The following is a 1146601-nucleotide window of genomic DNA, read 5'->3' as shown; positions in this document are numbered from 1 at the left end:
TGAGGTTTGCACATTTCCCAAATAGCAATATCCCGTTTTCCGTCCTTCATTCCTAGAACAGTGCTTGGCACACCATAGGCACCGATACATAACTTGGGGGAAATAATGAAACGTAAAAGCCTGGAAAAAAATCTAAGTTCCATGGTCGAACAATTATGATACCTGAGTTACTGTACCTAACCCAGAACCAAGTTGGGTTCTTGTCTCCCGAAATAAAAGAATTTAGTTCAGGGACGCCAATCATGAAAATAAGATTGACTTCAGCTCTGCAGAGGGTGGCAACTCTAAGAATGAGAACCAGAAAGTCGCGCCTGCGTGGGAGCGCTCAGGCTTTTTACTGCGAGTAGGCCCTTCCAGTTTGGTGTGCGTTTCTATGGCAACAGGGCGCGACACGCGGTCATGAGTTCCATGCCACCCACAGGTGCACCCTGGTCTTGTTTTTCTCCCTCTTTAAGCCCCGTAAATAAGCTGAATAAAAGATAATCATTTATCTTGTGTGTCTTAGGGGTCTTATGCTTGTAGCCAGCTGCTAGGTGCTCCCTTCTCCTCCCTTCCGCAGGCACCTGTGGTATCTCACAACTGCAAGGAGAAGTGTCAGAGGAGGTTCCCGGACCAGGGAGACTTACACTATGTCTGCTCTGGTTAGGGAGGAAGAGGTGTAAACCATTTGCTCTCAAGTGTCCTTGGTTAGTGGAGATAAGGCATTGTGATTTACCAGCAGGCTGTAAGTTGCTCAAATTGTTTGGCCTTGTTTAATTTTCTGGCCTCTGTTTCCCCACTCCATTTGCCCAGCAATTTTTTCTAGCTTCTTACTATCCTGTCACACTTCTAACTAGGGGAGTATTATACAGCCATTAAGAAGTGGTGGGATCCAGGCCGGCGGACACTGAACCATCTCTGAGATGTAAGTTGTTAATGGTCAGCAAATGTAGCATAGGGCAAATTGTGTGCTGCTGGTTATCTGAAAAGAAACAAATAGCATACTCATAAGCATACATATATACCTTTGGAAATACTCAAAGATGTCTCTGGAAACATTTATAAGAAATTACCAACTATTCACCACATACTCTTTTGTGGCAGGTATTTTCTTAGTCACACATGTTCCCCATTCTAAATAATTTTTAAAAAGTCAAATGCTGTGTGTGAACACACTCCATATCCGTTCTTTCCCAGGTAGGAAGACCCACCACTTCTGAGGGACTGGAAAATTTGATCGTTTGGCCTGGCCAGGGCTAGCCTGTCCTCAGGCTCATCTAGCACGTAGTTCAGGCCAGCCTGCCTCCCTCTGAGCCCTACCTTTCCACACTCTTCTCAGGCCCAGTTGTGTTTCCCCACATTAAAAGTCCAGGAAAGGTGTTGATGTGCTGATTCATACTGTGTTGTCCATGACTGCCACGGCTCACTGCATTGCTCTTCCTAGAAGTATTATCATTTTAATAGGGGCAAAGTCGTAGGCCTTGAGAACTGAGTCCTGATTGAACAGACTGCAGGCATTCACAACTGTTCGGTGTGCTAACTAGAGGCATTCCGCAGCCTCAGCATCCACACCTGCCCCTTCCTACCTGTTGAGTAGTAAGAGGCCAGAGAGCTGGGTGGGAAGGTTTTGAGGGCTGTTAATTATTCATTCCCCTCCTCCAAGGCAGGAGGGACTGGGGCGTGTCTTCCCTGGAGATGGCTGAACACAGAGGACTGCTGAAGTACCCTTGCCAGAGGCCCAAGGGGACTAGGTATGAGGGGACTGGGTTGTAATGTGCTGACAAAGAAGGGCGTGGTGACAGTGCTGTCACAGCTATCTCCAGCTCTCCTGGTTTGTGGTGGGTGCGGGTGAGGACTCCGGAGCAGGTGTGAGGAGCCGCAGGCGTCACCTGCCTTAGTGGCCTGGAACTGTACCAACAGGCGAGGTTCCGTGGCCTTTGAAGTTGCCGGCGCCACTCCCAGCCCTCAGGATGAAGCAGAGATGAGGCACAGATAGACACCAGGTCCTTGTGGATATTACTCTCCTGCTGGCTCACGACCTGCCCGAAGCTTACTCTAGCTGCACTTTTCCATGATGAGAGTTGATAGGCCAAGTTTCTTGTTTAAAACAGTTTACACATGATTTTGTTACTGTGGTTGAAAAATCCCTGATGGATTGCTGGGGACCTCAAAGATACAAAGCTGCCCCATGTGGGGCCTGCCTGTGCCAGTACTGGGGACACCTCAGCTGCCTCTACTGTGAAAAGACCGTATTGACAGATTCTGCCAACTTTGGGCTGAACCAGCTGGTAAAAGGCCCCCGTCTCCAAACACCCCCCAGCCATAGCTGTAGAACCTCACCAGACACAGGGGCTGCGCCAGCCATGTCTCCAAGGAGAAGGGACTCCCCTACTCTCTCAGGTTCTTCTCTGAAAAGAGCAGAGTTACGGGGAGCTGAAGTGAAAAACCAACCCTGCAGCAGGAGAAGGAATCCCTTAGATCAGGATGTCAAACTCATTTTCACTGGGGGCCACATCAGCCTCAAGGTTGCCTTCAAAGGGCCCGATGTAATTTTAGGACTATAAATGTAACTACTCCTTAACTAGGGGCAAGGAGCTCCGTGCTACCGCCGGTTAGAAACAAGGTCCCGGGCCCGATAAAACAAGGTGGGGGCCCGGATTCAGCCTGCGGGCCTTGTGTGTGCCACCTCTGCTTTACATAGAGACTGGAGCCTGGGCCACGGCTCAGTGTAGGATTGGGGGAGATGACAATGTCCCCGGGATTATCGTGCAAAGGACCGAGTGCTTTACATTTTCTTCTCTCTACTCCTGCCCTGACGTCACCCCCAAGGGGGCCTGGAAAGTGGTCATCTCTGGGAGGGAGCTGGGGCTGGGAGGGGCTCACTCTGACAGAAAGTTGGTGGTTCTTTTGTTTTATCGTTCGCAGGCAGCATAGCGGACCGAAGCGTGGACTTAGAGGCAGACTGCCCAGCTTGAAGTGCAGCTCCACCAGAGTGAGCAGAGGTGGGTGACTCACACTCACACTCACACACACACACACACACACACACACTGTACCCACGTGCACACCTTTGGCGTACTTCCTCCTACAGTTGCTGGTGAGGTTCAGGTGCGCTAATGTCTCTGCCTACATGAAGTACTTTGGACGGTGCCTGGCCCATGGCAATGGTTATAGGTATGTGACTATGATTATTGTACTGCTATTGACTTAAAAAAAATGAGATGTAATCTTGAAAAGGATGTAATCAGCTGTGGATTTTTCACAAGTGATGAGAAGGGATGGTAAGGACTAAAAACTACTGGGCCATTCAATGACATCTTAGCTGTTACTTTCAGCCTCCTTGACCCAGACTTTTATTGGAGCTACTAGTAAGGCAGAAAATGTGAGTCTGCAGTCCTTTTTTATTCTTCTTTCTGGCAGAGATGAAGGTAGGTGGGATTGAGAGAAGAGTGGGAAGATCAGTCCTTGGCTATTGAAGGCTGATTAACCCAGCTCAGGTGTGACAATAGTCAGGTGTGACCCAGACTATTGTTATCTTCCGGCCTTGAAATCAGGAACGCTGGAGAGAAAGTGCAGCTCACCTGGCTCTTTGGCCGGCACCGTGCGTGCTGTGCCTTTGTTTCTGTTAAGCAAGCCCTGTAAACCTACATATTTTCCACGCTGTGTCCCAGGCCTGTGCTGCTGGTCCTCAAACCCCCGGGGGAAAGAACGAGGCCCCGCTGGGTGGAGTGAGCTGCTTTCCTAGAACCTCAGGGCCCCTGATCTCTCCCTTTCAGGTGCTTGGGGCTCTTTGAGAATTGGCAGCATCCTAAACCCTGGGCCCATGTTACCCAAGACTCGTGCTGGCTGCAGCAAGTCACCACAGATGGTGATTTGCTTTGTGAATAAGACCCAGGGCTTGGAGCTTTCAGTGTCATGTCTACACGCCACCAGCCTCAACTGCAAGCGGTTCCCAGGCTGTAGAATGCAGGTCTGGGCAGTTCCGTGAACCTGTGAGGATGTGGAGGAAGCATTTCTAGCCTGACTTCTTTGCGATGCAGAGGTGGAGGCAAGGGTCTTTCTAAAAGAGGTGTGACAGGAAACAGAGTGGTTGCATTTATCCTGTCACCAAGGAAAGATTTCACATGACATAGTTTAGGTGGAGACTGACAGGGATGCGTTTGGAAGCCTCGGAATCCAAGTGAAGGAGGTAACCAGCACTCTCCGGTTAGAACTTTCCAAAGCGAATGTTCTGGGTCTGCACAGTCCAGTGTGGTAGCCACTAGCCATGTGTGGCTACCCAGTGAGTGCTTGAAATGCGGTCAATGCAGTTGAAGAACGGAATTTTTAACTTAATTTAATTAATTTAAATATACATAGCCCCTTGGAGCTGGTGTCCCCACATTAGACAGCACGATACAGACAACTGACTTTTCACTCCACCAATGATTTCGGGAAAGAAAGAAGTAATATTTGTGGATGCTGTGTCTCAGGCAGGACAGCAGATGCTTTCTGTACCAGAATTGTCTTGTTTACTTGCCACAGTTTAAAGCAGTAAACTGGGGGCCAAAGGGAGGTTAAGCGACTGGCCCAAGGCTGCATCACTAGTGAGGGACGGGGAAGGAAGCCACACTCGGGTCTGGCCACCCTTTCTCCAAGCACTGTGTTCATGTTGTACAACCAGACACTCCCGATGGACCGGGGAGGTCAAATCACAGCAGCGAAGCTAATTATGGGCTTGAAGATCCAATTTCGTGGTTAGGGGGGTTGGGATTATTTTGTTTCAAGAGAAGACTATGGAAGGAGCTGCTCAATCTTCAGTACTAAATTAAAAGATTACTTTTTCAGAGAAAAGTGGCATGCTTTCTCTGTGACCACCAGCTAAAGCGTCATTCCGGTCAGTGTGGGGGACAGGGAAGAATGCAATAAATCCTTGGTTCTCGTGCGGGGACCTTTGTCTCCCCATAAGCCAAGGAGCCTGGTTGGACCTCAGGCCACATGAGGCCGACTCTGGACCAGAAGGAACTCAGCCACCTGGGACCCTGTCGGGACCCTGTACCAGTAGCATTTGGACTAGTCGGAAACCAGTGGAATTGGAAGCTATGTTGGAATTATTTGGTGATCTCAACACTGGCTGTTAGCAAAAGTAGGCAGTGTGGACAGACTGCCTACTATTTTCTGGCCTACGTGTGATGTGGCACCATTGCTAAGTTGGAGTAGAAGGCTAGCACTGCTTCACAATCCTCTGAGCATGGAACAATTTGTGTAAAATCCACCATGTGTGCACATTTAAAACTAAAAATCATTTAGATTGGGTGGCTTTGAGGAAAATGTCTTCTCTTGCAGAGATTTGGCAGGCCCATTTCGACACATAATTGCTAACAGATGTTTTTTTTAAGATGTAATGAAATGAACATGGCCTGTATTACATGTATTGGGTTCTGCAGTTTTCCACAGCGAGCTGTCATCGTTGGCATGTCCTGCTGGTTAAGAACACACCATCTTTACAGGGCAGTTACCCATTTTCTGGTGAATTTGGTCTGGTGTTTTCTTTCTCCACCAGTCACTCACTCAAGAGAGTATTTTTGCTATTCCAGGAATAAATGAACATTCTACTTGGTGATCTATAAACTGAGATGTAAAATAAATTACAAATTGGGATTGCTATAATTTTCCAAGCGAAGGATATTTCATTCAAGTTTGAAATTGTATGGTTTTTTTCCTTCCCTGTTTGAGAAGATGCTATGTCCACTACAAAGTGAAATAAGGGATTTTAAACGGTATTTTTTTTCCTGGTGATAATGCTTTGAAATTTATGTTCTCAAAGAAAAGTCTCTACAGTTGTTAATATTTGTGTGCCACGAACTTCCTGGAGTGGCTGATTGATTACATATGGTTGATGACACCCGTGTTGACCAGTCAAATGCACAGAGAGCATTATCGGGGCAAACCCAGACCAATTCCACACTCCAGAGGAAGGCATCTGCCCACATACGGCAGCCCAGATAATAGGACCTGGTATTAGAAAACTACGTTGTATTTTCTTCCCACCTCACACTCTCTCCACAGGGTACATGACGTGACATGTGTCTAATAGTGAGAACGAAGTACTGATAGGCAAATCGCTTGACTAATAAACAGACGACATAATCGCCTAGACAATCTACATGCAACCTGGGGTTGGTTGGGTTCCTTGGAACCCAGCAGGGCTGTGGGCGGCTCCTTGCATTGGGGTGTTGTTCAAGAAAAGCTGTCGTTGCGGTGGGTTTCAAAGAGCTGGCAGGTTGTGAGAACAGCAAGGGCAGACTGTTCCAGGACAGAGGGGTGTCCTGAGTAAATTATAGGGAGTATTAAACACGGGGCAGCGGGGAAGCTGGCTGAAAGGGTGCCAGTGGCTTCCTGAAGTGAAGCAAAAAGCTGGGAGGCCTGAAGCCCAGAAATGGGCATTTGTTCTTAGAGGGCCCTGAGAAGTCGCTGCACACTGAGGGAGTTCGCAGTGCACAGGCGAGTAGGGTTCTATGAACACTTTTTTGGAAACATGTGCTAGTGTAAAACTGGTTTTCACTGGTACAGGAAAGAATACGACCAGGCTTGAGGATAAGGAGGTATTGTTGTTGGCTAAATTGAATTTCTATCTTTTTAAAAAAGATTTTATTTATTTTAGAGAGAGGCAAAGGGAAGGAGAAAGAGAGAAACATCAATGTGTGGTTGCCTCTTGGGCACCCCCTACTGGGAACCTGGCCCACAACCCAGGCGTGTGCCCTGACTGGGAATCAAACCGGCAACCCTTTGGTTCACAGGCCAGCACTCAATCAATTGAGCCACACTAGCCAGGGAAAATTCTATCTTCTTAAAAATTAATGACTACAGTATAGTGCAAAGGGCTCTGCTCTGACAAGCAGGAGGATGAGGTCTGTCTTTGCCCTAACTGGCTTCAGTCTCTTCCGTGTAAAATTCCGGGTGTGGGACGAATGAGAAGATAACCAGAGGGAACGGCGAGCCGGGGCACCGCGGTGTCTTCTCCTTCAGCTGTGCCTACCCAGTGCAGAGCAACTTGCTACACTGTCTCCTTGTCTGTTGATGTTTGTGGACTAACCTCAGTGAGATTCCCCACCTTCCATGAGAAGCCTGGTGCCCTGACACCAGCACGCAGGTATCATATTGTGTGGGGCCTCATTACTGGGTATTTTAGGGTTAAAAAAACCCCAAACCTAAAAAAAGGCCAGTAGTTTAATTGATATGCCTATTTCCTGAATGAAATAAAACAACTGACTGAAATTTGGTCAATCGGATGACTCATATTGTAAATGGTAAGTAAACTGCTGTCGCAGTCAGGATAGGCTAGGGAATGCTGCAGTAATGAACAATGCCTGAATCTGAGGGATTAAAACAGCAACTTGTCACTCATCAGGGGTGGTCCGGGGACTCCTTGTCATGAGTCTTTTGTATATTGTGTTTGCCCCCGACAGCTGCCAAAACAAAGCGCCACAGACTGGGCGGCTCACACAGCAAACACTTCCTTCCTCACAGTTCTGGAGGCAGGAAACCCGAGGTTAAGGTGTCGGTTGGGTGGGTTCTTCTAGGGCCTCTCTCCCTGGCTGGCGGGTGGCCACCTTGCCTGTGTCTTCACATCTTCGCATGGTCCTCCCTCTGCCTGGTCTGTGTCCTCGTCGCCTCTTCTTGGAAGGGCCCCAGGCACATTGGGCAACAGCCCACCCTAATGACTTCATTTGATCTCATCACCTCTTTTTTTTAAAAAGATTTATTTATTTTTAAAGAAATGGGAGGGGAGGAAGAAAGAGAAACACTGGTGTGTGAGAGATACAGAGACTGGTTGTCTGCAACCCAGGCATGTATGTGCCTTGAATGGGAATTGAACGGGTGCCCTTTCAGTTTGCAGGCTGGCGCTCAATCCACCAAGCCACACCAGCCAGGGATCATCATTGCTTCAAAAATATTTTATTTTTTTTTATTTTGAGAGACACACACAGAGAAAGATTTGTTGTTCCACTTGTTTATGCATTTATTGGTTGATTCTTATATGTGCTCTGATTGAGGACTAAACCTACAACCTTGGCATATCAGGACAAAATGTCTAACAAACCGAGATACCTGGCCAGGGCCCTCCCTACCTTATCACCTCTTTAAAGGCCTTACCTCCAAATACAGTCAGAGATACTAGGGGTTAGGATTTCAACATGTGAATTTGGGGGGACACAATTCAGCCCATAGCAGATAGGTTAAAACTGGGGCCTAGTTTACTAGTTGGGGCTGTAACAAAGGTGGGAATAGGCAGAACTTTCTGATACAAGATCATCCTTATACTTGGGGCCAGAACTCTAAGAAGATTAATTTTTGCAAATTACTTCTTGCTATAACCTTCAAGACAAATATAAAGAGATGCAGTGATTAGAATAAAAACAAAGATTTAAGAAATTTACATTTAATTCCAGGCTTATAATTCATCTCATACCCTACAGTCTCTCTGAAAGTGCTAGCTAGTACAGAGTCCATTGCGTCTCGACCTTGTGGCTAAGGTCAAGTGCAGACAGTACAGAGTCCAGAAGACTGATTGTGCTTTTTACTGGTTTTAATGATTTTCTTGTGGTGCATATTCACACCATAGATCAGCTACTTTTATTGACTACTGCCCTACTATTAGACTTTGACCGAGGCCAGTGGTTCTCAGACTTGCTCATCTATCAGGATCCCGGTGGGTCTGGGATGGGCCTGAGGTTTGGCATTTCATACAAGTTTCCCGGTGACACTGGTGCTATTGGTCCATGTCCAGAGACCAGATTTCAAGTGACATCAGTTTAGGATGTTGCAGCTGGGGTGACAGAAAGTCACCTTCATGAACTTCCTCCTTGGGGTGCTGGCGTGTGGGGTGCTGGAAGGGACCCCACCGGCACCTTAGAGCAGAGGCAGACTGCAAGCAACAGAGTCAGAGCTGAGAATCCCTTACCACGATTAGCTTGCGTTTGTTCATCGCTACACAAACCACAGAGCATTAACCACTCTGTACAAGACCAGCCTTCTCTTCATTCACTTGTCAGTCATTTTGTTTTTAGTTTTAGAACAGAGGATACTAGTAGAATGTTCTTTTTAATAATTATGCCAAAACACATGGTAGGAAATTTAAAAAAATAATAATGCCAGTTCCTCTGAATTCTTGAGAAGAAAGGACCCAATCTTTTTTCCATTTCCATTTGATAAATAAAAATGTCCTGGGTCCTTTAGGTACTGTGACCCCTTCTGCTTTTGGAGTCACGGAGCTGCTTGCCCAGACGCAGGAGCAGCCCACAGGTGCTCTCTCCTTGATGTCCTGCCCTCCCGTCTGGGGCTGCACACTCAGGCCCTGCCATTGGGACTGGTGGTTTTTCAGTTTCCCGAGGAGCTGTAACCCCTGGGGAGGTGACGAGGGTGTACGCCCCCAGGAGGCTGCTGAGGCAGACCCACTCTCTGCCCACCCGGTATCAGCTCTCCTTTCCTTCCTCACTAACCAGTCCCCAGTGCTGTTCAGGGTGGCAATGTGTCCTCGAAATGCGGCACCACTGCCCTGGCAGATGTGTGTGGCTGTGTGACCTGGTGCTGGCCAGCGACATTCAAAGAGCTTTTGGGAGTGGCCTTTGAAAGGGGACTGGCTCCACTGGGGTGCTCTTACTTCCCTTTGCCCACCACCCTTCACTTTTTTCTATCCTGGAATTCAGGCGCTAGTTATGGAGGTGCAGCAGCCACTTCGTGACAACAAAAGCTATGCACGGAGGAAGCTGGAGCAGGAAGAAGGAAGGAGGCTGCCTCTTCACTGCTGCCCTGAGCAGCTGCTGAACTCCAGACTCCCTCTTCAGTGAGCAAACAAACTGCTTACTCAGCAAGGCCTCGGTAGGTTTTTCAGTTATTCCTGCGAGCTCTGCCCCAGGCAGCAAGGAGTCTGGGGAGGAAGCGAAGTGGTGGGGGAGGACCTGAGCCTGCTCCCTGCTACTGAGGACAGCGACAAGAGCAAGCACGTACCCAAATTTCCTGAGAACTTGCTCTAGGTCAGCATGATGCCAAGCCCTGGACAGGTCATTTTGGGAATGAGGACCCTCAGTGGTGGAGCTGGCATTCCAGCCAGGGTCTCTGTGGCGTCCCCACCACCCACCATGCCTCTTGACCCCTCCATCTCTGGTCCCAAGGCCTCTGCCCTTGGTGTCTGGAGTCAGGTCTCTGAGTTCGTGGCCCTGGCTCCCAAGGCTCATATTCCTCATTTAGGGACTGAACGTTATGTCCCTCCCAAATGTGTATGTTGAAACCCTAATATACAATGGTATAATGGAATGTGTAGATGGGACTTCTGGGAGGAGATTGGGTTTAAATTAGATCACGAGGGTGGGGACCCCACTATGGACTAAGGTCCTTGTAAGAACAAGAAGAGAGCACAGCACATTCTCTCTTTCTCTCCACCATGTGAGGACATGAGAAGGTGGCTGAAAGCCAGGCAGAAAATCCTCACCAGGAACAGATCCTGCTGACACCTTGATCTTGGCCTTCAAGCCTCCGCAACTGTGAAAAATGAATGCCAGTTGTTTAAGCCACCCAGTCTATGGTATTTTGCTATAGCAGCTTGAGCTAAGACACCCCGCACCCTGAGACCAGGTGTTTGACCTGCCAGTCTCCCCACCTCTTCTCTGGCAGATGCAACCACTTCTCCAGGGCTCGACTGGAAGTGGTCCCACCCTGTGAGCTCCTTCTCTCTCCTCCCTGCCGTCCTCTCGTCCCCTGGGTTCCTGCGGAGCAGCTCACTCTCGCCGAGGATGGGGCACGGGAGCCCTCTCCTCGATGTTCTCTTCCTTTGTCTTCCTCACGAGAATGAGAATAGGCACAGAACCTTCTCTTCTTGCAGAGGTGCCCAACCAGTGGCCCAGGATGGCTAAGAATGCGGCCCAACACAAAATTGTAAATTTACTTAAAACTTTTTTCTTTGCTCATCAGTTTTCATTAGTGTTTGTGTATTAAATGTGTGGCCCAAGAGAACTCTTCTTCTTCCAGTGTGGCCCAGAGATGCCAAAAGGTTGGATACCCCTGTTAGAGTTTCATTTTTCAGAGTTGCAAATACGTCTGCTCTTTATACTGTATTCTCCTCATTGTCTCTTTTTAAATCCTCACCACAGGATATTTTTTTCACTGGTTTTAGAGAGGGAGGGAGGGGGTGAGGGGGGACAGAGAGAGGAAAAGAGAGAGAGAGAGAGGAAGAGAGAGATCGGGAGAGAAACAATGATGTAAGACAGAAACAGCAATCTGTTGCCTTCTTGCTCTGACCGGGAATCGAACCTGCAACCTCTTGTGTATGGGATAATACTCCAACCAACTGAGCCACACTGGCCAGGGCCTCCTCGTTGTCTTTGCTGTCAGTTTCTAGAACATCTAAGGTACTACAGAAATGTAAGAGGGGAAACAATATCAAGTTACACATAAATTATAAGGACATAAATTATATGTACAATATTTATAAATTATAAAACCTTGGATTTGAAAAGAATCTTGAGCATCATCCAGCTTCACCCTTTCTCGTGAGGATGACAAACTCGGAAAGTGGGTTGGGGTATGGAGGGGCTCAGAGGACTTGCAAGAGCACTGGAGCCGAGCATTCTCTACAGAAAAATAAATCACATGTCTCCCCCTTTCCAAGTATGTCAGGACACCGTTGTGATTAATGCAGGGCGGGCTGAAAGTAAGTTTACTCTTGTGGGTATGTGAAATACCGAGTTTATTTTTATATTATTATTTATTAATTCTTGTATTATTTTCTATAGGAACAACTGTAAACCTACTTTTGCCCCACCCTGTACAATAGGGATTCCTTTAGAAGTGTTACCGAACTTGGAGGTTCTGACTGTGCTGGATTATCTGGCACGTGTGTGTTCAGACCTGCCACACGCTGCTCACTCTTCTGAGAAGGCTCCTCTGGAACCTCGGTTTCCTTACCTTGAGTGTAGCGCTTCCTTTGGGTAACTCCTGCCGTGGCCCTGGTCTACTTCAGTGCCACTGAGAGTAAGTCCCTCTAACATTTGGAAGTCAGCAGTCATGTGTCCCGGCACCTCTTACTCCATTGTCATCTCAACTTTAGGAGACAGTTGGTCCCGGTTTGCTGAGACTGTCTCAGTTTGCACACTGAAAGCTCTTTGTCAGGAAATGTGCTCAGTCCTGGGCACACTAGGAAGGCTGGTCACCTAACCTCTATCTGTCTACTCCTTGAGGCTGAACAATGAGTTCCCTGCAGTGTTTGCAGTAGAGCGAGGTGCCTACCACCCTACCATCCTGGTCCTCCTGCGGCATGAACTCCAGTTTGTCAGTGTCACTCCTAAAACGAAGCACCTGGAACCAAAAGAGACAGTCAATGTTGAGTTTAGCAGACATCCCTGTCCATGCACTCAGCCTTTAACCAACTGTACTACAGACCATTGGCTCAGCGTTGCATGTGTGACCAGTGAGAACCACGGGGCTTTTTGTTGTTGTTTATTTTTTGTTAAGTCAGGTTTCCCCACTCCCACCCTGGATTTGACAATTGGCCTTCTGACCCAATGGCAGTTTGATTTTTAGGTTATTCTACTTTAACTTTTGGGTCGGGGCCCAGTCATTATTCCTGCTCAGATGATGTAACCGTGCGCCTGGGGCCCATCTTCCCTGTGTTCTCAATCCTGTGTGTGACTTCTGAACATTTGGTAGATGTCTTCGCCGTCACCCAAACTGTGTGATTACAATGTTGAGAAAGAGCCATGGAGCATACCACTTGAGACAACCATTTAGATTAACATCAAGCTGTCAGTCAATAATCTCTAGGTTTCTGGTTCATCCATCTGGAAGTAGATCTAACTGTGTTTTGGCCCTCGGGGGTCAACCCGGAGGCCATGAGCACTGTGCTCAGGAAACTCCAGATCCCTCAGGGGTAAAGCCTTTCCCAGAAAGTCTAGGGTGTCCTCAAGTTAACTCCATTCTGAATGAGTACAGATAGTTGAACCTGACCTTGTAATTAGGTGGGTGGTTTACTCCCGGCAGAGGCCTACTCTTCAAGTGACTCACTGTTGCCACTCGCAGATCTGTGAGGCAGCTCCTCTCATCAGTAACTACTTAGCAAATTCCTGGGGTGTTCGATCAATTTGCTTAGTGTTTCAAGACTTTCTTCTGTCACATAAAGAAATGGGTACAGTTACCTAGAAGTTGTTTTTAAACCTTTTTTAATTCCTCTGCACGTTTCCATAACTGCAATCAAAATTGAGTTAACTCCTACAGACATGCCAGGTCCTCAGGGCGCAGCTCCATGAGTTCTGACAAATGTATGGATTTGTCTGCCCAGCACCCCGGTCAAGGTGCAGATCATGTCCATCACCCCAAGAAGGGTCCACATAGTTTCCCTTCAACTGGTCTAAGGTTCTAACTCTGACAGGTCTTAGACACCATTTAAATATAACTGGGGGGGGGTAAATATTTTATAAAATAAAGTATGACAGATATACATGATTTGACAATACCTAAAAGTTTAAAATTTTACATCTCTCTTCAAATGACTGGTGACCAAGTGTTTACTACTGATACATTGTTTTCCTACAATTCCCATCGCCTGCTTTTCTTGAAACAGTTCAGTATGTCATACCAATAAAAGTTGTAAGTTGTAGCGTTTTAAAAATACGTGTGTAAAATTGAACTTAAGTGGGCACACTCTGCATGGACATGAGTGTCATTAGGTACGCAAGGACCAATGTCACAGGCATTGGCTGGCAGAATTTGCCCTTGAGGTTTGCATGCTGCAGCGGTGCACACAGGTGCAGGAGTGGGCGGTGCCCAGCCTCCACTGCCAGTTTGTGTTGGCTGCTGCGTGTGGAGACCTGTATTTGCAAGCCTATCACCGACTTTTGTGGCGGACATACCTGCAGGTATCTGTGGAATGTGAGTGATTGGTGTGGCCTGGACCTAAAAATAATGAAGGCTTCTCTTGTTGCAGGAGATACACTACACTTAACAGAAGACCACTCTATGTCTTATAATTCTCCTTGGTCAAGGGTATTCTCCTTGGTCAAGAATATTTATTATAATGGTGATCTTAAGAAAACTCTGGGAGTTCCTTAAGTCTGATAGCAAATTATGCTTTAGTTATCCTGTCTTAAGTTTTTGTGCAGCACAGGCCTGTTAGCAGTAACAACCATAATAACCCCCTCATCACAATAACAACAGCACCACTTACCAACAGCTCACCATGCTGGGTGCCGTGCTGAGGAGCTTATGAAGATCATCATAATTAATCCTCATGGCAGCACCACTTAGAGATGAAGTAATTGGAGTCTGACAGGTTAAGTAACCTGCCTAATAGATTGACACCATGTTAAAAGCAGAATTTGTACCAGGAGTACCAGTCAGTGTCCCAGGACAGAGTAGATGGCAAACCTGAATTGGGCAGTTGGAGGTGAGTGTAATAAAGGTGTGGACAGGGCTTAGGGAAACCATGAGAACTACTAATAGTGTGGCCATTGTGTTCTTAGGCTAATAGGACAGAGGAGGAACCCAGCAACAATGAGGCTGAGTGGAGAGGGATTCTTTCAAGAGCTCTGGTCTTTGGTTGATAGACACAGACAGAATGGGGGCATCCACGGATGCAGGGAGAATAGAAGCCCTGACTCCCTCCCTACACTTGCCTGCCTCCAACCCATTGGAATGTCCGTCAGCAAACTCAGAGGAAGCGAGAGGTGGAGTTGTGTGGCTATAGTCAATGATACGTATTGCAAATTTCTCTTCTTAGTCTATGACTTGCTTTTTTTCCACTTTATACATACTGCCTTTTTTCCTACATATGTTTCAGTTTAATGTAATCAAATCGATCTTTTCTTTCATGGTTTGTGCTTTTATATCTTATTTAGGATATTCCTTTCCTACTCCAATGTCATAAAAACTCCCTCTTATTTTCTTCTAAAGGTGTTAAGATGTTTTCCATATTGGGTCTTTATCAACCATAATTTTGTGTTTGTGAGCTAAAAGTGACTTTTCTCCCCAAATCAATATCCAGTTGTCCCAGCATCATTTGTTGGTCTATGTTGTAGTGCCACCTTCGCCATAAATGGAGTTTTCATGTGTGTGAGAAGCTGTATATAGGCGTGTTCCGTGGTCTGTTTGCCCATCTGGGCTTGCTATTTAATAAAAAAATACCTGGCACTGGTTATTTTGGTGTCTCTGGCTTCATAGTAAGTCACGTTTCCCAGTGGGTTTGGTTTTCTCGACGGGATGCTAAGTGGCACTGACAGCCTTTTCTTTTGGCCATGGACTTGGCCTGGGATCTTTGTATAGTCCTTGGAAGGTATTCACATAGCCGGTACTGCAGTTCGTATAACCTTGATAAGGCATAAGACATGTAGGAATAATTCGAAAATGAATCGAGTTGCTACTTGAGAATAGTTTTAAGAGTTTTATAGTCATGGTGTTTGTGTTTGAAGTACTCAAAAATTAGTTATGCTAAAATTTTAATTATAGCTTAAATGATTTAAGGTCCTTTAGCATATGATCATTGCTCGGATAGATAAGATAATTCAATTTTCACAGTTTTGGTTATTAAACTTGTAGGTTTAATACATTTTAATTAAATAAAATGTAATATGTTGTTCATTTAATAAATTGAACAACATATAAATAACAATGAGTGCCCTGTCTGAGGATTTCCTTAAATATAAAGAATATAATATTTAATGTGCATGTGCTAGAGATATTTGTGAGTATTAACTGAATTATGGTATGAAAAGCAGGATATAAGCTTTCTTTGTAAATGAATGCTTAACTTTTATTGTCTTCCTCTTTTTGGATGGTAAAGAGCTGTTTGGTCTATTCTGCATGTGAGGGCAATGTTCTCCAGGGCTGAGAGTCAACATCTCTCTTCTGTCCTTGGAGTGAAGATTTGTCTATTGGGTTCAATGAAGAGTGAGCACTGCTTGATCTTGAGGACTGACATGGTGATGTCAATGGCAAACAATTGGGTCTCACCACCGAGGTGACTGAGAACTCTCCCGACATTCGAGTAAGATACTGTGAGGAAAGAGAAGAGACCAAGGCTTTGGCTCAGCAGATAAAAGGGGTAATGTCTGGAAGACAAGAGAGGCCAGGAAATCCGGGAAAAACCGGGCATCCTAGAGCTGGGAAAACAATCCTTAAATGGGGGCTCTGGCCTAGAAGCAGCCTAGGTGGGTGAAGTATATCCCAGGAGCCATGATGGACTTTAGCCCTGAGAAGGCTCTGTCCTGGATTTGGGTTGTGGGGATCTCACACTCTTCTCTCAGTTACTCTGCCCAAAGGACCATGGCTATAAAAATGGGAGTCTCAGCACTGGTTGCCTCATTCCCCATGGCCTTAAAATGTGTTTACTATTCAGCAGGGCTAGCCTGCTCTTACTCTTCTTTTCAAACAAACTCATCTTTTTCATGACAGCTCAGAAGCAGAGAAGATAAACCACCTCAAATAAAGGAAGTAAGCAAGAAATGGTGGCAGTTTATTTCAGAGGGAAGGGGACCAACTCTGCATCCGCTGTGAAGAACGAAGATGGTAGTCCAGCCACACACGGTTGATCTTCAGGTCCCAGGCAATCAGCCAGTGGTAGAGTCCACAAAGAGCAAGGAGAAATTTTCTCTGCCTGGTAGGGCAAATACAGATTTAAGTGGCATTTCACTGGGCTTCTGGATCAGGGAGAAGATCCTCTAACAGCAGAAAAATTTAGGAAGCTCAGTTATCTTGACAAGACTGCTGATGTTTATTCTGTTCAGTCAAAATAAATACGTCCCCTTTAGCACTATGAGTTTTTGATGATCTTCTTTCTTTCTCTCCTTTTAACATAATATTTTATTTATTCATTTTTAGGGAGGGGGGAAGGAGGGAGAAAGAGAGGGAGAGAACATGGGTGTGAGAGAGAAACATTGGTCATTGCCTCTTACGCACCCCAACTGGTGGACAAAACCTGCAACCCAGGCGTGTGCCCTGACTGGGAATCAAACCAGCAACTTTTCACTTTGTGGTATAACACCCGTCCGGCTGAGCCATACCAGTCAGGGCTGATTTTTATTCTCTCTTTTTCTTAATTTTTTTATTGGCACTATTGCAGATGTCCCCATTTCCCCCCTCTGCCCGCCTCCACCCAGCCCCGTCCCCCTTCCTTTGGGCCATCGCCACACTGTCGTGTGTGTCTGAGTTATGCATTTATGTTCTTTGTGATGATTTTCCTTCTTTTGGATGAATCAAGATGCATGAATTTAAGTAATCAAAATATTATTAAATTCTAGAGAATAAGATATGAATAAAGCTTTATTGTATTTGGGATAGAAAGTTGCATGCTGATTATACCCTGTTCTGGAGATGGGGGAGTAAGCCCAAATATTACATTTATAAAGGACGGGGCAGCACGCTACCATTTATTCATGCATCGAGCATCAACGAGAGCCTGTGTGGTACCCCTGCCAGGCATTAGGAGATAACACTCTGAGCAAAATAGATGTGGACGGTGCCTTCTGGGAGATGGCGGCTTTAAGTGGAGGAGGAAGACATTAATCACAAATACTTGTGCATATGACTGCATCGTTACATATCATGATAAGTTCTTGAGGGAAAGGTACTTGTGCTGGGAAAGGTAAAATAGTGTGGGGAAGAAAGTTCACTGAGGAACAGATCTTTAAGCTGAGATCTGTAGCGTAACTGAGACAGGCAAAGGGGTGGAGAGGAAAAAGAGTTCCTGGTGGAGGAAATAGTCTGTACAGAGAGTTCCTGATAGAAAAATGGCCTGTGTCCTCCATGGTGGCAGAGCACCCTCGTGGAATGCTTGTATAGCTTATGGCAGCCCAGTGTGCAGGAACAGGAAGTAGAAGGTGATGGTTGTGAATTGGGCAGGAGTTGATAGCAAGTCCTGAAGACCCTGTTATGATTTGGTCTTTGTTCTAAGATTGACGTGAGGCCTGAATGTTTAAGCAGAGGCGTGACATAACCAGTCCTGTGACTGTATCTGGGCAGGGACACTCTGGCTGCCCTGCTGTGAATATATGGGAACAGGCAGGTGTGGGAGCTGAGAGCTCAGTGAGGAGGGTGTGACCATAACACTTGGCACTTGGTGTTGGTTTCTCCCTCCCTCCATGCTGTCCACCATCAGCATGGAAGACATCAGGTTACGTGATGTTTGTAGCAATGACCTTTCTCAGCAACTGAGTGCCCTGGGCCTATGGTAGGGCTTTGAGGAACTTCCAAGGTTTCAAAAGCACCTTGGGAGTACTAAATATTGTTATTATTACTGACTCAAGGGATGTGAGGCCTCCGAAATCATAGCTACCACGTCCTGCTCTGCCCTGCATGCTTTTGGGTGGTGTTTTGTTTGAATTCTCTCCAACCCTAACTCCACTTTGCCTGGGAATGTGATCCCACAAAGCTCAGGGGGTATGGCTTTGGGCCATACCTTAAGTAATCTTAATATTTTATGAAATTCATTTCTATTTTCCTCTTTATTGACCTGCAGAACTCTTATGCCATTTGGGGATTAATTATAAATTTTGAGGCAACGTGCAAGCAAACTGATATGTCCTCCTGGCAGAAAGGAAAGGCTGGTGACATTTCATCACCAGAAAACACGGATTTCTTTGCCTTACAGGAAAAGCACTAAGGTAAACATGAGAATGCTTGTAGGAGGCCAACAGATTTGCTCTTTGTGGACTTTTGTCAATAAGAGTGTCACATGGCATGACACTCTCTTCCCATTTTCCCATCCTCCTTGTGAACAAACCACTTGGAAAAGACTCTAAGGAATTTGCACCTAGTGTGGGGAAAGTTATACCTCCTTGCACCAGCTTCTCATTAAAGTTATAGGTTCAAGTCCCCAGTAAATTTTTCCTTTTCACCCATCCTCAAGTGTGGTCATGAGTTTAGCTTCTCCTCTACTTGTGTTTGGCCTTCTCGAACACATTTGTAGTTTTTTGAAGACAGATGTGTCCCTTGCCTATGGGCGATCCCTACTTCCTACAGAGCAAAATACATCCCAGGCTGTTCTATCTCTAAGAGAATCAAAAAGAAGCATTAAGGCAAACCGTGTGGGTCCTAATATTTGTTAAGCATTCATGATGTGTGAAAACGAATAGGTTCGTTGCTGTTCATATGCTGATTCTTTCATTCATTCAAACATGTGCTGAGTGCCTGTATGTTGGGTGACTCGTGTTCTAGCCCCTCACACTTCTTCATGTTGGTAAACACGAAAATGCAGGAGGCTCAGGGAACAGACCCTCTGTGCTAAACCCCACATACTTGTGTGGGCTCTGGCCCCTTCCCTATTTGTTATGACACTTTTGGCTTCAAAACAAAGAATAAAACAAGGTTCAAGTGAAGTTCATTGTGTGTATTTGTTTGTTTCCTTAGAGCTTACATTTGGCAATCCTCAAGGGAGAACTTTGGCTGAACCCGCCGAAGTAGGGGAAAGAATCACAGAAGTCTGGGGTGTTTGGAGCAGAATTCCCTGTGGTCTGACATTTCCATTTCCCACACAGTCCTCCTCCTCCTCAGAGAGACGAGAGTCTCACTTTCAGTTGACAAAGTCGCTGCTCCTGGGTGTCTTCTCCGTGCATCTCAATAACGTGCCTCTGTATTGATTTTTCCAATTTAGCTATGAACTCGACTTCCTCCCGTGAAAGATGAGAATTTAGTACTCTCGTTCCCCTCATTCTTCCAACGCAATCATATCATATTTTTTTTGGTTAAATCAAGAGTTCACACTGTTGTGATTATTGTGAGTATTTTTCCCAGCTAAGGCACACAGTGTGCACAGATAACACTTCCTTTGTTATACAGCCGCCTCCTCCCCATGGAGTCCAAAGTTATCTAATGGTTGATTTATATCCATCCTTATGCTCCTCTGACTCTTTACCAGAATGGTTCATCTCTCCTAATGGTTCAGATGCGGCAGGTAATTACTGATTTTTTTTTTTTACTTGCCACGCACTCCTCTGGAGCCCACGGGGTTCCTGCTCTGGCGATTGCTGTTTCTAGACTTCTTCATCTCCTGGTTTGCTCCCTCCTTTTGGCAGAGAACAACCTCCAGCAGCTTCCTAATAAAGCTTGGATTCTCTTGACATTCCCCCTATTTTCTAAAAACTGAGAACTCGCTTTTGTCCTATGACTAGTTTGTTCATTTTTCACTGATGCCATTATCTTCTATTACCTCCCTGAAGAGATTAATTATAGTTTTCCTGCAAGTTTATGCAGCCGTTTGTGTTGCCTTGGTCTCCTCTGAATTTCTGTGTTTGAATAGGATTCCCAAAAAGCACTGTCTGCAAGTCTTTTCTTTGAGGATCTCAGTTTCCCTAGAGAAGAGACAGCCAGCCTGCTGTCTCAGGTGTCCCACCAGGATTCCCAGCTGCCACGGGGAAAAGTGGCTGGTGGATCTCAGGGTTCATTCAGCATGCCGACTTGCTTTAACACCCTTCTCCAGTGTGCTTTCTGTTACATGACGGAGATGTCTGGCTGGTGCGGTGGAGAAGCAATCTAGGGATCCCCCGCATCTAGCACAGCCTTTTAACTAACACCCCCTGCCTTCTGAGAGATTCCTGGGGTGTCCACTCCTACGCCTGTCAGGGACTCTAGGGGGCAGTCTGTTAGCTTCTGGCCTCTTCTCTGCAACACATGCCGGGTCTTTAAATCACCCATCGTGTGCCATCCGCTTCCCAGTTTCCAACGTTTTGTTCATTTCTCCCTCCCCATCCTTACTGCATTTTCTTTCATATTTTCCTTGAGGATTTTGGTGCCTTTAACAAAATTTTTATATTATAATAACATTTTGAGAGGGAAATGGAAGCAAAAGAAGGTGTTCAACCACCCTGTTTACTTGGATGGTTACCCCCATCCTTCTTCAGTTGAAAAAGAAAGTACTTGAAACAGATTCTGTGGCAGTTTCCCGTCTGAGAGTGTTGCTGACTCTTCATGTCTCCAGGCCCAGTTCACAAGCCTCATTGGGCTGCTGTCTGCCAGCTGCAAGTTTAGCCATTACAGCTCGCGGGACATGTGAGTGAGTTAATGAATCACTAGTTCACTGGTAGTGCTGCTGACTTCTCTGGAAGCTAAAGGATTCTGGGAACTCAGAAGAGCGGACAGCTCAGCAGGTTCAGTGAACTGCAGGACAGTAGGTCCCACCTGTGCTTACAAGTTAGGACCACCTGGGAGGTTTTTAGAACTACAGAACCACCCCCTCACCCCCGCGTGTTCCACAACTCACTGAATCCCATCCTCAGGAACTAGGGCCTGGGGACTCTGCATTTTTACAAAGCAACTGCCCACCTCTATTCTTCTTATTACATGAGAAAAATAAGCCTCTGCCCTTTAAGGCACTGCTAATCATACTTTTTTTTGTGGCTTGTAGCTGAATATATTCCTGATATTTAGGGTTCAGAGAGTCCCGAAACACTGAAGGGGGGATCCATGTAGGGGAGTATGGGTAGACCTTAGCAAATATCTAAGGGGTGCTTGCTTCCTCGGGGTGCGCGGTGATAGGGAATGCTCTCAGGTATTCCCTCCCTCCTCCAGCCAAGCAGGGAAGACCCACTCTGGTCTCCCTGGGAGGCTTTGGGGTGCAGCCACCTGGTAGTTTCTATAGCCCACCTGCTTGTTCCATGTTTCTTTGTGTGCTCATGCCCCAAGCCTCACTTTTTGATTCTCTAAAGCTGTGTGGGAGTCACAAAGCTCAACTCTGACGATTTTTGCTCCTTTTTCAATCCCTTGTGATTTACTCTTCAGTGAGACCCCTTGGTCACTGTGCAGGGAAGGAGAGAAAGAAAGCCCCACAGATTAACATCTCAAGACGATATGTTACCGTGTTCACTAATAACGACCTGCCTATTATTGCATCCACCCCTAGTCCTCTCCTTGACAGAAGAGGCTGGGCTTATTTCCTGAACTACTAGAGGTAGATTCTGAAGGATCCTGCAGAGAAGGCAGAAATACAGGGCACTCTGGGAAGAGGGCGGTACCTGGAACCCAAGAGAATTCCGCAGGGACTAAAGAAGAGCAAGCGGGTGGTTCCTGGGGGAAGGGGTGAAGATGAATTCCAGGGTCAAAGTCCCACATCAGGAGGACAGTGGGAGAGGGGACAGCCCGAAAGGATGGTGTACCTGGATGGGGGTAGGTGCGGAGTACAGGCGGGTGGTTCCAAGTAACTTTATTGAAGAGATCATAAAGACCAACCCAGTTTGGAGGGAAGGGACATAGCTTCCCCCTCCTAATAAAAGAACAGCAAGGCTCTGAATGAGCATATAGGATCAGAAATATTTTGAAGCTATTTTTAGAAAATACATCTATCACAGAAAACATCCTTTTAAAGGCTGGTGTCATGGGAACAGTAGGACCATGAGACTTTCACATGATACAAATTAGTTTCAATTCTAATAGATAGCTAAGTGGCAGGTGGGTGATTACTTAAGAGTGTTAAAAGATGTTGGATTGAGATCACATTGGGGTAGGGTAGGCCAGAGTGGAGGCACTCCAGTTCAGGGCTCAGGGTCTGGGATGCAGGAAAGTTTAAAGAGAAAGAGACAGGTGTAGGACCTGATACAAAGACTGCTCACCGTCACAATCAGCACCTTTCTCTGTTCATTTCTGGACAGTGAGTCTCACACCCTCTTATAAAATCTCTGCTTTGAGATTCATGTTCCCTCTTTATGTCCATGTCTTTCATCTGCTGCTTCACATTCATTCTCACCCCTCCACTTCATGCAAAGGTGCTCCCTTCTGGGGTCCTACCATGTTCTTATGCAGCTCTCTTACTGTGTTGACCATTCTGTACTGCAGTCTGGTTCTTGGACCATCTCTAGAACTGGGCTGTGGGCTTCTTGAGAGTAGAACCTGTAATTTTGATTTGTGTATCTCAAGTATCTAAGAACAGCCTGGTACTGGCATAAAAACAGACAGACAGACCAATGTAACAGAACAGAGAGCCCAGAAATAAACTCAAGTCTCTACAGTCAATTAATATTCAACAAAGGGGGCAGCAACATAAAATGAAGTAAAAATAGCTTCTTCAACAAATGGTGTTGGGAGAACTGGACAGCTACATGCAAAAAAATGAAACTTGAGCACCGACTTACACCATACACCAAAATAAATTCAAGGTGGATAAAAGACTTAAATATAAGTCGTGGCACCATTAAAGTCCTAGAGGAGAACATCGGCAAGAAAATCTCAGATATTTCATGCATAGACATTTTTACTGATATGTCCCCTAGAGCAAGGGACATAAAGGAAAGAATAAACAAATGGGATCTCATCAAAATAAAAAGCTTCTACACAGGTAATGAAAACGGCATTAAAATAAATTGAGAACCAACCATATGGAAAAACATATTTGCCAATGATAGCTCAGACAAGGATTTAATCTCCAGAATATATAAAGAACTCACATGACTACACTCTAAGAAGACAAACGACCCAATTAAAAAATGGGCAAAGGGCTTGAACAGACACCTCTCCAAGGAGGACATACGGAGGGTCCAGAGATACATGAAAAGATGTTCAGTATCACTAGCTATCAGAGAGACGCAAATTAAAACCACAATGACATACCACTTCATACTGGTCAGAATGACCATCATAAACAAAGCAACAAACAAGTGTTGGAGAGGTTGTAGGGAAAAGGGAACTCTAGTTCACTGTTGGTGCAATTTGCCGACTGGTAGAACCACAATGGAAAACAGTATGGAATTTTCTAAGAAAACTAAAGATGAATCTGCCTTTGGACCCAGCAATTCCACTGCTGGGATTATACACTAAGAACCCTGAAACACCAATCCAAAAGAACCTGTGCACCCCAATGTTCATAGCAGCACAATTTATAATAGCCAAGAGCTGGAAGCAACCTAGGTGCCCATCAGTAAATGAATGGATCAACAAACTATGGTACATTTACACAATGGAATTCTATGCAGCAGAGAGAAAGAAGGAGCTCCTACCCTTTGGAACAGCATGGATGGAACTGGAAAGCATTATGCTGAGTGAAATAGGCCAGGTGTTGAAAGACAAATACCATATGATCTCACCTTTAACAGGAACCTAATCAACAAAACAAATGAACAAGCAAAATATAACCAAAGGCACTAAAATTGAGAACAGGCTGACAGTGACCAGAGGGGAGGGGGAGGGAATTTCAGGGGAAAAGCGGAAAGGTTTGCAGGAACGAGTATACAGGACACATGGACAAAAACAAGGGGTGGGGTGGAAACGAGAGGGAGGTGAGGAGGGCTGTGGGGGGCACCAACTGGGATGGATATAAAAGGCAGAAAAGTGTACTTGAACAACAATTAAAATAAAAAACCAAAATGTAAAAGATAGTGTTTTTTAAATGAATGAATGGTCTAGCACTCGTTAGGGGACAATGTCCACCACCAAAGGCGAGCAGTGGCCATGCCGGCCTCACCATCAGTCAGCTTCCAAGGACTTCAATTAGAATTCATGTAGAAAAATGCAGATGGAACATAAGTCTCATGTACAGGTATAATGTATATATAGTGTTTTTTAGAGATTTTATTTATTTATTTTTAGAGACCTGGGAAGGCAGGGAGAAAGAGAGGGAGGGAAACATCATTGGTCACTTCTTGAACACACCCCAACTGGTGATTGAACCCACAACCCAGGCATATGCCTTGACTGGGGATTGAACCAGTGACTTTTTGATTTGTGGCATGATACCCAATGAACTGAGCCACATCATCAGCTACAAATAGTGTCGTGACTGATGTGCCTGAAGATGTTTTATAAAGGCCTCGGTGAGCAAGAGATCTAGTGGGATGGATGCAGCTCACTGTTCCGCTGCTGCCCCTTCCTGAATCTCCCTGAGGCAATTTCAAGGCCAGCCAGTGCTTAGGCAAGTCAGATGCTATGTGATAATGAGATCAGAATTAGTGGTAACTTACTCTTCAGATCAGTTTTGAACTTGATCGATGGCTTCTTTCAGTGGATTTTATATGTGTCAATTTTTTACCTTTGTATTCTGAAGCCACGTTACTGAATATGTATGGATTCGAGGTGGTGCTAATTTTTTGTTGGATTGACTCCCTGGTCAGTGATGTGTCTTGCCTCCCAATTTACTTGGTCTGACATTAGAACAGCTACCCTAGCTCCTTGTGGTGAATGCTTGCACGGTGAGCATTCTTGAGAGTAGAACCTGTAATTCTCATCTCATTTTCAATCTTTCTGTGTTCTTTATATTTAAAAATCTATCTATTCTTGTCCAGTATTACAATGTTAGCCTTTTGCTTGGATTATTTAGTTAATTTATATTCATCATTGATATAGTCGGATTTATAGCAACCATCTTACTCTTTGTTTTCTAATTAATTCACCTGCTGTATGTTTCACTTAAAATTTTTCCTTCTTCTGGATTAATATATTTTTTTATTTTACCCCTTCATTAACTTGTCATAGACTTCTTTGCTGACTGTTTCTGCTCCTTCTGTGCTGATCCCTGGCTACATACTAAGGCATTATCTCCAGGCCCAGAGGCTGAAGAAGTAGCAGACTTTCTGAGTACTGAGGTGAGCAATGGATGGTTTAAACTTAGGAACTAATGGCTGGATGGGTAAAAAAAAACGGGCAGCTGAATCAGGTAATTCTTTGAAGTGATCAATGAGGTACATAGTTTTATAACAGAAGGCACCACATTTGCAACAACAAAAAACAGTGGTGTTTGCACAGCTGACTCCTTTTAATTTGCCCTCTGGTCTTGATCATTATAACCAGCTGCTATTGGAAATTTCCACAGGATGACCCAGCCAGGAGTATCTCGGACTCAGTGTGTCCTCACCGCCCCAGCTCCCTTCTGCGTACTCTATCTCAGGCAATATCAACACCAGCTGTTGGTACACATGGACCCTGAAGGAAATCCCTAAAGACTGAAAATCTACCTCCGTAAACAGAGGGCAGGGAAAGAACAAAGAAAGAGAAAGGTCAAACCAGTCTGGCAACTAACAGAGTTTACTAAGGGAAACTTTCTTAAGAGGTTCATCTTGGGTAACTGAAAGACAAAGTGAATTTTCTCTGTTAGCTTGACAGGTGCCAAAGACTTGTATAGAATGATGAAGGGTGTATAGGGGTACTGGTACATGGTCAGCTGCAGGTATGGTAAAGTGTCTTACATGCTTAACCAAGTCAAGATAACAGCCTGTTCCAGGAATCAGCATGTTGTGGGACACAGGGGAGAGACAGTGGTTTATGTCAGAAGGAAAGTATCAGTTTTGACCACAGAATCTCTAAGGGTGCTTATGGTAAGCCATCTCTTTCTGGCCTGGGTCTAGCTCATGGCAGCAGTCACACCACAGAGCAATCTCTTCTCACACCACCCACCCGGTTGCCAGGCTAAGAACTGGGGCGTCATGTTTGACTTCTTTTCCTCACACCCTTTCGTCACCAGGTCTCCTAAAGTTCTCAATTTATCAATCCACATCTCTCTGTCCTCACTGTCTCTGCCTTGTCTTGTCCATTGCTGAACCACTGAACCAATGAACCACTGAGCACTGCTTAAAATGGAACAGTAACTCAACTTGCTGAATGAATGAATGCCCACTACTTCAGTGTGGCTTAGTGGATTGAACACTGGATTGCAAACCAAAGGGTTGCTGTTTTGATTCCAGTCAGGGGCCTGGGTTGCAGGCCAGGTCCTCAATAGGGGGTGCTCAAGAGGCAACCACACATTGATGTTTCTCTCCCTCTCTTTCTCCCTCTCTTCCCCTCTCTAGAAATAAATGAATACAATTTTTGAAATAAAAAAATAGAAAAGAACATTCTACACAAGAAAACAACTTAAGGAATTCATCATCACCAAGACATTATCATATGAAATGTTAACAGGACTTATTTAAGAAAAAGAAGATCAAAGACACTGAAGTAGAGAACAGGCTGACAGTGACCAGAGGGGAGAGGGGAGGGAATTTCAGGGGAAAAGGAGAAGGATTTACAGGAAGTAGTATAAAGGACACATGGACAAAAACTAAGGGGGTGGAAATGGGAGGGAGGTGGGGGGCACTGCGGGGGTGGGCTGGGATGGGAGTAAAAGACAGAAAACTGTACTTGAACAACAATTAAAATAAATTTTTTTCAAAAAAGAAAAGAAAAAGAGATAAAAACTATGGACAATAAAATGGCAATAAATACCTGTCTATCAACAATTGAATCTAAAAAACTAAAAGGAGAGTAGGGAGGGGGATAACAGGGGAAAGAAGGGGAAGGATAAAGTCAAAGAATGTGTGCAGAGGACCCATGGACAAAGACAGTGGAGCGGGGAAGGATTGAAAGTGGAAGGTGGGGGGTGGGTAGGACAGGGGAGTATAATGAGGAGAAAATGAGGACAACTATAACTGAACAACAATAAAAATAAATAAACCCATATTGTTACCGGAAAAAACAAAACAAAACAAAACAAAACTAAGCAAACAAGAGAACAGAAACAGAATCATGGATACAGAAAGCATTTTGATGGTTGCCAAATGTGAGGGGTGTGGGAGAATGGGTGAAGAGGTGAGGGGATTAAGAAGTACAAACAGGTAGTTATAGCATAGCCATGGGGATGTAAAGTACAGTGTAGTACATGGAATAGCCAAAGAACTTATACCATGACCCATGGACATGAACAATGGTGGGGGGACTGCCTGAAGGAGTGGGGGGTACTGGGTGGAGGGGGGCAAAGGGGTAAAAATCAGGACAACTGTAATAGCATAATCAATACATTATAATTTTTTTAAAAAGAACTAAAATCAATAACATAGAAAAACCCCCAAATGACTACCCTCTTGCCATATCACTTAACCTCTTTTCAGATGTGAAAGGGTGCCACAAGCATCGTAGTGAGAGAGGCCAGGTACCGCAGGATGGTTTAGTAACAGGACATTGGAAAGAAAATATTGTTGTAACTTTCCGTAGGGCCCGTGCTTCTCTCCTCATAGTCGGGAACAGAGCTTTTCCTGGAGGTTATAATAACTGAAATGAATAAAACTCTGAAAGCCAATTTTCAATTCCCCGGTGTGTTGGCTATCTAGAATTTTCAGTGGACTTGATGGATCGGAGTAATGCCAAAAAAGCGGGACCTCCAGCCCCGGGATTTTATAGCACCTATAAAACATGTTTTACAGTTTCTGTTCAATTTTATGCTGTTAAGCTAAACATTTGATATCATATGGCACTTTAAGCACATTGATTTATGGTCAGTCAGCAATTGCATCTGTAATAAAAAGTCCAAAGTATCGGTTTTAAAAGTAATCTACTGTATTTATTATTGACATAAACAGTTACCTGCAGTCCATTTGAACATCATCCTAGATTTAACTCATGTATTAAAGATATTATGTTTTCCACTCAGCAAGGTCATCACCAAGGTGAAAACTGAATATGGTTGGAAATGAAAAAGATCAAATGTGTAATGATAAATATTTTTCAAATAAATGATATATAGACTTTCATCTTTCTACAGTCCCGATTAATAATCATATTCTGTTTATTTTATTTTTTATACTCATCTCCTTCCCCCAGTTCCCAGCTCCAGCAGCCACTAATCTTTTCTTCATCTCTATAATTTTGTTATTTCAAGAATGATGTATAATAGGACCAATTTCGAAAGAGCCCATCTTTCTCTGAGACCCACAGTTGTTATCCAACTCTTTTGAAGTTCTCCATTTTACAGAAAATCATTTTACCAGCACAAGGTATAAATTTAGGCTGAAAAACTTAAAAAATGTATAAATGGAATCACAGTTACTGTATGAGATTGACTTTTTTTCCCATTCAGCATAATCCCCTTGAGGTCTGTTTAGTTTTATGAATATTATCTCATGCCAGTGTGGTTACAGCTAGGGTGGTATAATTCAGTTAGTTCAAGACAGTGTTGGAGCAATCTTTGACAAAAAAAAATGAATCTAATTCATCTAAGAGGTAGTTGGATGCATAATTTAAAAAAATACCCAATTTCCCCAGTGCTAATTTAAGGGATGGTTTAGTTGAACATTTGGAAAAATTGTTGAAAATTTGGAAAAAATTTTATTTTCATTTTTTATTTGTATAACATATCTTTAAACATGTAAGCACTTATTCAGGTCATCCTGTGTTTACACAGTAAGCCCCAAAGGTCATGAAAAAACAATATTTGCATGGACAAAAGTCACAGATTTGTATTGCCTTCCTTTGACTAGCAGGTGTGCTTCTGGCTATCATTCTTAAGATACTATGTGTGGGCTTATTTTTATTTTTCTAAATAAATTAAAAGTCTGACTGAGGCTCTTCTTTCCAAATACCTTAGCAGAGGATAGTCTGGAGGTGGGTTAAGTTTATTTCAGTGAGTATCCATAGGCCATGGCACGCGGAGACCAACCAGTTTCAGTGATTCACAGAACTCATCATACGGTTGTAGTCACAGCTTTATTACAGAGCAAGGATTACAAAGCAAACCCAGCAAAGGGATCAGGTGCCCTGGGTGAAGTCTGGGGGAAACTTCTAACAGTCCTTTCCCAATAGAGCCATACACAACCCTGCATTGTGATGATGCATGTGAGGTACTGCCAACTACGGAAGTCCACGAGAGGATCAGTGCCCACAGTTTTCCTTAGCTGATCACACAACACTCTTGGCTGATCACACAACACATTCCAGGCTCCAGAAGGAAAGCAGACATTCAGTATCAGCTACATCACTTGTAGAGTTTGGTACCATGAGCCACATTGATCAGTTCATGGATGGGAACCCTCCTGAATTCTAAGTTTCCAGATGCCAGCCAAGGACCAACCTTGCAAGCTGGTGTTTTCCAAGACAGTAGCATAGGCCTGACATGGTAACTGACTTCTGCACATAGGCCAATTTAGTGTAGTAACTATCATTTTGATCTCCATCTCTTTGACTACTACTTGTCTTAGAACACAGAGATGAGTATTATTTGTTAACTCATCTATATAATATGGCAGGTACAAATGAATAAGAAAGTCTAGGCAGAGAGGCCTTTTTCCCCTAGCATGAGGGGATAAAACCCACACATACAATAACAACAAACCTAACAACAAAAAACAAACACACAAAATTTTAAGATTAAGAATACTATCTGAGCTCTTCTGGCCAAGGCATAGGTGGAAATACTGTGCCTCCTCACACGACCAAAATTAAGGACAACAAAGATTTAGAAACAAAAACACAACCAGAATAGATAGAAAATTGAACTGTACAGAAGTACGACAACCATTTAACCAGACCTGTAAGAAAGGCAGAGTCAGTGGCCAATGGAGAGGGATTGCGGCAGGAAAAGGCAGTGGCAGCCAGACCCGGGAGCACAGGCAGTGCAGGGCTGACACGGTCACACATTCATGCACAGATAAACTAGGCAAAAACGGGCAGCAAGACAGACCACACAACCCAGGGCCCCAGCGATGGGAAATAAAGCCTAAAAGCACCAATTGAAAAGGTGCCAGCTTGTGGGAAGCAGCAGAGGGGTCTGAAATCCGAGAGAGAGCAGAGCAAGCACCATTGCTCCTCTCTGTCCCTGCCCCCACATACAGCAGCACAACCCAGCAACTGGGTCACCCCGCCCTGGTGAACACCTTAGGCTCCACCCCTCATACATAACAGGCATGACCTGACCAAAAAATTATGGCTCAAACAGAACAAATCAAAGCCCTAGAGCCAATACTTTTAAGCAACCAAAAGATAGCCAACTTATCAGATACATGGTTCAAAACACTGGTGATCAGGAAGCTCACAGAACTGGTTGATTTTGGTTGCAAATTAGATGAAAAAATGAAGGCTACACTAAGAGAAATGAAGGAAAATGCACAGAAATTCAATAGTGATGGGAAGAAAACTGGGACTCAAACCAATGGAGTGGACCGGAAGGAAGAAACAAACAATCAAACAGAAAAAAGTGAAGAAACACAAATTCGTAAAAATGAGGACAGGCTTAGGAAACTCCAGGACATCTTTAAACATTCCAACATCCGAATTATAGGGGTATCAGAAGGGGAAGAGGAAGAGCAACAAGTGAAAAACTTATTTGAACAAATAACAAAGGAGAACTTCCCCATTCTGGCAATGGAAATAGACTTCCAGGAAGTCCAGGAAGCTCAGAGAGTCCCAAAGAAGGTGGACCCAAAGAGGAACACACCAAGGCACATCATAATTATATTAGCCAAGATTAAAATGAAGGAGAGAATCCTAGAAGCAGTAAGAGATAAGGGGACAGTCACCTACAAAGGAGTTCCCATCAGACTGTCAGGCCATTTCTCAAAAGACACCTTACAGGCAAGAAGGGGTTGGAAAGAAGTATTCCAAGTCATGAAATGCAAGGACCTACATTCAAGATTGATCTATCCAGCAAAGCTTTCATTTAGAATGGAAAGGCAGATAAAGCGCTTCTCTGATAAGGTCAAGTTCAAGGAGTTCATCATCACCAAGCCCTTACTACATGAAATGTTAAGGGGACTTATCTAAGAAAAAGAAGATAAAAAATATGAACAGTGAATGGACAGCAAACTCAGTTATTAACGACCACACCTAAAACAAAAGCAAACTAAGCTGACAGCTAAAAAAGGAGTGGAGCCACAGAAATGGAGATCACATGGAAGGTTAGCAACAGGGGAGTGGGAGGAGGAGAAAGAAGAGAAGGTACAGAGAATAAGTAGCATAGATGGTGGGGAGAAAATAGGGGGAGGGCAAGAGTAGTGTGGGAAATATAGAAGCTAAAGAACTTGTGACACATGGACATGAAGTATGTGGGGGGAAGGTAGGGGCTGTGCAGGGTGGAGGGGACTGAAGGGGGCGGAATGGGATAGTCGTAATGGCATAATCAATAAAATATATTTTAAAAAGAATACTATCTGAAAAATGGATTCACATTCACTATCCTTATTGACAAAGTCTCTCTATGTAGACTTAAGATGTTGATAATTAACCAGACATTTAACAAACATCAGTCTGGATCTGACTGCCATCCCAGCAGGCTTTATATTCTGGGGCAGATGTGAAAATACAGGAGCCTGGAGGAGGGAAGGTGGAATAGAGGGGAAGGTTGTTACCTGCATTTTGAGATGCACCATTTGTCTAGGAATTTGGTGCAAAGTGCTGGCAGCTGTGAGGCTTGCACCAGACACCGTTGGCCCCAGTGGCACAGAGCAGAGCTTTGTGTCTTATGCCCTGAGTGAGTGTTGACCCCAGCATGCAGGAGGGCTTCCCATTTGGAAAGAAAAAAAAACCATTTAAAAACAATGTTTAATTTCATTGAAAAAATCTCATCCTTTAAAATTTTCTTTTGTGTGTGTGTTTGTTCGTTACTGTAAGGTACTAGTATTTGCAGTACATGTGTACATTTTGAAACTAAATAAATGTGCATATATTTGGGTTGTGTACTTGGGTTGTGTTTTACTAATAAGGGTTTAGCAACTATTTCTTTAGGGTAAAAAAATTTTTAAACTGGAAGGGATCATATGGACCTAGTTAAATTTCCTCATTTTGTATTTCGGCATTATTCGTAGTGGCCAAGATATGGAAGTAACCTAAATATCTGTTGACAGATGAATAAATATATATATATATATGTATATATGTAATATATATAATTTCTCTATATATAAAATAGAAATTCTTGCTCAAGAAATAGAAAGTAATGAAGTGGGAACCTTCTAAGATCACTGCCATCCTTTACTATCCAGTTTATTCTTCCCTTTAAAAAAATAGTGCATTATTTACAGAGCAGATTTGAAAAATCTCTCCCTCTATGACTGCTTGTGTGAAGAACAGAGAGGCCATGGCCAGAAAACTCAGAATGCTTAAATTAGACGTACACACCAAAGCCGTGGTGCCTCACAAGCATGAGACAAAGCCTGTCCTGTGGTCGTGTGTGATTTAACAAGCAGAGTGGAAGGAAGAGAAAACTCCTGGAATTCCCTTGTGGAGACTGCACTTCAGATGACCTTGGGATGAGAGCATTAGCAACAACTCAGGATTGCCTGCCACTGGACCAAGGCTGTACAACACAATCCGGATTGAGCCTGCAGGTGACAATGTGACAGACCTGCCACAGTGCAGGGAGAGAAATTCAGAATGGACATGATTTCTTAGTCACATCAGGCTAAGGGTTGTCATAGGGAGAGATTACACTGTTGATACCAGAACTCAGTGTGTTTTATTTGTTGTCAGTTTTATTAATATGGCTATGTTTACTGAAAATTGAGCTTATTCTAAAATGAGGAGTTTGGCTATTCTCAACTAAAGCTTATCTTTTGTGGTCTTTATGAAGGCTCTTAGAACTGTTTTGATGTATCCTAATTTGAGTATGCCGTAACTTTTCTGCTGGGACTCTGTTGATAAAATATCTATTAAAATATCATCTCTATGACATTTAATGAATTTTGATAACAAACATCCTGCTATTGATTGCAAATAACACAACTCTGAACTTAACCTCTTCTCAACTTAACCTTTTTTTTAAATTCAAAATTTCCTGCTTTTTGAAGTAAACAACAATAAATATTATAGTTCAATACCCTCAGTTTGTTACAATCTCTCTTTACTCCACAGTTATAATGCCAGGATTCTCTGGTCCTTAAGACTATCCTTGACAATAGTTTTTAATGCATAAGTGCATTGGAAATTCATTTAAAGATCAGTTTAGTGTTGAGGGAGGGACTGCAAGAGCTAAGCTGTTTGCATCTCACACGTGGAGGCTGCTGTAGGTGAAAAAGCCATTGCCCTCAGCTGGGGAGGGGCCCGCTAAGTCTAGTTCCCTGGACCTGTGTAAGACCCCTTCATCAAGGTAAAAAATGCCATGCTGTTAGTATCTGCATATATCAAGGAGCCACGTGATCATGGTTTAGCTCTCACTGCTCATGAATTTAGTTCTTAATTGAGCTAGTTTTAGTAACCAGATCAAAATGACCACACACTGCTTAAATTGGAAAGTGCTAACTAGGTTTTCTTTTAGCTCTTTATGAAACTCCTTCCTGTTGAGCATATCAGTCCCGGGCTTTAAAAAAAAAAGACTTATCCCTGGAAAACTTTGACTAGTTTATGTAATGAACACATGGAGGGAATTCTAAAAGAGTTATTGCCCTAAAATATATGAAGTGAGAGGGTTGTTCTAGAAACTCTCTTAAATCAGCACTTGAGTGACATCCATTGGCCAAGCTGAGGGGGACCTTAACCTCTGGTGAATGACAGAGAAAGAAAACATTCGGAGACAGGTAATGCTAAATAGCTGAATACCTCTACCGAAAAGCAAATGACTTCTATCTTTAAAAATTTATACCCACTATTAGGTACATTTGTTCATGTTATTTTCGTAAATCTATGCCACATATGCCAATCTTGACTGGCAAAAGTTCAAAAGCTTGACAATATAGTCTCTTGGTGAGGTTGTTGAAAAAATTATTTTCCTGATGCAAAATGTTACAACCCCTCTAAAGAAAAATTTGGAAATATCTAACAAAACCATATTTGCATTTATCCTTTGACCCAACAATAAAAATACATATACATACACAAGATTATTTATTGCAACATGATTTATAATAGAAAAATACTAAAAACTTGATCTTTAGTTAATATTGGAGTGTGGTTGGACAAACTATAGTGCATACACAATATAGTACTTTGCAGGTATAGTTGTGAAAAAAGAGTAAGTAAGATCTGTATGAACTGATAAGAAGTGCTTTTCAGGATATATTGTTTGGCAGAGAAACAACTTTTTACAACTTATTAATGCTGTTTTTTACCTAATTTGGGGAATAACTGAAGTTTTTTGTGCTAAAAATTCGTGGTGAATCAGGAATGGTAGTGATGGATGGGACATTTCAAGCTACGTATGGTATGTTCCTGCGTCCCTCTGGTCTGCCCTTCTGACCTACTCACTAATGCAATCTAGTTGGAGCAAATCAGAGAGACGACAGATGATAGATAGATAAAAGTGAAAGAGTAAAAATGCGTCTGGGTTTAGGTGTCTGACTTGAAGCACATGGTGACTTGGCAATGCTGTAGCATTCAGACAAATTGCTTCAAGAAAGGACAGCAGGTATACCAGAGTCTAGTAAGTTTTCCAAGATTTTACACTGATCTGCTTGACACGGGTGTGTACTGATCTAAATTTTAGGGTTACAGTAGGGAAGACCTTACCCCAGCTGTAAAATCTACCCAGCTTCTGTGGGGATTTGCTCATATTTCTGTTTCTATTATGGTTTTTCCACAGGCTATTGTAATTAATGTAGTTTAAATTTTTTCATTTTTTCCTCAATATTTCAGAGGAACCTTTATTATAAGTGTCATAATTCTGCCAAGTATTTCATAGGCTTATTTCTTCTATTAAGCTGTAGGTTTCTTATTTATTGTCCTTTAAAAAAAAAAGCCACCTGCGCTACAGGAGCCCAGCACTGGAGAGACTGCTCACAGGAGGCAAAGCTGTGGAGGTAGCATGTAACTGGAGGCAAAATACTTCCTGAGATGTTTCTCCTGCGCCATCTACTGACCAATCTTAACATGGTGCCAGTTAGCAAAGGAAACGTTTAAAAAATTTCGTAGACCAGATCAGTTACTTTCAACTTTTTCCATCTCATGGCGCACATGAACTAATTGCTAAAATTCTGCGGCACACGTTAGGAATCTGGGAGACATTTTCAAATTCTTTTCTTTTCAGACCTCACGTGCTAATATTTACAAAGTCATCTCCATTTCACCTCCTACATACTAATTGTCTCCTTTGCTTCATACTTATTTCCCTAGTATAAGCCCCTTGCCACCTTCCTAATACCTAATAATCCTCATGGTTACTTCATCTCTAGCTTTGTCACCCTCAACATTCTGTTGGCAAAGGTTGGGAACTCCCAGAAAGTGGGAGTCCAGAGGTGCTGCCAGATCGAATTTTTAAAAACACAAACCTTTCATCTTCCTGATCTGCTCAAAATCCTTGCATGGTTTCTCACGATCAGATTTGGTGCTTTCTACGCTCATTCATACACATTCAGCTCCGTTTCATGCTGGCGACTTTATTATCCCTCCTAACGGCCTCCTCCCCAACCCCCCTCAAATAGGAACCATGACTAACAAGCTCATTCTTAACTAACCCTAGCTTAATATCCACTTCAAGGGCTTCAGCGCTCTCCACCCTCTCTGCTGCCACCTTCCTTCAAGGCTGGTTAAACTATTCACCTGTTCTACAGAATTTAGTGCTTATTTCTGTCGTTATTCTCATCATGGCCACCCATTTTTTTTTTAAATCAGTTTCTGTCGATTTCTCCAACTTAAACCGTGAGCTCTGAGGTCTCTTGTGCAGAAGGTACTAAATCGAGTCTGTGAATATTAGGAGCTGCCAACGAGGCAGCAGAGAGCAATGCTGCGAGAAGAGTGGAGCCTTAACGCAGGTCGGATCCCGCAAGAGATCGCTTTGGGCAGGAAGGGAGGCGCGCCCTTTCTCCGGGGCACGAGGCGCCGAGTCTGCGATGGGTGCACATGCAGGGAGGTCCGGAAACAAAAGGACTGCGCGGAAAGCGCTGGAAGGCCGTGGGTGGGAGCCCACGCAGTTCCACCCCACGAACAGAGCTCGCCCAGGGAGTACACGTGAGGCCTCTCCGTCTTCCGCGCCCGCCCTGCCAGTCACGTGATCACGTGAGCGCGGCCCTGCGTGACCTGCGCTGGCGTCACGTGAGCGACCGTGGTCATGTGGCCGCAGCCTTGCCATCGCTGCGGGTTACAGGATCCTTTCCGGTTCTGGTGTAGCCGTCCCTCGGGCATCCGTACCTCCCGTCAGCCCGATGGAGGAGGAGGACGAGGAGGCGCGGGGGCTTCTGACCCACGGCCCCGACGAGGCCGGTAGAGATGCCCCCGCAGCCCCCGATGCCCCGGGGACGCTACCCGCCCTCTGCGACCCCCGCCGCCTGGCGCACCGGCTTTTGGTGCTGTTGCTGATGTGCTTCCTCGGCTTTGGTGAGCCGCCTGGCCGGGTCGGGTGGGGCGGACGACCCAGGAATCCGTGTCTGTCGGTCTCCAAGCCTTGAGATCGGCTCCCGCCGGCTCCGCCAGGCCTCTCTCGTCTCCTTTTTCCTCCGCGGACCCATTCAAGCCAGTGGCGTTCCGAAGGTGGGGGTAAGGGGACAGAGCCGGGTGAGTTTGGTCCCTCCCGACTGCTTTCCTCCGAGAAGTTTCAGAGGCTGGCAGCTCACTTCCTGCAGCAGTAGACAGGAATCTTTAGGTGGTTAAGTTTCCTCTTCTGGGCCTTGGTTCAGAAGGAATTCAGAAAGTTTGAACTACCTCCGCCCACCCTCGCTTCTCCCGGGCGCATGAAAAAGACTTCAAAGAAATCAGTTTCGCTGGTTGTCTCATTAATTTCACACACTCTTTTGGGAATTGTATGAGTGTGCCTTGCTGATAGCTTCAGTGAGAAGATGCGTCCCCAAACTGTACCGCTCTGCCGCATCGAAGGACTCACACTGGATTGCACTTGTGGTTGGCTTGGCGGTGGTTGGTTTCACTTACGAAATCTTGATGACTTTGGAGACGTTTCTTGAGATAACTTTCAGAACATCTTCCTATGTTCCAGCAACTAACTTACTTAGCACCATTCTAATGTCTGTGTTAGCTTGGTATGAAAGTAGCGTTGTGTTTTGCAAGAAGGCTCGTCGGAACTGGTGTAATCAACGAGTTTAGGAACATTGTGGTAGATAACTTTATGGTACTGCCGGAATACATAAGTAGGCACTAAGGGTACTTTGAGCTTTAGCTTCTTTGCCAGTCCTGTTGAGTTCCCCCGCCCCCCTTTTGGAAAGGTGATGTCCATTCATTAGCCTTAAGTCTCAACAGTGGTGCCCCTTACAGCTGCAGTTAAAGGAGGAACCACAAGTTGCTGGTTTAGGAACAAAAAAGACCAGCACAAAACACTTAAAATTGTCACTATTCAAACAGGTCATGTTTGAAAAACTATGTTTACTTGCCTGGGTTTCAGAAGCCAGATGCATTCCTTCTAATGACATTTCTTTGAATCTGTAACTTCTAATGTGTACTTTTACAAACAGTAAAAAAAATGGAGGCAGTATTATCTTGAAGCCTACCACAAATCCCTCAGTTATAGTACTTTTAAAATAAATCTCAGTGAATGAATGTTAAACCTCTGTCCACTTCTCTCTTACCCACCAACAGAAACTTTATGTTTTTACTTAATCCTTTAGAACTCTATTTTATATTTCTTCATTTCTGGCACTGTGTTCACTAAATTACTTGATTTGGGGCATTCTGTTTGTAGGATTAGAACTCTTTTTTTTTTATCCTCACTTGAGGAGTACTTATTGATTTTTAGAAAGAGGAAGGGAAGGAGAGAAGGGGGAGAGAAACATTGATTGATTGACTCTCCTATGTGCCCAGACTGTGAACTGAACCTGCAACCTATGTACGTGCCTTGACTGGGAATTGAACCCATGACCTTTAGGTTTTCTGGACAGTGCATAACCAACTGAGCCATAGTGGCCAGGACAGAACTCTTGTTTCAAGTATTAGAGGAGTAAAGCCATAGTGGCCAGGACAGAACTCTTGTTTCAAGTATTAGAGGAGTAAAACTCCATTCCTCTGCTCTGAAGGTAAAAAGTGAACTCAGGTAACATTACTAGGAAATGGTGTAGGGTGTTTATGAAATTTTTAGCATGAGTGTGTTTTGGTAACTTTAAATATGGAAATTACAGTGCTTCATGAAGATGCTAAGGCAATAATAGACATACGAAGCATCGTGAAAGTAAAATGGAAGAGCAATGGTTAACTTCTTGATCCAGGTTCTCAATATTTGTGGTATATGCACACTAATTTGTAAATGATTTGGCATGTGTTCTCTGGATCATTTGGCTATAACTTAGAAAATAACAGTGGACAAGGAAATGGTAAAAAATGTTTCCACGGTGTCAGTCCTTGAACCCCTAGAGTAAACATTTAAAATCACCATTGAGTAGTAATTGCAACTTGAAACTGTTATGAATAGTATTATTACTTAGAAAACATTTGTTCTTTCTTTTTCTAGGTAGCTATTTTTGCTATGATAATCCCGCTGCCCTTCAGACTCAGGTTAAACGGGTAAGTTGATTTTTCATGTTCGTTCTCTTTAGAGGAGGGGCAGCTGTTGAGGCTTTGTCAGCTCTCAGGTTGTGTGTTTGCAACAGTGTCCCGTGCATCCCTTTTAATATCTGTAGTCACCAAATCTGAGTGTGGCAAGGAGTGGGCAGAAAATTCATACATAACACTTGTTTCTAACTTGATACTGGTTCATAACTGAGATAAATAACTATGTGCTGTTTCCACTGTATTCCAGAAAGTATTAGCAAATTTTTGTTTGTCTTTCATTCTCCCACTGAGTGATCATTTGAATGACAAATGATTTGATAGGATAACTTGTGCAATGTGTTTTCTTGTTATTTTGTTTTTTATTTTTTAATTTCTAAAACAATTTTATTTATTTATTTTTTTAGAGGGAGGAGAAGGGAAGGAGAAAGAGAGGGAGAGAAACATCAATGTGTGGTTGCTTCTCGTGAGCCCTGCACTGGGGACCTGGCCAGCAACCCAGGCATGTGCCCTGTCTGGGAATCAAACCTGCAACCTTTTGTTGTTTTGCAGGCCTGCACTCAATCCACTGAGCCACACCAGCCAGAGTGTTATTTTGTTTTTTAAATGTGGATACTATTTGCAGAGGATTTTCCATGTCTGTATTTCTAGCCTGGTTTTATACAAATGAATTTGATGGTTACAATGTCTTTTGCATTTAGACGGTCTCTTTGTCTTTGGACAGGGAGTCATTCATAGGTTGGTACTTCACAGTCTAAAGTGAAAGGGAAAGAAGGTACATGTTCTGGGGGAGGCTAGGATTATTTTGTTCTGAAGAAGCTCCGGGAGTCCCAGTGGAGGTAGTATAGGGGGAATAAGGATATACGATATAGATAGGTGCAGACGGAAGTGTTCTCCGTGGTGGGGGAGCTGGGTGATCCTGGCTCCACAAAGCCTCTGAAATGGCGTGAGGACTCGAGAAGTTCCCAGATGTGACCTTTTTCTGAGGCAGGGGCCATGGCTAGCGTGAGAATCCCAGAGCAGCCAAGTGACTACACCTGATTAAGAAACTCCTGCCTTACATAGAACAAAAATGTTTTGATTTGTTAGTTACTAAGCTTAACTGTTTGGAAAAAATAGTTTTATAGTGGAACCTTGGTTCTCGAACTTAATTTGTTCCAGAAGACTGTTCAAGAAGAAGTGATTTTGTTTGAAAACCAAATCATAAGTGATTGCTCATACAGGTTCCAGCATGAAAGGGTTGTCAGGTCGAGAGTGGACGTTTTGTTAAATGACCAAGACGTTTTTTTCCATGAACTACTTGGTCAAGAACTGAATTGGCTGAGATTGGAGACATTCAAGAACTGAAGTTTGACTGTTTTCTTTCTGTGTAGGATATGCAGGTGAACACCACGAAATTCATGCTGCTGTATGCGTGGTATTCCTGGCCCAATGTAGTTTTGTGTTTCTTTGGCGGCTTTTTGATAGACCGAGTATTTGGAATACGGTAAGCTTGAAAAAAATCTCACCTGTAGGTAAAATCTGATCATTAGAAAAACACAGAACTAAAGGTATTTCTAGAAAGAGAATAAAATTCTGTATGGCTGTGATAATCTATATTCGTTTTTTTTTTTAAGATTTTAAGAATATCTCTGGAATTGGTTTTTGAAACTAGGTTGGTATTTCAGTGAAGGTTCAGACTTATGAAATAAGGTAACTCAGTTACATCCTCATTCGGGACCAGGCAGACCGTGGGCTGGATCCCATCGCTGCCGTGTGCTCAGCTGCCTGGCTCTTCTCGGCTGTTTGTCCCTGGCTTCCTGCGCGTCAGTTTCCTCATTGGTAGAAGATGGATAATAATTCCTGTCTTGCAAGGTGGTTACGAGGGTTGAGAGACGGGTGTACAGTAATTAGCACATGTGTAGTATTTGCTTCTGCCCAGTGAGAATTTCTCTTTCTGCTTTTCTGTTGGTGTTGAGCTCCTGTGACCACTTCTGTTAGATACTGAGGAAGGAACAACCCTATAAGCTTTGTCCCTTTTTATCCTTAGGATTATGCACATGTTGTCAGTGGAAACTTCAAGAGGGATGTGGGCTGGGAAAAGCATTTGTTGACATTCCCAGCCCACAGGGGGCAGACTGGTGAAGGGTCTCCCAACCATGTCTGCTGGAAGAGAACTGAAGAAGCTCTGAGTGTTTAGATTTGGGGGCTAACTTTTAACAATTTTGAAGAGTTAGGGTATAAAGGAGGAGTTAACTTTATTTTGCTTGATCTAAAGGGATAGAATTAGCCGGAAACTTCAGGGGGACAGATTGCACTTAGTATGGTTGTAGACTTTGGCCGCCCAAGTTCACAGGGTGGGCCACAAATTGCCTTGGGACACAGCGAGTTTTCCAGTGCCGAAGGTGGCGTGGCCCTTTCACAAGGGTAGGGAGAGGGATTTCAGAGGTGTGGCTTATCCTGTCCTCCCTAAGGACTCTTCTGATGCTGGCATTTTGCTACTTTGGGGAAACATCGGATGTTCAACGTGCAGAATGTTTGGGTAAACAGATTTGTAATTGTTCAACATGATCCGATACAGGTGGCGACATGGAAACTCTCAGAAATATTTTGCAGTTGGAATAAACCAGCACATAAAAGTATATGTGCTGTTGTAAGTGTACTTGCATGAAACTCTAGAACGGGCCAAATGAACATACAGTGAAGAACATGAGAATGGCGGTTGCTCTAGATGAGGGGAGAGAGTGCCTGAGAGGGGGCACAGGGCGACGTTGTGAGGTGAAGGATGTTCCGTGTCCCCCAGAACTAATCTTTGATTTTCACTGAATGTAACTTACCCTGCAATAAAAAAGAAAAGCCTGCTTGCAGAAAAAAGAGTTCTTAGTTATTAAGAATTATAGCCATTTTACATTACTTAATCTGGCATGTCTTCTAAGTTAATCTTAAAGTCTTCATAGGAATTTTATAAAGAACGCCCATTTTAAAATGAGAACCCTGGGTACTTGAAGATTGCTTAGTAAGTTTTATTTCAGAGTGACAGTGGTTTAGACTAACATGGGTCATTACTGAGCCTCCGGAATCCCCTCAGTAGCCCAGGCTTCTCTGGGTCTGCATTCAGCCGAGGAAGAGCGGCTGCGTTCAGAGTCAGAGCAGCGCTCATTCCTGCGTCCTCGGGGGTGGGGGGGAGTGCAGAGGGGTCGAAGAGAACGTCACTGAAAGGCGTGGTGACTGACTAACCAACATGGTTTTAACGTACATTCTCTCTCCCCCTTCTCCAACAGGTGGGGCACCATTATTTTTAGCTGCTTCGTTTGCGTTGGACAGGTAAGGAAGACAACAGCATTTGTTGACTAAGTGATAGTAACTTGAATTCTTGTCTAATTCCAGCAGAGATGTGTTTAGTGAATGTCTAATTTAATTAAGTGAGGTCCACAAATGCCCATATAGTAGTGTAAGGCATCACCTATTTTAAGGATTGCGACAATGAGCATTAATGTTTCAATTTCACAGATTTACTAACAAAGGATATTAAAATTACTGTAGAAGTTGTGATTCATCTTAAGTTACTTACTTCTTTTGAATACCTTGAATTTACTTTTCATTGATTTTACATTATATTCTATGTTATAGGTTATTTTTGCTCTTGGTGGAATATTTAATGCTTTTTGGCTGATGGAATTTGGCAGGTTTGTGTTTGGGTAAGTTACGCATAATTTCCTTTATCCTGATATATTTTAGTGTTCAGCTCTCATTTTATGAAGGACTTAGAGAAACCATATTATTGTCTCTTCATGGAGAATTACTTCAGGTCCTTGGGATGTAGCCATGTACACGTACGACTGCTTATTAGTTGTCGGAATTTCCTTTAAAGGAAGCAGCAATTTCGACGGGCTGTAGTTAACTCTGTGTGGGGTTTGAATATTAAATAGCTCTCCGGAAATGATATTTTTCCTAGGTGTTTTGCTTTTCTGCTATATTGAAGACTATGATTTAAACCTCATTTGTAGTACAGTATGTTATAGTGTTGACCACCGATTTCCAGGTTGGGGATTTATGGGCTTTTTGCTGTAGCCCAGTGGGTAGTGTGCGGGTCCTTTGACCATGTTGAAAAGGCTTGAATGAGCAAAATACCAGTAGACTGATTGCTCTTCATGGATTTCAGTGTTGATCAGTAAACCCATTCTGCGTGCAGCCTTGGGCTTCCTGACCTGAGGGGACGTAGGCGATAGAACTTATTTAGTCTTTAACTTGAGTATGACTTAGTCTTTTCACTGGTGCCAGAAACATGTAGACATAGGTGACATCCTCTAAAAACTGTTCTAAGTGAAAGAGAAGGAAATAAAATGCATGTAAAATAGAAAGGGATTCAGATGGAACTGAGGTCAGAAGTGACTTTGTGGAGTTGCAATAATAGAAGAGAGGGCAGCTAGTTTGATCTCGGATGGAGTGGTGAGGGACGCTCCATGCTAGGAGATGGCGGAGAAGCCCCTTTAACTGAAGGCCTGGGGGTGGGGGGTGGTCAGTACGTAAAACTTACAGAAGGAGAGTTAAAACCTAGGAAGGAGGGGATTTTGAATATGGAAGGTATTGGCCTGAAAAGTGAATCTTTAAGTTTTCACAAAGTATGGCCCACTCTTCATGCGAACATTTTATATAGCATAGATGGTGATGTGGTGACCCAGAGTCCTTCCATTGCTTGTCACGGCCACTGTTGCACCGTAACAGCTTCCCCGAGCTTCGCAGTGGACTTTGTGTGTCAGGGGTTTGGAAGGGTTCAGCATGCATGGCTTGTCTGTGCCCCTGCTGTCTGAAGCCTCAGCTGGAAAGTTGCGTGGGCTGCAGTCAGCTGAAAGCTTGTTGATTTCAGGTGCACGGCACCTGGGCTGGATTGACTTGAAGACTTGCACTGCCAGCTGGAGTGTCCAAGTGTGGCCTCTGTGTGGCGCTTGGCTCTCTCCTTGTGTGACGAACTCAGGGCAGTGAGTCTTATCATGGTGGCTCAGGGCTCCAGGTGGGGGTGTTTAAGTGAGAAAACAGATGTCATCTTTTGTGACCCGGGCTTGGGATCACCCAGTATCACATTCACCATGTTCCATTGGTGGAAGCAGTCACAGGCTGTCCTCGGTGCAGGGGAGGAGGCAGAGACTCCACCTTTGGATAGGAGGGGGTCAGAGGTTTAAACCTGCTTGCTGCATTGCTAACTGGCTTTTCTTTAAAAGCTTCCCTTTTCTTCCTTTCCTCATTTGTAGGATTGGTGGGGAGTCCTTAGCCGTTGCCCAGAACACATATGCTGTGAGTTGGTTTAAAGGCAAAGAACTGAACCTGGTGTTTGGACTCCAGCTTAGCATGGCTAGAATTGTGAGTATGACAAACCTAATGAAGCCAAATAGGAGGCAAAAGATTGAATCTTACAGTTATTCCCTAAAAATTATAGGATGAAGTGTTTGTGTGTGACAAGTTAGGTAGTGATTTTTAATAGATTTCTCTAGATTATAGTACAGCATTTACCTTACTTTAATTAAGACACTTCTAACCTCATTTCACTTAGGAAGCAGTCCAAAATGGCAAACTGAGCATTCATTATTTCAAAGAATCTGAGCATTGGAATGGATCTTAATAGTTTTCAGTGTCTAACTTCTTACTCAGTTCATATCCCTGCTGTGGAGTCTTCACATACTGTCATCTCCTTGGCTCTGCTTGATATTCTCAGTGATGGAAGTTCACTCTGGGATGGGGCAGCCCCTCCACTTCAGTGAACTTGACGTTCAGACCTCACATAGAGATGAAATCTGATGGCACAAGTGGTTTTCACTGATTGCTCTGACTTTTACCCTCTGTAGCTAATGTTTACCTCCTTCCTGTGCACCAGCACTTTGCTTATGAAGGCAGCTCCTCAGTTCTGGGTCAGACAGGCTCATTTCCTGTGGTTGTCCAAGCCACACGGCATGGATTTCAGCTCCCTGGCGATGGTGCTCACGTGTTTCTGGACTTACCGCAGGTGGCTAGTCAGCACTCCTCCCATTTAAGACCAATGACCATGGCGTTCCTGGTTTGGTCGGATGGAGGGTACCCAGGGGACACAGTGTGCCTGTATTAATGCAGCCTGTAAAGGGTGTAAGGGGTTTGGGCAGTCCCATACCCCACTAGTGTTTTTCCTCATAAGCTCCTATGAGTAGAGTGCTTTTAAAAAATTTTTTTCATTAAAAATCAAGGTTTCAGACTAATAAATGGCACAAAAATGCTTGTAACATAGTCTTAGGGAAGAAGAAATCCTGTATAAAAAGTTTTTAATGTGAGATTATAGGAAGCATGTAACATGTTTTCATACACATAGGTTCTGATTTTGCACTGTTGTAAACGGTGCTGTTGTGAGACTCTGTAGAACTGGCCTGCATCCTGTTTCCTTAGGCTGGGTGGCTAGAAATGGGGTGACCGAGTCAGGGGTGTGATGGGGATTCTTAGGACTGTTGAGACATATTTTCACTTTACTCTCTCAGATATTTACATCCCCATCTATGGAATATGAGAGGATCATTTTTAATATAGCTTTGATCATACAGGCCACTATTACTTTAAAAAGTCTTAGTGTTTTGATAGGAAACACCTAAATATTATTTTAATTGACAATTCTCTGATAGCTACTATGGTTTTCTAAATTTTATCTGCAAGGTATTTGCAGTACTTCATTACGTATCTTGTGCAAGTCAAGGTATGTCTGGTAATTTGTGGATCTCATTGTCTAGTAACTTCTCAACAAAGCATAGATCAGTTGAATGAGACTCATTTTCATTGACACCATTGTAATTACTGTTGATCTTCCAGTTCTTTTCCATGTGTTCACAAACTTGTTATAACCAATTCAGCCATGAACTGAGGAGCCCTAAGTCTGGAAGGGAATCTCAAGGGCTTCTTAGAATGGTAGGGAGACCTGAGAGGAGGGGGAGTGAGCCAGAGCTCGGCCAGCCATCTCGTTTCTCAGTCCTCAGCAGCATCCGGCACAGTTGATTCCCCATCCCTCATCTCCTGGGTTCCAGGGCACTGCAGTCTCGGAGTTTTCCTTTGCCTTTTTGTCTGCTGCTTCTCTGCCTCTTTTGTTAGTTCACTCTCGGTCTCCTCTGTCTGTGCATGTGCCAGTGCCCAGAGCTTGGGCATTAGCCAGCTTCTTTTTTCTTCTCCTGCTCGTTTCTTTGGTGAGCTTATCCCGTTTTGGAGGGTTAGATAGCATGTTCTTGCTCCTGAGTGTACATCACTCGTCCCGGCCTTTCCGTACTGGTATATGTAGCTTTCTACTTGGCATTTCCTCTTGGATGTCTAGTAGGCACGTGAAACCTGCCATGGCAAACCCAGCTCTCATGTTCTGCTTGCCGTCCCCCCAAGGAGCCTGTGCTGCAGTTTTCTCACCCTCGGCTGTGGGTAACTCTTTCCTGCCAGTTAGTTGGTCAGGGAAAAACTGTGGTGTCATCTGGAACTCTTTCTTTGTTTTTTCCCCACACTCCACATATTTTTTTCTGAACCCTCACCATATTTATTGAGTTTGAGAGAGAGAGAGAGAGAAACATAGGTGTGAGAGAAACATTGATTGGTTGTCTCCCCAGCTGGGGATCGAACCTGTAACCTAGGTGTGTGCCTCCACTGGCAATTGAACCCACAGCGTTTTGGGGCAATACTCCAACCAACTGCCAGGGCCCACATATTTTTTCTTTAGCAAATCGTATTAGCTCTGCCATCAAAATATATCCGTATTCCCACCACTTCTCTCTCTCCCTTCCTAGCCACCCTGGTCCAAGACCCATCATCTCTGTTCTGGATTATTGCCACGGCCCCGCAGTGGTGTCCTTGCTTCTGCCTCCAGCCCACCTCTACCTGTTTGGATGTGGCAGCTAGAGTGGGTCTCTTACAGCATGCTTGGATTGCCACTTACCTGTCAAAACCCTAGCGGCTTTCCTTCCTATGTAGAGTGAAAGCAAAACCTGTGAAAGCAAAACCTTACCTGTAGCTTCCCACCTGCTTTGTTTCCTCTCTGGAGACCTCCTCTCATCCTCCTGCCTCGTCACACGGTTCCAGCTCTGCTCCCTTGCCCTTCCTCGAGCACACAGGGCAGCCTCCTTCTCAGGGCCTGTGCCCTGGCTGCTCCTTAGGCCTGGGATGCTGTTCCCCAGATGTCCTCACAGCTAACTTCCTTCAGGCTTTTACTCCAAAGTCACATTCTCGGTGAGGTCTCTACCCCTTTATATTCTCTTTCCCTGCTTTATTTTTTCCTTATTTTGTCAAGCACTTTTAAGCACTATTTAATATATTACATATTTTACCTCTTCTACCTCAGGGGTCACCGGGCCACGGACCAGGAGCGTCCCGTGGCCTATTAGGAACCAGGTTGCGAGAGAAGCTCGCCTGAGCCCCACCTTCTGTCACCCCCAACCCCCTCCTGAGCTCTGCTTCCTGTCCCCAGTTCCGTCCATCCTGGCCCCCAACTCCCATGGGAAAACCCAGTCTCTGGTGTCAGAAAGGTTAGGGATGGCTGTTCTATCTCACTAAAACATAAGACCTATGAAAGCTGAAGGTTCTTCTTGCTCTGTTCTGTATATCCAAAACCTAGAGCAGTGACTGGCATGTAATCAGGGCTCAAATGATTGCTGCATGGATGAATGAATGAATGAGAACATTATAACTTTTACCATCTTCTCATGGACAGTCAATGAAAGAATTTTTTTTTAGATAGCAGTGCCAGGAAAGCTGTACCTTTTCTGAACCAAGGTTTATTTTGCCATAGGTATTCTGTGAATTTTGTAACTTGTGTTTCTTTTTTTTTGTCCACTAGGAAGTTATAAATGTAATGTGCTGATTTGAATATTAGCATTTTCTATAAGTTGGCATTTTTGTGTGTGGTAATCTCATCTGTGGCTTTATCTTTGTCCGTTTTTTTCTTTGTGGGGTTTAAAAAAATTTATCTCAGGTTTGATCTGAGTCCTGCATGTCTGTCCTTTTCCAGGGAAGCACGGTAAACATGAACCTCATGGGCTGGCTGTACTCCGAGGTGGCAGCTTTGCTGGGCTCTGCCGGTCACACAGCCCTTGGAGTCACTCTTATGATCGGTCAGTGATCCTGGTGTTCCAGGTTTGTCTCTTCCAAGAGCATGTCATCGGCAGTATCACAGCAGAGGGGAAAGAACACTGGAATCAGAGTTAGACCACTTTGGTTATAATGTTGCCTGCACAGTTCATGAATTCTTTGACCTAATTAGAAATAGTGAGCATTCACACTGTGTATGAAAACAATCAGGAATTTATACATGTAAGGCATGAAATATTGGTTGGCCAAAAAGTGTATTATGTCTTTTTCCATACAATAAAAGGCACATTTTTCATTTTCACTGATACCTTATTGGTCTGGATACTTTGAGTATGTTGGTGATCTCCCACTATTGGCTTCTAGTGGGTGGAGGACAGAGGTGCTGCTGAACACCTTCCAATGCCTAAGACAGCCCCCCAGCAAAAGATTGTTTGGCCAGAATGTCACTAGTACCAAGAAACTTTGCAAGCCACTTCTGACGTGTTCCGTCAGTCACAGCACCTTCTCCATATACTGCACAAATCTTCTTTTGGGTTTCAGTTGCCCTTTTACCTTTCTTAAAATAATAAAGCATGATAATGCCAAAAAGGTTACGTATTTTTTTCCATTTTCTATATTAAAATGTCTTTACAAAAATGTACCAGTTTTGATCAGGTTTTTTTAAATTCATGCTGATATGACAGCTGTCACAATAGAATCTAACAAAATTATTTCCAATGATGTTAAAGACAACTAAGCACTACTAGAGCCATTATATGGAAAAAACCTAATGGACTTTGGGGCCAACCCAGTATTAGTCGCTAGCTAAAGGGAGAATTGTTTCCGTTTGACCAAATTCAGTTAGTATGCCAATAGAGGCTAGATTTTGTAGAAATGACATGATATGGTGGGAAATCCACTAGGTTAGGGGTCAGGAGCCTGGGTTCTAGTCCACCTCTAAGAGTTCTGTCATCCTGGACAAGGAAGTTAACTTCCGGGTCTCAGTTTTCTTTTCTGTAAAATTGTGGGTGTTAGACCAAAACTGTACAGGTCACTTCTCTTAGCTAAGGTTCTCTTAGCTAAGGCTCCACTGTACCGGCTGCCAGGTGGGTCGCTGAGAAGTGTATGAGACCCGTGCTTTTTCTCTGAGCAGTGAATTTGTCTAGCTGAGCCCTGTAGGCTGAGTGCGGAGCCCTAGAGAGACCTGTGAGTTGGGATGAATGATCTGTGCCATCCTTTATTCCTTATAATTCCTTGATACAGCCTGGTAAAAAGAGGACAATGGAGCATGATCCTAAACAGATGACCTGTACCTAGAGACTCCCGTTCCCCTCCCCTCAGATCCTTTCCCTTAAAACCTCTTTCTGACGCTCACCTGCTCTTCAGTATTCCTCCTAGTTCCCTCTGTGATGGAGAGTTTGAGAATGTTAAAGAGTTTTAGAGCCAGAAAAGACCTTTGTGAATCAAAGTCTCCTGTTTTGCAGATGGGGAAATTGAAGCTCAGAGACGCTAAGTTCTGTGTGTAGGATCATTCATCTCGGTGGTGGCGGAAGTAGAATTTACGTCTGTCTCTCATTTCAGCAGTTACTCGACCACATTATGTCAGCCAGTGAAAGATGCATTTATTTTTCGGAGCTTCTTTTTAAAATTCTTGACAAGTGAAAAACTTCATTCACTCTCTATCTGAATTACAGTAATGATGTGAGATCAGCATTAGCGAGTAAGGCTGATGAGGAAGGTCGGAGCTAGCGGAGGGTGGGCCGTGGGCTGCCAGAGGGCAGAGGCGAGGGTGACAGGCCTGGGCTTGGGGAAGGAGTCAGGAGGAAGAAATCAAACTTTGCTTTCCTAATTTTTCCCTTGGCATCCACGAATAATTAGTGCATAGACTGAACTAAGAAAGTAGGACTAATTCACTAGCTGGTCGTCAGCTCTCTTCAGTGTGTATTCCGCATTAGAAGACTAGACTAGTTTGTTCTAGTCTTTTCCTTCTAATCTCCAGCCTTCTACTGGGTGAGGATGTAGTAACAGCCACTGCTGTTTGTTGAATGTCTGCCATATGCTCTTCCTTTTTTTCTGTCCTCATTTAGTAGTTGCGGGCTTTTTTTTTAAAAGAAATGTATCTAAATATTATTCCCTTTGGTTACAGTTTTTTTTTTTTTCCATTTAGTGTGATATACTGTGTTCTAAGGAACCTTCAGTTGGGCTGTCTTTTAAAAATCCCTTTTTTTCTAAATTATAGGGGGCACTACGTGTATTATTTCACTAATTTGTGCCTTGGCCCTTGCTTACTTTGATCAGAGGGCAGAAAGAATTCTTCACAAAGAAGAAGGAAAAACAGGTGAGTCTAAATGCTAGAAAAGTGGGACCCCGGGAAGTAACGCACAATTATGCAAGTTCCTGGTACAGGGTTGTAAACCCCAGTGAGGTTGAATACATGTTTCTTGATCTTTTATCTTCAAATCTGTTTCCACTTGTCTAAATATTGGGGTACATTTTTCTCCGTATGTTTTTGGCGTAATTTAGATCTTTGATTGTACTTTGTATACATGCAAAATAATGAATGTTTCCCATCATTAGGTAGCTACTTACCTTAGATTTTGCTTTTTCTAATGTCTTTTTAGATGATCCCAGAAACTATGTTCCATAACTTACTGAGAAAAGTATTTTTTAACTGAATTGCGAAGGTTAATCACATGATAAGTGAAAACTAATCGTGACTTAGTATGCAGAATCCCACTGATAGCCTCTTCCCTTTCTTCCTTAAGGGGAAGTTATTAAGATAACCGATGTGAAGGACTTCTCCTTACCCCTGTGGCTTGTCTTTGTCATCTGTGTCTGCTATTACGTTGCCGTGTTCCCTTTCATTGGACTTGGGAAGTGAGTATTCTGTAGCATTGCACTTTCGTTGGTTAAATTATAATGAGATTTCAGTTACATAAATGTAATTTTTTTAGCTGTAAACCCTGTTTCTCTGGTTATAGTTTATATACACACAGGAATTGTTCGATATCCTGGGACACAACTGATTTTCTTAGCTTAAGGTTTAGTATTGATTGGTTTAACTGTTTTTAAAGTCTGTTTTAATTATCATTTATTTATTTTCCTATTTATTTAATTATTGTTCAAGTACAGTTTTCTGTTTTTCACTCCCATAAAGGTTTTTTTTAAGAAATACCTAATAATGGTATTGGACTTAAAATATTGGTTTATTTTAATGCTTCATTTTTAGATTTGTATTTTTAAAACATTTCCCCTTTATTTCTTGGTTAGGGAACCTCTTTCTGAGAATGGAGACAGTGTATAAGCGTATGGTGACTGGGCATGTTTTTATGTCCTAGGGCTGCAGTTCCTCAAGGTTCAAGTGCAGGGTTCACATCAGATTTTTCTTGGATTTGTCTTCTTTCTCTTTTGCTTTCTCATATTCTCTTTTTTTTAGCAGCTGCTTAAACAGCAGTTTGTGAGCACGAGTGTGTTTGTAATTATAACCTTTAAATTCAGGCTGTTACTCTAAATAACTTCAGACAAGTCATTTAGCAAAGAACCTGCTCAGTACTGCTTTTAGGAGAAGAAGCTTTCTTAATTCCCTGCAGTAATTCATTTGGCTTTCTGAAAATTTTTGTGTACCGTTTTCTGTATATGTAAAAACAGGAAAAATGTGCATCAGTATATTTTATTTAGCTAGTGAAATACTGATGTGAACATTAAAGCTTCAGCCAGTTACTTGAAAATGAATAATGTCAAATAAGGTGGGAAAACAGTATCAAGAAGGAAAAGTTGACTAAACTTAGATTTATTTATATTCAGTTTTATTTTGCCTTTATTTTTTTAAAAAAACAGTAATTCTCTCTTATGTGCTTATTCCTGCCTGTCTGTCTCTCTTTCTGTATTTTAGAGTTTTCTTTATGGAGAAATTTGGATTTTCTTCCCAGGCAGCAAGTGCCATTAACAGGTATTTTATGAATTCTCTAAGTGTCTGTTGTGTGCCTAGTGTGGGTCTTTAATTCTAACTGAATGTCATAAGCCATGTGTGATACAACATCCACAGCGCAAAGCCAAGATTGTACTGGGCCTTGATCCCAAGTGGCCATCTTTGCCATTAATGGAAAACCAAAGAAGTCTTGGACTACTGTTTATATCTTTATATTTCTGTTTACTGATAACCATTTTAGAAGAGCATTAAACTGAATGAGCTGGGGTCAACTTTGCCTAAAGGGTTTATGGACTTTTTGGATGTGGGGGGAGGGGGAGCTGTGATACGTTTCATTAAATATTTTTTATATTCTCTGGGCAGTGTCGTGTATGTCATATCAGCTCCCATGTCCCCAGTATTTGGGCTCCTGGTGGATAAGACAGGGAAGAACATCATCTGGGTTCTGTGCGCAGTGGTGACCACTCTTGCTTCCCACGTGCTGCTGGCTTTTACGCTGTGGAACCCTTGGATCGCCATGGTAACGTCACTGTGAACCCCTGCGGTGGTTGGGGGGGTGCGTGTCAGGAGCCACGTGCAGCTCCTCTGGTAGCACCGCTTTGTGACGGTGGGGAAAACGATGACTTGATTTCAATTTCTGCAGACTGAGTACTTATAAGGCATAAGGTATTTTTATTTTCATTTGGCTTATTTAATAGAGGAAATTCCATGCTGAAATAGAATCTGAAATAAAAGTCTTATAAAAGCCGAAATGTTTATTAGTTCTATTAGTTCCAAATCTTTATTTTTATTTGATTTTTTAAATATATTTTATTGATTATGCCATTACAGTTGTCCCATTTCTCCCCCTTTATTCCCCTCCCCCCTTCCCCATTCCCCCCTTTACTTCATGTCCATGTGTCACAAGTTCTTTAGCTTCTATATTTCCCATATTATTCTTGCCCTCTCCCCTATTTTCTACCTACCATCTATGCTACTTGTTCTCTGTACCTTCTCCCTCCTTCTCCTCCTCCCACTCCCCTGTTGCTAACCCTCCTTATGATTTCCATTTCTATGGTTCTGCTCCTGATCCAGCTGTCCTCTTAATTTGCTTTTGTTTTAGATGTGGTTGTTAATAACTGTGAGTTTGTTGTCCTTTCACTGTTCATATTTTTATCTTCTTTTTCTTAGATAAGTCCCTTTAACATTTCATATAATAAGGGCTTGGTGATGATGAACTCCTTGAACTTGACCTTATCTGAGAAGCACTTTATCTGTCCTTCCATTCTAAATGAAAGCTTTGCTGGATAGAGCAGTCTTGGATGTAGGTCCTTGCATTTCATGACTTGGAATAGTTCTTTCCAGCCCCTGCTTGCCTGTAAGATGTCTTTTGAGAAATCAGCTGACAGTCTCATGGGCACTCCTAAGAGATAAGGGGTAGGTGACTGTCCCCTTATCTCTTGTTGCTTCTAGGATTCTCTCCATTTTAATCTTGACTAATATAATTATGATGTGCCTTGGTGTGTTCCTCCTTGGATCTACCTTCTTTGGGACTTTTTGAGCTTCCTGGATTTCCTGGAAGTGTATTTCCTGTGCCAGATTAGGGAAGTTCTCCTTTATTATTTGTCAAATAAGCTTTCCCCTTGTTGCTGTTCCTCTTCCCTTCCTGGTACCCCTATAATTCGGATGTTGAAACATTTAAAGATGTCCTAGAGATTCCTAAGTCTCTCCTCATTTTTTCAAATTCTTATTTCTTCCTGTTTGGTTCTTTCTTCCTTCAGGTCCACTCCATTGATTTGAGTCCCAGATTTGTTTCCATCACTATTGGTTCCCTATGCAATTTGCTTCATTTCACTTAGTTTAGCCTTCATTTTTTCATCCAATTTGTGACCAAAATCAACCAGTTCTGTGAGCATCCTGATCACCCGTGTTTTGAACTGTACATCTGATAGGTTGACTATCTCTTTGTCACTTAGAAGTATTGGCTCTGGGGCTTTGATTTGTTCTTCTCTTTGAGCCATAATTTTTTGGTCAGGTCTTGCCTATTATGTATGAGGGGCGGAGTCTTAGGCCTTCACCAGGGCGGGGTGACCCAGTTGCTGGGTTGTGACTGGGGGCAGGGTCAGAGTGGGAACAATGGCGCTTGCTCCACTCTTGGATTTCAGCCCCCTCTGCCGCTTCCCACAAGCAAATTGGGCCCTTCTGATGCTGGTTCCCAGATGGGTGGGCTTGTGTATGTTCTAGGACCCTGTGGGTCTCTCCAACGAACCCTCCTGTGAGGTTGGGAGTCTCTGCAGGCACCTCAGCCCCCATAGGTGTTTTCAATTAGTGTTTTTCGGCTTTATTTCCTGTTGCTGGGGCCCTGAGTTGCGTGGTCTGTTTCACTGCCTGTTTTTGCCTGGTTTATCTGTGTGTGAATGTGTGACTGCAGTCAGCCAGCCGCCTTGCGAACCTCACTGGGTCTGCTGGTTTCCTCCCCAAGCTGCCTGCACGCCTGGGTCTGCCAGCCACTGCCTTTTCCCGCCATGACCCCTCTCTACCGGCCTCCTACTCCTCAGGCTGCCAACCCTGCCCCTTTTACTGGTCTGAATGAATGGTTGTCAGACTTGCATACAGTTCAGTTTTCTGTCTGTTCTGGTTGTGTTTTTGTTTCTAAATCTTTGTTGTCCTTAGTTTTGGTTGTGCAAGGAGGCACAGTGTTTCCATCTATACCTCCATCTTGGCCGGAAGTCCTTAACATGTAATTTCTAATAAATATTGGAAAATAAGCTTGCCTAGAATGTTGTTAATAACTTTTTGCAAATCAGCTTTGTTTCTTTGCCTGGGTCTTGATTGCACCCTTGGCCCAGGCAGTTATAGATGCATATGATGTGAAGTGGTTACGATGGTATGTGAGTATTTCATCACTAGAGGAATGCTGTTAGAGAGGGCCAGATTCTTTTTGTATTGACCTGATTGCAATAAAATTTGCATGAATATTCATAGCTATTATGTTAGTTTTGCTAATCTGCATCAAAAGAAAATCAGCTTTTGGTTGTTATAAGACTTTTACCCTTTTCTGTACTGTTTCTGTAGAGTCTCTTGGGACTCTCCTATTCATTGCTTGCCTGCGCACTGTGGCCCATGGTGGCGTTCATAGTTCCTGAACATCAGCTGGGAACTGCCTATGGCTTGTAAGTATTTGCACTGTGGATCGTGAAATGCCACTCTCTGCTGTATCAACTTAATTATCCTATGAAACTCCAGGTCTTCTGAATCTAGTCGTTTTAAGCTTCTGGGACAGCTCTGAATCTGGAAATAACTAGAAAAGTCAGGCAACCTATTTATGATATTTTTTGTGGCAATGAAAATGCTCCAAACCTCCAGCAAGGGAGCCAGAGTTAAGCTAACCTGTAAGAGGTAATTGCTGACATTATCACCCCACTGCCTATGTATCTGAGGGCTTCTCAGTGAGAAATTGAGTCCTGGCCTCTGGCCCAAAAATCAAAGGGGGTTGGTATTCACTTAGCCCTTTCTTTCATTCAGCAGGAAGGTTTTGAGTTCATAGTGTACTTAAGGCAAGTTCCCTTACCTTTGAGTGTGAAGTCTGATAGAGGAAATGGTTGTGGGGTGAAAAATCTAATCAGGTCATCCCTGGTAGAAAATGTCTCTAACATGAATAGTATACGGATTATAGATTGCTAGTATATATAGTGAATTGTTTTTCTTCATGAAAACTTTTGAAATTGAAATGTGTTTTTATATTTCCTAAATTCTAGCATGCAGTCCATTCAGAATCTTGGGCTGGCGGTGGTTTCCATTATTGCTGGCATAATACTGGATACTCGGGGATATTTGTTTTTAGAAGTTTTCTTCATTGCCTGTGTTTCTTGTAAGTGTACCATGTTGCAACATTTATTTGGTTCCTCTTAATATGTAGCAGAACGTTCTTATTTATGCTTTTAGGTTTTTATAGTTATTGTTCTGTTTTTCCTTCTTTTAAACCAAATCTCTAAGATGTAGTTCTCAGATTTGCCGAATTCTTAGCCTACGCATCAGAGCTTCCTGGCTGGTGACTTGTAGTTCTCTGAAGAGCCATAGGCATTTTTCAGGAGATTCCTATTCTTAAAGGCAGCAGTGGAATATTCTTTATGTTGTTTTAAAAATTTATGTTTTTAAAAAAACATTTTCCCTTTTAAAGTGGGATCATTTGAAGGGTCCTGAGTATGTTCCTAGTGTGAATGCATGGATGTATGTGTGACCTAGGGATGCTCATGGTTAATTCATTACGCAGTTTTAAATTATTTTTATTATTAGTCCTTTGTTTAATTTTTATCTGTAATGATGTGTTGGTTAAAAATAGGAAGTGTTAGGGAACTACTGAAAACTGTAAAAATAAATCAGTATTTTTCCATTGATAGTCTTCACCGTACACATAAGTTGTGCCCATCTGACAAAAATTCTCATATAACATATTAAGATGCCTTTTATATGTTGATAGCCTGTATTTAAAGTGGCAAACCACTGTGGTGATGCTGTCAGGGAATAATGACTTTCTATACATGAAGCATGGTGTTTGCAGACAACTGCTTATGAATAGCCCGAATACATTTTATTATCTCATAACTTTAGAAATAACCACATCTAATTTTTAAAAAATTGTTTTTTTAAAAAGTGGGTCCTTTAAGAATTTAAAAAACTGGGTCACGAAAGTGTTTTTGTCTTGTTTTTGATGCCGAAACATGTTTAATTTCAAGCCACAGTTTCATATGTGAGTATATTGGGTTCCCAAACTAAACACCAAGTCATTTAAAAATGTTTTTGTTGCCATATTAGCGTTAAGTAAATTAAATACGTCTCACTTGTTAGGTAAAAAAGCCATGTACCTGACTTTCTGAGGTCTTCACTGACTCTGGGCTTCTGGGAGTCTGATGAGCACATTCTGATGTTGGGTTAATTTGTAAAATGAACGCGGTGTTTTCAGACCTCCCCCGTACCCCCACCAAGGGTTACTTCTGTTTGGCTCTCTGTACAGAAATAAAGAGTCTAGGGCTGGCAGCGGCTGTGGGGAAGTGCTGGGCACGGCCAGCATTTGCTGAGGGGGAGGAAACTGCGGCAGGGATGACCCTCTCCTGCGGGTGTCTCAGTCGCTCCGTTTCCGGCCCAGCCTCCCCTGGGCTCAGGAATCCCATGGAGAAAGGGGTGTGTAACAATTTTAGTGTTTTTTGGAAAATAATGTGAATAGCGTTTTTATTTTTAAATGCCAGTTAATAAAGGTTTATTTGATTTGTATCTTTTATTTTGTAACTATGACTACATAGGAATCATTGGGAAAAAGTAAATGTTTTTTAAAGGTCCTGTGTTTTTTCACTTCCAGTGTCACTTTTAGCTGTGGTCTTGCTCTATGTGGTGAATCGTGCCCGCGGTAAGTAGGAATCAGTTGTTTTCTTGTTAAGTTACAGTGAGTGATCTCACTGGGTCACTGGGTTGTCCGCTTGCCTGTTTAGAGGCTGGTGCTGTAGCTCAAGTAATAATGACATTCTCTTCATAGTGATGGAAACATGTCATTGTGTAACATACAATTATGTTTTCTGGGCCTTCACATTCATTAAAATTGTTGTGTTCTTTCTGGCCAGGTCAGTGTAAGTTTTGTAATATAAAATTTTAGAGGTTTTTATATTAGCATTAACAAGTATATTAACATAAAGAAGCACTTTTAATATCCTAAAACCATGCCTGTGTTATTGTCTTATATGTAAAAGTATATATTTACAGCTGATATTTCCATTTTAAGGTTGAAAGTGTTTACTATCGAATGAGAAATTGCAGATTGTCCTCTTGGGTGAATCTCTGTGCTCTTTTCTTTGTTCTTTGTATGATTTCGCTGTTACCCTTACCAGTTTTTCTAATGGGTGTACCCTTAAAGATCGTTATATACCCTTAAATGAATGTATACACATGCTGTTTAAATAATTTTAGGTCATTTCCTTTAATTTCTCTAAATTTTCATTATTACTGAATATTAATAAAATATCCTAATTAAGGAAACCTAAGGTAATATGTAAGTTCAAACAAAAAATATGCTAAAATTTAGGAGTGGTTATTTGTATCTTATAAAGATTCTTTAGAAAAAACATTTTCTTCCCTGGGGAGGTTTCCAGGAGATAAGCCAGTTCTCTCTCGTCCTCCATGGCCGTTATGTGACTTTAAGGACCAGCGATGCAGATGTGCACGCGTGTAGGTGTGTATGTCTGTGTGCTTGCACGCGTGTTTGAATTTTACTTATAGTTACATTGAAAAGGTTCTATGCTTATTTGTGTTATAGGTGGTAACCTAAATTATTCTGCAAAACAAAGGGAAGAAATGAAACTTTCCCATGCTGAGTAAGTATTGAAAAAGAGAAAAATTGTCTTTATTTTGAACATCACAAACATTAGCATTTTATTTCAAGGTATTAGGATTGGACTTTTAAGAAGTTAGTCTTTTTCTTACATCTCAAGAGCTAACGATTATCTGTGGAACTACTCTAACATACTTCTTGTTTGTGTCGTAAAATTCTCAAAGGTGAATATCAAAAGCTAAAATGAAGTGTGTGGGAAAAATTTGGCTTTAAATTGCCTTCTGAGAGAAAGAAATATAGAATATTTGTAATTTATTGGAGCCAAGGTCTTTGCCCTAAGTTCCTCGTTGCACTTGCCTTTCTATTCTTTCTGATAGTTTCTTTTTCTTAAACTAGTTGAGATAATTTTTCATCTTTTCTTGGTACTAACTTGCTGTTCCGTGTTCTCTTGACTCATTTGGAACAGATTAAAGTATGTACTATGTGGTTTAATGTTAATTAGTATTTTCCATGAGTACGTGCTGTAATGCAATAGTGATTCTGTTTCCTATTATTTATTGTTTAGACACTGGATGTTTTTTTTACTTAAAAATTTGTTTTTAAAGATATACCATGTAATTTTAAGTTTTATGAATTTCGAATAGGTTAAAATCCAGTGGAACAAAAGTTGTTTATTTCTGGTGGTTGGGAGGGTTCTTAATTATCTCAAATCCTCTTTTAACTTAGTATTTCTATTTCTAGAAATACTTTAAAAAAATAATCAGTGTTGCGAGGTTCAAATATCTTATAACAGTCTTATTATGTCATAATAATCTTTCCTTATGTCAAAAAGTGGGAAACAACATAAATGTTCCAAAGTAGGAAAATGGTTGAATATATTATGACATATTCATTTACTATATTTTAGAAGGATTTTTAGAGTCGGAGATACTGAACATGCTACATGTTAAGTAAGCAAAAGATAAAAATGAAAGTATAATATCCTAATTTTATTTTTAACCAAATATATGCAGACATGTGTATGTTTTTAAACCTATCACTTGTATATAGTAGGAAAATATGAAAATAGAAAAATATGAAAGAAAATGCTCCAGATATTAAAGAGTTCTAGTTCAATGGTAGGGTTATAAGAGGGTTTTTCTCTTTGTTCTTATATTTTCTAAATTTTCTACAGTGATCTTGTGTTACTTTCATGATGAAGAAGAGTTAAAAGAGTATCCAGCAAAACGTATTTTTTACCACTTGGCACTGTGTGTTTTGTAACGCTTACGATTTTCCTTGTGTAAATCAGATGGGGCTTTGTGGGTTTTTTCCTTGTTTTTGATAATTCATTGTATTATGTTTTGCAGATGAGAAGTTTAAATTACTGTGCCATGAGAATGGGCTGCACACATCATTGATTTGAAAACCTCCATTTAAACTTTTTTATTTAGAGTTTAGTCATTAGGAAAAATAATGGTCTGAAAAGTTATTTATATTTTAAGGATACCTATTTCAAAGTGTGAGGACTGTTTTATCCCCTGTCTTTTGTGTGTCGCTGAAGAATTTTACTTCAGAATAGGCTAATCAACAGCGAAGGTTAGAAAATTGCTCTGGAACATGCAGGTGACTTTCAGTAAGGACAGTAAGTAATGGAAATCGTTGGATCTTGTGTTGAGATCATTTTTACAGTGTGTATCTGAGGGATATGGCCTTTAATCGTAAAAGAGTAATATTTTTAAAAACTTTTGAGGGGTATAAGGGATGTTTTATATAAAGTATGGAATTTTCATACGCGTTCTTTTTTGTAATAGGGAACATTGGAAAGACATATGAAGTCTCTTCCTTTTCACAAATAGCAGATTCTGTCCTGTTCTTTTTAACAATGAGAGTTTGCTGGGCAGTGACCCTTCTGAGCTTCTTTATCTCTCTGTTACTGAGCACCTTTATTATACTTACAGATACAGATTTGTGGTACAAGCTTTCTGTACAGTTTTTTTATAGTTCAATTAATTACCAAAAATGTCCTTTAAATTATGATAATTGCATAGACACGGATAAGTAAAAACACTGTAAAAGGAACACATGATGTTTTCTAACTTTTGAGTTCAAAAAAATCTTGAAGCACTGATTTTAACTTTTTTATGTAGAAGATTATAAGAAAATCTGTGTTGGAATAAAGAAAAGTTACCTAATTATAGTCATTGAAAGATTATAGGGATTAGCTTTTTCTCCAACATAGGACCTTAAAGTAGCATTTATGTTTTTCATATTAAATACGGTTATATTTCTCTGTCAAACTTAAAATACTTTTTAATTGACTTAGTCTTAGCATATGAAAGTCAATAAATTTTTCATTATGTTTTACTCTCTATGGGCACAAAGATATTTTAGACAACAACTATTAAACTAATAAAATTACCTGCTCATATTATTTAAAGTACATGGCATAACATTCATTGTATTTCTAAAATTTCTGGAACAGATTGAAAGTACATTCCTTTTCAGGGTAAGTTTACTTACATCCATTTTTCTGGTTTACTGTTTATGTCATTATTCAGTTGTTAGTTCCTTAGGTTTTGAATGGCACGGGACTGTTCTAGCCCGTGGCTTGTGAATGTCGGCCTCGCCATTGGGAGACTGCAGGAAGTCAGCTGCTGCTGCTGCAGCTGCTGCTGGAGGGCGTCTGTGCCCTGGCCGCCCCTTCATCTTTCCACTCCCTCCGTGCCCCAGCCCCAGGGAGCTGCTAACACTTTTTTCAAATGAGTCAGGTCCTGTCCCTTGTCAGGGGCTCTGTCCAAACTCCTTTTGCTGAGAATATCTTATCCAGGTTTCTCTGTGACCTGGTTTCACCTCACTTCCAATAGGAAATCTTAGCCCCAGCTCAGAACCGCTATTCCTATGGAAATAATTCCTGTGCTCTTGGAGAAAGCCTCTCCTTTCCCTTCTTAGCTGACCTCAGCCTGTGATGAAGAACTTGTGATCGTGTGGCCTTCTGTCTCTTCTTTTAGATTGTGAGCTCTTTGAGGGCAAGGGTTGTGTCTGTTATGTTAATGATTTTGTTAACGGTGCCTAGCACAAAATAAATATTTTTTGAATGATGCATAAATAAAAAGAGTAAATTGGAGTAACTTTTGGGAAGGATAAATTGGCAAGATGAATAAGAGACCTAAAAGGGGTATAGTGGTGGGCTGTACAACTTCTGGCTTATCAATTCCATTTCTAATAATTTATTGTAAGGAAATTGTCAGAAATACACATAAATATACTTTAAGAAAGTATCTTCATTGTGTGATTGCTTATCATAGCCTAAAATAGGAAAGCACCCATGTTGGTAAGAATGAGTTTAGTTAAGTACATCGTATCATATGCTTGAACTGAAATACTAAGCAGTCATTACATTACTAGCAGGCTTCACTAGAGAGTGTACACCGACAGGGAGTGATGGCATCGTTACACGGAGGATTCAGTGCTGCTCTTTTCATTAAAGCAGTCACCAACCTGTCTGACGCATATGGTCACAAACGCCTTTGAGTTTGAAGAAAGTGGCATTAGTGTTCAGAAGGGAGGAAGGTGAAAGAACTTTGAGAATGCGGGTGGGAGTTAAACAGAGCCCTGAATTAGAAATAGAATTTGCATCGATAGGAAGAACATCGCATGTGATGGGAACCATAGAAGACAAAGCAGTAGAGAATGGGGTGGGCCCTAAGTGAAGTTACGCACTTATTTTTTTGATCTCAGTGGTGGTGAAGAACAGCTTTAAGATGTCATCAGGTTGCCCATGATTTCTGTAATGCCTCTGTCTCTGCCTCAGACCCCTTCTTCCTTTTGCCTTTCTTGGAATGCCCTCCTGGGGGCAGGGGTGGGAAAGTTGTTGAGCCCTGAGCAGGGATTCATTGCTTGATAGTTGGTGGGGGAAACTTTGATGTCTTGTAAGACATACTGACAAGTTCTTGATGTCAGGCAGGCCAGACAGGGAACTTGGGACACTTTTATTATCACTTACTTCCCTGAGGTGTCCGACCCGCAGCCCACGGGCCACACATGGTCCAGGGTGGCTATGAATGCAGCCCAACACAAAACTGTAAATTTACTTAAAACCTTTTGTTTGCTCTCAGTTTTTATTAGTGTTTGTGTATTTAATGTCTGGTCCAAGACAGTTCTTCCAGTGTGGCCCAGAGATGCCCAAAGATTGGACACCCCTGGATATGGTCATGTACTCAAGTGACGTGTCATCTCCTGGGTGGATCGTTACTTGTCTCACGTCATAGCAGCTGTCCTGCCTAACTCACAGTGCTCCGGAAACTGGCTCTCCCCCCTCAGGCCTGACTGCAAATCAACTGTGTCATGAAAATCAGTGGCCCTGTGGCCATTCTATTTGGGATTTGCATGTACTTTTTAGGGGTTTGCCTTTTTGGAGAGGATCACCTCTCGTGCTTGTGTCTGAAGGGTCACTAGGTAGCAGCTTCTGTACTTCCATTTCCTGATTAGCAAATAGAATATCGCTAGAGTTTATCCTCTTTTCACTCACATTCTTAATTTATACAATGTACAGGTGTAATTAATTGCCCTATGTTAGATGTATATTTTTGATGCAGGACCTAAAACATTATGTCTAGAGAAATATTTATCTGTTCTGTGCATTTAGTGGATTAGTTGAGGGTTGGGCAATATGGACCCTCCTAGCATAGCTTTCTATGCTAGTCTTTGAGCACTCTGGCAAGTAGGTGAAGCATGCTTGGAAATTTCTAGAATAAGGAGCACAGGGCCCTGTGTTGGCAGCAGGAACGTGGAGGTAGAGGGGAGGTGGGCCTGGAGACAGGTCATTGCTTTAAGAGTTACCGCTCAGGAAGTGGGGTGTCAGAGGAGAAAGGCGTACCCTCTTTGGGGTCCTGGGGGGTCTGTGGATCTGGAGTGCAGGCCTGGTGGCCGGGAGAGCAGGGAGTGGGCACAAGAGGACAGGCGTATTTAATGGACCTTCGAAAATGTTTTTCACGACATTATTTCATAGTTCTTTGAATTTAGTAGGTAATAGATTTGTGTTCCGGCTACCACAGCCAGAATATGGAACAGTTTCTTAGTGTACATTTCAAAGGGAAACCATTGTAATATTTTAAGATAACAAGTATTGCTTTCATTTAAGAGTTATTTTAGGAAGTTTTAGGTTATCTAGCACTTCGGTCTTACAAGGGTTTTTCTAATCTGATGACAAAGTACATAAAGTTTTTATGATTATTTTGCTTACATTAATATGCTGTATTTCATAGACTACAATATTTCACATTTTAGCATCTCTGAAATTAGCACGTATCTTATCTTTGACACCATGAAAAAAATGTAGTACAGGGAAAACCAAGCATGATACTACAGTAATGCTTGATACTGTAAGATGTGTAGATTTTCTTGTGTTACCATTTTGTTCCTGGCATCCTCAGGCTCTTTAGTAGAGGTGGTGATTTGGGGATGTGGAAGTGTGGACTGCCTGCCTTACGGGCCTCATCAGTGAAGGGGGGAAGTGGACAGAGGCCCATTGCCTGTGGCTGTGATACAGTGATGAGCACTCTCATAGGGCAGAGGCTAATGATGTTCAGAGGTAGCCTTCGAGCTGCACTGTAGAGGGTGAGCAGGAGGCTTCACCTGAGCAGAGAAGGTGCGGGTGAGACTGGGGAGGACAGGAGGTCCCAGAGCTGATCCTGAGAGCTGCTGGTGAATGAAAGAAGAGTGAAGGGGCACATGGAGAATTTAGGTTGAAAGCTTTCATATGAGGCATATTGCTGAGGGCCTTTCATTCCATGTTCATTTTGATCTTAATCCTGAAAGCAAATGGGAGCTTTTGAAAGATTTTTGTGTTGGACATTAAGATAAGATTTACATTTAGGAAGATGAGTCTAGAAGACAGAATGAATTGGAGGTTGAGGGGAACATGTCTGGAGTCAGAAACGTGGTTAATAGGGTGGGGCAGTGATGCCCAGAAGAATGGTGGAAACTCGAACTGAGGAGGGGCAGTCAGGATGGAAAGGAGGGGACCAGTTCTTGTGATGCCTGGGAGGTTGAACTGACAATGTGGTCATCACTGTGACGTGGTGGGGGAGGCTGGTATTAAGGGTGACTCCCACAGTTTCAGCTTGGGTGGGTGGTGGTGCCATTTGACCAGAAAGAGCAGGTGTGGGAGGGAAATGATTTCAGTTTTGGCTTTGTGAAGCTTGCAGTGCCCAAGGGTCTGTCGTATGGACAGAAGCACAGGTTTGGAATACGAGAGGATTTCTGGGCCATCAGGCCATCAGGGTGTCCAAGAGATTGCACAGGAAGTGGGAATGAGAGCAGAGTGCTGAAGATAGAGGCCTGGGGCACACCCACCCAGACTTACAGGGAGAGCAGGAGGAGGTGTGAGAGAAGCAGGAGAGGGTGCGTCCTGTGGAAGCAGGCGAAGGGAGTGGGCGGCAGTGGCAAATGCCCTGAGAGCTCCAGCAGGGCAGGGTCTCAGTTGTAACTGGCAAGTCACTGGCATGTTGTTGAGAGCAATTGCCATGGCTGGGCAGCAGCTGACTTGTAGTGATTTGCAGTATAAATTCAAGGTAGAACTTGCAAAAAAAACCCCCAAAACGTAGCTTACCCTTGCAGGGAACTAGGCTATAAAAGAAGAGAGAATATAAAGGGTCTCGAGTGGTTGTTTCTTTGATTGTTGCTTTAATACTTTATAAAGGTCTTACTGTTAATGTGTTTTTCTACTTGCAGAGCGGAACACTCTCAGACTCCATGATTCGTTAATTTTCTTGGAGTGGCACTTTGTGCTTTTTTGTTCATGATTCAACCGCTATAAAAATGCCCAGTTATAGCTTGCTTCAAGAACATAAGTTCTGCTCTTATCATGGAATTCTTCTCAAGGCCATTACCTTTGAAGCTGTTGGATACATTAAAAAAATAAAACAAAACAAAAAACCCTCAACAGAAAGTTGAGAAATGGAAATACTAAAGAGATTTGGCTTGTTTACAAGAAAGTAAAAGATAATGAGAACACACAACTTTATAAGCTTAGGTTATGCTTAATTGCAAATGACTTGGCGAAAAATTCCTCCTCTGTATTGTCTTTGAAATGTGGGCTAAAAAGTGAGAATGCTTGTAGGTATTGTGTGTCCTGGGATTGGAGTTGGTGTTAGAACAAATAAATCCCAAACAACTTGTGATTTAGTTTTATAGGCACACATTTATAAATTGAATTTAGACGGTAATTCCAGAAAAGCTTACACAGGAGCATTGTTTGCTATATATTCATTTATTCCACAAAGCTTTAGTGAGTGTGCGTATGTTCAAGCCTCTGCTGGATCTCTGGGAGGGGAGGTGGGGGTCTCAGTAATGCTGCTCAAACCGGGTGGAAGGGGAGATGTCCCTTAAGAGGTACAGAGGATGAGTCAGAGAGGGAATAGGGCCTTCAGATGGGTGGTCAGGGAGGCGGCTTAGAAGAGGTGGCTTCTTAGAAGAGGTGGCATGTGAGTTTGCTGAGAGACAACTGTTCATTCTTTTTTGACTGGTCTGTTTCAAGTGACGCCTTTGATTACTCTCTGCTGAAACTGTTCCCCCTTGTGATTTTTCAGGGCTCTATCATCTGCTACCACCTCCTATTCCTGTATTCCTTGATTCCAGTATCTCCTAGGTTCTTTGTTCTTTCTTTTTTGTTCTTCCTCAGAGATGGCATTTTTGTCTACAGCTTCATTTATTTGCCTGGACAGGTAACTCTAAATCCAGAGCTTGAACCTCAGCTGACTCTGATCCTCCATCCTCCATCTCCAACTTGTCTTGCTAGCAGCTCACATTGAACCTGTCTTGAATCTGAACTGTCCCCCACAATGCAGTCTCGTTCTCTTCCTCTCTTCCTCCTTCACTCCCTCCCTTTCATTCTTTTCCTTTCCCCAGTGACTGTTGAACACATACTATGTGCTAGGTGCTAGTGTTCTTTTTGTTTCTTAGACTTAGAATCTCAAAGTCATTTTTAAGTCTCCCTTACTATTCATGTCTAAATAATCATTTTATTTCTCTTCGTTCTTTCCAGTATGTTAAAATCTTTTTAGTTCTACTCATGCCCATTATCTGTGTGTTTGGATCACCAGTGGACTTCTAAACGCTGGTCACCTTCCTCTTTCATCAGCAGCACCATTGCTCACTGAGTGTCTGCCGTGTTCAGCATGTTGCTAGGATGCCATGTTGTATAGACTGAACAATTGAATAGTAGGGGAGGGAAAGCAGACTGAAAGGGTAAAGGAGCCCATCGTCAGCTCCCAGGTGAGAAGCCCTGTGGGCCAGGTTGGTAAGTCAGTGCAGAGTGGAGGCAGCTGGAAGAAGCAGAACTCGTAGTCTGGGAAGGTGAGTACTTAGGCAATGGAGAAGGGGTTGTTTTGGGTGTGGGTGTTGAGTGGCAGGTGGTGGCCCTGTGGTAAACAGGTGAGGCAGAGAAGTCCGTGTAGGGTGGTAGGAGAGCTGTGAGTTGGAAAGTTCACTTGGGACTAGACAGTGATGGGCCTGGGGTGCCCGCAGGAGAGACTGGGTGTGTAGAAGTGATGACATAGGGAGGAGACTGACAAGGTTGGGGAGGGTGTGATGTGTGAAAAGTGTTGTGTTCAAGGAAATCTGGAGGCGTTACGTGGGATGTCGTTGAAGAGAAGACCAGTGTGGAGACCTTGAAGCACTGGGTTGTCACATTTTGTTTCTTTCTTCTAATCCATTTAATCACAGCAGATGCCAGATTAAGTTTCTCAGTCCCATCTCACTCTCCTGCTCAGATGCCCTTGGTGGTTCCCTGTGCCTTGAAGAGGGGTTCTTTTTCTGGGTTTGGGGTGCCCACCCTTCCAGCTTTGTCTCCACCTCCTCTCCTTCAGGAACCAACCAGTGGCTCTCACAAACATTTTTGTTTTCTCCACTGCTTGGGGAATTCTGATCGTTGAAATTTCATACAGCCTTCAGCAGACTCATCATACCTTTTTTGGCTTTCTGAGCTGAAAGTGCTCTCACTCCCCTCCCGCAAACTTCCCTGGTTCACACTGTCTTGTCTGTATTGTTCATTTGGAGTAATGGATAACTGACATGATTTCTTCTGTAGTTGCTGAAATTGTTAGTTAGCTTGAATATTGTTGGCTTGTTTTTGTTTTGTCCCTCCAGTGGTCCCTCCTTAAGGGCTGGCACCATGCTTGATATTTTGGTAGGTGGATACAGCCTTTATATTTGCATCCTGGACAGCTCCCCATTCATGGTATTTTGAACATGATAATAGTCACTGACCTTTGATTTTATTTTAACCTGCTGAGCTACTAAGCAGATCATGCAAGATCTCAGGACCCAGAGGGTTAACATGTTTGGGGATCCCAGCTTCTACCAGGGTGGTGGCCATTGCATGGGTAGATTCAGGGAGAGCTTTAGTTTCTTCTAGTTTCCTTGTCCCCTTCTGTAGATGGGTTTCTGAAAACCACAGGAGAACCAAATGTATGTTCTTGACTTATGTTGGACACATGCCCCTCTTACAAAGAAGCCCTTTCCCCAGAGGGAGTGGTCTAGTTTGTTTCTTGTGTCTTGAGATAACTGTCCCTGAAAACTAGGATACAATGTCAGCTAAGTTAAAAGTTTTTGATCCCAACTATTCAGAAGTAAGCCAGAAATGGATGCCTATGGGTGCTTATGCTTTGCTGTTAAGAAGCTCAAAAGACTTCACTGAAGCAAAATTAGCACTGTATGGATTGGAGAAGCAACGGCAAGCATGGGTTAACAGGGACTAAGGGCTGGAAAACTGCTGGGGGCTTGAGGCTCTTGCTCTTTAGATAAAGGTGATGCATCCTGAGGACTCTAGGTTCATTTGCTTCCCAATTCCAGGGGTGGCAGGCTGGCGGGCATCAGAGGTCATGGCTAAATGGGATGTGGGGTGGCTTAGAGCTCTTTGTGGGGGAGCCTGGAGCACCAGTTCTCCGGCAATGTTCAACTTAGCTAATTGACAAGGGCTGATAAATAATTGGGACTCGGGGCTGGCTGAATCTTGTATGTTATGCAAAGAAAGATACATTAACTAATAAGATAAGCAAGAGAGCTAAGAGAATGTTCAGAAGAGCAAACAGTTTTAAGCTCTCAGCTACTGTAGAAGCACTTGTACATACTTATGTGCGAACAGCTGACCTGCTAATTAGAAAACATCCTTGCTTATTCATTAAACTAATTATCTAAGGAATTCTTCAGGGCAACACTTAGTCTAGCTCTAATTATTGTGTGCCCTTGAAAGTGATAAGCTGTACTTTTAGAATAAAATTTTATCACTTAGACATATGTATGGTTTACTCAGACATTTTCTTTAATTAGAGCAGGGTAGTAATGAGGAGTTACACTTCAGTTTTTATAAAAAAGGTTTATCCACCTCTTCACAGAGAGATTCTAATGAATTCTTAAGTCATGTATGTTTAGATCTGAGAACTCTTTGGAGATCATTATTGTTTTAATATGAGAGGCTTTTTAAAGGTTTTTTTTTTATCACCTTGGATCTTCATTTTTTTTTAAGAGAATGAACATGATATAAGACAGTGGCAAACTTTTCTATCTAAACTGAGACATGGTCAGATAAAAACCATTATTCATAGAGTCACTTAGTACTGTATCTCCACTTTACCTTGAAGAGCTTTTTCTAACCTCACCTGGAACACTGGTTAACAAGTGCAGTAAAAGAGCTCAGGCTGTATACCCAGTGGTCTGCAGGTAACAGCAATTATGTAAAAAAGTGAGCTGACCTGAAACAAGGAGTTGATCCCGTTGAGCAGAACTTGGCTGGCTCTTGATCAGCCTTTGGATGGAGCCATCGGCTTCAGTCTACGGAGCATGAACTTCAGAGGCCAGTTCCCGGGTAGAGCTTCCATTCAGCACTGGGATCTGGGCCTTCTGCAGCTCGGTGATCTTGGACAAGGGACTTAAAGCTCTGTGCTTTGGTTCCCTCATGTGTAAATGGGACGAACAACAGCTCCCACCTCCAAGGACTGTTGTGTTAAATGAGTTACTCCATGGAAAGTGCTCTTACATAGTGACTGATAGTAATTACATCGTAATTCACTCTCCCATCCACTAACCCCTTCACTTATTCATACAACCCCGTTCTATCACGCACTCACTGTTTTGGGCCCTGCTGTGGAGACCGGCAGTAGAGGTACAGCAGTCAGACAGACGAGGTCCCTGTCCTGTAGGAGCCTGTAGTCTAGGGGGTAGAGACAAATCAGAAATCAGTAAACTAACGAGTCGAGGTACTAATAAGTGTTAACAAGACAATAGGGAAGTACAGTGACTGGATTATGGGTAGAGTGTTCAACATTAGCTCTGGTGGGCTGGAGTGACTTCTGAGGAGGTGACATATAAGCTGAGAAACCTGAATGACAAGAGATAAGTGTCAGCTCTCATTAAAATAAAGTTTTCCTTTGTGTTGGTGATTCCATACTCTTCTTTTAAAATCTCTTAACATCAGTATAAAGTCCTTTCCAGCAGGACACTCCTAGGTGACATGGCTGTGTTCAAACAAGTCATGGTCACTGTCAGGAAGCTCCTCTTCCCCAAACTTCATCTCGACAGGACCCAGATATGCCCCACCCTGGGTCTCTCTCCCTTGGCTCCCGCTGGGTGCTCACCCACCCTGTTATGCCTCGGTTTCCGGAAGAGCCTGACCCTATGGTTCACAGGAAATACAGGACCGGGTGGGGCAACTGTTCATGCTCACCAGCGGCCTCCGTATCTTGTAGGCCACACTGGCGACCTGCAGGAGCTGGCAGTCCTGGGACATCCGGAAGCGCAGTAGGAGGTAGAAGGAGCGAGTGATGTGAAAGGACACGAAGCAGAGGGTGAGGAGGCTGCACACCAGCAGGACGGTCCAGATGCACTTGGCCCGGGCTGCACTGCCTGTCCTCTCCAGGGTCTCCTCTGGTTTGGTCAGGCTCCTCTGCATCAGCGAGTAGCACACCAAGATAACCAAGGAGGGAAAAACAAAGCCAGACAACGTCTGAACCATACCATAGACAAAAAACTGATCAAAATTCTCTGGGTAGGTCATGTCGTAGCAGACCACCTTGGCCATCAATGTAGCCTGTGTGGGAGAAGACCAGTGTGGGCAGCACCTGCAAGACCACCAGGGCCCAGGTGGCAGCTGCACCCAGCAGGGCGTGCGGGCAGGTCCGGTAGGGCAGCGAGGTCAGGGGATGGCACACACCCAGGAAGTGGTGAATGGAGATGCAGGTCAGCAGCAGGACGCTGCCATAGAGGTTGGTGTAGAACAGGAAGTGCACCAGCTTGCAGAGTAGTTCCCCAAAGGGCCACCTGTCACCCAGGGCATAGGTGATGATGAGGAAGGGCAGTGTCAGCACATAAAGCACATCGGCCACCATCAGGTTCACCAGATAGATGGTGGCACAGTTCCAGCACTTGCTTTGGTGCCAGGAGAGCCACAAGACAGTGCCATTCAGGGGCAGCCCTAGCACAAAGGTGATACTGTAGGTCAGGGAGAGGTAGGTTTGCTTGTAGTCCTCCGAGAGCGGGCAGAAGCCTTGTTCCTTTGAGGCGTTAGTGTCCAGCTTCTTCATCTCCTGGGAGCTCCCTCTGGGAGCACAGCTGCTCCTGCTCCTGCTCCCCCTGGGAGGAAACAAAACGGACCTCAGAGCAGCATGACCTCCGTGCATGGTAGCCTCTGCCTGCATCTGGCAGTCAGCTCTGTGTGATGTGTGTGGTCCGACACTCTCCCAGAGTCTGGTGAGAGGCCTTGTTTGAGAGAGACCAGCTTCAGGAGAAAAAGAATTTGACTCAAGGACAAAGCAGTCTTCAACAAGAGGACTTGCAGACTTACCGGTCTGAAGGGGTGGCCCTACACTCACTTGTATTCTGTCCCCTCCAGGCTGGGTTGCATTAGGAAGCTCAAGTACATACACATGGAGGCAGGTAGGTACTGCTGTCATTTAAACAGGGCATGTGCAGCCTCCAGGGCTCCTCCTCTGGCTAAATCCTTTGCATAGAGTCAGGAAATCTCCAAGGGGGGAAGTACACCAGCCTCTCACTCTCAGGGGCTGCGATATTGCCTCCAATCTGGTCCTAAACTCCACTTACCATGGTGGAAAACACAGTGATCCTTAGGGGTTAGGGGGGATTAGGGACAGCACAGGTTTTTCCTACAGGCTCTGCTGAAGGATTTTGATTTGTATCTCAGGATTTATTGCTGCATTTTGAATCCTGAGGCTGACTTGCTTATTAACCATCTCAGCATCCCAAACAGCCAGGAAAACAAATCTGAGCCGTGACGCCAGGTGCACCTCCCACCTCGTGCCCATCCCTGCTGACAAAGCACATCCGACAGGCAGATCCGGGTACTCGAGGGAGCTGTGTGTGGAGCCCGCGTGCAGGTTTTGGTGCATTGGAAAGTCAGTGCGCCAGTCAGCCAATCGGCATGGAGCCTACAAGGATGGAAAGAAGTTCATTTCTAGGGCTTAACGTTCAGAAAGATGACCAGTTAATACAGGGTGAGAGAAAAACATCTGACGGGTAATTTTCAGATACATTGAATGTTGATTGATGTTATAACATACAAGACTTTATTCACAACAAAAGGAGCATCATTCAGTCAACAAAACATTTATTGAGCGTCTATTGAATCAGGTCAAGAGGAAGAGAACACAAAACTTGCTCCCCGGGGTCTCGGTCTGGCCAGGAAGACAGAAGTGGATACAGCTCATGGTAACACGATGTGGAAATGGTCAGAATGCTGTGAAAACCAGCAGGATGTGGTGGGTGGGGGAAGGCTTCCTAGACCAGGTGCCGTTGGAGCTGCTCGGGAAAACAAAGCCTTTGAGGCAGAGAGGGGGAGGGGCACTCCTGGCAGGGCAGGCACACAAGGAGCTGGAGGGGAAGGGCTCAGTGTGTCCTGGGATGGCAGGAGAGCCAGCCTGAAGGATGAAGGTCAAGGATGCCACCTTGAGGGTAGATATCCTGAAGGAGGAGGGCAATGGAATGAGGCTGCGTTTGAGGAAGAGAGCCCGCAGCGGCACAGAACTGGGCCTGGAGCAGTCGGACTAGAAGAGGGGCTGTGGCTGTGTGTGCAGGTGAGAGATGCTTTAGTGCCCCAAGCGAGTCCATGTGGGATGGACGGAGAGGAGGAACCTGACGCTGGAGATGCTGTCGAGGCAGAGAGCGACGGGACTGATGGGACGTTGGAGGTGTGCAGGGCGTCCCTGAGGCTGAAATTGAAGCCTGAAGCTTTGAAGGCTGGGACGGGTGTCCCAAGGTGGTGGGGGCAGTGGCTGTCTGTACTGAGCCCTGCCAAGGGCCTGGGAGAGCAAGGCTTTTGGCTGGGTAAGGAAAAGGACCGTAGTTGTCATTCATTTTGTTCCCTGTAATCTTTCATGCTGGAGGCTGGCAGATGCTTAGTTATTTCCAGCGAAACTGCCTCAGAGGGAAGCCGAGGAGGGAACCAGCCTCGCTGAGCCCTGGCTCCGCCAGCAGGCTCACACCCGTGATCTCAGTTAATTTTCAGAACAACCTTGCAGATGAAGCATTATTACCCAGTTTCACTGATGAGGATCAGAGAAGACACCCCTGTAGGGCTCACTGTGCCCTCTAATCCAGGGGGCTCGCCCCTGCTGGGCATCGTGCGTCCACTCCTCATGGCACGCTGAAAGGTGAAAGGCACTCAGATCTGCTCTGTCAGGACCACTGGGACGGTCTGAAGATCACTCGTCTCTCAGCCAGCAGAACGGGGCCGTCTCTGGTGAGGTTGCTCTGAGAACCAGTGAGGAGAAAGGCTCAGGCACCACAGGCCTGCTGCAAGGGAGAGCCCCAACACATCTCAGCGCTCACCCCACCCTCTCCCTCTTGCCCTGGAGACTACAGTGCCCAGGAAACCAGAGCTCTTTGGTGTATGTCGGAGGATGGGAGGTCAAGTATGGCTTTGCTACCCCAAAGCAGGATAAGGTCCCATTTCTTCCTGGCTGTTACCTTCTGCTATGGTCTGAATTATGCCCCGACAAATACAGAGGTTGAACCCCCAGTGTGCGTTTGGAGTAAGGAAGTAATTAGGGTTAAATGGAGTCATACGAATGGGGCCCTACTCCAATAGAATTAGCACATTTATAATACAGAAAAGCAGAGAGCACTCGCTCGCTCTTTCTCTCTCACTCGCTCTCATGTGAAGACACAGTGAGAAGGTGGCCTGCAAGCCAGGAAGTATTCTCACCAGGAACTGATCTCTGCAGTTCTTGACCTTGGGCTTCCCCACCTCCAGAACTGTGAGAGGTCATCTATGTTGGTTGAGCCGCCCAGCCTGTGGCCTTTTGCTGCAGCAGCTTGCAGACTAAGACACCTCCCGCGCACTTCCAGGCCTGCCTCGTGTGGAGAGACAGCCTCCCAAGTGAGAAGATGACCGTCCTTAGGGCATAAGGGTAAAAGAAGTTTAGTGTTCAGACTAGTGCATCACCGAGGCTGCTATTAGGGAGAAAGGAGGAGGGAGAAAAACTCAGGCCATAGAGGGTTAATTCACTTGCCAAAAGCTGTGGCAATGTCGGCCACCACCTCCTCCTTGAAGCTGCTCTTCTCTGGCCTCCATCGCCCCCACACTTTCCCCTTGCTTTTCTAGAGGCACTCATTGGGACACAGGAGGGCTATTGAAGGGCTATATAGCTGTTCATAGAATAAAGGAAAATACCCAGAGTGAAAGGGAGGGGAGCTGGAGGTTTAGAAGTGAGTCTGGGTGGCAGGTGCCATGATGCGTGGGATTCTAAGGAGGAGGAGTGGATGTGCTTCTAGAAAGTGGGTACATCTCCCCCTCTTTCTCATCACCTCCACAAGAGCTTTAAAAAAGACTGACACGATTTAGAGTTAGAATGTTTTTAAATCCTCACCTGCGGATATGCTTATTGATTTCAGAGGAAGGAAGGGAGGGAGAAAGTGAGAGAGAGAGAAGCATCAATCAGTTGCCTCTTGTTCACACCCCAACCTACCCCGACCTGGGACTGAACCCGCAACCTAGATGTGTGCCCTGACCAGGGATCAAACCTGCAATCTTTCGGGGGCACAGGACCACACTCAACCAACTGCACCACCAGGCCAGGGTAGAATTCGTTTCTTTTAAATGGGCTCAGTGGGGAGATGGGCCTTGAGAAAAAAATGAAGTGAGAATCTAGACCAACTCTGTAGTTTGAATAGGCACCATGGCTGCTGACCTTGAACCCGGAGTTCTTCCCACCGTGCATCTCCGAGAGCTTGGGCCTATCTCTGGAAGGTCATCCCAGGAGCAGCAGTGACCTCAGAACACCATGGTGGACACCTTCCAGAGGGGACAGGGAGGCCTTTCTTATTTTAATGGTTGGAAGTTACCACTAATCCGAGAAATGACAGCTGAGATGAAAGAACTGTTCCCTCCCTTTCACAAGTATTCATGATATGTATTTCCAGAGTGCAGAAAAGGGAAAAGTTATAAATGCATTTGAGTGACAATGGAATGTTTCTGCCTTTCAACTGTAGAGGAGTGATTGGATCAAAGGTTTGGGATCAAGGAGTGAGCATTGCTTATTGTCAGTTTAAAATGCCACTGTAGTATCATAATTGTGTTTAACTGCATGAATTTATTTTAATGTTAAGTATTTTACCTGCATTTGGAGACTTTTATTAAGCAATTAAGCTATTTAGTGCAGTCTCATAAATGCCTTTGGACAAGAAGAGATTGTTTTTAGAAATTATTCTGAAAATGTTGATTCATGTGTACATTTCTTAATTTACAAAGATAAATTAGGTATTTATTATTCATACCACAACTTAATTATTTGATTTTTCTACAAGTTTTTTTAATGGGGGCCCCAAATACATTTAATCAGGTAGTGGATTTAAGTAGTCTGAATTATTTTGAACTATTTTTCCGATTTTCCAAATCCACTGGACAACTTGGTGTTATGTGGCCAACAGACCACTGGGTGGCAGTGAAGACTGACGGACAGTTTAGTTTTCTCCAGCAAAAGAAAGCAGGTATTGGGATAGGGCCCAAGTCCAGGAATAGCAGCTGTGGAGGCAATTTAATTCATTGAGAACATAGAGAAAATTCTCCCAGCCAAACCACCTCTGATGGGTCTCTCGTCTACAGTTACTGTTCTGTTAACACAGTGAAATGGCATTCCAGTCAGAAAAGCAATCTGCCACTGTGACTGATTTTCCAAAGGATCCTGTGAGGTGGGCATGGCAGGCATCCCCCCCGTTTTACAGCTGAGCAAATGGAGGTCCAGAGAGGGTCTGTGGAAGTTCCTGTGTGCTGTGATCTGGGAAAGTCCTACCTGCTGATCTGGGCTGCTTTTACAAAGTAGAGACTCAGCAAATTCCCAGGTTCCCAGGGAATTTCTTGGTATTTTTTTTTTTTTAAATTTACCTACCTAGTCCCCCCCCAGTCATACAACAAATAAAGAAGACATGGACATAAGAGGAGGTCACCCCTGAACTGACAGATGCAGTGCTTTTGTTATGGAAGACAGACCCTAGGTCAAAAAGCATGATCTGAAGACAATGGTAAGGAGAGATGTAGCAGAATAAAGAGACTTTTATAAAACCTGTCAAGAGTGGGATCTATATAGTGACCCTTTACACACGTTTCAACTATATCGTGAGTCATAAGAGGAAAGGCACTGACATAGCTTTTTAATTAATTTGTTATAAATTTATAGTGTGGGCTTGTGCCTGCTGTATACCTGGATCCCTGGGGGAGTTACTTCCTCACAAGCAAAGTAAATTGGATCCTTTAAATGATTTAGAAGACTGTCTAGAGACAATTGAGTACCTAATTTCAATAATTAATTTAAACAGCAGCTTGCACATTTTTGTCTTCTGTTGACAAGGATCTGACATAATTGGCAGCTTCATATTGGTGTCAACACAGGGAGTGATTGGGAAACTTTGCTCTGACATTGTATTGTCGCAGCAGAGAAGGTGGGGGCCTGCACCGGATGTTTCTCCATCTGCAAAACTCATTGCTAAAAAAAGTAATCTTTTCCTCCATCTGTACAAATGTGTGATCCTCCCAAAGTGACTTTGAAATCAGACTTTTAAATTAATGATGCAGTAAAATAACTGCATCTTGTGGTTGTGGAAGCCCATCATTGTCTCTGGGCTCATGACCCTGAAAGGGGATCTTCATTAAACCTTTCCATTTTCCTTTCATTTAGCATCAAACGAAGACCTTTAAAGGCATCACGGCTGTGTGCTGTGTGAAGACATATAGAAAGCTGGTTTGGTTTAGAACAAGAGAGGATATCAGTAGCAGAGTCTGAGGCTCAAGGCCTAGAGATAAGTTTCTCAAGGCATTTTCAGAGTAGAGGGCTTGTGTCTTGGGACCCCTCCTTGGATCCTTGATCCAATCTTACCCTCAGGCAGCAAGTTCCCTGCACAGTCTGCCCAATAGAATGAGGCTTGCAGTGGTAACACAGGGATGCATGCATTGTCCAGCATCACATGCAGCCTTTCCTGTTGCTAGGGTGTTGCTAAGATGGGGGTGGTGGTGTGGGAAGAATCCACAATGGCTCTGGGCACTCAACAGTGAGGGAGGAGGAGAATGAAGTTGTCCTCATCTCAGTCACCCAGAGCAGAGCCCAGGCTCACCGTGTGACCATTTTAATTGAGAGTGAAATCCTAGGAAGCAGTAGTGTGGAACCAAGGGAGTAACCTGTCGAACAAGGAAGGAGTGACAGGAGACTTGGAGGTGTGGTATTGAATTAGCTCACAGAAGGCAACCAAGTACTCAGTCCCAAGGGCTTGTCTTCTGAGAACACAAAGCGGTGCATCTCAGGAAAGTCCTCTTAGAGCAAGGAAGAAGGAGACATTTCTTCACCAGCCTGGTTCCCACTGGCCAGGGCCCTGGTGGGTGGTCTATGCATACGGGGGAGCATCAGAAAGAGGCGACACATTAAAGAGAGTGCATTTTCTCATGTGACCCCCCCCCTTTTTTTTTGCCCTAGGAGGTGTTCTCCCTCCCTCCCCAGACACTTTTATGTTGCTTCTTCTGGGGGGGGCGGCACTGTATCTGGAACCGGATCCTTTTGTGTGAAGTGATTTTTCCAGTTTCTCTTTGCTCATTTTTTCCCTATTGAGTTGTCTGTCTCTTTGTTATTGATTTTTTAGTTCTTTTATATTTTGGATAAAAGTCTTTTCAGTTATTCATGTTGCAAAGATTTTTTCCCTACTCTGTGGCTTTCCCTGGCTTAATGACATACATAATTTTATTTAATGGGATGAAAGTTCTTAATTTTAACATAGTTGAAACGATGAATTTTCCTTTATGGTTTGTGCTTTTGTATCTACGTTAAGAATATTTCTCTACCTTGGAGCCGTAAAGACAGTCCTCTGTATTAGTGTATGAAAGCCTTCCCCACTTAGACCCAACTGACTTCATGCTGCCGAAGGGTTTAATGTTTGTGCTTGTGTGTCTGTGGGAGAAACAGGCAAACACGACTGGATGAGATGCTGTTTGGCGAGTGGCGATCAGAGAGCACTCGCCGGGTTAGCAGGCGTTTGCTCCAGTCTGGGAGGGACGTGACGGTGGCTTTGACTTGCATGGTGAGGATGGCAGCACAGGGAAATGGGTGGATTCAGTGGACATTTAAGAAGTAAATGAATGTGACTTGGTGATTAATTACATATGAGGGTGGGGAAGGGTCAAGGACTACCCTAGGGACATTTTGGGTTTTTGCTGCTACCAACTGATGCCTTCAACCTTCTTCTGCCTATTAGTTCTCTATTTCACTGATTCTCCATTCAGTTTCTGATTCTCCCTTACATCTCCTGGCTTAGCTTTCCCTGTGGGCATCCTTTGGCTTCCACTGCTGCAGAAGCCTAACGCTGAACAGAGAGTTGTAGAAATTTTCCCAGGAGACTCTAATTGGCCAAGGTATTCACCATCCTTCCTGTTGTAGTTGTTCCTGACTGCAACAGTCAGACCTCTCGCATGCAGTGGGCCTCTCACACATTGGCTGGCTGGGTGGTCCTTCCTTATGGCCTAGGGCCACTGCGATGAGGTCACAGAGTTGGGAGTAGGGTCACACAACACAGATGAACGCTGAGAGTTCCTTTTTCTGCAGGGGCTTTGAGAAAGACAGTGCCCCTCAAAAGGGGGCTGTGAGCCGCTGGTGCTTGGTGTATCCTATGAGTACAGAAGAGCATTAGAAAGAGAAGACACACTTAAGAGTGCGAATTTTCTTTTTCACTAAAGTCCATGTTTCATGAATGTTTAAGTTATAAGCTTGCTTTCTAAAGGACATGCTTACAGTAGAAACTTCTCATGACTCTGAAATAATTGTGGGTAACAAATATAATATTTGAAGCTGGTTTCCAACACAAGCAAGTTTCATTTGTTACAGTATACCAGTGAGACCTTTAACTCTGAGATATTTTGTTCATGCATAAACCATACATTTGAATTGATGGTCCCATTAATGATGGAATGCACTTATGTATGTTTATGGCAAAAGAAACCAAGTGGATATTTTTGAACCTCATTATAAGCAAGACGGATGAAAACAGTACTTATAGAGAATGAAAGAGGCCTTGATGTCACGTCCAGTCATGTCAGAGATGAGGTCCCAGAGAGCGCTACAATGAAATACAAGGGGAGGGTGTGGAGTTGCAAGGTGTTTCATTTAAACACAAGGCTCGTGTGTTAATATTTTCATTGATTTATTTTCATGCCAATATGTTCTGACATAAATATGGTGATCTATAATGCATTGACCATAAAAGTCAACATTATTTTTAAAGCTGACTCAGGGAAATAAAAGCTTGTTGTTGGTGCTGATATATACGGTATGTTACCCTGTTGAAAAATTAACCTCTCCCGTCCTGCTCCTGACTGAGATAAATAAGAGGGTACATGGTAACAGTGGCTGACCTGCTGTGCAGTTTTGCTTCATGGCCAAAGTGTAGTTTGCCACCGGACTGGCCCATGGTATGCAGTAAAGAGCAGTACATAGTCAAATTCCAGAAAAGACTCTGCCAAAAACAAAAGCTAATCAGCAAACATCTTTGTCTTTTAGATGATCAAAAGATCTGTGAAACTCTCCTGGACACAAACTGTGAAGCCCATATCTTGTGTCCGTGGTAAATGGTGAGAGCAACAATGAGTGGAAGTGGAATAGAGACCCCCAAACAGAGAGGACATGTGGGGACAATGTAAGTGTAGGTGATCACAGAGGAGAGACTCAGTCTGGAATGCCAGGGCTGTGGGGTACACCCCAGTGCTCTGCACAAGCCAACTGCAACAGTGGTGGGGCCTTCAGTGAACTGGTTCTATGGAATGAAATGAGTATCAAGCCAGGGAGAGTTTAATTTAGCAGCATAGGAGAGAATGCTAATGGATGACTTCTTCTTCCATTAAGTTTCAGAACAGAATAGCTTTACTGAAAATAAGAAAATATTGAGATTTTTTTCAGCTAAAGTTCCCCTGGGTGTAAGGCAGGGGTAATTACTTGGTAGGTGAGGAAACTGTTAAACCTCAGGAGGTTAATAGAGCAACTTGTCCCTGATCACCCAGCTGATTAGTGGCTGAGCTGGATCTGGGGTCCAGATCTCCTGAATTTCTGATTCTTCTGCTCCATTTTGCCAATTTGAAGCCATGACTGATAATACATGTGCATGGAGGATGGTCTATATGACCACTTGAATCTGGTGTCCAAACCACCTGGGCACTCAGCTGATTCTTATCAAGATTCTTGATGGCCTCCATGTTGCTAAATTCTGTGGAAACTTTGACACAATTTATACCTCCAATATTGATATGTCGAAATTGAGCACTCCTTGAAGCAGTTCCTTCTCTTGCTTTTTCTATCAGTTAGAACTTCATTCCTGGTGAGAGAAATCCATGCCAAAGGGGTCAACCTAAATGAACAATTTACTGGCTTGTATAATCACTCTCTCAGTGAGGCTGGCTTTCAGTATGATCTGATACAGGAGCCCAGATAATGCTACTAAGACTACTTTCTCTCTCTATATTTCTTGGTTTCATTTCCTCCATTCTCATACATACTCTCTCCTCATAGGGGAAAGTCTGCTGTTAACTCCAGTCTTGCATTTAATTATGTGCAAATCCAGCAGGAAAAATTATGCCTCAGCCAGCAAGCCCTGGGATTTGCACCAATTGGTCCTATTGTCTTGTCTTAAACTTTGTGCTGATCGCTGAACCAGCCACTGTGGCCAGGGGGGTGGAATGCATTGATTAGCCTAAGCCTTCATTAAATTCTCCACCCCCAGGGCCTAAGGGAAAATTAACTTCACCCAACTTCCTTGCTGTTAGAGAAGGAATCCCCAACCCCTAGGCCACAGACCAGTACCAGTCTGTGGCCTGTTAGGAACGAGGCTGGACCACACAGCAAGAGGGAGAGTAAGTGAGGTTCACCTGTATTTACAGTTGTTCGCCATCTCTCAGATTACCACCTAAGCTCCGCCTCCTGTCAGATCAGCTGTGGCATTAGAGTCTCATGGGAGCCCGAACCCTACTGCGAACTGCGCACGTGAGGGATCTAAGTTGTGCGTTCCTTATGAGAACCTAACACCTGATGATCTGAGGTGGAGCTGAGGCTGTGATGCCAGTGCTGGGGATTGGCTGCAGATACAGATTATCCTTAGCAGAGAGGTTCGACTGCACAGAGAACATAATAAACTGATTACTCGTAGACTCATATTAAAACCCTATAAGTGAGTGGCAAGTGATCACTAAGCTGTACCTGGTGGCAGGCTATAAAGCCATTCCTCCCCATCCCCATCCCTCACTCCCTGGTCTGTGGAAGAATTGTCTTCTGTGAAACCAGTCCCTGGCGTTGAAAAGGCCGGGGACCTCTGCATTTGAGTGAGGAAAGGGTGGTTCTCCTAAGCACATTTGAGGTCCTGTTACCACAAGAAAGGAACTGAATATGGGGCAGCATAAACAACAAATGCCCAGAACAACTTCTCTGACACCACATTTTCCTAGTGTGCGTCCTACGTCTCTCCTTTCATTCCCCCTCACTGTGTTCCCCTTCTCAACTTGCTCTTTAACCTTGGAGTTTAAGGCCCAGCTCCCCATCTTCCCTTGCGGATCTGTACGTCCCTTTAAGGTGAATTTACCCAGTAGTGAAAGGAGGAGATGAACATAGCCCAGGGCACTTTGAGTTAACCTTAGCTAACGTGGTAGTTGACATTGTAGGCCGTGGAATTGAATGAGAAATTGTATTTAATAGGAAATCTTGAGAGGAAGGAAGATTGTTGACACAAGTGTGTATGAGGATGCAAAGCACTGCGCTATTCCTTCTCCTTTGCTTCAGAGATAAGGGACAAGGTTGAAGCACATTTACAAGTTGTTATCATCTAGCCACAAAGAGTGAAGTATATTAGCCAGGTGAGTTAAAAGTCCTGTTAAGGTTAGATCTATATATACTTGCTTTTCTCCTTGTGAAATTGAATTTCTGGCTGGTTTGTTTGCTGGGAACATGAAGAAATCTCTTGGGATATTTGCCCCTTTATTACAGAGGTTTACTGTAATCACGAATGGGATATAATCTTTAACCTTGAGGCTATCTGTGGTCACTGCAAAACTTGTTTACATATTTGTTGTGGGGAATTGCATTTACTCACTATATGTCTGATATAAGAAATTGTATATAGTAGAATATGTCTGGGTAGGAGATGGATCTATATACCTAAACTGTCATGTACCGACCGGCACTGTTAGTGACCTCACTAACTTTATCCTATAACTATTTCTACCTAAATTCATAAACTCAATTTCTAATCAGAAACCATAAGTTCCTTTGTTTTGGTTTTCTGGTTATTGATTCTAGAAGAATAATTCTAACAGATTGTGAAGCTTGTTTTTTCATACCATTCATGTCTTGAAAACTCCCTAGTGTGTATCCACAGCCCTGTTCAATGCCCTGAGCTCTAGACTTGTATATCCAGCTTCCCACTTAGCACAACCTGGATATTTTACAGATGTCACCAACCCAATGTGGCCAAGAGTGGGCTTCTAATTTCCTCTTTTTTCCCTCCCACCAAATCTGTCTCTTTGCTCAACATTCTTCAACATTTTAGTAAATGGCACTGTTATGTATCCTGCCTCACAAACAAAAATTTTGGAAACTATTCTTTATTTTTCTCTTTTTCTTCTCCCACATAGTCCATCACCAAGTCCCATCAAATATCTGTCAAACCATCCACTTCTGCCTGCTTGCTGCCACCACCCTGGTCTTTGCCACTATAATCTCTTGCCTTGCCCACTTCAACTGTACCCCTCATTAATCTCCACACCTCCTCCTACTATAATCACAGCAGCCAGGGTGATGTGTATGAAGCATGAATCAGCCACATGCCCTTCCAAAGACTGTCTTCCCAATGGCCTTCAGGATAAACCTCAAATGTCTCCCCATGACTGCAAGGTCCTGCATGGTCTTGTCCCTGCCTCACAATTCAATCTCATGTCATTTGTTGTGTCCCTCACTCATGGGCTGCAGCCATCCTGCTTGCCTTTGGTGTCATGTAGGTTATGGGCTGACGAAAGGAGAAAACACACAAACACACATGCACATACGTGTCCTGATTGGTATAGTCAAGGCCCAGAAACTTTTCAGGAAAAGGGTGGCCACAGAGGGCGAGAACAGATGCAACGTGTTCTGTGTGGGCTTTTGCCTCGTTGCTAGCTCCCCGATGTGATGTCCACTCAGAATAGAATAGGGTCCTTCTGGTTCGAAGAAAACAACCACATTTTTGCTGTACAAGTCTTTCACGCATAGGACTCATATCAAGACCATGCACTTAGATTCGCTAGGTTTGAACCAAATTCAGCATCAGCAAAGCTATATCCTCTTGGGAGGAGAGTCAGTATAGTAGTGCTTCTTTACCGGTGGTGATACATTTGAAGACTCAGTGGATGCCTAAAGCCATGGTAAATACTGAACCCTATATATACTATGTTCTTTCCTAAATATACACACCTATGATAAAGTTAAATTATAAATTGGCACAGTAAAAGATGAACAATAATGGCTAATAATAAAGTAGAACGATTATACCAATATACTGTAATAAAAGTAATGTGAATGTGGTCTTGCTCTCCCTTTGGAAATATCTTGTACTGAATTCATCTTGTTCTTGTGATGATGTGAGATGATACAATGCCTAGGGGCTGACGTGAGGTGAAGTGAATGTCATAGCCGGGGGCGTCCAGCCTGCAGCCAGAAGGCCACGTGCAGCACAGGATGTCTGTGAATGTGGCCCAACACAAACTCATACATTTACTTAAAACATTAGGAGATTTTTTGTGATCGTGCGTCACAATGTATTTAATGTGTGGGCCAAGACAGTTCTTCTTCCAGTGTGGTGCAGAGATGCCAGAAGGTTGGACACCCTTGGGCCGTAGGCCTTGTGACACAACATTAGGCTAGTATTGCCCTTCTGGTGAGAAGGCTTACTTGAACACAAGTACTGCAGTATTGTGACAGTCGGTCTAGTAACCACAGTGGCTAGTAAGTGACTAGGGGGTGTGTTGTTTACAGTGAGGATATGCTGGACAAAATGTTGATTCATATTTTGAATGGGTTGGAGTAGAACAGCATAAGATTTTTTTAAAGGCTTTATTTATATATTTTTAGAAAGAGAGGAAGGGAGGGAGAAAGAGAGGGAATCTCTCCTGTAAACCTCAACCAGGGATCAAACCCACAGTCTAGGCATGTGCCCTGACTGGGAATTGAACAAGCAAACTTGCCTTGTTGGACAATGCCCAGCCAACTGAGCCACACTGCTCATGGCAGATAATGCAAGATTTCATCACTCTACTCAGAATGGTGAATTGGAAACTTATAAAATGTTTATTTCTGGAATTTTCCATGCAATATTCTTGGATCTTGGTTGACCATGGGTAACTGAAACAGCACAAAAGTGAAATCATGGAAAAGGGGGAAACTATGATACTTCAGGTATGCTGAAAACTATGTCTGCCTTTAGCTTTGAAGCATTCAAGAAAGATATTTCCCTACAGTCCACTCCTTGACTCTCATTTAGTCTGGGTTATATGGATGCTGAGTTTGGTCCGAGGACTCAAATGTCAAGTCCATTTCCCTAAAAGCCTGTTTGTTCCCTGAACATGTCATGCTCATTCATGCCCCAGAGTCTTGGAGATCCCCCCTGCCGTCCCCGCCGTTACTTGAAGCATTTTCTCCAGCTCTTTCTCTGCATGGCTGAATTCATTTTATTCTTCAGATCTTAGCTAAAATGTCATGTTCTGTGGGGTTTTTACTATCTAAAACAATTTATGCTGTAATTCCTTACTGTAGCAGCTTATTTCTTTTCCTTGTTTTTCTAAAAATCTTTTGTTTATATATAATTTTGTTTTTGTTTTGTCTTCCTCCCATTAAAATATAAATTAATTAAGCCCAGGGGCCTTATCTTTTTTTATGTTATTTATTTATTTTTTAATATCCTCGGGGCTAACAGTGTCTTGCACACAACAGGCACTCAACAGATTTTAGCTGAATGCGGGATTGGAGATAAGTATCTTGCTCAGGATGGACCTCATTGCTAGATTCATACAGACAATTACAGGCTGGCCTCTGACACAGTGGTTGTTGGGTGAGTAGGTTATGGATGGACAGAGACAAGTGGCTTTAGCCTTCAGCCCCTGGGGGTTTGGTTCTTGGTGTTTGGGTTTCTATGGTCCCTACTCTTCAGTTTCCTTTCTAGAAACCATTGGTGATGAGATAGGACATTTCATTTTCATGCTCACAGTCTTCGTTCCTTTGATATGAGATGTGTGTTCTTGAGGAAGAGAGTGAAAAGTGCCTATTAGTGATCCCACAGGCAACTTTTCACACTGCTCTTGGAAAGGAAGTTCTGTGCAATGCGGAAGTGAATAAATAAAGAAAAAAGTGAATTATGGCTCATCTTCATCTACAGAAGTAACATATTAGATTGGGCTCTACTTATAATTTTATAAGTTGTTTTGTAATGCCTGAACAAGCATTTCTGTTGTTTTTACTACTTGTTAATAATTGCATCAGTCAGGTTTTACTAGGTTGTGTTGCAATAACAATAAATAACCCCCTAAAATCTTAATGGCTTAAAATAGCAAAGGTTTCTTCTCATTCACAGTATGTCAATATGAATGAGGTTAAGCTCTTCTCTGTGTGTCTTCTTCATCCTAGATCCAGGCTGAAGGAATGGTCCCTGTTTAGGACATGCTTGTCTCATAGCTGAGGGGGAGAAAAAGAGAAATGGAGAAAATAGGCAATACCTTTTAAAGTTTTTCCTTAGAAATGGCATGATTTTCTTTTACTTTCATGACTTGCCAAAGCTAGTCACATAGTCAAGCCTGACATCAATGGGACTATTTAATTCAGGGAGGCAGAACAAATGAGTGAAAATGATAGAGGACTTCCAGTCAAGGTGGCAGCATAGGTAAACACGGCTCACCTCCTCATACAACCGCCTCAAAATTACAACTAAGCATAGAACAACCATCACTCAGAACTATCAGAAATCAGGTTGAATGGAAGTCTGACAGCTAGGGAATTAAAGAAACCACAGGAGTCTAGACTGGTAGGAAGCCCAGAGATATGGAACAGGCTGCTCCCACATCCATGTGTTGTGGGTAAAAATTTGAGAGGGCTATCTCAGGAGTGAGGAGTCCCAGCCCCACACCACGTCCTCAGGCCCAGGTTTCCAGTGCCCAAAAGATACGTTTTATAACTTTTGGTTGCAAAAACCAGTTGGGATTGAATTGGTGGAGGAAACCTATGGAATCCCAAGCAGTTCACCTTAAAGAACCTACACACAGTTTTACTCAGATTCATTCCGCCTGAGCTCCAGCACCATGGTAGCAGCTTAAAAGGTACCAGTGGCATAAAGGGAGAAACTGAAGTGGCTGGCATCAAGGGGGGAGCCGAAGGACAGCTTTTTTTCAGACAGAAAGGTGGGCAAAGGCCATCGTCCCTTTTCTGAGCTTTCCACCCACAGAGAAACGGAGCTGGCAGGTGGTGCTATATCTGAGACTCCACCAACCTGGCCAACATTGACCCTGCCCTGGAGATCCCCTGAGACTCCACCCCACCCAACTTATGGGCCTACCCCAGCTATTAACCATGACTTTTCCATATGAATGGCTTGTCTTGGCTCATGTTTTATAACTTCCTAAATCTTATCAAACAGGCAACTGCTGGCCTCAGTAAGCCCTCAGTCCCCATACCTCTTGCTAAGTGGCCCCAGGCATTATGCTAGCAACAAACATCCTATATTTACAGCTTGGCTTTGCCTGAGAATCTCCAAGCCCAGCATAAATAGTAGCCATCTCAGATTGCTTTATAGCTCATGCAGGGTGGTCCCAAGCAGAACACAGAGAAGGGCTGACCTTGGCCTGACCACCTAGTGGACACAGCTGCAGACTACATCAGAGCACCACCATCCTGCCCCTGTACAGCTGATCCTTCATGGAAAGTGGAGGTTGGTGGTCAACAGTCACAGCCAGTCCTTGAAGCTGACTGACTGGCCTGGGTAAATCCCTCCCATTGACCTGCAAACAGATACCAAGGCTAAACTACAGGAGGAGAGTGTACTCAGCCCACAGAAAGACACACCTCAAGTACCCAGCTTGGGTATTAGACTATGCTACTGAACCTCACAAGACACCTACTACATTAGGCCACAATAGCAAAACAGGGAGTCACAGAGGCTCTACCTACTACATGGAAACAAAGACAGGGAGGCTTCCAAAAAGACGACACCAAGACACATGACCCGTATGAAAGAATGGATCAAAACTCATGAAAAAAACAAAATGGAGATAAGCAATCTTATCAGATGCAGAGTTCAAAACACTGGTTATAAGGATACTTAAGGAGATTAGTGAGGATCTCAATAGCATAAAAAAAGATCCAGTCAGAAATGAAGGATATACTGATTGAAATAAAGAACAATTTACAGGGAAATGACAATAGAGTGGATAAAGCCAAGAATCAAATGAATGCTTTGGAATGCATGGAAGCAAAAACAACCAATCAGAACAACAATAGGATAAAGAACCCCCTAAAATCAGGATAGTGTAAGCAGCCTCTGTAACAATTTCAAATGTTTCAACATTTGCATCATGGGGGTGCCAAAAGGAGAAGAGAAAAAGCAAGAAACTGGAAATCTATTTGAAAGAATAATGAAAGAAAACTCCTAATTTGGTGAAGGAAATAGACGTGCAAGTCCAGGAAATACAGAGCGTCCCAAACAAGATGGATGCAAAGAGGCCCACTTCAAGACACATCATAACTAAAATGCCAAAGATGGAATATAAGGAGATAATCTTAATTGAAGCAAGAGAAAAGCAGTTAGTTCTCTACAGGGTAGGTCTCATACAACTGTCACTGATTCCTCAAAAGAAACTTTGTAGGCTAGAAGGGATTGGCAAGACATATTCAAAGTCATGAAAAGCAGGGACCTACAGCCAACATTGCTCTAACCAGCAAAGCTATCATTTAGAATCCAAGGACATATAAAGAGCTTCCCAGACAAGAAAAAAACTAAAGTAGTTCATCATCACCAAACCATTATTATATGAAATATTAAAGGGACTTGTTCAAGAAAAAGAAGATCAGAACTATGAACAATAGATGGCAATAAATGTATATCTACTAACAATTGAGTCTAAAAAACAAACTAAACTAACAAGAAGAACAGAGACAGAATCATGAATACAGAGAGGGTTTTGATCATTGCCCGATGGGAGGAGTGTGTTGAGGAACAGGTGAGTGGTGAGGGGATTAAGAAGTACAAACAGGTATTTACAGAATAGCCATGGGGATGTAAAGTACAGAATAGGAAATGGAACAGCCAAAGAACTTATATTCATGACCCATGGACATGAACAATGGTGTGGGGTTGGCCTGAGGGAGTGGTGGGTGCTAAGTGTATGGGAAATAAACTGGGACAACTGTAATAGCATAATCAATAAAATATAATAAAAATAAAAATAAAATGTATTAAAAAGTATTAAAAAAGAATAAAAATATAATCTTCCAGAGGAACTTTCTAATGATGATCTAACGGTACTGTTGCTGAAAAATTTTAGCAGCTTCTAATGAATGAAAATTTTAAGTGAGTGAATATTTGTAATGTTCATGATGTGTCAGCATTATACACAAGCTGCCTAATGCAGGACAAAGAACATGAAGGAGAATTTGGAGTTTTTGTGTGCCAATAGTTTACGGTATGAGCTTGGACAAAACACTTAGTATCACTGAGCTCCCATTTCCACAAAACAAGGGGTTTAAATTAAATGGTCTCCAAGTTCACTATAAACAAAAAACATAAATGTTCCTTTGATGCCAAGGACATGCTGGTGGTGTGTCTGAGTGACCGGCAGTATTGAGGATTTGATTTGCAGGGACTCTTTGGTCTGTTGGAAAGTGTTTCTCTGCACTTTATAGGCAGGAGACAAGATCTAAGACTTTTTCTTTTTGCCAACATGAAAGGATGGATCTGTACTTATTTTCTTTCCACCGAAACCTTGCCACTCACCTACATGGGACTGCTGTTCAGTTTAGAAGAACTTTTCATTCTCAGTTCAGTTAGTCAAAGGACAAGTTCTGACAAGGTGGCTCTTTGAGTCTTGTCGATGAATGATGGTGAAAAAAAGCAGCAGTAGGATGTGAATGGAAATCCTGACTCCAGCCTGGCCCTAAATTGTTAGATTTTGGAAAGATAAAATTAAGAAAAAAATCAGACTTTGAAAAACCCATTGGTCTGAGGCTTATTCTGTATGATTCTTCATGTTAAATAAACCTCAGGGGTTTGGAAAAGTGAGATCCTAACCTGAACCCGTCAAGGTTTTTTTTTTTTTCCTCTCAGGACATCTATTTCCAATTTTCCTTGTTATTTAGGTTTACTTGGCATATATCTTAAATTAGAAACACTCAGCTTTTACATCCATATTTTCAGCTTAGATCAGATCCTACAGAGCTTCAGCTACTGAATTGAAAACCTGTTGACCCCACATGCCCATTCTTTCACTCATGTAAGTGATTTTGTATGTTTTTGAATATAGGTCCTGTGAGTGGTGGCTTTGAAATATCCAAATATATCCCTGTCATTGTTATCATTACTGACAGAATATTAGTTCAATTTACTTGACTACTTTCCTCTAATATGTTAAAACATCTTCCATAAATGTTGTCCCTTGGGGAAGCTCTCATACATGTGCATCGAGAGATAGATAAGTGCAAGGATGTTCAGTCCAGTATCATTTGTGATCACAAGAAGAAGAATGCCTGAATATATGTCTCAAAAACACATTGGGTGAAAAAAAAGCAAGCTGCAGAATTGTACCTACAGTAAGAAACCATTTACTTGAAGTTTAACAACACACAAAACTCTATATTATATATAGGTGTACACATTTATAATAAAAATAATAAAATATAGAAGGATATATAAGAATTTTGGAATAATGGTTACCTCTGGGGTAAAGTATACCAAGGGGATCAGTTTTTGTCTGTCATGTTTTATTAATATTTCTTAAAAACAAATATTACAAGACTTTAACCTTGGCTAAATCTTGCTGATGGTATGAGAGTATTTGTTATTTTTTATGCTTTTTGGTATATGGGAAATATTTAACAATAAAATAGTTACCTCCCCTCCCCCATTCATCCCCTTTGCCTCACGTAGACCTCAGAGAGGTGTAGTAGCAATGAATATGAAAACCAACCTCCAGCAGAAAGGTTTTACTACATGTGGTTTTGAGAAGGTGACGTTTTTCTTTTTAATTTAAAAACATCTCCTCAGCCCCGACCAGGTGTCTCAGTTGGTTGGAGCATCATTCTATGCACTAAAAGGTTGCAGGTTCCATTCCTGGTCAGGGCTTATACTTGTGTTGAGGGTTGTATCCATGTCAGGGTATGTACGAGAGGCAGCCGATCAGTGTTTCTCACATCAGTGTTTCTCTCTCTCTCTCTTTCTCTCTCAAATCAATAAACATATCCTCTGGTGAGGATTAGAAAGATAGAAATTAAAAAAAATCACCTCAAACTCAAATTTTAGATAGGTTTGAACAAAGCTAGATTCTCGGGGGCTTTTCATTCATAATAATTTGTTTCTCATATTCCGGAGGTCCTTCTGCAGCTTCTGCCACCCTCACGCTCAGAACCCTTTATGGGCTCGTGTTGTCCTCAGAATGAATTGGCCCTGGTGGGCTGCAGCCCTGCAACATGGGCCCAGGCTTCTCCCCTGCCTGCTGCATTTCTCTATCACACTCCCTGTTCTCTCCCCTGGGGTCTTCAGAGTCTGGTTGTTTGCCTGGCCTACTGTTATCTCTCCCATTTCTTCAGCTCCAAGTTTTGATGCTTCTTCAAGGACATCTTCTCTCACTCCCTTGCCTGGGGTCTGTGCTGGTTTCATTCTCTACTGGATCCCCAGTGCTGGGCATACTTCCTAGGACATATGATCAATATGTATTTATTAACTCTCACTAACCTGGAAGTAGAATTGTAGAGATTCAATCAATCAGGTCACACTCTAACTCCCACTTATGCCTCTTTATGAATAATGATATGCCTACTTATTCTTGCTTCATTTTTGCTATACATAAGACAATAATAGCTATATAGATATAAGATAATTACTACAGATTAGTAATTCATACCACATTCTTGAGACATATCTAAATTTTATAATTCTTAGTATTAACAAGTGACACCTAACATGAAGAAAATCAGGAATTAAGTATCATTAGTTATTTTTAAGTCAGTTACCTATAAAACGGATCATCTGTCCTCCTATTCAGGAGCATATATTGGTAATAAAAATTCCTAAGAATTTATGTCGTGTTTAATATCAGTATTGGCAAGCTCTATGCATGGAAAGGAAGTCATTGAAACACATTCCAGGAAAGTAGAAGTCTGTCTAAAGCAGGCTTGTTTAAACCAAATTAGTAAAGTAAGGATAATTTTTGGATTGTTTAATTTACCAGGCAGTTCCTTGGAAAGGGTTCACAGGGTAGTGTTAGCGTTAGAATCCTCTGAGCTTAATAGTGCTACTAAAATTTAAGCAGTGTCTCTCTTGTTTTTGTGTAGGGGACTGAAAGTCTATGGATTTTAATTGGGTAGGTCTAATAACATGTTAATAACTCACAAATTGCTAGCTTTGGACTACAGATCTTGAGTGAAAGGGACTTCATAAATTATACATGTCTGGCAAATAGGTGATACATTTTTCAAATCACATAAGCTCTTCAGAATCAAGTCTGCTCTGTGGAGATAATTAAAGAAAATCAATGTGTTGATTGATATATATTTGACTTGAAAACACATTCTCCATGCTGCCTTAGACAGTGGGGCGCCCAGGCTTCAAGATCACTGTTCTCTGAAGACAGCGTGAAAGGCTGTAGTTTGTGGGGTGTAGTGCTGATTTCTCCACATGCTGCGTTCTCACCTCAGTGCTGGTCCTGACCCAAACTCCCCATAGAGCTGAGGGGCATTGACTTGATCTCCTATCTCCATCTCCTTCCTTGAGTGAAAGAGCATGACTCTCTCTTTTAGTCTGCCTGGGATGGTGGGAGGCTTATTTCATCAATGTTGGTAAAGTGCTAGGAAGATTAGAAGTGCTGTGTCCATTCTAAGCAACATTATTGATTCATATTTGTCCTTGTGGTTAATAAAATATTCTCCGCATATCAGATAATGGCTCAGCACTGCAAAAACAACCAAGAACTGCTGGCACAAGAGATATGGCCTATGTTTTCCCTTAGAAAAACTGATGTCTATAAAATGCCTTCAGTGTCTCTGAAAAGACCTTAGGACATGACTGAAACTGATTGCATTGTTATTGTATATTTACTTGCCTATCAGAATATTTTCCTCTTTTTGTTTGTTTTAATTTGCTTTTCAGTAACTATCTGTGATAATGTTGAACCCAGTTAAGCTTTACATTATGAAGGTCTGGACTGGTAAAAAATTTGCTTATAATTATGGATAATTCTGTTCATCAAATAATAGCAGACACATGTACACATGCATGACTGTGTATATGCAAATATATATATAAATGTGTGAATATATGTGCACTCATATACATGTACACATAGTTGTATACATGCATAAATACATATATGTCATGCTAATATACTTCTGTATGTCTGCATTATTACTCTACAGAAATAATAAAACATGATAAGTAACTACTAATTGTGACATTTAGCTCATTTGCTGTCCTTGAAAATATTTTCAGAATTGCACTCCTGGAATTACTTTCTGCAGGCATTTTAAAGTCATATGAGGAATCTAGGATGGTTCATCATTATAGTTTAAAAAAACCTAAGATAACATAACACAGCTAGATCAGCTAGCTTATTATTCATTAGACTTGGTTATGGATCACTTTTCCATGCTTCCAAATTCCAAACACACCCTCAAAAGATGGAAGATTCAATACTATTGGCTGTTGTAAGAGAATGTGCAGTGGGCTGTGAGAATTGTACTGAAGATGAAGTGTCTCCTTTGGATACACAGGGTTTGCTTTGTTTGCTAAAAAAATCTTTTTCTAATGTTGTTATGATTATGTTTTTTAAAAAGTATTTATCTTTTTGTGACACATAATGGAAAAAGAAATCATTATGGTCACACCATTTGTATGTAGCATAGTCATGAAAATATGTGCACTATGTATACACTATGAATATTTTAAGAATTTGCTAGTTACCATGATCACTGTGACTTTGTTGAGCATAATCCCATGAAGTGAAGGGTCACAGGTCCAATTCCTGGTCAGGGCACTTTTCTAAGTTGCAGGTTTGGTCCCTGGTTGGGGCATGTTCAAGAGGTGGCCGATTGATGTTTCTCTCTCACATCGCTGTTTTGCTTTCTCTCTTTCTCCATCCCTTCCTCTCTTTCTAAAAATAAATAAATATTACAAATTAAAAAAAGAATTTGCTTGTTTTATTACTCATCAGTTCTTTTCCTATATCATTAATTGTACACTTGGTGTATACTAGATGTTATGAAATGCATTAAAGAGTTGAAGACAATCCTACAGTCATGGAAGTTGTGATCTGGTTGAGTTAAAAAACTGTGCTAGAAATAAGATATTAAATAAATTATTATGGACAGAGGCCGATAGTTGTCTCCCAACATCTATTTTCCCCTTTTGCTTCAGTAACAGAATTTCTAGTTTTTAGGTGGGCACATGGCTTCCCAGAGTAAAGATGCATTTCTCAGCCTCCCTTGCAGCTAGGTATGGCCAGTGCCAAGCCTATGCTGTGAGCCAGTCCTGTGTAAGAGAGACTGTTCTGTGGCAGCTTCTGGGAACCCCTCTTACATGTCAGCTACACTCACTGTGGCCTCTCTTTATCATGTCTTCTTGCATGCTGGCTGTGGCTATAACTATGGGAGCTCTAAGACCATATTGGACCATGCAGGTGAGGGCCTCACCTAGGAATGAAGGAGTAGAGTCTGGAAGGAGCCTGGGGTTCTGCATTTGTGGAATTGCCATACTGCCATGAGCAGCTTACCCCTGGGCTTCAATGTGAAAGAGCAATAGACTGCCATCTGTCTGTTATTTTGTGTGTCTGATACTTTACGCCAAATATTATCCTGACTGGCACATCCAACAGAGTATGCATTTTAAGTGTGGAAGGGATGATATGCAGTATCACAATGGGTGATTGTCATGAGGGAAGGCTTCCTGGAAGAATATGCTATCCTAGCTTGACTCTTCTCTTACTTCCTCATTATTTCTTCCATGTCACTGTTTCCTGAACATGACAACACCTTCTCTTCCCTACCTTCACTCATGCTGTTCCTTCTGCAATATCTTTCTCTACATATCTTCCTGTCTATTTAATTTTACAAATATATTATATAATCCACATAAGCAGTTGGCACAGATAATTAAACTGAGTAAACAATCTGTGCTCAGCTGTTACCATTATTACTGTCACCAGCTAACTTGAATTTTGCTTCTGTCTTTCTTGAGCACTCCTGCTTTGCTCAGAAACCACTGTCCCCTCTGTATCCTAGTACCTGGCTGGCTGGTTACTTGTGCGGCTACTGCTCAGAAGGCACGGAGGGGGAGGAGGAGTGTGGCCCTCAACATGCCTTCTTTTCACCTTCTGGCTGTTTCTTTGCCCTCGTGTCCCTTCTCTGTCCCCAGGCTGCTGTTTCTATGGCCACTTCTGAGAAAGAAGGGCCGTAGCAACACTGCTTCAATCCTGCTTTAGCTTTGCCTACTTAATTTTTACTTCTGTTTGGGGACAGGGGAGTGGTTGCAAACAGATCAGAGTGTAGGACTGGGGCAGGCAAGCTGTGTTTGCAAGATTACTCCACCTTGTCTTATGATAGCTGCAGGACTGGTATTGTAACAACATCTTAATGACAATGCTATGCTGCTATTTGCTTCCAAGTGTTGCTGCTCAGATGGGATTGCTATGTCAGCAGGACATGTGCCAAGTGTGGGGCTCACTCTCAGACTGGCCATTCTCAACTCTGTACAGTTGTCCTCCTTGCACTTGCCTCCCTTCAGCCTATCCTGCTGCCGTCCCATGGGCTGGGGCACAGTAACATGGGAGTCCCTACAGCTGACCGTGGGCAGCACAGCTGGCACTATTCTGGTGTCTCAGTTGGTTCCTACAGAGAATTCTCGCATGGTCTTTGGGAGTTCAGACACTAAAGGAAATCCCCTGTTGAGAATAATGAAGGCCTTGCCTTCATTATTGGGGTGAGTCAGATTTCACTCCAGATGGTGGCCTTTGGAAAAAGAAACTGTTGCTATCAGATTTGAGTTTTTAGTCATTGAAAAAGGACTGATTTGGAGGATGATTTCTACAGACCCTCCCCTATTTTCTGGCCTTGTCTCTGTTCAGAGAACTGACTGGAGATGTCTGTCCAACTTCCTCCTGTTGGTGCTCACATACTTGTGCTGGCAGGATTTTTGTACATCATTCCACAGTAGCACATTGTGGGGTCCTGAGGCCAGCATACAAGGGGGGCCACATTTCATTGTAATTAGCTATTTCATGAGGCCCTTTCCATCTTACCTACACTACCCAGCAGGGCAAATTCTTACTTCTTTATTCAAAAGCTTCCTTCTGATAGTAGTTAACTGTAATATGTTCCTCCATCTAAGCCTACCCACCCATGATTCTCCAAGTTCCCCAGGTGAATGCCGTTTCCTCCCTCCCTGTCTCTCCTTTTTTAAAAAGAGGTTGAGAAGATCGAGCTCTAGTTATTTCCGTCAATGCTATTCATTTTTGAGTCTACATTCCTAGTTAAGAGCATATTTTTTAATACCATGACTCCAGGCATCCAATATGAAAAACATCATAGCTTAGTAGAAAATGCCATTCAAAAAGTTGAATTAAAAGTGTTCCTAGCCCTGGCTGGTGTAGCTCAGTGGATTGAGCACAGGTCTGCAAACCAGAGGATCGCGGGTCAATTCCCAGTCAGGGCACATGCCTGGGTTGCAAGCGAGTTCCCTGCAGGCCAATTCCCAGCAGGGGACGCACTAGAGGCAACCATACATTGATGTTTCTCTCCCTCTCTCCTTCCCCTCTAAAGATAAATAAATAAATAAATAAATACATACATACATACATACATATTTAAAAAAAAGTGTTCCTGGAATTGTTAAACTAGAAAATACCCTTAAAGACATCCTCAGCATACTGGCAAGGGACCACGTACTAGCTGAAATGTAAATGGGGTATCTGGTATCTTTTTATGTGTTTTTCCAAAAATCTTGAATTAAGTAGGATTTACACTCTAGGAGCAAATCTGACCTCTAAAAATGGGAACAGACTTTCGGAGTCTCATTGGTTAGATCTTACTGCCATGCACAGTAGAAATTTCATGATTTTCCAAACAGCTCTACTGTTTCATTTGGACAGACTACACACAAAGAATCCACCCCCCTTTTATTTACTGAAAGTACAGAAGGGTAGAGGAACCAGTCATTTCAGTTTGCTGCGCGAAGGCCCCAGCACTTATCACTAGAACCGGGACTGGGGAGGCCTGGATGGAAGGCTCCCAGGTGCATCGCACTGGGGGAGTGACGCGGGCTCCAGTCCGCAGAGCTTGTGCACAGCTGCAGGGCCGAGGGGGTTCCACGCCTCAGGCCTCAGTATCCGCAGCCTTCAGCCTCCTCAAAGGAGGTCATGCTTTATTCCTACTCGTGTTTCTCTTTCCCTGGAAGTCGTCCTCCAGGATGGAAAGGAGGGGACTGAGTTTCTGATCAGAAATATGCTGTGCCCACGGGGCAGCCGGGTTAGGGTCCGGTGGGGAGCAAAGGCGGTGTTCTCCCAGCGCCTGTGGTTGGGCACCGAAATCGCCCACGTGGTGGCCAACTTTGTGGAGCAAGTCTGGACCCTAAAACAAAAGCAAACTAAGAGGACAGCTAGATCAGGAGTGAACCATAGAAATGAAGATCACGTGGAGGGTTAGCAACAGGGGAGTGGGAGGAGGAGAAGGGGAGAGAAGGTACAGAAAATAAGTAGCATAGACAGTAGGTAGAAAATAGATAGGGGGGAGGGTAAGAATAGTAGGGGAATATAGAATCTAAAGAACTTGAGACACGTGGTCATAAACTAAAGGGGGGGAATGGTGGGGGAGGGGTGTGCAGGGTGGAGGGGAATGAAGGGGGGAATAGAACTGTAATGGCATAATCCATAAAATATATTTTAAAAAAAGACTGGAGGCCGCTCAGGTTAGCCTCGCCCGAACGGGGACAACCGGCGGAGATGACTGTGTTTGTGCCCCCTGTGCTCCATCTTTCCGGCCTGGCCTTTAATGAGATCCGGAACGCAAACACTGAGGGGATGGCTGGGAAACGGCAGAAAGCTGTGAGTTCTTTATTAGAAAGCTGGGTGCTGAAGTTCATGTGTGCACATGTCATTAGTTTGTCATCCTGCGTCACATGCTGGGACCCGAAGGCCAGGGAATGGTATCGCGTTGAACCGAACCAAAGACAAACTTTGGTAAAGCTCCTTCTCAGAGGATTATGAAAGCTTGTTTTGGTCAAACTTCTCAACACCCTTGCAAGGGATTTGTTAGCTGTAGTTTAGAGACCGACTATCTTTCCTTATGCATGGCAAAAAAAAATGGCTAAAAAATGGCTTTCTCATTGTGATGTTCTTTTTCTCCACCAACCTCCTGGGTCGGTACAAGAGAGCTTGCAAAATGGCAGCTGTAGAATGATATTATTACTGACATAATGGGTCAATTTTAAGAATATAATACATTGAAATAATGTCAATTTAAATTTGAATTAAAACATTTAAGAATATGATAGATATTAAATAATAAAAATAATAATGTCAATGTAATAGTTATTTTTAAATGTTCATGAAAATACATATGTAACTGCTGATTACCTAAAATGATGGCACATTTCTGACATTTTTGGAAACATTCTGATGGAAAACCCATGCAAATTGCAGCTCTTTATATTTGTGTCACCAGTGGGCTTTCTTGGCTCAGTGTTCGAAATGTGTAACATATAATACAAGTATGGAACAAAATCATTGGGGGGACTTGGTGACATCTCTGTGGTTGTCATAAATGGCCAGGTTTTCCTAGGATTTTGTGTACTGATGGTCACTGCTGGTGTTTTGCAGGCATGGAACGTGCTTGGCATATATGACGACTGATGTCCTTATGGTGATCCTGCCCCCACATTGGGCAGCTGTGTTCTTCACCTCGCTTTGTGGAGAAATCTAAGTTCATGCTGGTTATAACCTCCATCTGCAAGAGCTCATGACAGGAACTGTCATATGAATATTTATTTTCTCTAATCCAAGGTATTGACTTGATTGGTTCAAGAGATGGTAGGAAAATTTTCTTTGTGTCTTGAATATTGAGTTTAAATGCACTTTGGAGTTGCAGCACTAATTCATTTTATTGTATATACTTAGACTTTGAGCCTTTTAATTTTTTTAATGCTCACCAAGGACATTTTTCATTTGTTTTAGAGAGATATGAAGGTGGGGCCGGGGGGAGAGACAGACAGACAGACAGACATGCAGAAGGAAACATCAGTGTGAGAGAGAAACATCGACTGGTTGTCTTCACTATGCACCCTGACTGGGAAATCAAATCCCATATTTTTTAGTCTATTGATGATGTTCCAATCAACTGAGCCACACTGCCAGGGCTAGATTTCGAACTTCTTGAACTCAATTAAGCAAATTTATGCACATCATAAGGTAGTTATTAGTTTAAAAAATGTGATTTTTAAAAAATAGTTTTCAAGTACTGAAGAAAAAGCAACACTAAATACTGAAACATAACTGAGTACTGAAAAGCAACATTAATACTGAAAAGCAACACTAAAATCAACAGGGATTTTTGTGGTTTATGTGCTGGAAGTTCACAGTGCCTGGATCCCAGTGTATTCTCAGGCACTGACTTTACTGAGTTATTTATCTGTTTCATCTTAGGAGGGGAAGGTGGGTTCATCCTGTAGGCTCCAGCAAAATAAGATCTTGGGAGGTGCCCTCTGGGTTACTTGAAGAGAAATAGCTCAACCTGTTGAGTATGTTGTGTTGGCCAGAGAGTTCATTTTTTTTTCTGTAAGATGGCTCTCATAGCATTTAGTTTTCTTTAACTTCATTCAAAATAATTTTGTTAGATTGTATTGTGACAGCTGCCATATCAGTGTGCATTAAAAAAACTCATCAAAATTGGTGATGTTTTGTGTAGCCCTTTTAATATTAAAGATGGAAGAGAATATGCAACATTTTTGGCATATTGTGCTTTATTATTTCAAGAAAGGTAAAAATGCAGCTGAAACACAAAAAAAATGTCTGCACAGTGTATAAAGAAGGTTCTGTGACTGATTGAATGTGTCAAAAGTGGTTTGCAAAGTTTTGTGTTGGAGATTTCTGCTGGATGATGCTCCATGGTCAGGCAGACCAGTTGCAATTGGTAATAATCAAATTGAGACATTAATAGAGAATGACCAATGTTATACCATGTGGGGGACAGCCAACATACTCAAAATATCCTAATCAATAAAGTTATTGGTGAAAATGAAAAATATGCCTTTTATTTTATGGAAAAAAACTACATGGACTTTTTGGCCAACCCAATATTAGCTCAGCTTTTTGAAGACTAAAAAAATCACTGTATAACATATCTTTTTTAAAATTTAATTTATTGGGGTGATATGTATTGGGGTTCAAAAAACCTGCATGCTGCATTATGAGCCCATCTTTGCAAGCAAAGTCTCTTCTCAACTGTATAACATTTAATACAGTTTTTTAAAAGCTAATATTGTTATTTAAATGTTTATCCATTATAATAGTCACTCTGGTCTTCTGAAAAATAACTCATAATTTGTAATTTCGAAGTGATTATATTCTTTAAATGTGTGCACTCTGTTCAGAATGGTTATCAGAGGATGTACTGCACATATAAATACCAGGCTGCAGACAGGGCTTGGATTAATAGACCACAGGGCTTGGATTAATAGACTGCAGAGGGCTATTTTTATGGAGAGTTTAAGTGCATGTTATTGTTAGTGCTAAATTGTATTAACAATAATACCCTACACATGTCCAGCATGTGTATGACATTGTACTGTTCTACAGGGTGTTGTGGTATACTTGACCTCATTTGTTCTTCACGCAGAACCTAGGGGGATGGTTTCAAGTGTTGACACTGAAGTCCTTTGCTAGAGATAAAGCCCTGGTAATGTGGGGGAAGAAAAAGATGCTATAGAAATACAAGCATTCTCTTACTGTATTTTTGACCAGTGCCATGGCCAGTGTTCAGATTAGCTTTGGACATGTCTGTCCCCAGGAGAGACCATCTATCATTTCTTCTACCTGGTGGGAGGAAAAAAAAAGAAAAATACATGAAGTGCTTTCTTGGAGGAAAACTGCAAGATTAAGGGTTCTCCTTAATCTTAACTACCTTCTGCTTCACAGCAATTATCAGCAAACTCTTGGATCCCCTGTTGAACATTTCTTCATATCCTGCTTGCTTAAAAATACTTTTCATATCCCTCTTGTGCCATTTGTGGTAAAATCTGAAGAATCAAGTACACATGTAGAGATGGTCAGAGGAAACAGACTATTTTGTTATTATAAGTCAATAGTGATTAAGTCTGGATTTATGTATTATTTATGGAATAGTTTGGATTTTCCTGTTTTATCAGCAGCAACATGGGAACTTAGAGACAGCAAGCTGCATGGTATATTGATAGCCAAAATGAATTCGTGAACTCGGGACTTTGGAATCCTGGACTCTGTGCTGAGAAAATTTTAAATAATGTATCATAATGATTATTTCTACAAGATACAACTCCAGGATTAAATGCTAATTTTATTTGACTTACATAAAGAGGAATCATTACGGCAGTTACTTTTAAAGAGCTCCCTGGGTTTGCTGGGAGTATCTGAATTAACAATAAATTGAGCACCATTACTTATTAATGGGCTCCAGCTGATTTATTGGGGGTACAGTGAGCAATTAGCCATTCTGCATCCTGTCTTCTGTTTGGCCATTATTTTTTCACTATTGAGTGCAAGTTCAGGGATGAGCACCTTGAACCAATGGAAAGTCTTCTTGTCAGCCTAATAGGGCCTTGCATCATCTTAATGGTGAGTTATGATCTGCCTTGAAGGATATTTGGACACACTTAATACCTTTTGGATGGCAACCACTGGAGGCATAAATGAAAGTACATGTTGTCATTGAACCACTAAAAATCTTTATTCAGTCACCAGATAGCCATTATATTATATGAATCTCTTTGGATATTTCTTTTATTTTTTTAATTGTACAATTGCTTTTAGCTTCTGTGGCACTTATAGAATGAATTGTTGTGGATGAACTGTAGCACAGTGAATCACAGTCAATGGTATTTATTTGAAGGAGTCACTTTGGGGTGCCTAATTTGTCCTCAGGAGAAATATTTTTTTGCTCGGCTTGCAAAATGTTGTAATAAAAATTGGTGATTGATGTTGATTATAAGGTTAAATGGCTGGGCCACAGTGGCCAAGGTCATAAATCAGAGCAGCCCGAAGTTGTGATTGGCCACTAGAGAAGGTTCTAAGTGGCAGAGTTTTTTTTTAATGAGTCAGTGTACATTTCAAGTCTTTATAGTATTATCTAGTTTATTGAAACTGTATTTAAAACATCATTCTACAGTGTTTTTTAACAAGTTCTAATGCAATTTGTTTTAACTTATATAAGCATATAGTAATGGAAGAAAACACATGAAACTGCTCTTCTTAGAGGGAAAACAGTTTAAGAGTTAGTGAGGGTGTGGGAGTTGCTAAATCCAAATTAATGGTCTGGCCCTTTGATTGTAGTTTTGTATTTGGTTGTTTAGATTTCTCCTTCCTAACAAGTTCCTTGGGCATCAAAAGGACTCCTCTGCCATTGTCTAGAATCTGTCCTTCACTGTCCAGAGGGCTAGCCCCTGATCTGACACAGGCCCTCTCTTCAATTTGATTGTTGAGTAGAGTCACAAGCATTGGAAGTTTGGAGTCCCGCATTTCCAGTCTGATGAGAAGGTTCTGGTACTTCCCTTTTTCTAGTCATCTGACAATTATTTTCCAAGCGTGTTTTTCTCTCTTTTGACAATTCTGGGAGCTTCAGGATAGCATCCCCTTTAAATCCTGCTTTGTTTAACTAAACCAAAAGTGGTTTCTCTTGCATGAGACCTACCCCTCCAAAACCCTTAATATATAAATTGGGCATGTGAACCCTTGGGAAACAGGATTTCTGACTGGGACTGTGAATATTTGTTAATTCATCCATTTATTCAGCAAATATATATGAGCACCTATGTATTAGGCATTCATCTCGACATTTGGGAAACAGCAATAAATAAAACAAAAAAATCACCCTGGCCAGTATGGCTCAGTTGGTTGGAGCGTCGTCCCATAACTGAAGGATTGCAAGTTCACTTCTCAGCTGGGGCACATACCTAGGTTGTGCGTTTGATCCCTGGTCTAGGCACATGTAGGAGGCAACCATTTGCTGTTTGTCTCTCACATCGACGTTTCTTTCTCTCCCTTCTCTCACTAATAGCAATGAAAAAAGTATCCTTGGGTGAGGATAAAAAAAAATCTGCCCTGGCTGGTGTGGCTCAGTGGATTGAGTGCCAGCCTGCGAACCAAAGGGTCACCTGTTTAATTTCCAGTCAGGGCACATGCCTGGGTTGCGGGCCAGGTCCCCAGTAGGGGGGGCATGAGAGAGGCAACCACACATCAATGTTTCCTTTTCTTTCTCCTTCCCTTCCGCTCTCTCTAAATATAAACAAATAAAATATTTAAAAAATCTGTGTTTTCATGAAATTTGCATTCTAATGAAAGGAGATAGACAATAAGCAATGTAAGTAAGTTAAGCATGTGTATTTGTTTAATATATAAATGTATGACATATGTTAGAGTGACAAATGCTATGCATATGTAAAATGTTTCTTTTAATTCTTTCTTTGTTAAAGTTCCTTGAATCACAAAAACCTGTTCGAGGGTGGATGATGATGTGGAGTGACCTAGACTGAGGCTCTGTCACTCTGTTGTTTACCTTGCTCTAACACTTACCTGCATAGCTCTCAAAGGGATTTCAGGTGGGTTCTGAGCTAAGGCAGAGAGACTGACTCTCCAGCTGAGTGAGAATGAGTGTCTGCTGGAAGCAAAGAGCTAGAGAAAGGGGGACTTGGGTTAGACTTGGAAGTGGTGGGAGTTGAGCAAGGGTTATAGTCTTTTTTATTTTTTGCTTATTGAATCTTATTTATTAAGTGAAAACAAGCAAGATTGCTTGCTATTTTTATCTTATGTTTAATTGTTATTCTATTACAGTCGTTTTGATTTTTCCCTCTTTGCCTCCTCCAACCCAGTCCACCCCCTGCTCCCACAGCCAATCCCCACACCGTTGTCCATGTTCATGGGTCATTCATACATTTTCTTTGACTAGTCCCTTCCCCTTCTTTCTGCTATTAATCCCCTCCCCTCTGGTCTCTGTCAGTCCATTCCATGTTTCCATGCCTATGGTTCTATTTCATTAGTTTATTCTGTTCATTACATTCCTCTTATAGGCGAGATCATATGGTATTTATCTTTCACCGACTGGCTTTCATTTAGCATGATATTTCACTTAGCATGATATTCTTCAGTTCCATCCATTTTGTTGCAAAAGGTTGGAGTTCCTTCTTTCTTTCTGCTGTGTAGTATTCAATTGTGTAAATGGACCACAGTTTGTTTGTTTTTTTATCCACTCATTTACTGGTGGGCATTGGGCTATTTCCCATACTTGGCTATTGTAAATAGTGCTGCTGTGAACATAGGGGTGCATAGTTTCTTAAGAATTGGTGATTCAGGATTCTTAGGGTATATTATCAGTAGTAGAATGGCTGGTTCATAAGGCAGTTCCATTTTTAGCTTTTTGAGGAAATTCCATATTGTTTTCCACAGTGGCTGCACCAGTCTGCATTTCCACTAATAGTGCACTATGGTTGCCTTTTCTCTGTATCCTCACCAGCACTAGTTTGTTGATTTGTTAATGGTGGCCATTCTGACAGGTGTGAGGTAACATCTCATTGTGGTTTTAACGTGCATGTCTCTGATGGCACTGATATCGAGTATCTTTTCATATGTTTATGGGCCATCTGTATGTCCTCCTTGGAGAAGTGTCCCAAAGCCGTACAGAAACTTTCTAATTTGATGTAGTCCCATTCATTTATTTTTTCTTTATTTCCCTTGCCCAAGGAGATATATTGGCAAAAATATTGCTGTGTGGGATATCTAAAATTTTCCTGCCTATGTTTTTTGATAGGACTTTTATGGTGTCACGACTTACACACCTAAGTCTTTTATCCATCTTGACTTTATTCTGGTATATGGTGTGAGTTGGTGGTCTAGTTTCATTTTTTTGCATATACCAGTCCCATTCTCCCAACACCCACTGTATCTTCATGCCCCCTTTGTCAAATATTAATTGACCATAGAGATTTGGGTTTATTTTTGGGTTCTTTATTTTATTCCATTGACTTATGTGTCTGTTCTTATGCCAGTACCAGACTGTTTTGATTACCATGGTCTTGTAGCATAGTTTGATATCAGGTATTGTGATCCCTCCTACTTTGTCTCAAGGGGGAGAAATTATTTGTTTGGGGGCTCTGCCTTGGCTCAGGTAGGTAAAATATAGGTATTAAGATTGAATTGAGCCCTGGCTGGTATAGCTCAGTGGATTGAGCATGGGCCTGGGAACTACATGATTGCGGTTCGATTCCCAGTCAGGGCCTGGGTTGCAGGCCAGTTCTCAGCAAGGGACTCACAAGAGGCAACCATACACTGATAGTTCTCTCCTTCCCTTTCCCTCTAAGGATAAATAAATAAAATCTAAAAAAAAGATTGAATTGAGAAAGCTAGGCTGGGACTTGGGCAGGTGGCCTGGAGCAAGGATACAAGCTGATCTGTGTGTGGCAAGGAAGGGGAGTCCTGGAAAGGGAAGGAAGCATCATAGGATTGATTGTGTGAGAGAGAGTAGGGTAGCGGGTTTCAGAACCTGTCAGGGTTGGTGCAGGGGATGAGCACCTGCCACCATTAATTAAGGAGATCTCACAAGGTGTGCAAACCCCAAAAAGAGATCCAACTTCATTGAGAGGAATAGGAGTTGAGGGGATCAGGACTGTTTGTCTTAATGCACCAGATGAATCCTTGTGCAGTGAGGGCATGCTCTAAGTGAGAAGTCTTAGAGTAGTGTTGTACTTTAGCTTATTGGCAAAGAAGAAAAACATGGAGAAGATGGTTATGCTAAGGTAGGGGGGATCAAAACCAGCATCATGCATCTGGAAAGCAGATGATGTGGCAGAGGAGAAGTTTGGGACAAGAAACTCCTGAAGGATGTCCTGGTCACCCACAGAAAGGAGCTGGATATTTGGGGGAAGAGCACATGCAGACAACAACAACAACAAAAACAATCCCAGGCATTTTCCGGCCACCTGTCACTGGCCTGGAATGAAGAGAAAAGCCATGGTGTTTGGTGATTTTCCACTAATGGGGAGACAGGAACAGCACAGGCTGAACTAATCTCTGACATGTTTGGTTGGGAAACAAGTATATCAGATTGTTTTCTGAAACATACTTAACCCACTGCTGATAGTTTTTTTTTGTGGGGACAAGTGATACTAGACTGGAAATGCTTTTAACAGACCATGCCAAAATATAGCGATTTATAATAACAGTTTTTTATTGTCTGTTACAGTTGTGGACCCAACTTTGTTCTTGCTTGCAGTCATTGTGGTTGGGGCTGTAGCCATCTGAAGGTTCAACTGGGTTGGGAGATGTATTAAGATGGTTCTTCCCTCACACATCTGGCATAAGGGCTGGGGTTCCTGGAACCACTTGAGGCTGGCCAAGCATGTATATCTTTCCACATAGTCTCTCTGCATGGTTATCTTGCATTTCTTACATAGTGGCTGGTTTTTCTTAAAGAAAGTGTTCCTTGAGACCAAGGAGGAAGCTGTGAGCCTTCTTATGACCTAGCCTCCGAAGGCACACAGCATTAATTGTACAATATTCTGCTGGTTACACAGAACCGCATAATTCACTTTGGGAATGAACTATACAAACATGTGTGAACTATTTATTATGTGTGTGCATGCATGCTTGTAATATATGCACGTATACACATAAGGAGTCTGCTATCACAAGCATGGTGTTTGCTTCTAGTTGACATCTCTTTGAGATTGGAAGAAAGAGAAGATCTTTGGCCTTGGATTTCTACAGTAGGATATAAGGCTCCTTAATAATAGGCTCTTGCAAAAGCATTAAGGTCACCACTAGAATGAAAAGGAATGTTTTTCTCAGAGGTATCCTGAGACTTACTGGAATAGGACTCAGTTTAGGACATAGTCATGGAAAAGTGAATCACACTTACACTGTTAAAAGGGGAGTTTGAATGGGATACAGACGCTTTTTTATCTACATAGATATGAATATACTTGGCGTGATAGATTAAAACAAGATTTTTATTTATTTATTTTTAAGAGAGAGGGGAAGGGAAGGAGAAAGAGGAGAGAAACATCAATGTGTGGTTCCCCCCGGTATACCCCCAACTGGGGACCTGGCCTGCAATCGGGCATGTACCCTGACTGGAAATTGAACAGGCAACCCTTTGGTTCAGAGGCCCACCACTCAATCCACTGAGCCACACCAGCCAGGGCTGGTGATAGGTTTTTTTGGGGGGGAGAAAGTAAATGGATGAGAATAAATAAAAGAAGAAGGAGAAGGAAGGAGAGAAAAAGGGAGGAGGTGGAAGAAGGACAGAACAACCAGAGGAATCATTGAACCCTGATGGACCATGGAGAATGCACTCTTCAAGAAGTTCAGAGCTGGAGTGAATAAGATGAAGGTGGAAAAACCAGAAACCGTTTTATATGTGGAATGATTGAAGGAACTGTGGATATTTAGACTGGAAAATACAAGGCTCAGAGGGCATATGAAGCTCTTTTCAAATATTTCAAATATTTGTCTCACAGAAATGGTTGTGGGCTTCTATTTGCTTCAGAAGAATTTGGGCCAGTTACTGTATATGTGTGTGTGTAGGTTTTTCTGACAACAGGATCCACAGACTGGATGATAACCTCACAAAGGGATCAGTATGGATTAGGTAGTGACATGATAACAGTCAACCAGGGAAGGATGGCGAGTAGAGAGGGGACTTAGAGGGGATTTTCAACCTTTTTGTGATTTGTCCCTGTTAATAAGCAACAAACTTGATTAGTAGTACAGGGTGTAAAGAATCAAACATATAGACCCCATTCAGAACTGTTAGTAGGTTTCCCCCTCATGTGGCTCAATGCTTATAAGTCTTTGTTTAGTATACCGCTGGTTTAAAAACCTAGCTATGAGATTATAGCCACTTCTCAAATCCACCCTTGGTACAGCTGTTCTTCCTGGCTCTGGTTTTTAGATCAGCATGGTTCCAAACTTTCTTGAACTATGTGTTGTAGCACCTATTGCTATTTCAACTTAGTGAGTAATTTCATTAACTGTATTTTTATATAGCCTGCTACTGAAGTCACTATCTCATAATTCTTAGTTCTCTTTAGAATTTTTTTCTCCTGCTTTCAACAGAAGCCAGAAGGAAAGGTAACAGCAAGGGTGGCGCCTTGGTCTCTGTCTTCCCCAGGTACCGTTTTTCTCAGTCAGCAGGATAATTTTCTGATTTCCTTTTAGCAACTGAGAGACTATCTCCTTCTCTCCTCCATCTTTCAAGGTGCTACTTGGAATTTGCAGATACCTTAAGTGCAGTGGTTAAATGTACTCATTAACCATGTCACTGAAGCTCAAATTCATAAACTTGCTTCAGAACACAAACAACTTTTTGTTATAGGGGTCATATCTCTTCCTAGTAACAAATCCAATCTTAGCCAGCATGTATATATCTAAAACACATTAAAAGGGTTGTATAAACAAACCTATAAAGAAGTTTCACCCAAGTATGTAGTTATTTCTCTCACATTACACTCTTGCTTTTATATCAGGAGTCCTCAGGGATTGAGCCCAAAGTAATTAAGAGTGGGGTGAATATCTGGAAGGATTAGAGAAAAGAATGTTTCAGTAGGGAGGGTTTGTTTGTCCTTCAGGTGCTACTTTGGGGTTGTTGTTTACCTATGCCCAGGTCTTATTTAGAATCCCAAATGTTAGCAAAGTAAAAATCCTACTGACCATGATTCCTGAGTCAAATAAGAGAAAGCCATGAGAAAAAACCCTCAATGGTCCCAAGGCTCTGCAAAAATAGAAGTTACTATATTTTTCAGACCATAGACACACATAGATTTTAGAGGAGGAAAAACAGGAAAAAAATTGGAAGCAAAAAATGTGGTAAAATATTTAATAACATAAATAACATTTCACCAATGTAAATATAAACAGAACTGAACAACAGCATTAATAACCATTATTCCTTCCAAATTTCAGAGGTGGGGGGTGGTGCATCTTATAGTCCAAAAAATACAGTGTATCAGTTGAGAAAACCGTAAGGAACAAAGCCTTTCTTTTCTTGGAACTAAACTATCAGTCAGTCTGGCAATAGCATATTCCAGCTAGAAATAAACATGTTTATCTTTTTGTTGTTGAGAACAAGGAAGAAAGTCAGACTGCTGCAGACAGCTTTTCTCCCTCATTAAACGAGTTTGCCATGCCAGTTAATCTGCCCAGCATTCTGAGTGTCAGCTTTGTACAAGGGCTACCCAGGGCAATGTGAGGATGTGAAGGCAAGTCAACCCAGGTTAGTCCTGAGGGAGTTTTCTTCATACATGGCTTTGCTTTGTGTGGTTCCTCTAGAACCTTGGGGATAGTGAGAGAAAGTCCTTGATAGTCGAATCAGTGGACCTCTGTCCACATGAAGAGCAAGTCAATATAATTTGTTGGCTTTGGCCTTAAGAGAATTGCACTATTGGGACCATCACAGCATGGAATGAGCAACAAACTGAACTAGGTTTTCACACAGCCTTGCACATCTTTTCTTCCAGTGCCCTAATTGTTCAGTATGATTCATACATTGTTCTGACAAGGTGCTAAATGAAAGATGTGGAAAGTAATTAAAATAAGTGTGTGATTTCAATTACCATAATCTATTCCCCTGAGTTGAATACCATTTGAGGGGAAACTGTGAGAAGGGTCTCATTCGGGCATGGAAGACAAGTAGTTTCTTGGTTTGTATTTTATAATAAAAATCTAACTCAGAGAAGTGGACTGAAGAAGAGAGACTTGGAGCCTACATTCATAGTTCTTTCTTAGAACTTAAAAGATTCTGTGTCATTGGTTATGATCAAATTTTCTAGAGTGTTATCCATATACAAAAACTGATCAGGAGCCCTGACCACTTTGCATTGCATCGAAACTTCTAGAAGAGTTTATTTTTAATGACCTCATAATATTTGATTTTGTATCTGGGCCATAACTTATCCAACTTACTTGTAGACATTTGGGGTTTGCCCACGTCTTTGATGCACAAACATGTGGCTGCTGCCTTACTGATTTCCCTTACATGGACTTTTTAGAGTTGAATTTCCGGGACAAAGTGTATGATGCCCTCTTAAAAGGCCACTCTGGTGCAAAAAGACAAATGGTGAATGGTTGGATTGAAGCAGATCTCATTTTTAGAGTCAGGGTATTATTTCCGAATTGTTTTCCTTTTTTCCTGTTCTGATTTGGTTTTCATGTTGTTAGAGTTCCTTGGACTTTAGAACCATGAAGCTGAGGATTCAAATTCCAACTGTGACTTACTAGCTACTTGTTTTTGGTCAAATGACACATCCCTAGTCTAGTGTTGTTACCTATAAAATGGCAGCGATAATAGGTTTCCTCTGAGGATTTTGGAGCTTGCATCTGTTCTTTTATGTGGGTCATATTATTTGTCTCAGCCTACCTGTTTTGTTGTAAGGGGTGGAGCCTTAAGTATTTGCCAGAACAAGTTTAATATAAAGAATTATTAGCTGTAACAGAGGATTGGAGTAATAAGGAGTTGGTTAGTAAGAAGTAAATAGAACCCTAGCCATGTGGCTCAGTCAGTTGGAGCATCATCCTGTACCAAAATGTTACAGTTTCAATTCCCAGTCAGGAAATACATGTAGATTGTAGGTTCAGTCCCTGGTCAGGGTGCATATGGGGGGCAACCGACTGACATGTCTTTCTCACATAGAGATCTCCATCTCTCTCTCCCTCCCCCCCCCTCTCCCCCTGACTTTCTTCGTCTTTCTCTAAGATCAATAAACATACTCTCAGTGAGGATGAAAAAAAAGAAGTAAATAGAACTTTGAAGAATGTGTGAATTGCAGATTAAGGAACAATGGGAACATCTAGAGCTGAGCGAAAACACCCAAGGAAGGGCCACACTTGCCCTAGGGCTGAGATAGACCTCACTGAGGACAGCATGTCTGTGGCTAGCAGGATACTGGAGCAATCACTGAGGTGCTGCTCAGTGCTGCAGGAGTGGGTGCCTGTGAGGTGGTATGTACTGCAGGACTCTCATGAGAGGAGCACCCTAGAACCAGAAGACGAATCCCTTTCTCCCCCAGCGCACCTTCAGCACAGTCATGATGAAGGCTATCATGCTAGCTGGCGAAGGAGGTACATGTACAAATCTCAGTATCACACAGGAGGCAATAAAGTGTGGATCTGGAATTCAGGGGCAATACATTGATAATTGCTATGGTTCAGCTCTTAGGCTACTCAGCTTCCATATACATTCTTCTAGCAAAAGAAGAATGTAACTGCCATCAACAATGAAACAACTCTGCATTTATTTTTTCTTGTCTTTTAAAAAATTATTTTATTGTATTTTTTCCTTTACCATTTATACCTTTTATACATGCTTCCACGTCCACACTCCCACCTCCCTTTGCAATCACCACACTGTTGTCCATGTCTGTTTCTCCCTAATAAGATCCAGCTATTCTTTTTGCAAAGGAAGCAGTTCTTATACTCTTTCCAAAATGAGGAGACACACAGTCCCAAGTCATTGTATCCATCACTAGCTATACTGATTACTCATCAAATCCTGTCAAGGACCCACAGAATATTTTGTTACTTAAAAACTAAGTTGTAAAGTAAAGTTAACCTCCAATAACTTGTATATAAAATAAAGATGAGAAGGAGGTGGAAGAAGGAAATTGTTAGTGTATATAAATAAACACATATGTATAACAAGCAAAGAGAAAATGCAAAGCTATGACAGACCTGTTTCTCTAATTGGTCATAAGGTGATGATTGATATATGGCTTCCTTTTTTTTTTTTACTATCCTCATTTTATTTCTTCAGTCTTCCTGATAGAACCTCAGCTGGTTGGGGTTCTCTATCTGGTACAGTAACCTAAAGCTCAAGGGTCTGAGTCCTCAACTGATCCACATTTTTGGTTGCTATAGTTTTTCATTAATATTACTATTGTGCTTGGAAGTACTGAGAGACACCTCCCAAGAATCTCCATAAATAGTCCTTCTTGCCCTCATTTGTAGCAGCAGTCTGATTTCCCCTTGGTAATTGGGATCAATTACTCTAACCAGAGGAGTAGTCTTTTTCCCCCCTGCTTGTCAGTTCAGTGTCATAGGCCTAAAATGGCCAATCTCATGTTCCAGTTCAACGGAACCATTGAAAAGTTGCGATATCATCTTTTAGTTCTGTGGAACTTGTGTCCTGATTGAAGCAATGTCACTTTGGGAGCTAGGACCTCCAGAGTAGCGAGCTCAAGTTTGTTAGGATAAGAAACAACAATTCTGAAAGTGATTTATTAAGTATAATAATAAGTCACTTTCACTTCTACTTCTTGATTCCTGAATCTGTTAATTCTGGCTGTTAAAGAGACAGTACCATATAACTGCCTGATTCAGAGTATATACTGTATCTTCTAAGACAAAATTCCCTTTCAGGGTGCAAGGTTCTAACTGGTGTTATAACTAATCTTCAGTAAGTCATTCTACCTTTCAACCAGCCAGTTTATTTCATAGATATAAGCCCATTGCTACACTTACTTATCTGTGAAATGAGTTCATTGATCAGAAGCAACACTATGGAGAATGCCATGATGATAGATAAAGCATTCTGTGGGTGTGTGCGTGGTGATGCTCAACTACCACTCTCCCTTTCAGCAGGAAGGCAAGTCCATATCCAGAATATGTGTCTTTTGCAGTGAGGATAAATCTATGCTGCATCCATGTTGAATGGAGTCCATTGTGATCAACCTGTTACCTGGTGGTGGTCTGTACTTTTGGAAAATGGTGCCATATATGGGGACCAAGTTTGGTCTCAACTAATGACAGATTAGTCACACTTAGCCAGGTCTTTTGGGAAAGTCTATTTGGTTGAATCCATTCATAGCCTCCATAGCCACTTTGTTCATGAACCCAGTGAGAAAGCACTGGGGTGACTGAGGAAAGAGACTAACATCCACAGAATGAATAGTTCTGTCCATCTGCAATGGATAAATATGGGGATTCATGTGGAACACAAGAATCTTCCTCAGTCACTAGTCATAGAGAGTCAGTGGCATGGGTTGAGAGAGAGTAGGCAGTGCAGCTAGAGTTGTGTTGAAGTCTGGATGACTTGCTCCTGCAAATTGTCAAGAAACATTACATCATTAACCAATGCCATGGGGAGACTCCAACTACATGGAGGATAGCAAAGATCATCACAGTGCTAGCCACGAGGGCTAGAGGTCAAACACTTCTGCCTCTAATACCACTCTTGATATTAGAGTGACCAAGCTGAGCATGGCCAAGCACTAGATGGAACAATGCTTTTCTTTTTTATTTTATTTATTTTATTATTTTTTAAAATTTTTATTTAGTTATTTTTCAAGTACAGTTTTTTGTTTATTTCTCCCATCCCAGCCCACCCCTCTCCCTGAACAGTGCTTTTCTCACAATGAAGAGGCAGAGCAAGATCAGCTCCAACGGTGTGCATTGGTCCCTCATGGCTAGTGGGTGCCGCCTGCAGGTGACACAGGGAAATTGAGCTATGTGCACCTCTGACGTGCTGCAGCAGAAGGACCTCTCCATACTTCCCTCATAGAGTCTGAAATACTGGATGCTGGAGCCATGCCCCGGGGCCATTGGTGTAAGCTTAAATAGGACAAAATAGCACACACTGAGCCTGAAATAGGAAAAGATACTCCCACCTGAGGCTAAAAGCTCAGCCCATGTTGTATAGGCTCTTTATCTCTTGGTAAAGATGTGTTCCAGGCCGGAGGAATACATCTGAGAAGGTCAAAAGACTAATGTGCATGAGACTGCCTTTCTCAACACAGCTTTCTCATTCTTTTCAAACCTGTTTGATTTTGGTCTTTCATTTCCATTATATGATAGACTGCTACTATACATTGAGCCTATGACTTGACAACACCCAAGTCATGATGGGAAACTCGGGCCTCATGGTCACCTGATATCCATCTCTGTTGAGGCCCAGTAGCAAACCAGATCTGCTTTTCCAAAGGAAAACAGTTATCTACAGAAGGGGGCATAAATTTCCTCCACAGCTGTAGTGATCTGCATTGTGAGTCTCCTATTTGAACTTGCCAGATGTTCTAAACAACATCCGTATTTGTCACAGATTTTGAGTGTCATTGAATCTACTAAATAATAACAGTCAAGTGGCAGGCTTGTACTGTAGTCTGAACTTACTGCAAACCTTGTCTTGCTCTGGTCCCCACTTGAAGTTGATAGACTCTTGGGTGACAGTCAGGAAGAGTTAAAGTAGTGCACTAAAGTACAGTATATGTTGCTTCCAAAATTCTGAAAGGCCTCTCAAGCATATTGTGCCTTTTGTTTGGTGGTAGGTTGTATAAAGTATAGAAATTTACCTTTAATCTTGGAGGAAATATCTGGATTTGTTTCATACCATTAAATCCCTAGAAACTTCACTTAGGTTGGGGGCAGGGGGGTAGAGGACTAATATTTTGTGCAGTTTTTCTTTCATTTGACTTACTAAGACATTAAGTACTTGTTCATTCCTGCTTATTAGATTCTATCAGCATAATCTTGTCAATGTAGTGTGAAGTTAGTGGAATGGCAAAACAATCAAGATCTCTGCAAATCAGATTATGACAGCAGGAGAATTCATATAGTCCTGAGGCAAGACTGTGAATGTATACTGTCTTCCCCATAAAGTAAAAACAAGCTACTTGAGGTCCTTGCAGATTACTGTGGAGAGAAAGGCACTAATTCATTACCATGTGCCAGAGTCATATTTATTTACTCCAGTAAAGATACTGTGTCAACAGCTGCCATTGTGGTCACCCCTTGAATAAGATTGTGATAATCTGGTCATTCTCCAAAATCCACTTGATTTCTAAACAGGCCAAATTGGTGAATTAAATATACCATTTAGGCCTGTGCAGAAATCATTCTCCTTGCGTATTATTCTCCTTGCTTACTTTTTCATGTAGCATTAATTTCTAAAATTTCCCTGGGTTTACTATCTTGGTAGGGAGGGGAAATTCCAGTAGCTTTCAGCCCAAAGAAATTCTTCCAGTTGCCAAGTGTGTCTGTTCCAATTATACATTCAGAAACTGGGGGATAACCGCAAGGTGGGTCCATAGACCAGGTATAATTTGAAATTGATGTAAAACTCCTTCTATCACCTCACCAATATAAGCCCCACATGGCTCCCAGTGATATTTTTGGTTTCTTAAAATTACTGTCAATTCAGAGGCACTATTTAGTGGCTGAAAGATTTGGCTCTTTCCTTTTTTCCAGCATATAGGCACTCTAGTAAGTGGCCACAGGTCCTTTGAGGAAGACTTTTAAAGAATAGTTACAGTGCGAACTTGGGGTCTCTTTTGTGGCATATTTCATCATAAATTTAAATAGCTAGGAAATACACAGGAATTAACTGACTTTTATCTGAAAGTAAGTTTTATTGGTTAATTTATCAAATAGTATGGTAAACATTTCCTCCAAAAGATAATGCACAGGAAAAAACATTTGCCTGACTTCCCAGCTGAAATTAAGGTCTGGGGCATTTCAAGGGCATCATCACTCAAACCCCGGCTCTTTGCAGACTTGTGGAATAATATTTATAATGACCCAGAGCTGATATTAGAAACAATCAATGAAAGCTGAAAGAATTGTTCTCTTATAGACCTGAAAGCAGCTGGTTATTATGACAAAGGTCTTTGCAGCCAGTAAAGGTCAACTTGTCACCTTTGCTCTAGCTGCAAATCCTTTTCAATGAGTTGCCTTTGAAAGCTAACTGAGGGCAATAGACCAAGCATGTGCTTTCTGACTATCTGAAAAGACAAGCAGTAGTGAGCCTAGACATTTTGAACATAAAAGCTGAGCAATTTAAGGTGAACAAGATGCTTTAAAATGTTGCCTCGTTAGGGGAGAACTCAAATCCATACTTGAGACCTAAAGCACAGTTGAAAACTGTAGATTCAATTGTCCACCCCACTGCTTATTTTACTAGTCCTACAAATAACACCTTGATAGCTGGGCTTGAAAGTCATCGTTCCCTTTCTGATTGTATACTGTTACTGCTAATGAGCAGGGGCATGGCTCAAAGTGGGGCAGAAGCAAAGAGCTTTGGAGAAACCACAAGCTAACAAACCCGATGAATAATTGACAGTTTGGCAGCCCGCACAAGTGTTATCCAGAAGCCTGCTTTGCCAAGTAAAGAAGGCTCAGCATTACTTTCCTGAGAGGAAAAGTGACCTTTGAATTATGTGTTAGAAGTTTTCACAGTGCAGACTGGGCTGCCCATTAGAGAGCAACTTATTCAAAATAGCTCATTTGAAATCTTCGTTGTCAAGGTTCATTTGTCCAAAGCTCCTTTTAAGAATAATATCATTTCTAGTTTCAGTTGATTTTAGAGCCATAGGTTCCCCCTCCTTTTCTCTAATTTAAGAATAGATATTAATATTAAGATACTGCATCTGATTAAAGCTTAGATATGGTTTGCTTTTTAGGACTGCTTCCATGTATTTAAAAATAGAAAACACATTGGTGATGTTGCATTACTGGATTTTCCCCCCAATATACTTCACCTGTGATCACTAATTGCAAAATAAGAAATGAACAAAGAAGAAAACTAAGAAAATTAATTCTATTACAGACTATACATAGAATGTTACAGTTTAGAAGCTCATTTATATATTTAAGAACCAGGATGACATTAGAATATTATGGCATATAGCTTTAGGTATAACTTCTATTGTTTTTGGAAATGATAACCATACTGAGATAATTTCCTATACTTAATTTTTCTCCTAATCTTTTTCATATCTTACATTTACCTACATCTATATCATCTCTGACTATGATGTATAGTATATAATATAACTTTCAAATCATTTCATGTGTTGGTGCATTCATTTCAAATTCATATATTCTGCAGCTTTGAACCTATCAATAATATTTTTCACTGACTTTTAAATATTCATGTTTATTGTTTAAAGGTCACATATAATCCTGTCTTATGGAATTTCTTCCTTTTGGCTTAGTAGTAGTATGGTCATTTGACACCTTTTTTTGGGGGGGCATTTCATAATCATATAAATTACCACTTTGCAATTTTACTTGTAGAAATATTGTACTACTCACAATTATTGATACACTATCAAATGCCATTTACCTAGCTCTAGGAGGAATGAGGTTTAAGGTTTCAGTGAGGAGAACAATCTTCAGGCCATAAATTGTTAAACACAGTTTAGTGTGGGGAGAGCCCAAGGAACACACAGGCTTCGGTAGAAGACCACCCCTCAGTTACAGTGAACAGGTCTTGGTCCCCAGGTTCAAGCATCGTAAGTGAATAAGGAACCTGCACAAGTGAGTTGTTAGTTGGAGAAGACCTGGGAAAATATCTTGATTTCTGAGATGGAGGTGGTAGTTTCTGGACATGGCAGAATAGAACAAGTATAGGTTCTCTAAGAAAGGTCCTGGTAACTTAATAAACAAAACATTGGCTAGCTATTGGAGGGGTGCTTTGCATAAGGTTAAACCACATGAAATTGCTGATAATAGAAGGTTGTTGGCCAAGAAAAATGGTAATTTCATAAGGTTAAACCTACTAAATTCTGTGTTTTGATTTTATCAAAGCATTTTTAGAAGCCTCCCAAGAGTGAAATGATTAAATAAAACCTGGGTTAGCTGTTTCAGCCCTGAAATTTGGGTAATGGCTCAGTGTCACCTTGACCAGCATCTCTTGCTGAGCACTAAATTAAAGGGTTCCAACCTTGGCTCCAGGCTGGCTAATGTTTTCATTAATGTCTTAGGTAAAGCTGAACAAGGTAGACTTATTAAATTTAGAAGGAACATGAACTAAGAAGTACAACATGCTGAATTTAGACTGTAAATGACCCTAACCATGTGATTTAAAAATTAAGTAAATAATAATGGATGGAGGTTCCTAAATTTAGATTTCTTGAGTTCATCAGCCCTTACTGAGTCCCTACCATGTGCTAAACACCATTCCAAGTACTGGCCATGTAGTAGTGAACAAACCTGGATGGTCGGGCTTTTGGGCTGAAGACAAAAAAATAGAAAAAGACCAAACTAGCCCTTACAAAAGCAGGAAAAGAGGAAAGATTACCAAAAAAAAGCCAGTGAAATTTAAGGACTTATTCTCATAAGTGTAATGTTTAGCCCTTTGAAAGTGACCTGCTCACAGTTTTCTGGGCCTTTCGGACCCCTGCAAATGTTGTTCAGTGGTGGTGTGGGGAGGATAACATGTTGTAAAAGGGATGGTGACAACCTAGAGTGTGCCTAGACAAGGGGAATCAGGATGTCAAAGGATCTAGAAATCAGGTATTTTAAGAAATAGCTGAAGGGACTGTAGAAAAAATATATACTAAAGAGAGACATACTAATTGTCTTTAAATATTTGAAGTGTTGACATGTAGGAAGGAAGCTTGGTCTTTTTTTTCTCTACTTAACAGAAATAGCATAAGGCAGTGGAAATTTCAGGGAGAAAAAATTTTGTTTTGGTATAATAATAATACTTCTCGGATATAGAAGCTGTCCCCATCATTAGGACACCTGGTGCTTGAGGTAGTGAATTTCCTATTTCTGGAATTAGCTAACCAGAGAGTGGCTGATTCGTGACTAGGGACAATAAGACAGTGTTCCTGCATTGGAGAGGAGTAGGACGAGGTACCCCGGTGGTGTGTCTTTAACTCTACGTGCATGTGTTTATGTGGGGACAGGGGGACTGTATAGGTTTCCCAAAAGAAAAAAAAGACGAATCCAAGTTGGAGTTGTAGGGTAGGTTCCCTCCAAGTTTGGGGGGCCAGTCTAAATTAGAGTTGGAGAGTCACTTCGAGTTAGGTATAGAAATGCTAGAAATGAGGAATGGGCCACAGAGGCGCTCCAGCTGGCTTCAGGCTAGGGCTGTGATGGGAGCAGGCAAGGCACCAGCACAAGGAGGTGAGGGTTTACTCCATTACTGGTCTTAGACCCTGGGGATGGGGGTGCAGTGCTAGGTAGGTAGGACTCTTGGTTGCAAGAGACACATAAACCTCAACTCAAATGGCCTTAAACTAAAAATAGAGTTATTCATTCATGTAACTAAAAAGTCCAGGGGGTCAATCTGACTTTCGGCATGGTTGAGTCCAGATGCTCCAGCCATCTGTCTCCTTCCTTTACTCCCTTTTGCTTTCCTCTGTGGCTTACATCTGCCATCTGGAAGAACTCCTGACAGGGTAGATATCTAACAAAGATTTGCTGAGTGCATACATGAATGAGTCCTCCAGCTTAGCAACCAGGTAAAGTCCCCATAGCTAAAGTCTCAGATGGACTCCAGTGTGGCCCAACTGTGTTCATACGCTTGACTTTAAACCAGAAACTAACAATGAGGAGGATGGAACACATTGATTGATTAGGCCATTAGGCTGGACTGACTAGGCTTGGGACTCAGCAATATCTGGTTCCATTTCATCTCTTAGTTTTTTCTGTAGGCTCATTAAGGGAAGACGGAAGCCCCTTTCCCTTTCTTCTGTATGCTCTGTAGAGGCAAGTACTAAGTGCATTGTTTTTAGTTGACAAGTGTTTATTCTTTTCCTCTAACCAGAATGACTTTTTAAAACAGTTTTTTAAAATTTTTGATTTGAGAGAGAGAGAGAAAGAGAGAGAAACACCGACTTGTTGATTCTTGAATGTGCCCTGCCCAGGGATTGAACCTGCAACCCTGGTGCATCAGGAAGATTCTCCAACCAACCAAGCTACCCAGGCCAGGGCCACAATGGCTCCTAATAAGCAAATGTGCTAGAATAACCAAATTGTAACATCTCCTTTGAAAACGGTGCAACAAAAGATTTGAATGAATTCATTTTGGTATATTGCTTTCAAATAATTTTCATGTATATAAATATAACTGATAAGCAGGAATTCTGAATTCATCCTAGTCACCATAGAAAGTTATTTTTTCATGCAGTTAAAAGATTAAAATTGAATGAATATTTCCTGCAAAGGGATAATTTTCATAGAGTAGTTTATATTTCCGTTGGGGTATCTGACTTCTATCCCTGGAGTAGGATTAAGGAATGATTAATTTTCTCATATTCTTTCACCTAGTTTTTAATACCTTTATAACCAGAACCTTTTCCCAAGGGTGGCACTGCCCTGTTCACCCGCAGTAGGGCTGTGCTGCATAGATCCTAGAAAATGGTACTGAAAATGAACTTGAGCAAATAAAGGGGACTTTAAAAGTAGGCTCTTCTTTTTAGGTCTGTGGGGAGCTGACTTTTCTCAAACACTGTACTGTTTCAGTGATTTGGACTGGCAAGGATACGAAGGGGAATATCCTTCTACAATGTGGATGAGACTATGTTTTTCTAACAGCAAAAGGAAATGATTCTTTTTCCTTAGAGAATCCTTCCGTTTTTATATTTGAAATGGCCTGGCAAGATGCACTGGACCACAGTTCATGTTGTTCCTTTTCTCCCCTCCCAGTCTCATTTAACAGAAACTGAAATATACTCATGTTTCGTGGGAATTAAGTCTATTTGCTGAGTATTTGTCCTATGTGATCACTCTTTAGTTTTTTCTGTTTACTTTTTCTTCCCATGTCATTATTATAGGATTATCTTCTTAGAAATACTGCTTATAAAACATATGAAGTTAAAAAAAATGACTGACACTTTAAGTGAAAACAGGCCTGTTTTTATTTTAAAGGCAGACCAGGCATCAGGATGTCTGAGAATCAACAGAGACTACGTTGATAAATATAACTCTAGCATTCAGAATGAACAAGATGTTGAACATCATTTTACTTGTGTATATATTTATCTTTTGTTAAGTCTTGTCTTTCTCTGTCAGCTTCTCAGAATTGTGATCAGATAACTATTGAAGAGAATGAAAACAAGGATAATATTGTATTGTAGCATAACTTGAACATGCTGGGAGAGTTTAATGTGTGCTATTTTATTTATATTCTGTTTTACATGGTGGCTACAGATGTTACTGTTATCCTCACCTAACATGCGAGATGCCATTTGTGGTGAACATGTGAGGTCTATCCTGAAAAAGTCAAGCCATTGTTGTTAATATAATGAGAATGGTTTGTGTGACATCAGTGTAACCTGGCAGTCAAGGAAAGTGGACTGGAATGTACATGCATGAACAATGATGACTTCACTGTACTAGTCAGAGGGGGCAGTAGATGCCATTGTGTGAGCATGTGTACTGTGTGGCCATTGTATTCAAAATGACAGAGGAGTAGAGCAACAAATCTGCATCACACTTTGCGTTAAGCATGAACATTTCTCCATGGAAATTATTTAGATGATTCAGAAGGCCACAGCTATGGACAGCTGGTGATTGGCAGCTTCATTACGACAACACACCTGCTTATGCATCATGTCTCGTGCAGAAATTTATGGTGAAACATCAAATTACCCAGATGACTCAGACCCCCTATAGCTCAGATTTGGTGTCCTGTGACTTCTGGCTTTCCCCCAAAATAAAATCACCTTTGAAAGGGAAGAGGTTTCAGACCACTGATGAGGTTCAGGAAAATACAATGAGGCAGCTAATGGTGATTAGGAGAATTGTGTGAGGTCCCAAGGTGCCTACTTTGAAGAAGACTGAGGTGTCATTGTTCTATGTACCATGTTTCTTGTATTTTTTTCAATAAATGTCTCTATTTTTCATATTACCTGGTTGGATACCTTCAAGAAAGACCTCATATTATTAACTCCTTGCAAATGTTGTATTTTGCAGCTAGGTGGAAAAATTTGCTTATCAAGTCTAAGTACCTTATTATCTTCTTTTCAAAAAGTCTTATTATCTAAAAACATTGGAACCATGACTACTGAAAGAACTGAACAGGGTACACAAAACATGACTAGTGACTATTTTTTGGTTTGACAAATAATCTTACCTTGAGGAGGAGAAAGATCTGACTAGGAGACTGGGTGATTGTTCAAACCTTCCACTTTCCTGCTTGTAGCATTTTGTAAGTGCTATCAAATGACACTTTCCACTTGAGAAAACTGTGGCTTAATGCCTTCAAAATCTCTATAATAACCACTTGGGTGTTCACATACCTTTTCTAGTTTGGATTTTAAGCTGTGAGTGTAATAGGTGGAAAGGGCAAATGGAACATTTTATTAACTTGAACATTTTAAAAACTAGTCTCTCTTTAAGGATTTTTATTGTAATTCTGAACATTAGCTGCATCAGGAAGAATTTTAATAAATACAAAACAGTTTTTGAACCATAGTTTAATTTTTGACCATTCAGAAACCCACCTCAGACAAGCTATCACTAATGCATTACCATTTGCAGCTTCAGTGATCTCCTACCAAATTATACTGCACAGTGAAAATTTAGTCAATATTCTTTAGCATTCCTCTTGCTTAATACTTGTATTTGTTTGTGGTTTTCTGATGTCAACCTGCTGAATTTTGCATAATTTGGGTGCCTGTGCATTTTGAAAAGGAAGGCTCGCTTTCCAGGATGTATTAATATTGATTGACATTACTGTGTGGCCAGAGAGATTAATGTGCAGTTCTTAGAATTTTATTCAGTTTAGTTAGGGTACTGGCTGGCAGAGTTTGATTTATGTATAAACATTGTGGATGATCTTTTGCAGATATATGAGGGAATAGGAGAATCTTGCCCAGAAAACACTCCATAGCTAGGGTACCTGAAATTTCACTTTATGATACTACTTTGGGTTAAGCATTTTCTTTGGCTAATCCTTTTGTAAAACCATAAACCTTAGCGGGAAGTAGTTTCTTTTAATTGTTTTTGTTCTGTGAAATGAAAATGCATATTGTCAGGATAGCCAAGATTGTGGAGTAAGTGGAAGCTACACTAATCTCCTCCCAGGAACAATCTGGAATTACAACTAAATTGTAGAGAAATCATCATGAACAACCAACTGAACACTAGCTAGAGAGAAGCCTAATAACCAAGGACAGACAGAAGGAACCACTTCACCACAAGACTGGTAAGAAGTGTGGAGGAGCTGCAAGAGGGATGGCTGGGTTTCCACAGGTGGTAGCTGAAGTTCCAGAGGGATATTTCAGTGGCCAGGGAGTTCTCCCTGAGAAGTGTGGGGTCTAAACCCCAACCTGGGCTCTCTCCACCTACAGCACCGGAGCCAGTAAGGAACCCAGATAACATCCAGCTGTGAAAAGCAGCAGGGTTTCTGTCTGCCAGGGAGAGATGGCTAGAGATGCAGAGAGCCTCTTAAAGGGCCAACACACAAAATTTTGTTTGCAGCAACTTACCCTGGGCTCCAGCAGAAGGAGGGTAGAGTGGAATAAAGATGCTTAGTTGAGTCTGGGGTTGGTGGCTCTAGGGAGAGAAGGGAAGGAACAGCTGCCAGAGCCCTGTGCTGAGTCATTCCCCATACTGCAGTAGCCATGTTTCTCTGGTAGAGCACTCCTCTCCAAGTGGCATCAGCCCAAGGGGAAGCAATAGCCCTGCCAACAGGAATCATTTTGCTCCACTGTTTGGTGCTTAAGCCAGAGTGCTGATTAGATCTCAAGGCTATATCATTGATTAGTGTGACAACTATGGCAGAAAATACAAAGCAGCCAAAATGAGAAGATGAAGAAAGAGATCCAAATGAAAGAACAAGAGAATTCTCTAAAAGAAGAACTAGCTGAAATGTAGGCAAGGAATTAATCAGGTAGAGAGTTTAGGTTAATGGTTTTAAGGATACAGCATTAAAAAAGACATAGAAACCAGAAAAAAGGACCAATCGGGAATAAAGAATGCAATATCTAAAACAAATACTACACTGGAAAGAATAAACAGTAGGTTAGATGGAACAGAAGATTGAATCAATGATTTGGAAGACAAGGTAGAAATAAACACCCAGGGAGAGCAGCAAAAAGAAAAAAATAATTTAAAAACATGAGGAGAGCTTAAAAACATTTTGGACAACATGAAGTGTAACAACATCTGCATCATGGGAATAACAGAATGAAAAGGGAATGAGTAAAGGATTCCGAAGATATTTGAAGAAATGATGACCAAAACTTCCCTAATCTGGTGAAGGAAAAAAGACACACAAGTCCAGGGAGCTCAGGGAGTCCCAAACAAGTTGGATCCAAAGAGGCCTGCACCAAGACACATCATAATTAAAATGACAAGGCTCAAAGACAAGGAGATAATCCTAACAGCCCCAAGAGAAAAGCAGGTAGTTAATTACAAAGGAGCACCAATTAGATTGTCATGTGATTACTCAACAGAAATTATTACTGAACAGAAATATTTCAGGCCAGAAGGGAGTGGCACGAAATACTCAAGATGATGAAAAGCAAGGACCTACAACCAAGTCTACTTTACTCAGCAAGACTATTGTTTAAAGTCAAAGAAGAAATGAAGAGCTTCCCAAACCAAAAAAGAAAAAAAAAGAAAAAGGAGTTTGTTACTAGTACAACAAACTAGTACTGCAACAAATGTTAGAGGGCTTGATTTAAGAAGAAGAAGAAAAAAAAGAGAAAGAAAAAAAATAGTCTAACAATAAAATGGCATTATAGATGTATCTATCAATAATTCCCTTAAATATTGTATGTTTAATGTTCTAACTAAAGATGTACAGAGCTGAATGGATAAGAAAACAATACCAATATATATACTGCTTCCCACAGACCCATCTCAGATTGAAAGATACACACAGACTAAAAGTAAAGGGATGACAAAAGATATTTCAGGAAAACGGAAAGGGAAAAAAAGCTGGGGTAGCAGTATTTATATTAATCCAAATAGACTTTAAAATCAAGTGTATAGTAAGAGACAAAGAAGGACACTACATAATGGTAAAGGGAACAGCCCAACAAGAGGATATGACTAGTAAACATTTACACACCCAACATAGGAGCATGTAAATATGTCAAGCAAATCTTGATAGACATAAATGGAGAGAAAATAGAAATATAGTCAGGGATTTTAACACCCCATTGACTTCAATGGATTGATCTTTGGACAGAAAATCAACAAGGAGACATTGACCTTAAATGACACATTAGATCAAATGGATTTAATTGATATCTTCAGAGCATTTCACCCAAAATCAGCTGAATATACATACTTTTCAAGGGCACATGAAACATTTTCTAGGCTAGACCACATGTTGGGACACAAAACAAGTCTCAATAAATTTAAGAAGATTGAATTCATATCAAGTATTTTTTCTGACCACAATGCTATGAAACTAAAAGTCAATCACAAGAAGAACACTGAAAAGCACAGACATGGAGGCTAAATAACATGTTATTAAACAATGAATCGGTCAACAATGAGATCAAGGAAGATATCAAAAGATACCTTGAAACAAATGAAAGTGAAGACACAACAATCCAAAATCTGTGGGACACTGGGAAAGCAATCCTAAGGGGGAAATTCATAGCATTATAGGCCTATATTAAAAAAAAAACAAGAAAAAGCTCAAATAAACCATCTAATTTTATCCTTAAAGGAACTTGAAAAAGAACAACAAAGCCCAAAGTGAATAGAAGGAAGGAATTAATAAAGATCAGAGCATAAATAAATGAAATAGAGTCTAAAAAACATCATACAAAATATCAGTGAATCCAAGAGTTGCATATTTGAAAAGATAAACAAGATTGACAGACCTTTAACCAGACTCATCAAGAAAAAAAAAGAACCCAAATAAATAAAATCAGAAGTGAAAGAGGAGAAATAACAACTGACACCAAAAAAATACAAAGGATTGTAAGAAAATATTATAAACAATTATATGTGGACAAACTGGACAACCAGGATGCAATGGATAAATTCCTAGAAACTTCCAAAACTAATTAAGGAAGAATCAGAGAATCTGAGTAGAGAGAGTATACCCAATGAAATTGAAGCTATGATCAAAACCTCCCAACAAACAAAAGCCCTGGACCAGGTGGTTTCACAGGTGAATTTTACCAAATATTCCAGGAAGAACTAACACCTTTACTTCTCAAACTATTTCAGAAAATTCAAGAGTAGGGAAGACTCCCAAGTTCATTTTACAAGGCTAGGATTATCTGTGGGGGAGCTTTGTCCAGCAGAACTCTCCGAGCCACTACAAATGAGAATAAGTCTACCAAGACATGATCTGCTTGGGAAGGAAAGGCTGACCAGTCTGTCAGAGGAGAATGGTCTCAAGCCTCTCTCTCAATGGGCTTTTATTGAGTTTAGCTTGCGTAGGGATGCATATCAAAGAAAGGAGGTGTTGTTTACAGATAACATTTCTGGGATCACAGGGGTCCTTTTGAGTCAGGGTCTGGTAGACAGGGTAATGCTAGTCAGCTGTAATATTTTGGGAAACAAACTTATTTTGTGCTTGGGCCCTTAACATTTAAATTGAGGACATTTTTAGCAAAACAGGTTTCACAGGGCTTTATGCATTCTTTAGGCCTGATAGATCCCCACCAGGAGCCACCAGTTCTGGAACAGGGCTGCACCCCGCTTTGGCATTGTTTTAGGCCTGAATCAGGTGGAGAAAGCAAGGCAGGCAAGAGATTGGGAGACCTTTTACAGATAGAATGAGGACTCAGGCTATGATAAAGTTGAGGGGTGAGGGTCTTTTGTCCTGCCTCCACAATTCCCTAAGTCCTTCTCTGATAGCTCCTTCATGACTGTGCCTGTCTTAGGTTGTTCCTTCCTTGAGGAATCTTACCTGTCATTGTCTATCCAGCCACTCTCCAGAGGCCAAGCAGGGTGAAGTAAAGGGCGCAGAGGCTACACTCCTGCTGAGAGGATAACTTTTGTCTCCTTAGTGGCTTATGGTCCCAAGGTCTCCTAGCCATGGGGCCTCTTTGCTTGTTGGCAGGGATACAGCTCCTAAAACCAGGCAGGATGGTTCCCAGAAATTATCCTAATTTCAAAACCAGATAGAGACACTACAAAAAAGAAAATTACAGGCTAACATCCCTGAGGAACATAGATGCAAATTCCTCAAAAAATTTTCAGTAAACCAAATACAGCATGGTGCTGGCATGAAAACACACATAAATCAGAATAGAACAGAATAGGAGCTCACAAAGATCATACACTATGATCAAGTGGGATTTATTTTTGGAATGAAACTTCAATACAGCATTCACAAATCAATAAATGCAATTCACCACATAAACAAAACAAAGGATAAAACCACATGATCATATCACTGGATTTAGAAAAAGGATTTGATAAAATCTAGCACCCACTTGTGATAAAAACTCTCAGCAAAATGGGGATAGAGAGAACATACCTAAACATAATAAAGGCAATATATGACAAACCCACTGCTAATATCATACTCAACCTGCAAAAACTACAGTCATTCCCTTCATTGTGAACAAGGCAGGGATATCTGCTTTCACCTCTCTTATTCAGTGTAGCACTAGAAGTCATAGCTATAGCAATCAGACAAGAAGAAGAAATAAAAGACATCCAAATTGGAAAGGGAGAAGTAAAACTGTCATTATTTGCAGGTGACATGTTAGTGTACATAGCAAACCTCTAAAATTCTACCAAGAAACTACTAGAACTGATAAATAAATTTAGCAAAGTTGCAGGACACAAAATTAATATCTAGAAATAAGCTGCATTTTTATATGCCAGTAATGAACTAACAAAGAGAAATTAAGAAAACAATCTCACTCACAATTGCTATAAAAAAATAAAATACCTATATAAAAGACCTGCACTAAGACAATTATGAGACACTGAAGAAAGCAACTGGAAAAGATACAAATAGGTGGAAGCACATACCATGTTCATGGATAGGAAGAATTAACATCATTAAAATGTCCATAGTACCCAAAGCATTCTATAGATTCAATGCAATTCCTATTAAGATTCTGATGACATATTTCACAAATATTTAAAAAAATTATATGGAACCAGAAAAGTACGCCATAGCAATTCTATGAAAGAAGAACAAAGTTTGGAGGGATCATACTCTTGAAGTAAAGAGTAATCAAGTTGGTCTGTGCAGAGGAAGAAGGAACCCAGAAATAAACCCACACTTTTATAGTCAATTAATATTTTACAGAGGAAACAAGCACATACAATGGACTAAAGATAGTTTATTCAATAAATTGTGTTGGGAAAATTAGGTACATGCAGGAAAATTAAACTAGACTATCTTCTCATACCACACACATGAATAAATTCAAAATGAATCAAAGACTTAAATGTTAGACCAGAAAGCATAAAAATCATAGAAGAAAGCATGGCAGCGAAATTTTGGACATTGCTTGTAGCAATATTTTATCATATATATCTCCCCAGGCAAGGGAAACAAAAGAAAAAATAAACAAATGGGACTACACCAAATGAAAAAGTGTTTGCACAGCAATGGAAATTATCAACAAAATTAAAAGACAACCCATGGAATGAGAGAACGCGTTTGCCGATACACATGATAAGGTGTTAATATCCAAAATTTAGAGAGAACTTACAAACCTCAACACCAAAATAAAAACAATCCAATTGAAAAATGGGCAAAGAACTTGAATAGACACTCGTCCAAAGAGGACATACATATGGCCAATAGACATATGAAAAGATGCTCAACATCATTAATCATCTGAGAAATGCAAATTAAAATGACAATGAGATACCACTTCATACTGATCAGAATGGCCATCATAACCAAATCAACAACAACAAGTGCTGGTGAGGTTGTGGAGAAAAGGGAATGAACCCTAGTGCACCGTTGGTAGGAATGTAGATTGGTGCAGCCACTGTGGAAAACGATATGGAATTTTCTCATAAAACTAAAAATGGAACAGCCTTTTGACCCATTAATTCCACTGCTGGGACTATAAGAATACTGATACGCCTATTCAGAAGAACCTATGCACCCCTATGTTCATAGCAGCAAAATTTACAATAGCCAAGTGTTGGAAGTAACCTAAGTGCCCATCAATAAATAGTGGATCAAAAAACTATGGTATATTTACATAATGAAATACTGTTTCCCTAGATTTATTCAGACTATACACTGTTCCAGAGAGGATTTAAGAAGGCTCAAAAGTTATTTTAATTAGCTTCAGATGTTATTTGAATTATTTAAACCCCATTCATCAGACATGGTGGGTGCAGACTGCTGTTAACTTCCAAACACATATCCTTGCTATCTAGTGGTGATGAATAATAATGAAAAGAGATACAGGATCTTTAAAATTCAGAGAAGAAAAAAAAGGTATTTTTTCTGGCAATATATCTCAATACATATCATAGTAATAGATGATTACATCATGGAATGATAGCAAAAAGTCTTTATAATATGTTTTTAAACCTGTTGTTGAGTAGGTAATGCAGAGGCATACCACACAATTCTAGGTATAAAATGGCATACAATAAAAAGTGAGTTTCCTGTCTTTCTCTTTCTTTCAGTCACCTATCTCTTCTTGCTCAAAGACAATCACCATTTTTTTTGGTTTGTTCTTTCTGAGATAATTTATGGAATTTATAAATATAGGTATGTTTGTATATATATTAATTTCTACATGATGAGAACACACTACACATTGTTTTTACCTTACTCTTTTTTTGCGTGTTTGTCTAACATATCTTGGAGAGCATTTTCATCTGTACGTGTAATTCTATTCCATTTTAGAAAATGATTTTATAGAATTTCATTGTAAGGGTAGGCTACAAATTTATTTGCTAATTACATATTATTGGTAGATGTTTAGGTGTTTTCAATCTTTTGCTTCTACAAAAAATGTTCTAACAAAGATCCCTATACAAATATTGTAGATATAAGTGCTTAGAAATGGAGGTAGAGTCAAAGGGTTTGTACACTTTAAATTTTGAGAGGTATTGCCAAATTCTCCTCCGTATATTTTGTGTCAATTTGCAATCTAACTAGCAATGTATGGAATTCCCTTGAACTAAACCCAAGGTGCCTGTAAGGCTGATAATGCGTATTATTTGACATTTGGGCTTTCTGGGCCTTTGAGTAGAGGCACACTTCCTGGGGAGGTCACAGAGATGCTCTTTGAGATAGAAGACTTTATGTATTTTTCAAATTTTGCTGTGGATCTAAATAGCCATTTACTGTAGGACATTGTTTAGAAGTTGGTATAATATATACTTAATGAATATTCTTGTATTTCTATGTATAAAAGTATTTCTTATCAACATGAGTAACTTGTTTTGTGAATTTTTTATTCTTTTCAGAGTCATTAGTTAATAGGGATTCTGAAGTCAGCTCTAAGGCTCATCTGATTTCTCTTGTGGCAGCAACTTTCTTAGGAAGGCATTGATGATGTTTTAAAATTAGGTGGGAGAGAGCATGGTAGAATGGTGGCACCAGGCTTAGCTTCCTCTTCTTTTCTCTTGTCACACTTCCTCCCAGGTCTTTCCTTATCCCGTGCACCGTCTCTAATCCTCCTGAACACGAAGTCCTCAACCCTCCTCACCTTCAAAGGTTCTACACTGCAGCTTATAAACATTCGCAGGCCCTTCATCGTTATAACACAAAGACATAAACTAATCCTTCTCAGTCTTTCTAACCTCCTTTGAACTAGAACATACTATCTTACTTAGCTGCTTATTCATGTTTCTTTAAAGAATAGCCTACTCTCTCTATAGTCACTAGCTCATTCCTCAGCCCACTGTTGTCAGTCAGGTTTCAGTTCTATCCTATTGTTAATATGACTCTTGTTTGGGTCAACAGTGACATCCTCTAGTTGCCAGAGCCAGTGAATATCTTCCAGTTTTTGTCCTTACGGAATATTCTCTGCTGGATAGTGCATCGCCTCCTTCTTTTCAACTATGACGTATTTCACTCTTTCTCTGACCATTCTTTTTCTCTCTAAGTTGGGCTCCTCTTGCTTTTACTTCTTATTAAATATCAAGCAGACCCCCGGGTGCTGGTGCCAGCCATTGTTTGGGGCAGCTTCACATATTCTTTGTGGGTGATATTACACACGTTTTGATATCAATTACTTTATAGTTGGACACAACCCCTCTATCTTTATGTCCCAGCCTGAGTCCTAGGTTAAAAAATTCAGCCACTGCTGGTGGTCCCTCAGGTCCTCATCATCTGCATTCTACATTAGCTTGTTCTCCTCCATTCTCCATCTGTTTCAACAGTATCATCTTTCAATCTTGTCAAGAAGGGCTCCAAACCTGGGGCCTTATATTGCCTCTTTTTTTCTCACTCTTACACCCAGTGAAGTACCAATTTCTAGCAATTTTGCTTCTCATGTTTTTAATGTTTTTCCCCTCTGACATAGTACAGGTCTTCAGCCACTCTCATCTGGACTACTTTTAATTGGGCACTTTGATTCTGTACAGACCCATTTTTATATAGTTCCTAGAAGGATCTCTTAAAGTTATGTATGTTTGTTCTGGCCAGGTGGCTAGGATGAAGTGTCCTCCCTTACACCAAAATGCTGCAGGTTCAATTCCAGGTCAGAGCACATAACTGGGTTGCAGGTTCAGTCCCTGGTTGGGGTGCATACAGGGCACAACCAATTGATGTTTCTCTCTCATATTGATGTCTTTCTTTTTTCTTCTCTCTCTCACATCAATAAACATATCCTCAGTTGAGGATTAAAGAAAATTAAAAAATACATATCTTAGTATTTAGGCCACCTCTCTTCTGTGGCTTCCTGTTGCTTATTGGATGAAGCTGGTCTTTGGCCTTTATCACAAGACTCTGATCCTTCCTGCCTACCTCTCCACCTGTCTCTTGCTACTCCTTACTTGGCACGTCTTTCACATTCCACAATGCAGAATGGTTATAGTTCTCCTGTGGTCTCTGTTACTTTGTTCAGGCTGTACCTTAGGTCCATTCTCTTCAAACTTTGCGTGATGTTTGCTCTCCTCAAGGGCAGCTTAGGTGTCATCCCTGGGAAAGTCTCCCTTGCGGGCTTTTCATTCTGTTTAGGTAGCCTTCACAGGAGATTCAGCATACTCAGCACCTGTGCCTGTCGATGCATTTATTCTACTCTCTTGTTCTTCTCTTTCCCCACACTGAGCTTAAAGGCAATGATAAATATTTTCATTGTGTATTCCCTGTGTGTGCTGAACTGAGCTTAACACACGTTTTAATTCAGTTAACACTTGTTGAATTAATCTTAAATGAATGAATGAGTGATTGAAATTCAACAGCTATTTGTATACAGATAAGCATAACATTGTTGACTCAGAAAATTTCTCAGGAAGAGTGTTTTATTAAACCATATATATATACAAGTTCATATCCTTGCTCATATTGATCAAGGGTATGAAGCAGAGAACCTTAGAGAAATCTAAATTTTTATCCATTTTGTTTTTCCATTAGTCTGAGTTTCTTTGAAGTTGTTTTTTTGAGGACTGTTAGACACACTTGTATCCTCTTACTGTGATGCTACTGATAGTAAAGAGATGAATACAGATATTGACAAGATATAGGTGGCAACAATGAAGTGGCTTTTTAAAAATCTACTTTCAAGGCTCTTCCAAATCATTTTGTTTAAAAAGTGAACCAATGTTTTTAAATACCCAGAAGCTGTAGATAGCTTACTCTAGGACCAAGCAGTACTACTTGAAGGAAGGGACATAGCAATAGTGGTACCTTGCTGCGACTTTCTCTGTAGTTAGTTATTCTATAGGCTGGCCCAGCTCTTGAAAGAGCTTGTTACTAGTAGGGTCTCTTAAAAGACTGTGTTTATTGGTTGGCACTGTAATAACTGTACTGCATGTCCAGTGGTTGATATATGGCCTCTGGTCACTGTTCCATATCACTGAGACTTTATCCACACTCAATCATCCAGCATTGTCAACTGCATTTGGAAATGAGGGCCAGGTTTTGTTCAGCAATGCATTTGATAAATTCAAGTTTCACTGGAACTAGGTGATGGTATGGCTAGTCAGTGTTCAAATGGAAAATAATTTATTGTGATTTTTGGCATGCAATTTCACCCCTGCTGGTCCAGAAACTCATTACCAGGTAGAGGTGATTGCTAATCAAGATTTCTGGGCCCCATTCTCTCCCTGCTAAGTATTCTCATTCCTCTCACTCTCTGTATTTTGTCCCAATTTTCAGCTGAGGTCAGTGTGTAGCATGTCTTCCCCTATAAGAAATGACATTAGGGAAGGTTATATGATATTTTAAAATATTAGGAAACAGTTGTAAATAAAGTAAAATGATTTTCCTTTGTTTGAATTTGTTTTTAAAAGATTTTATTTATTTTTTAGGGAGAGGGGTAGGGAAGGAAAAAGATGGGGAGAGAAACATCAAAGTGTGTTTGAAGTCAGTATGTTCAGGGTGTTTTCTTTTCTCAAATTAAAAAATAATATTTGCTCCGTGTTTTACTCTACCCCACAGAGGGACGCACAGGTCAGAAAGCCAAAACTGTATGTAGCTTCACTCAAGGTGACCCATGCCATGTCTTCCTAATGGTGGTTTTCTTGGCTTCACACACTTTCTTAAAAAACTGTAACTTTGTTTGCATTTCTGGGTCCAAACCACAACTAAAAATAAATAAACCTATGGGTAAGGTTGGAATGGCCTTACCTCCGCCCACTGAGGTGCTTTATTCAATTTTTATTTTGGCCACATTTGAGGACTTTTCTAGGAGTTCAGAAAAAAGCTAATTGTTGTGTGCAATCCTCAGCTCCATCAAGGGAACCACAGATGTGTGTGTGTGTGTGTGTGTGTACCCACAATGTATGGTTGCCTTAGGGTAAGACAATAATATTTATTTACTAGGTGTTATTAGTTAGCAATATTACTCTTTTTTACTAAGGTTCATTATTACTTAGGATTATATATGTTTGTGATTTATAAAATAGTAAAAGAAAAAAGTACTATGACGAAACAGTGGACAATTTAAATCAGAAGAAAATGCATTGTAAAGGCAATGTGGCCCCTTTCAATGGGCGTTGCCAGGCCGTGTGGGGGGCAGTGATCTACGACCCAGCCATTCAGGACAAGCACAGTGGACAGTTTGCAGAGAAACTAGGTGTCCTTCCTGGGTGAGGTCTAGCTCCTCTAATTTCAGGGGGAATGGAACTCGGGGGTTTCTGACCCTTAAAATTATATAAACATTTTTTGTAGGTACTTTTATTTTTTATTTAATATTTTAAACTATATTTTACTGATTATGCTGTTGCAGTTGTTCCAGATTTTCCCCCTTTGCCCCTCTCCACCCAGCACCCCCACTCCCTCAGGCCATTTCTACACCATTGCTCATGTTCTTGGGTCATGTGTGTAAGTGCTTTGGCTACTCCATTTCCTGCACTGTGCTTTATAGCCCCATGGCTATTCTGTAACTACCAATTTGGACTTCTTAATCCCCTCACCACTTTGTCCATCCCCCCCCATCCCATCTGGCATCCATCAAAATGCCCTCCTATCTTTGATTCTGTCTCTTTTCTTTTTGTTTGCTTAGTTTGTTTTTTAGATTCAGTTGTTGATAGGTATATATTTATTGTCATTTGTTATTCATAGTGTTGATCTTTTTTAAAAAATAAGTCCTTTTAACATTTCACATAATGGTTTGGTGATGATGAACTCCCTTAGTATTTTCCTGTCTGAGAAGCTCTTTATCTGCCCTTTGAATCTAAATGATAGCCTTGCTGAGTGGAGCAATCTTGGCTGTAGGTCCCTGCTTTTCATGACTTTGGATATTTCTTGCCAATCCTCTTCTACCCTGCAAAGTTTCTTTTGAGAAATCAGCTGACAGTCTTGTGGGAACTCCCCTAACTTCTTTTCTCTTTCTGCTTTTAAGATTCTCTGTTTATCTTTAACTTTTGGCATTTTAATGATAACGTGTCTTGGAGTGTGCCTCTTTGCATCTGTCTTGTTTGAGATCCTCTCTGCTTCCTGGACTTGTGTATCTATTTCTTTCACCAAATTTTCTCAATTTCTTGAAGGTTCTGAGTGATGGCTATTCTATATTTTAGTTTTAATTTTGATGTGGTTGTGCATGGAGGCAAGCCATATTTACCTATGCTGCCATCCTGTAGGAATTTTTGTAGGTATTTTTATATATATGTATTTTTGGAGATAAGTTTGTAAGTGTGTACCTGTTTGGGGGAGCATGGTTCTGTACTTTTTATCAGATTCTCAGAGAGACATGTGAACACTCCCATACTGGTCTGGCAACAATGTCCTAATATATTTAGGATTTTAGATGACAGGGTTGGTAGATTTAATTATTATTCAAAACTATTCATTGTACTTCCCTGTTAGCTCCCTTCCTGCAGAAGCTTTCGAGTCTCACCCACTAATGTTGGACTTGGCCATGGATTTGCTTTGGCCAATGAAATGTGAGTGGAGGTGACATGTGCCACTCCTGAATAAAGCCTTAAGAGCCATTACTCTTTTATCTCTGTCATAGGACTAATGTGCCCTGGAGAGGGGCTGCACCTACTGCTTGGGTGAGAAAGGAAGTTGCTAGAGCCCAGGTTGTCTTCTGAACATGTTATATGAGCGAGTAATAGACCACATTGTTGCAAGTTACAAAGATTAGGGAACTCTTAGCTGCTGGTCGCTTAACAGCCTCAGCTGATTGGTCCTACAGGTGGCAGTCGGAATTACATTCAGAATGGAGCAGAGCACACTGGAAATATCTAGTGTAATGAACTTCCTGTGGTTTGGTGCATTTAGAAGTAACAGGTTTTTCCTATGGATTCTATGTGGTTTTTCCAACGTTTCCCATGGAGTCAGAAATAAGAACTGAGTCCTGTGGAGTTAGTCTATTAAGGGACAGAGAGCCCATTTTGTCACTTCAGAATCCTTTCTGGTGGAAGGCAGCCAGTCAGGGTCTGGCTGGTACGAGTAAGAAAGAATTATTGATGCGAGGGGTGTCTGAGGGCAGGAACTGCTCTCTGAAGCATAACACAAACCACCTAACACAGTAGGTATGAACATATTGAAAAATTACAGGGTGCATATCATTTATGCTGCAAAGTGTAGTACAGGTTCATTTTCTGGAATCCTCCCTTACTCCAGGCATGACAAGGATGAAGAATAGGCGTTGCCACAATGGAGCACAATGAAAGGCCACTCAAGAAAGAAAACCGATTTCAGAGGTGACTCATAAACAGAGTACTACTTTCCACAAAATAAAGAAGCCATCCATCCATTGCCACTCAAAGTGCATAATAATAAGGACAAGTGCTTCATCACCTCATGTCTGACAGCTAGAGGTCAGAACTCCCACTAGAAGAATCCTAGAAAACTTCATTCTTTAGTCAGAATAGGCTGCATTTGAATCAAAGAGCTGGTCTGTTTTTGGAAAGGTTCAGTTTATTCATACCCCAGATTATTAACTATTGCCACCATTAAGCAGTTTCAGTTTTTAACACATTCATTGTTTTAAAAAATATGTGTACTAAGTTAATTATTCCCATTGATTTAAAATTGGGAAGGTTGATGACCAGATCATGAAAGATCTGCCCTAAAGCTTTTTATTCAGTGGAAAATGGTTTTAGGACACTGTATTGCTGCAGTTATTAATACCCCAAGTGAATAATTTCTTTTTAATTTAGTATACCAAGTAAAATGCTCAACTCTTTTCATCCCAGATTGTAAGAATTTATTTCATCTAACTTATGACATTTATCACTTATTTAACAGTTATTTATTGATTGCCTACTCCTCACCAGGGCCTGTTTTTCGATATGGAGCTCAGCAGACTCTGCTCTCAAGGTGGTTACATTCTAATGGGAGAAGATAAAAAGTAAGTACCAGCATCAAAAACAAATATCAGATGGTGATGCATACTCTGAAAATCATAAAGCAGAGTAAGGAGCGATGAAGTTATGAACCTGGGACACTATTTTATACCAGACGGTCAGTGCAGTTCACTGCTTGGGGGCGTTTGAAAGTCCTGAGTGAGGTGAGGGAATGGCCATGTCAGTGTCTGCCGGAAGAGTGGGGAGTTCGATTTACGTTTCATGTTACTCAGATATCTTTCTGAGAAGTGGTATGTAAATTGAGTTTTCTATTAAGCATATTATACAAACTTCTTATAACTTTCCTCCTCACTGAATCTCTGAAATGAAGATCCTGTTGGTAAAATGATGTTATGCCTTAAAAATATCTGAATTGTGAGCGCAAATTTTCACATATTGAATTCACTTTAAACAGGTTACATATATTTAGAATAAGATGTTATAAGTGAATGATGGACAAGAAGGACAGTTGAATGAGTGAAAAGTCTTGGATATAGATTTTTTAACAAAAATATTATTTAAAACTATAATAATGAGCAAATTAACTGTGTTGCATGGTTAAGGTTCTTATATTACCTCTTTGAATTAATACTCAGAATGCTTTATTATTAGAATAAGCAAATCACATAAATGCTTTCAAAATATCTAACAGCCCTCAAAAATGATTTTTATAGTAGAGTGAGCATTCTTTTTGTACTTTTCTGTGCCCTGAGGATGTGCTGGAAACATGCATGTTTCCCAACAAATGCAGCCAACTCAGGCCTCAGACAGGGTATCACAATTTCCGAATAAAGGTATTTAAACCTATGACATTGTTCTCTGCCCTTTAGGTTCACCTGCCCTGGATTTAGTGATTGTTTTGAGGAGAAAAGCATAAACTTTTAACAGAATATACTGGATTACCAAACTTGTCATCAACCTATTTTAAAGTAACTTTTATATATGAACTTGGACTTCATAATACAAATTGTATGATCTGGTGATTACAGTTCAAACTTCAGGGAGTGTGAGCTTTGGTTCCTTTTGCTATTTTAGAACACTAAGGTACTTGTTCATTTGTAGAACCGCAGAACCAGTGTGAGGATGAACAATCCAAAAAAAAATACAGTTCCTCCTTCCTCGCACAACCTGCAACCTTCCCCTCATCTCCTCTTGGTGGGGACAGTAAATGTCAGGTGCTGAAGAAGTGGAACCGATTCATTCTTGTCAGCGTTTGTGACCAGTGCCAGGACTGAACATTTCTGGGGAGTGCTTGTGTGACGAGGTCATTTCCCTCCTCCCACCACAGAGGAATGTCAGTGAATTATCCAGCTTATTACACTCATGCTGTCACAAGTTTACTGTTTATGGCCATCTTCTTAGGGTTACCTGAGATGGTGTTTTTGCATGTATTTCTCTGTTGAGTTAAATAACACAGCTGTTACTTTTAATATGTAAAAACATTTGTCTCTTCATGGCAAAATGGAATTTTATAAGGAAAACACTTCATCTTTAATTTACAGGTGTACCACACCAAACTCTTTGACCTAAAAAAAATGTTCAAACTTGGTTTATTTCTCTTTTCTGAGAAATCTACTTTCTATTTTATTGTGCGTTTGACCCCTAAAGAGTGGACTTGTTCAGATGTTGGCCTTGAAATAGGGCTTGACAGTTATAAAATCAATGGATCCTCTTTTGAGCACCAAACACAGTCCAAGTGGTTGAGATGGAGGTGTCAGCTTTCTTTCTGGTTCCAGACAAGCAGGCAAGGCAAGCAAGCAAGCAAGCAAGCAAGCTAACTATATCTCTACATCTGTCTGCCTGTCTGTCTATGTGTGTATGTATCTATCTACCTGTGCTCCCCCTTTCCACCCTTCTGGATGCTAATTTTTAACATGGGTTTTCTTCTTGTACTCCTGACTGCTGTTTCTGCTGTGTTAGTTTCCTAGGGCTGCTATAACAAATTACAGTCAAACCTCACTACTCATTGGCCTCAGAACTCATCAAATCCTGTACTTGTTATTGATGAGAAAAAAATTGTTCAGCACTTGGCACTTGCTTGAGACTCATCACACTTACTAGAACTTGTATGAGTCATGACACCTCCCTGCAAGAGAAAAATGCTTCATCACTTGTCACTTGCATGGTACTTATCAGTTTTGGGGACTCACCACCAGTTCCAGAACCAATTAACAAGAAGTACCAAGGTACCACTATACCATAAAGTGGGCGGCTTAAAACAGCAGAACTTTATTCTCTTATAGTTCTGGAGATTAGAAATCTGAAATCAGGGATCAACAGGGTCATGCTCTTTGATAAGACTCTCGGAAAGACTCTTTCCTGGCCTCTTCTAGCTTCTGGTGTTTGCCAGCAGTCTTTGGAGTTTCTTGCATTATACACACATCATTCCTCTGCCTCTGTCATCTTATAGCATTCTGTTTTCGTATGATGTTTCTTTCTCTATATCTCTGTTCAAATGTTCCTTTTCTTATAAGGACACCAGTCATTGGGTTAGGGCCCACTGTAATCCAGAATGGCCTTGTCTTAACTTGATTATATCTACAAAGACCCTATTTCCAAATAAGTCCCCATTCTGAGGTTCTACATGAGCATGACTTTTAGAAGATATTATTCAACCTAGTACATATACCCCAGTTATTCTTGCCTACAGTTTGTTTATACATGGCCAAATATAATCAATTCTAGTCTGAGGCTTTTCTTGTGGTAAATGTTCCAAATACATAGTATACTTTTTATGGAGATTTAACATATTACAGAAGAGTCCTAAATTATAAATGAATAATTTTTTACAGAGTGAACACAGCCATTAACTACCACTCAGATCAAGAAGTAAAACATCATCAGCAACCCAGAAACTCCATCATGCTTTTCCCAGTTATTATTGCCTCAGAATAAACTCTGTTATGATTTCTATCACCGTAGATCAGTTTTGCTTATTTTTAAGTTTGATATGTATGTGCCATTCTGGATCTGGATTTTTTGAACACCATTATGACTGAGTGTTACCCATGTTATGGTATACAGTTGAAGTTTGTTTGTTCTCTTCGATGAATGGTATTCATTCTGTTGTGAATATGCTGCAAGTATTTTTCTATGCTATTGCTGATGGGTATTTGAATTACTTACAGTTTTTTTTTTACAATTTTGAATACTACTTTGTTAATATTTTTGTGCATATCTCTGGTTGCACATACATAAATGGCTCTTTTAGGTACATACATGCTTTAGAGTGGAATTGTCAGGTCAAAGAGTTTGTGCTTATTTAGTATTAGCAGAAATGCTCTATTTTCCAGAACACTTGCACTGGTTTACACTCATACCAGTAGTATGTAAGAGTTTCAGTTGCTCCACAACTTTGCCAATATTTGGATATTCTTTTTAAATTTTATCCTTTTTGGTGAATACACTGTAAGATCTCATTATAGTTTTAATTTTCATTTCCCTCCTTACCTATGATGGTAAGTACCTTTTTATATGTTAATTTTCCATTCAGATGACATTTGTCGTGTAGTGTTTTTGTCTTTTGCCCTTCATTTAATGGCATTTAGCTATCTTTTTATTTTTATGATTAACTTATAACCATATTTTTACATATTCTGAATATGAATCCTGGATATATGAAAAGGGAATCCTAGTGCACTCTTGTTGGGAAAGCCAACTGGTGCAGCCACTGTTGAAGACAGTGTGGGGATATCTCAAAAAATTAAAAATGGAACTGCCTTTTGACTGAGACATTTCACTGCTCAGATTATACCCTAAGAATCCTAAACACCAATTCAAAAGATCTTATACACCCCTCCATTCATAGCAGTGCTATTTACAATAGCCAAGTGCTAGAAGCAGCCTAAGTGCCCATCAGTAGATGAGTGAATTAAAAACTGTGGTATGTTTACACAGTAGAATACTATGCAGCAGAAAGAAAAAGGAATTTCTACCTTTTGTGGCAGCATGTAAGTAACTGGAGATTATTATGCTAAGTGAAATAAGCCAGTTGGTGAAAGTCATATAGCATATGACCTCACTTGTAAGTAGAACCTAATGAACAAAGTAAACAAACAAGCAAAATAGAACCAAAGACATGGAAACAAGGAACAGAATGACAACTGCTTGGGTGGAGGGAAGAAGAGGGATAATGGTGGAAAGAAGAGAAAGGGATCAAAGAACATGTATTGATGACCCGTGGGCATGGACAGCGATGCGGAGATTGACTATGGAAGTAGGAGGTGGGCTGAGCAGAGGAGGGCAAGGGGGAAAAATTGCAATAACTGTAATAGAATAACAGTAAAAAAAGATTTGCTTTACATGTTTAGGTGTTCCTATGTATGGTGCATAAATGTTTACTAGGGTTATATCCTCTAGTTGGGTTTTCCCTTTATCATTATATAGTGTCCTTCTTTGTCTCTTACTACTGTCTTGGTTTTAAAGTCTATTTTGTTGGATATAAGTATTGCTACCCAGTTTTATTTCTCTTTCCATTTACACGAAATATCTTTTTCCGTCCTTTTAATTTTAGTCTGTATGTATCTTTTGCTTTGAGGTGGGTCTGTTGGAAATACCACATACATGGATTTTGTTTCCTTATCCATTCAGCTACCATATGGCTTTTGGGTCAAGCATTTAAGCTACTTACATTTAAGGTGATTATTTATTGATATGTATTGCCATTTTATTTTTAACTATTTTTATCATTTTTTTTCTTTTTCTTCTTCTTAAAGGAAGCCCTTTACGTTTGTTTAGTACCTGTTTGGTGGTAAGATACTCCTTTAGCCTTCTCTGTCTGGGAAACCCTTTTTTCTTCTTCAGTTTTAAATGATAGCCTTGTTGGGTAAAGAAGCCTTGGTTGTAGGTCCTTGCTTCTCATCACTCTGAATATTTCATGCCTGTTCCTTCTGGTATGAAAGGTTTCTTTTGGGAAATCACATGACAGTCTAATCAGAGCTCACTTATATGTACTACCTGCTTTTCTCTTACGGCTTTTAGAATTCTCTCCTTGTCTTTCAGCTTCGCCATTTTAATTATGATGTGTCTTGGTGTAGGTCTCTTTGGGTCCATCTAGTTTGGGACTCTCTGTGCTTTCTGGACTTGTGTGTTTTTTTCCTTCACTAGATTAGGGAAGTTTTCAGTCATTATTTCTTCCAGTAGGTTCTTAATGGCATGCTCACTCTCTTCTCCCTCTTTTACTCTCATGTTGGGGATGTTGTTATGCTTTGTGTTGTTTCAAAGGTTTCTTAAGCTTTCCTCATTTTTCTAAAATTCTTTTTTCTGCTCTGCTTGCATGTTTTTTTCTACCTTGTCTTTCAAATCACTGATTCAGTCGTCTGCTTCATCTAACTTACTGTTTAGTCCTTTCAGTATATTATTTATTTCAGATATTGCATTCTTTGTTTTTGACTTTTTTTGTGGTTTCTATGTCCTTTTTCATGCTGTTGAGTATCCTCATAATTATTGCTCTAAACTCTATATTTAATAAATTCTGTTCCTCTATTTTATTTTTTTTCTGGAAATTTTTCTTGTTCTTTTACTCCATGCCTGTTAGTCTTCCCATTTTGGCTGCTTCTTCATATTTGTTTCTATGTATTAGGTAGATCAGCAAACACTGTGGTTCAGACCTATATCAGATGCTGCCTGTGACAGGCCCTGGACAACCTGTTTGGAGCTATCAGTGACCCACGGCTTGTGGTTCCCTGTTTTGGGTCTGGGTGTGTGCAGAAAGAACCAGGCTGTGCACCAAGACTGGCTTTTACTCACATCAAGTCAAGGGAAATGTCAGTTAAAGTCTCAGAGCTTCCAGAGATGTACCTTAGCTGCTAGGCTTAGTCACTGAAAAGCCTCCAGTTGTACCTCTCCGCAGCCTTGCTTAAGCTTCACTGGGTGGGTGAGAGGGATTTCTGCAGGTGGGGCTGTTGCTTCCCCCCAGGATAATGCCACATGGAGGGAAATGCTCTGTCTGAGAAAGATGGCTTCTGCAGTATAGGGAATGACTCAGCACAGGGATCCTGGCAGTTGTTCCTTCAGTTCTCTCCCCAGTGCCACCAGCTCCAGACTCAATTCAAGTGTCTCTATTCCACTCTTTCTTTCCTGTAGGGAACCTACCTGCTTGGCAATAGCAGTTGTAGCTCAGCCCTATGGGAAAGCCCATAAGTGCATGGTGACATGCAGGATGCCAAACCCACAGATTGGTTCTACCATAGGAAATCAGGCCTGCATTATACCTAGGCTGCTTTGTGACTTGCTCTTGCTAAAACTTCCTCACTCTGAGTTGAGGCAACAAATGCTTACTGCATATCTTTAAAGTAACTTCCTGAAGTCTGTGCTAATTCTCCCAAGGACTGAAGTGTAACCAGACCAACTACTCTTATAATTCCCTTTGCAACATTTTTTCCTTGTTAATCTGTAAGAGGTAATCAGTAACATCCTTTCCATTGCTATCTGTAAAAAGTAATTACCTAAGGCAAACCTAAGTGTAGTGAATGAATACCTTCTTTGATGTATGCTATTAGAAAGCTAATAAAAGTCTATCAAAGCAAGGGTTGGGGCTCTCTCCCCTTGAGAGAGTGGCTGTGCTGTCCCTTTTTCTCCACAGGACTCAGTAGTACATTTGAATTTGTCTCGTCTCATCCATTATGCCGTAGACACTGTGGGCCAGTGTCTGTATCACTTTCCTCTGCTGGAACCTAGGATAAGTGGCTGCAAATGATATTTTTTGTGTTGGTCCTTTCAGAGGTTCTCTGTGTCTCCAGGCATCTCTCCCTGGCAGACAGAAACCCTGCTGTTTTCCACATCTGGATGTTATCTGGGTTCCTTTCTGGCTCTGTTGCTGTAGGTTTGGGAGACCAGGTTGGGATTTAGACCCCACACTTCTCAGGGGGAATCCCCTGGCCACTGAAATATCCCTCCAGGACTCCAGCTGCCACCTGAGGGAGCCCAGCCAGTCTTCTCACACCTCCTCCACACTCTCTACTACTGTGGTTGTGGTGAAGCAGTTCCTTTTGTCTGTCCTTGGTTATAAGGCTTCTCTCCAGCTGCTGTTCACTTGGTTATTCAGGATGATTTCTCTACAGTTTAGTAGTAATTCCAGATTGGTTCTGGGAAGAGGTTACTGTAGCTTCCACTTACTCCTCTGCCAAGTAATTCCCTGAAAGAATAGAAAGATATTTAATTGTTACAATTAAATATGATATTAGCTATAAGATTTTTGTAGAATTCTTTCGCAAGATTAAACAAGTCTCTTCCAAGAATTAAAAAAAATTAATAAGCATTGAATTGTATCGAATGCTTTTTCTGCATTAGTTAAGATGATATGATTTTTATCCTTTATTAGTTAATATGGGATATCATAATTTTCTAATTATATTTTAGTTTCAAATGTAAAACTAGTAACATTTTTGTAGATTCTTTAGGCTTTTCCACATAATTTTTATTTTTATCAGTCACAGAAATTTTTAAGAACTTAAGAAAATAAAAATAATCTGTTATATTTATCCAGATAATTACCATTTTTGTTAGTATTCTTTCATTCTTGAAGTTCCATCTTTTAACATTATTTTTCTTCATCCTGAACAACTTTCTTGAGTATTTCTTTTCTTTCTTTCTTTCTTTCTTTCTTTCTTTCTTTCTTTCTTTCTTTTTTTTTTTTTGCAGTATTCTGGCAACAAATTCTTAGTTTTCCTTAGTCTCTTAGTAAATAAAAATTATTTTATTTTACCTTTATTTCTGAAGAATATTTCTGGTAAAATTAGGGTTAACAGTTATACATGCAGCTATGCTAAGTTGTTTCATTCTCTTCTGACTTTTTATAATTTCTGGTGAAAAATCTGTAGTCATTTAACTCACAGGTCTTCTTTATGTAATGTGTGATTTTTCTCTGGTTGCAGTTTGATTATGAGATGTCTGAGCATGATTTCTTGAGTTTATCCTATTTGAGGTTCTTTGAATCTCTTCAATGTGCAAATTACTATCTTTTCCTCAAACTGGAAGTGTGTTCATTTTTGTTCTTCAGTCTTTTGTTTCTGAGCATGTGTGTATGTATGCTTTATTTTGGATAATTCCTATTACTTTCTCTGATGTTTTCACTGATATGTCATTAATATATTCTTTCCTAGTGTTTCATTGGATGCTAATCCTATCCAATGCATTTTTGCATCATATATTCTATTAATTACCTAAAATTTTCATCTGAGTGGTTTTGTATGATATCATCTGTTTCTGTGCTAATTGTGGTCTTGTTTTTCTTTACATCATTGAACGTGTTAATGATATGCTTTTAGGGTCTTTTGAAAATTTCATCAACTCTCTAATTTCTGGCTCTGTTTCAATTAATTGATAGAGTCCTTTGTTATAGGTCATATTTTTCTTATTTGTTACATGCCTAGTAATTTTTAAAAGATTTTATTTATTTACCTTTAGAGTGGAAGGGAAGGAGAGAGGGAGAGAAATGTCAATGTATGGTTGCCTCTCATGCATCTCCTGCTGGGAACTGGCCTGCAACCCAGGCATGTGCCCTGACTGGGAATTGAACCACGATCTTTTGGTTCGCAGGCCCGTGCTCAATCTACTGAGCTATACCAGCTGGGGCACATGCCTAGTAATTTTTGATTGGATTCAGGACACTGAATGTTACTTTGTTTAATGCTAGGTATTATTGTAGTCCTTTAAAGAATGTTGGACTTTGTTTTTGCATTTGCAGGTCAGTTTGATGCCTTTGAAGCTTGTTTTCAAGTTTTCTTATGGGAGGTCCAGAGCAGTCTACTCCCAGCCTAATTTACCTCACTTTACTAAGGCATGACTCTTGAAGATTCTACTTAATGCTCTGTGTATTATGAAGTTTATCAACTTTGAGTGATGGGAATGTGAACTAGTCCCATTACTGAATGATTTCCTGGAAATGTTCAGGCTATTGTTTTTAAGGAGTTCTTTCTCCAGCCTGATGGAGGTTTGCCTTAGGCAAGTGCAGATCAGTACTTAGCCACAGACTTGAGGGGACCACTTTGAAGATCTGTGGAGCGTTCTCTCTGTTTAGTTCCCTCCTCTCCAATATTCTGACCTACAAATTCTGTTCACCATGGATGATCTAAGCTCTGATCTTTGTCTCTTCAACTAAATGAGGTTGTCAGGCTCTGTTTGAATTCCTGTTCTCTGAGCTGCAGCTTGACAATGTCTCCAGGCAATAATCCTGGGCAAACAACATTTTTCTCATTTTTTCCCTTTTCTTTGACATCATAGCCCTGATCTATTCCCTACTGAAAAGTTGTTTTATATGTATTTCCAAGTAACCTAATTGTTTATGCAAGGGCACAACCTGTAGCAATTAATTCTTCAGGCATAAGAAAGTCCAAAAGTAGACTTCTGAGCATCTTTTATATATGTGGCACTGGGTTAGAATCACAGGTTAAATATACTCGTAATTGTTTTGAATGCGTGCGAAGTTGAGGCACACCCTCTGATGGGATATCTGTTAATTTCCTTTCCTTGGGTCTTAATTTTTGGTACTTTCAATTTGTTCATTCTTTCTGCAAAGTTGATTGTGTTTAGTATAAATGACTATAGATGCAAGTCAGCACTGTGGCAGGCAGGCAGACATGAGCAGAGCAAGGACAATAGGCCAGGTATAGAACGTCACCAGAGTGGAAAGCCCTGGGTGCCTAGCATTGGACAAAAATGGGAAAACAAGGACCTTGCCCACAGGGTAACCATTTCACCCATAACATACCTCTGGTCATGTGGTTTAGATCTCCTGACCTTTCATATCATTGGTCATATGGCTTTGACCAACCCCTGACCTTTTCTCTCCTGGCATATTGCTAGTCGTGCCTTTCCATTGGAGGAGGCACAAGAGGCTAAAGAGTGGCTTCATGTGAATTCCATGTGGACCCCTGTACAGCCACTCCCTAAAGCATTAACTGCTAGGGATAACATTCAGGCCTCAGTTATATTTCAGCTCCAGGCCCAGAAAAGCAGCAAAACCAGGCAAGTTGATGCCATGGATGACATCAGAACCAGCTGCATACTAATAACTTCATTCCCTGGTGCCTACCAATCAGTGGAGATCACAATCCTGAAAGGACCCACCTGGAAAGCTGTTGCATATTCTATTGAGATCCTACCCTGACACCTCCCCTAAAATCTCTACCTTTAAAACCCTCAAGACTAAGAACCAAGCATGCTCTTGCTCCTTAGAGCATATCCACTCAAACCTTCCTTTCAAATGTAGTTTGCTTTCTCCTAAGCTTCAAGGGTCTTTCTTTTGCCTCTACTTTTTTTTTCCTGAGCTCATTTCTTCTACAGCTCACTTCTACCTCTGTGACTTTCTAAATAAACTTTCTCTTATAATTAGAGTGTTGATTCTGAATTCTTTCTTTGCTAGAACTCAAGTACTGATGTTGTACTTTCTTTGCTAGAACTCAAGTACTGATGTTCTACTGATGTAGAACTCAGTCTGTTCCATTTATCCTCCTGTCTGACTCCACCGGTTTAACACTGGGTGTGATTCTTGTCACCAACAGAACTATTGAAGGTCTTAGCCATTTCGTGGCTGGACTATTGCAACAGACTCCTAACTGATTCTGATCTCTTCAGTCACACTCCCATCTACTCCTGTCTCCCCATTGTCTCTAGAGTGATATTTAAAATAAATAATCTCCTGAATAATTGCAATTACTTACTAATTCCCTCTCTGTTTCTATCTTTTCCCACAGTCTATTCTCAATCCAGCACCCAGAGTGATCCTTTTTTAACTTTATTTTTATTTTTGACCCTATTACTGATGTCCCCATTTACCCCACCCCACCTCTAATCTTTTCCTGCCTCCACCAAGCCCCTGCCCCACCCCTTGGTCCATTACCACACTGTCATCTGTGTCTATGGGTTATGTGTATATGTTCTTTGGCTAATCCCTTTACCTTCTTTCATTCAGTTCCCCGCCCTCATCTTCTCTGACTACTCTCAGTCTGTTCCATTTATCCTTATCTCTGTTTCTATTTTGTTCATTACTTAATTTTATTTATTAGATTCCACATACAAGTGAGATCATATGATATTTATCTTTCACTGACCAGAATGATTCTTAAAAAAATAGTTCTGATCAAGATATTCTCCTACGTCTCCCTTGTGCATTTATAAATCTTAAAGTGTCTCACTAGGCCATTCAGAATAAAAGTCAAAGTCCTTCATGGGCCTTTGAAACCCTACCTGATCTGGCCATTTCTAACCCTTGGTTTTACTTTTCTCCTCTCACTCTGGTCCAGCCACACTAGCCTCCATGTTATTTTTAAAATTCATTGGGCAGTGTCCTGCCTTGTGGCCTTTGAACTAAACATCTCTTCTGCCTTGAATGCTCTTTCAGATGTCCCCAAATTTAACTCTGTTACAGAAATTTACAGGCCCAAAATGGCCTCACATTTCTTGCTAAAAGCCCATGATACCAAAGTTAGATTTAATGCCTGATCTGATTGTAGTTTCAACCTCTATCAGACACATAATCTTTACTAACTAGTCTGAAATTTTCTGATCAAAGGCTATCTATTTTGTGGCCTCCCTCCATCACCCATAGAAAGAAAAGGGAATTGACACGATAAAAACCAATCTCATTCTCTTCCTCCAAAGAAAAGATGTCTTGGCCCAAGAATAATCTTTTCTTTTGTTAATAACTCCCTTGCCTCATGCTTCTTCCTACAAGACCCTTCTATTTTGTATTTCCCCTCTGAGGGCCCTCCTAGGTGCTATATGAGATGCTGACCAGTTCATGAAATGCTTAGTAAAGCCAATTAGAGCTTCATATTTACTTGGTTGAATTTTTAAACAACTCCCTCACTTCCTTTAAGTATTTGGTGAAATGCCACCTTCTCAATGTTGCCTCACTGGCCCCCTAATTTAATGATGAAATTTGACCCCATCTTTCTGTCTGCCTTAGCACTTCCAACCCATTATACCCTGCTCTATTTTCTTCCATAGCACTTAATCAGTTTCTAACATGCTAGACATTAAACACTTACTTGTTATGTTTATTATGTGTTACCTGTCTCCATCTAAAATGTAAACTTCCCAAGGGCAGGGCTTGTCTGTTTTTTTTTCCCATTGACGTATCCCCAGTTCCTAGAGTAGAGCCTGGCATCTTGTAGGTCCTCAATAGATATGTGTTGATTTGTAGGTAGAGGTGATGTCATTTATTTAAGAAAGATGCTTTAAGTATTCATGAATACCCATAGGGCACAGTCCAAGCTATTTACAGAGCAGAGTACATTTTTTATGAGCTTCACACTTTTCCTATGTCTTCCTTTTTAGTCTTTCCACACTGACACTTCCTGAATTCCACCCGTACTTAAGTATTGGGTTGGCCAAAAATTTCATTTGGTAAGATGGTTCTAGTAGTGCTTAGTTGTCTTTAAGAAGTTATAGATAATTGCTTCATCTGAAACAATTTTGTTAGATTGTATTGTGACAGCTGTCATATCAGTGTGCATTAAAAAAATTGGTGAATTTTTGTAGTCATTTTAATATTGAAGATAGAAGAAAATCTGTAATATCTTTGGCATATTATGCTTTATTATTTCAAGAAAGGTAAAAATGCAACTGAAATGGAAAAAAAAGATTTGTTTATTGTATGGAGAAGGTGCTGTGACTGATTGAACATGTCAAAAGTAGTTTGTGAAGTTTCTTGGTACAATTGACATTTTGGCCAAGTAATTCTTTGCTATGGGGCTGTCTTATGCATTGGAAGATGTTTAGCAGCACTCCTGGCCTCCACCCACTAGAACCAATAGTGGGAGAGCACTGAAATACTCAAAGTATCCAGATCAATAAAGTTTTTGATGAAAATGAAAAATGTGTATTTTATTTTTACAGAAAAAAAACTAAACAGACTTTTTGGCCAACCCAGTAGTAATTTCTGAAGTGTTACTGGCTCTCTTACATTTCTTGGTAACATCTCAGGTGGCACCCATTGCTTTATAGACACTTATAGGCTTAGGACAGTTTCATAGTTAGATATGAATAAGTTGAGGCCCATATAAAGCCAAAGTTTATTGGCTAATTCGCTATCAAGCTTGTTCCCTTTCTCCTGCTAAGGACATAAACTCGGGCACTTACAGTAGAGAAGGGGGTGTGGTATGCTCTTTCATTCTCTATTCTTCTCTTCCCTCTAAGATGAAGAATGAAAGAGAATAATGAACGAGGAAGGGTGGAGACTGTTATCAGTCGAGGTTGTAATCTGGCTCTCACTGCATCTCTGAGGCAGATGCTCATGTGCATGTCAGGTGATTTCCTCTCACCTGGCTCCAATCCAGAGACCTCAAGATGCACACAAGTCTGGTGTAAGTGACATGTCCTTGACTAATTTCTAGCAGGATGACCCACTTAGCCCCTTCCCACTGAGATATTCTGATTTGGTAAAGGATCCTTTTAAGACATCTCAAGGGAGATACTGGATGTGAAACTCGTTTCAGGCCTGACACCTAAAGCATCATTGTCAATACAGATTTTTCCAGTGTTATTTGTATCCTGAATCATGATGCAGTTGGTTAGAATCTAAGGAATTATTTGAATCTATGGACCCAACAGAGAAGCAAAACTAGTCCTACGTGGGATTCTTTTATCTGGCTCGATACAAGTTCTTAAACCTTGGTCTTCTTAACATTCAGATGAACAAGTAAGAATATACATAATCTTTTACCACTGGTTAGCTTTGGGATTATTACAAAGTAACTTCGCTTCTCTGGGACTCAGCTGCACCATCCATAAAATGATATTGTTGAATATTTAAGTTAGGATCTGGCTGTGACAACCTGTGATTCCCTTTGATTTTCTGTCTATTTCTTGGATGAACTACGACGATTGTGCTTTGCAAGGTGCATTGAGCTCCTTAGCTTTTCTTTACTCCTCTACAAGATGGCAGTTCTAGTAGTCTGAAGCATTTGTCTTAAAACTTATATTGAATTATTAATAAAATACCACTTGTGGAGAGTAAGACTAAGCATGAATATCTCAAATAGGGAATAGCCCATCCATTTCACTTAGGCAGCAAACTGTGCCAGTGACAGAGTGGCCACTGGAGATGAAGAGAGGAGCTCGGAGGCATGTGTTGGGCAGGCCTGTCTTGGGTCTTGGAAAACAGAGGCAGCTTGGTAGAGGGGTGTGATATATTTTCCTGACAAAGCTCCTGCCAGGAGAGAATGTACATAACTCAGCCTCGAGCCTTTCTATGAGCTCTGCCAAATCCACAGGCAGGTAACGAAACATTGAAAAGAAAGCAATGTCAGCCTAGCCTAGCGAAGGCTAATACCACACCTAATTACTCTACCTAGTGACAAAAGCTATTCATCAAGCTCGAAATGAAGTGTTTTTAAAGTCAGAACTTTATGTGCCAGCCAGTTGGAGGCTGTAATTTTGGGGGGCATTGGTTTAAAGGGACATAAGCTAAAATGAAAACAAATTGGAAAGCTAAGCAACTTTCCATTATACACAATAGTGTCATCAGTTTTGTCTTTGGTTCTTTCTGATTTTCCTACCATGTCTTTACACCCATGTTTCTAACCAATTACTACATTTCATTCAAGCCAAAATCCCACCCTGGAGTCAAGAAGAAGAAATTCAGTCTTAATTTATTTGTTCAACAACTATTTGTTGTATTAAATGCCTATGTTGGAAAAAAGATTGAGAATCCTGGAAGAATTAATTTATTTATTCAACGAACAGTTTTGAGTGTGTTCTATGTGTCAGACATTGACTGAGGGACTAGGTATGGTGGTGGTGAACAGGTCAGCAAAGGCCTCTGCTGTCCTGGAGTTCACGCATGTACAAATGAGAACTTACCAAAAAATGAGAAAATATGGGTAGTGATAAATGATAGTGGTGCAGGGTGGGGGTGGGGAACCCAAGAAGAGGCATGTAATGATTGGGCAGTGGAGAGTTGTAAGTGAAGGAGGCAGACTTTGCAAAGCCACTAGAGCAGGAATATAGCTGGGGCATCTGGTGAATGGAAAAAGAATCAATGTGGCTGAAATGGGGGAGAGCGAAAACAAGGCAGTGCCCAGACCTGAAGGGCCTTGCAGGCCAGGATGAGGAGTGTGGGTTTTGTTCTAAGTACAGTGTAGGCCATTGAGTGGTTTTAAGCAAGGAGCAATGATCTGACCAACACTTCATTAAAATGAAGGAGTGGAAAAGATTTTTTGTGGAAGATGAGGCATTAGTTACTTAACAGTTGATTAATTAAACAAACATTTATTGATCTTTCACTATATGCCAAGCTCTGAGGACAGAAAGATGAATAAGATACCCCTAGTCCTCAAGATGCTTACAGTCCAGTCCTGGCTGGTGTGGCTCAGTGGACTGAGCGCTGGCCTGCAAACGAAAGGGTCACTGGTTTGATCTCTATAGTCAGGGCCATGCCTGGGTTGCAAGCTGGGTCCCTGGTTAGGGGTGTGCAAGAGGCAACCACACATTGATGTTCCTATCCCTCTCTTCCTCCCCCCACTCTGTATAAAAATAAAATAAAATCTTTTTTAAAAAAGCTGCTTCCACTCCAGCGATGACAGTCATGTGCGTGAACAAGAACAATGTAGCAGTAATGAGCAGCCATGCCTTAGCGGCCAAAGTCATGTGCAATCGCTTCCATCATTTTATTAACAAACAGAATACAGCCTCTTAAAAAAGGCTTTTCTGGATGTGATTTTTTTAATGCTAGAAGTTATGTACTACATTTCACGTGATAAATATGCCCCTGAGTCATCTCTTCCAGCAGAAAAACAAGTCTTGTAAAGAGGCACAGCACAACGGAAAGTCACAGGGCCGAGGTTCTCTGCTCTGTGGCTGTGAGATTAGAGCAGGAGTTCTCAGGAGTCTCACTTTCTCTGTCAGAGCAAAAACAATTGCCTGGCTAGTCCCCTCCAGCTCTGTCAGTGTGTGACTGTTGGGATGCTGTGTCTTGATGATTCCTTGTAGGCAGTATTCCTGCCACAATAATATGGAAGATTAACTTTGAACCCCAATTAAGCAAAATGTTATCCCCCTAAAAAAGAATTTCAATCTTCTCATTTGTATGTATACTTGTATTGCAAAAAAGACACTCAGTTATGATTATTATATTTTTAATTTTATCAATCAAATAGTTTCAGAAATTGGTCTTTTCTCTTGTATCTAAGTACCTATATCATATTCTTGATTTTACCTAGTGGCCCGTACTATTAAGATCTATTCCTAGAGTAAACAAATGGGATTTCATCAAAATAAAAAGCTTCTGCAGGGCTAAAGAAAACAGTATTAAATTAAAAAGACAACCAACTGTATGGGAAAACATATTTGCCAATGATACCTCAGACAAAGGTTTAATCTCCAAAATATACAAAGAACTTACACGACTCCACTCTAGGAAGACATTGAACCCAATTAAAAAATGGGAAAAGGAATTGAACAGACATTTCTCTAAAGAGGACATACAGAACATTCAGAGACACATGAAGAGATGCTCAATATCATTAGCTATCAGAGAGATGCAAATTAAAACCACAATGAGATATCACTTTACACCAGTCAGGATGGCTATAATAAACAAAGGAACAAACAACAAATGTTGGAGAGGTTGTAGGGAAAAGGGGACCTTAGTTCACTGTTGGTGGGATTGCAGACTGGTACAACCATTATGGAAAACAGTATGGAATTTTCTCAGAAAAAAAAAATCGACCTGCCTTTTGACCCAGCAATTCCACTGCTAGGATTATACCCCAAGAATCCTAAAACATCAATTTCAAAGAACCTATGCACCACAATGTTCATAGCAGCACAATTTACAATAGCCAAGAGCTGGAAGCAACCTAGGTGCCCATCAGTAAATGAATGGATCAAAAAATTGTGGTACATATGCACAATGGAATTCTATGCAGCAGAGAGAAAGAAGGAGCTCCTACCCTTTGGAACAGCATGGATGGAACTGGAAAGCATTATGCTGAGTGAAATAAGCCAGGTGTTGAAAGACAAATACCATATGATCTCACCTTTGACAGGAAGCTAAAGAATAAAACAAACAAGCAAACAGAATAAAAACAAAGACACTGAAATAGAGAACAAGTGGGCAGCGACCAGAGGGAAGAGGGAAGGGAATTTAAGGGGAAAAAGGGGGAGGGATTTTGAAGAACAAGTATGAAAGACACAGGGATGAGGACTGGGGGAGGGGAAATTGGAGGGAGGGGGGAGACAGGGCGGGGGGGGGATGGGAGAAATAGATAAAAAAATGTACTTGAAAAGTAACTAAATAAAATTTATTATTAAAAAAAAGATCTATTCCTGGCAACTTCCTAACCCAAATCAGTTGTAGTATCTGAGAGAGTATTACATTGGTCATTTCTGGTATTTAAAAGAAGCTTACTAGGACCCAAATAATTCATTCCTAGAACTCTGGACTCACTTTTTGGGAATGACTGCACTAAATCATTCTTCTGGAAAGTCTTGCATTTCTGCTTTTGGGGACTATATTCTCTGCTCTGAGTTTCAATGTGCTTTCTTGTTCATCGATTCTTTGTCTTATGAAAACACAATGAAGACAAATGAACTATTTATAATTTTCTTCCTGGAGCCATTTCAATTAAAAGTTAATTAAATGTCTTCACATCATAACTTTAAAGCATTCTTTCAGTAATAGTGAGACAGTGTGAAAGCTATAAGAATCCCCAAGTCTAAAATAAACTTATGCAAATACCTTTTCAAAATGCCAGGGTATGTGTAGACAGCATTAGTTAAACAAGATTGGTATTTTTATGTCTTTATTAATTTTATTAATGAAAGCACTGAAAAAATGAGCTTGTGCATTAGTGGTATTCAGTTAAGGCATCTTGAAGTGTTGGATTATAACATGGGAATGGGCTGGTGACCCTTGTGTAGCTCTTTGCTTTACAGCCAGTGGTTCTGACATTCTGGTGGCTACAGGGAAACACCTGAGGAGCTAATGGAAAAAAAACCTCACCAAGGCCTGGGCTCTTTGGAGTCGAACCTGGGACTTTTGAATTTTTATTGTTTCCCATGTGATTTTTATAACCACCAAAGTGTAAAAACCACTGCACTGGACATGATAAACTAGGAGGCAAATATGTTGTGCATTGCTCAAGGCCACTTGGGTGCTTTAGTGTGATTTTTACTTCTTGCATTCTAAGAATGTGAATTTGTTGTTTACAAAGTGACTGAAAAACTTTGTGCCTTCTTAGAAATACCTCATGTACCTTCTCCTTTGAAATTAAGCTGAATTTTATTAATAAGACAGCAATGCATAGATTTGCAGGTGATATATTGACTTGTGCCAAAGCAGTTCTCTCATTTCACTGCCAAATGATCCTCCTGCTGTGGCAGCTTCCAAGTCTATTTACCTGCTAATAACCTCATGGTAGATGTAGTCAGGAGGAGCCTATATGGACCAACTCCCTGGAGATGGAGTCTTCCCAAATCGAAGGCAGCTGGGGATGCTAAGCTATAGTTGGGGAGGGTGGGAGCTTCTGCAGGGTTTGGGACTTTCAGGTCCACATCTTACTTCCACTGTGGAAGGGAGAGAGATTGTTGGTGTCTGGTAGTAACCATGACTGAGTGTTAAGCATTGTTCAAGGCCTTTGTTTATATGTAATATAAATTCCACTGAGAATTTAATGATTATCCCTAGTTTACAGAAAAGAAAATGGAGGAAAAGAGAACTGCCCATGTCGACCTCAGCTAGTTGCGGGAGCTCAGATTCAAATGCAGGTTGCCCAGCTCCAGAGGTAATTATTTTAACTGTTATGCTGTGCTGTCTCCAAATCTCGCAAGAATCATAAATGGGGGTCATACAGAGATGAACATGCCTAGAGCAGCCCTGCAGAGAATTGAGGAGTCTGGTGGCAGGCAAGACAATTGGGAGCTCTGGGGAGCCCTGCCTCACCTGAGGAGTCAGGCTGGGGGTGGGTGGGGAGGTGGTGGAGCAGGCAGAGTAACATTTAGTGGGAAGGCTGGACTCGCTCGTTACAGGTAGCATCCATGTTGATTGGGCAGTGCCATGGCATACCTACTCTTGCATGTTTTTGAATATTGCTCCTGGGTGTGTATTTCTCTCCCGGAGAGCCATGACTGGCTTGTTGATAGGCTCCTGAAGTATCATGGCTGTTTTCGGGCCAGGAAAAGGAAAGGGGCAGTTGTTCACAGTGGCTGATCAGGTGCTGCCGACAAGTAGCGAACTGTAGGCCACTGGAAGCCCCTGGGTTTTGGGGAGGGAATGGCTGGAGGGCAGCGGGTGGTGCAGGGAGTAGGATGGGTGCCGTGGTCTAGGGCGGCCGTTCTAAAACGTGAGGAATATAAGGATTCCTTTCAGGGAAAAATATTACAGCCTATCTCCACTGTTTAATGAAATTAGCCTTATTATAGTATTACTTAAATATGTTCAAACAGAAATCCTGTTACAAGTTCCTCATACTTTTAGTTGTACTAAAAACCGAAACAGTTTAGCAAAACCAAATAGAAACAGAATTATAATAGCAATAATAGTCCAATTAGTGGCACTGATTTAATGTGATGGGTGATGTGTTGTTTTTTTTTTGCCGTAACAGCCACAACTTATTACATGTACGTGGCATTCACATTACAGGTTCTTTGGACATTGTGGCCTCCACTTCATGTGTCATGAGATGGTTCAGTTATTAGTAATCCCAACTCATGTCTAGAGGTTCAACTGTAAGGCCTTTGTTTATTCAGGGGCTGCTATGTCCTTAAGCCTCCACTGGCTGCAAAGACACTATCTATGAGTTAGGAGGAACTCTGTACAGCTCCCTGGTACTGATGTGATCACAGTAACAAGCTCAGGTACCCATGTTGTACAACAGTTCTTCCTGTTAAAGGGACTGACTATACAGATGATAAACAACATGCTTATTTTAATTCCTTTGAGACTGACTTGTGATCCCATTCACCAGAATGTAAGCTCTCCTGAGAGCCAGAACTTGGTTCTGCACTGCACCATATTCTTGGTGCTGAGAATAGTGCCAAGAACAGCTCTGTCCAACAGAAGTATAATGCAATCCATGAATATGAGCCACATATATATTTTAATATTTTCTGGTAGCCACATTTGAAAAAAAGTAAAAACAAACAGGTGATAGTAGCTTTTGTAACATATTTTATTTAACCCAATATATTTAAAATACAGTGCTACCTCAGTACTCATCATTAATTCATTCCAACAAGTGACGAGCAAGTGACAATGGATGAAGAACTGTTTTCTCTTGTGGGGAGGCATCATGACTCATACAAGTTCTAGCAAACATGATTGGTGGTGAGTAAGCACTGAGAGCTGCAACATTTTTTCTTGTCCAAAGGTGATGAGTACCAGGTTTGATGAGTTCTGAAGGGTACTAAAGTATGATTGTATTTCAACATGTAATCAATGTAAAAATTATTAATGTGAGATTTTACATTTTCTTTTTTACTAAGTCTTTAATATCTGATGTGCACTTTATATTTACAGCACATCTCAGTTCAGACTACCTACATTTCTAGAGCTCAATAGTCACATGTAGCTAGTGGCTAGTGTATTGCAGCTACAGAAGGTAACAGATGCTCAATAAACATGTTTTTAAAAGAATATCGCTGGATGAATAAAATAAGAGCTTTCAGATTGTCAGCATACTATTTTCAGAAATGCTGGCGCTTTCCCTCATATTGCACTGGGAAGAAGCGGAAGAAGGGGCTCTAAGCTGCCTGCCTGACTGATTACGGCACCCTCCTACCTGGTCTCCCCATGTCCAGCCTCGTTCCTGTCATCATGCTTCCCAGGAAAGCCACTGTGCTTTTTACTAAAATGCAAAGTTTGTCAAATCACTCCTTTGCTTTAAAATCATCCAGTGACTCCTCTTCAACATTAAAGTTCAAGTTCCTTAGCATGGAGGATTATAAGGTCCTAGGTGATCTGGCCCTAGCCTTTCCCCGCAGTGTATCCTCTTCCACTGTCCTTGAACTCCCTGCTCCAGCCACAGTAGGCTTGTTTCTATCCTGCATGGTGGGTGCCCTCCCCTCTGTGTGTTTGCACATGCCCCTTTTTATGCCTGTGACAGTCCTTCCACTCTTCCTTATGAATTAGTGTTTTGGGTTTCTTTGGATATATACCCAGAAGTGGAATCGTTGGATCATTCAGGAGGTAGCCCTCCTGAATGGGAGAAGATATTCACCAATGATACATACTATAAGGGTTTAATATCCAAAATTTATAAAGAACTCACACAACTCAACATCAAGAAAATAAACAATCCAATTTAAAAATGGGCAGAGCACCTGAATAGACATTTCTCCAAAGAGGACATACATGTGGCCAGTAGACATATGAAAAAATGCTCAATGTCACTCAATCATCAGAGAAATACAAATGAAAACCACAATGAGATATCACTTCACACCTGTCAGAATGGCTATCTATAAATTAACAAACAGCAAGTGTTGGCCAAGAAGTGGAGGAAAGGGAACCCTTGTGCACTGTTGGTGAGACTGAAAATTGGTACAGCCACTATGGAAAACAGTGTGGAGGTTGTTAAAAAAATAGACCTTGCCTCTTAAAGAGAGTGGGTCTCCCAAGCTTCCTAAATTGCAGGAAACAGATTCACTCATATTACCCTTAGTGATGACAACTTTACTGTAGGGATTCTGTATGATCACCTCTGGGAAGAGGGATTGGTATGGTTTTTAACTTCATTATCTTCTATATTTTTTGCATATATATCTCACTGAAAAAATGATTATAAGACTATAGTTGAATAAATACATAAATTATGAACAAACCCATGGACTCATAGTGACACTAAAAATAAAATAAAACTAAGACTCATGGGTCACCATTGATGGTTGCTAGGGCACCAACTCATTAATCTGTAATAGTAAATAATGAGTAAAGAGAAACAAATCCAGCATTTATCCTGCTATCTTTGTATGCACTGTACTTGAAGTCAACCATTGTTAAGGAGGAAGTTTCTTATGGAAGGATCTCAGCTAAAATGCAGAAGGAATTCTAAAACCATTACTAAGTGGATCGTCATGTTCATCGTGGGTGGTCATCACTTGACCACCCATGATCATCAATGGATGGTAAAACCACTGAGTTCAAAGCAAATGCAGAACTTCAGGATGGGTGGTGAGTCAGTTTGACAGCACCTGAACCCACTGATCAGTCAGTCTCGGCATCACTCAAGGTAGGTGTGGAGGCGTCAAGTGTATTATTCTATTTTTGTGATGCTTGAAGCTTTTCATAGTGAGTTTTAGGAAGACAAACATGTTTATACATTAACAGAAATATTTTATCTTTAACTATAAATAGGATTACACTTTGTGTGTTGCTCTGCATTTTACTTTTATCCACTGAACTGATTTTTGTGAGTTCAGTATTGCTTATTGTACTGGCTTCTTGACTTTCACACAGGGCTTTGCTGAGGTGTTTTGTTTTGTTTTGTTTGCCAAGACTGGTAGTAAGTATAGGAGATAAAAGATCAGGGCAGATAGCACAATTCTTCCCAGAGAGGTTTGCAACATACACTCTGGCGAGGACCTCTTGAATCCTAAGAGGTAAAAACAAACCTTTTGGTGAGCAGTGTCAGAGAAGCAGAAGTATCTGAAGCTCTTTTCCTGAGTGGAGAAGGGATTTACAGACTGTTGCTGATGCCATTTGGTGCATGTAACCTTGGGAGCAGCTGGGGTGGGAGGCTGCTTCCTGACTTTGCTTCTGAAGCCGCTGTTCAGTATCTCCAGCTGCTAGCAGCCAATCAACTTAAACCCCTTTTGCCTGGGTTCCACCTCCAATCTCAACAGTTCTTTCCAGGGGGTCTGAATCTTTAGGTCTGGAGTTTGGCTTACCAGAGGATATAAATGTGGCCAGACACAAGTGCAAAGGCTTAGATGGAAACCTAGAGAGATGGGAGACCTTCTGACAGGTAAATGGGAAAGTACCTTATATGTATGGAAAAAGCATGAACTTTGGAGTCAGGCCTGAGTTTGAATGATGGTTCTCGTATCAGCTCTATGTCCATGGGCAAATTGTCAAGTTACTCTGTGTTTCTTTCACTTCTCTGTAAAATGCTCATGAAAAACTCTCCTTCCTATGGGTGTGGTAGGGCTCCATGATGCTGTACAAGCAAAGCCCACGAAATACTTTACAAATGCCCAGTCTCCATTTCTCTCATCTTCTAAGAAGATGAAACTATATACAGAGATTGGAGCCTAAGTCAAAGATCATGGCTCAGTCTAGGCTAGGCTGTGTAGATTGAAAGCCTTCTGAAAGACTGATTGGATCCAGGACATGACTTTGCAGAGGTGAAGTTTGTTTGTATCTACCTGTCTGAGCCAGGAAACTCCAGGAAGACAGGGGCTCACCTGTCTCTTATTTGCCGTGGGGTCCTGTAGCACCTCGTGTGCCACAGGGGCTTAGTAACTATCTGTACACAAGAGAATTGTATCCACGAAAGAAATTCTAGCAAGTGCAAAACAGAAAAGAGAAAAATCATTCCTAATCTAATCACCCATTACCAACATTATGGGTTTTTATCCTGTCAGTTCTTTCTTATACTTTACAAAACTGAGGTCATACTGTTTTATAATCTGATTCTGTGAAAACATATTGTTAACATTTTCTTAAATTGTGTATGCTTTTCTATAAAGCCATTTTAATGGTTGCATAGTATCTTTTGAATATATTACTACATACGACAGTTTTTTATAATGAACAAATACCTTGTCAGTAGAGACTTAGGTAGTTTGTGCAATATTTTGCTAATATAAACAGCACTGTGATGGACATCTTTGAAGCTAAATCCTTGACTAAATAGCTGATTAGCTTCTTCACTTCAATACCAATTTTTTTTGAGATAAGTGTAGATTCACGTGCAGTTGTAATAATACAGAGAATCCCTCCTCGTACTTGTTACCCAGTATCCCTCGATGGTAAAGAACATATTGCATACCTGTACAATAATATCATAATCAGGAAATTGACATTGATACAACCCTTCAATACCCTATTGTAAGTGTTTTACAGTTGCCAGACTGCCTAACTTGGCCAGACAGAAATTGTAGACACACTACTGGGGAACTCTTCAAGCATGTTTCTTTTTTTCTGCCAACCACTCTTCTCCTGCTTCATCGTCCCCTTCCTCAGCTGAACCTTGTTTACTATGAAGCTGTCCCTTATGGGTGTATTCCAGCTGTCTCTGATTAGGGGCATGAGTTCTAGATTCTCTAGATTCTAAGCAGTAATGTTCTCCCTGTGGGATAAGGTCAGAGACTGCTTCTTCTGCTTTGCAACTAGCACCATCTCTTGGTTTTTACTCTTTTTAAAAAAAATGTTTTATTTATTTATTTTTAGAGAGGGGATGGGAGGGGAAAAAGAGGGAGAGAAACATCAATGTGTAGTTGCCTCTCACATGGCCCCCACTGGAGGCCTGGCCTGCAACCCAGGCATGTGCCCTGCCTGACTGGGAATTGAACTGGCAACCCTTTAATTCACAGGCCAGAACTCAATCCACTGAGCCACGTGAGCCAGGGCACATTTTACTTTTAAATGACAATACGGATAATGCCTGGGGTATCAGAGCAACCAGGCATAAGACATACAGTCTTGCTGCCAATAGACTCACTCATTAAAGCTGTGAGATAGGCTGTAAGGTTCTATTTCCTCTGTTCTTATTTCAGAATCTGCATAGTCACATTTCATGTACATAGAAAAGCATGTTATGAAATATTAGTAAAATCTTACTTATGTACAAACTAAATGATACAAATATTTCAAATAAAAAGATCAAGAATTGTGTAATTTCAAAGCTAAAATGGAAGCTTCAGTGAAATGGTAGCTGTGTTTCCATTTTCCTTCACGGTGGTCCTGCTTCAGCTCACTAGGTGGGCCGTCCCCCCAGGCTTCATCAGGACTGGAACTTCTGCAAGGGACTTTGGTTACTGTTGTGCCTTTATCTGAATATTTGCTGTTACTATAACTGAGTGTTTTTTTGTAATAATGAAATAGTCTCATACATATATTCATTAATGGGTGGTACTGGTACTGGTGCTAGTTCTAAAAATATGCCTGAAAACCAGTAACTGAATAAAAAGGGCAAGTGTGATAAAACACTATTGAAACAAATACATACTGTGATACACTGTGCTGTTAATTTCAGAGAGAGCACTTTATGAAATATTATAGATAATGATGAGGAACTAAAAGACTGCATTAAAGCAAAATATGCTACAGCGGTTATAGATTTATGTGTGCGCACCTTCATACTTCATATTTTTCCAATGAGAAAATTAGTTGCAAATTATGCAAGCTTTGATTTATGTAAGTCCCCATTAATTTATACCTTACATAAAATGCATCACCCTATACTGAATTTAGTTTGTACTTTCACCATGATTCAAGTGGTGCGTACATTTAAGATGGGAGTTTGAAACTTCTTAGTCTTAGTGAAATTGAATTTCTTTTTTATTTTTATAATTTGTAAGTGAGATTGTTAAGTCAGTTACTTGAAATTCAAGAATACATTTCTTGAATTCAATAATACAATCATTACATAGAAACTTGCATTTGTTGATTACTTACTATGTATGTGTCAGTGCTTTACACATCAGTTTCATTTTAATTTGTCCTTACAACAACTCTGGGGTCCATAACCACCTTGAGTATTGTAGAGGAGACCTCCCGGAATCAGAGAGGTTGTCCAAGTCCCTTCCCTGGAGGTGGGACAGCCAGGATTCAGAGATGTGTCTGAGTCTGAAGCCTGTTTTGTCCTGGAGCCCATGGACTCCTGGGAAGTCAGTAGATGGGATGCAGAGGTTCACGATCCCTAAAATTATAGGCAAAATTTTGTTGGCTTGTGTACTCATTTTTCTGGGCAGAAGGCCCACAGTTTTCATCCAACATTCAAAGGGGCTTGTTTACTCCTTCTAGTGTTATACACTCCAGAACCACACCAAAATGCCTCCTAAATGTCCCACTGAACCCTACTTAACCCTAGCCACATATTAACCACCTCAATCAGCTGTATCAAGTATTAATTAAGCATTGCATCTTATGGGAAAACATTTCACAAAATGCAGCCATTCTGGAAATAGGGTTTCTCTCTGTTTAACACACCCATTCTTTCAACAGGTCAGGGCAGAGGGTAAAAAATCTATTCATTGTTGTGGGACAGACTCACAATGACCCTCATGACACTTTTGCTCCCGGGTTTCTAAAGGGTCGCAGACCTGTCCTCAGTAGTGCTGGGCAAACATTCAAATGTAGAAGACTACAAAAAAATTCATCTGATTTCCTCTTCCTTTGTTTCTCTCTTGTAGCATTTTCTATATACCATGTTGCCTTAAAATGATTATGTTCATGCCTCATCTCTTTCTTCAAAATGCAAGGCTTTTTTGAAAGCAAGAGCCGTTTTTTTCCAAATTATGTTTAAAATCTTTGTTTTTCAATCTTGGGATTTCCCAGATGTCCAGGATCATATGTGACAGGGACAAATATACTTAAGTGTCAGATTTCATGACGGTCTTTATCTCCAGGTCCTGCATTCTGTGGAGGCCTGCGTGCTTGTCTCTGTGGCCCCTGGCCTGTGTGACGTGGTTGTGGTCATGGGTGGGAGGTGTAGAGCAGCAAGTCAACTTCAACTGCCCATGGAAAAAAGAAATAGCTAAGGGGTCTGAAAGGAAGGGTGGGTGAGGCAATGCAGGATGGAGATTTAAAAGGAGGGCAAGGAGAGGGCACCACACTGACAAGGGGGCTCCAGGAGAGACAGGGCAAAGTGGGTAGTGGAAGATTGTTCTGTGCCCTGGCCCTGACCCCATGCTTCTGTCCAACTTCCAGGATCCCATTGATCATTGCCGCTCCTGGGCTAGGCTTCCTGCTACATTTAAATGTGAAGCCTGACTCATCCTGAGGGGGCACATGTAGATGTAAGTTAATTACACGTATCTTTGAAGCACAAAGTAAATTTTGAACAATTGAACAAATTGCTTAGGTTGGGTTTTAGTAAATAAGTTTGCACTTTTTTTTCAAATTAAAAACTTTAAATGATATAACATGGTATTTTCATGAAATTTAAACAATGATGAATTATGTAAAATAAGTAGTAAAATTCCCCCTTCCCTTCTACTCCCTCCACATTTTCCTATCTCAGTCCCACCTCAGGTAACCTTTGTTAATAATTTGGATTTGCTCATCAAATTTAAAATTCTCTCTGTGCTGTGTTTTTCTATGGACAAAGCCCCATTTAGTTTGAAAAAGAAAAAAATCTCTTCTTAAGGACTACAAAGTCTGAAAATGACAGACATAGAATTCTTCACCCAGTTTGACCAGGAACGTAATTGCTTCTTCTGTCCCACTCGAGAGACCACTCATATCTGTCTTGCAGGAAACCATCTGTGTGCGCAGGTTCAGAGTTCGGGGGAGTGAGCATCACATAAAGAAATCCCCTAAGTCTTTGTTGCCCTGTCCTGACCACACAAAATTGCCTTCTCCCGCTGCCATTCACTTTGTTAAGCTACGGCTGCTCCCGTGGCTATTTTTTCTGTCTTCCTTCTTTTTGTTTGACAGTGTCTTCTCAGTCAAAATGTCTTAGCAAATGCTTTTCTTTGCTAAACTCCCCAAGGCCGTGTCAAATAGAGCACCAAGAACATCTGAAATAAAAACATCATCTGTCATGGTGTTGCTGCTGACCGTAAATCAGTGCATTGAGAGGTTTACAAACCACGAGCCCTGAAACTCATCGGGGGCTGCCCACTTCCTGGGGTGCACGCTTCCTTGCCTCCTGGGACTCTTTACAGATGGAAGGCCTGTGGGGAGGCATGTCTGGGCTGTCTTCTTTCAAGTGACCACCCACATCCTGCAGGAGCCTTAACTTTGTGCTCTCGCCTGAGGTCATTGGGACCTGCCGTGTCCTCCCTGAAATACTCCTGTCCTGCTCTCCGGTCTCCTACTCTCATACCCTTTGTGCAGCCTCCAGCTAATGTGATTTCCCCAGGCTCCCCAGGTCAGGCTAGCTGCCTTTCTGGCCCCTCCTGGTATTTTACACTTTACTCAACACTCTTCATATTTATAATTCTTTGGTCAGTGTCTCTCTTCCTTTCTAGGTGGCAATCATCATGAGAGTAAGGACTGTGTCTGTCTTCATTATGGCTGTAACCCCAGCATCTTGCCCAGAAGTTGGCACAGAGGAGATACTCAGTGCCAAATAATGGGATGAAGTGAGAACAGGGGTTTCCAGACTTGCTTAACTGGAATCACCTGGAGAAAGTTGGTTGCACTGCAAATTCTTGGGCTCCTCTACCTTGGAGGTTCAGATTTGTCAAGTCTGGAGTAGGGTCCAGAAATGTAGCTTTTCGACAGGAGTCCCTTGTAATCATTATGCTTGAACTAACTTGGAAGACTTCTGGGAGAGCCTTCAGGAGGAGCAGAGAGAGCGAGCAGAGAGAGCGTTGGTCAGGTGTCTGAATATCTGCCGCTAAGTACCTCTGAGTGGTCTGGGCCAGGGCACATCAACTTTCTTAGTCTTCATCTCCGTATCCATAAATTCAGAGATGTACATTGAATAATCTTTGAAGTTCTCTCAAACTATGACAGTCCCCATATTTTAAAATCTCTGACAGATGCTCCATAAAGGTATACATCTTCTTCTATCTCCAATTTCTTTCCTTTGGGCCCAAGCAATGGAAATGTGAGTGTGAGGTGTGACTTGTAGAAAAGCAGGCAGATACAAGGCATCTAGTAGCTTACATTCTTCACTAATTTGATTGGCGTGGAAGGAAGGAGCATAATAATGACTGACATTGGTCTGTATGGACAAACTATAAGTTGACTCTGATGACCCCTGCTTCTTGGTGTTCATGCCCTTGTATAATCTCTTCTTCTTGAGTTGTGGGTGGGACTGTGAAATACATAAGGGTGATAGGATATCACTCCTCTTGTGATGCCATTAAAATACTTGTGATGGTTTTTAAAACACTTTTAGTAATGTTACATCTTGCTAGTAGACTTCTCTAGAGTCTTTCTTTTTCTGTGGCTAGCTTTGAAGAAACAAGCTTCAAGAAACCCTGGCCACAGGGAAATTAATTCTGTGAACGAGCTGAGGAAGCTTGGAAATAGAGCTTTCCTCTGTCAAGCTTGTGATGAGAATCCAGTCTTGTCTGACACTTTGACTAACAGCCTTGTAAGACACTAAGTAAAGAAGCCCATCTGAGCCATATCTGGATTTCTGATCCACAGAAACTGTGAAATAATAGATGTGTGTTGTTTTAAGCACTAAGTTAGGAGTTTATTACTCAGCATAGAAAACTAAGTAGTCAGCAGTTGATACAACAATGCTGTATAACAAACCTCTTCAAAATGCACTGACAATTTATAATAATAGGCATTTATTCTCATGCTCACGAGTCTGCAGGTGTAAGTGGCATGGCTAACGTAGGCCAAGTTCAACTGATTTTAGCTCCTGGTTGTAGGTTATGTTCAGGCCTGTTCATGTGTGCTGGTCCCAGGGAATAGGTTGAAGGGCAGGGGTTCTCATGGTTTCTCACTCGTGCTCAAGAACCAAGCAGAAGTGTACAACTACATGTAAGGCCTATACTATGTCACATTCACTAATGTTTCATTGGCCAAAGCCAGTCACGTGGTGAAACCCAACCTCAGTGGTTTTCTGATCAATAATCAAAAAGTAGCTTCATGGTTTTGTTGAAAGTGCCTCACTTCCCTGGAAGCCCTGCTCCCTCATCCCAGGCCTCTGGGCTGGCCATTGCCTCTGCCTCTAAAGGCTTTCCCTGACTCCTCCCAACCCACAATGCCTTAAACCTAACACTTTGACTTAATGTTCAACCTTCTGACCTTAGTTTAGACTTTAAGAAGCCTTTCTTGACTTGTGCTCTTTCCATCTTCCCCTGTCATAACCTGCACTTCTCCCATTTGTAGCTGATACCCCACTGCATTACAGTACCTGTCTCCCTGCAGGACTGTGAGACCCTTGAAGGCAGCAGCGAAGTTATACTCCCTTTCAGTACCTAGGATATAGTAGACACACAGTGTTTGTTTACTGATTGACCAATTAATGCTTTCTTCAGAAGCCACAAATGCTACTACTGTTAATCTGTGAGCGACACCTGGTCCAATTTTTTTCCTATTTTATTTGCTTTAAATAATCTGGCATTGTTTCCCCTAATTAGTAAATAAAGCCAGGATAATTCTTAGGAGCTAATGGGGGTCAACTAGCCATATTAAAAAAACTTGTGGGCCAGCTGGTTCGCTCAGTTGGTTAGAGCGTGGTGGTAATAAAAAACTTGTGAGTTCTCCTAGATGAAGAATAACAGAATGTTTAGTGCTGGGTGTGGAATAAAAGTTCAGCTAACCAAGTCCCATTATTTTTGGGGCCAGATCACGAAAGTCTTGGAAGCCCTTAGGCCAAACCATGAAAGTCCTGGAAGTCTATATTTAGAAATTTAGACTTAATTTGAGAGCATTGGGGAGTCACATGATCACATTAGTGTTCTGGATAGATCTAAGTGGATGAACAAAGCTGAAAGGATATCTATAAAAAGCTGTTGTCCTGCTATGAAGTCCCAATGGCTCAGACCAGTGTAGTGCTGGTGGGAAAGGAGAGGAGACATAGGTTCTAGAGATAATGAAACATATTCACTGGGACTTTTGGAGAGGGATGTGAAGCTCCTGCCAACCTGAGGCATTTTGAATTCCATGTAAAAATAAGCCCAGTCCAGAAATCTGTGATCCAAAGAGAACAGCTCTCTGTGTAATGCAAACAGAATGGCCTTTGGAGTCAGAGACAAGTACTTAACTGCTCTGAACTTCAGAATGCACAAAGAGGAACTTTAGAGTTTCCTCAACATCCATGAGGTATGTAAATGGGATCGATGGGTGCTAACCCACCACTAAGCATTCTGAAATGTTGCTGCCCTCACACGGGCTTGTCAGCATCCTCCGTGGGTCAGCTGAAGTTGCTACCTCTTCCCTGCCCATTTCCCCCTGAAGCGGTTCCTACCTCAATGCCTGGAGCATTATTATCTGTACCAGGCACATGGTAGCTGTTTTGTTTTGTTTTGTCTTCGAGGGCAGCATTTATCATATTCCTCCACCCTGTATTATTAGTCCAAGTGAGGCTACTCTCTTGCTCTGTCTCTTTTCGTTTCTCTACCTCCCCACGCCCGGCCCCTACCCCTCCAGCAAGCATTTCAGTGCGTTCTAGTGTACATCCTTTTGTTCATGTGTTTTCTTGCAAAATGTCTTGTTGTTATGTGAACATATACATACTTTTAAAGATTTTATTTATTTACCTTTAGAGGGGAAGGGAAGGAGAGAGGGAGAGAAACATCAATGTGTGGTTGCCTCTCGTGTGTCCCCTGCTGGGAACTGGCCTGCAACCCAGGCATGTGCCCTGACTGGGAATTGAACCACGATCCTTGGGTTCACAGGCCTGGGCTCAATCCACTGAGCTACACCAGCCACGGCTATGTGAACATGTATTTTTAAATTACATAAATGACACTGTGTCCTATGTCTCATCATTTCTTTCCTTTTGCTCAGGACTGAATTTTAAAGCATCATTCATGTTGCCATGGTGTACACTTAATTATTGCATTTTTTGACAGCTACACACTCTTCCGTGCTGGGCATCCCTCACAGTTTACCTATTCGTTTTTCCAATGACAGACAATAGGGTGGCCCCAGCTCCTCTTTCCACAAATGGTCCTGCAGTGAGCATCCTTAAGCATGTCTCCTCATGACAGTGGTTCTCAGCTGGGAATGATTTGGCACCTCCTGGGACTTTTGGAAATGTCTGGTGACATGTTTGGTTGTCACAACTGAGGGAGGATGCTACTTGCACCTAGTAGGTGGAGGCCAGAGGGGCCCAGGGTAGTGGCTAAGCACCCTGCAATACACAGGACAACCCCACAGTGAAGAATTATTTGGTCCCAAATGTAAATAGTGCTGAGACTGAGGAACTCTGCCTTATGGATATGTGAAAGGATTTCTTGGGACAGATTCCCAGGAACAGGCCCGCTGGGCCACAGTGTGTGTGTGTTCTTCATATGAGCAAGGGGCAGCAGCCATGTCCTGTGTGGCTGTACCAGTCTATACTCCCAACTGCAGTTCATAGGCCTTCAATGCCCCCTGGTCCTGCCAATGCTTGGTTCACTCTGCTTTGAAATTTTTGCTATCTTATATGTAATGAGATTCATTTTGTTTTAATTTACCTTTTCCTAACTATTAAAGAGTTAGCCATCTTTTTGTTATGTTATAGTAACATCTTGGGAGGCCAAAATTACACATAGTTGAAAGGCTTGAAGCCTGCTGTTTTACCTTTTAAAAATTTTTCACCATTTACCTGGTCTCTCTGAGCATCAGTTTTCTTATCTGTAAAATCTGGAATAAAAATAGTAACCTTCTCAAAGAGTTATTATTATCTCATCATCATAAATTAGATAATAAAAATAAAGCTTTGCCTGGCACATAGTAAGCACTAAACAAAAGTGGCTATTATTATAATGATAGCATAATCTCATGCCTTTCTTACTTACTAAATTATATCTTCCAGTACTTGGCACATGAAAATGCTTCACACAGTATTACTGAGTAAAGAGCCAAAAGCTGAAGGGAGGAGGGAGTGGTGGGGAACAGGTATCCTTATAGCCAAGCCCATCTTAGAGCTGGTAGTTTATTGCTTCCACAGAAGCTGTAAATCTCAGGGCAGCCAAATTCAAGGCTACAAGAGACAACTCCATTCCTTTCATGTTCTGATGATAAACAGTCACAAAGACAAAAGAGTTTGCATCTTAAGGGTGCTTTCTATTCATTAAATATCAGGTTCTACATCTTCCACATACAAATATGTCATTCAGTCTTTGTAACTGCCTCTTAAGGTAGATCTTTTTATCCTCATTTCACTGGGAGCTTATGAAACTGCCCAAGCCACTTTGCTTCATAAATAGTGGATTTGAGCTTGATACTTTCTGACTCCACTTACCGATGTTCTCTTTTGCCCCGACTCAGGTGAGCTGTCAGAGAATATGTACTTCAAGTGTGCAAGGGATTACAACCCAGAGATCATGGGTCAGGACATCCCAAATCTCAAGTCCTTTCGTTTCTTTGCAAATTTGTCAGATGTGTCTGACTGCGTTCAGGGGGAAGAACCCTGGGAAAACTGGTCCCCAAAGGTGTAAGAATCTCTGAATGTTGTGGCTCCAGGCAAACAACACACAAAAACAACAATGTGGTGTGTGTTGGAAGCAGTGTTCTAATTCTGCTGTGGTTTGTGCAGCTATGCAAATGATCTCTGAGCTTGGTCTGGAGTCGTCTCAGATTCAGTGCAAATGCCACCAGCAGTTTAGAAGTAGAGATGAATATTGCACATGGCTTGTGTTTCCAGTCTTCGAGTTTCCTTCCCAACTGGATATATAAAATACCTTTATAATTCTGGTGATCTGATGGAAATATTGTTTGCCCGATCTCCATAAAAACTGACTTCAAAAAAGGTTAATGCTGGACTGTAAAAAGACTAAATCTTTTCCTTCATAAGCTTATTTCCTGCAACAAATATAATGAGCTAATTAATAAACATGAGCTCAATTTGGCCACTCTTCCTGAAGCAGGCACATTTTATCTTCTGAGAGTTACAAAAGGACAAAGAAGGATTCATTATTAAGTGCTAAGTGGCGGCACCTTCCTTTTCGCCTGCCTCCTTGTAACTGCTTCTCTTACATAAAGGCCAGAAGCTCAGATCTGACACCTAGGAAGTTGAGAACTTGGCAACAATACCAAAAGGAAAAAGAGATACTTAATTACTTTCTTGCACCTATCAGTTCCACAAGGAAGGCAGACCTCAGGATAATGACATTGACACCTTGAAGATAGTGTCTTTGTGCTTCTGTTTGATAGCTGTAAAATGCACTGACTTGTTTCAGTGCAAATTACTTCTAAACCATTAACCATAACCTAATAAAGAGACATTTTGACAGAAAAAAATGAGTTATTTTTGTATGATGAAAAAATATGTATTGGTATAAAAGTACAGTTTAAATGACATAAGTTGGTCTGCTTCAGCATCCTATGTATAAGTGTGTTTGTGTATGTGTGTGTGCATGTGTATATATTTGGCAGGCTCCTCCTTAGAATGGATTTTGTATTTTCAAGTCTTTTGTGATGTGGCCTAGGATGAAACATAAATTTGATTTTGGCACAGGACTTTGGGAAAGGCTTGAGTAGCAGGATGGCTAAAGACATAGGTATTGCGGTGGTAGTGAAACTTTTCCCACTTCAGAGCAGCCGAGGATGGTAGGACTTAAAAAGGTGGAGCTTTGGATGAACATTTAATGAACATTAAGTTTCTTCATGGGTGGACTTTGTTTGGGGATGGTTGGGCCTTCTGGGCTCCAAAGCCAGCAACACAGAAACATCAGGTCCACCCCTTTGACAGGTGGTCCACAGAGGTCAGGGCCAGCCTAGGGTGTGCGGAGACCCTGGAAAATGTATTTTGTTGGGTCCCTGACTATATAAACAAGTAAAATTTAAATGTCTTACAAAATTCATGGGCCCGTGGGGGGTGGCTTAGAGGTGGTACTGACTTAGGTATTGGTTTATTGTCCAGTCAGTGCCAGTGAAGGCTCAGTAGAGCATTCAGGTCCCAGCTCTTCCTGTTCGCATTTAGAAACCATCTCTTTGTTGTTAAATGTGCTCTTCCTGCCTTGCTTCATGTCTCCCACAATGAGGAAAAGGTAGCAATGCTGTTATTTCTCACATGGCTGTGGCCCACTGCAAGCTGTCTGGAGCCACCATTCGTGGAGAGGATAAGGCTGGGTCCCGTGGGAAGAGTAAGAAGAGAGTCCCAAGTGAGCAAGGAATGTTTGTTCCTCTTCTGGGACAGCTTAGCACCAAGTTGCTGTGTCAGTGAGGTCAAGTGAGGACACAGATCAGAAGGGCCAATTAGCCTTGCTGAGTAATTGTCTTGAAAGCCCTCAGAGATGGACACTGCCGTACCTGAAGGACTGCCCGGCAGGTGGTGCAGAGCCTGTGGGAATGGGGGTGGGGGTTGGAATGACCACCCTGCTAGCCAGCAGCAGGGGTCACACAGGATAGAAGACCCCTGCTATCACCCCCACCATCCTTGGATGCTGTAGACTGGAAACGGTATCTTGTTCAGAACATATGCAAGTGAGAGCCATAAAAGGGGCCCACACATGCAGCTCAGGCTCACAGGTATTCTGTGACGCATTGTAAGTCACATGTCCAGCATAAGTGAGAGTCAACCCAAATCAGCATGTCAGCACTTTCACAGGCCAATCTCTTATTATCTCATAAAAAAAAATACTCCACTGACCAGATTACTGTCTTGGAACTAGACCTTCCCCAGGACAACTGGAATGCCAGACCTCTTTGAACCAGCTGGAGGAGTGAAAAGAGAGGATGTGAAATGAGAGAGGTGGGGATGAAGGGTCTGAGCACAGGGCGATGTGTGGATCAGAGTTGATTTAAGTCTCCTGACCTCTTCCAGGCTTCACTTGGGCAGTCCATGAGTGGAGACTGAGTAAGTGCCCTGGATCTGTATCCACTTGGGTGAACATATTCTTTGTCTGAATGGCTGAATTGTGGGAGTTGCCATCCTGTCAGTATCAAGTGGTGACTTCTCTTCACAGTAGCCAGTGTGTTGCTGTTGGCCACATAGCAGGAGAGGTGCTCACATGAGGGGTGTGGTCCTCCCCTCACTTACAGCATGTCAGCAGGAGCTCCTTCAGTGTTCTCATATGCTAGTGAGCCCTGAGACACAGGAGGTTCTCTGGTCACCCAGAGGAGAGGTGCTTGTGTTTAGAAGGGTGGCACTTGTATTAGTTTGCTAGGGAAGTTATAACAAGGCACCATAGACTGGGTGGCTTGAAAAACAGAAATTTAGGACTTCTGGCCAAGATGGAGGACTTTACCACCTCGCACAACCAAAAGAAGGACAACAACCAATTTAAAAACAAAAAGTAACCAGAACTGCCAGAAAATTGAACTGTATAGAAGTCTAACCATCAAGGAGTTAAAGAAGAAACATTCATCCAGACTGGTAGGAGGGACAGAGACAAGCAGTCAGGGTGGAGAAGACTTGTGGCAAGGTGATGGCTGGAGGACTGGGGTGGGGAAGGCGGCAGCTGGCAGATCGGGTGGTCCCACATTTATATGTGGATAAACCGGCAGGAACAACTGGGGAGCAATACAGACTGCACAACCCAGGGTTCCAGTACAGGAAAACTAAAGCCTCAAAACCCCTCACTGAAAAAATCTGTGCAGGTTGAGGCTGCAGGAGAAACTCCCAGTCTCACAGGAGAGTTTATTGGAGAGACCCACAGGGTCCTAGAACATACACAAAATCACCCACCCTGGAATTAGCGCCAGAAGGGCCCAATTTGCTTATGGGTAGTAGAGGAAGTGACTGAAAGCTGGTTGAGAGCTGAGCAAGCAACATTGTTCCCTCTCAGACCCCTTAGTGCCACAACACAGTGTGGGGTGCCCCACCCCAGTGAGTACCTAAGGCTCTGATCCTTACTAAGTAACAGGCACACCCAGGCAAAAAATATGGCCCAAATGAAAGAACAGATCAAAACTCCAGAAAAAGTATGACTGAATGATGAAGAGATAGCCAACCTATCAGATGCACAGTTCAAAAACCTGATAATCAGGATGTTCACAGAACTGTTTGAGGATGGTCACAAAACAGAGGAAAAAGTGAAGGCTATGGAAAGTGAAACAAAGAAAAATGTACAGGGAACCAACAATGACTGGAAGGAAACTGGGACTCAAATCAATGATTTGGAACAGATGGAAGAAATAAACATTCAACCAGAAGAGAATGAAGAAACAAGAATTCAAAAAAAAAAAAATGAGAAGAGGCTTAGGAGCCTCTGGGACAACTTTAAATGTTCCAACACCCAAATCATAGGGGTGCCAGAAGGAGAAGAGGAACAGCAAGAAATTGAAAACTTACTTGAAAAAATAATAAAGGAGAACTACATTATTTTCTCAATCTGGCAAAGGAAATAGACTTCCAAGAATTCCAGGAAGCCCAGAAAGTCCCAAAGAAGTTGGACCCAAGGAAGCACACACCAAGGCACATCATAATTACATTAACCAAGATTAAAGATAAGAAAATATTAAAAGCAGCAAGAGAAAAGGAGAGAGTTACCTACAAAAGAGTTCCCATTAGACTATCAGCTGATTTCTCAAAAGAAACCTTGCAGGCAAGAAGGAGCTCTAAAGTATTCAAAGTCATGAAAGGCAAGGACCTACATGCAAGATTGTTCTATCTCACAAGCTCTCATTTAGAATGGAAGGGCAGGTATAGTGCTGCCCAGATAAGGTTAAGCTAAAGTAGTTCATTATCACCAAGCTCTTATTATATGACCTATTAAAGAGACTTATCTAAGAAAAAGCAGATAAAAAATATGAACCATAAAATGACAATCAACTCACAACTATCAACAACTGAACCTAAAAAACCCAAAACCGAACTAAGTAAACAACTAGAACAGGAACAGAATCACAGAAATGGAGATCACATGAAGGGTTATCAGTGGGAAGGTGGGAGAGGGAGAATGGAGGAAAAGGTACAGGGAGTAAGAAGCATAAATGGTAGGTGCAAAATAGACAGGGGGAAGTTAAGAATAGTATGGAATATGGAGAAGCCAAAGACCTTATATGTATGACCCATGGACATGAACTACAGTGGGGGAATGATGGTGAAAAGGTGGGTACAGGGCGGAGGGGAATAAAGGGAGGAAAATGGGGCAGCAGTATTATTATAATCAATAAAATATAATAAAAAAGAAAACCCCAGAAATTTATTGTCTTACTGCCCTGGAGGTTAGATGCCCAAGATCAAGATGCTGGCAGGGCCGGTTCTTTCTGAGAGATGAGAGGAAGAATCTGCTCCATCTCTCTCCTCTGGTGCCTGGTGGTTCACTGGCAACCATGGGCACTCCTTCGCTTCTGCTTCATCACCGCAGTCTCTGCCTTCATCTTTGCATGATGGCCACCCTGTGTGCATATGCCACGTCCATTGGTTGGGTGCTCAGTGCGCAACAGTTATTTGCAATCTCCTTTTCCTTGTTCACTTCCTACTACAGAGGCTAAGAAAGCCAGAATTACCCAATTTCTCAGCTTCCTTTGCAGTTAGGGGTGGTTGTGTGACGTAGTTCCAGTTAATGAGATGTAAAGGGACATCAGCTAGTGGCCTCTGGGGAAGATTTTCCTCCCAGGGAAAGGGGAGAGAGGCCAGTAAGGGGAGATATTTTTCTGCTCTTGGAGTGTTGCTGCGATGCCTGATGCTGCTGTAGTTTTCTGCCACCGTGGGGAAAGGCCAACAGGACCACTGAGCTCCATACCCAGCACTGTGACCTCCCTGAGTCCCTGGAACCAACGAGGAAAGCCTTCCTCCACGCAGTGTGACGTGCGAGGTATTTAAAGTTCTGTATTGTTTAAGACATTGTTGGCAAAGTATTCTGGCTCATAGCCAACAGCATACCAACTTTTATAGATGTCTTGCAAAAAGTGATTAAATAGATTAGGGAAATATTATCACTTCTTTAAAAGCATTCTGGTTCGTAAAAACAATTCAAAGGCTTTAAGAAGTTCTGATAATCCCAGTGTTTCCCAAATATTTTTTACCACAAAGGCTTCTCTCTTCTCCCCCTTCTTGTCCCCTCCTCCTTTCCTTTTCTTCTATAACATTTATTGATGTGACCATTGTCTTTTTAGTATAAAATCTCAATGGAACTCATTTTGGAAAACCCTGCAAGAATGGTATCAGGTATGTTCAAGTTCTTTGCTGAAGCCAAAGGTGTTTGACTTTTGAGTGCCACCCACAGCCTCTCTGTAAATTACCATCTCCAGCTCGTTCCTCTTTCAAGAATAGGCAGCTCACTACCTCCTACCCCACTGTGCCTGGAGGGACAGGGCTGCGCATGTTCCCTAATGTTGGGAAGTCCCTGTGCTCATGAGTGATGCCCCCAGATGAAGCAGTGACCTCTCACCGACTCCTTTCCACCTCTCTGTGCTTCTCTCAGAGACAAGCAGAAAAATGTTGGAGCCAGAGGCCGTGCTTAAACTGTCAGCTCTAGAAGAGCCATCATCTCCCTGGAGCTAGCAGAGACTAGATTCAGGGAGAATGTATGTGCTCCCTCTCCAGAAAATGGAATAGAGCAGATGGTCTATTAGCCAGAAAGGAGTTTCATTAGCATCAGCTAAAACAGCTACAAAGAATCAGCTTCAGTGAAAAGCACTTGCAGCTTTCAGGGGACTTAGTCCCTGGCATACAACCCTCCCCCTGCCCCTCAATTTCCTATCTCACATTTTGTCATTCCTGGGCTGGCAAGGTAGAGAAGGAAGCTTCAGCTGCTTTATATGTGTATTTAATATTACATCCCATGACTGTAGAGTTATTTTCATCTGCTCCCTGTGGAGAGTTTTCTTTGCTATTCCTTTATTACAGAAAGGAAATTTTGCCTTTTTCGCCCTTTAAGCCTATCAAGATTCGAATTGGCACCTTGTGAGCTGCTTAGAGGGGATACCTTTGACAGAGCCCAGTATTTCAACAGCAAAATGAAGTCCACACACCTAGCACAATGGGACTAAATGAGTAATGGGTAGTGAATCTTCATTTGGAATTAGACCAACCAGGCAGTAATGTCTGGGCCTCTTATGTGTGATTTACAAATATAGTATCTGCCCTGACCCCTCCGTAGTATTGTGAGGACTCCATTGAGAAGGCTGAGTTCCTTGTCTTTATTTATTCTTGTACCTTCAGTACTGAACTTCTTCTCTGTCATTCAAGAAATATTCAGCTCTGGCTGGTGTAGCTCAGTGGATTGAGCATGGGTTTATGAAGCAAAGGGTCACTGGTTCAATTCCCAGTCAGGGCACATGCCTGGGTTGCAGGCCAGGTCCCCAGTAGGGAACACATGAGAGGCAACCACACATTGATGTTTCTTTCCCACTCTTTCTCCTTCCCTTGCCCTCTCTGTAAAAATAAATAAATAAAATATTAAAAAAAGAAATATTTAATAAATGAATGTTGAGTGAATATTGAACGAACGAGTAAGGGTTATTGTTTCTCACTGCACTTCTTAATCTTATTCCTAGCATGTATAGAACTTACAATTATAGATGTACTTGTTTGGTTTGTGAAATTACTTGTTTAATATTTTAACACATGCTTAACTATAAAATGGCATACAAATATATTATTATTAAATTTTTCTTTTAACACGAATTATCTGGATATAGGTAATTAAAATAGGAGTTTAAAGACTAGATTCCACATTCCATATTTTAGTCAGAAACTTGTCATAAGAAAGACCCAGACCAACTCATACTTTCTTTCCTCTCAGATCACACTTTCTGTTTTGTGTTTGCTGCTAAGTACATAGAAGTTAAAGTGCTCGCCCCAAGGTTAGGTTCAGAAGATAGTGCAGGTAACAGAGTAATTTGTAGGCGATACAACTTACTACTTTTGGATATCATAGAAAGAAAAGTAATGATATGAAGGTAGAGATTCTTGCTGTTTATATATTAAGAAATGTCTGTCTATGCTGAATAAATATATGAGGTCTGTCCAGAAGGTAGCCAGCCACATAATGTGAAAAATAGAGACATTAATTGAAGAAGATACAAGAAACATTGTATTTAGGACAACGATGCCTCAGTTCCCTTCAAAGTAGGCACCTTAGTACCTCACACAGTTCTCCCAGTCACCATCAGCTGCCCTATCGTATTTTCCTGAATCTCATTGACAATCTGAAATCTCTTCCCTTTCAAAGGTAATTTTAGTTTTGGGAAAAGGCAGAAGTTATAGGGCACCAAATCTGGGATGTAAGGGGGCTAAGATCATTGGGTGATTTGCAGGAGACATGATGCATGAGTGGGTGTGTTGCTGTGATGACGCTGCCAGTCACCTGTTGCCCATGGCTGTGGCCTTCTGGATCATCCCAACAGTTTCTGTAGAAGAATGTTTAAGCTTAATGCAAAATTTGTTGCAGATTCATTGCTCTACTCGCTCAGTCATTTTGAATGCGATGGCCACACAGTACACATGCTCATTCAATGGCATCTACCACCCCCACTGACAAGTATGGTGAAGTTGTCATTGTTCATGCATACGCATTCCGGTCCACTATCCTTGGCTGCCAGGTTACATCGATGCCATGCAAACTATTCTTGTTATGTTAACAATGGCTGGACCTTTTGTGGACAGAGCTCATATATACTGAGTACCTTCTATGCCAGTCACTGGGCTAGGTGCTGGGGAGAGAATGGTGAACAATACAGACACTCTTGCTTCCATGTAGCATAGAATCTAGAGGGAGGATAAATACTAAATACATATTTTGCAGAAATGAATCTAGGAAGGAAATTGAAACAGTGTGGTTAGAAATTATAATGGAGGGAGCATTTAGATTAGAGGACAGAGAAGGCTTCTATGAGAGTCGAGTAAGCTGAGACATAAAGGGTGAGTAGATGTAGCGAGGTGGAGAGAGAATGTTCTAGGCAGGGGGAAACTGGAAAGATCCCAAGGTGGCAAGTGACACGCAGCAGAGAGAACAGGTGTTAGGTGGTAGAAGTCTGGAGAGGTAAGCAGGATCAGGTGATGCAGAGCTTGGTAGGCAGATGAAGGACTTGAATTGTTGAGTTTTATGGAGCTATAATTGACATATAACATTATATAAATTTAAGGTGTACATGATGATTCGATACATGTGTATTTTGTGAAATGATTACCACAATAAGTTTAGTTAGCATATCCATTACCTTACATAGTTACCTTTTTTGTATGTCTGTGTGTGTGTGTGTGTAGTGAGAACATTTAAGATCTACTCTCTCAGCAATTTTCAAGTATATAACAGTATTGTTAACTGTAGTCATCATGCTATACATTAGATCCCCAGAGCTTTTCCACCTTATATCTGGAAGTTAGTAACGTTTGACCAACGTTTCCCCATTTCCTCCATCCCCAACCCCTGGTAGCCACCATTCTATTCTGTTTCTATGAGTTTGTATTTTTTGGATTCCACATGTAAGAGAGATGACTGAGTATTTGCCTTTCTCTCTTTGACTTATTTCACTTGACATAATGCCCTCAAGGTCCATTCCTGTTGTGGCAAATGGCAGGATTAGTTTTTTGTGGCCAGGTAATATTCCTTTGCATGTGTAGAGATACACCACACTTTTCTTATCCATTTGTTTGTCAGTGGACACTTAAGTTTGTTTCTGTCTTGGCTATTGTAAATAATGCTGCAATGAACATGGTGGTGCAGATATCTGTTAATGACATTGATTTCATTGCATGTATATAGTCTCCAGAAGTGAGGTTGCTGGATCATATGGTAGTTCTATTAGTCGTATTTTTTTTTTTGAGAAATCTCCATACTGTTTTTCCATAGCAAGTGTGTCATAGGTGTGCACAGGTTACCAGGTTCTTGCTGGTCTCAAACAAAGAATTGGACAAATCACGCAAACTGTGTAATATGAAGCAATCAAGCTTTATCGAGGATAGCACACCACAGAATATGGGAGCGGGCCAATCATCTGAATGGAGAAAGGCCCCCTGTTGTCTGAGGGGTTATAATTTTATAAGGCATTTTTACTTCCCTATTCTTAATTTGCTTTTTATTGCACTTGCTTTAGGAGTTTTAGGAGAACTCCTATATTCAGGAGAAAAATATAATTTTTCTGCTGCAGTGCATGGGATTACCCATAGTTCTCCCTGATTGCCTACTTAGGGGGTGGAAACCACAATGCTAATTTATACAATCAGATTATAATAACGCTAAACTGTAGTTAGTATAGGTTGATCAGGATGAAAGTGCGCAGGCCCTGCTGTTGTTTTAAGCATCAGGCACTGGTGTCATGGAGGACAGTTTTTCCATGGGTGGGAGGAGAGATGGGAGGCAACACTCAGGTGGTAATGTGAGCGTTAAGCTTCGCTTGCTTGCTGCTCACCTCCTGCTGTGTAGCCACGTTCCTAACAGTCCATGGACCCCTACTGGTCTATGGCCCAGGGGTTGGGGACTCCTCATTCTAAGGATTATTATGTTATTACAAGACTATTTTCAGAATTTGGGATGTTGGTAAGTGTCAGTGTCAGCTACTGACTTTGATGTTAGCCTCCCAGGACTCCCTCTGTTTTAATCTATTGTCTCCAAATCTCCTGCCTCAAGTCCAGCTACTGGTATGGGGAGTGAAGTAACTATTTCGGGAATTCAGGGTGTCTGGCCTAGGATGCCTGGCTTAGCTTTCTTTAACATATTTTGCATTTGCTGCATATGACTTTGTAACTTCCTCATTTATAACTTTCTGCCTGCCTCAGGTATAGCTGTTTATGTTTCCAACAGTGCACAACAGTTCCCCTTTTACCGCATTCAGACCAACACTTGTTAATATCTCGTATTTTTAATAACAGTCCTTTTAACTGATATGAAGTGACGTCTCGTTGTGATTTTATCTTAAGTACAGTGAAAAGCTATCGAAAGATTTCAGCCTTGGACTAAAGTGTACATTTTTCAAAGGTTTTGTTAATGGAGGTGTGGAGAATAAATTGGGTAAGGTAAGAGTAACGAATTAGAAGGCCAATGCTGTAAATTAAGCAATGGATGATGGTGTTGGGATGAGAGAGGTAAAGGTGGAGAAAAATGGGGGAATTAGAAATACATTTTGGAGGAAGTGTCTCTAAGACCGATTGAAAAAATGGGCATTTGGTGATGGGAGGAGATGATGGATCATAGAGGACTCTAGATTTTGGCCTTGAGTAATAGGTTGGGTAGAGGAGCTATTTACTGAAATGGAGGACAAACAGAGAAGCAGTCTGATGGGAAGATTCAGAAATATGAACTTAGGATATCATTTACTTTAAAAAGTTAAGGCTGTATTTTTTAGAGTAGTTTTAGGTTCATAGAAAAATTGAAGAATTAAGAAAGATACAGAGATTTCCCATATACCATCTCTTCTGACACATGCATAACTTTCACCATTATCAACATCCCTCACCAGAGTGGTACATTTGCTGCAATTGATGAAACTACATCGACACTTTATAATCACCCAAAGTCCATAGTTTGCATTATAATTCCCTCTTTTTGTCATACATTCTGTGGATTTTGACAAATGTATAATGACATATATCCATCATTATCATTCAGTTCACATAGAAGTCTTCTTTGTTATGCCTGTTCATTCCCCACTTCTCCACCAGCCCCTAGAAACTACTGATCTTTCACTGCCTGTACAGTTTTGCCTTTTCCAGAATGTCATATAGTTGGAATCATACATTATGTTGCTTTTTCAGATTGGCTTCTTTCATTTGATAATACACATTTAAGGTTCCTCCATATCCTTTCATAACCTTATAGCTCATTTTGTTTCAGTGATAAATACTATTTTATTGTCTGCAGTTCCCACAGTTTATTTACCCATTCTCCTATTTAGGTACATCTTGGTTGCTTCCAAGTTTTGGCATTTTGGAATAAAGCTGCTACCAACCTGTGTGCAGGTTTTTATGTGGACATTCATTTTCAACTTCTTTGGGTAAATACCAAGGAGCATGATTGCTGGACCATATGGTAAGACTTTGTTGAGTTTTGTAAGAAACTGCCAAACTGCCTTTCAAGGGGGCTGTATCATTTTGCATTCCCAGCAGCAATGAATGAGAGTTCTGTTGCTTTACATCCTTGACCAGCATTAGGCGTTGTCAGTTTTCTGGATATTAGCCTTCTAATAGGTGTGTAGTGGTATGTCATTGTTGTTTTTAATTTGCATTTCCCTGATGATGTATGATGTAGTACATCTTTTATATGCTTACTTGTCATCTGTATATTTTCTATGGTGAGATGTCAATTAAGGTCTTTGGCTCATTTTTTAAAAAATCAGGCTGTTTCTTTTGTTCAGTTTGAATTCTTTGTACATTTTACATAACAGTCTTTTATTAGATATATATGTTGTAAATATTTTATTTTTTAATTTTAATTATATTTTATTGATTATGATACTACAGTTGCCCAATTTTCCCACTGTATCTTTTTATCTAGCACTGCCATTCCCCAGGCAAACCCCACACCACTTGTTCATGTCCATGGGCCATGTGTATAACTTCTTTGGCTACTCTGTTTCCTTTACTGTACTTTATATTCCCATGGCTACTCTGTAAATACCAATTTGTACTTATTAATCCCATCATATCTTCACCCATTTCCCCGCAATCCCCTCCCATCTAACAACCATCAGAACACTCTCCATATCCCTGATTTGTCTCTGTTCTGCATGTTTGCTTAGTTTGCTTTTTAGATTCAATTGTTAATAGATATATATTTGTTGCCATTTATTATTAATTATTTTTATCTTTTTTTAAATGAGTCCCTTTAACATTTTATATAATAATGGTTTGGTGATGGTGCACTCCTTTAGTTTTTTTCTTGTCTGTGAAGCTGTATATATGCCTTTTGACTCCAAATGAGATCTTTGCTGGGTATAGCAGTCTTGGTGTAGGTCCCTGCTTTTCATGACTTTGACTATTTCTTGTCAACCCCTTCTAGCCTGCAAAGTTTCTTTTGAGAAATCAGCTGATAGTCTTATGGGAACGCCCCTGTAGGTAACTAACTTCTTTTTTCTTTCTGCTTTTAAGATTCTCTCTTTATCTTTCATCTTTGGCATTTTAGTTATGATGTTTCTTAGAGTGGGCCTCTTTGTGTCCATCTTGTTTGGAACTCTCTGTACTTCCTGGACTTGCATGGCTTATTTCCTTCACCAAATTATGAAGTTTCCTTTCATCATTTTTTCAAATAGATTTCCAACTTCTTGCTCTTTCTCTTCTCCTTCTGGCACTCCTAGGAATGACGGAAAACTTGAAGTGTCCCAGAGGCTGCTTTCACTATCCTCATTTTTGGGGGGTTCTTTTTCCTTATTGTCATTCTGATTGGTTGTTTTTCCTTCTAAATCTTTCAAATCATTGATTCTTGGCTTCATACATGCTACTGTTGTTTTTCTGTAAATTGTTATTTATTTCAGTTAGTGTACTCTTCATTTCTGACTGGATCTTTTTTATGCTATTGAAGTCCTCACTAAGTTCCTTGAGCATCCTCATTACCGGTGTTTTGAACTCTGTATCTGTTAGATTGCTTTACTCCATTTCATTTAGCTCTTTGTCCGGCATTTTGATCTGTTCTTTCATTTGGGCTATGTTTCTTTGTCTCCTCATTTTGGCAGCCCCCCCCCACGTTTTCTTCTATGTATTAGGCAGAGCTGCAATGACTTCCTGTCTTGGTTACATGGCCTAATGTAGAAGGTGTTCTGTGGGGTCCAGTAGCACATCCTTCCCTATCACCCAAGGTGTGTCCTCGAGGTGCACCCTTCATGTGGGTTGAGTACACCTTCCTCTTGTTGTTGAGCCTTGATTTCTGTTAACTTATCAGTGGAAGGGATTCATCCAGGCTAGTGAGCTGCAAGGACTGGCTCTGACCACTGATTTCTGCCATCTCCGGAGGATCATCTATTCAGGGGCAGGGTGGTGGTGCTCCAACATGGTCTGCAGCTCCCCACTGAGTGTGCTGGCTCTGGGGTTTCCCAGGTAGTGCAGGCCAATACCAATGCTCACCTGTGTTTTGTCCAAAACCACTCTCCATGAGCTACAAAACAATCTGAGATGTTTGCTACTTGTATTGACCTAAAGACTGAAGCAAAGCCAAGCTGTAAATCTAGGATGGCTGCTGCTAGTGCCAGGCCTGGGGCCCCTTAGCAAGAGGTCCAGGGGCTGGAGGATTTCTGCTGGCTGTTGCTTGTTTCATTGGATTTAGAAAGTTGTGAAACATGAGCTAAGAGAAACCATTAATATGGAAAAGCCAGGGCTAACAGTTTGGGTGGGCCTGTAAGTCAGGTGGGATGGAGTCTCAGGGGATCTCCAGGGTGGGGAAAACAGCATTAGCCAGGTTGGTGGAGTCTCGGATATAGCATCTGACTATCAGCTCTGTGGCTCTGTGTGGGGAGGGCTCAGAAAAGGGACAATAGCCTCTGCCTATCTTTCTGTTTGGAGAAAACTGTCCCTTAGCTCCTGCCTTGATGCCAGACACTTCAGTTCCTCCCTGTGTGCCACTGGTGCCTTTCCAGCTGCTACCCTGGTGCTGGAGCACAGAGGGAGTGACTATGAATAAGTCCGTGTGTGGGTGCTTTGAGGGGAACTTCTTGGGACTCCAGAGGTTTCTCCCATGAATTCAGTCCTTGCTGGTTTTTACAACCAGTAGTTATGGGGACTTACCTTCCTGGCACTGGAACCCTGGCCTGGGGGCCTTAGTGTGAGGCTGAGGCTTCTTGCTCCTGTGATATCCCTCCCAAATTTTTATTCCTCGTATGTGAATATGGGACCAGCTTGTTTCATATCTCTGCCCCTTCTACCAGTCTGGATTGATGTGGTTTCTTTAATTCTGCAGTTGTCAGACTTACTATTCAACTCAATTTCTGATGGTTCTGAGTGACAGTTGTTCTATATTTAACTGTAATGTTGATGCGGTTGTGCGAGGAGGCAAACCATGTTTACCCATGCTGCCATTTTGACTGGAAACTGTTATAAATATTTTTTCCCAGTCTGTGGCTGTCTTATTCTTTTGACATTAATTTTTCACAAAGTAGAAGTTTTTAATTTTTTAAAAACGAATTTGTTTATTTATTTTTAGACAGAGGGGAAGGGAGGGAGAAAGAAAGGGAGAGAAACATCAGTGTGTGGTTGCCTCCTGTGCGCCCCACAATGGGGACCTGGCCTGCAACCCAGGCATGTGCCCTGACTAGTAATCAAACCAGCGACCCTCTGGTTTGCAGGCCAGCACTCAATCCACTAAGCCATACCAGCCAGGGCAGATGTTTTTAATTTTAATTAAGTCCATCTTAACAGTTATTTATTTCATGGATGATACCTTTGGTGTGATATCTAAAAAGTCATGGCCATACCCCAAATCATATAGGTTTTCTCCAATGTTTTTGTCTAAGTCTCTGATTCATTTTTCACTTTACATTTAGATCTATGATCCATTTTGAGCTAGTTTTTGTGAAGGGTGCATGTGGATGCCCAGCACAACTTGTTGAAAAGAGTGTCTTTTATCCATTTATCAAAGATCAGTTGACTGTATTTGCATGTAGGGTTCTATTTCTGGGCTCTCTAATCTGTTTATTGATCTTTTTTCTGTTTCTTCATCAATACCACATTGTCTTGATTACTGTAGATTTATAGTAAATCTTGAAATTGGATAAGCCAGTCTTCCAACTTTGTTCTTTTTTTTTTCAATATGTGTTGGCTGTTCTGAGTCTTTTGCCTCTCCATATAAATTTTAGAATAAATTTATCAATATCCACAGAATAACTTACTGGAGTTTTTGTAGTGGCATTGCATTGAATCTATAGATCAAGTTGGCAAGAGCTGACATCTGGACAATATTGAATCTTCCTATCCTCGGACATAGAAGGATATTCTTTCTTTAATATTTAGAAGCATATCTGGGTTGTTTTTCAGATTTAACTTTCCATATTTCTAAGCAGCTGCAGAATATATTTATTGGGAAGGGAAATTAAATTTACATTTGTAATCCTCATGTTTTGATTTTTAAAAGCAGACTTGTCATTGGTTGTGTTATGTTTCATTGGAGCTATAACACAGATCTTGAGATAGATAGGAATATATTAACTGCTGCACATTAATTCTTTTGAGCTGTGTGAAGAGAAATGTGGAGAAATCAGTTGCACTTCATAATGAAAGCAGGTCTACTTGGCCCTATATGACAGAGGTGCTGGTTAGATTTCTCAGATTGCTGAATCTACCGAGGAATTAGGGGACATTTCTGTTTGCCCCTCCAGAGTATCAGGAAGATCACTAAAGGTCAATCATATTGGAAGATCTTTTACAGTGGAAGGAATGGTTGAAAGAAGTTTAAGTGTTCAGGCCTGCCAGTGAATTTTTCAGGTCTTTGTTGAGATTTCATCAGAGTGTTTGCAAACTTGGCAACATTAGGCAAATACCAATGAGCTCCATTCATATAAAAGGAATATGGTAGTTATTCTTTAGTGTTGAAAGGGGCTATGAACCACTTCCGGTTCCCACTGGAATATTTACTTTGACAAAGAATGATTTATTTAAGTTTCTAGGCCTATGGATCAGTGCACATTTACTTGGTAGGGATAAAATACATATTCTTATGTTTCACAGGAAATTTTAGAAGATTTTACTTGAACAAAACTCATCTTTTAGTTGGGGGGTGAAGAGACAAATTCAAAGATATTTTAAAGAGAATCATTTAATGGCATTTATTTGATCTGATCAATAATCTGTATCAAATGACATTGAAACACATTGCTAGCCACATAATGAAATGTCAAAAGTGGATGCCAATTACCTGCAGTTCTGGTATCCACCTATTTTGGATCATTTAGCAAGTATACTTCAAGTTGCTTGCTTATGCCAAAAACAGTAGTTTAAAAATATCAAGCTTAAGATTTACTCTTCACCTACTACTAGGCAATGCAAAAGTTAAATTGTTGTAAAAAAATATTACATTAACGTAATATCCAAAAGGAAGATGTTGAAGAGAATGCCATGCACATTTAAATTTTCTTAAATTATTTAACATATGAAAATCCATCTGTGTTACTGGTTATTTAAAAAAAGCTTTTCCTAGTTCCTTGGCAGTAGCAATAAAGCTTCATTTTCCATGTCAAAGCTTAATGATTACAAAATATGGTGCCCATACTTAATAAATTTACTTATGAAGAATACTGAATCCTTCTTGATCAATTACATATCTTTGAAACTCTCTTCCTCAGAATTTAGAAATTTCAGCTTTCTTAAAGGCTATTTGAGAAATAGTAAGGTCGGGACAGAGGGAAAAAGTGTGTGGTTGTAGGACATAGGCCAAAGTAAAACATAGTTTTGCAATTATTGAGAATAAGCAGAGGTGGTTAGTCGGAAATGATAGAGAATATTTATTTAATTTATTATTGGTTACCTGGATGAATTAGTTTCCTAGAGATGCCGTAACAAAATACCACAGACTAGATGGCTAAAAACAATGTAAATTTTTTTCTCTCACAGTTCTTGGGGCCAGAAGTCCAAACTCAAGGGGTTGGCAGGGTTCATCCTTCCAGAAGATTCTAGGGGAGGATTCTCCTTTGTCTCTTCCAGCTTCTTTTGGCTCCTTGGTGGCCATTGGCTTGTGGCAACGAAACTCATATCTCTGCCTCTTTCTGTTCTTAACTTCTGTACTGCATTTCTTCTCTTCCACTTGTGTCTTCTTATAGAATACTTGTTAGGAATGTGGGGTCCACCTGGTTAACCCAAGGTGACTTCATCCTGAGACCCTTCACTTAATTACAGCTGGAAAGACCATGTTTCCAGATAATGTCACACTCACAGGTGCTGCGGGTCCAGACTTGGAGCTGCCTTCTGGGGCCACAATTCAACACCCTGCAATTAATTAAAAGCATTGTATAAATGTTCATTTTCTGGTTTCAATAATTGTATTATAATTGTCCAAGAGTATAACACTTGTCAAGTGGGGTGCATTATTTTCACACATTTTCAGTAGGTCTAAAATTATTTCAAAATATAAATAAAGAAAGAATGGTTTTTGAACTCTACTTCAAACTAACTGAATCCAAACCTCTAAGGGAGGAGATGGGCAAATTTAATACTAATATGTGGTCCAAGTAATTCTTATGTAAAATCAGAAATTACAGTTCTCTTTTAGAGAAAAGAAATAGAGCTAAAATAAGTGTGTGTTTTCTTTTGTTTTTGGTCCAGCATTGGTTAAAGGAGAATTCTAAGTTATAATTTAGTATATGGCTTTAATGATATAAGTGGATGACTCCTCCAATGGAGCTTGCGTTGTAGCTTTGGGTTCCAGGAGGTTCTCTAAGACTAACATTTCAATGCTGCAACATTGACTCCCTTATAAGGTCCCATTATTTTAGCAGTGCTGGAATCTACTCCAAAATCTCTTACACAATCACTTGTGTTTACTTTGATGTTAGGACCATTGATTGATTATGAGGTGGAGTTTCAAGCGTTTTAGAGAAAAGTGTAATTTTATTTTAGTTCCCAAATGACAATGTTTTTTAGTTCATATGCTTGGCATTGCAGCTTGTCTGTTACTTAGATCTTTCAAAGGCCTGATTCACTAATTATTGATATGACTGCTTCTGCTAATTTACTAGTTGATAAGTGAAAGAGTTTGACTTAACCATCGGTCTTGTGGACTTAACATCAATATTATAGATCAACTGATGTTTTCATTTGAATAAATGAATTTCTTTCTGTCAATTGGCTGGTGGTTCTGATGTCTACGAGCTGAACTTTAACCTGTTCCCAGGTGTGTACCATCTAAGTCCATTGCCCTGTTACAACTAAATTAAGAAGGCTTTGTCCAGAACAGGTAGCACAGGAAGTATGCTCATGCTAATGCAGTGAAGCTTTTCCCAAATCCTGCAGGAGGCCACCCAGGGAGAGGAGCCTTTGACTCTGTGTGGACTGACGTGGGAGCCAAATTGGCCACAGAAAGTATATGAATATTAACAACCTTCCAGTACAACATCAAGGGGTAAAGTGCAAGGAAAAAAATTAAACAGCTTTTCCTGTGTAGGAATATGTAGATGCATTTTCTTCTTGGAGAATAAGTTTAGTTTACAGCTAGAGACTTGCAAGTGGAAAGAATATATGAGGTTAAAATAGTAAAGGTGAAAGGGGGTCTGGTAGAGAGAAGAGAGAGGGAAAGGATTACAGAGAAAGAAAGCAGGAAAGAGATGAGTCCTCCTGAGTTGACCTGAGTAGTCTCACTGTGAGTTTAAACTCAAGACCTTAAATTGTACACCTTTCTCTTAGATTTAGCCATAGGTTATTAGTTACCTGTATGTTTGATTTATTTGACCATGCCTAATATCCCAGTTTGATATGTTAGTTGTTTTAAATTGTCAGATAACAAAGTTAAATCCCATGTTTAAAGGAAACCAGCAGAAGGCTTCATCATTCTTCTCCAGGTACTTATATCTAACCACGAATTCTGTACTCTGACGCAGATTTCAAGCAGCAGACTATTTTATCATGTACAGTATGCTGATGTTGAGCCATCTTCCTTCAATGTCTGCGAGCCCAGAGTTGGTGGTGTTACAAGTCTTTTTCTTCATTAGACAGCTTAAGATACTACTGAGAGAGACTTAGGGTGATACCTGTTAAAAACTTAACTTTTTGATGTCCATTACAAAGTGATGGTATATACAAATTTATGACTGAAACTGAATTATGTTAACACTGAACATTTTGGCTATGAATGTTGGCAACTGTAGGAGACCGTTCTGCGTAGCATGGGCCCGGCTCCCACTCAGAGATGCACAGGACCCACACCCACGGATAGGTTCTCCCGTGGGTAATCAGGCCTGCAATGTGCCTAGGACGCTTTGAGTCTTGCTTTTTGCTAAAAACTCCCTCACCCAGCTTTGTGGCAAACATTTACTGCAAAGTAACTTCCTAAAATCCATACTAAACCTTCTAAGGACAAGTGTAACTGATTCAACCACTTTTCCCTTTTCATTTGCAAATATCCTTCTTCTGCGATGGGATTAGCAGCATTGGCTCCTTTGTTTTCTGTAAAAGGTAACCACATAAAGCAACCTGTGCTTAGTAAATGAGGACCATCATGTAAAGTGCAGAGAAACTCAATAAAGGCCAGTCGGGCAAGGACTGCAACTTTTGCTCCCCTTGAGAGAAAAAGCCATGCTGTCCCTTTTCCTCCACAGGACTCCGTAGTCCGTGTGAATGTCTCATTTCATCCATAAGGATGTGGACACTGTGCACCGGTGTCTGCATCAGGCATCCATAAAAATTATTACTTTCATGTTTTGAGTCACTGCACATTAAATGTTATTTTTCTATTTATTTATTCCTATAGTACTCTTCCCCTTCTCTCTACCTGTCACAGGAGCTTGCAGATGGTAGGTGCTCAATAAATAAATGTTTAGTTAAGAAAAAGTGATAACAAAACTTTTTCAAACTTTCACCTACTACAAAGGGCATATTTTAAAGGGAATGGCAGGTGATTTGCTCTTAGATATTCATTCAACTAACTTTTACTGTGAACTTGATTACAGTCCAGATATTTTCCTAGGGAACCAATGATGACCTGGTCTTCGACCTCTCAGTCAAATTAAGGAGACAAACACAGGCACAGGGCCATCACCAACTTTGGTCCTACTTAATAGGTCTTTAGTTCCTCAGTTGATGAATGTTCCCTACTCCCTATGATAAGTCTGGGCTTTCCCAACCACCGAGTGAGTGTTCCTTGCCCTTATGGCTTTATGGATTTCATGGAGTGGAGAAGTTGGATAAGATGAGAACCAAGTAATGTCTGGTGGTGTGGAGAGTATTCAGTTAGTCAAGGGTGAATAAACTCACAAATTGGAGTGAGGGCAAGAGGGTAGGGGAGAGGGTTGTCCTCCGGTGGAGAAGAGGGGTCATGTGACATAGACCTTGGGTGCAGGAGATAGAAGGCTCTTCTTGAAGATGAAAGCTGAGCTGTCCTTGGGCAAGGACTCATTTCCAATAATGGCTTCTATGAGTTCTCAACCCTCGTGGACCCCTATTTCTTTCCATCTCCATCCCTTCACTGACTGCTTTTTCCCCTAGTCCTCTTTAGTTACACCCTCCCCTCTGTATTTTTCTACATAAATTCCCTTTTATTATCTTTTATAGTGGAAACTATTGGCAAGTTTTCACCTACCTCAATTTTTTCCTAAAGTTTCTGGGGGTCAAGAATAAAATCTTCAAACCTCTCAGATAGTGAGGGAATGTATTTACTTCCATTCTTTGCAGCAAAAGAGGGAAAGAAAACAGAGCATTTCCATTTCCATATTAAAACAGGTTAGCACATTGATGTTCACACATATGTATAGATAGACAATTGTAGTAAGAGGCTACATGAGCTTTTGGAGAGGCATGTAGAGAAATCTATGAGATCCTGGCTGGTGTGGCTCAGTGGATTGAGTGCTGGCCTGCAAACCAAAGGGTTGCTGGTTCAATTCCCAGTTAGAGCACATGCCTGGGTTGTGGGTCAGGCCCCCAGTAGAGGGTGTGTGAGAGGCAACCACACAGTGATGTTTCTTTTCCTCTCTTCTACTTGTCTTCCTCTCTCTCTAACAATAAATAAACCACATCTTTAAAAAAAGTCTATAAGTGCAAAAAGGAGGGTGTGCTTTCTTCCCTGAGGAAATGATGCTGGATCTGGGCCTTGGAAGATATGGCGGGTATCAGAGAGAATTCCCCGTGGGACAAAGAAGTCCTTGAAGCCACAGAGGTAAGAGTTTGGGTAGGCTGTGGATTTGGTAGGGGAAAGGTTGGCACTGAGTCAGGGCAGTTCACAAGGAGCCAGCTGTAAGATACGCTAACGGTTGGGTTTTGACCTTCCAGGCAATGGGACACTATTACCTAAAACTCTCAGAGGCACCTCTTCCTGCCCTTCCTCTAAATCAGTCTACATGTTAATAGCATTCCTCAGTCTAATAATAAATATGGGGTCGTCCTGCCAACTCGGGCTCACCCTGAGAAGCTAGTGAGCAGCTGTCATCTAGTAAATGAACCACACTTGAGTAGGAAAGGCTCTGCCTTCTCTCCTTCCTTTCAGATTGTCTAGTTAATCAATACTTATATAGCAACAGAGGGCTGAAAAAAATAAAGGAAGATAAATTATAGTTGTTGAGTAAGGTGGAGCCTTCAGATCCATAGAGGCCTTAGAGGGAAAAGCAAGGTCTAATTGGCATTTCTTATCTTCTTGGCTTGGGCTCAGGTGATGAATAAAAATAGATTGATGGGCACAGGTGGCAGGCCTGATGCTCTTGAGAGTTATGAACTACTGCCACACTTGTCCGCTCACTGTCCTGGAAAATCAAGAGTTAGCTTTGTTCTTCCCTTTGTTTTCTTCTTGCTGTTGCATAAAAAAATTCATTTAAAAAGGATTATAGAGTTATCACTTGTCTTGTTGGTCGAAAGAGTAAGTTTTAATCCAAAAATAGTTTTAGGATTCAAGTAATCAATTTAGAAGTAAAGCCAAAAAGGTTAAAATTTAACAGCAAAGACATAAACATGCAAGTTTTATTCTTTTTAGAGATCACCTGGAGGGTTATTTATCCTTTCAGGTCTCACTTTACCTACACAATTTTCATCTTGAAACCATCCTGGAGCCCCACAAGTCTTACCTGGTGTATTTACTGTGGTGAAGCTTCTGTAAATCTCTTCTGCTGATGGGTACAGCTAGCAGTGGCCTGGGTGAATTATTATGTATGTATCTAGAAAATAGCAAGTGTTCGTAACTGTGATTTCAAAAAGGACATCCTAATGAAAGGCAATAGGAATTACATTAAAGTTGCAAAAGAGTGTTTGGAATTTCACTTAGAATCCTATTTGAAATTTCATTGTCTAGATGAATGTCTCTGACTAGATTCATCGAAATTTCATTGTCTAGACAAATGTCTCTGAGTAGATTCAATGTCTCTGACTATTTTTGCTTACTTGTTTGTTTTGTTGATTAGGTTCTACTTATAGGTGAGATTATATATTTGTCTTTCACTGCCTGGCTTATTTCACTTAGTGTAATGCTGTCCAGTTCCATCTATGCTGTCGTGAAGGGTAGGAGCTCCTTCTTTCTTTCTGCTGCATAGTATTCCATGGTGTAAATGTACCATAGTTTTTTTATCCACTCATTTACTGGTGGGAGAGGAGAAGAGGGATAATGGGGGGGGGAATAGGGGAAGATCGTCAAGGAAAATATGTATAAAGGACACATGGACAAAGTCTAAGGAGGGTAGGTTTGAGGGTAGGAGGTGGGGATGAGTGGGGTGGGGGGCCAAGGTGGGGTGAAAATGAAGACAACTGTAATTGAACAACAACAAAACAAAGAACAATGACAGAGAAAGAAATTTCATTTAGAATGTTTACCTGAACATTTGAATATGGCTGAGATGAGAGATGCCTCCAGACTCTGTATTTTTAAGGGCAGATCCATCCTCTCCCATTGTAGTAGCACCTAAACTCTCCCCTCAGAACTTCTCCCCAACTTTACCCCTCCTGCTGATTTCTCCTCTTGGTAGCTGGGGACCTGGTGCTGTTAGTATTAGAGTGAGGACAGGCAGGTGGTAGGCTAATTGCCATCACTGATGATGGTGAGTGTGAAACCTAGAGGATAAAGAAGGAGGTACCGTGTTGCTGTTTCTCTTTTCTTTTTCTTCTCTTTCTCATTCACTTCCTCTCCTATCTCCTCATTGCTTAGTTCTTTTTTTGGAGTTTTGATCTGTTCTTTCATTTGGCCCATTTTTTTGTCTTGGCACATTTGTTATATTGTAAGGGGTGGAGACTTAGGTATTTGCGTGGGAGAGGCAACCCTCTTTGCTGTATTATGGCACTGCATGTGGGGGAGGGGTTTCAGAGGGAACAGTGCTCTTTGCTTGGCTCTTGCTCAACTTTCCATCACTTTGCTCCATTCCTATAAGCAGTTTGGGCCATTTCAGGGCCCAATTCTCAGGACTGATTCTCAGGTGGGTGTGTGTCTTGTCAACCCCGTGGGCCTCTGGAATGAACTTTCCTGTGAGGCTGGGAGTTTCTCCTGCCATCCCAACCCCCACAGGTTTTTACATCCAGAGGTTTTGAGTCTTTAGTTTCCCTGCGCTGAAAGTTTCAGTGGTCTGTCTTGTTCCATTGTTGTTTTGTTGTTCCTCCCGGCTTATCCACACACGATTGTGAGAACACCTAGGCTGCTGCCCACCCTTCCGCCCCCTCTGGGCTCTGTCACCTAGTTTTGCTGGTGTCCTCTCTGCCCCCATCTCCACTCTTCCTGCAAGTATGGATGAGTGTTTCCTTAACAACTTGGTTGTTGGACTTCCATGCAGTTTGATTTTCTGGCAGATCTGGTTGTGTTTTGTTTTTAAATTAATTGTTATTCTTTTTTTTTGGTTATGCCAGGAAGCGAAGCATTTCTGCCTATACCTCCATCTTGGCTGGACTCCCCAGTAATTCATGTAAATTAGTGATGGTTTTGTGGGCCTGGAAAGCCAAGGTTCATAGGCTGCACTGTTTTCTTCATAAACAGGGTAGAAAATTGCCCATGGAGTGTCATTGCACATACCGCCCTCATGTAGAATCCTAGAATCTTAGGATCTCACATGCCTGAGTTTACACTTAAGATTCGGATTCAATAATTATGGATGGGGAAGCCCAGAAATCTGATTTTTTAATTGACTATTTGTATTCCTTTAAAAATTTTTAAATTAAATATATTGGGGAGACATTAGTTAATAAAATTACATAGGTTTCAAGTGTATAATTCTATAATACATCATCTGTATATTGCATTGTGTGCTTACCACCCAAAGTCAAGTCTCCTTCGGTCATCATATATTTGACCCTATTAACCCTTTACTACCTCCCTCACACCCACCTTTTCTTCTGATAACTGCCCTACTGTTGTCTGTGTCTTTGAACTTTTGTTTGTTTTGTCTCGTTTATTGCTTTAAGTTTTATACCCCATATATGAATGAAATAATATGGTTCTTTATGTTTTCTTCTGACTTATTTTGCTCAGCATGATTCTTAACATCCATCCATGTTGTCACAAATGGCAGTATTTCATCTCTTCTAATGGCTGAGTGGTGTTCCCTGTGTATGCGTACGATGTCCTCCTCTGTCAGTGTAGATGTTAATAGCACTTATTGCATCCTCCAGGAAAGGAAACTTCAATTGTCTCCATGTCTTGGCCACTGTGAATTATTCTGTAGTGAACATAGGGATACGTATGTCTTTATAAATAAATGTTTTGAGATATTTTGGGCAGATACCAGAAGAAGGGTTATTGGATTGTATGGTAACTCCAGTGTTCATTTTTTTTTAAGAACCTCTATACTGTTTTTCATAGTGACTGTACTAGTTTGCATTCCCACTGGTGAATGAAAGTTCTTTTTTCTCCACAACCTCTCTAACACTTGTTATTAGTTGTCTTATTGACAGCAGTCATTCTAATCAATGTCAGGTGGTATATCATTTTCATTTTGATTTGCATTTTTCTAATAGATAGTGAAGTTGAGCAAATTTTCAAATTTCTATTGGTGATTTGTATGTGTTCTTGAGAAGTGTCCATTCAAGTCATTTGCCCATTTTTAAATTGGATTGTTTGTTTCTTTGTTGTTGAGTTGTATGAGTTCTTTATGTATTTTGGATATGAACCCCTTTGTTGGAGCTATTGTTTGCAAATATCTTCTTGCATTTGGTTGGTTGCTTTTTTGTTTCACTGATGGTCCAAAAATCTGAATTTTAAACAGACATCCTAGGTGATTATTTTTTAATGGATGTTGTTTATCTATTAAATTTTTTATTATAGATATTTTCAAGTAACCACAAAAGTAAAATAAAACTGAGTAATGAACCTTCATGCATCCATTACTCAGTTCCATCAACTATTAATATTTTTCATTTCATCTATGTCCCCATTAAATGTTTTTCCCTATATATTTTTATTTTCAATTTTATTTTGTATTGGTTTCAGGTATAAAGCTTAGTGGTTAGATGATCACACTATGTTTTATATAGTATTCCCCTTAATATTTCCAGTACCCAACTGGTACCATACATAGTTATTATAATATTATTGACTATGCTTTACATACACCCCCATGGCTATTTCATAACTACCAGCTTGTGCTTTTCAGTCTCTTCACCTCTTTTACTCAGTCCCCTAAACTCATTACCCTCTGGCAAGTGAATCCAGACATCAGTTTGTTTTATGAGTAAATATTTAAGTATGTATATCCAATATTTTTGTTTCTACATATCACTATGGTGTGTTACAGCCAACAAAATTCATAATTGTATATGTCAATTAATAATCAGTCCACTTTCAAATTTCTTGATTATCTCAAAAATGTCTTTCCATGGTTGATTTGTTTAAATCTATCCAAACTAGGGTCATACTTTGCAGTCAGATGCTCTTGTCATAAATCTCCTTATACGAGTGCCCATTTTTTTAAGATATTGATTTGTAAAGGGAACAGACCTTATCTACTGTCATATGCATATGAATTGCCCAGGAATGTTGCTTAAATCCAGATGCTGACTCAGTAGAGCTGACATAGGCCTGAGAGTCTACATGTCTAACATGTCTAACCAGTGATGCTAAAGCTGCTGAAGGTCAAGCCTGTAAGAATGTCTCACATTCTTGATTTGGCTGAGTCCATTCTTGGCATTATATAATTTGTATTAACCCCTGTGTTACATATTAATTGGAGTTAGATATAGAGGCTCGATTAGATTCAGTTTCAATTTCTTTAAAATTTGGCAATATTTTTTAATAATTGGAGTTATCTACTTCTTATTGTAGTATATATTGTACCATGTAATAAGGCACATAATGTCCTATTATTCCATTATTAGGGTGCTAAGATTGATCATTGGGGATTCCAGGCACTTCTGATTTAGAAGTTCCGTGAATCATAATATGAGAAACTGCCTTAAAAATAGGATTCTGGATAAAAAATGATTGCAGTAGTCACTGTTTAAGTGCTTATTATTTTTCAGGTACTACTTTAGATATTTAAATGTTTACTCAATTCTGACAACCCTAGGGGATAGATGCTGTTATTAGTTCCCCATTTCAAAATAGGGAAACTGAGTCTTAGAGACATTAACTAATTTGCCCAAGATCACACACCTGGTAGCTGTCAAAGAAGAATTCAAATCCAGGTATTTGGATACTATTTACTGCCTGTCAATTAAAATGCAAAAGTCTTGGGGATAAGGGTAACCATTGTTTATGCCACCTGGTCTGTTTGGTTGGCCCATTTATATTCTGTAAGCTGTTATCAGTTTATATGCATTGGTATAAATGGATCCCCTTTGTCTTTTCTAGAGTTGGTTTTGATAAGTGGGGAGGAGAAAGGTGACAATAAAGTTGGAAGTGGAATTGAGAAAGAGGATATAGGGAAGGAGAGAGAATAGAAGGCTATTCAATGATGAGAGAGCTAGGGCATTAGGTCAAGTCTACCTAATTCAAATCAGTTGATAGCTCTGACCATGTCCTGATCTGCCATACAACTTAGCTAACTGCAAAGTCAGAGGGAACAAAGTTCACTCAAGGCCACTGTCATTTCTGGAATTAATTGTGAGTTTGAGGGCAATTTGAAAATCACCCTTTATTTGATAACTTTCTAGAGGCACTGACAGAACTCACTGGTGTTTTTTTTACAGGGATATTACAGATTGAATATGGCCAAGGTAAAAGATACATAGGGTCAATTCCAGGGAAAGAAACAAGCATGGAACTTCCAGTGATTCTCTTCCTATGGAGTCAGGATAACATTACTCTTCTGGCATCAACTTGTGACAATACATATAGAGTAGGAAAGCTCCCACAAGCCTGATGGTCAGAGTTTTCAGGAGCTCACAGGCTGTGATCTCAGACTATACAGCAATTCTGAAGATTGACTGACACCACAGATACCAAAGCTCCCATCTTGAAGTGTAGTGGGAATACCTGATGGGTCCAGTGTCCACCCTGTGGCTATCTGGTTTGGCCAGCAGCTACTCAAAATCAAATTGTTAGGCTATCCTGTGTGGCCCAAGGCCAAGGCACACAAAGGTCCTCCTGCCAGATGTGATGGTCTAAGGTTTTAGAAATGATATTGCAGAAGCCAAGGGCAAGTGCCAGACCTCATTTTTAACAAGGTTAAATTTTTTTTTAAATTGAAATGTCCTACATACCTGCCATTGTAGCAGGAGGAAAAGCCATAACCTGCTCACCTGGCTCTACTTGGGGCACCATAGGGGTGAGATACTATTGTTAGGCCTATTCCATAGTCAGCCGACACATGTGAGGAGATGAGCCCTGTGAGAAGAGGGATTTGTCTTTCTGCCTGCATTCTGTTAGTACATTGGGCAAGTGGTATGCGTAAACATTGGGTGAACACTGCAAATTCTATTTTTTCTACTTATTTTATGTATTTATTTTAGTAAGTTTGTTTTTCCCAGAAAGTCTATGAGATCTCCAACCAATGAAAACCAATGTCATGCTTGATTTTGGCAAAAGTGATGAAAAGCAGCTGCATTATAAGAAGTGATTAGATTTGAGTTGAAGGATTATAAAATTAATGGATATCATGGAATCTTATTTTTTTCATGAACCTTCAGAAAAGTTCTGACATAGCTTTTACAACTGAAATTAAAGAATTCAAGGTCTTCCTCTTGCCTCCTAGAGCTTCACTTAATCATCTCAGGCCCCCAGCAAACTCTCCTAATTACAGAAACTCTGAGGAGAATCTGTTAGATGGGGTTCTTTATTATACTATCAGATATAACTGCAAAAATGTACATTAATATAGGCCACTGAGCAAATACCTCACTGCCTGCTACAGTAGTAGCATTTTTGCACCCAGATGGGAAGGTTGATCCTAAACATCTGCCTTTGGCTAGAGGAGGGAGCTTTGATGACAGATCCTTAGTAGGAGAAACCTCTTCTTACTCATCAGGATCCCTAGTGCCCAGCCCAGGGCTTGGCAAAGGAACCTTCCAAAGGAACCCTGAAGACAAAGGTTTTTGTGTAAACACCGGCTGTGCACTGTTTTCTTCGTTAACCCAAAAGGGTTAGCATTTGTTTGGAAAATTCTTTTTAAAAAGCCCATTTTATTAGTTGCTGAAACAATCCAGGCTATGTAGAAAGAAACAATGGACAACATTAAAACAAAACAGCCACTGTTTCAGAGCATAATAGGTTAGGGAACAATAGCTCTAATTTGTTCTCAAGATGCTAAAGTACCACTGAGATAACAGCCGGTTGTGGGACTGATGTGAACAACGAGGGGAGAGATTTAGAAAACTTAATTAACATAATAAGGTGATTAATAAAACTTAATTTATCAACTTAATTAAGTTATAAAAAGAATTATTCAATTATTTTTAGTTAGGAAAAAAACCTATCAAGTGATGGGACATTCTAGCCTTATTGGTCCTTTTACTTAAAAATTTTTTTTAAACAGATTTATTGAAATATAATTCACATGACACCCAACCCACCCATTTAAATTTTCGAGTTCATCGTTTTGTGATATTTTTACATGTATGTGCAACCATCACTACAATCAGCTTTAGAATATTTTAATTTCTTTCCAAGCTCTAAGCAGCCACTGATCTACTTTCTGTCTCTAGATATTTCTGTTTCGAATGTGTAATATGGCTGGAATCACAGAATATGTTTTTTTTGTATTTGGCTTCTTTTACTTCGCATAATGCTTTCAAGGTTTATCTGTGTTGTAGCATGTATCAGTACTTCATTCACTTTTATAGCTGTATACTATTCCATTATAACATCAGAGTAACATATTTTGTTTTTCTATTAATTATTAGTTGATGGATATTTGGGTTGTTTCTATATTTTGCTTATTGTGAATAATGTTGCTAAAATATTCTCATCCAACTTTTTGTGTGGACATATTTTTAATTTCAACTGGGCATATAATTAGAAATGGAATTGCTGGGTCATGTGATAACTCTATTTTTAATATTTGAGAAACTGCCAGACTTTTCCAGAATGGCTTGTATCATTTTACATTCCCAACAGCAATGTATGAGGATTCTGATTTCTCCACATTCTTGCCAAAACTTATTTTCCATTAAAAAAATGTGTTGTATCCATCCATATGGATGTTAATTGGTCTTTCATTGTGGTTTTGATTTGCCTTTCCCTAATGATTAATGAGGTCAAGCATCTTTCATGTGCTTATTATTATCTATTGTATATTTTCCTTATAGAAATATCTGGTTTTTTATTCTTAATATGCAATTATTCTTAAGATTCACCTATAAAACAAGGTTGTAATGCTTAATTGTTAATAAGAGTATACTAAATGGTACATGTAAACATTTAGCTTGTGTGCAGCTCTCAATTAATGATTCAAATTATTGTCATCATTTACAATACCGCTGAATCTCTGTTTCTTCATCTCTATTGTCCTGAAATTCTGTGCTTTTTCCTACAATACTAAAATTACAAAAGTAATCACTGGTATTTTACATCCATGTTCCGTGCTAAGTCTTCATGACTAGAATTGTTTGAGTCCTCACAACTGCCATCTTGGTAGCTGACATTGACCTGCCCCTTCCTGAAATGTCAATGGAAGTGAAATGGAAGACATCCTGGGAATTTGTTTGGAGGCACAGTGAGTAAACCTTAGATTCCATATGGTACAAGGATGGTGTTAAAGGCCTGTAACTGAAATGTCATATGTAGAAACTTTGAGAGTTAAGTAGAACAAAATCCACAGTCATAGTTATGGAAGAGAAGCCCTGCCTAGCATAAGTAACTCTAATGATAAGAACAATCACTTGCCCAGCACTGACTATGTGCCATTGCTTGTAAACTTCATATATGTATGTGGGTATGTGTATATTCTTTTATATATATACACATACTTATTTAATCTTCGCACAAAATGTTTGTGGAATAAATGAAGTAAGCAAATACTTGCATGTATCTACCATGTGCCAGGCCCTGTGCTAGATGTTAGTGAGCCAAACGGTGAGCCAAAAAGACAAAGATTCTACCTTCAGGGCCTGCAGTCAATGTAGAGGGGCAAGTGTCACTGCTCAAATAATTCGGCCAATGATTGTGAATTGCACTGAGGTCAAAGCTGTGGGGGAATGGACATGGTGCCATGCACACATATGATGGAGGGGGATTGCTTTTCTGGGGAAGTAATAACTGAGCGGAGAGAGATGAAAAGAATGCTTTGGTTGGGGTAGAGGAGTAAGATGACAGAGGGAAGAGCATGAGCAAATGTCCTGTGGCTGGAGGAAGCAAGGTGAGGTGGGGAAAGTCAAAGATCATAGTGGCTGATGTACAGAGAGAAAGAGAGGATGAAAAGATGTGGGCAAAGCCCTGTAAGCCTCAAGAAAGATTTTGTCTTTTTTTCTGTGGGCAGTCAGAAGTGATTAATGGGCTGTAATTAGGTGGATAACATGACCAGGTTTCTGTTACTAGGGCTGCAGTGTGGAAAACAAAAGAGAAGGGACCTTTGGAGACTGGAGAGACTGTTATAGACAAAGCTTAAATGAGCAAATTGGAGCGGTCCACGTCAGTAAGGCAGATGACTCTGTGCTGGCATGATTTACCTTGCGAAGGCCCGGGTATTTGTTTTCGGAGTCATGCTATAGGCTGTCTTCCAGGTGCCAGCAGGCATCCGACAGGAAAAATCAATTTCCCAGACACATATGCATATGACCCAGAGATAGAACATGGAAATACTGAGCCTATCCTGGATGCTGTTCTGTTATAAATCTTAGAGTGCCTGAGATACAGCTTTTCTCTTGGCGCCGTTTTAGCTCCAGGCATCCCGCAGGACCTGAGTTTACATCCATCTTTCCCTTGATTTCTTTTCCCAGCTCTCTGTCCCCTTTGATCTCTGTTTCTCTCAACTCCTCTTGGATTTTGCAATCTATTTCTAGTTTGAACTTTCCAAGGTCAGGGCGTAAGAGTCTACTGCAGTTGGACCTCCTGCTGCCCCCAGTGAATATACCTTCTTATGACCTCATGTTTCCAACAGCTGGGTTCTTCACACAGAAAGTCAATAGCAAGGGACAGCAGCATCCATTTTCCACTAAATGATACGTGAGAACAATAGGCATTAGAATTACTTATATTAGCATCACTGAACATATGTTAGCTTATATCAAATTCAAATAGATTATTACCACTACCATTGAGATAGAGGCTTTTTCTTTTTGTCTGTTCTCAATGCTGTAATCTGAGTATCTAGAAAAGTGCCTGGCACAGAATAGTTTTCAATATGAGGGAGGGACCAAAAAACCCCAGAATTTATTTATACAAAATGTGTATTTATTCTTACATGTTTAAACTTGAGTCACCTTCAAAGTACCCTCCCTTTGATGCAATGCACCTATCGAGATATTTTTTCCGCCGTTAAAACAGTTTTGAACTCGTTGATTTTGATGCCTTTTAGTGCTTCTACCATTTTTAGTTTCATCTCTTCCACATCAGCAAAATGTTTCCCTTTGAGGACTTATTTCATCCAGGGAAACAAAAAAAAATGTTGCTTGGGACAAGCTCAGATGAATGGGGAATGTGGGGCATGAGAGTTATGCTGTTTTTGTCAAAAACTGCTGAATACTCAGCACAGTATTGGAAGGTGCATTATCATGAAATGGGCAAACGCCTTGAAAGAGTCTTTGAAAAAAATTCACTGAAGCTGAATGCAGCCTCTCACAACGACACCAGTTGGTACTGATACAGATGGGTTCCTCAAACATTCACCTAGCAGAGGAAGCCTGTACTACAAGGGGCCCACCCTCCTGCAGATAATTCTGTTTTTGGGGGGTCCCCCTTATAAATGTTTGTTGGATGAGTGGATGAATAACTGAATAGATGAATGAATGAACACATGAAAGAAGAACTTTCTACATGTCAAACACTGTTCTAGTTGCTTAACTTGGATCACTTAATCATTATAGCAATCCTAGGAGCTGAGTTTATTATTATCCCTCTAAATCAGCACTGTCCAATAGAAACATGATAAATGGAATTTCAAATGTTTTTAATTTGAAAAAAGTGAAAACACTAGGCAAATTAATTTTATGGTATATTTTATTTAATATATCTAAAATATCATGTTAATATGTATTCAGAATAAAGTATTAATAAACTGTCTTACTTTTTTGTACGAAGTCTTTGAAGCCCCAGGTGTATTTCACAGTCATGGTGCATCTTCACTCAGAATAACCACCTTTCTAGTGCTCAATAGCCATGTGTGGCTACTGGCTACTGCCCTGGCCAGCAGAGCTGTGGAATTTAGGATGATCAAGGTGCCCAAAGTCCCGAGTTAGCAAGTGGCAGGTCTGGAATTTAAATGTAGGCCACTTGGCTCCAAAGCTGTGGCCTTAATCACATGCACGCTGCCTACTAATGAGGTATACTTTAGAGCAGATTTAAGAAACACTTGGATATTATTAGGCAACTTATTAAATCTTAATCATTATCAATTTCAGTCAGTGTAACCCTGTAATTATCTGAGGCATGGGTAGAAGATATTTTTCCAGTTCCTGCTGAATCTTTTCTTGGAGTCAGCCTCCTTGGGGTTTGCTGCCTAATCTAGGACTCCAGGCCAGCTTGATGTTAAAGCTGTTCCAGGGGGATGCCTCAGGCATGATTTCTCTCTCTGATAGGTACAAGTGGTACAGATGGTTTGTTCACTTCACTTAGACTGTTGGAAGAAGTGAAAGTATGGCCTTCCTTACCAGACCAGCCTGGCCCTGCTCACTAGATCTTCGCTGCCTCTCCTTGGCTCTCCTTGGCTGCCTGGCTGCTTCCTGTATGTTTTGATCAAATTGAAAGGGGAAGAAAATGACACAGCTGCCCTTGAGTGGCTTTTCCATTAGAAAGAAGTCTTTTCCATCACTTTGAATATAGAGTTCTCTCATTTCCATATTTAAACCGAATAATTATTTGTCAACTATTACAACCCTGGATATGATACTTTAGTTTGGACAAAGGTTGCTTTTGAAAAGGAGGTGTATTTTTTTCTGTTATAAATTAGTGCTTATATTTTGTAGATATAAGAATGCATTGCCATTTCTACCACTTAGCACTTGGTCATTGTTCAGCTTTCCATTGCTGTAAAAACACTCCAGAATTTAGGGACTTAAAACATTCATTTTATTTAGTTTATGATTTTGTGGGCTTAGGAATATGGGAGGGGTTCATCTGGGTGGTTCATGTCATTGCTGGGGGAAGATCTACTTCCAGTACAGCTTCTTCACTCATGTGTCTAATACCTCAGTACTTCTTATCCTGTCTTTTTTCCCCTCATCCTCCTGGGTCTCTCCAACACAGCTTGGACTTCACAGAAGAACAGTTTCATGGTGATTGCTATTCTTACTTGGTGACTGGCTTTTAAGCAGTGGGAAGCAGAAGCAGTTAGGTGAGTTAAGGGCTAACCTTGAAGCTGGCACAATATCACTTCTGCTGTAATTGGTTGGTCAGAGCAGTCACCAGGCCCAACCAGATTCAAGTGGTGGAGAGATAGTTCTACTTCTTGATGAGGATGTGTTGAGGCCATAATGCATCAGGGCATAATGATGGGAAATATAGGTGCAGCCATTTTTTGATAATATAACCTGCTACTTGATTATATGCCATCTTGTTCCATATCTTTTCTGCCATTGAGATTGTAAGCATCTTCTTATACCTTCTTTTCTTTTGTTTTGTGTAGAGGCCACAAACTCCATAATAAGCATAATTAATTATTGATTTGCTGATATAGCATACAAAGATAAATTAAGAGTTGACATTTAGGGGAAATACAAATACGTATTTGTACCACATGAAAACTAGTCTTATCCAAATTGTTTACTTAGTTGCTGGTGTGTTTTCCGATTTTCCCTTATGGTGCCTGCCTGCCTTTTTCTCTTCTGCCTTTCTAAATCATCCTTCTAGACTCATACGGTAGCCGTCTCCTCCACGGGGTCTTTTCCAATGAACTAAGCCTGCTATCCAGTATCACTATCCTAGCCATGTGTGCTGATTATGAAGATATTTTCTTTCAGCTCCAAACCCATCCTTCTCTATTCTGCTTTGTGATAGGCTGGCATTGTGCAAACTAGATTTCTCTTTTGTAGCTGTCTTCCTTTTGGTTCCACTAATAGGACACAGTAGGGGAGACTGAAAGGTAAGAGTGTGAGGGAGTGGACTTGCTTCTTCCTGTTTGCTTGCTCTTCCTGCCAGATCCTCAGGAGTGGTGGTTCATCCTGGCAACAGCAGCGAGCTCTAGTTTCCAGCTCAACTACTCACTTGTGGCCCCTCTGAGGCACCAGTTCCAGTTGGACAGTGTCCTCTGCCTGGAATCTGTGTCCTGGCTCTAGCAGGGGGCTCCTCTGAACTCCTATTACCAGCACTGTGGGTGGTGCCACCCCTCTCAGAGGTCTGGGTTTCAGCTCCATGAGTCCTCTTCTCCGAGTTCCTAGGTCTGGTATCTGATATACCAACTGTTCGTTTTTATTCCCTGAACGCTAAGTATGGTAGCTGCTACCTGCAGTTGCTATCTCTGTGTAACATTAGCATTTCCTTTTTTGTTTTCAACACCAATCTATTAAATTCTCTTTGTTGAATTACCTAGAGTGGCGGTACACCATCCATACTCCTAATTTGATGATTGTGTATTGCCTTGCGACATGTTCTATAGCTGCCCTGAGCCGTTATTTACATTTCTAATTACTATTTTCTCATGTTGTTCTTGCTTCTCCATTTTATATTTTAAGTTCCTTGAGACAAGAGTCCATGTATCATGGATCTTTGTGTTTAAGATAATGTTTACAATGTCTTGTCCTGAGTCATAGTAAGTGTGTGATAAATGTTTATCAAATTTTTTAGTGGATTTGGCAATCTGGGATAGCAGATGTGGAGTCCAGGTTCTTCCTGAATGGTCAGGGCAGGGAGATTGATTGCTCGGAGGGATGGAGTTTTCCTCCCGAGCTGTCATTAATTGTGAGCTGATTGTAGATGGAGCACATTGTAGGATGGTCATCCCAGGGTTGTTAGTTTGGAGGTCACATTTTGTGCCAGCTGAAACCTTTAAACCAGTGTTCGAAAGCACACTGGGTTCCTTAAGGTAATTTTTCCCTCAAGTTGAGATGATTCTGGTTGAGGAACTCCTAACTTGCTAAGGCCCCGTGTTTTATTTGTTCAGATTAGTTTTGGAAGCAGCTTGAGCACACGCTGCACCTAGGTTGTGAAAATCGAACTTATTTAAATAAAGTACGTTATTGAAATTTGGACTACTGAAGTGGACATGGGATGATTTTTACTTTGATGTTTATGACATTTTTCTTACATGAACTCAATATTTGGGGGGGACCTCTTTATGGTTATGTTTAATAGCCTTCTTTTAAGACAACATCTGCAATTGTTTATGCTCCAGCATTTTATGGTAAAGTGGATATTATTTTGTTAAACTATAGGACTGGCTTTCGTTTATTTTTCCCCAAGCAACTCAAACCTTCGATTTTGTCAGAGTTTAGTTTTCCCATACTACTGCTTTCCTGTGTTGAACTTCCAAAGCCTGGTTGTTCGATTTCACCTAGGTTCTCATGTATTTAATGGAGTTGATTGAACATGTAAGTCCTACCTGATTCTTGACTTTGCTTTGCTCACCTGGATGTGAGTTTTGGTACAATAATATATGTAATCAGAAGTCAGTATTTGGATAGTGGAGATTTTTGTGATATCTTTTACTTTCTTTTTGGTCAAACAATTGTGTTGATTAGTCTGCAATGCTTGGTCACACAATAGAAGCCACCAGAATTGACTTCTGTTATGTCTTTCTTGTTAATGATTCATGCCCAGATGTATGTGTCTTTTGGAGGAGGACTACAGACCACAGCAGCATCAGTGCGGGTCGTAAGCTCAGTCACCTGCTGGGGAGCTTCTCTGCTGAGTATCAGAATAAGCAGATAAAATTAAAAACTCTAACCTACATGGCTTTGTTGCTATTAGAAACTACAAAGTTAATCATCCATTTCTTAAGTTGGGCACTATTAAAGATTATGTTTCATTTTGCTTTAATTATATTTTAACTTGAGGAACTACATCCATGAAATAAAGCTGATGACCAGTCTCCATTATTCAATTTTTTTGCAGTCAGCCCAGCACCTCTTCATTTTGCCTGGAAAGCAGACTCATTTTTTGGTGTTAATAAATAATTTCACTGCTTTAATAGTATTGAGTGCTTTCTTACTTTATAGTATGATTTAAAATAAATCTCATTTATGAAAAAGTTGAGGTGCTTGCACAATTGTTTGTGAATCAGGAATTAGTAGTATGTCCATGGAGGGAGGGATAAATCAAAGCACAGGAAGAAAGTTCATGGGCTCTTTTAAAGTTAAGAAGAGTTGCCTTTATAGCTTTAAAAAGTGCTTGAAAATTAAATGTTTGATTTATAAGGGCTGTGTATACACAGGGCTCAAATTATTCATGTATCATTTGGAAAATGTAAAATGCTTAATGTTCTCACATGTGTGATAATTGCTATTCTAACATACAGTGTCTACTAAATCTCTCTGGGAGCAAGTGAGGGTGGCATTGATATACAGGGGCACATGCTTCATGTGCTAGTAAATCATTCTTCCATTGAATTAAGGCCAAGGAGGGAGCATTGAGTGGAGCTTAAAGTGATATTACAGTATCTGGTACTGTTCTAATCAAGAAATATGAAGCAGTGCTAGTGAAAAATGGGCAGAAGCACAAAAAAATCCCACTAAGGAGAAAATGCAATCAGAGATTTATCAGTGGCACTTTTTGCAAAGTTTTTAGGAATCATGGTCATCGGTAAAAGAGTTGTTTTTCAAGGTTGATGCCATCTTAATGATCTCTTGTGCATTGGTACCCCTCTGATGACATGTGTTAGAATTAACTTCTCTGTGAGTACGTATTCATGAATGAGTTGAAGTCCTCCTGGCTCCTTCTCTAGCCAGCTGGGTGAATTTGGGCAAGTAGCTTCACTCTCTAAGCTTCGGTTTTCATAATAGTCATAGCTATCTTGTAAGATTAATATGAATAAATGAGATAACATGTGTCAAGCACCCAGCACATGGCCGGGCACACATTAATCACTTGATAATGCCACTGTCACTATTCACCTAGTGTAGATACCTACACAATTGCTGCAGATACAGTTATTTTGATGAAAAGCAAAAGGGTGCATGGTGAAAGGGACTAGGGAAAGAACTGCAGAGGCACTGCGGAATTAGTGACTTTGTCCCCACATTGCCTGTGTATGTAATGAGCACTCTTCAAATATGCATAAGTATGTCAGAGGCTCAAATCTAATATATGTAGGAACTGGTTGGCAAATTCCCACTCAAAAAGAATTTGAGCTGTAGAAAGCAGCTCCAGATGTACTTTTTATATACAGGGAACTCAGTTCCTGTTCTTGGAACAGGAACTCAGGGAACTCAGTTCCTGTTCTTGATAATATAGCGTCCAGTTCACAGGGAAAAGGGGCGTGCTCCTCAGCTACAACCCCTCTGCGGTTTTTCTTCCTGGGAATCAGAAGTCAAGGAGACAGGCAGCACATCTCAGCTGAGGGAGGTGATGTATGAATGGGTACTGGGGGTGTAGGGATGAGGAGTGAGAGAGGGGATAAACTAGGCTGGGTACTTTGTGTCAGCGTACCTCTGTGAGGAGTATTTACTCTGTTAATTACCAGGAAAGGAGAAAACACAAAGATAGGAACAAATCATGGATCCCTTGTTCTTGAGGATTTTACCATCTAACAACTATAGGTGCTGAGGGGATCCCAAAGTGAGGACTTCACCCCCCACCACAGGTGGATGTATGGAAAGGTCATGAAGGTCATGATGCTACTCACACCCGTCTGCATTACTTCTACTCCTTGTCCCTTCCTTGTCCTTTGGCACCAGGATTGTTGAAGCCCTGGATGGGTGGTCTAGGCTGGTGCTGGAGACAGAGATCCCAGGCCCTCACAGATCTAAGGGTAGTAGCAGATCCTCTAAGACAGTTGTTTTCAAACTTTTCAAACTTTTAATCCTCAGGACCCATTTAAGCTCTCAAAAAAATCAAGGCCCCCAAAGAGCTTTTATGTGTTGTATCTATTGAGATTTATCATGTTAGAAATTTAAAAACTTATGAATTCACTTAAAATAACATATAAACTCATTACTTATTAAAATAAATTACATATTTCTAACAAAAATAATTATACTTCTAAAAACAAAATAAGAGTGGCATATTTTACTTTTTTGTGTAAATATCTTTAATTTCTGGCTTAATAGAGGACAGCTAGACTCTCAGATCAACTTCTTTCTTTTTTTAAAAAAGATTTTATTCATTTATCTTTAGAGGGTAAGGGAAGGAGAGAGGGAGAGCAATATCAATGTATGGTTGCCTCTTGTGTGTCCCCTGCTGGGAACTGGCCTGCAACCCAGGCATGTGCCCTAACTGGGAATTGAACCATGATCCTCGGGTTCTCAGGCCCATGCTCAATCCATTGAACTACACCAGCCAGGGCTCAGATCAACTTCTGACCTGAGTGTGTTGTGATCTAAAACATTAAGTTGGCTCTGGGAAGCTTCAGTGTGCACTTGTTAGAGAGTGTGAGTGCAAAAGGCAAATGACATCTTAGTATTGCGAAAATGGTTTTGACCTCACAGACCCCTGTCATAAAGGCTGGAAACATACCACTGAAGCTGATTTCAAAGGAAGGAAGAATGGCGGGTTACCACCTCTTACTTTGGGGACTGTCAGGAAGGTGGCAGACAGTGTTGGGGACTGCCAGTAGGGCTCTGGTTCTTGAATCAGAACCCTGATTCTACCACTTGCTTATTAGGTATGTGATCTTGGGACAGTTATTTAACCTCTGTGTATGGCTCCATTTTTCCATCTTTAAAATGGAGTTCGTAATAGGACTTGCTTCTAATGGCTGTTTTGAAGCTTAGTGAAATAATGGAGGCAAAATGTTCATCTAATAGTAAATGTTCAATATTAACTTTCTTTCTTTTTTGTTTATTACTATTAAGACACCAGTCCACTATGAACCACAGTTTCCTCATCTGCTAAATGAGACTGGTTCAGCTGGTTCTGAAGGTCTCACCCACTCTCACATCTGTGATTTTGCTCTGAAGCCCCCCCCACATTGGCGGTGGACAGTAGGGGAAGGAATATACAATTCTAGTTGTCTTACCCTGGAATTACTGTTTGTGATCATTAACCACTCTCCATTCCTGCTCATAAATCTATTAAAAATTTTGAGGGGCTTTAAGACTAAAACTTGGTAAAAAAAACTTTTTTCCTTGGAAAAAATTAAATTTAGCTCTTTCAATTGGAACCAACATAGATATCAGAGCAAACGGAAATTTAAAATTTTGTTTCCAGGTTCCATGGTGGTTTCAGGTCAAAGTCATAATAAGGTTTATCTCATGTCTAAATTTAATTGGAGGCAAATGAAACTATGTTGAGAGATTTTGCTGACTCCTCAGTTTACAGAAATATACGGAATAGATAATAGTCTTTTAATGGAAGAGAAAAGTAAGGAGCCTGGATTCATGGAATGGAGGTAGAGCAGAAAACATGGGGGTGGAAAGGCATATTGAAAAGCCATTCATTAGACCTGCATTTTGATTGAGGACCCAGGTCAAAAATAAATAAATAAAAATGCTCCAGTTTATTTATTTCCATGTTCACATAAGTAGTAGTCTCTAATACGATGAAAAGCACATTAGAAAGAAAATAAGTCAAATGGTCTTAGAAGTAATAGGAAGTACAGCACGCGTGACATGCTACTTAGTTTAAATTCACTGGAACCTTGCTGCAGAGCCCTGTGGGAAGGCATGAGGATTTTCCTATAAAGGACTTTAGGGAGGGAAATTCTTAGAGGAAATGTTGAGAGGCTAAGCACCACAGCTAAAACACTCTTGCTTGTCATGGGCTCTCAAGGACAGTACAATAGCAAGGCTTGACTGTGGCTTGAAAATGTACTAGAATCCAAATCACAGGAATTTGGGTTGATAGCAAGAAGTAATAATGATGACAAACATAATGGAATAATGTTAAAAATTTATACTTAGAGGTGACCGTCAGGATAACAGCTTTAGAGTTTGTAGATAGAATTGTTTACCTGATGTGCAATTGTTTGATAATTTTGATACCACTGACATTACTAGAATGATGCGTAATGTCGATTTTTCCATCAAAAGCCATTTGATATAATAATGAAAAGCATGGGATCTTGCAGGGTGAGAAATGAGCTCAGATTGAACTAGCAAACTGCTTCTGACAAAGAAGGATGTGTTTGTGCTCAAAAGAAAAGGATAATAGCTATAATGAGATAAATTAAGAACTCTTTTACTTGTGGTAATCACTGGAAAAATGAATACTTTTTATCATTTAAAAATATGTGTAGATCTGAAGGAGCCAAACCTGGGTTGCCATTTGCAACCTGAGATAATTGTCTCTTGACCTATTCTTTGTGGAACTAGAAGTCACTTCCTCAGAGCTGTTCTCTGTCCTAGTCTCTTATCTGTCTCAGAAACTATGTGGAAAAAACCCCAATGTGGCAGAGGGTCACAGGTGCACTATGTACGTCCTTCTCTTTGTGCTGAGCAGTTACATTCCAGGAAGCTCACCTAAAGTGGAGATGCTGCAACACTAGCTGATGCTTCAGAGAGCTTGAGTTGGTTCTGTGGTTACATGGTGCTGTAGTCCATGTGTAACCCCATGGCTGTGTCTGGGGCATGCGTCCAGGCAGCGGCAAAATGGCAGGGGGCAGGTAAATAGAGAAGCAAGAACAACTTTCCTCTCTGAAGAACTGGCTTAGATGATCTGACTTCTGCTGATGCAATTAGAAGGTGCCTAGCATTCTTCTGGGCATATGGTAGGTGCTCAAGTAACAGTTTAGTTGAAGTCTTCACACAGTACAATTGAGCAGGGCACATCCATGTACTATGTTCCTATGATGATTAATTCAGAGAAAAGGGCACAAACTGGTTTCTTTTCTGTGTTTATACATTAGGCAATCTGTTTCACAAAGAAAATGATGACATTTAAATTTCAATACTGTTTGTCCTTTGTGATAAGTGGCACTTTCCCAAAACTCTGCTGAAACAGGAAGGATTGTAAGGGTGTCTTGTTTCCTTGAAACCGGTGGAGAGAATTTGGAGAGGAGGAGTGTTTTCAGTATTGACTTCAGTATAGATTTGCAAAAGTAGCTTAACTTCTCTGACCCTCACTTTCTATCTTTTTTTAAAATAATAAAATAAGATGCTTTCCTGTGGGAGATATCTCGAATGCTTAACTCACCCACAACTAGTTCTTTTCTTGTCTTAGATATGTAATAAGTTTGTACTTCCCAACCCAATTTGCAGTTTGGTGGCACCACGAGACCAGTATTGGCCAAGGAGTAGTGGGCGGGCAGACAGAAATAATGGGTGTCATTTCCAACCAGAGCATTTCAGTGCTTGTGGGAGACCTCTAGCATTCTCTTGCCTTTGCTGCTGCCACCAGGGACACTCCAGGTGGTGGAGCCTCCATCAGCCTGGGTACGAGTGAGAAGATCAAGAGCAGTACTCCGTCTCCACCTTTACCTGTACCACCATTAATGCGTGCTGGACATATAAAGTGAGCAAAGCATAAGGGTTTGTTTCAAGACTCTAGGATATGAAGACTAGTTGTAACTACAGCATAACTTAGTTTCTTGTGATTGATACCTGAATACTGCTTGGTTCTTTAACCAGAGGATTAGTTTATTAATCTTTAATCCCTTCCAACACACAGGCCTCTTGTTTTCAGGCTTTAGAGTACATTGGAACCACATTCTGTTGGTTTGATTTATAGATTCTTGTACCTTACTTCCAGAGGGTCAGACCTCAGTATATCTGGTGTGAGTTCCAGAAATCTGCTTTTTAAAAACAAAAACCAAAAACACCTCAAGGTTTTTAATGTAATTCTTATTCAGGAGGGGGGACCACGCTTCAAGAAATATTGTAAATTCATATCATGCTATAAAGACTCTGGCTATTATTTCTCAATTTCTCCTAGTCAGACATGTTCAGATACCAGTAAAAGGTTAAAGGCATTTAGGGCAGGAGTAAGTGTAATGAATGTAAAGTTCAACAGCTCTGTTTCAAGGCTGCATGAAGCAGAGATAAAGACATAAAGAGGTGATTACTATTCCCAACCACTTTCCAAAGAATTCTAAAGATTGCAAATGATTTGGAAATTGAAGTGATGACCTGGAAAACAGTTCAAAATTAGGAAATATCAATGTCGATTAGAAGAGGTAAAAATGGAAAATGCAGACAATTCCCTCACCGTTGGTTTGGGAGGGAGGTAGAGGGCAGGCCATGGGCAATTTAGTAGACTCTATGTGAAGTACCGGGGAAAGGAGATAGCTGTGTTTAATTCCACTTTGTGGGCTTTGATTTATGCCTACAATTATGGGGTTGGCTCAACATTTTGAGAGAGTACTGCCATTTTCTGTGGACCAAAGGAAGTAATTTTGGCCCTCTGGAGTTGGTATTTACTGAGTTCACAGAAGGAATTTGCTCCTTTACATTTTGAAACAAAATAATTTTTTGTAGGATAATGATTTTATTTCTTCTATCCACCCCAGCTACTTATTATTTCTCATAGCTACTAGAGATTGTAGACATGTGAGGTTAGTAGCATTACACCAATTCCACAAGTTCTGCTTTTGGTGGGATAGAATCATTTAGGGATCCTTCCTCTTGCAGTTTACCATGGGTGACTATTTGCAACTCTAGAAGCAGCACTGAGGCAGAGTGGACAGCAGCATGGTGTCTCCAGGTAGTATAACCCACGTAAACCTGTGGGATCTACTTGCTGTAGAAATTTATGTCAGAGAAGACCCAACCTCCTATAGCAGAACCACCTATGAGAAATGGAGAGGAGCTTATTTGACTTGGGCATTAAATCAAGGAAACAGTCTAGCAAAAATGGAGTTGGTTCTGCCAGCTAATATTTGAGGTGTTCTGAAATGCTCTTATACACTGAACAGCTCATCTTTCATATCCAAATCATACAGGGCTTCCCCTATTCCTACCATTACTGATACTCTGATCTATTCTTGAGTATTTACTTCCCCCTGCAGGGCTGCCATTGCTGTTCCTTTCAAACACTTTTGTTTGTATAAACATCTGAGGAGAGAAGGTAGAAATAGTTGGCAGCATGATTTTCTTTGGTTTCAAATTGAGTTTTGACCTGGGCTCTTTACTCTGCACCCTCACTTTTACCTTGAAGGGGTTCAGTGTATGCCAACCCAAAATATGCCATTCTGGTTTAGGATTATTCTGTAGTTGTATACTGTCCTGCATATTCCTGAAAGTAGAACATAAATCCTTCTTGTAAAGGTGTCTCCTCACTCCCATTCCCCTCCAGGAATGGGATAACAACCTTATCCCTGGAGATGAGATGACACCAAAGTCTTCAGAAACAAACCTTACTAACTAGCCCTTATCTTCCATCAGTTTCCTCATATATTTGTTTCATAATCCCTCATTCCTAGAGGCTCAGTCTTCTTCTGTCCTGTCACTTCTATAAATAATTATTGTTCTTTGCTAAGATGCTATATAAGCCCTAGTAGCTAAGCATACCTTGGAGTTACTCATCACTGAGTGCTCCCACATAAAGGCATGATGTTAATAAAAATCTGTTCCTTTTTTCTCTTGCGATCTGTCCTTTGTCAGTTTAATTTACAGGGTCGTAGCCAGGGAATGTAAGATGGTAGAGGCAATATTACTTTTTCTCCCCTATAGCCTCATGTCTTGTTTTTCATGCCATAATTTTAATTATTTTAACAGATAAAATTTAGAAGAAAAACTTCTATTGCAAGACAAAGTCAAATTGAAGTAGCTTGTGCAGAAATAAAAGTATGAGTGCACACATATGTTTTGCATGCATGTGAATCTATATGTCATATACCTAAAGAGTCCAGGAGTATCTGAGTTCAAGTATGACTGGATTTATGTACTCAGATGATGTTGCCAGGAGTCCATTTATACTTTCCCCAGTCCTGCTCTCTTCTGTGTTGTTTTTATTCTCAATCATATTCTCCTTAAGAGACAACAAATATTTTCCTGACTTGCATTTTACCTAGATTAGCAAAATCAGTGGAAGGAGAGTATGTTTCTCTGGAATTGTAGCAGAAGTTCTAGGGCTGATGTCTGTTGGTTCTGACTGGTTTGTCTTGAATCATATCTCATCCTTGAACCAGTTACCGTGAACTTTCAAGTGGACTATGCTAATTGGCCAGGCCTTGACTATGTACCCACCCCTGGATACTGCAGATCGGGTACATCCCACCTGAGTCGTGTGAAAGGACACACAGAAGTGCTTCCCACAGGCAAGTCAGAATGTTTTTTATCAGAAAGAGAAATAGCTACTGGAAGCCAAACTCAAAACTGTCCATAGCAGTCACTATATAGATGTTTCCTCATTAACAGTAAAACTTAAGTTTTTAGGTTATAATAAACAGCCAAGAGAGGATGAGAATTGGATTTACTCTATCCTCATTCCTTATTAATCAGTCAGTATATGAAATGCAAAAATCCAGTTCTTGGATGAATATCCTTTTTTTGACCTGTTTCAGAAATCATAAGAAAATTTACATCATAGGATTAATTTGCTTCTTGTTAGTGCTCACATATTCTAAAGCTCTATAGGATTTCTATTACAAAGCTTCATTTTACTCTAGTTTCCAAATTGGTCATTTTTGTCAATGAGAGATATATTGTTGTCACATGCATGGTATATCATGAATTTCATTATTTTATATTTGGTGCAAAACTCTTAACTGCTTTTTATAATGAAAGACACTAGTTGTTCTTAAAGTTATGAAGTAAAGTTCACCTTGATATGGAGGAAATTTCACTGGAAAACAGCTTCACAGAGTTTTTCTGTGACAGAATCCTTTACATTCTTAAATGTAATGTTAAGAAGATGGGCTCTGGTCAGACCCCAACCTCCCACCAAATGACAAGGGGGACTCTAGGCAAGGTACTTAGCCTCATCTGTAAAATGGAATAATACAAGAACCCTTCTCCTAGTGTTGTGTAAGCATTAAATAAGTGAATGGCATGTAAAAGCCATAGAAGAGTACCTACCATATTGTTATAATTCAATAGATGTTGACTATTCTAACCTTTTAGATGTAAGTGACCTGAATTGCTAGTTCCTTTCACATGAATTCTGTTTGATAATTTTGTGTGCAGGTTGAAGGTAGGAGCTGGTGGTTTGTGGTTTGCAGCCTAAGTATTTATTTCATTCTCTACCAAAAATTAGACACTGGGACAAAACTTTAAGTGAAACAAATTCTGACTTCTATATGGTTATAGTTATCATGAAAAAAAAGAAAAATATATAAAAAATGTGCAAAAAAATGAAGTCCTTTACCATTGGCAAAAATATAAGCCCAGCCATTTATCCACATAAGCAATTAGAGAAACTAGTCATAAACATTTTAAATATATACAACACTCAAAAGTACACATGTAAACTCATATAAATAATCATGCACTCTCAAGGTAGAGAGATGTAGGAAGAAGGGCCAGAGAGAGACAAAGATGCCAGTTTGGGGCTTGGTTAAATGTACTCTGCTGCATTTTTTCCTTTCAGATTCTGCTCTCTGTGTTTCTGATCCCAGTTTTGTGATCTGACTTGACTCTTTCGTGTCTTCCTTTTCTAGCTTTATGATGCTGAACTTCTGAGTCTGACTGACTCTGATGGCATACCTTGGGTCTGCACCCCAATGTAGGTGTTTCAACCCAAAATCCAGCCCTGCTGACACAAGGAGAGCATTTGATCAGTTCAGAGAGGAGGGAAAAAATCCCTTCTCTAGGTGTTTAACTAAATGGAGCTTTTAATGTAAGAGAATAAGAGACCTGGAATTTCCCTTAGGACATGATCTGAAGTCACCAATAGACCAGTGAAAATATTGTAGTTTAGGAATTTATCTGACATCAGCATAGTATCATAAATAATTAAACTATCCTTCAGTGGGTTTGTGTAGTAAAAATGTTGGACTGAGCATTTAACTGAATTGGCCCATGTGCTGTTTGCTCAGATCTTTTTTTTAATTTTTCTTCAAGGTTTTATGCTTGAAATTTGTGGAATTTCCCCAGGAGGAACATTTGCTACTGGGGCAGCAATGACCAGGTTACAAGATCTGTATAAAAGCAGAGTACAACCCAAACAATTTGTTGAAATAAAACACAACTGTATTTGAATAACAATAAAAAACAAATAAAAATTAAAAAACACAATTACTATGGGTCTCTAATTCCTTATGTGGAGAAGTGCTTCATAAATGTAGGACAGAATTTAAAAAACTGTCTGATGTCATGGTCTTCAATTGTTATCTATTCTTATTGATTTTACTCCAGCTTCCCCCAATTGGCTTTAAAAAGAAAGTTCTTAAAAGCTATTTTTAAGTTTTTTTAATTATAAAAGTGATATAAATTTGGAACACTATGAAGCTGTTAAAAGCAATATACAAATTTTGTGCATAACATTATAGATAGATCTTAATATAGTTCTGAATGGTAAAAAGTAAAAATGAAATGAAAGATATAGCACAATACCATTTATGTAATTAATCATACATATATCAAAGCAATAAACACATTTACTGCATAGTACCATGGTTTCCTCAGGAAAGGAATGTGAGTAAAAGAGAATAGGAACAATTAGACAAGAGAGAGAAAGCTTATAAGAATAAATGATGATAATGTATGTTTTCCTGAAGACCAATAAAAAGAAAATTTAAGTGTAATAAATACTTACTGAGAATAGGTAAATGAAAACACACTCATTAATTCTACTGCTGGCATTTTTACTCTATACATTTACAGCCCCCTCCCCTGCTTTTTAAGAAAAAAATCTTGAATGCTTTCTATATGGTTTTCAAAAAAACAAAACATATAGGCTATTCATAGCAACTTGAAATTTGTGAACCTGTGGAGCCACCACAAGCTGCTTTATTCTATTACGTATTTCACTCCTTCCTAACTTACCATTTCTCCCTTCTTTCTGTCATCCTGTAAGAGCATCTGAGTTGAAATGTCCAGGGGCAGCTGAAAATATGGTCCAGATTTCAGGGCCTGGGTGACAATAATGATGTGGGTAGTGTCAGCTTTTAAAGGACATTTCATTTAGCACACAGTTATTAAAAACTGAATTTATTAATTGATGCAATTAGTTCTACAGTTACTTATTGAGGTCCATCTATGTGCTAAGCACTGAATTAGGAGAGGGGACTAGGAGATGATGAATAATTCTGTAATTGGATGATTGTTCCTAAGTATTTACTGTGCACTTGACATGTGCAGTAGTCCCCTAATTTGCAATTCTTAAAGGTAAAATATTTGGGAGTGAAGTGCGTATGAAGCAAGTCTTCTTTCAGAATGGAGGGGTCTTCTTTTCCAATGGAGGGGTGTCGTGAGCTCTAAAACACTTTAATCTGCAGATGGGTCACAAATATTCCCTTAAGAAGGCTATGCAGAGCTCTTACCTTTGCTTAAACTATGAGTAAAAGGTTAGGTAAGAAAAATTAAACTGTATACAAGATTGTGAAACAGTATTTAAAATTACTGAAGCACATTTTGAGCATCTTTGCACCTCCATTTTTTTAACTGTGGGAAAATGTACATAAAAGTACAGTTTTAATCATTTTTAAGTATACAGTTGATGGCATTAAGTACATTCATATTATTGTGCACCCATCAAGACTGTCTATTTTTAGAATCGATCATCTTCCCAAACTCTATACCCATTAAACAAAAAGTTTCCACCTCTCCCTCCCCCAGTCTCTGGCAACCATCTTTCTATTTTCTGTCTCCATAAATTTGACTACCTAGTGCTATAGACTGAAGTTTGTGTTCCCCACCTCCCCAACCACCCGCCATATTCATATGTGGAAACCTGATCCTGCGATGATATTTGGAGGTGGGACCTTTGGGAGATGACCAGGTCATGAGGGTTAGAACCCTTAGAAATGGAATTGGTGTCTGTGTAAAAGAGATTCAAGAGAAGGAGACCTATGAGGACACAGGGCGAAGATGGTTGGCCATGAACCAGGACATGGGATCTCACCAGATGATGAATCTTGGGATTTTTCAGCCTCCAGAACTGTGAGAAATAGTTGATGTATTATTATGTTATAGTAACCCAACTGACTAAGATACCTAGGTACCTCATATTAAATAGAGTCACACAATATTTTTGTGACTGGCTTATTTCACTTGGCACAATGTCTTCTGGGTTCATTCATGTTGTAGCCTGTGTCAGAACTTTCTTTCTAAGGCTGAATATCCATTGTATGCATATACTACATTTTTTAAGTCCATTCATCTGTTGATGGACACTTGATTGCTTCCACCTTTTGGCTATTGTGAATATGTTTCTATGAACTTGGATGCACAAATATTTGTTGGAGTGCCTGCTTTCTCTTTGGGTATCACCAAGGGGTGGAATTGATGGATCATATGGTAATTCTATATTTAATTTTTTGAGGAACCATCATACTGATTTTTTCACAGTGGCAGCACCATTCTACATTCCTACTGGCAATGCACAAGGTTCTAATTTCTCCACATCCATGCTGACACTTGTTATTTTTATTTTTAAAAAATAATGGCCCTTCTAGTGGTTGTAAGTAGTAACTTATTTGTGGTTTTGATTTTCATTTCCCTAATGATCAATGGTATTATTGAGTTTTATTCTATCAAAAAGTATAACAATTCACCTCTTCATCAAATTCTGATTAAATTTACTTCCTTAAAAATCACTGCACTTTCATTTTCAACATCATTTTTGTACCTTTATGGTGCTTAGATAATACAGAATAAATAAAAGAAGTAATTCTCAGCTTACTTTGTCATTACCATATTTTACAAGTTTGATCAAATGTGAAACATTATTCATACACGATATTTAGAATTTCAGCAAGAAGGTTAGTATAAATTTTCTACAACTTTGAATGATTACATCTAATATTCTAGGAAGATTTTGATAGAGTAAACATGTATCTATTCTAAAAGCTGGCTAGAGCTGTTCATACAGAAACCAATATCTGTATCTCCATAATTCTAAAGTTAGACTTAAAATTTTAATCTTATCCTTAATTTATTATAGTCATTGAACATTCATTCTGCTTGTCCACTTAATAATTGATTTTAGGTAGCATTATTCTACCAAGGAGACCAAAACAGAGCAGATAAGTCAGATGCTTCCAGTGCATAAGTGCTTTTCTGTGAACCCATTAGATGTTCAGAATCTATACAAATGCTATCTATAAGGCTGCTTATTATTCATGGATGATGATAAAATGATGATGTGTTTTTTATAGTTTGCAAAGCACTTTTGCATATATTATTTCATTTATCCTCATAGAAGCTTTGTGAAATAAGCATTATTGCCCTCATTTCTACTTTATAAGTGAGGGAATAAAGGCAAGGAGAGTTTAAGTACTTACCCAAGGTCACTGGGCAAGTGCTTGGATCCCACTCAAGCCTGCTAACCACAGACTGTGTACTCTTTGCATCCATTGCCACGTTGCCTTTCACCTCTCTCGGTATGTGTTTCCTTTTCTTTGACAGTTGCAGGAGCTACCACTATCCTGAAAAAATCATTTGTAATAGCCTTCAGTGTTGTCTCTTATGATGATGTAGGCCTATGTCTTTCACAGCAGTAATTTGGTTATTATTATAGAAGGAATTAATTCTCAGTGCACCAAGTGAATTATTTAACTTCTAGTTCATTATACCACGTTGTCTAATGTTTCCTAATAGGAAGAACTCAATCAATTCAGGATACATATATTCTTTTGTTTCCTTAGTCAGTTGAAGATTTTCTTCTATTACCACCTTTCTCATGAAGGTTGCTTCTAAATTCCTAGAAACTAAAGGAACTAAATTCCTTTGCATAGTCAGGGCATGTAGGGCAGGTAGGGGAACCATTAGGTCTATGATTTCACCTGTCCAGGCTGGTATTTGCTGAGCATACATCTTTTCATTTGGTTCCCAAGCATCATATCTCCTTGTAAGCATCTGGAGAGATGTCTGAGCTCTCAGCTGGCCTCTGGTAATCACCCTCCTCTGGTATCTGCCATGGTGTCTTTCTTGTTCTTACAACAAGGCTACTCAGATTTGCCTGCCTTTGGTGCCGAGTCTTCTTGGCTCTTGATCACAAAGGGAAAAGGTCTCCCCGTTCCTTAAGTCTTACTTAGAGCCTGTGAACCTATGGTGGAGTCTTTGTACACTTTGCTATGCAGCTGTTCAACAGCCCTGCAAGGCAGGGGAGCTTTTCTACAAGGCTTGCCCCTTCCTAAGCCTGCTCCTGGAGAGGGTGTTGCCTTACCTGTTATTTTCTCCCCTCTCCCTACTGTGGGCTCTGCTTGGTGGTGGGCAGTGTGCAGGGTCCTCCCCAGGAACCCTCAACATTGGCCATCAATCTTGCTTCCCCAAGACTCTCTGTTCCACCCTCCAGTCTAAGCATTTTTTAAATTCATATATGATTCCCTTGAATGTTTAATTTGTTACATTAGTATTAACCATTATTTACTTATTTACTGAATTACTTACTGGACAACTGTCTTTTATGCCCATGCCCTACTCCTTCTTTCTCCTCCTTACTTGTAACAATTTCAGCTTCTTTAATGAATAAATTTTTGTTTGTATATTTTCTTAAGAATGCATATTGTTTTGTGTGCATGCATCTAATTTACATTAATTAACAGTACTTATTAATAGTACATAATAATAATTAATATTATTACAGCTAATTTTATTAAAATACTATGCTTATTTATCTCTTTTGTCTTCATACTAGGTAGGCACAGATGGGGAACTGGCACAAGAATCAGATTGCTTTAATTTTTCCTGTGAGCACCTGAAATATTTTTGCCTATTTAGATAATTTATTTGCTTTTAAACAGATATTAGAGACTTCGTATTAACTAAACTATGGCAGAAAAACAAATGCAGTCTCGGCTTTCAAAAGCTTCTAATCTTGAGAGCTCCAGTGTAGGTGGGTATGATGTTGACCACCTGTGAGACAAGTCACATGTCCTGCCTCCAGTTCCATTTCTGGAAGTGAAAGAGGAGCCAGAATAGCATCACCAGGCTTAGTGGAGAGGAGATGCCATCACTGCAGACCCCCTCACTGCAGGACCCCCTGAGTCAGTCGGTATCAGCACTGCTGCTACTGCCTGTTAAGGAAGCCAACTAGTCCTGGGGTGACTCAGTCCTGGCTTAAATGAAAGAAAAATATTTCAGTAATCAACAAATAATCTAAAAAGTCATATGGTGGTCAAAATTCTTCACCACACTTAAGCAATATAGATACTAAGCCTTGACCTTGAAATCTATCATCTTCATGCTCTTCTGAGTTGAGTGTATTCTCTTTCTGCTGCTGTGAATGATGCTCCAAGGCCAAATGGGAGTGTGGGGTTACTTAAGCACTGCAGTGATTTACCATTTTAACCTCATTTTCTGGTTGCCAATATCATGGGGGTCAACATATGGCTCTTCTGCCTCTGTCAGTGTTAACCTTCAGCACAAGGATGGCCAGGCCAGAGAGGACAAATTTCTGTAAAAACTAAACATGCACATACACCAACCTCATAAGACTGACGGATGGGATCAGAATAGGAGTCCACATCAGGGGGAGGAATGTGGATAATGATTCTTAGAAGGAATTTGTTTTCATTACTCTTTTTTTCTTGCTTCCTTGGTACTCCCAGGAAGTCCTGACCCTCTGCATCCCTCCTAGCATTCTATGTGCCTGCATTCAGGGCACTCAAAAACACATGGTAGACCATGCCTTACAAAAATCATACTTACCATACTTATTTCTTTTCTCCTTTAGGAGACCTTACATTATTATCTTAGGAAATGGTGATGCAGAGGCCTTAGTCTGTGGTGATTTGATTTACATAAAACTCAATCACTCAGATGTTTTTGTGATATTTATGTTCTGGTTCAAAAAAAAAAAAAGGATAGTCTCTCTCTGGGAGTGCAGGGTGGTTCCTGTAATAATAAGTTTCCAAATTTCTTGAGAAATTCAATTGGGAGGCCATCTGGCTCAGGGGTTTATGTCCTTGTCTTGAGATAATTATATTATCTCTACATCAACAGTGACATCCTTCTTAACTGGGTCATCACACAATTTCTGAAAATATTTTGAGCAGGTTTCTAATTTTGATTAAAGGACTAGAGCAATGCAGCCCTCTCAAAAGATGTTTACACAAAAATATTAAATATAGCATTTTTCTGGCTTAATTTCTTAAATAGAGCTAAGGTGGATTTCTTTGCTTTTGTCATTCCTTCCATTCCCCAAGTGTAATCCTGTAGAAAATTTTGCTAGGACATAGCAGAAATAATGATGGTAGCTAAAATGATCATTTAAAAATTATAGATGGGGGAAAAGCTAGATGAATTTAGGTGATTCGCAATTCAGGCATTTAGTGAATTGTGACTAAAAAGAAAGACAGCTACATGTATGTATACTGAGGTGACAGAACGAATCACGGTGGACACACCTAAATAAACTAGAAAGAAAGGGGATGGGAAATAAACAAGGAAAAATATTTAGGGAGAGTAAAAATGAGAGGCTGATAAGAGAAGCCTGACCCTAAAACATAAAGCAAAACACATAACATAATATAATATAATAGAAATTCCAATTCAATGTTTGTAGTAAAAGACATTTTAATTTATCAAAAAGGAAAGAAGAAGAAATAAGATTAGGAAGGAAATCAACAGGAGGAGAGTAAGTCAGCATGGTGGTAGTCGAGTTATTTATTTTCTATTGGAACCATTGCTATGGGCCTGGTTGATATGAAAACCAGTGACCTAGAGTCTAAAGCCATTGTATCTCATTCACTTTTTTTCAGTCATCTTAAAGAAAGAAAATTTGAAGGGCAAATGAAACACGATCCAGAATAGCCTGGAACTATGAACTGAGTGGGAAACCGAATGAGAAATCTGACCTGTTGAAATGAAAAAGCAGGCACCTCATATGTTTCTCTCCAATAGTTTCACATTTGGCATGAGAAATGTGAGTGGTGTCTGGATAAATTGTTTTGGTAATGTTTCTGCATCCTGTTTTCCGGCACAATTGCAGAGTTTTACTTCTCACTCCTTTGCTGCCCTTCCATTTTGACTTTTAAGTTTTGCAAATATATTTATACATAAATATAAGTTATTAGGATTCCCTTTTCTAGTATTTTGTCATCAGCAAGCTCACACATGTAGCCAAATACATTTGTCTACCCTGTAGCATTATTTGTAATTGCAAAAGAAACATGTAGATGTTTACCATCTGGTAGCATCTACAAGGAAAGGGACTACTATTTAGAAAATAATTATTGTACTTTTCTTTTTTTTCTTTTTGAGCCCAAGCATTACCAGCTAGTCTGGGAAGCTGATGGCCTGGTAATAATCAGTTTCTGATATGCAGAGTAGGGTCATGCAGCAAAATGATGTCCTTTAAAGCCAAGCTATTGGGTGAAGAGAGAATTTTACAAATATCACTATTTCCCTCCTTTACTCGGCATAGGAAGGAATGACAAACAATCCTCCTGTCAATGACAGCAAAACCACAGGGCTTTCTTTCATATCTTTCATGATAGAAGAGCCTTGAGCAAGGGAAATCAGACAAAAGCCTGACCCTTTTCTACCTTGGGAGATTTGGGGAAGAAGAGAGAAAGGAATTCAGTAGAATAAAAGCTACATATACCAGTGTTCCCCCTTCCTGATTTTTGCAAATGGGGAGCAGAGTGTTAAGATAGGGAGGCTAACACGGAGGAGAGATGTTGGTTGCTTCCCCTCCCCAGTAAGGTGCAGAGAGCACAGTCCTGTGGAGCTGTGCCCTCCTGCATCTGGGAGAGACCACATCACTTTCAGAGTGCATTTTCAAATTCTAAATGGTTTCAGCAAACAGGGCAAAAAGAACTAGAGGACTTTTTGTTTGTTTGTTTGGTTTTTCCTTTAAGAATTCTCTAGCAGAGTTTGATGCTCTCATTCTTGTCTAAAAGCATTGTGCCCTGTGGCCTGAAGCTGAGCTTGGGCAACTAATTGCCCATTGATGTGAAATTCTAGAAATAACAAACCACCCAGTCTTTATTAGTGACGGCCAGGGCTCTTTACCTATAATTTAAAAGGATTATCAGAGAAAAATAGATGAAGTATCCCCCTTTATCTTTGGGGGAAGTGCGCAGTAGTGATTCCAAACCATTCAGACTGTTCATCCTCTCAGTCCCAGTTTGTCCTGAGAAAGCCTGCTCTTAGCGGGAACTCCTCCTCTTACCCCCACCCCCACCCCCCAGCCGCCGGCGCCCTGCCACACCACACCCGTGAACAGGCTGCATTGACATTGCTCCACTCCACGTCAGGGGAATGAAGATAAGTCACCACTTAGAATGTTCCAGCTATTTAGAGCATCACCATTCTAAGTAACTAAAAGGTTTCTACTGAGAAATAAACAGTGGTTTATCTTCATTTTTTTCCGCTGTGGGATGACACTGGCACGTGGGTCCAACAGCAGCTGCGTTCCAATGCCTGCACCCAGGAGTCTCCAAGAGCTGGGCTCCATGCCCAAAAAAGTACAAGCACAAAACATGAAAGTGCGCCCCAAAGAAAGGTGGGCCCCAAACACCCCTGGTTCAGAATTAATGAGCCCCGGCAAATCCCTTTTCTAAGAGGAGAATTTCATCTGTACCATGTTTAGAGGTTGATTTTGTTTTTAAATAAAATTCTGATTCATTTTAAGGGCAACTTACAGATATTTCTTATATGTTTGGTGTTTCTGAGTCAGGTAGAAAATTCTGACTAGTAATTCTTTTTATCCCTTTCTTATTTATAATCAAATTCTGGCAATAGAGGAAAAGCACATACCTCCCCTCTAACCCTGAGTTAAAATACAAGTTTTAAAGGAAACGCTTCATTGACTGACATTAAAGGAATCAAGTAAACAAGAATTCTGTTTGTAGGTTTTCTATTATCTTGTTCTGTGACCTTGAGCAAGCCACTTAACCTCTGTGTGCTTCAGGGGCCTCACTTGAGAAATAGGCGTGGGTTCGATAAACTTAGGCTAAGATGCCTTTCAGCCCTAAGAGCCCCTGGGTTCATGCACATGCCCCACCTCCCACTTCTCTGACCTTCTCCACCCTCTGGGGTACCTTCTTACCTGTCTGGGCATTCAGGAACCTTAGGCGTGGAGCCTATCCAGACCCCTACCCTTGCTCCCTGTCCTCCCCCTTTTTACCTGATTTCAGTTGGCTGAGGAAGCCAGAAAGCATCTGAGTGTGGATGACTCCTGATAGCTTTCGTGCTGACCTATTCCAGTTTCCTTTGTTACATTTTTTGCAACGTAACCCTCTATTTCTGTGGCCTTATCTTTAATGCCTACCTCCCTCACAGACAGCAAGCCTCTTGCAGGCAGACACCATGCGTCTTTGGCTTGCCTGCATTCCTAGTGCCCAGCACTGTCTGGTTCACAGTAGGGGCCCAGTACACGTTTGTTTGATTAAGTGCAGTGGATCTTTTCCAGGCAGCACATCTTAAATCGCATTTAACAGGCCGCTGAAGAGGACCTTGCTGGAATTCTTGTTGGTTTATGTAGGTTTATCCCAACCTCCAAATCTAAAATAGCCACCAGTGTCCTTTCCTTCCACTCATCCCGACCCAGCTACTCTTAGACTTTCTCTATTCTGTCTTATTTTCCAGCACTTATATTACTTGATTTTATTTATTCCTGATCATCTTCATGAGGGCAAGGGCCTTCTTCACCTTACTTAAGTTTGTGTTTTCAGCACCTACAATAGCACTAGCAGATAGTAAGTAGGCCCTTAAGATGTGTTTGTTGGCTGAATGAATGAAAAATAACTTCTTGTTTGTGGCTTATTCAAATGACATGGACTCTCTGGTTCGATGTCAGTTAGAAACCTCTTCCTTACTGTGTCCCAGGCATTACCAGGTACTGGTTTTCTCCCTGCTCCTACGAGCTTACTGGCTTGTTGAATTCTTGCCATTTTCCCCACAAGACTCAGGGCAGAAGCTGTGTTCTTGAACAACAGTTTAGAACAGCTTCTCCTTTGCTTGCTCTTTTTCTTTATTTTAAAATTTCCAGAACTCTTAAAAACAGAACAAGAGACTTGAAGAGAGTGTACTAACTCTTCAATCCAGTAATACTTTCTTCACTGGGTGGGCAGGCAGGCAGGCAGGCAGGCGTGTGTGGTACCCAGGCTTCTCTGGTGAACGCAAAACATCTGCTCTAACTAAGCCCGATGTCTTGCAACACACTCAAGGCTCCTGCTGCCTCTGGCACAGTACCCAAGATACCTTCCCTGCCTGCTGTTACTGCTGCCTGTTTGGTGGTTGCTTTGCTGGTTCTTTTGTGCCTTTGGGTGTGTGTTTTTTGTTGTAATCTACAGAACCTTTGAGCTTTCTTATGGTAAAAGCCAAAGAGAGAAGATGGATTAACAGATGTTCTTGCTTTGCTGTGTGGAGGAGAATTAATGTTTTCCTTGTTCAGTAAAGTATATTTTTTTACACTGTTAAATATCTTCCTTGCTTAATTATATTTTCTTAAAAAGGTGGGGGGGTGGGGGCAGTGGAACCTTTAAAATCATTTTTAAGGGAAAGACTTCCTTGGCTTCTAAGATATTATAAACACACTTCTTCATGCTTTTAATAAACTCATGTTTATGTAGCAGACACAAATGAACTTGAGTTTAACCCAAAGTGGCTATGTGATCAACATGTACTGCTCCCTAAAAGAATGATAAAAAGTCCTAAACATTTGGGGAAATAGGAGGGAAGAGATTAGGAAAAAGAAGATGCTTATATTGTAAACTGTTATCTATAACGAGTTTGATAAAATTAGAAGTCACACACTTCATATTAGGTTGGCCTTCAGTACTGGGTTTCTAGGGTTACAATCATCTTTAGTTTAGAAAAACATTCAACTTATAAAACAGAGTTCATTTTCAGGAATGTTTGACTTTCTTAAAATGAATTATTCTTCTTAACAATAAAGTGAATATTGAAAGTAGTTTCTTACTAATATGTGCATTTGATGAAAAAGGCATTATTCTGTAAACAATAGAGTTAACACATTAAAAAACTATTTTTTAACCTGTTTACTCACTTGCTCTATATTGTAGTGGTACTATATAAATTATTTCTACCAAGGATGTGCTGTTTTATATGACTTTATTGTCAACCTTCTCCTTCAGATTTCTTCTATAGTTAATTTAGCAAAACTGCATTTAAATCAGTCCCCGATGGGAGAACCTGGAGTTCACATTTTTGCTTTTAATAGACACATTAGTCTTCCTACATGGTAAGATTTCATAAGTGGTTCCTTATTCTTTTCTTGGGAGATAGCTATTATATATCACTCCGTGCGTTTCTGGTCTTACCTTAGGGAATTTATAGGGGTTGTCATTGCTTTGGCTTCAGCTGAAACATAAGGTATTTTTAAACTGGATGTTGTATTTGCGTTTAGGATTGATAAAACTCTTTGTGTACATTTTAAGGAGAGTCCTGTAAAGGTTATGTTGTCTAAGCTGATTTGAATAACCAAATATAACTTTAATACTTAGTTATTTACAGGTTGCTTTTTCCTCACCCTGGTAAGGAGAGGAAGGGAGGAAATAGGGACAGAGGGAGGTAAGACTAGCGGTGGGGTTATTTACATGTTGGCCTTGGGGCATTGAGTCAGTGGGAGACTGTGAAGGTGGTGTTATCCTGCCAGGTGAAAACCTATAGTTTACTATAAAACATTACACAATGTAATTCATGTTCCTATTAGAGAAAAAAAATACAGATTAACAAAAATAAGAAAAAAGCATCATTCATAATCCTACCATCTAGAGATAACTGCTGCTAACATTTTGCATGTAATCTTTCATGCTTTTTATAATGTTTATTTTAAAATATATATTCTATTGATTATGCTGATATAGTTATCCCATCCCACCCTTTATTCCCCTCTGCCCTTCACACCCTCTCCCACCCACATTCCCCCTACCCCTAATCTCATGTCCATGGGTCATACATGTAAGTTCTTTAGCTTCTACATTTTCTATATTATTCTTAACTTCTCCCTATCTATTTTGTAGCTACCATTTATATTTCTTATTCCCTGTACCTTTCCCTCATTCCCTTCTTCCCTTCTTTGCTGATAACTCTCCATGTGATCTCCATTTCTGTGATTCTGTTCCTGTTCTAGTTGTTTGCTTAGTTTGTTTTTGTTTTTAGGTTTGGTTGTTGATAGCTGTGAGTTTGTTGTCATTTTACTGTTCATATTTTTTATTTTTACTTTTCTTAGATAAGTCCCTTTAACATTTCATGTAATAAGGGCTCGTTGATGATGAACTCCTTTAACTTAACTTTATCTGGAAAGCACTTTATGTGCCCTTCCATTCTAAATGATAGCTTTGCTGGATAGATGGATGGATGTAGGTCCTCGCCTTTCATGACTTTGAATACTTCTTTCCAGCTCCTTCTTGCCTGTAGGAGAAATCAGCTGATAGTTTTATGGGAACTCCTTTGTAATGTTTGTCTTTTTTAAACACAAAATGGGAATCTCTCATTAGTGAAGCCTGCTAACTCGCTTGCTCTCTCCCCCACCCCCACCTTTATCTGTTGCTTGATATATAACCTTTGTCTTGTGCCACAGAATACAAATAGTGTTTACAAAGAGGAGAATGTGGCCAGCTGTCCCAGGTTATCAGCTCCCCAAGTGACTGGTCTGAAATAACTGGAAGAGCACATGAGAGTCCCAGAGGGTCTTTAGGAGAGAGAGTAATAGGCAAAAGCTGCCTCAGTGAAGCCTTTAGTTAAAACAAAACCAAAAAGTCCTGATTATGCATGTTCCAGAGTCACAAAGAAGGATTAGGAGATTTACATGAAGACTCATACACAAAACATTTTGGCTGGAGGAAAATAGGGGGATGGGTGTTAAGAGTCTGTATCTCTTACCCATTTACCTGTCGTTTGAGGGTGGGAGATTTGATCCTACTTGCAAGCTAATAAATTAGCCTGCTACAGGGCCATTTATGGATGCTTCTGGAAGACACAAGAGGTTGGGATCAGAGGGAAGGAACTTCTGATAGTTCTGGCATTGCAAGAAGCATTAGCTTCATGTTCATGTCAGTTTCCCTTGTACCTCAAGTCTAAAGAGGTGACACAGAGACCCCCACGTGGTGTGTTGTTAAAATTAGGTTGCTGCTTTTCATAACAGCCATCAGTTTTGAAGGACAGCTTACGTAAACATCAAAACAAAACTGGGTAAGTTCCCTGTTAAAAAAGAATGTACTGGGTATCTGGACTTCCTGTAGAGTTTAGGGGGTTATTTAAGGCCTGGGTTGGGGAGAATCAGTGATTAGTTTACTGCTTAGCAGGATACCAGACATTCAGGTATTTTCCATTTGGGGCAAACTACTCCTTCTATGACTTCAGATGGCATCTAATTGGAAGAATACACACCTTTGTAATTAGCCCAGAGACTTGAAAAGTTGCTCGTTATTTGCACCAACAGATTTGCACCAAATCTGTTATCAAGATTTGGCCACAGTAAGCTTTAAAATTCAGAAGGTAAAGCCTATATCCAGGAAATTCCATCATGGTATCCAGTAATTTAGATTAATTTCCACCCTGGGTGTTCAATTAATGGAATTAATATAGTGTATTGTGGCTTGGTCTGGGGATGAGAACTGTGGTCTTTCTAATTTCACAGTGTAAACTTGGGGAGTGATAGGGGATTGGGGTGTGGGAGGTATGATTTCAGGCCTGGGGATATCCAGGAGTCTGACTGAATTCTACTTGTTTCTTTGGTGAAGTGAGTCTTTGGAAATGGCCATTAAGCTCCTGTCCTAACCTTTCTTCCCAACCTTATTGTTAATTATTCCCATTGGAAGGATTTGTTCAGCCAAACTATTTACTGTCTGTCAACTCACAGTGGGTTATTTCCACCTTCACGCTTTTGCGCATACCTTCTCCTTGCCCTCCTTCACGGAGGTAATTTCTTAGAAAGCCCAGTCAGGTCTTGACCCTTCATCAACCTCTCTCTGTTCATGCCATTTCTCCATCACTGCTCCCTCCTCCCAGGACCTAAAGCACCTGCTGTTTTTTTCACTACTTCATTCACTTATTTCATAAATATTTTTTGTCTGTTGTATCTTGGGAATAATACAGATGCTAGTTCTTTTTGCATTCTGGAGTTTATTTTCTAATGGGGAAGGTGAGTTCTAAAAAAAACCCACAATTATAGAATTAATAATTTAATTATTATCATAAGTTCTGGAAAGGAGAAAATGACACTAAGAGGGTTCTACACATTTGGTATTTGTTTGGTACTACCTTCAAGGAGAGAGAGATTATTAATAAACTATGTGAAATATTGGAGCAAGCACTAGGCACATATCATCTCATTCCATCCTGCCAATAGCCTTATGCATAAGGTAATGTTACCAGCATATTTCAGAAAAAGAGCCAGGGGCCTGCCAAAGTAAAGGAACTTCATCTTGTGAATGAGCAGTGGAACTGAAATTTGACTGTTGGTTTTCAAAGCGCCTATTTGAAATTCTTGTAGGTGAGTCTCTTAACTCCCTCAACTAGCAAGTGTGAAGTTTGAAGACAGGAAGCTCACCTTGTACCCTGCTCAACATGTTGCATTGCAAATTGGAAGAGCTCAGTGACCAGCTGTCTACTTAACTGAATTAAATCATGAAATGAAATAACAGTGTATAGGAGAGTGAGGGACTTAGGGGCTGATCTAGGAAAAAGATATGACCACAAGCAGCAAAGCCATGCAAGCTTTACTGCATGGCCCGTGGACAGGGCTGCATCAGGGGAAGTCCTCAGAGCATGAGATGACACAGGCTTATGGGGAGGGAGCCACCATCGAGAAAGGGAGAGGGGATCAGAAAGAAGGTTTGCATGTCCTCATGATGTCCTTCAGCAGCCAGATGGGGCATCTGTGGGTCAGAGAGCTCTGAAAGGCAGCAGTGGCTTGGGCCTCATGGTTTACAGGGCCCTATCTTTTCACTAGGTAATAGCCGTTAGTTGAGATTTTGTGGCATATGCAAAGCAGACAGGCTCCGAACGACTCAAATTTGCTTGTCTGGGCTATTTTTTTTTTAAAAAGCTGGAAGTATTAAAATTTGAGTCTGGCGTTTGAACTAATGAGTCCCGGACTGCAATGAATACACAGAGCCCATCTTAGGCTCATTTACATAACAGCAAAATGTTGCTGTTGCTTCTGAAACTCAGATTTAGCCTGAGTGTGGTGAACAACTTTGTGAGAGGAGGTACCTAATCCTGCTGTTGATTGTCTGCTAGCAACACCAAAATGTGTGTTTTTATGAAGATATTTACCTGTGAAGGCTTTAGTGGTGGTCAGCTCTGCTGGCTCCAGGCCTTGCTGTTTTTTTTATGAACACTCACTGGAGACTGAGGGAGAGAGGAAGAGGGGTAATTGTGGGCACTGAAGGGAAGCATCTGCTCCTGGGATGTGAGCCGTTAAATGCAGGCCTGGCAGTGGTGGCTGTGGACGGTCCTGCTGTGTGATGGGCAGGGTATTGGAACAGGTTTGGATGTAAAAGAGGAACCTGCAGGTTATCTACTTTACTACATGGCTTCTGCACAGTTTACTTCAAGAGCATGAGCACTTGGCTCTAAACTGTAGTCTCTACTTTCAAACTATTCTTTCCTAATCTTCTTTCTAGGGGGCTAAGATAATCTGGCTTTGACAGCTATTACTCAATCATGTTATTGACACTGCATTAAGTAATCTTCCCAATCTTTACCTTGTCTTTCTTCTGTAGGACACTAGAACTCAAGAAAAGATAATAGTAAAAAATTAATAATTCATCATTCTGTGTGGAAAATAGTCATTGACTCCTTAAACAAAAGTATAGGGTGAATATTGACCATTCCTGTCTTATTCCTCACTTCTTAAAGAATTCCTAAAAATCTCTCCTTTTGTCCCCCATTTGATGGAAGAATATAATTTGTATGACCTTGCTAAATTACTGATAGACAAATGTCATTTCTTCATATTAAAGGTGGTGAATCTAACCCCTTTCTTGAACAAGAAGTAAAATACTATTCGGAGGTTGATTAATTCTTTATGCCATTAAAGTGCTATTTAGAACACTCAATAGTCCTTACTTAGAGCATATTCTAGTATATAAAAATGGTGTCTATTGGATATCATTTCATGCACTGTTCATTTTAGTAATAGAACTAGACTAATTCCTTGGAAAATATTTGAGGTGGTATGGCTCAGCTATGGATTTTGAGTAGGCAAAGAGGTCTTTGTCTCATATGCATCATCTTGCACTTATTAATTATATTTAATTTTTTTTAACTCAGCCTAAACTTCTCCTCTCATCTGCATCTCTCTTCTCCTCTTCCTGTCCTTTTCATCTCAACCCCCATCCTCCTAGTCATCTTCTGTACTGAAATTCACATACCTAATCTCTAAATTAGTAGTTCAACCTCTAAAGAAAGAGAATGATCAGTTCTTATCCTTTTAATAGGTTAGAATGACAGGAGTGGGGGCTGCGGGAGAAGGTGGGGAGTGAAGGAGTAAGATTGGAGGGGGTGAAGCAATTAAGAGCTACTGCATTTCTTTTTTGTCCCTTTTCTAAATGAAGGGCCTAGTGTTACAGATGACTGAAAAACAAAAAAATCAAGTAGCTTTTCCTAGACTTATACATGGGAGCAAGGTGAGATCGCCAAGGGCAAGAGTGAGATTAAAAAGAATAAAAAGCACAGTAGGCTAGACCCCCAAAGACCACTGACAACTAAGATAAGTAGATCAGAAGAGACCACCAGAGGAACCAAGGTTATGGAGGCACACTGGGAAAGGGTAGGACTGTGGAAACCAGGGGAAGGGAATACTAGCAAGGGTCAACAGAGGGTCAAGGGCTGCTAAGCAGTCAAACCTTATGAGCTTAGAAATGCCCTCATTCTATTAACTACATGGAGGTCATTGGTGGTTTTTCTGAGCACAGTTTAGAGGTGCAGTGGGCAAAAAACAGATTGGAATGTGTTGAGGATGAAAACAAAGACATGGATACAATTCGTACGGTCATCTATATTCATTTCTTCTATTTTAAAACCCACTGTTTCCCCTTTCTCTCCAATACTTTTTGCAGGGGATATCTTACAATGGCTTTCAAGGATGCTTTTTAGCCTCTAAGTGGAGGAGTGAGCTAGAGACAGACTCGTCCAGGCCTTGGGTATGGACAAACCTGGGAAGAACCTTTTATCCAATTATCACCTCAGCTAAACCCTGTGATCTGATAAGCAACATACTCTACTGAATTTTGACTTAAAACCCTATCTTAATTTGTGGATTAAAATGTCTTTTAAAAGTATGATACTGTGAAGCAGCACTGAATTCAGTCATTGTTAGACACCAGAAGTTGCTTATGCAGAGCCAGGCAATGACATTGGAGGCTGTGGAAATGACCAAATCCTCTCAATTCTTGGTTACAGGATTTCCAAAGCTAGGAGAGGTTGGAGGGATGTCTAGTGCTCCTGAACACCCACCTATCAGTTAAACTTTTTTAAAGTTGACTTTTAAGGGAAGCTGCTTAGCACTACATTAAATAAACTTTTAAAAATGAAATGAAATGAGCATATCTTGTTCATATTGTGACACTCTTATTTCGAGACTACAGGAATCTCTACAAGTCTTCACATGTAGATATTCTGAATTTTTTTTAGACATTTCCTAACAGTTATATTTAATGTTAGGAGGACTTGCTAATTTTTGTAAGCTAAGCCCAAGATGTTGACTTCATCACATTTAAAGTTTAGCATATAGTTTTTTCATACGGTAGTTTTTTTATATAATGATGAACTTTATTGGCTAATATTTGTTTTAAAGTATTTTAAGTTTACTTTTTAATTTAGGTATAACTTACCTATAGTCGAGGACACCAGTATAATATGTAAAGCTGACAATTTATGCATATTCATATACTTGTATAGCCATAACAGATCAAGGTATAGTAGATTTTCAGCACCCTGCAGGGTCTCCCCAAAGTAGCTGCTATTCTGATTTTTATCACTATAGATTAATTGTCGCTATATAAATTTAAAGCTACAGTGGTTTTCAGTTATGCATGTAAGGTACTTGGAAGTTGCCATTGCATCCGACAAGTAAAAAGCTAAATAGACTGAAAAATCAACAACTCTTATAAGATCTACAAAGAGAAATAAGGTCAGAGGGGAAACTGGTACCCCAAGTATTGGGGAGATGGACAGATGAATACAGGGAGTAATGGGGGCCCAGATATAGGGTCCCTTATCTCTAGGACCTCCACCAAGTTCTTACAGTAAATAGAGAAAAATCTCCTCATGCTTCCAGGACAGGGAGGGGAAAAGGAACTATATTGAAATATGCCAGAGTGTTCTGTTTTTAATAAGACCTACTCTCAATAGATCCTGTTTTATCAGAGCCTAACCTGCTGGTGTATTGTCAGAACCAAGTGACCTTGGAGAAGGGAAATACCCAATTCCAGCCAACTCTAGCCATCCTGTCCCATCTAAGTGGGAAGAAAAAATCTGAATGTCCTCACAGTCCAGAGGCATAGGCTCACTGAAAGACTGAGATCAAATCATTGGACTGTAGCACACCTACCCTTCCCTCATGCCTCTTCACCACATTACTAAAAGGTATTGATAGCAGTTCCTTTTCCCCAGTGCATCATGTCTAGATATGTTTTAAAAATTACAAGTCATATCAAAAGGCAGAAGACACACTTTAAAGAAACAGAGCAAAGTATTGGAACCAGACATGTCAGGGATTTTGGAATGATGAGACCAGCAATATAAGACAACTATGAGGAAAATGCTGAGAGCTGTAGTGGATAAAGTAGATTGCATGCATGAACAGATGGGCAACTAAGCAGAGAGATAAAAATCCTAAGGAAGAACCAAAAAGAAATGCTAGAGATTAAAAAAATAATAATAACAGAAGTGAAGAATGCCTTTGATGGTCTTAGTAGTAGATTGGATACAGCTGAAGAAAGAATCTCTGAGCTTGGGGATATTTTAATAAAAACCTCCTAAACTGAAGGGCAAAAAGAATAAAGACAAAAAACAAAACAAAACAAAAAACCCAGAACAGAATATCCCAGGATGGTGGGACAACTGCAGAAAGCATAACATATGTATAAATAGGAACATCAAAAGGAAAAGAAAGAAAAAAGGGAACAGAAGAAGTATTTGAAACAGTAATGATTTAGAATTTTTCCTAAATTAATGTTGGACACCAAACCACAGATTCAGGATGTTCAGAGAGTACCAAGTAGGATACATTCTCAAAAAACTATCCTGGTAGATTATTTTCAAACTACAGAAAAATTTTTAAAAATCCTGAAAGAAGCCAGAAGAAAAGAAATACCTATAGAGGAAAAAAAAAAAAGAATTACATTTAACTTCTCCTCAGAAACCATGCAAGCAAGAAGAGAATGCCAGTGAAATATTTAAAATATTAAGAGAAAAAAATCGCTAACCTAGAATTCTTCACTCTGTAAATTCTACTTCAAAAGTGAAGGAGAAATACTTTCTCAGACAAACAAAAATAGAATTAGTTGCCACTAGATCTGCCTTGCAAGAAATGTTACAAAGAACTTTTTAGAGAGGAGAACAATGATATAGGTGATTTGGTGAAATCTTATTAAATTAAAACCAAAGGTAATCTGGAGGGGAAAAAAGATATATCTCAAAAAGATGTCCAGCAGCCTGGAACTCTGCCTGTGAAATGAAAAGGAAGGAGCTACTTAGGCTCCCCCAAACTGTCCTTCCCTTGATTGTGTGAACATGAGCACCTCAGATGTTGATATATATTATACAAAGGTCTGTCTGGAAAAAGTTCAACCGTTGTTAGTATAACGAGAACAATTTGCATGACATTGATGTAACCTGGCAGCTGAGGAGAGTGGACTGGATGCACATGAGTGAACAATGACCACTTCACTGACTAGTCAGAAGGGGTGGTAGAGACTGTTGAGTGAGCATGTGTACTGTGTGGCCATTGCATTCAAAATGACTGAGTGACTAGAACAATGAATCTGCATCAAATTTTGTGTTAAGCTTGAACATTCCTCTATGGAAACTAATGGAATGTTTCAGAAGGCCCCAGCTATGGGCATGTGGTGATTGGTAGCTTCACCACAACAATGTTACTGCTCAAGGATCATGTCTCATGCAGAGGTTTTTTTTTTTTTCCAAAACATCCCATCACCCAAGTGACTTAGGCCCCTTACAGTCCATACTTGGCACTCTGCAACTTCTTACTTTTCTCAAAACTAAACTCACCTTTGAAAGGGAAGAGATTTCAGATTGTCGATGAGATTCAGGAAAATACAGCAGGGCAGCTGATGGTGACTGGGAGAATTATGTAAGGTCTCAAGATGCCTACTTTGAAGGAGACTGAGGCATCATTGTCCTATATATAGAGTTTCTTGTATTTTTTATCTTCTTTAATAAGTGTCTCTATTTTTCATATTACATGGTTGGATACTTTCTGGATTTATCTTTTTTCTAGAAAGGCAGGCAGAATAGGAATGGGTTAGAGTGTGGGCTATAGAGTTTAAATATCTGAATTCATGTGAGTAAGTAGGGAGAGTTTCCTCAGAATACTAGGATTTGAATAAGAGAAGGGGTAGCAATGCCCCAATATGGAGAAAAGCGTCCTAAGTGGTAGGACACAGTGAGTGCAAGGGTTGTGAATGAGCATGTTGTGTTTAAAAAGAGCAAAGTGTGGAGTGGTGTTGGATCACAGTGAATTGTGAGAGAGTAGATGGAGAGGCAGGTGGAGATAGCTTGTGTGTGGCTTTTAGGCTAGGGTAGGGAATTGGATCTTATTGTAAATGCAATGAAAAATCCCTGAAGAGTTAAGCAGGGAACACAGATGATTTTATTTGGGGTTTTAAAAGATTGCTCTGGCTATTTTATGGTAAATGGATTGGGAAAGAATAAGAGTGGAAACAGGGACACCATGAACAGATCATTGTTATAGTCTAAGATAAGACAAGATGGTGTCTTGGACCAAAGAGATTGTGGTGGGAATGAAGTGAAGTGTATAAATTTGACTATATTTTGGATGTTAGGTCCCCGGGGTTGCTCATGCATTGAGTATAGGAGAAGATGCACAGGGAGGAATCAGTAATAACACTAACACTTTGACTTGAGCAGCAACTGTATGGGTCTTAGTTAAGATGGAGAAAGCAGATATTTAGGGATGCGAGGAACTGTAGGTGTAGCGTATGGAAATCAAGAGTTCTGTTTTAGCCATAAATGTGTGACGTTAAACCTTAGTCATTAAACATCTAGTGGAAATGTCATGCAGGCAGTTGGATATAGGATTTGGAGCTCAGTGAAGATATAGGAGCTGGTAATAGACATTTGGGAATCACTGGTATGTAGAATAGATTCTTGTAGGGAAAGGGTACAGAGGAAGAAGAAAAGAGGGCCGAGATCTGAGCTACTGCCTTTAGAGGTCAAACAGAACAAAAGAAAGCTTAGAGGACTCAGCCAGAGTGGTAAATAAATGTACTTCACCTAGAGCTTGGCATGTAGTACGGTAGGTACAGCTACAACCGCCACCACTGATATTGTTTTATAAAAGAGCTAGAATACAAAAAATGTGTAATTTTGTTTTTCCTTGTAGACATTATCTTTCATTATACAGTGCCAGCATTTCATGCATGTTCTTTAATTTTCTTATTTGCCTTCACAGTTGAAGTCACAGGCAACTGGCTTGAGTCCAGTGAGCTTCCAATTGAGCCTAAAGATTCGCTGTTTTCAGAACACCTAGTGATTTCCAAGTTTGCACCAATTATATTCACTTTATGAGAACTGTACTTCCTATCACTAGTCTCAGCACTTTCATTTTACATTTTCCACTCATTTTATAAACCAATAAGGACGAAATGCACTAACGTGTTCATATAGCTGCATAAACTGCTGTACAAAGATGTTGACTGCCAAAATGGAAGTGGTTGCAAGCAGGCAGTGCCATCGTGTGATGGATTTAAATGTTTATTACTCACCCAAGGTCTGAAAATATGCATATGAAGGCAGTTTTGTGGGGGCCTATGTATTCTCTAGCTGTAAATTTTCTCCCCACAAATCAAATGTGTAAGACAAGACACATTTGTAGTTGTTCAATGCCAGGCAGAGACTTTCTTTCATGTACGTCTCTAGCCACTTTCTTCACAGAAGCCAAAAATCAAGAAATATGGCCCCCTTTGGTAGCACCGGTACTCGACTCAGAAATCAATAGCTCATAATATCATTTAGTTGATAGTCCTCTGGCTTAATAAGGAGTTAGAGATTGGCTAACAAAAGGCATCGCAGATGGTGAGCAACAGACTTGAAGAGAGCCATGCCAGTCACTAATTACTAAGACATATTTGGAGAGCAGTGATACTCGTCTTAACCCACAAGTGAGAGCTTCCATAGCTTTAGGCTTCCTTCCATTTCCACAATGTTTGAGGCATGGTTTAAAATCAAATGCTTTAGCAATTGGCTTGGCTTTCCAAATATCAGGCCCATTTTAATTCTAAAAAAAGAAGCCTCTTATTCCATAAGAGATTAAAGAATTTTAATTCCTCTAAGAACTCAATTTCCTCATCTAATTTACCTGTCCCCTGCCCCCACTCTCCTATGTAGCCCCAAGCTGTGGCAGTTTACTAAGGCATTGTTTTTAGTCTGTGCAGATTTTCTTTTGGAATCTTTACACTGGTAAAAAAAGAAGTTCCCAAATTTACATTAGTTACCTGTTTGTGAAGGCTGATCATTTTAGTAAGGGTCATTTCATTTTACAGATTTTTGCTGGCTATTTACAGATAGCTGGTGGTGAGGAGATGATATCTTAACACTTCAAAATTCTCTATAAATGTTTTAAAATATGTATTACCTCTGCACATTATAAACCATAATAATAAACATTTATGAACCCACTCCTTGTTTAAGGAGAACTTTTACCAATGTGACTGCAATCTCCAGAAGTTTCCACTCATTCTTCTCCCTTTCCGGTTCCTCTTGTGAGCAGTATCATTTTCCTCTTTCTCTTGTTAGAGCATATAACACGTTGATAGCATTTGTTTGCCTATTCGCATCTTTTAGCCTTAGTTCTACAGTTAAATATATTCCAGGCTCAGTCCATTTTTTTTTCTGAAGGTTTCCCAATAATTTGTTGTTTGGATGAAGCTCATTTCCAGTACACTATCCAGGATAGTCTCATGGAATCAATATCCCATGTTCTTGCATATTCATAATTGTTTGGGTGACACATTTATTTTGGAAATATAGATACAGAATCTTTGGCTTATGTGTATTTTTTCTTGGAATACCCTTTAAAATATTGGTTTATCGTTTTCACCATAGCATTTTGTTCGAGAAGTCTGATTTCAATTTTATTTTCTCCCCCTCATGTATGACTTGTTTTTTTGGTATGAACATCCTAATAATTTTTTCTTTTTCTATAAAGTCTGATAGTTTTAATAGAATATATCTTGGTGTTAACTATTGCGGGACAATTTTCTTGGGTACTTGGTATGCACTTTTTGTATGAAGATTTAGTTTTATTTTCTAGGCATGTTTTCTTGAATTATCATGATTTTTCTTTTATTTGCTTCCGTTTTATTTTAGGGGGCTCAGATTATTGGCATGTTTAACATCTTTGGCCTGTCTTCTCTTTGTGTTTGATCTTTCTTACATCTCTATTTCCATATATTTTTCTTTATATTTCCCTTTTTATTGTATATTTAGCTCCCTGAGTTTCTATGGTGGTCTATTTTCTCTTTTGTTTTTTCTGATTAACTTTTTATCTAATTCTATTTCATTTCTGATACTTTCACATTTTATTCTCTTCTTGTATAGCCATTTTATTTAGGACTTCATTTATAACTGATATATGCTATATTTTTTAAAACTATCTTTTCTTGATTTTCTTTAGTCCACTTTGAAATATTAGATTATAGTTTTCATCTGCTTTGAGTGTACATTTTTCTGGTTTGTTTTCATTGCCTGTTGGAATAGTTTATAGTTCATTTTAATGTTTTTTTCTGGCAATCTATATGAAATTAGAATGTATATTCCTTTCATATTTAAGCAAGATGTGTTATCTTGGGCTATGAGGAGAGCAGAAGGTTTCAGCGGTACATGGTGATTATCCAAAATGGCTTTCATAACTTCATAGCTTATGGGCTCCCTTTTCTATTGTTATCATAAGAGAGTTAATATATAGCTTTTCCATATAGTTGTTCCTCTGCCTCTCAGAGAAAAACCTGTTTCAGGAAGGTTTTCTGTCCTTAGCCCTACTTTTCCTAGAAGTGTCTTCAAGAGAAATGCTCTTACCTTTAGGTGTAGTACTTTTGTTGTTCAGTACTTCTTGGTTTCTGCTTACTTGGGACTCTTGAAACTTTCTATCTCCATGAACCCCAAGGTCCTGACTCGCTCACCTTGCTTTTGTTTTTACTTCCCGAAAAATTTCCTTGAGGGAAGCTTTATCTTTCTAGAAGACATTTTGCTGTGTAAGACCTTTTGTGTTAAAGTCTCTCTCTTTTAAAAAAACTAATATTAATATAGCTACCTCAGCTTTCTCAGCTTTCTCTAGTACTTACATGATATACCCTATTCTATACTTTTATTTCAACATTGCCGTAGCCTTGTCTTTTAAGTATGTATCTTGTAAACAAAATGTAATTTAATTTTTCTTTTACAACCAGACAACTTCTGTTTGTAACTGGCAAGACAATTTTATTTACATTATTTTATTTCTCATAGTATCTGGAACTATTTCAACTATCTTTTAGAATTTATATGTGTACATTTTCCACTTTGTGATGTTTTCCCCTCCTTCTTCTTTTTATGTTTTGTTTTCATTTTACAGTTTTTTCTCTCTCGCAGGTTAGAATACATACTGCATTCTATTTTTACATCACTTTTTCTTGAAATCTTACTATGAATATTTAATAATTCAACAAAGTCTCAAGTTCATTAGTATGTTAGGCCCCCTCCAAAAATAATAAAACTCGCAAGCACACATGAAGTACCTGGGAACACTCACAAGCTGGTCACTCTTCTCCTGACTGATTCATATGCTAACATGGCCTATTATATTATTCTTTTATTTTTGGCTGTTAAAATTGGACTGTATATGTTTTTGTTATTATCATTATCATATCTGCTTGGATTTACATTTATATTTCCACTTTCTTCATTTATTTTATTATTGCAACTTAGACCTTCCTTCTCAGATCATTTTTGTTGTGCAACAATAGATAACTTATAAAATGTTTTTGGTCAATTATGGAAACTTCCTGACCATCATTCACTTACAGATTGTTTCTATGTTCTGTATTATCTCTTTCTTTGGGACGCCATTTAAAAATATATTGTATAATCTTGATCTGTCCATCATGTCAGTTTTATATTTTTAATCATTGTATTTCTATACTCCTATTTATTATTTTATATTTGGTATCTGAAAATGCTGACTTTGGAAGTCCATGGAGGTCTGTTGTCAATCCGTTGACTCTTATGTATGTAGGCTTGTTTCCTTCTGTTTGGTGAGCTTGAATTGTGAGCTCATATATGACTGATTTGATGCTGTAGAAATTCTGAGGGCCTAAATTTTAGTTGTTTTTCTGCAAAGAAGATTTGGATTTTCATTTGCTGAGATTTCTGAAGTATCACCAACTTTGGAATACTTTACCCCTTTTAAGGGTCCTTTGCTTAAAGTGGCAGTATCAGGTTCAGCTCCTTCACCTTGCCAAGGACAAGATTCCAGATATCAGCTTTGGCTCCAGGAAAGCACTCTGATTTGGTTCTTCATCAGTGTTTGCTAACTGGCACCATACAAGATTCAGCTCATCATTTTTTTCTTTCTTGGTTCTTGAGAATATCTCCTCAGCCTCAAAATGTTTTATAAAGTATATGTAAGTTAATATATAATTTTGTTAATTTCTTCAGAGAACTTAGTTGTGGTCCATCATGATGCTAGAAGATGTTAGGATCACTCACTCTTCCCCCCAAAAGTAGTTTGTCCAGTACATAGATTATATTTGAAATATGTAAAATGCAGAAGGCAAAGATACTATCTTTTCTGTTAATAAACAAGGATCTTAATGTTAGATCTTCAACCCCCCCCACCCAACAAAAACCAGCTTATAGCATTCTTTTGTTTCTCTCTTCTAGCATTCCTCCAAAAGGTTAACTTAAATATAGTGTCAGGGCCATGGTTCTATAAAAGCATCTATTTTCTAAATTCTGTTTGAAAATGCATTTTAAAATTTATCAGACTAGTAAAACATAACGGAAAATTTGGGAAAACCTACCTGTGACTCTGCCTCCTTACTTTGAGCTGAGACGCCCATAGAACACAGGTGGAGATGAGGGAAAGGCCAAATGCAGGGATTCCCCCGATCACAAACTAGTCCTCTGGAGAAAGGGCGTGAGAGAATCCATTCAGCCTTGCAGAAGGAAAGTCCAGGAGGAAGCTGAGGAAAACATTTTTCTTGACCCGTGAGGACCAAGAATGTCTTTTTCAGAATGTCCATTCCTGAACCAGACCTAACAGTCAGCATCTGAATTTTCTACAAGCTCTGAATGAGGAGTTGTCCACAGTAAAGTTTTAGAACTACTGGCTCAAGCCTTGCTATTTCTTAGCAAGGAGAAGAAAACTATGTGTTGACATCAGAGTCCGGAGTGCTTTTCATTTTTCTAATTATCTGTGTCCAATTATCTATGTGGTAGATGTTATGTAGTTCTGATTTTACACTGTGGAATCCATCATACTTAAAAACACTGTTTTGTACATTATTGTTATACATTCCATGGAATCTTTACATACCTGTAATTTTTAATTACAACATGATATCCTAATGAGAGGAATAAATTATAATTTTCCTAGCCATTTCTCTATTGTAGTACATTTAAGCCATTCTCAATTTTTCGCTGTGATATATAATTCTGCAATAAACCTTGGTGTGTTAGACTTTTTTTTCAGTTTTAGCGTTTTTTTTTTTGCGCTTGGATATTTATATTTGGAATTACTGGAAGGGAAGACGTTAACACACTTAAGACTTCTGATGAGGTTTGGCAAACTGCTTTCCAAGAGGTTATATCAATTCAAACTGCTGCCAGCTATGTAAGAATATAATTCAGAGCACTCTGGTAAGCATTGGGTATTACCATTTATCTATTAGCAATCAGTGCGCTTATTGATTTTTAGTTTTCAGCTGTTGGATTCTACTGGGTTTACTTAATGAGTTCTCAGAAAGAGCAGGGTGAGTGAAGAGTGAAGAGATGTAGGGCAGAGAGCATCCCAATTGTTTGGTCATCCCTCATAGACTCTAACCAGCATCTGTTTGCCCTTGATCTATCAAAGTACAGGCCACTTCTCTTCTTTTACCCTTTCTTTCCTCGTGTATGAAAGGAAGAGGTGGGGCCAACTGCCCCCAAATCCTACTTGGCTTCAAGATTCTGATCCATCCCTTAGTGTGAATCTCACAGTTCAAATCTGCAGATTTCTCTGCTTGTCTTGTCTGTGGTTGTAGGAATATGTCTGCCTACCATGCATATTAAGTTTTTTTTTCTCAGTAGAATGTATTTTAGATTTTGTTGCTCCTCTGCTCCCCCTCCTTCTTTTAAAAATACTGATAAAAAAAGAATGCAAATATGGTATATGAATATTTAAAATGTGATTTCCATTTAACAAATTACATATGATCACATAATTCCCAATGTGATTTTGCATCAGGGAAGAACTGAGAATATGTATTTTATATTAAATGCATAGCATTTAAATACTTTATTACAAACAAACTGCATTTGAATATTAATCTCTCCTCAAAAGACCTTGCCAGGCACATTAAATATTTAAAACTTTTCCTCATTACAAAGTTCTTGAACCCCTTAAACATTTCCACTTTTCTATGTTATTTGTAAGTTTGGAGAATCCTGGCATTTTAAAAATGCATTTACTGTGAATTTTGAATCTCTACTTGTCAAGTTTTTCTTCTACCAGAACAAGGGTGAAGTAATAGGCCAAGAATTCCTTAGGATAGAGAGTATGAAACCCATCAGACTAAATACAGCAGCAGTCAGGAGAGCTGAGTATATTGGAAGGGGAAGGAGATTATCTTATATAAGGTGTCCTGCCTAAGAGTGATGGAAATACAGATTCTGAGTGTTGGACATGACCTTAGACGTCATCAGGTTGAATCATCTATCTAATGCAGAATCCAGGCATCACATCTCCAGGTGGTTGATCAGCCAATCACTTTTTAAATGTTTTCAGTGTTTGGGAGCTCAGTACCCACAAGCCAGTCCTATCTGTATTATATTTGGACAATGTTTGATTTGGGAAAGTTCTTATCATCTTGAGTTTAATTCTACCTCTAGATGAATCACTAATTTTAGCTTACCCTCTGGAATCAATTAATTACATGGGATTAGGTAACTCCCAGAGAGATTTTGTATAAAATATTCTACAGGCATATTTGCTGTTCTTAATTATTAAAAATAAGTTCCAAAAAAGGAATCATTTTCCAAGTAAGAATTGAGGGAATTTAATTCAAGAACAACTTAATTCTTTTTTGATTTGACACCAAAAGCAAAGGCGACAGAGGAGAAAACAAACAAGTGGAACTACATTAAACTAAAAAGCTGCTCCACAGCAGAGGAAACCATCAACAAAATGAAAAGGCAACATGCAGAATAAAATAAAATACTTGCAAATCATATATCCGATAAGGAGTTAATATCCAAAATATATAAAGAATTCATTCAACTCAATAGCAAAAATGTAACAATCTGATTAAAAAATGGGCAGAAAACCGGAAGAGACATTTTTCCGAAGAAGACATCCAGGTGGCCAACAGGCACATGAAAAAATGCTCAACATCATGAATTATCAGGGAAATGTAAAGCAAAGCCACAGTGAGATATTGCATTATATGCCTATTAGAATTGCTGTTATAAAAAAGACAACAGATCACGAGTGTTGCTAAGAATGTGATGAAAAGGGAAGCCTATTGCACTGTTGTTGGAAATTGGTTGTAGCCACTGTGGAAAACAGTATGGAAGTTTCTCAAAAAATTAGAAATAGAACTATCATCTAATCTAGCAATTCCACTCTTAGGTATATATCCAAAGGAAATGATACCACTATGTGCAAGAGATATCTATACGCCCATGTTCATTGCAGCATTATTTATTTACAATAGCTAAGACATGGAAACAACCTAAGTGTCCAAAACAGTACACACACACACACACTGTTGAGCCCATATATATCTATATATATATGTGTGTATATATATATATATATATATAATATTCAGCCATAAATTAGAAGGAAGTCTTACCACTTACAACAGCATGGATGAGCACTGAGGGCATTATGCTAAGTAAAATAAGTTAGAAAAGGACAAATTATTTATGATTCATGTATTTGTGGACTCTAAAAATAATAGAACTCATAGAACTCATAGAAACAGAAAACAGATTGGTGGTTGTCAAAGGCAGAGTGGGGGGTGAGGGAGGACAAATTGAAAGAAAGTGGTCAAAGACACAAACTTTCAAGTATAAGATAAATGAGTTCTGAGGATGTAATACATAGCATGGTGACTATAGCTCACAATAATGTATATTTAAAAGTTGCTAAGAGAGTAGATCTTAAGAATTCTCATCACAAGAAAAAAATTTTAACTATGTGAGGTGATGGATGTTAACTAAATGTATTATGGTAATCATTTCACAGTATAAACATATACTGAATACAACATACAACATGTTTTATACCTTTAATACAATGTTATATGTCAATTATGTCTCAATCAAATTGGAAAAAAGTGACCAAAAATCAATAAAGATATCTTTAACTCAGTGATTATTGTTAGCTATTTATGGCCACAGTACTTTCTCATAAATACATACTTCATTGGTTTCTTTTTAAAAGAACAAGTTAAGAGTTAATGATAATGATGATGACAACAGCAACATCTAACCCATAGTGTTTCTCTGTGCCGGGCACTGCTCTAAGTCTTTATATACATGGACTCATTTAATCCTCACCATCTATGAGGTACTCATATGTATTACTATCCCCATATTACATGTGAGAAAACTAAAGTACAAAGAAGTTAAATAACTTTTACAAGTTATTTCTATTTATTTCTAATAAATGACAGTGATTGATTTTAAGCCCAACACTTTGATCCAGAGTCTCTGTTGTTATTATTATGCTGTAATTAGAGTGACTACATTATTAATCATTTAAACCAACACACTTTTGAGAGTGAAAGGGGGTGCTAATAATAACTACCCTTGGACAACACCCCAGCTATACTACTTCTCAAACGACAGGCAGGCTGATAGAACATATTGCAAGTTCTCAAAATCATCGTGAGAGTCAGTCAGATCCATGTTTTCTGGGGCCTGAACGTGAGTGTCCTCTTTTGAAAAAAGAGCACAAAGATATGAATACATTAGATATCAAAATGAAAGTTTTTTTGAATGAGAAAGAAATCATAACAAATTAGCAGAAATGTGGGGATTCAGGTCCCTTTACTTCTGAGACCTATTTGGGAAATTTAGCAGGAATTTGGCTTCCCTTCCCCTCTGGAACATTCTGTAACTCCCAGATTTCACAAGGGTGGTGCAAACCAGGGACCTTGAAGCTTAAGCTTCTCTACATTCGTAAGAGTTATACCTCTGATCACCATTTTTAGGTCACTTAGAAAAAGAAATTGAGGGGACTTCCGCCAAGATGGAGGTATAGGTGGATGTGCCGTACCTTCTCGCACAACCAAGTTTAGGGACAACTAAATATTAGCATCAGAAAACACAACCAGAACACGGAAAATTGAACTTTTCGGAAGTCCGTTAACAACAAATGCTTCAGCCCGACCGGTAAGGGGCGAAACCAGTGTCTCGTGAGGGGTTGCACAGGAGGGCTCCGGTCTGACGGACCCAGGCGCGGAATCCAGACGCGCGAATCCAGACGCACGAGTTGCAAACCCAGGATTGGACCTAGTGAGCGACCGAGCAACCCACCGGGTGAGCGACTGCTGCGGAGACAGTGGGGAGGTGGTGCTGCGTGTTGACTGCGGTTGCCTATCTGCGGGCGAGCGGTTGGACCAGGGCCCGGCGGTCCCAGTGGCTTGCGGCACTAGAGGGCGCCGCCATTTCCCGCTCTGACCACACCCCCACATACAGCGTCACAACCCAGCGACCTGGGAGTCCAAGGCGCTGCTTCTCACATTTAAAGGGCCAGAACAGACCAAAAATGTCGCAGGAAGACCTCAAAGCCCCAGAGATAAATCTAAGCGACGAAGAAATAGCAAAACTCTCAGACGCACAGTTTAAAACACTGGTCATCAGGATCCTAACAGATCTGGTTGATTATAGCCACAAATTAGAGAAACATATGAAGGCTAAACTAAGGGAAATTAATGGAATTCCACAGGAAACCCATAGAGATGAAAAGGAAACTGGGACTCAAATCAATGGAGTGGACCAGAAGAAAGCAAATAATGGCCAAACAGAAAAGAGTCAAGGAGCAAGAATTCAAAGAAATGAGGAGAGTCTTAGGAACCTCCAGGACATCTTTAAATGCTCCAATATCCGAATTATAGGGGTACCAGAAGGGGGAAAGACACAACCACCAGTGGAAAAATTATTTGAACAAATAATAAAAGAAAATTTCCCCAATCTGGCAAAGGAAATAGACTTCCAAGAAATCCAAGAAGCTCAGAGAGTACCAAAAAAGTTGGACTCAAGAAGAAACACACCAAGGCATATCATAATTACATTAGCCAAAATTAAAATGAGGAGAGAATCCTAGAAGCAGCAAGAGCTAAGGGGACAATCACCTACAAAGGAGTCCCCATCAGACTGTCAGCAGATTTCTCAAAAAGAAACCTTACAGGCAAGAAGGGGCTGGAAAGAAATATTCCAAGTCATGAAATCTAAAGACCTACAACCAAGATTGCTCTATCCAGCAAAACTTTCATTTAGAATGGAAGGACAGATAAGGTGCTTCTCAGATAAGATCAAATTCAAGGAGTTCATCATCACCAAGCCCTTATTATATGAAATGTTAAAGGGACTTATCTAAGAAAAAGAAGTTAAAGAAACATGAACAGTGAAAGAACAACAAGCTCACAGTTATTAACAACCACACCTAAAACGAAAGCAAACTAAAAGAACAGCTAGATCAGGAGTGGAAACATAGAAATGAAGATCTCAAGGAGGGTTAGCAACAGGGGAGTGGGAGGAGGAGATGGGGGGAGAAGGTACAGAAAATAAGTAGCATAGACAGTAGATAGAAAATAGATGGGGGGGCAAGAATAGCACGGGAAATATAGAACCTAAAGGACTTGAGACACATGGACATAAACTAAAGGGGGGTAATGGTGGGGATGGGGGGGCAGGGTGGGGGGGAATGAAGGGGGGAATAGAACAACTGTAACAGCATAATCAATTTAAAAAAATAAATTAAAAAAAAAAAGAAAAAGAAATTGAGTGCCTAGAATGTTTGTGGTGTTCATCACTTGATAAGATAAAATAGCACTTTGTAAATATGCAGGAAAGGATGACCACAGACCTGTCCAAAGGACCACTTTAGAGTTCCTTGATCCCATTAAGGTACCACATAATCCTCTGTAACCTACAAGGACAGTTCCTTCCCAGGAAGGTGGTGGGTAAATCTCTGTGAATAGGTTGAGCTACTGGTTCTAGGATTTTTGAATGGGTTCAGCACTGGCCAGCATGTAATTTTGACATAATCTCCCTCTCTCTCTCCCTGTTGCTCTCTGACCCCTCTCCCAGGTCAGAGATGGCTTATAATCTTCCTAGCCTTAGAATACCTGTGTCTGTAAAGAAAACATTGGTGATTCTACAAGATCTGGTGTCCTTCATTTGGGGATTCTCATGGGGTCATATGCATTAGCAACATTAGATTATCACTAACATTAGATTATCAGATAAGAAAGGCAAGTAAGTGCTCACTGTGAAATTATTTATTTGTGGTGATGTATGGATTTGCATGCTCTCAGAGATATAAAATAAATTCTTGTTAGTGTTCTCCTGTGCAGTGCCAACTTTGTTCTCATTCCCTTCCTCTTCTCTTTTGCTCCAGCCCTCCAACACCTGTCCTCTCCCCATTGCCCCTTTGATCTGCTAAGACAGCCAGTGTGGGAGTTTGGGTTAGGAAAGGGTTAAAATCCACTTCAAGTTTTGTTCCCTCCCCTCCCCTCCCCTCCCCCCTCCTCCCCTCCCCCCCTCCCCCCTCCCTCCCCTCCCCTCCCCTCCCCCCTCCCCTCCCCTCCCTTCTTCTCCCTCTCCTTCTCCCTCTCTTTCTCCTTCTTCTTCTGGTGGTCAGGGAAGGGCTAATGGCAAGCATCTCTTGCATGAGTATTTTCCTATGATTTCCCCACTGGCTGTCCTGCAAAAATTAATATTAGAAATAGGAACTCAAAAAGTTCCTCCTTACTGTCCTAATAAAGGACAGGAAGTCTGAAATCTGAAACTAGCTACTGCTTCTCAGCCCAAGTTGTTCATTACATTCTTGTTTGTCTTGTTTAGATTACACATCTCCTGGGCAAGAGGAGGGATGGTTTTATTATAGTACCTATTACTCTGTCAACACCATCTAAATTAAAGCAAACACTCTTCTCAAATGGCACTTGTGATCACATGTCCCTACGCCCAGACTGCTTAAAACCAGGAGGTTTGAGTTAGCTCTGACACCATTAAAATGGACTGAACCCAAAATGACTGAGATGTTCTTGAGAAATTTCATTTTATTATTCTGACATGGCTGCAGAAGACTCACTGAAGCTGTAAAACACAGCTTGGAAATGACTAGACTAATTTTAGAACCCGTTTACACAGCTGCTCCACTGAAAAGCTGACTTATATTGTAATTCTTGCTCTGGGAGGGCTTGCCTTTTATTTAATTAAAAATGATCAACAAGGCAGGCTTTGATATAGCCAGGCCCACAGTAAAACCACCAAGCGAGTGGTTGCTCTCTGACATTCTGCTTTATTAGATGTCAGTTTATAATTAAAAGTTTGAGTGACAGAACTCTGAGTACCCAGTAAAATGGTTTTGAGGATCTTAATTATTTCCAGCTATCTTCCTAGCAAATAAATATATGAGACTGAGAGATTTCAACATGGAGGGAGACATTTGGCATTGCCCAAACATTCCCTTTGAGAAAGTGCAGAAATAGGAAGTGCTCTAGGGTTTAGAACCTGGGAGAGGGAAATTCGTAATTTGAAATGCAATTGAAATCACCCGCTGCTGGGAGAAGGTGTTATATGTTGGAAGCAATAGATATTAGAAGCAAAACAGAGGGAATCGAATATCCTAGTGAAAGTCATCAGTCTTGGTTATGAAGTTAATTATAAAAATAAAAAGGCCTTTCTCTTCTAGTTGTATATATTATTACTTATGCCAACATATTTGCTTTATAGAAATGCTCTTTAGAAATACCTAGATTTTATTGGAAAAAAAGTTTTGAGATTTTTTTTTATAATGTGCAAACTAATATGATCATTCACTGAACTTTGGGAATAATCAAATGTATATTAATTAATTAATTTATTTTCAAGTCATCATGCTCTATATTTTTTAATTATAATTTATATTCAATTTATTTCATATTAATTTCAGATGTACAGCATAGTGGTTAGACAATCATATACTTTACGAAGTTGTCCACCCAATATTTTAAGTACCCACCTGGCCTGGCCCCATACACAATAATATTGTAACATTCTTTTATTCATTGACATTTGGGTGCTCTGAACTGAGTTAATCACAATCATCAAATGTTTTTCTCATAAGGACTATTTATATGTCTGAAAATTTGCACATCTGAAACTTTGTACTTTAGACATGAGCCAGTTAAGAATTTTTTGGGAAACCAACCAACTCAACCATTAATCTTATTAGCAAATTATGTAATATGTGTAATAGTTATATATTCTTTTTATTAATACACTCAAGATTACGTGTTAATTATTAAGATTGCTACCTCAATACTACCACATTTTAAGGGTAAAATCAAGTATACTGTTAAGACTATCAACAAGGATTCCAGTCAAGGTGGTGGAGTAAGTAAATGTGGCCTTTGCATCCTCCCACAACCACATCAAAATTACAACTAAACTATAGAACAACTATCATTCAGAACCACCAAAATTTAGCTGACCAGGAGTGCTACAACTAAGATATGAGGAAGAAGACACATGAAGACTGGATAGGAGGGGTAGAACTGTGGAATGGGCTTGTCCCACACCCACACAGGTTGGATAAAAATGGGCAGGGCTATCTTAGAACGACAGCCTCCATTCCTATACCAGGCCCCCTAGCCTAGTGTTTCAGTGACAGAAAGAGAAGTTCCCTTAACTTCTGTCTGTAAAAAGTATCAGGGATTGTGGAAGAGTGGGACAGAGTGATTTTGGAGTTCCAGGCTGTTCCTCTTAAAGGGCCTATGCACAGACTTACTCTGATACCTTCCCTATGAGTTCAGCACTGAAGGAGCAGCTCAAAAGTTACCAGAGACATATAGGAAAGAAATAAAATCTCTGACATCAGGGTGATAGCTTTCTCTCAGACAAAAGTGCTGGCACAGGCTATCATTCCTTTTCTGAGCCCTCAGCCCCTCAGAGCCAGCAGGCAGGTATCATATCTGAGTCACCATCTACCTGGCTATCACTGTTCACCCTGGTGATTCCAAACCCCACCCCACCAACTTTTAAGCCTCCAAATCTATTTTCAGTTGTTTTTCCATAGGAATGGTCTGTTTTGGCTCATGCTTCAGACTTTCCTAATTTTCCTAAATAAGCTGGATCTGGCCTTGACATGCCCTCTACCGAGCCCTAAATGACCCCAGGCCTGGCACTAGCTAGCAACAGCTGCCTTGGTTCACAACTTGGCCTCTCCTGGGCACCTTGAAGCCCAAAACAAGTAGCAGTCATCTGCAGATTTCTTTGTAGCTCATGCCAGGTGGCCCCAGGCATAGAACATGGGCAGGAGATGACCTTGGCCTGCACATCTTAGGAGGCCTTAGAGCCACTGTACCTTATAGACAACTTTAGATCATATTGGAGCATTATTCAACCAACTCCACCAGTGACACACTCAAGGGGCTATATCAGCAGGAACCAGAGACCCACTGAAGTAAGTCCTACTTTGTGGGGTATGTCTCTGCATAGTTGATCCTCCATGATAGCAGTGGTTGAAGCCAGTTTTTGCAGCTGATTGACCTGGAGTTAAATTTCCTCCCATTGACCTGACAACAGCAATCAAGACTCAATTACAATAAGCAGGAGTACACAGTCTTACACTGGGAGGGGGAAATGCACCAGAGGTGCCCAGTTTGGGTGAATGGGGAGGCTGTGCCATTGTATTCTAAGGGCACCTAGTATGTTAGGTCACTATACCAAACCTGGGAGAGGTAGCAGCTCTACCTAACATATAGAAACAGGCACAGAAAAGGTGCCAAATGAGGTGCCAAACATGTCCCAAATAAAAGAACAAAATGAAAATTCAGAAAACAGCTAAACAAAATGGAGACAAGCAATCTGCTAGATGCAGGCTTCAAAACACTGGTTATAGGGATGCTCAGTGAACTTAAGAGAAGAGTAGATGAACTTAGAGAGAACTTTAACAGCATAAAAAATGACATGGAAACCATAAAAAATAACCAGTAATAAATGAAGGCTACACTAACTACAATGAAAAATAATTTACAGGGAATCAACAGTAGAGTACAGGAAGCTGAGAAACAAAACAGTGATTTGTAATATAAGGAATCAAAAAATACCCAATCAGAATGGCAAAAAGAAAAATGAATCCCCCCAAATGGAGATAATGTAAGGAGCCTTGGGGACAACTTCAAGCATATAAATATTCACATGATGGAGTTGCTGAAAGGAGGAGAGAGAGAGTGAGAAATTGAAACCTATTTGAAAAAAATAATGACAGAAAACTTCCCTAACCTGGTGAAGGAAGTAGACATAGATGTCCAGGAAGTGCAGAGTCCCAAACAAGATGAACCCAAAGAGGACCACACCAAGACACATCATAATTAAAATGACAAAGATTAAAGGCAAAGAGAGCATCTTAAAAGCAGAATGAGATAAGCAGTTAGTTACCTACAAGGGAGCTCCCATAAGACTTCCAGCTAATTTTTCAACTGAAACTTTACTGGCCAGAAGGGATTGGCAAGAAATATTCACAGTGGTGAAAAGCTAGGACCTACAACCAAGATTACTCTACCCAGCAAATCTATCATTTAGAATCAAAGGATAGATAAAGAGCTTCCCAGACAAGAAAAAGTTAAAGAAGTTCATTACTACCAAACCATTATTACACAAAATGCTAATGGCATTTCTTTCTTTAAGAAGAGGGAAAAAAATGAACAATAAAATTGCAATACATCCATATCTATCAACAGTTGAATCTAAAAAAACAAAATAAATGAACAAACAGAACAGTAACAGACTTATAGATACAAGAACATTTTGATGATTGCCAGATGAGAGGAGTGTTGGGCAGATGAGTGAAGAAGGTGAAGGGATCAAGCAGTACAAATTGATAGTAACAGAATAGTCATGGGATGTAAAATACAACATAGGGAAGATCATCAACAATACTTGAGATTTGTTGAGATGATCACTTTGTAAGTTATACAGTGTCTAGTCACTGGGGTATACACTTGAAACTAATACAATATTGTATGTCAACTATAATGAAAAAGTTAAACATGTTTTAAAAAACAATTATCAACAAGGCTACAATTTAATATATGTCAAAGACTATGAATTTCATTACCTCTCTGGTACTTAGTATTATTTAATATACAGACTGAGTTATTGATAAGGCAGAAACGATGCAGAGACATTTCATAGTTCCAAATCATAGTAGACCTGTTTGATGATTTGGAGTCTTTGCATTTTTATTCTCTAGATAAAAATTGTAGCAAGCAAAAAGAAAACAGCCTTTTCCATTGCCATCACATTAACAAGTGGCTGAAATTTCTGCAAATGAAATGTGCAGGCCAAGTTCAGAAAATATTAAACCATACAAGTTTCCAACAATCTCAAATTGGCTCATTTTTAGAACTGCCTAGTAAATTCAAACATAAGAGGTGAATTACATTTTTAAAGGAAGTACATGTGGTATTCAGAGATGGCTTTTTTAGCATGCAATTTCTCCACTAATTAGCTCCCAGGAGGTGAATCAGAGTTTTTGTTGTTTTTCTGGATTCGGCTTGAAAAAAGTGTGCCATCAAAGTTAGCCACACATGGGCATTCAAAGTATTGTTTAAAATAATCCTAAGCCCCTCAAAAGAAGAGAGAATATGTTATAAAGGAGATAAACTAACTTTGGTTTACAAAATATACTTTAAAAATATTGTTTATTACATCATCTCCTTCTTAGAATTGTTGTCTTTTTCTTAGAATTATAACATTAAATATTATATTATCTTTTAAAAAAATCTAGCATGCCCTTTCAGAATACTTTGAGAATTGAGTCTCAGTTTCATCATGTTTTGGGAAACAAGCTACAGAGCCCCAGGTGGTGGCATTATAAAGTTTGAAGAAACTATTAAGCACATTGACAGAGAGCCTCTCAGCCAGCTGTTGGAAAACAATGCTCCTCATCAAGTCCTTATCCAAATTCTGTACTGTACTAGCCAGCTTGACTAAGTCCCTTGCACTAGGTTAATTAATAATGGACAGAAAAATAAAGGGCTGGGGAGAAAATTATTTGTCTTCTACAGTGTGTCTATGAAAGACCAGATTGAGCTGTAAAATTCTTGGCATAAAGTGATAAGCCTCCACGCAACTCCTCACTTTCTTCCTTGTCATTTTTTTCTTGATGCATATTGTGTATTTTTAATTTAGGTTTCAATTCCATAAGAATAGCCTCAAACTTTATTGAGATGAGTTAAGCCTTTTTTCTTTTCCAGTTTTAATGACTACATGCATTATTGTATCCTCTTTAAAGGAATTGGGCCATATATCAATGGTATCATTGTAGTAGCATTGGTCTGTTAATAAATTTCTTCGAGAAGAATTTATTAAGGTTCAACTGTGTGCTGTGAATTGTTCAACATTCTGGAAAAAAGAGGTATAAAGCACAGTTCCTGTCTTTTAAGGGCACAGTGTGGCAGGGAAAGACCTGCAAATAGATAAGAACAATGCAAGGTAGTGGTGCTACAGTGATAGACGACACAGGACACATGCTATGCTGATAAGACTACTGTAGGCACTTACATGTATTAATGTTAATATAATCCCCAGAGAAACCCATGAAGCAGGTACTATTACTCGCCCCATTTTGCAGCTGAAGAAACTGAAGCAAAAGAGGTGAAGCAATGTGTTCAGTGTCATAAAACCAACAAGTAGCGGATCAAGGCAGCCTGGCTCATAGATTTCTTAATTTCTGTTCAGCAGGTAATGCCTTTATTTTGGACCTCATCATTAACTGTGCCTCAGCTCTTTTTCTTCATCCTCCTCTAACACATGCAACAAGCCATCATTCTGCAAGGCCCACAAAGGTCAGTAGTTCTTACACTTTCATAACTTCTCTTGTCTGGTCTGGCTTTTGGCAGTCTTACTCCTTTTATCTTTCTCCTAATTTTGTACCACAAGACCTGACCTGGCTGATTATAAATGGGATGTTCACCTTTTACACCTTCCCTGTTGGACAAGGATGAGATAGTGCATGCCAGTAATAAAATATCCCTTTGAGTTGCAGGCTTGAGCTTCGAAATAGTAGGGGAGAACATGGTTTTGGAGGAACCTGAGATCTGAGACAATGACCAAAGAGGTTTATCTTTTTAACATTTCCATGGGTATAAAGTATAAACAGGAAAACAACCTAGTTATGCTGACTTAGGTATGGCTTTTAATCTAGGATTCTTTTTTTTTAAATTTTATTTAGTTATTTTTCAAGTACAGTTTTTTGTCTATTTTTCCCATCCCAGCCTCCCCCCGCCCCTTGCTCCCCACCTCCCTCCCATTTCCACCCCCCTTAGTTCTCGTCCCTGTGTCCTTCCTATTTGTTCCTCCAAATCCCTCCCCCTTTTTCCCCTTAACTTCCCTTCCCTCTCCCCTCTGGTCACTATCCCCTTGTTCTCTATTTCAGTGTCTTTGTTTTTTTTTTTTTTTCCTGCTTGCTTGTTTGTTTAATCTAGGATTCTTTTTAGGTCCAGAAACATCCTTATGTAAGAGAAGCAAGAATCCATTCAATATATACTAATGAGACACATGTTGCTTTTCTTGGCTTTGGGCAATTTGCTATTTATTGTGGGGAAATAAGGCATGTGCGTATTAATTCAATAATAGAACAATTCTGAGAGTTACCTTAGCAACTAAATGAAAGAGTGTTTCAAAAAGTTGCCTTGATATTGGAGGCAGGGTTTTTAATTGTCGGCTTATAGGATGTTAGAATGTAAAAGGATTACAGAAGTAATGTATTTCACTGTTTCTTAAACTTCAAATCAGTTGGGTATCTCCTTTCCAAGAGTTTTTATATCTGTGTAACTAGCACCTATAAATTATTTATTTTAGTTAATACTTATCTTTAAGTCAACTTTCTGTGTTTGTTTTATGCCACATGTGAAGTCAGTTGTATGTGTCATAAAAAGTAACTATAGGCAACAGTGTGGTGATGGCCAGAGGGAAAGGGGAGCAGAGAGTAGGAGAAAGTAGGAAATGAAATGCAGATTAAACTAAAGATTTTCAGAAAAGCGATATTTTAGTTCTACCTAAAGACTTTGCTTCTGGAAAGATCTGAACTCACAGCCCACCCTCTTTTTTGTTAAAAAGGGAGATTTACTAGTATTAGGGAGGGCGTCTGAACTCTGCCAGCACCAGGTGGAGACTTTCTCATTGACCTTTGTAGAAAAGTCAAAAAGAACATTAAAAAGGAAATAACTTTTTTACTTGGAGAATCAATATTATTTAGTACTTTTAGCAGTTCATTTATTGCTTCTACTTGTATAGATCCCAAATGTTGGGACACGTTAATCTGGTTTAATGTCCTTAGTTTTCGAAGTAAAAAAAAAAACCCTCTAGATTCACTGAGACTACTTATTGGGCAAGTCAACAACCGGAACCTGGGTCTCCCGATCCCTGGTCCCTTCTCTGCAATTAAAACAACACAGAAGTGGGATGATTTTTAGAGTTAACCTGTCATCTTAGCACCTGGCCCATCTAAATTCTCTTGTAACTAATTATGGTTGACGCCTTTGGTAAAGGAGTGATTGATCATTGCTTCCCTGCCTTCTTTGAGTGGATTTACTATTCTTTTAGATACGTGCTAGCTCCTTTTTATATACTCATTTGTATTTAAACGTAGACTATGTGGAATTTGAATTTTGGAGTTTCTTGAGATTAAAAGCCTGAATTCCACTCAACACTGACAAATCAGTGATGAGAATAAGTACAGTACCCTCCTGTCCTGCTGCCTCCCTGCACTGCCTGTGATGAAGTGATGGACAGCTGGGGTTTTGCTGCTACCCTGGGAGCAGTTTATTTTGACCTCGTCACAGTCCACTTGCTTGCCACTCCTAGTACAGTACTTCATCTCATCAGAAAACTTGAAGCAAATATTATATTATGCCCTTTGAAATGAAAGCTAAAGTAGAGTTTAGGACTACCCCAAAGCAGTACACTGTGGGGAGAGAGGGCTAAGGCACATTACCATTTTCTCTGCAACAAATTTTATAACACTTTTTGTAAGGTGTATTATACCTTGCACCTCACTATGAAGGAAAAATGCTACACAGCAATCCAGAGAAGATGAATTTAAGATCACAAAACGCTTTTTAGCTTTAGGACTTTTTTTTCTAGAAATAAGTATTATCTTATTTGGACTTTGTTATTATTATTACTTTCCATGTTCTTGTTTTTGGTTTACTTGTTTTATTGATGCTGCAAACTAATTTTTTTAAGTTTACCTTTTGTTTTCTTACATTTTTTAAGTGAATTTGAGATTAATGTCAAATAAATAGTGGTCTGAAGGCTTTTAACATGTTTGGTCTTTGTATTAGTTTTATATTACTGCTATAAAAATTACCATAAACTTAGTGTGTTAAAGCAACACAAAGTTATTATGTTTCTGGAGGTCAGAAGTCTGACACAGGTCACACTGGCTAAAATTAAGATGTCAGCAGAAAAAAGAAAAATGATACCAGTAGAGCTGCATTTCTTTCTGAGGCTGCAGAGGAGCATCCGTTCCCTTATTCATTGTAGCTTCTGGAGACCCAAGCACTCCTTGGCTTGTGGCCCTCCTCCTCCATCTCCGAAGCTACTAATGGCTAGTAAGTCTTCCTCACAGGACATCATCCTGATGTTAATTCTCCCTTGTTCCTCCACTCTTAAGGGCCAACCTGGATAATCTAGACACTCCCTCTAAAGGTCAGTTGATTTGCTAACTTAATTGCATCTGTAACTTTATTTCTCATTTGCCATTTAATGTAACGTAGTTATAGCTTTAAGGATGTGGACATCTTTAAGGTGCTGTTATTCTATCTACTGGAATCTTTTCTTCATATTTTTATACTTTTAAAAATAAAATATATCTTGAACAAAGTATTAATTGATTGTAACATGATTCCAATGAATTTATTTAAAAATCAAATGTACTTCATTATATGTTAACATTTTCTGTATACAGAATATTTGCACTTTAAAAGTTTGATTCATTATGAAGTCTGATTTTACACACTGAGAATAATATCATTAAAAGTTTTTTTCTGATTGACCATTTACTCTGAATTTTTTATATGTTTTGGTATTTGGATGTGAAGTTTTAGGGCTATTAGTTAACTCTTTGGTAGGTAGATTCATGAAGTTTGGTTATGATGTCTTTTTAAATCCATTGGTCTTTCCTTCTCTCTTGATCTATTCTCTACATCATGCCTGTATTTTCTTCTACTCAAAGCTTTTCCTACAACTACTGATATAGATCAACCCTAGCACTTCCAATAGAGGCCTCAGATCCTCAATTATAGAGAGAAGACTATATTCTACTTTTGATTTACTTTTAGTCTCATCTGGCTTAAACTAAATGATTCCCAGATTCTGAATTCATTCATTATATCAACAGATATTATAACTTTGTACCTATTGTGTACAAAAGTGAATTCAAAGAAGTCAAAACATGTTATATATGGTTTCTGTTCTCAGTATTAGAGAGGCAAGATGAAGAAATTAAACCAGCATAAGAATAAAGTATTAATAGAGATTGACAAGACAAGAAATGTCACAAGCAGTGCATGGTCAGTGATTAATTGGCAAATAAGTGGAATAGGAAGTAAGTATAATGAGTTCTGAGAAAGGAGAACTCTCTTTGTGTTTTGTGTACCTCATGCTGATATATTACTCATTACCACTTAATTAACTCCATCAAGTGTGTTTCCAAAGCTACAGCAATTCACCACATCATCAACCTGTCCTTGTAAAAAGGAAAATCTTGGTACCAGATGCAAGTACACTTATAAAGCTTATACCCAGATTTGGAGGAATTATAACTATTTTCAGATATCTAGATTAATAGAATCATTTTAAAGAGGTGCTCTGCATAAAGTATTCATAGTGAGTGCTCAGCAAATATTTATTAAAGTGAAATGATATCAACTAACCTGTTATTTTTTCCAAGTTGGTAGATACTTTCCTAATTTTTGCTATATATTATTTTAATCTTTTCATGATTTTTATTTATTTTGGGGGCATTTTCAAGTTGTTATATACATTACTCAATTCCAAATCAGTAGTAGATTTAATTTACATTGTGTTTTCCAGTTATTAATGACTACTATTTAAATAAAATTCTGCCTGATATTTTAAGGAATAATATCTGTTGAAGGAGTAATTGGACCACTTTCATTCACCCCAAACCTTGATTTATGTTTATTCATGATATTGATATTATTATTTCTGTAGGGGAAGGAGTAATTTAGCTTTGATTTATCATTTTAGCACCATCCTTTAAAATTTAAAACTGTAGAAGATGGTTATTTATATATGGAGATATTCTCTGGTAATCATGTTTTTCTTAGATTTGTATTGCTTCTGAAAGTTTTTATTGGTCTTTTTTTTTTATATGAAAGACTTCTATAGAATAATCCAGTTTGATTATATGGCTCTAACTTTTTTGTCTCCTTAACATAGATATTTTCTTCCCATTAATTTATAATTGCATTTTATAACAATAGTGATTTCTCAATGTTACTTTTGTGTGTGTAATCTCCACATGGTCTTCACAATAATGTGCTGAGATGCTGGAGTAAGAACATTTAGAGAGAGCAACTGGTTGTCCACTTGCAGCTGGATCTTGTGAACCAGTGGAGGCAGACGAAGTGGGGTGACCACACGATTTTCTGTCTATGAATCTTCCTTCCTTGTTACAATGTATCTTTGTTTGAGCCTTCCCTCCATTGTTCCCATTTCAGTAAGATTCAAGTACTTGACCAACAGACTGTGTTTTGGCCGGCAGCAGACAACTAGGAATTCTTCTATCTCCTGTTTCATATCATTGTTAGCACCAACTATTACTAATATAGAGACTATTTTATAGGAAGTGTATTTTCATGCACACATGTGTATTGCAAAGGAAGAATGCACAGGGCTAGGAAGAGGGTGACCTGACCTGGTAGAGACTGTCTAGCTGCTCACTAAATCCCTTTTCCCCATCTTCCTGGTGGACCACATTTCCCAGTTTCCTTGTGATCGATGGTGGCCAATGAATACACAATAGCTGAGTGGAAATGAAATTGCTGAGTGACACTTTATGGCTTTGCCTATTACAGACTTCCTATGTATAATCCTCCATAATCTCTTTCTGTCATACACAGAAAGTGGACACCTGGAGTGAGCTGGAAGCTGTGGGTTGTGAATGGCAGAGACACACTATGGAAGGATCCTGGGTCTCTGAAACATGGCTTGGAGGAGAGTCCTCTGCTGCTCTGGAGCACTGGTATTGTAATTTATATAAATATGTCATCTACTTTCTTGCATTGGAGCATTTGTTCATTTTGTTACAGCAGCTAAAATTAACTCATACACTTGGGTCTGCCAAAGTTGTTTCTCTAGGCCTCAGTTTCCTGTCTTATAAAGTGAATAATTTTGCCATACTGGCCTCCTTGCTCTTTCCAAACACACTTAACTCTCAGGACTTCTGCACTTGCTGTCTCCTTTGCTTGAAAACTCTTTTCTCAGAAACTCATATGGTTTATAGCCTCAATTCTTGGATTAGCCTAAATATGACCATATCAGTGTGTTCTCCCTAGCTATTCTTGTAACATTTCCCTTTCCCTGTCTCTCTTTTTTCCCTTCTTATTTTGCCCTAATTTTTCTTATAATACAATGAACAAACAATTGATCTATTTATTTGTTTACTTATTTGGCACTCAGTAAAAATACTTATTGAAGAACTGTGTGAATAAACTGCTTTCAAGGTACCAAATAGCTGTGAAGGATATGTTCCCTAAATTTGAGAATTTGTAATCTAAGGGAAAAAAATAAAGCATTAAAAACAGTCTTAAATATACAAAAGGAATGCAAATTTTGTCAACCTTACATTGTCAAATATGGAAGTAGTGTAGGGATTTTAATAATTATTGAGTGCTTATTAAGTATTATATAATATTAATTTTCAAAACTTTATTTTATTTGATGACTTTGCAAAGTCAATATTATCTTACTTATTTTATAGATGGGGAAACAGTTTCACAGGGCTGGAATAGAAGTCTCATGAAAATAGGATAACATCTGTCTTATTCATCATTGTATTTCTGGCATCTAGCAAACCTCTGACAGATAGCAAAGAATACTTTTTTTGAAAAAATAGAAATTGGTTGAATAACTTTTTCATGGTGGGACGGTTGAAATTAGAACACACACTCACCTGAGTACAAAGCCTGCCTTCTGGGTTGGATGTGGGCCATGCATGTGGGCCTTGCTGGGTGGAGGTGGGATAGGAAGAGAGGGGCTCGGTCACGGGGTAGGGGTGACAGGGTCCGACTGCATTATTGCCCTGAGGCTGATATTAGACTCAAGTGGTGTTATCATTCAGTTCTATATTCCATGAATTCCCGCCCCCCAGAGGAAAAGATGTCTTCATAACTTATCAATTTAATTAATTTTATTTAAATCTTCAGTTAAGTAAGTTGACTGTTACACAGCTGAGTACAACATATTTACTGATTCTTCAAACATTCAGAAGGCAGCAATATGGTATCCTCAATAAATATTTGTACTTCCAGTGCAGATGTGGGATTAATCAGAGTGCTATACAGAGAAATACAGATTAGATTTGGCCTCTATTTTTAATGCACTTCCATTTATAGAAAAGATCTTTTATCGTGAGAGCCATTCCCTACTATACTAAAATTAACCACCATGTGATTGTTGCATTTACAGTAACATCATGTTTGCGTCTGGCATCTGTGTTTGTGTCCTTGTTAATTCCTCAACCTTTCCATTTAGTTTTCATGTTCACAAAGGTTAATTGACATTGACTGCTGTTTATATGAGGAATTCCTTGGTGAGTCTTAGTGGTGGCTACTTTGCAATGCTTCAGTTGAGCAAGAACTTTGATAGTCAGTCTACAAAGCTCTCTGGAAGCCTCTCACTTAATTGACGTGCACTACCCCCAGCAGGGCTGGATTGTTAGACATGGGGGGATGTTTGATTTTCTTGGCTCACTTTTCCATATGGCTTACTCCTTCCCTTAAAGTTCTTATAGGTACTTTCTTTTTTTTCTAAGACTTTATGTTGATGAAACAGAAATGATTTACTGGTGATACTTTTATGCCTTGGGCTGAGGTAGAGCAATAAGACCTCAATCATTTGTATACTGTTTTTCGATTGGTATGCAAATTACTACGCATGGTGTTTTCTGTACATTAACACTAGGAAGTAGGCTGGACAGACATGATCCCCACTACACTGATGGGAGATTGGAGGCTAAGATCGCAGTGCCAGGAGGTGGAGCAGCAATTGAGGTCCTGGATCTTTTATCTCCTGGTCCAGTGGTTGTCCCCGACACAGATGTCACATGGACCTATTCCCTTTGGCATGAGGGTCTCTTGTGCCAGTTGTGGAAGCCCCCTGTGCTCTGTACACTTTGAGAATCTTCCGTGTCCCTTCTTGATTCTGGGTCAGGGATTGATTCCTAGGTACTTACTTTCCATCCATGGATTTCTCTAGGTGGTGCTTGCACATTGCTCTCATTTTCTTTTACCGGCTAACCTTTCAGGGCTTGAAAGTATTATCTCCTGCTGTTGTCACTTAAAGAACGTATTTATCTTATAGCAAAATATATAACAGTAAATACAGTATGATATGTATGATATAATGAATATTTCATGACTCTATATTTATGGGTGATTACTCTAAATCACCCATAACCTAGGCTAGGTTGTGGGTGATTTAGCCTAATTGATGGTTTAATGGTTAGGGTTGAGATGTCTGTCCAGCATGGTACCTCTCAAAAAATCACCTTCTTATCCTTTGCCCTTTGGATCCAGGGAAATATCTTTCACAATGTCAGGGAAATGGGGCTAGTACCACACCCCAGCTCCCTGTTTCACATCCACAGGCCCAGTGATGGTGCCCAACCAGCACCTCTGTTGAGGCTTTACGCAGACTCACTGTGGCCTCCCCCTCAGCTGTCTCAGTAGGGAACCATCTGTGGTTGCTGGCCCTGTGGAAGTGCCACACCGTCTGCCGATGGGGAGACACCAGAAGGTTCTAAGCCTCTGGCTCTTCTATCTGAGGTGGCCTGCTACCTTTTAACAAGTCTTCTACTAATGCCTCCATTTCACAGTATCTAAGGACCTCTGGCTGAGCCTGAAATGGGCACGAGGACACCCCTGCCCACACTAGTGTGAGTGTAGGCTTTTCAGGTTTATTGAAGAAGCCAGGGCCTTTGGAGATCACTTTCAATAGCCCCTGCCTGGCTTGATGAATGGAGCTTATCATGGATTTTCCAAACAGCGAGCATGAATTTGTAAAAAACAAAACCCTAGGTGAAATAATCTTGCCAAACTTCTAGCTATGACACTGCAGCCTCATCCTATTTTGAATTTCTGTACCACAGAGTATGAGTGGCGTGGAATTACAGCATCCCACGTGGTCCCTTTCTACTAGATGTGTGGTAGATACCCGTTCCCTGGCCCTTGGAGAAGTTGAATTCTTATCTAGTGCTGTTTGCAGGAAGTCTGGTAGCCAAATCCTTTTAAATCAAAGGGAATCATCAGGGAGAACAAAAGATAATCTCCTACCCTTAAGAGACAGGCTCTTATGTTGTTCCATCAACTGACTGCCTTAACATATGAATGACTTAAGTAACTGAGTGCATTTGTCCCCTTGACTCTGCCCTTATTGGGCAGGTTGAGCATTTAAACATGCACAGACATGTGCACATATATACACACATGCACATGCATGCACATCTGACCCTACAGTCTGGTTCCTTTGAGGGTTCAGCCCATGTCACTTTTTGTCCTTTGCAATATATGAAGTATCTGTTATGAAATGTTCTGCTCCAAAAACAGATATTGCTTCTTAGAAAAATATCCTTGGCTGGATCCCTGAACTTTCATTAAAATCCCAGGTGTTCTTTAAAAAAAAATCCCTTATTACATTTCAGACAGCTTGGATATAGAACAGTAAGACTGGGAACCACAACGTTTTGCTGATGGGATGGAAGGGACGGTGATGACAGATCAAAGGGCTGCCTGGGCTAGTTAGCCTGATGAGTGTCAGGGGACCACTTTTGGGGAGTAACCTGTCATTTAATGAGTGCCTACCCAGTAGCCCCAAGTCTTTGGGTTTGAAGGTAATTATCAGAAAGTCAAACATTTTCTTCCATTTGTGCCCTTGACATTGTCTGGGCTGTTGTAAGCAAAAAACTAAAAACACATTATTAACTAATTAGTTAATTCATCTGTACTTTGTTATGGAGTGAGTTTGTGTCCCTTCAAAATTCATACATTGAAGCCCTGTCCCTCAATATGATGGTATTGAGAAGTGAGACCTTTGGGACATGATTAGGTTTAGATGAGGTCATGAAGATGGAGACCCTATAATGGGATTAGGGTCCTTGTAAGAAGAGGTAGAGACCCAAGATCTTCCTCTCTCTGCCGTGTGAGCACATAGTGAGAAGGTAGCTGTAGACAAGCCAGGAAGAGGGACCTCACAAGAACCCAATCTGAGTACCTCGATCTCAGACTTCTCAGCCTCCAGAACTGTGAGAAGTAAGTGTCTGTTGTTCCAGCCACCTTGGGGATGGTATTTTGCTATGGAAACCAGAGATAACTAAGACATGTATTTTAGTTATTCGTTGAAATTATTTAACCTCTGTGTCTCTTGCTGGATTCTGAGCCACGTGATGGCTAGAGCTGCTTCTGTTTCATCCATTGCTGTGTCCCTAGTACCTAGGTGGGAACGTGGAAGTGGTAGGTACTCAATAAAAACTTGTGGATGGATGTGGAGGCATTTAGCATACTGGATATGAGAGATATACAAATGATTAAGACATAGTTTCTGTCCTCACAGAAATTTAATTGGAGGATTAAAGGCATTTGAATACTTTTCATTATTATAATATGAATTTACTTTAAGAGAGGGGAAGGGAGAAACATCAATGTGTGGTTGCCTCTTATATGCACCCCAACTAGGGTCCTGGTCCACAACCAAGGCACGTGCACTGACCCGGAATTGATCAGCGACCTTTTGCTTTGAGCGATGATGCTCAACCCACTGAGCCACACCAGTAAGGGCAGCTTTCCTGATTTTCTTAACTGAGAACTAGAGGATATAGAAAACATTAATTTTTTTCACAGAGTTATTACTTGAAAAGGTTATATTTTGATTGGTCGCATGAACTTTGTCTTGGAAATATCTGCCAAGGCTGGCTTCTGCCTGAGCACCAGTGGTGCTGGGTGCAGAGTGGGGAGGCTGTGTGCGCCCTCCCCTCTGAGCTGTTTCTATGGTCACCTTGGGTTGGCGTGCAGGACACAGAGTGAACGTGTGCTGACAGTCAAGAAGGGGTGAGGTGGGCAGGCAGACTGGCCATCTGAGGATGGTGTGCATCTTCTCTTATACCTCTAAGAAGTGGCAGGGACACCACCAGAGATTGGAACTAGAGCCTGGAGGAGCTGTTCTCATAAGCCCCAAACCTACCCTCTCCAACCCTCACACTCATTTGAAGGGGATTGGCCATGGAGGGAGGAGCCTGGGTGCAACCTGGCTTCTGGCTGTGTGACCACTCTGCTTGAAGATTCCAGGATCTGTCACTTACTACAGGTTCCTTTGGGACTGGAGCTGAGTCAGTTGCTGTAGCAAGGGGTGGAGGGTGTTGCCAGATAATGTGCTTGTTCTCATGCCCTGAATTCTTCATAGCTCCATCTCCCCCATGGAAAAGTGGAGGAAGAGAGGCCTATGATGCTAGCTAGATCCTTAGTTCTTCAGGCTGAAAATTCATGAGATTTGATTTGTTGACCCAATACTGTCGAGCAATAAAATAGTAGAAGTTGGGGATTCTGGGTTCTGACCTCAGGATTGCGCCCGCATAGGTACAAACATAGCATAGAGCTGGCTTCCTCAGAGAGGGCACTCGTACATTTTGGCAGAGAAATCTCAGGCTCACAACCTGCCCTGCCCTGCTCTCTCATTCTACAGATAAGGAAACAGAGCCCAGAAGGGTTATGTGAATGAACCAAAGGGCTACCTTTTCCCTTCTGCTTTGGCTACCAAATCCATTCATAATATTCTAGACCCAGGCTCCAGATCACACAGATTAGATGAGGGCCTTCTGTGTGGAGGAGAGAACAGCAGAGACACAGACGTGCAGCTCAGTTTGAGTGGTTGTGTAGCTTGAGCTGACATGCAGTGGTGGGTGGGCCACCCTCCACTCAGTTATCAGAGGGCTCACACTGTTCCCTTTGAACTGCAGTTCCTCCCATGCGGTGGAGAAAAGGACTTACATTCACCTGGGGAGATTCTTCAAATCACATGCAAATTCTGCCTGCCTCACCTCACCAAAAGTGAATCCCAAAGGGGAGAAGAGGTGGCAGTAGGGTATTCGTAAGTAATTCCAATCTGCCCATCCCTTACTGAAACCCCTTGAGACACTCTCTGATAGAGGGAAGCTCCTTGAGGGATCCTCTCATCTTAAGTGTCCTTGTGTTCCCTGCAACATCAATCAGGTGGAGTGTCTAATTCATTGGATGTTCCTTGAATGAATGTTTGTTGAATGAATGGAGGAAGAAGATGGCAGTGGAGAGATAAGAAAAAAATCTCCTAGACAAAAAGACCAGGCACTAGAATGTGAGGAGGCCTAGGGCTGCTCAATCAATACGTGTCCATTGAGTGTGCTTCAAGGTGAGCCCGGCCATCTTCGGCAGTCTTGCATAGACCCTCCCTTAATAAACATAAACACTGTTCTGCCCTTGACTTCGAGAGTTACAATAATAAATACCTTAATTGGGCATTATTAATTCCACTTGGAATTTATTACAGATAAATGTGGCCTTGAAAAGAATCACTCCCACACTCAACCCAGGCGTTTTATCCTGAATCCTGAGCCTCCCAAAGGTGTGTGTGTAGTAAAACAAATAAAATCTGCCTCCCACCTCCATGTTTCCATCAATAGCACATTTGCTACTGAGTCCAGGCAAATAGCCATTTGCAAGGTTGGATGAGTAGTTAAGCTACACAGGCACAATGCAATATGACAACATTCTTCATGGTAATATAGTCCTTCCCCTCATTACATTTGAATATATATTGCCAGTACACGGTGCTTCCAACCTTGCTCTCTATTCGTGAGCTTAGGAGTTCTTCAGACAAGGTGAAGTTTACATGTGCTCCCAAGAAATTATTAGCCTGTTTGTAAGCCCAAACAAAATCACAGCTATTGTCTGTAAGAACTTAATTTGCCAAAGCTCTTTTCTCCCTGTCCTTAATTATGTATATATTTATAGACTTGAGCCACCTGCCTGCTCAATATTCGTGTATAACTGTATCTCTTATGTGCCACTTAATGACTCAGGGCTCTTCCTTTATACTCTCTTTGCTGCATTTAAATATCTGTACTCAGCTCAGCTTCTGAGTATTGAAACATTTCCCCCCACTTCCTTGAAAAGCTGCAAACAAGCCTTTTAGCGTTTTATCTGCACAAAACAGTAGTGGTTTTACACAAGAAATGAGAACTCTGTGAGTAAATCTATATATTTATATGACTAAAGTGCATTATTAAAAGAAGCAATAAATTCAGTTTTCTACATAAAAAGAGTTAGATTTTCTAGTTTACCTCTGTATAGGGATTAATAAAATGTGCAACAAATAGCTAATGGAATGATCCATTTGAAGTTTGTAAAGGCATCTTGGGAAGCTGGCTGGAGTAGCCTTTTATTTTTTCAAAAAAGAATGCCTGTTAATTTTGATTCAGTTTTGTTCCTGAATGACTGTTTTAAAATGAGCTGAAAGACTGTTACCTGCCCATTTCTGCATGGCTGAGCAAATTCACCCGTAAATCCAAGTTTCTCTTCATTTCCATCACTATACGTCTCCAAATTACAGAGAATTCATTCCTGAGCTGGAGAGGTGCCAGAAGTTTCTCATCTAGCTGTCTGTGGGCTGCCTTTTTCTTTCCCCTCTTTGAGGCTTTCTGATGCCTAGAGTGAGCTCAACTCAAAGGTTTCCAGCCTCACGCTCGCCTCACATTCCCCCACAGTCACACCGAGCTCTGTGATTCTGAGGAATACCGCGTGCCAGCATCCGATTCACAGTCTCCTTTTACCTGCAGGTGTTCCAAACTTCAAAATGCGTCTGGTAATGTATTTGCTGCTCTAAACATGTCACTTTGGCATGCATTATATGCAGCTGCTAATTATTTTTTTTAAATCTGTCTTCTGAATAATGTGCATGCTAAAAAATGTCAAAGGGGGCTTGTAGAACAGTGTAAGCTTAATTGTTGGTCTAGGTGTGCATGTGTGTGTGTGTGTCCTTGTTAAGGTAGGCATGTGTGCATAAATATGTATTATTTATATACACATGTGTCTGTGCAGGCAGATATCACTAAAGGAATCTTATTTAAAGCACTACTTTTTATGTACATCCAGGTTTTCAAATCAGATCTGTAAATATCTTTACAGCAGCAAGTAGAGAAAAAATGCATTTTTCATTCACAAGCAAGTAGCATGTTTTAGGTACCTATTTGAAAAACCCTCCTTTCTTTCTTAAAAAAAAAAGGTGCTTGTGTCTGTGTCTATGGAGAGGGGGTGTTGGTTTTTGAAATTTTAGAGAGAAGAGTTATCTTGCTGCTGCACGAGAGAATTTTCTACCCCATGTTACCTGCCTTCTTAAAACTCAGTAGTCACTGAGGGGAAGGGATGTGGTTCTGCTCCGGAGTAACCCCAGGGGGATGTTGAGCTCAGCCGCAGCGTTCAGCAGGCATTTTAGGTATTCTAAATACTAGTGCCTGAATAGTAAGTAGATGGGGTAGACTCGCTGTTGCCGAGTCCTGCTATGCTTCTTGGCTCGTACAAATCACACCCACACTGTACATTTAGGATGTGCATGTGTTTATTGAACTCTAGCAAAGCAGCATGAGAGTGTAACCTCATAAATCAAATTATTTATCTGCCAATGTTGGGCCCCCCAGTCTAAAATTAAGAAATTACTTAGCAATTAATAATACATTCAGCATCCCTTGTCTCACCGAGTGGGACTTGCTCTTGGAGTTATAGAGATGAATGATTTTAGCAGATTTAATTGCTATTTCAAATCCTTAAGCTACAAAGATGCTTGTAGTACCTCACTTTATTTAAAAGGCTTATTTTGAAAAATGTATATTTCTAACTGTGGTGGTGAGCTAATTATGACTATCATGTTCAATGTGTTTAAGATAAACAACTTGTCTTGAGTATTGCTCACTTGTATAACAGAAATTTGTTCTCTTGTCTCCACATTATAACAATTCTTTCACTTTGCATTATGTTCTTGCTTTTTGAGAGATCAATAATTACTAATTGTTGTGAAGATAAGAAAATAATGTAGCAATTCAGAATTCACAAGGGAAAGTAGATTTAACTAGCAGTTTTCTGAGAAATTAAATAAAATAGGTTTTCACAACTGTTTTCTAAATGCTCGGTGGGTATTGATATTTGAAAATGGAAGTGGCTTAAGTGTAAACTTGTTAAGTGGAACAGATTAGGACAGTATTAATGTCACTTTGTTGTAGTTCCACACTATATTTAAAGTGAGGTAATGAACAGGTTATTTTATATTCACTATTAATTATTCCTGCATCATGATGTTGATTATAAAACAAACAATTGAATTTGATTGCTTTGAATCGGAGGTGATTGTAAACCTTGGCAAAATAGTTTACTGAACTGTAACAATAAAAATGTATACTTTTGAAAATCAGGGTGAGAACTACTTTTACTTTTTAGTACTTGACATCCAATATTTTATCATTTATAGAGCTGCATACTTATAGAGGATTATGCGTATTTTTTTAAATTACACAACTTTTTTTCTTTTATCCTCACCTGAGGACATGCTTATTGATTTGGAGAGAGGGAAATGGAGGGAGAGAAAGGAGGAAAGAAATACTGATGTGAGATGGAAACATCAGCAGTGCCTCCTGCATGTGCCCCAACGGAGGGCCCAACCCACCCCCCAGACCTGTACCCTAAGCTGGAATTGAACCCACTGTTTTTGTTTTTTATGAGACAATGCTCCAACCAACCAAGCCACACTGGCCAAGGCAAAAAAAAATTCTTAGCTTTTAAATCTTATTTTACTAACCACGTTTGATTCATAATTACTCAGAGTAGTACGGTACAAATGCATTTCAATATGTACAAAGGGTTCCTTGAAAGGGCATATTATATTAGGAGCCATTAAAAACCTGTGTAGGCTATTAATGTTATACTCATGTATTGTTTTTAATATCCTCTTTCTATTATGTGAGCCTATACACATGTAGAGGATTTTTTAAAGAAACTGTTCATTTACAATATTTAAATGCACCTAAGACTGTGACTTATTTGGTGCATGCTCAGTCTACAAACTGGAATCTTGTCTTTGAATGCAAATGTCATGATGAGGATTTCAATTTGAATGAATAGGACGACTGAAGTTTTAGTAGTACTTTTTTGGTATATATCGCAAGGTGCATTAATGGACATATACGAATATAGAGCTATGTAAAAATACCCCTTTCATTCAACTCCACAGAAACCCTTTTTATCTTACTTTTGAAGTTGGTTATTTGTTTGAATGAAGTCAGTTTCATAGACACTGTGTGGTAACCGGAAAACATTCAGTGCCATTTTCCAGGGAATATCATATGTAGAAAATAGTGAAAAGAAAGAAGGCCACATTTGCCATCTGTCTCTAATTATGATTTCCTACTGGCTTTTAGATATATTACAGATCATGTCTTTATTTTATAAAACAGATTTATATTAACTATAGTACCTAAAATGATTATGAAACACTTCCCTCGTGTAATTGTTTCCCCATTATAAGGCTGAGGCTGTTTTATGAAGCATTTCCTTCTTTAAGGCTCACATAATAGAAAGAGGATATTAAAAATATAGTTTGTAGACTGAGCATGAATCCACACCTGAAAACATTGATCCTTTAAGAAAGCTTTTATTGAGCATTGCTTTGGCAGGCCATCTCCTAGCCTTGGGGAAAAGGATAGGTGGGAGAAGGGAATTTTTTTTTTAAGATTTCATTTATTTGTTTTTAGAGAGGAGAAGGGAGGGAAAAAGAGAGGGAGAGAAACATCAATGTGTGGCTGCCTCTCGAGCATCCCCTACTAGGGACCTGGCTCACAACCCAGGCACATACTCTTATTTGGAATAGAACCAGTGACCCTTTGGTTTGCAGGCTGGCACTCAATTCACTGAGCCACACCAGCCAGGGAAGGAGAGGGGAAGTCTTGTCTAAAGACAGTGGAGAGTCTGTCCCAGCTCTTTCTTTCTTTCTTTTTAAAATATATTTTACCAATTATGCTATTACAGTTGTCCCATTTCCCCCATTCTTCCCCTCTGCCCTGCACCCCACCTGCCACCAACATTCCCCCACCTTAGTTCATGTCTGTGGGTTGTACATACTAAGTTCTTTGGCTTCTCCATTTCCTATACTATTTTTAACCTCCCCCTGTCTATTTTGTACCAACAATTTATGCTTCTTATTCCCTGTACCTTTTTCCCCATTTCACCCCCTCCTTTTTCTCCTCCCTGCTGATAACTCTCCATGTGATCTCTATTTCTGTGATTCTGTTCCTGTTCTAGTTGTTTGGTTAGTTTGTTTTTGTTGTTGTTTTTTAGGTTCAGTTGTTGAAAGCTGTGAGTTTGTTGTCATTTTACTGTTCATATTTTTGATCTCCTTCTTTTCCTTAGATAGGTCCCTTTCACGTGTCATATAATAAGGGCTTGGTGATGATGAACTCCTTTAACTTAACTCCTTTAAAGGAGTTAACTCCTTTAACTCCTTCTCTAGGAAGCCCTTTGTCTGCCCTTCCATTCTAAATGAGAGCTTTGCTGGATAGAGTAATCTTAGATGTAGGTCCTTGCCTTTCATGACTTTGAATACTTCTTTAGAGCCCCTTCTTGCTTGCAAGGTTTCTTTTGAGAAAATCAGATGACAGTCTTATGGGAACTCCTTTGTAGGTAACTATCTCCCTTCCTCTTGATGCTTTTAAGATTCTCTCCGTATCTTTAATCTTGGGTAATATAATTATGATGTGCCTTGGTGTGTACTTCCTTGGGTCCAACTTCTTTGGGACTCTCTGAGCTTCCTGGACTTCCTGGAAGTCTATTTCCTTTGTCAAATTGGAGAAGTTCTCCTTCATTCTTTTTTTTTTTCAAATAAGTTTTCATTTTCTTGCTATTCCTCTTCTCATTTTGGTACCTCTATGATTTGGATGTGGGAATGTTTAAAGTTGTCCCGGGAGTTCCTAAGCCTCTCCTCATTTTTTTCAATTCTTTTTTTTTTTTCATTCTGTTCTGGTTGAATGTTTATTTCATCCTTCTGGTCCAAACCATTGATTTGAGTTCTTATTTCCTGCCCCTCACAGTTGGTTCCCTATACATTTTCTTTCATTTCACTGTGCGTAGCCTTTACTTTTTCCTCTATTTTGTGACCATCCTCAACCATTTCTGTGAGCATGCTGATTACCAGTGTTTTGAACTCTGCATCTGATAGGTTGACTATCTCTTTATCACTTAGTTGTATTTTTTATGGAACTTTGATCTGTATTTTCATTTGGGCCATATTTTTTTCTCAGTGTGCTTATTATGTAATAAGGGGTGGAGCCTTAGGTATTCACCAGGGCAGGGGCAACTCACGTAGCTGCATTGTGACACTATATGTGGGGTAGAGGTCCCAGAAGGAACAGTGCTGCTTGCTCAACTCTCGGCCAGCTTTCAGTCCCTTCCCCTGCTACCCACAAGCAAATTGGGCCCTTCTGGTGTTGATTACCTGGGTGGATAGGTTTGTGTACATTCTAGGACCCTAGGTTCTCTCCAAAGCACTCTCCTGTGAGGCTGGGAGTTTATTCCACAGCCTCAACCCCCAGGGTTTTTATAGCCACAGGTTTTAAGGCTTTATTTCCCCACACTGGAACCCTGGGTTTTGCAGGCTGTCTCACTCCCCAGTTGTTCCTCCTGGTTTATCCGTATGCAAATGTGGGAGCTCCCCCTCTGCCAGCTGCCACCTCACCCTCCCCATCCTCCAGCTGCTGGCTTGCTGAAAGTCCTCTCTGCCTCAGCTGCCCATGTCTGCCCCTCCTACTAGTTTCTATGAATGTTTCTTCTTTAACTCCTTGGTTGTTGGACTTCCATACAGCTTAATTTTTCTGGCAGTTCTGGTTATTTTTTGTTTTTAAATTGTTGTTGTCCTTCTTTTGGTTGTACGAGGAGGTAAAAGTGTATTTATCTATGCCTCCATCTTGGCCAGAAGTCCCTCTGTTCCAGCTCTTTCATTACTAACAGTCATTTGTGAAGGTACCAACATTATCAGCATGATTTGAGAACTGGCTTATTTTTTATTCTACGTTGTTGCAAAGTGATACAGTTCTCAGGCTTTGCCAGTATAGAGAATGATCACTACTGGGGTAGGCAGGAAAGGCTGGTCAAGGAAATTCTGGAAAAGGTGAGTTCTCAACCAAGTTTTGAAGATTAGTAGCATGAACTGATGGAGAGGTGAGGAATAGGCATTTTGGGTGGATGGAAAAGAAATATGGGAAGAAGCAAATTAGGGCAGGAGACAACAAAGTGATGATATTAGGTGGAAAGCAGGAGTCATATTTGTAATAAAAGGAAGTGAAATTGAAAAAAATTACATGATTGGGTTTGAAATGTTTAAAATAAAATCTCATTAGCCTTATTATATCTTTTGGAAAATTCTTTGAGAAAGCGAAAATTTCTTCTGTTTTATTATACCCAATAGCCTCTGTAAATGGCATTTCTAAGTCTGTAAAATAATAATGAATGTTTCCTGTGGGCCAGGCTCTGTGCTAAATACTTTTAATGCATTATCTCTCCTGCCCTGACTGGTGTGGGTCAGTTGGTTGGATGTCATACCACAAAGTGAAAGGTCGCTGGTTTGATTCCTGCTCAGGGTACGTGTCCCCACAAGGGGCAACTGATCGCTGTTTCTCTCTGTCTCTTTCTTCCTCCCTTCCTTCTCTCTAAAAATAAATAAATAAAGTCTTTAAAAAAATCCATTATCTCACATAGTCCTCACTTACTACTTAAATCCTCATTTTACAGATGAAGAAACTGAAGTATTGAGAAGTTACATAGCTTGTAAAAGATTACACAAGGTCAGAAGTGGTAGAGCTGAGATTTGAATCCAAACTCAGGAGCCCCAGGCTTTTACCCCACTACATGGCAAGGCCACTTCAGCTTGTCACTCTACCTTTAGTTGTAGGTCCAGGCGGGTATGACCTTCTCTTGAAGATTTTGGAGCAGAGAAGTGACATGATCAAATGGCCTTTCAAGAAGGTGTATGTGCTCATGGTATAGAGGCTGCACTGAATGGAGAGCAGTCAGGCATCAGGGGGATGTGTTAGAAGGCTACATTGCTATTACAGGGAAGAGGAAATGAAATCTTGGACTAGGTGTGTAAAGATGAGAAAATATGAAGCAATGGTGAATAGGGTTTTGAGATCGATTAAAGGAAGGGGGTACAAGGGAAAGAGTACTCAAAGAAGACCTAAAAGTTTGAACTGGGTAGCAGAAGGCTGGTGTATGGAAAGCAGAAATGGACAGGAAGGGACTCTTGCTAAGGGAAGCTAACAAGAGTCCAAGAACTGTCTGTGGATAAACCACCTCCTTTATTTATCCAAATGAATAACATACAAATCTTTAATTTTTCTCTCATCTTAGGCACTGCATATTAACCTCTCAAGAGCTGCCTGATTTTTACTTCGGTCTTAATCCTTAGAGCAGAGATTAAGGAAGACAAAAGTTATGTTTATAGACAGCAACTATTCTGACAAAATTTTTGGTTTCAAATGCAGCTGTAAAAATACAATGTTTGGACCCACTCAATTTCTAGCAGCAAGATCGAGGAATTATTTTTCTTCTCCTTCTTTAATTTTTCAAAATGATCCCTTGGCTTCATGTAGAACTGATTCTGGCCATCAGAGCCTCGCACAACTGGCTTTGCTCATTGAAAATCTTTGTTCACAAGGTAGACAGAAGACCAGACACTGATGTCATAAGATGAAGATATCTGTCTTCTCATAGAGAAAGCCTTAAACAGCTGCCTCTCGCTGCCCAACTAATAAAGGAACAGAGGTAGTTGATCTAACATAAACAGAAAAAGATTAAAGTTATTTTCAAATAAAAATTTACATAATATAAGGTTGCTATATAAAATTGAAAACCCAATATTCAGTGAAAGGGAAATAATGGCAAAGATTTACCATATTTTTTTGGATCATAAGACACACCTAGGTTTTAGAGGAGGCAAACAGGAAAAAAATTTTGAAGCAAAAATGTGGTAAAATATTCAATAATATAAATAACATAATATTTCACCAATGTAAATGTAAACAGAACTCAACAGAAGCATTAACAACCATTATTTCTCCCAAATTTGGGGGAGGGGGAATGCATCTTATAGTCAGAAAAATACAGTAATGCTAAATATGCTTTAAATACAGAAATGAATAGTATTTTATGGATTTGTAATACAATGTGAGGAGCTCAAAGTAAAAATTTATTTGCTCTTAGTTTTTTTAATTAAATTTATTAGGGTGACATTGGCTCATATGGTCTTATAGGTTTCAGGTGTAAATACCTATGATATATGACCTGTGTATAGCATTGTGTGCCCACCACCCAAGATCAAATCACTTAATTGCCCTTAAAACTGAAGAGTATAATGGGAAAATGTGCATATTCTTCCAGGCTGACTTCTTTTACTGTACAGTGCAGGAAAACACTTGTAGTAATATTACATGCAGTAATATCACATAGTGTCCATGGTACACAAAAAAGTAAACTTTTAAGAAACAATCACATTAACCTCCCAAGCCTTGTAAGCCTAGGCATACACAGACTTATGCCTAACAAGCTCTGATGAGTAAAAGATATGCTCTGATAACATGTTTGTTTTGAGACAATAACATAAATCTCACGTTCATTCATAATTAGCACTGCCAGACTCAGAAATACAGGGTTTGCACACTCTGACCTCCAGAGAATGAATCTGTTATAAGAAGATGAGTAGAAATGTTCTTCTCAGTCCCGGACTTAGATATAGGAGATTATGTTTCCCTGACTGCATTAAAACAAAACATTGGGAAGGGAGGGGATCCATCCAGGTAGACTTCCGTGATTCTGAGCTTCACTCTTGACCTCGGGGCAGTGATAGTTAACCTTCATGACAGGCTAATGAGGTAAGCATTACTGATTATTACTCATTTTACAGATGGGAAAACTTTGGCTAGAGAGATTCAGTAACTTGTCCAAGGTCACCCAGTGGATAAGTAGCAGAGCAGATTTGAATCTAGGGCTGTGCTGGGCATGGTGGGCATGAGCAAAGCAGTGACTGGTGGCTTTCCCACCCAGAAACCTCTCCCCTGAAGCTCTCCTTTTCTTACTGCTCTTACAACCTAGGTTCTTTCTGTGTACAGTAAGGAAATACAGTTGTAAAGTTAGGAACCAGCACCAGAGCTGTTTTGTTTTTTTGTTTTTTTCGATGGGCAGGTAATGAGTTGCTCACTGAGAGTAAAAATATGTTGCTGCTGTATTGTAGTAATACATGTCCCTGAGTGTGGACCTGCTCATCCTCATCCAACTATGTCACTTTTCCTAAATGGGCACTGATGATATTTGGAATTGGGAAAACTCAATTCTGCCTTTTGTTTTGGTCCACATTGAACGGTTTGAACTCACACTTTATGAGCAGAGCAAATTGCCAGGATATGACCATAAACATATGACTAAAAGTACATGAACATTCTAATGTACAGAACTCTAATAAAGGAAGAATTAGGTATAATACAACCCCCAATAAGCTCTATTTATTCACAGGCTGATTCTCATTTAGCTTCCTCGTGCATCTCATTCTGAAGAAATGGTACAGTAGAATAAATACAAGCTTCAGAATTAGATGTTCCTGGTACAAACCCTCCTTCTGTCACTTTGACAATCTACTTTAGTATCTCTGAGGAATAGGGATAATGCTTTGTATTGCTGTGAAGATAAGATGGTGCATGTGTTGTTCTTGGCATAGGATAGGTATTTAACAAATGTGTTTAGCACATCAATAGGAACACAGAAGCAGATGCATAAGTCATCAAAAGTGCGTGACTCTGGACTTCTATGTTCAAATCTGAGCTCTATCACTTATCAGCTAGATGACCTTGGGAATTGTACTTAGCTTCTCTGTGCCTTAATTTTCTTGTCTGTAAAATGAAAATGATGACAGTACCTTCCTCCTAGCATTGGTAGGAGGAATCCATGGCTCACTGTAAGGAAAGCACTGCGATAGTGCCTAACACACAGTAAGTGTTCGTAAGTGTGAGATTCAGTTCACTGCAACCTTGTTTCTCTGCAGAGGGGGAACCCTGGCAATTCAAAGTATACCTAAAGGCAGGTATTTCCAGCTTCTTGATTTCTAAGACCTAAAGATACTTATTTTGATTCCGTGCTCACTGAATCATTGATGTTATGATGTTATGTACCTCAGTCGGACAGTTTCTGGCATAGTCATACCCATTGTTGGTGAAGGTCAGGCTATCACATTCCAGTTGTGGAGAAGAGTAAATTAGTTCAACCACATTTAGATGGCACTTTGCAATATCTATCAACATTTTAAATGCACATCTCTTTTGACTTATCAATTCACTTCTAAGAATTTTTCTACGGATGTACTCATAACATTGAGCAAAGAAATGCAGTAGAGTTGGTTGCACCATTGTTGGTGGTACTAACAATCTATAAACAACTAAATATGCATCTAGAGAAAAGTGCTTAAATAATTTATGATATATCAATGCAATGGAATACTGCAGAAGTGATTTAAAGTCTGTTAGAGCTATACGAGTGGACATAAAAAACTGTACGAGCATACTTTTAGGAGAAGACAGGCATTTTTTCATAGTAATGACTATAGTGTGAATGATATTGTTTGTTTTAAAAAGTAAGCAGATATGTGCTTACATTAACTTGCTTGTTTAGTCATGTCATAGAAAATTCTCAAAACATACATGAGAAATCATCAGTATTGTTTACCAATAAGAAGTGGAAATATCCATTGAGTGGGTACTTTGACCTTTCACTGCATGGCTACTGTTTGAAGTGTGTAACATGGACATGTATTGCTTTTACAATTTAAAAATGGCCAAGAAATACATTTCTTTTTCATACCCCTAGATACTAGTTTTTTTAAAAGATTAGTTCTTTATGAAAGCATAATCCTAAACCTTGATATAATATTTTTTGAATTATTGAGCCAAGCATCATCCTAAGTTAAAACAGAAAATGTAGGAACTCACTGCCAAAGCTCCAATTTGCTCCTAGGGAGCAGAAACCAGATGACTAAGGAGATTTCCTACCATCAAGTCACAGGAGAGTCTTAAGTCCTGTGGCAAAAATTCCTGTTGTTCAAAAGTTCAAGCACTTAGAAAGGAATCATTAAATCAAAGAGCATTAGGTGGGAGAGGGGAACATTGAGTAAATGACTTTTCCTCAGGACTTAATAAATTGAATGCTAAACATGGGGAAACATTACACATGGGACTTTTTTTCACATTAAGGTTTCTCTGTACTGCTAAAGCCCCTCTCTCATTCTTTTGCAAAATGCTATATAAAAGTAACATTGCTTTTGGGTTTTGAGGGCAAAAGTAATTTGCATGCAGGGTTAATCAAGATTCCTTGCCCTTTATACTTTTGAAAGTGCTTACACATACATTGTCTCCTTTGCTATTCACAAATGAGCTTTAGTACAGGTATTATAGAGCTCATTTTCTGCATAAGGACCTGAGGTTTGGAGAGGTTAAGTGATAAGTTTAAGCCAGTCAGTGTGTAGCTGAACACACAAGGACCCTTGGTTATGTCTTGGCTGTCCTTGCCACCAGCAGCCAAGGGCACAGCTGTGTAGTTAGCAGAATTACTACTGTGGTTGTGAAGTTGGCTCAGTATTTCTTCAGAATCACTTTTGCTCCTATTTAGGAAGACCCAGAAATGGCCAATTGAACTTTCTTCCCAATGTGAATTATAAACATGCTGAATTTAAATGTTCAGAGATATCTAATAAAATCCAGATAGATAAGGATTTCTAGTTCAGCTCTATTCCTTACTAGCTACGTAATCTTGGGCAAATTGTTCCCTCATCTATGAAATGGGAGTAAAGATAGTATTGATCTTCCAAGGCTGTTATTAGGAATTTAAATGAAGTAATGTATGCAAAGTGCTTAACAGGGTGCATGGAATATAGCAAAGTGTTGGTATACACCAGCTATAAAAATAATAGTTAATAATGCTAGAGGAAAGTCAGATTTCAGGTCGGTGCAGCAAGCATGGCTCTGATAGCAGGCAGAGCTTTTGTCTACTTGGAGGAGATAGGAGGAGCTGCATCCCACAGTGGGCACCAAAGAGTCTCTTTCCTTTTAAAGGAAACTTCCTTGGGATGACAAGGAACTGAGAATAGGCAGCTCAGTTGAAATGTCACTGAGCCTCAGTGCAGAGGCTTGAGCATCTCTGACTAGAGAAACCACCCCCCCACTTGGCACCAGGGTTCCAGTCGATGGGCAACAGTAAGATGAGGCAGGCAGAAAAGTGCCAGTCACCCTGGGCTTCAACACGAGACAGTCACCTCCCCTAAGAGGGTAACCCTAAGATCTTCCTGCTCTAGGAGTTTGTCTTTAGTCTCTTAAATTTCACTTTTTAAAATCAGAAGTCTGAAAAGCTAGAGCCGAGGGTTCACATAATGAATGATGAAGTGATCTATTTGCTATTTAGCTTAAAAGTACTGGTTCTTCTTTTGAGTTTTTAAAAACTTGGTTTTTTTTACTACACAATTAATTTATACTTACCGTGGGAAATACACACAATCAAAACAGAATAAATGAAAGCCCTTAGGAAAAAAGCATTGTTTATATTTATTTTGCTGTGTAGTGTAGTTATTGAGACATTTTATAAATATATTTATTTTTATAAAACTGGCCAAGCACTGTCCATACAGTCTGTGACCTTTAGAATAGTAACAATGTGCCCTTCACATCCTCTCGTATCAATGATGCTTCTCTACAACTTCATCTTCGGTGGGTCCACAGTGTTCTTCAGGGTGGACATTTTGTAATTTTACTAACCTTCCAATGTTAAATGATCAGTTTTTTTCCTGTAAGAAAAATTCTTTTTAAAAAATTGTTGTAGATAGTGGCGGGGGGGAGAAGGGGAGGGTTTTCAGGAAAATCTATAAAGGACACATGGACAAAACCAAGTGGGGGTGGGCTCAGGGGTGGGAGGTGGGGATGGCTCGGGGGGAATAAGAGGAGGGGAAATGGAGAAAACTAAAAAAGTCATTGTAGAACTCCTTAGTTATTTCTTTAAAATAAATGTCCAGAAGTGGAATTTAAGTATAAATGAATTTTTAAAGATTTTGATGTCAAATTGTTTGCCAGTCAAATTTGACCAGTTTTATCCTTACTCTTAATACCAGAGTACAGCTAGATCAATGACTATTTAGGTATAAACATGGCTTCTGTCCATTTATTGTCAAAGGTGAATACCTCTACAAAAGCCTTTATGCTAAGAATAAAGAATACTTCTTGTTAGTGCCAACTTCTATTTTTGTTTTTATACTCCAAGCGTAATATATCCATCAGATAGTGTGTGAAGTGTATTCAGGAGGTTGGTAATGGTACCAGTATGATATCATTAGCTTTTGATGGAACGTGACAGAAAATGGAAATAATTTGGAGGAAACGCTACTCTAAGTACACTCCCCCGGAGCCCATTAATTCCGCCCACGTGTCCTTTTTCAGATGCGAGGATAAAACAATCAAGGGTGTTTAAATTCTTCCTCTGTGGTATCATTGTATCAGTTTCTCTGGGATTGAAAGCAACCCTCCGCGATCCCTTCTGCATCATGCTAGGCTTCACAGTGGAAACATTAAGATTGGACCCTTTTCAGTAGAAATTACTCTTGGTGACACCAGCCTGCTGTCAGAGTAACTCCTGCTGCAAAGCAAGTGTCTGAATTAATGGTCTAATAAACTGAGTTAGTGTTTCATCTTGGCAAAGGATTAATTAGGTGAAGAGAAACTAACATTTATTTGGGTTCTTATTTGACAGGCCCTTTATTATTACATTTTTGCATTTACTACTGACTATAAACCTATGAGGTAAGTGTTACTGTGGGCATTTTACAATGAAGGAACAGAAATTCAGTCAAATAAAGTGTCTGCCCTAGGTCCGCATGCACAGCTGGTGAGCCTCAAAGTTGGGATTTGAACTTGGGTTCCCTGCTTCTGGAGCCTGTGTTTGCTATCTGCTGCTTCTAACCAGTTATACAGCCTGACTGTTTCTTTCCTAGAATATTCATTGCACGTGTGAATACACTTTTAGCCAAATAAACTGTTGGTTCTCCCTTCAAAATCAGTGTGTTAGGCAGACTTAGAGACTCAATCCACTTATCAATGCTATGTCAGTTAAGGTACTTTAGTAAGCCAGAAAGAGAAAATACACTGTCTTGCTTAACAAGATATCTTGAGACAGGGCTTCCAGGTCTTTTCAGTGGATGCTAAAACCCTTTGAGGGATTCAGGAGAGTCTCATAACCTTAGTGCAGCACCTCTCAGATGACTTACGTTACCATGAAGGGGAAATGTGCCTCTACAGTGGAGAGATCCCAAGGACACCACCGTACCCAGCTTAGCTTTGCTGAGAGTGGGACGGCCTGACATCTGTTCCTTCATGGGAGAGAAGAATACCGTATCACCCACATAGTACTCTTGACAAAAGTGTGCAATCAGAATATAATCGTAAGGCAATAATCCTCCAAGTCTACAATCCATTTTATAAGCCAAGTGGCTGGTATCTTTCTAAAAGTCAATGTCATGGAAAACAAGCAGACAAATGAAAGGCAGTGGGACTGGTGTAGCTGTAAGAAGACTGAAGAGAGGACATTGACTGGATCCTGGACTCTTCTCCCCTCCCCACCTCCTTGTGCAAAGGCTATAGAAGACATTTTAGAGAAAATGGGCAGTTTGGGATAACATCGAATTTGTGTGATTTCCTTAGCTGGGATATTGTGCTGTGGTCATATGAAAGAATATCCTTATTCTTAGGAGATACATGCTGGAGCATTTAGGGGTGGAGTGTCATGATATCTACAATGTACTTTCACATAACTAAATTTTATGGACTTACGATCTGATAAATAATTTAGATCTTTCATTTATTGGTTATTGATGTGGATTTCTCTTATTTCTCAATGTTATGACAGTTTATTTAAAATCCTTCTGTGATATTTTGAACTCTTGTCTTTCATTTCATCTTTATACCTTTTCAACAATGATGAAGCCAATGCCTGGGTTTGTATTAATCTCTTGTCCTTCAGAATCTGCTCTCCACATCCAGGTCATCAGGTAGAGGTTAATGCATAAGCCTGCATGATCTTTACCATTTTATTAGATGCTCGCAACAATTTTGCAAGAAGTGTTTAGGCCTGTTTTTGTTTCCAGCTAGTCTACATTTGAAAATGAATCTAACTCATTAGTTTCCTAGAGAATAATCATTTAGAAATGGGAACAGTAAGGGACTGTTATGCCACTGCCTCCGACCTCTTTTGCTAACTAATTCTTGGATAAGGTTTACATGTTTTTTTTTTATCAACATTTGGCTTCTCCATTTTCCATAAAGTGCCTCATTTTTATATGGCACCCAGAGTTAATGGCATTGAGTGCTGCCTTCCTAATTGACCTTCACCAAAGCCTGGTGAGGCTGGCAGGACAGGGGCCACCCTCCTTCTCTTCATGGTGGGGAAAGGAAGGCTGGATTGGAGCTGTGTTATACAGGTAATTAGTGGGTGAGTGATGGGAACGGAGTCTGGGCTTCCAAGTTCTTTGGGGCTTTTTCTCGTTTACATGCTTCTTCTCGGCAATGTCCAAAAACCTGTGCTCCTATCCATTTCTCCAGTGGCATTTCCTTTCATCACATCATTGACTGCAAATCTGCTGTATGTCCAGACTAGGACTGGGAATTAAAGACAAAAGCAAATGCTTCATGATCTCTGGCCTCAAAGTGCTACTATTTGGTAAAAAGAACTAGACGTCAGATATAGCTTATATTATATAAATTAGATAATAGACGTGTAAGGGATTAGCTGTCATAGAAAAGGGGGTAGAAAAGTTCTTCAGAGGCATGTATGTTGTCTTCAGGATCTTATTTTTGTAATTCTCTGGGGTTTTCTGGAGAGAATCTGCCATTTCTTTGAACAGAGGGTGTTTATGTTTATTATTAGAAATGGTGTATAAACATATATCCCTGATGATTTCTCTGATTCTAGAATCAAACATGGGCCTGGAGAAGTGCGAAAGAACAGACATCATACCACACCTCACACTATCCCCTTCCACATTGGTGTCTTTCTTTGCCACACAGTGCCACCCCTGGATGGGTTGACTGAGGCTCACACAGAGTGTGACAGAGGAGTCTCTTGTGAACCCTTCTAATGGGAGGATGAGGTTAAACCACTAAGAAGTATCTGGTCATCATCAGGTTTTAAGTTCACGGACTTGTGCTTTGAGAGATAGGATTTGATGTGGGATAGGGCATATCATGAAGGATATTTTAAAAGCAGCTCACTTATAATCAACTGTTGGGGAATGTAAATTCATTTTCATTGTAACTGGGTTGGTATTTATCTAGTATGCACCCACACAGCAGGACCAGTGGTTATAATATCGAGTACTTCTGCATCTGTTTCATGATAACCTCACCTCCACTCTCTCTCAGCATCTTCTCGAGGATTGGCTTCACCATCTCCACCTTCAAAACCCAGCAACCAAAGGGTAAATGCTTGGCACAGCAAGAGAACTGATTGTCATATATTTTGAATGTCTTTTTTCAATAGCTATTATTATAGTTCCTAATTCCATGCCATCAATTGCACAATTCTCCCTCAGATGTTTTCATACCTTAAAACTTGGCAAACTGACTATTAAAACTATTCAAATCATGGCATCAAGTGAAAACTCAGAAGTTTCCTAGTTAAAATAGTAAAAGAAAATATGTACAGTATTCATATTTTTAAATGCTTGATAGAGAAGTTTCCTCTTTTTGGAGTACAGAGACCATCATCAGTTAAGAGGAAAATTAGCATGGAAACAAGCAGAATGTCGCTTTGCATACTGCAGGTGCTCTGTGAATGTTGCTCAGTCACCCTGTACAGAATGAGGCTATTCCATGTAGAGGAAAGAGCTAATCAGTGGTCATCAGCTATTATGCCAATGCAGATTTTTTTTTTAATGATAGCAGCCTTCTCCAGCTATTGACTTCTCAATTCCACCTTTCTCAACAGACCTCCTTGTAGTAACCTCCCAGGGGGTGTCCTTCGCTATTTTCTCTGAGGATCTCTCATGAACTTATTTAACGTCTTCCAGATGTAGACTCACTTTGTTTCCTGGTATCACCAGATATAGCCCAAGTCTTTCTGGGATCCACACTTTTGTAATGCCAGTACTCCTTGTTCCTAGCTCATGCTCAGTTAAACATGTTTCTTAAATACATGAAAGGCTAACCTCAAATTATTTTATAGTTCAAGTAAAAATATGTCTGCCCAAAGTGTCCATGAGACTATGTTTCTGTATACAGTTTCATTTATCTACCATTTACACTTAGCAGTGGCACATTTTTAGCTACTAGGGAGTTAGACTGCCTTTCAGATTCAGAAAACAACTAATCACGCTGGCATGAGATGTGCAGAGGAATGGCTGTCTTGGCTGTATTTTCTCTTGCTCTTTCACTACGATGAGAGTCAGTCATGCTTAGTAACCAGTCAAGAGCATGTTCACCTGAAATGGTTCTTTTTACAAATAAGAAACATGAATTTGAGTGCTGTACAGAAGTTGCCAGCTAATAAGATAATCCTCTTTTCATTTCAAAGTCTATACTCTAATCTTAAAACAGAAGTCTCCTTTTCTTTTTTTTTAATGCAACAGTCACTGGATAAAGATTCTGTTATCGTAATCCTATTAAAATGTATTCACTTTTGCAGTACACTTTGATAATAATATTTATTCTTCTAAGCACATAGGGAGAAGAGTGATAAAAGACAGATCTATTCAAAAATTTGGGGAAAAAAGTTGCAGAGAGGGGAACTATCAGAAGCTTAGATATGAATAGCAACTAATACTACAGAAGAAAATAATCATTAACTCATGAATCAGGCTTCTACTGAGCCTCTGTTTGGGAAGGATAGTAATTTGCCAATTGAAATGCTCTGTACTGAGAACGTGTGTCCACATGGGCAAATGTTGGCTAAACCGAACTTCCTGCACACTGAACTAGTAACTGATCCTCACCCCGTGACATTTCTACTACATTGCCTTTTATTGGCACTAATGGCTTTGAAGTTACTAACATCACTTAAAAAAATAAACAAGTAATTAACTTTGACAGAAGGTGAGTAAAGAGAGCCATGAATAACAAATTGATTCTGTTGAGAATATTAGCTGGTGCCCAGCCTTTTAGTTAGTATAGATATTGTGCTTTCTTCTCTTCATTTTGTATAAGAGCAATAAAAATTCCAGGTGACTGCTGACATTTTTGCTTGGAGTGAAGGGATCTCTCTCTCTCCTCCTTCCCTCTGAAAACCAATAGTAATAAAGTTTAGTTCTCTATTCCTGATATAATTATCCTGTGTTCCTGTACTGATCCAACTTCATTTATGTACTGGCTGCCTAAAATGATTTGCCATTTCTACCAGCTTTCCTCTATTTTTTTTTTTGTTTCAAATCAAATCAAAGTGAATTTCTTAACATCTGTGTATTTTGTCTCTAGTGCTAGGCTTTTCATGTATTTTTATGCCAAGGTTGAGGTTTTCCTTTATTAATGGTTTATTGCAGGTGTGTCTGAGGTTCAGCTCATTGAGAAAATATCCACTTTTGTTCATAAAGATTCTGCCTGAAAGTTACTTACAAGGTAGTACAGGGTTAATGTATATTTTTTCTATAAAAATAGTCAATTTTTAAATTTAATTTTGTTTTTTAATATTAAACTTAATGTTTAATATTATTAAATATTACCGGTGCAAAAATATAGTCATTATTATATTACAGTCCTCACAGGTTCAAAAATAAGTTCATTATTATATATTTGCAGAAAATCTATACATTATTCATTTAAATTTAAAAGACCTGGAAGACTACTTCTTTTGTGGGTGGATCAAGACTTATACTTGCCACTCTGAAGCACTGCATATGATCTGGTGGACATTCGTAAGGCTTCCTGCAATGTGTTCTATTCTACTCTCAAGGTATTTGGTGACTAAATTAGACACCAAATGGAGTTGTAGTGGGATTTGAGGGTGGTTTAGGATCTCCATTCTCCCTCACTACAGAGCAAATATGTTTTCTAGGGCAATGGAGGGCCCAAGTCCAGAGTAAAGCTCACCACTTTGAAATAAAATACTTATGGAACAAGCTGTACATTTTCCTTTTCTCAGCTAAATCTAAAATTCCATAATGCTGGTATTCCTTACAGAAGTTTGTGAGGGCTTTCCCCAGAGCTGACATTCAATCACTCACTTGTCTGCAGTGTTTTACATCTACATGGTTGGTTTTCTGGGACAGACGTATTCATCATTTCTCTTTATCTCAGACAGGGATGCTTTAAATTCCTTGTTACTGCTGAGGTTTAAGCGTGGAATAGGTTTTTTGTATTGAGGCGTTTTTTTTGTTTGTTTTTGAGGAGTAATCATGCCGGGTAGTTGTAGTTTCCCATTTTTGAATGGAAACCCTGCAGAGATTTCGTTAATGTATATTAAAATCGCACACCTGTGTGGGTTTCTTTGTTTCATTTCCAGACCAGGCTAGTGAGGCAGAGAGGGCCTTCATTTGGTCTCTGCTTCTCGGCTGAGAAGCTTCAGCAGGGCTGGTTGGTAGGGAGTCGGCAGTTCGGAAATGAGCAAAGCAAACGTGGCCTGTGACCTCAGGTGGATATCCAGCCACATAGGACCTTGTGCGCACCTTAGTGTTCTCTGCTTGGCCCCCTGGTAATCTAGTCACTGGCCTTCTCTCCATCCACCCTTCCTTTTATTCCTCCCCTTTGGATTATATCCATTCCTCAGTTCATTGGCACTCTCATCAGCGGTCCCTGTAAGGGCCTTTTTTATGGCATGGATTTATTTTCCTTTTAATCCCTAATCACAACTTATTCCCCCTCCCCAAGACATCTACTCAAATGTGTTTGGTGTGAGCATGAAGGTATGTGATTCCTATAACATATGCAGTCTTTTATGTGTTTGTGTTATGTTAAAACATAGCAAAAGTGTTATGTTATGGGTCTCATTCTTTTTCATATTTTCCTCTCATCACATCTTAAATATCTCTCCATGTGCATACTGGATACCAGTTCATTTCTTCTGATTCTACACAGTTTTTTATAAAACCATCATATTTATCCATTCTCCTCGAGTCCTGCTCACTTCAGTGGCCTCCCCCCATTTCTCCACACCCTGAATTATAGTCACATGGACTTCTTTACATTCCTCTGAAGCAGCAGAAGTCTCTGCATCTCCTTCTTGGCCCCCATGCTCACCACCTATATAATACCTATTATTATACATCCAGTACATTTGTCCTTAAGTGTAAATTCGAGAAGCCATCCTGATCTACCCTCCAGAGTATGCTTATGCTGCTGCTGTGTGCTCATTGTACGCAGTACTTCCCCTGTTGAAACTAAGCTGGCAGTTGGTTACAATGCTCTATTAGCCAGAAAGCTCCCAAGGGCTTGGATTGTGTCTGCTTTGCTTGCTATTGAATGGTTAACTTCTTAGTAATTAGCCCAATGTCTAGAACATGGTAAATACTCTATAAAAATTTTCTTGTTGATTGAATAAACAAATGTGTAAGTGAAGTCAAGACATGGCTGCCGAATCAAGAAGTTCTTAGTACGCTAATGAAACAGCCAGTTGGTAATAGTATCCCCATTTTGTCGGAAACCAAAGCTCAGAAATATGAATTAAATTGTTAAAGTTATGTAGATGAGTCAGGAAGATGGGATTCAAACACATTTGTCTTTGGCTGTGTACTAACGGTAACAAGCAAAATCTCTGTTGCAGTGGAGGTTACATTCTCATGGGAGACACAGTGAACAAGTAAACATATAGTTACAGGTGGTGTTAAAGGGCTGGAGAAAGATGGGATGGTGGTAGTGGCTAATTTAAATTGGTTGGTTTGGCACATTTGATTAAATGAGAATGAAAAGGAGCCAGTAATAGAGAAATCCAGGATGAGAATGTTCCAGGCAGAAGAAAGAGGAAGTGTGAAGGCTAAGAGGGGAGAACAAGCTTGGTGGTTTGAGGAACAAGTAGGAGGCTCCTGAGGCTGGTGAACAAATAGGAGAGTGGCGATGAGGTAGATGGTGTCTTAGTCCATTTGGGCCATTAGAAAAAAATACCATACTGGGTGGCTCATACACAGCAGAAATTTATTGCTCACAGTCCTGGAGGCTGGGAAATCCAAGATCAGATTGCCAACATTGCAAGGTTCTGGTGAGGATGCTTTTCCAGGTTGCAGACTTGCAACCTGGAAATACAAAATGAGAAGTCAACTTCTCATTGTATTCTTGCATAACAGAAGGATGAGAGAGTGCTTTTAGGCCTCTTTTATAAGGCCACTAATCCCATTCATGAGGGCACAGCCCTCATGACCTAATCACCCCCTACAGGACTGACTTCCTTATATCAACACCTTGGGGGTTAGGGTTTCAACATATGAACTTGGCAGTGGGGGGCCATGAACATTCAAACTACAGCAGGTGAACAGTTCAGTGACATATCACATAAGACCTTATAAGCCATAATGAGGACACTGTGTGTCAGGAAGTCATTGGGAGTTTTCTTTTTCCTTTTTATTGGCTACATTGGAGTGACACTGGTTAACAAAATTACACAGGTTTCAGGTACACAATTCTGCAGCACATCATGCGTGCACTGCATTGTATTCTCCAGCCCAAGCCAAATCTCCGTCCATCACCATTTATCACCCCTAAACCAGAGAGTTCACATGGTCTGACTTATGTCTTAAACAGATCACTTTGGCTGATTATAGGGAAAAAAAGAGTGGAAGGAGGGAGTCCAGCCAGAAGATTGCAGCTGTGATTCAAGGTGGTAACTGTAAAATTGATGAAAAGTGGTCAGATCTGAAATATATTTCAAAGTAGAAGAAGTGAGACTTGCGAATTTGTTGAATGTGTGTTTGGAGGAGGAGGGGAGATTGGGGTGAGAGAAGTGTGACAAAGGAAAGATCCATTTGGGGCTGACTCTAGGTAACGATGGGGCCGTACTCTGAGATGAGAAAGACTGAGGTCAGACAGATTTCAAGTAGAAAGCCAGAAAATGAGAATTGTTTTGGACATGCTTGGTTTGAAGTATCTTTAGACATGCAGGGGTCTGGTCCAATAGGGATACAACCCAGGGCATGGGGGAAGGGTTAAGTCTTGAGATACAAGTGTGAGAGCTCTTTGTGCATTGATAGTTCTAAAGCTATGTTCCAGGACTAGTGAGGGGAGCTGGAGAAGAAAGGGGGCCAAAGGAGTGGCCAGTGAGATAGGAAGAGGGAGAGAGAGAGAGAGGAGAATATGTTCTAGGAAAGTGGTCAGCTGTGCCATAGGCTATTGAAGGTTTTATAAAATGAGGACACTGTTCACTGGATTTGGCAAAAACTCTGCTCATCAATGACTTTCCCCAGACCCACTTCCTATACTGTGGCCAAAAAGCTAATGGACATGCTTTTTCATTTGTTGTTTGTAATTCTATAAATCAAGCTCTTCTCTATAGGCACCAGAGGATTCTATTACTTAAAATCACTTTCCAGGAGGAAGTCATTGTGTGAAGTTGAGTATTCTGTTCTATTGCAAATTAATGCCCCCTAATTTTTCTAAGAGTTGTGATTCATGTAGCAGGTGTTATTTTCCTTTTTTCTTTCTTCAGTAAAACTCTCATTCTTTTACCTGACCTGCCTAATTACTTGATGTGCTTAAAATCTTTAAATTTATTTTCTGGAATGACTATCTACCAGCTAATGAACCTTTTGTTCAGTTTAAGGACAGTGCTAATTAGTCTGATAGATATATTAATACACTGATAAGTAATATCAATAAGTCTGATAGTAATAATGATGGCTTATTAAGCTACCATGTGCCAGGCATTGTTCTAAATGCTTTACAGTTATTTACTCATTTAACCCCCACAACAACCTATGAGCTAAGTACTGTTATTACTCCATTTTACAGATGAGGAAACTGAGGCACAGAAAGGGTAAGCAGAGTGTCAAGGTCAGTTATCTAATAAGTGGAGGGCCTAAGTACACAAAGCCTGAGCTTTCTGGTGCTGAGATAGATTGTCTTTATTTACTCATTTTTTCATTGGATGCTTTCCATGTGCTGGGCAGTGGTGATAGGGGATAATGGGCTTCCGCACCCTAAGAACTAGCTCTCCTTCCCAGCTCAGGCTTGCCAAGGTTTTCCCCAATAACTTTTTGAATTGAGATTTGCATGCTGTATTTGTGGTTTTCCAAAACATTTTCTCGAAAACAACCTGATAGGCATGAAAAAAATTTTAGTGTTGGTTTGACGAAGATGACACTAGTTCAAGTTAATGAAAGTGAACTTGCATAATGTAAGTGCCTGTCACGAACCCTTCAAAGCCGCCATTGTGATTGCTGTTTTATTTAGAGATTGTAAATATTGACAAACCATGATTAAATTTCCCAGTTCCCCTTTTCTGTCAGCAATAAGGACACTGAAGATCTGGTTAAAATTAATTACTTGATTTGCATGCAATTTGTTAATCACTCATTTCCTACAAGCCTGAATATTTTCTCATCTTGTAGAATAAAATAAATTTTAAAGATGGCAACAAGATTGGAAAAGATAAAGCTTAAATTTTAACAGTGTTTCCTTATTTAAAAGTGGACGCCATTCTTTGACCTCTCAGGTGTTTGGTTTTGGGGGGTTTGAAGAGGAGTTTCTTCTTCTCTACATTAATAGCTGATAAGGAAAGAGAACAAAAAAGAGGTTTTTGGTTTGTTTATAGAAATACCTTATATTTTATTTGGTTACATACATTAGATCTTTATTTAAAAAATAAAGAAGAAAACTCTCAGTGATGTGCATATGTGTGTGAGTTGTGAATGTCTGCTATAGTAATTTATTGGTAAATTTCAACCCCCAAGAGGAAGCTCAGCAGTGAATCTCCATCATCTTCTTTTATAAAGACTTTTACTCATTTACTTTTAGAGAGAGAGAGAGAGATCAATACGGGGGAGAAACATCATGTGAAAGAGAAACATTGATCGGTTCCCTCTTGCCCCAACCAGGGCTGGATCTGCAACCCAGGCATGTGCCCTGACTGGGAATTGAACTGGCAACCCTTTGCTTTGCAGGCCAAAGCCCAGCCAACTGAGCTACACTGGCCAGGGTGATCCCCATCATCCTATGTTCTCACACACCTACCGGGTCACAGAAGCAACTATGTGAAATCATAAAAACACCAAATGATTATGCTATAACCTGCTGTGTTTTACTGTTTTTTTTTAAATGGATTGTTTGTCTTCAGATTATTCAGGAAGTACTATAATGAAAAATGCTTCTCTTTGCAGTTTTCACCAGATAGTAGGAAGGGAGTGGGGTTTGCCTGGGAGAGGGGATGGAACCAACCCATATTGGATGCTTCTGGGGTCCCTGGATGTTGCTGGAACATTTTAAACACATTATCTAATTTAATCCTCCCAACAACTCCATAAGGTGGGTGTAATCACTCATAATTCACCAATGACAAGCACTGAACTCCACTGGAAAGCTTTAGACATGGGCATTTCTGCCCATCTTCAGTAGCAAAGCAGCCTTGAGCTGAGTGAAACTGGGTGGAATGGATTTTGCGCCTGGCCCTTACTGAGTAGGTTGAAAGCCATTTTCATGCCTGCTGTTTTGTTATGTATTTTCCCTTTTGTAGGGTAGAAGGGATTAGCTCCCCTACAAGGCCTTTCTCCAACGGTGGTAATTTGAATATGTAAACCCACCCTTGCTAACAGGCTCACTTGAGGAGAATAGGACATTTGTAAGGAAATGATCATACAAACCATAAGACTTAACTCTTGGTTTTCTAAGGAGGCTTATGTTCATGATATTTACATTCTCTCAACTAGGGAGACAGCTGCACTTTAAGAGCCAAATGTAAAAACAGCAATAAAGTTTTTTCAAATGTTAAGGTAGCACAGAGTGCCATGGACTATTTTAATTGTATTAACCCCAAAACATGCCTGTTCTTGTCATTTCGTATTGTATGCCACTTAAAAGCTCTACTTTTCTAGCAAGAAAGTGTGTGTGTGTGTATGTGTGTTGATTTCTGAACATGGAATTGAGGCATGTAGATTAATGAAGGATTTTGCCTAATTGGTGATTTATTTACACCGGAGATGTCCATCATGTCCACTGCAGTGTTTAAAACAAGTCAACAAACAAAAATCCCACCTGAGGCAACTGAGGAAATCAGAGATTGGTATAACAAAGATCTCTAATACATATAAACATTAATGACATGGGTTGTGTGAGAAGCGTCATTCCTATCTTTTGCGACAACATTTAAGAGGGTCTTATTATATTTTATAGTCTATGTATATATTATACATATAAATGTTGATAGAAATATAGTATTTTAGCAATCAGATGCATTTTTTCTTTTCATCTTCTCCTTCTTGCTTTAGCAATATCAGACTTGTTACTGCTTCCTGAACAGTGGAGCAGGGGATGGAAAATGCAGGCTGCAAATACCTTGTCCTGGTTTGGCTTGAACTTTGTCACTTATTAGCTGTAGGATCTTGGGAGATGACTCTCTCTGGGGTTCAAGTTTCTCACTGATAAAATGAGATAAATCTGTTGTGAAGATGAAATGAAGCAATGTGCCTTAAGTGTTTAGCACAGTGCCTGACATACAGAACTGCTCAATGATGGTTAACTTCTATACTATCTTCCCTGCCTTTGAATTGTATACTGTTTCATCCCTATGTACGCTTGCATCTATGTTTCTTCTGCATCTTCTCCCACTTGCTCTTATTTCTAGTGAACTCCTTTTCATTTTTTTTCAAAGCCTGGCTAGGAAGGCTTTTCTCACCTCTATACCAAGTACAATGATTTGTTCCTCTCCAGAGTTCCTTCCTTACCTTGTGCTTGATTCTGCCATCAAATTAGATGCCCTGCCATGATGGTGCGTTACTGAGTCAATCTCCTCTCCTTGTCTACACCCTGACCATTATGAGAAGCTGTTCTTTTGTGTTCATTGTTGTATCCCCCACACCCAGTGCACTGCCTGGCAGATGGCGGGTACTCCGTAGACAATTACTCAGTTGAATTTCTAACAGACATACACTGTACTGCTTTTGGTTTAAAGGACTGTGAATCTGAAAATTGAGGGCATTTAACAATAAACATTCTTTTTTCCACCTGCTGCACGAAGTTGAGATCTGATTCTATACTTAAAAAAAAACAACCCAAACATACAATCTGAAATTGTGGTCCAGGGGATTTTAGTGTGACATTGGATACAGAGGAATGTAACGGAAAATGACCTGCATAAGAAAATGACTAGATCCTTCATGGTAATGCAAGAGGCTTAGAGGTAAAACCTTATGCGTATGGTTTTGGAAGACAGAGTTTGAAACGTTTGTCCTGGGCCTTGCTGTTCTTGCTGCAGGCCTCCATTCAGCTCATATTCCCACCTTGTGGCTGAGCCTTCACTGGAGACTTATATGTAGCTGCCACTGTTTTGATTTACATTTATGATTTTCATATTCCCAGTAAGCTCTAGGACAAGCTTTTATGAATACAGAGAGTGTCTCCTCTAATCTCATACCTGAAAATGCATGGAGTGTTTTCATGGTGGGGGATGGAGCCCAAGTATTGTATTAAAATGATACTGTCACTTGAAATGTTGTAAAACTATTCAATAAAATTCTTTCATCTTAATCATTGTATATGGAAGATAGTTCTGTTTGAGCTAGCTTTATACTCTAATTTTATGAGTGTAAATGGAAAACAGTGAAAAAAATAACAATAAATTGACTAGTATCTCTCAGACTGCTCTAGGGCCATGTTCTTGAGGCATAATGCATGTTCCATGAGAATCTTTAAAATGAGGTCTTTTGTTTTGATGATAGTATGGAAATTAATCTAAGCACCTTATGGATCATTCATTGTATAGCAGAACACTGGGCTTGCATTTCTGTTTGTGTTGGTGCCACGTGACCCCAACTTCCTAGTTTGGACGAAGGAGGAGGAGCGGAAGCTGGCCAGCAGACATCCCCGCACACGGTGGGACAGGCCTGCCCAGCCTGGAGAGCAGGCGTCCCTCAGCCACACCACACTCGCACTCCCTAAAGGGATGAGGTTTCAGCAAAAGCACGTAAATTTGTCACATTAAAATAATGCTATTAATTGGATTTATTGGTTTTCTAGTTTTATTTGCATCTAATTTGAAAATTTGTTCTGGTTTGATAGTTGCTTAAAAGAATAGTAAAACATAAGGGGTTTAGCTTTGCATTTATACATATTTAAATAACACAATTTTTAATGTAATGTAGTATTGTGTCTTGAGGGTTTTTTTCTTCTAATTCTCTGAAAACAACTATATAATTGGTCCCTTTTGAGAATACTATAATGGGATCTACTGTGATGCTGATTTTGGGGGGGAAGATTTTGTCACTAACCTAGGAGCCCCTTGTCCTATGGCATGCTGCCACAAATCCCTAATAGCTTGAGGAGAGCCCTGGGTTCTTGCCCTCATTCTGCCACCTGCTCACTGTGAGAGAGTTGCAGGTAAGTTTCCTTATCTAACCTACTTGGTGTTTAGATTTACTGATCTCTTTAGCTCCTTCTATCTCTAAATTTGAGCCTACAAATCCTGCAGAGTTCTACCATTTGTTCACTTTTCCACTGCGTCACCCACGCTGACCCATAAAACTGCATTTTTTCCAACCTCTCAGACATCACTGACAACACTGCCATGTTTGAATTCATTCAGTCATCTTTCTTGAAATGTGAACTCACCTTTCTTATTTGAAGTTGTAAAGTTTTTTTATTTTTTTCCTTGAAAGACAAGAAATATAAAAGGAAAGCACTTAACCCAGACCTTTGGGCATATAAAGCTAACATCCCCTTTGAAAGGACTTTAATATCTCCAACAAAGGCTTCTGAACAGAAGGCCGGGGAATGTTAACTGTCCCCTCCCTCCCTCTGATCCTGGGACCATCAGTTCTCTTAACTGGGGTGAAACCTCTTCCTCATGATGACGGACGTGGGGCTCGATCCACAGCCTTGCACATCCTTGCGTTGGAGAAAATGGAACAACTCAGCTATGAGCAGCACAATTTTCCTGCCTCAGGACAAATCTGGTGCTTAACGAGCAGGGAAGCTTATTTGAGCAATCATAATGCAGTCCCAGAATATTAGCTTCCTTCATCTCTCTGAGGTGGGACTGGCAGAGCTAGAGGGAAAGTGAGAATGAAAGAGGTAGCCCTTTCCTAATGGAGGGGAGCCCACTCACCTCTGGGTCAGCTACCCACCACTGGAGATCTAAATCAACTGTCAGAAGTTTCCAAACAAATGGCCCATTTAAGAAAATTCCTTTCTAATGTGTGATTAATTCAGGCTATTGTGTGCTAGGTGGCAGATTGGAAAAGGGGAATGTAATCTTAAAATAACTTTTTGGTTGATGGCCTGTAGGTGTTCTCAGGTTTGATTTGAAGCAGAAAACCATGCCATGAAGAAAAATGTTTATAGTTGCCATTTGGTTTAAAGAGCCCTGGGGCTCCCATTTTTATTATGAAATATAGTCGTAGAACAAAAATATTTAGCCCCACTTCTGTAAATTAAAATCTAGTTTCTTCTTAGGCTTATGATTTGAAGTCAAGTTTCTGACTGAAGTGAGATAATTAAAGAAATACAGAAGCAAAAAGATGATGGATGTGGCCCATAGCCTTGGCATATAGAAAGCTCCAGCAATTTTTCTTCTGCTCAGTGTAGACTGTAGATTTATCATCAGGACAGCAAACATATTCAGGGCAGGAAAAGAAAGAGAAGTTACATATGAGCCTCGTGACAGCATCTGTCACAGAGAAGCAAATTAATATTCTTATAGGGACATTCCATTTAAAGAATTGCTTTTTATTGTCCTTTGAGTTGTTTTATGTTCATTTAAGAAGCAACACTGAGTTCAAAGATAGTTCTGCCCTTACAATACTCACCGCACTGAGTGGTAATCTTGGCACCTGGACATAGTGGGCTGAGATGCTAATTACATCATTGGTGCCTGTCAGAAGCTGGGGCAGCCTGTGGAGGGGCTGGTGGGGAAGCACTTGGACATGGAAGACTCACAACCCTAATTAACTACTGCTTACTCAGTGATCTCTGACCACATAAATTGTATAGACTCAATGGAGCCTGAAGTAGCGTCTAAGACGAATGGTGTCGTAATAGGCAGAAAAGTCGAAAAACATTTATTTTTATACGCTGAAAAAATTAAGGGGCAGTGCTGGCTAAAGAATAGATGTAAATATTTGACAGCATAAGCTTGCTAGAAACAATAGGAAGTCAAATAACAGTTCTGGTTGATTATTCCTTTCCGCTCAATACTTGGCTGCCAGTGGTAATTTTGCTATTATTTCCTTCTCTTTCTTTCCATCCTGAAGAAAAAAAAAGAACCACACCTAAAACAAAAGCAAACTAAGAGGACAGCTAGATCAGGAGCAGAACCATAGAAATGAAGATCACATGGAGGGTTAGCAATAGGGAAGTGGGAGAAGGAGAAGGGGGGAGAAGGTACAGAAAACAAGTAGCAGAGATGGTAGGTAGAAAATAGATGGGGGGGCAAGAATAGTAGGGGAAATATAGAATCTAAAGAACTTGAGACACGTGTTCATGAACTAAAGGGGGGTAGGTGGGGGAGGGGGTGTGCAGGGTGGAGGGGAGTGAAGGGGGAAATAGAACAACTGTAATGGCATAATTAATAAAATATATTTAAAAAGAAAAAGATAGGGCTCAACTTGAGAAACAGGATGGAAACCTAATAGCGGATGTGAGGAAGCGGCATTGTAAATCTCAAAACAGTGATAATGACTCAGGCTACAAAATGGATTTCCGGTGGTCAACATCATGGCCTCATTCACTATGTTGTGTATTACCTGAACTCCCCAGTTATCCACAGAGTAAAACTCAACAGTAATATTTACCCATTGGTATTTATGTCCCATACCTTTTCTTAAAGAATTCTGCAATATAAGTGTTACCAGTCATTTAGATGAGGAGATGGGCTCAGAGAGGTTAAAACTTGCATGTTAGAAATGGTAGAGATGTAATTTTTCTTTTGGTTTTGTTTTTTCAATGTATATATTATTGAGGCATAATTTATATACAATAAAAATACCCCTTTTGAGTGTTCAAAAAAAAAAAAAGAAAGAAGCTAGTCAGAGGTTTGTGTACTTAACAGTGACACTTATTAATTTGCTGACCTCATTTTTTATCAGTACAGTGATTGAAATAGGCCCCAAAGAGCATGACTTTTTTATTTTTTAAAATATTTTATTTATTTATTTTTAGAGAGAGGGGAAGGGAAGGAGAAAGAGAGGGAGAGAAACATCAGTGTGTGGTTGCCTCTCATGTGCCCACTACTGGGGACCTGGCCTGCAACCCAGGCATGTGCCCTGACTGGGAATCAAACCGGTGACCCTTTGTTTCACAGGCTTGTGCTCAATCCACTGAGCTACACCAGCCAGGGCAGAGTATGACTTTTAAAAAAAACAAATTAAGCAATATAATCTTCTTTCTAATTAGTCTTATGCAAAACATCAATACTGAGCCTTTCTCTCCCTTTCCTATATAGCCTCATATTTTGGAGCAGGGTGGCAGAGAGAGGTGGGGATTCGGGTTCCCACCTTCATTAACCAGAGCAGTGGTACCACCACCTGTTTTCTGTATTGGCCTCACATGGAAATTCTCATTTGAAAAACAACTTCGGTAGGTTTAACACTCTAGAGCAATGATTTTTTTCCTTTAGAATTGTGCATCCCTTTAATAACAATGCATTTCAGCATACTTTCAATGTAAAGATATTTAATTGTTTTCTTTATTGTGAAATAACACATGAAGTTTATTTCACATCTATCATCTTATATAGTTATACATTTTTTCCTTGTGATGGGAATTTTTAAGATATACTCTCATAGCAACTTTCAGATATACAATACTGCATCATTAACTGTGGTCACCATGCTGTACATTACATCCCCAGAACTTATCTTACAACTGGAAGTTTGTACCTTTTGATCACCTTCACCCATTTCTGCCCCACCCCACCCCCAATCTCTTGCCTCTGGCAACCACCAATCTGTTGTCTGTTTTTATGAGTTCTTTTTTGACATAGAATCAACATATAAGTGAGTCCATATACATATAACACTTTACCAATATATTATGTGCATTTAAAAGTGGCCAAAAGTTGGTTAAATTAATTTAAAATGCAGTTAAGTAGAAGTTACAACTTTCTCTCCCTGCACCCCAGTGGATCATTTCGCATACCCCCACGGTGCTGGCCCTCCACTTTGGACACTGCTCCTAGAGATACGCATAGCAGGCTGACTGCTGTAACAGCAGTCTCGAAATCTTGGTGACTTAACAGAACCAGCTTCTTCTTGTGTGTGTCCCTTTCCTGCTGCAGCAGGTTCAGGGCTCTGCCCCCTGGGGCAGGAACCTGGATTTCTTCTTCTGTGTGGCTCTGTCATTTTCCAGAAGCTTGTGCTCCTTCACATTCAGCTTGAGGATGGGAAAAAAGTGAGCATGGTGAATTGGGAAAGGGGAGGTATGCACTGAATCTGCAAATGGTATGCATCATTTTCTTCCCTGTTTCACTGGCCAGAACTCAGCCACATGGCCACTTCTGGGGAAAGCTGCAAAATGTACTCAGCTGTGAAAACAGGGTTTGGTAAATGTCTACAGTGTTTCTACCACCAGAACGAATGCTACACTGAAGGGAGACATTCTCTTCTGTCCAGTCTCCCTTCTGAAGTCTCACTTTTCCTTTTAGTTTGTTGAATGAGGCATTTAGAGAGGGGGGCATATGCCTGTTTTTCAGTTAGGGAGTGTGTGCTGCTGATTGTAACAAAAACTTACCTAAAATGCCTAACTATAAAAGGCTTTGTTATTCTCATGTCACAAGAGAGAGGTGCGAGAGTAGGCAGTCCTGCGCTGGTGGAGCTGCTTGAGGGACTTGGCAAGCACCCAGCTCCTTCTAGCTCCCCTCTCAGTGTTCTTCTCTCTCTGCTGTTTATCTTCATTTCCCCAGATGGCTGGTCTTTCCCCAGACATCTTATTTGTTTTTAAAAAAGATGAAGGATGGGGAACAAAAAATATATAAATGACAGTTGAGTCTGTCCCATATAGTAAGTCTCTTGGAGGCCCATCCTGGTAGACTTCACTCATACCTCCTTGGCCATAACTGTGTCGCAAGACCAGCATGCTGAGCCCTTGCTGCAAGGGAGTCTGGGAAATGATTATTTTAAGTGGGCATATTACCAACCGGAACAAATTAGGGGTTCTATTACTTATAAGAAAAAAATTACTGTCTGCATCCATTTGATAATTCAAAAATTCCAGTGCAACCAGACTGAGTACAGACCAAGGCATAGATTATGCTTCTCCAGTTTTTTGTCAGAGATCAAGCTGACTGCTAACATCTCTTGCAACTGGCTCTATACATTAAGCCATAGTTTCTTTGAGGTTGAAATTCATTACATGTCTATTCCTCTTAGTTGACTATAATATAAATCTTTTGAAACATATTTTCCAGGTAAACAAGAGCACAAGCATTTAAAGCTTTGTTTTGTATTAGTGACCAAATGCTCCTAGGGCAACTGACACCCAACAGAGGACATCAGGGACACACCACCTACCCATATTCTGGTTTCCCTAATATCGATCCCTGCAACAATCAAGTTCTTCCGGAAGCATGTGCTTGGCATAAGTTTATTCTCCACAAACATATTTAGGTTACATATGGGATTAATAATGAAGAAATTTTCACAACCCTTAACATTGCTACTTGGAGGCAGAATTTGGTATAACTTTGATGGCAAGGGAAAGTATGCCTCTTTAAAAAGACTGAGACTATGCTTATTAGCAGGCTTTGAGAAATATTCCTCTCTTCTCAGTTTTTTTTTTTTTTTTTTTGCCTTGGCTGCTAGGAAACTCAGAGCCAATTTTGTACTCATATGAAGAATGCCTTATTTCAGATTCCTGATAATTTTTTTCCTTTTTTCTATAAACAGCTTCTGATATCTTGTTCTTAACTTCACTTTAACTATGTGCTGTTGCATGTGGATTTTCATCATAATCTGCCTTTTGAAAAATAGAGTAGAAATGGCAAATAAGGTAAAAATATGTAAGGAAAATCCACATTGTTTATTAATGTCTTACTCTATCAAAACTATATCATTTGGTAGGGAGTAATTTAGGCTGTCAGATTTGTCTTAAAGTCTTTGGATTAAAGAATAGCACTTTTACTTTGGAAATGAATAAGCTACATTTTTCAATCTGTTCATTTTTATGCATTTTAACTAGAGTTTAAATCTTGAATGGGTAATTACCACCAAAATGAATAGTGATGATGCTTATTATGAGGGTGGTTCTTCTTTTATTTGAACTTTCAAAGAAAGGCAGTGTTTATCTCAGTCAGTCATCAAATTTGGAAAGGTGGGGGCATTAAATTTTTTCATCTTTCAAAACAATAAGTAAGTTATGATCAAGGCAATACAATAGCAGTGTTAATTGGGAATGTAATTGAAATACAACAAGCACCATTGTGAGAACAGTTCACTGCCCACCTGGAACACGTAATTCTCTTACAGATCTCACTGCTGATGCCTAGGACCCTGGACACCGCTGCTCAGTTGGCCTCTAGGATCCATGTAAGGGTGGCGGAGGTACAGCTGCGTTTCCTGGTGTGGTGAAGATGGGGGTTCTGGAGCTTGAATGGACAGGCTGGTTTGTCCATAGACTTGTTTGAGGTCCTTCATGATACAGGGTGGGTGTGGGAGTGGGGACACTGGGGCAGGCTGGCCAGGGGTTAGGGCTCAGGAGTCCTCTGGAATGTTCTGGAGTCCTTTCCTCTTTTATTTCTTCATGGCCACCTGTCTGGTGCAAGTTACCATCATTTCCATGTGGATCACCATGGTAATTGGCCTCCCGACGTCCACTCTGACCCCATCCAATCCCAACTCCACTCTGTAGCTAAAGTAATCTCCTTGAAACTGATATTGAATCAGGCCACTCCTTGCTTGAAAGCCTGCAGTGGCTCCTATGGATAAATATCAAATCGTGGCCCACAGGCCTCACCTGGTCTCATCCTGCCTACCTGTTCAGCCTCCCAACATGCCACTCTCCACCTCACTGTCTACACCCTAGTGCATACTTCTCTTATTGTTGGGAACTGCCCTGCCTGGTTGCAGAAGCTGTAACCCCCTGATAGCTAAGGCTGCGAAAGCGACCTTTGGGCCATAAGCCACTAAGGAGACAAAGCTTAGCTCCCTGGTAGGGGTGCCGCCTCAGCCCCTTTTACTTCATCCATAACTGGCCCCCAATGCTTGATCAGTTAGCCAATGATGGGTAAGATTTCCCAAGGGGGGAACGACCTAAGATAGGCATGATCGTGTGGAGACCCCAAGGAAGGACTTGAGGGGCTACAGTAAAAGGGGGTGATGGATCCCTGTCCCTTGGCTTTGACATTGCCTGAGTGCTCATTCTGTCTGCAGGAAGTCTCCTAATCTCTTGGCTGCCTTACTTCCCCTGCCTGACTTAAGCCTGAGAAAATGCCTTAAGCCTGAAACAATGCTGGTTGTGGGTACTGCTCTGTGCTGGAAAGGGCAGGTTCCCTAGGGCAATCAGGCCTAAGAAAGAATATGTAAAATCCTGTGAAACCAGCTTTGTTTAGAATGCTCTCATTAAATAAGGGTCCAAGGAAGAAATGGGTTTGTTCATCAAAGTTTTATAGCTCTTTAGCCATTTGACCCTGATTCAAAATAGGTCCTCAGAGTTCTTTGTTATCTATTGTTTGATCCTTATTGCCTGACAATGATTAATGAGCTTTAGCTGTATTGTCTCGGTAGACTTATTCTCATCTGTGGTGGTGGGGGGGGAGCCCTGCAGGCAGAGCCCTCCCACACCTTATTATGCCTCTTTCTTAGTTAAGTGTTCCCCAGCACTCCATTCTCCAGCTGCCTGCTCAACTCTTCTGAGATGAAAGGAGTAGGTTCCCCTAGAACACACCCTCGTGGCAACACATGACGCTTCATCATTGCATGCCTGTCTGTTTGGAAGTATAGGTTTATTTGTGTGATTACTTCTTTCTCTCTTCTGCTAGACTGTATTACATTCTTTAGGTCAGGGGCTGATTTTTTTTTTTTTTTGCTCACCATTGTAACCCCAGGCTCTATCACTGTGCCTGGCACATAGTAGATCTCAAACATGTTTGTTGAATGGATAAATGAATAAATGTATGAACGACTATCTCAATGTACTTTTCTACAAGAAAGCTGGTACAAAAGGAAAATAACAATAAGAGTTATTAATACTTATTTCTGTGCCAGCCTCTGTTCTGAGTGCTTTACATGCATTAACATGCACAACATATCTACAAAGTATGTACTATTACTATCCCCAATTGCACAAACGAGGAAACTAAAGCACATAAAAGGCAAAGCATCCACTCTTTTAGTGTGAGATGCACATAGTGACCTCCTCCCAAACAGTATAGTATGAAGACATTAGAAAAAAGGAGGCCCTGGCTGGTGTAGCTCAGTGGATTGAACACGGGCCTGTGAAACAAAGGATCGTGGTTCAATTCCCAGTCAGGGCACACATCTGGGTTGCAGGCCAGTTCCCACGAGGGGATGCAAGAGAGGCAATCATACATTGATGTTTCTCTTCCTCTCTCCTTCCCTTCCCCTCTAAAGATAAATAAATAAAAATCTTAAATAAAAAAGGAGTACCTGTATTGTGGAGAAACCAAACACTACCTCAGCCAGGTGATCAAGTTCAGCATCACTGGTTATCAATATCAATAAGTCATATAGATAGTATGTTCCCTTGATAGGGTATGATGAAAATGGTGCTTTTCTTCTGTGATCTTCCTCCCCCAAACACAAGAGTAATCATGAGGGAAACATCAGCCGAATCCCAGCTGGGGGACATTCTACAAAATAACCTGATTTTTCCTCTCAAAACTGTCAGGGTCATTGCAAAGAAGGAGAGTCTGAGAAACTAAGAGCTAAGAGGAGCCTAAGGAGACGTGAAGGTCAAACTAGGATACATCCTTCATGGGATCCTGGAACAGAAATAAGATGTTAGGTTAATACTAAGGCAACCTGAAAGAAGCCAAAAAGATTGGCTTTCATTAATAAAGATAAATCAATATAGGTCTATTAATTGCAACACATGAATCATACTAATGATATAAGATGTTGAAAATAGAGGAAACTGGGTATGGGGTACATGGGAACTCTCTGTTTTATCTTTGTTTTTTGGGGGGTAGACCTCAAACTGTTCTAAAAACTAAAGTTTATTTTTTTAAAAGGCCAGGTCACAGAGCTGATAACGGACACAGCCAAGATTCAGTGCCTTGTTATCTGACCATATTCCCTGCTCTTAATCTCTGCACTACTGTGTGAAGTGTTCCTTAAAGCTGTCCCTGGAAAATATGACAACATTCCAAATTCCAAGGTATTGATTTGGCCCAGTCTAAGTGTGGAACTGATTCATGCTAGTCTTGACAGTGAACCGACCTGGGGACCTCCAGTAGCAGAGCCACTGGTGTGGCGTAGGAACAGTATTCTTTCTAACCAGGTTGGAACAGGATTGTAGGCAGTGACTAATGGGAAGTGGGGACACTTCTTACACTTTGACCTGGGCTAGTCTGAGGCTGCAAATATGGCAACTTCCCCAATGACTTACGCTGAGAGAAGAGATGGGCTCATTTCTAATGTCTGAAAGCTCCTTTCCTCAGTTTCCTTCTGTTAAAATCCCACCTATGAACTCTCATGCTCCTGTTGTCCATGAAACTATTCTGATTCTCCCAGAAAAAAAAATTAACCCTGGTGATAAGAAGTCAGCAGTGGAAGAGAAAGGGTTTCAAAGTGGGTGGGTGGGTAGTCTACTCTGCTGGTCACGGCCATGTGACATCAGGCCAAGTTTTCAACCTCTTGGAGGCTCAATTTACTTCTCTAAAAAACAGAGGTAGAAATCCTTTTTTTAGGGTTGTGGTGAAAAATGAAAGAGAACAGTGAATGTGAAAGCATCTAGCTCAGTGCCTTGCACATAATAAATGCTGAGTAAGAGAGTTCCTTTCATCTCCTTCCCATTTTCCTCTATGGGGTTATAGCACATTATTATTAAGCACTGGTTTCAGTCTCTCCTATCAGTTATAAATATGACTGTATCCCCACAAGACCACAACTCTTTAGAGTGGAGACTTATGTTTAATTCATCTTTGTATTTCCAGTGTCTGATAGAGCAGGGTAGGTTCTGAACAAATGATCAATTTAACTGAACTGAATCGAATTGAATTAAACAGAATTGAAAAGGTTGGGTGTTTCAAGAATTTTCAAGTAATGCTTACTCTTAGGGAGTTAGATAAAGTAAATAAACCCACCTAATGATCCCTGGGAGGTACCTAAGACTTTCTTTCAACATATTTTTGACTGACATGCTGACATTTGTTTTAATTGGCTGATGAAGGACTTTGATCATTAACCGTTAATGAAATGTTTCCAAGTTAACAGAAATCAGCTCACCCCTACCCTAATGCATCTGTTTCCACCCAGGCTGATCTTGCTTAGGAGGGCAGATTACCATGGCAAGCCAAGTACTGGTGATTAACAAAGGTGGAGCAGCCAGTGGCAGGATGATTAACAAAGGTGGGACCCCTCGCTGGATGTCCTGGGTAGATTTGCTTGTCCACCAGCCACACTGGGTACTGGTGCTGTGTTTTTGGCCCACAGATTAGTGCGCACAGAGGTGAGACAAATGGGCATGGTGCTGACATACCTCTGTTAATTTTGTAACAAGGAATTCCATGGAGTTAACAAGCATGTTTTGGGTGCCTGTTGTTGCAAAGCAATCAACATAGACAAATGAGTGTGATATTATCCAAGCTATGGTGCATTTGGAGGACATTACTGCCTACCTCAGTGAGTGAGCAGTTTCCACTCTACAGGGGGAATCTGTAAGCTGTGAAAAGGGCATCATCTTTGGGATTCTGGCTCCGCTAACCAGCTGTGAGACATTGGACGGGGAGCTAACCTCTCCTTGCCCAGTACACCTCTGCACATTGTATTGATTGTAATTTGCAGTGAGCACTCATGATGTGGTTCATAAAGGTTCTAGTGCAATGCATGGTGCAAAAAAAACAAAACAAAAAACAAAAACAAACTTGGGAAACTAGTTGTAAATCTTGGCAGTACTTATTTTTTTAGCCATAAAGCAATGTGTTTATGTTTCAAGATTGACTTCCTGAGTTGTGTGTTATTCTCAGGGTGAACATCAATTTCACATGATTTGTGTTTTTTAAAGCTCTAGAAATGGAAAGACTGATTGTTCTTGGACGCAGAAGGCATAGCATGGGTAGTCATGTTAGTCAAGAAGAGGGTGAAAATTAGAATTTTATCAAATCTATTGTCAGTAATTACAAAATATAGCTTGAACTATTATTATCAAAAGCTTAAAGGAAAGCCATGTTTTTGATAGCATGCATATTAACTCAGTGGCAATGGCACTTAATTAAAAACCAGTGGGGGGCTGTCTTTGAGTTTTCTGTACGATGTGTACCAAAGATTTTGCTGCAATGTGTAAGTGTAATAAATGCTTCTCATTTAATCTGGGACTTCTGTAACTCCACAGTGAATATTTATGTGATAAATGGTTATCATTGATCTCTCACAAGTTATTACTGCTGTCTATTTTAAAAAAGAGACCTCGGTCACTTTTATTATACTGTGTTTGAAAGGCTATAGAGGGAAATAATGGAAATCAGTGCTTCCTGGTTACCATCTTCATAAACCTGTAAAGCAATTCAGAAATTGTTAAAATTTCATTTTGGCTGAATAAACCGTCGTCTACTGAGAAGGCTCTGTTTTATTATCAGGCAAAGTTATATGTTAAAATTCATGGGACAATAAACTGAAATTATCAGAGAATAATACATTTATAAGAGAAATTTTGGAGCCTGAAAATTTGAAGTACATTCTGGAGCTGAAAATTAGTAATAACTGAGATTAGAATTTATTATGGATGTATCTATCTATATAAGAGCCAGAGGAATGGATAGAAATCCAGACATCAAAAATTAATTTCAGACTGCATGTCATTTTGCCTAGTACAGACAAAAATATTCTTATCCATCTGATAATGAAAAGAAAGAAATATGTTTTTTCCTCTCTTGTTATCTGGAAATACAGAAGCAGAATTCAAAAAAATACTTTTCTGGTAATACCTGTTGGAATTCCCCTTCTCAAGTGTGAGTTTCATTCCCTCATTCCACAGTCTTTGCAGTGCTGTTTCTAGACTTCCCTTTTGCCCTAGAATGTCTTGCCTGGATTCTGGCAGGAGAGGCCTCTTATCTTCCGGTCCACAAACATTCCAGACCTTCTTGCCTGCCTGTGTGGCCAGATCTGTCTCTCTAAAGCTTCCATCCAAACATACTACTCCCCTACATCTCCCAAAACACTCAGAACACTTTCCTCCCACCATACCTTCAGAGCAGGCTTCCTCTTTATGATACGGCCCAACTCACTTTTTTCCACCTACCTCGCACTCCTTCATGTCCTGTCCAAGTGGTTTCCCAAACACACAGGCCCTTTGATTCCCTGCCTCATTGCCTTTGCCCCTCCTGCCATTTTAGCTGGAATACCCTCCCTACTACCCCGTCTCCATCTGCTAATGTGCTATCCATGGGTAAAAACACCTGCCGGTACCACCCTGTCACAGGTTCAAACATAACAACAGGTTCAAACACAGCAACACATTTTAAAATTTTTAATTGGGAAATCACTCTACCAACCCTACTGATGGTTTGGAAACTAGAGGAGAGAAAGATTACAACAAAGCCTGATGTAATTATTAATATCACCATTTTAAATGGTGAGGTAGCTGTGGATTTATAGGCACATCTTTTCTAAGAAAGATGACAGGTAATAGTCCCGCATACTCCTCACCCTTTCCCCAGTGCTAACACCTTGTATAACTGGAGCTGAACCATGCAGTCAGGAAACTGACATTGCTACAATCCACTGCACCAAACTTACTAGGATTTCACCAGTTTTATGTACATTCATTTGTACATGTGTATCTCTGTGTGCATGTATGTATGCATGTGTTTGTTCATTCTCTGCAGTATTATGACCTGTATAGACAGATGTGACCACTGCTGCAGTCAAGACAAACAGTTCCGTCATAAGAATTCCCAGCACTGCCCTCTTTAGTCACAGCCACCTCCCTCCCTCCACCGCAGCCTCTAGTCTGTTCTACAGCTCGATAATTTTGTCCTTTCAAGAATGTTACGTAGTCGTATAATAAACAGAAATCTTTTGTAGGAAGTTTTCAGCTGTTTGCTGGGAGATACTGTGTTGAAAGCAGCTCCTCCCTCTTCCTCATGTTGTCTTTAAGACACGATGCTGCTGCTCACCGTCGCCTTTAAAACCGAGGCCACGCAGAAACAGTACATGATGGAACGCAAGTGCCTGGGAATTGGCAGAAGTTTTAGGAAGAGCCTTGACTTTTAAAGATACAGATTTAAATCTGTCATACCAAGATCTTTGAGGGGAAGAAGGAGCAGAAGTGACATTACATTAGACATTGTTGGACATGAGGGTGCCCTGGCTACACCAAATACTAGCTGAGTAAACTCAGTTTCCTAATCTATAAAATGGGAGTGATAATAAAGTTAACCTCACAGGGTTGAGGTGAGGATGAAATATGAGATCTGTCTGGAAAAAGTCCAGCCATTGTTAATATAACAAGAATGGTTTGTATGACATTGATATAACCTGGCAGCCAAGGAGAGTGGACTGGAATGTGCATGTATGAACAATGACAACTTCACTGTACTGGTCAGTGGAGGTGGTGGATGCCATTGAGTGAGCATGTGTACTGTGTGGCTGTCACATTCAAAATGATTGAGTTAGTAGAGCAATGAATCTACATCAAATTTTGCTTTAAGCTTGGACATTCCTCTGCAGAAACTATTGGGATGATTCAGAAGTCTGCAGCTGTGGGCAGCTGATGATTGGCAGCTTCATCACAACAATGCGTCCATTCATGCATCATGTCTTGTTCAGTTTTTTAGTGAAACATCAAATCACCCAGGTCACTCAGTCCCCCTAACAACCCAGATTTGGTGCCATGTGACTTCTGGCTTCTTCAAAACTCAAATCACCTTTGAAAGGGAAGAGATTTCAGACCGTTGATGAGATTCAGGAAATTACAACAGGGCAGCAGATGAAGATTGGAACTGTGCAAGGCTTCAATGTACCTACTTTGAAGGGGACTGAGGCATCATTGTCCTATATACAAGGTTTCTTGTAGTTTGTATCTTTTTCAATCTCCTTCATGTTACATGGCTGGATACCTTCTGGACCAACCTCATATATGTACTTTGTGTACATTCTCTGGTGCAGAGAATTTGAAACACAGTATCTCCTTAGCTGTATATTTATTTAATTCAAATTTATAGAACACTTACTATATGCCAGGAAGTGCCAGGGTCATATACAACAGTGAGCAAGGCTAGATGAACCTCTTTGAGATACATACCTTTAGTTAAATGGGGCCTGTTTTCAGATAACATACAAAAGCAGGACCAGAACATAATTTATTCTGATCCACTTTTATTTAAAAGTAACAGCAGTAGCTTTTTTTTAAAAAGCAAAAGTCATACTTTTGAAGATCTTTTTTTAAAAAAAATAAGTAAATCCCTCCTACCTTTCCATTTAGTAATCCTTTCCATATTGTTAACTAACAAAGATTTAAAATAGAAAACAGTTTTGCATCATACCTTAAAAATTATGTAGTTCCCAGCTCTACTGGGTGATCTTCTTTTAGAAGTCATGCCATTCAAATAGCAGCACTCAGCTAGATGTTAACTATTACCTTTGTTTATAAATTCTTAGGGAAAAATAAAATTTAGAATGATGAAAGACATAGGAAATCTTAACAAAGATTGTCATAACAAATAACTATTAGTTCCTCTCTCATTTAACTTTGAATATTATCAATCGATGCTTAATCTTTTCTATTTTGCTAACTTAGTTACCAGGCAGCCCCTACCCTCTATTGCCTATTTCTTTCTCCCGTTTGATCAAAGCCATTAATTATCGCCCACCTTTTAGAAGAAAAGTGTTAATTGCTTCTTTGATCTTTAGCTCCTTCATCTGCAGAATAGAACTAAAGTCTAACTTTCTTACCCCTCGGGGTTATTCTGGGGAACAGATAAAGTGCAATGTATGACAGAGTTGGCATATAGCAAAGGACCCACAAATGTATGTAGCACAGAGGAATAAACACATAGTTGGAACCAGTCCCAGGGGTATAAGTCCCTGCTCAGATACTCTGTGTTGGTAATGTGACCAGGAACAAGAACTTTAGTCTGAGCCTCAGTTTCCTGACATGACAAACAAGGAGTTTCTATTTCATACATAGATCTCCCTTAAAGTTGTGTTCTGGTTACTGTCTATGCCCCCTTCTTCCCTGCCCAAAACCTTCTCTCCCTTGCTCTGCACCCTGGGTGTCTGGTCCCTATCCATGCTTCATCCAGCCTGCTTTGCCAGGTGGCTACCAGTTGAGTTGTCCAGTGGGAGGCACTGACAGATCAGGCAGTGATGGGAAAGAGAGGCATGGCACTTCTTTGCTCTCTCTAGCTTCAGTGCCTACTTTCTGGCAAGGAACGTGTCTTTCCTTGAGCTCAGCATCCTGGAGAGCACCCCACCTCCCCCACTCCCTCCCCAACACACCCACACAATTCCAGTTCCTTCTGGGCTCCAGCAACACTATCCTTTCCTGGAGGTGGTGACAGCTTCCCACAGCTGCTAGTCCCTGGGTGCCTAGCCAGCCCTTATTTGTTCCTTTAATCCTGTCTCTTCCTCTGTACTTTCATTCAGGTCTGTTCCTTTAAACCAGCTGCACTGATTATTATTCCTGCTGAAATTCCAACTGGTACAGGTGGGAAGGAATTGCATTTAAACATAAATGAGCATTATTTAATCTTGGATCTGGCACATAATGATAAACAAGTGTTCTTAGGCTCTCATTTGTCTACATTGTCTTGCTTCATTTTTGTGCAGAGTAACTGCCTCTTATTCCTTGTGGCTTATGTCAAATGCACCCTTTTACAGTAAACACACAAGAATCAGAGTGAGTTTCTTGTGTGTTTAGTGACTCCCCACACAGAGGTGATGCTGTCACAGGGTATCCTCTGCCTGACCTCCCAGCGAACCCCCAGGCCCTCGTCGCCACCCTGGTTTGTAAACTATAGTTTTTGTATTAAGTGCTAAAGATCAGTGCTAGTTAGCCTATCTTTTCCTGGAATTTTTATAGCCTGCTTTAGAGTTGAGAAAATTTTGTTGTTGCTTTTAAGATTCAGACTCACAACTGGAAGCAACCTGAGGGTCACATACTTCAGCTTCCCTTTTTTATACAATCTCAGCATCGCTCATGGCAGATGGGTACCCAGTCTTTTCAAATTCTTGGTGATTAGGTACATGACTTGGAGAAAAATCTTTTAAGAATCTATCCCCTTCCCCCATGATATCCAGGCATGGATTAAGATGCTGCCATTTGAAAACCTTTCTGGTTAGATGTTTCTTCTTCCCTTAAATGATTAAGTGAATACAGTTAGTTTTATGAATATCTTTTGGCAATTAAAAATTATTTTTGTTATACAATTTTTAGGAGGAGAAAGAATAATGAAGTTGCACAGCCAGAGACCAATATGATTGCTAATTTTCAGGGTCTCATTCGAGTCCATTTTCTGACTTCGGATGCTTCGATTCCTGGGATTTCAGAGATGGAAGGGGCCTTACTAACTCCCAGTCAGTTGCTACTTACCCACAGGCACTGAGGTTCACAGTCAGGAACTGACTTGTTCATTGGAAAGATGTCATTTCTAGTTTTTAGGATAGTAAATTCAAAAACACAGTCTAAGGTTGCTATTAACCTCAGGGCCTTGAATATACAGAAAGTCTCCATTTTCAAAGGCTCTTTTGCAAAGAAAAACAGAAGCTTGAGAATGCTGTTGCACATGAGTCTCAGTGTAAAATTTAGACAAAAATTCTGGTGTATGTGTGTGCATACACATACACTTGCTTTCCTTGTTCTTGTTTTCTGCTAACAATCTCTGAAGACTATCATCTGCCTTCAGCTCTCTGTACGTCTGTGTGTGTGCGTCCGTTTAGTCTTTTCATTTTCTTTAATAACATCTTTGACCTATTCAAGGCATTTGCTTATGTGAAAAATTGTAACTAATAAAAAAAGAAGAGACACATGCAAGGCAAACAGAGCCTTTTATACATCAGGTATCACTGGCCTTTCTTAGTTTCTTAGGGGAAAACAAAACAGACTGAGATCTACCAAAAAAAAAAAAATTGGCTCCAAAATGCTGAGAGAATGTTTCAAAAATACAATTAATAAATATTTCATTAAGCATCTCCTAAAAATAACTTCATGGCAACTTCATTAAATGTTCACCCTAGTATGTATGAAAATTTCATTATATTGTAAAAAACTTGAAGATGAGATGTTCTCCTTTTACATGTCCCCAAGCATGCATGGTAATTGCCATGAAATCACTGACATTCTAAATTAAATGAAATTTTAAGCCAAATAATTTTCAAGGTAAAATTGTAAATTTAAAAGATTTATGTTTATTTTTATTTTCCTTCAGAGAAAATTGTATTTAACATTTGATATGGGTGTCATTGATATTATTTATGTGATGTGGGCTGAGGCCTCTAAGAGTATCAAAATACATGGGAACTTTGAGGGACTTAAAATATGTCCAGAAGATGACTAGGGACATAGGAAAAAACATTTTATAGTTTGCTAGAATGGTGTTGTCTAGTGGGAATTGTGGTTACTATTTCTGTTAATACAGTGTATCAGCTATCTATTGCTGTGTAACAAATTGCATACACTTAGCAGCTTAAAACAACACATTTATTATCTTAAGATGTTTGTGAGTCAAGATGCAAGACGTCATTTAAATGGGTCCTCTGCTTTGGGTGTCCCAGGCAGCAAAGTGTCAGACAGGCTGTGTCCTCTTCTGGACCCTCACCTAGGGGAAAAGGTACTTCTCAGCACTTTCAAGTTGTTGGCAGAATTTATTTTCTTGTGATTGTAGAACAAGACAGAGGGCCTCGCCTCCTTGCCAGCTGTCAGCTGGAGGCTTCCCTTGGCTTTGAGAGGTTGCCCAGTATTCCTAGAGGCTGTCTTGAGTTTCTTACCATGCTGGCTTTCCTAGTATGTCTGCTTACTTGATCAAGTCAGTAGGGAGAGTCTCTAGAGTAAGGCTGGTAGGAAGATAGTCTTATATATGACATGAAATGGAGGATGAAATCTGATTATCTTTGCCACATTCTATAAATTAGAAGCAAGTCATAAGTCCCTTCCACACTCAAAGGGAGATGATTACACAAAAGTGTGAACACTGGGAGCTGAGAATTATGGGGGAGCAAACTTAAAGTCTGTTCAATGCACAGAGAATGCTAAGAATCTATGCATTTGCATTAATCGAATCAGTTTTTTTGGTTAGCAGTGTACAACAGTTCTGCTTATCCAGAGAGTCATAGAGCAAATCTGGAGTGACCAGAACCACACTTCTGCAAAAAAGCTTATACTTTCTTATTTCAGTGTTCTTTTCTGTTTTTCCTGGGACTTTCAGCAGAGGCTTACTAGCACCCAGATGACTAGCATTTCCCCAGAAAGTGACATACCTGAACTTGCCTTTCTTGGCAGTTGCCCACTCAGAAGATGAGGCCCCACTGCCCCTGCCCCCAGCAGAAATTGCCCTCACCTCCTTCCATTCCCTCAAGTCCCTACAAGCAATTGGGCAACTGTTCTTCTGAAGCAACAGAACTCAGGAATTCAGACCTGATAATGATGTTAAAGACCTTATTTGTTATCCACACAGATTGCATTTACATGATTGTAAGAATTACAGGGATTTTAGTTACTGAGGCAAACCCACTTGGGAAGATGTTTGGCCACATTATCGCAAATGAAGCCCTAGAATAATTACACTTCTAGGACAGTTGGCTTGTTCTCATGGGCACAGGAACTCTGGCAAAACAAAACAAAACAAAACAAACAAACAAACAAAAGAAACTGTCTTCTAGGAATTATCTGAAGCCAATACAATCAGTGCTTGTTCTTATGCCTTTGGCAGTTTTGCTAATGGCAGCCATCTTTCAACTCATACTTCCTTAATTTGGTGCTTCTCCTTTGTGAGGGATAAATGACATTTCTTGTGACATTTACTTGATCTCTGTCTCTTGTCTCCTCATAACTCTGCTTTCCTTTCTGGATGTCCTCTAGACATAGAAAGATGTTGTGACTTACCTCAATATGCAGCCCCATGCAGGAAATACCTTTGGACTGTGTGGTTGAGACAGCATGGCTAGCTGCTGAAACAAAGTCTCAGAAAGTTAACAGAGTGAGTATTTCTTCTTGACACAACAGGATAATGCAGACATTCCCGGTCAGGCGTTTCTCCCACAGATGCAGTGATGCTGGGATCCAGGCTCCTTCCATCCTGTGGCTTTATTGACTCTAACACACAGCTTTTTCCATCACTATGTTTATCTGCATAAAGCCATGGGGAGATTATGGAAGGTCAGGCAAAGGAGGTTGTATAGGCTAAGCTTGGAGGAATGTCCATCAATTCTCACTTTCACAGGCTACACCAAAGGAGTTTGAGAACCGTGATCTATGTGGCTAGGAAAAGGGGGAAATTTAGCTAGCAATTCCTGCCACATGGGACATTTTGGCAGCCCAAAATGCTGTTAGGTAAACTTAGTAAGCAGCACGTTTGAGGGGAAAAAAACAATGACCAACAATCTATTTATTGAATATTTTATAGATAACACAGTACAGTCCACAGAATTTGAGGAACCTCCCCAAACACAAACAGAGCAGTAAATTGCTGTATCTCTGTGGGAAAAATTTTACTATGAATTGAATTTGACATTTTTCATGGCCACATCTAGTTTTTGTAGGTTGAGTTTTTGTGTGCTCCACTCAGTCACTTTTATGGGCAAAAATGTGAGTATTTCATCTGAGGCAAAAGACCATTTAATCCAAGAAGGACAGAGCAGGACTGTGACTTAACTTGAGATGTGTTACCATCAAGTAGTCATGAGGTCTACAGCATGGTGTGAATCAACAGCACAGAAACTCAGAATGTTTCTGTGCTGGGTGGTGCTGGCAACCACTGGTATTAAGGAATTCAGTAAGCATCAGAAAATCTGTCCCATGACTCATGTTTACTTATTGTTGAAAAATAATTCATAGAGATATTGATGTGACCTCCATACTTCTTTATGAGTGAAGGTTACAAAGATTATTAAAGAATATTCCACAGCCAGTGATCTGACCTTTACACTTCATGTAGCAATCTATGAACCATTCCTAAAGATCTGTCTTTTGAACTGTTACCTTGAATTTTCAGATTTTTATCAGATTCATTGTAGGACAATAATGCCTTTAAAATTATTAAACAACAATTTGGAGATAGTTTCTTTCCCTTAGCATTTTAATTACATTCATGAAATAAATCTGTAATTTTAGTGGTTTTTACTTTTGACTTGTTAACTGACTTAGTCCATTTAGGCTTCTATAACAAAATACCAATGATTGGTAGCTTATAAACAACAAACATTTACTACTTATAGTTATGGAGCCTGGGAAGTCTTAAGATCGTGATGCAGGCAGATTCGATTTCTGGTGAGCATCTGCTTCTTCATTGACAATTGTCTGCTCTCTGCACCCTCCCATGGTGGAAGGACATCTCTTTTATAACCCATTAACCCATTCTTATTAGGTTATAAGAATGATGCCCATTTATGAGGGCCCTATTCTTATAACCTAATCACCTCCCAAAGGCCCCACCTTCAAATACTATCACATTGGGGTTTAGGTTTCAACATATGAATGGGGTGGGGGGAGAGGGGAAGTTTACTTCTAATTAAGTCCCAAGACCATATACCTGATCTCTTTGGATTAAGTTGTGAGCTTATTAGAGCCTGTTTTATAAACGACAAGATTCTAAAATCAATAACAAATGACTGTACTTTGAAAAGTCATTTTTTATCTCTAATGCTCCCAAAATAAAAAGTATAGTAACACTTTTAAAAAAATGAAGGTTTGTTAATCTTACAAAAATTTAAAAGAAATTTTAAAAGCAAAACAAATGAGCATAGGACTCTCGTCATTCCAACATAATCCTCTGTATTTCTGTATATTTTGTCTTCATCTATATCAAAATTCACAATGTTTACAGGGATCTTTGAAACTTAGAGATTAATTTCAAGAACAGCATTTCATTTACTATCTTCACCACAGTTTTGGGAAGTAAATGTAATTATAATCCTTGGGCAGGAGGGATGGGTCTTCTAAATATTCTCAGAAACCTGCCAGGAATTTGACCCTTCTCATATGAAACTTCATTCTCATAATAACACTTTGGAGTTGGTGATACTATTATTCTTTTCATAGGTGAAAACCTCTGAAATTTAGAAAAATTACATGATTCAATGGTTCATCGTTAATAACAGTAAAATCAGAATTCAAGCCTCTGTTTATCTATATAAAAATTCTGTGCTTTTTCTTCTAGATTTCTTTCAAAATAAAACTTTTGTTCTAAATACTCTGTGCTTAGACCTACCTGTATTGAGTCAAAAATGCAGTCTCAGATAACTAGGCAGTGGTGCTGGGTTGGGGCTTAACCAATAACTGACTGAGTGGGAGATACTGGTCCTGTGCATGGGCCCCACGTCGAGGTGGTATGTGCATTACTTGATTGAGTGGCTATGTTTATGCCCACGTTATATTTCTTCACACCTAGCATCTGAGCTTACCTGATGTGTGTGCCCAGTGTTTTCAGATGAGACTATTCCCTATTATGTTTGGGGTTGATATTCTTGACTTGATATTTCATTTTTTATTTTGCATACATATTTATTTATAGTGCTCTTTAATAAGTACAGTGGTACCTATGTACTTATTGGTAATTCATTCCAATGAATGGCAAGCAAGAATGGCAGTTGGTGAAGCATTTTCTCTTTTTGGTGGCATTGCAATTCATGCACATTCTGGGAAGTGAGGTGAGCATAGAGCAAGGGCTGATTGATGAAATACTTTTTCTCATCTAAATGCAATGAGTACCAGGTTTGAAAAGTTCTGGAACTGATGAGTACTGAGGTATCACTGTAATTTGGAGATTTCTTCATAAAATAGTGATACATTTTTATATGAAAAGCAGTTATTTGCTTCTAACAATGAGATCCTACAAACAAGACCTAAGATTTGTTTGTCACTTAGCCTAGAATTAACAATGATCTTTACTCTGGTACTTTGAAACAATGCTTTATTTCTTTAAAAAGCAAACATTTAAGTAAACTATACATTTTCATTCGTAGCTTTATAAAATGAATTTTTCTGAGTGAGGAAACAATATGAAATCAAGGCACACTTTTTATTCCTTGGGCTCTGCTTAGAAAAAATGCTGGATTTTTTTAATCCTCACTGGAGGACAAGCTCCTTGATTTTAGAGGGAGAGGGAGGGACTGAGGAAGGGAAGGAGAGAGAGAGAGAGAGAAATACCAGTAGGTTGCTTCTAGTTCCCACCCTGACTGGGATTTGAACCTGCAACCTTAGGTATGTGCCCTGGTCAGGGATGGAACCTACAACCTTTTGGTGTACAGGATGAGGCTCAACTAACTGAGCCACCCAGCCAGGGTAAGAAGGTTGGATTTTTATTTAACAGATACATGGATAAAAAAGTGAATCCTAAGTTAGTTCTGTCAACACTTTGGCCCTGAAGTAACAATTAAAAAATAAATGAATTAGCTATTTTTGTGTTTATTTCTTTTTTATAGGGCTGTATATAAATACAACTTTACTTGGAAAAAACATATAAATACAGCTTGGATGGCACATTATTAGATCTTTTACCGTGAAACTGTATGACTTGTGTTCCAAATTCTCACTCCTGTGTCATGGACATTTTTTCTGGTATCATTTACATGCCATTACTGTTAAGCTACTAAATGATTTCCCTTCATAAAGTCTCTGCACTTCCCTTCAGGCCGAAGTCCACTTTCCAAAGTCCTGCTTGGCTGGCTGACCCTGCTCAGCAGCCCAGGGATAACAGGTTGCCAACCATTGGGACAACTGCTGCAAACACCAGCAGGAGAAACATTCTATGGGTTTGCTAAGGACCTCGGGAACCCAGCGGCAGTGGGCAGAGATACCCATTGTGGGGCAGTCCAGTAGAAAGAAGAGGTTCATTCACTCACCTACACTTGAAGCACCTGCCAATGAGAACTTACAGTCTGTACTAGGCCCTGCACTCAATACTCTCCTATGTCTGTGTCACAGATTGTGTGAACATTGGATACAGAATGCAGTATTATGCTTGTTTTACTAATGAAAATGTCATATATCATATCATATCATACCCTCTCATAGGCTGTATCTTTTAGAACAGTTTTTGGTTCATGGAAATATTGAATGGAAAGTACAATTTCCCCTGCCCCTTCCTGCACACACAGAGCCTCCCCCACTGTCAACAGCCTAGCAGAGAGGTATATTTGGAACAACTTAGGAACCTGCATTAACTCATCATTACCAATCACCCAGAGGCTATAGTTTACATTACAGTTCATGCTTGGTATTGTACATTCTGTGGGTTTTGACAAACGAATAATGAAAATATGTACTATTTATAGCATTACACAGAATAGTTTCACTGTAAATTTTTTAAAGAAGGACAACAAACATCTTCTGACTCCAAGTCTAGTGACTCTTCCACTGCCCAGCAGCCCCAGGAGTAGGAAAGGAAGGCCCAGGGACGAACAGCTGTGGGTGGTCTGCAGTAAAGAGGCTGCGTGCAAAGGTCTGTGAGTCACACACTTGGCTTGTTACAAACCTCCGGTTTTTGAATAGTACTATTTACACACATGATCTTACATATGTGATCACCTGGTTTAAACTTTGTCATATGTCTATATTGCTAAATCATCAGGTAGTTTCCATAAAGACACCTATGAGCAAAGCATGGGATGTGAAAGAAAGCGTTCAACACAGGAGTGGGATCGTGCAGGGGCCGCGAGTGCAGGCTGAGAATGAAAAGTGCTTACACTTCTGTGTTGACTCAGGCACACACGAACTGGGAAACATTAGGCGTGTTGTTTTATAGCCCTGTGCCTCAGTTTTTTTCATCTGTAAAATGAGAATTGTAGTTCCTACCTGTATCAGTTTCCTGGGATTGCCAGAACAAAGTACATCAAACTAGTAGCTTAACCAAAATTTATTCTCTCACATTTCTGAAGCCTAGGAGTCTAAAATCAAAATGTCAGCAGGGCCATGGTCCCTCTGGAACCTGCAGCGGGAGTCCCTCCTTTCCTCCTCTTCGCTTCAGTGGTTTGCTGGAGACCTTTGGCAGTCCCTGGCTTGCTGCTCTAGCCCTTCAAACTTTGCCTTTGTCATCACATGTACTCTGCTTTCATGTTTTTATGCCTCTTCTCTTCTTTTTATAGAAACACAAGTCATATTGGACTAGTTCCCGCCCTAATTAATTATAACTTCATTTCAAGCTGATTACATCTAATTAGACCCTAATTCCAAATAAGATTGCATTCATAGGTTCCAGGGGTTAGGACTCGAACATATTTAGGGGAGGGGCTACATAGTTTAACCCATAGCACTACTCATAGATTTGATGTGATGAAATGTATGCATGAAACACATGCTCATGGAGACACCCAATAAGTGTGTTCTATCACCATCATTGAATCCATGTATTCTGTCAGCAAACATATAGTTGAGTGGCCATGAAGAGCCAGGTACAGTATCAAAGGTTAAAGATAAAACAGTAAATGAAACAGAGTCCCTGACCTCATCTCAGAGTCTACGTAAAAAAGTAGATATCAATCCAATAACCATTTTACTATATGAGAGGAAGAGACACCTGGTGCCATGGGAAAGAATAATAGAGGACTGTCATGGAGTAGCCCAGCCTCACGGAGAATGGCAAGGAGAGTAAACCTGCTATCACCCATAGTTTTCCAAAGTAAACATGAGACTTAATGGATCAAACCAAACCAGTTATTTACTCATAGCAGCATAAGCATCAGCAGGGTTCTGTTGACCCCAAGTCCCAGGAGACAATGTGGTAAGGCCCAGATGGATGCTCTGTACCCAATAGATTTGTTCTGCAGCTGAGAAGCCCAAGGTCAAAGGTCCATCACTTTTTATAGCAAGCAGTAAGAAAGCCTGATTTTTGTCTAGAGGGCACACAGCCTCACCTTTCAAGACTGCTAGCTGCATAAATAATCCTGAGAAATGGCTTGGGTGGAAGGGTGGTCGGCGCTGTGCGATCTTGACCCATTTAACAAGACACGTGGGAACACCAGAGGCCCAGGAAGGACTGTCTCCCAATAGGAACCTGATCTCATCTGGGGGTCCAGGAGGACTTCTGTAAGGAAATTGCATTTAAAATAGTATTGACTATGTATAGTCTCAGTGATGAAGCGGACACAATATGGGAATATGGGAGAGAAGGTCCCACGCAAGGAGGAAAGCATGAGCGATGTCAGGTTGGGATACCTGGAAGTCCAGGCATCACGTGAGGGGCAGGGGTCGGACAATGATATTGGTGAGGTGAGCAGGGACAGATCCCAGAGGTCCTGGTAGGCCATGTTAAGGATTTTTATCTGTGTATTAAAATTAATGAGAAACCATTGGAGGGCTAATAACTCTTTAGAATGTTGACAATCAAGAAGAATATTCCATATGTAATTATGATTATAAATAGGGCAGTGAAGTTGCTTATATCATTTCAATAGAGCCCATGTTGCTTTGAGAAACTTTTGATTAGCCAAGAAAGTAAAAGATATTCTCTTAAATATTATAAAAGCACAATAAATCTTTTTTAGATAGTTAAAATTGAAAATTGGTATTTTACTAAATTCTCTTTACAAGTAGATATATGATCTTGATAAATAAGTTAGTATTCTTAATTACTAACCATATTACTAAACCATATTTTTTTCCAAATCAGCTGATCATCTCACTACATGGGAAGTACTGTCATAGACCCTAATAGAATTACTTAGATATCCTATATCCTCAGGTTTAATTATATATTAAGTTATGAATTTATCTACTTTTATGGAACAAATTGTTTATGCTGACATATTAGAATATGCATATAATTTAGTCAACTTCAGTTGGACCTCTGTGTTGTTGCTGGTGACATAAAAAGCTTTAGTGTCCTCCTTTAGTCTGACTATTCTTCAGTTGGTTTGAGTGACTGGGGGCAGGGAGCAATCGCTTCCTCGCAGTTTGCCTCTGTAGAGTCTACCTATGTTGTTATTCCCTTTCCTCCATTCCAACAGTTGGCCGTCACAGTTCCTTGAAATGCAGGACAAATATTTGACTCAATTTTATTTTTGTTTGTGGTCTTAGTCAGAAATCTATGGTTGTTAATTGAACTGATCATTGTTCAATCTATTTCCAGAAAGTTCCCAAGAATCATTCAGAGGTGAACACTGCTTGTTCTTGGCACCGGCGGGAGAACATGGGGTCTCGTGTTCTTCACAGCAGGCACCCATTCCCCAAGGGCTGCCATGGAGCCGGTGGTACTGTGTAGATATTGATGATGGAATATGCTAGAGGAGTGGTTGTCACCCAAAGGCCATGCACTTGGGGGGCAGCACTTTTATTTGATTTTTCAACTGTATTGGCAAATGATGGCCAAAAATGTACATTAACTTTTACCTATTTCATTGAGTCTTCTTTTAGTTTTAATGATTTTATCATTAAAACAGATTTTTTAAAAGGATAGACATATAGCCTGAGAGGGTCCTATAATTCATATATATACTTAATATATAATATATAATTCATATAGATGAATTATAGGACCCTATCAGGCTTCAGGCTATAAGTGTGTGTATATACAATACATTTTGATATATGTTTCTGTGACTGACATATATTAGGTTTCAGTATTTTAAGTGGCTCTGTGTTTGCCATCCTTGTGCCCAAAATGATGTCTATAAAAATACAAGATTTGATCACATTTAAACAAATGGTTTTGGCTATGTTACTGTATGTTTTAACCATCAGACTTACCTAGTCATACCCATACATTGACTGTTGAGAGAGGAAATTAATGCTTTTGGGGCAAACACTGATGTCACCATCTCACTGTGACACAGTCAGTAGTGAGGTATGAACAGTCACTCACAGCGTCTGTTGACAATGCCTACAAAGCTGTGACTCATGTGGTTCAGAGCAGGGCTACACTTAAGGAAGCAGGGCCTAAATGAAACACTTACATTTCTTTCATTTAAAGAAACAAAGTGCTTCTCCACACAGATTCTTAGGATTCTCTCTATTCTTTAATAGCCTGCACCTTCTACTGGCATCTGACTCTTATCCCAGAAGTCTCCTTTCTCATCTCGCCTGACCTTTGTCTTTATCACACAGTTCCGCTTCCTTTCATTGAGCTGTCCTGCGTGATGCCTCATTACGTTTGCTCCTCCTCACAAGCACTCCATGGACACAGGTGACTGTTCTCAGAGAAGCAGGGAAAGGGGTGGCCAGGGGAAGCTAACAGGACCCGGTGAGTGGTTTTTACAGCTCAGAGGAAAGGAAGAAGGCTGTGAAACTCCACAGCTAAATAATTATCTTTAAAATAAATAGGAACAAGAGCTCACTTCAAAATTCTAACTAGTTCTTACTTACTGTGTTCTACAGGAACGTTGGATCCAGGGGGTGTACTAGGTATCAGAGAGGAAATCAGTGCTCCCCTAGGTGATGTGTCCCACACAGGATCGAACATTTATTCACTTGCAGATCCAACACTAGAACCCAAGCCTTCGAGCCTTCACTGTTACTTTGATTATGCAAAATAGTTTGCTGAAGAGTTTTCAGTTATGTGCAATCACACTGGACTTGAAGATTTGTGTATGCATTGTAAAATAGCTGGCAAACCTTCGGCAGGATTTAAGAATCATGAGAATCTCTAATACTGACCACAGATGAAGCAGTGTTATCGTGTACAAATCCTCCCATGCACACCATGTCACGAGTCCCCACATGACTCTGTAAGGTTATGAGTCTTAATTCACTGATGAACAAATTGAAGACCAGAGAAGCTACATGGCCTCTTTCTGGTTGCATTGCTGGGTGAATGACTGAGCCACAAATAATTCCTGGATCTCTTTTGACTTCCAGTTCATTTTTCAACCTTTCTGCTGTATTCTGTCCAAACACACACACACTGCTGTATCTATAATCATAGTGTATACAATAGGCACAATTTTGCAAGATCTTGATATCTTTTTGGGGATAGAAAAAGATAATCTCACTACCTACATGAGAACATAAAATGGCTTTTATCATTAAAGGAAATTTCTTTTATCCTTAAAGAATTTGGATATAAAAAAATGAATGGCCTCATTGCAAAGAAGGAAAATGTTCCTACTCTTTTAATTTGCTTGAGTCATTTCCACCTTTTCTGCCAGTACTGCTCATAGATTCAGTGATTGCATTCTTCTTTCCTCTTTTTTTTTCTTCAGCTGTCTCACTCTGAGCTGGAAGTGATGAGATCACCTTCTGGTTCCTTTCATTGCTGTTATTTAGGTTAGCAGAAAATTCTGCCTCCTTTATCTGTCAGGAGCTTCAGTCTTTTGCTTTCTTTGAAATTTGACCTCTGAACAAGGCTGTAACATCCAGAAAATGGTAGCTGAATTGATGTAGTTCAGATTGTTGCTATGGTGATTTTATACCAATATAGATAGAAAATGAGGACGAGGAAAGAGTGTGTTGAGGAGAATGGTGGAGAAGCTGGTCAGACCAAGAAAAAGGTGTGCAGGGCTGTGGGGGCATGTATGGCCCCTTCATACTCATAGTTTAGAGTCATGTCTTCTTTTCAATTTACTATTAATTCATCCAGAGTGATCACAGGCCATCCGTTCACATCTGAGAAGGAGCAATTATGTGCTTTTGTTACATAGGTAGCAAAATCTATCATAAGTAACCTTGAAAGTTTCCAAAGATGTTTTTCTCTAGGAATTGGAAAAGTGAATGGATTGTAAAAGATATTTTTGTGACAGGAAACATTTTGATTTTTGAAATAGTTCTCAAGGTTATGTTTTATTAAATGTTTTTTTGAAATCATAGGAGAAAGGCTTATCTGGGGAAAAGGTAGATGATTCAATCTATTTTTGTATGTTTGCCATTTATTTATTAATTTCTCAAACTTTTCATCTACTCTTTCATTCAACAAATATATACCATTTATACTGGGTTTCATATATATTTATAAGTTTAGGAAATATTCATACATTTAAAAGATATTTATTGGGCATTAACTACTTGCAAGATATATGTGGGATGCACAGCTAAGAAGAGTCAGTCTTCAATGTGATTATAACCATGGATGGGGTGCAGAGTTTAGACTCACAACCCTCATAATGTAGAATATAATCATCAGAGCCATTGAGTAGCTATTTCCACCTCAAGCAAGGCTACATGAAGGAGACATTTGGGAGAAAATTAAGGGCAAGTAGGATCTCAATAGGAGGTAGATAGAGGGGAAAAAGATGATGGAAATTCACTCAATAGTGATTGGAAAGGGTTGATTACATTGGCCTTGGAGATTGATGATGTTTGCATTAATAGGAACACTTAATTATTCACTTACATTAGTAGCTGTTGGAAGGCAGGAGCTCAGATTAGCATGGTATTAGCTCTAGGTTGAGGATATGGCAAATTGATGTCACTGGTTTGGGCAGAGGTGAGGTTGTGAAGGCTTTGGAAATAAATATGTGGAACTTTAGATTTGAAGGCTGTAGATTTGGAGGCTTTAGATTTCAGCCATATGAAAGAATTAAGGGACTCAAGTTCCACTGCTTCACTTCATAATACAACCCTCCCTTAACTGTGCCCCCACATGGGATTGGTACCATTGACAGAGAGGGGTACGAATCAGTAGTACTGTCATGATTTGAATCTGGCTCTGACACTTAGTCTGTGTTTAACCTTGGACAAGTCATTTAACTTTTTGGGACTTGAGATTTCTCATCTGTCAGAACAAACCAATTTCTAAGCCAAACATTTTTTGAAAACATGATATTAGAATTGGAAAGAACATGATGTTTTAAAATATATTTTATGGTGTATAAATAAATGCCTTAGACATAAAAGAAATATGTTAATTCTAACTTTATGAATTCATAAGCTATATAATTCTCTCCAAGAACTTTTTGATTACATCACATTTTTCAGCCAAAATTAAATAGTCAAGGGCTGTCAGGTGGGCTAGCTTCCTAAGACTTCATTACTATTAAAAATACACTTTGAAAAATGATCATAAATAATTAAAAATGTCAGTTTTTAAAATAAAATAAATAAACAAACTCTATGTTCTTCATTTCCATACAGAGTTTTTCAGCATCTCTGAATTAACTAATACATACTCCTCATTCAGTGCAAGGATTTAGTCTTGAGAAAATTCTATTTATTTTTCAAGTTTGTGTAATTTCTTTTTAATATGTCAGTGTAGAATGTGTGCTAATTTTTACTGGAGTCATAGCAAAATGAGGTTCCATTTGAGCTCCTTTAATTTAAGAATGGGAGAACATACAGAAGTGCTTATTTGGTGGAAAGAGGTGTGATTTAATTACTTGCTCCTGGAATTTGGGCTGAGTTTAAAATATTCATTAAGGGACTTCCAGTCAAGATGGCAGTGTAGGCAGACATGGCTCACCTCTTTGTGCAAGCACATCAAAATTACAACTAAAATATAGAAAAACCATCACTCAGAACTGTCAGAAATCTAGTTGAATGGAAGTCTGACAACTATGGAATTAAAGAGACCACATCCATCCAAGCTGGTAGGAGGGGCATGGATGCAGAACAGGCTGGCCCCTCACCCACCTGTGGTGGATAAAAATTTGGGAGGGATATTACGGGAATGAGGAGTCCCAGCCACACACTGGACCCCAAAGCCCAGGATTCCAGTGCCAGGAACATAAGTCCCCACAGCTTCTGGCTGCAAAAACCAGTGAAGACTGAGTTGGTGGAAGAAACTTCTACAGCCCAAAGCAGTTCCTCTTAAAGAACCTGCACATGGACTCACCTATTCGGACTCACTCCCTCTGAGCTTCAGCACCAGGATAGCAGCTTGAAAGGCACCAGTGGTATACCGGGAGAGACTGAATTGTCTGGTGTCAAGGGGAGCAGAGGCCATTGTCCCTTTTCTACACCTCCCCGCCACAGAGCCAGGAAGCTGGTGCCATATTTGAGACTCTATCAACTTGGTTAACTCTATTTGACCCATCTTGGATATCCCCAGAGACTCTGCCCCACCCACTTTATGGGCCCACCCAAGCTGCTTTTCCATATGAATGGCTGTTTTTGGCTGATGTTTCACAACTTCCTAAATCCTATCAAACAAGCAATAGCCAGCCTCAGTGAGCCACAGGCCTGGCACTAGCGGCAGCCAGACTAGATTCACAGCTTGGCTTCGACGGGGCATCTCCAAACCCAGCACAAGCAGCAGCCATCTAAGACTGCTTTATAACACAGTCAGGGGGCTGAGTTATATAAACACAGGTGGGGGCTGCCCTTGGCCTGAACCACCCAGGAAATCCCAGAGCCTGTGCACCCAGAGGACAGCTACAGACTGCATCGGAGCACCACCACCCTGCCCCTGCACAGCTGATCCTCCACGGAGGACAGAAGTTGGGGGTCAGCGGTCACAGCCAGTCCTTGCGGCTGCCTTGCCTGGGTAAATCCCTTTCATTGACCAGCCAACAGCAATCAAGGCACAAGTACAAGAGGAGGATGTACTCAGCCCACATGAAGGGCATACCTCTAGTATCAGCTTGGGTGTTAGGGGAGGCTGTGCCACTGGACCCCACGGAACACCTACTACATTAGGGCAACCAAGACAGGGAGTCAGAGCAGCTCCACCTCATACACAGAAAGAAAACAGAGGGAGGCTTGCAAAGTGAGAACACACAGAAACATGGCCCAAAGAACAGATAAAAATTCCAGAAAAAGAGCTAAATGAAATGGACATAAGCAACTAAGAAAATAAGAATAAGAAGATTAAAACTATGAACAATAAAATGCCAAAAAATACAAATCTACCAACAATTGAATCTGAAAAACAAACTAAATGAACAAGAGCAGCAGAGTCAAAATCATGGATACAGAGAGTGTTTTGATGGCTGCCAGATGGAAGGGAGGGGCAGGAGAAGAGTGAAGAGTTGAAGGGATTAAGTACAAATAGGCACTTTCAGAATAGCCATGGGGATGTAACGTACAGTGTAGGAAACGGAGCAGCCGAAGAACCTATATGTATGATTCATTGCCTGAGAGAGTTGGGGGTGCTGGGTAGATGGGGGGAAGGGGAAATCAGGACAGCCATAATAGCATAATCAATAAAATATAATTAAAAAATAAAATATTCATTAAGGCAAAAAGACTATTGTTTGCAGCAGGTTGTAAAGCGTCTGATCAGCCAGTGCCCAGCACTTTTCTTCTCGGTCACCAGCTTTGTCCTTCCCCTTCTCCATGGTGTCTTGAGGCAGAATGACAGGTTATCTTCTCACCTCAGGACAGAACATACAAGACCTCCAAAGAACATGCGTCAGTTCTGTAGATGTATCTCCTCTTTCTCAGAACCTTATACTCTTCTGAGAGGACTGACTTGACCTAGATCTTGAAACGTGCTGCAGAATGGTTTGGTGATCCTAGACAAATGTCAGTCCAAACTTCAGCAACTTTTCTTTCTTTTCAGTGAAGGTTAGATTGGGGAGGGGGAGGTTATGGAGTAAGAAGTAACATAATTAATATTACAAAATAACTACTGTTATTGAATTTTATATTAGCTATGTTGGTTTATTCCAAGATAACCAATATATACATTCTGTCTTGTCTACATAATTTTGACATCTGAATCTCTCTCTCTGAAACTTACTAAAAAGGCTCTGGCATAAAGTTTCTAAGGATACTAACCATAGTGTGAGAACTGCAAAACTGTGAAATCTGTTTATACCAGTGGGCCCCAAACTGTGGCCCTGAGCCAGCAGCATCAACGGGATCTGGGAACTTGCTCAAAATGCAAATTCTTGGGCCCCACTCCAAATCTACTTAATCGGAATCTCTGGGGGTGAGTCCCAGTGAATTCTGCCTGCCCAAGGCTTCCAGGTGATTCAGGCACCTAGAAGGTTCAGCATTCGATACATTCTGCTGTATTCATTTGTTGAACTAAAGTTGAATGGCATTTGACTTCAGGAAAATTAGGTTACCTTGCTGTATTGTTATATTTTCTTTATTCTCCACTTTCTGTTCTTATTTCCCATGGGTTCTATGAATCTTAACTAATGACTAAGTAGTCTTAAAAGTAGTGTTCACCTATATATTGTTGGCTGTTACAAAGCTCACAGCCAGATTTGAGGGCTTAGGTGAGATCTTATGACCACTTTGTATTTTCCATCTTTATTTTCCCTTTGCCCCAATTTCCCCATACAATTATGCTTTCGTGTTGAATATTTTGAAAGATCAGGTACTAAATAACAAACTTGTTCACTGTCATGAAGAATAAACAGATATCCCTGATATAATTTCCTGATGTCAGTTTTCAATTTGTTTATTTACAAAGTAAAATCTCCATTTGGGATATTCTCGAGAAACTCTGTAGGGCATTCTGTCAGATGGCTCTTGCACACTGACATCCTTCTAGCAGTGATCCGTTAACCTGAACACACCCAAACAGAGAAGCCCTGTTTACTCTCATAGACACTGCCTTTTCCTAAGCATAGTGAAATTTTTCATCAAGGGTTCCCTTGCCATCCAAGTCATTCTTTTTGACGTTGTCACATCACCTCTGCCTGATGGCTTTATCAACACACTGAGAGCAAAAAGTGATTACAAAAGAGGGTTTTTTCTTACAAGTACCTTTATTTAAGGTGGGTTTTTTCAAAGGTTAAGTAAAATTTCAGCTCTCAGGGAAATTCAAATATACAGCACCCGCTCCTTCAGACGGTGCTAACACATTTTGGCAGCAATGCCGTAATTAACCAAGTCAGGGTGGAGCCTGATGCCAGCCGCATGACCTAAGCCACCAAAGCTCTGTTTTATTTAATTTGTGGATGGCACCTCTGGAGGTTAATTGTGTCAGATCTGTGCAGCAAGCACAAATATTTAGGGGAAGACGCATCCTTCTGTATGGTTTATAATGAAGCTTGTGAGCCTACTAAATAATTAATATAAACAAATGAAGACTAATTTGATTACTTTTAATTTATACCCAATCCACATTAGTTAATAATTTACAAGGTGAAAATGAATAGAAGATCAAAATGACGCCTGGCTCCCATGTCGGCATGATTGTGGAGAGATTCTGCCTTACTGACTGCTCATTTGTCGTAGAAATAACCGCAGAGAAAACAGTGTTCGGTGTGAACCAGGCTTTAATAAAAGGAGTGGCGGACTCTGGAGGTTTTCTCTATTTCCATATAATCCCAGGATCATTTGTCTGGAACTGTTTTTGAATTATTCATACCAACGGTAGCTCCTTCAGATATTGGATGTGAGCAGCCTTCTATTGTACAGATTCACAGGCAGCATCTTTTTTGCTGGGGTTTGAAAAATAAACCTTTTTTTATTTTTTTTCTATTCCAGATTGCTCCTGGGTGCTACTGGGTGGGGTTATATTAGCAAAACATTAAGAGGCTGTTTGGTGGTTAATTCTTAGACTTCTCCAGGTAAAGGAGAAAATGGAGAACTGTAATGGGAATGTAATATTCCTGAGAAAGTGTGCTTCCTTTTTTTCCAAGATTTTATTTATTTATTTTTAGAGAGAGGGGAAGGGAAGGAGAAAAAGAGGGAGAGACCCATCAATGTGTGGTTGCCTCTCACACACCCCCTACTGGGGGCCTGGCCTGTAACGCAGGCGTGTGCCCTGACTGGAAATCAAACCAGTGATCCTTTGGTTCACAGACCCATGCTCAATCCACTGAGCTATGCCAGTGAGGGCAAGTGTTTTTCCTTTTAATGCAGGTTTTGAAAATGTCAGTACCATCTTATGCTGTAAGCATTGTTTGGGAGACTAGAGTCAACATTTATTCTCATTCATTGTGACCTTTACTCAAGTTGGATTGAGAGGATTTACTCTTCTGATCCTATTGTTCTTATGCCTCATTTGACACCAAGCTTTGCAACCTCCAGGAGAAAAACAAGGCTCTTTAGGGAACCCCCACAGGACAGGGAGATGCGCCCTTCTGTACCTCTCCTAAATCATCCCTCCCTGCTCCTCCACTCCTGTTATTGAATATATTCCAGCCATCACAATGCCCTTTATTCACCAGAAGATTCTCTTTGTCTCTTTTTCTTACTCTTGTCCCATTTGCCTAAAATGACCGTGTGTCCTACCCACTGACACCCCATCCTCCCTACTATTACCTACTTCCTGATTCTTTAAACTTAGGTGATTGCTCATCTCTTCTTCCACAGAAGTGGTTGTTGATTGCATGCACTGGAGAATTTTCCCTGAAATAAAACCTGAGCCAAACTCACTTTGAGTAAAAATAGTTTTTTGGGGGAAGTGATTCCGAGAAGTACTGGTAGGAAAGTAGGTAAATGAAGGATGGAAGTTAAGGAAGCCAGTGAAAGGTTTTTTTTAGTAAACAGTTACCTATGGGCAACTGAGGCTGGAACCAGCTGGGGAATGCTGGGAGTCAGCCCAGAGGTCAGCCACACAGGGAAGCACATGTATATTCTCTAGTTCTTGTCCATCATTGGCTGAGAGCTGCTCCTGGAGGCTCTGAGTCTCTGTCAGTTCTGGCTTGTGCAAGGCTGTGAAAAGATGACTGATGGAGCATTGCAGATGTGGCCAGTAGGACACAGAAGCACATGCTGGAGCAGTGAGAGAGCCAAGGGGATGTGTGCTGGACACCATAAGCATGTGTATGTTGCATTGCCCCTGTCCCTCCTTGTTGGACATCCACTGTCCAATGACTACCTCGTGCTTTTATAGGAGCACTGCAGCCGGTTCCAGCCCGCACTCTCTGATGTGCCCACTCTGTCAGGCCTTTTCTAATGAGGTAATAAAGTGGTGGAGGAGCTCAATGGGCAGGGGATGGGGAGGGAGACTGGTGCCAGGGTTTTAGTTTCTCCACCTTCCACTTCCTTCCCGAACACACTGAAATGGAGTGGCAGACACCCCCAGAGCCCTACTCTTCATAAAGAGTACAACTTCTCCTCTACCAAGAAGTTCGCTCGAATCTAAGGCAATGGGAGGATGGGAGACTTCTAGGGGGACAACAAGCTTAGCCTGGTGGTGTGGGCATCCCACACCCATCCTCTGTATGTGCCTTCCCTGAATGCCAGCCCACCCTGTGCTTTGGGGCAAGGTCTCCTGAGCCAGGGTATCTTAGATCCAACCTACTTGGCCTCTGCCTTCTAGTTTGGTCTGACTGGCTCGGCTCTATCTTCAGAACTGCTGTAGCCACCCACCAATGTTTGCTTGGAGCACATTCCCCCACTGTGATTCCAGCCTGTCTTTGTCTCCCCACATCCAGCCTGCTGCTCTGTTCTCCCACCCACCTTCTGTCTCCCAGTCTGTCCTCTGTGGAGCAGCCTCTCCTGTGGCCATGGCCCTGAGCAAACTCGGTCAAGTCACTTAACTAAAAATAAAAAACAAAGGGAGTCAGACTAGATGTTATTTAAGACTTCTTCCAAATTCGAGATTCAAATTCTGTGACCTGAGGTTGTTCCCACCACCCCGCCCAGCCACAGATGCACGATTACTAGGTTTGTGGTCCATCCTCACTTGGGTGAACTCTGAAGGGTATAGAGCCCTCTGGTGCATAGAAGGGTGGGCACAACAATGATTCCTGCCTCCAGGCCCACCATCTGGTTAGGGAAATGGTCACCACTGCTCCTGCTGGCAGAAGAGGGTGAAGCACTGTTCCTGCAGACTGTTCAGTCATGTCTGGGAAATAAGATTATGTTGGCTTTAGTGGGGGATTTTATTGTGCTGGGAAAGAAATGCAGAACTGAAAGAGGCTGTTAATTCTGACAACTTGAGGCCATGAACACCCTTCTCTGAAGACCCCAACAACCTCCACGATCAACTTCACTCAGGTCCTGCTGTGGTGTGAGAGAGGTCAGAGGCCACTCTTCAGGATCCAGTGATACTGGGTTCTGTGTATGTGGGCTAGAGGAGACCATGGGTTATTAAAGGCAAACTAAAGACTCTGGGTTGAGTATTAGCTCAGCCATTCACTAAATGTGTGATTTTTCTCCTCTCTGAACCTCAATTTCCTCACCTGTAACATGGGGATAATAAATGCTTTTCAATATTACCTGAGGACTAACCACAAACAGTGATTACATACTTATTAAGACCCAAATTGTATGTCAAGCTTGTGGGCAGGGGTGGGGGGAGGCACACAAAGCAAAATTAGGCATAAGCTCTGCCCCCACCCCAAATTTATATTCTAGTCAGGAAGATAGAAACAAACAATGACATCATGATCTGGTCAATGCAACTATAGGTAAAATGAATTATTTGCTTGCAAACAGCATATGGAATATTCAGTAAGACTTATTTTTCTCTTGCTACCTAAGTAGAAAAGAATGTCCTTCGAAGAGGAAAGATAAGGCAGCATGCGGCAGGCGCCCCCTCTGGAGGGCTGTCAGGGCCTTTCTGTGCAAAGGCAAAAGGATCTCGTACCTGACAACTGCAGGAATTATTTGGAATCCTATAATAATAAATAATGTTAATAACCTTGAGCCCCTATGAAAAGGTTAAATAATGTTTAAGAGCCAGGGAAGTATGGAGATAGAAAGTGTTCTATCTCAAAACATTAATTTTTTTTTAAGAGAATGTTTGTCATATTTTCCTTCCTCCGCCTCCCGGGTTGAGAATGTGAATTTCCTTTTTTTGGTTCTGTATCCATAGTGCCTGGTATAGTCCCAGGCACAAGCCAGGTGCTTAGGAAATACTCATTGGATGAGTGAATGATGCAAAGAGTGAATGAATGAAGACTTCAGAGTAAATCACTGAAAAGATAAATTTGGGCAATGCGGAGAGCAAGACAGAAGGAGTAGCAAACTAGGAGCACACAGGTCCGGGGTCTCGTTTTGGCTCTGCTAGTTTTTAGCTGTGTAAATATTGCAACTCAGTGATTTGTAATGATCTACATGGTTTAATCAGATGTGTAATGGGATTCCTACTTTTTCAGACTATTATGTAGGTCAGATATGAAAATGACAATGAAGTTATGAAAATTATGTAGAATTGAATATAAACTTTAAGGAGAAATAAAATTAAAAATTACCATGTACCCTTACATAGAGCCCTTATCAAAAATCTTACCATGCATTTCTTTTTATTCATTCATTCATTTATTTATCTTTACAGGGGAAGGGAAGGAGAGAGGGATAGAAATGTCAATGTATGGTTGCCTCTTGTGTGTCCCCTGCTGGGAACTGGCCTGCAAAGCAAGCATGTGCCCTGACTGGGAATCGAACCATGATCGTGTGGTTTGCAGGCCCGCGCTCAATCCACTGAGATTCACCAGCCAGGGCTTACCATGCATTTCTTAATAGCAGATGAACATTTTCTATAGGAGATCTCTACCAACTTTTCCTTAATTAAGTCTCCAAATAACTGAAACTCTCCATCTGTCTATTGCCTCTATAAAATATTCTTATGGGTACCCACAGCACAGTGAGAATTCAGGGTTACTGTACCTGTGGATATCTGCTACAGCCGATTGAACTGGGTGCTTATCAAGAGTGCTGATTACTGTTTATTCCAGTCCACTTTTTTAATTGAACAAATATTTTTTGATCTTCTACTCTGTGCCTATGTTATTAGGCACTGGAAACACAACAGTGACCAATGCTCATTGTATTCTAGCTGTATTTACTTTTATAACTACCTAATTTAGTTAAATGTTTAATCAATTAATCAGTAAAAAAATAAGTGTGAAAAAAGAATGCTGATTTTTATGAGAATTAAGATAAAACTTATAGTGGGCATCTGTCCCTCAGGACTACACAAGATCTTTTAAATTCCTTCTCTGCATCTGATGCCCCTTCTCTGCATCAGGCATGAGGTTGGGACTGGGGCATCTCTTTTGCGTTGTGATTCTAGGGTCTGCTGTGCTGGCAGTAACCTCAGAAGATCAGTCCGTGATATAATTCCTGAAAGTTCATTTTGAGCCTACTTCTATCTACCCTCCCTCCCCAAATATTTATTGATAAATTCATTTTTTTTACAAACCAGCCATGATACATTTTATCATTTGCCGACTAAAAACCTCAACTGATACAAGGGGAAAAAAAACCCACAAAAAGAATCAAGCTGGTTGTGGGACAATAAAAATGATTAGAAAGATTCACACTCAGATTGCTGCATAATTTCTCCTCACTCATGTTGGCTCCACGTTAAAGAAAGCGAGACAGGAGATCTGTGCTGTGGCGTGGTGGGGGCGTCGCACGTGGCGGGCTGGGGTGCCAGTCAGTGGACTTCTGCTCAAAGACAGACCCCGACTCCTCATCCAGAGATGGAAGATGAATGCACCTTGATATGTATTTATTTAAAATAAAACATTTAAATTATTCACAAATCATTTTTTATACTTTTCAACTTTATCATTTTGATTAACCAACCTTGAATCAACCAGCCCTGCCTACTGTAGGGTGCTGACTCTTCTATGCTCGTTCAGGCACCTGGCATGTCCAAGGAGGAGCTTCCTCTTCATGCCCCCCTGCTGGCTTCTCTGGGCCTCCTCCCCTCAGGCAGTTCTAGGGGCCTTGCTCACCTATTCTTTGAACAAGGCCTTTTTAAATCCAGAAATGCCCGTTCAGGTCTGATGTCTCTGGTAGCTCCAAGCAAAGCCTCTTTGGTTGAAAATCTCTCTCTGAAGTTATTGTGAATTCAGGTCACACCTAGTCAGGGTGTCATTTAGCATTGTAGTCACAGGTGTCTGGTGTCAAAAGTGTAGCCAATAGCCATGTTCTATACTCACTGTCCTCTAATACACACATAGACTTCTTTTCTTATTTTCTCTCACCTTTTCCTTCTATTTTTCTTTTCTTTCTCTCCCTTCTCTTCTTTCCTCTTTCTCCTTCTCTTCCATTTTACTTTCTCCTTGATATTTGTCTCCCTTTCAGACTCCCCAGAAATACTCCCTCCCAATTTCCACACTTCCCTCTTCCGGGCCAGTGAGACTAAGATCTTGGTAAGAAATGAAGCAGAAATTCCCTTCATTGATCACAAGGGTGCATTTTCTGTGGTGATTTTTGCTAAATGAGTTTCTGGCTGGTCTTCAACGAAGGACAGAAACCAGCCTGTCACTTTTTCTTGCCAAACACTTAGTTAATCTAGATCTCACCTTATAACCCCAAGAACTTTACAGAAGACTACCTGCAGTGCTTTTAAAATACGAACACTGTCTTCGTGAAGTCTTTTACAGTATTATAGAAGATTTGAATACAGGGTATTTTTAAACAAAATAGTCTTTATCTCATTTTGACATGAGAATATAAAGACTGATGATGAATTTTCAATCACTCAGGCTAATTTTAATATAATTTGCCTCTTTAAAGGATTATTATATAAATAAATATCAGAAGGTATTGAAAACATAAACATTATTTGAAATTTTAGAAAACAGCTACTGTTTTAGGCAAAATAAAATAATTATTAACTTGTAGCTTTTGAATAATATTTATTACTCATTTCACCAAAGTAACAACAGTACAAGCAACAGACTGGCACTCAGCGAACATCACTAAGTGATGGTAGATCATCTGTGAGGTAGCGGAATTTGGCTTTTCTAGCTAGTGTTAAAATTGCCCAACCTATTTTGAAAATTGAACTGTAGCCATAACATACACCTGCAAGGAATGCCAGAGACTCTGAACACACAACATCTCATTTTGAATATATACACACAGTTAGCACTCTTTATGCATTCCAATGGCCTCCTGATTTTATCTAATTTCCTACAAGTTTTCATCGAATATTTCTTTAAGTTCTTCTGTGTGTTAGATCTTGGCAATGAGAGAACTCTAACACAATACTGGATTCTCCTCCTAATTTTATCAGGAAGATTGCATGTGTTTAGAAAGAGATGAATAAAATGGCCAGTTCAAGCGTGTGCCTTAGGGGTGTGAAGAAGCAGGATTTCCCAAAGGAAATGCATTGATGGGGGCCTTAGACTGGGCTTGGAAGGCAGTGACAGGGTTTAGTACTAGATAAAAGTATGAAAACCAGTATCACAATAACGAAAAAGCATGAAAAGTGTTTGAGCCCATCCATACAAAGACTCGACTCCCAGCACAGCTGCCAGAGGACCAGCTACTGGTTGTTTTCCATTCTCTTAAGTCTTTACAACCTACACTTGACTGTTTTTACCAGACTCACTGTTCGAAAGCCTCAGATAAAGCAAAAGTCAGTTATATTTGGTTTTGTACTGTGCTGCCTGATCTTTTCAGTGACAGAGTTACCTTCCTACTTGTGTTTTGTTTAGTCTGATGTTGAACTTAATTTGCATCCCTTACACACGCAATGGCTAGACAGTTGGAGAGAAGTGGTGGAGATTGAGGTTAATATAATGAAGAGAAGAGTTGATGTTGAGGGAAGCTGGCTCAGGACTTGGCATTTGTCACACATCATATGCACCATGGACAATCCCCTCAGAGGTAATTACAATCAACTTGTATGGTCAACTGAGCAGAGTCGTTTTACAAGTTGTGGTGGTCTGCTCAAAATAAATGTGTTTGTAGGTGGCTCCATTTAAAATGAATGATTAAAAGGGTTATATCTCTTGCCTCTGCCCTGCATGCACTTATTTCTGGTGACTGTCATTATTTTCTTCACTAAAAACAAACATTTAACAATGTTTCAGGTTAGAAGAAGCCTTAGGCAATATTGCTTTGTAAGCAAACATTTATCTTCATACAGTGTGAGTAATGAACTCATTCCACCTATTAGTAGGTGCTAGGTAAAGCCATGGACATATTCCCTGAAAGATCTTTTGAACAGGTATTACATTCATATGGTCTTAGTTTAAATATATGTCTATCAGCATAAAAGTAGATTTTGATAAATAGATATGGATATAGATATAGATATAGATATAGGCATGTACAAAGGTAAGAGGGAGCAATTTCCCTCTCATCTTTGTCTGTCATCTGAATGACACCATGGCTCCACATACAAATAACCACTGTCATTCGGATTGTGGGTGTTCTGATTCTAAACAATTACTCATAAGAAGCCTTGTGTGTTTGGGGTAGTGAACATTCTTGGTGATGTCATTAACCATTGTTCCTCAGTAGTTGTCTAGAAGGGAAGTTTTGGGAACTCTTAGAACCCAAAGTCTGACCTAAGTTTCGGAGAGCCACTGGCTTTGTAAGCAGTATAAAACAAGTTACACCTGTCCACAGGGTTTCTAATCTGAAGATCCACAGGTCATGCAATTCAGGGATCTATGAACTTAGATGAGAAGAAATATATTTTTTATTTTTACTGGTCTTTGTCTGAAATTTTAGAAAACATTCTCTTCAGTTATGAACATAGGCAAAAGCATAATAGAATTGGCAGCACCTGTGACTTTGTCACTGAAGAAATCACAGTTATGTCCATATCACATTATAGCTATTGAAAATATTCTGAAATTATTTATATTTATCATTATGTGAAATGATAAAGTTATTAGATTCACAGCTAGTGTTCTAAAAATTTCTATCCAAGATTTAAAAAAATTAGGTGTGGTAAGACATGCAGACACAATAATGACTTTCATAAAGGAAGAAGTTTATCATCACAGATCCCTAGAAATAGAAAGCATGCCACAGCATGCAGGACCACCTGGGTGGATGCCAGGGTCAGTTAGGAGGCAGAAGGGAGAAGTACCAATAGGGCAACAGGCCTGCCCTCAATTGCCTTATGGGGCAGGTAAATCTCTTAGACATTATAGCTTCAAGCCCCAATGTATAACATGATGATAGCACATATCACAAGGTGCTAAAGTGTTAGCCCTCCCAGATGACACATCAGGTTAAGTAGAGCCTTGGAATTAAGCCTCTGAACTCAGAGACTGCCTCCCAGTGTGGTAACTTTAGGTACCACATGTCAGTAGGAGATTTGGGGGACAGCAGGACTTTTTGGGTTATTCTTTGGATTACATCATACATACATTTGCATATTTTGTCTGAATATAAAGCTGTTGCTGGGTTTTGTTTTGTTTTTTTTTTTTTTGAGTTACAACAGAAAGTGTACTGAAATATACAGAATACTGTACTGAAACAAGCCTCATTTTGGGAAGCCTACCCTACTGTTAAATTTTGTTAAAGTGCATTTTGAAAAATATAACATCCATTTTTAAAATAAAGTAAATGCAATATGTGTCTTTGAGGTCTTGCAAGTGTACCATACATTCATTTGACTCACTGACTCATTTTCCTACTTTTCTGATTTGCAAAGAAATAATCTTATTGATGTTTTTCTCCAGCAGGTGGAAATCATAACAGCATCATGCAATGCAGAAAGCGGTTGCTAAGCAACCATTTCAGTGTTTTTTAAAAAATCCAAACAAATCTTCCTTTTAAATCTCTGCAGCATGTGAAACGTTAGATAAACTCTTCCTACAACTTGAAGCAAACTCATACAACTTACAAGAACTATGTCATCCTTCTTTTTTTGGTTCCCACTCCTATAACTTGTATCAATTGTGTCACAATCTTCAAAGAAGCACTTTTAGACCTGGGTCAAGATAACTGTGGAACATAGCAAATACAATTAGAATTCCTGCTCCACTCTCATTTTGGCTTTGCCAGTGTGACATCCTTTCACATGAGGATTCTTGTAATCCATTTTTGATGTCTTTTGAGTTAAAATTATGTTAGCACAAGTCTTGGGTGCTTTGGAAAAGTGGAATCTTTGTAGGCACTGGATTGTAATTAGACTTCACCCTAGCTCCCTCACTGCCCAAATAAGTCAAGTGATTCACTATAAGAGAATTAGTTCAGGAGTCTGGAAATACTACTCTTCACAGCACCAAGTTTCATAATAACATAATTGGGGGCATTTATATAAATTTATCAGAACTGCTGCTATTTGAAGGCTGGAGGAGATTTACCTAGGGCTTTAGGGGTACTTTATGCAAAAGAAGGGTTGGATGACCCCAGTTAACCAGTCTATAGTTGATCTTCGGACCCACATGGGCTTAGAATTTTTCCTGAGCTGTGGATTCCTCATCAGCATTCTCTCAAATCCCAGGTTAAAAAAAAAACAGCAGTGAAAGTGAAGTCATCTGCCATTTTAGTATCATCTAATGTTAGCTTCCCATTCTCAGTTATTTAAGGTGAAGTTTTCCTTAGTCATTCTCCTGGGCATGATTGTATTTAAATAACTTTTCTGGTCCCTCCTTATGCTTAGGCAAAAGTTTTGTCTCTTTTTTCAAGTTAGTCATTTACTAATCAGCCAATTCTTTTTTAAAAAAGTGTCTATAGATCAAAACATCTGAGCTTCATCAACATTTAAAGTTATTATTCTAGGAAATCACTAGGTAAAAAGTTATGAACCATGGTTATTCTCACTAGTACCATTCAACACTTCCCTGTCATGAAATTAACCAACATCTCTCTCTCTCTGTCGCTACCTGTCCACTTCCATACATCTAGGTACTTTTCAGGTTGTTTACATACATACATGTGTGTATACATATATATAGACATATACACCCAAGGGTAGGTGATAGGTTTAATATATTATAGTACATCTCCATAATGGAATAATCATTTAAAATGATAGCTGTGAAGTTGGCATCATAAAAAATATGACTTAAGTCCAAATAGAAAGTGTACAAATACTATGGTTCCAACCATAAATATGTGAAATATATGTTATGGGCTGTATTTATAATATATATAAAATATAATTTACATAAAAATATATTGTGTAGGCATTTGTGCACCAGAGACACTGGACCCTGCCCTTATTCAAACGGGCCATTAGACAAGTGGTTCTCAAACTTTAGCATCTATCAGCATCATCTAGGTGGCTTGTTAAACACAGATGTCATGACTCTATCCCTGCATCCCTTGCTCCATGAATTTTGGGACTGGTCCTGAGGATCGGTATGTCTAACAGGCTCCCAGGCAATGCTGATGCTGTGGACTCAAGAATCACGGGTCAATCAATCAGTTCCCACGTGAGGTTAATACTGCGAGTCCAGGGACCATCCATTGACACATTGCTTTATAGTTTATACACTCATGGTCTGTACTGGCAGACTGATCGAAATACTTACGCCGGTGCCACTGCAAATTGCAACATTTTTGGAATATATTGTGGCAATATATATTAAAAATCATAAACACCTTCATGCTTGCTGATTCTGGTAATTCCACTTTGGGGAATGTATCATAAGAAAATCGACCAGATATGGAAAACAGCTATAAGCTTGATGTTCACAGAACTGATTTTTGTAATGGTCAAATATAATCTAACTAAAATGTCTAAGAGTAGGTGATTGGATTAATAAATCATGGTGCTTGCTCATAATGAAAGAGTCATTAACTATGATAGCTGTGAAAGTTGGCAACATGGAAAATTGTGTGATTTAAATCCTCATAAAAACATTTATAAATGCTATGATTACAACCATGCAAAAGAACACATAGGAAGAAAATACCAGAAGCAAATAAACGAAAATGATAAATGTCATGTCAAGATGTTGGGTTTTTTTCTTCTTTCATTTCTAAATTTTCTATGACTGTGTTTATCAATTTTTATAACCATAATTATAACCATATTATATATTATAAATTGCATATATATGTACATATATATTTGTCATCAAATTACTCATTACCACTTCTCTTCATGATAATGTGGTTTCATCTTGGTTTGAAGCGAAATTTCCAAGAATTCCGCATTTGCCTGCACATCCTAATTGTAGTTTTCCCAATTGACAGCACGTGCTCTGATCTCTCTCCTACAGCTCCCGTTCACGTGTTTCCTGAGTGATGTCAATTACCTCAGAGGTGACACAGAAAGAGCTTAAAGCTTTGTGTTAGGCAGAGAGCAGCCAAAAAATGAGGCAGGGGCATGCTGATGCTTCCTGTTTATGATGAATGATAAGGCATTTAGATGAAACTCATCTCCAGTCACTAGGCCTGCAGTATCTAAGGATTTCTAAGAAACTCCAGTTATACTCTTTGGTTCTGTGCTGGTTCACCAGGGAATTTGAGAGTTATTTTTCTCAGTCACCACGTTAAGTATGAATATTTATATTTAATCATTATATATAAATATACAATCACATTTATAAATATATTTGTATTAATATTTAATAATATAAATGTCTATTTATATTTAATCATCAAATCCCATGACCAGTGGTATTATTTCAGGAGATTACTCACTATAATTAAAATATATGTAAGATTTAGATTGGTTGGGGCAATCTTGCTTTGCAGACTTCATTAAATCAAGTTATCTGCCATGTGCAGCCATGCCAATTATGGCTAGACCATGGGCAGCCCTTAGTATGGCACATAGAACTTAAACTGGCAAAAAAGTGTATATTCTGCATTTGGTCTTTAAGCATTTTTTAATGTGAGAGTCTTTTTTTTAATTGTAAGAGCTTTTTTTTAGTTTCTTTTCTAAACTATTGACATTAACACGTTGTTCAGAAATGAGATGTCCTTGAAATTCAGGATAATTTTTATATCTTTAACCAAACTATTTTCTATATTTTTGGAGGATATATTTTCTGTTAATGTTATTATTATTATTAGTAGTAGTAGTAGTAGTAGTAGTAGTAGTGATGATAGTAATGGAAAAATATTTAGGTTTTTATACCAATTTTGCCATTGTCTTTGTTGACTATTGTTCTTATTATTCCTCTCTTTTCTTCCAGGATAACTTCTCTCCTTGCTCAAGTACATCCTTTCTTTCAGAGATCTGTAGGTAAAAACTCTCTTAAGCACCTGAAACTATCATTATTCCCCACTCGTTCATTAATTAGGAAAAAGAATTCTAGATATTCCCACCATACTTTAGAGACATTTTCCATTGTTGTGCATCTCTTGTTGGCAAAGTGTTTGCTGCTAACCAACTGTCATTTCTTCTGGATAATTTTTCTTTGCTTTCCTTAGCTCTTGTTCTTTGATGGTCTGTGATTTTGTTGCAGTACGTATGGATGCTAATTTAATTTTACTTATCAGCTTGTGTAACATTTGTTCTTTTCAATGTGGTGACTCATGTTTTCCTGCAGTTCTGAAACTTCATAGCAATTATATCTTTCTGAAAGTTCTATTACACATTCTTGAAACTTCTCAATAATTCCTCTATATGCCTTTAGCTTTTCATAATTTTCATTTCTTTATATTTCTCTACTGTATTAGTCAAAATTTCCTCAGTTCTAACTTCTAATTCACTAAAGTCTTTTATTTCATTTCCTTTTTAATATATTCTCATCTACTATTTTTAATTCCAATGACCATCGTTTTCATTTATGAAATTTTAATTGCTTTTAAGAAATCTCCCGGTTCTAGTTTTACATACCTTCGTTTTTGTTTCACAAGCTCCTACTCTTGTTGGATGGTTGCTATCTTCTCCTTATCTCTTTAAAAATTTTAAACAAAATAATTTTGTAATTGTTCAATATTTCTCTTTCTTTGAGTATAAAGTCCCCTTTGCTTATGGTTTTTACCTATATATTGTGGTTAAAGATAACTTTAAAAGTTATTCTTCAAATAGGAAGGACACAGGGATGAGAACTAAGGGGGGTGGAAATGGGAGGGAGGTGGGGAGCAAGGGGCAGGGGAGGCTGGGATGGGAGAAATGGACAAAAAAACTATACTTGAAAAATAAATAGATAAAATTTAAAAAATTATTCTTTACTTAAGAAAGGAAATATTTTCAATGTACATAGAAGCACAGAGATTAGTACAAACACCCATATTTTCAGCTCAGAAAAAAAGTAGTAAAACATTGTCATAAATATCTTAGATTATCTTTTAGAATAATAAATTATAGATGCTTAAAATGTATATTTAATATATACTTAAAATATGTGTTCTAGTTATCCTCCATTTCCCTTTCCTGCCTATAAAGGCTAACCTCTATCCTGGAGTATCCTAGAGTCAGGATCATATTACTTATCCACACTTATCCAGATTTGTGCACATACCTTACACAACAGCATATCTATAGTAGTACTTAATATTTTTAGTATTTCTCAAAATTTACAAAAATAACATGCTATTTTCAGTTTTTTAAAATCTTAGTCATGTTTTTGAGACCTGTGTTGATGCATATAGGGTACACACTCTTGTACATATCTCAACATGTACATTGTTGGGAATCTCTCGAGAAAATATACTCAAAGTAGAATAGCTGGATCCCGTGCTTGGCTTATCATCAACTTTTCTGGATGGTGCCAAGTTCTACACATAGGTACAGCTATCCAAGTTGCTCTACCAATGTGTGAGAATTTCTACCAGCAAGGTGTGAGAATTTCTATTCCTTCACATCATCACTGATAATTTTATTACTGATTTTACTTTTAAAAATATATTATTTATTTACTTCTTGAGAGAGGGGAAGGGAGAGAAAAAGAGAGGGAGAGAAGCATCATTGATTGGTTGCCTCTTACATGCCCCCAGCTGGGGGTCTTGCCCGCAAGTCAGGCATGTGCCCTGACCTGGAATTGAGCTAGCAACCTTTCAGTTTGTGGGATGATGCCCAACCCACTGAGCCACACCAGCCAGGGCTGATTTTACTTTTTAAATCAGCTCTATTGTGGTATGATTTACATACAATAAAATTTGTTAAATATAATGTTCAATTCAGTGAGTTTTAACAAATGTGTACAGTCCACTACAATGGAATAGGGAACATTTTCATCATTCAAAAAAGATCTTTTCTGACTCTTTTTAATCAATCTTCTTTCCTACCCTCAGCCCCTAGCTACCATTGGTCTGCTTTCAATCACTAGTTTTTCTTGTTCTAGAATTTGGCTTAGCACAATGCTTTTGAGATTCATCCAGTTTGTTCATGTATCAGTAGTTTGTTTCTTTTTACTGTTGAGTAGTATTGCATATAGATAGTCTACATATTGATGCACATGATAGGAATTTCAGTTGGTTCCAGTGTGGGGCCATTATGAATAGAGCTACTGTTCTACTACAAGTCTTTGTGTGCACTTGCTAAATACTTAGGATTAGAATTTCTGCATTGCATGGTAAGTACATGTTTAACTATATAAGAAACTGCCAGTTTTTCCAAGGTGGCTGTACCACTTTCCATTCCCATTATCAGTGCATGAGAGTTCCAGCTGTTACACCTTTGTCAACACCTGGAATCGTCAGTCTTCTTAATTTTAGTCATTTAAGTAAGATTGTACATTCCTCTAATGACTAATGATGTTAAGCATCTTTTCATGTGCTCGTTTTCATTCATGTAAGCTCTTTATTAAAGTGTGTGTTCAGATTTTTTGCTCATTTTTTAACCAAATTGCTTGACTTATTAATAATATTCAATTAGGAATCCTTTATATATTCTGAATAAAAGTCTTCAATAAGAGAGCTACTTTGCAAATATTTTCTGTCAGTTTTTGGATTGTCTTTTTATTTCCATGCCTGCTTTTTAAAGAGCTTACAGTTGTTTTAATTTTTATTTTTGATTAGTTTTATTTTTTTAAAGATTTTATTTATTTATCTTTAGAGGGGAAGGGAAGGAGAGAGGGAGAGAAACATCAATGTATGGTTGCCTTTCGTGCATCCCCTGCTGGGAACTGACCTGCAGGGAACCGGCCTGCAACTCAGGCATGTGCCCTGACTGGGAATTGAACTGCGATCGTGTGGTTTGTAGGCCCGCGCTCAATCCACTGAGCTATGCCAGCCAGGGCTGATTAATTTTATTTTTAATATTTTGATTTTTATTATTTACTTTATTTTTAAAATCATTTTCCTTTAAAATTGATATATCCATTTTAATTCATGTTTCATAAAATAATTAATTGAAATACAATATTATATTAGTTTCAGATGTATAAATATGATTAGACTTGTTACATCCATTTTTGGAGAATACTGATATAGAATAAATGACTTTTTAAAAAACCCAGTATTTAATCAATAAATATATAACTTACCTTATTAAGCTTAATAAATGATGCATGCTTATTTAAAAGTAACACTAGATTTTAAAATGCCCATAGGTCTTGAAGATATAACTTCAAGTTAACTCTCTTTAGCAATAATCCTATATTCTAGATCAGTGTCCCCTAATAGAAATGTAATGCAAGCCATATATGAAATTGCATATGTAATTTAAAATTTTCTTGTAGTTCCATCAAAATTAAAATAAATATGTGAGCCCTTTCTGGTGTAGCTCAGTGGATTGAGTGTGGGCCTGTGAACAAAAGGATCACAGTTTGATTCCCAGTCAGGCACATGTCCGGGTTGCAGGCCAGTTCCCAGCTGGGGACACATGAGAGGCAACCACACACTGATGTTTCTCTCCCTCTCTACTTCCCTTCCCTCTAAAGATAAATAAACAAAGTCTTAAAAAATAAAATAAACAGGTGAAATTAATGTTAGTAATATATTTGTTTAATCCAAATATAAAGATTAATGAGATATTTTACATTCTTGCTTTTGTATACTGCTTCAGTTTAAAATTTTAAAATGTGGCTCTAGCCACATATTCAAGGGCTCAATAGCCATGTGAGTAGACATGTACCATGTTGGCCAGAGAAGTTCCAGAGGAAAGACAAAGTTTATTTCTATTGAATACCAGTCTCTTACAGTGTGCAGAATACTGTATGAAGTGTTGGTAAAACATATGAGATTCAACTGTGTAGCCAGGAGAATATCAAAAATACCTTTGAAACTTTCCTGGAAACACCAGTGGGTAGCTCATTAAAGTTCTATTTGTTTGTTATATACTGGAAAGGGAATGTAGTCCTCAAAATTCCTGTTAGTGACAAGCATTCTTTTACCATTAAACCAAAAGCAATGGGGGAGGAGGGCATCTGGTTGGAAAACGCACCTCCAAGTTTCTTCCTCCAACCAAGGAAATGAATAGACCCTTATCAATGGGATTCCTTCTGATGGTCATCACTGATTTAATTATTACAAAATTTCCACCTATATAAGAATCTGGGTTTGTCTCTTCCCTTCCTCCCCCTGTTCAGCATTCCACATATAACAGTTCACTGAATCCCTGCATCTCTGCATGCCTGTTAGAAAGCCTGATGAAAAACAGCAACCAACAATACCAAGTGCTGACAGGGACATGGAGCAACTGGAACTCTGACACAGTTGGTGAGAATGGAAAATAGCACAGCCACTCTGCAAAACAGGGTGGCAGTTTCTTAAACAGCTGTAAACGTATGCTAATCACGTGACCCAGCCATTCTACTCCCAGGTGAGTGAAAACTCATGTCTGCACACATCAGTGATCACAAGGAACTAGAGGTGGGGGATGCAATGATTGAAGAAGCACAGGAAAACTTTCTGAGGTGACAAAAAACTCTGTTATATTGATTACCTTGGTGGTTACACAGTTGTGGGCATTTGCCAAACTCACGAGCCAAACACGAAAGAGTAACTTTTCAGAGGGGTCCAACCTGTGGCCTGCAGGCTGCACACAGCCCAGGGTGGCTGTGACTGTGGTCCAACACAAAATTGTAGATTTACTCAAAACCTTTTTTTTTTGCTCATCGGGTTTTGTTAGTGTTTGTGTATTTAATGTATGGCCCAAGACAACTCTCCTTCCAGTGTGGCCCAGAGATGCCAAAATGTTGGACAGCCTTGCTAGAAGTTACTAAGATAAAAATGTGTAACTATTAGTGCTAGGACCAAAAGTGGGGCAAAGGTTAGAGTAAGGTAAAGATGATAAAACACCAGTTTATAGCAGTGCTGGGATTTGACCTGAAAACCAACATTGCTTTAATTTAACTGAACTCAGTAAATGTATACTGAGTGCCAACCACAAGCCAGGCATTTTGCTTGCTCCTGGGATCGATAGGGAGTAAGATACAGCTGATGACTTTAAGAAGCAATGTTCCTTTTTATTTTTGTGAGATGTATACAGAAGTATAATGAACATTTCTGTAATGTCCTGTCCTTCAAAGTGAAGCGAAGTCTTTTCTAAGCATGCTTAGTTGTTTTTGTGTAAATCCAAGGAAGTTTTTCAGAAGGGACACCAGGCAGTAAGAGCTTTTGAAGCATTTCTTCATTTCTGTCCCTTCTCATATATGGGATGCCAGTACCCTCATAATGAACTCACTGGGAGGTGCGTGATATGAAGTAAAAGAGTATCTTGCTACTAGCAGTAATACTCAGAAAAAGACCCCTCGTGGGGCAATGGGTGTGCTAGGATATATCACACATCTCCAGAGCTGATGGTTCATACAAGCTTCAATTTGACTGACAACCACTTAATCTCAGGTGAATGACTGGTTATCTTATAATGAAACCACTTACTCTGATGATTGAAGTTATTGCAGTTCTGTAATCAGCCCAGAAAAATCAGTCCTGGTGGGAATGCAGCAGTAGTCCTGGCAGAAGCGAATATTCAGAGAGCAACAAAAGCTTTGTTATCTCAGAGGGCAACACTCTCTGTGTGGGTTAAGGTTGTATGCATATGTGCTTTATACCAATACTATTTTCCTTTACCTGCCTCTCATGTTGCCCCCTGTGTTGTATGCTGTCTTACCTTTTCCTTGTATTCTGCTCTCATGGAAGGAAGCATCCAGGTAGATAGTGGCCCCTACATTTGCGTAGCACTTAATAGCTGTAGAGCACTTTAATCCTCAAAATAGCTTGTATAATAGTTAAGGGCTATATTATTATCTCAGTTGTAGAAGGAAACAAGAGTCCAGAGGGGTTATAAGTTGTCCAAGTTGCCCAACAAGAAAGGAATGGAATCAGTTCTTGAGTCTGAGTCTTCTTGTCCCTAGCCCAGCATACTTTCCCTTCTATCATGATGCCTCATCAGTAACTGTGTTGGCTTTTGGTTTAAGAGGTTGTATAAAAAGAAGGGAGCTTATAGAAGGCAAAAAAAGTTTACTGAACAGGACTGGCAAAGCAGACTCTGGGTTGAATTTGCAAGAATATCTCCAAAAGTCCTACTATGGAATTATGCTGCCAAAGGAACCACTACTTTTTCTGTGACAAGAAGTCACACGTCTTATTTTGAAGCTCCCACTTAAGCGGCTGGTTTCAAAATCATGGCCCGTAGCCACAAGTAGGAAGCAGCCAAAATCAGTAAACATCTATGATTGTAAACCCTTTTGCTGCCCCTACGACTGTCAGCCCCAGAGCCATCTCAGGCCCATTGCAATCCACAAAAGAAAAACCATGCTCTGAATGCTGACTCTTGGTACTCTTGGTAACTGGATATTGGGACCTCTGATAGAGCTGAAAAACAAAGAAACAACAAAACAAAACAAACGAAGAAAAAAACCTTCCACAACTTTGTTTGCTAGGAAGCAAAAGAAATAAGCCTTTCCATACCTGACTCTTCCATATCTAATAAAAGTGCATTTTGATTGGTAGAATCTAAATCACATCTGTAACCCTAGCTGCAAGGAAATTTCAGAAATCCAGTTTTCAGCTTTCAGCTTCCCAGCGTCTGTGTACAGGAAGGTACTCTAGAAGAAATTTGGAAAAGATCTGGAATGCCAATTGACTGTATTTGTACAACCTGTGAGTGTTGGACAGTCATAGTATTACTTATCTATTGCGACATAACATATTACTCCAAAACCTAGGGGCTTAAAACAGCAAATATTTACTACCACACAGTTTCAGGGTCAGGACATCAGAAGTGTCTTAGCTGGATGGTTCTGGTTCAGCATCTGACAAGGTTGAGGTCAAGATGGTAGCTGGGGCTGTAGTCATCCAACTAGGTCAGGGAATACATTTCCAAGATGGCTCATTTATATGGCAGACTTCAGTAGCCTCAGTTCCTTGCTGACTTGTAGCAGGAGACCTCTGTTCTTCACCATGTGGGCCTCTCCATAGAGCTGCTTGATTGTCCTTACACCTCCCTTACAGCGTGTTCCATGAGATAGAACCAGGAGGAGGCCTGAGCATTTTAAGACCTAGTCTTAGAAGACACATACCTCATTTGTCATATTTTATTTTTTAGAAGCAAGTTGTTATGTCCAGTCTATTCTTAAGGGAAAGGGATTTAGGTTCTACTCTCTGAAGAGAAGAGTATCACGGAATTTGTAAATGTGTTTAAAAAATCAGCAGTTACATTTATTCATCAAGAGTTGCCAGGGCAAAGGGATAGTCAGTATGGAAATAATGCTGCAGTGAAGGTAGATTCGTGAGGGCTGAACTTCTGGGGTATGGGACTGATGTGATGGATCTAGGTCAGCCTAAGTAATGGTATCCCCTGATACCATGTAAACACTGCAATACATGGTAGACATTACGGGCATTGAATGAATAAAGGAAGGAAGAAAGATTGGTTGAATAGGTAGATAATGGCTGGATGAGCAACCCCCAACTTTTATTTAAACAAATCCTTCAAATATGGTGATTCAATGACCAATCTGGTTGCATTTGATTATAAACAGTAAGACAGTTCATTTCAAAACAGTTCACAAAACCCAAACATTGTGGAAAGTCGGGTTGAAATCCTCATGTATCTGTTGTTCAGGATTCATAATCAGCAAATAGAAGCTACAGTCATGGGCAGGTCAAGAGCCCCACGTGCTCTAGATATTAAGGCAACAGCCACTGCTTTCGAGCAGCAGAAAATGTGCTCACTCTCTTGGCTCAGCGAGTTCAGATGGGAGGAAAGGTGACTGTTACTGTTCTGTCTTTCTTTCTTTTTCACTGGCCTGAATCGCTGTCTTTGAAAAGCTGCTTCCTGTCTAGCGAGATACAGCTAATGACAGAGCAGCAAATTCCTCACTCATCAGTCTGAACGAGCAGTTCCAAACTCGCACAGCACTTCGGAATGTGCTGTTGGTGAAAGAAAGTGGAACGTCAGATTGGTCATCTTTGAAAGGCTTTCTTGAATCACATGACCAGTTTTCTGAAGACTAGAAACAAGCCTCAGTGTGACAGCATCTCATGGCTCAGGCCATGAGTCCTGAGAAATACACTGAGCTCCCCTTTAAAATGTTGGTTTTGGATGTCTGGTCCTGTGACCTGCCTCAACATTTCTGTTTGGAAGACATTGGATCAGATGTGCAGTTTTAACAGAATATTTTTTTTAATCTAGACATTTAGTCTACTGTTATGTAAAGGCAGCTGGCAGCAATTTATTTTATTCAACATACATTTGTTGAGCCCTCATTAGACACTTGCTGATATGCTAAGCCTTGGGGGTACAGGAAGAACAAGAGGGCAGTGGCCTGCCTCCATGTCTGTGGATGTCCAGCCTTTTATTAACATTTCTGACTCAATACTGAACACAAATAAAGCCTGACCTTTTGACCTGCACTTAGTCTTGTGTGAAACTGGAACATAATTTGATTGTGACAGACCTTTTAGAAAGAAAATAGAGGGGCCTATTATTAATACTACCCCACTCTTCTTGTTGCTCCATTTTACACTTATTAACAAGCACTGTGAAATTGTGAAAAGTGTGCCCCTTGAAATGAACTTGGCTTTGCCATGAAGCCCACAGATTTCAGCATGGCAGCAACTTCTCTCTGGGTGTGCCCTTCCCTGCTCAGTCAGGTGGCCACCATGGACAATACTACAAACTCTGGATGTCCCTAAGATGAATGGGAATTTTTCATGTTGCAAGTGGCAAAAATACAAATGCACTGCTGTCCTCAGAATCAGTCATAGCCTGGGAAACTCAAACAATGGCACCAGGACCTGTTTCTCAGCTTTGCATCCTTTAGAATGTGAACTGTCTCATAGTGTCTCTATGATTCAGGTTCTTCATGGTAAAAGATGGCTGCAGGCTCAGAAGCCTCACATTCTCATACCCTCGTCCAGAGGAAGAGTAAAAGCTTTTCCTTCCTAAGGCCTCAGCAAGCACTGCCTAGAATCCCACTGATTGGTTACACGCCCATTTTTAAACCAATCACTGTGGCCAGGGTGAGTAGTATATACTGATTGGCTTAAACCAATCAGAGCTCTTCACTGGCCTGGAATAGAATCAATCCCATACTGCTCACTGAGCTTAAGGGAAGAGGTGATTTAAAGGAAATTCTGGTACTTTAGGAAAAGGAGGGGTTATAGATGCTTTTGGCAGTCTTGGTGGTGGTCTCAGCCTTCCTTTCTTATCTTTTTTACAATAGTCTTTAGTTTTAGATTTACAGAAAAAAAATGGTAAGATAACACAGAGGATTCCCAAATATTCCACACCCAATTTCTCCTGTGATTAACACCTTACAGTATATGGTACATGTATGATAATTAATGAACTAATATGATACATCATTATTATATATGGTCCATATTTTATTGAGATTTTAGATGACTAACATGTCTTCTGTCCCTGATCCCATTCAGGATACTACTTTGCAATCTGCTGTCATTTCTTAGGCTCCTCTTGGCTGTGGCAGTTTCTCAGACTTCCCTTGGTGTCTCCCTCCTTCATCTTGTGACTTAAAACCAAATGTTACTTTTATCAAATCGATGTGTCCAGCTCACAGTAGGAGTTGAAGGTATTACTTGTTGCAGAATTGAATTAATAAAAGCTGACTTTTATAGTCTCAGTTCATGTAATGGTTTTAGGAATTTTCCTTTTATGGGGATTTATATCTTGAGCTGGAATTTGGTTTAAGCCAGAGGGGATGATGCTCTAAGCATGAAATTACAGGTTCAGTTGGAGAAGGTGGTGGTAATGAGATGGGAGGAGAAGGAATTTAGCCATCAGGGACTTCATAGCACACCTGGATTTGTATTTTAGAGGCATTTTTATGTAAACTCCCATGTCACGAGTACAACTTTGATACAACAGAGGGTAGGATTCAGAAGATAGCAACTATGGTGGAATATTTTCAGAAAAAGTACTAGCCAAAGAAATAACAACTACTATAAGTGACTTGCTTCATTCTTTCATAGGAAATTTGGAAAGGGAGGCTGGGGCTATAGCAGATGATATGTGGTAATTTTTATTTTATTTTACATTCTTCATGGCCTCTAGACTGGGGAGAAGGGTTGATTTTTTTCTTTTTACTTTGGCTTATCTATGTATAATTAACAAATCAATTTTAGCCCCTCATAGTTTGTTAAGGGTCAGCTATAACCTTTAGCCCTGGGACATCTGAGACCAGTATTATTTTAGCAAATTCTGGCTCTTCCATTGCTTTATGTTGCTCATACTTCATCATCTGTTACTAGAGGGAGACAGTGACAGGGGACTCCCGAAACTGACAGAGATAGTGAATGAAGCTCCAGAAACTGATTGTATGGAGTTTGCTGCTCAAGGGCAGTTAGTGGGTAGTCTTGGCCAAGGGTAGGATTTTTTGTCAAGGAGACTCAGATTGGAATAACAGAGAGAGGCTGTCAATGGTCCTTCCTTCCACAGGATTAAATCCCATGAGGGGCCATTCTTGAGTTTAGACTAAACCCTCCTTGGCACACCAGCGAAGCAGGCACTCCCGGTGTTCCATGCCCCTTTGTTCTTTTCCCATCTCTCCTTTCATTGCTGTGACCCCTCACTCCTTAAGCTGCGAAGACCTCATGTTGAGGTTCTCATACACTATTTCTTTTTCACAGCCTGCTCTTTGGAAAGAGCCTAAGAAACCCATTTGTATCAGGATGTACATATATGAAAATGTTCAATCTTTATCATGGAAGGAACCTTTACTGTAGAATTTCAAGTGTCAGACAGCTGTGGCTGGGGCATGGAGGGAAGATACAGTTTTAGGTAGGATCCCTTTCAATCCCGTACTTCTCAAATGTGACCATCTCCACCTTGTGTATGACCAGTGCTGGGAACGGGGCTCAGGATTAGCACCCTGCTCAGCTGCAGTGAGTTGCAGAAAGCCTCCCCTTTCCCATCCATACTCTTCTGGGTTTGATATAAGGGTCTTGCAGTTCTCTTGGCATATCGTTGAGGAAAACAACCACTTGTCTTCTTTGTATTTCATGTGCACGTGTTCAGCTCAATAAATATTTCCCGAGCACCTGCTTCTGCCAGATAATGTGTGAAGCTCTAAATTAGGTGAGGTAGCACTGCCTTCCCAGGTGGGAAGTCTCATTGGAGATGCCTATACATGGACAAGTCATTCTGCCAGGTGGCCCATTTGGGAGGGAATTCTTCTCTGGTGACAGAGGACAAGTGGAGGACAGGGTGTGGTTGAGGAGAAGAGGAGAGAATCCTGATCTGGAAGGACTGCTCTAGGAGCATCTGGAAGTTCAGCAGTGCTTTCTTGGGTTTGACAGGAAATACTGAGGAAAGAAAAGTCATTCCCAACAGTAAGACTAGTCATGAGGTGCATGATCTGGTGAGGTGAACTGAGGGAAAAGGAAGGAAGATAATTGGTGGCAGAATCTTGGGGCTTGTAAGGGTACACCACTGAACTCAGCACTGCTTACCAGCAATGTGACTGTGGACATTTTGCTTAAATTTTCTTTGTCTCGTTTTCTCATCTTTAAAATGGGGACAATAATAGCTAGCTTGCAGGCTTGATGTCAGGATTAAAGCAATATCTAGGATACATGCTCAGAAAAGTTTGTGACATATGGCAGTGTTCTTGTAGAGTTAGGATACCACTAGACGTTGTACCAAATCAACCTCCAAATTTCAGTGCTTAACAGAATAAAGGTCTATTTTTCATTCCTGTAATAGTTCTGTGGGGATGTTCCTGTTCTCAGAAGTATTTCTGTTCAGTGACTTCACCATCTCCTCAGATGCCAGAGCCCTTGGCATTTTGTCAGCAGATGAGAGTGGGAAAAACACAGCTCCTTTTAACCTTTACTCAGGTTTGGAAGTGACACATATCATTTGGTGAGAACAGGTCCCACAGCCCTACCTGTTTGGCATCTGATTTCTAGAACAACTCTATGCTCAGCATGGGGAGTGTGGATTTTGCTACATACTTAGCTGTAATGTATATACCCCTGTCTCTGTTAGTTAGGAGGAAGAAGAGAAGCAGGAGGTGGAGGTGGAGGGTGCAGCTGGAGTCTGATCATGAGCATCTTGGTTCTAGATTGAGGGCCTAGACTTTGCCCAAAGACATAATGGTTGGGGGTAGGGGGACGGCATGGTATCCCCATCAGGCACTATATGAAATTCATTGCTCAGTTTTTCTTGCTCCCCAGGCTGGGAGTCTGACACTTCCTGAGGCCCCAGGAGCAAGTAGTCACCTTGTTTCCTCTGTCATCACTGGAATGAAGTGGGCAGTGGGATTTATAGCTTATATAAGGCTTTTGAGATGGTTTATTAGAGCAAGTTCATGCAGAGGGTTAGTCAAATAGCCCTCCAAGTTGAAAAATAATAACACTGCTGCATTATCTCTGCTTTTATCTGAGGAGCTACAAAGCACTTTACAATGCCTCATAGCATCCCCCTGAGGTGACTAATATTATAGCTATTTTTAACAGGGAGATTTTATCTCTGTTATGAGTTAGTATAAAGCCATTCTGCAAATACTCTGGCCAAGGTTAAAAATTCTATTTAGGAAACAGAGGTGGTTGGACACAATCTCTGGGGGAGCTCGTGTCTGTTCTCCCTATTAGGAACTATATAGAGGTTTCTATTTTATCATTATGATGATTTTCTTGTTGGTATCTGAGGTACATTTCTCCATACAGGAGGCCAGTGGGGCCATTGAAAGCCTTTCAGGCATTTTAACAGAATATTATTTCCCCAGAGGAGTGGCAGTGTCCTGTAAGTGTGGAGTATGAGAACAAACTCTTCCCTCTTAATGAAGCTTACACGTGAATTTATGCTGAAAGTATTAGGGGGAGTTTACTGTCCAAGGTATTTTGGTAGGTGATCTTGTGTGGGAAAATCAGAATTTGAGCTCCTTTAAAGCATATGCTTCCTGGCATGTCTGTCATTTTTATTTTGATTAATAATAATTGTATTCTTCAGATGCAGAGAAACCTCCTTTGGAGTTCAGGCACTGGCACTCAGGTCAAGAGTGAATTCGGAGTGGGGGAGATTCTCTGTCATCTGTTAGGTACAAAAACCTTTATTCTGGTGCTAGAGATCCACTCCCTCAGACTCGGAGGTGGGAGAGTGCTCTCACAAGTCACAGAGGGAACATAGGAAGTTAGACAGAGGGAGAAGTTGAACTATGAGGCAATTTTAACAAAGGCCTCAGCTGGAAACTCTGGAATTATAACAGCTCATTATATAGTTGTTCAGAGCTGAGGTAAGGGGGCCTGGTTTTTGTAGTCCTGCATTACCAGCCATTGGATGTGGGATGCCCAGAAGAGGTGGTATAACTTAGAGCGAGGAAGCCCCCTTCAGCTATGATCAACTCCTGCTGTGGAGGGAATCTGCTGTGTACTCCCCAGGGCCAACATTCCTGGCATCTGAGGTAAAGGTGCCCTGGTCTTGGGCAGTGCACCACAGCATCTATAGTGAATATCTGTTGCACTCTCAGATCCACTGTATTCAAATATTAAGTTGACTCCATTTGGAAACAGGTCCTCAAGAATTCTGGTTAGCATCTTTCCAGAAGAAACTTACAAGAGGAATATTAGAAGGCAGACCTCAGCTCCAGCACTGCATCTGTTCTCAGGGCCACACTGATACTCATCATTTCTCTCTCCTACTGCCCATCCCTCCTCATCCTTGTCTGCACTTCTGCAGGTAAAAGTGGCTTATTTTGTGGGGCAACCCAGACCCTCGACTTTGAGGAGTCTGAATCCCTGGTCACCATGTTCTTTTTGGTCTGTGACAGCTAATTTGACCTTCAAAATTAGATAGAGTAGTGCCGAGGGGAACCCTAGTAGACATCTAGTCAGAGAGAAGTATTTTCTGTGTGCAAGCCTGTAGACCTGATGAGCCTAGAGTTGTGAAGATGGGAGTTACAATTTCCCCAAGTAGGTCACTGAGACTAATGATAGTTGGGCCATTTCTGCTTGATTCCAGATCCATGTATTCTAACTATTAGTGGCAGACAGTCTTTAAAGGGGGGGTTCATGTCCAAGCTGACACCACAGTGAACTTTCCAAATGTCAGCTGAATCCAGCAGCTTCTGGTTTGTACAATAAGTGAGCACTGGATCCCATTCTCATATGCCCACTGCTATACGTTCTTTGCTCTAAAGTGTGTTTCTTTGTTCGGTGTGATGTGATGTGTGATTCCATACTGGTGAACCAAACATTCTGCAAGCCCTTGGATAATAGTGCCAGCTAAGACTTTAGGGGTAGAGAAAGCAAATTTATACCCAGACTACATGTCAAATACAGTCAGGATCAATCATTATCCCTTTTAAGTAGAAGGGGTTCAATGTAATCAACTTGCCACTAAGTGGATGTTTGGTCTTCTCAAGGGATGATGCCATTGGTATTTTTTTATAGGCAAGTGGGACATTTGTCAGCAATAAAAGATAGGCAATACTTGATTCTAGGAACCTCACGCTGTTGGGCACATGTATGCCCTCCATCCCTGCCTCCTTGGCTACTTTGTTGTATAGCTGTTGAGCCAAAACTGGTATGGCCAATGACAGAGGCTGTCTTTCATTAAGATGCTGAATCATTCTACTTGGTTGTCAAGGGGTATCACTATCCAGATTCCTCAAAAGATCTTGATATTTCTCTTTCCTCAGTATAGGGTTACCTGAATAGATGGTCATCGATCCTTTTAGGGAGGGATTGAGTACTTTTGCCATGGTATTTCAGGACCTTTTCTCTTAGTAAATCATTCTCTCCTCCAGTCAATGGGCTGTAGTTTAGAAAACTTGCTCAGATATGAAAAGTGTACAAGGATTATTTATTTTATTTCTATTTTAATTGAAGTATTACCCCGGACCTCCCAATAATCCATCCTTAATTTATTTTGATTGTATAAATTATGCAATATCCTGATGGGCTGCCTGTCTCCCCTGCCTCTGGGGATATTGTGTTCTGTTAACAATTTCTGTAGCTCTCTGTAGGTTAAGTGCCCCTGCTAGCTGAATTTCCATTTACTATCATATTGTATCCACCTTGTTTCTGATATTTAAGTGCCACCACTTGGCCTCTATTATTTTGGGATCCTGTCAAGTCCCATTGCTGGGAGCCCTGTTCTATAAAAACAACTTCTACTATTAGCCATAGACTACAAAAGATTTCCATTATTGAGCTTCTCAGTGAGGTTAGTACCCTTAAAAGGAGCATGTTCATTTTGGACACTCAAAGTATCCTCTGAGCCCTCTGAACCCACTGAACATAGTTCATTGATGGGTTTTCCTAAAATAGTGCATTCCTTCTAGCATGCCACTTTTCTCAGCCCTTTGATCTTTCTCTCTATGCTCTTTCATGACAATCAGAGCATGTCTTAGTATGAGCCATGCAAGCTTCCAAGAACTGTCCTACCAACATGTTGGCATTATCTTCCAGTGTCACTAGCAGGGCTTTAAATCCTGTATCACTGAAGTGTGTTCCCATAAATTCTCCCTTATCCAATGGTTTCCTGCTGCTTGTGCCAACATTCTCAGGACACAGTCCTGTGCATCCTCTCCTGACTCCTACCAGTAAACATTGCTATGCCCTGTATTTCCTCCAGGGTATTTTGACTTTCTTTCCTTAGGAGACATTGCAGTCATCAGCTGGTTATGCTATAGCTTGACCCTACTTACTGGTCTGGAGCCAAGAGGGGTGAAATGAGTAGACCCACAGGAAGCACAAATTTCCTTTCAAGTCAAAATTTTTGGAAGCATTTTTCTCAGGTAATGAGACAGTGGTGGCTTTCAACAGGGAGAAGCAGACCTCCTGTGTAAGCTCAAATGGTTCATTGGGGTCAGGGATTTCAAGGTTTTCAAACATGTCAAATAAAAAATCCCTTTCCCAAGTCTCACGGTCCCATTCCTTCCCAAACAGGGTGTCGGCCTTTCATAGAAGACTTGCTAGTGAATTCAGCCTTCTCTAGAACTCTATTACCCTTATGATTCAGTCCCCAGCTTATGATCCTTAGATTATTCTGATGTCCCTCCTCCCCTATCCAAACCACCAGAGAGAGGAGGGCCTTTTCTGTATTCTGCCAAGGAGGCCCTCTGAGTTTTATACTTCTTAAATTAGTAGTCAACTACCCTCATTCTCTCATCGTCCTTCTCCATTGACCACACTCAAGGAGAATCATTCAATTCTATCATTCTTATTAATTAATGATTATTTTTTCAGAAGTTCTCAGACACCTGATATATTGCATCTGCCAGTGCCTACTCTTCCTATGGTATCTCCTCCCTGTTCACCATTGGTAAAAATTTTAACAATTGCATTGTTAAACCTTTCCAGGGACTATCTGTTCTTCCCCTTCTCTTCATGATGAAATTATCATTGCCACTGGCTGGATGACTTGTCTCCAAAATTCCGTCTTAGAACCTTCTTGGTTGGGTTACTCGTACACCAACTGTCTTAGCTCAGATGCCCTGAGAAACAACTCTGAGATGGAAATCTTCATGCAGAAAATTTATCTGGGTGTGCTTTAAGGAACGATGCTCCTGAAGAAATCATGGCAGGAGGGTAGGAGAGAGGGGAGAAGTGGAGCAGCAAAAAAGTTGGAACAGAGGCTTCAGCTGCCCCCATTGAGAACTCTGGAGTACTGAGGTCCCATCAGAGATGTCTACATTGATGCACAGAACTGGACCTTTGTCTTTCTACATTGACCACCATTTGTTGTATATAGCCCCAGGGAGGGTGTGTGATCTTGGTGAAAGCAGTTCCTTTTGGTCAAAGGCAACTAACTCCCAGCTGTGAGCCATCACCAGTCAACACTCCTGGCATCAGAGAAATGAGTGCCCCAATCCTGAATGAGCATCCTGGGAATGTACTATAGCATCCACCATACCTGTTATAGATCTTTGGAAGCCTCCAAGTTGGGCCTGAGGCACAGAATCTGTCACCACCACAGTGCACATGAGCACCAGACTCATAACTCAAAGGTCTATTAGATCACCTCTCCAAAAGAAAGATGAAATTAATCTTTACTTTTACAGATGGGTCCTCAGTAGAAAAAAGATGAGACATGAAATATTGCCTCAGTAATTCACTTTATTTCTTATAAAGAACACAGTAAAGTACCTGGCAGGGAATGAATACTTAGTAATGATAATAAGTATACTAATAGCAAACCTTTACTAAGTTCTTATTCTGGGCCATGTACTGTTCTAAATTTTTTCATATATTTGTGCATTTATCCCACAAATAACTTTGTGTAATAGAAGTGATATAATCTTAAAGCAAAGAAAGATTGGTAACTTTCTCAAATTAACACAGCTAAATAAATGGTAAAGCTGTGATTTGAATCCAGGCCCAATTTCATAGCCTATGCTCATAATCCATACTTTATTTTACTCTAATTGCTACTAAATGATAGCTATTACTTTTTTATATCTTCTAACAAGTCTTTGACATATGGCAATGTTATAAGAAAAAATTTTGTTGGAATTTACATTTAGATTTACATTTTGATGGAGAGCCCATTTTTTAAAATTTAATTATTGTTCAAGTACAGTTTTCTGTCTTTTACTCCCATCCCAGCCTACCCCCGCCCAGTGCTCCCCACCTCCCTCCCATTTCCACCCCCCTTAGTTGTTGTCCATGTGTCCTTTGAACTAGTTCCTGTAAATCCTTCCCCTCTTTCCCCTGAAATTCCCTCCCCTCTCCCCTCTGGTCACTGTCCCCCTGTTCTCTATTCCAATGTCTTTAGTTATATTTTGCTTGCTTGTTTGTTTTGTTGTTTAGCCCATTTTAATATGAGAAATTCTAAATCTTTCATGTCTTCCTTTAGCAATGTGCTTCTCAAAATTGGCTGTATGTTAGAATCACCTGGGTAACTTTTAAAACTCCTGACACTCAGGCCACATGCCAGAACAAGTCAATCAGTAACTCTGGAGGTGAGACCAGACATCGTAGTGTTGGAAGTGCTCCAGGTAATTACCATAGGCATTCACATTTGAGAGCTGCTGTAGGGCTTCATCTGCCTCTCTGCCTCTCGGCAGGGTTCTGTACTTGGCTTTCTGCCCTTGCCAATGTCTTTCCAAAGGAACACATTCATTGTCCATACCTATGATGGTACATGTCTGGGTCTCAGACTCACCCCAAACTACCTTTAAGAAGTAGGCACAATTATTAAGTCCTATTCTTCAGAAGAAATCAAGGTGCTAAGAGGTTAAGTAACTTACCCAACATTGCATAGCTAGGAAGTAGTAGCGTTGGGATCCAAATGCAAGCATTCTGTTTCTGTAGTCCATGTGATGGGCTGGTACACTATACCTCTACTTACTGGACCTCTCCATTCATTGGTTGATCCTTAGGTGCCAAACTAAACCTTTTAATTTGTCCCAACTTTAGCCTTCCTCCATGCCCCACTTCCTCTGAAAAAGAAAATAAATATTGCCCAGGCATTATTTGTCTCCTTTAAAGGCACCTAAAATTTAAGATTCATCTTTAATGACTCCATTTCCATTGGCACTTATATGTAAGTGACCTATTAGCATGTTAAGGAGAAATTAGAAGATGAGCAGTAGAGTCTAACTAACTGAAGTGGGGAGTGTGGGTGTACAAACTCTAATAAGACCCATGGAATTGGTGAAGAGTAGGCAACCATTAAAATCCAATTGTTAGCTCCTGTTGATTGCGTCTCCTCAAAATCTCCCACATCTGGCATTTCTCAACTGCTGCTACCATTGCCCTCGTTCAAAGCACCATTCCCTCTCTTCTAAACTGTCGCCCTTGTTTTCTGTTCTTTCCTCCCCACCCACCCCATCTATCCTTGATCCAGATAAAGCTGGCTGAAACACAGGCTGGTCATGGCACCTGAGCCCATGCTGAATCAACTGGTGAGAGTTTCATTCTCAAATGTGAGAATGTTAGAAAATGTAGAAGATAATATGACTTGGTCCAACAGATTTTCTCCTGAAGGAATAGGAACTATGAAAATAAAATTAAAAAAAAACTAATTAAACTGTATAGGCCATAGGCTCCAGAACAAAAGGCACAAAGGCAGTTGCCTACAAAGGTGGCAGATGAATATGGGTCAATATGGGGGTGGGGGAGGCAGGAAGCTGAGGCAGCTGGAAGGTTTGATGTTCTTTGCAAAGGAAGTAACTACTCTCATCTAAGCACATTGTTACTTTGTGGTACTGGGGAACGGTGTGTGTGTGGTACTGGGGACGGGTGCTGCCAGTTTTTCCTGTTTCTCTCCAGAAGCCAGAAATTCAAATCCAGTATGATACTTCCTGGCTTTTAAATATTGGAAACCAAATCAATTTTTTCACTAGTATGTCACAGACATACAAACCATGCCCATGGGCTAATGTAGTCTGCAGCCTCTAGTTGGAAACCAGTGGTCTAGGGAAGGTTGTTTTCTCCTCTGTGTACTCCAACTCTGTGGTTGCATTGTAAATACCCTAAGGCCTTGAATTTTGAAAGTAGGTCCTGTAAATCCTAATGAAAAGTACCCTCCAGCAATCACTGAAATGAGCTTTATCCTATTGAACAAAGAATGTGTGGCAGAAATGGAGACATTTCCTCAGTGGTTATAGGGTAACTAGATGGACTGTGAAATTTTAATCAGGTAGAGAAGCTTGTATACTTGACTGCACCAGCATTTCCTCAGAGGCAAGTTCTCTGATTCTAAATTTGAAAGATAAAGGAGAAAATAATAGGATCTAATATTATTGAGCATTTAGCATATACAAAGCATGCCCTAGGTATAATAAATATGGTGTTAATTCTCTCTAAAACTTTAGAAATGTAGCTGGGCAAGTACTTCTCTAGGTACATTCTTCATAAAAGTAACAGATTGACATGATGTTAAAACAAAGATGAAAAGCTATTAGCTTTGCCATTAAAATATCAGTGGTTAGATTGAGATATGTAGAAGGAATAATCATGGGTAAATTTTTCTTTTTTGGGGGGTGAAAAAAGGGGGGAGTTCAAAGCAAATAACTCATAGAGATTAAATAGCTAGTAAGGGGATAAACCCAGAATTCAAACACAAATCTATTTAAAGCTGAAAGTCGTGTTCTCCCTATTGCATTCCACCATTTCTTCACTTTTAATGAAAGGAATTTGTAAGTTGGGTGATACTGTTCTGAAATCAGTGATCTGAAGAGTATTAGAAATGGAAATTCATGGGATCTTAGAGATATAATTCCCAGGAATCTTCTTCTAACTTCTAATACAGAGTAGACCAAATTACCCTAGAACTGTCATTTTGGTGAGCAGATAAACCACCTAAAATACATATTCTTTTCATCTTTCTGGAGTGAGAAGTAGATTGCATTCCCAGCTTTTCTTGCAGATATCAGTGTGGCAATATGGCTGGGTATTGACCAGTGGAATTTAAGCTGAAGAGAAGTGTACCATTTCTGGACAAAAAAAAAAACCCTTAAAGACATAACTGTGGTCTTTACATGTTATTTATTCCTTTATGTGAGCTAGATGTAAATGATGGCAACTAGGACCTGGGGACTGATGGCAGAGCTGCAAGATGGAAAGACCCTGGGCCACTGAATCACCTCATGAAAGAAAACCACACAGCCCCAGAACACTCACACTGGCCTGTATAAACAAGAAACACACTTCAGTGGGTAGGAGGTCTCATTCCCTTTGTGATGTATTGGTTACAACAACTGATATTACCCTAATATAGAAATTGATACTGTGAAGTGAGTATTGCCATATAAAAACCTAAAATATGTGGTTCTAAATTTGTAGTCAGGCAGTAAGAAAATAGATATTTTAGGCTGGAAAGTTGGACACCCAGGACATTTGGTAATAGTTTTTCTTGCTTCATTAGATAAGATTTTCAAGCAAAAATTGATAATTTGAGATTTTTAAAAGGAAGGGAATACAGAGAATCCAGAAATTGGGTAGGGGGACACTTCACTGGACTTGAAAAGCTAACTGCTTCTGAATTTAAACAATAAAATACAGACTAAAGAAAGCATTGAACAATAAAAGCTTATACAATTTTTGTAGTTAATCAGAGTCCCAGCTTGTGATTTTTCCCTTCTTTTGGGTATCTGCCTCCTTTTCTCTGGCATGATCAGAAGGAATACTAGACTCTCAAATATTAATTTAGAGTAGTCTAAGAAATATGAAATTCCCATCATTATTTCTGGATTTATATATCTAAAGTACTTTTTGTTGTTGTAGAAGATTTAACTGCTGTACATTCAGGAAGTGTGGTAGGCAGATTAATGACCCTTAAGGTTTCCACATCTTAATCTCTGGAACATGTGAGTGTATTACCTTACATGGCAAAAAGGACTTTGCGAGTGTGTTTAAATTAAGGACCTTGAGATCAAGAGACTATTTAGGTAGGTCTCAAATATTATAAGGGCCCATAAAGGAATCATAGAACATGTGATGACCAAAGCAGAGTCAGAATCAGAGACAGATGTGAATATGCTACACTGTTGGTTTTGATGTTGGAAGATGGGCCATGAGCCAAGGAATGCGGGCAGCCTCTACACACTAGAAAAGGCAAGGGAATGGATTCTCCCCTAAAGCCTCCAGAAGGAACACAGCTCTGCAACACTTTAATGTTAGCTTAGTGAGACCCATTTTACACTTCTGACCTTCAGAACTATAAAATAATAAATGTGTGCTTTTTTATTAATCAATTAATTTATTTTTAGAGAAAGGGGAAGAGAGGGAGAAAGAGAGGGAGAGAAACAATGTGTGGCTGCCTCTCATGTGTGCCCTGCTGGGGACCTGGCCCGCAACTCAGGCATGAGCCCTGACTGGGAATCAAACCAGTGACCCTTTGGTTCACAGGCCTGTGCTCAATCCACTGAGCCACACCAGCCAGGGATAAATGTGTGTTGTTTTAAGCCACTATGTTTGTGGCAATGTTTTACACTAGCAATAGGAACAGACAGTTAAGGTAAAGATTAGTGGTATGACAAGAAGGGAGCTTTTCTCTGTCCTGATTAAATAGGTTCTGAAAGCATTATTCAGGATGTAACCTGGGAGCTTGAGGGAGAGACCAGGGTCTTTCAGAGAGGCTAACACTTCAAACAGTCACCCGTGAGGCAGCTCTGGACCCATCACACTGGGTTACAATAGTCTACAATTACAGCATAAATCTCTTCCAGACAGAGACTAAGTATCCTCAGAGTAGTTCAGCCCTCCCTCCATATTCATGGGATCCACATCCATAGCTTCAATCAACTGCAGATTGAAAATATTTGAAAAGAAAAAGTGACACTGTTATGTACTCTGTAGTTAGGCCTACGATACTTGGGTCTGTACTGAACATATGCAGAATTTTTGTTGTTGTTGTTCCCTGAACGGTATGGGATAACAACTACTTAAAGAGCATTTACACTGTATTAGATGTAATCTAGAGGTAGTATAAAGTATACGGGTGGATGTGCACAGATTATATGCAAATAACGTGTGATTTTGTATAAGGGGGTTGAATCTCTGCAGATTTTGGTATCTGTGACGGGATCCTGCAACCAATCCCCTGCAGATACTGAAGGATGACTGTACAATTGAGAGGAAGGGACACTAAGACCCAGAAGGGAAGCACAGTGTAGTGGCTAAGGGCACATAGCCTTCAGATTATCTGATTTCAAGCTACTTTTCAGCCAAATGTGACTTTAAGCAGGATGCTTATCCTTTGCATGCCTTGGTTTTCCTTCTAAAAAGGGGGAATAACTGTAGTATCTTAATAAAATTGTTGTGAGGGGTAAATCACTGTATATGCACAGTTCTTAGAATAATGCCTGGCACCTGGCACAAATTTAGTGCTCAGTGAGTATAAACTGGCACTACACTCACAACTCAGAGGGGGAGTGAGTAGCACTGAGACTCATAGCAAATTTTTGGCACAGCCAGGGCTGGTATCCAGATGTTTTGTTTCCTGGTTCAGGGATCTTTCCCCTGGTAGACAGAGTGACCTCCTGAAATAGCTGGGAGAGGAGGGCAGTTAACCACTTTCTAAGAGTTATAATGAGGCTGCAGCACTGGAGAGGAAGTGGAGTGAAAGGTCCGGTTTAGTCTGCTCCCTGGATGACTCCTAAATCAGCCAGGGTTCTTTGATTACCACCACAGAAACTTCTTGGGCTGACTTAAGTGAAAGGGAGCTGATTAAGGATTGGCAGTGCCAAGGCTCTCAGGATTGGTGGGAAAGCTGGAGATCCTGGAACCAGGAGCCATAGCTATAGTTCAGCAGGAAGCTAGGTTAAGATGTGACTTTCAAACAAATCTGATTCTTTTGTCCCTGTGTCCCTTGCTCAAGAATTAAAGTCCTGGCAGACAACAGCTAATGTGTTGCACTCCAGCCAAGTGCCCGTCCTCTGGCTCTACTGGGGCAAAGAGGAAAAGAATCTGGCCCCTGACCTCCCCATCATATCGAGACTACATCCGAGACTCCATCACATCTTTACTAACTTCTCAAAAGCCTTGCGGACAGATGAAGGTAGAGAGTAGACTGAGTGGAGTGAGAGAGTGGTGTGCCTGGGAGGGAAGAAGTTAAAGAAGGAGGCATAGGGAGTTTTGTGTTCCGGTAGGGAGCCGTCATGGTTTAGTGACAATTATAGAATCTGAGAGAGAAGAGAAAGGTCAGTGTAAAAAACAAGTGAAGAAGTTGAAATAAAAGCTCAGAGACATTTATCAGGAATTATAAGAGGCCTCAAAACTGATCCGGTTGGGGTATAAAATGAAAAAGGCAGGAATCATGCATTTTTGCAAGAAGAAAAGGCACTAGTATAGAAGCTGAAGGCTAATAGGCTGATTATATTTAATAGTTTTGTGAGGACCTGTGCTTATTATGTGTATACATATACACAGAAGTTAAAATTAATTGTGACTTGATTTAGTAATTCTACAATATATCCAACAGAGACTGCTCTGCAATTATTTTGAAAAGTGAAGATTTGGATTTTATATTGCCATATAAAAACCTAAAATATGTGGTTCTAAATTTGTATAATTTAGAAAAATCTAATTAAAGACATTTTGTGAACAATTAAGCAGGCAAGTAGGGGAATATGGGGTTTACAAAAAAAATTATCATTAAAATATTCTATGATATACTTAATGCCAGTGCATTTATGTAAGCATGCCTGAGTGATTTTTATGGATGTTGTGTGTGCATGTGTGAAAAAATATTTGTTTTGGAACAAGTTGAATAGCAAACCAAGTCTGCTGAGAGCTGGAAATATAAAATGTCACTATTAAAAACAAAAGCATTGACAATGGTTCTTTACCTGCTTTTCTTTACTTTTCTCCATTAGTGAGTGATTGACTCAATTATGGTCCAGGTTGGAAAAAATACCGCCACGGTTCTTGTTCTCATGGGGCCTGCAGTTTGGTTGACTTCTCTTGGAATGTCTGTTTTTCCAATGCTCAGGATGTGAGAGCATGAAATACACAACACTGAAAGCTGGGAGATGTGGGTTCTGTCCAAGACCCTTCTAATGAGTGTCACTTTGGGCAAGTCACTTCATTTCCAAGATCCTGTTGACTTACAGGTTACCTGAGAAATGTATGTAAAATCTGTGTTTAGGTTCACGTTTCTATTTGTAGAAGAGAATGTATTTAGCTTCATTTGCCTCTCAAAGATCCATTTGCAGCTTGAAAGACTCTTTAAGCTTCTAGTGGCTAAAATTTATTCTTGTCTATAAACCCTAGTTTTCCTTTTGGAATGTTCCAAAATAAGAAGAGTTGCCAGGCTGAAAGCTAGACGGGAAGGCAAAATCATTTGATGCATTAACATCATTTTCTAAACATGAAAACCAAGGGCCAGATGGTTTATCAAAACAGACGCAAATCGAAATATAAAGACATGATTTAATAGCAGGCTCCTCAGTTTCTGTTCCCTGGGGGAGTTTCTGTCCATCCGTCTCTGTTTCCCAGATGCCTTCTGGAGATCCCCTCACAATTTTTCTTACTGGTTCCTACTTGGTTCTCTCTGGAAGCAAATGCAGATGAAATGGTGGCCATTCCTTCCTGTTCCTATTGATCCCGTTGGCTCTCCCAAACACGCACCCCGGCGGCCGAAACACAGGGAGACTCTGCGATGGCGAGCTGAGCTGATTGTAAATGCTGTCACCACACTTGCTCTGGGGTAAGGGGCAGTAGAGCGCAGTCGTGCAGGTCACTGTGTGTGCCGCGTGAAAAAAGAAGGAGCCGCCTCAGTCAGCTTTCTTTTTAGCTCGATGGTCACAGCTGAGCCCATAGACATGTAACACAGATTCTTTTTGATAAGGTACAATGGGTTTTTAACGGACTCTTCCATTTCTAACTGCTTTTTGACCCATATGTGACAGCCTGCTGTTAGTGGATCTAGCATTCTCAGAAATGTGCTATTAACTAGATTCTTTTCTCTTGGCTGTTTATTCTTACCCAGAAATTCAACAACTTCTGATAGCTTATGAGGACTTCTTTGTTCAAGACATAAATGCCCAGCATCCCTGAGACAGTCTAAGAGATTCTGCTTCCTTTTCACTGGTCATTGTATAGGGTTGGTTATGGAAGGTACTCAGGGCACAGGTTTGAGCAGATGAAGAGCGGAAATGGAGGGTGCGGTCTGTGGCCCATGACCTAGTTCTTCAGCTTTTCTTTAATTTCACGAGCTACCCCATATCCTGTTGTTAATTCTTCCTTTTCCTTTAAGTTGGCCTGTCAGCTCCTGCTGCTAGCAACTGAAGAACCTCAATGACATCTTTTATCTGACTCTCCACTAATCCTGTAATCATAGGGAGAAAGGAAATGAGTATTTGCTGAATAAATTTTCTGGTTTAGCTAGTTTAAGTAAATTTAAATTCACAAATGTTAGGCACCTTATCAAAAGTCCCATTTAGTTTTATGACTTGCAAATTTCTTGAGACAAATTTTGTTTGCTGGTTTTGCTATCTAATCCCCTCTCTATTCTGGGGCCCTAATAATTTGATTTCCCTACTTTGTTGTTCTCTAAGATCCCAAGATATAATGATTCAATGGCCAACGTTGTAATAGACTTCTACTAAACCCTAGCATTACTGTACGAAGCCTCCTGTGAATGCTGTACTAGGACAAGACATGTTTACACATAGAGTTTCTCTGCGTGTTCTATTTTATAACTCCTTCCTGCTTTTATGCCATAGACCCAAACAGTTAATTTCATAGTTAATATTCTATGGTTTTCATCATTTTCAGAACTTCAAAACTCAAGTGGTCATGGCATTCAACTGTGTATAGTCATGAAAAACTATAGATAAAAGCTTTATTATTTTCCATCAGCTTTTTTTTCTTATTAATAAAATATGAAAGTTAAGAGCTACTGCCTTTCAAAATGCAGGGCTTTGAAGAAATTCAAGATACCATAAAATGATCAAAGAGAGAAGTGAATGTCCAGCGTACTCATTTGAAAAACAAAATAAAGACAGGACTTTGAAAGTCACTTAACTGTTGCATCGATGGATTTCAGAAGTTCGCCGTTCTGGTGTCATCGAGGTGAGAGGCTTAAAGGAGCCATATTCTCACTCACTGAAGTTTTTTATTGTTTTTTTAAAATTTATTTAATTATTGTTCGAGTACAGTTTTGTGTTTTTTACCCCCATCCCAGCCCTGAAGTTTTAAATGAGATTTCTGAATCGTTCATCAAAAGCTGATGAGAAGGGAAGTTCGGCATTTGGGGAATATAGCAAATAAGACTAGGAAGTTTTTTTTTGAAAAGATCTGTATTTTAGAAGAAATGTGTGGTAGTTAGCAGAACTGTCGCTCCATCTGGTTGGTGTTGGGAGGGGTACCAACTAAGTTCATCTTGAACCTTTGGGGAAGTTGGAAATTGCCCTGAATTTCCCAGTATGCCTCCCCAGCTGAACAAGCTGAAAAACAAATGCAGCCAGATTGTCTGACTGTGTTTATACACATGCTAAGAAAGCACACACACGTGTGGTTTGGAGGCAATTATGGCTGTGGCGCAGAGCCCCATTATTTTAAAATTTACCCTTTAGTGTAGTTGTGACAAGATAATGAATGTGCGTTCACTTCTGTGGGAGTGGAGCCACTAAGGAGGGAGGACAAATAAGCTCATTGAGTCTTCGTGGACCATCAAGTCCAGAGACTTTTCACTGTGAGAGGGGCTTTCGTTAGTGCTTCTGGGAGCTCCTGACAGATGATAGAAAGGGTCCTGACTGTTCCTCAGGGAAAAGGCTTCTCCAGATGCCCACAGTTGGGCCAGGCCCAGCCTATGCTCCCAGCCTCACCCACCCAGCCAGTCCTACTGACCACCTTGCAGTTTACAAGCTACTCTACCCTCTCCCTTCCATCAGAGGGACAAGGTTGGCAGTCTCCTGCCACAGCTCATGAGCCTCCAGACACATAAATTGTCCTGTCCACAGTACTGTCTGTGGTACTTTTGGCTCCCAATGCTCTCCTCTGTGGGGAGGCCAGGTGTAAACCCATACATGTTCCTCTGGGCCTTTTGGGTTCCTGATATTTTTCAGCCTCCTTCCAAGGAAATTGTCCCTAGGACAGAATTCTTGGCTAATGGCTGAAATCTACTCAGTCGTAACAATCCTCTTTTTGCAAAAGGGCATTCTCTTTCTCCAGCTTCTTATCTGTGGGAATTCCTTGGATCAATTCAACACTGTCACTGTCTGTAGTGGGTTGCATAGGCATGTCCATGTCCTAACCCTGGGAACATGTGAATGTGACCTTATTGGGGAAAAGATGTAACTCAAGATCCAGGGATCTCTTGAGATGACAGCACCTTGAATTAGGAGGGAACTAAGTGCAATGAAGGGGTCCTTATAAGGCACAGATGTGAGGAGGAGAAACACATAAGGCCATATGAAGACAGTGGAAGAAGAGATGGAGTTATACAGACACAAGCCAAAGAACACCTGGAGCCATCAGAAGTTGAAAGAGGAAGGAAGGATGCTTCCCCCCTAGAGCCTGTGGAGGGGGTGTGGCCATGCCAGCACTTAGATTTTGACCATCTGGTCTCCAGAACTATGAGAGACAAAATTTCTGTTGTTTTAATTCACCAAGATTGTGGTCATTCATTACAGAAGCCCTAGGAAACTAATCAACTGTCTTTGCTTCTGCCAGGGATGGGATTGGGTGAAACTGCTCAGTACTAACTGGGTTTTGTACCATAACAGCTGGGGAGTCAGGAGGAGGGGTGGGCTCTGGTAGTGACCATGAAACAGATCACATGAGTGAAGACTAGTGAGTTCCCACTCAGGCTGAGAGAGATGGATCTGCCTCCCTTTGGGGAGTTTATATTTTAGTTGTCAGCACTAGGCCTACACACATTTTTTAAAAATGGCCTGTTTTTATGTCATGAGTCATATAAACTGTAAAGACAGACACAAAGCACACCAACATAAACTGACAAAGCTAAGGACAAGTGAGGCTAGAGCTCAGTCTGCTGCTTTTTATAACCATGGCCCAACAATTAGAATATCAATGATAAAATGTTTCAATCTGCAAAGCTTTCATTCGTATACATTTTAAAACAGTTGCTGCATACTGATGAGTCTTAATATTGAATACGTAAATTCCAAATGAGCACATTTTTATTACTTAATCTTTACTAACAGTTTATTCTACATGAAAATTAATTAAAGTCATTTTGTTGACCCCTGATGTATATCATCAACAAGTGCTTGTTCTGAGAGTTAGTGTGTAAGGTTTGGAGTTTGATGTTACTTTTAGCCCAGTTCACGTTTCCAAAACCTCATACTACGTATTCCTGTGTGTGGGTGCTAGATTCATAGTGAGAAATCATAGCACATGGATTCCAGAGACACGAAACAACTTGAGTTAATTGAATTCGGTTGCTCTGTGCAACCACTTTGAATCTTTACCTGTGACTGAGTTTTAATACAGTGAAATAGAGTGCAGATTGCAAGGTGTTCTATTTTTTGTTAAGTATAACTTTCACTTCATACATGAAGTATTTGCTGAACTTGAGTATCTTTAAAAGTAAAACAAATTATTTTAAAATTATTGTTGAAAATTAAAGAGCAGATCAAGAAAATATCATTACTGATTAGCAAATGGTTATTTCTGAAAATAAATTTTATTATATTGGGTGAGGTATTAAAAAGTGATCCAATTTTGGTTGTCAAGTATGTGAGGTGTACCATTCGTGGATAAGGAAGGACAGATGTAGAATTTGAGGAATGGTGGGTTTTAAGTTCATTTCTTCAAATTTAAATCTGTTACTTACAATTAGCCTGGTCATTTTGAACATTGTTGTATTAAATTTTGTACAGCACAAATGGAGGTTATGTGGATAATTAGGATGATCATAGGTCCTGGTTTGCCTAAGGACACTTCCAGTTTAAGACTGTTGTCCAGCATCAACTTCAATGAAGCTTCCTTCCACTCTCCAAAGTGTCCCTATTGGTCATCCTTTATAAAGATGAGGGGAAGGTTCTGTCCACACAGAACAAAGTTTATAATGTAAAATATGTATAGTTCTAAATAAATGGACCTTAGGGATCACCTATTAATAAGAACGGCAGTTGACAACTTTATTGTCAATTTTGAGTTACAAATATTGAATAACCATGGAATTATGAAGGGAGATTATGAATCCATTTAAATGGCAGCAAATTGCAACTCTTTTTGGTTGGGCTTACAGATGAGTAGCTTAGAATGAAAGCTCACATGTGGCGACACAGTCTAGACAGAAGAGAGGGTTCAGAGTGAAATCTGAAAATTGTCAGGGCTGAAGTCAAATCAGGCAGAATGGAGGGAAGACAGCAGAAGGGGTTGAAGGAGGAAAGGAAGTTCTTGTGATGGATTGTGTGGGTAAAGGCAGCTCGAGTTTGGAAGTATCTGATTGTAAATCTGTAAACTGAATTTAAAATAAAAAGCATAGTCTAAGTTAGATAGAAGAAACGACTTGGATGACATAAGCCCTGAGAGATTTGTTCCGCAGGGTAGTTGTGTGTAAAAGCCAGAGTAACTGTGCATGTTCCTCCGTGTTTCTTTGGTTTGTTTCCCTTCCTTGGATTATGAACAAGCATCCCCATCTCATCCACTGCATGAATTTTGAGCTGTCTTTTAAAAGGCAGTGTGGTATAGTGGTTTTAAGCTCTGACTTTGGAGGCACAGACCTGGGTTTAAATCCCAGCATTATCACTTTCTAGCTGCGTGATCCTAGGCAAGTCAACCTCTGTACCTCCTTTTCATCTGTACAATGTGGGTCATGAAATGCTCACCCAGGGGTTGTTGTGAAGATGAAATGAGTTCAATGTTTAGTACTGACAATGGAACCTGACCCCCGATAAGCACTACATACCTGGTAAATGCTTGCTATTATTTTTTTCAAACTCAGTCCATGACATTGGTTCTTCTTGGGAGTACTTCCTGACTCCACTCCCAGGCTGTCATAGGGGGGCATCTTCCCATGAGGCCCTGCACACAGATCGTCCTGTGCTGGAACTATTTATCTTATCCTCTCACTCAGTTTAAACTCCTTCCACTAAAGATTAGGTCTTACCAATTCTTACATCCCACCATCTAGTAGTATTCTTCATAATAGCATATGCTCTATAAATATTTATTGAATGAATGAAAAATGAAAACTGACAATTTAGCTCTCCAAGTTTCATTCTTTAAAAGGAATTTCTTACAGAATTAGGAACTCCTTAATGAGAGATTTCTTAGGGAGTCTTAGTTTCTCAGGGAGAAATAAATCAAATTTAGTGGTGGAAGACTCAGGAAAGAGGAATTTACCCCTCAACCACAGAAGTCTGGCATTCACCCTCAATACATGAACAAACCAAAGGAGTGAACCTTACTGCCTCTATAACCCCCTTCCTACTTGTGAAGACCAGCAGGTCAAGGGTCCCCAAACCCCAGGCCATGGACCAGTAAGGATCTGCGGCCTGTTAGGAACCAGGCTGCACAGTAGGAGGAGAGTGACAAAGCTTCATCTGTATTTACAGTCACTCCCCATTGCTCACATTACTGCCTGAGCTCCACCTCCTGTCACATCATTGGTTGCATTAAATTCTCAAAAGAGTGTGAACTCTACTGTGAACCTCGCCTGTGAGGGATCTAGATTGCGTGCTCCTTGTGAGAATCTAATGCCTGATGATCCGAGGTGGAGCTGAGACTGTGATGCCAGTGCTGGGGATTGGCTGCAGATACAGATTATCATTAGCAGAGAGGTTTGACTGCACAGAGAACATAATAAATCAATTACTTATAGACTCATGTCAAAACTCCATCAGTGAATGGCAAGTGACAATTGAATTGCACCTGGTGGCAGGATATAAAGCCATTCCTCCCCACTCCCACCCCAACCCTAACCCCACCCCCTGGTCTGTGGAAAAATTGTCTTCCACAAAACCAGTCCCTGGTGCCCAAAAGATTGGGGACCACTGCAGTAGGTAGTTTTCAATTCTCATCTTGATCATTTCTGGCCTCTTATTGGAAACTCCCAACTTGGATTCTGTGACCCCATTTTCTCCTACTCACTGGCTGTGGTTTTTCAATCTACTCTGACAGCTTCCCTTCTTTAACTTATCCCTTAAATGGTTATGTTTCTTAGAACTACCTTTGTCCCTTTTTTAATTCTCACTTGACATACTCCCTGGGAAATCCCATCCTTTCAGTTACAACCTGCTGGTTCCCATTGCTATTTCAATCCTGGATCATCCCTTAAATTGCAGACCTGCTTTCTAGACTTGGAAACAACTCACTAATTGCAGATGGAAAAAATCTTAAGTGTCCCTTATAAAAACTGGAGGGTTTTCTCCCCTCCCTTAAAGAAGGAGAAATTTTGAAAAATTAGAAAAATATATACTTATATATTTACATAAGTATGTGCCTGAAAAGGAATTGAGGAGCTTCTGTCCCCCAGGTGTGTGCTCTCTCCCTAACTCCAAGCATCCAATAGGGCTGCTTCCAGTGGCCCCATGTGCCTGCACCACTCTTGCTTCAGTGTTGTAAGTCTAACTTCTTCAGGTATATTTGCCAGAGTATCTTTCTTTTGATAAATAATACTAGTTCTCTACTGGAATACATGCAAAAAAATCTTAATTACTTTCCTTTCAGATGCTTGTGCATCTGAATTGCTTAATGGCTGCTGCCCTTTATCAGGGGAATCTTAGGGGTCTTGCCAGCAACGTCATCAGCCAGGTAATTTGCACGAATAGTTCTTTACTAAACATTCAGCCCCCTTATCACTGTTCCCTGCAGGATCCTCATTAGTCAGTAACCTAATTCAAGCTTGAAAGATTTCCATTACGGTGCCCTTTGTTTTCTGCCCGCTGCCTAATATTCTGTTCAGCAGGACATTTTTCTGCAGCCTGTGACTTGTTTCTTGACTGACATGCATGTATTTTTTTTTTGCCTTCAAAATAAGTGAGTGCATAAATGCACACAACCCATTTCTCATGAATAGTGTGCGTGGTTTGTCAGTACATTAAAATCTCAGAGTGGTATTATCAAACCAGTACCTAAACTGATCTTTAAAAACAAAATAAAGCGACAAAAATAGAATTCGATAACTTGACTATGAGTATACATGACGCAAAAAGACAATCCAAACACCCTAATCAATCTAATCATTGAAATGATAGCTCCTATTTTACAATTTAAGAGCTCAATGATCTCTCCCTTTCTTGCCCGACAAATTTGGGTTGAAACAGTAATCTAAACTGGAATTGATCATTTAAAAGAAAAGTTTGGAGTATTTTAAAACTCTTTAGTTCACCCTTGGCCACACATTACCGTCACCTAGGAAAGTTTTAAATCTGTCAGTGAACTGGATGGGTCCATAGATATTTTGTTTTAACTGGTTTGAGATGAGGCCTAGGGAGAGGTAATTTTCAAAAGCTCACTAAGTAATTCCAAACAGTGTTGAAAAACCTCTAGAAAATTTTCTCTGTAGAACTCATTTATAAATAACATTAAGTTGTGATTTTTCTTATTACTGAAAGACTGAGCTGTCATTTCAATTTCAGGCTGGTCCTTCAAGACGTATTTCTTTCAGAAAAAAAATATTTTTTTATGTTTGTGGAGCATTTCTGTCATGCTTGGCTGAATGTAGTCATGGTGGCCTAAGAGTTTGTGAGATGTATAATTTCTGTCCTGTAAGAATCAAAAGTGTGGATTCTCACTCAGTATTATTCTTTAGGAACCATGATCTTGAATTTGCATATTATATTGAAAATAGGATTCAGCTTTCAGGGTTCCAGTAAATCAAGAGAAAGTTGCTTGTAATGCAAGATACTCTCCTTTCTGCACACATCTGATCCATCTTACAGGGAACACCCTTCTGCTTCATTTCCACTGCCCCAAACATTTTTGTCCTTTTCTCTTGTATGCCTGCTCCATATCACAGCCTCTTCCCTTAGTTCCTCCATTTACCTGGACAACTCCTTTCATTTTCCAAGTCTTAGTGAAGGGATTACCTTCGTTAAGTAGTCTTACTTACCTGTACCTCCCATAGCCTGCCCAGGTTCTGCATCTTTCTAGGTGCTCCCTGAGCCTGTCCATTGAAGCATTCACCCTGAGGCACGCTGGCCTCTTTTCTTACCTGAAACTCCCACTAGACAATTCCTTGACAACAGGGGCTGTGTCTCTCCAACTTCTGCAGCATTGGTGGCAATTGCTATTCTAAGTGCTGTACTTCATATAATCTATCCATGTAAGTCTTATAAATGACACTGTGTGATAGTGATTGCTATTATGCCCTTTTTAAACATGATGAGATGAGGCAAAAACTAAAAGTTAATTAACTTGAATACTTAAGGTCACACAGCTAATGAGAGGAGTTGCTGGGCTTTGAACCCTAACAATCTGGCTTCAGAGTCTGAATGCTTAATAAATATGCTGAATGAACAGTATATATGAGTTAGTACAAAGTCACAGGGGACAAGGATCATAATGAATATAGTTCTCACTTAGGTGTGCCCTAAGTGATTATGCAGAAATATTGAGAGAATGTTTTGGGGAAACATACATTTCCCAAAAAAGTGTGTGTGCATGTGTGTGTGTGTGTGTGTGTGTGTGTGTGTGTGTGTGTGTGAGAGAGACAGACAGACAGACAGAGATAGACACGAATAGAGAGCAATAACATTGTCAGAAGTTCAAACACACAAGAAAGATGCAAGATTATGATAAGCAAGTCAATACATGTTTGACATGTCACCAGGAGTCAAGTCAGAAACATAAAACTGGAATACTGCATCATAAGCTCATTGAACCATCTTGTCTTTGTGAATATGAGTACTTTATAAAAGAGAGGACAGGAAGTAATGTCAGAATCTACATGTGGCTTAATTGGACTATTTGAAACTCCCTAGGTGACCTGACATGGGGAAAGAATTTGAGAATGAATATGTCTCAGAATTATTTATGTTGTCAGTGGGGTAAATATAAAGTAGGCAGGATTCTCTATTTCACAACCTACTTGAGGGCTATACAAGGGGAATTGCCCCAAAACAGAATTTATTTATAAAAAATTGTGTTTTTATTCTTACACATTTAAACTTCAGTCACCTTCAAAATAGTTTTTGAACTCATCAATGTTGATGCCTTTTAGTGCTTCTGCCATTTTTTGTTTCACCTCTTGCACATTGGCAAAACATTTCCCTTTGAGGACTTTTCCTACCCACTGAAACAAACAAACAAAAAAACATTGCTTGGGCCAGTTTGGGTAAATAGGGAGGGTGGAGTATGGGGGTAATGCCATTTTTGGTCAAAAGGTGTTGAATACTCAGCACAGTGTGGGCAGGTGTGCTTGTAAATCGCCCATCATGAAACTGGCAAACACATTGAAAGTGTCTTAAAAAAATTCACTGAAGCCAAACACAGCCTCTCACAACAATGCCAGCTGGTACAACTGATTCATATGGGTTCCTAGAACACTCACCTAGCAGGGGAAGCCTATACTATAAGGAGCCCACCCTCCAGAAGATAAATTTGGGTGGTTTTTTTGCATCCCCCCTCATATGGATTGAATCTTTCTATTACTTTTCTATTGCTACTCTAAATTATTGTAAACTTATGGGCTTAAAACGGCACAAATTATCTTCCAGACCTGATTATCAGAAGTCTGAAATGGGTTAAGGGTGTGGAGACTCTAGAGAAGACTGTTTCCATCTTCTACAGGCTGCCTTGCCCCTTCTTTCGGCTTTCAAAGCCAGCAGCATAGCACCATCGAATCTCTCTTATAGTGACTCTCCTGCCTTCCTCTTATAAGGACTCTTATGATTACAATAGGTCTACCAGAATAATCTAAAAAAATCTCTGCATCTCAAGATCCTTAACTTATTCACCTCCACAGTGTTCCTTTTGCCATGTATAGGAACATATTTTTCCAGGAACATCTTTGGGGGTGGGAGGCACTATTCTGTCTATTTCAGCCATTAATAATCACAAAGAAAAACATGTCTAGCCAAAGGATACTCCTGCATGTTGTGTCTGGTTGAGGATGCTATAGAAAGTAAAACCAAAGATTCAGAATTTCTTTTTCTGACTGAGAACTGACAAGGAACTGCTCTTGATAAGAATGGTGCCGCAGGAAGGATGGAAGGCGGTCTTCCTCAACCAGAAGTTTGGTACTACCACTTCTCAGTTCCATACACATCAAAATTACTGGGCTCTTCTATACACAAGAATAACATAGGACCTCCTCTGAATGACCTGTGGTTAGAAGGAAAAACAACCTCTTGACATTGAAAAGAGACATGATCACTTGATACCCAGCAGAGGAAGTATGGAAAGAGATGATATGAAAAGAGAGCCAATTCCAGATCTTCAAAAGAATCACACTGTTTTTTCCAATGAAATATTAAAGGCATCTTCTTTGCTAGAGATTTTAACATTGTCCTTCTAACTGTATTGACTTGTATCTCTGTCTTAATAATATGGAGTAGCTGGTCTCATTAGGGGATATATATATATATATCAAGTGGTTCATATTTCTGTATTTGAGAAATGACATCTGGTCTAGGCTAAAAAGACATCTTCATAACTTTCACATCACGTTTGAGTCTGCAGTAGCCTCCTGTTATCAATCCCCCTGGATGAGGCCTAGGGGAGTGAAGGAGAAAGCCCAGTTAAATGCAATGCTTTTCCTCTGCACTCAGCAGTGTCCCTAGAGAAGTTTAACAGGTTTCTCTTTGCCCTTTATGTTTTTGAAATTTTTCTCTGTTGAGGTATGAACAAAACCTAATGGACAAGGGTTGAGTCTACAATGGCTGTGTTTTCGTTCTTTCTGTATCTCAGATTTTTATAACATGTGCTCCCTGATAATTCCTTTTTAATTCTCACATTGTCAGACTTTTAAAAAGCAACCATGGCCACAGATTCAAAATGGGAGTAAAGTTGTAGGATTGAAGCTAATGCACAGCTATTCATGGTCTCTGCTATGAACCAAATGTTTCCCTGCTCTCCCCCAAATTCAGATTTTGAAGCTGCAACCCCCATTGTGAGTGTATTTGGAGATAGGACCTTTAAAGAGGCAATTAAGGTTATATGAGGTCATAAGGACAGGTCCCTAATCCAACAGAACCAGTGCCCTTCTAAGAAAAGGGAAAGATACCAGGGAAGTACACACACACACAGAAAAAGGCCATGTCGGGTCACAGCAAGAAAACATCCATTTGCAAGCCAAGGGCAGAAGCTTCAGTAGGGACCAATCCTGCTGGCACCTTGATCTTGGACTTACCGACTTCAGAACTGTGAGAAAGTAATTTTTGTTGGTGAAACCACTCAGTGTGTGGTATTTTGTTACAGGAACCCTATAAAACTAATACAGTCTCTTGTTTCTGTCATGGAAACACTCCATTGGTCTGGGTCCCGCCAACAGCGCAGCAAAGACGCAGCATCCTAACAGTGGTTCCTTGATGAACATGGAACATGAGTGAGCATTAACTTTGTGGTTTTGGAACACTAAGAGGTAGGGGCTACATGTCTTGGCTGCTGAGTATGGGTCTTGTTATTGTCATCTTGGATATTAGAAAACAAATCTGATAATTAGGGGACCTGCCTAAGGCCTTCTGTCCCCTGAACTAACCCTTCCATTACTGTATCACAGTGGTTGTCATTTACATGTTTGGTTTGTAGGGGAGGGAATACAATCTTTTCCCTCTACTCATCTTGGGTTCTCACGCTGGGGCCCTGTGTATAAGGCCGACAAGGGAAAGATTAATAGAAAACAAACAGAAGTTGATTAATGTGTGTATCACATGTACACATGGGAATACTCAATTATGAGTCACTCAAAGGGTCAGTTAGAACTTGGACTTATATAGCATCTTATTAAAAGAACAATAAATTTTTAGAGAAGTGACAAGATAAAGAAAAAGCACTTTGAGTTTCTAGGGCAGCACATTGTGGAAAGGTAAATATCGCTGTACGGAGGAACAATGCAGTGGTAGGTGAGGGCTAGTTTTAGCTGCATGTGCAGAGTAGATTCCTCTGGTGGTGTCTGAGCTGATAGGCATCCACAATGGTCTCTGGCCGTTAAATTCTGTTCTTTCTGATAGAGAGGGGAGGGGAGGCACATTTATGATTTTATGTCTTGCTTTTTTGGCCAATAGGGGAAGAACAGATAGTTTTTCTTGTATCTGCTTCATCTCAACTGCCTTTAGCTCAAAATAATCAGTATGAGGACATGGAATATTTTGGGGTGGCATATTCTGCTACTCTTTAAGTTCTATCAGAATTTTGGAAACCTAATTATACAAAGCAATAACCTGTTATGGAGAGAGTAAGAGTCAGATTGCCAGCATTTGAAAGGAAGTCTGGAAAAAAACTAAAAACTCTTGGGGTTTTTTCCTATTTCAAACAGAAGGTAACATTATTTATGGTCTTGGAGTGAGAATAGGCCTAGGTTAAAATGCTCACTCCTCTCTGTGATCCTACACAAGTACTTAATGTTTAGAGTTTTAGTTTCTTCCTCTATAAAATGGAGATGATTAAATTATTCGCATAGGCTTGTGGGGGAAATTTCCGTTGTATAATAGATGGAAGGTCTTGATGTGGAGCAGACGCTCCATGATCACCGGCTCCTTTCCAGTACCACAGATGCATGACAAGAGACCTTCAAGGGCCAAATGATGTTTTTCTAAAAACTTGTTCTTCAGGCTGACAGTGATCAGAGGGAGAGGGGAAGGAAATGGGGAAAAGGTGAAGGGTTTACAGGAACAATTATAAAGGACATATGGACAATAACAAGGGGGGTGGAAATGAGGGAGGGAGGCGGGGAGGGCTGGGGTGGTGAGGAGGAGTGTGGGGGAAAGGCAGAAAACTGTACTTGAACAACAATTAAAAAAATAAAATAAAAAGTTGTTCTTAAAATGGTCTCTGCTGCTTTCCTAGAATTCTGAAAGTGCCTGAGGTGATTGTCCCTGGGTGTTTTCCTGCGGGGAGTGAAGTCACTATAAATTACAACAATTTTCTCTAAGTAGAGGCAAATACAGGGTATATAATGTCCTGCCCAACATCCCAGAGACTTCACGGAGATTCGAATATAGAACAGTGTCAGCTTTCTACATGGTCCAAATTCTTCCAAGTGGGAAAAGCTCCTGCTGTAGCAGCCCCTTAAGCCAGACCAAACAAGTTTTTAAAAGAAGTTTCAACTTCACCCACTCTTCTAATCTTGTGGCTTTAACCTAGAGCAAGCCTTTCTGCTAGGCAGGTGACAGAACTCCCCAGAAGAATTAAAACTTAGAGGAAGAACTAACTTTAGAATTGAACACTAATGTGAAAGACACACTGGAGTGAATAAGCACATGACAGTGACTTAAGAGAAATAAAAGATGAAAAAGAGGTAAATGCTTAACATTTAAGAATGAAGGAAGAGAGAAAGAAACAGATTCGAACATGTGAGGAAGATCCAACATAATCCCTAAAGAAAATCAAAGCAAGGGAATAAAATAATGAAATTAGAAAAACTTTCATCAGAAAAACTTTACTGAAAAAGAAATGATTTGAAACTACATATTGAAAGAGGATCCTGTGTATCTGAGACTATCAGATGACCAGCATGACAAAGACTAAGATATATTCTGGTAGTTTTTCAACCAAAAGGAAAATGAAGACTAGCCATTGGACATCTAGGCAAGAAGAACATGTGATTTATAAGGGGAAAAAGTTAGGTTATCATCAGATCTTTTTATTAGACCCAAAGAAAATGGAGTAACATATTTAAGATACTCAAGAAAAAAATATATATGCCAGAGAATTTTATATATTTGAAAGTAAAACTTTTTAGTGTAAAGGGGGAGGAAAAACTTTCCTTTACCATCCTAGATTCAATAGCTGGGGCTATGAAATAAATTGGTAACAGGCAGATTACCAGGGGCAAATTAATATAATAAAGATTTATTAAATTGTAATATTACATGTATGGAGGCATCACAGAAAAAAAGTGGATACCCAAAGGCAGTAAGATTTGAGAGTTTATACAGCATTGTAATGGGAGAAGGGGAGAGTGGATGGGGTGAAGTAGGCAACTTATGGAAGAGAAAATAATTTCTATGAAAGATGAAGGCCCGTCGCAGACTAGGTGGTAGATATGATAGTGTCTGACAGGGGTTGTGTGGGTGTGGTGTGGACTTTCAGTGCTCCCTTCCTCGTAATAGGAGTCACCCTCCCCTGTGGATGAAATTCCTGGGAAGAGGATTTGTGACTGTTGGGCTCATTTTTGTAGGATTGGTCTTTAGGCAGATGAGGGGAGCTTGGAGACAGCCTCTTCCTGCATATACTGCTTTCCAGGTGCCTCGAGCTCAAAATAGTCGGTAAGCCCACCCAGCATGTTTTGGGGTGGCCTGTCCTGAACTCTTCCAGTAAAATTCTTATAGACATATAAGAACTTTGTGAATTAATGTTCTGAAGAGGATTTACTAAGAAATAAGTTTCAGACAACCAAACTGACTAGAGAGACATGAGCTGATGGACTAGTGGTATGTGTTAAATATATACTTACTAAAAAATTAATATTAAATAAGGGTAAATAAAAAAGAAACTACAGTATATGATGGCCATATGCAACAATGTACAGGTAATAAAACTATAAAAATAATTGAGGGATAAAAAATGAGTATAGGATATATAAAAAATTAAACTGTAGTAATCATAGTGGGCAGTGTAATAGTAGCAATGTTGTGTGTGTAAGTTATGAGTATAATATAATTATGCAAATTCTGTTACCTCCTATGTCCTTGAGAACCAGAACTTCAGTCTGGAAGACAGAGATACAGACATGCTCTTTGTTATAAGAGGTCAAGTTAAAACTCTACAGTCCTGACACTGAATTGGAAGTCCCAGTATGAGCCCAAGAGGTGTTTTATTATATATCCCAGCTCTTTCTACTGACAAGTCCTAGAAATAATGACCAGTGCTGTGATAATGAGCATTCCTAGCGCCCAGATTATGATATTAAAATACCATTTACTACAACAACAACAATAGAAACAGCAGCAACAGCAAAACCCAGGGCTTTTTGAAGGAATAGCTGATCCCTGGGCTGTGGCAGGGAATGTGTGAGCCTGGAGCATTCATTCCAGCAGAGCAGACAGGAAGCTCTCAGAGACGACAAAGGTTGCACTGAAGGGCTGGGCCACCAACTTGAAGAAGCTCCCACTGCCCTAAAGTGAAACAATTTGAGATTTAATAAGAAAACAATGTACAATTAGAGATACCTTATGTTTAATAATAAGGAGAAAACCATCATATTTGTTTAAATTCATGAATTCCTAGTGATGTTAAAAAATAATTGGCCACCCTTGCAGGATGACAGAGAACCATTTCATCTTGAAAACTGAGAAAATAATCAGGATTTATTATTCTTCCTCTTCTATATGCATGTACTAGTAGGTAAGCAAATAGTAAATAAAGGGAAGTTCCCTTAATTATTCCATCTAATAAACATAGTAAAAGCATATGATTAGCACATAACCGTGTTACAACCTCCTCCTAAATTGGTGGGCATAGGCACTGAGCTCCCATGGTTGCTCTCATCAAACGTGTAGGAACTGCCGGAGCGTGAGGAGCCTCCTGATGTGAGGACACACTCCACCTGCAGCCTTGCCAGGGGAATCAAAACAAAACCCCATCAGGCCTCTGGATCCAGCTTCATGCATGAACTTCACCATGACCACAGAGATCAGTAAAATCCAGGCTGGGAAAGTCTATAGTTAACATGCCTCGGTTTTGTAACAAAAAAATATTTGAAGGAAAAGAATGAGGTAGAGAGAGAATCTGTAAATTAAAAGAAATGTGGTGTTTACTCAAAGATATATATGGAATAAAAGTTGTATAGCACATGCACAAATGAGTGAATATATAATTGATGAAATATGAATAAATTCTGCAAATTGTAGCAATGTCAATCTTATGGTGCTCCTAGTATACAATAGTCATGGAAGATGTAAATGTTGGTGGAGAAAGAGTCAAGGGTGTGTGGGACCACCCTGGACATGTTTTTGCAACTTTCTGTGAATCTGTAATTAATTTTTTTTAATTTAAAAATGGACAAAGCTAAACAATAGTAGTTCAGGATGCACAATTGGGTGTGAAAACTAGAGCAAAGTGTGAGGAAGCGGTTGCTATGTAAGTCATGGTGGTTAGTTCTGGAGGAAGGGAGTTGGAGTCAGAATAGGGCATGTGAAGGGACTTCTGCCATGTTTGGTGAAGTTCTGTTTCTTGACAGAGGAGACAGTTACAGAGGTTTGCATTACAATAATTTGCCAAACTGTGCATTGCTTTGTGAAAGTGTCATGTGTGTGGTATGCACGTACCTGTATGTGTACATTCTCTTGATTTGCTTTTGTTTATGGAGCAGTGGAAAAGGTGAACAGGGACCATTTAAGCACACACAATAGATTGCTTTCTGCTAATACCAGACAGATGCTGAAATCAGAGGCTTAATGAGCTGGTACAATGCTCTTAGGTTTATGTCTTTACATTAACAGGGGAACCCTCCAAATGAATCAGGTTTAAGTAATGGGGTGCATTCTGAATTGGTAAATTAGACTATTTTGGTAGCAGTGAGTATAAACAATGTCATGCTGCACCTTGAGAATGCATGTTTTTAAAGATAACAGAAAATGCATAGGTTTGGCTGTGGTGAATTGTAATCTAATGAATTTGTAATTATCATTAATTATTAAACCACCACAGAATTGTAACTAATTGGATTCCAAGGACTATTAAAGATTATAACCACTTATATTGATATTTTTGAGTCCCTCTTACATAGAGTGAGCATCTTTATCATTTTGTGTGTGTGGCGGGGGATGAAATATCAGGACTCCTTTCTGTAAGGGAATATTCCAGAATGCATCTGGCCTCCTCACCTTGTATATGGGTGAATGCTGGAATATATTATATGGCCTTTAAAAGTGGTGTTGTCAATTTGATGGCTGTTTCCCTACCTTAGCATTTCAAAGAAGGTGATGGCAGAAAATGTCCTGGTACAGAGTGAACTTTAAACAATTGCTGGCCATATAGACCCTATAGCATACATCAGGTATCTCTCGAAGATTCTTTCCAGAAGCATTCGTCAAAGGGGATTCTTCCAGATTTCCACATTGGAAAGGAGAAACATTTACCCCCAAAGTGTGGTATAAATATTTTATCAAAGGAGAAATGCATTTCCTGAACTTTTCAATATAGGTGAGAAGATATATGTTTCAAAGCATACGTGTAAGAAGTCTAAGAACAGCCACTGGAGAATTCAGGATGAAACCCTCAATTTGGGGATTTCACAGGTACTGAGAGAGACAGTGTCATGTTGAACAGAGAGGTGTAAGTGAGAGTCAGGAAGACAATTTAATGTGCATGGGGAAAAGAGAGAAGAGTAGTCTAGTTACCAGGCTGGAGATGGAAGCTTCAGTGAGTTGTGATGGGGAGTTCATCCTACTCGTCAACTAGCAGTCCTCACCAGTAGAGATGCCCCTCCATGTTCTCTTCCAATAAGTTCTTATTCTCTCCCCTCTTTCCTCCTTGTCATCCATCTTTAGAACACCACCCATTTTTACCCCAGTGTCTTTCCACTCACTCAGGTTTTAGATAACAGCTGTGCCATTATATCTTGAGTACTTAGAGATTATATGTCCAAGAGATGTAAGAGTAGTTTTAATAACAGAGAGCTCCACTGAGGTTTAATTTCCTCTCTATGACTTGCACATTATTTCTGAACATTCTGCTACAGCCGTCTGAAAGAAAAAAGTTGATTCTGTCATCAGTTTAGAATAAAGTAATTTTTATCAAGGCTGTGCACCTACTTGTCTACTTGTTATGAAACAACTTGGGCAGTTATTAAAATCATGAAATGTAATGCTACACTAATGGGAATTTCACATATGAAGAAAATACTGTCATCTCATTGGCAATTTCTTGTTGGTTTTAAAAAGCAATGCTCTATTTGTATAAAACTTAAGGGAAAACTCCCTTCCATATGGTTTCCCTATTCAAGAAAATTAACCTTGGTTTAGAATAGATAAATCTATAGAAGAAAGACTTATTCTAATGCACAATCTGCCTTTGGTGTTTCTAGACATGTGTGATATTCAACTGATAGTAGATTGAAATATGCAGGGGGTAAATAGGCATTTTTATTTGTAATGGTGCCTTGGCTCATCACATGACAAAGCAGATGTGGACACACTGTCTTCTTTTCTCTTGTCTGTCTGCCTGCCTTCTTTCTCTCTTTCTCCCTCAATTAATGTCATTTTCATTGAATAATCCCCTAATCCATATCTTGGAATTCTGCATTTCATCTTTGGAGACATTTCTATCACCCCTCCCACATTCTGCACACAGGCACACCACTCTGGCCAGCCAGTACGACCCATTGCCCCACTGTGAGTACATGGATCCCCTCACCTCCTTTGCTTGGCCTTCTCTGGAATATCAGCTTTCAAGCTGTGTGGTCATACACACAAGAGTCCGGTTCATTTGACTGATCTGCATTCTGTCCTGAATGTCAAGATGTCCAAGCCAGTTTTTGAGTAAAGAGAGTCTTAAACAACTTCCTGACTACTTAAAACGCCTTTTCTCCTTTTATTATACTGGGCCTTTCCAGCTGCTGGGGAACAGGAGCTGAGTCTGTGTGTCTTCCCTCCACCCATCAGATCCTTGTGCCTAGCACATGTGATTATATTTTTGTTAAACAATGAACAGAACAATGATTGAATAAATGGCCAAAGGAAATTTTGCTGACTTGCAACTCAGTTTTTTTCCATGTTCTTTCTCAAGTCCTATTTTTAATTTCCTAATTTCTGTGTTGTGGCCTCCACTGAACTCCTAGGTATATTTCTCTTCTTTTAATGACTATCTGTTGAATATCACTCTTAACACTGAAGTTATTGCTGTGTGCCTAGAATTATGCTGGCTGCTAAAATTTATCATACTTGATGTACCCATGAGGTTATAATTTAATCCCAGAAAGCTCAGCATCCACTCATTCTGGTGGGCAATTAGGTGACTTTTGCACAATTAGGTGGGCAATTAGAAGTGACTTTTTCTTTCCCTAAGGACAGTGCTGCCTACTTCACATAATCTCCTATAGGCAAAAGGCATTAGACATATATGGATTCCACCCCGCCTCTGCGGCCCATGAGCGGCATGAGAGAAATATAAATGAAGTCCTGCAGCATCACAACTAAAAATGTTATACCCTAACAAGGACAAAATGTTTTTACTTTACCCAGAGTTGATAGAAATCATGCTATTACACACTTCCCAACAAACTTAATTTTTTAAAAAAATGCATGATATTCACTTTCCATCCTTACTAATCAAATTCTCCATCCAGAAATCTCGAAGGCAGAAAACAGTGAGCATATATACTGTTGGGAATGTGAGAAGAAATAGCCATGTAGAAACCTAAACTTTATTTGTAGCCCCTGTTTTTGCTTTAAAATGAATGCAAACCTTGGACTCCTGTGTAAAATCATGCTTTCGCTGGGAGTTAAAATGACGTCTTGGAATGATCTCGTGCCTGATCTCAGGCTCTGTGTACCCCTGGCCTGTCTCTGGCGCAGCTTGTGAACTCCAGCTGTAGAGTTTGCCAGTTTGAAAGATACTTAGGCTTAATGAAGAAAAATCTGCCCCTAAACACTTAGGCTGTGGTAAGGAAAATAAAATACAACTTATAGTCTGTACCCAGCATAGACGCACACAGTTTTAAGATTTTAGAGAGGCAAAATTAACTTCAAACAGGGTAACTTCCAAAAAGGTTTCAAGAGAGGCAAGACTTCAGGCAGTAAGAGTTTTCCTTTATGTATTCAGTGAAAATACAGAACAGCATCTGCTTTTTAGTCTGTTTCTTCCTCCCACATCAAATCTGCGATCACCTCTCTTCACATCTTCTGACAATATCCTCATGAATGATTTTATTTGATGCAAGTTAGAGAACAATAAAATTAAGCTTGTTTAATAATTGTTTTCTAAAGAAGACTCTAAATAAAGACTTTACGTGAGGGTAAAGGGTAGGTTTAGGTTAAGAGCTGTGTGATGGGTATTTTGGGACTTAATATCCAGGTATGGAGACGTGTTCCAATATGAAGTTTTCTGAGAACACTCTCCAGATAACTGAAGTGATTTTATACTGTTTGATGATAATATGCACACTATTCCTTATTTGAAAGATTCTCTTTATCATGGTTTTATTTCAACTCATGGACTAATTCTGAGTTTTTGAGTGCCTGATCTTAACTGGGGGTTTTAATGACATTATATTCCAAGAGGATTAAGTGAAATGGGGAAAAGATTCTGGAAGGACAGATTGGGCTGGTCACACAGAACCTCATATGAGGTCCTGCCGGGCCTGGGAGCTTAGGGGAAGCAAGAAGGGCTGCAAGCCTAATGATGGGGTGGGCCTATTAGGTTGCTCATACTAACAGGAGATAAACCCTCAACTATGGACAATGGAGTCAGAGAGGGTATGCTCTGGAGAGCAAATTCAATTAAGTAATAGAATTGCTAGAACTAGGTGACTAACAGGAAATGGGTTTAGAATAAGCCAGGAGGAAGCGTTTGGATTCATACCCATGTTTTGGAGAGACTAAAGAGATATAAAAATAAAAGTTATTAATAGTGAAAATAAATAACATTATCGAGCACCTACTATGTGCCTGGTGTAAGACTGAATAATTTACACAAAATTTTAATCATCAAGCCTCATGGCAACCCTTGGCATTTGGTAGAATTACTGTCCCCATGTCATATGACAAAGCCAAAGCTCAGAGGAGTTACTCAAGGCAAGATAACACAGTTTAGAATGGAGCAGAGCCGAGTACCGTGGGAATGACAATACGTGAGATTGCTGTCCTCAACAAGACAGACATTAAGGAATCTCGTTATGGGTAGCCAGCCCTTCAGAGTACACAAAACACTTTTAAATGTGATGTTTTACTTTATCCTCACATAACACTGTATAACAGGCATTGCCAGCATCATTTTACAAATGAAGAAACTAGAACCTTGAGACAGGGAGTCGGTGTCTAAGATCACACAGCAGGTGGGTGACATGCCTCGTTCAGACAGAAAACCTGAGTATTTGAGGAACACTGTGACTTCTTTTTTTATCATTGAAATATTTTTTATTTTGTTCCTTCTTTTTTTGTTGTTGCTCAAGTATAGTATTTGGATGGGAGAACACTGTGATTTCTTCTTTATATGCACCATTGGCGAGCTACCACCTCTGCTCACACTGGTGCGTGTTCCATGTGACTCATGGGAAAAGTGGAGAGGATAAAGTTCTGATTCTGCAATTACACTGCTTAGGTTGGCATCCCCTTTCTCCTGTAAGACCTTGGTCAGGTGTCTTAATTTCTCTGAGTCTGTTTTCTTACCCAGGTAATCAGAATAATAATTGCATCTTTTGATATTTTTATGGGGCTGCAGTCATAATTTTAAAAAGATAATTCATACAAAGTGCCTGCAACCTAGTAAAATGTAATGTGGTAGTAGTAATAGCAGTAGTTCGAAGAAATGACATGCAATTAGCTATGAAAGGAAATGTTAAAATATATAAAATCACATTTGAGATGAATTTGAAAGGATTTCAGAAGGTACTGAAGGAGCACTCTTGGGTTTAGGGGCTTAAGAGTATTTTTAATCTTGATGATTCTTTTTATTTAGGCTGGCAGTAGGGTTTATGAGTAGGAGAGTTAATTCATTGGAAATGTACTTAAGAGAAGCAATTAGGCAACCCAGCGCAATAATCCTGGTGAGAGTGAACAAGGTCCTGAACGCAGGTGGCAGTGGAGGGAATGGAAAGGAAGACATGGAGAGGCTTGGGGTCTACAGAGCGTGTTGGAAGAGTTCTTCCCAGCATGCACTTGGGTTGCTTCCCCACGGCGAATGCATAAGAAGTGCAAGCTCATTTTCCAATTTGACTAAGCAAAAAATCTAATCTGGACAGCATTTGCTCTGCTATAGTTAAGTGGATTTCAGAGTCAAGTTGAAACGATTTGGGAGGTACATGTTGTTCTGATTGCCTGCACTTTGTTTTTATCCTTTGGCACAGGAAACCTAGAGTTAGTGCATGGACTCCCTTATCCACCTGGCTATTCTGCCCATGTTCTGGGGGGGGGGGGGTGTTTATTTGTTGGCTTGTGTGCTTATTTGCATTTTTAGTTCTCAGCTTGAAGTATGGTCTCCAGGCGCTTTTTTTTCAGAATGCAGAAATGTATGATATAAAAAAATCTGTACCGTAGTGGTTGTTCCTAGTATGTCAATTTCAGTTGAGTTTAACAGTTGTCCTGCTGTTAAGCATTAACTCTGAGCAGAGTGACCACTTTAAAATGGTACTAATAGTGTTTTAATTTCTCGTATCTAAATTTAATGTAAGTGGCTAGGCTTTTTGTAATGAGTTGGGTCTTCATTCTATAAAAACTTTAGAATGTTTGTGATCTAAAACTAGCAGAGGATCTTGAGACCATGCACAATTTTAGGGAAAGGGGAAGAGGGGCATTTAAGCCTAAAAGGTATTATTCATCTAATCACAGGTCTGGCTTATCCTGGCTGACAGTGCTGGGTCCCCCGGGGCTGTCCATCTAGTGTAGCTGGATGGAGTTTGCAGGTGCTTATTCAGGTTAGGACAAGGGCTGGCTTGGGTGATCTGGTTGTAGATATTCCCTTCCAGATGGGTACCATTCCACACATGTACTCCAGGAGAATATCAGGGACTGAAGTCATCTCAGATCCAAGGTGACTAATGATTTAAACAGTCATAAATTAGGATTTTATTTAATGTGTTTCTATTTGACGTCTGTTAAAATGAGTTCAGGTGTTTGGCATTTTCACAGTTGACAGCTAAAGGCTTTTATGTACTAATGTCTGTGAACATAGCTGGTTGGTCAAACAAGAATGAAGAATGAGCTATCGCAAAGATTGCCCTTATTATGTCTTATGGTTATAAGTTTGTAATTTTCACTGTGTGTGAGGCAGCAAATAATCCCACCACCGAGAATTCACATAGTGAGGTCCAGGACTACCTTATTCAGTGACTGTCACCACAAAATCACAGCCTCTCTGCATCTCATCAAACAGGCAAAATGTCCTTAAAGTGCTAGAAATAGGCAAATCTCTTTTTCAAGTCTACTACCTCATATATGCTTCCTGTGCTCATCATTTACCTGAATGAGTTATTCAAATGAGCTGTCAATGTCTTATTAGACGCTTTTTTCCTCCTAAAGAAATTCATGTTCAGCTGCAAGGTAACTTCTCTGTGTGAAATTTACAGGTCTGTCAACCATAGAAAAACATTAATGCATAATACATAAACAAAATGTACACTCTTTTTGCAGGAAAAAAAAAAGGAAGAAAAGAATTTAGTTTCTGCTTTCCAAAGGAAGAAAACATGAATCTTGCACTTTCGCTTTTGATGCCTTTTTGCCTTTAAATATATGAGATGACTATTAACGCCCATATTCACAGCAGGGGAAGAAGGAAAATGGCAGTAAATTGTAAAGCACATTTACATTATAACAAGGCCTGTGAAAGCATTGTAATTTACACAGTTATTTCAACAGAGGTTTGGACTCCCTCCAATTTAATTTTCTGAAGTTAGGCTGTGCAGCTGGGTCATTCCTGGTCTAATCCGGGAAATGTATCTCTTAAGGCCGTGGATCAGAATGCCAGCCTCCCAGCTGTCACCAAGGAGCATCATTTACAGCCACTGAGGTCTGAGGGCAGAGCATCAGAATCACTTCATGGGGACACAGCAGCCTAGCCAGCTTCATAAACTCTGTTTCAATGAGCAATAATCAATATTTCATGCTTAATGACGCAGAGCTAAAATTAGTATAGATTTTATGTCTTCTACTTTTCCAAATTATGCAAACATTAGTAACCCCCTTCTTAGTGTCCTTATTACACTTTCATTAAAAAAAAGAGTGATGGGGCGGTGGGGGGCGTGGGGAAGCCTGCCGATATTCGACTGAATGATCGAATAGTCCAAAGCGTCAAAAGTAATTTTGGCTTTTAACTTTTGTTCAGTTGTTATCCTCAGGTTAATATGAAATTATTTCCAACATGAAAATAAAAGATATATACATAAGGGGCACGGGTTTTGTCACCATAACCACACAGTGAGGTAAATTGCAGATTGTTTTCACATTTTAAGTTACCTTGCATGCTCTGGAATACGCAGAAAATTAAATGGCCAGGGCATAAGTAAGAAAAGTTAAAAGGTGGAAGTCCACACAGACCTTTTAGACAGAAGTGCACTTTAGAGAAAAAGCAATTCTGTGTGGACTTCTGATTTTAAACTTGTCCAAAGAACACACCCTGCTTTTTAGCCAGTGGAAGTGGCAGAGACGGAGAAACACAAGAACAGTATGATGTTGTTGGGCAGGGTAAGGGACCAAGTGGCCAAAGAGGTGAGTTGGTCCAACCTTTTAGCCACATTCGTCGGTTAGTGACAGGAGGAATATCTGTGGGACTAAGGTGGAGGAGGAAGCCAGGCACAAAGGAGCAAAATCCAGCACCCACTGTTCAGACTGACGGTCCACTCCCAAGTCACCTCAGAACAGTGGGAAGCACGGCTTTGGCAAGTAGTCAGTCTATTGTCCTCCCAACAGTAGGGCCTACATTTCACAGCCACGTATTACACTGACTTCGTTTGGAGAAATGGGATTACGGGGTATGAAATGCTATATGTCTGGTCATATTTGAATAATTCTACTTGTAGTTTGCAGGGGGGCTTAACCAAGATTTCAAAAAAAAAGGCACAAGTTAAAAAGAGCATGGTAGAAATTGTCCCCTCATCTGGTGAGTCACACTGAGCCAGAAACATGTGGCTAGACCCTTGAATTGACAACTTTTCTTTTCTGCCACCCTCTGAGTTCATGCCAGGGCTTCCCACTGCTCAAACTCTATCCAAAGCCACAGAGCAAAGGGGCCAGATTGATAAAGTCCGAAATAATGAGCCCCCAGAGCACAAAGGAGAATGGAGAAAAGCAAAGAGCATAAGTAGGGAGGTGATGGTCAGGAGGTGTAAAGTTTAGGTTATGCAAGATGAATAAATTCTGGAGATTTAATGTAAAACCATGTACTACAGTTAGGAGTACTGTAGTGTATACCACCTTAGGTGTTCTCCCCACAAACACACACACAGAAAAAGAAAATGGAAAGTGCATGAGGTGCTGAATATGTTAATTAGCTTGATTGTGATCATTTCACAATGTATGCATATATCAAATTTATGCCATAAATATATACAACTTTAATAGTCAATTACACCTCCATAAAGTTGGAAAATATAATGTTAAATTAAAGAGAAAGCTACAGAATGATTTTAAAAAGTGTAAATAGAGGGGCAGAAAAGAATCAACAGAGGACTCACAACTTCTTGGGATTTGGAGGGCTACTAAGGTTTCTTTTCATCCCAGTGAGGTTGATGCCTTCAACTTTTTTATTCAACAAGTAAAGCACCTCCTAAATGCCTCATCTGGGGAATAGGCAACTTAAGGTGAGTAAGTCACCACACCTGACTTCAAGGAGCCTAGTGGGGGCAGTGACAGTTGGGTGAAGGGATAATGCTAAAATAGGGATCCCCCCCAGGATGCTGAAGAAGCAGGGTGGGGTACCCAGCTCTCCTGTTGAGTTTGGAAAGACTGTATGGTGGAAGGACAAGTTGGGGTCTTCCTGAAGGAAGAATGGGAACAGGCCAGCAGAAGAGTTGGGGACCCATTGTCTTCGAATGTCCATACGCTGTCTTTGAATGTCCAGTAAGAAAGCATGTCAGTTCTGGGACTGTGTGAAGTTTCATGTGACCTGACTTGGAGAGGGAGAGTGTGGGACAGGGCGTAGTCATGGAGCTGGGAGAGACAACCTGGGTCCCGGTGCACCAGACCTTGGTGGAGACGGTGGAATCCATCTGAAAGCACTGGGAGCTACGTTGGTTTCTAACAGGGAGATGGCACTGCCAGACATAGAACCAGAGACAAAGAGGACAAGTGGGAGAAACCAATGATTGGAAAGACCAATCTGTACATTTTTAATGGTAAATTAAAACAAAACTTTCTCAAAGAGTGAAACACTGAGTGAAGATCTGTTGAGCAAGCTATCTTCCTTATCCATCTCAGAGAAAATGAGGACGCGGGTTGGCCAATTGAATCGAAGTGTTTTTGTATAGTTAGCTTAAATAACCAAATGATGAAATCAATCCTCCAAATTGTCAGCAGAGCAGCTGTTCAGAAGGCTCTTGTTAGTCATTGACCTTATGTTTAATATGATTTCCTAGAACGTGGATAGTCAGATTGCATAAAGTACCGCTTCAAAGCCCTCCCCACCCGGGCAAGCTCCCTGCTCTGAAAGAACCAAGGAGAAGAGAGTGGCAGCGAGAGCACAAAAGCCCTTTCCTTCCTGCCCCCCAAGTCCCCACAGCCAAAGAAAAGAAGAAAGCATGCCACAGCCACGGCTCAGAGAAGCAAGTGCTGGGACTGCTAACAACTCAGTCTCTTTCCTAATCCTAATGGAGGGGTAAAAAAGAAAACGTTTATGACCTAAAAATTCTCCTGGTTTTCAAGAATAACTAAGGGGTCTTATTCAACCTATTTCCTTGCTGGAAAGTGGCTTCCAGTATGGCCTTTTGTTTGACCTGGATTTATTGCTTATGACAGTGGAGGAAGGAGGGGATATGATGCAGGATTAGGAGAGAGAGACGTGGGGTTGGGAAAAATAGAGGGTAGACGGGGAGACTTATTCTTAGAATAAGCATCCAGCATCTATAGTTTTACCTTGAAAATAGAATGCCACATATACAATTAAAAAGAATGCTGTATCTCTACCGTCTATCTATCTGTCTCTCCATCAGCTACCTGTCACCTCTATTTTCCTACCCATTTGTCATATGTATTCTGCCTATATAGTACTTGCCTCTACTAACTGTGAAAAAAGCACATGTAGGAGAGTTACAATAAAAATAAAGCAGTTCACACATCATGTAGTGAAGGGGCAGGGGGATAATTGTACTAACAGCCTGGAAAGAATAGTTCTGGCAATTGAATATTTAATCTGGCTTAAGCTTCTGGCAGCCAAGGCAAAATATACAACCTCTGTAAGACTTATAAGTTGCTATTGTTGATGAAAAGAAGTGCACTATTCTATCAAAATGAGAAACTATCCTCTAGTACTAAATCCTAAAATCTTATTCTATGCAAGAGAACCAGCAGCAAAATGTGCAGTGTCTTATACAGCAATTTTGCAGAAGATGCAGAAATATTCTTCTTTTGAGCTTTGTTACACAAGTGTTGGATATAAAAGTGGCAGCCTTTAATAAATAGGAACTGAGGACCATAACCTGCTTCATCCATTAGGATTCTAAATGAAAAAAATTTTAAGACACTGCCAAAATAAAATGAAATAAAAACAACAACACCTCTGAACTTTTATAGTTCTATGGCTCATCAAGTTAGGATTTTATATTTAGTGGTCCTAGGTGATGGCTTAAACTGTAAGTTCTGAATTAGGGTTCTTTCAGTTGTTAAAAAAAAAGGGGGGGGGGAGACAGAAACAGAGAGACACAGAGAGAAGTTTCAGCCAAAATTGCCTTAAGAAAATGAGAGAATCTGTTTCTCATGAAACTGAAAAATCCGTCAATGTCAGCTCCAGTTTGACCCCGAAGTTCACGGCATCACCAGGGCTCTGGCTCCTTGGCTGTTTTCCTTGGCCTCCATCCTCTGTGTTTATCTTTTTCCTCCAGTTAGTGTTTCCTACAGCAGCAAATACTTCTATTGCAGCTCCAGCGTTTCTCTCATTTCAAAAGTCTATGTTTTCAAATTCAGAGGAAGGAAACAAATTTCCCCAAATACTAAAGTAAAGTTTAAACAATTAACATTGGTTAAGAAACTAAGACCAAAATATAAGGTTGAGTAAATGAAGCCAGATACAAAAAATTAGATAATTTCATATGACATTCTAGAACAGGGAAAATGAATCCACCATGATAGACATCCGAGCAGGGGTGCCTTTAGGAGAGGAGAACTGACTATCCAGGGGCACAAAGGAACTTTCCGCAGTGAGGAAAATGTTCTGTATTTTGTTGTGGGTGGTGGTTCTACAGGACATTCATTTTTCTAAACTCACTGCACTGTACACTTATGCATTTCACACACTTAGCGAAGAAAGCCCAAGTACTAAAAGAACATGCTGGCTGATGAAAGAAGTGACTGCAGTGGGCTAACACTGGGAGCAGGGAGACAGGAGTCTACCACAGTTGGCTTAGACCAGACTGAGAAGTACTGGTCGGATTCTGGATCTGTTTCTACACTGGGCCCGATAAGATTAGCTGACTGATTGACTGTGAATTGTGAAAGAAAGAAGGGAATAAGGCTGACTCCCGCATTTCGGTGCTCTGTATCTGGGTCAGCAGTGACACCATTTACTAATATGAGGCAAAAGTGGTGAAGAAGGGGGTTTAGGCAAGAGGGTATAGGCAGGGAAATCAAGATTTGGGTTTTTGAACTTGAAAGATCTGTTAAGTAGGAGAGTGGATTTATAACGTGGAGTTTAAGGACAGGTCAGGGCAGGTATTTAAAGTCATGGGACTGGGGACTGGTGAAGACCTGCTGAGGAGCGAGGATAGATAGGGAAGGGAAGAGGACAGAAGCCTGGAGAGGCCGGGGGCGTGTTTCCAGAGCGGCTTAGAGTTTGCAGGAATGAGGGGGATCTGGGAGCAGCAATGAGGAGGAAGAGCCTGGGCCCATCCCTGCTCTAGACCATGGACTACTGTGTGGCATGCGGGGAAGGCATGGCCACCTCCTAAGAGGACTGCAGGGGATAAGTATGATCAGAGACTCGGCCAAGTTTGTCAACAGCAAAATCCTCTCTGTGCTAAAACTCTTTCCTAAAGAGTTCTTTGATCTTCTTGCTCTAACAAAAACTTAGCTGTCCTCAGAATATGAAGGCGGTGTGCAGTTAGAACAAGGTGATTAAGAGAAAAGAAACTAAGGAAAGAGAGGATTTGCTGATGACAGACTGTGCATCCCAAATTGCTCAGTGGAAAGGTCTGAGGGATTTGGAAGAGTTGAGTGACTGCTCAGATTTGGGGATGTACAGTGCAGTGTGAAGTTAAAGAGACTTGGTAATGAGGGATGCCCTAGGAGACTCTGATGTCTGGTGGTGGAAACATGTTGAGACTAGCCTGATGCTCTTTTAGGGGCACATAAGTAACTTAATCTTAATTGGGGTTTCCTCTTGGTACCTCAACAGTTTGCAGTGATGAGGCAAGTAGTGGGACCCGAAACAATGGTGGTCTTCCCAGCACCAGAGTTCTGTGGGCCCTCCTTAAATCCCACAGGACGGGCAACTGCACCAGTACATCCCTGAACCAGTCACTGTAGCCAGGGGGATGGGAAGGGATGTGGGCTTGTGCGTGTGTGTGTGTGTGTGTGTGTGTGTGTGTGTGAGCACTGGGGCTAAGGGAAGAGGTTATTGAGATTTACCAAGAGACAAGAGAGGGTGGCTACTGAGAGGTCAAACTCAGCTCATGTTCTTCAGAGCCTCTCATCCAGCAAACAGCAAACAATACAGACTGCAGAGTACACTTGAGTGGATCTATATAAACATATCCCCACTCTAGAAAAATAACAGGAAACATTATCTTTAGTGCTGAAAAAAATCACACAATTTGATTGGCAGTATCGTATTCCAATTTGATCAAAGATGAAATTGTTTTCTATGTTTAAGCACTTATTCATGGCAAAGACCAGAACATTTAATAGTGTGTTATCTCAATTTTCTTAATAATTGTTCTCAAATATTATTGCCCATAAGTACATGGGTCAATTTTTAACACACTTCTTTTTTCCCCCACAGGAAGAAATGAAAAGATTGCAGAATCCTTTAGAACAAGTTAATGATGGAAAATATTTACTTGAAAAGTAAGTAAAAATATTAAAGGAAATTAAATTATGTGCAAGGTTGTAAAGCTTTCATGAAAAAAAAAACAACCAGGCAAGGCAAAAATGGTTAAGTAATTGGACAGTTTGTTATGTTGTCGCTGAGGTCACAGCCCAGCTGGGTGTCTCATTTGAGATGTAGTTAGACAGATTTATGGTGAGGCGGCTCTGATACACAAGCGATAGTGATTAACAGAGTGGTGTGATGCCTGGAGGCGTCCCTGGTGCAAGTCTGATGGCTGCAGACGTAACCCTGCTCTGTCTTTGGCTTTTAATCAGGGATGTCTATAGAAGGCAATCATGCATTTGCAAAAAAGCACCAGGGTTACACAAAACTAATAGAATAATTAATAGAATAATTAATAGAATGAAGTTAATTATTCAAAATAATACTGAAGAATGAAAAAATGAGCTAAAAAAGGCAAGAAAGAAAGAGATGAAATTGAACAGAGATAAAAGTAAAGTCTTCCCTTTAGGTTTTTTAAAAGTTGTACAATTAGAACATGTGAGAGATATGTTCTGATTTCATTTTGTGGGTAAAGGTTTAGAGGTTTGTCTGATGTTAACATGAGGCCATGATTTTATATGGCTTCTTAAATATTACCACAATATTAAACTGATCGATGGTCATACATTGTCAAGGCAAAGGGAGAAAAAATTAACTATCATTTACTGAGTGTTTACAATGTCCTCAGTGTGAGCGAAGGCTTATAGACATTTCCTCATGGAGCTCTGACCACAGCCTTCTGATGCGGGCATTATTATTTCCATTTTACAGACAAGGAAAGAGGCTCAGAGAGCTTTTCAGCACTGGTGTGAGTAAGCCCAGCTAAGAGCGGTGAGGAAGGGTGAAAATCAAACCCAGGTCTGAATGCCCCCCAGATCCCCGCTCTCAGCTGCTCACTAAGTCCAAATGACAAGCCCATGTGGGTGTCGTACTTAGCTCTGGGCACCACGTTTTAAAAGCACGCTGACATCCCCAAGAGCACTGGAAGAGGTCGATTAAAATGATGAGGATTCTGAAGTCATGTGAAACTACTCCAGGGAGCTGAGGATGTGCAGCTTGGAGAAAAGAAATCTCTGTCAGAGAGGACATAATGGCTCTCCTTAAGCATTCGAAGGAATTTTTCCTTTAGAAGAAGGGCTAAATTGCTTTTCTTGCCCTAGAAAGCATAATAAGGATCAACAAGCAAGCTTGTGACTCCGAAAGAAAATAACTTTTGTAATAAGCCAGCCTGCCCAGCAGAATGGACTTCTCCATTAGAGAGTGAGCTGCCAGGCACTAGAAGAGTGTGAATGACCCTTCACCTGAGATGCTGTTGAAAGCATTCCTGAAAATGGAAAATCTTGGACTTCGTTCCTCTTTCTGCTTTTTCCTAGCTTTGTCAGTGTGGAAACTATCATTGCACAACCCCGAGCCCCACTTCCCCCTTCTTTTAACACGACTTTAACACTCCTGGCTTGACAGTCTCGTTGCAAGTACTGAGACACCTGTGACAGGTGCCCTCAATGCCAGCTCCTTCCCTTCCGCTGGGGTGGGCGTGTGGACTAGAGAGTTTCTCGGGTTCATTCCACCGTCCTGATTCTAAACATGATGTCACCACTTGAAGGACAGCTTCAATCCTTTGATCAAACCAAGTTCCTGAGTTATCTATGGATTTCAATTACCCTTGTCATGTCTTTTCTCATTAATGTGTGTAAATAAGAGTAGAATAGTTCAATCTTTCTACCCCTCTCACTACCACCATCATATGTAAACAATAAGAACTGAAGAGTTTTTGCTGAATTAGAAATTAGATTTTGCGCCCCCATCTCCCATGGACATTAGCATTGGAACGACATGAGATCCGTAATCACCGTGGCTGCACTTAGAATCGCCCAGGGAGTTTCAGAAAAATGCCCTGGCAGAACGCCCACCTGACACAAAGTGAATCTGAATCCCTGGGGGTGAGGTCCTAGGATGAGTATTTCTTAAAAGCCTCCTTCATACGATTCTAATAAAGAGCCAGGGTTGAGAACCAGTGGTCTAGCTGCATTTTAGACTCCTTTTGGTCATTCAATAATGCTCGTGCTGCTTAATTCTCTGAGGACATGCTTTCTCTGTGATGTTCAGCCCATTTATCTATTAACTCTGGTTTTGTTTGTTTTTCATTATTGATTTTAAAGTAAGAAGTGAACTCCAAAAGTTTTTGTCCTGCTAATGGACCACAGCGCTGTATGAAAGCTCTCACCAACACCAGCATGTGTCTTTCCCGTCTCCCTGCCCTCAGGAAGACATGTGAAAATAATAGCATCTATGCGGGCTTTCGCCTCCTACCCTGTTCTTCTCGTTGTCTAGAGGCCTGTGAAAGCTAAAAGCTCTGGGAATGGCTAGTTTGCTTTGCATGCTTATCTTTCCTAATCATGATTGAGGAATACCAGGGCTGGGAATTCAAGTTCCCCTCAAAGCACATAGGCCTATGGGGGAAGTTTCCCCTTCGTGCTTGTCCAGGACAGAGAGAAAACAAACAATGGCCCCCTGTCCTAACCCTGTACCCATTTGCCTGGAATTCTGGAGATTTTTCTGGTCCGCTTTAGGGCAGGGCTGCGTCCTTGAAAGCTGTCAAATTTGATTGAAAAATTGGTACACTTTTAGTGAACAGATTAAGCTTTCATTACAGCTGTAGCTGACTTGGGTGTGATGTAAATCATCGCAGCTACTGGAAATGACCATGAGTTCAGTGAGAGTGGTGTCACTGAACTTGATCGGTTATTCCCCCTTGGAACATTACATTTATCCTGAATGCTCAACAGGGTTTTGTGGTGGGCAGTGTGAAGGGAGGGGAGGCTGCAGCTCTGTTCTGCCAGAGACCATGCCTAGCGCCAATGAGCGCATTTGTGGGTACACATTCACACGTGTGCACACACATATGCAGGCATGTACACATGCACTCACTGAAGTCAACAAATAGAGAAGAGCAATTAGTAAGGCCATTGATTAGGAGACTGCTTATGGTTTTATTGTATATCATGATCATTTATTAGCTTACATAAGACCTTATACTGACAGCTATTTTTTTTTCCATAAACATTGGATCAGGTTGGGTCTTTGGTATGAAATGTGTGACTGCAAGTTGGATATTCTCCTGACATATAGGTAATCGTGACATCACCCACAGGCAATTATTGATGCAATGCACTAAATTTATACAGTTTAAGCCTACACTATTCTTAGTTCATAGTTTGTTGAGGATATATAAATTGTAACCCCCAAATAGCAAATTTGTTAATATTACAAAAAAAAGTCCTCTTTATGAAACATTGAGTTTTGTCTCTAGTTGCTATATACCTGCAACCAGGTATACGTAACACCTCACCTATATCTCTGTGGCTCAATTTGAAAATTTGTTATTTAGGGGTTTAATTTATAAAACCTTAAGTTGTTCTCATTATAAGGCTGCTGTCCCTACAAAAACATAGATTTATAAAAATGAGACTTGACATGCCCACCAACCCTTGATTAGGTCCCTTTAATAACATCCATCACATTTATAATTACTCACCATTTATCTTCTCTTAGACTGTAAAACCATAAGAACAGGGACCATGTCCAGTGCTTTCACCATTGTATGTATCTCCTATGCTTTACATCATTGCTGGCACACAGAATATGTTCAATATATCTGAAAGCGAGTGAATATGGATGAATTAATAACAGACTCCGAATACCAACAGCACAGAGCAAAGAGCTTTTTCCCTCACCCCTCAACTCTCCAGCTGAGTGATTACAAAGCTAGCTTGGGCTGATAGCACCACCTAGTGGCCACGTATGAATTTTCTGCTCTACCAAGTTTTCCTCACCACTTGGCTATTCCTTTCTGAAGAGGGGGAGGTAAGTGCATTATCCTAATAATGCCTCCAGCAAAATGTTGTGTCTTACCTTTTCTTTTTAAATATATTTTATTAATTATGCTATTACAGTTGTCCCATTCCCCCCCTTCACTCCCCCCCACCCTGCACACCCCCTCCCACCCACATTCCCCTCCTTTAGTTCATGTTCATGGGTCATACATGTAAGTTCTTCAGCTTCTACATTTCCTATATTATTCTTACCCTCCCCCTTTCTATTTTCTACCTACCATCTCTGCTACTTATTCTCTGTGCCTTCTCCCCCTCTCTCCCCCTCCCACTCCCCTGTTGATAACCCTCCATGTGATCTCCATTTCTGTGGTTCTGCTCCTGTTCTAGCTGTTTGCTTAGTTTGCTTTTGTTTTTGTTTTAGGTATGATTGCTAATAATTGTGAGTTTGCTGTCATTTTACTGTTCATATTTTTATCTTCTTTTTCTTAGATAAATCCCTTTAACATTTCATATAATGAGGGCTTGGTGATGATGAACTCCTTGAATTTGATCTTATCTGAGAAGCACTTCATCTGCTCTTTCATTCTAAATGAAAGCTTTGCTGGGTAGATCAATCTTGGATGTAGGTCCTTTCCTTTCATGACTTGGAATACCTCTTTCCAGCCCCTTCTTGCCTGTAAGGTCTCTTTTGAAAAATCCGCTGACAGTCTGATGGGAACTCCTTTGTAGGTGACTGTCCCCTTTTCTCTTGCTGCTTCTAGGATTCTCTCCTTCATTTTAATCCTGGATAATGTAGGGGCGGCCCATTTTGATGTGGGTTTCTCTCTGGGGGGGTGGCGGGCGCACGGGGAAAAGGGCTGGGGGGGCGGGGGGGGCTCGTTTTTGAAGGCGCTTAGCTTGAAAAAATTTTTCTTTCAATTTCTTTGTCCGGGACCTGCGGGTTTTTTTCTTTTAATTCTTCTAACATGCCTTGGTGTGTTCTTCCTTGGGTCCACCTTCTTTGGGACTCTCTGAGCTTCCTGGATTTCCTGGAAGTCTATTTTCTTTGCCAGATTGGTGAAGTTCTCCTTTATTATTTGTTCAAATAAGTTTTCCACTTGTTGCTCTTCCTCTTCTCCTTCTGGCACCCTTATAACTAAGATGTTGGAACATTTAAAAATGTTTTGGAGGTTGTTAAGCCTCTCCTCATTTTTTTGAGTTCTTATTTCTTCATTTTTTTCTGGTTGGATGTTTCTTCCTTTCCTTTCCTTTCTTCTTTCTTTCTTTATTTCCTGTTCTTTTCTTTCTTTATTTTCTTTCTTCTTTCCTTTCTTCCTTCTGGTCCACATCATTGATTGGAGTCCCAATTTCCTTCCCATCACTATTGGTTCCCTGTACATTTTTCTTTATTTCACTTAGCATAGCCTTCACTTTTTTCACTTAATTTGCAACCAAATTCAACCAATTCTGCGAGCATCCTGATCACCAGTGTTTTGAACTCTGCGTCTGATAGGTTGCCTATCTCTTTGTCACTTCGCTGTATTTTTTCTGGAGCTTTGATCTGTTCTTTTGTTTGGGCCATTTTTTTTGTCTTGACGCACCTGTTACATATGAGGGGCAGAGTGTTAGGTTTTCATAAGGGCAGGGCAACCCACATCACTGGGTTGTGATGCTGTTTGTGGGGGAGGGGCCTGAGAGGGAACAATGGCGCTTACTATGCTCTCTGCCTGATTTCAGTCACTTCCCTCACTTCCCACAAGAAAATTGGGCCTTTCTGGTGCTGATTCCTTGTGGGTAGGTTTGTGTACATTCTGGGACACTGTGGGTCTCTCCAGTAAACTCTCCTGTGAGGCTGGAAGTTTCTCCTGGCAGCTCAACCCCCACAGGTGTTTTCAATCAGTGATTTGAGGCTTTATTTACCAGCACTGGGGCCCTGGATTGCACGGTCCATCTCACTCCCCAGTAGTTTCTCACAGTTTTATCTGTGGGCAAATGTGGGACCACCCGCTCCACCAGCCACTGCCTTGCGGGTTCGCCTCCTGCCGCCTAGTGCACCCCAGTCTACCAGCAGCAGCCTTGCCGCGAGTCCTCTCCACCCATTGCCGGTAAACGCCCCCCTACCAGTCTGGATGAGTGTTTCTTCTTTACCTCCTTGATTGTCTGACTTCCATATGGTTCCATTTTTCTGTCAGTTCTGGTTGTTTTTTGTTTTCAAGTTGCTGTCCTTCTTTTGGTTGTGCAAGGAGCTGCACCTCCATCTCGGCCAGAAGTCTCTCATCTTTTCTATCACCATAATCATGGTTCTTCTTATCTGGCCAATTTGAATACCCTGCTAAGGATTTTCCTTCACTCTTCTTGCTCATTTCCATGGCAAACCATTCCTCAATATCCCATTTGTCACATTGTCCTGCTTCACATGCTTTACACTTCCCCATAGCACTGGTTTTCATGTTGTAGATCACAAGCCATTAATAGTTTGTTAAATAAATTTTATGCGTAACCACTGGGCTTTTAAAAAATCTGAAATATATATAATAAAAAATGTCAGAGAACAACAGTACAGGTAGTTGGGGAAATAATGTTTCTTGAAAGTTTTAGACACACACACCCTTACCACATGCATGTGTCCTGGGTTGGGCTGTTAAATACTTTACTTATGAAAACTGCACTCAGCAGAATTAAGTTGAACAAGTCTGGTGTTAAAATCCCCCAGGCAGTACTTCGTGGTAGTTAGACTTAAGTTTTAATGGTTTTCTTCTGAGTTTAACGTAATCACTCCAAACCGTAGATTTCTCAGCTATACCCCAAGGAAACTAACACTCAATTGATAGAGGCCACTGTGGGAAATAAATAAGTTAATACACGTAAAAGGTCTATGACAGTGATTGTACACATTATGTAGCCAACGACTCTTACTTTTCTGCCTATCCACGTTTGTCAAATAGCTCTCTTTATGATCTGAAAATAGCCTGAAGTTTTTACCTCTGCTCCTTTATTATCTTCCTTTTATGTATAATTCTTCAGATCTCCATTTACCTAATTCCTGCCCCTTCTTCAAAATCCGGCCCAAGTGCGACCTTTCCCACGAGGCCTTTCCTGACCATCACAGCACCCAGGGCTTGTCTTACGGGCTCCTTAGGAGCACTTACTGTGCACCTATAGGGCTCTGCTTTCGCCAGGACAGAGACTCGTCTTCGTTCACAGTGGGCGGGAGCTTTGGAAAAGGTCGCAAGGTAAAAGCGGTAAAGATTCAGTGGCAGTGGCATTGCTTGGGGTGAATGAGATCCTCTCTACAACTTACCGGTGGACCTTGCCATGGGATTTATCACATTCCCCTTATGTTTCTGTGCCCCCCTGAAATGGCTCAGTGTTCTGCTTTCCTCTTCACTTAAGAGAAATTATTTTCATGCCTTAGATATAAATGTTGAACTGACTGGCAGAAATAAAAGGAACAGAAAATATTAGAGATGAAACAATATTTTATGATTGTGTATCCATTATTCACTAATAGGAACTTTTAGTACTCTGTTAATAAATTAAAGAAATTGAATACACATTTGCTCTTTGAGATAAATATAAATCGACAGTACCACGGTTGTAAACATTAACTTTCTGGATTACGCCATATACTGAGACATTGTTTCTGTTTGCAGCCACCAGTTGGCCATGGATGTGGAGAACAACATTGGAAAATACCACCTCAATCTCCAGCCTTTGGAATCAAAGGTGAAAATGTAAGTTGCCTTAAAGTTTAAGCACTAGCTTTAAAGTTCTTGTTTTATTAACTTTGGAACCTCTCTGGAGTTCTGTGATAGAGGCATTGCACATTTACTTATTCCACATTTGTGTGCTGTACAGTATTTCCTCTCTGGTCTAAGCAGTAACAAAGCTGTTCTGGGCACACAGCATCATCTACTGGATAGCATAGGGAATTATTTGATGGCCATTAGTTCATTTCCAGGTTTTCCCCTCTCAGTATGAATACTGTTCTTCAGCTTTCAGTAGCATTTCCCACTGTCTTTCATCTTAGTGACTTGGTTAATTCCATCTTGGAACAGTGCAGTTATTTCTACTCAGGCCATGTCTTTATCTCTCTCTCTCTCTCTCTCTCTCTCTCTCACACACACACACACACACACACACACACACACACTTTCAACTCTCATCTAAATATTTTGGAAAAGTAAATTTTGTCTTTCACTTCCTATCCTTTTACTTTTCATTCTCTATTACTAAGGGCAAATGTGAGTCCTTTTTCCCCATTATATATGACTATTGCATTTAAATTGTGCTGAAACACCTCAATATTAACAAAAACAGAACTAATACAATACAAAGTCAGACAGGCAAATTACAAAACGTATCTTAAAGTGATAACCTTTTAAAACCATGTTTGGGTAGAGAAGGGACCTATCATAACCACCGTAGAAGCAATTTTAAACCGGTCGTGCCCGCTTCATGACCCTTTCCCATTCTGACTTGCCTTCAGGTGCATATGAGAATTGCCACTGAGGGTTTATAAAATACTCACATATACACACACTCAGCTTAACACTCTGAGAAGCATGCATCTGAGAAACCAAGTATGCCTGAGCTTGGCAAGGATCACTAATCATTTGCAAAAAATCCCAGAGGAATCTTCAGGTAAGAAGCAGCCCTGAAGAAGGGAACCTTGAGGTGTACAACTTTGAAAAACAGTAAGTCATTGCTGAATTTAGGAACCGAGAAAGGAGTGGAGCAGATACATACTATCCTGCTGGATGAAAACAAATATTAATTCATGCCACTATAAATTTACATCAATCTTGGTTATCAGTAAAAAGCTTGCCTTTGAGCAAGCAGACTGCGCTACCTCTCAAGGTGAAGTTCAAACACGGCCCCTGAGCGAGCGGGTTCCCCTAGGAAGCCCTGCGTTGCACTCACTAAATGAATAATGAATCAGGCTACTAAATCATTTTATGTAAGCAGTGTGCCAGCCTCACTACACAAGACGTCAGTTTCCACACCACGGGTTGCTTTATCCTTAGGAATTTCTCCCTTGTAATAATGTTCTCTTAAATGAAAAAGTGCTGGAAAGGAAAGTTGGCTGTGTCAGAACTAGAGTGTTTAATTTGAATGCCGAAGCGAAGTTAGGAAGCCTCCCTGCTGTTTCTTAGTGTTCGTCACCTCTAATATGTAGAGGCGGAGGGACAGGTGCCAGGGGGACAGGCAAAGAAAAAAGTATCTCTGAGCCTGGGATTCTAGCCAGCTCACAAGGGCTGGGACTTGGTGCGTAGCTGGTCTGATGGAGGAGTCTCAGCCCAGCTGGATGCAAACTGAGTGGTTTTATCTCTTCTAATAACTCTGTACCCCAATCCCACTCACTGGAGGGGCATGAGGGGGAGAAAACTTAATCTGCCCAATAATGGAATTTGAGTCCCATTAGAGAATTTAGTCCAGTTCAGTGACTCTTGTCTAATCTGGTTATTAAATTCTTAACTCTCATGACAGGTTACACACCTCCCTCCACACCCCTCAGACCTGTGCATCCTGCCCCCCACCTTCCTCCGCCCTCCCGTCCACCCTCCTTTTTCCTCCACTGCTGTCTTCACATTGCCTTTCTCACCCCCCATTTGCTTTCCCCTTCGTTTAAGGGAAATAATTTTCAGACCTTAGCTATGAATGTTGACCTGAGTGCTAGAAATAAAAAGAACAGGAAAGGTAAAAGACAAAACAACATTTTACTTGTGTGGTATTTCTATGCTAAACATCACAACTGCCCCAGTTCTCATTGATGGTGCACACTCAAGTTTCCAGACAGTTGCTTCCTCTGAAATAACCTGAAAAGGCTATTTTACTGCTTGTAGGAAGGGCCACTGGGTATCCCCTGAGCACCCCACCTATGGTATAGGCTGTGCCCCTTGCTCTGCTGGGGCTGTTGCCCCCCAGGATGACATTGGCATCTTCCATAAGGGGAATCTTGACAGACCCCTGCCTATTCCCACTTCCCAAGAGACATTCTTTAGACCTGCAGAGCACTGAGTGTGAAAGATGGGGCCTTGTCTCAGGTTCCTGAGTCACTGTCAGACATAACGGGCTTTTTCTTAGGGTCTTCTGATTTCTGTTGATTGGCGGGAACCAGCTGAACATTTACCTTTTCCCAGCGGGTTGAGTGGGAGGTTACCACATCACCACATTTGCTGTTCCAGAAACTCTCCTCTCCCAGCCCTGATGAGGAAGAGCAAGTAGTAGGTTCCAATGAGGATTTTCTGGACAGCCCAACCCCTGCAAATCCTGAGACAGGATGTACCTTGGCAGGTCAGTCTTTGTGCATAAAAGATAAAACAAGATGCCCTGGCTGGTGTGTCCCAGTGGACTCCCCCCCAGGCCTGCAGACGGAGACATCACAGGTTTGATTCCCAGTCAGGCCACCTGCTTGGAGTGTAGGCCAGGTTTCTTACTGGCGGTGTGGGAGAGGCAACTGATCAGTGTTCCTCTCACACATTGTTGTTTCCCTCCCTCTCTTTCTCCCCCCCCCTTCCCCTCTCTCTAAAAATAAATAAATAAATAAATAAATAAATAAATATTTAAAAAATATAAAGCAAAATGAGAATTGTTCTTAGGCATCAACCTCCTTTACTGTTTACCTGCACAGGTAGGAGCCCCAGGTGGGGGACGGGTGGGTCAGGAAAGGCTCCCAGCTGTTTTCTCACACTCAGGACAGCACAAAAAGCAAACGATTTGATTAAGAAAGACTACACCTGCGGCAGTGCAAAGCCCCATGGGAGGGAAGCAGGGAGCTGCAGGGGAGGAATGTGCTTGGCGGTGGGGCAGGGGGTGGAGTTTATATGAACTGTCAGGGAGGGTGCATTGCCTGCTTCATGAACATTCATAGGCAATTTTGAGTTTCAGACTTGGGGGATCAAACTGCATCAAAAGGGCAGAAGCAATCAGAACTGCACAGCTATTAATAAAAAGTCATTTGGGAGAGGTAAAAGGCAGGTTCTCTGAAGATCAAGCAAAGGCAAGCCTCTCAAGTCAGAAAATTTACTTAAAGCAAAAGTAACGCAGACAGCACCGCAGTGAAGGCTTTCAGCAGAGCTCTAAGACTAAAGATGAATATATTCCGAGAGTCAAGGCTGGAACTGGGTCTGAGAACAACACACACCTGCAAGGCGTGCAGGTTTCAGCACAGAGGCCTGACCTCCAGGGCAGAAATGGACGCACCAGATGCCCTCCAGCCGCTGCCCTTCCTGTCAGGGTCACATCTTGCCCATTGTAGTGAGATCTAAAATGCATCTTCTGAGTACAAAACCCTCATTTAAAAGTTGTTTGTTGACTATGTGCAATTCCTCGCCATATGTTTTAATGAGGTACTATTTTGTGATGGAACAACATAGAGATCTATTGAATCCAAATTACCTTTCAAAAGTCTGCTCATTACTGTGGTACATTTACACAATGGAATGCTACACAGCAGTAAAAAAAAAAAAAGAAGAAGGAATTCTTACCTTTTGCAACAGCATGGATGGAACTGGAGACTATTATGCCAAGTGAGATAAGCCAGGCAGTGAAAGACAAACACCATACAATCTCACTTATAGCTGGAATCCAATGAACAAAATAAACTAACAAGCAAAATAGAGGCACAGAAACTAGGGCATGAGAGGAGGAAGGAGGTGGGGGCGGGTTGAAAGAAAGTGAAGGGATTAGACAACGAACATACGTGCATCACCTATGGACGTGAACAATGGTGTGGGGATTGGCTGTGGGAAGGGGAGCAAAGGGAGAATATTGGAGCAACATATAAGCATAAACAATGAAAAAAGTAAATAAAAGTCTGCTTATTAAATTGTCCAGTTCCTCTCATTTTGAATTAATATGTTTGATGTAGTGATGAAACATTTAGATTCTAAAAAGGAGACACACAAGAGAAGATAATTCTCCCCAAAATTTTAAAGATAATTCTTAATCATTTAAGACCAATAACTATCAACTTCAGTCAAAAGTTTAATTTAAAAAAGAGAGGTTGAGAGCACAGACTTTGGAGTCACAGCAAACTTAGTTCAAATCCCCCAGGGCAGGACCTGGGGGGCACTACTCACCTCCCCGGGCCTCGTCTGTGAAATGAGGCCACCAACCAGGTTGTAAAGGGTTGCAGTGACCTTTCAGTGAGAGACTCCAAGATAAGCATTTGGCCTAGTGCATCGTTTCCATGCAATTGTACCTTTTCCCAACACATTTTAACATCCATTTGGGCTAATAAAATAATGCCAGTGAAGGTCCTCAGGAATCAGCATATCCTAGTGATGTATATGATTTGTTTGTGTTACTTAAGAATATTTGGAAGTGTTCTGTATTCTTAATTGTAATGATTTATCTAGGAGCTCTCTTTGTCAGGTTTGGGGCTAAGTGACTTGGAGACTGTATCTTTGACTCCTTGCAAGAATTACAAAGAAGTTACTGTTATTCGATTTTGTGGATAAGCAAAATGTAGTCCAATAAGTTCAGTGTTTTGCCCAAGGCCACAGCTAATGAGACATAAACGTGAGCAAGACCCTACATCACTCTAAACACACTTAGTTTCTGAGGGCAAAATCGTGAACCCACCTCCATCAGTGGACACAACAGAATCTACAGCTGCACAGGAAACTGTTTTCTTTAAAAACAAAAAACCCTAAAAACCTGCAGAGTAAGCCCTCCATGTTGACCCCAAAAAATGGATACCCCATAGAAGCAGGTAGGAGAGGCCATACACCCTACTGCAGTGCAATGCCTCACAATTGGGAGGACACTCAAAACCCAGAGCTTCGCCCCAGGGAACAAAAGGCTCATACCCCACATTGGGCACCCCAACTTTTAAGTCAAGCACCAGAAAGACAAAGCCCAGTTGAAAACCGACTGGGCTCGTGCCCAGGAGACCCACGGGGCTCTGGCGAACTGAGAACAGCTCTGAGAGGGCTTGTGCACCTCCTGGCCCAGGACAGAGGCAGCCTTTGAAAAGCACCCCCACTTCAGGTGAAAGAGACCCATGTGCTAATTCTAAAGCATTGGTCTGGGGTCAGAGGCCTGCTGGGATGCTCTCCAGGGACGGAGTCTTAGTGTCTCCCAGAGCAATTATTCTCTTCCAGAGACTCAGTAGCCTCTGTGCGCCTGCACCTTATTCCTGAAGTGCCTTCTCGGTCTTCGTAAAGAACAGACTGTTGCAGAGCCTAGACTCAAGTTGCCTAAATTCCCATTTGTGAGGGAGTCGAGGAGAGGGGTGTTTGACAGTCAGTGTGCTCATAAATATTTCTGCAGGTTTCTTTACCTGGAGAAAGATCCAGAAGGGTGTAAATCTATGATGCTTCGTAAGTAGCAATAATCAAAGTAAGGAGCCGAAGTCAGTAATTACAAACTGAGCAGAAACTGGAGTGCAGCGGAGGCAGACCATAGACATGGGGACGGCATGGAAAGCCAGCCAATGGCGGGCGGTGGCCCTTCACTGGCCTTTGGGCAGGTCATGCCAGGGTACAGGGTTGGGGTAGACGCCAGACAATGAAAACATGACATCTGTTAGGGTTACTCTTAGTTGCCTACACAGATAGGGGCTCTGCTGATCCACCAGATGTCTGTATGTGACAACCACACGCACCATCTTGCCCTCTGCTCCATTTCTGTCTGGCCAGACCATGAGGAGGGAGCTTGGTGCAGTGGGGAGGTGGGGGCTCTGGTCCAAGCGTTGGATCTGTCAGTAAGTTCCCATCTTCTTCCTTGAAACTCGGCCAGGACTCTTGGCTGCAAGTAATGGAAACTCAGTTCAGACTAATGGGTGTAAAAAGAGATTATGTTGGAACACCTAACAGAAACACGCAGGGCCTAAGGTGCTCCAAGCAGAGCTAGACCCAGCAGGTCAAACAAGGTGATCAGACTTTTCTGTGTTGCTTCTTCTGCCAGCTCTGCTCTTCATGTCGTTGCTTCATTCTCACCAGGGCTCTCCCCGCGCTGTGGTCACGGCAGCCCCAGGCTTACGTCCCAGAGCTGGAACTCTCCTGGTGGAAAGGGGGCCTTTTTCCCAGCAGTCTGGCATCGGCCCGCCCTGAGCCGTGCCACTGCCCCCTGGTTTGTCAGCCCTGACACACAGGCTGTTCCCTGCAGCGGAGGGTTACGATCTGTTCCACCCAGAAAGCTCATGGATTGGGGGTTAGTGGGTCCCCACAGAAAACCGGTGCTGGAACAAAGAGAAATTAATGCTGGGCAGGCAAAACCTGCCGCTGTAGTAAAACAACACCTTCACAGCCCCCCTGTGGTGAGGGGTGAGTGGGAGAACACACACAAAAGAGCCACTAATGAAATGAGCTGTTGTCTCCTGAGACATTCAGGCTTGTGAGCTTTTTGATAGTGTCCTCTTTTCCCATCCTCGAATTCAGCCCACTTAGGTAATAAATGTATTTTGAAATTTTAAAAATTGTTTAGTGACATTTAAGAACTAGTAACTTCCACACAAGGAGCCAGATTTCTGACTGGTCTTGAAGAGGTGAAAGGCGGGCAGCAACCCACTGTGCTGCTAACTGGGCTCTTCCTCCCGAGGAGCAGCTACCGCCCAGCGCGCCCTCTGCTGGCCCGGGGGGACATCCGCGACCTTTCTGTCTTCAGTACTGTCACATTCTCTTGTAAATTAAAAACAAAATATCCATACTTGAAAAAAGGAATATTGAACCCTTAATCTCTACCTTAAGGAACACTGATACATCACTTTCCAAATTCCATAGAACTCAGAGAGGGAAAGGGATTGCTTAAGTGCACATTCCCCTTTGCAGACCTTGGTTTTGACTGGCATCGTTTGGTTCCTCAAAGGCGTCACACCGCCCTCTGCTGTTCAACAAGCTAAAATGTCGTATCTCGAGTGGATATTATTTTTTTCTGAATAGCCAAGGAGGGAGAAACGGAGGCAGAGCAAGAATGGGGGGTGGGGGAGAGAGAGATTTTTAAAATCACTTTAATCGTGGATACAGAGAACAGACTGACAGCTGTCAGAGGGGAGGGGGTTGGGGGCTGGGTGAGAAGGGTGAAGGGATTAAGCAAAATACAAAAAGAAGGACTGGACACAGACAACTGTACGGTGATTGCCAGAGGAAAGAGGAGGGAGAAGGAGGAAAAGGGTGTAAATAGTGATGGAGCGAGACTTGACTTGGGGTGGTAAACACAATACAAAAGTAAAATTGTATACTTGAAACCTACATAATTTTATTAACCAATGTCATCCCAAATAAATTCAATAAAAAATAAAAAAATATAATAATCACTTTTAAAATGTCACAGAGCCCTTGATGGGCAGTTTTACAGACTTGAGGTGTCCTCAGGTGGCAGAACTTGTCAGCAGGACCCTGGGCGACACTCAGCACTTCAGGTGCTTCAGAGAACGTGGAAATCACTAACACTTCCAGGATTTCAACAGTCCTTAATAAAATGGGTCCCAGAAGAAGCAACAAGAGTCAGGCGTGTAATCTTACAGGATGTTCTTAGAGCTTGTGCTTACAATCTTTAAAACAAAGGAAAATAAATAAGGGTGCATTTAAAGCAAGCATTGCATTACAGTGGGCACATATAATGCAGAGCAGGGTCAGCTTCTGCCTTAATGGAACCTGAAGTATATATATAATTTGTACAGCCCTCAAAAAAGCCCTAAACTATATCTACTTTTGCAGTTTTATACAAACCATGAAGAGCCCCTTATAGAGTCTGGCAGAAGCTTCTGGCCTTTAAGTAAGGGCCCCTGCCCTTTCTTGGCTTACGTTTCATAGTTTCAAAGAAATTGGCCTCTGATCCCAAGGTATAGTTTTGCTTCAGCTTCCAGACTTTTCCTTGAGCATTCACAAAGCCTTAATAAATTGGGGAACATGAGAAAACTCAGTAACGTGATAGCATTTTCTCTGTTCTTTGTATCCTCTGACTGTTGAAAATGGATGGTCCTGAAACCATTCTAGGCAATGAAAATCAATCAGTTTGTTTCTACAAAAACAGCTCTAATGACTAGTTGTATGCAGAAGAATTACAGAAGATCAGATGCTTTCAGGAATCCAGAGGAAGTAGTGAAAGAATTAGTGTAACTGTTTTAAGAGGCCGAATCCTGACGATCGATCTTCATGTTCCATCCACTAAGCTCCCGGGAGAGGACAGATAGTGTTCACTGACCACGTGTGAAAACCTGGACGTTAATCTCAAAGCTCACAAGTCAGTCCAAGTGGGAGAAAACCACTTAGCTTTCACGAGGAAGAGGTTTCTATTCCCCAAAGCAGAAGATGACATTTTTTTGGATACTAATCATAGCAAATAAAAAGTTTCCTTAGTGAAATCTCAAGCAGCCTCCTAATCACATGTCACTTTAATTTTCTGAATAGTACCTAACACTCTCAGATATATTTTTCTCCACCGTTCCTTTGTTTATTTATCGAACATTACCTGTTCCCTTTCCCGTGATGTAAAATCCATGACTGCAGGGCTCCTGCCTGTATTGTCCCAGAGCAGGGCCGCTGCATTTGGCCGTGCAGACCACACTGTGTAACATCACAGGATGCCCTTCACCTTGAGTCTGTGCGAAGGTCGCCCCTAGCACTTCATTGCAGTCTGCCCAGAACCTAGGGCTGACCCGGACACACAGTTTTCAGCAATGCTGTGTTGAGTGAATGAGTAAGTGATATGTCAGCCTATTTATTATTCTCATTTGAAATAGAGGATGAGAAATTGAAAGATTTTGTGTTCCATAAATCAAAGTACATTTACATGTGTGAAGTAGTTTCCCTGTGACTGATGACTTTTTCTGACTAAGCTGACACTTGTAGACTGATTTAGCTTAGTCAAGTCTGTGAAAGTCAGACCAGTGGAACAGGGACAGTCCAGGTCTTCCGACTCCCCGGGACACGTTCTATGGGTGACACTTTCCCTGTCTCCAAAGCCGATTCCTTCAGACGCCTTGTGCTTTTCTGAGTCTGTGGCTGTGACAGGGGAGTGACTGTGTGTGTGCTGGGTTTTGTTTTGTTTTGTTTTTTTAGCATTCAGCGAGCCTGGCGCGAGTACCTGCAGCGGCAAGACCCCCTGGAGAAGAGGTGCGCGTCCCCGCCCTCCGTGTCCTCGGACAAGCTGAGCAGCTCCGTCAGCATGAACACCTTCTCGGACAGCAGCACCCCGGTAAGCGCTGTCTCTCTGCCGGTCTGACTGGCCGAGCCCCCGATCGCTGGGGCTCTGGCTCCATGAGAGCAGTCCTGGGTGGTGGCAGGTGGTCTGTGGTCAGAGGGTCTACAAGGCTTATTTGCTGTGCGTGAGCCCATGGGGAGGGTTTGCTGTCTCCGAGCGAGCGAGGACATGATTCATAAACACAGAGCAAACTTTATCAGGTCTGAGGGAATTAATGTATTTGCCATCAGCCTGAACTACTCATTTGTGTATTACTGGGAATATCTTTTTCCTTTTAGTCTGTGCCTCTGGTAGTATATTGTGCTGCTAATGTAATAGAAGATGGGCTTGGTTATAAAGATTATAAAGGGAACTTTTACAGAAAGTGCTGAAAAGGACTGCAAACTCGGGGGTTGCAACTTGAGTGCCTATAAGGGTAGGTCACCCACGTGACTGATATGGGCTGAATTGTGACTGGCTAACTGAGGACCTAAAACGAAGGTCCCACAGAGCTCCTGGACATGTGTTGCTATGTGGGGATGCAGGACACATGCTGTCAGAGGTCACTTTCTTTCTGCAAGGGATGCCAGAAATCTAGATTTTTAAATGGTAGCAACCAGCAAGAAAATTTAAAACAACTAGACCATGTCTGCAGACGGCACTTGCTCCAGCAGCGACCAGTGTAAGAAGCTTGGGTTCAGAGTTAAGGGGTAAAAGGACCTGCTGGAAGTCTTTATTTAGAAAAATGTGGTAGAAATAAATGAGCAGGGGATTGTGATGCAGAGTTCTGTGGATCTGGCCATTGTGACCATTTGTAATGGTCACTGGGGCACTGAAGGAAGTTAGGAGGAGAAGTGACGCAACTGTGCGAGGACATTATTTTCAAAAAGACGCCTTCCTTGACTACTTTGTAATCCTGTTTATTCATTTGTAAAAAGGCTTCCCAACAGCCCAAATAATGTATTCACATTGGGAGCAAGCAAAGGTTACTTTGCAATGTTTTTAGATGATCGCATTTTATATTCTTTAATAAACGGTTTTATCTAGTTGTGGATTCTAGAGAGGGAGCAGTAAGTTGAGTTTAGAGCTGTTCAAATAACAGTGGCAGAAGATCTATTTCCAGCTGACAGCAGAAATTGAATACTTAGTGAATCAGTACCTTTTAAGACAATTTTTAGGGGAAATGGCCTTTGCTGGCCTTACTGTATCACCAGAGGGCGCCCGTGAACCACACTGAGAAATGGTTGAGTTTAGTATAAAGTTTATATTTGACTCATGATTTGTGAGTGGAAAATAATGTGAACATTGAGTGTTTTGGGGAGCTTCCCTGTGAATGTCAATATAAGGCGAAAGTTAAAAGACTTTGAAGACTCTGTCTGAATGGAGAAAATATCAGAAATCACTCTGCCTGTGAGCTGAAGGTTTGGATTTGTTGCCTTGCACTCCCACCTCAGCTAAGCCTGTCATAAAGAGACGTGCTTCCTCTAATAACCAGTGACTCCTTTTGGAACTTCAGTCCAAAGGCTTTCAGTGAGGTGGCTCCCAGGGGGTTTCTCTGGGCCCCCGACTCTCATCCCCTGCAGCTTACAGAATCTCTTTTCTCTGGACTTGATCTTTGTTGTTGGTGCCTAGACCATTGTTTGTCTCCTTTGATCCATCCGTTGTCCTTCTTGCCTCAGATCCCTGCTTTTCCTCTACTAACACAGCCTCAACTGGAGGCCAGTCTGCCCTTGCTTAATCCTGGGGCCTTGCCAGCTGCCCCTTCCACCCCTACCCCTGTAGTAACTGCAGTTACTGCCCAGCCTAGCTGTCTGCCCCAAGCACATGCTAGATAATGTGGGAGCCAGCAACCTGGTTGGGGTGACTCCCTGAGCTGTGGAGAACAATGCTTTTGCATGCTTCTGCTCTGATTGTTTTGGCTATGCATAATGGCTAATATTGTGTTTAGAATATTGCTGCTTTACAATATATATCAACAGTAATGTTTCAGTATGAGCTCTGAAATTCATCATCTTGATAAGAGCTGCCAGGTACTTTGCTAATAATGCTAGCTGTGGATTATTTCATTTAATCTTCTCAATGACCCTATGAAGGAGGTACCATGGTTGTCTCCATTTATGAAAATGAGACTTAAAGATGACTGACTTCCTTTGGGCTACACGTTTGCCTGTGGTCTGCAAGCTGCCCTTTTCTCCCACACTGTGCCACTTGGTCAAGCAGTGGAAGTGACAATCAGTTAATGCATCCCTAAGATTATTTTGCAATTTAAGAAGTATAAACAGTGGATTAAGTAATTTTTAAAAGAATCCTCAATTGATTTTATAAATTGCCTAATTCAATGCTCTTTGATTAAAACCTCAAACCTCAGCTGCTCAATGCCAAATTAAAGAGCAACGGGAGGGAAGATAATATTAAGTTATGTTAGCAATTTGCATATTAAGTACCCTTATACCATAATGTATCATGTGGTAACAGAAAAATTTGCTTTAGAAATAGCAATTGTGATTAGCAACTGTTACTGGGAAATATAGTTTGTGAGTATTAAAATGAGGAAAAAAGAGCAACTTTTTTTAACCATAAAAATATTAGTTTTGCACAGAGAACAACCGGAAGATGTTTTGTGTACTTTCAATTAATTAATTTCATATGACCAAATACTTACTCTTTTAGTTTCCAGCTCTGAGAAATCTGCAATTTGTCTCATGGGATATGATAGAAAGAAATTATAAAATGGCATATTCTCATTTGGATTGGTAGGTAACCTTGTCCCAAATCATGAGCCTACTCCTACAGATAAATTCTGAAAAATCTTTGAATGGTTTGGAGACATTCTCACCCCATTTGGCTTGGATTAGTTCCGCCTACCCAGGCCTGTCCTCCGGGCCATGCCCACTCTGTCCCCTTGGCTCCTCTCTCTCGTGGCCTCGCCTGCAGGGAGCAGTGTGGCTCCTAGAATAAGGCCCGTGGCTCCCTGCCTTAAAGTAGCAGCAAGGCCCCTACTTTTGTGAGTCGAAATCATAACACCTGGGAGGTCACTGTTCCTCTACAGACTGGAAATAGCACCCACCCCGAGGGGGACTGGTGTCACTGTGAAGATTAAGTGGCACTACACGTGTGAAACACAGCAGAGCCTGTGGCCCTGAAGTCTCCATAAATGTTAGACCATCTGAATCTGCTCCTGAAAACACTCCATGTGTTCACAATGCCAAGGGAAATCTGTGAAGAACAGAGGTGGGATTTCTAACTTGATTCCCACTGGGGGTGCATAGTGCCTGATTCGGAGTCACCAGATGAATCCATGAGATCTAATTGTGTCCTAGAATATACATATTCATATAATGTATATTTAGAAGATACATGTGTATTATGAGATTAGATCTGTACAGTACAAAAGTAATAAAGTAAGCATTTATTTTAATGTTGCTCCCCTTAAAGACCGAGTTTCAGTATTCAAAGGTAAAACCAGGTACAGGTCATTTTGCTTTAAATGAATGGGTCTCTTCTAAGAGGCCACACCCACATGCATAGTGAAGATAAGCCTGGACCACCCTCCTCCCTTCAGCCTTGAAGAAAAAGAAAGGGAGGGCCTCCAGCACCTTGGGGAGAATAGGGTCACATGGCCTTCGCCCTCGGGCAGTGGGGAAAGTACCACCCAGTAGCTGCATAATTCTAGCCTCTAGGCCTTGCTGTGCTCTTGGTCAAGAAATATCACAGTCCTGAGCAGGTTTAAGGGCAATGGCTTGGCCAGCTGAAGATCCCATTAGCTTGGTTGTCCTGGCGAGAAGGCCGTGGAGCCCTCCTGTCTACGGTGCTGCTTGAGTGGTCCTAGCTTTTAGCAAAAGTAGCTGGATAGTTAGAAGGGGCATCCAGGTAACCCACCAAACCTTCCCAGATATATGGGTACGGCCAGAAGCCCGCCCTGCCCTTGTACACCCAACTTGGCTTATGCACCTACATTCAAACTGTTGCTCTACCTCTGGTTTTATTTCCTTTTTTGAGATTTATAGCCTCCAGGCTTTAAACACATCAGGAAAAAATCTAGTGACTAAAGGGAGAAAGTATTACAAAGCTGCACCTGTTTTTTTGGGGGGGGAACTCAGGCCCTATAAGAAATTCCTTGGAACCTTTTTCAATATAGTCTTGAGAGCTATAAAATTACAGAGAATATAAGCCTTGTGCTACTTAATAATTTAATAACCCAGATTTTCCAGGTCAGAGACAAGTTACAGTATTATGCCCAGTTGTCATAAATTTAGGTCCCATGAGTTCTAATGTTTCAGCACCCCAACACTCAGACACCCAAATAGCACAAATTCTTTGTTAGTCTGTTTGTTTTAAATTTTGGTTCACAGAATGTAATATGAAATCACATGTAAGAAGAGAAGACTTCTTGGTATTTACGCAGCAGTAGATACATTTCTCTTTTCTTCAAACCCGGGTCTGTTAGAACAAATGTTTTCTTTTCAAAAGTTTTAGAAATAATATTACATAACACATAATCATATATGACAGTTTGAATGAATATGTGTTTGTATAAAAATACTACCTTTTTATCACAAACACTTTTCTTTTTATGTCTTTTAATGTGGTCGATAGTGTACATTCCTTTTCCTAAATCATCCTTTTAACCTAATGATTGGAGGACATTTTTCTTGATAGGTTTAAATGGGCATGTTCTTTTGGTTAGGGACTGATAATATTGAACATTTTCTAGGTTCAGAATGATATACAAAACTGACAATTTGCTGTTAGATAACTGACTTATTCATCTCTAGTAATATAATAAATTCTCCTTAGCATCTCAAAGTTACTGACCTGTGAGTATAGATGCAAAAACCTAAGCATTAAGTGCCTTGTGCTACAGAGAGTTCAGAAAGAGCTTGTTCTCCTTGCAGTTTCCCTGAAGTCTAGCCTCAGCACTTGTCCTCACATGAGTCCTATCTTTATCTGCAGCTTAGGGGAACCTATAGTTCACATCCACAGTGTACCCTCTGTTACAAATCCCATTTTCATTATTGCAAATCAACATTACTTGAGTATGAAAGATGCTTTAGTATCCAAGGAGAAACTTGATATGGTGGAACTGGAAAGCTCATTGGCCTAAGGATCTTTTGAATTTTATTTAAAAAGACAAGACATATTTGGGTGTGTGGGAGTGGGTAGTTATTCACATCGCTGAATTGGGCTTTTATCATTTGTTCACTCACACAACAAATATCTGAGTACCTACTGTTTGCCAGGCCGTTGCTAAGCATTGGAGATGCAATGAGCACCCAAATACACACAACCTTGACTCTTGCAGAATTTACATAATTCCCCAGCCATGGTTGGAAATCTCATAACAAATGTACTGATAACTCGTAGGAGATACTCAATAATATTTCACTGATTAATTGTATAGTAGGTTTAGATATTAACAAAAATTTGGCTGCTGAAACATCTTCTAGAATCAAATTTTCTAGAGTGTGGTAGCTGGAATAGTGGTCTCACAGGATATGGATAGATGGTAATTGGGGAAAGGGTGAAATAAACCAATTGATTTACTTCAGGAATTCTTACAGCCTTCTAGGCTTATACACATTTTCAGTCTGCAGGAATGGTATTACTGTCTTGTGTTTTCTAAACTTCTTTGACCATAAAACCCAGTAAGAGGCACATGGTACTGAACTATTGATCCATGGAACACTTTGGGAACCACCCTCCTAGAGTTAAGAGTTGCCGAAGAAAATTCCAAAAGTCAGAGTTTTTTCCTAAGTGACTCAATAATAAATATGAGTTGAACAATGCATTTTGAAAACTTTCAACAAAATTTTTACCTATAACATCTCCTTTATAGGCCTGTATCATAGAGCTGTATCATACAAATGCTAATTTTATTAAATTGTATCACATATAAAACTCATTACATTAACTGGCTAATAGGTAAACAAAGACCAAGTTTAGTCAATAGTATGACAGTATTAGCAGATGGGGTTTTAGTGAACAATAAATAATTCCTTTTAGCTTCTTAATTTTTTAACTTATTTTGAAAGGCAAGAGATTTAAGCAAAGGGATATGAAGATCTCAGCTTTGTTTTTTGTCAAAGCTGGATTTGAGGTAAGAACTCTGATTTGTGGAACCACTGGGCTTCCTGTACTGAACTTCTGATTTAGGGAAACCTACCAATCACAGAACACACCTGAAAACCTCACCCAGAGATCTTGTGCAGGGAGGTGGATTCCGTAGAAAATGGAGGGAGAACAATGGAGTTCCTGTGCCTAATCCTCCCAGCAGTTAACTCTTCCACCTTGATGGAGAGGATTATGGGAAGGGAATCAGAAACAGGCAGCGTGTGGGAAAGGGCTTCCTCAAAGAAACCTGATGAGATGGGAAGGCCGGGGACCCCACCTGGGGCTGCTTCACTACCAACAATTGGCCTATTGTTACGACAAACGTCACAAATATTTTTACTTTTTTAAATTTTCATACGATTTTATAAATTGGGATATATCAATTATTGCAGTGTTTTCCAAACAAGAATTACTTTTGGAACTTAAAAAAATACTGATTCCAGAACCATAGCAGATTTATTGCATCAGATTGATCTGGGAAGAAGCCTCGGGATCCATGTTTTTAAAAATATGCCAGGTAACCTTCTTATCGTTAAAGTATGGAAAACACTGAGTTATAGAAGGTGCAAAAAATCAGTTTTATTTAGGAAACTTACATGACCAGAAGAACATCCAGGGAATCAAAATTTTTCCCAGTTTTCATTTTGATATTTTGACATTGCATACATGCACCTTTAGGAGGTGCTGAAGCAAAGTTTTCCTGATCTAATACCGAACAATCACTATTGTAATAATAGAATTTGCCCAGAGGCACTGTTAGTGTAGAAATTTTGTTTTCTCTTCCTCAGATTTATGATTCTTTATCAAAAACATGACAGAATGCTACGCTTTTCAGGGACGGTTTCTGTTGTTTGATCTATTCCGGTTTTTATTAAAAGGGGATGCATGCAATAAACACTGATTAGATTAAAGTTATTCTTCACTTTGACTATCAGGATTATTAAGTGGGAGTGAAAGGGGATCAGATGATTTAACTATTAGCAGACAGGAATGTCATCTATGACTAAAAGTCCTAAATTATAATGTGCGATACATAGTTGAGAAAGATAAAAGAAAAATGTTACATGGAATGGAAATGGCCATTTCTCATTATTACACATACTTTGAAATAATATCTACGTATGCTATTACCTTACGTGTGCAGATTGGTTATAGTACAGTTAAAATTTTAATTGTTACTTTATCGAGATCTGGAAAACACCTAAAAATTATGAGTTAAAGAAAAATGTCCTACCAACATGTGAAAACATAGTCAAATTTTTTGAGGTAGTAAGATTTTTTTTGGTCTATAAAACATTTTTAAAATTTTATTTAATGATATGTTGTTAATAAGATTGTTTTGTCTATAGAACATTTTTAAAATTTCATTAAATGAAATGTTGTTAGGAGTTGAAGACAGTTGCCTTCCTTTTTATTTTGCAATCTTCATGGATTGATGTTTAAAAGAGTAAGTTTTTTTAACTTGCTAAAAAACTTGACAGATGTTTCAGAAGCAGATTCTGGGTCTCTACAGCTACTCCAGCTCTCATTACAGCTCCGGGAGGGGAAACCCCTTCTTCACTGCATTTGCCAGGAGTTAATCACAGTTCTTCATTTCCTAAAGCAGCAACAGAAGCTGATCTTAAGTTAAGCAGAGACTCTGCTTCATATGTGAGCAATAAATTGATTTTCTCTTCATGGCACTGTATTGATAGGGTTAAGTATATTGATAGAAGACCATGCTGTTTAACACAAGTGGATTTTCAAGAAAATCATTATGCCAAACACTCACTAGAAGGACTTCATCTACATACAGCAGCAACTGTGACCTGCTTTAGAGATGACATCACTGAGCGTCATTTGGCTCTTTACATGTTTCAGCCTCAGAAAGAGATAATCTATGGAACCCACAAGAGCCTGATTTCTGCTGCGATGGTCTTCAGCAGACAGAAGCTGAGCTAGAGCGAGGCATATCTGTTTACAGAGTGTGTGCAGTGGCTTGTGGAATTCTGAGCTTTATTTCACTTTATTATGTTCTTATCAAAAAGTGGGTATAAAGATAAGATGAAGTGAATTGGCTGCTTTACTAATGGGAGCTTGTTTTCTGCATTAAGATCAAGAAGAACTTTCCTGGAATCCTCTCTTCTTTGAGTAGCCTTGTATTCTGTGTGTGTGTTTTCAATCTGAAGAACACTGACAAAAATCAGCAAACTTCAACTCCCATGGAGCTCTCTGTCTCTCTTTTGTCAATATTGGAAGATTTCTGCTCCAAAATCTTTTTCGAGCCACCTGAGCATCGTGGTTGATAACTGAAGGTCAAAGCATCTCGTTTGTAGTATGTGTTGCCAAAATTCTTCAGATAACTTTACTTGCTAACACTGGTGGCCCTTTATGGATTTCTTTCAAAGCTGGTTCGAATAGATGCCTCTTTCCTCTCAAATGGGCAATAATAACTCTTCAGCACCATGGAGAGGTCTGGACAGTGTGGGAAGATGTGGGGCTGTGGCCGTGGCAAGCAGTCCGACAGTGTAGGTTTTACAAACACAGGCCACCTACTTCAGGTATATCATATTTTTACACATGGAGGGAGGAAAATCCACAGTCCAACCAAGCCAGGCTAAATTTAAGCCATATACAGTGATGCCCTTTGTTACATTTTAAATGCAGGATTAACCATTTAAAATATAATATTAGAAAGTATTAATATACTAACTTGAAAATTGCTTTCTCATTGCATATGTTGGTATGTACATGTTCAGTGCTTCGAATTTTGAAAATCTGAGTTTTGTTTTTTTAATTCACTGTGAAATAATTGCCTTGCAGTTGGACAAAACAATTGCTTTGGAAATATCATTTTTATATACACATTAAGTGATTTGAAATATAGAGGTGGTTGCCCTTGGTAAACACAAGGCTCTCTTTTTGAAAGTAGTTTCTGATTTGCACTCATTTGGAAAGGCAGTTTTAAACTTTTTAATTGCTTATCTGACTTTCAGTTACCAAAGAAGCAAATGTCTAGGTATTCTAATGCTGGTACACATAGGGGTTATTTGACAGCTTATGAAATTTTACATTTTCTGATACACAGTGTGTGGATTAGAGCATATAATAAGAGGAAAGGTTAGATCCTTTTATAAAATAATCAGATACAGGCCACTGCAAAGGTACTTTTAGTCATGATTGGAAATATTTAATTAGTTTCAAAGTAGTCCATTTTAATTGTTCAAGCCAGAAATTTTAAAAATGGTTTAAAAACCTTTTAACACTCTCTTTAAAACTGTCAAAAGTGTAACTCTGATATCACACAGGCCATGAAGAAAGATACTTTGAATTGCTATCAAGATACCCCAGTAGCTATTTTGATTAATTATTCAGATTTGTCTAAGAGTATATAGTGTTATGAAAAGTAATTTAACAAATTATCTTTTCTCAGACCAGTTGTGAGGTTCGGAACACTTATTTATTCTGAACCATTTATTTTAAAGTCTAGTAGGACTATCTTTTTGTATTATTTTACTATACCATTTGTTTCCCTCAATAGTTCTCCTTATATGTAAAAACCAGAAGTAAAATGCAGTTTACTTAGCTAAGCCCCTCTTTATATAAATAATTATAACTATTTCTATATACACGATTTCCAAGTGAATTTGCTGTTTTGCTTCTTAACTCTTTAGTAATTGGACACTTGATTTGGGGGTAAATTTTGATAGTGTCTGGAGTGTAAAATTTTAGAGGAAGTCACTTAATTTTCTACTGAGTTCTAATTATACATTTTTGCAAGCTTTGCTTAATAGACCCAATGGTGATTTCTTTAATTAATGTTAATATTTAAAGTAACTTTAGTAAGAGTGAAATGTAGATTTATGATTCCAATTCTTTTAGTTTAATTTCCCCAAATATTATAATTATGCTTTGATTTTTACATATAAATAAGTAGTGCCTTTCACACATTGTTGAGTGCACTTCTGTGATTTTAAACTTTGATTGTTCTTTTAAGATAAACTGTACCTATTCCCTGCTGGTAGCAGACTTTGGCCAAATCATTATGGTCGATTGGTCTGTAACATTCTTATTTAGAGGATTTGAAGCTTCTATCATAAGATGCATCTGTCTTATGTTCTGAAATGGGGGCAAATGTGCCTTATTCAGAAATTTATTCTCTAGCAATTTTTGTCTCTGTTATTGTCTCTCAAAGATGTGATTCACTTATGATATTGTCAGAAGTATAACATTTTATATGTCTTGCTTTTTCTGTACACATTTTAGTGATGTATTTATAACAATAACAACCTAACATAACACTTTTGTAGTGAGATATGGTTGTCTTATGTGTTTATTTACTCAAAAATTGTTGTTCTATGACAGACCACAACATGTCTTGGCTTCTGCTTTGATAGCCTTTTAATCATTCTTGAAATAGCATAAGTCATCTGAACAATAGAAAAATGTCCAGAGCTATTTAGACTGTGAGCTATTCACATTTCTTTTTCTTTCTTTACTCTATAACATTCTGGTGGTAGCAGATGTGTGTGAACAATCTTAAATTTAGTTGAGTGACATTTTGCTTTTCTTGCCAATGTGAAAATATGCTCATGGATCTCTTTCTTTTGTGGTCCACACACCCTTGAAAAGGTTTTATAACCTTTGGCTACAAAGAATTTAAGCGCACATTTAGTTAAACCCACCCTATTTAGGATGCTTTTCAGGGTGGTTGAACATAGAGGTAGCTGACTGACAGGTGTGATTCTTCCTGCTGACCGCAACCTTTCTTGACACTAAGAGATATATTTGTTTGAGAGAGAGTTTTTCCCTTTAAGATGCTCACAGACTCACTTCCATTGCATTGACCTCATCGCAGCTTCCTACCAGAAGCAGCTCTTCCAGCTGCAGTTCCAGCATGAACTGTGTCAGCCAGGGAGAGCCAGAAAAGTGGAATGTGTTGCTGGAAGATCCCAAAGGATAGCTTCTTCAAGGGAAATGGGGATTCTTGGGATTATTTCAGTGAAGCAGGACCCCATTGGTTCCATATGGACTCTAGGCTTGTGTTGGTGTGTTTCTAGCATATGGGTAGGGCTCAGATGATATCCGGCACCCGAGGGCAATTCTCCAGCTCCTTTGAGAATCATTCTGGGTTGATGCTTCTGCACAGAGATTTCCATCAAGTGACTTTTGTCCTCTGTTACCATATTTTATTGTTAGTTTCCTCTCCTGATTGTCCTCACAAGGGACATTCCTCCTTTATAGTACATGTTGGTCCTAAGTGAATATGACCCTACTGATGCGAGACTTATGTTAAATATTACTAGAAACTGTGGAGTAATCTGAGCTGTTTCAGAGAACTGAAAAGAGCTTAGAGACTTTCCAGGGAAGATCTCCAGATAGTTGAAAGATCAGAAATACCTTCCAGGGAGAAATGTCTGGATATAATGCTTTCCTCAATTTAACTAGCTTTCAAATTCCAGTTCCTCTAAATTAATCCCTTCACTAAGTAAACTCAAGCTGGAGCATGTGAAATACAAGCACACACCCAGTCAGGCAGTCCTTGGGAAGAATTCAAGCCTTTTCCATTTTGCCTAATTTATCCTGTGCTCCCAATTCTCATCTTACTTAGACCCTTGACACCATCTCATCCACACATCTGCACTCAACACACCATATTACACAGCCTGACTCCATTAATAAGACCCAGCTTCATGGAAAACCCATTTTGAATTTAACATTATGCAGAGATCAGTCATGTGATTCTCCAGGATTCCATTTTTGTTGCTTGATCTCTAACCCCCGTGCACCACTGCAGTAGGAGGACACATCTCTCCACCAGGGGTCTCGTTTTGGATTCACTGGAACTGATGGGCAGGTCTGCCCAGGGCAGATCATGGTGTTGGCACACATGGATGGCGTGTCCTTTAACTATCCATGATTTAGTTAAGTGTCGTTATCTTTTAAGAAGTGGTCAAAGGTAGACTTCATGTAATGATTTGAGGGTGGTTAGAAAAGAACACCAAGCTTTAATTCCTTAAGGCAACTCATACCAATTTACCTATATTTATTTAACTTTTGATGGGTTTACTAGGAATATAAATACAGCATTGGATATGGACTTCATGACTCTGGAGGTTATGTATATATGTGTATATATGTATGTATATGGAGAAGATAAAGAACTATGGATAGAAAAGCAATAATACATTATACATTTCTGGCTAGTTAAATAGCCCTACCGAAATTGTGTTAACTAATGAAACAGAGCTAGCCTGGAGGTGTATCTCTAGTGGTTTCCATTATAAGCATTATTTTTATCATTGACCTTAAATATAATCTTTTTCTATGTCTCATTTAATAATTGAGGATTTCATTCAGAAGGGTAGCAACTACTTGTCTAAGGTTAACTAGCTGGTCAGCTGCAAAGATATATCTAAAAACCAAAGTAATTCTGACTCCTGGGCAAAGGAATTTCTACTGGGATATGGGATCACCAAAGAGCTCCAATGCTGAGCAGTCGGAATTTTCTGGAGAAATCTATTTATTTAAAATAAGAACAAGTTCTTAAACTTTGAGCTGTCATTCAATGGTATAGGCTTTCCTATAAAGCAGTGAACCTCTCATTTCCAGAAATATGTGTGCACAGGCTGGATGGGTCATGTCAGAGATACTGTGGAAGGGGATTCTGTGTTGTTGAAGGGTGTGTGTATGTGTGTCTGTGTAAGCTGGTTGGAGTAGATGACCTCTAAGATCTCTTTCAACTTGAACATAGGAGGAGATATTGGTGCAATGTCGTTTCATTAAAAGGAGAAAACGAGAATCATTTCTATATTCAGCAGACATTTATTAGGTACATACTTAAGCCATTGTGTGATTCTAAGAATGGATTTGATTACCGAAGTCTGACTTTGGTTCTCTGAGCCCTCTGAGAAACCACCTACTTGAGGAGTAAGAAAGGGGGAGACTGAGTAGGTGTAGGAAACCAGGAGGGAGAGTAAGATACATCACTTGGACCTATTTGAGAAGAGAAAACCAGACTCAGGGGGGTGGCAGTGGGAAAGAGAATCAAAGTTATAATTTACTTCTTAATTTTTTCTAGCATGGAGATACTTCAATGCACAAAACAGAAACAAAAAAATAGAATATATTGATATCTAATAAATTCTAAATTCTATTTAATATTTTCAAATCTCTAATGACCCTTTTCACCTGTATCCTTTTCACCTGTATAGCTGTAGCTGTATGATCTACCCTCACAAATTCCATCCCAATCCCTGGCTGGTTCAGGTCAGTGTCTTAAGCATGGGCCTGTGAACCAAACAGTTGCTGGTTCGATTCCCAGTCAGGGAACATGCCTGGGTTGCAAGCAGGTCCCCAGTAGGGGGCACACAAGAGGCAATCACACAATAATGTTTCTTTCCCTCTCTTTCTCCCTCCCTTCCCTTCTCTCTAAAAATAAATAAATATTTTTTTAAAGAAAAAGAAAAAGATTCCATCCCAGCTGTCCTCTGTCCTTTTCCTAATCAGGGCAAATTCTGAAGCTGTAGACCATCAATTCAAGAGCCCATCATCAAATCAACACTACTTCTGGACTTGCTCCAAATTTGAATCTTTCCTTAAGTAACTAGGTTTTTACTATACATGGTATATGTAGCCTATGCTGTAAGAAACAGATCCCCCCAAAGTATGATAGCCCACACAACAGGAGTTTATTTCTTGCTTAGGTACCAATACTGAACCAGTGAGCAGGTCAGTGGGGTGACCCTCCTTCATGCAGTCATTCAGAGAACCCAGGATGATGCGAGCTCTGCCATCTTCAATATGTGGCTTCCAAAGCCACCCTAGAGTCAAAACCTAAAGCAAACCAGAAAGGGAAAAGGAAATGTAGCAGCACACATGGAAGATTTTAATGGACCAGGTCTGAAAGAGATACTTTCACTCAACTCATTCTTTTTAATGAACTTGGTCACATGAACACCTAACTGCAAGGGCAACTGGAAAATGTAGTCCTACAGGGTACATAAAAATAAGACAAACCATGGATTTTAGATCACTTAGTACTTTCTGCCACATCTGGACTTCTGTCCTACCTGGGCAGACATCTTCCTCCACACTTCCAGTTCCTGCTGCTGCAAAGTGGACATGTGTTGCTAGGGCTGCTCAACGTTAACTTCTTTACGGCCATTGCCTCTTCCAATCTTCCAGGTTGCAAACTACAGAAACTGACCCTAGTCGATTCCAGCCAAAAACAATCATTTAGAAAGGTATCAGCTATCTAATTAAAATCACAGGAAGGCTGGAGCATCAGGCTCAGAAAACAAGGAGGCACAAAAGAAATTGGTTGGCCAGACCCCAGGCAGAGGCACACCTAAGGGACCACATTGTTGGAGTGCTGCTGACCTTATGACACTGGATGCACTTGTCATAAGGAGTTCTAAAATGTGCCTTGATGCTCCAAGACATTCCTCTCAGATTCAGAGCACTGAATCAGAGCTATCCCATTGACTGGTTTCAATTGCGTGTTCAAAGCCAGATTGCTAGAGTTCAGAGAAGGGAAGTTACTTCTGTAGTAGAGGGTCGAGTCCTGTTCCTTGCACTAACTCCTATAACAGTGGAATCTGTGCTTATGGAACAGGGCTTACATGTACTTTAAAGAGAAAAGAAAGAACAGATCCATTGGCCTGCTATGGTAAGATGGCCCTTATGCCATATTAGCTCTACCAATGGTCCATGCCCACAGGCCAATTCTCACTGATTCCAATTGGCAAGACCCCTAGACTGTGCTTTTACTGCTATGTCTGGACGGTGCCTTGTTGTCCCTCCTGGGGTGTGTTTTGATCACTTTCACTAGTTTATTGGCTCACCCTCACCCCAGCATCCTGTGTGATACTTGCTCTGGCCCTTTCTGATGCTAGCTGAGCTTTCAGGTCTTTTTCCACTAAACTTGGCATATATTTTAGAGCAAAATTTCGACATGGGACCTTATCATGTAAGTCAATGGTCTTATGGCCATTGGCCAGGCATTTGACCTATCTCCAGTGAGATTATCTCTTCTGTAAATGCAGAAGTCAGCTCAATTCTCTTTAGTTCCAAAGGGACACCGAGAGGCTTAACAAGATGGTGCTTCGAGATATTTGGAACTCCGGGTAGCATTATCACATTATTGTTTTAACAACTGTTGACCTGAAGGGAGAAAAGTAAAGAGTGGAAATTTAATGCCAGAAAGGTTTTTGGCACTTTGTCAATTCGACATTAGCTTCGAAAGCTTTTGGAAATCTGCCTGAAATTTCTCAGTACCAAGCAGCTAAATGCTGTGTTTCTATGAGCTTGTGATATTCCTGTCCCCAGGGATGACTCTAAGCATTTGCGAGAGCTGAACTGTGCCAGCCCCATTTTCCAGTGTCCCACCAACAAACACAAAGAAGCAATGCACAGTCTGTGAATTGCTGCCTGCACCCACATTTCACACTTGGAACAGCACCTCTGACTAGTGCCAGCAGAAAAGGGATGGGGGAGGGGTGATCTGTGTGTGCACGTGTGGAGGGAGCTCCCTATCTGACACATGGCCACTGTGGCTGGGAAGATTCTGTTTGAGAGTTTATATAGAAAGGCTACCAACCGGTTAAAGGCTACCAAACCTTTGTTAGACTTTTCAGAATCACGCACAATCACAGTCTTCTTTGAAAGAAAGCTATTGGTTATGCAAATGTTACATTTGCCAACTAAACAAAGAATAAGCTAATTAGAAGCAGGAAGAAGGATATACTTTTAGAATTTCATCTTAATGATTTTTGGAAGGAAAAGAAAGGCAGGAAAATTTGTTGGGATCCAGGAAGCATTTATTCTTGTGAAGTTTAAGCTATGTGAAGTTTAAGCTAATTACATGGAAGGGTTCTAAATGGTTTCCTTCACTTGGATCAGAATCATTTTGAAACACATAGGTTTCCACATATGTGCCTAAGTACACATATACATATACATATGTAGTTGAAAAATTGCAATGTGCTCTTTATATATTTGAGTAAAAGGTGCTTATAGGAATTGTCCAATGTAAAGAGCTAAAAGGTGTGGCTTGGAACCTGCTTACTCTTAGTGAAGACTTTCTGCATCTTTATAAAGACCAATGAATCTGAGTTTTGCCAGTGGAAGAAAGGAGCTCCTTGCGCTTTAAATCAAAGTACAGTGATGACTATACTAAAACTGTTAGGAAATGAAGCTTGTACACAAGTGAAATCTACGAAATAATGGCAGGGTACCTTTTTTTAAAAACCAACATATTTTGTGAGATGATATTTCTAAATTACATTCTTTATTAAATTCTGTCTCATTTTATAGCAATACTTATTTCTAATCATAATGTGTCTATGCTTATTTTATAAATTATAGACAAAGTTTAAAAAATATTTCTTACCCTTAATCTAATACACAGAGACCACCATTGTTAACATTTTGGTGAATTTCCTTAGAATTTTGCTATATATATATATATATATATATATCCCTCAATAGTATTTTCAATATTTTTAACTATGCTTTTTAAACTTTATGTTTTAATTTATATGTCATTAAAATTCCTCAAAGACAGATAAATGAGCTGTAACTAATTGAACCATGCCACTATTGATATTGACAGCCTCAATATTGGAGTGTTTATATATTTTTACATTTCTATTTTCTTAAAAGAGATTATGAGAAGTAGTGTAAAACTTTTTATAATTTTTTTAAAGATCTTGATACATATCTTTCCATTTCTGGAACTGCCTGCCAATACCATTAATTTGATAGTTTGAAAGTAGCCTATGTTTTCAATTTTAAAATTTTAGTTACCGTAATTTAACATTTTCACATGTTTTGTGGCCATTTTAATTTATTTTGTGAATTGTCTACCTATGATACATCTATTTTTTTGAAGTTTTGTTGTTTTTCTCAACTGTTTGTACAGCTCCTTCAAATTATATGTATTAATTTTTTACCTTCATATTTGTGGGAAATATTCTCCCAATAGAAGCAATAGTCTTATTCCAAGTAGTTTACCTGAGCACTGTTTGCCAATGAATTTTTTCTTCTGCACTGCTTTGTGACATGATCTTTATCACATGTTAAAAATCTATCTATTAGAATCTCTTTCTGAACTACTTTCCTGTTATAGCTGTCAATTCTAGTACCTTATCAGACTGCCTGAAATATTACATCCTTATTATAGATTTTAATATCTGGTACAGAAAGTCTCTACTTTATTTCTTTTCATGTTCTTGGTTAGTCAAACTGATTCCAAATAAACTTTAAAACTGTGTAGTTAAATTTCAAAAGAAATCTTTGGTGACTTTAATTAGAGTTAAACTGGTATGATAAGAATTGATATCTTTTCAAATTTGTTTTTTCTATCTTGGAACATAGCATATTGAAATAGATATGGTTATGAATATAGATATAAATATCAGAAAAGATTTGGACTTTCATTATGTACATTTTCTATTTTTCTTATTAAGATTACTCTCACTACAAATTAGTTACTTCATTTTTTCCTTTTATAAATGGTTATCACTAGAGTATTGGAAACAATGGCTTTCGTATGTTGATTTGTATCTCTTTAACTTACGGAAATCTCTTATTAGTATTTAAAAGTTTTTTTAGGTGATTCTTTTGAAGTTTCTAAGCATGTAATTTTATCACCAACACATAATGATAAATGTGTTTCCTTCTTCCCAATAGTCTTATTATATACACTAGAAGATCCAGCCCTTACAATGTAGGCTGCCTTATTAATTCATTTGATGAGTTATATTCTGGAAATTAAACATTCTTGCATTATGATATAATTGCTGTTTGGTTTTAATGGGTAGTTTTTTTATAAGTTGCTTTTTTTTGTTTCTACTTTAAGTTTTTAATCTCTGTTTATAAAATAAAACTCATCTATAGTTAGTGATGTTTTGCTCAGGGTTTGATTCCTTTCCTCACCATCACTCCTTCTTTCCCATTCACTTCTCATTCACCACCCAATCTTGTTAAGTCTACCTTCAACAATGTCTCTTTAATATGTAACTTTTTCATCATCGTTACCAACACCCCAGAATCACCTCTCAGTAGATCACCACCACAGCCTCCCACACCTGATCCCCCCCAGAGCAGCCAGTACAAACTTACTGAAACCTGAATTACACCACACCACCCCCTCACTTCCATAGCATCCAATTAAACCTTCAGTGAAGTGGCAACTCCTTACACAAGTCCTCCTTCAACTACCATTCCCTCAAACTGCACCCTGTCCTCTCTCCTTTTTTTTTTTTTTTGGTTTTTCACTATTTGTTGTTATTTAATTAATTTATTTTACTTGTTTGTTTTTGTTTCCCTCAGAGAGGCTCTAAGAGGCCAGAGATGATATCTACTTTTATTTCATTCTTTTGAGTGACTTCAGGACATAGTATTTTGATTACCTTTGAAAGAATATTATCTGAGGGCATACAGAACTTCAGAGAAATCTTAAACTTTACTCATTTGCAGTGTAGGTATTATATCAGAACTATCTTATTGTTTCTAAAGTTGTAGTTATTTACATAATGTAAGTAAATAATTATTTTACTATTTTAAGAAATCAAGATTTTCAGATATAAGAAAATAAATTCAGTAAAAACCCCAATACTTTAAGTAAAGTCCTACATTATTAAATGTAAATGGGCAATGGTGGCAATATAAACTTAAAATTGTATTTTTCTTTAAAAATTATATATTTCTAGAAGCATTGTGTATTTCTTAGTTCTGTCCAGTGAAAGACACGAAGGCAATACTAGCCCAACAGAAGTGAGTGTACGTACTATGCAGACTGTGGCTTTCAAATCCCGTTCCACTCTGACAGGAACCAGGTCACTTAGAGGAACAGCCGATTCCAGGTCTTGGGCAGAAAACATGAAACTGAAAGGAAGGTCCCAACAATTCATAGAGTCGTCAAAGGACACAGAAGCTCCCACAGGGCAACAATGAGACAATCGGGGCATGAAAGGAATAATGAATGCAATTATTGTAAACAGACTAAATAATAAAAACCTATACATTCATAATAAAACTATAAAAAGAGAAAGAGAAAGAATTGGACATCACTGAAATAACTACAGGAACAATTTATTACTTTAAAAATAGAAAACTAATATGAATGAATTAAGCATGTATTCTGGTTTTTTTTTTCCTGTATGAACTGGAAAAAACCCCAGAAATAATAGATTCAGGAAATGATCATGAATGAATGAAGCCACAAGATGAAAAGGTGATGGGAAATTATATCAAACAGCCATCAGTTTGTCATCACCTGAGCCCATTGATTGATCAGTTCCAGCATCAGTAAGATTGTGTCCTCTTGATGTAATTTAGCTCAAATTACACAGCTATGATATATCCCTGTGAAAATAATAAAATCTAAATCCAATCAAGTACTGTGGCTAACTTCCATTCATAGCAGCTAAAGCAAAAGAAGAAGTTAGTTAACTGACCTCAAAAGAAAACCATCAGCAAACTTGTGAATGTATGAGGCAGATGACCCAGGTTCTTTAATAAATCAATCAAATGAATAAATATTATAAAAAATAGAAGAAAGAGGGATCTATTCTAGATTAAATGAGACCTAAAGGATATAACAGCTACGTGCAATATATGGGCCTTGTTTAAATCTCGATTAAAACAAACCAACTGGGATAATCAGGAAAAGCACATAAAGGTCTTGGACTAAACCAAAGTGTTATTATTACTCTTCCTCAGTGTAATGAGGACACTATAGTTAGGCCATAATTATTTAAGAAAACCTACATGTTATTTTAGAGATACATATTGAAATTTTAGGAGTAAAATGAGCTAATTTCGGGGGTTCACCTTGAAATAATCCAGAGTATGGGGAGGGGAGAGAAATAATGTGTAGGAAAGTCTTTTTTTTTTTTTTTAAAGATTTTATTTATTTTTAGACAGGAGTAGATTGGGAGAAAGAGAGGGAGAGAAACATCAAGTTGGTTGCCTCAAGTGCACTCCCTACTGGGGACCTGACCCACAATCCAGGCATGTGCCACAGACTGGGAATCAAAACAGCAACCCTTTGGTTCACAGGTCATTGTTCAATCCACTGAGCCACACTGGCTGGTAAATCTTTGTTAAGTCTAGAGATGAATATGTGGAGGTTTATTGTAATATTCTCTATTTTTCTATGTTTCATAGTTTTCCTAAAAATAAGTAAGAACATAGAATTTCTACCTTCATAGAACATAGAATTAAACAAAAATTTTGGCTTAGTTGTCTAGACAACTGAGACAAACATGTATTCCTTATTATAAGTGAGATGTGTCTCCTCTGTGCTTGCCAGTCACTCAATATAAAGACATTAGGAATACAGTGCTTTTTAAAGGGCATCAAATAACCAACAAGAGAGAAAAATTATTTTGCCAAAATCTAGGAGAATACAAGAGCCCTGAGGGTAGAACTCATGGTTTGATGCAGCCCATACCTTGTGAGAATGTCTTGAGCAAAGACATGTTAGCGTTTACGTGCTTCAGCCGTGCATGTGTGTGCGAACGTGCTTGTTAGGTAACCAAACAATCTTCTTCTATGTTACTGGCTACTCTACAATGTTACATTTGCATATTTTCAGTTTGCATTATTTTTTATTTATTTGCTTATGGGTATATAATGTGCAGGAATTTCTGGGTATTGGTCTTGCATTTCAATTTGGCTTTGTTTCAGGGAGTTGTAGAATGTTTACAGGGTCTCTGTTGTAAAAGCCCCAACCTTGCTTAGGCTATGAAAATTTTCTCATCCTTTCCAGTGCTTTACTCTTGTATCTTCTCTGGCATTGACTGCCAATAAAGGGGTATCTTCTCAATGACCCTCTTATCTGATGACCATCTCAACACTAAATGATGAGGTCTGTAATTGGCATCTCTTTGTATGAACTGAAAATAATAACTGTTAAGCAATCTTTCATCATGGCAATATGCTAGCCAATGACTGAAACAACATTTCCTTTTAGATTGGTTATTTTCATATTATTTAGTTGTAGCCAGTGTTAAATGGCTTTACTTTCCAGAGAAGCTATGACAAATTCTACCATTACCTTTGGAAGTTCCTTCGTTGTTTGACCATTTGCTTTTTAATAGAAAGAATGACCTTGGATCCATTGCCCAGCCATGCTCCCCATGTGGAACTGAGTACCAAGTCAGAAGGGAAAACATCTCTTCTCAAAAAGGCTGGTCAGGGCATGCACAAATGTTGTGAGGCCTTTGTGATCCTATCTAGGTAACTAAATCTGCTCCATTTATTCACCTTGACAAATGTCAGTTTTAGATAGAGGCAAGAAAGTGGTATGGAAGTGACAAGATGTTACACAAGTCACAATTTTGTTTCTTGCTCTGGCCTTCATGTATTCTAATCTATGGTTGAAAACTACCCTGCAATTCTGAGAGGTCATTGTGACAAGGCCATGCAGCGGTATGTCTGGAAGAATTGTAAATGAGCTTGAAGAGCAGGTGGTTAATGCAAAGGGACCTCAGACGGATGGGAGGCATGTGTCTTCTCCCTGTCCATACTCCCTTTTCTCTGTTGTCCTGAACAGCAAATTAGCTGCTGAGCTTTCTTGAAAGCCTAATTTCTCAAGATGTCATTCAGAGAGTTTGACTAAATAGTTATTGGATGAAAAATAATTCTCTTTCTTTTTCTCTCTCTTTCTTCTTAAGGGAGAAAGGTGAGAGGGAAAAATAATTTTCTTTAGAAGAAAGTTAAAGTAGCAAGTAGCAAAGGGGATTTCTAAGAATCAGCAGCACAAAGATTTGGGTTAGATACATGCGTAGAAATCAGGGGCAGAAGCTACGTGATCTTGGGTCCATCCTAACTCCAAAGACAGTACCCTGCAGGTCCCATGTCTTTGGAACTGTGTGATCATCCATCTGGAATGTGTCATGTGCTGTTGGAAAGGGCCAGCAAGTTCTTTAACCACTGTTGGGATACAGTGAGGAGGCGGGATTAGTGTGGCTCATTAGAATTTTGGGGAAGTGCATCTCCAATAGCTTCATGCACTAGGGCACGGCAAGCACAATAGCACGCTTCTAGACCCTCCAAACACTCGTTTTAGCAGCATATGGTAAATGTAGATTATGTTTATCTTACAGCTAGCAGCATGCCTATTTCGTTCCATCTCTGCATCAACAGTCAATGACAAATACTGATATCATCGATTTGATTTGGGGTGTTCAATGGGCTCCTACAAGCTGGAACTGCTAATGAGATGCTTCAAAACATCCTCCTTTGTGTAGTGAAGTAACTTTGGAAATTGCTGGCCCACAACCTAGGCATGGTCCCTGGCTGGGAATCAACTTGAGAGTGTATAGGTATTTATTTATAGCCCATGTTTTGGCCGCGATTTGAGATGACATTTGTCTTTCAATGAAACTCTCAAGTGGCACACCATGATTTATAATTTTTTTGGCTATTGTCTGCATATGCAGCAGAAAGTTGAAAAATTATTCAAATTCTGCCAAAATCTATTTACAGTTGTTCTTCTGCTACTGCGATTTCCACCTTCAAAACATTTTAAAGTCTTCATATAGAATCAAGGTTTCACTCTTCAGAGAAAAAAGAAAATGAGAGAAACCAAGCTTTTGTCTTTACTCAGAGAAGCCTGAAGTAGATTTTAGAGTCTTAAATTATAATAGAAAATTTAGGATGGCAATAAATCTTTATTTAGCAATTTTAACTGCCCAGTCTTCTAGGTATTTCATGCCTGTGTCCTGCTGACCCATAAGAATTAGGAATACTCTTACTTACTCTTTGAATGGATCAGAACCAGATGATTCCCAGAGAGAGAAGGTAGTTTTCACCCCATATCCTACCTAATCAGCATGTCTTTTTGCCAGCTAACCTGAGATAGGTCAGGCTTTTGGAGATAGAAGTGGCATGTATCTTATAGCATATTTCTATTACTCTGAATGATTCAAGGTATAAGTCACACCTGACATAAACCAATCATCCAGTGAGGAAGTTCACAGCTGTCCCCAAAATTGTTCTTCTCATTCAATTTTATTCCTCATTTCAAAATAGCTATGAATATCTGTGCATTTTCAAATATTATTCTCAGCATCCCATACTTTCCTGCTCTTCACTCATCCTTCTTTTGGCTCCTCCCATGTTTTCTTCTGCCTCCAGTAGGGGTCCTCTTATCAGTCAAGGTCCGCTTCTCATCTCTCAGCCTTTAAGAAATAGTGCTCCAACCACCAACCTTCCTCACCCGCCCTCCCCAACTGTGGCATTGATTTACGGGTGTCTGCTGCCATGTTGTTACTGCCCTGTGTTAGTACTATACAGGCTTACATTTTCCTTCTAGATGAAAGATGTGGTTGGTTTTGACCTTTGTGTTTCTCTCAAGATACTTATACATAAATATAGCCCATGAAATTTTTGAATTGTATTCACTATTATTTAGTCTTTCTTAATGTATAATTACTATTGTTCCTTACATGTCAATGATGGGGGGAAAAGACTAAGTAAAATGATGCTTAAATGTGACAAGTATAGAAACTTCAGGGGTTATCTATGTTTTTTGTACCAGATTGTGGTAGTGATGTTTCATTGCCCAAAACCTTAATTTCCAATTATGAATGATGTCTTTCCTGAGACAAGAGGGAGAAGGGGCAGAGACAGTGCTTGGTGCTTTCAGATGGGTATTACTTCTATCATTTTTAAGGGAGGTTAAGTCATTTGCTCAGCCCCTCACAGTCAGTAAGGGCTGGAACCAGAGTTTGAATTCAGGGCCATGAAATGCTAGAGGCCTGGTTCTCCCATCATGCTGCACTCACTTCCTAAACAATGGTGACTTTAAAATGTTAAAAGAAAATGTGTGCCACTCGTCCAGCACCTCCATGTGTTCACCAACACAAGAGCTCTCTGAACCCTGTCCTTTGGGTTTTTATGGAGGCTTATTTACACAATGACAATTGGTTAAATTGTTGGCCACTGAAAATTGATTCAGCCTCCATCCCTCCTCCCCTCCCCAAAGTCACAAGTTGGGGGTTGGTAGATGAGGGTAGAGGTAGGGCAGTGGGACCGAAAATTCTAACCTTCTCATCACATGGTTGGGTCCACTGGCAACCAGTCCCCAGTCTTAGGTGCCTTCCAAAAGTCACCTCATTAATAAAGCAAAAGACAACTTTATCACCCTGGAAACTTAGGAAAGTCCAAGGGTTTAGGGGGCTGTGAGTCAGTAATTGTGGATGAAGACCAAATATATAGGAAACATATGTTTTGGTTATCTGAATGAGCAAATATATATATTTTATAAATCACAATATCTCAGGGATGACAGTGAGGACAGAGTGGGATATGGCCCCAGATGTAGCCTGGGTGGTTGCTGGTTCCTCCGAGATTAGTTTCTGTTAAAGAGACTCAGAAGAAGAATGTGGGCCTGGAAATCTCAATAATTGAGATTCACACTGAACCAGGTTGTTTTCACTGGTTTAGTCAATTAACTTTCTGAGCTTTATTTATTACTTTGATTTAGAAAAGCAGAGATGATAGTTCTTACAAAATGGTTTGCAGACACAATTCTTGTTATGGTTATTGTTCCTTTCACACTGTTATCAGGTACTGCATATCAGAAATATCTTTCAGAGTCTTTGGAATACAAACCAATATATGGAATGATTTCTATTGCTTGTATGAGATTGTGGGAGCATTAAATGAAGTAATACACATTTGATGAGACTTCTGGACAGTGTCTGGAACAAACCAGGCATTGGGGAAATCTAAATTTCTTCTCTTTCTTTTTAAAATATATTCAGTACCTGAATGTCCTTAACACATAACATTTTGTTCAAAGTTCTGGATATACCTTCTAGATAAATCTGATACAAATTCGAACAGATTTATAATGAGTCAGAAACATTTAAGCTTTTGCAAAGGACAAGATTAAATCATTATTTAACTTTAAAACACATATTTTAGTAAGTTCTTCACTGACTTTACACATGAGATTATTTGGCTGCCTGCATATGTATGTATGTATCTCTATGTGTATACAGAGATACACATAGAGGGTTTTGATCTCTCAAAACCCTCCAACTAATTTGCACAGGAAGATGCCTTGTATGTTCCATTAATTCAGACCTCCCTTATCTCTGATAGTCTGACCTTCAACAAGGACCATTTTTTCCTTTCACCCCCATGAACCCAAATAGGGAACCTGTATGGGAATCCCAATAGGGAACCAAATAGGGAACAACAACAACAACAAATGGAGGCAAAAGAGCAGACTTTGAAGGGCACCACCATGGTGACAGCCTTGCATAGGCATTTACTACATTAGGAAGATTGGTTCTTTAGATTGATTACCAGGCTTAAGAAAAATGTTAGCTTTAGAAATGTTAGCTCATTTTCCTGGCTCTGTAGCTTTTATCCTTGACATCTTCATTAGGGTTCCTGTTGCCATTGCATTATTTTTCACACAACCTGGTATGTCCTGTACCATGTGATCCCTTCCCAGCTGTCTGAGTGAGTCACTGTGCGATGAGGGGTCCTCACAATGATCCCTAATTGTCTACAGGTCACTGCTGATGACAGTGTGTTTCTGATGCCTACAAATGACCAGAGGATGATTCATTATGTGGTCTTGACTACCATGTGCAGGAGTGAGCTCCCATACACTGGCCCTCAAAGAAGATTTAAGCATACATTCAGGCATTCAGGTGGTAATTACAAGCTGATTGGTAGGAGAGCTATAAATTCTGAGTCCAGCTACCTTATTCCCTGGTACCTTATGGTGAAGGAAGATCTTGATGAGGTGAGGGTCAGAAGGAGGAACTTTGGAAGATGACTTCTGTTTTCTCCTTCCCTGAAGCAACTGCTTGCCTCCTTTTCCTGCTGCTCTCTCAGTCCGATATCCTTCTCCCCTCCTGAGAAATCTGCCTTTTTAATCAACACAATAGATTCCAAGGGAAAGAATGAGGAGACCACATACACTTTGAGAAATGCTGGCTTGCAGAATGAAGCCCAGTTACTGAGCATGGTGTCAGTGGACTTCCTGGCCTTCCCAGGACCCCCTGTTCCCCTCTTCAGCTTCCTCCTCTGCTCTTCTTCTGAACCCTTTCAGCCAACCCTTAACTCAGTACGGTTATCATTTGGCCAAAACTAAACTCTTAACATTTTCTAAACACATGGAGTTACATCAAAATTCAGAGTTTTGTGCTGACTACAGTGGCCTGTTGTCACCTGTAGGCCTTACAGTGCTGTATTTAGGTTACCAAACAAGGCGGTCCACCCACTTGATGCTCAGCAGAGCAAACACTGACCACTGAGTTTTACAGTGGAGAAATCAAAGCAGTTTGTTGTCAGGGCAGTAAGCCAGGAGAATGGAAACTAGTGCTCAAATCCAAACTCCTTGATGGTTTTCCACCAGCATTTATAAAGGCAAAGATCGAGGGTAAAGGGGAAGAGGTCACAGGCAAAGCTGATTGGTTAGTTCTTCTGCAAGCTTCCACATTTTCCTTAGTCTGATTAATTCAGTTCCTGACATCATCTTGTTTAGTGTCTTCATCACTGTGGCCAGGTGACCTTACCAGGGTGAGGAACCAAGGTTCTGCAAAATAACTCATGGTTGTACATCAGTGATGGTAGTTATCTTTAAAGCAAAAAAAACAGAAACTAAACATCTCACGATCATTGTTATTATTTAAGCTATCATTGCTTTGTGTTGAACTAGCTATATTTTTCTATTATCTTAAGCAAAGTGTACTTTTAAACATTTCTCCTGGAACTTGCTTAATAGGTAAACCTCTAGGACATGACTAATGGACTTTCTTAATCTTTGACTATAAGCTATGTGACAACCAAAGCAATGGAAACGTTTAGTTAAAGCCCATACCTGTATCTCGAGACTCTATTATCTAACACCTAAACATGTTTATTGTGCCCTTACCCTGAGAGAGCCAGTGGGGAGCCGTCTTGTCCGATGTTCACCTCGTAACCATGCCAACTGGCCCCTGTGCCTTCATCTTCCTCAAATGACTTGTCGTCTCCCTCTGCTAGGTTACTTCTCTACTTTGCTTATACTTATTGCCCTTATCACACTACCAATAACGCACTACCAACTCACCTCCTCCTTGAAGTTTGTCATGCTCTCCTGAAGCATGTACTCTCCCTTTCTGAAATGTCCACTGCGTTTCTTCTTAACGTGTCTTATGACACCTGTCACTATCCATCTTAAAATTAATAATAGTATACATGAATATTGAAAGTGCTTAGTATGATAGCTATATACTAGGCACTTTATATAAATTAACTCACTTAAGCCTCACATCAACCTTTGGAAGTCGTTGCTAATATTAATCCTTATTTCATAGTTGGAGAAACTCACAGCACAAAAACTAAATGACTTATGATATCACACCCCTACTAAGTTCCTAGGCCATGGTTCATACCTAATTGGTCTGCTCAGAGACCAGCTCTAAACTGTTATTCTATGTAACCTTTGTATAGACTTTATATTTTTGTAGTTATTTGTATGCTTGTCTTATGACTTTTTTCTTCCACCTTTGTCTCTCTACATCTCCTAGCACATGGTAGGCATTCTCTAAGCACTTGAAAAAATGGAATTATATGGGTATTACCTTCATTTTTTTTAGAAGATCCATGAACTCAAAATTTTAGGAACCCTTAGGAAAAAATGCCTCCAACATATCTGACAATGGAATTTCCAGTAGTGCTAAAGGGCAAAGCATAAATCCCTTTTAGCAGTTAGCATTTTCTCATGACTTTTCTTCTGTTGCATACATTTGCAAACAGTTTTCATTTGTTTTACATTTTCTTCAGATATATTTACTCTCATATTTTTTAAATGATGAAAATAAAAAAGATCACTGGCAAATGCCAACTGGGGAGAGTGTACATTTTAAACAGCATTATTCCGGGGCCCCCGCTGCTGTCTCCATGCTGGCAGATTGGTTCCTAGGGGTGGTGACTGAGTGCTTACTAGGTGCTGTGCACCATCCTAGGGACCCAGAGGTATTATCTCAGTTCTTCCTATAACTCATTATGTCCATTCTACATGAGTAGAAATTGGAAGATTAAGTAAATTACCCAAGCACATGTTGTAGGTGTGGTAGCTGAGACTGCACCAGGCACCTAAAAATGCTATCTTCCTTTGTGAAAAAAATACTCAATGTATTTTAACATTGAGTTAAATACTCAAGTATCTTGAGTAAGATACTCAAGTATCTTAACATTTCAGTCTTTATTTCTCCTAATTTAGAAGGATCTGGTTTGAATTTTGTCATCATACAACTTATTTAAAAGGTTTATTTAAATATAATTTTCTACCTTAGTAGATTGAAGTACCAGGAAGTACCAGTCTAATCTTCTGGTTTTTTATATACCTGACATTTAGCTCAGTACCCAGCATGTAGCAGGCTTATAAGGAAGGTTGAAAGAATGTCATATATTCTTATTCCTTCATTAAAAGCTAAAACCTTTGTACAGTTTTGTAAATGTATTTAAAATAATTAAATATGTAATATAGATATATAATTATATAATTAAATATATCACTGTGTATATGTGTGTGTATTCCTTGACAAAATAATATCACTGCTGGGAATTCATCCTTAAGAACTAATCCAAAGGAGGAAGAGAAGAGCATTATGCAAGAAAATGCTCATTGTAGTGCTAGGTACACAGGCAGAGAATTGAGAAATACATAAATATCTAAGAATAGAGAGGCAGTTAAATCACAATGCATTTCTTCAGATGAATTTTGTGCAGCCAATAAAAAAAGATAAGAAGAAGTTCCTTTAGCAAGTTGTAAAAATAAAGCAGGCTACAAAAGTCCATCCGTGATTTGATCACATAATACAGGTATCCTGTTACAGAGTTGCTGTGTATAGGCTTTAGATTTATATCCACCAAAACCAAATTCAAGGATCTTTTAACTTCCCCCACAATGGGAAGCAAGTTACTTAACTTTCCTAATTCTCAGGCTCCTCCCAGACAGCGAGGATTAGAGTCATGGTGGGGATGAAATGAGCTCTGTGGGCAGTGCCCAGGGTAGCACCTGGCACACTGATCTACTACACATGCATATGGATAAGGGTGGTCAGGGAATATTGACAAGAGAAAGTGATTGGCACTTTTGGGTGGGCTGATTGTGAATTAATTTTTTAAAGTTTTAAAAAATTAAATGAATTTCATGCAATAAATAAGAACAAATGGTAAAACCAAATCACTTTTAAAATAGTCTGTGAATTAGGTTTGCCTCTAATTTAGACTCTCTTCAGTCCAAACATGTGCAGTTGCTCACCGAGCACACCATGATTCCTCGCAGGGACCTCCTGAGCTGGACCCGTGCTTCTGCACTTCCTGATGCTCATAAACTGTTGATACTGCCAACATTTGTTGTTTCACTCAGTTTCTCCCAAGCAGATGTGGAATTAGACTCATTTTCATTCTGCAAGGAAACACACAGAAGCATGCTCATGTGACCATGGTGATGGTGTTGCCTGGTCCTTTGGTTTTCTACTCACATGTGAGAGGAATCTGTGACCTCCAGAGTTATCAGATCCCAACACTGCTGTTTTTCTTCTTCCTCTTTGTTCATCTTCTTCTTATCATGCTGAAATTGGTGAAGATTAATTAAAGGTACCTGCATTCTCCCTCGACCCATAAAAAGCTAGTAATATTTCAATACCTAGACCGCAGTTACAGTAAAACTCACTTAAGTGAATGTCTTGCTGGATCCACAGTGCACTAGTTGGAGCAAAATCTTACTCAAAGAAAAATTGTTGGGTGCATAATATATCTCAGTCATTATGATAGAGTTCTATGGAGCCAAATCAATAATAATTATCTCAGTATAAATAATTTTCATTTGTTAGGGCCTCAAGACTCAGAGAAATATTTAGAGATAGTGTTCTTTTGAGACTTCAGTGCGAGCAGAAATAAAATCCACTTCAGTGTAAGCTCAAGGCTGGTCACCGCCTGCTCGCATGGGAGAGTGGTGCTGTAGGCCTGCCCACGTCTGCTTAGCTCCCTCTTATTAATGGGCACATTTAATTAAACCAAGCCAGTCTTTCAGTCTGACCAGGGCAATAGTGATGAGAATAAAATTGATGGGAGATGAACAGTTAACAGCAGGAGATACATGGGAGCAAGAAATAAAAGAGCCATAGTCAAACTGAAGAATATTGCTGCAGTATATTATATTTGACATTTACTGCTGTGTCTAATAATGCATCCTTTACTTCTCTCCAGCAGTCATGTTACTTATTATTTTAAATTTTGGAAGCTTTTACTTTCAAAAAATGACAAAAATCTCAGTTCTCCATTCCTCATTAGGGTGCATATTTAATTGTGTTCCTCTGTTCATTATATCTGAATGTTGCCATTCAACCAGAGGAAAGCTGGCAAAAATCATGTAAATGACTGTGCCTGGCTTTTCCAAGGTATTTAAAATTCTATCGTTGTTTCCATAAGCCACAGACAGTGGGTTATTTTTCATGGATAGACAGTGCATTCTTCTCTTGGGGTTTTAATGGACAGACTGTATGAAATGATAACACAATGAATGGGGTACCAACTCTACTATATCAAGGGCCTAAATCAGCTCTTTTAGACAGAAACTCAATGGGTAAAGCATGTTTCAAATAGGTTTTCAGGTACAGGCTATAACACAAAATTTTGGTATCATTTGTGATTAATCCTCATGAAAGGTTAATGATACTTTTTTACAATAAATTAGAGCTAAGGTAAGGAGAATTTTGGTAATGTAGGTTTGGGTGGCGACCAAATAAAATTGATAAGATTTGCATGCCAGAATTAAAATAGAGATGTGATCCATCTTCAAAATGTCAAGGGCTTGGATTATTGGTGAAGGTATAGCAAAGGTAAATCTTCTATTTGCCTAATCATAGTCCCTTCCATATCACACTCTCCTTTCCTGAACTGGAAGTTTCTTCACCGTAATTGTTTTAAGAGAACCTATATTAAGGTTAATTTATAATCAACTGTAACTTAATCATGGTTATTTGAGCTTCCATTTTGTTTTGTTTTGTTTTGTTTTTAATCACTGTGGTGGAAAAAATGGTCTAAGTTGATTTCTTAAAATTCACTCTAAGGAGTGTGAAGAAACGTCTATTTGCAGCTAATGATTCGGGAAATCAAGAATTACCCCCAGTTTGCCAATGAAGAATATTTTTTGTCAGTTTGAAATTTTTTTAATGGAAAATATTCACACGGAATTACCTTTTAAGCATCACCTTTAATGCAAACTCAAATTCCTAACTACCCAGGTATGACACATGATTCAGATCTCCTTTCAGTTCTATTTATTTGGGGAGTCATGAGTTTGTATATAGAATCTCTTTACCCAAAACTATTATACTTTTATACTGATTAGTATTTAATAACCAGATTCATCACTTAATAAATTGTAATGTTATATAACACACAGCAAAACAGTTTCTTTTAAATCATTAAAAGAATTTCAGCATTATATTCTACAGGCTTCCCATTTAATCTTTTTCTAATCATTGTGATTAATAAACTTGTAAAGAAATAATGTCATATAATACACCAGAGAGAATGTACCATACTTTTGGATTTCTAAAAAACAACAGGGGAAAAATGCAACCATGAATACTTATAAAGTATAATTTGCTTCATAATTAATCTATTTTATTAACTTCTTTACTTATGTTTCATCTCCTCTCAAGAAGATGATAAGGTGGCTTATCATTAGAGTGACCATATAATTTATCATCCAAACATTTGAGAGTAAAAGGTTAGTATTAATCATTATTCTGGTACAGCAGACATAAACTAGCACTATCCCAGGAAAGCTGGAACATATAGTCACCCACTTTCCAAAAAGAAGCTCAATACAATGAAACCATAAGGCAGGAAACATAAAACAAAAAGAAAAAAAGAAAGGCTAAGGAGGAAAAGGTAGTGAAAAATCATTTGGGAATGCCCGTCTGAATTTGTTCTATCGAGACACAACATACATTGCTTGGCATGGTGAGAGTTGGGAATTTCCGTATCACTATTCCTAAATTAGCCAGGGTAGGGTAACTGCTGTAATAAAAAAAAATCTAAAATTTCAGTGGCATAATATGCTATTTACTTCTGACTCACATAACAGCACAGATTGGTGAGAGAGTGGTGATTGATGAGCCATGGCCCAGGAACCCAGGCAGGCAGAAGCTCCTTTCTCTTGAATGTGGGAATAGCAAAGTAGCCTTAGGTGTAAACATCCAGCCAAAACATGGGATAAGAAGGAGGGTGTGGAGAATCTCATGGAACTTTTATCATGAGCCAAGTCTGAAAACAATATACCTTACTTTCTCCCACTTTCCTTGGCCAAAACCCTATTGCATGACCCCATCTAACTTCAAGGGAAGCTGGGAAATGTGGTTTAGTAGGTCCACCAGGAGAAGGAGGAAATAGAGTTTGGTGAACACCTAACAATCTCTATCACTCTCCACCATTTTGGTTACCAATAACTTATTTCACTCTTCTTCCTACGTATAGAATAAGGAGATCTCCTATAGTTCCTGCATTGAGCTCAAACTCCAGAATCTCTGGAAGGTGCCCAGTATCTTTATCAGACTCAGATGTGGCCCCTTCTGATCTGCTGATGTATGACTTAGAAAGGCAAATTATTAGTTCCCACCCTCCGTTTCCATACTTTCAGTAAACCATTGTGGAACAGGGGTAAACACCATGGTCGACATTTTATGTTAGGAAAACAGATTATCAATAGTCAACCAGAGAGCATTTTTCTTACTTTTTTTTTTTTTGCAGAACCTTACATTGTTCTTTAGCTTCAGTCACAAATTTCTTCTCATTTTCTTTTTGTTACTTCTCTTGAGAAGTCTCTAAAGTACTTGTATCATATAGAGAATGCATTATATCTGTTTGCTCTCTTATAGCTCAGATGAGCAACTATGCAGCTACTTAGAAAGATTCAACAATCCTCATTATTTAAAGCATATAATGGAGTTAACAAGAAAAGGAGCTTTTTTTATCAGTGATTATAAGGATTATGGAAGAAGATTTATGAGCTCTAAAGGAGTTGAGAAAATTACTTCTGAAACAAGATATACATGAGGAGGAAATAGTATAAAAGCAAAGTTATTTTGTCTCCTGACTTTCAAATTATTGTTAATGAGCTTATATCTTTCTTTATCTCCCAAAACTTGGGTACTTTCTATTTGTTTGCTTTATGTTTAGTGCCTAGAAACCATAATGATATCACTTCATTTTGTTGGCACAAACACCACTGCAGAGAACTGGGAATATGTGTACAAGTCTGATAATATTTATTGAAAATTTTAAACCTCAATTTAAACATAGAAAAATAGCAAATAAACAGAACATTTTTTTCCAAAATTATTTTAGACATACAGAAGAGTTACAACCATAGTACAGAGAGTTTCTGGATACCATTCACCAGTATTTTCTAACATTAATGTCTGATATAACCATGGTACAATTTTCAAAAGTAAAGTATTAATTTGGTATAATGCTATTGACCAACCCAAACTCTATTTGGAGCTCATTATTCTTTCTAAAAAATGGCCTTTCTCTTTACCAGCATCTGATCCAGGAGCCTATGTTGCATTTTGCTGCCATGTCTCCCTAGTCTCTTCCAATCTGTGTCTATTACCCCTTATCCCTTTGTGTATATCTTTTGATTTGAGGTGGGTGTCTTAAAGGCAGCATATATATAGGTCTTGTTTTCTTATTCATTCAGCTGTGCTCTGTATTTTGGTTGAAGTGTTTTAGCCATTTACATTTAAGGTGATTATTGATAGATATGTATGTAGTGCCATTTTATTGTTAGACTATTTTCTTCTGGTGTTTTTTCTCTTTTTCTTCTTCTTAAAGCAGGTCCTTTAACATTTGTTGTAGTACTGGTTTGGTGTTAACAAACTCCCTTTGCTTTTTCTGTCTGAAAAGCTCCTGATTTCTCCTTTGATTTTAAATGATTGCCTTGCTGGGTAAAGTAGCCTTGGTTGTAGGTCCTTGGTTTTCATCACCTTGAATATTTCATGCCACTCCCTGCCTGCCTGAAATGTTTCTGTTGAGAAATAAGATGACAGTTAATTGGTGCTCTCTCTTCTATAACTATCTGCTTTTCTCTTGTAGCTGTTAGGATTCTTTCCTTTTTTTAAGCCTTGTCATTTTAATTATGATGTGTCTTGGTGCAGGCCTGTTTGGGTACAACTTGTCTGGGACTCTGAGCTTCCTGGACTTGTGTGTTTTTTTCCTTCACCAGATTAGGGAAGTTTTGGGTCATTATTTCTTCAAATAGGTTCTTGATCCCTTGCTCACCCTCTTCTCCTTCTGGTATTCCCATAATGCAGATGTTGTTACACTTCATGTTGTCCCAAAAATTTCTTAAGCTCTCCTCATTAAAAAAAATTTTTTTTGCTCCTTTGCTTATGCTTTTTTCCCTACCCTGTCTTTCAAATCAGTGATTTGATCTTCTGCTTCATCTAACCTACTGTTTGTTCTTTCCAGTGTATTATTTATTTCAGATATTGCATTCTTTATTCCTGACTGGTCCTTTTTTTATGGTTTCTATGTCTTTTTTTATGCTATTGAGTATCCTTAAAATTATTACTCAAAACTATCCGACAGATTGCTTGCCTCCATTCCATCTAGTTCTTCTTTTGAATTCTCTTGTTCTTTCATTTGGGGCTTGTTTCTTTGTCTTCCCATTTTGGCTGCTCTTTGTTTCTATGTATTAGGTAGATCTTCAAAGACTCTGTCATATAGCCCTATATCAAACCCTGCCTGTGACTGGCCCTGGGCATCCTGGTTGGAGCTGTCAGCAATCCACAGTATGTGGTTCCCTCTGCCAAGCCTGTTTGTGTGTAGAAATATTCGGGTTGCACACCAAGACTTATTTTAACCTGCACCAGGCCCGAGGAAGGGTCAGCTAAAGTCTCAGCTCCCAGAGATCGGCTTCTGTCTGCACACTTTCTGTTAGGCTTAAAGAGTGAAAGTCTTTCAGCTATACTCCTCAGAAGCAGGGCTTAAGCACCACAGAGTATAGCAGTGTACTTTCTGCAGGTGGGGCCATTGCTTCTCTTTAGGCTGATGCCACCTGGAGTGGAGTGCTCTGCCTAAAAAGATATCTTCTGCGGTATGGGGAATGACTCAACACAGGGATCCAGGAAGCTGACCATTCCGTTCTCTCCCCAGTGCCACCAACCTCAGACTTTCCTCATATGTCTCTGGTCCACTAGCCATCCTCTGCTGGAGTCCAGGGTGAGTGGCTGCAAAAGGAATTTGTAGGCTGGCTCTTTAAGAGGCTCTCAACGTCTCCAGCCATGTCTCCCTGGTGGCCAGATATCTGGCTGCTTTTCACAACCATGTGTTATTTGGGTTCCTTTATTATATATGGTGCTATAGAGTGGGGAACCCAGCTTGGGTCTTAAACCCCTCACTTCTCAAGGGGAACCCCCTGGCCACTGAAATATCCCTCTGGCACTTCAGTTGCCACCTGCGGATCCCAGCCAGCCTTCTCGTGCCTCCTCCACATTCCCTACCAGTCTTGTTGTGGTGAAGTTGTTTCTTCTGTCTGTCCATGGTTATAAGGCCTTTCTCCAGCTAGTGTTCAGCTGGTTATTCAGGATGATTTTTCTATAATTTAGTTGTTATTCCAGTTTGGTCCTGGGAGGGGATTAGAGTAGTTCCTCTTACTCTTCCACCATCTTCAGTCTTGCTCTAGTCTATTTCTAAGGGTAGAGTTGTTTTGCAAAGTAGAATAGCAAGATAAAAGGCAGAAACTGTTTCAGCTTATAACATGAGAAATGAAATATACTCACCAATGGGAGAGACATAAAAAGGCACAATGGAAAGGAGGGTCTTCACCAAATTCATTCTTTTTGAACTCATCTGTAAACAACAGAATTAGATGATTTCCATGTACTCTCCCCACCATTTATAACATTCTATGGTTATTTATATTCATCTCAAGAATTTTCTTTATATTCTTTTAATCCAAATATTGGTTTTGATCCACACAAAACCATGAGACTAAGGGATCAGGAGGGCACCCCTAATTATTGCCACAACCCTTGGAGAGCAGCTGCCTTGTTGACAGGATATCTTTGGTTCTCATCTGAATATGGGCAGTGGTAATATGAACTCTTCTCTGGAGAAAAAGTTTCATTTTCTCTTTATGCTGAAACTCATACTGGTGAGCAGTAGGAAGGGTCAATGTTCTGAATGCTAGAGTATGAAAGGCCCTGGCTGCTGGTTTTGAGAGGAAATAGCTGATTGTAAGACAGACAAATACCCAGCTATTTTGGGTCTCAAAACCCCCTAACAAAAGCACATATGCATGTAGGTAACCTAAATACCTAATATGAAGCGCTATGCATGTCTCTATGTGTGTGTGGTGGGGGGTTTTTAGGGTATGCTTTATTTTGTTTGTTTTTAAGATCATGGATTGTGCCTGAGAACTGGGGCAGATCATTTGTACAGTAAATACGTTAAAGTTCCATTAAAAAGTTAACGTGGACACCTTTTCCTTGGGCAATGATGTTAATATTTATAGCCTGTTTGTAAAAGCAGTCATCTTCTCTGATATGAATGCCTTGCTTTAAAATCTGTTGCTCTTTTTTTTTTAATCCATCCATGTGTTTGTTTCTAATTTTCAAGTGTAATTAATGATCAAAGCATTTCCTCCTCTTTTGTAATCATGGTTTACTCTTCATTTGAATCTGTCAGGCAATACTCAGTGTTGGCCAATTAAGTGTTTGAGCATGTCACCGGTTTATTCTGTTGCTCTAATAGCATCCCCCTGTGGTACAGATATTGAGCCACAGGCTTGCTTAGCAACCTGGGTCTGGCAGTTCACCTCTGACCATCAATCTAATGCAGGCCCAGAGCCTCTTGGCATTTTATACTCAAAGGCCATTTATTTCAGAGATTTGATAGAGAGCCCTGTTTTTTCTTTAGAAATAGTGTAATTTTGATTTGTTGAATCATAGCAATTCCATTTGTGAAGTGCATTTTTGTTTATAGGATATTTCATTAATTTCTATAATTTTCAAAAATGTGCATGGGCAGCATGGAATAAGCATACACCATGGGGTACCAAGGCTGTGCTTCCAATGCAGACTTCCTTATTTATGAACCGGCGGCCTTTGGAAATTCATTTAGTCTCTCTCTCTGCCATTTGAAAAGTAAAGGCTGTGGTATCTACTGGGGAGGGGTTTTGCAGGTTTAGATATAATAAATTTAAAGTATTTGACACAAAGGGAGCACTCAAACTCTGTGGTTAATTTCAAGAAACACCCTCTTCCTCATGCATACATTATGTCTTTAGTGACAAGACCCTCTGTCTTTTCTGCAGTGACCATAAGATTATTTCATTTGGATAAATAACTAGAAATCTGAGAAATAAAGACTAATTAATAATTTTTCAGAGGTGGATGAATATAAATATGTTTTAGTTCTTGTATGAAGCAGATTCTGTGAGATAAACACAGCACTCAAATATTTAAAAAATGACAATTTCTTTCAGGCAAAAATTGAAGTAGAAAAGGTGGATTTTTACTTTTAAAAACTATTCTTTTATTGGCTTTTAATTTTATTTACAAAAGCTATTTGGAGAAGATAAAATAATCTTCTACTCAGATCAAATCAAAAGGACGTCTTTATGATTTCTAGACAATGCATGCATCTTAAACATTTTTACCAAATGTTAACAGTATAATGTTGCCTAATAAAGATGTTGGAATTTCCTTTTAATTATCCTCTTGACTGTGATTTTGGCAGTATACTTACTAATTCTTTTTGACACCAGGGAAATGTATTCTTTAGTGAGCTACTTTTTCTGGATAGAATTTCAGTCAGAGATACATCACTATCTTTTGCTTAAATCCATTTATCTATGTGGAAAGCATTATCCTGGGCTACATCTTTGCTAATGGTTCCTATCACTTTGCCTGGGCAGAAGTCATCCAAATTGCGTTGCATCTGGGGCAGAATTAGAGGACGTGACTTGAATGGTTCACTAATGGAACTGAAGTCCGGCTTCTTAACTCTGACTGTGAGAGGCACTAGCAGGGCTGTCCAACCTTTCAGCATCTCAGGGCCACACTGGAAGAAAAGGAGTTGTCTCGGGCCACACATTAAATGCATTGTGACACATAACCACAAAAAAAAATCTCATAACGTTTTAAGTAAATTTATGATTTTGTGTTGCGCCTCATTCATAGCCGTCCTCGGCTGAGGGTTAGACAACTCTGCTAGGGGTTCTGAATTATCTAATTTGTATTGAGTACCTACCATGTGGCAGATACTATTTAGATACTTCAGAAATAATCAGTCAACTAAACAAACAGAAACCTGCAGAGCTTATATTCTGGTGTGGTGGCTGTGCTTAATACTTGTAGTGAAAATATCCTAAAATAAAAAGTTTCAGTAGGAGAGGCCACTAACATCTTAACATGGTCACTCTCTCACTTGTTAGAATTTACTGGATCTCATGGGATCCCAAGTCCCTTTTGCTGCTTCTGTCTTACAACCCAGTTGTACTTTCAAAGTCCGAGGGAGCATCCCCAACCCTACCTCCCACTCAGAGTGTTGAATGTCTCTGAGAGGCACAAGTTCACCAGGGGGTGAGACTGAGCCTGCGTCCAAGCAAAAAAAAAAAAAAAGACATTCAGTGGAAGGTCGGGCCAGGCTTCAGCTAAGCTCATTCCTCCGTAGAGCCCAGCTAGATAATTCAGTCCTAAGCAGGGTCTGTTCTCTTTGCGGAGCATAGCAATTATCAGTGATGCTTGTTAAACTGCTAAGTCAGAGCCGGAAACTGCCCCAGTAACTGTGATGCAGGGCATTTGACTGACTTCAGAGAAATACTCTGGTCTCTGCTCTTTCCTAAGGTGGAAGGGGGGGTGGGAAGACTAGAGAGTGACTATTAAAATTCCCTTATACTTTTAGAATAGCATAGTTGATAGTGAATGGATATGAAGCTATGGAACTCTGTTGTGAATGTAAAATTTAGGAATACCAGGAACTTCTCCGTCTGTGAATCCTGGCACCCCAGTGATCACCAGAGGTTATCTGGCCATCAACATCCTGCTGGAACCACTTCCTTGAAAGGGCAGCCTTCCCAACAGTGGAGGACTGGGAAGCCTTCTTGTATGTGATTCACTTGGGTTCCCACTCAAAAGGTTAGCATTACATTTTTTTGTAATACATTGCCATATTTTTAAGGCTGGAAATTATATATCAATTCAGTCGTCTTTATGGGAAAATGACACTCCTATTGCTGCAGGTGTTGCATTTCCTGATGTAAGAAATGATCCTTCATAGTTTTATTGTGTGGATAGGGCCATAGTGAAGATGAGTGGGAATGTCCTCAACCACGTATTTTACTCAAGGTTCGGTTTCATTTCTGATTTCAAACCTCTGCATTCCGACAAGAGCGACTCTTTCAAATTGCTTTCCTCCTATAAATCATTTTTACGTCTTAATCATATTTCTTCAGGGATAGATTTTTGTACTTTCAGGAAAGACTGTATAAAAATTCATCAATTTAATAAAAGTTAGATTTTAAAAATTAATTTATTTTAATAAATAATTCATAAACATAATACAAAATTAAAAAGAAACAAAAGGGTATATATGTACAGTAATTTTGCATTTCATTTTTATTTCTCAGTTCATTTCCCCTTAGCAGTTTCTTGTGAATAGATTTGGATACATTTAAGTATATATGACTGTACGTTATCTTACTTTTTTATTTGATTTTTTTTCCTTAATGGTGTACCTTGGTGGCTTCCCCAAGTACACACACAGATATTTACCTCTCTCTCAGTATTCCATCTATAGATGGACCATTCTCCTATTAGTGATATTTGAGTGTCTTCAGTCTTTTGCTTAAGTAGCAATGTTAGCAATGTTATAATAAATATCCTTTTACATACATTTTTGCACACTATGGAAATAAGCAAAGATCAACCAAATGAGAAAAGCAGAAGCTACTTATTCAGGGTTTGCTTTATAGCAAGAGAGTCAGCCACTTGCTTGCATTTTTGCAGAGAGTCAAAGGCAGGTAGAAGAGTAGGAAAACATTATAGTGGAAAAAAAAGAAAAACAGGAAGACTTCAGGTATGCCCTGATTGGAGAGACTGCTGGCCTGGGGAAGCTGGGGCCAGGCATCAGATATGATTGGTTAGGGGAGGCTATTTGGCTTTTCATTGGTCCTAAGTGGGAAGTGGGAACAAAAATGAGGGAAGCTATCAGTTATTAATCAAGTCCTGAACATGTTGAGCTGATTGTTAGAGTTATTGTTTAGTTTTCTGGATTGTTACTAGAGATAGCTGTCTGGCATCCTGCGAGTCTGACTTATAGCCAGCTGGCTTCCTGGGCTGTTTGTTATAGACAAAGGATTGGTTTCCTGGACAGATTGCTTTAGGATGTGGGTCAGAGTTTTAATTTTGTATGTGGGTCAACAAGTATTCATTTGTATAGTCAGTCTCTCAACACATATACAACCATATCTGTAAGATAAATTCCTAAAAGTGGAATTTCTGAGTCAAAGATACATGCCATTTAATTTGTATAAAGTTTGTTAGGTTGCTTTCTATAAATTGTGGTTCATGTGTAGTCTTAACACCCTTGTGAGGAGCTAACCGGGTGTATTACCAAATTTCATCCTTGTAAATTTGAGAGATAAAAAGTAGTATCTTAGTATAGTTTAATTCGTAGCAAGGTAGAGGTTTCTTTGTGGTTTTTTTTCATGAATTAAATCAGATCTTTCCTTCTCTGTGAAGTGTCTGTTCACATCTCTGGTACTGGCATGGTTTTAAGTGCTTCCATGTTAGGGAAGGTATTGATAAGAAAGTAAGTCTTTGGAATTTGGAATTATCACCTTGAAAATTCAACCTAGAATCAGGACAGGACAAGAGATCTGTTTTAGCAAAGTTCAAGTACATAATACAATATTGTTAACTATCATCACCAGATCTCACTTGCTTTATAACCGAAAGTGTGTGCCCTGCGACCAGCATTCCCTGTGTCCCCCACCCATAGCTGCTGACAACCACCACTCTTCTGTTTCCATGATTTGACTCCTTTCCAATTCCATGTGTACGTGGGATGCTATCATTATTTGTTTTTATTCTGTCTGACTTATCTTACTTAGCATAATGCCCTCAAGGTTCATCCATATTGTGGTGAATGGTAGAATTTTTTTTATGTCTGAAAAATATTCCATTGTGTATATTGGATGGATGAATAGATAGAAATGATAAATACACTTTTTATTCATTCCTCCATCAACAGACACTTAGGTTGTTTCCAAGTACATGTGCTTTGGCACTTGGGCAACTGAGGCTGTATTCCCAGCTCAGCCACTCATGACTTTGAGGAAGTAGTCACCTTCATCCTCCTCCTCTTCCTCATTGGTTCAAAAAATATTAATACCTATTTGAAAGTTCCAGGGGAAAGCTTTTAGCACAGTGCCTGGAATATTATTAGTACCCAGTAATTGTTGGCTCAGGTCCTCCTCTTTGGTATCTAGAGGACTTTCTAGCCACCTGGATATCTAGGCAATACTGAGATTATTAGCAAAAATTTGAAGTCAAACCCCCATTAACACAAATAACAGACACAAAAGCTTTCTATATTGGCAGGGTTTCTTCAATTAAAGAGTCCTAGTAAAACCATGGGGAAGAAGGAGGTTGGGAGCCATGGCGGATGTATGTAGGGTAATTTTGTTGCAGATGCAAATTAGTTTTCCTGTCATTTGCTAGCAAGCGCACTGTTTATAATAGCTGTTCATAATGAATCAGGCTGATATTTTGTCCATACATTTTCCCTTGAGGCTTTAATAACTCTGCTTCTATGTTTTATGGTTACTTGTGGAATGAGACCCTGGTGGAAATACAATCCTATTTTATAGCCTCTGTAGAAATGAGAAGCAGGATAAAAAACAGCAAAGGAAGCAAATTAGTGGTCAGAAAAGTTCCAAGAAAGAGAGGGGTGCTTCTTTAGCCATGCCTGAAAATCGTAAGAGGAAGATGAAGGGTCATCTAGAAAGTCTACAACAATGAAGTGATTGAGCAGAATTAAAAATATAGCAAAGGTTCTTGGGCTTGGATAGGTAGAAACCTTGGTGACCTGAACTAAATGGTCATAATATTCAGCAAATACTTACTCATACCTGCTATGTTTTAGACCCTTTATAAGCTCTAAACTGCAGTATGCCATTAGTCTCTTATGCCTGTTTGTATTTAAAAATACTTAAAATGAAACAAAATTTAAAAATTAAGTTCCTCAATAGCTCTAACAATATCTCAAGTTCTCAAGCCACAGAGCATGTGGCTGGTGGTTGCTGTATTGGACAGTATGAAGGAACATTTCATTTACTGCAAAAAGTGCTTCTGGGCAGTGGTACCCTTGAGGTATCATGTGAGGTACATAGATGATTAAGACATGACCCCTGACCATGAGAAACTTACAATCTTTGAAGGCAGATGAACTATTCCCAGGTTGAGTGTTTGATCCCCAGTCGGGGCACATATGAGAAGGCAGTCAATCCGTGTGTCTCACATCAATGATCAATGTTTCTCTCTCTTGCTCTCTCACTTTATTGCTCTCTCTCTCTCTCACTCTCCCTTTCTCTCTCTCTGAAAGCAATGAAAAAAATGTCCTCGGATGAGGATAAAGTAAGAACAAATTTTAAAAAATAAGTTAATTATGAGCTGTGACCAAAGTGTGTTCACATACTGTTGTCGGTGTGAGGCTACCGTGAGGAGGCTTAAAAGAGATGGGTTGTAGGAAATATAGGAGGTTGCAGGAGAGCAGCTTCCAGGAAAGGCTTCACAGAGAGTGTAGAAATGGCCCAAATCATAAAAATGGGTTTTCCCCAGGTGGACAAGGGTGGAGAAGAGCAATGTAAGCAGAAGGAGTAGAAGAGCAAATCAAGAAAAAGGGAAGCACTGTGGAGTGTTCAGGAAAATGCCCCTGGTTTAATGTGGCCTGGAGTACTGAGCCCAGGAAGGTGAGGGAGGCCAAAACTGGGAGGATGTGGACACCACACCAAGGGGTCCAGGCTTTGTCTTTTGGGAAATGGGGAAACAGTGAAAGGTTTTAAGCAGCTGAGTGAATTCTATGAACAGATTTACGTGACTTGGAATGGAAAAAGCCTGGAGTTTGTTGCCAAAGAGTTGATGTTTTGAATGCTGCACATTTCACTGTGTCTTTGGTCAAGTTATTTAATTCTGTTTTTGTTTGTGTGTAAAATGAGACATATCTCCACTTCATAGGGAAGATATGAGGATGAAGTAACAGAAAGCAACCAGTATAGTCTCTGGTACATAGTAAATGTCTAATAAATATTAGATTCTTTTCTTTTGGCCTCATTGTGGCAAAAGAAACAAAATGAATGAGGCCCGTCTCTGCCCTCAGAGACACAATGTGTTAATCAACTAATTAACTGATGTGCCTTAATGATGTTGTGTGGGAGTGGGAATGTGAGGAGGAGTAGGATAAGGACACAGGTGTGGTACACCACACACACACACACACACACACACACACACACACACAGAATCTTGTCTTGCCCAAGGAGATATTCTAAACTACGTGGTGTGTCAGGGTGTGTGTATTGGGGATTATTTTTCAGTGAGGGAATGGACATCCTTAAAAACAGAGAATCAATTGAACCAAGGAGAAGCTAATGTTATAGAGATAGAAAATATAGGTGGTCCCCAGTGCAATCATGAGACAGAAATGAGGTGAATCCTGCAGCGAAACACCTGCCAACCTTCTGCCTGTCCCAGAACTTGTCCTGGTGGCTGCTGGGCTGGGAGGAAGCATGAAGGAAGGGCATGGTGGGCTCTTCATGAGGCTTACAAGTCTGGGACATGGGACACTGCTTGTGGAGGTAGTTGGATTTACATGAAAACCTTCTGTCTATGATTTAACGCCAAATTCTACTTTTCTCTGACCATATCTCAGTTCCATTTTTCTTTCCAACATTTCCTGTTTTCTCATAGCAGTTGAAAATTGCATTCAATTAGTGCATTAAAACTCTAGTTCTTGTTGTAAATATATAGCAGTATTTCCTAGTTAAAGACCCTCAACTCCCACTGCCATTGAAAATAAGTGAGGGCACAATCACCCATAATAGACAGGGTCTGCCACAAAATAACACCCCCTTTTTATTATAAAACTATAAGCATGTAATTCCATAACATAGCAATATCACACTCAAGTACACCATATGACATTTGAGGTGAAATGTTCAAATTAAAACTATAAATTATTATATGTGTATTATTACCCTACCAACCACAGTCAAGCAGATGTCACTTTTGCTGGACCTTGTATATTATAAAAAACACCTTCGGCTAGATTTCTGTCAAATAAAGGGTGATAGCAATGATTATGTGCCATTTATTGAAAGCTCTGAATAAATTTATTTATATCTGATTAATGAAACATTGGAAAATTAATTGTCAAGATGTGCAGTTTGATGCATAAAATTTTTCAAAATCCCTGGCCCGTGGAGGCGGGTGGGGGGGTCAAAGGGGACATGAGGAGGTGAAGAGACTGTGAGTCACTGGCCTGTAGCAGGACGGTTGCAGGATATTGGAGGATAAAAGCAGCTACATCATCTTTTAAAAGAATTGCTGAAAATCAGTCACATTTCTATATATGTTACCCGATTTGAAGTATACATAGATCAGAAGTGCCTTTTTATTTCAACGTTTTGTTTAGAAATGTAATTGGAGAGGTAGAATCCCATAAGGTTGCAAAATAGTCCGGAAATCATTTGCCATGAGAATGGCGGTGAGAATGGCGGTGAGAATGGCGGTGAGAATGGCAGACAAGTCCAGGTGCATCAACACCAGAGCACTGCTGTCCCTCCAAACTTCCAGGGCTAAACTGTCTTCGAGTCAAGTTAGCCACTTGTTTCTGTTTCTTTTTTTAGTGCAGTGAGGTATTTTAACAAATATTCAACTTAGAACATTCACTTAAATTTTTTAATCTTTGTAGATTTATAGTATTGCAATTCCACTGTCAAAATGACAGATACTGATATGTGTTTTAAGGTAAGCTTACGTGATTATTTTCAGAGCACTGTATCAATCAATGCACTGACAGGCCATAAAATGTTACAGCTCATAGAGAACTAATAAATACTCAATTTTCAAGGTATATCAGAAGAACTATAAATTAAATTGATTATATAACTATAATTAGTTCACTATTTCCAGACAATTTTGTTTGAGAATGTCTCTATCAATGATAGATTTTCACTATTTGAAAAGGACCTGGTACTTATTAAGTCTGTCCAGTTTCACACACTGTACATGAGTTGTTTACTTTTTTATTACATGTCCCAAATATCTCCCTTCTTCTCCCTTCCTCGAGATGAGTGCATTGTCTCCTCTGGCTTCAACCACCTCATGTATGCTGATGGTTTCTAAATCCATTATGCCTCCCAGACATCTTTATCACTGCACAGATCCCTATGCCCCAGTGCCCACTGGTCATGGCTTGGATGGGATTTCCCCTTACAACTGCAGACCTGAAAAAATGTTTTGAGTACATGTAGTTCAGTTGGGAGGATATCCCAGAAAGCTCCAATAGGGGCGTGAGGAAGTGATATGGGAATCAAGGGTTTGTTATGAAGCAAGATACCACTCCCTGCAACTGGGATTCAGTCCTGCCGGAGGCTCTGGGAGACAGTGTACAACGTGCTTTAGATTTATTTTTCTTCTGAGAGACAAGTGAGCTGTCATTGTTATCTTTGCCTGAAGGCTGATTCACAGATGAGCTCCCATCAGGTGGGTTTGGAGAGAATGCTCCCAGGTCGAGAGTCACAGGTGCATGCGCAAGGGGTGTGGGCAGTGCACCAGTGTCTGGAAATGCCATTGCCATGGAAATGTCACTCAGATTCATCAGGCTCTGTGTGTCCAAATTTATTTTTCCTCCACACCCCTAGGGACATGCTATAATTTACTCCTTGATCCAGGCAGAAACCACTCCCACCCCACCCCATCCCTCACTTCCTCTCAGGAACCAAATCACATTAATCTTACCTCCTCGATAGATCTTTCCACCCTGGTGCAACATTACATTAGTCCTTCATTATTTTCCCCATACTTTCCTACCTGGTTTGCTGCTGGTCACGCCTGTTACCAGCCTTTCTCCCTCCAGGGGTGAGAGTTGCAAAATATAGATCTGATCATGTCCTTTCTCTGTTTAAATCATTAATGACTGCAGGGTAAAGTTTAAACTCCCTGGTCTTGCCTGCAAGGCCCTTCATAGTATCACCATTCTCATCCCAGGCCACATCCTCATTGCCCTGTGCACTCTGGACACACGGAACCCCTGCAGGTTAGCTCTTCACACAGGCCCTATCCAGTCCAGCTCGTCCATGAGGTGTTCCCTCCTGAGGGTGCCCAGTTCTGGCTCCTGACCTGGCTGTGGCTATGTTTGCTCCATCATTTAACACTTTGGTATTATGTGCTCCTTACTTGTCTATCTCATCAGCTGAGCCCTAAGAGCCCTGAATGCAGAGGCTCTCTGTTAGCCTCAATCCTAGTATCTGGCACAGTACCTGCTCACAGTAGGTGCTCAATACTTGAATTAATTAATTTGCACAGATCCGTGTGCCCCAAGGCCCATTGGGCATGGCTTGGATGGAATTTCCCATTGTAATAGCAGACCTGAAACAATGGTTTGAGTGCTAGTAGTTCATTTGCACTCTTCTTTAATCCTTAAAGCAGTCCTAAATGATTTCATTATTATCTATATAGGTAAAAATGTAGAGGTCAGGTAGATTAAATACCTTGCTCAAGATCACAGAGTTAATAAATGATCAAACCAGGATTTGAACTCAAATCTGTCTCCAAGGTCCATATTCTTTCTTTTAAATCACATTAATTTTTACCATTATAAAGCACTAAACATTTTCTCTATTTTACTTTTTATGAATTTAAAGAAAATAACCCAAATTTTTAATTTTTTCTAGAAATAAATGTGTTCACAGGTGGCTTCTTCTAGCAAGGAGATAATAAGCCACCAGGAAGATAAGACCTGCAAGGTTTACGTAGAGCTTGCTGAGAGTAGCCTGTGACTGTAGTGGAACTTCTATGTGTGGTGGTTAGACCATGGTGATGAACATCCAAGGTTAGATTGTGGTGCCTCTGCGTTTGTGGAATTTAAATAAGCATCGGTCAGTTTGACAGTCAAGAGGATATGTATGAGGATGGGCAGAGTGAGGAGATTTGGAAATATAGGCAGTAAATTTTCATACATCACTGATTATTCATCAATTACAAGGCAGGTAAGGTGTGCTTATGGGTTTTCACTGTACTATTTATATACCCCTGTCTCCTGCAAGAGCTACTTATACACCATGGTCCACGCTTGACAGTCAATGTCAGTTTCAGTATATGATGGAAATAGAGAGGTCACTGAATTTAGAAATAAACAAAAAAAAAAGGTGGACTAAAAAAATATTACTTTTGAAATAATGCATGAACCTCAGAAATTATAAGGAAATAATTTCCAAAAATGAAATTAGATAACCCTCAAAGGAGTATCTTTTTGTTATGGAGCTTAAAATCAAAATTTATTTACAAACGTTATTAAATTATTTATAAATTCAAAATTATAAAAGCATATAAGTTCTGAGTCAGTTGGGTTGCTTATCTAAGGACTTGGATATTATAAGCCTTGGAAAATTCAAATGCGCTAAATTTCAAGTAGGGAAGGAAATAAATGAGAAAATTAATGTAAGAACCATAGTATATGGAGTATAGTAAACAATGAATAAATGCTTATTTATCATTAGTTATCATTAATATTATTATAAGAAAAGACAATTGGTGCATGAGATTTTGTTCTTCTGTGATGCTGGTATTAGTTAACATCCAGCTAATGAACAGTTTTACCACTCACTTGCATGAGCACACATACACTGGCTCTTCCAATGAGACTGAAATTAAATTCAAGATTTAGTACGTGCTCACAATCCTACCCTCAAAGAACATAGCAAACACAAAAGAAAAATTGAAGTATCAAATGCTATTTTCATACGGATCAGCCCCCTTACAATACCTGCTTTAATAATGTTTGCTTGAGTTAAACTTTTAGGCTGAATGTTTGCATTAGTCCAATATCACCAAACTGCAGTAGGATCCCTTTTCTATCAACTCTATCTTTAAGAATATACCCCATATTAAATTGGAGACAGAAAGTGCTAGTGTTCCTGGGATTTCCCAAGTAAATGTTGAAATTTAGGAGGTGATTAATAGGTCTTTCGCCCTGATAGGCTGGGCTAGTGGCTCAAATGCTTAATTCTGAATTCCCAGAATGAATGATACCATTCCACTTGAACCCAAAATGATAATTGACAGGAAAGAAAGCAAGTATTAAAATTATATTCTACCAGCTTTGAAACATGCACTTGATAGCCTACTCAAATGTATTTCTGAAGATCATGTTCTGTGGAGAAAAGAAAATGATATCACATACCCCTGAACTTGTAAAGCCACAGGTAATTATGTCATCAAGGATCTACATCATCATGTGAAAGTATTGCTTGATAATATCTGCTCATTCTAAACAAGCCTTCCAGATCATCTGAAAGAATATGACCAAGTTGTGGCCACAAGGCTGCCTCACTTAGTTGATTTCGTATATGGTGCAGGGGAGGGGCAGGTGAAGGTCTCTGCTGATCATTGATCTAAAAGAGACAACTGGATATTGGGTTTGATGTGACGCCCCCAGCACTGCCCCAGGACCAGTGCTGGCTAATCCTGTCCTTTTATTTTTTATTTTTTATTGCTGAGGGTTTAAAAAATTAGATGTAGTATTTTTCTTTTTTGTGGGTACTTTTATGAATTATAAAAGATTCAGATAACCACCACCACCACAGTGCAGATATAGAACAGTCCCAGACTTCCCCAAAATTCCCTCATGCTACCTCTTTGTACTTTCCCATGTCTCTGGTAACCACTGATCATTTCTCTCTCCCTATGCCTTCTCTGGAATGTTATATACATGGAATTACTCTACGTGTAACCATATAAGACTGGCTTTTAAAATTTATTATTAAGCTTTTGAGAGTCATTTATATTGTTCTTTGTATCAATAAGTTGGTCCCTTATATTGCTGAGCAGTATTCCATTGTATGAATGTACCTCCATTTGTTTATACATCCTTCCATGGGAGGACATTTGGGTTGTTTTCAATTTTTCACTACTATGTCTAATGCTTCTGTAAACATTTATGTACAGGTTTTTTTGTTGTTGTTAATGTAAGTTTTTATTTCCCTTGGGTAAATAACTAAGGGTGGGAATGCCAAGCCAAATGCTACATGTTCAGGTTTATAAGAATCTGCCAGACCATTTTTTCAGAGTGACCATACTATTTTGCATTCCTCTAGCACTATGTGAGAGGTCCAGTTCCTCCATATCCTTGTCAACACTTGTTATGGTCAGCATTTTTTATGTTAGCCATTCTAATAACTTTGTCTTTCAATAGACAGGTTTCTATTCTCTGTGCCATCAGAGACCTTCAGTGGTGGCCCAAATTGTCTGCCAAGAAATCTTGCAACATATTCTCTAATTTAAAATATTGGACTCATTTAAATCCAAAAAGTATATGGTGGCACAAGATACTTCTAAATACCGTCCTGTATTGTAAAATCATTATTATCTTCATCCTATGACAGCCCAAATGCTTCTCATGGTTAGGGACGAAATATGCCCTGCTATTAAGGAGATCCATTTTTCTTTACATTGGGCCTAGCTTAAGTATTTAAGTTATAAAATGTCAAAGAGCACCCGTAAAAATTTATGTAATCCTTTGGCCTCATCTTCATTACCATTTATGATGAAGCCACACTGCTCTCCCTCCAGCAGCCTGCTTTCAACAAATATTTGTTGAGCTCCCTCTCTGTGCCAGGAACATTTTTAGGTGTTAAGGATACAGCAGTAAACAAACAGACCCAATGCTTCCTCACAGTGTTAAAATTTTTAGAGTGGGTCAGGCAACAGAAAATAAATAATTTAAGTAGCTAACATTATAATGCAAAGTACTAAAAAAATTAGAGCAGGCCCCAAGTTTGGAATCTTAAATAGAGAGGATAGGAAAAGCTTCAGCAAGAAGGTGTGTTTTCATTAAAACTTGAGAGAGGTGAGGGCAAACTCCACAGATACCTCCATAATCCTGTTACAGATGGAGGAAACAATGGCACAGGCTCTGAGGCAGAAGCATACAAGGCATGATCAAAGAGCAGCAAAGACTCAGGTGGCTGATGGAGAGCATGAGCAGGAAGACAGTACCAAATAAGATCAGAGGTAATGGTGGATGGTATTATATAGGACCTTGTAAGCCACTATAATGATTTTGGCTTTTCCTGTAGTTGGGAAACCATTGGAGGGTTTTGAGAAGACAGGTGGTTGAACTTTTCCATGTACTGTGTAGACTTGGGGCCAAGAATGGAAGCAGAAAGACCAGTTTAGAGGCTATTGCAAGTAATCCAGGCAGACATGGCACTTTTGACCAGGTGGCACTAATGTGAATCTAGCCAAGCTGAGGGAATGTCTTTTATCTGAACATCCTGATAATATATTGAATGCTATAGCTATTTTAAGGTAAAGAAGACTCATTTTTAGCTTTCTGGCATATGACCCACATTTTAATTTCATCAAATATGAAAAAGCTGTGCTTGAAGAATCTACACAGTGCGTGTTGTAATTCCAAGCCAAAGAAGCTGCACTAATCATAGAACTTTGACTCCATGTACTCTGGAAAATGCTGCATTTATAGGTCACAGTTGAAGTGTAGGGCCTCAGTCAGATGACGCAACTATCCCCAGTATTGAGGACACTTCTAACATTTTGTAGCATGTTAGGGAGGTATTGGCAGGTCCCGTGGCCATTCACAGGCAGGCAGATGGAAGCTCACCGGAGGTTTTCATCTCTTCCATACATTCCTAGTACAGTCAAGAACTATTATATTATGAGCCCCTTTTAGAAACTATTATACAGAACCTTCTGACATATTAAAAATTATGAAAACTGTCTTTGCCAAGCAAAATGGCATTAGAAAAAAAGTCTTGATGTTCTTCACTCAGATGGCAGCACAGTGATACTAGATTACACATTATTTTTTGATATTTTGGTAAAGAAAGAAACTGCTTGTTTTCCACATCAGCAAGCACTGGTGTTAGTTTCTGCCAACAGGCTTGAAAGAAACCTTATCCAAGGTCACACGCATCACCTCCTCCTTCAGAGCCACTTTTTCAAGAAGCTTCATCATGGAGTACAGCAGAATATGAAGTTTTTCTCCATGTGGAGTGGTTTTCTGGGTTTCCAGTAAACACCTTCAAACACGAAAACTGCATTGCAGGAAGCAGTTTCATTTATTTGAGATAAGAACAAAGTTCCCTGAGGCAACAGTTTGATAGGAAGGCATACATTCATATGTGAACTTATTTAATGGATATTTTAAGCCCATAGTATTCAAACTGGGGTCTACAAAGATTTCAAAGGAGGAGAGGGGCATGGATAGATTTTAACAAAAAAAAGTCTCAGAATTTCAACTTCCTGTTAAATTTTTCTCTAGAACTGATCTGCCTGAGGACACATTTTAGATTATTTTTCCTTTCCCACTTTTTCTTTCATAACTGCCCTTCTTCCACTCAAAATTAAAAGGAAGCAGTTTTTTATCCACCCCAAATTTAATATGCTGCATTGTCCAGAGCGTAGAAACCTCCAGGATATAAAATATTGACACTGATTTGGAGAAGGGTACTGATTTCTCATGACTAGGTAATAAATCATTTTGCAAGTCAGGTAGTTCCCAATTCTTTGATTTCAATGAAATAGAAGAATGACCTAATCTATTGTCAACTGACAATTATTTGATGACAGACTGATTTTAAGACTATAATGTAGAAGGAGTTTAGAAACTTGAGCACCATTGTTAAAACTTGAACAACAGAACCGAATTACTAGAACTGAATTCTTATCCATTCTCACCTACTTATATAAATAAGATTTCTCAGGCTTACAAACATAAACATAAGTAGGAATAAAATTGATGCAAACACTTTCATTCTACTTAGCTAATAGTCATTCAAAGATATATGAACTAACAGAAAATAGGTTGATTCACTTCATTCTATGATGCAATTCCAATAAAAATAATTTTATTTTTAATAATTATCAATCAAAATTTGTAATGTATTTGTGTTGTTTAAAGTATGCATTACTAATCATTCTAGTGGTAATTAAAACTAGAATAAATTTCGAACACCTAAAGACTTGACACAGAAAATAAATTCTAAAAATGCATTCATATTTTATAAAAAAATAATATTGAGTAGTAGTAAAAGAATTTTCAAGTATAAAATTTCCATTAAATTCAGTTGAAATTCTATAGGTAAAATAAAATGTCAAATTCTTCATCTGTTTACTATTTCTGCCTTTTACTCTGGATCTTCTAGCATTTTTATCAGTTATTTTCATCTCTGTCTCTAGAAATTCCAACCTCTGGGCTGTCTCTGAATATGCTTTTGCTGATTGTTTCTTCTCTTGACCACAAATCACTTTTTCTTGCTCTGTTGTGTACATTATAATTTTTGTTAGGAGGAACATTTTGAGTAAGATATTAATATTGACTGAAGAAAATATTTCTCTCTCAAAAGGGGAATTCCCCTTTTCTATCAGGCTGCTACAGTGGGGACTCAGTCAATCTGAACTCTGTTTGAACAGACCTGAGTCTCTTTTCCACCTGTAGTTTGATCATGCTCACCACCACTGGCCTTACGTATTTAGAAGTCATTATCCCACCTCTCTTCTGACAGCACCTGGTATCAGAGCATTGCAGATTACAGAACCTCCTTGTGCTTCGGAGTTCAATGTTCAAATTTGGGAACCATGAGTGATCGTGGTTACAGCCTGGGTGGAGTGGTTTTGCATCACTGGGAAGTTTTCCTCAATATCTAGCCCCGATGCTGCTTTCTGCATCTGGGGAAATGCCTTTCCCCCTGGCTGCCCATCCCCCAGCTTTTGGAGTGCCGCTGCTCTATGTTTTATGAAGACCTGGAAAGCCCTGAATGAGTTTCTCTCGGCTGTTCTGCCCAGCTGTTAATCTTGGGTAGTTGAGAGTTTGGAGCCCTTCTGATTTCTTTAACTCAGCTCTCCACCCATGTCCCCCATCACTTTCCTCCTTTTGAAAGAGGTTTGCACTTGGGAGAGGAGATCTTTCTCAGCTTTTCTTCTCTGACACCTAGCTTTAGGCATATTGCCCCCCATACTCAGTGAAGACCTGTGGGTCAAAGTTGGTAGGTAGGTGATTTACTTTACAGAGTGAATGGTGATCCTAGGGTCATAATCCATCATGTCATCCCACATCCAGCTGTGCAGTATTTGTTCAGTGTGTAGCTGGCCTCTTACTCTCCTCTATGGGAGAAGCCACAGTCTCTTCTTTCTCATAAAGGTGTGCATCTTTCTGGGGTTTACTTTATTTAGGCATCTTTATAACCTGTCTGGCTTCCTTGTAACTCATTTCATTATATATTTACTTAAAAAATTTGCTTTTGGGGGTCGTGACAATGGTCTTCTGTGACTGTCAACATCCAAACCAGAAGTTCTATTTAAATATATATTAAAACTGATGATTGTTTATATCAAATCATTCAGTAATTAATTATATTAATTCCATTTAAAAGTGATGTTTCAACTTGATTTTACTTTTTAAAACTTTTTTTATTGTTGTTCAAGTACAGCTGTTTCCATCTGCCCCCCACAACTGCCCCCTCCCCGGCCATCCTCTCTTCCCACCCTTAATCCTACTCCCCTTGGTTTTGTCCATGTGTCCTTTATAGATGTACCTGAAAACCCTTCCCCCTTTCCCCCCATTATCCACTCCCACCTCCTCTCTGGTTAAGAACAAACTGTCAGTTTGTTCTTAATTTCAGTGTCTCTGGTTATATTTTGCTTGCTTGTTTGTCTTATTGATTAGGCTCCACTTATAGGTAAGATCATATGGTATTTGTCTTTCACTGCCTGGCTTATTTCACTTAGCATAGCACACATTTATCATAAAAACATTCAGCAAAGTGGGAATAGAGGGAACATTTCTCAACATGATAAGGCCATATATGAGAGACCTACAGCCAACATCATACTCAATGGGCAAAAAATAAAAGCTTTCCCACTAAGATCAGGAACAAGACAAGGATATTCACTTTCACCACTTCTATTCAACATAGTATTGGAAGTCTTAGCCACAGCAGTCAGACAAGAAAAAGAAATAAAAGGCATCCAAATTGGAAAGGAGAAAGCAAAACTGTTATTGTTTGCAGATGACATGATACTATACATAGAAAATTCTATAGACTCCACCAAAAATCTACTCAACCTAATAAGTGAATTTGGCAAAACAGAGGGATATAAAGTAAATATTCAGAAATCCAAGACATTTTTGTATATCAACAATGAAATATCAGAAACAGAAATCAGGAAAAAAACTCCATTTGATATAGTAATAAGAAAAATAAAATACTTATTAATAAACCTAATCAAGGAGGTAAAAGACCTTTACTGAGAAAACTACACAACACTGAAGAAAGAAATTAAGGAAGACACAAACAAATGGAAGCATGTACTATGTTCATGGATTGGAAAAATTAACATAATCAAAATGTCCATACTACTCAAATCAACTTGATTTTAAAAGATTAGTATATATACCATAATAGGCCAAGAATCACATTCTTCCGAAGTATTTAGACTTATGATGAAAAATTTAAGATGTCAATTTTTAAAATGTAAGGGAATGTATCATTTTAAATATTATTTTGGGAGTACATGACTGATAGCAGCCATTATAATAAAGTTTGCCTTTTTATTATTTCTTGTTGATGGGAGTTAGGTTGACTGGCCTAGCTTTGCTTCAACTGCCAGCCTTCTGAAACTTGACTTTGATCATTTTTCTGCAAGCTGAAGCAGCATGGCGTCAAAGCCTGTCAACTTCTCTCTTGATGGGAATTGAAGATATATGAAACAAGCTAGAACTCTTCAGAAGAATACATTTTAAAAGTTACCACTTATTTATTTTTTTAATTTTCATCCCAAAGATGTATAATTTTTCAATATTCCTGATTTAGATAAATCTAAGTTTCAACTTCTAGCTGAAATGTAATACATTGAGAATTCAGAATTGTTACTGGACAAAAAGAATTAATTCAACAATTTTTGCTTTACCAAACCAGCAATCTAAAATAGCCTACTTCAAAATAAACACTATTCAATATATCATATAGGAAATATGTTTACTATTTTAGTGTATTGTTTATAATAAATTATTGATTCAATTTTCTTTTTTTTAAACCTAAGTTTTCATTATATAACATTCACTTTGGCATTGCATGCAGCCAGATTTAAAAGATTATAAAGTTGCTTTTTGTTACTCAAATTTAAAAAAAAGGACAATCAATTTTGAATAGGTTGCTGACTTTGCCATTTGATAACTAAGCAATTTAGAGGAATTATTTGAAGATAAATTTGGCTACACTGTTTCTTTTTCCAGAATGCTTCTTATGTTGTCAAATGACTAGATGGTACACAGTGAAAATGGTTATTTTCTTCTACCTCTATCAATTCAAGACATAATTATTTGGATGGAAAAGAGAATTAAGTTTGTGTGTATTTACTATCAGTTCCTTATAATATAATTTAACTAAGTAATAATTATCAGAGAAGTAAAAACTGATTTAAGTGAAAATTTTAAATTCTCAAATACTTCAGAGGTAATCAGACAAACAATTAAAATTCTAACTATAAATAAGCCATATTTTCACTAAAGCAATTTTTCTAAAAGCTGAACAACCCTACTTTTCCTGATTACTTTATGTATCTGTTCAAGTAATGTAAAAACAACACAAAACTTGGTACTTCTCACTAAATTATCCCTCTTCCACAATTAAAAATATTTTATGTAGTGTAAAACGTTTGGAATACAATAAGTGTTGATTAGTTTACAACTTTCACTTGACAACTAACATAAACAACCATCACTTAGTGAACAGTTATTCTTTGCCAAGCCCTATGCTAGGCCCTTTACAAAAGTGATTTCACTTGATCCTTATAACAGTCTATGAAATAGGCATTATTATTATCTCCTCATTATTATTATTATTTCCTCATTCTGGAAATGAGGAAACCAAGCTAAGTGAAGTCAGACAACTCGCCCAAGACATAACCAGTAAGTGGCTTAGCAAGGATTTGGACCCAGATCTAATTCCAGTACACTTGACCACACTACTGCCCCAGTGTATTCTGTGTGTTGAGCAGTCATATTTTAAGACACCAAATATCAAATGTTGCTTCTCTTCTAATTAGCTATTTCTGTAATAATGCCATGTTAAAAAAACGCACTCCAAAAATACTGCTTCCAACAATTAGCATCTATTTTTTCTGATCACAGGAGTGTGGGGCAGGCAGGAAGACCCTTTTTCAAGCTCAGCAGCACAGGCAGGAAGACCCTTTTCATTGGTGAGCAGAACTTGGCTTCGGCCTTAGAATTGAGTCTGCGTCTGCTCCATGTGTTATCATGTTCTTCTCAGACCAGCTGCTCCCTAAGACATGTTTGTCTTATGGCAATTCACAGAAGTAGGAATACAGTGAAAACCATACAAGCATATTTTAAACTTTCCTTTGCATCTCGTCTGCTCTTAGTCCATTGGCCAAAGGAGATCAAAAGGCCAAGTCCAAAGTCAGTGGGGCAGGAACTATGTACTCTACTCCATGGGAGTATAACTTCTTCCCCAAGGGAGAGAATATTTCTAATAAAAATTCAATTTATTTCATATTTCTTGGGAAATGCTGTAGATAGAATGCTACTTTTGTTATGATAAACAGTACATGCTAAATCTATGCAATGAAAGTGTGTATATATTGCAAACTCTATGTAGAATAGAAAAAAGAGGCATATTTATAAATTGTCAAAGTGGTGTTTCTGTTTTTATGGGTAAAATTTTAATGTTTATACCAACTCCTTAATTTTTAAAAAATAAAGATCTGCTGCTATTTGGAAAAATAACTCTAATAAAGCTTAAAGTTATTTTAAAACAAGGTGGGTTATTAAAAAATACATATATGCACACAAAAAATTAAATTGCATCTTGATTGCTAATGCAATTCTATAATAAAATGGAAAAGTATGAAAAAGGGGAAGAGAGTAACTTTATAATGGAGAAGCCTGAAGAACTCTACATGTGAGGGACATATGACAAAACATCTGACAACTCATTTTTAAAACTGTCAAGGTCATGAAAAATGAAGAACAGCTGAGAAATTGTCACAACCAAGAGAAGCCTAAAGAAACATGGCAACTAAATGTAAAGTGGCATCCTGCTAAAAACTAAGACATTCTGAATAAAATATAGACTTTAGCTAGTAATATTGTATCCATAGTGGTCTATGAATTGTGATAAATGAACCCTACCAATGTAAGATGTTAATAGTAAAGGAAATTGGGCGTGGGATATATGGGAACTCTGTTACTATCCTCACAGTTTCTCTGTAAATATCAAACTATTCTAAAATTATAGAAACTTTCCTTAAGAAAAAATGTTAAATTCAAGTTGTATAAAGTAAAGAAAAAATAATAAAAACAGGTTAAAAGACAAAACCAAGTACTGGGGGAAAAATTTAAAGAAAGAAAATCATAATGATGTAAATAATGGCTCTGGAAACATCCCCAGCATCACTAAGAGGAGACCAGCCCCGAACATTAATAATGTGGAATGATTGAAAAACACCATTAGTTGCATCAAAAAATGAGCAGTAAATACCCTTTCAATGTTTCTCTTAAATCAATAAAACATTCGTGAAACGATTTAGTGGAGTTTTGACAAAGCTGGACTGGCTTCCAGTAGCAACCCCCTCCCTTTCTGCGCTCTGTAACTGCTTCTCTTGAGAGAAACCATGACATTCCATTTGTGGTTCATATGTTTCAGAAAAAAATGAAAGCATATTGTCAGTCATGTAACTGATATACAGTGCTTCTTGACATGCCTATTTTTAATTAAAACACATTTTAATTAAAAAAGGAGAGAGCAATTTTAAGAAGAGAAGCTCTCTGCCAGATGGTGATTCCTAATTTACCTCAAATGTGTTGGGAGCCACATGATTCATTTTTGATTAGGTTGGGTTTGTGCCTTGTAGAGAATAGTAATTTTATTATGAAAAATAACCAACCAGAGCATCCCTTCTAAGTGAGGTAAATAGGTGTGTGTGTGGTACAGTCATTGGCATTAGTTGGTGTGTCTCAAAGATATTCAGTGGCATGAATAAGTTTTTGGGTAAACTGCAATGCGTGCACTAGTACTTTTGTTAATAAATAAAACCCTTATATCAGATTCAGGTTTGCAAATGCATGATTACTTTGAGTTCTGGGCCTAACAGCCAAGAAATACTGCTGGGCAGGGGTCCACTCACAGTGGTGGTCAGGGCTTCCAGTGAAGCAGGATGGGAGGAATAATTTGTTCCTCCCTGGTTTTCCCACAGCTCCACACCTTATTGGCTTAATGTCCAAATGAGATTTCCTCACAAGCTCCGTCCTCCACAAGTACATATACCTCGCACAATCCACATCTATAGTCTGTAGTATGTATATATAGTCCTATACGGTCATACTGCATACAGTATACTGTATATAAGACTATAGTAACTATAGCTCTGCATCTATAGTCTGTAGTGAATAAAACAAGGTGGACCACCTTGAGCAACAAGTAGTTGCTCTAAAGAACTGGTTAGAGGGAACAGAACAAAACTGACACTGACACATTCTAACTCACAATTACAGCCTGTAGTTAAGCCAAATCTAAATTATCAAAGTTTATCACAGAAGCCGGCAGCAATATTCTCTGGATGTGTGACTTGGTGAGCCAATGAACTTCTGTGAGTCTGTTTCCCCCACTGTGAAAACAAATAATAAAACCTGCCTACTGTAGTACTTGTAAAAAATGAATGGGATAATGACTATTAAAGCATTTTGCCATGGTCAGATAGTATAATTCACTTTGTTACACTGAATTCAGCAACATTGTTTTTCTTGGATTTGAATAGTCTACTGTTTGCAAAAAAGTCTACTGGCATTGATGTTTTTTGTTTTTGTTTTTAACATCCTTGCTGAGACTAAGAAGGAATGAAGTGAAAGAAAATAAATGTTCCAGGTATTTTAGACCTTAAATTAAACAAAATAGTTATTTGAAATCAAGCTTTGGGTTTATAATTTTAATCATTCACGAGAATCTCAGTTTCCTTTTTCGTGCTCAGATTTAATCCCTGAGTCATGACTGGTGTTAAAATAGCTCTAAAAATGAGAATAACAATAAAGGCATTGACAGAAACAACCATGCCTTTCAAAACAAAACACCATTTTATTCAAAATCCTTGTATGAAATGTATTCCAATTTGAAAAGAAGGAATTGTTAATGTACTCAGTGAGAAGATTGTGCTCTTCTGTGTCTTTAAAAGAATGTGTTTATAATTTAAACACTGTGTTTCCAAGCACAATTTTAAGAAATGACAGGGTTAGGATATTGTATTGATTCTTACAAGTTATTAAAAAGTAGTGAGATAAAATTGATCAACAAGGTATAAAAACTTAAGTTCCAGACTCGATGATCTTCAATAATAATAAAACCTAATCCTCTCATAACTCAAACTCGCTTGTGATGCATGCCTCAAAATCTCCCCGCAGTTCTGGGTGCAGCAAAGATGCTACACGCCCTGCCTCACAGATGTTATCAGTGATGGGAATTAGTGTGAGGAAGGGGCGTAAGGAAGTCAAGTATCCTTGAGTGCACCTCTCAGAAGACAGGTCTGACAGATGTCACGTATGTTGTGAAGTTAACATTAATCTTACCAAAACACAGTTTTACTTTTAAATATTAAAGTGTATTTACACAAAGGCTATGAAGACATGGCTCATTACTTTTACCAAAATACAGTTGATATGGCACTGCTGTAATTTATCTATCTAACTCCCACTTTTTATATTAGTTTACTTTGCATTGGCATGATTTCTAAAGTGTTCAAATCTTTTAAATTTGCATTTCAAAGTAGCTATAAAATATGTATTCCATTGCAAAACATTAGCATAAAGCGATTCGGTATTATACATTCTGTCAGAAATGCCAGGAAGAATTCCACAACTATTGCATTTCCATCTGGCAGCATCTTCCTACACTGATATTTGCATAAATATTTCAGCAATAAAGTAAAGTCATGAAACATAAACTCTTTAGGTTATATTCCAAATTGATAACCTCTTCAAAATTTAATAAGCGAAGGAGCTATGCAATTGCGAGGAAATTACTATAGGGCTTTCCACCTATTTTGAACTGTCCTGGGGAAATAGTTCCTTCCTCAATACAGATTTCACTCACAGCTTCCCTTTTCTGTCCATAAGGAATAAGTGTGCAGTGGTAGAAAAAAATGAATTCTGACCCAGTATATAGGTGCGAACGTTTAAGTCATCTAGCTGCCTTTTCCAGACATTGTTCAGCCTGAATGAAATACTTACGTGCTGAGTTAGTGACAGGTGACTGTTGCAGAGTTGGGACATTATAGAGCAAGAACCTTCCATTTTATTTAAATGAATGTCATCTTTTTTAGCGCAAAGATGACATGCATCCTCAGAGCTACATTTTCCAAGATTGGAGATGATTGGCATGCTCACCAAATTTCCAGAAGCTCGTTATTTTTCGCCAACAATAGCAAATAGCACCTATGTTTTTACCCATGTTGTTCAGGGAATGTTCATGTTTTCAAGTGTAAGTGAGGACAGATGTGGGAGAGGTGCTTTATATGCTACTCGACTTAAGAATCTAGCTGCAAATATTAGTGTACGCTAGGGAGTAGCCAAGAGTCCCCCAGTGGAGTCAGATAGAACTGGATACCAGTTTGGCTCTGCCTGTTTTTGTGTCTGTGACCTTGGGCAAATTCCTTGAAATCCTTTGAATTCTTTCACTGGTCTTGAGAACAGTGGAGATTGTAATGCCAGTCAGTGGGGTTGTTCTGTGAATCAACCTGGACTCGACAGAGGGGGGATCCTGTCTGCCCCGTCCTCACTCCAGGGCCTGGCAGGGAAAAAGTTGAAGAAATGCAAGGTTATCACTGTCAAAACTTTTCTTGATTTTATCATCATTGTTGTTATTATCCATCTGCCCAAACTTTATTAATGACCTCTATCCCACATAGTTACTCTGTGTAACTGAATAGAAAAAGGAACAACCAGGTAGTCCGGGTGCCTGGGCTCTAGCCCCAGCTCTGTTACTTACTGAAGGCTGTGGCTTGGTCATTTACATCTCTGAACCTTGTCCCCTTGTATTGACACGGTGTTAGGCTTGATCCTAACACATGACAGGCGAGATCCTGTCTGGTTCTAATTTTCTAAAAGACTAATTCTTTCAGAACTAAGCAGTGGTGTTGAGCTTGAGTTCTCAAGCTTTACCCAAATAGCTATCGCAACCACCTTTCCTCTGTGAGCCCTGTGCTGTGCGTGTCAGAATGGAAATGATTCCAGGGAGTAGTGTTCAGCCCTTGTCAAAGTAAGGAGCTTCTTAGATTGTCAAATAAATAAGTTAAGTTAAGTTAAGTCAAGTCAAGTCAAGTTAAGTAAAAAAGCAATCTGGGTAAGGCTGTCTCTACATGCCACAGTATTTTTACTAAACTGCTTTTGTTTTGTAATGTACATCAGCAAAACAGTAGAATTATAGATGGAGAATGAACCAGCAAGTTTGCTCAAATATTTCTTTTATAGGCATGATTTTAACATCACACAGACACCAAGAGAGGATTAGTTTCCGGGAGAATGGTTTTGACACCCTACTTGATGTATTGGAAAACAGGAATAACTTAAATTTTCTCTGCCATCTCCTTCTGGGTGTAATAATGGCCACTGTTTGCAAGGGGCCCACCATAGTCTAAGCTCTTGTGTCCACCAGAAAGGGCATGGATGTGGGTCAGGTAGACTGGAGCTCTATAGTGTGTACTTACTTACTTGTTGGGTACTTTAGATGGCCTGACCGTGGTGTAAACTTCAGGACTGTAATGTTACATGTGCATACATGTGACATTGTCATCTTATTTCTCCACTAATTATTCATACTTTCTGTCAATTATTTGCTATTTTCTCACCAGTATCAAATTATATTACTGGCTGTCATTTAATGGTCACCTACTGTGTGCCCATCACATTGCTATACATATCCTATGACCCAGCAATTCCTCTCCTGGGTATATACTTAACAGAAATGGATACTTCCATTACACATATAATTTGATACTAGTGACACATTGGAGCAAAAGACCTGGGAACTTATATGCAAATGTTCATAGCAGCAATTTTTGTAATAACCTCAAAATATAACCACCCCAAATGCCCATCAACAACAGGATGGAGGAATTGCAGTACGGTCACACGGTAGGTAACGTTTAGAGAAGACATGCTTTATATGTTATGTTCCTTAATCTTCCAAACTCTGCAAGTACTATTACCTCATTTTACAACAAAACAAGTGAAAGTTCTGAGAGCTAAACTGACTTGTCTAAAAGTGTTTACCTAATAAGCACTGCATCCAAATGAAGCCCTGCTGGATTCAGAAGTCAGACTCTCAATTACACCTCATGACAGCGTAGCAGCAACCACTCATTAAGCACTTGTGCTGGGCCCCTAGATGCTTTATACATGTCATTGTGTTCAACCTCCTCCCAGTTCAATCTCACAGTAACTCTGCAGTTAGGAAACTAAAACTCAGAGAAACAAGAAAGCGGGAAAGCTGAGATTAAAGCCCGGCACCTTTTGATGTCAAAACCCACGTTTGTCTGTCATGACACAATGTCTCAGATAGTATAACCTGCATTTATTTTTATGTAAATGAATTTATGAAGCTTTGGGTGGAAATATTTTATGTGTAAAATCAGAAACTGTGTAGTAAAAAGGGCTTAAATGCATTGCAAATATTTATCCTAAGTTTAGCAAAATTGGGCTCATTAAACTTAAGTCTGTTTTGATTTTTTTCTAACTTTTAATTTTTTTAAAAATAGTAATGGTAAGAAGGAATTGGAGAAAACTGATGTATTTCTTACAATGAACTTAATATTTTTGATGTTTATTGTCAAAGAATAATAGTAAGACTGCCTAATGTTTTTATCTGCAGTTTGTTAGGGAAAAAAAACTGATGAATGCTTTCAAGGTTATTTTCATTTCTTAAGAAACAAAACCCATAAATTGTACTCCTAATATAGATTAAGAGAAAGTACCTAATATAACTATAAACATTTAAAAGTGTATCTCTACAGTATTTCAAAGTTAGGCTTTTAGGTAAGAAAAGCATCATGTCCAGCCCTTTAGAGACCTGACAAGGATTCTCAGAAAACCACTGGAGGAATCACAATACCAGTTTTTGCCTGAACAGTTCCTGAGACATCGCTGCACCGACAGCTCTGCAGAGCTAAGGATGTACAAGTTTGTGAGTTTGGTGCCTTCCATTTGTGTGTGGTTTCCCAGGCAACATCGCAGTTTTCCCACCGACTCAGCTGTGCAGGTGTGAATAATGCCCATTTTACAGATGGGAATCCAGTGTTTGGACAGGTGAATAGACTTAACCCAAATTCTCCTGGCCACCACGTGACAGAGCCAGGAGTCAAAGCCAGATTTTGGAATCTGACTCTGTTCTTTCCCTAATGCATAGACAATTTATTTTTGTAATGACTCAACATATAATTGCTGATGTTTTGTATTTTCAAAAAGTTAGGAGAAAATGTTCAACATTCTGTGTTCTGGATAGCCTAAGTACCACAGAGTAACTGTAGGACTTAAATCATTTTTAATGCTACTGCTGTAGAAATTGATGCATCTCATCATATATAGTGGTGAATAGGAGATGAAACTGAAAGGTAATTTCTTACATCAATTCTATTCTAGTATCTTCTGTTTTGGCCCTAATTTAAGGTATATGGTGTGTATAGCAAGGTGTGTAGAGAAATCATAGACCACAAGATCTGGAAAGAACCTTAGATTTTGTCAAACCCCTTGCTATACAAAGAAAAGGGAACTGAAACCTCAGATATGAAGGGAAGGGCTACAGGCAACACAACTTTTCTAGGGTGGAGTGAAGCTGGAACTCATCTCTTATCCCTAGTAGCATGGGGGATGCAGACTCTACCAATATACACTGGATAGGTTAGGGAGCTACTGAGATTAGGATTTTTGAAATTCACTGATGTATTTGTTTTTTTTTCTCTCTGTTGAAAAGGGCATGGAATAATAAAAGATATTTTCCTGGTAGTTGGCCTCGCCTCATCTAGGTCTGAGTGGCTCCCTTGTTGCACAGGACCGTGAGGGACTTTGGAGCTGCAACAGGCATGGCAGTGATCACTTTTCTCATCGGTTTAGGGGATACCACAGGAGCCCCAGAATCCTGTAGTTTCTCATCTTGTTCTATTTCCTGCCTTGTTCACAGGCTACATTGAATCCCATAAATATACCAAGGGCTTTCTTGTCTCATGTTTCTTACACATGTGATTCCACCTGCATAACATGCTCTTCCACTGTATGTCTACACAGCCAGATTCTTCTCCCACTGTAGGTTTTAGGTTAGATGTAGAATTGCCAGATGAGGTATAGGACTCCCAGCCAAACTTGAATCTCAGAAAAACAACAAATATCTCTTTAACATAAACAGGTCCTAGATATTTCATACTTGTACTAAAAAAAACTACCCATTCCTTATCTGAAACTCAAGCTTAACTGAGTACCTTGTATTTTTCAAAACATTTTATTTTGATGTAATCAATTGATATGCAATTGTGAGAACTTTACATGAGTTGTAAGAAGTCCTATAAGATTCCTGTATATACCCTTCATCCAGTTTCTCCTGTGGTGACATCATGTTTAACTACAGCACAATATCACAACCAGGAAACTGACAATTATCCAGTCTACTGACTTTATTCAGATTTCACCAATTTTACAAACACTCTGTGTGTGTGTGTGTGTGTGTGTGTGTGTGTGTGTATTTGGTCTGTGCAGTTTTACCAAGTATACTCTCCACAACCACAGCAATCAATAGACAAACCAGTTCTGTCACGAGGCTCATTCATGTAACCCGTTATAGCCATAACCACTGCCCTCCTCCTTTCCCTCCCTAAGCCCTGGCAACCACTAAGCTGCCCCCTCTTTCTGTAATTTTGTTAGGAGATGAGTATTTCTAATAATTATGGTCTTATTTAAGTATATATTTTTTAAATGAACACATGAAAACCATGATTTTAGAGATATTGCTGAGGATGAAGGTAACTTGGGTATTTTAAGTTTTGTAAAGGAATCAATTTAAAGGAACATTCAGGTGGTGGTGCACAGCTATGATAAAAATTGTGGCGATAGTAGATGATGTATTTAAGAAATAGCAAATTAGAGAAGGGTAGAAGAAGTAGGCTTAAGGGGTATGTCTGCTTACCCCTTTTTAATTCTGAAAGTTACCCTTGAATTTGGGCTAGGCATTTCAAACCAATACTGCTAGTCTGGTTTTTATAGCCCAGTTACAAATTCAGCTAGCTGTCCCCATACATTCTACATGCATGTGTAATTAAGTACAAGGAAGTTTAAATACACCCTGACTTATTATCTGCTAATAGAACAGGAATTATCATGTAACAGGTAGAGTCTAAACTTTTAAAGTTTTCATTAGACATAGTTTTGTTTTTCCACTTCTAACTTGTAATTACTTCTTAATGAACCCAAGGGGAAAAATAAGGTAGAAATGAAAATATCTGAGCGGATCCTAACTTTTTCAGTAGGAGCTAAGATAGGAGCTTATATAAGTCTATAAACTTCCTTATATCTTCATACACACACACACACAAAGGCAATAACAAAGCAGACATAAAAATTATATCACTGTTTAGGTCTAAAATATTATTATTGCTTGCTTCATTCTCCCTGTAGGTATGATGATAGAAAATACATTTTTAAAAGAGAGAACAGTATGGAATTTTCTCAGAAAAATAAAAATCGACCTGCCTTTTGACCCAGCAATTCCACTGCTGGGATTATATCCTAAGAATCCTAAAACATCAATTTCAAAGAACCTATGCACCACAATGTTCATAGCAGCACAATTTACAATAGCCAAGAGTTGGAAGCAACCTAGGTGCCCATCAGTAAATGAATGGATCAAAAAATTGTGGTACATATACACAATGGAATTCTATGCTGCAGAGAGAAAGAAGGAGCTACTACCTTTTGCAACAACATGGATGGAACTGGAAAGCATTATGCTGAGTGAAATAGGCCAGGTGCTGAAAGACAAATACCATATGATCTCACCTTTAACAGGAAGCTAAACAACAAAACAAACAAGCAAGCAGAAAGAAAAAACAAAGACACTGAAATAGAGAACAAGGGGATAGTGACCAGAGGGGAGAAGGAAGGGAAGTTAAGGGGAAAATGGGGGAGGGATTTGGAGGAACAAATAGGAAGGACACAGGGACGAGAACTAAGGGGGGTGGAAATGGGAGGGAGGTGGGGAGCAAGGGGCGGGGGAGGCTGAGATGGGAGAAATAGACAAAAAACTGTACTTGAAAAATAACTAAATAAAATTTAAAAAAAAATAAAAGAGAGAGCCTTAGTGCCGACGTATTTATTTACTTTTTATTCATCAAGGCAGCCTTTGCAGTAATAAGAATAGAGTGTCCGACCCAGACATATTTATGTCTCTTATATCTGGTAAACTAAAACCCATCCTGAAGAATCTGAAGTAAGTTTCTATTCAGAAGAAATACAACATCAATTCCTACCATCCTGCTATACACAAAGTAGGCATTAGATAAATATTTGTTGGCTACTTCACTGATTTAATTTAGGATAACTTTTACTAGTTTAACATGAATCTAAAAGTTAAAAATTCTTTCACTTCCTAGTGAATTGGATTTTATAAAAACTGTTAGCACTAGAGTTATTTTAAATTTTTATTTGTTTTCATTTCCCATGAACTTCTAAACAAGGACAAAATTGAGTGAAAAATTTTGTTACTCACTGACTTACAACACTAAAAACAAATCTGTTATTTCAACTAGATTCATTCCATAATTTCATTACTTGCTAAAAAATATATTTAGTCAGCATTTACTGAAAATATTCAGTGGAAATGGGTTGGTGCTACAGTGAGTATAATCTTTAACATGGTGGCTCTAATTCTGACTGTTAATATAAAATAATTTTGTGCTCGGGAATCTTGCTGTATCTTAATTAGAAACATCATGTTACTATATATCTAGGGGCTATATCTGTAATATTTATCACTGCATTAATTCATAAGAATTTTCCCTAGAATATTATGAAATGAGGCATGCATATTCTCTTTCAGAAAAATGTGTCTAGAGTTTCTCAATGGCTATTTCAGGTGGAAGAAAGCTTCATTTCATGCTTTACATTTTGTAAACCAGACTTCTATAAAATTCTTTTTATTGGAATTTTGAAGGCTATAAAGCAATTATTCTCCTAAGGAAAGACTATGGATGAAAATGGTTTAATGGTGATTAAAATTAAATTCAAAAGATGACAAGGTTACTCTTTCAAATCTGGTGGGGGTAAGGGGGAAAACTAGCATAGTTGGCATTTTGAAAATTTTTACACATGCTAAATACAATAGCTATTTATAAGAAACAAACTTGTAACATTTATTTCACGTCTAGAGTAGAACTGTATGAGGTAGGGAAATGCAGATCAGACTCTTTTGATTCTTCGTGGCAATATTAAAAATGAGAGGAATGAATTCTACTGAAAGAATTTCTTGCCTTTCTGTCCTGTTAATATGCTTAATGTGAATGGATTGGCAAGGCTGAACCCGTTGCCCCTGAAGGATGGATTAAAACCTTGGTTATGTTTATTGACAAAGCCTTTGCCCAGTTCACTGGATCTGCCACAGCTGTACCCAGCTTACTGATAAAGGAGGCTTTGGGTCACACAGGAGCTTTCTGGAGCTGCCCGCCAGCAGACATTGTAACAATCCAGGCTGGGCAGTGTGGACTAGATGCTTTTATACACACACGTATGCCCCCACATTTACTGGGGGGAGAGTTTAAAGAAACTGAACAAGTTCTCTAAAAGGATGAAAAGGTGCCTGTTAATTTACTCCCTGGAACCCAGTCAGAAGGTGTAAATCAATGATATCCATCCCAATGCAGTATCTCTCTTGCACTGAACCCCCAACACCATTACTGTGTTAGAGTAAAAACAAGGAAATGACTAGATCAAAACAGCTGGGCCGGAGGACATTTATCTTGGTCATTAGTGCACAGGAATATGACATTATCTAAGATCAGATAGCTATGGACTCAGAAATCTGAAAATCAATTTCTTCAGATGTGCGAAATAGAAACTTGATAAGCCTCTACTGCATTTTTGATACTCACTATTTATCCTGGACTAAAAGTGATATTCAGTTCTTAAAGAACGAGTTTCTTCATTCCCTGTGGTTAGCAACCCTAATTCTTCCTGGCCCCTCCTCTCTCCAACCCTCTAAACTACCTGCCAACATTCTTACCCACCTCCTGTCCACGCCCATTACCAAATCTCTGCCATGTCCCACCTGGCTGTATTTTTCCTGGTGAGAATACGTTTGACTTGGACAACTTAAATGGATTTCTTTAGGAAAACTACAAACCCTAGAAAGTTAGAGCCCTACTCTTTTTATTATTGCTTCATTAAGTCATTTTTGCCCCACTGATTTACTTTAGAAATTAAGAGGAGTCATTTAATTTAAAATTTTCTAGAGAAGGCCAGTTCTGTTTACCAAAAAAAAATCCTTTTAAAGCTGTTTTTTATTTTTATTCTTATGCTATACAGGGAATGAAACATGTCCATATACCCCTGATAGCACGTGTCCTTGGCCAGGCTGATGTGTCTTCCCTGTGTAATGAAACCATAGTCAGTTCCTTCAGAACGGCAGGTTGATGTTCAGGTTTTGGAGGGACGCTTCATTTTGTTTTGGAGGCTGTCTGCCATTTAGCAAGTTCCTGTAGCCACCTCTATCTTGAGATTGGTAGACCAAGGAATTTGGTAGAAATTTTCATTTTGCTACTCAAGTTTGAAACTTTAATATTGAAAAAATATAGTCAGAGGAGATCCTGAGCTTAACTACCACTCATTCGCTAATTAAACAACTTTGACAGTAGAATCAAGTTACTTGGCTTTTTTTTTCTTTTATGTGTCTTGGGTCTGAAAGAGTTAAGCATCCAAAGAGCCCTAATTTACCCCGAGGAGTAATTTAGACTCTGGGAGAATTCTGACTCATTATAATTTCTGTCTGAAGGAGCAATTCACAGGGAGGCAGGCAGGACAGAGCCTTCATCCCAGCAGGAGCATGCACTGTGAGCCCCGTTACATCTTACAGAGGCCACACAAAAGCGAGAGCAGCTCTAAATTACCCTCCTCACGGTGCTTCCCAAAGAGAACGTGGCAAATGAGTTCAATTCTTTTAAACAAAATTGAATATCTAAAGGAAAATAAACCTGAACAACTAACCTAGTTTTATGTGTTCCTTTCCCATAATTTCACTGCATTATTGAATTGAGTTAGATTAAATTTAAGATAAAACACCTTTACACAAATCTGTAGACTGAGCTTTTAAAAGAGAGACCAGAAGAGAGAGAGTTTCCTATAATTGAATATCACTTGTATTCATAGTGTTTCACTGTCTAGTAATGGTGGATTTTGTTATTAAAATAAAGCTAGGGAAATCTAAGTTCAGGCGACAGATCCCACGGAAACTACTATCAGATGCCCACATGTTAAAATACAGAAAAGACTAAGGATAATGCTCTCTTTTCTAATATATTTCAAAATTACTGATAAAAATGGAAATTCCAGGGGGATGTGTATTTTTCAGATAATGCATTTGGCACAAAATCTGCACACGTGCACACACTCACACATACACATACACACACACTAACTGGACAACCAGTCAAGTAGGACGTAGGCGAGTTTTGTCAATGAGAGGACAGGAACTATTGCTTTTTGGGAACAGAGATGCTGTGCTGTGGCACTGCCTATTGGAAGACCTGTCTGTGACAGTGACTGCCCTACACATCAGGGCCTCCAAGGGGCCAATGGGAGACCCAGGCCCTAACAGTCAGCAAAAGAGCCACCCTGTTATTGACCAAACTGCTTCAGTGAGAACTTTGTTGGTTTTCAAGCTTCTCAAAAAAATACCTCACTGGGTGTCAAAGACATGTGCCAAAAACAGATGCTTAAGACTGTTTGGTATACCATGCTGGTACGTCATGTAGGGGAAAAATTACTGCACAGATTAGGATTATTCAAATATCTAATCAAAGGTTATAAATGAATTCTCATAGGGTGTTTTCAGGAAGTGTTTTATTCTGTTTTGCAGGCAACAGTTTTTCTTCATTGGAGTTTTTTCTCCTCTCTAGTGTACCAATATGCATAAAATACTCTTAAGAAGGAGTAAGTAGTATTTATTTATTTACTGAAGCAAAAACACTTACTGAGAAGTGACTAATCTTCTCACATTCTCATTATATATCCTGGGTATGTAATGAGAACACGGATGACTGTGATACAGTTGGAATCTCACCCTGTGGAAGGGCTATAGATGTCACGAGCTGACAGACAATGTGAGAGAGCCATGAGTGTTGCTGTGCCCATGGTCATGGGCGGCCAGATGAAGAACAACTGATTCCGCCCGGATGGGACAGGCAGAGAGGAAAGCTTCTGCTGGTGTGGGAGGGTGGGCAGGCTGGTATCTGAACCAAACTCTGAAGGATGGGAACTGGCATCTGGGGAATGTTGGTGCCTGAATAGGAGCCAAAAGACAGAGTTCTTACCGAACCGGGAGCCTGCAGTGGCCATTACAGGGGCACACACGGAGCTAAGGAGAGGGCGGTAAGACAGGTAGGCAGTCAGGCGGGAAATTTCTGTTGGGCCCATCTGGCCGCTCCACCACCTTTTTTTTTTTAAAAACTAGAACATTGTTTAGCCATTTATTTGTTAGTGAACATTTGGGTTGTTTCCAGTTTGGGGTCTTTATGAATAAAACTGTAATGAATATTCATATGCAAATCTTTATGTGAGCATGTGTTGTCATTTTCCTAAAGTAAATTTTGGGACTGCATGGAGTGCATGATCTTAACTTTTTAAGAGATGCTCAGATGTTTTTTTTAAGTTTTTGAAGTGTTTTCATAGCTTTCCCATTAGCTATGTTTGAGCCAATTGCTTTACCTCCTCATTGACACTTGATATTTTTTAATCATTTTAGTGATTTTAATTAGCATGTGGTGACATCTCATTGTGGCTTTAATTAATTTCCATTGCCCAAATGGCTACGTCCACTGTCTTCTATGATACCCTGCATCTAGTATAGGAGGTCCCCCCTCTGAGGCCACTCCATAAAGGTGGACGAGGTGTCTGGCAAGTTCCCACAGCCAGTGGGAGAGAACGGCAATCCAAGCAGAGAGAACAACCTAGGCAAAGGCTAAATGGTACCATGTAATTGGGAAATGGCAAGTAGAAGTTGTGTGTTGAGTGTGGAGCACTGGCCTAAGGTGCTGTGCCGTGTAGCTACCTATTAGAAGATTTGTCTATGACGGCAATTGCCGTCCCTACACAGCAGAGCATCCAAGAGGCCAGTGGAAGGCACATGAGGCTCTAACACAATCTGCAAAAGAGCCATCATGTTATTGGCAAAACTGCTTCAGTGAGAACTTTGTTGGCTTTCAAGCTTCCCAAACAAACACCTCACAGGGTGTCAAAGATATGTGCCAAAAACAAGTGCTTGAGACTGTTTGGTATATCATGTTGGTATGTCATGTAGGCTTAAAATTATGCAATATCTGAAAAATCCGCAAGGCAGCCTAGAAAATAAGTCAGCGATACTAAGACATACAAAGAGAAAATAAAAACACAAGCGCAGTATTGTGAGTTGAAGCGCACACGAAATTTCTATGATGTTTGAGTCAAATGTCTATATAACTTCATACCTATCAATCTTTTCAAGGACAAGGAGAAAAAGAACATGATCATATGCTGATAAGTTTCAGAGTTGCATGAAATGGTATAAAACTTCACTTTTCATAGGAGAAATGAGGGTTACCGACCCCTTCCATGTAACAGGAATCATGTCTTTGTTCTGCCTCTGGTGGGTCATGTGACCTTTAGAAAGTCACCAACCACTTCGGATCTCTGTGCCTTTATTTTTTAAGTAAAAATGATACAACCTGCCTGACAATTTAACTGATTACTATGAAAATTTAAAAATGCCATGTATATTAAAGTGTATGGTAAACCGTGAAATACATGTGAAAGATAAGGTATCATCAAAATAATTAATATGATCTCTTTAAAATTTCCAAGATGGAGGCTGATTTCAAAATGAATAATATACCACATAAACCAGAGATCAGAGTAGGAAGAAATGAAAGGTGGAGGTGGGGTAGGTATGGGTTACATGGTCCTCTAAGAAAATATATTCTCCTGTAGAAGAACAAGTCATCTAATCATGAATAGCAAAGTCTTAGAAAGGGAAAGCAGGTCCAGTTTCATGCAGTCATGGTGAACAGCAGGCCTGTTGTGAAAACAAAGACCAGTAGGTGTGACGTTTGTGTACCTCCCCTAGTTGGTCACTGACAGCATAGAGGTGGAGGCGACAGGCCAGGATGAGTTTAATAAATGACAGCTTAGAGTAAACATGTGCCCAGAACTTTCCCCTGCCAAGTAGTGCATGACTGGACAAGTGTAAATGTCTGGACCCAGAGGAGCCCTCCCTGGTTGTCTGAAGATGCTCAGTGCAAACACCAGAAGGAGCCCAGGGACCATTAAGCTTCCACTTTCTTTCAAATTTACAAGCATGTAGCCTTACAGCTTAGATTTCAGCAGAGCATCAGCAGTAATCTTGTAAGTGGGGATGTCAGTTTAAAAACTTACACACATTGCTATTCACTTTTTCTTGTGCCTAGTACTATGAGTGTTAACAAATGCAGAGATCTCGTGATCACCACTACAAACAGAAAACAGACCAGTTCTGATATCTTTTGTAGTCCAGTTCTTCCTTTATCCCCAACCCCTGACAATCACAATTCTGTTCTCTGTTACTATAGTAGTCCCTTTTTCAGAATGTCATATAAATGGAATTTTTCAGTATGCAGTGTTTTGCTGGCTTAGGAGGTTGTGAGCTATGACAAGTTACTGTAGAAGTGCATCTGGGCCAGGCCATCAAAAGAAAGTGAGGCTGAGATTCAACTGGGGTTAGGATTAGTTTAGATGAAGCATGTGTTTTCTCTTCATTCTTTGTTACCTGAGGTCGACAGGATTATGTTCTCATAAATGCTTATTGCATTGGGCCTTTCTTCTCAAGGGCATCCATCAATAGCTTTCTGTCACGGCAGAGCCAAACTTCATTTCGCAGTCAGTGACTGAACCCTTGCCTGAAAATCAGGATGTAGTCCCCAACTCTGGTGATTGGGAGTTGAGCAGCCTTGGTCTCTGCTTCGATCAAAAAGTAAGTTTTCCAATAGTTGGTTGCTCTCTGGTGCCAGACATCTGCCGTGAAATTCTCCATTTTCCTCAGACAAAATCTGGCTTACTTTCACCTTTATTTATTCAATATTAGAGCATGTACTATGTTCCAGGCACATTTCTTGACACTTGAAATAAAAGAACAAAACAAAAATTCCTAAGAGAATTTAGTCCAGCTGGTAGAAACAGATAATCAACCATAAATATATTAAAAATAAGTACATCACATGATTAGAAAGTGAAAAATAATGTGAATAAAAGAAAAGGTGAAATAAGGGTGTGCTAGAAAGGGTAGGGTTGCTATTAAAATTATTCACTTTTTAAAAAGGTGACATTTGTTTGATAGAGGTGAAAAGATTATTCAAGAAGTTGTCTAAGTATGAGCATTCCAGGCAGGGGGCACAGGCAGTGTAAAGGCCCTGAGGTAGGAACATGTCCAGAGTATTGAAGGAAGACAAAGAAGGACAGATGGGATGCAGCAGAAAGAGCAAGGGGGTAGGAGATGGTTCAAAAAGTAATTGTGGGGAAGGAGAGCATGCGGGACCACACAGACCATTACAAAGTATCTGGCTTCACTCTGAGGGAGATGAGAACCACTGCAGGGTTGGAGGAGAAGCGTTGTTTGACCTGATGTACATTTTAAGAGGCTCTCTCTGGAATAGAGAATAGTTTGAGAGTAGACTGTGGGGAGCAATGAGAATGTAGGGAACCTATCATGGTAACCCAGGAAAGAGATGATGGTGGTAAAGACCATGACCAGGGGGGTGAGAAAAGTTGGGTTCTGGATATATTTTTAAGGTAGATTCAATATCATTCTCTAAGAGTTTGGATGCAGGTTGTGACTCTAAAAAAAATAGCATATTCAAAATTGACTCCATGTATTTTTGGCCAAGACACTGAAATGTTGGAATTCCTATCAAATGAATTAGGGCAGGTCATGAATATGAAAGATTTGGGGAGAGATCAGTAGAGATTTGGGTTATATCTGGAGTTTGGGAGAGAAGTATGAGCTAGAGATACACATTGGAGAATTCTAGACACATTGATGGTATTTAAAGTCATATGTCGATCACACAGAGACGGCATCAGATCATCTTCTATCTTGGGTTTTGTAACTAAACTGAAGTATAAACACAAGATGGAAGCCTTGTTCTCTCAGATATTAAATGTGTCCAGCAGTCTGGCCTGGGTTTGTTGGATACGGGTCCTCTCTCCTGCCTTTCCCCGTTCATTTCTTCCTTCTTTTGATAAAGATTTCTCCTTTTTTCAAAATGAAATCCTTGTCAGTCATTAAATATACATGAGGATTAGTTAATAATGAAGGTGATTTTTTAACTATTCACATGTCTAAAGGGCCAGGGAGATAAACTGGACCAATTTGTTCGTTCTTTAAATGTTTCCCCACTTCCAAATGTTGTTGAAGAGGATGGAAGAGAAGACAGCCAGGGATTACTTAAGAACAGTCGTACAGCCTGTGGAGACAGTTGTTTATTTTCAAGGCACTTCCCTATTCTCCAGTGTTTGGATTATTAAAACTTCCTGACAAGGCCAAGATTCAGGAATAAGGCAGATCTTTCATAATGTGATATGTGGCTAGTTATATTTTACCAAGAACTGCTTTCTCTCTCCCTGAAACCAAAACCAGCATCACAGATGAGCTGGGAATTATATGGAAATTTTTCCTGCGTTCACCATTCTGAAATAACTCTTCCATCTCCACTGCACCTGAGCTGCCCAAACCAACACTAGGAAGGCCCAGGGAGAGCTTTTTCTGGAGACTAAGCCCATTGGTATATTTTCCTGGGAGCCTGTGTTCCTGACACTGAACATGCTCCTCAGTCAGGGGGACCTTGCCCCTTCTGCTTCCACTCTGTCCATTGTCTCTCTCCTACAGCTCTGTCTGCACTGCTGAGCCCTGAGGGCTGAGCCCTCTAGTAGAACTCTACCCAGTACTTCAGCATCCCCGCTGACCAGAAGGTTTATCACTTTCCCTATACCAGGGCTTCTTGGCCATGCAGGAGAAAATTGCATTAACAGAAACATAGTTCAAAGAGCCTGTTAGCACTCACTGTTTACCCTGTTTCCCTCCCCTTCACCTCAACTTCCTACTTCCAAATATTCCCAATTACAGACCTTTTGAAAATAAACTTATATTTGTGGTTCTTACCCTCATTCGAGTGTGTATAGTGGATGATGATCAAGGTCTAGGTTTGGAGAAGTTTCCAAGGAAAAATAAATAGGCACAACAGACTTAAGTTCATTTAAAAAGTGAAAAGAGTAGCAGAGAGAGATTTTTAAAAATTAGCCTAATAAGTAAGTAAATTGCTTTAATAAATAATAGTTATTCTTATGTGGTATGTAAGAAAGCAAACAATAATCTGGTACCTTGTATTTAGATAGTAAGCAAAATTTCCTTTTTTATAAAGAGCAGATGAAATATGGACGGAGGTGATAAATAAATACAGCAGCTGCTACGTTGGTTTGAGGAGCTAGTAATGTGATAGTAATGAACTGAAAGGATGATGGGCCCTCATGGTTTGGTCAGTAATGAAATACTGAATAAATACAACAGAGAGTGCTCCTCCCCGCCAGACAGACACACATCTGTGCAAGTAGCCATCTGGCAGGCTTTGGTAGATAAAATGTCATGCTTCATTATCTGGGTTTCTGGGAGACCCCTAGCAAAATACCCACCAGCCTAATCACCCCCCAAATAACTATTTTATCTAAAACCTGGACGATTACCTGTCATCTCTGCTCCGTAGACCCTGGCATTTGGTCAGGCAGTGTCAGCTCATTTGGAGGTAATGTTTGGGACTACAAACTGATACTGTCTCGTTGAAGGTAGTTTGTTTGGTAATACTATTTAGCCCCATTCTGCCAGAAAAATAAAGGCATACTTTTTGATACTGATAATGAGTTCTATTTTTACTAGGAGCCTGGGGAAGAGTAAAAAAGGGAAGTCAGAATATACCTGAATCAAAATAGGAAAATAGAAACTCTTTATCTTTTACTTAATGAAAACTATGAATTTCTCTGGACAAGCTAATTCTAAAATACCCAGCTTTGCCTCTTTATTTTTCTCACAATGCTGCATACCTATTTTGCACATTGCTGGTTTCAGTAATAGATTAATACAGAACTTGGGATCTTTCAAAAGGAAAGACAGATTTTGCTTTTTTTTTTTTATGCCATCACAGTGACTACTGTGCATTGATCTCAAGATAAAAAATGCACATTAGCAAAGCTGGGAAGCAGGGATGTGGAGTTTGATGCAGTCTTCTGTATGACCAATAAAACATAATTTGTGAGAATGTTACTTTTAGAAGTTGAACACATAGTAGACACACAATAAAACTCTCTGATTTGTTATGAAGAATTCTGTGGCCTTAAAGATGTGGATTTCCTAGAACTATTTGGTATAGGAATTAAATCATAGAAGTTATCAATGGTAATAAAAGCAGAACTCACAGTTCAATGATCTTTGTTCTTGTTCCTTGAACTACAAAGGAGAAGTTTGTGTCTTTGGGTCTTTGTGTCTGGCACATAGCAGATGTTTCACGAGCATTTCTAGAGTGAATCTATAACAGAAAATGTTTATCATATCCTCCCGGTGGCTTTCCCAGAGACAATATGTCCTCAGTTCTACTGTCAGAGATTTTAAAGTGCCCTGTGGTTTGGGATGGAAAGAAACTGACCTGTGCAATCCAGGCAGCAGAAATGAGGGATACAGCTAGCACAGAGGACTGGGGACAGGGAGCAGGGAGTGACCCACGAGTTCCAAGTTTGCCAAAATTCTCAACTTACAAACCCCTGCATCAGGCAGGGGCTCATCTCACCCTTTCTTTCCAGGGTGGGACAAAATTGAGATCGTGCTTATCAAATGCATGGTTATCAGATACTTTTATAGCTAATGCACATGTGTGCACAGGATTGAGGGGTCCACTCATTTCCTTGGGTATTTCTGGTTTGTAGGTAATGTTACAATGTTTCAAAACTGTTTCAGTGAAAAACAAGGCACCTCACAGGCTTAGAGTTAAGGCATCCTCCATACTGACTCTTAAATCTGGTATTTAGTCTTATGACAAGAATTGAGCCTGACGGTGATACTGTGCAGTGATGCCTGTATGGGGCTGAATTCATTACCATCTTTACACCTGAAAGAGAAAAGGATCCAAGCAGGTACTTGCGAGATGGCAGGCTTGACAGGCCTGTCTTCTGATATAAAGCATAATCATATTGGTCTGTCTCTATTGATATTGCTCTGTAGACAGATAGTCTACTTTTAGAATATCCTGTAGCGGAAACTGTATGTCCCAGGTTACTACATGATTTGCTCAGTTAGGGGTGTTATGTTAAGATGTACTCATTTTCTTGAGAGTGGGAGTTAAGTGCTGGGGTGCGTGATGCGTATCACCACTAAGGGTCTGAAACAGCATCACTCTGTTACTCTCTATCTCTTTGTCTTCATCACTTTCCCATATTATTTATGTTTTTATTCCTCACACTGGAAAGTAAGGTCCACACAGGCAGGGACTTTGCCTGCCTGTTCACCATTGTTCTGTGGTGTCTAGAACAGTCCCTGGCCTTCGACAAGCACTTAAAACATTCATTGAATATTAAACAGTACGTGTGGCAGTCCTAAGCCCAAGCATAAGTGTCTTTGCTTTGATTATTTCTTTTCTGTGCACTGCCTCAAATTGTTTAGCTGTTGCTCTGATCTGGAGCCATCCCTTGGGGTCCAGTGGTGCGGTTCAGCTGACTCCACAGCCCATTCTTCTTTCCAATATGGCTTCCTCCCAGACAACTCCACAAATAGCTCATCCTTCTTGCCTCTGGTGATCTCAGCTTGGCTGAGATCAATAGATAGCTCTTGTATTTTAGCTACCTCCCCTATCAGACATACAAATTATCGTTGTGACTGGAATAACCCTTCTCTTGGCTAAGGACCCCCTCTCTTGGTTTATAACTTATCCCTCCATGTTGGTCCTCTTGGAGTTTCTGTACTCAGGGTTTTTAACAGCTCCTTAAATGTTAATGAAAACTGGAAGAACACAGTGAGTAAGTGCCTCACTTCGAGGCAGTGAGTTCGCACAAACCTCTGTGGTTCAAACCACAGAGTCAGCACTTGCCGGTTTGTGCACTTGGGCAAGTTACTTAGACTCCTTACCACTCGGGTCAGTCATCTGTAAATGGGGGTGGATGGTAATATCTGCCTCACATAATGACATAGACTAGGCATTCAGTGGCCATTGCTTGTCATTGTTACTAGTAACTTTGTCTATACATGCCTCTTTAGGCTTACGTATTGGCTGACTCTTTACACCCATCTTTCACAGGCCCCACTGGATTTAAAGTTAAGAATCATCTAACGAAAGCTGGGCCACCTTGCCTCCCTGCCCAGGTGTCCCACCATGTCCATAACCTGGGGATTGCCCACCCACGGATGGCATGAGACAGCAACATTTAAAAAGACACCTGTTGACAGGGCCAAAGTTTACGTTATAGGAATGCTAATTTTTATTTAACAAGTAATGACTTTTTTAAAATACCAATTTCTACTATCAGTAGGATTTCATTAACAATATTTTAACTCTCCCAAAATCTAGAAAGGAAAAAATTGTGGGATGCAGAATGTAAAGTCCTTCTCAAAATAGAACATCCAGCAACCACACCTGCCCAGTGCCAGTGGATAAAGTTATATCCACCAGTGGATATATGAATCTATATCTTTATCCATTAACTGCCTTTGTCTTGTTGTCCTTATTTTGCTGGGTACCTGTGAAAATCTAGTGCAGACAAGCATTGGTCCACCTCCTGGCATTTGAAATCCCTTCTCTTTTTTAAAAAAATTTATTTTATTGATTATGCCATTACAGTTGTTCTATTCCCCCCTTCATTCCCTTCCACCCTGCACACCCCCTCCTCCACCATTTCCCCCCTTTAGTTTATGTCCATGTGTCACAAGTTCTTTAGATTCTATATTTCCCATACTAATCTTGCCCTCCCCCCATCTATTTTCTACCTACCGTCTATGCTACTTATTTTCTGTACCTTCTCCCCACTTCTCCTCCTCCCATTCCCCTGTGCTAACCCTCCATGTGATCTCCATTTCTATGGTTCCACTCCTGATCTATCTGTCCTCCTAGTTTGCTTTTGTTTTAGGTGTGGTTGTTAATAACTGCGAGTTTCTTGTCCTTTCACTGTTCATATTTTTTATCTTCTTTTTCTTAGATAAGTCCCTTTAACATTTCATATAATAAGGGCTTGGTGATGATGAACTCCTTGAACTCGACCTTATCTGAGAAGCACTTTATCTGCCCTTCCATTCTAAATGAAAGCTTTGCTTCTCTAGCATGCCCAAACTGTCTCCAGCTATTCCTTTAAAATCTTGCAGGGAAGTTTCTGTAGCCTCCTTTGAAAACTGTTTTCACGGTCAGTGGTACTCTCTGCTAGAAATATTTATCTCATATGAAATCTTATAATACTAATGTTGTAACTTGTGACTTGGTTTAATTCATTTAATATTTCCTCACTGCCAAATAATAGATCTATATCCACATACTTGACATTTTGCTTGCATAATCCACATTGAGTTGGGATATACCCACTATCTTGGATATTCCAGATAAAATCTGTTCATGGGCCCTGGCTGGGCTGCTCAGTTGGTTAGAGCATTGTCCCAGTAAGCCAAGATTGTGGGTTTGATCCCTGGTCAAGGCACATACAAGACTCAATCAACCAATGAAAGAACAACCAAGTTGAACAATAAGTAGAATAACCAAGTGATGTTTCTCTCTCTAAAAAATAAAAAATAAATAAATAAACACTTTTTAAAAAAATGTGTTCACAAACCAGAATTTTTTTCTTTCACACATAATTTTAAGATTTTGCTCCCACCAGCTGGCTTCACCCATAATGCCTTTACCCTAGAACATCCAGAAGAGATAAGACACAATCACCAAAAAGGTTAAATAATGCAAGAGGTAATAACTATTCAAACAAAAATATAAGGAATGTCACAATACAGCATATGATTAATTGCAAAATTAAATGACATTGAAAAAGCTATGCTTTAGTAGCCCAAAAATTAACCGGCACTTGGAATGTCTGTATTAATTTGTTTATAAAGAAACACATTACTACCTTCACTTCATTTTTCAGATATCCCTGTTTATTTCTATTCCAAATCTCTGATTCTTGTCTAATTCCTCAACGTAGCAGGAGTCTTAGAACCATCATCTTCAGCATCTCCCCCTTTTTTCTGTCTTGAGTCTTTCCAACTCCTTTGATGAACCTCCACTTCTTAAGTGCACCTGATATAATGATTTTCAACACACACCACCTCATACTTGTTACATCCTCTATAATTTTTCAGACTCCCAATTATTAGCTTGCTAAATGGCCCTTTTCCAGCTGGTTTTGGGCTCCCATAAGGATATCACCAATCTCTTCTTCCTTGAATAAATAACCCTCACCCACCAGTCAAGGCCCACCACACTTATTCTCATTTCACATATCTAATAATGATGATTTTGTTACTAGTCTACAGTAATTTTTAAAACTAAATGGCAATTTTTAACACTGGCTCAAGAGTCAGAAGACCAAGGTGTAAGTCCTGAAGAGCCTCACATCAGCTGACTTTGAACAAGTTTCTGATTCATTGAAAATCACAGAGTAAAATAGTGATTCTAAGAATTGGTACTTTTAACTTTCATTGCCTGATCAAATAAAACACTGGCAACCCCATGAAGTAGCCTCTGTCCCTAACAACAACAATAATAATAAGAGAAGGTAACAGCCTATCTTCTGAAATATTGCTGATTCAGTCTACATGTTTGACAACTCCTAGTTTAGCAGACATGATGAGAAATATGGGTGGGAAGGTGATGTATGTCAGCTTTTATTGGATAGTGTTTAACTTTAAATATAGTGGAACATGAAAGAGATGGGTCTGGAGAGTCAGCAATTGGTGAAGCCCTGGGAGGTATGTTTTTACACAAACTACTAATGACAATGCTAGGTAAGTTATAGAGTGCAACCAAACTGATGCAGCAACAAATGAGATGATGAGGTGACTGCACTTTGAAATCTCTAAATTTTACATAAATAAGTCTGTCATACTGCGATTCTGCAGCTGATTGCATCCTACTAATGTTTCAAAGGACAGCCTAGTGCTTTTGACAGTAATGGAAGAGGAGCAATAGCATCTGGGTCTAGGTCGTTCCCTGACCCTTATTACAGGAGGAGTTTGTTCTGGGATTTTGTATTTTTATCTGAAAACATAGGGATCCCCCAAAATTTAGTATCTACTATAAAAATAATATGTCAACAAATTGGACAATCTAGTATAAATAGGTGAATCACTAGAAACATTTCCTAAGTCTGAATCATGAAAAAATAGAAAATCTGAACAGACCAATTACTAGTAGGAAGATTGAATCAGTTATCTAAAACTTGCCAACAAATAAAATTCCAGAATCAGATGGCCTCACTGGTGAATTTTGTCAAACATTTAAAGAGGAATCAATACCAACACCTCTCAAATACTTCAAAAAAAAAAAGGAGGAACACTTCCAAACACATTTTGTGAGTCCAGCATTAACCTGATATGAAAACTAAACAAAGACACTGCAAGAAAAGAAAATTACAGGCCAATAGTCCTGATGAACATAGATGCAAAAATTCTCAATAAAATATTTTTAACAAAATGTTAAAAAGGTCATACACCATGATCAAATGGGGTTTGTTCCAGGGATGTGAGGCTGGTTCCTCATCTTCAAATCAATCAGTGTAATAAACCACATTAACAAAATGAAGGATAAAAATCACATACTCATATCAATATATACAGAAAAGGCATTTGGTAGAATTTAACATTCATTAGTGAGAAAAACTCTCGACAAACTGAGTACAGAGGGAATGCACCTCAACATAATCAAGGCCATTTATGACAAGCCCAAAAGTAACATCATACTCAGTGGTGAAAAGCTAAAACCTTTTCCTCTAAGATCAGAAGCAAAATACAGAGGTTCACTCTTGGCCCTTTTGTTCAACATAGCACCAGAAATCCAAGCCAGAGCAATAGATAAGAAAAAGAAATAAAAGGCATTCACATCAGAAAGGAAGAAGTGAGACTGTCTCTATTTGCAGGAGACATGATATTATATATAGAAAACATTAAAGATTCCAGCAAAAAAAATTTTAGAACTAGTAAACAAATTCAGTAAAGTTGCAGGGTACAAAATCAATATACAAAAATTTGTTGAATTTCTGTATACTAGCAATGAACTACCAGAAATAGAATTTTTTTAAAAAAGATTCCATTTTCTATTGCATCAGAATAATAGAATACCCAGGAACAAATTTAACCAAAAAGGTGAAAGATGTGTACACTGAAAATGGTAAGACACTGATGAAGAGAAAAGGGAAAAGACACAAATAAACAAAATGCCATTCTGTACTCAGTCAGTGGAAGAACTGATATTTTAAGATGTCCTAAGACAATCTAGAGATTCAGTGCAATCCCTATCAAAACCCCAATGGCATTTTTTATAGAAATAGATACACAAGCCTACAATTTTATGAAACCACAAAAGACCTCTAATAGCCAAAGAATTCCTGTGAAAGAACAAAGCTGGAGGCATCATGCTTCTTGATTCTTCTCTCTGTATATATGATGGAAAATATATGTAAGTCCACTGTACATATACAGTGGAGATTATTCAGCCATGAGAAAGAAGGAAATCCTTCCATTTGCTCAAGGGCATTATGCTAAGTGAAATAAGCCACACAGAGAAAGAAAAATATTGCATATGCAGAATTTTTTATTTTTTTAAGTTATAGGAAAGAAATATAGAGTAGGAAAGTGATTGCCAGAGACCTGGGGGTGGGGAAAGTAGAAAGAGGCTGGTAATAGGATGCATTCTCAGCTAGAAGATGAATTGGGTTTGAGGATCTAAGGTAAAACAGGCTGACTGTAGTTGATAACACTGTTTTGTAAAATAGAAATTTGCTAAGAGAATAGAACTTAAGTGTTCTCTCACACACACAAACATGAACATGTAAAGTGACAGGTGTGTTAACCAAATGGGGACAACTTTTCACAATGTATACATATATTAAATCACCTGATTTACATGAAATCTCTTACTATTTTATGTCAATTATACCTCAATAAAGTTGAATTTAAAAAAAATTTAATGATAGTTACAATTCATTTTTAGGTGTTTTATCCATTGTCTTCAGTGAAAACCTATTAAATACCTTCATCTCTTCCTCCATTAAAAACATTAGTGTGGCATTGCTTTTATTTATTTCAATAATTTATTTAACCAACATCCAAAATATACCTTTGCCAATGAAATGATAAATAATATAAATGTGCTACTCAAGAATTTTATTCAATAATGGCAACTTAGCAATATTGTAATACTGGCAATGCCTTGTGTTATATATCACTTGTCAGTTGTACAAGTGCACGCTCTTTCTAACTTCAAGAATAGAGATTTGGGCCCTGGCTGGTGTAGCTCAGTGGATTGAGCACAGGCCTGTGAAGCAAAGGGTCGCTGGTTTGATTCCCAGTCAGGGCACATGCCTGGGTTGCAGACCAGGTCCCCAGTAGAGGACACATGAGAGGCAACCACACATTGACGTTTCTCTCCCTCTCTTTCTTCTTCCCTTCGCCTCTTTCTAAAGTAAATAAATTAATTAATTAAATATTTTAAAAAAGAATAGAGATTTGGCATTTCAGGGAGATAAGTGATTAATCTTATGTATATATAACCTAAATAGGTTGATCACCTATAGCTAAGGATCCTACTGTAGAGAGAAAAAATAAAACAAATGTGTTTGATATTATTTATATGCAAACATATTTAGGTATTTTAAAAGAAATGCCATATAGCTTTCACATTCATGGATAACTGCCCCCCCAAGTGATACTCGTCATGAATATAAATAAAACTGAAGACACAATTTTGTTTCTTAAATAACCCAAGGGAAGAGAAATGAAAAGTGATTCTCACATCCAAATGTGCTGTCTGGACAATGACAAACACATGCACATTTTAAATATTCAATACATGTGGAGTGGGGTTAGCCAGTTAAAATATTAAGATTGATTTATTTCATTTTATTTTTCTTGCAAGTAATCAACTGGCCCTAGACATAATCAATGAGCAATTTACAGGTAAACAAAATCATTCTTTTCAACCATATTCACACTCCTGAAAACCATCTCTGAGTGAGCCATGTTAGAAAAAAAATCAGACTCAAGCTAAGAAGCCTGAGTTCCATATTTTCCAGATATTAGCTGTATGACTTTAGGCAAAATGATCTCTTCTTTAGGCATCAGTTTCTCCACACATACATACTTTTAATGAATGTGATCATGCTAAAATCTAAATCAAATACTAAGTCACTACTCTGCTCAAGACCCTCCGCAAAATGGATTTCAGTTGGGATAAAGATTATAGTTTTTCAATAATATTCAAGGCTGTAGCTCTGACTCCTCACCTTTCCTCTGACTTTCACTTTTACTATTTCTCACTCACTCCATCCCAGCCACACTGGCCTCCAGGACACCAGGCATACTCCCTGGTTCTTTGCCTGTTATTTATTTGGTTCACTTCCTTTCTTTCTTGTCTTTATTTAAATGTCACATTCTCAATGAATCAGTCATCTCAACACAACTTATGTGCCCTTCTCTGCTTGATTTTTCTCCAATGCATTTATAATTATCAAACATACTATACACTTGAATGGCTTGTCTGGCATATCATCTGTCTTTTTTCATAGAATGAACCCTCCACAAGAGCAGGGATTTTAGTTTGTTTTGTTCAGTGTTGCATCTCCAGCACCTAGAATCAGAACTTCACCAATATCTATTGAATAAATAAATATTTCATATTTTTCCTGAGCACATGTATCTTGCCTTATGTCATGGTGGTTGAAAGGATCCAAAGGTGAATAAAATTGCAGTCCTCACCATTAGGGAGGTCACAATCTACAGATGTGATTAAAATTTTGCCAAAGAGCTGGGTAGCTTTAATAAGAAATATAACTACAAAGAGTATTGGTAACATGGAGGTGGGAGCATAAAACTCTTATGGAGACAGGTAGGTTTCATAGAGGAAAGGGTATTCAAGCTGAGATGTGTGGCATTCTATTATTTAGATAAAGCCAGAAGGATAAAGGGGAGAAAGAAGTTGAGTATAAAGGAATTTCCTGCATCACAGAATTTCTGAAGTTAAAAGAAACAGTGCAGCCTTGACTGGTGTTCCTCAGTGGGTTGAGCATCATCCTGCAAACTGAAAGATCACTGGTTGGATTCCCAGTCAGGGCACATGACTGGGTTGTGGGCCAGGTCCCCAGCTGGGGGTGTGCAAGAGGTGACCGATGTTTCTCTCCCTCCCTTTCTCCTTCCCTTCCCCTATCTTGAAGAATACATAAATAAACTGTTTAAAGAAAAAAGAAACAGTGATCTTTCTTTTTCTTTAAAAGAAACATCACAGATGAGAATAAGTCTACCAAGACATGATCTTCTTGGGGAGGAGAGGTGGCTAATCGCTCAAAGAGGAAGGGCCAGGAGCCTGTTCTTCAGTGGGCTTTTATTGGGTTCAGTTTGCACAGAAATACAGGTAAAGTTCATCAGTCATTGTCAGGCAGAAAGGATCAAACAACAGATAACATTCAAAGAACTATGCGGGCTTATTCTGAGTCAGGGTTAGTTAGCTAAAAGGCTATAAAACTTTGGGAAACAAACTCATTCCCTGCTTGGACCCTTATCAGAAAATTGAGGGTATTAGCAAAGCAGGTTTCGCGGGATTTTATGCATTCTGTTTTAGGCCTGATTGTGCCAGGGAACCACCCATTCCTGCCCAGAGCTGCACCACCCTTCAATGTTGTTTTAGGCTTACATCAGGCAGGGGAAGTAAGGCAGCCAAGAGATTAGAAGATTTTTCACAGACAAAATGAGGACTTAGGCTATGTCAAAGCCTAGGGGTGAGAGTCCACCACCCCCTTTTTCTATGGCCCCCAAGTCTTTCCCAGAGGGCCCCTTTGTGACCATGCCTGTTTTAGGTTGTCCCTCCCTTGAGGAATCTTACCTGTCATTGTATAACTGGTCATCCGCTCAGGACCAAGCAGAGTGAAGTAAAAGAGGGCAAAGGCAATGCCCCTGCCAGGAGATAAGCTTTTTCTCCTTAGTGGCTTATGGTCCCAAGGTCTCTTTACTCAGCCTTAGCCATGGGGCATTATAGCTTCTGAAACCAGGCAGGGCAGTTCCCAACAACAGTGTATATTGAAGTGTTTTACAACTACCTGTGTTAATTTTCCTTTTTCCATTGGCGTCATCTCACAGAATATCCCATGACACCACTTAATGGCAAAAAAGCAATCATACATGTTTGAATTTTACTGGAACAGATCATCAAAATTGAGATATCCATACTGGTTAAAGAATATATGTCAAAGAATATATGAAATATTTAGCATGCCTAAGCCTTTTTAAAACCTGTTTTTCAGTAATTAAAATCTGTTATCTCTAACTTCTCAGGCTGAGTACAAATTAAGTAGGACACTCTGAAAAAAAATTAGTCTTAAAAAAGCCATGCTATATTTCTCAAGTGTACAAATTGTTAATTAGAATCAGGAAGTGAACAGAAGGGGTTTAAAATAAAGACCTTCAATTTCAAATTAAAACTGAAAATGGACCATGCTTGTCACTGGCATTAAAAAAAAGCTAAGAATTATGGGAGCTGAAAAGGAAGTTGAGAATTTTTGAGATAATTATTGACTAAAATGTATAGTTTGCATTTTTTTTAGTAGGCAATTTTGAATATATTTTAGAATGAGATAACTTTTAGAGGATGTGAGTAATGATTTATTTTTTAATTTTTACATTTCCTTTAATTTTTGTTTTTACATTATACTCAAGCTTTGTTTACTTTGGCATAAATTGCATTTTGTTTTCCAATTATTTAGATTAGGGGTCAGCAGATTATACCCTTCAGACCAAATCTGTACCTAAAAATATTTTAAAATACTAAAAATATTTTTAAATGCTAAAAATATTTTTACCTTTTAAAATAATTTAGAAAAGTCAAAAGAGCAATCATGTTTGTGAAATATAAAATTTTATGATATTCTGATTTTAATGGGATAGTGTTGTAGATTATCAGGGGTGGTTCACTCCTGGGGTAGTTGTTTTTCTTGTTGGTTACCTTCAAAATATTTGGGAGTTGTTACATCTCTGACCAGTTGCACAGTAAAAGGCTCTCCGAGGAGAAGGAGGTGGTGAATTTGCATCTTTCTCTTGTGTGACTGCCCTGACTGGGTCTTTCATGGGACTGGTGAGCGCTCCCTTGTTCTTCTATCCAGCTGACACTGCACTCTGAACTCCTGGTACAGGCAGCACTTTCAGGAATCCACCTCTGAGCTCTCCCAGGCAGGAACACAGGTAATTGAAAGCAGCTCTGGAAGCTGGATCTGTTCACTATCATCTGTTATTATCACCTAGACACAGCCTTCTGTGAAGGCTTGGTATCTGAGAAGTCTGCCTCTAAAGTTTCAGTGGCAATTAATAATGTCCACACCTAAATCAAAATCCCTGCTGCTGCTCTTGTTGGTAATATAAGGTTCTTCCTGTTTCATAAATTAGTTGATAACTGTCTCTTCTTCTCTTTTTGAGTGAAAGGATTTTAATTACACAGTGTTCGGAAGCACAAAGCTTCATCTATCCCCTAGCAGACAATGGAGGCTCGTGATAAAAGCACATTAAACCTTCATTGAGGCTGTTTACACATTTGTAACAGTGGCTGTGGTCGTCTCTGATAGCAGGGACAATGTGTCAAAACCTTAGGATGTTCTTTTCATTAGCCAATGATTTTATAGCCTGTGGTAGCTTTTTAACTATCCATGTGTAAAATGGAGTGATATAACTTGAAATTAAAGAATTAAGCTGTTTTAATTTCCCCAACAGATATTTGGGGCTTTCATCTGATTTGGAAGATTCAAGTTGACTTTGGAACAGTGTATTGATAGTCCCTATTAGTTGGCACAAACCACAGCGCATGCTGGAAACTTCCATAGGCTTTTTTCCTTACCCCTTTATTGGGGGTATGGCAACCATAGAGGTGGTGCTAAACCCAAACAAATGACAAGAAAAATCACCTAATCCCCTAGGGGGAAAGATGGAATAGGAAGGAGAAATGAAATGTGGAGACAGAACTCTCTGGGAAAGCAAAGAGATGTGTGATCTTATCTGAGCTGTACTACGTAGAAGGTATTGTGGATTTACCCTTGTTACTTAATCTCTAACCACAGTTTCCTCATCTGTCAAATGGAAGTCATAACATCTGCCTTGTTCAGAGGATCAATGAGATAATGTCTATGACAGTGCTGTGCCCAGTCACTGGTTGAGTAAATGGTGCTCAGCAAATCTGGAGTTCTTCAGTTGTTTGCTCATGGGCAACCTGTGGCAGAGCTGTCTGATCTCTTCTTATCTCTTCCAAGAAAACTGCATGAGAAAGGCAAGAATGCTGTGGGCTATTTGAATGCCCTAAATATCATTGTTTTCTAGCAGGAAACCACAAATGAAGTTTTTGCATTTATATTGGTGGGTTTTTTGTTTGTTTAGATTTTATTTATTAATCTTTAGAGGGGAAGACAAGGAGAGAGGGAGAGAAATATCAATGTATGGTTGCCTCTCATGTGTCCCCTGCTGGGAACTGGCCTGCAACCCAGGCACATGCCCTGACTGGGAATTGAACCACAATTCTTTGGTTCGAAGGCCTGTGCTCAATCCACTGAGCTACACCAGCCAGGGCTGAAGTTTTTGCATTTATAAGTCTAGTTTGATGCCTAAGATGTGGATATAATTTATAATTTGAACTCAAATCCAATTTAACCAACTAATGTTAAAGAAAATACAGAAGAAAGGAGACATTTTAAAAACATACATATCTACTTTGAAATAGTGGGTCAAGTTTCCATGAGTTTCAGAAACTCTTTGGAAATATTTGCAAAGTTCTCTCATTGTGACCATTAGAGATTGGCAATCCTGAGATCCTGAGGGGTGACTGACAGCGCCACCCCATGTACAAACTGGCCTGGGGTAGTCCAGTCTCCCCTCCATCAGCTCGGGCACTCTCATCATCACGTCAGGACACAGGTGCTGTTGCCTTGTTTGCAGTCATTGATGTGTTCAAGGCTGGCACGTTTTCAACTGGCGTTTCTCCTTTTCATCCAAGCAGCTAGCAATATATAGGCCTCAAAAGCTCTAGTTGTGACAAAGTTGGAGAGCTTTTTTATTTCTTCTAAAAAAATGTATTAGGATTAATGCTGCTTTGAATCTGCCAAAGATGTTATTATCGCATTATTACTATTATTATTATATTAATACTTAGAGCCTATTAATATTACTATGTTAATACCAATATATAACTTTTTGTTAAATATATAGTGGCAGTAATTAATATTTATATTTTAGATATTATGATCATGTTGCTATTTGCTTATCACTGGTCAGGTGCCAGAACTAATATTCACTGTTTTAAATCCTCACAACATCCTAGAGAGATGGAGATTATTGTCCCAAGTTTACACATCAGGAGAGTGAGGCTCAGAGAGATTTAGCAACTTTTTCAGTGCCACACAGCTGGTAAATGTCAGAGCTAGGATTCGAATTCAGTCCAGAACCCAAGCAGTTTTCATCGCATCCTGCTGCTTCTTCTTCAGAAGCTGGGCCGCGCTCTAGTAAAAGATGCGATGCGCGTGGAATTACAGGGCACAGCCATTCATAACAGAGCTCTTTCTCTCGCTGTTGCTATTTTAGTCTCTGTTAATACTGTGAATGTGCCAAATAAGCGTCGCTTTCTTATGGGCAAATTTTAACTACCTCATGAACCACATTACAAGGAGATGCTTAATTTACCACGGGTTGTTTATGAGTGCCCTTCAGTGAGGTGAATCACTTAGGGCAGTTTATTTTCACAGTATACAAGGGGTGGATTAATAAAATACCTATAGAATTCCAAAGAAACTTAGCTGACACTCAGTAGACAAAACAGATTCTGACTGATGAGAGCTGACCTTTGAACTTAAAATTAAAGAGCCCTAATTCTGGTTTGTACCCTAATGCAGATATCATTGACTTGTGTTTTACAAGACTAACTTTTTAGTAAATATATTTTTTTCTTTTACAAAATCTAAATTAAACCTTATTTACTATAGGATTTCTTTCTTCCGGATTTTTTTTACCATATTTCATTGAGGTAAAAAAATGTGGAATCATCCTTGCCATCTTTGTCCTATGTCCCATACCTAGTCCATCCAGAAACTGATGGCTCATCTTAAAGACATATAGAGAATATGAAGGCTTAGCACCTCTGTAACAATGCCATTGTTGGAGCCACCATCCTTGCTTGCCTGGATTTCCGTAACAACCTCCTAATGGGTCTCCTCGCTTCACTCCTGTCCCCATGGTGTGTTCTCAACAGGACAACCAGAATGCTCTTTTTAAAACCTCGGTCAGCAAGTCCTTCTCGGCTCATAACCTTTCATGGGCTTTCCAACTCTCTCAAGGAAAGAGGTTATGTACCCTACAGGATCTTTTTCTTGTTATTGCTTCCCTGACCTCTCTTCCTATCATACTTCTTACTCCCCCACTTCTGCCCTTAGTGTTCTTTGAGTACTTAAGCATTCTCCAACTTCTGGCCTTCACTTGTTTGCTCCATCTGCCTGAAAGCCTTCCCTAAAATCCGCGTGCCCAATGACCTCACCTCTTTCAAGTTTTTGCTCAGATGAGGCTAACCTTCCATTTTACTTACTATTGCAAACTGCCCTTTATCCTGTTCTACCTTATTTCTACCTAGCACTTACCAGCTTACTTATTGTGCCCATTGCCTGACTGCCTGATAAAATGCAAGACACATGAGAGTAGTGACCCTTGTTTTACTCACTGATCTATCTCAATGGCCTAGAAAAGTACCTGGTACATAGAAGGTGTTCAATCAATGTTTGCCGAGTGTTGAATAAATACAGGTAGGGTACCAGCATCGAGGAAGAAAAATAATGGTCCTGTCTTAGGTTTTAGCATTTGGCAGGCTACATTTTAACATTTTATAAGAATAATGAACGTTTATGAAAGTGGATAATTTCATAGTAGACAAAGCTGGTGTTGGACTATTTTAGACTAAAGTGATACTAGAATCATTGCCTGGTCTCTGACACAGGAGGCCATTTGAGGATTGTAATAGTGCTTTGGCTCTTCCTAGGATACAGAGGTTGGCCTGGCTCTTCATCTGGAGGGTTTCCTGCTCTCCAAAGGTTAGTGGATTTTCAAGAGAAACAGCAACTTTCACTTTTGCTCCTAGTTCTCTTTCTCATTGCCCGTGGTGGTAGAAGCAGCTCTTCAAAGGAGTAGTAGTATGAAATGACCAGTGCCAGTATCAACAGATATGATATATACTTTTTAGCAAAGAAGTAGTCACAGGGGCACACAAAAAAGTAAAGAAATTCAAAATAAAATTTGTCACAGCTCTAGAGTAAGAGGCCATCAACAAAAACAGTAATGAAAGAGTTGCCATCTATAGTTATAAATGATAAAAACAAGTAGCAACAAGTCCTAGTATGGACTTTGCAAGTAATGCCTACAGTCAGGTGTGTTTTTACCTTTTTGTTTTATCAGTGGAGCCAATTGTTTGACCAAACTGACCCATTATTTAGGACTTTTGTCCATTTTGCTTACATTACCTGCTTTGTAAGATGATAAAAAACAAATCAAAAAGAGGAGCAAATTAATATCAAAGATCCTGATTCAATAAATTTTTAAAAATGAAAATCAAAGAAAAAAAGGACCAAGAGATTACAGAGGCTGGAGGACTATGATTAAGAAAAAATTAAGTAAAATGTAAATAATTGAACTTTTAAAATCATGAAAATCAAATAACAGAGGGTAGGTATAGGAATATATTTTTAAAACAGTTTGTATTACAAGCAATTTAAGATAACATCTAGGTATCAGAACATGTTGCCTTATGCTGTAATAATAGGTAATCTCAAAGTCTTCATGACATAATACAACATAAATATTTTCTTGCTCTTGTGTGCATACAATGTGCTTTGAGTGTTGCCTCCGCTTCTAAGTGATCAGTTTCATCCAGGCCGACAGGCTCCTTTTGGACCTTATCCATAGCTTTCTAGGGTCCTACAGCCAGGGGAAGGAGAGCTGGAGGCTTGACCTTTAGCCATGAAATGCTTTGGCCCACAAATCAACTTCTACTCAGTGTTTCTTTTCCTTTTTTATTTTTTGGCCAAAATAAGTCACATTGCCACACCTACCTCTAAAAGAGCAGGGCGCTGTAATCTTCTATGTATAGAAATATAGAAGAACTGGCCCTGACTGGTGTGGCTTAGTGGGTTGAGAGCTGGCCTGTGAACCAAAGGGTTACCAGTTCGATTCCCAGTCAAGGCAACATGACCGGGGTTGCAGGCCAGGTCCCCAGTAGGGGGCACATGAGAGACAACCGCACATTGATGTTTTTCTCCCTCTCTTCCTCCCTTCTCCTCTCTTTAAAACATAAGTAAAATCTTTTAAAAATAGAAGAACTAGATATAGATGAACATAAGTAATAATCTCACATCACAACTTAGGTCTAAGCTATTTGACACTGAAGGCAAAACGTGAAAATGTCTTAATAGCTCTCTTTGCCTAAAAAAAGATCATACTGTTTATAAAACATAGCTCTATGTTTTATTAATGGACATCTCTTATAGCAACCTTTGACAAATATGCCAAGGTGTTGGGATCATTTATAGTTTTGTGAAGTCTGGCTTTTTGAGAAGGCATATCATCCAGATAGAGTGAATTCTGGTGTCTGTTCTGAAGAATAATCAAGTAGAGAATCTAGACTAATTAATAACTGGCATATCCTTTAGACTCTCTAGAATGTTAACTATCTAGAATTAAAAAATATATGTTTTTATTGATTTTAGAGAGAGGAGAAAGGAGAGAAAAAAGAGAAACATCAGTTTAGAGAGAAACATCAATTGGTTGCTTCCCATATGTGCCCTGATGAGGGCTTGAACCTGCAACCCTTTCATGCACAGGATGATGCTACAAACAACTGAGCAACCCGGCCAGGCCTATTTACCTAGAATTTTGATAAGAAATTATTTTAGACCTTCAAATTAAAGTCTCCAAGAAGTATTTAGTGATCAAGAAAGGATGTCCCAAATTGGTAAAAAAAAAAACAAAAACAAAAACAACTCCTATAATTCTAGATGCATGTAGCTTTATTTTGAAAGCTAAAGACTTTTTTAAATTCTTTGTGCATACATATCTTTGTTCCCTGAGCAGTAAAGGGACTAAAGGCAAAATACCAAACTACAAAAGCAGTTTGAATATACCAGGCAGAGAATCAGTCTATTTAAGGCTCCAGAGTCCCATACCATGGAGAGTTAAAGAAGTAACTGACACAAAAGATTTTTGAGATTCAGATGCAGGACACAGACACGTGCGAGATGGCTTTCTCAGCCCTAAATCTACTGTGAAGATGGACTGCCTTCGAAGCCTATAGCAACAGGACTCAGAGCTGGTGATTTCTTCATAATTAACAAGGTATAAATGGTAAGACAAACAAGACAGGGAAGAAGAAGCCAGTAAGAAGAGGAGAACACTCACACAGAAATGTGGTGACCTCCGATTATCCAAAGCTCTTTATTGAACACATTTTTGTGCTAAGACTACCTGCTGTTTTCAGTCTGCATGCTGCCTTCCCTCCTCCTAATTAAAACCAGCGGGCTAGAAGGGAAGAAAACAATTTCAAGTTCAAGTCCTCGTTTGAAAAGTTTTCAAACTGAAGATTGTAACACATTTCTCAGTGACGTTCCCCACCTCATTTCGTATGTCAGTCTTCTGGAACCAACTCAGAAAAACCTACTTATCATTAAGAATAGAGATATGGGAGTCAGCTACAGGAGCTGGGACACTGGAGACCCCTGTGCCACTGCCACAGAGATGGGCCTGGGCTCCAGGGAGTCAGCTACGGGAGCTGGACACTCCAAGCCCCTGTGACGGACCCGGGCGCCAGAGGAGTCAGCTATGGGAGCTGGGACACTCAAGGCCCCTGTGCTGCTGCCATAGCGACAGGACTGGGTGCCAGGGAGTCAGCTGCGGGCACCAGGGAGTCAGCTACAGAAGCCAGGACACTCAGCAGTGGTAGGCGACCAGTATGGGGACCACCTTGAGGACCGGTGTGAGAGTAGGTGGAGACGGAGAACATCAAGATACCTGAAGGAGTCTGCACCACTGAACTTCACAGGTATCATACCACAGAAGTTCACACCATAAACCCAGGGAGTCAGAACAGATCAATTTTAGAAGCTGAGACTAACAAGAAGAGTCTCAAACAATGGGAAGACAAAGAAACAATCCCTAAATAAAAGAAAAAGCAGAAACTTCAGAAAGAATGTTAGAGGAAATAGAGGCTAATCAACTATCAGATAGTGAATTCAAAGCACTGGTTATTACAAAGTTCAAAGAGCTCACAGTGAACTACCAGAAACTACAGGAGAACTACAATGATCTCTCTGCAAACTACATCAGCATGAAAAAGGAAATAGAAAATATCAGCAAGGGACAAGAGGAAATGAAGAATACAATTTCCGAATTGAAGAACACAGTAGAAAGTTTCAAAAGTAGGATAGATGAAGCAGAGGATAGGATTAGTGAGTTGGAGGACAAGGTAGAAAGCATCTCACAGAAAGAGCAAGAAAATGAAAAGAGGCTCAGAAAGAATGAAGAGGGATTAAGAGAAATGCAAGACAATATGAAATGTAATAATATCCGAATAATAGGAATACCAGGAGAAGAAGAACAAGGGATAGAAAACGTATTTGAAAGAGTAATGAGAGAAAATTTTCCTAATTTGATAAGAGAAAAAGTCACACAAATCCAGGAATCACAGAGTCCCAATCAAGAGGAACCCAAGGAGGCCCACTTCAAGACACATCATCATCAACATGGAAAAATTCCAAGACAAAGAGAGAATCTTAAAGGCAGCAAGGGAGAAAAAAGAAGTAACATACAAGGGAGCCCCAGTAAGGTTAGCTACTGACTTCTCAATGGAAACACTCCAAGCAAGAAGAGAATGGCAAGAAATATTCCAAGTAATGAGAACCAGAGGCCTACAACCAAGGCCACTTTACCCAGCAAGGCTCTCAATCAAGATAGAAGGCCAAATAAAGAGCTTCCGAGACAAAAGAAGTCTAAAAGAATACGCCTCCACAAAACCAGCTCTGCAAGAAATACTAAAAGGTCTGCTCTAAGGAAAGGAAGGAAAAGAGACAGATAGAGAGAAACACAAGTACAAAAATGGCAATGAATAAGTACCTATCAATAATAACCTTAAATGTAAATGGATTAAATGCTCCAATCAAAAGATACAGAATAGCTAAATGGATAAGAAAGCATGACCCGCACATATGCTGCCTACCAGAGACCCCCCCCTCAGGACAAAAGACCATCACAGACTAAAAGTGAAAGGCTGGAAACAAGTTTTCCAAGCAAACGGACAAGAAAAAAAAGCTGGGGTAGCAATTCTCATATTGGACAAAATAGACTTCAAAAAAGGGGCCATAAAGAGAGACCCAGAAGGTCACTTCATTATACTCAAGGGAAGAATCCACCAAGAAGACATTAACATCGTAAATATATATGCACCCAACATAGGAGCACCCAAATATATAAAGAAAATATTAGAGGACTTCAAGAAAGATATTGACAGCAACATGATTATAGTAGGGGATTTTAACACCCCACTGTCAAAAATGGACAGATCTTCCAAACAAAATATTAACAAAGACATTGCGGCATTAAACAACACCCTAGATGAAATGGACTTAACTGATATATATAGAGCCCTTCATCCCAAAGAAGCTAAATACACATTCTTCTCAAATGCACATGGAATATTTTCAAAGATAGACCACATGATAGGACACAAAACAAGCCTCAAAAAAATTCAAGAAAATTGAAATCATACCAAGCATCTTCTCTGACCACAAGGGACTGAAATTGGAAACCAACCCCAAAGTAAAAAACCCAAAACACCCAAAATCATGGAGACTGAATGGTATGCTATTAAACAACAAATGGGTCAAGAATGATATTAGGGAAGAAATCAAAAAGTTTCTGGAAACAAATGAAAATGATCTCATAACAACCCAAAACTTATGGAACACAGTGAAGGCAGTCCTGAGAGGGAAGTTTATAGCAATACAGGCCTACCTAAAGAAGATAGAAACATTTCAAACAAACAACCTAACCCTACGCCTGCAAGAACTCGAGGAACAACAACAAAGACAGCCCCCAGAGCAAGCAGAAGGAAGGAAATAACCAAGATTAGAGTAGAATTAAATGATATAGAAATTAAAGGCACAATTCTAAGGATCAGTGAATCCAGGAGTTAATTTAAGGCTTTAAGCCTACTTAAAGGCTTAAAATAGACAAGCCTTTAAGTAGACTCATCAAGAAAAGAAGAGAGAGGACACAAATAAACACAATCAGAAATGAAAGAGGAGAGATTACAATGGATACCACAGAAATAGAAGGGATTATAAGAAATTACTATGAAGAACTGTATGCCAAGAAATTTGAAAACCTAGGGGAATTGGACACATTTCTAGAAAAATACAATCTTCCAAAACTCAATAAAAAAGAAGCAGAAAATCTAAACACACCAAAAACAACAAAAGAAATTGAGGCAGTAATAAAAAAAACTACCATCACACAAAAGCCCTGGACCAGATGGTTTCACAGGAGAATTCTACAAAGCATTTAAGGAAGAACTAACCCCTATTCTCCACAGACTATTCCAAAAAATCCAGAAGGATGGAAAACTTCCAAATTCTTTTTATGAAGCCAGCATCAGCCTAATTCCAAAACCAGATAGAGACACAACAAAGAAAGAAAACTTCAGGCCAATATCGCTGATGAACATAGACGCTAAAATCCTCAACAAAATATTGGCAAATCGCATCCAACAATATATCAAAAAGATGATACACCATGACCAAGTGGGATTCATCCCAGGGATGCAAGGATGGTTCAACATTCGCAAATCAGTAAATGTAATACATCACAGAAGCAAAAGCAAAGACAAAAACCACATGATCATATCAATAGACGCAGAAAAAGCTTTTGATAAAGTACAATACCCATTTATGATAAAAACACTCAGCAAAGTGGAAATAGAGGGAACATTCCTCAATATAATAAAGTCCATATGTGAGAGACCTACAGCCAACATTATACTCAATGGGCAAAAAATAAAAGCTTTTCCACTACAATCAGGAACAAGACAAGGATGTCCACTTTCACCACTTCTATTCAATATAGTATTAGAAGTTTTAGCCACAGTGATGAGGCAAGAAAAGGAAATAAAAGGCATCCAAATAGGAAAGGAAGAAGCAAAACTGTCACTGTTTGCAGATGACAAGGTAGTGTACATGGAAAATCCTATAGACTCTACCCAAAAACTGCTCAAACTAATTAATGAATTTGGCAAAATAGCAGGATACAAAGTCAATATCCGGAAATCAAAGGCATTTTTGTATGCCAACAATGAATCAGCAGAAGCAGAAATCAAAAAAAAATCCCATTCAATATAGCAAAAAGAAAAATAAAATATCTGGGAATAAACCTAACTAAGGAGGTAAAAGACCTGTATGCAGAAAACTACACAGCCCTGAAGAAAGAAATCAAGGAAGACACAAACAAATGGAAACATATATCTTGTTCATGAACTGGAAGAATTAACATCATCAAAATGTCCATACTACCCAAAGCAATTTACAGATTCAATGCAATACCTATTAAAGTACCAATGGCATATTTCACAGACATAGAACAAACACTTCAAAAATTTATATGGAACCATAAACGACCCCAAATAGCAGCTGCTATTTTGAGAAAGAACAAAATAGGAGAGATCACAATACCTGATATCAAACTGTATTACAAGGCCACTGCAATCAAAACAGCCTGGTACTGGCATAAAAACAGGCACATAGACCAATGGAACAGAATGGAGAACCTAGAAATCAACCCAACTCTCTACAGTCAATTAATATTCGAGAAAGGGGGCAGTAACATAAAATGAAGTAAAGATAGCCTCTTCAACAAATGGTGTTGGGAGAACTGGACAGCTATGTGCAAAAAAATGAAACTTGAGCACCAACTTACACCATATACCAAAATAAATTCAAGGTGGATAAAAAGACTTAAATATAAGCCGTGACACCATTAAAGTCCTAAAGGAGAACATCGGCAAGAAAATCTCAGATATTTCACACAGCAACGTTTTTACCAATATGTCCCCTAGAACAAGGAATATAAAGGAAAGAATTAACAAATGGGATCTCGTCAAAATAAAAAGCTTCTGCATGGCTAAAGAAAACAGTATTAAATTAGCAAGACAACCAACTGTATGGGAAAACATATTTGCCAATGATACCTCAGACAAAGGTTTAATCTCCAAAATATACAAAGAACTTACACGACTCCACTCTAAGAAGACAACCAACCCAATTAAAAAATGAGAAAAGGACTTGAACAGAGACTTCTCCAAAGAGGACATACAGAATATCCAGAGAGAGACACATGAAGAGATGCTCAATATCTCTAGCCATCAGAGAGATGCAAATTAAAACCACAATGAGATACCACTTTACACTGGTCAGGATGGCTATCATAAACAAAGAAACCAACAACAAATGTTGGAGAGGTTGTGGGGAAAAGGGGTCCTTAGTTCATTGTTGGTGGGAGTGCAGACTGGTACAACCATTATGGAAAACAGTATGGAATTTTCTCAGAAAAATAAAAATCGACCTGCCTTTTGACCCAGCAATTCCACTGCTAGGATTATATCCTAAGAATCCTAAAACATCAATTTCAAAGAACCTATGCACCACAGTGTTCATAGCAGCACAATTCACAATAGCCAAGAGTTGGAAGCAACCTAGGTGCCCATCAGTAAATGAATGGATCAAAAAATTGTGGTACATATACACAATGGAATTCTATGCAGCAGAGAGAAAGAAGGAGCTACTACCCTTTGCAACAACATGGATGGAACTGAAAAGCATTATGCTGAGTGAAATAGGCCAGGCATTGAAGGACAAATACCATATGATCTCACCTTTGACAGGAAGCTAAACAGCAAAACAAACAAGCAAGCAGAATAAAAACAAAGACACTGAAATAGAGAACAGGGGGACAGTGACCAGAGGGGAGAGGGAAGGGAATTTAAGGGGAAAAAAGGGGAGGGATTTGGAGGAACAAATAGGAAAGATACAGGGACGAGAACTAAGGGGGGTGGAAATGGGAGTGAGGTGGGGAGCATGGGGCGGGGATGGAGCTGGGATGGGAGAAATAGACAAAAAACTGTACTTGAAAAATAACTAAATAAAATTTTAAAAAATAAAATAAAATAACAATGTCAAGATTTAAATAAATAAATAAATAAATAAATAAATAAATAAATAAAAGATTTTTGAGTATGGGTCAATCATCCTCTGCCTTTATCAGAACAAATCCCTGAAATAATACATTTTGAGCAGGATTGCTTTCTCTAAGATAAATTAGTTGCACAATACAACCCCACATAATAAAAAGAGTTAAATAGGTATGTTTAGCATTATCTATCTGATCAAAAAACATTTGCCAAAAATGAGAAATATGATTTTACCTTATTTAGTGAAGGATATAAGCATTCTTGACCGACAAACTCAGATGTCTCTTAAGGGTACCATCGAATGATTTGTTGTATCGGTGGTTGACAAACTCTTTCTTCAAAGGCCGTATATTAAATATTTTTGCCCTACCAGTCAAATGACCTTGGTTGTCACTACTCAACTCTGCCACTATGGTGCAAAACAAACTCAGTATGTAAATAAACAAGCACAAGTAAAACTGTGTGTACACAGTAGGTGGTGAGTTGGAATTGGCCCATGGGCTGAGGTATAGTTTGCTGACCCCTGCAATACACCATCATTAGAGTATGGAGTGAATGGGTATAGATGTTAAAGGGAGTGGACAGGAAAGTCATCTATCACAGTAGTTGCCATCTTTTCCCCTAATAGATCCATTTCTGAAAAAGAGAAGACCTATTAGAAATATGTAAGAAATAATTGAGATAATGGCTAAATATTTTCATTATTTCAACTGATGAAGTTCAAGAACACTCTAAGAATGTCTGGCATCACCTCCATTATTCAGGGATGTTTGGGACCCCTGGCCATGGAATAAGAAAGAAAAAGAAGTGTTGTATAGATATTAGAAAGGAGACCTAACTACCATTATTTATAAGTGGTATAATCCTTTACCTGGAATATTTAAGAGAATAAACTGAAAAACTTGTAGAATTAGCCCTGGCTGGTATAGCTCAGTGGATTGAGCACGGGCCTGTAAACCAGAGGATCACGGTTTGATTCCCAGTCAGGGCACATGCCTGGGTTGCTGGCCAGTCCCCCCAGCAGGGGACTCACGAGAGGCAACCATACATTGATATTTCTCTCCCTCTCTCTTTTCCTTCCCCTCTAAAGATAAATAAATAAAATCTTTAAAAAACACTTGTAGAATTAGAAAACCAACCATCAGGTAAACACTTAAAAAAATCAATTGCTTTGCTATATAGCAGCAATAACAATTAGAAAATGTAAAGGTAGAAAAGTTCACTCACAATAGGTCAGAAATGAAATATGCCAAGGAATAAACTTAATAAATGTGTAAAACCTAAATAACAAGACTATAAAACTTTACAGAAAGACATAAAATATTACCCAAATGATGCAGACACTGGCCCACAGTGTCCACGTCATTATGGATGAAATGAGACATTCACACGGACTACAGAGTCTGGTGGAGGAAAAGAGACAGCATGGCTTTTGCTCTCAAGGGGAGTAAAAGGCCGAGGCCCTTACCATGACTGGCCTTTATTGGGTTTCTCAGCATATTACTTGATGGTCCTCATTTACTATGCACAGGACAGGTTGCTTTAGGTGGTTACCTTTTACAGAAAACAAAGGAGAGGATGTGGGTAATGACAACACAGAAGAGGGATATTTGCAAATGAAAAGGCAATGGTGGTTGAACAAGTTACACTGGTCCTTGGAAGGTTTAGCATGGATTTTAGGAAGTTACTTTGCAGTAAATGTTTGCCACTGGGGGCTGGGCCCACACCACGCAGAATGGTCTCCTACACTCAAATAAAGGCAGTAGTGGTTGAGTTTCTGGATAAAAGATTCAATAACTTAAAATTTTCAATTTCCCCAAGTATATTTATAAATTCAGTGTAAACCCACTCCAAGTCCCTACAGGCCTTTGGTAGAACTGGATGAGGTAATTTTAGAATTCAATGAGGAGATTAAATGTAAAAGCAAAACTGAACAAAATGTGAAAAAGAATATTCAAGTGGACTTGCCTCTCCAAATATCAACTCCTATAAACCTGAAGGAGTTAAAACAATGTTGAATAGTTTCAAGAAATAAATAGTATATCAGCAATGCACAATAGAGATTTCAAAAATAGACTCATATGAAAAGATATGAATGGAGTAATAAAGGTAGTATTTCAAATTGGTGGGAAACACAAACTATTCGATTAATTTCTTGAGACAACTAGTTTATTCAACTAAAAGACATAAATTTACATTCTTCCTTCATACTATGTAAGAAGAAATAAATTCCAGATGGACTAAAAATCTAAATATATACAAATTTATAAAAGAATTATAAAAATATTTTTATAGGTTTTGGTTGGGAAGTACCCAACAAGGGTATTTCCCTTAAATACTGGATATTCTCTTAAATACTGAGATATATGACTTCAGTGAATATGTGTGTGTCATGATATTTGTCAAATATCTCAGTATAGATAATGAACAAATGGTTCATATCCCCAATATAGACAAAACACCTTAACTTGCTTAAAATTACAAAAAAATTCTTTTCAAAAGAAAATGAACAAAGTCTACATATATTGAGTGTTTTATCAAATAACAGGGACTGTTTTGAATGCTTTATGTATTTAATCTTCACAACAAGTCTATAATATATATTTTCCCCAAAGTACTAATCATTAAGAAAAGGAATATTAAAACAAAAACTTTATTAAATTGAGATTTTTTTCAAAGATGTTTAATATTGTATTAACTGCTAGCAAGGTTTGGGAATGTGGTCACATTCTAAACATTTTATTGGGAATAAAATTGGCTCAGCGTTTTTGGAGAGCAATTGGCTCTTTGGTTGCTCTTTAAAACGGTCATGCCTTTGAACCTAGTAATTTTACTTACAGGAAACTTTCCTGCACAAAAAGTAGCAAATATGTATTAAAATATATGCATAAGGATAATCAGTGAAGTATTGTTTCTAACAGAGAAAAAAAGTTGGAATAATCTAAATGTTACCAAGCATTACTCTGACAAACTTTAATTGTTTGGAAAATTGTTCAAGAGTTGGAAATGAACAAAAGAGATTACTAAGTGTTCTTTCACTAGAATGGAGATGCTGTCTAGTGGACCATGGGTTATCTTGAGTCCATAAGGCGGGTGCAGCTTTGTGTTTCTATTGACTAGGCTATTGTATAACTCAGAAAGGGTTGAAGTCAAGTTGTAGAAAATGGATATTAACACAAATGATTGTTCTCCATAGAAATACAATTGATTTCCATCCTACAGAAAAACATAACCTCAAACAGTATATTTAATTGCCCCATGGAATATTAACTCGTTTTGCACTTGTTAGCACACTCATTTCTCCATCCCTGATGGCCTATGTACATATGTTTGTTCTCTCAGTTCTCCTTAACTGAACTGGTCTAACACGTTGATGATTCCCTTATTAACTGAAGAGTTGAAAACAGGCTTTAACATGTGGTCATTTTGTATTTGCATGAGAATCAGGATTATACCTTTTTCAAAAGTATACATTAACATATTAAAGTAGTTACTTTTTATAAGACAAGACATTCTTTCATAGTATTTGCTATGACTGTAGCCATCTGTTCTATTAAAATCAAATCTTAGTGTGCCTTGGACAAGATGAAGATTGTATTTGGTGATACTACTGAATTCTGTGTTGAGACAAGGATGAGGCTGATCTGTTGCTCATGAAAATGAGGTAAACCAGAGATTATTTCCCAGATGTTCTGTCTGTCCCAACAAAGACGTCACATGAAATTTATGCTAAAGCAGGAGGAATTATGGACACCAAAAAAATTGAGACAATGGAGTCCCCATTTAATTTTTAAAATAAACAGTTCCCATGATAATTAAAACATTAGGAATGATCCTTGAAAAAATTTTAAATTTTTTTATCCTTAATCTTTTTTCCTTTTGACAAGGTAAAATGCATGATGAGTATTAAATTGCAACAAAACAGAGTTGTGCCCTGTTCTAATCCATTTTTGCCACATGTGGGCTGCCAGCACTGGTATTTGTCAAGGTAGAAGTAAAGGCACAAATAATACAGACTTTGTCATGTGGCCAACTCATTTTTCTTGCTGTGCATGCAGTGCCTCAGGGAGGGGAAAATCCAGGTGTTTAAGGAAAGAAAAAAGTAAAACTGAAGAGAGAACAGCCTGTAGACGTCTGAAGTGCCACTTGCTTCTTCCTTTTATATAACCAGTTAATCACCTTATAAAATGCCGAAATCATCAGAGCCTGGGTTGAAACAGCAAATTCCATTTTTTCCTACCCTTTAAATGTCTCCCTTTCAGCTATACAGTATTTTATAAAAAATTGATGTCTTGCTAGTCAACATGATGAATGTTGGGACATGCAGGGAATAGTTTAAAGAGTTTGTTTTAACAGTTATGCATTTAAATTGTCCCATTATAGTGGACATGTTTCCTCTGCCAACAAAAAATCGGTTCTTAAAGGTCCAGTTCTCCCAGAATTTTTTTTGCTGCTTTCAATCATTTTTTATAGCAATTCTGATGAATTCATGAATTAAAATTATTTCATTACAAATGTTAGATTTCAAGGTGACAGTTTGGGGCCTCTTTTATTGCAGGGCTTTAATACATAATATAGAAGATATTTAGAGTTTAAAAATATGATACATTCTCGAAGGAAAACAGATATCTAGGCTCAGTGGGGCATTTGTCTGAAAGCAATTAAGTTGTGCAGTGGGAATCCATATAAAAGCCATTTCTGCAACTTAATGTAGTTTTGTTTAAGTCCAGTTCTCAGCTCAAGGTTCTAGCCTCAGCTATTGCTTATAGCAGTGTATGATAAATATTTATTGAACAAATGAGCACATAGAAAGCATCATCCATTACTCCATTCCATCAAATGGGAGAACAAAAGTAAATTGTCCATTTCTCTCCCTTTGTCCTTTTCCTACTTACCCCAGAATCAAAGATTTATGAAATCACATGGCTATACCTTAAGTGCCATTAATGCGAACTTTTGAATTTTACAGAGGGAGCAACTGAGGCCCAGAGTTTTGAAGTGGCTTACCCCCGGCTCCACAGCAAGTTAATGGCATGGCAGCCAGATGGCAAATCCAGGCCTCCCAGCTGTAAATCCAGTGGCCCTTTCATTGTGCCAGCTGGCCTTTCAGGTGTTTCTGTAATACTAGTAAAGGGTAAACTAAGAACTCTTGTAACCTAAGCAGGCTTTACTGGAAAACTTTGTTTCTTCACGCCCGTACCTTTGGAACGACCTCTGAGCTAGTGCACCTCTAGTGCTTGGCTACCTGTCATGAGCATTTAGCTATTTCTGATCTGCAAAGGTGGATCAGTGGCAACATAGTCAGGCCAGTGCCTGAAGTGATCAGCCTGTCTGATCAGAAATCAGACTACATCTCTTAACATAACAGTTATCACTCAAACTGAGAAACTTTTAACAGTATGAGGAGGAATTCTTTTTTGTTGTTGTTAGCATTCACTAGGACTGTCCCAGGGAAGCAGGACATATGATCAACTTATTAAATATCTTTCCAGTCCACATCATGATGTGACATATATGCAGCAAGAATTCAAACACCAGTTTGTAGTTGTGAGTACAAGCTTAAACGGTATGCCACAAACACAGGCAGGGTAACCATTATGATACATAGTGATGTGTTAACAGACCTCTAACACACTTGGAGCACATCTCTTTTCCGTTGGAAAGGGACCAATCAATTGTATGGGTCCAAAATGGTGCTTTGTGTCTATGTGGAACAAGGTTGCATTGTGAAATTCCACAGAGGCAAGAACCTTCATGTGAGTGTTAAAAGGCTAGTTACAAAGCCTGCTCCCAACACTCCTGCCCAGTGTGGAGGCAGTTCTACTAAACAGGGACAGGCAGAGCTGCATGCAGCATCTGGGTGTGTGTCCAGGGCCGGGGCTGGACTGGGATGTCAGAGCAGACCAGAGGAAGTAGAGGCATAGAAGTTGGAGTGCAGGGGGACAGAACTAGGCTGAGACATCCTGCAGAGCTGTGCAGATTCCTTTCAGATAGTGATCTTTATGGGAATTATTTCCATTGACTGAAAAAGGAACTTCTAAAATTCTGCACTTGGATATTTTTTTAAACCATCCCAAAGCATTCAGCACTTATCTCTGGTAGCTGAACATTCCCACATTCATTCAATAAATATTTATGGGGAATCCACTGTGTTCTAGGAGGTCTCCTAGGAGCCGGGGATGTAGCGGCGAATGTGGCACATTCCCTGATCTCATTCTTGAGCATGTCTAAATGCCTGTATGGAAAATGGCACTTTGAAGACAGGTACTTATAGAATCAATCTTTTCCCAAGTCACGAAAATTAGATCCCCATCTCCAGCCTCAGTCCCTTCCAGTGCAGACTGAGGGCACTGCCCCGGGTACCTCCCCGGGCTTCTTCCAGCTCCAAGTTCCTGTGACCCACTATCACTTTCATCCAGTTGGTGAGAAGGGCAATGCTTTCCTTGATTCAATTTTTCCATTCTTAACATAAAAATCCAAATCCATCTCAAAGCAATATGTTTGACATTTTTTTACACTGAATACAAATTAAAAGGTTAAATACATCAATCAACTGAGGAGCTAATCAGGAAGTGTGGCTAGGCACCCAACATGTCACAGATGTTTCCGCTGGCCTCCTCAGGAAAGGCCTACTGTGCTCTTTTGGGCCTCATGTACGCCAACGCCCCAGAAAAACACACAGTGGCATGACACCGTGGTTAAAGGAGAAGTCGTATCTTCCTTTTTACTATTCTTGGGTGAGAAATGGAGAGATAGACTCCAAAGATGACTACCCTTTTCCACAACAAAAAGGAAATTTCACCATTTCAAGGTCAGGACTAGTAGCCAGTGGCAAGATAATGTGGGAGGGGAGAGAGAAGAGGAACATCAATGCTCCCGTTCTACCTGTCAGCACTGTGCAGTGACATGTATGTGACCTCTGAGTCCCACTAGAAGTCTATCTGGTAAGCACTATCGTTTTTCATTTTAAGACAAGGAAACTAGGAATGAGAAAAGCAAAGTAAACTGTTCATGATTAACTAGCTAGGACGTAGCCGAGTTGAGATGCCCTTTGAGCCTAGAACCATTGCCTTTCCAGGTACTCCCTTCTCTAGGCTACCCCAACATGTGTAATAAAAATTAAAGACTACAGATTTAATTACATATTCAGATGTTAACTTCTGGTTCTTCACATTTAGCCTCATAGTATTATTGTACTAAAAAATAACAGATAGAAGTGCTCCTGATTTAGAGAATTTCTTTGAAGTCTTTGTTGGATAATTCTTACATCTGCGTTATGTTGCCATTGGCATCTGATTGTCTTTTCCCACATGAGTTGCGATTTTCCTGTCCTTTTGTGTGTTGAGTAATTTGGGGTTATATTCTGGATATTTCGAACACTATGTTTTGAGGCTGTGAGTCTCATTTAAATCTTATGGAGAATGTTGGTATTTTCACTTTAGCAGATAACTGATCCAGTTGGGTTCAGGCCACAAGTTTCCACCAGCCTTCTGTGTGTTATGGTTTCAATCTCAGTTCTGTGCCTACCAGCACCCCCCCCCCAGTTGTGAAGATACATGTTCATGTGTATCACAGTGCCCAGTACACAGAGATGCTCAAATACTGCTAGATATTCTTAAACAGTCATAGCCTGTGTCTGTGTAACTTGGCTAAATCATTATGATTGAGGATTGACTGGTTTTGAGATCAGACTAGGAATAGGCCTAATGAAGGAGGAAACAGTGGATTTGGGGCCGACATGGTGAAGAGGAGTGGACAGTCTGTAGATTCGGAGACCACACTGGAATACCAGTCTGGGCAGTCCAACGGGGTTGCTGTTGCATTGTCTGTAAAACAAGATGATATATTTCAGGATATTTCAGAGAATTAAATAAAACTATACAAATTGAACATTGAAGTTAAAAATATATAAAATTCCTAAGACAGTACCTGACACCTAGTAAGGACTCAATTATTTTTATTATTAATTTAAAAAACAGGTACTTCAGTAATAAAGTTATTAAAAATAAAGAAGATTGATATTTTCATACATGTGCCAAAGGCCTATTTTTGTTTTGTTTTTCTCTGCTGTACAGGTATATTTTCATGAGTGAAAGATGCTGGTATCGTTACATATGGGCTAAAACACTTCCAGTGCCCAACACAGTCAAACTGATGACCTCCCACATTTCACGTCTTGCCCCTTTCGCCTCTCTCACCTTTTTTCATACTAGCACCCCTTCATTTACTATTCTTGGGCCATCTTAATATCTTTCCAAATTTCGAACTCCAGAACCTCTGCATCACCTGTTCCCCCTCTGCAGAATCTTCACATGCTTCCTCTGGCCTTAGAGCAAATGTGGTCCCACCACACAGGGGGCTTCCTCTGACCATCTCTTCTCAGCTCAGGGCCTCGCCTCTGCCCGTCACTGTCCATCCTATTATGCTGACTAATTTTATTCACAGCATGTATTACTGTCTGAAATTATTTTAGCTACATACTTAGTTTTCTGTTTACTGTCTATTTTCACCCAGGAAAATGTCAGCCCTGTGAGACAGGCAGTTTTTTATCCCTACTGTGGTATTTCTGGACTCTACAACAGCACCTGCACATAACAGGCTTTTAAATACTTGTTGAGTGAGTGAATAAGCAAACTTTCATTTTGTTGTTCATAATTTCTTGAGTTGTTTTTTTACTCTCACTAGAAGAAAATCTATAAATAGTGTTTGTTTATTTAATTGGACATTTTTGAATTTCTGGTGCCCCGAAACAGTCAATAATTCATCAACATACCTGAGTAAATTTTACATTTGGATTGATTTTCACATTTAAAATCTTGAGTTAGTGTTTCTTTAATTTGAATCATTTTTTATTTTTCAATTAGAGTTGATATACAATGTTACTTTAGTTTCAGGTATACACCCTAGTAATTAGATATTGTATTACTTTCTAAGTGATCATCCCAATAAATCTGGTACCCATCTGACACCATACGCAGTTATTAGAACATTACTGAGTGTATTTGCTCTGCTGTACTTTACATCTTCATGACTATTCTGTAAGAATGAATTTGTACTTCTTAATCCCTTCACCTTTTTCACCCATCCTCCCAACCCCACTCCCATCAGACAATCATCAAAATGTTCTCTGTATCTATGAGTCTGTTTGTGTTTTGAGTTAGTATTTTTATTGTAGAAGACTTCAATGAAAAGAGTAAGCCACTAATTGTACAACTTGTGGGTATCTCACACATGCATATGGTGTGGATGTGTGGGCTCTTGTGCAGGGCATTACATTATGTAACAACACAGAACACCAATAACACACCTAAGGTTGCATCAGACAGGATGACCTGTTCACTTGGGATTAGGGCCATTGCTCATACAAGGGAACTTGACCAAGACCAGTAAAGACTTCTAGCTACCTCCCCATGCCTCCATTTGACCCCAGATGCTTGGGAGATGAGCACTTGTTATGTGGCCACTGAGGATGATGGTTATTTGTTAAGCAGTGTTATTTTGAGAGTAGGTAACTGATTCATGTGTCATATTGCTCTTTCCATATTGCTGCATAAAGACCTGACCTATCTCCTTGGTTCAACTACTACAAAATATCCCATTGTATATAAGTACCTTGTTTAAATCTTTAATTCATCTTCCACCAACAAGCATTTATGTTCTTTCTAGGTTTTTGTTAGCCAAGGAACACTGCATAGAATATACAGAGAGAGATGTCTTTGAACATTTGGCACATCGTCCAAAGAGTACATTACTGGAAGTAGTAAGGTCAAAGGACAAGTGCATTTTAAAGTTCACTAGCGATTGTCATAGAAACTTGTTTCTGAAGTGTTCGTGCCAGGTTTTGATTTTATTTTAATAATGAGAAAGCCTCAGCCTCTTCTAAAGTAATGCATCTTTTTGAAAGAATGTTATAAGAAATTGACATTTATTAACTTCTAAATTTTATTGACTTTAGCTTATAATGTTGTACCTTCAAATTATATAATATATTGACTTGCCATTATTATTTATGTTTTGATATGTAAAGCTTTCTCTCTTCTTTTTAATTTATACTGTTTAATATAAGAAGTAATATCCTCCAGGTCAGACTTCATTTACTCAGCATGTTTGGCCTGGCAAATTCCCATGAAGGGCGGGGAGCCAATGGCGTCAGTTCCAAGACAGTGATAGCAGAAGGCTCAGGGGAAGCTGATGGTAGAACTCAGTGGTCACCCACGTTGCATCTCTCTTTGGAAGGTTCTCATTTATTCAGTCTTGGGCAATAAAATGAATGAAGGCTTTGGAGCTCATTCAAATTTGATTTGAATCAGGGTTTCACCATTTATATATTCTGTGAATTTGGACATGTTCTATAAACCCATAGGCCTTAGTTTCCTCACCTGCAACATTTTATCAAGAAGATGGTGATACATATACTTATCGTTTGGGGACATCCAGTCCATTTCTCAAATCTATTGCTACGTGGGAACAAACAAACACATGAAGCAGGCACTGGGGCACTTCACAGGGCAGAGGGGAGGAAGTGAATCAAAGAGGAGAGAGCGTGATGAACCTGAACTGGAAAGCTCCACGTGGCCCTTCTGGCTGAGTGACCTTGAGGGTGGTCAGTTCATCCCTTGGGCTCTTTCCCTCTCTTACAAATGGCAACACGTATCCTACTTGTCAGGGTTGATGTGAGAGGCACTGTGTGTGAAGCACCCAGCACAGGGCCTGACACACAGTAGGTATGCAACAGAGGCACTTGGTGCTTTTATTTGTGTGACTTTCATGAGTATAAATGAATGGTTGTTACCTTTCTTCACTGTTCTCCTCTACAATATTTTATCTAATTTAGGGGGCATATTCTCTACATTTTTATATCTCCAAAGATGCTTTGTGACTTAATATCAATGATGCTTTGTAAATGCTGTCAGCCTGGCTGCTGTCCTAGCATAATTGTCTTGCCTGAGCATGGGGGAACGTGGCGACATGAATGAGCAACCAGAACCTCTCAAAGTCTCATTTCAGAGATCATTTAAGGACCATTTGAAGAAGGACTATGATTCCTGCTTACTGTCTGAAGACTGGTTATTTCCACTAGTGCCATTATTATTACCATCAGTTACATCAAGCATTTATTAAATACCCAGCAGATGAAGGAATCTGGGCTAAGACCCAGAAATGCAAAGCCCTTGAGGGTCTTACAGTATCACTAGGGGAAGAGGACAGAGACATAAAACATAATTAACTGTACAAGGCTGTCTGTGGCTGGTGCCAAGAAATAGTGTAGACACTATATAAAAGCTTCAGAAGGCAAAGAAAAGAGATGGCTGGGAGGGTGAGGGTTTAGACAGCCTCACAAAGAAGAAAATCATCATGAAGTTTTAAAATGAGAATAGGACTTAGAAAAGAACTGCGGGCATTCTCTCAGGCATGGGAAGTAGCTGGAAAAATGGAGGAGTGGGGAAATCTCCAAGGGCAAGAAAAAATGTAAGTTGTGTCTTTAGGTTGAGACATCATGTAAAAGGACAGAGGAGGTCGTGGGATGAATAAGGTGAGAGAGTTAGGCAGCCTAGATTGGACCTTGCAGTCACACTGTCTCAAAAGACAATTTGTCCTGCTATCTATTACTGGAAACAATGGCATAATTATCAACCCTTTGAAAATGAAGGTCATTATTTTTGGCAGTTGTCCTTTAACTATAATTGGTTACATCTGACAACCCAGGAAGCAAGTCAATTTGTTTAGTTATAAGAAGCTTAAACGATTCTGGTGGCAATTGGCAGCACCTGCTTTGAAGATCGAACAAGCCTGTATTATGTCAGCCATCTGATGTATAACTTTGCAGATATGTATAACTTCGTTAATGTAGGTCCTGGGCATTTCTTAAGACAGGTCTGCCTGCCTGATGCCAATGAAGGGAGCCCATCAATCTGAGAGTCTCACCTCATTAAGGTCCACCAGTGTCCATCAAGATTAAACCTCACTTTTTCAGTGACACCTGAGACCTGGACCAGTCTACTGAAACTGGAAACCTCTTTCCCCACTATGACCCTATACTCTAGACTCCTTTTGTCTGTTTCTTTCTGTAGAATTTTTTACCTTCTAACATGTTTACTAAAATTAGTGTTCATTGTCCAGCCTTATCTGGCTGGAATGTATCATTCAGAAAGGCAGGGGTTTTAGTCTGCTCTATTTATTACTGCACTGTGGGGGTCTACAACAGTGCCGGAAGTGTGGAAGCTTCAAGTGTTTGAAGGACTGTTGCTGGGATGAATGAGCTCAGCAACAGAAAGCCCGGGGCATTGTGGAGAGGACTGTCACACACACCAGGGATCAGTTCCACAGCTGGTTCTGTAGCTTCATTGTTTTATTTTAAATTCTTGGAATCTGTGACTTTATATTACAAAAAGGAGAACCACTAAAGTTTAAAAAATTTAAAATACTGAGATGTGACAAGCACAGCCATGTGTCATAGGGTTTGTCTAATGACACCAGGGCAGTTCTTTTTACTTGATAAATGTCCAGGATGGAGTTTTGATGAATAAAAGCCCACAGAAAAGAACCCAAGTATATTCATCTATCTCTCATTTACGAAAACTGACTCTTCCTGTTGCTCTCTGCCACTAGAGTTTGGGACTGAGACTGTGTATACAGTTGGCCTCTGTACCTACAGATCATGCCATTGTGGATTCAACCAAACACAGATCAGAAATTTCTGGAAATGATGTTGTGTTGTTGCTCACATGTACAGTGTAATTAGGCCTACAGTGGTTGTTTTGTACTGAGATATGACTTTTCTTGTCATCATTCCCTAAACAGTATAGTATAACAACTATTTACATCATATTGGATATTATCAGTGGTCTAGAGATGATTTAAAGTATACAGCAGGATGTATGCAGGTTATATGCAAATACTACAATTTTATATAAGGGGCTTGAGCACCTACTGATTTTGGTATTTGAGGAATGTCTGTACTGGTAAAAATAGTCAAATTTAATACACCAGTTGATTTACAGAATTTCACCTTTTATAAGGAATTCCTAACCCACTACCACCCACTACCATTAATTAAATTCACATCAAGCCCACTACATGTTTCTCTCAAGCTCTTCAAATCATATCGTACTAGTAAATCATATTGTAACCCTATCAGCACCATTCAAAGAGAGGTTTGTGATGAACAGAAAGTTAAATTAAGACAATTTCCCAATGTTATGCCCTGGCTGCTGTGGCTCAGTGGATTGAGTACCAAAGGGAGCGCCAGTTTGATTCTAGGCCAGGGCACAAGCCTGGGTTGCTGGCCAGGTCTCCAGTGTGGGGTGTGCAAGGAGCAACCACACACTGATATTTCTCTCCCTCTTTTTCTCCTTCCCTTACCCTCTGTCTAAAAATAAATAAATAAAATCTTAAAAAAAGACAATTTCCCAATGTTGTCTTCTGAGAGTGAATGTCATATATGTAGGTGAGAGTCGCATTATATTTTGTTATTCGGTTGCTGGATTTAAACTCCGTCACTTTCAGTGTCTCCTCCATAAAAGAAAAGCATTCTGTAAACTTTTCATCTGGTATGGCTCTCAGTCTAACACATGTGGACACCACTATGCCAAGCAGCAATCTGAGGGCGCCTTGTTCTATTTTATCATCAGATTGCTCGCTGGGGAATGGAAAGAATAGAAGCATATTACCTACTTAACCTCTAAGATAAGTTTCAGAGGAAACTCCTCTAATTTCACAAAAAAGTATCCCAGTTTATACTACTTTCTCCAAACATATCCGGTAAATGCTTTGCTATGCTAAGCAAGTAAGTTATAGGCCATAAATAAAGGGTACCTTGGCACTTTGAAATCCAGCTAATCTAATGCTAGTATTATTCTTTTTCAGTCTCTTATCAAAATTTGTTATTTGAAAAGCTTATAGCTCAATGAGTTTTCACAATCTGAACACACCTGTGAACCTGTTAGGCAGGATGGATAGTAAACCAAGGCAGGGAGGGAGAACGAGACACGTCTCGCCCATTAACTCAGCCGTCCTGAGCCAGGTCCAATAAGGTTGCCAGGTGTTCCAAAATCACAAGAAAAACCATCATAGCACAGGAGGAGGGGAGCCCTGGAAGTTATGTATGTGTTGTTTCCACTCTCTGGGAAAGAAAGCCCTTGAACCTGTGTATTCATACCAAGGTCTGCAAAGAGGAGGAGGAGGGGGAACCTAGACTCTTTTTCTGCAAGCAGAAAACCCCTCAAACCCCCATAGTCGGGGCACTCAGACTAGCTGGGTGCCTGCTTGCAGGTTCATGCTCAAGTGTATTTCATAAATAAACTTGCTATCTCATTCCCACTATACATGCTGTCTCTTGTCTGAATTCTTCTCTTGTTAACAAGGCAAGAACTGAGGAGGGGGACACCCCTAAACTCAAGTGTCCCCAGTTGCATAACAACACCCAGACCCAGAAACAAAAGATTGTCAGACGCTCAGAAGCACCCCCTTGTGTTCACTTCCAATCACTACCCATTCCCCAAGGGTAATCACTAGTTAAGTAGGCCCTGCTTGTTTGTTCTTTATATAAATAGGATCATATAGTGTGAAATCTTTTGTCTTGGCTTCCTTTGATTTTTTTTTAATGTTCATGATATGTATTTTTTTCTTTGGCTTTATAGATCATTCTCATTGCTGCATAGTAGTCTGTTGTGTATTACCACACTTTATTTATCATTCCAACTTTTGATGGGCATTTCAAAAGTTTTCATTGTCAGCCTATTACAAATAATGCTGCCATGAACATTCTAGTGCAGGGACTTATGGTGGAAATGTGTGGGCATTTCTGTTGGATTTATACCTAAGAGTGGAATTTCAGGTTCTAAGGCTTCTCTGAAAGTGAACGGTTTGTTCTCTGAAAAGGAGAACATACTATGCATCAAGGAGAGAAGAACTCGTGATGGCCATCAACCCTGGATTATTTCATAAGAGGACTACAAAACAGCTTCCTTCAGCCCCTCCACTTCTGGCACCAAGAAGAACACAGCTACATGTCCCCAACACCTTTTCTGTCTTTCCCACAGAGAGGTTGAATGAGGTGTAAATACTCCTATCACCACGAAAACCCACAGAGAATTTTACTTTCCACAATCAAAGCATCTAAGTGATAAGTTAGACCACTGCTTCTCATTCCAAGAAATTATCCTATTTGTATCTGCCAAGCAGGGCAGGGAACCATAATTAAAATTCACACTTGCATATCACTCTCCATCTGCAAGGTATTCCATAGATATTAACTAATTAATCCTCCACCCCTCCTCCTGCTCTCCCACCCTTCCTCCCCACCATGAAGCAGGTGACATCTCCATATTATGCTGCTCATTTGCAAAAAGATAAACACCAGAACAGGTTACACCATTTCCTTGATGAGGTCCAGGAGTGTGAAATAAATACTTTGCTGCCTGGGGCCTTTGTGAAATAAAATTACCACATACTCTAAGCTTGGAGACCTAAATTACATAAATAAAGCCTCTGAAGAATTTTTGCCACATATGACAGGAAAGATGGATTTATCGTTGGGTTTGTTTGCTAAACTGTCACAGTGGTGGTTCATGAATATCAATGATGCGGCAGCTCCTGGGAAAGCTGTGCGCCCGACCCTGGGAAGGAAAAATCACTAAACGTTTCCAAACATGGGGCCACGAAAGACTATCAAGGTGTTTACTATGGCTTTTTTCCTCTGGATCCAAAGAGAAACATTTTTTAATTGGAAAAGAGAGCATGAGTGAAATGACACTTATTTTTGTAAATATAGAGAAAAACATCATCTATTTCTTCACGTTTGTAATTAGAAACAAGCATTTTATTTGAGTTCTATCTTTATAAAAACATAATAATATCTTACATAAGTTCTAGCTATCTATATCCAGACATTAACTCCTAATCAAATTTGGTTTAAGTTATTATATTTTAAAGGGGAAAAGCCTAGGCTTGTGAAAATTTTCTCCCATTTTACATTTAAAATGGAGACATCTTATTAATTTTAGATACAACCTACATTAGCAAAACCAGGAGCCAGGAAAGTAATCAGGACTGGTGATTATGCCAGACAAAAAGGGTTCTTCCCGAGGCTACATTCTGCTCTGGTTCCGTGCGGTGCGTGTGGGCTTGCTCTCGTTTTCCAGGATTTCATGCATATTGAGAACACTGGAGGCTCCTTAGGGCATTAAAGAGAACAAAATAAGGAGGGGAAGTCAATGGTTATTAGGCCTCATAAGTTTGTTCAAAAGGGAAATTAAGGTGCTTAATATATGATTTTTTTTTTTTGCTACTCTTCTGAGCCCTGCTGGGGTGAAAGCCCCGTATCAGTAGTTACCCAGGGAAAAGAAATAGCTTTGCCCTGAGGGAAAATCACTACAGAGGCACAGCAGGGGGATAAAACAAGTAGGTGTCTGTCTAAAGTATCCCATAGGCGAAGGGAATAGTCTTCTGCAATAGAGTGGTCTATACTGACCAAAAAGTCTTTACCCACGTGCCCCTACAGTATACAGAAATGTCCCCAAATAAGAACATATTAAACAGAAATACTGAACAGTGCCCCAAGCAACCAAAGGATATTTTTAAGATTCTAGAAATGAAGAGGGAACTCAAAGCTGGAATGGTCAGTGGGAGTTGAAGCGCAAACCCCAAGGAGGGACATTTACATTAGGGACAGGAGTTTTGAGAGTAATTTGAGGCAACACCAAAGGAGGTCTGAACGAATGGGTAGTGAAACGGGCTAAGCAGAGAAGGCTCAGCTGTGAGTACGGTGCGTGCAGAGGCAGGCTGCCCTGGAACAAGGGGCTGCTGTGTGGTTTCAGCTGCCACTGAAGGTCTTGGAGGAGGCAGCCTGAGAGGCCATTAGGTTTGACAATGAGGGAGGCCTCAGTGTCGCTTGGGAGAGTGGGTTCAGTGTGTAGCTGTGGGCAGGGAAACCCTGGGAAAGGGTGTGGGCTATGAGGGAGCAGGGGTAGCTGAGGCACAGGAGGAGGAGGAAAAAGCGGGGTAACAGGAGAGAAAATGAAGGGGAAGCTAGAGCAATGAAGAGTTTCATACATTGATGGCTGGTTGTTTTAGGACAAAGTGAATATGTGTTTGTAGGCAAGAAGTCATAGTGAAAGAAGCATTGAAATACAAGTGATGGCAATAGATCAACAAAATCCAGCAGGAGGCAGGGAAGATTACTTTCAAAAGCAGGGGGAGGAGATAACATTTCGAAAGAGTAGGTGAAAGCAATGATTTAGCATTTCAATGTATTTTATTATCTCTGGGCATTCCTAATTGCTGATGAGGAGTCTGCTACCAGTCTAATGTCATTTCTTTGTAGGCCATCTACTTTTTTTCTATCAGAATATGAATGATCTGTTTTTGTATAACTAATTCTTCTAAAAGGTGGTAGCTTTAAATAATAAGCATTTGCTGTCTCACCCATTTTCTGCGGATCAGGAACTGAGGTGTAGCTGGCTGGACGGCTCTGGCTCAGGGTTTCTGTGAAATAGGAGTCTATACATTGGCTGGGACAGAAGGCTTGCCCAGGATGGAGGCCCTGTCTCCAAGGTGGCCCGCTCCCACACCTGGTATGTTAGTGCTGCTTGTTGGCAGGAGGCTGAGGAACTTAGTGTGGGCCTCTCCAGAAGGCATGACATCTGGCTCCCCCAAAGCAGGTGACGCTGGAGGGAGAAAGACACACACACACCACCACCACCACCACCACCACCACCACCCCCAAAAGAGAGCAAGGAAGAAGTCACAATGTTTTTAATTACCTAGACTTGGAAATTATACACTTCTGTGTTTACTACAACCTGCTTGTTAGAAGTGAGTCCCTAAGTAGGGCCTCGGTACAAGGGAAAGGAATTGCACTCTAACTTTCAGGAGACAAGTTTCAGAAATAGTTAAGAAGTTTGGGGAATTGCACATTGAAGGATATACTTCGATGATCTGAGATTCATTAGGTGTGAGATAATGAAGCACATACACACCATGCCATGTTATTCTACTGTATATACCTGAGAAGGCCTTTGTAATTCTGAGCATATTATTACTGAATTGTAGCTGCTTTCACTGATAATGGAATAGATGACAGGGGAGGAGAGGGTGCATTCATGGCTCCATGTGTTACTTCGTTTCCTTGCAGATCTCTTCATAGGCAAAACGACAGTGTGAGTCACAGAGTGTTTGTGAGTGCTGCTCTCACTTGTCAGGGTGGGGCAGGGCAGGGCAGGGGAGCCCCGCGTGAGTGGAAAGAGTCTGATGTGAGGCGGTGCTTGTAATACAGACATTTCAAAAAGAGAAGGATTCCCCCCAGCCCACCCCCCACACACCATTTCCATTTTCCTTCAGAGAGCTTGGAAGGAAGAGGAATTAATGAGGCTCATTGTGTATGCAGGGTGAGCACAGTTTGTGTCGAGCCAAGTCTAGCAGAAGCTGAAAAAGCAAATCTGGCACAGCTAAGTAATTAGACTTCCCATTTCTCGAGTTTTTGTAAGGAAAAAAATGTCTGTAGTGGAAAGTGTTCTTAAACTCGTATTCCACAGACAGAGGAGACTGTCTCAGCCCAGCCCTAGGCTTGGTCCTTTGTTGACCACATTTAAAATAAAGGCAAAGCCCACTGTAGTCATGGCTCAGGTTATTTGTATGTTCTGCAAAAAAGAGTGGCTGCATGAGGAAGAGCACGGCTGGAGCTCTGTTTTCTTTTAATTAATTTTATTTAGTTATTTTTCAAGTACAGTTTTTTGTCTATTTCTCCCATCCCAGCCTCCCCCGCCCCTTGCTCCCCACCTCCCTCCCATTTCCACCCCCCTGAGTTCTCATCCCTGTGTCCTTCCTATTTGTTCCTCCAAATCCCTCCCCCTTTTTCCCCTTAACTTCCCTTCCCTCTCTCCTCTGGTCACTGTCCCCTTGTTCTCTATTTCAGTGTCTTTGTTTTTTTTTTCTGCTTGCTTGTTTGTTTTGTTGTTTAGCTTCCTGTTAAAGGTGAGATCATATGGTGTTTGTCTTTCATGGAGCTCTGTTCTTGGTTAGAATTGAAATCCAGCAAAATATACTTGTCCAGATCAAATGCAGGAACCAAGGCAGTCATGAAATCACCCATTTTCCATTCTTCTCAAAGAACTGGAAATGCCTAGAAAACAGTGATTATGTATCTCCCATATACTGCCTAACACCTGGTCTCTGGAGCCAGATGGCCCAGGTTCAGTGCTGCCTCTGCTGCTTACTGTCTGTGTCAACTCACTTCCTGTGTCTCTGTCTCGGTTTTCCCCATTGCAAAATGGGCTCAATACAAGTACCTACTTCACTGGGCTGTCGTGAAGAAGAACTAAATGTATTTACATGTAAGACACACAAAACAGTGACTGGTGCGCTATCAGCACTGTGAAGCTACTCTCGTGAGTAGGTGTTGAATAAATATTTCCTGTTTGCACTGAACACTGAAACTTAAACTCGGAGCGGGGTCTGCGAGGAGAGGCTCCCTCCATGCTCCCACTTCCTGTTCGTTACTCCACTCCTCACCCACCAGCGCTCGTTGTAGTGGTCCTCCCTCACTGCACTTCTCACAGTGCATCCAAACTGTGCTCCATGTATCCTCTTTAAAAAAAACACAGCTGTATGGAGGTGTGATTGATCTAAGAGCACTGCATGTACTTAATGTATACAACTTGGCACCCATGTAACTTTCATCATACTCAAGATAGAACCTTTCAAGAGTGTGCTAATGTTCCTTTTCCCCCTGTTTATGAACACTTAACATGGGACCTATTCTCTTAATAAATGTTGAAGTGTACAGCACTGTATTATTAACTATAGGCACTACATCGTACATTGAATTGCCACACTTTACTCATCCAACATAATGAAAGCTTTATTTACATTCAGTGACACCTGCCCATTTCTCCCACCCCAGCCCGTGGCACCTGTCAACCTTCTCTCTGTTCTCATGAGCCTGATTATTTTAGATACCCTGTGTAAATGCAATTATGAAGCATTTGTCCTTTTGCAATTGGTTTCTTTCATTATCCATGCCCTTCAGTCTCATTCATGTTGTCCCAAATGGCAAGATTTACTTCTTTTTTTAAGGCTGAATAATGTTTCAATGTATGTATATATCATGTTTTCTTTACTTATTTATCTGACAATGGAACTCTTAAAACTCAGTAGCAAATAATGATGATGATGGTGATGCTGCTGCTGATGATGTAGTAATTAAACCTGGGCCAAGGATTGAACACCCATTTCTCTAAAGAAGACATACAAATAGATGGCCAACAGGTATATGAAAAGATACTCAGCAGCAAATGCAAATCAAAATTACAAGGTATTGTAATAGGGCACAGCCAAGGCGGGGGGGAGGCCCAAAGAGGGATTTGGAATGGGGTCCAGAACTCAAGGTGACCAGGAAATATTAAGATGTCCTCACCCGTCCCCGCCCACCAGTATAGTTGGGGGAAGGGACAAATGAAGCAGGGCCATTGAGGGCAGTTTTGCATAGCAACAGTTTCACAGCTAACCTCTGAAATGGTCATTTAACATATCTATAACCTTTAACTGGTTTCATAGATGTGTTAAATAGCTGTGGCCGTGCTCTGAGCCAGGGAGAAGGGAGTGACTTCCACCCAAGATGTAACTGGGAGGCAACTCCCAGCTTCCCTTACAGCGCCTGGGTAAGAGCTTGGAGATGATTGGTTCCACACCATTAGGCCACACCTGCCCAGACTCAGGATGGCAGCTCAGTAAACTTGGAATACACAGGAATGCTAGCAGGTGTAGCTGATTGTGGGAAGAGTCAGAAATGGGCCTGCAAAGGAGGACTGGCATGGGGATTAAAAACCCAGACACGGCAGCCATTAGCAGGAAGAACCACGTGCTTTCAGCCAGAATGGGGACCCCTGCAGCCATGTGAAGGAGAGCCACACAGTTTTTGCAGAGCGAGGACCCCCTCTTGGCCAGGTGAATGGGAGAACCTTGCGGCTTTTCCAGAGTGGGGACCCCTGCAGCTGGGGATAGAGAGAATCACCATACGGCTTTAGCAGAGAACCGCCACTAGGCTTTGCCAGAGTGGCAACCCTACCCTCTCTGCAGCCATGTGACAGAAAGAACCATGAGGTTTTGACCAGACTGCAGACCCCTGCAGCTCTGGTAGAGGAGACCCATGCAGCTTTGGGGTTCTCCCTTTGGCCGCATGGCCTGAGAAGCAGGAGAGACTTTGCTTGGAAAAATGGGTACAAAGAACTCTTTGCCAGTAGACCATGAGAAGGTGCCACATGGCTTTAGAGTAATTAGAGACCCTGCCTGGATGGCGACCCACCGGACAGTACCAGTGGCCTGAAACACGGACATGTGCTTCTTTTCCTGAATTATGGTACCCCGAATTAGGGCAGGGGGAGAAGGAAGCACTGTGGTCATCTATGGTTATCCTAAAGGACTTCGATATTTTAATGGGGACATTGGGTCACTACTTTAAGTCTGTATAGCTTTAAATAAACCTTTCCTTTACTTTTCACAAGTCTCTGACATTGAGAGATGTCTTTCCTCTGGCCAGGGACAGAGGAGCCCAGTAGGTGGTCAGGATAGTATTAGTATATCCTCCTTGGGAGTGGCCCCTGTTGTTCTGTAACAGTTTTTGGCATTCCTGAGTGGGCCAAATATCACCATCCTTTGACCTCTGTTCTGTAACAATATCAGCATACCTATTAGGATGGCTATTACTTTTTTTTAAAGTTAAGCGTGGGCAGGTTTGTGAAGAAAAAGGAACCCTTGTACACTGTTGATGAGACTGCAAATTGGTTCAGTCACTATGGAAAACAGTATAAAGATTCTTCAAAAAACTAAGAACTACCATGTGATCCAGCAACCCCACTTCTGGGTACACCCTACAAGAACTGACGTCAGGATCTCGAAGAGATATCTGCACTCCCATCTTTATTGCAGCACTATTCAGAGCAGCCAAGACGGGGAAATTACTCAGTGTCCACTGACAGATGAATGGATATTATTACCTCTTTATACAACTCTGTTAACAAAATAATGATATCAAAGGAACAGAACACTCAAAACAAGCCCCGGGTACTTCCTCCTGCACCTACAGAGACAGGTGCTGCCCCCCCAGGGGACCTTGACATTGTTGCCATTGGAGGTGTCAGTTTTCTGACTACAGGTGCTGGCCTGCAAACCCCTGTTTTAGTGTCCCTTCCACTTCTGCGATCTTCAAGATGACTAAATGCAGGTCTAGAAAGGCAGGCGAAGAACTTTGCCTGAGGCACCTCACAATTTCAAGGTTCATTCATAACAGAAGGTACATTATTTCAGACATTATGCATGTAAATGTAGTCTTGATCTTGCTAAATATTTGAAACATGCTAATAAGAAGGCTGTGTTTGCATTTAGTTACGCTCATGGAAGTGCCACACTTTGCATGATGTCATCTGCCCAGACAGAATGTGTGCTGCTCCCCACGCTGAAACAGGTATGCGTTTCTCTCATACCTGGCTCCAATTCTTGGACATATTTGAGGAGAAGTTCAAGTGTAATAGTTTCTGAAAATCTAACTCAATTTCTCTTAAGAGATAAGCTTATTGAATCATATCACCCAGCAGGAGATACAGCCAGGCGGAAGGGAAGAAGAACAGATTAGTCCTGTTTGCATGATAAGAACTTCCTAAGCGTTGTGTCTTAGCTGATGGGATCTGACAGCCCAGCCTGAAAGCTTCAGCAGGAAAATGATAGTGAACCAAAGGCTGCTGAAAGTTCTCTACAGGTGTGGTCACCTCAAGTAACACTGCAGTCTGACATGTGATTTAATCAGCAGTGGTATCCCAGTTGTACTGCTGGAGTTTTCCACACATCCATGCACACTGTTGCACATAATTTCCGTAAACCTTTTCCAATCTTTTAAGATGAGCTGTGCGTGGAGAGTAGTAGCACAGGCTTTGCCGTCAAGCAGGCCTGACCTCAGGTCCCTTCAGCACCTACTCATTGAGTGGTATCTCCTTCTTTGTACTACAGTTTTCTCATCTGTAAAATGAGAAGAATACCTGCTTCACCAGTTTGCCTTGAGGAACAGGGAAATAATCCCCAGAGAGAATCTGGCAGAGAACCTGCCTTCATAGTAAGTGATCAGTAACAGTTCCCTTCCTTTCCCTTTTCAGTGGGACAAGAGGAGCTTTGTGCCTTTTCTTGGCTGTGCTCAACTTCCTTCTTCCAAATATTAATGGTTAAAATAATTAATTTGGGAAAAGTGAATGAACACCCCAGTTATTTTGGGGCCTTAAACTTGGGGGATAGGTATTAGTAAAGATAATTAAATATTAAGAGGGCAAATGGCACATTCATTATGTGAGAAGTGAGGGCTTATGTGCCAGGTACAATGGAATGACGTTGTCTTCACCTGAAGTCAGTTTGCCTCCCGGTCCATCAGGGCATGTGACATGTGTCAGAAATCTGTTCTTCATGGGGTCATCCATTCTTGGGGTACTTTACCTGTCTTTCAGGCAGTTCTAAGAAGCTATCATGTGAAATAAGCACTCATGTGATGAGTGTGGCCAGCACTTATCAGTTCTTAGCATTGAATTATAGACACCCAATTACAGTTGACTGATTGCTAATAGAAATACTGTCTGTCCTCTCTGCTCCTGTTCCCTATACCCTTTGCTAAATTCATACTGTAATTTATGAGGCCGCCCTATTGTCTTGTGAACAAAATTCAAGCTCCTCCCTAAATGAGGTCTTTCCTTACCAGGTCCTTGCTCTTCTCTTGAGCCACCTTCACTGATACCTCAAATACCTGACAGCTGCCAAGCATACCACCTATTTGAAGGGCGCTAAGGATATTGTGTTATCTCACCTCTTCATGCCTTTAGATATGTTCTATGTTTATTCAGCCGGAGTTCACCTTCCTTGCTTTGTCTACCTGGCTAAATCCTCCTATCATTATCCTCAAATATATAAAGATCCTCCTCTAGGATTCTCTCCTGTCTTTTTTTTTTGACATGTCATCCTGGCCTGTGACTGCCTCAGGATTTGCCCTATGAATTGCAGATTTTCACTCCAGACCCTCTAGACTCTGAGGTCCTTAATGTAAGGAACTGACTTCAATTCCCTAGCTCCACTGTTTACTTTGGTTCCTGGACTATGGCATACTGTCAGCAAATGTGAGAGGAAGGAAGAAAAGAGTGAATAAGAAACATTAATCTTCAATTGTCTTTCAAAAGTCTACATCCTGCTAGGGGAATCTGAAGTCATTCTCTTGCCCACCCCGAGCTAAAGGGCAATAAGACAGAATTCCTGCTCAATGAAAGTCCTTTACTAAAGAATATTTGGGATACCAAGGTTAGTTTTATGAGACAAGGTTTATATTTAAAGATGAGACCAAGTTTCTGATATTGGAATCATGAATTTCTGAGAAAGAAAGGTACTAGTGAGAAATATATAATTATAGCATAGGCATTAAAAACACCAATTATGGAGCCAGATTGCCCTGGTTCAAGTCCCAGCTCTGTCACTTACAAGCTTTATGAACTTGGGTGGGTGTCCTAATAGCTCAGTTTCTCCAGCTATAAAATGGGGATAATAATAGTACTTCAGAGGACTTGCTGTGAAGGTAAAGTGATTCAGTGCTTATGTAAAGCGCTTAGAAAAGAGTCTGACACCTGGTAGGCACTACACATGTTCTCATTCACAATTGTCCAGGCAAGAGTTTTCCTGAATATTTAGCTGCAGTTCTTTGTTTCACACAATCTTACGTGGAAGCCTATATACTAAACGCACACATGCGCACACACACAGACTTGCCTTGCTGAGATGTGGTAGAGGGCCCGGGGTGAAGCCTGAGCTCCTCCCTGCCTACTCCTGGAGGGGTTCTTCAGAACTTTGGGGCTACAGCAGTCTAGTTCACAAACTCAACTTACATCCCAAAGCTGATCATTTTCCAGGAAGATTGAGATCCAGCCTTGGCCTGAATTGCCCGCGGCCCCATAGGAGCCCTCACTGCCCTGTGCAGCGGGGCCCCAGGAGGGCACCTAGTCCTCCAGCCAGGGGATTCTCCCTCCACTTTGTGGCCCATGAAGGACTCAGAATTAGGACAGAAGGAGCTGGGCTCTACTCCCCCTCCTGCAGTCATTTCCAAATGACCCCTCACAATTTATGTTCAGTGATATGACTGCACCCCCTTGCCTTCTGCCCAGTGGAAGAGGGTGTTCCTGGGGACTCCAAGATGCATGCCTTAAGTGTCTGTAGAAAGGAGGGCAACAAATGAAGTTATGATTTTACTGTGCAATTTCCCCTGAAAATTAGAACTGGTATTTAGTCTTTCTTTTGCCAAATATCTTAAGAATTTCTTCTTCTTACTTCATCACCAAGCATATTTTTCACTCCTAATATGCTATCATTTGTATAACATGTTGTCCCAAACAGACAGGCTATGCTCATACTGTATATATCTACACCATGTAATTAAATTAAAAAATTGATTATACAAAAGACACACTTGCAAACCAGCCCAGCCTTTCCTGTAGAACTCATTGCTCATTTGGTTGACTCACCAGAGATGTTCCAAGTGGGCTAGAATCCTCACTGAACAGCTCCTTTGCTGGCGACTAAAGGCCACTGTGATGGAGAAGGTAACATGTCTTTGTTCCCCAGATCATAGGCCTCTGACTGGGTAGCACATGTGGAGCCGAATGGACTATTTCCCCAAGAGACAAGAGAGTTATCTTCGTGAGGCCGGATCCAGGGAACCGTGATCGCCACGGCCGTAGGGTAGGCACTTCTGCTTCCTTGTTACGTAGGAGATCGTGCAGAGTGGTCACAGAAGGCCAGTCTCTCCCATTAGTTTGTTTCACTAGACTCTGATTGAAAGAGGCCTTGAAATAGTAACACACATGCACACACATGTGCATATTTATAATTCCTTGCAATATGTGCTTCTCATTACCTTCAAGTGATTCTTATGTTTCACTTGTAGGTTTTTATCAGGATGCCAGGGGAAGCTTGAACCTATTCAGTTCTTCTTTCAATACATTTTTATCAAGTGCCTGGTAGTGATGGCTACTGTCCGCAGACTGTATTTTACCTTCACAGCTGTCCTCTAAAGTCAGAGTGTTATCCCCATTTTATAGGTGAATCATCTTGGAAATCTCAAGTCAGGGGCAGAACTAGTATTTGAGCCCAGGCATGTGACACTCCAAGTCAGCATGCTAAACCACATGACATGCCTAAACCTGATGGGACTTATACTGAGTGATGAAGATTAAAACGGCTAAGTGACAAACTCTGCCTTCAGGAACCTCATACACACTGATAAATAAATCTGATAAGAGCCACAAGTGCTCTGTGGAATAGTAAACTACCCAGCTGTGGGATCTGGAAGAACTGGAATCTGCGTGGAGGGAAAGGAGCAGAAGCAGAGATCCGGAAAAGCTTCACAGAGGAAGACTTTGATCTTGGCCTTGAACTGTAGGCAAGGATTCTCAAGGGTCAAAGGATGGTCTGCTAAGAAATAGCATGAACAGTTGTGTGGGTCTGTGCTGTGTCCAAGGAGTGGTGATTAGGCTGGTGTGGCCAAAGTACAGAGTGGAAATGGGAGAATGGGTAAGAGGTGAGATTATGAATCTTCATTCTGCAGGCAATGGTGGGCTGGATCAGCCAGGCGTCCTTGCTTACAAGCTACAGAAACAGACTCTATGTTAAGCTAAAGCACTCCCAGGAAGTATACTAGAGATTTAGAAAGCTTACAGGGAGGCTGGAGAACCAGCCTTGGAGACTGACAGTGTTGCTTGGAGAATAGCAGCTCCAGAGAGATAGAAAAGAGAAACCTCAGCAGAAGCCTCCCAGCAGGAAGAGTCCATTCAGAATATGATACGACCTTCAACCATGTATTTGTACTCTATTGCATGTCAAAGATCCAGAGTCTAGAAGGATAAACCCAACTGGCAAACTGAAGTCCCCTGTCCTCCCTAAGCCCCAGAGGAAAAAGCTGTGGGGAGGATATCCAGAGGCCCTTTCAGGTTTTTACACAAAAAGAAAGAGTAATTGCCCAACACGAAACAAAAGGGACCCTGCTGGGAGGCTTCTTTTTTTAAATTCCTCTTATAGAAACTATCAATGGTTTCAGAACAGGGTAATCACATGGTCAGATCTGTTAGTAGGGCTCCCCATGACAATGCGGAGGGTGTTTTAGAGAAGTTAAGGGGAAGGCCAATGGTCTGATTAAGGGGCTGCTGTGTTGGTTCAGGGGAGAACTGTAAGCCTTCAGAACAAGTGTGGGGAGGAAGGTGAGAATGAAAACTCACAAGGTAATAGGAACAATGGTCCACAGTCACTGTTACATATTGTATCCCTCACTTGGGTGGTGTTACATTCATTGGATGAGAATATTATTGATCTAATGAGGGATTATCCCAAGGCTTATGATTTTATAAATGAGAAAATAATACACACTCTAGGGAGACTTAGCTGTTACATTAACAATTAATATGAAAATCTGACAAAGCCATGGCTTGGAAGTCATGCTTATTATCATGAATAATATAGAGCCAGGGGAGTTGGTCTGAGCCCAGATACGTTCAGAGTAATTTTCCATAAACCTGCCACCTTCGGTTTGAAAATATTTCACATGCGACACTGCGATTTTCTCTGACAGGCTAGGGTACAAAGAAGAGGAAACTGGAAAAGTAAATTGCTCTTTCTGTGATGGTGAAAATGTCATTACTGTGAAGCACATGAATCATGCTGATCAGGTATTAGATTTTGAGCTGAGATTCTGGTTCTGGCCTGCTTAGCATTATAAGAAAACATGTTTGGGAACTCCTAAGTATATGATAACTAGTTTTGTTTTATTATCCAAACAGTAATGGGTATATTTTTCAAGTTATTCAGTGCAGCCAATTACTTTTCCCAACACTGGAAAGAGCAGTAATTTCAAGGTGAAACCACTCTGGCCCCAGCCCCATCTGGCTCTGCTGGGCCCAGTGAACCTGCTCTATCAGGCCTGCTATGTCTCTAGTATTCTCTGGAGATGATGTCCGACCTAGTGGGCTGTGCTGGAGGCCATGAGGTGAGTTTCTGTGTCTGCCAATCAGGTTCATCATGTTCCATATTCTAATCCCAGGTGTGATTGCCTGGAGACTGTAAGGAAGAGGTTAGAAATTCTTAGTTCAGTTCCTCCAGCTGCAGAGCCTGAGACAAGAATTTGGCAACAAGTAGTAGCTTATTTAGGAAGCACTGTGAGGGGGTGGTGAAGTGAGAGGAAGAGGGAAGGAAAAGCAGCAAAGGCAGCCAGTAGTGCACCGTACAGCTGTGGACACGGGGAGGTCAGCCCCACCCAGGACCCTCAGGAGATGGCATGGACACACTCCAAAATTACCCAGCTGTGGGGAGAGGAAGGGGGGCATACTTCTGCCAACTCCTCACTTGTTGAAGGTTACTCTCAGGGTGCTAAATCTCCAGTCCTTTCGGGCCTACCCCCAACAGCAACTCAGACCACCCATGCCCCTGCAGTCAGAGAATGAAGCCAGTGCAGGTTGCACCTGCAGGCAACCTCCAGGGCAGGCCCAGAGCGTCTGGGCGAGGCACAAACGGCAGGTGGTACAAAAGGAGCTGGGAAATAGGAACTGAACCGTGTGCCTAAAAATAAAACATGGCAATGTGTGTGTTTAAAGAACTTTTCTATTATGCTAAATAAGGTAGCCTGATCTCTTCAAGTGAGGCAATCAGAGTGGCTATTGAGCTATGGATCTTATTTTAAAGCATTTACAATTTAATAAAGGACTTAGGGTGTATTTACAAGCACAGAAGACAGAGTGATGAGAAATCTAACAAGTCATATGCAGAGTGACAGGAGAGATGATCTGTAAGTAGGAGGAGAAAGACTCAAGAATGACTTCTTGGAGAAAACAGCACTTGACTTTTACATTCAAATGTGAGGAGGGTGGACATTCTGTGTGAGAAACCAGAGTCATCACAGGCACGGGGGTGGGGGGCGGTAGAAAGTGAGAGGGCAAGGTCTGATTCAATCTAACTTGACCTTTAGGGGGAAAGAAAGTAAGCAGTTGGAAGAATAGGAAATTCAGTCGGGCCCAGTCGCAAAGGATCTTAAATATCAGGCTCAAGAACCTTGTCCTTGCAACTGGTGTCCCAGCATGGGGGGGAGCCCACAACTGTGAAAATTTATCTTTGCTGCAGGACACACACACATGCACACACCAATACTGCTGTGATGATTTATGTTCAGGTAAGCGTAGTGGGTCATGTGTCATAGTGCGGGACAGTGTACAACTTGCCAGGAACAAATAAAAAGAGACAGGAGAGAATGACAAGACTGTTTACTGCAACGAGAGAGAACGTCGCCTTGCATGTGTATAAATAAGCACAGGCAGGGCAATGGGGAGGTCTGCACCACCTCTAATGCACACCGCAACCCAGGAAATAGTTTGGTGACTGGATATAACCCACCCAATACTTTCATCTGGGCACCTGCCCCTTCCTCAATTTTAATATTTACAAGTGCATCAAGAAAATATTTTTAAAACAAGTGTTAATCATCTTAAGGTGATGGAGAGCCATTTCAAGGTGTTTCAAAGAGGATGATGTCTGACCTTAGCTCCGTGGTTACGAACATAAGCAGTGACATGAGTTGTCCTTCATTTCCATGACTGAAGGGACTTCTATTCACACAATTATGTGCTGAGGCTCTTTGCCATACAGCCTATGCATGTGGCAAAGAAAGAAGCAGACTTGGATATTCCAGGACTCAGGGCAAATCTCCCTTTGATTAAAGAATCTAAACTCTTATGTCAACATTTCTCAGTACTCATTTGACAATTGCGTAATGGACTCCTACTTTACACAATGGCCACTTTAAGTGCTGGGTGGGTAAAAAGACACTTAATAGTCTGTGACCTTGGTAAGTTACTTACTTTGGTCTCAGTCTGCTCGTCTATAAAATAGAGAGAATGAGAGCTGCCTTGCAAAGTAATTGTGAGGATTGAATGATACAACTTATATAATTCTTGGCCCTCAGTATAAGCTTAATAAATGAGAAATTATAGAAATTTTATTGCCCTGGCTGGTATAGCTCAGTGGATTGAGTGTGGGCCTATGAAGCAAAGGGTCGCTGGTTCGATTCCCAGTCAGGGCACATGCCTGGGTTGCAGGCCAGGTCCCCAGTGGGGGACACATGAGAGGCAACCACACATTAATGTTTCTCTCCCACTCTTTCTCCTTCCCTTTCCCCTCAAAAAATAAATAAAATATTTTTAAAAGAAATTTTATCACTAGGTACCCTCAGGAGCAGATCTTAAAAGCCATTCAAGGCAAATCTCCTAGGAATTCTGGGTGAAAACAGAATATCCCCTCAGTAAGCTATGGTCTTCTATTTAATGGAAATTTCTAACACATACAGTTTATATCTGTTAACTTCGATGTAGTTCTTATGGAAAAATGGAATATATATGTATATATGTATATTATTAATTCATATCAAATGAGACTGAAATTTATGAGAATCAATACACTGTGGTAGTTTAGTTTTCTCTTTTTAGAGAACATCATGTTATCTCATATGCTCCTTTGTTTATTTAATCATTCTACAATGATTTTTGAGCACATACTGTAAATGTTAGGTGTTAAGGAAACACAGAGAAGTATAAACTTTCCTTAAATATCCTATAGTATATATGTAAAGACAACCTATATATACACATGTATATAATAAACATTACATATATAACATTGTTTATACAATAGGCATATAAATTATACCAGTTAAGTAATGCTACCAGACAGCACAGATTAAGAACAAACATGGATATTGTACTTGTTAGAAGTGGAAATGATCAGTCCGGTTGAAATAGTTAAGAAAGTTTCATGGAGGCCAGAGGTCTTAACTTGGCCTCAAAGAATGGCTGAGATAGTGTCATTTAGGGAGGAACAGAAGCCTCGCTGCTAGTGTGAATAAATGGGACAGTGAGGAAGTCAAGATAAAGAAGAGGGTTGCAATAGGGGTTAATGGAAAATAAGGCTGTAAAAGTAGCAGGATTTAGGCTGCAGAAGGATTTTAATGTCCAACCAAGCAATCTGGCCTGTAGATCGGTATCATAAACCAAAAACCCTTCAGGAGCCGTTAAGAGCCTGGGGTGGTAAAGAATAAGAAATGAGGTGGTGGAGACTGAGAGATCTAATGAGTATAAAGGTCTTCAAATTCAAAAATATTGAAACATTGGACTCTCCAAACAAAACGTGCGCAGACCATTGGGCTCTCCATTGCCATGCCACGCGATTGGCTGACATTACCCATCAAACCAGTCACTGTTTCTTGATAAGCCTAGATGAGCCCTCAGAATCCTTAATATAATTAAGTTATGAGCATTAATTCTATGTTGATTTTTCTCCAACCCTGTCCCCAGTCTCAATATGACCACTATAATAAGTTTGTGTTAAACATTAACTTATGAGTGAGAAGGCTGTATTTATTATATATATTTGCAGTTTCTTGGTACCCCCTTCCTCTAACCCACAACTGCTCATGTTTGAACTTTATTTTGCATTTATTTTCAAATATGTATTAATCCCAATCTGCTAGGGCTTTGGGACTATGAAGTTACCCTTCCCTTAAGGGAATCAAGGCTTCATGGTGTCCCGTGGATCAAGGAGCGTGGGGATCCAGGCCTGGGTTAACAGTGAAATGGGGTTATTTAGGGAATTGAAAACCAATTCCTGGCTCCACTGATGACTGACATGAGCAACTTAATATATAAGTTTTATTTTCTCAGCTCTCAATGAAGGTAACCAGTCAATTCTTCCTTGACCACCTGATGATATTATTGTGAGGATCAAATGAGTTCATGAGTGTGTGTGGGTCCGGTGGACTAAAAGCTTTCAACAGTATGTTCTTTCTATTCCCCTTCAGCTTCAATCACAAGGGGGTGTGATTTAATGCAGGGGGTGAGTGGGGAGAAGCCTCACCTATCTGGTGAGGCTTTTGTGTGCTGATTAAGCTGTATAATTTTTAGATTTATCATAGAATATGCTATTTTAAAGGGTGTCCAGGGAACCTGGAAAGCTTTCTTTGCAGGAATCCATGTTTGGTGTTAATAAGCACAAAGAACAGACATAAAACAAATAAATAAAACCATTTTGTGGATTGATTGTGTCATCCTATGCAACAGACAATGAACCTTTCTCCTTTTCATCCTCTGCCATCCTAACAAATTCTTACACACTTATGAGCTCGTGTGGTTCTCACAGTAGCATTGTGAGGGGGTCTAGGAAGTATGATTACCCTCATTAAGAGCTGTGAAAACCAAGAATCAGAGAAGGAAATTTACTCATGCCCGGTCAGCAGTACAGCCAGCAATTAAATCTGGATATCTGACTCCCTGTATAGTCCATCAATTTCCCTATTTATACCCATCAAAAATATTCAACACAGGTTCCAAAAGGGTGATAGGGATGGGAAAGAAAAAGAAAACAAAATGTGTCCATTCCTCCAAAGGTCTTCAGCTGCAAGCCTGAGGTTGCACTCCCAGGTTTCAGATGCCCTTGCATAATCATGCCCTGCTGTGAGCATTTGTGTAATGGTGGCCTTACCTGTGGCTAACCTGATGCTCTGTTCTGCCCAAATGCTAGAGAGGATGGTTTATACTTAAATCAATATTTAATCTCTTAACTTCATTTGTAAAAATCATGTGTAGATCTTGGATAAGAACACAAGCCTGTGAGCTGCATCAAAGCCATTTATTTCTAAGACAATAAGCTGAAGAAGAAAACATGGTGATTCATGCAGAAGAAGAGAGGTTTCCTCTGTAAAGACCATTGTACTTCCTTACCTCCCCCTCTTTTTATTAGAGATATGGAAAGGGAGTCAATAGTGATTTAATTGTGCCCTGTTACAAATGAGACTCAGGATTCCAATAGACCCAAAGACATTAGCAATAAAGAAGAAAAATACCCTAATAACAGGAGTAGGAATTCTTTTCAGGTATCTATCATAATAATTCATGGGATATTTTCATTATTTGCAGGATTAAAGGTACAATGCATATACTTTTTCCATGTCATAAAATAAAAAATAAATACATGGATGCTAAATGAAACTTAAATCCAAATATTTTTTCATTATGTAGAACCTGAAATCTCTGGGTATCTTTCAAAGTGTTGCTGATTCAAACAATGTTTTCCAATGCCATTTAGACTGTTAATTTCAAACTAGAAATGGAATTTTCAATCTTTCAGAAACAGACTGAGCTTCCGTTTCACAGTCTGGGAAATAAATTGTTGTCTGTGGAATGGAGATGGTGAGGTGACTTTGAAGCATACACATGGAGAAGAATGAAAGAAAGGAAAAAAAGGAAGAGAAGATAAAGAAAGGGAAGGAAGAGAAGAGAAGGGAATATGGAAAGAGGGAGGAGAGGTTTAGAGGGAAGCATGTACATCTACTGGCTGGAAGGAATCCAAGTCTCTTGACGTGAGCTTTTACATCTTTCTGTTGACAAGATCAGACTTATTTTCATTGAACAGACTTCAAGTTTGCAGGTTTAGTGAACTGGTCTACTTAATTTCAAAGTGTTTTTACCCTTCCTATGCTTAAATATTGTCCCACACTTAGTAATGTTCTACATGACCATGTTTTGAATGACAGTAAAATCATAGTAAGGGATTCATACCATAAATTCATAATTAAATGACTCCATAAGGGATAGGAAATGAACAAAATTTCATCAGTGAATTCTATTGTCTGCATCTAAGCATCAAAAAAGTGCCTCTAACTACAGAATGTCTTTGGAATCACTTGTTAGGTTGATAGAAAATTTTAGTTATATGCCTATAAATGTACTACTCATAACTAGTATTTTTAATGTTACTAGTGGTAACTAGGGCTTTTGGGAGTCAAGTCAGACTCAGGACAAGGGGCATGTTTTTATAACACACATGTTATAAAACATGAGCTTGGTGTTTCTATGGTGGTGAAATACCCTCTCATAATCTCTTTCAGCCTCTGTCCCCAAAGCCTCTCTGAGCAGACATATAATCAAAGCAGAAGTAGGGTACTTGCTATGCAAAGGTAGCTTTAAGCCACATGCCTTTCTCCCCTTCAACCCAATGATCTCCCCTAAAGCCCATCCTATATCAAAATTTTGAAGCCTTTACTGGAACAAAATCATTACATTTGAAAACATACAAAACTCCTAGCTTTGCACAATTAAAACTCATGACATCTATGAAATTATGAACTACTTTATTAATTCATTGTAATAAGCTGAGATTTTGAGATAAGCATACAGTTAGAAACACCATTCTCTGGAAGACAAATGTTATAATACATGTGGTGGTCATTTGTTTGTAAATTAATGCTTACATACCCCTTTTAACCCTGGTGACACTTGTCTGATTTTATTAATGAGCAAGAGAGTGTTAGACAAAGCCACTGTGGTCAAAATAACATGGAGAGCAGATGGATAAACCACATGAGAAGCACAGCCACTCACCCACGTCCTCTTTAAAAGCACACATTCCCACTGTGAATGTGAATGGCATTTGCCTTGTCACTTTGGGTTTAACCAAACAGACAGTCAATTAAAAAGGTGTGAACTGTACTTTAACTGACCTTCTGTGTAAATTTGGTTTTTATCAATTTTGTTATATCATCTAAAAAGATTAAATCAATACTTTGTTTAAATTCACCTCCAAGAATTTTTAGTTGGCATCTGAATCCATTCACAATTATTCAAGCACTTAGTCAACACATGTTTATTGACTGAGTAATCTGTCTAGTGCTGTGGGAGGTGCAAAGATATAAAAGACTGCCCTTTGGGAGTTTATAATCTAGAAGGGAGAATAAAATGCACATAGAGACCCCTGTCACAAGGAGGATACAAGGAAAGTGCAACGTGAGATGAGAAGAGAGTTTGGGGCCTGGTCAAGGGCTAGAGATCAGAGGAGGCTTGAGGAGCAGGTGGGATCTTGGTGGATACTGAAAAGAGGCTGGATTTTGACTCTCAAATAAATTTACTTTTTTGCCCTTCCAAAAAGGGGAATCTCAGCTTTCTCAATCTTACTATGAAGACTATTGACAAAGAAGTGCTTAAGAAATGAATCACGTGGGCCAACTGGTCTGTGTTGTGTGCAATTATTTTATATAAATTCCCTGACTTCATTTAGCCATGGTAATGAAGGCCAAAAAATTTCAAAATATTTCTTCTAGTAGATTTACTCCACTACCAATGCAAGAGAGAATACAAAAAATGCAAAAAGAAAGTTAGTAAAATATTAGGTGACAGAGATAATTTACTAGAATTTGACTTAGGGTTCTTAGAAAACCAAATTTTTCTTTACTTGACTTTGCAAACCCTGCTACCTGGAGCTGGCTTCTGAGTCAAATTGGAGATAAAAATTAAAACTGGTCCCATCCACATAGGGCCTGCCAGGAAGTGACTTATTTCTCTTTACCCTTTGCTGCTCATTTCAGTTAAGGACTCTCACCCATTCCACTTAAGGACAATTCTGGGTGGAGACAGCTTGGAACCAAGGAGGAAGCACTCACCTGGGCCTGGAGTCTGGGCTCTGCTTCCCAGCTAGCTGTGTGACCCTAGACAAGTGATGTCTCATCTCTAAGCCTCATTTTTCTCATCTGCACAATGTCACACCTTTATCACAGGGCCATTGTGAGCTTCCAGTGAGATAAGCCATATGACAGTGTTCTGTAAACTATGAAGTTCCGCCTCATTGTCAGTGAGTGTCTATCAACACCATCACCACTGGCAGTTGGTTTCTGTCCTAAAGAAGAAACCTCCCTTACTGAGGCAGAGCACTTTCATGTTGTCATCAAGGCTGTTCTTATTGTTGCTTCTTAGCTGTGGGACCTCAAAGAAGTCATTAGACCTTTTTTTCTCACCTACAAAGGGGTGCTGGGATTATGCCTAACCTGTCTATCTTAGAGATTCACTGTCATATTCAAATAAAATAAAAGGCTATGAAAATAAATTGTAAATGTAAATCATTCCATAAATATTCACTGTTGTATCCATACAGAGGCTCCTAGCCTCTGTTCTTAATCTGGGCTCCCTAGATATAGTCTGTCACCTGTTCTGACCTTCAAGCTACTTTCAAACCCCTGCTCATCTTTCAAGCTTGCTTGTCTGATTCTAGCCCCATTAAGTGCTGAGATAGCCCATGTCCCTACCTGGAGTGCCCTGCTTTACCCTGCCAGTCAGTTCAGAAATCCTACCTCAGAATCAAGCTACAGGTACTCCATTACCCTGACACTCGTCTCAGGCTGCATATTCTCAGATCTTGGCCATTGCAGGCCCCTGTGCATGGGCCCATGACTGTTGCTTAAGCTTTCAGACTTCTTTCGTCCTTCAGGGACTGTTCATAGAAGACAGTGATTCTCAACATTGGCCATACATTGGAATCACATGAACAACTTGAAAAAAATGATAATACCTATGCCCTACCTCCAAAGATTCTGATCTGAAGGGTCTGGAGTGTAGCTTGAGTAATAGGATTTTTCAAAATTACCCATGTGATTCTAATATGCAGCCAGCACTGAGAACGGCTGAGTTAGGAGGTTGTTCCCAGGCAGATTATAACCTAGGATAGGAGTGAGTGCTGGTGACAACTCACCTTTCATCTGCATTGGGTACAGAGGTCAAAACCTACAACAAAGGTGATTCCTAAGAAGCAATATGTTCAACACTCACAATAGCAGTCCCGATCCCAGGCTTTTAGTTTCTTCTTCTTTGTATACGTCCACAAGATTGGATACACTTTGGGCCCAGAAAGTCTTGGTCTTTCCATGTTCAAAGACTTCAGTAAAAATCAGAGATGAAGGCAGCAAGAGCCTCAAAGACCAACCTTCTCATTTCACACATGGGAAAACTGGGGCCCAGAGAAGATAGCGGCTTGTCCAAGGTTAGACTGCAAGGTGAAGGCAGAGTTAGGAGTAGAGCCCAGGTCTCCTCTCATCACCCAACAAATGAGCATGGAACTCCCTTGAGTATCATGTATTTAAACTGGGAAGTCAAGAACTATGTAGAAAATTCTCTTAGAATAATTTATGTTGTTCAGAAGATTACTGACTGATCAGATATATTTTAAATTATTCCTTTGAGACTATAGAGCAAGAAATTGTATTAAGAGTGAGAGCCCAGCAAGTGGGAGCCAGGTATTTGTTTGCCACTTATATTAAGGGGAAAAAAGAAATGAAGATGAGTCTGAGTTTTCCCTTGGATATTTTTTCAGTTAGCTAGATAAGAATTAGTAGTTTCTGAAATGTTTACTCTGTGATTTCTAGGGGGTGCAACTAGCAAGCTGGGATGCATCTTTTCACCTATAGCCAGGGTGTTGTCTAAGGACTCACACTATAGTTGGACGCTGACTGCAGCAGATGTAAATTATACCCATGCAGGTGAGTATCAGACCAGGGCTGAACCTCCAGAAGATCTTTCTTTCTGGAGGACTTTGGCTAAACAGGAAGGCAGATAAAGCAATAACAATATTGCATGGGATCGACCTTTACAGTTATAAAACACTTAGGGCATTATTATAGCCACATCTTAGAAAAGCATACAAGTCAAGCAAGAGTCACAACATAGTTAGAAACAAATCCAACTGTTGTAAGTGGGACTAGAAAACATTTTATGAATGCCCTGTGATTTGGGCATATCCATTTCTTAGATGTCAAAACTAAGTTAAACAAGATGACATGATTTGTCAAGGTGACACCAGAGTAATGGTAATGCTAATGACTAAGTTTATTATTTCACACTCAGAGTCTACTTTACTATCATACCTGAAATGCCTCAAGCAAAGAAAGGGAGACAAGGTTAAGAGTCCAGGAGGCCAGAATTGACAGAAAAAATACCACAGAAAAGCAGGTTTGGCAACCCCCCCCCCCCCATGCAGGTCTGGACATGAGACATTCAGGGCTCATAGGTGGTGAGGTGGGTAGTACAGATGTCTGAGGCTGCAGTTGACTTCAGTTAAGGCAGAGGTACAGTTATGATTGAGTGTTTCTGGCTGTCTGTATGCCCAGGCTGCCCCTATGTTGAGGGGCATCTATTTAGCCAGCTGAGCAGCTCAGCCAGCTGAGCAGAGTCTGTCTGAAATGACCACTCAGATGTAGCCTTGACCTAATAAAATGACTTAATGGATTTTTTCACCTTGATCAAATGGTTTCAGGCCCAGTTTAGGATGACTGATCACATTCCCTGCTGGTCCCTTATCCTCCCTTCTCTAGAGCTTGTTAGATTCACTATTGGCAGGATCTGAATGATGTTGCCTTATGGTTTAACTTGGAAGAATATTGTGGGACTTACATAAATTGTTTAACATAACAAAATAGCACCACAGGCATGGAGACATGGAACAGACTGACAGTGACCAGGATTGGGGTCAGGGAATAGTAGTGGAAAGAAGAAGAAGTGACTAGACAAAGAACATGTATGAATGAACCATGAATGGACATGGACAAGCGTGTGGGAATTGACCATGAGAGCAGGGAATGGGATGGGCAGAGGACAAAGGGGGGAAACTGGGACAACTATAATAGAATAACAATAAAAAATGATTTAATAGAAAAAAGAATAAATGGATTTCTATACCTTTTCTCTATGTTGAGAGAATGGTAAGAGAAAAATGGACTTCATTTTAAAGAAAATCAGATAAATTGATCTTTTCATTTGTTTGGATACTGGGAGCTTTAATACTTTGGAAAGATGAGCAAAACTCATAACCAACTAAATGCCTTAAGCCCCAGAGAATTCTGCTCTTTAGAAAAGTACTCTTACAACACATCTGAACCCCACTCTTTTATGCTGTGAAGACTGTGAGCTTTCCTCACATTTAAAGTGATACATTTATACATCAATTAGTACAAAAGCTCTAATATAGAAAAATAAGTCCATGTTTGTGAAAACAGGACATACATATTTAGTGTGGACTCTGATGCCTGACTCTCTGGGATCAAATTCAGCCCTGCCCCTTACCATCTCCGTGCCTGTGGGAAAGTTACTCAACCTTCCTTTACCTCAGTTTTCTAATCTGTAAAATGGGAATTACCTTATTCCCATCATGCTTGAAAATATTAAATTAGTTAATTCATCATATCAAGTATTAGAGGCCCTGGCACATGGTAAACACTCAACAGAAGTAAGCTTTATTATTATTGTTAAATTATAATTCTCTCATCCTGGATTATTTTAGTGGTCTTCTCTGTCTTGTTTCTGTTTAGTCTTTTTTTTTCAGTTCAGATTCATTCTACATACAGTTACTAGCATAATCTTCCAGTTGAACAGCATACATCATTTCCCTATCCAAGATTTCACATTGGGAAGGTCCTAATACAAAAATAAAGTAGGAAAAAACATTTTCACATATAATAGTTACCTGACCACTATCTATGCCTATGCATGTATAAACTGTTTAGATCACTGGTGGGTGGGAGCAGAGAAGACAGAAAAGCACATGCAATGTTAGGGAACTTATTAGCAGGTATTCAGAATGAGATTAGAGTTGAACAGGGTAACAGACTTCCACTTCATAAAATAATTAATTAACAATTTGATGGGCATTTTTCTACTCAAAAACCTGTTGGTCATACTGACCTGGGCCTTAGAACCATCAAAGAATGAGAAGGCCACATATAGTCATTTTGAGTAGGTATATACACCTACTGCTCCCCACTCCCACAGTCAACCCCCATCCCATTGTCCATGTCCATGGGCCATTCATACATGCTCTCTGACTAGTCCCTTCCCCTTCTACCATTCTCCCTCCCCCCTCTGGCCACTTTTAGTCTGTTTCATGCTTCCTTGTCTGTGGTTCTACTTTGTTTGTGTATTTTGTTCATTAGATTCCTCTTATAGGTGAAATCATATAATAAATAAGTAAATAAATAAAAGACTTTAAAGACCATAATTTTAATAAAAGATATTATGGAAGCATACAATACCAGGAAGGGTTGTTAAAAACAAAATAACATTCTCTTCACATAACGTGCATTTGTCAGCCTGAATTTATATATTTAAAATGCAAAATAAAACTTTTAATGTAATTATGATTTGGGATGTTTATAAAATAAGAATTTCTGCCAAAAATTTAATAAGCTTATAGGCAGCACTATTTCCTTTGTCATATATATACATACATATATGTATGTATGTATGTATATATATGTCATATATATATGACATATATATACACACATATATATTTACAGAGACAGCAAGACAAAGAGGCAGAGAGAGACAGAGAGAGGGAGGCAGAGAAAGTTATCAGTTATATTTTTAGAGTAAGAAATGAGAAATTCTGGACATGGGTAGTAACAGCCATGTCTGTAATTAGCTCAATTTTCTCATTAGGAAATGCTGCTTTTAAAAAGTAAGAGATTACCAAGAATAATAGCTTATCTAATTGAAGATCATTATAAACAAATTAGAAAGTATTTGTGAGTTGTGCTAATGATGCATGTTAAATGTATGAAGTGATATCATGATGTAGAAGTGTGGCAAATTATCTGTCTTTCACATTCTTAGTCATTGTTTTCTATTATGTATATGTTGTTTCCATTTTTACATGTATGCGTCATATGGGGGTAAGGAAGTTGCAAAATTTTTGCTGTGCTTTGGGGAAATTAATCTAGTAAGCAAGTATGAGTTGATTGGAGAAGCAAGGAATATCTTGACGGAAGATCCTTTGATGAAGGGAAGAGAAGAGACTGTAAAGAGAATGCTTGGCTTTATTAACATCTGATTTAAAATGTCATGTGTCAGGTGTTTATTTAGCAGAATTATATTACTATGAAAAAGATAAAATGTCAAAGGAAAAAATATATATGCTAACAAAAGTATATTAAACCTCAAAACTGGCTTAGCAATTAATAAAACTTTTGAAGATGTCTTCTATGTAGGGAATTTAAAGCACCTTATCATGTATATATTTGCAAAGTGATGCAGAATTCTGAAGAAATAATCCAGAAGAAATTTAAAAGAAAAAAATAGCCCTGGCTGGTGTAGCTCAGCAGATTGAGTGCGGGCCTGCAAACCAAAGGATCATGGTTCAATTCCCAGTCAGGGCACATGCCTGGGTTGCAGGCCAGTTCCCAGCAGGGGACCCACGAGAGGCAACCATATATTGATATTTCTCTCCCTTTCTCCTTCCCTTCCCCTCTAAAGATAAATAAATAAAATCTTTTTAAAAATAAATAAAAGAAAAAATAATATGAACTTATCATGAGTTAGTTTCATGCCAATGTGTCCACCTGTGTGACTTCATGGCTCTGATCCAGTGACGCTCCTCCTGTCCTTTCCAGTGGTTGTCTCTTCTGGGGAGCAGATGGCCAACCTGCCTCATTCCCCTCATGAAAAAGACTCACCTTCCTCTCAGCCCTCGCTCTGGCCCCAAAGTGCACCCCCATGGATGCATGTGGTTATATCCTCCCCAAACCAAAGAGGACCGAAGCCCCAGAGGGAACCTCGGGAGGTGAGCAGGTGTCAGAAGGCATTCAGGAAACAAAGGCTCTTTGGGCTCTTTTTCTTCTCTGGCTTTTGAGCACAAAGAATAGAGGAGTACTTGTACTCAACATGAGTGATTATCGAAAGTTATAAATTTATTTCTGCCTCATAATAGATGAACTGACTTATATTTTTTAAGAAGTTAATGGTTTGGGATGGTTGTAATAGCTCCTTGTAGTAGGCAGTAAAAGAGTTTTGTGGGTTGAAACCAAACTTACCTTGAGTGGCAAAGCACATGAAGGTAATTGCTCAGAGGACTTGTCCACTGAAGAACAGTTTACAACATTTTAACACAATAAATGATGGTGAAATTTCATTTGGGGATTAATCTCTAATTCATATGAGCTAGAAAGTTGAGAGATAGAAAACTATTTTTTTTTTAATTTAGCTTTGGAATACAATAGTAAAACCTAGGGGGTAGGGCTGCATTTTTCCTGAAAAGTGTAGGCACTTCCCTGAAACTGTGGCCTGATGAAAAGAAAAGCTTTTGAAAAATGCACTTTAACACCTATCTTCATGTTGCGTCTTTGATTTTTATACCTTTTTGCTATTTTTGTAAGCATGTTATTCATCATTACTGTAAACTTTAGCATCTAAAATTACACATATACTTGACAATTCAAAGGGGATAATTGAAAGTTTCTCCTCTCCTTTTTTATTATGCAAAATATATTGAAGACACATTTACTATTTTCGTAAACACATTACTCAGTTGGGCTTGCTGATCCTGCAGTTACTGTGTTAACAAGTCTCACGCTTCAGGTTGTCGCTGTCCCAGGTACTTGGTCTCCATGGCTCAGCAGTGACTTTAAAATAGTGGGATCAAAGCTCAATGATTTAATTGCAGCCATTTTAAGGTTATGGCCCAGAAAATACTAATAAAAAAAGTCAATAAAATGAACAAAATGAAAATTGAAAGGAGCACTTTTTATTGTTGCTCTTTCAGACTTCTTGCTCAAAATGCTAATCAGTGCTGGGTAGAGTTTGTCTAAGGGTCTGGAGATACACAGACATGAACAGCATAGTCCTTGCCTGAATAAGTCTTCACACAATCAAGTGCAGCCATTTGACATCTGAATAAGTTATTATAGTGCTATGTGAGAAGTGCTCTATGACAAAGAAAGATGTGATAAGGCTATAACAAATACAAATATTTCAAAGTAAAACTAAAGTGGCTCAAACAGCAAAGCTAATTTATTAGCTTATGTAACTAAAACAGAGATTTTTTTAGATCCAAGGTGAGACTGGATCCAACAACCCAAAGTATGACAAATTTCCTGGTTTCTTTTTATCTTTCTGTTCTGCCTTTCACAATACGGGTATTTTATGGCTTAATTGTGCCCCCCTCCAATTCATGTGTTGAAGTCCAACCCCCAATACCTAAAATATAACCGTATGTGGAGGTAGGGTGTTTAAAGGGGTGATTAAGTTAAATGAGATCATATCGGTGAATCATAATACAATCTCACTGGTGTTCTTAGAAGAGGAGACTAAGACACAGGCATATATCAAGAGAAGACCATGTGAAGACACAGGCTGAAGACAGCCATCTGCAAGCCAACAAGAGACAGTACAGGGGAAACCGACCCCACCAATATTGTGATCTCAGACTTCTAGCCCCCACATTATAATAAAGTGCATTTCTGCTTCTTAGGCCTCCCACTCTGTGGGACTGTATTGCAACAACTCTAGCAAACTGACACCAGGTGCCATCTCAGGCTCCCCATCGACTCTTGGCACTACCATTGGGGGTACAAAATATGACTATCAGTTTCAGACTTTACAGCTTCTCACTGTATCATCCAAGTGCAGGAAGAGACAGCTTCTAGTGGCCCTGTACAAGTTTTGGGATTCTTGTTCTGCCCTGTGTCTTTGTCTGAACAGTTGTTCTGCATGGGATCCATGGATTGACTTACACCAACCAGCACCAAAGGGTGGGTGTGGTCAATTCCATTCAAACCACATAAGATGAAGTCCTCCAAGGAAGGTCAAGTTATGTGTGTGAGATGTAGCTATAGAGATAACCAACAAAGCTTCAAGGAAAGTGTTCAAGTAAGGTCACCTTGGGAAGCTGAACAAAAGTAATCCAAGGGGTTCTGGAGTGAGTCTTGGAGAATGGATAGGTGTTCAACTGATAGAGCACTTGAGGGCAGTCCAGACAGAAGAAACTGCAGATGTGAGGGCACAGAAGGGCCTGTTGTGTTTTCCAGGGTGATCAGCTTGTCCCTGTTTGCTCAAGACTTTCACCTTTAAGTGCTGCAAGCCTCACATCCTGGGACCCCATTAGTCCCAGGCACACAGATACAGGAAGTCCCTCATACCAGGACCCCCTCAGTCCTGTACAAACTTGGGTGGTCACCCTATGTTTGGGGAGTTATAAGCAAGGTTTATGGGACAAAGTGGCTGGAGGTAGGATTGGAAAGATTGGTTGAGACTAACTGGGCCTTTCATGTACACCAGTTTGGACTAGAGAAGAAAATCTGTAGTGTTCCTCTACCATGTTGAAGAGTAAATTAGGACATTATTCCCTGCAGGCTAAAGAAACTCTGTGGTAATAATCTGAATTCTATGCACATTTTGCAATTTGACCCATTTTAGGAAATTTATGGAATTTGAGGAGTGTATAGCATTTGGGAGCCACAGAAAGTTCTAGGCCAGCTCTTCTGACTCAGAGGCACTGATCCCTGGGGTCAAAGGTCAGAAATGCACTTAACAAGATTTTAAAAAATATATCTTTTTCTTTTCCTGTATCAGAATTTCAAAAGATTTTAACTTTTACAAAAGAATCTGATCTAGGAACCAGCTCTTGGGTGCTTTTGTGGCCCTTTTTCTCACTTATCACCTCCCCAGGCACTGGCAGTATCTGCACATCCATCGTGCTACCATCACCAAGCTCACTGGGTTGTGCAGTGACTAATTTCTGGTGAATTCTTGGCCACCAAGTTGTGTGTCCCTGAGAAATAAATGATGCTTCTAATAACTTGCGTTTATTTGTCTATAAATAAGATTCATCTAGCTCTAACACACAGTATTTTTTAAATGTACAGAAAAAGTAACATTTGCTATTCTGACTTCTTAGATTTTGAAAAATAATATACACACCATGAAGGGTTACTTTGCCTCCTTGAGAGTTCACATGGGATAGTGATAAGACTATATTAAGAGTATTTATAAAAGTTTATGGTAAAGAGTTCATTATGGTTCATTAAATCTCTTCATGCTTTTATCCACTTACTATATTCCCTGTAAATGGGATTTATGCCAGGGCCACAGTTAACACCATTTCACATTCTGCTGTGCTATTACCCACTGAGCTTGAATCAATTGAATGAAAGAGGCCTTTTCTAGTGTATTGATTTTCATTTATCCAAACTCAATTGTTTGTTTTGGTGTATGCTTATATATGGGAACAGAGCACAACTAAACTTCTCCATAGTGTTGCTTTTTGCCCTGAAGCATTTGTTTAATACTTGAATATACATAAACAAACATTTATGTAGAAATTGCAGAAAATTCGCTGTAAGTAGAGTTTCATATGAGTGATACAAGAGCCTGAATCTCTTTTTCATGTCAGAAAATGCTGCCTAAAACTACACCTTCTTACCCTGCACCACAGGAGCCAACTTGTACCCTTGTAGCTGCTAGATAACTAAGTCCAGGGGTCCTGCCTTCCTCCCCTGAAACAAGGAAGGAGATGTTGTCAAGAGGGTGATTCTTCTAAGTGTAAAGTTTTCTCATTGTCAGGAAGCTGAGTATTCTACTGATGCTCTGCAAAGCAGCATTCATGTTTCTTTAGCTAGAGCTCAAACTAAAATCTGAACAAAAGGACATGTGTAAGAGAGAAACAAATGCTTTAAATGTACATTTTAATGCCCTTTCTCTACACTGCTACCTTGATGTGTTTGAATGTGTGTGTGTGTGTGTGTGTGTGTGTGTGTGTTAGAGAGAGAGAGAGACTCTTCATTTTGACCCATAGTTACCATCTGAGATAGAAAGCATTTTAACAAGTTGTATTAAATTGTTGTATTATTCACTAGCTATTATGTGACATTGTGATATAGATTAAATAAGATGTTCTAGATGTTTAGTAAATGGATCCTGACCACTGCTCAGGTAAATATTGAACTTTATTTACTTGGGAGAATAAATACTGGCTAAGGCAAAACCAAGGTCAATATTTCCTTTGAGTTGCTATAAATATTCCTATACAATAAAATAAGATTTTATGTTATAGTTAATCATTAAACTTTTGAAAACATTTTTATTGTTGTTCAAATACAGTTGTCTCCATTTTCCCCCCACTACTCCCCCCACCCCAGCCATCCCCACCTCCCTAAAGGCTACTCCTCTTTGACTTTGTCTGTGTGTCCTTTATACATGTTCCTTGACAGCCCTTCTCTGTTTTCCTCCCATTATTCTCTTCTACCTCCCTCCTGGTTACTGTCATTTTGTTCTTAATTTCAGTGTCTCTGGTTATATTTTGCTTGCTTGTTTATTTTGTTGAATAGGTTCTACTTATAGGTGAGATCATATGGTATTTGTCTTTCACTGGCTTATTTCACTCAGCATAATGCTCTCCAGTTCCATCCATGCTGTCACAAAGGGTAAGAGCTCCTTCTTTCTTTCTGCATAGTATTCCATCATGTAAATGTATCATAGTTTTTTGATCTTCTCATTTACTGATGGACACTTAAATTGCTTCTAGCACTTGGCTATTGTAAATTGTGCTGCTATGAACATAGGGGTACATAGATTCTTTTGAATTGGTGTTTCAGAATTCTTAGAGTATAGTCCCAGCAGTGGAATTGCCAGGTAAAAAGACAGTTCCACTTTTAGTTTTCTGAAGAAATTCCATACTGTTTTCTACAGTGGCTGCACCAGTCTGCATTCCCACCAACAGGGTTTCCCTTGCTGGTTTCCCTTTTCTCCACAACCTGGCCAGCACTTGTTTGTTGATTTGTTTATGATGGCCATTCTCATGGGTGTGAAGTGGTATCTCATTGTAGTTTTAATTTGCATCTCTCTGCTGACTAGTGATGCTGAGCATCCTTTCATATGTCTCTGGGCCCTCCGTATGTCCTCCTTAGAGAAATGTCTGTTCAGGTCCTTTGCCCATTTTTTAATTGGATGGTTTGTCTTCCTGGGGTGGAGTTGTGTGAGTTCTTTATGTATTTTGGAGATCAAACCCTTTTCCAAGGTATCATTTGCAAATATATTTTCCCATACAATTGTTCCCTTTTCATTTTAATGCTATTTTACTTAGCTGTGCAGAAGTTTTTTATTTGATGACTAAACTTAATCCAAAGCCACAGCAGAACACAAAATTATGAAGTTAATTTTGAGGGACCTTTTTTTTATGCTTAATGCCACAAAGGATGATCACTGTTGGTTTAAGCAAGATCTGATGGTAGATGTTGGCATAAAGGTTGGCTAAGCTTCAATCCATTGTGGAAAAGAAGATGAATGAAATTCATTATGAAAAGTTCAAGTTACTTAAATAGACCAATGAGCAGGCATTATTGACTTAAATAAAATAATTAACTTTAACAAAAGTTTAGATATGACAGTAATTAATAACTAAGACAATTACTTTCCCTGATGCATCTCCGTATCATGTGCAGTGTTAGTCAACTTTTGTGAGATTATTTATAAAATAATTTTTAGAAAAATATTTTTCTTTAAAAAATAAGTACATCATAATAAGTAAAAAACATTTGAATGTCTCTTGGCTAGACACTAAGAACAATATAAAGATATATCTTTAAGAAGATTACAGTCTAGAGAGAACAGAAGATACATGCAAATACAATGTTTTGGAGTTGTTATGAACATAAGATTTGGAACATTAATGAGTTCGAATACCAGCTCTGGCACAATGACCTCTCACAAGATTTTCTGAGCCTTAGTTTACTAGTCTATAAAAATGAGATAATGCAATTTACCTCATAGGGTCATAGTAGGAGTCAGGTATCTGTAAAGTGCTATCAAGGTGCCTGACAAAGGGAGAACCCTCCAGATGTGGTAACTATTTAATGATGTGCTATTTAAGTGACAGCTGAAAATACTCTTGTGGAGGCCATTCTAGGAGGTTTACATTACTGGATTTGGAATGAAACTAATGATTTTTGCCTTGATTTCAGAGAAGAGACCCCTTATAGCTGAGTTGCATGACCAGTCAACTCTTCAAGAAAGAGGTAGGATATGAACTGGAGGTTGAAATACGAATAGGATTTTACTCATTGATAGATAAAACTAAAGGTAATATAAGCATTACAACTGCCAGGAAAATAGCAGTCATCTACTCAGCATGGCCCTCGGCAAATCCTCCTTATATAATATCTGATTCCATTTATATGACTTTCTGGAAAGGGCAACACTATAGGGAAAGATTTTAAACTAGTGGTTGCCTGGGGTAGGAGTGGAGGGAGGAAATTGGCTACAAAAGGGCACGAAAAAGCTTTTGGGTTTATGTGAATTGTATGATTATCTAAGTTTATCCAAATTTATAGTACTCTATACCTAGAAAGGCTCAATTTTACTGTATATGAGTTCTATCTAAATGCTGGTAAACCACAAACACACACATACACGTAGTTAAACAAAAGTGAACCATCTCAAGTCCCTCCTGGAAAAAAGTTGTTTGCCTCTAGTTCTACAAGATATTAAAATGTATTTAAAAGCAAAGGAATTAAAGCAGTGACTTACTTACAGGAGGACAGATCACTAGTAGAGGAGATATGAGCACAAAGTCAACCTCATTGTACATGTTAATTAAATATATGGTAAGAAGGGGTCTCACCAAAATAATGGGCCCAGAAAAAGTCTTCAGTAAATTATTTCAGAATACTAACTGATGAACACTTTTTCCATTTAGATTTTTACCTCACATACAATAGAATAAGTTTCACATAGATTTTTACATAATCAGCATCAAATCTTACAAAATAAAATCATGTTCTAAAACTCTAAAAAAATTAAAAATATTATAAATAAATGACAAAAATAGATTCACTGTCTAGAACATACATTCCCATGTAAATAAAATTAAAGAAAATAAAAATGAGTGAGTAGAAGTTATTTCCAGCAAATACAGCCAAAAGAGTTATGTTTGCTTTCTTATAATACAGTATAATTAATAAGAAAATATTAAAACTCTGCAATAGATAATTGGTCAAAATACTTCACCATACCACCCATAAAAAGTAAGCACAACTATCAAATCAAACTTACGAAGGTATTGTGACATGGTTATGCACATAAAAATACATGTTAACTTGATAATAGCACATGATTGTTACATGTGCAGTAACACTGGTGAGCTCTTCCCTTGCCATCAATGGTAGAAATTTGCACATCTCATTCAGAAAGACACTTCTGAAATGCAAAATGTCCCCTCTTCTGGTCATTTTTTTACCTTATTAGTATTTCAAATAAAGGAAAACAATATGTACATAAAGCTATTCATTGCAGTATTATTTATGACAATGTGAAAGTGAAATCAGTTGAATGTTAACTTGTGCTAGACAGAATAGTATGCAGTCATTACAATTTTAATTATGCAGACTATAAAACAGCATGGGAAGCAATTGTTATGGTCTTAAATGAAACAAACATTATACAACATTGCATGAATATTATCTATTCAGCCATGTTTTTAAAGAGTCATGTAGTAGAGAAAAAAGACAGAAAACACTGCATAAGGATAACAGCAAATGCTTATACAGTTCACATTGTGCCAGGCAGTATTCTAAAGTCTTTATGGGTAGTAGCTCATTGAGTTCTCACAACTTCATGACTTCCATCTTGTCAGTTAGGAATTCGTGCTACAGAGAGGTTAAGTAATTTGACCAAAGTCACATAGCTATTACGTGCAATTACCAGTATTTGAACATCAGCAATTTCCTCACTATTATTCTATAACTGCATCATTGTGCTGCATTTCCTAAACATAGAAGTGGATGTAGTTGAGTGAAACTGTAGTTGTACCATTGACTTTTATTTGTAATCTTTCTGTAATAGTCTTAATTAAACATGAATTTTAAAAATGTTTGTATGGGAAGCATTGAAGGGGTTCAGGGGGAGGGATGAAAAGTGTGAAGGAAAATGAAAGAATTATAACCACCAGTCTGGGCCAAAGGAAACTGCCCACAGGCTACAATACTGAAGCTCCACCTGTCCTTCTGACCTGACCAGCCAGGAAGCCAGTGTGTGTGCTGCATGAGTATATGGGGGGAAGGGCAACAGGAAAGATCGTCCTGCATTTTGATTGGGTTTCCCTCTGAGGAGTAAATCCCATGGAATCACACAGTGGGATGAGATGCAGATGAGTCAAATGTTTGGTCCTCTCTGATTCACCTGTATTAACACAATAGGTAGCAAGAATTCTAAATTACGAGTCCCAGTACATGATCACTATTTTGTATCACACAGCAAAATGGAAAGGCTATTATAGATGTGATTCTATTTTCTCAATAAACTCAATAAAAAACACATTGCCCCAGGCCCATTTGGAACAGTTATACATACAGCTTTAAGCTAAGTTACACATTAAAGTCCATGAAAACTGTATTGACTAAAATTGTGTAATTTATTGCCACTTATTGAAAATGATGAGACAATTTGCAGTCGATGCTTTTGGCTGCAATTGGGGGAAAATCAGAATTATAAAAATTGCCCATATATTTTAAAATACCACTAGAAAAGAAAAACCATTGACTTTTATTTTGTCATCTAAATATAAAACATGCCTCTTTCTTTTGGGCAGAAAAGCCAGCAATTCCTGTAATAAAACATACCCTAGAGGATATGTAAGAATAAGCTTAAGAAAACGTGAATAAAAGAAATCATAAAGAATTACTTGGAGCTATAGTTGTTGATCATGAGGATTAGGTTTGACAGGAAAATATATCCTTTGGGAAATCCTATTAATTCTTAAAAGTAAATTTTACTATACCCTGTGCAATTTTTGCCCTGTGTCTGATGCTGAAAGCCTATTTTTATTGAATTTGGGAACCAGAGGTCTCGGAGGCCCTGAAATCTACCCTACAGGAAATGTGACTACAAGATTCTAAACATTCAGACAAAAAAAGAAAACCACCAAAATATCAAAAATCTAAAAGCTCGAAAACATTAAATGAATAAAGCATCTGAATTTTTAGACATTTTACTTTGGACTCATCCACATATAGAATTTCAAAGAAAGACTTGCTGAAATCGAGAAGAAACTAGTAGATGACTTCCGCCAAGATGGAGGCATAGGTGGAGACACCGTACTTTCTCACACAACCAAGTTTAGAGACAACAAAATATTAGCAACAGAAAACACAGCCAGAACACAGAAAATTGAATTTTTCGGAAGTCCGATAACAACGAATTCTTCAGCCTGACCGATAAGAGGGGTGAAGCCAGCAGCTGGCGGAGTGGGGTTGCACAGGAAAACTTGGTCAGACAGACTCAGGCGCCCCAGATCCCATGCGTGGGGTTGCAAAGGCCCCACCCACTGAGCGACCTAGTGAGCGTGACCCAGTGAGTGACAGACGGATCCTGCGAGGGTGAAGGGCGGCAGGTTGACTGTGCTGGCGCATTCCTGCGCACATGGACTGGTGAGGGAGTGGGCAGTGAGATGAGACCATGCTCCAACATCCAAATTATAGGGGTACCAGAAGAGGGAAAGGAACAGCCACCAGTGGAAAACTTATTTGAACAAATAATAAAGGAGAATTTCCCCATTCTGGCAAAGGAAATAGACTTCCAGGAAATCCAGGAAGCTCAGAGAGTTCCAAAGAAGTTGAACCCAAGAAGAAACACACCAAGGCACATCATAATTACATTAGCCAAGATTAAAATGAAGGAGAGAATCCTAGAAGCAGCAAGAGCTAAGGGGACAGTCACCTAAAAGGAGTTCCCTTCAGACTGTCAGCTGATTTCTCAAAAGAGACCTTACAGGCAAGAAGAAGGGGCTGGAAAGAGGTATTCCAAGTCATGAAATCCAAAGACCTACAACTAAGATTGCTCTATCCAGCAAAAACTTTCATTTAGAATGGAAGGGCAGATAAAGTGCTTCTCAGATAAGATCAAATTCAAGGAGTTCATCATCACCAAGCCCTTATTATATGAAATGTTAAAGGGACTTATCTAAGAAAAAGAAGATAAAAAATATGAACAGTGAAAGGACAGCAAATGCACAGTTATTAACAACCACATTTAAAACAAAAGCAAGCTAAAAGGACAACTAGATCAGGAACAGAACCATAGAAATGAAGATCACATGCGAGGTTAGCAACAGGGGATTGGGAGGAGAAGGTACAGAAAATAAGTAGCATAGACGGTAGGTAGAAAATAGATAGGGAGAGGGCAAGAATAGTATGGCAAATATAGAATCCAAAGAACTTGAGACGTATGGTCATAAACTAAAGGGGGGGAATGGTAGGGATGGAGGGGTGCAGGGCGGAGGGGAATGAAGGGGGGAAATAGAACAACTGTAATGGCATAATCAATAAAATAAAAATTACCAAAAAAAGAAACTAGTATAGCTAAATATTTCAAGTGCTAAGCATTTTATATAACATATTTTTAAAAGATGATTTTCTTTGTAAATAATGTAATTACCTTCTCTCCCACCCCAATTGTCTTTCGAGCTTCAGTACAGATAGCCTCTTATTCCAAAACAGGTGAAAATAGTCTTTAAATAAAAAGTCTCTGGTTTCTGATGGACACTGATTCACTCTGAAAATAGGCTATTTCTTATCTCGTATTAAGTGTATTGATCTCCTATGAAGCATTTTTTTTGTAATCATTAGTCTCCACTATGTTTAGTGTCCTAAAATCCTGTTATTGCAGATACAAAATCAAAATGCCCAACTCATAAAGAACTTCTAATGCCATATTGATTTGTTCTTATAAATATAATTTCAGTTTTGCATTTTTTTTCCTGACCATTCTTTAGTATTAAAAAACATCAAGATTTCTGAAAGGAAAGACAGACTGTTTCTATAAGTGTGTTTCTGGTGGTCTTTGGTCAGTGGACTTTCATACTCCCCCAAGATGATGTGCCATCATTCTACAACTGGAGAAGGAACTTTAATAGGTTATCCTATGAATAAAAAATATTGTTTAATTTGTTTTGCATTCCAGAAAACTTAATCTCCAAAACTTATTATTTCAAAATCTTTCTAAACCATATCCAATTTCAGTGTTATAACAGTAATAGAAAAAAGATGTCCAGTTACAGAAATTCAAAATGTAGGGAGGGTCCCAAATTCATATGCACAGGAGCCAGGTGGGTAATATGAAAGGTGAACCCAGCCAGACATTAGATAAGTAGGGGGAAGCTCTAGTGCATGTGAAGAACTGGAGAATCCATGCCCTTCCTAATGTCTGAAGGAAACCCATCCACTGGCCAAATGTGGCTCCTGAGGGGCACCTGTCAGAGAGCTGCAGTGCAGATCATCAAATTGAATGTGCCCTGTATCCATCCTGGGATGTCTTTGGACCATTACTTTTAAAATTAAACCTTAACAACAATGACATACCACTTCATACCACTAGAATAGCTATAATGAAAAAGATGGGCAGTAAGTGTTCATGAGGATGCAGAAAAATTGGAACCCTTATACTGGTGGGAGTATAAAGTGATGCTTTGGAAAACAGTTTGGCAGTTCCATGAGAAGTTAAACAAAGCTGCCATATGACGCAGAAATTTCACTACTAAGTATATACCCAAAAGAACAGAAAACACCTCCATACAAAATCATGTACAGTAATCTTCATGGCAACATTATTCATAGATAAAATGTATAACCAACCCAAATCCCATCAACTAATAAACTGACAAGGTGTCAGATATAAGATGTAAGATATCAGACAATGAAATACTAGTCATAAAACAGGAATGAAGCACTGATGTGTGCTACAACATGGATGAACCTTGAAAATTTGTGGTAAGTGAAAAAAACAGACATAGAAAGCCACATATTGTGTGATTCCATTTATATGAAATGTCCACAGTAGGCAAACCATAAAGATAGAAAGTAACTTAGTGGTTGCCAGGTACAGGAGAAAGGGAGAAATAGGAAATTACTTGTAATGGGTACGAGTTTGGGGGGTAATGAAGAAAATATTTTGGAATTACTGGTGATGGTTACACAACTCTATGACTATACTAAACACTTCTGAATTGTATACTTTAAAAGTGTGAAATTTATAGTATTTAAATTAAATCTCAATAAGCATCAGTAAGCCGTGATAGGAGTTTGTTGACTTACTGGTTTTGTTTTCTCTTACAAGCTTCATGTTGCCAGATATAGAACACCCTCCTCTTTGAATTTCTTGTTCTTAATTTTTTTATGTACATGGTCTCTTATTCCATGTACTTCTGTATCTCTTTTTGGCAACTTCAAAAATGCTGAGTGGAATGAAGTGTCTCCATTCTCTGGGAGACACTTCGGTGGGAGTTAATTAGGAAAAAAAAGAAGAATCTGAGAGCTGGAAATAGGAACATGGAGTAAGATAAAAGTTATGGCAGAAGTTGAAACTTTTATGGTGAAGTCTTGGAGGAAATAGAGGAAGCTTTGGGCAAGTAAAACCAGGCAGGACCCACACTCTGCATCTGTAGGAAGGCAGATGCTTAGCTGAATGAGCCAGAGACCCATGGACTGTATCTTGAAGCTGCTACTTGGGGCCTAAGAAGATATAAGAAGCCTTTGGAGGTCACCAGGTCAGAGCTGGAAAACCTCAGAACTATCTTGGGTTGAGGGACTAGTCAAAGAACAACCATGTCTCTTGGTGGACTGACCATCTATAAGAATTCAAAATGACTTTACAGGCATTTTAATGAGACTTCATGTGAGAATCCAAGATGTTTCAAGGCAGTCAAGGGCTGGTAAATAAAAATTGGTTGTATGGTACTCACTAGCATTAATTTACGATGTGTAGCATGCCAGTGGTATGATCTTGAAGTCGTAGAGACTTGAGTTGATTGTCCTCAGTATTTGAAATGTCTTTAATCTTCGTACCCCAGGCCTATTTTCTTCTGTAAGTCCTTAAATCCTTCAACCGAAGATTCCATTACAAAGGACTTTTCATTTGTGGTTGGGAGGTATCTATTTTTGGTTGACAGAGGAGGTTCTAAATAGCTGGGTATAGCAAGGTCTTACAAGAGCAGATTCAGGAGTTTAAATTTTTATTTAAGCTGTCACAATGCACTATGTAGACTGTACCACTAAGAATAGAACAAAACAAAAGAAAACAAAAACTAGACCTCTTTATGAAAAAATGGGTATTTCTAAAAGTCCCAACATAAATTATCACAAATTATTGTAAATATATAAAATGGATTATTACCCAGCAATTAATAAAGTTATATTTACAAAGGTTTTTAAAGCATGGGGAAATCCATACACATTAATATTATATTAAGCCAGAAAAACAGATTGCCAAATTGTATATATTACATTGTGTTAACACCAGAAAAAGTTGAAGACAAAGTCTATAATTTAATATTAAAGTTTTAACAGTGTTTATAGAGAGTAGGATTACTAATGATTAGTACAGGGTGGGACAAAGGTAGATTTACAGTTGTTCACTTGGAAAATAATACAATAATTAATAGATAATAATATAAGAATAAACTCTGTGTTTCACATACAACTATAAACCAACTTTTGCCATACCTTGTATGGTCCCTTTTATATTTTTCTGAGTTTTTCAAATTTCCTCATGTATTACTTTTTTTAACTCAGAAGAAGACCAAATATTTGATAAAATATAGTTCAGAAAAATCAAAATACTGAATTTCTCAGATTCATGGACATAGTTGTAGCACAATGACAAGAAGACTCAGACAGCATGATTCTCCATTTGGGGTGCAGAATGGCCTCTGTGGTAGCCTCCCTGTCATAAATGTTGCAGTATTCCAAAAAAGATCTTCCTTTTCTCCTACCTAGGGTTGGATTGAATCTGTATGTGGTTAGGTTAGACAAGTTGCTTAGCTTTTAACTAATTAAGTCATTTATTTTTTATAAAAATAAGCAACCGGTTGGCTAGTTTATATTTGGTTCGGTGATATTTTACACTAAATATATAGGCATGTGAGCCATAACTTAAAAGAGGATTTCCCTGAATGTCAGCTCAACTCTTCACCCACATTTTACAGAAGAGAAAACCAGAGTCCAAGGAGGTTGATCCACTGGCTGCAGGATGAAGTGTGATCAGTGAGGGAAGGAAGACTAGACTCCAGCCATCCTGACTGGGCACTGACAAGATCTATGAAGCAAAAAAAAGTGACACTTAAAAATGATCAACATAATTTAAAAGTTAGTTTCCATATTCATCGAAGATTGCTTGAAATAACTTGCCATTGTCTAGTCATTAAAACAAATGCCTGCAAAAAAAGGCAGGTATTTTTGGCCAGAGGAAAAGCTATGGAAGATAAGACTCAGCAACTATGTGTGTAGCATGTAAAAAGTCTCCCAAGCCTCTATAATTCAGATTCAAACTGCACCTGATAGATTAGGTTTTGTGGTCCAAGCACTTGCATTCTGTAAGATTGGCTCATGATGACCCAGGCAAATGAAGTTCACCTTGATCTCTACAATGACCAGCAGCATCAGCATAACCTGGGATCTTATTAGAAATGCAAATTCCCAGGCTCCACCCCAGACCTATTGGATCAGAAATTCTGAACATGGGGGCCCAGCAAAATGTATTTTAAGAAACCCTGCAGATTATTCTTATGCAACCTAAGTGTGAGGGTCACCGCCATACAAATTAGTTCCTTTTAAAAACTGTTTTTAGGTTAGATAGGCCAGAGCTCTTAAAAGATCACTGGAACAGAGTGAACCTGGTAATCTAGTTTTTGCATATTCAGTAATTAAGTTTAACAGATAATATAGAAGATGCCCCCTTAAATTTGAATTTCAGATAAAGTATAAATTCTTTTTAGTATAAGTATGTCCCATACAATACTCTGTATATGTGTGTGTATGAGAAATAAATATAAATTTGTCATTAATCTGAAATTCAGCTGAGAGTTCTGTGTCTTTACTTGCTATATCTGACAACCTTGTCATCAACCTATTCTTCTACAAGTGCACTCTGGGAGGTAGGAGTGAGTAGCTGCCCCATTTGATGGGACTGGATAGCCTCTCTTATTCTGATTCTGCAGCAAGTCAAGCTGTGAAGAAAGCACCGTGTAATTCATGCCTGTGCCTTTTATAAGCACTTGGCTGCATGCTGTGATTTGAGAAAACAGTAATTACTAGACTTAACATTACTTGTTTATTTTGTATCACAGAAAAAGATAATGCCTTTTTCTTCCTTTTAACCTAATAGCCTATTAGGAAAGCACAAGGTGTCCTCCCCGTTAGTCCCTCCGAGGAATTTGAGAAAATCGGGCCTAGTGAGACAAGATAAGATGAAGGTTGGGCAGGATGATTTGTAAAAAAGCATAATGGCAGCCAGCAGGCCTTGAGTGAGTGGAGGCTAAGTTTTTGGTCAAGCTGCGTGTGTATGCGTGTGTGTGTACATGTAAGTGCATGCTTGGATGGGAGGTGGAGGGATCCATAAAAGATAGGAAGCTAATACTAACTGGGTTCCTGCTGGTGTCAGGCATTGTGTGTGAGTCTTTACATAAATTACATTTTATCTTGATGCTATTACAGAAACATTCCTTGAGAAAGGGAAGTCGGAGGCAGGAGAACTCAGCACCGACGTTGCCATTACCCCTCCTAATGGTACTTATGCTTCTTCACGAAGCCATCCTCTCTGTCTTGCCCACATACTTACTTAAAGAATGCAATTTACCTGTATATACTGTGTGTGCCTTTCCCTCAAGAAAAAGACATGAATGCTTTTTAAGAAGAGAGAAAATTTTTTCCAAACTATTAGAAGTTTAGAATTAAATTCTGAGGTGAGTGGGAACCCTCCAACGAGCTACTGAAGCCTTAAATGATTCTGCGGCGTGCAGTAGGACTCAAGAGGGACCCGGCTGAATGTGGCTCAGGACTTAGTCATCCTGTTGAGCACCCAGACCTACAGCTGCTAATTGCAAAGCACTGTGAAAATTATTCTTATTAGCTAGTTTACAAAATACGTATTGCTTAGACAGGAATGGAAATAGTTTACATTTGCAATGTCTTTTTCCTGGTATATGCATGCTTTTGTTGTTAGGGATTAAGAATAGAAACATGAACAGCCAAATGCATGTCCCCTCACCTACCTCTGAAATGCCAGAGAATTGTGATGGGAGAGTGATCCATGTACATGTGGGTGAATGAGGAGACCAAATGGCCTCTGCCACCCTCCAGCCCCCACCTCAGGGCAGGAATACATGACAGTGGAAAAGGACTTGCAGCCACATTTCTGGCAGTGCCCAACAGCAAGTAATGCATTTTTATTGAACGACAAATGAACGAATGGCCAGGCAGTGAGATCAAGGGCAGTGGGTGCACAGAAAAGGGAGGAAAGGACAGGGGGCCTTGGCAGTTGGGTCTACCTTGTGTTGATTTAAGGAGGAGCAGATCGGGACTCTGACACCATTGGTAACTTTCCATAAAACTTAGCTAATATACTGTAGTATCTGTCTTCAAAGCAGCCTCCCAAGCAATTAGTTTAGCTGTAATTTGGGGATCGCTGACATAGCTCTCAGTTTTTCACTAGCCATTAACCAAGCAGCTGTTTGGGGGGAATTTTTTTTTCCTAAACTAATTCAAATTTAGGAATCACTTTTATGGGCACTCAAAGTGTTTTTATTTCCCCTTCCCTATCAAAGACGCTGTTTTTGTAATTTCTAACTGAAAGACAAAGGATTGCTTTACATAATGATTTTATTTGCTTAACTGGATCTAAATATAATTCAGTTTAATCTGTAAAAAGCAGTGAGAGAAGTAAGAACAGTCAAAAGTTTCCAGAAAGCTTATAAAATATGCATTACTTTTTTAACTTCTCATATTCTACTTGTAATAAATAAACACATTGGTACTTGGAATTCATTGGAAGTGAATTTTGTGACAAAGTTGGTGTTTTTCAAATATATATACTTGTCTTCTGTACCAGTGACGGTCATGATGTGTTGCATATGCCTGACTGCATATGGGCTTCAATATGTAAAAAATTCTGGGAAATATGTGCACATAAATGCGTCTGTGTTATATATGCATGCATGTATGTCTATACATATATGTGTTTGTGTTATATGTTGTATGTTTGTAATGTTCTCACATTGTAGTTGCTGAATACACAGTAATCATCATTATTATTACTGAGTATAGCAAAACTCCATCATGATATGGAAGGTGAAGTCAAAAAATTAAAATGTGGGGTCACTTTGTTGTACAGTGAATTAAAAAAACAAGAGTATTTTCAGCTGGTCTATAATGTCCCCCCAAAGCCCGCAAAATAAAATTAAGAGTGAAACTTCTATTGCACTTACAGTACATACCGCGAACTCAGGCAGTTCCAAAGAGACATCACTTCCTCCTGCACTTAAACATGGGGGCTGGGGGGGAAGGGGGAGGAGCCAGAGCCTGGCACTACTCACATTAAATGTTAGCAGGCATGATCATAGGGGTTTATGTTGTATTTACATTAGTTGAAAATTATGATTCATGCATATTGTATGTTAGCTGGTAAACCAGATCATTCACTGAATGAGTTGCCCCATTTCTTTAACATTTAAGATAAGTGAAATATTTATTGTAATTTTATTAAAAGTATATTCTATTTTTTACCCTTAGGCTATATCAATGTGACATAATTAAAACTGGCTGAAAAGTGAAAATTCAGTTAAAGAGGCAATTGCTGTAGTTAGACAATGGTGACCAGTTAAATTTCTCATGGTAGTCAGGGTCTTCCAAATGCAAACAAAAATCTCAGTGGCATAAATGGGAGCGGCCAATTGATGCAAGAAGTTTTTCTAACTCAGAATTGAGTGGGTATGTCATCATATGGTCTGAAGGGACCTCATTTATACTTTGTTGATATACCCAAACAACTGTTCTTGTTTTCTTAAATACAGACATTTATCTTTGAAAAATCAGAAGAGAGGCTCTTCTTAAATATTGCTCATGTTGCAGGTTCTGTGGATTAAAAAACTGCATAAACAGTTGCCTGGGCTGATTAAAATCATGTATTATGTACAAATTAAAACTATTGACCATTCAGGGGAACAATTACAAAGCTCTGCAATGCATTTGCACAGAATTCCATCAGTGTTTTCTGCCTGAGCCAAAGCAAAATGGCTCTTTTGATTCCTACAGCTCATTAATTTCCAAGCTGGATTATTAAGGATGATAATGTTTAGTTTCTCATTGTGTTGGGTTCTCTCCCTTTCAGTTTTTAAAGAGTAAGTGGATGTTTTACATCCTGGTCACGGGGAGCAATTTTACAGCTCTGTCTCTAGTGCGTGCGCACGTGTGTGTGTGTGTGTGTGTGTGTGTGTGTGTGTGTGTGTGTGTGTGTGACCTTAAGGAACAAATCTCAGCTTTCCTTCTCAGCCAAACAGGAACAGAGCTATCAAATTTGATTTTTCGTTCCAAGGAAATTTCAGGAAATCCTTTGTCCCCTACTACTTCTCACTTTCTGGGTAACCAGGCTGTCTCCCCATTGTCTCAAAACGGTGTGAGAAAGTCTGAGGAGCCCTGCCTGGGTGCAGATCCCCAGCCACCACTCACTCCTTTGGGCGACTTTGAATAATGACTTCATCTCTGAGGATCAGCAGCTGCATCTGTAAATAGGAATAGCACCCTTAGTATCAGGCACCCAGTAAGCACTGAATGAATATTAGTGGGGGAAGAACACTCCAGAAATCACTGAGGAGCTACATTTCGGTGGAGTAAAAAAAGCGGTGCTTTTGAAACCTAAAATGATTGTGGGATTTGCGGCCTTGTTACTATACTTCTCTGTGCACTTACTTTCTCTTAGGTAAAATGGGAGATACAATTACCTTATGGACTTATTATAAAGAGAAAATAAAGTAACTTACTTATAGGCCAAGAAAGCATGGATTCTGGCATCCACTGGAGGGTTTGAATACCAGCTCTTCCATCTGTTAGCGCTGTGATTTTGACCAAGTTACTCCCTTTCTGTCCCCTTGTTTATAAAGCAGGCACCATAACACCTCCATTGTCATGTGGATTTAGAATTAATTTCTATAGAGTTTCCAGTGCCTAGCAGGGACTTGATAAATGGCAGATTCGTTTTTGCAAAATATTCTGTAATCTCTGTAGCACTTCGTGGATATGAGCTTCCAACCTCACTGTTATGGTAACGATGTCTTCTCTCTGGAAGATGAACCAGTAAGCTCTTTCTTCCAAGTTCCCATTGCAGCCTGTAGAAACCTGTAAGAGTTACTACTTCCCAGGAATGCCAGGTGGCAATGCTATGTAACATGAATTTTGGAACTTAAATTTCGTGTTACCTTTGAAATCTCAGAAACGCAAAGAAGGCAGTCTTAGGAAAATGGCCCTGTTGATCTGTTTTCAGCAGTATGAGAAATCCAGGCTAAACAGATGAGGAATTATCTTCTCACATAGAAGATGACTCAGGAAAGGCAATCCAGAGCTGGTTCAGCCACTCAAATGCACCATCACAGGCACAGGCTCCTTCTGTCTACCTGCTGTTCCTTCCTTAGTAGCTTCTGTCTTCATGGCTCCTATGAAAGTACATTCCAGGAAGGAAGAAGGGGGTAATGGGACAGCAATGTCCACTTGTGTCTCAGAGGCCAGAGACAGATTATCTAGTTACCTCTAGCTGCAAGGGAGTCTAGAGGGATATTTAATTGGACACAGTTTTGCCCCAGATGAAAATAGGATCCTAGTAGGAAGGAAGAAGGGGAAAGTAGATATTGTTTGACAGCTAACACTGTCTGCCACAGTGGTCTGAGCTCCTGAAGGATGTCCCAGTGAAAAAGAACTAGTGGCACCTCTAGCAAAACAGAGGTCTGTTTGGGTTGCTTCCAGAGAGAACTTTGCACTAAAAATTCTAGTAATTGTAAGATTCATATTATCTTCCTTTTTAAATTTTTATTATTGTGTGTGTCAGTGCTAAGAACAGATAACATGAGATCTACCTTCTTAATTCTTAAGTGTACGGTACAGTGTTATTACCTGTGAAGTAAACTATAAGGTACTCTTTGCTTTCCTTACTTTATGCACCACAAGTGGGAATGTGAGTCTGTGATTGAGAAAAGCAGTTTGTATCTATGGTGATCTGTTTGGCTTGGTTTGAACATTTTTGTTTTTCTGAGGTTTGCAATGGCCTTGGGTGTTCAGCTGACACACTGTCTCAGCAGATCTGTCCCCATAGTCTATAGCTGGAGGTCTGTCTTCCCAAAGTAATTAGTGGACCTTTCCCATACCAGCGTAGACCCACGCTGGGGCTCTGTGCCGGGCAGAGCCCAGCAGGCAGTGCAACAAGCAGCAGCCCTGCATTTTATAGCTGGACCTGCTTTCTTCACTGTGAAGAGGGGAGCACTTGACTGAAATGTAAATCCCACTCAAATAAGTTTGGTCTAACTTCACTCAGTTCATAGGTATTGCTATGACTTCTTGGTCTTCTGGAAGTGAAAATAAATCAAATACATAAAACCAAGATTGGCACCATAAACACAGAAAATATAAGCCCACCTAAGAAAAACGTCTATTCTTGTTTGCTAAAAGGGGGGTCTTGAAGGGAGGTGGAGTCACCTTCCTGATTTGAAAGTGGCTCTCAACACAAGGGAAAATAAAAAGTGTATTCTGCTGACCTTGACCCTGTGGCTTAAGTTTTTAAATTATTTAGTCTTTTAAGGTCTGTATTAAATCATGGATGTCATGTATAACACATGACTTATTGATTAGACTATCTCCCATAACACTGAATCTTAAATAAGCTTATCAAATTAGCTCTAGAAAATTTCACTAACTTGAAATTTTGGGGGGAGCATGAATTGGGCTTTCTTGCTGCTTCCAAGTACCTGGCATGGTGCAGGCAGCTGAGCACAGAGCAGGTGTCAGTGAATGTTGGCTCAAGTTAAGGGAGAGAATGGGATGTAGGCATGAAGGAGGGAGGGTCTGAGGAGGGCAGAGTTAACAAGGCAGATGGCTCTCTAGGGGCGAGCACTGGCAGCTAGGAGAAAACTAGGCATCTGAGAAGAAAGGGCACAGTAAGAGGGCTGTCATAGTCCCACAGAAAAGGGCATCCTATTGTGTGCATTTGGCAAGAATTATGCTGTCGCTTGATTCCATCAAAGTGGAGATCAGGAAACAACTGTGCAGTGCCACAGGAAAATTAAAGGCACCATGAAGAGGATAAAAGCTTGTCACCAGGTCCAGTTCTGGCACCTGCTTTGGATTTGTTTTAAAATAAAGTAGTCTTACTAAAGTGATTAGCCTAGCTATGAGAGTTTTGCCACAGATTCTGGACTTCCTGAAATAATAGAGCACATGTTGAATAAAAAGATAATTCTAAGTCTCTGGGTTTCTCTGGGGCCCTTTTTTAAGGATATGCTTCTTGCCAAAATGCATTAAGTGTTGAGCTAATGTAATGTTTTAATTGCTTTTGCTCCTCTGTATGCAGTAATAGAATACAAGCTATAACTCTGATTACTTTTATATTTTGGTTGAGTGATATAAAACTCCCTTCAATCTTTTATTCATGTACTACTTTTAGAATATATTCCTTTGAAACTTTGTCTAAGAATGAGGTGTTGATACTCACCTTGATGAACAGTGAAACACTCGCCCTACCTTTTCCTTCTGCCCATGTCCATTCCCTCCATCTCTCTGAACCTGCATTCCTACGAAAGTAGACCTCTGAATCAAAAACATTTATTTAAGAAGATTTTTAATATAAGTCTGATATAAAGAGCCAACACCCTGTCTAACTCACTGCATTGCGTGCATACACACACACACACGTGCACACTTACTGACACATTTCATTCCACTTCATTCAATCATTTACCCAAGTGACATTTATTATGTGCTTAGAACTTGTCAGTGCTAAGATAAATGTACAAGTGCATACATACCAAAATATAAGCACTGGGGAAGTAATGAACCTAAGATTGAATTAATGTTCTGTTAAGGTTTCTCAGAGTTGTGGATACAGAATGGAGTCTTGGTGTACAGAGAGGGAATTAATTCTGTTTAAGATATATACTACAGTCTCCAAAAGAGGAAAGTTTGGGTGTTGTGGAGTGCAGTGAGAGAATTTATTCTTTAGGTTTTTACCTTCAGGTAAACTGCAAAAGGACCAGTATTTGGAGAGATGCCAAGAAGGGAAGGAGAGTTGATTCAGTGAGTGGGTGTGACTCTACAGTAGGAAGAAGTTTAGAATCTTATTTTTAAGTTACTTCTCAATGTAACCAAATAAGATCTAGGCTTAAACTTTACTTTCAAATGAGTCATTCAATGATAATAAATCCTATTTAACTTACATTTTTGCAAACTTATTAAAATTAGTGATGATTCAGAAGTAGACATTTTGCAAGTTCCAGCAGAAAGAGGTCAGTGTCAGGGCTGAGCTGTAGGCACTGCACATTCGAGAGAGTCAGACGGATCAAGATGAGCCAGGGGTTGACTCCTTCCACGTTTCAAGTTTGTATTGCTCTTTACATCGAGAAAGGGTTTGCATAAGTGTTCTATTAAATGCTCTTCACATTCATATTATGAGGTAACAGCGTACAAGGCATACCGAGGGTCTAATCTGTGGCTATGCCAGCTGCTTACATAGACTCTCTCACTTAATCTTCAAAAGCACCTTGCAAGTATGTGTTATTACCATGTTCCAGTGGAGAGAATGAGGCCCAGAGGGGTTAGACAAGCTGCCAGGGTCATCACAGCAAAATTAAGATGCCAAACAATGATTGTCTCATTTCAAAGCTTTGTACCATCTCCTAAAAGAAGAATATGAGAAAGAGGAAGACCAGGAAGATGGGAAGGAAGGGGAGGGCAGAGAGGGTGGAAGGGAGGAAGAGAGAGAGAAAGAAAATGGAAAGAAGGGAGGAAGGAAGGGAGGGAGGGAGGGAGGAAGGAAGGAGAGAAACACTCATCAATTACGTTGTTTTACATGTAAACTGAGGACTGGAGAGGTTGGTTGAGTTTGCCAAGCTTTCAACTAGCAAGTGGCAAAACCCAGAACAAAGCTCACATTCCAGAAGTATTCTTTCCACTACACCACTGTTGGCTCTTCAATGTCAGGAAATAATGAAACCGTGATAAATCTGACAATTCATTATGCACTCATTTTACATCTGTTTATTTTCTCTAAACAGACACTGGATGGGTAGAAAACTGATTCAAAATATTTAACCCATCCCCAATAGAAATAGTTTTTCTTGATCCAGCGAACGCAAAAGTGAACAAACTATGTATTATATATTCAAATTACACAGAGCAATAAATAATTCTCAAAGGAAATAAGCAATGATTTTCAAAAATTCAATTGACATTCCAAATTAGATCTACATAAGGAGATCAGCCAATTAACTCTGCCAACAACTCTTTCTATTCTGTTATTCTCACTTGCATTCTAAAATTTTGTTTATATAATTACTTCAGAATCATGGGGGTAGTAAACTCATTTCTATTTTTTAGGGAATAATTGTCTTTTCAAAGGGCAGCAGCAGTTCAATCCATGAATATTAAAAAAGATGCAAAAGAAGAATAACCGATAACTCCTTGTACTAGGAGAGAAAATTGCTTCAGGTTGCAAAAAAAAAGAAAAGATTATGAAGATAACTAAAATAATCTAATCATTTTACTCAGATAAATGTCAGAGGAAATGGAAATAGAATGGTCTCTGGTTTCTCCTTTTTAAAGCAATAACCACAGAGCTGGGTGGAAGAATAGTCAGCAGTATGATGGAAATTTATGTGGAAATTTAAGAATGTTCACCCTCAACATTGGGGAAAGGGACAATGTTGTGGTCCTGCCTACACATCTGCACAATCCCCTTTCCTCAAGCCTAAGTCACATTTTGCCTAGAGAAATAATCAGTTACAGAAGAATACTTCGGTACCAATATGCTCATAGCAAGTCCTATTTGTAATAACAATAATTGCAAATCACTATAACAGGAGTGTGACTAAATAAATTATGGTACAAATATATGTCCTATTTCTTTGATCTTTAATGCATCAGTTACAAGGTGCAACCTTATTTTACAGGCTTCCTTGGGGACAAGAGACACTGTACTGCATGTTCACCAAATAACCAACACTGCAATTTACCTGTATACTTTCACACTCTTAAACAATCGAGATTAAAGTCTTCATTATCTACCGTATTTCGCTGTGTGTAATGCATGCTTTTTTGCCCAAATTTTTGAAGGAAAATTATTTTCCTTCAAAAATATTTTTTTGCATTATACATAGGTGTGCATTATACATAGGGTGTGCATTATACATAGGTAGTACTCATTCCATATCTATGTAAATGTTTTTAGTTTTTTATTTATGCTTATGTGTTAAAAGTGTTATTCAAGAAAGTAATAATAATATCCATATGCAAAATAATACCCTGGAATATAATAATCAGTTTTGCTTCTAAATACAAAATTTAATTAGAAAATTAAAACTAAAGATTTTTCTCCTGAAAGTTTGGGTCAAAAATGTGGGCATGCATTGTACATGGCAAAATACAGTACTCTTTCAGGACAAAGCTGCATCTGAGTCCTGTGGTTCTGGGCAGGTCCTGTGGTTCATCAGGGACTCGTGGCTTATCTAACCCAGGCCCTAATCTCATTGCCACCCCATTAATATCTTCGTGACTGATCATGTAGTTTCTGGGCATCTGAAAATGTGTCCAAGTTCTGTCTGCATTTTCTGTATAGTTTGAACTCATAGTTCCTCTTTTGGGAGAGTTCCTCTCCCAAATTACTCACACCATATATGAAATAGCTTTTCTTCAAAACAATTTGGAACTTTTTTTTTTGAGAGAAAGAGAGGTATGGAGGAGAGAGAGAGACATCATGTGAGAGAGAAACATTGATTGGTTGCCTCCGGCATGCATCTGTCCAGGGTTCAAACATGCCAACCTAGTGACACTGGTTACTTCTGGGCAGAGGAGGAACAGATAAGATGTAAAATTTAGGTGTGTCTTTAGTTAGTTGCATGTGGGAAGCAGGAGATGTGGAGGGATGACTTCTAAATGGCATCTGTTGTATTGTTTGTGTATGGATGGGCCTAAGGGGTGACTAGGGTGTTGGGAAAGGGAGCGGGGTGAAGGACCACAAATGACCCTTCTTATTCTCCTCCCCAATATCTAACCAATTGGGTTATAGGGAGGTGCACATATAGTATCAAATCAGCTCTTATTGACAAGGTCTCGATAGGTGCGTGCACCTTAAACAAGTGGCTAACAGGACTTTTCTAACCTTCACCTCTGGTTGGATGGACCTTCCCAGGCACAGGTGTATTTGGACAACTACAGGCTCCCCACACGGGCAGACCAGTCCCCGCAGGCTTACACTGGAAAGGCAGGAAACACAAGCAGATAGGCTGACTCACAGAAAAGAAACTATATTTTTGCTGAATTGTTGCTTTCTGTTTTATATCCCACATATGAGTTAAAATCATATGGTCCTTGTTCTTTTCCATCTGACATATTTCACATAGGAAAGGAAAGAAAAGAAGAGAAAACCCTAAAAGGGACGAAGTGGCCCACTCCTCTAAACTCACCAGTCAGATATTATGCCTCCTCCCCTGGGGAGACACCAGAATTGTCCCCACCATGATTTTCTATCCTGAAGAGGGCCCTGTTCCACTGCTTCATAGCAGCTTGGAGAACTGTTGGAGACAGAATGTTCCTCCCTGGCATGAATCAAAATTTGGGAGCAAGTGAATAGTATCCCTTATAGACAGGTGGCTCTCCCAGGCTGAGTGCTATTTGGAGGGGCCTCCCTTAGTTAGGAGGCACAGTGACATGTCTTCATTGACAGCTCATAGAGTTTTATTTGCTTGTTTCCTCCTCCTTGGCCAAGTTCCAGGTAGAAGAGGCAGTATGAAACCGTGGCCTCTCCCCAGTTTGCATCTATGGAATAGTTTTTGTTTTCTCTTCATCAGCCTTCCTATGCATGGTGAATAATAACAAAGTCTTGGTGATATGTTTATGTAGATTTCACACCATGCAAGGACATTTTGCTCTGACATTTACAGATGCTATTTTTCTAGTGCCTGGACATATTCCTCTGGCAATATCATATGATTTCAGGCAACACTCTCCTCACATCAGGAATCTGACCATGGAAGCCACAAGGGGATGTCCTTGGCTTCCTGGACTGTCCTTCTGGCTCCCTCATCCCAGCCTTTTCTCATGACAGACAGAGTGTTTAGCAATGTGAGTGGCTGCTGGTAGCATCACTCTCGGAGAAAAACAATAAGAATTTTACTTCATGGATTTCCTTTTGACCAAATAACACCAATTATACCATTTCAGCATTCAATTACAGAATATGACATTCTCAGTTTCGTGCCCCCAGCAATCATGCAGAACTTAGAGAAGCCCCCCAAGTCACACTGAAGTAATTCACCTAACATTTACTGAGTAATCACCAGGAGCCAGGTAGTGCAGATAAAAAGAGAAAGAGTGTGGCAGTTCCACTTTTGAAAAAGTCACAGTCTAGATAGGGAGAGAATTGTAAAAGCAAAAAATAGAACATGGAGTGGGATATGGGGAGGGAAAGCTAAGTTGATGGGAAAAGTGAATGGCCTTCTCTGCTAAATCAGAAGTTTAGACTTGACCCTTCTGCCACGAGCCACTCATTACAGGCTGTTAAAGAAAGGTACTGCTGTTCAGATTTGTGTTTTGTAACTCGTCTCTTTGGGAGTCATAGAGGCCAATGGACAGAGGAGACAGAAGAGCAGCGTAGCAATAATCTGGGGCTGGGGGGAGGAATCCCACAGGCCCAGATTCAGGCAATGAAAAGGTGAAATTGCCACTTTCATTGTTCTTAAACCAAGTTTTAAAACATGAAGTTCTATAGGAAAGGTTAGAACTGTCGTGAAGTAATAATGTAAGAAGGCTAACCAGAAATCATTTTGCCAAAATTTTTCTCCAATAGCATATCTCACATCTGAAGCCAGGACCAATTCCTACTTGCCATGGAACTGAAAATTTCTGTAATTTGAACAGATTGTGGTGGTTGCTGAAAATATCAATGAGATTTAAAGCATATTTGCATTTAAGATGACTTAAAACACCAGGAATTATAATAAACCTACATACATTCAATAGAAAACTAATTCTAATAAGTCTGCTAAGCCACCTGAACACCCTAGCACTTTATATGCTTATCTTTAATCTAATAATGACTACATTTTGTAATGTAATTTTTATATTTTATAATGTAAATTTGTACTATAATTTATACTTATAGGTCCCACCCTGAGGGTTTGTTCAATTGTTGGACCCCCAAAACTGCCTACAACAGGGACTTGATTCTAGTACAGATTCCATATTCATACACTGGACAATATTTTTCATTGAGCACCAACCAGGTACCAGATGCTGGGAGTCCATCAGCACTGGAGAGACTTCCCAGAACAACATATAATGGTCCTTGTCTTCCCTGAGGTGACAGTTTATTGGGGGCACAGGAAATTTCCATGCCTTGTGAGGAAGCTCAGCGTGGGATATGATAAGAAGCTGTCCAGAGCATAGCCTGTAACCCACACACAGGGGGACAGGGAAGGCTTCTCAAGGAAGTAAGCCTAACTGCAATTTGGAGGGAGAGAGGTGAAGAGGGAACAAAGAGTGTGCCACACAGAGGGCAGAGCGTCTGCAAATCCCAGGAGTTCCGAGGGGAGCGCGGTGCACTCGCTCACAGGAAAGAGGTTCCTGAGGGCTGGGGTACAGACCCGGTGGTGATGTGCAGGGCGAGGGTGGCAGCATAAGCCAGGCCCAGATCATGAAGTTCCTGATATAAGTTCAGCGCACAGGCTGGCACGAACCAAATGCTCAAAATGACCGCACACGTGAATCACTGTGGGTCAGCTTGCTTTAACAGCCTCTCTCCCTAAACCAGTCCATGAATTCAGTGCGATCCAATGGAAATCCCAATATGGCTATTCCGAACAAATCAACATCAACAACGAAACATATGGAAAAATGACTAGAGGCAGAGCAAGAAGGAAGGAAGCAAAGAGGGAGGGACAGTGGGTAGAGGAGAGGAGAAATAACTGGAAGAAGTGTGAAGAGGTAGGAAACATGAAAAAAATATTCACCTCACTAATCAGGGAGGTGGGAATTAAAAGCACAACGAGATAGTGTTTCATACCCATTAAGCAACAATTCAAAATTTTGACAAGACCAAATGTTAATGAAATGTGGAGGCATCTAAACATTGCTACAGGTGGTAACAAAGTGATATTGGAGAACAGTTTGGTGATAAAAAGAAACGTTCAAATGTGTATTCCACAGCCCAGTCCAGGGTGATTAAGCCACTACCTAAATGCCCTAGGGCCCCTCTCACCCTTGCCCCTGGACAGGCAGGTGCATGGTGGTCATTGAGTGTTGTCTGTAATGGAAACACATGGAACATATAAATTGTGACTTAGTCTTACAGTGGGTTTAGTCATAAATGAGCGAAGTAATTGCATATATCAAAGTAGATAATTCTCGAAAATGCTATTGCACAAAAAGTAAATTGCAGAGTCATACAAAACATAATTTCTTTAAATGTAAAATATGCCCAAATACATATTATCTACAGGCATTTACATATTTAATTACTTTTTACACTACGTGAAATGGATAAGCTCCCAGTTCTCGGTGGCAGTCACTCTCACGCAGAGAGGGGAGGAAGGGAGGCATTTGGCCGGAGGGAGTGCATCTCCTTCCAGCTGGGAGTTGCGCTGCACACAGATGTTTGTATATTGTTGTTAATATCTTTCTGTATGCCCGAAATACTGCATTATCTTTTTTAACTCGATAAGCTCAATTCTGATATTGTTCTGTTAGAATTGCAGATTTCTTAAACAATTTGTTTTAAAAGAAAGCCAAACATTTCACACAAGAAGGATTTTCACATTTCTGACTTCATTTTACCTTCCTAGTGGCATTATTCTAGTTGGAGGACAAAGGGAGACTTAGATTAAGTGACGTCCCCCAGCCAACTAATTGAATGACAGAAGCAGGACTGGAACCAGCTGTTCTACCCTCACCATGGTTTCCACCAGCCCAGCTGCCACTCAGTGTCAGGGAAGGAACCGGTGCCATGGAGACAGTCTGAAATGGCTTGATTGAAGGGAGACAGGGGCTCCAAATTGCTCTAAATCGTGCTCTCCAGACAGAACAGAGCAGAGAGCATGTTTCTACAGCAGATGCTGATGGGCAGTGGGGGGAGACTGTGCAGCCCACTCCAGCAACTACAGAAATGCATCCACAAGGTGGGGGGCCTGATTGCCCTCCCCTGTCTCACATTCCAAAGCCCTAATCCTAACACTTCTTGTCCCTAGGTTTGCAGTGTTCCAAATTCCCAGTCAGAGCATGATCTAGGGACATGATTGGTCCCTAGATGTAAAATATTGCATCTATTTGACAACAGCATCCCGTAAAAACAAATTAGGTGAGCTTCATTGTACTCAGGTGCAAGATGTGAAAGGAACCTGGCAGTAGACAGAAAGACACCATCACGGTTTCAAAGTGAAACAAACTTATGATTATCTGGGAAGCAGCCCCTTTTTCTAGCTCAGGGACCACCTTTCACAGGCAAACCAGCAGGGCCAACAGGCAGGCCCAAAGCATAAGGCATCAGAAAACCACATGGAAAACTACAAATGTGTTCAGAAAGGCCTTTCCATTTTTGTCTGGCAAAGCAAGAGGCAAAAAAACATATTGATTGATGATACGCTGAAACACTTGTTTGCTGACACGTTTTCATAGCTATTAGGCTTTTGGACTTAGTCACTATGATGCATTCAGCTGGTTCAAATAAACTCCTGAAAGGAATTACATATTTGTCCATAAAGTAATTTATAATGAATTATTAACAAGATTTCAATGTGTACACAGTTTATTAGCAAATTGAGGTCGTCCTTCACTGAGCGGAGTCCGCATGGCCATTCCTGACAGTTCTGCTCTTTGGAATGAATGGAATAGCTAACGCTTCGGTGTTGAGGAAGAAGTGCAGGGAAGCTGTGGCTCAACTCTTCTCATCGATTTCTCTGAGTTCCTGCCATTACTGATCTTCTGTTATGAAAAAGATAAGGGTGGAATATCTTTCATTAAACACCACTTTTATTGAAGAGTATTTGTTGATTGCTTCTAAATACAACTGGAATTTCAACCTGTTCCGTGACTTCAAACACAACTAAGCTATTGTACCTCCCCCTGCACTGCAGGGCCGGGTATCCAGCCACCCACTCGGCCTCTTCATCAGGATGTGTAAGTACACATCAGGGTGTATACTTCATCCGATTGGCACCTCCGTCTCACCATGTCCAAACAGCTCCTCTCACTGCTACCCCAAAACTGTTCCTTCAGTGGCCTTCCCCATTGGTCATGGCAATGCCTCAGGCCAAAAGCATCACAGTTTATTCTCCATCACTGTTCACTCTCCCTCATAACATATCTACATATCTTTGTATCCAATATTTCAAGAAATCTTATTGTCTATCTTCAAGAAATATCAATAATTTGACCATGTCTCAGCACCTCCCACACTGTGACCCTCTTAATCCCCTACCATCTCTTGCCTGGATTACTTTAGTAGTCTCCAAACTCCTGTCCCTCCTTCTCCCCTTTAATTTATTGTCCACACAGCAGTCTACACGTTTCTTTAAGTAACTGTGGCAGATCATGGAACTGCTCTGCTCGAAACTGCTGACTAATGTTTCATCTCACATAGCACACAGGTTAGGTCGGGGTCCCCAATACCTGCCATGCCTCATCTATTCCTAGTCTCCCACTCACTGGCCTTCTTGAGGAAATCATGAAGGAATGAGTCACAGGTTCTATTTCTAGGTCTCAAGGTCAGCACAGTCCTGTGGAAAAGCACAGGCTCTGGTTTAAAGTCCAGCTTAGCCACTTAATAGTTTACTCAGCCAACTTACTGAAAAATTTCTGTAAAATGGAGATAATGCATACAGTGGTTATGAAATAAATAAGTTTATAAACTGCCTGCCATATATTTTGTGATCAATACACAGGACTTCTTTTATCATTTATTTGTTTTCAATGGAGATACCCAGTACTTGTTTATCATAGTATAGTTTTGCAGTTTATGGGGAAAGAGGCTATTTGAAAAACTTTAAATAATAGCAGTGAACACTATTGAACATGTCCCCTGTCATAAAGTCTCTCGGTATCTGTGTTGTAGTATACTTTCCTAGTTCATTTTTTCATTCACTTGGCAAACATTTATTGAACACCTACTTTGTGCCAGGCATTTTTCTTAATAGAGGAGTTATGGTAGTGAAAAAAAAAACAGGAAAATTCCTCTTCTCGCAAAGCTCAAGGCTGTTAAATGGAAAGCAACAGAAAATAATTATGATAAATGAGGTAAATATGTGGTGTTTGGAAGTAAATGCCAAGTAAAAAACTTAAAGCTGGCAAGGGGCAGATGTGAAAAGTTGGGGGAGAATGTTAGGTAGGAGAGCCGGGAACGCCACCTCTTCCACCTCTCAGGCAGTTCCTGGATCCCCTTAGTGGTACCTCTCCCGCTTCCAGAATCTGAAACATCGGCAGCTCCCAAGGCTCTTCTGTTCTCTGACCTCCTTGGCGGTGACGTTAGGACATACTTTGACAGCTTCATTTATTTCCTCCCAGGGATCGGTTCCCGGGTCTTCACCTGGTCAGGGCAGACTCCCACTGCCTTTACTCCTGGATGTCTCCATACGGATATCCAACCAGAGACCATGTGTCTGCAGTGAATTCATTCCCCTGCCCTTTCCTCAAGCCTCATTCTGACGCTGCCTCCGGGGCTTGACCCTCCGCGGAGCTTCAGCTCCTCCCTGTGCCTCCCCAGCCTTGAGGAATCAGACATGCGGCCTGTCCGACCTCCCTCCATAAAGTCTCTCAAATCCTCTCCTTCTGAGCATCCTGCTGTGTCCAGGAACCCAACGCTGCTTCTCACATGAAACTGCCCTCGAAACTTTTTTCTGTCTCCATCTGCCCCCAACTTATGTTTTACTCTACTTTTTAAGATGAATTTTTTAGAAGTGGAGTTTTGACCTTCACTTAGGTGTACAGATAGGCGTTCTGAGGGTAAGAAGCTGTTCCCCGAACAAAGAGTGTTGAGATGCTCTCACTCGTTCATTGTTCCAGCATGTTGTGGGAAATTTTAGTGTAGATGTTCCCAGTGAAGTGGTTTTATAGATTATGTTATCAGAAAAAACAAATTGAACAACAAATAATTTTATTGTCCAATTACAGTTGTCCCCATCCCTCTCCCCTGCCCTGCCCACCCCCACCTTCCCTATTCACCCCTCCCTCCCCTTGTCTTTGTTCATGGGTCCCTCATTCATGTTTCAGAGGAAGGAGATTTTACTATACTTGGTACTGAGATGAGCAGTGAGCACTAAGTCTTTCTTATCGCATGAAAGTCTGAGATACCATTTGACCCGGCATATTTTTCTTTAAAAAAAAAGATGTGTTTTGAAATCTGTGGTCTTCTCTGTGAGGAAAAATAGCTCTCAGGGTCCCACTCCCCTACAGATACTTAAAAATGAAAATAAATAAATAAACACACACCTTCAAAAAAGGTGGTATTTGGATCATATACATGTGCTACAGAAAGAGCATTTTAAGAATAGAAATTTAGAAATGTTTTCATTGTCATAAGAATGTTATTGCTGAGTTGACATGTGTAATCTATCAAAATGCCTCCTCTGACACTTTAAAAACTTCTAATGTTATTATCTAAACTGCTTTAAAATGTTCTAAAGAAAGTTTCAATAGTTTTTAACCTATTTGTGTATGTGTGTGTATGTATATATGTGTGTGTGTATCTCACACCAAAATCTTCTAAACAGTTTCCCAAACAACTGACATTCAGTGAAAGTACATGTTCAGTGAGGGCAGCCAATTTTTAAAAGTCATATAGAAAACTTTAACATAACTGGTAGAGGGGATTGAAAAAGGGCTTAAGTACAGCTGTTAGTGCACTTTCGCATTTGGAACTATACATCTTTGAGCAAATGTTCAATGGTGCATTGTTAGTAACTACCAAAAAAAGTAAATAAATCTAAATGTAAATCACTACAAAAATGGACAAATAAATTGTGCTCTAGTCATACAGTGTAATTCCAGACAACTGCAACAATGAGGGAACTTGACCTATGTGCAATAATTGGGCCATTTTCAAAAACAGTTTTTGAGCAAAAACAAGGAGCAAGTTGCAGAAGGATATATAAATGTTGCTACCATCTTTTTGTGTTATTTACTACCAAGTGGCAAATTTATTGTTTTTACATATGTCTATTATCTGATAAAAGTAAAAACACATGCATGGAAGCGAGACCCACCAAATTCAGGTTCTAGTTGCTTCTGAGGGAGGAAGGGGACCCGGGGAAGGTGTTAAAAGGCCTCAGTGGTTGTTTTCATGTTCGATCACTCATGCGGGGCAGTGGATACATAGGTTTTCCCCTTATTATTCTCTGTGCCTTTATGTACACCTGAAATATTTCATAATGAAAAATGTTTTTGGCTATTAAAGATGGTCTTCTTTAATATCACTTTGAGGAAATTACAACAATGACAAATTTGTAGATGTATATCCATGGCAAAAAGAAAAGGCATTCTGAGATGCTCTATTAATTTTAGAAAGCTGGCATGAAACTGCTGTGAATTTCTGAAAGTGTGGGTTATCAGATTTTTGTAGCCATTGGAGAAACTCCCTCTGATTGTTAAATATAAAATACCAGATAGCTGAGCAACCCAGAGGGATATAACCTTTCAGAATCTAAAAGCAGGTAGAAGTGTAGACAGACGGGGATCGGAGCCTGTCAGTGTTTTCCACTTTGGACTTCGGCATCTTTCTATACTCCTCCAACAATTTCTAGTACATGATGTCTTCCATACCCATAAGAAAATCAAACAAAAATGCATTAGTAATGATAAAAACCCATTCTCATTAAGTTGTATCAAGGTCAATTTCAGATTAGATTTTTCAAGAGACCCAAGTAAAACTTTGGTAAAAATCTACATATCTAAGCCAAGATTATGAAAGCTTTCTGTTTGTTTAACTTGGGGAAATATTTCTTTTCAATTTACTTAATAGGTGGCTTCCATTTAAGAAATTGAACTTTATAATAATAATATTGTTTCAATAATATTGTTCTGGGTTTTAGAACTCAAAAACAATATTTAATAAAATAAAACATTACCAATTTAGCAGAGGTAGGCCAAGTTTAAAGACTTGTGATTAAATCTCCAACCTAATATGAGGAGCAAAAAATGAAGAAAATGTGGATTCAAAGGCTGTTGAAAAAGCTGTGTTAGCTACTTTTAAATATTAAAAGAGGAGAAACAAAGAAAGTGATCAGGTATGGTGTAAAGAGAAAATTTATGGTCAAATGTATCCAATTAAAAGCATAAGTTGGACAAGTCATTACAATTTTACTTAGCTTCACTTTTCTCACTTGTAAAATGACAATGATAAAATTATTTTAAGGATCAAGTAGAAATAAAACATACATAACTTTATTATTACATATACCATTACTTGACTTTTTATAATGCCAATTTGCCCTAAACATCCAGAAGATCCCAGCATAAGAAGTTGAAGAGGTCCCAGTAGGGATTCATTGTCATTTTCTGAATTGCGAAAACACTCATCTCCAAATCATTTAGAAAATTAATCACAAAAGCCTTGCTTTTCATAAATAGATACTAAAAAATGTTTGAATGGTTTTTATTAGGAAACAACAGCATATTTCTGTTTATAGGTCTTTTTTCTTTTCTTTTTTAAAAAATCAAATTATGAAGGCCTTTGTGACCCACTTTTAAAAATATCTGAGTTTATATGATATAAATATATGGTCATAAAGAATGAAAGCTACAAGCTTTGAGGTTGTAAAAACACTATCTTGGGCAGTAAGTTTCAGGAGTTGCTCTCTGCAGAGGCAGAGAGCAGGCTCTCGAGGCATTAGCTATCACATAAGAAAGACAAACACACACATAAAGGTAAAAACCATTGGAGTCCAGGGCCACCATGCACAGTTATGCATTTGGGACACAGCACAATGCCGGGTGGTGTAGCTTCACATAGGTTATGTTGGGGAAAGCGTGGAGCTACTTGCTTATGTTGGGTATCAGGTACTGTGCTATATTCAGATACAAATATGAGGATGACTCATCTTCCCCTTCACAAACACTCCCAGCTCAGTGGGGAAGACAGTACAACAACAGGCACATGAACAGATAATTACGAAAGAAGGTGGGAGTACTAAGAGAATGATAAGCACCAAAGAAGAAAAGCTAACCTAGCCTGAATGAGCCTGAAAGCATGAGTCTCAGTTAGTGGACAGAAGGTAGGACAGGAGTTTTCCAGGCCTGTGGGCAGTCACAGCTGAGGTGCAGAGACAACCAAGGGTCTAACGTGTCCGTGGAGCTATAAGGAGTTTGTCGTTATGGGACTCTACAGGGTGAAGCACTGGACAGTACAACTCTGACTGCTCATAAGCCAGATCTGCCTCGTGTGCTGTGGTCTAATGTTACAGCCACAGATAAGACTGTGAGCTTTGGCCTGGCCCAGATCGGTGAAGTCCTGTCTTCCCTGTGTGCCCTGTCTGGCCTAGGTTAGATTAGATGAACCTAAAGTCTGACGTTCTGCTTACAGCCATTGTGTCCTCCAGTGTGCCTTCCACGAGACGCCCTAATCTTCCTGATGACTTCTACCTCTTGGTTTACTGGTACTTTTATCAAGCACCACTGACAGTTTTCAGATAACTTTCCATCCCAATGAATTAGGCCTAGAACTTCCATATGATGTTTCCAAACATGCCATCAGCATACAGCTCATTTTCTTTGATTTAAAATAATATATATTTGTGTTTATCTAATTACAAAAGTCATTACATAATTTACCTAACCAATTTGATATTGTTAGACATTTTGTTTTTTCAGTATTTACTACCATAAATAATGTGAGATGAGCGACCTTATATGAATCTCTGTGATTTTAAACTTATGTCATTTAACAGCTGTGTTTTTCTCCTGAGAGTATATTTATAGAAGTGTAATTATGAGCAAAAAAACAAGTGTATATTAAAATTTTTTTAACATATTGTCAAATTGCTCTCCATAAAAGTTGTCCCAATTTACCCTCCTACTCCAAGGTGGGGGAAGTGTCTATTTCTCTACCTCCCTCGTTATTTTTCAATAGATTCTACTAGGCCAAATCCACAGAGGGGCCCCACGTCTTCCTTGGGCGTGGACAGTCAGCGCACACACTATCCTGTGAGAAGATCCAAGGACAGATATTTGTATCCTCATTAGAAGAGACATACTCACATTTGAGAAGGTTAGCAAATTGTGGGAATCCTAGAGTAGCAATCAGAGGGAAAGTTCTTCTGGTGCTGTTTATTCTAGATCGGTGTTTGCTCCAAGTGAAGAGCAGGCATGACTTTTCTGACCCTTTTCTTTTAAAATAAGGAAATTATAAGAATCTAGATGTATGGCTCTCTACAAAAAAAAAAAAAAAGGAGATAGGAAACATCTGGAAACACTGGCCCACCAGGTGCAACCAACTAAAGCTAGGAAATGCTGCCCCCTTCAGACAGGGCAGGTACCTCCAGGTGACCACATACGGATTCCACCCACCTGGCTTCACTCATTTAAGGTACCTGCCTTGGCCTTTATCAACATTTAAATTTGAAACCCCACCCCAAGCACTGCTTCTTTACTGGAATAATAGTAAAATTCTGTTGGAACAGAATTCCAGCACAGACTTATATATAGTGAAGATCAATCCATGAATTTAAAATATATCAACAACATAGGGTTGGCTTCTGAATTGGGATAGCCTATCCAGTTCTACACTACAGATTTTACCATAATATGCTTACATAGGTGTATGTATATATGAAATTTTCATAGCTATAAATATAATTGCTAATCTGTTATTAGAAATTTATGCAACAATAGACTTCAAACAAGAAAGATAAGAATTTTGTTCATACCTACTTTCCAATTTAATTCAAACTGCAGTAAGCTTACTTGGAAAAATAATAGCCAATTAAAATTTTAAAATATCTATCTAGCCCATGATCTGAAGGCAGAATTATATTAATTTCATTAAGCTCAAAAGTATAATTAGACATATATCTATGCATGGTGTCAGGATTCTGTAGGCAGTTAGTTATGCAAGACCACGTGGGAATTAAAGCCTGTGAAATAGATATTCTGGAGTCTTTTCAATTGCAACATAAATATAAACATGCAGAGTAAAGATGGCAAAACCCTCAGGAGAAAGCTGAACAAGTGATAGATATATAAGCACACATTTCTGTCAAGAAATGGGCCTGAGGTTTTATTTTAGTAAATCTTAGTTAAACATATCAAGAGGATTTATGCTAAGGTTTGCAAGTAATATAGATTTCTTTTAAAGCACCAGGCATGAGTCTTAAGATGTCCTATATAAAGAGATTTACATGACAAGTAAGAAAGAGAATGTTTTAAAGGTTTGTTTTGTTTCAACAACTTTTAAAGTAAAAATAAATGCTTTCTTCACCAAGGCAGCTGGTGCCCTGTGAAATGCACAGAGTAGCAATAGCTTAGATAAATGAAGAATTTAGAAGTGTGCCTAATGTGATTAACTTAAAATATTACAGTCTGCTATACCATTTTTCCAGATTTCAATATCACCTTAGGTTTTTATTTATGTCTTAATTATTTGTCAAGAAGAATTTCAAACATATACAAAATAAAGGACCCATCACCCAGCCTCACAGACCTTAAACAGCCAATTCTGCCATATCCCCTAACCACCTTGCCCTTCTGTATGAACTTGAAGAAAATCCCAGATGTCATAACATTTCATCTATAAATGTTTTGGTGTGTATCTATAAAAGAAAAAGACTCTTTTGTTGTTAAATTTTACCATTATTACACCTGAAAAAAGAAATATATCCTCAATATTCTCAAATATCCTATTAGTGTTCAAACTTTTAGTTGCCTCACAGATGTCATAATTTTTATAGATTATTTTTAAAAATCAGGTTTCAAGTAAGTGCTAATATTGTAGTTGCTTCATCTTTTATGTTGCTTTTTATTGGTAGGTTCCTCTTCCATCTCTTTTTTTAATTGAAATTTAGTTCATAACACTTAGTTTTTTAAAATAAAAAAGCTAAAGGGAATCAAATTCAAACTTGTTTTTTATCTTTCAAAAATTAGTCTGGTTAAAAAGGGGGAAAAGTGAATCAATATATGGTTATGTGTGTATAAATGTCTAGGTATCGGTTTGTGATTCAGCATCTGATTTTAGGAACATTTCAAAACTATGTGATCATTCATTTACTCTTGCACACACTCATTTATTTACTTTTCCATCCATCCCTCCATCCATCTATCCATCCCACAGCCCTCTGTCAACACCTACACACTGATACTCCTCTAGCCAGTGGGGCCTGCCAAGTAAAGTAAGACACTACTCCTTCCCATAAGTGGCTTGTTCATTTAAGAACCAGAACTATAAACAAATACAGTGTGATAGATCCTAACTGTTCTTGCAACTTAGTTGCAAAGGAAAAAGAGAATTGCCTATTCATGCTTGATTTCCGAATCTCCCAATAATCTGGGTCAACACAGGCATTCTGTGCCTGAGGGATTATTTCCAGCTCAGTATTTCCTGATGCAGGAGCATCAGCATCCTTTTCTTATACATCTTTTGTTCCTTAAGAAGGAACAGAAGGAACACTGGTTCCAGTCTTAGTATGCACCTGCGCACATTATCTCCCTCATCCGTTAACTCGGTATTTGTCAAGCATCCATTGAAATCCAGTTCATTATGCACCCTGTAGAAATAGCTGCTGCATGAGGTGGGCATGGCCTGGTATAAACCTGGGCAGTGCAGATGTGACCCATCCTTGCCCTCAGCAGATACCCTCCCCATTCTTAGAACAAATTGGTTTCAAAGTATTGACTTCACTAAAAAATGAAAAGCCTCCTCTCCCTCTTTGGTTTATCTGAGAACTTCATATGATCCTTTTTAATAGCTTACACCAAATTTTCACACGTCCTTATCAGGTCGGGAAAGCCTTGAACCTAAGTTCCCCTACCAAACACGATAAGACTTTATCTTGCCCAGATTTCAGTGTCTATGGTCAGTTTCTGCTTAAACATCCAAATCTAACCCGGTGGACTCAAAGACCTTCAGCATACTTACTTGTTCAGGAGTCCTATGAGTTGCTGCCTTCCTTAAGCACCTTACCCCATTGCCGTCAAAACTCTCCTTTACAGGAGATGGTGAGCATCTGGAGTAAGCCTCTGAAATGTGCAACTTGTGAAACTGTAGAAGTAAGAGAAGGCTAAGCCCAAGAGAGGGACTCGACCTCAGGCAACCCAATGGGGGCAGATGTGGGCAGCCAGGGGAAGAGCAGAGATGAGGAAAGCACAATGGGGTAGTGAGTTAGCTGTCCCGCACAGAGTGAGGCTTCCTCTCACACTACACATCTTATTAATTATAAAACTAATTATAATTAGTTTTATAATTAATAAGATTAATTATAAAACTGTGGGGCCCTCGTTCAGAGTATTTCTAGAATCTGCCTCCGCCTTGCAGCCCCACTGTACATCCCACCCCCACCCACCATCATCTCTCACTTAGCTCCAGCTGTAGCCTCCTGATTGTTCTTCCAGCTTCTGCACCAGGCACATTCCCACCTCCAGACCTCTGCTTTTGTGGTTCCTTCTTCCTGGAAGTCCTTTCCCTGGTTGTCCTTGTTGCTCATTCTCCACCTCCTTCTGGTGCCTATTCTATCATCACTTTATTAGTGAAACCTTTCCTGACCCCTTCCCTTTTCTTAAAATTATAACAGACATTCTCACATCCAGTTCTCCATATGCAATTTCCATAGCTAATTTTTCTTCACTTTCTTATACACTGTATTTTTCCTTGTTTATTTGCTTATTGCCTATCTAGAAGATAAGCTTTATGAGAGTGAGGATTTTATCCCCCCCCCCTTTTTAACTGCTGTACTCCTAGTGGCTAAAACAGTACCTGGCACATAGAAGGTGCTTAGTAAACATTGGATGGATGGATGGATGGATGGATGGATGGATGGATGGATGGATGGATGGATGACTTCCTCCCCCAAAGAATTAGGAGTCCTCTGTGTGACACCAGCTTAGGCTGAGTTCTTGTTCTTGAGGTGCAGAAACACAGAATAATACTCTCATGATGATAGCCAAGGTATGTCTAATAGAGTTATGAATTGAATCAGGAATGTTAGCTGTGTGGGAAGATGCTCAGGAAAGAAGACAATAGTAGGATAAAATTCTTAGTGTGCTCAGGAGGCTTAGACCTGGGGTAATGAGGAAAAGATGCTGGAGAGGAAGGAGGCATGGTTATATATGCCATTTGCCATTTTCCTTGGTTTAAAATAAACATAGTGCCTTCTCTAGATGGAAGCAGTGCTAGGAGTTCCAGGAGGCATCACTTGCCCACAGCCCAGATTTCCTCATGGGCATAGCCAGGGTGCATCAGGACATGTGGGCAGCCTGGGGGGCTAACAGTCAATGTCCCTTTAATGGTTATTTTTCACATATTTGCTCAACATTCACTTAATGAGCACATGGAAAAACATTTTCTAATAATGAAAATTGCAAACCCTTTTGTTCAAATTCAATGTTAGGTATTTATTTCCTTCCTTGATATACCACCATATTTTAACATATTTAGAATTGCTTCACATCACAGTTTTCCCACCACTCGTAACCAGATAGTGTTAGTCATCAAACTCTCTGAATATAAACTTCACGTGCATGGGTATGCTCAAAATATATTTAACTTTTGTTTTATTTTTGTACTTTGTGTTGGCAAAATATTTCTCACTTTTCTCTCCTTGACTTACCTATTTTTTGAAGTGAGACAACTTCTTGAGAAATGTATTAAAAGATGTAAAGTTGAGTGAATGAAATAAATCATTGTTCCCAGGGAGCACACCAGTGTATAGTCTGTTACAGCTGACCACAACTTCTGAGTAGGGGACTGCCAACCAGCAGGTTGTGGGATAGTATTTAGATGCAGGTCTGTAATTCCAGCATCCACAGCAGACATATTTATATGGAGGGGAAATGTCTGATTTTATTTTTGAAGAGAATGGTTTTCCAACTGGTGTTGGACCAGTTGACATCTTGCCAGTATCATCAGAGGTGTTGTATGAAAGCTGAGTTAGCTGGCTCTGTGCCCAGGTACCACCTGGGTCTTCCGAACTGTCTCTTTCCCCACTGTCTTTGTTGTGTGTGCTGCCATGCAGTGTAGACTGGTGGTCCAGGAGAACCTGACACTATCCCTGTATGTGGTTTTTCAGGGTAAAGGGGGAAGGAAAAGGAGGTCTTTTTACCAGTTTTAAGCTCTGCTTTGACCACCTATGTCATCCTGCTAGCTCCTCAGTTAATACACACCCCCACCTCCACCCTCACCCACCACACACTTAGACACAGGCAGAGGCATATTTTCCCAGGGCTAGGTTTCCAGATTTGCCTAGAAAATGTGCTTAGAACCAACCCTTTTTGTCAGATGCCCTTATCCTTAGCATAAATTTTCTTTCACAATTTTCTGGATCTTCTCTTGACAATTGATCTCTATCAGACCCACTCTCCTGCAAGAGAAACAGTGAACCTCAAAATAAGAGGGATCAAACCTTAATCCCTCTCCTCCAAAGAGATCCCTTGGCCCCCACGCAAACTTCCCCTGCCCCGCTCTCATCGATATTTGATTTTCATAACCAAGGAGGATGGGAAAGTGGGGCCTCTGCCAGGCCAAGAAGTGTCCAGTTACTCTCTTTTCCCAAACTAGGAGGGCCTCTCAGAGGGATCCCCTTCCCCCCAACAGAGACCCCTGGTCCAATGTGAGGTTAATAAAGAAATGAATGGCCAAACAAACTCTCTTAGCTTTGAGCATTCATGGACTGACCGTTGGAAACTCCCACTGAGTTAAACTGTTCATTACTACATGCTCTTTGGTATAACTATTATGTAAAGCTCTTAGTTTTGTTTTTGACTTAAATTGTCAACTGTCTATCAGTAAAGAATTTTTGACAGCAAGAAGAACTTGAGTTCAGGTATAGCCAGTTGTCACCCATCTTAAATGGGGCAGAAAATCTATTATACTAATGTGCATTTGGAGTAGGCAGATTTTTTATTAAATTGTTTGTGAATTAAGTGGGTTTTAATTGGGGAGGATGAGTGATGTCCAGTGTGATAAATCTTATTAAAAGGATAAATCTTTCATGCATAAAGTTTTAATATTTCAACCACGAGATTAGAACTGTTGTGTTGCAAATCTCATTTAAATTGTTTGCCAAAGGCTTGAATTATAAACAATTTCTGATAATATAAAGTCATCATGGGCAAAAAGCAGTGACAGATAACTTTTAGTGGTTTTCAGAATAATTGTTCATCCAACAAATTGGTTTCCCATCAAATCTGATACATCTGTTAAAGAAAATGTTTAGTGATATGCTCATTACCTTCAATAGTTCATTAGTTTTAAAAAGTGGTAAAATTAGTTATATCTAGAGAAGGGACTCCAAGTCCTTTGTTGCAATGAATAATGCAAAGGTTTGTTTAAATTCATGCAGTCCTATTTATAAAAGAACACCTGGGTAGCTTTATTCTGAGCTTAGAACAAAACATAAAATGGTTGGAAACTTGATATTTAAATCTACTCATTTGCATTCTTAGGCAGATGAGCAGGGGTAAAATAGCCTTGCTGAGGATATAGAAATCCAGATCAGCGATGTTCTAACCACCAGTAGCCTTTGAGGAGTATGGCGCGGTGGGGTGGGAGAATCAGGGGATATCAGGATGGATGCTGGAGTGATCCTACTCCCCTCATAGAAAGAAGCAGCACCAGGTGCTGACCTCCCTGTTTGTGCCAGCAGAAGAACTGCTGGCAGCAGGGACTCTACTTTTACTCTGTTCTTCCTCTGTTGCCTTCCTTTCACCCACTCCTGGCTTAAACGTGTCCCTTCCTGCACCCTACACCCCAGAGTGCGCATGTGCAAACACACACACGCACGCACGCACGCACGCACGCACACACCAGCTTATTTCTGTTGAAATCTCCTCCTTGAAGTTCTCTTCCCACATTTTGGGGGAAAGTGGGTTTCGGGGAACATGCCAGCCTCACACTTCCCCATACCCTGAGCCAAATCAAGGACAGGGGAGCAAGGAGCTGCCTGGAGCACTGGCCTGCAGTGGGAATGAGATGGATCACCACAGAATCTGACATATTTCCACACATGGCTCCTTAACCCCCAAATGCAATTTGGTTTGGATCCTAGGGAAGAATAGAAGATCCTCAAATGAAAAGTGAAAACCAAAATAAAAATCTTCACCAGAACACTCCAACCTCTGTTAAATAATTTTCTCTACATACACAACAATTTCTATGCTCAGGATAGATCACCATCTCGACTGCCTACCCGACTGCCTCTGAGGCCAGCTGTCAGAGTCCATTAAAATTCAGAAACTTAAGAGCACTGTTCACTGGTAACGTCTTAGCAACCACATCCATGTGCATTTCAGCCACCATTTCTGTGGGTGCCAGACGCTACCCAGGTGTGTATGAAGAAAAAGCAATGGACATAAAGGGAAAGCCAAATGAATGAGAATGGCATTGCTCTAGTTACACACATACTATTTTTAATAGAAAGTCATTTCCTCCTCTCCTTGACTAAATAAATAAATAACTTACTATTCATTCATTATGAGTAAATAATGAATGAATAGTAAGTTGAAGGAAGACCAAATCACTTATCAGGGTGGAGACACACGGCATAAATTAAAATCTAGGCTGGAGGTAAAGATGCAATAGCTCAGTGATTGAAAAAAACATCTACCTTTGTTAGCCGACACCTGCTCTCTTGGTCTTCCATGCTGATGGCCACTCCTAAGTCATCTGGGTTGCAGCACCTTCCTCTCCACTCTCTGTCCATGACACTTGGACTGGCGGCCTCCAGCAGGGCCTGGGGCAAAACTGTGAAGGAGCTGGTGCTGGCTCGACTCCATCAGCCTTCTCCCACCCCACCCTAATTGGAGCCCTTCCCCCAGACCCCTGCAGATAGCCGGCCTATTCCCTACTACAACACTCTCTTCTACTTCTGGCCTTACTGCTTCCTGGGAATATCACCTCCTCTCCCCATTCAGGCTGCCACCATGGAAGTGGTGAGTGAGTGAGGGCTTGAAGAAACCCATGTCCTGCTTTCCCAAATACACACAGCCAGCACAGAGGATGGAAAGTCACACTGCCCCTCCACAGGTACACCCTGACAGGGGAGCCCACTGCCTTTGTCCCTATTCCATGTGGGCACTGCCCTGCCCAGAATATTACTAGATTCTGCTCACAAGACACCATGAGGTTGAAATTCACATGCAAAGGGTCATGAGTACCCTTCTGTGTCACACAGTGTGCAGTGAGTTTTAACAGGTGACAGCAGCTGCATTTCTGACTCTAAAAATGCCCAGAAGTAAATTCGTCTTCTGACATTTCACCTCCCTTATTCAGAACCTCACCAAAATCCAATCTGCAGACCGGTTTGTGGTACACAGTGCTTGGATGTATCCCAAGAGACCCTAAAAGATTTTAAGATTATATTATAATGAAAGCTGGATAATTTTTAATTAATAAAACCTTTATGGAATAGTTTTTAACTCACACTCATGAGAGTCAGACACTACCTATAATGATAAATCATCATTTAAAATGCAAAGTGTGCAGACATACTGGAGAGTAACTACAGTAATTACTCACTAGGGCCATTAAAATGTTTCCTGGAGATGCTTCATGCAGCCTCCACCACCTGGGACACCCTTCTGCCTTCTCCCTGATAATGTGAGTCCATCATTTCTTTCAAGACACAACTCAAGTCTCATCTTTTAAAGAAGCCTTCTCTGTCAACCCTACCTGCACAGAAATTGTTTGGTAATTGTCTAAATTCTTCTTGGGTTAACACTATCTCTTCTCTTGTTTGTTTTCTTTATGGGGCTTAGTAAAACTGCCTGCATACCAAAGACCGAATCCACTGTTGAATATGAGATATCACATTTACAACAGAAAAACTGATGGACCGATGGGTAAATGGAAATAATTCACCAATGAATCAATCAGTGCACAATACATACATTTGGGAAGCTGATTCAGAAAGACATACACTGGAGCTTCAGTTTGCCACACAGTTATTATCTTCGCCTAAAAGTACAGACTTACGTTTGGAGAAATGAGATGGGAGTCCAGGCTGTAAACACCAGACAAGTTACTTCACATGTCTTGGAAATCGTTTCCTTTATCTTTTTTTAAAGCACAATGCTAAATCAAATGAGAGAATGAACCAGCAAAGCCCTTGTAAGTGATGTAAATGTTAGTAATCACTAGTACTATTTAACTGAAGGAGGGGGAAATTAGGCACAGGAAAAATCTATGCAGTGAACTGGGTCAAACTAGAGAGTCTGAAATATGCTCTTAGAAATGTAATATTTGAATCAAATAAAGATATTGAGAGTCTGAAATATGCTCTTAGAAATGTAATATTTGAATCAAATAAAGATATGGTTTTTCCTTAATATTCAGCATATTTGTATTCTCTAGCTTATTATTTTGTAATAGCAAAACTATAAATGGCTTTGGGGATTGTTGCATATCTCCCTTTGCTGTGGAGTAGCATAATTAAGCAAAGTGGAGAAAATATTTTGTCAAAGATTTTTTTCTGTAAGCAAGATGCTGCTTATGCCTAAGTATCTTTTAGCTGTTGACTATTTTATAATCATCGGCATAAATATAAAAATGGTAAACAATGTTTATTGTTTGCACACAAGTGAGTCTGAGTTGGGGGCTTTTACTGCCAGTCATTCCCAATGCAATCTCAAGAACTTAATAGGCAACCAGACAGTGATTTATCTGACCCATTATTGAGAAAGAACCAAGAAAAAGCTAAACATCGTCTGGCTCACTCATGAGCACATTGCAAATGCAAAATAGTGAATTATCTGAGCCTTGTCATGATTTTCTCTACGTTGTAAGCATATTTAATACCTGAAATTTGTTTTTATTGCTGCCCTTAATTTTCTTTTGTTCAATCATAGGAAGAAATACGGAAGCAAAGTAAAAGTAATGGGGTTTCATAAAGGAAAGGTATCTAATTTTCAAGCCAATGGCTGCACTAGAAAAATAATTCTCTAGGCTTTCTTAGGGTGAGATATGTTGTTCCAATGCCAAGACCAAATTTCCGCCAGCGTAGTTAATTCAGTCTATTGTGCCTCCAGAAAAGCCTCCTATGGTCTGAACTGGCCACTGGACCCTTTATCACATCACTAAAACTACTGGATAAGTGGCCTGCTAGGTAGATAGTACATGTTTACATTTTGAAGATGAAGAAAGATTGCACAGTGAGTCCCAAGTCCCAAAACAAACTCTGCATCATGAAATGTATTTTTAATTATTTATTTAATGACCAACAATTATGCAGTCATTCGGAAAAAGCCATGCAAAGTGTTATACCATGTAAAAAAAAAAGCCACAAATTACTAGTTAGTTTAGTAGCTAATTGGTAATAACTTTCATGGTTCTCTTATGGATTCCAAGTCTAGTGAGCAAGATACACATATCCAAACAATGGCACAAATGAATGTATGAACTACATGCCGAGAGCATCCATGCAAAGAGAAACAGCAGGGTTCAGTGAGCGCACAGAGTCAAGGAGGCTGACTGGAGCTGGGGACCAGAGGCAGTGTGAGTTGAGACTGAAGAGTGAGAGGGAGTGGGGCCAGGGCTGGGGACTGAAGAAGGAAACAGGATGGCAGGTATCTAATCTCCCTGGTGAGAGAGAACACAGTCTTGGAAGGAAGCAGAGGGAAGCTGGGGAGCTGGAGTGCTGGAGGTGAATAGGGAGTGCAGGGCGGGGCAGGCGCAGACATCCCCAGACTTTTAGGGTTGACAGTATTCCTAGAAGGCTGCACCCCTGTGCTTTCATGGGAAAGAGTCCCATGATAAATAATAAAATTAATTTTGTAGAATTCAGATTTGCCATTGCATATTCACCACATTTTGTTATCTTCATTTTTAATTGTTAAAGATGATTAAATAGTTAAATATTGGACAGTTACCTAAATATTTAATTAATACTTAAATTATTTCATGTTGAATAGTCAAAAATCCAGCACTAAGGTTAATACTTTAATACATCATTTTGTTTTCATAGCCACCAACAAGGTAGACATTTTTCCAATTTGGGCACTGCGGAAACAGATACTTTGTGACCTGTCCAAGGTCCACAAGTAACATATGGCAGAGGGATAATTCACATTGCGGCTGGCCCGACTCCAGAGCCTTCTTATTGATCTGTCTGCTCCCATTTGTTCACTGCCCTGAATGCTGAAGCAGTGTGGTCACAGTTCCAAGGAAACAGTATCCCTTTAGGTCAGTGATGGGCTGTTAACACTGCAGTGTTAATCCTGTGGTTTTCAGCGGCCATCGTCTGAGCCAATTACAGTGTACCCCAAATTTGGGAGTTTTCTAGCTAAACAGAGAAGAAAGGAGGCAATTTATAGTGTTTAGGATCTTATGTAAGTCAAGAATTGGACAGAGATATATGAATATCAAATCACCACAAAGTATACTTTTAATCTTACAATTTTATTTGTCAATTATATGTCAGTAAAACTGGGGGCAGGAGGAGAAAAAAATTGGTGAGGGAGAATAGATGGGAACAATTGGTAACAAAATCCTAAAATTAGCAATAGTACTAAACCTAGATTTGGAAAATTCAGAATTAATTTCATGCCTAGAAGCCAACCATGGTCCCCTCTATAGTTGCAATTGATTCGGTCATCTTCATTCTTTGGAGACCACAGCTAATTTCAAGGCCCATTTGGTAAAAGGAAACTGGACTGGGGTTTTTTTCCAAGATAATGTCCATTATGCTTACATCACTAAAAAATGATGTCCTTTTAATAGTTTGCCTTTTCCAGAGGTCTCTGGATTATTATTAGGTTCAGTCAAGGCAAAATGATCTGCTCCAACATCTGAACTTTCTTCAAAATGAAAGAGCCATAGTTAGTCATACCAGCAGATGAACTATGTAACGTATCTGTAGTGTCGATATTGAAGCAAAGTGGGTGGAAGCTAGGGTGGAAGGACGGATTAGTTAAAATGTATTGACTACTATGACAGATACAATAAAATCTGAAATTGGACTCAATATAAATCAGTTTCTTGCTCTCAAAATCCCAACAGTTGCAGGAGGTGGGCTGTGTTCTGTGCATTATTTGGAGACTCAGGCCCACGGAAGTTCTGCGGTCTTCAGTGAGATCTTCCCCATCTTTAATGAGATCTTCAGTGAGATCTTGGGTGTCATCATCCAACCAGCAGATGGAGGAAGAAAGCGGAGGATCGGGGGAGAGGTTCTGTGGGCCCAGCCTGGGAGTGGTATAGGTGACTTTCCACTATGTTCCGTTGACCAAAACACAGCCACACAACCATGCCTACGCTGCAGCAGAGAACGGGACATGAGGCCCAACTTGTGTGCTGTGGAGGAGAAGGAAAGAGTGTGGGAAACAAGCAGTCAGTCTCTGTCACAAGAAGGACTTAGGAGAATTGCTTTTCTAAAATTCAATCAGATGATCTCGGATATGAAGAAAACATAATCCACATCCTAACGCTGAACCCTTTTTATATCTAAGGCAGCTTCTCTATTTACCCGTCCCCCAAACCTGACAAACATTCCATATTTCTCGCGATTCTTTTTTTACAACAAGAAACTTTGCAATACATCCTTTCACTTACAGACAGAAGAAAGTACAACTGCTCTCCATTCTTTAGTTTCCAGATTCCTCCACTATAAAATGAGTGCATTTAATTTAACATTCATTGAGTACCATTTTTTGAGCCATGATTCAGAGCTAAAGTAGGCACCATATGTGAGGAAGACAATGACAACAGTATTATGAGAGAGGCAAACAAAATTGAATAATATACTATCTGTAAACACCCATTATGGTACATAGCATACAATGTGACAGCCAATAATTCTTGGTAATTTCACTACTCCTCTCAGATTCTCAATTTATTCACCAGCTCATTATTCTTCCAATATATCTGTGGAGGAGGGCTCATTACTTTGAGAAACACCTTTCAGGCCACTGTTCTAACCCTGGAAGCTGAGCCAGCTTAACTCCTACCTGGGGGCTCAGCCTTGCTGCAATTCTGGCCCAAACTGACCCCAAGCAGAAAGTCATGAGGACTTTGTCCTCAGCTCCCTCTTGCTCATTCTTCTGCTCTAACCTGGCTCTCTGGTCTCCAGTCAATAGGCTCCGGTCTTATGCTTGGCTTCCTCCTGCTTGGTTCCCATCTTGCATTATTAGCACTAGCACTCACCTAAAATACCTCTGGCCCCCTTCGGTAAATAAATGGATCACTCAGACCACTCTGGAGTGTAAAATCTTTGGAATATTAATTGACCTCATCACACTGTCATTATAAAAGTAGCCAATTGCAATGTCTACAAGAAGGGTGAGCAAACATTTTCTATAAAGGGCCACACAGTAAACATTGTAGGTTTTGCAGGTCATATACAGTGTCTACCTCACTATTTTGTATGTTTTATTATTTCCTTTTCTTCCACCACTTAAAAATGTAAAAACCATTCTTAGCTCAGAAGCCATATAAAAACCAGTGACAGGCTGGATTTAGCCAGTGGGCCATCGTTTGCTGACCCCTGGTGTAGAGCTACCTGTCCAATACGGCAGCTTCTAGACACTGTGGTTGTTTAAATTTAAAATTAAATGGTTTCAAGTTGTATAAAATTTTAGTTGTACTGTCTTGACAGTCATAGTTCAAATGCTCAAAATTCATATGGAGTACCATGTTGGGCAACAAAGATATAGAACACTTGCATCATCAGAAAAAATTCAACTGGACAGCACTGGTCTAGAGTGTGGTTCAAACTAGTAAGCTTTTCCCAGTGTTTCATTTAGACTAACTTCCTCTCCACATCTATTCCATTTTCCTCCCAGTGAACTCACCCCATGTCACCATAACAATCTACACGATTTCCTAAAAAGCAGTGGTGCACTTATCAGGAGTAATGATGCAGGAAACTCGCAAACTTTAATTTAAGCTCAAGTTATTTGTTTTATAATAATTGGGGCTCTTAACAACCAACCAGTCCTTGAAACCTCCCTTCCAGATCTGAGCCTCACACTTCTGGGTGCTATTCATGCTCTTCCCAACCTCTGGCATCAATCCATAAAGGAGACACCAAGATCACCTACAGCAAATAGAGGAAAACTGTGAAATCCCAGCTCTGACCATCTACCTGCATCGCAATCACAAAAGAAAATGTGAACCTTCTGAGAAGGAGGGAAAATAGGATATAGAGTAGATTCTATGCCTCTCAAAAGTGCCACCCAGGGCACAAATGGGGAAGCAAAGGTAGACAAACTCAGCAGGGCAGTTTAAGGGGAGCTGACATTGGTTCCTACCAGCTCTTATCTGAGAGCCAATTGTTAAATTTTCAGGAATTCTGTAAGCCTCTTGTTAAACATAGCCATCATTTTTTAAATAAATTATATAAATTTACAACTTAGTAAATTACATTAAAAACAAAAGTAGTAAATCATAAACTCATCTCTTATTTACTACATTTTGCTATCATCTATGCTCTTGAAGTCATTTATGCCTATTGTGTATATATATGTATATATATATGTCTGTGTGTATATATGTATATATGAGATGTTATATAATAGTTTGTTCCTGAACTTCTCTTCCCAACTCTAAGTCCATTACTGTCATCTTGGTGTTCCGAAATGGCCATGCTGAGAGTATTTATACCACAGGAGAAAGCAAATTCTACAATCAGGGTTTTGGTGTTTTGTTTTGTGTTCTAATGCAGAGAGTCGGTTGTTAAACATTTACCAGAACACCACACTCCTGTGCAAGAAAAAAAAAAGGTGAAATATAGGATTATGCAAGATATTAGGGAGCTGTAAGACAGCATCAGGGAAGGTCAGGGAAAAGGAAATCAGACCAAGGTGGTATGAAATTTCTACTGACTATGAACCTCTGATCCTGAAGCTGAGTTCTGATTGGAATTCACCCAGTTATGAAAGAGCATCACCCAATAATAATTCCCCTACACCTTGAATGAGCCTGCCTCAGTGTTCTTCAACCAGGATTCCTTGCCATTTTGACTTGCCCAGACTCCCTGCCCCATCATGACTTACACATCACAGGTTATAGAGCCTGTTCTAGTTACAGTGAATAATGGTTGTGTCCCTCCAGTCTTTCCTCCTCTGGATTAACCTTATCCTTTCAGATTTTCTTTCTGTTATAAATTCCTGCTATTCCTAGATTAATGGATACCTCATGGTGCTGCGCCCTCCAGCCCCCGCCTAACTTGACAGCCTGGTCATCCAACCTCACTTTCCCTGGACAGTGCAGCTGAGGTCCTCTCTCTGTCTCTCCCCCTCCCATGGACACGGCTACCAAACCATAAATATGGCTTCTGTGGAAGGCAGTGGATGGATGGCCTCCATATAAAACTCTGAATGGCATCTTCTCACAAGATTAACTTTTATGGCTAAATTTAAGTTTGCAGAAAGTATTTTTATGAAAATAGAATGGCTTTTTCAAGGAGCTTAGAAGAAATTAACTGTTTAAGTTTTAAAAGACCTAGTCTAAGTATAGTTAGAAACAGTGGAAATGAATATATGTATTGTATTAAAGGCAATTCACTGAAGATTAAATTAAATTGATGCGTAATACAGAAGCCAACAGGCACAAACTCATTTAACTCCTAATGCAAATTATTAAACATCATGCCTTTTGCGTGACCTGGTCTGCGCACTGTGGTGGATCAAGGGACCTCAGCCATGTTGCTGAAGTGAAGAATTAGATGTTCTCATTCTGAAGGAAACCAGAGAAGCACAGCACAGCACTTACATGTAATTACAGTGATTCCACCGAGAAGCCCTTGGACTTGAAAAAGGAAAACCATGTACTATAAGAAGTCACTATTTTAAACAAGACCAGCCAACCATTAACCAAGATCATTGAGAAAAGGGAGAGAAATTTTAGGATACAACCATAAGTAACTCAAGCATAACAAGCAATTCAGAAACAACTGCAATAGTAGTTGGTTAATGAAAAAAGTAATATTGGACTAAAAGTTGTATTATTGTTTCCCCACTGGTGATTTAAAGGATTGATTTTTTAAAAAGATTTTATTTATTTATTTTTAGAGAGAGGAGAAGAGAAGGAGAAAAAGAGGGAGTGAGACATCAATGTGTGGCTGCCTCTTGTGCACCTGCTACTGGGGACCTGGCCTGCAACCCAGGCATGTGCCCTGACTGGGGATCAAACCGATGACTCTTTGGTTTGCACACTGGCGCTCAATCCACTGAGCCACACCAGGCAAGGCCAGAATTGACTTTTATCTGCCTTGTTATTTTCCTTGCTTACAAATTGTTTATAATAATTGGTAAATGAAAAGATATTTTTGTGCCTTCCTTCAAATTCTTTGTGTAGAACTGGGACTTGGGAACTTTTTGAGGAACTTTTTTTGTTACTAAACACCTAACACCTCCTCTAGTATGACAGTAACAATAATTTACTGTTCAGAATTCCTTGCATTAGCCAAGAAGCTAAAAAATATTTCATAGCTTCAACCTTGACATAATGAAAGCACATCCATAAGAAGACAAAAGGAGCATTGTAGTAGCCTTAGGTAGTTAAGTTTTAGAAAGTGTTGGTTTTGTACATGTGTCTGTACCTACAAGGCAATGCTGCTGTTTTCAATTACTAGTTTTGGGCATAATATAAAAACAACTGTTATGTATCACTGTTGACAATTTTATTCATTAGTCAGATTATTAAGTGAAAAGTCAACATCGTTTTTATTCTTGGTAGGTTCCCATTACCTAATTTAGAATATATTCAATGAACAGCTATTTAATGCTTCATAGTATAGTATTTGCCCTTATTTTAATAATCCCTTGCATATATGCTACCTATGCTTCCATTAGAAGATGCATTATTAAACAGGTAACCTTATAGACAAGACCTCCATCTGTCATCAGTCTGGTGTATTTACTAACACCCTTTCCCCTGCTTCCATAGATGCTTGTACAAGGGTGTGTACACTCCCTCCAAACAGTAGACATCCTTTAAGAATACCTGATACTAAGAACAGCCTTGAGTTTAAACTTCAAGATAAAAATCCCTGCCCTATAATGCAATATTGATCCATAAAGATGGTATATAAGAAAATGCAGTGCCCATGGGGAGTTAAAATTTATACAAGTCTGCTTTCACTCTAAAGGAAACTTTTTTTTTACCATCCCTTGGTAGTCAATAACCCTAATCAATTTTCAAAGATCAGCAATTAACTTAGAGTAATTGGTTTTTAATTTTAACATTCCTTATTTCAAATGGAATTTAAAATGCAAACAAAGATATACACAAGACAAAATAATATTGGAACAAAAATAAAATTACCAAATAAAAGGGGAAAACAAATGTAAGAGAAAATAATACATATGTCATAATTAATTTCGTACACCAGTGTTTAATAACTTGGAATGGACTTGAAGGTGTAGCTGAGGAAGGAGGAGGAAGGGAAGGATAGTGAACTACAGAATGCTTGTGAAAAACGTGGTACATGGGTTTGGTGCACATACTCCTGGCCCTTCCTCCTTCATAAACCTTCTCTGGCGGATTCTTGAAGCTAGATATGCAGTCCTTAGGTCTCTACACACTGTCTATACTATGTCCCGGGACCATGTGAAAATGATTTAGCAATGACACAACAGAATTTCACACTTCATTCTGGCTTTTTGTGTTTTATTTTGCACATTTTTTTCTCCTCTGTTTGCTCCCCACCCCCCATTTTACTTAATCATTACTGTGTGAACTAGACAATGAAAGGGAAAAAACACCCACCACTATTACAGAGTACACACTACACCAGAGAGGAAACAAACAAACAAACGCTTGCTACACATTCTACAGTGAGCACTGGGGAGGCTCTGAAGAGTTGGTTCCTTTCCAGGAGACACCGTGTTCCAGGTTACTCTAAGGAGATAAGTGTTTCTTTAAAATTAAGAAAGATACGTGGATTTCTATTCATGCCCCTTTAAGTTCAAAAACCTAATTAAAATAAATATATAAATGTATATATACATACAAACCTTTTTTTCCTTCCTTTCTCTTCTCTCCTTTCCCCCTGAGGATTTCTGAAGTATAGACAGCTCTGTGGGTGGAGGCAGTGGAGGGACCAAGCAAAAAAAGAAAAGAAAAAAAAGAAAGAACTCATGGACGCAGACACCAGTATAGTGATTGTTGAGAGGGTAGGGGTCAGGGAGTGGAGAAGGGTTGAGGGGGCATAAATGGTCATGGAAAAGATGCAGGTAAAATTTTTTTAGAAAAGAAATCAAAGACCATTTCAAAGAAGGAATTCTTAATAGCAGCATACTCGCTGCCCTTTCTAAGTCACCTCTAGCTTTTACATTTCTTGAATTTTAATGGTGTCTGTGTTATAAAACAAGGTATTTTTCAGAAGAGCACAGAATAATGTCTTTTTCTCCAAGAACTGTCAGTGCCTTGGCCATTTCCCCTTTCCATCATTTTAGGAATGCGTAAGACGTCTTCCCACCCACAGGAATTTCCCTACCTGCTACCTGAAATAAGGTAATTAAGGATCAGGCTCGCCCAGGAGCACACTGAAGAATTTTTTAACTCCCCAAAAACTGATTTCACACCCAGTTACCAAATGTAGTCTGCCTTCCATTTTGCGTCGCCCCCCCATGATATCTTGAGTTCATTTCAGTGAGGTTGCAGAAACCCTGGCACACTCTTAAAATTATATCTAGAGGAGGTGGTCAGCATCCCACTTTCAGAAACTTTTACAGAAGAAAATTTAAGATTATATTCCCCAAGGAAAGCTTAAATGTAAGTGGAATAGTTGTTTTTTCCATGAAATTATGGGGGAGAAAGACCAGGAATATAAAATGGTCTTCACTGCACTACCTGATATAAATGGCTTGAACATCTGTTTTCTTTGTTTGTTTGTTTTACATATCTAGTGAATGGCCAGGAGATGCATGAGCATCTTTTAGAGTTGATGGAAGCAGAATAAAGAAACTCATTAGGCTATCTTAGTCACTATCTGGCATTTGGCTGAATAGATTCTCAAAGCTCAAACTAGAAAAACCACTTCATCTTAGTTCTAAGAAAAGCTTCCCAAAGTCCTGCAGGTGACTCCAGCTGCGGCTACATCTGCACACTGGTTTCACTGTTTTAGTTCAGACCGTCTAGGTACTCAATGACAAAACCAAACCAACCAAACAAACAAAAAACGCAATCCTTTCTAAACTTTCCTGGGCAGACAAACATACCTCCAACTATTGATCTTTCTTATAATGTTCTTAGATTAAAAAATAATAATAATGATAACTTTAAGGAGGGAATTAAAACATGAGGGAAAAAACCCACCCTGTCAAAGTATTTCTCTACATATGAAATACCTCAAAAAATTACAGATATGCAAATAACTATATAAGGCTGTTTACATCAGATTAAATAGCTCGAAATTAAAGTTCAGGCCATACATCAAATTATAACCACTTCAAGAAAAGATATAGTGTTCATTCAAAAACCGCTGAAACCTCGTTATGGATCTTATCAAGACAACCATAACAGTGTTTCACTTCATAAAAACTGCTATGAATTGTAGCTTTTGGAAGATTCTTTTTGTCCTTGCTTTCTTCTTTCCTCCTCTCCCCTCTGCATCTCCCTTCCTCCCCCTTTCCCTACACCCCTCCACTTTCCCTCCCTCTTCCCTCTCTCTGACCAGGACATGTATGAGAGTCCACCCCATTTTTCTTCACAGATGGGAAGAGGTCCACCTTTTGTACAGTGTACAGGCATACTAAAAAAAAAGCCCAATCATTGGTGATGGCCTAAAAATGCACTTTCTGTCCTCGTTCACTGCAGGCACTGCTGTTGTGTGGTACCCTTTTCCAGAGGAGTAGCTAAAAGGAGGCCAATGCGCTTAACCATCACCTGTATAATCAGCAAAAGTTGGAGCCAAAAACTGGTGATGATAAAAATATTTTAAACATATTTATAGTATACTTAACCCCATATGGGTCCTTTGTCCCAAGGGGAAGCTGATTTTCTAAATAGCCTAGCTTATCTTCAGAAAACACAGACAGCACTTAGGTAATTTCTCAGCAAGGCTACCATGGCACCATTTTGGCCTCAGCTACACTGCCTGTCTCAGAAGGGGGATGGGGTTCTTTATTTTCTGGCAACATGAGCCGTAGATGGTTAGAAGAGTAGTTTTGCATTAACCTTTTCTTTTACTTACATATAAAGTGCATGTGTAGATGACTCAGAGAAAAGAGAACTATGGTCTGGGTAAACATTTACATTTTAATTTTGTCTTAATTTCTTGAGGCCCATTATGTGTTTATCAAGGCGTGTAGCAGCTTTAAGTTAACAATGCAACAATGCATCGTTAAGTGTACACCAGATGTTCCTTTTCTGGCACCTATTACTGTGAACCCTCAACTTGCCTGTCAAGGAGAGGAAAAAATGTGAGTTCTCCTTTAATAACGAACACTAACCCATCAAAACAAGAAGCAATAACGGAAAGGCACTGACACATTGCTTTGATAAAATACTGCCTGGAAACTCATTAGTGTAACACACTGCAGATGAACCAGCATACCCACTCCTCAGCCATATTCTTGAGGAGCTGAGTAATAAACACACTCAACAGAAGGTTAAACCTAAGGATTGAACTGCTGATGCAGTTCGAAATGATGGGCACATTGGTTGCCCTTGTGAATCACAAACACAGAGGACTTGGAAGTTAGATGAAACTGACAGGAAAGAATATCAGCAAGCCCATTCAGAAATGGGTAATATGTGTTTGGAGATCGTAAACTAAAACGATACAAGGAAAGCTGGAACAGATGGCTACAGGGGCATAAATGTTCTGAAATTGTTTCTTGGGTTGTTTTTTTTTTTAAGTAGGTTTTTATGGAGGATGTGCTGTTGGATCTTGGAATGCATTAAAAGTGGGGGAGTTATATAACTATTTCTTCACTTTTCTTGTCTGATGACCTCCTAGAGAGAAGTTACTTAAATGGGCTTTTGTAGATCCACTGTAGCAAGTCCTGTGAAAAGATGACATATTTCCCCTGTTGGTAATAGATTTATGGGTATTTCTCCAGATCAAAAAGCAACCTGGAAAGCTGGTGGTAGTGGGGAGGTGAAGAGGGGAAGTGGGTGGGGACAAAGGTATAAGTGAAACTGGTGCTGGTCCTTAATTGAACCAAATTAATTGAGACAAGTTGGCTTTCCTGCTTTGCAGGCAATTTTAATTAATTTTGGATCATGAATGTCTTTGAAATAAAGTAGAATTAAACTTCTTCAAATGTTAAAATGTTCCATGCAGCCTGGCTTCTATGAGGGAAAATATTCCCTTTTACCAAAACTGATAAAGTCAGAGTTTATTCAGGGAGGGGAAAAAATCAGAAACAATAAAGTTAAAAGAAGCTATAAAGTTGTTGCTTTGAAATATGTAGAGCACACAAGTTCCAGTCCAAAGCTTTGCCTAGCTGTAATTTATAGATGACGTTCAGAGCTTTTTGACACTACAGCATGGAGGACCCTTTGGTACTGGGGCTGGGATATTTGGGTTTTCATTTCTCTTCTCCTTTAATTTTCCTTTTCTACTATTTCCTCTCTTTTTACAAAGATTTATTTATTTATTTTTAGAAAGAGGAGACAGGAGGGAGAAAGAGAGGGAGAGAAACATTAATCAGTTGCCCCTTTTGCTCTTGCACGCCCCCAACTGGGGGACAAGCCTGTAACCCAGGCATGTGTCCTGTCTGGGAATGGAACCAGCAGCCTCTCACTTTGTGAGATGATGCCCAACTCACTAAGCTCCACCAGCCAGGGCCTCCTATTTTCTAAGTGAAAACAAAGTACATCAGTGTTCTATTAATGTGTTAGTGAATTGAAGCTCTAAGCTCAGCAACGAAATGCAAAAATCCTGTGCTGGGCAATATCCAAAAATCCTTTATCTAGCTTTTCAAAGTGCTATTTAGTTTGCTCCAAGTGATACTGGGTCCTCTACTGAAAGGAATCCAGGAACTTAGGTGGTGATAGCAGGAATCCTGCCACCCACAAGTCCATTCAGTGTGAGACATGATGGTCTTTTTTTTAAGTCTATTTTATTGATTGTTATTACAGTTGTCCCAATTTTTTGCCCTTTGCCCCTATCTTCCTGGCACCTCCTTCCCTCCAACAATCCCCCCTTAGTTCAGGTCCGTGAGTTGTGCATATAAGTTCTTTGGATCCTCCATTTCCTATGTTATTCTTAACATCTCCCTATTTTGTATCTACCTATTATGCTTCTTAATCCCTGCACCTTTCTCCCGTTCTCCTCCCTCCAATTTCCAACTGATAACCCTCCAAATGATCTCCGTATCTATGACTCTGTTTCTGTTCTGGTTGTTTGCTCAGTTTAGGTTTTTTGTTTGCTTTGTTTTAAGATTCAGTTGGTGATGATTGTGAGTTTGTTGCCTTTTTAATGTTTATGGTTTTGAACTTCTTTTTCAAAAATATATTTTATTGATTATGCCATTACAGTTGTCCTATTTCCCCCCTTCATTCCCCTCCACCCTGCACACCCCCTCCCCCACCATTCCCCCCCTTTAGTTTATGTCCACGTATCTCAAGTTCTTTAGATTCTATGTTTCCCATACTATTCTTGCCCTCCCCCCATCTATTTTCTACCTACCATCTATGCTATTTATTCTCTGTACCTTCTCCCCCCTTCTCCTCCTCCCACTCCCCTGTTGCTAATCCTCCATGTGATCTTCATTTCTATGGTTCTACTCCTGATCTAGCTGTCCTCTTAATTTGCTTTTGTTTTAGGTGTAGTTCTTAATAACTGTGAGTTTGCTATCCTTTCACTGTTCATCTTTTTTATCTTCTTTTTGTTAGATAAGTCCCTTTAATATTTCATATAATAAGGGCTTGGTGATGATGAACTCCTTGAATTTGATCTTATCTGTGAAGCACTTTATCTGCCCTTCCATTCTAAATGAAAGCTTTGCTGCATAGAGCAATCTTGGATGTAGGTCTTTGGATTTCATGACTTGGAATACTTCTTTCCAGCCCCTTCTTGCCTATAAGGTCTCTTTTGAGAAATCAGCTGACAGTCTGAGGGGAGCTCCTGTGTAGGTGACTGTCCCCTTATCTCTTGCTGCTTCTAGGATTCTCTCTTTCATTTTAATCTTGGCTCATGTAATTATGATGTGCCTTGGTGTGTTTCTTCTTGGGTCCACCTTCTCTGGGACTCTCTGAGCTTCCTGGATTTCCTGGAAGTCTCTTTCCTTTACCAGATTGGGGAAGTTCTTCTTTATTATTTGTTCAAATAAGCTTTCCACTCATGGGTGTTCCTCTTCCCCTCCTGGTACCCCTATATTTTGGATGTTGGAACGCTTAAAGATGTCCTGAAGCTTCCTAAGCCTCTCCTCATTTTTTTTGAATTCTTGTTTCTTCATCCTTTTCTTTTTGGTCATTTTTTTCTTCCTTCTGGTCCACTCCCTTGATTTGAGTCCCAGTTTCCTTTCCATCACTATTGGTTTCCTGTGCATTTCCCTTCATTTCAATTAGTTTAGCCTTCATTTGTTTCTCTAATTTGTGACTAAAATCAACCAGTTCTGTGAGCATCCTGATCACCAGTGTTTTGAACTGTGCATCTGATAGGTTGGCTATTTCTTGGTCGCTTAGATTTATTGACTCTGGAGATTTGAGTTCTTCTTGAGCCATAATGATTCAGTCTGTTCGCACCTGTTACATATGAGGGGCAGAGCCCTAGGTGTTCACCAGGGTGGGGCCACCCAGGTCACTGGTTTGTGACGCTATATGTGGGAGTGGAGTCAGAGAGGGGCAATGTGGTCCCGTCTGCTGCTTCACACCACTGGGGCCTTCGTGGTCTGTCTCACTTCCGCTCCTTCCCCTGGTTTATCTGCGCAGGAATGTGTGACCACGGTCAGCCTGCTACCTTGCACCCTCACTGGGTCTGCCTGTCGCAACCCCACACATGGGAATCTGCCAACCGCCGCCTGTGTGCCCCAGTCTGTCCAGCTGGTTTTTCCTGCCGCGACCCTGCTCCACCAACTGCTGGCTCTGCCCCTCTTACCAGTCTGGGTGAATGGTTTGCTGTTGTTGGACTTCTGTATAGTTCAATTTTCTGTGTTGCATTTTTTTTTTTACTAAAACTTTCTTATCTTTAAACTTGGTTGTGCGAGGAGGCACAATGTTTCCACCTATGCCTCCATCTTGGCCGGGAGTCTGATCTTTTTTTTTTTTTTTTAAATAAGCCCCTTTAACATTTCCTATAATAATGGCTGGGTGATGATGAGCTCCTTTAGCTTTACCTTGTCTGGGAAGCACTTTATCTGTCTTTCCATTTTAAATAATAGCTTTGCCAGATAGAGTAATCTAGGTTGTAGGTCCTTGCTCTTCGTTATTTTGAATACTTCTTGCCAGTCCCTTCTTGCCTGCAAGGTTGCTTTTGAGAAATCAGCTGAGGTCATGGGTACTCCTTGGTAGGTAACTACTGCTTTTCTCTTGCTGTTTTTAAGATTCTCTCTTTATCTTTAACCTTTGGCATTTTAATTATGATGTGTCTTGGTGTGGTTCTCTTTGGGTCCAATTTGTTTGGGATTCTGTGTTTCCTGGACTTGTATGTCTATTTCCTTTGTCAAGTTAGGGAACTTTTATTATTTTTTTCAAATAAGTGTTCAATTTCTTGATCTTGCTCTTCTCCTTCTGCATCCCTATGATTCAGATGTTGGCACATTTGGAGATGTTCCAGAGTCTCCTTATACTATCCTCATTTTTTTGGAATTCTTGCATCTTTTTTCTGTACTGGTTGAATGTTTATTTCTTCCTTATGTTTCAATCTATTGATTTGAAGCTTCCTTCCCTTCACTGTTGGTTTCCTGTAGATTTTTCTTCAATTCACCTACTGTAAACTTCACTTCTTCTGTATGTTGTTACTGTACTCAGTGAATTCTTTGAATATCCCGATCACCAGTGTTTTGAATTCTGCATCTGATAAGTTGGCTATCTCATTTTGTTTAGTTCTTTTTCTATGGTTTTGTTCTGTTCTTTCATTTGGGCTATATTTCTTTGTCTCCTCAATTTGGCAGCCTCCCTGTGTTTGTTTCTGTTTATTAGATACAGCTGCTTTGACTCCCTGTAAAAAGCACCTGTAAATTGTGTGGAGCAGGGCATGAGGTAATCACCAGGTTGGGACACCAACCTGCTTCACCACTTTGTAGCTCTGTGTGGGAGGAGCACTTAGAGAGGGGACTGTACTGTTGCCTGGCTCCTGGAGATTTGCCTGGCACTCATTCCATTTCCTGTCATTTCACCCACTCCCAGTATGCAGCTGTTGCCCTGGTGTGGAATCCCAGAATGGGTGTTTTAAGACCATGTGGGCCCTTTATGTGGAGTTTCCTGAAAATCTAGCAGTTTCTTCTGCCACCCAAGCCCCCACTGGATTTTACAGCTAGACATTATAAGGATTTATCTTTCTGGTGCTGGAACCCTGAGCTGTGTGATCTGGCCTGGGGCTGGGATCCTTTGCTCTCAAGATATCCCTCCCAATTTTTATCTATCACACGTGAATGTGATGGGACAGCTCATGACCGTTCTGCCACTGCTGCCGCCTCTCCGTGACACCCCACTGCTCCATGTCTCTGTCCCATCTCTGCTTTCTGCCCCTCCTACCTATCTAGATTGAATGTGTCTTCTTTAAATTCTTGGTTTTCAGACTTCCATGCAGTTCAATTTTCTGACAGTTCTGGGCGTTCTTTTGAGATATAGTTGTAATTCCTTTTTGTGATAGTACAAAGAGCTAAAGCATGTATACCTATGCCTCTATCTCAACCGGAAGTTTGGAATTCATAATAAAAGTTACACTCCCACAAAAGAATTTCTGACCTGCCATTTGAGAGCTATTCCACTGAGCTATGATTCCTATAATTGAGAAAATGAATTTCTACTTCCCACTAAGTGAGCCATTGGTTCTTTTAGTACTGAGACAAAAATATTCCTTTCTTTACAAATCTTATAGTGTCTTTCTTTTTTCTTTATCCCACCTCCACTAAAATTTAGAATAGCAGTGGTAATGGTGGGTATACTTGTCTTGATCCAATTCCTAGGGGAAGTGCAGGAGAGGAAGAGGTCGAGATTTATTTTTTACCATTACATATGATGCTCCCTGAATGTTGTTGTAGGTACCCCCTATTAGATTAAAGAAGTCTCTTTTACTCCTAGTTTTCTAAGTTTTTTTTATCATGAATGGATGTTGAATTTAACAATTGTTTTTACTCTATTGAAATAATCCTATGACTTTCTCAGTTATTCAGTTAAAGTGGTCAATTACACTATATTTCCATGCTTCCATTGGGATCATTTTTCTTTTCCCTAAACAAATCCCATTAGTGTTTCTGTTAGTGCTTATTTGCTTATAACAGATTCATCTAGTTTTGGTTTTTACTTGTTTTATTGTAATTTTATATGAAAGAAAATGTATTTGCCTTCATTTTTTCAAGCTATTTTTGTTCATATAGAATTCTAGACAGGCCACTTTTTTCTTCCAGTTTTTGAAAATATTCCAGTGATCTGGCTTCTATTGTTTTCATTGAAAACTTTGTTGTGATTGGTATTGTTCCTTTCAAGTGATATGACTTATTTCTCTAGCAGTTAAGATTTTTTCTTATCTGTTGTTAAACCCATTTATGAGTTTCTAATTTTATTGTTATGGTTTTTAGTATTAGACTTTGTATTTGATCTTTTTAAGCGTTTTCTGGTTCTTTGCTAAAATTCCCCATCTTGTCATTTACTTTCTTTGTCTTTTCTGACATCTGAAAGATAAGCAAATCCTCTAAATATACTTTTCTATTGTCTGTTTTTTTCCTTTTTAATTTTCAATTTTGATTTTTTTCAAATGCTTGGTTATTTCTGATTAATTGTAGAGTGTTGTACATGAAAAATTTTTGTGCTGATGTAAGGCTCTGGATGATAGTATTCTCCTTCAAAGAGGATTTACTTTTTTCTAGGAGGTGTTTGAAGAGGAGTCACTTACTTTTTAGTCAAGTATTAAGCCTATTTCAAGTTGAGCTCCAGCCTTTGTGAGGGTTGGTCAATTTCTGTCTTACCCTTAATCATGAAATATAGCCCTTCAGGTGTGCAATTGAATGTCTGGAGTGTTTAGTAAAGCTCCTTAGAGCTGGTGAACCCAGAACTCCAATTTTTGTGCCCACCCCAGTCTCATGAGACTGCCAAAATTCTGTTTACCTTCTCAGCCTCCCAGGTGTCACATTAAAATTGCCATTTACTTTGTCAAATATCAGACTCAACTCTCTAGGTTTTTCTTCTCTCTGGGATCTTAGCTCTTCAAATTCTTCTTTCCAAGTAAATTTTTCAATCTTTATTTTTCTTTCAGCTTTCTATTTTATCATAGTGATAGGGCTCAACTAATGAAAATTAGTCTACCATAGTCAGAAGTCTTCAATATATTTTAATAAAGAAATGTTTTTTATTTTTTTAAAGATTTTATTTATCCATTTTTAGAGAGAGGGGAAGAAAGGAAAGAAATATCAATGTGCAGTTGCCTCAGTTGCCTCTCCCGCACCCCATACTGGGGACCTGGTCCGCAACCCAGGCTTGTGCCCTGACTGGGAATTGAACTGGCAACCCTTTGGTTCACAGCCTGCGTTCAATCTACTGGGCTACACCAGCCAGGGCAGAAATGTTTTTCAAACCTGAAGATTTTATCTAGCTTAACTGTACCACAAACTAAAAATCATATTTTGATCAGTCTTAAAGAGCTAAATGTTAATCTTTCTCTAAATTTTTACCCATTTTGTTTAAATACAACCAGTAAAAAGTTAAAGCAATCTCTTTTACTTTATTTTTTTTTATAACTTTAGCAAATATTGGTTTGGTCATTAACATGTGACAAACAATCCTCTAGGAATTGTGGATTTGGCAGTGCACAGGGAGAAAAGGTGTCTAAATCATTTAGATTTTCTAAATGTCTTAAACTGAAAGTTCCATATGGCTTTAGCAGTGAAATAGCAATTAGAATGGAGAACATGTATTGGAATACATCTTTTCTTTATTGTGTCAGTCAGTTTTGGTTTGGGACCTGCTACCAAAGACCTAACCATTGAGGCACGTGGTGGGTGACATTAGGGGCCAAAGTAGAGAGACAGATCCCTACTAAATGAAAAGCCATCATTTGATGAGGGAAAAAAAGAAAACAAAACATAAGAAACAGAGAAGGATTCAGTTGACCATATTATTAAGCAGCAAAATTTTAGCAAAATCAGTTAAACCCAACTCGGTACTTAGAGTGAACTGAGAATAATCAAGATTCTAGAGGCTGACTTAGTTGACCATCACAAGAACAACTGGGGCTCAAGGACATGGCGCTCTGACAGACACTGACATGTGGCAAGCCTGGCACATGGCCCATGTCAAAAGTTAAGCCCAAACTTTGTGTTTAAAGAAGAGAAATTTGAACCAGAGAAGAAATGGATTAGTATTTAATACCACCCCATATTTCTACTTATCATAAATAATTATTCAGTGTTGGGAGTTATCTTTATATTCTTTTATTCTATAAATTATTATTTTATACTCAATGAGATCTTTTTTCTTTTTTTTTACTGCTGTTCAAGTACAGTTGTCTCCATTTTCACCCTACTATGCCCTCCCTACCCTTTTTACAAATTTTCACAAATTTCTTAAGTTAAAGAACCACTTTAAGTTATTTAATGTATCAGGGATTGTTAACATGAAGTCTACAAACCCCTTCAGTAGGTATGGGTGAGCAATTTTACACCAAGGTGTGTGTGGATTTGTGACTGAGCATTTTTCTGGGAGAAGGTTATCTGTTTCTTGAAATAGTCCTGGACTTAAAAATGTTTGAGGACTACCGCTAGTCCATCAGCACCTGAGTTCAGGTGCCCAGAGTGAAGAGATAGGGAAAATAATTCCCTTACAGAATCGTGCCCTGCCAAAGTTTTTCTTTAAAAGGATATGCCAAATTTTACAGTGGAATATGGTATCACACGAAATCTTACTTGAACTATTATTTCAATCAAATCATCTCAAATAGCCTGTTTGCTTTTATAAACTTGGGATCTTTCTTGCCTTATATCACCAGCTTTATTTTAGGAGCGCTTTACTGAGGAAAAAAAGCAAGATTGGGAGACTGTTATTATAAAGGAAAACAGACTTATTCCAGTAGAATCAATATTTATAAAATTGTTCTTCCACTAAAATAGTAATGAACTATAGAATAGTTTGATTTTAAAACCTATAGGTTACTCAATGGAAGCATTTAAAGTTCATATATTTTTCAAATGTGACATTTGTTAAAATTTACCACCACTGAGATTTTATCATTATGCTGCTATTTAAATGTTGGTTGTAGTTTTCTAATTCTTTTCCATAAAAATAAAAAGATTTAACAAATTTAAATAAAATTGACTAAAAAAATAATCATGAGGTCAATTTGTTGTGCATTATGCTGGTACATAAAACTACATTAGGGATGCCAGGATTCAGATTGGAGGTAAGTTATCACCCGTTGATACTATTATAATATGGCATTAAATTAGTTACAAAATAATGAACATGGGCTACACTGTGGTGATTGCTGGCAGAAGGGGAAGAAATGGTAATGGAAAAAAATTATAATAAAGCTTAAATAAAAATTAGCTATTGGCTAGACATTTTGAGATACTTTCAAAAAGAGAAACATGAAATTACCTAATTTACACTTGCTTCTGGTATAGTAATTTCACATGTACAGATATTCCTTTAGGCTACCACATTGCATTTTAATTAGAATCCTTCATTTTGGACAATGCTCTTGGAATAACTCAGCTGACCTTGAGTTTCTTAATCATCACTCCCTGGTAATGAATGAATCAATGAAAGGGAGTAGTTTTAGTTTCCAAGCCTGAATCTAAATGTGGCATTACTTCCATGCTTAATTGCATTCCATTCAGTTTTTAAAAGACTCTTCTGCAAAATGGCTATGGCTGAATAGAGGCAATTTCTAGAAACATTCTTTACATATAGTCAACATGTTCCTGAAAACAAATGGCAGGGCATAGGATGATTTGATTAGTGTTTTTAAAAGTGCTTAATCCCTTCTTCTTGCTTTTCAGTTATTTTTAAAATAAAAATTACTTGCCTGAATATAAGCAGATACAGATCTAGAAATATTTGAGGTGAAATTATAAAATAGCATTGCAATTATACCTGTAATCAAACCTCAGCCCCTTATGTAACCTTACCATTGATTTGAAGAACTTCCTTTATTACCTGACAAGCTGGCTCATTCTCTACAGTTATTTCGATTTTGTTGGGCTTTCAGCCATGCCTGTAATGTTGCTGAGGGGTAAAATATCTTCCATAACCAGAATCATAAATCTTTCTTATATCCATGAGACTATATCTTTATGGCCATAGATCATTTTAGTTACTGTCAGAAAGTGCCATCATCCCGCATTACAAATTAGAAAACTCAGAGAGTATGTGGCTGACAATACCTATTAGGTGTGAGCCAGGAAAATAACTTTTCTTTATCCTAAACCAACATTTCTAATTATAAATATTTTTAGACACATAGAATTATTTGGACATGTGTTTATCTGAAATGGAACTTTATTTTTGATTAATAAAATATTTAGCTTTTTGATGTTTTATTTATTATAAACTCTCCTCTTGCTATTAAGCATATATATTGTAGCAGTAGTTATAAAGCACTTTGCTTCCTTAGAAGTCACAATATCTACTGTGTCCTCATTGTGCTATTCTGATAAAAACTGTCATAAAACCAGAGAAGAGAGTTAGCCCCAGCACTTTAATGTTGCGCCTCTCTCCCTAACATATCTGTGCATGGAAGAGCCTTCACATAACCACAGGCTTCAAGTGAGAGCAGTGGAAAGAGAGAGGGACGCAGGTGAGCTTTTACGCCTTTCTTTGTCTTTTTGTCCTCAAATACATTTTTCACCTTCCTGCTTTGCCCTGTATTGCAGGCATACTGATGCTGGGAGACCATGTTAAAGGAGCTGCTATGCCAGGTTACTTTAGCCAATAGAAGATACTGGAAGGAGAGAGGATGCAAGAGAAAGTGGGAAGCCAGGGTCTGTCTCCTCCTCTCACCATGCTTTGGCGGGTTCCCCAGCAGCAGCCGCTTCGGCTCCATGGCTCCACTTCTTCTCCACAGATCCACTGTGGTTCTAGCTTCATCTGGGTGGCCCTCACTCCAGGCTTTGACACATCACTTCTTCCCCCTGTTTCTCTAGCCCTACGAGAGGCAGCTACTCGTCCCCCAACTGCCTCACCTTTTCCTGCTTGCTCTTCTACTTCCTGTACCACCTTCATAACTAGGCCATATCCACTTACTTCCCAAGTTGCTGTCACAAATACCAGGCCCACCTCCACGTATATGCTCCCTCCCCTTGTCTTTATTGAACCAAAAGGCATTTGCAATCCTAGGAAAGGGAGAGAGAAGGGAAGGGACATAAATTGATATGCATAAGTAAAAGTGTTAAGGAAAACAAGACTAAAACTGATACTGCCATTGTACATGCACATATCTACACATATGCATACAAAGATTGATTGAAAAAAATAGGCACTTAATCTTCTTTGCATAATTGGTCCTTTCTGACCTCTGATACCTTTCTTTTTTAGAAATTAGTATTTTTAAAGATTTTATTTATTTATCTTTAGATGGGAAGGGAAGGAGAGAAATATCAATGTATGGTTGCCTCTCGTGAGTCCCCTGCTGGGAACTGGCCTGCAACCCAGGCATGTGCCCTGACTGGGAAATTGAATTGCGATCCTTTGGTTTGCAAGCCCGTGCTCAATTCACTGAGCTACACCAGCTGGGATAACCTTCGCTTTCTTTTAAGTCAAAAGCTCAGAGAGTGCTGGTTGGTGTGGCTCAATGGGTTGAGTGCCAACCAATGAACCCAAGGGTCTCTGGTTCAATTCCTAGTCAGGGCACATGCCCGGGTTGTCAGCCAGGTCTCCAGTAGGGCGTGTGCAAGAGGCAACCACACATTGATGTGTCTCTCCCTCTCTTTTTCCCTCCCCTTCTCTCTAAAAATAAATAAATAAATAATTTTTTTAAAAAGCTCAGGGGGATGGATTCAGACCAGTGCTGCGTCATTGTTTTTTCTGTCTAGGACTCTAGGTCCATGGGTAGAGTTCATTGCCCTGTCTGGCTACCAAAGATGCAAGGAATATACAATATCCACAGTGACTCTGGCCCCAGTGGTAGGAGTTGGTTAATGAAGCCAAGAGCATGTGCTTGGAGAGCCTGAAACTCCCACTGAGAGTTAATTTTGTTTGCCCATTTCCTAATGGTCTTCGTGGTCATTAGGCTTGCTGCTGTTTGGCACGTGATACATTTTCTTTTTACTTTTGGCTTTTGTTATGCAGAGTTCAGAGCTGAAAGCTTCTACTTCTTAAAACTACTGAATGGCTTTCTAATGGTCACAGTATGTGGGAACTGGGCACTCTGCAAAGTTAGATAGCATTTGGCGCAAATTATACTGTGTAATTTATAACCAATATATCTGCCCTTTCCTGATGAGCAAACCGTGTGTGTGTGTGTGTGTGTGTGTGTGTGTGTGTGTGTGTGTGTGTGTGTACCAGAGTGAGAGTCAGGTCTGGTGTTTTAAATAAGACCTTCATTCTCTGTTAAAAGACTATGAATTGACCTAACATTCATCACCACCATTATGATATGAAATGAACATAATTCTTGCTATTCAAATCAGAAAATCAGGAACATGTTGTAATCTGGGCCACATGTTTCTATCTCTATGGTGACTGCGTTTCCAAAACCAAGATCTAGGACATGTGTTATGGCAAAGCACTTTCTTTAAAAATGTTTTTAACTCTCATTTACATATTCACCCTTATAAGAGTATAAAACTCAAATCATGTTTTATACACACTTCATAATTTTTAAAGAGAATTAATGATTTGTAAATAAGAATTACCCTAGAAAGTGTCCGACATTGACAAATGGTGTCTCTGCCTTCCTCCGAGGAATGATTCTGTTTATGGGCCTTGTTTAATCCTTAGAAGGACTAAGCAAGAATAGAGTGGTCACTGGTTCATTGAGAAAACATACATTCTTTGCTTATAACACTGGGATAGTAGGCATTTTAGAATTTAAATTTATATACAATTAAAGCAGGGGTTGGAATTTTTAAAATATTCCCCATGTTTTGAACTACAGCAACATGCTCCCAAAAGTTAATTTAAAAAAAAGAAATCACGATACATTGTCTTTCCCCCGCAGAAGAGATATAAACTAGTCTTTCTCAAAACCAGATTTAAATCAGTCCAGTATGAACAAGGCAAATGTCTGTGTCTGTTTATTTCTGAGGTTCTATGTATATAGACATATTTATGTGTCTGACAGCTGCTGTTTTCAGGAAATATAGCAGAGGTGAAGGTTCAGTCATCTTCAGCTGTGCCTCTGAGTATGGAGCCATTTTCTTAATTAATAAACCTTTACTTCTGGGCCGTAAACTCCTGTTGGGATTTGATTGGGCTTTGATGCACGCAGGCAAACAAACCTTTTTTAGGACCAACAGTTTAGTGGGAATAAATGTAAGTTTTGAATTGGCTTGAATCTCTGCTGGATGATCTATGAACTATCCGATCCACACCTTTTGTGCCTACACATTTTCTAAGCGAGTAAAGTTTAAGGAGATAGTTCCTAGGTAGAACTGAGGTAGAATGAAGGCTGTTGATAAGGGAGTCACTCACTGTCCAGGGTCCCCAAGATGTAACCATCTATTCAAGAACAGTGTGAGCCTAATGGGGTATGCCTTATAAACCTGCTCTGCACCTTCATCGTGCAAGGAGGAGCCTGTGACCCACAGTGGGAAACCAGATAGCAAAGGTCTGGAAAAGACAAGCATCAAAAGCAACAAAGAGGTTTGAGGAACAATTTCAGGAGTGCAGGGCACTTTTCGATGCTTCCTTAAAGCCAGCTAGAAAAGAAAACAGAAAATATACACCAAGAACTTTAACCTTGAGAAGTTGTGGAGAAGCTACCTCTCCATGTAGTTTCTCCATATCTATTACTTATTAATCTGCTTTTCTGGTAATAAGCGCAAGCCCCTTCAAAGGAAGTTCTGCTTCTTCTTGTTCGTAGGAAAAATAGGAGAGAGAATTTGGGGAGACTACATCTAACTTGGCATCCCAGCCTGGGGGTAAAGAATTCTGAGGCTCAAATCCTTGTCTGAGGTATCATTGGCAAATATGTTTTCCCATACTGTTGGTTCTCTTTTTATTTTAATACTGTTTTCTTTAGCTGTGCAGAAGCTTTTTATTTTGATGAGATCCCATTTGTTTATTCTTTCCTTTATGTCCCTTGCTCTAGGGAACATATCAGTAAAAATGTTGCTGCATGAAATATCTCAGATTTTCCTATGTTCTCCTCTAGGACTTTAATGGTGTCATGGCTTATACTTAAGTCTTTTATCCACCTTGAATTTATTTTTGCGTATGGTGTAAGTTCCTGCTCAAGTTTCATTTTGTTGCATGTAGCTGTCCAGTTCTCCCAACACCATTTGTTGAAGAGGCTATTTTTACTCCATTTCATATTGCTTTGTCAAATATTAATTGGCCATAGAGACTTGGGTTTATTTCTGGGCTCTCTGTTCTGTTCCATTGGTCTATGTGCCTGTTTTTATGCCAGTACCAGGCTGTTTTGATTAGTGGCCTTGTAATAGTTTGGTATCAGGTATTGTTATCTCTCCTACTTTGCTCTTCTTTCTCAAAATTGCAGCAGCTATTTGGGATCATTTATGGTTCCATATCAATTTTCAAAGTGTTAAGGGTTTAATCTTCAAAATATATAAAGAACTCACATGACTCTACTCTAAGAAGACAAGCAACCCAGTTAAAAAATGGGCAAAGGACTTGAACAGAAAATTCTCCAAGGGGGACATACAGAGGATCCAGAGACACATGAAAACATGCTCGGTATCCCTAGCTATTAGAGAGATGCAAATTAAAACCACAATGAGATACCACTTTACACCAGTCAGAATGGCCATCACAAACAAAGCAACAAACAACAAGTGTTGGAAAGGTTGTGGAGAAAAGGGGACCCTAGCGCCCTTTGGTGCGTGGGATTGTAGACTAGTACAACCATTATGGAAAACAGTATGAAATTTTCTAAGAAAACTAAAAATGAATATGCCTTTTGACCCAGCAATTTCACTATTAGGAGTATATCCTAAGAATCCTAAAACACCAATCCAAAAGAATCTGTGCACCCCAATGTCCATAGCAGCACAATTTACAATAGCCAAGAGTTGGAAGCAACCTAGGTGCCCATCAGTAAATAAATGGATCAAAAAACTATGGTACATTTACACAATGCAGTTCTATGCAGCAGAAAGAAAGAAGGAGCTCCTACTTTTTGCAACAGCATCGATGAAACTGAAGAGGATTATGCTAAGTGAAATAAGCCAGGCAGTGAAAGATAAATACCATATGATCTCACCTTTAACAAGAACCTAAATAACAAAACAAACAAACAAGCAAAATATAACCGAAGACACTGAAATAGAGAACAGGTTGACAGTGACCAGAGGGGAGAGGGGAGGGAATTTCAGGGGAAAAGGGGAAGGGTTTACAGGAAGAAGTGTAAAGGACACATGGACAAAAACTAGGGGGGGTGGAAATGGGAGGGAGGTGGGGAGTACTGGGCGTGTGAACTGGGATGGGAGTAAAAGACAGAAAATTTACTTGAACAAAATTTTAAATTAAAATAAATATTTAAATGTTTAAAAAAAGAATTCTGAGGATCAGAGAGGAAAAAACAACAGTAAGTCCTTAAAGTTTGAGGAAAGGTACTAGAGGGGATGTACCAAATGAGGATATAAGAGAAGGAACCCAGAAGTTAAACATCTGGAAGTGGGCCCCTGGGCTCACATAGGGGGCTTGTCAGGAGCCCCTTAGAGCTCACTTTTCAAGCTTTCTAACTTGATACATGTGACAATGCCAAGATAGGCTGTAGGACAAAATCTTTTCTATTAGCAATTTGGTTATTAGGTCTTTCTATCTTATGTTCTGAGCCACCTCCCCTGCCCTATTACAATGCCATTAAGAGCAGAAACTGCCCATTCCTGCCTTTTACAGCTCTGTGTCAGATACACATTCGGCGCCCACACACTTTTCATAAATATAGTAGCAGTACTTCTCATGCTGCTTTCTCAGCAGAATGCCATTCCCAAAAGTAATGAAGAAAAGAATGGCCCCAGCAGACAAAACAATGGGATGTGGGCAAAATGATTTTGGATATCAAGTTCTTGGTACATGTGTTAAAAAGGAATTTCTCTGTCAGAACTGGAAGAAACCTCTAAGAGGTGGAGACCTAACCCTGCTCAAATAGGGAATTCCTGCTCAGGACTCTCATGCTCAGAATTCTTTCCTGTCAGAGTACGATTTGTCTTCTGTAAGGAGCCATTTTCAAGGAGAGAGGACTTCTTTTCTTTTTTATTCCAACATTTATTATAAAATTTTTCAAATATACAAAAAGAAAATTTTAGAGTGACCACCCATATGCTCACCACCTGCATAAACCTGTGCGTGCTTTGTTGCACATCTGTCCATTTATGTGTCCTTCTAGCCACTTCACTGATAACCAACTGTTTTATGCACTTGAAAATGCAGACATTAAAACATTTGTTCCTAAATACTTCAGCATGCATATCATTGGCTAAAATTTAATATTTGTTTACATATGTTAATGTAAAAATTACGTATGATAAAAAATGCAAATGTCAAGTGTATATCCACTGAGTTTCTTCTTAATCTGCTGTGTTTTCACAAACGTACATCTGTGGAACCTCAACCCCTTCTAAGATACAGTATTTTATATTACATTAAATTCTCTCCATCACTATCATCACTCCAGAGAGCTCCCTCATGTCCTTCTTTGTCAATCCCCACCCTCCAATCTCACCTAGATCCATTAATCCTTTTGATTTTTTTATTAGAAGAGAGTATTTTTCATGCTTGCCAAAGAATAGTGCAAATAATGGTTCTGGTGATGAACCTTTGTGGCCAAACTTTAGGAACATTTGGCTTCAAGAAAAATTTTACATTTCTAAATGACTGATTATTGTAGATAAGTGAGTAAAACGAGAATAATTCCATTGCATAAATCATCTCTAGCTCCTACTCATTCATATCTAATAGCCTGGATAACAAATAAAGTATACATTGTCCCTGCTTAATAAGTTGGTGATTTCATTTGTCTCATAAGGGAGGGTCATGTAAGGAGTACTTCAATTTCTGAATATGGTCCCCATGCGATTATGGGTGTCAGAGTACTGAACAAAAGAAAACAGATTTTGATATTACCAAATGAGCTTTTTTTGGCCTAGTTTTAATAATATTCACTTTTTAATAATATTATGGTGCCCTAGAAAAATATAAATACAAGAACTACATCTTGCCAAACAATTAACCACTTGTGGGTGAAAGAATCATGAAAGGTATGTTTCATCACCCAAGCTGGGTAGGAAGTTGCTGTTGCATTGTGCTCAGCAATGGGAGCTTAATGACTTATGAAAGTGAATTCCACTCCTAAGGTAATCCCACTCCTAATTCCACCTCAATGGGTCAACTGGCCCATTGTTCTGAAAATTAAATGGAAAGTTTCTTTCCTGTAGAATCATTACATTCATTGCATAGTTTTTTTCTCTGGTTTTTATTTGGTTTTGTTTTCTTGTAGCTAATATCCTTCTTCCTCTTACCCTAGTGAATCATTGTTTATTCTAGTTTCTCTTTATGAAGTCCTTTCACACAGCCCCATGTCTCCTTTCCTTCACATTGTGGCATGTTTTATTTCCATCACTGGATGTGCTGCCTCCTCATGTAAATTCCCACCCATCCCATTCTCCCCACAGCTCTCCATTTTCCCCCTTTTACTTATCATGCTTTTTGTTTCTCTTTCCTGCTGCTTAATGTTTTTTCCTGCTGATAAGCTGTGCTCAAAATACTGAGAGGCCTGAAGCACTTGCAAGACAGTTCATTGGGCTCATTGCTCATTGAGTGTTCCAGAACAGATGGAAGTAGGACTCCAGTCATGCACAGCAGCTCTCGTGATTGTAAATCTTATAACATTTCATCAGGTTGTTGGTTAATGAACCTGCATGCTTCCCACTTTTATTTCCTTTTTTATGTTGGAGTTTGATACCTTGGAAAATTTTTTGAGGAAGACTTATTTTCAGTGCCATCTTTTGGAGGCAGAAGTAAACCCAATGCTTATTCATTTTACACATCACAATCAAGTATTTTGTTATGACTAACACTGAGAGGGTGCAATAATAACAATTACTGATATTTGTATGGCACAATTCTTTATAAATGCACTCTCATGCATTGTCCCATTTGAGTCTAATAGCATGACCCTAGCTGCTATTTTCATGATTTTCACTTTAAGTCCAAATGTGTGCAGGAATTCCAGTGAGGGAGTGCCCCAGAACAACTATACTTAGTCAATCAGTACAGAAGCTAAAGAGTAGAATATATCATTTAATAAAGCCAGTGCAGAATTTCCCTTATTCCTTCCTGCTGGGTTCTCCTCTCCTGGATCAGCAATTAGAATACAAAGCTCTCTCTGAGGCTGGTACCTTTCTTGAACACCGTGCAGTGGTCAGGAAGTTGCTACTACTGTAATTCATCAGACACCTATATGTTTTGTGCTGGGGCATTAGCCACATCAGTGGCCATCGTGAATATACAGGCATTCCACTTCTGGCCTCTAAGAGGCACTGCTAGAAAAATTGTATGTAGATCATATTACTGCAAATGAAATCATATTGTAAAACACACGAGGGTAATTTGCTATTGAATGAAATCCTGAAGTTTGTCTTCGGGTAAAGAATTCTTTCATGATGCAGGCAATCCATCTTTTATTTGTAAATTTAGGACTTTAGGCATGAGTTTGTGTGAAATGAAGACACATCCATTTTAATGACTTAAGTAAATGGTAGTCTGAGACGCACTTTCTTGAACCACCCAGGGGATCCCAGCAACTGTTCAGTTAAACAAAGGGACTAATTAGTCTCTCCGGAACAGCACAATTCTGCCATTATTCTTAATAGGAGTTGATGTGAGAACAGGAGGTCCCTTCCCCTCTCCCACAGTGGTTTTACCTTTCCCGGTAATTGTTTCCTCAGAGTAAACTACAGCTTTATAGTTGTGAGAAGCACCAGGAATTTTTTCTAACAAACCACATGAGCATCCAATACCCTTGAACTGAACATACAAGGGTACACAAGTGCTTTCCCTGCATTTCCTGAAATGAGGTTCAAAACGTTGCCTCTAGTCACTGAATGCTCCTTAAGCAGGCTTTGCACTTCCTAATTTAGGACCTTGGAATTAGCTCTAAATTCCCACTTTCAGTTCATGGACAAACAACTACCGTGCTCTTGGATTATTTACTTCCTCTCTGTTTCATCAATTTAGGTCATATTTCACTTTCATTAAAGAATTTGCTATCTAAATAATAATCACCATCCTTACTGAGAAAGGTACTTCTAAAATGCTCGCTGCACTTAGGAAAGTAGAGGGTATGGCAAAATTGTGTTGTAGAGGTTGTCTCGTCCTCAGTGTAGGCGAGGCTTCCCAAAGAGCCAACTTCAACAACTTTAGAGCTACTGTTCTTGATTATTCATAGCCACGTAAAGAAACAGTTGGGGATGGGGTAAATTCAGCTTCCAGGATTCCTGGAAGTTATGCTCTCTGGAAAAACAAACAAAGAGCTGAGTGTCCAGATAGTAGGAGATTTTGTTGGCAACACTGAGTTGTACCCCAAACTAGGAGAGGTAAATATTGCCTAAGTTCAGGCCCAGGAGGCACCGCCATGAAGATTATATAAGTTCCCAACTTGCAGTAACTTCTCAAGTTTGCTCCATTTTTACTCCCCTCAAACACAATGTAGAAGAAGATATGGAAATTATACTTAGAAAGAGAAAAATTAATGTACTTGGTTTTTACCTTTTTTCCTAGGAGGTCTTCCATCCCATCTTATTCTCTGGCCTCCACCCATCCTTGGGTTTTGTAGCTAGACCATGGTCAAAATCCTTTGCTCCCTAAGCCACACCTCTAAAATCCTAAATTCTAGCTTCGATCAAAGGCATAGGAAAAGGCAAACATTCTTTACCTTTCCTATGGATACCTTTATTTGGGAGGGATGTGGTTTGTAACTGGGCTGGAGATCTTGTACCTGTTTGTTCAGGTAGAAAGGCTGTAACTCAGTTTGTTGAGAGAGAAAAGGAAAAAGTGCTGCGTCATGCACACGCCGTTCTGAGGATAATGTCAGCTTCTTGGCAGCAAGTTGGAGTTGGGGAGCATGCAAAGTTTAAAGGCCTTCCGACCCACCTGAGTTTATTGCTTAAATTTGTTTAATATTCAACTCCCATGTGTTTAATATTAATCTTCAAATTGTATCTCTACAATTTGCAATATAGAAACGTGAAAGTTGCCACAATGTTGTATGAGGAGGATGGAGTGATTTTTTTTGTCTTTACACTTCTCTGTTTTTTGGTTAATGATCAAGTAGGCAGCATATGCTCCCTGTATATATTTTTTGAATTGTTGTTCTATTACAGTTGTCCCAATTTTCCTCCACTGCTCTCCCCTGCCCCACCCGCCCCAGCTCCCACATTCAGTCCCCACCTTGTTGTCCATGTCTATGGGTCATTTGTACTTGTTCTTTAAGTAGACCCTTCCTTTTCTTTCCTCTGTTATTCCCCTCCCCGCTCCCCTCTGGTCCCTATCACTCTGTTCCTTGTTTCCATGCCTCTGGTTCTATTTTGCTCATTTGTTTTGTTCATCAGGTTCCTGTTCTAGGTGAGATCATATGGTAAATAAATGCCACTTGTATATTTATATATATAGTTATACCTACATTTATCTACAGACAAATACTTTTATTATACTTATGTTTATGTATGAATATAGGTAGCATATGCTACCTGTGTAATTATTTTTTAATTAAAAACTATGAAAGGAAAAACAGTAGTTTCCTATTGCGTATCTAAATCTAAATTTTCTCCTCACTGTATCTCATCACACACACTTCTCTTTATGTATCACTGTTGTATTTCTTCTTCAACAACGCACTTTATGTCCTCTGCCTGCCCCGTCGCCCCCTCCTTAACGTGTAACACACTTAATTCTCTCTCCTTGATGGCACCCACATTTCTCAACTGGATCTCAAATTCACCTTCCTCAACTAATCTTTATTAGCCCATCCAAAAATTCACTTTGCCAAACTTATGTATTCTGCACTCACATATATTGCCCACATATTGCTTTTTTAATATAAAACTTCTATTAAAATACAATGCACAAGTGGACAAGTGCATAAATGCTAAGTGTACAGTTAGATGAATCCTTACAAAGTGCAAACCAAATCAAATAACAGCACCAGCAGCGGCCAGAAGCTGTCCCTGAGCTCTGCTGCAGTTACCCGCTCCCGCCTCCACCCCCAGGAGCCACCGTGGCTTCTCTTCACCTGTACAGGAGACACATTTTATGTCTGGATTCTCTTGCCCAGCATTGTAATAATAACATTAATCTGTGTTGTTCCATATGGCAATGCTTTCCTATGCATTTGCATTTGGAGGGACATTTTTAAAATTCTCAATTTGGGACTATCATGGATCGTGCTGACACGAACACTCTTATACATGTTTTTCTTTTATATATATCTAGGAACTGAAGATATATGTTTAGCTTTAATGCTTTAATGAATATATATGTTTAGCTTTAATTAAAAAATTATTTGCAGTGCTCTGTTACTTTTTAAATTCTCTCAAGCTGGAGCTCCCCACTGGCAGGCCATGAATGGGCCGGCCATGAATGGGCCGGCAGTGTTGGTACCCAGCCTGGTGGAGAGCATGGCAGCATATCACCAGGTCCCTGTGCTCAGCCTCTGGGTAGACAGTCACCCCACGTGTCTCCGTCAGTGCATGTGGCAGAGCTTCTTCAGGGGGTATAACTCCTATGTCCCAAGGGCTCACATGGCTTCCTTCATTTCATCAACCCCAGCCGGTGAAAAGGCATGACATTCTTGTCCAGGTGATGTACTTATCATAATCAGACATAAACCCTTGAGAACAAGAATTTTACACTACTTAAGTTTTTAAATTTTCTCAACTCATTCACCCCACGTTTCACTTGTCTTGAAGAACATACCTTTTAATGCTTATAATACGGCATTAGTACTGACTGGGAACTTCTGTGCAGGGCATTGGTGTGTCCCCTCCCTTCCAAGCAGCCCATTTCCAGTCTCCTGTTACAGGAGCAGCATGTTGATTCTGTCTCTCTCTCCTCTCTTCTTTTCTACTCCACAGTTAAGGAGACAGGTGGACCGTATTAGTTAAATGTCTTTACATTAAGACGGCTTCTCCATCTTTACATGGGCCTGTAAGTTCTGTTGACACTAAAAGCCATTAGGTGCTTTGATGGAGCATACAGTCCTCCGTATTTCATAAGGAAAAGCTAAATTATATTCTCCTTAAAATGCACTTTATTTTCTTTCATTTTATGCTTTAGATAAAGTGGAATAGAACATCTTGTTTGATGAAATGATACCATATTATATGGTTAGAGTAAGTGCATGTAATGTACAACATTTATATCTCCAACACTCCTCACATGTTTCTTATAATGAGCATCTTAGTGTTAAAATTCTCACCAGTAAAACTCACAGTAGGAAAGCCACTTCCCATAGACACATCTAGGCAAGCGTGACTTAAAGGCTTTTGCATTCTATTGCTTGAAGTAACTCTTATTTATAAAATAAATAGAAAAATTCTCTCCAAAGTGATACATTTTTAGAAATTACATAATAGTCAAGGGAATCAACTGACTTGTCATTCTAATATTTTTCTTACTAGAATCTATTGGAATGTGGAATTTATTTAACTCGGAGATCGAGCAGCCTTATGCACTTGAGACTGTCCTGGCTGCTTGTCCTGTGACCGTGGGCAAGGACAGGTCCTGTCTGCATCTCAGTTTCCTCTCATGGCACAAATGGGGATGTGACCTATTTTGCTGTACTTTACAGAGTGATGGAAGGATTACCAGCAATGCTATGATAAATATTTTAATGCACATTTAGTCATATAACAAATACATATTGAGCAGCTATTGACCAGGAATTGTTCTAGGTACTAGGGAAACTGCAGTGATTGAAAACAAACCTAAACCTGCCTTTATGAATTTACATTCCATAAATAAGTAAATATATATATAATGTACTGGTAAACCTTGGAGATGTTGAAGGTTTATTTAGTTCCAGACCACTGCAATAAAGCAAGTGATAGGAAATTTTTGGTTTCCTGTTGTATATAAAAGTTATGTTTATACTATGCTGTAGTTTATTAAGTGTGTGATAGCATTATGTTTAAAACAATTTACACACCTTAATTTAAAAATACTTTATTTTTTAAAGATGCTAACCATCACATGGGCTTTCAACAAGTCATAATCTTTTTTACTAGTAAAGGGAATTAGGGTGGTAATTACTGAAAGTTGGGGTGGCTGTGGCAATTTTTTAAAATAAGATGACAGTGAAATTTTCTACATCAGTTGAATTTTCCTTTCACAAAAGATTTCTCTGTAGCATGCAAGGCTGTTTAATAGAATTTTATGCACAGTAGAACTTCTTTTAAAATTGGAGTTAAGACATATACCATATGATCTTACTTACAAGGTCCATCCAGAAAAAGTCCAGCCATTGTTAATATAACAAGAACAGTTTGTACAACATTGACATAACCTGGCAGCCAAAGAGAGTGGACTGGAATCTGCATGCGTGAACAATGACAACTCCACTGTACTAGCCAGTGAGGGTGGTAGACGCCACTGAGTGAGGAGGTGTGCTGTGTGGCCATAGCATTCAAAATTACTAAGCAAGCAGAACAATGAATCTCCATCAAATTTTGTGTTAAGCATGAACATCCCTCTGCAGAAACTGTTTGGATAATTCGGAGGGATTTGGGGGATGATGCAATGAATGCAGTGCAAATAAAAGTGTGACACAAACATTTCAAAGATGGCCCTGAATCCGTTGAAAGTGATCCACATTCTGGAAGGTCTGCAACAAGCAGAACACCTGAGAATGTTGAACATGTACAGGCTGCAATCAACAAAAACAAGCAACTGGCAGTGCAAGACCTAGAAGCTGATCTGGAGATTCCCAAAACTACTATGTCCAAGATTTTGATGCAGGATCTTGGCATGAAACACATCATGGCAAAACTCATCCATGGCTTCTGCTGCCAGAGCAGAAGGAACATCGTGCTGCAGTTGCTAATTCAAATCACTACTAATGAATCAGATTTAGTGCCCTGTGACTTCTTGCTTTTCCCAAAACTAAAGCACCTTTGAAAGAGAAGAGATTTCAGACTGTCAAGGAAATTCAGTGATATACAAATGGGAAGCTGATGGCAATTCCAAAAAAAGTCTTTGCAGAGTATTTTCAACAGTGGAAAAAATGCTGGTAGAACTGTGTGAGGTCCCAAGATGCCTACTTTGAAGGGGACTGAGGCATCTTTGTCCTGTGTACAAAGTTTCTTGTACCTTGTATCTTCTTCAATAAATGTCTCTATTTTTCATATTACATGGTAGGATACTTTCTGGGCAGGCCTCATATACATGGAATCTAATGAATTAAATAAACCAATGAACCAAATAGAACCAGAGGCTTGGATACATAGAACAGACTAACAGATCTCCAGGGTGGGAAGGTGGCTGGATAAAAGAAGGTGAAAGGATTTGCCAAAGAACATATGTATATAGCTCATGGACATAGACAGTAGTGTAGTAAGGGCTGTATGAAGGGCAGACAGGGGCTGGGTGGAGATGGGCAGAGCAGGGAAAGTTGGCAAACATCCATAATAGTATCAGTGATTAAAAAAAACTGAGTCAAACCCTGTCACTGCTTTATCAGCTAAGTTTACATAATGTTCTAAAGCCTTTGTTGTCATTTCAACATTCTTCACAGCATCTTCACTAGGAGTAATTCTATCTCAAGAAACCACTTTCTTTGCTCATCATAAGAAGCAGCTCCTCATTTGTCAGCCTTGTATCATGAGATTGCAGAAATCAGTCACATCTTTGAGTTCTGCTTCTATTACTAGTTCTCTCGCTATTTCCATAACCTCAGCAGTTACTTCTTCTAGTGAAGTCTTTAACCCCATCAGTCATCTAGATGCCTGTTACATGTTGATATTTTACCTATTCCCACAAATCATGAATATTCTTAATGGCATCAGAATGCGGAATTCTTTCCAAAAGATTTTCAAGTGACTTTGTCAAGATCCATCTGAATAATCACTATTTATGGCAGCTATAGCCTTACAAAATATAATTACTAAATAATAAGACCTTGAAAATACTCCCTCATTCATGGACTGTAGAATGGATGTTGTATTAACAGGCGTGAAAGCATTAATCACATTGTTCATTTCCATCAGGGCTTTTGAGTGTCCAGGTACCTTGTCAATGAGCAGTTATATTTTAAAAGGAAACTTTTTTTCTGAGCAATAGGTCTCAACGGTGGGCTAAATTATTTAGTGGATTATATTGTAAACAGATGTGCTGTCTTCCAGGCTTTGTAGTTCCATTTATAAAACACAGGCAAGGTAAACTTAGCATAATTCTTAAGAGCCCTAGGATTTTTGGAATGGTAAATGAGCATTGGCTTCAACTTAAACTCACAAGCTGCATTAGCCTCTAACAAGAGAGTCAGCCTGTCCTATGGAACTTTGAAGCCAGGTACTGACTCCTCCTCTCTAGCCATGAAAGTCCTAGATGGCATCTTCTTCCAATACAAGGCTGGTTTGTCTGCATTGAAAACCTGTTGTTTAGTGTAGCCACTTCCATTAATTATCTTAGCTAGATCTTCTGGATAACTTGCTGTATATGAGCACTTGCTGCTTCACTTTGCACTTTTATGTTATGGCAATGGCCTCTTTTCTTAAACCTCTGCTAGCTTCAGACTTTTCTTCTGCACCTTTCTCACTTCTCTTAGCCTTCATACAATTGAAGCACATTAGGGCCTTGTTCTAGATTAGGTTTTGGCTTAAAGGAATGTTTGTCTGGTTTGATCTTCTATCCAAACCATTAAAACTTTCTCCATATCAGCATTACGGCTGTTTCTGTTTCTTATTATTCATGTGTTCACCAGACTAGCATTTCCGTCAAGAGCTTTCCCTGTGCATTCACAACTTGACTAACTGATTGCCACAAGAGGCCTAATTTTCTGCCTACCTCAGCATTCAACATGCCTTCCTCACTAAACTTAATCAATTCTAGCTTTTGATTTAAAGTGAAAAAATGTGCTATTCTTCCTTTAACTTGAACACTTAAGGGCTATTGTAGGGTTATTAACTGGCCTAATTTCAATATGGTTGTGTCTCAGGGAATACAGAAGGAAGCCCAAGGACAGGGAGGGAGATGGGGAACAGCAAATTGTTGGAGCAATCAGAACACACACTTATTAATTAAGTTCACTGTCATAAGGGTGCAGTTTGTTGTGCCACAATACAATTACAATAGTAACAGCAAAAATCACTGATTACAGATCATAACAAATATAATAGTAATGAAAAGTTTGAAATATTGTGAGAATTACCAAAATGTGACACAGAGACATAATGTGAGCAAATGCTGTTTAAAAAAAGCACCAATAGACATGGTTGACACAGCAATGTCACAAATGTTCACTTTCTAATAGACAGTGAAATGCAATAAAGAGAAGAGCAACAAAACAAGGTATGCATGTATATTATTTTAATGATACAAGCTGAGATGGAAAAAGTAAGTTGAGGAAGAAGATGGAGTATAGGAGCTAGGAAGACCTTAATGAGACTTTCACATTCTAGTAAAAACTGCAAGAAAGAAAGAAGGAGCCATGGAGATACCTTGGAAAGAGTGATCCAGGCAGAGGAAATAGCATGTGCAAAGGCCCGGAGGTAGGAGTGTGCTGGTGTGTTCTAAGAACAAGGAGGTGAGAACAGCAGAATCAGAATGAGTGAGAAGAAGAATTATGGAAAATAGCATCAGAGAGATAATCCAGAGTGGACCACAGAAGGCTACATCTCTGTGAATATCTATCTGTGTGAGAGGTTTCTTCAGGGTATATAACCCAGGAATTGTATTGCTGGGTCATTAGATATGAGCACCTGCGATTTTGCTAGGTATTGCCAAGTTGCTCCTAAGTTTACAATTTTACATGTTCATGAGCTTTTATTTGAGTTCCTGTTGTTCTGCATTTTTCCAATTCGTAGTATTTTCAGTCTTTTAAATCTCTGACCATGTGCTAGATATGAAATGCTATCTATTTTAGTTTAAGTAGGTATTTTCTTAGCTACTAATGAGTTTGAAGATCTTTTCATATGTGTATTGTTCATTCCAAATTTATTCTTTTGTAAATTTTGTTCATATTTTAATTCTCTAATATGTTCTTTGTTTTTTCTATTGACATGGACCCCTTTATATATTTTGAGTATCAATTCTTGTCACTTAAATATGATGCTACTATATTTCCCATACACATGGCTTCCCCATTTTGTTCTTATGATGTTTACTTATGCGTAGAAATTTTAAATTTTAATATATTCAGATGTGTCAGTCTTTTTCTTTATGGTTTATTGTTCTTGTCCTCTTTAAGAAAGGCTTTCCTATACACAAGATATTTGCTACCTCTATAGTTTCTCCTAACAATCCAGAATTTCAGTTTTTACATTTAAAAATTGCATCTCCCTAAACCGGTGTGAGGTAGACATTGTTTTTCTTTTGCCTCTTGACTAACCAAGTCCCAATCCCACTTTCCTCTTTAGAGAAATGGCAGCTTTAAAATTTATTCTTTCCGTATATGTGTCAGTACCTTTCTGGATTTTTTTAATCTCTCCCATTGATCAGATTTTCTTTCTCTACAACAGTATTACATTATCTTAGTTGCTGCAGCTTTATAATAAACCTTATGGCATGCACCTTGGGATATATTGGGCAATAAACCTTGAGATATATTGTGCAAATGGACCATTTCCCCCATTTTGTTTCTCAAAATTGTCTTGGCTATTCTTGACCCTTTACTTGCCCCCCAAAAATTTTAAATTATTTTATCAATTTCCATAGAAAACCTTTTGGGGTTTTTATTGAAATTGCATTGAATTTAGGGATGTTACTGTTTTTATAATATTGAGTCTACTTATTATAAATGTGCCATATTTTTGTTTGTTAAAATTTTAAATTTTGTGTGTTAAAGTTTTGTAATTTTTATCATATATTTTAACATATTTTTTATTATTAGAGATCATTTTTGCTGTTGATTGTAAATGGTGCTTCTTTTCATATTTTTGTTTTCATCATTATTTGTTCCTGGTGAATAAGGAGTGCCATTTGTTAAATTGAACTAATATCCAGTAAGCCTATTGAACTCTCTTGTTAATTCTAATAATTTTACTATACAGGCTCTTGAGTTTTCTATGTAGAAACTCATATCACCTGAGAATAAGAACAATTTTATTTCTTCCTTTGTGACTCGTACACATTTTATTTTTAAATCTCATTCTAATCCAGTGACCAGGCCTTCACTACAATCTTTAAACAGTGATGGGGGTATTTTTATTTCATTACTAATTTTAAAAGGAATGAGTCTAACATTTTAGCATTATGTACTTACTATGGAGGCTTTTTATTGATATCTTCTGTTAGCTTATGAAATTCCTTTCTTAGTTCAATGAGAATTTTTATCATGAGTGAATTCTGAATTTTATCAAATATCTCGTGCTTTTATTGAGTTGATTGTATGGTTTCACTTTCTAAATTTGACAAGTTAAATTTTATTGGTGAATTTTTTTATTGTAATGATGCCCTTTCTAACAGATTGCTAGAATTAAGTAGTTCATATTTTGTAATCAATTTTCGTTTTTTTTTGTTATTTGGGGGGTGTCTTTTAATTGGGCAGTGCAGGTCTGTGTTGTATGTGTATGTGTTCCAGAGATCAAGGCTGTTAATTATGCTATTTCAATATCCTTGCAAAATATTTGTCTGTTTCCTCTGTCAATCATGAAAACTAATATATTCAGACCTCCCTCAATAATTGTGGAGTTGTCCATTTCTCCCTATAAGTATGCAAATCTTACACTTGAATATTGTTTTTAAGCATATGCAAAGTTAGAAATATTATATCCTTCTAGTGAAGTGAGCCTTTTATCATCTATGCTGTAATTTTTTATGTCTGATCATGCATTTTGCCTTAAAAACCATTTTATCTAATATTAATTTAGCACATAAGGACCTTTTGGGTTAGAATTTACCAAATGTATTCTTTAGTATCTTTTTTAACATTTTCATGTCCCTGTGTTTTAGACAGCAGACTACAGGTGGATTTCTTATAATCCAGTCTGACAACCTGTCTTTTCATTAGCAAGTGTAGATTGTGCAGAGCCATTGCCATTTTCATTACATTTGTATTCTGCCATTTGTACTCTGCCATATTTTGTGCTATTTCCCTGAAATGTTCTGTCATGTCTGCCCCTTCCCTCCTTCCTACTTAGAGTGAATTACTTTTATCCTATTTTGCCTTCTTTCCTCTTCTTTGTTGGGATGTTCACTTTTAAAGTCTAAGTTGATCAATAATCCTACCATTCTTTCTCACAATAATCAACTTTGATCATTCTCCTCCCTTTCACATGCTATTGATTTTTCAGTATTTTGCCACCATTTTTCCTACACCACAAATTAGTCATTACTGATTTTGTTACTGTTTTATACGATCAGAATTCACTTATGTTTTCCAATTGCTCTGTTCATTAGTTACCCCTGTACTTCCATTTGTTCTTTTAGGATCAATTTTTCAGAGAATATATTTGCTGGGAGTTCATTTAGTGACTGTCTCACAGATTTTTTTTTACCATAAATGACTATTACAGCATTTTTCTCCAAGGATAAGTTGACAGATATTTTCTCTTGGCCCTCAGAACAGTCCTGGCTCCTGTGTCTGTGCCAGGAAACTCTGCTGTCAATCTCAGGGCTATGCCTTTGAAACAATCCATCTTTTCTCCCTGCTGTGTTTTCCATCTTGTCTTTTGTCTTTTATGTTCTACAGTTGCACTTCAGTATATCAACGTGCAGATTCATTATTATTCATCTGCTTGGGATATGTTGTGGTTCCTGATTCTGAGGGTCCAGTGTTTCAGTTCTGCAAAATTGTCAGTCAGTATCTTTTTGAGGATTAGTTCTCTCCCACTCTCTTTATTTTCTCCATCTAGTGCTACCCCAGTTGAAGACTTTCTTAACTCTTTTTGCCTGTAGACAGAATTTTTTCATCTGTTCTTTCATGGAATGAAGACCCTTCTATCACCCTGGCTTATAAGTGAGAGTCTCAATTTCAACTTCTAATTTTGGAGAGCTCAAGTCTTTGCTTCCATTTCCCTACCTACCCCTATCTTCTGCGTACGTGTGTTTCAATACACACTCTCATTAGCTAACATAGACACACACCCTGGCAGCAGCTGCAGCTTCCTATAACCACTTGCCATTTTGCTTTTGTTTTTCCCTGGAGCTTCCCTTACACTCCTGTGTCCTCAGGTACAGAGTAGAAAATACTTCTTGCATTTTATTCAGCATGTGTAGGTGCTTGGTAGTTGAACAGTACACATATAAAGTCTACACTACAATTATCACCAAAAACAGAACTCTAGTTTTTGTTACAATTAAAAATTCTTCACCTCTTTCCATTGCTTTGATCACATGATTTTTTAAAAAAGTCATGATAGGAGAAATAGACAGAAAACTGTACTTGAAAAATAACTAAAAAAAATGTTTTTAAAGAAATTTAAAAAGTCATTATTCCAAAGCATTTTTATATATTACAGAATATTATAGATCTTGTTCTTCTCTACTCTCAGCTAAAGATTTATTTCCCACCTCCTCCTTTCTGCAACCTAAGGACCAAAAGACAAATTACATAGTGTCAGCACAGACTGTAGTGTGAGCCCCGCAGGGTTAACTCTGCTCCCTCTCTTGCTCAGGTGCTGCAGTTCACCGGAAGTTTTAAATGGCACTCATGTTGTCAAATAATTCCACTAACACTTACTTATTATTGCATTTTTTCCATTACCATTCCCCCCATACCCTCTGCCATCCACTAACTTCTCTGCGCACCCGAATTTGTTGTGTTCAGTTTGCTGATGAATCGTACATCTCAAAATGTGAAAATAATAAAGTTCCAGAAAAGAAATGCTGGGTATTCTAAGAAAGTTAGAAAAAGCACAGCTATTTGGACTTTGACATTGTTGACAAGTCCTTTTTATGTGGATGAAGGAACAGGATGGGAATGATTTCTTGTGGACTGCCTGTCCACGCCATTCTGGGAAACAGGCAGGAGATCGGTTCCACCCATCCTCACTCGTGGCTGTAGGTCGGCTCAACATGTCACACCGCTTTTTGAATAGACTCATTCCCTGTTCTACCTTGAAGGCTGCTAGAAGGGAGAGCGAATCTGATCCATTTGCAGGTGATATTAACCGTCCTTCATGTGTAGGACCAAATGAACAGCAGAATTCTCCACTGAAAACTCCTGGATTTTCTTCCAAAAGTTAAAATTTTGCACACACACAAAAAATCTTAGAAAGTACTGATCATTTGATAAAGAGGTAATTGAAACAAAATATTTAAGCAAATTTTCACATGACTAATTCAAGCAAAAAAAATTTCAAATATCTACATCAGTGCTTCTCAAAATTTAATGAGTTAATGATTCATCCAGGCTCTTGTTTCAATAAACATTATGCTTCCATAGATAGAAGGGTTGGGGGCAGGGGAGTGCTAAGGTTCTACGTGACAAACTTGTCAGTAAACTGCGCTGTGGAGACAAGGACCCAAATGACTGAGGCATTATGGGCTCTACTTAAATAATCTAGACCAATGTGACAGCCACCAGCTGCCTGTGGGTTCTGAGCACTTGAAATGTGGCTAATCCAAACTGGGATGTGCTATAACTATAAAATACACACTTAGTTTTGATGACTTGGTAAAAAATATATAAAATATCATTGATTTTTTAAATTTTGATAACGTCAAAATAGTATTTTGGACATATTGGGTTAGCATATTATTAACATCCATCTCACCTTTTTTTCCCTTTACTTAATATGACTACTAAAAAAATTAAATTCCATACGTAGTTCATGTTTGTGGCTCACATTGTTTCTGCCTTAGTTTCCTGTTGCTGCTGTAACAAATTATCACCAAACTTAGGGGTTTAAAACAAAACAAAAAGTTAACTAGCTTACAGTTCTGGCTAAAATCAAGGTGTCAGCAGAGATCTAAGAGAGACTTTGTTCCCTTGCCTTTTCCAGCTTCTAGAGGCCCTTGCATTTCTTCTCTCTCTCTCTCTGTCTCTCTCTCACTCTCACACTCACACTTGTGCTCATGTTTCTGCTTCTATGTTCACATTTCCCTCATTATGATCCTTCTACTGCCTTCTTATAAGGACCCTTGTGATGACATTGGGCCCATCTAGGTAATCCAGGAGAATCTTCCATCTCAAGATCCTTGATTTAACTATATCTGCAGAGTCCCTCTTGCCACCTAAGATAACTTATGCGCCGGTTCCAGAGATTAGGATGTGGACATCCTGGTGGAGGCGGGTTGCGGCACATCACTTGGTCTACCCATTCCCACTAGACAGCACTGATACACATAATACATTAGTTTTGCACTGAACAATAGCCAATTGTGTGCCTTAATCTCTATACAAATGGAGTCAGGAATATTAAATAAATAGCTTGTATTTTAGTATGCTAATGCCAAACATTAGGTTAAAACACCTAAATTTATTTTTAAATGGAATACTTCTTATTTCAGCATACATTCAGTATCATATAAATAGGTCTTATGGTTGTAAATATTGGCAAAATTCCAGGTTCCTCGATTCTCTTTTTAATTCAAGATATATTCATGGCCCTCAGTTATTTCCCGCTACTAATTGGCACATGAAAAGTAATGAGTAGAAGGAATTCATGAATGCAAAGGACAAAGTTTGGGTAGTTGAATACCAATCCAGTTATAGTATAATATGTCTGAAAGAGATTATCTTTGGGAGCCGATTTGCCTTGTAAATTATTCATAAATGTCTTCAACAAATATTACAGGAGCACCACTATATGAAAGGCATTACGGGAGGATTTGGATGTATATGGGCTCTAGAAGCTCACGATCTAGCAGGGAAATTAGACATGAAGACCAGTGGTAGGCATTCCAAATAGGAAATGATTTACACCACCCATGTGGTAGTGCTAACTAGGATCTGAGAGATAGGAACAACTGTACTCTAGTAAGGTCTTCTTGGCTAAAAATGATCAGAGAAAATCCCTTAGGAGAAGTAGAATATAATTGGGGTCTTCAAGAATAGAAATGAATCTGGATACCTTAAGCATTGATTCTGAACTACTCCATGATGCCTGTTCTGTTCAAGAGACTCATTGTCCAAAGCTGGGGCTGATAGCATTGGCTTTCCATTTTTATTTGTATTTTTCACTTCTTAAACATTAACCTTGGAGGTTAGATCAATAGAGGGACTAAAGGACATAGAAAATGAGGGCAAGGGAAAAAAAAAAGAAGACAAGGAAATTATTGCCGTACTTTCCCTCACACAGTTTCTGTCTACAATACAAAACAACTTGTGCTTAGATCTGAGAAGTACAACCATAAACCAGCTTGTCAAAATAACAGAAACTAGCTGACTTGTAGGATATCAGGGGCACATAGTCTAACTTACTATACATTTCAAAATATTTAAGATTCTAAATATACCACTCTTGCAGCAAATTTCCATCTTCATAAATTATACATAGATCCACATTATCACCCTATCTGTGTGTTCATCCACCCATGTATTAAATAGCAACTTCATCCTGAGGGCTCTACCAGGATTCCAATCTGAGGAACCTGTGGGGAACAGCCTGAAATGCCAGGCATTTTCCAGAACCTGCACAGACACCTGGCCACTCCTTTTATCTTGTCCTGGAGACTAGACAGCAATCCATCCCAGCTGGAGGAAGGAGCTAATGAGGACAGTGCCTATGATGCGCTCTGGCGTCTCAACCTGACCCAGAGAGCTGCAGCTGCTCCAGGCACTCCAGAATAGAATAACAACAGTCTCTTTACACGGCTGTTGAGATGTCTCATAAAATATTTATTGAATGAAATACAGAATGTCCCACAAAAGTTATCAAATATTTTCAACCAGACAAAAAAAAATTAAGGCTAGAGAAAAACATACTCACTTTCATGGAAATTCAACTTGATCAAGACAGAGCCCTAGCAGATGGTACCCTTTGCCGCTCTTCTGAGAGCCGCAGAATTCAGTCAGCTTGTTAAGGAACTGAGATGGATGTTGCAAGTGCCCGGCGATCTCCAGTGGCTTCATCAATGGTCCAGGCTCAGTAGGAAGCCCCCTAAAAAGTGGCTTTCCTTTCTACAATCAGAATTAGTGGCAGAAAGAGAGTCAGAGCCAGGACCCCCTCCCAAGCACTTCCCAGGATCCGCAGTGCTTCTCGGAAGTGTGAGCCAATTTAGCATTCACGCTACATCTCATGGGTAGAAGGGTGCGCTTTCGGTAAACCTGTTTCTTTTCCGAACTTCAACCTACCGCCCTGAAGAGCCTGCCTTGGAGTATACCACACCCCTCCTTACTACCTCCACTTATAATTCAGGTTAGAAGATACACTTTCTTGTAGGTAAATATTAAAAATTATTGGGGGAGGACTTCAGGGAATATGGAGTAGATATTCTTATCCTTATTCCTTCCTCTAAGTGCAGCTAAAAATCCTGGACATTACACATCAAACAAATATAGGAAGACACTGAAAGGCAGAGAAAAGAAGGCAGGATGGCTGGGACTTCAAGACCCATGAAGCAACACAATGCTGAGCTTCCTGGGTTTTCTTTTTGCTTCATATGTCTCAGACCGCAAAGGCCTGCTCTCTCTAGCCAAAGGAACAGCAAGGGGCAAGCTAGGAAGAGAGAACATTTTTGGGTGATAACCACTGTACTCCATCCTGAGTCTGCTGAAAAGCGATGGCCCTGTGTGGACCCACTTCCATCCTCCGTAGTCTATCAGAGGAGGACAATGCCTTCATCACAATGGGTTGGAGGGGGCTGAGTAAGACTCTGGTCTTCTGCCCCTCTGAGCCCCAACTGCTGCTACCCTCACCCACCCCCTGATCACAGAGAACACTGTGGCGGAAGCTGGGACTTCCACTCCTGCCTCCTGGGAGATTCTTCTAAAATTTATATGAAAAATGAAGCAAAGTAGAATATCTAAAACCACTTTGAAAAAGAAAACTAAAGTAGCAGGCAAGAGTCTACACAATTTCAAGACCTAGTATCTAGATACCATAATTAAGATTTGGTGGTATTGGCAGAGGGATAGATGTGTATAGATCAATGAATGTGAATCTATAATTATCTCAAAATGAAAAGTTTAACTGTTAAAAAATTAATTGTGATATAGCCAAGTTATCATATACAGCTTATTTATTCTTTTCTTTTTATGAACTTGTGTTTATATGGAAAATAGTACTGACGAATTAAGCAGTTTTCTCCTTATACGTACAAAATCTTCACAAAATAGAGAATTCATTATTTTACTATGTAAATTAGACCTGAATTGTGTCATAGTTACATTATACAGCCTTATATGCTTAGTTTTGAGTATGATTTGTAAAGTCAAAATCTAGATACAAAGCCAAAATTCAGGCAACTAGCTACATAGCTTTAACCAGACTGGACTATCTAGGTAATTTTGTGATGTGACCAAACAAAAACAATGTGTAAATTCAGAAATAAAGGTTCTCTGGGCAGTGGTACTCTGGAGATTAATCATGTGGTGGTTTAAGTGACACCTGAGTCAACAAACAGGATTGGGGTGGCGAGGGCTCCGATGTAAAACATCCATATATTGTACTGGCATGCTTTTTTTAAAAAGAAAAAGAAAAAACATACTCTCAAAATTCACAGCCATTCTTAACTCATGGGAACTCATTTTAATTCAGGACAGCTCAATAAATGCAAATTAGTATTACTTAATAGAGTTGGTAATTGTTCTTTTCTGATCCAGGGGCCTATATTTAGTTTTAATCAGTAAGCATGCCATCCAATTAGTTAACTTAGTTTTTACTTTTAATGAAATATTTCATTGAAATGTAAACAGTCAGTTTATTTAAAAGTTGTATGGGTATAACATTTCTGCCATGTGTAAAGTTTGATCCTCGTAGATGGAGAATGCTAATATCAAAAATTAGTGTGGCACTTCAGGATTTAAAAACACACCTACACCAGTCAGCGTTTACGTCCCAACACCCCCTTCACTGGAATCGTCGTACAGATTTCCCGGGGAGTGTTCAGTGTCCATCCCAAGGCCACACGGCCATGAAACCCGGCAGAGACCCTCACCCACATGCCACGGCCCCAAGTTGAGCAACTTTTCCCGGTCACCCCATACTTCAAATCCACAAAGCATTGTAATTGCCTGAACAATGCTTTCATTAGGAATTGGTACTCCTATAGCAATGCCTTCACAAAAGAGGAAAAACTATACTTTCCATTAAATTTAAATGCTTACTGAGTAACATTACAGTCATACAAATCAAACTTATATTTTAAAAGCAGTGCCCCGCTGTCTCTTCTGATGAGTACAATGTCAGCCAAGCATTATGGAAACCTATTCAAGACACAGACTTAGCTGAAATGGGTAGTATATTGTCACACTGACTTCAACTGGAAATGGGAAACTACCCCTGAACCCAAAGAATAACAAAGCAGAGAAAAATGAAGAGAAATACATGTCTAATAATGACTTAGTAATCGCTCTAAAATATGAACCACTGCTTTGTCATTTAAATCTCCCCAAGGCCTGGTATTCCTTAATCAGTCGCATTTGGAAACCAGTCTCTCTGAGTCCGTGAATGCTTTTGGCTGCCTAAGCTGCTTCATGGTAGGAGCAGTAAGTGTCTGTCATGAGGAGATGATTATATTAGTTTTGTGCATGTTTTTAATCATTCCCCAGTTGTCCTCCGTAGCCCACTGGAGCGTGTCTGTGTCCTAGTGATTTGCATTCTTAGCATGTCGATTGCTTCTTTATTCTCTGACTGAGTACCTCTTCTCTAAGGTGTCCCAGCGATGCATAATTGCCCATGTCCAGCCTATAGATCAACCTGCAATCTAATTTGGAAAACCAAGTAAACACAGAGTAGGTTGCACATAATTCAGACCTCCTCTTGCAATGATTAAATTATCTGATTCTAGCTGCATTTCCCTGTTTTCCACTTAATATTCTCCCCACTCTCTCTTCACAGTAAATACTTGCCAAGTCATTTTGATTTTTCAACCACTCCTTCAGCTTCTCTTTTAAAACAGCCACAAAAATCTTTTACTATTTAGAAGTCTAGGGGATTTGTTGCCTCCTTTTCCTTAACTTCTGAGTCCCATCCCATTGAGGATGCACTGTAGCACTCCAGGGTCTTGACTCCTCCCCTGCTGAGATCTGAAAAGAGCTGTGTGCTGTTTCAGAAGGTAGGAAGTTGAGCCAGTTCCATACCTGATGGAAAGGCCTCAGTGCTCCATTCATGCTTCCCTCCCACATCTGTGCCAGCGTCTCCCTTCCCTTCTTCAGAGCAAAGCTCAGATTGCACCAGCTTAGTGAGAGCTACTCCAATCACTCTATTTTTAAGTTTACCTTGTCCCTCCCCACTCCCAAGGGCACCCCAACTCCCTTGCTCCAGCTCTTCTTGTCTTTCTAAAGTATATATCACTTCTTCCATATTAAATAATTCATTTGTGTGTTATGTTTCTTGCTATTCTCTCTTCCCCTTCCCCCAGAACATAAGATCCCCTAGGGCAGCAATCTTTGCTATGTTCCCTGAGTGCCTAGAATGTTTAGCATAGAGGAGGTACTCACTAATAATTATTAAATCAATGAACAAACATTCAAAAGAACCCACAACCCTAAAAAGGAAGAAAAACCTTGTTCCAGAGGCAATTGGGTAATCTTTCACAGAGGAGTTCTTTTTTACACCCCATGTACCTACCACTGTAATCGTGCTGTTCCAGGTGGGCTATTCGGGGAGGTTAGAGGTCAGAGATGTAGAAAAGATTATGTCTTTGGCCAGAAGTTAGAAATACTTGTTCAAACTCCTTGTTTTATTATATGCTTGCATTTAGGTTATGATTTCTGAATTTTTGAAATAAATATGTGTTAACTCATTAATCCTCCTTAGAAATTTATGAGATAGATACCATGCTTATTCTCCTCTTACAGATAAGGAACTGGAGCACAGAAAGTTTAATATTTTGCCGGGTTTACACAGAAGATATATGGGAGAGACAGGGTTTGGACCTAGCGGTCTGGCTCAAGAGTGCAGCTCTTAAAGCTGTACTACCGAGCACCAGTAGTAACCTTCCGATGCTGATTTTCTATCTGTGTATTAGCATTTGAAATGTTTTATTATAATTTTTATAGTTCTATCTTCTCTGCTAGGCTAAAAAAAATCTCCAAATGGCATCACTTATCACACCACTTACTATTCATCATCTCTACTTACCCAGTGCTTAGTATACTGTTATTGGATGGATGGATGGACAGACAGATGGATAAATGGACTAATGGACAAGGATAGAAGTTTCAGGCTGGCTGCTCCATTCAGCTCTAAGATAACCAGTTCCTTGAAACTCCAGAAATAAATTAATCAGCTTTGGTTTTTTCCCCAACTTAAATCTGTCAAATAAGCCTGAGGTTTTGTAATTGAAAAAATGTGTAGGTGATCAGATAAGGGCAACTGAATGATAAGGACATTTGTCTCCAGGTACTTTTTGTCCAAAGGAATGTCTATTTCCCCAATCATCCTGCTTCCTTCCCCAGAAGATAAAGAGCTGCAAGGAGACCAAAGGTTGCTGGGCTGTGCCCTTTCCTCTCGGTGTGCGTGCTTAGCAAGATTAGCTCCACACTGGACCCTGGCTTCCCTATGTAATCAGGGCCCACTGATAAAAGTAAATTAAAAAAAATAATAAAGGATACCTGGAATTGAAAGAGAGGGGAAGGAATGTGAATTGCAGACCCTGCCTAACCATCCTAGTGAGCCTTTAACCTATTCTTCCTGCCTCTGTCTCAATTTAAAATACTGTTTTAAGGAGACATTTGTTAACATTTAAACCTAAGTTCTTACAAATGGCTGGCATCTCAGCAGAGCCCCCAGGGATGCTGTAAGGGTCAGCCTTCTTCTCCCCCAGGAAGGTCTCATCTCCTGCCTCTGCTCCTGGGTAGCTTGGAACAAGTACTGATTCCATTTCCACTCCCAGCCTGAGGCTTGTCCAGGTCCTTTCTCTACAAACCAAGGCTGATGCCTTCAGTTGGAGTGATGAGGCTTGGAGCCCTTCCCTCATAGATTCCTGTTTCTCAGTAACTCTTCAGTAACTCTTCTCAAAATAAGCACAGTGGCACAACTACAGGAAACTGACCAGGCTGCAGCTGACTGCAGGAAAGTGGTCATTTATTCTCATTGGAGTTACAGCCTGCACACCAGCCGCTGAGGGAGAGACTCTCCACACCTGGTCAATCTGAGCTTCCTGGATGCTAGTCCAAGGGCAAGTGCTACTCAGCTCCAGTGGAACCACTTGGGAAGCTTCCTAGGCCTGTCTCGGGGGATTCTGCTTCATTAGGTCAGAGGTGAAACCCAGGAAGCCGTCTGCATTTGTAAGAGCTCCTCTGGCAATTCTCACACACCAATCAAGTTGTAGGAACTACTAGGAAGGTTTGAAGCATATGTCATCTTAAAATATAGTTGACTATTTTTAAGTGGAAGTGTATTTTTATTATAAAATGTTACATTCTCATGTTAACACATAAATAAGAAACTATCACTCAAAAAAATTTTTTTACCCAGAGCTAATTACTGTAAAGATTTTGGAGAACTTTTCTTTCAAACAACTTCAGATGCAAATATATATAATTTTAAATAAATATCAGTTTTCTTAGATATACTTGATACATGAGCAGTGATTATTTTATTAACTAAAAGTATGTATTCTGACAATGGTTTTGGCAAAACGTTAATAGCAGAATTAGAAGTAATGTAGGAGCCTGCATCGGACCTCAGACAGAAGGAGTGGGCTGTGAGAAACTGTCCTCGGGTGAACATTGACTGAGTGATATTCTCCTTTGTTCCACGCTTGAATTTTTCAGGCAAGGACTAGCCAAAGGGTCAACCAGTGAAACACAAGCCTTCAGATATTTATTCAGGAGTCTAAGCTCAGAGGGGAGAGAAGGCAACTGGTAGGGAGAAGTGAGGGCAGGTGAAGGGGTGTTGTTGCCAAGATAAAATACAGGATTTCAAATTTGGATCCCAGATAAATAGTTTTTAGTGTAAATATGGTCCAATTTGTTTATCTGAAATTCAGGTATTAATGAGCATCTTGCATTTTTATTTGCTAAATCTGGCAACCCTAGAAGAAGGGAACCCAGACTTTGCTAGGGCAGAGTTTGCTAGGGTAGAGGCAGAAGGTGGGCAGGTAGGTGACCAGGCTCCAGTCCACGAAAAATGTCGCAGAACCAGTTACCTTGTCTGACGCATCTCAGAGTCTGGCATAGCTCTGCCACATTGAGAGGTCGAACCCCAACCCACCCAGAAGCCTCATCTCCCCCGGCTCAGTGCCTGTAAGGAGCCAAACCACTAGAACCCGCCATTCATCTAAAGCAGGGCCCTTACCTGTGTTCACTCCATCTCATTTTTTATGCTAAATCTCCCTGTTCTGGTGCACTCTCTCGGGCTAAGTAACTGCTTACCTGAGTTTCTTCTGATGATGACTTCGATTATTCCTTTAGTTCTAATTCACCTGGTTTCTTTCTCAAGAAAACGTAAATTTTAGGTGGGAGCTTCATTTATCATCCTCAACGTTTTTCATGGTCTCTCTCACCATTTTTACCTTTTTCCTTTTCCTCTGCATCCTGAGAAATCTTCATAAATTTGTCCAGGACTTGATTTTACAACTTCAGTTCTGATTTTGCTGCCTCCTACAGGGTTTCGTTCCGCCATTGCATGCTTGGCATCCTTGTAGTTTTGACCGATCTTACTCATGTACCTTTTCATCTCATCCTGTTCTCTTTTTACTTCTCTTCACAGCTTCTGCTCTTGTTTCTTAGAGGCTATATCTTTCCATACCCTACCAAAGGCCCCAACTGGTATTCTAAAACTTCCTCCAGGTTCCTAGGCCTTGACCCGATGTTCACCAGTAGAAATTGCAGGTGGATTACCCTCGGCCCAGCTTTCTGTCTGTTCGCAGGCTGGTCAAATGCCTTTTTCATACTAAAGACAAAAACAGGTAGATGTGCCCAGCTGCTGTCTCCTTACCTATGAGAGCAAAACATTCATGATGTATGGGTTCTGCTAGACCAACATTGGGCCTGCATCTTGTGTGGATTCTGTTGGACTGAAATGGGACTGTTGCTGGGAAGGAGGAGATCCCATTTCCTCTTTCTTTGACTTGCTGAGGAGATCCAACCACTGAAAATCTGTAATCTCCAATGTGCTGTACTGCCAGGATGTATCTCCCAAAACGCATTTGCCACAGTCTTTTCCTCACCCTCCCCTCTGCCCTGTGTTCTTGCTGCCCATGGAGATTCTAATTCAGGACATTTGTGAAGCCAGATGCAGAAAGACCCTGTTATCGGTATAAAAATTGGTATACACCTCTCATACCTAAAACTGAAGACCCCAAATACAAGAGCATTGGAGGGGCTTCTGTCGGCTTTTACTTGAGCAAGTTATGAGTAAGACCCCAGTCAGGTTCTCTGGGCCTTATGGTTAATTCTGGTTGTCTAAGTAATCCTGGCTTTTGGTAATGGTATGAGTTTCCACCCTATGATGAGTTTCTTATCAGGAAGAAAACTAGAATCCAGGAAGCTAACTAGATTCCATTAGAAAAAGAACCCAGAGAATATTTTTAGCTCATTTCATTTTATTGTAGCCAACTTTATATAAGGACATTTTGCTGACTGGGTGGCATTGATTTGGTCATTGCCCAGAACGACAAAAGAAAGCACATCATGCCTTGGAAGGCAGACACACCAGAGAAGATGATACAGGCAAAGGTACTTGAGTATGATCTACTAGAGAGGACAAAAATCTTTAACCCTACTCTAATGCTTTGTAACATAAACCCCAGAGTATAATAGAAAAAAGATGGGAAAAATAGACAAAAAAACTGTACTTGAAAAATAACTAAATAAAATTAAAGAAAAAAGAAACTGGGGGATTCCAGGGTATAGAATGCAGTTATCACTGTGAAGATATCTTGGTTTCAGTTGTTTGATGCTATTGGACTGGCCCAAATATCTGTTAGTCTTTTCCCATTACATGGGTCCAGTAACACCTAGTTGTCTTTAACTTCATTCAAAACAATTTTGTTAGATTGTATTGTGACAGCTGTCATATGAGTGTGCGTTTTAAAAAAAATTATCAAAATTGGTAAATTTTTATGCAGCCATTTTAATGTTGAAGATGGAAAAATAGGCAACATTTTCAGCGTATTATGCTTTATTAGTTCAAGAAAGGTTAAAAAGCAACTGAAACATTAAAAAACTATTTGTGCCATGTATGGAGAAGGTGCTGGGACTGACTGAACGTGTCAGCAGTGGTCTGCAGAGTTCCGGTTCCAGAATGGAGATTGCTCTCTGGGTGATGCTCCACAGTCAGGTGGACCAGCTGAGGTTGACAGAGATCAGATCAAGACATTAATTGAGAATAATCAACCTTACACCACATGATATATTCACAATGTCCAAATCAATCAAGTTACTGGTGAAAAAGAAAAACGTGTCTTTTATTTTACAGAAAAAAACTAAGCAGACTTTTTGGACAACCCAATAGATCTAAATGCATTCAAGTTTCAGGGTTTTAAAAAATTTGTCAGATAATTAATTCCATCCGTCACTGTAAAATATAGTTGGGATAAGCCTTTCTAACTCTTTAACAGTTTAAGGCCCTTTCACTGCTGAATTTTTCCCTTTCTTCTTGTCCATGTCCCCAAATCCCTACTGTGCATCGCCTGCCCAATGCAACAGCAAACCTCTGCTTTCTGTGACCACACAGGCCCTTCCCCATGGCGTGCACATCTTCAAGCACGCCATTCCTTTCTGTGCGTGTCCTATCCCCTCCTGTACTTGGAGGACTCCCGCACATCCTTCAGGACCCAAGTCCAAGGTTTTCTTCTCTGTGAAATCTCTCTTGCTCCCCAGGCAGTGTGTGACTCCCTCTACTTTATATACTTAACACTTTGTACAACCCTCCTTCATAATACAAATCAGGGGCAGCTGCTCCTGTGTGATGTTCAGTGCATACTGAACTGAAGGAACAGGTGAGAAGTCATAGGAAGCTGGCAAGGCGGTCACTTGAATAGCAGAAATAGTCTCTTCTGGCCCCCTGCTCCTCCAGGATCTTGCCTGGACTCATCTAAAGAAAAAAGTGGGGTTATTGGGTATTTATTATGCTGAAAAGTTTTAACTCAGTCACTTCCTAGCTCCATGCCCTGGAGCAACATTCTTACCGGTTCTTCATGTATACAATGAGGATAATAGAAATCTCCATATAAGGACTGTGGTTAAAGTGAAAGGAAACAGTGTTTTAGACCATTTAAAAGCATTCCTGGCTCATAGTAAATGTTCAATAAAAATTTTCCATTAATATTAATCAGTTGGAAAAGACAGACGAATTGATTATACCCAATGAATGTCTAAGTGGACTCACAGAGCGGTACTTAGCCGACTTTGGTGTTGAGGGACGCAGCACGCAAGAGGGCATGGCCCTCGAAGGAAGCCTCCCAAGGAGGCGCCCCTCCGGGACGAGCAGGCTGCCTTCCTTACGAGGCACCTCCCCCAGCCCAGCATGCTGCAGGACTAACCTGATTTAGGCCACCACTCCCTAAGGGTCTGCCACTGCTGTCCACAATGTCTAAGACCACGAGCAAAAGTGGGGAATCTGGAGGAAGCCCCCTCCATCACCGGCCAGCTGTGTGAGTCTGGGAAAGCAGCTCGACCTCTCTGGGCCTCATCTCTGACAGTCCTTGCAGGGAGACATAGTAGAGCAATGAGAAGTCCCCAGAAACCTCCCTCAGCAGATCAGGTCACCCAGTGCAAAGCAAAAATAAACGAGGCCTGTCCAGGACAGGTGGACACTCACTCCTTCTCCTGCCTCCCTATCTGGATACAGAGATGTGAAACAGAAGAAGGGGACCACGTCTGGAAATGCTGTGCCTTTTTCAGCAGGAGTCAGAATGGAAGAAGCAGGGCACTGTGTTATGGGTGCTATCTGGACACCTGTTTCTTTCCAGGATGTCCAGATTTCTCTCTGAGTAATAGAAATAGACCCCAGAGGGATGCACCCAGATCTCCTGGTTTGACTTGGCAGATTTGATTCTCTCCTAACCACCTCTGGGACCATCTCTCCCACCAGCCCCATCTCTCTCCTGCACAGCACAGAAAACCCCAAGATCACTCACCAATTCACTCTGGAGGTGCTCAAGGAACATCCTGCACTGACCCCTGGCTGCTCCCTGTGCAGAAAAGTACTCTGACGTGTTCCCAGACAATGGAAGCCTAAAATGCTGCTGCCTCCATCTCTGTGTCGAAGTAAGGGTTAGACTAATCCACTGGCTTCCTGTGTTTACAGGGCTAAAGAAATGGTAGCTTTGTGAAGAAAGAAAAATGGCCAAACAAAATCTGGATGCAGGCTTTGATGGCTACAAAATAAATTAAGAACAGAAAATCACCAAGTAATTTTTTTCCACATGTGTTTGCTTTGTCTCTGAACAATTTTTTTTCATGTTATGTCACTGGGTTAATTGCCTTCTGACACCCAGTGACAATAAGACATGCTTGCCTGCTAAGATAAAGCAAAGTTAATTGAAGGAAGTTAGTAATGAAAATATTGGACTTGGTCCATTCCAGGTAGAATATGACACTTGAAATTATAGCCAAAGTGACTCCTACATGCACATAATGTTTCTAAGAGCCTAGCTTCCAAGAAATCTGCCATCAGTCACCCAGAGTTCTGTGTCCATCACAAATGAATGGCACTGGAATCCATAAACCATCAGCCCTGAACATCACTGGAGTACAGATAGCTAGGGTGCTCATCTCTAGAAAATTCATTACCAATGTCTTCAGCACAGAGGGAAGCCAATTGTTTCTATATTTAACCCTAATTTTATTTCTGGATATAAACTCAAATGGCTGAGCGCATTCATTTCTGAAATATGTTTGCCCCAAATACACAAAGTATTCATTCTGCCTAGTCCTTCAGTGATGGATACAGTGCCTGATAAGGCACGCAGCCTGATTGTTCACTTAATTGGCTGTTGTGTTACTGGGTCTGCAGAGAAGAAAAATGGGTAGGATGTCAGGTCTCCAACTCCTTGTCTACTAAGGAGCCTCAGAGCCTAATTCTCTAAAAATGCCTACAATAGTCCAGTTTCGAAAAGGCTCACTGGCCAGCATCTGTCATAAATCCAAGGGAAAGTACTACAGTCACTCAGCCAGCAATGAAGCAAATGAGATTCAGTTAGTCACTGGCTGCGGCATTATGTGCTGGTGCTGAGAACAGCGTGCAAGAGCGTTTATAAATGCTGGTCCAGGGAGGGCAGGTTCTGCTTGGCTTCCCCAGTATAGTTCTGCAGGCAGAGACGGAACAACTCTCTGGCCTCCTGACCTCCTGCGCCTCCAGCTGTCCCCCAAATGGAGGTGCCCATGGCTCTCAGGTGACGAATTTAGGGGGTCTGTATTAATTGTCTAGAGGTGTTCTTTCATTATTCAGTGAGTGCTGTTCCTTTATTGATGGCAAAGACAACTATGGACTAAGCTGACAGCCCAACATGAGTTGTCAGGACATTAAGGTTCTTCAATTTTAAAAGAATCCCAAAACTTGCTCTAGTAATATCTAAAATTGACATGAGACTAAAGCCCTCAGCTCTGTGATTAGAGACACAATTTAAAAGGGTGAAAGAGTCTAAGGAGGGTGAGCTATGAATGGAAATGGCATCGCTGAAATATATACTAGGCATTCTAAGTGCAATTTGCAAATATACTCTCATTTCATTGTCACAATTCTATTTCCTGATAGGAAGATGGCACATCTGAACAAATGGAAAGACAACTAAGGACATTATTTACAATTATATATAGCAAGGTTTAGGAAAAGTAAAAGGTGCAGTGTCCTGGGGCTAGCAAATAAAAGAAAGGTGTGCCCTTCATCCCAGACTTGCAGGGCAAGCATTCAGATGGTCTCCCAGAACCCAGAGAGATATGAGAGCCAGAACCCAGATGTGGCCTGGTGTAGAGGTATGTGGCCAGCCAGAAGTGACCCAGACTGGGAGCCAGGGGACTAAACACCCCATCTCCCTCCTCCCACCCTCCAACCTTGTGCCGGTGCTCTCCATTGGCCAAGCCCAACCAGAAACCAGATGGCAGGGAGGGCTACTGGTCTGTCTTTAACAAGCAGGCGAGGGAAGAGTGAGAAGTAGATATGAAGGAGCACATGGGTGACCCCAGCACAGAGGAAGAAGCTGAGGTTGGAGCAGACGAAGTCCACAGTCAGCCAACCAGGATTCAAACTCACAGCTGTAGGACTGCAACGGTCTCTGAGTAAAATGGACAAGCTCTGCGTAAGATGAAGGACCGACATAAATTCACACTAATGTTCTGAAGGCCTCATGGTGGGAGGGAAGGAAAAATGATCAGCTCCTGAGAAATGACAGGATGTGGGACTGGGGGCCTATGGAGGGGGAAGAGGAGATAGAGGAGAAGAGGAGACCACAGCACAGGGAGGCCGACTGCCCATGCCTGTCCCTGAAGAGATTCTTTCTCTTCCAGGGTCATGCAAACCTGGCTCCAACGTACTAGACAATGGTCAGTGTTCTGCCACCAGACACATGGATGATAGGTACCTTAAGATGAAATTTTAGATTTTTAAGCTGAGATATTATTCCCCCAAATCACTACTATTTGAAGAAAGAAGACCAGAAGTTAAGAAGTGGAAATATAAATTGCTTGGTCCTAACCTACAGAGGAGCATTAATGAGTGTCTTTGTAGTCAGGTCGGGGTCTGCCATGAAAACGCCCGGCACTCGGTTCCCCTCAGGACAAACAAAACACAACTCAACACAGACTCCAGGGGCCCGGCTGGCTTATGGCAGAGTGAGAAGGAGCTCCAGGCTTGAATTCAAGAACCTGAGTTGAAACCTTAGTAAGTCATTTCGTAACCTCCCTCACCTTCCTCCCACCATCAGTTGTTTCTTACCCTGTAAAAGGGAAACCGTTACCAGCCCAGTGCACAACAATGGGATTCACCATGGAAACCAAGTGGCACAAGGCATAGTTGCCAACCATGTAAGACACACACGATCTTTATATTTTGTGGATCTTATTTAAAATTTTTTCATCTTTTTTTGTAGTACTGTTGCCTCCACTTTCTCCTCACCTTCCTCCCCCACCCCAGCCATCCCCATCTACCACCCTCGATTCTACCCCCACTTTGGTTTTGCCCATGTATCCTTTTATTTAAAACTTTTTTTAATGAACCCCTGCCCAACCCCCCAAAAAGCAGATGTTTTGTTGGGAGAAGTTTCTATCAATTAATAAATTTCCTGATTACTAAATTATATCCAGTTTTACCCAATATCAAGAGTCCCACAACCTAGCACAGGGTTGAAAACTTCACCTGAAATGTAATTTTATTATGACTCGTATCTTAGCAATTTTCCCGATATATCTAAGCAAAATGCAACACTAAACTAACATCTCTATTCCGTCTTTTCTTTGCCTTTGTCTTTCCCTATCCTCACATTCTTAATGAAGTGCTAGGCAGCCTGAGATTTCTAGGCATATTCCCTGGTGGTGATTGTAGCATCTTCTTTTGAGTAGGTAGTCTGGGGACCCGAGAAAGTCATGCAGATAAGCTGGGCTCACACCTCCCTCTCCTTGCTTCCCCCTCATACCCGGAACTTAGTCATGAGTGGGTGTCAGACAGCACGATGCCAGTGCTCACAGCGAGATGGCTCGTGTAATCAGCACCGCTGAGTTCCTCCTCTGTGCCAGGCTCTGTACAAAGGAACGCAGATGAGAGTGCCCTGCCCAGGAAGCTCACTCAGAGCCTCGAGGGGAAGTTGTTCAAGGAAACCAGCAAGTGAGATCCAGTGATATCCTTTTATAATTGGTAAAAACAGACATGTGAGTTAGATCTACACACGAAGTTGTTTCGGCACCTAAACATAACGGTAAAAATTTCCGACTTGTCAGCACATTTACTGACAATCCATATGTTTCTCATCATCAGAGCATTTGGCACAGCGTGGGTCCAGACCCATTTGTCAAAGTTTTTATGCTCGAATGTTCCATGAGGTTATTTGAACATGGTATTGACACCACCCATGGAAGTTAATTTCCCATAGATGATGAACAGTAACATCATACTGTTAAAATCATCAGATTGTCAAATAAGAACAAGCTACTACTTGAGGAAATTTCCAATGACATTTGTTGACAGAGCCACTGATTTAATTTATTTTTTTTCTTCTACCAGAGAAAAACAATCAAAGGACACAGGGTGAACAAAACATGCATTAAACAGGATTGATCCAAATGACAGGCAGGGAGGCCCAGGCTGGTAGAGTCCATACTGAGAGGTTTGAAGCTAAAACCTTTAGTTCTACAATCAGAAACAAGATTTACAAGGGTGAAGAACTAGGAGGAGGGTGGGCCGGGAAACAATGAACACAGACCTTCAGGAAGAACCATCCTTTTGACAAGGATTTCAATCAGATATGTTGTTCATCTGCCAAATTAAATTTCAGAGTGACACATGCACAGGCATTAAAATGCTGGCAAAAATGAGTTAAAATCCCAGCAATTAATTTATGGATTTGAACTGGTATTGAACTCCTGAATGAACTCAGAACTGGGAAATAATTGAGACTTAGATCATACAGAATTGAGAGAAAACTTAAAAATCTTTTTGACCAACCCCATCATCTTCTAAGATGAGAAAACTGAGTATCTGAGAGGGGTTAAAGGACTTGGTCAAGGTTACTAGACGATTAAGGGAAGTGGCAGGTCTAGAAAATACAGTCCATGTTTGAGGGTAAGTATAAAAACTTGAGAAGTCAGGACACGAAATGAAAGAGGGCCCAATAATGCAATCCAAGCAACAGGGAAAAAAGCTGCTTTAGAGTTTAAGGAAATAGAGTTAATCATACTAACGAATTAAAGGTAAGGCTATTTTAATAATTAGTGAGAATTGCTTAATTGAGAATAATCATTTTTGTCAATGCTGATCATATAAATAAATTATCTTCAGGTGGAGAGTTTTCCAGAGCAGCCTTAGTTCCTAAGGCACTGGAGACTCACTCTCCAGGAAAAATAAGGGTGACTCTGCCCCTTTCACTCCCCCAGATTTGTAGAAAACTCAGCTACAAGCCCTACCCTACTGGGCACGTCCCTGGGAGTCCCTCGTCTCAGTCCCAGCCTTTGAGGAGGAAACACTGAACTGCCATGAGAAGATCCACCTCCCGCACAAGGGAGACGTTAGAACAATGACCACAGGGGCAGTGAGTTCTTAGGTGAACTTTCCCAGGATGTTCCATTCATGAAATACTGCAGAATCAGCCATCTGGACATGTGTTTCTAGGGGATTTGGCTCATAAATATCATAAATGGCTTAGGGTCCAGTGGCCCCTCAACTTTTGGACTTTACAGACCATTGCGGTATACTTTCAAATGAATTCAAGGCACTCACTGGTAACTTTCTGCTTTGCCAAGTACATTTAGGAACACATATTGATGGTGTACAAGAAGCATCATTTTAACCACAGAGAGTAGGAAGGAGATGTATAATGAAAACAACACAGTCCTCAAAGTTGAACTAGTTCAACTTTTTGAAAATCTATATTGCCCTTCTTTTTAAAATTTCACACTAGACCAGTGAAAACTTTGTTGTGTTTAGCTCCAATCAATCCACAGACAGCATTTGGAATCTCTGATCCTATTCCATTAGAAAATACCTCTGCCACCACGTGTTATTTATTCAGAATATCTACTGACTGCTTTAACAGAAAATAGACCTCAAGTAAGATGGGAGACTTCAACAAAGATACTACAGAGTATTGCAGACAGAGTTGAGGACACAGGGAAGACGAGGCACCCATGACAATCACCAACAGGGGGTTCTTATTTCCCCCAGGCCTGCGAGCCACAGGAGTGTCACCAGGCCCAGGAGAACTGGAACCACAGAGGAGGGACCAGCCTGTCACTGTAGCCATGTAGAAACACAGCCACTTCCAGAAAATGCATTCAGAGTGGGGAAGGAGTCGCAAAAGCTAGTCTTCGCCTCCTCCTGATGTCCCCCAGACCCCTGCTGGGACTTCCATTGGCCAAACCCACCTGGAAGCCAGGAGGCAGGGGAGCCCAGGTGATATAATCGCCAGGGGCCAGCCCCCTAGGCCTAAGGAAGCACAGCATAATGAAGAATAGATCTGATGGGGGGGCGGCAGGGGCTGGGAGGGAGAAGTGGAGAACAGCCAACAGAAAACAAATCATTCAAGAATCATAATAGGTGATCATTCTATTTTTGAGTTCCTTCAGTTGTTAGAGACTTAAAACTATGGGCTAAACAGCAAAAGAGCAGGCATGAGGGTGTTCATATTCTCACCTTTATTATACCACTCTTTCTGTTCTAGTGCCATTTTCCTGTTAAAGATTTCAGTATTTTTATATGAATTAAGTTCCAGACACCATAAACTTTGCTTACTAAAACTCACTTGTCCTGGATAAGTTTGGGATTTATAACTATTAGTCATTCAGTTCCAATAACTGTTTGCATACTTTGTCTTCTTGATTAGCTCTTAAATCATGTGTCGTGGTCTGGGAAATTGTTTTATTAAAACTGAAACTGATCTGATTTTAGCTATTTCTAAGGAGGTAAGTAACACAATTCCCATTAGTAGAGGGTTAAATTCCAAAACCATGACAGAGGCTTAGGAGGAAGGGATAAAGGAGACACTCAGCTCTCAAAAATTCTGTCGGTTGTTCTTGATGATAAAAGGCAGAAGCTTTTTCTCTAAACACATTACTGAGGCTCTGGGCCTCCCAAGTGAGACCCAGGGCCACAGAGGACAGGTACTCAATGGCTCTGCATAATAATGGGAAAGAAACCGACCTTCCAGACAATGTAGGAAACCTGAGAGAAGAGTGTGTTGCCAACATGGCAGGAAGTGGGAGCCTGTGGAGAATGGTGGTCACCTGTGGCAGGAGGGACAAAGGGCTCTAAGGAACAGGGATGAGTGATGTCTGAGTGACTTTGTATTCCATAATGTGTTGCTCCCTTCATAGAGAGTCGAACTTCAGTAAAGTCTGATATGCATACAAGTGCCTTGTAAGGAGAGCCTAAAAGAAAACAAAAAAGAGCCTAGTTCCACTTGTGGCTTAGCATGAAGCAGGGAAGACAGCAACTGTGGGAGGCAAGACTCTAACACAGTTGAGAATCCCCAGCAGCAGACCAAGAGATCTGAGGAACCAAGAGATCATGAGCCCTCAGGAATTCACAGGACCCCCAAGGAAGCTGTTGGACCATTCTCAGAAAGCCGGATAGGGGCTCAAGCCAATGCTATTTAAATTGCAAGAGAGAGTGATCACAGAGGACTTCCGAGTCCCACAAATAGGGTTCTGCTTTTGAGAGACCCGAGTGATTCAACTTGCTACCTTTAAGGAACTGAAGTAAAATCTAAATTCATGGACTGAAAAATTCCATGCTGCCTCCAATGCCGACAGTGTGCATTTTTTAAGCACAAGACTTAAAATTTATATTTGCCAGTAATTAGCCCTCAAAATATATACATGAAAAGAGTCATAAGTAAAAAGAAAAAGGACAGAAATTTCACTTTTTACTAGGCCACAACACTGTAGTGTTTGGACTAAGCTACTGTTTTGCTGTACAATATAAGCTACATACTGTTCACTCCCTTTTCTCTCCTTTTCAAGCAGTAGTCTGTCCAATTGTGATTTTTAGAGTCTTACTAACTTCCTTAAGATTTGCAAAATGTTTAAAATAAGCCCACCTAATCTCACTATCATCCCGTTAAATATTTTGGTATTTGCCATCCCATATAAAATTATTGTTTAGAACAAGGTATATGGCAATAGTTCTACAAAGGAAGTATGGAGACTTCAGTACAAGGCTTGCTGTACTTTGAAGACTTGGATGAGCATGAATAAGTTTTTTGCTTTTCTAGACCTCAACTTCTTCATCAACAAATGAAAAGATTAACTGTTGATTGTGTAAGGCTCTATGAGTAAAAGATAGTTGGCATTCTAAATAAATCCATGAATGACTCCAATTTTCTTTCTCTTTCCTCCTTCTCCCATATACTTGTTCTATCAGTTTACCAGCAATGATGGAAAAATTCATTGTTGAGCCATCTTAAACCCTGTAGCAATTAATATGGAAACACTGGCTTGACTGTTCTACTTCTAGGTAAACTTCAGCCATTCATCATACCTAGACTAAATATGAGCCAGACAAATACTAAATTTTAGGGATTCAAATTAGGAGTAAAATGAATCCCTGATCTTGAGGAGAGTCTAGCCTAGAGAGAAGCTGGAGCCATAAATAATTAAAGGTCTGTAATAAAGTTATATATAAAGCCCAAGGGAAGATAAATATAGTGATTAAATTTTCCAAGGGAATGAAGGCATCAGAAAAAGTTCTAAAAAGGAAGGACTCTTTCAAGTGGTCCTTCCACAGTGCATCGGAGCCCACCAGGTGAGGAGAAGAAGGGTGTGCACATGCCAAGGTACTGGCATATGCCAGCAGGTTTGGGTTATGGAGAGTAGCCTAGTGGTAACAGACCATGAAGTATGCAGAAGGGGAGGAAAGTGGAGATAAAGTTGCAATGGTAGATAGAATGGTAGTCCTTTGTGGCAAAGGCTGTTAATTGTTCATAATAATCCATTTCTTAATAAAGGAATTTCCATGTTTTAGCTGAGCATGTGGCCAACCAGCTAAACACTACATTTCTGTTGGCCTTTTTGACACCTTGATGTGGCCATGTGACTTAGTTCTAGACAATGAGATTGTAAGAAGGGATTAAGTGCCCCCTGTGCCACCTTTACCACAAGACCTGGGTACGAATTCCCCTGGCCTGGTTCCTTTCCCACTGGCTAGCAAGTGGAAACCATAGTAGCAGCCATTTAGAACCCAAAGATGGCAGTTGCCCTACTCAACCCTGGATGACCCAGCTCTAAACATTGTGTGGGAAAGACAATCTGTCCTGCTTAAACCATTGTGCTTTTTAATCTCTTTGTTATAGCAGCTCACCCTTGTGGGGGTTAAAAATATTAATACATTTCCTCTCACCTTCTAAGTTCTTCTAGGTTGTGCTAATAATGAAATTAGTGGAGACAATGAACAGGAGACACACAAGGTTTTAATTAATACATGTGCATGGGGAATCCACATAGGCATGAAAATTCCAGAGACAATGAGGCTACGTTAGGTATATATGACATTTTGGAAAAAGAAGAAGGAGGGAGACGGGGGCTTAGATTTCAGAAGTGAGAGTGGGAGATTTGTAGGTGGTTGGGGGAGAGCAGAACATACATGGCAGGAATCAGGCAACTCAGAGACAAGGGGACACAGTGGATATCTCACCGACAGAATTGGCATCTTCCTACTAGGGTGAAGATTCTAAGTTAAGGCTTCCTTCCCGAAGCAGGTTTCTCTGTCTGAATTATCTTGGGCAGGAAAAATGGGTGGGTAAGAGGTGGGGGTTGTCAAAGTGTTAGTGGTGGAAATGGAGCTCTTTCACGGAGTCCAAGGAAAGCATTCTAGGGACCCATGCATGGGAGGTCATGGCCTAATGGTAAGATTTATTGAAGCTGGAGCAAACACAAAGTCTGTCCAGGTTTAGCTCTGGTGCTCATCTCTGTCTGTCCCATTATGGAAAAAATTTCAGTTCAGTCTTCATCCAGTAAAAAGGGCAAGGTCCAAAAGTTCTGTACCATTGGCTCAGTACAGTACAGTCCTTGTCACCATCCAGTCTTTGTCTCCATCCAGCTGGCTTAGGCTGTGTCCCAGCTATACTCCAGCTGTCTGGGCCTAGGCCCACACTTGTAGTTCACTCTTGGAATCTGTTAGACCCACGTGGCTGCTATGGAGCAGAAACATCCAAGCAAACAGGTTGAGTGTGTGTTAGAGAGAGAGAGGAGGAGGAGGGGGAGAGGAGGGAAAGAGAGGAGAGAGAAAGGAGAGAGAGAGAAGAGAGGGAGGAGAGAGGATCCCTTCACTCCAAACGCTCCTCTCCACACCAGCTTGCCCCACTGGTCAGAGATGACACAGGGGTGGGTGTGGGGTAGATTTGTCCAGACCAGGGCAGTGGAGTGGTAAACAGAGCAGTGGATGGTACAAAGCAGGTGTCAGAGATAGAACTGATTGGTGTTGATGACTAACTCAGCCTCAGAACACAACAATTATTCATTTACTTGTTCATTATTAAGGAATGAAGCCAAGATTTTGTAGCCTGTTTTTTTTTCTTCTAAATTGGATTCGAGTTTTTTTTTTCTTGTTCTTTTCAAAGCTCACTGAGTTTATTTTTCTTGCTCTCTGTAGGAGTCTGGTGTCTTAGTGTTCAGAGACACTTGAAATAGGTGTCTCTGAAGGCTTATCACCTCCCTCTGTTCCCATTAGGGTGTCCCTATCTTCTTTTCCACATCTAACACAGACCACATGGAGCTTAAAACCACATTTACTGGCAGACTTCTTGGAAAACTGGAGGATGGCTTATTTTACCCCAGGCCATCATTAGCGGAGCATTCCATCCTTTGCTTAGACCAGTGCTCGGGTCTAGAATGGCATTTCAATATTTGTTTTGCTGTTCCTCGCTTGCCCAGAAGTGCTTTAATTAAAATTGGTATTCTAAATAATGCAGTAACACGGACATATAAAATTCTGGCCATTGTTCGGCAAAGAGCACAAGGAAACACACAGAGGAAGAGTGGAAAGCAGCTTAACCCTTCATGGCAGGTGTATTTGTGTCCTTGAACATTAACCCCATACATGATGGATCTAACACTTCAGAGGCTTCAAAACAATTCAATATTTCTTATGACTATCCTCTTAAAAACTCTGATAACTAAGCAATGTAAGTAGTAGCTGCATTTCCAAAGAAGAAGTAAGCTTAAATGGTTAGTTGACTTGCCCAAGCTCCCTTGGCTAGTGTAGCCTTAGAACTCCAAGAAAGTCACATCTCCACAGTCTGATCTTTTATTCTGTAACTATGGAACAATATATGGTAATATCAGAAAACAAAAAGATAGAATCTTATCTTTCAGGATGGTCTCTGCCCTTATACATTTGCTGTCTTTCAAATAACCCAAGTCATTTTGCAAACAAATGCCATTATTCCCAAAGAAATGAAAACACCTACAATATTACAGAAACACTCTACTGAAACCAGAAGCCCTTTTCATATAATAACAAAGGTTGCACTGTGTTTCTAGAGTTAGAGTTTCTCTTCTCAGAAACTGATTTATAGAGGAAAAAACATCAGTGACTGGCTGTGGGCTCCTTGGTAGAAAGCCTATCTCTCTCTCTCTTTACCTCATTCTCTTTCTCTCTCTCCATCTCTCCCTCTATCCTCCATAAAAGTCCTTACTGTTTTTCTCATGGATTAACTAAGAAATAAACATAAATTATGAATCATTTATAAAATTTATTATGAATCATTCCCAGTGGAATGATTAATATTACTATTAGAACCCAAAGTTTACAAGTACAAAAATTGTATTGCATAAAATGTATTAAGTAAAAATTAGTCAGAAAATAAAATATTCCTAAGAAAATTTAGTAGTGAGAAAACCGACCCATAAAAATTGCACTTTGTAGAAATAATGGCCATCAAAGAAAAAACTCATTATGGCCAAAGCTATAATCCTTTAAAAATAACTCATCAATGACAAAAATTAATGCTTGACATAAAATTTAAATGAAAAGAATTGATCCTAGTGAAAATAATTTCAGTAAAATAAAAATGAAAATGAAAAAATATGAAAAACCATTAAAAGCACTCTATTGAAAATTCATCAGGGAATTAAATTGTCCTAATGGTTTTCACAACAGAAAAAATACTTTTTGGAACCAAATTATTCAATATTGGTATAATCCTGACTGAAATGTTTACATTAAAAAATATCCTTGGGGTCAATTAATTATATCAAAATAAGAGCCACTAGCCCTGGCTGGTGTGTGGCTCAGTGGATTGAGCACTGGCCTGAGAACCAAAGAGTTGCTGGTTCAATTCCCAATCAGGGCACATGTCTGGGTTTGCAGGCCAGGTCCCCAGTAGGGGGTGCACATGAGGCAACCATGCATTGAAGTTTCTTTTCTCCCACCCTTCCCCTCTGTCTAAAAATAAATAAATAAATACATATATTTTTTTAAAGACAAAAAAATCTTTGGACCCTTGTCTTCCTCAGGGGCAGGGTTAAAAAAAGGCCACTAAAATTCCTCTACAAATGACATCAGATATCTAAAAGCCTACAATTTCCTTAGCCAGGAAAATGTCTTATCTGGACATGAGATTTTACCTCTTTCACATGAAGTTAGAATACATTATTTTTTCCTTGTTTCTAAACTTCTACAATTGTATGATTAGCCAGATAAATATAAAATTCTTTTAATTTTTTAAACTAAATTCCAAGTGAGTATAAACAAAAAGTTCATAAAAGTAAGTCAGAAATAAATCCAAGCAAAATTCCTTCTTGGACACATAATATGAAGATTTAGACAATGAATCATATAAATGCCATTGCTAAAACCATGAAATACTTTGTCAGCTCCATAAATAACAAAAAATGGTTTACTTTATAAACTGAGAAAAAAGTGTTTATTTTTTTATTCACTTTGAAATGTTGCAAGACAGAGGTATAATAGACACCGATTTTTCCATCCTTTCTACTGCTGGCCAGAGATAGTATTGAGGTTACAATTAATATTAAACTAGTCCAGGGATTTCAACCTTTTCCATCTCATGGCACACAGACACGAATTACTAAAATTTTGTGGCACACCTAAATAAATATTATATTTTTTGGTAATCTGACAAAAAATAGGTAGGATTTTGATTCACCAGGATGGCCATTGTGTTGGCTGTTGTCATTTTGTATTTGACAATCTAAGGGGAAAAGGTCAGCGCCCCTGACAAGATAGTCAGGTACTGCATGTTTTAGAAATTCTTGCGGCACACCAGTTGAAAATCGCTGAACTAGACACTTCATCCAGAGCAATCATAAGATAATAAAACACAGCCAGGCAATTTACAAGCAAAATTACTAATCAGAACATCAGTGCAAAAATTGGGTCAATTAAATAATGAATATGTTTCTGATTTGTGTGTGTGTGTGTGAAATGCTTTTCCTCTAGTTTTGGCGTGCATTTCCAACTTTGCTTAAAAGAGTAGACATTTAAGAAGATATTCCCATTTGAAAGCAATTTCATTCATTCCCATTTTCTGTTAAGGTGCTTAACATACCCACAGGTTGAACTTGACAACTCTTAGTGGAGAAGGAAGGGCACACGTTAGAATCCACTGCCCTGGAACAAACTGCCCGGCTAGAGAAACCAAGACCTTCAACTAGTCAGTCCTGCCATTCCCAGGCCGTGTGATGGATGGGTCAGTCATCAGAAAGAAGGGAACAAGCAAATGTGGCCATTTTTACTCGTTTTTCTGTGTGTTACTCCTATGATATACTTGATTATGTAAAACTAAACAGTCAAACAAAAACTTGGATTTCATACAGAATCATTTATTTTTTTTTAAAAAGTTGGGAGATTACTTTGCATATTTTATAAGAATTTGGGGCTTTCAAATAACAATTAAAAATTACAATAACAATAATTTCAACTAACGCCAACCAAGGCTCTCACTATTCTAAACTTGCATGTGTTTAATCTTTGCTAAAACCCCATGGGGTAGGTACAATTATTATATCCATTTTTGCAGAGAAGAAACTGGGGCTCAGACAGGTCTTACATCTTGCCTAAGGTCACACAGCTAAGAAACGTCAAGCTAAGGATTTGAATACAAGTAGTACAGCTCCAAAGCCTATGCAGTGTAGACTCCCAGAATAGTGTGGGTTTGGGGTGGGGAGGGTAATCGCATACAGAAATTTAAAGCCGTTTTATACAGCCGCTGATTGAGAACTTTAGGCATAAATTTTCTGTTTAATATGGAAGGCAACTCCCTCGCAACCGTAAATCTGAAGACCCTGATTTCTCAAGTCAAATTACATGTCCTTTCCTACATGCGGTTTTATTTTCTCATCTTAAAGTTCCCTTTCCTGTTTGATTACAATTTAATTGCAGTTTGAAGGTCAGTGTCCCTTAAGAATTCTAGGTGAATGTCCTTTTATTTCCTTCATTCCGTTTATAGGTCATGGCTGCCTTATCTCTTTAAACCTAACCAGTGTTATTTTATCAATTTCCATTTTGGGAGGATCAAGTGAGAGGAGTGATGGAATAATACCAGCCTACTCAATTATGTCTCCTTCATCCCTAACACCTCCCAGCTCAACCCTTTACAGTTCTGACAAGTCTTTGAAAATGACCAAATTCAGAAAGGCAATTGTGTAGTTTAAACCACTGTATTTAAATGAAAAAGTGAGATGGAAGCTTCAAGTTAAAATAAGTTCAATTTGTATTAAGTTTCACTGTAAAACTATGTATTCACCCCCTAATAATAAGGTGAGGCAGAAACGCTGTTATTCGTATAGAGTTGGAGAAGTCCAACCCTCATAGGAAGGCTTGCAGTCCTGCCAGTGTAGCCCATAAACCCTCCGACCCCTGACCCTTGTTTCCTGAGTCCTGTCTGGGTTGGAAGCACAGGGGGCTGCTGCTGGCCTGTTGACAGCATCCCAGAAGCTGTGCTACTGAGGCCATCCATCGCTGTGATTGGCCAAATAAATCACATCACCTCTCCTTGGTACTCCTCCTCTCTTCTCCCTTCGCAGCATTCCTTAGCAGGGTAAACAGCGCCATTTCAGCAATTTTAAAGGTGACTTCCAATAAAATATGTATGCAGATTTACTTCAGGGCCGGTAGGCTGAGCTGTAAATTTATACCAGGTCAACCATGGCAAGCCTTTCAATTAAAAAAGAAGAAAGAAAGTAAAGTTTCCATCAGCATTTATCTTTAAATGAAAAAGTCGTCTGGGCTTTTTTTTCATTTTTGTTTTCCTTTTTTTTTTTTAATGTGAAGGTATTTCTTCTCTCTTTTTTAATGAAAAAGGAAAAAATGCCCATGAAGCGCAACTGACTGGAGCATTTCAATACCCTGGGTTATAAACCTCTCGTAATGCTAGGAAATAAAAAGAAATCCTCAGTGTCACCAGCCATGGCTTCACATGGACCCTGAGCTTGTGGCTGGCACTGTGCATGCCTGACAGCCTTCACCTCCGGGTGCAATTTGAAACGCTGCCATTGGTACCGGCCCCCCCCGACACACACACACACACACACACACACACACACACACTCTCTCTTGTGAAAGCTGAGGGATTCACAGAGTCTGAGGCAGAAACCCCACTGAGCAGCCAGTGGGCTTCACAGTCTTTCTTCCCTTTCTTTCAAACCTGGGAACCCATCTCTTTCAAGGAACGCTGTCCTCCAGCCCCATAAATGGGTAGCCTTTGGCCTCCGCCAAACAAAAGACTGCAGATTGCTTTGTCCTTTTTATGTGCCAAGAATTTATTGGAGCCCATAAAACAAATTTCTGTAGCTGGGGAAACTGTGCCCTTTTTGTTTGTTGTTATTGTTGCTGTTTTTAATCTAGGCTACAGTCCAAAAGTTTGCAGCATGAGTGAACTGCTATGTTCTGCCTTCTAGTTTTATTTGGCCTGGGAAAAACAAACAAATGGCAGTGCTTAGCGTAACAGTATATGTTTATTAGAAGTTGCCGGTGTTTGGTGTTTGCCTGCTCACCTTCAAAATAAAATCTTAAGGGAGAATGCTAAAACATCAAGTCCAGGGTATAGAAAGCAATTCTTTGCCAAGTAGCAAAAGCATTAATCAAATCAAATGTATTTTTGTAACAACACTGTATCTCAGTGAATGGAAGATATATTTGTCCCATTTTAAAGATGGGCATACTGACTGGGTCCAGGACCCATCCATTCTAAGGTCACACACTGTAGGGTCACAAAATCAGTGTGAGGTGGATCATCACTGCCCCAGAGCCCTCACCCTTGCTGCTGGCTCCCTGCTTTATAGGATGTTGGAGATTAATTTAATTTCCAAGCATAACACTTGGTGTGAAAGCCACATTAGACAAAATTTGTGGCCATGCCTGATTCATTTTACATCAATTCAAATGTATCTCTCATACTACTGAATGTTCCAAATTTATCAGAGCTTTTGTTTAAGTCCAAAGTAGGAATTGACTCATAGAGAAAAGGGGAAAAATGACACTTAGAATTACAATAACAGGTCATGCCTACTTCTGTGACATAGCATGCTCTTTTGAAGATTTAATTCATCTGGAAAGTATGACATGCATAAAGCCTGGTGTCAACTGGGGAAGGAAATAAAGAGTTGCATTTGTCAGAGTTCTGCAGTGTCTAGAATGATGTGCAATAAAAGTAACATAACAACCATGTCCTCACTCTCCTTTCATGCCTGAGCTCTTCCAAGTGCACTGACCTTGTAATTCTTGGAAATAATACACTTTGCAGGAAGTTACGAGGGGGGAACCACCAGAGGCAGAGAAGATGGACTTTGTCCTGATGCCTAGAACATCCTACATGACTATGGGTGTGTGGTGCCCATGGGTGGCTTGCAGGGGTAGATACTGGCTGGCATGTCAGGAAAGTAACAGAACCGGGTGGAGCATCAGCAGAGCTTTGCCTTTCCTTGATTGTAGCTTCAGGTTTGGTTGTCTTTTCATTCTTCTTATCATGGCATCCGCTAAACTACTTTGGTATGGAATTAGCCTACAAACCAATTATACCTCTAAGCTTGTATTTGCTACTGTTTGCACAAATATGTTAGGCACATAAAGTATATCACATTTTAATATGCTCCTTTAAATAAGCAAATGCTTGACACCTGCGATGAGTCCTCTGTTACCATGTGCAGAAGAAAAGTACAGCCATGCAAAGTGGCAGGGGACGCTAGTTGATGTGGTAGCTCCCTGACACTGGCAGATGTGCCACATTGTCACCTAAAAACCTGGAGGTTCACGGGAGGGAGTTTTCACAGCAGATAGAAAGGTAACAAAAGGACAGGAATCAGCAAGAGTAATACATTCTCCAAAGAAGCAACAACTGTGCCAACCCCAAACACACTATAAATACCAGGATGAGAGCCAAGTTGAGAAATTCAAACAGAAACGCAAGCAGCTCCTTTTCTGAGTACTTGGCTAGAAGGATTCAGGTGTTCTGAGGGGCAGAAAAGTTATTCATGGGCATAGAGATTTCTTGATCTTTGGAATTCCGCATTTCGGTGTCACTCAGCTCTCTCTCCAACTCGTTCTTTCATGTTATTCACTGGCATCTCTGAAGGCTCAAGGAAAGTCAGCTTGAAGGGAAACCATTGTGTTCCCCAGCTAGATTGCTAATCCTTCCATTTTTCTCATAAAGTAACAGCTATATTTGCCTCCTTTTAAAGAGGCCACTGAAGCGGAAGGGGTGTGCGTGTGTGTGTTACTAAGGACATCTGTCTCCCAGCTGCGAGGTGCCCCGCACAGCCTCCGACCCGCCCCTTTAGCACAGCCGCATCTCATTTTATCAGAGACGTGAAAAAGTGCACAGTCCCAGAGACTTGGAAGACGACCCCGAAGCAGCTCTGTTTTCTGCCAGCCTTGCCAGACCCCTCTCCGCCTCAGGCGTGGGCCCAGCAGGCCGACAGTGCGCTCCCTAGGCAGGCGGTGCCGGCAGAACACGCGCTCAGGGCGCGCTGACCAGATGCTAACGTGGCCGCAAGAGGCGCGTGTCCAAGCCTAGGATGTCAACACATCTGCCAGCCCGAAGTCGTCCCACCCTGGGTCAGAGGGCTCTGCCAACTTCAAACCAACATAAGTAAACAAACAACAGCTTCTGTAAGGGGAAAAAAGTGATTGACCTGAAAGGAAATGCTATATATTCCCAGTGACTTTTCTGGAAGCTGCACACAACTTTATTTCACAAAGTAATGTGTTAGGCTATGGTCTAGCTAAGATTCTCTTTTTCCCAAGATCTTAAAGGCCTTTGTAATTTCATTCATCCTCATGAGTGCACATGATGAAACACTGGCTTCCATGAAAGAATGCAAATGGAGAAAATACGTGTGTAAATAAGTATATATGTATATGCACATATGTGTGCACAAAATATTACATTTACAAAGGCATAAATATTCAAAGACGCTTCTCATTGTGTCATCTTAACATTCAAAACAGCCCAAATGCCCTGGATTAAAAAGCATTGACTGAACTGTGATGAAGTCTTCCAACTGAATAATGTTCAGGCATTACAAGTACTATATTTGCAGCTATAGTAGACTTGAAAATGTTCATGATGTAATCGTTTTTTAAAAAGCAAGATTGCAAAATTGTTTTTATGCTATGCATACACTTATATAAAAATAATAAGTGCATATGGACAGGACCTGAAAGGAAATAAGAAAAACGTGGTGGCAAAATCTTTACTCATAGGAGTGGGAAACTTGAGAAGTATATACCTCTTTGCTTGTGTTTGTTCAATGTCACTATCGTGCGGTTTGAGTAACAAAGGAGTAATATAAAAAGAGTAGCTGTCCATGTTACATGGCACCTGCTTCCTATATTATCTTCAAGGAATGCAAATGTTCAGGTGCAGACTGTAGGGTGCTGTCGGCTTCTGGCTTTCTCAAAATTGTAAAATTTGGAAGGTATTGGGTAAAAGAGTCCTGCAGAGAGAATATAATGTGTTCCAAAACCCTACTGGAGACGTGTCTCAGCTCTGCTTTGATTTTAAAAGCATCTATTCTACCCAGGCCCCATGCGTTCTCCCCTGCAAGGACAGGACAACTTTGAGATGCCAGGCCCACCTGAGTCTGAATCTCTTGGTTTTAGGAGGAGCAGTGTGCTCCTGGAGGCATGAATTTGATGTTTCCAAGTTAATGTGTAACTAAGCAATCCAAGCACAAATAGTTATTGAGCATCTGAGACATCAAAGGCACCTTGTGAAATATTATGTGTGGTGTTATGTCCTAAGAAACAAGCATTAGATGTGCGTTATCACATTTGATCCTTAAAGCAATCCTCTGAGATACATGCCATTAATACCCCCATATTGCAGATTAAGAATGTGAGATTTGAAGATTAATCAGCTGTTCAATGGAATGAAAATTAAGTAGCCTGTGGCTCCATCTAATAGACCTACTCTCCCTGCCTTTCTGAATTCTCATCCAGGTGCTTTTTAACTTTTTACAGCATCAAAGCCCACGAGGTTTTCTCTAGATAAGCCAGTGATTTCCTTTAACTTGGAGATGCATAATATGAGCCATGAATGGCAGCCCCTGTGGAACAAGATCCAGATCCTCCCAGCGGGTGGCCTATGTCTAGGATAGGCAGCTCCCATAGGATAACCGTGGAGAAACCACACAGAAAACAAGAAGCTGCCAGAAGACCAAGTAATTGCTGGGTGAGGGGGTGTGTTTCACCCAAAATTCATGGAGCGTGGACTCCCCAGCTTAAAAGGTGACTCCTAAAACCATAGAGATTGGCAGTGGAAGACAGGCACCTACTTACCCAGAGGTCAAAAAATACATAGATCAGAAAATAGCTCAATTTGGGCCAAGGAAGCCACCTTGAGCTGAGCCAGCAAAAAAACCACCATCTGGAGGTTTGGGGCCACAGGAAGGGCTGGAAGAGCCTTCCAACAAAAGCTTGCAGGCCACGGCCCTTGAGGGGCTTGCTCAGGATTTGGGACTTGGGCAGACCTCACCAAATAGCTTGACTCTAAATTTGCAGGTGCAGAGTTTGCACTCTAAAACCCTCATGCAGGGATGCAAGTTAACCATGCATTGTACTTGAACCATTGCCCTATATTGGACTTTGTTTTGTTTTGTGTTTTGTGGTGGTGGTGGTCGTGGGTTTTTTTTATTGATTGATTTTAGACAGAGGAAGGGGGACAGAGAAAGAGAGAGAGCGTGCTCAACATGACTTGTTGTTCCACTTATTCATACACTCATTAGTTGCTTCTGGTATGTGCCATGACCAGGGATTGAACGCACAACCCTGGAATATCGGGATGCCACTCTAACCAACTGAACTACAGACTGTAGGAGAGGAAGAGACAGAGAAGGCAAAAACGTAGGAACAGGGGTTTTGATAGAGAAAGCTGTTCTTTGAGTGGAAACAATAAAAGAGAAACTGAAAATGACGGAATGCCCCGGCCCTCCACCCCTTGATGCTGAACCTTTGTACTGGGTCACAGTGAAACGGCTGAGTTCAGGGTGGTGTGGTGAGCAAAGCATGGGCCCTGAAGCCAGGAAAGACCAGGTTCAGGCCCAAATCTCCCCTTCCTAGTCGCACGACCTTGTGCAAGTTACTCCAAATCCCTGAACTTGCATTTCCTCCTCTGTAGAATGAGACCAGGCACACTTGCCTCCCAGTGTTGCTGTGAGGTGTGAACGACATAAAGTGCATGAAACACCCAACACATAAGCACTCCACAAATGTAGGCGGTGTCCCTCTTTGATTCTGAGACTCACCTTTATTAGCCAGGGGGCTCATCTGGACCAATCAGAATAGTACTATATTTCAAACACTGTAGTCAAGAGCCTGAGGTGACAGGATTCTTCAGTCTGTTTCTCAAAGAACATTAAAGATTGAAATATGTAATCTTTTTTCTTCTCTTTACTTCCCTCCTTCCTAGTGGTGTGCTGAACTGTTCTAGCCAGTTGACTTCACATTGGTCCCTGGCAATCAGCCTTGCTGGGAGTATTTACACCACGGAACGCAGCAAACACTGCAAATCAGGGCCCCTTTTGGTTTACAGAGAGTTAGCTTATCAGCACCTCACAATCCAAACCCACAGCTACTTCAGAGCCGTTCTCCACCTGCCCCAGAAGAAAATCCTCCACACTCACTGGCTTCACAGCTTCCTTCCCAGGACACTTCCCTGCCTCTGCTCAGGTTTGAACACACAGACCCACCGTGCTTCTCTCGAGCTGTGGGGGATGGAAGAGAGCAGAGGCAAAGGCAGGACTGTCTGTGAAATAGGAGAGGGACGCAGTCAGAACTGCCGTGAACTCCCAGGTTAACAGTGCTCACCCCCGGGGGGGTTGGACAGGAACACTGAGAAGTTCATCTATACTAACTTTGTCCCATCTTCTAAGACTGGAGCTGCAGGACTCTCTCCTCTGGAGCCTAGCCCATAGTTTTTGTCTTTAAAAAAACATCAAAAGAAGCCACTTACTTATGCTGTGAATAAGGTTTGTTAAGTCCACCTTTACGTTCCCCTCAGGGGCCATGTTCCCTGTGGCCACCACCCCAGATGGTACCTGCAATCAGTTATTCTACCTGTGCTCTTGGAGGGCCTCAGCACACATGACTTTACCAACTCCCATCCTTGGGCCACCAGGGCTGGCCCGGGGCATGGATAGCCCATTCATTATACTACATTATTATATAAACCCAACAGGTTAAAACCCAAGAGGAGATGGACCACTGTACAAAGCTTGGCAAGCCAGTTTGCCTGGGGGTGTAGACAGCAGTTTTCTTTCTCAGTCAAGCCAAACCAACGACACTGTCCAGTTGCAAGGGGTGTGTTCCATGCTGGCATTCTGTGGCCACCATGTGGTTCTCCCTGCAGTGGTCCCTGAGAAAGCTAGTCTCCTAGGTGGCAGTTCTGTCCTCCCTTTTGTACATACCTTGAGATTGGCAAGTGTCCCAGGCAAGACAGTGCTGGCAGTCAGCCGTCATCTGGCAGTGGGATTTGTGTAATTATTAGTGAACTTGCAGACCATAGGCTTCTCAGAGCCACTGTGGGAGTGAGGAATCTCCTAAGTTCTCCTAAAAGATTTACTTCGGTTTTTTTCCTCAAATATATGGTGAAGCAAATATATTTAATCCACAGGGATGGCCCTAGGTGGAGGAAGGGCAAAAAAGCAACATTTACTTGGCCCTCACTGTATGTCAAGCATTGTTTTAAGCACATACCTCATTTGGTGCTTACAGCAACCTTACGAGGAAAATACCATTGTAAAAGAAAAACCCGCTCCTGTGTGTCTCTCCTTTCCTTTCACACTACTCGGCAACACTGCTTTACTTATGACACTGGATATCTTGGCTTTCTGCACATCAAGCAATTTGGGGATTCCAGCTGGGGGTCCCAAGGTTTAATTCCATTATGATGCTATATTCATGGAGTCAGAGTCAGATCCTATGAGACTGCCCACCTCCCACTTCAGACATCCACCTCAAGTCACCTGTGCCTCCTCTGCGAATCGGGGCTTCTCGTGATCCTCGCCTTGGGTTCAATCAACTTACTGGACAGGACGCAGAACTCAGGAATAGCAGTGGCCTTCCTGGATCACCAGTTCCTTATGAAGGGTATCACTCAAGAGCAGCCCGAGGCACAGGACAAGGGGTGGGGAAAGGGGCTTCTGTCTCCTCTTCAAGCACAACACTCTCCCAGCACCCCCGCAGATCCCCCAACCCAGAAGCACTCCAACCCCTGCCCTTTGGGGTTTTGTGGAGGCTTCACTACATAGGCTTGATTGATTAAGTAGTTGGCCATCAGTGACTAAGCAGTGTCCAGCCCAGAGACTGGGGAGTGGGCCTGAAAGATCCAACCCTCTGATGGCTTGGTGGCTCCCCTGGCAACCAGCCCCCATCCTTAAGGGTTTCCCAAAAGTCACCTCATTAACATAAGCTCTGGTGTGTTCCAAAGGGGCTTGTTAGGAGTGACAAAAGACAGATGCTCCTTTCACTTTCATTGCCCTTGTACTTGGGAAATTGCAAAGGCCTTAGAAGCTCTGTGCCACAACTGGGAGATAAATATGTGTGTGTGTGTTTATAAATATATATTATATATAAATATATTTAGTTTTCATATATATTAACTATATATATTTAGTTTATATATATATATATATCTTCTTGTAAGTTATAATACTACAATCTCCATTTTGCAGATCAGTAAATCAAGGCTCAAAGACATGAAATAATTGCCCATGAGCTAACAACTGGTTGGATAGTGGTTAAGCCAGGATTTGTACCTGGGTCCCTCTGTCGCAGAATTCCCTCTAAGGTGTGCTGTGCTACCTGAATGAGCATTGAACACGTAGTAAGATGGTCTGGCCAGGTAGAGCGTATGATGAAGAAAAAGCTGCCATAGCAGGGGGTCAATATCTGTGTGAGCCAAGACTTCCACTCCCACTATTAGGGACACCTTGCAGCAGAGCATCACTCACCTGAACAACTTAAGCAGCTGAATAAAGCTCCATGCCTAGGTATAAACCTTTGAGACTTGAAACCAGGACCTCAGATGTTTGTAAACCAATGTTCATAGCAGCATTATTTACAATACTCAAAAGGTGGAAACAATTCGAGTATCCATCAACAGATGAATGAATAAACAAAATATGATAAACACACATAATGGAATATTATCCAGCCATAAAAAAGGAATGAAGTTCTGATACATGCTACAGTATGCATAAACTTTGAAAATATTGCTCTAAGTCAGACACAAAAGGACAAGTATTGTATAACTCCACTTGCATGAGCTATTTAGAATGGGCAGATTCTTAGAGAAAGAATAGCGGTTACCAGGGCCCGAAGGGTGTAGGGCATAGAGAGTTATTGCTTAACGAGTACAGTTTCTGTTTTTCAATCTGTTTTCCAGATTGAAAAATTCTGGAAGCAGATGGTGGTGATTGGTAACACAATATTGTGAATGTATTTAATGCCACTGAAGGGTAACACTTAAAATAGCTAAGATTGTAAAGTCTATTTATGTGTATTTTACTCATTTTTTTAAAAAACCTTTTAAAAAATATTAAACAGGAAAAAAAAGGTGACTGGAAAAATATCTCAAAACCTTAATAACAGTCTTCTCCAAGTCGCTCCCACTCGCCCTCCCCCTCCCATCTCTCACCCTCTCCCCTCCCCTCCCCTCCCCTCCCCTCCCCTCCCTCCCTGCCCCACTCACCTGCACTCTCTAATTTTCCTCAATGCATGTGTATTCCATAAATTTTTTAAACTCTGAATTTTACTTTTTAAAAAAGGAAGAAATAAAACCAATATGGTAAGATTAAACGAAATCTGTGTTTTACCTGTCCACAAATACCTTGGGAATACAGAGGACAGCGTCTGGGTTTTACTAGGCCTGGCAGCAACCGTGACAGAAGGGCCTGTTTGGGGGGCTCATAAACGGGGCTGCGTATCATCTTGCCCTAGGAAACCTCGCCTGGAAGGGACATAGCCTGGGTCTCGGTTACCCTGATCGTTCTGTGGATCTTTAGCTCTGTGCTGCCGCCCCACCCAGGGCAAGACAGGTGAAGCCTCCCGCTTCAAAGAGGCACTTCCCAGGGGAAGCAGCTGCCCAGCTGGCCAGGGGCACTCTGCAGAGATTAGGAGAGTCGGGCAGAAACACCCCAGCAGAGGGGGAAGGGGTGGAAACACCAGCTAGTTTCTTTCTAGGACTCCACGTCCCTCAGAGCACTGCCAACACCTTGCAGCAAGCCTTCTCCTCGTTTCTTTTCTCCCCTTGAGCTTCTCACAAGGACTAGTTTAAAATCAGAGAAAAGAGAGAGCTAGTTCTGTTGTCTTGGTAAGCATGTCTCTGGCCCCTGCTGCCCTTCCCTCTGTGCAACAGAAGCATAAACCGTACTGTAGCCATGCCTCTCAAATGGAACAAAAGTTTGGGAGCTGGGCCTTACCTTGGAATTGGATTATCAGGCAAGGGTCTGGGGCACTGCTCATTTGCCCAGGTTTTGCCCTGATCTGGTTTGACTGAGAGACCAACTGACCTGCTAGGGAGGGGGATGTGACAAGCTCCCTGCAGACCTGTCTCTTAGACTGGTGGTCATGCTCACAGCACGCATTTCAGGCAGACAAGTTTAACGCACAAGTCAGGGAGATATTGGCCCTTAACGTGAAAGTGCCTTAACTGTTAAATGGCTCATGTGCCAGACTCCTAAATAAGGTGCTGAGGATTAAAGAGACCATTTCTTTCGGGACTATGCCCAGAAGGCTACTGGTTTTAGTTCAGCCATTCAATATGGTACCAAAGAACAGGCAGCAATGTGAAAAACTCTTCTTGCATCTGAGAAAACCTCATGGCCATACCCTAGAATTTCATTCTTTCTGTTTTCAACCTGAGGTCCTGTGATTTCAGAATTGAACTCTCCTTTTTCATGTATTTTTCTCCTTTGCAATAGCCAACTCTCCGCAGTAGCAACTTATGTGTATAATGTACATAGAAGTTTATTCTCCAGAGAAACTGAAGTGGAGACTGTAGGCTCTGGGCCCCGGTGATGTGCTCGAGAGGGTGTGTAAGGGCTTGCAAGAGCCAGTTGTACACGTTTTCCCCAACTCTCTTCGTACATTTATATTGTGTTGGTAACTCAAAGTCATCCAAGGGAGGGTATTCACACCTAGAAATTAGCAAAAACTAGAAATCATGGGTTTGTCTGTTTACTTGTTTACTATTTGTTTGTTTGTTTGTTTCCGGAGGCCAGTGTAAAGCTCAGAAATAGATTGTTGAAATCAGCATATTGATGGTCGGACCTCAGACCAACTTCTTCCCCTTCCCTGCCCTTGGATGCAGCAACCAGGTGGGGCCTTAGCAGTTTATCTCTGGAAAACCAACTGGTCCCAGAGATAAAGACCTGCAGTTATTGTAAATACTGTTCCTCAACAAACAAAAGAAGCTGTTGTATCTATCACTCAAGGTCAATAAGCCCCACAAGACTTTCAAATCGTTTTATAACTCCTTATTTTAATTAGAAACTTACACCCAATTTTTATCAAAGATTTGTAGGAAACCCCCAACATGAAAGCAATAAAAAACACATTTTAGCAAAATAAGTGAAACAATTAGGAAAGCAAAGAAATATTCAGAAAGCTAAAAGATGCTATTGCAACTATAGGATAGACTAGTAGGCTCCTGCATTACTTACCTATTACCCCACATGACAAATCACAACAGATTTAGCAGCTTAAAACACCTATTTGTTTATTTACAGTTTTTGTGGGTTAGGGCTACAGGTATTGCTTGACTGTGTTTTTGGCTGGGTCTCAGCAGGCTGCAGTGAGTGTTTCTGCTGAGCCGTGTTGCTTTCTGATGCTTAGGGCTCCCTTCCAAGCTCACGCAGTTGTTGGCTGAGTTCAGTTCCTCGTGGTTGTAAGAGGTTGCGAGTTCCAGTTGCCTTGCTGGCTGTCAGCAAGGCTTGCTCTCAGCTCCCAGAGGCTGACCACAGGTCTTAGCCAGGTAACATTCTCACTGGCCCTCTCACAGACGGCAGCTTCCTTCTTGGAGGCCAGTGGGAGAATTGCTCACTCTACTCTTTGCATATGGCATAGCCTAATCTAGGGAGTGACAGTCTCATTGGCTTTGCCATATTCAATGGGCAAGAAGCAAATCACAGGATCTGCTCCAATCCAAGGGTGGGAGATTACATTAGAGTGTGACTCATTGGGTCATTTGAGGGTATATCTGCTACAGTTGCTATGCAAAAAGATCAGGGAGCAAGGAAGATCCTAAAAATCTAAAGCCAAAAATAAAAGCTTTAAATAGAAGAGTTGGAAGGAAAAGTTAAGGAAATATCCCAGGAAAGAGAATAAAAACTACAAAAAATTAAATAAGAGACAAAGAACTTTTTAAAAGTTAGAAGAGCAGTTCAGGACACCCAACATCTAATTATTATAAGGTCCCAAAAGAAACAGAAGAAGGAGATGCCTCAAACTGCCACATAGACACATCCCAGACCAGAACGGCACAAGTCTCCACCTGAAAGGTGCCACTGGTGCGAGCACAACTGGGAGAGAGAGAGAGAAAGAGAAAGACAGGGAGGGATGCAGCCCCATCCGCCCCATCCCTGTCGATAAGGCACAGCACCATGAAATCCCAGCACACTTGAAGTGAAAAGAAAATCCTACTGGCTTTCCGAGAGGAAAAATAGATCAGATACAAAAAAAAATAAATGTCATCAGTCTTCTCAACAACAATTCAGGAAGCTAAAAGAGAAGGGAGCGATGCCTTCAGAATCCTGAAGGAAGTAATTTTAACAGGAAATTTCAAACCAGGCATACCGAAACTCATGTGATGGCAAGAAAAAGACATTTTCCATATTCCAGGGCCAAATACATTACTTCCCATGCATTCCTGATTAGCAGGTATATTGAGAATTTATTTTTGATGACACACAGGAGTAAACCAGAAAAGAGGGGGACATGGAGCTCAAGAAGCAGAGGATACAAATCAACAGATGTAGGGAAGCCCTGGACATTAGCATATAAACAGTCTTGAAGAGAAACAGTCAAGGTTGAAACAGCAAGCATGAGGGTTATGGGAGGAAAGTTTCCATTAAAGAAGGAAGATTAGAACAATTAGATTTTGTGATGTGATTAGATATGTAAAAAATATTAATGATAGGCCACTTGATAGATGTTTTGAAATTTGGGAATGAGGAGAATTGTAACACACATATGGACCAGCATGTAAATGGGGTGAGGGAAGCGACTCAACTCCTGAAAAAAAATCTGTAATCCTAGAATACATCTTAGCTCAGTAGTAAGTAATATGTAGCCACACTGACTGTTGATTTAAACAAATCTATAGGGTATGGGAAAGTTTGGGGATTTGTTTTTCAAGGATTTGGAGGTTGTCAGGGGTGTGGGTGGGAATCAGGGTGGGTTAGATTGCTTAATAACAGAAAGTAAAAAAAATAATGTTTCAAACTGGCCAATAAACAATAGCATTATTAACATGCTAGTGAGAAATGTGGAGAAACTGTATATTCCCAGAGAAAAAGGCAATGAAAAGAGTTGAAACACCTTGCTTGCCTCTGGGAAGTAGAAATGAGGAAAGCAGGTTGGTTACTTTTCATACTGGTCCATAGAGTAAAAATAAGAAAGAAAGAAGAGAGAAACTATGTAAATGTATTACTTTGGTTTAAAACAAAAGTTTTAACTGGAATATCAGGTTTAATTAAAACCTGTAAGAATCAAAACTTTTTTCCAGTCAGCATAAACAAACAGGAAATGCTGAACAGCTAGAGAGAGAGTCCCACCTCTCTGTTCAGTCAGTTTGAACAAAGACAAACAAACCAAATTTATCTTCCTTTTGTTACGACTTCCCACTGATTTGGGCGAATTCCCCTGAGTGCCTGTACTCCACTCCAAATGGCTTCTTGTTCTGAGCAGCTCCCGTCTAGACCGCAGGAGCAGCCCCTGCTCAGTGTTTGGAGGATGGAATTGTACGTTCTGCTCAGCTCTGTCTGCACGGCACTTCCTCCAGCGTGAAGTATACATTATATGTGAATGAGGCTCCTCACAGCTCCGCATAATTACCGCATTTGGAGCCATTCTTCTCTTTGGAGGTTGGCCTTTTTTTTTCCCTTTTCTTTTGATTTCTTATATTTTGCAGTGACTGTCATCATTATTTTGATGCTGTCGTTTAAGAGTAGCTTCAAATGCAAATTTGACAACACAAGCTGAATATTCTGGGCAGCAAACAAAGAAATTAAACTTCCATGCCTGTGTTTGAGAGGCTCCACCTGATCTACAAAAGCAGACAGGTTTTCGTGGTGAGCCCAGCCTACAACCTTGGCTTTGGGATCATGACAAGAGCCAGAATTTTCTAAAGACATTCCCCAAACCTGGGCTCTAAAATGGAGTCTCAAGTATTTCCTCTTATTCTGGGTTTCAAATCTTTGCAGGTAGTTGAGATACAGTAGGAAATTGTGTTTTCCAGGGAATCTGTTCTCCTCTCCGGATCATTTATTCAAAGGTGAGAAGCCAAAGCCGTCACAGCTGGAACTGCCCAGGCAATGGCCCATCAGGGCTGGAGTGGAGCTGGAGCTCCAGGTTGGCGTAAGCTTTCAGTCTGTAGCTGCTGGTCTGTAGGAGAGGTCACAGGAAGGGCGTCTGTGTCCTGGAGCTGAGGGACAAGATGGTTGTTTGGGATACCTGAGAAGCAGCTTCAACTAACAGATATGGGAGTATTTAAATATTTGTTAGGACTGTGTCTTTTCATACTGAAATCTCACCCCTGCATGATTCACTTCCAGTCTATAATATGAGGTCTATCCAGGAGGTATCAGCCATTTAATATGAAAAATAGAGACATTTATTGAAGATAGAAGATAGAAGAAACAGTGTACATAGGACAATGACACTCAGTGCTCTTCAAAGTAGGCACCTTAGGGTCTCACACAGATCTCTCAATTGCCATCAGCTGCCCCATCACATTTTCCTGAATTTCATCGACAGTCTGAAATCGCTTCCCTTTCAAAGGTGATTTGAGTTTTGGGAAAAGCCAGAAGTCATAGGGCACCAAATCCGGGCTGAGTGACCTGGGTAATTTGCTGTTTTGCCAAAAAACTCTGCACAAGACGTGATACATGAATGGGCTTAGTCATGATGAAGCTGCCAATCATCAGTTGCCCATAGCTGGGGCCTTCTGAATTATCTGAATAGTTTCCATGGAGGAATATTCAAGCTTAACATGAAATGTGATGCAGATCATTGCTCTACTCGTTTAGTCATTTTGCATGTGATAGTCACACAGTACACATGCTCCCTTGATGGTGTCTATTGCCCCCACTGACTAGTACAGTGAAGTTGTTATTGTTCATCCACGCATATTCCAGTCCACTCTCCTTGGCTACCCAGTTACATCAGTGTCACAGAAATTGTTATGTTTATATTAACAATGGCCGGACTCTTTGTGGACAGACCTCATACTCTTGTACAAGTCTCTCCTTCTCCACAAGCTCGTAATAAAACCTTGAGAGGAGACTGGGAATCAGATTCTTCTCTGTATACGATGGAAAACTTTCTCTAAATGAATGGACGAATGAATAGATGAATGACAAATCATTTCTTTTCCTACTTAGGTATGACTTCCTTACTCTTGACTTAAAAAAATGTTTCTTATTGAAATTAAACACACCAAAACCTAGGGAGGGAGAGACATTTTATAATCACAAATCTAGTCCTTTGGGAGGATGATGTAGCCTTAGAAGTAAATATATAGAGATCAAGCATTTTTCTTGAAAAAAGTTATCATTGACATAATGGATGTTTGGGGGAAAAATGAAAGTATATTCTTTGTTAATGGGTTGGTTTTGTAGGTGGATGTGGAGTGCTGTTGAAAAGACTCCATACTCAAAATATTTCTTTTTTATTTTATTTTATTTTATTTTATTTTATTTTATTTTATTTTATTTTATTTTATTTTATTTTATTTTATTTTATTTTATTTTATTTTATTTTAATTGTTGTTCAAGTACAGTTTGCTGTCTTTTACTCCCATCCCAACCCACCCCCTGTCTGTGCTCCCCACCTCCCTCCCATTTTCACCCTCCTTAGTTTTTGTCCATGTGTCCTTTATACTTGTTCCTGTAAACCCTTCCCCTTTTCCCCTGAAATTCCCTCCCCTCACCCCTCTGGTCCCTGTCAGCCTGTTCTCTATTTCAGTATCTTTGGTTATATTTTGCTTGTTTGTTTGTTTGTTTTGTTGCTTAGGTTCCTAAAAAAAAATCTTTCTTTTGGAAAAAATTAATACTACATTGACAGTGTTTTAATTTAAAATAGTTCAGGTTTAAATTAATAGAGAAAATCAAACCATAAGATCACACTGGCAAGTCTGTTTTTCCCTGCCAAAGCTAATTGAAAAATAGAAAGGGTAAGAAATCCATAAATAGTATGGAGGAAATTAGGTGGGGTTTTTGATTTTGGGGTTTTTTGGGGGGGATCAATTCTCAGAACCTAAGAAGTTATCAAGCTACAAGGATAGGGGATATATAAATAAATATGATTTTTTTATATAGGTCATAAAATTTAAAGCTATTTTCTTCCCTTGATTTAAATGTAGCTGTGAGGGGCATCTATAATGTGCCAGCCCAATTGGATCAGAAACATAGAATCATAGGTTTAAACATTTATTTTTCAACTAGAGTGAAATTAGCATGAAATAAATTTATCAAGGGACTGTATTTTTATAGCATGCATTGCATGGCTGCATAAGACAAAAAGAGAATTCTAGTATATTAAAGTAATAATTCCTTTTGAACTATAGGTATTAATGTAAGATGATAAAAATGGACCAAAATAAACAATTTTCAAGGAAGAGACAGAGGCCAGAGTATCATCTTGCTTCTCCAATACTTTATTACTTGCAGTTTTTGCTACTTGTGTTCTCAAAAGATAATTACCTAAAATTTTCTCGGCTCCATCTGAAGTTCTGAGCAGAGTTAACTTACTGATATCACACTTTTGATAATGAATCAAATGCAGGATTTTCCTTTCAAAGAATCTGAATGGGTTTAGTTAATGCAAGAGCTATTGATGATGTGAAATAAATAGTAAATTACTGTAATTAGTGTACATTAGACTGTGGGATATTTTTAGTCGTTCTTTAATAAGATCTTGAAAATAATTTGTGTTTCTTTAATAACATTTTTCAGGAGCTTTTGTGTTGTAGACTATTGCTAGGCACTGAGAATGTAGAAATAAATAAAGAAGATACTCTGTAACTCAAGATTTAGTGTAAGGAATAGACAGTCCACAGAGCCTGGGAAGTTTCATAACAATGGTACCCCAGCGGCCCTGGCTGGTGTAGCTCAGTGGATTGAGCGCAGGCCTGTGAACTAAAGGGTCTCGGTTTGATTCCCAGTCAATGCACATGAGCAGGTTGTGGGCCAGGTCCCCAGTACTGAGCCTGTGAGAGGAACCACACATTTATATTCCTCTCCCTCTCTTTCTCCTTCCCTTCCCCTCTCTCTAAAAGACTTAACTCAAACCCTGGAACTCAAGGAGTTACTTATTTTCTAAATAAATAAAAGTTAAAAATAAAAAATAAATGAAAATACCCCAGCCCTTTATAGGCAGCTCAGAGTGTTGGACCCATATGCCAGGGTTGTGGGTCTGCAGGGTACATACAAGAAGCAACCAATGAATGCATAAATAAGTAGAACAACAAATCAATGTTTCTTTCTCTCCCCCTTCCTCTCTGTCTCTAAATAAATTTAAAGATCATCATAAAAATAAAAGTGTCCCAAAAGGAAAAGACTTCTCTCTGCTAAGGGGAGAGGCAGGATTAGCTAAGGAGGTCTCTTAAACACCCTCTGAGCCAAACCTGTAATGAAATAGACACATTAGCCCTGTCCTGGCCAGTGTGGCTTAGTTGGTTGGAGTATCATCCCATAGACCAAAGGGTCATGGGTTCAATCTCACGTTCGAGCACATACCTAGGTTGTGGGCTCCATCCCCAGTCAGGGTACATACAAGAAGGCAACCGACTGACAGTTCTTTTTCACATGATGTTCCCTCTCTTTCTCTGTCTCTCTGTCTCCTTTACTATTTCTCTGAAAGCAATGGAAAAAGTTCCTCAAGTGAGGATTTTAAAAAATTAAAAAAGAAATAGAGACGTTAGCCAGGCAGGAAGGACATTCCAGACAGGGGAAATGCAAATGCAGGAGATGCATGTGGAATTGCAGAAGCACAAACTCAGACTGGAAATCCTTAGGGGAACTCCAATGTTTAAATTAATGAGACACACAGAGGCTAAAAACTCCTTCCAGAAAATCATACAGAGTAAAAAAATGAACATTTTTCTTTTCAAAGTTATTATTGTATTATATTCTTAATTGCATTCAATAAAAAGTAGATGGAAAACTTCCCAAGAATAAGCCATAAAAATGCTTGGGAAAATTCCAGTGTTGTCCATTATAAGACATTTCTATAATATTTAATATTTCTGTTCCTGAGAGGGTAAATAAAATGATAAATGGCTTATACCCATAGAATTTGACCAAGATTTCCTAAGTTTCAATACTTGTAGAAGAGTTTCATATAGTTCAGCCATATGTCATAATATGTACTTTTCACAACTATGTCCATATAACATAGTTTCCCTATAAAAATATAGAAAAGAACATGCTAACATGAGTCATGTGGAATTTGCATTCCTTATAAAGCTTTCCTGTTCTCAAGTACCAAAGTTTCCTGTAGTCAGTCTTCCTTCTGAGCCCAGCGAAAAGATGGGCTGGCCCAGGAAGCATTGGACTGTCCTCACTTCCTGCATGAATGAGACATAGTCTTGTATAACATAACACTGTACAATGTTCTGCCTCTAACTCTGTGGGCCTCAGTTTCTTTACTGTACAATGAGAGGGCAGACAAGATGACCTCTAAGTTCTTTCAGCTCTGGTGGTCGTTCTACGGCTTCTTTATTTCACGCTTAGCATCCCAAACATGGCGCCCTAATGACTTTCCCAGCACCTGTCAACAAACCACTTCTTCAGCACAAGTCCCCGCCATGGCGATCAAGGGTCTCAGGAACTGCAGCCTGCCTTGTCCATCTCACTTAGATCATAATCATATTTCTCCATGCAAGTGGAGCACATTTAGACTACCACTTGCTTTTGTAGGCTTTTTCCCAGCAAGGGTGACTCATTCAACGACATCAGCCTAGGTTCAAGTTAGAGTGCAGAAAGAGTGTGAAAGACCTCTGAGGTAGTAAACAACAAAGCATTGAAAAGCTTTCTCCAGACGAACTTACAGCTGTGTTACAGAAAAAAACAATCACCTGTAGAAGGTGTTGCGTCTGCCACTTGATAGCTTTCTACGTGTGTATAGTGAGCCTGCCCCACTCAGTCTGCCCTGGCAGGGTCCGGAACAGCCAGTGGTCCTCAGAGCTTTTTGATCATACATCACTTCATCAATTAACATATACATTTGTTATATTCTTCTGTTATATGTTGTGTGTGCTTATTTATTATACTCATTATATTGAACTAATAGGTTATATAGATTATAAAATATATACAAAAATAGAAATATTAAAAGGAAGAGATTTTAAAAAATTAACAGATTGAAATGGAAGTTACGATTTTCTTCCTGAACCCTTGTGGATGACCTTGAGTGCCCTTCTTTGTGGTCGTTGATTTAAATGACTGTACTGAATGGCCCAGGCATTTATTTTATTTTTTTTTCCCCATTTTATTTATTTATTTATTTTTTTTTATTATTATTATTTTTTTATTGATTATGCCATTACATTTGCTCTATTCCCCCCTCCCCTCCCCTCCACCCTGCATACCCCTCCCCCACCATTTCCCCCTTTAGTTCATGAACATGTGTCTCAAATTCTTTAGATTCTGTATTTCCCCTACTATTCTTACCCTCCCCCCTATCTATTTTCTATCTACTGTCTGTACTACTTATTTTCTGTACCTTCTCCCCCTTCCCCTCCTCCCACTCCCCTATTGCTAACCCTCCATGTGATCTTCATTTCTATGGTTCTGCTCCTGATCTAGCTATCCTCTTAGTTTGCTTTTGTTTTAGGTGTGGTTCTTAATAACTGTGAGTTTGCTGTCCTTTCACTGTTCATCTTTTTTATCTTCTTTTTCTTAGGTAAGTCCCTTTAACATTTCATATAGTAAGGGCTTGGTGATGATGAACTCCTTGAATTTGGTCTTATCTGAGAAGCACTTTATCTGTCCTTCCATTCTAAATGAAAGTTTTGCTGGGTAGAGCAATCTTGGTTGTAGGTCTTTGGATTTCATGACTTGGAATACCTCTGTCCAGCCCCTTCTTGCCTGTAAGGTCTCTTTTGAGAAATCAGCTGACAGTCTGATGGGAACTCCTTTGTAGGTGACTGTCCCCTTAGCTCTTGCTGCTTCTAGGATTCTCTCCTTCATTTTAATCTTGGCTAATGTAATTATGATGTGCCTTGGTGTGTTCCTTCTTGGGTCCAACTTCTTTGGGACTCTCTGAGCTTCCTGGATTTCTCGGAAGTCTATTTCCTTTGCCATCTTGGGGAAATTCTCCTTTATTATTTGTTCAAATAATTTTTCAACTGGTGGTTGTGCCTTTCCCCCTTCTGGTACCCCTATAATTCGGATGTTGGAACGTTTAAAGATGTCCTGGAGGTTCCTAATCTTCTCCTCATTTTTCTGAATTCTTATTTCTTCATTCCTTTCTGTTTTATCATTTTTTTCTTCCGTCTGGTTCTCTCCCTTGATTTGAGTCCCAATTTTCTTTCCATTATTATTGGAATCTTTTGTATCCCCATTCATTTCAATTAATTTAGCTTCCATATGTTTCTCTAATTTGTGGCTAAAGTCAACCAGTTCTGTAAGGATCTTTATAACCAGTGTTTTGAACTGTGCATCTGAAAGACTGGCTATTTCTTCATCACTTAGGTCTATCGGTTCTGGGGCTCTGAGTTGTTCTAGAGCCATTTTTGGTCTGTTCGCGTGTTAAGTGAGCGGAGCGAAGCCTTAGTTGTTTACCAGGACGGGGCGACCCAGGTCGCTGGTTTGTGACGCTGTGTGTGGGGGCGGGGTCAGAGAAGGAGCAATGGCGTTCCTCTCCGCTAGCCCAGAGCATCCAGTCACACACACAAACGCCTCGGGCTTGCTTATCCGATCCTAATTTTGCGAGCCTGCTGCACCGCGCTCGGGTTTCCCTTCTCACTGGTTTCTCCGCACGTAACTGCGCGCGACCGACCGACCCACCGCGCCTCTTCCCTATGCGCTCCGCAGCCAGCTCACTGGCGATCAGCCCTCGGTTGCCGCCTGCGCGCCGCTGCGCACCGCCGCCCCGGGAATTTTTTCTTGCTAACCTGCTCCGCTTCTGGTCTCGCTCCTTGTACCGTTCCAGCCGAGTATCTAGTTGTCCTTTGGACTCCGTATTGTTGATTTTCCGTATAGCTTGGTTGTGACTGCTGTTAAAAATAGTTGTTCTTAGATTTGGTTGTGCACAGAGGCGAGGTGGACCCTCCACCTACTTCTCCATCTTGGCGGAAGTCCTGGCCCAGGCATTTATATCTTAAATCTATCTCTTTAAAATCTTTTGTAAGTCTTAATAACTTCTTATTCAAAATCTTTAAGTATTTGATTTTTTTAAATCCTAAGTTTTAATATTTGTGTTCCAGGCTGTCAGTTTCACCTTTTTCAGTGAACAAAAGAGGGTCAAGTTTACCAGGCAAGTGCTATCAGATCAAGTCATTATCAGTAAGACCCTTGCTCCACCCTGGGCCTCCAAAATTGCCCTCATTGCTCAGTTTTCTCTGCCATTCACTGAATCTTGACCGTGCTCTCTTTCTTATTGGAAAATCCTTGTCTTGTATGTATACGAGGTAAAACAGTAAGATGCTGATGCTGGTTTAGAAATAAATACTCCAGGAAATATAACTGCATTATCATCATTTTATACCACACTCTATTTTCTCTCCTTTATAATTATATTACCCAGCTTCATTAGTCAATTCATTTACTGGATTGAACTGTTAATAATTTTTTACTATTTCCAAAAATCAGACCCATGTAAAAGGTGAGATTTTTTTTGGGGGGGGGGCTGTTGTTGTTGTTTGTTTGTTTTCCAAAGATAAAGGAACAAAGACTTGCCATCCCTGGCACTATTTAAAGCAATACGTCCTGGCATTCTGGCACTACATCTAAAGAGGATTGACGACATCTTTATCATTAATGTATAAACAATTTACATATTAAAGAGAACCATATGAGTCTATGGATTTTAGAAACTGATTTTACTTCATTATTGAGACCTTCATCACAGACATTAGCCATTCCATCTAGGCTGGAAGGCAGCGTGGTGTGCTGAACTGAGCCTTTGGAGGACTTTAAACCAGAGTTCTAGTCTCTATCCCATTATTAACTGTCTGTGTGACCTTAAACCATTGACTTGCTTAACTTTCGACTCTCAGTTTTGTATTCCACAAAATAGGCCACTATTAACTACTCAATCTTGTTGTGAAGATGGAAAGTTTATAAGCTCTTAGTACCGACCCCAGAGCATAGCAGATACCCCTTAAATGGCAATATTTTTGCTGCTCTTTTAAATCCTTAAAGCTTATGATTTGTATCTCTTTTTTTCCCATTTAGTCTCTAGCATAGTATCTTCTCTGGAGTTGATGGTCAATATTTTTCATTGACACTTTAATTTTATTTAACTTCATAGAAGTAAATGATGCTTCTTATATTTTGGAGACTAAAGACAAAGAGTTAAGCAACAATAGAACAACAGCAACAAGATGTCTGTTTGTGCAGTCCCGACCGTTTCCAGCAGAAGGAGCATCGATTCCTGGGGTCTGAAGTTATCTGAGCGCTGAGGTACAAATGAGAAATTGAGGTCCTCTAATCCTGATTCTACCAGCAACTGCGTATGATAGATCCACAAATCCTTTCTCAGGGTCAGCTGCACAATGCAAGTCCCTGTGCCTGGGAGGTCAAGTCTAATCTTCTCCATTTGGTGATTTGGGTAATCCTCTGCCCTCCATTTCGGGGGATAAACCTTATCTAATTCCTGAGAGGGGAGCTGGGAACATTAGTTTTCTATCCATATATGGCCAGGTTAGCCCTGCCAGTGTGCCTGTGTACAGGGAAGAAAAGCAGGAATAGTCAGCTGACTCTTCTACAACTCTCTGCCTTAATTTGTAAGAAACCTAGGCCTGAATTTTAATTTTTAGCCCCGACACAGGAAAGCAGTTTCTTCAAAAATGTCAGTCAAAGAGAAGGTACAGCCTTGCTATTTGAATGCAGAGAGGCCCATTGCCCACCTGGCTGATGGTTTTATCACCACTGAGTGAGTGGCCAGAAAGACCCACAGTCCCTGACTCAGTGGAGACTGGTTATGCAGTGAAAAGAGCAGCCCTTCCAGCTGACAGCTCCCTCTGAACCAAGATGCATGTCAGATTAATCTGTTCTGAACTGGTCCTAGCCAATGTTGGATAGGCAATGGTACATTTGCATAATCTGTTTGAAAAGAGGCATGTCCAAGTGGGTAGGCATTTGATTTAGAATCAGATTTTGGTGGTTTTCACTGACTATTTTTGAGACCTTAAAAAAGATGCCTAAAATTCGAGCTCCAGTTTTTTTAAAGGTAAATCGGGAGAAATAATAGCTACCTCACAGATTTATTGGGAAGACTGAAAGAACAGATGTAAAAAAAAAATGCCTAGACAGTACCTGGCACATGGTAGCCATTCAGTAAGTGTTGATGAGTCCACATCAAATTAGAAAATAACACGTCCTGTTTTGGTTTCTATCCTTTGGTTTACATCACCGTTCCAACCTGGGATTTTGACAAAAATTTTAAGTTCTGTAATTTAGGCACATTTATCATTGATTTGTATTTGTATTCTTTTGGATGATTAATTATTCAGCGTTAATGATTTTGGTGGCAGCAAAGACAGATTTTGAAGATTTATCTCTGTGTGAATTTTAATAATTATATCACCCTCCCCTATTTGCACAGAGCTATGCTCTGCAAAAGGCTTTCCTATTTTCTCATTTGTTCAAGAGTTAGTGCAGTTATGCTCTTAAATTTTAACATCAATTTCATGGAGATGAGTTTAAATGGTTTTCTATGGCTAGATTCAAAGAAGGCTTTTCATTTTCAAATCTTCATTTGAAAATGGCAACTATATCCCATAACCTATCACAGAAATGACACCCAAATAGTGGTTTAAAGGAAATTCAGAAAAATTGCAAGCATATGTGATGAGACCAGTGCCTGACATTCGCCTTGGCTTCTAAGTGAGTATAATTCCCCCAAATGGGTGGTACGTGTGCAGTTTGCAGCACACTCAGAAATGCTCAAAGGCACAGTCCCCACAGCAGATAGTCTGCCGAGGAAGGGAAGCAAATGGCAGTCTCTGAGAAAAGAAAATATCGGTGCTAATTCTTTATGGACATTTTCATTGTAGCACAAAGGTAGTCCATGTTAAAGCAGAAGAAGGAAATGATTTTGTTGCATGTTTACATTAAATGGCTTTTGCCACTTATAATCTCCGCTTGGGCTGGGTCTCCAAACAGAGTTCATTTTTGCAGCTTTATTGTGTAGGCAGTGCTGCTGAGGGGAACCGTGAGGGAGCAGAGGTAGAGCCAGAGGACCTGGTTTTGAATCCTCTCTTTGCCATTTACTGACTCTGTGATCGGTGATTTTTAACTTTTTGGAGACTCTATTTTCCTGTATGTAAGATGCTTTTTCTGTATGTATTAATGCTTTCCTGTATGAAAGCACAATAAAAATTACCTCATGGTGTATTAGGAAGATTAAATGAGATGATACATGTAAATAGCCCTTCGCATACCATTAGGTGCTAAACAAACTTTAATGTCCATGTGACACTATTACTATTAATAGTGATCATCCCAATACTGGCCCTGAGGTGTTTGTGTCGCTGTGTTCTGAAGGAGGGTGTGATCCACTCCCATCCTCCTGCTCCGACATTCACACCCACCTCTGCCTCCACAAAACCTCTCTCTACTCCTCCCTCAGGTTCAGTGTGTAACAAGCTTAATTCGTTATTCACACAGCATGATACTCACTGCATGAAGGCTTTGATCACATGTTCCTAAGCCTTCTCATCTCCGTTTAATTTTCTCCAAAATAAGTGTAGATTAGCCAAAGGATACAGTTAATTTAGTCAGTGAACAAGCATTGGATGAAGGGCTACCATGTACAAGGCTCTGTAGAGGTTATTGCCCAATCAGCTGTCCCAGACAACCAAGGTTCAGAAGCTCTAAAGTGCACCTGGAAATACAATGCAAATAAAAAAGAAATATTTGAGGATATGAAATATTGGTCTGGAGACAGGGACAGACTGTGGAGCCAGTGGAAGAGATGATATCATGGAAGTCAGCAGGCCAAGGATGCCCAGCAGATGGGAGAGATGATGAGTGCAAGGGCTTGGGAACAGAAGCAGGGCGGTCTGCGGTCTGCAGGATAGACTACGAGGAGCCTGGGGAGACGTCGCAGCACTCACTAGAACCACTGTTTGGGTGGGGTGAGGGGAGCGCTGAGAAAGGGGCTCGTCCTGCTTGTTTCAATGGGGTGGAAGGTGAGCAAGCATTGAACTTGAAGAAGAGTAGTAGGTAGGTATGGGGTTGTCAGGGATAGGCTGTAGGATGGTTGGAACTTCTATGAGCTGGATATTGTATTGATAAATGACACAAAGTTGGATCAAGTTCAGCCCCTTCCTTCAAGGAGAGAAGATTTTATGAAGCAATATCTAAGTATCAAATAACAATACCTGCTACGGGTGTTGACACGAAGGTAATTGTTCTGATTCTCGGAAGAATTTCTTGTTTCTCAAGAACTCTCAGTGAAGTAGATTTTGTTACTGTGGCGAGTTTGCTGCCATCCAGTCTGTGGCTCCAGTTTGCAGTTTACATAGCCAGATTCTGTAAGTATATCAAGAGTGGCTCTGAGCCTCTGAGGGTCAGACTCACATTAGCCAAGCCCATGGGATACAGAGTGCCAACAGACGCATTTACAATGACAGCTACTACATCTCACACCCCAGATTACTCAGATGGCACACCAACACACTCCTTCCCTTCCTTCCTTCCTTGTAGGCAGGCTTATTCGGGAACCCAGTTGGTAATCAGAAGGTAGCTTGGTGAGCACAGAACCAGGACACAAGGAAATAGATGATTTGAATGTTCAATGGCCATCAGGCTACAGGAGCTGGCTGCATTCTTTAATCGTAATAGAAATGTCCTTGACTATCTGCAAAACCCCATAACTTTAGACACTTCTGGACTGGGCTTGTCGAAGCATGACTGATCATTTTCTCTATGGTGCATATTTTCCATGCCCCATCTTCCTAATTGATGCTTTCTTCTTTCGACTTGTTTAATTATTTTAATACGTATAAATAGCCCTTTGTATACTATTTCATGTAAGCCTCGGATCTTTCTCTTCTTACCCTGTATGTGTTGACTTCTATACTTTGACTCTGAGAGGCCTGTCTTACTTCCCTACCTTCTTTATCTGGAGGCAGAGGTGGGCGAACAGGGCCAAGAGTGTGTCTCCCATGGTCCTCTTGTACTGATAACAGTTACAGGGAATTTGAACACACTCTTCGCTTTCCTCATTCAACGCAGGAACATTTCTAGGTTGTCAATGTCCATCTTAAAAAGCCATACCTGGACTTAAACACAGTGTTCCTGGTGTGGTTTGAATGCTCACAGAAACTACGACCAGCCCACCCATTTTCTGAGGCAATAAACTTCTAGCAGTGCTTCCTAAGATAGAATTTGTCTTCTCAGCAGCAAAATTGCACTGTTAATTTACCTTGAGCTTCAAATCAACTAAATCTCTTAAATTGTCTTTTTTAAGTTAAACTACATCTCCCTGGCTTTTGAGTGCATGTTTTATTTGTCCCCATTGAATTTTATTTTGCATGCTTTGGCCCATCAGTCTAGCCCACTAAACATGCCAACACTAGTTTGTCCCTAATTAGAAACTGTTTAAATACCTGGGCGTCCGTTATAGACTAAATCTCTACACCACGTGGTTACCTTCTCTACTTTGTTCAGACTGTTTGTAATGCTAATATGCATAAATGCATCACCACATTCCTTCCTGATCTTTTTCTCTTTATCCACCTAGAGATTTTTATGAGTCATTTTTCTATTGCAGTGATGACCACAGAAGTATTGAAACAAGATTAGCTAAAACATTCACTTCACACCAATCAATAAACAGGTCCATAAGGGTACACACTGCTCCAGGAATAAACAAGGTACAACATAATTCTGCAAATCAAATAATGCCCACTGAATTCAAATTAAAAGCTTACAAAATTTTAAGATTATTTCTATTTTCCTTACTCTTTCAAGTTTGGTGCTTATCTGGCAGTTGAAATATAAGCATTCTGCGAACTGAGGTAGAAAGGGTCAAATTATCAATCAGACAAAAAGTATACCAGAAACTTAGGGGGGGAGTAAAAGATGAAAGAGATCCTGCCCCCAAGGTGCTCACATTCTAGTTGAGAAGAGACTGCAATGAGACTTGTAAACTGCATCTTGGTACCTCTCTGACTTGCTGGTCCCCAAGGCATGACTAGGTTAGCAGCCCCTAAAATTTTCAGGTAGAGTATGGCCACCTTAACCAAACATTGTCTGCTATTTCTTTCTTTCTTATCTAATTATTATTTTAATTGGAGAGGAGGGGATGCTGAGGTATCCCCTCAATATGAGATTGTTTTCATATTTAGACACTGCTAAGAGAATAAGACAATTCACAAAGGCTAGAGTTGGAGAAGCCATGACTTAAGCATGAACTTGAGAACTATCCTTCCTTCCACTTAATATTCCCCCACCCCAGCTTGGCCTTCTCCTGAGATTATCTGGAACAAGGAATGCCACCTATTATCCTTACCAATAGCAACTGAGCCCTGAGACCTTGGTGAATCGAAAAGTGCCCATCACATTAACTTCTACAAAAATGGTGGTTGACTCTTGACTACTGTCTACATCACCAAAAGAAACAACTCAAAAAGTTATTTCCACAACAAAGTGATAGGCTATTCTCAGAGTAAATTCCATTTCTCACCAGAGAATGGAAAGACTGCTTTGCTTTCAACCTCCACAATGGCCATGGTACTCATCTAACAATTTAGAGATTCCGCCTCCATCAGACACCCCGTGTATGTGTAGGTAGCTCATTCTGTCTGCAGTGTGGAAGATGGATTGGGGGAGGTATCCTGGAGGCCAAGACCAGTGAGGGAACTGTTGCCATAATCCAGCAAATAGATGGTGATATAGTATCCAAGTCAGTAGAATTGGAAAGGAGATTATGGATCTAAAAAATATTAATCAGTGAAAAGAAATAGAACTTGTATACTGGATGTGCAGAATAAGAATACAAATCAAAAAGTGGTACGCAGGTAGAAGGTGGGCAGAGGTGCCACTTGATACGAAGAAGGGAAAGTCTAAGCGAGAAGATGACGTGTCGTTTGGGATAAGGTATATTTAGAGATTCTGCAGAACTTTTAAATGGATGTGTTCATGTCTTAGGCTGGGTATTCCCAAATGGATTATGAGTCAAGAATCATGTGCAAGTGGTTTATAAAGGAAGTGATCCCAGGGAGGCAGCAGTAAGGAAGCGGGGAGAACAGGACGAGGAAAGGGAGAGGGCCAAACAAGGATGTGATCTCTGGCAGAGATTCCACAGAACACAGGCTTTAGCCTGGATTCTCAGAGGTAAGCTACAGCTCACAGCTCCCTCACCTGTGGCAGCCATAGACTCGAGTGAGCGGCTCAGATCTCGCTTCCAGAGAAAAACCTTTAACAAGGATTGCTTTTAACCTCAGCTTTCCAGCTGAGACCATGTGCCTCCCAGGCAACCTCCAGCCAATGACTGAGCACAGAAGTATAATTATAATGTCTCGCCACTTCTGGGACTCCTCTACAAACAGCCTTTGCATCAGACCATGCAATTGGACTAGCTGAGACTCTTGGTAGTGCACAGCAGTCTGGGGTTTATTCTACCCACTTCTCCTTCCTTCTCTCTCTCCTTCCATAGGTGTTACATAAACTCCCGGGAAGTTACAACTCTCCTTGCATGTAGGCACGCCTGCTCTGGTAACGGGAGGACAGTCCTTTGAAAAAGAGCCACATGGCCAGTCATGGAAAGCACCGTGGAGAGCTGTGACAACACAGAAATACTAAAAAGGACCCACGGGTGTCTGGGCAGAGCATATCATTGTCTGCTCCACCCAGTGAGGAAGCTGGGTCTCTACATGATCTGGAGCACAGGAGAGACATCTGGGCTAGAGAGTGGGAGCTGTTAGTGTGTTGGGTACAGACTAGAAGATAAGATCACTGAGACTGAATATAGAGTATTAAGGTAGGAGAAACAGCAGCCAAGGAAAGAATTTGAAAGTAAATGAGCATTTAAGGGGCAGACAGAGAAAAGAAAAGTGAATGAAAGGGAGAAAGCGCCAGTGAAATCAGAAGAGGGTGCTGTCAGAGAAAGTCAAGAGGAAAGAGGAATCCAGAAATAAGAGAGTGGTGGGCAAGGTCAAATGTTTTCAAGGCCGAGGGAGGTGACATGAGTGACATGAGTCCAGTAGAGAGGATGGGGAAGCTGGAGGAGCAGAGGCCAACCTGCCAGGCAGTTGGGAGTTGGATGGGAAATGAGGTGGAGACCCAAAGCGACCAGTGGTCTTTTAGGAACCTGGTCATTGAATAGGAGGGAGACAGGGCCTTGAGAGGAAGGAAAGTACATCCTGCTCCAATTTTTTGTGGGTAGAGGGCCATGCGCTTGTGAGAATTTCCAGTGATCACAGCAAACTTCACGTGGAAAAACAACTCCATGGCAGCTCTGTGCCTGTATGAAGTGCTGGCCAGCAGGGTCTATCAGAACAAATGACTTTGCTAATTGTGTCTTCATAGCCATTACACTTTGCCCTGGGAAGCCATTGTAGCTAATGTTCCAATGCTTTTTACTACTTTCACCCACTGGACTGGCCTGAGATAATACAATTGTTCTGCACTGTTCATTTTCCTATGTCCTGTCCAGAAGCTCAGTTGCATGTAGTTGCTGACAGAAATAAAAATGGAAAGCCATCCAAGCTAAATCTGCATTCCTTCCAGTGTAGGTTCTCTGGGAAGCAGGAAATACTTTACCATTTTAAACACACTCCCCATCTTCCAGAAGCTCCCCCTGACAACGAGGCTCTCCTTCCTTCAGGGTCACAGGAAACTGTGTTATCCTGAGATCTCTGCCTGGAGAGATCTCTGTAGGCTTACAAGGCAGATAAGAGGCAAACCACTCCTGCTAAATCCCACCTGATCCTTGAGATGGACGTGCCCGGGGGTCAGGTTTTTCAGCAGGTGGCAGCTAAGCCACGCTGAGGGAGGAAGCTGTTAGAGCTTCCTGAAGTGAACAGAAATGGAAGGCAGAAAACTGAGACTGGGACAGGATCCCAGCACACAACTTCCCGCTCCCAGCCCCCGACTTCCCTTCTTTGAAAAAATGGGAGGAAAGAGTGGGTCTCGCCCATGACAGGAAGCCAAAGTCCACCCCAGAAGCACACGTCCACCCCAGAGGAAGCCGGGGAGTCCTGCTGCCCTCCAGGCAGGAAATCACACAGTGATTGAGAGCATGGCTGTGTGGCCAGGCCGCCCTGTCCACAGCCTGTCACTACCGCCCGCTGTATAAGCTCCAGTAAGTTCTCTCCGCCTCTCCGCCTGGTTTTCCATCTCCTAAACTGAGAACGATTATACTTTCCAAACAAAATGGTCATGAAGACTGGCCGCGGTACTGACTGGGACATGTTAGCCCAGGGCTAGGCACCTCACGAATGTCCCATCAGTGGCAGCTACTAGTTTTATTATGGAAACTGGTACTTTTTTCATGATTACTCATTTAGCACAGTAAGCATTGTCTCTCCTTGTTGATAAGGCAGTTTATGCCCTCCTTCCTGAATAGTCTCTATTCACACGTACACACGCCCACATCCACCCCCTGCCCCTCTCTGTGTCCTAAAGCTGAAACCAGGGGCCGCCTCTGCCAGGGCCCCTTGCTGTCTGGCTTAGTTACGCCGAGATCCCACCAGTAGAACAGGTAGAACAGCAGCTACCCAGGGAGTGAAAAGAGGGCTCCGTTTGACCATTTCTCCCCCAGCCCCTGTCAGGTTGGCGGTCTGGTCCCAACTGTGGCAGGGTCCCTCTTTCAGGCACCCCTTCCACAGTGACAGCATTCAGGGCTCCATGTAACACTCTCCTCACTGCCTTCCTCTGAATTTTGTGTACAAGAGAGAGAAAAGAAGTTCTCTCTGGTTACTTTGGATTTTCTGTCACTAAGCCTGAAGCTAATGCTAAGTAACATACCCCTCCACCTTCCTGACTTCTTGGACATGGAAAGCTATCCTAGGAAAGAACTCTGGAGAGAGGGTTCCAGGAGAGAAACCAGAGATTTAGAGGTCTGCATGCACTGCGGCAGCAATCAAACAGGAGTGTTTGGGTCCGCCATTGTGACCCCACGGGCATCTGCCTCCATCCCCTCCTACTGGTGGAAGTTGTTTGTCCTCTTTGTGTCTGAGAGCTCGGTGACAACTCCTGGGGACCGACCGCAGTGGTTTCTGCCCACGTCTGTCTCACTCGGTCCCCACTCTCTGTTGCTCTTTCTCTCTCTCTGTCATGAAAATGTTCACAGTTTTATCACGGATTAGGTAGGAGATATATGCAAAACAGTCTTTTTTTAAATTCATATTAAATGGTTCAGGTTGATGGTTGAAAAACTAACACAAAACTGAGTATGCCTAAAACTGTACATTGTAAAGTTAGTATTGAATAAAAATGAGCAAAGAACCAAACCTTCACAAAATATAGCAATATAGACCAGCAAAAGTAGAGGAAAAAATGAACTTTACAGAAATAACGGCCATCAAAAAATGACAGAAGATAGAATCAGTACAATTTTATATAGACAGAAAGCTAACAGATAAATCAGATCTGTTCAATTTAAATGGAAAAAAATCCAATACAAGCAATTTCAGTTAGATAAAAATTAAAGTTAAACAAAATAGATATGATGTAACTACATCATACAGAAAACTGATTCACAGATTTACGTTGGCTTTAATAAAGTCCACTTAGGAACAGTTTCCTCAATGAAAAATTATTCTAGGTCTGATTAAAATGTTTATATTTAGAGTATCCTTTGAGTCAAAAGAGGACAAACTGGAGAGGGTCTAAGTGTCCTGTGTCACCTAAAACAGCATGAATACACAACTTCTAGATAGTTCTGGTGGCTGCTGTATTTCCAGAAACTTTATTGTCCCAAGACACGGGCATACTCCATTTGTTTTAGTAGCCTGGGGATGTGTATATAACTGCACGCAAGCTCTATAAAATCACATGCTAGCATCCTGAAATTTGTAACTCGATTTTTTTAAATTTATACTTTCAAAGAATCCCTGAGCTGGAAGGGACTTGGAGAGATTGTCTGGTGTTCCAGGACAGATGGTGGTCTGTCTCCTCTTGGTCCCCCTGGAGCATGACAGAGATGAAAGAGAATGAGCAGTAAGAAATGAGCACTTCTGGCAGGAAAAAACGGAAACTGCACAATTGAAATCAGAAAATAAGGGGGAAATTCCAAACTGCCAGTTATAACTCCAATAGTGAAGTGTTTTATGTGTATTTAGGTCATCAATTTATGACTAGCCCATCAGCATTGTATCAGGAATAGGACATAATGTCAAAAGCTTTATAATAAAAGGTTTGCTATAAAAGATACATACTCACCAAATAACTTTGAATCAGAGCATTAGGTAATTAGGAAAGTCTCAGAGAGGTTTAAGGAGAAACCACCCTGATTCGCTCTCCAGACAGCCTTTGGGGAAGATAAATGGGCAGTATTTATTAGGATTTAAAATGTGCATAGTCTTTGACCCCCAAAAGCCCAATTCTGGGGAAAATAAAAATGCTAGTGCATAGAAATTTATGTACAGGTCTGTTTTTTGTTTAGTGTTTGTACTGGCTACGGAAGGGAGACAGTCTGCATGTTTGTCACAGGGGAGTATTTAAGGAAAGTGAGACCCATCCACGTGACAGAAAGTGTGCCATCATCCATGTTAGGTGTGCACAAACCTAAGGTGAGGTGTGCACAAACATAGAAGAGACAGATGACACAATCCCCTCAACATAAAACAACCAGAAAAGCTAAGTGTGAGAGACAGTGTAACTCAGTGTTGAAGATTCTCTGTGTTTGACTGTTGTGTCTGCCACACTTTAGCAGTGCAACCTTCGGCAAATTATTTGACTTCTCTGTGCCTCAGCTTCCTAATCTATAAAATGGGGCTAATACCAATTCTCATTTCACAGGGCATAGCAGGATGTCTGTCCAGTCCTTTAAAAAATACCTGACATATCCTAACACAACAAGACTTATTTTCTATAATTTTTATTATATTTAAAGTTTATATTTATATAGGCAAAGGGGAAATATGCAATTTGTAACCCCAAAATTTAGCATGGGTTGTATGAAAAGAGTAGAATTAAGAGGAGAAAGCAAAGACTATGAACTTTGTATGGCTATTCACTTCTATTTGAGCAGTTGAAACAAATACGTGTCGCTTTTGTAATTCAGGAGGCCGAAACGTTTTAACCGAAACAGTAGGGAGAATTTGCTAGTTAAGCGTAACAGCTGGATCCAGAAATGTCAGCAAATGTTTGCGTCTCCCATGGAGGAAGCCTACCAACAGCCGAGCTCCTGAAAACAATGGTCCTGACCATCACTTCCCCATCCGTCTGAGGGCGGCAGCCTCAGTGTCACTGCCATTATCACTAACAATATAGCAGTTGTTTACTTATGGCTTCAACCACATTAAAATGCATTTTTGTTTCTATAAGTGCACTAAAGGTTTAATGATTTCCATTAGTCCCTCTGTAAAGAGCAGTTGCAAGATAAAAAGCAAATTGTATAATTATAAAAGCATTAGGACCATTTTTATCATTTTCTATTACTTTTTAGTAAGCGAACTTTTATTTTACGGAAACTCTAAAGTAAGGTTGAAAGCCTAAAGCATGTTATTGTTAAACTACTCAAAATATTACCGTAAGTAGAACAAAAGTACACACGTTACAATTTAAGAGACTAGACAAAATGTGCTTTTGCTACTTTCTTGTATAATTGGCTCATATTTACCTAATAGAAGCAGTTTTTCCATTACTCAGACTACCACCTTTATTAGCATCTGTTAAGATCCTCAAGATATTAATTGAGCAATATTGAAGGAAACTGTATTTGAATTTATTATTTTTTACTAAGGCAATTATTGGTGGTCTTTAATGCGTCTAAAGTAGTGATAGCCCTGTTGAGAAGTACATAAACTTAAAAGGAAATAAAACCAACAACGTCGGTTCTGAAAATTAGCTTTCTGTGAGTCAGTGGTAAACCCGCGCTCTGTTCTCACCAGGGTCTGCCCCGCCAGGTGGGCGCGAGGGTGGCCCCTGGCCCCGCGGAGCTCACATCCCGGAGCAGTAGAAAGAAGGAGCCAGGCAGGTAAACAAGACCATGGCAGCCTAGGGTGGGTGTCACAAAAGACACACCAAGGGGGACATGAAGGCAAGTGGCCAAAGGGTTGGGGCGACTGGAGGGCTGTGCAGTGACAACTGCCAGGAGACCTTCAAAGGAAATGACATCCGAGTGGGAATCTGAAGGCCAAGAATGGGAAGATGCGTAAAATGATGAGACGTTGTAGAAATTGTCGTGAAAACAGGGTGGGCTGATCTGTACAGCTGACTGCTTAGGGTTAGCTTCCGATGATCATTAACTCTTTCCTCTAGAAAAGTGATGAATTTAAGAGTCTGTCTCAGCTTGTGCTAAAGCAGGCTAAAATATCCATCCTATGTTCTTAGAAAATGGTTTGTAATACTTGGGGTCAGTCACTATTTCCTGCGTCAAACTTGCTTATTTTACAGAGTTTTGTTCTTTATGTTGCTAACCTAAATAATTAGGACTATAGTCACATGCAGATTACATGAAGCTGTCAGAGGTTACCTCAGAGTTAGGAAATTTTAACAGTAATGAACCACCTTTTACCACCTGGCACCCCGCTTTCCTCCCGCTGCAGCCCCTCCCCCACCCTCCTGTTGGCCCCTTCGCTGTCCCTACTCCCTCTCAGATCCAGCACCCACTTTCCATTTGCCTTTTGACTGGGCAGACCCACTGAACTTGCTGCGTGACCTTGGACGTCAGTTTCCTCATCTAGAAAACTAGGAGGTTGATCCAGACTATTTCTGAAATCTTTTCGTTCTAACAGTCTGTGGTCTACAGCTCACTGTCTACAAACCCCAACTGGGGCAATTGGTCATCCCTCCACAGGCGTGTGTGTGTGTGTGTGTGTGTGTGTGTGTGTGTGTGTGTGTGTGTGTGTGCTGGTGACCTGAGGGTGGGGGTCTGTGTGAACGGTGGTGGGAGGTGGCCCGGATGCAGGTTGGGGGAGGGGCTGAGTGGGTGTGAGTTGCAGGTAGTTAAGAGGAGGAAGTAGGGCCCAGGCAGAGTTGTGGTGTGGGTACCCACGGAACTACAAGGCACTTACATTTCAGTTACCTCCTTCTTAAGAATGAAGCAACTTTACAACATGGTCCATGACTTTATTTCAAGTAACAAAGTTTCTCATGAAGCATACAGACAATCTGCACACATTCAACGTGACACAGTGATTTGCTGCCAATCAGTGACAGTGAGCAGTGCTGACCAGAGATGGGGGCCCAGCCATCCCCCCTCCACCCCTCAGTCTCCTCAGTGCCGCTGCCCACTAGCTGACTCCTTTCATAAAACAGGAAGCTGTGCCGCCGGTCACTTAGAGTCACTGTTCTCCGGGCAGTTCGATGTAGTAGTTCAGAGGGTGGACTCTGGATTTGAATCCTGACCCTACCACTTATTTTCTTTGTGACCTTGAGCAAGTCATTTCAATTCTCAGCCTCCTTCGCCCTAAGGTGAGAACAATAATTATACCCACTTTCTGGGCTTTATGAAAATTGAATAGAAAACTCTGACATAAAACTACTTTCATTTGCGCCCTGGCTGGTATAACTCAGTGGATTGTGCGCAGCCTGCGAACCAGACGATCGCGGTTTGATTCCCAGTCAGGGCACATGCCTGGGCTGCAGGCCAGTTCCCAGCAGGGGACACAAGAGAGGCAACCATACATTGATGTTTCTCTCCCTCTCTCCTTCCCCTCTAAAGATGAATAAATTTTATTTAAAAAAAAAAAACTATTTTCATTTGCTCACTCAAGTCTAAAATACAGGGCACCATTTCCACTTTACAGATGTAGAGATTGGAGCTCAGAGAAGTGTGTGAACAGCCCAGTCTCACAGCTTTGGTGTGTCCAGGGCAAGGCTTCTGCTTCCAGATTCCAGAGCTGCCTCCCCCCGACACAGCCCGGGGGCAATGTGTTCCCACACCTTCACCTACTCCCTTCCCGTGATGTCAGGGACCTTCGAGTCGCAGGGCCCAGCCTACTGTGCTCACAGTGAGAGTGGGGAGGGGTTGTCCTTGGGCACCCAGCCACCCTCCAATACACGCCAAATAAACAACCAGAAACACCATGGGTTCCCCTCGCATTACCACACAAGCTATGATAAGCCCACATGTGTTAAAAAGGACCAGAAATCTTACATCAATTAGTTTGGCTAAAATAAACTTTTGAACAGATTACAAATTACCAAGAAAGAGGTTCAAGTGACCGTCCTCAGAGATGGCGCTGACAAACAGGGCAAGACTCGGACCAGCCACCTCCAGGGTCGGCCCAGCTGTGCCTGAAAGTCCCGGTCAGCTGCGGAGCGCACTCTTGGCTCTCCCTGGACTTGGGCATGGCAGTCACTGCAGTGTTCTCTTACTTTATATAATTAGTCTGCAGGTATTATTGCATGGCGATAATGTACGCTTATGTCACGCTCCGTTTACAGGCTTGTAGTCAAGGCTGTTAGTCACGCTCCGTGTGACTACGACCAAATCTGTCACGGAGGCTACACTGACCAATAAATCTATGTCAAGTGGAGAAAATAATTTAAGTGATAATAAAAGGCAACTGGTTTCAATTTTTATTTTATGGGCAGAAGTTTCCTGCAGCCTGGATGTCATTTAACTCTTCAGGAAACAGTGCTGAGGGTCCTGAACCTTCTAGTCATATGTGCAATGGTAGGGATTAAAGAGATATTAGCCTCCTGAAGACAAGCTAATTGTGAGGTCTGGTTTTAAGTTAATAACTGCCGTCAATGGGGGAGAAGCGAATGAAAGGATTTGCAGGCCACTGGGAGGTGCATTATGTGGATGTTGTTACTATGGTGATGGGGCTTGTTCTCCAGGAGACAGAGCTGAACCCAAGACAGACACATAGAATCAGGTTGTCATTGTCCACATGAAGCCCTTCAATCTGACCTATAGTTATGAAGCTTCCAGGGCCTCATTAAAGGCCGTTTGCTTCTAGCATTGCCCTGGCAGAACCAGTGGCTTATGGGCTGATGGCATCAAAGTCTGGCGAGAGTTCCAAAAGTGGTGCCTGGCCCACTTCCCCTCACAGTTGCTGTCCTGGAAAGAGCAGCAAATCACCTGCCAATGTGGAGAGGAGGAGAACAGCAGCCCTGACTTTGTAATGGGAGGTGCGTGAATTGTTTCATAAAACTCTGCAGCTTCTAATACTGACATGCTTTCTGATCCAGAGAAGAAAGCATCATATCTGGGTTTTTCACAGCCCCCCTTCTACGACCATGAGACCCAGGTGACAATAGCATGGATTCATTTCCAAAGCATACGCGGAGGAGCCAGGTAAGATTCTCGAGTCAGTGGGAAAGGTGAAAAATGGCAAACTTGAAAATTCCTAAAACTGCAAATCAAGTATGGTGCACCCAGTTTTATACGTTCTGTTCAGATCTTCCTAATTATATTGAAGTTTGAGGGTGCCTGGGATAGACAGAAGGGGGGAACGACGTCCTGTCTTCCCTTGCTTCAGCCCCCCTGCTTCTAACAGACCTCCTGGCTCCTTCTCATCTCCTCGCCCTTTTAGGGGTTGGACTGTCGCACCCTGTTGAGTCCTTGAGCCCCTGTTCTCAGCTATCCACAGTCACTCCCTGGGCGATGGAATCCAGTCTCATGGCTTTAAACCCTTTCATACACTGACACTTTTGAATAGGCATCTTCCCCGATCTCCCCCCAGACCCAGGTTCACATACCCAACTGCTTACTCAATAGCTCCACTTGGATGTTTACCTGACCTACCAAGCATGCTCATCACCAAATTTCTAATCTTTCCCTTATAAAGTTTTTCATCCTATAATTGTCTCCATCTCACTAAATAATTCCTTTTCAGTGCCATGAGCTAAATCTTCAGTACTTTGTCATTCCTATTCGGCATTTCCTGCTGCCTGGTGCTGTTGGGCTCGGTGTAGGAGCCCTTACTTTGAGGTGATCCAGTTGATTATAATAACAAGGTGATGAGGACAGAGCCCATGCCTGTCCTGCCCTCTCTTGTGCACTAGCACCAGGCCTTGCACAGAATGAGCACCTAAGAAGCTCATCAGAGAAGTGGGATTGTTTGTGAGTGTGTAGAAAGGTCATTGGGATGAGACTGCCCTCAGAATATCCAAATGGTGCTTCCTTTTTTGATGATTATAATACTGCAGCAAGAGCATAAGTTATATACCCATGTGGCACTTCCCCAAGCTCTTTCAACCCATGCAGCTTCATTTCAGAGTGCCACTGGGTGCTGAATAGGATGGTTCACAACAGCCCCCCGAACAGGTGCAATTTCAGTGCTGAACTATTGAGCATTCAGGCCTTCTAAAATTGTATTGAGAAGACTGAAAATAGCGAATTAAAAATATAAACAGGATACCCTTGTTAATGAATCTTAATGTCTTTTTGTGGTGCTTCACAATTTTTAAAAATCTGAGAAGGCTGGATGAAGGAAAGTCATGACATATTAACGATTTCAAATGTGTGCTGGAATTGGCAGAACAGAAAGTGGCATGAATAATTTAAATAAGACACCAATTTTTTTCCCTTCTTGCAAAGGTTGAAGCATGAAAAATGGGGGAGGGGGACTTCTGCAAAGACAGAATTATATTTTGTGTTGTCCAGCGATCTTTTTGCATTTGGAGGGTTAACGCAAGTTCAAGTAACACAGGACACTATCTAGTCATTTTGCAGGGATTATACTGAAATCTTTTGACACCACATTTAGTTCCCTCTGACTCTGGCAGCTGCTGGGGACAGTTAAGACTAAATGTTTGATGCCCAGTGAATTAAAGTCTATTTTTGAGCTCAAATCTCCAAATCCTGAAGGAATGGTCTCTGAGAAGAAAGGAAAGCAGGAAACAGCACTGGGGCAGTTGGCTTAGAGCAGGCTCCTTATCTCCTCCACACAAGACATGATGGGAATCGGATACGAAATGTCCTGAAAGGAAGCTCACAGTGTGGATGATGACTGTGAGTAGGTCAGGAATAAAAGCCAACACAGATACCTTTTTGCTTTAATATCTTTTCTCCATTGTCTTTTTTTCCCTTAAACTACCTTTGAAAATATAACTATAGTGTGCTGAAGAAAAGCAAAGTCTATTGTAGCTGCACATGAATGAGCATGTGTCATGGCTGAATATGTGTAAGATTACATTTCTATTACATCTCTGGAATATCTATTCTACATATGCACACACACACAAACATACACATATATTATGTATACGCACATTTAATGAATATATTTTAACAGCGCAGGAAAGCACATTTTAAAAGAAAACTATGAGTATGCTCGAGGCTCAGATTAATAAAAATTGAGGATTTAAGTGATTAGGGCAAGACCAAACCTCAGGAAGACCATGAATTTAAAGTTTTCTTTCAGAGATTCAGTAGAGAAGATAGATCAATACGTACTTGAGTCAATCCATAAATTATCTGCTGCAGGTTGTCTTTTAAAAGGTTGCCCAAAGGAACTCAAACAAAAAGAAGAGTAGAGAAATCAGTCCGCATGATCGGACAGCAGTCTGCAGCTGGAGAAAAAGCAATCCATCCATCTATTCATCCACCCACCCATCCACCCACCCAGTCATGCATTGAGTATATACTAATGTCAGGCACTGTGTAAGGTGCTGTGAATATGAAGTAAAACCCTCACTGCACTGAGCTCTCAGCCCAACAGGTGAAAGGCACAAGGAACCCAGATCTGGTTGCCATTTGCTGAGCTACAGTGAGACTGGAGTAGGGGCCTCTAGGTATACAGAGAGGGGACAACCCACCTGAGGTTTCCGACTTTCTAGAGTCAGGATGCAATTCCTTTCTGTATGGACTAAACTACGAGAAAGCTGAATTTTCTATTTTATGTCCTTCTTTACACCACACAACTTCTATAATGCTTTTTACATCTTTTAGAGGCACTTTTTTTGTCAGTACGGTATCTCTCCACATATTAAAAACTGACATAAGTACTTTTTCAAACTCATGCTCAGCTATGTGTAAATTGTAGGAATAAATTTCATTAAACATCTTATACATTATTTAAAAATAGGCCGCATCCAAAATCAAATAATATTTTCAGATATTCAAGCACATACTATGTGCCAAGCCATGTGCAAGACTTTATGTCATATTGCAAAAATCCTAGGAATAAAATATTGTAATTCATATTATATATTTATTTATTTACTTATTTATATAAAGTATGCATGTATCCACACACACACACACACACACACACACACACACACTCAATTAGGAAGGCTACAATGCTTCTGGTTTCAAGTCACTATTATTTTTATTTTTGCCATTATTATTATCTTACCGTTATCATGTATATTTTGATATAGTACAGATATATATTTTAGTCACTATGTAGCTTGCAATATAATAATACATATGACAAGTAGTATTAGTCTAGAAAGACATTAAAAAGTGCCTGATTCAAGGTGGGCTGAAAGTGAAATGTTCTTATTGGCCAGCATAGTATCTAGTTCAGCTTGATTTGAATTTGACTATTTCTCTTAGGTGTGTCTGTACGGGAGGGGTCAGGTGGTAGGGATGAAGCCATAGGTCTGCAGTTTTTCAGGTCACCACTCACAGCCCGGGCCTGAAGATTTTGAGTTCATGATCCCTGGATCCTGGTATAGGACACCCCCCTCCTTTTTTCGTGAGTGAGGAAAAGGATGCCCAAGGAAGCTAACTCACTTCCTGAAGTCACAGCATCCAGTGCTCAGTGGGCCTGCTTGAGGACTGGCGTCTAGATATGGAGGCAACCTAACTCAGGTGGCCACCGCAAACCCCTTCACCAGGCAGCCCTGGGGGGCTCTAAACCCAGCACCACCAGAGGCAGCCCAGAAGCTCTTGTTCTCTGTTTTCTGACTTGAAAAAAATCAAGAGGCATTCTCACTGGTTTGTATTAGAAAAAAAGGCAATAGCTACATTTTTTTAAGAACCAAACCATTCAAAGGTGTACATAATCAAAATCCTAGTTTTTTACCTTCTATGTCAGAACTGCTAAGACTTGCTTTGCATCCCCTTGAAAAAGTCCCACACATGAAGAAGTAAATATATATACAGGTCTCCCCACTTCTTTAAACAAAAATCACACCCACAGTGTCCTCCTGCTTTCACTTACCACGTCTTGTAAATAGTTACAAGGTTCTGCAGCTGTACATACGGTGCACCTGTTAGTGACTGCACAGCCTTTCATTGGTCAGAGTTCCACAGTATATTTACCCAACCCCTGCTGATAGACATCTAGGTATTTCCAGTATTTTATTAGCATAAATATCTTCGTAATATATCTTTGCCTATATATGTAACTCTGTATATCAGTAGGCTGATATCTTAGAATTCCTGAGTCAAAGAAATACGACTTTTTAAAATTTCTTTGACAGAGATTTCTAAATCGCCTAATATCAGTGTGCTAAACCCAGTGAGGACCAGCTCACAAAAGTCAGTTGTTAAATATTCAAGAGTCTTGTGAGCCAGTTGTTAAATTGCTTATAACTTGAAGTCAACCATGGTGGGAGTAGTTATACCAGGAAAATCTGGGTTATTTATTTAATATTTATGGCAAACCAGTTTACCAGCATACCACTGCCTGTAAAGATAATTGCCACTCATGTGGGAGGATTTTAAAGTGTGGGGACCATCCCCAGCCTGCAGAATCAGAGCATCCAGGGCTGGGAACAGGGCATCTAGACTTGCAGAGAGAACCTCTCATGGGAATTCAGCGGGCCCTGGAGGAACCTCAGTGATGTTCAGAGAAGGAGGAGAAGATACTAAATCAGAGCTTGAGGACTGTTTAAGAGTTATATGCACAATGGATCCTTTAGCAGGATCTGGGTGCAGGAGGTGTCTTCCTCAACTGTGTGAAAAGCGGACTTCTGGGAAACAAGTCACGGTCGCATCCTGTGGGGATTCCTCTCACTCAGCTGTCCTCACGGCCCTGAGCCTCCTGCTTCCCATCAGAGCTCACCTCCAAACATCCCCCTGGTCCTCTCCCCACCTGTCCTACCAACACTAAGTCACAGACACGTGCCAAAGATAAGTCAAGCTGTTCCCCTTCTCCCCACCTTCAGAAGTCTACCTCAGATCAGATGGAGTTAAATGTAAGTGAACGACCTCAGGGTATTAATATACACTCACATCAAGAGGGGCCATCCCTCTGGATCAGGGCCTGAGCTGCACAAGTTCTCTAGGGACCTCGAATTCTTAGAGGTCAGGTAGGGTCTTTCTGACCAAGATATCAAAATAAAAAAAGAATCATCCCACTCTCAGTCCCCACCTTCCAGCAGATCCCAGGGAGGGTCTCCTGGAGAGGCCACCATTACCCCTCTACCCCAGACCCCACACCTTCTACGCACCTCCCCCCAACACTGCTCCAAGGTTGTTTTAGCGGAAGATGAAAAGGAGTCGAGCTGATGCTGGATCTAGACCAAAGCAACACAATTCCATGAAAAGTTAAAATTCTATTGTCTAGGTCTTTCCACTCTGTATCTTTCTTTTCATTAAGCAATTACTTGGTTAACCAGATTAAGTTAACCAAGAAGCAGTTTAGAAGGGTAGTATATAGCACATCGACTCCAGCAACGGCTATCGGGGCTCACACCTCAGCTCTGCTGCTTATCACTGCTGGGCCTTCGGTGTCGGCTAACTTCTGTGCACCTCCTTCTCCCCAGGTGTAAAGTGTGGACAACAGCAGTATAATAACAGTACTTACAGCACATTTTTGTGAAGCTTAAACACAGTAATATATATGTGTATGTGTGATGTACGAGCACACATGTATCACTTAGAACAATGATGGCACATTAATTCTATATGTTGTAGCTATTTTGATTGTGTGGGCAGTCTTTCAAATATCACTTCTCCACCTCAGCTTGTTTCTCTTTAAATGCACAAATCCTGGGACAGAAAAATGAAAGCCAGTTTCACTGCAACAGATAGATGAAAGAAAGAGGCAGAAAGAGAGAGGAGAGAGAGATAAACATTTTTCATTTCAAAAATAATTGCTTTAGACCTCAGTTTAACAGATCTTATAAGAGACTTCCTTACTTATAAGGAAGTAGTTAGTCATATAAAATGACTAACTCAGTGTGAAAAATAAAGTTTAAATTGGGCAGTATCTCTGACTCCATCATTTGGGGTTTATTTGCCTCTCTCTTTTTATTTGGACTGTCTGGAGTAATTTAAGGGAAGCCAAGATGAGCCATAAGGCACTGACTGCCCGGGAAAACTTGCACGGGAAACCGCGGGAGAAAAGGGCGTTCATTCATCTCCTCCCCACTCACCCCTCTGCCCTTTCCCAGAGACACAGGCATCTCAAGGGAAACAAGTGGCTGCTGAGGGTGGAGGATGGGAAGACTTAGCATCTAGTTTATATTCACTTATAGTGATATACACTCACCCAGTGTCACTATGTGGTTCCATTGTTAATCATATAGCAGTTCAACTTCCTTATTTTTCCTAACAGATTATGATTTTTTAAAAACCTTATAATGACTTAGTGTAAAATGTATTAAAAACATCCCAAGTGTGAAAAAAAGAAAGTACAGCCGTAGTTTATTTTTGCATTCGCTTCAACGTAGGAAATAAAACCTTATTTAATGAAAAACTGCATATCGTATATATTAACAAGAAGAAATTAAGTACAAGTTCCCTAATTTAGGCTTGCTGGAGGACACCTAATGCCAGGCACTGAAAACTGAACTGCAACCTCTTCTCAAGGAAGTGTGTCCTGCGAGAAGCGGGAAGGTGGCCCAGGCAGAGGGAGGGCGTGTTCGGAGACCTGCAGGGGACAGGGAGCGCAGGGTATTTGTCAGAGGGACAGAGGGGCTCTGGGCGGGTGGAAGAGAGCGTAAAAATGGCAACGGGCAAAAACAGGGCTTGTGATGGTTAATTCCTGATTTCAACTTCACTGGCCTAGAGAAGGCCTATGTCCGGCTAGCTGGTGAAAGATTCTTTCTGCGCGCATGCGTCTGAGAGGGTGTTTCTGGAAGAGATTAGCATTTGATTCAGTAGACTGAACAGAAAGATTGCCCTCCGCCACGGGCATCATCCAGTGCGTCGAGGGCCCAGGTAGAACAAAAAGGCAGAGGAAGGATAGACCACTTCTCCCCTTCTCCTGGGACGTTTATGCTTCTCTCCTCCTGCTTTGGAAATGGAACCTCTGGAGCCTTCAGACCAGCAGCCTCGCCACCACCCTTCTCCCCAGCCCCACTCTGAATCACACTCGCAGCTTTCCTGGGCCTGCAGCCTGCACAGAGCAAGTGGTGGGACTTCTCAGCCTCTGTAACTGTGTGAGCCAATCCAAGGGTGCGGTGATCCTCCAAGTGTGGTCTGAAACCAGCATTACCAGCATTACCTGAGAACTCGTTAAAAAACGCACTTTCTCTGCCCCATCTCGCACACACTGAGTCACAAACTCTGGGGGTGGGAATCAGCAGTCTGTGTGTAACAGATTCTGCCTGTGATCCTAGGGCTTTTGATTCTCATGGTCCGAGAACCAGGTGTGAAGACCCTGCTGAGAGGTTTAGCCTGCACAGTGGAATCGTGCGGGAAGCCTTAAATACAGAGGTCTGATCCGCACCCCAAGCCAATGAAATCTGGGAGTCAGGCTCCAGCTTTGGTATTTTTCTGGGAGATCTCCAGGGAATTCTAACTGGAAACCAGAGTTGAGAATCACTGGTTTAAACTAAGATTTTGTAATCTGTAACATGCTAATGATAGGGAAAGTTTTACTCTCCAGGAAAACTCATTGATAACAACTCTCTTCTCTTCTAATTTAAGCCTTGGTAACATTGATCTGTAATCTGTAATTAACACCATCCATTTTCGAACGGCCAATACCAAATTGTCCATGCCCTTGGCAGCCATGTTTCTGTGAGACTTAATAACAGAAAAATCCTGTCTGCATAAATAGCATGAGGTAAGCTTCCATTTAGTGCAGACTAAATCATTAACTAAACAGAGAACTAGGTCCAAAGTAACACGATTTTTACATTGAATTTACAAAGCAATTATTTGGGAGGGGGTGGGATGGATGAGGGGGTAAGGGTGGGTGAGGAAGGGACCCCAGCATCTCTAGAGAAAAATGGAACATTCATACTTTGCCTTATGAATTCAATAAAGTAACTATAGTCCCTTTGGTCTAACTGGCAGCTATTTCTCAAATTTCAAATATCTTCACTCGTCATAAATCCTGGAGCGCTTGTTAATTGAGCAATCTTTAATAATGATAACTACCATTTGTTCAGCACTTACAATGGGGTCATATCTGGGGAAGGCGGTTTAGGATCTAAAGATGGTGTGTAAGCTGAAACACAGTCAGAATTACCCTGGAGCATCCCTTACGGGCTGGGCTACACACAGCACAGAGGACACGAGACCCCGTGAGCTCCCCGATCGCTCTGCTCACTGAGGGGGTGGCCCTTCTCTCTCTGTCATCCGGACTTACTCCAAGGGTGCCCCCCCACCGGCGCTTTATGTTGCTGTTCCATATACGTTATCTCTTTAAATATCCAGCACAGTCCCAGGAGGCAGGTAGAACTGTTTTCTCGGTTTTCCTATTTTCCAGATAAAGAAACTGGGATTTAGAGACCTTAGGTAAACTGCCTGAGGCTGTGCGCAGGAACCCAGATTAGGATGCGGGTGTTCGACCACAGGACTCAAACCATGGCTTCGCTGCGCCGGAGCCAATTTAAAAACAGTTCTCCTTTAGTGGGTCTATTTACCTTTATACCATTTTCAGTGACAACAAATCTTTTCTTAGCAATTAATGTGATCGCAGGAAAGGGGTTGGGGCCGGCACCCTGGGGTCATTCAGAGCTCGGCCACCCCTCCCACCCCCTCCCAGCCACAGCTCCCGGAAGAGCCCCTGTTTGCCACTTAATATTGGCCCACTCGTGTGTGTACAAGCACACATATATTTTTTTAAAAGGCAGAAGTGTTGGCAAGGTCGTGGAGACAAGGGAACCTTTGTGTACTATGGGTGGGAATGTAAACCGGTGCAACCACTATGAAAAACAGTATAGTGTTTCCTCAAAAAATTCAAACAGATTTGACACAGCATTCCCACTTCTGGGTATATTTCCAAACAAACGAAAACAGGATGTCATAGAGGTACCTGCACTCCCAAGTTTGTGGCAGCATGATTCACAACAGCCAAGATACGGAAACAATTTGTGTGTCCATCCATAGATGAGTGGCTACACATACTTACACGATGGAATACACTATTCGGACATGCAAAAGAAGGACATCCGCCATTTGTGACAACACAGATGGATCTTGAGGGAATTACATTAAGCGAAATAAGCCAGACAAAGAAAGACACATGCCGCAGTCTAACTCATAAAAACAGAAAGTAGAAAAACAGCTGCCAGAGGCCTGGGGGGTGGGGAAGAGGGAGAGGTTGGTAAATGGCACAGATTTTCAGTTATGAGGTGAATAAGGTCTGAGGTCTAATGTGAAACACGGTGACTGCGGTTCATGACACTGTGTGGTGTAACTAAAATCTGCTACGAGAGAACTTAAACGTTCTCACCAAATACATAAGAGAATGTATACGTATATCAAATAGCCACAATGCACACTTTAAGTATCTTACCATTTTATTTGTCAATTATACTTCAATGAAGCTGAAAAAACAAAAACTAAATAATGAATAAAAATAGACCATATATTTAACACGCTTATACAACCCCCTCCGTCCCCTGCATGGCGGTCCCCAGAAGAGGACACCCAGGAGGAAAGGACTGTCATCAAAGCTGTCAGGCCACTGTGTCAGCGGCCCCAAAGCCCCCAAAGCGAGGCTCCGGAGGAGGGAGCAGCGGTGGAGGAGGAAGCAGCGGCGGAGGATGTCAGTAGTTTGAATGTGACCACGTTGCTTCTCAGCATCCCCACCCTCACCTGGAACCTTCCTTCCCTTGTAGTTGGGAAACAGACTCTGAAGGAGCAGGCGTTTCCAGTTAGTGCCCAAAAGGAAGCCAGAAGAAACTCAAGAGAGGTTCTGGGATGATGGATTGCCTGCTCAGTTTAGCACCTTCCTGGCCCGTTCTCCCCTTCCCCGCCCCCTCCCAACCTCAGCGCTCCCGCCCAAACCCAGGGTGAATGCTCCTCCTCGTCCACATTTCATTTCCCGGGGCTTCGATCCAGAGTGAGGAGGAATGGCTTCGCCAGGGAAGAGAAACGGGGGTCGTGGAACACCTCCCTGCTCCGCAGCCACCTCTCTCTAAACGACTCCAGCCCCAGTCAGCAGCAAGTGGATGAGAAGCAGGGTGTTAAGAGCCCAACGACACTCTGGGAGCTGCTGTGCACAGATGTGCAGGTTGCACACTGAGCGACGCCACAGCTTCTGATGTGAATGGCACGGCTCGGAGTGTGCGGTGCGTGATCTGCACAGCCGTGTGTAGCAGCCCTGCCAGCTCTCCCTGAGGTTTTGCCAAAGCACAGAGCAAAGCATAACGCTGTGCATCCATTGTTTCCAAGGCAAAACGGGCAGAAGAGCTTGGCTGTGCACGGTTTTCGTAGTGATATTATCAAGCCTTCTTTTCAGGGATTCAGATAGGCGCTCCAGGTCATTAGGCAACGTTCCAGAGAACAGAATGCCTATCTCTTTATTTCCCTTCTTGTTACAATTTGGAGGTGGTTTATAGTTAAATGTGCGTATATGTTCACATAAATAGAAGTGAAAGATTAAAGCGGTGAAAAAGAGAAATTATGCCAACCATAGAATTAACACACGATAAACATTTAGAATTAATTGTGAGCCTCCTGGAAGCCAAGGCAAAAGAGGAAAATATAACTATGTCATTCTTAGCTGATGAATAAGAATATACCAAAACCTTAGGGGGAAAAAAACCCTATTTTCCTGAATCTCAGTCCTCAGAGAAACGTATCGTGATGTAGCCGATGCACTTCCCTACCCTGGCCAGGCAGCAGGGAGACCAGGCAGAACTTAAAACAGCCACATGATGCAGCGGTCAAGCTCACAGGCATGGGAGCCAGCTGGCCAGGTTCAAATCCCAGCTAAGCTTGGGCCAGCCTCTTGTCATGGCTCATTCCCTTGTCTGTAAAATGGGGTAGAACATTACCCGCCTATGATCTGGTTGTGACAGTATGTAGAACAATGGCAATAGAGTGCTTAGCACAGTGTCTGGTTCACGGTAAGCCCTTAATAAAAATATTAGTTCTTGTTACTAAAGCCCAGGTGGGCAGCTGTCGCTTGTGGCTAAGAGCAAATATCAAATTACCCACTGAACCCCCAGAGAAGGATACATGGGGAGATGGGTCAGGAAAGCCAAGGTGAGGAGCCTTCTGGAGAAATCCTGAGAGATGACCTGCCTTTGTGCCCTGGACCCTCGCCAAGGCCCAGATTCTACCCCTTCAGGCAAGACTTTGCTTTTCTTGAAAGCATCACTCTGCAACCAGTGGGAGACATTGTAAGGCAATAGCTGTTAGGCTGACAGTAGCTTTGCTGCAGATGTAAAAGGGACCTGTACATGCATGTGGTGAGCTCTTAAATCGCCCCATGAGTGATCAGGGCACCCAGTGTCCCCACCAGGCTGGAGCCTGGGCCACAACCCCCTGTGTGGGGGGAGGGCGGGGAGCCGTCCTGGCACAGGCAGTGGGCATGGGGCACAGGAACCGAAGTGCTAGTCAGTTCGCTTCTGGAAGGCAGGAGTGTGTGGAGTGCTGAGCCTCGGAGGCAGGCACAGAGCCGCAGGGCCCTCCCAAACGAAGGGTCCGACTAGAGGAAGAGGCGGGAAGGGAGCGCAGCGGCTGGAGGCAGCGCTTTTCCAACTTTTCAGACCCATAGTGAGAAATGACATTTATCTCACATCCCAGTGCATACATGCACAGACATTAAACAAGGTTTCACAACACAGTTCTGACTCTCAATGTACACTGCACTCTAATATTATCATTCTCTTTCTTTTTTTTCCATTGCTGTTTTATCAGTTTCAAAATCACTGCTTTAAGGAAAAGGTGGGGAAAAAGCCCTTTTGGGGGGACCCTGGGTCCAAGCTAGTGAGAGAGAAGGTTCATCAGAATACTTAGTAGCAGCGAAGTGGCCTCAGGTGTCGGGCTGTAGGAGGTCAGTTCTGTGAGGCCCCACTACACTGGATCTTCTGTCTCCCTGTGCTTGACACACAGAACACTTTCAAAAAAGGTACAATGACCAATCTTGATCTGTCTTAACTAAATAAACTGAAATTAGCTGCCTCGAATATGTGCCTTCTAACGACCCGACTTGACAGCTCCATGGCCTTGGAGGAGCGGATGGAAGGCACGGCCCATTATCTCCCTTAAACCTGACCTTCCTCCTCTGGGCTTGCACAGGGGCCTCGGTAATGGAGGTGCTGGGTTTGCGTGCTCTGTGCACCTGAAGCGCTGGCCTCTGGGAAGAGACCTCCTCAGGCACTCAGAGCCCAGCCGCCCAGCAGCTTGAAGAAGTTGAGTGGCTATTTAAAATAGTTTAGGCTACTTAATGAATTTTCTAGAAATGCTTTCCCTTTGACTCCTTCTCTTTCCTCTTTCTGCAGCTGAAAACTTCTTTCTTGCTCTTTTTCCCCTTGCACCATTAGGCTTTTCCAATAAAAAGGTTATGGTCTTTTTTACAAGCAAGCTAGGACTCTGGCAGTTCCAGAATACTAATGCCAACCTAAGAGGAAAAAAGTGTTTATGAGGCAGTGGGTTCTACCCCAGCACTTGGGTTTCCATTGCAGCAATGCAGTCCCGGTTCTTCCCTCAGCCCTTTCCTTAGTGCTCCCAGAGGAGTGAGCTTTCATCCCAAGACTCCCACTGGGCGGAGGGGCTGCCCAGACCCCCATTCTCACTGCAGAAAGGGCTTGGCGGGGGGGGGGGGGGGGCGGGACAGAGGACAGTTGTAAGGTCAAGCTGTGCCTGGACTCCAGCTCCACCCCAGCAGCAAGAGGCTTAATTTTCTGACATTTCATTTCTTCTTCAAGAAAGCTAGGATAATCATAAATAGCGCAAAGTAAGAAACAATGTATGTAAGATGAAGGAGATTGCAAGCCACATGGAGGTGCTGAACAGGAGTTGTAAAAGTAGTGGTGCTGTTGTTGTTGCTGCTGTTGTCATAGTTACAGTAAGCGTCTTCTTAGACTGACCTGAAGAAAGCCGGGCTCATTGTGACTGCAAGGCAATGGGAGATGGATCATTACCATTACTACCACTGTTGAATATTTATGAGTCAGCATCCTGCTCCCGTCATTTATAAAGAGGGTTAGACCCAGCTTCTATCCACTGGGAAGGTCTCTCAGGCAGGTGACATGGATGTGAAGTGACAGCATTCTGTGTACTGATGAGAAATGAGTAGGCCACAAGGTCATAGGAAACAGGGACTAGGCGACTGGCCTCACTGGCACAGATTTTATGCACACATCATTTTCTGTTCTGCTAGATTGAGCCTGGTCACCCCACCCCAGGTCCGAGGCTGTTTCACTTGTCTTCAGATTCTCCCCACCCCCTCACCTTGCTCTGCTCCATGCACATAGCAGGTATTTAGCAAAGCATTGTCAGGCAGGTAAATACAAGTATGAGACCATCCTATGACACCACATCTGGCACCCCGGTTATGTTTTAGTGCATTCTTGGTGACTGAGGTAGAGAGCAAATGCTGAGGCCCTTTGCGGAGGTAACTCCCTGTGTTCTGTCCTCAAGCCCTGGGGTGAAGCGGTGGGTGGACCTTTTCCAGTCAAATTTGGTGAGAGGCCCACAGGTGGTACCTGAGCTTGCTAAGCGAACCTGTGCAAGGCGGCGTCTGTTGTGCAACCCACTCCTTGGTTAGGGGCTGCCTGAGGAGGAGAAGGTGATCAGGATACAAACTCAGAGCAGCTAGAGAAGCTTTCACCTTGAGGGAAGGTGTCCACGAAAACTCTCAGAAAACTGTCTGATAGAGGGAACGTTTCCTTCTGCAAAAGGGGCTTTATGCTCCACTAGTGGGCAAAATTTTAATTGTATGGATGTATCTGCCTGCTCTTCAGCTGCATGAGAACATCCAAGGTATTGAAATGATAGGTCTGCTTACACCAAACAGAGTGAGCAAACCCGTGACTACAGTTTGCAACATTGTCAGAGTTAGATCTCAGAGCTGGGTGTCGGCTGTTTTCATCTTTCAGCTGATCGCATGTAGAAGAGCTTCTTCATTGCTCTTTTATAGAATACACCGATGTGTTGCTGGATTTAAACAGCCCAGAACTATCTATCTGCCATGCCAAGACGCCCCTTTTTTGGTGTTTGTTTTACAAGTGAGTGTTTCTCAGATCGGTATAGGTTATATCGTTTATAGGCAGAGCGGATATGTTTATTTGTCTCAGAACAAAAGAAGCTGGTGGAACATCACATTTAATGTTACCGTAGAATTAAAGAAATAGAATACTCCACTGTTTTCCTCTAGGAAATGTCCACACAGTGTCTTGTGCATAATAACCCTCACGTGCATGCTGGGGCCCCTCCCAGAGTAATGCAGAGATGGCCCATCACAGAAGTGCAAGGTGACTGCTGCCCAGAGCCAGCTACATAATTTGCAGATCCAAGATTAGAATGAACATATGGAGACTCATCTTCAAAAACTTACAAATTTAAACATAGTGACAGCAGAACATGAAGCTCAGTGCGGGCCCTCCCAAGCACAGCCCCGAGCCTCCTTACAGATGCTCTGGCTGGTCCACCCCTGGCCAAAGGAGTGGCTGGTGCTGAGCTTGAAACACCATACAAGCCCTCACACTCCTCAGAAACCCTCCCTCACCGACGCTACAAGCTGTCCCCAAGCTCATCCCCACGGCCACATTTTGACACAGCCTATTAATTCTATGTATGCCCAGTTACCTTGTTCTGCCCTGAGGGAGGCCGGTGAGCGTCTCGTGGGCCTCGTGAAGCCGCAGGAGGCCTGTAGGCGCAGATCTGAGTACCCCCTCCCCGACTCTGAGCCCCAGCCACTCTGGGTTTCATCTCCACATTGATTCCTCTTTATGTTTCCCTTTTTCTTTCTTACCAGTCTAGGCACCTTCTGCTTTAGAATTAGCATCCCTGCTGCGCTCCCCCACGCTCATCTTTCTCCCCATCCTGGGTTCACATCATTTTATTCCATAAACTGACGCGCCAAAGTACATGCCATAAAGATGTTCAGCATCAGTAATTGATCTGTATGCCAGAATTCTTCTCTCTGTGAGCCATAATATAGTTCGTTGTGTTATTAAGTTATTATTAGACCAACTTCTGAGGCAGCCTTCATTCACTTGCAGCATGGTACTGATGCCTAAGGTTTCTTCTGCCGGCATTGGACTCTAACTTCTCCCTCTGAAACGATTACTATTAAGTCATTGGTTTAATTCAAACTAATGAGTTCACAATCACATTTTTTTTCTGAGACTATAATTTTGATTTAGAAAACACTTTCAAAACCAATGGCTTTTTAGAAGAGACAGTGTAAAGGAACCATGAGTCTGAAAAATACTAGAAGCCAATTTTGAACTGATTTCATTTTCCCAGCAGGCTCCATGCACGCCCCTGGGAGAGGTGGCATGCAGTTCCGCACCGGGCACAGAAAAAGATCTGTGATCCTATCGACTAACTGGTTGATGCCATGAAAATGGTCCAGAACAACTCCTTTTTGACAGTGCAAGTTTGAGCAGGTACATTTCATAGTTGAGGATAATGGGAACCACAGATGTCATTAAAATCTAATATCTCACAAGAACTCCAGAGTTGAACTCGGAAAAATTATTAGCCATTGCAGAATGCTCTCATGCGGCAGCAATGGCAAAATTCCTTTCCTGCATCTATTGTACTATATTGGCTGAGTCTGCAGGCATAGCAATTCCTCACCAGGTTGTGGAGATGATTAAGTGGGCAAACGTATAGAAAGTGTTTGGCACATATCTCCAAACATAGTAAGCACTCAATAAATGTTAGCAATTATTATTATATGCTCCTTTATTCTGAAATGACGTTGATTGCTGTAACAACCAGAGTGCCTCTAATCGTTCTGCAGCCCTGCCAGGCGGTCTCTTCCCACAAGTGGTGATGTTTACATACTCATTTTGTTTTTATCCAAGGATTCTAATTTCAGGTTAGCCACTTACTCTATGAACAGTGTCATAACTAGGAGCGCTTTTACCCCCCATGGGGACTCTTGGCAATATCTGGAGACACTTTCAGTTGTCACAACCCGGAGAAGAGTTATTGGCACTTAAGAAAAGCTACGGATTCTTCTAAACAACCTGCAGTGCAAGGACAGGCCCCTCAGCTCATAGCAAAAATTGTGTGGTCCCCAATGTCATGCCCCAGGCCTGAGAAACTGCTCTGTGAGAGACTTTGGTGGGATATTTACCTCATTAGGCCTCAGCTTCCTCATCTTTAGAAAGGAAAAGAAGTAGCATTGCTTGCAAGGTTGTTACAAATAATAGTGACAACTGTAAAGGGGGGGGGAGCCCAGAAGGATCCCTGACATGCAGCCCACCCTGATGCTGACAAGGAAGGTAATAGAAGAGGTGGTGATACTAGTGTTACTTCCACAGCTGTGGCGTTAATTCTCCATTAACACCTTGGGGGACAAAGAGAGAGATGCTGGAAACCATTTAGGCTTTTGGTTGCCAGGATAAGAACAAAGTAACCATAATCTGCTTTCGCCCTTTGGTTGGTTTCTCCTTTGAACTCTCCAGAGGCATTTACAACAGCTCCTCCTTGCTCACTGTCCCTTCTCAAACATGCAAAATCTAAGCTGACCAGAATATGGACCTTGAAACAATTTTTCTGTTCTGTTATTTACTCAGTTATTGTGAGCACGCTGCCTCTCTGCCTCAGTTAAAGTAATACCCTCACAGAGAAAACGATCTGTTGGAGAGTGTGTGTTTTGGCATTAATGAGGCTCAGTGTCCCCACACACCATGGCCAACTGAGCCCTGCCTGAGCTGAGCCCTGCCGGAGCTGAGCCCTGAGTGAACTGAGCTCTGCCTGAGCAGTACGCACAGGCTGCCCCAGCTCCTGGCCCAGCCCTTCAGAACTGAATGTACTGCATTCCAACACTCGCCCAACGACTAGTCCAACCCATGACTTCTTAATACTGTAGACCATTTCCTAACCTGAGGATGCAGATTTCATAACTGCTGTGTATTTTATTGATGAAGTGTATCAGTGAGGCTGATTTTTGCCATTATTCACCTCATTCTGGTTCACTTGGTGGTGACGTCAGGCAACTAATGTGTTGCTACAGGGAAGAACTTCAGAAAAGTTCTTGTGGGAGCAGCTCTTCTGACCATATGGATAGAGTTTTCCTCTGGGAGGCAAAGGGACCTCAGTAATCCTTCTAGAACCCCTGAAGAGAAGAACAAGGCATATCTTCATAGGTCATAAGCCAGCTTGCCCTTTATTAGAAAGGCAAACCGAGGGAGAAAAGTTACTTAGCATCTAATAGGCCGTTTCCTACCAGGAAGTGGGTGAACACATAGACACCATGCAAGGCCTTGCTCAGCACTCATTCAGTGCAGAAATACTCTTAGCCAGCATGGTTGGGGCACTGTGCTGGGCGAAGGGACACAACAATGAACAACACACCCCTGCCCTCAGGGTGTTCACAGCCAGCTGCTCACAACTCAGCAAGTTCCACTCACCCTGGAGCCCAGGACCATGAAATCAATTGCCGGATCCTTTCCAAGGAGTTGATCCAAACTGATCTGAATATCCTCTTTACATATTTTGGTCAAAAACACTTCCAAAGAGTGTGTTGCAAACCTCACTCTTCTGCAAAACCTGCCCGAGTGTGCTCCATGTTCCCACACACCTTCGCCGGTTCATCAGTCCCTGGCCACCCCTTTCCTATGTAATGTAACCTACAGATTCATGTAAAACTGGATCTCTTTAAGTCCTGACTTAGGCACGAGATATAGCCACGGCCCCTGATAAACTAGGGCTGCAAGGGTCAGGAGAAGTGCCCTGGGCTAAGCCACTCGCTGATTGGAGAGGCCTAGGGTGGTCTGGCGTCGGGGCAGGCAGCTGGGCAGCCCACGCAGAGTGCCCAAGGACCTCCGTCCCTGTGTCTATTTCTGTCACACACTACAACCCGGAACCCAGGCAATCTTTTGTAAGTCAAGACCAGATTCATACCAATGTCTCTGGGGGAGACCTGTCCATGCCTAGCAAGACCTTGGTCCACTGGCCTTAAATGTGGAGTCAGGATTCAAACTTACAGAAAGGGTTGGGGAAATGCTGTCTCTAGAAAAATAGATTTGAATTGGCAGCAGGATAAAGAAGGAGGAGTGGCATATTTAAGAGAATCCATCAATCAATAAGTAAGAATCTGGGAAAAAAAGTCCCAAAGGCTGGACAGGTTCCAATTAAGACATGACTCAAGGGAGCCTGACCCCACCGAGGCACGCTCGGGCGTTCTTGGCAGTGATCACTCAAGGGGCAGGGGCGGGGATGGGAGCGAGATGATGAAGTGCCCACAGAAGGAGCAGGATCTGCAGGGCTCAAGGTCTTCCCCTCAGAAAAGAGCCCCAGACACGGACATGGGTGTGTGCTTTATGGATCTGTGCTTTAGCGGACCTGGCTTCAGGCGTAACGTGGGCAGAAGTTGAGATGGAGAAAAAGGCAGCTGATCTGTATGTCTTTGGATGTGGAGAAGCAGAAACATTGAACTGTTAACTTGACATGTTTAGAACTGTCCTGCCCAAGACCGAAAAAGTATTAAGATTAGAGGGCACAGCTTCTCTATGCTCCGCAAAACCCCATGTTTGCCATGGCTGATGGTAATGGTGAGGAGGAGAGCGGCAGAAAGTGACCTACACAGTCCCTGTAAGTTAAGGAAAAGCGCAGCTGCAGATGCAGTCCGATGATTCCCCGAAACGCTCGTCTCTGCGTGCTGCAGAGGGCAACCCCCCACATACACACCAGCTTGAGTGCATGTCGGACATGGCCTTTGTTTCTCACACCCCAAAAATAGGCGCCCTAAGTAGAGGGACACGATGTGCATCACTATGAAATCTCTGGGGCCTGTCACACCCGAAGGTCAGGAGGCTGCCCTTGGGCCCAGATGGATTCGGTCCATGCTGTGAGTTTTGACAGGACTGTGTGTCCGGGTAGCAGTGGGGGAGGGCAGCTCAGGGTCACTGACAGCCTGAAAGCAACTTTGCTTGCTAGTTAGTGCTAGTTTGACTTTCACAAAAATCCTCCCTAGCACACCTGAGCGGAAGCAGACATCACTGCCACCTGGAAATTAAAACCCGTGCAAAGACAAGAGACGCCTGCCATCTTGCCCATGGCAGAAACTCGGATTCAGGTCCTGGCTCAGAAGTGTGTGTTAATACTGATACATGGGATTGAAGCGCTTCAGTGGATACGGAGGGGGTACCAGGGTCCAGAACAACAATTTTAACCTCTCACATCCATAGTACGCATTGACTTATTACTAAAATTTTCCAGCAAACCAAAAAATATATAAATTTGCCAATCTGATTTTGAAAAATATGTATAATTTGATTTACTCACATCCGATGGCTATTATATTATGTTGGCTGCTGTCATTTTGTTTATTTGACAATCTAAGGAAAAAGAGGTCAGTCAGTGACCTTGACTAAATATCCTATTATTGCACATTTTTAAAAATTCTTGTGGCACATCAATGGAAAATCGCGGTTCCAGAAATGGTTCGCCTTCTACAGTTATTCCTCTCAAAAAACAATCTTCCTAAGGAAGCAGATGGTAGTTGCTTCCCTCCACATCAAAGTTCGAGGGTAGTCAATTACTCGGATTAAAGCTCAAGATAAACAGTGTTGTTCTGTTCAGTTCTTCAAATAATCTTCTATTTAAATCATAGCTAATTATAATTTAGCAAATTAAACTCATTGAGTGCTTCAGAAATGTCTGTTTTGCTGTCAGAATGAAAGCTTTAGGGAGCTCCCTTGGTGAAGAGGTTTTTTTCTTCATTACATTGAATGTTATCTAGTTGGCTTGAATTCATGACAATTTTTTTCAGATCCCTTAAAACAAACAATATAAATCATGTTTGAAACTTCAAGTCTTTGAGTAGACATTCCTTTAGCCCATGGAGTTTCCTGGGTCAAACAGTATCTGGTCAGTATCTCTAGCTGTGAGCAGACCCTGGCAAAGCAGGGGTCAAGAGGTGCCTAGGAGTGGAGCAGGGAAATGTGTAGGGAAGGGTGTGACCCCCGGAAGGAGTTGACTGGCCAGGGCTTTTACCTGGGCTGTGCTCTGGGCTCTACAGTCACTTCACCACCCAGCCTGCCTACAGCCCAAAAGAAGTCTTTCAACTGAAGATTTTAAAGAGTTCATAATAATGATTCCTTGAGAAGAACTAAATTCTCATTATGGAATGAAATTCATTTGTTAGCAGACGCTGCATATATAAAGTAAACACATTACAACTAATAGAGGCGTGACTGCAGTGAGGTTATAGCACTGCCTCAGACCCTGGCAAAAGGGCCACGTGCTTGCAGGGGTGTCCCACCTTTTGGCATCTCTGGGCCACACTGAAGGAAGAAGAGTTGTCTTGGGCCTCACATTAAATACACAGACACTAATGAAAACCGATGAGCAAAATAAAGGCTTTAAGTATATTTACAATTTTGTGTTGGGCCACATTCATAGCCATCCTGGGCCTCATGTGGCCCATTGGCCATGGGTTGGACCCCCTGCCTGTAGGATCCCTCTCTGGCCATCCTCTAGCCACATCCCCAGCCACCACCTCTGCCTTCCAGAGCAAGAATTCCAAGGGAACAAGGGGCCTTGTGTCCACCTGGAACCCAAGCCCTGCCCTCCAGGAAACCATCGATGTTCAAATGATCCCAAGAATTCCCTGGAATTCTCTGCCCAAATGATCCCAAGCCTACATCCCTGACCTACGCAGGTTCCTAGCCCACATCCGCTGCCCCAAAGATAGATTGAGCCACCACTGGGCATGCTTGCAGGCCCAAGGGGTGACTGGGGGGAGGTTGGAGGGCTATTGGCATGGGTGTGAGCAGAATTTGAACATGTAGTAACAGGTGGGGGTGCACACATACACACAAGGCCCCATGGGGCGGGGGTGGGAAGAGAAGTGGGTTGGACTGCAGCCAGAGGGCCAGGGAGCCAGCTTTCCCTGCACAGCCGATTCCTAAATTTGAACCTAATCTTCCAGGTGTTTATGAAGGTATAGATGATAAGATAGCAAAATAGAATATATTTATCTAGCACTTTACCAGTCTCAGTGACAACTTCCAAAAATTTTGACATATGGTATGAGGGCCTTCAGCCTGTACTCATGTCCTAGGGCCCACCAGTGTTCGAGAGTGGGAGTGGCAAGGCAAGTCTCCAGTTCTGTGGGATCCTGTCTTTATGGCATCACCTGGGTCTGCGTGACCTGCTGATCTGCTTCCTGATCACCCTCAGGCCACCAGTTGTACTGAACACAGAGAATTCTCACCTGTATTTGTAACCTGTATTTTTTAGAAGTCTATCTTTGTAATTAGGACCTTCATCAGATATATTTTTATTATTAATTACTTCACAAACCTCTGAAAGCTCTAGAAACTGAGGTGGGAACATTAGCAAATAAATCCATCTCTTGTGTCTGTCTCATCTTCTGTTTTGAACCCATACCTTTCATGCTATCTCTAGCTACCCAGCATTTCCACTATGCAATAGCATTCCCACTCAAGCCTGCATAAATCACCCTCTTCTCTTCACCCAAAATCTTGTTACAAAGCCTCATTCCTTCACTGAAGATGATTTTATCCAAGTGAAAGAAAATTCGATAAACACTAGTTCATACTATGATATGAATGATTGATAGTATCCTTATCAGTTCAAGTACAATTGACTATTTCAGAAAACCCTAGTTGAGCAAAGCGAGTAATTTCGGCTTCCAGCTATTGTGGAAATACCTTAGGGACAAGATAAGTAAGAACCTGTGGATACGTCCCAAGAAACCCAAAACACTAATGAGAAAGAACATAAGTACCCCTACGTTCATTGTAGCATTATTTACAATGGCCAAGATATGGAAGCAGCCCAAGTGTCCATCAGTAGATGAGTGGGTAAAACAACTATGAGACATTTATATAATGGAATACTACTTGTCCATAGAAAAGAAGAAAATTTTACCCTTTTTGACAGCATGAATGAACCTGGAAAATATTATGCTAAGTGAAATAAGCCAGTCAGAGAAAGACAAATACCATATGATTTCATTCACACGTGGAATCTAATGAACATACTGAGCTAAGCAAAATAGAGATGGACTCATGGATGGAGAGCAGGCTGACAGCTGTGCGGTTGGGGGTCAGAGGATGGAGGAATCAGACAAAAAGAGAAAGGACTCATGGACATGGACAACAGTGTGGTGATTACTGGGTGGGAGGGGGTATAAGGGGGATAAATAATAATGGAAAAAACACAACAAAAAATATATGTGCATGAGAAACAATTTTTACTTTTTCATTGGCAAAAGTTTTTATCAGCAAAAATGTATTGACATTGATAAAATATATTTTTCATTTTATATTTTTTCTGTTTGTAATAAAGACCAATAGAGTACAATACCCCATATATTATATGTCCCACTGAAAGAAAATAAACTAATTAAACTTAATTTGTTATTTATGAAATCAATGACATTGGCTGGCACAGCAGAGAAGAAGCTTGCATTCTCACTAGTGAACATTGCCCAAAGGATTCTATTGATGAACAATTTCCTCTAGCTCCCAATTTAATTCTCACAGAGTATAACTTTAGAATTTCATAATTAAGTTTGAATCACGACTGTCTCTGCCTTTCAAGCCTGCATGAAGGTGATTTCAACCCAAGAGAGGTACTTTTAAATTCAGAGAAGGCTTGTTGGCAAATGTGTGTTATGAGGAGGAAGCGACCCCCCTCGAATGGGTTTATAATGTATCTAATGCCTCGTCAAAGACGGAAATGGAGCAAGGAAGGAAATTGACTTTATTCTCTCAGATGCGGTCGGGAGAGCACCCTCCATTCGAAGTCAGAGCATCTTGGCAGCGTGGTTTTGCCCGGGACTTAGTAGGGAGCGTGCACAAGTTACACCGAGGTGATTTCCCAGCTGGGGTGCGTCTGTCATCGGGGAGGTCTTGGGCAGTCGGGAACAGGGAATGTGTACCTCTGTGTGTGACTAGCTTTGAGGGAGCTGTGAGACAAAGAATGGAAATTTGGAGGGTCCGCGTCTGTCTCTGACATAGGTGCACAAGGGTCATCCGTGTGCCTTAACCACGTCACATGGGGAACGGGTGGTTCTTTGCAGTAGGACATTTCCAGAACACAACGGGGCAGGGGTGTTTTTTAACTATCACTGTTTTCCAAGAGTACAGGGCTCAGGGGACCTTCATGTTGCTCATCCATTTGTGGAAGTGTGTGTTTTCCTAATGCACTGCTGTCTGTCTCCTACTGTCTGTCTGTCCTTATCCCAGAGAGCAGTGCTGCACTCACCCCAGCCTTCACCAGCCTTGCTCTCTTCCTCCAGCATACTGGCACACACTCTAACCCCAGGGCCTTTGCACTTGCTGGGGTGAGAGCACTCCACCCCAGAGATCCACAACCCACCCTCCTCCTTCAGATATTTGGTCAAATGCTACCTTCCTTGTGAGATCTTCCCTCCCACACAGCCTCTCATCTTTGCTTTATTTTGCTCCTTAGCATTTACCACAATGGAACACACTGTATACTTTACTTATTTTTCTGCCTTTTCTATGTCTTTCTGTTGGAACAAACTCCATGAAGACAGGGGTTTTTCACACTATATTCCCGGTGCCTGGCACATAGTAGGCATGCAATGGTTCTAGATAGATATGTTAAAGTTCTTTGCATATGCCTTGCCTCACCACATAAAGTTATTTATCACAATTATGAATATTCTCCAGGGAGTTCCACAGAATAACATGAATAGTGCGACTTGTGAAGAATAGTATTTCTGGTTCCCTTCTGAATGCTCAGTCTAAAAATATGCATTTTTTAAACTTTATTTTTATATTGTACCACTATGACAAAAGATCCTAAAACCAGGACATAGCTACATATGTTCCAAATATCAGCTTTCAGAATTTAGGCCTTGTAATGCACTCAACCAGTTTTTTCTGAAAGAAAGCGGCAAAGTACTATGTACATCAAAAAACGGCCACCGCTCAGCCAGTGTGTCCTGGTCTGTAGAAGCACGTTTACCACGCACCGCGCATGGCCCAGGCACAGGGCCATCCAACTCTCTGCAGCAAGTGAAGTTTGCACAATTTAATCAGAAACTGCTTTGGGTTTTTTTTTAAATTTTTCATTTTTTAAAATATTTTGTGAAGAAAGCAAGCGTAGCAGCATTTTCCTGACCTTAATATTATCCTGTAAAAGTTGGAGTTCCCAGAGTAGGAGGCAGAAAAAAACATCTTTTTTAATGATAAAGAAGGGGACCTTGAATTCTCAGGTGACACCACTTTACTTTACTTTTTATTGTATAACTAGCATTATCCCCAGTGATGGAATTTTTAAAAGATATTTGTGAGTCTTCAGCCTTCATAAAGATTTGATGTTATTATTTCACATTTCCTTCCAGTTCCTAATTACATGCACATGTAACTTTTCACACGCCTGCAATCAGTCATCTCATAGACAAAATTTTGTATTTTTATGGATTTCTTCTACTTAGTAATACTCCAGAAGCATTACCTACATTTTCTCCACGCTTTTTAAATTATCTGGTTTTTGCCTGAAGAATATTCTGTTGAGTCCCCGTTGCACCACAGTTTACCTGTTCAGGGGCATTTCCCATCCTTCTGGGCTGATTGGCTCATCTCTTCTCACTGGACCTGTGGTCCGTTGGACGTTGAAAAAGACCTTCCGACTCAGTTTGCTGACTTGGCATGAGATGGTGTTGCCCAGACAATGCTCCACAGACCCTGCCTGCTATGCATGGGTGCTCTGTGCTGGGGCGAGAGTGGGGAGGCGGGGCCGCGAGAGGGGGAGCCCATCCACAGATGCATTTGGGAAGCTCAGCATTTGAAATGCACATCTTTGGGCATTGCACTGATAGGCTGAAGGCTCTAGGAGGCCTTGCAGAGAAGGTTGCTTAACTGTACATCGCCTTTCCCAAACGCTGATCATCTCAGAGCTCCTCCTGGAGCACACTGTGAACATCTGAGGGAGCATTCAGGTTCACTGGGACATTGTGGAGAAGCGTTGCTCCAATAACTCTCTCTAACCAGAGTCCTGATTGTCCAGGGACTTTTCTTTTTTGCCCAGAAGCATCTCTATGTTCCCATTGATTCCATAACTAGACGTACAAGGGAGCAAATGGAAACCCATGTTGTCTTGGGTTTTGCCTAAAGGTAGATAACAGGGCAGGGGATCAGGGTGTGGGGTCTGATTCCTGCTCCCAACCACGTTGCCTCTCTGTCTGATTTTAGGAAAACCATCACCCCCACCACCCTCTGTTCACTCCATCTATAAGGAAAGATAGTTTCTGGAAGGCAAAGGCAAAGCCCCCACAGCCTGCACCAGTGTCCAGGGACACAGTGGGGAGACGGGGAGCATCCTGAGGTGGGCTCACCTGACTGGCACACGAGGCCCCGTCTCTGGATTATCCAAGAATAATGGATAGTCCATTATCCATTATTTTGTGCTTCTGCACAAACCCAAACCTCCCAGCAGGGCACACACATTAGCCAAGAACATTCTCAATGGCCACAAATGGTCAAAACTCCTTTTCTCTCTTTCCCTTTTCCTTTCCCATGTTAAATAAATACCAAGTGTCTAGAGAAAACACCTGCTAAGGTTTAATCATTGCTGCCAGGAAAGCCCGCTGAGCATGGAGTGACCTCAGCTCCAGCAAAGGAACATGAGAAACCATCACCCCCGCTGCCCTCTATGCCGTCCATCTAGAAGGAAAGAGTCCGCTGGTACGTCTCATCAGAGTCCAGCTGCTGCACTATTTCATGCCCATTTACCCATGGGTTCCAGTGATGTCAGTGAACTACAGGAAATAATAAGTCGAGAAGAGTTCAAATGAACTCGTGGGTGCTGAATTCTACACAGAGGCTGATTGAAGTAGGAGCTGCCTCTTTGAAAATCTAGAGGGAAGCTCTGTACTTCTCGACATCCCCTGAGGACATCATCATAGAAAGTGGCTGTAATGGGCTGGTCATCTGGTGACCTAAACACACCAGACAAAATATGGCCCCTGAAAGTGACCTTACTTGTTCTGGGTTCCATGGCAGCTGGGATTATTTCCAGCAACACACTCCCCATAAAATTTCCTTTGGGCTCAAATTTCACAACTGACATTCAAGTCAGTGTTTCATTGATATATTCCACTGATGCCTTGGATTTAAGATGGTGGTGACTTAAGTAGTTCCTTCCTCCTTATTCCTATAACTATATATAACTATAATTATAGTTATAGTTTTTATAACTATAAAAATGACCAGGAGGAGGAAAGTAGAAGTGAGGAATTTTCAGTTATACTGTATTTCTGTAGGTTTGATCTTGCATGAGAACTATCAAGGACGCTTGTTAAAATTCATATTCCTAAGCTCCACCTCAAATCTATTGATTAGAATTTCTGGAAGTGGGATCTAGAAACATGCATTTTAAATAAGCTGCCCAGGTAGCTCACTTGAACGTTCAAGTCCAGACCCTCACAGCTCGTGCCTGGATCACTGCAACTGTTCCTGAGCAGGTTTCCTGCCCTTGCAGTTCCCTCTCATCATTTTGGGAATGTTCCCCATCAAGGATATAGATATACCATGTCACCCCTCCTGCGAGGACCCAGCACGGCCCCTTTGGGTCACCTCGTTATGTTCAGATGTGTCCCTCGATAGTAGAAGGCTTCCTTCTGCCCTACCCAATGCCTCCTCACTACCCTTGCCCCAGCTCCTCCCCCACCCAGTTGTCCACTTGCACCAACATCAGCTGCACTCAAGCTGTGCTTGGAAGAGCCCTGGAGGTTCTGGGAGGCCAAGGGGCAGTCGTAGGGCAGGTAGGATGGCCAACCAGCTCGAGTGCTCTTCGTCTCCATTGCCATCAGAGCTCCACTTGTGCTTCCTCATAAAACTCATTTGAGGATAAGACACTGGTACACAGAATAAAATTTTTAAAAACACTGTCCTAGATTAACTCCATTATATTTCTTCCTTGTCTGCAAACATTTTTATTTCCTTTGTATAAAACCCCTTCACCTCTGGCCCATGTCAAGGCTTCTTTGTCAACAATCTCTGGTCCACCCACCCAACTTCAAAACCTCCCTCAAGATGCCACAATTCCTACTCAACCTGCCAACCTCAAGTGTGCAAGCGGGGTCGGCTTCCGTCCCATCTCACTTATTCCTTTCAGTCAACAAATATGCATGGAGCCCCCACTATGGAGCAGGACCTGCACTAAGCCCAGGAAACGTGGTGTGAAGCAGAACAGACAAGAGCCCCTGCCCCTCCGGGAGCCACCATTTCTTAGGTGCATGTCCCTCCCAAAGAGATTAAAAGTCCACGGTAGGAACTTGGTCTCATTAGTTTTGCATCCTTCCGGAGAATGGAAATTTACTAATTTTTAATTAGTGAAGGATCAAATCCATTAGAGGAAGCGTGACACAAAATTCATAAGAAAGCTATTTCATGGCAGCTTATGTTGGCCCAAGTGGACGCCTGGGTGGGGCGGAGCTGGGGAGGGGGCCTGAGAAGGCACGAGGGCAGAAGGGAGCCCTCTGCCGCCGAGGGACAGGTCCGAACGTGATGGGGCGATCCACGGGGCCCTGCTGGGTCCGCACCGAAGGGACGGCATTGTAAATCCAGATCCTCGATGGGGAATATTCCCAAAGTGCTGAAAGGGTTTTTATTTTCCTGGTGATTTAAAAATTAATTATGAATAACAGTTTCTTTATCTGTTTCCAACCTAGGTTTCAGATTCTGTTTAAAATCAAAACCTCAAAATTTAGGGGGGAAAATAATGGCAATTATTTACAATTCCTTAATTCTTTATTCAACACGATGCCCCTCAACTTTTCTCACATGTTCTCCCTAAGTAGCTCCCCCACTCATATGAGAAGAGCTTGTTTAAGTTTCCAAGCTTACCTAATCAGGCCTCTCTACTCGCAAAAGCTGCAAGGAACTTTAAAAAGGGAAAATATTATTCCATAAGTTCTCTTTACGCTTTCTGGAGTTCTAAACACCTAGTTTTCTTACCTCACTGTAGGTGCAGTGAGCCTGCATTTCACACTTACACAACTCAGTATGACTTCTGATGTTCAGCAACGCTGAGTGAAATTACTCAAACCAACCCTCCCACTGAAAATCACTCAAAATACTGAACAAAATATGTTTGCATCTTTATTACAAACATTAATAAGCCAAAACACAGTCAGGTATTACCAGGCCAAAGCCTAGAATGAATGAGAACACAGAAAAGTAGGCCGCCCACTGGACATCGCTTTTGTTCCAAGACCACTTTTCTATTTGCACCACAGAACTGAGCTGTGGCTTCAGTGGGTTCCTGGGGCAAGAGGGCTGGGAATCAGCCCCCAAGGCCCGCCAGGTGTGGACAGTGTAATAGGAGAGCCCCACTTTAAAGAGGCGCACAAAGGGCTACACCAGAGGTCAGGCTGCCCCCTCTCATCCCCCACAGAAGGGCTAGCATTGCCAGGGACAGAGTAGAACAGGAGGGAAAAAAAACCCAAAAAAAACAGGAAACCCAGCCCCAAAAGGCTGTATCGATAGGAACATTCGAAGCCCAAATTCACAGCCCCAAATTTGTATACTGCCAAAAATCCACTTTGGAGTGGCACTAGACCGATAATGCACTCAAGCCCTGCAAAGAGGAGAATGCAAACCTTGTCCAAAGGAAGACAATTTCATCTGATCAGGAAGACAACTTCATCTGATTCAACTCTTCATCTGATCTGTGAGAGTTCTCACGTACACTTTCTCCAGTGGCAGGAGCAGTGTGGAATCAAAGTCCCCAACACGCAGAAGAACGAGGCACCACGAGCAAGAAGCAGCAGGAAGGACGGCAGAATCAGACACTCAGGCGCTTCAGAGAGTTGAATTCTCATGCTCCGGTTTTTGAAAGAAAATACTTATTTATTTAAAGACATTTTTAGGACTTGAAAATATTTTAAAGAAGTAATCATAGCAATTTTTCAAAAGTCAAATAGGATCTCCAGAATTTAGAAAGGCAGCAATCAATAGAAAGAGAGGGAGAGTAGTTGATACCTGCCAACTTTACTTTCGGAAAGCAATTCAGAGGCGAGCGTCCTCCCAGCAGGCTTCAGGACAGCCCTGGTAGGTCAGGTTGTAAGAAAGGACAAACAGGACCCCGATCCACAGGTGACTGAGCTGCCATTTCTGGCAGGCTGGCTAGTCATGTCTTAGACCAGCGGGTACAGTGCCACTTTCAGCTGCAGTGGAAATGCCCCCAAAGACCCACTGGAAGAAGCATTAGGAATAGAGAGATATCCATACTTTCCTTTGCAGATGCTCAGTGGTGGCTGTAGACAGAGCCCACCTCAGTCCTATGGAATTAGCATCTAGTCTGTACACCTTCATTTAAAGCAAACGACAACAAAAATCCTCCAATTTTCAGAGATTTAGCTGAGCAGCAAAATTCATCTAGAGCTCAAATTTATTAAACGAAGCTATAGAACCTTCCCATTTTTTAAAGATTTCTGTAAATAAGGTTTAGAAATTGTTTTTAAAAATAATAACTCCATCCATTATTGAGGCATTTACGGCATGCTGGAGCTCAGGGTGTGTGTGTCCTGGAGATCAGTGCTGCGGTTTCCACAGCAACTACGGCGCTGTCTTCCTCGGGTCCTCGCGTTGAACTTCATTCAGCCTGTGCTGGCGAATTCAGGCCCATGACAGGTATGAGTAGAGGTGCCCGCACACCCCTGGGTGTGGGTAAGGTATTTGCCCCCTAGCTTCTTACTCCCAGCACAGTGCAGAGGCTCCACCCCACACCTCATCTCATTTTTTTTCTCTCTGCCTTCATTTTTCTTCTTGCTCAGGGTTTTGAAGTGTTCAGGAGATGGGGAGACCCAAGGCACCCTGTGCCTTGTCTCCGAGTAGTTCAGAGTTTGGTGGGGGTTCAGAAATGAGTTGGGGACTCAGACTTGAGCATCCTCGGCTTCATTCCGTTGGCTTTGCAGTATTGGTATGAGGATCCAGCTGCTATTTGTCTCATTGCTTCCATTGATAAATGTCTTCATGTTCCATACAACGCGTTACCTTCTCTTTTTAAAAAGGTTTTGTTTATTTTTGGAAATGGGACAAGGGAGCGAGAAACAGAGTGACAGAAACATCGATCGGTTGCCTCTCACACACCCCCAACCAGGGAACTGGCCCATAACCCAGGCATGTGCCCTGACAGGGAATCAAACTGATGACCTTTGGTTTTCAGATGAACACCCAACCCTCTGGGCCACACCAGTCAGGGCCAACCCATTACCTTCTTCATCTTTCCACTGAACCAACCTGAACTCTCAGTGGAGACACAACCATCCAGACATTCACCTGAACCAGAATCCCAGGAGTGGTCCCAAGGCCTCCTTGCTCCCTAGCCCTCCCTGTCCCCTCCATCACCAGACCCATGGGTTATCTTTACTGCCACTGCCTTATTCAGGTTCTTATCAGTGTAGGCTGAAATTATTGCCCTGCTCCCCACCCCCTCCGATTAGTCAAATCTATCACCACCCATCCCACATAGCACACTCTGCCTCTGCTTCTGCCCGTCAAGTTCATCTCTCTGAATGCGGCCATGGTGTTTTTCCCAAAATGTATGTCACTTCCTGGCCTGAGTCCCTATAGTTTTCAGAATAACACTCAAACTGCTTGGCTATGACACGTGGCTTATGATCGGGTCCTGCCTCCATTTGCAGTTTCCTCTTCCAGCACCACGCCGTCCACCCGTGCACTCTTATTCCACTCTACAGAAGTCATTTTTCCCGCTGACTCACACCTCCACTATTTCCCAGGAGCTCCTCTCCTGGAATACCTCTCTTCCCATCATAGGAAAGGAAAAAATAACTTTTTCTCCATTCTTCCAACGTCTCTGGATGGGATTCCTATAACAAAAGATAGATTAACAAGAGAAAAACAAATGAATTTATTAATATGTATACCACAAGTATACTTGAAAATTGTGCAGGAAAAATGAGTAACTCAAGTTCAGGCCAAAATACCATTTTAAGAAAGTAAAATACGGTAAAAATAAATGGGTAGGGCAAGGCCAGTTATGGGGAGATGACAAGGAAAAGTGGGGTTTGTTATGCAGATTCAAGTTCTCTTAAGTCTCCATGGATGAGTTTGGTGATTTCCAGGCTGGGAAAAAGAATGGGAGGTGAGGGGAGGACTCTTACAAATGGAGATTCCCTTTATAAATATAAATTTCCCTGATAAGAGGGTAGTGCCTAATCTGTTTTCAAACCTTTTTTTGCGTCTCAAAATAATTAGCTCAGAATAATCAGTTCACCAGTTCTTACAGCAAAAAAATCACATGTGGGTCTTGCCACCCTTCAGCACGGAGAGTCAGATGAACTCACTGATTTGTTGGTGCTTCAATCTCAGTTCACTACGTGTTATGCACTGTGCTAGAGCATAGGTGTTCCTTGAACCCCAAGTCCAATTTAGACCCTTATTTGGGTCTCCAGCATTCTGTGCATATCTGTATTAGAGCATTTATCATACGTAACATTTATTTTGTAAGTCTCAATCATTTATTCAACCAATATTTATTCACTATGTATCATACACAGTAGAAGGTTCTTCAAGTTGTAGGGCTCTTAACATCACCCAGGAGGTCAAGAAAGGCCATCCTTGAAACTGAGGCATTTCCAAGAAGAGACAGCAGCCCATCGAAGGCCTAAAAATGAGCGAACACATGCATGGGGTCCAAAGGAAGTTCTTTACAAACGGAGACAGGCAGAGGGCTGGCAAGACGCCAAGGTGGGGAGGAGGGAGTAATAGAGGCTCTGGCTAGTGAAGGGCTGTGGGAGCCTTGTTTAAGGAACTTAGATTTTTGTTGCCCAAATTATGGGAAGGGACTCGAAAAATTTTAAGAAAGAGATGAGACTTGCCTTTTATTTACTTTTAAAAATATTTTATTTATTTATTTTTAGAGAGAGGGGAAGGGAAGGAGAAAGAGAGGGAGAGAAACATCAATGTTTGGTCGCCTCTTGTGCACCTTTTACTGGGGACCCGGCCTGCAACCCAGGCATGTGTCCTGATGGGCGACTGAAACTGTGACCCTTTGGTTTGCAGTCCCGAGCGCAATCCATTGACCTGTACCAGCCAGGACAGACTTGCCTTTTAGAAGGATCACCGTGGCTGCTCATGAAAGTGGAGTCGCTGGGGGCAGAGTGAGGCCAGATGCAGGGGCACTAACCTAGGACACTGTTACCAATTCAAGTGAGAGATGAGAGTGTGCTAGACTAGATAGTACCGGCAAGAATGAAGAAATGTGGGCAAGTTTTAAAGCTGCTTTAGGAGGTAAGGCTGACAAGCTCTATTAATTTACTAGAAAGAAGGCATGAGGGAGGAGTCAAGGATAATCTTAAATTCCTGGATTTAGAAGGCTATGGGTGCCATTCCTGTGATTGGGAATGTTTCAATGAAAGGCACTTTTAAGAGAAAGATGATAGGCTCCGATTAGGACATGTTGATTTGGAGGTGTCTTCAAAACAAATCAGTAGAGCTATGCAGTAGGTATTTTATTGTGCGTGGATCTAGGGATCAGCGGAGAAGATGGAGACAGGTCTGGAAACAGATTTTCTCGTTGGCAAATAAGCCGTAATTAACACCAAGTGGGTGCATACAATTTCATAAACTGCAGATTTAGTAAGTCAAAGGGCATACATTATTTACCTCTCTATCTCCAGAGTCTGTAACTGTGCCCAGAACCAAGTCGCTGCTTTGATATTTTTAGTGAACAAATGAATGAATGAACAAGCAAATGAGTGAATGACTGAATGGTATGAAATACAACCAAGTCTAATTTGAAAACCTGCCTAAATATAAAATATTAAAATTGTAATAGTATTGATACACATCAACCGAGTTTTAAGAAAAGCAGTATTGAAATGGATAATAAAAAAAAGTCGGGTGGCATAATAACTACTTTGAAGACAAATGAAATGCATTTCATTTGTACAAATTAAGCCACAGTTACAGCCCCAAAATTACCAAAGCAGATTGCAAGTACTGTTTTATTATCATCATTTGTATAGTGTCTGTGATGGTGCAATTAAAATTTGATAATCATATTTGTCTGTGCATAATAATTAGCAAGAGACAAAGAGATTAAAGGGGTGGTTAAAGAGAAGGGAAGAACGAGCAACCTCTGAAGCGCACGTTGGCGCCACAGGAGCCTGCTTTGGCAATGGCCTGTCACGGTGGCTGGCTTTCCATTTTCCACTCGCCCCCCTCACAGAGAGAGCTTCAATGCAGGGCCACGACAAAACTCCTGTTGTATATTATCATGGTAATTTTGTAATTATTTTCAAAGGGAACTCTTTGAATCTTTTTGTTCTCTTATGAACATAACATTTAAATGTAGGAATAGATTCTCTGGAATGTAACAGTGTCTGCCAGCGATGGTAATGCCTGCAACTAATCAAAGAATTAAACACACCCCCCCTTTTTTTCCTCTTGATTCTTTCATTTCATTGGAAAACTTATAAGATATAGCTCAGACGTTTTTCACCAGTTTCTACATCATAATCCCATTTATTAGTGCAAGACCAAAAGATAAATCTCAAGTGATTCGTTATCAGGCGAGTGCATTGTGGGGGAAAAGACCCTAGCGTAAGTCAGACACAGGTTGCCGCTGCAGCGTAGCTGCCTGGAAGGAGGAGAAGCTTCGAGAAGATGGGCCAACCTGTCTGGGCCTCAGTCGTCTTGTCCATAAAGTGAGCGATTGGATGCAGTAGTAACTCCTAGGACTCCTTCCAGGTCCACAAGTTTATTATTCTACCCTCAGGAACATTTTATTGCTATAAACTGTGTAGGCTTTATTAAATTTCACTATGCTTCACTATTTTATTATATCTATTCACTATTAAGTGTCAATTTTTGATATAGTACTAACCATGCCTCCATTCCAGCGGAAGTGCAGGTTAGAGACCAAGCATGAGTGTGGGAATATGATACACCAAAAAGAATGCTTCCATACTTTGGGCATTTGCCTTGGGCCAGGCATTGGCCTAGGCATATGCTCTGTCTCATTTAATCCTCGCAGTAATCATACATAGTAACTATTAATATCTCCATTTTATAGAAGATGAAACGTACACCGTCAAGTTGATAACTTTACAGACCGATAGCTTGATTGCAACACCAGGTCTGCCTGAGTCCAGAGACTATGCTCTTAATTACTGTGTGACATCTGGATTTCTGGCTGGGTCTCACTCAGGGTTGGAGAGAACCCGGTGGAAGCAGGTAGCTTTCAGGGAAGAGAGTTGAGTAGAGTCAGCAGGAGTATTTATCTACAAAAGTGCAGACTTGAGAGGTGAGCAAGGAAAGGAGAACCAAAATTGTTCTGGAGAGCTGTTCAAATTGTGGTTCTCAGGCTTTGTGAAGGAAGTATCACGTTTGAAGGGAGAGGCAAGGATGGACATGGGGAAATGAAAGGTGTTTCAATAGCCTGTAGAATCTTACAAGAATTTTCTCCAGGTCTTCATCACTAAGGCCAGGTACAAAGTATTATGTGGAAAGTCTCCTTTACAAGGAAAGAGAGTGAACATAGCTGGAAATAGAAATGGATCCCAGGAAACAGATTCAAGTAGTTTGTGTTAAAGCTTCTCTCAGTGGCTCATGAGAGGCACATGACAGAGGCTTCCCACATTGGTCAAAGAAGAAAGAAGAGGTGAGAAAAAATGAATTGGCAGAAATATCATGGGGTGATGCTTACAACCAGGAGATAGAACGTGTGTCATGGCTGCTATTGTTCTATAAAGCCAAGCTGTCTTGTTTCGCGTGGCGAAGACTTCAGAGGTAGCCGTGCCCACTGTTTACGAAGTTTTCTATCTAAACTGAAGGCAAAGCATCAGAAGTAAGTGGATTGCTTGCATCAGAAAGACACAATGGCTCTTATAAAGTCTTCTTGCTTAAAAACATGAATCTGAACCTAATAAAAATTCCATATTAACTACCAGTTTGGGGTAAACACAATAGATAGAGAAACAAGTTAAATAATATCACAAGGAATGATATCAGCCAAATCCTGAATATAGAATATTTTACAAGACAAGTGATCCAGTTTCTCCAACCACAAATGAACCAATTTCTCCAATAAATCAATGGCATGGAATAAAGGCAAATGAATTATAGAATAAAAAATACTTAATATATAACAATTTTCAAAAGTAATTGCTGCAATAACACAACTTCTAAGCATTTCAAGAAAATAATTGGACAAGAGTTCAGGTGTGTGTATGTGGGAATCCATTGCTCTGCTGTTGGTAATGCAGGAAGTACTATATATCCGTTGAAAAAGATGTGACATTCAGACAGAAAAGTAGATTAAAAGGGAGCAGGGAAATAAGCAAGTTACAGGCTATAATATGGTAATCAAAAAACACAGATATTTATGTAAAGCTACTTCCTACTGTTCAGTCTTGAGCAGATTAACCTGTAACTTGGTTTCCTCATCTTAAAATGAGGATGACCGCAGTTCCTGTCTCACTGAAATATATGAGAATTAAATACAGTGATGTTATGCACTACACTTGCCAGATAAACGTTTGATATATTTTCCTAGAACTGCAATTTTCAACCTTTTGTATCTTGTGGCACACAAAAACTAATGACTAAAATTCTGCAACACACCAAAAATATGTTTTTTTGCCAATCTGACAAAAAAATTAAGAATAATTTTTATTCATTCACTCCAGATGGCTATTATTGTGTTGGCTGTTGTCATTTTTTCCTCGACAATCTCAGGGAAAAAAGACCAGGGCCCCTGACTAAGTAGTCAGGTGTTGCGTGTTTTAAAAACCATCGTCATGGTGCACTGGTTGAACATGGCTGAGCTAGAATATATACCAGACTTTCCCTGGCGGTCATGACTGGCTAAAGAGGAAGTTATGGATTTTTTCATTTTTTATTTTTGATAGACTTTTACCGTCGTGGTCAGTATTTCTGAATCAGCAGTTCATCACATCAGTTGTCAGAGGCGATAGGGACACTTGGGATAAAGGAGCAGTCCCTGTTCCTGTACGTGACCCCAAGGCAAAAAAAAAAAAGTTTTCCTCACTTTGTGAGTAAATTCTAACTAAGCCAAAGTCGCTTTTAATTCGGTCATAATATTTCTGATATCCCAAGAAGTCAATAAGTAGCAATGAGATTTCACTTCATGCCTTTTCCTTTCATTGTCTTGTGTATTGAATTTGCTCTGTGCCTCTCTTTTCCCATGAAAGTACCTAAGCCGTATCTAATTTCTGCACAAAATGCAAAGGAAGAAGTGAGCTCCTGAGTCTACAGATCATTGAAAGGAATACTCTGCCTGGGGTGAACATGGTGAGCACAGTTATGAATGTTTAACTTTCCAAAGTGTCCAGATTTAATAGGTTTGTTAGGCTCTAAAACAAACAAACAGACAAATGAAAATACCTGTCTCTGGCCCTCATTTATTCAGAGCTCAGTTCAGATTAATAACTAATATTTGTGCCTCTGCAGTGTGCCAGGCACATTGTTCTAGGCTCTGGGAAAATGAAAGTTGGTAAGACCTAGTCCATGGTGAAGGGAATCCTAGTCTGTTTATTAAACAAGGAAAGCAATGAATTCCTACAGGTTTGTATCAGGGCTTTAAACAGGGAGCCTGCAGACATTTGCCCACATGGAATTTTTACGTTTAATCCAAAGATTTCAGTTAGAAATATAAGTTTGGGGGTTTTCTAGGAGAGTCAGAAAATACAGAAAGTACAGCATTTTGGACTCACTGTCCTGCGTGGCTGCAGTCAACCAGAGTGAAGAAGCCCCGTTGTCTTCAGAAGGGACAGGGACTCCCCAGGGGACCTTGGTCTCCGGCAGGCCTGCCTCACATTCTGGGTTATCTGCTGGCTGCTACAGGAACAGAGGAGCTTGTGACCCTTGTCCTGCACCCAAGAATCACAAACGAGGTGGTTTTCTGAATAACCAGGGATCACCTGCATAGTCCTTACAAGCTGTGTCTCAATACTTCTTTGTATCTAACAGACAGGATTCTAAGTAAAGTCATTTGAATAAGTACGAAAACCCATGCAGCATTGTTAGTAAGGCTGCCAGAGTCCCTAAGACAGCAAAGAATGATCTGGAGTTTTCTTTGATTAAAATGGAATGGTACTAAATACATAACACTATCTACAGTAAGTTAGACCAGATTATTCTATAAAAGAGAAATTCCTGAACTGGTGTTTGTTCACGGTGACAACCTATGTGTTCATAATGTTTTTGAGATCTTTTCAGCAAAGTACCTGTAAGTGCTGTACATTAAAAAAAACATTGCTGTTAAGCAGAGAACATCTGTAAAGTAATTGCCCGTACAGTTATACCCTAACTTCAAATGCATGGTACAGAGCTCTCTATTGGAAAAAGTCAGCCACCAGGAGGAAAAAGCTAAGCTGAATTCTGGAAAGGAAAAAATGCACTCTGAAAATAAATTTCCCAGATTTCTCCTAGCAGATGAATTTAGAACCTGGTGTTGGTTTCTGAGTGCAATGTTCAGAATATGAACGCAGCATTTGACACTGGAAGTTTGATTGCATCCCTGTGCTTAATTTTCCAAGGCTCAAACCTACACAAACTTCATTATACATGGTTTATACATTTAAAAGGTTTACAAATATTTTCCAATTAGTAAAAAGATTTTTTTGAAAACCAAAGTATAGCCAGAGATTGTGATGACTTTTTAAAATAAGTAGACTTGTAAGTTAAAAGCAGTCAATGATACCTTTTTTCTTGAATTCCCATTTGTAGAAATGGTGATGCTTCCTTAAACAATTGTCAGTATAATTGACAGAGTATATGCACTTATTCTGTGTCTGTTTGCCATTTTCTGATTACTGAGGTATAAAGGAGGAGGCTATTGTTTGGGACCTTGAGTTGAATTCCTGACTCTGATCTTAATTCAGCCAATGGTTGGAGTCCAGGGTAGCACCTTGCTGCTTAGACTGGAGCGGGGAAGGAGGGTCGGCCGTAACAAGTCAGATGATTCAAGAACTTGAGCTTCAGTATAGAGTCCTAGGGTGCTTATGGATTGAATGAATAAAATCTTATTTCCTTAACCATTTGCATTAAAGAAAATTGTTTTTCAAAATATTATCTCATAAGAGCACTCTTTCCAAAATCGTTTTCCCCTTATTAGAGCAAAAGTTGAGTTAAGCCTTGACAGTGATATTCACCAATAGCCTGAGATGGATTTCAGCAAACGTGTAGCTGACCTACTGCATAGATAGGGGAAAATTGTGTCACAAACAACTGGAGGATTAACTGGAGTTCCCAGAGCAGGATCTACCACAGTGTTCTAGAAAAATTGGATTCTCAAGCAATGTGGCCCCTGGAGACAACACTTCTCTACTTCCCAGTGCCCTGAGACATGGCTGAGGCCCCAGTGTCTCTCTGCATACTGCAGTTCATCCATAACGCCAAACACATGAATGGCACCCACTTAGCCAATTAAGCTATTATTTTTAGGAAAGAAGGAACACAGGAATTCAGAGCACTTGAGTTCTTTCTGCATTTAGACACAAGCCTTTCTACTTGGCCTAAATTTGTGCAATTGGACCTTCTCCAAACATGCTCTTGCTGTTCTTGCCCCTGTGTTTTGCATGTTCTAGAGTATCGGTGCTTACTCATGCTTCTTCACTTCATAAGTTCCCACTCATGCCCATAAGTAAAGCCCAAACCTCATCTCTGCGAAGTCCTCACAACTCCCCCCAATAGACCCTTTTTGTCTGTATCAAATAACCTTAAAAACATTTTGAAGTAATTATTGGGTTTTTTGCTTGTCTTTTGTTTTTTTTAAGATTTATTTATCTTTAGAAGAGGGGAAGGGAGGGAGAAAGTGAGGAAGAGTAACATCAGTGTGTGGTTGCCTCTCGTGTGCCCTGCTATTGGGGACCTGGTCCACGACCCAGGCATGTGCTCTGAGTGGAAATCAAACCAGTGACCCTTTGATTCACAGGCCAGCACTCAATCCACTGAGCCACACCAGCCAGGGCTGAAGTAATTATTGTTTTGTCTGCCTATCTCTTCACTACAGAGATAGGTACCATGTCTTTTCTATGGTTAGTACCAAAGTTTGAGCTGGGACTCAGAAAACATGTCAAATGAGTAACCGAATGAATGAATATATCCATACTAAAAATCCCACTGGAATAGTAGCTCATTGGAAGAGAGACTGTCTTGTTCATGACCAATGAGCATGTTCATTGCCATGATTCCCAGGTACCTTCTCTCCAAATAAGGGGAGCAGAAAATGAAACTTCCTGACACCTAGCAGTAACTTAATAAATGTTTCTTAGATGAAGGTACTTTCTTAGATGAAAGGCTATTTTTCTATTAGAAATTGGAAATTAAAATGGGAATTTTCTTTATAGAAAATAATCTTTTTCTTCAATGCCAAAAGACCTCTGTTCAAAAGGATTTGGATCCTATTCTTTAGGCCAAAAGAATCAATGACATAAGTACAGATAGGGTGTAGCAGTAGGACAATTGTAACAAGATACTATCTTTAAAAATTAATCTTGTGCTTTTTTCCCCAACTTTCTTTTATGTGAGCACATCTTCTCAAGGAGAATAGGATAATTAGATTGAGAATAAAAAAGAATGGTACGTGTTCAGTTTTGAGACTCTGAAGCAGGCTTGTGGGAGTCGAAGGGAACATTGAGGGAACCCAGACACCATGACATAGAAATTGAAAGGGGTCAGACGGAAAGCCATGCCTCCAGCCCCCACCCCTCCCAGAGAGGACCAGCAGATGCCCAGGTGGAACAGCTGGTCAAATCAGAAGAGTGCCCCACACTCTTGGAGTTCAGTACTGGGTTGGCACGGGGGGAGGCGGAGATCACTGAGGGAAGTGCCAGCAAAGCGACTTTGCTATCCCTTCTATCAACAGGTGTGCCCCCACCACCTGTGGTTTGTCCAGCCCAAGAACATGCACTTTTATCACAAGACTTTAATGAATTTCAGTTATATGGCTCCAAGTTAAGAACCCAGAAGCCTCCCGCCAGTCCCTCACGTAGGGTAAATGAGAATCCTTGGCTTCCAGTGAGGCAAGGGGACAGAATGGCACAGAAGAGAGAGACCCTGTGCACAGTGATCAGTGATCGAATAATTACCTTCACCAGACACATTTTAAATGGAAGTTGAGGTTTTCTTCAAACTCTATGTAAGTCAGAGATGATATTAAGTTAGAATAACCTCAGTTTAGGATCTGATAAGTCTGATCAGAATTTGTCTGAAGTTCAGATCTTTAGCTCGTGTGACGAACACGAGGAGCACACATTCAGAAGACTGTGTTTGTTGAGTAAAAGAATTGTTCTGGCTCAAGGAATTCAATCTCAGTCAGTGTCAGATTCTTCACCCTCCCTAATCTTCAGTCCATCAAGGTCACTAGTGATCAATTCATTGTCCAAAATAGCTTCACTCCTTAAAGGCGGGCAACTCACCTGGCCAGTGTCTCTGTCCATGTCCTCATCTAAGATGCTCCTTTCTCTCAGATGTCACTAGGGTTTCTCCTCACCACCCCCCACCTCGACCTGAGGGGTGTGCCCTAGGGATCTCTCTTCTCCCACGCCACATTCTGCCAGCACCTCCAATGGCTGGTCCATTCGGGAGCTAGAGAACCAGGGAGCCTGGTGATGCATTTCAAAAACTGGCCTCTCTAGACCCAGAGTACTGGAAAGAAGGGCAGATAATGAATGAATCAAAGTGGGGTGAGGGTAATGGTAATATAGCATCGTCACTGTAATGAACATTTATGCCATCAAAAGAAATGAGCTATTTCTGAACTGAAACAAAGTAAAGAAATGAAAAAAAGACTGCGGTAGCCAGGGGTTAGGGACAGGGAGGGGTGGAAGGGAAAGGAGCGTGGCCATACAAGGGCCATGGGAGGGATCCCAGTGGTGAGCGGAGTGTTCTGGGTGCTGACTGTATCCATGTCAGTGTTTTAGATGTGGTGGTGCATTGCAGTTTTGCAAGATACTACCTTTGGAAGAAACTGGGTAAAAAGTACAAGGTACACAAGAGTACTCATCCCTACAACAGCATGTGCATTTTAATGATCTCAAAGTAAAATGTTTAATTAAAAAAGAAAAGACAGGTTAACTTAAGATCAGATACTGGATATTTTCTGGCCTTACATCATCAAAAGAAGTATAATTACTTACTTCCCCAAAAGACTGAGTCTTATGTTTGGCTTACGAGAAATCTGTAGCTCCTGGCATTCTCCCTCAGCTTTGCTAAAAGTTCGTTATTGTTACATTGCAAAATCCCAAACACACCCATGAATAGCCTTGATCCATTAAAACATTTGCAGAAATACTTGCCGAAGCATGTAGTCAGAGAGAACTGAGGGACAGGTATCTGTTTGACATAATGAAAGAAATAGATCTGGGGAAGTGAAGATAGTTTATTTTAGTATTTATTCATTCCTTGTCATAGCACAAGAAGGATTTAAAATGGGTTTTAAACATAGTACAATAGAATTTTTTCAATATACAAAAAAATCTGGGTGAAGAGAAAACCAGGGACCCAGTTGGAAGTAGGGTTAGTGCATACGTCCCCTGTGAAGTCACGTACCCTACGAGAAGTCAGCCACTCAGTGGCCTTTGGTCCTACATTTCTAACCGCCAACGCAAAAGGCAAAATGTGATTGGTGATGTGACTATAAGATAAAGCTCGACTTGAAAGAAACCCCTTTGCTGTATCCTCATAGATGTGACATTGTAATTTTACTCAACAACAGCTCTTAGGGTTCATAAAACAAGTAGTTTCAGAGTTCAGTGAGAACAGTTCTACCATGGACCTAAATAATGCAGTTTGGGTTTACTCTTCCTGGTTTTGATTTGAGAACATTCGGCACTATATTCAAATGCAAAAAATTGCAGCCTTTAAGAAAGAAAGAATGTTTTCAACCAAGCTGCAGGTGAGTATTAGGGAGAGCTGGCAAACTCGCATCTGTACAGGGTGCAGGAAGGTAAAATAACAAGAAAAGTGAGATGTCTGTTAAAAATAATCGCACACTACACATACAATGAAAATGGCATTTGACAAGCAACCTCACGTTGGGGGCACACTAAGGCACGCTAGGATGGATCTGTGCCACCTCGAGCCTGTTTATTGCTCATTACCAGCCTGTTGTTACCATAACCCAAATCGGGCCAGATGTTACTGGATCTTGTTTTTCCTGTGTATTACAGTTTTGTTTCAGAACACAGAAACCACTGTAGTTATTTTAAGCACAAAGGGCAAAGGGCCTCGAACAGGGAATTAGGCGTTCACAAAGTGTGCAGGTGGGCCCCCAGGACTTAGCTTCTGAGGACAATGGAGACCCCACCCCCCAGGATGCTGTCAACTGTGCCTCGGACAGGAAGATGGAAAACCAGAAATTTTCTCTGAATTGATTGTTCTAGGAACCATGTAGAAATGTGTGAGCTACTGATTCTGTGACGGTTGGCTTCAGAACCATACCTCACCTGTTAGATCCATGCTGGCAACAAAGTAACAGTTTAAAAGAGGCTGCTTGCTTCACCTGTTGACCCAGACACAGCTGGTGACAAGAATGCTATCCCAGAACCTTCATGGTGCCTGCCACCAGGGCAGTGGGACCCCTGTCTTTGAAATATCATCTGAGTGTATCAGATTGGTCAAAGCAAAAAACGAAGTCACTTCTGGCTGCACAGCTTAGAAAAGTCATTTTTAGCTGCCCAAACTCGGGGGTGTGGGGAACAGGGGGCGTGTGGAATGCATGCCAAGTAGTCATCTATTTCATTCACCGTATTAAATTTTCATGCAAAAATTGCCTGAGCTTTTTCATGCTGGTGATTAATCAATTTTTAAAAACTGATGGGAGGGCCATAATGTGGGAGTCAACAAAGTACATTTTCAGCTTTGTGGCAAGTGCGTGGGGGGTAGTGTCGGGCCCACCTCAGCACGTGGAAGGAGAGGTGCAGCCCTGCCTTCCCCCCAGCCTGTATTTGATAACAACTTGTATAGCGCTGTGCTCTATTTAAAGCACTAAAAATTGTACTAATTATTACAAGGAGTAAATGCCTGATAAAATAATATTCCAACAACACATGTTCACACAGTAAAAGTTTGTTTTTCTCCTCTCACCTCCCACTGACACTCCCCAGATGTAACCTCAAATAACATTGTGAAATAAATCACACTTCGCCGTGCTTGAAGTTGAATCTTCTAGAAGTATCCTTCCTTTCAGCTGGTCCACCGAGGAAAAGCAAGAGCCAAAGTGTTTGAAGTGTTTGGACTCCTTTGAGAACCTGCCCAATGTCTCTGTCACGGGCGTTTAATTGGGCCACTGAGTCTGTTGACGGAAGAGTAGACTAACTCTCCAATGCAGAGGGTTTATATCCAGCCTGGGAACAAATATAATTTCCCATAACATAGTTTATAGCCTAGTGAACAAATATAATTTCCTGTATCCGACATGTTTTATAAGCTTTGTGGTAATCTCAAACTTTGTGGTTAATGGTCATATTTATTGTTAATATTTGAATAGCTTAGAGAGTGTCTTCTTCTCAGTAAACATTAAAAGAGAGAAGCTGTAATTTATTGTAGTCTAAAAGGCTGTAGGCAAATATTTAAATTTAAATAAGCCCTTTGTTCCCCGAGCTTGTCTTTTAACAAGTCCACTTGCTTATTGTGCTCCTGTTTTCACCAGAAAGTAAAGATTCTCTAACCTTCTCTTTTTGTTCCTGTGGAAAAGAGTAATGATCAGCACTCTTCAAATCACTCGGAGCAACAAGACCTTGCCCTCTCAGGGTGTCTCATCAAACCCACAGTGAGCTCCAATTTTATTTACATTCAGCCACAGTCATGTCAGGAATTTAGCTTCTAACTTTTATTACCACAATCGTCTTACATTTGAAAATTTCGTCATATATACATTGTGTGTGCACATATGTGTGAATAGAGAGCAGTTTGTGTGCGCACACACACACACACACCCATGTTTATAAGAATATCACTTTCCAAACACTTTTACATCGTATTTCATTTAATTGTCACAACAACCATGTAAGGAAAATAAGTTAGTTAACTATTATTATCTCCAACGAGGCTCCAAGAAGTTTCGTATTCATAGCTGCATTAAGATAACTCAACTAGTGAGTCATCAGACCAGACTTGGGTCCTCACTTCTGAGTCCAGTTCTCTCCTCCCTAAACTGCATGTCTTCCCATAGAAATAGTAAATATAATTGGACACTTACAGTTCACATCCAAACTCCTGTGGGAATGTGGGGAGCAGAAAGAGTTCCTCTCCTCGTTCCAGCATTAGAACCTACTGCTGCTCGTGGCCAAAGGCTGGTCCAGTGTCCTGGGAACTGGCAAATATTTCACAGCTGCTTGTCTGAATCTTTGACATTAGTTCATCCAGAATTTAAGTTCTAATTTGTTTCTTTTCAGTCCTCTTAGAGGTTGGAGAACTACCCCTGAAGCTTTATGTTGCTTTTCTTATAATATGTTTATATACATTTACTAACTAATTTAGAAAAATGTTTTCATAAAGATAAGTAATTAGAAATAATAATTCCACTGTCCAAATATTTCTACCAGTAAAATGTTGATATATATTTTTTCTGTCTTAACCAGTTTGGACTACGGTATTAAAACACCATGAACTAGGTGGCTTAAACCACAAAAATTTCTTCTCACAGTTCTGGAGGCTGGAAGGCCAACATCAAAGTTCTAGTAGATTCAGTGTGTGGTTTGCAAATACGTCCCTTCTGGCTGTGTCCTCGCATGGTGGGCTCTGGTCTCTTCCTCTTGTTACAAGGGCACTAACACCATCAAGGAGGCTCCACCCTCAGGCCCTCATCTAGACCTAATTACCTTCCAAAGGCCCCGCCTCCAGATACCATCACAGTAGAGGTTAGTGCTTCAGTGTATGAATTGAGGAGCAACAAACACACACAGCCATCCACTCCTGGTAACAGGAATTCAGTCCGCAGCACTTTTTTTCTTTATAGATGTAAACGTTCTTGTAAATGAGATTATACTGTTTATTTTCTTTTGCAACATGTGTTGTTTTCTACAAATAGGAATATACCACAAATATATTTCCATATCATTACATTTTTTAATGATCTCATGGTACAGTGTCAGAGTTTACTTTATATCCTTGATTGGGCTTGTAAGTTATTTCTGTTCTTCACCATTCCGCGTGTGCTGTGTTTCTCTCCTTTCCTGTCTCTTATGGAGCTGGAGCAGCTAATCCTCACCCCATACGTAGCCCCTGAAAGAAGTGACCGCCTGCATTGTACAACACTCCTCTTGCCACACAAACCATAGCTGCTTGGATGAAGCCTGCTACTCTTTTGTCATTCAGCTACCAATCAGTTCAGGTCATTTTAGAATGTTAAGTAAGAGACCAAGAAAATGCAGTGCAGGGAGGCATTTCAAATGAAACATGCCTTGCAACCTGACACTTGCAAGCAAGAGAACCTTGACTGAAAGACTGTGGTAAAATCTGAGGCTGAATGTAATGATTTGTAACATATTTATGATGATTCCTTGGAGTACTTCTTAGAAGTGGGATTGCTAGCTTAACTTTAGAGCTTTTTAAAAGGATTTTTTGATGTATGTTATCAGATTACTCTCTAGAAATGTTAAACTAGATTGTTCTCTTCCCAACCACCACTAAATCACTATTAATTTATTTTTCCAATTTGACTTCCCAAATGGTATCTCAATGTTTCAAGTTGCACATACATGATTTCCAAGTGAGCTTTATCATATTCTATGAGTGCCGGGAATTTATATTTCTTCTTTTATGAATTGCCTATTCATATCATTTGTCCATTTTCTTCTGTTGAAGTAATCATATTGTCCTTATGGACTTAAAATAACTCTTTATATGTTATAGGGTTTAATCTTGATCGGGATCTTTTTTATTGTGAGCTAGTGGGAGTTAAAAGGAAGAGCAGGAAAAGGCGGACAAAGGGTTCGGGCAAAGGGCTGCAGCCAAAAGAGCACCAGGCGCGTGGACACTCCCTCCCCTGGTCCCCCCTCCTCTACCCCGGTGTGTCTCTGACATGGGGTGCGGGCGTCGGGGACAGTCATAGAGACTCTCAAAGGGGTGTATACATGTGGGTGCTTTTCAGGGAATTAACTTCCAGATCTTCAAATTTCATGTAAGTTATTCCTAAAACGGACTGCCTGAGAAGTCCTTTTTCTACCCCCCTTTTCTACTAGTGTTTCTCCCACTTTAGAAAATCTCGCTGTGGTGATTTGCATGGGGAGGGTGCACAAAACGCAATGGGAATTGAGTGACGTTACTTACAGTTGCCTTCATTCCCATCTCCATGAACAAGGTTTTTCCGTGTTTTTACTAAGAGATGCATTTTCAAGAATTAAAAAAATCTTTTTTTTATTAATGACCGATGGAAAGCTGTAATGCATCCATGTTGTCTCCATCAGTCATGCCATCCATCAGTCAGGATAGTCTCAGCTACCTTACAGTGGCAACTTCAAAGTGCAGTGGCTGAACACCAGAGAATTCTGTTGTTGGTCCACGTCACAGGCTGCTGCAGATGAGGAGCTCTCCTTGGGGACCGCTGCCGAGGGGGATGTAGATAACCCTGCTTCCGTCCTGCAACTCCGCCACCTCGGAATTCCAGGCTTCCAAGTGGGAAGACAAAGAAAAGGGGAGAGAGAGACAGAGAGGGTGGTGGGTGGTGGGGCGTTAGTGAGGGGGGTGGAGTAGAGCTCGCCCAGTCTTGACTGCCTGCAACAGAAAACAACACATCGTTTCTGCTCACACACGCCCGATGGGAGACGGAGAAATGTCAACTTGCTGTTGCCTCCAGGAAGAAGAAAGGATGTCGTGAACACAGCTTTGTCTCCGTCACAGGTACCCCCAGGAAGAGTCAGAATGGCCGCTCAGTACAAGTGGATTTCTTTTTAAATAGTTATAGGTACAGGTTAGAAAAATTTTAATTTCACTTTATTTTTATAGGACGGTATAAGGTAAATAAATAATCACATACACTTAAGCCCACAAAAAATGTATTAGAATAAAATTCTGTGAAGAAATGCAAATAAGAATTCAAGGGGAGCCCTGGCAGGGGAGGTCAGTTGGTCAGAGCATTTTCCCAATTTGCCAACATTGCAGGTTCGATCCCTGATCAGGGCAGATACAAGAATCAATCAACCAATGAATGCATAAATAAGTGGAACAACAAATATGTCTCTTTTTCTCTCTCTCTCTCAAATCAATTTTTTTTAATTCAAGGGTAAAATGAAAAGATATAAAATTTGCAGTTCTTACCTAGTGGCGTTGCAGGTGTCAAATTGCTATAGTATGTCCCATTGGATGTACACATGATAACAAGTCGTTTAATCACTTTAAAAAGCCAGCAGTTACAACAGACCATAAGCTATGTCCTTTACTATTATTCAAGCTTCTGATGAAATATTTTTACATTGCAACATGAAACTGAAGGAAAGTGCATAGTTTCTCGAAATTCCTTTAGGAGAGAGTGAACAAAAATGTTGTAGTTCAGGGTTCCACACTCCCTTTGGAAAGCACCCACCCAATTGGATTTCACTATTTAAAGAACTAAAAAGGAAGAAAAATAAGTAAGTAGTGAAACTGCTTGTGCTGAACTGGACTTGCAGCTGCCATGGGCTGCAAACCCCAGTCATTTATACCAACTTCCTGGGGAGCTGGACAACAGAGAGGTTTAGGTACGGAACCACACTTGTCCCTGTGTCAAGGTGACAACCAGACCCCGTCACTATGCCCTGCTTAGCTTTGCAGTCAAGCGGCCTCAGGGTTTAAATCTTTCACCCTGAAGTGGGTGAATACTTATTGCCTTGTTTGTCAGCTGTTCACATTGAACCACTCTCCCAGCTAAATAAATATCCTACCACTTCACCCCAAATAATCTAAAGCAGCCTGTCTTTTTGACTGCCAGCGACAGCAGTTTTAGGCAGGGGTCTATCTCTCCTTCCTAAAAAGGCCCATTGACCTTTATTGCAAGTGAAATAGCTTATGGGAACAGTAAATGGCTAACCTTACTGTACCATACATAAAACAGAGCTCCTAGCAGCCTCCCCTCTCTCAGCTCCAGCGTAATAGCACTGCTCATAAAAGCCACGCCGCATCAAAGGTGCCAACCTTTACACAAGCCCAGCTGGAGAGTGTCCAAAATGGCTGGACCAGAAGATTGTCTGAGGATACTGCCCACTGCATAGCAGATGTTTCTTGACTGGAATTCGAGATCATTTTATTTCTGCATTTGCTCTTCTCGTAACTGGTGTGACAACTGGCAATATGCTGGATGTATAGGAGAAGAAGCTTATGTGAAAAGGCCATTGAATGCCATCTAATTTGGAGATTGAAAAAACAAATTCTACTCTCTGGAACCAATGAAGTCAAAAGCCATTAAGAAGACACTTCGCCAGGTTTCAGACAATCACTAAACTATTGTAACAATTCGGTAATACCTACTGAGCGCCAACCACTTGCAAGGTGATGTGCTGCAGGAACTGAGAAGAAAGATGTGATCAGCGTAAAAGTCAAGAATTCAGAAAACGCTCTCCTGGCCCAGTCCCAGCCCCACCGTGAGCTTCCTGTTTTACGTTCATCAGGGAATTCACCACTGCCTGGCATTTTCTCCTGTTTCTTTATCAGTCTCCCTCCCACAAGGTCGAAAGCTCTGCGAATGCTGAGCCCATTTTGTCCTCTGCTGGATCCCCAGTCTGTTTTAGACGTTCAACAAATTTTGCCAAAGAATGAGTAAATTCCCACCCTCAGAAGGAGCATGAACCCACAAGGGACAGCACATAAGCCCCTAAGTATCAATACTATTCAATTATTTATGCAGTAAAAAAAAGAGCTTAAAGAAAGCAATAAGGGGCTTGAAAAATTGAAGGATCTTATTTTGCAGAAAGAATGAACTTTCCTACAGGAAGGAGTTTGACTGGGCTTCGATTCCCTGGGCTTGCAGGAGGCTAGGGGGCAGGGAGAACTGTGGAGTACACGGAGGGAATATTGGCTCCATGCCCCTAAGGTTGTGTGAAATGGAGTTGCTAGCAAAGCCTTCATGATAATCAACAAATTAATAAGCCTTTGTTCAACACATCCCCTGTGCCCTCATCATGCACTGGTCAGTCCTTCCTCCAAACAGTACCAGGTAACCCCCCACTCGGCCTTCTGGGCCCAGGTCACACCCATGGCATCACCAGATGAAAAGTGTCAGTCCTTAAAGGGAAAGCAACCTGTACCTAAGAGTAAAGAGGCCTCCGCAGGGTCTTAGCTCCCAGGGCATGAAGTCAGATTACAAGGTGATTGTCTGGCTGGTGCCTTAGGGACAAACTACACACCTGTGGGTGGGTCGTGAGCACTTCCCAGAACAGGATGGATCTCTCTAGATGTTATCAATCCTGGGCAGAGAAGGACTCTGGAAGAGGGCCTACTCTGTGTCAGAGACCATCTTTCTCCTCTGTTGGGTGGGTATTGCCCAGACGCCCAGAGGTAGCAGTTCTCTCGACACCTGCAGGCAGATGGAGACTGAAGCAAGTAACCAGCCTCACAGGGGACCCGCAGACCCATCTGGGGGAGGGGGCGCTATGTTGTTTCTTTGTCAGTCACTTCCAACTTTCAAGAATGTGTTGTTGTATTTTGTCTTGGTATCAGCTGTTGTGAGATAAAGAGAACGGTCTTTCTCGTGTTGGTTGGAGGGACAAAAGAAAGAAGCGTTTCCCTTTCTGTCGAATCCTAGCTAAGGCCAGAATGGGCAGTGGTCACAGCAGAGGACAGCTGGGCTCCAAAGCATCTCTTGAAAGTCACTTGCAATCGGAACACAAGGTAGAGAGACCAAAAGAGGCCCTGCCTGCCTCAGTCACGCTGGCGGCACCTCCGAGAGCATGGGGGACCTGGAGGATGTGCTGAGGGACAGTGAGAGGCAGAGCAGTCCCTGGCAGTCAGGCCAGGGGGTGTTTGCCAAGTTTAGTCACTAAAAAGAAGCTGGATCCACATAAACTCTCAGTAAAATTGAAATTTTATATGCAAATTACTTTTATAGTGGTAAGGAATTATCCATTTATTCTCATTTTTTCTAAGGTAGCATCTTGATTAAGGGTAAAATGCAAAAAGGTTTTTTATTAAAGTGAGGAAAACAATATTTTTAACATATTTAACTAATATTGTTGAAGTACTATGCAATTAGAGCAAAGAAAAATGTGTAAACAATTTTAAAATATGACCCCAAATGACAACTATTTTTATATGATCTAGTTATGTAGCTAAAAGAGAACCACACAGAAGCTATTGGAAATGACAAGATAACCCACTAGGGATGCTGGCTAGGCAATGCAATAACCAATCACTTTTCCACATAAGAACAAATTACAAAAAATAATGAAAAAATCCCTTTTAGACGAGTACTCAGAATAGCAAAACACCTTACAATTAAAAGTAGTAAACATGCAGCCCATATATAACTGAATATTGAAAGAATAAAGTGGCATTCCCTATGTTTATAGTAAAAGTTAAATAGTATAAAGATGTCAAGTTTCTTGAAATTACATTATTGATTGAATGTAATACCAATAAAAGTGCCAACAGGATTTGTTTGCTTATTGTTGAGATCACATGTGGAAAATAAAGATATCCATTATACGTGTATTATAGTTGCAATAGCCTGGAAACAATCAGAATGTAGTCAATAGGAGATTGGTCAAATCAAGGTGTTTTCCCAGAGGATACCATTCTGGTATCATGCTGAGGGGGTTTTATTGTTGTTGTTGTTGTGTTTAAAGATTTTATTCATTTATCTTTAGAGCAGCAGGGAAGAAGAAAGGGAGAGAAATATCAGTGTGTGGTTGCCTCTCATGTGTCCCCTGCTGGGAACTGACCTGCAACCCAGGCATGTGCCCTGACTGTGTGCTTTTTTTAAGGGAATATTTGCAGGCCTGGATGTGGAATAATCATCAAGATCTATCATTAGATGAAAAGACCAAGGTGCAGAAATATATATACACATATATATGCACATACAAATGTCTTCATGTGTGTGCATATATACAGATGTAACACATAGACATGTCGATATACACAAACATATATGGTATGATGTCATTTGTGTAAATACACATGCACACACACACACACTTCGAAGAGCACCCAGGAAACCTTGCCCCTGGAGATGAGGATGAGGAAGTAAGAGGAAAAACACCTTTCCACCATATATTCCTTTTGTGCCATTTGGTGTTTTTACTATATGTATATCTTAGCTTTTCAAGAGAAAAAGTAGTTCTTTTTAAACAATAAAAAGCACAGACGTAAAACACGAGTGCTCTTTCAATGTAACAGTATCATTAAAACATCAACAGCCGCTCCCATCTACGCAGCCAGCCAACTGCTGCCCTAACCCTAGAGAAATTCCCACCGTGCGCACAGGTGGGCGTGCACAAGGGGACGGAGCCGCGGCATGGAGTGGGACACTCAGAATTGTCTTCCTGAGTAGCACCTACTATTTAGAACGTAGATAAGTATATATAGTAACAAAAAATTGGAAAAATATCCATCGGCAGGACGATGGTTAATAAATTTTGGTTCAGCTACATACTTCACAGTTAAACATGAAAAGGTGTTCACTATAATGTTTAAAGTAAAAATTACATTGTAGAACAATATATGTAGTTTTTTGTGTAAACATAGATGTGTATGGAAGGAAACATCAAAATATAAGTAGTAGATGTGGAAGACATTGTTTTATTCACTTTCCCCCAGTCACACCTGCCTCTCCCCACCACCCTCCCTCCGAGGGGGTCCGAGGTCTTTGATGGCACCCGAACACCGGTGAGCTGGGTCACGCACACAGTCCTGGCCCCAGCCCCGCCCATAGCAAACTCTTCCTCGAGGTGCAGAGCTCGCCTGCAGCACCTGGTGTCAGGATTGTTTCCTGTTCCGCAGCTTCAGTGTATTGGCTTCCAGGGAATTTTGCAGAAGGGAGAAGGGGTGGGACTGACGTGTCCCTGTAGCCCCTCCATAACCCCTACCAGTACCTCCAAGTCCCTGGGGGGGGGGGGGGCGCTTTCCTGTTTAACTTTTTTACACTTGGAACAACTAGCACCTATTTTTTTCAGAAAAAAAGTTTATAAATTTATAAAAATGTAAATAAACAAAAAGGGAAACCATGACCAATCTAAGAATAAGTTTGACTTTAAATTAACATAAAAATAACACATAAAATGATATGTTTTTACTGACGCCTCTCGCTGTACTGTGTAAAGGATTTGTGACCACAAAAGAATTAATGATCACTGTAGTGAACCTGATTTCTGGTATTAGGCATAGTTAGCTAAGCAATAAAGAGAGAATATCCAGTTGGCAGTGAAGAAAAAAGTATGTGACTTAATTTAGTTACCACTAAATTAAGTCCTACTTTTTTCTTATAATTGTTTTTAATCCACCCCAAAACAACAGTGCAGGCTTGCATTTCGATGTCATTAGCAGAAAATGTTTGCTTTTGCAAAAAGGTACTCTCATCTGTGCCTCTCAGAAGTTAATAGCTGTCCTCCAACTTCAGCTGTGGGCCTCAGTCCAGAGGAGCCCAAAAGTGTGTTCAGGAGCGGACATGGCCTTGGTGGAGAACTACGTCTGCTTACTGGCTCAGGAAAGCCTCCACCAGCTGGAATCACAATATCATGTCCACTTCACTCGTTTCCCAGGTGCACCACTAATCTGTCTTAAGCAATCCAAACCTCACACCACAAGCTTCACCACTCTCTGGTCTTCTCTACTTTGTCTGAGTGCGGGGAGGGGGCGGGGGTGGAGGGGGGAGGCCAGTCAAACGGCTTTTCCTCCCTGAGAACAGCAGGATAACTGGTTTTCAGGAAGCCAAACCTGAAATAGAAGCAGGAGCCCTTTCATGTAATTGAGGAAGACTTCCCTGTCGCCCTAAACTCTTTCTGGAGGGGGCAAGCCCCATGTTCAGAGTTTTCTGGCCTTTTACTGAAGTCTACAAAACACTCTTCTTGTGCCTTATCCAGCAGTTATTAAACTGCCTACTATGACAGATCTCTGGAACTGACAGCCTCCAGGTGCCCCAGAAGGCTGATGTCTGAGCAACATCGAGAGAGGAGCTGGGTTGTCCAAACAGGTTTCAAAGCAGACGAGTGAAACTGTCTTCCTTATATGGTGAAAAGCGCCCTGTCGCTTTAAGGCCAAGAGACTTGGCTGCAGAAGGTCCCTGGGAAGTTTGCGGGCAGCCCCATCCTGTGTCTGATCCTTGCAGCTGTGCAGGTGAGTTCTAAAACCTCTCCCCAGTTTGCCCTCTAGGATCCCTGTCATCTCGAAGCTGGTTGGAAATGCTGGTATAGAGGGAAAGAGAAGGTCAGGGTCAGTAGAAATGGCGTTGTCTGGAGAAGTTGGAGTTGGAGGAAAAAATAAGGTTACTAGGGAAATACGCAGAAATGCAGCCAATGAAGATGCATGTAACTTCCAGTGGGGAGAAGGCATCAAGGTTACAGAAGTCACTGAGGCATTCCAGGACAGGGCAGGAGATACAAATTCAGCAGGCGAAGAGGAACAGATTCTAGGTAAGACCCTGCAAGGGTTAGTTTAGACTCTGGAGCAAAAGAACCTCATCAAATGCAAGTTTAAACCATAGCTGGGAGGATATAATATCTCTGCAAGTGCTGAAGGCTCTGCAGGAGCTGCAGGGCTGACTGCAGCCGAGAAAGTATGCGTGAATGTTTGCAGTATCTACTGGCATGGAAGGCTGCGGCCTTAACCCTTCATGCAGCCTGGCTGGTTTGCAGGCGGAGTTTGCACAGAGCATGGGGAGGGAGTGGGGGTGCACGTGTGGGGTGTTGCAGTAGGAGACTAAATAAGTAAGATTGTGACTGGAGAAACACATCTCCCCATATCCCCACAGTCCCACCTGCAGAGAAGAGAGCTCTGTAAGCTCGGCAAATTTTGTGTCATCCACAAGAAAGGGCTGGAAGAAATCTCATTTGAGATGATTATTGCTCTGTCATTTATGAATTCAGTTTCCTGACTTCCTTTCTCCCATGGCCTGCAGCCTCCAAAGATATTAATTTGAAATTAACTAATAGAACTTTTTAACAGTTAAAGATGTGCTAGCAGAAGTGTGTGTCTCTGAAAGGCTGAGGTGAATACTGTGAGGGTTGGAATTTTATGGATAGAATAAAGAGGTGGGCGTAGCTAGATGGTCATTTTCCAATGCATCCATAGCCCTTTAACTGAACCCATTCATCAGCTACAGTCAAAAAAGAAGTCTTCCCCAGGAATTTAAAAAGAGAGGTGCCAAATTACTGGGCTTGGGGTCGTCTTCCTCTGGGCTGAGTCTGGGCCATTCATCATTCCAAAGCCAGTGGTTTCTCCACAGTTGTTGTGTGGGGGAGTAAACACAGAGGCGGGATTAAAATTCCTTACATACTCCATGCCTTTAAAATACTCATTCATGTGAGTAGTCAGTAAAGAATTCCTTTTATTATTAACTAACAAGTGCTCTATCCACTTGTTTTCTAAAGGCAGAGTGTTCATGAAAAGGGGTTTTGTTTTATCAACAAGGATTTTTTAGTGCCAGGGCCTCTCTCTTCTCACTTCTGATGGGTGGGCAAAGTGCTGACTGTTGCCTGCTGAATAAGAAGGATCTGTTCTTAACTCTGAAAGTCACGAAGGACTCCACTTGGGCCTTACCCACTCAGACACGCTGATGTCCCGAGCAAAAAAGTAACCCGTGCATTCACAGTCTTGAAGAGAGTAGAGGGCGTGGGTATAACGTTGTTTATTTTCTCTCAAGCTAAATGCAGAAAGCAGCGTCAAATATACTGCCTTTGAGTGTGAATGCTGCCAAGAAAAACAAAACCTCATCCCCAAAGCTTGAAAATCTCAAAAAGTAACACACTGTGATCTTTTATAAGCTAAATTAAGCCATGTAAAAAGAAAAAAGAGAAAGAAAGAGGATGCCCGACTCCCTGGGAAACCCACTCCTAATTATTAACAAGGCTCATTGTTTGGAAGTTCTTCTTAAACCAAACCCACTTCCGCTTATTTTGTGTTCAGAGGCATGAGGAATAATAGTAGGTTGCTTTCCTTTGGTATAAAAATACTCCATATGCTTAAAGAACAATAGTAAACCATCTTAGAATCTCAGTAAAGGTGATCTATCCAAAAAGTAAGTTTAAAAAGCATTTTTAAAGACAGGCATCTCTCGCAAGTGTCCCAATAATAAGCAACGGCTACTTTTCTGTAAAATCTCCTAACACAGCTGTGTTTGAGCACATGATTAGTTTCTGTTGTTCACTTCAGGTCATTTTAAGAGTCAATTTGCCGTACTTGCAACAGGGTTGTGTGTGACACACTTTTAAACTGAACATGTGCTCTTTGCCAGTTTAGGAAGCCGGTGGTAAATTTCAGCAGCAGAAACATTTCATTGGAAGTACAAATCACGGCACATACATCAGCCGGAGATTGAGAGCTGTCATTTTTAGCAAAAGTAAGGGCAGGTCAGTCCCATAGCCCCTCCTCTAGCCATGGATTAGCACTGCTTGTGGGAGGCTGGCGGTTAGAATCCATACTTGGCTTAGCTTTAGGTGGTGAACACATAGTACAATATACAGGTGATATATTATAGAATTCTACACTTGTAACCTGTATAATTTTGTTAACCAATGTCGCCCCAATAAATTCAATAGAAATTTGGAAGAAAAAAAAAGAGAGTCCACAGTTGGTCCTTAAAGCAGCTGTGAGACTCTGGGTTGGTTCCCTCGTGCGTCTGAGCCTCGGTTCTATGGTCTGCCCTCCACAATGATAGTAATAGCCATGCACATGGTATGGGAGGGCGGGGAAGTTGGCAGTGTAGATGCTCAACAATTGTGTTGGATCCTTGTCCTTTAGTAAGAAAAGACTAACCTTGATCTTGTCTACATCCTTTAGAACAATCTTCAAGTATGAATATGCGTCTAAGAAAGCATAAATTAAATTCTACTTCTTTAAAGGTTTTATTTCTTTGTTTTTAGAGGGAGGGGAAGAGAGGGAGATAGGGAGGGAGAGAAACATCAATGTGTGGTTGCCTCTCACACTGCCCCTACTGGGGACTTGGCCCAAAACCCAGGCCTGTGTCCTGAGTGGGAATCAAACCAGTGACCCTTTGGTTTGCATCCCGCACTCAATCCACTGAGCTACTCCAGCCAGGGCTTAATGAAAATTCAAGTTTCTAATTAGATGGAACCAAAGAGAAAGAGATCTCGTTGCAAGGGTTAACTTAGGAAACAAGTTTAAAATCTACTGGGTCATGTGGGGCTTCGGAATTAATAAGTTCTTTTAAAAAAACATTGTTTACCTGCTGACCCCACAGGAAGTCCCTCTGTGTCCTGTCCACTGGCAGAAAGGGTTGTGGGGGTGGGGAGAGCAGGTGGTCTGTACCGAACGAATGGCTTAGAGAAATCCCGGTGGTGTTGCATCTCTTGACACAACTTTTTGTTTTAATTCTATTTTATTGATTATGCTATTACAGTTGCTCCAATTTTTTCTTCTTTGCCCCCCTCGACTTAGTGCTTCCCACTACCTCAGGCAGTCCCCCCACCATTGTTCATGTCCATGGGTCACGCATATAGTTCTTTGGCAGCTCCATTTTCTACACTGTAATTTACATCCCCATGGCTATTCTGTAACTACCTATTTGTACTTCTTAATCCCTTCACCTCTTCACCCATTCCCCACACCCCTCCCATCTGGCAACCATCCAAATGCTCTCTGTATCCTCATGACACAACTTTGACTCACCTTCCTCCCTTCCCCCTTCTCTTCACGTTGAGCTTCTCGGATGTGACTCATTCATGAAGTCACCAAGCTGAGGAAGTTTGAGGAAGTGTCTAGACTAGCTTCTTGCCCTTCAGTCAAAGTGGCACTTGAAACAACCAAAAACAATGCCCACCTACCTCTGCTCAGGGAAAGAACCTTTCAAGTTCAATCTATTATCTTCCTGCACTGGAAGATAATAGGCTTAGGAATGCCCCTAACCCTATGCTAAAAGCCCGCTTTCTCTTCATTTGCTCTGAGTCTGTCCTTTATGTTGTGGCAGATTGCTGTGGGAAGTTGCCGCCAGGGTGGGGGTGCTGATATGGCCACAGCCGCTGTGAGGGGCAGCATGCCTTGTCTCCTCTGTTGAATCCCCTGGTGTGTAGAACTTCTTCTCCCCTGACTTCGCCACCTCTATTCTCCTTCCCCCACCCCCACTCTGATGCAGGAATCCCCAAGCTAGAGAGAGCTTGCCTCAGAATTACCTGGAGGGTTTATTGATACAGTGCTGGGACCCATCCCCAGAGTTTCTGATCTGTAGGACTGGGCTGGGGCCTGGATATTTGCAATTTGTAACAAGTTCACAGGGGGTCTGGGGACCCCACTTTGGGAACCACTCCTCTGATCCCACAATCAGTCTCACTCATCCCCTGCATTCTGCGGGTGAAATAGAGCTTCTCCTCCCCACAGTTGTATGTTCCGTGTCCACTGAGTTCTAATCGTAACGAGCATTGTGCTGAACAACCTTACATACATTATTTATATTTTCCCCAATAACCCTGCAAGTTTGGTATCATGAAACTAAAAAGGGTAAGTAACTAAGATCTTACAAGTGATAAGGGGCAGATAGGGTATTTAGATGCAGACTTATCTGGAAAGATGTGCTCTTTCCACTATTCCAGGGCTGGCAAATAGGTGTTTAACTTGCACATCGACTCTGATTTATGGGTAGCAGCTGCCTGGCGCTCTGGGGGGAGAAGTCCCAGATGGAATGAGTGCTCAGCATGGGGGAGTTCTGGAAATGGCAGGCTGTACCCGCTGGAAGTGTGGACAAGGAGAGTGGCAGCGTGGGTGCCATGGATTTACGGTCCCCACACAGCACCCTGTTCACAGACCAGGTTTCGTAGGCTACTAGAATCAGATGAGAGGTGGGTATTCAAATTTGTTCCATAGGGGACAATAAAATGTATTTACTTTTCCTCCCCATTCTCTGAAGGGTACACCTAAGTTTCTGAGCCTAGGTTTGAGAAGGTATCATAACCTATAAAGTAATAAAATAAAATGAAACTGGTAGATAAGTAGTAGTAGTCACTAAGGACATTTAGCCTTAAAATGGAGCAGACAAGAGAATTACATTAATGATAGACTTTGTATGTTATATGTCTTTCAGTGTGACCTAGCTAGTAGACTGCCTTATTCTGAAACAATGCACCGTATCTTAATGAGGAGGAGATGGCAATTCCAGTTTGCTTCCTCCATCCACCATGAACATTCAGGGCGGGATTTTTCACTTTTAAGGTCTTCATACTTTATCTGAAAATTGAGTTTGAAAATGCTTTTCTGCTTCTTCCTAACGTTTGTTATGTATGTGATTAAATGACTTATAATTTAATGGCATCTATTATTTAATCAACAAATGTTTTAAAAATGTATCCCCAGGCACTGGGAACATAGTAGCAAACAAAACAGACTACTGTCATGGCGCTTACATTCTAGGGAGGGGCAGATAACTAATCAGTGACCAAATAGAGAAGAAAACAGTGTATAGTGATGAATGTGTGTAGAGAGACTGACTGTATATGTGTGTGTGTGAGTGTGTGTGAGTGTGTGTGTATTGCTATTTTAGATGGGTGGTCAGGGAAGGCCTTTCCCAGGAGGTGACATTTAAGCTAAGACTTGAATGTGAAAAAAGAGCCAAACAGGGTGGTCTGGGATAGCAGTGGTCCAGGCAGAGAGAACAGCCTGTGCCCAAATCCTGAGGCTGACGTAGGCAGGGGCCAGATCTTGTAGACTGGTAGGAATTTTCAAGTGGGGGCGATGAGCCCCTCGCCCCTGCCTAGAGGGTGTTTGGAGATGTGCAGGTGGTAATGCAGCTGCGAAATGCTGGAGTCGAGGACAGAACGCTATTGGCTTTTCGGGGACGGGGACCAGGGATACTGAGCATCTGGCACTTGCTTTGGATGGACACACCCCAGACTTGTCCTACTCATACTGCCCTGCAGATACTATCTCTTGAGAAATCCTAAGAGCTTTTGAGGCTAGGGTGAGGAGTTTGAATTTTATCCTAGGAGTGGAAAGCTGTTTGGGAGTTGCAGGCTTTAAGAGATTACTTCAGCTGCTGAGTGGAGAGCAAACTGTAAAAGAATGAAAGTAAAATAAAAAAACAGGGAAATTCAGCAGGCAGCTGTTTCAGAAGTCCAGCGTGGAGATGATGGTGGCCTGGATAGGCGGAATAATGATGAAGGTTTTGAGAAGTATTTCTACCTTTAAGAAGAAGTCTGCTAGATAAATATAATGTGTTGTTTTCCACGACATCCCTATGTTACCGTTTTTTTCCTCAAAAAATTTTTCAGTTTCAGAATCCACTGGTTTCCTTGGTATTCACTTAAGAGATTCTTCTCAGCAGCAAATTACAGAAGACTTTGCTCTTGCAAATGCAAGCCCTTACTTATCCTTGCTCTTTAACCTCGAAGATCTATGTGCATTTCAAGTTGTTCATAGCTTAGGAAGGTAATCTATTTGATTTGGGCTTGTAAAAGAGATAAAATTACATGTGCTTCTGAATAATAATATGTGATTTCTCTCTCTGAAGGGTCAATAGGAATTAGTCTACACAGATCATTTTACAAAACCAGTGCTTAGTCACGGGAATAGCAGGGACCAAGTCCACATTTATTCTGCTGAGAGAGGAACATTAGGTGAACATTGAAATCTCTTGAAGGGATTGCAGGCATTTCAGGATGAATTTTATTTAAGCATTGAAGCCTTGCAGATAGTGTTCAGGTGTGTCAGACCCTCCCCCACCAAGGCCATTCAGTTTCCAAATATTAGAGAATCCCCTCACTGCTGTCTTCTTTCTCTTTATAACTACCACTTCTTCCTGCACCCCCACAGGAAGTGCTCCCCAGACTGTGCTCAGAGCTCACCTGCAGAAGAAGCCACTTCTTATATACCTGGGGGGAGGAGCATTCTGCTCCCACCCCAGCCTCACTGAGCTGAAGTGGGTGGGGCAGGAGAAGAAGAAAGAAAAGGCAGGTGGCTTCAGGCCATCCCCACACTGGTGGATGGTTCCACTGAATATGGAACTCAGGAAGAGGGTCTTCCCACTTTAATCTTGTATCCTGAGAGCAGAGGGGATCAGACGCCAAAGGAACACTGGGGACAGGATGCGGGTGAGGCCACACACCTCAGCATCCAACTAGAGCTGAAGGAATTGGGTACTCACCCATCCACATCCTACCTTCCAACTTCTAGTTGAAACTGACGTAGAGGAATGGAAAAAGTTTTTTAAATGTGTCACCTAATCTACATAAACCAAACTTTCAAGAATATAAAAGGCAAGTTGTCTCATTTAACTATAGCAACCAGAGGAGAGGAGGCTCTGCCTTCATCTTTGGGCACAGGTGTGGTCCTGCAAGAGGCAGGCTGCTTCACTGCCCAGTGCAAAAGGAGGACCAGAAGCAGGTATTAGACAGAAAGAGCATTTAGAAGTCCTGTCCCAGCTACCGAGTAGTCATGCAAATTTGGACAAGGTCACCTTCTCGAGCTTCAGAAATAGAGTTGATCAAACGTTCTTTGAGGCTTTAATTCCTAATGCAGCTCAAGATCTTCACTGCCCCCCAAAGCCCCTCATAAACCAAACCATCCACCTTGAGCAACTCTTATTTCTCTCTCTTGCTCTGAATTTATAACTGTCTTCACGCCACCCCCTGGCTCTGGAAACACTGCCATCAGCGCCCTAGAACACCACTGCGGTTCCTTCTCTGCAGCTCTCTCTCCCTCTACCAGCTCTTAAGCTTCCCGGAAAGGAGGTACCAATGCCAGTTTTTTTCTTTGGCTCTTGGGGCTTAGCCTGCTCCCTGACACTTACTGGGTTTACTGCACACTTTGATGTCCAGCAAATGCTTGTTGTTGGATGAATGTGTGGGGAAGATACAAAAATAGAGAAGAAGAAGACCAAGCAATTCAAAGCTTAAGAGCCTACTTTTGTTAAAAGCCATACATTCTACTTCTGCCCATAAGATCCTGGGCTTCTTAGGAAGAGAGAGAAAGAGAGAGAGACAGAGAGACAGAGACAGACAGAGAGAGAGAGAGAGAGAGAGAGAGAGAGAAAGGAGGAATTGTAGATATTATAGTAATAATTTTCCAATATCACTGTTTTGACCATACTGTGTCTCTACTGAGTCAGTTTCACAGACTCTCAGAAATACTAGTTTTACCTAGTTTTTATGAAATGTCTTGTATTTGTAAAGAGCTAGTATAAAACTGCTGAACAGAAATTTCCAGATCCCTTACTCTGTGACTTGATGCCTCCTTCAGCTGCTCCCGAGGTCAGGGGGAACCCAAATCAGAAAGTTTAACACTGACCACATATTGTCTTCTGAAGCCTTGATCCTTTCACTTATTTAAAATTCATAACCACCATGGCCTCATAATTAGAATTGCTGAAGAGCCCAGGGAAGGCCTTGTGGGAGGAGCCCCTTCGCCTGTCTAGCCAAGTTACCAAAAATAGTAAAACCTTGCTGGTGAGATGCTGGGAAGAAGGGAGGGAGCGGGGACTAACAGCAGAGGTGGCCCGCAATGGGACAAATCCAATCCTGGTCCAGTTCCCAGAGTCTGGATTTGAGAGGACTGAGATAGGACACGGCACCAAAACTTCTGGGCAGTGGCCAATGGCCAAACATTTGATGAGCTTTAGCCTAATCAAATGCGACAGTGATTTCAGCCTCAAGAAAGGGGTCAAAAGGTGAAGGGAAATGCAGTTGATTGTGCCTCTTCCCTGACCAGCCCCTCCACTGAAACCATGCTGCCGGGAGGGCCACCGGAGCCCGGGGCAGAGACACACTCCCCGCCAAAGTGCGTGATCACCAGGGGTCTCCCTGAGGGGGACTGAGCCAGCATTTCTTCCAAAACATTGTCTGCAAGGCAGACAGTAAAACACGTCTCCAGCTTCATACACCCTGTGTGTGGGTCTTCCACCCATTTGTCTGACCCCTATTTGCAACCTGAGTACCCAGTATCATGAACTCCATTAATTTTACTTTTTTGTCCACTGTGAAAAGAAGCAAACCTCTTTGTCCCTTATTAGTACTGTCCTGCAGGCAGGGAGAGACACCATCACGGAGCTGTAAGTTTAATGACAATAATAAACATTATTCAAACCAAAAAGAGCTGGGCTTTGGTGAGCTTCATGGGGTCCAATCTAAGGGGCACAAAAGGGGAAGGCTCTGGGAGGTGCACAGACTTTGTCACAGGGGCTGGTGGGGAAGTCACATCTTTGCTGGTACAGATTGTTGTCTAGGGTGTGAGCTTGCCGGAGGGGCTGGGGCAGCTTAACCACCACCACCACCACCACCACCTCACCTCCCCCACCCCCACCCATGCAGGCCTCTTGGCCAAACAGAATGGATACTGAGGCAGCAATACCATGGAGTAGCTTTCGACAACACCTTATAGCAAAACTATAAGGAAAAGGGAGGGGTTAAGCTAAATTCTAGGGTAACACTCGGTTGGAAGAGACAGGCCGAGAGAGAAGTGTGACCAGGGTGGAACACAGAAGGATTTCAAGGCACCAGAATAATCTGACTTAAAATGGAGGGGTAGGAAATGCTGATAATCATTTTGTCGTTCTTTAAGCTGTGTGTCTGCTTTTGATGCCCTGCTTTGTGTCTGTGCTATATTTTAAAATAAAAAGATGAATTTTACCCCTTCCAAAACAATAAGGACCCAAGGTCTGAGAGCAACTGATCGAGAACTAAAGAAGCCGCCGAAACCACATCAGTAAGACCTTAATGAAAAGCTAAATCACGAAGCAGGAGCCACAGAAGCAGCACAGATCGCTCCGTGAAGCTCCATCTCTCTCCGTCTCCCTTCCCCTGGCCTCGCTTTATCTCCCGGCCTTCACCGGTAAAATTGTTGCTGAGTGGAAAAAATTTTGTGGGAGTGAGGAGAGTCAGAACTTATCTATGAATTACACTCGAGAGAAAATAATTTTCACCCCCCATTCCCCGCCCCGTCCTGCTCGTCAGGGCAGGACTGGGCAGGACTGACTGAGCACACTTTCTCTTCCCCAAGTGGAAAAGTTAAAAATAAAGCCTCCTCCCTGGAAGCAGGGGTTCTCGTGCCAGAGGCCTGGGTGACACTAGAGTGTGTGCAGTAGGGCGGTTGTGCAAGCCGTGCTGGGTGAGTGCCTCGCCTCACCCTCGCCGGCCCCTCCTGGTGCTGATCTCTGTCCTGGGCTCTCCGTTTTGCTCTGTGCGCCAGCTCGGTATTTCTTTTTTGCTTCACTCTTTACATGCCTCAAATCGCTCATCTTTTCCCTGAGCTCTCGCGTAGCCAAGTTGCCTGTATGTGGTTCCTTTGATCTTTCTGTTAAAATCAATCTCTCCTTCTAATTATTTTCTGTTCCACTTCTTTGAACCCCTTCCAATTGTCTCCATTTCTCAAGGAGCCAGGTGTTGAATAAAGCATCTGGGCGAAGTTCAGGCAGAATCAGGTAGAGGCAGCTACTTGCCCCCGGGTCTTTGCTGCCTCTTCTTTAAGCAGCAGAGGTGTTTCACTAAAAGCACGTGACCAGCTGGAGGCCAGAACAGCGCCCTGCCTTGGGGGGGGGGGGGGGGGGGCAGTAAGTACTGAATGAAAGAACTAATCGGAGTCTCTTTTAAATGGTCTGGACTATATTATAATTTACACTTAGTTTGCTTCCCCGTCTTACCATCAGCTTAGGTCTCTTTCTGCTTTCAGGCTTTTCTTTCTGGTTGAATAATTATTTCATAGCTTATTTCTTTGATGCTTTAGTTTACACATTTTTTAATTAAATTTTCTTGTTTCTTGATCATATATTTAATCTCATTAGTTTAATTCATGTCATAGGATTTTGCTAGTAACCTTGTTTACCAGATTAGCATTATTTATAAATTATTCTATGCTGTCCTTTCTCCCAATAACTGATAATCATGTTCATATTGTCTTACTTTTAATTTCTCTTTATTAGAGAGTAGATTTTGCTTCTATATTCATTAATTTTCAGTGTTTTTCTAAGTAGCCAGAGCACAAGGTTCATCATATTCTGTGTTCCTGACCTGGGTTTGCGTTGAGGATAAAGACCATTGTCCTAAAATGATGTGATGTCTAGGACTTGCTTGAAAATAACCTAGTGGGAGGATGGGGGGAGTAACGGGGATGTAGGCGAAATAAGGTTATCATGGGTGGGTCCTTGCCAGAGCTTCAGCATGGGTACATGGGTGTTCCATGTAGTATTCAATCATATAAATGTTTGAAGTATTTCTATAATGGAAAGTTATTTTTTAAAACAAAAAAGAAACACACAGATATAAAGTTGATCGTATGAATTATCTTAGGACTTAGACAAAGGGAATTCCTTCATCATCCTCCAGTTATCCTTGACCTTGTCATTCATTAGTGGCTCAGCCACTCCTCTGCATTCGCTGCACAGCTTAGCCCTTGCTCCTCCTCTTCTCTTCTTCCCAAACTCTTTCCTCACCTGGAAATTTTACTGAGTCAATGTGTGGTTGGTCCAGTGCCTCCTACCCGCAATGCTAATTGCCCGCACTTTCGCTTCCTCCCAGCAGCCCATTCTCCCTTGAGTAGACTTTAGACCATGTTTAAAATGATGTGGGTTTCTATTGCTGACTGTCTAGCACTGTGGCCAAGACCTTCAGTTATGTTTTGTTACAGTATTTACTTTTTCTCAGTATTGGTCAACACATAAAACATATGATATATATATAAAATCCAGCCATTTCTGGCTTGAAATCCTTCAGGTCTCTCCATCAATTTCAAGTTCAATTCAAGTTTAGTATCCTTCACATCCAGTTCTTGCCTTCTTACCATTTCCAGCCTCTTTCCCTGCTATCCTCGGATATTCCCTCTCCTTTCCAGCTCTACTGCTTCCTTCATTTGTAGATAACAAGCCACGCTTTCTCACACCTCCAAACACTTGACCATACTGTTCCCTAAGATTGGAATGACCTTCTGTCATTCTGCTCCTGGGGGACTTCAGCAACTTTTGTTTATAACCTCAAGACTCAATTCAAACATCACTCCCTTTGGAAGGCTTCCCTGAGCTGTCTACATGGAGTTAACTGTCCCCTCCTATACTTTTCTTCATAGCACTCTCAGACTCGACCCATCCTAATACTTTGAAAGCCAATTGCAATCAGTGACATTCTTTGTTTCCTTTCTAGACCATGAGCTCTTGGACCAAGTTCAATTCTTCCTTCCCAGAACCCAACCCAGTACCTGACAAGTAGTAGGTATTTGAATGAATGAGTAACTGAGTGAACAGAGAAATGGAGAAATGAATGTTGTTAACTCCTTAAGACAGTATGCCCCTCCCCAAGGGCCTTCTCCACAGAACTGGGTCTGTACCCTTGGACTTGGGCAGCCCCTCCAGTTGCCTCCTAACTACCTCCTCAACCCATCTGACCCATCTCGCCCTAGCTATAACCGGATTGCCCCTGTCACTACTAAGTCCGTCCGACTTGGTGTTTCACCCAGACACATGTTTTCCAGAGTGTGATGGATGCACAGTAATTTTTAGGTGATAAACAAACATCATACAGCCTTGTGTTTATATTCACATAATTCAGTAGGGGGAAGGGAATGAACACATAAAAACTGTGATTTCACTGAGAATACTTCCCAGGATGAGACAAACACAGGAAGTGCCATGGTAATCGACCTTACCCAGACCTTGCAGATCAGAGTCAGGGTGCTCAGGCATACTCATCAATGTTCCGAGCCCTCTGGGACGGAACCCTCAGCCGTGCCCATTCGAGCAGAGCCAGGAATCACACCAACAGGGAAGGACTCCCACACTGAAGTCCTCGGGCACCTCTGTTACATTCAGTGATATGTTGAAATGTCACTTCCAGAAGTTGCTTTAAATGTGTATAAACACCTAAATATAACAGTTAAAATAGTTAAATGTTTTTTGAGTTGACCAACCACATCCTCATGTGAGTCCAGTTAGTGTGGATTATACAGAAACTGACAGATTTGTCTCTGATGTGGATCCTCATCTTTGTCTAAAACTATCCATTAGAATATCTAGTTATTTTCATTAAAAAGCTCCATTTTCTCAATAAGAAACTTTTGTTCAACCATTTATTTTATAAGCTAACTTGATTTATTCTATTTTATGTGGCATTTTTATTTTATATTTAAAAATTTTAAGAACATTGTATTTATAGAATTTACTATATTTTATCAAACCTAACATACCACTGATACGTAAAACATAACTACTGTATGTGCTACTAAGAGTGACAGAGATGTTGCCAATTATAATTACAAGATGACATTGATTCAAAAACACATCCCAATTTCAGGGGTGTGAAAATTATTTTTTAAAGTATGTCCTAATTGCCCCAGCTGGTGCGATGCAATGGATTGCATGCCAACCTGTGAACCGAAAGGTCACCGATTTGATTCCCATTCAGGGCACATGCCTGGGTTGCAGGCTAGTTCCTAGCAAGGGACACACGAAAAGCAATCATACATTGATATTTCTCTCCCTCTCTCCTTCCCTTCCCCCTCTGTCTAAAAATAAATAATTTTAAAAAAGAAAAGTATGCCCTAAAATTGATGAAATGCAGCAGGTGCACACTTCACTTCTGTTTTAGCAGATAATACTTATATTCCATTGATCGTAGTGGTATAAAGTTTCCCTTTTGAATGAATTTCATTTTAGAATGAGTTGATGTAAAGAAAGGTATTATGAAAATAGGAGCAGAGGTGGAATACAGTGTGGGAAAACCCTGGAGGTGGCCAGAGGATTGCGACTTGGCCTCACTGCCCCTTGGCCCAACCTGCAGGCTCAGGGCACCCCACCGCCCTCCTGCACGGTGCCCAGATCCCACCTGAGGCAGAGCCCCTCTCCCCGCTGCACAAAGGAGAGGGGGTTGGGCAGTTACACCTATGCTCAGGCTGAAGAAGGTGGCTATGCTTCACTGAAGTCATTTCGTGACGGTGAAAAGAAATTCCTACAAATTAGACTCAAGATAGGTATTAGAATACTCTGGGCTTGCCTCTATTTAAATTAAAGCATACTCAGAATTTTCTATGTTGTTGTTGTTGTTTTTAACTCATTCTCTAAGAAGTAAAGAAAGAAAAAGGACATTTTAGTCTCTGTTGCTGGGTAATTTATTTACTAAACAGTAGTTTCAGGGATTATCAAACCAAAGAATGATCTACTACATTTTCCATGACAGATTCTGCCACTTGAAAATAATTATGTATAACCTGAAGCAAAATGTATTTCACTGAGAAAGTACCGAAGTGTCTAATTTCCTGCTTCCAGAGTAGGAAAAGTGAAGAGAGAATTATTTTAGATGGAGCTGGGAAAAACTGCCGAGTTTCCGTTGCGAAATGCCGAGCTTTTGTGCACCATCTCGCGGCCGCTGGGCCGGTTTGCGTGCCCCGCGCACGCAGCTCCCCGCTGTGCGAGGTCCAGTTTTGGACCACCGGGCTCTGTGCGCCTGGTCTCCCCGAGAGCCAGGCAGACCCTTTGATTTACTCAGGGCTTATGCTTGAAGGTTACTGTGAATCATTAACCAAAATGGGAGGTCACAGGTCCTACAAGCTCCCGTGCTTGCAAAGTCTGTTTTTGCAAACTTAATTTTGAAGGTTTTAATGTAGGTGTAATTGAGAAGATAAACTAAACACACCGGAGTCAGCAAATATTCACGTCATATTAAGTATCGATAAACCAGTTGCGGCATAATAAAATGGAAAGGTCTTATAAAAGATTATTTATGGGCTATTAGTTACTGGTATAATGTAAAATATATAATCAGTAATAATTATCCAAATTAATAATATTGGAGACGCAGCCGTTTCCACTCACTAGTACTAAGAATACCAGCAATGATTCTATATTGTAAAGCCAACTGAAAGCTAAGCCTCTTGCAAGTCCTTTTTTATCCTTATGAATGATTTTTGTTTATCGAAACATCGTTGCCTATTTTACAAGAACCATTCCCTGGTATTCATAAAAGTTATTGCTATCATACACTAAGTTTTGAAGTGTATTCATAGATTAGAAGAAAATTGTAAGTGTAACCTGGCTCACCATCCTTTCTCCGAGCAGACGCAGTAGTCAGAATATATTTGGGAAGTAGACTCCCGGGGACTTGGAGTCTTATGTAAGGTCCTTAGAAGTGGAGTCTGCAACAGGGATTTGAGTGCATGTGGTTTAGTGGGGGATAAACAGGTAGGGAAGTGAGGCAGTTAGAGCAAGAAAGGGAAATGCCAGGCAGTGTATTGATTAGAGGGTCTGTCCTTCGCCTGCCGGAGGCAGAGGGATACATTGCACCATAGGAGACAGCTGTGAGCTTAGAGGGCCAACGCGAAGAGCAGCTGCGGGTGGGCGTAGCTGCCAGAACAGGAATCTGCTCTGAGCGCTTCCAGCACCGAGTACATTTGGCGATGGAGCGGTGAGCAGTGGGCGCGTGGAGAGGAAACGCAGAGGCGGGGACAAGGCGGCTCCCAGGTTCCCGGCGTGAACAAGTGAATAGGTTCTTGTATATAACAACGCTTCCTTCATAATACCAAAACTGTAAGATTAACATGGAAGAAATATGAAACAATTCTTCATTTTACAAATAGGTTTTCCTTTAGCTTTTACTTTTGGGGTGAAAAAGTATCAACTTTTTGACATATTTGCATAGGATACATTCATTAAAAATATCAAACTTTCTTTTTCAAGTTTGCTCTTTTGAACTTTTCCAAGTACTCCGCCTCCAGTTAATAACAGATCTAGACCGGTCTCAGCGCTCCACTAGCCCAAGGTCCCCCTGCCTACAGCCCCTCTGTTAGGTTCAATTTCATGAAACGGTAGTAACGCATTGTTCTAATGCGTTCTTCCTTCAGCTCAGAGGTCAGCAGACTGGCCTGCGGGCCAAATCCAGGCGGCAACCTGTTTTGGGATGGCTGGAGAGTTAAGAGTTTTTACATTTTTAAACAGTTGCTTAAATTTTTTAAAGAAAATAAATGTGTAACAAACTGTATGGCCCACAAAGCTGAAAATATTTATGATTTAGCTCTTTACCAAAAAAGTTTGTCAACCCCTGCTTCAATCCATTATAACCCCAAAATATTTTTGGCTCAATCTATATTTTGAAAGAAAATCTGATATTAAAAAACTTAAAATTAGTAAGTGATTTATGGAACCACAAAATTTACTTGTTTTATGAAAGGCACATTAGATCTTTATATCAATAAATTCTAACTCATCCAAACAATTATTTCTGATGGAATTCTTCAGGATATTCAGAATCATTCATTTTAAGTAAAATAAACATGCATAATTTATTCCCTATTTCATAAAGTATTACCACCTGTTTTGTGATTATTGGTACAAAATTGAAAAACACAAGGGGATACAAAAGTAAAAATATCACCTGAAATCTTATCTATAGTTAAGCACCATTAACATTTGGCTACCTGTTCTTCTAGACATATCCATTTAATTTTTAAAATGTGGATCACGTTGTATGTAAAATAGTACAACCTCTTTTATTCATTTAATGCTATGATTTTCAAAAACATCTCATTTGACTGCATTTATCTCACAGAATGAATATGTCACAATTTATTTAAACATCTTCCCATTTTTTGACATTTAGGTTGAAACTAATTTTTCACTATTGTAAATGCCACAGTGAGCTTCTTTATGCATAACTCTAGACCTTAATTTCTGTGTCCTTAGGCTAGACTTTTCAAAGACTTAAGTATTGTCTCCCTCATTCCCTCATGCTGTTCCTTGTGTTGTTTTTTTTGTTTGTGTTTTGGTTTGTGTTTTTTTTTTTACAAAGTCATTCTTCTTCTCCAAGATCTATCTGTAAATGATGAAGTTCCTCAGGGCTGGAAACTTGGTCCATTCTTCCTACTCTCTCTATTTGTCTCCAAATGAGTCTGTTAGACCCAAGATTTCGAATGCCATCTGTGTGCTCCGATGCCCATATTTACATCTCCAACCCCCTCTCTCTCTTCTCAGTTCCAGACCGACACACCCAAGTACTTACTTGTCATCTCCACTTGTACGCTTCATACCATCTCCAGTAAAAATACCCAAAAAGGATTCCACATCTTCCCTCCTTCTGCTCCCCTACCACACCCCACTCCTCACGGCCCTTCTCAGAAAGGAGTCTCACCTTTCCACTTCTGACACGCCCTGGGAAACCATCGGTGACATCCCTCTGTCCCTCACCACCCCATCTGGTCAGTCACCAGGGCTTGTTGATTCTACCACTTAAATATATCTTTCACGTTTCTATTTCTCTCTGTCTCCTCAGCCCCTCCTAATCCACATTCATCTCTCTCTTGGACCACTTTCTATATTTGCTTCCTAATTGGTCTGTGTCTATTCCTGTCCTGCTCTGTCTTCCTATCCCCTTTGCAAGTCTCCACCATGGAGAAAGTTTCTAAAAATGTCAATCTGCTTTTACAACTCATGAGTGGCTGTAAAGAAAAATATCTTACTGGCAGCCCCTCTTCTGGTCATGTTTGCCTTTACTCTCTGGCTCCAACCCCATAGTCTCCTTTCAGCTGTTCAGTGACTGTGCTCTGCTTCTTCCAGCCTCAAAAGCTTTGTTCAGGGCGGTCCCTCTGTCCGTTACTCGCCCTGCCCTCCGGCCTCAGCTGCTCAGCCCTTTCCCTGACCTCTGGCCCAGCACACACACGCTCACATGGCCTCGGCATCCAGGAGCCTGCTGTTTGGGTGCTCACTACCAGGTGTCAGCTAAATTGTCATATGCAGGGTGGAGCAAAAGTAGGTTTACCCTTGTGAGTACAGAGTTATTAATTATTGTATTATTTTCCACACGAACAACTGTAAACTCACTTTCGCCCCACTCTGTATTTTTTCCCTAAATGTCTTTTTCTTCCCTAGACTGAAGTTCCATTTTGGGTAAATAGTGTTTGTCTCTTTCACCACAATATCTCCCAGTGGCTGGCGTGTCATAGGGGCTCAATAAAGTTGTTGAATTAGTAATAGGCCCAGGGTATAAAAGTTGTAAAGACGTTTAAAACATATGATCACATGGTATTCCAGAAAGTTTGTATCAGCCAATTTATACCCACCAGCAGCTATGAGTGTTCCTTTAATCACACCCATCCAGACACTGAGTATTATAGTTTTAAATAACTTTTAAATATTTTACAGGCAAAATGTTACCTCACTGTTAATGAAATTGCGTTTTTGTTTTTTTTTTTTTTTGATTGCTAGGGAAGATGAACATTGTTCACAAATTGATAGGCTCTCATATATTTTTCTCTGGTTTTTAAATTTATGACACATTGCTTCTATTGGACCACTTTTATTGGGAAATCTTGGAGGTTTATTTAGATGAATTATCTTTCTACCCATAAAACAACATCACCAAACCTACTTAACTTCCTCTGAAGGGGTGCACAGCTTCGGAAAATACCGCTCCCCAAGATTTATGTTCAGTCATTGATGACTCCTCCTTACTTTGGGTGAGAACATAATTCATCATGGCAACAGGGCCACTTTTGAGATTGAAGCGGGGCGCCATTAATAATTACGCCAGGACACCTGGAGTAAAGTAGGGCCGCCCTGTGTAAGCCAAGACTTATGGCTTCCCTAACTCATTGTCATGCAGACACAAAACTCTGGGGATCTAGAGCTGAGAGCAGAGGTCCAAATGGTGATCCGTGGATAAACTGAGGATAAACCTGCTTTTTGTTCTGAATCGTAATAAAGATGCCTTCGTACTGTGCTGTTCAGTGACTCGGTGACTCTCCCTGGAACTCCCTGTTTATAATGCTGCCCACTCCACTCGTTTACCTCACCTCACCAGCCCTTGGAGGCATCTGACAATTTCAGACAACTCTCCTTCTATGAGGAGGCGAGTGGCCCAGAGTGCTGCAGGGACTGTCTTGCCCATGAACGCAGAGCTAGTCAGAGGCGGGGCCTTGCGAGTTCACGCCCATTCCCCCCCACACTGCCTCCGTCATCAGCTCCAGATGCGTTCCTTCTGCCTGCATTTTCCCCAACAATGCCCGAGCTATTTTCTGACTTTATAGTGCTTCCAAGGTTATGTCAACAAGTGACCAGAACAGCATTTTCACTTCCTGGAGTGTCTTGCGAGATGTTCCTCTTTCACAAGCCTAACACATCCAAGTACACGGCACGCGATGTCTGAGGCAGCCCACCTTGTCCTGGGGCCACGTGCCCACTGCCTCCTCACTTGTGATGATCCCTGGAGCTCATGCCCTGCGTCTGCCAACTTCCCCAGCGCCTCCTAAATGTCTTTTTATGTAATTTATACCCTTCGATGAAGCTCAAAAAATAAGTCAGAGTTGCCTATGGACTTGCATGTTCAAGAATTGCTAGGAACTTAAGGAAAGTAGGTTATGATGATGGAAAACTGGAAAAAGAAAGACTGGGAGAGCTTAGATAAGTTGAGTCTGGTTCAGTGCCCTGCAGTCGGAGGCGCGGCTGTGCTAGGAGAAGAGCAGCAGCCTTCCTCTTCCGGGCTCGTCAACGGGAGCAAACTTCCGACCAGAGGAACTACCGCTGGAGCCCCGGTGGACTGCTGAGCAGATTGCTCACTGCACAACTCCAGGGGCATCCTTGACATTCAGTTACATCTGTGAGAGTTGGTCCTCCTGGCAGGGACCTGCAGGGCAGTGCGCATCCTCCTGGCACTGAACAGGGCCCATTCTGTGTGGCCACACGTGGAGGTCCTGACTGACACCCTCTGTGTGACTTTTCTCTGAAAAGACACTTAACCGTTTGCTGCAGTTAGTGTTGCCTCACAGGATTTTCAGGGCGATCTTCATTTCCATTCACGTGGTTTCTGTAAGCTCTGTAGTATTTGTTAAGCCAAGTGTCCTGGTTTTGGGTTTAGAAAATAGGCCGTCGGAGCTATTTTTTATGGGCTGAGGTTACCTAGATTTTGCCATTTCATTTGTATTGAGGAAAGCCTAGGGAGCAAATGCTTTCTCGTGGTTTGCTAGATAATCAAAATATTTAAGATGTTAATGTTTCTTAAAGTTGTTTTTCCATTATAGTTCTAGAGACAGATCCTACATACACCTAAAATACATTTTTTTTCTTTCTTTCATTTACAAAGTGTCTAAACACAGACTTATTAGTCTGTAGACAGACCAATAAGTTAAGATTAACCCATTGGCACTAAATAAACAAAGGAGAAATTCCACACATTCCACCTGCCTAACAGAGAGAGACCTTGGTTTTGAATTAGCAGGGAAACCAGCTTTGTACCTCCTAACAAGGAAGGTGATGAAACAATTCAGAGGTGAAACCCCAGGGGTCTTTAAGCTGGAAGAAGCCTTTAGTTCATTCACTTATTCGCTCATCCAGTTAATTCTTACAATTTGCTCAACACCATGATCATGCAGTCTGGCCTCGGTCTGGAGGAACCTGAGGTCACAAAGCTGGTTAGAGGCAGGGCTGGAAGCCAAGTCTTGGTGTTCCAACCCGGGCCACTTGGCCCACAGCTGTTAAGTGTCCCCATGCAGTTACATGCAGGTGACGAAATTAGGAGAGCATTTGTGTGCTGCATGTGCCCTGCATGTAATTCCCATAATAAAGATGGAATACAAACCCACTGCCAGCCATTTCTTTATTACTCCGAATGCCACAGCTCAGAGAAGTGCAGCATTAGGGCTAATGACTTCAGCATCCGGGAGTTTCTCAAACAAATCTGTTTCCAATCTATTTATACTCCTTATGATTTAACTATTTCAATCATGTCTTTTCTCAAGTGTTGTCTTTACAGATTAGAACCCTGTAAGTAGCACTGACCTCTGAGGAACATAGTCTCGTTCCTACCTACCCTTCGAATATCATCGCACTTTCCTACCTGTGACAAAAATTAACCCAATCTCATGGTGGGTATCTCCTTAAAGGATTTGTTTTGGGAGGAACTTAAGGCACGTAGCTCATTAACAACATGAAATTTCATTTTCTGAGGTGTCTGTGCTCTGCCTTTTTACCATGAAATCTCCCAACTTGCTGAATATCGCTGAACTTGTTGACAGTTGAGGAGGTCAAGTGCGTGTGAGCAGAAGAGAACAGCTGCTCTTGCCAGCTGCCTTCTTCTCTGCAAAGCGCAACCGCTGCCCAAGGAGCCTGTGGAGGGCAGGGGACTGGGAAGGAGGGTGAGGTTGCTGCAAGGAGACCCTGCTGACATTTTTGCCTGGTAAACTCATCCATATGCGTCTGGACCACGGGATACTGACTTTTAGCTGGGTGACTAAGAGCAGAGGTAATGAAGGCAAACTACGCAGGTTCAAATCCCGCTTTGCCACCTAGCTTTTCAGCTTGACATCAGACAAGTTACTTAACCTCGCTGTCTTCTGCATTCACACCTATAAATGGCGATGATAGTTTCTTCGCACAGTTTTTGAGAGTTAAAAGAATTAAATGTTATTATAATTAATACTTCTAGCAACAAATACTTATGATGCTCCTATTCCATCCAGTTACCATGAACAAGATAGAAATGTGCTTGCCCTTCACAGAATTTGGAGTATTTTTTTCACACTAGGAGCCTTGACCCATTCAAGGGTTATGAAATTAATGTAATAAGCTGTGACTAGACTGTTTTAAATGAAGTAGGATAGGATTTTACAAAATATGTTTTATAAAACTTTTTTCCAGTTATATATGTTTTTATATTTATGTGTGGCCTGGGTCTTGAGATTAAGTGGTTTTCTTGAGTAGTCGAAAAGATAAACTATTAAACAGCAGTTGCCATACAGCATGTGTGATAGATGCAGCGAATGGCATGGATGGCATGGAAGCTGGGGAAGGTCACCTGACCCCATGGGGCAGGGACAGAGAATCAGGGAACCCTCCCAGGAGGAGGTGGCACTTAACCTGAGACTTAAATGATGAGTAGGAATTTGCCCAAAGAGGTTGGGGGAGGTTGGGCAGGAAGCAGTTCCTTTAAGGGCACCGAGGAGTCGTGGAGGGCTTTAGTGAAGCCTGCGGGAGACCCGCTCAGATCTGCATTTGAGGAAGGCCCTCTGACAGCCTGGGGAGAAGGAGCAGAGATGGTGAGGAGGCTCTTCAGTCACATCAGGACACGGATGGACAGGACTCAGTGACCGATGGGGGGAAGGGGCTGGTCCCGGATGACTCCTGCTTTACGCACCTCTCTGATGTTTCAAGGTGGCAGGGGACAAATCTAAGTCTGTGAGCTCCAAGCCTCTGACTTAGACTTTCTGAAACAGGAAGACAGGACCTTTCAATCACTTTGCAAGTCATCTGTCTCTCATCCTGCTGGATGAATCTGTACACTGCTGCTGGCCTTGGAGTTGGCAGGGCCTCCAGTTTCCAAGCGGGATGGCTCTTGGCAGGCGGTGGGAAGCTGGAAACAGAATGGACCCTGGGCTAGTCAGGCACCTTTCATGAAGACAGAAGAAAAAAAGAAACCTGGGAGTTTCCCATCTGATCCAGAGTATCTGGTTGAAAAATAATTTGAAAAGGGCAGTTAATTCAAAAATGTTTATATTTGGCTTTGAAATGCCACACATTTTTGGCAGTGTATTTACCTTGCCAAATGTTTTTCTAAGGCCTCATTTTTGCATCCCCTGAACACAGACCATCTGGGCAGCAGGGGCAGCAGCTGAGGCCCAGGAAGGAGTCTGGGTGGGTGGTTGAGGAGGTCTCAAGGTCTGAAAAGTGAACCGAGACCACAAGGCTCTCTTACCACTCTAGCTGGTCAATACTTACCTGCTGCTACCTGTGTCCTGCCACAGAGCAGGGAAGTTTTTTCTGACCTAAGTCTTGCCAGGTCACACGGGACGTGCGAAGCAGCTGTCTGGTTCCCAGCACACCACCCACATCTCTGAACGCTCCAGAGCCACCTCCATCCCACCGTGGGGCAGCCAGTGCCCAGAGCTCGGCAGCAACCTCAAAACCAGACCATATTTGGAGCACAAGGCAGGCTCCTTAAGACGTTACCGTAAAAGACATTCTAAATTACAATCAGTCCTGTAAAGAGCTCCAGAAAAGAAAGCCCCTTTTCCTGTTATTCCTAAAATTGCTGTTTCCAGAAAAGTCAGATTAGCTTATCTTTCCTGGCTCAGGCTTACCCAGGAGAGGAAAGAGTCTCACTTCACTGAAATCACTTAAACAAAGGGTCTCTGCTCCCAGTCCCCATTAGGACCTCGAAGGAATGTCCGGGTGGCAGCCACTCCCTGCTGCAGAATCCTAAGCATTCCCCTGGTCCTCCGTCTGGTATCTGGACTGTGCCAATCCAGGGCAGGGGCCTGGGCCAGGCTAGGATTCGCTGGGAGTAATTAGTAACAGGTCCAAATCTGGAAGTTTAGAGAAACTGGTTTGCCTCAGACTATTGTAAAATCGAGTACCGTTTCTCTTTTTTCTGCCCGTCCCCGGCTTATAGCATTGTAAATAATTGAAGTGTGCACACAGTGACTTGATGTATGTATGCGTTGTGCAGGGAAGCCCTCTGCCCCAGTCTGGGTGGAAACCCCAGCACAGGGTCCTTTGACTCCGTTTTCTGAGCAACTGACAGAAGCAAAGCCGTTGAGGTGTCAGGGGTGTGTCACCTGACACCTTCTTCTTCCCCTCCTTTGTTGTCTCCGTGATTGGAGGTGGCCAAAGACGGTTTGGGAGACTCGCGCAAACAGATTCTCTGTGACCTCGCCAGAGATCAGCCCCATCGCACACTTACTCCTCCATTCCCCCCCCCCACACACACACACTCCTCTCCCCAGGTTGTCACCCTCAGAGTGTAGCCCGCAGGGAAGGAAAACGAGCTAAAGCAACAGGTTCCACCCACAGTCAGAACTTGACAGGGAGGGCGGGTGGGCGACGGGAGCCGCGTGGTGGCTGGCGGAGAGGAAGCGGCGAGGAGGAAGGTGGAAGGGAAGCGATGGTGCGGCAACCGCGCACACGTCACTCGGGCTCCCACAGGGGCTTGTGTCTGTTCGCGTGTGGGGGAGGGAGGTCCTTCACGAGGTCACTCGGGGACTTTCGCGTGGGTTAGGAGGCATCCAGCAGCGCGTTGGGGTGTCGGGAGTCTTAGGCGTGGTAACCAGCCCCGCAGAGAGGGCTTGGGGCGCGCCCAGGAAATAACGCGTGTGTCTGGGGCTTGAAATTCACCGCCCTCTCCAGGGCACCGCCCCTGCTAATTGACCAGCTCGGTGCCCCTAACACCCTGCGCCTCTTCGGGCCTTTTCCCGGCCACTCCAACCTCACGTCCGCCCGACCTCCGGCCCCAGCCTGCTGCTGCGAAAACCGGGAGAGCGGACTGCGCCGCGCCCGGCATCCTCTGGGCATGCTCGGTGGCGGGACCGGCTCCGCCGCCGGGAGGGCGCGTCCTCCTCCCCCCGGGCGGCGGCGGCGCCTACGGCGACTTGCCACCGCGCCCAGGCCTGTCACACCTTTGGGGGCGGCGGGAGCCCAGAGCGCCCACCTATCCGAGCCTTCCGGCGAGCGGAGGAAGGGCCAGCCGGGAAGGCGCCGAGGCGGCCGTCAGACCTCCGCGCTGCCGGCAGCTCGGTAGAAAGTAAAGCTCCGCTGGCGAGCGGGGCCGGGCTCCCCACCGCCCGGGGCTGGCGGGGCGGGGCCGGGTGGGTGGTGGTCTCAGCGCGGAGACCGAGGTGCGAATTTAGTATCCGCCCACCCTCTTCTCAGTCCCCGCCTCCGGGGAATTATAATCTCTGGGAAAGTGTCGGGTTCCCGGAGAATCCTCGGCGTGGGGTGCAGGGGCGCGTCTGGCGCAAAATGGTTAAAACAAAGTCCGTGCGTGCCCCGTGGCCCCTTTCAAGGAAAGTGTGCGCGCTGGTGGCTGGACACCCCCTTTGCTGATTTGAGTTTTTTGCCGGGAGGAAGTCTGGTTGCGGCAGGAAGGGGGGTGGGATACGGGATGCCTCAGGCTGGTGCCGGCTCCCGCCCCCAGGCCTCCGGCGGGGCGCACCTCCGGCCTGACGGGCGCAGCGCGCGGGGCCGTGGCGGCAGCGGCGGGCGGCGGGGAGCCGGAGCGGGCCCGGCCGGGAGGCTCACTCTCTCTGCCTCCTCCCCCCAGGATTACCGAGAGGATGGGATGGATCTAGGCAGTGACGCCGGCAGCAGCAGCAGCAGCAGCCGCGCCAGTTCGCAGTCCAACTCCACCAAAGTGACCCCTTGCTCCGAGTGCAAATCGTCGTCGTCGCCTGGGGGCAGCTTGGACTTGGTGTCTGCCCTGGAGGACTATGAGGAGCCCTTCCCGGTTTACCAGAAGAAGGTGATTGATGAGTGGGCGCCGGAGGAGGACGGGGAGGAGGAGGAAGAGGAGGACGAGCGTGACGAACCAGGGTACCGAGATGACCGCTGTCCCGCCCGGGAGCCCGGGGACGTGAGCGCCAGGACCCGCGGCAGCGGCGGTAGGGGGACCACCACCGCCATGCCGCCCCCGGTGCCAAACGGCAACCTTCACCCGCACGACCCTCAGGACCTCAGGCATAATGGCAACGTGGTGGTGGCCGGCTGGCCGAGCGGCTCTCGAGTCCCCCGCCGGGTGGTCCAGAAGCCCCAGCCGGCGGGGGGCCGGCGCGGCGGCCGGGGCCCCGTGGCAGGGGGCCTCTGCCTTCAGCCCGTGGACCCCGGGACATGCGTGCCGGCGGAGCCCCCGATGCCCCCGATGGACTGGGAGGCGCTGGAGAAGCATCTGGCTGGACTGCAGTTCCGGGAGCAGGAGGTGCGGAACCAGGGCCACGGGAGGACCAACTCCACCTCAGTAAGTTGGCCGGGTGCGTGCCCACGCGCGCGCGCACACGCGTCCGGACGCGCCCTCCTAGCGCTCCAGCCCGCGGCCCCATCCATCCATCCCCGAGGCTGCGGGCCGGGCGGGAGAGCCTGCCTTCGGCTCCCCTGGGTACGGCCGGGCGTTCAGTCTGCGAGCTTGTCTGGCTTCGCTGGGTGGGCGGAGTGGAGGGAGGGGCAGCCGGAGAGCAGCGGAAAAGTCGGGTTAGTGCAACCGGCGACTCATTTTAATGGAATTACTTAGGGAGACGAGGCTGTGAGTCACTTGCCTGAAAATAAATCCGGGGAGATTTTGGCACCGCCACCAGTGCCTGCGGGTGATATTTTAAATCGTTAACAGTTGTGGCTTTGTCAACCATGGAGGGTCTTCCTCGTTGCCCCTGATGTCTCGCCCATAGGCAGGCTGTCCCCTCGCCCGCACCTCTGGTCTGGCTGCAGCGTTTGTTCCACCTCGCGTTCAAACACTTGAGCGAAGGCTCCTGTATTTGAATGGGTGGCCGCCCTCCTCTAAGACTCCTCCATTCTGAAACCCGGCCTGTCGTTGACCTGGAGGAACGGGGTGCATTGGCTTGCTGGGGTGAGGGGGGCGTTCTAGCCTGCGTCGCCTGATGCACTCCCGCTCGGGTGGTGGGGGGGATGCTCCTTGTTTTGATGAGGAGCCTGTAACCCTTCCTCACCGGAGGTCTGCACCTCGGAGCCGGAATTCCGGGCGGGAGGGGTGCTGGAGTGGGGAAGAGGGAGGCAGGGGAGGAGGGCTGCGTGGAGAAGAAGCGGGGACAGGTTCCGACTCGTCTCAACAGCATTTGTGCCCTTTAGAAGAGCGCAGATAAATAACTTAAAAGAAAGCATGGACGTAGCTCCCCTCCCTGTGTATCGCTGTGTTGAGATAAAGCAACAGTTGTAATTCGAAATCGTGGATGATGTCCCTAAATGGGGCTGAAGGGCACAGTTTAAATGAGCGGCTCTCTGTGGGTGGCAGCTGTGTGGCAGTGTAGGAAAATGCTTGCTTGCAGGTGTGATTTTTTCCGCTCCAGGGCCCTGGGGCTGCTGCAAATTTGGTGCGTGCACTTCTGACTTCAGGGGTGAGGACGGTAACTGCGTTTCACAGAGAAATTGGCATGGTTTTCATCAGAGAGAGCCCTTAGCTGACAGAGCCCAAGGGTTAGTGTCTCTTGAGAAACTACCTATTAAATTAACACAGTAGTTTTAATCCCAGCTTTACCATGGCCACTAGCAGACGTGGAATCTTTCTATTACAGCCAATATACCCCTTGTACCTTGCAATGGAAAACATCCTTTTCCTGCTTAGTCTTGAGAAAAAGACCTCATTAAGTTCCCTGGGCTTAAACAATGACCTGAAGATAAGTAAGTTTTGTTTACTATTGTGTGACGTTTATGTATTCCAGGACAATGTGATAACGGGTATACACATGAAGTTAGGATTTGATGGTGACAATGAGCTCCATCATTCAAAAGTTATTAAACAAAACGTCATTAAGCACTCCCGTGTGTGCTACATTTGAGGTGTGACTGTCAGCTGCTGGAATTGTGGTAAGGGGAGGCAGGAGTGCAGACAGGCCCCTCTGGGCACTTAACATGTAGTGGCGTTCTGACAGCTTCCTCTCGGCCAACACACACACACACACACACACACTTTCCTTTGTTTTTGTGAAGATTTCATGAATCTTTCCTTCTTGGCCAATCTTTGAATCCCAAGGTGAATCCTCACCTAGTGAGCAGTTTGAGTATTTGGGCTCCCCTCCTTTCTCCCTTCACTCCCCGCCACCACACCTCCTTCTGGGAATTTCCTCCACAAGTCACAGAAATGTGAGTTTCATTGCTTTAAAGCAAGTACCAGTACAGAAGAAGGGGGGATGGAAGGTGGCCTTTAAGGTTGTTTTTAGATTGAAATTTTCCATGTTTTGTTTTGTCTTTGTACAAAATTGCCAGTCAATGTTAGTTTAAAATAGTACTTTTCAGAGTATGTTACCTTCAAAGTCACCTTAGCATTGAAGAAAAAAATGGAATAGAATAGAATTGCTGTAGTCTATTGCAGGTAGTCATGGTCAGCTCTGCTCTTTAAAACTTCAGTTCCCTTTTTCTGTGACACTGGCTCACAACGTGAGATTCCTTCTCACTACGGGTTGCTGTCCTAACCGTTTGGAAAACCCAGACTTACATTCTGTTTACTTCTGCCTGGAATAAGTGGAGAATTTATGACCGTGAGGACAGAAACTTAGGAATAACGAAGGAACTGTGTACAGGAGAAAGCCTGTCTTGAAGGGGTTGTTCAAATCAAATGATGTTTTTGCTACTCTTTAAAAAGTTGTGTGTAAGTGGAATCACTACATACTGCTAGGGGAAAGGGGTACACATGAGAAAGAGGGGGCAGGTGTTCGTTCACCTGTGAAGAGAGCCACGGAAGCCTATTCCCACCCCAGGGCTTCAGCCTGTTCTGGTTTGGAATCCAGTGGCTTGTTCCTTCTCGTCATTCCAGACTCCCTTCGGTCCTGGTTCTCACCTTCTCTCCTTCCCAGAGCGGCTGTCCCTGACCACCCTCCCTAAAGTGAGGCACTCCACCTCCGCAGCTGCTCCTGGTGTGTCGCCTGGTGCTCATCACTACCTGACGTTACCTTGTTTAGTTCTCCTTCGTTTTAGTCTCTCCAGAATCTTAACTGGAGTGCAGGGGTCTTACCTGTCTTTAGATTGCTGTAACCTAGTGCCTGGGACGGTGCCTGGGGCATAGCAAGCTCCCACGTGTAAACTGAATGAAGGAAGGAAGGACTTCCCTGACCCACACACCACACACCTAAACCACACCTCTCATTTTACAGTTGAGAAAACTGGCGGGCGCTCGGGGTTGCTTAGTGATTTGTCTAAGGTCCAGAGAGAAACCTATGAAAGCGGTTTTGCCCTTTCTGCTGACACCGGACTACATCTTTTTTTTTCTCTTCTCCTTTTAATGCTTAAAGTACTTTGAAATAAAAGGGCAGAAAAGAGCTCCCACCCCCAGTCCCCAGAGTAACTTAAAGGGTTTCCTAATGAGTAGTTCCGTCTTCCACTTCCCTAGTATTAAGCATCGTAGTAAACTCAGACAGGGTTTGGCTGGGTTTGTTTTAATGGAGTAACCTCGAGTTCTGCAGAGCGAAACCGTGACAATTCAGGTCTTCCCACTCCCTCTCCAAGTCTCTGTCTTCCTCCTGGGCTATGGCAGTCCACTCAGAAGGAAGGACTGAGGTTTCAAAAACGCGTTGGCAGTCAGGGAAGATCTAGAGGCAAACTGAAAAAACTCACAGTGTGTAGGTGGGATCTGAAATCCTGGCCGTCTCTCCTTGAGGTGCGTAGGCGGCTCTCCCCTCCCTCAGTGCCGGTCCGTGGAGGGGGACGAGGTGGGACGAGGTGGGATGCTGCTGGGACTGTCCATGTCAGAGTGCAGAGGTGCCCGGGGAGTCCTGAAGGAAACGCTTCGGTGACCTCACTTCCTGCCGTCTTCTCGCAGCCCGCTGCTTCCAGGCAAACCCGTGTCACGTGGGCCCTAACCCATCCTTGGTGTCCCAACCCCCCAGCTTGATGGCAGAGCCTGGAGGGCCGCAAGGTCACTTTATTTCACTGCCTTCTCCCAGTAGCTCCATGGTGCTTGGTGCAAATGCCTGATGCAGGTTGGGAAGGAGACGACCTTCGATTCAACAACCAGAACTCATCCCGGTGCCCCTCCAGGTGGCCAGGCCCTGCCCACGTGGTATCCACAAGTTTCTCACAGCCCTGCCCTGGGCTACGTCACCTCAGGTGTGTGTCAGTGCTCAGGGCCTCACACAGTTAGAGTAAAGAAGGATGCAGGACACTGGTGCTTTTGATGTCCGAGTTGGGACCAGAGAGGCACCTGTAAAGGAGTCCTGCTCCCATGTCTCTGTATTCATCTTAAACGCTCATCTCCCTGCCTCCTCTGCCGCAGGTGAGCTTTCTAGGACGGTCCGAGGGAAACCAGGAGCTCCTCTCTCTTCTCCCGCTTCTCCAGGACCTTAGTTTGTCCCAGCATCGCTCTGTCCGCCCACTCGAGGGGTTCCCGCACTCACCACCCAGGCGGTGGGGGTGCTCACTGCTGCAATGTACTGCTTTTCTTTTTTTTTTTCCTTTCTTTGGTGTAGTTTATTATTTCTTGATGGAGGATAATTGCACCTCTTCGTCTCGGTAATGTTTCCGTGAGGTTCTCTCTCCCTCAGCGCCCGTGGTCCTCCGGGTTTAGCCGGACCTGTCTCTGGAAACGCACTCCCATCTCCCCCCGCTTCTCTCTCCTTTCAATTATTTTGTTGTTGTTGTTGTTAAAGCTCTGTTGAGGTAGAATTGACATGTAATCAACGGCACATGTTTGAAGTATACAATGTGATGAGTTTTGACATGTGTACACCTGTGAAACCATCACTAAAATCAAGATACTAGACATATCTCTCAACCCCTGAAAGTATCCTTGTGCCCCCATGTGATTTTCCTGGTCCCGTCTCTCTCGGCAACCACTGGCCTTATTTCTGCCACTATGGGTTAATTTGCATTTTCTAAAATGAGAGTAAATGGAATTATATAATATATACTCTCTTTTTGTTGGTCTTTCACTCAGTCTCTTATTATTTTGCAATTCATTTATGTTACTGTGTATGTTTATTTATATTTTTAAAAGATTTTTCATTTATTTATCCTTAGAGGGGAAAGGAAGGAGAGAGGAAGAGAAACATCAATGTATGGTTGTTTTTCAAGCGTCCCCTGCTGGGAACTGGCCTGCAACCCAGACGTGTGCCCTGACTGGGAATTGAACTGCGGTTGTTTGGTTCGCAGGCCTGCGCTCAATCTACACCAACCAGGGCGGTTTATTTATATTTTTAACTTAAGTACGTTTTAAATTTTTTCCCGTTTTATTGAATTTACTGGGGTGACACTAGTTAACAAAATTCTGCAGGTTTCAGGTGCACAGTTGTGCAGCACATCATCTGTACCCCGTGTTGTGTGTTTGCTGCCCCCAGTGCAGTCTCCATCCATCACCACTTATCCCCCCTCGCTCTCCTCCGCCTCACCTGCCCCCACCACACAGCAATCACACACTGTTGTCTACTGCTGTCTGTGTCTATGAGCTTTTTCTCTTTTATTTTTCTTTTTTGCTCAATCCCTCTCTCCTTCCCCCCAGTAGCAGATGGGTTATGTTTATAGCTTAATGTTTTCTGTTGCTAGGTAGAGTTCCGTTTTATGGATATACCCTATGCCTCTGTTGATGGACATTTGGGTTGTTCCTAGTGTTTTTCTATTACTAATACAGTCTCTGTAGAGACCTATTCTTTTGTTTCTCTTGGGGAAATACCTGGGAACAAAGTGACTGGATTATAAGATAGGTGTGTATTTAACGGTTTAAGAAGTTGCCTGTTTCCCAAAGAAGGTGCACCATTTTATGTCGTCATCATGATTCTAAATACGGTCACCGTAACCTTGGCTTTCTCTCCCACTGGTTGCTCCAGTCCATCCGTGTCCTTGGGCCTTGCTGGACATCGCTCTTCAGGTGACTGCTGCCTTCTCTCTTAAAACAATTCGAAAGCGCTTGGACCACCTCCGATATTCAACCAAAGTCATAACACCCAGTACACCCAGTGTTCAAAAAGGAAACTGCTCAGTTTTAAATTACAGAAGGGTTCTAATTGTAGACCCAATACATTTTAATTCCAGTTTTATTATTTTTTAGTACCTGTGACAGGTGCATTTTCTCTTGTTTAATGAGAAGTTAAGAAAATTTTTAATTGACATGTTAATTGAAAGCAAATTCTCCTGAAGTTATTTCCAAAGTACTTGAAAATAATTTGCCTTTTTATTTGTTTGTACTTTTAACTAGCAGGAAACTTTAAATTACCTACATTTCTTCCTAGAATGGCGCTAATCACACATTATTTTCAGTGCATTAGTCTGCAAGGATCCCAGCCCAGTTCCTCCTCCATCATGGTGCTGCGGAAGAAGCTGGAACGGCTGAGTACTTGGCTTCCTTCGTGATTTGGGCTATATTTAAGTTACATGAATTCCCATTTTTACAGGCTGAGTTAAGAGGTTTTATTACTGCTACAAAATGTAGTCAAGTTTATAACTTTAATAAGTGCTGTGATTCGGCAGCCTGGGACGCCGCGGTGGAAATGTCCTGTGTGGCGTGCAGTTACCACGTACCCTGTTGGTCAGAGAGCACGACAGGGCACTGGAAAAATCATTTTGTGTGTTTACCAGAAATTACGAAGGTTGAGTGTATTCTGTGCTTTGACCTTTCCCTTTGAAAAGTTTAGTGCCACCTTTGCCTGCTTTTCAAATTTATGTTGATTTTTGTTTCAGAGCTGGGAAGGCCGCTTTATCCATTCAGGGAAATGTGACTGGGTTTAAAAAATAGGTTGCAGGTAAACCCCAATTCCGGGGCTGTGTGTGTGTAAGTGGCCGCCAGGTGGTTCAGCCTGTTGTGGAACAGCCTTTTGAAATGTTGTGGTTGGAGTACATGAAGTCTTCGCCTACCAATTGGTTTGTGCCCAGTGGTCCTTGCCTCCTAAGGAAAATTTTTCAGGCTCATCTGAAAAATGGATGCAGGCGTTCTCATCACACGTGTGTGGAGCCCTTGGAGCATCTCACCACCCACATTGTGCACTTTCCTCCATCCTCTGGTTCTGTCTGCATTTCTGACTCCAGGGCCTTTGCCTGGCATTTCTTTCCCACTCTCAGGGAAGCCCCCAGCATGAGCCCTGGAGCCCTCTGCTCAGGCACAGGCCCAGGCCCAGGCCCACGCGCTGCTGCTCCGGCCGCCACACCACCTGGCACGTGTTCCTTCGTCCAGGGCCTGCTCTGACTCAGGGCCCCACCTCCTAGGGGATGTTGTACCTGATCCCCTCTCTTCTGAACTTCTGTTCCACTCTGTGCCACTTCCTCATACTTAGCTTTTAAACGGCTTTCTGGTTTTGAATGTTTTCATGTTCATTATTATCACATTTGCTCCTCATGACACCTGAAATTGGACAAGGCGGTTAGTGGGAACAGTAAAATGGGAACTGTTCCCACTTTAGGGATGAGAAAACCAAGGCCCTGCAAGGTTCAGGGATTTGCCTAAAGTCTTGTGCCGGACAAAATTCAGACCAAACCTGTCAATTTCCGGTTCTGGTTCCAGGCTCTTTCAATGAGATTGCCTTATACTCTTATTTCTCTCCCACTGGTTGCTCCAGTCCATCTGTGTCCTTGGGCCTTTCAGGACATCGCTCTTCAGGTGACTGCTGCCTTCTCTCTTAAAACAATTCGAAAGCACTTGGACCACCTCCGAAATTCAACCAAAGTCATAACACCCAGTACACCCAGTGTTTTGTGGGTATGTCTCTCACCTGCCCTTCCCTCCATCAAAGACGCAGGTGATACCACCGGCCCAGGCTTTTGCTGAGGATCTGCCACTTGACGATGCTTGTTGTCTGGTTGGTTAATGTATTTGGTAATACCCTTTAGTTTTTAGGGTTTTAGTTGAGGGTTTTTTATCTTTTAGTTTTAAAATTTACTCAAAACTCTGCTACACTCTGAAATTTCTGATTAGTGCTAGTAATAGTAATTCCAGGTCCTTTCTTAAAGGCTTATGTAAACTCTGTTAACATTACATTTGCATTTGAAAATAGAAATTTGTTTTTACTCCTGGACCTTTGCCCCTGAAGACACCAATGGTTTTGTTTTCTTACGTCTGAAATTCAGTCCTATGTATCTTAACAAAAAGGGCTTTGCAGATGCTTTTCTTTAGCTGCTTTATGCTCCGTGAGCCATTAGGACAGATGATGCTTTATACTGTCAGTGACTGGGAGGTTATTTTGCACAAAACTTCTGCAGAAATTCAAATGTCAGTTATGAAATTGAGCATTTTAGTAAAAAAGTAACAGGATTCTTAAAGACAGAAAGGATCTGAGAGGTCATGTTGTCCAACCCTCACCACCGTTTTCGAGGGAGGAAGCCGGTCCCTGGAGATTAAACTTCTCAGCCCAGGCCTGACGCAGCCTCCAGACACCGACTCCCTGCTCCCACTTTTGGGAAACCCCCCCCCTTCCACCAAGGCCACTCTTTTTTCAAACAAATATTTTTGCAACTTAATTTGAAGGACAGGTCTAGTCTCATTATTTAAGATCTTCAACAGTAGAAGTAATTTTTATCACTTGTAGAAAAGTTCTCAGTGTCTTGTTTCTCGTTTTCTTTTTCTGCACCCTTGTTGTCAGACGATAAAATTGCTTTCTTCCATTCAGACTTGAGTTCTTCCATGCGTACATTTCTACCAACAGAACAGTGGTCTCCCAGGGTTGACAGACTTCGTTCTCTGCCACTGATCCTTTGCTACCTGGCCATCCACCCTCCTTTGCTGTACCGGGCAGCACACAGTGCTCTCCTGGGGACGGGGCCAGGGCTTGCCTGGCACTGGGGAACTTTGCTGAGCTCTAGGAGGCAGAGAAGGCAGCAGCAAGGCTTTGGGTGCCTTTCTGCACTCATCCCTTCCGTTTACGGAGTCCCTCCGCTGACTGTTGGGGACATGAGGAGGTGCTGGATTCAGGAAGACGGAGGAGAGAAGATCTCTCTGTCGTTCACCTCACAAGCAGAAACAGATTTGTTTCCTTCTAGACAGAGTTTTTAGTGAATATTTTATTGTAAGCCCCAAAAGGTGGGGTGGGGGGAGCGTAATAACAAAACCAAGAAGACTAGAAAGACTAGGAGGGTGTGTGTGTAGTTCAGAATTAGCCCGTAAAAGAGTCTCCATTGGGACGCCTGGCTTTGTGGGAACATGAGTGAGAACAAGGAGAGGAAAGTGGACACAGGAAAGGGCGGTGGTTTGTCCTCTACGTTCCCCGCGGTGATTCTGAGCCCGCCGGTTGGAGCGCTGAGCCACCAGGGTTTCCTGTCCTCATCCCTCTCTCCGCTCACCAAGTCGAAGCGATTCTGGAAGAGCCCTCCTTTGTTCAGGTGTCCTTGGTTCGCTTCCTTTGTTTGGGTTTTGGCTACTTTTGTGAATCATTTGATCATTTCCCTTATATATTTGTTAAATAATTATGTCAAGCATGTTCTAAGACCAGTCTTTATCACTTGTCTTTCTCTGTTTTCAGTTTCTTGTTGTGTCATTTTAGATTATCCCCATTTATTCCTCTTCTCATGTTATTTTCTGCACAAAGTGCTCACGACTCTGGAGGTGGTGGTTTAGGCTGGGACATGTCCGGGTGGTAGGAAAGAGCTCGGTCAGAGCTTGCTCAGCCCCAGGTTGATGGTTTTTCAAAAGGACTCATGAAATGTTTTAGTTACTAACTGGTGTGAGGCTGTATTAAAGCAAAGCTTGCTAGAAGCTAAAAGAGTGATAAGTGTTCTTCAGTCTGGTTTGTAGATCTGACTTCCTAATAACTGTCACTTGTATCTGTACATTTTAAAAATAATACAGCAACTGTATTTTTTTAAAGATTTTACGTATTTATCTTTAGACAGGAAGGGAAGGAGAGAGGGAGAGAAATATCAATGTATGGTTGCCTCTTGTGCATCCCCTGCTGGGAACTGGCCTGCAACCCAGGCATGTGCCCTGACTGGGAATTGGACCTCGATCCTCTGGTTTGCAGGCCCGCGCTCAATCCATTGAGCTATGCCAGCCAGGTTGTGTCTGTACATTTTACAGATACCCTTACATCTCCACCCAGATACTTTATTTATTTGTAGTTGAATGACCTTTTTTGGTATATCTATCATCAGCCATATCATGTTCTTTTTTTCCCCTTCAATTTCTTAGTCTCTCCTTAGTATTTATGGTTCATGAAAGTGATTGTGAATTTGTCTTCCTTGAGATATTAACATAGTATACCAAAAAAAGAGAAAGAGCTTCAATCTTTATGGATTACAAGAAACAATGCATTAGTCAGCAGATGATTTCCACAAACACATCAGTTCCAGAGGGTTTTATTGCCCATGTCCTAGTAGAGATGATTGATCCTTTAAAACTCTTCCTTGTGGACATTAATGTCTCAGTTATTCATGGAGTTTAGTTTTTTGAGTGTTTTTCTTATGAAGTATTCCTGAAAGCTTCTAACAACAAAGCATGTGCATTGGCCTTTTCCAGGCGATGCTCCATTTGCCCCGTGTTCGGGGCTTGTTTTCGGGATGCTTGGGGAAGGCCAGGGGACAAAGCGGCATCTCCGCAGCCGCACAGGCAGGCTCCAGGTGGCGGGCTGTGTGTCCGTTGGCCCCTGGCTTGGCACACAGCAGCCGGCGGGGGCGCATGCGCATTGCCTCCTCCTCTAGGATTCCGCCCAGTCCGTGACCCTCCGCCTGCCTCGTTCCCCTTCTGTGCGGGTTTTCCTGTAGGTGCAGAGGACCAATGCAAAGTCCATAAGAAAGTGACTCATCTAGTACTGGGCACCTTTGGTGGCCGGGACTCCTTGCCGGGCCTCCCTGCCAGCCCCGCCATGGACCACTTGGGGGTCGTGGGGGAGGATGGGCACTGTCCCCGGCCAGCTGGCTGTGGCCAGGATCAGCTGCTCACAAAGGGGTCGTAGACACGCCCAGAACAAAACAACAGGTAAGCTGTGGCAGCTCCTGAACGAACCTAACTAGGTTCTGCTTTCTTCTTGGTTTGCCATATAGGGAAAGAACTTTGCTGTCTAAAAAAATTTAAACGGAATGAGGTAATTTCCTCATCATTCCTAAGGTCTTCAGCAGTGTTACAAATTTAGACTGGAGGTTAGAACGTAAAAAATAAAAACAAAACCAGAAAAGCTGCCATGTGATGAAATGCTGGGGCATTTTTAATGTCAAGTCCAGCAGCATAATAGCTTATACCCCCTCTTCCCCATCCAAAGAAAGAGCGGTATTAAACTTATTTCCAAAATAAGAAGGGCCCGGCCCTCTGGGAACCTGGCACATGTCTTCTTAAAGGCTAATCTCCACTCCTATAAAAAGAACATGTTTCCAAATAGTTTCAAAACCAGTTTAGCCTTCTGTTTTTCTCCTCGTGGCACCAGGAGATAAAAAGTTTTGCCACTTATGAAAACTACAATATTTTTTCTTTGTGCGGTCCTCACGTAATTTTTGGTGCATTTTGACCTGATTTGACATTTTAGTATGAGCAACTGCGTACTTAAGTGCTCTGTCTTTTTTATTTCCACTCTAAAATGGGTTCTGGAAGGAGGAGGAGAGAAGATCGCTCACTGGGATTTTATTTTTGAGTTCTTAAATTATGTAACCAGTGATCTAGCAGAGTAGTTATCCAGCCAGCACTGGCTCCACAGTCTGACCCAAATAGCCCTTAAGGTGGGACCTCCTTCGAGAAGAACAACTGCCTGCAGCAGGAGTTGGAGAACTCCCTGAATACCTGCTCGCCTGCGGTGCTGGCCTCAGGATTAGGGGTATCCTTCTTGAGTTTCATAGGAAAGTGCGCAGCAAAGGAAATGTACCCTGCTGGGCTTACACCAACCCACAGGGGAGACCCAGGGCACTGGAAGCGCAATTAAAACTCTCTGTTACTAGTAAACAGTGACCCTGGGAATCAGAATATTAGAGCTGGAAGGGTGGTGAAGCCAGAGGTTCACAGAAGCCGTGTAGGCAACTGATGAGAGCAGTGGGCCAGGAGGGAGTCAGACTGTGGGACGGACCTGGAGGACAGGTCCCTGGGGTCACGGGCAGCTGTCTTCATACTGGCTGCCCTGTTGCCATGGTCACCTGCTGGAATACAGCCTCAGCCTCTGACATGTCAGGAGAAGCCCAGGGCCCAGGCCAGGGTTTGTTTTTTTGTTGTTTGTTTAGGGTTTTATTTATTTATTTTTAGAGAGCGGGGAAGGAAGGGGAAAAGGGAGAGAAACATCCATGTGTGGTTGCTTCTCGCACGCCCCCTACTGGGGACCTTGCCTACAGCCTGGGTATGTGCCCTGACTGGGAATTGAACCAGCGACCCTTTGGTTCGCAGGCCAGCACTAAATCCACTTAGCCACACCAGCCAGGGCCCAGGCCAGGGTTTTATGAGAAATATCCTCAGTGTGAAATTTTGGCAAGTGACATTAAATAAAAACACAATTTAGAGGCTAACAAACAGATGTGTGGTTCCAAACATGGCCTCTGGGCTACCAGTGTCTCATCCGCACTCAGCTCAATCTTCTCATTTTACAGGTGAGACAGCTGAGACCCAAAGAGGTTAAAGGAGTTCATTGGGGTGGGGGTGAGGTGGTGCAAAGTGGGGGTGGCTTGCTGAGAGGTCTGGTGTGAACGGAGAGATCTTAAGGAAGAAAACTCATGAACGAGCGATCTTTATTGACACCAGAGTAGCTCCACCCCCAGCCCTGCTTCTTTCAAGGGTTTAAAATAATTTAAAACAGTAACATCCAGAGGGACAAGTAAGAGTTACACAGCTTACTCTATTTTACTTAATTCTTATTTACATCCCACTTCTTAGAATTTACTTGTCTTCTTTCATTTTCAAAGCAGCTCAAAAAAATTGATTTGTTATTGGGATTCAAGACAATCTGTCATGATTTATTTTTCATTATTTATGAATAATGAAAAGGGAAGATTTCTTTAAGAACAGGTGATCTTAAACAAACAGACAGGCACACACTGCGTGCTCTGTGGCCTCGGTTCTTTTATGTGCTGGCAACTCGCCTGGGATCAGTGTAATTCCAAGGGGTGGTGGTAGGGGATGAGCCTTGATCAAGTTTCTTGTTGTTATATGGCATGTAATGAAACTTCAACATTGCCGAACCACACCGAGATTTTGTTTACCAGCAGCTGTTACTATATTAACATTAAATAGGGCCTATTGAAAGGATAGAGGTTGGGAAGTTACATTTGTTTCCTCTTGAGAGTTTCTGGCTCTAACTACAAAGTCAGCATAGATTTCAAACAAACAAGACAAGTTTGGAAACATTGTTCACTTCACTTAAAAAGAAAACAAATCTTTTTATTTTAGAGTAACTTTAGATTTATCAGAAAGTTACAAAGACATTACAGAGTCTCTGAACGCCCTTCCCAGGCTTCCCCTAGCATTGACATCTTTTCTAACTTTGGTACATGGATCAGAACTAAGAAATGAATCTCGGCACAATGTTATTTAACCTAAACTACATGCTTTGTTTGTATTTATGTTAGCTTTTAAAAGTAAAAAGATTGTAGTAAAACTATAGGTAATAAGTAATTCAACACAGTGGCTGGAAAGGAGGGGGGAGGGTTTCTCCATTTTCTCTAACCGCGGCCCCGCAGAGTCGTCCGAGAGAGCATAAAATTTAAGCAAGATTTCCACTAAAGAGTTTGCTCTGTGAGTATATTTGAAGAGGAGTCTCCTAGCCCCTCTTCCGGTCGGAGCCGGTCTCTGTGAGGAAGGCATCTGTAAGGAAGGGGCAGGAGAGCCCTGGCCGGTGTGGCTCGGTCGGAGGGTCATTCCGTAACCGAAAGGTTGCAGATCGATTCCCAGGTCAGGGCACGTATCTAGGTTTCGGGTTTGGTCCAGGGGCCGGGGAGTGGAAAAGGAGAGGCAACTGTTAGCCCACCAACTGGGTAATCCGAATTTGAAAAACTGAACTACTGGTGGACACCAGACCCAGTTTTGTCAGCATTCGAGGGGGTTGCTGTGCTCAGTGAGTTCTCAGAGAGGGGCTTCCCGGGCACCCATTCTGCGCCTTTGTGCGGCCTGATTTGGCTGACAGGACCAGCGATTTCCTCTTAAGGCTTGTTAACATTTCCCAGAATTCTCTCACTAATTACATGTTCAGCATATTGTGGATTATGACACTACTATCACTAAATGCTTCCTTCAGCAAAACCCATATAATCATATTGAAAGCTGTGCTTTCCATACTAAAATATTTGAAATAGCTGCTTCATCCGTACAGTCTCCTGCTGTTCACTAAAGGCTGTGCTGGGAGTGGGGCACGCGGGCACCACTGACCTGCATTCCTAGGTCCTTCCTTCTGTGGCGATGGTCATGGGTTTCGCTCCCAGCACAAGCTCCCCCCCCCCCCCCGTGATACCCCCCAGGTTCCTTGTAGGGCATTACCCATTCCTTGCCCGGTGGGATTTTGATGGGAGGGTGATTGTAAGTGGCTGGTTCACTCTGGGGACTTCAGCCCCAGAATCTCCCCGCCCTGGCTATGCCGCAGCTGGAAGAACCCCTCTGCCCCCCAAAGCTCCCCCCCCAGGACTTAGAGTCTGGAGCCCTGGCCCTAAGCCCCTCAGAGCCCTGGGAGGCCCTTTGAGACTTCTGCTCCCGGACTTCCCTTCCGCAGTTTCCAGTTGCTGCTCCACATCCGTCTCCTGTTGATTCTGTGAGTTTAAAACCGGTGTTGGTTTTACTGCTTTCAAATCAGGGACCTTGTTACCATCGGGCACTCTCTTGACTTACGACTCAAGTCCGGACATGACAGTGGCAGGCCCAATATCCCTAAGTAGAAGCCTCTAGTATTTTTTGAGTCCTTCAGAGAGTCACCGAATATTCCAGGTAGAATGGACCTTAGAGCTCCTTCCGCCCCTCCCCTGCATTTCACAGGTCAGGGGATAAGCTCACAGAGTGAAAGGGACTCTGAAGGCGTGATCAGTGGAACTGCCACACTGACACCCTCCAAAGAGACCTCACGGCCCATCTGCCCAGGTCATCTTGTCTGCATGCCCTCACTCTGCTCCCCTGGCCCCGCCACTCCTGGTACCCGTTTATCGGGTGACTAAGCAGAACTAAGGGTGGCGTCGGTGACCTTGGAAAGGATCAAAGCTAACTGGACTTCAGCTGACAGGGTTTCAGCCTGTGGCTGGAGGAGTTAATACCAAGGTTCAAACACTGAGCTGAAATGTCAGCCTTTAGCCACAGTCACAGGCCCTGGAAGACAATCGAGATGTGTCCTCTTGTTTCAGCGGAGACTTCGTCTAAGAAGTGGTCGTCAGCAGTTTCTGGGCTCAGACAGACCTCGCCTGGAACAGTACTAGTGGATTCCTTATAATTTGGGGGATAAAAACAACTAGTATTATGGCATAAATCTTGTGTTTTTAATGTGAATGAAGGACTGTCCTCTAACCGGTCCCCATTTTGTGGAAACTGTCACTGTGTGGCGTAAATGTGGGGACTGTCTGAGTCTCCAAAGGGTAAGCCTTCTGAATCCGCTTTTGAGCAAGAGCTGTGGTTCTAAATTGCTGATGTGAAGCTTTTCAGCAAAGTCACGGAAGTCCACAAAGTGACATCTGCCAAGAGTTTCCTTCACACATGGCGTTGCTTTTCTCCATAGCTTTATTTAGCCCATCAACACACACTGAATGACCACTGTGCATTCGGTGTGGAGGGTGAAGATGAGCGGAGGCTCCGTGGAGTTTCTCCTCCCGTCCTGGAGCTCTTGCCCTCCCGGGGCTTGCAGTCAGGCACGGCAGTTGACACGGGTCACGTGAGCACACATGTAGCAGGTGCTGCTGAAGGGCCAGGATGCTGTGAGAGCTAAACCTGTCTACACCATAACGGCAATAGCTACTGCTCCCTGCGAGCTGTCCTCTGCCGGGCCTCATGCTCACATGAGCCTCTGACTCATCACACAGTAACTGCTCCTCTTTGCTAGTAGCTATGGCCGTACCTGAGTATCTGTAATCTCTTAATATGTAGCACCCATTTATACCGCACGTGACTCAACTGGAGAATTTTTGAGAAATGGAAACTTTTCTTTAACGAATGAGAAGGTTGCTTGAACATGACTATACAGCTTTATGTTCCTTCTCTCTGCATTGAATGGCCTGCCATCAGCTCTGTGCTGACTTCTAATCGCCAAACCCATCTAACCTGTTACGTCCTACTCAGAAACTCACCCTGCCAAAAAAAATCTTTTAATTAAAAAAATAAAATGTGGTACTAGCTTTTATCAATGGTGTTTATTTTCCTTGGTTTTATCAAAAGTACTTATCATTTCTACATGCATTTATTCACTTATTCAATAGATATTTATTGAGAACCTGCAAAAAAGAAGGAACAAGCCAGCTCGTCCTGCTTGCAGGGGTCCTGGTGATCCTCCAGTTGAGCAGAGGCGGGGAGATGAGGCTGTACGTTCCCGCTCTCTCGACACCCGTCTCTGAGCTAGCTCTCCTCGTAAATCGTGATACACACTTTTATCCTCAAACAACACAGTTTTAAACAAGAACGCAGATTTTTTTCATCTTGTAAACAGATGGCATAAACTTACGATGTTAATACAGCACAATACTATAAATGCATCTTTTCTTCTTTATGATCCTCTTAATAACATTTTATTTTCTTTAGCCTACTTATTGTGAGAATATAGTATATGTGCATGTATCATGTGAAATATGTATTAATTGACTATATTAGCTGTAAGGCTTCCATCAGCGGTAGGATATTAGTAGTTAAGTTTTGGGGGAGTCGAAAGTTAGACACACGAGCCCTGGCTGGTATGGCTCAGTGGATTGAGTGCCTTCCTGAGAACCAAAGGGTCGCCAGTTCGATTCCCAGTCGGGGCACATGCCTGAGTTGCAAGCCAGTCCCCAGTAGGGAGCACGCAAGAGGCAACCACACATTGATATTTCTCTCCCTCTTTTTCTCCTTCCCTTTCCTTCTCTCTCAAAATCTTTAAAAAGAAAAGAATAAAGTATTTCAATATAAAAAAATGTTATACACATGAAGGTCGGTGCCCCAATCTTACCTTGTTCAACGGTCAACTGTATGTGAATACAGGCGCTCTGGGTCCCTAAGGTGACAAGCGGCCTGGAACGGATGGGGCGTGCGTGCTACCTAGGGGACAAGCCCCCAGACAGCTTCCCCTCAGAAGTCCTGGGACCACGTTTCTCAGTGGCTTCATCTGCAGCAGTACGTCTAGTAAAAGAGACTGTTCCCCGAAGGGCCAGGAGAGGGACAGGCCGGGTGGGGTACACAGCAGAGGGACCTCAGGCTGCAGCGGAGCACTCTGCCTCCTGTGATTTACCTCCCCCCATTCACGTACCCACTGGGCCGTCATTTCCTCAGGAGCCACGTGTACTAGACAGTAGGGAGACGAGATAGCTGTGCTCTCTGCCCACGGTGGTTACGGGGACGGACATTCAACCACTCCCTCGGTTACTCAGTATCCAAAGGCAGGGCCATGAAGGAGGGCTCTAGGGGGCTCAGCCTCTGCCTCGGCCACCTGCAGAGACAGCTGCGTGGAGACCTGAAGAGGAGGCAGCCAGGTTCAAGGTGGCTTGACGAGACCTGGCCCGGCAGAAGGGCCCTGGTGCAGGAGGAAGTTTGGAAAGGCTTGTGGAAATCCAGCCGGGGAGACCCTGCCCAAATCACTCTTTCCTGGCAAACACACCCAGGCACCTGACTATCTCACTTATGGAACTTTTTTCAAGGTTTTGTTAGTTATTTTTAGAGAGAGGGGGAGGGAGGGAGGGAGAGAAACATCAATGTGAGAGAGAAGCATCAGTCGGCTGCCTCTCGTAAGAGCCCTGTCGGGGACCAAATCCACAACCCAGGCATGTACGTGTCCTGACCGGGAATCGAACTGGTGACCTTTCCCTTTGCGGGAAGAAGCCCAACCAACCAAGCCACATCTGTCAGGGTTCACTTATGGAACTTGGACCATGGCTCCAAAATAAAAAACCTTTGTAATTGTGCTGTAGTAGATTTAAAATATTTTTTATGCTTCAAGGAATTTAATGATAGGCACAGTGCTTGAAATGCCAGTTCCTTGTACCCAGAGAATTGGGTTCTGTGGGAAAAGTCATTTTAATTCAGTAGTGAATTAATGTTAAATTTCTCAGGCTCCAGGAACTTCTTGAGCATTTTGGTTTAAAGAAGCAGGAGACTCGGGAAGTTTCTGGATGGGGTCTAGTGGATGCTGCGGGCTGGGAACATGTTACAGTGGAAGCCCCAGGCTTTTCCCTGAAGAGCTGTTGGTGCTTTGCCTGAAGCCTTGGGCTCACTGACCTCAGACGGGGCAGAGATGTTCAAGTGCCAGATGCTGACCGGAGGGGGGCAGAAAGTCAGACATTCTAGTACACCCCAACCCAGACATCCTTTCGGATCCCCCACTCTTTGCAGGCAAGACCAAGGAGGTCGGAGAAACGCCCCCCTTTCCCCATCTCCCCCAGTTGTGACTGGGCCAGGAGTCTTGGTTGGGAGCCCGAGGGTAATTCCTCTGTCCTTGTGGGACAGTGACTGGGCTGAAGTAAAGGTTCATTCTCTCCTCTCCCCACCCGCAATGAAAAGCTGCTGAATTATGGTTTGCGACTTTGAAATGAGAACTGTTTCCCGCCACACGTCATCCAGTTGAACAAGCCCGCACCTGGACCCCCGGTTGTCGGTTAGCACAGGACTGGAAGAGAAGGGCCGCGTGCCTGGAGCCCAGGCGTTTTCAGTCTTCACGACTGCCATCTGCCCTCCAGCGCTCGCGGTCCCGCAGTCTCCCTTTCATCCCGGCTCCGGACGTGGCGCCAGGGCCTTTCCTAAGGAGCAGCACGGATCTGGGTTAAGTGGTGAAGAAGTCTCCAGCTCAGGTGATCGGCTCAGTACAGGAGCCACGTGCTGCGGAGAAAGACAAAATGTTCTTGTCAGGCTGGAGCCTAAAGACTCCCTGTAGGGTGGGTACCTCCTGTCAATTCTCAGGGCTGTTTTCTTTTGACTGATGGCCTCTGTTCCTTTGGTGGCCCTCTGCAGGGTCACCTTCTCCGTTTATCAGAGGATAGACCAGCACAACTGGCCACACACTGTGGTGCTGGGTCGGAGGAAATTATTTACAAATCTCTATCAAAAACAAAACTGTGAAAAAAAAAAACCATTTAAAAAAGGTCAAGGAACCAATCTGAATTTTCCCCTTTGTATGGCTACTTTGCTATGTAACCTGGAGACTGAACTGGGGACTGGATGTTATAAAATAGACAAGTATTGCATGGTTTTTCTCTAAATACCCTTCTCCATTTAAAAAATAAAAGGTCTTCAGGTTGAAATCAAAGGTTAGTGATACTTAAAAAATTATGATTATGTATTATTCATTTTATATACGTACCAACAGCCACACGTTTAAAATGCTATATCAGAACAGTTGTGTAGCTTCTCAGTTTGATGGCTTTTCTAAAAAGCGGAACCGTGCTTCCATAAATGTAATGAAAGCCCTTTTTATATTAAAGCCATGTTATTGGGAGACGGAATGTCTCCTGCTCCCCACATAACTGCACAGCGATTAAATATTGACAAAGAGCCAGGAGTTGACAGCCAGCGGCCTCACCCCGGTAAACGCTGAGGTGTGAGGCGGAATGTAAATACCCAGCCATCCCCTGGTGGTTTTTGCTGGGAAGTGGGGAGTGGGTACTTCGTGAGTGAGTCGTATGTGAGCTTTCCAGTTTGAGGGCTGCAATAGAGGAATATAATTTGAAACAAGTAATTTCTTAAAAAGCAGCCCAACTCGGTTGAAAGAAACAAATATATGTATTTTCCTAATCAATCTGAATAATAAAGAGGATGTTAGTGTGAAGATTTAACGGAACACCCAGGGTCCCCGCTGAAAGCCCAGGGTCCCCGCTGAAAGCCAGGGACACAGCAGAGCGCCCCAGACCCTGACTACATGGACGCGCTGGGAAGCCATCAGATTCTTCTCCGCTGTACCGTCTGCTTGGGAATTTTCTCACATCTTCTGTAGTTTTCTTGTACGTGTGTGTTCTTTTTTTGTTGTTGTTTTAAACAATTCGACCCTTTAAAATATGTAATTAGTTGTTTTTCTCCCCAGGGGGGAACATGAGTAGGGGAAAAAATGACATGTTTTGCTTAGTTTCTGAGAGAAAATAAGTTTCATTGTATTTTTTTTCCATTTTAACAGTAAGGTCAGGTTCATGGTAGATCCAATTGTTTTTGTTCTAAGACCTTTAAACTCTACGTCAAATACCCAGAATTCGTTGCAAAGTAGCTCCCATCTGGTTGATTGTACTTGAGCCTCTAACCCTTTTTGCTTGATTTGCGTGGGGCTTAGCTTGTTTTGTAAACACTAGAAGTTCACGAGACTCCTCCCCCGAGCCCCCCAGTCCCTGTTTACCCTGAACACCTTCATACACGCTTGCCTCAGGCCTGTGTGTTCACACCCCAAAAGAGAAGTGACTGTCAGCCGACTGGCCCTGCCCCAGAGTCTGGCTCTTGCTAAGTATTTAGTGAGCTAAGTGGATTTATAGTGAAGTCATGAATCCCTTGCCTCAAAAAAAAAAAAAGAAATTGGTGGGGGTGGGGGTGAGTTGCAGGTAATGGAGAACAAACTCAACAAACTAACCCTTAGTGCCTGACTCCTCCACCAGAACACCTTTGTGGTTTAGCAGGCTTTCAAAGATTCCACCTAAGGACTGACTGCCGTGTTGAAGGGGAATCTGTGAGCCCTGAGTCCCCCTTTCTGATCGCCTCCGCCTCACCTACTGCTTTGGGGCAGCTCCCTCAGCCCAGCCTGGGTCAGTCCGCCAGCACTGAAAGTCTGGCATGGTTTTGATGAGACTTGACTTGGACTTTGGTAGGGGGTGGAGAAGGTTAGCTGACGAGTGTTTACTTTTTCCAATTCCATGTGGCGGATAAAATGACCATGCCAGAAGTTTCAAACCATCTCATCAAAATGACTTTTGACCTATGTCCAGGGCAATCCCTCCAGCCTGGAGACTAAGCCCTACCTTTGTGTCTCCCTCAGCTGCCCCGACTAAGTGTCCACCGTGGAAGGGAAGGGGGTGTCCTTGTCTTTGAGTTCTGTTCCTGTCACTCAAGAAAGCACATCCTTTAATGTTTGGGGCAGACACTAAAATAGACGATATTCAAAACTGAGTTTTCGATCTTGTGCTTTCCAGGACAACAGTGCACTGATGAGCCTCTAGTCAAAGCATGTGTAGGAGCAGGCGTCACGGACGGGACAGGGCGCGGTCTCTGTGCTCATGGCGTCTGAACAGTGGGCCCTGTGTGGACAGAGGGAAACCTTGAGAATGGCCTGCTGAGAGCTGACTGTTCTTTCACATGCAAGAAATCAAACTCAGAGAGTGAACACAGTTCCTGGATGTGATTTCCTGTTGGCTTATCTATACACTGGAGAAGATTCCAAGGAGAGGTTTTTTGCTCACAGGAATTTAGTGGAGATCTCCTCTCAACTGTTTTCCAAGACCCTCCTCTCAGGGCCAAATTATCTATTTCCCTTTCTCAGTGGGTTTCATACATTCATCAAAAGTATAGAGAGTCTGTTATGTGCCAAACACTAACCATATAGTGTTGAAAAAATAGAATTTTAATCCTAATGTAGACACATACATTTAGACCTATGAACCCCCAGTATTAGTCAGGGTTCTCCAGAAAAACAAAACAGTAGGGAGTGTGTGTGTGTGTGTGTGTGTGTGTGTGTGTGTGTGTGTTTGTATAGCTACCTGTCTATCAAAAGAGAAAGAGGGATTTATTTTAAGAATTGGCTCCTGTCCAGACAGGCACATCTGGACGGGTATGTCTGAAATCTAGAGGGCAGGCTGGCAGGCCGGAAGTGCTGGCAAGCATTGATGCCATCTTGAGTCCAAAGGCCGTCGGAGGCTGAGTTCCTTCCTCTTCCAGGAACCTCCATCTTTTCTCTTAGGGTTTCAACCAATTAGAGGAGACTAACTCACATTGTGGAAGGTAATCTGCTTTACTTAGAGTCCACGGATTAAATGTTAGCCACATCTAAAACACACCTTCACAGCAGCATCTAGACTGGCCTTTGACCAGACAACTGGGCACAGGTCTAGTCAAGTTACCATAAACATAGCCACCCACCCAATAACTCTGTCATTTCGATTTAGTGGCTCTCGAACCCGGACAGGCGTTCAGACCCCCCAGAGTGCTCATCAGAACAGAATGCTGGCCTCCACGCCCCTGATTCAGAAGGTCTGGGGTTGGGCCCAAGAGTTTGCAGGTCTAACAATTCCAGGTGCTGCTGCTGTTGTTGATCAGCACCCCACTTTGAGAACCACTGGTCTACGCAGCTGGGGGTCTGCCCGCTAGCCTCCTGGCTGAGAAACAGGTTTTGTCATCATAAGAAAAGTAATTTTGTTGCTCACAGTAGATCCAAATATATCGAGATGCCCAAGCTGATGTGTAAAATACCAATGCTAATTTATGGATTCAAAATAAGAACTAAACAACCACAGTTAGCAGAATAACCATATCAGCTCCCTGGAACCCTGAGCAGTAAGCACAAGGAGCCGAGGACCCAGAGCCGGGGAAAGGGGTGATAGACTGTCTGCTGCACCCACACCACCACAAAGAGGGTTCTCAGGGTCCACTGACCAAGGCCCTCTCTCCCTGGACTTTGTATGTGAAGTAATGCAGGGCCGTTGTTTGGGGAATGGAAGCTTTAAGTGGGAAGCTTCAGTTTTACTGCAGTGAAAGAATGCTTCTCTCTGCACTGCACACACTCGGCAGTGGGGCTCGGAGTCCACAGAGACTGGAATTACTTTTAATGAATCATTAAAAATTTACTTTTTATAGTAACTTTTCATTAGATGTAACGTACACTGTTTTTATCATAGAGAAATGTGGGCTGCATTAGAATTTGTTAGTGTGTGCCCTTGGTACACTGGGTTTCCTCTCGGGTTGTAATTTGAGTAAGTCACAGCCTCCCCTTAGAAGACTATTTCCATCTTTCTTTGCATGTTTCTATCTTTCTTTGACTTTGAAAAACATTTATGCATTTCATATGTTCAGAATGTCCCACATCCACTTAGAAGCCATTTTCCCCTGAGCTTGGGCTTTCTGCCTCTATCTTGCTATTTTTAGATTTTACATTAAGAATGAGATTCCTTTTAAATAAAGACCTTTGACCCAAATTGCATTGCAAAAAAAGTTATGTTTATGTTATTTGTGTTAGTGGTCACTTTTTGGAATCTGACAGCTGCCTTTCCCAACATGAAAAGTGGGCTGAGCCTACACAGCCCCTCACACCTTGCCTGCCTTGAACTTCTTGTGAAAGACAGTTGAATAAGTGACCTTTCGCCCATGAGGATAGGTGGCCCTAGAATGGCCCCTGGGTTGTTGGAAGTGGACCTCAGAGCAGATAGGAAGCAGACCCACACCAGTCTTGGCGATGTGGGACAAGGCAGGTGCATTCTCACGTTTAACCTTCCAGTTTCATTCTGTCAGTCCAGGGTTCGGTCAGCAAACAGAGACCATTCTCCAGATTTCAGGGCACCAATTCAGTACAGGGGATCAGCTGCACAAGTGAAGGAAGGCTGAAAGAGCGAAAAACGGACACCAAGGTACCACAGAAACTAGTCACTGCAGGAACCACGCCCCTAGGATTGGGGCAACAAAAGGGGAGAGATGGTGTTACCGGAATCTTCCGGGAAAAGCCGCAAGTGGCTGGGTACAGGGCAGGGAGGTGGGGAGCACGGTTGTGCTTGGGGACATCTGGCAGCCACAGCTCACAGAAGGGTTGCCCTAGGACGCGTGCTGTGCACGGCTGCTGCAGGAATGAATGCCCTGGAGGAGCTGGGCCTCATGAAGCACATCCGTCCTCTCCTCCCACGGATGGGTGGATGGGCGAGGCTCCCACTGGGGCCGCCTGAGGCAGGATCCGACAGGAGCCAGGTGGCAAAGGAGCCTGAGAAATAGGGTTTGCAGAGCCTCAGCCTCAGCATCATAGAGCAGGGGCCTGTGGCTTCCTTTGCCTCCCTCTGCCATCAGTTTTGTATTTAGTCGGTAACAAACTTAGTGGTGAATGGATCTCTTACTTGTAAGGAACAAGGAGGGAATTTATTCTCTATTTAGGTTATCCTGTAGATTGTTTGCCAGTTGTTATGAGGCAACGCTTTTATATTATTAATGAAGGAAACAAAAATCTCAGTGTTTTATTTTTTTAATACCGCATTTGAGTTTCCCAGAGAACAGAATGCTGTGGCATACTCGCAATTCAATTTTGAGATTTTATTTGAAGTCATGCTCTCATTTGGGTGGAAAAGTGCGTCCTTATAATAACCATTCTTATCTGTGTGTGTCTAGAAAAAAATAACTCATTTTCTCCTAAAGATTAGGATTCCATGGCCATCTCCTTTTGCAACAATTCCTTTGTTCATTTCTAGGGATGGTGGTGTTGGTGATGATAACGCCTTCCCTGTCACACTCGGCTCAAACCAACAACCCCGTCAAAGGCCATTTCTTTGGGCCTAGGACAGACTTGGCTTTGAGTTCTGCCTCTACGACTGAAGCTTCTCCCCCCTTTGAGCTCAGTGTCTCCATCTGTGATGTGAGAACAAATGCCGGCGTCACAGGGTTGTAAAGGGTTCCGTGTGCTGAAGCACGTGTCTCCGGGTCTGGACATAGGCAGTGCTCCATCAATGAATGGGAATACGCTATTATTATGTTGATAATCATTTATAATTTTAGTAGGCTTTTTAGCCATTATTGATTTTTTTAAGTCTTTCTGTTTATTTTTCAACACATTTACAATACGGGCTGCATTTGGAGACATTGATGGATCCCATCGTTGACAAATACAAATCTTCCTTTTCAAAAGAAAAAATTTCAGTGGGTTTAGGTTTTTCTGCAAGCTTTATGTTGATTTCTTATCTCTGTGTGATTGGTAATAATCTGTGTCTTTGCACTATTTTTTAAATTCTATTTTTCAATTATAATTTGCATTCAACATTATTTTGTGTTAGTTTCAGATGTACAGCACAGTGGTTAGACAGCCCTGTACTTGACAAAGTCATCCCCCCAATATCTCCAGTCCCCATCTGTAACACACACAGTAATTACAATATTGTCGACTGTATTTCCTGTGCTGTACTTTACATCCCTGTGACTGTTCTGTAACCACCTGTCTGTAGTTCTGATTCCTTCACCTTTATCATCCAGCCCCCAAACCACTCCCCTCTGGCATCCTTCAGTCCATTGTATCTATAAGTACGTTTCTATTTTCTTTCTTTCTTTAATTGTTCATTAGATTCCCTGAGTAAGTGAAATCATATGGTATTTGTCTTTCTCTGTTTTGCTTATTTCACTGAGCATAACACCCTCTAGGTCCATCCATGATGTCATCAGTGGTAAGATTTCATTCTCGTTCATGGCCGAGCAATGTTTTAGGATTTACTACATGTACTACAGCTTTTTATCCACTCGTCCATTGATGGGCACTTGGGTTGCTTTCATATTTTGGTGATTGTAAATAATGCTGCATTGACCATAGAGGTGCATATATTCTTTTGAATTGTATTTTGGGTTTTGTCTTTGTTTGTTTGTTTTTCACGTAAGTCCCCAGAAGTAGAATTGCTGGGTCATAAGGCAGTTTCATTCTAAATTGTTGAGGAACATCCATACTGTTTTCCACAGTGGCTGCACCAGTCCGTGCTCCCACCAGCAGTGCACGATGGTCCCCTTTTCTCCACATCCTCTCCAGCACTTGTTTGTTGATTTGTTGATGGTAGCCTTTCCGACAGGTGTGAGGCAATACCCCACTGTGGTTTTAATTTGCATTTCTCTGATGATTTGTGATGTTGAGCATCTTTTTATATGTCTGTTGGCCCTCTGTATGTCCTCCTTGAAGAAGTGTCTGTTCAGATCCTCTGTCCACTTTTTAATTGGGTTGTTTGGTTTTTTCTTTTTATGTTCAGTCGTGTAAGTTGTTTATAAATTCTGGATATTAACCCCTTATCAGATGTACCATTGGCATATATCTTCTCCCATTCAGTAGATTTTTTCCTTTATGATACAAAACATTTTAGTTTGATTTATTTGTTGATTTGGTTTATTTAGTTCCATTTTTTTATTTTCTTGCCCAAGGAGATATATCAGAACAAATATTGCTAAGATAAATATCAGAGATTTTACTGCCTGTGTTTCTTCTAAGATTTTTATGGTTTTAAGTCTTACACTAAAATTTTTAATTCATTTTGAATTTATTCTTGTATATAAGAAGGTGGTCTTGTTTCATTATTTTCTGTATGTATCTGTCTGATTTTCCCAACACCATTTATTGAATTGACTGTCTTTACCCCATTGTTTGTTCTTGCCTTCTTTTTCATAGATTAATTGACCATATCAGTGTGGGTTTATTTCTGGGCTCTCTATTCTGTTCCATTAATCTGTTTCTGTTTTTATGCTAGTACCATGCTGTTTTTATTACTATAGCCTTGTGCTATAGTTTAATGTCAGGTAGTGTGATACCTTCAACTTATTCTTCTCTCTCAAGATTACTCTGGTTGTTTGGGATCTTCTGTAGCTCCATATAAATTTTTAGATTATTTGTTCTACTTCTGTGATTATGCCAGTGGTGTTTAGTTAGGAATATTGTGGAATCTATAGATTATTTTGTGTAGTGTGGATATTTCAACGATGTTAATTCTTTGTATCCAGGAGCACAGTATATGCTTCCATTTATTTGTGTCTTTTTGAATTTATTTCTTCAATGTCAGACATTATTAAATTTAATAGTAAAGTTTTCACTGCTTAGATATTTGTGTTTCATTTGTACAGTTAATCAACATTTTAGTTGTCATTGGCCTAGAAGGAAATTTTTCTTTTAAAATTATTAGTTTGTTTAAGATTCATACAACTCTCTTTCCTACCTACAAATAAGATTTGAGGTGGCTGGCTTGTCATTTATAAAGTTTTTATAAGAGCATTAAAAATAAATAACTCGAGTGCTTTAATCATTTTCAGACCTTTGGTTTTATACTTACACACTGACTGTTAATCAAAGTGGAGCTTTGATGTGGGATTGTGCGGGGAGATGCAGTCTCTTCTGGTGACGAGGGTACTGAATCGAAATTTCGGAAAGAACTTGGATTCTGTTTTTAACTGTGTCAGAGACTTGTCCATAACTGGAGGGAAACTATTTGAGTCTCTTTAGTTTCACTTTATGTTTGCTATCTCTTTGATTCACAGCAGTCTTGTAAGGCTTAATGAGAATATTTATAACTAGCATATATTTATTTCAGGATAAAAGGGCTATGAACCAACTATATCTTTACCTTACTGTATTTTTATTGGGAAGGGGCAGAGTTCTTAGCCTCCCTGCATTTCATAATCCTTGAGAGCTCTTAACATATTCAGATCCAAGCAATCACTCTCTCACTCTACGATTCTGATTCATTTGAAACCCAAGTGTGTGTGTTAGTATGCATGTGTGTGTGTGTTTAGTGTCTCTATTCTATCTGTCTGTCTGTCTATCTACCTACCTATCTAGGTGGGTATCTATCATCCTCCCCAGGTGGCCTTAACATGCAGCCAGGATTGAAAACATTGGTTTAAAGGATAAAGCCAACCTACATGCTTATTTTTTTCTTCTAAATTGTGTCTCTTGGCCACTTTGTTGCTTAATGGATAACAACAGATGTAAGAGTTTCCTACAGCTGCTATAACATATTGCCCAAAACTCAGTGGCTTAAAATAACATATTCATGATCTTACAATTCTGGGGACCAGAAATCTGAAATGGTCCTACAGGGTAGGGCCAGGTGTTGGCAGGTCTGAGTCCTTCTGGAGGCTCTGGGGGAGCGCCTGTTTCCTTGCCTTTTCCATCTTCTACAGGCCACTCGCACCTCTTGAGTTGTTCCCCCACTTTCCTACCCGCTCTGTCGTCACATCTCCCCCTCTGACTCTGCCTGCCTCCCTCTCATACAGCCTTTGCGATTACATTGGGCCACATGGATAATCCAAAGTAATCTCCTCATCCCCAAATCCTTCGCTCAATTACATCCACAAAGTCTCTTTTGAAATGTAAAGAAAAATAATTGTAGGTTCTGGAGACTTGGACATGGACATATTTGGGAGAGGCCATTATTCTGCCTACCACAGGAGGGAAAATATTTCAAATTTCCTATTTTTCTCATTTGAATACAGAAACCTTTGAGTTGGCCACAATTTCTGTTTTCTACTATTTCTGATAAGCAAGAGAAGAACATTTTGCAAAGGCTGGAGGTGATGATTACTTGTTCAGGATTTGATTTTATCGATTTTTTTAAAAGGCTATTAATTTTTAAATTGCCCTTCGCCTTGGGAACTTGTTTCCGAAAGAGTTTGCATAACTTTTGAATCGTATCAGATAGTGTACTTTTCTGCTATAAAACAGTGATTCTCAAACAGCGTGTGACTTGTTCTTGAATTTGTTCTTCCAACAAGCATTTATTGAGCACCAAGGGTATGTTTGGCCACTAGATGCAAGAATACTGGATTCCTGCCCTGGCTGGTGTGGGTCCGTTGGACGGAGCATCATCTGGTAACTGAAAAGGTTGTGGGTTCAATTCCTGGTCAGGGCTTGTACAGGAGGCAACCAATCAGTGTCGCTCTCTCACATTAATGTTTCTCTTCCCCACCTTCTCTCCCTTCCTCTCTCTCTGAAAGCAGTGACAAAATGTCCTTGGGTAAGGATTTTAAAAAGAGAGAGAGAATACTGGATTTCTGACCTCAGGGTCAGGGTCAAAGAACTCAGTCCTAATGGTCCATATATTTATATTTCAATATAACTGATTTTCTTGTCATTTTGCCTTTTACTGTGTGCATACAAAAACATCATTCTGAAGAGGAGTTCATAGCTCACCAGTGTGCCAAAAAAGTCCTCATGGCATAAAAACTTCCTATGAGAGGCCAATGATCAGGATTCTAATAGAGCGGTAGGTCTCACCAAAAATATAATCACAAAATGCAGAAAACTGCCCAAGGAAGGTGGAAGCTCCTATCAATGGTTTCCAACTCCAGCTCTTATTGGCAGGGTGGGCAGAAGGTAGGTGGTACCCCTTCAGAATTCCAGTGCCTAAGACCCACCGACGGACCTTCTGATTTGATTGCTCGGGGAGGACTCTATCAGCTGTCACAGAAGAAGTGACACTGAGTTTGGCCTGGCAGAAGTGAAGTACAATGGGAAGACCTAGGAGATGTGGCAGAGGTCAGGAGCTCCGTGAAGGAGCTGTGACCAATTCCATAGAGCTCCAGTGAGTCCATTGGCTCATCCTGCCCACACCCCAGTTCTTCTGCCAAACCGTCTGACGTTTGAGTGGGACAGAACCAGGTAACTTTGCCACTTGGCAACCCAACAAACTCCTGTTCCTTCTTTAGCCAGCTCATTTCCTAGTGGGAAGACAGGTTTCCAGTAGTTAATGCAGGCAGGAGCTGGACTACTTGGGGGCCAATCCCAGCAATGCAGCTTACCATGTGAGGGATCTTTGGAAATTTATTTAATCTCTTCACTTCAGTTTCCTCACTAATAATTGTATGGCTTAAAGATAGTACCAAGACTTGAATGGAGCAGGTGCTTTTATTAAGATGAGACTTAGAGATATTAAATAACTTGTCCAAGATATCACAACTGGTGGTATAGACTGAATGCTTGTGTCCCCGCCAAGATGCTGACATTGAAGCCCTGATCCCCAGCATGGTGGTATTAGGAAGGGGGGCCTTTGGGAGGTAAGTGGGAGATGAGGTCGTGAGAGTGGAGCCCTAATGATGGAGTAGTGCCCTTATAAGGAGAGGAAGACAGACCACACTACTCTCTTCACCACGTGAGGGCAGAATGAGAAGGTGGCCATTTGTAAACCTGGAAGAAGGCCCTCGCTAAGCACCAAATTTGCTGGCACCTTGATCTTGGCCTTCCCAACCTCCAGACTGTGGAAGGTAAATGTCTGTAGTTTAAGTCACCCATTCTGTGGTAGTTCCTTATAGGAGTCCAGACGGACTAAAACAGCTGACAAGGAGGCAGAGCTGGGTTTGGAAACCGTATCTTTGATTTCCAAACAGAGATGCCTAATGTGAAAACCATCTCAGTATTGGGTAACATGTTGTAGAAGTGTAAACTGAGCACAGTGGCGGTCCAAAGGAAGGATTCACTTCATTTGAATAGGTCGGGCGAAGAGAATCTTGAGCTGGGTCTTGAAAAATAATGAATCCTCCTGGCAAATTCAGGAGGATAGGGAAGAAGACATTCCAGGCAGAGGGAACAGCACATGCAAAATTGTAGAGACATGAAGAGAGGCTGCACTGGGGACCACATGGCCATGGAGTAGGACGTGTGCAGGGAAGCCCAGCCGCCTGTGAGAGGGAGGCTGTGGGGCAGTGTTCTCCAGGGTGGTGCATCGGATATATTAGAAGCATCGATTTGCAAATTCTGGGGCCCTCCCCAGGCATAATGAACCAAAAATCACTGAGGTTAGAGCCTGGCAATCTGCATTTAAAATGAAGCAAAGCCTATGAATGTATGAAGACTAAAGCTGGGTGAATCGCAGACAAGGATTTAGGGAAATGATAGATCGCAGAGGGTCCTGTGTGCCTGAGGGTCCTGTGTGTCTCAGAGGGTCCCGAGGTGTTGGGACTTGGGCAGATTTGCAGAGAGATCACTCTGGACCGGGTAAAGATCGAAGAAAGAAGATGTGCCAGGGGAGGCGCCTGCGGGATGAGCCAATGGACTCACTGCCCCTGCCCGCGTCCCAGCTCCATGGAATTGGTCACAACTCCTTCACGGAGCCCCTGACCTCCGCCACATCTCCTAGGTCTTCCCATTGTACTTCACTTCTGCCAGGCTGAACTCAGTATCACTTCTTCTGTGACAGCTGATAGAGTCCTCCCATTCTAGCAGGGGGATTATGGTCCTAAGTGAAAACCCGCCTGAACTGAGACACAGGGTGTCAATGGAAGAGAGAGGGGCAGAAACGCAAGCCACATATAGCGTGCCCAATCCTCAGAACCTACCGCGAGACGGCCTGGGATGGGGGCGAGTGAGTGGGGGGATCAGAGGGGCGTCTGGGCAGCAGGGTTGGCACGGAGTGACCGTGTGAACCCAGCAGGTGTCCAGTGTACTGCTTCTTGAAGCAGAGACCTGTCAGGTCACGTGATTGCGCACCCATCCTTCCCTGGTTCCCCAGAGAAACGCAGAGAAGTAAACGGCATGACCTGGTGACGTCTGAAGGTAACAGGGAGAAAGCCATCTGCAGAGCTATGGCCCACCTCTTCTGTGACACTTGTTAGGTAGTGATAATAATGGCATGGGGAGATCTGCAGTCTTGATTCAGGACATAACTTGTGGTGCAAAGTTGAGAGTCGCTGCACTAAAGAATGCTTTGGTGATGAAGCCTTACCCTGACCATGGAGAAATGAGAGCGTACCAAGACCATAAAATCACAGACAGGAGATAAACACTCAAACCATGCCCTCTGTATGTCAGGGAGGCAAATAACTAACTCTCTGGACAAGTGCCACATGGTTTTCCCCCAGATAATGTCATACAGTTAGAAGAAGGACCAAAGCGAGAAGCTACTGAATTACCCATTTTTCTGGGACTAACCGGTTTTTGCTGTTGTGTTTGGTCTTTGGCTTTCGGCTGCTCAGGAGATCTGCCTTTGCTTGCTCAAGCTCACACCCTGCAGGATTATTGACAAGAGGGTCTCTTTTTTTTGTTGTTAGTCCTCAGAATTGGTGGGAGGCAACAGTACCACTCTTGTCTGCAGGATAGTATTGATAAATTGATAAGGTATTCAGTAGGCCATTGAGAAACTTGATTTTATACAATGGCCTTAAATTTCTCTTAGGTGAAAGTGTGGAAGGCCTGCATCACTTATTTCCTAAGCCTTCCCTTCAGATTCTTCTAGGATAGATTTTCACTTTTTTCCCCTTCAAAGGGGGGAGAAGATTGCCTTAAAAGGTGTTTTTAAAAGGCATTATATCAGTGTTATAAAGTTTCTTATTGTAGACAACCCATTTGTAACTACAAATTAGTATTGAAATGTTAGACTAATTCTGTACTAGATTTTTCTAAAAAATATAAATCTATCTATTAGAAAGTATCGCTTATGTTAGTATTACACAAACTAGGATGTTGTAGTGCATAGTGGGTAAAGCAGGTTTTGGAGCCAGCTTGGCTGGGTTCTAATACTCTCTGACCCTTTCAGCTAGGTGACCTTGAGCAAAGTACTTGGCCTCTCTGTGCCTCAGCCTCTACATCTGTAAAGTGGGGTTGTTAATAGTACCTACTTTACAGGGTTAGAGGATGGAATGGTGATGTGTACACCTGACTCATAATCGATGTTATTTTTCTTTTTCATCATCATCATCCTTTACTCCACTTTCATAGCAGCCAAACAAGATTTATTTTTCCAGTGGCTACTGCAGTTTTTCATACCTGGTGTGCTCATAACATACTAATGAATCTGAACTTTCAAATTAGATTGATTGTGAGCTAAAACAGAAAGTGATTTTAAAAGCCTTTCCTTGATTTTGTGAGCTTTCATTTTTAACGATAGTTACAAAGCTCCTGGAATTTTCCACTTAGTTATCTTCCCCTTGGGGCCTCACACCTGCAATGAGAAAGTTGGATAATAGAGGGAGACATTGACTCTGGCAATTTCTATGGCCTGCATTCCTTTCCTCCGGTGTTCTGGAGGCTTTATTCGTACTCCTGTAGCAGTCTTGAGTAACCACTGAGAATTTCGTTTCCTCAGGCATTCTTTCTTCCTGAGGTAGGAGACGCAGACAAGGTCAAGGGCACTCAGACACAGGTATGCCGCCCCAGCCGCTCTCCTGGGAGAGGAAGTCTGAGCACCACCGCACTGCAGGGAGGGAGCAGGACCTGGGATGCACTGACTCGAAGTTGAACCCCGATCCCAGGTGAATTAGGTACTTAACCTCCCTGAACCTCAGCTTTCCCATCTGTGAGATCCTCAAATGGAAGATGACAAAGAGCAGGCCGCTGAACCTGGCACACAAATGACCAAGTTCATCCAGTGAAAGGGCGCTCACCGCCTCCTTTGTACCAGGTGCTCCTTGAGTCAGGTGCCAGGGACACAGGTGACCAAGGTGACAGGGCAGACGGCCAGCAGAAACAGTGTAGCGGGTGCACAGTAAGCACGGTGAGAACTAAAGGGCAGTGACGAGAACACAAGGAAGACCCAGGCCAAGACCTGACGGATGAGTTAGGAGTTTGCCCCCCAGTCTGGTGGGCGATGGGAAGGCGGGGGTGCAGGACAGAGTTGGGGCAGGTCCATAAGACTGGCCAGGGCAGGAGGGATTGGTTGGGGCCCCAGGAAAACGTTTGGATTTTATCCTAAGAATGATGAGAAACCTATTTCGGGGTTTTAAGTGATTGAGTGGAGAAGTGATATACTGTGGCCTGGGTCCAATTCAGTTGGGAGGCAGTTGAAGTTTTCCAGGTGAGAGATGATGGAGGCCTGGTCTTAGAAGCAGGAGGCTTCCAAGAACAAAAAAAAAAAATGGTGCTGCCCCTCATTCATTTATCCCGTGAATAACTGAATAACTGACACTATTAACTGAGTGTCAGTTACGTGCCACGTACTGTTCTAACTGCCAGTAGTACAGTCATGAACAAAGTCTACCTCATGCATGGAGCTACAATCGGCGTATGAATGAGACATAAATGAATATGATGAGACACACACACTACTCTTTTATGACCACAATGATGCTAACCTCCCCAATTCATCTTCTGGAAGGAGGGGTCCACCCAGGGGGGCAGGCGTTGTTCGGGCCAACCTCCCCAGTGCATAGGGTCAGTGCATATCTCTGACCCCAGTCATGATAATAGCATGCTTGGGTCCCAAGAGCCAGTTTTCTGATCTCCAGAAGCCCTTCTCCCAGCTGTCCCCTCCCCCACTGACAGATACAAGAAAGGGACTGATTCAAAGCTACTCAAAGCCAGGGTCACAAACTCAAATGTGTAGAGGGGAAGATTATGGTTATTATCAGCCTTATGCTGCATGCACAGAGGTTATCTGGTGCTAGAAGGTGAATTCACAGAGACCCCTTGTTCTGAGGAACACCGACCTCCACAGTGACGGCAGCTCTGGGTTCTATGGCAGTGGTTTTCCACGTATGGTTTTTGACAACCCACGTCCCAGTGACAGAAAGAAAACCGAAGCATGCCAGGGCTTCCCTTTGTTTCTGTGGGCCCCTGACCTGCAGTTTCATGGTCTTTTATTTTTACACAGGGCAGAGGTCTGTGTAGAAACTCAAGACAACTTAAGTTCATATATGCAAGTCTATGTGCCTTGAATGCGGGCCAGCAGATCTGTCCGCAAGGGAAGCCCCTGCTGGTGGAGAGAGAGCAGAGACCTCGACCCCGGGAAGGGAAATGGCACTGCGCGTGCCCAGCTGTTTGTGGGCGTGCTGAAATGCAGGTCGTGGGATTTTCATGTGGAAATCCCCATTTTTAAATGTTGGCAACGAAGTCCATTTTTTTTTAAAGAGTGTCATTTGTAATCTTCTGTGGGCTGGATGCTTCCTTATCTTTTCCAAGGCTGTCCTGCAAAACCTACTTCTGGCACCTACTTTTCCTCCCTTTCCTCCCCCTGCCAAGTCCCCTAGTCCCTCCTTCTGTCCAACAGAAGTGACTCCAAATTGGCCAGAATGTTCTTGCATTTATGGAAAAGTTTTTACATTTATGGAAAAGTTCCATACACAAGTGAGTCTGTATACACAGGATTTTATGGAGGGAAAAGTTTTCAGCTGGTGGTGGCAACAGTAACCACAAGTAAGATGCTGTTGTAAATGTTGCTTCTTCAGGGAAAGAAATTTCTGAATGCCAGTCAACTTACAAACGCATGTTATGGAACACAAACATTTAGTTTATTAGAAGTAAGAGAACGAAAGTATGTGCAAATGTCTCATGTATATTATACACAGTACATATATATTTTTCTTAGAAATTATCAGAGACTTTTTCCTGCATCAAATGATGAGGACTATCTAAAGCAAAAAAGAAAGAAAGGAAGAAAAAGAGAAAGAAAATATATTCTGCATGGATATTTGTCAACATATTATAATAAGCAATTACATAAGCAGGTGCTTCTAATTTGGCATTATATAGCTTTAGATTACATTTTAAATTAAATATAAGTTTTAGGAAGGAAAATATTTTTTGTACCTTCATAGTTGAAATCTTTTGCTTTCTAAAAATCAGGGTGTGTTCTTCTAAAAGAAGTATTCTATTTGATCAACAACACCTACTATATTTGTTCCTTACAGTTTTGTAAATTTCTTTTACACACAGTATCCTTATAGTCACTTTCTCATTTTTACTTATATCCTCAAAAACATCTCTGAGAGGCAGAAAAAAGAAACAGGTTTTAATGAAATGTGGCTCAGTTGGTAGGGATTGTCCAACAGAGCAAAGGGTAGCTGGTTCGATTCCCAGTCAGGGTACATGCCTAGATTGTGGGTTCAGTCCCCGGTCAGGGTGCACACAAGAGGCAACTGATCGATGTTTCTCTCTCACATCAGTGTTTGTCTCCCTTCCTTTCTCCCTTTGAGAGAGAAGGGAAGGAAGGGAGGGAGAAAATGAGGGAGGAAGAGTGAAAGGGAGAAAAAAAAGACCGAGAGAGAAATAGAGAAAGAAAAAAAGAAAAGGGAAATAAACGAAGGACTTGGTGCAGCGCCTACACTTAATAATCATACAACATGTCAATAATCATTATTGCTATGAGTAATAATATCACTGGTGTTGCCATAAGCCTGACTGACAATTGCAGAAACTGAGTTTTAAGTAACTGAAGTCCACTATGATTATAAAACTAATAAGTTAAACTTATTAAGACACAGTTCTACAGACCTAAACTTGATAGCCTTTCATTTATGATAATAAACAGCAAAAAAACAAAAAGAACCCTTTGTTATTAGAGCACCTATTTGTGTACTGAGTGCACTGCACATTTTTTTGCAAGTACTATGTGAGGTTTTATCTCACACATGAAGAAGCTGGAACTAGTATGGGGATAAATCACTTATCAAGGTCGCATTGCAAGTAAGTGACAAAGTCAAACAGTGCTCCTTGGTTTGAAGCCAAGGTCCCTGACCTTCTTACAGAGTCAGCCTCCCAATACACTGTATCTAATTTTGGTGCTTGCAAGGAACAAATATTTTAGTGTTAACTGATAGTAAGCATTTGAGAGTTTGTGTCACTAAGAAAGTAGTCTTCGTTTTGTAAAACTGCCAGCTAAAGTAGGAGAAAGCAGTCATCTTAAATATTGCACCATGGGTAAAATTCACTCTATAGGATGTGAGTGGGCTTTGAGGATTATGGTGGGAATGACTGATGAATTCATACCTCCCTCATACGTGGCCTGTCACATTAAAAACAGTACAGTTCTGATGTCACAGATGAATGGAGAAAACATAAATGATGGATATAGGAAAGTGTCAGTTTGGATTAGGTTTAGCTGTGAGTAACAAAAACACCACCAATATACCAGTGCCTCAAGCCAGATAGAATTTTAGTTCTCGTGCATGTAAGAGAAGTGTGGAGGTCAGGGGTATAAGGCAGTTTTAAGATGCCTGAAGATTTTTATCTGTCTTGCTGCCCTATCATCCTTGATACATGGCTTTCTGCCTCATGGTCCAGACTGGCTGCTTAGATACATTGTAATGTGTCTGCTATCACAGATACTGGCTGCTATCACATTGCAATCCAGCCAGTAGGAAGGAGGACGGGCACACACATCTCCCTTCCTTTAAGGACACTTTCCCTCTTTGCTTATATCCAGTTAGCCAGAATGGAGTCCCAAGTTTATGACCTCACACGTCTGATTGTGAATGACCCTGGAAAATGTGGTCTTATTCTGGGGTCTGGGTGAAGGGGTTTTCTGCCAGTAAAGAAGAGGGAGAGAACAGGTGTTTGGGGGCTAGTAAAGTCTGCCACGGGAAGAATGTAAAAGAGATAACCATGTGACAGAGAGAGACTGCCTCCTGTCCAGCCTCCACTCCAGCACGCTTTATGTGTCCTTTGCCTGGGACAGGAATCCTGGAACAGCTGTGCAGGTGTGGACCCTATGCTTTTACTCTAAGTACCTGCCTTTGAGAGTGAGTAATAGATATATTTAGGATCCCATGTATTTAAAAAAAGCAAAGATGATAATAACCTTCTTTTCAGTAGCTTCTTTGCACACTCCCTTGCTACAAATAGGACTCACCAAAGAAATTACATCACTAATGAATCAGTAGCTCCAAATCTACAATTACCTTCAGAAATATGCGGCTTCCATTTGAAGGTCTGAGCAACCTGACATAGACAAAGACAGCATGAGGGACATGAATTTCAAAGTTCTCGTGATCTGCTCTCATCAGCACACCGAGACCCAGGGGATCTTGTTGTACATGGGAAGCAGAAATACGCATTGGGGAGCGTGTTTAGGAAGCTGGCTGCTTTTCTGTCACGGTGCTCTTTTCTCCCATGGATACTGAAATGCTCCTAATGGCTATTTTTATTGCCAAACTCATCACAGATGTAATTACGCAAACTTCAGAGCAACTGAGAAAGGTAGCCTTTCTTCATTCTCATTTTGCATAGAAGCTCAGAGACAAAAATGATAACTAGTAAAGGCAATTGCTGAGATTTGAACTTGGGTCTGATGAACTCTAAAACTCATACCCTTTATCACCATAGCCTCTCCTCTGTAAAAAATATGAGAAGGTGCAAGGATCCCTTTAGTGTTTCTTTTTGTGTAATAACCTAAGGAAAGAAATGCAGTCGACTTTCCTGGTCCCTGGAGTTGTATGAAGGCGCTCTTGACCCCCTCGTTGGCCCCTTACTGAACTAATGGACTATAGGTAACACCCTACAGTGAGCTATAGGAAATTGCCACGGTTTTAGAGCTGTGGGGATGTAGACTGCTTAGGGCTGAGCAGGGGAGGGAGGTCAGTAGCAAAGAGCTGAAGCCATTGTTCTCTCTCCAGTTTGCTGCTTTTCATACATCTGCTTTCACCACTCTCCTGGGTGTTTTGGTTTTTTGCAGTCACCTGTATTTTATAGCTGTTCCTCCACACCTGGTAGTTGCCAGGTGACAGTCTCCATCTCTAGGGCTTTGGGTTTTTCATCTTCATGGGGGAAGGGGGGAAGGAAAGAGAGGTGTGTGTGTGTGTGTGTGTGTGTGTGTGTGTGCATGCTCAGGGCAGAGGGGAGAGAAAGGGAGAGATATTGATTGCTGTTTAAAAGGGCTCTATGAGAAAAGCAAATAAACTTCTTTCCCAGTCATCCTCAGCAAATTTCTCTTCAATCCCTATTGATCCAAATAGAGATCATGTGTTTATCCCTGAACCAATACATGGTGTGAGGGTGGGGGCGTTGGGAGATGCAAATTAATTTAGGCTGAGCCAGAGATCCTATCCCCAGATGGACTTCCCCCGGGGCACCTGGGGTTGGCAAGAGCAGCGGAGGGTACCCAAAGAAAAGTTAAGGTTGTACTGAAAGAATGAAGGGGGTTGGAAAAGCACCGGCGGTGTCTTAGACTTTCCCTCTTGTGAGCGTCAGCCCCTACCCGTCCTCACGGCACCCCAGAGCTGGGCTGTTAGCGGACTCATGACTTTTGGAGGGCTGCTGACCCCTAGTGTTTGGAGTACAGCATTGGACGGAGAACCCAGAGATTTGGGTTAACCTTGGAAACAAAAACCCCAAGACCTGTGCCAACCCCTCACGCACAGTGAGAGTGTAAACAAAACAGAACTTCTAGAAGTGCTTTACACGAGTTTAATTAGAAACCTTACAAAGACCTTTTGAGACCCAGCACACAGGCCCTCGCTGACCTTATAGGCTGTACTCTCAGAGAGCGCTCTGTGACCCTTGTCTTGCCTGGAAATAGTCTTCCCAAGTGTGTCTTCCTCCTTGGACAGAGGGTGTGCTCTCTGTGGGTGTGGCCTGTGTGCAAAGCCCCATCCCCTCACACTGAGGACCCGGACGCTGAGTGGATACTGGTGTGAGTGAATGAGGAGCCCAGACACCACTCCTTCCCTAGCTACGACTTTCACTAATAAATGCCAAGTACATCAGCCTAACTGTACACACACACACACACACACACACATACACACACGCATGCACACACAAACTGTTCTGTTTGGAATATGTGCACATAAATATGAAATTATTCATAATATTATTCATGTTATTCATATTATGTGAATTATAATGTGAATAATATAAAATTATTCATATTATTCAACAACCCGTAACATACATTTGGGATGCAGAATAGCCCCCCACCGCACCGCATGGGGGACTGCAGAGAAGGCTCTCCCTGGGCAGGGCATTTCATTGTAACCCAGTCACCCAGGCCTGATACTTACAAGCTCTGCTTCGAGCTGTGGGCGAAGCTGTGCTGGGAGGGGACCTTCTTTGGGCTGTGCATTTGGGGCAACAGGACACTTCCTGTGTTCTGTGCTTTGGTTTGGAGAGGAAAGGCAGGAACATGGTAATTACAATCTAAGATGACTCTCAGGAAAATAGAGAATAAAGTTTTTGTGATATTTTTGCTGTCAGTTGACTTCTAATTCAATTGGCAGCTCGCAGGGTAAGATATTGCGCACAAACCCCTCAGGAGAAATGAACTGAGATTAGCTGTGCAGGGCATGGAAGGACAGATAGGATTTCTCAGTCGATCTGGGGAAGAGTTCTGGGAAAGGCGGCAGCCACAGCTGTAGAAGTCCCCACAGCTGTTCAGTTTGGCCGGCTGAGCCGCTGATCGCGGAGGGAAGAGAGCCGCTTCCACCCAGGGCCTCTCGGGACGAGCGGCCTGTGAGCCCTCCTCTGGGAAAGCGGTCACACGCCGGCTTTCTCTTGCCCTTTTCACGGGAAGGAGAAAAATAGGCAGGTAGCTATCATAATAAATTTGCCAGATGGGTCATGGGATGTGAAAAATTAAATCACCCATAACAAAGTACCAGGAAAAGCCAGCTGTATCACTGTATCCTAAAGTATTGAATCAATTTTGCCAACCTGCTTGTCTCCAGTAAAGGAAATGCTGTTTATTTTCTGTAAGTTGTCTCTTTATTGTAAAATGACATTTACCATCATCATTAATACAATTTTGGTATTTTGCAGAGAACAAAGATAGATACTCACTATTTATTCTAACTTTCAGTTGACAAATTTTACAGCTCTGCTTCAGATTTCATTCTTCTCTGAGACCCATAGTGTTTTTATAGAAATACAGATTTTACTCAGTCAGTGTTTAACCAAGACTTTAAAAGCTACTGAAGTTGCAAACCAATCCCAATCGGCCAGTTTGAAGAGTCTCCTATTTTAAGCTGTATTTGTGCTTCAGAGAGAAGGTGCTGGAAGAGGCCCCCTGGGGGCTTCATGGAAATGATCTGTGAATAACGGGCAAGTAATGGATGGCCCGGGGTTCACACCAGCAGGCCCACCTGCGCACCTGCTTTCATGAGCCCTTGATGCACCCCCACATTTTTTAAATGTGCCAAGTACAAACATTTGGTTGGTGTGCTTTTCTAAGTGCTCTCTCTGGTTCTGTAAAAGAAGAATCAGCTATTTGAAGGCTACAACACTGGGTACAAAAATACAAGTATTTTTAGAGTGTTGCTCTCCACAAGTTCACTCTTATTTTCTGTGAGTATTTCTGTGTTTTGCTTTGTTTGCTCCTCCCCTCCTACCCCTACCCCACACTATAAATTGTGTGTATAGGAGAGAAAACAAAGCAAACAAAAGCAAAACAAAAGCAATCCCGTGCATTGAATAGATGGGATCTTATTAGGAATTCTCTTGAGAAAAAGTCTCAGCCTGAGCAATGGGGGAAACCATGGCTGGAGAACTCTTGAGAGAGCTGTTTAATTTTGGCGAGAAAACCATGAGAGGGCTTCTCCTTTGCCGGGTGACCGAGGCTCCACTGCCTCTCTGCAGAGGTGGGTGAAGGAGGGAAACCAATGCACGGGTTAGCGCTTTACACCTGCTGTCTTGTTAAGTCCTCCCACAGAAATCCTTTGACGCAGGTTCGAGGTGCATTATTTTTCTCCTAGTACAGGTGAGGAAATTGGGTCTTAGATAAGTTAAGACTTTTGTTCAAGGCACAGTTAGTAGAGGGTGTGTCCTCGTTTTGAATCCAGGCATTTCCAAGCTCAAGGACCCTTTCTATTATACTAAATGGCTCACCTCTCAAGTTTTTGTATTAGAAATAAAGATACGAACAGCAGTGAACATTTGTTTAGTTTAGTATTTCCTAACAGAGTAACAGACAGTTTCTCTGGACTCTGTGTGTTTTCACTGAGAATTTGATCGTTTTAGTTTTCATTTTGGTCAGAAGCTGTTCAGGGTGTCCAGCCCATGGCCCACAGGCTACATGTGGCCTGGGGTGGCTATGAATGTGGCCCAACACAAAACTGTAAATTCACTTAAAACATTATGAGGATTTTTTTGTGATTACGTGTCTCAATTTAATGTGTGGCCCAAGACAACTCTTCTTCTTCCATTTTGGCCCAGAGACCCCAAAAGTTTGGGCACCCCTGCTGAGATCGTCTGGGTGATTCCTTTATAACTGACTACTGCTCTGTTACGTGGGTGATGCTGGTTCTATTTGTGTTTATAGTGACAAGAAGCATTTCTCCATCGCAGAGATCGCTGGCTGTTCTACTCAATATGCACTTTTCCTCTATTCCTTCTTAACAGAACACTTATTTGACTACAGGTAGTAGTTAGCATTCCTACATTACCCAGACTCCCTTGAAGTTAAGAATGGTCATGTGATACTGTTGTAGCCAATGATATTGAAGAGTTATTAGGCTGGGCTTCCCAGAGAGACTTGTAAGGGTGGCTGACCTAGCAGGTTGATGCCTTTTGCACTGTTCTTCCTTTTCTAGCCTGGAAGAAAGTCAAGTTATGACTACGAAGGCAAGAACACGTGCTAGGGATGGCTAAAGATGGAGAGTCTGGGTCTCCAATGACTATAAAAAGCATCATAATAGCCCTGGACTTGGCTATCTATATAGACAGCTCATTATGTGGGAACAACAAGTTCCCTAATTTTTAAAATAGCTTTATCCCTGACCAGTGTGGCTCAGTTGGACGTCGTTCCACAAACCAAAAGGTCACTGGTTTAATTCCCAGTCAGGACACATGCTTGGGTTGCAGGTTTGGACCCTGCTCAGGATGCATAGGAGAGGCAACTTATCTATGTTTCCCCCTCTCCTTTTCCCTCCCTTCCCCTCTCTCGAAAAATAAATAAAATCTTTTAAAAATAGCTTTATTGAGATATAATTTACCTATCATAAAATTTGCCTGTTTTAAGTGTACAATTCAATGATTTTCAGTAAATTTTCAGAGTTGTGCAAACATCACTACATTGCAAATTTAGGAAATTTTCATCACCCTCAAAAGTTCTTGCCTGCCCATTGGCCATCAATTCCCAGTCCCACTCCCAACCCTGGCAACTACTACTCACTACTGTCTGCCTCTATAAATTTGACTTTTCTGGGAATTTCATATAAGTGGGAGCAACAATATATAACCTTTTACATCTGGCTTCTTCACTGACTTACTGTTTTTGAGGTCCACTCAGGTGGTAGCATATATTAGTAGTTCACTCCTTATTTCTGAACACTGTTCTGTTTTATGGGTATCCCTCATTTTGTTTATCCATTCACCAGTGGGTGAACATGTGAATTATTTCCATTCTTTTCATATTATAAATAGTGCTGCTATGAACACATATACATCTTCATGATACAAGTATGTTGATTTCCTGTGGGTAGATATTTTGGAGTGGAATTGCAAGATTATATGGTAAATTTAGGTTTGATTTTTTTTGTTTTTAAGAAACTGCAAAGCTGTTTTTCAAAGTGGCTGCACCTTCTTACCTTCCCACCAGCAATGTGTGAGGTTAACAGTTTTTCCGTATTTTCACCAATAATTATTTTGTCTTTTTTATTATACTCATTCTAACAAATAATATCTCATTGTTCTTTTAATTTGCATTTCCTTGGTGATTAATGATGCTGAACATCTTTTGATGGCCTTATTATCCCATTTTAAAATTGGTTTGTCTTCTTATTTACTTGTAAGTGATCATTATATGTATTCTGGATATAAATCCATTATCAGGAATAATATTTGCACATATTCTCTTCCAAGCTGAGGTTTATGTTTTCATTTTATTATTGATAATTCTTCAAGCACAGAGGGTTTTTTTGTGAACTCTGTTTTTTCATTTTTTTCCTTTTATGAATCATAGATGTTATATCCAATTACTCTGTCTAACCCAAGATCACAAAAAGCCTTTTATATTTTCTTCTAGAATTTTTATACTTTTAGCCCTGACATTAGTTGATGATCAATTTTGAGTCCATTTTTATATATGATAGAAGTTAGGCATATAAATTTATCTTTTTACATGCAGGTACCCAGTTGTCCCAGAACTGCTTGTTGAAAAGACTGTCCTTTCCCCCATTGAATTATGTTGGCACCTTTGTCAAAAATCAATGGGTTATAAATGTAAGGGTTCATTTCTGGATTCTCAGTTCTGTTCCATTTATCTATATGTCTATCCATATGCCCATACCACACTCTCTTGATTAATGTATCTTTACAGTATGCTTTGAAATCAGGAAGTGTAAGTTCTCCAACTTTGTGCTTTTTCCAGATTGTTTTAGCTTTCCTGAACCTTTTGCAGTTCCATATAAAATTTAGGATCAGCTTGTCAATTTCTGCCAGTGAAATTTTGATAGGAATTGTGTTGAATCTCCAGGTTTGAGGAAAACTGCCTACCTTAATAATAGTGAATGTTCTAATCCATGAATATAGAATATCTCTCCATTTATTTAGGTTTTACTTAATTTCTCTCAGCAATATTTAGTTTTTAGTGTATAAGTCATATACTTCTTTTGTTCCTTAATTTTTAAGGTCACGTTTTATGGACTTTCCTCTGCTGAATTAAAATCCTGATATATGTTCTAATTGACACATAAAATAGAAAATTAAAGTAATGGAAGTGGATTTAAGATATATAAGTGATATTTTTATGTGAAGTTCAAATGATGTCATGGTGCATTGTACAAATGATCAGTTTTACAGTGAAGAAAATGGAAAAAGGTCTTGAAAAGACACAATTACTGCAAGGCACACAGATTATAGTCATATCCGACCCAAATGAACCTTTGCTTTACAGTTACTACCACATGCAGAATAACCAATAAATCAACATCATCTGTCACCTTAACTCAGTCATTTGTTCACTGAAATTGATTGTATATTATTCTCGTTTTTATTTATTTGTAAGTCAGTGTTTTATAAGTGTGATCAGCATGAAGAATTTTTAACTAGTTTTACACTTACTGGGCCCATACTTTTTCCCTTTCATGGGTATCTAGTACTCAACACTGGAAAACATTGGTTTTAGTTTATTAATTTGCAAAGCATTTTCAGTTCACCCCAGGGTTCACAGCAACCCTGGGGCTCCGGTAAAATAAGGATTTTATTATCCCCATATTATAGACGATGAAACTAAGATTTACAGAAATTAAATGATGCATATGATTTTATCCATTTATTGGTGGTAATGCTGGGATTTAAAGTAGGAATTTCAGGTTCCAAATCCCTTATTTTTTTTCTATTCCATATATTATGAATCACTTTCTTACATCCTATTAAGGATACGAGAGAAATATAAAACTTTGGGGGGCTTTGCAATTTAGGTAGAACCCATAAACATGCTCAAGTAAATTTAGTATAATAGAGCCCACAGCACAGACCCTGCGTTCTGTTGGCATCTGCAGAATGCAGGCCAGTATATGGACCTGAGTAACTGAGTAGGAAGCATGACCTGAACAAGGTACAGGAAGGACGGTCACTGTCAGGCAGCCTAGATCAATGATACCACCCCACCCCCTCATCAGAAGTGAAGCACCCACCCACCCTACCCCCAGCTGCTGGGAATGTTGACAACTGACAGTTCTCCCATGAGCTCTCTCTAGGGACAGCCCAAGGCCACGCCCCCTTAGGGGCAGCCTCTATTCAATGTCTGACCTGGACCCTTTCTCCCAGCTTGGGTCAACTCTGAAGGGCCAGCCAGCTTCAGAGCTTCCCTCAGGATCAATGAGGCCTTTGCTGTAGCAGCCTCAGAATTCAGCTTCTCCCTCTGCCCCCTATTACATCCTTTGTTCCCTCAAAGGTGTTCATTCCCAGAGCACTTCTCGGTCAAGTTCCAGCTGGTGACTTCACCTTTCAGCCTGCTTCCTGGGGGACCAACCTGCACCTAATGATCTGTAAGGTCTCCAGGCAGTAGAGACAGCAGGAACAAAGGCCTAGACGCCAAAATTTCTTTCAGGGGTGTGACTGAGAATAAACAAAATAGAGTTGTTTTAAAATGCCTAGAAAAGGGGGGCTAATGGCAGAGGATGTTGAAAGACAAGATGAGATATTAGCCTTGAAAGAACATTGCGGAAAGCCTTGGCTGGCCCACGTGCTGTATAGCTGGCACGCAGTGAGAATATTGGAGCTGACCCTGACGTTCCTTGGTAAAGAGGATGCTTAACCCAGACATGTCAGCCTTGACCTTGAACACTTATTCATCCATCCATCCATCCATCAGTGATCCTGTGAAATGGGCCCTGAAGCTGGAAAGGGAAGATCTGAATTTAAGATCTTCCTTGCTAACTTTTAAAAATCATCTGTGTGATTTTAGAGCTTCTGTTCCTCATTTGGAAATGGGGTATGTCTTGAAGATTAAAATATTCCTGATTTTAGGGTCATTTCATTAGTGTCATGTGACAGAAGGATTCCATAGCCAAAAGAACTCTGGATAACACTGGGCTAAGCTCAGCTAAATGAATGCCTCTACTGGAGGATTTCACAGTCTTTAACACACTGCTCTGCCTTTGATTTCAGAGAGGGGGATGTAATCACAATCATCTTAACGCACCAGGAAGACTTTTCCTCACTCCCAACACCTTCCAGGGAGCATCTAATGGGTTTGCCCTGCTGGAATCGTTTTGAGAAACCCTGGCCTATCACAGAGTAGGCAGTTAGTAGAGAATAAACTGGATTCTGTTGATCACCATGGTCTGTCCTGCCTTGACCTTAAACTAAGTTAAGAATCTCTCAGAAATATGTTGAGACTTCCCAGTGACTCTGGTACTCAAGATCAGTGTGGGCTCACTTACGTAAATTTAGTGAGATGTGATTCACTTCAAGGATGCCTCCAAATCATGATATGTCCTTGAAAGAATGAAAGTCTCTCAAGCCTTTAGATGAAAGGGAAGCATGCACACATTCTCTGTTGTGCTGACACATGGTGGCTGCCTCGTGGGGCAGAGCAACGTGTTAAGAAGGATGCCAAAGCTGTGCCTGGCTGTGTAAGCAAGAGTGTGCCAGTAAATTAGTAATGTTGTCCATTAACACAGCATTCGCCACCTTTATTTTAGACCAGGGTTAAATTTAACTTATATATTCATTTATTTTTTGAAGACAGTGAGAGAATAAATTAATTAATTATGTAAATAAATTATATAAGCCGTCTCATGTGCATGTTCAAAACTAACTCACCATCATCTTCTCCAACTTAAGTCTGTGCCCATCCCTTTATCTCAGATCGTGATGGCGGCCTCCGCCAGCACCTCTGTCACTCCTCCCTGTCCTCGTTTTCTGTAACCAATCAGTCACCAAGTCTTGCTAACTTTACCTTTCAACTGGGTCTCATATCACCCCTCTCCCATCACAGCTACCACCCCAATTCCACAACTGCTTCAAACTCACACCCCAACCGCTACAGCCTTCCTCACCTGGTCCTCCAGTCCTGCACCCTTTAAGTCTTTCCCCAGTTGACCTACCTGTCTACCTATCCAGGTGGGCCCCCTTAACAAACCCTTTAATGACTTCTTTGGGATAAAGCCTAGATTTGGCTGTAGAGAATTCCCCCATCTGGGTCCCACTTACTTACCGTGGTCTCATTTCTTGCTATTCCCTGTGCTCTAGCAAAACTGATCCGCTGAACCACCTAATTCACACTGTTTCCAGTTTCCATGCCTTTGATTTTGCTGCCCCTTTGCCTGAAGTGTCTTCTCCACCCTGCCCACTCTGGTCCTTCACCTGCCCAGTGAGTGCCTCCTCATCGCTGAAACTCAGCTCCGCCATCACCTGCTGCACAAAATTGTTCCTGACCCTCTTTCCTCTGGACATGGTCAGGTGCTCTAACCAACGATATCGTCGTGTTATGTGTAAATAGTACATGTCTGTAATGTGTAGTGTAATTTGCCTGTTTCCATGTCAGTCTGCACCTTGAGAGTGGGGGTGTGTCTTATTTAATTCCTATCCTTTGTTTCTATCAACAAGCCTGCTTTATCTTAAGCATTCAGTGGATATATGTGGACCAAGGGAAGGAATTAAATATCTGTGATGAATAAAACTAGGCTAGCAGCATCCCAGGACATCAAGGATATAACCCATGCTCAGGTAAGGAATCCTCTTTGCAGATTAGGAATGATTGCCATGCAGGGCAGGTGAGGTCTGAAAGGGAAGGCAAGTGACAGGGTATCCGGGAGTCATTGGTGACAGCAGGACCCAGCAGATTCTCGTAACCTGGAGTGTCACATAAAGCAATGTGGACACAGAGCAGTGTCTGGTTTCTGGGGCAAGAAAACCACTCTAGGAAGGGCTTCGCTGGTTGGAAAGTAATTTTCCCACTTCGTGTGGCCATCCTGGGTGTTTGCCCATATCTGTACCTCTGTGCCCAACTTTTTATTAAAAATGCCTACAATTTGGCTTGTTTTCCCCATGGATTTTATCCCTAGATTTCCCCATGGGTAAAAAGAACACCTCAGTACTGATTAAATCAGATTTAAGTTAACCCGTGTGACCAATGGTGAGGTACCGACTAGATTAATACATCCTTTCAACTAAAGCTTTTCTGTGACAACAGAGGAGGAATTGAGGGTAACCTGTCACCTTGCAGTTAAACTCCTCACTGTCCTTTTGTCACTGTGTACTTAGTGCAGGACTTGAGCCAGTCCTAGCCTCTAGGCCTTGGTTTTGAGTGTCCTCAGAAGTACAGTCTTCCAGATGCTCTCTAGTGCCCTCTTTGTTTTGAGTTGCCCTTTTATACACAACACCCACAGGGTGCTACAGTCCAAGAACCTAAACTTAAATCAGGGTGCCATCCCCTCGTACTCATCTGGTGGTGAGATCTTTGAATGCAACTGCATTTAAAGGCCTAGACATACAGACAACCACTCGGTAGTGATCAGCCAAGGAGTGTTTACAAAGTCCAAGTCTGTCCCCCTCAAGTCGAACAGGAGTGTGTGTAAAAGACTGAGCTGCAGCCGTGTGGGAATTTCACGCCTCACATGCCAAGGCGGAAGCCTCAGTGCTCTCTCCTTGCAGCCCCTAAAGGGCCGTGTCTAGTGCTGAAGTTCTAGACATAAAAAGCAGTTGCAAAGTTGTACACAGTAGCTGGGGGTACTGTCACCTGGGCGTGATAGCAGTGTCAGATTCAAAAACGAAGTGGAAAAACATGTTCAAATAGTGTAGCGAGTCCGATCACTAACAGGCCTCCTGAAGGGCATGTCATGAACTTGCTTCTCTTGTTTCCGGATCACCTAAGCTTCACAGCCCCTTCCCCGGCCAGGGGCAGCGCTGCACCCTGGGCAGAGCACGGCCAGAGAGTCTGCAGGCTTTTGTGTCTGTGTAGTGCAGCCTGAGGGAGGGGCGTGGCCACCGTCAGCCTTCCACCCACGTGATCTCCTGCAGTCCCCGTAACCACGTAACCAGGACGTAATCATGTAACTAAACTGTGAGGGACCCTGAGGCTGGGGAAGCCACACATCCTGCCCTGTGTGGCAGAGGGAGGGTTAGGAGTGGCCATGTGGAGGTCCGACCTTAATCTGTGGAAACACAGTAGGCCCTTTTCTTTCTGGCAGCTTAGGACTTTTCTACATTAATAAAATCATGTTTCATGAAAAATTAATAAGCTTAACTGTATGGTTCTTTTTAAAAAGATTTTATTTATTTTTAGACAGAGGGGAAGGGTGGGAGAGTGGGAGAGAAACATCAGTGTTTGGTTGCCTCTTGCGTGCCCCCTACTGGGGACCTGGCCTGCAACCCAGGCATGTGCCCTGACTGGGAATCGAACCAGAGACGCTTTGCTTCATAGGCCCACACTCAATCCATTGAGCCACACCAGCCAGGGCTAGCTGTATGGTTCTTACCCTCTATCTTAGTTACCAATTGCTTTGTAACATCTTACTAGATCATTTAACAGCCTAAAACAACAATCATTTATTATCTCCAAGTTTCCGATGGTCAGGAATCTGGGAGCTGCTTAGCCGAGGGGTCTGGCTCGGGGTCCCTCGTGAGGTTCAGTCAGATCGTCCGCTGGGGCTGCAGCATAGCAGTTAGACACCCCGTGCTTTACACAGTGATTTCCCTGGTGTTTCCAGTAGCCACCCAGCACCACGCGTAGTTATAGTAACATTATTGACTGTATTCCCTGTGCTGTACTTTTATACCCTGGGGATCTTACGTAACTACCAATCTGTGCTTCATAATCCCTTCACCTTTCCCGCCCAGCCCCCCCACACTCCTCATCACTCTGTTTCTGTATCCGTGAGTCCGTTTTTATTTTGTTTATTTTGTTCGTTAGATTCCATGTTTAAGTGAAAGCATACAGTATGTGTCTTCCTCTGACTTTTTTTCACTTAGCATAATACCCCCTAGGTTCATCCGTGCTGTTACAAATACTAAGATTTCATTATATTTTATGGCTAAGTAATATTCCACTGTATATATGTACCTCAGCTTTTTTGGCCACTCATCTATTGATGGGCACTTGGGCTGCTTCTAGATCTTGACTATTGTAAATAACACTGCAATAAACATAAGGATGCATACATCCTTTCCAGTTAGTGTGTTGGGTTTCTTCGCATATATACCCAGAGTGGAATTGCTACATTGTAAAGCAGTTCCATTTTCAGTTTTTTGAGGAACCTCCATACTGTTTTCTGCAGTGGCTGTACCAGTCTGCATTCCCACCCACGGTGCACTAGGGTGCCCTTTTCCCTACATCCTAGTCAGCACTTACTGTTTGTTGACTTACTGATAGCCTTTCTGACCAGTGTGAGTTGATACCTCACTGTGGTTTTAATTTGCATTTCTTTGATGATTAGTGAGGTTAAACATCTTTTTATATGTCTGTTGGCCATCTGCATGTCCTCTCTGGAGAAGTGTCTATTCAGATCCTCTGCCCATTTTTAGATTGGATTTTTTGCTTTTCTTGTATTGAGTTGTGTGAGTTCTTTATAAAATTTGGGTATTAGGGGGTTGAGGAGTAGTGGAGGGTAAAGAGACAGAAGATGATTTGACTCTGAGTGGCAGGCACACATTGCAATACACAGATCATATCATAGAAGTGTAGCCTTGAAACCTATATAATCTTATTACCCAATATCACCCAATACATTTAATTTAAAAATTGGATAATAACCTCTTATTAGATATACCAGCAAATATGTTCTCCCGTTTACTAGGTTGTCTTTTTGTTTCGTTGGTTTCCTTTGCTGTGCAAAAACATTTTACTTTTATGTAGTCTCATTTGTTTATTTTTTTCTTTTGTTTCCTTTGCCCAAGAAGATATGTCAGGAAAAATATTGGTAAGATAAATGTCAGAGATTTTACCACCTATGTTTTCTTCTAGGAGTTTTGTGATTTTGAGCCTTGCATTTAGGTCTTTAATCCATTTTTGAGTTTATTCTTAAGAAGATGGTCTAGTATTATTTTTCGTATGCATCTGTTCAGTTTTCCTCAATACCATTTATTGAATAAATTGTTTTTACCCAATTGCATGTTCTTGCCTTTTTTGTCATATATTAATTTACTGTACAGGTGTGGGGCTTTTTTTATGGGCTCTCTGTTGCATCCCATTTATCTGTGTGTCTGTTTTTATGTCAGTACCATGCTGTTCTGATTACTGTAAGCTTGTAGCATAGTTTGATATCAGGTAGTGTGATACCTTCAACAATGTTCTCCTTTCTCAAAATTGTTGTGACTCTCCATGGTCTTTTGTGGTTCCATATAAATTTCAGGATTGTTCTAATTCTATCTAAAATGCGGTTGGTGTTTTGATAGGAATTGCTTTGAATCTATAGATTGTTTTGGGTAGTATGGACAACTTAATGTTAACTTTTCCTATCCATGAGCACAGATGTTCCCATTAATTTGTATCTTCTTTGATTTGTTTCTTTAATGTCATATCATTTTCTAAGTACAGGACTTTACCTCCTTGGCTAAATTTATTTCTAGACATTTTACTTTTTGATGCAATTGTAAATGGGATTGGTTCCTTTTTCTTTTTTTAAAAACAGTTTTCTTCTTTTCTATACTCTTAAAAAAAATTTTAGCCGTGGCTGGTGTAGCTCAGTGGATTGAGCGCGGACCTGCGAACCTGAGGATCAAGGTTCGATTCCCAGTCAGGGCATGTGCCTAAGTTGTAGGCCAGTTCTCAGCAAGAGATGCACAAGAGGCAACCATACATTGATATTTTTCTCCCTCTCTCCTTCCCTTCCCTTCTAAAAGATAAATAAATAAAATCTTTTAAAATTTTTTAAATTTTATTTATTTATTTTTAGAGAAGAGGAGAAAGAGAGAGAGAGAAACATCAGTGTGAGGTTGCCCCTTGCATGCACCCTACTGGGGACCTGGCCTGCAATTTAGGCATGTGTCCTGGCTAGGAATCAAACCTGTTACCCTTTCAATCACAGGCCAGCACTCAATTCACTGAGCCACACCAGCCAGGGCTGGAATTGTTTTCTTAGTTTATCTCTCTGATAGTTCATTATTGGTATATAAAAATGCAATGTATTTCTGAGTATTTTGTATTCTGCTCCTTTTTGAATTTATTTATTAGTTCTAGTAGTTTTTGGTGGAATCTTAGTATTCTCTCTATAAAGTATCATGTCATCTGCTAATAATGACAATTTTACTTCTTTCTTTTCAATTTGGACAACTTTTATTTCTTCTTGTCTGCTTGTCGTGGCTAGGACTTCCAGGACTCTGCTGGATAAGAGCAGTGAGAGCAGACATCCCTGTCTTGTTCCTGATCTTAAGAGAAATGCCTTTAGTTTTTCCCCATTGAGTGTGACGTTGGCTGTGGGTGTCCTTTATTGTACTGGGGTATATTCCCTTGATTCCCGCTTTGCTAAGAGTTTTTTTTAAATAAATGGGTACTGTATTTTGTCAAATGGTTTTTCTGTACCTATTGATATGATCAGATGATTTTTAAAAACATCCTCACTCAAGGTAATTTTTTTTTAAAGATTTTATTTATTTATCTTTAGAGAGGAAGGGAAGGAGAGAGGGAGAGAAACATCAATGTATGGTTGCCTTGTGCGTCCCCTGCTGGGAACTGGCCTGCAGGGAACTGGCTTGCAACCCAGGCGTGTGCCCTGACTGGGAATCGAACCGCGATTGTCTGATTCGCAGGCTCAAGGTAATTTTTCATTGCTTTTAGAGAGAAAGGAAGGGAGAGAGGGGAACATCAATTGGTTGACTTCCGTATCTGCCTGGTCTAGGGATTGTACACACCTGAACCAAGGATTGAATCCACAACCTAGGTATGCGCCCTGACTGGGAATCAAACCCACAATCTTTCAGTTATGAAATGATGCTCCAACCATTCACTGGCCAAAGCCATCAGATGATTTTTATCCTTCATTTTGTTTACGTTGTGTATCATGTTAATTGATTTGCAGATGTTGAAGAAACCTTGCATCCTAGGAATAAATTCCATTTGATTATGGTGTATTATCTTTTTAATGTATTGCTGAATTAGGTTTGGTAATATTTTGTTCAGAATTTTTGCATGTATGTTCATCAAGGATATTGGGGTATGATTTTCTTACATTGTAGTGTCTTTATCTGGTTTGGAATCAGGATAATGCAGGCCTCACAATACGAGCTTGAGAGTCTTTCCTCCTCTTGAATTTTTTGGAATGGATTGAGAAGGATAAGTGCTAATTCTTCTTTCAATATTTGATAAAAGTCACTTGTGAAGCAGTCCAGTCCAGGACTTTGTTTGAGGGGTAGGGGTTGATTACTACTTCTGTTTCATTGGTTGTTATCAGTCTGTTCGGATTCTCCGTTTCTTGATTCCATCCTGGAAGATTGCATGTTTCTATCCATTTTGTCCAGATTGTCCAGTCGGTTGGCATATAATCATTTAAAGTATCTTCTTACAATCTTTATATTTCTGTGGTGTCAGTCATCCCTTCTCTCTCATTGCTGATTTTATTTATTTAGGTCCCCTTCATTTTCTTGATGAGTGTAGTTAAAGGTTTATCGATCTGGTTTATCTTTTCAAACAACTAGCTCTGGGTTTTACTGATATTTTGTATTGTTGTTTTAGACTTTATTTTGTTTACTTTCACTCTGATTTTATTATTTCCTTTCTTCTACTCACTTTGGACTTTGTTAATCTTTTTTTTCATTTTTTTAAAATTGATTTTTAGAGAGAGAGGAAGGGGGAGAGAGAGAAACATCAATCTGTGGTTGCACTTATTTATGTATTTGCTGGTTGACTCTTGTATGTGCCCTGACCAGGGGTTGAACCCTCAACCTTGGCACATCGAGATGACACTCCAACCAACTGAGCTACCTGACCAGAGAGGGCTGTGTTATTCTTTTCTACTTCCTTTAGGTGTAAGGATAGATTTTTTTTTTAATGTGAGATTTTTGTTATCTCTTGAGGTAGGCCAGCATCGCTATGAGTTTCCTTCTTAGGACTGCTTTTGCTATGTCCCACGATTTGGGATTATTGTGTTTTCATTTTTATTTATCTCAAAGTAGCTTGTGATTTCTTTCTTGATCTCACTGTAACTTATTCATTGTTCAGTAACGTTATTTAGCCTCCAGGTGTTTGTGTGTTTTTCAGTTTTTTTCTTGTAACTGATTTCTAGTTTCATACCATTGTGGTCAAAGTATATCCTTGATATGATTTCAATCTTGTTCAATTTCATACATATTATTTTACCTGTGGCAAGTGCTATGGAAGAAAATAAAGCAGTGGTGGGCGATGGGGAATGTGGGGCCAGGGAGAAGCATTGAGGAGGGATTAGCGCTCTAGACGGAGTGGTAGGGAAGGCCTCACTGCTAAGGCAACACTTGAGAGGAGATCTGGAGAAGGTATAGGAGCAAGTCATGGGCTCTCTGAGGCAGGAGAGTTTCAAGCAGAAAAAGCAGAAAGTGCAAAGGCTCTGAGGTAAGAGAGGGCTTAGCTTGATCAAGGACTAGTGACGAGAGTTTGGGGCAGGATCTGCGTGAGGGAGAACAGGTCATGTGGGTGCCAGGAGGCAGATATAGCAGCCTCCGTGGGCTCTTGGCAGGGCTTTGGCTTCTCCGCTGAATGAGATGGAGGCTACCAGAGGGTTTTGACAGACCTGAGACGTGATGTAATCAGGTTACCTTTTAGAAGAATGCCTCTGGCTGTTTCTTTGAGGGTAGGCCAAGGTGGGGGAGTTGGAAGGACGGAAGCAGGAAGTCTGGGTAGAAAGCCTTTGCAATAATCTAGGTGCGAGTCGGTGGTGGTTCAGACCAGAACGGTAGCAGTGGAAGTGCTGAGAAGTGCGCAGATGTTGAATATATTTGAAGCTTCAGCCAAAGAGGATTTGCTGGTGGGTTGTGGGGTGAGAGGAAGGGAAGAGTCAATAGTGACCCCCCAAATTTAGGCCTGATTAACTAGAATCATGGGGCTGCCATTTAGTGAAACGGAGACTGGATAGAAGAGTTTGTAAGAGTCAGGGTTTGGGAGACATAGGAGTTCATTTTAGGCATGACAAATTTAAGATACCTATTAAACATGCAAGTGGAAGTGTTGAGTAGGCAGTCCGATAAAGGAATCTGGCGTTCAGGGAATGGTCCAGCTAGAGGTATAAGTTTGGAGTCACCAGTGAGGAGACGGGACGACATTTCTAAGAGAGTGAGTTCCAATCGAGAAGACACCCAAGGACTGGGCCTTGGTGTTCTAGCACAGTGTGGTCCTGTGATGATGGAACTGTTCTGTGTCCACTCTGCCCAGTGCGACAGCCACTAGGCACATGTGGCTCTGAGCACCTAAAACATGATTAGTGCAACTAAGGAATGGAAATTTGAATTTAAATAGCCACAGATAATGGCTATCATATTGGGCAGCTTGGCTCCAGCAGGTAAAAGTGGGGAAATGAGGAGGGATCAGTGGAGGACAGGCCTGTGATGCAGAAAAAGAGCCAGGAGAGAATGTTTTCTCAGAAGCCCTCTGTGCTGAGCACACTCATAAATCTAGTGTGAGGAAGAATGCGTAATTGATCTTGGCATTGAGGAAAGTCTAGCCATTTCAGGGGCATGCAGGAGACAAAGCCTGACTGGAGGGTGTTCAGAAGAGAACAAAGGGCAGAGAGAAATTATAGACAGAAAGTCTACACGGGTCTTTTGGTGTGCGTGGTGGTTGTCTAGGAGAGCGGGATTGAATGGGTTGGGACACAGAGGAGACAGGCCGTGCCAACGACACGCTTGGGCTTAGTGGTCATGAATTTAAAGTGAGGTCAGTTAGTAGGGTTGTGCATTTTCCTCCAGCCACGTACGTCAGCCTGCACAGAGTAGCAAAGAGCTGCATTTACCCACGTTTTGTATTTAACCAAGCGAGGATGATGTGAGAGAGTTGCTGGTTAGAGTGATGGGCCACGGAATCTAAGGTGCATAGAGAGAAAGGGAGTGAAGTAGAAAGGTGAGCGGTGCGTGGGGTGTAGGGCCTAGTGCAGTAGAAGAGTTAGTGGAATTAGAACACTGGAGAGAGTTACTAGAATGATACGGTGAGGTTGCTGGAGAGTAAAAGGCTCGAAGATGAAATTTTGGAAGCGATGAAGTTGTTGGTGATGGCAAGATCAGGATGTGACCTTGGGAGTGGGTACAACTGAGAGAGAATGAAAGAAAGAAATCCAGATATTGGAAGGTAGTAGACATGGAAATTCCCAGGCGTTATAACAGAGCCCACCTCACAGAGCGACTCTCTGAAGCATGAGGCAGAGTAACATGGGAGGAAAGGTGGTTGCAGCTGGGAGGGCTAACTGGGGGTGGTGTGAGGAATCTGATGGAAGGAGCGTCAGAGCCGGCTGTTAGCAGAGAGCAACACTTGTCTGAAACTACGCGAGTACAACTACCCATCTAGAAGGCCCTTGAAATTCTTCTACTGCAAGAGCTGAAAGCTGTAGGGGAGACAGGGTCTTCGGCTTCCTGTTGGAGCAAGATGGTGAAGGTAATGTTCCGAGAGAAGGGCCCACTGAGAAGGCAGCAGAGGAGGTGCTGGGGCCTAAGCGGGGATGTTAGAGCCATATAGGAAGGCGCACAGGTGGATGTGGGTGGCCTGGGAGTTGAGGGAGCAACTAGGAGTAGAAAAGACCTTGAGGTGAGGCTGGATGGTTTCCAAGACAGAAAGTGGGGGTGAGGCTGCTAGCGCTGGAGGCCAGGGAAGTGTTCTGGCCCTGAGCACACAGCTCTCCAGGGCCCTTGGGCCCACAGAAGTGAGGAACCCATGGTCTGAGGAGGATGTGAGTCAGGAAAGAAATCTCATCTAGAATTACAGGATACCCCCCCCCCCCGGTATCCTGTGGTATCTGCATTCCTCAACCTGTTCTTTCTAAATTTGAAGCAGTTGAACTTAAACTCTTCATAGACCTCAGCTTCTTCATCTGTAGTGTGGCCTGGGTCTTCTGCGGGAGCAGGGAAGGAGAGTGATCCGTCAGGGCCAGCTCGGGGCTCAGCAGCTGGCCTGTGGTAGGTGATAGGGAAAGGTGGCTTTCCTCCTCTCTTGCTGGGCAACCTCTTCCATTTCATTTCCTGTCACACTGAGGGAATTTTCGTCTTTTCATTGATATCTACATGCTAAAAATTAAAAAAAAACAAACAAACTTTTTTTCTTCCAAAAACGAAAACCCACATAATTCTCCAACGGAAGGACCGCGTGTCTGGCTCCCTTCTCCCTGCCACCCAGGACCGCCTTCCCTGTGCGGAGCCTCTGCAGCGGCCCCGCGCCCTGGGGCCTCCCAGCTCCTGGCTTCATGCTCGGCCGTCGCCGTCCTGAAATTCTTAACAATTTTTGAATGACAAGTTCCCATTTTCATTTTGCACAGGACCCCACAAGTATGTCTCCGGCCTGTGTTTATTCTAACCCTTAGAAAAGCAAAAAACAGGTAAAACATGACCTTGGAGGAGCTGGGCCATTGACTTATCATCCCATCCATGTGTCAGCATTCCAGTGAAGAGGAGCAGCTTGAACATAATGCAAACACCTTAACTATATCTCTTGTAAATAAGAAAGCAATCGAGTGCATCTAAAACTTTATGAACTCCCAATTTTTAATCACAATTTTTTCAACCTGAAGATGAGCATCACTCTCAGAAGGATTCTTCACTTCTTGTCATTACCCCCAATGTATGAACACATGGAAAATCTAAAAATTATTCTAATTGCAAGTGAAACATGACTGATTATCGTTCATGCCAAGCAGGGTGTGGAGTCCTTCCTTGAGAGCATTTCCTACCTGCTTGTAGGAGCTCTCTTGTTGTCGCCCCTGGAGACATCCATTTCCTGCAGCATGTACACCCAGGAGCAGTAGGCGTGGGGTAGGAAGAGAGTCACACGAGCAGGACAGGTGGGGACACATCCAAGACGGGACCATCATTTATTTGCGGGTAGATGGCCCGGCTGCCCTAGTCCACTCACCATCTAGGAAAAGCAAAGCCCCCGCGTGGATTCAGCCATAAAACCTGGGTTACGGTGGCTGGTACCAGATGAGGCATCCTGGGGGCTTTCTGGATCCATCAGTGCCAGACCTCTGCCCCACCTCAGGATTAATGAATCATGGAGACAGGGCAAGTGAGGACCTCGACCATGGAAACTTCAGTAATTCCCTTACTGTGGAAGTCACAGCCCATGAGGATGCCGTTACATGGAATGGTAAATAGTTTCTACAGATGGAGAGCTTTTGGATTCGAGACTCAAGCCACATCCAGCATTTATTCAAACTTGAGACTACTTTGGGGAAAGCTACCGCCTAGGTTGTAAGTCTATGCTTGTTTTTCATTGTCATTTTTGTTTGCTTTTTTATCTCTAAGAAAGCAAATGTGCTAAATTGTTCCTTCTTTGTGTGTGGTTCTTTTTTTCTCTGTAGCCTGAACCTCCACAGTAGGCAGGCAAATGTAAAAGCATGTCTCAGAAACCCAGTCCACTGTCTCACTGGTAGTTTTTCATCCTATTTTTTTGATCCGAAACAAGTAGGGACACTTTCTCATTCCTTAAATATAAGAATTCTGACATTTCATACTTACCAATATCCTCCTTTCTGGAGTGCCCAAAATGACGATATCAAATTACTTGCTATTTTGCCAGGCTATCCCCAGGAACCAACAATCCATCACATAAGGTAGCAAATTGAGAAGGGGAAACAAACACTACGTCTTTGTTATTTTTTTCTCTTCAACTAATTCTGTTTGCAGTTGGGGGCAGTGGTCTAGTGGACACAGTTTAGGATGTGTTAAGCTATCATGGGGAGCTGTGAATGATTATTTTGCCTGCAGGTCCAGCTGGCAATCTGCAAGGAGAGGGGCCCCTCCGAGGCTGCCAAAGCCACAGTGGTTCGCCATGAGGAGGGAAATGTAGCCAAAGGCCTGGCTGCTGGGCTCTGCGGGGCTCACAAGCCTGCAGCCGGCCCCTGAGCTGTCCCTGTGAAGCTTCCCTCTTGTTCTAGGATGAGGAAGTCACCGCTTGAGCAGCCTAGCCGCAGTGCGGAATTGAACCAATACTAGCTGCTTGTAGGCATGCTTCTGCCCTGGATCCCAAGATCCAGATGCCAGGAAACTTAAAGAATTTCATTCATTGGTTCAAATGTTTATTGAACATCTACTCTATGCCCAGCACTGTGCTAGATGAAGAAAGAAAACAGCCGTGCTAAGTGAATTTGAAGCAGGACATTGTTTAACTGGGGGCTAAGGAAAGGTCTCCAACTGTAACCAAGGGCATTTACTGGGGTGAAAAGGGAGGGATGTTGGAGAAACAACTCGCGAAGGCCCTGAGGTGGGATGATCTTGGCCTTTCCAGGAATCTGAGATGCGGTCCACGTGCCTATAGCTGAGTGAGCGAGATTGTGAGGTTCAAAAGGAGCCTGGAGGATGATAGATCAGGGCCCGGAGGGATTTAGGATGTTGTGGGAAAGGAGCAAGGGGATTCAAGCCAAGATGTGACATAATCTGATTTATGTTTTTATTAGACACATTTTTCATTCACAAAGAAAAACTAAGGCTGCAAGTGCTTAAGTCTTTACAACAATTTGGGAAATAAACCAAGAAGCATGCAACTATCGAAACTATCAAATCAGGGGCAAGCTGGGTGAGTGAATGAGACAAAAATTGTTCTTAATGATGCTTTATAAATTTATGCCATCCAAAATTAGGCTCAAAGGTCCAGTTGCCTCAGCTGTAGTGACATCCCTGCTGGAAAAAATCACTTCTGTCCTTGGGAAATTTGACTTAAAAAACCTTAAAACAAAACACAAGTAGCTTAAACTGTTCTTGTAAGTTTCCACTGCCGTCTGCAGAGCAGATGTGGGCCTCTTCTGCCAGCTACCGGTCCTCACAGTTACGCTGGAGTCAGAGGACGGAGGGAAGCACTGGCGCTGGGGCAGAATGGAGCGTGTTTGTTTTTGCAGTTTTCCTTCTCTTTTGAATGTCAAGATTGCAAAAAGGCCAGCTCTACTGTCCCTTAGCATCATCTCAGGTGAGGAGAGAGCAGAGGTGCTAGTATGAGGTATTGTGCAAGGTCCTGGAACTGGAAAGGGCGCTAATTTCTATCGAGGCTTCTTAGTAAATAATGCAAAAGCCTGAGCACTTACAATAAATGAAGGTTTTGTTGGCCCAACTTATATGTTTCAGAGAGGATGTCTTTGCCCTTCACAAGGAAACACTGGTTACAGAATTTTAGATGGTTTGATATTAATCTGCAGATTAATTTTATTGCTTGTGAACAATCTGTGACTGATTTTAACGCTCCACTCTGAGAATTGAGTTCACCTGTTTGGAGGAGTGTAGTTTCCTAACCAGTGCTTTCATATTCTGAAAGAATTTAGTTTTTTAAAGATGAGAAACAACCTTAATTCAAAAAGCTTTAAGATCAAGCAAGTTAATGACATTATTAAATGATATTCTGGTATCGCTTCTGGGCCTTTTGGCTAAGATCAAGTGTAAATGATATCCTGGCATTTTTCCTATGAAAACTTTTTAGAGCGACGTTTGCTCTCCTACCCTTTAGCAACTAAATCCATTTGAACACCTCTCTGGAGGGGCGAGGATGAGAACAATTACATAGCCATTCCAGAGGGCTGCTCGCCTGGCCCTGGGAAAGAGGACACGCCCGCCCGAGAAAGTCCTGCAGTGCTGAATCCCCTCATGGGCATTCACAGTGCTTCGCCCCTGCTCCTGCACTGAGGGTGGGAAAACAGACTTAAAGACCACTAGGGAGTTTTAATAGTTTCTTAGAGATTATGTTGAGTTTAATCATAAAGTACTGGGTCTCTGCCCAGAGTTCAGTGATGGACTAGGAAAATACATCAGTTGACAGCAGATAGTGTTCAGAAGAAATACACGAATTGTGTCTTTTCATCGTTATTTTGCTTTATTCTGTAAAGTGAGTCTTTTGAAAATAGTAACGCTTTTATAATAAAATAAAATTGTATAATAAACCAGTGATCTGGTGTGTTTAGATTTGGAAATGTTCTTTCACAGTCAACGTAAAAAAAAAAGAAAAAAATCAGTGCCTTGCCATGTGCCCGTGTTTGCTGACTCACTCAGTGCTAATATGTAATATTTTTTGTTTTTGTTTTCATTTTGGTTGTTGCTTATTTGGAAACCTTATATAAAATAAACTTGATGTAAAAATTTTAAAACTAAACAGCTTGAAAGGGAGGGGCAGGGAGCATATGGAGATGACCATTTACGAGTCAGCCCATCTTTAAAATATCATTGAAATGGCAAACAATGGAGCGTACCTAACATTGTTTTTTATTTCCTAAGCCTCTTCATTGTTTAAACTGGTTGAAAAACACAGCTGTCCACTAGAGGTCACCTTTCTTCAAGATAAGGGTCAGTCCCCTTTCCTAATACTCTGTTAATTTGGTTTTTTAAAAAAACCACTACCACCTCAAAGAAATGAACTTAATTTTTTTTTGTCGTCCAGGATTCCAGATATTGCTTTAGCTAAATGCACTCACATTGGTAGGTAAGGCTATGTGGACTACCAAAAACCCAGAGGGGTGGAGGGAGGCAGGCCCCCTACTTCCTGTACACACGTGCACATACGCACACACACATGGTGCTGGTTCTGCCTTGGCCTCTCTTGACAGATGAGCTTATTTTTATTTGGGAAGTCTCGCATTGGCCCTGGCAGGTTATGCGACCCTCACTTTTTCTGCTGCTCCCTGACTCCAAAGTCAGAGACTAAATGGAGACTTAAAGAAATGGTCCCTAAACACTGACATAAATTTGGGGTGAAACTGTGCACACTTCACCCAGATTTATCTCTGAGTCAGTTACTATTTTTCTGCAGTGTGCGGGTCTCAGTCAGCATTGGCCAAAAAATACCATGGGGAGAGGACTAGGATGGTGTCCAATAAACAGGCACTTTGGCAGATTCTATTGAAATATAAACCATCTCATTATTCTAGAGGGAGAAGGAGGCTGCCCTGCCCGCTATACAGTGACTGACGCATCAGGTTTCAACTGTGTCCCTAGAAGAAACCCAGGGTTGCAGGAGGTATTTTTCGAGGCTCATTTGTACCTATTATATGAGCTGCTAAACATCTTGGTCCCAGGTCCACCCCCCAAAATCAAATTGGAAATTAAAGAGTTCTGAGATGTGGAAATAATTCAGAACATGGATACAATTGAGATTGTCTGTGAGACTGTGGGCTTTTGGAGAAACACGGTCCTACAAAGCTGTGGTGACTAGGGTATACCATTTCAGTCCAGCGTGTAGTGATTTATTTCCTCATATCCATGCAAAGTATTTTTCTCCACCTCCCCCCTTTTGCTATTTGTCCTTCCAGCTTAAGACTTTTTTTTACAGTCCTCAAAACTGAGCTTGTAAACGTGTCTTGCCGAAAACCCTTACAAATGAGTGTCCGTGAGACCCAGCTCAATGCCACGCCAGGCGAGTGCTGGGAGCACCTGTTCGGCACATCCCCTCATCCAGCCTAATAGGTGGATTGCAGGACGACTAGGAAATGCCCGGCATATCGAGTGAGAAAGTCTGGTTCTAGATGGATGACCTGTTGTAGGTTGGGGTGTCCTGTGTTATCTTGTTCACAATAAGAAATGTGAGCAGTGGATATATGATGTTAATAAGTCGATTTTGAAATAAATGTCTTACTACTTTGTTTTCAAGCTTCTGATACATTTAATGTAGAATATCGAGAGACTGCAGCATAAGCTATTGAAAACCACTATCAACTATCACATGGAGGGTTAGCAACAGGGGAGTGGGAGAAGGAGAAGGGGGAGAAGGTACAGAGAATAAGTAGCATAGACGGTAGTTAGAAAATAGACATGGGGAGGGCAAGAATAGTATGGGAAATGTAGAATCTAAAGAACTTGTGACACATGGACATGAACTAAAGAGGGGGAAGGTGGGGGAGGGGTGTGCAGGGTGGAGAGGAATGAAGGGGGGGAATAGAACAACTGTAATGTCTTAATAAAATATATTTAAAAAACAAAAAAACCTTTTTCATCCACTTATCTGTGTGAAATAGGATTCTCTTGACACGCCACAAATGGAAGGAAGGAAAGAAGGAAGGAAGGAAGGAAGGAAGGAAGGAAGGAAGGAAGGAAGGAAGGAAGGAAGGAAGGAAGGGTACAGCTGGAATAAGGCTGTAACTGACTTCTTTAAGTTCTGTTTTCAGATGTCTGAGTTTAACACAACAGTCTCATGTTTTCATTGAAGGATGTAAGTGAATAATATAAATTTGAACTACAAATATTTTATATTGATTAAAAACACTTTTGACTGTTTTACACACTGGTTTTCACTTTGAAAGCAGATTCTAATCCTTAAAAAAAAGAAAAGGAAAGAAAGAGTGATAGCCCTTGATTCACAACAGTTTGCTCAGGAAACTTTTTTAAATATCTGAATCAATAAGCACAATTATAACCAGAGTTAGAATAGTCTAACCTCTGAGTAAACGAGTTTACATAGCTTGTAAGACTCTTGGGAAAGCTTCTTATGTATAATTATAAAGATAAAATATTACAACTACTTTTTATCCAGAATTCTCTCCCTTCCCACTTTGGGGGCTCCTAGTATGTGGGAAGAAGTTGTGGGAATATCTTGACACCAAGCATCATTTTCTGTGGGAAATGACCTTGATGCATTGGTAGCCTCCAAGTCCACTACCAGGCACTCTCCCAGGAGTCTCAGACCAGGTTAAGATGCTCAAATCAAAGTTCATTAAATCAATGCATATCAAGAAGCAAGGATAGCGAGGGAATGAGCTGATATATTTAGTGTGATATTCTGATTTGGTCTTCATTCCCATTTCTGGCACAAAGCTCCTAAAATTCTTGGAATTTTCTAAGTGGGAGTAACTTTTGTTATGTTAATGAGGTGGCTTTTGGAAGGTACTTCAGTTTGAGGGCCGGTTGCCAAGGGAACCAAGCACTTGGTCAGAGGGTGGGAACTTCATTCCCAACCCCCAGACTCCTGGGGAGGGGACAGGGCCTGGAGGTCACCTCTACCACCAAAGCCGGTGATTTCATCAATCATGCCTATGAAATGAACTCTCCAGAAAAAGTCTCCAAAAAAAATAATTCTCCAAAAAAGGATGGGATTCAGAGAGCTTTTGGGTGGATGAATGTGTAGAGATTTGAGAAGGGTGGCAGACCGGGAGAGAAAACACAGAAGCTCCTTAATGCATCTCTCTTACCTCTGGCTCTTCCTGAGTTGCAGAAGCACAGAGTGACCACCTGGGTCGCAGTTGAAGTGGGGAGGGAGGCCAGTCATGTGGATTGAGCCCTTACCTGTGCAATCTGGAATCTGACATTTTCTCCAGGTAGATAGTGGCAGAACTGAGTCGAATTGCAGGAGGCCCGGCTAGTGTGCACGAATTGCTCGGTGGTGTAGGAAAACCACCACCTCCACATAATTGGAATTGGTCTCAGTGTAACTGGACCAGCTCCGGGCCGAGGGCTGGCCCTGGCCTAGCAGAGTCTGGACCTTTTGAGTGTCAGGCAACCGCCGGGCTCTTGACTTGGGCGGGAGAAATTTCAAGAACAAGTCAGTAAAAACGAAAGCAAGTTTTATTCAGGTAGAGAAAAATAGGCCAGGAAGGGCGCATAGGGGCCACCGTGAAAGAAGCAGAGGTACCCACCCAAGGGGACGTGGGCACCATGGAGCTGCGCACTGTGGTCAGTAGCTCTTGGGATGTTATGTGTTTTCAGGGGTGGGTTGTTTGTAAGCTGTGTGGCACCAAATTCTGGCTGTGCCTTCTGGTTGGGAGGGGCCTTGTTCCTAACATAGTCCATTCCTGGAGTGTCAAGCTGTTTGTCCCGCTCAGGTTCCCCTTCTACTTGCATCAGTTTTCATTACAATGATGGTGTCAAGAGCTTTGGGGTGGGTTTCTGTTCAATTTTTCCTTCCTCGGAATGACCTGGCTTCAGCCAGTCCTTGTTGTTGCTGACTTCTGTGACCACCGCAGGGGTTTCCCACCATCAACTGTTGCCCTTGATCATGAGTGGAGGTGGGGGCTCTGGTGAGCGGACAGACCTACTAGCTTGCTGGCCTGTGATGTTGGCTCCTACTTCCTCATTCGACTTGTTGGGACTTTTCCCTAACTCCTTTCTCGCCTGCCTCCCCAGAGTCATACTGAGGATATGGTTTGGGAGTGTGCAAGGACCACACTACCTGAGTCTTGGGTTATGCAGCATCTGTACGCCCAGCCTTTCTGCACAACCACCCTCTCTGTCGATGATGCGGTTATGACCTGGAGCAGAGGTTTGAGAAAGGAGGCCCAGTGAGACGGCGGGTGTCTGCTAACGACACACAACTTGCTCTGGCAGAGACGTGGGGGCAAGGCCCTTTGGCTTCCTCTTTAGCTCGTCTCCTCACCTGATAGTAGCTACAGATCGTATTTTTCGGGCAGAGGACACAGAGAGCCAGCATGGTTGTCACCAAAGGGCAGTCATTGTGCCACCTAATCAATATTGAGTGCCTCACGTGGCTTTGGTTATTTTGTGTGCCATGAATAATAGGGGATTCTTTAGTTTTTCGGTTTCTTTCTGTGCTCTTATGCTTGGCACACATGCTTCATCTAGTCTAACACATCCACGTGTTAACTTTTCAATATCTAACACCTCTTGTGAATTCTGCCTCCTTCTGCTTACTCAACTCATTGTCTAAGTCTAACACAGCTACACATACAGTCGGTGTCTGGCAAGCTACTACACATTCACTGCGTATACTTAACACCTCTCCTAAGTTTCATCCATCCCATTTGTTTATCTTGTTCTTCTATAGCATTAATTGAATTTTCCTAGGTAATACAGGAATACCCCCACAAAATCTAAGCTTCCCTCACACTGGTCCAGCCTCTCTGATCTTAGCCAAGCTGGCCTCCCTGTCCTTGAGGTCTATAAGGTCACTGCTTTTTCAGAGACCCAGTCAAGGGTACTCACTCTCTATGCGTCTGCACCTTCCCCCTCTCCCCTGTGAGCTCCTCCTCAATCAGCATTGCTTTGTTGCTTGACTCACCGTATGGAGGCTGCAAGGCTGAGGGAACCCCTCTCCCGTGCTCCTGATACCACTCTGCCCGGACTTGGCTCTTTCAGTTATTTCCCAGCGTCCACCATCAGTTTCTGGCCTGCTCCCTCCCTGCCGCCCACAGAGACATTCGGATGTCCCCTGTCACCAGCCCCAAACACAAACTCTGTAATTCTGTTACCTACTCAAGCTACCACCCTAATGCTCTGTTCATCCACAAACTTGACCAGCTGCTCTCTACTCAGGTCCTCAACTCCTTAACCATTTGTAAGCTGGTTTCCATCCCTACCACGTACTACAGAAATTATCCTTCTGAGGGGAACTAATGGCTTTCTAATAGTCAAAACCAATGGCTTGGGTTGTGTTTCCCTTTCGACCTGTTGGTCTTTTCAGCTTCCCCGCAGTATGTGAGGCCTTTGAGGTGTGTCAGCTTTCTCCCTGACCCCTCGTGACAGTGCCTCCCTCACCTTTTCTGTCTTCTAGAGGCCTCGCAAATTCCTTGGCTTGGGATCTGTTCCTCTGTCTTCAAAGCCAAGCAACCCATTGTGCCTGCTCTTTCTTACACTGCCATCTCTCTGGTTCCTCCTCTTCTGCCCCCTCCTTTTACCTTATAAGGACTCTTGTGACACATTGGACCCACCAGCATAACCCAGGACTGTGTGCCCATTTCAGAGTCAGCTGATCAGTAACCTTCATTGCCCTTCCTATGTGGAGATTAGGATGTGGATATTTTGGGAGCGTCATTTTTTTGCTTACCATAGTGATGACGTCTTTGTTTCTCATTAATTTTTTCCCTATATCTCTTCCTTAATCTAATCCATGTCTACAGTTTCAACAATTCTCCTCTTGCAAAAGACCCCCGTGTTCTGTCTGTTGGCCTGACTTTTCTCGTGAGCCCCTGTTGCCTCCTGTACCTTTGATTTATAACTTTATGGTGAAAAATGAAAGGCCTCGTCACTGCAGCCCTATCCCTCAGCATTAGCTCCTTGTTCTGACTTCCCCGGTTCTTTTTCCAGCACCAGCGTCACTCCAGCAGGGTTCCAAGATCCTCACGATGCCTTGTCTCTCTCACTCCCCCATGTCTCTTCGCCTCCGAGGTGCCTGCAGTTCATTTTTCGGGGGGTCAGGGGATGCACCCCTCTGTCTTTTCCTTCCCATTCCCATCATCATCTCCATTTTTCAGGCCTCCCTTTATTCCTTGGACTGTTGCTATTACCTTTCATTTTAGGAGATGGGGGGGAAAATCCGTCTCTGACCCTTTCCTGAGCAGTGCGTTTCACATGTTATTCTCATTTCATCCTGTTATCAACCCAGTAGACAGGGAATTCATATCCTTAGTTTATAGATGAGGAAACTGAGGCTAAACTAAGCACAATGAGGTGACTTCTTGAAGGTCATAATCATTCATTCATTGAAACATATTTATTGGGAGCTTATGATGTGCCAGGTGCTATTTTAGATGATGGGGGTCATTGTGTTACAGAACAGACTGGGCAGGGGGGCAATTATTGGCCTACCCAGGAATGCCAAAAACTGTTACAGAACACAGACACACACAGGGCAAAGGGCAAGGCCAAATGGGTACGATATACTATTACAGAAAAGACCCCCCACTAGGTTCGATTGTCCACTTAGGAAAGACATCTCTCAGTGCCAGAGATTTGTGAAAAGGAAATGTTTATTTAAAGCTATCCTGGCTTAAAGTAGTGACCTACTGTCTTCATTAAATATCAAAGTCCTTTTGGATACCCACAGATGCCCACAGTGCTTCTTTCTCCCCCTGCCATAATTTAGGGTACCGTAACTCAAAAAAAGAAGTAGGTGTCCGTGATTCAGGTTGCCGGCACCGTCAGCTGTGTTGCCGTCCAGGCAGGATCTCTAATTACTCCAAAGTCATGTGGCACCTTCTCATGGCCCACTGGCAAGTTCTTTCACCCTTCTTCCAGGCAAAGTCTCTTCTGCTTCCCAGGCCACGTGGCCAACGGGAGCACCCCAAAACCACATGGTCCTCTTCTACCAAAGCTGCAGGGGTCTGCACTCTGGCAACACTGTGTGGATCTCCTGCTTCAGGGTGGGTGGGTTGCCACTCTGCCAAAGCCAACTGGTGGTTCTCTGCTAAAGCCGCCTGGTGGTCTCTCCACCCAAGCTGCGGGGGGTCCCCACTTTGGCAAAGCCAAGTGGTTCCCTCACATGGCTCTGGAGGTCCCCACTCTGCCAGGATTGCGTGGCTGTGTCTACCAAAGCTGCAGGGGTCTGCACTCTGGCGAAACCGCGTGCATCTCTCCCCTCAGTGGCTGCTGTGTCTGGGTTTAAATCCCTACACCAGTCTTCCCCTGTAGTTCCATTTCTGACTCCTCCCACAATCGGCTGGCTACACTTGCCAGCAATCCCATATCATTCCAGCTTTCCTGGGCTGCCATAGTGAGTCTGGGCAGGTGTGTCCCCATGTCATGGAGCCAATCATCTCCAAGCTCTCATGGAGGTGCTGTTACTCGGGGGACCTGTCCCCGGTTACATCTTGGAGGGCAGGGTGGGGAGAGTCCCTTTTATTCCCCTGGCCCAGAGCATGGCCACAGCTATTTAACATATCTATTTAACCAGTTAAAAGTTATGGATATGTTAAATGACCATGCCATGGATTAGCTGCAAAGCTGTTGCTGTACAAAAGAGCTCTCAATGGCCCTGCTCCATCTGTCCCTTCCCCCAACTCACACCTGTGTGGGGAAGGGGTAAGGACATCCTAATATTTCCTGGACACCTTGCATTCTGGACCCCATTCCAAATGCCTTTTTGCCCCCCCTTGGCTGCACCCCGTTACAATTGCACTGAATAAACCAACCCAGATCCAAGTTCTGAGGAAACTTACAGTAATCTAGAAACAGAAAAGACAGCCATTTAAGAAGTGAAGCACCAAACCAACAAGACTATTGCAGACTCCTGGTTTACCTCAGCTAAGAGTTTTCTTCCTCTTCTGAATTCCTAGTGAGCAAACAACAAAATCTCTTTGGAGGCACTTAGTTCATCCACTCATCATTATTTGCGTGTATCGCCTTCTTTGTCTTACTGAACTTTTTGAGGGCAGAAACCCTCCTTCACATGGCACATAACGGGAATGTGTTCCAACTACAGGGTTGCACAAATCAAGGGAGATGTTGGGGAAAATACTCTGTGAACCACAAAGATACTGTCTCCGATTCGTTGTCACAAGTGATGCCAACTGTGTCCTTCTCTGGGTGGGTCATTTGAGGACCTAGTTCTCCCTGATGTGAACTGGAGTCGTTCCTTCTGCAGTTCCATTTCTTCCATGTCCCTGTAAAGAAGCAAAACTTAAAGCTATGTAACATTTCTTCCTGCTTTTCCAAACTCCCTAAGGAAAATTTAAAAGATATTGCTGAGGACGATGACTTCCTTGTTCACCTTTCCTACCCCCAGTGACTTCATTTTTTCCCAACATTTCATTAAGAATATTTTCAAGAGGGAAAGTTTTTAGGTGAATACCTGTTTGCGCACCATTCAGATTGAAGGGTTAATATTTTACTAAACTTGCTTTGTCCCAACTTTTTATCAGTCCATCCATCTCATGTGTTTGATTAGTTTCAAAGTAAGTTACAGACATTAGTAAGCCTCCTCCTAAATACTCCAGCATGTCATTAACTAGAGTTCAAAGTCAACTAACCATATCTTTTTTATTCTTTCAAGATAAATTTTACATAACAAAAATGCACAAATATTAAATATACTATTCAGTGTGTTTTTGACAGGTGTATACCTATGTAAGCCAAACCCTTATGAGGTTATACAGCTGTGCCAGAAAGTTCCCAGTGCCCCTCCAGGTCAATCCACGACCCCAATAATTCACTTCTGAAACTGTAGACTCAGATGACCTGCAATGGGACTTTTTGTCACTTTCTTCACTATCCAAAAAAACCCCTTCATTCTGTTGCATTTAATGTCTTGATTGAAAAAAATACTTTTCTGGATTTAATTACATGATAGTTTCCTTGGTGACATTAATAGGAACAATAGCTCAATCAGGAAATATTAATATTTTTATTTTTCTTCCTTTAAAACATACCTTAGGTTCAGACCTAGGCATCACCGCACTGCAACCTCACTTTACTGATCATAGATTTTGATTTCAAGGCCGGCCTACATTGACTCAGTCAGGGTGTGGTTCATTTCTCCAAACCTGCTGGGTCCGTATGTAGCATTGGTTCGTATGAACACACAAGGTATGAACCAGAAAGAAAATCTGGGCACTTTTTGGTCTTACTTTGATGCCTTTTTATTGTTGGAGGAGGATTTATGTTCTTGAACAACTTTCTTAGGCCTTGGTTTCCATATTTGGGAAATAACAGTGTAACCTCTCTTGAGGTCCCACCCAAATCTGAGGCTGAATACTTTTTACGGGAAGGGAAGAAGAAAGCCCCCGTGCTCCGCAGCCCATACTGAAACCGTTCATCAATATCATTTAGTTCATAAATAACAAACGTTACTGTAGTTTGATAAATTTTCTACCTTCAATGTTCTCAAAATAGCTGGTTTCTGTTTAACGTTTTTTTTGCACTAGCAAATCGCATTTTAAATTGTAACACAGAGTTCTTTCTAATGAATGACTATAAAGGGAAGCTTCCTTGATGTATTTCTTTTTTCTTTTTTTTTCCCAATCCTGTTTATACCACTTGAGGAGATTTTCTGACAGGATTTGGGATACAATTGTCAGAAATCTGTTCTCCCCAGCGCCACCTCTGAGTCACTTCCACTATTTATGGAACAGCAACTGTGAAGAGTGGGATCATGTTTAAGCTTTTTTTTTTTTTAACAGCACATGATAAATGTCTTCAGGAGCTTATGTAACATATCCCAGAGCCTCCAGTTTTCAGAAGAGAACAGAGTCCAGGAAGTGGCCTTGTACAGCTTTTGAAAGCATGTTCCTGAGTCTTAAGGTCATAGATTGTCAGAGTAGTAATTTGAGTAAAGCTTGAACAGCCTTTGAAGTCAGAGCTGTTCTGTCTTGGAACGTTGGGGATTATGCCTTTTACTTTAGGCCTAAGATTTCCATTTCATCTTATTTGCTACCTTGCAAAAGAAGCTTTTATGTTGGCCTATTTTTCCTTGCGCATAGTTGGGATTCCAGAACCTTCATCCAAGTGCTTGTATGACGAGCCGCTCCACAGAGCCGGCTCTGTCCGTGTGCATCACTCAGTACGGAGGTGGGAGTTGGGCTGGGGGTGGGTTGCCTATTGTTTCCTTTCCTTGGGCAGTTTCTCTCCTCTTTTCTTCTTCCCATGTCTAAGAAGACTCACGATTTAGCCTTCTGTCAGCCTTCTGAACCGACAGAGCAAACTTTCCTCCTGTTTGAAGCTCGAATAGCAAACATTAACAATATTTATGACAATCGGTTTTTCTCCTTCCAAGCAACAGGAGACATTGTTATACAATTAAAAACACATCGCCCAATATTCCTAACACAAGCTCTCACCATTCATTAAGATAATGCTCGATATGAAAACATGTCAAACATGTAGATTTCATTCCTCAGGCAAAAAGCACTTATTTTGCTTTATTAGTAGCATAATGAAGACTGTGAGGTTATTAATAAGAGTTTTTGAGAAGATAAATTAATAGATATATTAACAGAGCTTAAAAATAATATACCTATTGAATTTTTTTAAACTGATGCTTTAAATTCAATCACATTTTTACAGAGTACCAGTAAGTGCTCAGGGCCAGTTTATTAAGAAACGACAAAACAAATTGCCTGTGGCAACTGAGGAAAATAGATAAGGAAATTTTATTGTTTATTTTCTTAATTTTCTGTCATTAAATTAGATTCAAAAATCTGCAGGCCTGGTTTTTTTTTTTTATATATAAACACTAAAACCCTAGAAATCCTGGAAGCAGTTCAGAAATTGGATCCTTCATCCTCAGAAACATGGATGGTCCAACTTATATTTTCTTCAGTTACTATCCGTATGTCCAAAATCCTTTCCATTGCTGCCTGTTAAGAACAGTGGTGATTTCTAGGATCATCTGTGTTGTGATGGGGTGTCTATTCAAGTCACAGCGCTGGTATGCAGCTTAGATAGATACGCACACACACAGCCTTACTTTTCATAAAGCTGCAGTTTAGTTTTATTTCCATAAAATGAATGAATTATACTGACTTTACTAAGCTTTCCTCTCCACCCCTCCCCCCAAAAAACACTATAGGAATAATTATATATCACATTATTTCTCTTTGACTTACAAAGCAGAGAAGAGCCAAAAATCAGTGGGGAATCAAAAGAATTACAAAATAATATTTTTCGAAGAATGAAGACCCTTCTTTAGTTATAAAGTTGGCAAACACTTCAAAAACTCAGCACAGAAGATACCGTTTCTGTGTCGGTGTTCAGAATGGGCCATTTTCCCTTTCTCACACGGAAAGTTCTGAACTGAGCCCGAAGGCCTCTTGTTTATAAGCACCAACCGAGCGGCATCTGTGGGCAGGAAGGGTGATGATGGGGGTCAGAAATGTCCAACTGCAGCGTTGATTTGTGTCCAGCTCTCTCCCTCTCCCTCCCTGGCCTTTTTGCCTTTAATGAGGACTAGAATGTTTCCACATCAGTTAACTGCCTTCATAAAGCACCAGAAGGTCACACCAGCCCCAGACTGATCCTTTTCTTTGTGCCTATAATATAATTGGCTGATTGTGCCAGTGATGAGCGCGCCCCCTCCCCCAGCCCGGTCCTAGCTCCATGTTTGCAAGCCTCACTGCTGGTTTCCGAGGAGAGCAGCTCGGCGCGCTGCGCGCTTCCCGGCACAGGCAGAGCCACTGCGCAGGTTGATCTGCGAAACAGCATCCATTTTAATCTGCGGGGAGCCCCTGCCTTCCCAGGGCGTTCTCTCCGCCCGCGGATGCTCCGCGCGTTCCCTCCGCAGCCGCCTCGCCGAGCAGTCCTGCTTTAGGGTCTGCGCCCTAGGATGCACTGAGATGGTACATCAGGACAACTGTTCGTATCAGGTAAGATTTAAAGCCTGATTGCGAGGCCGGCATCCTTTGAGAGGAGAGGCCTTCCTCTTCCAAAGCAGCAGGTTGCCTCTTTCCGGATTTTCAAGGGATTTTGCCATCCTCCACTCCCGGCCTTCATGGCGTACAGTATCTGAATTGTAATTAGGGTTTCTGGGGACTAATGGGGCAGAAAACACTGTTTCCTTGGCCTTTAAAGCATTTTTGACATCCTCTGAGGTGATCTGTGCTTTGCATATTCTGTATGTCTGCAAATAAGAGGAACTATTTTGAGCTGTAATCGAATTTAAGGGGCTTCAGAGAAGGAAAATCTGGTCAGAATGTCAAATAGATCACATCGAGGAATATGATAATTGCTCATTGCATGTGAGTTGCTTCACGTCCAGTTTTTAGGATTGTCTTTAAGGAAATTATGCAAATAGGAAGTAATGAATGATCTTAGAAATTTTCAAAAATCAGCCAGCGTGAACTTGACATTTAAAGTTGCACTTTTATGTCTTTCCAAACTTATTTTTATTAATATATTGTTCTAAATGGCTAGTAAATACGAATTAAGGTGCCAACAGGCATAAAAAACTCCAAATAGAAAATGTTTTAGAATATACATATTCATCTATATGCTAATTTGCTGTCTGGAGTTTTGAATTAAACACTGAGCCAGCCGATTTCAAAAGACCAGTTCTAGAGTGTTAATAACTCTTTCCTGCAATTTCAACTGTCGAAACAACATTGAAAGTATCTTCATTGTAAACAGACAGCAAGAATGTTCTGAGAAATTGCTGCTTGCAGCAGCAGGCATGGCTAATCCAAGCCCTGGATAGTTCATATTGGGGTATTACTCAACTGACCGAGTTTAGAAGCTCTGAGAGTCCAATTCTCTAACTTAACAATGCCTCTTCCTTGTGTGAGGTGGGTTACCTGAGACAAGCAGGTGTTTCTCCGAAGGTCAGATTTCACAGTGGTAAATGTATGCAGGCAGGATAATACATTTCACAAGACTGAAGGCAGTGAATGGTTTTTCTAAGGTAAGTAGAGTGTGCCTGTACAATGTGTTTACACACTTTTTTCTCTGCCTAATAATTGCAATTTTGTCATTGTAGGCTTGTTTTACAGTATTGCATTTTATAGAACATTTAGGTCTGTAGATCCCAAGTATTGAGATTTGTGCTTCACAGAAATTCTTCCCAAGAGAAAGGGGTCAAGATGCAGCGGGAACTCCTGAGAACTCACTCACACGTTAACACAGAGCTAGGGAGTGAAGAATGTCGACGTCTCTGCAGGGCTGAGCCTGCTCCTGGCACGGCTCCAGATGATTAAATGACTGTCATAATTAAGATAATTTTTCTTCTCTCATTTCAGAGAAACTATGTAATTTAATTTGTGAAAGGCAAGGTACTCCAAGATTATTTCCTATATTTTTTCATTAGGTTGAACATGAAATCACTGTTTTTATAGGTCAAAAATTGGTCAAATGTCAGCAATTTCATCTGGAGGGGAGGGGTTTTGTTAGCCTCCTGCCTTTTCCACAGGAAGACAAATTGAATTTATTTTATATAAACTCTACAACATGTAACACTGTCATTGTGTGCTTAACAGTTCTGAAGTATTTGTGGCTTATTTTCACAATAAAATTAAGTGCATCAGGCACATAATCATAGTCGATAGATTCTGCATCTCCATGGGTTTTATGTAGAACTATTTTCTTTTGAAAATCTTTTGAAAGAATCTGTATATTCTTTAGAAAAATCTCTCCCTGTACCCACAGCTCAGAAAAAAACAAGACATTGACCCGGAAACTGAGTCTCAGTCCCACTTAGACACCTCAGTTTTAGAACCCAGCTGACCCCACCCGAGGGTGGATTCAGAAATGGGTTCCTCTAAGTCCTTGGCTTGATGTTATCATAGGCACTTGGGATTTATTGACAGTCTGATGTTTTTCAAGAACAAATTTCCCCTTTGTTGGATGAGGGCATATTAGCATTGCTAGTGAGTAGGTAGAATTTATCTGTGGGACTGATTTCTTTCCTCATAAATGTATACCAACATTTCTTAATGGAGAGTCCATGAACGGGGCTTCAGGAGCCATTCCGCCCAAAGTTACCTGCTCATTTTGGTGCATACCTACATGTATGTTGTCATTATGTTATTATCGTCGTCATCATCATTACAGCAACAATCACTTCCTACTTGGTCTTGCCGATCCTGCCCTTGAACAGTCTTTTAAAACCTAAATTAGAGTATGTGACCCCTCTCAAAATTCTTCTCAGAATAAAAGGCTGAGCCTCCTGAGGCCCTGTTCCTCTTGGTCTCCTTTCCAAAATTCTCCTTTCCTCCCACCAGCTGTCCTGTCCCTTGTACCTGGCATATGCTTCCCCCATGTAGGGTTGCCAGATTTAGCAAACAATCTACAGTGTTTGAGACATGCTTATACTAAAAAACGGCTCACTGTTTGTCAGACATTCACACGCACCTGGGCATCCTGTGAGTGTCCCCCAGAACTTATTCTCCCCTTCTGCGGGTCTTCGCTCACATGTTACCTTCTTGAGGCCCTCACTAGTCTTACTATGTCAACTGCCAGCTCCCCAGTTCTGTCCCAGTATTTCTCTCACACTTCTGTCATTCATTTCTGTACTCGGCATTCATTGCCGTCTGTCAGAGCACACACTGATGTGTGTTTTCTGTCTCCCTCACTCCACGTAAGCTCCCGGAGGGCAAGGATTTTCATATTTGTAGCCATCAGCTTTCCCAGGGCTTGGGAAAAAACCCTCAAGAAGTCTGGATGGATATGCCTACTCCGTATAAAATACCGTTGCATCGTGGTTTCTCATGTTTTGATAGCCACTGGGGTGGCTTTCTCCCACAGGCTGCCTCCCCCCACCCCCACCAGTACCCTGCAGGCTTTCCCTGGGGGTCACATTATCCCCTTATTTCCTCTTACTTTTCTCATCTGTGAAATGGGATTTTTTCCTAGTTAACACCCTGGCATGGGAGTTGGCAGGTCTCCAAAGGTTGGAGGCCACCTTTCTGCATAAGCAAGTCAGTGAATTGCCGTGAACTAAGAGCGCCTTCCTCTCCTGGTGCCCAGCCGGGTCCGGGTGAAGGTTGTGGAACAGCCCAGGAGCACCACGCACCGTTTCATTTCCCAATTATTTGTTGCTCATAGAGAGAACTGTCACTGATTCTGGTATATTGCTTTTCCAAATAGGTGATTTTTTTTGAAAAAGAGAGTTTCACTATGACCAAGAGCCTGAGAACCTCGGTTGCAGGCGTTTTGCACGCCCTGTGCTTAGAACAGGTTAATCCATGGAGGGGTGATCAGAGAGATCCTGGGACAGAAGTTTGGTGGCGGTTTTGTTTTTAAAGGGTCTCACGTCGTCGTCACCTTTGTGTACTTCTCATGTACCTTTCCCTCTCCGGATTTACCTCATCGAACAGGTTACAGAGGCGTGTGTTGTCATTTCCGAGGTAGCCATGTTAGAAGCTGGAGGAGCCGTCGACCTCCCTTTTCCAGACTTGGGAGGAAGCCAGCCTCTTCAGGGAAGAATCTTGCCCACAGCTTCAGGCCTGGCAGCCTTTGAGGGGCCAAATTTTTATCCTCTGTTGGGGAGCTTTGCGGTCATGTTAACTCTACAGCACAAGTTTAGGTCAGAGGGTCCATTTTGCTTCAGAGCTCCCAAATACTTTCCCCTCTTTCCCAGCAGTTTTTTTTTCTGTATTCATGTGTGTATCAAAACAATGACAGGCTTTCATCCCTTTCTTTGCGTCGCTGAAATTCTCTGGACGACCACCTCCGATACAGACCACACCCTCGCATTCTTGCTACTGTGGGAATGGAGACTTGAAAGAAAACAAAGTGAAATGATAGGTGAATGACTCTCATCCCTTCTTCGGACGCACTCCAGGTCTTAAGGACACATGGTCAGAATCCATAACGGGTCCCCATTTTCCTTAGGCTGCCTCCCACCCCGCTTCGCATGGCCTCTTGAGGCCTAACCATGACCTGACTGACCCCTGGGCAGAAACTCTCCTTCCTCCAGATGCGACACTTCTGTTTCTCTGCTTCGGTGCCTAGAATGTCTCCTCACCCTCCACCTGCTTCGACCTGTTTCAGGCTGAGGCAGCTTTCAGGGCTCAAATGTCACCTTCGTCAGGAAACTTTCCCCTCCCATCCCCAGTCGAAAGTTCTCAGTGCACTTTGGGTTTACCTCCGTTAGAATCCATTCTCAGCTGGTGATGCATAAGTCTGTCTCCCCCACTTGACAACAGGCTTCCTGACGACAAGAGCCTTGTTTTTACGTCTGGCCCTACACATGGAGTATGTGTTCCATAAACGTTTGTTGGATTGAATTGCATTTCTGCAGTTGGTGGTGGTCTGAGTTCCCAGGATCAGGATCTCCCATCATAATACCAGAGAGCACCTCAGATCTGTGCCTTGCAGTGGGGAGTTGGTGACTCTGCCCCAGCAGCCCAGGTACCTCAGTTGTGAGCCGTTTGGCCAGTGGCCAGCATTTCAAACATCCCATCTGCCAAAACGGGGGGCGGGGGGGGCGGCGCATAGTGTAAGGAATAGAATGAATGAGACAGCCCCAGACATCCCAGCCTTCCCGGAGGCAATGATTAAAAATATACCTCTGTACCTACTAATCCTTCACGGAGGAATTTTGCCAAGGTGAACCTCATGGTCTGTCCCCAAGCACTTTTTCAGAGTATCCATGGTAGGTGGGTTGAGGCAAGCGCTGGATGCAAGCTGCCTTCCTCGGTCTGTTGAATTTTGCAAAGGTATAATAAATCTTTTCCCATACAGAGGAAACTTTCCTGCCTCCTGAAACAACCACCTTTTCTTGGGCAAAATGTTTCAGCCTAATCAAGGTGTCACACCCAGCGCATAAAATAAAAGACGGGCCACGTTGGTCTGAGATACTAGGGAGTATATCGGTTTAAGGAATACATCATCAGCATGTTTTGAAGAAACTGGTAAACAGCCTTCATGCCAGATTCCAGTGGGTTATTTAATGGTTAACAAAGGAAAGGAAAAATGTCCTCTCCCTCCTGACACCAGGCCCAGTGAGGTTCCTTTCCCAACCTTCTTCCTGTGAAGGAGAAAACAAGGTATCAAATTTGAATTCATTTAGGATTCCACCTAATTTAAGCCCGGTCTCACCCACAGCAGGGAAAAATATACTGGCTTGACGGAAAAGGGAATTTCAAAGCGCTTTAGTGCCCCATTTGATACAGGCTTTTAAGCTCATTGAAACAATTTTCTGTCTTACTCTATCAGTTTTTTTTTTACTGGGAATATTTTTTCCCACAGTCAGTAGTAGGGCTGAAAAATACTTTGTTTTCATTGTTTTTCCTGGTTACAGTTGCATTTTGCCTTGTTGAGATGTGTTGTGTTTTTCTGAAGAGGCAGTAACCTAACTCTCACCTTAAAAATTAAGAACCTCATCCTGCATATATAATTCTGCACTTGTTTTTAGCCCAGAAAGATACCTAAAAACCTGATTTATGTTTTAACACAAAGGAAGAACAGTGGCAAGGGCCCAAATGAATACAAACAAACAAACAAACGGGATCTCAACAGAGCTACATTATAGATCTAGTCTGAAATAGAAATTTAGTAGAAGCACGAACATTTCTTTTTACAGAAGCACTTGGTGCCCCAAACACCATCACTCAGATACCAAGTGACCTTAAGAAGTAAATATGCAACACCTAATTTAAGCCAAACATCTAGTGTTTTCTCCTGGAAGGAAGGTGGTGTTGGGAGCAGGACAAGAAGTAGAAACACTCTGTGGTCCATAGACAGCCTTCGTGATTTTCAGAGAGCAAAGACCTCACGCTCACAGACGCACATTCTCTCTCTCTCTCTCTCTCTCTCTCTCTCTCTCTCTCGTAACCTCGATATCACAAGAAGCTCAATATTAATACAGCTGTTCCCTGTTACTTATTTATATCTTCCATGCCAAGGAAAATTTTGAAATTTTGGTGTGCTTAGTATTCTCCTGTGCACTAACTAGAAGCATCAGAAATTACCAAGCTTCCTAAAATAAAAAGTACTTAGACAAAACTGCTTTAATTCAGAAGAAAACAGCTATGAAAAAGGCCTAATGACAATCAGCATAGGAGAGTCATGAATGGGGAAAGAAGGTAAGAACTCAGAGAAATGTAATGAGGGTATCAGTGCCGGTCCCACTCGGGAGCTCTGCCACGGCCTCCAGAGTGACCACAGTTGAGTTTCTTGTACTCAGACTTTCATTGAGCAGAAAGATTTGTGTCTGTGGACTTGTCTTTTTTGGTATGGGTCAATGTTTGGCACTCTGTCTACTCCCAAGATTCTGCCCCCTCTACCCTACACTCCCATTATCTTAATTTTCTAACATACACTGAAAAGTTCACTTAAATATCGCCTGCGTATTTTCATGGCGTATCTAGCTATCCAAGTACCTTAATTGAAAGGCAAAGCAAATTTAAATGAACTTTGTCTAGAACCAAAAAAATTTCATTAGTTTGGACAAAGATTATAACTCAAGTATCAGTTTGTTTAGCACGTGGAATTTGGATGTTTTGGTTGCCGTGGAGACAATAGGATGCTGAAGGGTTGTCTAGATGAATGAGAGTTCCCATCTGTGAATTGGAAAGTCTTCTGACAATGCATAAGTAATTTCCCAGTAATGTGGTGAGTGTTCTCAGAGTCAGTAATTTCCACCAGTGCTCGATAATGATCATTTAAAAGCATTAGCTCACATAATCAATGCACCTTGCAATTCAGGTCAGGGCTTGACAGGAAGCTGAAGCTTGCAGTTCCAGTCCTTGAATTTCAAGGCTGTGGGGAGGGGGTGGTGGGTGGGGTGGGTGGACAGAGAAGAGGCCCTTTCAACCTCAGGGATTTTAAGTGGCTATTTTCTAGGACATAGATAGCATTGGTATCTGGGCCCATGTTAGGCCAGCGCAGTTCATTTTAGAGAGGGTGGTGGTGGGGAAGGAACCAGAGAAAACCCTGGAGAAAGGATGTGAGCAGCTCTTTACCCCTAGTGTGCGGGGCTCCTGAGAAACCACCACACACCCGTCTCCAATGCCGCGTTTGGTGTCTTCCCTTTCCTGTGTCCATTTGGACCTCTCGGAAGTGACGTTAATGACACTGTTGATCCCAAACATGTGAAGGCAGGATCTTACCACCAAACCCAGGAATATCTAAAATAGGAAGCTAGTGGCTTATGGTGAATGTTTTCCAAGGTCTGGAGCTGTGCTTCTGAAATTGAAGGTGCATTTCAAAATCCTGGGGCTCTTTTAAAAATGCATTTTCTGATTCGGTAGGGCTGGGGTGGGACCTCAGAGTTCTCGTTTCTGATAAGCTCCCAGGTAGTGTGTGTGCTCTCATCAGAGGGTAGCAAAACTCAAGAATGTGCATCAAAGATCAGGCCACGTGATCGGAAACTACCGCCTACCTTACGCTGATACGAGCTGCGTTGCTGCAGCTCCTGGAAATGGTCTGGGCAGTGAGCCTGTCTGTGGGCCGAGCACTCTTCAGGGAAGTGTGCAGAAATTCGTCTCCACTGGGGACCCCCTGCAGGCGTTTGCATCCGTGTTTCAGGAGGGGATATCCTCTCACTTGTCTCTGTGTAGTGCTTATTAGAGAATCGTATGCTTAGGACAAGAAAAGGCGCAGCGGGCAGAGGAGGAGAATGGAGTTCGGCACTCTTAGCACCCGTCCTTGCTGCTGATGTTTGGCTGGGAAATTTCATGTTGCATTTTGAGGGGCCCTTCTCCAAAAGATAGCATATTATTAAAGTGTATGTGTGTGTGTGTATATGTATGTCTATAGTCAATATATTATTACTACATATTCATTTAAATATGTGTGTACATGTGCATGGTTAATAATGAGAGCTCAGTCATTTTAACTGTATATTTAAGCTCACCCTGTTAAAAATTAAAGTAAAATGATGATAATTAGGCTTGCAGTGTTATGTATCGTACTTAGCTGTGTAATCTCTAAATGTTTAAAATTTCATTCATGTGAGCTCTTGATTGTCGATTGCTAAGTGGACTGGGGTACTGACCGAGGCCAGATACTGAAATTCGTGGTACCTCCCTGCTCTTTCAACCAGAGCAGACCCAGTTCTAACTTTGAAAACTTCAGTTGAAAAGCAGTAATATGAGCTACTAATATTTCCTACCATGGACAGCATTTAGAGGAAGTATTTTATGCAACACGTACATTCCTCCCGTGTTCATGCATTTATTCAACAGCCCTTCCCCGTGCCCTTCAGGTGTGTAAGGCATTGTCTGGATGCTGCAGGGGAAGCACCGTGGAAAACACAAACCTTCGCCCCCCCAGAAAAAGCCTTGAAACCGCACAGCGGTAGGAAAGGAGCCACAGGGGCACTGGAAACACCGTGGTGAACTAGAAAAGAAGATTGTGCAGCGTGTTAGGTCGTGATCATCTGAGACCGAGCTCTCCCGTCATCTCCCGAGGCCTAATTCGTAGGGGATGGCGGTGCTGCATGCTGGGTGTTCCAGATGTGGGGTTCAAGTTCAGTGTGTGATACTGTCAGAGGAGGGCTGCCTGAATTCTCTCTGTACTGAGGCCTAACTTATAAAAGCTGTGCCTGATTATTTTCCTGTGCACAGCTGTTCCTTACCAAGGCAGCGGTGGGCGGTGGTCTGGCACACCCATGTTATGGATAGGATGTGGGCCACAGAAGCAGGGGCCCAGGTTCAAGTTCTGGCCTGACTGTTCGCAAGCAGCCACACTCTGGGCAAGTCCCTTAGCCTCACTGAGCTCTCACTCAGCTATAAAATGCAACCAATAATAGTGTCTATTCCAAGGGGTTACTCTGAGGATTGAAGACATGGGTAAGACCCGTGTGTGAAGTGCTTGGCACATAAGATGTATGCTTCCTTCATTTTAAGTAACCGCGTTCGGCAGGAGTTAATATGCCCAGGACCCTCTATGGGAGGGGTACTCATTCTAACCCCAGAGCCTTAGTCTCGGTTAATTCTCTGGTGTTGGGAACCAACGCCCTCATTGGGAGGGTGCCCAGCATTGCCTCACAGCCCTGGCGGGTGTTTGGGGTCCTTGCCTGCAGACAGTGGGAGCCTGGCTTAGCATGAAGGTCCTGGGGTCTGGAAGAGAGTAAGACAAGGGGTATCTGTGCTAAGGAGAAGCCCGGCCCAAGTGCAAGTGTGGCTCATGAAATACAACTTATTATATGGATAAGTGGTTCTCTTGGGAACTGCGGTGGTGGTGGGGTCAAGGGGTGGAGTTCAGGGAGGATTTGGATTTGGGCCAGGAGCTGCCCCTGGAAAGTATTGGCTTTACAAAAGGAGAGCTCTGCTCAGCTGTGTGAGGACACATGCCAGCCACAAGTCTTGACCAAAGTGACTTTAAAAAAAAAGTGGAGAAAAATCGACAGCAGAATTTTAGCATGTCAGTAGAGGTTCAGATGCCAAAAGGCTACCTTGAGTGGCATTTTTGCTTGTTAGTGTGTCCTTCACAGCATTGAACTTGGTCAGGAGTTCATATTGGAAAACATACTAACTAGTACGTTTGCTGCTCTCCGAGCGTGTCAGCGGGAGGTGGCCGTGTCAGATGGAGCCGGCCCACTTCTCCTGCAAACAGGCACTTTATATGTTGGAAATAAATAGTGGGCATATTTTTGACTGTGCGGTGGTAGTCATCCAGGAATGATAAGTGTGTGTGTGTCTGTCTGCCTGTCTGCTGCTTGCACCCAGACACCCTGCAGCCGTGGGCCTTTGCCTTCTCCGCATGTAAAGCCTGTAAACGAAACCAAAGGCCCTGGGAAAAGGGTAAAGAGGGCGGCAGAAAGGAGCGTTGTCTGTTGTGGAAAAGCCTGCCACTGGCTGAATCTTAGAGAAACGTTGGTGGATCTTATTCTCCTGACTATATTAATAGAACAGAGCGCTGATCCCAGGGCGGAGGGTCCCTCCTCTGTGTCAGAAATAAATTTCAGTTTGTGCTGGGGCTTCTGTCACAAGATCAGACATTTACATCTGATTCTAAGAAATGGTAGGTTAGGGGAAGAGGAAAAAGCAAACATCTGTCCTACAGGTTAGCCTTTAAATTATACTGTTTTTATTTTGTCATGGGACACCCGGCTTTTAACTCGCTGGTGAAGTCTGTGAGGCTGGGATTTTGCATCTATTTTTATCCCATCCACTCTACCCCGGGTCCAGAATGAGGTTGCTCCTTTCCTCACAGAGCTCCTAGCCACTGTCAGCCCGGACCCTGGGAGCTGGCAAGTTGGACCCGCTCTTCCTTGACTGGGGACAGGAAAGGTGCCCAGGAGAGGGACCCAGGGGGGATCATTCAGGAGAAGGCAACAGCAGATGGTAGGGAAGCTGGACTTGCACCAAACTGAGTGTCAGTGCAGAGTGAGCCTCGGACAACGGCAGCTGCCCCTGTGCCAGAGCACAGGACAGACCAGGCAGGCCAGGCAGGGCGGCGTCTCCGAGACAGAGCGGGACGAGGACAGGATCCGCCGGGCACAGACTCTTCCCTGGCTCTCCACGTCAGCATGAGCAGAGGTCAGGGTGCTGAGCCCCAGGCACACCAGCCTATCAGAATTCATGAGAGGTTCTTTCTCAAGTGAAATTCTGAAGAGTTAAAGGATGAATTTGGACAGTGATGGAATGGATGACATCATCAGTCAAGAATCCCCATTGGACATGGAGGGGAATTATAAGAAGGTAAGGGGGGGAGAGTTCTTTTGTTTGTGAACAATTGGGCCATTTTTCTGACTGGGAGAAAGATCACCCTTGAGAAGTGGCCAAATTCCACACTCGGTGGCCCTTGCCATAATATATTCAGGAAAGCTGCAATGCACAGAACTGAATGCATTACGCTGAGAGAGTTCTCCTTTCTGCTTTTCCCAGCTTGTATTCATTAGTATATTTTATCAGTAACTGGAATACACATGTTGTTATTATGAAGTTGCAAAATTCTATTACACATTTAGTTGCTAGGCAGGCTTTTTATGTAAAGGAAAATTTTTCAAAATTACTGACATGTTAATAGTTCACCTGCAATTAAAAATTGCTAGAGTGTTTAACATATCTTTCTAATTTTGACTTTTTTTAACCATAAAAAATACTAAGTTTTACTAAGAGAAGTGTGGGCTTTTAAAACATTAATATAGTATCTACTAATTCTCTGCTTGTCTTTTCTTTTGAAAGTCAGTAAATATATTTTTGGAATGTTTTATATGGTAGTGGTCTGGTAATAAGAGACCTAAGTAAAAATAGCTGCAGTTATATGGGTGAGGTCATGAAATTAAACTACAAGTATATGCTTGTCTGTCCACAGAAGGCTAAACACATACTGTGTGCTTCCCCCTATTATTTCCCATAAGTCAAATGCGGGTCACAGCACAGCGCAGGAGGAAAAACAAGGGCCCTTCTGCGTACCAGGGACCTGGAAAGGAAAACCTCTCTTGCTTCAGAGGCAAATATCAGTTATCACAGACTCCTAAAACAGTAAAACTTGGTGTCAAATTTTTGATCTGATCAAAAATGTCACTAACTTCCCCTCCTCCAGAGTGAGATACAGAAAGAAGCTTCTATCGAAGTAGATTCTCACATCTAATACTGTAAAGTATGGCGGTCTATATCTTACATGCATAATCGCGTGTGAGGGGCTATTTAAGTATATACTGTGTTCCTTAGAGCAGTCCACAGTAATTGATGTTCTTTCTCCAGAAACTGAAGCTTAAACATGTAAAAGAAATTTAAACGACCTGCCATGTTGCCCTGCCTGTATTTTGTCCCTTGTGATCCCCAAAGAGGGAACGAGCGCTCGGTGACAAGTGCACCGAGTCCTGAAACCCCAACACCTCTCAGCTGTCCCCTCCTCCCAGAAATGGGTGTGCAAAAGGCGCTGGGACACTCAGCAGTCAGAGTCGGTGACGCACCCAACCCAGAAGGACAAGCTCACAGTTCTCCCTGCTGCGTTCAGTGCCAGAGGCGGTCACATAGTTTCTCAGCTAGAAAAGTGCAGGTCGGTTTGCACTGAGGAAAAGTGAACGATGTGCCACTTCTCGTACAGTAACAATAAAGTAATGAGCACTGGAGTTTCACATCCCGCACAACCTGAGAGAGCCCGGAATGGGTGAGCAGTGATAACGGGGCAACCTGATACAGCTCTGACTAAAGCCACGAACTTGAAAGGCTGCAGTGGCTGTAAAACATCGACAACAACAGTACAGAGATGCATTGTGTAACCCATTATCTAACTGAGGCAGTGGAATGTGGTTTCAGGAGATACCATGTCCAGTAGGTGAGTACAAAGACCACTAGAGGAGGCGTCCAGGTGACTGGGACGCCAGAGGTCACTTCCTGTTGTCCTGGACCCTACACGTGAGAGTTTCTCTTGTTGTTTCAGCTTTGTAACTGCCTTTCTCAGGCAAGTGCTTTCAAATGCATGCATATCATGTTTACTGTGAAGGCTTCATTATGTTAAAAAATACTAGTCATAATTTCCTTAAGAATGACTAGTGAGACAGGGCGACATATGTGTGCTTTCTTCAAAATACAAAGGACAGGAAATCACTTTTCCTAATTGGAATCTTCTTTTTCTGAGTTTTTTCCTCGAATGTTTTCATTCCACTGTTGGGTTGACTAAGTAGAAAATTAAATGAAATGCCATAAAGCAATGGTCTGCAGGCTCTTTTGACCTTGTACCCATTAAGTATAATGTTTTTGAGCCTGTGCCTCTGATATACATATATTTTGTTCATAAGTCACATGCACATAACACTGTAAAAATATATGTGCATGAAACATACACACAAATAGATATTTTTGAGTACGTGTTTAAAATACAAAGAGTTTCAATAATGTCTTCTTCCACCTCTTCTCGCTATGAGGTCAGTTGTCAAAAGCAATTGGAAAATTGGAATCCCCCTGTCTGGATACGACAGAATTCCCTGTACCAGTTGTACTAATAAATACCACATGCGTATAGGGATTATTTTACAAGGTTGTTATGCAGTCAGGCAAACGGCCTTCAGGGGAAAGGTCACTTTCCAATAGCGAAAATTAGATTCCACCCGGGCAAAGGAAGGAAAAGAGTGTGCATCTGTTCTTTTTCCTTGGGGAAGGCCCCAATGGAAAGAAAGAGGCCTCATTAAGGACTGCTGGTTAATTCAGTAGTGCTGACACTGCTCGGCAGAACTCGGATCTCGGGGTTTAGGAAGGAAAGCCTGCACCTTGGCAGATCCGAGGTGTGTATCTTCACTCTGCAATTGCCTTGCCTCGCCCTGAGCGGCCTCTGGCCCTCTGGTAAAGACCCGTGTACTCACCTGAGTATCTTTAGGACCAAGCACCGAGCATGTCTACGTCCTGATCTAACAGCCATCACTTAACAAGAACCCTCCCATGGTCCCAGCATTGCGTTCAGGGCCAGGGCCAGGGTCAGGGTCAGGGAAGGGAGACTGGGCTTCCCTAAGGAGCTGACAATCTGAATGGGGGAAGGGGACCGCACAGGCAAATAAGCTGATGTGGATGGTGCTGCCTGGAAAAATGTGCAGCTAGCTCGTGTGAACCTAGAAAACATGCAGCCTGTGCCATCTCAGAGCCCAGAAAGACCCAGATTGCACTGGTGGCAAGAAAGGAAATCTAGAACATTTAACATGGAATTCGGCAGAACCTGGCTCCCATGGCGTCCCAGAGCAGAGCAGAGCCAGGGAAGTGGGTCTTGCCCTCTGCTCTCAGGCTGTTCCTCGCAGAGAAAGGAGCTGCGGGTGGGCCGTGTGTGGCCCAGGCCGGGAAGGCCTTGCTTTGTTCCTCCAAGGTGCTATCTCCAGTGTTGTGCATCCAATTATAGCAAAAGATTAGGGAGGAGCCCGTGAAAAAATTAAAAGGCTGGAAGGAACAATATTTAAAGTGAAGCCACAGCTGCGCCTCATGTTTTTTTTAAAAGGTGAATGGGAATGACTGCTTGAGATAAACTGCAATAAACAGGAACACAGAATGCCAGCTGCCGTTCCAGACAAGAGCTCTGCCCTCCCCACTCAATTACCGAGGAAAAGCAGCCGTCGACCTCCATTAACCCTCACGTCTTCCTGCCTGTAAGGGCTGAATGCGCTGGATGGGACTCCGTCAGGTTACTGAACCCTGGAGCCCAGCCCCGCTTTGGCCACCTGGGGACAATCTCTTCTGCTTTCTGAGCCAGGGTCCCCTTTTCTTCCAAGGGAAGGATTGGCCTGCCTGGTCTTAGAGGACAGAAACGCGAGGCCTTGGCTCCTACTTGAGGGGCCTTCCCATCACGTCTCCCTGTTGGTGCCCCTCAGTTCACAGCATGGTCAGGGAGTGGGTTCCAAGTAACTAGGTTTTCTGGTTTATGGCATATGAATTGTACCTCAAAAAGAGAAAATTAGTCACACACACACACACACACACACACATACAGAAAATGTGTGTGCTTTATTTTTCAATTGAAATATAATTCATACACCATAATACATGAGATAAAATTCGTATACCATAAAATTCACCATTTCAAATTTCAGTGGGTTTCAGCGTATGTAAAATGTCATACAAACCACTACTATAATTCGAGGATATTTTCATTACCCTCAAAGAAACACTGTATCTCTCTGCAATTACTCCCAGTTTTCCCCTCCCTATACACTCATTCATCTGTTTTCTGTCCTTATGGATTTGCCTGTTCTGGATATTTCTGGCCATCTTTAGTCCCTTTTTCACTCTTCTCAACAGCTTACCCTGCTCCTACCTTTAATATTAACAGCCACCATTTAATAAGTTTCTTGCTGGGCCAGGTATCATGCCAATTATTTTTTATATAACATTGCATTTAATCCTTAGTACAACCTAAAGATAGGTAGTATTATCCTCTTTTTCAGAAAAAGAAACTGGGGCTTAAAAAAGTTTTTGTAACTTGCACTAGGAAGTATCAGAGTCAGGATGTGAACTTGAGTCTTCTTGACCTCAATTTCCCTGCCCCGGCCTCCCACGCTCCTTTCTGGTCACATGACTATGTCCAGCTCTCCTAGGCCCTGTATCCACCCTGACATGGGAAATTGGAGGCACCAGGATCTGGCAGTTGATTGAGGTTTGACTGTTTCATAACCGTGCAAGAGGCATTTTAGACTTTGTGTTCTGGCAGTGACACTGAATGACTGTGATAGTTTTGCAGACCTTTGAAATGGCGCCTGTTAAAAATAGAGCTCCTGGATCAGTGTGCTGTATGAGAGAGTGATCTCTGTGGGCAGTCATTTGAGAACCAGAAAGAGCCCAAGACGCTCCCTGCAGGTCACATTTGGGACGTGCTACTCCTAAGGAAGGAAAACTTGAGTTTTCACCGGTGTCCCTTTAGGATTGGGTGTTGCAACACTTGTAATTTAGTCACCTTTGTGGATTGCACCTTGGGCTCCTTTACCCTCACCAAGTTCCCGTTCAGCCAGGAAGTGGCCAGGGAAACTTCAGCCCCAGATTAGATGTTTGTTAAATGCCTTTGCTCTGGTCCTTAACAATTAGAGTATTCAAGTGTTAGGGGCTCTGTACAACAGCACTTCTATCTGCCTGCATCTGTTTACATCATCCCTGTAGCATGAGGGTAGGGAATGCAGTCAAGAGGCCAGACCATCCTCAGGGGTAACTAGTAACTGTAAGCAGACCTCTTCATTCTCTGCACTGGCGTCCCAGCACTTCTGGTGTCGGCCAGCTCTCAAGTAAAACATGTTCTAGAGTCTTTTCCCTTGGGTGCTTGTCCTGGAGTTTAGGTGTCCAAAGCTCGGTCTCCCGTGAGCACTGATGCTGAGCAAGTTCTCCGCATTGCCCAACAGTCCAGCCCAACACTGAGCCCAGAGGACTTGATTAGGCACATTGGTTCGAGGATGCAAAGTCAGAAGGTTTCAACAGCCTTTCAGAAAGCCTTTCTGGACTGGTTAGTGTCTGAAATGGGAACCGTCACAAATGCAAACTGAAAAGCCGGTGTCCAGACGCAATATGCACTCAGTGATAGAATGATTCTAATTATTTAACTTACATGCGCACTAATAATCAAAGTCTTCCCAGGGGATGCAGTAAAACGCAAGAACTTGAAATAATCTGCGCCGTACAAATAGTTAATACAGGTGCCATTCAAAAGCATACAATTGATTTTCCTATGAAATGCTGTTCTATATTTTCATCTTGTGACAAACCCATGGTTGTTTCAGTGAGAAAATAATTAGAAAGTCCCACCAGTATATTTAGGTTTTCCTTTTGAGTTTTTGTTTCAAAGAAAATTTGCCTAACAGACAAATACATTGTGTGCTTCTGGTTCCTGATGTTGAAGAGGACTCCTCCGCGGCGGAACGCTGCCTCTAATGCGAGCACAGAGCCGCCTTTCTTACAGCCTGTGCAGAGAAGTGAGAGTGACCACCACTTCCCCACAGGAAGAGCGCTTCTCCACAGGGAGCTCAGAATCCCAGTTGCCTTCCCTGGCGGATGCTGCTAATGGCGATGGTGCCAGATATCACTAGGCAATAGATTGCACTGAAGCCAGGGGATATTAATTGCTTCAAAACAGGCATCCTGGCAAAGCCTTGGCAGAGGCCAGACGGCTGCAAATGAAATCCACCTGGATGCAGAGTCTGGCCATCCACATGGAACAGATTCCTGCTCAGTGCAAGAGGAACCAACTCTGTTTCGTCCAGCTACTTGGTCTGTTCAGCTGGTCAAAGCCTTGGTTCTCCAAGTGTCTGAACCAGTAGCACCTGGGAATTTGTTCGAACTGCACTCTCTCAGCCCCACCCCAGGCCTTCCTTCTGAATCAGAAATATAGTTTATGTTGTTGCACGAGCCCTCCAGTGGTTCTCGTGAATAGTCAAGTTTGAGAGCGACTGGTTTAAAAACCGTGTGACAGGGAGAACTCCACTTGCTGTGTCTGCCCACCTGTGCAGTCCTCCACTTGGCACACCTGTGTCACAGCCACCCCCTGGCTCCCTGAGCTCCTGTGTGGGCCGAGGGAGACACGGGGATCCATCAGCTTCTGGAATAATGCGGCCCCAGTCCTTAGGAAGATTTTCTTCCACGGCCCACTGTTCCCCGTTGGTGGAAAGTGTGGCCCCTGGTCATTCACATGTGCCCCGATGTGTGAGAAGCATCGACCAGGTAACGATTCAGTGGTGTGGAAAGGAGAGTGCTAGAAGTGCTATCTCCCAGGATTAGTAGTGAATTGAGTACTGAGACAGTTAGCATGATAAAGCAAGGACATCTAAAAGCCAGTAAAAGTGAGAAACAAATGGGGCTGGGGTGGAGGGGAAGATTAACGCAAGGCAGAGATGGAAAACAGGAAATTTGGGGGAAGCGGTTTCCTGTCTCCTATTCCCCTTCCCTACACCAAATCCCGTCCAGGCCCAGGGCATTGTTCCTCCAAAGCTCGCTCTGCCTTTAGTCCCACGGCAGCTCTGTGCATGTGCATCCCTTGGGACCCTGAATCTCTAAGCCAGGCTTCTTTACACAGCTTCCTCCGTTGGGGAGTTTCAGGGCCCCCTTCCTCTTCGTCAGACAGGCCCTTTCTGGCTGCACGGGTTTCATCATCTGCACAGCAGACAGAGGAAGCAGCTGTTTGCAGTGTCCTGTGCACCAGCTGGCTTTAGGATTAGGTTTAGGATATTATTTCCTGAAGGACATTCCCAGGAACCCTGACGGCCCTGCAGTTGTCCCCACAGAAATATAGTTTGTCAATTAAATAAATTTTAGAATGCAGAAGGCATTCAATATTCTGTCTATAAATTTACATGCAGATTAGCACGTGAAAGACCAGGTGGCCCTGCCTCAGAGGCCAGAGTCACCACAGTGCTGCTTAGTGAGGTGAACTGGACCAGAGGGACAAAGGCAGGACCGGAGTGGGGGACTTGGGAACAGAATCACTGTGTGAGGGACGTACACACCATGTCCTAAAGAAAGTATGAAAGGGACTCGGGGACATACTAGATTGAGAGATGGACAATATCTACCTAAGCAGAACCTTTTGCTTTTATTTCTTCACCTAACACCTCTCTGTCTTGTCAAGTTTGGGGGGTCCACGGTCTGTGTTCTGAGATAGCAGCTCACCAGGCACCCTCGAAAGCCATTGTGAGTGTTATCTGCCTGGGCACAAGGGGTAGCAGTGGGGAATTCGGGGACAGGTGAAGACGAAAACCACTGGCGGCTGCACAATTGTGCATTTCTACGCACATTCTGCGCTCATTGGTCTCACTCTGCTTTTCTGTCTTGTGGTGACAAGGCACTCCTCCTCCACCCTTGCTGGCAGTATGTACTTCAGGTGTTTTACTTGTGTTTGATGAGGGCATTGCCCACGGCATTTAGGAGTGGACGGGGCTCCGCTTGTCATAACACAGCTAAACAGTGTAGTTTTGAGTCAGCCTCTCCGTCTTCCTGCACACGTCACTGTCCCTCACTCTGGGGCATCTTTGGGCTTCGGGGGTTGAAGGACAGAATTGCGCTGCAGGTTCAAAACACACTCTCTCAGACCTTCCTTCCGATTCAGAGAAAAGTACTTTGAACCTTTCACACTTTACACATACAGACAACCAAAAGGAAAGGAGGTTTTGCCCAGTGAATTTTAAAAGAAAAACTATTTACTGGCCAATTAAATCATAACTACTAGAAAGGTTGGGAGTCACATTTGTTCCAAAAGGAAGATGGAGCAGTGGTGTCTGGGTAAGAATCGGTGTCGGAGCGGCTCGGCTGAGGAGGTGTTCGCGCCGTGAGTGTCCGGTGACCATGAGACCTCCAGGTAGGCTTTGTGGCCCAGGGCGGTCTCCTGACCTCAGGGAGCATCACGTCCATCTCAGGAGAGGCGAAGGTCCCTAATTCTGTGAGTCTCACGTTGTATCCCCAACATGCTGTCCATTATTAGCCTGGACCTTCCTTGTCGGAATAGAAGAACAGAAAGATCTGGCACCAGAAAGATGGGCTTGAATCCTAGCTCTTCTACACCAGGGGGGCAACCTCCCATCACAATCCATTTCCTCACCTTCAAAGCAGAAATTGTTGGAGAATGAGCCAAAACAGTTACCATTTGTGGTAGGTTTATGTTAGCCTGGACCAGGAACTGCTGCTAAGAAATTTATGTAAATTTTCTCATTTAATCCTCCAATGTCAAGTGAGATCCTTTTCCTCTGGACCAGGAAGGGCTTTCCAAACACAAACAAGCACAAAACCATCAAAGACAGGACAGAGGAAACTAGCAATAGACTTAAAACTACATCATAATTCGACTTAATACTCAAAAGCACTAGTACTCTCAATATAAAATTTCCAGAACTCTCAGGCCTTTAAGGAAAAGAAGCAAAGCTAGGAGTAGAGTAGGTCAATTCAGAGAAAAGCAGGTACAGTAACTAAAAAATATTTAAATATGTAATGTCACTGGTAATCAAAGAAATTAAAATAAAACACTACTCCTTGCCTATCAAATTTAAAACAACAGCAGGGGTTTTTTAAGTGAAAGTGCTCAGTGTACGTCAGGATTCGGGAAAAGCTATATCGTCTCCATCGCTGGTGGGCATGTAAATGGGAGCAGCTTTCCTCAGAGGAACGTGACAGAATGTGTCAGGAGCTCAGCAAATGTTTGCACCCAGCTGATCTGGTACTTCCCCTTCAGGCACCTGTCCCGAGGAAGTGATCAGACGTGTGGGCAGGGATGTGTGTAAAAATGCTAACTTTATTTTTAATTGGTTGCAGCCTAAATGGCTAACATAGGATAGAATGATAGACAGCCTTTAAAATTTGTTTTTAAAGAATTTTTATTGAAATGAGGGAAATTCTCAATCCAGTAAGCAATATGATCTCAATTTTATCATAATAAAAAACAGGCACACATAAATAACTAGAAGGAAATATACCAAAATGTTCGCAGTGACCTGTGTTTAAGTGGTGGGGTTGTGGGTGACATTCGTATGCTTTACACTTTTCTTGTTGCATTCAGTGGGACCCAGAGAGAGAGAAGGGGGAAGGTTGTGTGTATAGTCCTCTTTAAACTGTTAACGAAGTAGTTAGGTATGAAGAATTGTAATTAATGTATGGAATTGTTTTTAAGGCCTTCTCCAATGACTATAGCTCTAGTATACCAAGTACATCAGAAAAGATGGGCATGGAATCAAGGGTGTGATCACAGTCACACCTGGGATGGGAGTTTTCTTTAAATAAGACCTCTTTCCGACCCCAGGCCAAGGTCAGACACCAGCATGTTGTCGAACGTGAGTCATTCACACTCCTGTTGTTATCTACTGATTTTATATTTGGGTATCCAGTTCCATCCAACAGTTTTCTGACTGGAGGGCATTGACTGAGAATCTCTTCCATTTATTATATGGATTGAGAAATAGGCTCTCTGACTACATTCAATCTGCATGGCAGATTTGGGGGATTTTGAAATGAATTTATTTTCAATAAAGACGTCAGGTGATGTGGTTCTGTTTTGGCAGGACCATCCTGAGTGCCAGCTCTGCCTTGTTCGGAGAGTGGGTTTCTTTGCTTAAGGATCCCAGCAGTGCAGTCATGAGTGCTTATGAAATGAAAGGCATTCTTGCTTCCTCTACAGCCTCGGGGTTACTTTCTCGGGGCTCAGTGCTATGCTAGCCCAGTAAACAGTATGAAACCAGAATCACATCTGTTACTGTAAAAGTAGTCTTCCACTTTGGGGCTACATTATACGCTAAATTAGGGTTCCCATACCCGATTCCAACATGGGAGAATCCCCCTGACACACATACCCCACCAAACAGTTCTGGGCATGAGCAAGGTGTCCAAGAACTCAACTCAGTTCTGACACTGTGTGCCCAGAGAGAGCCTCCAGTTCCACAGGTTAAGGGTGCAGTCCTACAAGACTCCTCACATAACAGGATCTTACCTGTACTTGTCAGCAGCCAGCTAGACAAGTTCCAATGACCCCCTCCGACATGGAGGTTCCAATGACCCCCTCCGACTCAGAATACCAATTGCAAGGCCAGGTTGTTAACCGACTGGCTCTAAATCAAATGTTCCCTCAACCCCCTCCTTGGGTTCAATTGATGTGCCAGAATGGCTCACAGGACTCAGAGAAACGTGCTAGTTACTAGAACACTGGCTTACTGGAAAAGGATATGACTCAGGAAGAGCCAGATGAAGGGAGGCAGAGGGCATGGGGTGTGGGAAGGGACACAGAGCTTCAGCGCCCTCTCCAGGTGCCCCACTGGGATCACCAACCCGGAGGAAGCTCTCCACACCCAGACCTGGGGGGCAAGACTGAAAGTTCCAACCCTGTTGTGATACATCTGGAGCTCCTGGTAACCAGCCCCCATCCTCAGGTGCTTTCCAAAAAGTCACCTCCTTCACCTAACAGTAGACAACCTGTGTCCTCATCGCTTATAAAATTGCAAGAGTTTTAGGAGCTGTGAGCCAGGGCCTGTGGACAAAAACCACATATTTATGAGAAATAACATTTTGGTCATCTACATGACCAAATATATATTTCTTGTGAATGATAATGTCACACACAAATATCTTTGAGTGTGACATAGTTCCCTTACTGGGGTGTCCAACCTTTTGGTGTCTCTGGGCCACACTGGAAGAAGAATTGTCTTGGGCCACACATTAAATACATTGTGACATGTAATCACAAAAAAACCTCATAATGTTTTAAGTAAATTTACGGTTTTGTGTTGGGTCACATTCATAGCCATCCTGGGCTGCACGCGGCCCATGGGCCACAGGTTGGACACCCCTGCTTATTAATCAGCACATCCCCAAATCGGGGGATGGATGAATGGATGCACAGACAGACACACACATAGATATACTTGCTAAGTGTGAAAGTTGAAAAATGCTTATAGTGTCCAAAGACTAAATAATGTTAAGAGAAAAGGAGAATAGAGATGAGCTTTCCTTGAATTAGAAGGTCTCAAACCGATCGAAACTAAATATCCGGTCCTAGAGCCTAAGGCTGTGTATTTCACACATGACCTTAGCCAGGAGGCTGGGAGGCAATGGGAATGTGAATTTTAGTCTCTACTGGAAATTCCGACGCAGCCTGTTCAAGCTGGCAGTTGGGAGCCCGTGGCTTAGCGGTACTGCTGTGTCATGTATTTAGTCTGCTGTCCACCTGTGGCTGTGGAGCTCTTCAGGTGCAGCTAGTGTGGCTGAGGAAATGAAATTGTATTTTAATTAATTTTTCACTTGAATGCAAATAGCCGCCTGTGACTACTATTATGTTAGATAACCTGCAGTACACCACTCTTCACTTGGGGGTGAAATGAAGCCATTGTTCAGCCACCCTTCCAACAGGTGCATTCTGTCGCTGTGATGCAGTGAGACGCAGACCTTTCACTGTACGTTCTGGGTCCTGGTAGGAGCAGACGTGGCTCCAGAACCTCCTCCCGGGAGGATCCAGGAGCCATCCTGCCTTCCGGAGCCACCCCCAGTCATGCGAACTGTGTTTTGTAACCTAATTTGCTCAGCATAATCTTCAGCCCCCTGCTCAGAGCGTAAAACGATGCTCCTCACAGCCTTCATCATCCCCACACAACAGCCAACCAAAACCTCCTCACCCCAGGATTTCGAAGTCATGTTTGTTTTCGTAGCTGTTTTATTTTTAACTAAGGAAATCATTCATAATCTTCTCTCCTGTTGTTTAAAGGGTTTAAAAGTTCAGCATGGTGAATTTTTATGGGACTTTTATGGGAAGCCAAGTGTTGTAAACATACCCAAATTATCTCAGTAGTGTCGTTTACCAGATCCTTTCCTGTGCACGCCGACCTGACTTCCCTTCACAATATGAAACAGATGGGTTCAATTAGAATCCTCCATCTAGCCCAGGCAATATGGTGGGGCTTCTCATATTCTAAACCTGGTAAGGTCGTTGCAACTCTTGAACAGAAACAATAGTCCCCATAAGACTGAGAACTTGGTGGCAGCAGAGGCTACGTCTGTCCGTCCGGGGCTCTGTTCCAGCGTCAGTAGTGTGGCATCTGCCATCTCATCGAGGTTCAGTGCATGCGGCCTGAATGAATTCCTGTCTTTGCCATAGAGAAAGCGGGCTGAAGGGATGATAGGAGGAAGAGAAAGACAGCATTCGGGGAAAGGCCACATTTGGGATGAAAGCAACTTGATTTGGGACAAAATGCTTGCCCTCCACAGCTTTCCTCTGTCATATTGAGCAGGTGAGAAGAAGGTTATAGCTCCAGGAAACCCGGTTCTGCCCTGGCGAAGATTGTTTAGTACCTCAGGAGGTGATTCCCAGACTGAGAATCATGAAGGACCCTGAAGGCTTGAAATCGCTTGCAGAGGTGGAACCAGGGGAGACTGGGTTACGTCCAGCTCTTAATAATTCCAGTGCCCTTTGCTGTGGCCCACGTAGTTATTTTTCATCTCATGTTCCAGTACAAAGAAACCTAACAGTTAGACCGCCCGTGGTTGTGATGTTTTCTGCCCGCTTATCGGCATTTTTTATTTTCCTGAAATTTTAGGCACAGAAAAATGAGAGAGAGTCTATCCGACAGAAGTTGGCACTCGGCAGCTTCTTTGATGATGGCCCAGGAATTTATACCAGCTGTAGCAAAAGCGGGAAGCCAAGCCTTTCCTCTCGGTGAGTGTTCTTTTGCATTGATTTTCTGATATATGTACCTAATGGATTTTGACATCTGACTACACGTTTAATAAAAGATATCCTTTAAATCCTTGAGTATTTTTTTTTCATAATACTACCACCTTTATTTGGATTCTGGGCAGACCTCACCCCGTTTGTTGGGTTGGGTTTTTTGAGTTTTAGTTTTGGCCTTTTTTTTGGCCCATTTGCCCAGCTATGTGAGGTCAGGTTTTCTATATTTGATTTTTTTTCTAGACACTGTTCTGATTTTGTATGGTGATGAGGGAATCAAGGCTCACTCCGCAACAAGCTGGATGACGCCTGGAGAAGTGTGGCAGACCACCAGATTTCCCGTTAAGCACCCCCAAAGCATCCAGCATCACCTCCCCCATATATCTGACTGCAGTGAAAATGGCAACTGAGAAATACAGTTCCCGCTCTGATTATTTACCATTTGTTACAGTACCAAGCTTAACCTGTCCTCCAGATGGCTTTTCTTCATCTTAATTTATTTCAAGATATCATTGCTCATTTATCAATATTTCAGTATATCATTGGCTATTTACATAGCTTCCAATTCCAATGAAACTATATTAAAATTATCATTTTACCCAGCAAATAAGGCTGTTGATGCGAGGTTCTCGAATGTTATTATGTGTGTGAAACACCTGGGGATTTTGTCAGCCTGCTGATGCTGATGCTGAGTCATTAGGCTTGGGTGAGGCTTAAGACTATATTTCTAACAAGCTTTCAGCTGAGGTCTGGGCTGCCAGTCCATGGGTCACACTTTGCTTAGTGAGGCAATCTGAAAAATTAACTATTATGCATATAGCTATTCCAAGTGATTAAAACACATAGAACTTTGTTGTTAATAACGACGGAGGTAGCTGAAGACCCATCAGCATTCTCTTGATGCCCCCCCAAATGTCCACTTCTGGTCGGAACACGTGCACCTTCCTTCGGGCTCCGTGAGAGTAAATGCTCCGTGTATCAATGCTAGGTGTATATATACCGTGTAAGGCTGGGTGTGGGAAGACATGAGATAGTGTTTATGAATTCATTCTGCCATCCACCCTTGCTTTCACATGCAGCTTGGAATGAGGCACTTTAATATCTATTTTTATATCTATCTGGCTTTCCGTAAGTCTTGTATTTTACTTCAGTTCTGATGCTTAGAGATTTATTTAAAGCAGCAAAAATCAGAAAGCACACACACACACTTGCGTATGTGTGTATTTAGGGTCAGGACAGGAGCTGCTGTTTGGCCATGCAGAGCTGGGCGTCTCTTCCTCAGTTCCCTCGCTCTTTTCCTGTGGCGTTCCAGAGCTGGACGGTCAGCCCTGCCCTTCGCTGTAGCAGCACCTGCTTGCCCTCCCGGTGGGATGTGGCAGGAAGAGCTCTGGCCTGGGCCCCTGGAGACCTGAGGGTTAGTTCTCGTGAGCCTCTGATTTTGAGGCTTGATTAGTTTATGTAGTTTGATCATGCCTCAGTTTCCTCATTTTCATAAAATGAGAGGATTGAACCCTATAGGCTTACAGGTTTCTGCTACTGCTCTCTAATATTCCCCAAAGCACCGAAAAGTTTTCTTCTAGAAATTCCATTTCTCTGCTCAGCAATATCATATCTGTGGGGTCCAAATGGGAGGTTTTTGGTTTTTAAACCAAAGTTAGCTAGATAAATAGATATAGGTAGATACAGTATACACACACATATACACATACATACATATGGCTGCGAAAGTGAAATGGAATTAATAATAACTACGAGGTATGTAATAACATGAAATACAAATAACAGTTTCTGTCCAATCCCTGTCTATTTTTGTCCCACTCTCCAGAAACTTTGAATTCCTTAGCTGTTTCTTCTGGTATTTACCTACATATCTCTAAGTAAAATGTTTGTCTTCTTAGCATTTACTTTTAAATGACCTTCTTTTGACCACCTACTGTAGAAATGTGGGCTTTAACTTTCTTTTGCAGCTATCTCACAGACATATCTATGTACTCCAGACCCTGTTCTCTGTTCTCTTCATAGTTATTTCACAATCTGGGGGCAAATAACTGTTCAGTGTTTCCATTATCAAGGGCATATATTATTCATACTAAACCAGGTCACAGACTATGATTGCTTGAGAAATTTTTTTGGCTTGACTTTAAATTGCCCCATTTTCCCTTTTGCTGGTCTGTGATTTCAACTGCTACATAATATTTTACTACATGAATATAGTCAGTTTCTTCTGCCACTGTCCTGATGATGGGCATTGAGTTTTTCCAAAGGTTTTGCTCTTGTAAATATTACTGCTTATAAATGTGCTTGTTTGTATATGTCTTTTGCTCTCTGTGTGCAAGAGTTTCTCTTTGATTCTGCCGAGGAGTGGAATTACTAGGAAAAATACATGAATGCTCACATTTAGAAGATAATGCCAGTCTGTTTCCTTTTTTTAAGATTTTAATTTTTTTAAGTTTTATTGATTATTGCTATTACAGTTGTCTAATTTTTTTCCTCCTTTATTCCCCTCCACCTTGTACCCCCTTTCCCACCATCATCCCCCCACCTTAGTTCATGTCCATGGGTCGTACATATAAGTTCTTTGGCTTCTCCATTTCCCATACTATTCTTAACCTCCCCCTGTCTATTTTGTACCTACCATTTATGTTTCTTATTCCCTGTACCTCTTTTTCCCACTCTCCCCCTCCACCACCCCACTTTGCTGATAACCCTCCATGCAATCTCTATTTCTGTGAATCTGTTCCTGTTCTATATGTTTCCTTAGTTCATTTTTGTTTTTGTTTTTTTAGGTTCAGTTGTTGATAGTTGTGAGTTTATTGTCGTTTTACTGTTCATAGTTTTTATTTTATTTTTCTTAGATAAATCCTTTTTAACATTTCATATAACAAGGGCTTGGTGATGATGAACTTCCTTAATTTAGCCTTATCTGGGAAGCACTTTACCTGCCCTCCCATTCTAAATGATACCTTTGCTGGATAGAGTAATCTTGGATGTAGGTCCTTGTCTTTCATGACTTGGAATACTTCTTTCCAGCCCCTTCTTGCATGTAAGGTCTCTTTTGAGAAGTCCAGCTGACAGTCTGATGGGAATTTCTTTGTAGGTAACTGTCTCCTTTTCTCTTGCTGCTTCTAGGATTCTCTTCTCATCTTTAATCTTGGGTAATGTAATTACAATGTGCCTTGGTGTATGGTTCCTTGGGTCCAACTTCTTTGGGACCCTCTGAGCTTCCTGGATTTCCTGGAAGTCTATTTTTTTTTGCCAGATTTGGAAAGTTCTCCTTCATTATGTTTTCAAATAAGTTTTCAATGTCTTGTTCTTCCTTGTCTCCTTCTGGCATCCCTATGATTCTGATGTTGGAATGTTTGAAGTTATTCCAGGGGTTCCTAAGCTACCCCTCATTTTTAAAAATTCTTCCTTCATCATTCCGTTCTGGTTGAATGTTTATATCTTCTTTCTTGTCCAAACCGTTAATTTGAGTTCTGGTTTCCTTCTCTTCACTGTTGGTTTCCTCTACATTTTCCTTTATTTCACTTTTCATAGCCTTCTCTTTTTCTTCTATTTTGTGACCATACTCAACCAATTCTGTGAGCATCCTGATTACCAGTTTTTTGAACTCTGCATCTGATAGGTAGGCTATCTCTTCATTGAATAGTTATATTTTTTCTGGAGCTTTGATCTGTTCTTTCATTTGGGCCATATTTTTTGTCTTGGCACACCTGTTACGTAGTAAGGGGCAGAGCCTTAGGTATTCGCCAGAGCGGGGCAACCCACTTTGCTATGTTGTGACAGCTAATGTGGGGGAGGGATCTGAGAAGGAACGGTGCTGCTTATTCTTCTCTCTGCTGGATTTCAGTCACCACTTCTGCTACCCGCAAGCAAATTGGGTCCTTCTGGTGCTAATGTCCAGGTAGGTGGTTTTGTGTACATTCCAGGACCCTGTGGGTCTCCCCATGAACTCTCCTGTGAGGCTGGGAGTTTCTCCCACTGCAATGCCCACAGGTGTTTTCAATGAGAGGTTTGAGGCTTTATTTCCTGCACTTGAACCTTGGGTTATGCGGTCTGTCCTACTCCCCAGTTGTTCCTCTCAGTTTATCCACATGTGGGTTAATGTGGGACCACCACTCTGCCAGCTGCTGCCTCACCTGGTATCCTAGCCGAAGCCTTGCACAAATCCTCTCTGCCTGGATGCTGGTCTCCGTACCCCCTACCGGTCTGGATGAATGTTTCTTTTTTAACTCCATAGGTGTTGGACTTCCATACGGTTCAATTTCCTGGCAATTTTTGTTTTTAAATTTGTTCTTGTCCTTCTTTTGGTTGTGCAAGGAAGCACAATGTATCTACCTATGCCTCCATCTTGGCCAAAAGTGAGATATTTTTAGAGAGAAAGTAAGGAAGAGAGAAAGAGGGAGAAAAACATCAGTGTATGGTTGGCTCTCGTGTGCCCCCTACTGGGGACCTGGCTCACAACCCAGGCATGTGCCTTGACTGGGAATCAATCTGGTGATCCTTTGATTCTCAGGCCATCACTCAATCCACTGAGCCACACCAGTGAGGGCTAATCTTTTTTCCAAAATGGTTATAACAAGTTTCATACTACGAGCAGTGTTTTCAGAGAGCCCACGGATCTATAACCTTTCTAACACTTAATAGTGCCAATCTATTTTAAACTTTTATTAATTGAATGGTATAATATAGTGTTACTTTGTGTTTATTAGCCATCCTTGGTTCCTCATCTGTGAAATGTCTATTTGAATCTTATGGATTCTCTTCTTTTTTAAAATTGATTTAAGACAGTTGTGTAGTCATGATACTAATCCTTAACATGCTGTATATATTGCAGGTACCTTTGCCAGATTATAGCTTGTCTTTCCAGTTCTTCAATGTGTCTTTTATGACCACAAAATCTTCCTCTACCCCAAGATCCACAAGACATTAACCTAAATGTCCTATGAGTTGAAAGAGTCGGTTGTTTTTTTAAAGTCTGTAATAAATCAGAAGTTGGTTTCTTGATATGGTATGAGGAGAAATCTAATCTTATCATTTTCCATAGACATGATTTTTTTCATCATATTTATTAAACAATCCCTCTTTTACTCACCTATTTGAGCACTTCTGTATATAGCAGACATTAACTGGAATACATTCTATTTCATTGACTAGCGTTTCTATTCCCACATCAATACCAGACAGTCTTAATTACTAGAGGTTCAAAATAAGTCCTGATATCTGAACAAGTCCCTCTTCTTACTCTTTTTCTTCAGAAAAACACTGCCTGTTCTTTTTTATTTTATATTTATTCTTCTGTGTATTTTTATTCTGTATAAATTTAAAATCATCTAATCAAGTTTAGCAAAATATTCTCTTAGGATTTTGAGTGGAATTTCATTGGATCTATAGATTAATTTAGGGGAAGAATTAGATTTTCACTATATTAATCCTTTGATCCATGTATATGGCCCATCCCCCCTTTATTTAGATTTTATTAAATATTTCTTAAGGTTTTGTAATTTCAGCTTAATGTACATCCTTTCTTATATTTATTTCTAGATATTTGATATTCTGGTTTTATCTTAAATTCTCTTTAGTGATCCTTTCTCATTTGCTGCTGGTGACCAGAAATGCATCTAACTTTGGGCCCTGGTCTTCTGCCCAGTGTCTGTGTTATTGTCATTCCTGTTACTTCTAATAAAGGTGCCTCTCCAGTCTCTGAGATTTTTAAACAATATCATCTGCAAAAAAATAGCAGCTTTATTTTTTTTCTTCACAATCCTCATGTTTCTGGTTGTTTTATTACACTGAGTAGGTAGGTACACTAATACACTGAGGATTAAAAATGGTACTCGTTGGAGTCCTTAGCTTAATTCTCATATTGAATGGAATGCTTCTAATGTTTCCCCATTTAGGGTGATGTTAAATTTATGTTTTCTTTAATGTTCCTCTTAGTGAGATTAATGATATTCCCTTCTATTCATAATTTATAAATAATTTTATCATGAATAAGTATTTATTACATTTTTCTCCATTTGTTGAGGTGATTATATAATTTACTGTATTAAGCTAGTAATTAATTGATGAATTACATTCATAGATCTTTGAAATATTGAACAATCTTTACATTCCTATAAAACCAAAATTGGTTGAGGGTATTGGATTTTATTTATAATATTTTGTTTAGGATTGTTCCATTTCTGCTCATGAGTGACATGAGTCTGTTATGTTCTTTTCTCATAATATTTTTCTCTGGTTTTAGTATCAGGGTTATGTTGGCTTAAAATTGAACTGGATATTATTTCCTCTTTCTTATTGTCTAAGAAAAGTCTGCATAATGTTGAAATGATCTATGTTTTCACCTGTGTGATCATCTGAGCCTGGTATTTACTTTGCATATTTACTTCAACGTCTTTCATTTCCTGTATGGTTATAAGATTGTACACATTTTTTATTTCTTGAATCAGTTCTGATGAGTTATATTTTTCTAAGAATGTGCCCATTTTGTTTATGTTTTGAAAATTTGGGTTATGATATTTTCTCATCTCATAAAAGGTATCAATTTTAGTATTGTTTAAAATGTTTTCTTCTGATTTCTATACTGTCCATGACTTTTTCTGATTTTATTTTTTTGTTTTGATTTCTGTCTACTAATAATTAAACGTAAAACTCAAAAAGCTGTTTAATAAACTCTCTGGTTGGGGCTTGGTGGCATATATTGTCTTCTCAAGAGACCTTCTCTGACCACCCAGTTAAATGCTAAACACCCAACATACCGATCGCTTTCTCTCCTCTTACCCTGCCTATCCTGTTACCCTGATTTGGTTTTCTTTGTGATTCCTATCTCTACCTGATATCTGTTTTTTGTCTTTCTCCAGTACTTATATCCCAGCACTTGGAATATAAGTTCCAAGTAAGCACATCTGTTTTGTTCACCACCATAACTATTGCCTAAAATAGCACCTAGTACATAGTCAGTCACTAAATAGTTGAATTAATGCATGGTGAACTTGGCTTTAGAATGGTCAGATAGAAGCACAGCCATTTCTAAGGAGCATCCAATTAAAACCACCTAAAACTATCCTTTTTCTTGAGCTGTCCGTTGTCACAGAGAACTCTCCCACCTCACCCAAAAGAGTTTTAAGCCAGGTTACCAGTGTTTTAAGACTCTAGTAAGGGGAGGGTTGAAGGTTCAGCATGTAGAATTTCCCTTAATTCTCTTGGGCCAGTAAGGCCCTTTATTGCCGCTCTAGCTGTGCCTTACTGTGCCCCAGTCCAGAGCTCCTTCGATTCAGCATCTGCAGATGATGCTTCAGCTGCTGGAGAGGGGGAAGGGGGGCAGTGGTATGTGTCGGGTGTTGTCAGATACCTCTCATCCATCACCTACATTTTATCTTCCAAAATTTGTCAAGCTCTCTTGTGTGCTGTTGTCTTCCATTTTCTTTGTCTATGTAGGATTATACCTTTTCTCTTTAATATTATTTTAGTAGTAGTTCAGAAACAGATTAGATTAACTACAGCTGTGTTCAGGATGCCATATTTAAGTAGAAGTCTCATGAAGGTTTTAATTTTTTCTTCAATTACAGTTTACATTCAGTATTATTCTGTATTACTTTCAGGTGTACAGCATAGTGGTTACTCAATCACGTGATTTACAGAGTGGTCACCCCAGTATTTCAAGTACCCACTTGGCACCATACATAGTTACTACGATATTATTGACTGTTTTTCCTATGCTGTACTTCACATCCCTGTGACTGTTCTCTAACTGCCAATTTGGACTTCTCCGTCCCCTCACCTTTTTCACCCAGTGCCGCAACGTTCCTTCCTGCTGTTGACCATCAGTCTGTTCTGTTCTCTGTATCTGTGACTATTTTTGTTTATTTTGTTCTTTACATGCCACATATAAGTGAAGTGATAAAAGAAATATCTTCTGAAGCAAAATCCTATGCAGAAACCCTGTAAACCACAGCCGTCCTCCTCCGGTTCAGGAGGACTGAAGGGACTGGGACGACAGTGCCCAGAAAATGCCCCCCACCCCAGTCATTTCCCACCCGTGCCCCTCTCCACCCCTCCCCTGCCAGCCTCCAGAGCCCACCTGAAACCCTCCTGGCAGAGCAAAACTTGGAAATCACTGAGTCATCTACCCCCTTTGGAGACACGAAGATCTGAACACATGTATTTCACAGTAGCTCAGAACAAGCTACACTTGTTGACTCGACATAAGGAAGATTATTTATATCCTGTTCCCTCAGATGTTTTCATCTCCACATGCTGGGATGAGATCATCCTCTGTGAGAACACGGTGACTTTTTGGATGCTTCTTAAGATGATGATTAATAATGACACTTAATGTTTCTAAGAAATATCTCTTTATTGCCATAAGTTTAAAGTCTGCAAAGACTGACACCTGTCATTCCCCTTCATCGGAGAAAAGCCCTAGGAAATGTTCAGTTGCATTTCTATAACCCATATTCTCCATCCCTATTAGAATTAATTGTTTCTAATGTATTACAACCCCTGAAATTCTTCATGGAGCTCGAAATACCTCCCCTCTTACTTACAAAAGTACTTGAGAGATGTCAGATCTTTGAGGTCACCACAGTGTCCAAGCATGTACCAGAGCACACGTATTGAATTAGTTAAATAATCCAAACTAGGTAAATCTCACATGAACGCACCTCTCTGAAAGCTCAGTACTCAGTTTTAAATGAGGCTGAGGACTTAAAATTAACTGGCCAGCCAACGAATTCTGAAGTGCTGAACTTACTTTTAAGGTGGGGACTACCCACGTAAATGGCATCTTTGTTTGGTAAAATGTTAGAGTTCTCTTTCTGTGTTTTGAAGAATGTATGTGTGTACCTGTAAAAATTCCGTGCACATTATGTGAGACACTATGAAACGGCCTGGGGTCTTCTGGGAAGACGTGTTTAAGCCACGCCTGTGAGTGTAGGTCCCTCTCAGTCGTCCCCACTGAATGTTTCTGATTGGTGACATCTCCTAAAGCACTTTTTTAAAGAGTGACAAGCTGTTAAATGTAAGCTAGGCTTACGGTAGTCCCATAAAGATGTTTCATGCCTAATATCGTAGCAAAAGAATTTTTTATATTGCTTCATAACTCTACTAATTAAATTTGACTTATACTGAAGTATGGCAACTGTAGGAAATGCCCTTTTTTTTTCTTCAAAATTTGCTAGTCCACACATAACCAGCCTTTCAAATTTGAGACTGTATGACCTTTGTCATTTTTTTCTATTTAAAAACATTTCAGCAAAAAGCTTTTAAAAGCTTAAAAGAGAATGATAAAAATAAAATACCTATTTTTGAAATAAGGTTTCTAAGAAATATTAGGTCTAATCATGTTCTTGAAAAAAATAAATATTCCTTTTTTTATGAGAGTATCATAATATTCTATAAAATCTTTTTGTTGACCACACTGATCTTGAGTCAGCATTCGAGTTCGGATGCTGGGTTTATACAGATCAGTGCCGCAGAAGGAGTGGAACCTGGCTTGGCCAGGCTGCGAGAACACAGCACAGAGCAGTGTTTAGTGATAGACACTCATCCAGGAAGCCTTTCATTTTTCAAACGTCACCCCCTGATCTGACCTTGTGGAGAAAACTCTGTCTTCTTCATTCTCCTTTTCTCCGAGTAACTGCAAGATTACTTCTCAGCTCCCTTCTTGCCTTACCCCAAGATCGATTTTTATTTACATACAAATAAATATAAGTAAGATCTAATACAGTCCTTTTCATCAAGTAGAGATGGGATGGTGTAACCTAGAATAGGCCATGCTCTCCTCTCCAAATACTGTGAATATTATGAAGACAGAAATCCCCCAGAGAGCTTTTGAGCAGCTGGTTTGAATAATGATTACTGTTTACTCATCTCAACCATTGCCACGTACCCAAATCAAAACGCCTATCGTTCTTGTTTGTGTAGGTTTATTGGTGAGTGGCTGAAACAAGACCCATAATAGGTGCCCACCACATCCTTTTGCACTTGGGTGGGAGACGGGGAGTGCCGGAGCCTAGGGAGTTGTAGCGACTGCACAGCATTGATCTAGAGAGCCATTAAAGAACCAGGTTCGCAGGGGCTTTGACCATGTGGGGCTGAGAATCTGCATATATAATCTGCCACCGAACCGCAGGTCGAAACAGCATCATTTTGCCAGGAATGTGAATCATCCTTCTGTCTCTAATGATGATAATTTTTGCATAACTTCCTGGAAGAAGTAAGCATAATGGTCATATATACCCAGCATGGGTGTCCTGTTCCATCACAATGAAATGGGCTTTCCGAGGCATCTTTCTTGCAGTAATAGGTGCATATTATAGCAACCTATTTATTACATGCAACATATGTTTTAAATTTCATATTAATCTCAGACATGTATACCAGTAATTTGCTTAGAAATTCTTTTTGTGTATTAGTAATTCCAAGGTATGTGTCACTGCAAATGGGTGTTTACAAATTCTCCTTTTGATGTTAGTTGGAAAAAAACCTATCATTTTTTTATAACCTCCTTCAAGGATTACCTCTAGTATCCTAAAGTGTTATACAACTTCATAAGTAATATTTGAAACAAGACTTGAAGTGAATCTTCTGAAGAGCAAAAAGCTTAAAATGGCAAAACAAATTTAATTATGTAAGCAATTCTTCTCTTTCACAAACCTGAAAGAAAAGCAAATTGGTATTTGAGAAATTTTCTTTGTCTAGTAAATAGCCTCGCTTTACAGTAATGCCAATGACCTCAGTTTAATTAGGTGCAATTAATTTTGTGCAAGCAAAATTTGACATCTTGCTAGAGGCATAACCAGCTGTACCCTGTCTTACGAATTTTTTTTTTAATCACCAATGAGAATTCATTGTCGGAGCTATTGCGAAAGGGTGGGAGGCAGGAAGAAAAAGGCCACGGGGCTGCATTTTATATTTAAAATTGGCTCCAGTGGACAGCTGAATGTTTAATTAAAAGAGCTTCTAGGAATGATTTTTCATTGGTGCGTCATCTTTGACAGGTTGTCATGACTTTATTACTGTGGTTTGCACATCTTTGGGCAGGGCTCCCCCACATGTGTCTGCACACATGCAGCTTGCACGAGGACTGGGCCCCCTGGAGAGTTTACTAGAAAACCCCCTCTCTGACTTTGGGTGAGCCGTGCCACCCACAGATTTACGCAGTCCCCGTGCACTCTTACAAAATGTTCTGTGCCCCCTGCATTAGTCTCATTATTCAGATTATCACTGCATTAAAAACCTGGGGAAAATATTTCAAAGAACCACTGCCAATCCAGTGATGATACATGCCTCCTATCACTCAGAATTTTTTGTTTTAGTTACTAAAAGAATCTTTTTAGAATTACTTAGATATACACATGCCTTGTGTGCATACAGAAAAAAAAGTGAAATGTGTTGGTTGAGTCCAACAAAGTTTCACATTCAGAGTCCAATTCTCTGTTGAACCACTTTCCCTCAAAGGCCTCGTTCTTTGCTTTTCCCCACGCTGGCACCCTGTGTGCTGTCGCGGACGCTGTGTCACCTTCTAAGCCACTGTCCCCGCTCTGCAGGTTTTGATGCTGGAGCTTTGTTCTTATCAGAAGATGTGAACGGCCAGCTCCCAGGGCCGGCCTCTTTCCTCAACTGGTCTGTTGGTGGATGGGGCTACAGTTCAGTGGAGCAGAACTGCCACCAGCTGCCCCGGGGGGGTGGAGATTGCGAGGCACACCCTGATTGTAAAGACGGCAGAATGAGCATAACCAAGCTTCCCGGAATCCGAGCAGTGTGGTAGATCTCCTGCATTCTTATTAATGGCTGTACAGAAATCAGATGGCCACGGGTTAAATCACGAAAGAGAATGCCTTTGATACAGCTTACTGTGCAACTAAGTCTGCATCAGAGGCCCAGCATTTTTTTTAAACATAACAAAGAGTGGTGAAAGCAGTGATTCCGTGATCACCAAATCCAGGCACTGACCCTCGGACTGCTGTACCTTTACCCCCACCCCGCAGATGCTGTCACAGGTCTGGTGGGGGCCAAGCATTTCTTCAGCCCCAGCAGCTGAAACTGAGCAGCAGGTCGGGCAGATACAAGTCTAAACTCTGTCTGGGCTGAGCGGAGTAAATAGTCAGGCTCGCCTTAAGAATATGGACAGTCAAGTGTATGGTGATTATTTTAGAGCCCAATATCTGCTACAGGTCCGAGGAGGAGACAGGGAGGGAGACTGGGCTGGACAGATGTCAGAGAGCCCACCCACAGAAAGGCTCACTTGTAAGAAATTATGTTTCTTGCTGTTCCCCAAGATGATCTCCCATCACCCCATCATCCTGCCAAGAACAGAGCCCAGCCTGACTCACGTGTGAGTCACGGTCCCTGTAGACGCCGTCTGAGTCAGACACGCAGTCCCCCTCTGCGGCTGTCCAGCATTTCATCCTGCTTACCTTCCCTCCACCACAGAGTGCGAGTCAGCTCACCCAGTTCCTCTCCTTTTCCTCTTTGTGATTCCTGCTGAGTGCCTACCCATGGCAACTCAGAAGCAGTCACAAGAAGAAAAATTCAAAATCGGTTCAATTACTTCCACCAAAAAATACCCAGGTGTATCTCCTGTTTGGTGCATCTATCTCCACAATTTTGTTTGCAGAATTGAAATCTTACTATGCCTACTGTTTTATGAGCTATTTTTAAATATATCATGAACAATTGCCCATCATATATTTCACCAAAACATGCTTAATCAATCTCATATTATGAGACACTGGAGTTGTTTCCAGTTCTTTGTTTCTGTTTTCATTGTGTTTTATTTTTCATCTTCTCTTTTTCTCTTCCACCCATGAATTTATTCTATCCTTCTTAAAGTGCCCTGGCTTCTCGAGGAAGAGCCAGGCTCTGCAGTGAAACGTCAGTTTGGTGACCCTGTGTTATTTAACCTCCGAGCCTTAGTTTTTCTCGAATGTGAAAAGGATATCAGAATACTTACTTCATGTGTGTCTGGGGATTGGAGGTAAACTACAAAGTGCCTAGCACGTAGTAGATGCTCAAAAGTGGTAATTCCTTTTTTTATTTCAGAGTACAGATTGCTTGGAAATCATTAGGCTTCGATTAAGATAAGAGTAAACCATATTTGGTGCTGAGGAGAAGCAGCCTCATTCTGGTCTTCAGTTAATGCTAAGAAGTAGTTGTGGTGAAAATGCATTTTTCCAACACTAAGATCCTATAATTCCAAATTTAATTATGTGTAAGTGGTCATTAGTGAAGGAACCGGACACTGATGTGGAATTAGATCCAGCAGCTGTCTAAGGAACGCAAGTGTGTATTTATAGCTCTCTAGAGACTTGGGTTAGGACTTTTTCTTCACCAGAGAATAGCCGGGGACAGCTAGTTGCCTTTCCCATTAGTCTCTTGGGTAGAGAAGGTTCTGTGGCCATGTGGTGCCGGGTGCCTATGAGCCATCGCATGAGCGTGTGCAGATGGAAGGATCTAGAACTAGCCTTAGAAAAGGGAGCAGAAAAAGAGAGTATGTGCAGGATTGGGAGGAAGAAACCCAGAGAAGGCCCTTCCCACGTCAGCACCTTGGCAGCTGCCTCTCAGCCTCTCAAGGAGGTGGTTCCTCTTTCCGCCGCTCCTCCCTGTAGGACGCAGTTCGAAACTACCCTTAACGTCTTTGGTCACATACCTGCTGGAGGGGTGGCTTTCCTTCCCTCTCCTGCATTCTTCCCTCACTCCCAATCCACCAGGCTCTCCCTTTTGCACTTTCCTGCTCATTCACTCTTCTTGGTTAATATCTTATTAATTAATGTCCAGGTTACTAAAGTATCTTTTCTTGTACATAAGATAGGGAATGTCGTGTGTGTGTGTGTGTGTGTGTGTGTGTGTTTAGTTCCCTTCCAGTGCCCCGTACAGCCCACATTTTTATTTGTACATTGTGATTTAACGATCCAAGCATTGGTAGCTGTTAGGAAGACCTGGTTTTTGTTATTCCTGGTTCAGCTACTACTATGCATCCACTTAATATAGGGGCTGTGAACTATAAAATGTCTTCAGAGGCAAGAAATATAATGAGTAAAGAAGCCCATAAAAGGCAATAGGTAGAATTAGCAAACTAGAAAGTGTGTGCCCTGGGCCAAGGGGACCGGCAGCTGCTTGTTCTGCACTAGTGTGTTGGTGCCACAGAGTTTGCAGAGATGCTGGTGCCTGGTCAGCGAATGAATGAATGGATGCTCAGTTAAACATCCCCTTTCTGTCTAATACAGTTCTAAAAATCATTCGCAGGTCTTGTGTGTGTGTGTTGGTATATGTTGTGCCACCAAAATTCTCTCCTATTAAATGAATATTACTCCTTTGTAAAAAGTCATCACCCCATGCATCACACAGCCTGAAGCAAGAAGTTAACACATTCCCTCTAAAGTAAAATAAGAAATAGCAGTGTATGTTCACAATAACAAATATGGGGAAGCAAAATCTTTGCAGTTCCTTTTATTAAAAAGAATAGTAATCAGTATTTCTGTAACTCTCATGATAAATGGCAATATGGAACAGTTGGTAAGGAAAAGAAGAAGGATATGGGAGGTTTGGGGGATGGGAAAAGTATTTTATGATTTGCTGACCTCCCTCAGCACAACCCACAGAGACATCATCCCACACGGGCAGCATCTAGAACTTCCCCGGGGCTCAGTGGTTCTCACGTTCTTTCTTCACAACAAATCCTTAGAAGAATGAACCGTGTTTACAGCTACCTTGGGTAATTACAGCCCACATTTTATGTTCCTTCCCCTTTGAAATTCTTGTTAAATTGAAAAAATATAGCTGATTATTCATCATGTGCAAAGTCTTTGAATAATGTATCACAGATCCATTAAAATAAATGGAAATCATGTATTTTAACAGCCCGTCCACCCAGGAGTTGGAGATGCTGCGTAACGAATGGCACAGCAGGGCCCATGGCTCCCAGGCACTCTGGTTCTGGACACAGAATGAGCAAGGCATGTCGGAAATCCATAGGCAAATGGGCAGTTCCCTCTCACTCTGCTTCTTAAGGAAGCTGTACAATTGTCTTGAAGCAGGTACAAGAGGTATCTGCCCTTTAAAATTATATTACCATCACAAGCACAATCTAATAAATCCAAACCTAAGTTTATGTGGGGGAAAGGCCACTGAATTCCAAAGACAAAGGTCCAGCTTATAGTCTCTTGCTTTGTGACCTCCATTGCCACAATGATGAGGCATGATAAACCACCCTCGTCAGTGGCATACGATGATAAGTGCTGGTTTTAGCTTCGAAGCCTGTGTATGTCAGCTGAGTAGGTCTGCAGATTAGACCTGGGCTCCCAGGGCCTTACTCCTGTGTCCACAGTCAGTCACACACTGATGGTGAGGTATCTTTACTGCTCTCACCTGAGCTCTGTCCTGTGTTCCCACCTTCCCTTGGGACAGTTGCTGATTGAGCTCTGTGCCACAAAGTCTCTCATCCACCAGTGGTTAGCCTGGACTTGTGGCAGGGTTCCCTCAGAGGGAGGCTTGGAAGAGGAATAAAGTCACTTCTGCATCCTGGTGGCCAGGACAAGTCAGGAGGCCAGTCCAGGAGTAGGGAAGTGGACCTGACCTCTTGATGGAAGAAGCTGTGACGTCCTCTTACAGATACCAGGAGGGGGAGAATTGGGGCCATTTTTAATCATGAGGCTGTCACAGTTCTGGGGCAAGTCATTGGACTGCTCTGAGTGACTATCACCTTGTCCATAAGCCACAGGTGGTTGGGTTGTTCAGCCCAAGCAGAGAATGTATGTGAGCATGCTTTTAAACCCGAATTCATTGCACCATTTTAAGTGAAGTTAACTAAGAGGTACAGGGGGTAAAACCCAAGAATTTTAAATATTTATATAAAGATGCTGGTGGTCCAAGCTGGTACTAGGAGATTCCTATTTCTGAAATCAGAAAACGCCAGATAGTTCTGGGGTTCAGAACTGGCTGCAGCCCAGCCCAGCGCCAGTCACCACACCCAAGGCCAAGAACTGAGGCCTGATCCACAATGGCTACTGGCCCACTGAAAGTCCCAGCAGACTTCAGGGTCATTGCATGGTCCGTCTCAAGAAATAAACTGGTCTTGTCCTTGCATTTTGGAAAAAGTGTTGTCTTTATACCAAATCCTGTGAGCACTTGGCTAAATTTTTGAGGTATCCCCTTAGTAGTTGAGAACTTTCCATTTCTACCATCCTCTCAATTGTGTGCGTATTTTAGAGATATCTGGCAACGGTAGTTGGAAGCCAGCACAAGTACTTTCTAAGTAACAGTCTTACTGTAAATGCCAAGCAGATGTGGGTGCTGAACAGCCTCTCAAGTAAGTGTCTGGCCACTTCTGCTCACACCGAGGTGTCTAAAAGGCACACTTAATCTTTAACCTTTTCATCTTTCTGCCCATTCTCTATCCAGAACACCCTGTTTCCAGACCCGCCGGCCTTCCTGGCAGAAGCACGGTCTGCAGTGTGGTTTCTCATTGCCTCACGGTGCTCCCGGTGCAAAGGGAGGAGAGGTGTCTGGGAGAACCGGGATGCAGACCTTGCAGCACGCAAATCCACAGGCAAGGCACAGCTCAGCCAGCCTTTTGCAGGCAACCCTCTGCTAAATGCCACTGGAAACGTCAAGTGGCCTTGACTTGGATACCTTAAATTATATTACTAATTAACATGATGAGCGTTGTGTTTTGTTTTCACCTCAGGCTGTGCTTGAGAGACCCAGACAAATTAGACCCCTAGCAGCTTGGATTTCGCACGCCTGTGTGTGTGGCCTGGTTGTAAGTGAGGCTAGATGCACTGTGGTGTGAGGGCCAGGGGCCAGGGACCCCAGGTTCCAGGAGTGAGCCTCCATTCGCCAGGCCTCCCCAGGCTGCAAGGAGCCAGAGCGGGGCTTATCTAACTCCAGCCTGGACACAGAGGCCTGCAGCAGCTCCGGGGGGCACTCCCTGCTAACCCCCCAGTCAGACCATGGCTTGGGAGCTGCGCTTGAATTCCCTCAAAGCCACCTTCATCTTAAAACCCGCTTAAAGGCTAAAGGCAAACAAATCCTTTCTGAAACTTGAGTCCATTTTAAGATGTCTTTACAAAAATCCCCTCTGAACCATCAGCTGTTATGCCACATAATTTTCTTTTCTTGAGAGCAGCATTCTTGGTGATTACTGCTGTAAGGAATTACGAGTCTCACCCGGTGAGAAGCTGTGTTCCGGTTCCCACGGTGATAATGTGGTACTAAGGCGATTTTCTCAATTCGCACCTGAGGTGTTTTTCCATTTCCCTCTTAAGCCCTACCCCCCCCCTTTTCCCTTTGCCTTTCCTGAGTTAGACACACTGCGTGTGGTGGTTGATTTGGGTCCGAGCTGACCCCGGCACAAAGTTCAGTTCAGGGGCAGAACAGTAGAACTGACCATCGAACTTTCTTCAGAATATTTATCTTTGGACATTTTAAATCTTATTTTGTGATGGGATTATGGGTTATTTTGTATTTTTATGATCTCTGTATCCAGTGGCCAGATACTTCTTTTTCAAAACTTTATTCAATAAATAGAAAATGCGACATAATCTGAGATTCAAATTAGATTTAATTTTAAATGTTGTTATTGTAAAATATGTTTTTAAAATGTCTGGTTTTAATTTGCAATTTTATTTCCCATTATCTTCCAATCCATAGATCTTGAGTTTTATTATTAATAACAGGTTGGTATTGGGGTGGGTTTTATTTTTTACCAACTACAGATAATAAATTTTAAAACCTAATTTATATGGGATCAAAGGGTCACCTAAACATAGTAGATTTCTCCAGAAAAATAAAATCCAGTGCGAGAAGGTTAAAAGGAGACGAATTCCAGCTCCGCACGCGTGAAGCTGCCTGGCGGAGTCACGCACAGCTCAAGGACCAGCTGTCAGAGTTGAGCACACACCTGGGCGTCGCTGTGGCCAGGCAAGGCACTCCTGTAGGTGACAGTACAGGTCCCTTTGCAAAGTTACGTCGCTTTGAAAATTCTGTGTTCCTTTGTCTAGGCTTTCAGAAAGCAGGAAAAGGGAGGGCAGTTAACATGTACAGAAGACTGCCTTGTGGCCAACTCTCTGCTAACTCTTTTCATTCTTCCTACAAAATACTGAATGTTTCACCCATTTTACAGATGAGAACACTGAGGGTCATAGAACCATATGCCCAGGGATAGACATGAGGATTCAGAACCCAAGTCCAACTGCACCCAAGCACCCCAGCTGATCAGACAGCACCTGTTGGCCAGCCCCAGGACCAGCTCTTTTTGCCACCTGTGAGGACAGGAAGGGAATGGAACTGGGCCTCCCAGTCTCCTGAGGAGACTGGGCTTCAAGTCTCCTTTTTGGGGAAATGAGCTGGGACTTTAGGTCATTACAGAAGCAAACAACAGGTGGCAGTACATACACGTAACAATGTGGTGCCTGTGTTCAACCAGTAGATTTCCTTTTCTAGGTTCTGTACCATTTTCTAAGAAGCACTTTCTGTGAGTCATTTGAGCAGTTTGTACAAAGCATCCCTAACCATTGGAATAAAAAAAAATCAAATACAAGTGTCAACTCACAGACGAGTAGTTCCTTGCCCTTCTTTCTGTGACGGTAGCAGCGCTGAGCCACTTGGTGTGTGCACTGCCCTAAACCTGGTGTAGACAAGCCTCTGACCCTTGCTGTTTAGGAGCCACCTTTCGCCTTGTCCTGCTCTGTGTGTGGTCCGGGGCACAGGCTGGGGGCTGCTAGGGATGCTAAGAAAACTACTTCTTTAAGAACTCTCCCTCACCGAAGAGCAGGAAAATGTGTTCAACTTCAGAAGACGTTTAGGACAAAGAATGAGACTCGCCGTCCGGCCTGCTGTATGGCAGGTGCACAGCTGGGTGACCCTTGGGGACCACCTTCCAGCAGCATCGCTCCCGGGGCTTCAGAATTTGATTTGCCGTGAACAGAATGAGCTCCACCTCCCGGGCTCGGAGAGCACCCGGCAGGCAGCCGGCAGGACCTTGCAGCATTTGGAGGCCGGGCCTTTCGCCCTGGGTTTGGGGTTTCCTTAAGTTTCTCTAGGGTGAACCTGCGGTGTGGTTTTCTTTCTTAATGACATAAGTGAGCTCCCTTGGTTGGCTTTTGGCAATTGCCTTAAATAAAATTTTCCTTCAGATGGCCCTATTCTGTCTCTTTGGTGGGGGGGACAGTTTTCAGAGAGCCGCTGGCTCTGGGGAGTTTTGGATTGTCCCCATGAGCTAGGGCACTGGGTGACAGCATGCAGCTTCGTTTGGCCAAAGGCCCCATTCATCTTCATCAACAGGAATAGAAACTCAATGACTAAACACATTTTTGGGAGGTGCCAGCTGTGTGTTTGGTATTGTGCTGGGCACTATAATATGTGGCCTTCAGTATTTTTCACTTAATGTGAAATGAATGTGGAAAAAAACCAGTACAATAATAGTAAAATTACTTTACCATTTATCAAGTTGTAAAGCTAACGGGTGATTATTATCCTCTTGTATGTTATCACTTGTGAGTTAAGAGTGATACTGGTCAGTCACTTCTCCACACGAAGAACACATAAAATTGCTTTCTGTCAGCAAAACCAGGCAGCTCTGTTGAGTGCGGCCAGGTAACAAACGCTGAGTGGACTTGGTGTCCTGTTTGCTTCTGCCCAGCCTACAGAGTGGGATGAACCTGCAGATCTGCTTTGTCAACGACAGCGGCAGTGACAAGGACAGCGATGCGGACGACAGCAAGACTGAAACCAGCTTGGACACCCCTTTGTCGCCCATGGTGAGTGCACAGCTGTGCCTGGGGCTGGACATGGGTGCTTTCCTGGTCTCCCGGGTTCTTTTCTGTTGTTAGTTAGGAACAAGCATTACAGAGATTTGAACAGAGAAACGTTGCTTTGCGTTTCTCCCTGTGGCAATGCCCCTAAAACCTGAAAGTCACTGGGAAATCAGAACTGTGATGCAGCAGAGATGCATCAGCTCTGTTCAAGGTAGTGACTACTTTCCTATTAAACCATAAGAGAAATCACATGTACCCTCCAAAATTCTAAGGGAGTATGTTAAACATCAGCCCTTCCCCACTGGGTTCAGAACTATGAGCACAGACTAGCAGTAGGACACCTCTGTGAGGATGCGGGTGAGACAGGGTGGGAAAGCTCGTGCGTGGAGCTGTCATTCAGAGAAACCGGCAAGTGTGTCTAGTATTCCGCATTGCATTTCTTGCACACACATTATAAAAGATGGCTTACTGACCACAGGGGCTCGTAGCTGGAATTCATGCTGCTCTGTGACATCTGGGCATCACTTTCCTCACCAACCAGTCTTGTTTTCTTATCAAAGAAACCATGTTGGTCATTGGATACCTGGGGTCCTCTCCATTCCAGAGAGCTACATGCTGCCTTAGCTGTGGTTTGAATAGTTTGCTGTGCCTGGTCTTTTGAGACCAAGAATCAAAGAAATTGATTCAAGTTTGTCATAAATCTGTTGTTTCTGTTATTTAGTGTGCTACGATCATAATCCGTAATCGACACTGGGGAGGTAAACTGCTTTTGTGTTACCTGAGATGGGTGCACATCAAATCGAGTGGTGAGCTGAGTGGATGGAGGGGAGTCTCTCAGGGGTGCTCCAGCCCCCTCCCAGGATGGTACCCCTGGCATGCAGAGCTCAACGCTGCTTTTTTTCTCTTCACAGAGCAAGCAGAGTTCTTCCTATTCCGATAGAGACACTACTGAAGAGGAATCTGAATCCCTAGATGATATGGATTTCCTCACCAGGCAAAAGAAATTGCAAGCTGAAGCCAAAATGGCCCTCGCCATGGCCAAACCCATGGCCAAAATGCAAGTAGAAGTGGAAAAACAGAACAGGAAAAAGTCTCCCGTCGCTGATCTCGTAAGCAGCAAGCGCTGAGACACAAGCCAGTGTTTGGTGGCTGCCTATGGTTGAGGTTGTCCCCGCCCTTTGCCAGAATTATGCAAACTTGGGTTTCTCCAAGGCAGTTTGTAAAAAGTACTGCCGTTGAGAAATATTTAAGTTTGTTTCTTTTTCCTTTCTACTGTATCACTGAAAGATACATAAGCAACAGCTTTCACAAAAGTAAAGTCTGCTCTTGATTCATGTCTACTTGTGTTTTTCAGGGGCAATATTAGCTGCCCTGGGAATATCGATATTTAAATTCCTTTAAAGCAATCTCAGTTTAAGAATCTATGGGTTGTGGCAAACGCACCACTGCTTTGTCCCACCTTGGAACAGAGACGTGTGGATAGTAGATAAGAGCCCCGCTCTGCCCCCGGCCTGCTGTGGGGCTCCGCGCATGTCACACAAGTCTCAGTCTTCTCACCTATCAAATGGGACGAGCAGGGACACCTGTGTCAGAGCACGACTCTGAGCATTGGGTGAACAGAGCATCCAAAGCACGTAGCGCAGGGCCTACAGCATGCTATAAATCAGTAAATAGCTGATGTTATCCATTTTTATCTGTGCCATTACCACTGTCTGACTCCCTGCTCATTCATTCGGGGATGTAATCATTGACCCGGGGTTGTCACAGCCTGTGTTAAGAGCCAGTCTGAAAGTGTCAGCATTCTGAGGGTGATGGTGTTGTAGGCATGTGCTGTGCGGGGCCTCGCACGGGGGAAGGGAGACTGGGAAAGCTTTTAAGCCCAGAGCTTGAGTCGCAGTGGGTGAGTCGGGGGCAGGTGGGGGGCAGCGGGGGAGGAAACAGTCTCGGGTTCAGTATGCCCGCTGCTCCGCTCACACCTGCGTCCCTCCCTCCGCGTCTCCAGCTGCCACACATGCCCCACATAAGCGAGTGCTTGATGAAAAGAAGTTTAAAGCCCGCTGACCTGAGAGACATGACGGTTGGGCAGCTACAAGTGATCGTCAATGATCTCCATTCGCAGATAGAAAGTAAGTACAAAATGTGCTTGAAAATGGAGCGATGAGGGTGAAACGCAGGGGATGGTCCCACTTCTCGATTCAGTTCCCGTGTACAGTGTTTCACTGGGCTCCTCCCGTGCACTTGCAAGGAAGGGAAGAGAAGCCCACACTCTCTTAACTCTCTCCCCCTCTCCCTCTCTCTTATTACTTTGAAATATTCAGAAACTTTGAGGACTTTTCAAGGTTAGGGCCATCTTACTTATTTTAAATTGCCAGCTCCTAGCAAGTGCTTGGCATGTATTTGGCCTGCCCCCTGTTTCTGGAAGATGATTTAGTAGTCACAGGTCATTCGTGATGTAATTGTACCCTCCACTGTGTTGGTACGTTCATGCATTTTAGGTCAAGTCACAGTCGACTGATTTTTGTGGTGCTCCAGGTGGTGAGAGTATGTATGACCCGCAGCGTGACAGCCGATGGGCCAGTTTCCCCGGAATAACCGAAGCGCAGAGGGGGAGCGAGTGAGTGGCCCTCACGCTGATTAGAGGTGCAGAGAACGTCCATTGCTCGGCCCAGTGAAAGAGAGAACGTGCTTACTTGGGCAGTGCGGTTAGGCCGGGTGGACCGAGGACGTCTTAGAATCACACACAGAGAAAGTCACCTAAGAGGTGTGCCAGCCGAATGCATTCAGACGACCACCTACAAAGAGCGTTGTTTAGGAGCCGCTTGGGGAAGTCTGAACACTGACTAAATGTTTTATTATTTATTTGTTGATTCTGACACAATAACCATATTGTGGTTATGTTCATTTTTTTTAAAAGAACCCTATTTTTAGAAAGACATATGGAAGCACTGGCAGATGAAATAATATGATGTCTGGAATTTAAAATAATCTAGTAGGAGAAGGGGAGATACTCTGGGTCAGGACTGGCTAGTTGAAGCTAGTGGGGTGTATGGGACTTCTTTAACTGTGTTCTTTGCTTTTGCATCCGTTTGAAATTTTCCATAATAAAAAGTTAAAAACTTCATATGGGGAAAAAAAATTCCTACGCACTATGCAGGCACTGTACTAGTACTAGTATAGAAGCTACCCCAGGAACACGTGGGAACAAAACAGAATTGGACATATCCAATGTCAAGTTGATGCATTCAGCATTGTTTTAAAATCAAGAAAAATAATTTTAACATTTTAATTAAGGACCATAGATTCACTGGATTTTTTAAATATTCTACTACATTTGAATTTTAGTTGAGAATAAGTTACTAGGGGTTTCATTCTTTCTACTAATAGTTTACCACTAAAACATCTTCCTTAGGTTTTTAAATAATAAAATTGCCATCTCATCCTTGTCGGGGGTAGATGAAGTTTTAGATCGCTGTGTGATTTTTTTTCCCCTCTCTTTTTAAAGTTGGAAACTAGCCTGAACTAAAGGCAGATCAATGCATCATTTGAAGTCAGAGTCTCTCAGAGCGTTTCCAAGGGGGACCCGGCTGAATACCCACTTCCTTTCTTTGGTTTCCAGGCCCAGAGCTCTTACTAAATGAATGTTCTCTACCATGTGTCCATATATTCAGACATAGAAGCTTTTTTTAAAAATCTTCATCCAAGCACATTTTTTTCATCGCTTTTGTAGGGGGAGAGAAAAAGAGAGAGGGACATCAGTGCAAGAGAGACACATTGACTGGTTGCCCCAACAGGGGATCGAACCTGCAACCTTTCGTTCTATGGGACGATGCTCCCACCGAGCCACACTGGCCCGAGCCAGACTTAGAAGCTTTAATTCTTAGCTGAACTGAGGGGGAAACACAAGAGAGGGCCCCTTGCTTGTTCCTTTTTTTCAGAGGCAGAAGCCATATTGACGCAGTGCACTGATTTAGGAGAATTAGAAGTGTTTCCATCATGTTAAAGGGACTTATTTAAGAAAAAAAAAAAAGAGCAATACTCTGAACGATAAGGTGGCAAAAAATACCTATTTATCAATAATTGAATCTAAAAGCAAACTAAGCAAAGAAGAAGAACAGAGACAGAATCGTGGATCCTGAGAGCCGTTTGATGGTTGCCAGAGGGGAGCAGGGTGTGGGGCTGTGCGTGAAGAGGGAGGGGATGAAGAAATACGAGTAGGTAGTTACAGAGTAGCCAGGGGATGTAAACTACAGTGCAGGCGAATTTGTACATGTGGCTCAGGGACATGAACAACGGTGTGGGGACTGCCCGAGGGAGTGGGGGGTGCTGGGTGGAAGGCAAAGGGGGGAAAATCAGGACAGCTGATTAATCATGGCATAATCATTAAAGTATAATTGAAAAAAAGATAAAGAAATGTTTCTATTTTATCCCCATATAAGTCCCAAGGAATATTTGCCTTGGCACCTGTTGTCCAGAGATTTCGGGGGCCATTCCTTCAGGTCTGATGCATCTGGCTTTCCATTCTCAGGAGCTCATACCTGCTCCTAGAACAGCCTGCACGCAGGGCTGCTCCTTCCCAAGACAGCGAGAAGCCTCTGGGCATCCCTGAGGCGCCCTCCTCTCCAGCTGGGCGGCCCACACAGCCTGTTGGCTACGGCAGTCCCCCCACCCCCCGACTCTCCGTGTGGCAGAAGCAGCGGAAAACTTAATAAATCCCAGACTTCTGTGCTCACGTTTTTTCAAAACAAAACCCTGCATTTTCTAACAAGCTGTTCCCCTGATAATTAACAATTTCTTTTCCCACTTTAATGTAAATGTATTTGGAAATACTCTGTACTTGACTCCTTTTCTTCTAGCACTCCTATAATTATGCAAACTAGTCATGTTCTCAAATCAGTGGTTTCCCCTAAGGTTATGAGAAGCTAATACAGCAATTCTAAATTTTAACAGGTAGATAGATATAGATATCTGTGGTCCATGTACCCATAAATAGTTACTCCTTCTGACGTGGATGCAATCTTATGTATTTTTCAATGCTGTCTTCTCTTTTTCCCAGGCTTGAATGAAGAGTTGGTCCAGCTGCTTCTCATCCGAGATGAGCTGCACACAGAACAAGATGCTATGCTGGTAGACATCGAAGACTTGACCAGGTCAGTGAGGTTTCACTCTTTCCAGAGAAAGAAGCCCAGGATGGTCTGAAGTTTCAGAATCAGGGCAAGAGCAAGTGCTGCAAGTGCTGGAGAACTGTCTCCCTCCCTTTTATGAGTTGCCCACCTAATCCCTGCTGGCATCACTGTTCAGATGGAGGAGGAGTGGCCCAGACTGCTCCTTGCAGGATGCACTGCCTCTCACAACCATCCCCCCAATAAGGGGTGGTCGGGGCATTAGAACAAGCGCCTGCACTCAAGTCAGGTCAGCATTTCTGGCCTAGTGGAACTTTGTCCTGCAGGACTGGTCCCAGGAGTTGGCGCTAAGCCATTCCACACTGGCACGTTGCCAGTGTATGAGCAGCCATATGGTGGAAGCCACAAAATGGCACTTGCTGTTATATGTCGTGACTCTTAATCACATGTGCTGGGCCCAGGAGGCAGGGACACTGGAACCTTTCCACAGGACCAGTGCTGCCAGATTGCTCTCGCCAGGGGGAGACTCCAGGCCTTGAGAATCTAGCTGGGCCCGGCTCCAGGTGCCTCTCTGGGAAGAGGTAAAGAAGGCTTTCCTCCCCAGAGGGCAAGGAAACGAGGCTAATAGTCAAGATCTTACACTTGTTAGTTTCCCTTATAGAAAAGCCTGTCTCTGTAGCTATAGAAAGTACACAGAATACCGTGATCACCCCTGTTATCTCATATTTACTTGGCACCTTTTCAGAGGCAGGTTATTTGAAGTCTTTAAACCAAATGCAGCAATCACCATTAATCCCAGGAATGGTATTCAGAGAGTGAATGGCTCCCCAAGGAAAGAGAGAACACCACTTGTCTCAGTAACCTAAGGAATCAGCTATATGATGGAGAAGCTTGCAAACATATGTGGTGAAAATGCTCTCAGGACCCCTTCTCAGTGTGTATCATGGGGTGAGATACTTTTCTAAGTGCAATGTTATAAAACTAGTTTGTAGCAAAATAAATGCCACAGAACCATGTTCGGACTGTTTTTAAAGACCTGTGGGCACCATTCCTGTTTTGTAAGCTTTGAATATTCGATTGCCTCGTCCCTTAACAAAACGACACTAACAAAAACCAAAAAACCCCAAGGCCTTCCTGTACCTTCTTCAGCGTATTTGCCTGAATCTGAAATAACACTCAGATAATACTGTTGCCATCTGCAGATGTGCTCAGGCACTGCACCAACGACTGTGAGCTATATCACTCTTTGTTAGTCCGAGAGATTTACATACAAGCGTTGAGACTATGGGACATCCATAGTGAAGTATACACCCAGGGCCTGTGTCCTTGAAAACTATGTGAACTCTTTGATAAATGCAGGATTTGCCTGTGGGAGCAGAGACTTTTACTCTGCCCCTGAAAGCAGCATCGGCCTGAGTCGCTGCAAGGAGGACAGCAGGAGGTTCCTCCCTTCTCTCCAAGGATTACAGTGCTATGTAGGATTGTAGTATACGTTTTACATACACCTTCCAGATGGTGTGTTCATGGAAAGCAGGGCAGACAGAACCATAGGATTAAAGGGAGGGGATCCCCTAATTTAAAGGTGTTGGAGGAACCCTTTACATTAAAGTAGGGAGAAGTTTCTCTGTCTGAACCTTGAAGCAGAAACATAACTTTGCTCATGGGGGACACTGAGGGTATTTTAATGTCCCTACAGAGCTTCGAAGCCAGACCTAAGCGGACTGAGAGTGTGGCTGTAGGGCTTCTGAAGTCCCACCCGCCTCTGCCCCTTACCTGCCCAACTCCTGCCATTCGGGGGCAGTTGGGACCAGTGATTCTCAGATTTGCCTGCACAGTGGAACCCCAAGGAACATTTATAAAGTATTGACACAGAAATAGGGCCATGAGGTGGTCTGCTAAAGAGCATAATTTTTTTTTTAGAATAGAGGCTTTTCCTTGAGTTCCTTTATTGTTAAATGAATGTCACCAATTATTTGTGGGCTGTTGAATGTGGCAAGGACTCTTGTCACTTCCCTGTTTCAGAAAGTATTTGTGGTTTGTCTTCTCTGTACTATGGCTATGAGACATTCTGCATAAAACCAATGGGTTAGACTTGACGTCACTGACTGCCCAAATCAGGGCAGCACCCAAAAAACGGCCCCTGAGCCTTTGGGTACAGCTGGAAACCACACCCTTAGAGGCCTTTCTCTTGCCAAATTTATAATTTCCTAACATCCTTCTTCAACACATTTGCAGCCGTCAGACCCCGCCACCTTCTGAGGTGTTTATTTAATTAGTGCTCATTCAAGGGATGTAAGCAGCTTGGCCATTCCTCCCGCTGTCTCCACCGGGAGACAGGTGCTGGGCCGGCCGAACTGTGGGCTCCCGGGCCAGAATAGGGCTGGATGAATAAAAAGACTCGCCCCAGTCTACCTCCACCCTCGCTGCCATGATCATGCCCTTAGGACTGTTTGAGGGGGTGGGGGAAGTACGAAGACACGGAAATTCTTCCTATCTGCCAAAGCCTGCCAATTGCTAGGAAGACATTAACTTCTATAAGAGTGGCATTAGGTCACCAGCCTCTGATTTCTTGCAGGAGCCTCATCAGTACTTAGCTGTGTGTCTGTGTGCACACGTTTTTAGATTAAGTGGTCACGAAGCTACTTTCCATCACCCTACCTTGTTTTGACTTTTTGTTTAGCCTATTTTTTCTGTCTGCTGGCTCCTTCTTTGCTCTTTGTTCCTTTCTTGTCTCTCTCCATTGGAATAGATGCTGCATGAGAGCAAAGGCTGTATTGTCCACCCTCCACCAAACCCCTCACGCCCGGAGTGGTGCCCAGCACATCGTGAACATTTGTGAACACATGGTCCCCCAGACTTACCTCTTCATGTTGGAGCATAGCACTTTAACAGTCTCGGGTTAATCCAATGGTTTATTGAGTCAAAGGAATCCTGCAGAGAATATAAAAATTGAAGAGGGCGAGGCCATTAAAGTTAAGAACTGTTTCTTGGATCTCTTGGTTTCACTATGAGTAACTGAACCTCCGTTTGGAGGAGGTTTTAGCTGTTGATTGGAAAGTAGGTTGGATCTTTCTTCTTGGTGCTAAATAATGGTATTAATTTTACAGACACGCTGAAAGTCAGCAGAAGCACATGGCAGAGAAAATGCCCACAAAGTGACAAGAAGCCATCCAACCAGAGGACAAACCAGACTTCATTTTGCTTCTGTGGTTGTAAAAATGTTGTTGCTAAAGGTGGCGCAGAAACAAGCAGATATCAGTGTTAGTCATTGATAATGTCTGAAGCTTAATGTCCAGTGATTGGCCTTTGCTTCTTAATTTATTTTAATTTTTTTACTGTGCCATTAATATCAGGCATTTTAATAAAATATTGTTACAGAAATGTACAGTACTCAACACCATCACAACTCATGGTTAATTAAAGAGGGTAGTTTTAACTTTATTTTTATTTGTTTAGGCCTTTAAGTTGGAGCAGTATTTTACCGTTGACCACTTTCGTCCCCACGGTAGTTTTAAAGAACTGTAAATGACGGTGCTATACAAGTCAGAACATACCTGCCTGCCTCGTAGTGAAGTCGTAGCTCTCCGTAATATGTATACTTTAATCAGTTTTCAACATTTTGTGAATGTTGACTACCTGAACTTCATTTTTAGATGTGCTATTAACAGTCTGTTGGATTCAGAGGGTTCCTTGAAAGTTTTATGTATAAATATGTAAAATAAAAATTAAAACTTTGTTTCATATGATATGTCCTTTTGCTCACTTGCAAGCCCCTACCCTGGCCGGATTTCTTCCCTTTTCACTCTTCCTCAACTGAATTCCTCACCAGGAATTTCTTCCTGTTTTAACCACTTCTGTTGGTCTCATGAAGAAAAATGCCAAGTCTACAGAAGTAAAGGAGAGGTTATTTGTTTGTTTGTTTATTTATTTGTTTGTTTGTTTATAGAGAGAGGGGAAGCGAGGGAGAAAGACAGAGAGAAACATCAATGTGTGGTTACCTCTCACATGGTCCTCACTGAGCACCTGGCCCGCAACCCAGGCATGTGCCCTGACTGGGAATCGAACCAGCGATCTTTATGATTCACAGCCTCAATCCACTGAGCCACACCAGCCAGGACGATTATTTTTATTACAGAAAAAACAAAGTGCTGTGCAGAGGACAAGCAATGCAGTGAATTGCCAAGAAGATGGGAAAGAGTGTGTGAGGGAGTGAATGTGTGTGTGCATGAGTGTGCGAGAGAGTGTGTATATGTGTGTGTGAGTGAGAGAGTGCGTGTATGTGTGTGTGAGTGACCCAAAGAGGACGTCGACAACATCCCAACTGGCGCTTCTGTCACTGCTCTAAGCCCCCATTCTGGAATCCTAGCCCTGCAGCACTCACTAGCTGCTCGTCTTGATAGAGCCTATTACTGCATCGAAACTCCATTTATCAAAGTTGCCACACGAATGTGTTGCTTGCACATGCGCTTTTTTCAAAGCTGGGTGTTGCCATTTTTCCAATTTTAACCACTTCCACTGGTTTAATGAGGAAAAGTGCTAAGTCCAAAGAAGTATTATTCCCCAATAAGTAGAAAGCTTCAGAAAATCAATTTAATTAGCTCTCGTGCCTGCAGGTGTTAGGGAAACATAAACTAAAGCAGAGATGAGCAATTATCATTCCAGAACCACCCACAGACCACCTGGTTTCACTCTAAGATCCATGACGTAATCTGAAAACTAGAAGTTTAGGTAACTGTCTACATTTTCCCCTTAAAAAGACCCAGCTACGCGGTGTAAGTAATAGTAATAAAGAGCCGCTAGTTTTCATAGTCTTCTATAATCTTTAATTGTAACACGAATCATTTTTATGGGCTTCAGACAAGTTGTTTTCACGTCAAAAAGAAAAAGCAGCCCTGAAATGTATTTTTGATGTTGTGAGTTGGCATCATGCAGGACAGGTCGCTCACCGTGGAGCTAAAGCACGGGTGGCAAACACAAGGCCCGCAGGCCGAGTCAGGCCCTGCGCCTGGTCCTCTTCAGACCAGCACCTTGTTAGTACCCAGCAGCAGCAACGCTGAGCTCCTTGCCCCTGGTTAGGAGTAGTTAACATTTATACAGCCCTAAAATTACATTCGGCCCTTTGAAAGCAACCGCAAGGCTGATGTGGCCCCCGGCGAAAATGTTTGACACCCCTGAGCTAAAGGGTGGCGCCCAACGTCCTCTCTGCACAAAGTCAGCGATGGCGAACTGAGCCTGAAACCCGGCACCAGTCGTAGGCCATCTGCTGGGCTGATTTGAGCTGAGAGTCCAGGCCCAGCTCCTGGACCTCTGCTGCTTCATTTGGGTGAGAACACTGGTCAGTAAGTGGCGATTCTCATCCTCACCTGCACAGCGGCATCACCTGGGCAATTTAGCAACCACCAGGACCACATCTCCCAGTGGGGTCTGGTTCCCACCCTCCCCAGATACTGACTTAATTGGCCCAAGGTGTGGCCTGGGTAGCAGGATTTTTTTAAAGGTCCCTCATTTATACTAATGCTGAGAACCACTACCTCAGACTTTCTTCCTTTTTAGCTTTATTTGTTTAGTATTTTCCTAATTAAAATATATTACTACTAATTTGGGCCTTTAAGGAGAGCCGACCTAGGAAGAGTGCTACAAAAAATGCCTGTGCCCAACTAGCACAGTGCTCGCTGAAAACCTCCCTCAGTGACAGCCACAACCTGCAGTCCTGATGCGAAAACTCAGCCCACCAAGGACTTACATTTTTTTAAGTCCTTGCCAGCACTAACAGTTTCAATAAAAATTTAGAAATGAGTTTTCTCTTTGTCTTAAGCAATGCAATCTCTGGCTGGACACGTGTTCTGAAGAACTCCATGGCTCCGAAACTCATCAGGTGTTCGAAGCCCATAATCATAGCTAGAGAGCCCCCGGCTTGAGAAGGAAGAAAGTGAGATTGCATCACAAAGGCCCCTGGGAACACCTCTGGGGTCAACGCCAACTGGAAGTAGAGCAGCTCTTCCCACACCCTGAGACCCTCAAAGGAGATGACACTTGGTGTCATCTTCCACACTTGATTGCCCCAGCAGAGACATCATCAGGTGACTCCCCTGCAGAGGGATTCTTTCAAAATGGGGTCTTTCTAGTCCTATTGCTTAGGTTTTTCAGCAAGGACTGGGATTATTCCCAACAGGATTTTCTCATCTGGATCCCTAGATGATCCCTAGATCATCACCCTTCCATGCACTAACTAGGACCCTTAACCAGGCTTAGAGAGAAGGCTAGACTGCCTGACCTGAAGAACAGGACCTTCTCCTCCTGATTTTAAGAGGATGTGGTGAGAGAGTGCCCGGGCTCTGGGGCCAGAAGGAGCTGGACAAAGAAGCCGACTCCACCACATTCCTAGTGATTTGACCTTGAGGAAGTTGCTGCAGCTCAATTTTATCTTATTTTATCACCTAAAAATGACTTCCCTTGGGGTCATTCTAAAAATTGAGTGAAATAGCCCTGGCTGGTGTAGCTCAGTGGATTGAGCACGGGCCTGTGAAGCAAAGGGTCGAGGTTTGATTCCCAGTCAGGGCACATGCCTGGGTTGCAGGCCAAGTCCCCAGTAGGGGACACATGAGAGGCAACCACACACTGATGTTTCTCTCCCACTTTTTCTCCTTCCCTTCCCCTCTCTCTAAAAATAAATAAATAAAATATTGAAATAAAAATTGAGTGAAATAGTGTTCATGAAAGCTCCTGGCACCCAGGAGATCCTCAATAAATAATTGTTGAAAGAAGTACGTGATCAGGATTTGGGTGAAGGAGGCATTCTGTGTTTTACCAGCCTCTGAGATTTAACACATCCTTGAGGGGGGTTTTCACTTTGTTTATTAATCCTTAATTTTCAAAAAGATACTCAAGGAAAAAATAACATCAGTCTTCAAGCTGCATCATTCCTCCAAATATCAGCATTAAAACCCGGAATGTATTCCTACATACCTTTTTCCACATGTACACAAACATGCAATGAATAGGTTTTGTTTCAATTTGTTTATACAAAGGTGGGATCACACAAAACACAGTGTTCTGCAATCTGCCTTGTCCATGGACACCCTTCCAGGTGAGTCCATATGAATGGATCTAAGTCAATTTTTTAAAAGATTTTATTTATTTGTTGTTTTTTGTTTTTTATTTTTTTAAAGGGCTTAAGTTTTTTTTAAAGATTTTATTTATTTATCTTTAGAGGGGAAGGGAAGGAGAGAGGGAGAGAAACATCAATGTATGGTTGCCTCTCATGAGTCCCCTGCCGGGAACTGGCCTGCAACCCAGGCATGTGCCCTGACTGGGAATCGAACTGCGATACTCTGGTTCGCAGGCCCGCGCTCAATCCACTGAGCTACACCAGCCAGGACTATATTTTATTTATTTGTTTTTAAAGAGAGGGAGAGAAAAATCAATGTGTGGTTGCTTCTCACATGACCCCGACTGGGGACCTGGCCCACAGCCCACCTATGGGCCCTGACTGGGAATCAAACTGGTGACCCTTTGGTTCACAGCCTGCACTTAATCCACTGAGATACACCAGCCAGGGCTAAGTCAATTTTTTTTTAACATATATCATCATCCCCTATATGATGAAACATACTATATCCAGCTATTCCTTTTAATGGTGGGTATTAAGGATCTTTCTAGATTTCTTCCACTAAACACAGTGAGGCAATAAATACGTTTGTACTTAATCTACTTGTTCTTTTATTGTGTGATAAGCTCCCTCCAAAGTGTTGATCTACAGTCTGGAGACTTTCCTTCTACAGAATGTCATCTCCATTGTTTCTAACTAAACGGCACAATGGAAGATATGGGTAGCCGTCTGCCGACACACATGCCTCCCCACTGTGTTCGCACTTACAGAGTCGTCCCTGGGAAGTGGCTGAACAGGAACTACACTGCTCTCTCACCACCCCCTTGTCTCTAGAGGCATCCCATGACTGACTTTCACCAATAAAACATGAGTGGGTGTGATGTGTCTTAATTCCAGCCACGTCTTTGAAGAAGGGGTTTGCCTTCTCTATGCTTCCTCCTCCTTCTTACATCAACCGTGGAATCCCAGGGGGTGGCAGAGCCGCAGTGTGGAGGCAGTCTGCGTCCCGGAGGTCACTGCATGGGGACGGCTGCCTGCCCTCCTGCAGGATTTGCCTCAGACCGTAAACTCTGAGACGTAAACTCTGATTATGTTGGAGCCATCATACTGCATCAAATCTCTCTGATGCAACAGCTAGCATTACCGCAACTGAGGCGAGCCCTTACCGAGGAAGACCATAGTCCTTTAAGGAAAAGCTAGAACTCAGACCAAGGTCTCTGGAGACAAACCCTGTGGCCTTAACCACCACACAACACTGCTTCTAGCAATCCCACCTCTTTCCTCTAAAACATCTACTCTAGTCAGAGGCTTATCCTTTCCAGTTCACGGACCTCTTCAGTGTAGTTTACATCCTGGCCCCCCCGCATTCTAGCTTTCCCTGTAGTCGTTGGGTCAGAAGGAGATTTGTCCCAAACATTCACACCAGAAACAAGAATATGGATTTTTTCATGATGCCAGAAATACAAATATTTATCAAGCGACTGCAGGAGACTTTTTCTGGTGTCCACCTGGAAGAGCCCTGGGTTTCCACAACCCTCAAGACCACACTTGGATTATTCCTAACCCAGCGGAATTCTGATGCTTAGAAAAAGCAATTACCTTTTGTACTGATGTTCGTTTATTTTTTTCTAAATAAGATATGACACATTCATTATGAGATAGGTTGATGGGTAATGAGTTTTTCAGGATATTTTAATTGGGACTCATAGTCCATTGTCAGTATAAATTAATATTATATTAAATATTATGAATTAATGGTCTGGCTATGCAAAATGAAAATGCCCTCCTAATTTCTGAGTGAGAATGCAAACAGTCTTTCATTTAGTAGGAAATTATTTACTGGGATGAATTAATTTGCTGTAAGAAATTCTTTCTCATAGTATGCTTGCCTTCACACATTTCTCTGTTCTAGAACAAGCCTCTGCCTATGGTTCTAATACTGCCCTTGTTTCAAAAAACTCCTGCATGAACTTCCTTGCACCAACATACAAGAGCCCAGGGTGGAAAAGCAATACTTATGGGAAAAACAATTTTCTTTTCACACTCCAGACTAGGCATTCAAACTTTCTTAGTGATGACTTACCACTAGAGTCTCTTTTCTCTTGTATTCAGTCAGTACCTTATTTTCTTTTTGACTTTGCAGAAAACTGTGGCATGGATCCTGGCTCTGGGAAAAGTATAGACAAGGCTGGAAATGAGTTCTTTAATTTTCTGGCTCATAAAGTTACTTCCTTCCAGGTGTCTGTTAGTTCTCAGTAGAAATGACAGTCTGTAATGACGTGTCCTCTAAGCTCATGAGGAGGCTTTTTAGGTCACAGAGCACACTTAGGTCACATTAGAAAGGACATCTGAAAGACTGCAGGAGCCCATACTCACCTTAGGAGCAACTTAGATGCAAGGGTTAAAGATGAAAAGTGTTTATACTGTTATAAGCAAAGGGAAGAGAGGACTTCACTAATTTATCACAAAACGTCCTCTCCTCTTTCCAGTGTTGTGAAGGACTTTTGTCTATGTCACTTAAGAGGCTGGCTTTGAGTCATTGTCTCAGATGCAAATCAGACTGAGAGTCAAGCACCAGGCAACTCTACTGAGCTAAGTAAATTTTTAAGGGAAGTCGCAACAGCCTGGGAAGAAGAATTAGGTGTGGGGATGTTTTGTACGGGACTAACAAATCCATCTCCCTGCAGTTCTGGCTAAATCAGGAGTGGGAGTGAAACAGAACACGGGCCTTTTTGGAGTTCCCAGACCAGTCGCAGCACGCTGCAAGTGGGGGTGCTGAGTGTGCGGGAGACAGCCGCTCTCACTTCCTGGGCCTGAGGCCACAAGCCTGAGACTGCGGGACAGCTGAGGGGAATGCAAGGAATCGCGTTCACTAAGGGGCCCCAGAGATCCAGGACAGCATCCCATACTCCAAGGCAGTCACCTGGAGGGCACTGGTTGCCCAGGTGACAGTGGGAGCTAGAGGGGAGCCTGGAGGTAGTGAGGGGGTGGGCATGGTGGGGCCCCTTCACTGCTGCGTTTTCCTAGGAGAACACTGGACAGTCACCACAGTGGGATCCCTTGAAGTTCAGAGCCAGGCCTACAGCCGGAGGCCTGAGGCCTAGCGGAGAGCCTTGAAGAGACTGAATAACTGAGGTTTATGAACTTTCTCAGCAATATATGAACAATCAGAAACCTCTTTTGAATTTCTTCTACTTCCCAGCTACTTTGAGGCTGCCTCCCCCAGACACTCAGGCAAGAATCAGGATAAGTAAGTTAGTGGGGTCTGGGTGGCAGGGGCAAATCCGAGAATAAAAAAATAAATCATTGAGAGTTTTGAATTTTGCCCTTTTGGCCCACACTTGACATGCACAGTCCATTTGCTCCCTACAAGAAAGAGTCTTAGATAAATCATCATGGTTTTGATATTGAAATTGTATTTTAAGTCTTATTTTTTCTCTCTTGTTTTTTTTAAATATCATAGCCAGTGTCCAATACAGTACTAACAATGCCCTCCCCAACCCACTAAAATAAAAAGTCTAAATGCCACTTCCTCTTTTCAAAAAGTACACACATGCGTATCACTTCCTAAATTATAATCCTTGTCAAGAATTTTGAACTATAAAATTATCCCAGAGTTGAGTTTTTATCTGAGGCAGTTAAGGGCTATTTTAACATAGCAGACCCACCCTAACTGCCTATCTTAGGAGCCTCTGTACTTACAATCTGGGGCCAAATACACTAACTAACCCTCAGAATTTAGAATTTTAAAGAAAGTAAGACTATGCTAGTGATGATCAAACCTATAAGTGGAACCCAGTCAACATAACAAACGAACAAGTAAAATAACCAGAGTCATTGAAATAAAGAACAAACTGACAGTAACCAAAGGGGAGGGGAGAGGGACAATAGAAGAAAACAAGGGAAGAGTCATCAAAGAACACATATAAAGAACCCACGGACAAAGCCAAAGGGGGAAGGTTCAAGGGTTGGAGGCAGGGATGGGTGGGGTGAAAATGGAGCCAACTATACTTGAACAACAATTAAAAAAAAAAAAAAAGTAGACTATGCTACATACCTCAGACTAATACAAAATAATATTGCATATAAACTGCAATTGAAAAAATTTAAATAAGGGGAGCAGAAATTGCACATAGAAATGGCTCCCAGGGGCAAACACGGACCTTCCTCCACCACTGATTAGCTGGGCCAGCAGCATGGCTTCCACATCACACCAGAAAGTGAAAGCCAAGTCTTAGGCTACTTCACACTTTTGAGAATAATAACTCAAAGTCAGCCCAGGCTTCCTGGCTCAAGATGAAAACGTTTTCATTGGGAATTCCTTGGCTTCAGTTTCTAGGTCAGTCACACAAACCACCCCAAAAATGCCAATACATTTGATAAGGGGTTAATATCCAAAATTTATAAATAACTTACAAAACTCAACACACACAAAAAAAGAAAAACCAATCCAGTAAAAAAATGGGCAAAGGACCTGAATAGACATTTCTCCAAAGAAGACATCCAGATGGTCAATAGATGTATGAAAAGATGCTCAACAGCACTAATCATCAGAAAAATGCAAATTAAAACCACAATGAGATATCACCTCACACTTGTCAGAATGGCTACCGCCAATAAATCAACAAACAACAAGTACTGGCCAGGATGTGGAGAAAGGGGAACCCTTCTGTACTATCGGAAGGAATGCAGACTGGTGCAGCCACTGTGGAAAACAGTATGGAATTTCTTCAAAAAACTAAAAATGAATCTGCCTTTTGACCCAGTGATTCTACTTCTGGGAGTATATCTGAAGAAACCCAAAACACTAACTCAAAAAATACACACACTACTATGTCCATTGTCATGTTATTTACAGTAGCCAACATTTGGAAGTAACCCAATTGCCCATCAGTAGATGAGTGGATAAAAAAGCTGTAGTACATTTACACAGTGGAATACTGTTTGGCTATAAAAAAAGAAGAAGAAGAAGAAGAAGAAGGAAATCTTACCCTTTTTGACAGCATGAATGGACCTATGAAATAAGCCAGAGGAAGACAAGTACCACACGATTTCACTCATACATGGAATCTAATGAACAAAATAAACTAACAGGCAAAATAATGACAGACTCATAGGTAGAGAACAGCCTGACAGCTGTTGGGTGTGGGAGCTGGGTGGAGTGGGTAGAGAGATTGAACAAAAAAGAAAAAACTCACAGACACAGACGATGTGATAACTGCAGGGGAGGGAGGAGATGGAGGAGAGTAGGAGGGGTTAAGTGGTGATGAACAGAGACTTGACTTGGGGTGGCGAACACACAACACAGTGTACAGGAGATGATGTGTTATAAAATTGTACACCCAAAACCTGTATAATTTATTCACCCCAGTAAATTTAATAAGAAGGAAAAAACAAGTACCAGTCTCACCACACTGCAAGTGGGGGTGCTGGGTGTTTAGGAAGGAGGCAGCTTTACCTTCCAGGCCCTGAATCCCAAAGCAGGGCAGGGGAGAATGTGACACCTTGCCCGGAGCAGACTGGAGGAGGATGGAAGAGGTACTTGATACAGCTGGTATCAGAGGCAGCTGGGACAGGCAGCGGGGACAGAGACAGGGAAAGAAGATGCCACAGTGTGCTCATGGGTAGGGTGAGATGTGCAGCGGGGAAAGGAGTGGGACCACTGGTTATGGGCCTCTCTTCCAGAGGGCACGGGTGCAAATGCATTTAGGGACCAGACTGGTAATATAAGAAACAGAAACCAGTTGAGTGTGAGACAATAAGAGGAGCGTGCCCCAACTAAAGGGATTCACAGCTAGGTAAATGCTACCTACTCAGCTAACTACTGGGCTGACCTGGCCTCTGCAAGCCCTTTCTAGGATTCCAAAATGTCCCGCATTTGTTACATAGTTCATTACTTCTGTTAATGTTTAGCTGTATGACATCGACCACGACTAAAAGTCATTCTAGGAAAGAGCCCCACAAAATGTATTGTACACACAGACAGCACCACATCACGACAGCATTACACAATGACAACTTTATGAGTGCCTGGGGGGAGATCCCTTCCAGGGCACCAATAATAGTCAAGTCTCCCTTGTAAATTTTTTTACTCATAATGTTGCCTCTCTGTATTGGCTTCCAAGAAGCAAAGAACTAAATTTGCAGCCCACCTATGACTGACTGGGTAAGAGCTTGGAGTAATAGGATTCCTAGTTTACTGGATTATCCCTTTACATTGCTTCAAATTCTTCTGGGGAACCAAGAAAGGTATCGTAAGTAAATATCACTTTGTATTTATTTATCTATTTTGATTTATATAGTTATCTTTACATATTTACTCAGCCCTCTCTGACCGCCACACCTGGAATCTTCTAGTGGCGGCATCCAGTTACCTGCCAAGGACAGAAATCTATTTTGTTTTAAAAGATCGAGTGAATGAAAGTCAAGTTCTGATGTCCATTGTACCCCCACCCTCTTTTTTCTGTCCTCTTTTCCATAGTTCAACTCTCATATCGCAGTCGAAGTCTGTTCTTGTGGTCGGTGGTAGCTAGAGTCCCTTTTTTATTATTATCTTTTGTTGTTCAATTACTGTTGCCTGCATTTACCCCCCACCATCCCCCCCAACATGGTAACTAGAGTCTTCATATCCCCAGTGCATGTTCCACTCTTCTCCTGGTTTCTCCGGGGATCTCTTTCTCTGTGTGGTTCTGCTGGGGCTGTTAGACCCGGTGCCCACCCCTTCTTTTGCAGGAGTGACCCAGGCAGTCACCCAGAGTGAACTACCTATCTCCCTTCCCTCCACCAATAATTGGTTCATTAATGTGCATGTGATCCCAGCAGAGCCAATCAGAAGCTTCCTTGAACTGGTATATGAATAGAGGAATTGCTAGACTGAGACAATAAGGTCCTGGCAGCCATCCCACCTACTACGTGGAGAGAAAATTTGCAGCAGAAGCTAACAACAGCAGCAGAGCTGAGAGAGGGCCAGGGTCAAAGAGAAAAGCCCTGGTGACACCCTTCATGTTCTTGAAATTAATCTGAAGTCAGACCTTCCCCCCAACATGTTTTGGCAGCCAAGAACGTCCCATTTGGTGTATGCTACCTTAACTTGGATTTCTGTCAGGATTGGGAGTTCTGACTGCACTTCACTCCTCATGCCTCTAACCTTGTGGCCCAGGCCCAGTCACCTCAATTCACCCTCCGCAGAGCTACACAATCTTGTAATGTTTCTAACAAACATTTGACCTTGACCCATCTCTGCTCAATGTCCTGAAAGCCTATCACCCACAGGATTAAATATAAACTCTCTGCATGATATTCAAGATATGGTATGATCTGTTTTTTATCTTCCCATACAGCCTAAGTCCTGCCACTGCCCTCTCAGATTTTGAGCAGGTGATATTTGAGCCCCTCCTTTAATCTCCAGTTCCCCCTGGTCTCTAGGCCTTTGTCTATGGCACTATTTTATTCCCAAAATGCCCTCGCCCTGCTTTGCACTCACATACCATCTCCTCCAGAAATTCTTTCTTTGCTTCCTTATATAGAATTTGCTGTTTTTTCTCCTCTGCTCCCACAGCATCCTCACTGGGGTAATCTTATAGTATTGTCATTGTTTTAGCCCTTCTGCAACCAGAGTACAGTGCCTTGAGAGTAGGGAAGGGCATTTATCTGTGTGTCTTCCTGCCCAGCTCAGCAAATGGTGTGTGATAAGAGCTAAGTAAATGTATGTTGAATGAGTGAATAAATGAATGGATAGATATTCAATACAATCTCATAGAGAAATCTTACTCCTAATTTTTTCTTTTTACATACAGTCTTCACTACCCAATTTCCCTCACAAGGTTTTTTTCTTTTTTTAAGATTTTATCTATTCATTTCTAGAGAGGGGGGAAGAAGAGAAAGAGAAGAAGAGAAACATCAATATGTGGTTGCCTCTCTTGCACCCTGTCTTGGGGACCTGACCTGCAACCCAAGCATGTGCCCTGACTGTGAATCAAACTGGCAACCCCTTGGTTCACAGGCCCATGCTCAATCCACTGAGCTACACCAGCCAGGGCTCCAGCACAAGTTCTTAAACTTATGCAACAACTTAAAACTCCACGTCTTTTCAAAACTGTAGGTGTTTTTACAGAGGGCCCAGAGACACATGAAAAGATGCTCAGCATCACTAGCTATCAGAGAGATGCAAATTAAAACCACAGTGAGATACCATTTCACACTGGTCAGAATGGCCATCATAAAGCAACAGACAAGTGCTGGCAAGGTTGTGGAGAAAAGGGAACCCTAGTGCACTGTTGCTAGGAATGCAGACTGGTGCAGTCACTGTGGAAAACAGGATGGCATTTCCTCAAAAAACTAAAAATGGAACTGCCTTTTGACCTGGCAATTTCACTGCTGGGATTATATCCCAAGAGCCTTGAAACACAAATCCAAAAGAACCTATGCACCCCAATGTTCAGAGCAGCACAATTTATAATAACCAAGTGATGGAAGCAACATAAGTGCCCATCAGCAAATGAGTGGATCAAAAACTATGGTGCATTTACACAATGGAATTCTATGCAGAGAGAAAGATGGAGCTTATACCTTTGCGACAGCATGAATGGAACTGGAGAGCATTATGCTAAGTGAAATAAGCCAGGCAGTGAAAGACAAGTACCACATGATCTCACCTTTAATTGGAATATAATCAACAAAAGAAAAAAGCAAACAAAATAGAACCAGAATCATTGAAATTAAGAACAATCTAACAATAGCCAGAGGGGGGCGGGGAAGGGACAGTGGGAAGAAGAGTCTTCAGGAACTACTATAAAGGACATATGGACAAAATCAAGGGGGAGAGTGGAAGCAAAGGAGGAAGGTGGGTTTGGAGAGGGGAGAGGGGAGGGGTGAAGAGAAGATACGGACAACTGTAATTGAACAACAATAAAAATAATTTAAATTAAAAAAAAACTGCAGGTGTCTTAATCTTCATTTGAGATCCAATGTACTCATAATGCCTGTGAAGCAAAAGCTATTTCAGAGGCACATTCGACCTGCTCTACGTCACAATCTAATGTGCTTTATGAACTGAGATGAGAGGCTCGGCTCCGTTTTTCCATTCATTGTTTACAAAATTATAAGCATCTTAAAGAGGAAAGGAATTGAATACAAGATATGTCAGATATCTACCAAGCTAAAGGGGCACACGTGGTGTGGCCCGACCATCCTCAGTTACCTAAACAGGTGTAAAGAAGTGACAATACTCAGCAGCTCAGTCAATATTCTCTGGGCTAAAACACATGGGCCCTCACAGCCCTTTCTATAATTTCTCCTACCAACCATCAGAGTAGAACCTTGGACAGGGACCTGAAGTACAGTCTGGGCCTCTTTGCTAACCCTCTGACACAGAGACGTAGCAACCGACCCTACAGTGTCAAAGGGTTTTCGTGACATTCCCAAGGCTGAATCAACCCTGGAGGAAATGAGAGCCCATGGCAAAGCAGAGGTAGTAATAAGAATACCTTTTATGTACACTTTTTGGGGAACTAACCAGCATCCTGTTAGTCTCAAAAAGTTATTGAAACTTCCCAGAGGTGTCCAATTTACTCCCAGCAAATAATCAAGACCTTTTACCTTGTTTCATTATTTTGTATGACCTCAGAGTTTTGCTGAGAATAGGGAAAGCAGGCAGGTGTGCTTTTTATTTTGTAGAAAGAGAAATGGGCACATAGGGACTAAGAAGGGCATTTCCCAAGGCTTGGTAGTGACCATGCAGCCAGGGTCAAAATGCCACACTTTTATTATCAGCACAGTGGTCTCTACACTTTGCTGCCTGCATAGTCCCCAGAAAAATGTTTAAAACTACGTACTCCTCATACATTTTTAAGTTGACTTTAACATTTTTCTATTATACTTTTAAAGAACTGCAAAAAATATCATTTCCAGAACTTTCTAAATAAAAGGACTTAAAAATATATCTGATATATCAAATTGAATATATCTTTTTCTGGCACCCAATGGAATTTAAATATCAAAGCAATTTAACTAACACACCCTTTTTAAAAATAAATGAGCAAGCTCTTCTTTAGCTGTTGGAAACTTCATGTCATCTTTTTATTCTTGAACTTGTATTTCCACTCCATTTCCCCCTCAGAATTTAGTCCTTATGTAATTTTATTTCATTTTTAGACATGACTTATTGATCACCCTAATCAAACTTCTTTATACAAAAAAAGTATATAAATATGAATTTAACTTTTTAAAAGTTTCCTGTAACCATAGGTTCTAAGTAATAAGGTTCTTCTATACTGAGTTCCTGTTACAAATACTAGTAATAAGTTGATAAACATAATGTAAATATATTATAAACTGGTGAACAATTATAGAATAAAAAGTAAATTGTGTTGGAAATGCATCTTTTATTGACAGGACGTTGTTTTCTTTTCTAATCTGATAATGTCAATGAACGTTACTTATTGACAGAATGAGACAGAGTTAGTCATCATTTCTATTTCCATTGTTTGTATAGACGGAAACCTTGAGAAAACTTGTTCATAAATAAGTAGATGGAAATGGAAGGAGTCTTATTACAACGGCATTAATTCTCTGAGTTCCCTTTGAATGACATGCCAAAATTCAAGTTATGATCTCTTGTTTAGTGATCTTCTTAGATCACTAAAAATTATTTTTAGTGATCTATCAGGTGACAGCTCCATTAGGTTCTACCTGATTTTTGTTGACAGCAATGAATTGGAAACCACTTGACTTGCAAACATTTATTAGCCAGTCCTGAGAGCCATTTAGCATCTCTATGCTTTCAAGGGTTTCTTCTCAGGTGCTTTTTACCACCTGTCGGAATGCATTTTTGATAAGACTAGAGAGAAAAGCCATTCCTTGCTCAGGAAGAAGAAAACAGTGTAAAAGGGAATATTAGAAAGAAGCCAGCAGGACAACTTTCTCAGTGGCTCTCAGGCAGATCCCCTTCGTGAGATGGTTCACACTGAGGTTGAGGATCTGGAAATTGATCCCTGCCAATCTACCCCTTGGAAAGTCTTTGTAGATTCTTCTGGGATCAGCATATTTCAGTTGAAGACCACTGTATTAACTCATGCTTCCAATCCTTTTAAATGAATCCTCCAGACCTCTGCTTCATCAGTGCAACTTGTACATCTATCACCAACAATGTGTTGGGCATTTTTCTAAGCACTGGAGATATAACAGCAAAGACAAGTGACTAAGTTCTGCCCTTCACACTAGTAGACCAGAAAGACAATAAATTACAAGAATTTGACTTCAATTTATGTTGGGCACACTGGGACATGACAGAGTCAGAAAGAGAAAGCTCAGGCCATTGCCGGCCCTGGAACGTGGCTGCCTTGCCTCTCCTGTAGCTGCAAGGACAGGGTACTGGGCCCTGTGTCCTCAGTCCCCCTGCAACAAGCAGGATGCCAGGCACATAACAGGCCCATACATATTTGCCTGATTAAATGAGTGATGTTGGGAGTCGAAGAAAATTGTATTCGTCTTTCCAAAGTGTTTGATACGATTGTTTTTATTAACTGAGGACTACTATAAAGTCATTCATAAAATCATAGTATCTTTAGATCCAGAAAGAAACTGAGGGACCACCCAATCCTGTTTCTACTTTTCTTGAAGAAACAGAAATGAAGCCTGGGAAGGTGACGTGACTTATCAACATCATGAATTGAGTCCGCGACCAAGCCTGTATTTGTGGCCAGTGGGAAATTTTTAGGCACCTTCAAACCAGGCAAATTCTGCCTCCAGTTCCTTCCATCCAGCCCCAGTTTGACAGCCACCACTAAGAAATGTCCCTGACCTGTAGCTGCGTGACCTCCCAACAAAGCCCTACTCGTCTATTTAAAAAGTGAAATAACAAACAACTTCTTTCTCCCTTTATTTCATGAATTCCCTTGGAATTCACAGGACCCACATATCACAAAGGCAATAGCAGGTCAGTTGGGTTATTTGGAGTGGCTACGCCTACTACCCAAAATGTGGTTTTGTGTTTTCTGCTTGGAGAGTTATGAAAGAAATTTTTACTGAATGGGAGTCTTCCATGGTTTCACTGTGAATTTAATATCTGTGGTGCCCAAAGGCCAAGTTTCCCATAAATGGTTAGCAGGATTATTGGTTGGGAAGGTTCCTTAGGCAGAGAAATAACAGTTCCAGTGGAAACGCAGCTGCTTCTGTTCTGAGGTCTCTGGGGTAAGTCCTTGGAGTGACTGCCGCCCCTACCAGAGGGAAGTCCCTGGTGGCCAAATAAAGAGGTTCCAAGTAAAAGAAAGAAAGCGCTGTTTAATTATACTGGCACAAATGGAAACCAAATGAGTAAATAAAGAGCCTCTGAGAGAAGAATTTATTAGCTTGGTTTCTGAGTCAGTCTCCCCCAGTTTCACTTTGCATTTCTGTGGCATTTGGTTGCAGTGCTGTCCTGTGAGAAGTTTCTACTGATGGCCTTCGAGTAAGAAACCCTGGGAACCACACTCAGGGGTGAGGACACAGGAACCCAGAAGGAGAAAGCATTTCATGGCTGTCCTCGACATCCACAGATGACTCCCAGGGAGTCGGCTCTATCCCTGAGCCAGACTTCTCACTCCCTTCTGGAAGTCTCTACTACCAAGTCCCAAAGACATCTCAAATCTAGTCTCGCTACTTCTGTCACTGAAATCGCTCCTCCTGTTTTCTCTTGTTCAGCAAACAGCCTTACCCTATCTCCAGGCACCCATCTGTAGCTCGGGACATGTTCTTAACTCCTTCCATGGTACCAATTCAAACTGAGTCAGCACCGGGTCCTGTCACTTCTGTCTTCAAGCAAATGGCACACCATTCTGCACCTCAGCAGGCCTAGGGCCAGTGCCTTTGTGAAGTCATCAGTTCCCACCAGGGCCAGTGGGAAGTCCTCCAACCAGAGTCCCGATTTCCATGTTAGTCCATCCTCCACAGTGTCTCTTCCTCGTGGTCTTTCAGAAACGAAACCCATTTACCCACCTTTCCATCCTTTAACGTCCTTCAGTGTCTCTGGCAACAGAGGCATCTATGAAATTGGATAAAGCCTGTAAGTCCAGACAACTGAGTAGGAAGTTTAGCTCTGCGACTCATCTCGGGCAAGTCACCTTGCCTGTTGGAGCCTCCATTTCCATAACCATAAAGTAAGGTGTTTTGAATGAGGACAATGAGTTTCAAACTTTTTAGTCTAGGGCCAACAGTAAGGAGTACATTTAAAACACAAAATGCACACATGCATAAGCACACACATACCAAAACACACATACCAGAAGCACATGTGTGTACATACAGACCACATACGTGCACAGGCACCCACACTACACACAGACACACATGCATACACACAAATCATGTTGTAAAATGCAGTTTGCCAACAGGATACACAGCCTTTCTAAATCCAATGTGCTTGATACTTTGTTTTCCTCTATCCTCTTCAATTTTTAAATTCTTAAATGAGTAAAATACTGGTTGTGACCCACAAAAGTCGTCTGAGGACTACCTGGGAGGTGGTGGCCTGGTTCTGAGAAATGCTGAACTACATGATTTCTTCAACTCCTTCTACCAGTTTAATTAGTAATTGTAGGCTCTATGTTTAGAGTCAAGCAACAGATTTCTATAGCATACATTTCTATATTTCAAGGTTTTTTAATACATATCAATTATTTTTACATAAAAAATATATTTTTTAAATCTGTAAACTAAGTTTTAATTTTTAAGAGACCACATGGTCATTGAAGAAATTATTGGAAATTCGAGAAGCAAAATGAATTTTTTTTAACATCCATAACTACCTGTCACTTCAGTGATAACAACTGGGTGAATGAATGTTGCAGTCTGCACCCCCCCATCTTTCCTCTCTGCAAGTACGCACGTGCTTTTTCTTTTCTCCTGAACGCAATCTTTTCAACATAATGATGTTTTGTCTCAACAGTATGTCACAAGCTTCTTTCTGCGTCAATAAAAGAAATACCAGCTTCTAAAAGAACAGATTTAACGTGCTCCTGTCACAGAGCAATAAAATTAGAACCACCATGAGGAGACAGGGAAAAATACAGTTGGAATTTTAAAGACATCATTCAAAATAACCAAAGCTCTACAAATCCAGAATTGTAAGATGCAACAAATGTATTTATATAAAAATTTATAGTGTTAAATGCATTTATGCATAGAGGAACATATGAAGGCTAAACTAATTGAAATGAAGGGAATTGCACAGGAAACCAATAGCGATGAAGAGGAAACTGGGACTCAAATCAAGGGAGTGAACCAGAAGGAAGAAAATAATGGCAAAACAGGAAAATATGAAGAAACAAGAATTCAAAAAAAATGAGAAGAGACTTAGGAACCTCCAGGACATCTTTAAATGCTCCAGCATCCGAATTATAGGGGTACCAGAAGGGGGAAATGAACAGTCACAAGTGAAAAACTTATTTGAACAAATAATAAAGGAGAATTTCCCCAATTTGGCAAAGGAAATAGACTTCCAGGAAATCCAGGAAGCTCAGAGAGTCCCAAAGAAGTTGGACCCAAGAAGGAACACACCAAGGCACATCATAATTACATTAGCCAAGATTAAAATGAAGGAGAGAATTCTAGAAGCAGCAAGAGCTAAGGGGACAGTCACCTACGAAGGAGTTCCCATCAGACTGTCAGCGGATTTCTCAAAAGAGACCCTACAGGCAAGAAGGGGCTGGAAAGAGGTATTCCAAGTCATGAAATCCAAAGACCTACAACCAAGATTTCTTTATCTAGCAAAACTTTCATTTAGAATGGAAGGACAGATAAAGTGTTTCTCAGATAAGATCAAACTCAAGAAGTTCATCATCACCAAGCCCTTATTATATGAAATGTTAAAGGGACTTACCTAAGAAAAAGAAGATAAAAAAGATGAACAGTGAAAGGACAGCAAACTCACAGTTATTAACAACCACACCTAAAACAAAAGCAAACTAAGAGGACAGCTAGATCAGGAGTAGAACCATAGAAATGAAGATCATATGGAGGGTTAGCAACAGGGGAGTGGAAGAAGGTGAAGGGGGGAGAAGGTACAGAAAATAAGTAGCATAGACGGTAGGTAGAAAATAGATAGGGGGGAGGGCAAGAATAGTATGGGAAATAGAGAATCTAAAGAACTTGAGACACGTGGTCATAAACTAAAGGGGGAAATGGTGGGGGAGGGGTGTGCAGGGTGGAGGGGAATGAAGGGGGAAATAAAACAACTGTAATGGCATAATTAATAAAATATATTTTTTAAAAACAAAGAAATCAGAAAAAAAAGTAAATACAAAAGCAGAAATTAATGATCATCAGAAAAACTAAAAGCCAGTTCTTTGAAAAGACATGAATTGTGACCAATAAATAAGTATTGCCCAAGAAAAAAGAGAGAAGCCATAAATTAAGCACAGCATTGGGAATAAAGGGAAAAACATAATTGCAAATGCAGTAGATAAATTTAAAACTATAACAGAACATTAAAGGTTTGAAAAATAGAAATAAAAAAATAAATTTAAAGAGAAATGGAAGACTTGAATAAATAATAACTATTTAAAAACTCAAATAATTTGCAGAGGGAAAGTATTTTTCCATCTCTACTCACAAATGACACTATATGGATTCATTGGCAGATTTTAACATTCAACAGATTATTCTTATTCAATACAACCATCACAGAAAAAAGAATTTTCATTGTGCTTTTTCCATTGCTATCCATTACCATTTATACCCTTTACACCATCTTCCTCCTCCCCTCATGCCCCCTGCCCCTGCAATCACCATACTGTTGTCCCTGTCTGTGAGTCCTTTCACAGAAAAAGAACTTTTTAAAGAAGGAAAGTCATCAACTTATTTTCTGAGACAAAACTCTCTTAGCTTGAGTTCCCTTGAAAACAGAGCCTCAGCCATAGGCTTGTGTGTAGCTAGTTTACTTGGGGTGATCCTCAGAAGCAGAAGTGAGGGACAGGGGTCAAAGGATGGAAGCTAATAGAAGGATGCATCATGGAGCTGGCCTCCACTGAGGGAGATTGGGACCTTCTGAAAGGTTTCAATAAGTTCATCTCAGGACTGTCAGCCTGGGGAAAGAAAGGAGAATGCACAGGATCTCCTGAGTGCTTTGGCCAAGCCTCCCGGGGGAAGGCCTTGGTAGCCTCACCTCCACCACACCATTTGCTGCTGCATTTGTGTGAGTGCAGAGCGGGTTTTGCGGACATCTCATGCCTGTGCATTGGGGGAGCCCTGGGAAGGATACAGGAGGAACATGAGACAGACGGAGAAAAATGCAGTCAGGTGGGTCCATCCAAACCAGAGACAAAGCCAGCATGTGTGGTGGTAAGAGGAGGGGCTGGGAAGAGTTTTAAACCATGCTAAGGAGATGTCTGATAAAAAAAAACAAAAACATGTTTTGATTTTTGCTACCAAAGCCAGATCAAAACTACACAACAGAAGGAATTTATAGGCCAATCTCACTTATATACATAGTTACAGAAGTGCTACGTTAAAGAGAAGCAAGTCCAAGAAAGGTTTAACTCAGGAATGCAAGATTTCACCATTAAAAACACCCTTCAGCATGACTTAACACACTAACAAATTAAAAAACAAAAACAAAATGTAATCATTTGTATAGATGCAAAGAAATCATTTGAAATTCCCCAAAACACAAATTTTTTAACTCTCTTAACAAACTAGAAATGCAAAGAAATGTTCTTATATCAGTGAAGCTATCAAACAGTCACAGCAGCACCACAAAAAGGTGAAGAAATATTTTCCCATTAAAACCAGATGCTATGAAGGCGCTGCTATGACATCTCTAATAAATAAAAAGAAGTTCTAGAAACAAACCCTTGCTGACCTCACACTTGTGGTCAACAAGGGCACCAAGACAACCCAATGGAGAAAATTAGTCTTTTCAATAGGGGTTGGGACAATTGGATAGCCGCAAGCAAAAGAATAAAGTGGTACCCTGTACTTCATATTATATTTAAAAATAAATTCAAAGTGGATCAAAGACATAAATGTAAGAGCTAAAATCATAAAACTCTTAAAAGAAAACATAGGTACAAATCGCCTTGGATTAGGCAATGATTTCTTAAATGTGACACCAAAATCACAAGCAAAAATCAAAATTTAAAACTTCTGTGCTTCAAAGAATACCATCAAGATAGTGGAAATACAACTCACAGGATGGCAGAAAAATTTTGCAAATCATATATCTTATAAGAGACTTGTATCTAAAAATTATAAAAGCTCTGGCCAGTGTGGCTCAGCTGATTGGGGCATCATTCTGTCACCAAAAAGTTGTGCGTTTGATCCCTGGTCCCAGTGCATGTGATGCTGGGCCCAGGCATGTATGGGAGGCAACCAATTTTTCTCTCACATGGATATTTCTCTCTTCCTTTCTCTCTAAAGAAAAAAGCAATAATGGTAGGCTTCTGGCAAAGATGGTGATGAACCTAGACATGGCTCACTTCTTCGCACAACCACATCAAAATTACAACTTCAAATATAGAACAACCATCACTCAGGAATGTCAGAAATCAAATTGAATGGAAGTCTGACAACTACAGAAGTGAAGAAACCACATCCATCCAGACTGGTAGGAGGGGTGCAGACACTGAACAGGCTGGCCCAACACCCAGGTGGATAATAATTCAGGAGGGCTATCTCAGGATTGAGGAGCCCCAGACCCACACCAGACCCTCTAGCCCAGGACTCCAGTGCCAGAAAGGTAAGTCCCCACAACTTCTGGCTGCAAAAACCAGCAGGGATTGAATCAGTGGAGGAGGCTGCTGGAGCCCTAAGCATTTCCTCTTGGGGAACCCATGCATGGACTTACCTACTCAGACTGGTCCCCTTCTGCGCTCCAGCACCAGGATGGCAGCTTGAAGGGAGACAAGGGAGACACTGAAGTGTCTGGCATTGGGGTAAGTCGAGGCTATTGTCCCTTTGCTGAGCCCTCCCCTCAGAGCTGGCAGGCTGGTGCCATATCTAAAACTCCATCAACCTATCTAACACTGAGTCATCCACCTTAGAGATCCACAGAGGCTCTACCCCACCCAATTTATAGACCCACCCAAGCTGCTTTTCCATAAGAATGGCTGGTCTTGGCTCCTAAAACCTATCAAACAAGCAACAGCTGGCTTCATAGAGCCCTAGTGGCAGCCAAATCAGAGTCATAGCTTGGCTTCACCTGGGCATCTCCAAGCCCAGCACAAGTAGCAGCCATCTTAGATTGCTTTATAGCTCAGGCAGGCTGCCCTGAGCAAAACATAGGTCGGGGCTGACCTTGGCTTATACCACTCAGGAAATTCCAGAACCTACTCACCCCATGGACAGCTACAGACCACATTGGAGCACCACTACCCTGCTGCTGCACAGTTGATCCTCCCTGGAGGGCAGAGGTTGATGGTCAGTGGTCACAGCCAGTCTTCACAGCTGACTGGCCTGGATAAATGGCTCCCATTGATCTGCCAACAGCAATCAAGGCTCAACTACAAGAGGAGGGAGTACTCAGACCACACAGAGGGTGCACTTCAAGTACCCAACTTGGGTGACAGGGGAGGTTAAGCCACTGAACCCTACAGGTCACCTACTGCATTAGGCCACACTACCAAGACATGGAGTCAAAGCAGCTCTACCTAATACATAGAAAAAAATACAGGGAGGCTGCCAAAATGAGGAGACAAAGAAACATGGCCCAAATGAAAGAACAGACCAAAACTCCAGAAAAAGAGCTAAACAAAATGGAGATAAACAATCTATTAAATGCAGAGTTCAAAACACTGTTTATAAAAATGTGATGGAACTTAGTGAGGACCTCAACAGCACCCTGACCTCAAAAAGACCCAGTAAAAAACAAAGAATACACTAATTGAAATAAAAAATAATTTACAGGCAAGCAACAGTAGAATGGATGAAGCCAAGAATCAAATCAACAATATGGAACATAAGGGAGCAAAAAACAAGCACACAGAACAACAAAAAGAAAAAAGAATCCAAAAAAAATGAAAATGATATAAACAGCTTCTGGGACAACTGTAAGAGGTCCAATACTCGCCTCATAGGGGTGCTGGAAGGAGAAGAGAAAGAGCGAGAAATTGGAAATTTATCTGAAAAAAATAGTGAAAGAAAACTTTTCTAATTTTGTGAAGGAAATAGACATGCAAGTCCAGGAAGTGAAGAGATGCCCAATTATGATGGATGAAAAGAGACCCACTCCAAGACAGATTGTTATTAAAAGGCCAGAGGTTAAAGATAAAGAGAGACTCCAAAAAGCAAGAGAAATAATGTTAGTTACCAAAAGGTTGACAGGTGGGGGAGTGGGGGAGTGAAGGGAGAATGGGTGAAAAGGTGAGGGGATAAAGAAGTACAAATAGGTAGTTAGGAGCCATGGGGATGTAAAGTACAGTGTAGGAAATGAAGTAGCTGAAGAACTTATACAAATGACCCATGGACATGAACCAGTGACCAATGGTGGAGGGATAGCCTGAGGGAGTAGGGAGCACTGGGTGGAGGGTGGCAAAGGAGGAAAAATCAGAACAACTGTATTAGCATAATCAATAAAATATAATTTTTTAAAAAATCAATGAAAATATCTCCTCAAATGAAGATAAACACATATATATTTTTTATACAATATACATACTACAACTCAATCCTACAAAGACAATTCAATTTAAAAATGGGCAAAGAATCTGAATAGACATTCCTCTAAAGAAGATATGTAAGTAGTTCAATCAGTACATAAAAAGATGCTCAGCATCATTAGCCATTAAGGAAATAAAAATGAAAACCACAATGAGGTACTACTGTGTTGGCCAAAAAGTTCATTTGGGTGTTTTTCCATAAGATGGCTCTAGCAGCATTTAGATGTCTTTAACTTCATTCAAAACAATTTTGTTAGACTGTATTGTGACAACTGTCATATCAGTGTATATTTTTTAAAAACTTATCAAAATTGGTGAATTTTTGTGTAGCCATTTTAATACTGAAGATTGAAGAAAATAAGACCGATACTTCCACCAAGATGGAGGTATAGGTGGAGTCGCTGTGCTTCCTCACACAACCAAGTGTAGAGACAACTGAATCATAGCAACAGAAAACATAGTCAGAACGCAGAAAATTGAACTTTTCAGAAGTCTGATAACAACAAATTCTTCAGCCTGACCAGTAAGAGGGGCGAAACCAGCAGCTGGCAGAGCGGGGTAGCACAGGAAAACTCGGTCTGACGGACTCAGGCGAGCGAAATCCAGGCGCAGGGTTGGACCTGGTGGGCAACTCAGCAAGCAATCGAGGGGAAACAGCGAGGGATCAGGGCTGCGGGTTGACTGTGGTCGCGCATTCGTGTGTGGATAGACAAGCGAGGGAGTGTGCGATTGGACGAGAGCCAGCAGCCCCAGCGGCAAGCAGCAGCGGAGGGCACCGCCATTTCCCTGTTCCGACCCTGCCTCCACATACAGCGTCATAATCCAGCAACCTAAGTGGCCCTGCCCCGGTGAACAACCTAAGACTCTGCTCTTCACCCAGCTGCGAGAAACAGCAGAGGGGGCCGCCATTTCCCCGCTCTGACCCCGCCTCCACATACAGAGTCACAACCCAGCGACCTGGGAGTCCAAGGCTCTGCTCCTCATACTTAATGGGCGCAAACAGACCAAAAATGGCTCAAGAAGATCCCAAAGCTCCAGAGCCTATAAATCTAAGCAATGAAGAAATAGCAAAACTCTCAGACGCACAGTTTAAAATGCTGGTGATCAGGATCCTCACAGAACTGGTTGATTATAGCCACAAATTAGACAAACATATGAAGGTGAAACTAATTGAAATGAAGGGAATTGCACAGGAAACCAACAGCGATGAAAAGGATACTGGGACTCAAATCAATGGAGTGGACCAGAAGAAAGCAAATAATGGCCAAACAGAAAAGAGTGAAGCCGACTTCCGCCAAGATGGAGGTATAGGTGGATGTGCCGTGCCTTCTCACACAACCAAGTTTAGGGACAACTAAATATTAGCAACACAAAACACAGCCAGAACACGGAAAATTGAACTTTTTGGAAGTCCGTTAACAACAAATTCTGCAGCCTGACCGGTAAGGGGCGAAACCAGTGGCTGGTGGAGCGGGATTGCACAGGAGGACTCCGTCAGACGGGCTCAGGCGCGGAATCCAGGCACAGGGTTGGACCTAGTGAGCGACCCAGCGAGTGACCAGGCGAGCGACTGTGGAGGACACAGCCGGGAAGCGGTGCTGCGTGTTGACTGGGGTCGCCTATTTGTGCACGAGCGGACAGGCGAGGGAGTGGGCGGTTCGACCAGGCCAGCGTCCCCACGGCTAGCGGCAGTAGAGGGCGCCGCCATTTCCCCGCTCTGACCACGCCCCCACATACAGCGTCACAACCCAGCGACCTGGGAGTCCAAGGCGCCGCTTCTCACACTTAAAGGGCCAGAACAGACCAAAAATGTCGCAAATTCTCAAAATCCCTGAGCCCATAGACCTAAGCGATGAAGAAATAGCAAAACTCTCAGACGCACAGTTTAAAACACTGGTCATCAGGATCCTCACAGAACTGGTTGATTATAGCCACAAATTAGAGAAACATATGAAGGCGAAACTAATTGAAATGAACGGAATTGCACAGGAAACCAATAGCGATGAAAAGGAAACTGGGACTCAAATCAATGGAGTGGACCAGAAGAAAGCAAATAATGGCCAAACAGAAAAGAGTCAGGAAGCAAGAATTCAAAGAAATGAGTAGAGTCTTAGGAACCTCCAGGACGTCTTCAAATGCTCCAATATCCGAATTATAGGGGTACCAGAAGGGGGAAAGGCACAGCCACCAGTGGAAAACTTATTTGCACAAATAATAAAGGAGAATTTCCCCAATTTGGCAAAGGAAATAGACTTCCAGGAAATCCAGGAAGCTCAGAGAGTCCCAAAGAAGTTGGACCCAAGAAGGAACACACCAAGGCACATCATAATTACATTAGCCAAAATTAAAATGAAGGAGAGAATTCTAGAAGCAGCAAGAGCTAAGGGGACAGTCACCTACAAAAGAGTCCCCATCAGACTGTCAGCAGATTTCTCAAAAGAGACCTTACAGGCAAGAAGGGGCTGGAAAGAGGTATTCCAAGTCATGAAATCCAAAGACCTACAACCAAGATTGCTCTACCCAGCAAAACTTTCATTTAGAATGGAAGGACAGATAAGGTGTTTCTCAGATAAGATCAAATTCAAGAAGTTCATCATCACCAAGCCCTTATTATATGAAATGTTAAAGGGACTTATCTAAGAAAAAGAAGTTAAAGAAACATGAACAGTGAAAGGACAACAAACTCACAGTTATTAACAACCACACCTAAAACGAAAGCAAAGTAAAAGGGCAGCTAGATCAGAAGTGGAAACATAGAAATGAAGATCTCAAGGAGGGTTAGCAACAGGGGAGTGGGAGGAGGAGAAGAGGGGAGAAGGTACAGAAAATAAGTAGCATAGACAGTAGATAGAAAATAGATGGAGGGGGCAAGAATAGTATGAGAAATATAGAATCTAAAAAACTTGAGACACATGGTCATAAACTAAAGGGGGGTAATGGTGGGGACGGGGGGTATGGTGGAGGGGAATGAAGGGGGAAATAGAACAACTGTAACAGCATAATCAATAAAAAATAAATTTTAAAAAAATCTGGAGACAAAAAAAATAAAACATTGAACTGTGGGGTTCCTCAAAAAAAAAAAAAAGAAAATAAGACCAAAAATTTTTTAGAAATAAAAAAAGGATATAAGCAGGAAGGTGTAGGAGAGGAGGGAAAGAATGACAAGGAAGAATCAAAGTCCTTTTATTCAATAAGTAAATACAAATTGTTATTTGTTTATGATGTAACTGTCTAGATAGAAAAGTTGACTCTTAGGACAAACTCTTTAAATGTTGCTGAATCCAAGATTAATACACCAAAATCAATAGCAGTCTGTAGTAGGCCAAATAATGTTCCCAATGGTGTCAGGTCCTAATCCTTGGATTCTAGTAAGTATTGCCTTATTTCAAAAAAGGATCATTGCAGTTGCAATTAACTTAAGGATCTTGAGATGAAGAGATCATCCTGAATTCTGTAGGTAGACTTTAAATGGAATTCTATGTATCGTAAGAGGGAGAGTACAAACACACACACACAAACGCACACACACACACACACAAGAAGGCAACATGAAGACAGAGAAGGATTTAAAGCTTGACCTTAAAAAATGGATTGATATAGCAACAAACCAAAGAATATATATAGGCAGCCACCAGAAGCTAGAAGAGGCAAGGAAGGTATTTTCCTCTAGACTGACCTTCCAGAGAGTACAATTGTACCAACACATTGATTTAGGCTGAGTGATACTGATTTTGCACTTTGCCCCCTGGAACTGTAAAAGAATAAATTTCTGTTGTTTTAAGCCATCAAGTTTTTTTTTAACTTACTGATTTTTAGAGAGGAAGGAAGAGAGAGAAACACTGATTTGTTGTTTCAATTATTTTTGCACTCATTGGTTGATTCTTGTATATGCCTTGACGAAAAATCGAACCCACAACATTAGTGTATCAGACAATGCTCCTACCAACTGAGCTACCCATTCAGGGCCTTAAGCCATCAAGTTTTTAGAATTTGTTATAGCAGCCTTTGGGAACTAATGCATAGTCCTATAGTACCTACCAGAAGAATCTAAATAAAAGATGTAATGAACAAAAAAAGTGAGATATCTCACAATTAAGATAAACAATTTAGGTTCTCTGAACTTTTACCTGCCCGCTTCCTGACTTAAAGTAGTTAGCCCTTATGTTGAGTTTCCCTGCATCCCTCCTCCGAACCTCTCTGGACTGACTTTGCTTTAGGTGTCACAGTAGTTCTACTGGGGTAAGGCACCTGAAAATGCTGGTGACTGCATTAAGCAGGGCAGTGTTCCTCAGTCTAAAAAGAACATATATGCATGGCCCACAGACATGGACAATGGTGCTGGGGGAGTGGGGCAGGCTGGGTGGAGAGGGGTAAGGGGGGAATTGGGACAACTATAATGGCATAATCAATAAATATAACCTAAGTTAAAAAATAAATTTAAGAATCTGGAAAAATAAAATAAAATGAAATGAAATAAAATAAAATCAGCAACCTCTAATCAGGTCCAGCCAACTATTACCCTGAAGGATTGTGGCCCAGAATTGCTGAATGTTTCTATTTTCCAAGAGAAGCTATAACCTCAGATAATTATGTAAAACTGCCCAGTTTTTAATGTTGGCAATTAATTCAAATTAGTTGTGGGAGTTCAACAAAGCACACCTACCTGCAGAGCCGTGAAACACCCAAGCCACATGAGACTCACAAGTCACCTGCTGTGGTCCCCACCTTACATCTTGCAAGAAGCAAATTAACAATAAATGAAGAAATGTAAAGTTTTACTACTACGTACTAAGTAATAAAGTTAGAAAGCTCATTGACCCCTAGGGCTTGATTTAGGTGGAGAATAAAAATAAGCTTCCCCTAAAGTCTCACTAAATTCATGAAAAACAACCACAATCAGAGTGGCAGGAGACACTCATGGATGCCAGGCATGTTCCTTGTGCTCAAGGAGGACAAGCAGGCTGTTGACAACACAGCCTTTGGTGACCCATCAGAACCATGGTAAGGAATGGCCCCACAGGGCCCTGATGATGTCACTTGTCAACTCAGAACCAGACTCTCCCTAGGATCAGGGTTGGGGTGGTAAATAGGAAGAACAGAACTAGATTCAGTTTCCTTGATCTCTCGACCAGCCTTCAGTTTCCTCATTTATACAACAAAGGGGCTGAGCTCCAGACTGAGATGGCTCTCCAGCCCCTTCCACTTCGAGATTCAGTGGGGTGATCTGAATTCACTTCGGCTCCCCTGCTGTAACCCAGTGTTGTTTTCTGACTGGCAGGAGCAAGCAACACCTCCATGACCTGATGAAAAGCTGTCACCTCAACCAGTCAGCTCTCACAATGAGCATCTTGGGAGGTGGGGCGGGGACTGTCAGAAGTTCCTCTTCATAACCAATGAGTGAAGTTTGGCAAGAAAGAATGACTAGACTAAAGGGGACTGTTTGGGTTTTTCTCTTTTTGTTTTCCAGCATCCTTCCTCTTATTAAAATGAGAGAGACAAGTGCAGAAAAAAGTCCTGCTCTTGCGGAGTAAATTGTTGGGGACTGCTTTGCCTGGTTTCAGGAATTGTAACTACGCCCCATGGCTAAGGATGAGTGAGCAACCTCTGGAATGTGAGCCATAGGAGACAAAGGCTTGTCTCTGGTAGCAAACACTGCCCCAGTTTCGTCTCCCTGCTCCCAAAGCTTGGTCGGAAGATTCTTCACAGAGAGAGAGGCAACCTAAGCCAGAGTCGATCACTTGGGAGGCCTTCATGGAAGGACTGGGGGGCTGCAACAAAGAGGGAACAATGGACCCTTGCCCCCTGTCTGTGTGACATAGCCTGAGTCCCCATGTCCTCTGGGAGAAGCACTTCCTGGCTCTAATCCACTTAAACCCGAAAACCTGATGGGAGGAATGCAGCTCCTTGCCTTGCTAGAGCGGTATCTGGGGACAAATCTGGCATCAGAAAGAATTCCTAAAAATCCCATGAAACCTGCTCTGCTAAGAGTGTTTTCAATCACATGTTAAGGGTCTGAGCAGGAAATGAGTATGTCTCCCAAAGTTTCTGCAAACCCCTTACCTGACAGAAACTGACTCAGACTAAGCCCTCAGATTTCTTTGAAATGTTATCTACTGTTTGATCCTTACCTCCTGTATTCCTGTGTATTACAATTCAATAAAAGTCTCTGGAGAAAGGGGCTCCTGGCCTTTTTCCTCTGAGAAACTGGCCACCTCTCCTCCCCAAGCAGATCATATCTTGGTAGTGCTTACTTTCATCGATGGCGGATGGGGGGAATCTTGAGGGCAAAGTCGCCCCCACAGTAAATAGCACTCATTTTTCATTCAACCACTCACTCCCATTCCTACTGACTGTCTGCAGGCCCCTGTGCGGGGCTGCTGGCACCACAGTGAAGGTCCGGGGCTCCCGCCCTCAGGCAGCTCCTGTTCTCCCAGGACAGGTCAGACATCCAATAATTAAGCATGATAAGCTAAATTTAGACTAGACGGATTTCATATATACAGACTTGTTCACGAGCTATGAAAGGCACCACGCGCTAGGAAAAGAATAACTTCAGGAGATGTTCCGATGGTCTCCTTGAAAAGGATATTTAAGCTTGGAGGTAGAGGAGGAGGAGCAGGTCTAAGAACTGTGCAGGGAAGGGTGTTGTGGGAACAGGAGGCAGCAAGTCCAAAGAGTCAAGTCAGAAAGAACTCAGCAAGTCCTAGAAGCGGTCAGACGGTCAGCTGGCCAGAGCCTGCTGACAGAGGGGTGAGTAAACAGAGTCTGTGGTAGCTGGAAAGGCAGCCAGGACTCCAATGGCCATCCTACAGAGTTTGGGTTCCATTCCAAGGCCAATGGGAGCTATTTTTAAGAGGATTTAAGTGTGTGTGTGGTGGGGGGATGACATGATCGGATTTTTTGAAAGATCACTCTGGCTGCTCGATGGAGATTGGATCACAGGGAGGCAGGAGAGACTGATTAGGAGGCAGACATAACCATTCATGCCAGAGAGAGTAGGCATGGAGGGCAGAGAATGGAACCGGGGTACATCTTAGGGGCATGAGAGAGAGAACATGCTGATGGGGGACGGAGAAGGTGTAGGAAAGGGAAGAATCAAGATGACCCCAAGATATTTGATGTGACACAGACATTCGTGGGTACCATAACTTCAGTGGGGAGGGCTGGAGAAAGTGTGGGTTCAAAAATGTTGCATTAGTAAATATGTCTGTCCTATAAGAACCCTCTGAATACAATGTCACAATGGCAATAGTGCCACTGCCCTGCCCAAATCACTTTTCAGCACTATTAAGACAAAATATAACTTAGCATGGAGCTTCAAGAGCTTTATGGTTTGGGTTCAACTTTATTCTTGAGCCTCATATCTATCCACTTCCTCTACACATCCATTTGATTGCTATTTTGTCATTCTGTATAATATTAGTTTCTAGAATATGTTTTTCTCTCCTCACACCTTTTAGTCTTTGAACACTTCTTGTTCTGGGAAAGCAAACATCCGTCTCTCTTCACTCATTTGCTGAACTCAACTTAGCTCAGAAATCACACCTCTTCTTTGAAGCCTTCCTGGACTACTCCACCCTGAGTTGGGTATGTTTTCTGAGACAACATAGTATTATTCACTTAGAACACAGAACATGGAGTCAAACTGCCATGTTCAAATCCTGCCTACACCACCCAGCAGCCAGGAATTCCTCAAGGTCAAGGACTTCCCCTGTATAGCTGAGACAATGCTTGGCACATAGTAGGTACTCAGGGAATTTACAATGAAAAAAATGTGCACAAATGTTGCCTGGTGAAGATCTTGTGAAGAGGCATAAAAGGCTTTCTTTACTGTTTATGCTAGGCTTAGAATCCCCAAACCAAGTCCTCAAATGTTCTCCATAAGCCGAGAGGATACTCAGACATGTATCAGACATGGCAGAAGGCCCCAAATGAGAACCAAACACACTATTTTCCTCCAGTGCACCCCCAACACTTCTGTCTCATCCCACAGCCCTCCAAGCTCGCTTCTGCAGAGCCAGCCCTTCCTTCCTGACGTCACCAGCCAGAGCCCCACCCGCCTCGGAAGGTCGAGGTGTGGGCTGCAGGATTTCCAGACACACATCAAGGATTGTTCACATTTCCCAGAAACTTTCAACCAAAAATTAATTTTGAAAGCCTACTATATGCCCAGGACCAAGCTAAATGTTGTGGTCGATCCACATTTTATATTATGGGATGGTATACAAATACTGGAACCTTTTAAGGAAAACAATACAAAGTGACAAGTACAAATTCCAGAACAGGACCTCGGAGAGGCATGGTTAACGTGAAGGACCTTGAGCTTAAATTGTATTAGCTTCTCATAAATCTGCCTCTAACCTAAGGGTTTTTAACCTATTTTGTGCCATTTGATAGTCTGGTAAAAGCTATGGATTGCTGCTAGGTTTTTAAATGCATAAAATAAAATATACAGCATTGCAAAAGAAACTATATTGAAATACAGTTAGGAAATGTACGCTAAAAGCAAATTTGTGGTACAGAAATCTGGCATTCTTTTTAAAAAATTTTTTATTGTATTTTTTCATTACCATTTATTCTCAGTACACCCTCCTTCACCTCCCCCTCCCACTCTACCTCTCAATCACCACACTGTTGTCTGCATCCACGAGTTCTTTCTTTTTCTTTTTGGTTCGGTCCCTCCAGCCCCCATGCAACACCCCCAAAATGACTGCCCTCCCAAGCTGTCAGCCTGCTTTCCATGGTGTTTTTCTTGTTAACACATTTAATATCAAGATCTTGCCACAGGTCAAATAACCAGTGCTTTCCCTTCTTTAGAAGAATTTCCCTACCGTGAGCGGGGCAACTGCCTTGCCTCAGTAACTAGAGTATCCTCGTGCCTTCCTGGGCTCCTCCTCCAGGCACAAGCTGAACACCCTCCAGTGTTCATACCTGGGCCAGCGGGCTTGTGGGTCCTCTCATTCTGTCTCCTTCCCTCTATTGGTGGCACCAGTTTGAGAGTTTGAGCCATAATCACAGGCACCCACACATACGTTCTCCCTCTTTCTTCCTTATTCGACCATCCACACACAATAAGTTTTCACACTGGTCCGGAGATTTGCGCAGCGCACTGAGAGGCAGAGGGGGAACAAAGGCAAGAGTTGCACTCTGCAGTCCGGGGGTAGCTGGGTAGGTGATCTAAGCAGCCACTCTGAATCAAATCTCCAAAATGGGCATAAGGAATGTTCCTGACCCGTAGGGCTGCTCTGCATATGGGAAGATACGTTAAGTACTTTAAAAACTAAAAATTTCCGTGAAACGAGTCATTTAATTTGCCATCCTGAGAAAGGAAAAGAGAACACTGAATTCACTGATGCTTCTAGCTATTCATTCTCCCCATATCTTGAAAAGTGCTTTAAAATTCATTGCCTGCTTTATTAAAATTGATTGTCTGACCTAACAGGTGCTCTGCTCCAAGGCACACGATAGGGCAAGCAGGGCTGGATTCAAATGCGGGCTCTGGGTTCTGAGTCCACCAGTTTTTCTGCAGGGCAGCTAAGCTCCAGGTCAGTGGGGAGCCAGTCTTCCTGGTCAGGAGACAAGAGCAGGGCATATGGTGTGTTCCCTCACCTATTCCTCTGCTCCAGGTCACCTGAATCCAGTCACCCCCCTTCCTTCATGGCTCCAGTGCTCCTCCAGACCACAAATCCATCTGTCAAGACAAGAGGAGGCCTCTCCCTGTTCCTGAAGGCCCCAGTCCCTGGGCTGAGGTCCAGCTGTTAGTCGCAGATGAAAAGCAGGTTTCGTTGCCTCCCAAGTCTGTGCGCCTCTGCACAGGACCCTCACTGAGCAATTCGTGCACACCGTCAAAATTTCCCATGTGCCTGCTACAGTGGCAGGCACTGTGGCAGACCATTTGCGGGCACAGAGTTGAGCCAGGTAATGCCAGTCCCTGACCTGAAGGACCTCCAGCTTGTCAATGGTGGAGTCAGGATTTGAATCTAGACAGGCCATGAACTTTATATTGAAAGGGTTCTGGGTCCAGTCCACCCATTATACAAATGAAAATGCTGTCTCAGTATTTGCTAGGTGCCAGGCAGTATTCTAAGGAGTTTAAAAATGCGAGATAGGCTCTGGCTGGTGTGGCTCATTTAACTGGAGGGTCATTCCATTAACAAAAAGGTCACCGATTTGATTCCCAGTCAGGACACATGCCTGGGTTGAGGGTTCGGTTCCTGGTCTGGGCACATGTGAGAGGCAACTGATCGATGTTTCTCTCTCACATCCATGTTTCTCTCCCTCTCTCTCCATCCCTTCCCCTCTCTCTAAAATCAATAAACCTGTGGTCAGGTGAGGATAGAAAAATATATGAGGTAGTTTCAAAGCAAAAAATGCAGGCAAGGAACGATTAAAACCACATAGCCAGGTGTAGATGGTGGAGTTGGGATTCAAACTCAGAAATTCTGGCTTTGGCATTCACACCCTCAGCCTATCTTAATAAGTAAAGTATAGGCTGCCACTAGGAGCTGTAGGCCCCAGGTGTCCCTGCAGGATGCCCCTGCCACAGCCACCCTGCAGCAGGCCTGTCGGGCCGGGCCTTGAGCTGGAAAGCAGAGAGGCTATCAGTGACAACCCGGGACCAAACAAGAGAGGAGTTATACTCTCCTTCTTCCCCAGCTGTCAGTCAGCCTGAGACAGTGGTCCCCAGCATCCCTCAAGTCATGCAGAAAAGCCTGAGACACAGTGGGGACAACGCGATGGCACCCCATCCATTCAGCTGAGCCCTCTCTATTCCACTCTTGCACAACCTACAGGCTCCTTTGCTCTTCACCTGACCTTGAGGGAACAAGTCATCAATTTCCAATTAGGCGAACAGTTGAGTAGAGGAATCTCAACAGATAGGTTGAGTCAGATCTGCTGATGGGATTCGGGGGCTCATGAAATATGGTGTCAAACGCGCCTTCCGGGGGTCTCCGAGGCAAAGCACTCCGGTGAGCCCGGGGCAAGGCAGGCCCCGCGGAATCCGGACAGAGGCCGTGAGCCTGCCAGCCCTGAGTCCTGGCTGCAGAAACACTCTCTTCTCCCCATCAGTACATTTTTGTACTTCCTCCTGATGCTGGAGAACAGACTCTGGTCTCCTCTGCACAGGTGTCTCCAGGTCCCAGCTGTGTCAGCCCCTTTCACACTCCTGTGACCCAAGGAACCTGGTCTATAAAGACCCCAGACTCCGCTGCTTGAGGGACCGCTCAGTTGCTTTTAGGCCATCATTTGTCCCATATTTATGGGGCACCTACTGTGTGCCCAGCATTGTGCTCAGTGCCCTGGATCAAGTGGTGAATAAGGCAAACACGGCCCGTGTGCATAAGGAAGCTGTGGTCCAGTGGGGATGCAGGGAGTCAGGACGAGGACGAACAACCACGGGGATAGGAAACCCAGGCTCGTCTGGGTGGTCAGGAAAGGCTTCCTGGAGGAAGAAATATCAAATCTGAGGTCTGGAGGGTTAGTGGGGTTTAACCGAGCAGAAGTTAAAAGAAGGAAGAACAACTGAATGGAATGGTATTCAAGGCAGAGAGAGGGACATAGGCGAGGGCCGTTATGAGAAGAAATGCTTGGCTTTTAAGGGATAAAAACTGTGAAAAGCATGAGAGTTAGGGTGGCAATGGAATGTGGAGCAAGCCTGGAGGAATACCAAGGGCGTGCACACCAAGGTAGCCGTTGGATTTATGAAGTTAACAGCGACCGTTGCTGGGATTTATGAAAGCGAGACAGTGTCTGGCTAACCCCTCACCACGCCACAAGCTGTGATTCAGGTCTAGAAGTGACCTGACCCTTCCGCTCATGGCACCTCCTTGGAAAGACCTTCCCTGAGCACCTTAGCTTACATGGGGAGGAGGGACCAAGCTCTGATTTGAGTGAAGGTTGAACATTTTGATTGACCTAGACCGTGATTGATAAGTTATGGGATCCTGGCTGGGCTGAATCCTGTCAAGTAAAAGAAAACTGAATCTCTGTACATTTAAGAAAGAGTCTTTTCCTTTCCTCCCATCTAATGGGGGACTCAACAGGGCTTAGTCACAGCTCTTGGAAACCCTGAAACCTTCCAACTTCCAATCAGCGATCAGTGGAGGGAGGCTCCTTACTCAAACCAGCTCCACAAGGTCAGGGGCAGCCTGCCCCCTTGCAGCAGCAGACAGCAGAGGGAACCAAAGCCTGGCCTTTGAGGGAGAAGCCTGAGGGGAATGTGGGCGTTTCACATAAAAGGACAAACTGGAACTTTCATTTTCTCTTGGCCTTGGGGCAGGTATGAACAGCAACACCAAAACACTGAGCCTTTTCACCAGAAACAGGGTGATTTTCACAAATAAACCACTCTGAGAGAGTCTCATTACTCAAGTTAATGGTTTAAAAACCCCACAGGGCTTAGCATAACCCTGGGAGAAGTGAGACAAGGGGAGACGATGAGCTCATCCCAGGTGGGGACTATGCTGCAGGAAGCCTGGTACAGCCTTCTGGAAGGGCGGCGCTCGTTTTGGAAACCAAAATAAAGAAGAGCCATCAACTCGGAGTTGGTGCAGGAAAGCCAGTCACCTCGCAAAGACGGAAACTAAAAAGCCCATAAATGTGAGCTGTGGCTCTCGGAGTGAAGCCAGGGGGAGTGGAATTTCCTCTTGCTGTTCAGGAATGAGGGGTTCTCCCAACCAGGAGGAAAACAAGCATTCATCGCCAGGACACTCCATTTCTGCCTGTACCTGGCTCCACACCCAGAGGCCCTCAGGAAGAAATGAGAGTCTAATGCGCAGAAGTTCCCATGCGTCTTTACCTTTGAGAGGCCAGTTTGAGAAGACTGATGAAAACTTGACAAATGTACATATAAACCATGTCTTGAATGATGAGCTCTTCTCATGCAAGAAACTAGCATTTATTTTACAGATGTGTATAAAATAAAAATTGTCTAATGGAAACATATTGTCTCATCTAACACCACAACTCAAGTGCCCAGGTGAGTGGTCCCCACAGATATGGGACAAATGATGGCCTGTGAGTGAGGTCTGACTGTGAGGTCCCAAAAGCAGCAGCAGAGTTAGGGGTCTTTTCAGACCAAGTTCCTTGTATTGAAGGTTCTGGGCTGAGAGAGGTGAGATTTTCTTGATGCAAATGAGACTCACAAGGACTCACATGAATCAGCTTGGATTAAGTCTGACTTCTAAAATAAGTTTACCAACCAAGGGACTGTTCTGGTAATCAGGAAAAATGATAAATGGGCTGGGAAATTGACCATCATGTAGGCTACAAGTCGTGTGAAAGGTGGTGAGCAGGGTCTTTTTAAATCCACAAGGGAAAAAATAAGAATGCACTTAACCAACCATTCAGTCCTCCAACCCATTTTCCATATTCCCTTCCCCCAACTACTATCCTCTGCTTGCTACTTAGAAAACTTTGAGGTTTGTGTGTGTTTTCAAGACAACCTATACTCAACTCATTCCATGGTTTTATTTCTGTAGCTATCGTTTTTCAAAATGGCTGCCAAACTACTGACCACTGTTTAACAAGTATAAAATCATTAATAGAATATAAAACTTCATAGGAATAAACACATCTTAACTATCAATTCTGTTCTTAAAAATCCCCTTGCTACTTGGGGCCCACATCACTGGTACCTTATAAAAAATGGACTAGCCCTGGCTGGTGTTGGCTCAGTGGATTGAGCGCTGGCCTGTGAAACAAAGGGTCATCGGTTCAATTCCCAGCCAGGGCACATGTGTGAGTTGCAGGCCAGGTCCCTGGTGGGGGGCACTCAAGAGGCAATCACACATTGATGTTTCTCTTCCTCCCTTTCTCCCTCTCTAAAAATAAATAAATAAAATCTTTAAAGAAATAAAATAAACACACTTCGAACATTTCAAGAACTCTCTGGGCTTCTCTTACATCACATTTGTATTTCAGCCCTCTTGTTCTAGTCTGGTTTTCTAAAATGCCATTCATTGTGTTGCCCCAAAGCTGGAGTCTCCACAGAGCCTCTGGACAGATGACTCAGTTGTCCCGAAACTTCGGTTTTGTTTTTTGTTTCACCCCAGTCCATTCATCATCTCATCTTCAGTTTCATATTTTACAGCCAACGGGCAAATCCCATCCAACATTAACTGTCGGCTCCAACACCACCAGGCAGCTCCCTGGAGAAAGCCCAGGAGGGAAGATCAGAAGCACTAGGGCTGGAAGGCTAACAAAAAGTCCCAAGTGCCACATTAGCATTTGACATAGCTGTGCTTCAGGGGTGACAGGTGAATGGCCCCCCTGAAAGGATCCACGCACCTCCTTGTCCTGGCGCCATTTTGTTCTGATACCTGTGGGCTCCATCTCAGTGCATCCATAAATCCTGCTGATGTCTCAGCTCTGGAAGCCATCCTCCTTGGGAACCATGGGCAGCACAAGGAGCTCGGGTCCGTTCCTTGGTGGCTCAGCACCGGGGCTGGTCTTCGAGTTCTGCTCTGGCAGGAATGCCCCAGTTGTCTCAGTTCTGCCACATCCTGGAGACACATCCCTGGCTTATACCAAATGGTCTCCTGTGAAGCCAGTTTTCGCCAGTCTCCCTTAGGTTTCACTAATCTGAAAGCTGATTTTTTTTTCCTTTAAAAATGATGACTCCATTTTCCTAAAACAAAAATTAAGACATAAAGTCTGGTGACAAATAATTTTCTGACTTGTGTATCAGATTTAGTGGCACCTTTAATAAATTATCTTTATTGAAGCAATATTCATACAAAGAAATAAATTCAGCTTTATATATTTATATATGATAAGCTATACAATTTTTAAACACTATAAATTGCCATTTTTCTTTGAAATAGGAGTTTTGGGGCCACCTTTGTCCTATATACTTATATATAAACATATTTGCTTCTTGAATTAACTTTATTTCTCTCTGCTATGGGGATATTTTTGCATATAAAAACATGTTCAAACACTTTAGTTTTTATGGCACTAGAAAAAAATGAAAGCTGTTTTCTTTATGAAAAAAAAGTAGCCCATTTCTGTGTGTGTAGGAATAAGTGTCTTCCTGTACAGGGAGGACCAGTGGATTCCTGGCCAAGTCAAACAGGCCAGGTTAGCTCAGAGGCCTTTGTAGTCTAAAGATCTAGGCAGCATTTGTCCCCTCAGCAAAAATAAAGCACAGAACAAGGGCTATTACCAGTTTCAAACGAGAGAATTTGCCTGGTAGGGCTTTGAGAGGAGCTATCAAAATACCTAGTGCATTATTACCCATGGGGAGGGGATACCAGCTAAACGCCATGGTAAATGTGGTCAGGAGATCAGGGGTACAGAGCCCTAAGCGGCCCTCGAAGGCCATGCCTACCTAGTCCTTAGAGGCAGGAAGGCCCCACCCACCCCGACCCTGGCAGGATGTGAAAGAGACTCAACCTGTGCTTTTCTGCTCCTTGTGGTCCTAGAACACAGCCCCCCACCTCACAATCAACCCCTGTGCAGAGAAAGTAGAGTAAAATGATAGCAATAGAAGAAATCGATGTGTATTCATTCTTAGGAGCCTGGTCCTGTTAATACTGATCCTTCCCTGGGACAGCCACTTTCTACCTGTAAGTCTGGCTGGTCTCAACTCTGGAAACAATCCACCATGGGAAAAATGGGACGAGATAAAGAGCTTTGATATTGCTTCACATATTGCTCCTATGAAACAAAGTGTTTATACATAAGATACATACACATATGATATAGATATAAAACACGGATAAATAGAGATCTATGAAATCTGGAGTTCTGTACTGGTGTCAAGCATGGGCACCTCATACTTCCCAGTTCCTTTCATGTCTCTGTCGATGGGCCCACCGAAGTATCCAACTACATGGCTGTCCCCAACAGGCAGGGTGCACCAAAACCAAGACCGTCCTGGCCACAACGCAGCTTAGGTCAAGACTAGCTTTCTCAGCGTTTCCCTGGGTACAACACTTACTGTAAACAACAGAATCTCTCTCTCTAGACTACGGCTATTCCTCCCAAGTGTCTACGCTCTTCTTTACCTGTGCACACATTCTTCAGTCACTTTTTTATTTTTTTTAAGAGATTTTATTTATTTATATGTAGAAAGAGGGGAAGAGCAGGAGAAAGAGAGGGAGAGAAATGTCAATCGGTCGCCTCTCGCACCAGCCCCAACAGCAACCCAGGCATGTGCCCTCACTGGGAATCTGACCAGCGACCTTTTTCTTTGCAGGATGATGCTCAACCTACTGAGTCACACCAGTCAGGCCCGTCACCCCTTTATTCATTCACCAAATATGTATTTATCTAGAGTTTTCCCCAGTCTCAGTCTGGCCTTCTCCAGAGGGTCTGGTTGGAAAAGGTCTAGAACTCATAGCACATGTGTCAAGTAAAAGACATGGAGTGCCATTATCCAATGGCATGAGCTCTCTCGTATTATTTTTAAAAGTTCACATAAAAACATATTGTAATCCTCAATTAAGCGGTAAATCCCGCGGGTCTCAGTCTGTGCTTTTTCATTTGGTGTAATGTGTACAGGAGGTGCACAATAAATGTTTTGTAATAAAAATTTTCCAGGTTTCAGCTATTCACGAGATCTTCTCTCTCCCCATTCTCCCCCTCCTCAAATCACAGATCATTATTGTCCCATTTTAATCCAAATTCAGGCAGATTTAGATTCTTCTCTCAGTATCTCTCACCTGGGGGAGGGGGGGCAAGTCTCCGGCCTGAAGGACATCCCCACAGAAATTCAAACGAAGATATTTATTTGCTATAAAGGCACAGGAAGCCTGAATGTGGCCCCCTGATTAGGTGTCCTAAAGAGCAGCGGAGTTTCACTTCCTTGTTATTGTAAAGTTCTCTCCAGCCTTTCAGTAAGCGAAGGAGGTCACGAAGGGAGGAACTGAGCAGGATCTAAACAAGGAAGTCTCGGTGTGTCAATACGGACAGTCAGCAGAACTGTCTCCCACAGCCCGGAGCAGGGACTGCTGACCTGCACGAGACCGAGGAGGCAGCGAGTCTGGAGCAGTGTGGGACTGTAACGCCGTCGGCCAGACGCTCTGCAGAGTTCACTATAGCCGCACCATCATTTAACCCTCACAGCGCTCCCATGAAAGCAGAACCAGTACTACCCCCGTTTAACAGTGAGCAAACCGAGACTCAGACTTCCAAGCATAAACCCGGCCTCTACACCACACTGAATGGGTTTTTCTAAAAGCTACTGAGGTTCAGTTCAAGAAATAAAAATGTGTTAAACATGAGCTGAGTATTCTTTATGAAAATTAAGTAATTCTTAAACTGAGCTTTTGAAAATAGCTCCAGAGGCAATGGGTGAAAATGGTGAAGGGATTAAGAATTACAAATTGCCAGTTATAAAAATAGCCATGGGGGATATAAAGTGCGGCACAGGGAACATAGTAATATTGTAATACTCGTAACTATGCATCGTGTTAGGTGGACGCTCGGCTTCTTGGGGTGACCACTAAGTTATATAGATGTTGTACCCTGAAGCTAATATAATATTGTATGTGAATTGTAATTGAAAAAAAATTTTAAAGCTTAAGAAACAAAAACAAAATAAACGAAATGTCTCCAGATACAATTTGAAGTAATTTCCAAGTCTTTCATTTTAATGTGTCAAAAAAAGCTGTGCATATCATAGAATAAAGTAGTTATGTGATGCGGCTGTGGCCAAGTTTGAAAGCTTCACCAACCACAGGCAGGAAAATAAACTCACCCAACTGTGCAGGGCAGAGCGGTACTCTAGGTGGGTGACCCTGACTCAGCCCGCGCCCGCACCTGCCACTCTGGGCTCTGATTGCCTCTATTGTAGATGTGACAGGCAGGGCTGAAGAGAACATCTGATTAAGAGTCACTCAGCTGCTGGCAGGGAATGACGGCCATTTCAAGGTTTTGTGTTCAGTGTTCTAGAGCTGGTTTTTTAAATGCATCCGTTATGTGTTAAATCAATTTAGTGGGTAGTAACCAGAGAGAGAGAGAGAGAGAATAAGACTAAGAGAGGAAATAGAGTGCATTCAACTTAGTGTGATTAACTATTATTTTGTGAAACGCTTTTCAGCTGGAAATCATTTTTAAACACATATGTTTAATGGAACATAACATAAAAATCATAGTCTAAAAACACTTGAGAAACACAAGCCTTGATCCTTGGAGTAAAAATTTTCTTCCAAATACCGAAAGCTGAATTTCCACAATTACTGGGCTAAATGGAGACACTTCCAAAATTTTGCTTCCTACTACCCTAGCTGAGCTCACCGGAGAAGTTCGAGAACATTTCGGGTCTGTTTACTGTGTCTCCAAAATTCCCTCCCTATTCTCCATTCACAGAAGCAAAAAAAAAAAAAAAAACCACACACACAAGTGACCATTCCCTGAGAACCCCTTTTTCCTAGCTGCCTAAGAAGGCTTCAGGCTGTCTTAAATTTCTGATCATTCCTTGGGTGGGGTATGAGTTCAGGAGGCAGAATCTTGGTGAGCCTGCCCTGAGTGAGGCCTCCACGCTGCTCCCACCACTGCCTGACCACTTTCTCACCAACTGGTTAGCACCTTATGCTGGAAAACCAGCTACTATCACTGGGTCCCCACAATGCAGCAGGCCTCATACACAGCAGACACTCGGTAAATGTTTGGCAAACAAAAAAATGAGTGAATCTGCTGTCAGTCAAGGTGTGGTGAAGTACCATGTTTAACTTTATTGGGCTCTCATTAACCAAGGGGTTAATGAGATTTGCTTGCATAATAAATGTCTGGCTTTGAACCCAATTAAATTTCACCTTCCCCTGATTTCCAGGGTTAAGCAAAGGTCTCCAAATTACAGTGAAGGATCTAAGAGACGTGTGTTCCCATCTCATCAATGGTGGCCCCTGCGAAAGCAGCCAGGAGGCCAGTCATTTGCCTGAGAAGGTGAATACCTGTCAGAGGAAAACGGATCCCTTCTGTGTCTGGGAAGGAGGCTGCTTAACCAGGGAGGGAGGGGCCCCAGGCAGCAAGGCCTCTCAGAGAGAACCCCGGGGGCCAGGAACGCACCCAGAGGCTAGAGAAGAAGCTGGGGTGCCACACTGGAAACCATGGGAAGACTGGTGAGGAAAGACGTTTTCGGGTGCCGTCCACACGACACCGCTCGGCTGTCCCCTAACTTTGCCCCTCGGGAATTTAGTGCCAGACCACACCTTCTAATGCAGGTGATGCAACCCTAGGGGACTGGCTGTGCCCCACCTCGGTGCACACAGAGTGGACCCCCAGACAACGATGGCTCCAACGGAGTGTGAGGGCTGTACCCACCGCAGAAACCCTCTAAAAGGCTCTCTGAGGACGACGGAGCTGCCCGGAGACAGAGGAAGGCTGGCCCCTGAGGGGTGTCCCGGCCAAGACTGTGGGACAGCAGCTCAAAGCTAATGTTAGCTTTCGTTCCTGCCACCATTATTAGCTGACTCTTCATCTAACTTTCCCCAGCTGATGTGGCTTGGCAGAAAATAGGGCTATCCAGCATTGTGCAAAGTTCTTCAACGTCAATCAGCCTTTTTCCAAAGAATTCAGATATCTGCCAGCCAAGCCCTGGGGGGGCTCATTCATGTCCTGGAAATATGCTAGTGAGTCAGGCACTGAGACCATAATTTCATTATTAAAGGAGGTTCCTATTCTATGAGGAACTATGGACCTGGACTCTGTCTCTTTCAGCTCTTCTAATTTTAGTATAGAGAGCTCCACGGTGCAAAGCACACTTCTTTATGAAGCCACAGAAATCCCTTCTGAAATTACAGCTGGGTAGTCCTCTTGTTTCTATTCCTTTTTCAGATCAATTCACTGACAATGTGTACCCAAACATCTAGGAAATTTTCAAGTTTTGTACAACTGCTGAAGAGACATACAGAGCAGTACTGTCATTGACTCATGGTTTCCAATAAGGGGGAAAAGAACAGATTCCTTATTTCTTAAGAATAATGTATACATTTGAAAGGTCACCCACTAGTTTTGTCAAAGACCTTAGATGCTCACAAGGTCTATAAGCACTTGGGGAAGCAGGGACGTGTGTCCTCCTGTTAAAAGAGAGAGAAAACAGGGCCCTGGTGTGGCTCAGTGGACTGAGTGCTGACCCGAAAACCAAAGGGTCGCTAGTTCAATCCCAGTCAGGGTACACATCTGGGTTGCCAGCCAGACCAGATCCCTAGTAGGGAGTGTGCAAGAGGCAACCACACATTGATGTTTCTCTCCCTCCTTCCCTTCCTCTCTGTCTAAAATAAATAAATAGATCTTAAAAAGAAAGAGAAAGCATTAGGGGGGGTCTCATGTTTTTCAGATTTTAATTTCTATGCCGAATGTTAGAATAAAAAAGTACCCAAAAGAACTGCAAACATAATTGTTGTTTACTCTATATTTACCACGCGTCAAGTGCTTTATATGCAGTATCTTATTTCAATCTCAAAGTAATACCAGCAGAGCTGACACTCAGCCAATATGATGAATTGTTTTTTGTTTTAAAGCTAAGCTACTGACCTGCTTCTTTCCTGGTGGTCTCTATTCACTGCCCTGAGAACACTGACTGGGAGCCCCCCACCTCATACCCCTCTCCTCTCCCATGGAGACCTCCACAACTGTCCCACGGTCCAGGGCTAACGCATTAACACTGGTAACTCTTGTAATGGGCCACCGTCCCCACTATACTCACATACTTCAATATTCCTATGGGCACCCTGCCTTTGAGGTGGACGTGGTTATCCTCCTTTGCACATGAAGAACTGGAAGCTTTAGAGACTATGGCAGTCTCTCTTTTCCAAAATTGGCTACAGTAATATTTCCAATTATGCACGCTCTTCAAAAACATTGAGGCTTTCCGGTCAAAACTTGGCATCTATCTCCCCTCCCCTAGAACCTGGGTGGCACTGTGCGGCTGTCTCAGTGAACAGAATGTGTGACTTCTGGGGCCAGGTTAGTGAAGGCGATTCAGTTTCCACTTGGTTGTCTCTCAGGACATGCACTCATGGAATACCATGCAGCCAGCATGTAGAAGAAGCCCACATGAAGAAGCCATGTGCAGGTGCTCTCGCCGGCAGTCCCAACTGAGGTCTGATTTGAGGTCTCAGCTGACAGCTGGAATCGACAGCCAAATGTGCAAGTGAAAGAGCCTTCAGATGCTTTCGGCCTCAGCTATCGAATTACCCCTCAGCCTTTGAGTCTTCCAGCTAAGGCCCAGGCAGCAGGGAACAGAGGTGAAACTACTGTGGCCTGTCTAAATTTCTGACCCTGAAATGTACATTTTTGATCATGAGTATGCAAGTTGCAATACATGATCATAAGAGAGGTTGAACGAGTTGCCCAAGGTTATACAGCTAGTAAGCAGTGAGACCAGGATTTCAATCCCAAATCTCCTGACTTTGAAAGCCAGCAATCTTGACTGCCACATGACACTGCTTCTGTGACCCTGGCACCAAGAGGCAATGTGGTACAGTGAAGATGCCAGCCGGACCGCCTTCTAGTTCATGGACGGAGTTGATGGAGGAGCCAGAGCTGGCATCACTCCCCGCAGTGTTAACCCAGGATTCTTTCCCCCTACGGCTGTGCTGTGCGTGGTTTCCATTTCCAGCATCATCTCCTGACCCAAGAAGGCTGCTCCACTCCTAGTCATCACATTTGCATTCCAGTCATTGGGAAGAAGAGAGAAAAAAAGGGGCATGTACCGCTGCCTGGAAGGCGCAGCCGCTATTTCTGTTTAACATAGCACTGTCCAGAATTTAGTCACACAGTACATCTAACTGCAAGGGATGTGGGGTGAGTGACCTTGGGGCCATCTAAAAACTGGAGGCACATTTCTGTGGTTCTGGAGTGTAAAGGCAGAGAGGATCTGGTAACAGAAGAACTGGCAACCTCTGCCACAGAAAAGAAAGGGAACTGAGTAGGAAATAAGTGACGTCCAATTTGGAGCCATGCTAATCCCTCATTTCTTCTATTTTCCCCAACCTTTTTTTTAATTTAATTTTTTAATATATATTTTATTAATTATGCCATTATAGTCCCCCCTTCATTCCCCTTCACCCTGAACACCCCTTCCCCTCCATTCTCCCCTTTAGTTTATGTCCATGTGTCTCAAGTTTTTTAGATTCTATATTTCCCATACTATTCTTCCCCTCCCCCCATCTATTTTCTACCTACAGTCTATGCTACTTATTTCCTGTACCTTCTCCCCTCTTCTCCTCCTCCCACTCCCCTGTTGCTAACCCTCCTTGAGATCTTCAGTTCTATGTTTCCACTCCTGATCTAGCTGTCCTTTTAGTTTGCTTATGTTTTAGGTGTGGTTGTTAATAACTGTGAGTTTGCTGTCCTTTCACTGTTCATGTTTTTTAACTTCTTTTTCTTAGGTAAGTCCCTTTAACATTTCATATAATAAGGGCTTGGTGATGATGAACTCCTTAAATTTGGTCTTATCTGAGAAGCACTTTATCTGTCCTTCCATTCTAAATGAAAGTTTTGCTAGATAAAGAAATCTTGGTTGTAGGTCTTTGGATTTCATGACTTGGAATACTTCTTTCCAGCCCCTTCTTGCCTGTAAGGTCTCTTTTGAGAAATCCACTGACAGTCCGATGGGCACTCCTTTGTAGGTGACTGTCCCCTTAGCTCTTGCTGCTTCTAGGATTCTCTCCTTCATTTTAGTCTTGGCTAATATAATTATGATATACCTTGGTGTGTTCCTTCTTGGGTCCTACTTCTTTGGAACTCTCTGAGCTTCCTGGATTTCCTGGAAGTCTATTGCCTTTGCCAGATTGGGGAAGTTCTCTTTTATTATTTGTTCAAATAAGATTTTCACTTGCTCTTTCCCTTCCCCTTCTGGTACCCCTATAATTTGGATGTTGGAGCATTTAAAGATGTCCTGGAGGTTCCTTAGCCGCTCCTATTTTTTTTTTTATTCTTGTTTCTTCATATTTTTCTGTTTGGTCATTTTTTTTCTTCCTTCTGGTTTACTCCCTTGATTTGAGCCCCAGTTTCCTTTCCATCATTATTGGTTCCCTGTGCATTTCCCTTCATTTCAATCAGTTTAGTCTTCATTTGTTCCTCTAATTTGTGACTAAAATCAACCAGTTCTGTGAGCATCCTGATCACGGGTGTTTTGAACTGCGCATCTGATAGGTTGGCAATTTCTTGTTCGCTTAGATTTATAAGCTCTGGGGCTTTGAGTTCTTTTTGAGCCATGTTTTGGTCTGTTTGAGCCTGCTACATATGAGGAGACCTTAGATGTTCACCAGGGCCAGGCCACCCAGGTTGCTGGGTTGTGACGCTGTATGTGGGGGTGAGGTCAGAGCGGGACAATAGCGGTCCCCTCTGCTGCTTCCCACCGCTGGGGCCTGCGCGGTCTGCCTCACTGCTCGCTCCTTTGCCTGGTTTATCTGTGCCCAAATGTGTGACCGTGGTCAGCCTGCCGCCTTGCGCCCTCAGTGGGTCCACCCGTTGCTACCCCACACCTGGGATCCACCCTCAGCTGCCTGTGCCCCTGGGTCACCCACCCAGTGGATCTTTCCTGCCTGACCCCGCTCTGCTGCTGGCTCTGCCCCTCTTACCAGTTTGGCTGAAGGGGTCGTTGTTGTCAGACTTCTGATAGTTCAATTTTCTGTGGTTTGTCTGTGTTTTTGTTGCTAAAACTTTGTTGTTTTTAAACTTGGTTGCGCGAGAAGGCACAATGTTTCCACCTACGCCTCCATCTTGGCGGAAGTCCTTTTATTTTTAATTTATCTTCCATTGTTACATATTTTCTAGAGTATTTGAACTGACTTTACTGTAAGAGTTTTGAGTTTCCTGAGACATCAGGAATCCCCAGCCTGTGTTGCAAGGGGAGATTTGCCCAGAGGATAACCTGGGCTCAGTGCACTCGGGCCCACCATGCTCCAAGAGTGGGAATGTTGGGCGGACTGAGAACTGAAAAGACAGTGTCCTGCGTGGGCAACACAGCACCGAAAGGCACACTGGATCAGCTGGAAGTTCTCGCCCGGTTGAGAGATGGAGGTTACAGTGAACTTTGCAGGAGCCCATTTCCGGTTTGCACGGTGTATATTCCTCCCTTTTAAGTGCGCAGCTAGAGATGGTGTCAGATGGCACCTGCTCGGGTGGCTGCACTGCTGAAACTGATTTCACCGACTGTTCTCTGATTGCCAATGTCTGCTCTCTTTTACATTTCCAAGATCTTTTCTAACACAAAAAAACTTCTTGGCGAATGGAGGTGAAGACCACAGGGCCCCTAGAATGAACACATCTTTTGAACTTCTCATTACAAGCCTCTGACGTGTACATTTTTCAGAGTACATGTCATTGTACTCTGATGAGTACATTGTACTTGATGACTCATTCACAATGAAGTTTTTAAAGAAGGGACTTGAAATGCAATAACCAATGGAAGGGAGTAGAGGAAGGACAAACAGCATTCCCAACACACAAATCTGTCTTCACATCATTGCAATAAAAATTTGCCACCATGTAAGTAACTAAAACAGAAAATCAAGCACGGCTTAACAAAAGGGAGGAATAGGCCCGTAATGCAGAATCTGCTTTCTGATTTGGAGTCTCTCAGACCTTAATTCTAGTTGTCTTCGACCAGTTTCTGCAAAACAACAGGACTACAGCCTGTGCAGAGTGTTTCCCAGGCCTCCAGAGGAGCTCAGGAAAGGGCATGTAACAAGGCCTAACCCTCTGAACTCCGCCCTGGAATCCAGAAGCCTGATCCTGAAATAGAACTGGGTGGAGACTCTGCAACCTGTGCTTAAGGATGAGAACGGAGTGGGGGTTTCGGTTCTACCCTCAGGGGAAGAGGGAACGCCTGTGTGAGGAGAAATTTTGCTACGGATGTTTCCCCTGACCACACATAAAAATATAAAATTAACATCAATATAAAAGGGTGAGTCTACATAGCATGTTGTAATATACAAATAGGTTTTCACAAACACCACCCTCAGCGCTCTTTGCAGCTTGTTGGGAAGGCATAGGCATGTTTTCCGTGTAACTCTGATCATGCAAACTGAAGGATTTTATTGCAAATCCTTTCTCATTAAGTTGCCACCCTTCGTTTTTCAATTATTAAAGTACATTCTCATTATAATAATTTTTAGAAAATACTGACAAATATAAAGAATAAAAGAAAAAATATCATACCTAATCCTTCTTCCCAGGGGTAATCACTAGCACTTTGATTTATAACTCTTTGACTTATATATCCTTATATAACTCTTTGACATACGTATCCTTATATATAAAAAGACACATATGTTACACAAATACCATCAAATTCTCCCTACCACCTTACAGCTGTCTCCCCTTTTTTGGCTAATATATTAGTACCATATACCCAGTTAGCACAAGTATTAAGTTGTGCTTTGTTCAAGTCTTAGAGAGGACTGAAAGTCACTCCACCTTTTCTAAGGGTCTAAATCACCCCAATACTTTTGAAAAATATATTTTATTGATTATGCCATTACAGTTGTCTCATTCCCCCCTTCATTCCCCTCCACCCTGCACACCCCCTCTCACCCACCTTCCTCTGCTTTAGTTCATGTCCATGCATCATAAGTTCTTTAGCCTCTACATTTCCTACACTACTCTTGCCCTCCCCCTATTTTCTACCTACCATCTATGCTACTTATTCTCTGTACCTTCTCCCCCCTTCTCCTCCTCCCACTCCCCTGTTGCTAACCCTCCATGTGATCTCCATTTCTGTGGCTCTACTCCCATTTTAGGTGTCTGCTTAGTTTGCTTTTGTTTCAGGTGTGGTTGTTAATAACTGTGAGTTTGCTGCCCTTAATAACTCTTCATATTTTTTACTGCAACCTCCTGAGAGACTCTGAGCCAGAACTACCCAGCTAAGTCCCTCTCAAATTTCTGACACAGAAACTATGAGGTTAACAAATATTTATTATTTCAAACCACTAAGTTTTGGGGATAACTGTATACATGGAAATAAATAACTAATACACTAGTGAACCTTTCATTCTGTGTATGCTTTCCACTACACCACACTTTTCTATCTTTCTCCACTTTTCCAGGAGTCCAGATTTAACAAGTGCATACGACCCAGGGAACCCCGCATTCCATTCCTTGGTTCCCAGAAGCCCCATGTTTTGGAAATATTCCTCTAGACTCATGTTATCCTTTAGTTATTGTGATCACCTAATCAGAGTCAGCATATTATTGTTTAATAAGTATGTATCATCCCTTCCACATGCTATGTATTTAAACAGGAAACTTCAACATCTTAACGTAAAGGGCAGTCGCAACATTAGGCAGAGTGGGAGGGGGATTTCTGGCCTTTGGAGGTCCCTAGAATTGCCCTTGTCGTATTTCCTTGTTCTTCTCTCTATGTGGACACCCTACAGGCTATGCCCACTGTGTGATTACCCAAGACAGCCAGAGTCCGACAAAAGAAGTGATTGAAAAATGAAAAGTACAAGGTTGCATCCGAAAAGTCTACATGTTGTATGGTTCCAATTTTACCACATTCTGGGAAAGCCACAATTAGGGAGACAATAAATATATATCAGTGGTTCCTAATGCTTAGGGGAAAGGGAGGAATGAATACACAGGGCACAGGATTTTTAGAGCCATGGGATTATCCTGTACACCACTGTAAAAATGGACGCATATTATTATTGTATTGTTATGAGTTTATCTAAACACAGAATGTACAACAGCAAGAGCAAACCCTAATGTAAATTGTGGAGTTGGGGAGACAAGCATGTGTTGATGTAGGATCTTTTTTTTTTTTACATTTTTTTATTTTGGTCAAGTACAGTTTTCTGCCTTTTCCCCCACCCCTCCCCACCACCCCAGCCCTCTCCACTTCCTCCCGTTCCACTCCTCTTGTTATTGTCCATGTGTTCTTTATAATTATTCCTGCAAACCCTTCACCCTTTCCCCCTACAATCCCCTCCTCTCTCCCCTCTGGACACTGTCAGATTGTTCTCAATTTCAGTGTCTTTGGTTATATTTTGCTTGCTTGTTCATTTTGTTGATTAGGTTCCTGTTAAAGGTGAGATCATATGATATTTGTCTTTTACCACCTGGCTTATTTCACTTAGCCTAATGCTCTCCAGATTCATTCGTGCTGTTGCAAAGGGTAGGAGCGCCTTCTTTCTTTTGGTTGCATAGAATTCCATTGTGTAAATGTACCATAGTTTTTTGATCCATTCATTTACTGATGGGCACTTAGGTTGCTTCTAGCACTTGTCTATTGTAAATTGTGCTGCTATGAACATTGGGGTGCATCGGTTCTTTTGGATTGGTGTTTCAGGGTTGATAGAATATAATCCTAGCTGTGGAATTGCTGAGTCAAAAGACAGTTCCATTTTTAGTTTTTTGAGGAGATTCCATACTGTTTTCCATAGTGGTTGCACCAGTCCGCATTTCCACCGACAGTATACTAGGGTTCCCTTTTCTCCACATCCTCTCCAGCACTTGTTGTTTCAATGTAGGTTCACTGATTGTACCAAATGCACCATTCTGGTGTAGGGTGCTGATAGTGGGGGACCCAGGGCATGCGTGTGGGTACACGAAGTTATAGGAACCCCATACTTTCTACTCAATTTTGCTGTGAATCTAAAACTGCTCTAAACAAAAGTCTATAAAAATCAAAAATATAAAGTCTAAAAAATGTAGGAGGTTGGCCAGATTCATGGAATGTATAGAAGAGAGGCAGGTAGCACTGGAGGAGGCCACAATTTTAAGGAGGGTCTGCACCCAGTGCCAGAATACTTGATACCCATGCACTGAGGAGCCAATCTGGTGCCTCATCAATAGCAAAGTGTGTTTCTGAGCTATTTGTTTTCTTCCCAGCCTCGGGGTAGATCGTGGGAGTAGCGAAGTTATAGATGACTTCCCAGATCTATAGTCTACTTAAGGGAACAACATAACACACAAAAAGGAGAGTAAGCAAGAGCAGCTAACACAACCCGAGACGACAGCGATTACTGAATGTGTGGCAGCAAGGTCAGGTGTGGGTTGACTATGAGACAGGAGTATGAGAAGCGGTGGCTGAAGTGGTGGTTCAATGACGCAAGGTGCGGACAGGAAAAGATAAAGAAGACGCAGAGCAGGTGGGAGGAGTGGCTGCCTAGGTCGGGATTCGAGGGAAGACGTCTTAGAGAAGTTGAATTCTGAGAGAGGTTTTGGAGGGCTACTGAACATGGATTTTCAAAGAAATCACTATCTATGGATTTGATTTCACTTCCTAAGGGCTCAGAAAATGGAGAGAGATCCTGATGATGAAAATGAGACATTAATGTGCTCCTTACGCCTCCGTATGGAGACTGGACTCATGCTGAGTACCTGCTTTCACAAGAGGATGCTCTCTTTCCCCCAACCACAAGCTCTACTGCCTGTAGAACTACCCATCTGATGCCGGTGGGGTGCTGGGGGGAGGCAGGGCTGGCTTGTGGGTTATGGGTACAGAGCCCAGGACCTTCAGACAGACAGAGGTCAGAATTCACTGCCAAACATACAATGGAAGGGTCAAGGTCAGAGCGCCATGAGGAGGGAGGAGACAGAGCCAGCAAGATAGAAACCCTCTGAGATGGGAAATCCAAAACCTGAGAACTCTGTATAAAACATCACTCTGTGATGGGGACAAGGCGGCTAAGGTGAGCCCTTCTACTGTGCCTCTCTTTCTAAAGTTCCTATCCATAAAAGGGGGGTGATAATCACACTTGCCTCCTTGGTTGTGTTGAGGATTAGGTGATTTCACAAGTGTATAATCACTTAGAACCAAGCTTAGCACAAAGTAGACGCTTAATAAGGATGAGTAGTTGCTGGTGTTTCTAAACCCGGACAGAAGCAGCAACAGCTCCCAGACAGTTGCCAGAGGAACCCACACAGCACTTTGGGACAAACGTGCCTCTTGACAGCATGCTAGCAACTCATCAGAATGCGTCCTGCCCAGCCGACAGGGCCCCAGCTTTAGGGTGTGGTGCGTGCTGGCCACGCCCCCAGGTCCTGCCAGCTGTGGCTCTAATATTTGTTCAGAAAACTACGGGGAGCAGCCTGGGATTTGGCCTGTGTTCTGTCACAGCATGCGCTGTGGGACCATCCTGCAGCCCCACACGCCTCAGTCCCCACAGGCTACCGCCTGTGTCAGGAAACATTGCTCTCTCCTTTCAGGAGGCGACGCGACCTGAGAAAATCAAACTGCCATTATCTCAGACACAGCCGCCCCTGCAGCCTGCCTTGATCCCCTGGGTTTACTGAAGGGGCGGTTCCCTGGGCTGTCTTTAGAATTCACACTCCAAATGCTTCAGCAAGGAGAGGATATTAGTAATTAGTGAGGAGATGAAATGGCTTCACTGAGGTGTCACAGTCACAGAGAACAGAGAAAGTACCTGCTTAAAACACACCCATAGTGTCCTCTGAGAACTTTCACTCTCTGCTCTCCTGTCCCCACCTCCCTTTTGGTGGCCAAGGGTGGCAGACCTAGAAGTCTAGGGACCCTCTTCCTTCTCCTAACGGAGACCCTCCCCTCACAGCCGTTCTCCTGCCTGCGTCTGTGGTCTACTCCCCGGCTCAGCCGGCTTCCAGACTTGGAAGCTCCTAGCCGTGTTGGTCATTCATTTGGAAATATTTATCAAGGGCTTATCACATTCCAGGCATAACACTAGGCCCTGGGAGAGAAAAAGACGGATAAGAGGAATTGTCCCTGTACCACATTTGCTCTAGGGTCCCTGTCCACCGACCTGGTGGGGTCACAGCCATGAAAAAAAGCAACGAGGTAAAGTCTATACTGTAAGATCATTATATTATTATAGGGCTCCGTGGAGCTGTACGTGAGGCTCCAGGCTGACGAAATGGCTTTGAGAGACCTAATGTTTTAATAAAGTTCTGAAAGGCAGAAAAGCTTTCAACCAACAAATCACTTAATCTCCTTACCAATGAGAGAGATTTGGGAGCAGGAATTTCCTTGCACTTTTCTGTCATCCACATCCACCTTCCTTAGAAGGCAGTCCCAGGACCTAAGACTGCAGCTCAGATGCCCACCCTCATTCCAAGTGTCTTATCAAAAGAATCACCTAATAATAACAGGTTTCTCTTTGGAGAGGGAAAGTTTTGTCTGCTCTTAGGAGAAGATTTTTACCATATTTTTCTACTAAGGACACTATTTCTCCGAGATCCAAACCCCTCTAAAGGGAAGGAGGTGCCCGGAGGCTGTTGCTAAGGCGCCATCACATATCTGGTAATGAGATGTACACAGGTTGCTGGCCAGAGAGGGATTGTCCTGGGTCTCCCAGCAGCATCAGCTAAAACGGGGCTTTATCTTAGCCAGGAGGAACTCCGTCTTTTGTGGAAAGCTATTATGGGAGATAAAGGGATCTAGTTCTTGCCTTTTTACAACTTATTTCTGGCTAAGGATGACTTCACTGAATGACCTCAACTGAAAGGAAAAGGGGAAGCGCCCTACACATTTCGGGCATCCTGGAAAGAGCCCCCCTTTGAACGCTGCCCTGCCCACTGCCACTGACCATGGCCAAAATTAGGGCCAGACTGTCCTGGGGCCCTCCAGAAAAGGGCACTGAAGTTGGGTGTGCAAGTCAACACAACACCCTCAGGACAAATGCTGTGCTAGAACGTCTAAGATAGGAACCCAGGAGAAATATATTTCTCACCCTCACTCTGCCTTCAAAGAGTTAACAGCCTACCCGCAAATTCACCCCAAATAGCAGAGACTATCCAATAGCCAGCTCTACCCAAATCCTCACAAGCAACTAAAACACTAAATGCTGTGAAAGGAGAGGGGAACCAAGAAAGAGAGCAATTCTGTGGGCTGGGAGAGCAAAGAAACTCACAGAGGCCACAGGACCTGTGTTGGGTCCTTGGAGCCCAGAGAAAGGTAAAGCGAGACAATCCCTCGACCAGCAACTGCAACTCGAATGACATCCTCGGGTACCTGAGTCAGGCATTCGAACTGTGAAGGGAGTAGCACACTAACTTACTGAAGCTTGAGCTGACCCCATAGTGATTTTTTATTAACCTATGAATTGACATTAACTGGGGAAGATTTCTTTTTATGAAATGACTGCATCAATTCAAATGGAAGTAAGCCAACATATTTTTCTAATATGACTGATGCAGGTGGAAACAAAGGCATTTATTCATTCATTTGTTCACTTAACAAACACCAGGTGTGTCCTAGTGCCGGCCAACTGTTGCGGCACTGGAGACCCAGTGGAGATTTAGACACTGAAGGTTCTGATTTACAGCTGCCTTTGGAGCTTACAGTTTGAAGGGGAAAGCCAGACAATAAAACAGATCAAATTAAATAAGGAAATATCAGGAAGTAATAAGATGAAAATAAAACTAAGTCATGTGCTAGAACTGCTAATTCAGACTGGACGGTCAGGGAAGGATCTCTGAGGGAAGTGACATTTAGTAATAAATGGCAACAGCAAGAAGGCGCTGGGAAGGCAAAGACGGTGGCGGGATTGTTCTAGGAAAAGGGAAGAAGTGTGAAGGACCTAAGGTAGAAGCGAGCTTGATGTGTTCAAGAAAACAGGGATGGAAAGTGATGGGCAAGGAGGAGGGTGGTACAAAATTAGTTAGGAAAGCTCCTAATTTTGCACAGCATTTGTCCTTTGCCGTTGTGTTGACCTGCAGACCCAACCCCGTGACCAGCAGGACCCTGCCATGGAAGGCCTCGTGGGCAGGAGTAAGGGGCTGGGAGTTTGTTCCTAGTGTGATGAGAAGCCATAGGTGCTGTCAGCTGTCACGTGGGAAACAGGCTGTATGGAGTGAGTGAGGAGGCAGGGAGGCCACATCAGGCACCACCATAGTAGCCTGGTCTGAGATGGCAATGCCTTGGAGTGGGCATGCATGCCAGCCCACCCAAATCTTGATTTCTCGATGGTCCCCCTGGGACCGCATCAGCAAGCTGTTCTTTCAGTTACATGTGGTTAAAATGCAACAAATTCTTCCAAATAAGATTCAGCCGAACCACATAAGAGTACTCTTTTCCAGGCCATACGAGAGCTGAGAGTCTCAACAAAATGACAGAGCTATACACCCCCTTTGACCTGTCCTTGATTCTTTAATTACCTAGGAATTTGGTAAGAAGATAGGCTTGAAATAGCTGGACTAGGTCTTAGGCAGCTGAAGTTGAAAGGGAGTTTGGCTGTGGCGGTGAAGACCAGGGTCTCCCCTGTGTCTCCATCTTCCTGAGTTAGCAAAGGTTCTCCCTCCCAGAGAGCATTATCCCTCCTGAGAGTCAGTTTTGTCCTCAAAGGTGTCACAGACACTAAATGTGGAGAGCAGAAGATGGGATTCGAATCTCTTCTGGGACCTGCTGAGCTCTTCAGCAAATCACCTAACAGTCTAATACAGGTCCTTCTTGGCTGGGTGGATGGAAATTCTTCAGTCACTGTGTGCACAAAAAAATTATATAATGTTCTATGAGATACACCAAAATTTGAAAAAACATATTATTATTATCTGTCAGATGCCAACTGTGCTTATAGAATTTTATTTTCTTGGTTAGTGGTCTCCATTTTGTAAGTGTGTACAAACCAAGTGAATCAAATTTCATTTCATTCTGTGAGAGGGCTACAGACTAGGCTAGCTAGCCCTGTGTAGGGGTTTTTATGAAAGAATAGGAGAGTCAAGTTTGTGTTCTTAATGCCCATCTTATATGCATGACTTGAGTTGAGTCCCTTCTGCATAATTCATGTGGTCATTTGCATACTTTTACATGACTCCCCCTTTAAGAGTTAAATAACAAAGCATGTTATCAGCCATGGCAACCTGGATATTATGCAAATCTGTCTATCTCTGAGCCAACAGAAAAGAGGGTGGGTTGATTAATTCACAAGATACAGGAGGAAAGGGGGTTCCACATCCCTTTTGATGCTACTTATCATTTATTAATGTATGTAACTAAAGAGAATTTCAAAGGATAAATATGTATTTGTGCATTATTATCTCTGGTTGTGAGGGCACTGCTTAACCCGGTGAGCAATCATTTGAATGAATGCCAATGTTTCATTTCATTCATTCGATTTACTCTCCTTCCAAGGAACAGCATCATCAGAAGTTGAACAAAGCCTTGGGTTTGGTATCAGGACACCTGATTCTTGTCTCTTTCACCCACTCTACCAATCATGTCACTAAACTTTTTTGAGTATCAGTTTTTTATATATGCAGTGTAAATAAAAATACTTTTCCCCATTTACTTTTATGCAGGTGGGAGAACTACACAAGGGTATGAGTGGGAGAAGACAGGAATTATTGGGGTTCATCTTGAAGGCAACCTACCCACAGTCACTGTAACTACCAAGCCACCTAATCTGTCCTGGACCTTCTACTTAGATTTTTGCATGAAAAAGAGATAAATATTCATCTTGTTTATGTTCCCATAATTGGGGTCTTCTTACATCTGCCTGACCTATCTCCTTATTAAGTCACTGCCATAATAGATTAGAAAAGCCACCTGGAATAGGCTCACAAAGATCCCTAAATATTAAATTAAAAGTTTGGGCAGACCTTTGAAGATTTTTGAACAGGGAACTACTGTTTTCAGCAGATTAACCAGACAATGGAATGAACCACAGTGAGGAGAGATGAAAGATGAGGAGATAGTCCCAGGGGCCCTTCCTGAACTAAACGATGGCAGTGAGGGTCCAGAGAAGGACCAGATGAGAGACACAGGGAAGGAGAATCCCCAGGACTTTGACTGAGGTGTGAGGCGAGGGGAGTGGAGGAGTCGGAATGACCTAGAGGTCAGGTGTCAGGAGGAGCTGAGGTACTGTTAGCTCATCTTAACAACACACACGCACATCTTAACAGAACTCTCTGGAGCATACAAGGCTCTTCTCTAAAGGGGTAGCTTGCAATGGAATGTCAGGCAGTGGGGAACAGGCAGAGAGAGATCATTATCTGAGGCCAAAATAAAACTCGATGACTCTTTCAAACCCCATGTAATTAGACTTCTGTTTTAACGACAGGGCCAGCATTCCCCAATCATGGGAGGGATCAATGAAGCCACTTCATAAGGTACCATAGTCATACCGACCCCTTTCTCCTCAGCATACCCCACTGTCACCTGGCTTGTAATTATTACCTGCTTCCTCCATGTCTCCTCCTCCAGCCTCTACCTCTTTGGGTGTAAGGGCTACGTCCTTTTCACCTATGAGTCCCCACAGCCAGCCCAGCGCCTGAAGTAACATGCATGTAATACACACATGCTTAATGCCTTCTGAGTCTGTAGCACATGTTTAAAAACACGCCTGATCCTTTGAAGGAGACTTCATGTTCTGATCATTCTGCCCTGCCCTACGCCCAACTCAGTGCTAAGCCCCGGGAACATCCACACAACCCTAGAGCCTGTCCTAAAGGGGCGTGGGCTCTAGTGGGGAAGCCAGACTAGTTTAAAAAAAAAGTCATCCCCCTAAAGCACAAAGGCTACAGCAGAAATGCTTTTAGGGAGATCAGAGCTTAGAGAGAGAAACAACTGGGATCTGGTGGTACTTGATTTATACCTTGAAAAATGAGGAGACTGACAATGCATGGAAAGTTACTGAGCAAAGGCACGAGGGAACGTGGTGCATTTAGGGAAGAGTGAAGTTTCCAAAGCTGGAACATTGGGCATCAGTAGCAGGATATAGGAGATGAGTCGGGCTGGGAGGTAGCAAGAGATACGGGAAAGCAGCAGGCTGGGGTCAGATTTTAAAGAGCTTTGTACCATTCCAAGAAATTTTAATTTGTTACATTAGATGCAACAAAAATCTAATGCAAAGAACTCAAGTCTGGTGAATTACATGGATGACCAAGCTGAGCAAACTGCTTTGTTTCTAAATCCACAGAGATTCAACCAACAAATGACTGTAAAGTCTGATTTATCTCATGTGCATTAAAAGACAGCTGCAGAAAGCGTTTTTCCCAAAGTGATGGGAGCAGCTTCAAGACCTTGAAGATAAATGTACATTTACCTGGGTGACCCCTTGGAAGTAGAAGAACCAACTATATGATGAGTCTGGAAATAATTTTAAAGAGCAATGTTAATTATTTTCTTTTTTCTTAATTAGAGTTATAAATTTAGGCCGATTCATATTCACCCAACAAGGAACTTTACAGTGATGGTGAGCACTGTATGGTGTGGGGTTAGAACAGAATGAAAATGCAAAAACAAAGTATTTTCTCGGGCTAATTTCAGAGCAGAATCCAAAGCAGGTCTTCTCTTTGTACACTAGCTCCTTCTTTCTAGGCTAAGTAAACAGAAATCAAAGAGCGTGTCCCTGCCCTCGAGTCCAGTGTGGCCGCCAGGAACTGACCACACAGCTGACTGTGCATTTGGTGAGACCCATGAGAGTGGAAGTAATGACGTGCAGTGGAGAGAACTGGACGGGGTCTTGAAGCAGATGTCTGGAGACACCAGGAGAGGTGACTTCTTCAGGGTCACTGGGGTGAGTCAAGGCAAAGCAAAATTCGAGAAAATTCTTCCCACAGCAAAGCTCCTGTCATGACTGTTGCTCACTGAACTGCTGGAGGAAACCAAAGTGGGACCCTCTAACTTTCCAAGTGACATTTTGAAATTTTAATTTACAGAAGCTGAACCAAAAAGCAATGGTAGAGTTAGACCCATGAGCAGTTAAAATATTTAACCTTTACCTGAAATACAGATATTTCTATCAAGTGCAGCTAGAAAGCAAGACTGAATTGAGAAGCAAATTAACCTCTCCTCCCTCTCTCTCTGTCTCTCTCTCTCTCTCCCCCCACCTCCCCATTGCTGATTGAGACAAGGTCAGGGGTCTTGTCCAGAAAATGTTCCAGAGGGAGTCAGGGAAACCATCAAAGCTCTTCCTGGATTCTGTAAACGATCTGTGGATAACTTCAAAAGAATGGGTGGCCACTCCTAGACTAACAGAGTCCCCTGTAGACAAGACAACAGCCACACTTCTCTGTGAGTCGCTGGCCTTCAACCTTACTTCCTGCACCTGAGAACTGAAGAGACCTTCTTCCATATTCTCAGCGCTTACTATTTAAATTACGGTGTAATGGCATCTCATATTACAAAGGGTTTGTGGATTTTTCTGACTCAGCTGTGGTATAGACAGCACCTGGTTTCTGTTCCAAACCTGGTACCTTCTGGTTATACAAATAACACACGTGTATTGTATAAACTTTAAAAAACAAAGAAAAGTCTCAATAAAGAATTAAAAATCTCTGGTCAGTATTTAGTGTGTTTTCTGAAGGAGTTTTCCCTGTACATCTGTGCACCTACCTGAAACTACAGCCTGAAGAAGCATGGCCTGTTTTCCCACAGAACAGGTACCCCTGGGGTTGCCTTCTGCCCTGGGCTTCAGCATTCTACATGTTGCAGTCTGAGACTTCACTCCGTGTGAAATGCTGAAATGAAATGGCCACAAATGACAGGCCTAAAACATAGCTGCGACTGCAGACTTCTCTGACCTGTAAGTGGAACCTAACGAACAAAACAAATGAGCAAAATAGAACCAGAGACCTGGAAATAAGGCACAAATTGACAGCAACCAGAGAAGGGGGAGGGGGATGACAGGGGAAAGAAGGGGGAGGGTCTAGTCAAGGAACATGTATAAAGACCCTGGGGACATGGACAGCAGTGTGGAAATTGACCATAGGAGCAGGGGGCGCGCTGGGCAGAGTAGGGCAAGGGGGGAAATTGGGACAACTATAACTGAACAACAATCAAAAATTTTACATAATTTTAAAGCTATACTTTGAGGGAAAAAAAGAAAACCACAGAACCACCTTCAGCCTGGGACCCTGAATGATGATTACATGGTGCAGAGTTCCCTCCAGTCGGTGATAAACTCTATTTTACTTTACTCTAATTTATGATAAATTATATTTTTATATTATAAAACGAATCCTTAGTCTTTTAAAATGTGTAGTGTTCCTCCTGCAGACAGCACCCTGAATAACAATGAGGACACTGAGGCTTCCGAGCCCCGAAGAACCACCACCAATTTTTTAAGAGGGGAGCATTCTCAGAACTACCGATTTCCCTTGCCAGCATCACCAGAACGATGGGATTTCCTGCAAAGCTGGTGCCTGCCGTCCTGGTATTCACGTCTGACCAGTTACTGGACTGATGTCACTGGGGTCCTCGTCTTCACTATCTAGAAAACAGAGGCCAGTTCGTCCCATAATTCCTTATACCCCTAAATCTGAGAACACAAGGCAAGCTTCTCTGGACTTCCAGTATCTCACATATTATTAATTTATTCCTTAGAGCTTCTTTTTCTGTCTACCTCCGCTGTATTTTTTCCTAAGAAAACTTTTTATCATTTTCTCTGAAATTCTTCCTCCATGTAAAGAAATTTCCAGCTCCCCTATTTCTGGTAGTGTCATGTATTACATGGAACAGCATCCTGCTGGAAAAATGGAAAAAGAGCCGAATTCACTTTTAAGTCTTCTTAAAAGCACTGGAGAGCTAGGAAAGCAGCAGGGAATGACAAAACTGCCGATAAGATAACCCAGTGAGTTAAGTAAGCAGGAAAGCTACTGAAAGCATGTGTCCGTTCTGAAACATTTGAACTTTGGTTTAAACGGCCTCTCGGGCTGAAGGGAACACTCACCAACCCCAGGATGGGCACCAGGCAGAGGGTGAACAGGAGCCAGGAGGACGTGCTCCAGAGTAAGCCAGGTGAGCCTCAGAGCCAGGCTGAGCTGGCTCGCCCTGGGAACCTCAACCCTTAAATGTGAAAAGGTTGTCCTGAACTACCAGTTGCCCAAGAACCCAAGCAGAAGAAAACAAAATTCCCTTTGAAGATTCACCACAGGCCTTGAATTATTATTACAAATTTCTTTTTCAAACATAATGGCATGTACACAGTCACAGCTAACAACTCCAGGGCAATGAGCAATAAAATAAATAAAAACTCACAGGTACAACTTCAGATATTGAAGTTTTCAGATAAAGACAAGAACGTAATTATGTTGATGATATTTAAAGGTATGAATGGAAGCTTGAAAATATCTGCAGGGAATAGAAAACCATTAAAGGCAACATAACAAATTTGGAAAACAACCAAATAGAACCCTCTGACAGAAAAACCTGCAATAACAAAAATTCAGTGCATGAAGAATCAGTGAGCTGAGATGTGGGTCAGGAAAACTGTCTGTGGGGTGGTGCACAGAGTCCTCGGCCCGACTCCCAGCTTTCTCTCTGACTCATCATCTCACACTGTCATCAAGAGTGATTTCAGCTTCTAGGTGGCCCAATCAGCTGACACCCCAGCCTCAGAGTGCTGATGCCGCCCTTGGCCTCCCGGGCTCAATGCTCTTTGCTCCGACCAGACAACCCATTCCCATGGTCATGGCCAGACCCTAAAATCCTTTAGAAAAATTGTGCCTTATTTTTAAAGCACAAAAATAATACAGACTCTCTAGAGAAGAAACTATGTAAATACTATTACATTTTTTTAAAGAGACAAAAAGAAAATTAAAATCACCCCTGATGCCGCCCTCCAGAAATAACTGAGCGTGGCTGTGCGTGTCTGCCCCCAGCAGTGTGGGCACCCCAGAGAGAGCTGGACTGTCTTTCACAGGCTGGGCGTGTGCCCCCAACTAAACCCTGGGCTCATCCGCACGGTGTGTGGATGAGGATGTCCCTCGTCAATGACTCCACAGACAACAAGGTATCTTACAAGGGAAGGCCTTGCAGAGCAGAGGAAAGAACTGTGCTGGGAGCTCCGTGGCACCTGCGTTCTGCTCTGGACCCTGACCTAACCATCACTTGGAACTTAGCAGGCTGCCTCCCCTCTTTGGGTTTTATTTCCTCTTCTGTAGAACAACAGCACTGGACTCCATGGTTTCTAAGGTCCCTTCCAGTATGGAATTGCCATATTCCTAAAACTGCCATAATAAGAGAGATCTGGGGAGAAACACGGAGCCAGAAAGCACATCCACAGAGACAGCCTCCGCAGCTGGGCTGTTGGCACCACCAGCGTAAAAGGCCCAGTCTGACGAACACTCTCTTCATCCAGAAGACCTGCTGTAAAATTCATGACCCTGATGGTATTACTGTGCATTTTTAATTAGCGGCCATTATGATGAACAACAGCATTTCCCATTGCTACTCTCTGAGCTCCCCTGACACCTCTATTTCCATTTCCAAAGGGCATGGAAACAGCTCGTGTCTCTTCAGATGCCAGTGGTTATTAATGCTTGGGCAGGGCATATGCACATCTGAACTGGCAGAGATTAAATAATTGAGACGGACATAAAAAGCTTTTTATGTTGATGTTTTTACATATCATTTATTGACACTCCAATCCCATTTAATGCTTTCCAATTCCATTTTGGGGTTTGTCAGGAGCACGCTGGGACATTGTTCACAAGCCGTTTTGTACCAATTTTTTGTCAAGCATGTGAAATATGTCTTTGGAGTGTGGCAGGCCAACAGTGGCCATATCAGGAAATTTCAGACTCTGCAGTTCTCTCTTTGGTGCCTGTGCTCCCCTGTGTACTTGGTTTACACAGCTCCCAGGCTCCACGCCTGAGTGGGGTCTGATCACCACCTCCCCTCCTCATGGGGCCCCTCCTGCTCACTCATTTTTCTTACTTGCAATCTGCATGAATGATTGGCGAACTCAGGACCATGACAGAACCCTGTAATAACTGGGGGAGACAGACTCATTTCTTTCGTTTAGCATTTCCAAAGTGGTTAGCACATAATAATGTGTTTCTTTAGAGTAGTAAGTTGCCATGTATGAAATTATTCTTTGAAAGTATAAATTTCTATACAAATATCAGGGGCTATTTTAAGTGAAGTCTGTTTTTCTTTCACTAATTCTATATGTGCAAAGATTTAAGACCATAGGCAGTAAAATTCATAGTCTGTAAGGGCTATCCGTCTTCAGGCAGCCTGAAGGACATGGCATGTGGTCAGTGCTTAGTAATGATGCATCTCATCCTTGACATTGAGTTTTTCTTTGCTTTTAGAGCTTTATAGAAAATCTCAGCAGAAGATGTGCCAACTTGTAGAGGTCATTACTTGAACGTGCAAACCACAGACACTCAGTGTCATCACTGTGGTCCCCATACACCAAGAAGGTTGCAGTAGATTCCGGGACTGGTTCACTCAGTGCTAAATTACCAAAGAGCCAGATTCTGTCTTCCCACTCAGCTATCCTTTGTGTACCCCTTCCCGTCAGGCCATTTGGCTTCCTGGTAACTTCCCACCAGATGAAAGAGTGTCTAAAGGGAAAAGAGGTATCTCTCTTTCATGAGCTGTATCTAGTCCCCCCTCTAGTTTCTCCACCTAAGACTCAAGTCCTTGCCTCACCTTTCCTTTCTCGTGCCCATTCTGGATCCTAGTGACTCAGATGCCCTCATCTACTCACCTTCTTCCCCAAGATACATTTTTGACTTACTCCCTTACTTCCTTTAAGTCTTTACCGACCAGCATCTCACACACGCAGCCCATACTCTCCATCCCTACACCTTGCTTGATTGTTCCTTTTGTACCTAATTACACAAATCTACTGTGGGTATTATTTGTCGTGTCCCTGCTCGTGCCCAAATTTGGAGATCTTAGGAATGTTCAATAACTTCCTGTTGAGTGGATAAACGATTGCTCAAAGAAGCACATGGGAGCTTCCATCACCCTGAACGTGTCTCACCTTCATTTTGTCAATTTCCGAATTTGAGTTTACCCAACGCTCATTTTCTCAGCCTCTGATGCAGTAGCTTCTATTTTCAGGCTGCCGAGAGTTGCTGGAGAAAATCACAGACGTCTGCCAAGTGGATCCTCCACAAAATCATATTGCCAAACTGCGTATGTGCCTCCCATCACACCTAACCCAGTCTTTGTATATGTCTCATGTTGCCTCCCTAGTCCATCCCATGCTGGGCCGCAGTGAAACACCTTTCCTTTTGAATTCGTGTGGAGTCAGATTTGTGGCTTACACACAGCCAGTGTTCAGGCTTGAGCAACAGTTTTTCATTTTTGTAAAAGGTTCTTTCCAGCTCTTACTTTGTCCCTAGCCTTGTTGGCTTCTTTCCCTCAACCATTTCTAATGTAGGCAATCTTGCTGAATTTCATATATACTCACAAGCTGCCTTAAATCACTTTAACAGAGAGGGGTTTAAGGTTTTTTAAATGTTCTTCAATGATTTTTAAAAGCTCTTTCCTGTTTAATATCAATGATGGCATAATATTCCATTACATGAGTAAAAAAATGTACTTAATCTTTACTAATGTTGGACATACATACATTTTTCCACTTATTTTGTTATCATAAGAACCTGGGGGCATAAATCTTCATTTTGCATTTCTGTAAATTCCTTATGGTAGATTCCTAGATTTACTGGAGTCAAAAAGTATAAGCATTTTAAGACTCAATAAGTTTTGCCAAATTTCTTTTCAGAGAAATTACACTGACTTCGTTCTTACCAGTCACAGTGGTGATTTCCTTATATTTTCATTAGCACTAGGTATTCTTGTTTTATCGTTTTTTTCCAAACTGGATAGACAAACAACAGTGTTTTATTTTAACTTCATTTCTTTGATCATTCATGTAAATGACATTTTTTCACCTATCCATTAGCTATTTGTACTTTTCTTTTTGTGAATTGCCTATTAATGGCTTTTCCCCATTCACCTGCTGAGGTGTCCTTGACCATTTTGTCCATGTAATTGACAAATTTAATGTAAAATTATGTGTGAGATGTACTGAAAATAATTTTCCAGTTTGATAATTGCCTTTTCATTCATTTTTGCTTTTTAAATACATATGCACTGTTTTTAAAGCTTATTAGAGTGATATATCTTTGCCTTTGGGATCTTAGCATTTGCTTTTACCCTTAGGAGATCTTCCCTGAAAGAGAAATTTGATATTTCCTTCTAGTTTTTGTCTTTAATAGTGTGACATTTTTAAAAATCAGTCTTCATATATTGGCATGTGTTATAAATATACAATTTCCTCTCCAATGAGCCAACTGCTTGTTTGAGTTTTGGAGTTTTAGCTGCACCAACAAATAATAGCCTTTCGTCCTCATGAGTTAGACACCCATTAACAGATAAAAACATGATGTGGGCCGGGGGTGTCTTTGTTTCTGAGTATAGCTCAGAATTAGAGTACAACATGTGATATTAGATAAACAGCCAAAATACTCACCCCTGAATTAAGCTGCGGCAGCCACCCCAGCCCAAGCCCGGCTAGACTCCCGGCAAACCCTGGAAGGTCAGGGACAGGAGTTTCCTCGGAATGGACACCAGAGCAGAGAGACACGGGAGAAAGCCAGGGCTGGGGGAGAAGGGAGAAGCGCGAGTGTGGCCGCAGACCCTGCACAGAGACACACATTCGGAGAACAACGTCTCTCCACCCCTTGCTCCCAGGACGCTGCCAGCCGCACTTTCCTCCACTTCCGCCCTGTTTTGCGATGCCTTCTTTATCACTCTCACATATATTCAATGGGCTATTTCTGGCCTGTCTTTCACTAATCTATACTAGTAATAGAAACAAATTGATAACATTATTGTTCTTTTCTGTTGACTTTTACTTTGTGGGAAAGCTTATGCCTCTCTGCCAATCATCCTCCCGCTCCCCATTTTTTCTCAAAATGTGTTCGTTATCATGACCTGTTGTCCTCTATGTGAACCGTAGAATGGTATCGTCGTATTTCAGAAACAACCCTGTTGGGATTTTGATTGGAGTTATATCACAATGTTAAATTAATTTGGTAGGAGTTGACATCTTTATAATATTCAGTTCTCCCATCCAAGGACATAGAATGGTTCGTTTTATTGAAGCTTTCTTTTACATCTTGCCATAAAATCTTGTCATTTATTTATATAAACCTTTCACATTTCTTGCTAAGTTACTCCTAGGTATTTCATCTCTTTTGATACTGTTGGGAATGAAATATGTTTTTCCATTATGTTTGCTCACTGGCTATAGTGAGTGTATAGAAAATCCAGTAATTTTCCAGATATTTATCTTCATACGCATGTGCATCTTTCATATATGAAGTCATCCTTTTCCCTATTATATTAATGTCAATACTTCCTCCCTTGTGCTTTCTAGGCCGGAGCTCCTCAGCTGGTGTGCTGTGAGCGGCCCACTGGTGTGTAGGGAAGGAGAAGGCTTACGCTCTGGCGCCACTGACTGCCTCAGCAGCCAAGGCAGGCCTCTCAGCTGGACGCCTACAATCATGAAGCTCCTTGGAGGCTTGAGGAAGCGCCCTAAGCAGAGCAGCTCTGACTACGTGTGGTCACTACTAGCAGTGAGCAACAGTGGCCTCAACTGGCTCACCCTGCTGATGGGTGGCCATGCATTAAATCCCACCGATGAGGCCCCCTCCGGCCAGGATGCTCCTCCAGCACCAGCTACTGAACACATTTCTGCCTAGTGGTCCTGGGTCTGTGGAGCTGCTGGAGGAGTGTGGGTTCCAGGTGCCCAGTGTGCCAGATTACAGCCCACGGTGCACTTGCTTTGGGGCTCAACGCAGGCACTTCACCAGGTGGCAACTTGGAATCTTGGTCCTGACACACAGCAGATGCTGCCACTTATCTGTGGCTGATGGATTTCTTTAGTGACATTCAAGCTACTTGCAAGATGACTGTTCTAATGACACCTGCCTTCCCTTCACATTTGCACATCATCACTACTTCAAAGTACATGATATGAAAAAGTTCTATTGTTGAGAAATATCTGTCTGCATCATCACCACACATTTCAATATCATATTTGTCTAGGAAGGAATGGAAGGGCCGTTAGATTCTCTGGGCAACTAATAAACATTTTAAATCATCAACCTGCATGAACAGTTTCTCATTCATATTGACCAGCCAGAGATGATCATTCAAAAGTCAACACCAAGAAATGTTTATAGTTATTTCAGGCATATAATCTTATATTAAAGTTACAGGTATATCCTGTAAAGTTACTTCCACAGAAGTAAGCTTAAGTTTCTAAGTAAATAATTTGAGCATATTTTACATGGAAGTTTTATATAAATTCAACATTTAATATCTTCCCTGATATCCTACATTTTATTTTTATTATCGTATAATATAAAGACATACTAAATTTTTCACCAAGCCACAGAAAATTGCCTCCAAATCCCTTATGTTCTATACCAATATATCTACACATACTACTATCATTTTCTTCATGTACCATAATGTGGAAGAGAGTTGAGAATCACTGGTTTAGAAACCTGCAAGTCATGATAATTGTGCCCCCTCTGTTGTAACAGACTTTTTATTTCTGCTTTAAGCCATTCACTTCAACAAGAACTTTTAAAAAACAACAACAAAAAAAAAACCTGTGGGCTTGCTCCAATTACTTCCTGTCTCCTCCAAGGCCATGTGCTGTTAGCCCTCCCACTTCCCTCCTGAAACGATCCTTCTCTCCTGGGCTTCTTGCCCTCAGCTTTAAAAACAGGATCCAATTATTCTCCATCTTAAAAAAAGAAAGGGAATATTCCAGGAGCTTTACATCTTAAGCAGGTACTTTCTCTCTCATCTTCCTTTCATCACTAAACTTTGTCAAAAATGTTCACACTTCCTTCCTCTGCCCTCATTTACTCCTCAATTTAAAATAGTCTAGCTTCTGCTCTGGCCAAAATCATCTCAGATAGTCATCTCATTCTTGCAAAACCCCATGGTCTCTTTTCAGTTCTCATCATCCTTGTCTATCTGCTGACCACCCTCCTTCTCTTTTTAAAAAACCTGTTATTTATTCAACACTTCTTGTGAGTCAGTAATTGTGCTAAGTGCTTTGTTGAGATTACTGTGTTCAATCCTCATGACAGCCTTATTTTAGGCAGATCCTACTCTACCCATTTTACAGACGAAAAAACTGAGACTCAGAGAGAAGAACCAAATTCCCCAAGGTCACAGAGTAACTAAGGGGCAGTATTGGGCATTCATATGTTCAAAGCCTTTTCAGTCCTTGGTTGTATTCTATGACATTTTGTTTGCCCTTCTTTAGTCTTATCCTGTATCTCTATTGCTTGTTATCAAAATTTGGGAAGTATGAAAAAATATGAACAGTAAAATGACAGCAAACTCACAGTTACTAACAACCACACTTAAAACAAAAACAAAAGCAAACTAAGCAAACAACTAGAACAGGAACAGAACCAAAGAAATGGAGATCACATGGAGGGTTAGCAATAGAAGAGTGGGAGGGGGAGAGAGGAGGAAAAGGTACAGAGAATAAGTAGCATAGATGGTAGGTAGAAAATAGATAGGGGGAGGGTAAGAATAGTATAGGAAATGTAGAGGCCAAAGAGTTTATATGTATGACCCATGGACATGAACTAAAGGTGGGGAATGTGGGCTGGAGGGGGTGTGCAAGGCAGAGGGGAGTAAAGGAGGGAAAATAGGACAACTGTAATAGCATAATCAATAAAATATATATATTTTTTTAATTGGGGGGCTTTCTGGTCATTGTTCTTTCTAGTATTTTTTCTGAAGTTTCCTCCTCCTACCCTCTCTCTGGGACTTTGATGACACGGATGGAGACCTTCGGCATTCTCCCACGGGCAAGAGGGGCTCTGCCATCCCTACACCCGCCAGGGCTTTCTTCTCTCTGCTGTGCAGACTGGATAATGCCCATTGATCTGTCTCTAAATGCAACAATTCTGTTATCTGCAGCCAGGCTATTCAGTCCAAGTGGAGACCTTTGCATTTGGCTACTGTACTTTTCAGTTCTAAAATTTCCATTTGATTCCTTTTACCTCTTCATTTACTTTCTGAGACTTTCTATCTTTCCATTCATATCAAGTCTGCTTGCCTTTACTTCTCAGAACATTTCTATAATAGCTACTTAAACGTCATAATTCCCAAATCTGTGTCATCTCCATATTGGTATCTGCACCTTATCTTTTCTCATGTGAGTTGAAATTTTCCTGGTTCTTTGTGTGAGGAGTAATCTTGGATTGCATTTTGATGTCTGAATGTTATGTAATGAGACTTGGGGTCTTGTATAAATCCTAGAAAAATTTTTGATATTTTTGTTTTATCAGGCAATGGACCTGGTTGGATTCTGGCCCTGAGTTCCAGCCAGCCTTCTGTGTGGGCTATAGTTCTAATGACAATTCAGAGTCCTTGCAGGGCCATTTGGATCTGTGTCCTGTGTGTGTCTTCCAGGGACCAGTGGGGATCCAGCATGGCCCTCTGTCTCACAGCACAGTTCTCTGGGTCTGATCATCCACTTAGGGTCAGATCTATGCAGATGCAGGTCAAGGCTGAGCCCAGAGGTTCAAACACAACTCAACAGGATTGATTTCCTGAGCTCTTCTCTCTCCATGATCTCCTCGATGCTTTTCAATTCCTTGAGGCTTCTCTTTTCAGGCTAGGTTAGCCCACACCGCTATGTTTGTCCTACAAGGTAGAGGATGGGTTCCCTAACAAACTCTGCACTCAGTACAAGAGGGCCCACCTGAATGCCATGCTTCCCCCCACCCCAGATCAATACCAGCCAGCAGGGGGAGAGGACCCTCGAGTTGGTTGGCTTACACCCATCAGGACATTCCTCAGAGACTGAGGAGGGGTTGGACATTTGAGAAAACCAGGGTGCTGCAAAGAACAGGGACATGGCCATTGGGTGGACAACAGTAGCGTCTATACGATGCTTCTTCCCTCTTTTTCTTCCCTAAACCACTGAAGGTCATCAGCACCCTCCCAGTCACTTAGGCTTAACACCTCAGAGCTGTCTGCACCTCTGTACTTCTCCTTCCCACCCGCATCCAGTCAGATGCACAGCCTGAAGGAGCCTCCACATCAGGGCCTGGCTCTTCTATCCCCATGTCTAGCCAGTTTTTAAAGTCTCCTCTCCAGCTTCCTTGCCCTCAGATCCCCTCTCCATAGTCAGCTTCTAAAACCAAAGAGTAATATCAAATGCTCTATGTCCTAAAAAAGAAAGTCCTTATTGATCAAGGCTCCCTGTATCTACACCCTGCCCTTCCAGAAGTATCTATGAAGCATGTCCCCTAGGGTCACATGACACCCCCAGCCCCTCCCCCATCCTATCTGATACTGTTGATTAAAAGTCAGTCCTTAAATATGTTTAAGGACTGCATTTTCTGCCTTTTGTTCCAGCTGTGTCCTTCTGAAAGATCCTTCTACCCAGTCAGATTTTTCAAAGGTCAAAATTTATCCCCCTTTCCCCTTAGGTTTGGTGGACATTTCTGCTGTAGCTCTTGGTCACAGATGCCCTGAGTTACACCGCTGTCTCCTTCACTGCAGTGCAGACTACTTAACATGGGAGACCATCACTTCCTCTCTTTTATAGTTCCCACAATGTTTGGCCCAGGATCTCAAACACTGTGGGTACTCCAGACATGGCTGTTTCATTAGATTCAATTAAATGGGCTTCATTCTTTAGCCTCTAGTGTAATATTGATGGAATCAATGCAATCTAGAGAAATAACCCTTCTTTTATTGGGCTTCTGTGGCTATCTTACTCAGAAAGAAATTTAATAAAAGAAATTATTCTCTCTCCAGCATAGGTGGGGTGTCCACCTCTTTGCTGCTATAGCTCCCTGTACTCCTCATTTTATATCATCCATCACTTTTTAATTATTTGATCATTATCTGCTTCCCCCACCACATGAATGCTTCCTTTTCATTCCTTCAAGGCAGGAACTGATCTTTCTTCACCAGCACTGTGTGTCTGACACCCACTGCAGTTTCAGGTTTGTAGAAAGCACTCACGAGTGCATGTTCCTTGAATGGAGTTCAATAAATAGAGAAGAGATAAACAGACATTGCAAACTGCTGTAATAAGAAATAAACTCAGATGTCTAGAATCAACTGAGCAACAGAAAATGAGAAAACGACTTAAAATATAGCCTACCTTTATCAGCATAAACTTCCCCCACTCTCTTTTTCCCCATTACTTTATTCCCAAATTCTGTCGTTCTCCTTTCTTTTCTATCCTTGTTTGTCCCCTCATTTCCATTCTCATCTTCTTACTTGTGAATAGAGTTTTTAGCTTGTCATATGGCCACCTAGGTAACATTGATGTCTCTTAGCTCCCCTCACAGCTTGGTGTGGTCACACGACTAAGTTCTGGCTAGTGGACTGTGAGTAGATGCCATAGGCAACAGTGGGGTCATACCCCTGAGGGAAAAGACTGTGCTCTCCCCTTCCACTCCTTTCCTACCCAATAGCTGAAGTGCAGATGTGATGTCCGGAGCCAGAGCAGTCATGTTGGCCCACAAGGTGGAAGCTGCATGTTAAGAAAGAGCAAGGAGAGACAGAAACCTAGACCCCCGAGCCCAGGTAGCTACCAAGCCCTCCCTGGCTGCTTCTACCCACACTGTTAGGAAAGTGAGCCAGAGAAATATCTGTTTTAGTTAACTACTATTGCCTTTGTCTCTAAAATAACACCAATATTTACCTCAATAGTACAATGTTTGGCCATCCTTATGGCCATTTTTCCTAATAAGAAAAAGAAGGATAAAGGTACTTTTTGAAAAATCCTATACCATAGACCGAAACGCTTTTATTTTTTTTATATTTGTTTTCTTTATTATGTGACAATACTTCTTTCATTTGGAACCCACCTCCATAAGAGAATAGCATGGTCTCTGGGTGCAAGATATCTCATTTCCACAGGGCAATGCATATACCACAGGGAAACAATGCAAGCCTCGGACACGTTTGCAAAGTCTTTATATCTTGTTCTGATTCTTGCAACGATATGGATGCTTGTTTTGTGGTATTCCTATTAAAAATAGAGTACGTTGACCTTTCAGTATGTAAATGAGCAAAGGAAAGTTATAATCGGATGTCTACCAAGAATCATCTTGTTCACAAATAAGGGTTTAGGAGACTGTCACCATTTGAACTTTGGGGACAAAAGGAAAAGAATCCAGCAATAACATTACTGGTTATTATTTAATGTTACCTTGAGTAGATAGCAAAAGGAAAAGGCCTTTTGAATCATGTTTGTCTCTCAGAGTCCTGAATCTTTCACTCATTTCTCAATAAAAAGAACTAAATACTTAATAATCAGGGGTGTCCGGCCTTTGGGTGTCTCTGGGCCACACTGGGAGAAGAAGAGTTGTCTTGGGCCAAACATTAAATACATTGTGACACATAATCACAAAAAAAGTCTCATAATGTCTTAAGTAAATTTATGATTTTGTGTTGGGCCACATTTGTAGTCACCCTTGGCTGCATGCAGCCCATGGGCCGCAGTTTGAACACCTTTAATTTATGGCCTGAATAAAGCAAAGGGAATTATTGGCCAAGAATCCTCCTGAAACACCTAGGGTAAATACTGAGATAGTGTGCATTCCATTAATTTAGCTGCTGAGAATGTTGATTTCTGCTCATATTCATGCAACTTCTCAAAATTATTGATAACTTTATATTTTATATTTTTAAAAGACAGTAGACTCTTAGCATTCTTAGATTTAACCTTATGCTTTCTAATAGTCATGAAAAACTTGGGAAATGTATGATACAATATGTTATTATTACATTTTGTTGTGATGATCCACTCTACAGATTCACAAAGGCCCGGGAATGTTCAGCAACTCACCTCGCAGTATTAACCACTATCCTGTCTCTTCCGCAGGAAGCTTGCCTGGCTCAGTGGGTTCTGTTTATCAAGAAATCAGGGGAGGCTTACTTCTACAGAGCCTAGCATTTGAGGTACTTGAAAGACCAAGAGAAGAGAACATTTCCTTTCGGAGACTTTTGCTAGTCCATACTGAAAATAGAGAGAATCAAGTCTTACTTACCAGTCCCTCCTTCTTACGAATCATTTCTTTGCTAAAGGAGCAGAGAAAATTTTACCAATAGGTGGACAGTTTGCATCTCAAATGAGTAAGGCCCTTCCCAGCAGCTTCCTAGGCTAGCAGCTGGTGTGTGCATTGGTCTGTCCTAGCACCTTGTGCAGGGTCAAGTGCAGAGCAGGTGCTCAAGAAATATTTGTTAAATTAGCAAATAAATAAAAAGAACTAAGTACTTAGTAATCAGGGGTGTCCAACCTTTTGGCATCTCTGGGCCACACTGGAAGAAGAAGAGTTGTCTTGGGCCTCACATTAAATACATTTTGATACGTAATCACAAAAAAAATTGCATAATGTGATTCTGTGGATAATGCAAGGAAGCATAAGAAATATTTTGTGCCCTGAAAGAGTTTACCAGTCGTCATAAAACACAAGCCACAAATTAAAAGAAACCAGTGCTCTAAGAAGCAAAGGATTAGTACACATTGTTAAGTACTGTGGTTGTTCTGGAAGTTCTCTAGAATTTCAGTGAAAAACTCAAAGGTGAGATGGAATTTAAAAGGAGGGGCAGACAGGAAGAAATTCCAGAGAAACAGAAAGACGGGCATGAAGGTGTAAGGTATAGTCAGAAGCAGGGGCAGATGAAATGGCAGAAGGAAAAGGAAGTGGCCGGAGATGAGGTTAGAAAAAGAAGCTGGGGCTGTGTGAGGAAGGCCGAGGGGGCCAGCTGAGAGCCTGGCCTCTCCCGTGGGTCACAGGCAGTCACTGTGGTTTGTGCCATTGAAGGAGGGGCAGGAAGACCAGTGAGGAGGCAACTGCTACCTTGTCAGCATGACCAGAGCAGAGCCTAAATGATGGCAGGCAAGGGCCACAGGAGAAAAGGAATCACTTCGAGAAGCCCAGTGAACTACCCTGTGGGAGCTGGGAGGTAAACCCAACACCTTCCGCTGGCAGGGCAGGAAGCGGACCAGGTGACTGTGGGCTGAAAAACATTTTAATGTTATGAAATAGCTTAGTTTAACATCTTTTTCAGAAAAGTAAGTTCATTATTTTTAAAAGAATACACAATAGCATACAGAAACAAGTAAAAATGATTCCCAAATCATCCTCCCAACCACTAATATCACTGGTATTATTTTTGGTGAATACCTGTCCACATATCCTTGTGGACATTCATAAAAAGTGTAATAGAATCTCATTAAAATGCAATCTCTCCTCCATATGTGCTGTTCCGGCATCAATTTTCTTCACTCCCTCATATGTTGTGAACATTTTCCTCATTGATAAGTATGAATCTACATATCATAATGTCAATTAGTCTGCCTATATCACAATGTTCCATTAGTAGATATTTAGATTCTCTCTGTATATATTACTATAAACAATTCTGTGTTTAATTTTATTATGCATATGATTTCTCACCTGTATGACTATCTTTTTAGTACAAATCTAAGAAGCTGAATTGGCTAGGTGAAAGTCATGTATCATCTTACATTTTGATACATGTTCCAAACTGTCCTCAGAAGAGTACGTCCATTCGTTTATTTGCTCACTAACTATTTCTCAAGCATCTGCTATGTGCGAAGCACAGTTCTACATGCTGGGACTACCACAGTGAATAACATGAACAAATTCCTTGACCTCCGGGAGTGTGTGTTTTAATGCAGGACAACAGGTAATAAAGAAACAACTGGACATGTAGTACATCACCAAGTGGTGGTGCCGGGAAAGCAAAATAAATCTGGGGAGGAGCTGGGGAGTCACCGGGGATGGGGAGGAACAGCGCCTTTGACACAGGGCGATGGAGAAGGGACGAAGAGGAAGGGACATCATGATAAGACACGCGAGTGACCTGGGGAACAGTGGTGCAGAGAGAAGAAATAGGATGTGCAAAATGGGAACATGCCTGGTGTGTTTCGTGACTGGACGAGCAGTGTCTCTGGAGACTCGAACAGGAGGATGTTATAGGGAAATGCAGGTGGAAAGGTAGCCGGGTCAAACCAGAGGATGTACATTAGGGGCAGGCTTCACGGCCGCCTGCACGGATGTCTGGATTCACTAGGATGCTGACCAAAGGAATCTGAGATTCTAGTCCAAGAATATTCAAAGGGAAGGATAAAGATGGAACCAGGTCTGCTTTTATTTGTTTAATCACCTCGTCTCAGTCTTCTATTCATTAGATACTGCTGAACGAAAGTCTGTGTTCCTCCCCACCCTCTCCCCTTATACCTGGGGTCTGGCAAGGATGTAACACAAGTCAGATTACCTTCGAAGGTGACAAGATTTCCTTAGGGGTATTTTTATGAAGTCTTATTATACCTCCTAACTGCAGTCAGATTTGAACATTTCTCTTGCCCTGACTGATATGGCTCAGTTGGTTGGGCATCACCCTGCAGAGCAAAAGGTCACCGGTTCAATTCCCAGTCAGGGAACATGCCCAGGTTGCAGGTTCAGTCCCTGGTTGGGGCCCATATGGGAAGCAATGGGTTTCTCCGTTTCTTTCTTTCTCCTTTCTTTCCCTTCTCTCTAAAAATAAATAAATAATATTTTTATTTAAAAAATAAAGAAAGCTTCTCTTGCTTGCCTCTTAACTAAACTAAGGGATTCTCAGCTTCCCTGCTTGGAAACCCACTGGCATCTTTTTTTTTTAATGTATTTATCTTTAGAGGGGGAAGGGAAGGAGAGAGGGAGAGAAATATCAGTGTATGGGTGCCTCTCATGCATCCCCTGCTGGGAACTGGCTGCAACCCAGACCCTGATTGGCAATCAGGGCCGCGCTTACTCCACTGAGCTCTGCCAGCCAGGGCCCCACTGGCATCTTAATAAAACTCAGGCAGCCACACAAACTCATCGTGGCTGATACATACACTTCCCCCAAGCCACCCAACCCAGAGTTTTTAGTGTGGAAAGTATTCTATAAACACCTGCTAGGTAAACAGAAGGATGCATTCACCAATTTTCTCTCAAGGTACCTTTACTTGGTAGACACTCTCTTCTGTTCATCTGATTAGTGTCAGTTTCAGAGGGTACATTCTGACCCTGTTCTCCAATTGTAAGGCTCTGCGCGTACAGACCCCTGAGTGGGACCTTTCCCCGCCTTGTCACCATCTGCTGGGAGGGTCCAGGGAACTGAAATGTGCCAAGGGGGAGCACCTACAAGCAGCAATTAGGGGCAGGACTGAGCAAGCCCAGTGCCTCGCTCTGCCGCAGGGCATCTGCCTGAGGTGGCAATTTGCCCCACGGTGAAATATTAGAAGTTGCACAGAAAACAATAAGACTAAGCAAGAGAAAAATAAATTGAAAAAGTTAACCCCAGGATAAAAGGTTGATTTGTCGCCAGTGGGAATTGTAATGTCAGTTAATTTACTATTCCTTAGCTAAACAACATGAATAATTTTTCTTTCAGTTATAAAATTCATACACGTTACAGAAAATTTTTAAATATTGAAAAGAATAGAGTACAACATAAAAATTGCCCATAATTCATTATCCAGAGATAGTCACTGTTGACATTTTCTGGCTGTCCTTCCATTTTAAATATAATTATGATCCTATTATACACATGTAGGTTTATATCCTACTTTTTCACCTGACAACAAATTTGGAACATTTTCCCAATAATGTGTTTTTTAGCATTATTACTAAAAGATACATTATGTTCCAACTATGCTGTTATTATAATTTACATTATGCGCCAATTACAAACAATTAGTCATTTTAAAATTGTTTCAGAAACTCTTGCACACAGTGCTGCAGTGAACATTCACATCATTGTCCAAATGTCTGATCAATACCCTAACTGAGAGCCTCAGAAGTCATAAGTGTAATTATTTGGTCAAAATATAGGTATTTTTAAAGATTTTTTGATGGCTATTTCAAACTGCTTTCCAAAAAGGTGGTACTAATTTACACCCCCCCCCCCTTCTGCCAGGTAGGACAGGTAGCGAACTAAGGCAGGGAAGAGGAGGGAGACCTGTGTCACTGGTTGGCTCAGCAGTCCCGAGCCCGGTCCAATAAGGTTGCCAGGTGTTCTGAACATCAGAGCAGGGATAGCACAGGAGGAGGGGGTCCTTGAGACTGTGCTCTGGAGAGGGGAGACTGTAACAATTTCACTAAGACAAAAGAGCCTTCACTAGATGAGAAAGAAAGGCTTTGTGGCTGATATGTCATTCTCAAGGTTTAGAAGGGGGAGAAAAAGGGGGAACTAAAAGCTGACTAAGGTATTAATCCCTGAACCCCAGTAGCTGGCACACTCAGATGAGCTGAGTGTGCACTTGAAGCCTCGGCTCAAGTGTATAGGACAAATGTACTTAACCAAGTTACTCATAAACTTACTAACAACTTTATTTCCTCTATACGTGGGGCATTCAGAGTAGCTGGGTGCCTGTTTGCAGCTTTGTGCTTGTATGTGTTTCATAAATAAACTTGCTGTCTTGTTTCTAGTATATGTGTGTGTTTCTCACTTGAATATGTGTGTTGAGAGCGAGACTAAAACCAAGGAACGAGCTCTCCTCACTAACACCATTACCCTCAACCAGCCCTCCCTGCCACATTATATTTCAAATGTCAGCTCTACTGCCTTAGGAAAGTTATTTAAACTCACTAAAACTCAGTTTCCTCATCTGTGAAATGGGGATACTAATGGTATGTAGCTCATAGGCTTGTTACAAGGATTAAATAAAATGATGATATAAATTGTCTCATCCACCCACTGGCATATCACACATACTCAATGAATGTTAGCAACTGCTAACAGCAAGATCACTCTTCCCCAAGCCTCTCCTAGCCAGAGTAACATTCGGGCGCAAAATCCCCTACACAGTCCGGAAAAGTACTAAGTTTCCCTGTTTAATAAGACTGTTAAATAGCTGAAGTCATGTAATTATTGTATCCACACACAAAGCCCCAGTATTCTAAAGATAGTAGCCTATTTGGTTTCCACCTGGAGGCAAAGAAGATATGAAAGGTGTTTTTCTGCCCTTTATGCACTATTTTAATGATGATATACTGTTCTTTATTATTTCAAGGGAAACATTTATTTAAGGGGAAATGGCTCCAATTTGGAAAATATTTTCTTTTCCAGAAAGGGAGGAAATGAGCATACATAGCTTTGTACTTCATCATCATAAATAGGTCTCAGGGGCAACTGGTACATTTGGCCACAGCCTCTCAAAATCAATCAATGTTCCTAAGCAACGTAACTAAGAAAAACCATTCGAGTTAATTTGGAAGGTCTGCTGGAACTTTGTATAGAATTTGGTAAGTTTTTGGTTTGACTGCCCACAGAATTTTTGGTTGATATGATCCAAAAATAAGTGAAACTTCTTGTAGAAAGCTGTTTAGCAGATGAGTACCCTAAAATTATTCCATATAAACCATTTAGTTCTATTTAAATCCCAAATAGACCATTTTTATTCCTTTATGACCATACATTATCTTAATCTTTTTATAGAGCTACATATTTACTAGGTATGGGAACATCAGTATTCACCTTCTAGAGAGAAACCACTGAAAAGTGCCCTGTGTTGTCTAAAAGGATTTTGCTACCAGTGAGATAAATACACGGCATGCATTCTAAGTTCTTTGGAGTTCCTTGATGTTGGGTAAACTTGCCTCATTACGTCGGAGAGAAATGCTAGGGCATTTCATGCTGTAAAAACAACAGAGGAAATGAGATTGTTGCTGCCGCATTCACCTGGAGTTTCTTTTCTGGAAATCTACTGTCTAAAAAGCTTTGGTCTGACGCCAAGGGTAGCAGCATTTAGGAACAGAAAACTGACAGAACCCTTCCCTTTCTGAAGTGCAAATAGGCCCAGTGTTTTCCTGTCCTACTTTCCTTCTTTGTGCTCTGAGATCAGTGATATCAGACCCGTGAATTTCCCCTGCAGTGAGTCACCAAATGAACACAGGTATGTGACAACCAACAGTTGTTTCTGGACATCTTCCTGCCTCGCTGCTTTGGCCGGAGAAGATGGGTCATTCCACCCGTGAGACGGATTAGGGAAAAATTCTACCTTCAAATTGCCCAGAACCTAGTAAGAAAAAGGGACCCCTTCCTTCGTGCTGCAGTAGAGATTCCGGCTTGACGAGCAAAGCAGGGGCTACATTTGGCCCCAGAGGGCCTCTCTGCTCCCCCAATTGTACTCTGCACCCCGTATTTCATCTTCACAAGTGCTGCGCGCATTGCTGAGTTCCTTCAGCAACACAAGAAACGCAGCAGGGGCAAGCAATAAATATCACTTCAGACCTCAGCTGTAATCCAGAAACCAGAATGTTTGTGTCCTGACTGCCTGTGGCCAGCTCTGTGCAGACAAGGTTTGTGAGGGACACAGATGGGGAAGAAAGAGTCCCCACATGTTTTTTAAATGGCTATTTGGTTTCTCCTTCCAGCCATGACAGAATAGCTTATAAAAGGAAAATCCTCCCTTGAGAATAACTAGAAGAGCCAAATAAAATTCAGATTATATATATCTGAAACCATCAAAGGGCTACCAAGGTGGTCAGGACGTAAGTGTCAAGATCCCTGAAAGGAGGGACACTCACTGTGATAAGTCTACCAGCCCACACTCCCCACTGAGTCATTTGCCGACTCCTAAGACTAATGAATGTAGAACTTGTAAGCTGAGCAGAGAGTGGCCGTTAAAAAGCAGAGCAGGTGAGCGGAGGTTTTGGCAGACTCGGTGGAGCAACAAATACTGACACTCAGGGCCACCAAAGCAACCACGACTTGAGATGCCAAGATGTTGGAGTGAACAAAAGTGCAGAGAAGGGATTCAGGCAGAATGAGCTGCTTTTTACCACTACATACTTGACGCGTAGTAAGCAGAACGCTCTAAGAGTTAGAAAAGCAGAACATAACATGGAGGTTAAGAGACTGAGAAATTAAACATGGTGAATGACAATACCACAGTGCTAGATAAATAAACATGAACTTCAGAGCCCACCAAAGCACAGTGGCCTTGGTAAACACCTCCTGCTTCTAATGGAATTCATGGGACAACATTCTAAGGGTAAACAAATATAGGCCAGCCTTTGGAAGGATTGAAACCCAACCTCAAATCAACGCATTCCCTGATTGCTTTAAGCTGTTCTGCTTTTAATCTGCCTTCCCGCCAGAGTTCACATCATTGAGAGGCTCTACGGCTTCCAGGTGCAATACCTGGCATTTGGTCAAAAATGACCAGGCCTACGGAGAGACAGGGACAACAGAGAAAATATGCAGTAGAAACCGACACACAGCTGATCCAGACACCGGAACTATCAGACACAGAGTGTAAAATAACTGTAACTAACATGTTCAAGAAATTAGATGACAAGATGATGACAAGATTTTTAAGCAGAAATTCTAAAACTGCAAAATATTATAACTGAAATTAAAAGTCCAATAAATTAATTTCACAAGAGTTTTAGACACAGGCAGCAAAAGCAGTAATGTACTGGACACTGGTTGCCAAAAAACATCCAGATGGAAAAACTCCCAACCCCTAAATAAGGTAGAAAACACATAAACTAGCATAAAACCACGTGGGACATTGGGAAAAGGTCTAACATGTGTGTAAGTGAGAATTTCAGAGGGAGGTTGAGTTGGGAGGAATAGGAACAATGTTTGAAGAGGTGATGAGAGAATTTTCCAAAACTAATCTAAGTGGATCAAGCGATGGATTCAAGAAGTGCTTATACTTCAGACAATAAATACAAAGAAAAACAGACCTAGGAACTTCACAACCAAATTTCCAGGGCGGTGGGGCGGGGGATGGGTAGAAGCAAAAGAAAATGCTCAGAACAGCAGACTGTCTTCCCAAAGAAATTACCTTCAAAGGAGCAACAATAACAAAACAACAACAAGACAGCAACTTCTAATCTAAACAGAAACAAAAAACAGAAGCCAAAAGACATTGAAAAGATATCTTTAAAGTGCCAAAACAAATAACTCTAAGCAGGAATATATTTTAAAAATTAACCCCAAATAAAGACAGTTAAGACGAACCGCAGGTGAAGGAGGCTCCTGCCAGAGAACCAGCGCTTTAAAAAAGGACGGGATAGGGTTCTTCAGGCAGAAGGAAAATTATTTCTGTTAGAAGAACACGTGAATGTGGAGGAATGAAAAACACTGGAAACTAACTGTAAATGGTGACCATATAAAACAATAAAAATGGCTATTTGGGAACTTTAAACAGCTACGGCCAGGTCTCATCGGGTGAGAAATATTCATTGTTTCTTAAGAAGCTGAGAAAGGGTGCTGTTGACTAGGAGCCTTGTTTCCTTCCACGCGAGGGGCCACACGCGTCGCAATACTGACCCCCACCTCCTACTCTTTGCGGACGTATGATGGGCCTTTGCGCGGTGACTTAAGACCTCGTCAGTCACTGTTCAGAAACCCAGGTCGCAAAAGGGAACTAGCAGCCTGCTAAGTGCGATGCTGCTGTGCTGCAGGGCGCGACTCACTGGGTACCCGTCATCCCGCCTGCCCCACCAGGTAGCTGTGTTTCTCTTGGTTTTACGGGAGTTCAGAGAGGTTAAGGAAATTGCCCAAGACTGCACGGTTAGAAATTGATGGGGGCTGGATTTGAACCTAGGACTGCAAAGCCAGTGAAATAATGTTAGTGCACATAATGATTAAAAGGAATGATCTAAATGCGCATAGCATACATGGAGGATATTCTTCAGAATAAAGCGAGAAGGTGGATGGATGGACGGGGTCAGACGCAAAAAGCTCTGCCTCAGCTCACGGATTCAACGTCCATACTATGAATCCAGCAAGAATGCTGCAATTTACAGCGTGTTCTTTTTCAAAAACTGGCAGAATGGGCCCAGCAGCTCTCTTAGCAGTTCACTGTCACCTGCTACTAGGTGTTCTTCAAAGCAAAACAAAGATAAATAAAACTGTAATATACTTGCATGTTAAATAACATAAACAATACAGAGGGGGTATTCAATAAAAAGCAGGGTTCCCTCCCATTTCAAAGATCCGATTTCATTCTCCAGAGGTAATAGTCATTGCTTTTCTATGCTCTTACGAGTGTAGCTCTCTACACCACACCCATATGTATGAGCACATATATGTGCATGTGTGTATATACTTTCCCCCGGACAAATGGAAGTATATTTTCCCCATAGTGCAGACTGTTCCTATCACATATATAAATCTAATTAAATGTTTTAATAGGTATATTAGTCCATTGAAAAGATCAATAATGTTTTATTTAGACAATCCCTTATCAAGAGACATTTACAGTGGTCCAAGTATTTTGCTGTTAAAAGTAATACTTTTAATGAAAAACAGTCTCTATGTGTATGTGCAAATAGTTAATAGGATAAATTCCCGGAAGTGGGATTGTTCAGAGGCTTTTGTGCCTTTTTTTATTTTGACAGCTATTGGCACCTAACGCTCCAAGTGGATGGCACTAGATCACACCCCCTCCCGTGGAACGTGGCCACCTGTTTCCACACACCCTCCCACGAATCCATAAATCATCACATGTTTTAGCTTGCAAATTATAGGTTAAAAATCCTATCTACTGGTTGTAATTTGTGTTTCTTTCATATTGAGTGCAGCTGAGTACTTTTCACATGTTTATAAGTAATTTGTGTTTCTCTTCCTTTGAACTGTCTGTTCCTGCCCTTAGCCCCTTCTTGCATTGGATTGTTGGCCTTTTGCTTGGTGATGTTCTTAATTACACACTAAGGACATTAACCCTTGGTCTGTCATATGCTGTTGCAACTGGTTTTCCTAGGTTATCATGTGTCGTTAAATGTTATCTGTGGTATCTTTTCTTTGTAGAAATGTTTGATTTTTATACAGCCAAATGTATCAGTCTTTTCTTTACAATGTCTAAGCATCAGGTGAGCTTATCATTCATGAGGCTGAATGCACAGGAGTTGTATGATATTTAGAGAACTTGTTAAACTGTTTCAAGATGAAGAAGAGTTTGACACAATACTAATGAAGTTTTTGCACTGGAGCATCAATAAGCAATAATGGCCCCCTTTCTGGAATTTTTTCTTGAAGCCAATTGTTGATATTTTTAAGGTACTTCAAGACAGTACTGGTAACACATGGATGGATGTTGCCTATAGAAACCGCGTCGCAAATATTTAGGACTCATCTTCCCCCCCGGTGGAAAATTGCCACTTAACATTTTGAAGGGTGCAAAGAGGCAGTTGTGGAAGGTGTGTGGGTGTGTGTGTGTGTGTGTGTGTCTTAAGCCCAAAATAATAACTACCCTCTCATTGTATAGTGACATCTCTTGGCAACCAGAGACTGCCATCTCCACTTTGAAGACATGAAAATTAGGAAAGTCAGTGGTTTGTCCAAGCTCATACAACTTCCAAGTAGCAGAAAAGGGCTAGAACTTAGGTCTTTTGATCATAGATGCAAAGTTCCTCTGTCACAGTCTTTCTGGCTCTGCTCACTACTTTCTCCCTGCTGCTGGAACATTTCACCACCAAAGAAGAAACTGCTCCATCCACTTCATCGACACATCACGCCTGAGGCTGGTCTGCAACGAGGGACTTAAAGTTCTGCTTCTCACCCTGACAGGCCGCCTTTCAGGACTACAGCTGTCCTGGCCCAGATTGTCAGATGGCATGAAAGCGTCAGCTGATTTGGGCTCAAATTCAGTGACTCCTATGCAATAGAGCTACAGAAAAACTGACAGTGGAGTCCTTGCTTTGTTATAAAGGGCTCTGCTGTTTACAGCACCCACCTACAAATTCGCATCTACAGTTTCAGCTGATCACAAGCCTCTTCAGCATCTCACTTCTTCCCAGGATGGGCTGCCACTCTAAATCATGGCACTAAAAACACATCCCAAAGTCTTCCATTCCGAGTCTCTGGCTATGAACTGTCTCAGCTCAAGAAGAATAACAGTGAAGGCAGGCATCCTGAGCTGTCTACTAGCTTTGCATCAGCCCACTATTTTTCAATCCAGCACTACCAATAGTTTAAGGGGAGGATGGGCCGGCAGGACTGTCCTGTGTGCTGGAGGATGTTCAGCAGCATTTACATCATTCCTCTACCCACTAGATGCCAGCAGCGGCCTCCCCCATGGTGACCACCAAAACTGTCTCCACACATTGGGGAGCAAGATCACCTGCAGTCAAGAACCCCTGATAGGGGGCTTTAATATATTGTGCCAAATTCTTTAAAAGACCCTTGATTCCCAGTGATGAAACTTATGTGAGATCCCAGATTGGCCCATTGCTCAAGGTCAATGGGAAAGAAATAACTAAGAGAAAAACTCCCTGAAGGTACCAAACTACACTTGAAGTTTGCAAACAACTATCTCAAGTTAAATGCTTACAAAGGGTGTTTTTACTTATCTCCATTTGGGGCAGAATAAGGACTTCAGCCGAAGAGGATTAAATCGATCCTGTTCTTCCATCAATGACATCATCGGTCCCTCCTCTTATATACGTGTGTGCAGGGATTGATGCATTTTCTCTATCCCCACTTTTCGTTCTCAGCCCCCTCACTGCTCAGTGGGCTCTACCCTAATGTATTTCACATTTATCTCCATAAGTGTCCTTTAGGATGTGTGTCATTTTCAGTACATCTTCTTATTTAAGTGAATAGAGGTTCACAATTGGTCACAATTCTGAAACATACAAAGCTCTGGACACCAAAAGTTTTTTCTTAAACTCAGCAGCAAAATCTAATGCAAGGAACAGAAAGTCATTTGCATTTTTTATCCACTTAGTGTATCCATTCCTACATTTGGCTGCAGAAATACTGTGTTCAATCATGAGATTCTGCCTCTTCCCTTTCTAAAATCCAAATTTTTAAAATTCCAAACCAAATCTGGTCATCTACCTCTACTATCGTATACAGATCTTATTCTGCTTTTGCCTTTATATTTGTATCCAGTATTATGTTTTTAAGATCTATCCATGTTGCTGCAGGTACAATGCATCCGGGCCATTACTTATAACCGCTGCAGAATACTCCATGAAATGGTTTTAGACATTACAAAGCGTCTTTCCTACTCTGCCCGCTGTCTGTTAACCTCGTCCATGGCTAACAGACAGTCACACATTCCACCCACTCACTCCCACAGTGGTGGGTAACTACGCTGCGTCCAGCGCCCCACCAACTAGGGACAACGGCTTCATGAACATCCTCCCGCATGTCTCCCCAGGGGTCTGTATAAGAATCTCTTTGGGGTATATACCCAAGGTGGAACACTGGGTGTGCGTACACTTAATCTGACCAGCCCCGCCAGAATGCCTTCCGACACAGCTGCTGCAGTCTGTTTGCATTAAATAAAGGATCCCGGATGCATTTCTACCCACCCTTGTCAATATCCATGTACTCATTCTTGCCATCTGACAGTCATAAAACGATATCTCGTTCTTGTTTTCATTTGCATTTTCCTGATTATCATATATCCGAGCATCTCATGACACTGGTTAGCCTTTGGGGTTTCCTCTCTGAAAACTGTCTATTCATAAGCTTCGCCCATTTTCACTGGGATTTCTGTTTCTTTCTTTCTGACTTGCAGGAGTTCCTTGTATACTTCCCTATTGGTTTGAGACATTGCAAAATATTTTCTCCTAATCTGTCAGCTGTCTGTTAACTTTGCCCATGGTTAACAGGAAATCAAACTACAGAAATTCTTAATTTTTATGTAATCAAGTTTATCAGTATTTTGCCTTAAGGGGCTTTGATGTATTTTAAAAACTCTTTCCGACTCTTGAGTGACAAAGCAGTCTCCTATATTTTCTCCTATTGCTGCAATAATTTTACTTTTCACATTTAGTCTTTACTCCACCTCCAAACAGCCTCGCCTCTGTATTTTGCTCAGGTTGGAGTCCAGTTTTACTTTTCACCACACGGCGAGCACTCTGCACTACACAACCCGTGCTCCCCTCGGGGATCCAGATGCCATCTGTAGCTCTTACTAAATACCCACGCCTGTGAGTCTGCTCTGATGTCTGTGTTTTATTTCAGTAAATCAGTTGGTTGTTCTCTGGTCAAACACCAATTCCATTACTACTGCTCTGAACCATGTCTTTGGATCTGGAAGTGCCCCTTAAACATACTTGTGATTCCTTTACTTTAGCTCAGACATCCATAGACTTTTATTCTTACATATTTTAGGGTAGGCCTATTACGAAGTTCCTCAGAAAATGTATTTGTAATTTGTATTGGGCTTTCCTTGAATATGTAAATTACCTAAAGGAGACTATATATTGAGCTATTTACACATTAAGATCTTTCACCCAAGGGTATGGAATGCATTTCCACTTCAATTAAATCACTCTATGTCCTTGACTAGGCTGTTAAATTTTTTCTCCAAAGGCTATTCTATACTTACACTAACTCATGTAATAAACACAACCACCCAAAATATGGGTTCTTTTGTTACCATTATTTCCCATTTGAGGAAACTGAACCCAGAGAGATAAGCAACTTGTCCGAGAACATACAGGAACAACACAACAGAGCCTGGATTCAAATAATTTGCAGTCCAGACTCAGCCACTGTTCCGCCTCTCTGTCTGCAGGCAGTTATTTTATACAGGTTGGCTGCTGCTGTGAATAGTATCATCTTTTTATTATTTATTTATTATCTGGCATACTATTTTTATTATTGGTTGTTATACTACTATACTATTATACTATTATACTATATTTTATGATATTACTTTTCTAATTGGTTGCAGGTGTAGAGAACTTGGCTGATTTTTGTAAGTTGATATTTGTATCCAGTGAAGTTGCCGAATTCTTTTATTAGTTCTACTATTTGCTCCATTGTTTCTGTTGCTTTTCTGTACATCAATGGTAAAGAATGACAATTTTGCTTTTCCCAGTTTATAAACTTCTCATTTCTTTTTTCTTTCCTTACAGCACTGTCCAAGACTTCCAGTACAATGCCAGGCACTAGGTACTAGTGATCATGGGTCAATGTCTCTTGTAGGAAAGTAACGTTAACCCAGAGAGAGTTTCTCATTTTATCTCGGCTACAGCACGTCAGAGAGCAGTTTCGCAGAAGTATAGGTTAGTTAGAAACTGAGTATGGTGGCTATGAATACATTCTGAGCAAAGGCCTGCGCTTATTTATGCCACAGAAATTACGTTTCCATAGGAGACTGCCTTCCAGGGGAAAAATGCTCAGTTGTGATGAATGTGACTTCATTTTGACTTTAAGTACATTTAACTCCATCCTACACCCCTTTGGCAACAACACAGCTCTGCACCTGTCATTTGCTTCATGCAAATGCTAGACGTAGTTGTTTCTGACAACCCATTGGTCTCTGTCCCCATGGGGGAACAGAGACAGTAGCACTGGAAGGAGCCTTAGTGGTCAACTGTTGCTCTCGTTTACACACATCTAAAAGTCCCCAAGGTGTGTGCCTCATTGTCTTTGAGTGAATGAGCTGTCTAGGGGAGCTGGTGCCAACTGAGAGAGCTGGAATCAGACCAGGGGCTGATACAGCCTCCTCCTCATTGGCTTCATCACCCCATCTTCAGGAGAGGCTGGCCCAGCCAAGTGTTCATGGTGGCATCTCAGGGCTTACGTCAGTGGGACCCCGAGGAAGGGAAGAGGAAGCATCCACTCCTCTCCTGCATCCGGAAGGCTTCTCTCTATCCAAGATCAGCGAATCTGCACAAAGGTGGACACAGGCATCTCCATAGTGAAGTCCTGGGGCCTTAGTGCAGTATGACCCTTCAGAAGCTTTGAGTGGATGACCAAACACACCCCTCCCTTTCATAGACACCCAGGGTGACTAATAGTTGTGGTAGAAATGAATGAACTGAAAAGTCCCACAGGAACCTCAAACCCAGCACATCCAAAATGGAACTTCTCACTGTCTCCTCCAAACTCACTCCCCTGTTACAGTAACCCCTGTGTAGGAATGGGAGCAACCTCCATTCACCTCTTCTCAGGGCCTGTCTGGCTCTCACACCTGAGGAGTTACCAAGCATTGGCGCCTCCCTGTCCTGAGAATTCCTCCTGTGGTACCCTTTATTCTGAACCAGGCTTTGGCCATGCCCTCCAGCTGCTCCCTCTGCTCCACTCCTGACCCCTGGGATCCATCCCGCATACTACGGCTGAAGAAATCATGCCAATGAAACCATATCCCCTGCCTGAAACTCCAGAAGGCTCCCCACCACCCTCAGCAGAATGTGCACTCCTCAGCACGGCAGTCACTACCCTCACCACACAGCCCCATCATGCTGCCTAATCTCCCACCTGGCAGCAGGACCCCCAGAGAGCCGCTTCTCTCTACCCTCCCTGACAGTGCTTCTGACCCCTGCTCCCCCTCCCTGGGACCTGCATTCCATCTCACTGGAAGCGGTCTGGTGCCTAAGCACTCTTCAGTGCTCAGGTCGAGGGCCTCTGCTCCCAGAAGCCTTTGCTCCTTCTTCAATCCCACTGCTCCTGCTGAGGTGCCCTCTCTCTGGGCTTCTCCTCCCAGGACCCTGTGCACCCACCCATCCCGCTAAATTGTCACTATCGTCTCTTGGTATCTGTAAGAAACTGGATTCTCAGAGACAGTAGTTACTGCATAGTCAGTCTGGTTTCATCCCTTTTCATGTTTAAGATCATACTCATTGAGTCAGATAGAACTCTTGAGCAAAACTCATTGAGTCAGACCTGGTGTGGGAGTGCCCCAAAGGGACCTATTCACCACTGGGTGTCCCGCACCTGGCACAATATCGGCTTGGCACATTGTAGACCATGTGAATGGACGGACGAAGGGACGGGTGGCACGGATGGATGGATGGATGGATGGATGGATGGATGGATGGATGGATGGATGGATGGATGGATGGACCGATGGACGGACGGACGGATGAACGAACTAACGAACTACCGAATAAATAAACTGCCCACCCCCATCCAGAACTAGGGAGGTCACCGCTCAGGGCACATCCTGGATGTGCTAGAAGGGAAGTGGGCGGCACTACTGGGCGCTCGGTCGGGAGGGGGCGCTGCGGGGAGGCGGGCGGGGGCTGGGAAGTGGGGGGGTGGGGTGGGAGCCGGCGCCGGTGAGGTCGGGCGCGAGGGGACAGACCCCGGCCGGGCGAGCCCTGGGGGCCCCCGTGCGGTGATTCTGCTCGAATTTCGCTTTCGCTTTGGGCCAGGCTGGAGGCGGCGGCGGGGCCGTCCCGAATGGCACCGGGGGAGTTAAGCCGAAAGCGCAGCAAGCCCCGCAGCCCGCATTCCACGTGTGACCGAGAAGCTGATGTAGAGAGAGACAGAGAGAGAAAGAAAGCAACAGACCAGAGTCCGGGGAAAGTCCTGCCGCGCCTCCGGGCAATTATAAAAATGTGACCCGCGGGTCGGCTTTCCATCCACCGCCCTCACCTGCTGCGTCCAGCGGTCCGCGTCCAGCTGCCTGCTCCGCGTCCGCTCAGCATGCACCCACCGCGCAGTGAGTAGCCGGCGGCCCGGCCTCTGGGCGCGGGGCGCGGGGCTCCGGAGGGGAGCGGCGGCAGCCCGAGAAAAGAAGTCAGAAACTTGGTGCAGCCAAGGGGAGCCTGGAAACAATCAGCAGTTTCTAGTGAAGGAGAAAGAAGGGAGGGGGCGGGAGACTTGGTATTTTGTCTTGTTATAATGTCCACCTTTTGGCCCAAAATTTTTAGGGAAAAATAAGGATGCGCGTTATACACGGGCGTAATGATTACATACCGTGGGTATAATAAGGAACGTTGTTTGAGGCCAGGAATGCCCGTGTGTCGCGCACCTACAAAACCTTGGGTGCGCGTGATACACGGCAAAATACGGCACTTGCTCGCTCTCCGCGCTCTACGAAGGACATTGTCTCTTGTTCTTGAACCATTATTCCCTTGAGCTAAGTAGTTTTATTATGACCACTTCACAAGTGAGAAACTGAGGCCCCACGGAGTGATTTCTGGCGCGGGGTCCCTCAGCTACAGCTCTAAGTCAGGGCCAGATCCCAGCCGACTTCAAAATGCGGCGTAGTCACCCCCGTTTTTCCAAAACACGGGGTCCTGAGTCTGGGACAGTCGCTTCACCACCTGGTCTCGGTTTCCCACTGGCGAAGTGGAGACTTTTTCCGGCCGCGTTTCGAGTCCAACGGCTTTGTCTGAGCTCCCTGGGGGCTCCTTGCTGAGAGTTGGTTTCTGCCCGCGGAATAGAGCGCCGCCTTCCAAGAAGCTGATTCCTCTCTCAGGTGTTTAGTGAAGATTCTGAAAGGGTGGGGGGAGGCTGAGCCCAGAGGAGGTAGATGGGTGGAGACAAGCACAGCAGATGGCAGGGAGAGGCAGGCCGAATCAGGTGGACAACCTCGGCCATCCCCTTCCTTCCAGGCCTCCTCCTCGTGGCCACCCTGGTCCTCCTACACCACCTCGGTTTGGCCAGGAACCTCCCCACCGCCCGGGCAGGCCCAGAACCGTCCCAGTGCCTCAGCCACGCCCAGAACCTGCTGAGGGCCGTCAGCAACACTCTTCACAAGGTGAGCTCCTCAGTGTCCTTGTTCTCACTTTGCAACCTCTGTAGGGAAGGGGCTGCTCCGAGCCCCTGGCCACCTGAAGGGACTGCAGGGAAGTTGTGGAAGTTCATCAGGAGCCGTCAAGGGAGGAAGAGGGAACTTTACAAATGGCCCAGCTATTAGCTAAAGAGACTCAATGAAATTGTCTCCAGGGAAAGCATGGGTGATAATAAATTATAATGGCATCCCTTTGGGCTGTGTCTACACAGAGCAAAGTGGGCATTTGCCTTGTTCTCTGTAACCTGCCAACAGAGATGGAATTGGGTCGGGCCCACAGGGTTTCTCCGACGCACTTATAAGTCCAGGAAACCATTGCAGCCTCTGTGCTCCGGGGACCACAGAGACGAACTAGACTTGCACTTCACGCTGCTCACCAGCTTCCAGTCTGGTGACCCAGGCCACGGTCAGAGCAGCGCATTTCGGAGAGCCTGTGACGGTGCATGTCCAGCCTTCATTTTCCAGGGAGAGAGTTACCCAATTTTATTTAGAGCTTCGTTCATGTTTTAGGCTTCGTATTTTAATGCAAACCATTTTTTCCCCTTCCAAAGTGCTCCAGTAGCTAATGCTTTTGCTGCAAGGGCCAAAGACTGATGTTTTCAAAGATGTCTAGTAAATCTTTCTTGAATATTTTTAGCTTGTTGTTTTACGAGTATCTTAAAATAAACTCAGTGCTACAAGGCCTTCTGAAAGAACTCTTTTTTCCCCTCTGTCTTCCATCATGTGCTGCCTATTGCTCCCCAGTTCAGTCCATCTTAATTAAAAGGGCGGCTCCCCCAAGGAAAGCTGCGGAGACCAGTGCTTTGACTCCTGAACAAAGGTTCAGTGTGGATGAAATGTAGGCGCTACTACTTCAATAGAGGCTCTACATGAGAAAGCCGCCTCCTTTACGTCCAGCTGTAGCACTGAAGGGCAAGACACTGCAGGACTCGACCTGCTGCTTTTTAGGTCGTCCCTGTGTCAAATTTGCCCAACTAGCGGCTGCTGCAGGAAATGGGTGGCAAATGCATGCCACTCAGGGGCCATATCCAGCACCCGGATTTGTAGAGTTCGGCCCAGGTCCTTTGTATTTTATGCTGATTTTTTAGTTTGATGCTATTGCAAGAGTGGGCCTTTCATAAAAGAATTCAAGTTTCCAACTTCTCTTGCAAAAATCTGAAGAATGGTGACAGTGGGCCCACGTTTCCAAACCTAACTTTTTACAACCTGCTCGAACACCTCCGGGAACTGTGTATTCCTTTTCTGTCACTGCCATTCCTATCAGTTACCCAAAACTTAGGGGCTTCAAACAACACAGATTTATTATCTTATAGCCCTGGAGGCCAGAAGTCTAAAATAGGTCCCGCTGGGAAAAAAATCAAGGTGTCAGTCGAGCCATAGCCGTTTTGGAGACTGGGGCAGATTCTGTCTGCTCGCCTTTTCCGGGGTCTAGGGGCTCCCCACGTCTCTTGGTGTGTGGTCCCCTTCCATCTTTGAAGCCAGCGATGGCCTGCTGAGTCTCTCCCAGAATGCCTCACTCTGACCCTGACTCTCCTGCCTTCTTCTCTCTCTCAGAGAGGACCCAGTGATTACATTGGGTCCACCCAGATAATCCAAGATAACCTCTTTTTCTTTTATTTTAATCGTTGTTCAAGTACAGTTTTCTGCCTTTTACTCCCAGCCTGGCCCTCCCCAACCTCTGTATTTTAAGGTCAGCTGATTAACAACCTTAATTTCACCTGCAACCTTAATTCCCCTTTGCCATGTAACATGACATATCCTCAGGTTCCAGGCATTATGAAGTGGGTCTGTTTGGCAGTGTGTATCGGGGACATTATTCTGTTCAGCATAGATGGGGATTTTACTACCTGTTTCCAAACATGTTCTGCACTCTCAAGCCTTGACTCACAGCTCACACGTTTGCCTCTGCCTGAAAGTCTCCCTCCGCTGCCGGCCAACATTCTAATCTTCCCGTCGTAGACGTCTTTCCTTCCCTTTCCACCCTCTCCTCAGGACCTTCATACCCTTCTCCGATTTCTCACCTGCTGACACGTCTCCTAGTCATTCGGACACCGGCAGGTGTCTCTGAACATGAACTTGGAATCCTGGGGGACAGAACATAGTCTTCCTCTTTGTCATGTTCCTTAGCACCTAGCTCAGTGCCTGGCCCACATCAGGCCCACAAAATGATCTCGATCTTCAATCCAAAAGCTACCGACTCCTTACAATAAATTTCATAAGGTGTTTTCCAAGGTGTTAGCAGATGGTAATTCATGCACCACAGATTAAATCTCAGCTTGTCTTCAGGGTTGCATGTTTGTTATAGCCATCAAGTCGTGACCTTAATGGTTCACCTTTAAAAATTATAATTTAAAAAGATATTCATAAAGCACAGGCACTTTGGCAAAAGAACAAAGCGTTTTCACCAGAAGTAAGTGTCACAACGTGGTGTAGGGGCTGACTAGTGCAGCCGGTCTGAGTGATTTATGGTGTTTACACAATGGAAAAGCTTGTCACCCAGGGAAACAAGTCCTAGAAGCCAAGGGAAAGGAGGGAGAAAGGGAAGATGTAAAGGACCCGTTCCCCTTGTCTTCTGAAGAGCCTGAATTTCCTACAGGTCAAAGGAATAGAGTTCAGCTCTGGCTTTGCCGGCACCTCAGGGTATGCGGAGCCAGGTACTTTATTAATATAAACTGAGTTTCTCCTCATGTTTCCTACAGGCCATACAAACTCTAGAAGTTTACTCCTGCACTTCTGAAGAGATCGATCATGAAGATATCACGAAAGACAAAACGAGCACAGTGGAGGCCTGCTTACCCCAAGAACTAACCACGGTATGGATGGCGACACTCCTCCCAAAGCGAGTAATGCAAGGGGAAGCTGTGTATCGAACCTCACAGTCCTACTAAAATGTGCACGTTTCTGGTCTCCACCATCAGGAAACTTGACTAGATTTGAAAAAAAAGTCTGTAAAGACAGATAAAGTTTTTCACAATGTCAATATGCGTATCACTGAACTATATACTTAAAAATAGTTAAGATGGTAAATTTCGTTAGTTTTTAACCACAATAAAAAAAACAAATGTTTGAGAAGAAAAGCCAGAAAATTTTATATTAAGAATTAATATCTTTTATGTGTGATTTTTTTTTCTCTAGGATGAAAGTTGCCTGGTCTCCAGAGAGATCTCTTTCACAACTGTAAGTCAGAAAATTAAAGGTTTCCGCCCATTTTATGAATTTCACATCATTGATGTCTGATCCTTTTTCTCTTCTAGAATGGGACCTGCCTGGCCTCCAGAAAGGCCTCTTTTATGATGGTGAGACACCAAAGTCTTTCCTCAAGTGCAGGGGGAGGGGGAGGGGGAGGGCAAAAGGGAGAGCGAGGGGGAGGGCGAGGGGGAGGGCAAGGGGAAGGAAAATGTCTCTGGACCATCTCCATGGATTCCTCCTCATTTGTCATATTACCCAGACCCTGTGCCTCAGTAGTATCTATGAGGACTTGAAGATGTACCAGGTGGAGTTCAAGGCCATCAGTGCAAAACTTTTGATGGATCCGCAGAGGCAGATCACTCTGGATCAAAACATGCTGGCAGCTATTGATGAGCTGATGCAGGTAAGGCCTTCCTCCTCTCAGCGAGAGCACCCACTTCACGCTGAGGCAGCCAGCCTGATGAAGAAGTATATACACCATCAGCCCTTCCCGGGTGGGGAGAGGCCTGACATTCCCCCTGAAGAGCTCTAGCTTTGAGTGTGTCCTCTAGAGAAAGAGCAGTCATGAGCAGGTCACATTAAGAAAAGCAGCCACCTGTTTGTTGACCAAGTGGTATGCACCGGGCCCTCTGCAAATGTTTCCATACATTTGTTTTCTTCGGTGGTCCCCACGGCAACCCACTGGGGTCTGCACCAAGGAGGAAAGTGAAGCTTAGAGAGTCAGCCACCTGTCCAAGGTCATACAGCTTGTATGTGGTAGAGTCAGATTTAAGTCATCCCATCAAAGGTATCCATGACACATCTTGCTCACTTCTAAACGCTCCATGTATGTGAGGGGCCAGCATGCACACCTGCAGACAGTGCCAGAGTACGTAAGCAGGGCGCGGGCCTGGGTATGAGCCACTCTGGACCAAAATGTGGATGAGCTAAAAGAGTGACCTATCACCTAGGGAGGTCCACATGTTATTCAGAGTCAAGAACTTGCTTTGTAATTTCTTAACCATCACAGCACATAATGTCAATACAAAACATAGAAATATTCACAGAAGAAAGAGCGGGGTGATTGCTTTGGTGACCAGGGCACAGGATAAAAATACATTGTCAGAAATCACTGCATAAAAAGGTATATTTTTTTCCTTCTCTGTCTTTTCTTTTGCCAAATTACTTGTCTGGAAAACACTGAATGTCATGAAAGCATCCAAGAATGTTACCACCTGCAGAACTGTAGATGATGATTTCATTTTCAGGACGGAGATAGGCGATTCTGGCCCCTGAATCAATTATACCAGTAATCAGACAACTATGCCCAAGTCATTGGCTCCTCTGTGCCTCAGTTTTCCCTCTGTGCAATGGGAGGACTAAGTGGAATCATCAATCACTGTGCAAATATAAGGTCTTGCGCTGAGTCACCAAATCAAATGGCTGAAACTGGGAGGTCCAGGGCCAGGTTTGTTTATCTGACACAAGTGAGTTTCTATAGTAAACAGGTCTATTGTTGATAGAGAGTTCTGATAATAGTACTCCATCATCTCCCTGTTCTAAAAAGGACTCAGCTTCCTACTGTAACACTTAAGAATTAATTAGGCACTGCAGCAGATGTCATCTTAACGGGATTGTTCCTTTCTAAAACGCAACTTCTACTGATGGTTTTCTGAACAGCTTTAAGGGTCTCTTCAGAGCTCCCTGAAGATCCACGTGCTCGGATAATGAGAATTCCTCCTCTCTGGCTCTGCTGGGCCATCCGGCTGCAGGGAGACCCGGCTGGTCCAGGAGATGTAATGAGGGGGTGGGGTGCAGGCTCTGAGACGTGTGCTGGCTTCCACCGTTTCTAGGGGCGGATATCTAATTTTGGAAGCCCCTAGATGTCATGCTCCTCATGTGTCCTCCTAGGCCCTGAATTCCAGCAGTGAGGCCGTGCCACTCAAGCCCTCCCTTGAAGAACCGGATCTTTACAAGACGAAAATCAAGCTCTGCATCCTCCTTCACGCTTTCAGAATCCGGGCAGTGACTATCGAGAGGGTGATAAGTTACCTGAACTCTTCCTAAAAAGCTCAGGTCACTCCCAGCCTTGAAGTCATTTCCATAAAAATTTGAACCAAAAAAATATTTACAGTATGTGGGGGAGGCAGCACCTTGACCTGGTCCTATTTAAGCTGGTTTTTTTCATATTGTTTACATTCCTCACCAGCCAAAAGTCCAACATGAGACTACTATATTTAAATGATTCATTTTATCGTGTGTATTCACATCTATGGATAAGTTATTTCAAAGTTTTCATGAGCAAATTGCTAAGGAGGGAAATTTTCTACACTGAATGTGTTTTTGTCAATAGAAGAGCAAGAATTTATAAGCTATTTCCATATCAAAGTGTTTGTTGAAACACTCAAGCATAATTTATTTTAAAATATTTATTTATATAATTTTGTGTTCATGAAGGCACGTGAGCTAACTTATATTTATTTATGTTATATTTATTAAAATATTTATTTCCAAATGGACTTGAGAAATACCTTCTGTTGTTCTAAGAATAAAGTGATTGAATTAAAGTCGTTCTCCTCTTTCTCTACTGGAAAACTTTGTTAAAACGCACATCGTGGGGAAACCGGAAGTCCTGGTGGGATCTCAGCAGAACACCTCGGCAAGGTTGCTGCGGCGTCCTCCCCCACTTCCTGAGTACTGTAGTCTCAGACTTGGAGGGAGCCACCTTAGACTAGATCTATTTTGACACTGAGGTCCTCGACTGAGTTACTTTATTTTTGTTCAACATCGGAACCTAAGATGCATAAAAATGTTTTTCCCTGTTAACCCACAGCCTCGTAAGATGCTGTGCCATAGAATAATACGTAATAATATACCCCAACTGGAAAAAACATCATTAAAAGGCCTTCCCGTTAAATCCTTCCAATTTTCATGACCCTTTGGGCCCACGGGGGAAGTTATTTCTAAATTACAATGAGAAAAAGTCTCCATTTGCTTTATGTTATGTAGGACTTCTGCCTGAACCACGTGGATAATGGCCTCGCTTTGGTTAAGAGATTTGTTCTTCATGGCCCAAATATTAAGTTCCAATTTCTCACTTCTCCAAACCATGTGAATTTTAAAAGATTCACCTGGCAGAATGAACAACACAGAATTTTAGGACTTCGATAGTCATGTCCCTCCTTACTATGAAAAGCCACTAAGGCACAAACTGTTCAGAGCGGCCCTTCTTTCCTTAGCTGGACCCTTCCCCTCAGATCCCAATGCCTGTCCCTGGGAACTGCGAGGGGACTGCGTTTGGCCACCCCAGGTCCTCTCTGTGTGGCAAACTCACTCCTTTTCCAGACTCTCAGCCCACGTGGTAGAAATCACTGGAAGCTAGGTCCCATCATACATCTCCTTTTCTCTGATGATTCCTCCGTAAGCTTGGACGACCCACAGGTGATGTGCAGACAGGAGTTTCTTGCCTGTAGGCATCAGGTTTGGGGTCTCAGCAGCTTTGATTGTGGGAAGAGCTTGTTGTCTTGTTGGGGCCGGGACTGTCCAGTTGCTGCTCCTCCTCAGTGAAGTGGTGACTTGTCCCTTGCCTGTGCCCAGAACCAGGAGAGGCAAGCAGATAGTCCATCCTATGGACTGGGTTTACATGGAAGAGCACAGGGCTTACTTCAGTTTCTAAAAACTACCACCACATATGCTTCAAAAACCTGATTGACCCGGAAATGTCTTCACAGCTTCCGTCGGTAACTCATTCTGCCTCACGGGGTCAGGTTTCCGCTTTTCCCCCTACACCTAGGCCTGCGACATTTAAGTTCTGTAACAGGGCTGTGTTCTTTTAACGTCTCCCTGTTTCCAATTGTAAGAACATTAGATTATACTAGAACCTGCTCCAAAGATCAGCATGAGGGTTAAGCGGAACGGGTCATGCCAAACACTAGCATCGGCCTGGCCCGCGTCACGTGCACTATCAATGTGAGCAATTTTTGAAAAACAGTACTAGCCTTGGGGCCAAATTGGTTAAAGCCTCTTTGCTACTCTCACCTGTGAAATTAAAAAATCCACAGCCCCATTTCCCAGCACCGCTGTGAGGATTAAATGACAGCGCAGGGCTGGGCTCTCGCCAGCGCTCCATGCCCACTGTTGCACATCGTCCGATTGTTGGCTTAAACACCTGAGTGGCTGGGACACCCCTCCGGGGGGCTCGGCATGTGGGGGTGTCCATAGGAGGTTGTTTGCTGCAAGATACCAGGGCAAAAATGCAGAGTCCTGCCCTTCACAGAACAGAGAGTGCAGGGGCAGAGTTAGTACCACTGAGGTCCCCTAAAAATATTGCCCATTTCTAACCCATTGGAAATTCACTTAATTTATAAATTATCTTGAAAGGTAAATGGAGTGTTTCTCACCTGTGCAGCTCTCGAATGAGATTTGTGTTTGCACATTTGGAGTTTATTTTGAATGGCTTTAGGGTGAGTGTTTCCTTCTCAGCTTTATCATGTGGAAGCATGTTTTTAGTCCCTTTTCTACAGAGACCACTGTATTTGCCAATTTTTTAAAATCTTTTTTATGTGCCTATTTTATTTCTATTTTTATGTGTTTAAATATATTTTATTGATTATGGCATTACAGTTGTCCCACTTCCCCCCTTCATTCCCCTCCACTCTGCACACCCCTCCCTCACCATTCCTCCCCCATTAGTTTATGTCCATGTGTCTCAAGCTCTTTAGATTCTATATTTCCCCTACTATTCTTGCCCTCCCCCATCGATTTTCTACCTACCATCTAAGCTACTTATTCTCTGTACCTTCTCCCCCTTTCTCCTCCTCCCACTCCCCTGTTGCTAATCCTCCATGTGGTCTTCATTTCTATGGTTCTGCTCCTGATCCAGCTGTCCTCTTAGTTTGCTTTTGTTTTAGGTGTGGTTGTTAATAACTGTGAGTTTGCTGTCCTTTCACTGTTCATATTTTTTATCTTCTTTTTCTTAGATAAATCCCTTTAAGATTTCATATAATAAGGGCTTGGTGATGATGAACTCCTTGAATTTGATCTTATCTGAGAAGCACTTTATCTGCCCTTCCATTCTAAATGAAAGCTTTGCTGGATAGAATCATCTTGGATGTAGGTCTTTGGATTTCATGACTTGGAATACCTCTTTCCAGCCCCTTCTTGTCTATAAGGTCTCTTTTGAGAAGTCAGCTGACAGTCTTATGGGAACTCCTTTGTAGATAACTGTCTCCTTATCTCTTGCTGCTTCTAGGATTCTCTCTTTCATTTTAATCTTGGCTAATGTAATTATGATGTGCCTTGGTGTGTTCCTTCTTAGATCCAACTTCTTTGGGACTCTCTGAGCTTCCTGGATTTCCTGGAAGTCTATTTCCTTTGCCAGATTGGGGAGGTTCTTCTTTATTATTTGTTCAAATAAGTTTTCCACTTGTTGCTATTTCTCTTCCCCTTCTGGTACCCCTATAACTCAGATGTTGGAATGTTTAAAGATGTCTTGGAGGTTCCTAAGCCTCTTCTCATTTTTTTGAAGTCTTCTTTCTTCATTCCTTTCTGTCTGGTCATTTTTTTCTTCCTTCTGGTCTACTCCATTGATTTGAGTCACAGATTCCTTTCCATCACTATTGGTTTCCTGTGCATTTCTCTTCATTTCACTTAGTTTAGCCTTCATTTGTTCCTCTAATTTGTGACTAAAATCAACCAGTTCTGTGAGCATCCTGATCACCAGTGTTTTGAACTGTGCATCTGACAGGTTGGCTATCTCCTGGTCACTCAGAAGTATTGACTCTGGGGTTTTGAGCTGTTCCTCTTGAGCCATAATGTTTTGGTCTGTTCACCCCTGTTATGTATTAGGAGTGGAGCCTTAGATGTTCACAAGGGTTGGGGGACCCAGTCACTGGGTTGTGACACTGTATGTGGGGGCAGGGTCAGAGAGGGGCAATGGCACTTGTTTTATGCTGTCTCAAATTTTGGTCCCCTCTGCTGCTACCCGCAAGCAAATTGGGCCCTTCTGGTGCTGGTTCCCAGGTATGTGGGCCTGTGCACCCTACAGAACCCTGTGGGTCTCTCCAACAAACTCTCTGTGAGCCTGGGAGCCTTTCCCAGCACCTTGACCCTCAAAAGTTTCTCCAATTGGTGTTTTTAGGCTTCAGTTCCTGGTGCTGGGGCCCTGGTTTCCATGGTCTGTCTCCCTGCTCATTTTCTTGCCTGGTTTATCTGTACACGAATGTGTGACCGCGGTCAGCCTGCCACCTTGTGCCCTCACTGGATCCGCCCGTTGCCACCCCATGCCTGAGATCTGCCAACGCCGCCTGTGCACCTGTTGGTCCGGCCCATTTTTCCTGCACAACCCCACTCCGCCAGCTGCTGATCCCACCCCTCTTACCGGTCTGGCTGAATGGTTCGTTGTTGTCGGACTTCTGTACAGTTCAATTTTCTGTGTTTTGGTTGTATTTTTATTACTAAAACTTTGTTGTCTTTAAACTTGGTTGTGCGAGGAGGCACAATGTTTCCACCTATGCCTCCATCTTGGCCCAAAGTCCTGTATTTGTCAATTTTTAAGTGTGTTCTCATAGGGGTGGTGGTTTCAGCAGGTGCCTGAAGCCCTTGTTGGGGTGAAGCAGCACAGTGCTGGCTGCAGGGCCCCACCCAGCTGGGTAGCCTGGAAGTCACTGCTGGGACTGTGTCTCTCCCAGCTGTGGGATGAGCGCTTCTGATAATGGCTCTGTAGCTGCTGATGCTAAAATAGAGGCAATGGGTTGAACTCGGAGCCAGAGTTGTGAAGTTCTCCCGGCTTCTCCACTGGGACCCACAGCTCTGCCCTGGGGCCCTGCCAGATTGCCATTGAATTTGTCCCAATCACAGTGTAGCTCCCAGTCCGACAGCCCGGAGTGAGGCAGCCGTCTCTCTTCTGCGGAGGTCCATCCGTGCTGTTCACGGTAACCTCTGGCATGGGTTCCACTTATGGAAATGGCTACCCTCTCCGCATGGATAGCAGTGTCCTGTTTTCAAGCATGCTGGGAAATCTGAAAGATGGTTTTGTTCCTTATCAAAACCCAATTGCAGGGAGGGCCTTGGACGGGTCCAGTGAGCGTTTTAAGTTTTCCTTAGCTGTGGGAACCATTTGCGAAAGGCTGTCTCACCCGGAACCTGTGCTGGCCAACCTTTCCAAAGTGCTGCTGCTCTGGTGGGGGGTTCGGGGCTACAGAGGGTTCCTGCGGAGCCCTGCCAGACCCCCGCCCACTCCTGTCAGGGGCCATGTGGGGGTCAGCCGATGAGCAGATCGCTAGGGTCTCTCAAACCACCATCTGCAAGTTCGTGTCTAAGGCATCTGTAACGGGAAGGAAGCCCTTTCCAGTTCACAGGTGTGGATTGTTGGCAGTTTCTGATGGACAGTAACCACGTGATCCCAACCTGCAGATGGAGACGTTATTGAAATCAACAGGTGTATGCATTTGGGATCCTCACAATACAAGTATGTATAATCGGTTTGGACCAAGCAAGCATGTGCATTTTACAATTTTTAATGTTTTTGAAATTGGGAATAACATAATTTTAAAGACCACAAAGATTGTTTATTCCTAAATTAGAAACAGAAGTGAAAAACAAGTGGGAACCCGTGAAGATTTGCCCTTCCCATTTTTGAGTGCCATGGCCAGAGAAAACAAATACGTGAGTATATGATCATCTCGTCATGGTCATCTAAAAATGCTGAGTCATGGTTATCTAAAATGCTGAGTTGTGGGCGTCAAAATGCACTATAACTCAGCGTTTTGGAGGGACCGTGGCTCAGCATTTCTGCTATGACTCAGCATTTTTGAGGCATCCTCACAGCTTTTTTTTGAGGCAGCACGACTCAGCATTTTTGAGGCGCCACGATTTGGCATCTTTGGAAAACCATGACAGCATTCTTGAGGCACCAGAACTCAGCATTTTTAGATAACCACGACCCAGCATTTTCAGAAGACTATGACTCAGCTCTTTATGCCACCACAACTCAGCATTAAATCCACCTGGTTTAAAATAAAACATGCCTTCTTGTCCCCAGGGGAAGAGAGGGACCAGAATGCAGTCCCAGAGTGAGGCGAGGTGAGGGTTCTGAACCTGCCCAAGTGCTGGGCTGAGCCTGCGCGAACTCCAGGGGAACCAGTGTTCCTGGGATCACATGCATTCGGCCTCAGTTCCAGAACTGCAGCGCTGCGCACACCCAGCTGCACCCAGTCATGTGACAGCAACGGAGGAAGAAGACGCTGTAAAAAGTTACCTGTAAGTAAATAAGAACACAGAGGAGCCACATTTGCACTGTACCAATTCATATTTATTTTTCTTCCTTTTGTCCATAGTACGAAAAAGATCAAAAACTGTTAGGAAATAAGCAGATATACAAAGAACCTCTGAAATTATGCTTTTATTTGAAAAAACTTATAAAAAATAATAAAAAATAAAAAATTCAAGTCCTTTAAAGTAGTTTACACTTCTGAATGTTAAAATTCCATAGGTTTCCTAAAATACAGTACAATTTAAAAAAAAACTCATTAAAGTGACACTAACTTGAATTCCACAGGATCCCGGACAATTAAAAATTCCCTCTATGGTGAATTTGTTCTCCACAGGCAAAATAACAGTTAAAGCGTGTTTCTCAGATTAATTCATTGACATTTGTTTTACTCTCCAGCTAACGTAGACAGAAGACTAATGGTAATTTATAGCGTCTTCAAATAAGTAAACAAAACATACCCAAAATGTTAATCACCGCATGCATGATTCTGGGAGAGTGACAATATTTACACATACCAAAAAAAAGACATTTTACCAGTTACCAAGAGCCAGTGTGACCCATTATTCCTAGGGCATGTCTTCTTCTAGAAGAGGTGACAGTTTCCTTGGTCCTGCCAACGTTATTTCCAAGTGGATCTTCCCCCCAAAAGTTAAATGATCCAGGGTGAAAGTCAAGACATGCAGTAGCGTTTGGCCCAGCAACTCCGGAAGGTCGATGAAAACTGCAGTGACTCTGACATTCCATCTCACTGCGCATCCACCCTGTGGCAGGAGAGGGTCCCATTCCTGTGCAGTCACTCTGGGGCTGAGTAACACTGCCGGATTAGAGGTTTAACAGACCACTCGCCGGGCAGGTTAGCAATGGGATATGGAAATTACATCCCATGTAAAAAGATGTCTTGAACCCAGAGGCACGTGTGTCTGTTTGTGTGGAAGCTACTGTAAAAGGGGAACCTCCCTTCACTGTCAATGTCAATACAATAAAAGCTAGATTAAACTGGTGCAAATTCAAATACACCATCACTGAATTGCTAAAAATGTTTCAAATACTTGATATGAATTTCATAGTCCAAAGACTCGAAAAGGATAATTACCACATCTCTCACCTGCCTGAGCTGAGCAATTTTAAGCACCCTTTGTAATTATACCTGTCTGGGTGGGGGAGCAGGTGGGAGGGTATGAGCAGGAGGTGCCAAAAAAGAAAAGAAGTCTTGATATTATACAAGTGTTTTCTTCCTCAAGTTTTCCACAAGTTTATATTCTCTTCACCCTTATATAGTGTGAGCTACAGAGCAGCTGGCTGTCCTGAAGTTGCTTCCAGAGACTAAGTTCAAGGTTTTGTCATGTCTATACCCAATGACCAGCTGAAATGGTGTATTTTGCAGATAAAAAGTTCCTGAGGCTTCCTTTTTCAGTTCATCTTCCAAATTTTATATTGCCTATAAGAAACCTGAAAAAAAAAAAAAAACAAGAAGAATTAAACAAATTCAGGGATTTGTTGCTGGGGGAAAAGGGGACAACCTTTGAAATGAAATCACTTGCCTATTTAAAAAAGGAACTAATTTTAAAAAAAAACAAAAACAGAAACTCCTGGAAGTTGCTGATTTTTCCTGAGCTTAAAAGAAGCCACTACAATTTAAAGGCGGTGGTTACAATACACTAAAACATTCTAATAAAAATATAAAATTCAGCCAATTAACCAGGTATTTTGGCTATAGTAAGACATAAAATATTGGTAAATTTGGGGGGGGGGCCTTGTTTTTAACTCACATAGGATTTTTTTCCTATTTAATGAGGGATTGGACTAGTAAGTTTTTATGATCCTTCTACTGCCAAAAAATGTCACAAACTCTTTTGTGTTTCTCATGTATCAGCAGGCGGAGGGTCAGCGAGGCCAGGAGCAGGCCCAAAGGAGTGAGAGCTGCTCTGTTTGGTCACCACAGCGCAGTGCGGCCGTGCTCAACAGGTAGAAGCACCTACACGCACACCAGCAGATTTCCACACGCGGCCTCAGTGACTTACCTAATTTCAACAGATCTAAGCATAAGAATGAAAATTTTGATATTCTATTAGGTTGAGGCTTCTGCTCCAAAGCCCACAGGGCAGGTTGGAGCCCTTGCCCACCACCTCTGAAAGCATCCTGAGAGATGGGTCACCAAATGCTTTTAACTTTCATCTCAACTTCAGAGGCGTTTACACACTTACCTGTACATCCTTTTTGGAAGAAAGAGTTAAACAGCATTCCAAATAAAAACCTCTCTCTAAGTGATTGAGGGTTCTGTGAAGTAGCACTTTTTAAACTATGGTAACAATACATAATAATAATAAAAGTTTTGAATTAGCTTGACCTTGGCTATAACACAATCAAAACCATAAAAAAGAAGTGCTTAAAAACAAAGGAAGGAACCCTGTGGTTTTCTGGATTGAGACTAGACACAACTCTGGGTAGCCTCTCCGCTCGGCTTTTTCCCTTCCCCTCTTTGCCGCTTGAGGCTCACTGGAGCCACCCAGTGGACTCCCCGAGCACTGCTTCAGCACCAGGGAAGGCCCAGTAGGCTCAGTGCTACCAGTTAACGTCTCAAGTACCGTGACATCTTCCTACCTTCTCCGTTCTGAGCCTTACTACCTGCCTGAAGCTTTACATGTATTACTTCTTTTCATGCTCACAACAGACCAGGACATAGAAGCTTCTGCATCCATCCAACAGGTGGGAACAGAGAAGCTTAAAGTTAGGTTAACAATTTGCTCAATCACAAAGCTAGCACTTGAGCTGGGATCTGAATTCTTCCTCTGACTCCATGCACAAATCTTCATGACTCAGACTAGGTAGCCCATGAGCTTGCTGCTGCATCTGCGTAATAATCTGAACCCAAGCCGCTAAATAAACAAGCAACACATCCTACAGTAGACAGCTGCTATTCACAAAGCCATGGCTTGATTCCAAGTAAATGGCTTGAGATAATTTCCTGCTCACCTTCTAGCACATCTTGGATTTCAACTGAGACATCTTTCAAGCAGTTGTACAGATTCTGGACTGTGGCATTGCTCTGCTCCTTTTCTTGCCACTTCTGCAGCATCTTAAATGTACTAATCGTATCGCTTTCTTTCTTCTCCCGGATAGCGTCAATAACACTGATATCCAGGTCCAGCTTGGCAATGGCGATTTTTATCCAGTCCTTCCCCAGCTTCCCAGCAAGGGTAATCAAATGAGCCTCTGTTAAAGGGGTGTTTGCTCCACCTAAAAGCAGATGAGGAATTTGGTAGGTCCCATCAACACGTCCATCGCTTATAACTACTTAAGGATGAAAATGTAATTCTCCTTCTATTAAAAAGGACACTATGTTTGTAACTGAAACGGCTTTAAAAATATAGTTAAATGCCAAAAAAATATCCCTGATTTCCAAACTATATTAAGGACAAAGAGAATTCTTCCATTAGTAACATTAAAGCAGGATATAATATTAATCGTAATTACAAATGAGATGTTCACAAAGCAGCACAGATGAAGTTGGAGTAAAAAATTCAAATACCAAAAATAATTTATGAGGCTCAGAAAGAAAAATACACATCTTTGCCTCCGTCCACCTGTCTCTCTAAATGTTAGCGAGGGATGGAGCTGCAGGCTCCGTTGCGCCATCTGCTGGCATCGGGGGAACAGCGCGCTCCTCGGAGAATTCAGGGGATGGTATTTGTGACACCCGACGATCTCCAAGAAACTCTGCCATCATCTTGGAAGGGCATATATTTGCCAGTGCAAACCAGTGGCCCCATAAAAATGTTAGCCCTATCATTAAACTAGATTTTCGACAATGACTTTGTGCTATGGAGCAGCCGAGCTGACCGGATGTAGCGTTTCGGGTAAGGATCCTCAAGGTATTACAAATACTGGAGAGGACATCAGAAGGGCGCGAGAGGTAAGAATACTTCCTGCCCCTGCCCCACCTCTTCTCTGAAGACAATAATTTATTAATAGGAGTTTAACAGCTGTATTTGGACCCTTTCCCACTGCAGTTTCCTCTCTAACTTCCTAGACTGGAGAATGGGTTTCTTAAAGGCGGCCTGCGCCCTCTAGTGGTTCCCTGACACATGGTCTATTGCTACTGGCTCTCAAAACTTCAATGAGAACTGGGGCACAAGGAAACCTATTTAAATGGAAATTCTCAATAACATCCCCAAATTCATTGTATCAGACTCATAGCCTAAATTTTAACAAGATCTCGAAGTGATTCTGTTAAGGTTAAGTGCTGACCATATTTTAGAAAGCAACACAGTAATATACTGAGTCTCAAACTATCAGGCTAGTGGCTGAGTTATCTCAAAGAATGTGCGGAAATACCTAAACAAAAAATCTTAATTTGTTTATTTAGATTCTACATTATCATCTCCAAAAAAGTTGAGAATCCTTTATCTTTCTAGGTGTATCTGATCATTAAAATTCTATTACTAGCTACCTGGTACAGGAGCTAATTTTAAATAGCCAAATAATTGCATGAGACAAGAAAAATTTGTCCTATATTTGTCCTAATTTAATACAAAATTATGTCCCACTCAGTTATAAGGTGAATAATTTTTGAGGATCTAATGCACTCCCTGGTTTGAGTATAGCTAATAACATTGCATTGTATTTTATACTTAAAATTTGCTGAAAGTAGATCTTAAGTGTTCTTGCCACTAAAATAAAGAGTAACTGTGAAGTGATGGATGTGTTCATGAACTTGATCACGAAATGCTTCACGATGTATGTGCACACCAAATCATCATGTTGTGAGCCTTAAGGATATACACTTTTATCTGTCAACTATAGCTCCACAGAACTACAAAAATTTGCATCTCAATTTAGTTAGGTTTGAAAAATAATTCCAGAGAGAAAATAAGTTCCATTGAAAAATAAATAAACACTCGCTTATTTCAGTGTTTGCTGTATGGTGGTGCACAGAAAACCACACATATGCCATACAGAGTGGAGACTGTCTTACTGTACTTTACAGAGCATTTGTCTTTTAGAGATTCATACCTTCTTACAATTAATAGTAAAAGAAATGGTATTTTGATGAAAGAGTTAATTTGGAGAGCTACATGAGGTATTTATAAATGTTTGAGACCTTGTATTATACAATTTAGTCTGGGCTTTTTAACTCAGATTTGTGAATTCTTGCTGGACTTGCATTTTCAGCTGCAAATTCCATTTTCCGGCTCCTCAGAGTACTGTTAAGTGTTTTAAGTCTCTATTATATTTTCCACAACTATTGAGCCTTAAGTCTCTGCCATTTATTGTAAAGAAATTAAGACCAGCCTGTAATAACTGAGCTGGAAAGCTCCACCAGGAAGCAGCTAAGAACTCTGAAGCCAATGAATGCACACACGCACATTCACGATTCCACTCATTCCTGCAGTGCTCACTGTCTTCTACCTTAAGGCTCTGTGCTCAGTGCTCTGGGAAATGTAAAGATGGACAGGCTATGGCCCTCCCCTTAAGGACTGTAGGGGACTGCCTCTCCTCTGCAGCTCTGCTGAGTAAAGGGGAGGAGTGGAGAACCAAGCTGGAAAAACAGGCTAGGGAAGGCCAAGGAGCCCCCTGCTCCAGGCCTGAGGAGCTGGGACACGGGCCATGCATAGCTGGGATGTGGCTCTGCCATGAGAGATCCAAGAGTGTGTGTGTTGGATGACGGAGACGGAGGAGACCAGGGAAATAATGTACAGCCACTGATGACACTGTTACAAACCTGAAGCGTCAACCTGCTTCATCCTTTTCTCATAGGCCTCCTCTTCAGGCAGGGCGCTATTCATTTTACGTCGCCTGTTACCTTAAAAAAAAAAATCAACAAATTGGCTTTCCATTATGTTTATTATTTTTGACCCACCTTCAATCTGGATTTTTAAAAAATATCATCATTCTGTTAGAAACCAACAAAAATGGATTCTAAGGTTGTTTAAACAATTAAGAGTCACAGAGCATGTAACGGATCCTTAACATGACCACCTCTGCGCAGTGAATGAACACCCCAGCGAATGGAAGCAACAGAAAAGTGGGTAAAACTCGCTTAATGCCTAGTTACTGGCACTTACCTCTGGTGCTGCTTTTTGAAATGTTCTGACTCTTGTCATCTTGAACCCAGTCACCTGTGCAAGTGTAAGAAGCATCACTTAGAAAAAGTGGTACGAAGCCAGAATGAAAGCAATCTATTTGCGAAAGTGCGTGAAGCTCTGGGGTCTTGGCAATCTCTCTGAAGTTCACACCTGAGTTTGGGGTTTAACTTGCTACATACACAAATGCACTGCACTTGAAATTCTGACATAAATAACGAGTGTTTCTTCCAACAGGCCTCGCAGGGCAAGTGTGTCCCAAACTCAAGCTGTGTGAGCACCACCATCCTCACTTCTGCCACACCCAAGTGCCAAGTGAAACAGGATTTGCACAGTATTTCTTTAAATCTAGAACTACTGTAAATAGAACACTGCCATCACTTGCCATGTGGGAAAGGAAGCCGTAAAAAAACCTGCTTATTTTAAATGTTAGTTGCATGCACCCCACCAAAACAGTCTCAGACATTTGCATTCTGTCCTTTGGAGGGCGCTGTCCCTGAGGCTTGTCCTGGATGCTGCACTGTGAGCCGCCACTGCTGTCGTTGAGTGAAACCAGCTCCTGCCCCCTGAGACATCACGTCTCACGCAGGCCTTCTCTGGGTCCCTTTACTGCAGATGCAAAGTATTAAAGAAGTTCTTAAAAAATCCGACATAATGAGAGGTCTGATGAAGTGGTCTTTAAAACCACTAGGAGACATGCTGTTAGTCCAGAAGAACATCTGTTTTCAAGTTGCTCCAAGTTAAATACCTCTGCTACTACAGCATTTGTAGTGATTAACAAGTAACATCTTTCAGGTTCATTTATTAATATCCGAACTGAGAAAAACAATACAACCCCAACACAGAGTCCCGTCCAGACTCTTTCCAGGTAAGTAATTTTAGCTTGCATGAGAGGGCCAGCATATGGGTATAATGCTGAGAATAAGAAATCAACCACACCTGCTAGAAAAGGCTCATGCTTAAGCCAGGACCGAGAACTCCAAAACAATCAGATCACGTTTCGTTTCTGGAGTATAAAAAACATGGAATATACATCCACATACAACCCAATGGATACACAAGAAACGAGCTGAAAAAGGATTCAGATGTTGTTCGATGACACAGAGATTTCTCGAACATCCAACAGACCCTGGATGTAGTTACACATGTACAGCTGATGGCACTGGCCACTTACACTGCTCTTCAGAAAGGTGCTGTAGCCGGCAGCCAACTAATACTGGGAAACGGTTAAGGTATCAGAATCCAAACTGCAATTGAGGCAAAGGTACCTTCTATTACAAGCATGCAGCGCTGGCAAGCAGGACCTCAGTGCCATTTGCAGATAAGGAGGCTACAGCCACAGGCGGGTGAGAGACTGGCCCACAACCCCCCAGGGAGCTGGTTAAGTCAAGAGCTGGAACAGGGACCACATGACCTCACTCCCAGCCCACTGCTCCTGCTGCTACCTTTTCGCTCCAGAATGTGATCACTACTCACGTATCTGTTGTTCTGAAGACTCCCCTCAGGCAGAATTGGAGGTCAAGCTCCTACCTGCCTAAGGAGGAGGCAGGGACAGCTATCTGGTGTCCCCTGCTCTCTAGAGGGGTCCCCAGAGCAGGAGAGGACGGTAAAGAGGAGATTGTGAGAGGGCTTCCCAGCACCAAAATACCGAACGGGGGAATGCAGTCCTACGGCTGACCCACAACCGCAGAGAGCAGGAGCTATCAGTTGAAGACCAAAGAGGCAACGTCAGCAAATGAGACACGTGATCAGTCAAAAATGCAGATCTACATCCAGGTCACAGAAGACACTTTGTCACAACACCCCTGATTCACATTAAAATATCTGAGATCCAAACCTCAGTGGTAAGAAGAAAGCCCAACCCTACTGGCCACGCCTGCCCACAGTCTAAAGCCTCCTCAGCCTCGCTGAGCCGCCCTCGGATCTCTGGGGACCTGGCTGGACGCGGGTGCCTGAGACCTATACTTCTCCGGGAGCTGAGGCCTTTCTCTTCATCAGATTTTTAAATATTATGATGATGAGTCAATTACTCTATTTTCTTTCCCACCCCCACTACCTCACAAAACAGTTTTCATGTAAGATACAAAACACTACAGCCCTGGGCTGTGTGGCTCAGTTGGTTGGAGCACTGACCCATAACCGAAGGGTTGTGGGTTCGATTCCCAGTCAGGGCACATACCTAGGTTGCAGGTTCATTTCCTGTCCGGGCTTGTACAAACCCCAGTCCAGGTGAGAAAGGGAGACAACCAATCGATGCTTCTCTCTCACATCGATGTTGCATCTCTCTGCCTTCCTCTCTCTCTAAAAGCACTGGAAAAAAGTCCTTCAGCGAGGATTAAAAAAATTTTAATGAAAGATACGAAACACTTACATTCTCTTAGTTTCGCTTTCCATACAATCTCATCGGAATCCACTTCGACCAACAGTAATTTAAACTCCGTGGGTTGCTCCAAATAAACTTCAATATAACTCTTCAGTTTTAAAAGTGAACCATCCATGAATTCAATTTCCTTTAAAAAATAAGTGATTTTTGTAAATGGAGAAGTTGTGCTCATTAATTGACAACATGAAACGCCAAAGAACAAAATGACAATTGCACGCACGGGTTAACGCCTGCCTGAACGCTGACACCTTGACCATGGAAATCCCACCCTCTTATTATTACACACCCTCCTGTCGTCCTGCTCTAGCCCCCCTTACCCTGACCGCCTTTTCTGCTTTGTTTGTCCAAAGCTGAACTTTCCCCCGCCTTTTCCCGATTTCAGGCTTCATGTTCCCAAACTAGAATGTATGCTCGCCCATCGCCGCCCTTTCCTAAGACCTTTCAAATGTCCCTGCCACCTTTTGCTGAGGTCATTCTACAATCAAGAGACCCACCATTTACAGACTATGCCGACTGTTTTATCTACGCTCCCTCCCTCACTGAACACCACCTAACCCTGTTTTTGCTCTGTTGTGGATACAGAATCTCAGGGAAGCAAATTATCGCAACGACTTGCCCCCCTGCACATCCACGAAGTGGCGGGACTTTATGTGAATCCGCACCGCTGACTCCCAAGTGTGGCCTCTCTACCACCGCACACACTGCCTCCGCCTGCACCTCCCTGTCCCTCCCAGGCCGGCCAGCAGGCCTGGGGGAGAGGCGCGCTCTCTCCAAAGCACAGGCGGACGGCATCTCCCTGCACTTCGAAGATATGATGCTCTTTACAAGATGAAGGTTGAGGCAACGGTCGGCGCTGATTTTCCAACAGCACTTGTTCACTTCGTGACTCTGTGTCGCGTTTTGGAAATTCTCACAGTATTTCGGACTCTCCCATTATCATCTATTTGGTACAGTGAGCTGTGATTGGTGATCTTTATGTTACTATTGTAATTGTTTAGAGGTGTCACAAACTTAATTGATAAATGTAGCATGTTCTGGCTGCTGAACCAACCAGCCACCCTCCTGTATTTCTCCTCCCCCCAGGCATCCCTATTCCCGGAGACACAACCATACTAAAAATAGACCAATTAAAAACCTGACAATGATGCCGGCTGCTATGGCTCAGTGGACAGAGTCCTGGCCTGCAAACCAAAATGCTGGCACTTTGATTCCTGGTCAGGGCACATGCCTGCCTTGTGGGCCAGGCCCCCGTTTGGGGGCCTGGGAGGGGCAAGCAATTGATGTTTCTTTCCCTCTCTTTCTCCTTCCCTTCCCCTCTCTCTAAAAATAAATAAATAAATAAAATCTTTTTCTAAATGGAAAAACATAAAAAAATAATATAACCCTGACAATGACCATGTAGTGTTCAAGGAAGGTCACACATCTCTTACTTTAAATCAAAAGCTGAAAACATTACACTTAGAGAGAATGTCACGTCAAAAGTTGCCGCAGGCCGAAAACTATGCTTGTTGTGCCACTCAGCCAAGTTGGGAATGCACAGGAAAAGCTCCTGATGGAAATTAAAGATGCTACTCTAGTGAACACATACATAGTAAGAATGAAACAGCCTCACTGCTGATACAGAGAAAGTTTAACTGGTCTAGACAGAAGATTAAAAACCAGCTGCAACATTTCCTTAAACCAAAGCCTAAACCAGAGGAAGGCCCTGACTCTCTTCTATTCTACAAAGGCTGAGAGAAGGGAGGAAGCTGCAGAGAAAAGTCTGAAGCTGGCAGAGGTTGATGGTTCATGAGGTGTAAGGGAAGAAGCCATCTCCATAACATGAAAGCTCAAAGTGAAGCAGCAAGTGCTGATGTGGAAGCTGCTGCAAGTTATCCAAAAGACCTAGCTGAGACAATAAATGGAGGTGGCTACACTGAACAGGTTTTCAATGCAGACAAAACAGCCTTACGTTGCAGGATAATGCCATCTAGGACTTTCACAGCTAGAGAGGAGTCAATGCCTGGCTTCAAAGCTTCAAAGGACAGGCTGACTCTCTTGCTACAGGCTAATGCAGCTGTGAGTTGAAGTTGAAGCCAATGCTCAGTACCATTCCAAATATCCTAGGGCCCTTAAGAGTTATGCTAAATCTACTTTATCCTTCACAGGAATGGAATAACAAAGCCTGTAAGACAGCACATGTTTATGATATGATTTACTGAATATTTTAAGCCCACTGTTGAGGCCTACTGCTGGGGGGGGGGGAAGATTCCCTTCAAAATATTACCGCTCATTGACAATGCACCGAGTCACCCAAGAGCTTTCATGGAGATGCACAATGAGATGAATGTTGTTTCCATGCCTGCGAACACAACGCCCATTCTACAGCCCATGGATCAAGGAGTGATTTTGACCCTCAAGTCTTATTATTTAGGAAATATGTTATCATAAGGACATAGCTGCCATAGATAGCGAGTCCTCTGAAGGATATGGGCAAACTAAACTGAAAACCTTTGGGAAAGAATTCAGCATTCTAGAGGCCATCGAGAGCATTCATGACCATGGGAAGAGGTCAAAACATCAAGATTAACAGGAGTTTGGAAGAAGTTGATTCTGACCCTCCTTGATGACTATGAGGAGTTCAAGACTTCAGTGGAGGAAGTAACTAAAGCTATGGGGAGAAAGAGCCAGAGAACTAGAATTAAAAGTAGAACCCGAACGTGTGATTGAATTGCTGCAATCTCATGGTGAAACTTTAACAAACGAGGAGGTGGGTAGGCAAAGAAAGTGGTTTGTTGAGATGGAATCTACTACTCCTGGTGAAGATGCTGCTAAGATGGTCAGAACGACAGCAAAGGATTTAGAACGTTACATAAACTTAGCTGGGAAAGCAGCAGTAAGGTTTGAGAGGACGGACCCCAAATCTGAAACAAGTTCTACTGTGGGTAAAACGCCATCAAACAGTGCACACTACAGAGAAAGCTTTCATGAAAGGAAGAGTCAATCTATGTGGCAAACCTCACTGTCGTTTTATTTTTAAAAACTGCCACAAGCACCCTAACCTTCAGCACCCACCACCCTGATCTCTCAGCAGCCATCAACCTGAGGCGAGACCCTCCACCAGCAAAAATATTTCGACTCACTGATGGTTAACAATTTTTTAGCAAGGAAGTACTTTTTAATTAAGTATGTATGTGGCTTTTTAGACATAATGCTACCGCACACTTAATACTGACTACAGCGTAGTATAAACGTAACTCTTACACGCACTGGCAAACCAAGAACATGCAGCCCACTTGGCTGCGATGCTCACTCTATGGTGCTGGTCTGAACATGACCCACAACCCGCCCTGGGTCTGCCTGTGTGTCACTAGCCTTCCCTGGGCCCTGCCATCATAAACCAATGGCCTTAACTGGTCCCTCTCCCTTTCCCTTCCAAATCACTAGCATTATCCTCACAACTTTCAAAGGGTCCCCAGGGCCTATGAAGCCCAGGTAACGCCCCCCTGGGTCCCCACTCTTCCCCGTGCCCAGAGCCTGGCCGCACATTCCTGTCACCTCACTTAGCACTGCCGTTCCCTCCCCCAGTGACTCCCTCCCCCTCCAAACCCAGAACAATGTCACCATGTGGGCAACCTTCCTGAATACCCACTGCACTTTGGACCGGTCCACTTCGATGGAAACACCGAGTTATGGGGAAGCATTTTACAGGAAGTGGCATTTCTCCCTCTGCACTGGCATCTTTGGAGAGAAAACCTCATGACTTACTGTTTGGGTTTTTTTTTTTATCTCAGGCCTACTTGTTAACGGACACTTTTGATAAATGTCAGTTAAACAAATCATTAATGGTATAAAATTGATAAGAACACCTTAGACTTACACAGAGTTTTACAAACTTCAGAGTGCCCCCAAACCACTTATCTGATCCTCTGAGCAACCCTGGGAGATTATCCCCACTTCAAATGCCCAAAATTTGGTTAAGAGAGCGCATACAATGCGTGACAGGACCAGACTGGTGAAGTCCCCCAGCCACCACCATCTTTGTAAGAGAAAACTTGGGACCATCTGGGTCTCTTTCTGGGCAGATTCACATAGTCACTATCTATTATTCCCTCTCAGTGCTTCTTAACCACAGGAGCACATTCGAGTCACCTTGTAAGCTTCACCAAGCCTGGGCCCCTCCCAGAGCAATGAAGTCTGTGTCTCTGGAGCTAAGACCCAGGCTGAGACGTCCTCAAAGCCCCTCAGGGAATTCCACTGTGCAGCAAAGGCCAAGAATCATTGTCCTGAGCAAACCCTTCGAATGGAATCCCACCTCCTCAAGGCTGCAGTTTGCTTCTTGTGATTGTGTTGATGTTCCACCTGCTACAGCTTGATCAGCTTGGAAGGGCTGAGAATCAATCTCAGAATCAGTGATAAGTCCCTGGTATTATCGCTGGAGCCAAGAGCATCTGGGGCTCCGGGCTACACTCTCCTGCCGCCCAGGGGTGTGACTGGATCACCTGCCTGCTTCACACATTAGCTGCCACGGCAGCACTGCTGTAAGGCTCAAATGACACTGGGTACAAAGAGACCCTTTGAAACAGAACAAGACAGTCTGCGTTCAAAAGTTACGGACGACTGACAAACCTGATTGCTTCACAGGCACTGGGCGCCAGTAACACGATAAAATAATGTGACACAGACCATTACAATTAGCCCTCTCTCTTGCTTCCTATTTCACTATAACAGAATCAAAAGATGTTGTCAACTTTTTGTATACAACAAAAGAAACTGAAAGAGGTGTACAAAAGGAAGTGCCACACAGATGTCTAGGCTAGTGAAGCTACGGTACGCATTCGGAGCACATAATAAAGATAAGTTTTAAAAATAACTTAGTCATTTATGAGAAAATGAAATCACTTACGAATGCAACTGTGTGTACAATAAAGTTTAAATCTAAGTGACACTATGTCCCCATAACTATCTTCCAAATGCCTGCCAGGAAGAAAAGCCCCAAACCCCTTGTTAGCCATTCCTGTCCATTAACCTTTGATGCCCTGTAACTTAAAATTAAACTTGAGTTTTTTTATTCCTTTGACATTAACACTATATGAAGCATTTAATAAAACATTCAGCCCTGGCTGGTGTAGCTCAGTGGATTGAGCACGGGCCTGTGAAGCAAAGGGTCGCAGGTTTGATTCCCAGTCAGGGTACATGCCTGGGTTGCAGGCCAGGTCCCCAGTAGGGGACACATGAGAGGCAACCACACATTGATGTTTCTCTCCCACTCTTTCTCCTTCCCTTTCCCTCTCTCTAAAAATAAATAAATAAAATACATTTTAAAAAAACATTCAAGAAAACGTAAAACCTTTTAAAAGGGAAATGATGGACTGATCTACCTTTCCAACGGTTGAAGACTAACTGTTAAATTCAAGAGCATCTTTGGAACGAGCTACAAGATGAGCAAAACAACTGTTTCCGTATAAACGAGAAATTAAAAATGAGAACAAAATGGATCCTTTTGAGATCTTCGAAAGACCACAGCTAAGAGACACACATCCCCGCCGACACTGCAGGGGAGGTTTTCAGATTACAGACCTCCGGGGTGATGTCGGCCTCGGGTTCGCTCATCAGTCGGTACTTCTTCCCACTCTGCAATGGCTTCTGGCAAACGGGAGGCTTGTCGATCTTCATGAACTTCTTAGCGGACTTCTTTACAGATGTGAAAATATCCTGCGGATGGAGACAGGCTTGGTTTAGACCTGCACCAGCAGCCACGGTAAGAAACAGAGACCGAGCCGTGCAGGGCCAGGCCGCACGGTCTTCATCCCCTCCCACGCAGTGGCAGCGCAGGCTGGCTCACTCCGGCTGGGCTCCCGAGGAAATGCCCGAGGCCCGGGTGCCCGGAGGTGCACTGTAGCCTCCCAGGTCTCCACACATCTTCCGAAAAAACCCTGCGGCCAAAAGCAACACAAACAGCCTGTGGGGCACCAACCGCTTGCTTCGGAAGGATGTGAGAAAACTAAGTTAGCGCCAGCATTATACATTTGCCGTAATTGCATGCCCACTGTGGGGACAGAAGGCAACTATTCTACTGAATTCAGTTCCAGTGTACTCAGTTTGCTTCTGCCCAGCACTTCGTCTCCATCCTTAGGTTCACAGCCACCCCTCTGACGTGGCTCCAGAGGGAACACGGACTTTGCAGGAACTGTGCGAATGGCCCAAAGAGGCTGAAGTGGCCTCTGGCCCAGATTCTCTTAGAAAAGTGGCTGCACAGCTGGCATGAAATGTACGTTTCCTGAAGGCAAAGTCCAAGAAAATCTTTTCCTGCACAGGGAAAAAAAATCAGCCCAAGAAGAGGAGTGTCAGCATCAAACACCCCCCTGGAAGGACAGGCTGCCTTCTCTGGACTGCGCTCCCTCCCTCCCGGCCTCCCGCCCACCTCACGCTCCTGCCCCAGCTTCCCGAAAGCAGGGGTGATGATGCCCTTTTAATGAACTAACAGCACTCATTTTTAAAATATAGAGAGTATATACTCTCTATACTCTAATACTAATTTATATACTATAAATTAGTATTTAATACTAATATTAAATAGTATTATTTAATACTATTATTAAATAATAGTATTTACTCCAGCCCTGGCTACTGTAGCTCAGTGGACTGAGCACGGGATGTGAACCGAAGGATTGCTAGTTCAATTCCCAGTCAGGGCACATGCCTGGGCTGCAAGCCAGGTCCCCAGTGAGGGCGTGTGAGAGGCAACCACACATTGATGTTTCTCTCCCTCTCTTTCTCCCTCCCTTCCCCTCTCTCTAAAAATAAATAAAATCCTTAAATAAATAAATAATAGTGTTTACTCCAAAGCTATGCTAATTATACTTTAGATGAGATTGTTTTTATACCATTTTGAAGACCAGCTTCCAAACTGAACATGTCACCTTAGTGAGATTATAGGAAACAGATTTTACCTTCTTAGGAAGAAACCGAAAACCTATTACTTACTAAAGTGTTTAAACTTTCACATATATTGATATTTCTAATGAGTATAACTTATATTTTTACAGATGAGGAAATACTACAGCCTAAAACATTGAGAGCAGACAGTTCAGTGTAAATTCTGGAACGCAAACTAGAACCCATCACTCAGCACATTCTATTATAAATCGAATGCTTATTTTCTGGTTTTTGTATTTTTAATGCTTATACTTTTAACTGACGTCAAACCCTGATCTGAAAACTGAAAGTATAAGTTTGAGTCACTGTCTCCTCCTTCCGCTTTGCTTATTTGTTCTCCACTCACCACCACGGCATTATTACCAGTGAGCCGACAGCGGCTGGAAAGTACAAAGGAGGCGCGATTACCTCTGAGTCAGTAACTCTTTCAGACTATTCTACCTGATGTAGGAATTCAGAAAAGGGGCTACGTATCACAGCCTTGTTCTACATTCTGGAAAACTGAACCACTGTGAATATTCAAACCCCCTCCTCTTCCCTGAAGAAAAATAGGTGATTTATGGATCTTCACTGTTATAAAATCCGAATGCTGAACCCATGAACTATACGTCAATTTTTACCCAAAACATTGCTCTGAAAGAAATGAATTAACCTAGGAGGCCCATCTTATCTCAGGATCTTCAGGCCAAGGAGAAACTGCAAGTCGCCCTATATTTGACCCAAAGACCTCAAAAGTCTCCCCAGTATATTCTGGAACAGGTGCGTCTCACACTAAAATATGCACGAATCCCCCAGGATTCCTGCCAGGTGCAGACTTGGATTCTGTAGGGCTGGGATGGGGCTGAGAGTGCACTAAAGTTTTTACAAGCTCCCTGCCGATGCCAAAGATCCTGGTCCCCCAGTGCCCAGGCCCCATTCTGAGTAGCGGTGCTATAGAAAATCGCCGGGCTTGGCCTTCCACCAGGCAGCCCTCTCCAAGGCCAGCCCTGCTTGCCTGGGCCAACCCCACCTCTGCAGAGCTATCTCCCCATCTGAGGTCTTCTTGATGTCTTTGCACATACAAACAACCACACTCCGTGGATCTGAGGACTCGGGGCCCACCTAGCACTGAGGACCTCACCCCTGCAGGTAAGTGGCAAATCAGACCCAAGCTGGGGGTACTGAACAGAGACGAGACCCGCACCTAAATGTGGCACCATGTTTGAACACAAAGTAATCAACAGTTGTGATTCATGCTTATTGGCTTTACCTGGACGAAGGAGTTGTTATTGGTTACTACGTACACGCGAAAAGACAAGGATGGATTCTGGTCGACGACTTTGTACAGAATCACAGCCCCGTGGTGGAATAACGTTCCTTCACTTTGAATGACAGGTCCCACGGGAGACAGAGAGCTCACGTGCCACTTGACATGGCTTGCAGAATGGTCCACAGTACATTCCAATGAGGCCCCGGAACTCTGAACATGTAAGACTTTGAACATCATATTGGCATCATGGTCTGTAAACACATGAAGGTAAATTAGTGTGGCAGGTGTCACAGGGGTGGTGCACACACACGTGCACACAGTCATTACAATTTCAGCAAACAAGTACTTACGACCCAGGCAGAGGAAATGTGGAAACTCAATGGAGGTAAGAGCAGCTGGGTCACACTTCACATCAAACAAGGGTCCCCCGACAACCCAGGGCTTAACCACCAGGTCTGCGTACGTGCTCCAGGACAAAACGCAATACTTTATGTCGACCTTTCTGTTAACCTCGAATATCAGACCAGTTTCTGTGCACTCGTAAGTCCCCTCCGAGTCCAGCTTCAGTCTGCATTGGACAGATACGAACACCTGTTCAGTCCTAATGTTCAGCTAGGAGAGGACTTCCTAAAATCATTTATGTTTCTAATTTCATTCAAAAGCATTCAGGACACTCTATAACATTTTGAAGAAGCGTCGTTATCAAAGAAACCAATCCAAGTAATTACATGAAATGTGTGAAATGAGTTATGCTGTCTTGTTGTCTCTCCTAACTGGAGTTATATTCATGCAGAAAATTAAGTTAGTGATGATGATAAGCCTACTGTAGTCACAATTACTTACAAAAACTGTCCTTTAGAAAGAAGTCTGGGCGTCACTTGTTCATTGTGTTTCTGGAGAAAAAGTACATATGTAATATATAAGTGACACATACATAAATGTTTTCTTAAATATAGCAAGTTAGAGAATCATATTTTATAATTATAAGATACTTACATTTTCAGCATTACAGTGTTCACAGTGAGGTTCGATTTTAAGGAATTCTAAATAACAGAGAAAAGGTTTACTTTATATCAGTGTGATTGCCATTCTAGAAAACTTTAAAATAAATACATATGATATACCCAGATTATAAAACCCAAAGGCATCTGCCCTTCAGCAACAATGATATTTAAAAGGAAGTTCTGGAAAACCGAAGTCCATACCTGAATTTATATGACATGTGGGCAGTTCTTTACTCTCCCATTCTTCAGCTGTTAAAGACACCATTGCACACATATTGGCACAAGGCAATCACAGGGTAAATCACCTGCTACTTAAACACATACCTTCAGCTTCGCCACCAATGGGAACTTTACACTTGGATTTAAACATCTCTGTGAGTCCATTCAAAAGCACATGGCACATTAGCATATCTGTGAATCGCACTGGAGGTCTAATGCATGAAAATAAGTTTGAATGTGACTCAAACTTCAACCCACTCCATTTTGGCCCATAATTTTTTAACTGATGTTTGAATACAGCAGCCATGGCTCTCCTCATCCTTCAACCTGACCCCCCGGTCCTCCTCTAACAGTGCAGCAGGGAGCAGAAGGTGAATCAGACAAAACAGGAGGGCGAGCACAATGCCTTGCTCTTACCCTGGCAGGAGGCGCCCTTGGCGGAAGACTCTCCCAATTCCCCATCTGCGGAGATAAGAAGGGTTTAAGGCACAGGTGCCCTTGAACGATCTGGCACTAGTTACTCCTCACCCAAGCCTGCTTCTCAGGTGGTGCACTTCGGAGTCAGGAACTAAGCTAGAGTCATCCCCAAGATAAGGCTTGGCTGGCACCAGCTCTCCAGGCCATTACAGAGTTAGAGATTAGCTTGTCACTAGAGGGGGAATGACATCTGATTTCAGGCATCAACTGAAATCTGAGGTGAGATACAGTTTGTAGGAGACTCTGACTCGGCATGTAGACTCCTCCCATGGGGCTTGAGGCCCAACCGGATCCAGCCCACCCTCCCCCTAACCACAGGGATGGCCCTCCACTCACTCCGGCCATTTCTCCACACCAAAGCACACGCCTGACTCTGGACCTTGGCGCTGTCCACCTCCTCCCTCAAATATCATGTTGCTCACCCCCTCACATCTCTGAGGTCTCTGCTCAAGTGTCGCCTTATCTGAGAGGCTTTCCCGCTGGCACCCCGGAAACAGGGCCTGGCTGATGGGCTCACTCTTCCCCCTTTGTTTTCCTTCAGCGCCCCCCCCCCCACGCTGGCACTCTACGTTTTAGCATTTCTGCTTCCTGGCTGTCTCCCCACTGGAATGCACGCTTTCTGAGGACTGTATCGCTAGGGCCTGGTAGGTGCTCAATGACTGTTTTCTGAATGGCCAGAAAAACATAATCCAGAAAGTATACTATCAGTGGGAACAGGGCTGCATTTTCCTGGTATCTACACTGGCCTCTGGTACATGACCTTGGGCTCTCTAGTTCTGTGCCTACGCCTCCCTGTGCCTCACTTATTCCTCATCTGTTAAACGGGGATTAAAACAGCACCACCCCCACAAAGTCAGGAATGTTACTCACAGGCAGGGACTGCGCCTGGCACTCTGCAAGCCCTCGGTGTGGGTTACCATTATTAACTACTTTTTGCTTTGGTGATGGGTAGGAATCACTGAAAAACTCAAGAATTCTAAAGCAGACAACAAGCTTATCACCTGGGGTCAAATGCTTGGTTTTACACTTTAAAGATCTGAGCAACCTTTGGAGGGTTACCCTAGGGTACAGGTGGCAAACACTAGGCTCACAGGCTGAATCCAGCCCTCCGCCTTGTTTTATCCAGCCCTGCACCTTGCTTCTACCTGGCAGCAGTGCCCAGCTCTCTCTCAACTGTTAATGAGTAGTTACATTGATACAGTCCTGAAATTACATTCGGCCCTTTGAAAGCAACCTTGAGGCTGATGTGACCCCCAGTGAAAATGAGTCTGACACCCCTGCCCTAGGGGTAGCACAGACACTCAACATGTGGGTAAGGTCCTATGCCCTCTGCCACCAGTGCCCAGAAGGTGCAGTCCCTCCCCCAGGGCGGAGCTCCAGCCCCGTCACACCAGCTGCCTGATGTCTGGACCAGCAGAGCAGTTGGGGTCCCCGGAGCAGAGTTGCAGGAGAGACCCAACTTCAATCATGGCAATACCATGAATGGCAAAGGGGGACTGAAAGTATCCAGATCCTGGACTCAGAATACCATAGATGAAAAGCCCCTGAAATACTGCCCCCCACACCCACCAACTAAATTTCCTCAGCCACTGTCTTTAAAGGATCATTAAATTCTAAATTATTTAATGCCATGACATCTACACTGTATTTTATCCCCAGCCCAGGTTTCCCCACCTCGCTGTTTGCCTTGGGAGCAGAAACAGGAAAAGAGGTTAGAAAATCCTAAGCAGCAGGCGAACACAGTCCTGAACCAGGTCTTCCCAGCCAGAGCAGAGAAACTGATGCGATTTTCCCCAACCTGTAGACCACAGCTTCTCTTCAACCTACCTGACTCAGAGGATCTCAGGGCTCAGGCTTGCGAGTAGGGTCACATCCAATCACAAGGAGGATGGGTGGGCTGCAAACCCAGCCAGCCCACACAGAGGCAAGCATCCCGGGGGTGGCCCCCCTCCCCCTCATCTGACCAGTGTGGAGAATAACAGGCCTTTTCACAAATACAGTAACCCTGGGGGGGGGGGGGGGCAGGGCCCTTTGCACAAACCTGGGGCACTAAGAACAAGCATCCTCTGCCCACAGATGTCAGAGCACTTTCTCTGCCAAAGGACACTGAGGCGTCTGACCCAGCCAAAGGGCCAAGGCCAGCTGGTCCCCACCCTACACATGCCCTGACCCCAGCCTGCCACCCAATTCTGAGCCTATCTGGAGCTTTGCTGACTCCGAATGCCTTCCACCTGGGTTGCCTGCCCTGGCCCAGACCTGGCTTCCAGACTGTAGAGGTCCTGCCTCTGGACTCGGTCCCCAGGGCCTTTTACCCAGTAAAAGGTAAAAGGCCTTCTACCTTTTAGCCAGAGACAACAAAGACGTGATCCCAATATGCGGCTTTCTACTTTAATTTCTCCCCTGATCCAATCTATAGAGGCTGGACTTTCGATTGCAGTTTGAAGGGTGAAATAATCCATGAATGTACACAGAGGACTGGGAGTGGGAGGGCTAGTTCACTCGTTCTGGGGGAGTTAGAACGCAGCACCTACCCCAAGAGGGTGATACAGAGATACCGGGTTTTGCCATGTATGACTGTGCTCCCAGGTATAATGTGCACCCACAGTTTTGACCCAAACTTTCAGAAAAAAATCTTAAGTTTTAATTTTTTAGTTCAATTTTTTGTTTATTTAGATACTTGTTTTTTGTATTATAAAGGAATTTTAGCATTTATTTTTGAACCTATTATAGTACAAGAAATTTTATGTAACAAGTAATTATGAGAACAGAGAAATTTTTGTTAGTACTACCCACGTATAATGCGCATCCTTACCTTTCCCTCAAAAATTTGGGTGAAAAAGTGCGCATTATACCCAGCAAAATACGGTAATTAGAGGTTCTCTCAATACATAACAGGACTGCAAGGAGCTTACAACTGCCTTCAGAGACTCCCACTGGGAAACTGCAGAGCAAATTAAACACAGGAAGACTTCTGAGTGAAGAGACTTCATTTATCTGAAGTGTTACAAAGAAGCCCTCTGACCGCCCTGCCTGGTATCTGTGTTCATGGGCAGCTCACACTCTAAGAACAGGGACAAAATCCTACAGTATAATCAAATCAGGTAAAATATAAGCTTAGTCACTTATAAAACTTTAGATGCAAACCATATTCTGTAGCTAGAATCTATGTCCTTCGACAAAGCGGTTTCGTACTCAGGCTGCTCACAGATAACCAGAACAGCAAGCCAGAACCTTCCAACCACCACTGGCAACAACACCGTCTGCAGCAAGTCGTTCGCTCCGCGATAATCTGTGAGCAGCAACCACGGAAGGAAGCCAGCTCCGCTTGCGGCCGCGCTGCATGTTGGATTTGGCCCCTCAATCTCCTCTCCCTGGGGAAACTGTAAGAGCAGAGAACCTCACCCGCAGAGACTTCGTATCAGGGCCGAGAATGCAGCCCCTGTATCTCAAGGGCAGTGAGTTCAAATTTTCAAAGTGCTTAGAAGCTGCCTACTGTTTAACTCGGTTCTGCACAGAAAGAGGCCGTCAACAAGCAACTTGCAACTTAAAAAACCCCAAAGGCTTGCCTTCTCTTTCTTCCTTTCAACAACAAAAGACAAAATTCAGAGGAAGCATATACTCACTTGTGTTTTCTGTTTCTGGCTCCTCATTATCTATGAAATAAAAAAGGATCTAAGTCAGACTCATGACCACTAAGAAAACACAGGCTCCTGGGAGAATAGGTACAATGTTTGCTTTTCACCAACGGCAACCATTTCCTGTCTTTCTTCTCGAGCTCATCCTGTTTTGCCACTTCGCTTGCCAACTCGAATTAATTCCCGTGTAAGTGCTTTTTCAGTACTTCACAAGACCGTGCTAGAAATGAACATGTCCTCAAGTAATACGTGGCGTGTGCATTACTTTAAAATAAAAATCAAGGTGTGTGTGTCTTGCTTGAATTACTGAAACAGACGCACATGCTACTCACCAGAGTCACTTTCAGCACCGCTCTCAGAACTGCTGTCGTCCCCTGAATGAAAACAGGCCAGTCAAGTACACAGCGAGGAAAAAGTAGGGGCTGCTTTAATTAGAGGTATTATAGTAGATCCAAAACTCAACTGTCTTCTTATGGTCAACTCTCAAGTCCCAGACTAGTCTGGTTCACATAAAAGGGGGCTTATTCTTTGTTGGAAATGGATAAAAGAAACATTTAAATGGGATCTTAGCTCACACTCTGCCTGCAGTCAGTTTATATGGGTGTCACCCAAGTCCCACCCGGCCCTGACCTGCCCCGACTGCTTCCCATCTTGCCCCTGCACTCGTACAAGGTTCCTGGGCACAAGTTCAATGACACAACAGTGCAGTCTCCTGGAGTATGGATGCCACTCCACTGATGCAGAGGACAAACTCAGTCCACACTGCTCAGTTACTACTGAAAAAAGTGGTCCCTAAGAATGCTCCCTTCACTCCCCCACCCCCAGTGCAGCAGCTCCTCCTCCCACTGCAATCAGACAATGAGTCTGGGCTATCTTCCCTGCGGTCCCCAAAGGCCCGCCCACCCCAGGCTCCCTCCTACCTCCCTGAGTGCCCTCCACTCGCCTCCAGGCTCCTCTCCACCTCCCACCCCCCACTACCAATGCCTGTGGCCCCACACCCCCTCCCCTTTCCACTGAGAGCCCCACCCCCAAAGCTACAACTCAGCCTCCCCTTCCCCGGGGTGGGGGGCACCCTGGGCCTCTCCTGGCTTAGCCCATAAGGCAATGGAGATCTAGAAGGGGTGACACACAAGAGGGAGGGCGTGGGGCGGAGCTGCAGGTTGTCAGGGGCAGGCGGCAGTAGTGTCTCCTTCGCCCCCACGCCTGGTGTCGTCTCTTGGAGAGGGACAGACTGTCACTCTTCCAGAACAGATGGATGAGTCCTCCCCATGCAGCCTCACCCTCCTCGGGATCAGGAGTCAATGAGCAAAGACATGGAAGACTATCAGCACTATTCTCCCATCTTCCCTCGCTACACAGAACTACACACGACCAGACCCAGGCCTGGCAATAGGTACACGGAGGAATGAAAAGATTTGAGAATCATGAGGACCATCATAAGAGCAGCTAATTGAAGCTCTTTTAGAGTGTTCACTATGTAACAGGCATTGTACATATATTTAATCATTTATGTGTAATTTACTCATTTTACATATGTATCTACATGGAGTTGTGGCAGCGCTTTGCATATATTCACGCATGCACGCTCAGAACTGCCCGATGAGACGGCTGGAGCCAGTTTGTGCAAGCCCAGGAAGTCCGGAGCGAGCACTTCCCCTCAGGCAGTCTGACCCGAGCTTCCAATTCCTGACCACGTGGTTACACTTACACGCATGCTTATCGTTACTGAGGCAGTGCCACCCCCAGGAGGTGCAGACTCGTGGGATGTGGGGGGAGAGGGCGAGCAGACGCCTGAGAGGAAGGGAGGCAGTCACTGTGCGGACGGAGGTGGGAAAGCAAGGCAATGGCCCTGTGCCCGGGGGCGGGCAGCACAGGGCGGTGGTCTCAACCTTGGCTGCACGTTGGAACCACCTGGGGAGCTCTCTAAACACACCGTGCCTGGGACTCAGTCCTTCCTCCCAGGTCCTGATTTAGCTGGTCTCGGGCGAGGCCTACACAGCAGTGTTTTTTAAGGCCCCCTGATGATGCCAATGTATGAGGATTCGATGTGTCCAATGTATGTAATGTGTGTAACCATCCCAATGTATGTAAGGCCCCTGACGATTCCAGCACGGTTGAGAGCCCTGATTCTAGAATCAACCCATCTCAGTCCCGTCCCTCTTCCCAAACTCACACCCGGGACGGATGACTGCCACTCCTTCCTCCAAGCCCGCAGAGATGCCTCCCCACGGCCTGGAAACCGGTCCCCAGACTCCGCCTGCAGGGCTCCAGGGAGACCCGTCTGTGAAGAGTGGCCAGCTGAGGGCCTGGCACACAACCGGCGCTCCTTTAGCTGTTTTCACTAATCGGTCACACTCATTCCTAAACTTCTGTGACCCCAAAGCACTAAACCCTTCCTATATCTGTGCAAGGGACGGCTCTGGAGGCAGAGCCTCTATTCTCTGGTCCCAATCATCTTACTGCTTCAGACTCTGGAAGCAGCGCTGTACACTTCCCCACTTCAGGGCCTGTGCAACCTGCGAGTCTCCTGAATTAAGGCAACTCTTCCCCGCTTCTGCCCTGTGACCCCAACTTACCACCTCCTCTGGGAAGCCCCCCAGGCTACCCCAGCCAAGTGTCTACCACCCAGCTGGGCTCACAGAGGACACTGTGCTAGGTTAGAGTGGCCAGTCTAAAAATGACCTAACTGCCTCATCAGGTAAATTCTCAGTTTCACTAAGTACAGCTTTAAAGTGATTAATTTCATGAGAATAGGTCATCATAAAACTTTAAAATTTAGTCAACTCTTTCAAATAGAAAGACAAAAGTCCCTACCTTTTACTCAGATTGTTTGCAGGGAATCAGAAAAATAAACTTTAATTTATCATGCTATGAATTGATTATTTTATAAAAATTTCACTGGGGCATTTACCAATATGAGTCATATCCCTTACCTGATTTAGAGTCCTTTGAAGTATCGGGGTTGGAGCTAGGGCAATCTAAATGTTGAGAGAGAAAGAAATGTTTAAGAATGTAAAAACAAGCATAAAATAAAACACTGTGTTGTTTTTCAGTAAAAGCCACTAAACCAACAACGGCAGAAGCACCCTCTGCTATAAATTAAATCACCTCTTTACACCCGACAGCAGCCTTGCATGTCAAACTGACGCAAACGATGCCCTACTCTCAGGGGAAAGAGAGATTTAGACCAAGAAACCTCAAGCCGAGGGAGAAGAGAAAGCCAACGAGCTTGAGATTAAGATTTACATTAGGTTGGTTGCTTGATAAAGTCTGAACTTTGTGCCAAATTAGCTGTATTGTTTCTTTGATCAGCTCAGCAGCGCCCTAAAAACATCCCTGGCAATTGCATAACTTGACACTAAAAAGAAAAAAAGCACCTGGTTTCCAGATTTGGTAACTGAAGGGCAGACAATGGGGCTTCCAGTACCAGGCAAACACAAACGGGCTACAGCCAGGACTCTGAAGCCAGCAGGACCTGGCAGCCCTGACGGTTCTCCGACAGGGAAAGACATGAAGATGCAGGTGTCACAAGAGCTTCAGCTGCAGTGGGTCTCCGTGGTCCCCAGTGTTGGTGGCTACTGGCGGGCTCTGATGCTCAGCATGGATTAGACTCCAGAGCACCTCACACTGAGCTGCCTCCGCCGAGACCCAGGTGTGAAGTGGAGAGAGTCTAGGCCAGGGTAAGTGGGCACGGGAGTGAAGCTGCTACAGATGAAGGAGAAGGGGGCTGCACCTCCAGTGTTACCTCCAGTGTTAACTAAAGCGAGAACATCTCTGTGCAGGGAAGGGACTGCTCCTTGGTCACCACGCCCTGTGCCTCTGTTTATGCCACACTCAACGAGGCTGCCCCAACGACCAGGGCCTAGCAGTCTTCTATTTCCCTTGCAGCTGGAACATCCACCCCACTGGGCTGGAGAGTGACAGAGGCTTCGTGACTCGCTGACACACTGCTCTGGGCTCGGGCAAAGGCTACTGTCCCCTCAATTCTACAAACAGTGACTTAGTGCCTCCGACTGTGTGACAGGCACTCTGCAGAATTAGGAGGAAATCCATGCCCCGGAAAACAGCTTATGGGTTACTGCAGTCGTGAGGGCAAGGAGTAGCTGTGCATTAGACAAATCACTGCAAGAAATCACGATACAAGACGAAATTAGGCCAATACTTTCCTGGTCCAAGAGAGAAACCAAGACTGATCACTGAAGACCAGGGCTCCAGCACAAGCTCATGAGTCTGGCTGAGCTGAAACAAAACAAACCCCGGACGTGAACAGAGGGAACAGAGAAGCAGCTCGGGCAGACAGAAACGGGGCCAAAAGCGAAGTGAGGAATGACACAGAGCACCACCTATGGTGGTCTCAGAACCACTGTGGCCTCCAGAATGGACCTCGGCCACGTGGCGTCGAGCAGAGAGAAAGGGCCAACGAAAGAAATACGGCCCCACACAGGGTTTATAGACTTTCCAAACGAGCAGCTCTGGTCAAAAAGAGGACTCAACCCCCAGCGGCCCACCTCCAAACTCAGGTGTGGGCCCAGTTTATTCCTCTCCCAAGAGAGTTTTTATTTGGCCCGGACTCAGGGAGAGAAGTGTGTTGCTATTTTCATGAAGTGTATACAACTGAGGATCACACTCGGGTATTAAAGGTAACACCTAGTTTTTTATGCATGGAAAATTTATACAATTCAGTTGATAATAACACTTCGCTAAACTTATAAGTAATCTGAAATAAAGTTAAAAACCTTAGACTCACGAGTTTAAAAGGAATGAGCCATAAGAGCATTTGCATTCTATTATCAAGTTGTGAAAAGTTACAAAGGCCCAAATTCTTTACATGTCATCTTTTAAAATATCTGTTGAAAAAGAATCTTAAAAGTCTAAACAAGTGTCATATCCCATTGCCCTCACCGACAGATTATGTTAATACATTTCACAAGTCAGTGATTGCATGATCGTAACAAAGCAACTGCAACCAGTAAGTGAAGTTAATGAAGAAATTATTTTCCCAACTGCAAATGTTTCAGTTTTTCGAAAGCATTGACTTAGAGTGCCATACCTGTGTCTCCTGAAGAGGCGATGTGATCCTCACTAGACAAGAAAAGAAAACCAGTTTTAGAAACTGATACTACTTTTGTACATAATCCTGAAAACCTTCAAAATAATCATTGCGTTGTTTCTCCAAAAACGCTGCAGACCAAAGAACTCCCCCGACCCCTCAATGCTCTTCCTGCCCCGCCTCAGTCTCCATGGCCTGAGTGCAAACTGCACATATATGGGGGATTTACTGAGTGTGCCCCTGAACCCCTGGTCCTGGTACACCCCCAGGAGCCGCTAGCACACGATCCCCGTTCACCGAACTGCATGTCCCTGCCCAGCCGTCAGCTGCCTCCCGGAGGACAGTCCTAACAGCCCATCCTGCACCGGCCTCCAGCCCCTCCACCTGGCTCCCTCTGAAAACCTCTCCCAGGCCTACTCGCTCTGCTTCTCTGGCCTCTCCCCTCAGCGTCTGCTCGCCTGAGAAATGAAGGGCTCGGCGAGCTCCCATGCAACCAAGAGGTCCCTCCCCGGGCCTGTGTGCCATCCTCGCCACTGCCTGAACCCTCTCCGCCCTCCTCCAGCCCGGCTCCCAGGAGAACTCCGTCCCACATTCCCCCTTTCCATTCTCGCCTAGACTCAAAGCCGTCTGCCTTCCGCTCTCCAGTGTGACCGAAACCACTCAGCTAGAGGAGCCAGTGACCCCTGCCCGGCAGACCCGAAGCATCTGTGACCTCTTCCTGTCCTCCAGGCTCCTCTGTGGCTTCCAGGCCCCTCTCACCCGGTCTGCTCCCACGGCCCGTCTCAAGGGCCTCCCCTCTCTTCCCGCACTCCTTCTCCCTCCTGGGGACCGACGACCCCAAATCACATTATGCGCCCTCCCCTTACTGCTCCTCACTGCCCTGGTGCTTGCCTTCTCACCAAGGCTTCAGATCCCAGACAGTCACTTCCTTCTCAGGTCTCTTCTCTGAGTTCCAGGGGCCTGAGACCAGGGGTCACTGAGCCTCCCCCTGCACACCTCTCCTATCTGTCCCCTCTCAACATGCACTGTTCCTGCTTCAGTTCAAGTGCTCTCTCCTCTCTTTTTCCTTCTCCCTCTCCCACTGGCTCTCACCTGATTGGCTGAGTCTAACTTTCTCCCAATTATCGTACCTGCCTGCAGTCTCTCTCAGCACATCCCTCATGTGGCCATCGGCACGGTTTAATCATGGCTTTGTTTGCCCTTCGGTGGCTCCACCCTGCTCCCTCATCTCCCACCCTGCCTGCTCCCTCGTCTCCCACCCCGCCTGCTCCCTCAGAGGCGGAGAGCTTCGGCGTCCCAAGCACACCCTGCCTATCGCACACACTTCACACACACACACACACACACACACACTACTCTCTGCAAAGCCCCCAAGCTCACTGCCTGTAGTCTTGCAGGTCAGCACCCCAACATCAGGTGCTCCGTGGACATGGGCTATGATGCCGGGGTACCCCAGAAGTTGTGTGTGCACATAAGTGACAGCCCCGCCCTCCCCTTTGATGCCTGAACTCCTACTCACCCTTTAAGGACAGCATTTCTGAAGTTGTGGTCTGAGGACCATTAGAACTCTATTACCGGATGCCCATTAAAAATAGTTTTTCTGGGCCCACCGTATCACAGTCTTTGATGGATAAATGAAAAGACAGGAAGAAAACAACAATGATGTTACCTGCATTTACAGGGTTGAAAGGCTTTATTTTAGCATTCTAATCACCTCAATAAGCCTATTAAGGGTGTTGCAAATGCAGTGACTGAGGCTCAGAGAGGTTAACTAAGTTCCTCAAGGTCACACAGCTAATAAATTTTAAAAGGATGCACTTGACCCTAAGCCACTATGACTTCAAAGTCCACATACTTGCCTGGTACCATGTCTTCCCTCACTCCCCACCACTTCACCCCCAAATCTCAATTTTTCCCTCAGTTTAGTCAAAAATAAACTGCAGAAGAAAACAGCAAAAGTTGCAAAGTGCTTGCTCTTTCCATTCTGCACCCCCATTAGTAGGGAACCCCCAGATTTATAAGCCTCCTTTGACTCAAGATACTATACTGGTAAACTTTCCCAGTATATGGCATTTCTTAAGTTTCATGATCTTAGGAAATACATGTATTGTCATTTTCAGACCTAAATCCTTGTTTTTTAATCCTGAGCTTCTATTCAAATGGTCAGAGAGTGTCAGTGAACCTGAAATTGGGAAATGTTTCAAGAAACTAAAAGAGGGTAAAATATGGTTCCCGATGAAATGCATAAAAGAACAAACGAACCGTTCAATGTCTTTTCCTCTGGACTTGTAGCTTCTATAATGCAGTTACTATGCCGTTCAACTGCACAATAATTGTGAGAACATGGATTGAGAATTAGCCATTCTTATTTTACAAAATATGTCTGCTTAAAACCCACCGCTGTGTCCCCAGTGACAAAAGAACATTTTTCTCTGAACTGGCACTTTGATAATCCCCTTTCTGCAGCTGCTTATCTCCACTTCCAGACATGTACACACCTGCTTAGATACTAGACCTTCTGCTAAAGCCCAGAAACCTCTGTACAAAACGTTTATTTTCACCATGAAGTAGTTGACAGTAAGTGGTATACAAAACAAGATTAGTGAGGCTTCGAGGTAGACAGCCAGCTCTCCACGCAAAACACCTGGCAGTTTAGGGGGATGGGCTCAAACCAGATGCGGAGAAGCCCACCCACGAAGTGGCCTCCCTGCCCCCTTGTGCGGGCAGGTGGAGGAAGCAGATCCCACAGGCCCCTTGCCATGCCACGGACGCTAGTTCCCCGCATTCTCTGCCTTTCTCCTTTTCCCAGGTGGATTGTTACTAGGAAAGCCACAGCGACCCTGGAGAGAGAACACCTGTTCCAAATGCTCACAGTGTAATTTAGAGACTAGAGATCAGCAGGCGTGGACATTTCCTTACTAGCCCTTAAAACACCATAGTTTTGATTGGGATCCAATCATTATTACTAGGTGTAACTCCACGCCTATCAGCTTCCAGACCCCCGCATACCTTCCCCTTAGTAGGAGGTAGGGGAGGAGGGGACCCTGCACCCTGGCGCAGTAAAACCTCTGAGCTACAGTAGGATTTAAAGACTAAGCTTAAGACTTCAAGGGGATACTATTAAATGAGGGTATTTATTGCACATTTGTTGAAAAATGTGGATTATATTAAAATAGGTGCGAATGAGTAAAACCAAAAAGTCATGGCTGGAAAAAGTCACGGCTGCAGCGAAATGAAACCTAGAGCAAAACCAAACCCGTGCATAAGACACAGCATGTTAGCGCTTCCAAACCCACTGGGCGCTCCAGCTCCTCCCCGTAACTGCCAGGAGCGCAGGGCCAGCACTGCCATCCCTGCGGGCAGACGCGGACACCCAGTCTCAGAGCTGTTAAATCAGTTGGCCGAACCCACACGGGCTGGAGAAGCAGGGAGCTCGGGCTGAAACTCAGAGATTCCGATCTCTGAGGGAGTCTTTCCTCCCTTCTCGGCACCACGGCTTAACTTTCTGCAGCCTGTCCAGGCCGGGAGTAGGTGTCAGAAGGAGTTCACTCAAATCTGGCGCAATAAGTCATAATCCTCCAGGAAAAGATTTTTAACAATGCCCAAAGTAAAAACATAACCGTAATATGATTGTAGCCAGTATTCACTTAATGTTTAGTTTACTGTGTGCCTGAAACTAAGCCAAGGACTTGGCTTCTACCAATTAGCCCATCACAACAACCTTTCTGGTGAACCAATGTCATCCCCACTTTACAGATGAGGAAATAAGGCCCCAAAATATTGGGGAATGAATCCAAAAATGCTGGCCCACCTGACTGCAATGCCCAAGCTTTGGCCAGCACATTCTATAAGAGCCAGACACTCACCAGGCTCTCTCTGACTGCCTCTGGAGGTAATTCGCAGCTAGAGTTACATCACAGTGACTATTCGAGCATAACTGAATCATAAGAAGCCCCAGACGCTCCTTTACCTAACTTTTCACCTGGGTTAAACCAAGCAGTGTTCTACTTCTTTTAGCCTCTATACATCCTCTAGGAAGTAAGCCATAAATAAGTTAAAGAAAGTGAGAAAGAGTCCCTTTATACTAGTCACAAACTAGATTTAATCTGTACAATCACCTAGTAGCTACACTTCCTGGAGCACAATGTCAATGACAGTAATATTCTCTATAATGCAGATCTCTTTCATAAACTCAAATGAACAAACACCTAACTATTTACCACGTAACAGATGCTATTCTAAGTGGAGGGGCATATAAAACATATGACACACGAACCTTGTCCCCAAGAGGCACACTAATGGAAGACAAATCAGAAAATAAATGTCCGTGACGCAGGAAAAGCAAAATAAAAGCAAATGTAAGCTACAGTATTAGCTCGGAACAGGCTACGCTGGAGCGGGAGCACTGAGTGAGCTCTTACGCTGAGAGCACAGGCAGGTAACTGACTACGAGGTCAGTTAAACTGCGATGCCAAGGCCGTCCTGCGTTTTCAGAGCACCTCCCCAAACAGGGCCATGTCAGAAAAACTTAAAACGTACAAGGGATCTTCCAAGTCTAGTTAATTATTTCACAGAGCGGTGATGGGGCTCTAGGAGAGGTCAAGTGAATAAATACCCAAGGTCACACAGCACATTATAAACAAAGGCAACCCTAAAATGTGTCTCAGCCTCTTGCTTCACATTATCATTTATTTAATGAACACGGATGGACTGTGTGCCAGGCACCAGTGCACAAAACAACTGGGTCTGTGCCTTCCAGAAGCCGCCAGAGACACTGTCAGCCTGATGGGGAAGACTCTTCCTACATCTGAAACAGAAAGTGCTTTGAGAGAGGATAACTGAGGAACTGGGGAGGGGACATGACATTTAATCTGAGCCACAGAAAACTAGCAGGAAGAATTGCTGGAGGTGGGGGCAGGGGGACAGGAGTGGAATCCTGTCTCAGGCGGGAAGACCTACTCAAGATCTAGGAACAGGAGGAAAGAGGGGTGGGGGTGGGGGTGGGGGAGGAGATACGGAGGGACAGGAAGTGCAGAAACCCTGATTGTGTGACCACGCTGATGGCAACCCCCCAGTCTGCTGGGCAGTCTCCGGAATAACTGGCACTTGAGAGCAGGAGCGGAAGCCAGTAGTGCAGGGTCCCAGGACCCAGAATCTGCTGTTTTCAACATCATACATGAAGACACATGGGGACTGCCTGACCCTGTGTGACCCCCTGGCAATCTGCAGGTTCAGACAGTGCCTCTGTGAGTCCCAAAGGCCCAGGCATTTTTCTAAAGAAAACCGCACTCTCCCCACACGCCAGTCTACTCTGCTCAAGAAGTAGACTAGATGAGAAATCCCTCTCAGGAGGCACTTTCAGGGAAGCAGCCTTCACTCAGAACCAGGCTCTGGAAGCCAACAACACAGCCTCCTCCATACTGGCCACGATGGAAAGACTTCCTCATGGCCATGGCCGAAGCTCTGGAACCAGGTCCTCGGGCGGATCAGGGACTAACCAGGGGAAGGTGGGGGCGGGGGGGGGGGCAGGCTGGAGAGAGGCAGGAACCCTGAGCTGCCAGCCATCAATAGGGGACACTTCCCAAACCAGGCTGGTTTTCCATCATCTACTCTATTTGCATAAAGTTTATAAGCAAGCAAGCAAAGCAAACATCTGGTTCCTTTGGACAGGAGGGCTATGACAGCAAAAGGAATAGGAGGGGTGCTTCTAGGGTGCCATGTTCTATTTCTCCACCTGGGTGGTGGTTACATAGATGTACTCGCTTTGTGACAATTCATCAGGTTGTAAACTTAAGACATTTGTTTTCTGTATGATTTGTACACACACACACACACACACACACACACGGAGGGTTTTCAGCATCTTGGGAAGGGAAAAGTATGAGGGCTTTAGTTTTGTGGGCCATGGTTCTGGAGTGCGCCCGTAGTGGTAGTGGGGCAAGGTGAAAGGCTGACTGCACTGGGGATATGGCCTAAAGGGCGGCGGTGGGTCCTTTATCAGAAAGGGCAGTTTTAGGCTTGCTCCCTTCTTCCTTCCTGCCACTGTCCATGAGAGCGCTGCATCATGCACTCCAAAGGGAAGTGCAGCCAGGAAGGAAAAGGGCTGGAACGAGGCTGCCAGGGAAGAGAGAGGCAGCAGGAACGTTCCCAGTAGTGAGGACAAGGAGAGGAAAACAAGGAGGACAACATGGGAAGAAAAAGAAATCCTAAGTGCCCAGGGATGGCAAGGAGAACTCACCTGGGCTGGGACTGCACTGGCAGAGGGGGGGTGGCTCAGGCGGTGGGAGATGGGAGAATTTCTACTCAGCCCTGTAGAAGGGATCCCTTCCCTACCCTCCTCCCTGAGCCAATGCTTGATATACAACTGAATTAAACGTGTCATTGCACTGCTCTGCCTCATAGGAGTGTGAGTGTGAGTGTACGTGAGCAGCCAAAGATCACACATTCCCAGCATCCAACACATTATCTGGCATATAGTTTGCACTAAAAAAAAAAATTCATTGTGCAAATAAGTGACCAGATATGCTAGGTAGTTAGATATAACATAGAGTCTCCAGTTTTCAATACTTAAGAAATCTGTAATAACGGCTTAACTGGCTATAAAATGTGGGAATGGCTAGTCAGAGTGGTATATTGTGCAGCTACCCAAAATTACAAGCGACAGTAGCAAACATCTGGAGGGCCCTTTACAACTACAGCACATTGGCAATGTTCTCCCTGCAGAGGCCAGAAGACGACGAGAGGGAGAACTTAACCAGCATTGATGGAAAGGGCTGGGGAGTGTCCACCCCCTAAGAGCAATACTAAAGGGCTGGTTATTCTGAGACGCCTGGAGGCTTTGATGAGCTCTGTGTAAATAGCTGTGCTGATTATACATACTGTCTTTCCATTCACACTTCCTGTCTCTATCATTTTCTAAGGAAAAACTTTAGAGGTCTCTTTTAACAATAATTCACAAGCCTTGCTGTTGAGTGACACCTGTCAGAAGAGTGATGTTCAAAGTAAACTCAGTTCATGTTCCAGTGTGGTTTTTTTCATGCTAATAGCAAGGGGGGGAAAAAAGACATTTATAGTCTGTCTTCCTGGTTTCAACAGTGCTTTAAAGAAAAAAAAAAAAAAACTTCCTCCACCCTGAGAGAAGCTGGGCCAAATGTTTAATGATCTACCAATAACTGAAGTAGGAAACTGTTAACCTTGGCATTCTCTTCTTCCTCTAGTTGTTTCTGTAGAAACTTTTGTTTGGCAGTTTGTGACTGTCTCAAAGATTCTCTAAAGATTGAGAATCTTTGCTGAGCATTTGTTTTGGGAGCACTTCCTCCCAGCACTTACTGCAATATTACTGAAAGGCTATCTTTTACAAACCGCCCATCACGTGTCTTTTGCTGAAACACTACTTCCAATGGTAAAAGCCTGCTTTTGCAGAGGACAGTGGGTACCTCTGGGGACGGGACAGCCCACAACACTGTTAGAGCTTTCCCAAAATAGTTCCTAATAAACATTCTTATGTAAAAGCTGCTTTTAAAGTTCTGTGGGACACTGATGACAGAGGCACTTTTACAGTAATAGCAGAAATCCTTCAAGCAAAAAGTTCTGTAGGGAAGACATTGCATTAGTGCCACTTGGGGGGTGAGGGGCTGACGGGAAAGGGGGAGACCTTCACATGGGCAAAGGGAGACATTCAGGAACTAATCCTGTCCTCCACTCAAACTATTTAAAAGTTGAAGGCCAAAGTGCCAACGGTGAGCACCTGGTCCGGGCCCAAGTCCTCCTTTAGGTAGAGAAGGCGCAGGGACTCGGGAGACCTGAAGCCCAAGCGCTAGGGGCAAATGAGGACGACAAAAGCTGGGCCTCGGGAGGGAAGTCACCCACAAAGGCGGGAAGGGCGCGATTCCACCACAGAGGGCGGAGGAGGCACCACAGTGCAACCCTCCTCCGCCTTCCCCACCCCACCTCACCCCCGCCCGCACCAGGATGTGAACAAATAGCGCTCACCTGCGGCCGTGGCCGCGCGGCAGGGTGTCCTGCAAGAGGAAAGCAGTGGCTGCAAAGGCCGCAGCGCCGCCTGCAGGCCCCGCCTTCCGGCCGGACCCCCGCCCCTCTGCGCTGCGCGCCACCGCCTCCCGCGCGGGCACCTGCGCGCGACCCCGGAGCCGCCTACCCTGCCCCAGTGCGACCGCCGAGCCTTGGGCCTTAGATAAGGAAGGGGTCGAGGTCGGGCAGGGGGCGCATCTTCTCCCTGTGCTCCGTACCGCACGCGGTGCAGGTGCCGCCGTCGAAGGGCTCTTTGTTTTAGGGCCGGGAGCTGGGATGCGGGGCGGCAGTGGAGCCCCTAGCACCACATGGTCAACTGCAGGGGCAGAGCCCGGTGTCCGGGTGCTACAGAAAAGCTCCTTCGGCACGCGGCGATATTGGGCCCAGCTGCGCCCCACCCCCTCACCCCGCTCTGCCCTTTCTCCTTCCGACCACCCTCCCGCGCCCCCCAGCCCTGCGGCTGCGCTCACCTGCTCTCCGGGGCCACCGCGCCGCGGCTCATGGTTGCTCGGCGGCTCGGAGGCAGCGCTACGCACCCCCGGCGCTCGGCGCCCGCCACGTTCGGCTCGGCTGCAGGAGGGGCTCGCGTGCGGGGCGCTGCTCTGCGCACCCGGAGGCGGCCGACGCTGCCGGGGGTGGGAAAGGGGAAGGCCGGCGAGCGGGTGGCGAGCGAGAGCGGCCGGGGGAGGGGACTGGGCGGGTGGGGCGCTGGGCGCGCATCTGCAGCCGCAGCCTCAGGCGGCCTTGGCTCCCGTAACGGAAACGCAAGCTCGCTGGAGGCTAGCGCGTGCACGGTCACACGCTACCGCCGCGCCGCGGCTGCGAGTCAGAACCGTCGCCTGTGGGAACTCCGCTGGGTGACACTAACACCGGGCTTCAGTGAAGGAGAAGTGCCAGTGCCATTCTGGAGGGGACAGGGCGCTTCCGTCACACTGATTGGAGTTGGATACTCCTGTATCTGGGGATTTTCGCTGAGGACCACAAACACCCGCTCCATAGCGGTTCCCAGATTCTCTTCTTAGGATCTGTAAACCCCTTGAAATTCTATGCCAGATTTTTGTATCTAAATACAAATGCGTAGAATGAGGGACAACAGCCTTCACTGGGTTAAAGAGTTGTGTGATTCACCACCCCCTCCCCCAAATGTAACGATGGATGAGTTAAACCAGTGGTTCCCAAAATTTGCTGCAAATTAAGTAACCCAGGGAGTTCTTTTTCTTTTTCTTTTTTTAATTGGGATACCTGGAATGTTACCCCAGACCAGTGTTGTCCCAGACCAAGGTAATCAGTGGAGTGGGACGCAGGCATGGGTAATTTTACAAATCCCAGGTGCCCTGGCTGATGTTGCTCAGTGGATTGAAAGTCTGGCTTTAAATTGGAAGGTCCCGGGTTCGATTCCCAGTCCGAGCATGTGCCTGGGCTGTGGGCCAGGTCCCCAGTCGGGGGCGTGCGAGAGACAACCACATATTGATGTTCTCTCCCTGTCTCCCTACCTTCCCTCCTCTCTCTAAAAAAAATAAAATTAAAATCCCAGGTGACATCAATGTGCAGAAAAGTGCCAGAACTTCTGCTTAGACTGTGGGTGACCCTCACGGTACAGTTTTTCACCTGATTTTTCAGCGTGATTGTTTCCTTGTCTGTGTAGGGCCACCCTGCTCTCAGTGGCGAGCCATGTCCACATGGGTTTGTGGGGAGCCCGGCTGCCCTGTCCCTTACTCAAGGCAACTTTACCTGCCCAGAGGAGCCGCAATTCCGAACCCAGCTCTGCCCTATCCTAGCTCTAGAAATTTGAGCAAGGAATTTAACTTTTCTCAACTTCAGTCTCCTTGAAAAAAAATTGTGAAGCGTCCTAGCAACTGATATTTTAAAATTTGAGATATAGTTGACATATAACAGTTTCTGGGGTACATGTAATGGCAATATAGCTATATATTGTGAAATAGTCACCACGATGAGTCTGGTTAATATTCGACACCACACAGTTACAATATTTTCTTTTCTTGTAATGAGAACTTTTAAGATCTACTCTGTCAGCAACTTTCAAATATACAATAGAGTGTTGTTAACTCTAAGGAACTGGATATTTTTTATGAGCTCCCCAGGTGGGTCATCCCAGCACCTGCTGCAGACCCTGGTTTGGGATCTACAGGCCCTGTCTTCCCCCCCCACCCCATTCGCTTCTCAACCAGTTTTGTGACATGCTTCCCCACCCACCCTCACTCTCCAGTGAGCTTGCAGCTGCTAGACTGAGGTACCCTTTTCCATATGCCACTGACTCGCTCGACCATTCTCTCCTTCCCTCAGTTTTCCTCTGGCTTCCAGAAGGCCTGCAGGGTATGATAAGCAACTGAGACCGACAAAGAACTGAGGCTGTGGATCCCACAGGCTGTAAGAACTAAAACCTGAAAACAACTGTAAAGTGGACTTGAAATGGGACCCTCACCCCCAGTTGAGTCTGGATGACTTCAGCCTTGATGGACAGCTTGGCCGCCAGCTCACAAAAGACCTTGAGCGGCAAACACCCAGCTAAGCCACGTCCAGATTCCTGGCACACACAAACTATGAAATAATAACTGTTTGCTGTTTTAAGCTGCTAGATTTGAGGATAATTTGTTATGCAACAATAAGTAAATATACAAACTGGAAACAAGATGCTACAGTTAGTGCAATGGGTCACATCATGTGTACTTTTAACTTATATAAATTCAACCCTACTGTGCAAAATAGGAAGAAAGAACAATTTGCACAGTGTTGCCAATTCTCCTTGCTGTTCCAAGGAAATGAGATGGTGAGCTGACATAGGTGGATCTGGTTCCATCCGTCATTCTCTGTCTCAGTCCTGGGCATCTCCCATAAAAGAGAAAGTCTTGATGCTTGCTGCCCTGCTCATATTTTTAAATATTTAATACAAATACAAAGTGGGAAGAATGAGGCTAATTCACTGACTTGGGTACTACATATAATGTAGTCAAAATGACCCTTGGAATTTCTTAACTCATCAGGACCTGAGCACAGGACTCACCCAAACCCAGAATAGCTTAGACCAGTGGAGGACCCAGCCCAGCCCTGGGGCCCTCACCCAGAACGGACTCTGCCAGCAGCACTTGCAGCTCCCACCCTCCAGAACTGTGAGGAATAAATGCTTGTTGAGTAAACTGTCACGGGTGGGCACAGGTAACCAGGTTCTTAGCGATCTCGGGCAAAGAACTGAACCAAACACACCGAATTTATAGCAGCAGAGAGAGCAGATTTATTCAGCGACAGTACACCCCACAGAATATGGGAGCAGGCGAACTCCGAGCAGAGAGATTGACTGCAGGGGCTGGAGGGATTCTATTCTTATAGGACGGATCCTTCCTGACTAGTTTTGGCAGGCTTTTATTGGGCACGTACGAGTAGTTGTATTACTTTAAAGCTACTGCGCATGTGGTCTCCCATGATTTTCCTTGATTGGCCACTGGAGAAGGGACAATAACATTGGCCATGAAGGCACAATGTTATTATAATGCTATTATAATGAAGCAGGGGTCACGTGGCATCTTCTGCGCAGGCGCGTTCATGAGTCACCGTAATTCAGTACTTTCCCAAAATCAGGAACAACCGGTCTTAGAACAGGGTCTCTGTCCTGTATCAAGGTCCTTTATCTTAGCCCTGGGGCACCTCCAGAGTTTCCTGACTCTCAGGCTACGGTATTTTGTAATGGCAACCCAAGATGACTGAGATGCTGGTCTTTAGGCTTTTACTGGTGACAAATGTCACTATGTCTTTGGAGAACTGCTCTGCTTTTGTCTTTATCTAGCCTGACTTTACCTCTTCATTTACTTCAAGAGACAGGGAGTGTTATGAAGAAGGGATTCCAGAGAAGTCAATTTAGCCAGGTAGTTAGCATTCCCGTCCCCTACGCCCTTACACCTCCATTGTAATCTTGTGTGGACAGCACCAGGATGGCCTGGGAGCCTGCTAGAAATGCAGACTCTCGGGCCCACCTAGGCCTACTTGGTCCCAATCTACATTTTAACACAATCTCCTGGTCATTTGTCTGTACCTTTTAATTTGAGAGGCATGGGTTTAAAAGATAATGGGTGGTTCACGGATTCTCCAGAAGGGCCAGAAAGCCAGATTTGGGATATCAGTGTCTGGAACAGAAGGCCAACCTCTCCACAGAGGGGCTGTTAGGACCTCAGCCTGCAACACCAGGCAGCTCACTTTGCCACTGGAGTGGGGGTGTGGGAGGGGGCAGCGCCCAGACCCTCCATTTCTCTTGCTTTCAAGGCAAGAGGTAGATACAGGAGGTTCGGGGGCTCAGGTCACAGCCCGTGCCCCTCAGCTTAGGGGGAGCCAGGATAGGGAGTAGCATTTCCAGTTTAAGTAATGGGTTTAAGTAATGAGAGGAAGGATGTGTCTCCAAAGGGGAAAGGAGGAAGGGGAAACCTTGAAAACAGGTGAGAGCAGGGCTCAGCTGTGGGTGGTCAAAGAGAATGATGGACCTCTCCCACCTCTTTCTTGCCCTCTTCTCTGCAGATTTCCTTACTGCACCCCCATTCCAAATTGGTTGTCGTCTCCCCTGGACTGTCCGGAGCCTGCTGTATACTCGGGCGAGCCTGCTGCACTCCTAACTCCACACTGCTGTGACTGATCTGCTTGATCATTCTCCCCCGTTGGGTGAGCTCCTCCAGGACAGGGGTGCTGACCCAGAGCACGCACTCAGCTACCCGCCCTTCGTCTCTGTCTCCAGCTTTAAAAATACATATGTGTATTAAAGAAACTGACAGACCTCCACTCCCTACCAACTTCTTTCTGGGAGAATGCTGGAGCCCAGCTCTGCCGTTTGCTGCCCATTCTTACCTCTCACAAGTCCATGAACGTCTCACAGCCTCAGTTTCCTCATCTTTAATGTTATTTTAAATGTTGACTTCTATTTACACAAAGCTTTAAAGTTTGCAAAGCATTCCCTTGCATATATATGTTTCCACTTGAGCCACAGGACAACTCTGTGTGTTAGAGAAAATAGTGTTATCTCCATCTTACAGCTGGGGAAAGACAGGCACAGAGTGACTTGCCTGAGATCGCTGAGACCACAGATTTTCAAACTCCTCATACGGTAACTCTGTCACCACGGCCAAGTGAGCTCCCTAATGTACAAGTAAATCAGAAGCTGCAATGTGTTATTCCAATAAAAGGTATTACCCTAGTAACGCTCCTGAAATCTGCTCCTAACTGAACTGAATCACCCACCATGAATTTGTGGGTCCCAGAACCTGCACCCCCCCTTCCCCCCCTCTGGGGTGTGGTGAAACTACTGCCAGGCCAAGTTAATGATTGACGTGCTCAGTGGTGAGGCACACACCAATGAGTGTGGGAGGAATGCCCAGAAATCCAGATAGCAGGAACTGATCAAACTAAAACTATTTCCTGGTTCAGAGTCTTCTGCAGAAGGGATCTGAGAAAATCTTAAATGTTTCTTTTGAACTAGTTTGAAGAACTCCAATGACAACCATTTCAGTTATCTGTTATATATCTTAACACTTTATATATTCTTTTACGACGTCCTACTCCAGTTCCAGGAGGTTCAAAGGCAGGTAAGGACCAGGACAGTGATAAGACCCAGAATTCAAGTCTACTGTTCTCCAAAGTCAATGTTTATTCTGGGTTTCTCAAATAGTGAGTCTCTTTCTTTTCTCTAGAAAGACACATTAGTTTCCTCTACCTCTTTTAATAGTAGGTCTCGCCCTGTGGTTCTTTTATCATCTGTTATTAACTGGTTCTCTTTTTGTATTGGATGTTAAATCGAGACTTATCACCAGGGTTTTTAATTGGGTGAGGTCTCAAGGTCAAATGTCTTTGGCAAAGCCTGCCTAAGGAAACCAATACTCAGCTAAAGCCATGGAGAAAAGATGATTACATCTTTTTACTTTATAAAGTCTCTACTCTGCAAATATGATGATAAATATTATCACCATCCCATCTAAATTGAAACATCTTTATTTGTATTCATTTATTTGCCTTTTTGTGGGTAAAAGATCCTTTTCTAGTTTTCATATTATGTATTGGTCATAATAGCCATTGTGCTTACTATGGGGTGAAGGACTAGTCTAAGCATCTTAAAGATATTATCTCAAATCCCCTTTGGCACTATCAACACATCAACAACACTATCAACATTATACAGTTGACTAACTATAATTATAAACATCTCTAATTGTTTCTGCTTCTGACAATGCAATTGACAATGGTGCTAAGCTCCTCCACCATTGCTTGGCCCTTACCTGGGCCTTATGAGGTGATTACTATTATCAGTTTCAATGTACAGATAAGGAAACAGTGGTGATGGGGAGGGGTGTCCATGGAAAATAACTTCGTAGGGTGATCCAATCAGCAATTCCTACCGGAGCAAGGTGGGAAATCATGCCCCAGGCATAGAACTTCTTTTCTAAGAGTCTTATCTTTGCCTTAAGCAAGCAAAATGCACATTGTTTTGGGGCATCTAGGTTAACACACCCTTGAAATGCCTCTCTCACACCCCTCCTTCTGAAAGGGACCGCCCTCAAGAGGCACAGAATCCCAAGTGTTTTGCACTCTAACCCCCGCTCTATGTTCTTCTGCCTTCACGCAATCTTCCCAGGTTTCCTCCTCAATTTCAAATGCCTAAAAGAAACTGGACAACTGTTATTGTCATGAGCATTTGCAATCTTGCTCCCCCATATATGTTGTCTGTTTGTCTCAAATAAATTCTTCTAAAAATTCTGTGCAGATTTGGACGTTTCTTACATTGACATGAGGGACAGAGATATTAAGAAATTTGTGCGTAATCATTTAATTAATAAATTTGGAGTCAACATCTATGTCCATGTAGGTTCATGGCCAAAGCCTTTTTGCTTCCCAAGAGCAGATTATCTCTGAGTTCCACTAGATCCTTCTAAGTGAAATTGCCTTGGAGAGCCTAGCGTAGCGTTGCCTCTAGAATCACTGGGCTTCAAAGCCCAGGGAGTTTCTTTGGCAATAATGATCCAGGAAGTTATTCCATTTCTACCACCAAGTCCCCTTCCAGTGGGGAGGGCAGAAAGAACAAAAGCGCATGCCCCTTCCTTATAAAATTACTGAGCTTTCTCTTATCTGTATTTTAGGACTTCTGGGAGCCAACGCAAGTACTAAAATGAGATCTTTTCAGATTCTTGGACAACTGAGGTTTCATTTCCAGGTAGAAAAGGCAACCCCTCTAGACTCTATGTGTGTTAACCCACATTATCTAGATATATCTAGACATTAACCGAGAACAGGAACAGTCAGCCTTTGTTTTGCAAAATTTCAGGTTATCTCCAATTATTTCTAAGGATTCAACAAATTCTTCAAGATAAACTTAACTAAAATAAATGTTTATGCATGCAGTATACACAATATTCTGACATTATTTTATGCAACATTTGTTAACCTCTGACCATGTACCAGGCACCCTGGTAGGCACTGGGGGTACAATGGGAAGGTAGACATGGGCCCTGCCTTCATGGAGTGAACAGTCTCGTAGAGGAGATGGACTCTAATCCCATAATTGCACAAGTCAATGTTAAAACCATATAACCTGAATACCTCCAGGTATACATGGTCCTCTGAAAATGTACGATGTGGGAAAAAGGCCTCCCAGGAGACTGGGAAGATCTCCCCCAGGAAAGTCAGGTCCTTTTGTCATCTGAAGCACAAGGAAGAATTGATGAAGAGCAAAGGGGACATGTTCTGATGCAATCTGGACTCAATCCAGGTTTTCTTGGGCCTGAAGAGTATATAATTTGGGAAGCCCTCTTTCAGAAAAAATGTACATATATGAACATGCAACATGTTAAGGGGTCACAGGAGTGAGGGTGTCTGAGGCTTAAGCTTCAACAGCTCTAGGTAGTCCCCTCGGATGGGATGGACTCATTTCGTGGTCTGGAATGGGCACAGTGAAGCATTTCAGTTTGGGATTAAGAGGAAGTCTTAGACTAGACCCTTGCCCTGCTACTTCCTACTCTGTGAACTTGGGCAAGTAACCTCTCCTGTCTGGTTTTCCCCATTTGCTATATTGGGATTTTTAAAACCTTTAAATAAAATAGCTGTGTAAGCACCTGGAACTGTTGGCGGCAGCAGGACGGGCACCAGGAGTCGGACTGGATCTTGGTTCAGCAACCTTGGTACTTGAGTTCTGTCTAGAAAAGAATTCGGAGCCAAGACAAAAACTCTAAGAAAAGTTTATTTAGAAGGTCACAGAGGTAGAAGAAGTGAGCGGTAGAAGAAATGGGCTCAGGAAAAAGTCACAGAAGCAAAAAAAGGCCCCTGGAGTTTAGGAGAGAGATAAGTAAAGGTAATGTTGGGAAGGGGAAAGAAAAGGAATGGGGAGGGAAATTGCACTGGGTCCTCCATCCTAAGGGCTTTTAAGGGCAGAGATTTTAGGGGAGGTCCCAGGGGAGTTTCCCAATAGAACATTCATCAGCTGTCTAGGAGCATCCTCTCAGGGTCATGGTCTCCACTGATTGGTCAGCACCAGAGCAGGAAGTCATTAGTATGCAGCTGGTTTCGAGGTCAGCCATGGATGGCATCACTTGCTTGGTTTTGCTGCTTTCCTGGGCCTGGAGCTGAAATACAACTGAGGCCTAGATGTTATATCTAGGGAGGAAAGGTCAGGGGGTCAAACTGCATGACCTGTGATACCCTAGGGGAGGAAAGGTTACCCAGGGGAAGAGATACTTGTCTTCCCAGTTTTGCCCACTGCTAGGCACCCAGGATTTCTGCCCTGGTGACCTTTGTACCTGGCCCATTGTCTTTGCTCTGTCTAACTGCCCGCCACAGAACATGATGTGATAACTGGTAGCACTGTTATTAAGAATTTAGAAAGACTTCTTTGTCCTTTTATGGATGCAGATTCAGTCCAAAGTGGGTGACTGTCCCTTTGGGGAGTGGTTCAAGGATTCCGTCCAATCACAGTGTAGCCTCTCGCATCATGAGGTAGCTTCTCCGGAGTAAGAGACTGGCTCTCACCAACCATAAAGCCTCATACAAGTGGTGATGGCTAAAGCTGCGATGACTTTTTCTTTTAGGGAGAGGGGAAGGGAGAGAAAAAGAGATGGAGAGAAACATTGATCGTTTGCTTCTTTCCTTCCCCCAACTGGGAATCTGGCCCAAATCGCAGACATGTGTCCTAACCAAGAATCGAACCTGTGACCTTTCATTTGGCAGGACAATGCCCAAGCCACTGAGCCATGGTGGTCAACTTGTGCTTTTTAAACCCTTCATCTTCATCTCCCAGGCTCCCGGCTACCCCATCTGGCAACCCTCAGTTTGTTCTATGTATACATGAGTTTGTTTCTCTTTTGTTTGTTCATTTACTTTGTTCTTTAGATTGCACATATATATGAAACCATATGGCATTTGTCCATTTCGGTCTGACCTATTTTACTTAGCATAATACGCTCCAGGTCACTCCATGCTGTTGCAAAGGGTAAGATTTCAGTCTTTTTTTTATGGCCAATAATGTGCTGTTGTATATATGTACCACCACTTTTGTATTCACTCATCTATTAACGAGTAACTTGTGTGCTTTCATAGCTTGTCTATATTGTAAATAACACTGCAGTGAACATAGGGGTGCATATATCTTTCCAAATTAGTGTTTTGGATTCCTTAGGATGTATTTCCAGAAGTGGAATTGCTGAGTCATAAGGTAATTCTATTTTTAATTTTTTGAGGATTACCAATACTATTTTCCACAGTGGCTGCACCAGTCTGCACTCCCCCTGACTGCACAGGGGGTTCCTTTTCTCCACATCCTCGCCAGCACTTGTTCGTTGATTTATTGACAAAAGCCATTTTGACAGGTATAAGGTGATTTCTCATTGTGGGTTAATTTGCCTTTCTCTGTTGATTAGTGACACTGAGCATCTTTTCATATGTCTATTGGCTACCTGTATGTTTTTTTTGGAGAAATGTGATTCAAGTCTTCTGCCTATTTTTAATTGGGTTGTTTGTTTTTTGTGTATGAGTTCTTTATAAAGAATTACTCCTTATCAAAATATCTTCTTCCATTCAGTAGGTTGTTTTGTTTGCTCGTTTGTCTGTTTTGTCGATGGTCTTCTCTGTGTAAAAACCTTTCAGTTTCAACATTGGAGATCCAAGATGGCAGCAGGGTAGGTGGAAGCTACACTCACCTCCTGGGACCAAACTGGAATTACAATTAAATTACAGAACAATCAATCTGAATACCCAACCGAAGACGAGCTGAAAAGAAGTCCTGTAATCAAGGATTTACAGGAGATACATTGAGACTGGTAGGAAGGGAGGAAACACAGAAAAGGCTGGCCCTGCCCCCACAGGTGGCATTAATTGAAACTGCCTTGGTGACCAAAAGACATAAAATAATCTGAAAACTGAAATATGCATAATATCTGGGGTGATGTTGGAAAAACACTCCAATAAGGAAGTCAGTGCCCAGGAGAACTCTGTGATAAAATGAAAATGGTTTTTTCAAGAACATGCTGCTGGAGGAATGCAAGGAGGTTTTGATCACGTTCACCAGCAGGCAGCCTCTTTCCTCTCACTTCCATCATAGGACCTACCAGATCCTACTGACACCTGGGTGGTGTCTTATGAAGTGCCCTCGACCGATCCACAAAGAGCTGCTGGGTTCACGGATAGCTGTTCTAATGTGGACAGGCAGCATCCTGTCTGGAAGGCTGCTCACTGTGACCGACTGATGGGAAAGGTCTAATTGAAGGTGACACCAAATCGGCTCGGTGGGCTGGACTGTGTCTGTTTTCCTTGCAGTGATGGAGGAATTGCGCAACAATCAGAGCCCCAAAGTCAGGTGTACTCTGATTCTTGGACAGGGTTCAGTAGCTTTGCCATATGGTCGGGTAGAAGGTCAATGGAAAATGGATTATTAAGGGGCGTTTTATTACTATTATTAATGGCCCTATGGAAATCACTATGGACTACTTTAAGAGGGTCATTAAATAGGGTATGTCAATGTCCATCAGAAGAACATCTGGTCTAGACTAAGGAGTTGGAATCAGTAAGGCCCATCTGGGAGCATTCACGTAAGGTGTTCAACTGGGTGCATGAAATGAGTGGATCTGGGGGAGCTGCGGCCATGCGGAAGTGGGCTGATCGTGGACATATTCCTCATGTACTCTCAGAGGCTCAAAATGTGACAAAAAAGAGAGACAGCAGATGGCCGTGGGGCAGATTGCCAGGGAGAAGACCCCCATGCAGAGTTGGCATGCAGACGATATGAGACTGCAGCCAGTAGCCCTGGGAGGCTGCAAATGGGTCCTGCCAGAAATGGATGCTCACTTTGGACAAAGTTTTGGGTACCCAATGGTAATGCAAATGCTTAGAACACTGTGAAAGGACTTCAGAAAAAGATCCTGTAACCAATTGGGAGCACTGAGTTATATTTATTCAGAATAAGGAATACATTTTATAGCCCATAGTGTCTAAAAGTGGGTAAAGAGACATCACATCAAATGGACATACCATGTCATTTATCAACCTCAGAGCAGTGCTTTGATAGGGAATTGGCAGGGTCCAGTGAAACATTTACCATCTAAAATCAGGGCAGATAAAGGCATGAAGGGCTGCACACATTTACGAGTATGTGCTCACACTTAACGTACAGAGGCCCAGGGAGGGTTTCCCACTCAATAGATTCCTACGCTTTCCCGCAGGGGGTGGGGAGATGTGGGAGAAGGAGGGGGAGAATGCTAGTTTACTACACAGTTATTCCCTACATTATCTCAGCTTCCTCTTTCCAAACTGCCCAGCAGCCGAGGTAGCCCACCTGTTCTGTAGCTGTGTGGCCCTACTGTGCAGGAACAGGAGGGGACTGAGAGGGAGGCCCTTGCCAACTGGTATTGCGATCAGCAATCTGGCCCAGCACAGTGGCTGAACCTAACATTCCTTCAAAAGGTGGAAAAGTTTGGGTAAAAATCAGTAACAAATGGAGAGAAGGAGAAATTGTCCCTGGGGGGTAAAGGTATGAATAAATTATGTAAAAGAAGAAATACAATTATGCATTGGCACTTCTAGAGAGGCCCAGAGCAACAGAAAAATATTGTCTCCTAGCATGATTATATCAAAAGCCTGGAGGGGTAAACTTATGTTTGCCAAGACCACTTCTGCTTCGGGAATCTGACAAGGTCAAGTGGAAATCTGCAAGCTTTAGTGGCATTGCTCTGGGAGATGTTTTAGTCATATGATATGATTATGAACTAAACCGATTTTAGTGACTGAATGGAATGTTCCAGTATCTTTTGTCTCTTATTTTTGGGGTTACATCTACTATTAAGTTAGATCATTAAGTTAGGAATTTCTGGAAAATACTTCCCACTGGGCTACCAGACCATGTAGTGTGTAGCTTCTGGCCAGCTGATCACTGGGTAGCACTAAACCTTGGTTATCAAATGCTTATAAAAGTCTCCAGTTATGATGGTCAAAACACAGCAGAGGCATGCCTGGTATATCACAGTGTACTGTGTGCAAGTACATATTGCTCTTGTTTTTGTGGATGAGGAGCTATTACACAGAATAGGGAAGACAATGAGTTTGTGATGGGAATAAAGTGGTGGGTGTTTGCGGTGGATCGAAGTTTCTCTGGAGAACGGCCCCGCCCTGAGATGAAGAAGGCTGTGGAAAGCCTGACGGCACACTCAGGCACACTTGGATGGAGCTGTGTTTGGGTGTGACTACCACTCATCTCGCCCCACATGGGGGACACAACAAAGCACGAATCCTGATTGCCCCTAGGCCGTTAGTGCACAATCACAACAACACACAGGGTGGATTCAACATCACCGACCCACAACCAGAAAGGGGCCTTAGGGGAGATGGGTACCAGTCCAGCCATCATAGGATAAGCAGCATTTGTTTTTAATGAGGAGCAGTATTCAGAGGATGACAACAGTTTTCTAATTACCAGCAGGAAAGGTGCCTCAAGTCATCCAAGTCAGTGACAAGTCACCCAAGTCACTGATGAAGACATTTTAATGAATGTCCAAGGCAACTTCACGATAAAAATCTCGCTTTTTATCAGGCAAGTAGCCAAAGAAATGTACCCTGTAAAGGTATAAAACCAGTATTCAATTAAACTCACCTACAGCTTTTAGCTTCTGTGTCAAGAACATTCTTATAAATTCTAAAACATATTTGATTTTCTAAGGGTCAGGAATGCAGAAGCTCCGCATGAATCACACAAGATTCCTTTCATAAAATCTCAACTCCAGCTCCCCGAATGCTCTTTCCTGGACTTAGGGGTCCAAAAGATCCACCCTAAACCCTGTTTACATGCCTGTTCCTGTGCTTCTATTTCCAAAGACCCCAGTCAACCTTGCCCCCCTCCTCCCTGAGCTGCTCTGTAAACTACAGAGTTTCATTGGGTTGGGAGGAGGACAGGAAGTGAATGGCAAACAATGAAATACTGATGGTGCCGAAAAGGACCCGAGGGTGTCACAGAGGCTCCCATTACTCAGAAACCTTGTGGGTTTTAGAAGGTTGCTTAGCTGTGTGTCTAAGGATAATAAAACACAACTGTACTGCACAAACTCCAGTCAGGAGGGATACTGAAGCCTTTCAAACAATAAAGAAAAAAATTAACCTCTGGGTTTTACAATATGTATAATCACTTTCATCTTTCAGGGCCTGTAGGCAGATACATGGAAGAAATATTTAGATTTGAAAGTAAGTGCCCAAAAAATCCAACCTCAGACCTGCACGAAGCCTCCAATATGTTGTCATTGTTTGGAGGCTCGTCAACTTCTGATAAAAGAAAGAAAAAAAGCTTGATTTGAAGGTTTTGGAAAGCATACTTTGAAAGAACTTTAAAATACATTCTTTGGGAATTTTCAGTATCTGGGTTGAGAATAAAATACTGTCACATTGAGCTTCTGGTAGAGGAAAGTTGAAAAGTGTTTTTATTTCTTCAGGAAGTTCAAAGCCAAATAATTTGGGGCAATTGCTGGAACATCTGGAAAGCCCAGCTCTTTCCTTATTTGGGTGTAATCTCAGAGAAGTGCAAGCATGCGTTGGAGAGCTTCCCCAGTGTTTGTGTGCCCACACTCCAGCTGATAGAAAAAGTCATGGGGAAAAACAAAAGTAGTTTGATTTATTGGGGTGGGCGGAGGGTTTATGGATATTTTTTTCTTTTCTTCTAATTTATGTTAACGTTGCTAGTATTACCATAATTTCACAACCACATGTCAGAAATGTTTCCTGCACGATGCTTCCTCCATAGCCAAGAAGATCTGACTTTGGACAAACACAGTTGTGGAGAAAGTGGGCTCTTTGCCCAGATTGTGCGGATTTCCCCTAGAGACCAAAATGAGAGCCCAGCATTTTGAGGGAGCTTAGGATGAAAATAAAGACTCTCAGCAAAATCCAAGCATTTGATAATTTTATAAACAAGTAACAAAAAAAGGAGATGAACCGTTGCATCTCAAATCCAGCTGCACATGGAATCCCCTATAGAGCCTGTAAAATGCAGCTGCTCAGATTCCTGGGCAGTGTGGTTCCGTAGCCCTGGGGAAGGAACCAGACATCTGTATTTGTTGGGGCTCCGAGATTTGTCATCGGGAGTGGGAACCTCTGCCCTACACAGAACAGACAAATTCCTAAGGCAGGGTGCAGCAGTTAACTTTTCATTTCATATCCAAAGGTATATTTTGACCTTTTCTTTAGCATGTGGATATGTAATTATAAAGCAGTTTAATTTACAACCATATACGCATATGACCGGCAATCTTTCACACACTCAAATTTGTTCTTGCTACATGGCCCATAAACCTCTCCCTTCTCCACTCCTCCCAGAACAGCTAGGACATGCCTTCTCAGCTCTGTCCCTTTGACATCTGAATGCAATATCTCTGGGGACACTGGTCCTCAAACCAAGCCATGCACCAGAATCACCTGAGAATATAGGCACTCCCTGGCCCCACTCCAGAGAGATTTAATTTAGAACATTCAAGACAGCATCAGGAATCTGCATTTTTCAAAGTGTCCACAGGAGGGTTCTCCCAGGACAAATTAAGCAGGTCTCTACCAATCGCTGGCTCTCTACCAACCACAGAGTCTGGGGAGGCAGGATGGATTAGGCCACAGCTGGGACTGGAGAGGAGAGGGACTGCTGGAGGCCACTACACGTGTGTGGAAAGCACAGAGAGGAAGGGACACCGCAGACCAATCCCCACCTCGCACACACGGTTTACCCTTCCTCAGACTCCCAAGTTATAAAACATAGTACACTCAGTTGCCCTTCAACCGTTGTAGTCTTTGGGACTATTTTCAAGTAAATAATATGTACAAGAGGACCTTAAAGTGTATAGGACATTAAAATGACAAGCAGGGCTGGCGTTCCGGTGTCCCAGTCCCGGTCGTGCCCGGGGAAGGCCGGAGGGGTGTTCGCGGAGGCCACTGGCTCAGGAGAAGTCCAGCCGTGCTCCTGGTCTTCATTTCTCGCTCCTCTTCTCTAAATGGAGTGGAGCTGGGACAGATCACTCATTCAGGGCCTCCAGCCTTTTCTGGCAAATCAACAAGAATGTTTTTGGGAAAACTTTGATGATAAGCCCATGAATGAAAGTTTCTAGAAAGTGGAAAACTTTGTTAAAAATAATGGAATCAGACTTCCGCCAAGATGGAGGCATAGGTGGAGACGCCGTGCTTCCTCACACAACCAAGTTTAGAGACAACTAAATATTAGCAACAGCAAACACAGCCAGAACACAGAAAACTGAACTTTTCGGAAGTCTGATAACAACAAATTCTTCAGCCTGACCGGTAAGAGTGGCGAAACCAACCAGCAGCTGGAAGAGGGGGTAGCACAGGAAAACTCGGTCAGACGGACTCAGGCGCGGAATCCAGGCGCAGGGTTGGACCTGGTGGGCAACTCAGTGAGCGACCACGGGGAAACAGCGAGGGAGCAGGGCTGCCGGTTGACTGTGGTCGCGCATCCGTGCGCGGATAGACAAGCAAGGGAGTGGGCGATTGGACGGGACCCAGCAGGCCCCAGTGGCCAGCGGCAGCAGAGGGCACCGCCATTTCCCTGCTCTGACCCCGCCTCCACATACAGCATCATAACCCAGCGACCTAAGTGGCCCTGCCCCGGTGAACAACCTGAGGCTCTGCTCTTCACCCAGCAGCAAGAAACAGCAGAGGGGCCGCAGTTTCCCCCGCTCTGAACACGCCCCCACATACAGCGTCACAACCCAGCCACCTGGGAGTCCAAGGCTCCCCTCCTTAACGGGCGTGAACAGAGCAAAAATGGCTCAAGAAGATCTCAAAGTCCCAGAGCCTATAAATCTAAGTGATGAAGAAATAGCACAACTCTCAGATGCACAGTTTAAAACACTGGTGATCAGGATCCTCACAGAACTGGTTGATTATAGCCACAAATTAGATATACATATGAAGGTGAAACTAATTGAAATGAATGGAATTACACAGGAAATCAATAGTGATGAAAAGGAAAATGGGTCTCAAATCAATGGAGTGGACCAGAAGAAAGCAAATAATGGCCAAACAGAAAAGAGTCAAGAAGCAAGAATTTAAAAAAAGGAGGAGAGTCTTAGGAACCTCCAGGACATCTTTAAACATTCCAACATCCGAATTATAGGGGTACCAGAAGGGAGAAAGGAACAGCCACCAGTGAAAAACTTATTCGAACAAATAATAAAGGAGAATTTCCCCAATCTGGCAAAGGAAATAGACTTCCAGGAAATCCAGGAAGCTCAGAGAGTCCCAAAGAAGTTGGACCCAAGAAGAAACACACCAAGGCACATCATAATTACATTAGCCAAGATTAAAATGAAGGAGAGAATCCTAGAAGCAGCAAGAGCTAAGGGGACAGTCACCTACAAAGGAGTCCCCATCAGACTGTCAGCAGATTTCTCAAAAGAGACCTTACAGGCAAGAAGGGGCTGGAAAGAGGTATTCCAAGTCATGAAATCCAAAGACCTACAACCAAGATTGCTCCATTTAGCAAAACTTTCATTTAGAATGGAAGGACAGATAAAGTACTTCTCAGATAAGATCAAATTCAAGGAGTTCATCATCACCAAGCCCTTATTATATGAAATGCTAAAGGGACTTATCTAAGAAAAAGAAGTTAAAAAAACATGAACAGTGAAAGGACAGCAAACTCACAGTTATTAACAACCACACCTAAAACATAAGCAAACTAAAAGGACAGCTAGATCAGGAGTGGAAACATAGAAATGAAGATCTCAAGGAGGGTTAGCAACAGGGGAGTGGAAGGAGGAGAAGGGGGGAGAAGGTACAGAAAATAAGTAGCATAGACAGTAGATAGAAAATAGATGGGGGGGCCAAGAATAGCATGGGAAATATAGAATCTAAAGAACTTGAGACACATGGTCATAAACTAAAGGGGGGTAATGGTGGGGATGGGGGGGTTCGGTGGAGGGAAATGAAGGGGGGAATAGAACAACTGTGATGGCATAATCAATAAAAATAAATAATTAATTTTAAAAAATAATGGAATCAGTTCTAGACATTATCAGTTCTAGATAGGGTAGAGTAAGATATGATGAGTCTAGAATAAAAATAAATTAGGAAAAGTCCACGGTAGATTTTCAAAATCTCAGAGAAACTGTGCAAATTGGGTATGAGTTGTTCTTAATTATTGGAAGAGCCAGTGAAGTTGTCCACAATCCTAATATACCATGAACATGCCACAAGACAGCACCAATAGCATTGATGCCACAAAGAAATTCTTAGGAGAATTTCTTTATGCTAATATTTTAAAGATTTTTTTACTCACTCAGACATTTATATCTATATTGATATGCTCAAACAGGATTCAGAAAATAATACATGTGAAGGCAACACTTAAATAACATTTACTTTTGATTTTGAAATGAAGATCTCTCTCTCTCTTCCTTAAGTCATATCTCTTGGTTCCCAGTAACATCATTGCCTTCAAATACACTCACTTGGTTTAATTTTTTTAAGTGTTTTTCTCCACCAGCTTTCAGAAAATAAATTATTTAACCCTCTGAAAATGTTTTAAACACCAGCCAAAACTGATGTCAGCGAACCCAGAGGAACTGACAACACATAAAATCAAAGTTTTTCCCTTAAACGGGGCCACAGGAAAACAAGGAGAAATGGCCTGAGGAATGACCTTGACTCTCCACTTCCAAGGAGGGATAATGAGTGCAAGATAAACTGAAGCAGAACGATATTTCCCTTTTCCACCCAGAGGCTATAATTGGCACATCCAGGGCCTAGTACGAAAAGCAAGATGCTCACTTGCAAAGGTTACTTGTTACATGAAAGACGGTTACAGTACTTTGTCCAAAAAAGAAATACTGCAACGGGCTAAAGTAAATATTTACTGTGATTGAGTTAGTATATGGGATTTAATTAAAGAAACTTTGAAAAATAAAAGGTATCAGCAGGCAAACACTTCAGTTTTATTTTGCGGCAAATGACCAAAGACACACACACACACATACAGATAAACTGATTTTTCTCAGGTTCCCAAAGCAAGAGTGAAAATGTTCAGACGCTGACTTTGACCCTAAAATAGACGCCGAAATGGGGACAGCTTTGTCCCCAAAAGGCCAAATGTGCTGGGTACATTCCCAGCCTGGATTCAGAAAGATGCTCCTGGAGGATGAACAATGAACTGTTTAAGTCTGTCTCACCACGGCAGATGCTAAAGGAGCAAGACAGAAGAAGCAGGGCAAAGCCTTCCCGGGAGCAGGCGTGGGCGAAGTGACAAGCCGGGATCTGTTTCCACAAGAAATGTTTATGTCTTTGTTAAATCAGAGGCTCCAGCCAAACAAATGCCTTCAGAGACCAGCAATCAGGAATCTTCTCAATGCTTCAGCTTGCGATGAACTACGAAAAAAATTCCGTTGATACAGGCGGAAAAAACCTGCCTTATTTTCCTACCCACAGACCCCAGATCCCTGGCTTTGGAGCGAGAAGGGACCTGGCAAGTCAAGGAATCCAACTCCCTCATCTGGTCATGTTATCCGCGAGAAAACGGAGGTTCAGGGAGGTTTTCTGAACGTCCCGTCTCCCCTCAAGGCCCCAGCCTGGTCACTCGCTGAGGACCCTCTGTTGCTGCCGGTCTGGAGCTCTCTCAGACGCGACGTGTCTGGTCAGCAGAATCCGTAGGTAAAATGAACAAACCGCCAAAAGCCGCTTGCTCCCTTTTACACACAGGTGTACATCTGCACACAAGCACACAAATTCACTCACAAAAGCCAAAAGCAAGAACAGATCCCTCACTAAATAGCAGAATGACAAACAGGTATTACATAGCACTTCAAAACAATGGAGTTTATTGCAAAGACACTGGCTTGGAGAGAAACATGTTGCATAGAAACATGAGAAGGAAATAAGAGGCAGGAGAAGGCGGCAGGTAGAAAAATTCTGTTTATTTGCAGTGGAGAAACCTGGCAAGTGTGGGCAGTGATAGGTCGTGTTGATAGCGGGTACTTTTGATATGATGTAATGAGGTTGTCACTTGGCCTCTGTGGGGGGTTTTCCCCCCTCAAAACACACAACTCAGTCTGATCGTGACAAAAAAACATCAGACAAATCCCCAATGAGAGACACTCTACAAAATTACTGACCTGTTCTCCTTAAAATGCTCAAGGCCATCGAAACAAGGAAAGTCTGAGAAACTGTCACAGCCAAGAGGAGCCAAGACAAGTCACTGTAACTCAGCATTTGGATAGGATCCTGGAACAGAGTGAAGACATTAGATAAAAACTAAGAAAATTGAATTAAAAATATAGACTTTAATGATGTATCAATATTAATTTGTTATTTGGAACAAATGTACCACACTAATGTAAGACATTCATAATAGGAAAACTTGGGTGCAGAGTACCTAACGCTCTATGTTTGTGGTTTTTCTGTAAATCTTAAACTGTTCTGAAATGGAAAGTTTTATTTGAACAGATTCTGTTTCTGTGGTACATACACCACTGGTTTGGAAGTCACAGAGATCAGCTTCTAATCTAGTTTCTGCTTCATAACCTTGTAACCCTGGCCATTTTCTTCCTCTCTAAGTGCTGCAGAAACTGAAGAGCATCCCGTGATGTCCCTCCCTATGTGCTCTTCCGCATAAGGGTTACTTTGATTATCTTAGGCTAAAGGCAATTGAGAAGCAGCAGACACAGAAAGAGCTCTCTGTCTTCTCCCTTTCTGCGTAAGACCGGGGCATAAATTTCCATTCATAAAAGTGACCCAAATTTCCATACGTAAATGTGTTCTCCTCTCCCACACCCGGAAGAGAGCTGGTTCAACCACTGCAGAGGGCCCCTGGAGTTGGAGTCAGCCGAACAAATCACACGAAACAGCCCTTGTCCGCGTCTCCTAATCAGCTTCCTCCGGTTTCCCAGCCCCAGGAGCCCCAACCTCCTCGTCCTTTGTCTATCACTTCCCCTCAATGCACTACCCTTTGTTAAAATGATGTATAAGCTGCCAAATCTAACTGCTTCTTCAGGTTTTTGCTTCTTTTCAGTGAAGCCCTCATGCACATAAATATATCAAGAAAATCTGTCTGCCTTTTCTCCTGATAATCTCTTATTAGTTTAAGTCATAGGCTGTAGTTAAAGAACGTCAGAGGGTAGAAGAATTATTGGCCCCTAACAAAGTCAAATGATATCACATAAACTGTGTTTGGGATTGTAGCTAAGAGCATAGGAAGCTTCAAATTATTTCTTATTTGTATGACTGCGGTCTAAGTACCTTCTTTATTTTTTTTTAGAGAGGGGGAGAGGAGGGAGAAGGAGAGAAAGAGAAACATGATGAGAAACAGCGACTGGTTGCCTCTCTCACGCCCCCTGCTGAGGACCTGGCCTGCAACCCAGGCACGTGCCCTGACTGGGAACCGAACCAACAACCTTCAGGTTCACAGGCTGGTGCTCAATCTACTGAGCCACACCAGCCAGGGCCAAATACCTTCCTTAGAACTCAGTTTCCTCACCCGTATTCTAGAAGTAATACCAGTATCTTTATCTCAAAGAGATATTATAAACAAACAACACATGAGATGATGCTGACATAAAGTGCCAAATGTACTTCAGGACGTGTGAGCTGCTACTGTACCCCTTCCCTGCTACGCAGCGGACCCTCAACCAGACGTCATTTCTTTCCCTTGGCTCCCCTGGTAGAGGCACCACAGGGGAATATCTGGACCCCAGCTTTGTTAGTGTGAAACCCACATTTTATCCATCCAGGTGGGCCTGAGCAGGACCAGGGAAACTGAATCATTTTAGCCAGACTTTCAAGAAATTAGCTCACAAACCATTCTTGGGAAATGAAATGCCCAGAGGGACTGTGTCCGGCTGTACGGCCAGGTCCCCCCAGTTGGAAAGTCCTCTGGGGCAACCATCTCAGGCTCAGAAGCCTGACCAAGAAGGGCTGGGACAGAATGCAAAGACTGGTGTGGTCTCCGTGGAAGGTGGAGCCGGCTGCGGGTACTCCATGTGGTTAGTCCGCTGCTGTGAGCAGAACCGACCCCCTGAAAATTCGCGTGTCGGGGCGTCCTCACCCTCAGCGCCTCCCAGTGTGACTGTATTGCAAGGGGAGGTCCCTGAAGAGGTCACTAAGGTGAAATGAAGTCATCAGAATGGGCTCTGTTCAGACATGACTGGTGACTTTACAAGCAACTAGAACACAAACAAAGAGGGAAAGACCCCGTGAAACACAGACAGGAGGCCACCTGCCAGTCAGGGAGCACGGCCTCAGACGGGACCAACCCTGCCGATCCCTCGCTCCTGCCCTTTAGCTCACAGAACTATGAGCAAATGAGTGTCTGCTGTTTCAACCACCGTGTCTCTGGTGCTGTGATCCATATGGCAGCGCTGGCAAAGTAAACCCACTGGGAAAAAGTGCCCAGAGAGCCCGGGGCAAATCCTTCCTGCCACCCAGTTCTCGCTTTCAACTCTCCTGAACTGCAGCTACAGCACATACTGAGACACGTCTCAGTGCGTTTGTGTAAATAAATTTTTGTATAAACTTACTTGTATAAATAAAAGTTTATTTGTATAAACACATTTATTTATGGAAATATATACAAGCAGATACTCTAGTACAAGAATACACTTTAACATGGAGTCCACCAAAGTTTACCAAGGTTTCTGTATTAAAAATGGTTTTGTAGTAGAAAAAAACCATTTGGAACATACTGCATGCTGTACCTTCTCTTAGAAGTTCACAGTATACACTAACATAGTAAAGTTCTGAGAAGTCAATGAATAAAGAGTGTGTTTCAGCATTATTTCATTCCAGTATTTGCAGAAATTGTCTGGCCATGAAACTCTCCCTTTCTGGTAGGGTTCTATTTACAATGCACTTGGAGAAATGTTGTTCTGGTCTGAGGCTTCCCTCTTACCCATCATCACTTAAATGTGTGATTTCCCCAGAAGTCAGTTCCCGTCATCCTTTTTATTTCCATGTTTTTTGTTTTTCAGAGGTTGACATTTCTTGGCTAGCTTCCCAGATTCCCAAACTTCTAGTGTTTTACTCACACACTATGGGAAAATAATATTCCCCTAGTAAAGCAAGGCAAAAGGGAAAATGGAAACCATTTGAGTTAGCATCATTATCTTGTCATATCAGATAACTATAAAAGTTTTAATGGGAAAGTAGAGAAGACAAGAATACAAGAGAACACAATAAGCTCCTACTTGATTAAATAAATGTACTTTTTAGCCCTGGCTGGTGTGGCTCAGTGGATTGAGCACCAGCCTGCAAACCAGAAGGTTGCTAGTCCAATTCCCAGTCAGGGCACGTGCCGGGGTTGCTGGTCAGGTCCCCAGTGAGGGGCGTGTGAAAGGCAATCAATTGATATGTCTCTGGCACATCATTGTTTCTCTCCCTCTTTCCCTCCCTTCCCATTTCTCTAAAATAAATAAATAAAGTCTTTTTTCAAAACAAAGAAAGAAAGATACTTTTTCGAAGGCCATCTTTTTTGAGGCTTTCTGAAGATATCGAATTGTAGCTGTTATTTTTAAGAGCCAAATAAATGAGATAAACCAGCTAGGAAGCTATTGTTACTTGTGCGGTGGCTAAAGGGGTCTTTCTGGAAATTCAGTCTATCCTGTTGGTAGCCATCCTTAGTAGACTTTTATCTTGATTATAATAACTCAAGGAGTTAAAAGCCGTAATTATTTATAATTGATTTTTGTCTTGCTTCTTGACCAAGGGACCAGCAGGACAATTATTCCTTTTTGGTCTATTCTTCACCTTCATCTCCCTTAAGATCCTGATTGTCATGTCAGACTCTGCACCTCGGAAGACAGCAGCTTCTGAAAAAAACCGGCGACCAGCTTGAGAATGAATGTAAAATTCATTTTCTAAAACAAGTGAGCTAGGGTGTAATTTCCAAACCTGCCAAATTCCCCCGTGGAATTGTGAGTAGGATTAGAGAAGCTGCCCAGAATTCTAGAGTTGAAAGAGAAAATGATGGCCGCCCCGTCTAACAGTTACCCCTCCTGTTTTTGTATTCACAGAAGAGACTTGGGACCAGACTACAAGGGGCACTGGGTGGCGCCCAGAGAGAGCAGGCACAGTCACGCAGGGCTGGCTTCCAACTCGGCCCAGGCAACCCCCAGGCTGGGTGACCCCCGGCACTCACACCCTCCCTCTGCAGCGCTGTTTCTCCCCATGAAATGCAGTGGTTGCTGCTGTGCCATCTGTGGTTTCAAAGAGTCAAATAAGATCAAGGGAAACTGCAACTGGGCGATGTCTACACGGGAAGCTACAAACTGCTGGCCTGTCACTTTTTGATGTGTTTTTCTAAAATTTATTTTCGTTTTGATTTTTAATGTAGATTTCATTTGAAAACCTGACTTTCCGTCAGATTTTTGGAGACTTTTTATAAGTAAATTTGTCTGTAGACGTATAAACAAGCAAATAATCAGGACCCCCTTGTTGAAATGAAGGAAACAAGGCCCTTGAACACTGGGCCCACATTCCCACACAGGGAGCCAAGGAGCTTCCCCCGCCTCCTTGTAATGGACACCTGCTCTCCAGGTTACTCTGGTGCCCACTGATAGGACAAAAGCCCCTTTCCCAGACCCTCTTTCCCTGGACCCCATAAAGCATGACTGAACTTAATTGCTTTATGAGCCTTTACCCTCAGGAGCAGAAAATTACTGCAAGTGCCCTGAAGGTGCAGAGGTTCTGGGGAACTTTGGAAACAAGACAGACCAGACCACAAAGACCACCAGACCCTGCCCCCAAAGACGACAGCGAATAAGCTGCAGCCCAGCAGAAACACCCTGCTCTCCAACCGCCCCATCACCCAATAAAAACCCAAAGCCCTAACCCCTCAGGGCTCTTCTCTGCACTGAGCCCTTTCCTCCCTTGGGAAAGTAAAAATGAAACCTTTACTCTGCACTTTCCTCTCTTTGTGAATTCTTTCACAGTCCTGGTCACCGACCACCCTAACACCCACCACCACCCATGCATTAATGAGACCTGCCTGGCAGAGACAGGCTTTTGATTTCTTAACCTGTGTAAGGTAGTGAGTTGCAACACTGGCTGTCAGGATGTCTTCACTCCAACTTCTTACTGGACATGCTGTATCCTTCCTTTACACTGGGGTTGGAGCTCCATTTATCTATAAACTCATCATCGCCGACAACATTGAACTTGACCTGACACCTGTGCTTCTGGAAAACAGGGAGGATTAAACTTCCTAACCTTTTGTTTTCTGAGATCCTTCACCCTGAAGTGTTACTGGAAAGGGCTTCTATAAAGAGCCACCCTTCCCCACAGGACTTAGATAAGACTTGCAAACACCCCTTGCTTACCTATGAAAAGACCTGACACAAACCTTCCCAATTCTTGTTCTTTTTAAATTTTGTTTTCAGTTACAGTTGACGTACAATGCTGTACTGGTTTCAGGTGTACAGCCCAGTGATTGGATATTTCTGTAATTTACGAAGTGCTCACCCCAGTAAAACTAGTAACCATCTGACACCATACGTAGGTATTACAATATTTTTACTATATTCCCTATATTATAGTTTATATCCCCATTCTGTAATTATCAATTTGCCCTTCTTAGTCCTGTTCTTTGTCTCACCGATAATTAGCTGAATTGACTCCTCCCTCACAAGAAAACCCAAATAATTTGATACAGAGATAAACATTTCTTGTTCAGCCGACTTACCGGGACTTCCCTCGATGACAGAAGCAATCCCAGCTGTAAAATCGTCACCCCACCCGGCACTTGCCTGCTTCTCCCTGTAAAAGTCTAGAGTGAAACCACCCTGCAGAGACACTGGTCTTGACACCTGGGACCTTCTTCCTACTGCAATAGCCTGAATACTATCGATTTCCTCACTTGTTCAGGTTTTATTTGTTAGTTTGTTACCTTTTTTTCTTTTTTTTCCCCCCTTTTCTGTTTTTGCCTTTGACTCCCCAGCTCCTGCAAACTGCATATGGTCCTTGGACAGAACACAAACCCTTACAAGCATTTCAGACTTGCCCAAGGCACAGACATTGGTGGATGACTGTTCTCCTAGTGAGGGGCTTGGGAGGAAGGGAAGCCCCCAAGAAGGCAGGAAGGGAAAGCAGGACAAATCTGGAGCTTTTCTGAAGAGAAGAATGAAAGCTGTGTCTTCGTGCTGGGCAGAAAAGTCTCTAAAAGTCATTTCTGAAGATAATTCCACAAGCCAAGACTTAGAGTCTCTCCATTTTACCGCACCGAACTCATCTCCTGAAACATCTCAGTTTCCTTATTGGGGTGTGTCTTTCATGCCACCTGCATTACCTAATTAAGATCCAGTCCCCATCACTTCACTGACCTATTCAAAAGATTACAGCTGTTCCCTGTTGCCTTGGGGCCAAGACTGAAATCCTTAACAGGGTGCAGAAGGCACTTCACAACTTGATCTTACCCTGTTTTTCCTGCAGCTTCCCCCCCCCCCCCCCCCCCCGCCACAATCCTCAAGCTTCATTCAGCCCACCCCCACCCCTGCCCAGCACAGCAATACAAATGAAGCATCAGCCATTATAGCAAGGGGCCCAGAGGAGGTCTGACCTCTTTGACCCATGTTGGAACTCGGGCAGGCCCTGGCAGACCTCCCAGAGCTCTGTTTACATGAGGACTAAATGGCCCTGAAAGAAACAAGGGGGGGGAGATGTTAGAGCTCATGTTAATCCCACACACTTCAGCATGAAGACTGTCCCCGACGTGAACAGTGCCCAGGATGTGCTCAGCGGGAAGGGGGAGAGGTGCTTTGGGGGGACCCACAGGGGACCCCTGTTTCCACTGACAGTGAGGCATTGTCCAGAGGTCAGCTCTCAGGTTAGCTAATTCTGACCTTTCTTTGCCTTTGAGCTCTTCTCCAACCTTTTCAGTTGTAAGTAATTGAGAGTAATGCAGAATGTTCTCATGGACATGCACATTTCATCCAGTCTGGTAGAGGTCCAGTTGATTTCTCTAAACCCTGTGGGAAAAAAATCAGTTTGCTTCTATTTACATATTCATTTCAACATTTCTTGTCTAAAAGCATGTCTTTATAGAAGAATCTGGGATAACAGGTTTTGTACCAAAGCAAGTATCTTCTAATATAAAAGTACCCTTTGGGGCTGGCCATTTAAATCATCCCTCATTCAGACATCCCTCCCCAAGTGCACCAGTGTTCCTATCAGCTATCAATCAGACTTGTGGTCAGCCTCTCATCGGCTGCCAGAAGCTGTAAATGTATCTGCCATTTTCACATGACATCCAGGACTATGAAGATTACAATGGAATCAATTACAAAATGAAATGGCAAGTCTGCTGAAAGATGGAGGTCCTCGAAGCAAGGAGTCTGACACGGGGAACTGTCTGAATCAGGCACAAAGCCACAGCAGGCAGGAGGAGGCAGTTAATAACAGAGAAGGAGAGAACTGAGCGGCTTTGGCAGACACCGTAGGTGACTCAGTCATCATCCTCCAACCCCTTGCTTTCTTGCCTGCCTCTGCCGTAGATGCTGGGAAAGCTGGAATAACCTCTCTTCCTGTCTTTCTTTAGCCAGCAAAAACCAGGCTGCCCAAGTTCAAAACTGGCTTTGCTTCTTCCTAGCTATGTGAGCCCAGGCAAGGCATTTAACTCCCTTTCCCTCACTTGACTCATCTGAGAAATGTCCTGCCTCATGGAGTTGTCCTGAGGATTAAATGAGTGAATGAATAATGTGCAGCCCCAGCAGATAGCGAGCGCTCAGCAAGAGTGACCAGAGATCTGACTGATCTAGAAGCGGGGTCACATGCATGCCAACTGCTGGGGGTGGCGGTGAAAAGATGTGAGTAACAGTCCCACAGGCCGTCTGTTTTGAAGGAGATGTGTTTCACTGAAGGGAATTCTGGGTGCTGGGCTGGCCAACACAGTAGAGGTCCTCTGGCTCCACCAAGTCACCAGGGACGGCCCAGGGCAATTATCGTAGTCATCGCTCACCAGTGGTGAGAGGAGAAGGCAGGTCGCTCCTGGACTACTGAATTCCAGAGCCATCCCCACTATACCCCTGGAAGGCTAGTCCACTGCCAAACAGGTTTGGAAAGTTCTTTTCCTCCTCCCTAATATTTCTCTTACGTTTTCTTATGCTTCCTTTTCTCAGCCCTGTATCTATTCACACAAAATCATAATATATATTTCTTTCCCCTCTGTAATGTTACTCTGTAGCTATTTAGAATGCATAATCTCGCCAACCTTTGTCTGGCTACACATCCTCATTAGCAGAACAATGTCACCTCCCTTCAGCCACACCTCCCACTAGTCAAGTTCCCACCAGTTGCATAGTTTATACTTTTCTTTTTGATAAGTCTTTTCTGTAAGCCCCCCAGTGTCTTTCATCTTGCTGGTTATGTTTTCCTTATAGTCCCTGAATTTTTCTGCCCTCTGCCCTAGACTGATCAGGAACCCAGCCTGGCTTTTGCTCACTGTTGGGCAGTCTGGCTGAAGCTGGGTGTCCCATTTCTTGTCTACCCTCAATCCCTGGGCTGCTTAGTTTGCTCCAGAGTATGGTGATGAGTAATTGCACCCAAGCTTCTAACAAACGCAGTGCCAAGATCTAACAGGAGGTCCTCTGAGCATAAAAATTACAATTTCAAATGGAGGAAATGTTTCTCTAATCATGTCCTGCCTTTCTCAACATCAGATCATCTACATAACCTCCCTGAAGATAAAAATAAAATAAAATCTGGTTATGGAATCTCATAACTCTAAGCATATTCATTGAAAGATGGTTGTAAAGCTTCCATTTGTGCAAAGTTTCGATCTGAAGAGGATAAGTAGGCAACCCATCTGCGGAATTACAATAGAATATTATTTCATTAAAAGGCAGGCCAATTCATTGTAGACATATAGAAAGGACCATCAGGAGTAACCAGTGAAATATATGGAACTTGCGATGGTGACGAGCTGTTGGCAACACTGGAAAGCTGAGTCTATAAAAGTGGCTGAACGGGAAAGTCACATTGGAGAAGGGGTTTCTTGGTTGTTGTTTTATGTGGTCATTGATATTTGGACAGCACTGTTCAAAGCATAATTTTTAACTTTAAATGTTGTGGGCAAGCCAACACTTCAAAAAAGAAGATATGCCACAGACCAAAAAGCACAGGAAACAAACGTTCAACATCATTAGTCATCAGGACCTGCAACTAAAAATTATAATGAGATACAATTATACACCTACTTAAATGGCTAAAGTTAAAAAGACGGACAGTGGCAAGTGTTAACAAAAATGTAGAGCAACTGGAACTCTCATACATTGCTGGTGGAGATAAAAAATGCTGCAGTTACTTTGGAAAATAGCTCGGCAATTTCTTATGAAACATACTCTTCTCAGAGGACCAGTCATTCTACCTCTAGGTATTTATCAAGAGAAATAAAAGCAAAAGCCCACACAAAGATTTACACGAATGTTCTTAGCAGCTTTATCCCTAATAGTCACAAGTTGTAACTAGTCCAAAAGCCCATCAACAAGTGACCAGAGAAACCAAAGACATATCCATACAAGGGGTCAGTGAGAAAGGAGTGAGCTACCAATACATATAACAAAGATGAATCTCACCATCACTGTGCCAAAAGAAGGAAGCCAGACAAAGAAAAGTACATAGTGTATAATTCTATTTATATAAAATTTTAACCCTGGCTGGTGTGGCTCAGTGGATTGAGCACAGGCTGCGAACCAAAGGGTCTCTGGTTTAATTCCCAGTCAGGGCACATGCCTGGGTGCTGGGCCAGGTCCCCAGTAGGGGGAGCAGGAGAGGCGACCACAGATTGATGTTTCTCTCCCTCTTTTTCTTCCTCCTTTCCCCTCTCTCTTAAGATAAATAAATAATATCTTAAAAAAATAAAATAAAATAAAAGTTTAATCAATGCTTTTATTGCAGCCAGCAGCTGAACCTGGCTTCGGTTACATTAGAGCTCAGCACTTCACATGCATTATCTCATTTAATTCACCATCACAACTACATTAAGGGAGATACTGTTGTGATACTTATTACACAGATGAGACAACTGAGGCTCAGAGAATTTATGTAATGGACCCAAGACACTGCTGTCAAGTGGCAGTCACTATGAGATTGGAAACCAGACACTACGTCCAGAGCTGACATTCGTCATCACCCCACTCCCTACGTGGAAATCATGGAGTCGACGCTCATTCAGTTAAAGCAACCCTCACCTTTGCTCACCAGAGTGAAGGCACCACTTTGGGTTCTGTGCTCTCCCTGGAACCCGGACCTGGTGGTGTGAAGTCTGGAGCACCGGATGGCTGGCATTTTGGCCCCATGAAGGGAGGGGAGCTGATGAAAGGAAGACACACACGTGCTTCCATCCATGCCCCAGAGCCCCCACACAGGGACAGCCCACGCCTTCCTCATAATGCCAGGCCCCAGAGGGGACTGCTGACCACAGCAACAGCTGAGAGAAAGCATTTCAGGTTTAACAATTTCACTCTTCAGGAGTGTGTGTGTCTCTCTCTGTAGAAGACACAGCCTTTTGCCATGGATGTCTGTTTAAGAGACATTGTCTTGTGTTGTCTCCACACTCACGCAGAGTCCAACCCCAGGCCATGTCCTATGCGTAATTTTCAGGCCCAGTCATAGGCAATTCTAAAGGCTTCGCCTGCCAGGCCTCCTGAGGGCCGCTGCCCTCCATGGCCAGCTGTGCTTTTATATGCCCATCTGCCCTCCTGGTCCAGGTCCCTCCATTTGGAGGTCTGTCTACCAGAGAAGCTTAAAGATCATTTCCTCCACTCTGATTCAATACTCAGCACTTTTCCGCTCCTAGCTCTTCTCCACCTGTACTCCCTGCCCCCAGCTCCATGAAACTGCCACAGCCTTTTGGGGGGCACCCTCAGGGGTGAGATGACCCCTCCAACCCTCCATGTCGGCACTGATCCCCCTCATCCCTGACTGATGGCCCTGGGGTTCCACGGGGTTCCACAGGGTTCCAGTGTTGCACGGGCAGGGGGACAAAACGCAGGAGTCAGCGGTTCCTCTGGTTCGTACTATCACTTACACCATTGCAGTCAGTAACTGAGTAGCTAAAGGCTTGACTGAGTCTGTGCAAGACACCTGGAAGCCTCCAGCTCAGCGAGGCTCTGAAGACCACGCCTGTCACACACCTTTCCTCTGCTCAGTCTCATTTCACCTAGATCTTCCTTTCCTTTCCTCTTTGTTACGGCGTAATAAGGCTCTGCATTTACCTTTTTCTTGTTCATTTCTACCTCCCTCCAGGCAGTAAGCGTGGCTCTCTCAATATCTAGGCGCTGCTGCTGCTCAGCTTTCAGAGCCGACATACTCTGTGAGTAACTGTGGGCAGTGACTGGCATCCGTGCACTTCACCTTGGAGGAGGCAAGTCGGCTGTGTCTCCCCACTGATAGAGCATCACACTGCATGCAGTGAGGACCGCCGCCCACAGCGGCTCACAGCATTAGGAGATTATGAGTAGGGCGTGTCCCTCAACGGGCCTTCCTAAATTAGGGTGCGGTAGACTAGAACTTCAGTGAGAGTGAGGCTCAGGGTCTTTCCTGTTTGATTTATCATTATGAACATTATATCTAACTTTAGTAAATATAGTCGTAAGTGACTCAAATCTTTGAATCGCGCTGAAGACATGATGTCCACTTTGCTGACAAGAGTGGGTTCCTCAGGGCCAGCAACCCCAGTGGTTTCACATTTGTCTCCCCCCAACCCCTCATGTGAGGTGTAACTCACTGAATGTCTGCTGACTATATGGAGAAGCCCTGACCTGCACTGTGGCCATTGAAGAAATGGGACTTCTGCAATGTTGTTGTACAGCCAGTTAATTTTGCTTACCTGTGTCTACATAAAGTTACCTGGTGACCTTAGTTATACTGTGCCCTTACATGGGTTGGCCAAAATAATTCATTTGGGTTTGTTCCATAAGATGGTTCTAGTAGTACTTAGCTGACTTTAACTTCACTTGAAACAATTTTGTTACATTGTATTGTGATATCAGCGTGTATTTTTAAAAAATTTATCAAAATTGGTGAATTTTTGTGTAGCCATTTTAATATTGAAGGTGGAAGAAAACACACAACATTCTCCGAGTATTATGCTTTTTTATGTCAAGAAAAGTAAGAATGTAACTGAACACACACAAAAAAGATTTGTGCAGTGTATGGAGAAGGTGCTGTGACTGATCAAATGTGTCAAAAATGGTTTGTGAATTTCGTGCTACAGATTTCTCGCTGGACGTTGCCGCATGGTTGGGTAGACCGTTTGAAGTTGACAGAAATCGAATCGAGACATTAACTGAGAGCAATCAACATTACACCACACAGGAGATAGCTGACATACTCAAAATATCCAAATCATAGTTATTGGTGAAAATGAAAAACGGGCTTTTTGGTCAACCCAATATAAAAGGTCAGGCAGGTCCCATGACTTCTCTGTCCATCTTAATGCAAACCCAGTCTCAGACTCAGTATTTAACATGCCTGGGCCAAGGTGAAATGCAAAACCCCAACTATGACTTAAAGTCGGACTGTCCGTCTTGAGCACGTGCTTGCCCAGGGCCAGCTGCAGACAGGAAGCCTGCAGACAGGAAGCCTCGGTTTGGGGAAGAGGCTGTGCTCTATCTTTTCTCCTGTTCCTGCCTGGCTGGTTTCTGCCTCCTGTTTTGCCTGCCGTGGTGTCTGATCTCGCCAGGGTCCAAAGGTCACAGGAATGTTCTGAATTGACTGGTTCTGACATCTGCTGGTTCCAGGCTTTCTGAATCTGGCGAGCGTTTGACGTCATTGCTTCCTCCTGTGGGTATTTTGAGGAGCTCTAGGCCCCCTCCCCTCCAATGAAAACACAGATTATCCAACTTGCAACCATATTGCCGGGAGTGAATTCAACTCAGTTCCTCTGGCACCGGCCCAGGGATACCAGCCCCTAGGAGTCCAGCCAGCTCCGTTTGCCCCTTGGTGCAGGGGGAGGACCAAAGAGGAGCCCCCGTTGCAGTCTGCATTTGGTATACAGGAAACACCTGTTCGTAGCTTGACAAAACCTGTGGGTGACATCTGGTCCCAGCATAAACCTCCTTCCTTTGCTCTCCACCCAAGCTGTTTGTTGGCCAGCCCAGCCCTCCATGCTGAGGTTCACTTGCCAGGCCAGAGTTGAGCCCAGGCCACTGCGACCCCACTGTGAGACCCCACCTGGCTCTCCCAAGGCCCCTTGCATTGGGCCTGGGGTGGGATCAGACTCTCAGTGAGCCACCAGTGCTTTTCCCAAAATTCACTTGCCCACCTCCTTGTGGTCTCTGTTCACTTCAACCCTTTACATGTCCTTGACGTGGGCAAAGCATCCAAGTCTGTAAGCACTCTTCTGACAAGCCCTTTGGAAACTCGAGAGTTGAAACGTGGCATCTGTTCCGTCTCTGGTGCCACAGTCGTTACACGCATGTCTACAGGAACTGAGGCCTACGTGCTGTGCAGCTACTGTGAAGCTGATTTGCCTGCCCGGCGAGGGGAAAAGTGCTTGAGGAGCTGACATGACTGAATGCCCCCGGATGATTTGCTGGTGTGCCCTGACCGTTTGAGGCATGCAGAAGTAACTCCCAAACATGAGGGTGAGTGTTTTGTAGATGGAAGACCAGAAGGCTTTATTCCTAGGGGAGTTTGTGGCCATGACTCAGTGGCCATGGCTCAGTGGCCATGGGAACAGCCGAATGAAGTGATGGGCCCCACCCTATGGCCTTCCGTGACCTCGTCCACAGGGAACCTGGAGTCTGCTGACACTGTTTCCCAACAGCCCCCGTGGGAATGGAAGTGAACACGCATGTTGAATGGAAGCAAAAAGTGCAAAATAAACTCCCCTCAGGAGGTCAGGGGTTGTGTGAGCTTGTAGGTTGCTGGGTCTGGCTTTAGGAACCTCATACTAGAGATCAACTTTCCCCCGGCTGCTGGCAAAAGAGACAGGAATGGTTCAGTGGAGTTCTGGACTCACGGTCCAGGTGGCATGGATCGAGGATAGATAACCAACAGATGGTTGACGTGTGCAGGCAAGGCACAGGCGTCTGAATGGTGGCAGTGGCTTGGGACAGCGAGTGGCCATGAAGGCCTGTGGAGCCCATTTGGAGGATCACTGCATTGACAGGAAAAGCCAAGGGGACCTAGGAACAGAACCGATTATTCTGCAGGCCATCGGGCAGTGGAAGTCAGAACACTGATGGAATTCAGAACACGCCACCTTTTGGCATATTGAATATTTAAAGCTGAAGGGGTTTGAGAAAATGGTGGAAGCAAGAAGGAATATTACTCCAATACTAACCCCTCACACCCATCACTCTTTTCCCCTAAAAGAGGCCATAAAACACTCACATGAGAGGTACCCTCCCCATACCCGGAGAAAAGGAGCATCCCAACCTCGAAAGACACGTGGACAAAGAGAAGAGTCTTAACAAACAGATCTTGGTAAATGTCCGCCAGTCTACTACACTTGCCTCACACCCTTTAGCTATTTCTCCATGGCTGTGCCCTCTTCATCAAACCAAGTATAAAACACTCAAGTCTAACTCTTTCATTGGGTCTTCATTTCCTTATGAAGCTCCTATGTCTCATAAGACTTATATTAAATAAATATATATGCTTTTCTTATGTTAATCTGTCTTTGACAGATTTTCAAATCCAGCCAGCCACCCCGAGGGTCAAGGAAAACTTTCCTTCCCCTACACTGCTTAGGATTTCTTTCTCTCCATTACTGAGTGTAATGCTCAGCATCCTGAAAAATCAAACCCACAGGAACATCGAGGGCCAGGCTTTTCCCAAGATCCTTTTTCCCACTGCTCAGGGAGCAGTGAGACCATTGAAGAAGGAAACTAGGAGGCTTTCTTTATTTCTGGAGCCCAGGACTTACAGAGCTGATGTTGGCTTCTTCGCACTTGAGTCACCAATGAGAGACTCCACCCCATACTCCCCATGGAATTACAATCTCCCATGGTCCTTTGCCAAGAAGTCTCCAAAGAGTCTACCAAAAAAGCCTCAGTAGCTTTCATAATCTCTTCAGTTTTCCAAGTAAAATTTCTACCCACCTACCAAATCTTCCCTTTCTTGTCTTCCAGAGAGGAGGAAGGATGGAAGGTTACATCTGCCAGGACCTCTGACCCCAAAGGGGGCTATTCCCTCTTCTCTCCATCTTAACATGTGACATGGTTCACAAGATCTTATTTGGGAAGGTTGAGATAAAAGAGAAGCAAAGACTTCTGAGAAACTAGACTAAGAAGCCAGGAACAAATGGAAGCGAAGGTTCAGGTATTTCTCCTAGGAAATACCTGAAGACCTAGGAGTTTAGGATACACCAGCGATGGGACAAATGGCATGGGTGTCAGCGGGTTGCAGAGGAGAGCTTTGGGTTTGGGCCAGAAGATCTTCGACCTTCAGGTGGAAGGCCTGCTTCCCCACGGATCAGGGCCAGGACGATGGTGAAGTAGTCACCACAACAGACTGATGTGCCGTCCTGCCTGACGGAATTCTGCAACTCTACCAAGTTGTCGTACATGACGCCCAGAGATTCTTCACCCCAGTACACTGATTTGGATGAGTAGCCCAGACACAAAATAAAGAACAGGACTGGAACCGTACAGGGTCCCAGCAAGCAGTGTCAAGGAGAAACTCTTTAATTTGTTTGATGGGGCCAGGGGGAGGGGGCACCCAGGAGGGCTTTACATGGGAAAGAGCCTTAGATAATTATGTGTCCAACTCAGCCATTTTGTGACAGGTGTTTTTTAAAGAAAAGACATAAATTTAACTTCCAAGGAGAATGGAGAAACCATGTCTATGTTTACTTTTGCTATAACATAAATCTTCCATGAAAATAAAAGATTAAACTAAATCCCATAGGGTGACAAGTGACAGTATAATCCATAAGGGTTTGATTTCAAATGAAAATTCAAATTTACTAATATTTATACTAGGATTTTACCTATTCAAATATACCCCTAATTAAAATCCTAACTTTTCAGCTTTTATGTTACAATATGTTTTTTTATTTTCTTCCTTTTTTTTTGCCAAAAGTCTGCAGATACTTAAAATCTAATCATCATTGCTTAGACTATTTATTTCCTTTGCACATCCTAAGCCACTTGCTAGGAGAGAAAAAGGTTCAGAGGGTTTGTAATGCACAAAAGATCATTGCAAGGGCCTGACAACTACTTTATTTCATAATGAAAATATTTTAAGTTTTAGCTCACTGTGTGAGCATGTGTGTGTATGCTCACTTATATGTCACATGAGATTTGACACTCCTGGGTTTTCCATCTCAAATTTTGAGCACGTCGAGTGGTGTGTTATGTATTCTCAGCAGGCCAGGTCTGGTAGGAAATTGAGCTCCTTTCATTCAAGCGAAAAATGAGTCCAATGCCCTTTAATGGGGTTTATATTCAATTACTCAACAAATGGAAGGAAGAGTCTACCAGTGAACACAGTCTAGCTAACAGAATTAAGCTAATTTACCTCAACCTGAAACTACTTTTTTCTTTCTAGAACACAGTATACAGTGTACAAAATTCTAAAGTTCCCTTTAATCTTCACAGTTCTTCCCAGTTTTGTCTGTGCCTGCACACGCAGACTGCTGCGTGACTGTGTCACCAGATGTGATTCTTCTTTCTCAATGAGAAGAGACCTTAACGTAAGGAACTCGGTGTTTACCACCAGGCGCTGCACCTGCACAGAGCCCTGCCAGCAAAGGGCCGCCTTCTTGTTCAGGGCGACCTATAGCAGAACCCATGGGCAAAATAGGCATTTCTTTTTCAAATAAATGAGGTTTTATTGGTTCAAATGAACTTTCGTAAAACATACAAGATCAGAAAAGTAATTAAATTTAGAAAAATCACCATTAAAAAACCATTTGCAAACAAAACAGCCTCCCCTTACCCCTGAGCCGATGAGCCACATGCCAGCCAAACAGGGACATCTGGGGACAGTGCCGGTCTGCAGATGGCCTCTCGTCGAAGTTCCAGAAGTCGGAGCTTTAAAATGAATTCAGGAAGGTCAGCTTTTGAAAATAACATCAAATACCGAGTAAAGGCTTTCCCACCAACTCTGATTGTATCTAATACTTGAAAATGCATGTTTGTTCAAAGGAGGGTCCTTCCCGGGTGTCTGTGGTTAGTAGCTGCAATAGCCTTGCTCAGGGGGCTTTGCCAAAGCAATAGCAACATCAATAACAAGTAGACTCACAGAGGTGCTGAGGCCTCCGGCCAGCAAGGGCGAAGCCCGGTTCTTCTCTAAGTCTTCCTTCCAGACACCTCTTCCGTCTCATGGTACACATAACTAGTTACTAAAGTGCGGCAGCACACCAGAAAATAGATGTTTTGTCAATCTGACCAAGAAATAGGTTTGATTTTGATTCATTCACACTGGATAACTATTGCGTTCGCGGTTGTCGTTTTTTAAATTAGACAATCTACCGGAAAAGAGGTCAGTGCGGCTGGCCTCTTCCCAGTCAGGCATTGCCTGCTTTAACAATTCTTGTGGCACATGGGTTGAAAATGGCTGTTCTGGGGAAATGCACAACCAACCAGCATTCATTGTTAGATTTAGGGGTGTGGAGGAAGTGGGTTTGTCTCTTACTCAGCCATCAGGGTGCCATTTTTCTTGGCAATTTACAGGGGCCCAGAGGCCTGCCCTGGCCTTCACGGGTCACACGTTCAGACTTCGTACAGTCCCAGATTTGACTGAAGGCTGATTCATGGTCACAAGAGGCTAGTGTACAAAGCCACATGCTCATTTATTAATTTCCATAGAGAAAGTGGGCCGGAGGCACGTGCCAGCCTGAGAAGCCCATTCTTCCCCAGAGACAAGGGACGCCCATTCAGCTGGGGGGTATCTGGCAGCACGGCACCAGAACAAGGGGCTGGGTAATAGGAGTCAAAGGCTGGACCCCAGCAGATTTGCATGGCCCACTGAACAGTCGCTACAACACTTATTCCCTCCCACGTGCTGGCCGGGCAATTCTTTTCCTGAATGATGTTTGAGTCGGCACCAGTCATGTTTGCTCCAGGGACTCTCCTTTTTCTAATTTCCACGGCCGACCAACCCCCTCTAAATGACGCTTTTTTTCTTTAGATAATTAGTATATTTGGTCAAGTTACCAGCAGTTGGGCTACCCTGGAGCTACTCTGTCTTTAATGTGATTTTGCGTATCTCTATTCCGAGCCCTTTTGGGCTCAGAAGATAGTTTATTTTTTCTTTTTCTGAGTGTGGTTGGGGAGTGGCAGAAACTCAGCTCATGGGTGAGTTTTGAAGGAAAGCAGAGTAAAATCCCTGGAGACTGCGCACTGTCAGGAAGGTGTGTCATCCCAGGGAGGGAGCCTCTAAGGTGAGATAGTCATTGACCTGGTAGAGAGAGACAGAAGTTGTGCCAGTCACGCCAGGCATGGCAGTAGTGGGGGTGGTAGGCAGAAGCCTGGGGTGCCGTGGAGATTCTTTGAGCAACGGTAAGGAGGCAGCATGTCTACTGGCCCTGATGGGGCCCTGTCTTTTTCTCAAATACATCCCTACTACCTAGCAGTGTCTGGCACATAGTAGTAGTTCAACAAATGCACTGGAAAAGCAGAGATCAAAGAGCAGAGACCAATTTATTCAGAGTAAAGGATTCATCCTGAAGTTGGGGAGTGTTGAATCTATGGAAAGAATAATGGAGCTGGAATCAGAAGACCTGGGTTATGAGATCTGATTTGTGACTTGGAGTAAGTCAGCTAGCGTGTTTGAGCTTGGTTTCCTCATCTGTAAAGCAAGAATGACTATACCCACTGTACCCACTTCCCAGGATGGCTGTGAAAAGCAAATACAGTAGTGAGTGGGGAAGTTGCTTTGGAAAGCACCATAAGCTGCTTTCTGTCTTTATAGATTTGCCTATTTTAGACATTTAAGATAAATGGAAACATACAATATGTGATCGCTTGTGAATGGCTTCTTTCACTTAGCGTGCTTTCAAAGTTCAACCAATATCGCAGCAGATATCAGTACTTCATTTCTTTCTATTGACAAACGATATTCCATTTTATGGATATAACCACATTTTGGTTATCTGTCATGAGTTGATGGACAGAATTCTATACCCAGCTGAATGAGCATGAAGACTGAGGACACAATAAAGACTATTTCCAGAATTTGCAACATGCTGGTATTTTCCATGCTGTTAAGATATGCCTAAGGCTTAGGCTGAGGAAAAAGACCAAAATTCTAAATGACGGCTAGCCGCACGTTTCATTCATTTCACATCCAAGTATGAAAAAAGCAGTCCATGCTATTCACTTTGGAATGTCAATGCCTCCACTCTCTCCGAGAGGCCACCTTCCATCGAGCAAAAGCCCCTGTGGGAGGTGCACTTCCGTGTGTAATGCTGTTTTCACTGAGAGCTGTGAGAAAATGAAATGTCCCATGCACCCTACTTAAAGGCAACTGTGAGCTACTGAAAGTCCATGCAGTGCGAGACTCTTCCTTTCACTCACACACCAAGGGATTCAAGCTGTTTTCTCAGTTGTGAGATTTGCTTTGAGCCCCTATCTTGCAACCAAAGTACCTGACGGCCAGTCACGAAGCCAGGTCTTCCCTGGGATGGACGGTCTGGAGCTTTCACTGTGTAAAAGTCACAGACTCACCCAGGCATCAGACCTCCAATATTTCCTCATTAGCCACATAAGCTCACAGCCCCAGACTCCTGGCCATCACTGTGGTTATGCAAGAGAGCTCTAGAATTAAGCATTACAAGACTGGAAACCCTCTGAGAGCCCCAATCAATGAGATGTGTGGACCGAGTCAAAGTCTGCTCAGGAGAAGGACCACAGGCAGCGAACCCGGCTCTGCCTTGTCCAGATGTGACGGGAAGCCGGGAGCCAACAGGTGGATACAGGAAGCCCTTTCTCTTGGAGCGAAGGCTCGCCTTGGGTTGAGAACTGTAGTCACACTTGATCATTTCTGCCCTTCAGCCTGGTGTTCCCACTAGCTCTATATGATTTTCTCTTCCAAAAGAAGAAAAAAATAAGGCCTCTGAACAGATTTTTGTATCTTAATTTGTGTGCTTTTTGTAGGTTGCGGTTTTCTAAGTTTATAAGCAGCACATGCCGTGGAAATTAGCAGGAAAAGAAAGCAAAGCAAAGAGTATCAGGAGGAAAGAACAGGAACGTTCCGCTCCGACTGAGTCACTGCACCTGCTGTTTTCTCACTGAGGAATCTCCACTTCGTACGTTCAAATAACTGGCCTTGTGCACTGTGGCTTTTCTCTGCCTCGGGGTGGCCTCATCTGTCTTCTTGCTGTAATTTAGTACCAGCCGTGTCCACGAGCCTCCACGGCATTTCCAAATGTGGCAACCGTGTCCTGTTTGTAAACCACCCTCCTGCCCACTACCTTCCCTGTTCTCATCTGCCTGCTCCTGTGTCTTGGGGGCAATGTGCCTTTGACTCTGAAAATGTAAATTCGAGATGGCTTGAGACTTCCTAATAGGCTTGAAGAAATACTTTCCAAGGGAACATTGTCGCTCTGATTTTTCTGGTTCGGTCCTTCTTTTCTCTTAAAAATTTTTTTCAGCATGTCCAGTGACTTTATTTCATGCGGAGGGGCTGTCCCTCTGGGTCCAGGGTCCGGAGGTGAGGAGATAGGTCTGCGCAGCAGCCACACAGATCCCTGGTCAAATCCCGCAGGCCAGGTTAGGAAAACGATTTTCAGTTTTCTGTGGTTCTGCTTTTCCAGATTAGAGGTCTGGTTTCAAGTGGGACGCAGGTGGGGCCTGAGGGCTGAAGGCAGATTTTTAGCAGTATGGTCCCACACAGAAGTCCCTTTTCTGAGTTTGTTGTGCAGCCCTGGGTTCAAGGGGCATTTTCTCCTTCCTCGGTACCACTGCCCCCATTGGGAACCTGCTTCATAGTTGGTTCCAACATCTGCTCCTGCCTGGAACTAGGAGTGAGTGCCACCGAGGGGCTCTGGCCAGCGTGGAATCGAGATTTCACCCCTTGCAACCAGCTCAGAAGCTCGTTCCTCCAGCTCTTCTGCCTCCGCAATGAGGGGTTTTAGAGGCACCTGTTTGAGCTCCCTTCCACTCACTCCCTGTGGCAAACATGGCATTGTTCGGGAAATAAAAGCAGGGGCCCAGAGTCTGTGTCCTGTCCTTCTTGATTTTGTCCCCTGGAGATACTATGCACAACCCAAGGTGGCCCTTAATTCACCTAAGCTCTGGTTCTCCAGAAAGGTGTTAACCACACCAGAGGGTGCTTTGGAAACTTGTGGGTGAGGCAGGTGGGGCGGCAGGAAGTCACAATGATTGAGGGGTACCAGAGCAACGTGGGGGAGAATTCTGTGGCACAAAGACCAGCCCAGCACAGCCTCCCTATGCCCACTGGAAACTCTCGTAGATGAAAAAAATGGTTTGCATCGTCTGCACCTGACAATCTAACTCCACTTTACATGTAAACACTAAGTATTTGTTTCATAGTTTTATCAAACACTAAAATTTTCTGGAAGTGCTGCTATTGCATAAATTTAGGGAAGGTGGTCCGATGCTGTGTTACGTTTGTGTTATGTTTTGAAACTTAACCAAGAGCTGTTTGCTATTACAGGAGGTTACATCACTCCTGGACGCCACTCTCGTGTTTGCGTTGACAGAGCCACGCCCCAGCACCGTGGCGGTCACACACAGTTATGTAACCGAGGGGATCTGGGTCTCTGTTACCAGACTGAGAATCAAGTGTGATTAAATAAGCAGAGATGCATGAAGTGGAGATGCAGTTAATGAATGAGTTAAATTCATTATTAGAAGTTGTTTTCAAACTAATTTTGTTTTTCTATGTCATCCCAGATGTTAAAAATTTCATTTATCATAGTGATACATCTATGTTATAAGAATAGTGACATTTTTTATTTGGGGGTTGCCCATGTTTTCCAACCTTATTTTGATGGTGATTTTTCCCCCTAGAACATCTATTCCATTGCTTATTAAAGTACAAAGTGTCGAGGTTATTTCGTTTTTTTAGGTCCTTGAAACTAAGTGTCTACCTTGACTTGTGTTAAGTATTCAAGAGAGAAGATGGGCTGTGTGTGGAACCTCCCCAGTTCTCTGCCATAGCAGAAAGAATTCCTTTTGACCCTGCACTCAGCAATGAGGCTCAGCTCACTGAAGAGACATCATTGTTGTCACTGCCTCCACTTCAACAGTCTGCGATGTGGCTGGACAGGTAAGGTGTTCTCCCACTTTCTTTTATCAGACGCAAACATGTCACTAGTCATACTTAGAGTGGTTTTGGTCTAGTGTGCACTTGAACCTCTGTTATTTCATATTTTCTGTACTTGCTGTGTGAATTATATTCTCACCTTTCTTTTTTCTTCTCAACTATTCCTTGTAAATAGGGGCAACCTCTGACTATAGCATTGTGTCTGTCAGTGAAGTCATAGTGACGCAATTAGGCATTGACATGCTTACCATTTTTTAACATTACTTACCTCTGATTTCTTAATTTTTATGTTACAGTTAAGGCATTCTTTTGACACGATGGAATTATTGTAGAATGGTTTTATGACCTATTCATTGCCTTTCAGGATAAAGGAGTATTACAAAATACTTGTTTTCTAAAAGGAGGGAGCAAAGGGGGGATTTGTTGTGATAGGGTTGAGTCTAGGACAAATAGGAGAGACCCGTTCCCCACTGTCCCAGCCTCCTTGGAGCTGAGGGAGGCAGGGGAGCAGGACTCAGTTCTAGTCGCTGAGATCCAAGCAGACATCTGCTGGGTGGCGGGCTGTGGGCAAGCCTGTGTTCTCTTCATAAAGGGGGCATAATGACTTACCCACCTCCTCTCTCTTCTTGTCACCTGAATGCTTGATGCTTGGCTGGATCTGTAGCCATGACTATGGGGTGATGTGTCCAAGAAGGAAACCAACAAACGAGGGAGGCAGACTGGAAAGAGAAAGCATCTTGGTACCCAGATGACATCTTTGATCTGCTGAACCGAGGCAAACAACCCCTTACTTTGGGATGTTTCATTATGTGGGGCAACTTTTTGTTTAAGCCACTCTCGATTGGGTTTGCTGTTACCTGCTTACCTAACTAATAACTAAGTGCTCCTTTGCCTACACTAAATCCTGGGTTGGCTGGTCAGACCTGTAACTGCCAACTCAGCATCCTAAATCTGCAGTAATTTGAGAACTGCTATTCTAGAAAAATCTGTGAATGAGCTCTCTTCCAGTGCGCACCACTCTGCTTAGGGAAACTACCCATATTCTCTCCAAAATGCTCTGTTCTGCGTGCTTATTCAATCATTGGAACAAACCACGGAGGAAGGCTGGATCCAGCGGTTAATGGTCTGGGATGCGTTCTTTGGGGCACGGCTAGCCTGGCCTGGACCCCTAAATTGCTGAACCCCGGGTTCTGTAGAAGAGCATGTCACCAGCACTCTGTCGTTAGCTAACCCCCATAGTGCAAGTGAAATAAAAGCAAATCTATCAACTCTGCTGCCGTACCCACTTCAAGCTAATTATTTAAGTAAAGTGGTTTTGCCTTAATGATGAAACGTTAGTCAATTAAATTACATTTGACTACCCATAACTTTTGCTCAAGGAGCACTTCATATACAGACACCTCTAATCAGAGCACAAATCACTTAAACAAAGACTCATGTTAAATGGAAGTGAAAATCGTAATGCATGACATTCTTCCTGCTCAGAGAAACCTTCAGCCATTATGTTCGTGCAGGATCAGGCTTTAGAAATAATAAGCAATGACTAACATTCACTTAGAATATTTGGGGGACTACAGGGAAAACATCCAGACTAGATTTGCTCTCCCAAATCCAAAAAGGTTCTTTAAATCATCTTTTACCAAAACATAAAAGTGATAGAAATCATATTACAATCAATTTATTCCCTAATCGACCAGCAGAAAATAGAATAGGAACTTTAAAAGAAAATCTGTCACAGGACATGAAAGTTATTTTTGTCCAGAAAAGAGGTCACTTGCCATAACTTTACGGAAAAAGTTTAGTTGGTACTCGGCAGCTGCTCTTCCATTGAGCGTCTGGTTCGCACCAGACCACGTGCTGGGTGCTGGCCCGCAGCAATAGCCAGAGAGACATCTTTGCTGCTCCTTAACTCTAGGCAGGCCAGGACCTGGAGCAGGCGATCTGAAAAGAAGGTGCACCGGTTGGCACTGACCAGGTCGAAATGAGCCTTGCAGACACACACAGCAGGGGTTTGGACTCTGTTCCAAAGGCAGGGAAAAATCAGTGAAAGTCGGGCCCAGCAGTCTCTGCAACACTTTGGCATTGTAAAGCGATCTCTCTGGCTACAGAATGGAGACTGAATGGACAAGAGGCAAGACTGGAGGCTGGGGGTCCTACAACAGGTATGGAGGTGGGGAAGCGAGGAGGAGACAATGAGAGGGCTCAGAGAGAGGGCAGGAAGCAGATTTGAAAGGACTGAGTGAATTACTGGGCGTTGGGTGGGGACGATTGCAATTCAACAGTCTGAGCTGGTGCCCAGGCAGCTCAATGTCTTTAGGAAACACAAGCCAAGAGTTTTGTAAGAACCCGGCATTTCCCATATCTTCACTTCATGATTGAGAAACTAAAGACCCGAAGCTGGTGAGTGATGCTCCCTAAGGCACTTAGCCCGAAAGTGGGACTTCTGCCTTGGTTAGCTGGCCCTTCAGACTTATTTCTGTTTCAGTCTTCTGCCTGTCCTTGCCATCCAGTGAACCCCTGGACAAAGCGGAGGTGGCAGATCTGTCACCCAGGTCACTAGGCCGAGCGGCCTCTGTGCTAGTAGAAGAAGAGACTAACACAATTTGTTGAGGGTCTGTCCTCATGTCAGATTTAGGCTACATGCTATACTGGTATTTCATCTCATTTAATACAGTAGTATTATCTCCATTCTGATGAGATACACTGAGATTCAGAGAGATTAAGGGATCTGTGCAAAGTCACATAGTTAAGAGTTTATGGGTCTTTCTGGTTCCCATTCAGGTCTATCTGGTTCCGAAGGACCTGAGCAGCCTTATGCCATTGTCTGGTGCGTCCTCGGAGCCGGAGCCGCAGCCACAGTGGGGTGGGCCAACGGGGCCACTCCCGTTTTTACCATGTGAAACTACAAGATGGCATGTGGCTGAGCCAGAGTTCAACCGAAGTCCCATCTTAAACTTAAAAGTTGTAATTACTCCCTGCTGATAGGATTAACACGTCTGCTGAAATTTAATACCTCAGTCAATCTCTGGCTAGCACTGCAGATTTGACCTTCCACCCACTTACAGAATGTGTGGAGGTCTTTTTCACTCTCAGACGCAAATGAGATCCAGCTGCCTGTGACTTCAACCCTGTCGCCAGATGTTTTAAACGTTAAGTTTCCTGCCCAGTGTATCTTTTCATTAACCATTTTTTCAACTGCAAGCTGCAACTTTGCAGCTTGCAGGACCCTGTAGTGGTCCTGAAATCATTTCAGTGAATCGCTTTTAAAATATTGGACTAGAATAGCCTAGAATAGAACAGGACAGAAAATATTAGAATGTATCCTACTGAGTAAAGGGTGTTATTTTATGAAACTTACATAACGATTATGTTTGTATGTGGTGATAAGAAGTACGCTTCTTACTCTAAGTTGTGGATTAAAAAAAGAGAAAAGAGAAGGAAAGGAAACCACTGCTTTGAAGGGCTCTGTCGTCCTTCTTTTATGGCCCTTGAACGAGCAGTTCTCTCTGCCACGAAAGAAAAAACAAACGGACAGAAGGGAAAGGAAAAATGGGAGGCGGAGTCTTCGGGGCAGCAGGAAAGTAACCGCTCACAAGAAAGGGAGATGCCCCTGTGAACGAGTCATCCCAGGCCAGTGTCCTCGGAGACTCCACCAGGCACGGTCAATTACTTTGTTGTATCGATGTTGCTGGTTTCCCATGTGTCAAGTGCACTTTGGAAAATGAGTTTGCTGGTCCTCAACAGCTTGGCTTTCTGGGTACCACAGCATACAAAAAGAAATATGTGTATTTCTTTTTAACTTTTTATGATGGAAAAATTTTAAACATATACAAAAATTGTCAGATACCTTAATGAAACCCACATACAGCTTCAACAATCATCCGGTTGTAGCCAATGTGGTTCCCTTCCCAGATATGCTATCATTTTGTCCGTAAGCAATTTCAGTGTGTATTCAAAGAGGTAATTTTTAAACGTGTATAAAGAGAACTGCATTTCCTGAGGCGTGAAGCTGCGGCCAAAATACAAAAAACAGGCAGTCAGGCCCCATAAAAAGTAGGTCAGAAGGCTTATGTTCCCTCCTAACCATAGACCCCAAAAAGGAAGCCTGATCACGTGTCCCAAGACATCCTGCAAGAAAAAAAAAAGGAACAGAATGGCTTCATGAAAAGTAGGACAGGATAGACATAAATTAAGAGCTCATGGTCGCCATGGCAGACCACCAGAGACTGTCTGGTCCAACACTGCTATTTTGCAGATAAAGTAAATGAGGCGAGAGAGATGAGGTGACCTGGGATAAAGGGCCAGAGAACAGCTGTCCGCAGAGCCTAAACAGTTTCTCATTCAAAGTCAGGAGAGGGAACTTCACTGAAGGGGTGGCCTGCTAGTCAGGAGGCAGAACTAACTGCAACCACAGGAGGTCTTCTGAATCAGCCTTCTAGATATTCATCTTTCCTGAGTCAAATCGCCCTTCAACGCCCTGCAGATCAACTCCATTTTGAAAGAAAATTCAACGTGTCCAATACTGGCCTCAAGCAACCGACTCGTTCCCTGTCGTTCCCATAGCTCCTTCCTGCCTCCGTATCAGCCGGACTCCCCAGCCAGGCCTCCTGTGGCCCCCGCGGCTGTGCACAGAGCTTCTGGGGAGTGGTTCCTCCCTGTGCCCTGAATGCCCCAGGCTGGCTCCCCCACCAGGCCCTGCAAGGGTCTCTTTCTTGGGTAGAATACGTTTCTCCCTCCTCTTGCCCCATCCCTTATCCATTTTTCTTGGCCTCCTTCAACTCTCAGCTTTGGGAAGCCTTGTGTTCTCAGCTGCTCTGCCTCGGTGTCTGCCCCCGTCTGGGTGCCAACAGTATTCTAAATCTGTTGCATTAAAAACACACTGGTGAAACTGCCAGGTCAAAAGGCAGTTTCATTTTTAGTTTTCCGAGGAAATTCCACACTGTTTTCCACAGTGGTTGCACCAGTCTGCATTCCCACCACCAGTGCACTAGGGTTCCCTTTTCTCCACAACCTCTCCAACACTTGCTGTTTGTGGCTTTGTTTATGATGGCTAGGATTATATCCTAAGAATCATGAAACATCAATCCATAAGAACCTATGCACCCCAATGTTCATAGCAGCACAATTTATAATAGCCAAGTGCTGGAAGCAACCCAAGTGCCCATCACTAAACGAATAGATCAAAAAACTATGGTACATTTACACAATGGAATTCTATGCAGCAGAAAGAAAGAAGGAGCTCCTACCCTTTGTGCCAGCATGGATGGAACCGGAGAGCATTATGCTAAGCAAAATAAGCCAGGCAGTGCAAAACGAATACCATAAGATTTCACCTTTAACAGGAACCTAAACAACAAAACAAACAAGCAAGCAAAATATAACCAAAGACACTGAAATAGAGAACAGGCTGACAGTGACCAGAGGGGAGAGGGGAGGGAATTTCAGGGGGAAAAGGGGAAGGGTTTGCAGGAACAAGCATAAAGGACACATGAACAATAACGGTGGTGGGGGTGGAAATGGGAGGGAGGTGGGGAGGGCTGGGGTGCTGGGATTGGGTGGGGAAAAAAGTGTACTTGAACAACAATTTTTAAAAATACTGGTGCTTTTTGAAACTGTCTTTTTTAACTATTTTACCCCGGCTTGCCTACTGCTCTCAGCTGGCCCCTACTCTCCTTGAGGTTACTAACCGAGCATTGTCATTCTGTGGAGCATCGCTCACAGTGAATGAAACAGGAGCAGCTTGTCATTCGGAGCTCAGGACACCTTAGCATGAGCTTTGGAATCAGAATTCCCTGGGTTAGATTCACTGCTCAGTAACCATGAGGCAAGTTAATTAGCCTTCTTGTCTCATTCTCCTCTTGTAACATGGGGAGAAAAATATCCACATAGCACAGTAAATACAAAAATGTCTCCTTACCCAGATGGTACTCAGAATCTATAGGTCATGTGTCAGGAAGATACTGAATACTTTGAGTCACACTGCTGAGGGGACAGAAGAGCAGACTTCATTATCATCATTACTTTCTCCAAAACAGTTTCAAGTTAAAACTGTGCCACAGCCAGCTCGTGTAAGTTTAGTGCAACACTGTTCATGCTGAAAAGGTGCGACAGGTATTATTAACAGCAGCAGTTATTATAGAGTCAACAAGAAGTGCTTTAGGGAGACCTTGTAACTATGAACTTGGGAAGCATGGCACTGAGACCACGAGCAGCGTTAACACCGAAAGTGGCACATCTCTTCTGCTACCTGCAAACTGCATGGAAGGCTGGGAAACGGGGCCTGCGCACATTGGGGTGAACTAGCTACTGCTTCCCGAGGCCCAGCTCCGCAGGCTGGCTCACTGTGGTGAAGTCAGCTCCCAATTTTCCTTTGACTGTGGCAATATTGCTTCTGTCAGCCATCGCCTAAAATGAAAATTCAAATTGTGCTGCTGGGCCAGTGAAATCCCCTGATAGAGAACGCAGCTTTCTGCCACCCCAAGGGCCAAACTTTCTTGGGATGGAGGCCACTTGAAGGGAATGACAAGGGAGATGGCCCTGTGCACAGCAGCAAGCTGTCCAAGGACCCAGGCTCTCTGCGTGTTTCCTCAGCTTCTATAAATGTCCTCAGAGCTGCCTGTTTGCCCAGTTCTCTCCTGCCCTACTGCTCTGTCCCCTTTTCTTTGTTTCTGTTCAACGGGACTTTGGACCTAACCATCTGTTGGAGCAAAAACGGTGGAGGGAGAAGAGGCTGGCTGGCTACACCAGGGACATCCCGGACCCCGAGTCCTCAGCTCCCCCCACAAGATCTACAGTTCTCTGACGGTGGAGATCATTTTATTTCTGCACAAAAAAAAACAGGTGCTCAATATATATTCACTACAAGGGCAATGGGTACTCCTGTAGGGGGATTAGAAGAATGTGCACAGTTAGCCACACCTCCCTTCAAATTTTGCCTCTGCCATTTCCTGGTTCTCAGACCTTGGCAACGTTACAGAACGTTTGGACATTGTGGACACTGACCTGGCACTGAGTGCCAGTTCCTAGTGCCAGGTCAGTGTCCACAGTACCTGCTGCTAAAATGTCCACATTAACGTCACCCCTCGCTGCCAAAGATGAAATAACAGTATGCATTAGGTACTCAGCACGCAATAAGCCTTCTAAAACTGGTAGCAATGGTTATTAGAAAGTTTCTCAAGGGCAAAATTCATGTCTGACTCATCTTTGGTCCCTAGTATTATCTTACACGTATTACAAACCTTATAGACCCTTACTGGTTGAATTCAGTCTCCCAGCATTTATTTGTTGGGTGCCTCCTCTGTGCCCAGGGAGCTGAGGATGCAAAGTGAGAGGCAAAGTCCCTGCCTTATGGAGTCACTATCTGATGGGGAGAGAATGACAGTAAATAAATGACCCGATAAAATTGCATGTAGTGGTAAGTGTGCTGAGGGGAAATGTACATCAGAGCCAGAGAGAAGGGACAGTATTATTTTAGGTGGTGTGATCCTGGAGGGCCTCACTGAGGAGGTGACACAGAGCAGAAGCCTGAGAGGACAAAGCAGCTATTGAGACACTGTGTCACTGATAAAAACCGCTATGGCCACACCCACTGCTTGAGATCAACCCTGTAGTAGGTTTTGATGCTTTGATCAGAATGACATGAATGTTTTTAGTTTTTAAGCGGCCCGTAACTTGAAGGGCACCTATCCCTCTTCTTGTCATTTTTCGCCTCGTAGATCTAACTACAGAACAAAGCCATCTCCCTTCTCCTGATTCTCTTTTCCAGGCACTTCATTCAAATTTTATAGTACCTCCTTCTCTTTTCTGTTCCAAAACCACTTTGATCTTTTTGTCCTTTTCCTCTCTAAGTGTTCTGTGGCCCTTTCCTGCAGAATGTGCACATTTTCAGCAAAGCTCTCATCTCTGTGCCCTTTGAGACTATCACCGAACAGCTAAAAGTGCTGAGCGCATTAGGCAGGCAAGCGCTGCAGACAGGGGAAGGTCAGAGAGAGCTGAGCCAACAGATCTCCCCGGGCAGGAGTCCCGAGGCAGGTGCAGGGGCTCGTGGGCCAGCGTGGCTCTGAAAAAGTCTCGGAGACCAAGAGGCCATTGCCTTCTGAATGCCAAGAACTGTGTTAGAGTGTCAAGCATGAAGTTGTCCCCCTCTCTGGCTGTCCTGGCCTGGCCCTGTGGTGTGCATGGGCCAGGGCAGTGGCAGGGGAAAAATACCACTCAGTGGGTTTATCAGCTTTTCTGGATGGTGACAACTCCAAGGAGGGCCCGTAACGGGCAAAGCCTGAGGGACCTTCAATGAAGCAGTATTTGCATCAGGTGTCTGCATGCCTCCATTGCAGTCATTGTCACATCTTACACTGGTACAAAGTGAAGTTCAAAAATAGGAAACTAGTAATGGGCAAGAAAAAAAAACAATAAAAACTAAACAATGATATCAAGCAGCAGTGTTAGGCTAGGTACTGTTGCCTGCCAAATACTCTATACCTAAGGTTATGTGTTTCATTAAATTCTCTCTGCTGAAATAATAAAAAAAGAGGAGAGGAAGGTAGGTCTATTAATAAAGACTACGTGTCATTAAGTGTTAAAACTATAGCGGTACTCACGCTTCGCTTTTATCAGAAGGAATGAGAGAGAATTGAAAAGGGGAAAATGTTCTCCATACTAAGTTAACGTCAGGAAATACTGTGTTCGCGTAACAATTAACCTGTAGGGGACACTGACAGTAAGCTGGGCACCTGTCCTGCCCTCCTGCCACCTGCACTGTGACTTCACATGGGCTCTGGTGATGACAGGGCACTGGCCCCCACAGTGGTCTTCCCAACCCAGGCAGCCTGCTGCGAGCCCTCCACTGGGGCCCGGACACACCACTGACGATGTATTGAGCTTCTTGTGTGCCAGGTACGAACACTGAGAGTCTGACTTTACGTCTCGCGCTAACCGTCTACGGCGCACACTTTAGAGAGGAGGAGGCCAAGAGTCGATGTCACGCTGTGAGCCAGGCCCAGGGCCGTCTCACTCTGAAGTCATCGTCCTGTCTGCTCCACGCCACTGCCTCCCTAGCCATCAGGTGTAAGTTCTCCGAGTCCTCTGTAGAACCACTGATTTTGTTCAGAGGAGTGCATTTCAACTCCTGGTTTAAACATTTGCTTCAGTTTCCTATTGCCGTGTGCCAAACTGCTAGAAAATGAGAAGCAGGAGACATTTCACACTGAACACAACTCTGAGGTCCACGGCAAGGCCAGCCGGACCCGCTTGTCTCCGCTCCATGTGATGTCTGCTGGAGGCAGAACATCCAAGACAGTGTTTTCTTTCTTCTTTTTTTTTTTAAGATTTCATGTATTTTTTTCTTTAAAAAATTTTTTATTGTTTAATTACAGTTGTCTCCATTTTCCCCCCATTACTCTTCCCTGCCCTGCCCACTCCCCATCCCCCACCTTCAATCCTCCCCTGCTGTCTGTGTCCGTGGGTCCTCTATACATGTTCCTTTACTTGATCCTTTCCTTATTTCCCTTAAGACTCCATTTTCACATCCACTGGGATGGCTCCGAGCCCTGCGAGCTGGCTGGAGCAGCCCAACTGGGGACATCTGCTGGTGCCTCGGGTCTCCTCATTGCTGGCTCCTTGGCTCTCCACAAACGTCTCTCCAGCAGAGTAGGAGGACTTCTTAGATGGCAGCTGAGGCTCTGAGAGGCCTACTGTCAAGGGGGAAGCGGAAGCTGCCAGTCCGCTTAAAGGCTTCAGCATAGCATCACTTCTGCTAATTCTCTGGCTGAAGCAATCACAGGACCAGCCCAGATGCAAGAGCGTGGTAAATAAATCACTCCTCCTCTAAATGGAGAAGTGAAAAAACGTCTGGCTATCTTTCACCCAGCACAAGCTTGAAGCCTCTGAGAGGCTAACTCTTACACAGAATGTGAATATGCAAAACTGATAAGGAGAGGGAGGCATATTGGTTGGAAGTGAGGATGTGAGCTGAGGGTGCACGGCCTTGCTCATCCTGCTGTTCTCTTGGACGCTGCATGAAACTGAGGCCTCTAGGGAAGACAATTCTCAAAGGCTGGCCAGATGGCATCAGAAGAATAAAACTCAAACTCCTTGCCATGACCTGCAAAACCCTCCAAGAACTGGCCTCGGCCTGCCTCTCTCATCTCATCTAGATTCATTGTCCCAGCCCAGCCCACACCAGCTCTCTGAGCTCTGCCCCACCAGCCTGCTCTCTGTTCTTCAAACACGGTTCCACCACAGGGACTCTGCATGACACAGTCTCATTGCCTGGAGTCCTCCTCCCGCAGGTCTTCACAGGATGGGCTTATCCTGCCATTTGGATCAGGGAGACCTCCCCCTGCTGAGGCAGCCCTCCCCAAACCCTAAGCCCTTTCTAATGCACTAACTTGTCTCATTTCCCTTATAAGTTAATACCTGGAATGTACCTTATTACAAAGTTCCCCAAGGGCAGGGACCTCAGCTGTTTTATTCACTGCTATCATTCCTGGCACCCACCACAGTACCTGCCCCATGTAGGTATTTGATAACTATTCATGAAACAGCATGATTAATTAAACGTAGGAGTGAATAAGATTCAGTGAAGGGCATTTTGCCTTATCTTCTCTTCTTGATATGTTCCCAAGACATCCCAGAAGATGATGGATCTTTTGGGATTGTGTAACTAATGGTTCTTACACAGGAAACGATAACACTAATGTGACTAATAAAGGCAGCCAAGACAGGGGCTCAGCCACTACCTTCCCTCCAGCCCAGGTCTCTGAGGCCTCCGCAAGTGCTTTCCCAAATCAAGCAGTCCCTACGTGAGGCCAGGTCTGCAGACAAATTGACTGATAGAGTTCACACAAGTCCTAAGTAAAATATTTCCCTGCAGCCCTGTGAGAACCACCCCCAACAAATGTTCCAGAACATGGCCTCTCTGTGGCTCTATGCCCCTTGGTCTACAGTACTCAGCAATGGACAAGAACAGGACTTTCTTTGTCCTTTTCCACTATGACATATGTGTCCAGTCGAGTATCCCATCTGTGCCCTGGTTATTTCAAGTTCACTGTGCCCAGTGGTGATATGTTACGTTCAACTGTCCCTTGTTGTCACTCTTTTAGAGAACCCAGCTGGGTGAAGTCAAGCTTTCAAGGGACCCTGTAAACTTGAAGCTCAGAGTTGTGAAATGAGACCTTTGCCCCAGGGACCTTATTAGAGGAGAAATAAAAAAGCTTTCATTCCTAGACAGTGCTATCTCTGTGGACGGAGCTACCCTGAGAAAGGGCATCTTCAGCTGCTGGCCAGAGAATGTGTGAGTTACCCAAGTCCTACGACTCTGAAGTTGGCCTTTGTTCAGAATATGCCTCTCATGACAAACAGCTTCTGTGCAGGGAGCATTCAGCCAGTTCATTCTTCAGGGGTTCTGAACATTTCTCTGGGGACTGCCACTTTAACAGAAAGATTTCCCCAAAACATAAAAAAATAGCTCTTGCTTTTAATTTATTCATGATTAACCATTGCTTCCCTGGGCTACACCAGCTGTGGAGGAAGACCACAGACTGGGTTCTAGCCCCAGCAGAGTGGGCATTTTGCCCAGCCGGCCACCACTGGGAACAGCTGCTTTGCCTGGGTAACAATAACACTGCACTGGTCCAATTTATACAAGAAAATAAAATTAAGGACTTCCAGTCAAGATGGAGGTGTAGGTAAGCAGGCCTAGCCTCTACCCACAACTGTAGCAAAAAAATACAACTAGACAAGTATCACCTAGAATTGTCCCAAAAGTGAGCTACGTAGAAGTCAAACAAGCAAGGATTTAAAGAAGCCACTTCATCCAATTAGGAGGGGGCGGAGATGTAGAGAGGTGCAGAAAGGGGGACAGGCAGTCCCACATTCATGCATCCGTGTGTAGTGGATGAAAAACAGGGGGGATACCTAGCGAGCGAGGAATTCCAACCCCAGTCTAGACCACCCAGCCCAGGGTTCTAGCACAAAGAAGAAAAGTCCCCATAACTTCTGGCTATGAAAATAAGTGGGGGTTGGAACAGCAGAAGAAACTGCAGAGTTCTCAGGAGACGCCTATCATAGGCCCACATCGGACTTAGGACTCATGCAGACCCACCCATTCTGGGATTCAGCACCAGGGCAATAGCTAGAAGGACACCAGTGGCCTATGGGGAGAAAGTGAAGTGTGAGTGCCTGGAGACAGCTTCCTCCCAGGAAAAACTCCAGAGCCTAGACAGCAGCACTGTACCTCCCGTGAGCCCTCCCCCACACAGAGTACCAAACCGTTACACAGATGGTCCCACCCTGGCAATTACCTAAGTCTCCATCACATACAACTTAAGGGGTGCGCTTTTCTATAATATACCACATTACTAAGACAGGGAGTCAAAGCAGCTCTACCTAATGCACAGAATAAACATGAGAAGCTGCCAAAATAAGGAGACAAAGAAATATGGCCCAAATGAAAGAACAGAACAAAACTCCAGAAAAAGAGCTAAATGAAATGGAGATAAGCAACCTATCAGATGCACAGTTCAAAACACTGGTTATCAGGATTCTCCAGGAACTCATTGGATACTTCAATGACAAAAAAAAAAAAAAAAAAAACCCAGGCAGAAATGAAGGTTGCATTAAGTGAAGCAAAGAAAAATCTACAGGGAACCAATAGTGGAGGGGATGAATCTGAGAATCAAATCAACTATTTGGAACACAGGGAAGAAAAAAGCATTCAACCAGAACAGCAGGAAGAAAAAAGAATTAAAAAAAATGATGGTAGGCTTAGAAATCTCTGGCACATCATTAAACGTACCAACACCCAAATGATAGGGGTACCAGAAGGAGAAGAGAAACAGCAAGAAATTGAAAACTTATTTAAAAATATAATGAAAGAAAACTTTCCTAATTTGATGAAGGAAATAGACATTCAAGTCCAGGAAGCACAGAGAATCCTAAACAAGATGGACCCAAAGAGGACCACAACAAGACATATCATAACTAAAACATTAAAGGTTAAAGATAAAGAGATCACCTTAAAAGCAGCAAGAGAAAAGGAGACAGTTACCTACAAAGGAGTTCCCATTAGACTGTCAGCTGATTTCTCAAAAAAACCTTTGCAGGCTAGAAGGGGCCGGAAAGAAGTGTTCAAAGTCATGAAAAGTCTACAGCCTAGATTACTCTATCCAGCAAAGCTATCATTTAGAATGGAAGGGCAGATAAAGTGCTCCCCAGACAAGGAGTTCATCATCACCAAGCCATTATGACCCGAAATGCTAAAGGAAATTATATAAGAAAAAGAAGATCAAAATGATGAGCATTAAAATGGCAACAAATTTGCAACTATCAATAATTGAATCCAAATGACAAACTAAGCAAACACCTAGAACAGGAACAGAATCACAGAAATGGAGATCACATGGCGGGTTATCGGTGGGGAGGGAGACAAGGGAGAACAGGGGGCAAGGTACAGAAAATAAGAAGCATAAATGGCAGCTACAAAATAGACAGGGGGAGGTTAAGAACAGTATAGGAAATGAAGTAGCCAAAGGACTTATATGAATGAGCCGTGGATATGAACTAAAGGGGCAGATGGCTGGAGGCGATGGGGGTACTAGAGGTAGGGCAGCAAAGGGGAAAAAATTGGGACAACTGTAATAGCATAATCAATTAAATATATTTAAAAGAAAAAAATAATCCCAGCAGAGACTGATTTCCAGCCCCTGCCCTGTTGCCCATGGGTTCCGGGTGACATACCATCAGCAGCAGCTGCCAGTAACACCCCCACAGGGGAACAACTGGCCCCCGAGTGTTACATGTCTCATTTATCCTCCTCTGCAATGCCCCAGTCGAGGGGACAGGGTGGTGTTCAGTTGGGAGACTGCTTCTCTAACACTGAAGCAAAGTCGAGAAACAGCATAGCTCTGATTGGCTCTTGTTTCAACAGCGTCCTCACTTTCCTTAGCCTAATGACCCCAGGGCCCGAGGCAGCCATCATTTCTTTTTTTTTCCTTTTTTTAAAATTTATTGATTTTAGTGAAAGAGAGAGAAAACCATTATTTCTCATTCTTCATCTCAATCCTGACTGTAAATCCCGAAGCCTGTTTATCCCCAGAAGCCCTCATGCAGCTAAGAACCCTGATGGCCCACTTCGCAGTCCCCTAAAAGCATGCAGATTTGTACGGCCATAGAATAACCAACCTAAATCTGGTCACACTGAAAACTACTGGCTGCAAATGTGGCAAAAGAGAGATTTTCTTTTCTCAGATACGTTATTTATAGATTAGAAAATTTTTCTAAATAATAAACATTCTATATTTCATGGACTAGTGGAACCCAATAAGCACTTTGTGAAGGACCCACAGTTTTAGCATTTCTTGAGTTCATTCAACCTCCAACCCCTCCACAAACTTGAATGCTTTAGAAAAGATGCACAAGGTCATCGATTTTATGACACAGCACAGGATGGGTTAGAAAGTGTTTCCCCCAAAGAGAGTAGGTCTTGGTGTATCACACGCTACCTTGATCTTAAGACAACGGTTCTAAAAATGTGAGCCAAGGACCTTTCGGCTTGGAGCATTAATCTCCACAGTATGTACTTTAGGGGCATGAATTAATAATTAAGTTATGATCAATTTACTTGTGATAGCCCTTCTTGGTGTCTCCTCAGGAACACCACCACCCACCAGGACAGCCTATTTGTATCCAGAAATAGGAGATTCGCAGGGCAGGGGGAGAAAAAGGAAAAGAGCCGTCCGTAGACTGAAGCAGTTTAGAGAGAGCTGGGACCCAGGGTGCTGCATGGGGTGCTCAGGCCTCAGTGGGGGTGCATTAGAGTCATTCCCAGGTTTGGGCCCCAGAAGATTCGCCACGGGCAAACCACTTCCCCAGCCCCACTGAAACCCTTGGAGATAGGAAAACCACCATTTGGAAAACACCACCATAATAACCACAGCAGTCCAGAACCACCCAAGGATACTAAAACCAGCAGGCAGAAGGATGATGAGAACCAATATATCTGCATATACAAGACACTTATTAATTACAAAGGGAAAATAACACCCTGTGGGTGGAGAAACCTGCCAGAGATCGGTGTTGCCACCATCGGTGACGGCTCATGAGGACACCATGCACCTTCTGACAGGGTACACCAAGAAGGGCATGCTTGTGAAAAGAAAAAAAGTAAAACCTGAACATAAGCATGAGGGAATGTTACGCAACCCTAATTTGGAGAACATTCTACAAAATAAGCTGGCCTGTGCCCTTCAAAATGTGAAGGTCAGGAAAACAAACAAACAAGTCCCAGAATAAAGGAGGCTAAGGAGATACAGCAACACAATACCATGTGTGACCCTGGATTTGGATCCTGGTTCAGAAAAGGGGCATTAAGGGGACAATGGACAAAATCTGAATACGGTTAGTCTGTACACTAATTACATCAATGTTCCTTTCCTGGTTTTGATCATTGTATTGTGGTTATGTAAGACACAGATGAAATTAGGGAAAATAAACATCAGAGCAAATCTGATCAACAAATGAAGATCTGAAATCACAAATATTCATTCACTCAACAGCCTGAGTGTCCCCTACACGCCAGGGCCTGTGCCTGGACCCGGGGATGCGGTGAGGGGGACAGTCCCCGCCATCTGCACCAGCAGGACCCAGACACAGAAACGGCAGGATGTGTGGTGACGGCTCTGTTAGAAATGTCATGGGACATAGAACATAGAAGCAAACAAAGTAACAAAAAATTAAGGTGTGTCAAATAAAGGAATAGCAGCCTAAAGGCATTAAAAAAGCATGAGAAAGAGAGAGCCTGTGGGGGGAAAGAATGAGTGAATATGAAAACAATCAGGGGCGGGGGGGGGGGGGGGGGGAAGCGGAGGCGGTGCAGCGGGTTGGCCAGGGAACAGCAGAGGGACTTGGGAGAAGCGGAGGCAGAGGGTGAGAGGGTTTGTGGGTAGCGCGAGGGCCCTGTAATTAGGGGTGGAGAGTAAAAGTCGACAAGTAAGGGCTTATCCCTTGGAATGAGGATGTGAGAGAGTATTCCAGAAAGGCGTTCCTTGGGAGCAGGCATACAGTGAAGCCACAGGAGATGTGAGGGTGGGAGGTGGCATTTTCTGGGAAGGCAGAGGAGGGTAGTGCCCTCCCGGCCAACTCAGAACTGGCTGGCCGTTGGCCTGGTAACGTGAAGGCCGTGATGGGCAGGGAAGCTGACAGAGATTATGTAGAAGTGCCAAAGGCAGGATCACTGGTCTTTCTGAGCACCAGCCACCCACAGGCCCTGCTGTTTGCTCCTCCTGCTGTGCTGACCCGAGTCACCTCACTGACCCAGCCCCCTGCAACCCACAGCAATGGGAGCTCCCCAAAGAGCAGAGTCTGGATGGCTGCTTTCCTGAACCCCAAAGAAAGCTCTGATTAAATACACTGATCTCAGGAGGTTCAAGATTCAAAGGTCAAGACCTAACTTAGTTCCAGGCAGGAGTGAACTAGAGCACTCACTCCCCAGCCACTCATTTATCAGCTACTCTTACATCTTGGACCAATTAAAAAACAGAATGGCCAATGAAGAGATATTTTCTTTCCTATTTCACATTGATGGACTACAATAAAGGTGAGTTCTATACCCTGCCTATTGGCAGTGTGGGTGAGTTCAGTGCGTCTTAAAAAGGAAAAAAGAAAATCATTAGATGCAGTCCCTTTCTTGGGACAAAGACACAAGACTGGGAAGGCCAAGTCTATGAAATAGCTGGAAAGAGGAAAACTTGTCTAGCTTGCATTGAAGACAAATCTAAATTCCAAACTGAAAGGAAACGTTGCCTAAATAAGTGTGTGAACAGTTAGCCAGCACGGTCTGACGAGATGCCATCTGTCCGAGAGTGTCTGAGAGTGTGTGTGAGTGTGTAAGAGAGGGAACAGTAGGGTGATCCCTGCTACACATCTCAGGAGCTACGAAAGGAACTGTTTCTTCAACCGCCGCATTTGGACAGCCTTTTATTTTTAATTCCTGAGAGCGGCCAGCAGATGGGGATAGTTCTTTATTGGTAGATAATAACAGCTCTCACAAATCTCCTATTTTGTACCTTTCTAGGATGAAGCAAAAAGAGAAATCAATATAATATCATTAGGCCTGTATATTCCTTAGCTAACATCAAAAGGATACAAGATACATATTATCACTCCCCTGCTGAAGTAATAAGCACAGCTCTGGTCCTCTGAGTAGGTACCATGCCAGCTTAGTTGCTTAAGGTCACAGAACTGACTCCAGGTAGAGCTGGGATTTCATCCCAGTCTCTGTGGCTCCAGTCTGTGCTCTCCCCAGTCGATTGAATCCTGCTTCAATGTAACTGGGACTTGATGTCAAACAAATAGGTATGACTTGAGCCTGGTGGGGGTTAGAGGTAGAAATATAATAACAAAATACACATTAAGGGTTCACATAAGAAGAAGAATCACTTCAGAAGCAAACACAATGTCAGACAAACGCTTACCCATGCTCTTATATAAATTAGAAAAGATAAGAACTCTGGGAAGTAGTTCTGACTGGTATAGCTCAGTGGGTTGAGAGTTGTCCTGCAAACCCAAAGGTCACCAGTTCAATCACTGCTCAAGGCAGTGTGGTGGGCTGGTCCCAGGTTGGGGGCTTGTGCAAGAGGCAACTGATCAATGTTTCTTTTATGCATTGATGCTTCTCTCCCTTTCCCTCCCTCTAAAACTAAATAAATAAAATCTGTTTTTAAAAACTCTAGAAAATATAAAACTCAAATAAGATCCCATACAACAAAATTCATTGGAAAGTGGGATGGCAGAGCTTAGGAATATAAAAGAAAAGATACAAACATTACAAAGATGAAAGATATGTTAAAGGAACAAGGAGTAGAATAAACACTGCTGAAAACAGAAAAAATATTTAAAGAGAACATTAATAATTTGAAGGAAGATGCTAGAGATGTAACCAAGAAATTATCTGAATTAAAGAAAAAAATAAGAATTCTACATATTCGTAGGCAGCAAAACCAAGTCATGCAAAACCAGGATGAATCAAGCTGGCCTCTGACTTCTCCACACTGCCCTGAAATGCAGTCTCAAAAGACAAGAAAGGATGTTTACAGAATGGTGAGTGAAAACGTGATCTTGGAACTTTAAACAGAATGCATATGTTATTCATATAGAAGAGGTAAAAAACAGACATTCTCAAACATGAAAGACCCAAGACAAATTCACCCATGAGGTCTTCCAGAAAGAACTGTTTGATGATGAAATCTAGCAAATCAAGGGAAGATTTAAGTTAAATATTCAGAAATAAATAAGCCAAGTTGTGAAGAGTCTGGTCATATTGAGAGCATATAAACATATTCTGATGCTAAGATACTTTGTACACTACCCCAGGAATAGACAGAACAGAGCATATAAAAAAGATCCAAAAATATGAGAAATTAATATGATACGGTTAGCATTGCAAAATCAGTGAGAAAAGATGAATTATCTAAGTCACATGGGTACAATTAGTTACACACTGGAAAAACATGCTGATTCACCTCCTAAATCCTTACACTAAGATAAATTATAAATAGATCAAATAGTTGAGTGTTGAAAATATGTAAACATAGCTATAAAAATAATATATGTATATTTCTTTGATAGAGAAGAAATTTCTAAGCATGACCCTCAAAACCCAAAGCCATGAAAGACAGATAAACTTGACCACACACAAGATTTAAACTTCCTCATGGGCAAAAAAATAAACAAAGAAAATAATCTGGAAAAAAATACGTGACAAGTATAACAGAAAGAAGTAATATTCTTACAAGAGCTCTTATAAATCAAGAGAAAAAAGGGAGGAAAGCAATGGGAGAATGTCCAAAAGACATGAACTGACAGTTCATTTAAAAATTATACAAATATAAATAAATAAGATGTTCCATCATATTTTAATCCAAAAATGCAAAGTTAAAGAAAAATGAGGGTTTCTACTTCCAGTATGATCAAGGAAGCAACACAGCTTTTTCTGGACAATTATAAACTTGGGAGAAAAATAACACACACACACACACACACACACACATAACAGTGAACACACAAGCTGATATATTCTGAAGGAAAGTTAAAACTTGGAAGAAGAAAATAACAAAAAGTCTCTGTGTTGGTGGCTTTTAGCCTGAGGCCATGCTGACATGAGTGCTTCATGACGTCTAAAATTCGGATAGAATAAAGACACAGTCTTTGTGGGTTGATGGACCAAGGGACAGAATTTAGAGCAACTACAGACACTGGAAAATGAGTGGGAGACCTAGAAAGGAGAGAACAGGGGGGCCCAAATTCTGAGTATACATTCCACCCACTTATCTGCGCACATGGGGTGGACTCTCACAGCCCACACAAAGCAGAGGACTGAACTGTCATTTGAGCTGCCGACCAAAAGACAGAGTTTGCAGCTGGAGTCCAACCAAGGTAATTACCTCCAAAAACAAAAACGTTAAGCTCTCAGAAGGATATATCAAAATTCAGAATCTGAACAACATAGCACAACGTATAAGACATGATGCAAGATTACTTGACATCTGAAGAGTGAGAAAAATGAGATGCAGGGTCAAGAGAAAAGACAGTCAATGCAGACCAACCCCAGCGTCAACCACAGGCTGACTCACAGCAGGAACTTTAAAGCAGCTCTGTTAATTATGCTCAGCAAAATAAAGGGATGCATGTTCTCAGTAAAGGGGAAAATAAGAGATCCCAATGGAGCAATAGAAACTTAAAAAAAAGAGCCAGTGGGAATTCTAGAACCCTCAACAACAGTATCTAATATTAAAAAATGACTTGCAGAAATAAAATTTTAAATGAAAATAAAAAATTCATAGCAGGAGAATGATATCAATGAAAAGTCAAACATTTGGATATAAATCAGTAGAAATTATCCAAAGTGAAGAACAGGGAAAAAACTTGCAAAATATTAACAGAATCATAGGACTTGTGGGACATATTAAAAAGTCAAACAAACATACCTTGGGAGACTGAGAAAAAAAGGAGAGAGTGGGCCAGAAAAAGTATTTGAAAAACAATGAATAAAAATTTTTCAAATTTGATTGAAAACACAAATTAACAAATTAAATAATTTCAGTGAACCTCACACAAGATAAATATAAAGAAACTCTACCTCAGCTCATGATAGTGATGCTATAGGAAACCAAAGGTGAAATAAGCAGAAGAAAAGTAGCTTATTACAGGAGAACAATCATTTCAATTTCTAATGATATTTTATTTTGTATTATTTTATTTTTTCTATCACCACTTATCCTCTCATACCCTCTTCTACCTCCATCCAACCTCTAACCACCCAAGATAAGGAACAAAGTCCTCCATCTGTAGCCTGGGCAACAGGCCTTTAAAACAGACTAACACAAACTGTGGAATCATAAATTATGAGGCTCAGAGGCAATGGAACATTACAGTACTAAAAGCAAACAACACAAAACCTACAATTCTATATGCAAAAAAATATTCTTCAAGATGAAGTCAAAATGTAGTCTCAAGTTTAAAATAAAATGAAAAAAAAAAAGGTAATTTGTTACCAGCTGCACCACTCCAAGAAGTGCTAAAGGAATTTCTTTGGATTAAAGAAAAATGGTACCATATGGGAACTAAGATTTCAAGGAAAAAATAAAGAGCACTGGAAATAGTGAACATGTGGTTAAATATAAAAGTAATTTTTCTTTTAGCTCCATAGTTCCTTTAAAATACACAAAAATACCAGTCAAGATGGAGGTGTAAGTAGATATGCTTTGCTTCCTTGCACAAACAAAAGAAGGACAACGACCAATTAAAAAAAAAAAAACAGAACTGCCAGAAAATCAAACTGTATGGAAGCCTAGGCACCAAGGAGTTAAAGAAAAAACATTCATCCAGACTGATAGGATGGGCAGAGATGGGCAGCCAGGGTGGAGAGGATGCATGGCAAGGTGCCAGCTGGTGGACCAGGCAGTCCCACATCTGCATGCGGATAAGCCAGGAGGAACAACTGGGGAGCCAGAGAAATGGGCAACCCAGGTTTCCAGCACAGAAAATAAAGCCTCAAAATCTCTGGCTGTAAAAATCTGTGGGGCTTGCAGTGGCAGAAGAAACTCCCAGTACCAGAGGAGAGTCCACTGGAGGAAACCACGGGATCCTAGAAAGTACACAAAACACCCACCCGGGAATCAGCACCTGAAAGGGCACAGTCCACTTATGGGAAGCAAGGAAAATGACTGAAAGCAGGAGGGAGCCAAGCAAGTGGCATCGTTCCCCCTTGGACCTCTCCCCCACACACAGTGCCACAACTCAGTGAAGTGGGTTGCCCTGCCCTGAGGAGTACCTAAGGCTCTATCCCTTGCAATGTAATAGATATGCCAGGACAAAGAAATATGGTCCAAATGAAAGAACAGATCAAAACTCCTAAAAAAGAACTACGTGATGAGGAGATAGACACCTATCAGATGCAGAGTTCAAAACACTGGTAATCAGGATGCCAGTGTTTTGTTTTATTTTGGTTTTGTTTTATTATGTTTTATCAGATGCAGAGTTCAAAACACTGGTAATCAAACAGAACTGATTGAGTATGGATGCAAAATAAAAGAAGTGAAGGCTATATGAAGTGAAATAAAGAAAAATATACAGGGAACCAACAGTGAAGGGAAGGAAACTGGGACTCAAACCTTGGACCAGATGGAAGAAATAAACATTCAATGGAACAGAACAAAGAAACTAGAATTTAAAAAAATGAGGAGAGGCTTAGGAATCTCTGGGACAACATGAAAAGTTCCAACATCTGAATCATAAGGGTGCCAGAAGGAGAAGAGGAACAGCAAGACATTAAAAACTTATTTGAAAAAATAATGGAGAACTTCCCCAGTCTGGTGAAGGAAATACACATACAAGTCCAGGAAGCTGAGAGAGACCCAAAGAAGTTGGACCCAAGAAAACACATACCAAGGCACATCATAATTACATTACCCAAGAATAAAGATAAGGAGAGAATCTTAAAAGCAGCAAGAGCAAAGGAGACAGTTACCTAAAAAGGAGTTCTCAAAAGAAACCTTGCAGGCAAGAAGGGGCTGGCAAGCCCTGGCTGGTGTGGCTCAGTGGATTGTCCTCTTTCTCCTTTCCCTCTCCCTGTCTAAAAATAAATAAATAAAATCTTTTAAAAAATGGACTGGAAAGAAGTATTCAAAGTCATGAAAAGCAAGGACCTACCACCAAGATTACTCTATCTGACAAAACTATCATTTAGAATGGGAGGGCAGACAAAGTGCTTCCCAAATAAAGTCAAGTTAAGGGAGGGCAACATCACTAAGCCCTTATGATATGAAATGTTAAAGGGACTTATCTAAGAAGCAGAAAAGGATCAAAAGTAAAAACAGTAAATGACAATAAGCACAACTATCACAACTAAACTTAAAAAGAAAACAAAAACAAACTAAGCAAACAACTAAAACAGGACCAGAATCACAGAAATGGAGACACATGGAGAGTTATCAGTGGGGAGGGAGAGAAGGATAAGAGGAGAGAACCAGGGAAAAGATAGGGAATTAGAAGCATAAATGGTAGGTACAAAATAGACAAGGGGCAGTTAAGAATAGTATGGGAAATGGAGAAGCCAAAGAACTTATTTGTACAACCCATGGACTAAGGGAGCAAGGGTGCTGGAGGGAGAGGGGTGCATGGCAGAGGGTGCAAAAGGGGAGAAGAATGGGACAACTGTAATAGCACAAGCAATAAAATATACTTAAAAACAAAATATACAATAATACTTAAATCAAAGAGTATAAGGTATATTACAATAGTAAAGGTTTATAAGTATAGATGTACATACATCAACTAGAACAAAAGCATGAAGGGGAGTAAATAGAGCTCTATGACTGCAAATTTTTTACATTCTACACAAAGCGATACAGCATGAACTCTGGAAAGGCTGAGTGAAGTGAAGGCTCTATAATCTCTGGAGCATCACTATGAAAAGAATTCAAAAAGCTATAGCTCATTAGCCCAACAAAGGTTTTTTGCAGACTTTGGCAAATTAATCCTATATCCCCTTGGAAGAGAAGAAAGACAAAAAGAACCAGGACAAATTTGAAGAGCAGGTTCTTTTTTTTAAGATTTTATTTTTTTCTTTTTAGAGAGAAGAGAAGAGAGGGAGATAGGGAGGGAGAACGAGAGGGAGGTTGCCTCTCGAGTGCCCCACCAGGGACCTGGCCCACAATCCAGGCATGCGCCTTGACTAGGAATTGAACTGGTGACCCTGTGGTTCACAGGCCAGCACTCAATCCACTGAGCCACATCAGCCAGGGCTGAAGAGCAGGTTCTTTAATGATAGAAAAAAGGAAACCCAAAAGGCCAAGAAACATCTGAACAGCAGTTCCCACCAGCAGGAGGGCTGGGAAGGAGTGGTGGATTCTTACTTTTTTAGTTTTGCTCTTCTAAATTTTTAAAATTATTTTTTAGCATGAGCATGCATTACTTTTCTCTTTTTAAAAAACAACAACTTTCTAAAAGTTATATTTGTTATGACAGCAGGCTACTAGTTGATTTGCTGAGCCATTTCAGCTGAAGAATTATTTTAAAATCTTTTCCTCAAGTTTCAACTAATGGAAGGAATTTAGGTTTCCCTGCTATTACTCATGTCGTTACGCTTTTTACCCCTGTGTATGTCGTGCCCCCGCAAGAACCCGGGACCCCAGGTCCCCTCTCTTCCCTGCACTCCGAATCTCCCACAGCAGCGTGGGGCCCTGACCACTCCCAAACTCCCGAAGCCTTTCCTGCGTCCTCCGGAAACTCCCAGGCGTCAGCCAAAACTCCCTCTATCCCTAGACTCTTCTCGAGAAGGACACTGCTCCCTGTAGTCCTGTCCAGTGGCAGCCACTCTCCACTCACAGGCATCATGGCCCTGGACCTGGGGAGGGCGGTTCCCCTTGCCTCTCTCCTTCCTCACTATCTGCATCTTCAAATCTCAGGGCACCAGGTGGGACTGCCCACTCCTCTCCTTGTTGCAATCATCTCTCAGCTCTGGGACACTGAAGATGGCAGGCCCTGGCTCGCTGTCACTCTCTCCAACCCTTCTCCTGCCTTAATTCTTGGCAATTGCTGTTTGCAACATCCCCTCAGGTGACCAGCCCAGAGCCCTGGCCCCTCAGTTCCTTTCATCCCATCCAGGGATCCTGCCCTCGGCCTGTGTTGGCCACTGACATCCAGAGTCATATTCCGGTCATGTCATTACCAACAGCCACAAACCCTCCCTAATCTATTCTGGCCCCCACCCCCGCCGACATTTTTCCGTCTCTCTTTTACTGGTACCTCAAGTGGACTAATGATCCACTTCTATTACCTTTTAACTTCTTCTCGCTTCTCTCTCTACCCAGTTTAAATTCCATAGTCAGTCTCTACTCAACTTTGCCTACTGTGCCTGTGCCACACGGCTGAATGAAGCTGGAGAAAACACACAAGACTCCAGAGAGTTCAGTGGGTGAGTTGTACAGCTGGAGAAAGAGTATCCCAGAACCTAGGAACATCACATGGAAAGGCACAAGGCATGAGAGTGTGCAGCGACGTTAAATAACAGGCCAGGCAGCTAAGCAGAACGAATAGAAGGGAACGTGATCACAGATGGGCCCACGGAAGTGAGTGGCTACCTAGGTCATTTGGGGTCTTCTAAGCCATGGTACAGACCACCTTTTGTCTTAGTGGGCAGCCATTGAAAGGTTTTGAGGAAGGAGTAATATCAACTGACTTATGGCTGCAGAGGGTACTTTGGCTGTGGTGCTGGGAATAGACTTCAGGGGGCAGTGACAGGAGACCTGAGACCACCTAGGAGGCTGTTGTAATCATCCAGGCAGGAGATGCTGGTGGCACAGGTCAGTCTGCAGCTGTGCAGATACACTCGGATCCTGCGTATATTTCAAAGGTAAACAGGACATGGTGACTGATTGGATGTGGGCTGTGAGTGAATGAGAGAGATCATTTCATACTGCTCTTCCTTTTTGTTTGGTTGAGTTTCTTGCCTGCACAACAGAAAGGCTGGAGATGCCATCACCTGAAATAGGGAAGACTGTGGGTGGGAAACTCTCAGGTGAATCTTAAATCCTAGTGAGGCCGTTCGTGACCACCCTACTTTAAATCATACCCCAACCCAGCGCTCTCTACTCCTTCCCCTGCTGTATTTTTAAAGATGTTATTTATTTATTTTTACAGAGAAGGGGAAGGAGGGAGAAAGAGAGAAAGAGAAACATCAATGTGTGATTGCTTCTCATGCATCTCCCACTGGGGACCTGGCCGGCAACCCAGGCATGTGCCCTGACTGGGAATCAAACTGGTGACTCTGGTTCGCAGGCCGGCACTCAATCCACTGAGCCACACCAGCCAGGGCACCAGTCTTCCTGACCTGCTTTCCCTCACCCGCATCCTCGACCTGGGAGAACAGGGCACCTTCTCTAGCTGTCTCTCTGAGGAGGCATTCAGTGGAGCATGAGTGTCCCAAGAGGAAATGAGAGATGCTACCAGAAGAGGGAGTGGGGGCTGAGTGGGTGAATGAAAACAGATGTCCATTACACAAGCTGTAAACAGAAAAACCATTCCCTTTCCACTTATTTCTCTTTAAAATCAGTTACAGCTGCAGGAACAATAAATAGTTTTCCTTTCCTATCAGGGATTTAAACCTGCACCTCGTAAGATGAGGTTCTTGTGCGCCACTACCACATCCTGTTCCTGCTTTCGACCGAAGCACGTGACCTTAGCTAATCTGGCATCTTCTGGAACAGCAGGATCCCTACCTGAGGTGTGATTTGGAAAGAGGTCAAGCAATGCGGTCTGGCCACGATTTCATTTGGACTTTTAAGAACTCCACTGGACCAAATGAATACCTTGCTCCATTAAGCACAATCTCAGGTAATGTATATCTGTTCCTTCTTTTAGACACTTGTCTCTCCAGAGACTTCAGACAATGCTTTTTCACAATTAATATCTAGGTAAGTATCTACTTTTTGCAAGCTGAGGCAATAAGTCATTCCATCCTTGTGGGGCTAATCCCAGCTCACCCTTTTTCAACTCTGTGTGCCTACATTTCATCGTGCCCACAGCCAAAGGGGAAAGGACCCCCAAAATGAAAATAATATTCTGGAACCTTGGGCCAATATATTCCCACTCTTGGTCATCTTGCATAGCATACCTGGTTGACTCAGAGCATGCTGATTTTCTCTAATCCCTGCCAGTGGCTGGAAGGGGTTACAGAAAACACCACACAAGCCACAGTGTTTGGGTACTTCACAACTGGTAGTGAATGACTGAGCCAGAGACCTCAAGCACGTGTCAACACGATGCCCTGGAAGACCCAGTGGGGTCCGTGGCTCCTCTGCACATACCATCTTAGGCCCTGTCCCTGCATCTACCTGCTTAGGGGCCTGTCCAGAGCAGACAATCAGCAACAAACACGACCCCATTAGCCTCTGAGCATTTTCTCACTTTCTGACACAACAGGATTTTCCAGGCTTACTTTGTATCTTCTTTGCCCCTGACATGAAGTGAACCATTTTCCCCAGGTACCCTGTTTCTTTTTAGTGGGGAATGGCACTCAGAAACCAAGATCTTGGCTATAGAAATGATGATTTTTATAGGTATGTGTCCTTGTTTCTTGGCCTTTTTAGTATACATACTAGGAAACACACACACACACACACACACACACACACACACACACACACACAGAGGTTTACTCAATACCTCCAGTTCAATTCCAACAGCACGAGGTTCACCCTAGCCTTCCCCAATTCCACACTGGTATTTGTATCTTTCTATCCGCAGTGAAGACTCTGGCTCACAAAAACATTGGTATGTTAATTAATTTGATCTATCCCATAATACACACAAAATTGTTTCAGAATCACATTATCAATACCACTACTGGCCACAAGCAAACCTACTCGAAACTTTCTTTGCCATTCTTTTTGTTCTTAGAATATAATCCACTAAGAATATGAAGTCACAGCGCTGTGCTCAACAGTTACTTGAATTTGTTTTTTCTTTCCCAAGTTATCAATTTGATATACGGTTAGATTCATTTGTGGTTGTTTTCATTTAATCTTAAGGTTTGTTTATTATACCTTTAAGTTTATTTTTGAATATGTAAAACATTTAGGAAGTTCAAAAACTGAAACTAGAGAAAGAAGTGTTCTCAGACAAATCTTATTTCCATCTTTTTTCCTCCACTTCATTTGCTCCTATACCATAGATGAAACAATTTTGTAAAATTACTGGCTAATCCATGTTTTCAAAACGACCATCATATATTTGTAATGTACATATGAAGTAACTCCATGTAAATTTATGAGACCTTCCTCATTCCAGACCTGGTGCTCCAGGACCAAGATGAACGACATATAAACTGTGGGAGGGCAAGTTTCATCAAACTGATGAAAAGATTGGACATGTATAGCTTTTATAAAAATAAACTTTCTGTAAAAAAAAAAACTGAGAAGCTTACAAAAATTCAGAGAAGTCTTTCAAGGAGGGGACAGTGGTCAGCTGTGTCCAGGATGGCTGAGGGGTTGAGGAAGGTGAGGGCGAAGAACTGACCAAGACGGACTCATTGGTGATGTTGACCAGAGTGATTTCAGAGGGTGATGAGGACTGACAGCTAAATTGGATTGGAGTGGGTCACAGAAGGAGCGGGAGGTGAGGCAGTGAGGCATCAGTGCAGACATCCCTTCTGAGGGGCCTTTCGAGGAGGCAGAGCAGAGAAACTGAGCTGTGGCTGGATGCAAACTTGATGCAAAGGAAACTTTTTTGGACATGAGAGACACTACCGCAGACTTGGGTACTGATGGCAGTGCTCATGCACAGAGCGGGGACATCAGTGGTACACGGGAGGAAAAAGGACCATTGCAAGAGCAAAGTCTTTGAACATACAAGAGGAGGTAGGATCTAGTGTACAAATAACTCAGCATTTAGTAGAAGCTTACTAAAAATGTGTTGAATGAAAAAAAATGGTGAGTTAACGGGCTCTTTCCTCAACATGAGCAGGTTGGCTGATGGGAGGCAGGTGAGCGAAGCAACCAGGGCACTAGCAACGCCGTATGAACAGTTGCTCCATGCGAGTGCAAGAACTCCGAGGAAGAAGCAGCGAGTGCTCAACGGGGAGGCTTCCCGGGGCAGGTGGCCTCTGCTGGCCCGACAAAGACCGGAAAGCCAGTGAAGGATTCTGAGAGGGAGAGAGGACACCACTGCAGCCTGAGGAAACAATGGGACCCAAAGCAGGGAGGGACACATTTGTACCACTGCTTAATAAAGCATTTATTTTCACTATAGCTGACATCATACACAGAAAAGGGTTTCCTATAAATGTGTGGAAAAGTTCATCGGTAGCACTCCTAATCGACAAATACTGGAGGAAGACCACGTTTCTGTTCCTGTCTCTGAACAGGCCGTTGGGTGGCCCTGGAGAAGTGAGTGTGGAACCCTTTTCTGGGTGTGTCCACACGGAAGCCCTGGATTTCTTGACCACACCACCTACAGGGAATGCACTCATCTATCAGACAGCGATGGCTCCTCCACTGACTGGTAGAGAAAACCTAGCAGATTATTTAAATCTATCAAAGTCTCAATTTATTCATCTATAAAGTAAGGTTGATGATACCTAGCTTGTAGAGTTTTGTGAGGATTAAAGTAGACTGTATCTGTGAAATGCTGACTCCATGTATAGAACAGAATATGGGCTCAATAAATGGCTAGCTATTTTTGTACTAATAATATTGATAGTTGCCATGTAATGAATATTTATGATGCACCTAATAGGTATAATTCCCTGAATCCCCATCTCATCCTAAGAAGCGGGCGTTATTGTTGTCTTTGCTTTCACCAATGAGAACACTAAGGTAGGTGAACAATGGAGCTGGGATATGAGACGGGGCAGGCTGGCCCCAGCACCCTCCCCTCAACCACTGTGCCACACTGACAGCCTAATAGTAAATGGAGCCACACAGGTCCAGGCCCAGATGCGTCCGTTACCTCAGATCTATCTCTCAGTAACAAGGAACCCAGCAAGTAAACCAATGGAGTTTACGTTCTCCACAACCGTGGGAGCCAGCAAGAGGAGTGAAGAATGACCTACACATTTTACTAACATGCTTCGGTTTGATCAAATTTCCTTCACTCACCAGTTATTACTCTAATAATAAAATGCAAGTCACTTTGTTTTATTTCACAGCTTAAAAGTAAGCATTATTCAAGAGTAGGCAGCAATGTCTAGGAACTTATCCAAACAAAGCCCTTACACAGGCCTGCAAAGAAATATGAACAAAAAATATTTTGTAGTACTTTTTATCACATTGAAATATTAGCACCCTGACTGGGTGACTCAGCTGGTTGGAGCATCTTCCCATAACCAAAAGTTGCAGTTTCGATCTCCAGTCAGGGCACACGCCTAGGTTGCCGATGTGGTCCCTAGTTGGGGCGCGTACTACCGGAGGCAACCAATCCATGTTTTTCTCTCATATTGATGTCTCTCTCTATCTCTCCCCCCTCTCAAATCAATAAACCAATAAACGTATCCTTGGGTGAGGAGCTTAAAAAATTTTTTAAAGAAATATTAGAAAAAATCCCAAATATCCTTTAGTAGGAGTCTAATTAAAGCATAGTACATCCATTCAATACTGTGCAGTTTTTAACAAGAATGAGATAGATTTAAAATAAGAAAAATTCTCATATGGAACTTAAGTGAAAAAGTAAGATATAGAACTGTGTGTCTATTTTCATTTTATTTAGAAAACTAATGAAAATGTTAGCGTATGCATAGGAAAAAATCTAGAGAAATAATCAATAGACCTCTTACAGGAGTTTTGAGGAAGAAGTAAAATACCAGATGACTTTTGACTTCCTAAATTATACATTTCTGGATTGTCTGAATTATTCACAGGCACCTCTTTGCTTTCGGTATCAGATGCAAACAATACACTGTTTAAGTAGCCAGAAGAGGCAAAGCCTGTCAGGAGGAGGGCAGGAAGGATGCCGCCTCCCGAGCGGGCTCCAGGCCCCCAGCCTGTTAACTGCTGCCTCATTTCCTGGCAGCGGACTTTTATTACTGGCTGGCTCTCAAAACATCCTCCTGCCAACAGGACATTGGCAAGCAGGGACATTAGAAATCTTCCTTGAGAGAACTCCAACAAAAGCGTAAGAGGCATTACAACTTGGAAATATGGCCAAAGGGAAAAATCCATAAAAAACATCCATCCCCTGAGTCTCTATCCATGGTAGGAAATTTGGCCATTAAGCCAACGAAAGGAATTAGGATCGTTATGAAATCACCCTGGTTTGTTAGTGGAAAAAACGAGTGATGTTAAGTGCAGTTCATCCTTAGAGAACACCATTCCGTTCTATCAGGCCTACAGAGCCGTGAAAGCAGCAGAGATAAGGTTGCCACCAGAACAGCTGACATTTTTACAGAGACCCACAGCCTTCACGGACATTTTATACCACATTGCATGTCCGCCCCTTCCAAAAACTCTGGGAAGCCAGTTTTGGAGAAACAAAGGTCACTACTAATACAGCAGGACTAGAACCTTGGGATGTCTCATGCCCAGAGTCACCCTGGAATTAACCAGAATAATAATGAATGCAATCCATTTTTAGGCAAATATATCTTTTCCTGAAATGCTAGACAGACAATGTATCTGTCAAAGAAAAAAGACTGGGAGCAGGTGAACGATACAAAAAGACTGTCCACAAATGAAGCCATAGAGGAGGGGAAACTAGTCAGCCTGGCTTCCCTGAATCTCAGTGAATTTGGGTGTGGTGACAGTGTTCTGGGGGGTCTCGGCCCCCTGGGCACAGGGTATGGCCCTCCTTCCATTCTGTTTCTGTGTCAGACTTGTCTCCACCAGGGTGGGCCCGATACGCAGTGAGGAGAATGGGGACGAGGGAAAGCAGCCCCTGCCCCACCAGTCTCATTGGGGTGACTCCCTGGAAGCCAAGAAGTTGCCACCCTGGCCGCTGGCCTAGGTAGTGTTAGTTTCACAAAGGCAAAAATTAACAAGCAAAATCATTATGCAAATTCCTCGACCTGATTGAATGAAAAACCAACAATAAAACTCACCTTTTCTCAACTCCAACTTCAGTGCCAGCACTCAAAATGGAGATGAATATGAACTTGAGACCGGCCCACACCTTATTTTACTTCTCGTTTTATGTACAAGCACTGCCTGTACTGCTGTTCTCTTTCTGGTTGACCACCCTTCTTCCTTCAGCGCTCACACTGAGTGCCACTCATTGCTCCCTCGGCCAAAGATGGGACGGGGAATAAACTGATTGATAAAGTAGAGAAAAAGATCATTTAAATTGTTACTAAAATAGCTGGGTATCATATTGTAAGACAATATTATTCCAATAATTTTGATGCCTTCCTATAGATTAAAAACTTTAGTTTAAAAAAAATTAGAAAAATATTTTTTGTCTCAGTCCTTGTTGGGCCCTTTTATAGAGGAAGGCTTCTCCCTTTCCAACATCCCTAATTAAGCCTTCGGTGAAGAGACAGGGAGTTTGAAGACAAGAATAAGATTATCTTGAATCTACTTCTCCAGAGGGAACCCAGGTTTTCTTAATGCTTTCTTTCCACTACAAAAGGGGTGGCCTGACAGCAGAAATGCTGAGATATATGATCTTTATGAATGAGAGCTGAATTCCTCCACACACGAAATCTGTCATTATTCCCCTAATAGTGCAAAAACCGTGGATCAACCAAATGTGCATGTACCTTTACGCAATGGAATACTACTCAGCAATAAAGAAGTGTTAAACATAATAAAGGAAACTTCACTTAAAATGGAGTCAGGAAGCTCCGAAGAGGGAGGTCTCACGCATCACCACCCAGGGAGACCCCAAAACAGGGAGACTTACCACAGCAGGAGGAAGGAGGAATTTCTCCTTACCCAGCAGAACACCTCACCTGAACCTCCTTAGCTGGTTGCCTTCAGGTTTGGACTCCTGAGAATAGCCCAGCCAATGAGAGGGCACCAACTCAGCCAGTGAGAAACCAGTCTTTGAAACAGTCCCTCCCAACTTCCTTTTTTCCCCCAACAAAATCAAGCCCCTCCGTTCTTTGGACTTGCATATGATTTGCCAGAGTTTGCTAGTTCTAAATTGCAATTTGTCTGTGAATCTCGCAGCAAAATGGTAAAATAGCTGGCTCTTTTGTTTTTTAAGGTCGACAAAAGAAACTAAAATAACTGATACTGCTACCGCATGAATGAGCTTCAAATACATTAAGTGAAAGACCTGGGCATGATTTCGTTTATACTAAATGTCTAGAATAGATACATCTCTAGAGACAGTAGGCGGATGAATAGCTGCCTGGGGCTGGGGCTGGGGCTGGGGCTGTGGCCAGGGTGGAATGGGAATGAACTCTAAGCGGGCACAAGAGACCCCATCGAGGGGACAGAAATGGTCTGACGTTGTATTATGGTGATGGCTGCACAACTTGCTGAGTTTACTTAGTCATTAAAATGAAAATGTACACTTAAAATATGTGGATCTTACAGTATGTAAATTATATTTCAATACAGTTGCTTTTTAAAAAAAAATGCTGGAGTCCCCTTCGAGTCTCAAGTTGCCAGACTTAACTTCACATTCCTGTTAATGTTGAAGGCACTTCAGAGAAAATGACATGTGCAGCTTTATTTTTATAAAATTACACTATGTCCTGAGACAGAAGATCCCCCAAACTAAATCCGTGTAGCAAAACTCCCCAATTTTTTTCCATTAGCAAAAATGACTATCATCTTCTTACATACTTCCCCTCTGCCTGCTGAAGGGGACTTCATTTTGTTTACTTTTTATGGGAAGCTTGCTATTGTCTAAACAAAGAAGTTTCACTTGAAGGTGGCTGCAGAATAATTTACTTTTTTTCTTTCTTTCTTTTAATTGTTGTTCAAGTACAGTTTTCTATCTTTTCCCCCCATCCCAGCCCACCCTTCCAGCCCTCCCCACCTCCCTCTTGTTTCTGCCACCCCCTCTCCTTATTATTGTCCATGTGTCTTTCATACTTGTTCCTGTAAACCCTTCACCTTTTTCCCCTGAAATTCCCTCCCCTCTGGTCACTGTCAGCCTGTTCTCAATTTCAGTGTCTTTAGTTATATTTTGCTTGTTTGCTTGTTTTCTTGTTTAGGTTCCTATTGAAGTTGAGATCATATGGTATTTGTCTTTCAACACCTGGCTTATTTCACTCAGCATAATGCTTTCCAGTTCCATCCACGCTGTTGCAAAGGGTAGTAGCTCCTTCTTTCTCTCTGCTGCATAGAATTCCACTGTGTAAATGTACCATAGTTTTTTGATCCATTCATTTACTGATGGGCACTTAGGTTGTTTCCAGTACTTGGCCATTGTAAATTGTGCTGCTATGAGCATTGTGGTGCTTAGGTTCTTTTGGATTGACATTTCAGGTTCTTAGAATATAATCCTAGCAGTGGAATTGCTGGGTCAAAAGGCAGATCCATTTTTAGTTTTTTTGAGGAAATTCCATACTGTTTTCCATAGTGGTTGCACCAGTCTGCAATCCCACCAACAGTGCACTAGGGTCCCCTCTACTGAGCATGTTTTCATGTGTCTCTGGATCCTCTGTATGTCCTTCTTGGAGAAGTATCTGTTCAAGTCCTTTGCCCATTTTTTTAATTGGGTTGCTTGTCTTCTTAGAATGGAGTTGTATGAATTCTTATTTTATTTATTTATCTTTAGAGGGGAAGGGACAGAGAGAGGGAGAGAAACATCAATGTACGGTTGCCTTTCATGCATCCCCTGCTGGGAACTGGCCTGCAGGGAACCAGCCTGCAACCCAGGCATGTGCCCTGACTGGGAATCGAACCACGACTGTCTGGTTCGCAGGCCCGCGCTCAATCCACTGAGCTACACCAGCCAGGGCTGAATTCTTTATATAGAATAATTTACTTTTGGTGATCAAATGTGATATTCAAATGTTAATCAGCATAAACAAATTTACTTAAATTATGACATTCAGTCCTTTTTTCTCATCTGGCTGAAGGAAATTCAGAGGTTTTTTCCAGTCTCAAAAAATTATTGATAATCCTTTTATTTCTATTGTACTTGTAGTCTTTGTATTTCATGAAATTTGAGAGTATCAATTCATTCTTTACTTTTAAAATACTACACAGGTAAGGATTTCACCCTTGTTAGTAACAGTAAAATATTGTTCATAAATAGAGAACTGGTTAAATAAATTATTATACATCCAAACATGGAATAAATTATTATGCATCTATTATAAATATGGAACCAAATTTATAGGAATTGATGTGGAACCATCTCCAAGATATATTGTTAAGTAAACATCATGTAGAAAAAATGCGCTTATTATGCTACCTTTGTATTTTGTTTTAAGAAGACCGTGTACACAAATGCTGTATGTGCTCAAGTATCTAAGCACAGACCTACCAGACTGGTTAGGGTACGTGCTTACAAGGAAGGGGATGATGGGGTACTTAGAGGTTTGCTGTGGTAAGAACACTAACTTTTCAGTGTGTATATTTTAAAATTATTGAAAGGTTTACCATGTGTGTTATCATCCACTGAAAAAATTTCTTATGATTTACCCCTTTACCCCTACATTTGGTAAACCATACCTTAGTTAATAAGTTTTTTAAAATGCAATACAAATACTCTAACAGTTTTTGTCCAAATATAATACTAATGACATGTAATAGGAACGCTGACCAAATATTCTTTTTTTTGGTATTTTTATTATATATATATATATATATATATATATATATATATATATATATTAAACTTAATTTGTTGTCCCACTTACTTATGCATTTATTGGTTGCTTCTTGTATGTGCCCTGACCAGGGATTGAACCTGCAACCTTGGCATATAGGGGTGAGGCTCTAACCAACTGAGCTACTCAGCCAGGGCTGCACTCCTCAAATTTAAATACACAGTTTAATAATAAAATTATCTAAAAACTTCAACTTCTCCATCCCTAAAACAGAGATACTATTATGAAGATTTGATGGAATGACATTTGTAAGATTGCGTAAGGTGCAGAATCATTGAGACCGATTTTGCAGGGGCAGCTCACCCTTGGACACAAGTAAACTGAATTCAGCTGCAAAAGCAATACATCTGTCTGTGTGGCACATTTTTTACTTACTCATCATTACATCATTCAGGTTGGATTGAACTTGACTCACTGTGATCAATTATGTCTTTTTGTATTGCAGGACCAAATTCATTATCAGATCCTTAGGGACTAAGTCATCATTAAATATGTTTGTAGCAGCAGACAAATTTATACTCTGCCTGTCAATTCATTTCACTGCCTAGTCATTCTTCAGCTTATATAATTAATTTAGTTAAAGAAACATTAATAAGCATATTTTAAAATTATGGTGACACAATATAGTTCACAAAGTGCTTCCACATATTTTATCGCATTCAACCCTCTTAACAAGCCTGTGACGGAGGCAAGACAGACGTTATGTCTGTTTCACAGATGGTCATGGTTAAATCACCTAATCAGGAGGCAGGAAGCTGAGATTAGAAGCTGGGTTCTCACTATGAGTTATACATATTTTACAGTGTGTATGTGACAGATCAGAAAAGGGTGTGTTTGCATATAAAATCGGTTTCGTTATATTAGCATATAAAGGCAATATTTCAACTTCATAATCTGCTTTTTACTGAGTGGAGTTCACATAAACATTGTTTCACTTGCAGTTTGAATTTATCTTGACAGTTATAATACCTAAATTCACCCGCATAGCCAAGGAGCGTTCTTATGTGGTGGGGACCATTCATCTTCATGGTCTCATTTATGACTCATGGATCTGTGTGGGTGCCGGAGACAAAAATCCAAAGAAAGAGAAATGGGAAAAGATTTCTTTCTATATTTAAATATAAATAATAGAAAGAGGCTGAGCTAAGCTATAAATAACCGCGAAGTGAAATGTTCTGTGGAAAATCCATGGCAATAGCATTCCTGCTGACTGAGACATGTGACTGCTTAAAACTCTGGTTTGGAAAACCTGTTCCTTGCAAAATAAGGGTTTTTTATTGTTATTATTATATCAGGTCATTGTCCTGGATTTTTCCAGGCTTACAAATGTAAGAATTGATTTTATACATTTCAATGATTCAAGACATGTAGATTTTAATACATACCATGTATCAGAAAAACAGCTCAGGCTATCATTAGATCTGTTGCTCTGGATTCAAGTGGATATTTCATGATTTTTTGCATTATGGTGTAAGGACGTGTTCATTATTTTAAACACTAACCAGTTATCCTGTGATGAAAATATTATTAGCTTCAAATTATCATCATTATAATTATTACTAACACATTCATAAAGACATTAAATATACTGGGACAAGAGCAAATGCATAGACCAATGGAACAGAATAGAGAGCCCAGAAGTAAACCCACATCTCTATGGTCAATTAATATTTGACAAAGGGGGCAAGAGCATAAAATGGAGTAAAAGTAGCCTCTTCAACAAATGGTGTTGGGAGAAGCAGACTGATACATGCAAAAAAATGAATTAGACCACCAACTTCCACCATACACCAAAAAAAATCAAAATGTACCAGAGACTCAAACATGTGCCATGACACCATACAAGTCCTAGAGGAAAGCATAGGCAGTAAAGTTTCAGAGATCCCACACAGCAATATTTTTGCCATTATATCCTCTAGTGCAAGGGAAATAAACAAAAGACTAAACAGACTAAATAAATGGGACTACATCAAATTAAAAAGCTTCTGCACAGCTAAAGAAAATACCATCAAAATGAAAAGAGAATCAACCATATGAGAAAACATATTTGTTAATGATATCTTAGACAAGGGTTTAATCTCCAAAATATATCAAGAATTCATATGACACAAGACCAGTAAGACAATCCAATTAAAAAATTGGCAAAGGACCTGAATAGACACTTCTCTAAGGAGGACATACAGAAGGCCCAGAGACATATAAAAGGATGCTCAGCATCACTAGCCAACAGAAAGATGCAAATTAAAACCGCCATGAAATACCACTTCACACCGGTGAGAATGGCCATCATTAACAAATCAACAAACAACAAGTGGTGATGAGGTTGTGGAGAAAAGGGAACCCTAGTGCATTGTTGGTGGGAATGCAGACTGGTGCAGCCACTGTGGAAAACAGTATGGAATTTCCTCAAAAAACTAAAAATGGAATTGCCTTTTGACCCAACAATGCCACAGCTAGGATTATTTTATACCCCAAGAATCCTGAAACACCAATCCAAAAGAACCTATGCACCCCAATGTTCACAGCAGCACCATTTACAATGGCCAAGTGCTGGAAACAACCTAAATGCCCATCAGTGAATGACTGGATCAAAAAACTGTGGTACTTTTACACAATGGAACACTACTCAGCAGAAAGAAAGAAGGAGCTCCTACCTCTTGAGGCAGCCTGGATGGAACTGGAAAGTATTATGCTAAGTGAAATAAGCCAGGCAGTGAAGGCAAATACCATACGATCTCACCTATAAGGGGAACATAATGAACAAAACAAACAAATGAGCAAAATAGAACCAGAAGTATGGAAACAAGGAACAGACCGACAGGGACCAGAGGGGAGCGGGAAGGAGGATAAGCGGGGGAAGAAGGGGAATGGTCTAATCAACAAATAGGTATAAATCACCCACAAACAAAGAACAACAGGGTGAGGACTGACTGTGGGAGAGAAAGGGGGTATGCAGATGAGAGCAATGGGGGACAAGTGGGACAACAATGATAGAACAACAATAAAAAAAGACATCAAATAGTATACTCAAGACCATACGCTGACAATATCCATGGTATTCTCTGATTCTGTGGCAATATTTTTCAAGATTTAATGAAGTCAAGTAATTTAGTTTGCTTTTGCGCATTAGCTAACTTGTGAGCAGAAGAAATCACCTACTGTGGGAAGGGGAAGTCTGACGATTCTGTTAAGTGCTGAAGCTGCCTTTCTTCATAACTTAAAAGGAACTACTTGCTCACAGCAGAGTGTTTCACATCCCTTTTCATTTGGTTCCAACTTTCAGAGTCATCCTGCTTCTAAAATGGTTTCAGAGCCAGAGATGGTAAGTTTCCAAGCCAGAGAGACTCCCCTTGTCTTTGAATATGTGCCTGTGTAGAGTCGAACCTCAAGGGCTAACCGGGCAACTGCCTTCTAAAATGTTTTAAGTTTCCTTGGAATATATTTAGCATGATTTTGCATCCATTTGAGGACCCCACAAGAGTTGTTCTAATAAGCAGGCAGACTGTTAACAAACGACTTCCACCTCTTCCATACAGATGTCCTGAGAATGCTGCAAAGAGGGACTAAAAGGACGGCTGAGGTGGCCCATTAAAATGTGAGCGGACTTCTGGTTTTGTTTTCTGCTCCTCAAGATTGATTTAGCTAATCTAAGGAAAAGAAAAGTTCGTCATGTTTGCATAAATAGGAGAATTTACAATGTATTGTGAGATGTTAACCAACCTCTGAAATAAACATTTACAAGCCTGTTATTGAATATTTACATATATGTGCATATGTTTATAATTATATGTACTTGAATATGGCTTTCATCCTGGGTGATGGGCTGTAGCGAGCAAGGCTACTTCAGGGAAATGTTGGTGCTAAAAAAGATAAGTAGTAACACGAAAGTACAAATTAGCAGAGTCACACCATGCAGGAGAACAGAGACCGAAGTACACAAGCAGAAACGAGCATGCTGTTATAAAAGGCCAGGTAGCCCAGGGAGTCAGAAACCCAGGCAGCTCATCTGTTGTTTAAAGGGAAGTGGGGCAATGAAGGTCGAAAAGCCAGGGAAGGTAAGTAGGAGCCAAGGCCCAGGGGACTCGACCAGGAACTACAATCGCAGTCCTGAGACAAGGTCTCCTGTACACTCCCCAGGAAGAGGGAAATCTCTTGCTCAAAGTTTATGGCCCTTCATCTGCCATGTAGGATTATGATAAATTAAGTTATGCATTATGACTATTCTCCTATGACTGCCTACACTCAGACCTCCTTCTTGTCTAGTAGCAAATGGCAAATTGAAACATGATAAAGACAGCCTTAGGCGTTTAAAAGAGAGGAGATAAGCCATCTGCCACACGCCTCTGAGATGGAGCCAAGGTGCGTGAGAACTTGACCTGCATGAGTCTGAGGAGGTCAGTACAGACGTGTTATCATATTGCTGGGATCACTTATGTACCTAATGAAACGTGAATTTCAGGGTCTACACGAAGCATGATTAGAAAGGACTTTCTTTTGGCTGCTGCCTATTTCCGAGGCAGCTACTGAATAGATCAGATTGCGTGTGGCTGGCCACCTCTGAGCTCCTGGGGAAGGAAGAAGAAGACGTTACTAGCACCCTGGTATTTGCTCATTACCCAGTGGGGACTGGAGCTCCTAACACTGAATACAAGGGGAAGAGGAGGGAACACTTACACTCTCTCTGCAGACAATACCACCGTTTACCACTGTGGCTGGGGCCTGCCCTGAGAGCAGGGCTCACCCTGCAGACTTCAGGTTGAGAAATGTGGAGCTCTAAGGAAAGGGGAGGTCTATCAGATGGGAAAAGAAATGGAGCAGGAGCTGAGGGGATGGGAGCAGGACAAATCCAGTACACAGAAATCCAAACCCCAAGGAGGGTCCTGAATCCAGATTGTAGGATAGCTGAAATGTCAAACGGCAGGCAGGCCCAGGGCACTAACAGGTGTTGGGATAGCAGTTCTGAGATGGAGCCCCGCGTCTGATCCAAAAGTGTCTCACCCCAAGATTCTTCAGTTATTCCTTGTTTAGAAACCATTGCCTCAGCATGAAGAAGGGCTAGACTCCCCCACAAGTGTGGATTACGGCAGTGTGTATTTATTGGAGTTTATTGATGCCAAAATATCCCAGATACCAGGAATCAGTTTCAAACAAACACATGTTTGTGTCCATTTCCATCGATATCCATACGAGTTAGACTAATATAGGACTTGGAGATTCCTAATTCAGCCTTTCATTCTTCAAACATGCCGTTGACGTCCAGAGTGGCCAAGTGACTCCCCAGAGAACACACAGTGAGAGGCTGTGCTGAGACTGGAACTTGTACCTTCTGACATTCTGACCAGCATTTCTCCCATCGCCCAGGCTCTTAATATGCACAGAGTATTATGAATGAAGGACCAGGTCTCTGGGGCTCCAGCAACCAGACTATCACAAATTAAATCCCACAGAAGGGAAGGAGAACACTCCCCGCAACGGCAGGAAGCTGAATGAGAAAGAGGAGTTCTGAATGTGTTGCAGATTCAGCTTATACTTGCCCCTGGAAGGCAGATGTGTGATCTGGGATGTATGATGGACGTATTCATCTGGAAGTAACAGAAACCCCAAGCTTTGAGCACTGAAATGAATACAGTCTTTAGTCCCGAGTCTTCATTTTACTGCGGCGGGAACTGAAGCCCAGGGTGGCTCTGGGCTCCTAATCATGGTCACACATGAGCTAGTTGAACGTGGCCCCTTTCAAAGCAATTACCTTGAGCGATTTTATACTTATTCCTTACGATGTTGCTGACACTACTCAACTTTTGGAATTTCTTTCATTTAGTTAACGAGCTGCCTACACGAGAAAATGGAACTCTTCTGTTTCATAGATGCCTCTGCCTTCTTCCCCACCCTCTGTCTGCACCAAAGAGTACCTCCCAGCTCACTTACTCATTAATTCAACAAAAATGTGTTGAGCGTGGGTACATCGGATCCACTGTGTGACCTGATTCCATATGACTCTGGCTTGTTTCAGAAAATCACATTCACACTTGGCCCTTTACGTGCAGCCTGCCATCTCCCCGTCCCCCACCCCCCCGCACCTCATGATAAGGTGGATCCATGAAGCAGGTTGTCTGCTGTAGGCAGTGGTTTTGGAGTTAGTTCTGTCTGGTAGAACTTTTTGTGATGATGTAAATGTTCTAGAATTTGTACCTCCCCCCATACAGTAATTATTAGCTATGTGGGACTATTTAGCACTTACAATGTGACAAGTGTAACTGAGGAACTGAATTCTTAAATTTTACTGTAACTAATTTATAAAGAGCCACACTTGGCTAGTGGCTACCAGATTGGGCAGCACAGTTCTTGACCCTTCCTCCATTTCCTCCCAAACCCATTCTCGTTTCTCCCAGAAGCTTCAACCACTACTTTGAGGCATAGCTCTCTTTTCTTCTCTAGAACCCCCGTGTTGCTTTGACTCTTCTCTTCTCTGGCTCAATTTCACTTTCTAGTTTTGGCAACTGCATGATTCACAGGGAGATGCTCTCCATTCTAGTCTTGGGTTCATGGACTTTCACAGATGCCCCGTCCTGATCACCACACAAGGGGACCAAGAGGCTCAGACATTTGCCAGCCCACTGGAGACATTCAAAATAGTGTCCTGAGTGCTCTTTCCCCTTTTGAATAGGGTGTCACAAAAAGAGAAATTTGCTCTGGGTCACAGAATGGCTTCATCCTTGAGGTAGAGCTTAGAGGCAGGCAATGCAACAGGTCAAGTCCTCCCCTCTGTGAGCGCTGGAAAACGAGACTGAACAATTCTTATTCCTGACACTCTCAGACACCTCAAACCAGTCACTCACAGAATAAAGCAATATTTTCATGGTACAGTGATCGCATCCTCATTGCTCTTAGTGAAGGTGCTTGTCTGGAGGCGCAGAGTTCCTTCACCTGCCTGTTGGAAGCTGAGATGCCGGGGGCTGGCGAGGGGCTGCATTAGCAGGTCGTGTTTCCAAAGATGGCCGCCACAGGAGCTCCCACCTCATCATCTTCTTCCCTTGAATCTGGAAAGGCTTGCAACTTGGGAAGGCCAGTGACACATACTTGGAGCTGAAATCTGCCATGGAAGGAGTACAGCGTCTCTGAGGCTGCCATGCTGTGGGGACGTACGAGCCGATGGAGAGGATGTGTGCAGGTGCCCCGGCGGGCAGGTGATGTCTGCAGATGCTCCCAGCTCTGGAAGCTTCAGATGCCCCCATCCTTGCAGTCTTCCCAGCTAAGGCCCCAGACACGAGGAGCAGAGGAATTCTTTCTTCATAGTGCCTGTTTCACATTCTTGGCCTACAGAATCTGTGAGTGTAATAAAATAATTGTTGTTTTAGACCACTAAGTTTGGGGTAATAATACCTGCAATTGCTCCCTAAATCCCAAGAAATGAATGACAGAACACCACTCCTGACCTGTAGTTCCCAGAGAACACTCATTAATTGCCCCTACTCGAGGGACTCAACTAATTCATGTGGGTGAGCTGTTTTTCCCCCTATCCTAGAGGAGAAAGAGTGGGTGCTCTTTTGTTGCAGTTCTTTAGGGTCTCCTGGTTAAAACGTGAAGTTAAGAAAGGAGGTCTCCAAAAGACTTGCTCATAAAGTTTGGGTTTTATTCCAGAGAGCAAGCCTGCCATCTTGTTCCCTGTTTGGCTCTTCACTTGGTGACTGGGCTCTTGACCTGCCAAGTGCTCACAGACCAGGCTAGTCCACTGTGGGGAGGTGGCATGGTGCCTGGGGGAGGGGAAGCCTGATCCAAGGCTCAGGATCCAGTTTTGGAGGCTAGGGAAGGAAGAGGGGCCTGGGACTGCGGGGTTACCATTTGGCTCAACCTGGAGTGAAGAGGCCTGCGCCGCCGAGAAGCACGGGGACAGGTGTGTCTCACAGGTGCTATGAGGGGCTGCTGACGAGACAACTGGACCCAACCTCAATGCAGGCCTTTGTTTAAAGCGGCAGCTTTCCTTTCTCTGCAAAAGCACAGGAAGGGGAGGTGGGTGTCCACTCCTCCTCCCCCACCCCAGTCCCCCGACAGCCATAAGTTTAGCCTGGACATAGGAAATGAGAAAAAGATTGAAGCAAATGTGAGGTTGGAGTTTTAAAATAAACAGGACTATGTTTTAATAACTGTGTCACACATTACATGAAGGGAACCCTCCACCCGGCAGCAGGGCACAGATGGTGACAGATACTGGAAAAAGAAAGGCATTTCACCAATGCACCCCCGCTTGTTGAATAGTCACTAACCAAAGAGGTTACACGCTCCATTGCCGTGGGGGTGCAGGTCCTGGTCTCACAGCCCTGGGTGAATCCCACACTTACCAGCTGGTGACCTCCACACATCCGTGGAGTCTCCTAGGTCTCCATCTCCAGTTTGTAAAGCGGGGCTGATACATGCTCTGTCACACAGTTCTGAGGCTTCAGTGAAGCAGTGTCCATATACATTCAAAAAATTTTAAAAGCTGCTTATCGCTCTGTCTGCTCCTGGTAAGACCTCCTTGGCCTCAGCCCCCTGGAACGCTGCCTCCTTGCCCGGCCCCTGTGTCACTGAGCACTGCTGACCCGAGGTTCTGTCCTGCCTCCGGGTGCTCCCAGGTCCCCTCTGTTCCACACTCGATTGGTTTTCCTTGCAGGCACCACCGGGTGCATCTTTTTTTTTTTTTGCCTCGACCACCTTTCCCTTTCCCTTGAGTCCCCTGCATTAGTGCTGCCGCCAGAGGACTGTCCATTGCCCTTGGGGACCCTCTGAAAGGGGCAGCTCCAGACGCCCATCCAGGCCCCTGGCTCTTCTCAGCAATATTAGGCTGGAATAGCCGGGCCCAGCTGGGCTGCATGCTGCCCCGCCAGGAGACACCTTTTAAAAACCGAGGTGTGATTTACCTATAGTGGAGCGTACAGATCTTAAGTGTACAGCTTGATGGATTATTACATATGCACCTGTGTAACCACTACGGAGGTTGAGATTTTTAAAGCTCTGCCCAGTCAACAACTTTTCCCTCAGAGGTTGCTGGCCAGGCTGACTTTGAAACCCACAGATTCATTGCCCCTATTTCTACATATAAGAAGTTTAGACACAGAATCTACAGTTATGGAATCTAACTGTATGTCGTCTTTAGTATCTGACTTATTCTGCTCAACATAATGTCTCTGAGAGTCATCCATGTTGTTGCATGTACTAGTAGTTTCTTCCTTTTCATTCCTGAGTGGTAGTGCATTGTATGAATATACTACACGCAATCGTGTGTCCATTCAACTTGACAGCCATTTGAGTTTCCTTCTGACTTTTGGCAGTTATGAGTAAAGCTGCTACATGTATTCACAGAATGTGTGTTTTGAAACATATACACTCAACTCTCTTGAGTAAATACCCAGAAGTGAAATCGAGGGGCTGGGGTAGGGGTATACTTCACTCTCCTAGATATGGTGGGCATTCAATGAGTGCCAGGTATTAGCGCCGCAGTTAGCTGTCAGGCACTAACACGGGAATGTATGCACTTGGGGTTAAAAAGTGTTTATTGTAAGTAAAGCCTCTTTGGCAGGTCTGGCGCTGGTTTGAGGGGAGAGCGTGAGATGTTGAGGGGCAGGAAGACAGAGGAACTCCAGTGAAAGACCCGCAGGGAGAGGCAGGTCAGGGCTGGGGTGAGAAGGGGGCCGGGCGGAGGGTCACGCCAGTGCTGAGAGCCGGGGTGAGGACGGACCTGTGACCCCCACGCAGCTGTGCCCACAAAGAGAGCAATAAAGTAGGCTTCCACAGGATTTCCTGTCATGGTTCCTAATTGGCTGCCTTCACCTTGGGAGTCTTTAGTCATAAAACACTTAGCTGCCAAAACATTATCAATTCAGTCATATGGATAATGTATCAGCAATGTAATTCACAATTAGGGCGGCTGTCCATCTACGGCCGCTGGGGGAATACAATAGGGCCTGAGCCCTGCCCCTCCCTCTCTGTTCCAGCCTCCCCTCCAGGCTACGAGTAGCCCCCCAGTGCCGTCCCGCCTTCCCCCAGCACCGTGGGGCCTGTTCTCACGTCTCCAGCCGGAGCTCCCAGCCTTCCACTCCCGGCAGCCCTCCCCCGCTCCCAGGAGTACTGGAGGATTTTCTGCACATCAACCGGGGATCGTGAGAGCGATTGAGATTAATGGTGGAATTTCATAAGTCAGACAGAGAAAAACAAACACCATATGATTTCACTTATAGGTGGAATCTAAAGAACAAAATAAATGAACAAAAGATGGAAACAGGCTCAGACACAGGACAGACTGACAGCGGCCCGAGGGGAGGGGGTTGGAGGACTGGGTGGAAAAGGTGCAGGGCATTAAGAAGTACATATCGGTAATTACAGAACATTCATGGGGATGTAAAGTGCAGCACAGGGAATACAGTCAATAATGGTGCAATAACTACGTATGGGGTCAGGCGAGTACTGGAACCGTCAGGGGACAGCTTTGTAAAGTATATGATTGTCTAACCACTATGCCGTGCACCTGAAACTAATACAAAACAATATTGAATGTCAACCGTAATTGAAAAATAAAATTTAAATGTAAAAAATGGTGGAATTTCAGGCACTGTGGGGAGGAGGAGTTGAGAAAGAATCAGTGGAGACTTACAAGTATCCTCAAACCTGCTGTGCCTTTTCCGTCCTTGCGTGTGATTGCCCCTGCTGATAATACATCACTGCACTCCGGCTTCACCTAATTTGGCTTAAATTAATGATCCTTAACCTCCCCCACATGGCCCTTACTTACCCCCAGGCCTTTGCCCCCCTGTTCCCTTCATCCTGTTCCCACACCAGCCTTTGCTCTCTGCCCTCTGTACCCCAAGTCCAAGTTCTCCCTCCACACCCCAAGTTCTTATCTCACAGAATCTGCAAACAGGGCCTCAGCCTGCTTGCACCCTCCCCTAACCTCCCACCCCTGCTCATTCCCTTTATAGCTTCATCTCTCCTGCTCTCTTCCAGAGCACACAGGACCTGAGATGGACTTCAAAGCCCATCTGGGAGTGGAGGTGGGGTAGGGGTCGCCTTGAGTCTGCCTGGAAAACATCCCCCATTTAAGCTGGGACAAGTGCGCTGTGACCATTAAACACTTCCTAGCAGCCATTCCCCAGAAAAGTTCAAAGGAGCTTGCTGCTGTTCATCACTGCTGAGTGACTTCGTTCCAGTATCTGGAGCTGCAGTGCCCTGAGGGAGACGGGATACTTACGAAGCACCTTGAGTTTTCAGCTGACGCCATGGAGGCCAGGGGTCGTGCTTTGCTCAGGGACAGCCAGTTGATAAGCAGAGAACCTGAGCTTCTAGCCATTTTTCCAAGTCTCAAGCTGTTTCTCTTTCCTCTGGGCCCTGCGTAGCATGGCCCCTGCTGAGTGTAACAAACGCAGCTCACTTTCTGCTGCTGCCACCCCTGGCCACTTTCCTGTGACCCAGACAAACCAGTCCTATCCTGCCATGGGGCCTTTGCACTCTCTCTGATCCCTCAGCTATGAAAGGACTTCTGCATCTTTGATCTCGGGAAGCGTGACTGCCTTTGGGAGGCCTTTCCTAGCTCCTCTATGGAGCATTCTGCAGTCATTCTGTACCTCGGCATCTGACCCAATGCCATCATGTCCCTTATCCCAGCCACCTTTATCTTTTATCTTTGTCTCCCTTATTAAAGCAAGGGCCTCAGGAGCCACATCCACTGCTTGGCTCCCTGCACTTGGCACACAGCAGCATCCTCAGACCCGGGCAGCTGAGACCCTTACACTGGGCCCTGGGCCCTGAGGCTGTGCCCTCTCTATGGGGTTAGGAGCCCACAGGGCCGAGGGGATATGCCCACCCAGAGCCCAGTCTCTCTGGACAACACTGTGGGTACTCGGGAGCTGAGAATTCCCTGGCTACAGGGCCCTAAGTCCACTTCCAAGGCCTTGGTGGGTCTCATCCTCTTGGGGGCAGATCACACCACGGCCTCGGAGACCCTGAGCCCTCAGGGGTGGCCAAGGGGCAGAACATGGAGCTAGGACTCCTCAGAACCTCGGCAGATGGAGCAAGATGGTGTGACAAAAGGGGGTTTTCTAGCTGAGGGCTAGCGGTCTGGGGGTGGCAGGGGGGACTCTCCATGCCACCAAGTTTTAATGCAGATTCCAGGGAATGCCACCTGGAACTGTACAGACTCCAGGTCATTATGAAAGTATACTATTGAACAGTTTGTTGATTTGATTTATAACTTAAAATTTAGATTGCTCTCTAACCCAGAGCCTGACAAATGTCAGGGACAGGTCTGCTAGCATGTAGCAAGCAGCCACTAAACATTGGCTGAATACATGTATAAATGCATGAACAAATAAGTGAATAAAGTTTAGGCCATACACCAGAGCCTCTACGGTGGCAGCTCACAGAGGTTCCACAGACAGTAAAGCTGACCCTTCCGGTCCGCCTGGATATACCCACCCAAGTGAGGGGCTTGTGCCAGGGTGGGTGGCATCAGCCTCTCCACTGAGATCAAATCTAAACTGTAGCCAAAATAAGCAGCCATGTCTATGGTGGCCTAGAAGGCGGCTTGGAGCTTTTCTATGGATTTAATTTTTTCTGCTCACTATGCCCTCGACCATGGACTACATGTGCGTTTAAAGTAAGGCATTAAGAAAAACTGTGCCCTATCGCCATCTCCATTCCATTTCTCTAGACATGAAGAAGCCTGTGGCTAAGCCCCAGTGAGATAATATATTAACAAAAGAAGAAAAAAAGAGTTAATTCCATAAAATGCAGTTCCTGCTAAGTCAACTCCTTTTAAAACATTTTAGAGATTTTAAGGTCAAGAATTAATGGTCCGCTTACTTCAAAGGAATCAATTTATTTCTTCAGCATTTATTTTCAGAATCAATCATTTTGCGTCACCTAGAGAACTTAAGAAATTGAACTTGAGAGCGCATTACCGTAAAACACTCATCAGTCTATGTATGACTTGTAACTACTAAGAGTCTTTTCACATAAATCCCAGAGATAGTTGATTTCTTGTTGCTGTGCTCTAAATGTCATAGCTGGTAATAATGTGGTCCTACAGAGGTGTCCTAACTAATGGGTAGCAAAGTGGAGGCTCTGCAGGGATTCGTTCAGATCAGCAGACGGCGGGACTGAATGCACACAGGCCTGGCCTGTACTTGGTGCTGAAAGGGGCTTCCAGTGCCCTGAGCAGCGTGAGCAGCCGGCTCAGGAAATGCACAGAGACACGCATGTGTTTCCCCTCGGCTAGCTGAGTTATTCCTGGAAGATGCGTTTGTTTGGGGCCCCGAACTATTTTTAAAGATTTGTGCAGAGTAGTTGGAGGGTAATAATTGGGCACCAGTGTATTTTTGGACACATTGGTTATGTTTCTGCTATATAAAAACATCTGACCAATTAGACTGATGTTAACATTTCAGAACTTTGACTATTTGGGTGATTTGGGGGCAAGTCACACCAGCTTGGATAGATGATCTGTAAGGCTGTCTCCAGTGCGAATAGTCTGGAAAACCCCATGTTAATCAACCCTACCAGAGGCTCAGAAAGAACAGTTCTGGCTTCAGAAATTGGAACGTCCGGAGGAATGAGGGTCATCTACTATTGGGCTGTTTGGCAGTTGCACACCCAGTGAATAGTCCTGGGAGCAGATTAGCAAGGGAACCTTGAGAGAGAGAGCCTTAGTAACTCAAACCTGTAAGCCTCCTCTTAATGGAGAAGTGGTTCTGGATTAATAAATGTTGAAATTACATGCTCATCCCAAATAGGAGTTCATGCTGAGCGTCATTACTGCAGTAGAGGAGAGATAGCAGCAGGCCAAGGTTACCTGCTCTCCTCAACCTCCAGTACTAACTGGATCAAGGTTACATTCTCCCCAACAGCCACCTCGTTAACACCGCGTTTGACTGGATATACTAATGAGAAACCTGGGTGGGAGCCACTTCTAGCTGCACGAATGGGGGATAGAAGATCTAGGGATTCCACCCCAAACTCTTCACTGACTATAGATTTGGCCTTGAGCAGATCTTAATGGCTCAGGTCCTGTCCCCCTTGAACATGTTACAACCTATTATTTGTCTCTAATGAGAATCAGGTCAAAATTCACACTTGGGGCAGCCCTCAGACTAATGAAGGTGAGTGTAGCAGTGCTTCCGGCCCTTGCCTGTACACTGGAATCACAGGAGGAACTTCAACACTGTGGGGGCCCACCCAGAGATTCTAATTTCACCAACCTGAGGGTATTCTGGCTTTCATTTTAAAAACGGCCCAGGGATACTAACGCACAACTAGGATAAGAACCCCTGCTTTAGGGAGAAGGTCACACAGGGAGTGCGGCAGGCACCGGTAGCTCCCCAAAAGTCACTCACAGCCCAGTTTTCTCTTGTCTTCTCACAAAAAGGCTAGAAAACTAAAACACTTTTCCCCGCAGACTGCCTTGCAGCTCAGAGGCCACGGGACCCAGGTCTGACCAATGAGATGTAGGTGGGAGAGCTCCGGAAATCTTTTCCAAGGAGAATGATGTGGTTAGCATGCCCTCCAGCCTCTTGCCCTTTGCTTTCTTTCTTTTTTCTTCTCTTCCTGCTGCCTGCCCCAGAACTCTTTGATATGTGAAATAAATAATCCCCTTACTAATTTTAGCTGCTGCCAGTCACATTTCCTCTTGTATGCAGCCCAACACCATCCTTACATGACACAGAACATGAAAGGTGTTAAAAACGTTTGTCACCATCTCAAGGTCCCTTCAGTCTCGTAGCAGAGACCCAGAGTGAGAGAAAATGTCCTTAGCTTAAAAATGGCCATCACACCTAAACCACTTTTATTCGTAAACCAGGGGAGGCCATGATTTACGGCTGTACGAGGCCCCTCAAAGGGCCTACGCTTTGACAGAACCATCTGGAGCTTCGCCTGCTGGCAGGCTTTTGATGACTGGTCTAATGATCGGCCTTGGACTCCGTGGCCTAGGTTATAAGATACAATAAATCTATCAAACTGCATTAACTGCTAATACCAACTCACACAGAGAACGGGCACAGAGTAGTTTTTTCATACGAGATCAAAGTAAGTTCCTGCATTTTCCCCCCTGTACTTCAGCATCACCCGCTCGTGCCTGTTTCCTGCTGACAGCAGGAAAGAAGAGGCAGAGAGTTTAATCTGGGCTACAGCAGGTGAAATTCGGGAAGGTCAGTGAAGTCAAAAGGAGCCATGCAGATCCTGAAGTATGACAACTGAGAGGAGCAAAAACTTAGTGAATAGTTCTGAGGTCTCCGGACATCCACCTGATGGCAAAGCGTCCAGGGCCTCTGTAAGACTGTAGTAGAAATGATATCTTCCCATCCCCAAATCATTACAACTTCATCGTAGTCAACTTCAGCCCGTACAGCACAATGGCATTAAGAGAAATGTCCTGAAGTATGGGGGTAGGACTGCAGGAGGGTGGGAAGAAACTACGGGGGGAGGGGGACACTTTTCCTTTGTCGTTTTTTTAAAGATTTTATTTATATGTTTTTAGACAGAGAGGAAGGGAAGGAGAAAGAAAGGGAGAGAAACATCAATGTGTGGTTGCCCCTCACACGCCCCTCACTGGGGACCTGGCCCACAAACCAGGCCTGTGCCCTGACTGGGAACCAAACCAGCAGCCCTTTGTTTCACAGGCCAGCACCCAATCCACTGAGCCACACCAGCCAGGGTCCTTCTCCCTTGTTTAGACCCCATAGAATTCTCCAGGAATACCTCCTGGCACAGTGCTGGGAATCTCACACCAGGCAGGAAAGCAGAGCCATCTCCACAGAGGGGGCGAGCAGGGACTGGGCACCATCTTCTGGGAGCCACGAATGGGGGTGGGGGGTTCTGAACACCATCTGATCCTAAGGAACCTTGATCCTTGGCTTCAATTATAACCCAGAGAGAAGACTAAAAGGCTCACAACTTGTGGGAAGAACTGAGAAAAAATACTGACCGATATCGTTCGAGAGCTCTCCATGCCCATTCGACGCTAGTTCATTGCCCACCAAAATTTTATCAGCTTTTCGCCTTCACTTATGCTCCATGCAGTCGGAGCTCCTACATCTTACACTTTCCGCAAAATGATCCCAGGAGAAAAATCTAGATAACTCCCAACTCTCAACACCAGTTTCACATATCTGACTGTGCCTCTTCCCTGTCCAAGACTCACAGCACTGGAAATTTGGACTTTCGCGGAAGCAGAGTCTTGAGGTGAATACCTTTGCAAAGTATTGATTTTAACATTCCAGAATTTTACCCATCTGAGAAGACTGCTATTTAGTGAGAAATGAAGATTAATGAGTTTTCGTGTTTTTATGATGGGAATGGGGACAGAGAATTTGCAATCCATACTCAGCCGTCTTCTACTAAAACTACAAAATCACAGGCCAGAGCGTCGGGAGGGCCTCAAAGCAGTGGTTGGCCAGAGTATGAGGCCCAGTGGCTTTTTAAAGTGCACATTTATTTTTAAAGAAAATAAAAATAAAAAGGAAGATGTTATGTTGAGAAATTTTGCCGAGAGTGCCCCCAAATCATGGTAAATATGCTAGCTCCTTTGGTAGAGGAAATCCAGTTCTTGCGCCCTGGGGTGGTGGGAGAGAATTCTAAGGAATTTGAATGCACAAAAAGAAAAAGAAAGTAACAGAAGGCAAATATAGAAAGAAAACAATAACAGATGCTGAGACCGCAAACATTTGTGTGCTTGGGTGTTCTCTACCGCTGGGCATCTAACCACCCTCTGTAGTTTGCATTCCCCTTCTCTCACCCTTTCATCCTTGCAACAGGTTGTAGTTAGAATCCTAAGGAATCTTGCCCAATGGTCCTCAATCAGGATCGCAATGAAAGGCGCTTGCCAAGAACCCCATTTGCTCTTCCTAGGTCTGGAGTACCTTTACATTAGCCTAACTTTCCATTAATGCTACTGACTTTAGACTTCTGGATGACAAAAGACAAGAAAGAAAGCAATTCTGTTACCAAGCATCCTAAATAGCACTTTGTTATCATCACCAAGGTCTGAAATTATGTGCTGTCCCCTTTGTAAACTCACGTATCTCTGTTTTCTGGGGGGGGGGGGGCTGTACAATTACCAAAAACTACTCAGCGGAGGTCTGTCATAGCTGTCCGACTGCGGTGTTGCCAAGCCACGGGCACACCAGCACACACGGAATGGGAATGAGTGTTAGGGGGCAGGGAGGGCAGGCAACAGGGGTTTTTACCTAACCAAAGTACAAGGCTTGTTTAGGATTTATTGATGTGTTGTTAAATGTGTTGCAGCTTTTCCTAGTACAAAGGGTATTTATTGATTGATTTTTTCAAAAAAGCTTTCAATATTGTGGTTTGTTTACCATGGAGGTTTAAGCTGTTAAAAGTTGACCTCAAAATAGATGTAATTAACTGCTTTTAGTTCTCTCTTTTTAACTGATGTTGAATTGCAGACAAAAAAGGTATATAGTAGGGGCATAATTTTCTAGTTAGTTGGATGTTGTTTTGGCGTTTAGAGACTTCTAGTTACTAAACAATAACTTTCCAAATGTTATGGTCGCTCTGCTCTGATTATTAACTTTATGATGATTACTTTGCCATTATGCCTAACAACAGCTGTGCAGAAACTCATTTTAATCATATTTTTCCTGCTTAGAAATTAGCACATGAAGGATAATAACTACCCAATAGCTCCAAAGTTCTGATTGGCTGCTTCTTGTCAAAAGTGAAAAATGAAAATTTAAAAAAGGAATAAAACTTTTATTTTTCTTTATAAATAAAATATGGACTCTCCTCCTTTTTTCCCATCTGCACACTGAGAATGAGTGGCTCATTTCTCTGCCCTGAGATCAACCATGTACCAAATCGGGGTTATTTAATTAGCTAGATTAATTAAACTAAATTAAAGGTGCTCTTTACAGCATGTACCTTAAGCAGCCACAGAGTTGTGAAGGATGGCACAATTTCTTAATTCTCTCTCCAGAACTGAAGTACTGCATTTTCCTTTCCACGTATTTCACAGAAGCAGCAGAATGTTCAAAGACACCAGGGCTAGGATGACTGGGACGGACAGACCATCTACCCAGGGCTGCCTGCGGGGCCTGGTGGTGCACATGTCCGTGTGCATATTTCTGGGGAGAGGAGTCCTAACACCCAGAGATCCCCAAGGACAGCATGGCTCCAAAGAAGGAAAGAGCCGCAGACCAAACCCAGCTCTCTCACTTCACAGAAATGGAAACCAAGAGGGTCTCAGAGTTAGTGGTGGCAGAGGTGGGGCTGGGAAGCAAGGTTCTCAGACTTCCCAGCACTTTGTAGCCTCTCAGAACAGCCGCTGTTTCCCTAACTTGGCATCACTGTTGGCACGCCCTGCAAAGGCTCTGCTCTCCTGCATGGCAGGGCCCAGGACGGGAGTCACACCCCTTTGCTGAGTGTGTGCAGGCTGGATGCACCGGCTTCCTGCTGGTCACTCCGCAGCCACCTCGGTTATCAGATTAGCAGTTCTGTGTTCAAGTCACCCTTATGTTACTTAATGAAGACCTCGGAGTGCAGGGGTGGTGATGCTGGCAGTTCTCCTATGCCAAAGAGAAGCTGTAAAGTGCCTCCTTTAAGTAGAAAGGTGGAAGTTCTCAACTTAATAGGGAAAGAAATCATACATTGAAGTTGCCGAAATCAAATTTTCTATCCGTGATATTGTGAGGAAGAAAAAAGAAATCTATGCTAGTTTGCTAAGAGATAGACCACATTCATATACCTTTTATTACAGTATACTGTTATAATTGTTTCTATTTTTATTGTTACTTATTATTGTTAATCTCTTACTGTACCTAATTTACAAGTTAAGCTTTATCAGAGGTGAGTACGTGCAGGTAGAATCACAGTATATATTGAATTCAGCACTATCTGTGGCTTCAGACATCTACCAGGCGTCTTGGAACGCACCCCCTGAAGATAAGAGGGGGGCAATTGCACTCCATTCTCCTATGTCCTCTTGAGCATCCAATATTTAAGTGTAACTTCCAAATAACATCTAAAATTATATATTGACTTACTGTAACTGCAAACCCCAGATGCAGTAAACATGCTCGGAAGAGCTTGCCAGAATGTTACTTCTAAGGGCCTATTAAGGAGCTTTAATATTTTATTTGGATTATGCAGATAAAGTTTATAAACAAGGTTGTTAAAAAATAATGGAGATGAGAAAGACTTACTATCTCTTTCTTTACATCTGGGGAGAGAAAATAAAAGATGAGTCTAAGGCTCCCCGCCACCAGGTGGGAACTGGGGCCAGTGCAAACCCTGCTCCAGCCCAACTGGTAACAGAGGCCCACTCCTCCCGCCTGGCTTCTCAACAGTGACCAACATGCGCTGTGAGTTTTCCACGGACAGGCGAGTTCGCATACAGTGTCTCACTGAATTCTCACGATGATTCTGAAGAGAGGTATCATTACCCCAATTCCACGGAGCTAGTAAGTGGCAGCACCTGGATTTGACCTTGTATCTGCCTAATTCTTAAACTCTCACACTTTTGATGCCACAGGAGGTCAGGTGCTGGAGCTTTGTTCAGCCGGGTCAACAGGGGCACTACCAGGCAGGCAGCTGCCCCCCGCCCCCCCCCCCAGGGCTCTTATGGTTTCACTACTGGATATAAAAGATCAAAGTTCTGTGACTTTCTAAACAGACTTCTGCTTGTAAAAAAAGAAGAAGAAGAAGAAGAAGAAGAAGAAGAAGAAGAAAGATCAACTTTCAAATGCTAGCTCTTACTTTTTCTGCAACCTTGAACAAGTCACTCTTCTTGAGTCTCATTTTCTAAAATAATGTAAATTGAGCATTTACTATTCATTAAGCACTTGGGTTATTTTAGTCAATCCTCACATAACCGTATAAATGATATTCAATGATTACTCCATTATAGAGGAGGAAACAGACCCGGAGCCCTTCAGTGACCTGCCCAAGGTTACAGAACTCCTGGCAGAAGCAGATTCAAACCTCAGTCTATCCAACTCCATGGCTTGAATTCCTAACCGCCCAGCATAACTGTCCTTTCTAATACTTTTCCTGATCCATCTTGTTTTTATAACAAACAAGATACTATACAACGTGCAAGTATTTTTGCAAATGTTAAGCATAAAACAAATGCTAGCTGTTATGATTCTGGTTATTATTAGAAAACTGCACTGGAAGAGGAATGTCACCTCTCTGGGAATAAATGTCCACATAAACAGTGAAATGCAGAATTCTGTGGCTGGCACACTGCACTCCTTGGAACCAAGCAAAACCAGGCAGCCAAAATGCTGTATTATTAGATGGTCCCATTTAGCAGCATCCATTTTGTTCAGCTTTAAGAAAAAGTAAATCACTGTTAAATGTCTTTCCAAACTGCTTTAATTATAGATTTGCCTTGTCAATCTTAATAGAATTATGCCTCATGTTTGAGGTTTATATATGGAAAAGCAGTAAAAAGTAATTACTTTTGTTTCCTAAGCATGTCATTTAAAAGAATTTTTTATATTCACAGCTTGATTCCTTTACCTCTATTCTTGGGTCTGTTTTTAATCTGACTATGTCTAAAGCTAAGTTGTGCCTTAGTGATGTAGAACAAACAGCTTAAATGCCACCTTAGTGACATGGTCATTGATTTTATATTTCTGTTCAGACTAGTAGACTTGAAGCAAACCCAGTGAGGACCCAGCACTAAAAATGTGCATTTACTTTCAAAGAATCCACTTTTACTATTACAAAAGTTGAATTGTTTTAAATTAAGAAACCTTCAAGACTCCTGATTCCTTATGAAATACATTTAATTGGTAGTGAACAACCCTTTCCCATTTTCTTGTGGGCTTTTCTTGAAAAAAATGGCACTTGCCTGCATTATGTAGGCAGAGCTCAGCCGACGGAAAATTCACCTGTATTGGAGAGCTCTAGTTTCCCAAATATTAACTGGAGTCTCAGTTAAGGAGAAAAAAACGGGAGTGGAAATTGTCTGTAACTGGGCATTTCTCAACCACTTGACCAGAAAGCTTTTTTCTAAATAACAATAACATCCCATAGAACTCAGGTTCTGTAAGACTTGGGTAAAGTTTATTATAGTTGATTCTGAAATAAAAAGGACTGAGGCATGTGACCAAACCACTTCAAATCTGAAGACAGTCATACTGAGGAATATCGCTGCCTGAGACTGTATTTTTTTACCTTGAGATTAATTTCTAAACATATCTGGTGACTCAGAATACAATGAGGGGAAAACTCACAACATGCTCTAAAAATCCCACAAATTCAGTATTATGTATGTATGTCACGTCTTATTCCACAAAGAATGCTATAACTTATGAGTATAAATGGTAAAATAGGAATAGAAAATTAAACAAAAATAAACTGAATTAGAAAACCAAGGCCATATTAAAGAAGAAACAAAAATGGGGGGAATTGGAGGGACAGATACAAACATTATAATTAACTTTAAATTTAGTTCTGAGTTCCCCAGCTACCAAAGCAAAAAAGGATTTGTGGCCATTTACCTAGTTTCCATGATATAAAAAAAAAAAAAAAGAAGAAGAAGAAGAAGAAGAAAACTTTAACAGTTCAAAAAGCAAACAAGGCTTTTTTTTAAAAAAAGAAACTGAATTCTAAAAGAAATCATTCAAAAGAGAGAATTTCATAGGAACATAATGCTTATGACCATTTTCCA

At 41.8% G+C, this 1146601-nt stretch overlaps 5 protein-coding genes across 15 annotated transcripts; 3 read left to right on the top strand and 2 right to left on the bottom strand.

Moving 5' to 3' along the window:
* The first annotated feature begins 36629 nt into the window (after positions 1 to 36629).
* MFSD1 (major facilitator superfamily domain containing 1) lies at positions 36630 to 61466 on the top strand. 2 transcript variants are annotated; one of them, XM_053657879.1, is made up of 16 exons: positions 36630 to 36903; positions 38978 to 39030; positions 40389 to 40501; positions 42276 to 42318; positions 42625 to 42692; positions 44244 to 44352; positions 47984 to 48086; positions 50282 to 50380; positions 50808 to 50919; positions 51935 to 51991; positions 52334 to 52490; positions 55025 to 55122; positions 55708 to 55820; positions 57306 to 57353; positions 58254 to 58311; positions 59618 to 61466. In XM_053657879.1, exons 1-16 carry the CDS (start codon positions 36732 to 36734, stop codon positions 59619 to 59621), a joined length of 1407 nt encoding a protein of 468 aa, XP_053513854.1. In that variant the 5' UTR covers positions 36630 to 36731; the 3' UTR covers positions 59622 to 61466. The 2 variants fall into 2 exon arrangements, with proteins under 2 accessions (XP_053513854.1, XP_053513855.1); XM_053657880.1 differs by lacking the exon at positions 59618 to 61466 and having other exon boundaries at positions 58254 to 58315.
* An 8349-nt stretch (positions 61467 to 69815) lies between these two features.
* LOC119035100 (P2Y purinoceptor 3-like) lies at positions 69816 to 70924 on the bottom strand. The gene is given in 4 exon segments (XM_037126339.2): positions 69816 to 69931; positions 69934 to 70231; positions 70234 to 70317; positions 70319 to 70924. Coding segments are annotated over 4 exon segments (1104 nt in total).
* Positions 70925 to 268278: 197354 nt separating this feature from the next.
* On the top strand, positions 268279 to 911885 carry LOC119035119 (schwannomin-interacting protein 1). Of its 9 annotated transcripts, none has more exons than XM_037126366.2 (8): positions 761595 to 761623; positions 786442 to 787131; positions 883134 to 883252; positions 902910 to 903027; positions 903936 to 904133; positions 905027 to 905150; positions 908078 to 908171; positions 911252 to 911885. In XM_037126366.2, exons 2-8 carry the CDS (start codon positions 786460 to 786462, stop codon positions 911301 to 911303), a joined length of 1377 nt encoding a protein of 458 aa, XP_036982261.1. In that variant the 5' UTR covers positions 761595 to 761623; positions 786442 to 786459; the 3' UTR covers positions 911304 to 911885. The 9 variants fall into 9 exon arrangements, with proteins under 9 accessions (XP_053513531.1, XP_036982261.1, XP_036982263.1 ...); XM_037126368.2 differs by lacking the exon at positions 761595 to 761623 and adding an exon at positions 785598 to 785915; XM_037126367.2 differs by lacking the exon at positions 761595 to 761623 and adding an exon at positions 785852 to 785922.
* Positions 911886 to 1000755: 88870 nt separating this feature from the next.
* On the top strand, positions 1000756 to 1007628 carry IL12A (interleukin 12A). 2 transcript variants are annotated; one of them, XM_053657572.1, is made up of 7 exons: positions 1000756 to 1000930; positions 1001829 to 1001974; positions 1004707 to 1004820; positions 1005143 to 1005184; positions 1005262 to 1005303; positions 1005456 to 1005599; positions 1007087 to 1007628. In XM_053657572.1, exons 1-7 carry the CDS (start codon positions 1000915 to 1000917, stop codon positions 1007240 to 1007242), a joined length of 660 nt encoding a protein of 219 aa, XP_053513547.1. In that variant the 5' UTR covers positions 1000756 to 1000914; the 3' UTR covers positions 1007243 to 1007628. The 2 variants fall into 2 exon arrangements, with proteins under 2 accessions (XP_053513547.1, XP_053513546.1); XM_053657571.1 differs by lacking the exon at positions 1000756 to 1000930 and having other exon boundaries at positions 1001325 to 1001974.
* A 5116-nt stretch (positions 1007629 to 1012744) lies between these two features.
* LOC119035111 (uncharacterized) lies at positions 1012745 to 1049493 on the bottom strand. Its single transcript, XM_053657733.1, has 18 exons — positions 1049428 to 1049493; positions 1048967 to 1049298; positions 1040466 to 1040497; positions 1038349 to 1038393; positions 1035748 to 1035789; positions 1035404 to 1035433; positions 1031721 to 1031765; positions 1031286 to 1031333; positions 1031077 to 1031123; positions 1030924 to 1030973; positions 1030431 to 1030648; positions 1030081 to 1030331; positions 1027473 to 1027607; positions 1021902 to 1022040; positions 1019513 to 1019566; positions 1019170 to 1019250; positions 1016421 to 1016684; positions 1012745 to 1014896 (listed from the first exon to the last, which is right to left on the bottom strand). Exons 1-18 carry the CDS (start codon positions 1049491 to 1049493, stop codon positions 1014886 to 1014888), a joined length of 1890 nt encoding a protein of 629 aa, XP_053513708.1. The 3' UTR covers positions 1012745 to 1014885.
* Positions 1049494 to 1146601: the final 97108 nt, after the last annotated feature.

This window comes from Artibeus jamaicensis, unplaced genomic scaffold, assembly GCF_021234435.1.
Source record: "Artibeus jamaicensis isolate MK-2021 breed Jamaican fruit bat unplaced genomic scaffold, CSHL_Jam_final scaffold_474, whole genome shotgun sequence".
Taxonomy (NCBI): domain Eukaryota; kingdom Metazoa; phylum Chordata; class Mammalia; order Chiroptera; family Phyllostomidae; genus Artibeus; species Artibeus jamaicensis.
The sequence above is the reverse complement of the archived record's forward strand: the minus strand, read 5'-3'. Positions and strand labels throughout refer to the sequence as shown.

Coding starts and splice junctions, on each gene's coding strand:
- MFSD1 (XM_053657879.1), top strand. CDS start 36,732: ATGGAGGAGGAGGACGAGGAGGCGCGGGGGCTTCTGACCCACGGCCCC. Junction 36,904..38,977: donor GATGTGCTTCCTCGGCTTTG/GTGAGCCGCCTG, acceptor TTCTTTTTCTAG/GTAGCTATTTTTGCTATGAT. Junction 44,353..47,983: donor AGCTTAGCATGGCTAGAATT/GTGAGTATGACA, acceptor GTCCTTTTCCAG/GGAAGCACGGTAAACATGAA.
- LOC119035119 (XM_053657555.1), top strand. CDS start 786,283: ATGCCTCAGGCTGGTGCCGGCTCCCGCCCCCAGGCCTCCGGCGGGGCG. Junction 883,253..902,909: donor AAGCCAAGCCTTTCCTCTCG/GTGAGTGTTCTT, acceptor GCTTCTGCCCAG/CCTACAGAGTGGGATGAACC. Junction 903,028..903,935: donor ACACCCCTTTGTCGCCCATG/GTGAGTGCACAG, acceptor TTCTCTTCACAG/AGCAAGCAGAGTTCTTCCTA.
- LOC119035111 (XM_053657733.1), bottom strand. CDS start 1,049,493: ATGGAGCGGGTGTTTGTGGTCCTCAGCGAAAATCCCCAGATACAGGAG. Junction 1,030,974..1,031,076: donor AACACTGTAATGCTGAAAAT/GTAAGTATCTTA, acceptor CTTTTTCTCCAG/AAACACAATGAACAAGTGAC. Junction 1,027,608..1,030,080: donor ATAACAACTCCTTCGTCCAG/GTAAAGCCAATA, acceptor CTCCATCCGCAG/GATATTTTCACATCTGTAAA.
- IL12A (XM_053657571.1), top strand. CDS start 1,001,747: ATGGGTGGAGACAAGCACAGCAGATGGCAGGGAGAGGCAGGCCGAATC. Junction 1,005,185..1,005,261: donor GAGAGATCTCTTTCACAACT/GTAAGTCAGAAA, acceptor TTTCTCTTCTAG/AATGGGACCTGCCTGGCCTC. Junction 1,005,304..1,005,455: donor GAAAGGCCTCTTTTATGATG/GTGAGACACCAA, acceptor CATATTACCCAG/ACCCTGTGCCTCAGTAGTAT.